At 36.8% G+C, this 1,153,433-nt stretch overlaps 6 protein-coding genes, 1 long non-coding RNA gene, 1 other non-coding gene and 1 pseudogene across 25 annotated transcripts; 5 read left to right on the forward strand and 4 right to left on the reverse strand.

Annotated features, from left to right (window-relative positions):
- The first annotated feature begins 19,684 nt into the window (after window positions 1-19,684).
- SYTL2 (synaptotagmin like 2) lies at window positions 19,685-136,549 on the forward strand. 5 transcript variants are annotated; one of them, XM_015536124.2, is made up of 20 exons: window positions 19,685-19,741; window positions 69,403-69,905; window positions 83,284-83,435; window positions 85,772-85,904; window positions 96,859-96,940; window positions 97,860-97,974; window positions 99,366-100,169; window positions 104,719-108,603; window positions 111,722-111,823; window positions 113,799-113,852; window positions 115,098-115,145; window positions 118,326-118,420; window positions 121,533-121,652; window positions 122,945-123,114; window positions 124,225-124,327; window positions 126,656-126,826; window positions 128,730-128,808; window positions 131,035-131,134; window positions 132,546-132,751; window positions 133,543-136,549. In XM_015536124.2, exons 2-20 carry the CDS (start codon window positions 69,793-69,795, stop codon window positions 133,686-133,688), a joined length of 6,678 nt encoding a protein of 2,225 aa, XP_015391610.2. In that variant the 5' UTR covers window positions 19,685-19,741; window positions 69,403-69,792; the 3' UTR covers window positions 133,689-136,549. The 5 variants fall into 5 exon arrangements, with proteins under 5 accessions (XP_015391610.2, XP_015391613.2, XP_007079043.2 ...); XM_015536127.2 differs by having other exon boundaries at window positions 104,719-104,787; XM_007078981.3 differs by lacking the exon at window positions 121,533-121,652 and having other exon boundaries at window positions 104,719-104,787.
- A 1,861-nt stretch (window positions 136,550-138,410) lies between these two features.
- CCDC89 (coiled-coil domain containing 89) lies at window positions 138,411-140,308 on the forward strand. The gene has a single exon (XM_007078978.2). The coding sequence runs from the start codon at window positions 139,010-139,012 to the stop codon at window positions 140,120-140,122; it is 1,113 nt and encodes a 370-aa protein (XP_007079040.1). The 5' UTR covers window positions 138,411-139,009; the 3' UTR covers window positions 140,123-140,308.
- A 16,616-nt stretch (window positions 140,309-156,924) lies between these two features.
- Window positions 156,925-183,024, forward strand: CREBZF (CREB/ATF bZIP transcription factor). 8 transcript variants are annotated; one of them, XM_042959518.1, is made up of 5 exons: window positions 156,925-158,283; window positions 158,493-158,570; window positions 159,660-159,728; window positions 174,630-174,712; window positions 182,763-183,024. In XM_042959518.1, the coding sequence occupies exons 1-2, from the start codon at window positions 157,208-157,210 to the stop codon at window positions 158,506-158,508; spliced, it is 1,092 nt and encodes a 363-aa protein (XP_042815452.1). In that variant the 5' UTR covers window positions 156,925-157,207; the 3' UTR covers window positions 158,509-158,570; window positions 159,660-159,728; window positions 174,630-174,712; window positions 182,763-183,024. The 8 variants fall into 8 exon arrangements, with proteins under 8 accessions (XP_042815452.1, XP_042815451.1, XP_042815449.1 ...); XM_042959517.1 differs by lacking the exons at window positions 174,630-174,712; window positions 182,763-183,024 and adding an exon at window positions 160,361-164,538 and having other exon boundaries at window positions 158,816-159,728; XM_042959515.1 differs by lacking the exons at window positions 174,630-174,712; window positions 182,763-183,024 and adding an exon at window positions 160,361-164,538.
- On the reverse strand, window positions 166,231-175,920 carry TMEM126A (transmembrane protein 126A). Of its 2 annotated transcripts, none has more exons than XM_042959521.1 (5): window positions 175,139-175,920; window positions 172,401-172,499; window positions 168,889-169,082; window positions 166,996-167,110; window positions 166,231-166,509 (listed from the first exon to the last, which is right to left on the reverse strand). In XM_042959521.1, the coding sequence occupies exons 1-5, from the start codon at window positions 175,147-175,149 to the stop codon at window positions 166,317-166,319; spliced, it is 612 nt and encodes a 203-aa protein (XP_042815455.1). In that variant the 5' UTR covers window positions 175,150-175,920; the 3' UTR covers window positions 166,231-166,316. The 2 variants fall into 2 exon arrangements, with proteins under 2 accessions (XP_042815455.1, XP_007079038.1); XM_007078976.2 differs by having other exon boundaries at window positions 174,790-175,920.
- A 5,566-nt stretch (window positions 183,025-188,590) lies between the features above and the next one.
- Window positions 188,591-709,551, forward strand: LOC122231478. The gene is made up of 8 exons (XM_042959603.1): window positions 188,591-188,641; window positions 189,528-189,582; window positions 212,106-212,219; window positions 215,231-215,362; window positions 507,343-507,488; window positions 671,955-672,050; window positions 708,556-708,630; window positions 709,492-709,551. Exons 2-8 carry the CDS (start codon window positions 189,528-189,530, stop codon window positions 709,549-709,551), a joined length of 678 nt encoding a protein of 225 aa, XP_042815537.1. The 5' UTR covers window positions 188,591-188,641.
- Window positions 192,126-198,559, reverse strand: TMEM126B (transmembrane protein 126B). 3 transcript variants are annotated; one of them, XM_007078975.2, is made up of 6 exons: window positions 198,434-198,520; window positions 195,873-195,986; window positions 195,492-195,613; window positions 193,904-194,097; window positions 192,712-192,823; window positions 192,127-192,429 (listed from the first exon to the last, which is right to left on the reverse strand). In XM_007078975.2, exons 3-6 carry the CDS (start codon window positions 195,602-195,604, stop codon window positions 192,246-192,248), a joined length of 603 nt encoding a protein of 200 aa, XP_007079037.2. In that variant the 5' UTR covers window positions 195,605-195,613; window positions 195,873-195,986; window positions 198,434-198,520; the 3' UTR covers window positions 192,127-192,245. The 3 variants fall into 3 exon arrangements, with proteins under 3 accessions (XP_015391608.2, XP_007079037.2, XP_007079036.2); XM_015536122.2 differs by lacking the exon at window positions 195,873-195,986 and having other exon boundaries at window positions 192,126-192,429; window positions 198,469-198,520; XM_007078974.3 differs by lacking the exon at window positions 195,873-195,986 and having other exon boundaries at window positions 198,434-198,559.
- Window positions 556,305-556,484, reverse strand: LOC122231645 (annotated as a pseudogene).
- A 183,485-nt stretch (window positions 709,552-893,036) lies between the features above and the next one.
- Window positions 893,037-1,018,386, forward strand: LOC122231455. 4 transcript variants are annotated; one of them, XR_006208706.1, is made up of 5 exons: window positions 893,037-893,097; window positions 993,685-993,774; window positions 999,513-999,598; window positions 1,013,991-1,014,222; window positions 1,018,230-1,018,386. It is a non-coding gene; the product is annotated as an uncharacterized LOC122231455 (long non-coding RNA). The 4 variants fall into 4 exon arrangements; XR_006208708.1 differs by lacking the exon at window positions 893,037-893,097 and adding an exon at window positions 984,739-984,780; XR_006208707.1 differs by lacking the exon at window positions 893,037-893,097 and adding an exon at window positions 991,500-991,651.
- LOC122231578 lies at window positions 917,997-918,099 on the reverse strand. Its single transcript, XR_006208840.1, has one exon. It is a non-coding gene; the product is annotated as a U6 spliceosomal RNA (small nuclear RNA).
- Window positions 1,018,387-1,153,433: the final 135,047 nt, after the last annotated feature.

The raw sequence follows: 1,153,433 nt of genomic DNA on the forward strand, positions 1-1,153,433 counted from the left end.
TGAGGAAGTGGGGAAGGTGGATAGAAAGGGAGAAATGCCAACAAAGGGTGATGAATAAGTGAGTTACTGCTGTGTGAAACTGGGGCACAATCTCACTGGGGACCCTCTGAGGAGTCATTTGAACAAGCTTCAAAATTATTCCATCGAGGGGCACCTGGGTGGCTCAGACAGTTAAGCGTCAGACTCTTGATTTCAGCTCAGGTCATGATCTCATGGTTCATGAGAGTGAGCCCCATGTCAGTCTCTGCACTGATGGTGGGAGCTTGCTTGGGTTTCTCTCTCTCCCTCTTTCTGCCTACACCCCTCCCCCGCTTCTCAAAATAAATAAACTTAAAAAAATGATCCCACCGAGAGATAGGGTACCTGGAGTGTTTATCTGCAGATTCATGTCTTCATTGTTTGAAGGGTGCCCTGGAAAACGGGGACATTAATTACACACACACACACACACACACACACACACACACACACACACACGGAGTAAGCAAGCTCTTGTTGGCTAAAGAAAGTCCTCAGAGACACCAACGATATGCCATCCATTGAGATAGAAAGCTGGCTGTGTGCATGGAAACTGCCCACTGTAGATGCCAGTGAACTCAGAGGTTGGATGAGGGAGTATGAACTGGGACTTCAATGTTATCTGCTACATGGAGGGTTTGGGATCTTGATGTGATAGCATATCAACACTAGGTGTTGAGGAATGTATACTGACATGGTTAAAGCAATGGGTTTATAAATTCTGAAGGAGAAATTTTCCTTTACTGCTTTTCCAGAGTGAAATAAAATTGAGGAAATGCACAATTTGCTGGTCAATTCAATAGACTTTTCAGTTGTTTTGTACTCTGTAGACTGGTGGTCCAGCAGCATTAGTGTCATCTGGAATCTGTTGAGAATGCAAATTCTCAGGCTCCACCCCAACCCTATTAAATCAGAACCTCTGGACATGGGACCCAGAAATCTGTGACAAGCCCTGTAGGCGATCCTGATACACACTCAGGTTGGGGAACTTCAGATGGAGACAAAACACTGTACTGAGAGACTTAACTCTTATCCCAATCACAGGGTCATCGACTGGGTGTGGTTTCCAATCTAAGTTGGGTGTGAAAATGGACAAATTATGTGATCTTTATGGGTCTTTTCCAATATGCAAAATGACAAGTTTGGAATAGTATATTGGAGTTTCAAATTTTTTTTTCTAAGCAGTGGAATACTTTCTTCCGAAGAAATTTTACTTGAAACATCAGTATATGAGACATGAAAACAGAGATCCTTGATTGGGATATTAGCCCAGTATCCGGTCTTCTCATGTTCCCTATGGTGGCTTCCTAAGCATCACTAGGGACCTTTGGGGTTCTAAGAGGTATAGTTTGAGAACCACAGCAACTTGAAGACCCTTCCCGGGCCCTCTATAATATGATCTAAGACATCAGGCCGACTTAACCACAGTTTACCTGATGATGACAGCTCTGAGATAGAGCTGTGATCACAGACCTTGTATTCAAAGCCTGGCTGATTGCCTACCATCAGGGTGACCATGAGCAAGTCACGTAGCACCCATGGCATCCTCATTTATGATATGAAGTTAACTCTAATTCTTGTTATATGTGCCATTCAGGGCCGTTGACAGGATCAAATGAAATCACGTATATGAATATACTTTATAAGTTGCTAAGTCCTGTCTAATCGGAAGGGATTTTTGTGGGAGAAATTATCCTTCCAGGTAGTTTTCCTTTGTAACTGGTGCCAAAGATAAGTAGAAACAGAGAGTGTAGATAGTGAAATAGTCTGTAGTTTCTCCTTTATCTTCCAGGGATGCAAATGTAATTTTCCTTTTTAATTAAAACCTGTTTACCAGGAAGTGTCACTTTAAATAAAATGAAGCTTAAGCAGAGACTTGACTTAACCTGTTGACTTACTCTACAAAGCTTGTAAAAATAATGTTTGGGGTAATACTATCTAAAAAGATAATTAGTTTTTTTTTTTTTAACAATTTACTGCCCACATACTAATGGGGTGAGCCAATTTTGGAATATGTTGACTTAGCATTTGTAGCTCCTTGCATGTATAGAACAATTTTAGTGCAACATTACTTCAGATTTATTTGTTTGTTTGTTTGTTTATTGATTGATTGATTGATTGATTGTCAGATGGGTGTTTCAGGAGAGATTCATGCATCCACCACAGAAATGCCTGAGATATACCAGGTAGCATGTTTTGTGTCTGTATTTTGTCATTGGTGAAGTCTTCAATAATTTCTTGTGGAATTTTTGCAAGATTATCTACTAGTAATGTCAAATATAGTTACTGGGGTTAGAAGGTAGTCATATTGAAGACCTCTTGTCTTCCAAACTCTCAGGGTAGCAGGTCAGGATGATCTCTGAAAACTGTCATTATAAGAAACAAATATCTGCCAATAACTCTGTATGACCACTTTGAAGGCCGCTGTCACATGGACCTACCAACATCTTCTAAGTGTGTCTCACTTTGCATTTCCTTCACATTTTCCCCATTACTTGGATCTTCACCTCACATTGTTGTACATCAGTCAGAACTCCCTGAGAAGGAATCAACGTGGACTGGACAAGGATTTGCTCACAATCACCCCATATTTGGGTGGAGGGGCAGTCAGCAATCTCACACCTTTGAGCTGGCAACTGTGCCTCAGTTGCAAATAGGCCTTTGAACAGAGCAAATAGGCCTTTGTTGAGATCCAGAGGTTACTGAGGAGTCCAGCAGGCAGGAGTGGGGTGGGAAGACAAGGAGGCATGGAGAGGAGCAGAGTGTTTCAAGCAGAGAGAATAGCATGTAGAAAGGCCCAGAAGAGAGAACATGGAATGTTCTGAAGACTGAAGAAAGTCCACAATGGCCAAACTGTAGGGAGTCACTTGGGTAGTGAGATGAGCCTGTGCCAGGTCAAGGAAGATCTTGTCTGCATGGGCCTCATCTTCCTCATTCATCAGTGGGACTGGTATAGAGAAATGCTTCTCAAACTGCCTTTGGGAAACAAGGGGGTTCTACCTAGGAGCCTCAGAGGGCCTTGGAGTGTAGGGGGTGGAAGGGAATGGCTCCGGTCCTCAGTTTCTCTTCAGTAAGAGTAGATTCACTAATATCCAGTTCAAGTGTTGAGCGTCCAACAGTGTTAGGAAATAGAGTTCCATGACTTAAAAATGATTGAAAACTACCAAGTCCCCTCCAGCTCTGGCACCTGTGCTGTGCCCCCTGAGAGAATGCTATCTGGGTTCCTAGGGGTGTGGACATATTGCCTCTAGAGGAGTGGCCCATTCTTTACTGAAAATATAGGATTATGGTGTGGGCAAAAGTTCTGGGACTTCCTGTTCATTTTTTTTTACAGAACTTTCAAAAACAATCCCTGAAATTTCCACTTTCCCAGCTTGACTGATGTCTCTTTATGTCAGCAGGACAGAGGAACCTTCCAGCAAGCCTTTTATCTGGCTTCACAAGGAACAAGTGCGTTGTAATGCTGAGTCCCCCTCAGACTACACCCACACAGCTATAAAGACACATCTACCTACACGGGAAAGAATGTGAGCCTGAGAATGAGGACCAACCTCTCTTAAAATGAGAACTCACTCCCTGTCTTACTCATAAATGGTACCATAAGTACTGGTTGAATCGTCTGCTTTCTTTTTCTTCCAAACTCTTATTCTCTAGACTTTGGTGCTCCAGAGCAGCATAACTCATTTTAGCTTCTCATTCACCCTCACCCGAGTCCCCTGGGCTTGGCTTCTTGCCTCCTTGCCTGTAGATATTGCCTTTGAGTCCAGGCTGAGGCTCTGAAACTCATCCTTTGCTCACACATCTATGGAATCAGTATGCTATCCCTGCCTGGCCAGATTGGGGTCCCAGCTCCTCTGATGCAGAGCAGCCTGGCCATCTGCTCATACCCTGAGAGACCATGGTCACAATTTAAGGAATCAGTTTGGATATTCCCTGAGAGCTCCTGCCATTCCCGTCCCCTCCCAGATAGAGCCACCAGAAGCCGTCCACCAGGAGACTCAGGCCTCCTCATTCAGTCAATCGTGACTGAGCAGTGCTTCTCGAAGTTTAACATGCAGACAGATCACCTGGGGATCAGGTCATATTCTGATATTTGGGTCTGGGGTGGGGTGGGATCCTGCATCTCTTAAGAAGTTCCCAAATCATGTTAATGGTTCATGAACTTCACTTTGAGTAGTAACATGAGACTGTGTAGACTATCAACTTCAACTTCACCTGGAGATAGGGTCTATAATGCAATTTTTTCCCCATTTATTAGCAAACATGTATTAAACGCTTTCTCTGTCTTCATGGTCATTGCTGCACTGATAAGATCCCTTCTTTGCTTTCAAGGAGCTGACAAACTAATAGTTTAGAAGCCTATATGTTTGAGGGGCACTTGGGTGACTCAGTCAGTTGAGCGTCTGACTTTGGCTCAGGTCTCACAGTTTGTGGGTTCAAGCCCCGTGTTGGGCTCTGTGCTGACAGCTCAGAGCCTGGAGCCTTCTTTGGATTTTGTGTCTCGCTCTCTCTCTGTTCTTCCCCCGCTCATGCTCTGTCTCTCTCTTCTTCAAAAATAAATAAAACATTAAAAAAAATTTTTTTTAAGCCTATATATTTGGGACCTATATACTTTATAAAGCTTAATTCTCACAACATCCCTATTGGATTAGTATTATTTCTGTATTCTACATGAGGAAACTGAGCCTTAAAGAAGTTAAGAAGCTTGTCAAAGTTGTGCTGATGGGAAATGACAGCCCGGATTCCAGCTCACATCTCTGGCTCTGAGCCTTCATACTTTCTGGGATATCTCAAGCATCTCTTCCTTAATGCTCTTATGTTGCCAGAATCCATACAGCTGGGCCTCTGCTTCAGTTTCCTTGCCTAACACTTTAGTTTTTGGCATTCTGGCTTACTTAAGCTGAGCCCTGCTCCAACCCCTTCCCGTCCCTCCCTACTTCCCCCTCCAGCTCGGCTAGTGATCCTGTATCCAGCTCTTTCCAGTCCCTCCTTACCTGTCCATCTCCTAGTTGGGATTCTGCTACAGATAGTCCAGTTGCCTGGAAACAAAACATCATTCCATGTTGCAAAATAGCTTCTAGGAACTAGAATGTTTCCTTTCCTCTATAGCTCACCCCTCATGATTCTTTGAAGTTTCATACCAGGCATCAGGCACTTCCTAAAGTAAATAAGCTACATAATAGGCACAGTGGAGAAAGAAGGAAGTGGCACTAATTTATGCAAACTTCATTCTCCAACCTCTTAAGCCCAGGGCGGTATTCCTAATGGGCCAGGCATCCTTTCCCTAGGGATGGATGTGGCAGCTAGTAGCGCTCATGATTTGACTCATCCCAAACACAGTCTCTGCTCTGCCAGGCTCTGCTGAGGCTCTGGGGACAGCATAAAGAGTGGGGTAGAGTCTGGGGAGTTATCTGCATAGGATGGATGCCTGGCCTGTCATCATAGCTTTGATTTCTCCTAGGGTTCCCCACTCCCTCCCCACCTGCCCTTCTTAGGGCCAACTTTAAGCAAGGAGCTTACTTCTTATTGGCTCATTTACTCCCATGTAATTACCCAGTGCAGAGGGAAGGGAAGTATTTGCTATTGCTTTAACTGTTTCATCTTACTTAGAGGGGCAGAATTTAGCAAGAATTAGGAATTGAAATGTGTCATTGACAGTTTTCACTGACCAAAGCAACGTTTTCACTGTTACTCAATGTAATCCGTTCTACCCCAAGACACTATGACTTTAGGTGAAAAATCTCTACCAGAATTTTGTAAACCATTCCATGCTTAGACTGACACTTTTGATAATCATAAACCAGACTTTAGGCAATCTTCTGTAGGCCCTATATCATTTTAAGTGACATCTGTTACTTGTTTTAAGTATTCCTTCCCTCCACCCACATACCCAGCGGATGGCAATTCCTGCCCGACCCAAGCTCAAGTTTGTCATGGACCTTCTGACCCTCTGACTGCGTGTAGCTGGGTCCTCTTCCCGACACTGTGAGACAACTTTAACCACACCTCAGGCAGCATCTCTGTAAGTCATCCAAACTCCATCTGCCCTTGCCCCCAGTCATACAAAATGTAAACATGTTCACGGTCAACAGTGTGGTAGCTTGTGGTTTCCTTTAATTCAAAGTTCAAATCCCCCTCAGGGTTTACCATGGTTTCTGTGCAAGTCCCAGAGTCCTTTTTTGTTTACTCTGAGTATTCAGATGGCAGACAGAGAGCTTCAGCCTAACTAACCACAGCATCCTGTAGTCAGCATGAAGAGTTTACATGCATCTTGAAAACTTTTGAGTGTTACTTGATCTAGTGCCCTAAGAAGTAATCCAAAGTAAAATCTCAAACCTTTGCATCAATATTTTCCTTTGGGGACTCCAAAGGAAATTTTGTGATCAAATGCCATCATTTTTTACCTATGATGTTGACTGTGTAATTATTGGCAATGTTCAGGCATTCTTTGTTGCAAATTCTTTTGAAACCACTGGCAAATGCTTAGTAGTATTGATAATACTGACCAAAGATTAGTTTGGAAAGTTAATAAAAAGAAAAAATAAAATTTTAATGTTCTAAAACCTGACTTAAGTGTATTTTTACCTTCTCTAAAATCTGCATGCCATTTCTTGTCAGAAAATTTTAAATGATCTTAGTATAGGATATGTCTGATTAAAAACTATACATGCTGACAGCTTATAGCCTATTTTATTATTGGTGAATACCAGCAGACAACATGTGCTTGGAATTCTACTTAAGGTTACTGCCACAATTTGGAGTATACTCTAGGACACTACATATTTTCTGATCATTCAGCAGTTATTCAATCATTCGACTAACATGTATCTAGTGCTTACTGTGTGCCAAAAATTGTTCTGGATTTTAGGCCTTCAAATGTTGAAGAGGAGGGGTGTCTGGGTGGCTCAGTCGGTTAGGTATCTGCCTCGTGATTTTGGCTCAAGTCGTGATCTCACAGTCGTGAGACTGAGCTCTGAATAGGCTCCTCACTGGGCTTTGAGCCTGCTACGGATTCTTTCTCTCTTTCTCTGCCCCTCCCCTACTTGTGCTCAGGCATGTGTGTGTGCACAAGCACATGCACACTCTCTCTCTTTCTCTCTCTCTCAAACTAAATAAACTTTAAAAAGTGATGAAGAAGATAGACAACATTTCCACCTGCATGGAGCTTAAATGTTTGTTAATTGAATAAGTAAATGACTGAATGTGGGTGGAGCGAGGGAGGATGCTGGGGTTGGACTGGATGGCAATCAGAGCACCCAGCCAGCAATCCCTGATAGTTCTCAAGGGCTTAGAGCCAGAAGGAAGTCAGTTCCAGGTCTGGACCAGCTTAGTGACCCTGCCCGATCTCGCTGTACTTACAGATCCTGTAAGAAGACCTGCCCTACATTCAAGTGCTTGGGAAGTTAGCGCCTCTTTCACCTCTGTCCTCCCTTCTCCACCCACTTGCTCCTTAATGTTGGCTCTGGTTATAGCCTTCTTCCCTTTTGGCTGGTTGCCCCTCTCTGCCTGGTTCCTTTGAATTGATGCTTTTGGGCCTGGGTATTGGTTCTGCTCCTTGCCTTCCTTCCTACTTTCTCTCCCTAGATTCCTTCTTACCTCTACATCCCAAGCTATGGGCCAGCTCTACCTCAATCTGAGCCTAGCTCTAGTTTCTAGGTTGGAGCCTTAGACACCCACTGACCAACTGACAACTTGAATCTCAGGGATTGGGGCATAGCAGCAGCAATTTTCACATAGGGGTATTGCTCAGAACCAGGCAGGCCAACGAAGTTGGGGGTGCAGAATTTATCTAGTTTGGATCAGGACCACAATTGAGAAGAAGAGACTGGCAGGAGAAGGTGAAGGAGTCAGGGATTCAGGGTGGGCTCTCTGTGTGGCAGAGTAACTAAAGTGCAAAGCAAAGAGTTTAGGTAAGTTCCGGTCTTACAGAAATGCAGGCATGTCCCTAATAAAGGGTTAAGGACAAGCCTAATTTGGTGGACACATGGGTGCACACCAAACCCGGGCTATCTTAGTGCTAATTCCAGACTCTGTAACTGGGGGGGAGGGATGTGGGGGGGGGGCTCAAAAGGAAACCATTGATCTGGCAGTCTGATTAGGGCTGAGACTCATAGAGAATACAAGTTCAAAGAGCAGACTTTGAGAGGAGACAGAAGAGGGTGTGAATCTCAACTCTGCTATTTACTAACTGTGACATTGGGCAAATCGCTTTACCTCCAGTCCCCGGTTTCCTTACTTGTAAAATGAGAATGGTAACACCTACCTCACATGGATGTGGTGAGGATTAAATGATGAATTTGGGGTGACAGTGAGACTTGTTCAAAAAGAAGACGAGTCTTTGAACAGTGGGCTCTCTCCATGAGGCCCAAGTGGGGAGGGGGCAATGGTCAGCAGCCCAGTGCCGGCATGCCTGGCTCTGGTGCCTATTGTGATCTAGCACAGTCATTCGGGTCTGGCAACTGGAAAGCAATAACACTCAGTGGGTGTGCTCTCCCACCAGGTCTGGAGGAGTGGGTGGGTGTTGGTTCATTCGTCTCTGCCACGTGCTCATGTATATATAGTACTATTGTATTTGCCATGGCTGTGCCAGGAGCTCATAGCCTCTGAGTACTAAGTCAGTATGTCTCCTTCCTTCTCAAACAGTGGTGACCAAAAATTGGAAATAAATAAATACATAAATAAATAAATGTATGATATATATATATATATATATATATATATATATATATATATAATCCCCTGATGCTGAGTCCATTCCAAATATCAGTTTGGACTTAACCTTTCATTCTTCTGCTCAGAGATCTTTCATTGCTCCTTATTTTTTAACTGCATCATTTGCTAAATTTTCTAAGGCTTTTATAATCTGATTTCAAGTTATTAGTCACTCAGCTCCCTTGGTTCCTAACACCTCCTGCTCTGTCCCACCCAGGCCTGTGCCTCTCAGTCAGTTTCTCCTTCCCTTTGGGTGTTTCACCTCTAGATGCTCCTGTTCTTCTTCCCCTCTTAAAAATCCTACTTTTTCTTCAACCTGGTTCAGATATCACCCTACCCTTGAAGGCCTTTTGACTCTTGGAATGCTTATAGATCTCCATATCCCTGAACTCATGTGATACTCAATAGTTTAGAATTTATCAAATTTCACAAAATCTATGAAGCCATCAACTGAAGATGCACCATTATTTTACGTACTGTTAGAAAAACGCTTCTAATAAAACTGGCACCCACAGAATGTAAGACACATCCTTATTTCAGGAAGATTAAGCTGTAAAAAAGTTTGTCTTAGGATCAATGAAATACGGTAATTATTTGGTGCTACATATTATTCATAATTATGATGGACATTACCACTGTTTTATTTTTCTGATTCTTCCACTAGAATGTATACTTCATGAGGACAGATTTCATGCCTGGCTCATTTCACTGTTATATCCATAACCATCTAGCACACTATCTGGTCCTCAAGAAATGATTGAATAAATAGACTCCTAAAATGAATGGAAAGTTCCTCAAAGGTGGGGATTATGTATTACACACTTCTGTGTAGCTATTTTTAAAATTGACATGTAATATACATAAAGTGTACTAATCTTAAATGTAGAGACTAAAGTTTTTAAAATATATCTGTATATCTACACTATAATCCCTGAAATGAATATATAAAGCATTTTCCAATAGTCCTTTCCCCAGTGCTGAGGAAGTAGGAGATATATGTCAATATTTATCTATACTCATTGATTCATTAAATGGTCTCCAGCTACCCTTGTATATGGTTCAGTGTCAGTTCACTCCTGTTTTCCCTGGTTCAATGGTTCTCAAATTCTAGCCTGCATCAGAATTACCTACAAGGCTTGTAGAAACAGATTACTGGGCTCCACCCCCAGATTTTCTGATTTAGAAGGTATATGGTAGAGTTTGAGAATATGCTTTTTGAATAAGGTAATGTTGATATGGCTCTAGAGGTGAGGAAGAGGGGGTCTTCCTAAGGGTATGAAATATCTCCCATTGTCTGACTATTAAATGTCTGGTTAGGTGTTCTTCACCTTTTCTTTGTAACAGGTGGCCTGGGCAGCATGGTGAAGACCCTGTACTCCTCAGAAAATATTTCTAAATTGAATAAAATAAAATACCTAGGACTCCAAAGAAAACTAATTATATTAAAATGGATTGTTCAAATTATTTTTAAAAATATTGTAAAAATTGTAATATTTACAGTATTTACAACAAGTCATCTGTATTGTGATATGAAACATTTGGGGTTTCCATTGGTGGTCAACTCACTCACCTACCGATAACACTACTGTGGTTGTTGCTTACATTTGTAATTGAAAGAGATGATAAATTGCAGATAGAAGTTAGTGGAAATAAGGAGCCTAGGTTAAGAATCCTTGCCCTGGTGTAGTCTGAAATGAGATGCTCTACCTTTGGCACTGGGTGAAGTTCCAAAGATTTTAGGTCTGTGTCATTCAAGTCTGTTACTGATTAAATGCCTCCTATGTGGAGCTGTGATAGATGCTCAACATTCAGAAAGGGCTAAGATGCTTTCTCTTCCCTTATTCACAAGTATTCGATTTCGGTGATGGAAAATTGAAATATAAACTGGTAATTAATGTGGAGTATGATAGGGGCATCTGGGTGGCTCACTCAGTTAAGTGTCTGGCTCTTGATTTTGGTCATGATGTCATGGTTCATGAGTTCCAGCCCAGCATGGCACTCCATGCTGACAGTGCAGAGCCTGCTTTGGATTCATTCTCTTTCCTTCTTTCTCTGCCCCTCCCCTGTTCGCGCATTGTCTCTCTCAAAGTAAATAAATAAACTTAAAAAAAAAGTGGAGCGTGACATATTCGGAAAGGGAAGTATGCACAAAGCACATAAGTAAAGAATGGAATGATATATGCATGCATACGAGAAACAGGAGTAAGATCTCTGTTAGTTAGAACTCAGTTGGATGGAAGTGGTGGTGCTAGACTATCACACTGGTGGTCCTCAATGAAACATGCTTCTAGGATCCTCAGGCTCCCCCATGTTGACTCTGGACTTAGCCACAAAACTTGCTTTGGGCAAAGGATGGTTAGCCAGCTTGATGCAAATATTTACACATTGGGGCTTGCCTCTTGTAATGGGGCTTCAGCTGCCATGTAAGAAGTTTGGGCTTAGATTACTGAATGAGGAGAGGCCATGTGGAGGGCAGCCCTGGAGAATGAACTGCCACCTTCGATGTTCCAGCCTCAGCTGAGCACTCAGCTGAATGCAGCAGCATAAGAAACCGTCATCAGTGAGTGAGTAGCAGCAGAACCACCCAACCCAGAGAATCATGAAAAATAAGAAATTGTTGTTTTAACCACTGTTTTAGAGTGGTTTGCTACATACCAATAGATAACGGAAATTGTTGTTTTTATTTCTTTACAATTTTTTCTCTTCTGTTTGGTTTTTAAAGATGCGGAGGGCAGGGGCGCCTGGGTGGCTCAGTTGGTTAAGCATCCAACTTTGGCTCAGGTCATGATCTCACTGTCCGTGAGTTGGAGCCCCATGTCGGGCTCTGTGCTGACAGCTCGGAGCCTGGAGCCTGATTCAGATTCTCTGTCTCCCTCTCTCTCTGCTCCTCCCCCACTCATGTTCTCTCTGTCTCTCAAAACTAAAGAAATATTAAAAAAATAATAATAAAGAAGATGCAGATGGTAAAATGCCCTGTAAAATAAGCTAATGCAGAGATTCTTCTGCAAGTAAATAAGCACAATTTCCAGAGAAGCTTCTGTTTCATACATTCAGGTCTTTTAAGATCTATGGCTAGAAAACTGATATAATTATGACTCTAGTAAATTGAAATGCTGATCTGCAGGGAATGATTACTTTAAAAGTCATAAACTCCTAAAACCTGAAATTTTGGGCTGGAAGAGATCTTGCAATATATGCAGTCTAATCTCATAACTTTATTTTTTAAGATTATTTACCATTTTTTAGTAATCTCTGCACCCAATGCGGGACTTGAACTCATGACCCTGAGATCAAGAGTCACATGCTTTTCCGACTGAGCCAGCCAGGTGCCCCTTACCTCTTAATTTTAGAGGTAAGGACACCAAGTCCTGAGAGGTTAAAGCCACAGAGCATTTTGTTAGTTGGGTCCAGAAGAGAAGCCAAATATTCTGACTTCTACTACAATGTCTTTTAATAAATAAGAAATAGCAATTTGTAGATTATCATTTCTATAATTTTATTTTTGCAATTGGCAAAGTGGATAGTTTTATCCTTTTTAATTTTGTAGATGAGTTAGATCTAAACAGACCTGCTCATTTCACATAACTCATAAAAAAGCAGGACTAGATCTTGGGTCTTATGTCCCCTGGGCCAGGGCTTTTTCATTATATCATGCTGCCTGAGATGTTCACTATTAAAAACCAGGAAATAAACTAATATCTTTTTGAAAGAGCATCAACAGCAGACATTATCTGGTTCATCTCTGAATTTCTCATAGCCGTATATCATGTACATAATGTGTCATTCAATAAATATTTGTAATATGAAATGAATACATGAATGAATAACTGAATAAACAAGGGATAGAACAAGATTGTGTTTTATTTTTACCAGACATTCCATTCTTGAAGTGTATAATTAATCAAGATTCGTCTGTACTTGAAAAGGAATAGGGGATAAAAATGCCAGGCAGTAGTAATGACAACATTTTGTAATTATTGTGCTTTGAAAGCAAAGTAATGAACAGAAAGGTAAGTTCTATCAATATGTGTCTCCTATTCTGTATGTAATAACTCAAAAGTAATATGCCCCTTCTTTCAAGGGGGAAAGTGAGGTAGAGAAAGTGACCCAGGCAACCTTGAACAGACTTATCCAGTAGAATAATGAGAGCTACATATTTAATTTAAAATTTTCTAGTAGCTGCACTGAAAAAAGTAAAAAGAAACAGATGAAACTAATTAAAACATTTTTAAAATTAAAAAAAAATTTTTTTAATGTTTATTTATTTTTGAGAAAGAGAGAGAGACAGAGCATGAGCGGAGGAGGGGCAGAGAGAGAGAGAGAATCAGAATCCAAAGCAGGCTCCAGGCTCTGAGCTGTCAGTACAGAGTCCGACACAGGGCTCAAACTCACAGACTGTGAGATCATGACCTGAGCTGAAGTCGGTTGCTCAACTGACTGAACCACCCAGGCTCCCCTAATTAAAACATTTTTAAAAAATGTTTATTTATTTTTGAGACAAAGAGAGTGTGAGCTGTGGAGGGGCCAAGAGGGAGGGAGACAGAGAATCTGAAGCAGGCTCTGAGCTGTCAGCACAAAGCCCAACGTAAGGCTTGAACCCTGGAAGGAGATCATGACCTGAGCCAAAGTTGGATAATCAACCTCCCAGGTACCCCTAGATAAAACTAATTTTGATAATATACTGTACTTAATTCAGTATGTCCAAAATATTATCTTTCAACATGTAATCAATACAAAAATTGTTGATGAGATATTTTACTTTTTTTTTTAAGTGGGTGTTTTACACTCAGAGTACATCTCAATCCAGACTAGCCACATTTCTCTTAAGCATTTTTTTCAGTACTTTTTTTTTTTTTTTTTTTTTTTGAGAAAACGAGACAGCGTGCATGCATGTGCTGGGGAAGGGCATAGGGAGAGGGAGAGAGAGAATCTTAAGCAAGCTCCATGCCTAGTGCAGAGCCCGATGTGGGGCTCAATCTCATGACGGTGAGATTGTGACCTGGGCCCAAACCAAGAGTCAGATGCTTAACTGACTGAGCTACCCGGGCAGGCGCCCCTAGACTAGCCACATTTCTAGTGTTCAATAGCCACATATGGCTAGTGGCTACCATTTTGGACAGCACAGGTCTAGTCACATAGGACACAATGATTCTGTAGAGAGAAGGCAACAGTAATTACAGCACAGAGGAAGTAGAATTTGAAGGAATACTTGAGGAAATTTTCCTGCTTTAGTCCAACTGCATGACCCAGATCACTGCAACTTGAAGGGAGATTCTACTACCTCCTGGGAAGTCAGCTCCAGAGTTTTGTCAGCCCTTTGGGAAGATGTTTGGTTGTGTGGCCCTGGGCAAGTAACCTAACCTTCATGTAACTCAGTTTCTCATCTGTTACCCATAGCTGCTCTCACAATTACATGAAATAATAGGAAAAAGCATGTAGTCAATACTGGCAGGTAAGAGGCACTTGGTTAATAGGAGCTCTAGTACTCTACTAGGATTTACCTTATCACCCCCTATCTCAACCCCATTTTGGATTTTTTAAAAAACTTTTTAAATGTTTGTTTATTTTTGAGAAAGAGACAGAGTGTGAGCAGGGAATGGGCAGAGGTAGAGCAAGACACAGAATCTGAAGCAGGCTCCAGGCTCTGAGCTGTCAGCACAGAGCCCGACGTGGGGCCCGAACCCACAAACCGTGAGATCATGACCTGAGCAGAAGTCAGACACTTAACCGACTGAGCCACCCAGGCGCCCCAACCCATTTTGGATTTTTTTACAAAAGGTTGGTATGACTCCCTACAGATCAGTATCTTTTCTGCCACAGCAAAGGTGTGAAGGTGAAGTAAATTTCAAAAAGACAAGGTGAAACAAAAAAGGTCATGACTTACGTTATAAGTAGCCTTCTACTACAGGGAATCTCATATTAATAAAACTAGGTGGTCTTCTACTCTTTTAAAATTTTTTTTAACATTTATTTATTTTTGAGAGACAGAGACATAGCATGGGTGGGGGAGGGGCAGAGAGAGAGGGAGACCCTGAATCTGAAGCAGGCTCCAGGCTCTGAGCTATCAGCACAGAGCCCAGTGCGGGGCCCGAACTCACGACCTGTGAGATCATGACCCAAGCTGAAGTCGGACGCTTAGCCGTCTGAGCCACCCAGGTGCCCCTCTTCTAGTGTTTTATTGTTATAAAATATTCATAACATAAAATTTGCTTAATTTTTAAAATAAATATTTATGCATTTCTAAATATGCAGTTCTGTGTCATTAAGTAGCTGTTCTGCAGCCATCACCATCATCCATCTCCAGGACTTTTTCAACATCCCACAGTGAAACTCTGTACCCAGTAACTACCCACTAACTCCAGCACCCCCTCCCCCAGTTCCTGCTAAACACTCTTCTGTCTCTTTGTATTGGACCATTCTAGGAATCTCATATAAACAGAGGTCTTATGTTTTTTTGAAGTAACATTTGTTCTTTCTTTAAACATTAAAATAAGAAAATTTGTCCTAAAATACTGACTGAGTAAACCTAGAGGTCTTTTTTAAAAGAATATTAGTGTTGAGGGGCGCCTGGGTGGCTCAGTAGGTTGAGTATCCGACTTTGGCTCAGGTCATGATCTTATGGTTCGTGGGTTCGAACCCTGCGTCGGACTCTGGGCTGACAGCTCAGAGCCTGGAGTCTGCTTCGGATTCTGTGTCTCCATCTCTCTCTGCCCCTCCTCCACTCATGCTCTGTCTCTCTCTGCCTTTCAAAAATAAAGAAACGTAATAAAAAAAAATTAAAAAAAAAAAGAATATTAGTGTTGGAATGCATGTTGATAGACACGGATGAAAGCCACTGAAGAAATAAATTATAATTATTACATATCTGAGGGAGATGGTCACTACAAAGGTTCTTCTTTATAAAAGGAAGTCTGTGCGAGAGTATATACACATGAATATAAATTAAGACATGTCTGCGTGAGATTACTGCCCATAAAGGTCATAAATAATGATGCCCAATTTTCATGAATATCAGAACTCTCGCTGGTATAGTAGATCCTTGACTTTGTCACTAGTTTGCCATTTGGCCTGGGTTTAGGGCCTGGTCTTCTCAAGCCCTTCCTATCTTCATCTGTAAAATGCAGATACTAATAATAGCTGCCCTTCCTACATCATAGGGTTGATGTGAAGATCAAACAAGATAATTAAAGTGGAAGAGCTTTGAAAAATACAAAGCCCAGTAGAAAGGCAAGGCATTATTAAAGACTGTGGAGAGATTGCTAATACGATTTGATTCAAGGCCAGAGTTTTGTACTTCCAAAAGTTAAAAAGATATTCAGTTTTTGCAAATTATTTAGAAAACCAAATTCCTACTTTGGTGACCCAGCACCATGACTCAATTGTGTTCTAAATGCTGTACATTTGATACCTACTGCTATACATCATCTAACCACATTACCATACTAGATGTAATTGTACAGCATTTCAGCAATATCTTCAATTTTTGGTGGGTAAGAAGTTATAAATCCACATAGCTTAAAGGCAAAGTCATGTCTGCACAGGAAGTTTTGTTTTTGTTTTTTTTTTAACTTTTCCATGGTGGCAACAGTGCTGCTCTCTGTAATGTATCTACTCTGTGAGACCTGCCTGCAATGCGATTTAATAAGCATTTATTGAGTACCTATAGTGTGCAAGGCATTTGAAGGAGAGATGGTGTGAGAGGAATGATGGAGGTAGTGAGAAAAAATGCAAAGAGAAAAGGGGTGTCCCTTGACTGGGTAGGCTTTAAAACAGGTGTGGAGTTGCAAGTCCTGTGACAACTAACTATAAAGACAATGAAATCAATGCCAAGAAAAGGCTTGAGGAATATGCCATGGGCCTTCCAGAGGTCCAAAGGATTAATTCATTCAACCTAAGAAGGAAGAATCTTGGGACATTTGTCCCAGGCCCTAATGCATGAGAAGGATTCCTTGGTTCTGAGATAGATGGGACATATTTCAAGCATAAAGGATTCACACCCACTGTCCCACAAATAAATATTCACTTACTAACTAGCTGGTAAAACTAAACAACTTGGCCATGTGTCTGTGACCCATGGGTGGTATTAGAGGCTACATCCCAGATTCTCATTTGAAAGCACCAGCTTTATGGCATTCCACCATTCCGGGAGGACAGCTCAGAGACCATACACACCCTGGCAAACAACACTCCATTTCATTGCAGCTCCATAGAGTTGCAAAAATTGACCAGAAGGGGGTTCCAGATTTCAACAACCCATTCCCAACTAGAAAACTCTTCCAGGCCAGGGTTCCACCTGTAGGTTTCTAAGCTGACGTCTACTCCTGTTCCAGTTTTCACAGATCCAGAATCAACTTTTCCACTTAGATTTTTTTTTCCTGGGATTACATTTTCCCCTTCCAGTGCATTACTGTTAGATGACTTTTCCCTTTCCCAAATGTATAAGACCTTTCTTCTTACTACAGTTTTTGAAATCTTACCTTGGGCCATGCAATGTGCTATGTATTTTGCAGCATCTCCCTTACATGGGACAGGTAATATGACCGCAGTTGACCCTTGAACAACTCAGGGATTAGAGGTACCTATCCTCACCACCCCTCCTTCACACAGTCAAAAATCTATAACTTTGATTCCCCTCAAACTGAACTAATAGCCTACTCAGAGCCTTACCAATAACATAAATGGTCAATTAACACACATTTTGTATATGTAGTATATACTGTATTCGTACAGTAAAGTAAGCCAAAAAAAAGAAAATATTGAGAAAATTGTAAGGAAGAGAAAATACATTTACAGTACTGTATTGTATTTATATTAAAAAAATTCACATATAAGTGAACCCATGCAGTTCAAACCCATATTATGAAAGGGTCAACTGTATTTCTCTTGTAGAACAGGAACAGAGACCTAAAGAAGTTAAGTGACTTGTCCAAAGTCAACTGGATAGTTCAACAGCCAGTTGTAGAGTCCAGTGGTAGAGCTGGGACACACACCAGTCTGTACTCCAACCCTGCATTATCCCTATACCCTTGTTTTTCCCCTTAATATCAACAGAGAATATTTGTGAAATTTGTCACTTACATGAAAACTATTTTGAAGAATGGCAAAATCTTATAGGTTATGAGGAACAAGCCTCTGCTGACTTGATATAATCATGTTAACTAAGATTTATTCAATACTTTCTCTGTGCAAGCCACTATGCTTATGCACACGCATTTTCTCATTATAAGCTTCAAGAAGCCTTAGTGAGGAGCATTATTATCATCTCTTCTACAAATGAGCAAAGTGAGGCACAGAAAGGTTGTGTAACTGGCTGAAGGTCCTGTTAGAAAGTGGTGGGGCCAGTATTTGAACTTTGGCCACTTAACATCAGGGCTCTAGCTTTTAACCTCAGAGAATCCTTAGACCTTTCCTAGCAGATGTTGCTATTTTTTTCCTCTGGGAGGAGTGACACCGGGAATAGTGAGCATTGAGTTCCTTCAAAGCTTTGTACCAAGCATGCAGGGCACTCACAGGTGAGGAAGATCCAGTGCCTGCCTTCCAGGTTAAAGAGGGACAGGAAGGGGATTATGAAGGCACACACAAACACTGGAAACAAGACACCAGACAAATGAGATCAGACCACTCCGCTGCTTAAAATCATTCACCAGCAGCCCTCACCAACAGGACACAGTCTGCTTCCCTCAGCAAGGCAGGCCTGGCTTCTCTTCCCGCCTCTACCTCTTTAGTTTCATCTCTGTCTCACTGTCAACATATCCTGTGCAACATATGACAGGCATCTGCATGTCTGCCTGCTTCTCTGGAGCCACTGTTCTCTTCCCCTTCTGTCTGACCTAAGTTATAGTCCTCCTTCAAGACTTGGTCGCATCTGTATTTAAACTTGTATTGCCCTCTTCTCCCAGTGTTTGTGACTCTGTAACACTTTGCACATCTATTCTAGCTGTTATGACACTAAACTGAAATTATTTGCATGTTTGTCTCTTCAAGGGCAAGAGGAGTGGTTTTTCCTCTTTTGCATCCCCTAGTGTCCACCCACCATACGGACACATGAGACTCAAAGCTTGGGTGAAAGCCAGAATACACAAATTAACACAGCACAAGGATTCCTGGGCCAGGTTAGCAGCCCAGCACCCAGCACTGAATGAGGTCCGGGGGGATCAGCATTTGCAAGTTGGAGAGAAGGTTTTTGAAAGAACCAAAGGCAGACCTGGGCCACCCTCAGTTGGATGGACAGCACAAATGGGGGAGATGAGGAGAATGGAGAAGGCCTTAAGGTTTACCTCTTTCAGAAGTTTGCCTGGGCTCTCCCCATCATTGGTAACCTTTTTTTAATTGGCCGTGATACCCTGCCTTCCAGCACCATCCAGGGCGCTGGGGGCGGGGGGAGCTCAGTCTGTACACATCACGCTCACAACTTATCCAGGTATTATTGGATACTTTTCAAGCATCACTTCACTTAATCCTCTCAACTGCCTGTGAGGTATTTTTATCTAATTTACACGTTAGAAAACTGACGGAGCGGTTAAAGCATCTTGATCCCGTCCGCTTTCCCGGCGCGGTGGCTAACTCCTCTCTCTGAGTGGACTGGTTCCTTGAGCACCACGTTCTCCGGCTCCAGGGACACCTAACGCACAGTGGTCACAAAATAATTGCACTCCTTATTTGCACAGTGAAGAAGTTGCTTCGGGGCAAGGTGCTTTGGCGGAGGTCTGGGCGGGAGGGCCAAGGGGAAGAGAAAAACCGGGAGGGGCGGAGGGAAGTGGGAGAAGGGCAGGGGAGCAGGCGGGTGAGGCGTGCCGGGGGCGGGGCGGGGAGCGGGCGGAACGCCATTGGTCGGCGCTCCCGGGAGCCGCCCCTGCGCGCCCGCCTGCCGCCCGCAGGGGGGAGCTTGCACCCGCCTCCTCGCGCTGACAGCCGCGGGGCGACACCTGGACTGCCCCGCGAGAGTGCGGGGGTAGAGCTGCAGGCGCGCCTTCGCGGGAGAGGAGGCTCCGAGCGCCGGGTCCCGAGGAAGGTAACGCGCAGCACCCGGGGATTCAGGGTTTGCACGTCTGTGGACTCGAGGACGCGGGAGGCGGCGAGACGCTCTCCCTGCCCCGCGGCGACCAGAGCAGCGGGGTTTTTTTCTCTGCCCACTCGGGGTGTTATCTCGGGCAACTTTCGTTCCTTCTCTGGGTCTCTCTTTCCTCCTCTTAAATGAGGGAGTTGTTGGTGTTGACTGATGCTTTGTAGTCTTCGGAGTTCGAAAGCGTGAGCCGCGTTTTGGCGAGCGGCAAGCTCCCTTCAAATCCGCACCTACTTAAGAGCCAGCTCCGCTGCCCAGGGGGCCGAGTCTTCAGGAAGCCGACGTGCCGGGTAGGCGGGGGTTCTGCTGGGCTGTCGCGTTTCCTGAGGCTTTTGAGGACCGACCCTGGGCTTCGTTCGGGCTGGCTGTTAGCGGGATCTGGTTGCAGAGTAACTGCCTCCAGATTGCTCAGGTGAAGTAAGGGCGATAGGACCTATCTACAGGTGGGGTGTTGGGAAGGAGGGTTTGGGAGCCGATGAGGTTTACTTGCAAAACAAGCAGTTTGTTTTGGAATTATCTCCCTACGCCCAGACCTTGTCCCGTCTTGAGTTACAAATCACAGGAATGGGATTTATCATCTTTCAGAGAGGAAAACCACTGCTTCAGCGACTAGGACATAGGGCTCCATCAGCTTGTACGAAGTGGGCCTCTCTCTCTGCACCCATCCTGCCTCCTCTTCCCTTTCCTCCTTCCTGCTTTTATAAATCCCCTTTGACTTTTCATTTAGTGCTGGTTTGTGACCAGCAGCCTCCAGAGCTTTGGGCGCTGGGTAGGGATGGAAGTCTGGATAAGGACAGACTATGGATCCGCTGGCAGCCTCCTGACCCATAGAGCCTGGTAGGGACGTGCAGAGGAAGCCCAGTGGGCTTCAGACAGACAAACAGACAGACAGACAGACACTGGAAGGTGGGATGGATTCAAACTGCTGTCCAGCTTCCTGGCCTCTTCTTGGCAGCCATTCCCAGTGAGGGAATAGGGGATCTAGTTGGTTGGGCAGCCAGTTGGTTACGGCAGCCAAACAGAGGGATGGTTGAAAGGAGTTGAGGATTTTGATGTGTTTCTGTGGAAAGTCTCCAGGTGCTCTCTCCCCTCCCTATAGTTGTTTTGTTCCTTAGTGTGGTGCCTAGGTGAAGTCAGATGCCAGGCCCTGTCAAGAATGGTGAGGAAGGAAGGAGGCATGGCAGTGGCATTATCAACTGTCTTTATTCGGCACTTAGGGGCCACTCTTCTTTGTGTATAATGTGTCTTTGGTTCTCACAAAGCCACATGAGGGATCCTGTACTGTCAGTTAACCCATTTTACCATTGAGACACTGAGGGTTAGAAAGATCACTTCCTTTAGTCGCATAGCTAGTAAACAAAATAATTGGAATGCAAATCTAGTTTCTCTGATTCTAAAACCTATGTTCTTTCTACCTTTTTTGGTAGAAAAACTTGCCCTTGCAAGTTGGCCTAGTAACAGCAAAAATGGTATTACTGAGTTCTCACATGTGCCAGACACTGTTCAAAGCATTTTAGAAGAGTTATAGGGGTGCTTGGGTGGCTCAGTCAGTTAAGCAGCTGACTTCAGCTCAGGTCATTATCTCACAGGTTTGTGGATTCCAGGTTGTGGGCTCTCCGCTGACAGCTCAGAGTTAGAGCCTGCTTCAGATTCTGTGTCTCCCTGTCTCTTTGCCCCTCCCCTGCTCACACTCTGTCTCTCAAAAAATGAATAAATGTTAAAAAAAAAAAAAGAGTTATGCCACTTATGGTGCAGTTTTGGTCATTCTGCTGGGAATAAGTGACTGCCTTAGCCTTTCTCAAAGCAGCAGTGCTGTTCCAGAATGCCTGCCTGATCCCACCCAGCTGCTAGTGAGTGAATGGGGCAGGGACCCTGTTTGCTTTATCCTAGAGGTGGTTTGAGGTCTAATGAAAGATTGATTGTCCACGTCTGATCCGTTAGACCTGACCGTTGGCTTGTGAATGATCCCACTGTCCCCTAAGAGGCCTTTCTCAGGTTTTGCTCAATAAACATTTGTGGAATGAATGAATTAGTACCTTGTGCAGAGTGGTCTGCTGTCCTGCAGAAGTGGGGCAGCCTAGGGCTCACCATGCTCAGAACCCAGGATGCCAGGCCAGGCAGTTCTCTCCTCTGGGCTGTGCCCCTGTGGGCTTCTAGATTTGCCTGGTAATATGTTTTCTGCCACCTGCTTTATTTGAAATTTTAAAGGTTATAGATGAGGGAAAACTTGATGTTTTTTTTTTTTAACAGGAGAAATCACTTAGTCTGTCTTAAAAAGGGAGGGAAATAAGATGGTGCTATTTGCCATAGGGCTTCCCAAACTTCTTCATAGGAGAATCTCCAATAACGAACTGGCAAGTGCTCCTAGGGGTTGGGGTACGGTTCAGATTGACCCCAACAAGCTTGAAAATTGTCTTATGAAATTATGCGATTTTTAAATTTGATTTCATATGTTGAATTTGGTTTCAATATATAAAACAAATTTTTCCTCAAAATATTTGTGTAAAATTGGTGTCTTGGTACATTATTTTATATTCTTGGGTGCTGAGAGTACCCAAATGGAGAAGTACCCAAATGGCAAGCATTCTGGTGTGGCAGCATAGGGTACCATTTGCATTTTTCATGCACTTGGTTTACAGTAATAGAGCTTCCCAACTCCTTGTGGAGATAGCCCCTTTCCTATTTATCAGAATGAAGAACATGTTTTAAAAATAAAAACAATCTTTATTGTTTGACCCCCCCACCAGCTTTATTAAGATATAATTGACATATAACATTGTATAAGTCCATGATGATTTCATATGTGTATACATTGCTACTATATTTTTGTAGTGAGAACATTTGAGATTTATTCTCTTAGCAACTTTCAAGTATACAATACTATAGTCACCATATTGTATATTAGATTCTCAAAACTTCTTCATCTTAGAATTGGAAGTTTGTACCCTTTGACCAACCTCTCCCCATTTCTCCCTCTCCCAAGTCTCTGACAACCACCATTCTATTCCCTGTTCTGTGAGTTCAGCTCTTTATCGATTATATGTAGAAGGAAGATCCTTATTGTTTGTTTTCCTATTACCAAAGGTAATATGTATATGTATATATATATATATATATATATATACACATACATATGTGTGTATATATATATATATATATATATACACATATGTATGTGTATATATATATATATTCATTGTAGAAAAAGAAAAACTACAGATTAGCATTAATAGTAATAATACCTTTATACTCAGAAATAACTAATGCAAAACTTGGGTTTTATAGCCTTCCAAATCTTCTTCTCTGTGTCTATATGAGCACATTAGAAATAAAAATAAAAAAAAGAACAAATGAAGGGGTGCCTGGCTGGCTCAGTTGGAAGAGCATGTGACTCTTGATCTTAGGATCATGAGTTCGAGCCCCATGTTGGGTGTAGAGATTACTACCAAAAATAAACCTAAAAAGAGAGGATAAAAAAAGTGTAGTAAGCTGAAAACAAAAAATGAACAAATGTATTAATATAACCCTTACTTTTGACTCAATCATCCTTAGAGCTAGGAGTCATCTCAGATTGTTTTTGAAAGGATACAGAGAATTAATTTTGAATAATTAAAATCATCGTAAAGGTTAATCCTGTTTGTGAAGTTCACCTTCCCATAATTCCCCGGTGTCAGACAGTTCCCAGCAGAGGGAAGTGCCTACCTTTGGGGCTGCTGCTGCAGTCACAGGGTCCAGCTGTGCTTCTTGTGAAATGACTCACGTGTCTTAAATGTGACAGAAAAGGTAGCTCCTCAGTGTTGTTGAAGTGAAAATGTGAGCAGAGAATTCTGAAGCTAAACTGCACACGGAGGAGCCTCAGATAAGATCATTGCTCCAGAATTGCATTTTTAAAATATTATTTATTTTTGAGAGAGAGAGAGCGCACAGGGGAGGAGCAGAGAGAGAGGGAGACCGAGAATCCCAAGTAGGCTTCTCGCTGCCACTGCAGAGCCCAATGTGGGGCTCAAACTGTGAAGAGTCAGACACTGAAATGATGGAGCCACCCAGGTGCCCCTCCAGCATTGAATTTTATTACCTGTGTGACTTTGGGCAAGACAGGTAGCTTCTCTGAACTGGTTTTCCCTTCCTTAGATTGGGGATAATGACACCTACTGTACCTTTGCCTACCAGAGTCACTAATGAGGACCAGGTGTCAGGTATTGTTACTTAAATTTGCATGCAGGTGTTTATGCTATTTTTAAAAGGAGGTTTGGGGCGCCTGGGTGGCGCAGTCGGTTAAGCGTCCGACTTCAGCCAGGTCACGATCTCGCGGTCTGTGAGTTCGAGCCCCGCGTCAGGCTCTGGGCTGATGGCTCGGAGCCTGGAGCCTGTTTCCGGTTCTGTGTCTCCCTCTCTCTCTGCCCCTCCCCCGTTCATGCTCTGTCTCTCTCTGTCCCAAAAATAAATAAAAAACGTTGAAAAAAAAAAAAATTTTAAAAGGAGGTTTAAATGTAGAAAGATCAAAAGAATTGTCAGTCTTTATAAAAAGCTGGAATCTAACTCTTGGGCTTAACATTAGCAGGACTTAATTACAAAGCAAATGCTCTTTTGGATCCCCACTTCTTTTCTTCAAAGAATAGAAGATTCCTTGATGGCTAACATCTCATTACTTTTCATCACAATTCTGAACTGAAGGAAAGGGCAGAAAATAGTCCCATTTCACAGAATAAAAGTGGGCTTGCCATTCAAGAGAGCTGTTCATTGGCAAAGAGAGTCAGAGAGTTCCAGGGCCATCTGTAGCTGCCTTAAGAGGGCAGAGGTGTACAAGGGAGAAGCAGAGAGAGTAACTGGAAAGGCAATGTGTGGGGGGGAGGGGGGGCGGTGCATGGCTGAATGCTAGAAGCCACTGCCTCAAGGGCTGCTCACAGGCATGCACTCAACTCAGTTCTGAAGAGAGGAATGGGCCCTGCATTGGGATTGGGAGGCAGGTGTCTTGGCTTCTATTCCTGCCCCAAAGACAAGCTGTGTAATCTTAGTCATATCCTCTTCTTGAGCGTTTTGTTTTGTTTTGTTTTGTTTTGTTTTTTAATAAAGTGAGGGAATAGGACCAGATGAGGTAACTTCAAGTCTTAAAAATCTATGATTCTGGCCGTTTTTTCATCTATGTCTGCCCAAATGGAACTTTGGTAGAGAATTACCACACAGATAAATTAGGTGTGGGAGAATGTTCCAGTTTTTGGTGCCCCTCATGATTTCCTATGGGGCTTCCCAGCTGGATACCTTTATGCACAACACATGATCCGTACATCATTGAAAGAAGAATTATTTTTGCTTGTCTATGTGTTACTCTTAACTAGAACCTTTTTAGATTGTTGGGAGGGAGAACTACTTTTGGTAACTCTTGGGAAGGTTGGTTGATAGTAGTAAAAGTAGGTTACTTATGGTAATAGGGATATGTGTGTCACTATGTACTGGCTTTCGAAATTACTAAATACAGTATTTTTCCTTAGTGCCCATTGGGAACTTTGCCTGTACTATGGCTTTTGCAGAATGTGGGAGAAGCACTCTTGAGTGGCTCGAACTCTAGAAGAGGGAGAGGCAGGGAGGAAAGGAAGGGGAGAAGGAAGGTGGGAGAGATAAGGAGGGAGAGGGAGAGAGACAGGAGAGAGCAGAGAGTACCAGTTGTGGTTAGAATACAATGGAGATTAAAAGACCAATTTGGGAAAAGACGAAGTCCCCAAGGACTTGGACTTTTGGTTTAATTTTGCATCTACATTGCCCAACCCCCGACGGAAACTCAGTAAAGTATTTTTAATGAATTAATAAATGAAAAAATGAAGAATGAATGATTCTTTTGAAAGGAAATTTTTGCTGAAATGTAGTACAGTGACCTTCAGGTGGTTGCAGTGACGTGTTTATATATATGAAATGTGTACTTACGACCTATGGAAACACTTTCCTGTGCATTATCCTGCATAATGATGATAGACATTTTTTTAAAAAGGCCAAAATGAAAACATTGCCTAATGCCATACTTTCTAGACTCTTCATAGGTACTGATAAAAAAAGGATTTGGTTGATTATTTCTAGATAAGTCTTTCTGTAAAAGCACCAAGAAATATTTGAGGAGTGGGGGTATAAGACCTGTAAATAGTCCACAAATTTGCATTCCAAGTCAGAGGGAGAAAGACAGGCATTGCTCAACTTCCGGGTGAATAAACATTTTTTTTCCCCCATGCAGAAGCACTGTTTCATCACAAGTCTTGACGGAACTGGTGCCATCAGCTTCTGATTAGACAGATGTGTTTTGTGCCACCATTACTCACGGCCACAGGCGCCTGGGCTCTCCTGCCACTTGCTGAGTCAGCTGATTAAAACATTGGTCTGTGAGGCTGAAGGCAAGGGCTGGATCCCAGGCCAAGCCAAGTGCCTCAACCACTCCCACCCCTTCTGCCAGCAATCTACATTGGGAGGAAGACTGAATTATGGCATATTAGATTCATTAGGGAATATTCTTTACCATTGCTTGTTTTAGATTAGTCATTGAGTTTTAGAAGTAAGGGGTTTGGGTTTTCAGTTTAATTCTTTCATTCTTTTTAAAGTGGATTCTAGTGTTGTTTCAGGTTTACCATCTTGGGGCATGTTCATGGTATGCATTCTGAGACTTTTGGTACCCCAAGTCAACTATCAGCATGGCATATCATGTCTTCAGTGTGTCTAAAATGGGGATGATCATACCTGCCTCACAAGTTGCTCAGAGGATTAAATTAGGTCACATATTTAATAAAAAACAGCAAAAGCAGATTGAGATGCTGTTGCTGGCTGGTTAGCCAAAGACTCATCAGCCAAGGACTCACCACCTCATACCTATCTGGTGCCATTTTTCATTTAACTACAGTTTCTATGTGACATGTATTTAAGATGCCTTATGAATTGTTGAAGCCATATGCATTCAGGCTGCAAATGCTATGGATCTCCTGCATTGATAATGCCTGAGGAAAGCAACTGGTTAGGTGGGCTTCATCTTCATTAGTTATTTCAAAAGTATTTGATCTGATCTGGTATGTTCTTTGTTGCTAATATAACATATTTGATTATATCTGGTTGCTTTTTTAAAACCCTATGAGGCAAGTGAATGGTGATGATATCTGACCTTTATTGAGCAGTTAACATGTACCAGGCACTGTTCTAAACACTGTACCTACATCCATTTATTTAATCCTCACAGTAGTCTATTTTGAGTACTATTATTTTTCCCATTTGATGATGATGAAATTAAGACACACAAGTTAAATAAGTTACCCAGATAACATAGCTGATGAAAGAAGGGACAGGGATTTGAACCCAGGCAGTCTGACTCTAGAGCCCATGCTTTGGATCATCAGAGGATAGTCTTTCCAATCAAAACTAACCCTTTTATTTGTCTGTAAAGTACGAGAAAGTCACATTCACACACTAAGCATGTTCCACTCTATTATTCATGGAAGCAAGACACTAGAAACAGTTCTAGATACAGAATGAGGATGCATAGCTTGGCAATTTTTTTTTCTTTTTTTGAGGGAGAGAGCCCAAGTGGTGGAGAGGGGCAGAGAGAGAGAGAGAATATTAGAATCTCAAGCAGGTTCCACACTCAGCAGGGAGACCTATGCAGAGCTTGATACCACAACCCTGGGATCATAACCTGATCCGAAATCAAGAGTCAGAAGCTCAATTGACTGAGCCACCCAGGTGCCCCACTTGACAAACCTTCTGACCATACAAGATAATACTTGAAAATGAACTTGTTGCATGATATTCAGGAAATTTTATTGCCTAGAAATAGCAATAATTAAGTTTAAGTATTACAGGAAATATCTGGGGGTGAGACTTAAAAAATGAGGAGTCAGCAACTTAATGCCTCATTTCAGTATCAAGACAGTACTGTAATATAGTAACTGAAGTGTTGTGTCTTAGGAAGTAAAGTTGTAGCTCTGGTTACATTAGGTAAGTCACATCATTTATCATCTTTTGCTTAGAATGCCAAATTCTATCTTTCTTTTCCATTCCTTTTAGGGATGTTATGAATAATAACAAGAATATGGTGATAAAAAAGAATGCCTACTATCTATTGAGTACATACTATGTGTCAGTCCCTTGCTAGGTCATTGCTCCTCTAATTGGAAGGACAACTCTGAACTAGATGATAATTACCCATTTTACTGATGAGGAAATGGAAGCACAAAGAAGTTAAGTACATTGCCCAAGGTCAACAACAGTGAATGGCAAAACAAACATTCGAACTCAGGTTGCTTACCTTGACTTAAAAGCCTGTGCTCTGTCCCCTAGCCAGTACTGAGTCTTTCTGGGGCTTCTCTAGAAGAATCATAGTATATCCACATTTACTGAATCCTTTGTTGAAACATATTTCTTGGCTTGAGGCTCATAACAGATTATTATATTTGAAACTGGGATTGTTCTAGAAAACCTGGAACATTTATGTTACCATAGAAATAGTAATGATGGTATGTGGATCTTGAGAAACTTAACAGAAGACCATAGGGGATGGGAAGGGGGAAAAAAAGTTACAGAGAGGGAGGGAGGCAAACCATAAGAGACCCTTAAATACAGAGAACAAACTGAGGGTTGATGGGAGGTGAGGGAGAGGGGAAAATGGGTGATGGGTATTGAGGAGGGCACTTGTTGGGATGAGCACTGGGTGTTGTATGGAAGATAATTTGACAATAAATTATACTAAAAAAAAAAAGAAATAGTAATTATGAACTTGATATAAGCCTTACAGGAGAAAAATCTGGTTTTCCCAGCACACCACAGCCTAAGGAGTCAGGTACTTACTTGGTATCTAAGAAGCAGGATGACCTGGAATCAGAGTAGCTGAAATATGATCTAGAGAGCTGGCAAGTAATTGTTTCCTTATGCTTAATTTCTGGAAGACCCCAATACTTTTTATTTTGGGGTGTCACTTGAGAAATTAGAAAGAATATATGAAGAATTTGAGTAGAACAAAGTTGGTCTTCATATTGTACATGTTGTAGAGGTTTATTAAAGAATTCTTTGTACCAGTTACCCTACTCACACCACTTAAATATGACACGTTTTTACTCTGATGGCATACACACTCAAGCGTTTTTGAAATAACATCATACCACCTTTATGCAAATACAGTCACTGTGTTCTTGTTAGAATCCTGGGGATACTTTGCTATCTGATGGTTAGTAACAGATGGTTGTGAGGTGCAGTCATAGGTGGAAAGTCACAAGCCAGAATTTTGTGAAGCACAGCGGCTGGCAAGGTGATAAGGGGGGGCTATAGTAAGGAAGGTGTTTCTGGATTGTGTCCATGGACAGGTGTGGGTCTGGAAGCCCATGTTCCCTGTAGAGGAATAAACTTGGCTTTGGAGTCTGACAATATTGAGTTTATACCTTGGATCCATTTATTAATTGTGTACTTGAACAAGTAACCTCTGGATCTCAACTTTCTTTTCTGGAAAAAATTGCATTCATCTTCCATCTCGCACAAAGTGGCTCTAAGGAATAAATAACATAATGAATATATTAAAGTGCCCAACATTGTGTCTTGCAGAGTCACTGTTCGGTGTCCGTTTCCTTGCCCCTCTCTTCTCTTCCTCCTTTCCTCTTGGATTCCTCTGTTGGTTCTTGAGAGTTCCCATTGTACAAGATTTGCCATTACTCAGCTCTACTCTTACCAAATCACTTAATTTCACTGATGCTTTTTCCACCTTTTCCACCTATAGAAAACAGGGGTTGATGATCTCTGCCCCACTATTTTATGGGGTTTTTATCTAATCATTAAGTTGATAATTGGATTCTAAGGATTAAAAAAAGAACAAGAAAATGCCCATAATAGGGGCAACCATGGTAAAGAGTACTTACAATTCACTGTAAATGTTCTGGTGGAAATACATACAGCTTATTGTGAGACTGCGGAGCGCACTGCCTGGGAAATTTGAAAGGTGAAAAATGAGGTGGAACCATAGCCCAGTAGGAGTTTGCTAGATTGAGAAGGGAATGGGATAGAGAGAACAGGTTCAAGGATTTTCATGTTCAGTGGCATAGAGGCAGGAAGGGCATGGGATACCAAAGGAGAGATCATGGTGTTGTCATATAGGGTAGATAAGTTGTGGCTGGAGGTGCTAATGTGGTGGGCTGAAGCCCAATGGCGAAACCAGGCTAAAAAGTTGCCCTTTACTGGGGTGCCTGGGTGGCTCAGTCAGTTGAACATCTGACTTTGGCTCAGGTCATGATCTCACAGCTTGCGGTTTCAAGCCCCACACCAAAACTTGCCATTTACCTTGGAGGCTACAAGGAACTAATGGAAGTTTCTCAATATTGTGAGCGAAATAGCTGGGTTTCTCTTTAGGACAAACAGCCTAAATTATGGAAGTTGTTAACGCTGCTCAAGTTATGGAAGATGGATTTGTTTGAAGACATACTTCTTAGGACTTATGGGTAACATAAAATAGTATGTTTTGAAACTTTTTTGTAAAAAGTACTTGGAGAGATGGTGCTGCTATCAAACTCAAGACTTCTACATGAAGGTACATGTGTATAGGAAAATGGAGACTTCATATACTAATTTGTGGACTGGACCACGTGGAGCCATATTGTTCCAAAAAGATGAATATGCCCTGCTTTGGAGCTAAGCATATTTACCATTTTTCAGTAAAGGACCAGGTATGCTTTTGGCAAATCATTGAGGCTTAGATCCAGAAAGATGTTAAGATGTTATACATATATATCTCCAGCACTGAGTTTAAGATCCTGGGAGTAGTTGACACCCAATGTGTGCAGAATTTGGGTGGTGATTTGTTGAATTTCTTGTGCTCGGCATGTGCTGCTGTGGTTAGCAGTCCCTGAATTTCCTCAGAGGAGGATCAGGGAGGCCCGGGCCACAAAACTATCATTTATGGGCAAATTGCAAGAAACTGGGTGACGTTTTTCCTTAAGTAGTCAGAGTCAAACACAAGTACACTCACATGTGTTTGTGTGTTTCTAGGTCTGTGTTTATGTTTTCCTGAGTGCTGTCTGCTTTATCCAGACCAGGGGGAAAACTAGATACATATCCAGAGTTCCTCAGGGAAAGCCTCCAGAGAGATTTGCCTTGGTTACTAGAGGTACCTAGATGTAAAGAAGACACTTGCTTTCTCACGTGAACTGGGTGGTGGCTGGGAACTGAAGGTGTGAGGAGATGTGGTTCCACTTACAAGATTCTGCTGGGGACAACTGAGCACCAGTGTTTGCTTGGCGTGTGAGGAAGTGAAGGTAGAGTGGATGCTTTCTCCTTCTCTGATAGCCTTTCCCCAGGATCACTCTCTGAGTATTCGGGAACTGAAATCAAGTCTTGGGCTGACATGTGGTGTGCAGGGAGGATTATGTACACCTCAAACTCCTAAAGGCTTCTCATCTTGGAGGTTTAGAGTATGAAATCTTTGAACCTGTCTTTCTCTATGTGCTGAGCTCCAGTTCCTTCTCACTGGGTTAATCAAACCTGGGCTGAGTCCTTTGATAGATCTAGCTTTGGTCTCTTGAGACCAAAGGCACAAGGGCTGATGAACTGTGGGTGGGAGTGGTCGGGTCTCTGAAGGGTGTATGTGTGTGTTTCACTATTTTGAGTTACAGTGACCAAGTGTTTTAAGTTTAGTTTAATATTTAAATACACTCTGATTGGTTGATTTTTATTTTTCCTTTTTTTAAAACTGTTATTAAATAGTGAACATATGTTGATAAAAGGGGAAGCATGCTCTAGTGGGAAGAATATCAGATTTGGAGACAAGAGTTCATTCAATAAACACTTACCGTGTGTTTATTATGTGCCAGAAACTGTTTTAGGCTCAGAATTCAGTGGAGAAGGGGTGTCTGGTTGGCTTAGTTGGTTAAGCAGCTGAATCTTGATTTCTGGCTCAGGTCATGATTCCAGACTTGTGGGATCAAGCCCCATGTTGGGGCTTGGAGCATGGAGCTTGCTTAAGATTCTCTCTCCCTCTGCCCCTCACTTGCTTTCTTTCTCTCTCTCTATCTCTCTCTCAAATTAAAAAAAAAAGAATTCAGTGGGAAAAGCAGACCTCTGTGATCACTGTGCAGTATGATGTTAATAGTAAGATGTGAGCACAGGGGAAGGAAGTCGGGTAGTGAGGGGAAGGGGGATCAAGTGCCAAGGGCTTTCTGGAAGAGGGAGCTCTTGAGAAGAGACTGAGGGATGAATAGGGAAATTGCTCATCACACAATTTCATGTTCAAAGCAGGACTGGCAGGATCTGGGGCCAGAGAGAGGTAGGCAGTGGGCCAATCATGGAGAACTCTGTGTATCCGAGACTGGACTTTTTAAAGATCCTGCCTTGTGTCCTGTTCTGTGTGATGATTGGTCAAGTATTTCCTCTCTGGGCCTCAGTTTCCTTATTAGTAATAATGGAGATGATAATGATTACCTGGCTTTACCTCTTGGAATAATACTGAGACTCAAATAAGAGAATAGTGAAAAATTATTGAACACTTACACAGATTAGCTCACTTAACCCTTACTACAACTTTATTAGGTAGATACTATTATTTTTTTTAAACCTAAACTTGAAATGGTTTATTATTTTTTAAAATATATTTTATTGTCAAATTGGCTAACATACGGTGTAAAGTGTGCTCTTGGTTTTTGGGGTAGATTCCCATGGTTCATTGCTTGCATACAACACTCAGTGCTCATCCCAACAAGTGCCCTCCTCAATCCCCATCACCCATTTTCCCCTCCCCCCACCCCCCCATCCAACCTCAGTTTGTTCTCTGTATTTAAGAGTCTCTTATGGTTTGCCCCTCTCCCTCTCTGTTTGTAACTATTTTTTTCCCCTTCCCTCCCCCCATGGTCTTTTGTTAAATTTACGTTTATCAAGTTCCACATATGAGTGAAAACATATGATGTCTGTCCTCTGGATAACTTATTTCACTCAGCAAAATACCTTCCAGTTCCATCCACATTGCTGCAGATGGCATGATTTCATTCTTTCTCATTGCCAAGTAGTATTCCACTGTGTATATAAGCCACATCTTCTTTATCCATTCTATTATTAAGGCCATTTCACAGATGAGAAAACACAGAGATTAAGTGATGTCTCAGATCATAAAGCTAATAAGTGGTGGAGTTAGGATTTGAACTGAAGTAGTCCGTCTAAAGATAACTTCTCCGTGTGTGTGTATGTATGTGTTTATAGTGCTAACTCTGTGGCAAGCTCAAGAGCCAAGTTCTGTAGGCTGAAGGCAAAGGAATGCATAGCTGTGCACTTGCCATGTATAGTATTTGGCTTTTCCAAAATGCCTGTTACAGTGGGTCTGTGTGTCTGGGGAAAAAATATTGTGCTTGTTGGTGGACACCTGGCTGGTAAGCTTCTAAGAGTGGGAGGATCACTTTCCCTCAAGTGTCCTGCAAATAGTTAATTCTGGAGGGAATTGAACCATTTGCCTCTGACAGGTTCTTCTGTTCACACATCTGTTACTGAAAATGGGGACTCCACTATTTTCAAACCAGTGTTCCATTGGAAGGACCTTCGTTTCCTCCTTCATTCTGCCATTATCCACCATGGCTGGCTGAGGAAGCCGGCTGTTTTGCACAATCATCACTATCCTTTTGGATTGTGAAGAACACCTTTGATTGTCCCTGAGCTTCTCCCCATTTCTGTCCCCTGAAAGAGAAGGAGCAGGCTGCCATTCCTAGCACCTCAGTCAGTGTCATTGTTGTCCAGACACCTTGTCTCTACAACCATCTCTCCTTTTGGGAGACCCATTAAAGGATGGGTACCCTCTTTATACTACTTTCTTTATCTTTTATACTACTCTCCCTAGCCTCTAGAACTTCATCTCACCTTTTTTTCCCCATAGTGACAAGAGGCCTTGGCTCACACAGTTTCCTGTGGACGGTTTTCTGTCCCACCCTGTCTTTGATTGGCAAAGGTCATAAGTGACATATCAGTTACCAAGCCTATTCCCCTTTTCTCTGCACCACTCTGCCTCAACTCCTTGCAGTAGCTGACTAGGTTGACAGCTCCCTCTTTCCTAAAATTCTTTCCCTAGCTTTGTGACACCCTGCTGTTTTGTTTTTCCAACGTGACTGGTCTTTATCTTTTCACTTGACAAGTACAATGTCATCTGCTTTTTTCTCTCTGATTTTTCACTGCATTCTTTCCCTTGCTGAGTTCAGCAATCAGTTGAGTCTCTAAGTTGGTAACTGCCATGTTTATAGTTCCAACCATGGCCTCTCTCCTGAGCACTTGTTCCTCATCTCCATCAGAGTTCTAGACATGTCTACTGAATTTTCTACCATGCTATCAGTTTTTACCTTTAACCTGCCTGCCTTCCTAGGCATTCTTGGTTTGGTGCATGAATCCCCCAATTAACTCTGTTTAAGAACTTTGAGTCTTGTTAGATTCATGCATTTCCTGAGGAACATTGTTACTCCTTCCTTTCCAATGTTCTTCCCAAATGATACTTATATTTCACCTCCTCTGCTACTGCCGGCCTTCTTTGGCTCTTGTGAAGTTGACTGAGAAAGTCTTGGCCATTTGGCTTATGGTCACTCCTCTCCTTCATTCATGCTAAAGTAGCATGCTTTAAAAAGTAAACACACACACACACACACACACACACACACACACACACACACACACATGCTTCCCATCACCCACTGCATAAAAGGACAATCTCAGTCTGACATTTGAGACTTTCACTGATGTGATACTAGCCTCTGTTTTTAATTCTTATCTTCTATTATCTCCTTCCCTGAACCCTGTCTTCTATTCAAATCATATTCTCCTTTCCCTGTATCAGGCTCTGTGCTTTGTTCATGTAGCTTCCTGTGCCTGGAGTGATAGTTTTATTCCCCTCCTTGAGCTCTTCTTGGCCGGTCACTTACTCTCAAATCCTACCTGTCCTTAAAACTGCAGCTCTGGTGATTCTCACCAGAATCTTCCTGGTTCATCAGAGCAGGAAGTTTGCTCCCCTTTCTCTACCTGGGCCAATTTATACCTATTTTATGGCCAGCATTGCATACCAACTTGTATTATCTCTCTTTATGTACTCTTCTTATCTTCCGTATTGGTCTGAAAGTTCTTAAAGGGCAGGGACTAAGGGTCTTGTTATTTCCTTAATGCCACAGCACAGCAGGCTGACACAGTACAAATGTGCTGAATGAATATATTTTGAAGCACTGAATTATATTCACTGTGTTTTTTAAGAAATTATTTTTAATGTTTGTTTATTTTTGAGAGAGAGAAAGAGAGACAGTGAGTGGAGGAGGGGCAGAGAGAGAAAGAGAATCCAAAGCAGGCTTCATGCCATCAGAGCAAAGCCTGACATGGGGCTCGAACCCATTAACTGTGAGATCATGACCTGAGCCGAAGTTGGATGAGCCGAAGTTGGATGCTCAACTGACTGAGCCACCCAGGTGCCCCGACTAAGGTTTGTTTGTTTGTTTTCTTTGTTTTAGAATTTTAATACATCAATTGGCTCTGAAAATTTAGTGGTCAGTGGGCAGGTATTAATTAGATTTTTGGGTATTTGTTCTGTTGTGTACAGGAAAGAATTCATAAAGCAAGGCTGAGACTGCTTATCCCTAGAAAGCCCTGCTTGCAAAGCTGGTCCTTTACTGGTGTCTGGGAACTTGGATTTCAGAAGGATTGGCAGCACTCTAAATTGAGAGCAGCTCACGGTACCTAAATAGTTTGCGCAAATAGCACTGTGTATGCTGAGCACCTGCTTTCCATCCAGGAGTCTGGAATTTGGTTCCATGCTAGTCAGGGAGTGTCTACCCGACCAGTCTCTAATAAAAATCCTGGGCATCGAATCTCTAATGAACTTCCCTGGTTGGTAACATTTCATACATGTTGTCAGAACTTGTGTGTCTTGGGTAACTCTTCGGGAGAGGACTCTTTGAAACTTATGCTTGGTTTTTCCCAGACTTCATTCCACCTACCTTTTTTCTTTGCTGGTTATGCCTTGTATCCTTTCAGAGTAATAAATCATAGCTGTGAGTATGACCACAGCCTTATGAGTCCTCCTAGTAAAATATCAAAACCTAGGGCTGGTCTTGGGGATCCCCCAACTCTATGAAATGCCACAAATGCAGAGCCAATCCTTTTTTTTTTTTTAAACCAAGACTTCAGAGACATGAAAGACTCAGAGAGATTATTGGTTTTTACATAGGAGGAGGAGCCCAATTCTTAAGACTATATGTACAGGGCCTTGTGAATGTATATGGTGCTCTGCAGAATAAAGCTGAAGTCTTCTTGATTGCCAACTATAAAATTTGGGTGAGAAAGAGCTATTGGGGACGATTTGGTTGGATTTTTTTTTATAGCATCTCATGTACTGTCAAGAGTTCTAAAAATACCAGTTATCAGGGCTAGGCTCTTAGAAAAATTAAGGACAATATTTGCCTGGGATCCATTGTCATTATTCTTCCATATCAAGAGTTGAGTTCCTTGGGCCATTTTTCCTGCCTGAAAATAAAAAGTGGACAGAGCATCCATCATGCTGAGTTTCCATTGTGTCAGACATCAGCTAGGTGTGTGGTATGAATCATTTCCTTTAGTCCTCACAAAGACCCTCAAAGGCAGGAATTTTAGGCCATATAATATAGATAAGGAAATGAAACAGAGAAGTTAATATTTTCCCAGAGTCACAGAGCTGAGAAGTGGTAACCCTGGAGTTCAAGCCCAGGTCTTACTCCCAAAGCAGTGCTTTTTGTTTTGTTTACCTCTGTCCTGCCTGAACACATATCAGCTCTTTCACAAGTGACTAAATCTTATCTGGACCTCCGTAAATGTTAAGTTTTGAGAAGTGTTAGTTAGCTTCCCGACTGGAAGTTTTAGAGAAGATTTCTTTGGTGAGGGTAGCTTTCGTGTGCATGCTCTGTATGTCAGTGCACCTTTCCCAGTCCTGGTGGGTCTCCATGCATGGCAGTTAGTGGCTTTTCTGATTCTTTTCACGTGCCTTCCCCGGGAAAGAGGGGATGGTCTGCTCTGTTGTTTTGCCAATTTCAAAGCAAGTTTGCCTGACATTTCCCTTCTTAACAGATTTTGGGCCAAAACTTATCTGAGAACAGTTTGCTTTATTAAATCTGAAATAAGTGGAGGGTTCTTCTTCTTCTTCTTCTTCTTCTTCTTCTTCTTCTTCTTCTTCTTCTTCTTTTTTAAATAAAACTATAGGGAGGAAAATAGAAATGGACAGTTGGGGTACTCTCTTGTATTCTTGTTAATTTCATCCTGGGAAATGCTTTCATATAACATTTCTTTCAGATGACCAGCACACTTCAGTAAGGAAACAAGGACTTGGGTTCCAGAGACTGCCATGGAAAGTGCTGACCATGAGCAAATAAATTCAGCACCTGGTACAATGCTCTGCATACACTAGGTACATGGTTGGTTAACATTTGCTGGATGAAAGCAATTGGACATAAGTATCTTAACTCTTTTGTTGCCCAAAGAACACAGTAACTTGGACCCTAATTCCCATTAGTGTGTTCTGAATGAGGAAGAGAATATTCAATTACTTTTAGATCAGGTGCTGAACCTGGGGCCAAGCCATCCATCATCTTTCAGAGAATGAAATGCAAATTGTTTCTTCTTGGATGGGTAAAATTTTATTTGGATTATGGAGAATAGATTGAGTGGTGGTGATAGTAATAACAACTAATACATAGGGTTTACTGTGCTAGACTAAGTGCTTTACCCATGGAAAATCATCTAATCCTCACATCACATTTTTAAGTAGATGTTTTACCAATGAAGAAGCTGAAATAAAGAAAGGCTAAGTCATTTGCCCAAGATCACATAGTAAGTGGTAATTCTGGAACTTAAATGTGGGTAAGAAACAGGCCACTTAACCTGTCCTTAGGGGTAATATAAGGAAATAGGAACCCAGGCATTTCCTGCATTTTTTAAATTTTGGTAAAATACACATAAAATTTATCATTGTAACCTTTTGTAAGTGTACAGTGGCATCACATTCACAGGGTTGTGCAACCATCACCGTCATCCATTTCCAGACACCAGCTGTCCCCAGGTCACCAGCTAGACCCCAAGACCTGACCTTTACTGCCCACCTGTTTGTACTCACTAACCTTTGTCTTACATCCTCCCCCACCCCCTTGCTCCCAACCCCAAGCTCTTCTTTCCAGCTTACCTTTATCTTAGGCGAATGATCCTGGACACCACCCCTCAGGTGATGGCGACTGTCCTGACAAGACCTCTGCCCAGACCACACAGACCTTTTGAGTTTAACCCCTGACTCCTGAGGCGTGACCCCTAGAATGGCAGGCAATTACCTGTACCTCATCATAATACTAAAATCTCTGCCCACAAAGGAGCCTCAGTCTCATTTATATAACATACAATATGTGTATAGGCAGGTTTTCCTTAAGGCACATGTACCATCATTTGCCTGCCTCTACATACAATGACAAGGCTTCCCTATCTAAATATTCATCCTAACCCATTCTTTCTCTCTTACTCTCTCTCTCTCTCTCTCTCTCTCTCTCTCTCTCTCTCTCTCTGAGTCACAGTTAGCTGCAAACCAAGTTTTTTTCTTTGTGTTAATACCTGACCTGGTGTGGTTTCTGTGACTTACCAAGGAGTGAACCCACCTTTGTTCAGTTACATTTTCACTGAAACTCTATATCCAGTAAATAATAATTTCCTATTCTCTCCTATCCCTAGCCCCTGGCAACCACTATTCTGCTTTCTAGCGCTATGATTTGACTAAGTATGTAATGTAAGTGGAATCATAAAGTATTTCTCTTCTTGTGACTGACTTTTTTCACTTAGCATAATATCCTTAAGTTCATCTATGTTGTAACATAGACCAGCATTTTCTTCCTTTTTAAGGTTCAGCAATATTCAGTTGTATGGATATACCACATTCTGCTTATTCATTCATCCATCAGTGGACACTTGGGTAGCTTTCATGTGTTAGCTATCATGAATAATGTTATGAATGTGGGTACAAATATATCGTTGACACCCTCCTTTCAGTTCTTTTGGATATATACTTAGAAATGGGACTACTGGATCATGGGGTAATTCAGTTTTTAATTTTCTGAGGAATGGCTGTACTGTGCTTCTCAGCACCTCTACCCTTTTAGTTTCCCACCAGTGGTAAACAAGGATTTCAGTTTCTCTACATTCTTATCAACCAATACTTTGTTATTTCTTGGTGTTTTTTTTTTTTTTTTTGATAGTAGCCAGTTAAATGGATGTGAGATGGTGTCTTGTAGTTTTAATTTAAACTTTCTCAAGTGATTAGTGATGTTGTGTATCTTTTCATGTGCTTATTGGCCATTTGTATGTCTTCTTTGGAGAAATGTCTTTTCAAGTCCTTTGCCCACTTTGAACTGGAGTTTGTTGTTTTTGAATTTTAGGAGTTATCTACATATCCTGGATATTGATTCCTTCTCAGATATATGATTTTCAATATTTTCTCCCATTCTGTGGGTTGCCTTTTTACTCTGTTGATAGTGTCTTTTGATGTACAAAATTTTTATTTTTATGAAGTCCAGTCTGTCTATTTTTTTCTTTTGTTGCCTGTTCTTTCGTGTCATGGCCAAGAGATCATTGCTAAATCCAATGTTATGAAGCTTTTTTCTCTGAATTTTCTTCTAAGAGTTTTTAGTTTTAGATCTTACATTTAGACCTTTGATTCATTTTGAGTTAATTTTTTATAAAGGGCCCAACTTTATTCTTTTGCATGTGGATATGTTGTTTTCCTAGGGCCAATTTTTGAAAAGACTGTCCTTTCCCCATGGAATGATCTTGGCACTCTTGTCAAAAATCATTAGAGGGAAACTAGGGCTTTTTAAAGGCATTTTATTTCTTGGTATCTCTTGGTTTTATTTACTGAAAGGAAAGTACAGGTGAAGGGCTCCATTTTCCATGAGTTCCTGGAGCAGTTTCTGGAAATTCTGCTTTTCTTTTACTTCTATGTAAATCTTAAAAAATTGTTTACATTTTTATCAGAAAGAAATGAGAATTCATGTTTGAGTCTTGTACCCCCCCTGCCATAATATAATGATTTTTTCTTTCCTCTAATATCAGGCAAATAGTAGAAATCAAGTCCATGTAATCAGAAAAGACTTCTTAAACTCAAGGTCCCTCAATAGGGAACCAGTTCAAGGAGATACATGATGCCTAGTTGGGAATTTGGATTCTTGTGAGTTTTGGGCTATGACAGTCTATTCTGTGACCTTGAGAAAGTAGGAGGTTTTACTGCTTGTTCTATTGCCCTTTAGAGTTTAAATCTGTACTTTTGAGTCATTGGACCATGGGGATTGAGGAATTGTGAGCCCTTTTCTCTAATGAATTATATAGCATTGTCAATTAAAGATGGCAGAGCATTAAGTTCTCATTTTGACATGCTTCCAGTTGTGCTGGACTTGTTTTTTAGACGACATAGTTATTTTTAATTAAATATTTTGCAGGGTTTATATTTGCATTGAGGGAGCATACTGACTAAAACAATGTGAAAATACAATTGTTGGCTTCCAGTGACAGATTCTCCAGCCTTTTTTTGGTACTAGGATTTTTCATTTGTGCAGAACTAAGTAATGTGACAGCTGTGAGGCCTTAACCATGGAAATGCCTATTTATTTGCCTGTTGGAACAATTTCCATGACAGAAAGTGTTGAGAACATTCCCTTTTTAAGGACAAGTTTATAAAACACTAGTTATGGATAAATCAGTTTACATTTCAGGGATGTTACCAAAATTTGAGGTGGCTGAAACTTTTTTCCATATCTGTCTATTGGAGATTTTTAATTCAGTCTCAAAAGAAAATGGCTCATCTCTAAAACATAGACATTGATTAATAACAATTCTCACATTACCTCCTTCCTTATAAGTATTTATATTTTATAATGAAGAGGAGAGGTAATAAAACTCTGAAACTAAGAATCTGAGTGGTGGTGGGGATGCAGTTTAGCAACAAACAATTTGCTTTTATGATAACTTTTCTTGTGAAATCATTTTGACTCTTTGGTTTATTGTTTCTAAAAAATATTTAAAGAGGAAAAAAATTCCTCTGGAGACTTTAAGGTACTTAAAGTGACACATTTCAAAGTAGCCCCATTTAAAGATGGTCTGCACTAAATGGACTAGAAAGTTAAGCAGCAGGTTAAGAGAAATGAACAGCCCTGACTTGGAATAGAATACAGAAAGGCAAAGGTCAGCTGGCTGTCAGCTGCCTGCACCGCTCTGTGAGACAGTTGATTCTGAACTATTCCAGAAGAGTGGGTTTGAGGGCTATATTGGTAGTGCCCAGGGTCACCCCTAATTTGAAAACCACTCCCCACTAAAGGCTGGGTTGGTATCATGGTTTCCCTGGTAAGTTATATCTTTTTCAGTGATTCGAAGAGTTCAATCTACAGAACAATAGGCTTTCCCTGAAGCAGACTATATCCCTCATCTGACCTTGTTCATCTGGCTTCCTTTTTGTCTTACTGGGTATACACCTAAATATATCACATAATAGTAATCTGTCCCATAGACAGTTCACCGTTACATACTGTGTGAACAGTCGATCTTAGCTAGACTGTCAGCATGCCAATGTTATTAATCCCCTTCTTTTGCAGCTTTTGTATTCCTATAACAGGTGGTAGAACTCCCAGGGAATGAGGTTGAGAGTTATGGGTCTTTTTCAGTTGCAAGAAGTTGAGAAAGCAAACAGCTATTAGCTGCATGTATTCTCTTCCTTATGAGCTTTAAGTTCCGGCACATGACCCAACATGAGTTAGGTTCAGTATCTTGCTAGCCCCACTTCATTCAGAACTTTGATTTAGGCCAGAGGAGAGGAAATGAAGTGGGCACTCATGAGAGTATTCAAGTATGTATTTGAAGACCTATTGTAGGCGTGGTGGAAAACAGTTGTTTTCTGTGTCCACAGTGGACAGTGCAAAAGGAACAGATGGCAGATTGGATGGTAAAAACATAGATAAAGGGCTGGTCAACCTTTAGAATAGGAAAGATGTGTCAAGGTCATTTATCCTAGTCTTTATTCTACAAATGAGGAAACTGAGGCAGAGGAGCACAGCCAGGTATTGAATCAGTCCTCAGGCTTGCAGTGGGTGTTTCCTGTAACCCTTTACTCCCAATCCTCAGTCATTGCAAGGGTTGGGACTAGGTGCTTATTAAGTGCCCTATGCAGCAAAGCTGGATAGCTCTACCAACAGAACTCCCTCAAACCCACTCTTCTGGAATAGTTCAGAATCAGCTAGCTCACAGAGCAGTGGAGGCAGTTGACAGCCTTTCTGGAGTTTTTTGTTTGTTTGTTTTTGTCTTAATCAAAAGTGTGTGTTTCTGACTTCTTGAAGAGGGGCGAGTGAAGTCCAGAAAGGAGTGGAATATTTTTCTGGAAATCACTGTGAGCCAGAATATTTACTGAGAGTTCTTTGCCTTGGAAGATACACATTTGTTCCCATGTCCCATTTCTTCTTCCACACTATACCTCATCTCTTTATCCTAGTGATTTTTGGGTCCCTTGGTTTTCTCGTCCATGGTGGAATTGTGTTGGGGCAGGAGCTACCAACACCATAGGGCACACCCCAGTTCGCCTAACTAGCAGGCTAGCGAGGATCTTCAAGCTGTTCTTTCTCTCTAACATGTGGGACCCAGGGATCAGAGGAAGTTGCTGGGAGGCTGTCCTGGCAATGCAAGTGAATTTAGAAAGAAAGAGAAAGCACACTATTAGACAGATAATAGTCACTTAATGAAGAATTGTCGGACGAATGAATTACTGTGCTTCTCCCGCTTCTTCCCTTGTAATTATAGAGCTGAAAGAAACTAAAGACACATTCAGTTCAACCTCTTCATTTTATGTGGTCAAGCAAGTGAAGACTACAAATGTTAAATGATTTGTCCAAAGTCCTGTTAGGGGCTGTGCTGGGGATAGGCATATGTCATTCTGTGTCTTCATATTTCATTGGGTTGAACCGAGTGAAATTGCCATTTCCATGGTTCAAAATATTTGCTTATGGATAGTTTGTGAGGTGCAACCTAAATATGTTTGAAGGAGCAATCCTGTATACTTTCTTAGTTCAATAATAGCAATAATAACCTTGGCCTTCTCTCTAAAACAAGCAAGCATATAATAGGTAGCTTATTGTGGTGATCAAGAATAGTGGTTCTGAATCAGATGATTCTGGTTTGATATCCTTGGTCTTTGTAAGCTCAAGTTTCCTCATCTGTAAAATAGGAAAAATGTCAGGTATATCATTTTTTATTCTAAAGGTTAAATGAGATGATTCTTTGAAGGGCTTAGTATCGTGTCTGGTAGATAATAATTATGTAGGAAGGGTATTATTCATTGTATACATAAATAAAATAATAAAACTTATAAAGCTTTAAAACCTTATAATCCCTCTGAATGGTGCAGTCATCTTTTCTGAAATCTGTGGGATATGTCATACTTCACTGTTTAAGATGGACATACTTATATATATATATATATTTTTATATTCTTTGTATATTATGTTGCTGTTAGTTGCAGAGAATATGCTTGGAATGATGTTCTATTTTTAAGATTTTTGTGTTGATAAAATGTGCTATTGTCTCACACAAATCATTATGGTATAAGTAAAGCAAACATGGGTGAGTATGCAGAATTAGATATGAGTTCCATAAAGGAAAATCACCTTTTCTGTCACAGTCATGCATGATTCTACTCAGCTTCTACCAGAGACCAGGTGTGTATAGTCAAGGCTCAAAATGCTGTTGACTGACAAACTGAGTTAGTAAATTCTTTTAAAACCTGGACCCTGGAACCATATCCAGTGTTTGTCCATCTCTGCCTCATGTATCAGCAGATATCTCTACTGCCTGGTCATGGAGACACCCATGTGTGAAGTATTTCTCAGAGAACTCCTCATGACCCAGTGACACATCCATAGCAAATATGTTTTCAGACAGCTGCATACTTAGGGGAAGAGTTATCACCCTCAGTGTAAGAATGGACTAAGGCACTCCCAGCCCTGAGAAGGAAGCATTAGACTTACCCTAAAAACAAATACTTCTGTAGTAGAGAAGATAAACATAGGTCCTCCCATAGGGTCCTGCTTCCCTTCAGGACGACCAGCCTACCATTCTTGGGGTCAGTAGACATTGTGGGTGTCTTTCCCTACTGCCTATGCTGCCTTTGGGCAGGACCACTGCAAGGAACTATGGGGGAGGGGAGCCAGCCCAAAACAAGCCTTCTGTCGTGATTTACCAGAAAAGGTACTGGGAATACACTATCCTAACAGCTACCCATATATAACCCTGATCATCATCCACTCAAACTGGCCTCTTCCCATTTACTCCATCCTCTATCTCCATTTACTTTGTCCATATTACTTTTGCCATTGTAAATGGAAGCAAAGTCTGATCTTTAGAGGAAAGGTGCTACATGAAGGAAACACTGCTTATTTGTTTAAAAAGGCATAAATTTACTAAGAATTGGCTACCATTTTGAACTATGAAATTAACACCAGTGTCTGGAAGTATCTGTGGAAGGATATAAACATTTCTTGAGCTTCTACATAGGTGGCATTGAGCTGGGGTATTTATGTACACCATGTCTCATTTACAAAGCTGCATGCAAAAATATGTATTATTCTTCATTTTGCTAATGGGAAAACTGAGGTTCAGAGAAATTAACTACCACAAGATCATACAGCAAATGATCAGTGCAGCTGTCTGACTGAATCTCTGTATGTGCTTGCTGCTACTGTAGGCTCAGCTGCAGATGACCTTTAATTTTGCAGTAGGCCTGTAAGGCAGTGGGCACAGCTGTTGCTGACCTCTGAAGTTCAGAAAATTGGAGCAAAAGCATTGTGAATTTCTGGTTTATCCAGCCCTACTGTGGGCGGTAGAAAATGCATACATTCTTTTATTCACTTATTTATTTACTTTTTAAATTTTTCTTAACGTTTATTTATTTTTGAGAGACAGAGATAGACAGAGCATGAGGAGGGGAGGGAGACATAGAATCCGAAGCAGGCTCCAGGCTCCCAGCCGTCAGCACAGAGCCCGACACAGGGCTTGAACTCACAAACTGCGAGATCAGGCCCGAGCTGAAGTTGGACACCCAACCGACTGAGCCACCCAGGTGCCCTGATTCACTTATTTGTTTATTAAGACCACTTTTATTCAGGGGTGCTTGGGCGGCTGAGTAGGTTAAGCATCCAACTTTTGATCTCAGCTCAGGTCTTGATCTCAGGGTTGTGAGTTCAAGCTCTGTGTTGGGCTCCATGCTGAGCATGGAGCCTACTTTAAAATAAATAAGTAAATTAATTAATTAATTGAAAACACTTTATTCAGTCTATACTCTAGGCTCAGCATTGTGCTAGGCACTGAGAGAGTATTAAAAAAGTTTAAGAAATGGGCTCTATCTCAGGTGCTTTTACCCTAGGTGAAGAGAGAAGAGTCCTAAAATAGTTGTCCTTAATGTAAGAACAGGAATTTGATTGTATGATTAAATCAATTGGTGCACTGTGAGTTCATTTTCTTTTTTAAGTTTATTTATTTTGAGAGAGAGGGAGGGAGGGAGCATGAGTTGGGGAGGGGCAAAGAGAGAGGGACAGAGAGAATCCTAAGCAGGCTCCATACTGTTAGTGCAGAGACCGATGTGGGTCTTGAACTCAAACTGTGAGATCATTACCTGAGCTGAAATCAAGACTTGATGTTTAACTGACTGAGCCACCCAGGTGCCCTGGTACATTGTGAGTTTAGAAGTGGGAGAGATCTATGTAGGTGATTAGGAAAGGTTTAATGTGTTAACTACACACACACACACACACACACACACAGTCTCAAATTAGTGGTGCTGATGGTGGCAGAGGAGAGATTGATTCAAGGTAATTTTTTAAAATTAAACTTTTTAGGGGCGCCTGGGTGGCTTGGTCGGTTAAGCGTCCGACTTCGGCTCAGGTCATGATCTCATGGTCCGTGAGTTTGAGCCCCGCGTGGGGCTCTGTGCTAACTGCTCAGAACCTGCAGCCTGTTTCAGATTCTGTGTCTCCCCCTCTTTCTGCCCCTCCCCTGTTCATGCTCTGTCTCTCTCTGTCTCAAAAATAAATAAACGTTAAAAAAGAAAAAAAATTAAAAAACAAACTTTTTAGTTTGAGATAATCATAGAATCTCATGCTATTATAAGACATAATATAGAGAGGTCTGTGTACCCTTAACCCAGTTGCCCTCAATGGTAGTAACATCATGTATAGCTATAGTACAGTAATCACCACTACGATATTGACGTCAATATCGTGTGTTCGTGTGCCCGCGTATGTAATTAAATTCTATGCAATTTTATCACAGGTAGCCAACACTATCACCAAGAGACTTCTCAGTTCCATCCCCATAGGGATTGCTCCCATTCTTCTTTTATAACCATATAACCTCCCCTATCCTCATCCCTAACCCCTGGCCACCACTAATCTGTTCGCCATTTCTAATATTTTTAACAATATTTTTTATGTTTTTTAATTTATTTTGAGAGAGAGAGCATGCAAGAAGGGCAGAGAGAGGAAAAGAGAGACAGAATCGCAAGCAGGCTTCACAGTGCCAATGTGGAGTCCAATGCGGGGCTTGAACTCGCAAATCGTGAGATGGTGACCTAAGCTGAAAACAAGAGTTGGGTGCTTTACCAACTGAGCTGTCCAGGTGCTCCTGTTCTCCATTTCTATAATTTTGCCATTTCAAGAATAGATGGAACAATACAGTGTATAATCTTTGGGGATTGGCTTAATTTCCTTGAGATTCACCCAAGTTGTTGTATGTAGCTGTAATTTGTTCCTTTTAACCACTTAGTGGTATCCCATAATATGGATATACCACAGTTTAACTATTCACCTGTTTAAGGGCATCAGGGTTATTTCTGATTTCTGGCTATTACAAACCAAGCTGATATGAACAGGATTTTTTTCTTGCTATTTATGTAGTTTAGTTGGGTACAATGGTAGGCCTTATTTGGGGCTATTTTATTTCTTCATTTAGCACTTATTCAACAGCTATTTTTTGAGCTAGGCATTGTACTACTTATTTTCTTCTAAGAAATAGATAAATGAAAATTACCTTTGGCTTTTGGACTTCAGTGGCCTACAGCTCTTAGTATATGACCTCTTTGGAGAAAAACTAGAAGTCTGGACCTCATTTAAGCCTCTGATAGACCTCACAAATTAAAATTTAAACATCGTACTCTCTTTAATTCTCCTGAACCAATTCAGACTTTTTGTAACTTTTCATAATGATTAAAAATATCATTTAAAATCTTAAAAATCATTCTTTTGTATTGTTTTGGAAACAGAAGAATAAAAGAAGTTTTTGCAAAAATAGTTTAAAGATCTGCTTTTCCTTTTATAAAGAGACAAGGGAGTCACCTGGGTGGTTCAGTCAGTTAAGCGTCCAACACTATTTTAAACCATTTTTTAAAAGTTTATTTATTTATTTTGTGTGTGTGTATGTGTGTGTGTGTGTGTGTGAGAGAGAGAGAGAGAGAGAGAGAGAGAGAGAGAGAGAGCGCGTGTGCGCACAGGGGAGGAGCAGAAAGAGAGAATCCCAAGCAGGCTCCATGCTGACAGTGCAGAGCCCTACTCTGGGCTTGAACTCACAAATTGTGAGATCATGATCTGAACCAAAATCAAGAGTCAGATGCTAAACAGACACCCCCAGCCAAGCACCCCCAGCTTCCAACTCTTGATTTGGGCTCAGGTCATGCCCAGGGTCATGGGATCAAGTCCTGTGTCACGCTCTGTGCTGAGCATGGAGCCTGCTGGAGATTCTCTCTCTCCCTCTGTCCCTCTCCCCTGCTCACACACATTTTTACTCCTAGGAAGATATTCAACATTTGCCAGATAATGCCTAGGGAAGAAATGAAATCCCACTTTTCCTTCTGTTTTCCATCCTCAAAGAAGGTTTTTATTTCTAGTTGCTCTCAAATAGGCTGTGTTGTTTGCTTGAGCTCATACTGAAACTCTATTCTGTCGACTCTTACATTTAGTAAATGTATTTTGTTTTCTTTCATTTTGTTTAGAATTACAAGAAACCTCTATCCTCAGGTGAAACTGAGTCCCACAGAGTAGACCTGCTTGATGTTTTGTCTTCCAGCTTTCAGGGGCACTTGTGCTTTCCACTGTGTCAGGGGACTAGACAGTGACTTCAGTGTGGCGTGGGTGTGGGATTTCTCTTGGCCTAAATGGCCCTTTTTTCACCTCCCGCTTCTTCCCAATGTACCTTGACTTCTGACTGATTGGTTCAAATAAGTAGTAACAAGCAAATAAGAAGGTACTACGTTAAATACATGCAAATGTTGCATGTTGCAGCTGGTAGGAGGCTGTGGTGGGAATAACTTGTCATTCCCAGGGCTGATGGAAACTAGTTTATAAATCTAGGGATGGAAACATTGTCTTCCTTACCAGCTCTGTGGGATTGTAAAAAGAAATTAAAACTAAGAGTTAAGATGATGGTTTTTTTTTTTTGGTATAATTCTTTTCTTTTTAAATGAATGTTGAAGTCTGATAATTTTGTAGGCTTCTGATATGCATAAATTTAATAAAATTAACATGCAATAGAGTTAAGTCCCATGATGATATCATTTGTTTCACTTGTAGATAACAATGGCATTTGAAAGCCATTATTTTGGAAGAATAATGTAATTATGGGCCCAGAATTAGAAGTGAAAATCATCGCAGGCTGATTAGTTTTTCTTCCACTTTTTTCCCTCTTCTCTTGTATGTAAGATGAAAAAAGAATTAGCAAGGCAGAGAATATCATATTTTTAGAGAAGATTCTTTCTTCACATTTCTTCATAAGTTGATTTACTTATTCCTTTTTTCAATACTTTCATGAGGTTCACCACACTCTTTTTCCTCTTAGTGGCTTTGGCCTTCCTAATGGAAGAATAAGGCATAAGGAATCTCAAGTTCAGTGGTTAAGCAGCTCATAAAAGCCCAAGCTCTATTTTCAGACCATTGTGTTGCACCATCTATGCCATTAAACTTTTACAAAAGCTTAAACTCAATTTATCTGAGTCCACCAAATGCTTTTCTTGGGGAAATGTTTCTTTTCTCCTCTGGCTGGGTCAGAGTTCTCCCTGGGCTTAAGAAAGATGAATTTCAGTTACTCTGTGAGGGTTGGTTGTAGGACATTGTCTCAGGCCATACTAAGAAGTTTGCCCAGGGACACATGTCTCTTTTGGCTGAATAGCACCCATCAGGAGGCTGGAAGCTCCTGGGGCCTCATCAACTTGGGCTGTTTGTTCTGAAGAAATCTGTGGGCTGAATCTGCCAGATATTAGAAAATGGGCCAAGCCAGAGAGTCCGGGAGGGTTAGAGAAAAAGAAGTAGGAAGAGCCAGAGACTTAAAAAGCTAACATTGAGGCCATGTGGAGAATGACTCTGTGCTTTGTGACACCACTGTCCAAGAGAGGCAGGGTGGTGTGGAAGTCCAGAGTGTGGACCCTCGAGTTGGATGTCTTTGTAGAGTTCTGCACTGCCACTTATTAATTACTTCATTTCTCCTAAGCCTATTTCCTTAGCTATAAAATGCTTGTCATGTTGTTTTGAGAAATCACTGAGTTAATGATATAAAGCACTTAGAACAGTGCTTAGCATATATAATAAGTGCTATGTAAACCTTTGATATTGCTGTGATTAATAATAAATAATTACTCCAAGTTTGCTGTTTACTGTCAGGAATGAGGGATACTTAATTTGGTTGTAAAATATCACATGATTTAGAGGAGCGTGAGCACTACTGAAGGAGGGACTATGTTAACTTGGTCCAGCAAGGTTGGGATGGAATTATCCAGGCTTTGAGGTGAAATGAAAGTAGCACTCATGACTTACAGGGCCATTCCCTGTAGCCAAATGGACATGGTCCACTGTAACCAAATTTTGCTGTGGCCTGAATTTTTCTCTTTCACCAATATGAATATAAGTGTTTTATTGCTGGCAGGGGTCCTTAAGGAGAACAAAGCTCTTGAAGGTCAAGTGATTTGCCCAACATCACATAGCTAGGGAGAAACTGAACTGGGAGTAAAATTGACCTTGCCTGAGTCCCAGGATGTTTTTTTTCCCCAACACAGGTTTTCCATGATCACAGCCCCTCTCTGCAGTGTGATGCGCCGCCTGGTGAATCTCTCTCACATGGCATGTTTTAGGTGGTTTTTACTAGTCAACCTTTGTTGATTAAAAATTCATGAGTGTTTATCTTCTTCTGAAATCAAAGTTATGGATAAAGTGTTTTACCTAAATATTTTCAGTTTTCTATTATAGCTTGACTATTTAAGATTTACCTCTGCTAGGGAAAAAAAAAAAAAAAAAAAAAAAGGAAAGAATAATGAGATTGCACAAATATTACCTGACCCATCTGTTTTTAATTTTTGAAATGAAAACTTCAAATTCTGTTATCTCAGTTTGTAATTGATATCTTTAGTATACACATATACACAAATATGACATAGTATTTAAGACAGACAGGGTAAAGTTACTCCACTTCTCTGAGCCCAGTTCATCTTCTGTACAGTAAGGAGTGATAGTTGCACCTTCCTTACAGTGTGGGACTGAGGATTTGGTGTGATGGTTCTGGAAGCCTTCCAGCATGGTGAATCTGAATAGAAACAACAGCAATAGCAGTGACTTTGCATCTAATCCTGCTACCTCCTTCCAATAAACAGCTATATCTGAACAAAAACCAGCCTTATTAGGACATCTTTGAGGGGGGAGGGTACCTGATTTTGCCCATTACTTGGGCACCAGAATTCTGGTTTTGTAGTCAGTTAGCAACCACCCTGCTTAGCTTTCTCTATGTAACAGTAGAGTGAAAAGTTCTCAGGATTTCATAAATTGGTTGCAAATGACTGAGAACTAAGAATTTACATATATTACATATATCCCTGCATGTATATGTGTATACATCTATCTTCTGTACTTTAGACAGATAGAGTGCATGAGTGTCTATCTTGTTCTGCTTCACTTAGTCATTGTTAGGCACTTGCTTAAGGACAAGTCTTCAAATCTCCATCAGTGGATGTCTATGGAAGGCTTTGTTGCCTTCTGATGAGCCCCTCAAGATGCCAGAAAAGCTGGAAATATGCTGGAAAAGGTTCTGCTCTCTAACTTGGTAGCTCATTTTGGCCATTGTATTTATTCTGCAAATAGTACTGGGTTCTGATGTGATGGATGAGAAGGTTTAAATTCCCTGTGGTGGAAAAAGTCACCTACAGCTTTGAGTCTAGCTTCCAAAACCACTTCCTGGGTACTGTCATCAGATAGTCCCTGCTTTCACCTCATCCCTAATGCTTGTCAGTTACTTGGGGCTGGGGGTGAGACAAGATTGATAAATCTCATTATACCCTGTACGCTGTGAATTTCATCTCAGAACCCTTGATGAAATTGGTATTGTTTGAAATGTAACCTGATTAGGGAAAAAAAAAAAATGGAACCAGAATTCTGGAGGCTGACTGAAGTCTCACTAGCAAGACCTGGAATTCTGCTAGAATAAACCTTAGGACTCCTGTCACCTGAATTCCCCACCTGCAGGTCTGTAGTTTAACTTGAATCTCATCCTTCATTGTGCCAAAGGCCTCCTCCTCTCTCTCAAGCACCTTCAGCCTGATTCCAAAGTCTCCCCAGTTCTGCTTTTTTGGCTTACATCTCCTTCTGCATGATGTACAGAGCCTGGGCCTGCTTTATTAAGCACTTCTGTAATTTTGAGACTCTATCATCACCTTGAAATCTTTCCCAGACATTTTCTTTCTTCCCTTCCCACATAGGAATGGGTCCAGGTTGATCATTAATTACATTCTTGAGCCTTGGGAGCAATGAATGCAGGGAAGGCAGGCTTGCTGTACAACCATGTGATTAGTCACACCCACAGAGAAGAATACTTGACTGAGAAGGCCAGTTAGCTCAGGTAGCTACAGTAAGGATCAAGAGTGCCAAGGTCAGGAATTTTCACCCTAGCTCAGTGGGTACAGATCACATATCCCTAACATCATGTGACCCTCTCCCTGATACCCACTGTGAGTGCCAAAGGAAAAGGCTCAGAGCCACACATTTCTGCTGCTGGGGAAAATACTCAGAGCACACACATGCTGATTACTGATGACGGCTAAAGAATGACCACTTCTTAAATGAAAGACAGTGTACTTCTGTGTGTGTTTAAGTATAGACATCCTTAGGTTTTTCTGCACTCCACCCTCTAAAGTAGTACTGTGCTGTCTTCTGCATTGAATTCGGTGTGTGTAGGGTGTGAATTGTCTAAATCTTACTTCATGTTAAAGGTCATCTCAAGTCTCACTTCTTCCCAGTCCTTGTTCTGATCTCTTCACCTCCCCACTTCTCACATAATTGATGCTGAAGTATGCCCCCTTTGTCTGTAGTCATTTTCCCCTTTTGCAAATGTATTCTCTTCCAAGGTCTGTCACTTAGCAGCTATGTGACATTGGACAAACCACTTGACCTTGCTGAACCTCAGTTTTCACATCAATTAAAGGAGGATTATGATGATGCTTACTCCCACCTGCCCTCCCTCACTGCCAAGGTTGTTGTGAAGAGTGTGTATGCCAGAGTATAGTGTAAACTCCCAATATGGTACAAATGGGAGCTGTTGTTATTGCTGTGAGCCAAAATCTTCTTGACAGCACAAACCAGGTCTTAACTACCTAACAGTTGTGTTGGTGGTACCTAGCCTAGTCCCAAGCAGGGGACACTTTCAGTGAGAAAGGAAGGAAAGAGGGAGGGACAGGAAGAAGTGATGGAAGACTTCTGTCAGTTTTTGTATCTTATTTTCCTAATTAACATCCTCTCCCTCAGTATAGCTCTATCTTATTTTTAAATGTTTAGTTTCTTTAAAAAATTTTTTGTTAATGTTTGTTTATTTTTGAGAGAGATAGAGCATGAGCAGGGGAGGAGCAGAGAGAGAGGGAGACACAGAATCAGAAGCAGGCTGCAGGTTCCAAGCTATCAGCACAGAGCCTGATGTGGGGCTTGAACTCATGAACTGCAAGATCATGACCTGAGCCAAAGTCAGACCCTTAGCCAACTGAGCCACCCAGGTGGCCCGAAAATGTTTAGTTTTTAAAAGGCATTTGCACTGGGCAGCAGAATCACTTTTTTTCCTCCAGTCAGTTTCCTCTGCATCTCCTTCTCCTTCAGCTAGCTTGGTAGTGGTGTTGAAATTCCTTCTGGCTGTTTGCTTTTATGCCCATGAGGAAAAAAATTATACAATTGGAAGATATCTGAGTGATCAGAGAGCACATGCCTCATTTTACAGGTGAGGGCCCTCAGAGAGGTGAGAGACACCAAAGGGTTTCAGTCATTTGTGGTAGAACAGGGACCAGAACCCTTGTCTTTGGCTGCTCCTCCAGGCAGGACACAGGCTGACCTCAGCTAACAAAGTGTATCATCTTTTGTCTTTGGCTAATACTGTAAAGCTCTTTCCCTGATCAGTGCAAAACTTTGCGTTGTTCATGAGGCTTTAGGAAAATAGATTTGCTGGTGCTGCCACATCACACTCCCTGCCTGCTCTCTATATGTGCTGCTAAATTGGGATCACATAAAGAATAAAAAGTCCCTTTGTAACTGGTTGCTTTACACAACAAGGTTAACAGCATTGTGTACTGCAAAGCTCAGTGCTTTGTGTGTACCGGGGTTTGAGGGAAACCTCAGCTCTTCTTTGCATCCTTGGGCTCCTTCTCAGGGCCCTTGCCCTTCCTTTCTTCACCTTTACCAGAGCTCTTCCTGTGTGTTGGACATAACTCAAACTTGGCAGACCTGGGTTCAAATCCCTGTGTGGCTTACAGGCAATATGGGTACAGGCAGATCCCTTAACCTCCATGAAATTCACTTTCCTCGTCTGGAAAACACAGGTAAAGTCGCCTACTTTGCTGGTTTCCTTATGCTGTACATATCATGTGTATAAAGATGGAAGGAGGTATTGAAGGAAGATAAAATGTCTATTTCTTCTACTCTTCCATCAAGCCCAACTCCTACCTCTTGATGGTATTAACTTAGTTTTTAAATCTTCTATAATACAGGCACATATGCATGCCTTTTAATGTTATTAGTAGTTAATAAGACATTTTACTTTTCTATACAAGATCACATTCTTTCTTGCTGCTTTTCATCTGATTTTCCAGGGTTTGGCTGAGAATTTTCGGAAAGATTAGTATATAATATATCCCTTTTGGAAATTTTCCTTCCTCTTGGTAAAAAAAAAAAAAAAAAAAAAAAAACCACCAAAACCAAAACCCACCAAGTTGCACATCATTTCTAAATTTGAATCTCCTTTAAAAAAAATGTGGTTCAGCTGGTTAAAAGAGAGGTTTCTCAGGGAAAATGTAATGTATATTTTTAAGCTCTGCAAAGATTATGTTACAATTCCAAACAGCTGTATATATTTTTTCCTAATAAGGCAAAGGTTTGGTAATAGTTTATTTTCTTGCTTTTTGAATAGAGAAAACAATACTTTAAAAAACCCAGTTTCTGAAAATAAGATAGAGGAGGAGGCAAACCATAAGAAACTCTTAAATATAGAGAACAAACTTAGGGTTTGGAGGGGTGTTGGGTGGGGGGATGGGCTAAATGGGTGATGGGCATTAAGGAGGGCATTTGTTGGGATGAGCACTGGGTGTTCTATGTAAGTGATGAAATACTAAATTCTACTCCTGAAATCATTATTAAATTATATGTTAACTATCTTGGATTTAAATAAAATAAAAATAGAATGTGATACAGTAAAAAGAAAAAAAAACACAATTTCTGGTCTTTTGGAATAACACTGTAAAACCATGTGGTACTTTGGTGGAATTTGGTACAGAATCCACAAACATCGAATGGCTGGCACAGGGTTGGATAGTGGGAATATGGAGGAGATGGACATAGAATGTCTATTTTCCAGAGGCACTTAGTGTTATAAGGGAGCTAGATAAATAAACAGACAATTGCTATATCATGCAGAGTTCAGCAAGACCACAGAGGCCAAGATACTAACCCAGCTTCTGAAGAAGGAGCTAGACTCACTTTCCCCGAGAAGCTGACACTGGACTCTGACTTGAAAGATGAGTAGGAGTTTATGAAGCTGGGAAAGAGCATTATTGTCTGAAGACATGGAAGCATCAGAGGTAAATTTAAGGAACATCAAGGCATGGGGTAGGGGAAAATGGAGAGGAAGTAGGGGGCAGATCTGTAGGGGCCCATGTAACACTGAAGGGGCCCAGGTCTTATGCTAGGAGAAGACCTTAGAGATCAGTCTACCATTTGATTTCACAAAATAGGAAACTGATGCCAAGGAAGGGGGAGTGTCTTACTCATGGCCACAGAGGTAGTTAGTGGCTGATAGTGTTCATCTTTAAACAGACTCAGTGGTGCCTGGGGAGTAGGGCAGAGGGAGCCTTCGCAATGAAATTTCAATGTTGACCTTGTGAAGCAGATTCTCATAGGAACGTTTGGCCAAGGATTTATCATGGGGACTGCATGGTTTGGGCTAATGACCCCAGCATGCCTTTTTGCATATTATGTCCTTTAAAGGAAAGGCCATCACTAGCTAGAAATGCTCTTTGGCTATTTTTAGGCTGTGTGGTAGGGGGAATTAGTGGAATTCCTAAGGTCAGCTCCAGCTGTTTTTCTCCAAAAGACCAGCTGAATTTTTCATGAGATTTGCTCATTAGAGCTTTTACCCTTTTGTGAGGCATTGTACTGGGTCTGAGTCAGGCTGTCCTGGAAAATAAATAAAGGGACTAGAGTTGGGGAAAACTAAACTGGGATTAGGATAGTTGCTGTCGTTTTTAATGTTAAGTGCTGTCTTAGATGAGGTTGGTCGTCTCACACACATTGTCAATCACAGCTAAGGTCCTTTGGGATTACAGCAAGTACCTTGAAGGATTGTTGGATTTTGAAGATTTAGGGATGTCATATATGTAAAGAGTCTGGCATGATGCCTGGGCAGAGGTGGTGCTAATTACATGATAGTTACACTAAATAGCACCTTTCATTCAGTAATATCACCTCCAAACACTTCATAGATGTCAAGACAGATGTTCCTTAAGATTCCTGTGAGGGGAGCTTGCCTGCGGTTATTTGACATCTACAGTTAAAATGCTACTGTCTGGGCAGGTGAAGTGTCTATATGAAAGCATTCTTCATTTCTTCTAGAATGTACTATGCATCTTTCCTCTTATCTAGTCTCCTGGGTATCTGGTAGAGTTCATGCTGTGTTAGACAGTGAATGGATAAATATGATCGTATAGCATTTTGCAGTTGATAAAATGTCTTTCCATATATGGTATCATTGGCCCCCTGTAGTGATTCAGTGAGGGAGATGGGCAGTGGTTATTCTCAATTTTAGAGACAGGAAACTCAGACTCAGGTAAGTGCTATGTTCATGGTCACCGAGCTATTAAGCAGGTAACTAGATTTCAAATCAGATATTAAATGACTTTAAATCTCATGTTCTTTCCCCTTCATGATGCTGCCAACTAGGCTGAGAAATAAAGGGCCAAGTTTCCCCTCCACAAAAGTGGTTTAAGGAATACCTTTAAAGGAACGTGATTCTGTTACATACCTAACTGAGGAATGAAGGAGAATCTCCAGCTTGAGATACCTAAACATGATGGAGTAAAAGTGAACACTGTCCCACTAGCTCTGGAACAACAGTTGTTTTCTGAGCTAGAATTCAAGGACATTAGAATAACAATATATAACTTATGCTAGTGAAAACAATGCTCATTGAGTATTGTTAGTTGGGGGTGAATAGTGGTTTAGAGGCATTAACTAAAGAGAGTGGGTCTTGCAAAGTTGCCAAAGTTGCTGTCTTAAAAGGCTAACACTGATGACCAGAAAGAGAACCAGTGTACTGGTTTCCTTTAAAATGGAGAAAAAATGAGGCCATCCTTAGTATCTATGGAACAGGAAGACTGCAGAGATGCTCCTAACACTTTGTTGACTTACTCAGTATTTAAGTTTTTTCACTGCTACATGCAAGATACTATGTGGCTACGAAAATGAAGTGGACATACATCCTTCCATTAAAGAGTCTAGAAGTAGGGGGACACCTGGGTGGCTCAGTCGGTTGAATGCCCAACTTCAGCTCAGGTCATGATCTTGCAGTTTGTGAGTTCGAGCCCGACGTTGGGCTCTGTGCTGACAGCTTGGAGCCTGGAGACTGCTTCAGATTCTGTGTCTCCCTCTATCTCTGCTCCTCCCCTTCTGACCTTTCCTTCTGACCCCTGTTCATGCTCTGTCTGTCCCTCTCTCTCAAAAATAAAAACATTAAAACATTTTAAAAAGAATCTAGAAGTAGGAATTTGACATGTGTATAAATTACTATAATGTATATGTAATTATTGCATACTTATTGTTCTGGGCACCTAAATATGAATTTTAATCTTCCCAATGACCCAGTGAGATAGATATGATGTCCATTTTACAGATGAGAAACCTGAGGTTCAGAGAAATTAAGTACCTTGCACAAGAGGGTCACATTGTACCTAGGTCTATCTGACTCTAGAGCCTATGCTCTTTCCAACTTCAGAGAGAGATGTACATGTAAGTGCCATGAGGGCTCAGTGAAAGAAGTACCTTATCACCAGCTTGTGGAAGGGGTATTTGTGAGGTGGAAGGGAGCTGCAGAAGCAGCTTCATGGAGGAGGTGTCTGTCATTGAGGGTGGGACTTGGATGAGGGGTAAGGTTTGCATGTGTGCAGATAGAAGGGAATGACATTCTGGGTGGAGAGAACAGCAGAAACAGAGGTCTGATGATGATGGTGTCATGGTGCTATTGAGAAGTGCTTTGGCTGGAATTCATGAGGTAGGAAAAGCTCCATGTGAAATTAGGTTGATAGGGAGCTGGGAATGAGAAGGAATGTTGACTTACTCTGCCATCAGGGAAGAGCTGAGGAAAGTTTTTAAATCGAGGTATGGCATGCTTAGAGTGGGGCTCTGGACTATGAATCTAGCTAGATTGTGTATGATAGACGGAAGTGAGGGAGAACCAGGAAGGAGAGGAGCCATGTTCAAGAGACCATGACAGCCTTCTCAGTGAGTGGTAGAGAAGGAGAGAAAGGGTTGATCCAGAGGGAGATTGCGTAGGTTCAGTCACCTGTACCTGGCAGTTGGTTGGCTGGAGGGCCTGGGGAGGAAAGTGTCGCCAGAGTGTTGTTTATGATGATGAACACAGTCAACAGAGTCTCAGGCAACAAACTGGGGATTCAGAGATGAATAAGGACACCATCTGTCCTCACACTATGTGTCAGTTCTCTGTTACTGCTGTAACAAATCACCACAAATTTAGTGGATTGAAACAACACAAATTTATTGTATTATAGTCAATAAGACAGACTGGAGGTCAGAAGTCTGAAATGGGTCTTCCAGGGCAAAAATCAAGGAGTTGGCAGAGTGGAGTTCCTGCTGGAGGCTCTAGGGGAGACTCTGTTTCCTTGCCTTTTCTGGCTCTCAGAGGCTGCTTTTTTGTTTCTTGGCTCATGGCCCCTTCCTCCACTCTCAAAGTATATCACTCCAACCTGTCTTCATTCTCACAGCTGCTCTCTTTCCTTCTGACCATCCTGCTTCCTCCTCACAAGGACCTTGTAATTTCTCTGGGCCTACTTAGATAATTTAGGATAATCTCCCTACCATAAGATCCTTCACTTAAACCATCCATGAAGTCTCTTTTCCATGTACCATATTCATAAGTTCCAGGAAGTAGGATGTGAACATCTTTGGAGGACCATGATTTTGCCAACCACAGAGAGTTAATAAATACATTCATGGAAGATAACTTGTCACAGTTTTTCTGCCCCACTCTTGTGACTTTTCTAGGCTTTTTCATTATGCTGCTGTCTTGATTTTTCCTTCTAATCCCTTTTTTTTCTTTCCTTTATTCAATAAATGAGGCACCTGTTGTGTGCCAGGCACCATGCTAGGTGCTGAGGCCCAAGGATGCCTAAGCGCCTCTTTGCCCACCATCAGAGGAAGCAGAATTAGATGAGGGATGTTGGTGTAGACCCAGAGACCAAGATATCAGACTCCTGACTTTTGATTTTTCAAAGCTGAAGTCCAGGCCTAAGATGAGAAGATTTAGAAGAATTTTTGGTAATTTGAAAATGAGATCCTCCCACCTTCTTTCTCTATTGCCAAACCCCCATACCAAATTTAGAAGATTTTTTTTATCTACTCAAAGTCCAGGGGGGTATGGCTTGTGGAAACCAAGAATTTGACTCCTTAAAATGGGGTGGGAGGTTAGAAGATGGGCGACAGTCTAATGAGGAAAAGAGAAAAACAGCAGCGATAACACTCTGACCTCAAGGTAGCATGGAAAGGTGATTGAGTTGGTAAAATGTGGAGATTTATTGCCAACAGGTATTTATGGATCACTTACTGTGTCCCAGACCACTTAACTTACAGTCTAATGACATCCTCACAGTGACCCTGGAAGGTTCGTCTTGCTGCCTGCATGGTATGGGTCGAACAATATACAGAATCCTCAGGGAGCTTCCAAGGAATGAATAAAGATCAATACCCTTCCAGTCATTTTTTGATGCACAAACCAGTGTTTTCCATTCCATCACAACACCCTAGTAAATGGATGTGGTAGGCATTATTCACCTGTATCAGTTTTAAAATGAGTGTCTCTATAGAGATGGAAAGGAGCAAGGAAGACTTTGCACATAGTGGGAACTTTATGTATCTTTGATGGGATAATTAATGGCCTGAGCAGAGGGATTTGGACAGATTCTGGGACTGGGGTGAGGGAGATGAGGCCCCCAGGGCACAGAATCTATGGACACAAGGTTATGTAAGTACTGACACTGGATTTGTGGCACCCTGAGTGAAAATGAGGGTCTTCTTACATTTTGTGCCCTAGGTGCCTCACTGATAAGGAGGCCTCACTGTTGGGGGGCTTCAGGGGCAGAGTGCTGTGCTCACACAAACTTGCCTCCTTGAATTTTGTGCCTTGGGCATCTTGCTTGCCTCACCCTGAGGTCTTAGATTTGAGCAGGGGCCAGAGAGAAAAGAGGACCAGTTAGTTCAAGGGTCTCATCACTGGCTGCACATTACAATCACCTGGGCAGCCAGGGTCTGACCCTGGACAAGTTACATCAGTGTTACGGAGGTTGGAGGAGGAAGAGACCTGGACATGGCTAATATTTTTTTTAAAGCTTTTCAGGTCGATGCTGATGTGCAGCCAGGTTTGGAAACCCCTGAGTAGTATGGTTGGAAAGGGTCCCTCATTCCCAAGGAGGAATGTACATGATTGTACAAAAGTGGGGCTTTATGTAGTCTTTTTAAAGTCTGAGTTGGTGATTTGCTACAGTTCAGTTAACTTTAGGATCCTGGTTTAATTCCAGCTGGTTAATAAATCACCTGGTTGCTGCACTCCCTTCCTCTGAATTTGAAACCTAGAAAAGAATTAAATCTAGAACTCACCTGTAATGCCTGCTGTTGTCAGTGTGCTGGCTTCAGGGGTGTTCTGAAATGCAGTTCAATCCACGTAGTAGTTCATTTGGAAATTCTTATTTAGGTTGAAGATGCACATGTCCTGGAAGATAAAGAAGGCCTCTTCTGGGCAACCCAGCTCTCACAGTAGGGAGCTGTGTGTCCTTAGGCAGTTGTTCTAGGTGACCTTAGTCAGTTGCATCTCAGCTTCCTCATCTGCACAAAAAACTAGTTATGACTATGATTCCGCTATTACTCCCTTTGTTGGACTTGCTTTTGTTACAGCTGGAAAACAATTGATGTACATATGAACATGTTTAACTTTGACTAATCGCTTTGCTCTTTAACCAGTCACCATCTGTTTCTAATCCATCGGGAATCCTTCATAGCTGTGATTCCCAGACCTGGCCAAACATCTGGCATCATGTGGAAACATTTTAGAAAAAGCAGATTCCTGGGCCCCAGCCCTGAAAATTTTGATTCAGTAGGTCTTGAGCAAAGTCTGGGAATCTGCTACTCAGCAGCCACGTTTAGATACAAGCAACGATGGGGCGCCTGGGTGGCTCAGTTGGTTGAGCGTCTGACTTCGGCTCAGGTCATGATCTCGTGGTGTGTGGGTTTGAGCCCTGTGTCGGGCTCTGTGCTGACAGCTCAGAGCCTGGGGCCTGCTTTGGATTCTGTGTCTCCCTCTCTCTCTGCCCTTCCCCTGCTCATGCTCTGTCTCTCTCTGTCAAAAATAAATAAACATTAAAAAAATTTTAGATATAAGCAATGATGAATTTAATTAAAATGATAGAACTCCCAATTTAGTTGTGACTATAGAGCTTAAAGTTGACAGAGATTGTATTTCTTCCTTAATAAGTGCCCTGGTTAAGAGTTTTAAAGCATCCTGCTCTTCTGCTTTGTAGGAATTCTTGGACTTGTTCAACATCTGCCTTCCTTTCCAGAATATAAACTCTCAGAGGGCAGGGACTGAGTGTACTATAGAACTTTTGGAACATACAGATTCCTCTTCCTAAACTGTTATCTGGCCTGTGGTGGATACTGCCATTACAAAGGGAAAGGAAGTTTCTCTCTGGCATTTTGAACTTAGACAAGGGTCCTGGTGCTTTCCAAGCTGGGTAGTCAACAAAAACCCATGGTCTGTGCAATGTCAAGTGAAACTTGTTCTACTGTGTCTTAAAGCTCCTTGTTGATACATTGTCAATGGCAAATCATCCCTTTTGTTGATTGTCATCCTTTTTTTTTAATATTTCAGTTTTTGGCCCAAGTATAAAATTTAAAATGAATTTCAGCTCCCCATTTCCCCAGCTCCTTTCTTTCTTCACTGTTTTCATCTTTTGGAATCCTGATATGCCAAGAAAATACAGATTAAAAGAGTGGTTCTGGCACATTTATCAAGACTGGAAAATGTGAAAAATTCAGTTTCAAATTTCCCTTCTTTGGCATTTCAGGCCCTGTGTGGTCTGACCCTGGGTACTGTTTCCCCATTCGTACCCTATACTCTGGTTACCAGCCTTCTTTTTGAATCCCTTCATGGTTTCACAGCTCAGTACACTGGCCCAGAATTCCTGTTCCCATCTCTAATTCAGCCTTCAAGGTTCACCTCATGTTATTTGCTTCCTAAATCCCTGGGACCCCCATACTTGGTTTGTGCCTCCTTTATTCATTCTTCACATAGTACTTGCCTGAAGGTTAGTTGTGTGTGATATTGCCTTCCTCACATAGCCCAGGATCTTGTCCTCAATTGGGGCTGGATGAAAATATTTTGTTCCTATGGGTACCATAAGTCCAAACTTGCCTAGGAATGGCACATTATCATTAGGTCTGAACGTGAGATTAAAGGGTAGGGGGAATGTCACATATAAGAAGTCTTTCCTTCTATCTCCTTCATTCTTTTTTTAAATAATTTTTTTAAATGTTTATTTATTTTAGAAAGAGGACAGAGCATGAGTGAGGGGTGGGGGCAGAGAGAGAGGGAAACACAGGATCCAAAGCAGGCTCCAGGCTCTGAGCTGTCAGCACAGAGCCCGATGGTGGGCTCAAACTCATGAACCACAAGATTATAACCTGAGCCGAAGTCAGGTGCTTAACCGACTGAGCCACCCAGGCGCCCCTATCTCCTTCATTCTTAATTTGAGGTCACCACATTAGTCATGGGAAATATGAGCTGTCAGTCACATGAGCCTGGGACTGGAGGAGGAGAATGGAGTAGCAAAATGGCTTCTACCTTTGGAATAATCCTCATGAAGATGAAAGTTTTGTGTCTTGAAGGTGCTTGTTAGTTTTAATTTTTCAGTTGTTCCTCTAAGAAAAAATAAACCTATGATTAGATAACAAACTAACATATTCTTTCTTATTCCATCTTTATCCTTTTTTTGTTCACTTATTTATAGGGTCATGTCATTTATTAATTTTATTTATTCATTCAACTCATATTTTTAAAAAGTGTTCATTTTTGAGAAAGAGAGAAAGCTCACATGTGTGTAAGTAGGGGAGGAGGAGCGAGAGAGAGACAGAGAGAGAATAAATATCCCAAGCAGGCTTCACGCTCAGTATGGAGTCTGGCTTGGGTCTCGATCCCACCACCATGAGATCGTGACCTGAGCTGAAATCAAGAGTCAGACACTCAACCAACTGAGCCACCCAGGTGCCCCTCAAACAGCAACTTAAAAGGAAAACATGTTTCTCCCTGAGTCTCCTTTGTTGAGGGGAAGATGGGCTTCCTTCCTTCTCGACTGTTCCTCACATGATGTTGTCTAAGCTTTTCATGATCTTGCTTTACCTACATGATCCCACTGGATCTCTCTGCCCACCTAGCAAGGCAGGTATTTTCTGCATTGTGCAGATAACATTTTGCTCAAGGAGTTAAATAATTTGTCTATAGTCACTCAACCAGAAGGTGATTTGAACCCAGGCCTGGAAGATTCTAAAGCCACTGTTTTTCATCTTTCTCTATGTCACCACCCCCCTTATTTTCAGAGATATCACATAGCTAGTCAGGGACAAAGCTGAAACTAGACCCCAGGTTTTCTGATTCCCAGTCCCATTTGGTTTTACTATGCGTTCCTCCTTCTGTACATTCTGTTTCCTTCTTTGTCCCTATGAGCAATGTGCATTGACCCTCAAAGCAGGACATGTTCCTCTATGCACAACTCATAGGAATAGGAAAATGATTGGGCCCTTTGGATCTGTTTTATGGACAGACATGGAAAGGAGCACAAGCACAGGGTAGAGGGAAAAAGGCACCTGTGTCAACAGGTAGTGTTTATAACATGGCCATGAGCCTCTTAGGATGGTGGAGATCCCAGGAACCAGAAACTTACTAAAAGAACCTACCTTTATGTGTTTAAACTCAATCAGAATGTTTTGTTATAGACTTACATAGAGATGTGTTTATATGAAAAGCAAATTTTGTCCACAGCACTGTCCAGAAACAATGCTACATGAATATTTTCTTGTTTCTGCGTGGTCAGGGCTTTTATCACTCTATTGAAAAGACGCAAATTACTCAACTTAATATGTTGCCTAAATTTGACTTCTTGAGGGGAAAGCATAATTCATTGTCTTATGACTGGTTCAAGGTTACTACTCAAAAAATTTGAGTTGAAGTGTGCCTGAGTGGCTCAGTCGGTTAGGCATCCGACTTTTGCTCAAGTGATGATCTCACAGTTCCTGAGTTCGAGCCTCGTGTCAGGCTCTGTGCCTGCTTGGGATTCTCTCTCCCTTTCTCTCTCTCTCTCTCTCCCTCCCTCCCTCCCTCCCTCCCTCTCTCCCTCTCTACCTCTATCCCTCCCCTGCTTACCTGCTCCCTTTCTCTCTCTCAAAATAAATAAATAAACTTAAAAATATATAAATTGCTGTGTGAAAGGGAGAGTGAGCTGAGGGGGCCAGGGGAAATTGGAGGCAAAGGGTAAAAATTAGGGGCAAGTTCAACCATAGTTCAAACTAAGCCTGAAAAGTGGAGCAACCCCGTAGGGGAATTAGGGCTTTGGGCATGCGTGGTGCCCTGGTGGGGTGGCCTGCAGGTCTGATGACACCAGTTTGGTATGCAGGGGGGAGATTGTTGCAGTGGGTGGGAGGTGATCAAGTGTTCTCTAATTGTCCCACTTCACTTGTTCATTCCTAGGCATCTTCTGAACCATCTGTGGATTATTCCATTTATTCCTTGATGCCACTATGATCTAGGAAGTTTACAAAACATTTGGTTTTATGTATAATGGTTTGTCACTGCTGGGGGTGAGTCCCTTAATTGATCAGGGCTGTCCAGCGCTATTTTTCCTAACCCCACCGTATTGATTCCTACTCTCCTTCTGCCTCCCAAATTTTTCTTTCAAGTCTTCATTCTTGATGTCACAGGACTGTCAGAACAATTTGCTTCTCATCTGAAAACCTCATCATGTGAGAGTCACTACTTACTTGAGGTTTCCTCCCCTTCCTTGGGGTCTGCAGGCTTTGGTGCAACAACAGTCATCTGGGGAAGGAAGAGATGGTGTATGTGTCTGCCTTTGCAGCAGAGTGCGGTTGGAGAACAAATGCCGTTGATAATCAGGCTTTAACCTGGGTTTGGTCAGGCAGAATGATTGGGATTAGGGCTATAAGTCTAACTCTTCTTCTTGCTGTGATTACCAGCAAGAACCAACTGTTTGGGGTCTTGGTTTCCCTCTCTAGCTTAACTTTGGACACTTGACAAGGAGTAGTGGCTTTTGTAGATGTGGCATAACAGGGCTGACACATGAAAAACTTGAATTAAGCCCAGTCTGCATTTGGAGCCTGTAAATTTCCCTTTCATGTTGCTGCTCTTTTTTTTTTTTTCTTTTAATGTTTATATATTTATTTATTTTTTTTTGCTGCTGCTCTTACTCTTGCTCACTCCTTATTTGTTCTCAATGGTGTCCTGCATTTTTATGAGAGCTTCACAGTAATCTCCATAAGAAAGGGAAAGTAAGAATAAATATGCCCATCACATAGATGAGAAAACTGAGACCTGGGGAAGTCATGTAATTTATTTAAACCACACAGTCATGTGAAAGACCTAGAGCTTGAAAGCTGTGAATAATATGGACTGGTTTTTCAATATGGCCCTAGAGCCAGCTTCATGTCAAGGAAGAAGGGGGCAGCTCAGTCCTCTTCCATTTGTATTCATGTGTTGAGTATGTGAGTGCCTTGTGGATGCAAGGAACAGTGGCAGGTGCTAGGGACACAAAGCACTCAGATGCCCAGGCCTTGCTCATAAACCAGTGGAGGAAAAACATGAGCGGATAGGGATTCCAGATGGTGTGATAGATATCCTGACTCAGGAAGTCAGGTGCTATTGTAGCCCACAAGAGGGATGCCTAACCTGGCCTTGAGAGGTTAGGGAAGGCTTCTGTGCAATAAGTGACATCTAACTTGAGACGCAAATGTATTAGCTCAGGAAAGGTATTCCAGGAGGAAGGAACAGCATATTCAAAGGGGGCAAAAGTTGTGTGGCAATAGCCTAAGGAAGAAAGCTGGTGCTAGTTCATGTGGGGCCCACAGGCCACAGTGGGGAGTTTGAGCATTAGCCCAGGGGCAATGGGAAGTTGTAAAGGGTTTTAAACCTGGCCATATGGCTTAGTCACATGTGACTTAGAAAAGTCACTCGGCAGAATGACGAGGGTGGGTGGGAGGGAGGCCGAAGCTAAGGAAGACTTTATGCCTCACCCTGGGAGCTACTATGTGTGAACACATAAGGAATCCCTGTTGTTGGATTTCATCCCTCCCAATTTGCCCCCATTGCACTGAAGTTGCCCCCATTGCTGACTGCCAGCTGAGGGCCAGTGATTTTTTTTATGCTTAAGCAGAGAATGAGAGTCCACATTCAGACAGAAGAGTTTTGTTCTGCTTCCCAGTTTGAAGAATCTGTGGCTGGGAGAATTAAGGGAGAGTTCAGTATCGGGGCAGCTTAATCTGACAAAGCTGTTGACAGCTACCAGCCCCACCACACACAGGCTTGGTGGCCAACACCTCTCTGAGCCTTACTCTCCTCATCTAAACACACAGATCCCAAACCACCAGCCTCAGATCTTTGTGGGGATCCAATGAGATGATATATGTCAAGTGCCAGGTGTTTACGGGTACCCCGTAAATACTTGCTTCTCCTTCTTTCTGCCTTTCCTCAGTGCTGCTCCATCTCAGAGTGAAAGCCAGAAGTCATACAGTGCTAATGCAAAGCCGAATACAGTCCGATATATTTCCTTTCTGACCTTCCCCATCCTGTCCTCCTCTTGGCACACTCTGGTGTCCTGGCACCAGCTTCCTTGTTCTCTGAACACTCCAGACACACTCCCACCTCAGGAGCCTCTGCTACCAGCGTGGCTTGTTTCCTCGCCTCTGTCAAGTTTTTGTTCAGATGCCATCTTCTCAGCAAGACCAACCTTAATCACTGTCTTTAAAACTCCAGCTCCCCCCTTCCCTTCTCTGCTATCACCTTGTTACATAATTTAATTATCTAGGCCTTTTTCGTTTTATCGTTGTCTCCTCTAAGTGCCATGTAAGTCCATGGGACACGAAGTTTTTGTCTCTTTTATTTATTGCTCTATTTAGTGCCAGACACATAATAGGCTCTCAATAAGTGTTTGTTGAATGAATGAATTAAATGCTTGATTAGCTCCCATGGTAGAGACCATCCAGAATACTGGGAATTGAGAAAGCACCTGGCATTGAAGAGTCTTGATTGCCATCCAAGAGCTTTAATGCCGTCTTACCCAGTTAGGAGTCGAAGGTTCCAGCCCTTCACTCCTTTGTCTGTGAAATGAAGACTTTGCTCTTTGTCTCACTAACAGCCCATTCTTAGGAAAAACCTTTAACCCTTAGAAGCTCTTACATAGAAGCACTGGTTAGCTTGTACATGAAGGTGTGGAAACCAGCATTTCCTCCTTTAGCAACGCTGCCAATTACCACTGCTGGATAACCTGAGTTGTTTTTGTCCTTTGTCCTCTTCCTGTCCCCCACTTATTGATTTAAAAACAGTCTCTCATCGAACCATATGGCAGTGTTCATGGTTCTCAGAATGTGGCCTAAATTCATTTCCTTGCTAACCTGTGAGATCTAAGGAAGTTCCTATGCATGAAAGAAGCTATTCTGCGTGAAAGGATAGCCATCCCCTGGCAAACTTGTATTTTTTGGATTAGGTTCATTCATTTACTTATTCACATTCAGAGACTCACAGTCAAATGGGAACGACTGAAGGAAGACACATAGTTACAACAGTGAAAGTGTATATATGGAGAAGAAAGTTTTGTATTAGTTAGGCTCCTGCTACAGAAGTGTTCTAGAACAACGCCACACTTGAGTGGCTTCCAACAACAAATATTTATTTCTTCCCATATCGCCAGGTCAGCTGGGGTGGCCTTACTTCAGGTGGGTCAGGTTCTAGTTTGTCCCAATACCTCCTTTTCTGGGACCCAGACTGAAAGGGCAGTAGCTTACCTGTGGCAGCTCTTCTTATAGCCCATGGCAGGACTGTAAGAAGCCAAGCCAAACCACATGAGCATCTACAGTCAGGCTTGTATGTCATTTGTAACATTCCATGGACCAAAGTCACAGGTCAAGCCCAACAATAGGAAGGTAGGGATGAATACTCTGCTTACTCTAATGGCAACATGGTTGCATGGCTATTTCAGGGAGGGAGTGAAGAGTTAGGAGCCATAAGTGAGTCTACTTTTAACTCTAGCTATGGAAATTAGGGAAGGCTTCCTGGAACTGGTAACTTTCACCCTGAAGGATGAGTAGTCTCCAAGATGAACAAGTAGGCTCTAACCTGTACAAATGAGTGCAAATTTTAAAAAGAGAGAAGAAAGTAGTGTCTTAATGTTTATTTTTGAGTAGTCACTGTGGGCAATATGAAGAGAGCTACAGGAATTTAAAACAAAGGTCATCAGAGTATGTGTCCATGAAGTCCACACCTCATGGGGAAGTTGGGAAGGAAACATAATACAAAAGAGAAAAGGAAACTATATAATCAAGGACACTCTTATTCAGAGGGATAGAACAAAAGTGTGAACTCAGAAAGGAAGCTAGAATGTATTTTCAGTAGCTATTTTTGGTAGAGGATGCAAGATATGTGCTGTTTTCTGTTCACGTTTCACTTAGTCTTTACAACCTCTGAGGGCTGTCCTATGGGCAAGTCAGCGCAGATGAGAAGAAATCTGAGTCGCCGAGTGAGAGCTCGCTTGCTAAAGTGGCAGAAGGGGCGCTTCTCAGCAGTTCTATTTTGCCAAAGCGAAGAACTTACTCATAAAAAGTACTCAGCCGTGTACACACTGTATTTTATTCTTCAGTGAGACTGCTTTAAAACTTACTGAACACCTGGTTTTCAGTGTCTACCATATGTATAGCACGGTGTTTGTTAAAGGGCCCCAATCCTGAAGTAGGTGGCTTCTGAAATCCCAGACAGCTATGGAATTCTTCGTGTCACCTTCCCATTGCACATGGGTTTGAATTGCCTCAAAGAAAATAGGATTCTTACCCAGAGTCCTACTTAAAATTCTCATTTTGGATGGGGGGGTGGAGGTTGAAATTCTGCATCTCCCTTTCCCCAGTTTATGTACACACACATCACATGTACTTTCTCCTCAGAAATGAAGAGAGACAAGCTTGGTGAGTTGCTCTAGACTCAGCAAAGTTAGAGGTGGGACTGGGTGAAGAATAACAATTTCCACTCTTGCGTGAAGTATCTTAACCTGATACTAGCTCACTACCTGTCAGTACAGAGCACAGATATATTCTGGTGCAACATTCCTACTCATGAAGATGTGAGCATTTGTGAATTTTTACGTCTAGTTTCTTATCCATAATCACTTGACAGCTGATCACGTCTTCCTGGTCTTATGGACCTTGAGCGTGACTTTTTAGCCTAGCATCCCATGAGTTTGTAGAGAGAGAACCAGCTCCTTTTGGCAACCATTCCTTTGCTCAGTCGGTTGTCAAACGTCGATCGGCATTTTGTGTGCTCTCCATCTTGGCAGTCTGGAATTGAGTTGAAGCATGTTTCATGACCCATTTGCTCAGGAAGCTGGCAGAACTGGTTTCCCTGATCTCAGAGACCATCTCACATGGTCATTTTCTTTCCCCAGGCATGTTTTAAATCTTGTAATAATGAGCAATGCTTGTAGGAACTGCCTCTCACTGTCTGGTGTTTACTGTCTCATGATTCCCCAGGTAGGTGATGCTCGGATCTTGCTGCCTCTCCTCAAGTCGATGATCTGGACGGAAGGAGAATCAGTTGTGTCTAAAACTGGTCCAGAGTGGGAGTGTGAGTAGGAATGCCACCGTAGGAACAAGTGACCTGTCTGGCAAGGAATTCATCATCCTTCTGAGAGCCTCTTCTCCACCTTGTCCCACAGGCCACCACTTCCTCGCTGAAGAGGGTGCGGAGGATTTTGCAATCAGTCACCTAAAACTTTAGCTGAGCCAACACAAGACTTTTGTTGCAGAACTGAACAAGATATTATTTCACTTAATTTTTGCGTCTTTTAATCATTTGAACTACAGTCATAGTTGTTTTGCTTTGAGAATTGTAAGCCGGATTTGTTGCTATTATCTTTGTGTATGCGTCTCAAAATGATTGACTTGAGCTTCCTGACCGAGGAGGAGCAAGAAGCCATCATGAAGGTTCTGCAGCGGGACGCTGCTCTGAAGAGAGTGGAAGAGGAGAGAGTCAGGTAAGAGGCCAGGGGGTCCTCGGGCATGGGGGAAGGAGGCACAGTCTGTCAGAAGATGGGACACCTCTTTTTCTCAGGCATAAGTGGTAGTTCTGACTTGGAGCCTGAACTTACAGGTTCCAGTTTTAGGTTTACTTCCAGGATGGGACTTTTTTCCTTCTTAGTGTCTCTTAATTCCTAATTCCTTAGGACTTTTGCCAGAAATAGTCTTAATAAACTAAACCCCTTTAATTTATTAAATATTGAATTTAAAATGAAGTATATACAAACACATACATACATCTGCATCTGTATATTTGAATGTGTGCATATTTATAGCCACTTTTTAAAAAAAAAAAGGAATCATGGACAAAATTAGAATTTTTTTTAATTCCTAAGATTTTTAAAAGAAAATAAATTGAGAAGTAGCTCACATTTCTGCATACCTTCAGAAATGTTTGAATTGGTTTCAGCAGCAGTTGAAATTGGCTCTCACTGAGCCAGTTTTTCATTTGTGTCTCACAAGAAGGAATGGCAACTTTGACACACTATTCTTGCTGAAAGGAACCCAAATGTTCCACGTAACCATTCCTACTGCTTTCCACTCACCTGCGGGGTAGATGGAGCATGAGACCAGGATGTCAAAGATGTGGGCTTGAGCCCAGCGCGAGCCATCTGTCACCTGGGCTTTGAAGACAGGGAAAGGCTTCCCGAGTGTAAGTTAATAGTATTAACTGCATAATCACTGTCCCAGGAGTTACCCAAAAGGAGCATAAGCCATGTTCTTATTTCCTGGGACACAGGATCATGAATAATGGATTTATTTGAACGATATTTTGACCCTAACTGAATGTGTATGCTTTGTGAACATGCTGAAATTCACTACAAGCACTCCAGAGTATCTGATTATGGCTACTCATAGTAATATCTCACAGACAGACAGTGCTTCACAAACAAATGACTCACAAATGACAGTGATGAACAGATTGCAAAGGGCATTTTTCTGAGCCCAAACATTCTTTTGCAGTTGGCAGTGGGTCACGGTGGGATACAACTATGCCTACTTGATGTGTGAGGAAGTTGGCACGGGTCGGGTGACTTGCTCAAGCTCATACAACCCATAGGTGTCAGGATTGAGAGTCACGTTCTGGTCTTTAGGTACTCATGCACTAACTCCTCCTCCCCTCCCTGAGAAGACAATTGCAGACAGGCCATCCTGGCACCTGGCTGTGGTTAAGAGGGCAGCTGTTTTGCCTTGAGGTAGGAAGGGCACAGAGCTATGATGGTAACAGATACTGGAGTGTGAGAATGGGGTTCTTTACCTGGCATGTGCCTCCCCACAAGTCACCTGTAGTGCTCTGTGCACCTGGAAGGGGCGCTTTTCTCCATTCTCAGCAAGTGAGGTGCTGTGAGCATTTTATGGGGGGGGGGGCGGGCAGGGGATTTACACCAATCTGCCCTCAGAGCCTTTTGGTAGCACTGATCCTTTACGCATTACAGTTTATAAAGCCCCTTCATGAATGGTATCCTATGTTTCTTCACAACAACCCTGAGATTTGGCAAGGTAGGACTGTTAAACCCATTTTGAAAATAAGGAGTGAGGGCAACACAGAGAAAATATTAGCTGATTCTGTTTTTTTTTTTAAATCCTTATCTATTTTTGAGAGACAGAGAGGGAGAGAGTGAGCGAGCGAGCAGGGGAGGGGCAGAGAGAGAGGGAGACACCAAATCTGAAGCAGGCTCTAGGCTCTGAGCTGTCAGCCCAGAGCCCGATGCAGGGCTTGAACTCACGAACCATGAGATCATGACCTGAGCCAAAGTCAGACGCTTAACCCACTGAGCCACCCAGGTACCCCAATATTAGCTGATTCTTTTTAAAATATTTTTTGAAATGTTTGTTTATTTTTGAGACAGAGGCAGTGCATGAGCAGGGGAGGGGTAGAGAGAGAGGGAGACACAGAATCCGAGGCACCAATATTAGCTGATTCTTAAAGCATAGTGGGAATTCCTTTATCCTCTCAGAAGACAAGACAGAGAGACTTGGAAAGAAAGCACTGGAGCAAAGGCTGCCCTGGGCCCCTCTTCCTACGTCAGGATATGGGGACTGTGAAAACCAGATCGCTGAACACCTTTGACTCTAAATGTTCTTGGCCCCTGGGATTGCAGGCTGCTGAGTCTTCTGCATAGTTGTGTGTTTCTGTGTGAGTGGAGTGGAGGTGTTTCATAGACATCTGCAGTGGCTGATGGAAAAATCCTCAAAACATGCAAAGTTCTGTCTGGAGCTGGGCTTGGTAAGGGATATGAGCATATCCTCTGGTACCAGCCAGTCTACAGCTGCAGCAACAATGCAATGAGTCCCTTGGTAGTGGTGAGTTTGCAGATGCCCCTCCCATTCGACATTTCTGAGGGTGCCCCAGCAGCTGCCACTTTTGTAAACTGATAGGAAGAAGTCTTGGGGTGGCAAAAAATCAAGTGTCAGTCAGGCCGTGTATACCACCACCATTCTGGGGGAGTTTTGAGTTAGACATCAAGCACCTGATGTTTACTTGGCCACAGATAGCTCTAGGACTCTGCTCCTGGGGAGGAGTGATGGTTTACAGCCGGGTGGGGGTGGGGGGCAGGGGGTGGCAGGTGAGCATGAGGCCAATAGTCTGAAGACACTGAAAGAGGCCCAGCCCATGGCCTGGCCTGCTTCATGTAAAGAGAATCATGCTGTGGCCCCTTCTTTGATTTAGAGGTAAAGGGACTTGTGGGTATTGGTCTGAGGCTGTTCTGCTTCTGGGCTGGTGGAACTAGATCTCTGGTCTCTGAAAATGCTATTCCATGGGCTTTTGCTTTTCAGCCCCTTTGCTATTCTCCAGCTGTTTGTCTTTGACTCTTCTGTCAGCCTTCCATATAGCCTGACAGCTCTGAAAAGGGGCTTTTTTGGTCCATATTGGTTACTTTACAGACAAAGAAGGTAAAGCCCAGAGAGGGGAAGTGACTTGCCCAGGGTCACACAGCTAGTCATTGCCAAAGCTATGGTAAGAAAAGCTTTTGGTCCAGTGCTATTCCCTCTATCCCATGTTGGTATTATTTCCCTTTGCAATTTGTTAAGCACTGTCATTTGTTAATCATTTGTTAATTTGTGAAGCACTGTCTATCTATGAATTATTATTTGTAGCCATAATCAGATACTCTGGAGTGCTTGAAGTGAAGTTCAGTATGTTCATAAAGCATCCGTGTTCAATTGGGGTCAAAATTGTTGGCATTATTCTTTCAGAAGAATAGGGAAGAACTCCCCTGCTTAACCTTGGAGTCAAAACTGACATGAGTTTCAATCCTCTCCTTACCACTAACCAACAATAGTTCATTGGACAGGTTATTTAACCTTTTGGAGCCTTAACCCAGAGACTGGGAATGACCATAATACCAAACTCAAGGGATTAGAGTTGGGATTAAGTAAAATAATTCTTAATCTTCTTAGCTCATGAGAAGTGATGGATACATTTCGATTCCCTTATTCCCCACTCTGCTTTTACCTCTAAAATAGGTCAAAATTCTATGCTTGGTAGTCTGACTCTTCAGGAGCAAATTGCTCCTAAAACTCTCAATAATTTAATGCAGTGAAATTTAGTTGAGCATCTATTAAGTATAAGGAACTACTCTGGACAATGATATGAAGAGAATTTTAGGGTCATGAAGACATGGTCCCAGCCCTCAAAGAATTGACTTTTGTCCATTTAATGGATTATCAATTGCAAATTAAAAATCTCAGCTTTGTTTCCCTAACATGATTTTCAGTTTCTGTCCTTCTCCTACTTGGAATGTGGCTTTAGAAACATAAATTATATAATTCTAATAATAACCCCGACAAGACATCATTAGAAAGGCAATGGACTGGAGCACTGTTGCCCAGTAAGACCAGATGATGCCTCAGAATCCTTTTCAGCATGGCTGTAAGTGAGATTTTGCGTTCAAACTGAAATCTGTTTGCCTTTCCTAATATATCCAGGGGTTCAAATTGTTTACCTCCAAGCTCATTCAAGACATTGTGGATGATTTCATGGATGAGAAAGATGAGTGTCACACAGGGAAAGTGTTCAGTTCTCAAATCCCTGTACCTGGTAGAGCATGGACTTGAACCCAAGGGAATATCCAGTGTGATGTCTCAGGATGCAGCTGCAAGATAACAGTTCCAGGTGACTGTTGCCACCACAACTGTGTTTCATGCTGCCTCTCTGCCTACAGCCACAAGTGCTGGGCTCAGTCATTACCATGCATGTATACTCAGCATGCTTCCCTAACTACCAGCTAGAGCCATTTCACAGACCAGCAGTGAAGCAGACTTTAGGATGGATTCTTTTTCTCTCCCTACTCCCTTTTCATTTTAAGAAACACCATCACACATACACATATGTAATTTTAGTCTTTTATGGTTTGGAAACGAGACACTTTAAAGGTGGTGTTTCCTGTGCTTTGCGTCATACTGTCAGCAGGAAACCATTGCCCATGTGCGTCTGTACCCCACCAGCACCACACCCCCACCCCTGTGCATACATAACCACATCTACGGTGATGGACGTTCTTGCCATAGATACCATCACAACCGCAACCACATCTTATGATTCTTAGCTGCTCCCCTAAGACCTAGTTTTTTAAGGGAAGGCAGTTGGCATTAAAGAACTGCTTTTCAGGACCTCTGGGGTATTTTCTGTCAGTGCAAAAGGGAAAGGAATCAACATTTGTTAAGGAACTATATTGTACCCTGAGCTTCACTTACATTTTCCCCTTTCATCTACATAGCAGTATAGCTAAACCTGCTTTACAGTGAGGAAATGAGGTAGAAGAGGTTAAGCGCCTGCAAGATTGAAGCCTTGCTCATCAAACTGCAAAGCCTGTGCTTCCTTCCCTCATGCTGTGCTGCCTCAGCAGATTGTGTGGATTTATGATGTGTCCATGACACAAGGGACACATGTTTCCTCTCATTTTCCGCATGGAGCATTTGCAATTTATTTCATTTTTGCATGTGTTAGTTCTCAGATTCTCTATCAAAGGTTGAATTCCCTTGTAGAAAAAGTGAAGTGTGATGACCATCTTAGCAAAATCATGTTTGGCTTTCTCAGGTAGGATGGAGTAGCAGAAACAGTGTTGGCCAGGAGTCTGGATGGCTTCTGGTCCTGGCTCTGTGTGACCTTGGGCCAACCTTCTAACCTCTCTGGCCTCAGACTATTCTCAAATCACATAGTCTAACTGCCTTGTCCAGAATATACTGAGGAGTTAAAAAAAAAAAAAGCGCCTGGGAGTGGGCCAGTGGGCCTCTCTGGACAGACTGCTGTTTCTTGTCCAGTTGACTAGATAACATCATGAAGGTCCCTCCTGTGAAGGTAAGCCTTTGCCTAATGATGAATCACTGGAAGCTGGGGTGTGTTGTGTGAATACAAAGGGGAGCAGGGGATCGGCTGAGGGTAATACTGAGGCTGGACTGGAGGGTGTCACTGCTTTTCCAACTTTCCTCTGGAAGTGCTCACACTCTGCAACACAGAAGTTGAGGCTGGTGCTTAGGGCTGTAGATTGAATTTTTTATGCACAATTCCAAGCATCTGGCTAATACATGATAGGGGATTAATGAATTAATGAATGAACAAATGAATAGATATGGCCTTCAGCACGCAGAGGAGGCAAGATGGCTGTCTTTTACAATTCACTAAATTCTTTGTACATCATGGAGAAATTGTAAGTATTAAATGAGATGATAGATGATGCATGTTAAGTGCCAAGCATGGAGCCCAGTACAACGTGCATGCTTTATATGTATTAGCCAGAGGAGGGGGGCATGAGGGGCATATTCTGCCTGGAAGGCCAGCAGGACAGTGTGCTTCATGGGCTGAGTGCTTTTCTTCTACCTTCATCTCTGCCCACCAGCCCAGCAGGGTTTAGTGGGCATCTTCTCTATCCTCAGCTCTCTGCTAAGCACAATGTGCATGTGTGGAGAGGATGGTAAGCAATGAAAACTGTGAGCTGAAAAATTTATCTTTTTCTCATTTCAACTCAATTGTATACGAATTAGAGAATCAAATGCCATTTTTGTTGGTACAATTAGAGTTGATGAAAAATGAGACATCAACCCGGCTGATAGAGAAGATTTTAATAGCATCATCTAGATGGTGGAATTTTTGTTTAATGATCCTACATCTTTGTAAAACTTGGGATTTAATGTCACATATATGTATTCATCTATAGGATATTCCAAATGACTAAGATAGAAAAGGAAACTGATTAAACCTAGCAGTGATTATCATGTTAGGAAAGACATAATTGGCACTTAATGAATTTGAAAATTTTCGTACTCTTTTGCCACTTAAGCCACAAACTCACCCCTCGTTCTATAATGTAATGGCTACCAGCCTTTCCAGGGGCCAATGTGTTTGAGTGAGCCTGACTCACATGGTGTGTGTTCATTGCACACTGAAAGTTTAGCATGATTAAGGCTTACAGACAGTCATTCAGGCAGGAGCAGAGTAAGAGTTGCACGAGGATGACTACAGAGTACGTTTCAGCTGAACAACAAAAATAAGTAAGTAAATAACCTGAAGAGGAGTTGAGAGTTATTATGCTATGAGGGTTTGTGGTCTCTTTCAACAAGATGATGGCTGATGCCATATTTCATCATGCTTTTTCCCATTCCCCCAAGAGTGAGATGTCCTGCCTCATCAGGGGAAGTGAACCATACCTGTCACTGTCGTTGTATTGGGTATGGTTCACTTAAGCCCAGCAGTGACAGGATCTCTCTTATATCTTGCCTGACTCAGACTGGGGTGGCTGCTGAGCATTTATTTGTTCTTTATTCACTCAATTCACAGTTGTTGGGTATCAGCTCTGTGCCAGGCTTGGTGTGAGGTGCTCGCATTACAAAGGTGATTAAGATGTAGTCCTCACCTACAAGGTGTTTGCAGAGTTCACAGAGTAGTGGGTGAGACAGATGTGCAAATAGATCATTGGAACATGATGTGGTCAGTGCTGTGGGAGCCTGGGGGAAGGGCAAGCTGCTCACATGTGTCTTGGCAATCAGGGAAGGCTTCCCCTGTGAGGTGGTGCATGAGCTGGATCTGAAGGATAAGGACCAATGTACTGCAAAGAGAAGTGAGGAAAGATATCCTGAGAGACTTCACATTTATTGGCCTCTTACCAAGATTTAGGCACTGTTAGGTGCTTTCAGGTAAACACCTCATTTAATCATCTTAGAAGTCCTACAGAGTAGATCTTATTTTCCTTCTCTTTACAAAGAGACTGTAGTGTCAAGGGGTTCAGTAACCTGCCCAGGTAACATATAGGAAGGGTTAGAACAAGGATTTGGACCTGTTTGGGAGAGTCTAAACCTTGTAATCTTTCTGCCAAGACTTTCTGCTTGTAATGTTTATGGAGATCAGAAAGAGCAGTTTGGGGAATAATAAGAAATCTAGAGTACTGGCGAGTAGAATCTGGAGGTAAATGCTGGAAAATGAATCTGAAAAGGTAGTCTGAAGCCAGGTGGTCAGGGGCCTCATTTGGTATTCCTTCACTCCACAGGCACTGAGTAAATACCCACCGTTTTCCAGAGATACCAAATAAGGATATATAGAGTACAAGACCTGCTCCTAGGGGCTCACTTTGTAATCATGGAATGCTAGAAGGACTTCTCTCTTCTGGAATTGAACTCAAACTTGGTCCTTTGGGAGGAGAAGCCAAAAAAGCTCCATCAGTAGCCCATGGAGGATTGTTTGCTTTGTCAAAAGCATCAGACAATTGGAAACCATTAGAAATGTTTGATAAGAACCATGACCTCCCTGGTGATTCAAAACCATAAAGTGATGACTGTTTCTGTCAGGGTTTGGTGATGTTTTATCATAACTGGACATGTTTGGGATGGGGTCACTTCTTCCTAGGTAACTGGGAGAGGAGAGAAACTTCCAGCAGAGAGTTGAACTCTTGGGAGGAAGATACTCCAGGCACCCTTGGAGAGAGGACATGCACTCCCTCCTGTTTTCTCCACTCCTGGGCATGCCAGTGTGCAACCCTCACACACAGCCCTGCTGCCACCCCCTTGGTGTGGCCATCATACAACGTTCTCTGGCTAAGACATTTTGATTTGCTACTTAGGAAGGGTGCATATTAGCTTGAATGACAATCATAAACCCTCTTGGATTTATGTAGCACATTACCTCCCAAAAGTTCAAAGTCTGCTTAAGGCTTTAATACTTCTTTATTCTGTTGCTCTACTCTGGAGTTTGTGATTCTCATTTTACCGAGATGGGTGGAGAGATGTAGAGGTTAAAAGACTTGTCAGGTAGAGGGTCAGCTAGAAAGACGGCAGAGTAGGATGACCCTAAGCCCACCTCATCTCACAGATACAACCAGATTACACTCACATCGGTATAAATAACCCACAAAACAACCCAAAGATTGACAGAACAAACTCCACAATTAAATGGTGGAGAAGAGCCCACGTTGAAAAAGGTAGGAAGAGTGAAGGCCCAGTTTGGGAGTGAAGTGGATTAGGGCCATCTATGGTGCAGAGGAAGCTGGTGGCACAAAGAAGGGCAGAAAACAGACTTTCCCACAGGGAACCCATAAAATGGAGGATGAATTCCCATAATACTTGCCTTTGAAATTGAGAGGACCTGAATATGTGGTTTCTTACAACCAGTGGGACTTAAGGCCTGTAACTTTAAAAATAGGGGCTTGACTCTGGGATCTTTTCTGACCTCAACACTATGAAACTAGAAATCAACCACAAGAAAAATCTGGAAAGAGCACAGACACTTGGAGGTTAAATAGCATGCTACTAAACAATAAATGAGTCAACCAAGAAATCAAAGAAGAAATAAAAAATTGTATAGAAACAAATGGAAATGAAAACATAATGGTCCAAAATTTTTGAGATTCAGCAAAAGTAGTTCTAAGAGGGAAGTTTACAGCAATATAGGACTACCTCAAGAAGCAAGAAATATCTCAAACAACCTAACCTTACACCTAAAGGGACTAGAAAAAGAAGAACAAATAAAACCCAAACCCAACGAAAGGAAGGAAGTAACAAATATTAGAACAGAAATAAATGGCATAGAAACTAAAAAACAATAGAACAGGTGAAACTATGAGCTAGTTCTTTGAAAAGATTAACAAAATTGGTAAACCTCTAATTAATAAACCTCTAAAAGAGGACCCAAATAAAATCAACACCACAGAAATACAAACAATTGTAACAAAATATTATGAAAACCTATATGCCAACAAATTGGACAACTTAGAAAATATGGATAAATTCCTAGAAATGAATAACCTACCAAAACTAAAGCAGGAAGAAATAGAAAATTTGAACAGACCAATTACCAGCAATGAAATTGAATCCATAATAAAAAAAATCCCCTAAAACAAAAATCCAGGACCAGACAGCTTCACAGGAAAATTCTCCCGAACACTTAAAGAAGAGTTAATACCTATTCTTCTCAAACAATTCCAAAAAATAGAAGAGAAAGGGAAACTTCCGAATTCATTCAATGAAGCCGGTATCACCCTGACCAGATAAGAACACCACAAAAAAAGAGAACTACAGGCCAATATCTCTCATGAATATACATGTAAAAATCTCAAAAAAAATATTAGCAAACTGAATCCAACAATACAAAAATTAAAAAAAGAACTACCCTATGACCCAGCAATAGCACTACTAGGAACTTCTCCAAAGGATACAGGAGTGTTGATTCATAGGGGCACATGTATCCCAATGTTTATAGCAGTGATTTCAACAATAGCCAAATTATGTAAAGAGCCTAAATGTCCATCAACTGATGAACAGATAAAGAAGATGTGGTTTATATATAAAATGGAATACTAGTTGGCAATGAAAAAGAATGAAATCCTGCCATCTGCAGCAATGTGGATGGAAGTGGAGGGTATTATGCTAAGTGAAATAAGGCAGGCAGGGAAAGACAGACAGTTCCACTCATATGTGGAACTTGAAAAACTTAACAGAAGACCATGGGGGAAGGGAAGGGGGGAAAATAGTTATAAACAGAAAGGGAGGGAGGCAAACCATAAGAGACTCTTAAATACAGAGCACAAACTGAGGGTTGATGGCGGGCATGGGGGAGAGAGGAAAATGGGTGATAGGCATTGAGGAGGGCACTTGTTGGGATGAGCACTGGCTGTTGTATGTGAACAATGAATCATGGGAATCTACCCCCCAAACCAAGAGCACACTGTATGCACTGTATGTTAACCAACTTGATGGTAAATTATATTAAAAAAAAATCTTACACCACAATCAAGTGGGATTTATTTCTAGGATGCAGGAGTGGTTCAATATTCACAAAACAATCAACATGATACATTACATCAATCAGAGAAAGGATAAAAACCATATAATGATTTCAATAGATGCAGAAAAAGCATTTGGCGAAGTAGAACACCAATTCATGATAAAAACTTTCTGTAATGTAGGTTTAGAGGGAACATACTGCAACATAATAAAGGCCATATATGAAAAACTCATAGCCAATATACTGAATGGTGAAAAACTGAGAACTTTTGCCTTAAGGTCAGGAACAAGACAAGCCTGTTCCACTCTCAGCACTGTTATTTAACATAGTACTGGAAGTCCTAACTACAACAATTAGACAACATGAAGAAATAAAAGGCATCCAAATTGGCAAGGAAGAAGTAAAACTCTCACTATTTGCAAATGATATGTTACTGTATTTAGAAAACCCTAAATATCCCCCCAAAAAACTGCTAGAACTGATAAATGAATTCAGTAAAGTTGCAGGATGCAAAATCAATGTACAGAAATCCTTCAAATTCCTATACACTAACAATGAAGCCGTAGAAAGTGAAATTAAGAAGAGAATCCCAACTTCATATATTGAAAAAAAAAAAAAAAAAGAGAATCCCGTTTACAACTATACCAAAACCAATAAAATATCTAGGAATAAACTTAACCAAACAGGTGGAAGATCTGTACTCTGTAAAGTGTGAAACACTGATGAAAGAAATTCAAGACAATGCAAAGAAATGGAAAGATGTTCCATGCTCATAGGTTGGAAGAATAAAGATTGTTAAAATGCCTATACTACCCAAAACAATCTACGTATTTAATGCAATACCTACCAGAACACCAACTGCATTTTTTTCACAGAGCTAAAACAAACCTAAAATTTGTATGGAACCACCAAAGACCTCAAATAGCCAAAACAATCTTGAAAAAGAAAAACAAAACTGGAGGTATCACAATTCCAGATTTCAAGTTATATTACAAAGCAGGAGTCATTAAAACAGTATGGTACTGACATAAAAATAGACACATAGATCACTGGAATATTAAAGAAATCCAAAAATAAACCCACAATTATATGGTTAGTTAATCTTCAACATAAGAAGAACGAATATCCAATGAGAAAAAGACTCTTCAGCAAATGGTATTGGGAAACTGGACAACCATGTGAAAAGTAACAAAACCAGACCTCGTTTTTATACCATACATGCAAATAAACTCAAAATGGATTAAAAGGCCTAAATGTGAGACCTGAAATAATAAAAAATCCTAGAACAGAGCATAGGCAGTAATCTCTCTGACATTAGCCCTAGCAACATTTTTCTAGATATGTCTCCTAAGGCAAGAAAATTAAAAGCAAAAATAAACTTTGGGACTACATTAAAATAAAAAGCTCTGCACAGTGAAGGAGACAATGAAACTAAAAAGCAACCTGTGGAATGAGAGAAAATATTTGGTAATGACATGAAGGGTTGATATCCAAAATATATAAAGAACTGATACAACTCAGTACCAAAACCAGATGATTCAACTAAAAAGTGGGCAGAATACATGAACAGACACTTCTCCAAAGATGACATCCAAATGGCCAGGAGACACATGAAAACAAGCTCAGCATCACTCATCATTAGGCAAATGACAATTAAAACTACAATGAGTCATCACCTCACACCTGTCAGAATGGTGAAAATTAAAACACAAGACACATCAAGTATTGGTGAAAACGTGGAGAAAAGGGAACCCTCTTGCACTGATGGTAGGAATGCAAACTGGTGCAGCCACTGTGGAAAACAGTATGGAGTTTCCTCAAAAGATTAAAACTGGAACTACCCTACCACCCAGTAATCACATTACTAAGTATTTACCCAAAAAATACAAAAACACTGAATCAAAGGGGTATATGCACCCCTATGTTTATTACAACCTATTTATAACAGCCAAACTATGAAGCAACCCAGGTGTCCACTGATAGGCAAAGGATAAAGAAGAAGTGGTGTGTATTACAATGGAATATATTCAGCCACTAAAAAAAGAAAGAAATCTTGTTTGCAACAACAGGGATAGAGCAGGAGAGTGTAATACTAAAGGAAATAAGTCAGTCATGGGAAGACAACTACCATGTGATCTCACTCATGTGTGGAATTTACAAACAAATGAGCAAAGAAAAAAGAGACCTAGAAATAGATGCTTAACAATAGAGAACAAACTGATGGTCACCAGAGGGGATGAGGGGGGTGGTGGTGGGAGAAATAGGGGATGAGAATTAAAGAATACACTTATCACGATGAACAAAAAAAGACTTGTTAAGTAGAACAGTGTCTTTTTAAGTGAGTAAATTAGGAAGGTTTTAGGGCTGCGTTTGTTTTGTTCTATAGGCTTTAGCTTTTCAGTGAGCATGGGTGATCATGGAACCCTTGAAAGCAGTAGCTGCACAATTGGCTGTGCCTCTGCCTCTACTCCCTGTCCCCCTCCTACCATAAATTTGATCTTGCCTGCCTCCTGCCTGCTTTTTCAGCATTCATTTCCCTAGCATTAAGACCCAGAGACATCATGCACTTCCCCCACAGAAAGTCTCTGATAAAACTCATTTCACTGAAATGGAAAGGATTGATGAGCTGATAACTACACCACCACTTATTCATTGGGTATTAAGTGCCAGGCATTTGCAAAGGGCAGTTTATATGCATTAGCTAATTTAATCCTCAAAGCAATCCCATGAAGTAGATTAGTATGATTAACCTCTTTTTACAGCTAAAGGGACCAAAGCTTAGAGATGCTTAATATATCATCTTTCCCTGGGGTGTTTGCATTTGAACAGTAGACACAGAAGACCACAGCCCAAAAGTGAATCCATTCTTGAGAAATTCCAGACATCATGTGGAGGTCAGGGATAAAGTCTTTGATTTTTAAAAAGTGTAAGCCTTGTCTTTCTTGACTTTTCATTCAAAGAGGAATATATATTTCTTAGTCATCTAGGAGGTTTGTGGGGTCTTCTAAATTATTGAGAGCTTTATTTGTCTTTCTGTTTACAAATTTCTTTATGCACTGTCACAGTAAACTCATTTATTTACCATGGGCTCTCAGCAAAGTAAAGCTCTTTTCCTTTTGTAGACATTTGCCTGAAAAAATTAAGGATGACCAACAGTTGAAGAATATGAGTGGCCAGTGGTTTTATGAAGCCAAGGCAAAAAGGCACAGAGACAGAATTCATGGTGCAGATATCATCAGAGCATCCATGAGAAAGAAGAAGCTCCAGGTAGCAGGTGAGTTGATTTGGGTAGTACATTTTGAGCCAGCATTTGTGGGGAAGGCATTGTCAAGAGAAGGGAAGGGTGTTAGAATCTTTACTGGAAGCTGCTGAGGGATGTCATTTAGAGGTGTGCTTTGCATAATGTATAGTCCCCCAGCTCAAAATCCTCTTGCCCTGAATTCAGATGGATGAAGGCAGGACTAAGTGACCCAGGGTAATGTAGAAAAACATGGGAAGTCCTTTAGAGACTGTATTGAGTTGTAGTAGTATAGACAGTTGGGGGTTATTTTTTTTTAAGTTTATTTTATTTATTTTGAGAGAGAGAGAGAGTATGCACCTGCAAGGGAGGGGCAGAGGGAGGGAGGGAGGGAGGGAGGGAGGGAGAGAGAGAGAGAGAGAGAGAGGGAGGGAATGAATCCCAAGCAGGCTCTGCACTGTCAGCACAGAGCCTCACATGGGGCTTGAACTCACAAACTGTGAGATCATGACCTGAGCTGAAATCAAGAGTCAGAATCTTAACTGATTGAGCCACCCAGGCGCCCCAACAGTTGGGGTTTATAGGGCATTTACCCCTGCATTCCTTTTGGCTTTTAACTCTAAAGATTCAAAACCTTTTCCTTTGGGTAGGGTGACAGAAAGAGACTAGCATCTCTTTCAACAACTTTAACATCTGATACCTCTTTAATCAACCAAGTGTATTACTTAAGAGACTGTAAAGACAGTATTTTGAGGGCTTTAGAATTCTGTTGGGTTTATTAAACATTTATAGTGTGCCTTCTCTTTCACTCTAGACTAGACAGTATAAACTTTTACCCCTGAGAATAGCCCCTGTGTAGATCTAACCTGTACACAATAAGGAAAACAGCTCTCACCTTTTGATCATATAATACATGATAGGCATTTACTCTCTATATTTGTAACTATAGCAGCAATATTGTAAGGTAGGTATTATTATCCCCGTTCTATATATGGGACATGTAAAGTTCAGAGAAGTGAAGTTACTTGTCCAAGGTTGTATCATTGGCAAATGGCGCACTGGGATTTCATTCTTTATGACTCAGAGTCATACTCCTTGCAAATAAAGGCTTATTGTTGAGTATATGCCATGTGTTGCTTGCATCCCTCTTGATTTTCAAAACCATCCCGGCCTTCAGAACTCTTGATAGGTACAGGTTACTATTGTGGATTCTGTTTTGCAATTGAAGAAATTAGACTTATGTGTAGAGAGACTCTGTAGGGAATACCACCCTGGAATGTGACTATTTGGTAATTGGGAGCCCTTATATTGATTCATCTTCTTTTTTTTTTTTTTAACGTTTATTTATTTTTGAGACAGAGAGAGACAGAGCATGAACGGGGGAGGGGCAGAGAGAGAGGGAGACACAGAATCAGAAGCAGGCTCCAGGCTCTGAGCCATCAGCCCCGAGCCCGACGCAGGGCTCGAACTCATGGACCGCGAGATTGTGACCTGAGCTGAAGTCGGACGCTTAACCGACTGAGCCACCCAGGCGCCCCTGCTTCATCTTCTTAACGTTGATGTATAAGCATTCCTGGCATTTATTGGCTCTGTGGTCTTAGGCAAGTCTCCTGAACTTTTTGATCCTCAATTTCCAAACCTGTGAACTTGGAAAGAAAACTCCTTCCACACAAGGAAATGCATGCAAAAAAACTCAGCACTGTGTCTGGCATTTAGTACTTGGTTGATGCTATGAGAGGTGCTGGTGAAGAGATCTGATGTTCAGAGGCAAAAAGAAGTTATTTCCTGAATAGGGAACGCAGAGTTTTTTGGGGGGCCTTGGCATCTGAGCTGGGTATTGAGGAGTATGTAAAATTTGGATGTGTAGAGACTGGGGAAGGAAGAGGCAGTGGAGAGGAACATTCCAGATGATAAGTGTTTATTTCCGTTTGGGTCCCAGAGCCCAACCTCAAGTCAGGCACTGTTGATGTTTGGTAAATGCTTGGTAATGATGGTGTCTCTGTTCCAATGAGGACTCACTGACCAGAGAATTCCCCTGGCATACATATTTAGTCCTGTCCCCAGTTGAGGTCAGATCCACTTAGAGGTGGTCAGCATTTTGCTCTAGTGGTCTCTGGATTTACCTGCACGTTTAAATGTACAATCATGCTCTCAGGAGATTCTGCTTGAGGGAAGCTAACAATATGAGAATCTACTGACTTGACTTACAGATGTAATTCTGACCCTGGATACTCAGACTCATTAGTGATTGCCTTGGCACTCTGGAAAGGCCTGAGGTTCAAGTTTGAGCTTCAGTGATAAGAGCTACTATAAGAGTTGTAGGTCATGGAGGTGAGGGATAACCTTCCTGTCTTTATTGTTTCCTCTTTCAGCTGAGCAGAGTAAGGACAGAGCAAATGAGGCAAAGGAAAGCTGGGTGAATAATGTCAACAAAGATGCTATCCTTCCCCCAGAGCTAACTGGTGCTCTAGAAGAGCCAGAGGATGTAGCACCAGCAAGCCCAAGGTAAGGTAGAGCTCACAGGGAGAGCCGCTGGATGTGGGATTCATGGCCTGGTGTGCTATGAGTGCAAACACCAGACTCTTCTCACAGGCACTTTGATGGGAGTATGTATGAGAGAATTTGGGGACCTGATGTGGACAAAGCCTGAGCAGTACTCTTTCAACTTCGAGAATTTCTAACAGACATGAATGTTAAATAAAATTAAAATGTTAAGTGGGTGATTTCTTCTAGCACCAACAATAGCTGATTTTTATTTGTGTTAATGATTTCACCTTAGAGTAGAATGAAGAGGTACTTCAAAATAAATATAGTCGTTTCAGAGAAGAGGTGAATTATGATCAAATTGTACAACCTGGTTCAATGGAAGAAGCTCAAGTTTCTGGGAAACCAGACATGAATTCAAATCCTAAATATGCCACTTATTAGCCATTTGATGATGGACAAGTCATTTAACCTCTCTGAGTCTCTTTTCTTAACTCTAGATAGGAAAGATAATATATATATATGTATATACATATATATATATATATATATACATATATATACATATATATATATATACATATATATATATACACACACACACATATACATACATACACCAGGAAAGACTATAGTGAGAATTAGTGATAACGTAGGTAGAATACCTGGTATATAGGAGGTGCTCAGTAAATGCCTCTTTAGGATGCAGATTGTCCTCAATATTTCAGTCTTGATTTTTTTTATTTTTTTGGTGTTTTCCATATCTGTTACCATCTGGCCAGTCAAAAATGTACATTTGTGCATCCTTCCTAAGAAGTACCTGACTGTGGAGATACATTGCCAGAAACCTTTTGATGATTTGCTTTTAGGTATTTAAGATCTTCCCATTGGTGTTCATCCCTTGGAGGTATAGTTATTACCCTTTGGTGGGAAGGCAGTTGCATTGTATCTGTACCTCCTCAGTGAAGACAATTCAATTCAGAGTCTACAACAGGGCTGAAGTCAACAAATTTGCTTGTAAGATAATCACTGAGTCAGTTTCCAAGTCTGAGGCACCTAGGGAACAGGGATATTTCTAATGTAGTTGACACATGAGGGAGAAGGTCTATAATGTAGGCATCAATAGGCATTTCAGAGCCAAATATGAGTAAAGTTACATGACATGAATAATGGAATACTGATTCTATTAAGGTACCCAGTATCCATCTCCCGGTTGGAGAGGACTCAGTTCCATGGGTTGTAGGCTGGACTGTTTCCCCTCTGGGATGATTTGTAATGTTCTGTATGTAGAAACCATGTTGGCTAGAAGTTAAACAATAAGTAGTCACTAACTGATTTTGTGACCTTGTGTTAGAAGTGACTTAACTTCTTGGGCCTTTGGTTTCTCAACTATAAAAATGGAATGATAATGATTTTCCAGCAGGATTACTGAGAATTTAATTAGCTAGTAAATGTAGAATTCTTAAAATGGTCAATAGCACATAGTGGGCATTTAGTGAATGGAAGTATGGACTCTCACATACATTGAGTGAGAATCGACCTCTACCACTTCCCCTTGGTGACTTCCCATTTTCCAGCAATCCCCCTAATGAGATAAAGGATTTCCTTCCATAGGGAAAGATGAGAACTTAAGTATTAGAAACTCCAGGAGTGAGAACACAGTTATTTAGAATCATCATTAAGGAGCTAAGAGCAGCTCCTAAGAGCCAATCTGATGGGTGATGGGGACACCAGAACACTGACTAACTAGGGGAGGAGGGTTCAAGTACCACAGAAGGGGAAAGGAGATTTGGGGGTGTCAGAAGACCAACTTAGCTTACTGCACAGGTTTATCTGGGTCAGACTTCCTGTCCTTCTCCCAAGAACGCATTTCATCTCAAAGGGCCTGGGGGACAAAGGCGCCGCTGCCCTCATTACCTGGCTTCTTTTCTTCATGATCCCCATGCAGGCTGGTGGGTGTTTCTCCCCTGTTCCTCAATTTGAGGCTATTAATATAGCTTCCCCAAGTCATATCTTCATTATTTTCTGCATTCCTTGTGTGGCCTCAGACGAGTCTTTCTGGTTTCATCTGTAAATCAGAGCAGAGCTGCCTCACCAGGATATTATGAGATTAAATGAAATGAGATGTGGGAACCACTTAGCATTTCACAGGAAGAAAGAAAATTGGCAATTTCCAGTGGCTTTATAATTATGTTATTATAACATAGATGAGGTATGGTTCAGAAGGCAAGAATAAAAATGTCAGAATAAAAATGTATGCTGCTTTGCTCATGACGTGACATGGGTGGTAATCATCCAGAACTGTGGAAGGAGCTGTTGTTTACTTCTTCCTTCCCATGTCAGAAGCTAGTACTTTACTCAGTATCGGGTTCCTGCGGTGTTTCTCACCTATACTTTAACCTTTGCGAACTGGGTGTGTTAAGTGTATTTTGGGGCCTGTACTTTTAGTGGAATTGAACTTCAATAGCATGACTCAGTACCTGTCAATATTTTCTTAGCCAGGAGTCAGGTGTCCGGGAGTGTTGTGAGGCAACAGTGAGTAGATATTGCAGTTTCTGAAGCAGTTTTTCTAATAGGTTCTGTGGCAAGATTCCTTGTTTGTATGGGCACAGTTCTGTGGGGTCCTTCCTGGGAAGAATTGAAACACTGTGGGTGCCTGGCATGAACTCACGCGCCATCTGGTACCTGCATTCTTCCGGAACTCATCTTTGTTTGCACCTGTCACACAAGGAAGTAGAGAGAGGTTTGATGAATGAAGGAGTAGAGAGTGAGGTTTTCTTTAAAGTGGCAAAGGGAAAACTCCAAATGCTCACAGTTCCAGTGCTGGTTGCTGAATTTTAACTGTGCAGTATTGGCACAAACTGTGGTCAAAGACCAGTGTTTTGGTTTTTTAAAAAATAATCTGTATTTCTTAGTCATCACAGATTGGAATCTTATATAAAAATATAACAAAAATGAAATACAGAAAACAGCAAAGTCATACAAAGTATAAAGCCCCGATACAGTTCTGGGATGTCTTAGCAAATTGCTATAAATGAGTCTAAATGTATACACTCAATTTCTGTACTCCCCTCATTGCGAACCAGTGACATGCAGTTCTCAGACTGACACTGGTTCATGAACCACACCTTGATAGCACATCATGTCCTCCCTATCCCCAAATAATCCACAAGACATGGCTGAACCAAGGTGGGGAGTATACAAATAAAGATGTGAGAAGCTCTTCCCATGGGGGTCAGGACCCTGCCCATAAATGAGGTATAACATCTCTTGACTATAGAGGTAGACCTGTTTTGGGATGAGAAGACCTTCCTTTGTTACTTGGGATGACATGTTCTGTGAAACAATGTTGGGTGCTCCGGGCAACACTGATAGTCTTAGATGTCCCCATTTTGGTGCTGCTTTGGTCTGAAGGAGGCTGCAAGTGGACTGGCCTTGTAGTTTCTCTCTCTAATCTCTTCCTTTAAGACTGCCTGTCTGAAGATTGGTCTCTGTGATAGCTTATATTAACACTGTGGCCTCTCACAGGACCAGCCCAATACACTAAAGAAAATGCTAGTTTCTCAAGTGCATTCCAACCTTCTCATTTCTTTTCCCCTTCTGGTTCCTCTTCTCACGTCCTTCCCCATCCCACATCCCTCAGTTGCCCGATGGCCTCTCCTTTCTCCTTTGAAGGAACCTAGCATGCATTCCACTCTAAGGAATATTGACTTTTTAATAACCCTGCACGGATGGAAATTTTCAGCTTCTTGCCTTTTCTGAATGGTCACCTTATTGAAATAAGAACCTGAGCATGTTTGTGGCATCCCAACACACAGCCCAAGTAGTTCTTATCATGTGGTGTGCAGTGCAGATGAGGGCATTTCAATGAAAGGATTCAGAGGTCTGTCACGTGTCTGTCTCCCACCCTGTATAGACTTTCTGCTGGGAAGACTTCCAGTCCCTAATGGTTTCTAAAGATTAAAGAATTACCTTCAGAATGCAGACTGATGGGGATCAGAGCCTTCAACCAAGGGAAGCAAAGTGTTAGGTGCAGAGAGGACTGTGTTAGTGGCAGTGGGCATCTCAGTGCCCTGGCATCATATCAAAGAGGTGGTAGTATACTCTGACTATATACAAACAAGCCCTAGTAATAGATGTCCTCCGTCAGAGGTCAGTTACTGCTTTTGCTGGAGCAAAATCAGCAGGGGGTACTATGGGCCAGCCTAAACCACAGGCAGAAGAGTTCAGAAAGGCCAGAAGAAAGACAGTGAAATGTGTACAAAAATAGGAAAGAGAAACAGGTATGAATGGTTAGGATGGAACAGTTAATCCATATATTGGCTCGGTTTACTTTCAGGATATTTATTAGAAATAAAATGTTTAAATATCACTGTATGTAGCTGATTGGAAACACTGATTCAATGTCTTGCTAGCACCCAGTAGAATAAGTCATTTTATAGGGTTTCTAATTTATTCTTCATTCAGTCATTTATTTAGTCAGTCAGTAATTATTCCATATTTATTGTATGCAAGATAGTACCTAGGACCTCAGAGATGAACAACATATGGTCCCTGTCCTTAGGGAACTTATTGTTTGCAAAAGGGGCTGTCATGTATAACCATAAATTGTGATGTCACATGATAAGTGTAATTAAAAGCTATGGGAGCACAGAGGAGTAGCCCCGTGTCCAGGGTGAATGCGAGGGGTTGTCAGGGAAGCTTCTAGAGAGAGTTATATGTAAGTCAGTTCTTGAAAGATGAGAAGGATTATGTTAGGTAGACATGGGGAGAATGACAATATAGGCACAGAGAATAACATGAGGGCCTGGCGTGTTGGAGACCTGAAAATGGTCTAGTAGATGTGCTCTGTGAGTGATGGGCAGTTATGCTGTAGGAAGAGACCAGAGCAAGATTGTGAAGAGCCTTACATGTTGGCCAAAAAGCTGGACTTTTCCTTTAAGTCACAAGGAGCCATCAAATGACATTTTGATCAAGTTTGCTTTTTAGAGTGATCATTCTGATAACTGTGGAAGATGGGGTTAGGCAATTCCATTAGAACACTGTAACAGAAGTTTAGGTGAGAGATGGTAAGAACCTAATCAAAGGAGTGGAGAAAAGAGGAAACGTATGACAGTTTTAGAGATGAAATTAGAAGAAATTTCAGGTGTTTGTATGACACAGGGATATCTAATAATCTATAAAAGATATGTGGGTTACTTGATGAGATATTCTCAACTGTGAGTTGTATGTCAGAACTCCCCAAGGAACTTTTAAAAATCCAGATTTTTCCCAGGGCTGAGTGTCACTGCATTTCTTTCTCAGTGTTGAGGACATGGATATTATTCACCACCATGTACCAAGCACCTAACATGTAGTGATAAGTATCTGGGGAATATATGAATTCCAGCACTTTTCTCTTATTGTCCTTCTGCACACTTACCACCACCTGACATTGGGTTACATATTTATTTTTGTGTGTATGTATTGTCCTTCCCCACCCTCCAAATGCATGAGGAAAAGGCCTTTTGGTTTATTGCTATATTTTGTTTGGTTCACTGCCCTATTCCTAACACATACAACAGTGCCCAAAGAGTGTCTTGTGGAGTGAATGAAGGAAGGAATGAATGAATGGAGAATAGACGGAGAGTGAGAGACTGACCACTTGAATGAAAACAGTTGATAGGGTAATGAATTATGAGGTAAAGAATAATGGTGAATGAGGGGTTAACGAATGAACAAATGAGTGAATGAATGAATGATTGAATGAAGTAGTTTGGAACTCAGGAATAGAGTAGAAAAGAGGAGAAAGGGAAAAGTTAAGCTACAAATGAAGAACATGATCGATAGCCTACAGACTTCATTGCTTTGCGTTACTGAGAATCTCTCAGCTCAGCAGTATCACCATGAGCTCTGGTGATTATAAAAGATGGACAAGAATGTGAGGGGTATTCTCACATTTGGACAACTATAAGAGGGGGCATTCACAGTAGAGTACCAGAAGGCATGGAGGTAGGAGGGAGCTTGGCTGCTGCAGAGGTTTGTAATGTCTGTTAATCAAAAAAATCCCTAGAGAATATCTCCAAAATGAGTTCAGGGAGAACAAGGTGAAGCTTTCCCTGTGGTATTTCTTTCCATGGCTTCTGCACTTCCCTAGGAAGTGGTGAGAAAACAATGAGTTTTCTTATAAGAGAAGCTGTACGTCCTCACCTCACTTTGGTTTTGGTAGAGTTAAAGCACTGATTACTTGTGAGTCATCATAATGAACAAAAATGCTAATCTTTAAGCTTCACTTCCTATGCTTCAGTGATACTTTTGCCACCGATCTCTGTCTTATCCTCTGTTGAATTGGGACCAAGAAATTAAAACCATGTCTTTAATTCTGAAATAATGTTATTGTTTCTACTAATGTTCTTTTCCCTGGAAGGCTTTTGTTTGTGTCTCAATCTCTTAGTCTCTCCCTCTCTTTCTCCCTCTTCCTCTCCGTTTCAATCTCCCAGAAGAATTAGCCACTTACCTCAACCCCTCCCCCAATAATAAGCTCAATGTGAAGCACCTAGCTTTCTCCCAAAAGCAAGGTAGAGATGCCATTCTAAGGACAATGCACTTGATCTTTTGTCCTTGGATATATTGCATATGCAGTGATGTGACCATTTCATTTCTTAGAGGCCTGCCCCCCAGAATCACTTATACTGAGCACTTTAAAACAATCTTTCTTAATCGTATAGGATCTTGGATTTGCCCAAATCACCTGTGGTAGAAATAGTTTCACTGTGACATCAGAGTGTCTTACACTTGGCTGAGAATATTCATGTTAGAGAATTCTGTAGCATGAAGTATGGTGGCATCAGACAAGTAATGTTTTACTTAAAAAAAAATGCTGACTTGAAAGGCTTGGTGTAGCATATTTTCTAATTTACTTCCCTCACTTTATCCCTGAGCCATTTCTTCATTTGTTTATCCATGTGTTTGAGCTTCACTGAGTGTAACATGTGCTGGCACAGTGTTGGGCACTTGGGACGTGACCCAGCATTAGCTTCCAAGAAACTCGCCACCCAAAGGGGGAGAGAGGTGAACAACAGCAACAACATGTGAAAAAAATCACTCGCAGAATTTGCTTCTGATTCGACACTGTTAATATTTAAGCTGCAAAGAACTAGTGTAAGATGTCTGCTGTTATTTTTAACTTTTTTAGAGGGAAAGGCCAGTTAAGGTTCAGAAACTCTTAAAAGTCACTATATGTGCTTGGGAGCACTTTATGGCTAGACACAGAAACAGGTTGAGTGTCCAGCTGGCCACGTGGTATGATTTAAAGCTGCACCTCTTTCCCCAGCATCCCTGCAACAGTATGATACCTTATTATTCTTTTTAGTTAAGTTTTCCAAGACTTGTATTAAAATGCAGATACTTTTAACCCTAATGTCAATATCATAATCTAATACTTTAATAATTCTTTTAAAAAGTAAACACATTTTGTCTAAGTGTTCCTTCTGGCATGGCAGGTAGTTTTTGAAGGGTGCCTGAGGGAAGAATTACAAGCACGGGGTGTGGAATTTGGCTTGCTACAGTTTAAAAATCTAGTCCTGTGGAATGTATTGAGTATCTTTTATATGCAGGACACAGTCTACTGCCTTGGGGAGGGATTCCAAGAAACAAAGACACAGTATCTGGCTATAAAGAGTCTATATTCTCTTAGGAAAAATAATGCATCCGTGTGTGTGAGTATCTGATCATGTGATAACAAATAGTGCCAGGCAGAGAGCAAATTTCGAATCCAAAGTACCACTGAAATGTGATATAAGGATTTGAGACAAGGAGACCCACTTCCAGCTGGGCTGATACAGGAGCAGTATCACAAAGCGGTGAGATTTGGACTGGGCTTGGAGATGACAGCAAGGATTTGGGCAGAGAGCTGAGCAAACACATGAGGGCAGGGCAGGGGGGATAGACCAAGTGGAGACAACAGTCAAGTGAGTTTTGGGGATAATGAGTAGATGGAACTCTTTGGCATGAAGGGGCAATAGAAGGAAAGAGTGGGAAAGTATATTGGGTACATGGCGGAGCATCTCCAGTTCCTTCCTGACAAGTTCAAACAGACTTCATTCCAATAGGCCTTGGGGAGTCAGGGAAGGAGAACGAGCAAAAGAGTGACATGATCAAAATTGTGTTTGAGATCATCCCAGCTTAGTGGCGGAATGCTGAATGGATTCGTGGAACTTTAGAATCAGGAGGTCAGATGTGAGGCTAATAAAGTTGATAGAAATAAAAGATGTGACTGTAAAGGTAGAAAGGAAGTGACAGATGTGACAGTCACTGGGAAAGAAGGATCACCTGGACTTCAGTCTTCTTGCTATAAACCACCACTTTATTTACGTGAGAAATCAGAGGCAGTGTAGCCTCACCATTATTCGTGTGATTGTCTGTTGGGTCAGGGTCAGACACACCTGGCTCAAATCCCCAGCTCTTCATTTATTAATTTTGTGACATCAAGGTTATTTAACCTCCCAAGCCTTAGTTTTTCTCATGAGTAAAATGAGGAGAAGCATACATACCTCAAAGGGTTGTTGCAAAAATCAGCTGAGGATAAGATGATTGCCAAATAAAAGGCAGGAATGCAAAACATTGCTGTATTCCTTGAGAGAAGTAAAGCCAGAGCTTAATCTGAGAAGTAGCTGTATTTTTACAGACTTTGAGGCACAAGACTGTTGTTTTCATTTTTTCTAAGCAGACTAACCCAGTCCCTAACCACGTGTCCCACCCCCTTGTCATTTTCCCTCTCCCAACACACACAGTGGCCCAGTGATACTGTATCTCTGTACTTTAGTGTCTGACCATGTGCTCTGAATGTGTCATTTCTTCCTCTTTTGTTTTCTGAACTAATAGAAACAAAGGCATTTATTTTAAACTTAAATAATGTGCCTTGTTGTTGTTTGGCAAATAACATGGGTTTTTTAAGAAAAAAATCACGGATACCTATCTGCTGCCTGGCACTGGCTCAGTGATCTTCATTTTTCAGTTTTTCACAAGTTGTGTATCAGGTGCTGTACAAGGCATTGCAGGGGGTTTATAAAGATGGTCAAAGAGGTACTTCATAGTGGACCTGACATACATTGGTTGATAGAGTTTAGAAAGAGAGAGACTAGTTTCATGTCTGGTTTTATGATGTGAAATATGGGCACTCAGAACTGGGGCCTATGAAGCACAGGAACTGGGTTTCCGGGGAGCAGAGAGGGGAGAGAGTTGAGACTCTGCTTATCCTTCAGTCTTGGTGAGTGGGAGAGGAGGGAAGAAGATGGCAGGACAAAATGGGTGATCCATGGAGCCAGTAGCATTTGGTTGAGGTCCTCTGATTATACGACTGCTTTATTTATAAGGAGATGATACAAAACATTCTAAGAAACTGAGCCTAGCCTCTGCTGTAAGGTTCCTTGTGTCATTCATGGGCTTCTTAAAATGACAGTCAAGAGATAGTGCTTTCTAGTCCTGAGCTATTGGCTATTTTTATTGTATGGACACCGTGAGTTCTCTCAGTGACCAGGTACTTGTTTTCATGTTGGCTGATAGATACCTTGATTGAAATTTGTGCCCACTGTTGTAAGAATAGCCTCCTGCAATGTGTTTTTCTATGAGCCTTAATTCTAGCTCCATTATAAATTCCCATTCTTGTTCCTTGCCCTTCCCTTCCCCATCCTTTTCCCCTCTTTGTCACATCCATGTAATCAAGATGTATTTTATATACATCTGCCTCAACTGCCGCAATTCCTTTCTGTAACAATGAAGAGAGTAACAAAAGGAAGAATGGCTTCCTCAAAAGTTCATCCTTTTCCTGGGACTAAGTCTGTGCAAAAAATAACAATTGAAGTGCAGAGGGAAAGAAAGGAAATGAAGCTGTGGGAACAAGTAGCCCATGTTTTGAGTAACCGTATTCTTGGGCAGGGCTCTGTGGCTTTGGGGAAAATTGCTCTCTTTCCCCAACATCCAGTTCCTTTGCTACATGGTGAAATGCCGGTGCCTTCTTAGGTATTTTCCGAGTTCTTGAGTCTGTGATGTCACTAAGAGGACAGGTGGAGTCCACCTGGGCACAGTGGTTTCAGCCAGTAGTGACTTCACCTTTTATGCCTGAGGCAAGGCCACTGGAGCAGGAAGTCTGAACAGATGGTTTTCTTCTTGTCTGTCCGGGGCCACTCTGACTCTCTTTTTCCTTTCTTCCTTAATAGCCATGGGAGTGGTTGTTCAGGAGGGAACCCTGCTAAACTCCCTTTTCTCCATTTACTCTCACCGTGCTCTCACCCTGGGGCTGTCCTGTCCCTTGGGTAGAGAATCTTCTTCACTCTTCTGAGCCAGCCCCAGGCTTCTACCTGCCACCATCTTTTGGCTGCTGTGCTTGCCCTTACCCCTTTTGTATTTGATTAAGAACTCACTGCCCAGCCTGAGTTAGGAGAGTTAGGTTGAGAGCCCTCACCAAGTTGCCTGAATGTACCAGCCTCCCTGCACAGCATCTCTTTGATCGGCTGTCAAGTCACTGGTCTCACCAGAGTTTTTCCTTCAGTTATTTCCTGCCTGAGTTAGAGTGACCACTGCCATTCTGTGAAACCAAGCCCTGAAACTCTTTGGGGCTTTATTTTCAGCAATGACATCCCCTCGCCTTGAGATAAGTTGCTCCCTGTCATCTGCACCTGACCTTAGCTTCTGACTTTGAGATGGGTTCATCTCTACAAATTTACATTGTGAACCTCCTGTGTGTCTGGTACCATGATAAAAATCTCAAGGCTTCTGATGGTTTTGCTTGTCTCATGCCTGTCTTTCGTGTCTGCTCTGCCTCTGCCTTCACTTTGCTGCTTAATGATCTAGGCCCCAACTCTCTCTCCCTTCCCGGCAGTTTGGTTTTACAAACTTCCTCTCCTGTCCTGCCTTAATAGCTTTCAGCTTCAGAGGCATGATTTATGCTTCCTCAAAGGGTGAGGGTTTATTCTCTGAATTATTATTTCTTTTGCAGTTCTAGCGTGGTAAATCCAGCTTCCACCGTGATTGATATGTCCCAGGAAAACACAAGGAAGTCAGCTGTGTCTCCGGCTAAGGTAGATTGAGCTCAGACTCCAAAAGTCTCATTTTTGGCAGGAATGCCATTTTTCTCATTGTATCAAAGTACCATGATATAAAGAGGATTTTGTAGTCCTTTTTTGTATCAAATATAGATAATTTTTACTATTTTATGTAAGAAGTCACTCTTGTGGTGAAAAAGTTGGTGAATACCATGTTTCTACATTGCTGAAGACCCCGATTTCTTGCCCTAGAGAATAAAAAAAATCCCCTGTTGGGGATTGCTGCTTTTAAGCATACGGAAAGTAGCTTGTTAGTTCCATATCAGTCCATGTTCCTATTCATAGCTTCCTGAATCTCTGTTAGAGTTCTGCTTATGGGAGGGGATTGCCAATTTATGAAGGTCAAGACAATAAGCATATTCAGTCTTATATTAATAAAAAAATTCTATTTACTGTTCCCCTTTCTGTCATTGGAATTGATGATCATAATAGTGATTATGAAGCACTCCAAATACCTTGATAAGTGTCTTTTAAATCTTTATAGGAAAGATAAGTTACAATTGTATTTAGTTCAGCTTTAATCTAGCACAGTGAGAGTCTTTTATGTAGAAAGAGCATTGGGGGAATCTGCCCTGATCAGTCTCAGCTTTACCCTAACCTAGACCAGGCCCAAGTTTTCTCACCTTTGTAAAATGTGAGGTTTAGATTTGAATGCCTGGTTCTGGTCTAACTTTGTAGGACTCTGGGATTGAGTATATTTTATACAGTTTAATTCTGGTCTGGCATATTTGGTAATTCTGTGTCAGCCACATTAACCAGGACAGTAATTTTTCAAACATGCCAGGCAGAGTTTACTGGATGAAACTATCAAGTTTTGGAACTAATAAGCATTTGTTAACACTGAGTTGCTGCTATGACGTTTAAAATGAGTTTAATAAACAATATTTTTCCCCAGCAAAGGAAGAACCCATTTAATAGCTCCAAGTTGCCAGAAGATCACTTATCTCAACAAACCAAAAGTGAGCCGTCAAAAAATGGAAAGGCTGGTTTCTTTCAGACTTCAAAAGAAGGTAAATATTATTTTTATGGACTAGATATTTGTATCTTTGTTATCTGTGGACCAACGGAAATTCTCAGAGTTCCTTTAACTAAAAGAACTTTCAAGAGAAAGTGAAAAGTCCTCATGATTTTCTTATTCTACTGTGCCCATTGGTTTCCTGCCTGAGGGAAGGAAGCAGAAATTTTAGAAACTGGAAGTTCACGCATTCCAGTCTTGGAGCTCACACTTGTTGTTTGACCTCCAGGCCTTAGGTTCCCCCTCAGTGAACTGGGGAATTTTTTGACCAGAGGCATTCATTCATTCATTTAACAGCACATGTTGGCTGTGTACCATGTGAGGACATTCTTTGTGTAAAATGAAAAGAGTTTTTGCCTTAAGGAAAAAAGGCCACTTGACAATGTTATGATCCTCTAATCTGTAATTATCAGCCTAGTCCCTCAGGAGGCATTTGATCAGGTTTGTGGCTTAATTGATTTAAGTCTGCCTTTTACAGAATTTTACCGTTCTTCCATACCATTAAGAAGAAATACTAGACAGTTCAGTCTCTTCAAAAGCAAGTATAAGAAGAGCCCTCAGGCATTAAAAATTGGACAAGGGGTAGAAAATTAACATTAAATAGTGGAATTGGAGTATCAATTATCCTGTTTTAATATTAGTGTACTTCCCCCCTCCATTGGATACACATTATATTACGTAAAATATTTTACAGAAAAAAAGGCACTGGAACATGCTACCCATTTTTTTTTTTTTAACTTTTTGGAAAAAACTAATTTTTGTTTTAGAGATTTTCTTTTTTAAAAAAATTGACGTTTTCTTTTTAAAACATTGAGTTCCTTTTTCTAGTTTCCATACGTGAATTAAAAAAAAAATTTTTTTTTAATGTTGATTTATTTTTGAGAGTGAGAGGGCGCAAGCAGGGGATGGGTAGAAACAGAGAGGGAGACACAGAATCCGAAGCAGGCTCCAGGCTTTGTCAGCACAGAGCCCAATGTGGGGCCCGAACTCACAAAGCACGAGATCCTGACCTGAGCCAAAGTCGGACACTCAACTAACTGAACCACCCATGCGCCCCAACATACGTGAATTTTTTAAGTGACTTCTGTGTTTTTCCTTAGCCTCCTTAAGGAATTTTAAAAATTTTTTCTAAAAACTTTTTTACTGAGTATAAAAATACCTCAAAGTATGGATGTAAAGCACAGTAATCTTAAATGTACAGTTCAATGAAGTTCATGAATGAATTTTTTAATGCTTTCTAACTAGGTCTGCACTTACATGAATACTTTGTTATCTTTAATATTTTATTTTACTCTTTTTGCTAAATGTACATTAAATTCGTTATAGGTGTTTTAAATTAGGGTTATTCTCCATTTGGTTTATCACCTAACATGTTTTAATTTTCAGGTGAATTGTCAGAGTCAAAAGAAGAATCGTCGATCCCAGATATTTCAAGCCAAAATTTAGAGAAACCAAAGCAGACATTTCCAGGCCCTGAGAATGGATCTCAGATCAAAGCTCCAATCCCCAAAGCCAGGAAAATGCTCCACAAATCACATGAGTTAAAGCAAGATGATAACCAGCCTTTTCCTAGACAAAGGACAGACTCCCTGGGTGCAAGGGGGGCTCCAAGAGGGATCCTGAAGCGCAACTCCAGTTCTAGCAGCACAGACTCTGAAACGGTTCGTTTTCATCAGAACTTTGAACCCAAAAGCAAAATTGTGTCACCTGGCCTAACCATCCATGAGAGAATTTCTGAGAAGGAGCATTCCTTGGAAGATGACGACTCTTCAAACTCCCTGGAGCCATTAAAACATGTGAGATTCTCTGCAGTGAAGGATGAACTCCCACAGAGCCCTGGGCTAAGCCATGGCTGGGACATAGGAGAATTTAGTGTTTTAGAATCTGACAGATTGAAGACTGGAGCAGAAGATAAAGTGGACATAGATGAGTTTTGGAATGACCCTAAACCTCCCCAGTACAGAAAGCCTTTGCCTTTACATCAATCAGCCTCAAGCCCAAGTGCATCAAAAAATGAAACATGTCAGCCAATGACTTCTGGTTCTTTTCCAATTAATGGTCACCGTTCTCCCTCACAAGTTTTAACTACAAGACCAGAGTCCATTGAGAATTCACCTACCATCAATGAACACAAAGCCAAACCATCAGAACTGTCAAGGCTTAAATCAGAATTGTCCAAAAGCCCTGCTGGTAAGAGTTGTTACTACCAGGCTATAAAAACCAACCCAATGGGTTTGGAATGACCAAGCCCAGCCCTGTAGAAGCCCCATTTTGCCTTTTAGACATTTCAGCTACAATTCAGGCAGGTGCCACTGGGGAATGATTATACTACCTTCTAATGGGTTTGGAGGTAGTATAATCACCAGTAAATAAAGGGATAACTCAAACTAAAACCAGGCACACCTGTGTGACTCAGTTAAGCATTGGACTTCAGCTCAGGTCATGATCTCATGGTGAGTTCGAGCCCCACATTGTGCTCTCTGATGTGAGCATGGGTCCCTCTTCTGATCCTCTGTCTGTCTCTGTCTCTGCCCCTCTCCCCTCATGCTTGCTTGCTCTCTCTCTCTCAAAAATAAACAAACATTAAAAAAAACCACACACACACTTTCTGGCCCATTATGATTTTCACTAAAAATTGTTAGCTACCAATAATTTAACTAAACAAATTATAATGTTTTGAGTTAAATCAAGGTGTGTATATAGAATAAGAATTAAATATATGCTAATATCTTTGTACAGGATATATTATTCAGTTATTTTATCAATTACCATTTAATCAAACTTTGATATTTTTTTTTGAAAGAGAAAGAACAGGGAAGGAGCAGAAAGAGAGAAAATCTTAACCAGGTTCCATACTCAATGCAGAGCCTGATGTGGGGCTCAATGCCAAGACCCTGGGATCATGACGTGAGTTGAAATCCTGAGTCAGACGCTTAACTGACTGAACCACCCAGGAGCCCCTGACTTTATTTTTAACCTCAGAAGAACCTTCACTTTGTTAGCTCTGAAGGATGGGAACTTAGAGTTCTAGTACTTACTATGAAAAGCCTCAGACCTTGGCTTGCCTGGGGCCACCAGCCATGTGTTCTTAGATGTTAAAAGCGCAGAAGGAACTTTCTCCTTAAGCTGCTGTGAGCGGAGAGGTGAAGGGAATACTGCTTTTTCCTGCTATCTAGAAAACTAGCCCTCTCTTGAAAATCTTACACCTCTCAGGAGATGAGACACTGTTTTCCCAGACCCATGTGATTACTTCATAATTCTTATGTTTTATAAAACAGGAACAATGGAAAAAATCATGTTGTATACTCTTTCCCATCTTCAGTAATTCTTCATCCAGCCCTATGCTGATGTCTTTGTAGTCCAGAAAATTTACAATAGCAGCAGCCACGTGTCTGATGCACTTGCTCTCCTCCTTCCTTATTAGTCAGTACTAAGTTAACTCTGAGTCACTTTTGCTCAGCCCTACAGTTTTATACTTGTTCAGATCAATCCTCTTCTTAAAGAGCAGAGCACTTTCAATCACCCCCCTGCACCCCAGACATTTTAGTTATTTGAACACAAAGGAATATTTTTTAATTAAAAATTAGCAGGTGATTCTTCAATAAAAACACCTCATGCTAAAGAAAATTACTAAAGTTTCATAAACACTGGCAAATAATTGTATGGTGTTTACTTAAATATTTATTCAAAAGATGAAAAAAATTCTTTAATAATATTTTCATTTACTATAATCCACAGAAAAAAATTGGTAAACCTTTCCTGTTTTTCAAACTGCACCTGCTTTCCCACAAACTATAATTATGTATTAACTATTTGTGTTTTCTGATTTTTAAATCCCAGCTGACCAGGAAATTTGGGAGGAAGGCATCATCAGTTACACCTGTTTTGATTGATGGGCCTCCTGGCCTTATAACTTATATACAAAGTTCTACTTACTTATTAATGCCTTGCTTACCAAAAAAATATATACAAGTAAATAACGAAGCGTAAAAAGAAAACAGGCTCCCAAAAATGATAAATGCAAAGTATGTGAATTGTAAGTGTTTAACTTTAGCTCTGAGCTTCAGGACAGTCAATATCACATTCATTATTACCTGGAAAATACAAAAGAACTCCTCAGAGGAAATTAAACATTACCTGGCATCAAATATTTAAAATAACTGTTCTTATTTTAAAACTAATATACTTTTGGGGCTCCTGGGTGGCTGTGTCAGTTAAGCATATGACTTCAGCTCAGGTCATAATCTCACAGTTCGTGGGGTTAAGCCCTATGTCAGGCTCTGCACTGACATCTCAGAGCCTGGAGCCTACATAGGCTTCTGTGTCTCCCTTTCTCTCTGCCCCTCTGCCTCTCATGCTCTGTCTCTCTCATTCTCTCTCTCAAAAATATATAAACATTAAAAAAAATTTTTAATAAAAAATAAAAGTAATATAGTTTTGTTGTAAAACATTTGAAAAGAAGTGCACACAGAATGAAACAAATATTATCTGTGATGTCATCAGCCAGCATTAACCACAGTATTGCTAACATTTTTTTTTAAATTTTTTTTTTTAACGTTTATTTATTTTTGAGACAGAGAGAGACAGAGCATGAACGGGGGAGGGGCAGAGAGAGAGGGAGACACAGAATCGGAAGCAGGCTCCAGGCTCTGAGCCATCGGCCCAGAGCCCGACGCGGGGCTCGAACTCACGGACTGTGAGATTGTGACCTGAGCTGAAGTCGGACGCTTAACTGACTGAGCCACCCAGGCGCCCCAACCACAGTATTGCTAACATTTAATTGTAGAGCCTTTCAAAAATTTTCAAGCATGACTATAATTTTAAATTATGTTTATACTGCCAGATTTCTTTTTTTCCGTATAGCATATTATAAGCATTTCTCCATCATTAGTCTTCTGTTAAACAAACTAACACAGAATTCTTAAAGATTTCTCAAAAGAACTTCACAATTATTGACATATATTCAATAGTACAATGGGTAGTTACGGAAACCAATATCAACCATGTGCCAATTATTGTGTAACACTTTGTTGTTTTCACACTTAGCCAGAGTTGATGATTAAAATTAAAGATAAAATTTTATTAATTGAGATGTCCTCTAGTGCATTTGAAATGTAGCTGATTTCATAAAAATTCTGCTGATGTAATTTTTAGGAACATGTATTACATAACTTAGCATTTGTAAGGAAGAGGGAGAAATGCTGAAACACTGGAGTCTTTTTTTTTTTAATGTTTATTTATTTTGAGAGAGAGAGCGAGCCAGCATGTGCATGCATGAGCAGGGGAGGGACAGAAAGAATGGGAGAGAGAGAATCCCAAGCAGGCTTTATGCTATCAGAGCAGAGCCAGAGGCAGGGCTCTGCACCAGGCTCAATCCCACAAACCATGAGATCATGAGCTGAGCTGAGATGGAGTTAGATGCTTAACCAGCTGAGCTACCCAGGTGCTCCTGAAACATCCAAGTCTTAACTAAAGGGGAGAAATACCTGAGCTCCCTTACCTAAGTGTACTGTGTGCCCAATAATTAAGGCTCAGACAGGATTCTCTCTGCTTTCTTGATAGCTTAGCATAAACTTAAATATCCTTCTCTAGCTTCCTAGCCATTGGTCAGCCAACATCAGGGAACAAGTTGAGATCACATTCTCCATCAGTCTTCAGTTTATTTGGCTCATAGAAACTACAAAAATCACAAACTATATCAGGGAAATGGAAGATAACAGAGGAGCCTCTTGAGATCATGGTCCTCAAACTCCAATATGTAGAACAATCAGTGGGATAACTGTTAGTAAAGATTCCTGGGCCCCTCTTCAGAGATTCTGCTTTAATGTAGCAGGAGTAAGGCCCAGGAATGCAAATATCTTCATTGTAACATTCTTATACTCTGGCGGAAGCTCCAGAAAGTTGTTTTCCCAACTCCTGAATATTCTGGTCTATGTTCCTCAAACGTGGGTATAAGCCCCCTCTAATGTTTATGAGTATGCCAGTGGATTGGTGGAATCACAAAATCAACATGTTGCATCTTCTTAGAGTGTCAGTTTTATACATAGATTTGAGAGTAGAAGAAAATATTTAACATGTAACATAGGGGCACCTGGGTGGCTCAGTTGGTTAAACGTCCAACTTCGACTCAGGTCATGATCTCATGGTTAGTGGGTTCAAGCCCTGCATTGGGCTCTGGGCTGACAGCTTGGAGCCTGGAGCCTGCTTCGAATTCTGTGTCTCCTTCTCTCTCTGCCCTTCTTCTTCTCGTGCTTTGTTGTTCTCTCTCTCTCTCTCTCTCAAAAATAAATGTTGAAAAAAATTTTAATGTAACATAGATCAGAATACTAAATTCACATGAATTTTTACTTTATTTTAATTTAGCTCTACCCCTGACCTGGGGCTTGAACTCATAACCCCACAAGATCAAGAGTCACATGCTCCACCGACCAAGCCAGCCAGGTGCCCCCATATGAATTTTCAGTATAAATCAGAGACTTCAGAGGAATTTCTCAATTGGGTCTATATCCCATATTTCAGAGGTCTACATTTACCTTCCTTTACTGTCATAGAGCAACTCTAATAGAATATCTTAATTAAGATTGTTTATATTCTAGCCCCTGAAAAGTGCGGATATAAACAGCTAGTGGTATGGAAAGTGCAAATACAAAGTGCCTCTTCAAAAGATAATGTGAGTGATTGAATAATAATTCTTTAAGCATTCTCTTTTCTTATTTAGAAAAGCATTTCTGTGTTGCAGATGGACTGTCTTGTGTTGAGCCTGAGCCATCTCAGGTGCCAGGTCACAGTTCTAGAGACCATCAGCAAGGTAAGCCCCCTCTTCTCAAGGCCCTAAAAGCAATGACGTCCTCACACTCTGATCCATTTGCCACTGAGATAAGGAAGACAACTGATGATTCCATATCTAAAGTCCTAGACTGGTTTAATCGAAGTTGTCATTCAGAAGACAATAAGTCATCTCTCCAACATCCCCAAGGAATAGAGCCCAAAGAAGAAATAGACTCAGAATCACAGGTTGCTACTACCTTGGTGACAGATGACACCAGTGTAAAAGAAAATGGTTCAAAGGCTCTATTATCTGCCAAAGTTAAACTGACGCCTATGGAATCTGATTTGACATTCCAGGGAAAGGGAAATATGCTACCTTCTGGAAATTGCCAAAACAATAATGTGAATATCAAACCCAAACCTATTAATTTGTTCCAACAAGGCAAGGAAGGTCTAGGCATATTGCAATCATGTGAAATCTATGACCCAAATCAAGGGAGTAAAACTATGGACTATAGCCAAGGTTCGAAAAACATGGGAGAAGGAAATCGGGTAGTTCCCCCAACCAGTAACTATTCCTACAGTGCTGTCACAGGACCTGATGCAGAAGACCAAGTTCCATGCAACATTAAGGCTGTTGGCACCTTAGGTGAAGAAGAGCCTAAGCTTCATGGTTTTGAAAAAAGTAGAGGAAACTCAGAAGTGAATTTTGACTCTTCAACACTTGTCAAAGAACCAAGTTTGAAAGACAACATGAAGACAGAGAAAAAGAGCAAAGAAGAAGATACATACATCCTGAAAGCTTCCTTAGAGCCAGAGTATATTGAGTCACCACATGGGATTGCCAAAGACAAATCTTGGAAGAAGCCTGAAGTCCAATTACAGGATGCTGTTGAGGCTCCCAAGAACCAAGTACAAAGAGAGAAATACAAAAGAGTAAGTGACAGAATATCTTTTTGGGAAGGTGAGAAAGCTGCTGCTAAATTAACTCATAAAGAACCCACATCATCATGCAGTCAAGGGCGACCTTCTGCTAAAGCATATCAGCCTGTGAAGTCCATGGACAATTTATCTACAGGCCATACTGAATATAATCAAGTCATTAGCAAACAAGTGGTCCTAAATGACAATGGCCACATAGCCCATCTCTCCAGCTTTTATTCCTCGAATAAATCTAAAGAGACCAGGCCTCAGAAACCAGGTCCATCCAAAAATTATCCTTCAGTTGACCAATCAGGTGAAATGTCTCCTTTTCAGAATAGGATAAATGAGCCTATAAAAATGTTGCCAGAGGCTGAGAGCTGGCATTATAAAAGGGATCTTACTTTACCATCAGGGCAACATCCTTCAAATGTTGCGAATGGAATATATACTCCTTTGGAGAAAGACAGATCCCTAATTGGTGAATCAAATCCCAACTTTAAAGTTATGTCCCTAAAAGAAAGAATGGATGAACCCAATATGGAACAGGTCTATAATCACTCTCAATTTGAGAATTTGAGAAAGTTTTGGGACTTAGGAGCCAATACAAATAGTCAAGACAATGTTGAGAAGAATACTACCATAGTAAGCCAAAAACCTTTGGTGCCTTTTAATAGCCAGAAACACAAAGAACTCAGTGACATTAAATCATCAGGAAAAAATATCCATGAAATAGGGACACTTCCAGGTAAAAAAAAATTACCAGCAAGAGAGGAAATTGAGAAATTAAATTCAAAGTGCACACTCCAGGTGTTACCAGACGAAACCACATTTCCATTGAGACCATCCAGAAAGTCTGCTCATCAGTTGCCAGGAAATGAGTCATCAAAGGAAAATGTGAAAAAGAATACGGAATGGTTTGTTACACCAGTGTTCAAGGAAGAAAAGGATTACTCAGACCAAGAGATACAAGAATCAATAGTAAAAACAAGTGTTTTGTCTAAAGACTACAAAGACACTTTTAATGACAACTTACAGAAGTTACTTTCAGAAGCTTCATCACCAGCCATGCAAACTTCTGTTGGAAAAGTTCATGAAAAACAAGTGCCTGAACGAGAGATTTCTGGAAATAAAACATGGCCTCATGACACAGATTTTGCTGATACTGAGGGAGAAGACAGAGGACATGAGGAGATCATTAATGAGCATGTAGACAAAACAGTAGCTCCTCCAAAGGTCAAACCGAACACTTTGACTGCTAGTCTAGACAAACTCCTGAGGGAAGCAACTGGGACTTCACCTTCTCCCTTACCAACCATGTTAGAACCTGTTACCACTAGGATCAACTCTGAGCCTGAAGAGAGTAGAGTTTATGAAAAAGGGATAGAATGGAGTCACAACATATCAGACTATCAAAAAGAGATAATAGCTCCTTTTCCAAAAGGGGAAGAAACTTTGGGAAATGCAGCTCTCCTTCAGAAAGCTGAAAGTGGTGAGTGCCAGCTAAACACGGAGGATTTGTGTCAGATGGCTGCAGAAAGTTCTCACTCATTGGGTCGACCTTCTCATCTATACAGAAAGGATTCTTTTGGGGATGTGGCCAACTCTCCCCAAAAGATGCCTTATTCCAGGGATGCTCATCTCGCTCCCCAGGATAAGGCATTACCTTCACAAAGGGAAATTTCAGAGACTGTAGAAAAAGTCATTCTTCCACCTAACCCTGCCTTGAAGTATGTAAATGCTACATTACAAAAGCTACTTAGAGAAGCTTGGTTGAGCTATCCAGTTGGGAGGGGAGTAGTGCCTGGAGAAGTAAAAGCAGAATTTCCTGAAGGAGTTGAGGCAGCAGGTAGCCCCCAGAATTCTACACCATGGGCTATAATGGACATTTTAATTCCAGACAGAAAGGATTTTTATCCCTTCACCGTAGTTCCTGATAAAACTCATAAAATTGGATCTTACTTAGCTGCCCGAGTATCTCCATCAGAACAAACCCTTTGTTCATCTGATTGCACTGTTACTCAGTATGGCAAAAAGTTATCCCAGGAAGTGGCAGAAATTGTGAAGGAAACAGTTATTCAACCTAAATCAGAGTTCCTAGAATTCAGTGCTGGCTTAGAAAAACTACTGAAGGAAGCAGTTGAAAGCCCCTCCTCAAAAAATGAAAGTGATACAGGGACTCTTTCTCCATCAAAGCTAACAGGTAGTACTGAGGTGCCCAGGCAAGCTGCTTCTGAATTCCATCCTGAGGAAATCAAAGAAACAGTAAAAAAGTCTGAGGCGCCATCAATAACTGAGAGTGCTTTTGATATGGGTTTTGAGAAACTTTTTAGAGAAGCATCGGAAACTCCTTCTTACCTGCTCCAGTTGTCAGTGAAGGAAGAAACTCCCGAGAAGGAGTGTCCACAGTCAGAGCAGGCCAGTTTCTTGAAGACAGTGCCCCATTTTTACTGGACAGCCTCAGAGGCCTCTGAAAGGAAGCTTAAGAATAATGTTCTCAAATCTCAAGTCAACCAGTGTGATGAAGTGTTGGGCGGACACCAAGCTATGACTGATTTATCAGTAGATCTTTGTGGTTCTGACAGTGGGGTTGAGATCTTTGGAACCCCACAGCTCTTTGCGGAACATAAAATAGGGGTCACTGAAACTATAACAGCCCCAGAGGACAGGGACAGTGAAAGTGAGGTTGCAGGGGTTCAAGAAGGGGCTTCTCAGGAACCTGGCTTTGAAAAGGCTCCTAAAGCAATGAGTGTGTCCACAAATAGGCAACCCATTTCTCTCCTGACAGACAAAGCAAACCCTACAAAAACAAGTAAAGTTGAATTGATTCTGGCATCACCATGTAAGAGAGAAGAGAAAAAGGAAGAAAAAGGTTTCTCTGATTTTTCAGATGGAAACATTGGTTCCAATGCAGAAAGCTGGAGAAATACCTCTAGTGAGCATTCTGATTTTTTTAACCTGTTGGTTAATGAATTGATTTGTGGAATGCTGATGTAAAAGATGATACAGTTTTTACAATTGAGATTAATTTGACATTCCAAATGGTGCTAAATTCTTCATATCACTTTAGCTCTACCTAGCCTTTTTTAATGAAAAGCTACATTTCCTTTTATATTCTTCTTTTTTTTCAAGTTTATTTATTTATTTTGAGAAGGGGGGTGCAAAGAGAGAGAGAAGGAGAGGGAGAGAATCCCAAGCTGGCTCAGCACTGTCAGTTCAGAGCCCAGTGCAGGGCTCGAACTCACAAATCATGAGATCATGACCTGAGCCAAAGTTAGATGCTTAACCAACTGAGCCACCCAGCCTCCTTTTTATTCTTTAATCAAATCAGTTACATAGAGACAGTTTTACCCACAGGCAGTGTTTCAGAATCTGACTTTATTCTCATTAATCACAATAGAATTTTTAGGTTTTAAAAGTATTTTTTAAAGAACTTTTTGGGTTTAGAAAGTACTTCTAAAACATCCTAGCTAGTTTTCCTCCTGGACATAATTAGAATTTCATTCTTAATGGGCAATCCACACAGAAGTCTCTAGTAAGATTTGTGGCAAGACAGTGCCACAAATGGACAGACGTTTCCCTTTTAGGATGAATATTTTACCACAGTAGGGGCTAAATACCAGGAACAAAGTGCAAGGTTGGAACTTTCTTTCCATCAGATACATAGTACTGTGGTGTTTTGTTGCCACTCTTTTCCGCTTGTGTTCAGTTATCTGCAGAATCTTTCCCTTCTCTAGAGTATGACTTTGGTCAGATGACTTCACCTGATTCCACCTGAAGGCATTGCCTGGCCTGCTGCATTTCTTTGACTCCAACTTTGGCCAAATGGATGAAGATCTTAATTGATTACCACATTCATCTGAGCAGACTTGGGGGTAGTGGTTTCAGCCAGGCTGTAAGACACGGGGCTTGTCTCTGTTTGCTATTGTGATCAACATGGGCATTTTAGAAGAGAAACCCAGAGACAAATAGGAATGAGAAGTTACCCAATTATAGTGATTAAATGATAAAGGATGCTCTTTGGGAGGGACATTTTAACCAAAGTTGCACAACAGCTAGTGTCAGTCACCCTCCTAGTAGTTTTAAAAATTTGTCATTTTTGAGTCCCCTCAGCATCGATGAGAATGAGTAAGTCTTACTGGGTGGATGACTTGTGAGGTTTGGTTTCCTTTGCAAGTAACTGTAGTCTTCTCTTCTTGAAAACTGACCAAAGTATCCCCTTTAATCCTAATTAATCAACTTGGAGCCCCTTTAACAAAGGTTGTTGGTAAGCAAAGGAAAGTGATATACCAGTCTCTGAAACCAGACATTTGCAAGAGTATAAGTCAGCATGTTAAACATGCTGAAGTAGACTTTTACTAAAGTACCCCATTAGAAACGAGGGTGAAGTGACCCTAAGAGGGTAAATTTGTACTTACTTTGGAGACTATTGCCTAATGTATATAGCTTTGTTTATAGTATATCAGGATAACCAATTAGACAGTAAAAAGCCTATCTAAAAATGAAATAATATTAAATAACCACCCAGAGCTTAGAGAAGATATTTAAAATTCATAAGCCAGTAAGAGGTATAAATTAGTACAGTTGTAATTTTATATCCCCTAACCTAAATTTTTATTTGAAAACAGATGGGGGTAGGGTGGGAGAGGGAGGAACCTGGCTACAGTAGCACCACAATTTGGGTGAGCAACTTAACATGTTTGACATGTGGCAGAGCTCTTAACCAATACCTCAGTATGCTCCTTACCAAAAAAAAAAAAAAAAAAAAAAAAAAAAAGTTTCCATGATTAAATACATTTGGAAATGCTGGGAAATTATGCACATTATTAGCATATTAAAGTCTATAAGAAGATCTGTAGTAAGAAACCTTTAAATCTGAACACAGAGCATCTCATACCTAATTCATCTTAGAGTCCATTTGTTCTAGAATGCCTGTTAACACTGGGGAGAACTGGGATGCGTTTCAGGAAAGTACTGTGTGGAGAAGTGCTTCTCAAGTTCATTGGCCCGTTAATGAAATCATGCAGTGATTTAGCAAACATTTTTTGTTTTTAAGTAGGCTCTGCATCCAACGTGGGAATTGAACTCACGACCCTGATATCAAGAGTCACATGCTCTCCAACTGAGCCAGCCAGGCGTGCCTGGCAAACATTTTTGAAGTGCTTATTGTCAGCCACTGTTCTAGGCACTAAGGATACAACAGTGATAAATGACAATATTCAGACCAGGGCTAATCCATGATGGAGTTTTCACTGTCAAAATGAAAAAGTTAAGAGACATCTAGAGATATTTTTTTTATAACATTAGATGTATTTAATTTAAAGGACTATTCTTATTTTGAGATTATGCCCTTTTTCTTTTTTTCTTTTGGTCCTAACATGCCTTTTTAAAAAATGAATACAGGTATTAGTATATGATACAGCCACCTCCCCTCCCCCCCCCCCCCCGACTTTAAATTGACTTAATTACATAAAAAGTTGACTATTTCATGTCATTTCCCAACATTTTGTTGGAAACTTTACTACCTCATGAAACCCAAAAAGCCTACATTCTTCATCTGGGGAATTCGCCCATCTGTGTACCTGATTATACACAGATGTTAAACATCTGAATCCTGCCTTCTATGGTTTTCTGCTAATTGTTTTAATGCTCCTAAAACCACTTTGTGGTTGTCTTCAAAAGCTGGAAGTGAAGTGGAAAGATTCAAAGTCTGGCACAGAACAAATCATGTGCCTAAAATAGAGGTGTAGACGACTAAGAGATCACTCTTCTATTTATGTGGTAATCTTGTTTCTTTATGATTTATGCTTGCAAATATTTCTTGACCAGGGAAATGGTTTTTAAAGGACATACCAAGAGTGGAGAAATTTTTCTTTTCTTTTTTCTTTTTTTTTTTTTTTTTTTTTTTAGAAGTGCTTCATAGAGTGAATACAAGTATAGAGGCTTTATAACATAATGCCTGCTTTCAACCTATGATATCAATTTCCACTGGTTTTTAAGAGTTTGGGTGTTTTTTGTATTGTGCAGTGTTCATCGATTTTGTCTTGTAACAGGTTCAGAAGAAGAACCCAGTCCTGTCTTGAAAACTTTGGAAAAGAGTGCTACTAGGAAAATGCCTTCCAAAAGTCTAGAAGACATTTCATCAGATTCACCAAGTGAGAAAATTTGCCCCACTGTTCATGCCCCAGTCTGAGCTTAAAAATGCTTATGTGCTCTTCTGTGGCCTCACTGCATGCTTGTTGTGCACTGAAGCCCCTAAAGGGGGCGTTAACAGATGAGAATAACCTTTCCAAAGTGAGCAGAGTGGCTGGAACTTTTAAAATAGCGCATGAGGTTTGGTTACTAGACACTAGGTTTCCTTGAATTGAAGAATCCAAGTTTGAGTGTTTATTCAAGTACAGTGAGTTTTAAAAGATTGGGGTAGCTAGTGGTTCTAATAGTAATAGCTAAGATTTACTAAGCACTGTGTACCAAGACTTGGCTAAACATTTCACATGCATTATCTCATTTAACTGGCATAAGCAACCCTATGAGGATGAATTGTTATTCCCATTTTAGAGATGAGGAAGATGAAGCTCAGAGAGGTAAAGTAAATTGCTTAGTGTCCTGCAACAGAACTGTGATTCAGAATTAACAGACTAATACCAAGAGTAGTTATGAAGTGACCATGTTATATGTGACAGTGATGGATGTCTGATGAATTTTACATGATATAGAGATGAATGAGTCCCTAGCTTCAGGGACTGTCCTCTTTTATTCCTTCTTTTCACATATTTCTTTTGGATACTGGAACTATAAGCCCAAAGACTATCTGGCCTGCAATACTTTAGGCACACTGTTCCCGCCCCCCCCCCCCAACTGCTCCTTTAATTGGTGAAGGACTTCTTGAGTACTAACATGAAGGATAATATCTATAGGGACTTGTGAGCCACACAAGTGAACTTAGAAATCATGACTTCTAGGGGGTTTGTTCTTAATTGTTTTTAAACTAAGATGCACCCCTGGGAGTGCAGAGGGTCATGAGAAAATTTATTGAATGAAAGTTAACCACTGCCAAACTCATATGATTGAAAGTTGACCATTCTCATGTTTAGAATATGCTTTAGGCACCTGCAATTGAAACTAAAAAGTCTGAACTTAAAAAGGAAAAGGAAAAATCCATTAAATAATTCCTGAAAATCAGAGATTCTCAGGACTCTGAAGACAGTATTACCAATTTAGGCAGTTCTATCCCCACTGGAGATCTTAGAATCTCGGGGTTAGAAGTGACCTTGAAGGTCACCCATTTTACACTCCTCCCCACCATGCAGGAATTTTCTATAAAGCCTCCTCAACAGGTGGCCAACCCCCTACATCCGCCTGAATGCTCCCACAGAAAGGGAGTCCAGTCCTTTGTTGGACTGCTCTAATTGTTCTTCCTGATGTTGGCGATGGGTCCTGAAAACAAAAACAAAAACAAAAAACTCAGCAACAATTGTCCAGTTTGACAAACCTCTTGCCTGTGAAGCATGGGGATATTTCCATGGTGCAGCTTTAAAGTACTTAGGAATGTGTAGGGTTAAAAAAAAAATCACCATCAGCTGACGGGTATTCCTGCACGCTCCCTTCCAAATACCGATACCCACTCTCACACTAGCCTGCCAAGATTCCACTTAGCAGCTGGTCCCCAGTTACATCTCTTCAGTTGACTTCCCAAGCAAGGCTCCCAGAGGCTTACACAAGTGATGATGCATGCACAGAAATATTTGTTAATGACCATGGGTTTGAGAAGGTGTTAGTCATGGCTAGCATCTTACCCTTTCCAGAAGAATAGAGAGGCTGTTGCAGCCCTGTGTTTTCTTCTGCCTCTGGCCGATTGCTTGCTCTTAGCTAACCCACTAACCCTTGGGAGTCCGTGTGCAGCAGTGTGCTGATGTAAGCTGCATCGGGGCTGAAATGGGAGCTCCCGCTATGGCACTGGTTCAAGTAGCTAATCTAAAGAGAAAGTATTTTGGGGAAGACATCTTGGTTGCACCCCTCACTGCATCTTGACTAATTGCTTCCAACTCCGGGGGCTTCCAGGGGCAGTCTCATTGTTCTCTCTCGCCAAGGGTCAGCCGTGTTAACCATTTGTTAATTTCTCCTGAACAGATCAAGCAAAAGTAGATAATCTGCCAGAAGAATTAGTACGTAGTGCTGAAGATGGTAAATATCTTTACGTATTTGCATGTCTGTCTGGGGCGGTTTGGGCAGTCACCGGGACGCAGCTGTTGGATAAATAGAAGAACGTCATTTGCCACTATGTGATGAATGGTGCCTAAGTTATTATAAAATGGTTCTGACTCGGTGCATTTAATACTAACTATTTGTATTCTCAAGGCTTCTGCTGGTGATACCTTTGTGAGGATCTCATCAGAGACCCTTGGCAAGCGAGGGTTTCTATAAATAGGAAATTGTATTTCTATTGGTATGAGCTGATTTTTGCTACTCTGACTTGCAAAACTCCTTGCGAGGGCAGGAAGCATCGGGTGGGTTCCTGGGTTAAGTTATTCCTGTATTGGATTCGCACATCTCAGCATTTGGATCTCTCTGGCATAGCTGGTAAAGCTTTAACTTCAAAGGAAAGAGTCCCAGAACCAGAGTCAGGATCCTCCTTGGGTAATTTAAATAGCTAAATATAGACTGAGGTAAAATTTAACTGGTTCTGAATATTCAGGAGCCAGAAGATTTTGAACTTTGTCAATGGATTATTACTGGGTTCAGTTATAAAATACATAGGGTAATAGTGCCTTTGGGGGGAAGGGATGGAAATGAGTCTGATCTTTATATTTTATAGCTCAGCATTTATGCAAATATATAGTTTACATTTGTATACTGGAATTGTGTTTTCTAAATTGCCTTTACTATAATACAAAAAATGTGTATTAACTGAGTTTTCCATATAAAATGCAGCATCAGAGCTCCTCAAAGGTCATTCCTTACTTTTATGTCATAGTTTTGTCTTTGGCATTTTATGTTTACAACAACTTCATGGAGGTAGGCGGGGCGGGGATTTTCATGGTCCTTTACTGATAAGAAAAGCTCAGAGAAATTAGGTGCCTTTCTAAGATCCTATAGCTGGTTGGTCAGTGGAGGGAGGTGGCAGCTAGAATCTCGGCTTCATTGCTCCTAGTGCAGTGCTCTTTGCATTTCCCAAGCTATGTGTGGCTCAGTGAATTAGAGAAAAGATGCCAAGCATCTCCTGTGCTGGATGTTGGATTTTTAGTTGAACCGGAGACCCTAAAGCAGCTAATGAAGAGTTACTCTGGGGATCAGATGAAAGCAAGCTAAAAACCCATCAGATGTATTCTTCAGTCTCTGTTGTGAAACTGACATTTAAGCTTTACTTTCATGTCTCTTTAATCCTTCTGTTAAAATGGTATTTATTCTCAATGTTGCTCTTCTGAGTAGATCAAAAAGCAGATCAGGAACCAGATACAAATGAATGCATACAAGGAAGTGAGTAGCAGGATCTTTCTCACAAATGACTAAATGTTGCCACTTTACATGGTGTTAAATATACTGAAATAACTAACACTATTAATAACACAGTATTTATTATTGGTACTAAACTCTTGCAGCTTATAAAACTATTTCATTCTGGCAAGCGTTTTATTAAAAACATTTTACTGCTGTCAGTGTTGAAAGATTAATTCATGGTTCCACTGAGGAAGAGTTATGTACTTAAACAATTTTTATATAGACACACACACACACATGTATGTGTGTGTGTGTGTATTTTATATATAAATATATACATGTATGTTATTGCTGAGAATTGTTATACTTTTGTACATCTCTCTGCTCTTTGAATCTTGGCTTAAAATGAAGTTGGTACCTTGTCTTATCACTTGACTTTTATGTTGCAGTATATGGTCTTGAGTATTGGATCTCTTGTGGCCTTTACACAAGACTGTAGACATGACACAATTTATGAGTTATTTAGACATAAGAAAGAATTGTACTTTTACAAGTATGTGGTATGGTTGTATATGCCTCTCTCCATATCTATGGAAGCAAATTTTATTATGTCCAGGGTTTAAGCTCTGGGGTTCAAAACTGGACTCAGTATATATTCAATATATAAAGCAAGTGAACATCTGAGTTTTAAGAAGTAAGTGTATACTTGTGGTGGCTAATGTCCATCAGCTAATTAATATCCACCACGAATCAAAAGTAATGATGTACTCTTTTCTGTTCAATTTTAAGATTGATGTACTTAAAACTCTGACTACTGTCTCAAGGACAAATAGCACATTCAAAGGGAGTTTGTGGGGCCTTGCAAAGGATGCAGATAATGCGTGTGTGTCTTCTAAGCTTCTCGCTTTCAGTCAGTTTCATAATGCTAGGTGCTGGAGGTATGAAGACAATGATACACATGTCTGCCCTCAGGAGTCTACAAGATTTTTATTGACAGTTTGCCAACAGTCTGGATGTGCTAATAAGTCTTAATGAGAACAGCAGCTAACTGAAGGAGCCATTCGATAGAGAAACAAAGTGCTGATGCTAGAAGGCAGTGACATCTAGTCTGAAATCTGAAACTTTGCTCATAAGGTCATGCCAGAGAGGAAGGTGTTGAGCTCTGGCACATGACCTGGCAAAAGGACACTCCAGGCTTCAGATCTTAGTGCGTGTTCTCTGTCCAGCTGCTGCAGAGGAAACAAAACTCCTGCCCCTTGGGGGTGTTGGGTAAAGAGATTTCTCCAGTTGCTTTTGAACTGGAAGATACTTAGGTATGGTCATCTTGTTTTATATTGTTACATTTTGTTCAACAGTTAGCGGAGGAGTGAAAACAGTAACATGGACATATATGCCAATGTACCTGTGTCTTCATTCATGACCCAGCTTAGTTAGGTCAAGCCACGAAGGCTAGTCATGTGCTGAATTCTGGATGTATTGATTTCTCTCTTATTTTATATTATCCAAGATGACTTTAATGTCTGGGCTGAGACTATTGCTTTTCTCCAGTGGAGACTGTATTCTTACCAAAAAACAAAATGAAATACATGATCAAAACATAAATAACTAAAGCCTAATAAATGTAAAACTGACTACATTTGAGGAGCAGATGTAGATTTTGCAAATAATGGGAAGCAGTATTACATAAGTTTTGTGTACTCATTGGGCTGTGCTGTGCCCTCACGGGACCTAGTCTTACACCACTTCAGTGTAAGTCACCTGAATATGCACACATACATATTATTGTTTAGTGGGAAGCAATTAAAGAAGGTATCATTTCATGAGTCACCGTAAAATGTGTTTTGATACATTTGTGAGCCAAAGGCTAGATGAGAACTATGTGAATAAGAAAATATTTAATATATATAGTTCAGTTTTCAGTTCTCCTTCATTAGATTTCTTTTAACCAAACATGAATTTAGCTAATGCTTAGGGCTGAATTTGAGCCTTTTGAGTTATATATAGAAATATAATTTGATTTTTATCTATTTTCCTGGTATCTCTTTCACTGCTAAAACCAAGTCAGTATATTTGTAGCACATCGAATAGGTAATTTAAGGATTATCAGACAATATTTACTTTTTTAGCAAATAATTATATATAGAGTATACTATGTGCCAGGCACTATTCTAAGGGCCTTGAAACATGTTAACTCATATAATATGCAAGCTCTGATTCACTGTAAGAAAAGCTTAGACACTAATTCTTTTTTTTTTTTTTTTTAGTTTATTTTTTGAAAGAGCACACATGAGAGAGAAGGGGCCAGGGAGAGAGAGAGGGAGAGAGAGACAGACAGAGAGAGAGGGAGAGACAGGTAGAATCCCAAGCAGACTCTTCACTGTCAGAATAGAGTCCAATGTGGGGGCTTGAACTCACAAACTTCAAGATCATCACCTGAGCCAAAATTAAGAATTGGATGCTTAACCACCTGAGCCACCCAGGTGCCCCAGACACTAATTCTTAAAGAAGGAAATAGGTTTCTAACTAGAATTACACAAATGAGGAATAAAATTCATCATCTCATTGTGACTTCCACGTATATACTTACTGTATCAAAGGGTATCTAAATTAAGATGTCTAAATAATAAGTCTAAACAATTTGTTTAAAAAAATAGTTTGGAATCATAGTCTTTCATAATTCTGAGTGAGAAACACTATCAGAGAAGTGATCCTCATAATCACTGAACAAACAAGCCTTCTCTTAGACGCTCAGTAGCCAGGACACTTTTATGATTGAGTTGTGTACGGAGATCCTTGCTGTCCAATGAAATAGTTTTTCAGCCTGCAGCATGTTTTAAAAATACATCTCAAGGAGATGAACCAAGAAATCACACATCGTGTGGTTCAAATCTCTGATGTGAAAAATAAGTTAAAACTGATTCACAATGTCTCTATGTTTTAATAAATATAATTCAACTCCAGCTCCAGATTAATAAAAATGAACAGTTTGTAAATTAATTCTTATTTTCAATTGGTTCATCTCCTTGCTAGTTCTCTCTATATAATTTATGAAAACTGCATGTTGCTTATCTTAGGATCCTGTGCATGTGAACTACTGTGCCTTTAACCTTTTTATAAAAATATCTCATTCATAGACGAAAGAAAAGTGTGTTTTCAACTTATGCTTTATGTTTGTCCAAAATTGTAAGGATAATTTTGAATGGAAATGCTGCTGTTTAGTTTCCACAGTGCCTTCACAACCTGATAATCAGTTTTCCCACCCTGACAAACTCAAAAGGATGAGCAAGTCTGTTCCAGCATTTCTCCAAGATGAGGCAAGTTTGTCTTTTGTAATTTCAGAAAAAATGGAACCAAATCGGTGAATTTGTTCTGCCAAGGTTGGTGTGTTTTTATTCAGCTGTGGCAGAGACCAAAGAGGTCAGTAGGACTGACCCATGAACTTTTCTGTCAATAAAGGTAGTGTTGTTGATCCTGGAACGAGGCATGACATGTCTCATTTGACTCCAACTGCAACTCATTTTGGTGGTGAAGTCAAATTGCGTTGATTTTGGAATATGACTTTTGTTTCAAAGTGGGTACAAAATAAGAAACCCCTACAGAAATACGCTGGTGTGAAATAACCACTCTTTAGTTTACAGTAGAGTTGATTTGTGAAAGCTTAGTCTGGGTAGCATGACTAGCTTGAAAGCATTTGGTAAAGTAATAGAGTGACGATTTTACAGCAGACTTTAAGGATATCTCCTGGGCATAGACAATTTGTGTACATTATCTCATTTATTCCTCCAACAAGCCTAGAAGGCAGGCACCATCATTATCCCCAGACTTTACAGGTCAGGAAACACCATGAGAGGTAAATAACATCACTCATCTAGAAAAGAGCTGAACCAGGACTGGAGCCCAGATCCGATTATCATGGTTAGCCATTATGCCTAGTGCCTCAGGTCAGAACAGGACTATTATCTGCTATTCCCTGAATACTTTGTAAATACCAGGCACTTAATATTCATTCTGATATCTAACTGTCACTAACTAAATGTGGTAGGTACATAAAACAGGAAAGTGCCTGAGATGTTAAATAACTTTCCCCAAATCCAACAGCTGCTAAAAAGTAGACCTAGGACTTTAACTTAGGTCCTTTGACTTAATTAAGATTCCATGTTCTGGGTTGGGGGATGGGTTAAAGAGGTGATAGGGATTAAGGAGTGCACATGTCATGATGAGCACTGGGTTGTATGGAATTATTGAATCACTATATTGTACACCTGAAACTAATATAACACTGTAAGTTAACTAGAATTAAAATAAAAACTTAAAAATCCGCCCCCCCCCTCCAAAAAAAAATAAAACATTCTATGTTCTTGCAGCCAGGTAGTTAGGAGCTTGGAGTCAGACACTCCTACTTCTGGCTGTGCTACAAATTTGCTGTGTGACTATGGGCAAGTTTCTTACTTTCCCTGTGTCTGGTTTCCTAGTACCTACCTGATTAGGTTGTGAGGAGTCAGTGAGATAATGGAGGGAAAACACAGGGCATCGTGCCTGACACATAGTGAATACCCAGTAAACATTAACTGTTACTATTTGCAGTTCGGGTCTGATTTTTGATGGTAAAATAAAAAGCTTTATCCTCAAGCATTCTCTTAGTAGATGAAATATGAGGAAAGTTCTAGACAGCATATAAATTACATATCTCTTGCCTGACCTCCCGGCTTTCCCTTTGTCTATTCTTGGGCCTTAGATGAACTGTATCTGCAAATATTCACCCCTGCATATGCATAACAGCCCACATTATAGTTCCTTTGAAAAGAATCACTCATTCTTTGAAACTAAATCATTAGTTGGAAGCCACTGGTAGGCACCTCATGGAGTTCCTGTGGTTTTATACCTTTGTAAACAGGCTTTAGTCTTGGTTGGTCATATGAATAAGCTATATAATAACTGAAGAGGCAAGTGATACCAGTTCTGGTTTTTCATTCTCCTCCTTCACTTTTAATGTGCTGCCTCATAGCTCCACACAAAGGAGAGTCCAAGTCATTTGAGTTTGTGCATCAGAGATGCCAAATTAAGCTGTATAATTTTGTCTTTCAAAGCACATGGGTCAGACTAAATGTTAAAGGAAGTGGACATGAAACCAGGCCATGTGCCTTTGTCCATTATCCCTTTGAGGCTTAGTTTAACATCAGTCACATTTGTTGAGTACATGCTATGTGAAAATTGGTGTTCCAGGTCAATAAGACAGGATCCCATCCTTCATGAATTCACTAGTGACCTGATATACTAGGTAGACCATAGTGCATGCGATAATAGAGGGAAATGGACCGTAAGCATGTGGGGGGAGGGTGTGACAACGGAGACATTTAAAAGGTATGGTGTTTTGTTGTTGTTTTTTTTTAAATCCTTGAGAGAGGATTTTTTTCTTATCCATATAAGTCATAAATTTTGTTTTTCTTTAACTCCTTAACTCTGCATTTGAATTGGCATCTGTTATATTGATACATAATTGCATGGCCCCAGAATATGTTGGCATGAACTAACTACTCCATACAGATGTTTCCCTAACTCCACTGAACTGCTCCATAAACTCTCTAACCCCAAAAGGAACACATTCTGAATCATGAATTTTTAAAGGTACTGTCTGATAAACTTTAGCTCTGAATATAATAAAATTTATTATTGCCACTTTTTTTTTTCTTGACCCAGGTAAATATTTCCTGGGACATATTTAAAATAATACTTTAAAAAATTGTTAAAATCTAATGTGGGTAGAATTTAATACATGTTAATAAATGTAATTTAATATATACTTCCCTATAGCAATAAAAAGATAAGCACAATAGCACTATGAAAATACATAAGAGGTGGTTTAGAATTCTTAAATATGTATATATATAAGTTCTAGTTGGAACAGATCAAACTAGCATTTATTTTTCTAGTTTAATAGTGTCTCAAGTAAAAGATTTGAATTTTAGGGAAGACAGGCTATGTTAATAATGAGGAATTACACACGACATTTTATGTTTTGATAGTAAGTCTTAGACCTTTTATTGTGTGGGTAAAGTTAACTTCTCATATCTATCAATAAAGTTCCCCAAGTAACCTAAATACATATACTAAGACAGTAACAAGAAAGCTCACAGTAATGCTGCCTTCTGTAGCACTATGGGCCCACCTTGTAGGTAAAAAAAAAAAAAAAAAATCACTTTGTTATTTTGGTAGCAAAGCACTGCTCTCCTCCTTAGGTGAGGTCCAAGATAGACCACCCATTTCATCCTGAATCCCATTCCCTGGTGATTAGCACGAGTGTCTTTTGACCTTCAGAAATGTTGACAGATCCCTGGGATACCGAGATATCATATTTTTCTAAATTGAGATTCTGATCTTCACTCATCCTGAATTTAAATTTTGTGTATATTATATGATGTTTTGTAGAGTGATGACAGAGAAACAGATACAGCATCAGAAAGCAGTTACCAGCTCAGCAGACACAAGAAGAGCCCAAGCTCTTTAACCAATCTTAGCAGCTCCTCTGGCATGACGTCCCTGTCTTCTGTATGTAAACAAAGGCTCCGTGTTAATATCTCTCTGCTTCTGTGAACCTTGCTCTGCCGTGCTCCTTCTTACTATAAAATGGCTCCCATTGTATTCCCAGATTCCAAGGGCACTAGCTTTTTCTCTAACCCACAATTAGCTTCTGGCTAGCTAAATCTTTGTTTTTCTTTTTTTAAGCATAAAAAGAGTTCACATCCATTATAAATGAATATGTTTTTTGGGATGTAAGTACTTTAGAAATAAGCCTAAATTACCAACAAGAGGAACCGCTGCATTTTTCTCTGCAACAAATGGGGTAACTATTGTTAAGTTCTGCTTATATTAGATATGTTTTATACTCTCTTTGCAGGTTTAGAATTGTATCTCTATTTTAGCAAACCTGATGAATAAAGGTACTGATTCACATAAAAGAATAGGATTTCTTTGCTTTACAGAAGGATTTAGAACAGGGTTTTAAAAGGAAATCTACTTAAGTGTATTCAGGTTGGCTTTAGAAAATTTGACTTTACCTAGAACTTCTTTTATAAAGTGAGATCAGTCATCGTGCATGTAGTATGTGTGTAGAAATATATATATGTAAATATATCCACATACACTTACCAAATAGTTCTCTGATATACATAAACATGCACATATCTCAACAGGTATGCTAATCAAATGACAAAGCTGTACTTAAATTCTTACTAGCCTCCCATTTCTCAAACTTTAAAAAAAAAATCTGTTTAAATTGAATTTCTGCTGATAACAATCAAATGTATGGCCTTGGGAAGGCTTTCAACTGCCTTCATCAATCATCCATTCTCTACCCTTCCTGACCTCTAAAGGCGTATGGCCCAGTAAGCATTTTCCTAGATTTAGTGGATGAGTAACATAGTAAAATTCCTTTTTAGTGCCTTGGAAATTTGATAGAGCAATGTGTCACTGTGATTTGTGTGCCTGGGGTTTCTCACATCCTCTTTCTTTAATGTCTTAAATACTAAGCATGCCTAAAAATGGAACTTTGAATGCCCCCCACCATAAAAATCCCCCTGCTTTGAAATGAGCCATTATCTAAATAACTTTGCATTTCACTTTTCATCTGTATCTTTTAGAGGCATTTTTTTTTTTTACACACTAGTTGTGCCATATATTACGTCAGGTTGTCTGTGTTGGCCTGTCTTTATGCCATATTTTATTAATTGCCTTAAGTGCAAACTAGAGAAATAATGGCAAGCAAAGATTATATTCATGATCCTTGTATTGGATTTGTGAAAGAGATAGAAACAAACACTGTGTGTTTCGGATGCTTTCAGGTGAGTGGCAGTGTGATGAGCGTTTACAGTGGAGACTTTGGCAATCTGGAAGTGAAAGGAAATATTCAGTTTGCAATCGACTATGTGGACTCATTGAAGGAGTTGCATGTCTTTGTGGCCCAGTGTAAAGACTTAGCAGCAGCAGATGTTAAAAAACAGCGCTCAGACCCGTAAGTACAATTTGAAGTAACTGTTTTCTCTTAGTTATTCGTAATCTTGCAGAAACTGGCCAAGAAAGAAATTGAAGGGAGGATATATGTGTGACTGCATCAAAAAGAAATGTTTGACAAGAAAAGTTTGGGGGAAGTGCTGTTTTATTTACTTTATAAATTCATGTGCCAAAGTTATTAAACTATAAAAATGTCAGAGAAGCACAAAATATTTCAAGTTGGAAGGGACCTTTGAGGCCATCTTGTCCCATTCATTCTTTTAACAGATAAGGAAATTAAGGCCAGAAAAGATAAGTGACCTATTTACATAAATTCAGAGAGTCAGCAGCAAAACTGGGAATAAGGGCTTAAACCCTAATCTGTTCCCATGACTCTCAAACTTCTCTAAAGTTAGGGACATGTAGGGGCATACTTCAGAATGTTCAGTGGTGCAGGAACAGTTAAGATTCTAGACTGAGGTAGATTCTAAATTTAACTTCTATTTTACAGAAGAACTTTAGGGGGAATTACCAGCTCGTCTTTTAAATCAGAGGCTTAATTGATACTTCAGTTTATTTGCAAAAATTGAGTACATTCCTCACTTATCCTTATGCAGAAGTCAGATTCTTAATTATTTTGCTGGCATAAGCCTAATCCTTCATGCTTTTATTATAAAAACAATTGGGTCCAGTATACTTTTTTCCCCCATTGAATGTGGCTTGATTAGTTTGGTGCTAAGAGTAATTTTTGTTTTCAAAAGGCAGTAACAAAACTTTTTAAAAAAAATTCTGTAAGCACCAGTCTTTTCTTAATTGGAAACAAGCCAGTAAAATTAAGCACTACATTAGAGATCTGTCCCCCACCACCCTCCATATCAGATAAGGCCAAAGAAAAAAGGAGTTCAGGAAATATCCTTTAAAAAATTTTAAAACAATTATAAAATGATCAATTCTGCTGCAATGTGTTTAAACGTTTAAGTATAAAAGACATTAGTGAGAACATTCATTTACTTATCACTTTTCTGAGTGTCATGAATTATTTCTGTCAATTACCAATGCATTTTTCCAAGTAGAGATAGAAACATGACTTTTATTTTCTCTGACCTTCTTGTCTTTCTGCTTCTCTTTTTAGATATGTAAAGGCCTATCTGTTACCAGACAAGGGCAAAATGGGCAAGAAGAAAACACTTGTAGTGAAGAAGACCTTGAATCCTGTGTATAATGAGATACTGCGGGTATCTATGAACTCTCTGTCTAGGAAAATCCTAAATGATGATGTGTCACTGTGATTATGTGTAAATAGCCATGTTGTCTAAATTTTTTTTAATGTGTGTTTATTTTTGAGAGAGAGGGACAAAGAGACAGAGTGTGAGTGGGGGAGGGGCAGAGAGAGCAGGAGACACAGAATCCGAAGCAGGCTCCAGGCTCTCAGCTGTTAGCACAGGGCCCAACTCGGGGCTCCAACTCACTGAGATCATGACCTGAACCAAAGTCCAGCGCTTAACCAACTGAGCCACCCAGGTGCCCCTAAATAGCCACGTCTTCTTGGGTAGTATCTCTACAAGTAAAGTCAGTCACGGGGAGAGAAAAAGGGAAGGAATAAACATTTTCTGACAAACTGCCTTGCATGAGACCATACACCTTGAATGTTGTTTGCGTTTTGTCATGCATTCTCTACATAGGCCACCAGGAGGATACTGCCTGCACCTCACAGATGAAGCAAGTGAAGCTTAGAGAAACAAAGGAAATTGCTCAAAGATACACAGCTGACAGAATTGAGCATCGTAAAAATGATTTACCAAGAGCATAATTCTGATCATGTTATTTCTCTGCTTAAAATCTTTTAGGATTCCCATTACCCTTAGCGGCAAGTCTATCCTTCTTAACATGTCACCAGTCCCTCCACAACCCAGGCTCCAGCCTCCTCTTTTCAATTTCAGAGTCTTTGTTCAGGTCACCCTGATTCCTTTCTGTTCTTTGGAGGAACTGACTACATTTTCTCACACTGCTGGACTTCCTGTTCCATCTGGCCAGAGTGCTCTTTCCCACATTCTATCCCTAACTACCTCCTACAGCCTTAAATGCCTCTTCCTATGAGAGGCTGTCCTTAACCCATCAGGCCACCTTGCGGTCTGCTGCCTCAGTCACCTTGTTCTATATTAGGCTTTGTTAACACTCAGCACTTGAACTACTAGCCTCATTGTCTGCTTTCCCATTAAACTGTGAGTTCCAGGAGGGCAAGGTCCAACTCTGTGCCATTTATCAACTGTGTGCGTTTGGGCAAATGACTGAACCTGTCTGTGCTTCATATCTGCCAAAGGGAGACAATAAGAGTACCTACGTACTTCAGTAGGTGTGAACATTAAAAGAATTAATATATGCAAAGTGATTAGTATGTATTAAACACATGTTGACTCAATACAGTGTCTGGATAAGTACTCAAAAAATGTTTATTGGAAGGATAGATGAATAGACAGATGAATAGAAAGTATACCTGCCTCAAATACCCATATTTCCCCCTACCCCAGACTGTATAATGTTGTCTTAGTCATGATAATTTGAAACTGGAAACAGAAGAAGTGTCATTCATTCCCTTTTTCTGAAAGGCTGTCCAACTATTTGATTATCCTCTGAGGAAAGAAGCAGAATTAAATTAATTTTCAGTCATCCATGGGTCAATTTTTTATAGATTTTCTGTAGCCAGTTTTTAATTACAGTTTGACTGTGATATACCTCCATACCCTAGCTGTTTCTAGGTCAACTACTTCAACCCTATACTCAGGAAAAGCCACCTAATTTAAATAGTAAATTCAGAGAAAGACCAGCCTGCTACAACCAAAATGGACATTCAAGTAGTACATCATAAAACCAAATAGAGATTATTTTTAGGTCAGAAGTACTATTATCCCTCCCATGATTATATACAATCTAGGATTGATTGCATCTTAGATGAAAAACTGTTAGGATGCCAGATATTTTCCACTTAACCATATGAATCAGGAAAAAGGAATTTAATTGAAAAGTACCTTGTCATTGCAGGATATCTATAGTGGGAGATGTTGTGTGTAAATAGGGGCAAGTGGTATATAGGAATTTTCTGTACTTTCTGTTCAGTTTTGCTAGAAATCTACGACTGCTCTAAAAAATAGAGTCTATTAGAAAAAAAATACCTTGTCCTTAGGTAGAAAACAGACCACAGGATTAAACTTCATTAGCATTTTGAGACTGAACTGGACTTATGTTATATCTAGTTTGAACAAAAAAACATCCAGTAAAAAATGAATAATTGGCTTTCGTTTTTAGAAAGCTATTACTGGCTATGATATTTGAACTGTGGTTTGCTTTTCCAGAAGCAGAAAGAAAATCAGCTTTTGTGAAAGATGGATTTAGCGCTTTGAAACAAGACACTTAGAATAAGATGACTTTGCAATATCTTTGAGACTTGAAACCTAGCAGATGAGAAAACCTGATCTGTACAGATGACTTTTCTCTTTATCTCTGTGTCATAACTTTGGCATAAAATAGTATTATTCACCACTTTAATTTCCTTCTTTGATCTGCAGTATAAAGTCGAAAAGCAAATCTTAAAAACACAAAAGCTGAACCTGTCCGTTTGGCATCGAGATACATTTAAGCGCAATAGTTTTCTAGGGGAAGTAGAACTTGACTTGGAAACTTGGGACTGGGACAACAAACAGAATAAACAACTGAAGTGGTACCCTCTGAAGCGAAAGGTAAGTTCTGACGTTTTTGGTTTGTTGGTTGGTTTGGTGCCTGGCATGTAGGAGAAAGCTACTATAAACTGCATTTTAATTAATAACGGTTATCCCTTGTTTGGGATCATTATGTCTTTTCACTCTGTCCAATATGTCTCTTATGCCCTTTTAATGTATTTTCTGTTCTTTTTTTTTTTTCTCCTCTCCAGAATTCAGGCTGGCTAGTTTTTGCTAACTTGTCTTTCCATTCAATAATTTTCTTATCTGCTATGTCTAAAACACCCATCTTACAGGTTCTCAATCATTATATTTTTCAGATTTATATTTTCATTTGATTTTTCATAGACCACTTCTCTCCTAAAATTCTCTATCTTAACATTATCCTCATGAACATATTAATCAAAGTTATTTAAAATATATATCTGAAAACCCAATATCCTAAACATTTGTATGTCTCTTTTATTTAATTTTTTATCTTAGTTTGGTCATGTGGTCCTTTGTCCTGGTATGCCTGTTCATTTATTATTGTAAGCTAGGCATTGTATATGAGAGTTCTAGGGATACTTTGAGAGGATTTACTTTTGTTTCTGACACACAGAGTGGGGACAGAGCACTTTAATCTGAGAACAAACTGACTAGAAGCTGGGTTTCAGTTTTCATGTGGTCTCATGTAGTTTTTGTTTGCTCAAATTCCTAGGCTATGGCCCTTCAGGGATTCCAAGTGAAAGCCTAGGGAAGTAGTTATCAGATTTTAGCATGCATCCCATTCACGTGAAGTACTTATAATACAGATTTCTGGGCCCTATTCCCAGGGTTTCTGATTTAGTAACATCTGGGCCCAAGTTTCTAGCCATGGCTGGTTGCTGATACAGCGTCTTGCCTGGGGACCATACTTTGACAACCACTGATCTAGAGTATGTCTAAGGCTATTCCTTTCTATTATGCTCTAGTTTGACACTACTTAAAAATCAGCTGATGCCTCAAAGTGAAAAGCAACAAATGTCAGACTCAAAGGTGTTCTCCATTTGAGTCGTGATAATAATTCATTAATTCCTTCAAATAAATTTGTTTAATCCAGTTTTTTTTTATTGCTTCCAGTGTGAGGGTTGGTATGATCTCAGCTGGAAGTGATGAATATCAGTAGTAGAAATCATTGTTTAGCATCTCCATATTAAACCACTTATGCTTAAGAAATGGTTCCCAAATATTGCATCAAAATCACCTGGAACACTGATTTCTAGTCTTACCCAAGACTCACTGGGTGTGAATTCCTTAGAAGATGTCAAAAGCTTTTCATTTTAAACTAACCTTTAGGTTTCTGATGCATAGCTATGTTTTGGCAATAAGGCTCTAAAGGACCAGAATTTGAAAGTGAAACCAGCTCTCTTATACTTGAAAATAATAGATACACATTTTAAAATTATTGTCCAGTCTTTGTTATTCTTAAAGACATCAAACCATGTGATCTGAAATGATCAGGTTAATGCAGCTTTGGAAATGTAATGTTTGGCTTTTCTTCCCCCAGACTTTCCCCACACTCTTCTTACTCAAAGAAAGAGTAACTCAAATAAATAGTTTTATGTCTGACTGGGTGACCAACAAAATTTATGTGCTTTTATAAAAACCAAAGTATCCCAGAACATTTCTTCTGTCTCCAAGAAAGCCATTCTGATTTCTTTACTATCTCTGAGACTAAAGGCCTTGAGATATTTTCTGGGTACCAAGCAAGTCTTTCCAAGATACACAGTATGGCTTTCCCAGATATAAAAGCAAGAGTTTAGCTTTGATGGAAATGTTAATTCAGGGCACTCAGGGGTGGTACATACTCACAGAAACGGGCATTTGTTGTCCTATAACACAATATCAACAGAGTAAAATAGTTTGTGTCTCACACTTACTGACAGTGTCCTTCATTTTCCAGACAGCACCAGTTGCCCTTGAAGCAGAAAACAGAGGTGAAATGAAGTTAGCTCTCCAGTATGTTCCAGATCCAATTCCTGGTATGTAATGATTTTCCATACAGATTTATGTCCTTTCCCGATCCCTTCCCTCTCCAAGGATTTCTTTGAACTCTGTGATATTTTCAAAGGTGAAACCCTAGGCAAAATTATTAACTTAGTAATTATATGGACCAGATGAGTCAATTTATAGTTGATAATTCTTTATTGTGGTAAAAACACATAATATAAAATTTATCATCTTAACCATTTTGAAGTGTACCTTTTGTAGGATTAAGCATATTCACATTGTTATAAAGCAGATCTCTAGACCTTTTTTCATCTTGCATATCTGAAACTCTGTACCCTTTAAACTTCAGCCTCACCATGTCCTTCTCCCAGCCCCTGATAACCACCATTCTACCTTCTGGTTCCATGGAAAAAAAAATGTTCAGTTTCCAAAATTCTCTAGTTTACAATCCTTGTTTGAATTATCACCTCACTCTCCAAAAGTTTTTTTTTTTTTTTTTATTGTTCCCAGTGTGAGGGTTGGTATGATCTCAGCTGGAAGTGATGAATATCAGTAGTAGAAATCATTGTTTAGCATCTCCGTAATAAACCACTTATGCTTAAGAAATGGTTCCCAAATATTGCATCAAAATCACCTAGAGCACTGATTTCTAGTCTTACCCAAGACTTACTGGGTGTATCTGCACAGTGTGGATGGCCTTTCCCGTATTCAGAATGGAGCCTGGGTGTTCCTCACAGGCAAGAATTAGACAAATTCATATGGAGCCCTTAGGAAGTAAGAGTGTATTGGTTCCCCATTCTTAAGGTCTCAGCAGGACTGAAAGCTTTTTCCTCAAGATTCCTAATTGCATCCTTGATGTTAGGGCCTCAGGTCTCCAGCCCAGTTAAGGAGCAAGAGACTAGCAAGAAATGAATGCCTGCCATTTATTTCCTAAGCAAGTTCCCCAAGTTTTTCTCCTTAAGAATCTGTATAAATGTTATGACTGAAATCAGAGGTTGCAACTCAACTGCTTTCAGTAACCAGGCTGTGAAACCAGTGGCATGAAAGAAATCTTGGATGGTAAGGGCAGTGATTGAACTAGAAAAAGCATTCTAATTCGGTTAAAAAAAAAAAAAAAAGAATTGGAGGGCAAGTAAAAGATATCTTTAGGTCCATATGGCTGCCAAACCACCATTTTGTTACTTCTGGATCTTCCTAAAAGGCAGATTTTTAAAATATATAATTTCTATCCTATCATTTATGGTCCACATGCATAGAAATTCTGCCAGTCTGTTTTCCACCACTATCATTTCTTGGTGGGAGCGAGGGGCAAAGGAGAGGATGTTTTGTGATGGGCTCCACCTTGTCTGATTTTTTGTTCATGTAGTTTCTCTTCTCTGGAGTGGCTTCCTCTCTCAACCTATCCAAGTCTTAGATGAAGCCCCATCTTCTCCATAAAGCTTTTCCTGGCTATATGCATTCACCCTCGTTGAGCACATCATCACCTAGAACATTATAGTTATAACTTGGCATTTCATTCTGTGTTACATTTTTATAGTTTTTATTTGAATTACTCTTTTTAAGTGTAAACATTTCCCGAGGACATAGATTTCTTATGTTCCTTGTATCCAATGATATTACTAGCATAGGGCTGAGCATATAATAAATGCTCATTAAATTCCTGTTCGTTAATTAGGTTAACCCATTCAGAAAAATATGGTAGTGGTCCTCTGTCCATGTGCACCCAGCCTAGCCAACAACTAAAGAGTAAGCCAACTTCTCAGAATTCCTTGGCCATAACCCTAGTTATTATGCGTGTGTACGCAATATTGTCACAAAGTGTGTAACCACATTTAACAAGAAAAGTGGCTGTACTTAGCCAGTACCTGTTTTGGTTACTTTATACTCATTATGTTTCAAATGCCTCCCATTAACAATATTTGAAAGGAATATGCATTTCACTGAGATGTTTTGAATATAACTGTAAATGGATGATTTACATACCTGATCTCTATAATTTATCTTGAAACAAGCCAAACCCAGAAATAATGATGTAGTACTCTGCACTTGGAATCAATATGAATTATTTGCATAGAGTTATCTGAGCTCAGTGCAGCCAGACTAGGGAAGATTTAGTTAAGAATGTATAAATTTAGCCAATTAGGATCATATCATCAAGCTCTAGCTAGCATCACTGTTCCAGACTGCATCTTTGGATGCAGTATTGCCAAGAGAGGAATGGCAGTGAAATTTTCTTTTCTGCCCTTTTTCAATTATAGGTAAAAAGCTTCCTACAACTGGAGAAGTGCACATCTGGGTGAAGGAATGTCTCGATCTACCTCTGCTAAGGGGCAACCATCTAAATTCTTTTGTTAAATGGTAACAGCATTGATAACTCTGTCTCTCTCATCTCTGCCATAGCCCAGCCTTTGCTGGTTGGTTTCAAGTCTCCATACCTGTGATGCTGAAACTCATCATTCATGGTTTGAATGAAATAACTTAGGACAATGGCAACGCATTCTGGAAGGACCTGTGATATGAACCCCTAATTTGAATTTTTAAGTGGCAAACTTTTTTCTCTGTTATATATATAAATGCCTGGCATCAAGTCAGCAGTGTCTAAACAGCTATTAGTGTGCTCTCTTAGACCCCCTGACTGATTTTATCTATACCTATTCTTTCAGAAGACCAGTTGTAGCTGTTTAAGTTTATATGACATTATTTGTGACTTTCTCTCTATATATTATTCATAGATGTCAGCTGGTAAGATTTTTCAGCTCAGGGCAGTCTCTCATTCTGAGACAACTTTTAGACCTTCTTGTATTTATAAGAGGTATGGTAGGTTAAAAACAGAAAAGAGATAATCAGGACTAGATCATATTTCCAAATTTTAAAGGAATCCTCAAGCAATTGCTACCATGTTAAGCACTTACTGATTGAAAGCACTGAACTAAGTTGTTTGCTTCATATGTAATTATAACATTAACCTTACGAATTAGGTATCACCATTCTCATTTTAAGATGAAGCAAGTGAGAGATTAAGTGACTTTTCCTACAATACACAACCAATAAATGGCAGAGTCAGGATTCAAAGCAAGTCTGGTCCACTGTAATGAAGAGTAATGAAGAGTACCTCCAGCAGGATGCTGCCACCACTGCCACCACCACCATGACCACCCCCACCATGACCACCACAACCACCATCACCACCCCCATCATCATCGCCATCACCACCATGACAACCACCACCATCCCCACCACCACCATGACCACTACCACCATCCCCATAATATTCTCCAACACCACCACCACTACCATCACCACCATGACCACCCCCACCATGACCACCACAACCACCATCACCATCCCCATCATCATCGCCATCACCACCATGACCACCACCACCACTACCACCACCATGACAACCACCACCATCCCCACCACCACCATGACCACTACCACCATCCCCATAATATTCTCCAACACCACCACCACTACCATCACCACCATGATCACCCCCACCATGACCACCACAACCACCATCACCATCACCACCCCCATCATCATCGCCATCACCACCATGACCACCACCACCATCACCACCACCACCATGACCACCACCATCATCATCCCCACCACCACCATCACCATCGCCACCACCACTGCCTCTCTACACTCTATTTTTTCTTCTATATCCTTCTGCCAGTCTTCACTAGCTGTGTTGAAGTACACTTAAGGTGTAAATGTTCACCATCTTAGTAAAATGCTTTCACAATGATTTCTTTTGTAGTATCATCCTTCCAGATACAAGTAGGAAAAGTCGCCAAAAGACAAGAGCTGTAGGGAAAACCACCAACCCTGTCTTCAACCACACCATGGTGTATGATGGTTTCAGGCCTGAAGATCTGACAGAAGCCTGTGTAGAGCTTACTGTCTGGGACCATTACAAATTAACCAACCAATTTTTGGGTGGTCTTCGGATTGGCTTTGGAACAGGTAATGTCTGTTACGTTTTTAATTCTCTATGAGCCAAGTGCTTCTGGAGACAGTAGAGGTTTGTCTGCTTGTTGCTTTGCTTCTTCCTTATGAAAACAGATATTCTATTTCTGTTAAGTGTAATGAAATGAATGAATGAAGGAATGTCAGGCTGTATGCCAAGGGCTCTAGATATGAAGACTAACAGGATGTAGTGTCTGTCCACACAGAGCTTAAGTTACAGTATGTGGGGGGATACAGAAAATCCTTCATCACTACTCTTCCCTGAAAAATATTTATATCCTTTTATGACAAAAAGGATGCTTTAAATAATGATAGCAATTAACATTTGTGGAGCAGTAGTCACTGTACTGAGTGCTTTGATTATATTATTTCATTTAATCCTCACAGAAATTCTATGAGTCGTTACTATGTTATCTCCAGAGGAACTGATGTTCTAAGAAATGAAGTAACAGCTAATAAGCATCAGAGCCAAGATTCAAAGTCGAGTCTCGTAGACACAAAACCCCAAACCACACTTCCTTAGAGATTATCTAGTGTCACCTCCATCCCAGTGCCAGGCCTCTTCCCTACTACCCCACTATGTCCCTGACAGATTGTCAGCTAGCTCAGGTGACTAAACAGCTCTTTCTTCGATTGAGCCCCAGATTTGCCCTCCTGATGATATTAAAACGCTTCCTAGCTGTCTTCCACTGGTGATTATAATGAGGGAATGACCTTCCTTGCCGCCTCCAATGAACAATTCCTTTCTAAATGCAAAGCTTCCTTTCTCTGCCCCCCCCCCCCACCAGGTAAAAGCTATGGCACTGAAGTGGATTGGATGGACTCTACTTCAGAGGAAGTTGCTCTCTGGGAAAAGATGGTGAATTCCCCCAACACTTGGATTGAAGCAACCTTGCCTCTCAGAATGCTATTAATTGCCAAGATTTCAAAATGAACTCAACATCGACTGGCTCCTCCACTAAAAACCACTAAACAGGTGGAATCTGATCTTGAAAATCTGACTGTGTGGACAGAGTTCTCACCTGCTACCTATTTCCACTAACGGATGCCACACAGCATGTTCAAGTCAACCTGCATGTGCTTCTTTGGTTACAAGGCCCAAGAGATTTAAATGATAATAAACAGTCTAACTTATTTGTGCCCTCAACATTAAAGAAGATATTTGAGAAAGCTAGCAAAATCAAATGGTACTGAGGCTTCAGAGAAAACGCTATCAAAAAATATTAAATATGGGGTGGTGTTAACGAGCAACATTTTCTAGTTTGCTGTTGTGTGTTTCACACCACAATTTTGTGCGACGGTTTGGAGGGCCTGCTTCTCGGTGGTTGAAAACCCTTGCAGGAACTGAAAATATAGTTTTTGTAAAAGAGGGACAGAAAAACACTCCTATAAGAAGTGGGGGGGGGGGGATATCAGTGATGATAAAGAATTTGACTATAAGAAAACGATATACTCTATAAACTCTATTATGATATGGAATTCCGTGTTAGGGAATTGAGACTGAATTTATTGCATGTATTTCTTTCTGCCTTTGAAACTGCTTTCCACCCGGCCCCCAATGTCAAAGTCTCAGATGTGCTTTGGTGCCACCTCCTGGCTCATAGGTGGAATTCAGTTTTTGGCTTAATTTTCTCCCAAGCTCTCAACCCTGTATTTTGTCATAGACTATGTGAAAAAACCAAAAACCTTGCATATATAAGATTCTGGTTTTCCTGTAACTCTACTATATGAAATTAGCATGAGAGTGGTCACAGGCATGTTTTGCAACAAAGTTTTAATTGAATGTAAATTGTTAAACTTTGCTTCCTATGTATAATTTTCATACAGTATTTTGTAAAAACCCTTAGAAGAAATTATATGATTTAATTGTGTTGTCAAGTTAAATAGACTTCTTATTTTAAATGAGATACTTCATGTTAGAAGTCCTAAAATCTTAAATTCCCAGCAAGGCTAAAGAATTGGTAAGCTAATATTTCTCGAGTCTTTACTGTAACTCTGGACATCATTTCCTCTGAGTGAGATGCTTTGACCACGTTGTTGAAAGTGGAAGTTTTTCTTTTAAAGAAGTAGTTGAAAAGCATTGAAGATATGTTAATATTTATTTGAAAAGTTTTCCACAGAGACATTTTTTGGGTCATTTTAGGATATAAAGCATGACTCCTCCTTAGGACCCAGCTTGCTTGCCTTTCTCAAAACAAGCACTGTAGGTTAGGCGGGGTCTGGATGGTCAGGAGTGTGAAACCTTACTACAGGTGTCTAGGAAACATCACTGAAAATGACTAGTGTGCTTGTCTCCTCTGAACAGATGTTAGAACCTCTATCCACTTGAAACACGTGAGAAACTTCTGCCCAGTAAGAGCGGCTAACTTAGAACCCCCTTCCTGTGGTCTCTCAAGGTCTTTTAGCGAGATGTGTAGTCTAGCTCTATTTCCTGATCCTGCTCTGACCACAAGGAGGGGCACGAGCTGAGTGGAGGCGCAGCTCCCAGGTCGAAAGTACAGATCCTGTTCCAGCTCCTGCCGCTTCACGGGGCCAGCTCTTTCTCAGCCCTTCTTTCAGTTGCCTGCTCAGCCACCTCCCAGCAGCCAGCCAGCTCTGAAACACTGTGATTTGTCCTAGTGTCTCCCCATCTAGGACTGGGACTGCCTGCCTCCTCCTATTCTCAGATCCCTGACCTGCAAAACACCAGAGTGGTCAGTAGAAGCACCTTTGGTATCCAAATGATCAGGGTTTGAATTCTGGCTCTACCACTCAGGGTGACATGGGGTAACTTGTTCAACCTCTCTGTGCCTTCGTTTCTTTGTTCCCTGCAAACTATAAAATGTATATACTAATGCCTACCTTTCAAGAATATTGTTAGAATTAAATGGGAGAAGATGTACAAGTGCCTAGTACTGTGCAGGTTATATAGAAGAACTCTGGAGATAGTAGATTCAAAAAAAACCAGACATTAAAAGACTTACAGGCAAGTGGAGGGGACTCACTGGTCATCACTAGGGAGAGCATCAGCCCAGTTTTAGGCTTTGAACTTCTGGGGAGGAAATATATTGGATAATTTCAGGATCAAAGGTAGGTGGGGGAAAAAATGGTAGAGCAAGGAAAACAACCATGGCAGAGAGGAGCCCAGGGTCATTATTACTAAATGGAAGTTCTCTCAGAAAAGAGATGGTATCTAATTTATTAATGTATACTTAGCCTCTAGCACCACACTATACCTAGTAGCTGTTTGTTCAGTAAATAGGTAAATGAATATTGATTAGGGTCTTGTGAGATTCTCAGACTTGACAAGTTATCTATGGACTTCGTTTTTTAAAATAATTTTAACATAGAAATGTAACCAATTTTTAATGTGGAAAATCTACTTAATCAACAAATGTCACCAAGCATTCACTATGTGCAAGGGGCATAGAAAGGTGGAGGGGGGTAGGGGAAGCATCCATAAGCTTATCCCTCAAGAAACAACTGCTGTTAACACGGAGTATTTTTCTGTCATGTTTTCTTTTCTTAGGAAATATATTCTGTGAATTCACTTTACTACATCAGACAACCATATGTGGTAATCAGCAAATACATTCAATATATCTGTGACCCTTTTTTTTTATATGAAGATGACTGTTCTAATTTTCTAGTCACTTGTTTCAACTTTGTAAGTTCCATTTCAGTGTATGAGCTTGAAATTTAAGGAAAAGAAGAGGAATGAGGGGGAAATACAAATAAGTTTAGTTCACTTTTTTTGATATTTATTTTTGAGAGAGACAGAGCACACGTGAGCACCAAGTGTGGGAGGGGCCCAGAGAGAGGGACAGAAGATCTGAAGCAGGCTCCGCACTTGAGCAGTGAGCCTGATGTGGGGCTCAAACTCATGAGCCATGAGATCATGAGCTGAGCCGAAGTCAGACACTGAACTGACTGAGTCACCCAGGCGCCCCTAATTCATATTTGTGAAGTCTTTGGAATCCACTTTCATAAAACCTCAATATCCTACAATTTAAGTAGTTATTAAAATTTCAGTTCAGGAAATTTCCTAGTCTTCCAACATTGCTTTCCCTTTACAGACATGAAACCCTGATCTCTGAGACCAAAGATCAGATTATTTCTCATCTGTTTTCCTTCTGGTGAAATCTGAAGCATTTGAAAATCCATCCAACATCTACAATGACACTCAGGCTTTTTCCTGATCATCATGACTTGAGAGATGAAGTCCGAACACCAGAAACAGTGGTCATAGCAATAGTCACTAGGATCATTCTGAATTTTAAGATTTTTATCTTTTTTTCTTCACTTATATTTCTAGCATAAAAATTTCCATGCCATTAAATTACCTACAAGCATGATAATGTTTAATAGCTGCATAATCTCCTAAGAAAATATAATTTCTTAACATTTTCTCTTTTTTGGACATTGAGGTTTCCAACTTTTAGTTGTTATAAACCACACTGCAGTGAAAAATTTTATCTTTTGGATTATTTCCTAAGCAAAACTCTCCCCCAAAAGGGCAATCATTAGTTTAAAAAGCATAAAAATGTTTTTAGTCCTCAATATGTGCTGTCAACTGATTTTCACCAATAGTGTGAGAGTACCTATTTCACTATACCCTCACCAGTCCTGGGTAGTCTTAAAATGGGAAAATTGTGACTAAATTGATGGATGAAATGGTATCTAACTTTAACTTATTGGATCACTGAGGGGGTTCAATCCTTGCCCATTTTCCCCCCTTCATCTGTGAATTTGTTTCTCTTTTTAGATGTTAATGCTTTATTTATTTGTTCAGGCTCTATAAAAATATAAATTTATCATCTGTCATCTTTATGGTGGATATTTTTCCTGGTTTTTGAAATTTGCCTTCAACATCTATTCACCACACATTTATCTAAGCCTCCCCAAGGTGCCAGGCACTTGTCAAGTATCAATGATGGAACAGTCACAGCCCCTGCCCTTAATGATCTCAGGGCTTAATAGGGGGAGGCAGGCAGGTGAGCCATGAGTGCAATAAGGCTTTCACAGTTTCCATTAGAATTGTGAACAGTCTCCAGTGGATGCACCAAAAGAGGTGAGCAGTCAATTCTACATGTGGGGGCCAGGAAAGGCTTCACAGAGGAGATGATTCTCAACTGAGTATTGATGCTCAATAAGTGAGTAGAGTAACAAAGGACAAGGTGGGAAAAGGCATTCCAGGCAGAGAGAACACGCACAAACAAGGCCAGAGAGCTGGTTGGTTAGGGGAACATCAGTAGTTGGGATGGACTAGGAAGTAAAATGTCAAGCAGGTCCTAAGGAACAAGGGGTTGGAGAGACCTCAGAGCTCACAATTTAAAAAGTTGTAAGTAACTTGAGATGTTTGGCAAAGTCCAATTAAGCTTTTCCTTACTCCTCTTTTACATAATGAATAAACTAAGACAGTCCTTTCTGCAGGTTTTATTCTTATTTTAAGGTTTTATTCTTACCTGTGTTTCCTTTGTTTCCATTTTGAACACTTTAATTTACTTGTTATATTTAACTGTTTAATCTGGAATTGACTTTGGTATATGATAGCAAGCCTCATCTGGATCTTTCTTTCAGTTTTAATGTTCAGCACATCTATATTGTTCATTAAGCTTCTTTCTATAACCTTATTTTGCCATTGAGTAGAAACAGGGAAAGCTGAATATCTAATAAGATGTATTCCCAGCCGGGGACAATAGGAAGGGAAACTAAAGAAATTTCACTGGGGTTAGCTGTGTTAAACATTATAGGTTCAACTCACAGCCACTCAGGATCCTGGCTCCCAGAGCACCACTGCTACTTTGTATTTATAGATGACACATTTCTAAGGAGCAAACGTGTTTCCACAGAGTAATTTATTCTCATGACAAGTGAAGGGGGGAGATGGAGGAAAAATATGTCACAGGCAGCTTGATTTATTTACTCCTCCCAGAAATTAGGTGGAGTCGCGGTTTGTTTGTTTGTTTTGCACCCTGATGCTGGCTGAAAACCCAGTGGGCCTGGCATCTCTTCTCTGTACATTATAGGCCAGATGCTGGGCTGGGAGCAGAGAGCTGTAATTTGTTAGAAAGGCAAGCACAGATTGGTTCTCCAGTCCCTCAGATCTCCCTGTTCCTTCACGGCATTCTGAGGACCTGTCCACCAATCACGGGGCTGCTTACTGGAAAAAGCAACTGCTGGAGAGCGCTGGGAGTCCCTAGCAACACTCCGAGGCTTTTGAATCTGAGGGCGAAAGGCTGTGTAGTCAGCCGATAGTGGAGAAGAGCAGCACCTATGCCTCAGGAAGAAAAGGCTGTCAGGATGGACACTCCACATACTGAAGAACCCTTCGATAAGAAAGACAAAAAACCAGAAAAGCAGGAAGAGGAGATGGAGTTTAAGGAACTGGGCGGTCTGAGGGAGGCCTTGGCGAATCTCCGGGGACTGTCCGAGGAGGAGAAGAGCGAGAAGGCGATGCTTTGCTCCCGCATCCAAGAGCAGTCCCAGCTCATCTGCATCCTGAAGCGGAGGTCAGATGAGGCCCTGGAGCGCTGCCAGATCCTGGAGCTGCTCAACACAGAGCTGGAGGAGAAGAGGATGCTGGAGGCTGAGAAGCTGAAGGCCGTGAGCGAGCATGCCCAGAAGCTGGAGGAACGCTTTATGACCCTGGCAGCCAACCACGAGTTGATGATCCGCTTCAAGGATGAACACAAGAGTCAGAACGTCAAGCTCAGGGAGGAGAATGAGAAACTGAGGCTGGAGAATGACAGCCTCTTCAGCCAGGCTCTGAAGGACCAGGAGGCCAAAGTGCGCCAGCTCACCGCCCGGAGCGAGGCCCTCTCCAAGGAGCTGGAGACCCTGAAACAGAGGTGTACGCGGGATGCCCGCCAGGCACAAGCCAGAGAGAAAGAGCTGCTGGAGCTGCAGAGCCGGCAGGCCTGTGCCCACGCCAAGGAGACAGAGCAGCTGCACAGCCAGCTGCAGAGCCTCCAGCAGCAGCACCAGCAGATCGCGGAGCAGATGGCCGCGGCGGAGCAAGCTCACGGCAGCCTGAAGCAGGAGCTGCAGGCCAGACTGCAGACGGTCACTCGCGAGAAAGATGAGCTGCTGCAGCTGTCCATGGAAAGGGGCAGGGCGCTTCAGAGCAAGCAAGCGGAGATCCGCCAGCTTGAGGAGAAGCTGGAGACAGCAGATGTGGCCAGAAGGCATGCGCTACAGAGGTTTGAGCAGGAGGCCGTGGCCGTGGACAGTAACTTGAGAGTACGAGAACTTCAGCGCAGGATCGATGGGATCCAGAAGGCCTATGATGAACTCAGGCTGCAGTCTGAAGCCTTCAAAAAGCACAGCCTGGGCCTTTTAAGCAAGGAGAGAGAACTCAACGCCAAACTCCGCCATCTCTTCCCATAGGAAGCTTCTGTTTCCTCTTTCCTCTAGTTTAGAATTGAAATATTTGTGCCTTAGCATTATGTGTATTATACTTTTAAGCACAATAGGAAGAAGAAAAGCTGCTTTACTATGATCTTGTGGTTATTACTATTGTAACGCTAACACTGATTTTCAGTCCTACCACCAAAATACACAAGATTTACCTGACTTCTTTCTGTGCCTTTGAAATCCTCCAAAGTTTGCTATCATTATCTCTACCTTCCTCATAACCTATTCATTCTCAACCTCAGATATCTTCGTATATCCTAAGATTTTAAATTAGCAGCTCCTATGGGCTTAAGGGAATCTGAAATGCAATGAAATGTACTATGGTGAAAGTAATTTAGTATAGTTCCCCCTTGGAGATAGGTAGGCTTGTAGTCTCCCATAGTTTAAGTTATAAACTGTAACAGTTAATAGCATGATAATAGCATAGAGAGCTCGCAGAAAAAAGTGTCATATTTTGCAACTGGCCAAACAGTTGCTTGCTTCATCTGCTTTACAGCAGTATCCTTTTGATTTTATTTTACTTGCACTAGTTTGGAAAACAAAGATTGAAATCAGTAAGTTCTTTACCAAAGCAGGCAAACTTTATTACAGTCATTCTATATGAGCAATAAGATTCAAATAAGTGAAATCAACCAGTTTGTATTTTTCCTGGAAGCTGAGATCACATTCCATTTTCTTGGGTTTTTCCCTTAATGAAAACAGGATATAGAGGTACAAGGTTGCAAATATCAGTAGTTTCCTTTAATATTACATAATGTGCTAACAGACAAAAGGCCCCAATTTAGGTAAAATTCAGAGCAAACTGGGTACGATACATAAAGCAATGCAAAGTGATTGTTTTGTTTCTATTAGCATATTTCCTTGCAATTAACTTTTCCTTTAAAAAAAAAAAAAAACATCTAGGGGCACTTGGGTAGCTCGGTTGAGTGTCTTACTCATGATTTCAGCTCAGGTCATGGTCTCCTGGTCTTGGGATCAAGCCCTGCATTGGGCTCCATGCTAGGTGTGAAGCCTGTTTAGGCTTCTCTCTCTCCCTCTCCCTCTCTCTCTCCCTCTCCCTCTCCCTCTCCCCCTCCCCAGCTCTCTCTCGCGCTCTCTCTCAAAAAAAAAAAAACAAAAAACAAAAAACAACCAAACATCTAAACAAAAAATATATATGTATACTTAACAGCATGTTTTAGGAATACCTAAATATGTAGATGCATACAAACATAATAGTTATTATATATATTTATAGAAAATTCTTAAAGAGGTAGTTATAAAAATATACTTAGTGCTTATATCCCTGTTTTTAGTTGATATAGAAACATTATTATGAATACCCCTCAAAATAGATTGTAGTATGTCGACCTCAAAGGGCCGTGGACCTGGGAGGGGGCGGAGGAACTGAGAAAAAGAGAGGACAGTATAGCAAGGCACAGGAGACCCCAAGCCAACAGCCCAAGGCACTGAGGTTTATTGTAGATCTTCTTATATACGTTTTCAGGAAAAACAGATCAGCAATGATTAACAACAGAAGCTTAGCAAAGCATGTCAACAATGTACATCTGATTCATCTATCATATGTACTGCATACTTGCGAATGAGAGCAGACTTGCAGATATGTATGTTCCGATAAAAATCTTTACCATAGAAGCAAAGACAAAGAAGGGAGTGAATGCACTGTGTTATATACATCTGGCTTTCTTTAAGCAAAACATCCCTATCTGCATACTAAAGAACAGACCACATTTTCCAAGGGCAATTCACTCAAGTCCTTTCAGGTTATTTTTAACCTTATGATCTCCAGTTTTCTCAGAGATCTTGGACCCTGAATGAATATGGGCCTATGGTCATTATGGTGTTCTGTTTCCCACAGTAATATAGTATTTTTCTTACCTCACAGGGGCCAAGAGTCCCAAGAGTTACCTAATAATTTGGATTTATTAAAAAGTATTACTTGCTATCTTAAAAAAATTATTTTTTGAGAGAGAGCATGCGAGCAGGAGAGGGACAGAGAGAGAGGGAGAGAGAGAATCACAAGCAGGCTCCACACTGTCAGTTCAGAGCCTGATGCAGGGCTCAGATCTCACAAACCATGAGATCATGACTTGAGGCATGACCTGAGAATTAGATGCTTAACTAACTGAGCCATCCAGACGCCCCTTGGAATCTTTTTAATAAGCAATTTTCCAGTGTTACTTTACCTCAGGCAGTTTTTTAAACCTATTTTCTCATAGTCCTACTAAGATTGTGATATTAAATACAAATTCCAGAAACCACATTGATGGCCTGAAAGGACTATTTACTTCTTACATATTACCAAGGATCAGAATATAGGAGCTAGTTTAATCATGGTTGTCACTGTTGAGCTCATACTATTTGTCATTGTGCTGAAGCCCTTTGGATGGCTGGCTTTATTTAATCCATAGGGCCTTTTGAGAAGGTTATTATGTTTATTTCTATTTCAAAAAAGAAAAAAACTGGGATTCAGTAATTTTCTCAAGGCGACTTGGTCCCTGTGGAAGCTGGGATTTTGATGACATACCCCATTGAACCCCATTGAACAATTTCTTGACTGTCCACTGAGTGCCAAATTCAGAGGTTAGGCACTTAGAATAAGCATGAAGAAATATCTTTTCTGCATTGGCAGAGCTCTCACACAGTCTAGTCTAGGCACATAAAGCAATTATATACACAAAACAAAGTAGTTATATATAGTGTGATGTATTTTCACAGGGGGTGTTATGAGATCACAGTGGGTAAAACACACACACACACACACACACACACAGAGTAGCTAACTCTGCCTGGGGTTAAAGGTCAGGAAGGTAGAGAGGATTAATTGGCAGGGATAACCAACACAAGAGTTGACATGTAAGCTGGTTCTTAAATAACTAGTAGAATTTCATCTGTGGAGAAAAAGATTTGAGACAGCATGTAGAAAACCACAGAGGTTTTTAAAAAATGTGCAGGATATTTGGGGACATCATAAATAGTTGGGAAGAGGTTCAGAGAAGCATGTCTACGGATAAAACTGGAAGAGTAGGTTGTGGACAGAATACTGGGAGCCTAGAAAGCCAGGCAGACCCCTTATATTGGGGGGGGGGGGAGAAAAGGGAGGAGGGGGCAAGCCTAGAAACATAGCCACAGAAGAGCCTTCCTCTTCCAGCCAGGTTTGGGTGGTTGTGGTTTGCAAGGGGCCTGGTGCGCATGTGCACCAGCACCCCTTCCTTTCTCCCACCAACACCCCCAATGTCTTTCAGTGAGTCCAAGGTCGGTCCACTTGGCTCAGCAGGCTCTGGGGTGGTGGTGTAGCTCACCCAAAGTTTTATGCTCAATGCTTGTGGAGAAGGCAGCTTCTGTGCAGAGGCAAGGTGGGTCTTGAAAACGAGGGAATCCTGGTGCTCCCATACTGAAGTGTGGTCTGTTGGAGGACTTAGCAGAGGGGACTCCTTTTGTGGTAGGGAAGCGTGTGTCTGGAAGAGTGCAGGGGTGGGTAAGGTAGGGGGACAGGGGCGTGTGTCCCCTAAAACATGGGCACAAAAGAAGGGCCTCAGGTGCCAGGGTCTGAGGACATTACTTTTCAAAGTCATGCTAAGGCATTTGTATTAGGTTGTATGATATGAAATCGGCACTTTGTGAGTCATCAATTATTAGATATTGACCGGTGACATTGACTCTAATACCCTTTTGAAAGATATTAAAAGGATAGTGGGTAATGAGAAGAGAAAGTCAAAGATGGATGCCTTGGAAAACTGATGGAAGAGCCTGATGTGGAAACCAAAGGTAAAAGAAATGTGGAAAAAATTAAAATTCCTTACAACTTACAGCCTATTGACAAGTACTTGGGACAGGCAGAATGAGCTTCCTGGAGGAACTGAACTGCCTCAATCTTAATACTTGGCTAAGGGCAAAAGGCAACCTTAGTTTGACATTATAGCCTGACCTCCAGGATCCTGCATATTTTCTGTATAAAAATCCCTTTGGAAACTTCCTTTATCTCTACACTACCACCACCAACCCTTCCCCCAAGATATATGTTAGCAATCCTCCTCTGAACATATGGCTCATTGATACACATCTGAAGGGTCTCATGATTAAGATTTTACTAGACAGTAGTAAATGACCTTATCCTAACAGTGGCTAGCCCCCTCAAGGTCCTGGAAACCTTGGCTTGCAAATTCCTTAGAGACTTACACTATCCTAACCCTCTCCCTACTTAAGAGTATATAGTCAGTCACTTCTCACAATCCCAGTGTAGCTCTTTCTGACCACAAGTCCTGTCCCTGTGCTTTACTAAACCACCTTTTTTGCACTGAAGATGTCTCAAGAATTCTTTCTTGACCATTCACTCCCGAACCCCAACATTTCACATCGATATGGAGCCCACAATACAGAATAGGAAAGAGGAATGTGAACTTATCATGTATCAAGTGGTTTTCATTTCAGCCACATATCAACTCATTCACTATTTTACAGATGAAAAAAGTGAGACTCAGGGAGGGTGACTTTCCCAAAGCCAAAGAGTTTTGCTGCGGGGGAGGGGGGGTGGTGCTGGATCAGGAGAGAGGTTTGAACATAAGCCCCATCTGGCAGGGCCAGCTTCATGGCGTGTCACTTGTATGGACTTCCACACTTGGTTTAACACTCTGCTGTTCCTGCCTTGAGATGCTTGATCATTGTGTGACAAGGGGCTCCACATTCTCCTTTTGTGCTGGGCTCTTCAAATTATGTAGCTGGGCTTGTTTTCTCGCTCAAAACCCCATGTTTTCTCCCACTATACAAACTACCTTCTAACCAGCCACAGAAAAGCATTGTTTTTTCCCCTCTGTGCTCCACACCACTTTGCATTCCACTCTCTCAGTGCTTATCTTGTGTGTAATCTGTGACCCACAGCCAGATCCGGGGATGAGCAACCAGTTTAGTCATTGTGGTATGCTGATCTAGAAAATGATGCTTATCACTGGAACAAATTAAAAAAGTGAAGTGGCCACCTCCAAACTATGCCCATGAGGGTAAATTTTAAAAAACAAAATAGCTCAACTCCTTTCCAAGGCAGACCTACATCTCTAGTAAACTTTTCTGCAACATCCACAAGCAGTAACCCTAAAATGAAAGCAGAATAGAAATTCTAAAACCAAATAATGTATGAGTGATGCCCCATCGATAGTGTGATCTTTTGTGTTACCTATATTGAAAGCCCCTCAGTGTGCCTTTAAGAACTTGTCTAGTTAAAAACCAAACCAAACAAACATAAAAGAGAGCTAGAAAAGGAGACAGATTACAGAAAAGGTGAACTGACTGGGCTGATATTTTCACAAATACAGACTCTACTTCAATTAGTGAACATTAATTCAGGATAATTTGTTTCCAGTAAAGTATTAATAGAAGCTCTGTTTCTTCCTGGGGAACCTGGGTGGCTTAGTCAAGCGTACGACTTCAGCTCAGGTCATGATCTCACAGTCCATGAGTTCAAGCCCTGTGTCAGACTCTCGGCTGACAGCTTGGAGCCTGGAGCCTGCTTCGGATTCTGTGTCTCCCCCTGCCTCTGCCCCTCCCTTGCTCATGCTCTGTCTCCCTCTGTCTCTCAATAATAATAAACGTTAAAAAAAAATTTTTTTTTAAATCTGTTTCTTCCCAGCTCCACTATATTAAACAGTTATTTAAAGAACGGTGTTTGAAGGAGTACCTGCCCAGGTGCTTGCTGTTCTATCCAGCCCTTGTTGACCCAGATACCTATGGATGGAGGGCGATGGGTGTTGGATAGGCCATCAACAATGCCTGCTGTACCACATCTACTTAGATTGACAGAGCCTTATCTGCAGGGAGTCTCTTTTTATCTTGGCCTCCTAAAAAAAAGTTGGAATTTAGGGGAAATGGCCAAGAATAGGCTTTTCTAATCATTTGTCCATCTTCCTGAGGACAAGCTGGATGTTATTTTCCAAAGGCTAAAAACATCTAATTAAATTTAAAGGCCTAGGGCTGTACAGATGAATCTCCCTACCTGATGTTGTTCTCTCCAAACCTTCTGTTTATCTCACTTGAAAAAACTTTCAAATTTTTTCTGTCCAAATTTTCCCTTGGACAGATCTCCCTGGTCATTCGTTACTTATTCAACTGACCACAGCAGCCCCCTACCTCAATCAATCACACTCCTCAGTTCTACAAAGGGATTAGTCTTAGCTATTTGCCAGACTGTGCCTATTTAATGCTCTAATCCACTCTTATTTGTACTAGTCTAAAATAATCTTCCCTTTCATGTTTGAGATTGTTCATTACAGCAGTGTTTGTAAGAGCAAAAGATTGGAAACAGCCTACATACCATAAATAAGGCACTGGTTAGACCGTGGGCCCTTCATTTTTTGGAATACATTGCAAGTGTAAAAAAAAGGGGGGGGAGAAAAATTAAGCTCTTTATGTACTGATATGAAAATATCAGGTTACATGTAGGGAAAAAACAAACAGGGTGCAGAATACTATCTGTAGTATACTCTCTTCTGTAGAAACAGGGAGGTGAAGAGGGGAGTAAAAATGCAAACGTATTTACTCCCATCTGCTTAAATAAATATTGGAAATCAGAAATACTAATAAAAAATGGTTATTAGTGGTATGGAGGGTTGTGGGGACCAGAATCGTTAGGGATAGGACTGAGAAAGAAACTCCATGTACACTATTTTATATCATTGGAATTTTAAACCATCTGAGTGTATTACCTATTCAAAAAGGCAATAAAATTAAAACAAAGCATCTTGCACATAACTGTTTAACTTCTTAGTAAGCTCTATTTCTGTGTAGGTGACTCAAAAGCCTGCAGATTTTTCTTTCTCCAAGAATTAAGTAGACAAGACATATTTTATATAGAGCCAAATATGGCCTGACAGATCTAGGTCAGGCTATTCGGCTGAAAGCTGCTGCTTTCACAAGTGTTCAACAACATCCGGCTAATGACAATTTCTTTTTCTATTCTGAATGCCTCCTAAAGCTTACTATTTCTCTCCTGAATTTAAAGATTTGAATGTGTTAACTTTTCTCATGGATTTTCATATGTCTGTGTGAGACGTGAATTTTTTTTGAGAGAGCAAGCCTGAGAGCAAGTGGGGGAGGGGCAGAGAGCGAGGGAGAAGGAGAATCCCAAGCAGGTTCTCATCTGCCAGCTCGATCCCACGAACCGCGAGATCATGACCTAAGCCCAAATCAAGAGTTGGATGCTTAGCCGACTGCGCCATTCAGGAGCCCTGAGATATGAATTTTAGATTTTAGAAAGCCTATTGTCTCATATTAAATTTTGTAGGCTTTGGATGTTGGTGTTGGTTTTGCCCTAACAGACAAACAAAAGATGGTAGAGGTAGAGCAGGCCAAGCCGTTCTGACCTTTCCAGTTGAGTAAGTTATTCATCTAATGCACCCTATTAATTTAACAAATATTTGAGAGCCTTTTGTTGGCCAGGTACTGTGCTAAGTACAGAGACACAATGTGAGCAAGACAGGGACCTTATCCTCACGGAATTTGCCTCCTAGTGGGTGAGGAAAATGCTCTAGGATAGGATGACATTGGAGTGCACAGCAGAGCTTTGCAACATAATACCGAGGGGGTTAGGGACAGGTTTTCCTAGAAGTGGCATTTAAACTAAAGCCTGTTGAATGTGTAAGAATTGCCCAAGAGAAGAGAAGAGGAAAACATGAGAGTCCAGTAGCTTGGCAGCCTTCATAATACCTCATATTCCTGGTAAGAAACTGCCTTTCCCAGTATCCACACCATCCAGGGCTGCAGAATAAGCAGTCATAGTAGGTTCTAGTAAGAGACCCTGTGGCCAGATTAACCCCATTACTCACATCCGTGTTTACCTCCGTCACTGTCAGAGGTCTGAGCCTTGATAATCTGGCTCAGTCCTCCCCCCACAACCATCCCCACTCAAATCCTTCTACTAGGTCCTTTGGAAACCTAGATGTATGATCAGCAAAATACCAAGGTATTAGTGCAGTGAGTGAAGTACCAAGGTATTAGTGCAGTACGAGTGCACTGGCATCAGACTGCCTGGATTCAAGTGCAGTCACTTACTGGGGGACCTCAGATTAGGTCTTAACTGGATGCAGAGGAAACCAGAGAGCTAAAACTTCCAGTGTGTGAGAGATATGAAGAGAAGATAGCCTGAACTTCACATTGGTGTAATCATATAGAGAAAAGAATTATCCAAATCTAGAAAACTGCTTCTTAAATGAATATCCTTAATAGACAATATTCCAAGGAGAAATTGAACCACAACAAAATCTTAGTACATTTCATTTATTAGTTTTGTGGCTGGTTGTAATATTGGTGTTATTCTAAAACTATTATATTTTAAAACTATTTTTAACTATATCACATATATATGACATATGTATATATGTTTTGTGTATGAGACAGAGAATGAGAGAGACACTAAAGGAAAGATAATTATGTTAGTGTGGGGACAAAGTTAGGGACAAGACTTTCAATGTATAAACTAAGATATTAAAAAGTAAAGTAAAGCAGTTAATGTTAAATTCAAATTGAAAATATCAGTCTAAATCTATGACAGTTTTTCTTTAAAAAACATACACATGTTCTTCGGGTGCCTGGATGCCTCAATCAGTTAAGTGTCTGAATTTGGCTCAGGTCATGATCCTGTGGTTTGTGGGTTTGAGCCCTGCATCTGGTTCTGTGCTGACAGCTCAGGACCTGGAGCCTGCTTTGGATTTTGTGTCTCCCTCTCTCTCTGCCCTTCCCCTGCTTGTGCTCTCTCTCTCTTTCTCACACACACACACACACACACAAAAAAAAAAAAAAAAAAAAAAAAAAAAGACAACATATGCCCTAGCTCTGTCAACTGAGAAGCCTAAATTCAATGACAATTTGGTAGTAACGAATATCCCTCAGGCCCAATCTGTGGCCTCCAAAAACTATTTTCCACTAAAATGCAGAAGGAATTGTTGGAGAAATGGCTAATTCCAGAACTAGAGTTGGAAATGTATACAATGAACTTGAGGCAGTTAGTTGTGTCAGAAAGCAAATAAAGTGTCAAAGACTAACACAGCTCTCTTTAAAAAGACAGGAGAGCCAGGCTGGAGAGGTTCCCAGTGGCTAAAGATGAGTAATTTGAGAACAAAAATAACTGCAATTGAGTGAAACACACTGAACATTTTAAAATCTATGAGTTCATTATGATACACCAAAAAAGGCAAACAATAACAATAATGAAAACAACAACAAAACTCAGTGGTCATTAACTGAAAAGTGGCTATTAAAAGGAATTAATTGGTTGTTTATCCTGCTTTTCCAATTTTCTGTATTTCAGGGTAAAAAAAATGGCCCATATGTGACAAACTAACAGAATTGAGAATTAAATTAAATTAAATTAAATTAATTGAGAACTAAAGGAATAAGAGAATTTTAAAAATCATTATTTTATAACTCCTAGTGAAATAATTTTTTCAAACACTGATCATCATTAGATGAAACTATTAGGAGAAAGGTTAATGGAGAATTTTACAATGGAACAGGAATGAGAGTGTCACCATTTGAAAACATCCATCCATCTTAGCTTCACTAAAAACAGGAAAGCTAAACATTGTGTGCTTCCCATATGATGCATTATGAAGAGTAGCGTCTTCTAGGAAGTATTCTGGCCATAGATGTTGAACCTTAAATGAACTAAGCCCTGAAAACCAATTTCCCACTTGCAGGATGTATGGGTCTAATGGGAAAAGTAAAATGGCACCACAAGAAAGCAGACAAATCTAGAATATTCACTTGCAGTCAGAAATGCTTTCTTGGGAGGAGGACAAAGGAACGGAAATACAGCGAGCACACTAGGAATTGCACGTAATCCCTGCAAATACACAGTGCTTGTAAACAAATCCTACAGTGCCTAAACACTGCCAGTCCGGAGTCTTCAGTTTACACTCAGCCATAATATCCTTTCATGGTCTTACTACTCTTTACAGATTATACTTCGCGGGTAAATAGGCAAACTAGATTAAAATGAGCATTCTGGCCTCTGTAGCACTGTTACCCTTCTGCTGTATCCGCTCAGCAATACCCCAACCCTGACTCACCTGCATTCCCTGCCACCTCTGCTCCAATCCTCCTCTATAGAAAATCCAACAAACGTTATGTATTGGTGCTGAAGCACCACAAAGCCACGGTCTTTGTAGAGGATTTAAGAGACTGGTAATCGTCATCTACTTCAGTCCCTCTTTTAATGTGCTTTTTCCTAAATTACAAAAAGTGGAGAAACTGAAACAAACAAAAAAAAAATACAAAGCAAACTATATTTGCCAGATTTCTCTGCAGTATTTTTTGGAAGATGCAAATAAGGCAGGGGCCCTTTCCCTTCTTTGGCTATTGTTGCTGCCAAGCATATTCTCAGAAACACGGGCTTTTTCTGCAACAGCATTCCTATATGCATTCACTAGTTTTATGGGATATGGTAGCCAGCCCCCAAGATAGCACTAATGATTCTTGTCTCCTAGTATTCACTTTCTTGTGTAGTCCCCTTTCACAGTGAATAAGGTCTGACGGTGTGACCAGTAGAATACTACAGAAGTGATTGTGTGTAACTTCTGAGGCTAGGTCATAAAAGACATTGCTGCTGCTTCCTTGGTGTCTTGGATCATTCACTCTGGGGGAAGCCAGCTACCATGTAGCATAGATATTCACACAGCCTGTGGAGAGGCCCACATGGAAGGGGAACAGAGGCTTCCCCAAGCCATCTTGGAGGTGGATCTCTAGCTCCAGTCAAGCCTGCAGATGACTGCATTCTCAGCCAAAATCTGATTGAATTCGATGAGAATTCCAGAGCCAGACTACATGACCAAAGCACTTGAAATTTTCCGACCAACAGAAACTTTAAGAGATAATAAATGTTTATTGTGGGTTTAAGCCATAACAATAAGCAAATATTTATTATTTATTGTTGTTTTTAGAGTTTGAAGAACTTGCTGGGCCCAATAGATAATACATGGGGTTGAGAGTTTGGGCAGTGGTAGTACTCTTGGAGCGAAATTCCAGTTTTTTATTTTAACACTTTCCCAATTAGGGCAGAGATCTCTTTTGGGCCTGTTGGGCCACATTGTACTGAGAGGCATTCTTGATCACCCAGCCTAGTGCCCATTCCTCCAGTCCTTCCAATGACTTTATAAGCACACATTCTCTGTATTACAAACTTTTCTGCTTAAAATAGCCAGATTGCTTTCTGTTTCCTGAACTTTAGCTTAACCTAATCAAAATACCCATCTGAAATCAACCAGAGACATTCCTGTGAAAGTCAGAAATAAGACAAGGAAGTTGGCTTATCAACAGTATTATTTAACATCAAAGTGGAAGCACTATTTTATTATTAGTCAAGATAATGAAAAAAAATTATTGCAAAAGAGAAGGCAAAATTATCATTATATACCATAAGATGATATAATTGTCTACTAGAAAAATTTGAATGAATAAGCTGAAAATAAAAACTATTAAGAAAGTCTAGTGGGATAGTCAGTAAAAAATTTAACAAAAAAGATCAAAAGCTTTCCCACATAGCAATTTAGAAAATATAAAAGAAGAAATAACCTAGTCCAGTGACAAAAAAAAAAAAATACATAAGATAACTTGAAAAAATTAATAAATTTAATGCAATTTCCATGAAAACTCCAGGTCTTTTTGAACTTGGAAAATTTTATAAAGTTATCTGGTAGAATAAATATTCAAATATAGATAGAAAATTCTGAGAAAGTAAGACCAGCAAAGAAGGACTTGCCCTATGAGTTATTAGAAAACATTGTAAAAAACAGTGATTTGAGGGCATCTGGGTCACTCAGTTGGTTAAGCATCTGACTTTTGATTTTGGCTCAGGTCATGATCTCATTGAACCCTGTGACGGGCTCTGTGCTAACAGTACACAGCCTGCTTGGGATTCTCTCTTTCCCCTTTCTCTGCCTCTCTCCCACTCATGCTCTCTATTTCAAAATAAATAAATAAGCATTTTAAAAAATTGAGTGGTTTTTCTCTCAGAATGGTTATACTGACAAATGGAACTGAAGAAAAAGACCAGAGATAGACCCAACTATACACAAGAATTTAATATGTGGCAGGTATTCTGGGAAATCTGTGGAGCAAGTCTGCATTGTTCAATAAATTGTATTGTGGCAAATAACTTTTTGAAGAATTATATTCCTATATCATAATTTATACAAGAACAAATTCCATTTGTAACTAGATGAAATAAATAATCATATTGTGAAAAACTTTTAGTAAAATGTGAATTGAAGTAATTAAGAAGTATTATTTAGGCTAATAAAGCCTTATTAGCCTTAAAACCAAAGCCAGAAACCATGAAGAACACTTTGATAGACTATTTAAAAATTATAGCAAAACAAGCAATTTCACTTCTTCTCTCCCCAAATGTATGTTCAACTGAGGAACAAAATCGGGACATATATAGGAAATAAAGGTACATTATCCTTGTAATGCAAAGAATTCATATAAATCAAGAAGGAAAAAGACAAATACTTTTTCCCACTGCAAAGAAAAATGAGCTCAGAGGTGAACAGGTTGTTCACATTACACGTCAAGCGGTCATGTGAAAAACATTCAGCCCTCTAATAATCAAAGAAACACAAATTGACACAAAAGATGCCACTTTTTATTTTTGGATTGGCCATTTTAAAAAGAACAAGTCCACTGTCTTTGAGTGCATAGGACTAACTACTGTTGCACATCATTGGTGAGAGGTACCTTTCTGTAGGTAATGAAGATCTCTGTATAAAAATGGTATCTAAAAATTCTGCTTTCAAGAATTTATCCTAAGAACGCTCTAAGTGAACAAAGATACTTGTACAATATTATCATGTGGTTTATGATAGTGAAAAAGTCAATGCAACCTAAGTGTTATAGAAACCGGTTGAATAAGTTGGAAAGTTCATGTAATGGCATTCTAGACAGTCATCAGAAATAAGCACGTGGCCGGTGGGGGGGGGGGGGTGGTGGCACCTGGGTGGCTCAGTTGGTTGAGCATGTTCAGCTCAGGTCATGATCTCACAGTTCATGAGTTTGAGCCCCACATGGGGCTCAGAGCCTGGAGTCTGCTTCTGATTCTGTGTCTCCCTCTCTCTCTGTTCCTCCCCACTCTCGATCTGCCCCTCTCTCTCAAAAACAAACATTAAAAAATTTTAAAAAAAGCGTGTGAGTCTGTACTAGTTGTCTGAAAGATACCCACAATATATTCATGCCAGAACAGTTGAGTTCAAAGAAATAAAATCAAAACAAGTGTCTGTACATAGAAAAACTATGATATACCCAAATTTTAGTAACACTTATTTTGGAGTAGTTAGGTTGGACAGGTTGTAATATCTTGTTACTCATTTATACATTTCTACACCATCTGAATCTTTTGCAATAATCATTATAACCAGAAAAAGAAAACCCACAAAACATCTGTAAAGAAAGAGTGAGAAGAATGAATAGAAGAAAAGGGAGTGATAGTGAAGGGGAGAAGACGCATTTTCTAGGAGGTTTACCCTTGCTTTGTTGCTTTTTTGTCTTCTGAGGCTACATTGTAAAAAATTCTCCTTCAGTTTTCTACTTTTAATCCGATTGGAGAGCCTCTTAAAATACATGTATTTAAACCAAAATCTTGCAATTTAGGGAAAAATATAAGAAATCAATCCATGATCTTGAGAATCTAGGAGATTTGCCTAAGGAGAAAATTCAGTTGAATGGGATTACCAGCCACACAAGCGCCTGTAACCCAAGAGGGGCCAGAGCATATAGCAAGCACCTTGCACTGTTTGCTGCTTTGCTGCAGCAAAACCTTTCCCAACAGGAAAGTTAGGAAAGACGTACATGTTCTTTCTTTCTTTATTCTTCTAGATACCATAGCTCATATTTATTTTTGTTCTTTGCAGAATTGCACAGTTGAATTTTGTGTTATACCTTCAGCTGGAACTGGAGACCTTCTTTATCTATGATACTGGAGACCTTTTTTATTAACCCATTTAATAAATATGATTGAAACCTAAGCTGTGGCAGGTACTGTTCTAGATATATGGGATTTATTACTGTCCATCGTTCCTGGAACTTGCTTTCTATCCCTGTAAGAAACAATCATAAAAAAGTAGCTATTTGTTGAAGCTATTTGCTACTTATTCAGTACCCCAAAGAGAAGTTTCTTAAGACCTAAAATCTGAAAAGTGGATAAAGGAATTCATATAAAGTTAACTCGTGGGCAAAGAAGGAAAATTTTTCCCTTTTGATTTGCCAGGGAAGTTTAGTCTATTGTTAACTCAACTTGAGTAACTGTAAGATTTTATGTCTATCCTATTCCAATCAAACTTTCCCCCCTTTTGGAACTCCTTATCTTCCCATTTCCTCTATATCTTCATTGGCCTTGCTTTTAAAATTTTTGAATTTTTTTGTTTCACTGTATTCTAATGTACTTGTAGAGTGCTTCAAATCTCAAATACTTTGTGGGGTTAGAGAACAAGATACACCATGAGGAAACAGACATATCCAGAATGTGGTGTGTTTTTTAAGACACATGACCTTCTCTCTTCAAAAAGCCAATAGTAAGAAAAGCTAAAAAATGGGAGGGATTATTATTCGAGTTTGAGAAATGGGAAAAAAAACTTCTCAAAAACATAGCCAAATGTAACAAGTGACCCTTGTTTGGATCCTGTCTCAAAAGAAAGTATCCACTATAAAAGATTATCTTCAGGAAAGATGAGGAAATTTGAAGATGGCATGGAAAACAGATAATTTTAATAAATTATTGTTAATCTTCTCAAGGCTTAATAAGAGTATTATGATTATGAAAGAGAACGTTCTTATGCTTAGAGATACATACTTAAGTATGTTGGGGTGATATGTGTTCTCTGCAACTTTGGAATGATTCACCAAAATTTATGTTTTACAAACATTTATAAACAGATAAAGCACATTTGGCAAATGATAATTGTTGAATTGTTGAGTCTGGATATTGGGTAGTATTGCTGAATTAGAGTGGATACTGTATTATTCTTTCATATATTCTGTGAAATATTTGGAAACTTTAAAAATTGATATATATCTATTTATTATGCAAAGATAAAATATATAAAACTGATTATAAAAAATATTCAACTATTTTAGTGAAACAATTTCTTATGCAGTAAAGCTTCTAAAGAAAGAGACTGACGCCTTAATTTTCTATGGGGATTAAATTGAGAGACCCTATTATTATGGTCCAATCATCACTAGAGCCACTAGAGGTGTTTGGCAGAATTTTGATTTCCAGTGTTACACAAACCTACAGACCAGTCTATGGGTAATTTACATATTCATTAGCTCCCTGAGTAGTATTTTCATTCACCTGATTTTGGGAATCATTATCTTAGATTTCATATTTTGCATCTACACTTCCTAATGTATTCTTCTTAAATGGCTATTTTCTTAGGCAAGCCATTAGAAATTGTAACAGATAATATTGTGGTTAAATTAAAAAAAATATGCTTCAGATATCATTTGTAAAATGAATCAATGAACCTTATGTTAAAACTATTTTAGGGAATTATATATTCTACCTGATAGAGATGTATCTTTCTTGTTATCTTGAGGGAGGGAGACCACAGCATTGTCACAAAAGTAAATGTGTATGTAGCCTTGAAAGGGAAAAAAGCTTTAAAATTCCTAAAGAACTTGGACAGAAATTTAGTTGAAACCCTAGAGTTATAAGGAGAAGAGTTAGCGTCGATAATGTAGTCCATTTCAATATCTATTTTTAAATTAGAATTTCTTTTATGATTTAAAGAAAAGTTGATGTCAAAGAATATGTGATCCTAAAATATTGACCAGAATAAACAAAATATAAAATAAAAAAAAAACAAACAAAAACTGTGGTTATCACAACTATACATCTAAGTACGTTCATAAAATTGTGAACACAATGAACAGAGAAAAGAATACAACAAGGGTGTTCAACTTGGCTACAGGGATTTTAAGAGTACTCTTTTTACCCTGATACTGAAAAACAGCAACAAAATTGGGCTCATTCAGGAAAAACCAGAAAAGTATTGTCTTTGAAAACTGGTAACAACAGTCCTTTTTAGGAAAAACATCTGTCAGTTTCATGAACAACTCCCAGATAAAACAAAGAGGAAAAAAGTCACACACACGATTCATTCTATTTAACACAACCAGCAATACAACCATCGCTCAAACCATGAGGTAGCGACAGTACAAAAAGACTGGCGCGCATATGCACACCCACACATGCTCACAATACGCCAACTACAGAATACACACAGAAAATGCGTTTACAATCTTATTACAGACAAGGAAAAGACCTTTTTTTGTTGTTTAGAAAAGGCATAGAAATGGCCTAGACGTTTTAATAAAATTATAATTAAAACTTGGAAATTAAATTATATATGAATGACTTATTTACTTTTTTCCCCTAGCACTCTGTGTTTGAATGAAATGATCTTGTATTACAACAGAAGGGGAAAGGATTCAAGCGGTGTTTTATCACCAGTCTTAAAATTCCATGGACATGCAGGGTAACTTTAAGATTTTTCGTAAATTTGGTATTTAAAAGATCATTTCTGAGAGAGTCGTTTCACTGGAAGTGGAAGCTAGAATATGCAGGGTTGAGAAGTGAGGGCGGAGAGAGTAGACCACTTCTTGATAAATTCGGGGTTTGTTATTTTTGCCGCTGTTACTATGACATCACTGGAAAGCTGAAATTACTCCCACTCCGGACCTTACTGAACTCTCGCGATACTAGAGCTCAGTGGAGCGCGAAACGCCGTGGGAGGGGCTGGGGTAAGATCAACCGACTTCCGGCCAGGCCGTTGTCTGGGTGGCGCGGTCGAGTCATCGTTGGGCCTCGCCGCTTCGATCTCCTATCCCTTCCCCCCCACCCCCCGCCCCAGCGCGGGGGGTCGACCAGTCAAGTGGCGCGGGAGGCGTCTCGGATCTTCCCCTTCATTTCGCTGTGGCCAGCTACCTGGCTCCCCGCGCTGGGGGTCTGGGGTCCTTGGGGGCCCGCGAGGCCCGGTCTGAGGGGCCGGGGCCTACGTGGGCCCGCCGCTGGGCCCCATGAGGCATAGCCTGACCAAACTGCTGGCGGCCTCAGGCAGCGACTCCCCAACCCGCAGCGAGAGTCCGGCGCCGGCCGCGACCTGCTTGCTGCCCCCGGACCTGACCCGGGCGGCGGCGGCTGCAGCGGCGGCGGCGGAGGAGGAAGAGACGGCGGCGGCCGGATCTCCCGGCCGCAAGCAGCCGCGCGGCGACGAGGGCGAGTTGGAGGCCGGGAGGGGGGGCCGCGGCGGCGTGGCCGTGCGCGCGCCCTCGCCCGAGGAGATGGAGGAGGAGGCGATCGCCAGCGTCCCCGGGGAGGAGACGGAGGACATGGACTTTCTGTCCGGGCTGGAACTGGCAGATCTTTTGGACCCCCGGCAACCGGACTGGCACCTGGAGCCCGGACTCAGCTCGCCCGGGCCTCTCTCGTCGTCCGGCGGAGGCTCGGATAGCGGCGGTCTGTGGAGAGGGGACGACGACGACGAGGCCGCGGCTGCCGAGATGCAGCGCTTTTCTGACCTGCTGCAGAGGCTCTTAAACGGCATCGGAGGCTGCAGCAGCGGCAGTGACAGTGGCAGCGGCGAAAAGAGGAGGAGAAAGTCCCCAGGAGGAGGCGCGGGCAGCAGCGGCAGCGACAACAACCAGGCGGCGACAAAGAGTCCCCGGAAGGCGGCGGCGGCTGCTGCCCGTCTCAATCGGCTGAAGAAGAAGGAGTACGTGATGGGGCTGGAAAGTCGAGTCCGGGGTCTGGCAGCCGAGAACCAGGAGCTGCGGGCCGAGAATCGGGAGCTGGGCAAGCGCGTGCAGGCACTGCAGGAGGAGAGTCGATACCTACGGGCCGTCTTAGCCAACGAGACCGGACTGGCTCGCTTGCTGAGCCGGCTGAGCGGCGTGGGACTGCGGCTGACCACCTCGCTCTTCAGAGACTCGCCCGCCGGTGACCATGACTACGCTCTGCCCGTGGGAAAGCAGCAGCAGGACCTACTGGAAGAGGACGACTCGGCGGGAGGAGTGTGTCTTCATGTGGACAAGGATAAGGTGTCGGTGGAGTTCTGCTCGGCGTGCGCCCGGAAGGCGTCGTCTTCTCTTAAAATGTAGGGTCAAGTAATCTGCTCTTTATCCGCGTTTACCCCTTTCAACTCCCTTACACCATGTAAAACACCTTAGTGGGACATCTTCACTGGACACATTTCAGAGGAGGAAAACAGTAATATTGAATCTTTAAGTGTTTAGCTAAAAGCATGAATGTGACACTGTAACCAACTCCTAATGATAACATGTGACTATTAAATCTCTCTGACAGTTTCTTTTTTAGGTGATTTCCTTCCTGCCAGGCTCCGTTGTAGGGGTTACAGAACAGTCGTTCCCGCCTCACAACCTGGTAAGGATCCATCTCTTCACGTAACGCTCATGCTCTGCTGCTTAGTCTACTTTAATGGGCAACATCTCAATATGTGTGTGTGTGGAGGTTTTTTTTTTTTCTTTTTTCTTTTTTCTTTTTTGGAAGGTGGGAGGGGAAATCTAATTTGGGCCCTGTCCACCCTGGAAACAGACTTGTGCTGGTCAATAATGTATTTAAGATGCTTCTTCTGGTTGAAATAGCTGTTAATGTGTCCCCTTGTTCAGACTTGCGTGTACCTAGCTCTTCTGTCCCCAGTGTGGACATGGCCTTGGATGACATCGGTTCCAACTGTACACTGAAAGCTGCTAATAGAGATACAGTTTGGAGACAGTGAAACAGGTGAAGTTGAATGGAAGTTCCGAGTTGTACAAGGTGCAAGTTGGAATTCCAATGTTAGAGCAACTTTTTAGAGGCTGACAATAAGTATTTGGGGCTTGCACAAATGTGATAGTTATTTTGCTGGAGATGACAGAAATGTCTTAAATATTTGGGAATGCCATTTAGTTTTCAGAAGGAGATGTAGAAATACAAAGTATTCAGAGTAAAAGATTTTAATATCTCACCATTAGAGAGGTTGGAAATTAACATGCATATCTGTGTTATTGAAGGAGGAGTAATAATGGTTAATGAAATGTTTCTTTGAGGACCAGCACAGTGATTACCTTATCACTGAGTATAAATAAATTGTTAAACATTTTTACTTTTGTTGTATTAAAATTTTAGGTTAAATTTATGTATGATTAGATATTGAAGGTTGTGAAATGTGAATGAAAACGTGTAAAGTGAGGCTTCACAAAGAATCTTACTCTCCTAATTTCAAAGGTTTTTGTCCTATTTAAAAATAATTTTTAAAGTTGAGTGGTTCTGGCTACTCAAGAACACGATTGACACTTTTTCCAAAGATGGGACATATTCTTCCCTTGAAGTACTGTATTATCCATTGTCTGATTGTATAGATTCAGTTACTGTGTCCTTCAGTGTAAGAGGCATTAAGAAATTCTTTGTGAAACATCACTGTTTGATAAAGTATATACATATTTAGCATCCTTGTTTTTCTTTGTGCTAAAGTGGATACAGCTGTTGGGGCAGAAGAGACGGGACCAGCTGCTGGCCACATTTCCTGCTTTATTTTAAAAGGTAGTATAAGAAATGAGGAAAAAGAGGTAATATCAGGGCTTCTGCTGTCTTTTATTTTAAAATGTTCATAATTAAAAAGTATTTTCCAGCAGTCCAAAGATGTAAGTTATCTTACACATAAAATGTTTTGTTGTTATTTGGTTATAAAAATGGAATCCTTGTTCTTGCACAACTGTAAATGTTTTGTTGCTAGATAACACAATTTGAGACCTAACTTGGTCTCTGGTTTCCAGTGCATTACAGCATATTTTGTAAAATCATCTACTGCACTTGAGCATGAATGGGTAATAGCCAAACTCACAACCTGGAGTGATGAACCTGCTTATACCTAAGTGCAGGAGCAAGCCCCTCACAATGCAGCTGCATGGATTTTTAGTGCCTACTGAATTATATATATATATATATATATATACACACACACAAACCAAAAGTAGTTGGAAAAATTATTTGAAATGACTAATTTGTGCTATCTCTATGGAATATGTTAAATGTAGCTTTTTGAAACAGAAGCCTTGAATTGAAATTTAATTAATACTTGAACATTTTGTATATATTTCTTTGTATATAATTTTGTGCAGTACCAATGACAAAAATATGGTGTCATAATAAAACCAGGTTTGTTGATCTTTCAGTTATGGGCTCAAAGAATTTATTCATCTCTAACATGACATTGGAAAATAATGGATGAAAATAGGAAAAATGATTATTGTTAATGCTGACTTTGGGTCTTAAAAGGTTCTGGAAGCAGTAAGTGTGTTTTTCTAAAATACCATTCCCTTGGAATATTTTCTTCCTAATGTCATTGCTTGTCCTGCATTATTTGAAGTTTGGGGCTGGGGAGAAATAGTAGTCAGAGCTTTCTGAATTGGAATGCTTTGAAAATTCTAAGTGTAGATTTTTAGAATGTCATTTTATAAATGGCAGTTTTTGGAAATACTTGAGTAAGAACTTTTGAGAATGGAGATTAGTATCACCTATTTTTAAAGCTGCTTATTTAGGTTACTTACGTTTTAACTGTCTTTTCTTAGTTTCCATTTCATTCTCCTTTTTTTTTTTTTCCCCTAATTTTGGTGACTTAGTGATTTTGTCATTTTTTACATCAACTTCATGGTCTTGTTTTTACATGGTATTGCATGTATTTAGGACCTAACAGGGGCTTTAAATAAATTTGATCATATTTATGTGTAAGCACATTTTACTGTAAATGTTTGGGTTTCTGAATTTACAACAGATCTGTTTATTTCAGTATGTAGTAAACAATATCTTAAAGTGTCCGATTCACTACTTGTTAATTAAAAAAAGTTATGATTAATATGAAACTGTTGTCTTACTATTTTTAGAAAATTGTGTTCTGAATGATTAGTAGTTGGATAAAGGAGATTTCTGGAATATAATAAGGATTGTTTTGAAATTTTAAGGTTTAGCTCTATTTACTGTAGTGGTTGAAAACAACTTAGTATTTGGGAAACTTTTTTTTCCCTAATTGCCTCTATGGCAAAATGATACAGAATTAAAGAGGTAGTTTTTTTTTAATATTTGCCTTCTGATGGTGACAGGAATTCATACATTAATTGAACTAACACATCATATTGACCTCCTATTTCTGTCATATTGACTTACTGTTTCTGCACTTTCTTGACCAGTCCTAACTAAAAAGTCCACATTTGTTAAAATGTCGTCACACCTCTGATATAATCCGACAAAAAGTGTTCAAAATATTTTAAATATTTGTGCATTTTGTAATCACTAAATTAATCTCTCTCTCTTCTCTTTAAACAGCTTAGCAGTGTCTGCAAAAACGAATCTTTTCCTACAACCTGTTAACTGACTGGACTGATGGTAACAAAGTAATTGTGGGAGCCATGTCGGTCAAAAATTTGGCATCTGCTGAAAAAAATGAATGCCATATTCAAGTTCCCAAATTACTTCTGTACTGATTTCACTTTCCAGATTTCACTTTCCAGAAATGGAGATATGAAAAGATTCTCTGGAATCCTTGAAAGACTTAATAGAAATACATGAGACTAAGTTAATTTTGGAACAAAATCATACCCTTTTGTCTTTCATGGGAGTGATCAGTTCTTGCATACCTTTTAAAAATTGTAACCATTGGAGAAGAGAATTATAGTATTTCATCAAGGAATAATAGAGTCTTTACACAATCAAGAGCACATTCTGTAGAATTACATTTAGTGGAGTAGAATTACATAAACAGGCCATCAGGGATCACAAAGCATATCATGAGTTTGTATTTATTTCCTGGAAATTGAGAGCTAATCTGAAGTATAGGCTGACCTTGCTGAGTAGAATATAAAAGTTAATGTAAAGTCTTTAACTATAAAGAATAGTCTTTTTAAATAGATGCATTGATTTGTTTTGTGTATCTGAAAAAATTGATTATGATTAAATATGTGAGTAGTTAATTACAATTCAGGGTAATAGGATGTTTGGATTCTGAGGTTTTGGCTTCTTGAGTTTTCTCTGAGTACTTGACACTTTCTTGAATATTTTGAGGTTTCTAACGAATGGTATCGTAGTTTCTACTGTTATATATTAAAATTTCTCTAGTGTAACATAAGGGCTTTAGTAATCTGGATGATGGGAGTGTTTTTTTTTTTTTTTATGCGGAATGTGATTGTTTTACTTAATTGAAACATTTTTCCAGTTTATTACAAGTGTGAAAAAACACTCAAAACTCTGGATTGTTTTATTTCATTTCATTGGATTATGTTAATACATTATTTAGCTCAGTCTGGTCTAGACTGAGTCATTTTATCTTACTGACTCATTGGGAAGTGTGTAGATCAGAGAGGTGGGAGGGGTAGGAGAAAGCCAGAATGAGTTATCATAACTATACAGTTTAGTTATTGTATGATATTATACAGAATTTATTAAACCCACTGTTGCTTGTAATCTAAGTATATTCAGTGCCTGTGTTGCCAGGCAACATTGAGCATGTGTAGTGGCTTATACTCAACTGATGGATATTCCTACAGTTCCAACAGTATAACTGGTTGTATTTCTACAACCAAAGATTTGGCATTAACACTAGTTGGTGATGATTAATTACTCCTTTGATAGAACAGAGTGGATAACTCACTGATAATGAGTAATTACCTTTAAAAATACATGATTACCTAGTTCAGCATTTTGAAGTTCTAGTTTAAGGTCTCACTAATTTAGTCAGAGTTTTAAGTTAAATAATCTGATGATTCTTAAAAGTTGAGTAGGTACTGGAATACTTTTAAGTGTTTACTTTTTCCCCCAGACTCTTATTAATACAAAGTGTTGAGACCCTCCCAAATGTTTATATTTCTGTATTTTACTGTGTACTTTTTTCTTCAGAAACCAGGTAGTTAACCCTCTAAGCTAGGGATCAGAAAGGGGAGGGTCTTCCATTAGAAACTTGTAGAATGTTTTGTGTGGCCGGCATAGTATTTTTCATATATTTGAACTTGAATACCTCAATCCTCTGTCTGGCAGTCACTCGTTGTCTTACAATACCAGATAGCTCTCAGCTCTGATCTGTTTGTAGTAAAATGGTCATTTACTTTCAGTTTTGAAATGTAGAAAAATTAAACGAGGTGATTTAAATTTTATTCAGAAAGTCACCATCTTTAGGAATATAAATCATGCAGTATCAGGGAAAAATTGATTTTTAAAAAAATATATAGGTTGGTTAATAGAATGTTGTTGCTCATGAACTTGCCTTTTTCATTACTTTGGTTACTGATAATAGTGTTTTTATTCCTACTTTTTTACCTTCCTCAATTTGTACATTCAAGATTTCTTAATTAGAGCCATTTCCCCCAATTTTTAAAAAGAGACCAGTTTACAATCGACTTTAATAATTTTTATAGTTTTGTTGACCCCAGATTATTTTTTGCTGAAAATTATTTTGCTTAATTTTCAATCTGATTTAAAAATGTAGTCACTAATGGTATTTTGAAAAATTGCGTCGTTGGGATAATATGCAGTTTGATTTTTGTTGGTGGCCCAACTTTTCTTTACACTGTGCCTCCAAATGCTATATCTTTGGACACCCACTGCAGTCAGTTTCCTAGACCGTCTGGCTTTTAATGTGCTATGGTTTGGGGTTTACAATGTAATATGAGCCTTCTCTCTTTCATAAAGCCAGATAACTACACCAAGTAAGTTGTAAAAGACAGACTTAAATAGTTGGTTTACTATGACTGAACTGAACTATTAAAAGCTCTCTAAGGGTAGTGTTCTTAAGGTCTTAGCTACAAATGACTATTTCCCTAAATTGTAAGGAAGACCACAGCAAGTTTACATGTCATTTACCTGCCCCCATCCAAGTTTTGGTAAAGTAGATTTGTAGCAACAGATGTAAAATAACATTGTCTCTTGCTTATATTGTCCATTTTTACTAATTGGAAAGATGATCTAAAAATATATATGGTAGAGGACGGAGATGTTAGGAAGTAATTCTTTTTGGTTACAGACACCATTGTAAACTCTTGTATGGATTTATAGATGGTATTATGGTAGAAGTGTTTCAGCACAAGAAAACAATTTGTACTGAGATACCAGTTTAGTTGTCAGAGGCTTTTGAATTATCCAGGTTGATTGCGCCATTCTTTTTCTTTAAGGAGTCTAATTTAGTAATATGGATTTCTTATTTTTGAAGTCAGGAGTTTTAATTTTTGCTGTGATGAGTAGAACTCTCCTTTAAATAAAAATGACAGAATGTAAAGTATATAATTTTGGGTCAGAGAGCTTTAAATTTTTTTCTTAATGTTTATTCATTTTTTGAGGGAGAGACAGAGCATGAGTGGGGGAGGAGCAGAGAAAGAGGGAAACACAGAATCTGAAGCAGGTTCCAGGCTCTGAGCTGTCAGCACAGAGCCTGATGCGGGCTTCAAACCCATGAACCATGAGATTATGACCTAAGCTGAAGTTGGATGCCTAACAACTGAGCCACCCAGGCACCCAAGGGTCAGAGAGCTTTAAGTAAAGCATATTCATTATAGAAAACTGAGAAAATACAGAAAGGAACCAAAAACAAAAAGAAAAATCACCACTAATTCTCTAACCCAGAGAATATTCATAGTAAAATATAGATTTCTTTTGCTTTGTAATTGGGATCGTTCTATATATAAATTTGTTAGGGAATACATTTTAAGGTACTTGTTGAACATCATCTTTCTGAAATATTTAAAATGAATTTTGAATTTTGTTAATTTTGTTTGAATTTAAAAATATTTAGCTGTACTGCTTTCTTCTTTGAGGAGACCCTGAAAGCCTATTTCACTCATGAGGCTGCATTTTCTAGGTAACAAGCTAAATTAAATTCTCCTTTCATGTAATTAAGTAGCGTAAGATTATATAACAGATACATCACTATATTTGAAAGGAATAAATAAGATGCTTGTGAATATGTTGTAGGAGGACACTTTATTTGGTAAGATTGGCTTGTTTCATAAGGGAGTGTTAGTCTAGATCCACACCGTTCAGTACTGTAGCCATTACTCACATGTGGCTAAAAACTTTAATTAAAGGTAAAAATGCAGTTTTCCAGTTGCACTAGTTACATCTCAGCCACATAAGGATAGTAGCTAGTTACCATGGTGATTTAGATGCTTTCACTTAAGAAAATAAAGAAATGAGATGAAAAGTTTTAGGAAGAGGAATGTAATACGTCACTTAGAAAATTTAAATGATCTGTCTTAGGAAATGAGGAATATTAGATGAGGCTATTTCAGAAAACAAAACCGGGAGCAATAGGAAGAGTGTTCTATTTAAGTGCTACTATTTATGTCAGGTGGTGGGTTAGTCAACTTCCATATATTATATAATACCAATCTTGAGTGAGGTTACTGTTGAAGAAACTGAGGACCAGAGAGGTTAAGTTGCTCAATTTACACCACACAGCTAAAAAAAAAAAAAAAAAAAAAAAGTCTGGGTATGTGACCCCAAAGGGTTATCCCATACTAGATGGAATCTTCAAAGGTAGGATTTGCCTTGATCTTCCAAGAACATAGATATCCAGAGATAATTAAGATGACTCTTTAAATAGTTAACTCTGTCATTCTATCACTGTATTGGCAATATCAACATATCAGCTCCAGCTGAGCCCACCATCTTTAAGACTGTAAGAATTGATCCCTCTCTGAGGAAGGTCGTTAAATATGTTCTAAACTTCTATGGATTAATAATACCAATGGAAAGAGTGAATTGGGAAAACGGAAGTGTGAGTAACATTTGCTGTAGTGAACTGATCCTCATCCCTGCCTCCCATTTTCATTCCAGCTTGGATTCTTTATGAGGCCTTCAGTTAAAACTGCTGTAAGGCTATTTTTCCTGTATTATGGACCAAAATATGCTTAATGTAAAGGAGTGGAGCAAGTGAAGTGAAAGAGAACATTGGGCAAATTAAAGAAGTTACACTCTTGTTTAAAGGGATGGCCCTTACTGATATTCAGCCTTGTGTTCCCTTGTGTAGTCTTAATGTTATCGGTCCCAGAACCGTACCTCGTGATAAATTAACAAATGTATGTTTATTCATACACTAGACATTTATTCATACATTACAGTTTTATTTTTGTGTACAAAGTTGTTTAACAATCACTGAATTTCTAGGCCAGGTTCAGGTAACTGAAGAGCCTTTATAACTAATTTATATTGTCTAGATCCAAGGTATGCTGCAAACATGGTCTGGAGCAAAATGGGAAATAACATCTTTCTAAAGACAGGTTTAGAAATTCTAGTCCAGTAAGTTAAGATGTTTCCTTTTTCTGGTAGCAGGGCTGACTCATACCTATAAGAAAACATTGAGACATTCTCTAGAAAAGACAGTTGTATCAAATGGTACAGTATCTATTAATCCCAGAAGTCTTAAGATAAAACTAGTTTAGGTAAAGATTAAGGTAATTCGGTTATTCTCTTTGATGTCATTAGTCTTTAAAACTATACTTTTGGGTTTTTTGACCCTTTATCCACTTTGCCTCTGAAGGCTCATACAGCTTATATTGCTAGATATGAATTCATCAGAAAATAACTGCAATATTTGGCTTACAGCTAGCCATTTTGTGATGGAATTTTTCTTTAATGAGCTCTCATGCTTGGCAGAGTAATGTTTGCAGCTTTGTAGCTGGCATTCAATAAACAAATTAAGGTTACGAACCTATATACCCAAGAGGTATAGTGGCATCAATTTCTAGAACTGTTTTCAAATTCTTGAGAAGTAGTCATTTATATATTTTTGAAGTTTTTCAATGATTATGAGGAAAAAAAAGAATCCTACCTGGCTGCTAGGCCACCATTCACAGGTATAGCCAAGAAAACAGGGTACAGACCACCAAAAACAAGACCAACCAGTCCACCCCGTGTTATGGTACAGGTTTCACAATTCAAATCACCTAGGAAATAAATCAGTTCTAAAATGAAGGTCATGATAGTCAAGCAAACATGATTTTAAAAATGCAAGCTTATCTTAAATGTGTCACAAAGAACTCAATTTTCAGGCAGCAAATACAAATCTACAAGGCATATTAGAAGGTATAATATGTATGGATAACCTAAAATGGCCATGAATAACGAAACCATCTTAGGAAAAATAATTTGTTTTGAACTTGAATATAATAATCTCAGTTTGCACTGCTTCTGCTTTCTGCACTTGTATTGGCAAACCTGAGGTAATCTGTCTTCAGGAAACTTGTAACTCATTTTTAAAAAATGATTTGTAGTTCATTTTCTGTTTTTATATTATATAGCTTGACTATTTTCATAAAATTCTTTATTCATTTCCAAATTAGTATAAGCTATTTTAAAAACAGAAAGCTAAATTAATAAGTTTTAGTCTGTTCGGTTCACTGGGTGGTAGGTTTCCCTAGATCTTAAAAATTCTTTCCACAGTGATCATGGGGATTCATGCAAAATATTCATCCAGTTTAAACCAATTTGGAACACTTAAGAGAATTTAAGTGGACTATCTCCCTTCCATCTGACCATCACCTGCAGTAATAATATTTTTATTTGAAATCAGTCAAAAAATTTTCATGATTAGCCATACAGGCATACCTTGTTTTATTGTGCTTCATTTTATCATGCTTTGCAGGTAATGCATTTTTTTTTTTTAATTGAAGGTTTGTGGCAACTCTGTTTTGCGTAAGTCTGTAGGGACCATTTTCCCAGCAGCATTTGCCCACTTCATGTCTCTGTGTCATATTTTGGTAATTCTCATAACATTTCACACTTTTTCATTATTGTTACATTTGTTATGGTGTATGGTGATCTGTAACCAGTGATTACCACTCGTTCAAAGCTTAAATGACAGCAATATTTTTAAAGTACATGCATTGGTTGTTTTAGACATAATGCTATTGTACACTTTAAACAGACTATAGCATATTGTAAACATAACTTTTATATGCACTGGGAAACCAAAAAATTCTCTGGATTTTGCTAAAACATTCACTTTATTGCAGTAGTCTGGCTAACCTGCAATATCTCCAAGGTATGCTTATACTGAAAGCACTCAGCACATACGGTAAACAATCAAAAGGAAATGAAGTCTCCATATATTTGTAATTCTTGTATATATATTTAGTGCATTGGGAGATTTAATCTATAAAGGGTCTTATTCCCTTCAGTTTTTCCCCCCCTTTTTTCCTCTATACAATTTTTTTGAAAACTAAGGCAGCAGGGTGCCTAGGTGGCTCAGTCGGTTAAGCGTCTGACTTCGGATCAGGTCATGATCTCACGATATGTGAGTTCGAGCCCCACGTCGGGCTCTGTGCTGACAGCTAAGAGCCTGGAGCCTGTTTCAGATTCTGTGTCTCCCTCTCTCTCTGACCCTCCCCCGTTCATGCTCTGTCTCTCTCTGTCTCAAAAATAAATAAACGTTAAAAAAGAAAAAAGAAAACTAAGGAAGCATTTAAAAAAATTATACATATTTCTTTAAGTATTGTGGGAAAGAACTTAGCTAAAGAAAACTATAACTGCTATGAGTGTGCATTTCACTTGCATAGAAGACTAACTTGTTATATGAACTGCCACTTTACACAGGCTAGCAAGTTTCAGTCTTATCCATGCACCGACTAAAATATATTAACCTGGTGTTAATATTTAAGGATTAATGTAAAGTGCAAATAATATATACCAAAGCAAACTCTGGTGATAGTGAAATCGAATTTACCTGTATTCAAAGGTAGATTTACAAAACCTTTGTAAGATGCATGCGCAGTCAAAAATGGGATCACTGCCATTGGTAAGCCAGCAGCTATACGAGCCTGTGTCACGTTTAAGATGCGTCGAAAAAGACTATTTGCTATTAGACCACAGAGAGCAGCGTTAAGTCCAATATAAACTGATCCATGTTCAAATAGATTCCTGAATGGTGAGAAAAAAAGAGTAACTTTTTTTGTGTGTTCTGTCCAACAATTCTGGTGTAAACACGACAGAATTATAGGAATAACAGGATACCACATTTATCCCTTAGAGCTCCGTAAAACAAAAACCTTTTAGAATAATGTTTTATATATAGATTTTTATTCTAAGGTCTTTTGAATTTGTTCAACAGTTAAGGATAGAGTGATACATTTAGATCTTGCTGAATGGACTTTGTGATTTTGCATGAGACAGTATAGAAATTTCCCACAACAATGTAACCGGGAAGAGCTTCTGAAGGGTCTTGTGAATGCCTCTTTGGGCTCCCACAATACCCAATACTTAACTCTAGCACAACAGATGATAAGGTGGATCTATCTTACAAATACTTCTATGTCAGGCTTCCCCACCAGTCTTCAAGTAAATAACTTGAAGATAATGGATACAAAGATATATTTGTCTTGTTTTCAGTAGCACCTGACACCTAAAAGGCATTCATTAAGGTGAAATTAATAGGTTTCCTTTCACTTTACCCGGAAGGATTAGAATCAGGATAGGGAGGTGGAGGAGTACTAATATTTAAGGGATATCCTATGTTAGGTACTTTACAACAACCCACTGAAATAAAGAAGAAATTGATGTTTTGAGCTAGTAAGTGGTAGAATTGGTTTTTAGCCAAGGTATGTATGAATTTTAAAATGCATGTTCTATGCTTTCTTTAGTTTTGGAAAAAATAATACCTAAACTTATTGCTGGATACTGAAAGTACTCCAAACTCTTTAGCCTACCACTTTTCTACCACCTGCCTTGCCATCTACAACACAGGCATCAAACTCTAAAAATTTCTCATCATTTATTTAGCCAGACGACCCACACAATGCCCCCTAATTTCTGTGGTTAACACTCATCTTAAAAAGCTTTTCTAGGAATTCCTAATTGAGCTTCCTACATTGTATAAGGCATTACTTTTCTTACCTGTCACTCTGCAATCATAATAGTGCTTGTCATTCAATCACTGAGTACCTATTACACGCAGCAGACTTGATGCTGGAGACAAAAAATTATCTTCTACCTTCAGTGTTTTCATAGTTTATTATTGGAGGATGAAAGACATGTGAGCATGAGATAAAACAAGTCTATTGAAATGGTAATGGAAGTATAAGCGAGAGGCAGTTTAGAAACTTAGGGTACACAAGATATATTTAAAAAGTGAGGAGAGCCTAGAGAACCTACCAAACAATAACAGAAAACCCATGAAAGTGAAAGACCTATGTATTTTTGTATTTTTGAATAGCAAAGTTTATGGCCTCCCAAATTTTAATTTCTTATGGTTTAGAGTCACATTTTTTAGTTAATAATTCAGTACAAAACAGTTACTATCTAGCAGCTCCTTTGCAAGTCAGTTTTCCAAGAAAGTGCCTATATTACTAGAAACTCATGACTGTTTAGCAAGACACACACAAAACAACTAGACAACATGAATGAAACACATGAAATAGAAGATCACAATTAAGTGGCAATGAAATATATGGTACATAAAATTATTTTGTAGATCAGAAAGTGAAGTTTTTGATATTAAAGTTTCATACACCTCAGGACTTTTCAAATACCTATTAAACATATCTAATGATAATGCAAGACCAGGTGAGGATTCAAACTTAAGAGAACAAGGATAAGAAAACAGGAACGGGAAAAATATGAAATAAGTTAAAGATAAGGAGACACTGTCATCTGCCCTGTTCAGGTGCCAATGCCTGAGAGCAATTTTTACTTCCAAATTAAAGCTTACTTACTATGCAGTTCCAGCTTACTTCCCCACTGTTTCTGCATTCTTATTTGGTGAAAGTCCCAGTGAGATAGCCTGCTCTTTTCAAAGCTGCCACCACCTATTATGTCAGTCTTTCTGGCTCTCTACCTTACTGAGCTGGAAACACGGACACAAGCCCTTTATTGCTTGAAAAGTTCTGTTACCTCCCTCAGGAAAACAACAAAAGGACGTACAGTGTGTGTGTGTGTGTGTGTGTGTGTGTGTGTGTGTGTGTGTGTGTGGTGGGGGAAGAGCTGTAGGATATACAGCTTATGAAATCTCACCAAGTTCTTATTGCTGCCCTTGGTCTATAGGTTCTCTCTTGTTGGGCTAAGTAGCAGCAAGACTGGAATTTACTCAAGAATGTATCTGGAATTTACTCCAAAATGTATTTCAAATCCACCTTTTTCATGTCCAATGACCCCACCCCTACCATCACGACCTACCAACATTACTATACCAGTTTTCTTACTGGTCTTAAATTTCTCTCCTACCTTAAATCTAGTTCCCCAAAGCAACTGGAACGTTCTTTAGCAATCATTCCCTGCTTATAACTCTTCCTGTTCCTTCAATCTTATGCCCACTTCCCTGTTTTTCAGTAACACTGGTTCCTCAGGTATGATCAACATTTTGCTACCTTGTGGCCTAGGCATATGCCATCCCCTCTGCCTGAGATACTGTGTCTCTCTCCTCCCTAGGCTGGCTCCCCTTCATGCTTTTGGCCTCATAATTTCTCTTTAAATGGAACCTATTCAGAGAGGTCTTCTTGCTATAGAAATGCACTATTCAGTGCTGTCTTCAGAGATACTCTGTTTCCTATATAGCCTTTTTCTATTTAATAATATAGATCTTTAAGCCATGATCTCATTTCTCTGGCATTTCTTGTCATGTGTGTCACATGGCACTCTCTTGGACTGTAAAACATAGTTCTAGAAATGAACTGACAAGACCATTTAATTTTTAAAAAAAAAATTTTTTTTTAACGTTTATTTATTTTTGAGACAGAGAGACAGAGCATGAACAGGGGAGGGGCAGAGAGAGAGGGAGACACAGAATCTGAAACAGGCTCCAGGCTCTGAGCTGTCAGCACAGAGCCCGACGCGGGGCTTGAACTCAAAGACCGTGAGATCATGACCTGAGCCGAAGTCGGACGCTTAACCGACTGAGCCACCCAGGCGCCCCCAAAGAAGACCATTTAAAAGCCATCTTAAAGGTCTATTATTTAGATGAGTCTATAAATGTTCACATCTGACTATACTCTCACCCAAATGGAAAAATTGCTGAGCACTATCATATAATTAGATATGTCCAAAGGCATGAATTCTAGCCTTAACTTCAAGCAAAATAGTTAACCTCTCCTGGTCTTGGGTTTTCTCAGTAAGGCAAGAAAATGAACTCAGTTTCCTTCTGACATTATATGTTTATATTCAAATCAAATAAATGTGAGATAATGAACGAATGACGAAAATCCACCTGGTAAAAGATATTTTTTAATTAAATTTAAATTAAATTACCTTTCTGCTTCTGGGAGGTGGTTAATTTTTCTGGTTATGATATTGAAAATTAAGTCTTCCTTGACAGTATCATCTGGTTCATGATTTTTCATCTTGAGCCTTAAAAAATTAAAATATTTCTCAATAATATGTATCTATAGAAAAACAACAAAAAGCCTTATAAAAAGCTTTATAAATACCATAAATATTTAATTAAAAAATTAGCTATAGCTTGAATTCATAATCTGAAAAATTAATGCATACACACCATACCAAAAAATATATTCTAAGTGAAATAGAATCAGAACACGAAAAGCAACCCATAAAGCTTCTAGGAAATACAGAATAGCTTTATAATCCTTAAAATATTTCTGAATTTGTAAACAGCACTAAACATAACACCTAAAACTAACATTAAGCCAATATTAACTGATTAAAATTAAGAACTTGGGTTGATCAATAGCTACTATAAAGATAAGCCAGTCTGGGAGAAAATGTCTGCAATATATAACTGACAGAGGAGCAGTTAGTACCCAGAATATGTAAAGAAGTTCATATATCAAGAAAAAGGCAAGCAACACAATAGAAAAGTTGGCACAAGGTTTGAACAGGTACTTTCACAAAGAGGGAAGCAAACAGCCAATAGATATGAAAATATGTTTAAGCTCATTATAAAAAATTAAAACCACCATGAGATATCAGTCTGTACCTGGGTTGGCTAAATTAAAACCTCACAATTTCAATTAGTGGCAAAAATGCTGGGTAACTGGAACTCTCATGTGCCACTGGTCAAAGTGTACACTGTACCCACTTTGGATACAACCACTTTAGAATAAAGAATTTGGTATTGTTTAGTAGGTAGAAGAAACATATAATCAATTTCACTTTCAGGTATACCCTAAAGTAGAAATCTGCACACTTTCTCTAAAGGACCAGCTAGTAATGTAGAGTAGGGGGATGGTGAACTATGAGTATTAGCCTGAAGATTTAGCTCATTAAACAAGATTTCAAGGTAGCAGAGTTCAAAGCAAAAGTTCAGAAATAACAGCAAAATACAACACAGTTTTATGAAATTAGATTTTTGTTATACATTTGCTACGAGATTAATTTACAACACTGATTTATTGCTGGGTACCTGTTAGATATAAGACTTCATTTGGAACATGTTGAGTGAAATGAAACTTCATATCCCTAGATTTAAAATTAATAAGTACAATATAGACTTAGAAATTTACATCTAGTTTCCTGGACACAAACTTTTTGAGGGTCTTGGTTATAGTACCATGACAGACACCATCTCTGACCTACAGGAACTTTGAATAATTCTGTTTATGTGCTGGAGGCGCACGTGTGTTGTGTGGATAGATATATAAATTCAGTATATACAGAGAAATTTGGGGCGCCTGGCTGGCTCAGTCGGTTAAGCCACCGACTTCAGCTCGGGTCGTGATCTCGATGTTCCTGAGTTCAAGACCCCTCTGTGCTGACACCGCAGAGCCTGGAGCCTGTTTCAGATTCTGTCTCCCTCCCTCTCTGCCCCTCCCCCGCTCACGCTCTGTCTCTCCTTCTAAAATAGATATTATTAAAAAAATCTAAAAAATGTACTGAGAAAGTGTACGATGTATAATTCTGAAGTAAATTGTTTCCTTAGAAAGTCCAGCCTGCTGCTGGACTAGTTTTCTATTTTATGCTCTGCATATTGACGAGGTTCCGAGTTCTGTGAACTAGCTTTTTCTAAGATGTGGCTATTAAAAGTCTTCCTTAATTCAAAAAAGTTCTGCCATAGCAGCCCGCAGTAGGCCTTTGTATCTGCGTTACTAACAATAAATCCAGGGGTGCCTGGCTGCTCAGTCCGAAGAGCATGCGACTCTTGATCTCGGGGGTCCTCAGTTCAAAGAGCATGCGACTCTTTTGATTTCGGGGGTCGTGAGTTTGAGCCCCACTTTGGGTGTAAAGATTACTTTCAAAAAAATTTTTAATACAATAAAAACAAAAACATAACGAATCCAAGTCCAAGACAATGTCACCTTTAAATCCTACAAACATTTTTAAAAGCTTTTGCCTTAGCTATCTCACATCCCTCAGGATAGCTCTTAGATAGGCAAAGGGCCAAGTGGGGCCTCTGAAAATTAAGTTAGGCCAGGGTCACCCTGGCTATTAGCAGTAAAGCCAGGATTAAATTCAGACGCAGACTTTTTTTTTTTTTTTTTTTCTATTAGCTTAATTTAAATATAAGGTCTTTTCTTCTAGGATGTAAAGTGAAGAGACGATAGGCGTCGTCTCCCCTCCTCCCTCTTCCGACCCAGTCAGTGGATCTCATTCCCGCGCTGCAGGTGAGCGGCACATCACCGCGCTGTACCTCTCTTGGTACCCGAGCATTTACTGCACCCTTTCCCCAGAATGCCATTACCTTATGCTCTGGTCACAACCCTCCTCGGCACGCTGGGGTTCACGCCAACCTTTGCTCAACTAGCCTGAACGCAGCCATCTTTGGCTGACACGTGACTCGGGTCAGGCAGGCGCCGGGTCGCGGGCGCTGATTGGGCTTCCAGCACGGAGGTTGTCTGCAGTAGTAACTTCCTGCTGGGGGAGTTCAGCCGAGGGAAGTGGTGGGCCGCTGAGTGAGGAGTGGGTTTTCGGCGAGCGCGGAGGGTACTTGTTAACAACCTATCCTCCGCCTTCCAGGACAGAGTATGTGGAAATTGTGCAATTTCGGTATCAGAGTGACCGTAATGCTTCTCCTTTCACTGAAAACCTACCTTGCACACATTACTTCAGTTCCTGGCCAATAGAGCCAACCTCATGTGTTGAGATAGGGTATATAGAAAACTGCACAGCCCTTGGCATGCTATAGGTACTGTTAAAAGAAGCTGAGATTTCTTGGCTCCATCGGTTTTTTATTCTCCCTTGAATCTTAAGTTCCCGTGCTACGTTGTGATCTGGTTAAATGTTCCACCACAGTCTGAGCACCTCAAGAGAAGCGAGAGTTTTTTTTTTGTTTTTTTTTTCTGAGGATCTCTGGTGCCCTGCTGAGGACTGCTTATAAAAAAAAAAAGGGTTGGGTGAGTTATGGTGAAAGAAAAACTAGAGAGCGAGAGAGCTAGTGGCTTCATAAGTCAGAACAACTGAGAACCAAAGTCTTGGACCAAGCCTCTGAAGACCTCTCAGTTCTCATCTCCATTGGTTCTTTTTTCATCTATAAAACAGGAGGGGAAATAATACTCTCCTTGATTATTTTGTAAAGTTGTGAGGATCCTATAAAAGTGCTTGTCAAGGTTGCTTTGGAAATCACTGAGCTTTATCAAGGAGAAAGAGGTATTCAAAATAAAGAGGGAAAATTTCATTGGCGAGGTGAGCAGGAGAAGAGCGCCCAAAACTCCTGTGGCTGGGAGGAATTTATCCAATGTCAAATCGTCGCTGGTCAATAAACCAGAAAATTAAAACAGGTCCTCAGATTCCAAGCCAAAAAGCCAGTATACTCCCCACCTGGAAAGTTTCCTAGGTAAAAGGCAGAGACAGTTTGAGAAAACCAGCTTAAGGTGCTAACCGTAACGTCTGTTCGCACGCGTGAGTGCGTGCGCAAGTGACTACTTTGTCTCCATTCTATACTCATTCAAATTTAATTTTTAACGGTTTTAAGCTAATTTTAAAATCTATAAATATTCGTGCTGTACAGTATCTGCAGCATGCCATTCTGAAGTAATAAAAGCAATTTAGTAATTGAGATTTTATTTAAAAAATCAGTTCTTCAACAAGAAGAAACGTCCATTTCATCTAAATTCTCAAATTATTAGCTTAAATTGTTTACTATATTTTCTTATTAGCCTTTAAGTCTGTAGAATGGGTAGTGAGATCACATTTCTCTTGATATCTGTCATTTGTGTCTTCTCTTTTTTTGAGTGTCTGGTCAATCTGGCTAATGGTTGGTTTGATCTTCTCAAGTAACCGGATTGTTTTTTCTTTTTTAAATTTCATTGTGGTTTTTTTTTGGGGGGGGGGCTGTTTTTTTTGTCTTCAATTTGATTGTTTTGTACTTTGATCTATATTATTTATTTTCTTCTTCCTACCTGGGATTTAGTTGCTCCTCTATTTATAATTTCTCTTTTTTTAAATTTATTTATTTTGAGGAGCAGGGGAGGGACAGAGGGACAGAGAATCCCAAGCAGGCTCACACCAGCAGCACAGAACCTGTAATGGGGCTCCAACCCACTAACATGATATCATGACCTGAGCTGAAATCAAGAATCGGGGGCTTATCTCCAAATTCTTTAGGAAGGAGCTGAGGTCATTTGAAGTGAGATCTTTCCCCCACCCCCAACATATGTGTTTAGTGCTATGAATTTCCCTCCCAGTACTGCTTTAACTGTATCCTACATATTTTGGAATGTTTATCATTTCAATTTGGTTCAAAACACTTTCTTTTTTTAATTTTTTTAAATGTTTATTTTTGAGAGAGAGACAGAGAGATAGAGTGTGAGTGGGGAGGGGAAGACAGAGAAGGAGACACCGAATCTGAAGCAGGCTCCAGGCTCTGAGCATCAGCACAGAGCCCGATGTGGGGCTCGAACTCAAGAACTGAACCATGAGATCATGACCTGAGCCAAAGTTGGATGCTTAAACGACCGAGTCAGCCAGGAGCCCCTGGTTCAAAACACTTTCTAATTTCTCTTTGCTTTTTTTCTTTGATCCATGAGTTATTTAGAAGTATGTTTATTAGTTTTCTAATAGTTCCAATTCTCCATGTACCTTTCTGTTAATATTTCTAATTCAATTCCATTGTGGTCACAGAATATACTTTGTATGATTTGGATCCTTTAAAATTTATTGATATTTATAGCCCAGATTCTGGTCCATGTTGATAAATGTTCCATGTTTGATTGAAAATAATGTATATGCTGCTGTTGTTGTGCCAAGTGTTCTAAAACATCAGTTATCACAAATTGGTTGATAGCATTGTTTAAGACTTTTTATCCTTTCTGAATTGCTACCAACTTGTTCTATCAATTACTGAGAGGTTAATGAAATCTCCAACTATTATGGAAATTTTCCTATTGTTCCTTTCAATTCTATCAGTTCTTGCTTCATGTGTTTTGAAGTTCCACATTATATGAATAAATATTTAGGATAAATTGATCCCTGTATAACTATGAAATGACCTTCTTAATACTTGGTGATATCATTTGCTTTGTAATTCACTTTGTTTAATATTAATATAGCTACTACAGTAACTTTTTAAAATTAGTATAAATATGACATAGCTTTCCCCATCCTTTTGCTTTTTAACCTACTTGTGTCTTTGTACTTAATGCAGGCTTTATAGGTAGGAGATAATTGGATTTTTAAAATCTAAATTGACAATTTCTGACCTTTAATGAAGGGGGGTGGTTAGGCCATTTGTATTTAATATGACTTTTATATCCCAGGGCTTAAAATATATCACCTTGAAATCTGTTTTCTATTTCTTCCATCTGTTCTATATCCCCCTTTTCTTTCTGCTTTTGTTTGTTTGTTTTGACTAATTGAATATTTTTTATTACATTTTATTCATTTAGTGGCCTATTACCTACAGTTCTTTTTAAAAATTGCAATGATTGCTTTAGCATGTATAGTACTGTATACACCTGTTTTAGTTTCCTCAGGCTACTATAAGAAAGTACCAGAAACTGGGCAGCTTACAACAACAAATTTATTTGCTCACTGTTTTGGAGGCTAGAAGTCTGAAATCAATGTATTGGCAGGGTTGGTTCCTACTGGAGGTGTTGAAGGACAATTTGTTCCATGCTTCTCTCCTAGCTTCTGGTGTTTGCAGGCAAACCTTGATGTCTCTGGTCAATGCATTGCTCCAATTTCTTCTGTATTCACATGGCATCTATCCCTGTGTCTTTGTGCCTTCACAGGGTCTTTTCCCCTCTGTGTGTGCCTATGTACCCAAATTTCTCTAGTCTAATGAAAATGCTAGTCATTCATTAAGGGCCCACCCTAATCCAATATACCTCATCTTAACTTGATTACATCTGCAAAGACCCTGTTTCCAAATAAGGACACATTCACAGGTACTGAGGATTAGAACTTGCAAATATATTTTGGAGGGACACAATTAAACCTGCAACATCTTTGACTTATCACAACCTATCTTCAAGTAATATTATACCATTTTATGTATGATAAAAGAATGTTACAACAGTAACAATACTTTTTTTTGTACAAAAAAAGTTACAAAGTAACAAATTGTTACAAAGTAACAATACTTTTCTTTATTTCCTCTTGGTCTTTTTGTTATTATCATACATTTACTTCTAAGTATGTTATAAACAACACAATACATGGTTATTTTTTGTTTATTTCAATGGTCATTTGTCTTTGAAAGCATTTTTTTAAAATGTTTATTTGTTTTTGAGAGAGAGAGAACGAGCACACACATAAGCTGGGGAGGGGTGGCACACAAGCCAGGGGTGGGTGGTGCAGAGAGGGAGACACAGAATCCAAAGCAGGTTTCAGGCTCTGAACTGTCAGCATAGAGCCCAATGCGGGGCTCGAACTCACAAGCCATGAGATCATGACCTGAACTGAAGTTGAAGGCTCAACGGTCTGAGCCACCCAGGTTTCCCTGAAAACACTTTTAAAACTAAGAAAATTTACCTTTATCCACATATTTTCCATCTGTAGTACTCTTCATTCTTTTTATTTATTTTTATTTATTTATTTTATTTTATTTTTATTCATTTATTTAGCCTTTTAATTTTATTTTTTATTATAAAATATGTAAATGTTTGAAGACAAAAATTGGGAATTACTATTGGTAATTAGTTGCACATATAGTAATAATTAATTGGAAGCAAAATATTACATTTCAAAGTATGATATTCAAATTATGATAAGCATATCCTTATCAAAACTGTTAGTTTATTTTTTTTTAATTTTTATTTAGATTCCAGTTAACATGTAGTGTAATATTGGATTCAGGAGTAGAATTTAGTGATTCATCACTTACATATAACACCCAATGCTCAACACAACAAGAGCCCTCCTTAATACCCCTTCATTCTTTTTATAGATATTCCATTTGGTATCATTTTCTTTCTACTGTCATTTCTTAGAATGCAAATCTTCTGGTAGTGAATTCTCTCACATTTTTCCAACTCTAAAAAGTATTTAACCTTAGTTTTAAAATTGTGGTAAAAAACACATAACATCAAATTTACCATGTTAACCATTTAAAAATGTTTGGTTCAGTAATGTTAAGTATATTCAGTGTTATGCAACAGATCTCTATATTTTTTCTTTTTTTTTAAGATTTTTTAATGGTTTTATTTTATTTTTGAGAGAGAGAGACAGAGTGTGAGTGGGGGAGAGGCAGAGAGAGAGGGAGACACAGAATGTAAAGCAGGCTCCAGGCTCTGAGCTGTCAGCACAGAGCCTGATGCAAGGCTCGAACCCACGAACTGTGAGACCATGACCTGAACTGAAGTCAGATGCTTAACTGATGGAGCCACCCAGGAGCCCCTATAATTTTTTCTCTATTGAAACTCTATACCCACTTAATACTAATTACTCCTCTCCACTCCTCTCAGCCTTTGGTAAACACCTTTCTACTTTCTGTTTCTTTGGGTTTAGCTACTTTAGATACTTCATATGAGTGGAATCATACTTTATTTGTTCTTTTGTGACTGGCTTATTTTATTTAGTAAATTTCCATCCATTTTGCAGCATGTTACAGGATTTACTGCTTTTTAAAGAATGCATAATATTATGGAGCACCTGGGTGGCTCAATCAGTTAAGCATCTGACTTTGGTTCAGGTCACGATCTCACAGTTCTGTGAGTTTGAGCCCTGCATCTGATGAACTAAAGCCCCCTCACCTTGGGTGTGCCCCACTTCTCTCTCTCTCTCTCTCTCTCTCTCTCTCTCTCTCTCTCTTTCTCTGCCCCTTGTGGGGTTCTCTTTCTCCCCATCTCTCTCTGCCCCTCACTCACTTGCTCCCTCTCTCTCTCAAAAAAATGAAAAAGAATGAATAATATTCCAAGTATGTATATGTAGGTACCACATTTTCTTTATCCATTTATTCAATCATGAACATTGGATTGTTTCATCACTTGGCTATTGTGAGTAATGCTACAAAGAATATGGGTGTGCAAATATCATTTCAAGCCTCTGCTTTGAATGCTATTGTATACACACCCAGAAGTGAGATTATTGGATCATGTGGTATTTCTATTTTTATTTTTTTGAGGAATTGCCATACTGTTTTCCATGATGGCTGCACCATCTTACACTCCTACCAGCATGGCACAAATGTTCCAACTTTTCCATTTCCTTGTCAGCACTTATTTTTTGTTCTTTTGATAGTGGCCATCCTGATGAGTGTGAGAGGGTATCTCATAGTGGTTTTACTTTGCATGCCCCTGATGATTTGTGATGTTGAGCATCTTTTTGTGTGCTTATTGGCCATTTGTGTATATTCTTTAGGAAAATGTCTGTTGAAGTCATTTGTCATATATTAATTGGATTTATTTTGTTTTGCACAGGCTTTTTTTGTTTCCTGTGCTTTTGATGTCACACCCAAGAAATTATTGCCAAATCCAATGTACTGAAGTTCATTTTTCTATGTTTACTTCTAGGAGTTGTGTAGTTTTTGGTCTTTAATCACATTTTAGTCTTTAATCCATTTTGAGTTAGTTTTGGATATGGAGTATGGAAAAGATCCAACTGTATGTATGTATGTATGTATGTGGATATCCAGTTTTCCAAACCCCATTTATTTGAGGAGACCATCCTTTTCCCATTATATAGTTTTGACAGCCTTGTCAATAATCATTTGCCCATATATGCAAAGATTTATTTCTGGAATATCTATTGTGTTCCATTGGTTGATATATCTATCTTTATGACAGCACATCGTCTTACTTACTGTTGCTTTGTACTATGTTTTGACATAAGAAGTGTGAGGCCTCCAACTTTGTTCTCCTTTTTCAAGAATGTTTTGGCTAGTCAGGATACCTTGATATTCCATATGAATTTTAAGATATTTTTTTCTATTTCTGAAAAAAAATGCCATTGATATTTTGATAGGGATTGCATTGACTCTGTAGATCAGTTTGGGTCATATGGATATTTGAACCATACTGAGTCTTCCAATCCAGAAGCACAGGATGTCTTTCCATGTATTTTGTCTTCTTTAATATTTGTAGCAATGTTTTGTAGTTTTGAGTCCATGAGTCTTTCACCTCCCTGAATAAATGTATTCTTAAGTATTTTATCCTTTTCAATGGTATATTAATTGGGTTTATTTTCTTAATTTCTTTCTTGGATTGAGCATTGTTATTGTTATTGACAACTAATTTTTGTGTGTTGCTTTTGTATCCTGCAAATTTGTTGAAATAGTTTTTAGTTGTAATAGTTTTTTTTTTTCTGGGATTTTTAGGTTTTTCTACATATAAGAGTATGTCATTTGAGAACAGAGATAATTTTACTTTTTTCCCCAATTTCTTATCTAATTACTTTTGCTAGAACTTCAAGTACTACATTGAATAGTGTTGTCAAGAGTGGACATATTTGCTTTGTTCTTCATCTTAGTGAAGGAGCTTTCAGTCTTCTACTATTGAGTATATTAGCTATGAGCTTTCCATATGTGGCTTTTATTACATTGGGGTAGTTTCCTTCTATTCTAATTTGTTGAGTAACTTTTATCATAAGAGATATTTAATTTTTCTGTATTGAGATGATCATGTGGTTTTGTCCTTGATTTTGTTAATGAGATATATTACATTGATTGGTATTTTTATATTGAACCATCCTTGTTTTCCAAGTATAATTTCCACTTGGTCATTGTATATGAACTTTTTGATGTTCTTTTGAATTTAGTTTGCCAATATTTTGTTTAGGATCTTTTCATCAATATGAACCAAGAATATTGTTCTATAACTTTCTCGGATCTTTAACTTTTTTTGTTTTAATATCAAGATAATCCTGTAATACTGGCTCCATAGAATGACTTTGCAGGTATTCCCTTCTCTTAAACTCATAGGCAGAGTTTGATGAGGACTGGTATTGATTCTTTAAATGTTTGGTACAATTCTTCAGTGAAGCCATTTGCTCATAAACTTTTCTTTGTTGGGAGCTTTTTAATCACAGCTTCAGTCTCCTTACTAGTTATAGGTCTGTTCAGATTTTTTATTTCTTCATGATTCAATCTTGATGGGTTAGATGTTCCTAGGAATTTGTCCATTTCATCTAGGTTATCCAATTTGTTGGCATATAATTATTGATTGTAGAGACTATTGATAGTAGTCTCTTATGATCCTTGTTAATTTGGGGTCATAAATTGTAAAATCCCTGCTTTCATTTCTATTTTAGCTCTTTGAGTCTTCTTTCTTCTTTTTTAAGTTAATCTAGCACCATCATCAACTAGACTTGGAAGAGAACCTCAGGAAATTCTTTGAGGGCAAGAAATACAAGTCCCTGGATCTGTGGTCCAAGAAGACACATACCATGTGCTGTGACTTAACCGGCACCGGGAGAACCTGAAGACCAAGTAGCAGCAGCAGCAGCAGCAGCAGCAGCAGCAGCAGCAGCAGCAGGAGTGCTACAGAAGGTCAAGGCCTGAGCATCGGCATCAATAAAACAAAAAAATTGGGAAAAAATATGACTATCATATAATCTGATCATTTCACTTCTGGGTATTTATCTGAAGGAAACAAAAACACTATCTCCAAAAGATATGTGCACTCCCAGGTTTATTGCAGTACTTGATAATAGCCAAGATATAGACTCAACCTATATGTTTATTGATGGATGAATGGATAAAGAAAATGTGATATACATCCACACAATTGAATAGTATTCAGCCATAAAAAGAAGGAAATCTTGCCATTTGTGGCAACATGGATGGACTTTGAGGTCCATTATACTAAATGAAATAAGTCAGACAAAGAAAGACAAATACCATTGATCTCAGTTACATGTGGCATTTAAAACAAAACAACAACAACAACAACAACAAAACCAACTCATAAATACAGATTAACAGATTGGTGGTTGCCAGAGGTGGGGGATAAAGGATGCGTGAAATGGTGAAGGTGGTCAAAAGGTACAAACTTTCAGTTATAAATAAGTAAGTCCTGGGGGTGTAATGTACAGCATAGTGACCACAGTGAATAACACTGTATTGTAATTTTGAAATTTGCTGAGACAGTAAATCTTGAAAGTTCTCATCACAAGAAAAAGATATTTGTAATTATGTGTGGTGATGAATGTTAATTAGGCTTATTGTGATAGTTTTGAAATATACACATACATTGAATCATTATGTTGTACACCTGAAACTAATATGTTAATTATATCTCAATAAAAAAGAAACCAAAATATAAATTCTTTAAAAAACAAAACTTCATAATTTATAAAAAGAAACTAAGTAAACAGACTTTTTTATGTGTGAAGAAGAAAAAAATGAAGGGAGTTGTATAATGGTCATCTGTTGTGGACTTATTAATTTGCCTGTGTGACTACCTATAGAGAGGATGCAGAGTCAAAGGACAGATAGGGTTTTCAGTTTGACACGCTCAGCAAGAACATGCAGGAGAACATGTAGGAGGGCCAATAGTGGTCTGCCTCTCCTGACACTGATGTCAATCGAGTCTAAACACAGTAAGAGAGATTTGGTTTATACTAAACAAATTGAATATATTTGAACTATAATTTGAGAGATTTTAGTTATGCCTGTTGAATATATTAATGTGTTACATATATTAATATATGGAATAATATATGTTGAATAATTTAAAAAGAGTTCATTGTTAAGTTTCCACATATTTGTGAATTTTCTTGTTTTTTTTTATTTGTTTCTAATTTCATTTCATCATGGTTAGAGAAGATATTTTGAATGGTTTGAATCTTCTTTTTAAGCCTTGTTTTGTGGCCTAACATGTTGTCTCTTTGGAGGAATGTTCCATACTTTGATTCTATTTTCATTTCCCTTTCTGTATACTATATGGGTATTTTCTTTGTGATTACCACTGCAATAACATGAAACGTTTTAAAGTTATGACAATCTACTTTAAACTGATAATCACTTCAATTGTGTGTAAAATCCACTCTTTTACATCTCTGCTTTTCACACTATATGTTACTGATGATATAGTTACATCTTTTTATATTGCATATTTCTTAACATAAACCTACAGCTTTTTATGCTTTTTCTTAAATTCTATACTATATTGTAAAGTGATTTACATACCTACATTATCATACTTCGAGATTCTATATTTTTTAAAATATTTAACTTTACCAGGGAGTTTTATATTTTTGTATGGTTTTGTGTTACTGTTTATAGTCCTTTTGCTTCGATTTGAAGGAGTCCCTTTAGCCTATCTTATGGGGGTAAATCTAGTGGTAATGAATTCCCTCAACTTTTGTTTATCTGGGAAATTCTTAATTTCTTCTTTGTTTTTGATGGACAGATTTTCCAGATATAATATTCTTGGTTGCCATTTTTTTCTTATATCAGTACTTTGAATATGTAATCTTATTCCCTTCTAGCCTGCAAAGTTTCCACTGAGAAATCTAATAGTAGCTCTTTTCTATGTAATAAGTTGCTTTTCCCTCATTGCTTTTAAGATGCTCTGTTTTTGACTTTGGACAGTTTGATTATGATGTCCGTTGGTTTGCAAACTGCCTCTGTACATAAAGGGCATGTAGAGACCAAAGCAAGAATCAGACCACTCCAGATTGGTTGGTGGAAGTTTTAATAAGGAATTTACATACAAGGCTTGTCTTGGGTGGCCGCAAGATGAGCCTCCGGTTGCCCGGGTTCAGCTTGCACGTCAACTGGTGGTCATATCTTCTTGATTACCTCCTTCAACAATTTCTCTCATTGTAAATCCCTTTGGATTTTTCCTAATTGGGGTTCCTTGAGCTTCTTGACTTTGTATGCCCATTTGTTTCTCAGAGTTGGGAAGGTTTTGGCCATTATTTTTTCAAATAGTTTCTCTTTCTTTTCATTCTGGGATTCACATAATGCATATATGGTTCCATTTGATGATGTTCCAAAAGTGCTTTAGGTTCACTTCATTTTTCTTCATTCTTTTTTTGTTTTTGCTCCTCTGCTGCAATAATTTCAAAAGTCTTGTCTTTGAGTTCATTGATTCTTTCTTCTGATTGACATCGAGTACCTTTAGTAAATTTTTCAATCCAGATATTGTATTCCTAATTTCCAGACTTTGTTTGGTTCTTCTTCATAGTTTCTATTTCTTTGTTGATATTCTCATTTTGTTCATGCATAATTTTTCCCGATTTCATTTTGTTGTCTCTCCATGCTCTCTTTTAATTTATTGAGTATCCTTATATCTCATATCCTTATACTCATATCCTTAGTATATGTCTGTTTCTTTAGGAATAGTTTCTGGAGATTTAATTTGTTCCTTTAAATGTGCCATTTTCCTTCTTTCGTAGTATGGGTTGTTATTTTTTGTTGGGATTTCAGCATTTGAAGAATCACTCATTGCCCCCAGGTTTTTTGCTTTGCTTTTGTGTAGGAAAAACTTTCTCTACTCAGCCCAGCTAGATATTCTAGAGATTCCTCCAGCCTTTTCTGGGGATGCATCTTCTCTGTGCTTGAGGAACTTTGCCAATTTCGTCTCAAGTGCTCTTGCTGGTGCCACTTTGTGATACTGTGGCCTCTTTGGTGCTGTATTAAGCTGCAGTATTGGAGCTTTACCTATTGTTTCTGTGGTAATGAAGACTCTGGTGCATGTTGATAGTCTGTTCTCAGCCATCCCTATCCTGGCACACTATTCCTGTCAGTACTTGGATTCAGGAAAGACAGAAAATCGTCCCTTGGCAGCCCCCTAAAAGTCAGAATGATGGATATGTTTCACTCCTTTCAACAGGGAGAAGGGAGTTTCCTCCTAATTGTGCCACACTGTGTTGGGGTAACAGTTTCTGGATTTTCTTATAAAGGTACTTGGTCTGTGTTTTGTTAGGAATAGTTTCTGGAGATTTAATTTGTTCCTTGTCCTTTAATTTGTTCTATGTCTTCATGGGAGAGGGTCTGTGGCTTTCTATTTTGCTATATTGCTGATGTCACCCTCCCTATTTAGCCTTAGTTTTTGAAAAATATTTCTGCAGCTATAGGATTCTAGGTTGACTCTTTAAAGTTATCTTTGCACCCAACATGGGGTTCAAACTCATGACCCTGAGACCAAGTGTCGCATGCTCCGCCATTTGAGCCAGCCAGGTGCCCAGACTTTTTTTTTTTTTTTTTTTTTTTTAATGTTAGTATTTTAAACGTTTTGCTCTACTTTTTTTCTGGCTAGCACTGTTGCCAGTGAGAAGTCTGTTGTCATCCTTCTCTCTTTTGGTTTTTCTCTGACTCCTACAAAGATTTTCTTTTTTATACTGGTTTTAAGCTATTAGATTATGATGTAGTGTGTGGGTATTTTTTCTGAAATTTCATTTAGTTGGAGTTCATTGAGTTTCTTGAATCTGGGGCTTTAAAAAATTTCAGTTTTTCTGTGGTATAATTAACATGTAAAGTTGTAAGATATTTAAAGTATACATTGTGATAACTTGATACATGTGTATATTGTTCCTCCCATCTAATTTAATTGACACATCCATCACCTCACATGATTATCCTTTTGTGTTTGTGAGAACTTTTAAGTCCTAATCTCTTAGTAAATTTCAATTATACAGTACAGTATTTATCAGTTATATTCACCATGTTTTATATCAGATCTTCAGACCAATTCATCTTAGAGCTTATTGCTTATAGCTAAAAGTTTGTACCCATTTACAAACCTCTCCCTATTTTCTCACCCTAGCCCCTGGCAACCACTTTTCCACTCTATGTTCTATGAGTATGACTTTTTTTTTTTTTTAGATTCCACTTATAAATGACATCATGATACCATGAAATATTTTTCTTTTTCCATCTTATTTCACTTAACATAATGTCCTCAAGTTCCACCCATGTTGTTATATATAGTAGGATTTCCTTCTTTCTAATGGCTGGAAAATATTAGTCTATATATGTATATAGACACATATAGTACAATGTTATTTATATATTATACATGACTATTTTCATTTATAATATTATAGTTATCCACTTATAATTGTATGTATTATCCTATACAATATTATACATTATTTTAATATATACAGTGTATATAAACACAATAGAATATATATCTCACATCTTCTTTATCCATTCATCCATCGATGGACAAAAAAGTTTTTTCCATATCTTGGCTATTGTGAATAATGGTGAAATAAACATGGGAATACAGGTATCTCTTTGATATCATGTTTCATTTGTTTTGCATATATGTACCAGGAGTGGAATTTCTGGATCATATAGTAGCTCTATTTTTAATTTTTTGAGAAAACTCCATACTGTTTTTCATAGTGGCTGCACCAATTTATATTCCCACCAACATTGCACAAGAATTCCCTTTTTTCCTCATTCACGAACACTTTTTATCTCTTGTCTTTTTGATGATAGCCATTCTAACAGGTATGAGGTGTTATTGTGATTTTGACTTCCATTTTCCTGATGATTAGTGATCTTGAACACCTTTTTGGGCACTTGATGGCCATTTATATGTCTTTTATGGAAAAAACGTCTATTAGGTTCCTTTGCCCATTTTAAAAATCATATTGTTTGCTTTTTGCTGTTGAGTTGTATGAGTTCCTTATATACTTTGGACATTAGCCCGTTATCAGATATATGGTTTGCAAATATTTTCTGCCATTCAGAAGGTTGCCTTTTTTTTTGTAGTTTCCTTTGTTGTGCAGAAACGTTTTAGTTTGATATGGCCCCATTTGTTTATTTTTGCTTTTGTTGCCTTTGCTTATGGTGCCAAATAATATATAAAAAAAAAAATCATTGACAAGACTGATGTCATAAAGTTTACTCCCTGTGTTTTCTTCTAAGAGTTTCAGGGCTTCAGGTCTTAAGTTTAAGTCTATTTTTTTGAGTTGATTTATTATATGGTATGAGATAGGTTTTATTCTTTTACATGTGGCTTTCCATGGTCTCATGTAGGAGATAAATCAATTAGCCTGGCTTGTCTTCCTGGTTGTCTCTGAAATCTTTGTGGTTGGCCAAGTTATCTTTTGTTCTTAGTGGCCCCAATCAGTTGAGGGTGTGCCAAAATCCATTATTGTCTCAAAGGGAAGCAGTCAGCACCTAAACGTAGTCTAGTTAGAGGCTGGTCCCCATAGGCAAGAGCTGGGAAAATATGTAGCTAGACTACTTCCACGGAGTAAGTGGTAGTTCTGAGTTTTTGCCTACTTTCTCTGCTCTGGGCTGGGGTGTATTGCCACAGGAGGTACATTTGAGCTTACTAAGAACTTCTTTGTTTACTATAGTAAACAAAGTAAACTTTGTTTACTAGTCCTGTGGGACTACTGAATGCAAGTACCATTGCCTCTCTGAGCCAGGCAATCCAGGCACCCATATTTTAGGTGGTAATTGATAAAAGCAGGGAGAAAATCAATACAATACACTGCAAACAATGCAATGTGATGCAATACAATACAAAAGCGCAGGGGGTGGGGGGGCGGAAATTACATGGTTAAGGCAATTGGGGGAAATGGAGGAGAAAAGGCAGGAGAGAAGGTAAGCTATTATAATAGGGACTGCATCTTAGTCTTTGTTATATACTTGGCAGGGAAAACAGACAATATAAACACATTTATTAAGCACTACGTATATGCTGGGGTATGGTATGGTTCCATGCACTTTAATCTTTGTAATCTCACTGCAAAGCAGTTATTAGTATGTTTTCAGAGGAAACAGAAAGCTTAGATAACTTGCCCAATGTGTGGGATACAATGTCTTTCATACACCAGGTCTTGAATCAATACTGGCTGAATAAATGAGTACATATTTATTTATATGAAAGATATCTTGTGAATTTTCCTTGCTGTGCTTTTTTCTAATATTTCCTAGAAAAATGCTAAAATCATTCATTACAGCTAGGGAAAGGACTGTGATAATTGGTATGGAGTCATAGCAACAATAACAGTAATGGCTGTAACACATGTAGACTTCCTGTGAGTTGGCCACTGTTTTGGTTTACAGATATTAACTCATTTAATCCCAACAACACTATGAAGTAAATAAAATCTTTATTCTTTATTTTACAGATGAGGAAATGGAGGTACAGAGGGGCAAAACAGCTTGTTAAAAGTCATCCTGTTGGTAAGTAGTAAAGCCAAGATTTGAACCTTGAGAGATGAGCCCCAGGTTGTATTTAATACCTCTGCCCTATCTTGCCTCTAGTTCCTTGCTGCCTTTCACCTAGCTTCACCTTTGGCTTCATGCCCAGATCAAGATTTCCCTAATTTCTTCATTCAGGCCTCATTACAGCCACTTTGGCAAGCACTGCTTTCCAACACCAAAGGAAAATATCAATAGACTTCCCAGTTTTTTCTGATGTAGGAAAGGCAAAGTGAAGTCATGGAATAAGGTACCAACCTCTTCAGCTTTCAGGTGGCAGAGGAGGGGAACATAAGTCAACCTTGCTGTGTTTCCCAGATTATTACCTCAGCAGATGAACAAATAAAACTTGCTTGATGAGCTTCCTCAAATCAAGTGGGTCAAAGACATGAACAGAAAATTCAAAAAAGAGGCCAATATTTTTATCTAAAAAAATCAACCTTAGCTAGATTCATTCTTATTTAATTTTTTGCTTTGAGATTGGCAAACTTTAAAAAGATGTGGCTGATGTGAGGGGCATGAGGGATAGTAAGAAGGTAGGAGGAGGAATGCTGAATTATAGATTCTGGTGAGGTTGAAGTAATGTTGGAGTTGTGTGAAAGTGAATGGACTGGAAGGACAGGAGGTAGTGATCAGAAGATGGGATTTTAAAATTGAGAATGTAGAGAATTTGAACTTACTGATAATTTAGGACTAAGGCTATAGCACCATAGTCCAATAAAAATATAATGTGATTCACGTATGACATATTTTGGTGAGATATTTAAATTCGTTTTTTACATAGTAATTCTTCAAAACTTGTGTATTTTACACTTAACAACACAGCTTTAAAAAATTTTTTTTAATGTGTATTTATTTTTGAGAGAGAGAGACAAGAGTGTGAGTGGGGGGAGGGGCAGAGAGAGAGAGAGACACAGAATCCGAAATAGGCTCCAGGCTCTGAGCTGTCAGTACAGAGCCTGATGTGGGGCTAGAACTCACAGGCCATGAGATTATGACCTGAGCCAAAGTCACACTTAACTGACTGACCTGTCCCAGGTGCCCCACACTTAAAACACATCTTAACTTAAACTAGTCACATTTCAAATGCTCACTAGCTACAAGTGGCTAGTGACTATTATATTGGATGGCACAGCTCTAGAGTATGACCATAGGTTAAGTGGTCCGGTAGAGAGACCAAGGTGTTGGAAGGATCACCTATGTGAATACTGGAATCACCAAGAATATTACTCAGTCACTAAAAAGAACATGTTAGACCTATATGTAGAGTTGGAAAAATCCCCAAGACATATGGTGAAGTAAAAATTAATTTTCATTATAATATGTATGGTTAATATTATTTTAAAAAATATGTAAGTTACAAAAGAATACTGCAATGAAAGAGACATGCTAACTTGATGGTGGTTACCTCTGGAGAATGGAGTAGATATAGGATGTGGGAATGAAGGAAGACATCTTGCTTTATTTATTTCTGGGTCTTTTAAATATTTTACAATGAGAAGGTATTCATGTACTCTTTGCATAGTAATTTTTCAAACAGTTAAAATATGAATACCATTGATCCAGTTATCAGTTTGACTTGGTTCCCCTCCTCCCCCATCACCTGCCCTTTCCTCAGTTTCACGTATCATGAATTATTCTGAGAATACAAAGCTGGACGGCAAACTAGCTATTTTTAGCATTTTCATTAGCAAGAGGGTTATGTATTCCAGTTTGTTATCTATGCTTCGTAAAGCACCTTGTTAAGACTTCTGTTTCTGCTTTGTGTTGCTTGGGGCCTCAGATGACCACATCTTATCTCAAGATGTATATGATTAAGCCAAGGAGAATGAACTGTGGGGTTTGGGGTTCCAGTCTGTGCTTTATTCATCAGTATTTATTTTCTCAACTAAGATAAATGTGTAGCTCAGGAATGCTCAAGAAGACATAAAGAAACATCTGGTAATCTCTTTCTTTAGATTTTGAGCTTCTTGAGGGCAGGGTCTAAATCTCTAAACCCCTGGTGTATTAATGCACATTACATAATAGGCACTCAAATGTTCTTTAAACAGCACATGTGTTAATGGTAAGAGGCTAGAAAGTATACACAATCAGAGTTTAGGGCAGACTGTGTGTTAATTTCTATGTGTTGCTTTCCTAATGAAGTTTCCACTTCTCCTTCAAAATTTAGGTCAAATGTCACGTTCCCCCCTTAGCTTTCCCTTCTGGACAAGTAGTTAACAGCCATATCTTCAATGTGCCCACATAATTATTTGTATACCTCTTAAACCTTCTCTTGCTATATGTTCACATTTTAAATTTCTCTTCTAATTGTGAGTTCCTTTTGGGTTAAAGACCATTTCTTATTATATATTACCCAGTGCCTGAGATATAACAGGGGCCTAATAAATGTCTGGTGAATGAATGACTATATGTATAGAGCAGACCTTGTCATCTCAAACCTATTCCCACACACAGGAGGAAAGAAAGATGAAACTAACATTTAAATAGTGAATTACAGAATATTTATTGAGTACCTGCTATAGACTAAGCAGGAGGAACAGAAACAAACTGTCTGGAGTTAGTTTTAACTCCTTCAGCAATGCCGGATTCCTCATCATAAAAAAAATCCCATTCTGCTGATTTAGTATTCATTCACTCTTTGATTAATCATCACGTACAGTTTTCTCAAGTGTACTTTCAAATATTGCATAATGCCGTAGACCATTAAATATTCCAAAGACTGTCTGAAAGACCAGAGGAATCATCATTGCTTTTACCTCTGTTTGACAAAGCATCAACCAGTAAAGTAAAACCCTTCCTTTTGGTGGCAATGGAACAGTATGATACCTAAAAAGGAAAAATAATTAAGCACTTCTTCTGCATGTATTTTCTATGAAAAGTTCATTGGTTCTCTTAAGTGGATAATTTCAATTCCAAGGTCTTTCATGTAGATAGCAAAAAGGTTGAAAGCTAGCTATTTGAAGTAACAAAGTACATTTTGATTAAAATGTGTCATTGGCAGCTAAAGTTTAACATTAAACAAATAAACAAAAACAAAAGGAAGGAAGGAAGGAAGGAAGGAAGGAAGGAAGGAAGGAAGGAAGGAAGAAAAGGAACAGATGGACTTACTTGACTGCCAGGCGTCCAGTTTTAGAAAAAGCCAAACCAGTGGGATATAAAACACCACATACTATGCCAACCAGTGAACTCCTCAGAACACAATTTTCCTGGCTTATATTGCCTGGAAAACAAAAGGAAATTTAGTCTCCTTTTAAAACTCAGGATAAGAACAATTAAGACAGTCTTTCTTGTGTCCTCACAGAGTAGTTATCTGTACTGTCCTCATAGTGAAAACAATAGAAATTCAGTCTCTAAGGCACATGATAGGCTAAGAGCATCATGTTTAAAAAATGCCTTTATTACACTTAATGTAAGGTGAGTTATCTCTTATAAATTTGGTTTCTTCAGAAGCAATTTCATAATGAGAAATATTAAACAGCAGACCCAGACATCTGGATTCTAGGTTAATGCATTTTTATTGTCTATGTGTTAGGCATGTGTTAGTGATACAATGCTACATAAAAGAGACCCAAACTCTAACATTTAGGTGAGTCCAGTAGGAACAAAAGAACTAGACAAATATTTAAATAAATAATTTTTTAAGTGTGTACAATGCTTTGAAGGTAAAATGAATAGAGAATGTGTCCAGAAACCTAACCTACCCTGAGGGAACCCGAGGTTTCCCTGGGAAAGAGATATGTAAGTAGGGACCTGATAAACAGGATTCAGAGGTTCCATTAATTACTAGTTGTGAAACTTGAGGTAAGGGGAGGAGGTAGGAAATAACATTAGAAGCCCACACAATAAGCCAGATATCTCATTAGGCATTTATGATACTGTATTTTAATTATCACAACTGTCCTGTGAGGTAAGTACTAGTAGTCCTAATTTATAGATAAGACAATTGAGTCTCAGATATTAAATGACTTATCCAATGTCACAAAACTTAAGCAGTGGGGGGTAGAATCTGAAATCATGTGTGTAGAATGCCAAAGCCTGCTTTTTATATTATGTTGCTTTCTAACATACGTGAACATGTCTTAGTTTTGGTTGTGTACCTGTAAAAAGGACACAATACTATTTGTTCTGCCTCATCAGGAGGATTGTTGTGATGAAGAAACAGGACAATATAGGTAAAGGTAGTCTGTAAGTTGTAAAGGAATATACAAGTGTAAGTGATCATTATAAATGGTAGCAAAATTTTGTGTTAATGTGTAATTTTAGACATAAACACATTATACATTAATGAATTTAAATTTACCCAAATACAAAGCATCTGTTACAAGGAACTTATAAGCGACTACAGTAGACAAAAACGGAAGTGTAGTCACTGATGCATATGTCTTCAAAGCATCATGTTTAACCTTGAAGCAGTGTCTGAAAATGAAGTTCGCCAACATTCCAGAGAGACTAGCTGCTGTTCCAAAGAACACTGTGCCATACACATTTAAAGTCCTAACAGGGAAAACATAGAGAAAAATTACATTCAGCATAATATAGTATTCTCTTAAAGGATATATCCTTTCCTGGGTATAACCAACACCAAATATTTCTTGAATACTTACTACGCAAGAGACATTTTCTCTGTGCTGAGGATGAGGCACTGATAAAGAATATTAAAAAACAAATCTCACTTCTCACGGAACTTTCATTCTAATGAGGGGATAATTCTCTCTCTGAGATCAATTAGTGTGGTTCTAAAATGGAACTCTTTTAAGAGATAAATTCTGGTCACAAATAAAAATTAGTATGTTCTAGTATAGCCAAATTTTATGAGATATCTAAGAATGCTGCTCTTGCTAAAAGGATTAATTTCTTAAGTCATATGAACAAAGTTGTTTACATTTTGGTTAGTCCTTCTAGCAAATAACTATTTCTTAATTAGTCCAGATATATTTCAAATAATTTGTCTAGGATTTCCAAAACTTCATGCAAAGAGATTTGATAGGTCTAGTTTTATTTATTCCGATCATACCTAAATTCATAAATGTCTGAGGTCTAAGATTAATGTCCTTTGATAATGTCCTCTGTTAATCGAAGTTTAAGTGGTAATGTGAGATAATATGTACACCATGGAATCTGTATTCCTTTTTTGAATTCAGCACTGTGCTGAGTCAATTAATTCTAAACTGAATTTAATTACAATTGAACATCAATTAAATATAAATAGCTCCCAAAATGGTGTTCTCCTAATTGCTTTTAATTTAAAAATGTTTATTATACAAATAACATTTCAACAATAATTCTGGACTTTTTTTTTAAGTTTATTTATTCATTTTGAGGGCACCTGGGTGGCTCAGTCAGTTAAGCATCCAACTCTTGGTTTCAGCTCAGGTAATGATCTCATGGTTAGTGGGTTTGAGCCCCGTGCTGATAGCACAGAGCCTGCTTTGGATTCTCTTTCTCCCTCTCTCTCTCTCTCTCTCTGCCCCTCCTCTGTTAGCTCTCACTCTTGTTTATTTTGAGAGAGAAAGAAAGAACACCAGTGGGGGAAGGGCAGAGAGAGGGGGAGAGAGACAGAATTTCAAGCAGACAGTGCTTGTGAGCCCAACTCGATCTCACAAAGAGATCGTAACCTGAGCTGAGATCAAAAGTGAGACACTTCACCAGCTGAGCCACCCTTGTGCCCCTGGTCATTTTATTTTTAAGAAGCAAAATAAATTATCCATGGTCTCAATATTACAACAAATCACTATTTTCATCTGTCCATACTTCTCTTCAGTTTTTTTTAATAAGCTTTTTTATAACCAATTCAATAAAGTTAATAGATCTTAGATACTTAGAAACAACAGTAATACAGAAGATCTGCAAATAAAGTTATTGACTGTCAGTCTGGGTGTGTCTCTTACTTTTCTTTTCTAAGATACTCCATTTTTTTTTCTATGATTTCGATGACCATGGGTCTTCTGAATTTTTCATCTCCTAGAGAAACACTGGGCTGACCATGTGTGTATGTTGCCATTCTGATGTCCTGGAAAACACAAAATTTCAGAATCATAATAGCTAATGATATTAATTATAAGTTTTATAAATTTTAGATTCCAATTAAAAAACATTTAGACCCTAGTAAAATGTCATCTGCTTTCACATACAGTGTCCATGATTCAATCACTATTTAGCAGCTACTATTTAGTAGACAATGGCTTTTTGAGAAACTGGCAGGATAATAATCATCTCTAATTTTATACTTTTATAGATGAGAAAAATGAGGTTCAGAAAGGTTGACTTGCCTTAAGACCTAGTGTAGAAGGATAACTTGCAGAGATACTGAGTTTTTGTTTTCCTTACAGTTTTCCTCAAAGGTAGCCAGGTCCTCTGTAGTTCTTTTTCTAGCTTTTTCAAAGCTAGAAGGAAACAGTAGGTACTTGTTGACAACTATCTCATGAAAGCCTGACCTCCTTTTGGAGATTATGTTTCCTGGAGATGGAAGAGAGCAGGGACTGCCTTGGAGAATAGTGAGAGAGACATCAGAAAGAGGGACACTGTTCCAGGCTAGAAAGAGGTAGTAGATCATGGATACCGTGGATTACAGAAATTATATATCCAGCCCCCTCACCTGGGGCAGAAGCCACAGCCTTTGCTGGAAACTACATGTGGCACTGAGCTTCAGGGTTGGAAGGCTCCAGTGTCCCAAGTGTAAAATATGAACAGACAGTTGCCAATGTCAAGGGACCATGAGGGTTTGGCCAGTAACATCTTAAGAGAAAGTAAAAAATAGTGATAAACAAAACAAAACAAAATCGGATCCTCAAACAGGATCCTTCCTGAATGCTTTGCTCTGGTTAAGACTTTCAGGTCTCTGAAAAGTCTTAATAATGACATTTGTTAAACCTGTTGCCACATTGGTATTATGAGATTCCAGATTAGCCGATGAATAGATTACAAAATCATGGCCCTTCACAATTTATACCAACTTCTGTTTTAATATTTATAGTCAAGGACACAGACTATATCTCAAATTTCAGGAGTCCTGGGCAAGAGAATTAGAGTGGATTAAGCATAATGAACACAGAAGATAATAAATCAGTGATTCTCAACCTTTAGGGTACACAGGAATCACATGGGGGGTTCATTTTAAATGCAATGTCTTGAGCTCCCTCCTGAGATATCTGGATTCAACAGGAATAGGGTTAAGTCTAGAAATCTGCATTTTATTTTATCTTTTTTTTTTTTTTCTTAAAGTAGACTTCATGCCCAGTGCGGAGCCCAATGCGGGCCTTGAACTCAAGCAGCCTTGAGATCAAGACCTTAGCTGAGATCGAGTTGGATGCTTAACTGGAAGCTTACAACTGAGCTACCCAGGCGTCCCACAGAAATCTGCATTTTAATAGTACCAAGTGATTTTGCCACTGGTTGTCAGTGGACACATTGCTGTAATTGTTGCACATCACTGTAATACTCATTTGCTGAGTAAGTGATATGTGCCAATTCTAACTAATGAAAGGTCAATTCATTCATGGCATCAACATCGTGAAAGTACGGGCTCCTTTGAACTTTCGTATGTTAATACACAATAAGTAATAACGGGCAAGTTTCTTTCCTTTTATCACTGCAGAATTGGACTCAAGCCAGTACTATCTTTTTCTTTAAAATATCTGGGAGGACAGGGAAAAAAATTATAAATTACAATTTCTCAGGGACTAGATTTAATCTTTTGGCTCTTTCAGACATCTAAATGGAAAATGGAAGAGATAGTAACATCTAAGGGAGATTCTATATCTAAGCCATCCAATGTACTATGAAGGCAGGTATCAGTAATGTGGTAATTTACCAAAAATCTTGGATAAAGTATTTATTTTTCTGTCATTCAATTCATTGATGACATTGAAGTCCCTTACTTCCCACAAAGAAAACTCTCAGGCAATGCTTTGAACCAAGCTTCTACCCTACTGATAGTCTACACTATCAGTTTATAGGGAACCCAGACATCTAGTATAATGATTCTAAAATCCTGAAACAGGACAGATACTTATTGAGCACAAATATTTACTGAATGCCTAGTCTTTGGAAGGCACTGTTTATTAAAGCAGAGAAATAGGCTGGTAATTTTCTGATAGACTTTTACCAAGTGCTGAAATGTAAAGACTGCTATAACTAACATTTTATCTAAAAATTGACTAGTCCAAGGTCACCATGATTATACCATTACGAGTGTATGTATGGAGGTTTATAGTCTGGAAAGTATTTTACAGTTTTGTAGTGCTTTTATGTGTATTATTTTGCCTGACTTTCAGAACTTTAATATTCACTCATCATTTACACAGCACCTGATATTTGCCAGACCCCAGGATAATTAAGAGATAGATGTATCTTCTAGAACCCACAAACCGCCCAACGTGAGGACAAAAAGGCAGGTAATTTAAAGGCAGAAATTAGTGTGCCATACAAACGAAACTAAACGGAACAAAACCAAAACCATAAGAAAAGCCAAACTTAACCTGGCCAGGGGAAGCGTGGGAAGGTTTCCCGGAGTAAGCGAAATTTAACCGAATAGCTGAAGAAGGTGAGGTGGGGAGGGATGGTTACAGGGAAGCACTGCAAGTTGAAGGAAAGGCCAGCACAAAGGCCTGGAGGCCAGAGAAAGGAAACATCAAGCAATCGGGACTAGACTTTAGGTCTCCTAATTTATCTCCGTCTCTTTCTATAGCAACTGGGGGCTCCATTGATTGCGCTCTGCATGGACTTGGAGGCTCTTCTCTTTAGATTTCCAAATCCCATAATTTCGGAAGAGTCCGCTAACATATTGAGGCTGCAGAAATCACGACTCCTACCGCCCTGGGTTTCCGCCTACCTTGGACGCTTCCCCAGTTCTGACCGGCAACACACCTGCATCCCTCAGGTCAGCCCCAGCCTCACGCCCAAGCGCCGCCATTTTGGCGGCTCACGTGACTAGCGGTGGGCGGGGACCCAGAACGCCCGCCCCGAGCGGGAAGTGGTGCGGACTCACGCCTCTAGCCTGCAGCCCCGGCCCTCCCCAACTCAGTCAAAAGCCGCGCCCTCCATCCTGGCTGTGATTGGGCACGGCATCCAGAAATGAAGGCCTCTCATTGGCTTCGAGGAGGTCCAGACGTCCATGGTCCCGCCTTCCTGCCAGCCCTGCATTCCCTTATCCTGCTGTGTGTTAGCCTAGCTCCCTCTTCCCTCAAGCTGAGGGGGTGCGTGAGGCGGTCCGAGTGCAGGGATGTCGCGCGCTTTCCCCTCTTCTGGGCACCTCTGTTAGCGGGGGCCGAGCTGTCCGCCCCATTCGCTCCTAGAGGGAGTTCTTCCCTCTGGCCTGGTCCGTGTGTTAAGGCTTCCCGGACACCTCCTCCCCAGAGCCCCCAACCGGCCGTCAGAGCGGCCCCGACCAGCCTCCTCCCCGCTCCCCCCTCATCCCCCCAGCGGTGTGTCTCCTCTCCCAGTCTTTAGTTACCTCATATTCCATCTTTTCACCCCATTTGGAAGGGACCAGAGAAAGACACCCCCCCCCACACTCCCCAAGAAGACCCCTTTGCCAGCCGGTGTTTCGGGGTGGGGTTGGGGGGCGCTGCGAATAGGCCTGGCGCCCTTTTGTGCACGTTCAGTGCCCAGCAGTATCTCCCAGACCAGCAACCCCCGACCCTCCAGTCTCCATGTCTTAGAGAAGCCAAATTCGAGAGTTATATAATTTCTAGTGCTGCTGTTTTTCCTGCCTGAGGAAACACTTCATCGCGTGGAGGGTGCAGGACATTTCTGTGCACTTCTATATAAGAACGGGGTGTGGGCAGGGGTGGCCAGCGGTAGCAGAGAGATTTCTTGTCTTTTCTGCAAAAGGAAGGTGGGTAGTTTGGAGAAAGAAAGGGTGGATGTGGAAGCCAAGCAGCAGAACTCTCATTTAGGAAATCGCGAACCGTTTGCACAGCTTGTGCTCACATGCCTAATACTACTACATCGTCTCAGAAAACACCTTTGGGGGAAGGTTTGACTTCTCTCGAACAGTCTCAGTGTTTTTCCTCGCCGGATAGGGAGCTGCTTGGATGCGAAGAGATGGCATGATGTGAATGACTCCAGTGTGAAGAAATCTGCTTCGCCAACTCATCCTGCATCAAGTGCCCATTGAGTAGCACTGTCACTTTAATGTCTCCATGCCAAGGGATTGCTTTCCTTCTTTTCAATCCTCTCGGTTAATACATGGGAGGATCAGAATCAGAGGGGCATTAAGGATTAAGCCTGAGGGGCTTGGAGAGCACTGAAGAAAAAAATGAAAGTGACAGCAAGCTGGATCCTGTCTTACTGAGGGGGTGAGATCTGGAACTTCTGGTCCAGTAAATAAAAAGGGGGCCTTTCAGTCTGTGTACTGCCCCAGAAAACTGTTCAAACTCACCCACCTTTTTAGACACCAGAGTCAAAAAGGTTTTTAAAAGTATTTTTTGTTGGGGAGATTAAATTTTTCTCTAAAGAATTGAGAATCTTTATCATCAACCAGTTCATCTGAATTCGATCATGTATTGAGTAATGAGACAGCTGTATAAATTTGGTTTGTGCCTTAATTGAGTTAGTCATTGAATTCCAAAAATGTTGATGCCTGAAGAAGAGTTTTAATAACACTTTCTATGCTTACGATAATTTTCTCAAATTTTTTTTAACAGAATAAATATTTTATAAAAATCGAAAAACTCAAGGTTATTTTTTTCTGAACTCTGTGGGCAGTGTCAAAAGTTTAATTGTGGGGAAAAATACATCATTTTTTTCCTTATTGAAAGAGAAGACAGCCTGGATTTCAAAATTGAACAGTGAAGTGGTTTGCAACAGTTACCTGGCTCTTGGCCTCAGTCCAGCTGGATCAAGTTGAGACCTGAAAAGATCTTGAATCCTGTGGCAGTGGACAGACCCAAGAATGCCAGTCAAGAAGAAAGGTGGGCAATGAAGCTTCCTATATAATATATGTTTCTCCCTTTTTTTGGTTCTGGTGTTTGCTACTTAAACTGTTTTCCATTTGAGAGTAAAATTTTCCTTGGGCTTTGCGAAATATTTATTGTAATAATGTCTTCTCTGTGGTACATCATTAATATTATTTTGCTAAAGTAAAATGAAGTAGGGCTATAGTATTTAATTACAGACATTTGTGATTTCATAAATCAGGTTGTCTAAATTACCATTCATAATCAGCATAAATTTGATACCACAGATTTGAGCTTTTCTTTAGCCTGTGTTCTTAGCTTGTTAAAGGTTACTTTTGAACAATCTTTAAAAATAAAATTTGCACAGTGGAGCTCTTCCTCATGGATTTAATATTTATCAAGTGAATTACCTAGTTGTGAAAGATAACAGAGTTGTTTATACTGAACAAAATTATGGATTTATCAATCTTCTGATTAAAAATAGATTTCATGCTTGGGTTTCCTGTAGTGTAAATATTCACTTCTGTGATGAAGCACAACTCCAGTAACTGCTGTGCTTTTCCAGAGGGTATGTATCATCTAAGAACACAATTGACAAGTTTACCAAATGAGGCAAACCTCTGACTCCCTGCTCCCTCTCCAGAATTGATCAAGATCCAGTGGTTTCCTAAAATATAGTTTATTCTAGGTTAGGCCAAGGGATTCACTTTAACCTAGATCTACCCCAGGTTAGCTTTGTTCCCAAGGATCCTCATGAAACCAGTTGTTGTTGTTGTTGTTGTTGTTTTGACATAGCGTGGAAGATCAGATCAACTATAAAGAATTTTCTCGAGGTATTTTAAAAATTTATTTATTTTGAGAGAGAGTGGGGGGCGGGGGGCAGAGAAAGAGGAATAGAGAGAATCCCAAGCAGGCCCCACACTGACAACATGGAGCCCAAAGCTGGGCTTGAACTCATGAAATGTGAGAGATCATAACCTGAGCCGAAACCAAGGGTGGGATGCTTAACCGACTGAGCCACCCAGTGGCCCCTCTTGAGAGTTTCGAACCAAAATTTATTCGACACCCTTGGACTCCACTATATCGGGCTAGCATAGATCCAAGTGCTGACCAGTTATGAGTTGCTACACACTGAAAGTAAAGGTCAGGTGAGGTTAAGGCAATCTGGCTCTGCACAAAGTCTAATCCTTCTACCTGTGGACTTGGAAGATGCATTGAGGAAAGTCAATAATCAGTGAGATACTTTAGCCAACTGGTCTCTATAGAGATGGACAATGATATATAAAACGTCTGAAACATCTAGAAATGTTCCTTTGTACATTGGATTGAAGACTGGGGTTGTTTTCTTCTTCTGCTCTCCCCCTTAATATCACCAAGAGAAACAAAACTCTCTGTGAGATTTTGGAGCCATACCTGTCCACATCTGGCACAGTTGGTTTGTCTGGAACAAGAATGGTTTTGGTAATGTAGCCAATAAATGGCATGGCTCTTTGACTTACTTCACTTTGTGTTTTTACTCTCTCTACCACTTGTTCTCTAGACATTGTCCCTTTTGGATTGCCTTATTTTAGACTAATAATTGAATTTAAACACATTGTCTAGCTGTATATGTAGTGGGGGGGGGGGAGAAGAGGGGAAGAGAGAAAGGAGAGAGGGAGGGTAGAGTGAAAGGGATAAAAAGGCATCTGGGAATGAGGTGGAGAAAGGCACTTGATGTTCTAGGTATAATTTAACTAAGCAGGTGTCTTTTTTTAAAATGATGTCTTAAAAATATTATTGATGTATAATTGGTACACAGCATTACATTAGTTTCAGATGTGCAACATAGTGTTGTGGCAAGTCTGCACATTATACTTTGCTCACAAGTGTAGCCCCATCGGTCACCATACAACTCCATTATAATACCTTTGACTGTGTTCCCTGTGCTGTATCTTTTATCTTCATGACTTATTCATTCCCTAACTGGAAGCCTGTACTTCCTACTCCCCTTCACCCATTTTGCCCATCCCCCCTACCTGTCTGTCACCCAACCTGGCAACCATCTGTTTGTTCTCCGTGTTTATGGCTCTGTTTCTGTCTTTTGTTTGTTTATTCAATTGTTTTTGGTTTTTAGATTTCAGATATTAGTGAAACCATATGATATTTGCCTTTTTCTTTCTGACTTATTTCACTTAGCATAACACTCTGTAGGTCCATCCATGTTGTCACAAGTGGCAAGATTTTCATTCCAGTGTGTGTGTGTGTGTCTGTGTGTATGTGTGTACCACATCTTCTCTATCCATTCATGTGTTGATGAATACTTGGGTTGCTTCCATACCTGGGCTATTGTAAATATGCTGTAATAAACTATTTTCAAATTAGCATTTTGGTTTTTTTGGGTATATATCCAAGAATGAAATTCCTGGATCACATAGTATTTCAATTTTTAATATTTTGAGGAATCTCCATACTGTTTTCCATAGTTGCTGCACCAGTTTGTATTCCCACCAACAGTAAGCAGGTTGATTTTAAGGTTTCTAAGTCCAATAGGCTGAGTTTCTCAAAAGTTCCTACCTTTGATGGAAGTTACAGAAATTACGGATACATAATTGAAAATTATACTTTATGAGAAATAGTTTAATGTTTATTTCCTTCCTTCTTTTCCTCTTCTTCCTTTTTTCTCTCTCTCCTCTTCCTTCCTTCTTTAATACTGAATTGATGGTAATGGGTCAACTTTTTTTTTTAATTTTAATGTTTTTATTTTTTAAATTTACATCCAAGTTAGTTAGCATATAGTGCAACAGTGATTTCAAGAGTAGATTCTTTAATGCCCCTTACCCATTTAGCCCATCCCCCTTCCCACAACCCCTCTAGTAACCATCTGTTTGTTCTCCATATTTAAGAGTCTCTTATATTTTGTCCCCTCTCCCTGTTTATATATTATTTTTGTTTCCTTTCCCTTGTGTTCATCTGTTCTGTGTCTTAAAGGCCTCATATGAATGAAGTCATATGATATTTGTCTTTCTCTGACTAATTTTGCTTAGCATAATACCCTCTAGTTCCATCCACGTAGTTGCAAATGGCAAGATGGCAAGATTTCATTCTTTTTGATTGCTGAGTAATACTCCATTGTGTGTGTGTGTGTGTGTGTGTGTGTGTGTGTGTGTGTATGTGTGTGTGTATATATATATATATATATGTATATGTGTATATATATATATATATATATATATATATATACATAAACCACATCTTCTTTTTCCATTCATCCATTGATGGACATTTGGGGTCTTTCCATACTTTGCCTATTGTTGATAGTGCTGCTACAAACATGGAGGTGCATATGCCCCTTCGAAACAGCATACCTGTATCCTGTGGATAAATGCCTAGTAGTGCAATTGCTGGATCTTAGGGTAGTTCTATTTTTAGTTTTTTGAGGAACCTCCATACTGTTTTTCCAGAGTGGCTGCACCAGTTTGCATTCCCAACAGCAGTGCAAAAGAGATCCTCTTTCTCCGCATCCTTGCCAACATCTGTTGTTGCCTGTGTTGTTAATGTTAGCCATTCTGACAGGTGTGAGGTGGTATCTCATGGTGGTTTTGACTTGTTTTTCCCTGATGATGAGTGATGTGGAGCATTTTTTCATGTGTTGGTTGGCCATCTGGATGTCTTCTTTGAAGAAGTGTCTATTCATGTCTTTTGCCTATTTCTTCACTGGATTATTTGTTTTTTGGGTGAGTTTGTTAAGTTCTTCATAGATTTTGATGCTAACTGATATGTCATTTGCAAATATCTTCTCCCATTGTGTTGGTTGCCTTTTAGTTTTGCTGATGTTTCCTTCGCTGTGCAGAAGCTTTTTATTTGGATGAAGTCCCAATAGTTAATTTTTGCTTTTGTTTCCCTTGCCTCTGGAGACTTGTTGAGTAACAAGTTGCTGCGGCCAAAATCAGAGAGGTTTTTCCTGCTTTCTCCTCGAGGATTTTGATGGCTTCCTGTTTTACATTTAGGTTTTTCATCCATTTTGAGTTTATTTTTGTGTATGATGTAAGAAATTGGTCCAGGTTCATTCTTCTGCATGTCACTGTCCAGTTTTCCCAGCGCCACTTGCTGAAGAGACTGTGTTTATTCCACTGGATATTGTTTGCTGCTTTGTCAAAGATTAGTTGGCCATATGTTTGTGGGTCCATTTCTGGGTTCTCTATTCTGTTCCATTGATCTGAGTGTCTGTTTTTGTGCCAGGGTCAACTTTTTAAAGGAATCAACAAGTTCTAATTAGCAAGACAAGAATGTATTTGGATTATGCTAAAATCTATGTATTATGTCATTTATGAACTGATCTACTAAGAAAAATACATTATGTTGCTTTAATTTTTTAATTTATGTTTTAAAAGTTTGTTTATTTTGAGAGAGAGAGAGCACTAGTGGCGAGGGGCAGAGAGAGAGAGGGAGACAGAGAATCCTAAGCAGGCTCCACGCTATTAGCATAGAGTCCAATGTGGGGCTTGAACTCACAAACTGTGAGATCATGACCTACCTGAGCTGAAGTCAAGAATGTCATGCATAACTGGTGAACTACCATGTGCCCCCCATGTCTGTGTTAAAAAAATTGTCTTATTGGGGTGCCTGGGTGGCTCAGTCGGTTAAGCATCTGACTTTGGCTCGGGTCATGATCTTGCGGTTTGTGAGTTGAAGCCCTGTGTTGGGCTCTGTGCTGACAGCTCAGAGCCTGGATCCCACTTCAGATTTTGTGTCTCCCTCTCTCTCTGTTCCTCCCCCACTCACACTCTGTCTCACTGTCTCTCTCCCAAAAATATATAAAGAATAAAAAATTTTTTAAAAAATTGTCTTATTATCTTCTGGGCTTCTTTTAAATTGGTATAAAAGTCTATCTGACAGTTTTCATTTGTATAACATTTTATTTCCTTTAAATTCTTTTTTTACAGCTATTCTCAGTGGTATAATAGAGTGTGTATAAACTTATTTTTACCAGGAACTGGAAGTTAAATACCATCATGTTCATAACTCATATGTTTTGATATTGTTCTTTTGAGAGGAAGCTGAAGAGTGTTGTGTAATTAGAATTCTAAGTAAGACTTGATACTTCCATGTATCTCCTGGGCATCCCTGAAATTGAGATTGTTGTTTTCTGGGTTCACAATCTTTCCTTTTGGTTGTCTATACTTTCTAAAGGTGTCATTTTGTTTTTATTATTTTCTTCCTCTCCCTAGGGAAGGAACCCCTTTAAACTCTTCTGTTCATTCCTTCCTCATTTGAAGTTTTCTTCTTTCATTATGTTTCTTGTACTTTGTGGCTTAATTTCTTTCTCATAGTATCTTAGTAATTTATATTTTTCTTTCATTATTTGGATGTATTCTCTTTCCGTCTCTAACTTTTCTCAAGTTGTTAGAATTTTTTTTTTTTTTTCAGATTCACTAAAGGGGAAAATGTGTGCCTGAATTGATCGTACTTGAGTGGCTATTTTATTCCTTTTACTAACTTTGTGTTTGAACTTTCATATTTGCCATACCAGTGTTATATCCAGATATTTTTTCCATTTCACAAACTTCATGTTTTTTTCTTTTTCTCAATCAGTAAAACTCAAATGAGTTAAGAACTGAATCTTCCTAGAGAGGGATGGGAAAAGATAGTTTTTCTAATTTCTGTAAGTAAAAGTAAAATGATCGTTTACCAAAGATTTTTTTAGATTTAAAATTCCTCAAAAGGGTCACCTTGACTTTGGTTTTGAGAATTACTGGAAACCATGAAGCCACAGATTCTTGAGGTTGGAAGATACTCATCATTTCAGGAGGCATAAGAGAGAGAATTCTGGAGAGAGAAATGTTTGTGTTCAACTACTGGTTAAGACTATGTTATGAAGCAAACGTTAGGCATAGTATTAAAGTTATCTGTTAATTGAATTTATTCTACAATTCTTATATATTGGGAAAGTGTGAAAATGATATGCTAATGACTTGATACCTGAAATATTTGAACTGTTAGGTTTTTGGGAAACTGCCCAAGTATTCTCTATATGATAGAATATTTTATCTCTCCTTTAGGCCTATCACTGGTTACTTCTTTGATTAGAAGAGTCTAGTCAGTAGGAAGATGTACACAAAATATTAGATTTTTAAAACAAGGAATTAAGGCATTCAATTCATTCATGCCTTTGCCAATCAATCACTCACTCTTTTATAACAGTATATTCACTAAACTATAAGAATCCCCTTATTTATTTATATATTCTCATTATATGCTATTAATATTTACTGTGTAACCATTTCAGTGATTATAAAATATTTCTTACTATCAGGCTAAGATGTATAAAAAACTTTTTTAAAACTATGGGGAGAGGACCTGTTCTCCAGCTCAGGAATTTTTATCAGTCAAGGCACGAGGGCTCTGTATCCTCAATTTAGGTTGCTTTGTCAGCAAAGGATCATGAGTTTTACCTACTGTCTTCAGTCCAGTCAGTCACTCTGAATTCCAAGTAGTAAGCTTTCTGCATAGGTTCAATTTTAATAAGTTTCTCAAAGCTATTTCAAGAATTAATGGCCAAATCACCTACATTATGAAACCAATCTCCTGACCTGATTTGTTTTAGTATTTTGGACCAAGAGAAACAATGCATAAAAAGTAGAAAATTCTGTAGAAATGAATTAAGTTAAAACTTTCAAAGATAATGGACAAGTATGGCAAGATTATGTATCCCATTTCTTCTGATGACACCATCTTGTTAGCCACTGAGGTCCTAACTCTGTTAGATAAGATTTTGAAGTTTCTGTAGGGGGCCTATAATCTTAGAGAGCTGTGGAATCTTTATCATTGACTCTGTGATAAGACTTGGAATAAATCATTAAGTTCTGTTCAATTTAAAATCACTTTTGAATAATAGACTATAAATTCTTTTAAAAGCTAAATGTGTATGTATTCAAGACAATAACTTTAGTTTCATTTATTTATTCTGTCACTTATCCACTCACCAAAGATATATTGAGCACCTGCTATGTACCAGGCACTGTGCTAGGTGCATGTTTCCCAGTGGGAAATTATATTCAGTGTCTGCCTTTATGATGATTAAAATTTATTAAGGAGATAGATGTGGAAACAGGCAATTTCAGTGTTGTGTGGTGAGGTTAACACACCGTCATGGAAACCGATGAGGAATACCCAAACTCATCTAGAGAAACCAGGGAATTCTTTCTGGATAGGTGACATTTAGGATGACACACAAAAGACCAGTAGAGGTTTACCAATGTGGGGGATTATAAGATATTATAAGATACTGTTTCAGATCATTATTTATTTTCTTTGCATTGAACTTTTCACCATGAGGTCTCTCCCCCTCCTCCTCCTCCTCCTCCTCCTCCTCCTCCTCCTCCTCCTCCTCCTCCACCTCTTCCTCCTTCTCTTCTTCCTTCTCATCATCAATAGCAATGATACTGTGATAAAAACCTGTACTAGTAGTCAGAAAACCTGGCTTTAAGATCAGATCATCATTGAGATAGACTTTAGTCTATAAATTTAGTTTTGTAAGAAATATCCATTCATTTTCTATAGATCAACTTTATTTTTGACTCTTAGTCACTGAGTGGTGAATACAATTACTCCAATCATTTTTCAGGTTTTTCCTACTTCTCCGGGGTCATGGTAGAGTTCTGCCTGGAATGGTGACATCATCTGGTCATCGATCATCCCATATGCAATAGCTTACCTCTATGACAAGAGTTGTTGTGTCTAGATAGTTCCTTTCTGGTCTAGCAGTGATTTGCTACTTCCAAGACATAGATTCCCCCACCCCCATCCCCGAATTTCTGTGTTTCTCTTTACCTAGGTGCAGTTATGATGCTCTTCCTCACTGGCTTCTTTCTGCCTTCTAGGAAATGCTTTCAGGAAGCAGAGCCTAGATCCCTGCTGCCTTGGAATTCAAAGACCTCTCTTCTTCAGCTGAGAAAATCTTCTTCTAGACTGGAGAGGTGCTAGAAGATGTCTTTCTCTCTCTTTCTGTAACAAAGTCTTAGTTTGAGTGCTTAGGTTTTAGGAAAGCAAAACTGGAAAAACTTAAAAATTGCTTTTTTCTGTCCTGGCACATATCTCCCTTGAGGCAGTAAAATGCAAAACTAGTTATCTGCTTAATGTTTCTTTTCCGCATCAAATATGGTAGCATATATGAACTTCAATTTTAGAAAGTTAGTGATGGAATCAGGACCAGAGGCTCATCCAATGTTCTTTTCATTGTATGAGTGTGGTGTTCTTGTAACAAATGAATGACATCATCGCACAATGGAGAAGAGCCCAGGGATCCAGCCTTTACCATTAGCTGGCTAAATTATCTAAAGAAAATTGACAGAAACAGCTTCAAATTCCTCATCTTAAAACGACTATGTTAATTGTACTCACCTCTTAGGATTATTATGATGGCCAAATAAAAATATATAGCCTATGTAAAAATTGTTTTGTCAGGAGGAAAGTGCTACACAAATGCTTTTCATCAGAATACTTTTTTTTTCCTTTTGGTTCAAGGAGGAGGAAAATTGTGTTCAGAGTCAGAGTCCCGTTTTGTCAGCTTCCTGGTTAGCTTCGGAGTAAGTCTGCCCAGTTATGGCACGGACACATCTGCTTATAGACAGGAAATGCCATACTGTGCTTCTTTATTGATTATGGCAATATTTCTTATGAGTATTATCTCTTTCATTGATGCCAAAATAATTTATAAACCTTCCAATATTTACAAAATGATTACAATCTTTAGATCTGCTCTAAATCTGGCCAGACATTTTTTCCATAATTCAAATTCCAAGTTTTATTTCTTTTTTCATTGTCTTTTTCTAGTTTGCTGCAACTGGAATGATGCATATTTCAATATTCAGCTGAAGGTGAAATTTGCTATTGTCTTTTCTTTCTGTTTATTACTACTTAACCTTGCAATTTCCACATTGGTCTCTTCAACAGTTCTATAGAAAATGTGAAAACATGTCTATCTGAAAGGTAGCAATAAAAATTCACCACTTTAGGGGCGCTTGGGTGGCTCAGTCAGTTAAGCATCCGACTTCGACTTTGGCTCAGGTCATGATCTTGCAGTCTGTGAGTTTGAGCCCTGCATCGGGCTCTTGTGCAGACAGCTCAGAGCGTGGAGCCTGCTTTGGATTCTGTGTCTCCCTTTGCCTCTGCCCCTCCCCCACTTGTGCTCTGTCTCTTTCTCTCTCTCAAAAAATAAATAAACACTAAAAAAAAGTTCACTACTTTATGTAATATCTTTTTGTTTCCACAGGGGAAATATACTATAAATAGGTGTTTGTTGAATTATATTGAAACAGTTTTTGGGGGGTGGGTGGGTAGGAGGAGTAATTATACTGAGAACAATTACAGAAAGAAGAAACACTATGATTTTTTCCTAGTAAGTTAGGTATCAGTGTGGCATAATATTAAAAGTTGGCTTTGGTGCCAGCCAGATCAGGATTTGAATCCTGGTTTCAGTACTTACTGGTTGTGTAGCCTTGAATAAGTTATTTCATTTCTCTCACTTGACATATCTTCATTTGAAAAATATGTATATTAGTATTTCTTAGGATTCTTGTGAATATTGAAAAGGTGATCTATGCAGAATGCTTAGCATTGCTCAACAAAAACTAGAATCTTAGTAATAAAATGACACCTTTGTTGTATCGCCTTGAATTGTAAATTGTATTTTATTTTTTTAAGTTTATTTATTTATTTATTTTAAGAGACAGAGAGAGAACATGCATGGGTCTGTGCATGAGTGGGGATGGGGTAGAGAGAGAGGGGGAGAGAATCCAAAGCCTGTGCAGAGCCCGATGCTGGGCTCAATCTGACGAACCGTGAGATCATGACCTGAGCCAAAATCAAGAGTCAGATGTTTAACTGTCAGCCACCCACGCTCCCCTGAAGTGTAAATTTTAATACTAAAAAGTTTCGTTCTAAAGACCTGGCACAAGGTGACTTTTCTATTAGCATTTATCATTTTATTATTTTCATATGAATATCCTTAATTTATAAAATAACAAAAAACAATAATAATAATTAAGCATATATAAATATTTCCTAATAAAATATTTTTATTTGCTAGTAAACATGTGTCATAAGTAATAATAAAAAATTATTACTGCAGTGTTGCCTGTATTTACTTAAAATGGTATAAGAAAAAGAAAACCTAGTTGTTCTTACTTGTTTTAAGTGATATTTATCACACTGTAGTTAAAGTGCTCTTTCTAAAGCTTTAAAAAATGGTCATGCTCATCTTCACTTAAAAATCTTCCAGGGTTGGGGTACCTGGGTGGCTCAGTTGGTTAAGCATCTGACTCTTGATTTTGGCTCAGGCCATGATCACAGCATCGTGAGATCGAGCCCCATGTTGGGCTCTGCACTGAACATGGAGCCTGCTTCAGATTCTCTCTCTCCCTATCACTCTACCCCTCCCTCTCAAAATAAATGAATAAACATTAAAAAAAAAAGTTCTTCCATGGCTTGTTATTCCTCCTTGGGTATAAGGACAAATTTTACATGGTCTCTATTGGCATCAGCTTCTTTCCTCCCATGGCACCTGGTACCTCATCATAGCATTATTACACTCTATTTTAATCTTTTACTTTGTTGGAATTTCCTATTTAATTATCTTTACTTTCAGACAAAAATCTCTAAGTGCAGAATATTGCCCATTTTGTTTAATATTGAGTTTCCAGTGTCTGGAACATAGCTAGATACTCAAAAATGGAACTTAATTCTAGTAAGAAAGAACTTATTATTTTGATCTACCAGACTTTTAAAGGTAGGGCCATTTATATGTTATTTATTTATGTTATGAACAATTTTTATGTTAATTGCATGCTTGTGAAAATTAGTTATTCAACATTTAACACTAGATTTTAAAATTCACCCAAACAATTTATGTCTGATTGACCAAGTTCTTTTCTTTTCTTTTTTTTTTTTTTATAGCAATTTACTCAATTCTATTCTGAAGGATTAAGGGTAGTATTGTGGAGAGAACACTATACTTGCAATCAAAAGCTTTAACATTAAGCTCCAAATATGTTATTTAGTAGCTCTGTGCTCTTGGACAAGCTACTATGGATTTTAGTTTCCTGTATATTAGACCTGATATGACTTCTTAGTGGTGAGAATCAGATAAAATTCATGTAGAAGTTCTTTTTGAGCTATAAAAAATTTTGCATAGATTTACGTAAAGGAATTTCATTATTCTAACTGCTCTGCTCTTAAAGATTTGTGTATTAAGTTCACCTTTTCTCCTACTATACTTTCATCATAATTTTCTTAACACCATATATTCTGTAATTTGTCCATTTTTAAGTTGTGGCAAATAATTTTATGTGTCATATTTTATTTTTTTTAAAAGCTCATTTGTTAGCACTATTGCCATTCACTGTTTCAAATTTAAATTACCTGTCCCAAATTATTTATAACTTCTGGAAATGCTATTCTTAAACCAAGAAGTTGAACCTTAATTAGCTGACACATGATTACCTACAATTGCAATTATGTAACAGTCACTATGTCCTTTGCATTGCATTGCATTGCATATTTCCTGCAAAAATTTTTATTTTGCAAAATTATTCCCCACTCTCCATTTCTTCTTGTGTCTGCCTTCAGGTAGTCCAAATGTAGTTTCATTCTTCCAGGAGATGGTGGAGTCCTATGAAGATAGATTTCTTTTAATGAAGAAAATAGGAGAAGAGAATTGTGGTCATTATACTGGCAATTCAGGTGAAAAATTCTCCACTTCTAACTGGTTATTTGAATGTCAATTAAAATATTAGTGCTGATTGGATAATTATCTCAATTTTCTACTTTATCCAACTTGTCAACATCTGGCTAGGGGTTTTTGTCTCATAAAACAGGATCCTTGTCATCTTGTCTTTTTTATTTTTTTGCTTTATGTTTTCATCTTTTCACAGGTATCTAGTTTTAGGTTACCCTGGATATTATGCTGTCATTATTCAGAAATAAGAATTTCAGTAGAGTGAGCTAAAGGGCATAATGGAATTGACACAAGAAGGTGATCATTACTGATAACCAAAAGAAGAAAAAAGGGCAGCCATAATTCCAGCACTAGATGCTGGCATGCAAAAGTCTAAGGGAAACTTGACCATATTTGACCATTTGTTTTTCTTATATTCTAGCATCTTATTTTATGTGTCAGGTTTTTTCTCATACAGAGATGAGAAGCATAATAAGCTTTATTGGTTTAGAGAACATCTAGCTGCTTTGAATCAATACAGTGTCTTCCCTGGGTAGTTATTCAGTAAATATGTGTTGAATGAATTAGTTGAAGTCCTCTTATCTAACAAATTATATTTATAGATGTGATTATGGAAATGCTGTTGATACCTTTTTTTAATGTATCATTAAATTCAAAATTCATTTTAAATGAGTTTTATTCACAAGAATAAAAGATCAGAGTAAGAGAATACCTACAAAAATGACACAAAGCTAAAAAAGAGCTTAAAAATATAATTGTAAAAAAAAGGAAAAAAAAAGATGCCTAGGTTTAAGTACATTTTCAAAGACTACCTAACAAATGAAGGGATGAAAAAGACTAAAGCTTGAAATCTGGAGCCCAAAGATAAGTAGAAGTACTGAGGAAGGTATATTATAATTATGGTAGTGTTGATTACTTACATTAGTGGTTAAGAATGAATTAGAGTATGAGATCAATAAGCTACTATCATTTCAGGGAAACAGCTGATTTTTTAACTGTTGTCAAAATGTGCATTCAAATATTGCTTCTTGACTCAAAGAGTTAAAATATTTTATTGGGCAAAGTATGAAAGCATTTAAAAAATCAAAATTCTGTGCAAATGTACTAGCATATGTTTATGCTTTGTTTTAAAATTGGAGAGGGCTCCCTGTGCATCAACATTCATTTTTATTTATGACCTTTTTAGGTGACAAACTAATTACATGACATCCGTCTCCACTCATGACTGCCTATTGAAATTCTCCCTTCTTTCAATGGAGTAAACTTAAGATTTGCTATGTTATAGAGGAAAATTTGGGAAGACCTCACTGATACGGTGGTATAGGAGCAGAGATATGGAAGTGAAGGAACAAGCTTTATGGATATCTGAAGGAAGAATAATTAGGCAGAATAGTAGGTATAGAGACCCTGGGGTAGGAGAGTTCTTAGTATATGTGAGAATGAGCAGAGACCACTGTGGTTGGAGTAGACTGAGCAAGGGGAGAGGAGTAATGGCTGAAATCAGTGAGGTAGTCTTCAGCTAAGTGAGACGGGGAATCACTGGAAGATTTGAATTGGGGATGACATTATCTGGCTTATGATCTTTCTGGCTGCTGTGTTCAGAAAAGTCTGCAGGAAGGCAAAGGTGGTAGCATGTAGGTTGGTAGGAGGTTATTGCAATAATGCAGGGGGTAGTAGATATTGGTGCACCAGGTGGTAGTACGAGCAAATGATAGTGGTGGTATTTGATGTTAGAGCCAACAAAATTCACTGATGGATTATATGTAGAGAATTAGAAAAGGAGAACAACAAATGACTCCAAGGATTCTGGCCTGAAAAATTGGAAGGATGAGAGAGAACAACTGCAGGAGAAGCAGTAAAGGTAGATAAGATCTGGAGTTCAGTTTTGACAAGTTAAGTTTGAGATGCTCACTAGACATCCAAATGGAAATGTTGAGTGTACAGTTTAATATGAGACTGGAATTCAAGGGGAAATGCCTGAGCTATAAATATAAACATGGGAGTCTTAAGGGTTCCGATAATATTTAAAGCCAGGAGACTTGCTAAAGTTACCTATGGAATGAGAATAGAGAGGAGTCTCCAGATGTTTAGAGGCTTGAGGAATGAGAAGGAACCAGAGAAAGCGAACAAAGGGCAGCCATAATATAGGAGGAAAAGCCAGAAGATAGTGCTACCTTGGAAGCATTGGTGTGCTGGAATGGGCTCACGTCAGTTTGTAAGAGCCTACTGTTACATTTTTAACACATTTGTAAACTGGTTTAAATGCAGCCGTCTGAACATTAAGTTATGTAAACTTACATTAAATGAATTATGTTAAAAATAAAAGTAATAAATACTCAAAACTCATCACTTCCTAATATTTTTCTACATTTTGATACTACATATGTTCTTGAGGTTATTTGCATCTATTGTATCTGTATGGTGGGAAAGCTCTGTGATCAGTTCCCGGGTCTGCATTCAGTTAAGTCATGTGGGTATCTTGAAATTGGCCATGGTGGGAATATTTACACCTCGGATATTGCAAACGCTACAAATCAGGGCTCGATTTATTGTTCTGCTAAAAAAGTGATAAAGAAAATGTTAATAACGCAAGTGCAAGTTAAAAGCATATTATGTCTCTATCTGTTACACTGTGATTAGCATAGACATTGAGGAAGTATTTGTCCACTACTAAAAAATTATTTGATTCAGCAAAGAAATCACAAAATTGATGAAGGAGTGAGTGGAGGTTTATAACATAAGCCATCTTTGTTGTTTCATTTTTATCTTATTAATGTAACAAAAAAAATCAACCAACATTTATGTTGAAACTACATTTATCAATTACAACCCTAAATTGGCTCTGATGAGAAGAATTGGGCAAAAATCAATAAAAATATTCTTGAGAATCTATTGATTATATGGAATTTATAATGAAAAGTTATGCATCTTCTTATTACTTGTACATTTCATGTTATATATTAGGTTCCTATTTTTCCAGGACTATAAGACAGAATTTTAAAATCATGTTTTTCAGATACTGACCGAGCTTTATCATTACTGGAAGAATACTGCAAAAAATTAAGGAAACCAGAGGAACAGCAGTTGAAAAATGCTGTTAAAAAGGTGATGGGTATCTTTAGAAGCAGCTTATTCCAAGCTCTGCTAGGTATGTATTAAAAAGTTATCATTATAATGGTCAGAATTGGGCTTAATAGTTTGAGTAACGTGGTCAAAGAACCTAATGTTAACCAAACTTAAACTGGAATAATTTTCCATGATAGTGGAGGAAAAGATTTGTGTTTTCTGTTTTTTTTTCTTTTCCTTATTTAAGGCTAACCTAAAAAAAAACTGTTAAAAAGTAGGAAAAATAGAGCAGTTATTAAAAATATAAATATTTAAAGAATGATTTGTATAGGAAGGGAAGTTTACACGGGAAGAAACCTGAGTGGTTTGTTGCCAAAAAACTGACAACAAATGCTGGAGAAGGAACCTACCTCCCTCTAGAGAAGGAACAGGCTATATAGCATGAAACATAATGGGTCATTTCTACTCAGCCTCTTAGTTGTACTTTTATTCTCTTAAAACAAAAGTTAAAATACTCTTTTCATCTTTTGCTTCTCTTATGAAAGTTTTTAATCCATATTTAAAATTCTATTGATGAAGATCTCAGTGCTTTGGAACTTTTGTCAATTTGTCATGAATTTAACCACATAATGTCAATCTTAGTTTAATCTCTAATGTGTTAAAGATTGTGTGGCTTATGTATGTGTGTCTTTATATGTGTATGTTTTGCATTTATGCAGATAACTTTTCATTCTTGGCATAATATTTTAATAGTTAAAATAAACTAGCAAAAGATATAAACAAACAAAAACTAACTTTAATCAACTAACTAAACAATTAAAAAAATCCACTCAATTATACTGTATTTTACTATGCTTAAACAGTACATTTTACAGAAATAACTGAGTCTACTACATATTCCCATTATTTTTTCAGGTCTGGTAGTGATGGATGTAAAATCTAAAAGTGATGGATGTAAAACCCATGTGGATTAATTTTGAAAACATTTTATGTATGTTTTTATTTTGTCTACCCTTACGGACAAAAACCCCAGCCTTATGGTGTGAATGTAATTTAAAAAACCATTAAATTTTGAAAATCTAAAATTCAGCTATTGAATAAAAATAGAAGTAGAAAGCTTTATAGGATTATTTTGCCTGTGGATTAATTTCTTTAAAATATTTTTTTGTGGCTGGTAAGAATTAATGACACAAATAACTATAATCATCTTAGTGGTATTCAATAAAAACAACTCTAAATGGAGTCTTACAGAATTTAAATTAATCCTGCCATTAGAGAATAGTATTTTGGAGAACATTTTTAAACCACAAATTTCTCAATTAAAAATTAATAGTTTCATCTAGTTGATAACCAGTAAAGGTTATTAACTGAATGGCAGTATCTCTAAGTAGATTTGTATGATGTGCTTAGTTGACTCTGGCCAAGTGTTTTGAGAATTTGAATTTTTGAGAACTTGATTTAGGAAGAGTATTGTTAGATGCTTTAGATACTTTTACTATGCTTTGGTAATGTCGCCATTTGGTATCACAATATTATATGGGGAATAAAAGGGCAAACGAATGACAAAGAATTATGTTTTGCCATTGTTTTGGGTGAGTGATAAATATCTTGGCAAAAAGCCTATAGCATAGTTTGAATTTCTCTAATAAAATGAAAGGCAACAATAATCTGTAAAAAGCTGTTATATAAGTAATCCTGGTGTTCAGCTTGGAATGGATAGATTTGCTTTGGCTAGTCTTTAAAAGTCATTTTGGGATAAACCAGACTGCAAAGATTGGAGCAACATTATGCAACAAAACATAATTTTCATTTCAGTTCTATATGGGTTGATAACTGATAACTAATTTTATTATTATTGAATGTTTGAGTGTTTCACTGTGTATTTTCTTTAAGGACTCAAAAGAAGAAAAACCAGGTAGCCCTCTGCATCCTGAAGGGGATTATATCATTATAAAAGGATAAGTAGGGAGTTATTGATAAATAGAGCATTGTTGATGGTCTGTAACTTTCTGTTTGAACTGGCTACCTCCTACCCTACCCTCCTCTTTTTTTCTGTTACAAGTAATGGAAATAGTGGCTTCACCTGTTCTTCTGAAAGTCAGACAGCCAGTACATTGAAATAATACCTTTCATGAATCTCAGTTAAATAGAGAAAGGAATCATAATGCAGAAAACCCAGCACAAGTGGGTAGTGAAGTAAAATATTATTATTTCAAGATGGACTGTAATGTTTACGTATCACCAGAAAACCAAGCCTTCTCTCGACAGATGAAAAGCATCACTTCAAAAATGAATACTAGTCTCCTTTTGTGGTCCTTCCATCATATGCTTTAAAAAAAAATCCCACATGCTACTATGTCTTAGATGGTATTATCTGTGAGTACAGAATTCTGTCTACATAATTTTGGCCATTATTATAGTGCATGAAAGCATTTTACAAGTGGGTTCTGTGTGTGGTGGAAGGCGGTGACAAAGGTATTGTTTTTTAATTTTTAAAATAATAACTTTATCAGATTATGAAAGCAATATGTTTATTCTTTAAAAATTTTTCAAATAAAGTCAAAGTAGAATATAAAATCCTATGGTAAGAGACATTCCTTTTATTGTAAATAGCAGGATATATGCTAAATGTAGACAATGATCAACTGTTTGATTAACTTTCTACCTCCTTGAGTTTCGGTATACTTTGTTTTAATTTTCCATCTATCAATAACTGATAGTGGAAAAACTCACTTAAACTTTAAAAAAGTTAGTAATTAGTGTTCATTAATGTAGAAAAAAGAAAAATCCTTTAAACAACAATGTGCTAGGAGCTGCACATTTAGATGTTGGGCTTAGGGTGACATCTTGTGGTAAAACTAAGGTAAAAGTTTTGTCCAATGATAATCACAGTTTTATATGATTACATTATTAGCTCTACAGATTTTGAATATAAGTAAATTGGATTTCTGTGATATTTTACAAATTAATTTAGGTATATTTTATTTAGTTTAAAACATTCAGTTTTTCCAGCTACTCTATTAGGTTATTTATTCTTCATTTAGGTGATGAAGGAGCAATATGGAAATGTTTTTATTATTTTGATACTTCTCTTCCAGATGCTATTTGAATATTTAAAGATTTCCATTACCACTATAATTATTTGCAAGAAACATTTTAATAATATAATGGGTCAGTTCATTCTCAGATATGTACCTCAAATGTCCTTTGCTTTTATACCTTATTGAAAAATTTTTTATTCTTTATTTATTACTCATACAATTATGGATAGAACTATGCATATATACTTAATGAGTTTCAGCCCCTTTAAAATCTTATTAACCTTTTGATCTGATTTTATTTCCTCTTATTTCACTGCAGTGTGTGAGGGGGTCTTTTGGGGAAATATTTAGAAGAGAATGGACAGTAAAGTGCTATTTTCCTTAAAACCTTGCCAGTAGCAACATCTTAGAAAAGTGCTTATCCCTTGCATGTCAGATTTTGTGTTATAGTAGAATACTTTTCATGTCCATAAATCTTAGCATAGAACCTTATGGATTCATAGGGGTAATACAGTAGATATACTACATGTTGGGATATACTGCATATTGGAATATACAGTAGATATACTACTATTTTGGGATTTATCACCTCCTTGTTGAAGCCTTCTGTCATATCCCTACTTGATAGTAACCTTAACCAGCCCTTTTATTATGGCTTGTAGCATTTTTTTTCAGATTACTGTAAAACATTTATTATATTGCCTTATGAATACACTGAATATATTTCTGTCCCCTTAGTAGACTGTGAGTAGTTTGAGAGTTGAAGTTATATGTAAGTTATATGGGGATACTTTGTATCCCCAGTATATTGACTCTAATAAGAGAAGGCCTTCAATAAATTTTATTTATTCATTTACTCAATAGTTATTTTTAAAATTCCTGTTATGTATTAGAAATTGTGCTAGGCAATGGGGATACAACAATAAACTATAAAGGAGAGGATAGTCCTTGCCCTTATGGATAAATGAGAACGATCAAGTAGGGACAAGAGGCATTAGGTATGTAGATAGTTGATTATTTAAATGTAGTGATGGCAAGTACTCAATACAAAATGTAGTGTTTTTCCAATATAGTAATTCCAATATAATGTTTTTTTTCAAAATAACATCTTTGTGAAAGCATCCTGGCTATTTTGCTCCTAATTATTCATTGTAATGTGTAATTTTTGCCACCTGCTCATAAGATAGTCAAAGAATTTTTTTATTACAGATTATAATTTATTACAGATTTATTACAGATATAATATTACAGATTATTATACAGATTATAATTTTATTACAGTAATTATATAATCCACATGGTTATATGAATTTGGAAAAACTTGGCTCTAATCCCCCAAAGCAGAGGTTCTCAAAGCATGGTTCTTGGATCAGCAGCATCAGCATCACCTGGAAACTTGGTTAGCATTGTAAATTCTTGGGCCTTACTCCATACCTACTGAATCAGAAACTCTGGAAGTAGTGCTCAGTAAATAGTGTTTTAATAAGCCTTTCAGGTGATTCTGAGGCATGCTAAACTTTGAGAACATATGTTCAAAATGATTAGGTATTTGGCCACTCAAGGAAAGTAATATAGCACATGAATATTATTAATACATTTGGTAAGATACGACCGTGTCATTTCTTTATTCTTGGGTTTTACAAAGATTTGATTTGATCCGTAACAAATATAATGAGCTATTATTCTAGGATATATTTTGAGCACCTTAAGAACCTATAAGTTAATGAATATAATTATGGCATCTAATTTTCTTTTTAAAGTACAATAGTATATCTGAAACTGATTTTTTTTTCTTTTGGATACTTAATGGTAGTGTCTACCTATGAGGCTATGGATAGAGAACAGCAAAGCTACACTGAGATGTTGCTATTGCACACACAACGCTCACTAGTATGTGCTTGCTGACAGTTACAGATTTAATGAGGTGCTCCAGTAAAATATATAAATTGCTATATGTCAACACCTTTAAATAAGTCTTGACTGGTCAAAGCAGTACATGTTAGATTCCTAGATACTTTAAGTTCTACTCTTCTGCCTACTTCTGCTTACACAGGTATTTCAGTTATTGCAATTGAGTAATAATAATTAATGAAGTATTTATGAAGTGTTTAATTTACATGGACATATGCAATTGGTATTACTAACGACAAAATCCTTTCCCTTAAGGAGGTTAAGGTCAATTGGGAAGGTAATATTCACATATATACAAACAAGTACAAGACAGGATATAAATCAAGGACTAAACTCTGAAGGCTAGGCCAAGCTGCTGTAGGAGTTTAGAGAAGCATGGGATCATGGTACATTGGTGTTGGTAGGAAAGCTCTTATATAAAATGTAAACTTGAGCTGGGTCTTGATGATAGGATTTGGGTAAGAAGAGGATAGAAAAGGACATTTTTTCCATCCATCCATTCATTCAAAAGATATTTACTGAACATTGTGCTTGGCATTGTGATATATACTGGGGAGACAAGCTTTAAACAAAATTGCATAGTTATGTTTACAATTATGGTAAATGATACAAAGGACAAGGAGAGGGTGCTATGAAAAGAGGCTTAACGTTTGCAGTGGAATCGGGGAAAGCTTTCTTAGGGAATTGGTATTTGAGGTGATGAAAATTATACTGATTCATGGAGGTCAGAAGGAGAGCGAGGAAACAGATGTGACGAGAACAAGGGTTCTTATGTTATTTATGTTTATAAATACATTTATGTTTTTAAAATGTCTAGGAATTAGATAAAGCATCACATTAAACTTAAGTCTCTTCCAAAGGCTTATTTAAATTTGAAGGTAAACTTGGACAAACAGGAGTGGTAATGTAAAATGTGGCCCAAACAATCCTTATTATAGCCCTTTGTTAAACTGTCATATACTGAGTGTGATTAGTTGTGTGTTTCATGTCACATGGAATCAAGTATATCTTAAGTTAAATTTGACACTTCACATTAGATACCATCAAAAGAGTTGGATGCTATTCTTGGCTCTGGACTCTGTATCTTTGCTGGAGAATTTATGTCACCAGATGGCACTATTTAACAAAATTTATGTACTTTGGATGCTTATAAGGCTGGTTGTTTCTAAATGAAACAATTTTATTTGTGCTATAGCTGAAATAGGAAAAATTAATTTATTTTGATGGCATGTGAGACTTCTCTACAGAGGAAGGTAGTGAAACCCTAAAACTTTGAGAACATGAAAGGATTTGGGTGATTTCTGCTTAAGTACAGAATAAATAAGAATTTGGTAATGATCACTGTCACTGATCTATGGCAGGTGGCAAAAAAGCAGAACACTATAGGTTTGCCCATCTAGGTTTGCCCAAAGCTTTTGTAATAATATTATGAATATTTTAACCTTGAATTTAACTTTCAGATGTAGGGATTTGATATGCATGATAAAAACATAGAGAAAATTCTATAAGATTATTTTAGGAATAGGCCTTTCTAGATGTCTTGAAATATTATGATAATAATATATTAATTTTTTTCAATAGAGCATATGATCTTTTGAACTATAGAACTAAAAAAATTAATAGAACATGATGTAGATGTTTTTTTCTTAGTGTAAAGTTTCATCTCAAGGAAATAATTATTTGTTACTTTCTTGGTTAAAAATTTCCTTAACACTTTTCTTACCTTTAAGCAGAATTAGTCACTTTCTTCCTTATGTTTCTGTATTTGTTCATGTTTCTGGTGCAGCAGATATTACATTGTATTACTGTTAATTGATTACATGTTAGTTTCCCTCATGTAAGCTGTGAGCTTCTTGAATGCAGGGACTGATTCTAATTCAGTGTGTAGCACATGTCTGATATGGAATATTCTGTCATTAAATTTCTTTCATTTGACAAAATACATTTTGAACCCCTGCTATCTAAGAGATACTGTATCAGGCTCTGAGAATTTAGTGACAAGAGACATGTGAACCTATTTTCATAGAGTACGTAATCTGCTAAGAGAGACAGACATTAAACAAGTACTATAGTGATAAGTAGTTTGAAATAAAAGTTATTTGGATTAACCAGTAAAATCATAAGGAATTACTTAACTGGTCAAATTCATGTTAGTGTATTGTGTTTGTTTAAAAATATTTATTCTTTTAAAAAATATATTATTTTTTACATTTATTTATTTATTTTTGAGAGAGAGAAAGAGATAGTGAGCAACCAGGGGAGGGACAGAGAGAGAGGGAGAGAGAGAATCCTAGGCAGGCTCCATGCTATCAGCACAGAGCCCGATGTGGAGTTTGGACTCACGAACTGTGAGATCATGACCTGAGCTGAAATCAAGAGTCAGACACTTAACCGACTGAGCCACCCAGGTGCCCCTAAAAATGTTTATTCTTAAAAAAAAACAAACAAACATTTATTTATTTATTTATTTATTTATTTATTATTTATTATTTAAGTAATCTCTACACCCAGTGTGGGGCTTGAACTCATGACCTTGAGTTCAAAAGTCACATGCTCTGCCAACTGAGCCAGCCAGGTACCCATTAAAAACGTTTAAATACTGTTTATTAATTAAAACCTCCTAGTCGTATCTATTATCGTTATAAATTCCAACTTCTCACCTGTAAGGTTCCCCATCTCCTCTGCCTACGTCTCATCTCATCTCTTCTCTACTCACTACATTCCAGCCACATGGCCTTCTCTCTGTTCCTAAATGCTGTTCATGACGTTTTCACATGCTTTTCTTTTGTTTGGAGTACATTTCTACCTAAATCTTTGCCTTATTGGCTTATATCATTATTTAGGTCTCAGTGCCTCTAAAGTACCTTTCTACCTCACTTCCCATTTCCACCCCACCCCCAAGTCATACCTATCACATTACTTTTTTTTATTTTTGTGACTGTGTGGATCACTATGAGAAATTTTGTTTATGTGTTTTTTTCATGAGTCTCTCCACTAAAATGTAGATTTGATAAGAGCAGCCATCTTGCCTCTCTTATTCATTGCTGTATCTGTTATATTAGCTTAGTGCCTAACACATATTAGCCATTAAATAAATATTTATTAAATGAATGATGAATAAGTGAGTGTTGCTGCATGCCTGGTACTATGTTAGATTCTTGCTTAAGTTAGAAATGTACTCATTTGAAAGGAGTAGAAAGCTTATGTAAGTAGGGTTTTACTTTTTACTACATAATAGGAAATCTGAAGGTAGGCAGTTGCTGGCATTGGGTCAGCATCTCAGGAAAGTTCTGGTCAATGTCTTTGCTGGGTGGAAATTGTAATATGTCCTTAGGGAGAAATGTAGGAGTATAGTGCCAGTAGAACCCAAGGCAAGTGTTGTCAGCCAGGTTGAGCACTTGGGAGCTTTGTCATGAGCTGACTGCATGAGCGGCCATCAGTATGCTCAAAGACCATATGGACAGGGACATTGCCTCAGGACCAGAGGAGCAGAGAACAGCATTTAAATCCAGTGAATACAACCTATTTCTACCCCCAAGAGTATGATGGCTATGATGGCAGATAAACTGTATGCCCCCTCCAGAATTGTTTACTCACATATAGCTGGGCATTATTTTAGAGAAAAGCAGAATGATGGGTAGACTATAGGGATTTAGGGTTTCTGAGGCAGCTGGATAAGCCACGGACACAGTAAAGATCTATACAATTTGCTTGCACGTCCATGGTGTAGTGTATGTTTTACACGAGACTCTATTATATTGAACATAGCTCTCAATGTAGATTCTAACTTCATACTCTTTTCAAATTTGGGATTGAGTGTTGAAAAAGATTAATCACAAGAAGGAGCAATGGGAAAGGAATTATTTGACAAGAATATGATAGGAAAGTCTTCCCTTTCATCCTGTTAGTTCTGGTTTCTGGCAAAAATAGACATGGTGTAAAATGAAGTGCATTCATCTACTTAAGTTTGTTTACATGAATTGGTCCTAAGAGTTGCTTAAGAAAACACTTATCCCCTACATTATTTGCTGCTCAGAAGCCTTGGAACTTCTTACACTATATTAGGAATTCTAAACATTCTAGTAATAACCTACAGATACACTATGCAGCATAAATTTCCCTGATTTCTAGTTTCTGCATCCCTGGGTTCTACTTTATATTCATTTTCCAGTTTGCTGTCAAAATAATAAACCTTCACGAAACCATAAAATTAGCATTCTCTTTGTAGGCTATATGTATATATGCAAATTGAGTCATCAAATGTACCTAGAACCACAAAACTCCATTGGGCATGGCATTTCTTACAAATGCCTTGATCACGAATCCCTAGAATTTTAAGGCACTTTTAATTAAGCTCACAGAAACAAATTATACAGAATATTAAACAATACTTTCACAAAAACCTTGAGTTATAAAAATAAGCCACTTAAAAATTAATAATTTCTTCAGAAATAAGCTTCATGCTTTAGAAATAGTTTCTGCAAAAGTTTCTTGAAGAAGAGTTTAAGAGCTCTTCAACTGATCAAAATAGGACAATAATTATAAATATGAAGGTGAGTTTTAGATTTCATCAATTGAGATAATTGGTGCATGAACAAAACTTGATTATTTTAGGTGCAGAGCTCCATTATAAATTTTCAGGATACATGTTTACATTTTTCTGCCATTTTTCTCATAAAATCTAATTTTTAAAACTTTCTAGAATGGGAGGGGCACCTGGGTGGCTCAGTCGGTTAAGCAACTTTGGCTCAGGTCATGATCTCACAGTTTGTGAGTTCAAGTCCCACATCGGGCTCTGTGCTGACAGCTCAGAGCCTGGAGCTTGTTTTGGATTCTGTGCCTCTCTCTCTCTCTGCCTGTCCCCTGCTTGCATTCTGTCTCTCTCGAAAACGAACATTAAACAAACAAACAAACAAACAAACCTCTCTAGAAGGGAGCCCCTGGAAATTTGGGAAATTAAACATATTTAACAGCTCTCTGTAAGTACTAAACCAATTTTGGTGCAGGATACTTCCATTTCTCAAGTTTGAGTATTTATAATTGTAACATGGAAGGAGGTGAGCTAATGACTTTATTTATAAAAATGGATAATTATGGAGAGGAATAGTGACTCTGCATATTGAATGAGCATTGTAGAAAATAGACAGTAATGCCTGATACACAGCAGAGCCAATCACTGAGACAAGGATTTCCTTGTATGAAGCAAAGAAAGAGTCTATTTGAGAGATAGTCATACGAGGACATAGGAGGCTGGCTCAAATTTGTCTCCCCTGATGGAGATTAGAACAAATTTTTGTAATCCTAGGGATTGAAAAGGACAGGGAAATTTATCACTATTCATGAAGAAATATGGGACATGCATACTGAGCAAATATATATAACAGTCATCCCATGTTCATTTTGAGGTGCAGACTTAACATTAAAATGAAGCAAAATTTGGCTCCTGCCATTAGGAGGTCATTTTCAGGACCAAGGGAGGGGCTGTGGGCATGCTCAGAGCTGATATAAAGTATATGGGATCTTAGACTTGTCATCTCTGGTAAGGAATGCAGAGTTTTGCTTGTTCATAGGATGGAACCATATTGGTGGCTTTCATTTCTGTCAGGCCAGGTCTCTGTGGAGACCGCTATTGGATTTTTTAGTGGTGTCTGAAAAGAAACAATAGGTGATTAAGAAGAAACAGGTCTCTGAAAACCAAGTTTTAAATTTTCTGTTAGTCTTAACCTTATTAACCCTATGGAGCACTGCTTTAGTAATAGTCTGCGATAATTTTATACTTTCAAATTTGAAATATTATCATTATTTTGGCTTTGTGGACAATCTATTCCTTGGATGAGTTCTTTGATTTCCTTTTTAGCAATAATCTCTTCTTTTATCACATGTCAGCCACTTACTCTTATGTTTTATTTTACATCTTATCATTATTTAATAACCATGTCCCTCTAAAATCTCCACTCTGACCACCACTCATCACCTTTTTTGATCCTGTTCATTTCTATATTTCCCTTATCATCTTTCTTTGATCCCATAAGCACTGCTAAATGATCAGTGCTATATATTTTCATGATCTGTAGCTACCATAGTCCTCATGTCTCTCCTTACCCAGCTTAGAATACATGATTCATTGCTATAATTAACCATTTGCATACATCTTCAATTTCTTTGTTATTCCTGCCATCTGCTGGCAAAATCCAACCTGTGGTTAACCCAATCTCTGTCTCTTCCATGCCTGCACCAATGCAGCCAAATGTAGCTGAAGAAATATACACAATCTTGTTAACTGATTTCACTTTAAATTTATGACCAGAAAGCTTTTTTTTTCTTGGACAGTTCACTTTCTTGTTTTTGTAGGGAACATTTCATAACCTCTTTCTCCTCAAATATAATACACTTCACATTCTGCAACATTATCATCTGATTTTTTTTTACTGAGACAATAAAAACAGTCAAAAGAGAACTTCCTTATATTTTTACCAGTTAGTCTACTAACCTACCTATATCTGTATCCATATATTCTGCCTTCCCTTTTATTAAAGTGGATTACCTGTCCCTCTTTTTATCTAAGGCCAAATCCTCCTGTTGGATAGAGTATCAAGTCAAGAGTCCTAGAAGGTAACAGAAAGCTTTCTCAAAGAGAATTTATTGAAGGATCTGTTTACAAAGACAGGGTGCCTGAGTGGCTCACTTGGTTGAGTGTCCAACTTTGGCTCAGGTTATGATCTTGCAGTTCATGAGTTTGAGTCCCATGTCGGGGTCTGTGCTGACAGCTCAGAGCCTAGAGCCTGCTTCAGATTCTGTGTTTCCCTCACTTTCTGCCCCTCCCCTGCTCTCTCTCTCTCTCTCTCTCTCTCTCAGAAATAAACATGTAAAAAACACACACACACACACACACACACAAAGATATGGGCAGAGTTATGGGAACTATCCAGGGATGGAAACACTTGGGGAATAAGAATAGTGGGAACCTGGGGTGCCTGGGTGGCTCAGTCGGTTGAGTGACTGACTTCGGCTCAGGTCATGATCTCATAGTTTGTGAGTTCGAGCCCCGCGTCAGGCTCTGTGCTGACAGCTCGGAGCCTGGAGCCTGCTTCCGATTCTGGGTCTCCCTCTCTCTCTGCCCCTCCCCCTCTCATGCTCTGTCTCTCTCTGTCTCAGAAATAAATAAACATAAAATAAAAATAAAAAAAAATTAAAAAAAAAAAAAGAATAGTGGGAACCTGAAGGAGCAGGAAGAGCAAGCTATCACTGTAACACAGAGAGCTATAACCAATGGAGGGGCTGTCTGTTAGAAACTATGGCTTTAGCCGAAGAGGAGCCAAACCGTGGCCCCAAAAGGAGAGAGCTGGAGAAATAAACATCCAAACCCCTCTCTCCTCCCTACCCTGATCTTCGGCTTGTGCCTCCCATTAGTGGACTTGAACTGGAAGCCAGAGGGCAATAGAGCCAGATGACATAGTTTGTTGAGGTCAGCCTCCTAGGAATAGAGCAGGGTGAATAAAAGGAAAAACATGATCTGGAAAGGCAAATGGAGCAGATTCATGACAGTTCTATCCTGGTTTTCCTCATTTACTTAAAGAATATGCTACTGTAAATATTCTTTGTCTCTTTGCAATTAATTCACCTTCCTATTAAATTATGCCTGTTAGCACATAAACATCTTTTCTTGAAAAAGATTTGTTTGAATGTTTTATTATTTATTTTTGAGAGAGAAAGAGAGAGCAAGCAGGGGAGGGGCAGAGAGAGAGGGAAACACAGTAAACATCTCTTCTTAAAAGAAGAGTTTGGAGTAAGGGTTAAGAGGATAGTTGTGTTTATATCTTGGTTCCTCTGCCACTTTCTGTTTGTATGGTCTGGACAAGTTTCAGAACCACTCTGTGTCCCAATTTTTCAATCTGTAACATGGGGGTGATAATAGAAGTGCCCATTTTGTAGGGTTGTCATGAGGATAAATAAGCTAATACATGTATTGCATTTCAATCAATGCCAATCAAATACATAATAAGTATTTGCTACTATTGTCATCTTCAAAATCTATTCTCTTCATTGTCACTTCCCTTCACCTTGTCTTCTGGTTTCTGTCTGCATTAGGCCAGTGGAAGATACTAACAGATCAGAAGAAAGAGAGAAAAGACAGGTTGGGTTATTTATTCTTCTGGCCCCTTTTCTTCTGGGCCATGATTTAGCAGTGAGTGCATTCTTCTACATAAGGCAACAGTTTTTGTATGTAGGCCTTTTCGCTTTTCACTAATCCCTTTAAGAGCAAAGTTTATGATAAGAATTGTTTATATTCGTACCCAACACTTCTTTATCTCCCATTTTCTCTTGAAGCTACTCCAGATTAGGCTGTTGTTCTCTCCACCCTAAAGAGATTGTAGTTGTCTGGGTTATTGTGATATTGTGATTTATAAGAAATATGTGTTTGGTCATATATATTTCTCATTTGTATGGTCTTCATTCTTTGTTCTGAACCCACAGGGCCTAAAATCCTTAGAATTTCCTTCCATAAGAGCAATAAAGGTGTCTTTTGTTATGTTAATCAGATTACTTTTGCAAAGCCATTAGGTAACTCAAGGCTGAGGGAGGAGCTTGTTGACAGGAGAACCAACTCTGTGATTGGAGGAATGGAACTTTCAACTCCCCTTCCCCCACTTTAGGAGAAGGAAGAGGAGTTAGAGATTGAATTCCATTGCTAGTGATCAATGATTTAATGAGTCATGCCTACGTAAGGAAGCCCCCATGAAAACCCAGAAGGACAGGGTTAGGAGATCTTCCAGGTTGGGAAACTTGTGGAGATTTGTGGGGAGTGGTGCTCCTGGAGAGGGCATAGAAGCTCAGCATATTGTCTCTATACCTTGCCCTCATATATCTTTTTAGTCTGTTCCTGAATTATATCCTTTTATAATAAACCTGTGATCTCGTAAGGGAAATGATTCTCTGAGTTCTGTAAGTCTCTCTAGCAAATTAATGGAATGTGAGAAGGACGTGAACCTTCAAAATGTAGTTGGTGGGTTAAGAGCACAAGTAACAGCCTGGGCTTGCCACTGGCTCTGAAGTGGGTTGGGTGGGGCAGGTAGTAGCAGTCTGGTAGGACTGAGCCCTTAACCTGTGGAATTCCACGCTATCTCTGGGTAGATATTATCAGAATTTATTTTAATTCTCATTACCCTAAGTGTAATGTGACTCCTGCCTCTCCCACCAGTTTTATTAACACTGTCAGCATTGCTCACTCCTGTCCAATACTGTTGGGCTTGAACTTTTCCTTGAACTGGCTTTCTACTTCAAGGCATTTGTACTTGCTGTTTTCTCTGTCTGCAAATGTTTGCCTACTTTCTCACTTACTCAAGTACCTGTCTACTTGTCACCTCCTCAGACCTCTCTAGGGCACTCTGTCCAAAATTGACACCCTTTACCCATTGCTCGTTTTTGCTTACTCTATTTGACTCTTCTTTATTGTACTTATTAATATGTATTTTCTTGTGCTATATATTTGTGGTCTTTTCCTCCCATCTTTAATGTAATCTTGAGGGCAAGGACTTTGTTGTCCTGTTCATTTTTCTAATCCCAACACTTAATAGAGTTCATGGAATATAATAGGAGCTAATATAATTTGGTGAATGAGGGAAAAGCTAATTTACTACTGATGGTCAACTTTTAGATTTTGGCAAGGTAACTGCATTAATACTTTTTTTGTTTTTGCTTTTTCTATAAAATCAAAATCATTGGAATCTTAGATGAACAATGTTGAAAAATATATTCATTTATAAAGGGCTCTTGTGTTTGCAATATTTTATAGTTAATACAGTGAGAATTTTGCATTTATTTTCAGGGTCTTTGTGCCAAGAGCTCGGGGCATTGAAGAATGTGATTTATGAGGTCAGGAAAGTACATTAGGTTAATTATTCTACTGCATTGCCAAGCAATCTCTTGGTGTTTGATGCTATGAAATGATCAAAACAGCATCATTTAAAATTGGTAGGCCTATTAAACATGCAAATTTTACTTGTTTACATGTCCTGTTCCTTTTTGAGGTTATTGCTGATAATATAAATAAATATATATATATATATATATATATATATATATATATATATATAATACTATGCAGTGCTTTGAAAATTTAACAGAATAAAAATACGGATCTGTTAATAATATGAGTTAACTTCTAGTGTTTAAGGCAGAAGTGTTCTTAGATATCTTTTTTCTTTTACATACTTGAAACTTTCTCTTGAAATTCTTGATTGCATCTCGGATGTTTTGAGAAATTTAAAACTACTGCTTAAAAATGTATTTTTACTGATATAACTATTCTTTATGATGTATTTACCTATGCTTTTAATTCATTTATATGTTAATTTAACAGATATTTATGGGGCAGCTATGATGTGTCAAACACTGATAAAGATGCTGGGTATGTATCAGTGAACAAGATAGATATGGAATTTATATGTCATGGAGTTTATAGTTAAGTGGAGGGGTATCAGCAATATACAAACATATGATATGGAAAAGAATAAGGCAAGGAAGGGGAATAGAGAGTACCATGGAGTGGGGAGAAGGACTGATATTTTAAGAGTAGTTAGTGTGGTCCTGTCTAAGAAGACATTTGAGTAGACTTGAGAGAGCTGAAGGGCTGAATTATGTGGCTATTTGTGGAGGAAAGAGCGAGTGCAAAGGTCCTAAGGAGAGTGCATGTGTAGGTTATTCCAGAAATAATAGGAATCCAGCGTGATGGACTCAATCACTCGATTGAGAGACAGTAGTAGGAAATGAGCTTGGTTATGGTAGGAGGACAGATTATGTAGGGATTTATTAGTCATTATAAATACTTTAATTTTTATTATGGATTATCTAGGAAACTGTTGGTGGTTTTGAGAAGAATAATATGGTCTGAATTATGTCTGGAATGACCAACTTCACATTGTTAAAATTGACTGAAAGGATGCAAAGAAGAAAATGGAGAGATGAGTTAGGAGTTCATTGTAATATTCCAGGTAGAGATGATTATGGTTTATTTATCTATTTTTTTAAAAGTTTATTTATTTTGAGAGAGAGAGAGAGAGAGCACCTGTGTGAGCTGGGTAAGCAGCAGAGAGAGAGGGAGAGAGAGAGAATCCAAAGCAGGCTCTGTACCATCAGTGCAGATGAAACGCCCAGAGTCTAAGAGACCCCCAAAAATGAACCACCAGAGTCCAGAGTCAAAGCTAAGCAGCAAGGGTCATTTATTGCAGGTTCGAACCTGGACCTCTGCGCCCCCGTTGCCGGTGACGCCAAGAGGCCCTGAGAGAGGTTTTTACACCCCTTTTATAGACAGGTACAAACAAGTCATGGGGAAATCAGGAATTTTCCACAGTTACAGAGCTGCGATTGGTTGGTGTTTAAAGTTGGACACTTAACAGTATTCGATTGGTTCCTGCCTTTAGGTCAGACCACAACCGGGGGTACGGGTATCACAATGATTGATCAGGAATACACAGATGTGCCAGGCAACAATGATTGATCAGTACACGGATGTGCCAAGTAACAATGGTTGATCAGGAATATACAGATGTGCCAGGCAACAATGATTGATCAGGAATACATGGGCGCGCCAAGCAATTGTACAGAAGCGGAACAAGCTGGTTAAGCTTGGTTAGGTTTCAGTTTCCTGTAACTTAAGCTTTTAAGTTTCAATTTTCTCAGGCCTCTCACAGAGCCTGATGTGGGGTTCCATCTCATGAACTGTGAGATCATGATGTGATCCAAAATGAAGAGTCGGATGCTTAACCGACTGAGCCATCCAGGCACCCTGAGACAATTGTGGTTTAGATTAGGGTGTGACAGCAGTGAGAGTGGTGAGAAGTGCTTAGATTCTAGATTTTGAAGGTAGAGCCAATGGGATTTACTAATAGATTGGATTTCAGGATTGAGAAAAATAGAGTAAAGAGGACTATTTTTTTTTTTTTTTTTACCCTGAGCATCTGGAAATATTGCATTCCCATTTTCAGAGATGGGGAAGTCTAGTAAAGCAGCATATTTAGGGCAGGGGTGGAAGATCAGGCATTTAGTTTTGGAAGTGTGAAATTTGAAATAGCCATGTGGATATGTTAAATATACAGTTGGATATAGAAATCTGGGAGATACCAAGGATTGAAGCTTAAATTTGGGAAAACTTAGAGTATTAATGTTTTTTAAAACCATGAGACTGGAGGGAGAAGCAAGAGGTCGTGATATGCACAGTACTATGAAAATATTTATTAAATTCTCTGAGGCTGATAGTGTTCATAATTGATGTTGAAATTATTTTCTTGCTAAATGTTGTGCAAAAATCTTCATTAAAGTTTCATATAGAAACCAGTTACTTAGTTGGATACAGCACAGCTTTTAACTGGCTTTTATCTTTTTAAAGTCAAAATAATTTATTTCCTAACTTCTTAAAAGTGTCAATTACTAGGTAAAAAATTTATTCTAACTGGCCTGAGTTCTAATTTCTATAAATAGTAGCATTATGGGATTCAATTTCAAATTTAAAAGAGGTCATGCTTATTTAATCATTTTAAGAATTTACCTGATTAATTAATATACCAATACTTGACTTTTAAACCTTCTGGAATTGATTTATCAAGATCATTTCTAATGTGACAGAGATTAAGTCTAGAAATAGATGACCCTGGGACTTAGAGTTCTTGGTTGAGAATGACTGACCAATGCCATGCAATTGAAGTAGAAAAGGGATTTATTGAGAGGATGTAAGATACTTTATAAAAACTGCAGGAAGGCTGGAAATCAGACTCAGAGAATAGACAGGAGCCAAAAATTACAAAGCATAGTCAAGATTTCCCCACAGAAAAAGAGTTCTAATGATGCTGATCTTTTACCATTACCAGTGTCTACTAGCTACCACACCACACTTCTGGATTGTGGCTTCCTAACATTCATCACTGGGCCTTACACTCTTGATTCTACCACAGTCATCATGAATTATTTTTTACTTTCCCAGCACTGTTAGTCATTCTGTGAAGATTAAATGCCTAGGTCAAGAAATATGATGTAAATATCACTGTGACATAGTAAGAAATGTATATATTTGGTCTCTGCTGCCCCCCCCCCCTTTTTGGGGACACAGTTTCTAAAATTCTTGGAATCTACAAAAATGTTTTTGTGTATGCTAATGAGATGACAGGTAGCTGGACTCCTGGATAGCCTCAGGATGGGGGCTGGTTGCCAAGGGAAGCAATGGAGTGATTAGAAAGTTGAGTCTTTCATCCCTGCTCCTTGAAGTCTAGGAGCAGAGAGGGACTGGAGATAGAGTTCAGTCACCAACGGCTAATGATTTAATCAGCCTTGCCTATGTAAAGTAGCCTTCATAAAAAAAACCTAAGGTGGTTCCAAGAGCTTCTGGATTGGTGAACACATGGAGGTACTGGAAAGGTAGTGTGTCTGGAGAGGACATGGGAGACCTCTTTCTTTCCCCCAAATTTTGCTCTATGCATCTCTTGATGTGACTGTTCCTGAGTTGTATCCTTTTATAATAAACCAGTAATCTAGTAAGTAAACTTTTCCTGAGTTCTGTGGGCTGTTCTAGAAAATTATTGAACCTGAGGAAGGGGCTGTAGAAATCTCTAATTTATAACTGGTTGCTCAGAAGCACAGATGACAACCTAGACTGGGGATTAAGATCTGAAGTCAGGATGGATGGCATTGTGGCACTGAGCCCTTCACTGATGGGATCTGATGCTGACTTTAGGCAGATATTGTTAGAATGGATTTGAATTGTAGGACACCCAGTTGGTGTCCACAGAGAATGGGAAAGTTGCTTGGTGTGAGAAACTCCTATGTACTTGGAGTTCAGAAGTATTTAAATAGTGTAGAGTGTTGAGATAAGAGACAGTTTTTTTTTTTTTCTTACCATGCCACTCAGTATGTTGAAAATGGTCTAAAGATTGCTTGTGGAAGTGGATGTTGTCAGGGTTGGAGCTTGTGAGTTATAGTGAAGTGGTAAAAGCAGGGCTGTTTGAAATCAGAAATGTGGTGTCTGTCCTGATTGGATGGGAGCCCTTAAAGTGTGGGGCAAACTGACTGACGGGCTAGTGGTGCAGGCGGTGAAAGGATCCAGCCAAGGTAGAACAAAGGAGATAGAAGTTTATTGAACACACTGCAAGGGAGCAGTGGGCAGGACAGCAAAGGAGAGACTGTTTGCAGTGAGGCAGTGGGTGGGAGCTGAATTTAAAGGAGGAAGGTGAGGAGGTATGGGGACATACAGAATTTTCCTGTTTTTGGTAATTGTGCCTGGTTGTAAATAGCCCATTGGTCTGTTACGGCCTATGGATAATTTGAAGTGGGTCGCCTGACAGGCCTGTCTGTATTCAGCCAGGTGGTCACTGTGGACCCTTTTTCCTTGATCAAGTTTCCATTGCTCCAGCCTCTTGTCTCAAAACGGCCTCTACAAGAAAGTTGTAATGTTAGATGTGGATGAATGTGACTCATAACACATGCAGTGAATTGAGGCAGCTCACAGATGTTCACATTGTGTGTATATATGCATTTTGTGTATTTCTAAGAAGCTTGTTTCAGTTAGAGGCACTTTCTTTCATTCTCCTCATGTTTCTTGCAGAGAAAATTGTAGTGAGCTTCCCAAAAGGAACTCTTGAAAAGGGACTTGCGTATAATATAACTTCATGGTTGTGCAAAGAAAGCTAGATACATAGGGAACAAGGAGGAAAATATAGAAATTGAGACAAAAGAAGGAGAATAAATAAACTATAACTGGCAAAAATGTGGGAATTTTTTTAAAGGTGGGCTTTTAAAAAATATTTATTTATTTTGAGACAGTGAATGAATGCAAGTTGGGGAGGGGCAGATAAAAGAGCAAGAGAGAGAATCCCAAGCAGGCTCTGTGTTGTCACTACAAAGCCCAATGCAGGGTTTGATCTCACGAACCATGAGATCATGACTTGAGCCAAAATCAAGAGTCAGGTGCTCAACTAACTGAGCCACCCAAGTGCCCCAAGGTGGAACTTTTTGAAGAAAAAAGATTTAATACATTCTGAGTTCTGAAAGGGAAGATTTTATTATTATTTTCGTTTTCTCACTGTGTTTCTGGCACAGATCACAGAATAGTTACCATTGTTGAGTACTATATGCAAGGTGTTATTTTGAGCTATTTATGTAACTTATTGATAATTCTTACAACAATGTTCAATAATTATTATCATTTTCCAGATTTGATGCAAGCTATAAAACTCTAGATCTGAGAAGCTCACTGAATCCACAGCAGGATATACACAAGGAAAATCACACCAAGGCACATTATAATTAAATTGCTGAAAACAGTGATAAAGAGAAAATCCTAAGAGTAGCCAGAGAAACAAAGACACAGACATCTTGTCAGGAACTATGTAAGCAGAAGGACAGTGCAATGACATCTTAAAATTGATAAAAGGAAAAAAACTGTCACCCTAGACTTCTTTATCCAATAAAAGCATCCTTCAAAAATGAAGACAAAATAAATATATGTTTCAGACAAAACATATTTTGGGAAAATTGATTATAGGCAGATTTGTACTACAAGAAATGTCAAGGAAAATTCTTTAAGAGGAAGACAAGTGATAGGAGATTGAAATTTGGATGTGTGCTAATAAATTTAAAAAAATTAAAATATTAAATGAGTGGGCAAAAATAAAAAATTTACCCCCTATTTCAAAAATTTAAAAGATAATTATCTAAAGCAAAAATTATAATATCTAGTAGGATATATAATAACAATAGTAAGGAAGGAAATGGAATTATACCACTGTAAGACTTATACTATGCCTGAAGTGGCATAATAACATTTGCAGGTAGACCATGGTAAAGATCTTCATTATAAAACTTAGGACAATCACTAAAAGAATAAAACAAAGGGATATAGCTAATAAACCAACTGTGGAGATAAAGTAGAATTCTAAAAAGTACTTAGGGAATCAAAAAGAGGTAAAAAGATGGTTTAGAAAACAGGTCAAACAAAACAAATAGCAAGATGGTAGATTTAAATGCAAACAATCAGATTGCCAGCCAGGCAAAAAATGAAAAATTTTACTATGTGCTATCTATAAGAAGTCCGCTTTAGATATAGATTCACAGGTTAAAAGTAAAAACAAGTGTTAGACACTAATCATAAGAAAGATAGAATGGCTTTCAATTTAAGGCAATTTAGGGATCAGGACAAGGTATATTACCTGGGGTTAACAGAGGTATCTCATAATGATAAATGGGCCAATTCAAGGAAACATAACTTTAAATAGGTAGGCAACTGTTAGAAGAGCTTCAGAATTTGTGAATCAGAAACGGAAAGGAAATGTTGACAAATTATTTCAGTAAGAGATTTCTAAAATCATTTTCAGTAATTGTTAGAACAAGCAGAAAAATCTGTAGATCTAGAAACATCTATGGAAAAACCTATAGCTGGAAGAATGGTGACTTAAGGAACTCTAAAAATTCATGTCTCCATAAAAAGTGAAAAAAACTGGCACAACGTTTCAGAATCAACTTTTTGAGAACTCCAGAAATTAATCAAAAGCTTACAGTGATGTGGCTTTTTATTTTTTTTTTTGAGAGAGAGAGAGGGCACAAGTGAGCGAGGGTGAGAGAGAGAAAGAGAGAGAGAGAGAGAGAGAAAAGCAGGGCTCACCCGAAGCAGGGTTTGTGTTTCCCCGAAGTTGGGCTCATGCTCACCTGAAGTGGGGCTTGTGTTCACCTGATGTGGGATTCAAACTCACGAACTGTGGGATCATGACCATGACCTGAGCCAAAGTCAGATGCTTAATGACTGAGCCACCGAGGCAGCCCAGTGATGTGGCTTTTTAAAAACCTACCCTAGTCATATCCCATGTTTCCAAATCAGTGATATCTTTGAAAATAAAGTTCTGCATTCCCACTACATATAATGGAGTGAAGAGAATATACCTCTTTTGCAAAAAATATATACTTATTTCGACCCATCTAGTGGTTTCCTGGAATACTGGCTCAAAAGGCTTACTTTTATTTCACCTTACTCAAACTTACCCAGTACTAAATTGGCTATACTGGAGCATCTGTCAAAATGTTTACAGGCAAATGTTTCAGTTGTTGCTATTGGACACAATGGTTAACAGTTGGTACAAACAGTAGACTAATCAATAAGTTTCAGAGGAAAGCCTGGGTAATGAGATAGTAGAATAAGGGCTTTGAAAAGCTCTGACATATTCCTGGGAAACTAGAAAATCATGTGTGTGTGTGTGTGTGTGTGTGTGTGTGTGTGTGTGTGTGTGTGTGTATGACTGTGCACATATACAGGAAGGATCTGAGTAGACCCTAAGGTCTAACCTCTGGTTGATCTTGAGGCTCCGCAGAATTAGTAATTGAAGGCTAATGCAGATTTTTAAACTGTGTGGTTGAATGTGAAAGATACGGCCCAGCATACAAGAGCTCTTTTGCAAAGACTGGGAACATTTTGGTTCTGGTGATTAATGAAATCTCTGTCCAGTCATTAGCTGACCACTAAGCAAATGGTATGGAGACTGCAGAGGCCACACATGACAAAGAATATGGACTTTACAAAATTAATTCATATAGTCACTAAACAACCTAACAGAAACAACTACAACAAATGAAAACAACAAATCCTGGGGAGGGGAGAGAACCTAAGTTCCATAGTTTCTTCATTATAATATTTAAAATGATCACCCCTACTCTGACCTACCCCTACTCTGACTAGTGTACCACAGTGACATTCTAAGGCAATTAATTGAAGGGCCATGACTCTCTGTTTTTATGATTCAGATTAGACTTTTGCTCACTTAGAACTTTTTTGCTTTTACAGATAAAGTAAGAATTTAGTAGGCTTCCTATCTTTATCACTTTTAGGAACACCATGATCAGTTGGCCAGCACCATATATCTGCAGCAGTCAGACTACTCTGATTAATGCTTTTAATTGTGCTGTCCATTATGGTACCCATGTCCTCCTTGCCTGTGGTGGCTGAGTCTGCCACTTGATCCCTGCTACCTGGGGATTCAGTTATTCCCACTGCATTTAGGTTTCCCAGATTCAGTGGCTACAGTGCCCAATGTGAGGTCTGGCCAACAGAGAAGAGTGATCATAGAGCTCTTTAAGGATGCAGGGGCTCCCGTCACCAATTGATTCCTCTCAGTATTGGTGAAAGCTGTGTCTTCTGAACATTCCCAGTGCGGATGAGTAGATTTTACATGACTAATCCACTCTAACATTTCAATCTTCTTAAGCTTTTGAATCCCTTTTACATTAAATCAAGACATGTCTGCCATTTTTAGTTTGCTCCTGATGGGCCACCTTTTGGCCCATGTTTCAGCCAACCAACCCGTATTTGTTTATATTTATATTTATATTTATATTTATATTTATATTTATATTTATATTTATATTTATATTTATATTTATATTTATATTCATGTTTATATTTTATATTTACATTTATGTTTATATATTAAAAAGGAGATTTATTATGAAAAATTATTTTATTGCCTTATGGAGGCTGAAAGTCTCATGATCTGTTGTCTATAAGATGAAGTCTCAAGAAAGCAATTGGTATAATTTAATCCAAGTTCAAAGGCCTGAGAACTGGGGGAGCTGTTGGTGTAAATCCTACTCCAAGGGCAGGAGAAGATGAGGTGTCCCAGTGCAATCAGTCAAGCCAAAAAAAGAGGTGAATTTCTCCTTCCTGTGCTTTTTATTCTATTCAGGCCCTCAACAGATTAGATGATGTCTGCCCACACTGGGGTGGGCAATAAATTTCATTGAGTTCACAGATTCAAATGCTAATTTCACACAGAAATACCTTCACAGACATACCCAGAAATAATATTTAATTGGTATATTTAAATGTAATAATATTTAATTGGTATTTAATTAAATAATATTCAATTAAAAGCCAGTCAGTTGACACATAAAACTAACCATTCACATTCAGTAAGCACAGGAAGAGATGCTCAACATCATTCGTCACTAGGGAAATGCAAATCAAAAGTACAATGAGAAAGACAAATACCATATGATTTCACTTACATGTGGAATCTAAAAAACCAACCAACCAACCAACCAACCAACCAACAAAAAACAGAAAGAGACTCAAATACAGAGAACAAATTAGTGGTTGCCATAGGAGAGGGGAATGGGGGTGGGTGGGTGAAATAGATGAAGGGGATTAAGAGGTACAAACTTCTAGTTATAAAATGAATAAGTCATGGAGATTAAAATACGCATAGGGAAAATAGCCAGTGATAATTGCAGTAACATTGTATGGTAACAGCCTACACTTATGATGAACTTTGTGTAATGTATAGAATTGTCATCACTGTGTTGTGCACCTAAAACTAATATAATATTGTATATCAACTACATTTAAATAATAAAAATTTTTGTAAAAAGCACAGAGAGATTCCACTTCACACCCATTAAGATGACTATAATAAAAACAAATAAACAATGATGGTTGACGAGGATGCAGAGAAATTGGAACCCTCATACATTGCTGGTGGGAATATAAAGTGGTGTAGCTATTATGAAAAACAGTGTGGTGGTTCCTCAAAAAATTAAATACAGTGCAATTATATAACACCCAAATTCTCCTTCATGGTGTATACCTGAGAGGATTGAAAAGATACATTTATGCAATTTGTAGAAGAATGTTCATAGCAATGATGATTGTAATAGCCAAAAAGTAGAAGCAACTTAACTGATTTATTATAATATAATATATATAATTATTTATTACGTATTTATGAGACTGACCTATTTTTATAATTTATTATTTATAAGCAAATTAACTGATGAATGAATTAAACAAAATGTGGTATATCCATACATGGAATATTATTCAACCATAAAAAGGAATGAAATACTGATCATTTTCTATAACATGGATGAACCTTGAAAACATTATGCTAAAGGAGAGAAGCTAGTTACCAAAGGTTACATATATGATTTCAGTTATGTGAAATGTCTGCAGAGGCAAATCTATAGAGATAAAAAGTAGATTAGTGTTTGCCAAGGACTGGGAGAAAGAGGAATGATAAATGCTTAAAGAATATGGGTTTTTTCTTGGGAATGATGAAAATGTTGTGGAATCAGATAGTTATTATGATGGTGGCTCAACATTGTGAATATACTAAAAATGGAATTGTATGCTTTAAAATGATTATGGTGGTGAATTTTATGTGAATTTTATCTCCAGCCCTGCCTGCCCCACCTCCAGTTTACATTATACTTAATTATAAAAGATTGTAAGCTTTTCCCCTAAAACAAGGATAGTTGCTCTCACCACTTCTATCCTTCATCGTACTGGAGAATCTAGCCATTGTACAAAAGGAAGAAAAACAAAAGAAGATTGTAAAGAAAGAAGTAAAACTCTCTTATTCATAGAAGACATACTGGTTTTGTAGAAAGTCCTACGGAATCTACAAAAATGTTCATAAAACTAATAAATGAATTTAGAAATATAACAGGATATAAGAAAATATACAAAAATTAATTGGATTTCATATACTAGCAGTGAACAATTAGATGTTAAGAAATATAGTGCATCAAAAGAATACTATGCATCAAAATACACAATCATTTGGGATAAATTTAACAAATTTGTTGTATAAGAACTTTTTCTTTTGGACAAAGAATTATGAATTTTATTTTCCATCAAAAGAAGATCTATATACAGAAAATTATAGATCTGGAATCACTTTCTTAAATCAAAAGAATTTAAATTTAATTGTATCCTTACATGGTAAATTAGTTGGAAGTGGCTACTGATGGAGGATTGAAAATTATTTTTCTCAGCTTTATTGAGGTATAACTGATAAATAATATTATAAAATATTTAAAGTGTAAAATGATGATTTGATATACATTGTGAAAATATTCTATTGACTTAATTAACATATCCATCACCTTACATATTTACCCCCACCCCCTTTTTTCCTGGTGAGAGTAGTTCTACTTTCTCAGCAAATTTCAATTATATCATGTAGTGTTATCAGCAGTATCCTTCTTTTTTAAGGATGAATAATAATATTCCATTGTGTGTGTGTGTGTGTGTGTGTGTGTGTGTGTGTGTGCCCACACACACACACACACACACACACACTTTCTGGATTCACTCACCCATTAGGTTCATGTAGGTTGTTTTCATATCTTGGCTATTGTGAATAACACTGCAGTGAAAATGGGAGTACAGTTATCTCTTCAAGATAAAATATAGCTGTCAGAAATTAAATAAGACTTGAATAACCAGAAAGATATTACATGTTGCTTGCTTGGAAAACTCAATAGTGTTAAAATGTCAGTTCTTCCCAAACTGTTCTATAAATTCAATGTAATCTCAATAAAAATCTCAGCAAGATTTTTTAGAAATTGGCAAGCTAATTCTAAACTTTATATAGAAATGAGAAAACCTAGAATAGCCAAGCAATTTGGGAAAAGGAGATCCAAGTTGGAAGATTTACAATACCTAATTACATAACCTATTATGAAGTTAACATAATCAAGACAATGTGTTACTGGCATAAGGATAGTCATATATATCAATGGAGCAGAGAAGAGTGTCCAAAAATAGATACAATATATAGGTGAATTGATTTTTGACAAATGTGCCAAAACACTTCAGTAGGAGAAATGATAGTCTTTTCAACAAATAATGTTAGAACAAATGGGTAGCTATATAGAAAAAAATGAATTTGGGGCTTACTTCACATCATAGAGAAAAATTAACTCAAAATAGATCACAGACGTAAACAAAAGAAGTACAAATATAAAACCTCTGGAAGAAAACGTAAGAGAAATTCCTTTTAATCATAAAGGAGACAAAGATTTCTTAGAGCCCCGGAAGTATAAGAGAAACAATTGATAGATCCTTATCAAAGTTGAAAACTTCTGCCCTACAAAAGACATGGTCAAGAAAACGAAAAGAGAAGCCAGAGATGGAGAGAAAATATTGCAACACAAACATCTGATGGAGGGCAGTATTTGCGGTTTATAAAGAACTCTTAACTGTAGAATGAGAAGACAAACTACCCACCCACTAAAAAAAGGAACAGAAGATCTTTCAGACATTTTGCAAAATAATGTATTTGAATGACAAATAACCACATTACAATATACTCACTATGTTTAGTCATTAGGGAAATGCAAATTAAAGCCACAAAAAGATACAACTACACAACTTAAGCTAGCTTAAAATTAAAAAGACTCACAATAACAAGTTTTGGCAGGAACTCATACACATTTCTAGTGGGAATGTAAAATGGTGCAACCACTTTGGAAGGCAGTTTATGTTTCGTACAAAATTAAACTCATACTTATTCAAACCTGCCATTCCACTGAATATTTTACCCAAGTGAAATGAAAATATTTGTTCACATAAAGCATTGTGCATGAATTTTATAGCAGCTTTATTCATAGTAACCCCAAATTGGATTCCAAGTGTTCATCAGTAGATGCATAGGTAAACAAATTTTGCTGTATCTGTATAATGGAATACTATCTAACAATAAAAAGGAACAAACTACATCCAACAACATAAATGAATCTCAAAAACATGCTGAACTATTAATAGGCCAGATACAAAAGAGTACACACTACATGATTCTATTTGTGTGAAATTCTATGAAATTCTATTATAATTCTGATTTTTTTGAGGAAAAGGTAATAGTGGTTGTCTGAGATTTGGAGTGTGAGGTGAGAGGGCAGATTGGGAAGGGGCAAAAGGGAACTTTTTAAAATCCATTCACGTACTGATGGTTACTTGGGGTCCAGTTTGGGGCTACTGTGAAGAAGCTGCTGTAAATATTTTTGTGCAATTCTTTTGTATTGATGGAAATATTTTATGTCTTGATTGTTGTGTTGATTATATGAGTGTAGACATTTGCCAGGATTCTGCAAAGTGTGCACTTGAAATGGAAGCGTGTTATTTCATGTAAATTATTCCTCAATAAAATCGATTTTAAAAGCTCAGTGAAGCTGAAGGAGGTAAAGCTACTTACTTGCTCAAGTTTACATAGCTAGTAAGTGGCAGAGAAGAGATTGAAACTCTTGCCTATGTGACTCCAAGTTCATCCTCTTTCCATTATGTTATGTAGCCTTTTTATACCCACAAAAGGTACTCAATAAATATTGAGGGAAAATAAATGTGAGCAGAGGAATTAAAGGCCTTAAAGATGAGGCAAGAAATACATATTTCATCCCAAAGACATTATAGGTAAGAAAGAATAGGAGAAATAATTTAGGCACTCCATTCTCCATGTTGGTAATGTGCCTTGCGGTTATTTATGGCATTTTACTATAATTATTTTACACAAATCTCTCTCTCTACTTCTATCCTGCCATTTCCTTAAAATGTTTCATCTAAATCATCCTTTTTTTCCCCCCTAGCTCTGTCTGGTAATAGAAGGGCTAAATGGATGACAATGAATGAATAAATGAATGAATGCATGACAATTATATGATAGAGCTTTGGAGAATTCTAATTGTTTGATGGGAAGCATAAGAAAAGGTCATTTTGGATTGAAGGAAAGCAGTTCTAAAATGAGCAATAGAAGAATGGGCTTTGAGCATTGTATAGTGAAGAGAATGTGGACTTTTAGATTAGATCCTGGCTTTGCTGCTTATTAACTGTGTGATTTGAGGCAAGTTACTTGAACTCTCAATGTCCTATAGTTTTTATTTGTAAACTGAAGATCATAATACTTATGGAGTTAGTTTTGAGGATATTTAAAATAAGATCTATGAATAGTGTGGCATATTCTCTGACTAAAAACAGAATGTCAATACAAATGGCAAACATTTCCTTTCTCACTGGTATCCAGGAATTCTAACCTCTAAACTGAACCTTGGTCTTAAACCTGGTCTCAGGTTTACTTGGCTGTACATAATTCAAAGTCATTTATAAATTGCCTGGATCAAGTTTTCAGCTGCTGCTGGTGACTGTGTTTCGTATTTGACTTCAAAATTCACAATATAATTTTGCTAGCATTAGTGGGTATTCTTGCTTGTAAGCAGGAGCTTTGCATGTTCAGGTAATAAAGTTCCTCTTTTAAGCAAAGGTGTTTTGCTTTTTTAGAGTAGAAAACATAGTTCTGTGGTCAGGCAAATGGATTACTAAATCAATTTAGAGATATGTCACTTCCTACCTTCACTCAGTGTCTCTGAGCCTCAATTTCCATATCCGTAAAATGGAGCTAACAATATGTAACACGATTGTTGTAAGGATTAAATGAGATATTAAATATGACAATACTTAGCATAGTGACTGGCATATTGTAAATGTTCAATAAAATCATTACTATAAGCATCATTTTAAAATTATTCAGGAGAGAAACTCAATGAGAATATTACAGATTAAAGGACTGCACCAGAGACTGATTGGAACATTGGCAGGATTTATATTATAGTGAAGTTAGATACAATGCTGTCTATCAGTATAGAACTACATGTGCTAACATTTCTTATGGAGTTGATTTGACAAGAGTTTCCTTTTATGCTCTATCCATTTAAGTAATTACTTATTGCCAACTGTGCTTCTTGCCTTCATTACGCTGTTAGTTTAGATTGGTAACTGCCAAATCCAAGGGAAATCTTGAAAACTGTTGAACAGTAGCTTAATCCTTAATTTGAAAATTATGTATATAGTTTCCCCATTGTAATACTGGCAGGAATTTCAGGGCTTTTGAAAGTATTTTTGTCACTCACTGTCAGCAAAAGCAAAGAAAAAGATGGAAGTTTGCAGAGCTTAAAAAAACAAACAAACCAGCTTTATGGAGGTTTAATTTACATACCATAAAATTTATCTCTTATAATTGCATAATTCAACAATTTTTAGTAAATTTATAGAGTTGTGAAACCCATCATCATAATCCAGTTTTAGAACATTCCCATCACTGTAAAAATTTCCTCACTACTATCTTCCTTCCACAACTGAACTGCTTTCTGTCTCTATAAATTTGCCTTTTCTGGACATTTCACATAAATTAAATCTTACAATATGTAATCTTTCACATGTTGTGTCTCACTGAGCAAATGTTTTTGACTGGCTCATCCATGTTGTAGCCTCTATCAGTATGTTCATTCCTTTTTATTGCCAAATAGTATTCCATAGTATGGATATATCACATTAAAAAAAAAAAAAAACCATTCACCACTTGACGGACATTTGGATAGTTTCCAGTTTAGGCTATTATAAATCATGTTGCTATCAACATTTGTATAAATGTTTTGGTGTAGGCATATGTATTCCTTTCTCTTGGGTAGATTCATAGATGTGAAATTGATAGGTCATATGGTAAGTTTATACTGAACTTTTGAAAACATTGCCAAATTATTTTTCAAACTGGTCATGCTGCTTCACATTCCCATCAGGAACGTATGATGGTTCCAGTTTCTCCATATCCTTGCTAACTCTTGGTATTGTGTATCTTTTTGATGCTAGATATTTTAGTAGGGGTATAGTGATATCTTATTTTCATTTTAATTTGTATTTCCTGTGACCAGTGATGCTGAGCATCTTTTATTATGCTTACTAGCCATTTAAAAAAGAATAGATTCCACATATAAGTGATACCATACAGTGTTTATCTTTCTCTGGTTGGCCTATTTCACTTAGCATAGTGCCCTCATGTTTTCATGTTTTCTCCATGTTGTCACAAATGGCAGGATTTCCTTCCTTTTTAAGGTTGAATAATATTCTTTCTTTCTTCATTCATTCATTGAGGAACACTTAAGTTGTTTTCATTTCTTGTCTACTATGAATAATACTACAATGAACATGGGAGTACAGATATTTTGTTGATATCCTATTTTCATTTCCAGAAGTGGGAAAGTTGGATCATGTGGTGGATCTATTTCAACTTTTTGAGGAGCCTCCATATAGTTTTCCACACTGGCTACACCAATTTACATTCGATCTACCAGTGCACAAGGGTTCCCTGTTCCACATCTTTGTCAAAACTTACCTCTTGTCTTTTTGATCTTCGGCATTCTGGCAGACGTGAGGTGATATCTCATTGTGTTTTCATCTGCATTTTCCTGATAATTAGTGATGATAAACATCTTTCACATAGCTGCTTGCCAGCTGTATTTCTTTTTTGGAAAAATGTCTATTCAGTTCCTCTATCCATTTTTTCCTTTTTATTTTTTAATTTTTTTTTACATTTATTTATTTTTGAGAGACAGAGTGAGGCAAAGTGAGAGTGAGGGAGGGATAGAGAGAGAGGGAGACACAGGATTGGAAGCAGGCTCCAGGCTGTGAGCTGTCAGCGCAGAGCCCAATGTGGGGCTTGAACCCATAGACCGCAAGATCATGACCTGAGCTGAAGTCGGACACTCAACCGACTGAGCCACCCAGGCGCCCCAACACTTTTTCCTCTTTAGTTGGGTGAGTTCTTTATATATTTTGGATATTAACCTCTTATCAGATATATGGTCTAAAAGTATTTTCTCCCATTCTGTAGGTTGCCTTTTAATTTTGTTGATGGTTTCCTTTGTTGTGGAGTTGCTTTTTAGTTTAATATAGTCCCACTTGTCTATTTTTGCTTTTGTTGCCTTTGCTTTTGGTGTTAAATTCACAAATCATTGCCAAGACTGATGTCAAGGAAGTTACCCCCTGTGTTGTCGTCTAGGAGTTTTATAGTTTCAGGTCTTAAGTCTTTAGTTCATTTTGAGTTGATTTTTTGTGTATGGCATAAAATAGGGGCCTAGTTTCATTCTTTTGTATGTAGCTGTCCAGTTTTCTCAACACCACTTATTGAAGAGACTATCCTTTCCCCTTTGCATGCTCTTGGCAACTTTGTCCTGACTACTGCCATTTTGTTTATTTTCTGGCTGTTTTGTAATTCCTTCATTTTTTTCTTCTCTTCATCTCTTCTTTTGTAATTTGATGATTTCTTGTTGTGGTATGTTTAGAATCCTTTTCTGTACCTAAGGTATAGATTTTTGCTTTTGTGGTTACCATGAGGCTTATATAAACTGTCTTTATATAAGTATGTTTTAACTTGATAATAACTTAATTTCAAAACACATATTAAAACTCTAAGTTTTTACTCTCTTCCCCCATGTTTTGTGTTTTTGATGTCACAATTTACATCTTTTTACCTTTGTATCCATTAACAAATTATTGTAGTTATATATGTATTTTTTTTTTTTTTTACCAGTTTTGTCTCTTTAACCTTCACACTAGAGTTATAAGTGATTTACTCACCTCTATTAGGACATTAGAGTGGTTCTGAATTTAACTATATATTTACCTTTTCCAGTGAGATATATACTTTCATGTATTTTGCTGTTACTAACTAGCATCATTTCATTTTAGCTTGAAGAAGTCCCGTTAACATTTCTTGTAAGGCTGGTCTGGTGGTGATGAAATTCTTTAGTTATTGCTTGTCTTGAAAACTCTCATTATCCTTCAATTCTGACAGACAACTTTGCTGGCTAGAGTATTCTTGAATGGCAGTGTTTTTCATCCTCTCCCAGTACTTTGGATATATCACATCACTTCCTTCTGGCTTGCAGTTTGTGCTGCAATATCTGTTGGTATTCTTAGGGGGGGTTCCCTTGTACCTAGCAAGTTGTTTTTCTTTTGCTGCTTTTACAAATCTCTCCTTGTCTTTAACTTTTGACAGTTTAATTATAATGTGTCTTCATGTGTGTCTCTTCAGATTCATCTTATTTGGAATTCTCTGTGGGCTTTCTGGATCTGGATGTCTTATTTATTTCCCCAGTGTAGGGAAGTTTTACAAACACATACTAATTTTATCTTTTTGATGTCACAATTTACATTTTTTATCTTGTATATTCATTATCAAATTACTGTAGTTATATTTTTACCAATTTTGTCTTTTAACCTTCATATTAGAGTTACAATGGTTTACTCACCACCATTACAACATTAGAGTGTTCTGAATTTAACTACATATTTACTCGTGAGATATATATACCCTCTGGCAGTGGGTTTTAAAGTATGCAAGTATATCTCTTTCAGGGAAAGACTGGGAGATGGATATTTCTGTTTGCTCCCTTTGAGGAGAATCCTAAGAGGATAGTAGGTTAAGAACAGTTTCTTTGTTTTCTACAGCCCTGAGGAATCCACAAACACAATCCCTGCTGTCCACTACAGCTTGGCAATCATTTTTCTTTTTGTCCCCTGACCAGCAGCTGCAAAAGCCAGGGTATCTGATGTGTAAACAAACTCCTTCCAGGGTGATAATGGTAATTTGGACCTGACTACAAAGAGAATGCAGAGTGATGTCTGCTGGCTCTCCCTAGGTCTCTAGGGAGAATCTAGTCTGTCTCTGGATGCATGCTAAATAAGAAGCCTGACTCTCAGGCAGCATCTTTAAAATTTTTTTTTTATGTTTATTTATTTTTGAGAGAGAGAGAGAGAGAGAGAGAGAGAGAGCGAGCATGAGAGGAGCCAAGAGAGAGGGAGACACAGAATCTGAAGCAGACTTCAGGTTCTGAGCTGTCAGCACAGAACCTGATGCGGGACTCAAACCCACAAACAGTGAGATTGTGACCTGAGCCGAAGTCAGACACTTAACCCACTGAGCCACCCAGGTGCCCTCAGGCAGCATCTTTTAAAGTGTGCTAATAGGCTTCTTTCAGGGGGAGAGTGGGAGATGGGTGTTTCTGGGTGTTTCTGTTTGTGCTCTCTGTACTGAATGCAGAGAAGATAGCTAGTTCAGAAGTGATTCTTTGCTATGGTCTTATGGGAGCTAGAACTCAAGCTTCACTCACTACCAGGATCAGGCAATCAAAGAGCATGTCACCTGGATAGCAGCTGTGAAAGTCAAGGTGCCAGACATGAACACAATCTCCTTTCAGCGAAGTACTGGTGACCCATATCAGTGTGGGTTTTTTCTTCATATTTTCCAGATGTGTAGTCACTCAGCTAATTTCTGAATATTCGTCAGAGGGAATTGTTCCATGTGTAGCTGTAGATTCAGTGAACTCATGGGAGGAGGTGAGTTCAGGAGCCTCCTATGTCACCATCTTTTCTTTTTTTTAATTTTTAATGCTTATTTATTATTGAGAGAGAGAGACAGCACAAGGGAAGGGCAGAGGGAGAGGGAGACACAAATTCGAAGCAGGCTCCAGGCTCTGAGCTGTCAGTGCAGAGCCCGACTCAGGGCTTGAACTCATCAACTGTGAGATCATGACCTGAGCCAAAGTCGAATGCTTAACCGACTGGGTTGTCTGTCTTATTGTTTAAAGAATTATTTTATATTTTGAACACAAGTTCTTTTCTTTGGCTATATTAACTGCATATAGCTTCCCCAGTCTTTAGCTTGTCTTTAACTTTTAGAATAATGTCCATTTAAAAATGGCTTATAGTTTTTCTTGTGCAATTTGTTTTTTTAAGGCTTGTACTTTGATATCATATCTAAAAACTCTTTCTAAACCCCAAATGATGAATATTTTCTTTTTTGTTTTCTTCTATACATTTTATACTAAATTTTTTAGCTTTTACATTTTGTCTATGATCCATTTTGAGTTAAATTTTGTGTATCATGTGAAGTAAGGATCTAAGGCTGTTTGGTTTTGTTTTGCTTGTGGATTTCCTAGAGTCTCAACCCCGTTTGTTGAAAAGACTGTCCTTTCCCTATTGAATTGTCTTGGCACTTGGTGGAATAGACAACTATTTTAGTTCCTTCAGGAATGAGAAACTATTTTATAATCTTTTCTATATCTTGACAACTAATTCTGCAATTTAAATTTCGAAGGCTTTTCCAATGGTGTCTCTAGGAAACACAGATAAGTTTTTGACAGTACAGAAAGTCCAACCACATGAGAATTTAACAGTTAATTTGTTAATTAGTTTAAAAAACTAGTTGCTATTTTTTGACATAGTAATAAGAATTTAGACTATAAAAACCTAGTATTAAGAGAATATTTTATTTAAGAGCAAAGTGAAGCTATTCATATTTAATCAAAGGACAAATTTGAGTTTGGGAACAATATGATTATATGAATAAATATATGTATGAATACATATATATGTGTATATGTATATATAGTCACTTGATATAGTTGTCTTTCACATATATAATAACTTCTGTATATATCGTTTAGATTCATTTTCTGATATGCAAACTTGTGCCATCATGTGCTATGTTTATGAGAACAGGTCCATTTATTTTATGTACATTGATCCTCTCATGGCTTTGTTACTACTAACTCATAGTACCCTATCTATATTTTATCCTTTTGTTTCTTAAATGGGTTTTGGTTCATTCTACTTCTGATATCAAGTTTTGGAGCTGATTAAAAAAAACTTTCTACTGCCACATAGGATTCTTTTTAAGATGGTGAGATTTTTTTTAACTTGTTTTATTTTTTATTTTTTAAAATTTACATCCAAATTAGTTAGCATATAGTGCAACAATGATTTCAGGAGTGGATTCCTTAGTGCCTCTTACCCATTTAGCTCGTCCCCCCTCCCACAACCCTTCCTGTAACCCTCAGTTTGTTCTCCATATTTATGAGTCTCTTCTGTTTTGTCTCCCTCTCTGTTTTTATATTATTTTTGTTTCCCTTCCCTTATGTTCATCTGTTTTGTCTCTTAAAGTCCTCATATGAGTGAAGTCATATGATTTTTGTCTTTCTCTGACTAATTTCACTTAGCATAATATCCTCCAGTTCCATCCATGTAGTTGCAAATGGCAAGATTTCATTCTTTTTGATTGCTGAGTAATACTCCTTCATATATATATGTGTGTGTGTATATATATATGTGTGTGTATATATATGTGTGTGTATATATATATATATATATGTGTATATATGTGCATACACATATAATATATATACACACACCAAATCTTCTTTATCCATTCATCCATTGATGGACATTTGGGCTCTTTCCATACTTTGGCTATTGTTGATAGTGCTGCTATAAACATGGGTCCCTTTGAAACAGCATGTGTCCCTTCGAAACAGCACACCTGTATCCCTTGGATAAATGCCTAGTAGTGCAATTCCTGGGTCGTAGGGTAGTTCTATTTTTATTCTTTTGAGGAACCTCCATACTGTTTTCCAGAGTGGCTGCACCAGCTTGCATTGCCACCAACAATGCAAAAGAGATCCTCTTTCTCCACATCCTCGCCAACATCTGTTGTTACCTGAGTTAGCCATTGTGACAGGTGTGAGGTGGTATCTCATTGTCGTTTTGATTTGTATTTCCCTGATGATGAGTGACATGGAGCATCTTTCATGTGTCAGTTGGCCATCTGGATGTCTTCCTTGAAGAAGTGTCTATTCATGTCTTTTGCCTATTTCTTCACTGGATTATTTGTTTTTTGGGTGTTGAATTTGTTAAGTTCTTCATAGATTTTGGATGCTAACTGATATGTCATTTGCAAATATCTTCTCCCATTGTGTTGGTTGCCTTTTAGTTTTGCTGATTCCTTCACTGTGCAGAGGCTTTTTATTTTGAGTAGGTCCCAGTAGTTCATTTTTGCTTTTGTTTCCCTTGCCTCCGGAGACGCGTTGAGTAACAAGTTGCTGCAGCCAAGATCAAAGAGGTTTTTGCCTGTTTTCTCCTTGAGGATTTTGATGGCTTTGCTTCCTGTCTTACATTTAGGTCTTTCATCCATTTTGAGTTTATTTTTGTGTATGGTGTAAGAAAGTGGTCCAGGTTCATTCTTCTCCATGTCGCTGTGCAGTTTTCCTAGCCCTGCTTGTTGAAGAGACTGTCTTTATTCCATTGGATATTCTTTGCTGCTTTGTCAAAGGTTAGTTGGCCATACGTTTGTGGGTCCATTTCTGGGTTCTCTATTCTTTTCCATTGATCTGAGTGTCTGTTCTTGTGCCAGTACCATACTGTCTTGATGAATCCCAGCTTAAAGTCTGGGATTGTGATGCCTCCTGCTTTGGTTTTCTTTTTCAAGATTGCTTTGGCTATTTGGGGTCTTTTCTGGTTCCATACAAATTTTAGGATTATTTTTTCTAGCTCTGTGAAGATTGCTGGTGTTATTTTGATAGGGATTGCATTGAATATATAGATTGCTTTGGGTAGTATCAACATTGTAACAATATTTATTCTTACTATCTAGGAGCATGGATCTTTTCCATTTTTTTGTGTCTTCTTCAGTTTCTTTCATAAGCTTTCTATAGTTTTCAGCGTATAGATTTTTGACCTCTTTGGTTAGATTTATTCCTAGGTATTTTATGGTTTTTTGTGCTACTGTAAATGGGATTGATTCCTTGATTTCTCTTTCTGTCACTTCATTGTTGGTGTATAGGAATGCAACTGATTTCTGTGTGTTGATTTTATATCCTGCAACTTTGCTAAATTCATGAATAAATTCTAGCAGGTTTTTGGTGGAATCTTTTGGGTTTTCCATATAGAGTATCATGTCATCTGTGAAGAGTGAAAGTTTGACCTCCTCCTGGCAGATTTGGATGCCTTTTATTTGTTTGTGTTGTCTGATTGCTGAGGCTAAGACTTCCAATACTATGTCGAAGAACAGTGGTGAGCGTGGACATCCCTGTCTTGTTCCTGACCTTAGGGGGAAAGCTCTCAGTTTTCCCCATTGAGGATGAATTAGCGTTGGGCCGTTCATGTATGGCGTTTATGATCTTGAGGTATGCTCCTTCTATCCCTACTTTCTTGAGGGTTTTTATCAAGAAAGGATGCTATATCTTGTCAAATGCTTTCTCTGCATCTATTGAGAGTATAATATGGTTCTTGTCCTTTCTTTTATTGATGTGATGAATCACGTTAATTGTTTTGTGGATATTGAACCAGCCCTGCCTCCCAGGTGTAAATCCCGCTTGGTCGTGGTGCATAATTTTTTTAATGTATTTGTTGGATCCGGTTGGTTAATATCTTGTTGAGGATTTTTGCATCCATGTTCATCAGGGAAAATTGGTCTATAGTTCTCCTTTTTAGTGGGGTCTCTGTCTGGTTTTGGAATGAAGGTCATGCTGGCTTCATAGAAAGAGTTTGGAAGTTTTCCTTCCATTTTTATTTTTTGGAACAGCTTCAAGAGAATAGGTGTTAACTCTTCCTTAAATGTTTGGTAGAATTCTCCTGGAAAGCCATCTGACCCTGGACTCTTGTTTTTTGGGAGATTTTTGATGACTAATTCGATTTCCTTACTGGTTATGGGTCTGTTCAAGTTTTCTGTTTCTTCCCGTTTCAGTTTTGGTTGTGTATATGTTTCTAGGAATTTGTCCATTTCTTCCAGATTGCCCATTTTATTGGCATATAATTGCTCATAATATTCTCTTATTATTGTTTTTGTTTCTGCTCTGTTAGATGTGATCTCTCCTCTTTCATTTTGGATTTTATTTACTTGGGTCTTTTCCTTTTTCTTTTTGATCAGACTGGCTAGTGGTTTATCAATTTTGTTAATTCTTTCAAAGAACCAGCTTCTGGTTTCATTGATATGTTCTATGTTTTTTCTGGTTTCAATAGCATTAATTTCTGCTCTAATCTTTATTATTTCCTGTCTTCTGCTGGTTTTGGGTTTTATTTGCTGTTCTTTTTCCAGCTCCTTAAGGCATAAGGTTGGTTGTGTATCTGAGATCTTTCTTCCTTCTTTACGAAGGACTGGATTGCTATATACTTCTCTTATGACTGCCTTTGCTGTGTCCCAGAGTTTTTGGGTTGTGATGTGATCATTTTAATCAGCTTCCATATAGTTTTTAATTTCCTCTTTAACTTCTTGGCTAGCCCATTCATTCTTTAATAGGATGTTCTTCAGTTTCCAAGTATTTGTTACCTTTCCAAATTTTTTCTTGTGGTTGATTTCGAGTTTCATAGCGTTGTGGTCTGAAAATATGCACGGTATGATCTTGATCTTTTTGTACTTACTTAGGGCTGATTTGTGTCCCAGTATATGGTCTATTCTGGAGAACGTTCCATGTGCACTGGAGAAGGATGTATATTCTGCTGCTTTAGGATGAAAAGTTTTGAAAATATCTGTTAAGTCCATCTGGTCCAGTGTGTCATTCAAAGTCATTGTTTTCTTGTTGATTTTTTGATTAGATGATCTGTCCATTGCTGTGAGTGGGTGTTGAAGTCTCCTACTATTATGGTATTACTATCGATGAGTTTCTTTATTTTTGTGATTAATTGATTTATATGTTTGGGTTCTTCCACATTTGGTGCATAAATGTTGACAATTGTTAGGTCTTCTTGGTAGATAGACCCCTTGATTATGATATAATGCCCTTCTGCATCTCTTGATACAGTTTTTATTTTAAAGTCTAGATTGTCTGATATAAGTATGGCTACTCTGGCTTTCTTTTGTTGACCATTAGCATGATAGATGGTTCTCCATCCCCTTATTTTCAATCTGTAGGTGTCTTTAGGTCTAAAGTGGGTCTCTTGTAAACAGCATATAGATTGATCTTGTTTTCAAATCCATTGTGTTACCCTATATCTTTGATTGGAGCATTGAGTCCATTGACATTTAGAATGAGTACCGAAAGATAGGAATTTATTGCCATTATGATGCTTGTAGAGTTGGAGTTTCTGGTGATGTTCTCTGGTTCTTTGTAATATTTGTTGCTTAATATATATATATATATATATATATATATATATATATTTTTTTTTTTTTTTTTTTTTTTAATTAATTTATTTATTTTTTTTCATCTTTTCTCCTCTCAGAGAGTCCCCCTTAAAATTTCTTGCAGGGCTGGTTTAGTGGTCACAAACTCCTTTAATTTTTTTTTTGTCTGGGAAAATTTTTTATCTCTCCTTCTATTTTGAATGACAGCCTTGCTGGATAAAGAATTCCTGGCTGCATATTTTCCTGTTTCAGCACATTGAATATATCCTGCCACTCCTTTCTGGCCTGCCAAGTTTCTGTGGATAGGTCTGCTGCAAATCTGATCTGTCTTCCCTTGTAGGTTAGGGACTTTTTCTTCCTTGCTGCTTTCATGATTCTCTCCTTGCCTGAGTATTTTGTGAATTTGAGTATGATATGCCTTGTTGATGGTCAGCTTTTGTTGAATATAATGGGGTCCTCTGTGCTTTCCGGATTTTAATGTCTGTGTCTTTCCCCAGGTTAGGAAAATTTTCTGCTGTGATTTGCTCACATAACTTTCTACCCCTATTTCTCTCTCTTCCTCTTCTGTGACCCCTATGATTCTGATGTTGTTCCTTTTTAATGAGTCACTGATTTCTCTAATTCATAAATTGTGCTCTTTTGCCTTAATCTCCCTCTTTTTTTCTGCTTCATTATTCTCTATAAGTTAGTCCTCTATATTGCTGATTCTTTGTTCTGCCTCATGCATCCTTGCCACCGCTGGCTGCATCCATGTGTGATTGCAGCTGAGTTATATAACATTTTTAATTTCATTCTATTTTTTACTTCTTTTATCTCTGCAGAAAGGGATTCTAATCTATTTTCAACTCCAGGTAGTATTCTTATTATCGTGATTCTAAATTCTGGTTCAGACATCTTGCTTGTATCTGTGTTGGTTAATTCCCTGGCTGTTGTTTCTTTGTGCTCTTTCTTTTAGGGTGAATTCCTTTGTTTTGTCATTTTGAAGGGAGAAAAGGAATTAATGAGGTAGAAAAATTAAAATTAAAAAAATTAAATTTAAAAAATATTAAAGTTAAAAAATTAAATACACACACACACACACACACACACACACACAAAATCTAATAAATGATGCTAGATCTTAGGTGTGTTTTGACCTGGGTGTTGAAAGTGGTTTGACAGATTAGAGAAAAAAAAGTGGAAAAAAAATAAAGGAAATCGTTTGAGAATTTGAAAAAATGAATACACTGAACTAGGCTAAAATGAGATGATGGGAGTAAAATAGAATTTGAAAAAATTTACACAAAAGTGAAGAATATAGTAGGAAAAAATTAAAGAGAAATATTTTTAATAAAAATTAAAAATAGAAATGAATTTTTTTCTCTTTCTGTATTCAAGAAAAAGAAAAGAAACAAAAAAGAGAAAAAAGAATAAAAATTGTTTGAAAATTTGAAAAAGTCTATACACTGTAGTAGACTAAAATAAAATGATGGAAGTAAAATAGAATTTGAAAAAAATTACTTAAAAGCAAAAAATATAGTAAAAATTTAAAGAAAAATACTTTTAATAGAAATTGAAAGTAAAAATGAAATTTTTCACTTTCTTCATTCAAGAAAAAGAAAAGAAATGAAGAAGAGAAAAAAGAAAAAGAAAACAAGGAAATCGTTTGAAAATTTAAAAAGGTAAATACACTGAAGTAGACTAAAATAGAATGATGGCAGTAACATAGAATTTGAAAAAATTTACACAAAAGTAAGAAATATAGTAAAAAATTAAAAATATTTTTAATAATTGAAAATAAAAATGTATTTCTTCTCTTTCTGTAAGGAGAAAGAATCGTGTAAAAGAGAAAAAAAAAAGAAAAAAAGAAAGAAAATTGAATAGATGGACCTGCTAACAGATTGAAATAGGACTGAAATTATTTCGTTTTCCCCTAAAAGTCAGACTATGTAGCTCTTTATAGTCCATAAGCTAACTAGGCTGTGAGACTTGTGTTCGAAGAGCAAGGCTGGCCCAATTGAGCGGGGCTCAGTGTAACAGCTCCATTCTCCACTAGATGGCGCCACTAGCCTACTGGGGTAGATTGTTGCAGTGCTTGTAGGTGGGTATGTGCATGTGCAGGAGCAGCAAGTATGGCATCACCCAGCTACTCACTCTCTAGTATGGGAACTGTTCTCTCTGATCAGCAGTTGTGCATCAGTCCTCTGTCTTCAGCTTTCATCCACTCCCTGCTTTTTCACTTTCTGTGACCAAGCCCCAGGCAGTACCTCTCTCCTGAGTTTTGTCTCAGATGCAGCCGTTTTCCCCGGCCCCTTACTTCTGAAGGACTGCAGCTTTGACCTGTTCCGCCCCTCTGTGGGAGGGCCTCACCAAGCAATGGCCGAATGCTGGCTGCACCCAGGAATGCCTGCTGGACCCTGCCGCTGCAGGTGCCCTGAGACTGCGACCATGTGCCAGCCCGCCCCAGAAAAAGTTCGCGAGATAGTGTAGCAGTAGCATTTCAGGGATTATGGAAAATCACAGCACACATCTGGCACCAGCCTTCACGCTTAATGACCTTGTTCCAGCACCAGCAAACGTGGCCGTTTGGGGGGTCTTCTGGGACTAGGTGGCTTCAACAGTCTCTACCAGATGTCCTTCCAGCAGTGGACCTGCTTTTCCCCATGTGTCCCAAGAACCTCCTGGACCCCACTCTGTTCCTGGGGATTCGCCCTTCCCACCACAGCACCGCCAGGTATCGAGCCGTGGAGTAGCAGACTTTGCCTTCCCCTTGTTTACAGTCTTAATGGAATTTAAACTCTTTCCTTTCTCCTTTCTCGCTTTTTAGTTTAGTCCCTGTGGCTGTTTCCAATTTTCCACTTTCTCTCCAGCTGCTTTTGTGGACGGGTGCTTTTCCTGTATTCTCCCCCACCCCAGTTGCAAAGGTGGCTTCCTGCCTGCCGCCGGCTTTTCTCTCCCCAAGTTCACCTCTCTGCTCCACGTAGCTGCTGAATTCTGTGGTTCAGGTTGTGCAGATTGCTGTGTTAATCCTCCAATCAGTTTTCTATGGGTGTAGGATGGTTTAGTGTTGGCTGGCTGTATTTCATGGATGCGAGACACACACAAAAAAACTTCCATGCTGTTCCACCATCTTGGCCCCTCCCAAGATGTTGAGACTTTGAGATTTGAGATACCTTGCATTTTTGCTGATGTTGGTTTTCTACATGGCCAGCAACTTCAGTGCTTAAAAAACATTTTATATGATAGTTATTTATTTAAGTAGTTTTCCCATGTTTTGAATTTCTATCATATCAAACTTGTTTTTTCAGAGGATCAGTACCACATAAATTTAACCATATAATGAAATGTATTTTTTTTTTATCTAGTAATAACTCTAAGTGACAATGAACTTTGTAGCAAAGCTTTTTTTTTTTTAATTTTTATTTTTGAGAGAGAGAGAGAGAGCAAACATGAGCAGGGGAGGGGCAGGGAGAGAGGGGGAGACAGAATCTGAAACAGGCTGCAGGCTCTGAGCTGTCAGCACAGAGCCCGATGTGGGGCTTGAACTCATGAACCGTGAGACCATGACCTGAGGGGAAGTTGGACACTTAACAGACTGAGCCACCCAGCTGTCCCTTTAGCAAAGCTTTAAAATCAGTCATTGAAAGAAAAATTCAGAATATTCTACGATATTGTGAGGATTCCTTTGTTATTTTGCTGTCATTCTGATTACCTGGTGCACATGGCTGGGATTATAATATTTCCTAGTGTTAAATCTGATCAACTGTCCAACTTATCACATCTGCTAACACATCTGTGCTCTAGATTCCCCTAGGATCTTAGATTTTAGAGAAATGATTCTATCTTAGTAAGAACATTAATTATATAAAAAGTAAATTAAACTCCTATTAGTCTGAAGAAATGCTTTAAGATCAAAAGGCCTTCTGATATATTTGTAAAATTAAATTAATTTTCAAATTCTTAGAAGATTATGTTCAAAATGATAACCAACTTGACTATGAAGAACAATAATTCCAACCCTGATAATATGCCTGGGTATGTCAAGAGAGGTTATAAATTAGGAAGAAAATACAATATAATCTTGTTCAAAAGTAGTTTTGATCATTTTTTGATGGTTTTCAAAGTGAATTTTGCAGAGTCCTGGAGTTAGTGGGTGAGTGTGGGCAGAGAGGGGAAGATGGTAAACCAGGGAGGTACTAGGCTCTCCATCCATATTTCAACTGGAATAGGTCTACTTGGGTTTTACATAAAGAGATTTCTTGTATACATAATAGTGAACACACAGTACAGAGACTCTTATTTGATTCCTAGAACGCTGTATTAGATATCCATATAATGCCCATTTAAACTGTATTTCCATGTAAACATTACCTCTAAGCAAATAACAACATTTTACAAAATTATGTGACAGCTTTTTATTGTTAGTTTTAATAATTGCTTGCTGAAAATTTTTGTTAACTTACATAAATACCTAACATAGAAAAAGTTGAAGTTACTAATATTATTGATCTATATACTATATAGGAATTCTCCGATATAATTTAAAATATACTATCCTGGAGTTGGCTTGCTGATGTCATATTTAGAATTTTGATGTCTACGTTTATAAGTAAGTTTAGACTGTAATTTTCTTTTCTTATATTGGTTTTGTCCAGTTTTGGTACCATGTTTGCATTGGCTTCATAAAGAATTAGGGAAGCTCTTTCTCATTTTCTGTTCTTTAGAATGTTTTGCATAAGAAAGGAGTTGTTAGTTGCCTGAAGGATGATAAAACTTGTCTGTGAAACCATTTGCACATGGTGCTTTTTTTTGTAGGTTGACTTTGTGATTTTTGATTCAGTATCTGAAATGGTTATAGGTCTATTCAAGTTGTGTATGTGTCAATATAAGTAAATTATATTTTTCAAGGAAATTGTCCATTTTGTCTATGTTTTCAAATTTATTGACTTAAGGTAGTTAAGTAATTGTTTATGATTTTTTTTGTCATAGTACAATTTTTAGTAGCAAAAATTGAACTAGAACTAAAACGTCCAATGATAAATGGGAATCATTGAGTAAATTATGGTGCATCCATGTGCTAGAATCCTTTTATTTTATTTTTTTTAATTTTTTTAATTTTTTAATATATGAAATTTACTGTCAAATTGGTTTCCATACAACACCCAGTGCTCATCCCAAAAGGTGCCCTCCTCAATACCCATCACCCACCCTGCCCTCCCTCCCACCCCCCATCAACCCTCAGTTTGTTCTCAGTTTTTAACAGTCTCTTATGCTTTGGCTCTCTCCCACTCTAACCTCTCTTTTTTTTTTTTTTTTTTCCTTCCCCTCCCCCATGGGTTTCTGTTACGTTTCTCAGGATCCACATAAGAGTGAAACCATATGGTATCTGTCTTTCTCTGTATGGCTTATTTCACTTAGCATCACACTCTCCAGTTCCATCCACGTTGCTACAAAAGGCCATATTTCATTTTTTCTCATTGCCACGTAGTATTCCATTGTGTATATAAACCACAATTTCTTTATCCATTCGTCAGTTGATGGACATTTAGGCTCTTTCCATAATTTGGCTATTGTTGAGAGTGCTGCTATAAACATTGGGGTACAAGTGCCCCTATGCATCAGTACTCCTGTATCCCTTGGATAAATTCCTAGCAGTGCTATTGCTGGGTCATAGGGTAGGTCTATTTTTAATTTTCTGAGGAACCTCCACACTGCTTTCCAGAGCGGCTGCACCAATTTGCATTCCCACCAACAGTGCAAGAGGGTTCCCGTTTCTCCACATCCTCTCCAGCATCTATAGTCTCCTGATTTCTTCATTTTGGCCACTCTGACTGGCGTGAGGTGGTATCTGAGTGTGGTTTTGATTTGTATTTCCCTGATAAGGAGCGACGTTGAGCATCTTTTCATGTGCCTGTTGGCCATCCGGATGTCTTCTTTAGAGAAGTGTCTATTCATGTTTTCTGCCCATTTCTTCACTGGGTTATTTGTTTTTCGGGTGTGGAGTTTGATGAGCTCTTTATAGATTTTGGATACTAGCCCTTTGTCCGATGTGTCATTTGCAAATATCTTTAGAATCCTTTTAACTTTACAGAAGATTATTTGAAAGGAAATCACTATGGCTGTTAATATTATTACCCAAATATTCACTGTTAAAATGTATAAAAAGAAAAATTAATATATGTTCATATATTAAAAAAAAGTACAGAAAAATATTTTATGACCCCCTTCTAGTCCCTTCCTGTGAATAACTTGCATATCCCTTCAAAAATATCTATTTGCTTATGATTGTTAAATCTCTCTTCATTGTCAGAAGTTTTACAACTTTACTATTGTTTACAAAGACACAATTTTTGTGTTTGGTAATCTGCTCTATATTATTCTTTCTCTTTTATTAAATTTGATTCACATCTTTATTATTTCCTTTCATCTGCTTTCTTTAGGTTTAATCTGTTGCCCTTTTAAAAAGTTCATGAGTTGAAATCTTGGCTAATAGTTTTCTGTGTTTTTTCTTCTCTAATATAGACATTAAAAACAATTTTTATAATGTTTATTTTTGAGAGAGAGAGAGGAAGCACGAGCAGGGAAGGGGCAGAGAGAAAAGGGGACACAGAATCTGAAGCAGTGTCTGGGCTCTCAGCTGTCAGCACAGAGCCTGACATGGGGCTAGAACTCATGAATCATGAGATCATGAACTGAGCTGAAGTCGGATGCTTAACCGACTGAGCCACCCAGACGCCCCATTTAATATATGCATTTTAAAAATATTTATTCATTTTTTGAGAGAGAGAGAGAGAGAGAGAGAGAGAGAGAGAGAGGAACTGCAAGTGAAGGAGGAGCAGAGACAGAGCAAGACACAGAATCTGAAGCAGGCTCCAGGGTCTGAGCTTTCAGCACAGAGCCCAATGCGGGGCTGAACTAAGGAACCTGCAAGATCATGACCCGAGCCAAAGTCACTGAGCCACCCTGGTGTCCCCTGCATTTTCACTATAACTTTCCCTGTTAAGTTTTACTTTATCTGCAGCCCACATATTTTCATATTATGTTAATTTATAAGTATCTGTATATGCTATAAAATAGAAATTTAAATGATGAATTATTTAGCAGTGTAATTTTTAACTGAACTTAATTTTTAAAAAAATTGAACTTGAACTTTTAAAGACTTGAATTCATGATTCTGAGATCAAGAGTCATATGCTCTACTGACTGAGCCACCCAGGGTCCCCAGCGTAATTTTTATGTAATATAATTTTTATGTAAAATTTTAAGGTAATTTCTAAATTGTGTTTCTTTTTTTTTGTTTCTCTTTGAGGGAGAATCATTCTTTTTTTAAAAACCGAGTATAGACACACAATGTTACATTATTTCAGATGTACAATATAGTGATCTAACTTCTCTGTACGTTATGTTATACTCACCACAAGTGTAGCTACCCTCTGTCACTCTACGATGCTATTACAATATCATGGACTATATTCCTTATGCTGTGCCTTTTGTTCTCATGACTTTATCATTCCATAATTGGAAGCCTGTATCTCCCACTTCCCTTCATCCATTTGCCCATCCTCTTATCCCCCTTTCCTCTGGCATCCATTTGTTTTCTTTATTTATACATCTGATTCTGCTTTTTGTTTACTCATTTTCTTTATTTTTCAGATTCTAACATAGGAGTGAAATCATATGTTTTTGTCTTTCTCAGCGTGACTTAGCATAATATATTCTCAGTCCATTGATATTGTCACAGATTTCATAATCTCATCCTTTTTTATGGCTTTGTAATAGTCAAGTGTGTGTGTGTGTGTGTGTGTGTGTGTGTGTACCACATCTTACCCATTTGTATATCAGTGGATCCTTAAGTTGCTTTTATATCTTGGCTATTATATATAATGCTGCAGTAAACATAGGACTGTGCATGTCTTTTTGAAATCATGTTTTCATTTTCTTTGGGTAAATACCCAGTAGTGGAATTTTTGGATCATGCGGTATTTCTGTTTAATTTTTGAGGAAACTGCATACTCTTTTCCATGGTGGCTGTACCAATTTACATTCCCACTGACAGTGCATGAAAGTTCCTTTTTCTCCACATCCTTATCAACACTTATTATTTCTTGCCTTTTTTATTTTTGCCATTCTGACAGGTATAAGGTTATATCTCATTAAAGTTTTGATTTGCATTTTCCTGTTGATTAGTGATGTTGAGCATCTTTTCATGTGTGTGTTTGCCATCATATATCTTCTTTGGAAAAATGTCTATTTAGGTCCTCTGCCATTTTTTAATTGAATTTTTTGATGTTGAAGTGTATAAGTTCTTTATGTATTTTGGATATTAATCCCTTTTCAGATAGATCGTTTGCAAATATCTTCTCCCATTCAGTAGGTTGCCTTTTTGTTTTATTGATGTTTTCCTTTGCTGTGTAAAACCTTTTTATTTTGATATAGTCCCAATAGTTTATTTTTTTCTTTTGTTTCCCCTTACTTAGGAGACTTTTCTAGAAAAAAGTTGCTATGGTTGATGCCAGAGAAATTACGGTCTGTGTTCTTTTCTAGGATTTTTATGGTTTCAGGCCTCACATTTAGGTCTTTAATCATTTTGAGTTTACTTTTGTATATGGTGTTAAGAAGTGGTCCAGTTTCATTCTCTTGCATGTAGTTGCCCACTTCTCCCAGCACCATTTATTGAAGGGACTCTTTTCCCCATGGTGTGTTCTTGCCTCCATTGTCAAAGACTAATTGGCCACCAGAAACATGGGTTTATTTCTGAGCTGTCTATTTTGTTCTGTTATTCTATGTGTCTCTTTTTGTGCCAATATCATACTCTTATACTGTGGCTTTGTAGTATATCTTGAAATCTGGAATTATGATACCTCCAGCTTTGTTGTTCTTTCTCAAAATGACATTGGCTTTTTAAGGTCTTTTGTGATTCCATACAAATTTTAGGATTATTTGTTCTAGTTTTGTGAAAAATGCTGTTGATATTTTGACAGAGATTGTATTGAATATATAGATTGCTTTTGGTGTATGGCCATTTTAACAGTGTTATTTCTTCCGACCCATGAGCATGGAATATCTTTCGTTTTGTTTGTGTTGTTTTCAATTTCTTTCATCCATGTTTTATAGTATAGAGTACAGGTCTTTCACCTCCTTGGTTGAGTTTATCCCTAGATATTTTATTCCTTTGGTGCAATTGTAAATGGAATTAATTTCTTAATTTCTCTTTCTGCTACTTCGTGTACAGAAATGCTGTACTGATTTCTGGGTATTAATTTTATATGCTGCACCTTTACTGAATTCACTTATCAATAATTTTTTTGTTGGAGTCTTTAGGATTTTGTATGTATAATATGTCATCTGCATAGAGTGACAGGTTAACTTCTTCCTTACCAATATGGATGCCACCTATTTCTTTCTCTTGCTTGCCGTGGCTAGGACTTCCAGTACTATGTTGAATAAAAGTGGTGAGAGTGGAAATCCTTGTCTTGTTCCTGATCTTAGAGGAAAACCCTCAATTTTTTACCATTGAATAAGATAGCTGTTGGTGTTTCATATAAGGTCCTTAATATGTTAGGTATGTTTCCTCTAAACCTACTTTGTTGAGAGTTTTTTATCATGAATCGATGTTGAATTTTATCACGTGCTTTTTCTGCATCTATTGAGGTGATCATATGATTTGTATCCTTCATTTTGTGGATGTAATATATCATGTTGATTGATTTGTGAATATATTTTTATTAATTTTAATTTTTTAAAATTTAAATGCAAGTTAGTTAACATGTAGTATAGTAATGATTTCAGAAACAGAATCTAGTGATTCATCATTTACATATAATACCCAGTGCTCATCCCAGCAAGTCCCTCCTTAATGCCCACCACCCATTAGGCCATCCCCCCTCCCACCCAGTACCTCACCAGCAACCATCAGTTTGTTCTCTGTATTTAAGAGTCTCTTATGGTTTGTCTCCGTCTCTGCTTTTATATTATTTTTGCTCCCCTTCCCTTATGTTCATCTGTTTTGTATCTTAAATTCCTCATATGGCTGAAATCATATGATATTTGTCTTTCTCTGACTGACTTATTTCGCTTAGCGTAATACACTCTAGTTGCATCCGTGTTGTTGCAAATGACAAGATTTCATTCTCTTTGATTGGTGAGTAATACCCCATTGTGTATATAGATACCACATCTTCTTTATCCATTCATCTGTCGATAGGCATTTGGACTCTTTCCATACTTTGGCTATTGTTGATAGTACTCCTGTGAACATTGGCATGCATGTGCCCCTTCAAAACATCACTCCTGTATCCTTTGGATAAATACCTAGTAGTGCAATTGCTGGGTTGTTGGGTAGTTCTATTTTTAATTTTTTGAGACATCTCCATACTGTTTTCCAGAGTGACTGTACCATTTTGCATTTCCACCAGCAGTGCAATCCTCACCAACATCTGTTGTTGCCTGAGTTCTTAAGGTTAGCCATTCTTACAGGTGTGAGATGGTAGTGGTTTTGATTTGTATTTCCCTAATGCTGAGTGATGTTAAACATTTTTTATGTGTCTGTTAGTCATCTGGATGTCTTCTTTGGAAAACGGTCTCTTCAGGTATTTTGCCCATTTCTTCACTGGATTATTTGTTTTTTTGGGTGTTGAGTTTGATAAGTTCTTTATAGATTTTGGATACTAACTCTTTATCTGATATGTCACTTGCAAATATCTTCTCCCATTCTGTAGGTTGCCTTTAAGTTTTGCTGATTGTTTCCTTCACTGTGCAGAAGATTTTTATCTTGATGAGGTACCAGTAGTTCATTTTTACTTTTGTTTTCCTTGCCTCCGGAGACATGTCAAGTAAGAAGTTGATGCAGACAAGGTCAAAGAGGTTGCCTGTTTTCTCCTGTAGGATTTTGATGGCTTCCTATCTTATGTTTAGGTCTTTCATCCATTTTGAGTTTATTTTTGTGTATGGTGTAAGAAAGTGGTCCAGGTTCATTCTTCTGCATGTCACTGTCCAGTTTTCCCAGCACCATTTGCTGAGGAGACTGTCTTTTTTCCACTGGATATTCTTTCCTGCTTTGTCAAAGATTAGTTGGCCCATTTCTGGGTTCTCTATTTTGTTCCATTGATCTAGGTGTCTGTTTTTGTGCCAGTACCATACTGTCTTGATGATTATAGCTTTGTAATATAGCGTGAAGTCTGGAATTGTGAAACCTCCAGCTTTTTATTCTTTTCCTTTCAGGATTATTTTGGCTATTTGGATTTGTTCATATTGAACCATCTTTGAATCCCCAGAATAAGTCCCACTTGATCTTTGTGAATGATCATTTTAATGTATTCTTTAATTGGTTTGGTAATATTTTGTTTGAGATTTTTGCATCTGTGTTCATTAAGGATATTGCCCTTTTTTGATCTCCAATTTTATTGCTTTATATTCTGTACGCTAACTCTTGGTATTCAGTATTTGTTGAATTGATTGTGACTTATTATCTGGATAATTTTTGTAAGTGTTTAATGCATACATGAAAGGAATATTTTTCCTTAACACTGTCTTTTATAATGTATTCTTTTTTGCATATAGTTTCCTTCACATGCCATTTATCATTTTTCATTATGAGTCTTTCAATGTTAATTTTTTAAAAATGTATTTTATTCTTTAAAGTTAGTTTAGCTGCAAATCCTTCAAGCCTTTACTCAAGTTACATGCTTATCTTTCACCTATTTAAAATCACAACCTGCTCCAGCCTCATCCCTTATTTCCACTCCCTACTTCACTTATTTTACTTAACTTTTAAAAACAACATTTATTATAGTCTAATATATCATATATTGTATATATTTTTATGTTTATTGTTTATCCCCAGGATGTAAGCTCCATGAAGCCAGGAGTTTTTGTCAACTTGCTCATTGACGTATTCCAACACCAAAAATACTGGCCGACACATAAAAAGTTCTTTATATGTGTACAAAGTACTTAATAAATATTTAATGAATGAAACAAAAAGTAAATTTAGAATTCTGAGTTCATATTTATTTTATATTTGTACTTTGTAAATATTATTCTGTTCCTATTACCAGGATATATGCTACATGAAAGCAAGAAGTTGTTTGTTTTGTTTTGTTCACTGGTGTATCTCTAGCACCTAGAACAGTGCCTGGCATTCCATAAATATTTATGAATAAATGAAATAATAATGAAGCTACTCTCCATTTTATTGTTTTTCTATTGTATTCAATGCTTCTTTTCTCTGAGGTTGCAGTTAGCTTTTTTTTTTTTTTTTTTTTTTTTTTGGTCTTTGACTATCTGCTGTTTATCAATAATATATCTAGGTGTAGAGTTCTTTTTAAATTTTTCCATGGGATTCATTTCTTCCTGAATCTGATCATTTTAAAAATCATTTATGGCAAATTCTTAGCTATTATCTTTTTAATATTTTATTTTTCTTACCCTCTCTTGGAACTTTTTTTTAAAATTTATTTTTTAAATGGTTATTTATTTATTTTGAGAGAGAGTCAGAGGGAGAGGGAGAGAGAGAATCCCAAGCAGGCTCAATGCTGTCAGTGCAGAATCCAACATGGAGCTTGATCCAGTGAACTGTGAGATCATGACCTAAGCCAAAATCAAGAGTTGGATACTCAACCAACTGAGCCACCCAGGTGCTCCAGAAATTTTATTTAAATAGGCATGTGACTGCTTTTCTCATTCTATCCTTCATGACTCTCTCTCATTTGTATTTTCTGTGTCTCTATGGTGTTGCATTCTTGTTAAGTTTCTCAAGTATATTTTCCCAAATAAGATTTTCTCTTCACCTATATCTAATTTTCCCATTATTCTATACATTGAGATTTTAAAATTTTGATAATATGTTTTATTTTTAGGTGTTCCATTTTTAAGACATCAACTCTTCATTATGGTTTATTTTCTGGGTATGTTTCTATTTATTCTTTTACCTTTTAAAATAATTCTAAAAAATTATTTTAAAATTCTCAGATTGTTCTGTTATCTAAATTTTTCTCTTTTGGGGAGGAAGTGCTATTTTACCTATTTGTTATGTCAATTGACTCTCCATTTTGGTGAATCTTGTTCTCATATGATTTGTAAACTTTATGAGTTAATCTTTATCAGGACTCTTATTTTTCCATATGAGTCATATGTGTTGTGGAAATATCCCCAGAGATGATCTTTGTATTTACTTTTTTTTGGAACTTCAGGAGTCCCATTGTTTTGAGGCCAGTTTTTAAAAATTTCTTGGTTTGGGATTCTTGCTGCTCTTGGGTTGTGCAGGATTGGAGTTTTCATTTCTGACAGGAGACTTCTCTTTTCCATTTATAGCACTTAGCAGTGATTAACATTCTTGCCATTGTCTTGAGCTCTAAGATGGAGTTTTTTTTTTTCATAAATAGGAAGCTTTTCATAAATGTTTATATTTATTTCATAAATAGGAGGAGGCCTCTTATGATGCAGAATATTAGGTATGTGATTTTACCTTGTCCAAACCAGTCAGTTGCCACTCTTGGTAGGAAGACTTTCACATATATGTTCCAGCTTTGATTGATTCTACCTCAATGGGCCATCTAGCTGATCCACTTACATCTCTAAACATGACTCTAAGGAACTTCTTTTGTTCCTTTATTTGTCAGTGTGCCAGACAACCTGACAGAACTTAGAAGGTCAGACAGATACTCATTTACTTTTTCCCTTTATCCCTAACCTGTCTAGCTAATCCAAGAGACACTGTCAAGTTTAACCACATTATTGACTGTCTCTGTCTCATGGACAACATAAATCTTGGTGTTAGTGGAAATACTCACCAAAGATGACACACTCCCTTATACTACCTTCTTTTTTTAGTCTTTTTTATATTTTAGATGGGAAATACTTTTTTCCATACTTATAAAATATATTTTTTTGTTGTGAAATGTTCAGATATAGAAAAGCATAGGAAGAGAGTCAATCATTTATAGCTATACTTAGCAGCCATATTACCTAGAGATAGTAACATTTGGATGGATATTCTTGCAAACATTTAAATTTACACATGCACAAACACATATGTACCATATATCTTATATGTTCTGACATAAATTTGACTATTTTCATTTCTTACTAAATATCCTTGGGCTGGTACTGGCTTTTACTCTTTAAAACAATAATTCAGTGTTGAAATGATTTACTTTGACATTTTTGGTTATGAAATGTCATGTCAAATGATTGTGCTATGACACAGAAAGGAAGAATAAAGAATCATAGAATTATAGAATTTAAGATCTAAAATAGATCTTTGAGAACTTTAAATACTACTCTGAAACTCAGAGGTAATAAGTCAGTTTTCCTCCAACTTTACATGTTGTCATATATTATGCAAACTTACAAAGGAAAAAAAAGCTGATATTGAAGATGTGAGTATTTACTTTCAAAGATGAAGTCTCACTCATGAATTTCCTTTCCAACAAACTAAAATTTTTTATTTTATTCAATTTTAGCTTCATAGGACCTTGTATGGTTCATTGACTCATCAAATACATAGGTATCATTCCATTTGGTTGCAAGTCAGTTTGTATACACAATTTCGTGTCTGTCTGTGGGGATGTTCTTCAACAGAATGTATTTCCAGGAAGTGGCTTAACAATGGAGGTGGTGGCTCATTTCTTTTGGTGTAATTCCTAGTTAGGTTGCACTCTGAAGTAAATTTAAAATCTTATTGAAGTTAAAATGAGGAGAATGGAAAGGAAAAAGAAATGAGATGAAAGCACCAGCAGGATAAAAAATAGCTGCTGTTTTGAATATAATTTATTTCTCTTTCTCTGTGGGCATACATGTGTGGGTGGGCTTTCTCAATTCCGAGGTTGTTGTAAATAAATTAGCTGTAAAGCAGTCACAGATTTTTTTCCCTTGGTCACCTAAATTACTTCAGGTATCAAGCTGAGAAGTCTGGGGCTTTCAGTAACAGCACACTGTTTCATATTATGATTTTTTAAAAGCAGAGACAGAAACAACCCAAATAATTCCATTTACATCTGAATTAAATTTTTCAGGCATTTCTTGGATTTTATTAGTAATTCAACAAAAAGCCTAATATTAGGAGATATGGAATAATTACAAAACAATGGGAGGGATAGAAGTAAAGGGGTGCTGAATTCATAATGCTGAATTTGGCTGACATGGTCACTTTTTTAGTGAATAGAGAAATAGAGAAAATCTGATAGATCAGATTTTAATCCTTCAAAGTCATTTTCTATGAATTCAAATATGCGTATTTTTTATGCTTACCCTACTAATTGTTTCATTGCAAATGTCAAATCAGTAGTAGTTTTATAAACCATCTCAAAGAATTTGATGGATATTTTCTAAGTCATTTACTCATCCAATTTTCATATAACCCATTGGTATATATTATAATAACAAATATTAGTTAAGGATAAAACATATTTATGAAGAGTGATGCCCATTAGCAATATGACATTGGACAAGTAAGTTAATTTTCTAGGTCCAGTTAAATGAGGAAATTGGTCTGAATTATTTCTGTATACTTTTTAGTTCTAAATTCTGTGAGATCATTAAGAATGAGAGAAACAGTCCAATATGTAAATGAAAGTCCCACATTGTAATTTAAAGTCATACATATATAAATATTAGTTACATCATTTCTACTTAGGTTAGCAGTGGTCTCAATAATTTATCTTTTTGAATCAGTTGTGAATATTTATTTCATTGCTTTCCACCATAAGATGAAGTAAACTTCTTGGGATGGCACATTAGAGTAATTGTTCTTTTTATAATAGAGTCCCAACCTATCTTTCTTGCTTTCTCACTTATAACCCCTGTACTATAGGCATATCAAACTCTTTTTAATGATTATTTTTGGGGTAACAACAGCTTTAAGATTAATCTTTTTAAAGTGTTCAATTCAGTGATTTCAATATATTCACAGAGGTGTGGTCATCATCAGTATCTAATTCCAGAATATTTTTATAACCCCCCAATAATTACTATACCCATTAGCATGGCATTCCTCACTTTCCTCTCAGCCCAGCCCCTGGAAACTGTTAATATACTTTCTGTCTTAATAGATTTGCCCATTCTGAACATTTCATTTAGATGGAGCCTTATAATATGTAGCCTTTTGTGACAGGCCTCTTTTACTGAAGATAATGTTTTCAAGGTTTACTCATGTTGTATCATGTATCAGTTCTTTATTTCATTTTATGGCCAAATAATACTTGATGATGATGATATGCTACATTTTATTTATCCATTCATCAGTTGATGGAAATTTGGGTAGTTCCCACATTTTGGCTATTATGGATTAATGATGCTATGAGCATTCTTAGACAGAATTTTTGTGGAAACTTATGTTTCCTTTTTTCTTGGGTATATTCCTAGGAGTGGAATAGCTGATTCACATGGTAAGTCTATGTTTAACTTTTTATTTAAAATTTTTTTAAAAATGTTTATTTATTTTTGAGAGAGAGAGAGAGAGACAGAATGTGAGCAGGAGAGGGGCAGAGAGAAGGAGACACAGGATCCAAAGTAGGCTCCAGGCTCTGAGCTGTCAGCACAGAGCCCGACCTGGGGCTTGAACAAACTCACAAACCGTGAGATCATGACCTGAGCCAAAGTCGGACGCTCAGCTGACTGAGTCCCCTTGGTCCCCCTGGTCCCCCTGTCTATGTTTAACTTTTTAAGGAGCTGCTAAATTGTTTTCTAAATAGTTTCACCATTGCATAATCCTTCCATCAGTGTATGAAAGTTTTAGTTTTTCCACATTCAAACTTTTAAAACTTTTAAAATTCAAAAAATATCTCTTTTCATCCATGCAGTTTACTCAACACATATTATTAAAAGCAAACCTCTATGTACTTGATGTGATTTTCACAAAAGTAAAAACAGTGATGTGTGTGATACTATAATGTTTATAATATCTACTGTGTCTGGAATGATTCTCATTTTTACCCTTATAAAACCCAGCTAAACACTCTATAGTACCACACTGCAAAGCAGACAAAAAAGTATAAATTCCTTAGCATAGTCTACACATCTCCCTATGATCTACTCCCCTTCTCCTACCATCTCTGGCCATGAATCACAACTTTGCTGTAACCTCTACTCCAAAACAAGTGAAACCAAAATCACACCCTAGCCAGTTAAAAGTAAAATCACAGTAAGGCACTTTGGGCATCTCTGAAGTTGTGCCATGCAATTTATTTTTATATATTCCAAGATAACCTGGTTATTAAATATACATTCTAAATAACAAAATGAATTGATTTATTTTTCCCTGTGAAACCTTTAGCTTAAAGAAAGTTGGGAAGAGATGTGGGACATTAAAATGATGTATTTTATTTCTGACAGAAATTAATTACTGGGGTCAGTTATCTGCTAAGGACCATCCATAATAGGGTCATTGGTATATAAAAGAATGTTTACCTTTTTGCTCTTTAAAATGGGAAGAGTGTTCTTATCCAAAAGTGGTATTGACATGCCAGGTTAAAAAGAAATGGGCTGGGGTATGGCAGTACTGCCTATCTGAATATTACTGCACTGGAAATGATGATCTGTTTCATCTGTAGACCATTCCTTATGGGTATCATTGTCTAGTTTATGATGCTCATGTAACTTCAGCCTGTAACTGTTTCTGTTTAAATGTGGAGGAATGGGATATAAAGACAAATTAATACATAGTATTTCTGAATGAGAATTTCTACAAGACGGCATAGAGGATGGCAGCAGGTGATTTGTGGCAGAATCACTAAGCCTGAAGCCTGCCTGTTTCTCATGTGGGATAAAGACAGGGAAACTAATGTAGGAAAATCTTCCAGGACACTCTGATAACGCCACTAACGTTCAGGGCTTTCACTTTTCAGGTGTTTCAATCTTTGAAGAAATAGTAACAGTGGAAAAGTACACTAAACATTACTTTGTTTTTTAACTTGTGTTTATATTACATACTTAGGAGCACTTTTTCTTTCATATACTGTGTAACGTAAAGGGCCATGTAAGTGAGAACCTAGGAATGTTAGAGATTATGACATTCAAAAATCTCCTCTTATTCTGTACAAATTATAATAAATCAAAACAGTTTTCTTTCTTTTATTGGATCTCTTCCTGGATGCAGTAGGTGGAACACAGTAGATAAATACCCAGGTTCTGGCATCAGATTTCCTGGGTTTGTTATGCCAGGTCTTTCAAAATTCTACCTTTGTGGCTTTGGGAAAGTTGATGAACATTTCTGTTCCTTAGTTTATTCATCCATCATCTATCATCTATAAAATAGGGAAAATGTTAGCATCTTCATCATAGGGTTATTGTGACATTAAATATAATCCATTCAAAGATTAATATGTTACTGTTATCAACTCCAGGGGGAGGAAGAAGTCTTCCTTTCTAATTTTGTCTCTCAGTGTGTGTCTTGCCCTATTCCTCTGGCCCCATGAAACCTGATTCAGTAACAGGCTCACTTTATTGTACTTTCATGCTTTCACAGATGCCCACTCCTACTTTTCTTTCTAAGACAGTTTCAAACTTTGTTTCACTGATTGAGCCACCCAGCCACCCCAGTATGAAGTATAAATATGTTTCTGGAGCGCCTGGGTGGCTCAGTCGGTTGAGCGTCTGACTTCAGCTCAGGTCATGATCTCACAGTTTGTGGGTTCGAGCCCCACATCAGGCTCTGTGCTGACTGCTTGCTCAGAGCCTGGAACCTGCTTCAGATTTTGTGTCTCCTTCTCTCTCTGCCCCTCCCCCACTCATGCTTTGTCTCACTCTGTTTCTCAAAAATAAATGTAAAGAAAATTATATATGCGTCTTATATTTAAAAAGACTATGTGATTTCATGCTCTTGACACTTTAAAATAATTGCAGTAGTTTTTAATAAATTATTTTACTGAATATTAAGTAAAGAACACCTTATTTTAAGAGTTATTTTAATTATTGTATTTCTAGGAAATCTTGGTCTAATTTTTAAAATTTATTTATATATCATGGCAGTAAGGGAGGGAAGGAAGTCTCTGAAGAGACTTGCCCCCCAATCCTTTCCACTGAAGGGATTTAGGAAATTGTAATATAACTGAGTCCAAGTGAATGGGTTAAAAATGGTAGTGTATCAGAGCATCAGAGTTGTGTAATGAACAGAGGGACAGAGCAGTTTTACTGCATGTGGCACATAGCCTCAGGCAAATAGACTCAGGAAAATCATCTTGGCAATGAACCGTTGGGTTGCAAAAAGGAAGTGTGAGAATTGTAGCTAAAACAAAGCAGAACCAAAGCCAACTTTAAAGATAGGCAAACTCAGGGACTCTGCTGGATTGAATGTACCCATTAGAAAAATCACACTCTCTGAACAACTCTACCCCTTAGGGTACTTGGCTTAAAGAGAAGGTGGTAAATGTATGTAAAGAAAATGGATCATAGTCCTCCTGCCAGTCTCATGTGAGGATGCATTACTTGACTAGCAGACAAAATCCACCTCATCTCCTTGTCTGGGAGCATAAATGCATAATTGCATGTGTGGCCCTGGAAAAGCTAGACCTAAAGCTAGACCTAATTCCTTCCTAAAGGAATGGAAGATTTTATATGTAGAGGTGCACCTGAGATTAAGATAATTTAATAGAGTATTGAAAAGGTAAAGGGGGGACATGATGATAGTTATTAATATTGTAAGAGGTATGAAGAGCATGAGTAGACTTGTTTACCAAAGTCAAGAATACTGGAACTACAGGGAATTTTGAATTCTAGAATCAAAATTGAATGATTGAAAATCATTCTAGAAAAATAAAATGGACTATTTCTCTATCAAATTAATATTAGATGCACTGTGATTCAATTCTTGTGGCAGGTGAGCAAGATAAAAATGTAGATATTTTGTTGATGGATTTAAGTAGACAATAGTAATGGTAATGGTCATTAGATAGATTTTTTATGCTAGCTAGATCAGCTGGTAATGCTGTGGCAATTAAAAATTGCCAAAATTCCAGTAATTTTAAATAGCAAAGGTTTGTTTTTTTGCTCATAACACGTGTTTATGATGTGTTGGAGGGTGGAAGCATGGGTGCTTCTTTACATTGACTTCACTCAAGTACCTAGATGGAGGGAAGCTCCAGCTAGCTATATGCTTCTAAATTTGTCAACGTGGGAAGAAAAGATGTGACAACTTGCAAACTACCTCTCAACAAAGGTGTGCACATGTATGTGTGTATGAAATTGGCAAGTTGACTCTAAAATATGTATGAAAAATACAAGGGGCCTGTAAAACCACAATTCTTTGAAAAAAGGATAAATTTGTAGAACTTATTCTACTGGGTATGAAGACTAATTTAAAAACTACTAATGAAGACATATAGTGTTAGTACAAGGATAGGTAAATAGACTAGTGGAATAGAACAGAGAACCTAGGAATAGAACTGAACACCTGTGAAGACTTGATTTATGGAAAAACTTGGCATTGCAGAACCCTGGGCAAAGAGTATTCTTTTCAACTGATAGTGCTTCCTTTATTGATTGGCATAATGAAAAAAAAAAAAAAAAGCTTGATCCCTACCTCACACCATGCACAAAAATCAATTTAAGTTTTTTTCCTTCTTTCTCTTCTTCTTTTTTTTTTTTTTAATTTTTGGTGAACAAAAATTGATTTTGTATATAGGGTGAGGTAAAGGTCAAGTTTAACAGGACATTACCAGATGTTGAACATTGATCAAGTTTAATAGAACTTTGCCAGACCTCAGAAATCTCCCTTGTGTATCCTCCCAACAATTATTGTTTCCTTTCTCTCCCTAAATAACCACCATCCTGACTTTTAAGACTATATATTAGTTTTGCTTATTTGTGTATATCAAATAAATGGGAGCTTATAGAAGATATTCTAACGTGCATTGCTTGTTTCTCTTCACATCACGTGAGACTAATTTGTGTAGCTGCTATACTTCTTATTTTCATTATTGTGTAGTATTTCATGGTATGATTGTCCTACAATTTATCCAGTCTATTGTTAAAAATGTAAATTGTTTCTAGTTTTTTTGCTATGAATATCCTTGTATGTGTCCCTTGGTACTCACGTGCACACATTTTTATTAATGTTATTCCTAGAAACAGGACCACATGCATAATTTGTGGGGACCATGCAGAGTGATAATGTGGGGTCCCTTGTTTAACATTTATTAAGAATTTCAAGACAGTTGCAACAGAGCATTAGACTAAGCATGGTGGCCTTCTAAGTTCAAGACGCTATGAAGTTGCACAGGTTACTTGTTTGTGAAACTGCTGGGATTTGGGGAATTATTTACTGTTGCAGTATTATTCATGGGGAGTTCTGGGGTAAAATTGCTGGTTTATGGGTTTTGCATAAATTAAACTGTGGGATTAAATGACAAACTCTTTTCCAAAGTGTACCAATTTACAGTATTGTCAGCAATGTATGTGAATTCCAGTTGGTCCACACCCTTGAAAGCATTACAAGTCTTATTAATAATAGTTACTCTAATGTGGGTATGATTATATCTCATTGAATTTTGTTTTGAATTTCCTTTACAATGAATAAAGTTTATTACCTTTTCATATGTTAGTTGTCCATTTGGATATCTATTCTTGATGAAACCCCTATTTAAGACTCTTGCCCATATATTTCTATTTGTGTGACAGTGTCAATTACAGGACAGGAAAATTACAGAATAAAAAATAGATAAAATATATACATTTTGTTTGTCTCCTATCAGCTTTAATCATATTATTAAAAAGTGATTTACTTCCTAATACTATATGGGCCTAAATTAGAATCGCTGAGTATTATTGTATTCACATATTGTGCTTTTGATGTTTAGTATTTATTTTGGGCTTCTTTCTTATTCCTAGGCATAGGAAACAACAAATACAAAAACCTTGAAGGCAGAAGTGTGATTGTCTTTTTTGGGGCAACAAAAAGGCCACTGTGGCTAGAGAATGTGGAGGAGAGTGTGGTAGGAGATGAGATCAGACAGGTAGTTGAGTTAGAGTCTTAAAGATCTTTGAAAGGACATTGGTTTTTACCTAAAAAAAAAAAAAAAACAAACCTGGAAACTGCTGGGATATTGTAACAGAAAAGTCATATGATCAGACTTAAGTTTTGAATGAGTCACTCTGGTTCCTCTTTTGAGATTATAAAGTAGAAGCATAGAGATAGAATTGGAAAGAAAGTTTAGGAAGTTATTATAAAACTCCATGGGAGATAAAATGGTAGTCTGGATTAGGGTGGTAGGTAGCACAGGAAGTCGAGAGATAGAGTTGGATTCGGCATACAGTTTGAACAATAAATAACTCTTTTATATTTACTCATGTAGTCACCATTGCTAGTGCTATTCATTCTATCTGTAGGTCCATATTTTTCTATGGTATCATTTTCCTTTTGCCTGTTGGACCTCCGTATTGAAGTGCATTTTACATGCAATAAATATATTGGTTTCAGGTGTACACCATAGTAATTTGACAATTATATACATTATGAAATGCTCACTGCAATAAGTATAGTTACCATCTGTCATCATAAAGAATTATTCTAACATTACTGACTATATGCCCTATGCTGTATGTTTCATCCCCATGACTTACAACGAGAAAGTTGTACATTTTTATCTCTTTGTCCTATTTTGCCCATCACTTTACCCTCTTCCCCTCTTCCCTCTGGCAACCACCAATTTGTTCTCTTATGTGTGAATCTATTTCTGTTTTTTTTGTTGTTATTGTTGGCATGTTCATTTCTCTTATTTTTTTGTTTTTTTAGATACCATATCTAAATGAAATCATGTAGCATTTGTCCTTTTGTGTCTGACTTATTTCACTTAGCATAATACCCTTTAGGTCTATCCATGTTGTCTCAAATGGCGAGGTTTCATTCTTATTCATGGCTGAGTAATATTCCAGTGGTGTGTGTGTGTGTGTGTGTGTGTGTGTGTGTGTGTGTGTGTTCTTTATCCATCCATCTATGGATGAAGTCTTGGGTTACATATCTTGGCTATTGTGTATAATGCTATAACAGCCATAGGGGTGCAAATATCTTTTTGAATTAGTTTTTTTGTTTTCTTTGGATAAATACTCCAAAGTGGAATTTTTGTGTTGTATAGTATTTCTATTTTTAATGTTTGAGAAACCTCCATACTGTTTTCCATAGGGTCTGCATCAATTTACATTACCACAAGAGTTCTCTTCCTCTACATCCTCACTAACACTTGTTATTTCTTGTCTTTTTGATACTAGCCATCTGACTGGTATAAGGTGATATCTCATTGTGGTTTTGATTTGCATTTTCCTGATGATGAGTGATGTTGAGAATCTTTTCAGGTGTCTGCTGGTCATCTGTATGTCTTCTTTGGAAAAATGTCTATTCAGGTTCTCTGGCCATTTTTTAACTGGATTATTTGGGGTTTTTTTTTTTGGTGTTGGGTTGTATGAATTCTTTATGTATTTTGTATATTAACCTTTTATTGAAGTATTATTTGCAAATATTTTCTTCCATTCAGTAGGTTGCCTTTTTGTTTTGTTGCTGATGTACTTGGTGTAAAAATTTTTTAGTTTGATATAATCCCACTTATTTATTTTTGCTTTTGTTTTCCTGCCTGAGGAAACAAATCCAGAAAATTATTGGTAAGGCTTATGTCCAAGAAATTACTGCTTATGTTTTATTTTAGTAGTTTTATGGTTTCAGGTCTTACATTTAGGTCTTGAATCCATTTTGAGTTTGTTTTTGAGTATGGTATAAGAAAGTAGTCCAATTTCATTCCTTTACATGTAGCTGCTATTGGGTTTCCTTTAACATATCTTATTGTGTGGTTCTGTAGGTGATGAATTCTTTCAGCCTTTGTATGTCCTTTTTTTCAACTATATTTTTGAAAGATATTTTTGGGTATTGAATTCTAGGTTAACATTTTTTTCTTTTAGGTTTTCAAAGATGTTGTGTACTGTCTTCTGACTTCACATTATTTCTGATGAGAAGTCTGCTGTCATTCTTAATTTTTGTTCCCCTATGTATAATGTGTCTTTTTTTCCTCTGTCTCTTTTAAGATTTTGTCTGTATCTCTGGTTTTAAGGATCACTGTTCTTTATTGCCTTTTCTAATGCCTTGAAAAGATGTTGTTCCATTTCTTTTTTGCCCAGAGTTTTAGTTGTTTCAGGTTAGTGAGTAAATATGGGCCCTGTTACTCTATTTTGTTTGGAAGTAGAGATCTGTCAGGATTCTGCATATATTGTTGACCCTTGAACATGAGTTGGAAGTATATAGGTCCACTTATACATGGATTAAAAAAAATTTTTTTAAGTTTATCTTGAGAGAGACAGACACAGCATGAATGGGGGAGGGGCAGAGAGAGAGAGAGAGAGAGAATCCCAAGCAGGGTCCACAGTGTCATCACAGACCCCAATGTGGGGCTTGAACTTATGAAATCATGAGATCATGACCTGAGCCAAAACCGAGAGTCGGACTCTTATCTGACTGAGCCACCCAGATGCCCCAAATTTTTAAAATAAATACAGTACTGTACATATATTTTCTCTTCCTTATGATTTTTTTAAAATAACATTTTTAAAATGTAGTGTACTTTATTGTAAAAATGTAGTCTATAATATGTATAACATACAAATGTGTTAATCAACTGTTTATGTTATCAGTAAGGCTTCCAATCAACAATAGGCTATTAGCAGTTAAGTTTTCAGAGAGTCAAAAAGTTATATGTGGATTTTTGACTGTGTGGGGAATTGGTGCCTCAACCCTTGTGTTGTTCAAGGGTCAACTGTATTTTGAAGATAAATTTGTCAGAATTTTTCTCTAATGACAATTTTATATATTTCTTTGAAAATCTCTATGACCTTTATTTCCTTATTATGCTTTAACGCACTAGTGAGATATCCATTACAATGTTGGACAGATAGAGATAGTGGAGACCTTTGTCTCATTCCTGATTTCACTATAAAATGTTTTTAACATTTTGACATTGTGCATAATTAAAAAATTCTTTGTAGGTGTTATTTATCAGCTTCAGAAATCTACTCCTAGGTTTCAGAGATTAAAAAAAAAATAAATGGGTGTTGAACTTTTTCAGTTGCTTCCTCTGCATCTATTTAATCAAAGGATTTTTTTCTATTATTCTGTTAATATTGTGATTACAATTTTTTTAAAAGTTTTTATTTATTTTGAGAGAGAGGAAGAGGGAGAGGGAGAGAGAATCTCAAGCAGGTTCTGTGCTGTCAGTGCAGAACCCAATGTGGGGCTTGATCCCACAAACTATGAGATGACTTGAGCTGAAACCAAGAGTTGGATGCTTAACTGACTGATCCTCCCAGGTGCCCCTGTAATTTCAGTTTTAACTGTGACTTACTTTTTGAGATATAATTTATATAAGGTAAATTGATGTTAAGTGTATTATTGTTCAATGAGTTTTGAGAAATGTATACACCTATATACCTTTCTGATTGGAAAAGAGAGACAGAGAAAGGTATATAGGTGTGTACATTTATTAAGTGTGTACTACTACTACCATCAAGATACAAAAACAGAATATTTTCACTATTCCAGAATGTTTTCTCTTACCTTCTAGTCAATACTGTCTCCATCTAAAGGCAATTATTGTTTTGGTTTTTATAACCAGAGATTAATTTTGCTTGTTCTTGATGTTCACATAATAAAATTAAAGAGTAATACTCATTTGCACCTAGTTTCTTTAACTCAGTACAGTTTTTAAGATTTATATATGTTAGTGTACATAAATTAGTTTTTATTTCTTTCATTGTGTGAATAAATCACAATTTGTTCATTCTCCTATTGATGGAAATTTGGATCATTTCCAGTTTCTTGCTATTATAAATCTGCTGTGAACATTGTTCATATTTTATGGACATATGCTTTAATTATCTTGTGTATGTCTCAAAGAACAGAATTGCTCAGTTATAGGCAGTGTGACCAGCCATCCCTGTAAGTTTGAGACTGTATTTTATTTTATTATTTTATTTTTTAATTTTTCTATTCTATTCCATTATTTTATTTTGAAACTGTTTTCTTTTTGTAACAGAAAGCCCCACATCTCTAGAAACCCAGTAGACTCCCTAGTTATAAGGTAGATGTATGTTTAAATTTACAAGTTTCCGAACAGTTTTACATGGTTGTTATAACATTTTATACTCCTATTGGAAGCCTACAATGTTTGAGACATTGTGTGTGGTTCTAGGAATTCATTGGTGAGTAAGATAGACAACGTCCCTGCCCTTATGAAACATATGTTCTGGTAGGGTTGATAAACATTGAATGGATCATTCTAAGTGGGTTGCATGAAAATTTGCTGTTAAGCCAATATATTTACATGAGTGATTCTTTTTGTGTGTTTAAAAATATATTTGCAGAATAGACCTAATAAGAAGCACATCTGCTCCCTGATATATCTAACAGGAATACCACAATTAAATCAGAAAGTTTTAATACAGTATCTCATGTATGTAACTGAAGTACATGTAAGTTCTCAGTATTGGGCCTGCCTCATTCGGTGGTACTTCCATATAGTTGTCCAGGTTGCCACTGGTTTATAGGAAACAGAAAACATTTATGGCTACTGATTTCTTTTGCCTCAAAGATCCTTCTCTCTGGATTACTTGCCACTTTACAAGTTACAATGTATGGTCATCACTATTGTTTCTCCCATTGAAGAGATTACAGAAAGTCAACTAAGAATCTCCACAGGTCTTCATTATTGTTAGCTTGTATTTTCAAATTTGCTATTTTTGCATAGTGCCTGCAAGTTTTCTTTTTATCCAGATGGACTCAGCAAACAAATATCTTTAAAAAATTTTTTTTGTGTTTTTATTTTATTTTTGAGTGAGAGACACAGAGTGCTAGTGGGGGGAGGGGCAGGGAGAGAACGAGACACAGAATCCAAAGCAGGCTCCAGGCTCTGAGCTATCAGCAGAAAGCCTGATGTGGGGCTCGAACTCACGGATGGTGAGATCATGACCTGAGCTGAAGTCGGACACCCAACTGACTGAGCCACCCAGGCGCCCCTACAAATATCTTTTATGTTGTATCAAGAACATCACTATCCACATATATCATATTATTTGTATCCTAAATTTAAAACACTTTATCTGGCAATGCTTATTTTATTCAAGTTTTGATCTAAGTCCCATTATATGCAGACACTTTTTCCCCAGGCATTTTGACTTAGAAAGATTTTGGAAACAATCTGATACTTAAAAAGCATTACCTACCAAAAAGACTCCACCAAATGAGTTCACTGATTTTTCACTCTGAATGTTGAGATTGTCTGAAGCTTATAAAATTCTTATGTCAACAAAGGAGCGGAAAATGTTTTGTGTCTCAGGTAGAAGTATTTTCCCGACTGATGAGGAAATAATAAACTCACTGAAGCTTTGTTCCTGCTTAGAAACTAGTTCCTAGTTTCTGTGTAAGCAGGAACTATGCCTTGAGAAGTTTCTTATCTTAGTGCCTAGTCCATAGTAGGGTCTTTATATAAGGGTTTCTTGCTTTGCAACTGTACTAATTTCCTATTGCTGCTTTAATAAATTACACAAACAGTGGCCTAAAACAGCACAGATTAATTTTCTTATAATGCTGAATGTTAGAAATCTGGAATTATTTTTGCTGGGCTAAAGTCAGTGTGTCAGCAGAAGTAGTTCCTTCTGGAGGCTCTGAGGAGAGTAACCATTTCCTTGTCTTTTCTGTCGTCTAATGGCCATCTCTGTGCCTTATAGTTTCTTCCTCCATCTCAGTTCAGAGTGCATCACTCCAGTCTCTTCTTTCATCACCCTTGTGCCTTCTCTCACTCTAATTCTTTTTTGTGGTCCTCTTATATGGACTATTGTGATTACATTGGGTCTATCAGGTAATCCAGGATAATCTGCCATCTCAGAATCTTTAATCACATCTGTGAAGTCCCTTTTACATATAAGGTAAGGTGTATAGGTTCTGGTTATTTGGGCATGAGCATATTTGAAAGACCATTATTCAGTCCACCACAGCAACCAGCATAGAGCATTGTACGTTGCAATTACCTAATTTGTATTTGCTAAATTGCTTGTTATATAACCATTCATAAGCTTTTGCCTAGATAGAAGTTTTTTTTGTTTTTTGTTTTCCAAAGAAGCCTCAGAACCAACTGTCTTCATTTGAATTCTCTAAAGGACTATTCTGTCAAACAGTGTCTTGTCTTCTCCAAGGAGGTTTTACTTCCATTTGGTTCATTGAAATTCAGATCAATGAATATAATGGAAAGTTCATAGTATGTGTGTATATGTGAATATCATAAATGAGAGGAGTGAGGGAGTATATGGGAATTCTCTGTACTTTCTTCTCATTTTCTATAAACCTAAAACTGTTCTAAAAAAGAAAATATGCTAATTAAAAAAATCAGACCATGACTAGAATACTTAATATAGTTCTGACATATATTAACTGTTCAGCTATCAGTTTTATTACTTGATGCCCTTTCTCTTTCTGATATAGCATGGTTTCCAGTCGAGACTAGTGCTTATCCTCTGAACTCTTACAACATTTAATTGTCTATATGATATAATTTATTATCTTACAGATTAACAGAATGTTCGAGTTGTAAGGAATCTTAAAGGTCAACAATGATAATTCCTTTAATTTCAGATGAGGAAACTGAGGTATAGAGAGGTCTAGTAATTTGTTCAAGGTCATACAATATTATTTTTTCTATTATTTATTAATAAACTATAAGGCTATTTGATTTATTGAAATTATCATTTTTGTTCTTTGAAATTTTCAAGTGCAAAATCAGTAGTTGTTAATCCTGAACTTATTATATAAGTTTTAATCCTTTCCTCTAAATTGTTTTCCAGTTAAGTCATAGGTAGTTTTCTGTTTCAGTCCTAGGACAGATTCTCAATTTTTGACCAATGATAATAAAATTCATTTGTACTTTTTTATATATTTTTAAAAAAATTCTGTTTGACTTTTTTTTTCGAAACTGTTATGACTCCTTAACATAAAATAAGATTTTTCATCTGTACCGTAGGCAGTCACTTGAGCTAATAAAATATAAAGAAGGAAAAATCACTAATAATTTAGGTTTTTTCCCTTTCATTATGCTATTTATTTATGTATTTTCAAGCCACATGAAACCTAAGTGGCTTAAATTGCCTAAAAAAATACACTTGAATATGAACTAAAAGAAAAAGGAGAAAAAGCATTATAGATTAAAAAAAAATCAAGCGAGATTTTTTTCTTGAGGAGTTAAGTTGAAGACATTAAGAGATGATCAAATCAAACATATTTCACATGAACTTATCATCTGGACTTTCAGAGCTGATTAGTTCTGCCAGCTTTTTTATTAATGGAAATATCTTTAATAGGCATGTATCTTTCATTAGTATGTCTTTTTACCTCCCCATCTAATTTGCAAGAAGGTACAAACCCTTGCTTTCTAATACCTCCTTCCATATTTTGATCTCTAAGGAGATCTGTCAACCTCTCTCCAGGCTCATACCATTCACCTTTCCCCCTGCTACTGTTTTTGTTGTCATGCTCTTAAAGGTATCTTTTTATTATTAAAAAAAACTCATCATGTATATGACATATCTAAATCTTTGACCTATTGATATTTCTACCAACTCTTCTTCATCATTACCCAATAGTCTCCATATCTGACTAGTTACTAAGCCATATTTATTATTATTATTATTATTATTATTATTATTAATTATTTTTCTAAATAACTTTCATGTTCATCCTTTGGTCCATGTCCTCATTTGTTTCTTCTTTTTTTATGGTATTCATCTGGTTTCTTCAGGAGAATTTAAAAATAGCTTATTGGGTATTATCCCATTTATTAGTTTCTTCTCTGGTAACGTATCCTTCATATCCTCACAAAGTGATCTGTTTAAAACATGGATTTATTCATGTCCTTCCTGCCCTTATATCATTTTTATAATAATGATAGGTACTATTTACTAAGCATCTTATTGTGTATGTGCCAAGCACTGTGCTAGATGCATTATAAACATTGCCTTTAATACTCATGTCAAATCTATAAGATTAGCTATCCTTGTTAACAGACGGAGAAATTTAAGGTTTCTGGTGTTTAAATAATATGGTAGAGATGGGCCCAGTTATACCAGTACCTAAAGCTTTTTTCTGTTTATGCAGTTTATTATCAGTAGGATAAAAATATTTAATCCTTGGCCTAGCATATGAGGACATCCATGATTGAACTCCTGTCTCTTTATCAGCCTGTTCTGCTAATTCTGCTTACTTTATTAAGCCATACACAGCAATATGAAGCTTGTCATTCTTTCATTTTTAACTGAGTACCTACTTAGAGATAGGGCCAGGGATTGTAGATGTAACAAGATGAATACGCTTACCGTCTAGTAGAGGATAGAGATGTGAACCAATAAATAACATAGTATAGTGCATACAATTATAGGAATATGTCTAAGGTGCAGAGATAGTTCAGAGGAGGAAGTAGGGATGGATCAAGGGAGACTTCACAAAAGAATGAGATTGGATCTTAGTCATGAAAGATAAATCACAGTTTTCAGGCATCTCCTCATTTGAAAGTGGGGAAGGGTTAGGAAAATGGAAATAAGATTTTTGAAAGAGAGAAAAGGGTGTCATTAGGCTGGGAGAAGGGGGCTAGCATATGGAACCAGACTCTTGCTCAGAATGAGCATCTGACCAGAGTGGTAACTCTGACACCATGTCTGGCTGAGTTGCCATTTTGGTAGTGTGTGTGTGTCCTATTAAGAAAAATACCTGCAGTACTGAGCATGTTGTATTTTTCTTCAAAACAGCTATTTTTCCTCAAAATATTCATATATTGGTTTCATATTTGTTGGATATTGTATATTTTTTGTTTATTATCTGTATTTTTCCATTAGAACAGTAAATGTGAGTATTTTGCCTGTTTTGTTCATTGCTGTGCACCTGGTACCTGGAATACTACTTAACATGTAATAGAGACACAAAAATTTATTAAATAAGTGTTGAATGGATGATTTTAAGTGACTTACGTAGGTGTTTTAAAGATCACTTAGGACCTACATGTTGACCGTTTGATGGAGATACACTTTGGTGTAAACTTTTGCATTGAAATGATTTAACTCCATGGAACAAGTGGTTAAAAGCATGGGTTTTCCAATTAGTCTTCTTGGGTTCTTATTCTGGCTTTACACTTCCCATTAATGTGTCCTTCTGCAGGTTACATTAACCTTCTATGCCTTATTATAAAATGGAAGATAATTATAGTACTTATTTCATGGTGTTGCTCTGAGGACTAAATGAGATAGCACTTTAAAGTGTTTAGCACACTGTGTGACACATAATTGGTGTGCAGCAACTATGAGCTATTTTGATTTTGTGAAATATTTTCATGAGCACTAGGGAATGAGCGAAGTGTTATGGAATATGTCAGTTGGCAATATTCAATGAACAAAAATTACATGAGGGATATTTTTGTATAAAATCATTGATATAAATGTTAAAAAATAAATAATTTGCTTATGATATAAATAAGACAGGCAGTTTAGAAGCAACCTTTTTATTCATAACACTCAGTAAATGTTTGAAGAACTGTTTTGTAATTTCAATGTCAAATTGAATATAAAGCTATTTTAGACTTTAATTTTAAAAAATATGTAAGCTTGTCCAATGAGGCATTATCTCAGTAGCATATTTTTCAAATATTTAGTTTAGAGTCTAAAATATTATTTAACTATAAACTGCTATGGAAAATGAACATCATACTGAATTTACAAACATATTAGTCTCACTTAGTTTTTAACATTTCACATGTGTTGAATATAATTATTCACCTCATACTCATTCCAGCCCAAATATTAATTAATTAAAAAAATTAACTTTATTATACTCTTCCTTCATTATTTTAAGGAAAATGTTTATTTTTGAAGATTCCTCCATGCTTACATAACCTTGCCAGAATACTCTTTTTAAAGCATAAATGTGCTAACTCCCCACTAAAAGCTTTGAATGCATCCCCTTTATTCCTAAATGAAGTATAAAAATCTTGTCATGGTATTTTGTATGTCTATGATCTGGTCCTCAACTGTGTCTCCAGTTTGATTTTATTAGTACTGTCACTCATAGGTTGTCTTGCCTGTGGTTCCCTAAGAGATCCATTATTCTTACTTTTGATCTTCCTTGGCATATATTGCTGTATCCATCTAAGTTTTTCTTTCTCTCCTCTGAATGCCTAGGATGCTTTTACTTGTTTTCCAATGCAATTCAATTTTCATATTTTGAAGCCTCTAAATTTCCTGTAGAAAGTGCTTTTATCTTTGGGTATAGGTGCTTTACATATTATTCTTAAGGTGCTTTCACAATATGTAGCATTATTATTATTTTTTAAAATATTTATTTATTTATTTTTGAAAGAGAAAGAGAGGGGCAGAGAGAGAGGGGGACAAAATATCCAAAGCAGGCTCTGCACTGACATCAGAGAGTCCTATTTGAGGCTTGAACTCAGGAACTGAGATCATGACCCGAGCCAAAGTTAGGCACTTAGTTGATTGAGCCACCCAGGTGCCCTGACAATAGATAGCAATATTCTTTATATCTTCTAAAACTGTGGGTTAGTTTTTTTTTATGGATTAGTTATTTTATTTTAAATAGAGTTGTTAAATGCATATTTAAACTTTAGTTTGTAATGTCTTTAGTTTGTAATTTAATTAGCAATGTCTCTTTCTGTTGCTCAGCTTAATTTTTACATGCCCTTGGTTTTAGCGTGCCTGAGTTTTGGGTAAGATGCACTCTCTACTGGTAAGCCTGGATTAATCAAATTTTATTTTATTTTATTATTTTATTATTATTTTTAAATATTTTTTAAATGTTTATTTATTTTTGAGAGAGACAGAGACAGAGTGTGCATGGGCAAGGGGCAGAGAGAGAGGGAGACAGAATCTGAAGCAGGCTTCAGGCTCTGAGCTGTCAGCAAAGAGCTCGATACAGGGCTGAACTCATGAACCATGAGATCATGACCTGAGCCAGTCAGACACTTAACTGAATGAGCCACCCAGTTGCCCCTAGATTAATCAAATTTTAAAGCAACATCTTATTTTGAAAAAAGGGGGTAAATTAACAGACTATGAATTCTCTAAGTATGGCAGATCCTGTAGGCAGAAGATCTAGACATTTTATCGTGGTGAAAGCCTGGGCATATGTGATTAATATGTGGTCAAGAACTTGGGCTCTGGGGTCAGACAGGCCTGACTAAACACCTATTCCACCACTTACTGGCTGTGTAAATTTCAGCAATCCCTAAACCAGCATGTCTGTTTTGTAAACTTCTTAATCTCTAAGACTTGGTTTTCTCATCTTTTAGAAAGGGGATATTAACAGTATGTATCTTAATGTTTAATGGTGCCTTGCACATAAGATGTGTTAAAAATGATAGAGGAGGAGGAAGAGGAGGAAGAGGAGGAGGAAGAGGAGGAAGAGGAGGAGGAGAAGGAGAAGGAGAAGAAAGGGATGAGGAAGGAGGGGGAGGAGGAGGAGGAGATGAAGATCAACTGTGGATCAATTGTTCATGTGTTCACTCCTCAGTGAAATAGAGAGAAACATGATGTTACAAGAATCAACTAGGACTTGGCATACAGGACTGGTAAACTATTTGTTAGTGAAATAATATGAGAGAAGTATCTGAAGGAAAAAAAAAAGGAAGGTGGAACTTTTGCTTTATAATATTACTTTTGTTTTTGTGTGATGATGACACAGCTATTCTGTTTGTTAGATTGTCACTCATATAGTGGAAATTTGTAGGGTTTGTAGGTTTGTGAATCATATATTCATAAATGGTAATAAGATTTAGGTTTGAGAAGTCTGGTTTGTGATGAGTTAAAGCACTATAATAAATCATTATCACAGCCTAGATATAGTCCAAGTCTAACAGAAGATGACAAGAGAGAAATAGAATCAACTCTGCTTGATTGCAGAGTAAGGTTATGTAATTTGTTTTAAAATAGCATTAAAAATTTCTGTAATTTGTAGGGTGAAATCCCAATAATTTTGCTGATTGAATTCTATTTTCCATTTACTTATCCTAATCAAACACATTGACTCTCACTACTAAATCTTAATATAATTTGGCCTTTTAGAGAACATTAAAAAAGAAAAACAAGTCAATGGAGGCTTAATCAAGGAAGAAAGACTAAATATGTATTCTTCCTTTCTGTTCTGGCATGGGGAAGAATGTTAATTTATTCACTCACTGATTTTGTGCCCTTATCCAAATGTACTGTGTTCTCTTTTGTGTCTATTGAATGTTATAGATCCTATATATCTTTTTGTATTATTTTGAACTTGAAATAGAGCTTAATTGGATAAAATTTAGCACTAGAGTATAAGCACCTTAAGACCCAGAGATTTGGCCTTTTCACATTTATATTAGTACAGTGATAGTACAGTGATTAATACAGTAAACATAGTACATGTTTACTGATGGTTGAATGAAGTTTTTGGCATGTGTGTGTATGAATGTGGAGGGTGAGGAGGAGATGAACCAAGGAAAATGTTCTCCTAACTAGTGGATATTGAGGTAAATTAGTACTTTTAATAATTATCCTAATGGTGTTTTTTAAAAGTCCTATTAAGAGGACATTAGTTAGATCTAATGATGATTCATTTAGAATGTTGTCATCGGACAAGAACAAAACAGAGTTAGATGGATGTAGACACTTAAATTGAATTGACATCCATGGCTTAATGTCTGTTTTGTTTTATCTCATCTGTGGATGACAGGTATTGGCTATTTTTCTTTCTGGGAAATTTCACTTTACATAAAAAACAGAAATATGTTTCAATGTAATATCCCAATACTTTTGTTTCAGATAAGTTGATTTGATAATCATGAATACTTTATAACTGAGAAAAAACTGTATGTAAGACAATGTACTATTTTCACACACATTTCCATCTTTTGCTTGAATTATAGAAATAGTTCTTGGTGTGTACTCTTCTAATCCATTTTGCACACAGCAGTCAGAGGTTTCTTTTTCATGCAAATCTTATTCCCCATTCCTTTTCCACTGTTTGTATATATGTGTAGTCACATACACATGCACACTTAAAAATAAAAGCAAAATAAAAACAATGCTCAATGTCTTACAGTTGTATTTTAAGAGAAGAACAAAATACTTAACTAGTATTGGACTCCATATAGTCTTGACTCTGTTGAGCTTTGTTTTCATCTTATACCACCTCTCTTTATCCCAGACTCACATGTAAGAGGCAACTTTTTATTTATTTATTATTTCATTATTTTCTTAATGTTTATTTATTTTTGAGAGAGAGAGACACACACATGGAGTGTGAGTGGGGAAGGGGCAGAGAGAGGGAGACACAGAATCTGAAGCAGACTCCAGGCACTGAGCTGTTAGCACAGAGCTGATGTGGGGGTTAAACTCACGAACCACGAGATCATGAGCTGAGCCACCCAGGTGCCCCAAGAGGGAACTTATTAAATGTCTTCTATTTTTTTCCAACTTTACTGAGGTATAATTGACAAAATTGTAAGACATTTAAATGATTTGATTAATGTATACACTGTGAAAGGATTCCTCCTATCTAGTTAGTTGATATATCTATGTATCTATATCAATTAATTGATTTTCAAAATTTTTTGTGACATTTAAGTTGTACTGTCTTAGCAAATTTCAATGACACAATACAGTGTTATCAACTGTAGTCACCATGTTATACATTAGATTTTCCAACCTTATTCTTTTTATACTTGAAAGTTTATACCATTTTCCAACATTTCCCTATTTCCTCCATCCCTCTAGTCCCTGCAAGTCAATTTTCTACTCTCCATTTCTATGAAGTTGGCTTTTAAAAAATTAGATTGCACAATTAAGTGATAACCTGCAGAATTTGTCTTTCTTTGTCTGGCAAGTGTGTGTATGAATGTGGAGGGTGAGGACGAGATGAACCAAGGAGATGAATCATATCTCACTTAGCATAATGCATTCCAGGTCCATCCATGTTGTTGAAAATGGAAAGATTTACTTCTTTCTCATGGTTGAATTATATTCCTGTGTGTGTGTGTGTGTGTGTGTGTGTGTGTGTGTGTGTGTGTGAATTTTCTTTATTCATTAATTGATGAAACGTAGATAGTTTCTCTGTCTTGGTTATTGTAAATAATGCTGCAGTGAACATGGGGGGGGTACATATATCTCTTCAATATCCTGTTTTCATTTCCTTTGGATATATAATTATCCAGAAGTGGGAGTGCTGGATCATATGGTAGTCCTATTTTTAATTTTTTGAGGAACTTCCATACTGTCTTCTTTAGTGGCTGTATCAATTTACATTTTGAACCTTTTCCTCTATATCCAAAACTCATTGTGGTTTTGATTTGCATTTATCCAATGACTAGTGATGCTGAGCACCTTTTCATGTACCTGTTGGCCATCTGCATGTCTTCTCTGGAAAAATGTCTATTCAATTCTTCTGCCCACTTTTTAATCAGAATTTTTATTTTTTTTGCTACTGAGTTGTGTGTGAGTTCTTCATATATTTTGGATACTAACCAAATATAATTTGGAAATATTTTGTCCTATTCTATAGGTTGCCTTTTAATTTTGTTGATGGTTTCCTTTGCTGTGCAGATGCTTTTTAGTTTGATATAGTCCCACTTACCTATTTTTTTTGCCTTATTTATTGCCTTTGCTTTTGGTGTCAAATCCAAAAATCACTGCCAAGACTGTTGTCAGGGAGCTTACCATGTATGTTTTCTTCTAGGAGTTTCATGGTTTCAGGTCTTGCATTCACGACTTTAATTCATTTTGAGTTGATTTTTTGGGGTGTGAGTGAAGATAGTGGTCTAGTTTCATTCTCTTGCATGTGGCTATGAAGTTTTCCTAATACCACTTATTGAAGAGACTATCCTTTCTTCAGTTGTCATAGACTCTGGGTCTAAAGTTCTCTCTTGTCTAGCAAAAGAGTGGGATGCAGTATTGAAAGCAAGAGATGACTAATGTCTGGGAAAAGACAAGAGTCCTGTATAAGGGTCCTTGTCCTGTTTTTATTAGGATCAGAAAGCTTACAAACATGGCGATGGACATGCACAAAGAGACAATGAATCTGTGAACGTTAACTTGTGGACATGAGGGAAAGGGGGTTTTGAGGATATTTGTGGTTAGGGGTTTGGGTTAATACAAAAAAAAATCTGGGCGCTGGGCAGCCGGGAGGAGGGTTGTTTACAGCGGACGTGAGGCAGCACCTCTGTTTATCTTAGCTAGCCTAGGGTATGAGACAGATAGGGGAAATAACCTCAGGGTTGACAAGGCACCTTTTCTTTTGTTAACCATCTCCGCTCTAGGCTGCTTTGCCTGCAGCGCAGCAGTCCATAGTACAATTCACCAATTTACCTAACCTAGCCCTATCCTCCTGTGAAAGCAGCTTTTCTGCCATAGTACTAAATTGGGGGTGCTTCCACCCTGAACATCTAATCTTGTTTGTTTCATATACCTATGTATTGGGCACCTTTGTGCTGTTTCTATTTCAGGACTTTAACTCTCCCTCTCTATTTTGGGGGGCCTTTCCACCTTCCTATTCCTGGCACCTTTGTGCCTCCCTATTCTCGGGGTGCCTTTGCACCCCCTATTCTTGGGATGCCAATCTAGTTTACCCAAACTTGGATGTGAGCATTTTATGGCTTTGTATTTCTTTATGCCTTGTGAACCCATTGGTATAAGCCCAGGGAATTCACAAGCTTATCCCCCACACTCAGTGTATATTCTTGGCTCCTTTGTCATAAATGTATGCATGTGTTTATTTTAGAGTTCTCTATTCTATTACGTTGATTAATGTGTCTAATTTTATGCCAACAGCATACCGTTTTTGATGACCAATAGCTTTGTAATATAGTTTGAAATCATGAAGCACGTTGCCCCCAGCTTTGTTTTTCTTTCTCCAAATTGCTTTCTTTGGCTTATAGGTTTTTTGTTTGTTTGGCTGTTGTTTTTTGTTTTGTTTTTCCTTTTGGTTCTAGACAAATTTTAGGATTGTTTTTTCTATTTCTGTGAAAAATGCCATTGGAATTTGGATAGGGATTACACTGTATCTGTTGATTGCTTTGGGTAGTATGAACATTTTAACAATATTAATTCTTCCAATCCATGAGTATGGAATATCTTCCTATTTATTTTCTCTTTTTCAAATACTTTCATCAGTATCTTATAGTTTTCAGTGTACAGGTCTTTCACCTCTTTAGTTAAATTTATTCCTAGGTATTGTATTATTTTTGGTGCAATTGTAAATAGGATTATTTTCTTAATTTCTTTTTCTAATAGTTTGCTACTAATGTATAGATATGGAATAGATTTTTGTATATTGATTTTGTATCCTGCAACCTTACTAAATTTGTTGATTAGTTCTAAGTTTTTTTGTTTGTTTTTTTGGTGGAGCTTTTAGGGTTTTCTTTTTTTTTTTTCTTTTCTGTGTTTTCTGTTTTCTTTTTTTTTCAATATATGAAATTTATTGTCAGATTGGTTTCCATACAACACCCAGTGCTCATCCCAAAAGGTGCCCTCCTCAATACCCATCACCCACCCTCCCCTCCCTCCCACCCCCCATCAACCTGCAGTTTGTTCTCAATTTTTAAGAGTCTCTTATGCTTTGGCTCTCTCCCACTCGCTTTTAGGGTTTTCTATATATAATATCATTCATCTGCAAATAGCAACAGTTTTCCTTTTCTAGATAGATGCCTTTTATTTCTTTATATTGCCTAATTGTGCTTGGCTATAACTTCCAGTACTATGTTGAATAAAAATGGTGAGAGTAGGTATCTTTTTCTTGTTCCTGATCTTGGAGGTAAAGTTTCAGCTTTTTACTGTTGAGTATGATGTTAGCTATGGGCTTGTCATATATGGCCCTTGATTATGTTGAAGTATGTTCCCTCTAACCAGTTTGTTAAGAGAGTTTTTATCATGAATGGATGTTGAATTTTGTCAAATGTTTTTTTTTCTTCATCTACTGAGATGGTCATATAATGTTCATGCTTCATTTTGTAAATGTGATGTATTACATTGATTGCTATGTGGATGTTGAATCATCCTTGCATCCCTGGAATATATCCCATTTGATCATGGTATATGATACTTTTAATGTATTATTGAATTCAGTTTGATAATGTTCTGTTGAGAATTTTTGTACTTATGTTCATCAGGGATATTAGCTTATAATTCTCCTTTCCTGTGAGTCTTTGTCTGGTTTTGGTATTAGGGTAATGCTGGCCTTGTAAAATGTGTTTGGAAGCATTATTACCTCTTTTATTTTGGGGAAGAGTTTGAATTAATTGATATTAATTCTTCTTTAAATGTTTGGTAGAAATCTGCAAGGAAGTCATCTGGTCCTGGATATTTCTTTATTGGGAGGTTTTTGCTTACTGACTTATCTCCTTTCTAAAAATTAGTCTGTTTGGATTTTCTATTTCTTCATGATTCAGCCTTGGTAGGCTCTATGTTTTTAGGAATTTATCCATTTCCTAGTTTGTCTAATTTGTTGGCTAATTGTTGTTGACAGTATTCTCTTATAATCCTTTGTATTTGTGTGATATCAGTTGTTATGTCTCTTCTTCCATTTATGATTTTATTTATTTGAATCCTCTCTCTTTTATTCTTGGTGAGTCTAGCTAAAAGCTTGTCAATTTTATCTTAGCTTCATTGATATTTTTGTCTTTTTTGTCTTGATTTCATTTATTTTCACTTTTATCTTTGTTATTGTCACCCCCCTTCTACTCTCTTTTGGATAATTTGTTCTTTTTCAAAATCCTTGATGTGTAAAGTTTGTTTATTTGAGATCTTTCTTGTTTCTTTTTTAGTCATTTATTGCTATTAACCTCCCTGTTAGAACTGCTTTTGCAGCATCTTATGTTTTGATATGTTATATTTCTATCATTTGTCTCATGGTATGTTTTTATTTCTCTTTGTTTTCTTCTTTGACCCATTGGTTGTCCATGTTGTGTAATCTCCAATATTTTGTGTATTTTTATATATTTTTGTTTTCTTGTAATTGGTTTCTAATTTCATACCATTTTTGCTTGTAAGAAAAGATGATTGATTACAGTTTTATTAAATTTATTAACACTAGAATTATGGCCTAATATATGCTGTCTTATGGAGTTGAGATGTACACTTGAGAATATGTATTCTGCTTTTGGGTAAATATTCCATAAGTCCATGTGTTTCATGTATAGCTTAAGTCCAGTGTTTCCTTATTGATTTTCTGTCTGGATGATCTATCCATTGCTGAAAGTGAGGTATCGAAGTCCCCTTCTGCTATTGTATTGCTGTCTAATTTTCCCTCATGTCTCTTAATATTTATATTTTTAGGTACCTCTATATTGGTTGCATAATTATTTACAAATGTTATGTTCTTTTGTTGGATTGACTCTTTGATCATTATATAATGGTCTACTTTGTCTCTTATTTCAGTCTTTGTCTTAAAGTCTATTTTGTCTAAGTATTGCTACCTCTGCTTTCTTTTGAATTCCATTTCATGGAGTATTTTTCCATCCTTTCACTTTTAGTCTGTGTGTGTCCTCACATCTGAAATGAGTCTCTTCTAGGCAGCATATAATTGGGTCTTGTTTTTTCATCCATTCAGGCACTGTATGTTTTTTTGTTGAAGAATTTTATCTTTATATTTAAACTATTTATTAATAAGTATGCAGTTACTGTTTCCATTTTGTTAATTGTTTTATGTTTCTCTTTGTGATTTGATGATTTTCTGTAGTGGTATGTTTAGATTCTTTTATCTTTGTTATTTTGTGTATCTGTTGTAGGTGTTTGCTTTGTGGTTATTGTGAGGTTTCTATAAAACATCTTGCATCTATAGCAGTCATTATAAGCTTAAGTTCAAATGCACACTAAAGCTATACATTTTTACCCTTCCCTCAACTAGTTTTAACGTTTTTAGAGGCTACTTCATAGCTTTAAAAAAATTTTATTTAAACTTTAGTTAGTTAACATATGGTGCAATATTGGTTTCAAGAGTAGAATTGAGTGATTCATCATTTACATATAATACCCAGTGTTCATCATAACAAGTGTACTCCTTAATACCCATCACACATCTAGCCCATCCCACACCCTTGTCCCTCCATCAACCCTCAGTTTGTTCTCTATCATGAAGAGTCTCTTATGGTTTGTTTCCCCCTCTCTTTTTTTTCTCATTCCCATATGTTCATCTGTATTGTTTGTTAAATTTCACATATGACTGAAATTGTATGGTATTTGTCTTTCTCTGATTTATTTTGCTTAGCATAATATATTCTAACTCCATCCATGTCATTGCAAATGGCATGATTTCATTCTTTTTTTATGACTTATATTCCATTGTACATATATACCACGACTTCTTTGTCCATTCATCAGTCAGTGGACATTTAGACTCTTTGCATAGTTTGGCTATTGTTGAAAATGCTGCTATAAATAATTAGGGTGCATGTACCCCTTTGAATCTGTATTTTTGTACCCTTTGGGTAAATACCTAGTAGTGCAATTGCTGCGTTGTAGGGTAGTTCTATTTTTAACTTTATGAGGAACCTCCATACTGTTTTACAGAGTGGCTGCTCCAGTTTGCATTCCCACCAAGAGTGAAAGAGGGTTCCCCTTTCTCCACATCCTTGCCAACACCTATTGTTTCTTATGTTGTTAATTTTAGCCATTCTGAGAGGTGCGAGGTGGTATCTCAAATGATTTGCATTTCCCTGATGATGAGTGATGTTGAGCATCTTTTCACGTGTCTATTAGCTATCTGGATGTCTTCTATGGAAAAGTGTCTAATCATGTCTTTTGCCCATTTCTTCACTGGGTTATTTGTTTTTTGTTTTTTGTTTTTTTTGGGGTGTTGAGTTTGATAAGGTTTTTATAGATTTTGGATTCTAACCCTTTATTAGATATGTCATTTGCAAATATCTTCTCCCATTCTGTAGGCTGCCTTTTAGTTTTGTTGATTGTTTCCTTTAAGTGCAGAAAGTTTTTATCTTGATGGAGTACCAATAGTTCATTTTTGCTTTTGCTTCCCTTGCCTCTGGTGACATGTCTAGTAAGATGTTGCTCTGCCTAAGGTCAAATAGGTGGCTGCCTGTGTTCTTCTTTAGGATTTTGTTGTGGTTTCCTGTCTCACATTTAGGCCTTTCATACATTTTGAATGTATTTTTGTTTATGGTGTCAGAAAGTTGTCCAGTTTCATTCTTCATCATTTTGCTGTCCAGTTTTCCCAGCACCATTTGCAGAAGAGACTGTCTTTTTTCTTTTTTCTTTTTAAAAAATTTTCTATTTATTTTTGAGAGAGAGAGAGCATGAATGGGGAGGGGCAGAGAGAGGGGGACAGAGGATCCAAAGTGGGCTTCACACCTACGGCAGCAAGCCCATGTGGGGTTAGAACTCACAAACTGTGAGATCATGACCCGAGCCGAAGTTGGATGCTCAACCAGCTGAGCCACCCATGGGCCCCTAGACTGTCTTTTTTCCACTGAATGTTCTTTTTTGCTTTGCTGGAGATTAGTTGGCCATATATTTATGGGTCCATTTCTGGGTTCTCTATTCTGTTCCATTGATCTGTGTGTCTGTTTTTTGTTTGTTTGTTTTTTGTTTTTGCCATTACAATACTCTCTTGATGATTATAGCTTTTAATATAGTCTGAATTCCTGAATTGTGATGTCTCCACCTTTGGTTTTATTTTTCAACATGACTTTGGCTATTTGAGTCATTTTCTGGTTTCATACACATTTTAGAATTTTTTTTTTTTTTTTTTTTTTACTTTGTGAAGAATGCTGGTGTTATTTTGATAGGGTTTGCTTTGAATGTGTATATTACTTTGGGTAGTATAGACATTTTAACAATATTTGTTCTTCCAATCCATGAACATGGAATGTTTTTCCATTTATTTGTGTCTTCAATTTCTTTCATAAGCTTTCTATAATTTTCAATGTATAGATCTTTTGCCTCTTTGGTTAGGTTTTTTCCTAGGTATTTTATGGTTTTTGGTGCCATTGCAAATGGGATCAATTCCTTAATTTCTCTTTCTGCTGCTTCATTATTGGTGTATAGAAATGCAACTGATTTCTGTACCTTGGTTTTATATCCTGCAACTTTTGCTGAATTCATGTATCAATTCTAGCAGTTTTTTGGGTTTTCCATATAGAGTGTCATGTCATCTGTGAAGAGTGAAAATTTGTCTTCTTCCTTGCCAATTTGTTTGCCTTTCATTTATTTTTGTTGTCTGATTGCTGAGGCACTGATTGCTAAGTACACCAGTACTATGTTGAACAACAGTGGTGAGAGTCAACATCCCTATCATGTTCCTGACCTTAGCGGGGAAAGCTCTCAGTTTTTCCCCATTGAGAATGATATTAGCTGTGGGTCTTTCATGTATGGCCTTTATGATTTTGCAGTATGTTCCTACTATCCCTATTTTCTTGAGGGTTTTTATCAAGAAAAGATGCTGTATTTTGCTAAGTGCTTTTTCTGCATCTATTGAGAGGATCATGTGGTTCTTATCCTTTCTTTTATTACTGTGATGTATCACATAGATTTGTGGATATTGAATCGCTCTTGCAGCGCAGGAATAAATCCCACTTGATCGTGGTGAATAATTCTTTTAAAGTATTGTTTGATTTGATTTGTTAATATCTTCTTGAGAATTTTACATCCATATTTATCGAGGAAATTGGTCTGTAATTCTTCTTTTTAGTGGGGTCTTTGTCTGGTTTTGCAATCAAGGTAATGCTGGCCTCATAGAATGATTTTGGAAGTTGTTCTCCCATTTCTATTTTTTGGAACAGCTTCAAAAGAATAGGTATTAACTCTTCTTTAAATGTTTGGTAGAATACCTCTGAAAAGCCATCTGACCCTGGACTCTTGTTTGTTGGGAGATTTTTGATTACTGATTCAGTTTCTTTACTCATTATGGGTCTGAAAAATTTTCTATTTATTCCTGTTTTAGTTTGGATCATTTGTATGTTTGTAAGAATTTGTCCACTTCTTCCAGATTGCCCAATTTGTTGCTCATAATATTTGCTTATATTGTTTGCTTTTTGTGGCGTTGGTTGTGATCTCTCCTCTTTCATTTGTGATTTTATTTATTTAGGTCCTTTCTCTTTTTTGTTGTTGTTTTTTTTTAATCTGGCTGGGGGTTTATCAATTTTGTTAATTCTTCCAAAGAACCAACTCCTAGTTTTGTTGATCTTTTCTACTTTTTTTAAATCTTGATATCATTGATATTTGCTCTAATCTTTATTATTTCCCTTCTGCTGCTGCTTTTAGGCTTTATTTGCTGTTCTTTTTCCACCTCCTTTAGGTGTAAAGTTAAGTTGTACATTTGAGACATTTCTTCCTTATTTAGGAAGGCCTGGATTGCTATATATTTCCCTCATATGACTGCCTTTGCTGCATCCCAAATGTACTGGACCATGATGTTTTCGCTTTTCTTGGCTGCCATGTACTTTTAAATTTCTTCTTTAATTTCTTGGTTAATGCATTCATTCTTTAGTAGAATGTTCTTTAATCTCCAAATATTTGTGGTCTTTCCAAATTTTTTCTTGTGGTTGGTTTTTAAGTGTCATATTGTTGTGATCTGAAAATATGCATGGTATGATACCAGTCTTTCTGTACTTGTTCAGTGCTCATTTGTAACCCAGTATGTGATCTATTCTGGAGAATGTTCCATGTGTACTTGAAAAGAAGGTGTATTCTGATGCTTTAGGATGAAGTGTTCTGAATATATCTGGTCCATCTGGTCCAGTGTGTCACTCAAAACCATTGTTTCCTTGTTGATTTTCTGCTTAGACGATCTGTCCATTCCTGTAAGTGGGGTATGAAAGTCCCCTACTATTACTGTATTCTTATTGGTGAGTTTCTTTATGTTTGTGATTGACTTATATATTTAGGTTCTTCAAGTTGGGGGCATCAATATTTATAATTGTTAGATCTTCTTGGTGGATAGGACCCTTAATTATAATATAGTATACTTCTTCATCTTTTGGTACAGTTTTTTTTTTTAAACGTTTATTTATTTTTGAGACAGAGAGAGACAGAGCATGAACAGGGGAGAGTCAGAGAGAGAGAGGGAGACACAGAATCGCAAACAGGCTCCAGGCTCTGAGCTGTCAGCACAGAGCCCGACGCAGGGCTTGAACTCATGCACCGCGAGATCATGACCTGAGCGGAAGTCGGACGCCCAACCGACTGAGCCACCCAGGCGCCCCCAGTTTTTGTTTTAAAATCTAGTTTGTCTGATATAAGTATGGCTACTCTGGTTTTCTTTTGATCTATTAGCATGAGAGATGGTTCTCCATTCCCTTACTTTCAATCTGCATGTATCTTTATATCTAAAATGAGTGTCTTGTAGAGAGCATATAGATAGGTTTTTTTTTTTTTTATTCCTATGTCTTTTGATTGGAGTATTTAGTCCATTTACATTTAGAGTGATTATTGAAAGATATGAATGTAGTGCCATTGTGTTCCCTCTAGAGTTACTGATTCTGGTCGTGTTCTCTGTTCCTTTCTAGTCTTTGTTGCTTTGGTCTTTTTTGTTTTGTTTTGTCTTTTCTCCACTCAAAGTGTCCCCCTTAAATTTCTTGCAGGTCTGGCTTAATGATGAGGAGCTCCTTTAGTTGTTTGTCTGGGAATCTCTTTATCTCTCCTACTATTCTAAATGACAGCATTGCTGGATAAAGAATGCTTGACTGTATATTTTTCCAATTCAGCATGTGGAATATATCATGCCACTCCCTTCTGGCCTGCCAAGTTTCTGTGGACAGATCTGCTGCAAACCTCATCTGTCTTCCCTTGTAGGTGAAGGACTTTTTTTCCCTTGCTGCTTTCATGGTTCTTTCCTTATCTGTGTGTTTTGTGAATTTGGCTATTATATGCCTTGTTGATGTTTGTTTTTTGTTGAATGTAGTGGGATATCTCTGTAATTCTTGGAATTTGTTGCCTGTGTTGTACCCAGATTAGGAAGGTTTTGAATTATAATTTGCTCACATAAATCTTCTGCCCTTCTTCCTTCTCTTCATCCTCTGGGACTTCTATGATATGAATATTATTCCTTTCTAATAAGTCACTGAGTTCTCTAAGTCTTGTATCATGATCTGTTGCCTTTGTTTCCCTTTTTTTTCTGCTTCATTATTTTCCACAATTTTATCTTCTATATCACTGATTCACCACTTTGCTTTGTTCATCCTTTCCATCACAGCATCCTTTCGATATTGCATCTCGGTTACAGCATTTTTAATATCAGCCTGACTAGATTTTTTTAGTTCTTTTATCTCTGCAGAAAGGGATTCTCTGGTGTCTTCTATGTTTCTTTCAACCCCAGCTAGTATTATTTTAATTGTGTTTTAAAATTCTGGTGTAGACATCTTACTTATAAATGTGCAGATTAAATCCCTGGCCATCATTTCTTCCTGTTCTTTCTTTTGGGGTGAATTCCTCCATCTTTTCATTTTGGAGGAAGAAAAAGAATTAATAAAAAAATCAAAAGTAAAAATCAAAAACAAAAAAACCCGAATCAAATAAAGGAAGCTAGATCCTAGGTGTGTTTCGGTCTGCTTGTTGAGAGAAACTTGATAGAAAATAGAAAAAAGACAAAGAAAAAAAGTGAAAAAAATTAAAAATTAAAAAATTTTTAATGTTTATTTATTTATTTTGAGAGAAGAGGGGGATGAATGGAAAAGGGGTAGAGAGAGAGGGAGAGAATCAATCCCAAGCAGGATCTGCATTGTTAGCCCAGAATCTGATATGGGGCTTGAACCCATGAACCCTGAGATCCTGACCTGAGCCCAAACCGAGAATCAGATGCTTAGCCGACTGAGCCACCCACATACCCCAAGAATTAAAAAAAAATTAAATAATGGAATAGAATAGAATAGAATAGAATAAAGAAACCAAAATAGAATAAAAAAATAAAAATGTGCTTTTTCTGTATCCAGGAAAGAGAAAGAAAAGAAAAAGAAAACAACATAAGCAAAAACAGAATCAAGGAAAACAAATAAAAGAACAAGCAAGCAGAATGAAACTGGAATGAAATTACATCCAGTTTCCCCTAGAACTGAAATTTTTTTAGCACACCATAGACTAAGCAGGTGGAAGGTATTTGTGCTGGTCTTCTGGGGGATGGGCCTGGCAGAGGCGGGTGGGTGGGGCTTGGTGTACCTGCCACATTGGCCACTTGGTGGCACTGCTTAGCTAACTGGAGTGGATCCATGCGTTTGCATGTGCGCCTGTGCGTTCGCTAGAGGTGAAAATGACTTCACCCAGTTCTCTAGTCTCCTGCGTGAGAATTTTGTGCCCTCACAGATACATGATCAACCACTCCTCCTTTGTCTCAGGCTTCTGTCCGTTCCCTGCCTCTGTCTGTGCCCAAGCTGTCTGCCTACCAGGTGGTTCCTCCCTCTGGACCCACACTGATTCTCTGGGCGAGGGTCTCTTCAAGCAATAGCCAGGTGCAATCTTGTCTCAGAAAATAATTGCATGATTGTGCAGAGGCAAAGGCTCAAAGTTTATGGTAAATTACAGCACACAGCTGGCACCAGGTTTTGCTGCACTCTGGTGTCTTTATTCCAATATCAGTAAACATGGCACCTCTCCAGGGTCTGCTGGGACTTTTGTCCTGGGGAGGTCGTATGGCCTCTACCAAATACACTCCAATCAGGGGAACCACTTCTCCCCATGTGGCACCCAAACCCCTTAGACCATGCTGCCTGCTCCTGGGGATTTGTCCTGTTTCCTTACTAGAGCACTGCCAGGCACTGAGCTCTGAAAGTTCAAACTCTGCACCCCACTGTCTATAGAATCCTGGCAGTATTGAAATCCCCTCCTTTCTCCCCTTCACTGGTTTTGGGGGACAAATTTCTTGTCCCATCCCCTGCAAGTGTTTTCACTCTTCCCCCCACCTCTCTCCAGCTACTTTTGGAGTGAGTGCTTTTCTCCATCTCGATGGGCTGCATTCTCCCCTTTCTCTTTCTCTGTCTTCTCTCTGTGAAAACAGCTCCCTACCCTCTGCAGCTCTGGCTTTTCTCTCCGTAATTCACCTCTCCACACCACTTACCTGCCAAGTTCTCTGGCTCAAATTATGCAGGTTGTTGTGTTAAATCCTCACATGAATTTCCTAGGTGTTCAAAATGGTTTGATGTTGATCTAGCTGTGTTTCAGGGATGAGACAAGCTCAGGGTCCCCATACTACCTCACCATCTTAACTCTCCTAGTCCAGTTATGTAAATTTGAATGAAAAAATTTAAAAAAATTATTTACAGCATGATACATAGTTTTAAAGTAGGCTTTCTAAGCATACAGATACAAACACAGCAGAAAACAAAGAATGATGAAAATAAATTTAGAATAACAGTTATCTTGCATGGGAACTGGCAGGGAATAGAATGGGGCAGGCTCATACAGGTGGATGCAAGTTATTGTCAGATTTCTAGTTTTCATGTTAAATTATGCTTTCATGGGTATTGATTATCTTATAAACAAACAAAATCAAATGAATGTAGAAGACTTTACATGGACCAATAGTGAGAATATGACATGGACCACAAATTATAATGAATTTAGTTTGGATCCATTAAAAGTAAAAAAATAAAATCAGGCAGCAGCCAGATGAAGGGGGGTAAATGTGCTTCAGGCAGAGAGAGAGGTAAACACACAAGTCTTATATTTGGAAAGCTGTGAGTGAATATTCTAGGAAGTGACAAAAGGCCTGATGGGAATGAAATGTTGAAAAAGGACAGAGGCCTGGCGAATGGTGGGAGAGGTGTGCAGGTGAGAGATCATGCAGGATCCTGTTTACAACGTGGAGTTGTTTGGATTTTATTCTAAATACATTAAGAAGCTATTGATAGGTGTTAAGCAAGGGCAAGGCATCATCAGTGTATGCTTTTAAGAGTTCATTTAGCTGGAGTATGTAGAATGAATTAAAGTGGGATGAGAGGGAAAGGTATCATAGAGACCAGTTATGAGGCTATTGAGTAGGACAAATCAGAGATAATGGTGTTTTTCTAAGGTGGTGATTGTACAGAGAAGTGGACAGACTGAAAATTTTCTTACTGAAATTGCTTAAGCAATGGAAAATGTTTGATGCAAGGAAGTATTAGTTGAGAGAAATGAAAAGAAAAAAAAAGGAATATGTATTTTAGAGGTTTGAAAAGGGTAAGACCTGGGTGGATGGATGGATTTTTATCCAATAGTAATTCCAGCTCCACCTAATGTAGTTGTGTCAAGTTCAGCTTTCCACCTTACACCACTATTGCTCCTAATGGGATTTTTTCCTTCTGTGATGGACAAGGAGGAAGGAAGTAAAGATGAGATGGGGAAAGAAGAAAGAGCTATATATATGGGAGTCATTATTATTTTTTAATGAATGTAAGTTTTTGGGTCACATTGTACTACAGTTAGTAATAAAACAGTAATTTCCATTTTACCCACCACAATTTTTAGACTTTATACTTTTAAAGTTATTTTCTATAAACTTCAAGAATCATTGACCTATGTCAATGTTACTGTGTTTAGTATTGGTCATATAAAGTGTTAGATGTACATAAAAGGAAAAAGAGATTTGAATATGAATATCTGTTTTCTATAGACATGTTAAATTCATAAGCCAAGAGGTTCACTGTGATTGTAGTGTGTGGGTGTTTCAGAACAAAAGTATTTCCAACATTATCCAGATGAATAGACAGTAACAAAAATAAGCTTTATTCTTAATCTAGACCCATAATTGAGCTGGTGAGTGTTTATTTCCTGCTTCATTTCTGTGACTTCTCTGCAAATGCAGAGCAAATATCCCTGACCCATATATTTTGTATTCATGGCACAGATATTGCATCGTTTCATGTTCGTAAATGTTTCTGCCTTTTATAAATGGACTTCTGACAACAAGAAACTGGTCCTAGGCCTGATTTTTTGTAATTTTCCTCTATGATTTAAGTGATGGAACAGAGGCCATGAATATAAAGCTTAAATATGGCATCAAGGTGTCATTTTAAGCACTGGGTTAGAATTCAAAATGATTCTGCTAACTAGAAAAAAGTGTTCAAAATGGAACAAATTCAAATTTTGATACAACATGTATGGTACTATATGATGCATGATGGAAAAGAATTAGACACTGAAATGAGAAGGGGCTGAGGGCTAAAGGGCTGGGGCTGGTAATATGCCAATTGAATAATCCTGCAAGTAGATGTCATATACACTTCTTTGTGCACCAACTATCATGCGCCTACTCTAAGCGTATGATATGAAGAAGTTGGTACTAGTATAACACCTATTACATTCAGCAGAAATGAGCCTTGCTAAGGTAAGATAGTGCTTTACTAAGTGATGATATTGTCCACTTTTGACAGGGATAGTAAAATAGGCACTGTTTAATGTTATCTATAGATATGTTTATGTTATCATTAGATAACAGGTCATATTATATTATTTATAGGTATGGTATCCACAGGCACTTGATTATTGATGAAGATAATATTAGTTTTTAATGTCTAAACCTGTATTCTAGAATAAGAACTCTATGCATTTATTCTACAGATAACTTCAACATATATATATATATATATATATATATATATATATATATATTTACTTTAAGTAAAATACTTACATAGTGTGTTGTGATATCTTCTACTATTTACTTTGCTAAAGGAGAGATGAGAAGCCTTTACCCTTGTGGCCAAGAAAATAATCTTTGTTCTGCTCCAAGATGGAGTTCTTTGTTATCTCTGTTTCTCTAATCTCTTCTTGGTTGTCTCAACAGCTATCTTTGGCTTGAGCACTCTTTCCATTAGGTTTACACTGTGCCTTGACAATCGATGTGGAGAAAGAGCCATTCCTTGATGGCAGTCCACCCTGAAAATGGATCTCCCATTGTGTGACATAGTGATCCTTCTGGAGAAACACCAGGAAGCAGCAGTTGAATATTCTAATTCTGCATGTCGGTATGAGCAATAAATACTCCATTTTGAAGCTGCAAGTTTTAGTGTTTTTGTAAAATCTGCATTTGGTTTTTAAATAATCCAATCATTGAATCTCAGGAATGAAACCTTTAGAGTAACTTTTCAAGGTGTGTATAATCCCTTAAAAGCATTCTTGAAAGGTGATCATTCAGGTTCTACTTGATTACTAGCTAAATGGGATGCTCTGAGGCATAGCTTTAGTGTTAAATTCTTATAATCTTCTTTCTTAGATAAATGTCATTGAATTGGCTTCTTATTGTTCTTAGAATAAAGACAAATTTCGTACCATGGCCACCCAGTTCTTCATAATCTGGCCCCACCAGCATCTTCAGCTTTATATTGTATGACTCTTTCCTTAACCAGTCGGTTCTAGCCGCACTGGTTTTTCTGTTTTTCTTTTTTTGTTTCATTCTGCAGGGTCTTTGCATGTGCAAAGTTCTTCAGCCTAGAAAGCTCTCTTCCAAGTCTCCTTTTATCTTTCACGAAACTAACATTTATCTTTAGATTTTAGCATAATCATTTCAGTTAATTCTTCCTTGAGCTGCCTGAGTAGATTAAATCCTCCTGTTCTATGCAGTCATGGTGCTCTTTATATCTTCTTTTAGTTTATATCATGATTGTGGTTATAATTAATCAATGATTAATAGCTAAATATCTCTTTAACCAATTATCCCAGTGTTTTTGTTCACTATATGCTGTTAGCACTTAGCATAGAGCCTACCATAGGGCAACTATGAAGTAAATATTTGTTGAATGAAATGAATGAAATGATCACAGGACTGCCTTTGGATATATAGGAAAATTTTACTTCCTCTACGTGGTAATGCTTTAAAAATTTTGAGACAGCTAGATTTTTTTCTTTCAAAAGAAATGTTGCATTATCTTGTTTTTAAGCTCTCTTTCTTATGACAAACCAGAGCTTTTCACATCTTGGTTGCTTGCTGTCCTCAGCAGGCATCCAGGTAGTCACTGTGCTTCATACGTTGAGGCAGTTACTTCTGAAAATAATGATTCCAAATTGTGAGAATGCTTTTATGTTTTAGAAGTTCATGTCAGAATAAGAAATAGCTTTTGTGAACTGAACTAGTCTTGAGTGTGATATTTTAAGCTTTTGGTTCATTTTATATGCATTGGTTTAATTTCTATATAAGTTGTCTTTTTAAGAAAAGCTGTAGTTCTTTTTTCTTTCCAGGACTCAGGTACAGACTGACATGGGATTCCTTGCACCATGAATAAAAGAAATCCATCTATGTAAACCCTGAAAATCACTGAAATCTTTTATTTGTGAAACCATAAGCTTTATAATCAGAGGCATGGAGTAAACATTTCCTGGACAGCATTTCACCAAAAAAACCCCACATTTACCCTTCTTGTGTTTTAGGAAGAATCAATACAAATAGTGGGAAAGTATAAATTGAAGATCTTTTTTTAAAAATTTTTTTTTTTAATACGAAATTTATTGTCAAATTGGTTTCCATACAACACCCAGTGCTCATCCCAACAGGTGCCCTCCTCAATGCCCATCACCCACTTTCCCCTCCCTCCCAACCCCCATCAACCCTCAGTTTATTATCAGTTTTTGAGTCTCTTATGGTTTGCCTCCCTCCCTCTCTAACTTTTTTTTCTCTCTTCCCCTCCCCCATGGTCTTCTGTTAAGTTTCTCAGGATCCACATAAGAGTGAAAACATATGGTATCTGTCTTTCTCTGTATGACTTATTTCACTTAGCATAACACTCTCCAGTTCCATCCACGTTGCTACAAAAGGCCGTATTTCATTCTTTCTCATTGCCAAGTAGTATTCCATTGTGTATATAAACCACAATTTCTTTATTCATTCACCAGTTGATGGACATGTAGGTTGTTAAGTAAATTATATTACTTTTTATATGTTTCAACATCAACAAATATTATCCCTAAAATATGTAGTTTGTTTAGCTTGCTTATGAACATTATATAAACTGAAAAAAATCATGTATTCTTTTGGATCTTTATTCTTTCATACAGGATTATATTTATGAGATTCATCTATATTATAGGGAATAGTTTTAGTTTGTTCATTTGTTTTGCTGTATAGTAATCCATTGTATATCATAAATGTATCCATTCTTTTTTTATTTTTTTATTTTTCAATAATTTATTTTTAATTTACATCCAAGTTACTTAGCATATAGTGCCACAATGATTTCAGGAGTAGATTCCTTAATACCCATACCCATTTAGTCCAACCCTCCTCCTCTGTTTGTTCTCCATATTTACTAGTCTCTTGTGCTTTGTCCCCCTCCCTGTTTTTATATTATTTTTGATTCCCTTCCCTTATGTTCATCTGTTTTGTATCTTAAAGTCCTCATATGAATGAAGTCATATGATTTTTGTCTTTTTCTGACTAATGTCACTTAGCATAGTACCCTCTAGTTCCATCCACATAGTTGCAACTGGAAAGATTTCATTCTTTTTGATTGCCAAAAAATACTCTATTGTATATATATACCACATCTTTTTTTTTTTTTTACACTTTAAATAACTTGCAATTTTATTTGTCAATTATACTTTTTTTTTTAAGGAATAAGATTTTATTTATTTATTTATTTATTTATTTATTTATTTATTTTTCAATATATGAAATTTATTGTCAAATTGGTTTCCATACAACACCCAGTGCTCATCCCAAAAGGTGCCCTCCTTTACACCCATCACCCACCCTCCCCTCCCTCCCACCCCCCATCAACCCTCAGTTTGTTCTCCGTTTTTAAGAGTCTCTTATGCTTTGGCTCTCTCCCACTCTAACCTCTTTTTTCTTTTTTTTCTTCCCCTCCCCCATGGGTTTCTGTTAAGTTTCTCAGAATCCACCTAAGAGTGAAAACATATGGTATCTGTCTTTCTCTGTATGGCTTATTTCACTTAGCATCACACTCTCCAGTTCCATCCACGTTGCTACAAAGGGCCATATTTCATTCTTTCTCATTGCCACATAGTACTCCATTGTGTATATAAACCACAATTTCTTTATCCATTCATCAGTTGATGGACATTTAGGCTTTTTCCGTAATTTGGCTATTGTTGAGAGTGCTGCTATAAACATTGGGGTACAAGTGCCCCTATGCATCAGTACTCCTGTATCCCTTGGGTAAATTCCTAGCAGTACTATTGCTGGGTCATAGGGTAGGTCTATTTTTAATTTTTTGAGGAACCTCCACACTGTTTTCCAGAGTGGCTGTACCAATTTGCATTCCCACCAACAGTACAAGAGGGTTCCCGTTCATCCACATCTACAGTCTCCTGATTTGTTCATTTTGGCTACTCTGACTGGCGTCAGGTGATATCTGAGTGTGGTTTTGATTTGTATTTCCCTGATGAGGAACGATGTTGAGCATCTTTTCATGTGCCTGTTGGCCATCTGGATATCTTCTTTAGAGAAGTGTCTATTCATGTTTTCTGCCCATTTCTTCACTGGGTTATTTGTCTTTCGGGTGTGGAGTTTGGTGAGCTCTTTATAGATTTTGGATACTAGCCCTTTGTCTGATATGTCATTTGCAAATATCTTTTCCCATTCCATTGGTTGCCTTTTAGTTTTGTTGATTGTTTCCTTTGCTGTGCAGGTTTTTATCTTCATAAGGTCCCAGTAGTTCATTTTTGCTTTTAATTCCCTTGCCTTTGGGGATGTGTCAAGTAAGAGATTGCTACGGCTGAGGTCAGAGAGGTCTTTTCCTGCTTTCTCCTCTAGGGTTTTGATGGTTTCCTGTCTCACATTCAGGTCCTTTATCCATTTTGAGTTTATTTTTGTGAATGGTGTGACAAAGTGGTCTAGTTTCATCCTTCTGCATGTTGCTGTCCAGTTCTCCCAGCACCATGTGTTAAAGAGACTGTCTTTTTTCCATTGGATGTTCTTTCCTGCTTTGTCAAAGATGAGTTGGCCATATGTTTGTGGGTCTAGTTCTGGGGTTTCTATTCTATTCCATTGGTCTATGTGTCTGTTTTTGTACCAATACCATGCTGTCTTGATGATTACAGCTTTGTAGTAGAGGCTAAAGTCTGGGATTGTGATGTCTCCTGCTTTGGTCTTCTTCTTCAAAATTACTTTGGCTATTCGGGGCCTTTTGTGGTTCCATATGAATTTTAGGATTGCTTGTTCTAGTTTCGAGAAGAGTGCTGGTGCAATTTTGATTGGGATTGCATTGAATGTGTAGATAGCTTTGGGTAGTATTGACATTTTGACAATATTTATTCTTCCAATCCATGAGCATGGAATGTTTTTCCATTTCTTTATATCTTCTTCAATTTCCTTCATAAGCTTTCTATAGTTTTCAGCATACAGATCTTTTACATCTTTGGTTAGATTTATTCCTAGGTATTTTATGCTTCTTGGTGCAATTGTGAATGGGATCAATTTCTTTATTTGTCTTTCTGTTGCTTCATTATTAGTGTATAAGAATGCAACTGATTTCTGTACATTGATTTTGTATCCTGCGACTTTGCTGAATTCATGTATCAGTTCTAGAAGACTTTTGGTGGAGTCTGTAGGATTTTCCATGTATAAGATCATGTAATCTGCAAAAAGCGAAAGCTTGACTTTATGTTTGCCAATTTTAATGCCTTTGATTTCCTTTTGTTGTCTGATTGCTGATGTTAAACAGCAGCGGTGAGAGTGGACATCCCTGTCGTGTTCCTGATCTCAGGGAAAAAGCTCTCAGTTTTTCCCCGTTGAGGATGATGTTAGCGTGGGCTTTTCATAAATGGCTTTTATGATCTTTAAGTATGTTCCTTCTATCCCGACTTTCTCAAGGGTTTTTATTAAGAAAGGGTGCTGAATTTTGTTAAATCCCTTTTCTGCATCGATTGACAGGATCATATGGTTCTTATCTTTTCTTTTCTTAATGTGATGTATCACGTTGAATGATTTGCGAATGTTGAACCAGCCCTGCATCCCAGGAATGAATCCCACTTGATCATGGTGAATAATTCTTTTTATATGCTGTTGAATAAGATTTGCTAGTATCTTATTGAGAATTTTTACAACCGTATTCACCAGGGATATTGGCCTGTAGTTCTCTTTTTTTACTGGGTCTCTATCTGGTTTAGGAATCAAAGTAATACTGGCTTCATAGAATGAGTCTGGAAGTTTTCCTTCCCTTTCTATTTTTTGGAATAGCTTGAGAAGGATAGGTATTATCTCTGCTTTAAACGTCTGGTAGAACTCCCCTGGGAAGCCATCTGGTCCTGGACTCTTATTTGTTGGGAGATTTTTGATAACCAATTCAATTTCTTCGCTGGTTATGGGTCTGTTCAAGCTTTCTATTTCCTCCTGATTGAGTTTTGGAAGAGTGTGGGTGTTTAGGGATTTGTGCATTTCTTCCAGGTTGTCCAGTTTGTTGGCATATAATTTTTCATAGTATTCCTTGATAATTGTTTGTATCTCTGAGGGATTAGTTGTAATAATTCCATTTTCATTCATGATTTTATCTATTTGGGTCATCTCCCTTTTCTTTTTGAGAAGCCTGGCTAGAGGTTTATCAATTTTGTTTATTTTTTCAAAAAACCAACTCTTGGTTTCGTTGATCTGCTCTACAGTTTTTTTAGATTCTGTATTGTTTATTTCTGCTCTGGTCTTTATTATTTCTCTTCTTCTGCTGGGTTTAGGGTGTCTTTGCTACTCTGCTTCTATTTCCTTTAGGTGTGCTGTTAGATTTTGTATTTGGGATTTTTCTTGTTTCTTTTTTTTTTTTTTTAACGTTTATTTATTTTTGAGACAGAGAGAGACAGAGCATGAACGGGGGAGGGGCAGAGAGAGGGAGACACAGAATCTGAAACAGGCTCCAGGCTCTGAACTGTCAGCACAGAGCCTGACGCGGGGCTTGAACTCACGGACCGCGAGATCATGACCTGAGCCAAAATCGGCGGCTTAACCGACTGAGCCACCCAGGCGCCCCGGATTTTTCTTGTTTCTTGAGATAGGCCTGGATTGCAATGTATTTTCCTCTCAGGACTGCCTTCGCTGCATCCCAAAGCATTTGGATTGTGGTATTTTCATTTTCGTTTGTTTCCATATATTTTTAAATTTATTCTCTAATTGCCTGGTTGACCCACTCATTCTTCAGTAGGGTGTTCTTTAACCTCCATGCTTTTGGAGGTTTTCCAGACTTTTTCCTGTGGTTGATTTCAAGCTTCATAGCATTGTGGTCTGAAAGTAAGCATGGTATGATCTCAATTCTTGTATACTTATGAATGGCTGTTTTGTGACCCAGTATGTGATCTATCTTGGAGAATGTTCCATGTGCACTCGAGAAGAAAGTATATTCTGTTGCTTTGGGATGAAGAGTTCTAAATATATCTGTCAAGTCCATCTGATCCAGTGTATCATTCTGGGCCCTTGTTTCTTTATTGACCGTGTGTCTAGATGATCTATTCATTTCTGTAAGTGGAGTGTTAAAGTCCCCTGCAATGAACACATTCTTATCAATAAGGTTGCTTATGTTTGTAATTGTTTTATATATTTGGGGGCTCCTGTATTCAGCACATAGACATTTATAATTGTTAGTTCTTCCTGATGGATAGACCCTGTAATTATTATATAATGCCCTCTTCATCTCTTGTTACAGCCTTTAATTTAAAGTCTAGTTTGTCTGATGTAAGTATGGCTACTCCACCTTTCTTTTGACTTCCAGTAGCATGATAAATAGTTCTCCATCCCCTCACTCTCAATATGAAGGTGTCCTCAGGTCTAAAATGAGTCTCTTGTAGGTAGCAAATAGATGGGTCTTGTTTTTTTAATCCATTCTGATACCCTATGTCTTTTGGTTGGTGCATTTAGTCCATTTACATTCAGTGTTATTATAGAAAGATGTGGGTTTACCGTCATTGTGATGTCTGTATGTTTTATGCTTGTAGCGATGTCTCTGGTACTTTGTCTCACAGGATCCCCCTTAGGATCTCTTGTAGGGCTGGTTTAGTGGTGACGAATTCCTTCAGTTTTTGTTTGGGAAGACCTTTATCTCTCCTATTCTAAATGACAGACTTGCTGGATAAAGGATTCTCGGCTGCATATTTTTTCTGTTCATCACATTGAAGATCTCCTGCCATGCCGTTCCGGCCTGCCAAGTTTCAGAAGAGAGATCAGTCGCAAGTCTTATAGGTCTCCCTTTATATGTTAGGGCATGTTTATCCCTGACTGCTTTCAGAGTTTTCTCTTTATCCTTGTATTTTGCCAGTTTCACTATGATATGTCGTGCAGAAGATTGATTCAAGTTATGTCTGAAGGGAGTTCTCTGTGCCTCTTTGATTTCAGTGCCTTTTTCCTTCCCCAGTTCAGGGAAGTTCTCAGCTATTATTTCTTCAAGTACACCTTCAGCACCTTTCCCTCTCTCTTCCTCCTCTGGAATACCAATTATGCATAGATTATTTCTCTTTAGTGCATCACTTAGTTCTCTAATTTTCCCCTCATACTCCTGGATTTTTTTATCTCTCTTTTTCTCAGCTGCTTCTTTTTCCATAATTTTATATTCTAGTTTACCTATTCTCTCCTCTGCCTCTTCAATCCGAGCTGTGGTCATTTCTATTTTATTTTGCAGCTCGTTTATAGAATTTTTTAGCTGCTCCTGGCTATTCCTTAGTCCCTTGATCTCTGTAGCAATAGATTCTCTGTTGTCCTCTATACTGTTTTCTAGCCCAGCGATTAATTTTATGACTGTTATTCTAAATTCACTTTCTGTTATATTGTTTAAATCCTTTTTGATCAGTTCGTTAGCTGTTGTTATTTCCTGGAGATTCTTTTGAGGGGAATTCTTCCGTTTGGTCATTTTGTATAGTCCCTGGAGTGGTGGGGACCTGCAGGGCACTTCCCCTGTGCTGTCTTGAATAACTTGCATTGGTGGGTGGGGCTGCAGTCAGACCTGATGTCTGCCCCCAGCCCACTGCTGGGGCCACAGTCAGACTGGTGTGTACCTTCTCTTCCCCTCTCCTAGGGGCGGGATTCACTGTGAGGTGGCGTGGCCTGTCTGGGCTACTTGCACACTGCCAGGCTTGTGGTGCTGGGGATCTGGTGTATTAGCTGGGGTTTATAGGCAAGGTGCACGGGGGCGGGAGGCAGGCTTAGCCTGCTCCTCCTTTGGTGATCCGCTTTGGGAGTGGCCCTGTGGCAGTGGGAGGGAGTCAGGAGGTGTGGGTCCGCAGAAGCACAGGCTTGGGTGTTTGTGCGGTGCCAGCAAGTTCCCTGGCAGGAACTGGTTCCCTTTGGGATTTTGGATGGGGGATGGGCGAGGGAGATGGTGCTAGTGAGCGCCTTTGTTCCCCGCCAAACTGAGCTCTGTTGTCCTGGGGCTCAGCAACTCTCCCTCCCGTTGTCCTCCAGCCTTCCCGCTGTACGAGCAGAGCTGTTAACTTATAACCTTCCAGATGTTAAGTCCCGCTTGCTGTCGGAACACACTCCATCCGGCCCCTCCGCTTTTGCCAGCCAGACTCGGGGGCTCTGCTTGGCTGGCGGGCCGCCCCTCCACCCCTGCTCCCTCCCGCCAGTCCGTGTAGCGCGCACCACCTCTCTGCCCTTCCTACCCTCTTCCGTGGGCCTCTCATCTGTGCTTGGCTCTGGAGACTCCGTTCTGCTAGTCTTCTGGTGGTTTTCTGGGTTATTTAGGCAGGTGTAGGTGGAATCTAAGTGACCAGCAGGACGTGGTGAGGCCAGCGTTCTCCTACGCCTCCATCTTCCTCAATTATCTATATACCACATCTTCTTTATCCATCCGTCCATTGTTGGACACCTGGGCTCTTTCCATACTTTGACTATTGTTGATAGTGCTGCTATAAACATGGGGGAGCATGTGTCCCTTGGATACAGCATACCTGTATCCCTTGGATAAATTCCTAGTAGTGTAATTGCTGGGTTGTAGAGTAGTTCTATTTTTAATTTTTTTAGAAACCCCCATACTGTTTTCCAGCGTGACTGCACCACCTTGCATTCCCACCGGCAGTGCAATGCTCACCAACATCTGTTGTTGCCTGTGTTGTTAATGTTAGCCATTTTGACGGGTGTGATGGTTTTGATTTGTATTTCCTTGATTATGAGTGATGTGGAGCATTTTTTCATGTATCAGTTGGACATCCGGATGTCTTCTTCGGAGAAGTGTCTGTTCATGTCTTTTGCTCATTTCTTCACTGGATTATTTGTTTTTTGGATGTTGAGTTTGTTAAGTTCTTTATAGATGTGGATACTAACCCTTTATCTGATATGTCGTTTGCAAATATCTTCTCCCATTTCATTGGTTGCCTTTTAGTTTTGCTGATTGTTTCCTTTGCTCTGCAGAAGCTTTTTATTTTGATCAGGTCCCAATAGTTCATTTTTGCTTTTGTTTCTCTTGCCTCTGGAGACATGTCAAGTAAGAATTTGCTGCAGCCAAGGTCAAAGAGGTTTTTGCCTGCTTTCTCCTCTAGGATTTTGATGGCTTCCTGTCTCATGCTTAGGTCTTTCAGACATCTTGAGTTTGTTTTTGAGTAAGGTGGAAGAAAGTGGTCCAGGTTCATTCTTCTGTATGTCATTGTCCACTTTTCCCAGCACCACTTGCTGAAGATACTCTGTTTATTCCATTGGATATTCTTTCCTGCTTAGTCAAAGATTAGTTGGTCATATGTTTGTGGGTCCATTTCTGGGTTCTCTATTCTGTTCCATTGATCTGAGTGTTTTGTTCTTGTACCAGTACTATACTGTCTTGATGATTACAGCTTTGTAATACAACTTGATGTCCAGGATTGTGCTCCAGCTTTGGTTTTCTTTATCAGGATTGCTTTGGATATTCTGGATCTTTTCTGGTTCCACGCAAAGTTTAGGGTTGTTTGTTCTAGCTCTGTGAAGAATATTGGTGTTATTTTGGTAGGTATTGCATTAAATATGTAGGTTGCTTTGGGTAATGTCAACATGTTAACAGTATTTGTTCTTTGTATCCAGGAGCATGGAATCTTTTTCCATTTTTTTGTGTCTTCTTCAATTTCTTTCATAAGCTTTCTGTAGTTTTCAGTGTATAGATTTTTAACCTATTTGGTTAGATTTATTCCTTGGTATTTTATGGTTTTTGGTGCAATTTTAAATGGGATATAATTTTTCATTTCTTTCTGTTGCTTCATTATTGGTATATAGGATTGCAACCTATTTCTGTACATTTATTTTATATCCTGCAACTTTGCTGAATTCATGAATAAATTCTAGCAGTTTTTTGGTGGATTCTTTTGGGTTTTCCTTACAGAGTATCATGTCATCTGTGAAGAGTGAAAGTTTGACCTCCTCCTGGCTGATTTGGATGCCTTTTATTTGTTTGTGTTGTCTGATTGCAGAGGCTAAGACTTCCAATAATATGTTGAAGAACAGTGGTGAGAGTGAACATCCCTGTCTTGTTCCTGACCTTAGGGGGAAAGCTCTCAGTTTTTCCCCATTGAGGATGATATTAGCATTGGATCATTCTTATATGACTTTTATGTTCTCGAGGTATGCTCCTTCTATTCCTACTTTCTTGAGGGTTTTTATCAAGAAAGGATGCTATGTTTTGTCAAATGCTTCCTCTGCATCTATTGAGAGCATCATGTGGTTCTTGTCCTTTCTTTTATTGATGTGATGAATCACGTTAATTGTTTTGTGGATATTGAACCGGCCCTGCATCCCAGGTATAAATCCCACTTGGTCATGGTGCATAATTTTTTAATCTATTGTTGAATCTGGTTGGCTAATATCTTGTTGAGGATTTTTGCATCCATGTTCATCAGGGAAAATTGGTCTATAGTTCTCCTTTTTAGTGGGGCCTCTGGTTTTGGAATCAAGGTAATGCTGACTTCATAGAAAGAGTTTGGAAATTTTCCTTCCATTTCTATTTTTTGGAACAGCTTCAAGAGAATAGGTTTTAACTCTTCCTTACATGTTTGGTAGAATTCTCCTGGAAAGCCATCTGACCCTGGACTCTTGTTTTTTGGGAGATTTTTGATGACTAATTCGATTTCCTTACTGGTTATGGGTCTGTTCAAATTTTCTCTTTCTTCTGGTTTTAGTTTTGGTAGTGTATATGTTTCCAGGAATTTGTCCATTTCTTCCAGACTGCCCATTTTATTGGCATATATTTTCTCATAATATTCTCTTATTGTTTGTATTTCTGCTGTGTTGGATGTGATCTCTCCTCTTTCATTCTTGATTTTATCTGGGTCCTTTCCTTTTTCTTTTTGATCAAACTGGCTTGGGGGTTATTAATTTTGTTAATTCTTTCAAAGAACCAGCTTCTGGTTTCGTTGATCTGTTTTACTGTTTTTTGGTTTTGATAGCATTGGTTTTTGCTCTAATCTTCATTATTTCCTGTCTTGTGCTGGTTTTGGGTTTTATTTGCTGTTCTTTTTTCCAGCTCTTTAAGATGTAAGGTTAGGCTGTGTATCTGAGACCTTTCTTGCTTCTTTAGGAAGGCCTGGATTGCTGTATACTTCCCTCTTATGACTGCCTTTGCTGTGTCCCAATGGTTTTGGGCTGTGGTGTTATCATTTTCATTGACCTCCATGTACTTTTTAATTTCCTCTTTAACTTCTTGGTGAGCCCGTTCGTTCTTTAGTAGGATGTTCTTCAGTCTCAAATATGTGTTATCTTTCCACATTTTTTCTTGTGGTTGATTTCAAGTTTCATAGTGTTGTGGTCTGAAAATATGCACGGTACGATCTTGATCTTTTTATACTTGTTGAGTGCTGATGTGTCCCAGTGTGATCTCTTCTGGAGAACGTTCGATGTACACTGGAGAAGAATGTATAGTCTACTGCTTTAGGATGAAATGTTCTGAATATACATGTTAAGTCCATCTGGTCCAGTGTGTCATTTAAAGCCATTGTTTCCTTGTTGATTTTCTGTTTAGATGATCTGTTCATTGCTGTGAGTGGTGTGTTGAAGTCTCCTACTACTACGGTATTACTATCGATGAGTTTTTTATGTTTGTGATTAATTGATTTATATATTTTGTTGTTCTCACATTTGGAGCATAAATGTTTACAATTGCTAGATTTTCTTGGTGGATAGACCCCCTTGATTATGATAGAATGCCTTTCTGCATCTCTTGATACAGTTTTTATCTTAAAGTCTAGATTGTCTGATATAACTATGGCTACTCCAGCTTTCTTTTGTCGACAATTAGCATGTTAGATGGTTTTCCATCCCCTTACTTTCAATCATAAGGTGTCTTTAAATCTTAAGTGGGTCTCTTGTGAGGAGCATATAGATGGATCTTATTTTCTTATCCATTCTGTTATCCTATATCTTTTGATTGGAGCATTTAGTCCATTGATGTCTAGAGTCAAAGATATGAATTTATTGCCATTATGTTGCCTGTTGAGTTGAAGTTTCTGGTGGTGTTCTCTGGTCCTTTATAGTCTTTGTTGCCTTTGTTTTTGTTTTTTGTTTCATTTTTTATTTTATTTTTTTGTCTTTTCTCCCCTCAGAGAGTCCCCCTTAAAATTTCTTGCAGGGCTGGTTTAGTGGTCACAAACTCTGATTTTTGTTTGTCTGGGAAACTTTTTATCTCTCCTTCTATTTTGAATGACAGCCTTGCTGGATAAAGAATTCCTGTCTGCATATTTTTCTGATTCATCACATTGAATATATCCTGCCACTCCTTTCTGGTCTGCCAAGTTTCTGTGGATAGGTCTGCTGCAAACCTGATCTGTCTTCCCTTGTAAGTTAAGAATTTTTTTCCCTTGTTGCTTTGGTGATTCTTTCCTTGCCTGAGTATTTTGCGAGTTTGACTATGATATGCCTTGTTGATGGTCAGTTTTTGTTGAATCTAATGAGAGTCCTCTGTGCTTCCTGGATTGTAATGTGTGTGTCTTTCCCCGGGTTAGGAAAGTTTTCTGCTATGATTTTCTCACATAACCCTTCTACTCCCGTTTCTCTCTCTTCATCTTCTGGGACCCCTATGATTCTGATGTTGTTCCTTTTTAATGAGTCACTGATATCTCTAATTCTTAAATAGTGCTCTTTTGCCTTAGTCTCCCTCTTTTTTTCTGCTTCATTGTTATCCATAAGTTTGTCCTCTCTTTCATTAGTTCACTGCTCTGCTTCATCCATCCTTGCCACCATGGCCTCCACTCGAGATTGCAGCTCACTTATAGCATTTTTTATTTCATCCTGACTAGCTTTCACTTCTTTCATCTCTGCAGAAAGGGATTCTAATATATTTTCAAATGCAACTAGTATTCTTATTATCGTGATTCTAAATTCTGGTTCAGACATCTCGCTTGTATCTCTGTTGATTAAGTCCCTGGCTGTCGTTTCTTTGTGCTCTTTCTTTTGGGGTGAATTCCTTTATTCTGTCATTTTGAAGGAAGAAAAGGAATTAATAAGGTAAAAAAATAAATTAAAAAATTAAAAGCAATACACACAAAAATCAAATAAATCATGCTAGATCCTAAGTGTGTTTTGGTCTGGTTGTTGAAAAGAGTTTGATAGATTAGAGAAAAAAGAGAAGGAGAAGAAAAAAAAAGGAAATGTTTGATAATTTGAAAAAAATGAATGCAATGAAATAGAATAAAATTAAATGATGGGAGTAAAGTGGAATTTGAAAAATTTACAAAAAAGTAAAAAAAAAGTAGAAAAAATTAAAGAAAAATAATTTTAATGATAAAGGAAAATAAAAATAAATGTTTTCCTGTATTCAAGAATAAGAACAGAAAAAGAAAAAAAAATTGAATAGATGGACTAACAGACTGAAATACGATTGAAATTACATCAGTTTCCCCTAGAGGTCAAACTATGAAGTACTTTATATCCAATAAACTAAGCAGGTGGAAAGACTTTGGTGTTCCTGAATAGCGAGGTTGGCAAAGTTGGGTGGGGCTTAGTGTAATGGCTCCATTCTCTACTGGATGGTGCTGCTTGGCTTACTGGGGTGGATTTTTGTTGTGCATGTAGGTGTGTATGCGCGTGTGTGTGTGTGGGGGGGGGCGGGGTGAAAATGGTATCGCCTAGCTACATAGTCTCTAGTATCGGAACTCTGTTCTTCCCAACCAGCAATCATGCACCTGCCCTTTCTCTCTGGCTTCTGTCCACTCCCTTCTTTTACACTGTCTCTGATCAAGCTATCAAGATGCCAGGTGTCACCTCCCTCCTGAATTTTATCTCAGATGTGACTGTGTTTCCCAACTCCTCACTTCTGAGGGACTCAGCTCTGGCCCATTCTGACCCTCTGGGGGAGAGTCTCACTAAGCAATGGGTGGATACCCACCCAGCCCCAGGAATTTTTGGGGGACTGTGCGCTGCCAATGCCCAGAGATTGCAGCTGGGTGCCAGCCTGCCACAGAAAACGTTCACGCGATCATGTAGCAGCAGCATTTCAGTGATTATGGTAAATCACAACACACACCTGGCACCAGGTTTCCCACTTAACGGTCTTGTTCCAGCACCAGCGAATGTGGTTTTTTCCAGGGTCTGATAGGACACTTGCGTGGGGGGGTGGCCGCACAGCCTCTACCAAATATCCTTCCAGCAGGGAACTGCCTCTACCCATGTGACCCACAGACACTTGGACCTTGCTGTCTGCTCTTGGGGATTCGCCCTTCCCACCAGAGCTCCACCAGGTATCAAAGCACAGAGTTGCAGACTCTGCACTCCCCCAGTTTATGGAGTCTTAATGGAATTTAAACCCTCTCATTTCTCCTTTCTCCCTTTTTTTTTGTTTAGTCCCTTGCATACTCTTTCTTTTCTCTGAAGCTACTTTTGGGCAGGGACGATGCTCTCCCCAGGGAGCAAAAACAGCTCCTTGCCCTCTGTGGCTACTCTCTCCCCCAGTTCACCTCTCCATGCCATGTACCTGCTGAATTCTGTGGTTTAGGTTGTGCAGATTGTTGTGTTAATCCTCATATCAGTTTTCTAGGTGTGCAAGGTGGTGTAGTGTTGATCTGGCTGTATTTCAGGGACGAGAGATGCAAAATTCTTCCATGCTATACCACCATCTTGGCTCCTCTGCAAGCAATATTTTTTAATAGTTAATACCAATATTAATAAAGTTAAATAAAGTTATTCTCTTCAGAGACGCTGCATTTCTCAGATGTTTAAAGGCAGATAATAATTCTTTTTTATCTGTTTATCCTCAAAGCCAAATGAGACTTTTATGAAAGTCAGGTCTAATGTCCACTCTTGCATTTTTAGCTCACACTTTATCCCATTCATCCTAAATGTATCCATTCTTCAGCTGATAAACAGCTATTAACATTTTTGTATGTGTATCCTGATGCACATGGGTTTTCCTAGGGTATATGTCTGAAAGACAAATTGTTGGATTTCAGAGAATGCAATTCTTCTACTTAAGTAGGTATTGATAAACTGTTTCCAAAATGTATCAGTTTAGACTTCCAACAGCGATGATGTCACATTGTTCCATATTTTTGCCCAACTTATATTATTAGGATTTTTTTGTCAGTCTAGTGAGTGGGCATTGGCTCATTGTGGTTTTAATTTGCATTGTTTCAATTACTAATAAAGTTAAGAATCAAGTTATATGTTTTTTGACTATATATATATATATTTTTCTTTTCAAACTATATATATAATTTTAACTTGTTTTTTTAATTTTTTAAATATATATATTTTTGGTTATATATATTTTTATTTTCAAACTATATATATATACATATACATATATATATATATATATATATATATATATATAAAATTTTAACTTGTTTTATTTTTTATTTTTTAAAATTTACATCCAAATTAGTTAGCATATAGTACAACAATGATTTCAGGAGTAGATTCCTTAGTGCCCCTTACCCATTTAGCCCATCCCCCCCTTCCATACCCCCTCCAGTAACCCTCTGTTTGTTCTCCATATTTATGAGTCTCTTCTGTTTTGTCCCCCTCCCTGTTTTTATATTATTTTTGTTTCCCTTCCCTTATGTTCATCTGTTTTTTCTCTTAAAGTCCTCATATGAGTGAAGTCATATGATTTTTGTCTTTCTCTGACTGACTCATTTCAGTTAGTATAATACCCTCCAATTCCATCCATGTAGTTGCAAATGGCAAGATTTCATTCTTTGTGATTGCCAAGTAATACTCCATTGTACATATATACCACATGTTTTTTATTCATCCATCGATGGACATTTTGGCTCTTTCCAAACTTTGGCTATTGTTGATAGTGCTGCTATAAACATGGGGGGTGCATGTGTCCCTTCGAAACAGCACACCTGTATCCCTTGGATAAATGCCTAGTAGTGCAATTGCTGGGTGGTAGGATAGTTCTATTTTTAGTTTTTTGAGGAACCCCCATACTATTTTCCAGAGTTGCTGCACCAGCTTGCACTCCCAGTATGTGTGTGTGTGTGTGTGTGTGCATGTAAATATATATATATATATATATATATACACATATATATGTATATATAAATATATATAAGTATATATATAAATATATATAAGTATATATATACACATATATATGTATATATACATATATAAGTATATATATAAATATATATATACATATATATATGTATATATACATATATATATGTATATATATATAAGTATATATATAAATATATACGTAAGTATATATATAAATATATATAAGTATATATATAAATATATACGTAAGTATATATATAAATATATACATAAGTATATATATAAGTATATATATAAATATATACATAAGTATATATATAAGTATATATATAAATATATATACATATACATATATATATGTATATGTATATGTATATATATTTAGTAAAATGCCTGTTCAAGCTTTTTGGCCCTTTTTCTACTGAGGTATCTTTTTCTTATTCATTTCTGGGAGTTGGTTATTAAATCCATGAATAAATTCTTTGTTGTATAGGTATTCTATTTTATGGAATATTTTTCATTATTTTTATTGTGTCACTTTTACTTTGTGGTTGGTACTTTTTGTATCTAGATTAAGAAAAATCTTCCACAACCTGAGGCCGTGAATATATTCTCCTGTATTTCTTTGAGAGCTTCATAATTTTGTCTTTTACATTTACCCTTAACTTTTTTAAGCTCAAGCTCTTAATGGTTTATTTTACAAATGTGCTTCTGAAATACTTAATTTATAAGTTTTATGAAGTTCATTAATCTTTGATCTCTCTAAAGATAAAATACACTGAAGACATTTTCTCAGAGTGCAACACATTGAAAACATTTTCCAGGAGTGTTTTATAAGCTTATATAATACAGAAAAAGTATGTCAGCAGTCTAGTCCAGGAGAGTGTCTCATTTTAAGATAAAAAAAAAGAAAACCTTTCAAATTCAAGCACTGCTTATTCTCTTCTTCTTATTTACATACTTTTTTTTTTTAACTTAAAGGAGTGAAATGGATGAGATAAAAATCATGGTTCAGTTTTTCCTGGTAGTCACATCAACCTAGATTTTAGCCTGTAAATTTATGACCTAACTAAACAGAGTAAGTGATTTTGCTCAGAAAATTATTGTTTTAAGTGTTTATTTTCCCTGTCATTTGGTATATGGAAAATTTAGCAAAAAAACCCGATAAATATTATAAAGGAAATAAACAGGGTAAGATAAAAAGAATAATGGGGATACTTTGGATGAGGTCAAAGAAAGCCTCTCTGAAGAAGTAACATTCAAGCAAAAAGTGAGTGAAATGAGGACTAAGGCCCAAGAAGAGAATCTTGGGGAAGAGAATTTCAAGCAGAGAGAGCAGAAACCACAAATGCTCTAAGATGGAAATGAGCAAAGGTAGTGTGGCTAGCATAGGGTACAGTTGTACATTTATTCAGTTTCTGGCTATACTTGAAAAGTTTTCAAAGCCAATTCTAAATCTGTTGGTTTTAATCCACTGTGATTATATATGACACTTATATACTTAAGTATATAATTTCTTAAGTACTTTTACTAGCTTATTAGTAGCTCGTTCATAAACCTCCTGTTTATTAGTTATTTCTGGTTATTTATTGGTGTATTCATTTATAGGTAGCCTGTCAGTGTGACTCAGGAAAATCATTAACCATAGTTAATTAAATTAATTCCTGTTTTTGTTGACCTTGGAGGATGATCCTTAGAATTGTGTCCTTGAGAAGCCACTCCATCAAAAATCAACATTTGGAATATCTAACATTGTGACTTTAGTTTGGGGAACATATTTGGAATCAGATTTTGTTTTTCTTTCTGTACCTTAACAATATGGCATGTTTATCCCTATCAGTAATTGTTGAGCCACTTACTACACTTCGGGTCCAGCTGTGAAATGGAGATGATTATTTGTCCTACATTGTTTACCTACATGTTTTTTTTTCTGTACCTTAACAATATGGCATGTTTATCCCTATCAGTAATTGTTGAGCCACTTACTACACTTCGGGTCCAGCTGTGAAATGGAGATGATTATTTGTCCTACATTGTTTACCTACCTAGGGCCACTTAGTGACTTTTAGTATGCTTTGTAGTCTGTATTTTAAGCCAGATCATCCCCCAAATACATTCCAATTTCGGTAAAAATCTTGCTGCTTTTATATGGCATGGGAAAAAGCAAAGAGAAACTTAAATTTATTTATATGTATTTTCTAAAAGGAATTTGAGATGATGAAAAACAAAACAAAAATTTAAAATATAAATAGAATATCAATATTAAAGGAAAACAGGAATACAAAAAAGCAAAACAAATTTTAAAAGTATAATAGAATATCAATGTTAAAGGAGAAGGAGAATACAAATAAATATGTGTGTGGGGTATTGTAGTCATGATTACCTGAAATGAACATGAAGGTCTCTAGTATAGTATGTTTAGAATGTCACAGAATGTTTTTATCCACTTGGATGGTTCATTTTCATTAGTTAAAAAAACAAACAAAAAAAAAGTAAATAGCTTAACCAACTATTAATAGCACTTCTCATCTTTATTTCTTCTCTATTGATCAGACTCTGTTCTGATATAGGCACAATTTGTTGAGCACTTATTATGTGCCAAACATCACACACAAACACAAATATTTGGAAATATGATTGAGTAGAAATTTACAAATGAGGAAAATGAAGTTCATACGATTGTACAAATGGAGAAAGTGAGGTTGAGATAGGTTAATGATTTGCTAAGGCCACACAGTGAGGCAGAGTCAAGATTTTGATGCATATGTTAAGTAAATTTAGTGTCTTTCTATTTATACTATCTCTTTTGCCTATTTCAAAGAAGTTTTACTGAAATGTGCACATGGCATGTTTTGCATGTGTGCAGTAGAGTTTAACTGTACTTGAACATGACATTTAGTTTTCATTTCTATGTGCAGTTAAAAAAAACTCCAAAGGCTTCAGAATAACTTCTTTTTATTTAGCCGTCATTACCATTTACACTCCATTTGATTTCTAATCAACTTGTGTGTGTTTTTGGTAAGAGCACTCATTCCTCTGGGCCTCATTATGAATTTATATTTTTGAATGTTTTAGTGGCAAAACAGTTAACATTTGGGGATTTTTTGTTCTTTGGTTTAAAAGTACTTAAGTTTGTATTATATATGCTCTTGTTACACGTGTATTTTGATAAATATGTTTCATTTTGTATATTTTAAACTATATTTAGATGTTATTATATTGCATTTATTCTTCTACAATTTGCCTTTTTTATCCCATATGTCTATGAGATTTATTCTTATGGATAGTTGTAGCTCCTATTCATTGATTTTTTTCCTCTCTGTGTCATAGTATTCCATTATAAGAGCATTACAAAATTTTCTTGTCCATCGTCTTACTGACAAATATCTAGAATGTTTTTTTTAAAAATTTATTGTAATTAGAAAATTCTCATACATTGGGACATATTTGCCAGTGTTTCTCTAGACTAAATACACAGATGTGGAATTATTAGATTATAGTGTCTATCTTACATTGTGAAATGATTACCATAATAGGTTAGTTAACATATTATTCATCTCATGTAATTACCTTTTTTTTTTGTCATTGTTGTTATAATGAGGACATTTAAGATCTGCTCTCTCTTAGCAACTTTCAAGTATACAATATAGTGTTAACTCCAATAACCATGCTGCACATTAGATCCCAGAATTACTCCTTTCATAACTGGAAGTTTGTACTCTGACAAACAACTCCTCATTCCCCCATCCCCCAGCCCATGGCAGCCATCAGTCACCGCTCTCTGTTAATTTGAGTTCAGCTTTTTTAGATTCCACATTTAGGTGAGATTATATAGTATTTGTCTTTCTCTGTCTCACTTGTTTCACTTAGCGTAATGCCCTCAAAGTTCCCTCATGTTGTTACAAATGGCAGGGTTTTCTTCTTCTTTTTTAATGGCTGACAATATTCCATTGTGTATATATACACCATATATATTTCTTTTTTTTTCAGCTACCATTTTATTAAAATAATCAGATACAGCAACTAGATTTCCTCTTGAACCCTAGCTATTCCATATTATTTGAACATCCTTGACATAGAAGATTGGGACGGTACATGACAGGAACATTATGACTCATATACTCCTCCTTTCTGATGCAGGGGATTTTAAGGACTAGACTGTCAGGATGGGTGCCATTGATCCCACCAAATGGAATTAGTCCTTGAATTGATTAACCCTAACATGAGATAGATTTTTTTAGTTGATTGATATTTAAGTCAATGGGAGACGAATCTAAAAGTTAGAATTGAGGGAGAGCAGGAAGGGAATGTGGCTCCAGAAGGCTGATACGCATATTGGAGAGCCATCGCCAGTGTATAAGACAATAACGAAACAGATAGAAACCAAAATCTACATGTGGCATGAGTTCAGGATCTCTATGCTTTGGAATCATGGAGGGAATTAAATAACTCTGGATGTCGTGGGCTAATTAACATAAAGAACTCAACACTTTTGATGTTTATATCCATAGAATATCTGTATTTGTATGTATTTTTATTAACAACTGTAGTCGTAGTCTTCTTACTGACCATGGGAGAGGAGGTGAGTCCTTTGCATTTTTTGTAGATTGCACTGTATGTTTGTTGGTTAGGCTAGGGGTCACACTCAGGTAAAGATTTGGGACTTCATGACAGATGAGACTGGAAATTGTGCATGGGACTAGAGAGTTTCATTACTTCCTTCTCCATCCTCAGCTTTGCCTGCTTAGTGCTTGGATTGTGGCAGATGCAGGTCCTCATAGTTTGAAGCTGGCACCTCCTTGGTGCTTTTGGAGGGAACAAGGGTTGGGTTCTCATCCAGGGCTGTGGGCAAAGCCTATATTTTCATTACCCATATATCTACTAGTGGATGCTTAGGTTGTTCTCATGTCTTGGCTATTGCAGTGATCACGAGGAAGCAGATTATCTCTTCAAGATAATGACTTCATTTCCTTCAGATAAATATCCCATAGTGGGATTACTGGATGATATGGTAGTTCTATTTTTAATTTTTTGAGGATCCTCCATATTGTTTTCTGTAGAGACTGTACCAGTCTACATTCCTACCAACAATATACAAGGGTTTCTTTTTGTCTTCCCTTTTCTTATCTTTTTGATAATGGCTATGCTGTCAAGTGCTATCAATGAGGTGATACCTCATTATGGCTTTGATTTGCATTTCCATGATGATTAATAATGCTAACAACTTTTAATGCACTTTTTACCATTTATATGTCTTTTTTGGAAAAATGTCTATTCAGGTAATTTTCTTGTTTTTAATTGGATCATTTGTGGGTTTTTCTTTTCTTCTTTCTTTTCCCCCTCATCTTTCTCTCCACCTGTTCCTCCTCCACCTCTTCCTCTATCTCCTCCTTCTTCCTATTGAGTTGTCTGAATTTCCTAAATATTTTGTCTAGGACTCTATAGCAGATATATGGCTTGTAATTATTTTCCCCCATTCTGTATGGTGCTTTTTTATTTTTGTTATTTTTTTCACTGTGCAGAGGCTATCAGTTTGATTTAGTCCCACATGTTGACTTTTGCTTTCATTGCTTGTATTCTTGGTGTCTTTCCAAAAAATTGTTGCCAAGTTCATGTCAAGAGTTTTATCCCTGTGTTTTCTTTTAGGAGTCTTATGGTTTCAGGTCCTACATTAAAGGCCTTCTTTAATATATTTTGAGTTAATTTTTGTGAGTGATGTAAGGTAATGAAAAAGAAATTCATGCTTTTGCATATGAACATCCAGTTTTTTCCAATACCATTTATTAAAGAGACTATCCTTTCCTTAATGAGTATTCTTGGCTCTCTTATGAAATGTGAGTTGAAGATACAGGCATGGGTTTATTTAAGTGCTTTCAGTTATGTTCTATTGGTCTGTTTTTCTGTCAGTACCATACTGTTTTGATTACTACAGATCTATAATGTAGTTTGAAATCAGGAAGTTTGATGACTCCATCTTTCTCAAAATTGCTTTGGCTCTTTGGGGTCTTTTGTGGTTCCATACAAATTCTAGGATTTTTTTTAATTTCCGTGAAAAATGCCATTGGAAACTTGATAGAGATTGCATTGAAAATAGTGATGGCTTTGGGTTGTATAGACATTTTAATAATATTAATTCTTAAATCCAAGAACCTGGGATATCTTTCCATTTATTTGCATCTTTTTCAATTTCTTTTATAAATGTCATATAGTTTTCAGTGTATAGGTCTTTTATCTCTTTAGTTAAATTTATTCATAAGTATTTTATCCTTTTTGATGCAATTGCAAATTATATTGCATTCTTTTTAGTAGTCTCCCCTTATTCATTGGGATACATTCCAAACCCTCAGTGAATGCCTGAAAACCATGGATGGTACCAAACCCTATATAATTTTTTCCTACCTATATAATATTTTTCTACCTATGTTAATTTAATTTATAAATTAGGCACAGTAAGAATTTTCAATAGCTTATAATAAAAGAGAGTAATTTTAACAATGTATTGTAATATAAATTTTATGAATGTGATATCTCTCACTCCCTTTCACATTCAAAATATCATACTGTACTCATTGTTCTTGTGATGATGTGTGTTGATAGCATACTTATGTGATGAAGTGAAGTGGATGATATAGGCATTGTGATATAGTATTAGGCTACCATTAACCTTCTAATGATAAGTCTAAAGGAGGATCATCTGCTTCTGGAATGTGGTTGACTGTGGCTACCTGAAACTGGGAAAAACAAGATTGTGTATAAGGTGGGACTGCTATATTTTTTTTAAAAAAATTTAATGTTTATTTATTTTGAGACAGAAAGAGTACAAGTGGGGGAGGGGTAGAGAGAGAGGGAGACACAGAATCTGAAGCAGGCTTCGGTCTCTGAGCTGTCAGCCCAGAGCCTGATGCAGGGCTTGAACCTAGGAACAGTGAGTTCATGACCTGAGCCAAAGTCAGGCACTTAACCTACTGAGCCACTCAGGTGCCCCAAGGACTGCTGTATTTCTTTTTCAGATTGTTCATAGTGTATACAAACACAACTAATTTTTGTATGTTCATTTTGTGTCCTTGCAACTTTACTGGATTCATTTATTAGTTCTAACATTTTAGTAGAGTCTTTAGACTTTTCTATGTATAAGATTATATCATCTGCAAAAAAGAGAGTTTTACTTCTTTTCCAGTTTGGATGCCTTTTAGTTCTTTTTCTTTCCTAATTGTTCTATGAGTTCCAGTACTATGTTGAATAGAGGTGGTGAGAATAGGCACCCCTTATCTTGTTCACAATCTTAGAAATAAAACTTTCAATATTTTACCATTTATTATGTTAGCTATGTGTTTGTTGTATGTGGACCTTATTACGTTGAGGTATGTTCTTTCTATACCTAGTTTGTTCAGAATTTTTATTCTGAAAGGATATTGAATTCTGTTGAATGCTTTTTCTGCATCTATTGAGATGTTGTATGATTTTTATCTTTTATTTTATGAATGTGGTTTATTGCATTGATTGATTTGCATATATTGAAACATCCTTGCATCGCAGGGATAAGTCACACTTGATCACGGTGTATGATCCTTTTAATATATTGTTGAATTTTGTTTGCTAATATTTTGTTTAAGATTTTTACATTTGTATTCATCAGGGATATTGCCTTATAATTTTCTTTTCTTGTAGTATTGTATGATTTTGGTATCTGAGTAATTCTGTTTTTTTAAAATTATTTTTCCCTTCTCTTCAATATTTTGGAAGACTTTGAGAAGGAATGGCTTAATTCTTATTTAAACATTGGTAGAATTCACCAGTGAAACAATCAGGTCCTAGGCTTTTCTTTTTTGGGAAGTTTTTGATAACTGATTGTCTCCTTATTAGTAATTGGTCTATTCAAAGATTCTATTTCTTCATGATTCAGTCTTGGTAAGTTGTGTGTTTCCAGACATTTTTCCATTTCTTCTGGATTGTCCAATTTGTGAGTGTATAATTGTTGATAGTAGCCTCTTATGATCCTTTGTATTTCTGTGGTATCAGTTCTAATGTAATGTTGTTAATCTTTTCTGTTGTTTTTCTATTCTCTGTTTCATTTATATCTACTCTCATCTTTATTATTTCCTTCCTTCTACTAACTTTGGGCTTAGCTTCTTGTTTTTTCCTAGTTCCGTGTGGCATAAATTTAGGTTTCTTATTTGACATTTTTTTTGCTGCTTATATAGGCATATATTAATATGAACTTACCTTTTAGAGTTGAATTTCCTGCATCCCTTAAGTTTGGGTATATTTTGTTTCTGTTTTAATTTGTTTTAAGATGTTTTTGATTTCCCTTTTCATTTCTTCTTTGACACTTTGGTTGTTCAGGAATATGTTGTTTAGTTTCTACATATGTATGAATATTCCAATTTTCTTCCTATTATTGTTTTCTGGTTTCATACTATTTTGGTCAGAAAGGTTCCTGGTATAGTTTCATCCTTTTACAGTTTGCTAACATATGATGTTTGTGGCTTAACATATGATCTATTCTTCAGAATCTTCTGTGTGTGCTTGAGAAGAATGTGTACTCCACTGTTGTTGGATAAAGTGTTCTGTATATGTGTGTTAGGTCCATGTAGTTTAAAGTATGGTTCATGTACAATGTTTCCGTATTAATTTTTATCTGGGAAATCCATCCTGTGTTGTCCCCTACTATTATTGTATTGTTGTCTATTTCTCCCTTCAGATCTGTCAGTATTTAAAAAAGTATTTAGATGCTCTGATACTGGGTGCATATATATTTACAATTGTTATGCTGCCTTGATGAGTTGACCCTTTTATCATTATATAATGACCCTCTTTGTGTCTTGTTACAGTTTTTTAATAAAAGTCTATTTTGTCTGAATTAAGATTAGCTACCCCTGCTCTCTTTTGGTTTCCATTTGTATGGCTATATTTTTGCATCCCTTCACTTTTAGTCTGAATGTGTTCTTAAACTTAAGTGGGTCTCTTGTAGGCAGTACATTATTGGGTCTTTTTAAAAATTTTAATCCATTCAGTTACTCTGTGCCTTTTGTAGAGCATTTAGTCCTTTTATTATTTGTTTTAAATTAAAAAAAATTTTTTTAATGTTTATTTTTGAGAGAGACAGAGCATGAGTGGGGGAGAGGCAGAGAGAAAGAGAGAGAGAGAGAATGAGAGAGAGAGAGAGAGAGAGAGAGAGAGAGAGAGAGAGAGACAGCAGGCTCCAGGCTGTGAGCTGTCAGCACAGATCCCGATGCGGGGCTCAAACTCACGGACTGCGAGGTCATGACCTGAGCCAAAGTAGGATGCTTAACCGACTGAACCACCCAGGCACCCCTGAATTTAGTTTTTATAAATTTAAATTAATTATTGATGGAAGGACTTACTAATGCAATCTTATTTATTAATTGTTTTCTGGCTCTTTTGTGATTTCTTTGTTCCTTTCTTCTTCTCTTGCAGTCTTCTTTGTGAATTGATGATATTCCATAATGGTAGGCTTTGATTCTCTTTTCTTTATCTTGTTTATATTTATAGTAAGTTTTTTTTTCTATGTAATTACCGTGAGGCTGATAGAAGACTTCTTACAGATATAGCAACAGTTTATTGTAAGCTAATAATAACTTAACTTCAATTGTGTATAAAAACTCTGTCCATTTACCAGCACCCCATTTTCCATGATGTCACAGTTTATGTCTTTTACATTGTGTATCCATTAACAAATTATTACAGATGCAGTTGTTTTTAGTGCTTTTGTCCCTTAACCTGTATGCTAGGGTTAAGTGATTAATATACAATCACATTGCAGTATGGGAGCATTTTGAATGTAGCATATACTTAGTTACACCAGTGTAGTTTATATTTTCAAAAATTTTCATGCTACTAATTAGCATCTTTTCATTTCAGCCTGTAGAACTTCTTTATTTCAATTCATGTGGGTCTAGTGGTGATGAATTTCCTCAGCTTTGTTTGAAAAACCTTTTATCTCACCTTTATTTCTGAAGGACAAGTTTGTGGGAAAAAGTATTGGTTGGCAATATTTTTCTTCCAGCACTTTGACTATTTCATTCCACTCTCTCTTGGCCTACAAAGTTTTTCCTGAAAAACCTTCAGATAGCCTTGTGCGGATTCTCTTGTAATTATGTGACAGGAAACTTTTCTTATCTCTTGCTTGCTGCTTTCAAGACTTTGTCTTTGATTTTGAGTTTTATTATATGTGTCTTGGAGAAGATTTATTTTGGTTGAATTTGTCTGGGGACATATTAGTTTCGTGAAGTTGAATATACAAACCTCTCTTCAGATTTGGGAAGTTCTTGGCCATTATTTTTTAAAATAAGCTTTCTGTCTCTTTCTTTCTTCTTCTGGTGCTCTAATGATGCATAGATTGTTTCTCCTAATGGTGTCCTATAACTCCCATAGAATTTCTTCATTCCTTTTCATTCTTCTTTTCTTTTTGCTCATTTGATTGTATAATTTCAAATGATGTGTCTTGAGCTCACAGTTTTGTTGTGTTTTTTTTTCTGATTGGCCAAGTCTGTTGTTAAGCTCTTGATTGAATTCTTCAGCTCCAAAATTTCTCTTTTTTTTTTTTTTTTTAATGTTTATTTATTTTGAAAGAGAGAGGGGCGCCTGGGTGGCTCAGTCGGTTAAGCGGCCGACTTCGGCTCAGGTCATGATCTCGCGGTCCATGAGTTCGAGCCCCACATCGGGCTCTGTGCTGACAGCTCAGAGCCTGGAGCCTGTTTTGGATTCTGTGTCTCCCTCTCTCTGACCATCCCCCGTTCATGCTCTGTCTCTCTGTCTCAAAAATAAATAAACGTTAAAAAATTAAAAAAAAAAAAAGAAAGAAAGAGAGAGAGAGCACGAGCAGGATGAGGGGCAGAGAGAGAGAGTTTAGAGAGAATCCGAAGCAGGCTCCATGCTGTCAGCATAGAACCTGACAAGGGCTTGATCTCATGAACCATGAGATTATGACCTGAGCCAAATCAAGAGTCAGACTCTTAACCGACTGAGCCATCCAGGAGCCCCTTCTTTTTAAGTTTTTGATCTTTGTTGAAATTCTCATTTTGCTCTTATATTGTTTCTTGATTTCATTAAATTGTTCAGTTGTGTTCTCTTGTAGCTTCTTCAACATCTTTAGAGTGATTATTTTGAATTATTTGCCAGGCAGTTTGTCTGTCTCCATTTTTTAAGGGTCAGTTGCTGAAAGTTTACTATCTTCTAAGTGGGATCATGTTTCCCCAATTCTTTGTGATTTCTGTAACTTTGTGTAGGTGTTTTCACTTTTAAAGAAGTCATCTTTTCAAAACATTATAGATGAATATTGGTAAGGCAAAATATTCACTTATAGGTGGGAGCACACTGGAGCATGCTGTGACCCCGAGTTTATTGGCTCTGGGCACCAAGTGCCAGGGCATGTGGCAGCTCTGGGTCTAGAGGACGTGTGTCTCCTTGGCTTAGGATTTTGGGAACCACAAAATTCACAACTGTGTGATCCTTGCTGAGGGCCTGGGGACTCCTCAGTGGTTATAAGGGCTGTTGGGGTCCTCACTGGCACTTTTATGTCTACTGCATAGGGGCTGGGGCAGGTGGCAGTGGTAGGCAGAGGTTGTGGTGTGCGCATGGCTCCAGGGACTGGCCGCAGGTGCCTGTGTAGTGAGCGGGTGGCTACAGACACACATGTAGTGGTTATGGATGGAGACAACTTTCGACACAATAGTAGCTTCAGAGGCCTTGGCCATTCGCGTGCACTTGTTGGGTATAGAGGTTAACTGTGGGTGCACATACAGTAGTGGAGGCTGTTGATGGCAGTTGGGCCACTGGTGTGCAGGTTCGCAGCTACAGAGGCTAGCCACAAGCATGTGAACACTAGTGGGTGTCAGCCAGGAGTTTAGGCTGGCATCTTGTACATGTGTAGCAGTAGAGGCTGGGGCTGGCTGTGGGTTCCTATCTTGAGTTTAGGCAGCAGTAGGGGAGGGGTTAAGGTGACTGGAGTCTGCAAATGTGAAAACCTGTGGAGTGGAACCTCAGCAACAAAATCTGCTGGAGTCTGTGGCAGCTGTGATGGCTGTTGTTTTCTTCACTGCTGAAAGCTGCTGGGGTCCTCTCTGGAGCAGTCTACTGGAATCTGCGATGAGGCTCTGTGATAAAAGCTGTGTGAATCTGTAGCATCCACGGAGGCTATTGAGGTCCTCTGCAGAGCAGGCCACTCAGCCCTGTGGTCACTCCTGCTCTATGGCTGATACTGGGAGCTCCTACCTTCTTCCTGCTTCCCAAATATTTCTAGACATCTCAGCTTTGCTGATGTTGGTGGTATGAAACCGAAGCAGGTCCTCCATGTAGTTCCCCAAAAGGCTGGGAAAGCTGGTCACCCTCATGCTCTCCTTTTCTCAGGGAGGGTAACTTCTCTCAGCTAGTGAGTTCTCTTTTGCTACCGAGCAGTGCTGGCCTGGAAGATGGGATGGTGCAGGCAAAGTTAAATTGTTTTTTTCTCTGCTTTTTGTAGGGTTAGTTTCAGGTGTTTTGTTCCATGTGTTGCTGAAGTTTCTTAAATGGGTTCCTGAGGTCTCCCAGAGCTATTTTCAGTTATGGATAACTGTGTAACTATTGATCTCTGTAGGGGGATGGAGGCTGAAGTCTCCTTCGCTACCATTTTGGTGACATCACTCAGTTAATTATTCTTGATACTAAATCCTTTGTTGAGTGTGTATAGAATAAGTCTCTTCTAGTCTGTAGTTTGCTTGTTCTCTTATAATGATGGCCTTTGGTGTGTAAAATTAAAAATTTTACATAGTTTAATCAGTCTTTTTCTTCATTTTTTACACTTTCTATGTCCTATTTACAAACTCTTTTCCTGTTCAAAGATCATAAGGATAAAGCTTTTATATTTTCTTCCAAAAATCTTAAAATTTTGCTTTGAAAACTTAGATCTATTTGGAATTTGTTTTAATGCATTAAGGAGTCAACATTTGTGTTGATTTACTTAATTGGTTAAATAAGCCACTACCAATTATTTATTGCATATGCTATGTACAGTGCAACATGTGAAATGCTGCAGGAGATATAATTCCTTTCCTAAAAGAGAGAGATGGAACCAACATCATACCAATTACCATCATACCATCTACTATCCCCTACTTATATCTTCTATTAAAGCCTAGCAACTGTCTTAGTAGGTGGTTGTTATTAATCTGCATTTTACAAATGAATAAACTCAAGCTCTGAGAAGTGAAATAACTTGTTCAAGGTCACATAGTAAGTGGTAGAGTTGAAATTTTAGCTTGGATATTTCTGACAAATGACATTTGATATAATGTGAAAACTATTGAGAAATTAAATAATTTAGACTGATAACATATGGTGGGATCAAAAATATTTATGGTGTGAATGAATATATTACATGGTGTCACAAGATAGTACTATAAAGATTAATCATCACATGTGGGCTTGGAATAGAGAAGTTCCCTTCTCTAAAGGGAAGATTTCCTTCTGTGTTGTAATTTTGAATCTTCCATGTAGGAAATGGGGCTTGAGATGGAGCTTGAAAAAATGGGGAGAATCTGGTAGGGTGGAATGAGGTAAGGATTGAGAGAAATATCAAAAGGGCTAATAAGCCAAAGCACTACAGGTGGAGAGATTTTTAAATAAATTAATTAGGGATTAAGGATGGAGGGAATTGAAGGCTCATTTGACTTTAGAATAGAATAATTATGTGAATTGAGACTGGCAATGTAGGTTGCAGCCAAGTTGTGTTGGATGTTAAATTTAATTCAGTACTTACTGAGAACTTACCATCTACCACATTGTATTTGCTAAATCTTTCTTTGGTCTTTTTTCAGACAGCCTTCATCTAATCTATCAGGAAGTAGTTCAGAAATATCTGCAAAATCTGATGATTTCTACCACTTCAACTAGTTCCACCCTGGTTGAAGCCATCATTGTCTCTTATTTGTATTACTGTAATATCTTTATGACTGGTCTCCTTCCTTCCTGCCTTGCCTCCCTTTAGTTTCAACTAAAGAGCTTACAGAGGGATTTTATTAAAATGTAAATCATGTCACTCTACTGCTCAAAACTTTCATGGGCTCCTTATCTTACTCTGAGTAAAGCCAAAGTCTTTACAATGGTTTATAGCTCCCTATACAACTTTTTTACCTTTATGACTTGATTTGCTCCTGTATTCACTTAAGTCATTCTCCTTCAGCCACACTGGCCTTCTTTTTGTTCTTATATGTCAGGGTTTTGGACTTACTTCTGCTTCCTAGAATTTTCTTTCTTCAGATGGAAGTGTGGTTTGCTTCTTCAACTCTATTAAGTATTTGTTCAAATATGATGGCTAAGAGGCTGTCCCTGATCATCCTACTTAAAACTGCATTGTTTCCCTCTTGGCACTTCTTGTTCCCTCTCCTGCTTTATTTTTCTCTAAAGTATTTGTCACATTTGACAGTCCATATTTTGCATCTTTGCATCTCACTAAAATGTTAGGGGCTTTGTTCCTGCTATATCTGTAGCATATAGAACTTGCTGAATGAATGAATGTGGAGTTTTGAGCACATAGATAATGGCTCATTTACCAATCAAAGGTGTTTTGAGCATTCTTTTCTTTTTCAGCTCAACATATATGTCATCTATAATAATCCTCATGCCTTTCCTTGGAATATGCTTCACTTATTCATGCCTCTTTGATTTGGACTGCACTGTCCTCACAGCTTACACTGCCTTCCATTTACTTCCACACTGAAATCTCTTACTGATCATGTAAAACCCAGTATGATTAACAAAATGAAAAGGCAACATACACAATGTGGAGAAAATTTTTGTAAGCCATGGGTTGGAATATATAAAAACCTCATACAACTCAATAACAACAACAGAACCCCCCCCCCCAAAAAAAACCCAGTTCAATTAAAAAATGGACAGAGGAACTAAATAGACATCTTTCCAAAGAAGATACCCAAAGAGCCAACAGGCACATGAAAAGATACTCAACATCACTAGTCATCAGGGAAATGCAAATCAAAACCATAATGAGATATCACCTCAATGAGATATCACATGGTTTATATATGTGTATTCAGGCATGAGAAAGAAGAATATCCTGCCATTTGTGACAACATGAATAAACCTTAAGCATATTATGCTAAGTGAAATATGTCAGAGAAAGACAAGTACTATGTGATGTCACTTATATGTGGAATCCCGAAAGCCAAACTCATAAAAAAAAGAAAGCAAAATGGTGATTACTAGGGTATGAGAGGGTGGGAGATAGGATAGATATTTAACAGTATAAAGTTGCAATAGGTAGTAAATAAGTCCTAGAGATATAGCGCATGATATGATGAATATAGACAAAAATATAATTATCAAACTTGCTAAGAGACTAAAAGTTATTCCAACCCCTAAAAAGAAATGATAATTCTGGTAAATATGAGTGAGGTGCTAATTATTGCTACAATGGCAATCATATTATAATATATAATAGTATCAACATGTTGTCCACTTTATGTTTTATTTTATTTTTTAGAGAGAAAGCACAAGTGGGGAAGTGGGGCAGAGAGAGAGAGGAAGAGGGAGAATCCCAAGAAGGCTCCATGCTCAGCATAGAGCCCATCATGGGGCTCAGTTTCACCAACCATGAGATCATGACCTGAGCCTAAATCAACAGTTGGATGCTTAACCACCTGAGTCACCGAGGTGTCCCTAACATGTTGTCCACTTTAAATTTACACAGTGTTATATGTCAAATATATTAAAAAAAAAAAAAGACCCACTACAAACGCTCCCTTTTTGGAATGCTTTGCCAATAGTCCTTCCATTTTCAGGCATAGTTTTTCTTTTCCTTATGGTATTACAGCCTTATTCACTTTCTTCTATTACATTCTACTCTATCCAACCCCCCTCCAACTTTTCCTGGTCAGAGAATTATATGTTTTGTTTAAATATTTTACTTGTCCTAATGGATGGTAGATGCCTTACACACAGTAAATGAATAATAAATATTGTTGAAATAATAAAAGAAACCGTATAAATAAGTTATTAAATTAGTACTGGAGATAGAGTTTAAGAATACTTTTCTGTTGTCCTTTTATGATTATTAAAGCTCATTGAGCTATCTTGAGTTTCAAGTTTGAAATACCTACCATATTACTATTTTTTGGCACTCAAATAGTATTAAATAACATAAATAGCGTGATTTGAAGCTTTTCCTGCAGCACAGAGATCACTGGGTGAAAATGATATATTTCAGGTAGAGATGATCAGTTCTGAGGTCATGATCTCATGGTTTGTGAGTTCAAGCCCCGTGTCGGGCTCTGTGCTGACAGCTCAGAGCCTGGAGCCTGCTTCAGATTCTGTGTCTTCCTCTCTCTCTGCCCCTCCCCCACTCATGCTCTCTCTCTGTCTCAGAAATAAATAAACCTTAAAAAAATATTAAAAAAAAAAAGAAATCCTTTTCTACCTTCAAGTCACAAACATATTCTCCTTTAAGGTTATAAAGGTTTTGCCTTTCACACACACATCTTAAATCCATATAGAATTTATTTTTGTTTGTATATGAGGTTTTGGTTTGGTTTTATCTTTTATCATATGGATAGCTAATTACCTAGAAGCAAGGAGGCATGCTTTCTTGTTTTCATGTCCTTAAACAGTATGCCTTAACCTTTTATCATGAAGTAATATATTTGCTAGTAATTACCCTTTCTCATATTTTAGAATATTTTCTCTATTCCTAGTTTGCTAAGATCCCTCCTCCTTTCCCCCAAAATAATAACTAGGGTTTGAGTGGGAGGAATATGTGTTGTAGTTAAGTGCGTGGTTTTTAGGTTCAGACAGGCTGGATTCAAATCCTGGTCCTGCTACTTGTAAGCTGGGTGATAAATGGACTTCCCTGTGCCACAGCTTCTTTATTTGTAAAATGAGAAAAATATACATCAGAGGTTGTTGTGAAGATTAAATAAGTTTGTGGATATGTAACTTAAAACTTGGATGGGAACACAGCCAGCAGTCTTAATTGTTACCTGGTACTATTGTCTTTTGAGATAATTTTTTTTCTCCTTTAATGTGTTGATTGGAGAAATTACAATAGACCTTTTATTGGCAGGCAAAGCATCCTTGCATTCATAGATTATGTGATATAACTAAATATTATATTATTAGAATATATCCTATATGATTAAATAGTGACATGTCAATGTTCATAAGTAACATTGGTATTTTTGTATTCTTTGTGGCTGCTTTTGGTTTTTAGTTCATATCAGGATCATTCATGAATTGAAGAGAGTTCCTTTTTAAAAATTCTATTCTCTGTAACTGTATAACGTGAAGAATATATGCTCTTTGAAGATTTGGTAAAATTGATGTAAGCCATCTGACAAAGTGTTTTGTTCTGTTGCATTTTGATGTATAGATTTTGCTATTAATTTGTTGTCTTTAAAAGATTTAGGTCTATTCAATTCTTATGAGTTTTTTTAACTTTTAAAATTTCTGTTTTTTAACAGAAAAATAGATGTCTCTTTCATTTATTTCAAATTTTGGTCATGAAGGTATTATTGTACTTGCTTAGGATTAAAAGTGCTTATTTTTATTATATTTTTTCACTCCCCAAATTGTATATTTATGTATTTTATTTTCATCTTTCCCCTGATCATTTTTGCTAAAGGGCTATCTTTTTTTGTGATTTATTTGATTTAGGGGAACCTGGGTGGCTCACTCGGTTTAGCATCTGACAGGCTCAGTTCATGATCTCATGGTTGGTGGGTTCGAGCCCTGCATCGGGCTCTGTGCTGACAGCTCAGAGCCTGAAGCATGCTTCAGATTGTGTCTCCCTCTTTCTTACTTGCATTCTGTCTCTCTCTTTCAAAAATAAGTAAACATTAAAAAAAAAAAAAGATTGATTTGATTTGAAGAGAAACAGGAGCATGGGGTTTGTCTATTCTCTTAGGCTTTTCAGGAAACCAAGTTTGGCTTTGTAAATTTCTCTTTTTATAAATTTTCTGTAGCTTTGTTTTCTATGTTACTATTTTCTGCTCTTTATTACTTCTTTAATTCTTTGTTCTTTGGTTTTATATTTTTTCTTTGTTCTTAGTGAAGACACTTTGCTTGTTTATATTTAGCCTTTTTTCTTTTCTAATATAAGCATTTAAAGATACAAATTTTCTTCTTAGCACTACTTTAGCTTTACACTATCCAATATGGTAGGTATGTGGCTATTCAAATTTGAATGAGTTAAAATTAAATAAAATTTACTTTCTTACTTACATTTATCACATGTCTAAATGCTACTCTGAGCAGATAACAGTTTTACCATTGCAGAAAGTTCTACAGAACTTTTATATATAGAATTCTTTATAGACAGTGTTGCTCTCTATCTATGCATTTGTAGTTGAAAAAAGAACTCAAAAGAGCATAGTTTTCTCCTTGATACATTTCATAACTTGGATTTTTACAAGAGTTTGCTCTCTAATATTTAGAATTTAAAAATCTGTCTTACCCTTTAGATCATCACAGTCCATCTTTTTTTCCTGCTTTATCTATCAATTACTGAGAAAAATGTGTTTTAAAACTTCACCATGATTGGGTGCTTGATCATTTTTTCTTGTAATTTTGTCAAGTTTTGCTTTATGCATTTTGAGGCAATGTTGTAAGATATATTAGAATCAGGTTATTCTTTCAGTTTTTGTTTTATGTATTGAGAGGTCATGTTGTGAAATATCAGTTAAAGCTTGTTCTATCTTCTTGGTAAATTATTCCTCTGATGATTACATAAATACCTTATTTTAAAAAATGTATTCATTATTATATTTTTTAATAGAAAATACCTTCTTATCCATAATAATACTTGCTTTGAAGTCTATTTTAGCTCATAGCAATGTAACTATACAACTTTTTGGTTAAGTTTTTCATGATTTCACATTTGCTGCTAGCTTTCCTCATTACCATAGTTTAGGTACATCTTTTTTTTTTTTTTTTTTTTTGTATTCAGATGGCATTTATTTTTCTCTGTTGATATCAAAGGGATTAAACAAAGTGACCTAATTATTCCATGTTTTAATGTTCCTGTGAAATTAAAAAGGAAGGTAACATTTTCCGTTTCTTTTAATATAAGGAGGGTGTGAATGAGCAGTTTCCAATCGTATCTCATAATCAGGTTTTCTATTGTGCCATCTTCCCCCATGTAGGCTCATTTACTGACCAGCCAAGCCAGTCCCAGGACTGGATCTTGTCTGAAAGGACTTTTATCTTTTTTCTTGACTCCTTGCAATTTCTTAACAGATATGTTGTCTTTTCTTTTCCTTTTTTGATTATCTGTTTCCTCTCCATTCCCCACCCCCACTTCTGATTCTGGGTCTCTCTTTTCTAGGAACTTCTGAGCACTTCCAGACTTCTGGCACCTTTGCCCTCTGGCTAAATGCAGCCTGCTAGTCCACTGAGAATCTGACCTTGAAATTCAACATTTGTAGCTAATGAGAAAAACCTGTTCTGTAAAAAGGAAGAGGAGCTTAAGGAAAGTTTTAAAAGGAGTCGTGTAAACACAGTGCTAGTTGTTGAGTAAGCCATATTGCTTTAGCATTCTCTTTAACAATTAGGGCTTTTGTGAGTTTCAGGAGTGAATTATTGCAGCAACAAAAAGAAGGTATGATAGTGCTTAAGATCAGAGCTTTTCATTCTAACCAGAGATAAGATAACCTAAACTTTCATTCACTTAGTACTGCTATATTTACCTTTAGAAAATACTATCCACAATACAAAGAAAGAGTGGCTTATCTCTTACATTCTCAGCTCTTTCAGTGTGTGGCCTATTAATTATGCTGTAGTGCCTCATGTAATATATGAATTTTCTGTTCAAGTAAGAGCACTGGCTACTTACAAAGCCCACACAATGGAGTACCAGATCATCCAAGTCTTCAGCGAATATTTTAGTCCAGTAAGAGACGCAAAAGAGCCCACTGGAGAGGGCAGTGAAGGTGGGCAGCACCTTCTAGCAGGAGTTTGGTTATGCACTATAACTGTGTAATTATTTTTAATTAATTAATTAATTAATTAATCTAGCATAATTTTACTTTTTTAGTTTACATCCGAATTAGTTCACGTATGATGCAACATTGATTTCAGGAGTAGATTCCTTAATGCCCTTTACCCATTTAGCCCATCCCCCTCCCACACCCCCTCCAGTAAGCCTCTGTTTGTTCTCCATATTTATGAGTCTCCTATGCTTTTCCCCTCCCTATTTTTATGTTATTTTTGTTTCCCTTCCCTTATGTTTATCTGTTTTGTCTCTTAAAGTCTTCATATGAGTGAAGTCGTATGATATTTGTCTTTCTCTAATTTCACTTAGCATAATACTCTCCAGTTCCATCCATGTAGTTGCAAATGGCAAGATTTCATTCTTTTTGATTGCCGAGTAATACTCCATTATATATACATACCACATCTTCTTTATCCATTCTTCCATTGATGGACATTTGGGCTCTTTCCATACTTTGGCTATTATTGATAGTGCTGCTATAAACATGGGGGTGCATGTGTCCCTTCGAAACACCACACCTGTATCCCTTGGATAAATACCTAGTGGTGCAATTGCTGGGTTGTAGGGTAGTTCTATTTTTAGTTTTTTGAGGAACTGCCATACTGTTTTCCAGAGTGGCTGCACCAGTTTGCATTCCCATAGGTACATCTTTTGTAAGCAGTGTGTATAGTTGGATTTTAAAACTCTAACATGAGAATCTCTATCTTTTAAGTACCTAATTATTTTGTTTACATTTATTAAAGTTTTTCATACGTTTGGAATTATTTCTACCATCTTATTTTATGGCTTTTACTTATTTACTTATTTTCCTATGTTTCCTTTTCATTCTTTCATTGCATTAGATTGATCATTGTATTCTTTCATTCTTCCTTCTTCTGATTTAGAACTTGTAATTTTTTTCTATTTTTTGAAGTGTTATCTTTATATTTTTTAACATGTGTATTTGATTCAATAACTCTAAATTCAAACAGTATCTTTACCCTTTTTCTTAATTATAGAACACTTTATGTTTTTCCTTTTTTCTATCTTACATAAATTATCAAACTATTTTCATCTTGATTTTTAAATCCTTAAAATTGGTCATTGTTTTAATATTTTGCTTTTATAATCAATGATTTTTCAAATGTACCCACATATTTACTAATTTATTTCTTCATCTTAACCTCTTATTTTGTGTTTAATTTATTTATTCATCAAGTGTTTTCTTTATTAGTTTTTTTAGCAAATATATACTAATGGTAAACATTACCTTTTAAAAAGCTATTTGAAACTGTTTTTATTTCTTTCTGCACCTTTGGATTTTTATTTAAGTGGGCACAAAGTTCAGGATTGATAATTATTTTACCTCATTATGTGGATATCATTCCATTATCTTCCAGTGTCTATTGTTCTTAAGAAGTCATATCTGATAAAGAGTATCCAAAATTTATAAAGAATTTAGACAACACCAAAAATAAAAAATCCAATTAAAAAATGGGCAGAGGACATGAACAGACATTTCTCCAAAGAAGACATACAGATGGCCAACAGACACATGAAAAAATGCTCAGCATCATTCGTCATTGGGGAAATGCAAACCAAAACCACAATGACATATCACCTCATATATCACCACATGCTTGTCAGAATGGCTAAAATAAAAACCACAAGAAACAGCAAGTGTTGGTAAAGATATGGAGAAAAAGGAATCCTTATTGACTGTTGGTAGGAATGCAAACTGGTGCAGCCACTGTGGAAAACAGTATAGAGGTTCCTCAAAAAATGAAAAATAGAATTACCATATGATCCAGTAATTCCATTACTGGGTATTTACCCAAAGAATACAAAAACATGAATTCAATTAGATATATGCACCCCTATTTTTATTGCAGCATTATTTACAATGGCTAAATTATGGAAGTAGCCCAAGTGTCCATTGAAAGGTGAATATCTTATCATTTGCAACAACATAGATGGATCATCATATGTGGAATTTAAGAAACAAAACAAATGAACGAAGGGGAAAAAAGAGACAAACGAAAAAACAAATTCTTAACGATAGAGAACAAACTGATGGTTACCAGAGGGGAGGTGGGTGGGTGGGGGAATGGGTGAAATAGATGAAGGGGATCAAGAGTATCTTGATAAGCACTGAGTAATGCATGGAATTATTGAATCACATTTACATTCATATACAATACAATCCTGCTGTACCCCTGAAATTACTATAACCCTGTATGTTAACTAACTGGAATTAAAAAAGTCAAATAGTGGTTCATTATAGGTAATTTTATTTTTTTAATCCAAAGTTTAATAATTCTTTGCCACTGGTGTCTAGATTTGTCTATTTATTTTTAATTTTGTGTGCTTATTCAACATAAAAATTTTATGTCTTTTCATAAGCTCTTGAAAAATTTCTGCCTTTAGCTTATTTAAGAGTATTACTTCTCCCACATTATTACTATTTATTTTCTGGGACTTCTCTTAGGTATATATTGGATTTGATCATTCTAACCTTCATATTTCTTATCCTTCTTTGCTCCTTTTCATGTTTTTATTGCTCAGTCAGTATTGTACTGGGATAAGAACATTAAGTTTGTTTTTTCTCTTCATTAGTGCTCCTTTCATTGTTGTCTAATCAGTTTTTAACCAAAGCCATTGAGTCCATTGAGTTAATTTCAGCGACTACATTTTTTCATATGTAGAACTTTTCTTTGATTGTTTTTCAGATTTGCTTATTTTTTCTCCATGCTATATTGTTTCTTCCTTATGGTTTTATAACTTATTTTATCTTTTTACACAGTTCAAATACTGTTATTTTATAGTCTTTTTCAAATTGTTCTCTTTCCTCAAGTTCCTAGGGTGCTCATTCTTCTGTTTGCTGTGTCTACTATCTTTCATGATGAATTCTTTTCCCATGTGTTCTGTGAATTTATATTTTAAATGGTAAGTTTAAAAATCCATATTTATTTGTATTATACTGAATATAAACATGAGGTTTCTGGAGCAGAGATTAAAGCTATTATTTCTCATATCAATTAGTTCTCCTTGCTCTAATTATTTCCTCCTTCTAGGGTGATATGTTGAGAGCCAAAGTCATTCTACATGTTCTGAAGTCTGTACTAAGGAGAGGGACCTTGAAATTATGAACTTGGCAGTTTATGTAGGATAGTTTAAACAGCTGCTGCGCTCCCCTGCAGAGAGGGGGAGAGAAATCTAATCTGTCTAATGTAAGTAAGAAGAAAGGGAAGGCTTCTGGGATTTTACCCTTTGAAATGTGAATGTGTGTCTCCAAGGAGAAGATAAGACTACTGTCTCTGGGTTCACAATGCCTGGTATGTCTCTCTGAACTTTGAAATCGAAGCACATGCTCTCAGGAAGGTAAATCTCTAGGAGCTCTCTCACTATCTGTTCAGTCATATTTAACTTCTAAAGCTGTCATCTAACTCAGGGTCCAGTAAAATTTGCTTAGAAAGCCCTAACCATGTAGAGACATGAAAATACTCATTTCCTGACAGTAACATTTTCAGTGGAACTCATTTTCCCTCCCATGGGAAATCCCATGTGGCCTAGTTTATAAGAATTTTCATCCAAAATGGTTTTGCTTTTGCTTCTTCCAAGTGTCCCAGGGATATCACTAGGCCAGGATTATTATTTTTTTATGTTAAATTATTGGATTGGGGATTTCTGTAAAAACTGTGTAGTTTAATTTGGTTTTTATACATTTATTATTTCTCTTTGGAGACACTTTCTCTGCTTGTGGGTATCTGGGGAGAAAATGTTCCAAGCAGAAGGAATAGTAAATGTGAAACTTGATGGGACTGTTGGGCAGTGTGGCTGGAGGGGGAATCAGTGATGGGCAGAACAGCAAGAATGAAGTTAGGGATGTAGTGGGAGATAGAGCTAAAGTAAGGGTTTTGGCTTCTACCCCAAATGAGATAAGAAACCTCTGAAGGGCTTGCAACAGAAGAGGGTCATTATCTGACTTTTGATTTAAATGGGTCACTTTCACACAAACGGTTGTATTAAGAATGGGTTATATAGATGGATAATTGGTAGAATTATCATATTCAATACTGATTCTCTTCAATCTGGCCTTTGAGAGAGAAGGTGACTTCTTTTAGAGCTCCATGGAAACCAAATATTTAAAGCAGTCAATCCTTGTTGAATGCTGAAGTGCCAAAATAGCTCACCAGTCTGCCACATCAAATAATAGCAACTACAAGCTTTATATCCTATACCCTGGGAAAAAAAGGATGTTATTCTCCTAATTGAAGAATACCAACTTGGTAGAAGAGGGTTGAAGGCCAAGTTTCTGCCATGACACAATTACTGTAGTTGGATCTCTTTGTAATCATATAAGAGTAGAGATTGATTCTTCCCTAATTAGGTAGCTTAAATCCCTACAACCCAATGGCTGGAGTTTGATGTCCAATCCTGTTAGAGTCTTATTCATTACTTCAGAATTCATTGGGCAAAGGGAATCTCATAAACATGTTACTGCTCCTTTCACTATGAAATTCCTTCAATAAAAAGTGTTTCAGAAGGCATGGTGTCAGATTGTTTGCTCTTATTTTCATGACTACGGGCTGGAGGTTAGTCTAGGGGGTGGATTGTGGGTAGGAGCAGGGAGACAAAGTAGCTGTTGAAATTACTCAGGTAAGAGATGATGGCTGCTTTGACCAAGATGTTGAAATAGAGGGGGTAGAAGCAGTCATATTTGAGCTACATTTAGATGGGAGAGGGGTACCTGGGTGGGTCAGTCAGTTAAGCGTGCATCTCTTGATCTCGGCTCAGATCTTGATCTCACAGCCATGAGTTCAAACCCTGCATTGGGCTCCAAGCTGGGTATGAAGCTTACTTCAAACAACAACAACAACAACAACAACAACAACAACAACAACAAACAGGGAGAGCTGATAGGATTTGCTGAATGTGATAGGGAAGATTTATAATGATTTTATGGTTCCTGTTTTTCCTACTTAGAAGAAGTGAGTTTCTATTTATTGAGGTGGGAAGAATATGCACACTCAATAATTGTGTGATGAATGAAGTAATGAAGGAAAAAATGAATAGAAGATTTTAAAAATATGTATAAACATAAGATCCTGTACCATCAGCATGCTTTTGGTAATTAAACTATAGCTCCAGCAAGACAGGGACTATTGTGTTCACTGCTGTATATCTGGAAACTAATATAGTACCTTGTATATAATGCAACCTATCTGTCTGTATATCTGTTTTTGTGGCTGTTTCTCTGTGTGTGTGTGTGTGTGTGTGTGTGTGTGTGTGTATTTATACATATGTATTTAAATATACACACACATATACTTTATTTTTTTTAAATTTTTTTGAGAGAGACAGAGTGTGACTGGGGGAGGGGCAGAGAGACAGAGGGAGACACAGAATCTGAAGCAGGCTTCAGGCTTTGAGCTGTCAGAACAGAGCTCAACATGGGGCTTGAACTCACAAGCAGTGAGATCATGACATGCACTGAAGTTGGACACTTAACTGACTGAACCATCCAAGTGCCCCCACTCACATATACTTTAAATGAAGGAATGTTGGAATAAAGAAATGGATGCATGTGACATACTTTGAATTTTAGGTGCTGCAGAAATTTTACAATGAATACTGGTTATAGTGTCTTGTTTCCAATTTATGTCTCTTTTTTGGGATTAATGGAAACTTATGCCTTGTACTTCTATTTGTGCTTATGACCTTACCACAGCATTATAACTTAATGAAGTTAATTTTTCAATATTCAGTATGGCAGACATTTTTTTTTGTCCAGAGGAAATTTATTATACAAATGCTGCAGACAACTACAAACTATCACTGTTTTTTGTTTTTTGTTTTTTGTCTTCTCCTGGTAGTAATAATCCTTTACCTTTAAAAAAAATTGCTTAAAAATTATGAATACATTCACAATTGTATGGGGCAGTCAGGGTGAGCATTATTAGTCATTTATTTAGCTAAGAGAAATCTGAGATCAGAAGAATAACTTGAACTAGGTCACAGAACTAGTAAGCTATGATGCCAGGATTTAAGTTGAGTCTGTAGCTATTCAGCTAAACAATTCTACCTCTTAATCAGTTGTAGCAGTAGTAACATTGGCATTTAAGAATAAGTACCTTGTGTTCTACAGAGAGAGCTGTGACATACTCAAGTGATGATAGAGTAGAGGACAGTGGCTTGAATCCTGGTCTACAATTTCTTTGGCAAGTTATTTTGTTCATTTCTCTAAACTCAGTTTCCTTATATGAAATGGGTACAAATCTATCTCAAAGGGTTCCTGTGAGATTTGAATAGGTAGTATATTAAATACATAGTATAATACTTACCTAACAGAAAATACCAAGATAATATAACCTGCCATTATTATTATATGCTCCAGTTTTCTTCACTGTCACTCTCCATCTCTTGTGAAGTAAGTACCAGTCCTTGGGGATGATATTTTTTAATCTGCCCCCACACTTCTCATTTCTCTTATCTTCATTTTATCTCTTTTCAACCTTAAATGGTATATTAATTTGCTGTGAATCTTCTGATGCTTTCTATATTCATGTACATGACTTGTTAATGACACTTTATAATTTTGAGGGATGTTCAAGAAAGCACAGTATTGCCTATTTTTCCCCTGACTAAATTTTCATTTTTTACCAGTTTGTAGTTATTATTGAATGATTAATTTAGTATGAGGCCCCTGAAGCAAAGAATATATCCAACTTGAAGTATTCCATAGATCATTTCGATTGTTTTTTGTTCTTAGCTCTATAGCCTGAGCTACTCTAGCCCCAAATTCTGGATATGGTGAAATGTGTCTGACTGGGATAGTTTCCCCATCAACTTTGGCAATACTGTCCATTTATCCTTCCAGTTCAATTCAACAAATATTTATTGACTCTACTGTATCAGTTAGGAATTCCATTCACCAGCAAGTAACAGAGACCTCAATACTGTGCTTGAGGAAACGAGTTTTTTTTTTCTTTCAAAACAAGAAGTCAGTACTGATGCAGTCACTCTATTATTTTGTCAATTTCTCAGCTTCCTACTATCTTTCTATTCCACTATTCATAACATGTGGCTTTTGTCTTCCTGCCTATCATTTCATTATAGCAAGGTAGTTACTACTCCAGACTCATATGCAAACTGCAGGTTGGAAGTGTCAGAAATAAAGAAAAAAAATAATTGGCTGTATTAAATAAGAAAAACAAAATTTTCCCCTGTGTTTATTGCTCAGAACTGGGTCACAGTTACATAATTCCACTACCTGAAAGGCAGTCTAAGAATGTGAATGTTTTGGCAGAAAAAATGGGAAAATGGATTTTGGGTAGGCAGCTGGCAGTGTTTATCACATTATTTGTTGTGTTTAACACTGGGACAATATAAAGATACATAAGGCACAATATTTTTCTTTTCCACAGTCAAGGGAAAAACCATGGAAGGACATTATTATGAAAAGATGTGGTAATATTGACAAATTGATAATAATAGTTGAAATGTAGTATGATGGGAGCACACAAGAGGAGGGGAGGGACTGACTCAACCTTCAGTTCAATTCACCTACTAGTTATTGAATGTTTCAATACTCTTGGAGATGCAAAGAAGATAAAAACATATTTCTTCATTTTGGGGAGTGTGTTAGTCTTCTAGGGCTGCCATAACAAAATTCTGGAGACTGAGGGCTTAACCAACAGAAGGTAATATTCTCACAGTTTCAGAGATTGGAAGTCCAAGATCAAGGTGCCAACAGAAGTGATGTTGGGTGAAGGCTCTCCCATTGGGTTGCAGACAACTGCCTTCCTTGCTGTGTGCTCATGTGACCTCTTATATGTTCATATGAAAGAGCATGCTCTTTCGTATCTCTTCTTATAACAAGGACACTAAACATATCTGATCAGGGCCCCACCCTTATAACCATTTAGTCTTAATCACTTCCTTAGAAGTCCTGTCTCTAAATACAGCCCTACTAGGGTTTAGGGCTTCAACATATGAATTTTGGGAGAACACAAACATTCGCTTTGTACCAGGGAGTTTATCACATGCTAGGCTGATATCTCCCCTTGGCAGTTTCCATCTCCTTTCTAAGGCTGTTATGTGACTTGGAAAAGTGAAGACAGTAGAGACATTGGAGGTAAAAACCAGGGAATATTTTCTCTGGTTTAAGTATATGCAATAAAAACGTTGAAAAATTGACTGAGTGCCTCCCATCTCTGGCCTCCCCAGGCCCAGGAGTGCAAGGATTTCTCTTACTCTTATAGTGTTGCTGTGATATGGACTATGAGCCTGGCATCACACTGAGGCTGTGTAATAGTCATCACCCAGGAAACTGCTAAAATATTTTTTGCCCAATGTCATGTTTTCTTGTCTTCCCTTTCCTTATAGAAATAAGTTTTGTCACAATTGTCAATATACCTGAAAGAAGAGAAAAATCTGTTTTTCCCCTTAACTATATTCTTTCCTCTCTTCTATTCATTTTGGCAGGCATCTTGACATTTAGATGGAATACAGAATAAACTTGAGACTGAAAAAGGAAACCAAGAGAGGAAGGATGACAGTAAAGGTGTTTTACGTCAAGCAGAGAGAAATGACTTTAATATATACCTATTGTACAGCCTTTGTGTCTTTATATATGCTGGATTCCCTAGTGTGTATAACTTCCATAGGAACCCAAGTCCAGCTAAAGTAATTGCTGTTTTTTGATGAATAGTAAAGTTAGGAATAGAAGCTGCTAACACAAAAATATATTTGCAGCTATTTGAAAAATTGCCCTTCATTTTCTAGTGAAAGTTAACAAATAAGCACCACCAAAAATTAAAACAGAACAAAACAAAATAACCCAAACACGAAACAAATGAAACTATAGAATTCCAACTGCCCTTCCCAAATAAAAACTTAACCACCAGCATCACCAGCAACAAACCTCACAAATGCAAATAAATTATAACACACCTAATCATGTTCTCAGTTTTTAGAAGCAGGAACTTAACTTGGAAGACTGTCCATAAAGAGCACGGAACTAGAGCTTCTCTTTAGGATCTTCTAATGGAGAACAGTTGTGAAGAAATTGGAGCAGAGACAAAACAAATTGATTAAAATATTGAGAAGTGGAGGATGATTCTGTAAAATAAAAAAAATGGCTTTTTCATCATGTAAAGACCTTGAGTGAGTTTGTATGATATGAGAGGAATTATGACCAATTGTCCTCAGCCATATGGAACAACATAAAAACAAGCTAAATAGGTTAAAAAAAAAAATGCATTAGGTACTTGGGTGCCAGGTAGTGTGCTACATACAGTATAAATATTATCTAGTTTAATCTTATTAAATTATCATTAAATTATCTATTGAGTTAGATATTTTTACTCTCCTTATTTAATAAATATGGAAATTGAGGCTGAGAAGAGTTAAAAAGCTTCTAGGAAGTTACAAATAATAGCAAGTAGTAGCATTAGGATCAGGATCAGAACCATGCAAAGAATCATGGAAAGGGTATTCTAGGAAGTAAAGGTAGAAATGTTAAAACTTCAAGGTCAGGACAAGTTTGGTGTGTTTGTATGTTTGAGACCGCCTTTGTGGCTGATGTTCACTAATGACCCTGATGAAATAGGCAAGGCTAGACAAGCAAGACCTTTCTTTTATGCCAAGTAAAGAATTTTATTTTTTATGTAAGGATATTAAGAAGCCTTAAAGGCAGGAGAGTGATTTGATCCAGTTTAATATTTTAAGATAATTCTCGCTGTTGTAGATTGGGTGGGTGTGTGGTGGTTGCTCAGTGAACAGTGAAATCATCTCTGTTGCAGTAACATAAGAGATGATGGTGACGTGGTTTGGTGGTGAAGATGGGGAGAGAGGTGGATACATTCAAGATACATATTTTTAGGTACTATTTATGGGATCTGATGATGGGTTAGTTGTGGTTTAGTGGTAGAGAGGTTGAAGAAGTTATCAAGGCTAACCACTAGATTTCTGCAAGAGTAACTGGGTTGATGGATATATCATTTGCAGATATGAGTTAGATTGAAAGATGAAGTCTGAGATGCCTGTTAGAAGTACAGGGGAAATGTTATATAGGGAGTTGGATATGTAGATTTTGAACCTAAAATTTATTTTGGGAGTTGTTGGTATGTAATATTTAAAGCCACAAGAGTAGTTGAGGTTTCCTAGGGAGACTTTAGAGTAAAAAGAGGATTAGAAACAAACTGAACAGCTACAGTATTTAGAAATATGAAGGAGGAGGAGCAGGCAAAGGAGTCACAAAAAGAAAAACCAGAAGAGTAGGAGGGAAACAGATTATAGAGTTTTATAATGGAGTTTTAGTTATACTATGGAAGCCAAGAAAATAAAAGAAAGAAAGAGAATTCAATTCCTTTGAAAGCTTCTGAAAGATCAAATAGAATAAGACTCATGGAAAATGGTAGATGAGTTTGACTTTTGTGAGTGTAGTTTTAATGTCTTGATGGGAGTAAAAGCCAGTTTGGAGTAGGCTGGAGTGAACTGAATTCTATTACCTGCAAAATTTCAGATAAGACGTCCTGAAAAAAATCCCTGTTGTAAAACACGTAGAAATACTAGATAGAAGAGCAATGATAATGTTATTTTCACAAGTGAGCTCACAAGGAATTAAGAGAAATCTCTGGGGGTCAAAAAAGGAATTGGAAATCAGGGTTGTTGGTAGTTGCTGGTATTAAGGTTGTCTCTGAGGGCATTTGCTGATTTTAATGACTTTAATGACTATAGCAGAACTGGAAAAAAAAAATCCCTGCACTCACACAGGTGGAATGGTATCCCTGAGAACCCATAGAAAGTCATCACTTTAACTTTATGATTAATGTGAAGATGGAGTTGAAAAATTATATCTCCCTGTCAATTGAGAATGATAACAAGGCAAATTGTGTCTTTTGGCCTCGGATCTGAATAGAAAACAATACATGTGTCTTGAGAACTGATAACCACAAAAGCCTACTCTCATATCACTTTCAATTTTGAATTCTATGTCATTTTTGTGGTCTGAGTTATCTAGAGCAGAGGGGAAAAAACTTACTTTTTTAAAGTTTATTTAGAGAGGGAGAGGGAGAGAGAGAGAGAGGGAGGGAAAGAGAGAGAGAGAGAACATGTGCAGGGAGGGACAGAGAGAGAGGAAGAGAGAGCGAGAATCCCAAGCAAGCCCCAAGCAGACAATGTGCTATCAGTACAGAGCCTTCTGCGGGGCTTGATCTCAAGAACCATGAGATCATGATCTGAGCCAAGATCAAGAGTTGGATGTTTGAACTACCCAGGTGCTCCCGGGGGGGGGGGGTACTTTTTAATAGTTCTGGGTTGGTAGCACTTTTGGCTGATTGGCAGAAACAAATACCTATCATCCTTTGCTGAATGCAGCTTCAATCCAGGCTTCACAGTTTCCTCAGAAAAAACTTCTAGAAAACATGAATTGAGAATCCAGATTACAAAATACATGAGAAATATGTCACCATGAGTGAGACTCAGAAGAAAATCTCTCTAAACTCTTTAGGTAATGTTTAAATGTTTAAATAATAGATCCTGGGGCACCTGGGTGGTTCAGTTGGTTAAGGTCCAACTCTTCATTCAGGTCAGGTCATGATCTCAGGGTTTGTGAGATCTAGCCCTAGCCTTGCCTCAGGCTCTGTGCTGACAGCATGGAGACTGCTTGGAATAAATCTTTCCACTCTCTCTGTCCCTCCTCCACTTGCACGTGTGTGTGCATGCTCCCTCTGTCTCTCCTTTTCTCTCTCTCTCTCAAACAAACAAACATAAAAAGAATGGACTCTATAAGAATAAGAAAGGAACAAGATGCAGTAAAGGATGATGCTGGTTAAGAAATACAACATAGAACTTCTAAAGATGAAAGTTACAATAATTCAAATAAAAAAGTAAATTAGAGATTAATGAAATAAAAGATGGAGTTACAGAAATTGTCACAAAGAGATGACAAACATGGAAGAGAGGTTAGAAGGTATTAGAATGAGAAGGCCTGATATGTCTCATTGGAGTTGTAGAACAGACTGGACATAGTGTGGCAGAAGTGATTTGCAAGTCCTGGATGAGAATTTTCCAGAATTGGTAAAGGACATAATTCTCTATTTCAGGAAGCACAGAAAATCCCAACCAAGAAAATAAATGTATTAGAAAAGAAGAAAGGATGGAAATTAATGGGCTAAGAATTTAGTTTAGGAAGTTAGAAAGAGGACAGAATAAACTCAGTGAATAGGAAAAAAGAAAATAATAAAATGGAAAAGACACTGAAAAAAGACAAATAGAATAAAGATAACATTACAGTAAATCAGCTTCTGGCCAGTTTGATAATAGAGAGAGTGGAGGAGACAAAGGAGGGAGAGGGGGGGAGGGAGGAAGGAATGCAATTAGGAATGAAAAATGGGTGTGTCAGTGTTTGATAAGCTAAAAGGAGAGAAAAGATCAAGGCTGTGTGTAAATGATTCACGTATAGATGTCAAAGTGGACTTATTGTTTGGTTTCCTTGAAAGCAATAAAGTTAAGATAGATTTGGAATACTGTGTCCTAAAAACTCTTCCCTTATCTGAAGCTATTTGCCTGGGTCCTAAATAGAGGTTGCTTATCTGTGTCAAAATGACTTAGATCCTCCAGGAAAGAGTGGGATATTTATTCTTATGAATATAATTTCAAAAGCAGTCTCTAATCATTTATGATTTTAGAGTAAAATGACACAGATGAGGTAGCTTAAACAACAGAAATTCATTTTCCCACAATTCTGGGGACTAGAAGTCCAAGATCAAGGTGTCAGCAGACTTGGTTTCTTCTGAACTTTTCTTATTGGCTTGCATATGGCTATCTTATGTCTTTGTTTTCACATAGTCTTTCTCCTGTGTGTATCTGTGTCCTAATCTCTTCTTCTGACACCAGTTGTATTGGATTAGAGCCCACTCTAATTACCCCATTTAATTTAAATACCTCTTTATCTTCAAGTATAGTCAGATTTTGAGGTACTGGGAGTTTAGGGACTTCAAAATAAGGATTTATTTATGGGGGTGTGGACACAATTTCATCCATAACAAATATGTTGTTCATCATTATATTTCTGGAGCCTATTACAGTTACTAACCCTTAGTATTTATTTGTTGAATAAATAAAAGGAAGTTAAATGATCAGGATGGGAGAGGTTTGAAGACTTAAAATCATAGTAAAGTTTGGATTTAATAGCAGCCAACATACTGTCAGTTAGTGGAACTCATTCTCCCTAAGGGGCTAATAGTTTAAGATGATCTTCAAACTTTTGGGATAAACATTTCCGACTTTAGCCATTTACTTTTTTATTCCACCTGATCAGTGTGCGGTCAAAATTGTAGCCGTTTTATTTAGCAAAGTAAACTTACTTGAAATAAGAAAACAAAGGGGAAGATTTCTCATATGAATACTTAAATTTAGAAGCCAATTTAGTTACACATAAAAGATTAAATGGAACAGCTACCTATTGATGTTACATTACAATTTGATTTTTTTATATAACAAATGCACATTCTGTTGTGTCTTTTCTCTAAACAATGTAAAACAACCATGATTCATTAGACTAAAAGGTTTTGTTAAAATGGCAGAATATATTTTTCTTTAACATAAAAAGCTTTTCATTATAACTTTTTCATTTAAAAATAAATTTATGCAGAAAAAGCATTTGGCAAAATACAGCATCCTTTTAATAAAAACCCTCAAGAAAGTTGTGATAGAAGGAACATACCTTAACATCATAAAAGCCATATGTGAAAGGCCTACAGCTAATATCATCCTTAATGGGGAAGAATGGAGAGCTTTCCTCCTGAGATCAGGAATATAACAGGGATGTCCACTCTCACCACTGTTGTTTAACATAGTGTTGGAAGTCCTAGCCTCAGCAATCCAACAATAAAATGAAATAAAAGGCATCCAAGTTGGCAAAGAAGTCAAACTTTCACTTTTCACAGGTGACATGATACTTTACATGGAAAGCCCAAAAGAATCCATGAAAAAATTGCTAGAACTAATACATGAATTCAACAAAGTTGCAAGATATAAAATCATTGTACAAAAATCGGTTGCATTTCTACACACTCATAATGGAGCAACAGAAAGAGATATCAAGGAATTGATCCCACTTAAAATTGCACCAAGAATCACAAAATACTTGGGAATAAACCTAACCAAAGGGGCAGAAGATCTGTATGCTGAAAACTATAGAAAGTTTGTGAAAGAAATATTGAAAAAGACACAAAGAAATGGAAAAACATTTCATGCTCATGGATTAGAAGAACAAATATTGTTAAAATGTCAATACTACCTTGGGGCACCTGGGTGTCTCAGTTGGTTAAGTGTCTGACTTTGGCTCAAGTCATGATCTCACAGTTTGTGAGTTTAAGCCCCACGTCAGGCTCGGTGCTTACAGCTCAGAGCGTGGAGCCTGCTTCAGATTCTGAGTCTCCCTCTCTTTCTGCCCCTCCCCCCTCTCTCAAGTGAATAAACGTTAAAAATAAATAAATAAACACACACACATAAATAAATAAATAAATAAATAAATAAATAAAATGTCAATACTATCTAAAGCAATCTACACATTTGATGCAATCCCAGTCAAAATAGCACCAGCATTCTTCTCAGAGCTAGAACAAACAATCCTAAAATTTGTATGGAACCACAAAAGACCCTGAATAGCCAAAGTAATGTTGACCAAAGCTGGAGGCATCACAATCCCAGACTTTAGCCTCTACTAAAAATAATCTACTGATTACAGCACTACTAATCAAGACAGTACGGTATTGGCAAAATCAAAAACAAAAACAAAAACAAAACAAAACAAAAAAACACACATAGACCAAAGGAACAGAATAGACAACCTAGAATTGGACCCACAAATGTATAGCCAGCAAATTTTTGACAAATCAAGAAAGAATATCCAATGGAAAAAAGAGTCTCTTTAGCAAATGGTGCTGGGAGCACTGGACAGCAACATGCAGAAGAATGAAACTGGACCACTTTCTCATACCATACACAAAAATAAATTCATAATGGATGAAAGACTTAAATGTGAGACAGGAAACCATCAAAATCCTACAGGAGAAGATAGTCAGCAACCTATTTGACCTTGGCCACAGCAACTTCTTACTTGACATATCTCTGAAGGCAAGGGAAATAAAAGCAAAAATTAACTGTTGGGACCTCATCAAGATAATAACTTCTGCACAGCAATGGAAACAATCAACAAAACTAAAAGGCAACCAATGTAATGGGAGAAGATATTTGCAAATGACATATCAGATAAAGGGTTAGTATCCAAAATCTATAAAGAATTTACCAAACTTAACACCTGAGAAACAAATAATTCAGTGAAGAAATGGGCAGAAGACATGAATAGACACTTTTCCAAAGCAGACATCCACATGACTAATAGACACATGAAAAGATGCTCAAGACACATGAAAAGATCACTCATCATCAGGGAAATATAAATCAAAACCACATAGAGATACCACCTCACACCGGTCAGATTGGCTAAAATTAACAACTCGGGAAACAACAGATGTTGGTGAGGATATGGAGAAATGGGAACCCTCTTGCACTGTTGGTGGGAATGCAAAGTGGTGCAGCTACTCTGGAAAACAGTATGGAGGTTCCTCAAAAAATTAAAAATAGAATTACGCTACAACCCAGAAATAGCACTACTAAGATTTTATCCAGAGGATGCAGGAGTGCTGATTCATAGGGGCACATGTACACCAATGTTTATAGCAATACTATCAACAATAGCCAAATTATGGAAAGAGCCCAAATGGCCATTAACTGATGAATAAAGAAGATATAGTATATGTACACAATGGAATACTACCTGGCAATGAAAAAGAATGAAATCTTGCCATTTGCGGCAATGTGGATAGAACTGGAGGGTATTAATGCTAAGTGAAATAAGTCAGTCAGAGAAAGACAGATAATATATGGTTCACTCATATGTGGAAGTTGAGAAACTTACCAGAAGACCATGAGGGAAGGGAAAGAAAAAGAAAATAATTATAAACAGAGAGGGAGGCACACCATAAGAGACTCAAGTACAGAGAAAAAACTGAGGGTTGATGTGGGTGGTGGGGGCGGGGGGATGGGTGATGGGCATTGAAAAGGGAACTTGTTGGAATAAACACTGGGTGTTGTACTCATAGGTGATGGATTACAGAAATCTCCTGTAGCCAAGAGCATTCTGTATACACTGTATGTTAGCTAACTTGACAATAAATTATATAAAAAAAGGAAAAAAAATTTATATTCTAAATTTAAAAAGGATATGTATAGGGCAGTAAAAATACTTTGTATGATAACATAATGATAGATAACATGTCATTATATATTTGTCCAAACCCATAAATGTACAACATGGAGTTTGGACAGTAATGTAAACTATGAACTTTGGGTAATTGTCAGTGTAGGTTCTTCAGTTATAACAAGTGGGATACTTTGGTGGGGGATCTTTGATAATTAGGGAAGCTATGTAAGTGTGGGGTCAAGGAGTATATGGGAAATCCCTGTACTTACCTTTACCTCAACTTTGCTCTGAATGCTAAATTGCTCTTAAAAAATAAAGTATGAATTAAAAAAAATATTTTTGTGCAAACACATACACACATATATACATCCCCCAAACTGGATGTGTAATATCTTTTGTAATGTAGATCTAATCAGGGCATAGTAGAGATAGTATGGGCATTAGAGTTAGAACCAAGTGGGTTTGCACTGTGGTTGTATTATTCATGCTGTATCATTTAGTTAAGAATTTAAGGCTTTTAAGACTGTAAAATGTGAAAAATAGTATTCTATCCCACAGAGTTGGTGTGAAGATTAGATGTTTGTAAAATGCCTGGAATATTTATCTGCTCAATAATTTACTAAATAAATGGGACCTATTATTATGACTGATTATTATTATTAAAATAACAAATTAATTTTCATGAGAATCTCAAAAGTTTGTCTTTGTTATCTTATGATAAGAATTGTTACTTTTTAAAGAGTACGAGCAACATTTTGCAGTTGTAAAAGTAAAATCCTACTTATTTCCCTTAGAAACCTGAAACAAAATAATTTCCTTCCAAGTTAACAAATGGCACTATTAGTTTTTATGCTAATTAGCAAAACTTATTTTGCATTTGATCTGTAAGCATGATTGCAGTAGAGTGTGCATCTTGTGGAGGCATGTTAACTCTGTCAGACTTGAAACGCCTATTGGAGTTAAAAGATCTCTAAATGTTCTCAAACATTTTGTCTTTAATATGTCTCAACTTTAAAGTAACAGAAAACACTATACCAACACTTTACTTTTCAAATTGATAAATCCAGAGTATTACAGTTTTTAAGATAAAATTTGTTCTTTTATTTAATGGGTAAGGCATCCTTTAAAAAACAAAGCCCCAAGTTATATTGTAAGGGATGGATTTTAGAATCAGCAGATGTATGTGTGGTTTTTGGATAAATTGTTGAATATCTCTGTGCTCATTTGTAGAATGGATACAGTACATCCAATGACACAGAGTCTTTCAAGATACTGAATTCCTTAACATGCTGTTTAATACATAGCAGGTACAGAGTTTTCTGGGGAAACTGGAAGAGGTTGATCCATCACTGTTTTAGTGTATGTTTATCACCTGGATTTATGTTTCATTTGTTCTATTCCTTTGCTTATGTTAATTTTGTTTTTTAATGTTTTAAATTCCACTTCCTGGGCACCTGGGTGGCTCAGTCAGTTGAGCACCTGACTCTTGATTTTGGCTCAGATCATGATCCCAGGGTCATGGTATCAAGCCCTGCATGGAGCTCTGCTCCGTGCTGAGTGTGGAGACTGTCTGGTTTTTCTCTTTCCCACTGTGCCTCTTCCCGTCTCGTGCACTCTCCCTCTCTTGCTAAAAAATATAAAATAAATTAAAAAATAAATTCTACCTCTTAATCTTTTTTTCTCCTCATGGCTATATTTCATTCTTAATTTTTTAACCCTTGAATCTCCTTTTCAATTTGCATTTCTATTGATTTTCACTGTATTTTATTTTGTGAATCTTATTTTCTTTATTACTTTTAATACTTTATCTCTGGTAAATTTAAGTCAGTCAGAGAAAGACAAATATCATGATTTAATTCATATGTGGAATTTAAGAAACAAAACATATGAACTTAGGAGAAGGGAAGGAAAAATAAGATAAAAACAGACAGGAAGGCAAACCATAAGAGACTCTTGAATACAGAGAACAAATTGAGGGTTGCTAGAGGGGTGTTGGATGGGAGGATGGGCCAAATGGGTGATGGACATTAAGGAGGGCACTTGTTGGGGTGAGTACTGGGTGTTACATGTAAGTGATGAATCACTAAATTCTATTCCTGAAACAAATAAATAAGCAAATAAATACAATTTTATTTCAGTGGTTTATTACCTTTTAATTTCTTTTAAGTTAACATGACTTACTATGTCTCTTCATTTTCACTTCCTCTCCTTATTTAAAATTTTTGATTTTTTTGATGAAAAACCCCTCATTTCTAAATCTATTATTTTTTGAAAAATTTCCATTTTATTGTCATTCATTGTTTTTTCTTAACATTGAATGTCTGTAAGTTAATTTTTTTCTTTTTATGTTTTATTTTATTTTGTGATTTGTTTATTAAGTATCAGGAAGCATGGATTTAGGATGGTAGAAAGAGGAAACTGTACAGAATTAAAAGAAATGATCAGTCTGTCTTCCTCCTGGTAGTCTCTGTTGCCCCTTGGCTCTCCTACAGATATTTCATCACTTTTAAAGAGGGCTTCTAAAGAGCACCACTCCATGTGACTCATCAGATTTCAGGTGACTCATTGGATACAGGGGTCTACCTTCCTCACTGTAGGAATTATTCTTTAATTCCTTCGTCAATAAGAAATATTTGATTTCCTGTAGTAGTACTTTCTAACATCCCACACACTCTGGACCTCTCACTGGGAACTGAACATTGTGAAATCCCAGCTGCGTGACATACATAACTATTAGATTTTGAGGAAGCTGCCAGTGGCATGCTCTAATCTAGAAGGAGATGGTAGGCAGGAGATGATTTTCTGGAAGACATCTCTTGTCTAACCTTCATGATAAACATTCTAGAAAGAGACACAACAGCCAACTGTTAGAGTATTCTAGCTTTGACTTTATAGAAGTATGCTTCTAACACACTTATGAGAAAGAAACTGCCTTTCTCAGTAAGAACTGCACTTGCTAGACTCATTGAAGGCCTCCATGTTGACAAATCAAGTGTATATTTTTTGATTCTCACCTAGCTTGTGTTCTCAGAAACATTCCCAAGGTTGACAATTTCCTGTGTATTCAAACACTTCCTTTACTTGATTTCCAACATTTTTTTTTTTTTTATTTTCTCCTGACTCACAAGTTTCTTTTTAGTCCCCTGGGCAAATTCCTGCTTTTCTGATGTGTTTCCACATATTGATGATCCTTGGGTGCTTTCTTCTTTCTACACTTTCCCCAGCTGATTGCATGTTTTCATGAGTTAAGATTTTGTCTATAGACTTATGACACCTGAGATTTTATTTGTAGCCAAACATCTTCTCTGAATTTATTTATTCAACAAATTTTTTGAGCACCTCTTATATACATGTTGATTAAGCACAGTGAACAACATATGCATGATTTCTTATAGAACTTGTATTTTAGTAGGTAAAGAAAGGCAATATAATAAATAACTAAAGTATGTAAAAATGTCAAATGGTAATAAGGGCTGTAGAGAATAAAGCAGGGAAGAAGCAGAGACAGCACCAGGATGAGAGAAACATTGCAATTTATTTTTTTAAATTTTTTTATTAAAAAAAATTTTTTTTTACATTTATTTATTTTTGAGAAAGAGAGTGAGACAAAGCATGAGCGGGGGAGGGGCAGAGAGAGAAGGAGACACAGAATCTGAAGCAGGCTCCAGGCTCTGAGCAAGCAGTCAGCACAGAGCCTGATGCTGGGCTCAAACCCACAAACTGTGAGATCATGACCTGAGCCGAAGTTGGACACTCAACCGACTGGCCACCCAGGTGCCCCAAGAAATATTGAAATTTAAAATGAGATGTTTTGGGAAAGTCTTACTGAAAGGTAATCTTTGAACAAAGACTTAAAAGGAAAGAGGCAACAAGCAAGTGACTATCTGGAAGAATATTTCAATTAAAGAGAATAGTTAATGCAAAAGTCTTAAGGTAGAGTGTTACTCTGAGCTATCTCTTCAGCTAATGGGTTTGGATCTGAAACTTGGCTTAGGTCTCCATGCTGAGGAGCAGATTACGATTTTTACTGGACACCCACCTTCAGCCTCCTACTGCTTTATTGTGGCTTTTTGTGATTTGGGATGTTGCCCTTATGAACATCATGCTCTGTTAACTAATGCCAAAGTTCCCCATGTGTCAGTCCTTTTGGCTGTTCCTCTGACATTGCCACTCATGATGGTAATTATGTCCTCCTGGCTTTTGTCAGTTAAATGCTTCCACTTTTCTAACTCTGTGACCATCTCTGCTTCTATCATCTGAGGCCCACAAAGAGTCACTTCTGAATTTTTTAGTGATTCTGGTGCCCCTCTTTACCAGTATGTTCCTGATGGCCTTGGTTAATGTTGTGTTCACAGGGAATTTGTATAGAACATAATCCTGGTTCCTTTGGCCTTTTGAAATATATCTATTCCAGTATGCCTACTCCCCTTAACTTCTTGTCCTTGCCTCTACCATCTTCTAGAGAAGCACAGGAATTTCTCCTTAACTGAGGTTACTGTTGTTTTTCTCATGCATCTAAGTGGCAATCCTACAGAAGCTTTGCCCCATCCCTGGATATCTTGGTTTAGATATTAAATCCCATGTCACAGTGTCTCCAAGTTGAAGAATTCTTGCTTAATTACTCTGACATTCTAGTCCCCTTATCAAGTATCCTCAAAATCTAATCCCAGGTGTGCTTCCTTAGTTCCTGCTAGTATATTCCAGGTAGTTCTTATAATTCTTTAGATATACAGTCTTTTTCCTCCTTTATCAGGCTTGTCAAGTCATCAGCTTGGTTATGCTAGGATTTGACACTAATTCTGGTCTTACAGCAAGGAGAAGAGGTAGGGGAAGCTCTTGAGGGGGCATCTGTTGCTTTGTAGAGGAGAAATTTCATCCATATTCCACTGGTCACAAGTTATCTGGCTATCTAACTCCAAAGGAAGCTTGGTAATGAAATCTGTGTTTTAAGGAAGCAGAAGTAACAGGTTTGATAAGCATGTAGTCAATTTCTGCCAAAATTTCTTTAGGGCTTCAGAGTAAATTGTCCTGGAAGTAAATTGACCTTTTTTAGCTTTTGACATGCTACTTTTTAGGCATAGAGTAATTCCACTAGGATTAGCTTTCTTCTTCTGTAGCTATAGCAGCAAATGTTTGGTCAAGCATACTTTCTACCACCCCCACCCCTGTTCATTATTATTTTTTTTATTTTTAGATTGTCTAAATTATGTTTCATATGTTTTCATTATGTTTAATTATGTTTCACCTCATATTTTTGTGTTTCTAAAAGATTTTCTACATTGGTATATCTTAAATTGGGATAAATTTTTTTTTACTTTAAAAACATATTGAGGTAGAAATTAAATAACACAGAACTATTGAACATAAGGTGAATGTTGTATAATGGGATATACATTCTTGAAAGGTTCCTTCCCAATCAAATCAAACTTTGCCATTTGTAGATACTAAAAATTAGAGGTTTGATACAATGATAAAAAAGACTACATTGGTTAAAGCATTAGAAAGATAGGGGTGCCTGAGTGGCTCAGTTGGTTGAGCATCTAACTTTGGCTCAGGTCATGATCTCCTGGTTTGTGGGTTCGAGCCCCACGTTGGTCTCTGTGCTGACAGCTCAGAGCCTGGATCCTGCTTTGGATTCTGTGTCTCCCTCTGTCTCTGCTCCTTCCCCGCTCATGCTCTGTCTCTCTCTCCTTCAAAAATAAACATTAAAAAATTTTTTTAAATAAAAAAAGCATTATAAAGATCTAGAAGAGGTTATGAACTTGAGTTATGACCTATAGATACACTCTTGAAAAATTAGGGCATACTTTATTGTTCTTGCAATGATCACATACAAAAGAACAGCTTGATAGAAGATGAAACAAAGAAAAATCATTAGTTATGAATATATCTTTTCAAAATGCAGTACAACATAATTTAGCAGGTAACGAGCCTCATCTCTTATCACAAATCATTTTTTAAAAAAAATTCCCTCAATTACAGTATTCTGCTTACTATTCTAATCATTTGACATTTAAATATGGTTTACATCATCAATGAGATTTTCTATGAAGGAGAGCAATATTTCAGTTTTCATTTCACACATGAAGAAGCAGAGGCATTGACTGTGTAGCACATTTAAGGTTCATATGAGTCTGGAATTTTAATGATTGTTTCTAACTTTCAGGCTTAATGTTTCCATATATCATAGAGAAACTTTAATCATAGACTATTAAAGTTGAACGTGATCTTAAAGAGCATCTGCCTTTTATAACTGAGGAAAATGAAGCTCAGAGAGAGTAAGTAACTTGACTGTTACACCCATTTAATGAATGGGTATGTTCTATGTTCTATGTAGTAACAAGTACTATGTTCTAGTTTTTGTGCTAAATTCTGAATGAATTACAGTGAATCCTGCCTTCAAGGAACTCATAGTTTGATGGAGGAGACTGACATCTTAAGGATATTCAGAGAAATTGTGTTATCAAAAGTAAGTGGTGGATCTTTTTTTTTTTTTAAGTGTTTATTTTTGAGAGAGAGACAGAGTGTGAGCAGGGAAGGGGCAGAGAGAGATGGAAACATTGAGTCTGAAGCAGGCTCCAGGCTCTGAGCTGTTAGCACAGAGCCTGGTGTGGGGCTTGAGCTCATAAACTGGGAGATCATGACCTGAGCTAAGTCTGAAGCTTAACTGACTGAGCCACCCAGGCACCCCACTGGTGCATCTTAAGTGGAGGAGTTTTCTAATTCAATTTTTATTTTATAAAGATTAAACTGATAGTATTATGGAGATTTTATCCCATTCTGCTTTTTTCTATTCAGAACATTTAAGGTTTTTTGTTTTGTTTTGTTTTTTTGTTTTTTGTTTTTTTGTTTTTCCTATAAGAAATCTTGGTACCATCAGTTTATATTGCTTCTATTTTATGTTGTCATATCACTGTATTTCACCTTACAACTTACACCTGTCAAAAAGAAACAGGTTTCCCCCTTGCTTTCCATCACAAACTTTTCCTTATTTCTGATATTCTCATCTGAGTCAATGGTACCACTCTACCCTAAGGCTTCTCATGCTAAACTCTTTGATTCCTCATTTTCCTCACCCCCATGTCCAAACTATCAAGTCTCATTGACCATGCCTCTAAATATACCTCAAATATACTTACATTTCTTGCTTATTCCATTGTAGCTACTTTAGTTTCAAGCTACTTTCATCTCTTGCTTCCATTGCTTTCATAGTTGCCTTATTGATCTACCTAATTATACCTTAACTCCTTGAATCCATTTTTCAAACAGCAACTGGAAGTCTCCTTTAAAATATAAATTCAGGAGCAACTGGTGGCTCAGTCAGCTGAGGGTCCAACAAACACTTGGTTTTAGCTCTGGTCACAATCTCATGGTTTGTGGGATCAAGTTTTGCTTCAGGCTCCATGCTATCAGCATGGATTCTCTCTCTCTCTCTCTCTCTCTCTCTCTCTCTCTCTCTCCCTATGCCCCTCCCCTACTCTTTCTCTCTCTGAAATAAATAAATTTAAAAAAATAATGTATATTTGATCATGTCATTTCACTGCTTCAAACTTTCCAATGGGTTTCCATTGCACTTAGGATAAAATTCAAATTTTTACCATGTTTTGCAAAACTCTACATGATTTTTGAGCTTTCTGACTTCATCTCTAATTGCTTTCTTTCTTGCTCAGTGTACTTCAACTTGTCCATTTCTGAGGGCTTTTACACTGTTTTTTTTTTTTTTTTTTTCCTCCTGCATCAGATACCCCCCTTCTGGATCTTTTCATGACTGGTTCCTTCTCATCATTCTGGTGTTAATTCAAATCAGAAAAGCCTTCTCCATCAGCCAGACTAATAGGCTTCCTTACCTCTACCACATATTCTTTTATTTATTTATTTATTTATTTTTATTTTTTAAAAGTTTGAGAAAGAGAGAGAGAGGGAGAGAGAGTGAGAGAGAGCAAGAGAGAATCTTAGTCAGGCTCCACACTCAGGGTGGAGCCTGACGTGGGGCTCCATCCCACAACCCTGGGACCACGACCTAAGCTGAAATTGAGTCAGATGCTCCAGTGACTGAGAGGTGCCCTTCTCCCACATAGTCTTTATAATATCACTATTTATTATATTTCCTTAGTACCTACCACTATTTGAAATTAGCCTGGTGCTCACATTTTTTTTTTTTTTCTTTTCTGACAGGAGGATCCTTTCTATTGTTCACTGTTATATTTTTAGGGACTGAAACAGTGTCTTCACTTACTATTAGCTGATGAACAGTATTTTTTAGATGAGTAAGTGAACTATAGCATTTACCATACTTTGTGCTATCAATACCTTAATTCTCTTTCTCTAAAGACTATAAGCCCTAGAAGAGTGGGATCCATGCCTGCCTTTCGTACTGTTGTATATTCAGAGCTTAGCACATAATAGGGACTTAATAAATATTTGTTGATTGGATGAATATATGATCAATTCATTGATTGACACTGGAATCAGAGAGGACAGTTTGGAGACTATTAAAGTGATCACTTGAAAGATAATAAGGGTGTTAACAGAACCAAAGGCAGAAGGGACAATAGGAAGTTAGAGATTTAAGAAACCTGAAGGAAATATACTAGAGAATACTCAGCATTTGTTATAAAGGGTTTACTATGAGAAGGGATGTGTCAAAGTTTGGGTGAAAATGAAGGTTATGGTACCATTTACAAAGATAAGGAAAAGCAAATTTGGAGTAGAATGGGATAAGGGGAAGAAGTGAGGTGAGATAAGGGAAGAAAGGGGTGAGTTTAGGTTTGAAAAGTGTGAGTTTGTGATGCCTGGGGGATATTCAGCAGAAATTTTAATAAGATATAAACTTTGGTGCCCAAGGAAGATATCTAAGCTGGCTTTATGGATTGTTGTGATATATAGGTAATATGGGGGCATTTAAGAAATTGTGATTGTCTAATCATCAGACCGTATGCTTTTCCTTCTTATCACAACTCCCCACTGGTCCATTATTGAGAGAAAATCAAATGCCCACCCTGCTTACATCAGGCTTGGCCGTGTGACTTTCCTTGGCCTATGAATTGTGAAGTTGTGTACCTGTTATGAAAATAAGTTTTAAGAAGCATCTTGTAGTCCACTATCTTTCTCTCTGTCACAGATGGGTATATTTCAGATAGGGCTACTCCTTCAGTGGAGAACAAATTGCTGAGACAGGCTGCAGTGTTGACCTATAAGAGACATAACACATGAGTGAGAAATAAGCTTTTATTATAAACTGTTGAGATTTCAGGATTATATGTTGCTGCAGCATAGCCTAACAAAAGCTGATACAGAAATAGAGAATAGCAAGTTTCTAGAGTTGAGAATGGAGGAGGGTGAAGGGCATAATTCCTAGGGAAATTTAAAGGTGAGTCCAGGAAAAGGACTCCGCAAAGAAGACTAAGCGACTTCTGTGATGGGAAGAGAACAAAGGTGGAAAGAATATATCACAGAAGCTGAAGGAAGAATAGAAGAGTGGTCAATGGTATCAAATGATATAGAAGGTTTTAGTAGGTAGGAACTGAAAAGTGTTCATGGGATTTAAAGAAAAAAATAAATCCATTGGTGATCTTATGAGAGCAGTTCTAGGTGAGTGGTTAGGGAATTACTTAGTGACTGAGACAAGGGTAGAATTCATTATTCAAAATTTGTAAAACATGCTTCTTCCTCCATGGTGCCTATTCTGATCCTCCTCCAATCTGATATAAACTTTCCTCTTGTTTAACCTCTTTGGGCTCATTGTATTCTGTGCTCAGTGTTTCTTTCTGACTGCTAACCTGGTGGGGATACTTTCACTTTAAATTTAGAGTTTCAAATGAAAAATAGAATCCCATTACTAAGCTGTCAGATTTTTTAAAAAAATTGAAGTAACTATAAATGACCATTTTTATAGATATAAAGAGAAATAGTAAATTTTGAGATGCAAATGCATACTGTTCAGGAAACAGATAAAATTCAGAGAATGTATTGACTTTGCTTAAAATGGCAGGTAGCACTTTCTGAAAAGTCCTAGAAGAGTAGACATATGATTTTTCTTTTCATTTTTGTGACTTATTTACTAGATGGTGCCCTACCCTCACCTCATCTTCCTTTGTTCCTCATTTTATCTCTGAATCTCCTCCCATTACTGAGATTTATTTCATCCTTACACAACCCTTTCACTTACTATCTCCATCTTTAAAACCAATCTGAATTTTAACCAATTTCTGACCCCACCCTTGTTCCCACCCCTCCTTGACCTCATTTCAAAAGATTAAGACTTAGGAATGATGTGTCTGTCTTAGCACATGGTACACACTAGTCATAAAAGCTAAAAGCTGAGGTATCAAAATGCCCCAATACCAAAACATCCCTGAATCGAAACCCTGAGTTAAAAGGACATGTCAAGGTGCCACTGTATTTCTGAGAGGGCTTCTACTTGAGATCTTAGTTTTGAGTTTACAGAATCAAATTATCTACCTCATAGGGTCACCTAGACTCAACAGACTTGATAATATCATTGACTGTAACTTCTTCCAGGGATCTCCTTTCCTACCTGCTTTGCTTTTAAACCCACTTATAGACAGTACAAGTTCAAATCCTAAGACATTGTTAGACCAGATAGGAATATGATTGTGTTTACTTCATATATTTCACTCTTGAAAAAAAGAATTAATCATAATTATAATAACTTTGTCCTAATTTAGAGACCCACGTTTTTCAAAACTCAATTTTCAAAAACAGTCTATAACCAGAAATTGAACATAAGGACACTTCTGGGCTAATAAAGTATAGTTTGCTGTAAAGCTTCTGCACTCAAATCTTTATGTAGCAAATGAAAGAGCTGTACAAATGACAGATGACTGCCTGACTCATGGGAGAAATGGGAAAAATGTTGGTCTTACAATATAATAAAGTAATTGGTGATTAGGAAAGGAAGGCAATTAACATTTATCTCATGTTTGTTATGTGCCAGTCATCTTAAATATGTTATCTCACTTAATCCTTATCACAGTTCTACAAAGTTTTTTTTCTTCTTTTTGTACAGATGAGGAAACTGAGACTCAGCCACTGTTGTATGATTTGCCCAAGGTCACACAGCTAGTACATAAAAGGGAGACAGAACAGGTGTTTAAAAATAATAATAGCTGACAATTTTGCGGCAGGCATGTTTCTAATTCCATTATGTATATCAACGCTTTTAATCTTCACAACAACTTGATGAAGCAAATAGTAGTATCACAATTTTACAGATGAGGATATTAAAGCACAAAGAAGATAAGTAACTTACCCAAGTTGTACAGTAAGTGACAGAAGTGTAATTAAAATCTACATAGTCTGACTTCAGAGCCTGTGCTTTTTACCCACTGTGATAAAATGCCTTTGCTGAGCATTTATGATCTTACTGAGAAGAAGGCACTGATCTCTAGTTCCTATTCTCCTTCCTTCTGATATACAGCCCTTCTTATCTTCCTTTCTTCAAGAATTTATTCATAAAGCAATACTTTCTAATATGCAGTCTGTCTTCTTAACCATTATTCTACACTGTCTGTTACTACTCATTACTTTTTGTTTCATACATGTTGTTTACTTTAATTGCAGCAACAGGTCTGAAAGTTATCATCTTTGTGTTAAAATCAGAGGAAGCAAAGAGATAAAGTGGTAAGGTTACTTGGCCTAAGTTCCCCTGGTAAACATGCAGCACATCCAGAACTCAGACTAGAATTGGATCACTCATATATTCTTATTGGGAATGTAAAATGACACAACCATTCTGGGAAGGGGTTTAACACTTTCCTATAAAATAAACATGCAATTACAATATGGTCACACAAAATCCTATACATGAATATTCACAACAGCTTTATTTGTAAAGGCCAACATCTGGAAGCAATGCAGATATCCTTCAGTAGGTGAATGGCTAAATAATTTGTATCACATTCATACTATGGAACTCAGCAGTGAAAAGGGATGAACTATAATATACTAAATAACTTGGAGGAGTATTCAGGGAATTATGCTGAGTGGAAAAAAGCCAATCTCAAAAAGTTACATAGTGTATTATTTCATTTATATATTTTAAATGACAAACTTTTAGAAATGGAGGGTAAGTTAGTAGTTTCTAGGAATTAGGGATGGAGGTGGGGATAGGGTGAGGTGAGTGGGGTTATCCAAAGGCAAGGGGTTATCCAAACACAGTTATTGAATTGTTCAATATTTTGACTCTGGTGGTGGATACAGGAATCTATACTTGTGATAAATTATACAGAATTATATATGCATGCACATGCACACACACTTATAAATAAATCTGGGGAAATATGAATAATATATTAATATTATATATTATATATTCATAATATTATATATTCATAATATTATATATTCATATAATAAATATGAATAAAATCAGTGGGTGTTATCAATATCCATATCCTGGTTATGACATTGTATTCTATGTAATATTGTATTATAATTTTTTATTTATCATTGGGGGAAAATGGTTGTAGTATATAATGCATTTCTCTATATTATTTCTTAAAACTGCATGTCAGTCAATAATATTGTCAATTAACATTTTTATTAAAAAATATATCCGAGAGGAGTGCCTGGGTTGCTGCTCATTTGATTAAGTGTCCAAGTCTTGATTTCAGCTCAGGTCATGATCTCACAGTTCGATCCCTGCATGGGGCTATGTGCTGATAGTACTGACCCTTCTTGGGATTCTCTCTCTCCCTTTCTTTCCCCCTCCCCTGCTTACACTCTCTTTGGCTCTCTCTCTCAAAATAAATAAATAAACTTAAAAAAAATATGTTAGGGAATGAATAATCCTGTAGAAAAGACAGACAAGAAGTACAGTAACAGTTAAATAAAAAATACGTTACAGATAAGTATTAGCTCTATTGGTGCTTATATACCTAAAATGTTCATAATAGTAATCTACAAATGAAGGATTACAAATAGCTTTTTTTCTTTTACTTTTAATTATATATGTTTTGTTTTTCTAAGTTAATTTGTATTAGTACTATTATAAAAAAAAATTAAACACATCCATACTGCTTATAAAAAACAAACTGGGTTTGATTTGCTCTAAAATATGTGCTCTTAGGTATTATGTGAGGAAATGAATAACTAGATAGCTGAATCGAGTTTATAATATATAGGTTAATATTTTTGAGTCATGTATATTTGTTTCCCATACTAGATCAGTGAGGACAGGGGCAGTGCCTTATCTGTCTTTTATCCTTAATATTTAGCAAAGACTGGGCACACAGTAGATGTTCAATGAATATTTGGTTTTACAGAATGATGTTGCCACATTAGCTCAAATAAATTAATGCTTCCATTGCATGACCTTCTTGGCAACCAATGCACAAAACATCTTATGTGATCCTTCTTAGAAAGTATAAAGAATATCATTACCTTGTCTTTGTAACAAGTACAAAAAGCAGTAATACACAATTACTAGCCCTGCACTTGGGACCAATTCTGAAAATGTTGGCACTTAATGTAAACAGTTTTTTTTTTAATGTTTTTATTTATTTTTGAGATAGAGAGAGACAGAGCATGAGCAGGGGAGGGACAGAGAGAGGGGGAGACACAGAATGGAAGCAGGCTCCAGGCTCTGAGCTGTCAGCACAGGGCTGGACGTAGGGCTCAAACTCACAAGGCGTGAGGTCATGACCTGAGGCTAAGTCGGATGATTAACCGACTGAGCCACCCAGGTGCCCCAAAACAGTTTTTTTTAAGAAGAGAAGGAGATGAGCAGAAGTTCTCCATATAATAAAAAAAACATCTATACTTCAAGATCCAGTTCAAATGTTACCTTCCTCACTTACCAAGTGAAACTTTCTTGATTATCCTGGGTAGAATTAAACCTTCTTCTAATTATAATCTCATAGCACATCACATATAACTTCTAGTGTAGTATTTATCCCAATGCATAATACTGTTTATAAAATTTTTACCCTTATTAGAATATGAATACTTAAGAAGGCATGAATGATTTTTTGTTCTTTGTACTTCTAGTACTTATCACAGTACCTTAGAGTAATGCTCAAAAATATTTATCAATGAATGAGTGAATGATTATATATACATATATTATGTAGATCAAAGTGTGCCACTTTCTGAGCCAGATAACCCTTGTTAATTTTGTGCAGACTCAAAGTAATTAGGAGAAAAATCAATAAGGAAAGAAATGTTCGATAAGGGGGAAAAAACCCTGTAAGATAACAAGGTAAGAGAAGCAATCATGTAGTTAATGTGTTTTGAATACTTAAACCAATAGAGATAGGTCATTCTATATGTTTGACAATGAGAAATTTAAAAAAAAATCACTAAAGCTGATTATTTTAAACAACAATTTTTTTATACCGTTTATCTTTACTAACTGAATAGCTTTCCTATTATAAAGATACAGAATGTTTTTCTGCTTGAGTGTTGTACTTTTCAGTTCAGTCTGCTTAAAAGCTGGCTGCAGTTACATTTGTGAAAATTTCCCAGAAAACAGCATATAATAAAACAAATATTGTACTTTAACAATTTTCTTCCATTTTCAACCAAACCTAGTGACATGAGGTTAAATCAGAACTACCAAGAATATATATACAGAATTGTCAAAATTTGCTTTTTAAAATTTAGGTCATATTGCCTCATGAACATCTCTTCATGCTGTTAAAAATTTTTAAATTGTATTTTTTAATAGATTAAGAATATTATGTTTAATAGATATATAATGACTTTCATAACTAGACTGCTACTATAGAATAATTAGATTTTTTCTAATTTTATCATATTAAAAATTACACTGTAATCAATACTCTCAATAATACACATTTCTTCCCTCTCTTTTGAATTATTTCTTTGGTATAAATTCAGAAAGGATTAGTAGGTCACAGGGTATAGGTATTTTCATAGTTCTTGTAATGTATTGCTAAATTTTATTCTAAAATGTTTTTTCTACTTTAAAGTATTACCAGTAATATATGAGTGTACTAACTTTACCATAACCTCACTAAAATCAGGTATTCATGATTAAAGATTGACTATTTACTATGTATATTTCCATTGTGATAAATTTTCTATTTATATCCTGTTCATTTAACTGCTAGCCTCTCTACATTGTTTTAATATGCAGTTGGTTGTAGACTGGATGTTTGTGTCCCACCCAACTTCATATGTTGAAATCGTCATGCCAATGAGATGGTGTTAGGAGGTGAGGCCCTTGGGAAGAGATTAGGTCATGAGGACAGAGCCTTTATTAATGAAATTAGTGCTGTTATTAAGAAGGTTTGAGAAAGCTCCCTTGCCCCTTCTGCCATGTGAAGATACAGTGAGAAGTTGGCAGTCTGCAACCTGGCAGTCTGTTCTCACCAGAACCTGGCCATGCTGGCATTCTAATCTTGGACTTCTAGCCTCCAGAACTGTGAGAAATAAATTTCTGCAGTTTGTAAGCCATCCAGACTATGGTATTTTGTTATAGTAGCAGACTAAGGCAGCAGTATTTAAATAAACCCTTTTGAAATTATAGATGTTAATCTTTTGTAGTTTATAGAGTAAATATTTTCCAGTTCTGTGGCTTTCCTTTTTATTTTAGTATTTTTTAAATACTGAAGTTTCAAATTTTATGTACTTAAGTGTTTTCCTCGTTAGATCCTCTGCTTCAAACCTTAGAAAATCAACATCTATCAAAGGATCTGGGGGGTCTTGGTTGGTGAAGCATCCGACTCTTGATTTTGGCTCAGGCCATGATCTCATGGTTCATGAGATCAAGCCCTGCATCAGTCTCCACACTGACAGCTCGCTCTCTCTCAAAATAAATAAACATTAAAAAAAATCTGGAAGTAGTCTATGCTGTTTTCTGTAATTTATAATTTGCTATTCACTTACAGTTTTTTTTTTTCTAGTTTATGGGGTAAGGCATGGGTTTATGTTTTTTCATTCTCCAAAAGAATTAAGGCCAGTGGATAAAAGCATCCACAGGAAGAAACTAGGGAAAATTAGGACAAAAATAGCAGCATGATATAGTGGAATTAGTTTGCATGGCTTTAGTTGGTTTTATTTGCATGTTTAACCCTTACTACGTGATCTTGGATAAGTTTCTTATCCTCTCTCTATCCTCTATTTCCTCATTTGCAAAATAGGAATAATAATAATAGTACTTACCTAAGGATTGTTGTGAGCTTGTAAAACACTTAATGCACTGCCTGGTATGTGGTAAGCATTCAGCAAATGCCTACTGCTTTTATTATTGCTTTCATTACTACTCTTATTATCACTGTTATCAATAATATAGAATCTCTATTATTGTCTAAGTCACTATACTAGTTCCATAAGTAAAACTTAGATCCTGTACTTTCAAATCTTCTAGGTTACTCAAAGAGATAAATAAATGTGAACACATGTTTATTTTATTTTTTTTTTAATTTAAAAACATTTTTTATTATTTTTTATTTATTTGTATTTTTATTATTAGTATTTTTTAAATATATGAAATTTATTGTCAAATTGGTTTCCATACAATACCCAGTGCTCATCCCAACAGGTGCCCTCCTCAATGCCCATCACCCACCCTTCCCTCCCTCCCACCCCCCATCAGCCCTCAGTTTGTTCTCAGTTTTTAAGAGTCTCTTATGCTTTGGCTCTCTCCCACTCTATTAAAAAATTTTTTAAATGTTTTATTTATTTTTGAGAGAGAGAGAGAGAGGCAGAATATGAGCGGGGGAGGGGCAGAGAGAGAGAGGGAGACACAGAATCCAAAGAAGGCTCCAGGCTCAGCTGTCAGCACAGAGCTCAACGCAGGGCTTGAACCTACCACCTGTGAGATCATGACCTAAGCTGAAGTCAGACGCTTTTAACTGACTGAGCCACCTAGGTGCCCCAATGTGAACACATGTTTATAATGGAAGTGAGTGATCAATATCATAGGAGAAATATAAAATTTTATAGGAAATTAAAAGAAGGAAGGATTGTATTCAGTTGGTGAAGCAGGGCTTCTTATGAGTGTAATTTAGAATTAAGGTAATGGAACTAAGGGAATACTAAGCAGAGTTAGCACGAACAAAAGTAAAGAGAGGAAAAAAATAGGTATAATACTCAGTTTGGAATATAGTGAGAAAGAAAGAGGAATTAGGAAAATATGCTTAGAAGCCTAGATTGGGATCAGAATGTGTGAGGACTTGAATGGCAGATTAAGGTGGCAAGACTATTCTGTCGAGAGGGTGGTAACAGTGACAGTTTTGGACTGGAGTATCACATGCAGCATATGTTTTTATCTAGTTAATAAAGAACTGTTTCAGGGAAGACACTGTATTATATTTTATTTTTAATAATTATTTTAAACTTTTTTTAATTTTAAAATAATTTAAAACCTACAGAAAATTTGCAAAAATAGTATATGGGCTCCTTGTGTATCTTTACCCATATTCTCCAGATCTTAACATTTTATCATGTTTACGTTATCATGCTATATATACATATTATTTTTTCTGGTTACAGTTGCAGACAACAATGCTTCTTTACTCCTAAATTCTTATATGTGTATTTCCTAAAATCAAGGGCATTTAAAAATATGTTTGCATAATAAGTAATAAAATTAGGAAATTAACACTAATATCTAACTCACAGGTTTTATTCAAAATTTGCCAATCATCCCACTAATGTCTTAATATCAAGAGAAAAGAAAATCTTGAATAGAACATAACCCAGGATCACATATTGCATTTAGTTGTCAAATCTTTCTATTCTTCTTTAATGTATAATGGTTCTTTGTTTTTCATGACCTTGACATTTTTTTGAAGAGTACAGGCCATTTATTTTGTAGCATTGTTTCAATTATGATTTAGCTGATCTTTCCTCATTATTAAATTTAGGTTACGCATTTTGGGCAGAAATGCAACAAAAATGATGTATCCTTCGCAGTGCATCATATCAGGAAGCACATGATATCTATTTGTGCCATTATTGATGATGTTAACATTGATCACTTGGTTAAAATGGTGTCAGGTTTTGCAGAGTTACTATTTTTCCCTTTGTTAGTAGGCAGTATTTTGTGAGGACAATATATAAGTATCCCATTTCTGACCAACTTTCACCTTTCACCAGTTTAGTATTCATTAGTAATTCTTGCCTGAAACAGTTATTACTACAGTGATCGAAATGGTGATTTTCTCATTCCATAATTTGTTAGTTGGCTTTCTCCTGTATGAAAAAACTTTAACTTTCCTTCCAGTTACTTATGCTATTATTTATGGATTCTTTTTTCATTCTGTGGTATGTAATCAGTTACTGACATTCTTTATTTTCATGTTCAGTTTATCCTAGATTTGCTACTTTGAGTCCCTTTAAATGGCCTATTATGTCCTTAGACAAATCCTTCTTATTTGAGAACTTCTTACTTTCTGCTATAATAGCAAGATGTTTCAGTTGTAGGCAAGACTGTTTTAAACATTTTTGTGTTCTTCAGGGTTTTGCACCTAATAGATGATGAATAAATACTTTATAAGTGAATGAATGAATATATGATTGACATGAACTGTTGGTATACATAAGGACTTACTGGTTTTCTTTCTTTGTGTTTTTAAACATAAATCTAATTATTATTTTCATAAAGACTGGGCCAAAAGAAAGTCTCTTATAGACTTTTTCAGGAGAAGAAAGTAATTTTTAGGAAGAAGTATAAAATTAAAAAATTACTTCATTCATTGATTATTGAATTTAAAGTAAATATTGGTACCTACTGTATCCCAAATATTTTTGGCATGGAGATACAACAGTGAACAAAATAAGATAGATATGGCCTCTGGCCTTATAGAGCTTGTCTACTGATGAATAAATGAATTGCTGCAAGATACTTATAAACAGTTTCAATCTTTAGTTTCTTCTCTTTTATTTTGTTGATATTCTGTCAAAAAAGGCATGGGATATCAACGAAAAATAACAAAATATATTTTGAAAGCTTACACTCTAAATCATGCTAGGGCCTCATTTTGAATAGAATTCTAAAAATGTATAAGAAATGCCTCTCATTGTCATACAATTTACGGTTAGTAGGAAAAGAGAAATCTAGTAGTATAGCACAGTAGAAAGAATATAGGCCTTAGAGTTTAAAAAGTAGGGTTTGAAGCTCAGGTCTGTTCTTTCTTACCTCATCACCCTTCATCAAATTATTCAACGTCTTTAAGTTAATAATACTTAGTGCTTCACTCTCTGTGCCTAATGCCTAATGCCTAACTTGTAGTGTTTATTTCAGTTAAATACCTCATCCTTATGTGACAGAAATCCCGATGTAAAGCCCTAGTTTAAATAACAGAAAATGTACAGACTTACCTACCTGGACATCTGGTAGGGCAGGTTTCAGAGTTGTTTTATTAAGTGAATCAAGGATGTCATCAGGAATCGAGGCTCCTCCTATCTTACCTCCTTGTCATCCGCAGTGTTGTATTATCGTTAGCTGTTCCTTCTCATAGGCTGGTGTGCTACCTGCCAACCACAGTGTGTGTTACATGCTTCCTTGTTCTATCCAGTAGGAGAGAATGGATGCATCCTGCCCGCTATTGGACAGATAAAAATTTCTGAGTCTCATTGGGCCAACTTAGGTTATACACTTACCTCCAAAATACCACCAGGGGAATGAAATTTTCTCAGTCCTGAGATTTTCTCAGTCCTGAGAAAGGGGATAGGATTACCATAACTGGTTTAGACTAATCAGAGCTCAAATTGGACCTGAGTTCAATTACCTAAAGCCCATTGGTGTCATACCATGGCTGAAGATGAAATGGATTTGGGAGGAGCTTTTTATGTAAATCTTAAATATTCACATTTAAAAGAGTTTGGAGAATTGGAAAGGGCATTGCAGGCAGCAGTGTAGAAGTGGAGGGATTTTTCTTATGTGTAGTATGAATAAGGAAACTAGCTGTTATTGCTTATTCTCTTTATTTTAGGCTAGAATCAGAGCTGTCTTTTGTATTGGAATTCTCATATTCCTACCTAGAAACTCCTTCCATGAGACTGAAATCACTTTTCCTCAACACTTCTCACTTCCACCAATCAAAAAGCAAATTTATCTTCTATCCTTATATAGATCTTTCTAAGGACAGGATAATTATCAGTTTCCCATGCTCAAAATTTGTATGTGTGCACATGACTAATGATACTGACCACTACAGCTAGGTACAATTTGCTACACCTGTATGATATAGATTGTGAAACGATAGAAATCAGTGGTAGTAAAGTGGTATACTGTTGTACCTTAAAAAAAGCCCTGCAAACCAAATATTTCAACAAATTTGTCATTTGCAAATTTAACATGATAAATTTGAAGTCAAATGCAATTTGAGAATTTAGAATTACTGTTTTAGGTGTTTTCTTTATGTAACATGAGAAGTAATTTTGAAATTATCACGCCATAGTTTTATAATTGCAGCCTGACTGGAAGCAAAAAGTAGGTTTTGTGACATTTCTCAAATTTTCTAAGAGATAAGCAATTCTTTTTTGAAAATTACTGCAATTGATGTCATTTATCTATCTTCATCTATGTTTTACTTCTAGGGGAAAAGGAAGTACAGAAGTCTCAAACAGGGGGAGTTTCTGTCCTGTCTTGAATCAACTCAGGGAAGAGATGGGTGATGGGGTTTCTTTATTGAATATTTTATCTGGATTCTTGAATTCTGATTTGAAAAACAGAACATTTCTTCAAAATAATTCAGTGTATACAATATAAATGTAATTCCAGACTTACTAAATTAAATTACAATGTATAATTAATTATAGGGCATATAACACTGTACTTCTATAAGTTAATCATATCTTCTATTCATCTAAAGTTGATCCAGGATTGTTTTTCTTCCGTTCCTCATCTTGCCTGCAATGTTCCCACTTATACTGTGTTTTGCAGTGTCTCTGTTCTTTGTTACAAGAGCCTCTTGACTACTCCCGAAAGTGTCTTGGAGTCTATCTAAATGCCACTTTTCCTCTCTTCATTTCCTGGCTTTTTCTTTCCTTTCTCATTTTTGCTTTCTGTTTTTATTTCTCTCTCTTTTTTTCTTTACATTTAATTTTCTGCAGAATCACACTCCATACCCTACATCATACTGCTCATGTCACTTCTTTTTCTTCTTTTCCATTGTTCATTCTCTGTTTACTAATTCTTTTTGACTTCTACTATTTTGTTTTCTGCTTTGAAGAGTATTTTATCAAATCTCTTTCTTTTACTTCTCATTCATTTTCCTTCCTTCCATTCTCTTTCCAGTGGGATGAATTATCTCTGCCTGTCCAGCAGTTCCACTAACTGTAAGGAGAGTTTGTGTCTGGAAGCAAACCTGGTTTGTTTTCTCAGTTTAAAGCATCTCTCAGATGAAGCAAACAGTGACAGTGATGAACATCAACCTGCTCCAAATAATTGGGGCTTGCTGTTTTAGCTTTTATAATCACTTCCATTAAAGTATGAGCAAATCTGTTAGGCAGGGTAAGGAATCCCTCCCCTGTGTTTTCATTAACACCCTGCATTGCTTTCTAACACAGCACTTACTACACCATAGTGTAACTCAAATAAACATAGATTATTTAATTGTGAGCTTCTGTGAAGCCTGAGACTATATTTTCTTAACAATCTACATTTTCAACATTTAATAAGTGCATTTTTATGACAAATATTTCATTTTTTAAACAAAGCCATCGAAGTACAGTTGTACATGTTTGCACTATACAATCCTAGGGGACACTATTCACATCACACAATTTAAAATTTGTATATTCATTCCAATTTTCTGGCAGATGGCAGTAAAGTGTCTAGTTATAGGAAATCATTATATTATGACAGTTTCTCAACAGATGAAAGTAATTTTTTTTTGAGGAAGGGGCACCTTTTTCCAGTTTATTCAGAAGTGCCTTATGGGCTGCTGGTGGCCCTGATTTGTATTTGATTTATATTTATTAACACTCCATTTCCTGACGATTCCATCTGGCTTATTTTGCTGAAGGCAGGTCTTTCACTTTAAAGAAGGTGAAATGCAGTGTATCTTTAATATAAAGAATGAGGTGCTGATTCTCCTAATGGGAGAAAAATGCCTTTTCTACCTCATTCCTTTTCATATATGGCTTCCTCTTCTTCATTTTCACTGACTTGTCAATTTCTTATTCCTTTTGAATGTGTCAAATAATATAGTAGTAATCATTGTTTCAACATGTACATATCAATGTTGCTGAGAATAATAAGTGCTAACACCATACCATACCCCAACACACATCAATCCACATAAATATCCCTACCAATAAATCCCTTCAAATTGTACCTTTTGGTTCCAAGGTGATGTTCCATCACAGTCCTCTTTTTCCAATTTAAATGGATTTAATTAAGCAGGTCTATATGACCGGTAATAACCATGAACGACACCTACCGATTACTTCCTATGTAGTAGGCACTGTTCTAAAAATTTTTAGGTACTTTTGTTGTTCCTGTTTTATAAATGAGAAAACCTTGGCACAAAGAAATTAAGATTTTGCTAAAGTTCAGATAACTGTGGTAGAACCAGAGTTTAAACCCAGCAACCTGTTCTTTTCTTCAAAAATACATACTGCATCCCCTGGCATTATTCTTGATAACCTTAATCAGAATTGTAGAAAGCCCTTTCAGGATTCTTTAGCGTATAAACAAAACTACACTAAAATTGTTAAAACCCTTTCCTTCCAAGATGCCTCTAATTCCTTATTTCTATGCAGTTTATTTTTTCTATCCATTTATTTTCTCTTTCTTCAATGCATTAGACTGATAATAATAACAAACATTTTTATGATACTTCCTTCTTATCATACTTTTCAGATTTTGATTATTTAGTACTCACAACTACCTTGATTTAGATGTTTTCATATTCCCCGTTTTAGGGGAAGGTCACAGACACTAAACTGGTTGTGTAGTGTGGCCAAATAGTGTAGGTGCAGATTACATGTGCTTAAACTTTGTGTTATGTATGAATCAGATTCCCTGTAAGCCGGGACTCTGAAGGCCTGGAATCTTCTCTTTTACTGGCTGTGTGATCTTAGGCTAATTGCTTTATATCCTAGTTTTCTCATTTGTGAGATGAAGAGTTTACCTTAGATAATATCTATAGTCCAAGATGGTAAGTCTATATATGGGAAACAGTGCTGGAAACGGGACATCTACAGTTCAAGGCTTCTTGATCAATAACTAGTGATAAACCTTGAGCAATGCATTCAATTTCTCAGAGACTCAGTTTTCTTTATAAAATGGAAATAATCCTGAGGCACCTGGGTGGCTCAATCAGTTAAGCTTCCAACTGTGACTCAGGTCATGGTCTCATAGTTCGTGGGTTCGAGCCCCACATTGGGCTCTGTGCTGACAGTGTGGAGCGTGCTTGGGATTCTCTCTCTCTCTCCTTCTCTTTCTGCCCACCCCCCACCCATGTTTTTTCTCTCTCTCTCAAAAATAAATAAATAAACTTAAAAAAAAAAAAAAGGAAACAATCCCTACTCTTCTCTTCACAGAGTTGTTACAAGAACTGTAAGAAAACAGGTAATGGGCTGTTAAAGATTTCTATATTAGACATTATATTGTATATCATGTATCTTATTATATAAGTGTTAACATATTTGTTGCAGAAGCTTAAAGATGAGCAGTTCACAAAAAAAGAATATAACAAGCATAGGTAATTTTACTAGTAAGAAATAATGACTGGGGCACATGGATGGCTCAGTTGGTTAAGCGTCTGGCTTCAGCTCAGGTCATGGTCTTGAGGTTCGTGAGTTCGAGCCCTGCATTGGGCTCTGCACTGAAAGTGCAGAGCCTGCTTGGAACTCTCTCTCTCTCTCTGCTCTTAGCACCCCCCCCCCCCAAAATGAATAAACATTGAAAAAAAGAAATAATCACTATTAACATTTTGTGGTATATTCTGTCAATCTTTTTTCCTCTTATGGATGTGTAGCAATGTTATCAGTGCCCCACCCATATCCCTCAGATAAGACTATTTTACTGAGCTCCAGAAGATTTCTAACTGCCAGTGTGTGCCTCTCTGTGCTTGAGGGCTCTTTCAAGAACAAGAGAAGGCCATTCTACTCATGAAATACAGACAAGGGCAAGCTGGAAGTGCCTGGAAATGAACAATTCCTAGGAGCAGACTTTAAACCATGACTGAGCTGACTTGGAGTATAAATATGATTCCATCCCCCTTGCTCCTTGGGTGGACAATTTTGTGTTCTAGTCTATTTCCCAGTGTTTCCCTATATGATTAAGTTTCAGTTGTACACTGCAGTTGTGGGTTTGGTAGCAAACATTTTATAGGCTTTTTTTCCCTGGACTGTGTCACTTCCCCGCTCTCCTGATGTTGTTGATGTTGTTTATGTACTCCCCTAATAAGTAAATCACACTCGAATTCTTGTCTCTGGGTCTGCTTGTGAGGGAAACCCAAAATTAGACATGATAGAATAGAGTCTGATGTATAGTAGATGTTCAGTACAGTTTTAAGATTCTTATTTTATATAGGAAGATATCTAGCCTTGGGAATGTTTGAGCCAGGATTTGAATTCCTGGGTTTGACTTCAGAGACTGAGCTTTAACCATTATTCTTTAAGAATAGACAGCAATTCCTTGTGTCCAGGGATATACTCATACAGAACAGCCTCCAAACCGGTCCTCTTCTGCTCTTGCTTCTACCACCTTTGAACACGTAGATAAGGTTATATTACTTCTCTGCTAAAGTTTTTATAAAAGTTTTCCATTTTAGTTATAGTAAAAGCCAGAATTCATATAATGTCCTTACAAGATCATACATGATTTAGCCAGTCTACCTCCACTACCTCTTGGCCTTATTTCCTATGATTTTCCCCTCTCACTTTGCTCCAAGCATACTAGTCTCTTGGCTTTTCCTATAGGATGCTAGACCCCCCCTTGCCTCAGAGCCTTTGCTTTGGCTTTTCTATGTTCTCATCCTGGTATCTACGTGGGTTGACCCCTTATCTTCTTTAGGTTTCTGCTTGATTGTCAACTGTCCAGTAAGACCTTCCCTCTCAATTCTATTTAAAACTGTTGTCCGTATGCTAGTGTCCTATGGTTCTCATTTTCCCTTCCTTGCTTTATTTTTCTTCATAGCACTTATCATCTGATGTACTGTATATTTCATTAAAAAATTCTTATTGGACCAGAATATAAAGCTCTACAAGAACATTATTATTCATCTTAATGTGTTTCTAGTGCCTAGAACAGGGCTTCAATAAATATTTGTTGAATAATGAATGAATAGAATTCATGCCGATTAGTGTTATTATTGAATGCCGGAGGAGTAGAGACTCCATACCATAGTTTTTCTGAATCTCAGCATTTTTTTTTTTTTTTTTTTTTTTTTGCTGGCCCTCACCAGTCATAGTGTCTTTATGGTGTAGCCATTAAAGTTGTAATTGGGTTTTCTGTCTCAGCGACATGATGACACATCACAGCAGCTGCTTGGACTTAAGAGAATTCAGTTTTGATAGGTTGTCTAATGTTGTTGAGCGTGCTTTCAGTATTCTAATTTGTTTTGGGTTTTAAGAATTCCTTTGAGAATTTATTCCACTTCCCTAGAATGCTGACTCTTAGATTCTCTCATGCAGCTTGACTCTTCTCAGTGGTGTTTATCTCAACTTATACAGACACCTTCATTTTTTCCCTTCTTTTTTTTTCTCCTGCTGTCTCCATCAGAGAGGATTTATTACCCTTCAGTCTGGTTTTTATATCCTGTCACAGATATTTGGATATAATTGTCTAATGGTCTCATGAATAAGTTCCATTTAGAACCTGAGGTTTGACACTCATCAGTCTACCCTATTTATATGCATTGTGCAACTCTATGATTGAAGAATAAATTGTGTGGAAGCTTAGTACTGCCTATGACCCATGAAGTACAATTTACTGTGATGATTAGATGATAACTGTTGATTTTAAATGAATATATTCAATTTAGGTTTTTTTCATGAAAATGAAACACATTTGTATCATTTAGATCAATACTGTAGTAGCACCTCTTGATAATCTAACTTTAAATCACATCTTCAGATCTATCTCCTTCATGAGGCTTTTTCTGATTCACTGCACTTAATTTTCAATCCCTTGGTACAGTTCTGAACTCAGTCTTTGAACTCCTCCGTGTAGTTACTCTAATTTACTGATTCAGTTTTGTGGGATGGTGAAGGGCATAGGTTGTGGATTCAGATAAACTGTGTTTGAATCCACTGCTGTCGGTAATTAGCTATGTAACCTTGAATAAGATATTTAACTTCTTAACTTCTTTGTCTCAGTTTCCTTATCTGTAAAATGAAAAGAATAACACTTTTTACCTCAGTGAGTTGTTATGGAGATTAGTAACATAATGTGTATGAAATACTTAGTGTCTAGCATGGTAAGAATTCAATGCATATTGTTTTTAAACACACACACATAATATAATGTGTGCACTGGTTAGAAGTAATCTGTATGCTCTCTTCTATTCTCCATGTAAACTTTAATTTCCTGCATGTTATTTAGTCATTTTTAGGTCTCTAACTGTTATTAGGTATAATTGTTATAAAAAAAATAATTCACAGAGGAGAAAATCTTATGCATAGGGACTTCTTGGTCATGCTGTACATTTTTGCGTATTAGTGGCTTATTCCTTAGAGACTGTGTCTCTTGCTTATATGAGTTAGATTCATTAAGCCACAGAATGTTAGGGCATTCTATTCAAATCATTCACCTTACAAAGGGAAAAGTTAAAATTGGGCATGACAAGTGGCAGAGCTGGGACTGAACACAAGTTGCATGATGCCTGGGGATGTCAAACCATGCTACCCTACTTGCTGGTATGCAGAATTCTCAGTGTCTGATCAAATGAAATGTTATTCAGCAATTAAAAAAAATAACCCATTATATTTATTCTATTCCCTCTTCCAGCGCTCTTTTCCATCTAGGGGAGAATACATAATTTCTATGGAATTTCAAAGGATTTTCTAGAATCCTCTGACTGTTGGAGGATTTCTTTAGTCTCAATATGGTTAATTTGGGTGTAGAAACTATATAGTGACAATTGTTTTTCTTTTCACAGCCTCTTAGACATGGATCAATTGCTGTATGATACTCTTAGAATGTATAAAGTGATCACTGAAAATATTTTGAGGGTTAAGAGCTAACATGTTTTATTGGAAAGAGAAACTTGATACAGACTGTAAATCCCAACATTCAAATTTTAGTAATGTCCACATGAGATTGCATTTGCCAGTACTAATGCTATTTCTTGCAGATCCCTTTTCATTTCATTGTTAGAACTTTTCTTGGTTCTTCTTTAAATAGGTGCTATCTTGTGCTGTCCTCATAGCTTGTGAATTTTTGTATTATGGTACCTGTACAACAGTTTTGCAAGAATCTGTTTGCTCATGAACCCCACTAGACAGCAGTCCTTGTGCAGAAACTGTCATATTCGTTTTTATATTGCTACTTCCTGGCACAATGGCTGGTCCATTGTAGGTGATGAATACTAGTAGAATAATTGGAATAGGGTCAGTTTGGAATAAATAAATTCTTATTTCTTTTTGATCTCCTTCAATGGCTACACTTTTAAAAATCCATTCAGTAGTAGTGTTTCCAGGTCCTATATCTCTGGTCATCTGAATTCACCTCTGTGCCCTCTCCCTGAGTCATCTTATTGTTTCCTATTTTAAATGCATATTTGCCAATGAGTCCCATGTATTTATCTCTAATACTGATCTTTCTTTCTAGCTCAAGCTTGTATTTCTATCTTTAATGTATGTTCACCTAGATCCTACCTTTGTCTTTTTTTTTTTTTTTATAATTTTTTTTTTTAACGTTTATTTATTTTTGAGACAGAGAGAGACAGAGCATGAACGGGGGAGGGTCAGAGAGAGAGAGGGAGACACAGAATCTGAAACAGGCTCCAGGCTCTGAGCTGTCAGCACAGAGCCCGACGCGGGGCTCGAACCCACCGACTGCGAGATCGTGACCTGAGCCTAAGTCGGACGCTTAACCAACCAAGCCACCCAGGTGCCCCTGTCTTTAATCTAGAGTAGGTTACGGTCTCCAGAGCTTCTCCTTTCATAAAATGATTCAAGCTCCACTTCAGTTTCTTTCTCTTCTATAAATATGTTAGCATCCGTTAGTATCTCAGTGTGCCAGTTACAGGCTTGGAACCTTATGTGGTTCTTTTCTCCCCTCCATATCCTTTAACTCATCAGATCCTGTCACTTCTTCCTTAGGAACATCTCTTGCATTTACCCCTGGCAATCTTCACTGCCAGTGTCTTATTTCAGACCTTTATCTTCTTTTACTTAATATATTACAATGGCTTACCACATTTGTGTTTTGCCACCGGCTCCTTCCCTCTAGTCTGTCTTCCACATGTCTACCACGAGCATCTCTCCCTCCAAATAAACAGGAGCATGCCATCATCTTGCTTTCCTCTGTAAGTTTTCACTCTCTGCTTTCACAATCTGATCCTAACCTACTTCTTTGGTTGCATTTCCCAGATACCAATAACACAAACTCTAGACTCTAATTATACTCAAACTTCAGTTTTTCTCCAAAGCCAGGTCCTTTTATGTTCTGTGCCTCTATCCATGCCCTCCCATTTGCCTGTTATGCCCTTCTCAGCTTCATGTACCAAGCTTCAATGTTACCTCTTCTATGGAGGCTTTCCTAAATATCCTAGTGCTTTGTTCTTTATTAATACTTTTTCCATGTATGTTTATGTATCTGTCTCACAATAGATTGTGAGAATAGGGAAGTTGTGTTATTCTAGTCTTGAATGCTTAGACCTTATTAAGTGATTCACTGCTTAATAAATGTCTATTCAATTAATACAATAATGACTGAATGCTCAGTTATATTTTCTCAGCTTTTTGAGAATTTAACAATTAGTTTAACCATCTTTAGTGCTAAACCAGACAAGGTCATGCATTTCAGTGTGTTTTGGCAGGGTCAAGGCCTGACATCTGCTGTGGGTGGCACAGACATCAGTGTTGTCTTTTGCTGTCACTCACCTGCTGTGGATTGCTGTAGGTCCCAAAACTTGCCTCTTTTGATCTGAAATTGGCCATTGCCGCACTTACTGGTTTGTAAAAATTTTCATATGAACTAATGTTTTTAATCTACTGTTCTCATTTGTTTTTAAACTATTTTCAAGTATACAAATCCTACAGTTTTCTAAACTTTTAAGCAACAGATAAAAGGAAATAGAAGGCAAGGCAAACAACTTATATAGATATATTGAATTTTTTCTAGACTTTCCATTTTTAAAATTATTAGATTTTATATGCATTATTCTAGATTTATTGCACTCAGAGTAATATGGCCCCCTTTAAATATTACTGACTTGACAGAAAGTAATAGGATGCCCTTTTGCACATGGTGGTCAGAAATTAGCCAATATTCATGATTCACTATTGAGGTTATAAACAAAGTACTTGGCTTTCTGACAGCTACATTAGTTGCATTGTTCACCATCCACAGCTGCCAGACATAGAATGGTTACTTGGCAGCTGCCAAGGCTTGGATTCATACAGTGGCCCTTCCTTAAACTTTAGTTTGAAAAATGTTACACATTGAGTGCAATTAAATTGAGAGCTCACTAGTAGTACTTGTATTTATTTTATTTTAAAAAAAGTGTTTATTTGTTTATTTTGAGAGAGAGAGTATCAGCGGTATGGGTGGGGGAGGGGGAGAGAGAGAATCCAAGCAGGCTCTGTGCTGTCAGCGCAGCCCCAACATGGGGTTTAATGTCATGGGTTCATGACCTCAGCTGAAATCAACAGTCGGACACATGACTGATTGAGCCACCCAGGCACCTCTAGTAGCACTTGTATTTAAATGGGAAAACTAAACCCAATATTTTCTAATTTTTCAGAAAAAATTGATAACTCCTCCTAATCCAAACTATCACCCAATTTTCAAGCTAGTTAATTCTGAGGAAAATGGACTAAATGCCATTTTATATTTTCTTTACTAGAACAACTGTTAGAAACTAAGGCTGTTAATAAAATGTTATGAGAGAGATTTTGAAGTAAATTTTGCAAAGTTAATGTATACTGGAGTGCTTTCCACAAAGATAAAATATATTTCATGAAGGCAGAATACTCTTCATCCTGACTTTTAGGTTTTTGGTTAGTTTTTGGTTGCCTTTCTGTTTTCTTCCTTGCTTTCCCAGTCTCCTTCTCTCCTTTCCTCCTGTCCTCATTCCTCCCTTTCTTGCCTCCTTCTTTTGCATGGATATCTAGTAAATATTTTCTTTGTACTCGGCATGATGTTGGACACTGTAACAGTTATAAGGCCAAATAAAAAGATATGCTCCCTGCTTTCAAATGATCTAATAATTTAATGAAGAAAAAAAGATGTGTATACAAATCATGCAGAGGAGTGAACAAAGTGGGCCAAAGCATCAGGGAGAGTTTTAAGTGTGGACTGAGTCTAAAACTCCCCTAACATCTACATTTCAAACTAGAACAATGGTATGGAGGGGCTGATTCAACTTTATTTATTTGTTTGTTTGTTTGTTTGTTTATTTATTTATTTATTTATTTTTGCTGTTTTTAGTTGAAGCTAAGCTCATTTTATTTCAATAAAGGGTATTACTTTCTAAAAATCTAAAAGTCTGTAACAATGGGATGAGTAACATAATGAAGAAGATGGAAGTATGAAAAATGGAATTTGAAATTTGTAGGTCAAGGATGCTGTAGAAACTATTTCTACTATGACTTCTTATTTTAATTAAATGACCCTTAAATATTATGTTTTTTTCTTATTTTATGAGTTATAGCTCAGAAAAGCTAAAAGATAGGTGAATGTAATATATGTCAATGTTATGTCATATACATAAACTACAGAGCAATTGATATTATAATTCTCTACATTGTTCTCCAAAGTATCATGAAATTGTATATTTTTTCAGACATTGACAGATCTATCTATCTATCTATCTATTTATCTATCTATCTGGAAATATTGAGTTCTGGAAGATAATGTGACTACTTTTAGACCCTACAGCATAATCTATGTTAATAATCATCATAACAATCTATTTATCATGTATGTACTATATTTCAGGAACTGTGCTTCATATATATACATATTCTTATTTAACCTTCACAATTTCCCTATGAATTCATTCTATTTTGTAGTTGAAGAAAGAGCAATGAAGGGAAAAAAATATCAGAAACAACACATCAGAAGTCAATATAATGAGATAGGAATGTTGTCTTTGGAACTAGGATGACTGCATTGAAATCCTAGTTTTGTCACCTACTAGTTGTGGGGTTTGATCAAGCTACTTTATCTCTCTAAATTTCAGCTATCCTCATCTTTAAAGTGGAATCAATAATAATACCTACATATAGAGTTACTATAAAAGTTAAGAAGGTTAACATATTAAAGTGGTTAGAATAACCAGTGACATGTAACCATTGTTATTAAAAGTCTGAAAACACACAACCAGAAAGTGATAGGACAGATTTTCTAGATTCCATAGCCTGTGCTTCATTCACAATTCCATATTGCTTCCAACACATATCCAAGTCTTATGGATCACAGAACTTAAAAAATGAATTGGTTAGTAATCAACTAAGTTTCTGTTTGTTTCCTAAAGAAAACATATATACAAAGGATTCTTAAAGACTATTTTTCCTTGGGGATGAACTCTGGTATCTCAGAGCCTAGTAGTACTAAACAGTGATATACCTGTCACTTTTCAGGGACTGTAGGGTGGAATAAAGAGGAACTTGGAAGTGAGTTAGTTGTGTCTCCTTTCCAACAGGGATTTGAAAATTTGCTGGTTCTTAGGATCGTACTGAGGAGGAGTTCAGCTCGCTCTCCCCAGTTGTTCAGAGCACCTGTTGTTTCTGTGGCTCTCTTTCTTTCTGGTTTCCCTTAAAACTCCCTTCTGGCCTTAGAGGTGGTAGTAGTGGGGATTGATTTGTAAAATCACCAGTTTCACAGCCTTAGCAGTTTTCTAAGTGGGCTTTTAGGAATGAAGACATGAAGAGTGTACTAATGTGAGCAGTTCAAAATACTATTATTTGTTTTCATTTTGGTTGAATCTTACATGAGAGATCTAGATCAATTTTGGATTTCCAGTGTTCACTATTAGATTGGAAGTTACCTACCTACAGGTTTGCTCTAAAAAATCATTGGTGTTTTTTCATTCTGTTTCTCTTTTCTATTTATTCATTTTTATACAGAACTTTATAAAACTTGGGAGGAACTTCCAGATTTTTTCAGAGTGGGTACACCATTTTCATTCATAACAGCAATGTATTCCATTTTCTCCAGATCCTAATCAATACTTGCTTTTGTCTGTCTTTTATTGTTGCCACAGTTTTCTGGTGTGAAGTGTATTTCATTGTGTGTATTTTTTTTTCTGCAAAAAGTTCTGTTGTTTCCATTTGTTTCACAGCTTGGGAGAAGGCTCCAGGGTGGTTAAAAAGCTTCCTAGTGGCTGCAGGGAGAGGCTCAGGCACAAGTCTTGGCACCAGGGGGATGCCAGAGGGGCCCCTCAAAGGCTGTTGGACTTCAGAGGCTCCTAGTCACGATTGAGGGTGAGCCTTTCGAGGAGATACTTACCCAGCCCAGTCTGGGGGCCATCCAGGCTGTGGAGGGTAGAAGGTGGTCACCCATCTTCTTGATGTTCTTGAGTTTCACTTTATCATCTAAGAAGTGGTTCTCCAGAGATGAGAGCAGGGTTCTGCATGGGCAGAACCCAGAGCATACACATCCAAAAGGACCTGGTTCAGGTTCTTCTTCAGAACAAGGGCGGCTTCCATGGCATTCCATGTGTAGAGTTTTACCCCACTAATCTTGGGATGGCTTCTGCACATCCTGTAAGAGCGTGTGGCCACTGCACTGGTTTTGCATCTTTAAGAGATGCTCAGCACTCTCAGACTTCTCAGCCAACTTGCAGAAGAAGTAGCCTATGTTCTCCAGAGCCACATCATGATGGTTGAAATAGAAACCCAGATAGAGGGAGGTATAGGAGACCCACAGATGCACATTGATCAGGCAGTTGACAGTGGTCTCCACCTTGGTAGAATAATTCTGATGAGTGTGGAAGCTCATGGTTCATCAATAAAATAAGGTGTTGGATGGTCCTTGAGGCAGAGGGTGGCTGAGATGGATCTGAAGGTTGCAACTGGAATAAAGGTTGGAAGATGGTCAGAGGCTTGTAAAAGGGGTGTCCCTGGGTCTGTTTCATCCAAACACCTTGAAGCAAAAGACAGATCTGTGGGATCACCAGGTGTGCTGCCTCACTGTGGTTTTGATTTATATTTCCCTGATGACTAATGATGTTGAGCATATTTTCATGTGCTTATTGGCCATTTGTATGCCTTCTTTGGAGAAATGTCTGTTCAAATCTCTGTCCATTTTAAAATTGGGTTGTTTGTCTTTCTGTCATTGATTTGTGATAGTTGTTTATATATTGTAGATAATATACTCTTATCAGATATATTGTTTGTAAATATTCCATCTGTGGGTTGCCTTTTGGCTTTACTGATAGTTTGAAGCACAAAGTATGATTGAGGTTCCCGCCCCACTTTGGTTGCTTATGCTTTGATGTCATATCTAAGAATCCATTGCTTAACCCAAGGTTATGGAGGTTTTACACCTTTTTTCTCCTATGAGTTTTGTAGTTTTGGTTCTTACATGCAGGACTTTGATCCATTTTGAGTTAATTTTTATATGTAGTGTGAGGTAGGGATCCAAATCCATTAATTTGCATGTGAATAACCAGTTGTCATAAAACCATTTGCTGAAAAGACTGTTCTTTCCTTTATTGAATTGTCTGGGACCATTGTTGAAAATCGATTAACTATAAATGTAACAGTTTATTTCCTGACTCTCAATTTCACTCCATCTATCTATATCCTATCATTATGCCAGTACCACACTGAGTTGATTATTGTAGTAGGCTTTGAAATCAGAAAGTACAAATTAGTCAATGATATTTCTTGTTTCAAAGATTGTTTTGGTTATTCTGGGTCACTTGCATTTCCATATGAATTTTAGGATCAGCTTGTCAATTTCTTTTAAAAAAATAGCTCGGATTTTTATAAAGGTCATGTTGAATCTGTAAATCATATGATCAGCTTGCCACTTAACAATTTATTGTCTTCTAGTTAATGAATATTGGCTTTATTTCCATTTATTTACATCTTTAATTTCTTTCAATAATATTTGTTGTTTTTAGTGTATAAGCCTTATGCTACTTTTGTTAAATTTATTCCCAAAAATTAAAAAAAATTCTATGCAAATGGAATTGTCTTTAAAATTTTATTTTAAAGGGAGAATCTGAGAGTGCAATAACATTATTGGATACCGCTGGAAGAACCACTACATTTATTGTATACTTTTTTTACAAAAGAGTATATCTTATCATTTTTTTTTTTGTATCTCTAGAATCTAGCATAGTGCCTGGCACATGGTAGGTTCACTAAATTTGTGTTAAGTAATATTAGTCGTTGATAATGTTTAGATGAGGATTTTTTTTATGTGCATAAAATTTCAAGGGCAGTATTTTGTGAAAAATTAAATGTAGTACTTTTATGTTTTGATGATACAGGTGAAATACTGCTTCACCTTCTTTTATGCAATTATTCTGCAAATATAATTTGTAAATAATAAGTCTGATAAGCAGAAAACTTGACACTTGTGACATGTAAAAAAGAAAGAGCTAATGATTTTTTTAATAATTAAAATTATTTTCTGTGAGTAAAATCTCTGACTATGAACTTTTAGCATTTTAGGGACTTAGGTGAAAATAACGCTTTCATGTCTACATGATATTGCAGAGAAAAAACAGCAGCTAGGGGCTATCTTTGGAATGTCTATAATATCATTGGCAACCATTGGCTCTAGGCTGTTGAGTTGTTTATTTCCTGGAAGTAGCATACTTTGTATCAGTTGCCTTTATAACATTAGTGTTTCATCTTCAGTGGCACCCAAATGGCTTTGACATTTGTGTTATATCCCAGAGTGCACATCTTCCAGCTCAAAGAAGAGAATTGTGTTGGGTAGTCTTAATATATTCAATGGAGCCATGGATGTGAAGCTAGTTATGTGGTTAAGCTCACAAATTAAGCCAATCTTTTTTGAGGAACATGTAGGGAGATAGTGCTAGAGGATGATATTTAATACAGTTTTCTTCTTGGAAATTTCATTATTACATGCAACATATTTTTGAAAAGATCTTCTTTAAATTTAAAGACAGGATTAAAAGTCAGCTGTTGGGAAGGAGTGTCTGTGGTCATATGTTTGGCGAGGTGGTGTGGGCAAGAGACAGAGCTGAGGATTCTACCAGCTAGTAGCAGACATCTGTGTAATTTAGAAGTATAAATTCACCCCGCTCTTCTAAACAGTTTCATGGAGTCCAAGGAAGTTCTTGTTCACTGTAAGTTAATTTACTTTCCTCTTGACCTACATATGGTGAATGAGGCATGACTGGTGACTTAAATATTTCTTTAATGACTTGCTCACAAGTACTGAATTCTAGAGCTCTCATATATTATTTTTCACTTTGCTTTGCTTGTTCTGTTTACTACTAAAGTCATCTCTACATTTATTATAATAAAATCAGGGATCCAAGTGCTGACAAGGGTTGCCAAATTATCTAATAACTTGGAGATTTACTTAGAAATTATGTGTGTTTCTCCTGTCAGAATGCCTATATTGTAATTTAGCTAGTAAGTGCATGGAAAGATGTATTCAAGCCCTTATGTGTGTAACTTTTTAAGTGCTGAAAATATAATTTGGTTTGCCATTTTGATGTAGTTTAAGTGCTATATTGCAAAATATCTTCATAGAATATATTAAATATTGATCTGCCTACTTAGGAACTTGGAAGAAATGTCTATTTCTTTTTCTAAGTGGTGTTTTCTGTATGATTTGGAGTGAAATGGCTGCAAACACTAGTTTTCTTTGTACTAAAATGAGTTAGTACTAGTTCATTTTCTTCTTCTAGCATATATGTAGTTACTTTTAAAAGCTAAGGATAGTGATAAACTTAATGGATTATTAATCATTAATTAATGATTAGTCATTAAATAAAGTGTTATATACGAAGCGTTTTATATGTTTTGTCTGTTTAGTAACTTTAGGAGATAAGTATGATAATTTTCATTTACATATGAAGAAGTTGGAGAGCAGATCAGTTAAAGTCTCTCAGCTTGTAAGTGCTAGAAGTAGGATTTCTGTCTCTCTGTATTTATATCTATTTGTATGCTTGTCAGCCTGACCCCAAAACTGACGCTGTGAATCATTACTAGACTACATTCCATGAATAACCACACGACACACAGTATTATTGCCAGTTTATGTCAACCAGAGGAATGGAAACATTTTCAAGATGTGGAAATTGTTTCTTCAATTTCTGTATGAATTGTTTAGAATTGTCACAGAGCTCTTCTCAGAGGAAGAAAAGAAAAGACAACATTTTCCAGCAAGTTTCTATATATCATGTTGATTCTGCTGTCTTTTATAGTGGCTCAACTGTGGCATCATGTATTAATCTGCATTCCAGAAAAATGTGCCCCATGGAGAGAATGTGTGGGAACAGCTGGTTATGGCAGCTGTAGGTAATGAACACAGTGAGACAAGTCTGAAAGTTCAGTCTCTTCTTCTTTCTGCATGTATCCCCTTCATGTATCAAAAGGAGGAATTACAATATATATATGCACACATTGTACTTAGCAAAGAAATGGAAGCACCGTGATACTGTTATTCAAGTTCTATCTCAGAATCGGAATGATGATGCAAGGAAGCACCTCCTTTTGGGCCTGAGTTCAGTCGTTAAAGAAAATGAACAAACTTGAATGAATTTTCTCTCAGAGAGTAAGGAGCAGTGTTTTTTAAATTGTTATATCCCCCAAAGTACTTACAACAGAGCTATAAATATATGAGGCTCAATAAGTATTTGTGGATTGCTGGATTCATTGCCCTATTTCACATGGATGATAGTAGCTGTGGTTATAATCTGAGTCTTTTGACATTTAAGTTCAGTGTTGTTCTTACCCTACTGTGCTTCTTGCCTTTCCATCTCAGAATAAGAATTGCTTCCTCCTTTTGCAAGGAAGAAATTAAAACTCTGAGAGTTTTACATAACTCACCCAAATTCACACAGGTAGGGCAGGGCTGAATAAGGTCTTAAAGTCTAGTCTACTTGACGCTAAAGTTTGTGTTCTTAGAGGCCATATAAACTGCTGCTTCCTAGAACATGAACTCACATCATATCTTATGGGTGTATCTTAAAGCCCTCGTCAAAAAAGAAAATAGGCAATCTTATTTTTAACAGGTGTTAGAGCTGAGTGGTTAAGAACAAGGATTCTATAGCCAGACAGAGTTTAAATCCCAGTTCTACTACTTACATGACTTCAGCTAAGTTTCTCTGTGGCTCAGATTCATCAGCCACAAATGGTGTTAATAATAATACCTATCTCATGGGAGTTACTTGAGAATTAATTGAGTATGAGGTGCTTAGAGTAGTGTCTGACATTTAGTAAGCCTCGTATGTGTTCTTATTATCTCCTGGGTATACATTTGCATCAGGAAAAATTGATCTTATAGCCGGCGAAGCTTAATCCCATTGTACTTTCTAGTTCTATCCTCTAAGGACACAGAGACTAGTAGGGCTTCACCTCATTGCATACTACAGTCTCTAATTATCATGATGAAGTTGTTTTGTACTTTTTTCCAACAGGTTTCTTATTCTCTAAGCAAAGATCTGTTATCCCCAGTATTCATATTTAAAATACTATAACAAATTTTTTGTACTTAGACCAGGAAATAACATTAATACTTAGAGGATAAGAATATTTATTTTCATATGGTGTACAAAGGACTGCCACATTTATTATTATAGTAGGAATGAATAAGTCTTTTTTTTAAAAGTGCTTATTTATTTGAGAGAGACAGAGACCGCAAGCCGGAGAGGGACACAGAGAATCCCAGCGCAGAGCCCAATGTGAGACTCAATCCATGAATGATGAGTTCATGACCTGAGCCAAAACCAAGAGTCAGACGTACAACCAGCTGACCCACCCACGCGCCCCTGAATAGTTTTTTTTTGTTTAATGTTGTCTTGAAAGAATGCACATTCTCTTGCCTAAAATTAAGACATTTCTTGGAGGATGATGTAGTAGATAAGCACTGGACTTGGGAATCAGAAAAGCTGGGTTCATGTCCCACTTGATATTTGTCATTTGTTTGACCTTGGATGAGAAAGTCCTCTTAGCCTCTCAACCCCAATTTCCTGTACTGTGAAAAGACATAATAGTGACTATAATGATTATCTTGTAATGTTTGGTGTTAATCAAATATATATATATATATATATATATATATGTATATATATATATATATATATATATTTTTTTTTTTTTTTTTTTTAAGGCCCAAATTCAAATACCCCCTGCTCAGGGAAGCCTTTCCTAACTCGTCCAGTTTCATTTCTTCTTTATATTTCAATAGTAATTTGCATCTATATAGTATTCCATTTCTTGGACTCAAAATGACCATATCTTCCCACTGGATTATAAGCTCTTTGTGTGTATATATTATTTTTGTTTTCTGCACACTGTCTGGTATAGTGCCTTGAGTATATGCTCCATACATACTTACTGAGTTGGAATGAATTTGTGTGATAGTGCTTTGTAAACTGAAGTATATACACATGGAAAGTATTACCAACATCCACTTATATTTGGCACTTCTCTTTTTCATGGGCTTTATTTCCTAACTCATTTATGCTATCCTATGTTTAATTAGACTCCGCTCTGCATTTCAAGTATCTTATCTTGGGGAGAGTCAACCAGGAGCATAATTAAAGTCTTTATGAGTTTCTGAATGCAAGTTGTATTGTCCTAACTGCTGTCCAAATCAAATTGTCATGGTCTTTGCTTTACAAGAGCACAGTCAAAAATCATTATCAGATGTCTGCATGCAAGTTATGCTGTCTTTAGTACTGTTTAAATTGAATTAAATAATTAGATCAGTGATGTCTAGACTTATAGTGTAAAGAAGAAACACTTGTGTGGATACATTTATGAAGGACTGCTAAAAACTACTGAAAAAATAAGACCACACTGATTGAAAGATAACAGCTTCTATTCAGAATTATGACTGACATGGACAGTTTTAGATTTGGATGTTTGGTCTAAGTCCACTAGACAAGAAACCTTCACGTCACTTCTTATTAATTGGGGAAAATCTATGTGTTTGGACTTTTCTCAGATTTTTGATGTAGTCCCTGGTAGTTATATAAGGCATTTTTCCTATCCTATAATATTCCACAAGGTCATAAATTTACCATTCTGTGGTATTTGATCAGTTTGGTCTGAGATGAAGATGTTTTTCTTCCACCTCATTACAATTAGAGAAACAAGACCTTACTCGTGATTGTAGAAAACCGTTCCAGGATACAAAAATAGAAGTAAAAAAGAAAGGAAACAAAAAATAAGAGGAAACAAATGGAAAATCAAAGAAATGAAAATGAAAAGAAGCGAAAATAAGACCTGGACATTTATATTTGTTATGTGGTATTAAACTATAAGTATATATGATGTGTTGGATTTAAATGTTTATAAATGATTAAATGAATGAGTGATAGTCCATTGTGTATATATACCACATCTTAATCCATTCATCTATTGATGGACCCTTTGGTTGCTTCCATATCTTGCTATTATAAATAATGTTGCAATGAACTTAGAGACATAGAGGTGCATAAATCTTTTTGAATTAGTGTTTCTATTTTCATGGAGTAGGCACCCAGTTGTGAAATTATGGATCGTATGGTATTTCTATTTTCATTTTTTTTGAGGAACCTTCAAAAAATTTTCCACAGTTGTTGCACCAGTTTGCATTCCCACCAAGAGTGTACAAGTGTACTGGTTCTCTTTTCTCTACATCTTTGCCAACAGTTGTTATTTCTTGCCTTTTTGATACTAACCATTCTGACTGGTGTGAGGATATCTCACTGTCGTTTTGATTTGTATTTCCCTGATGATTAGTGATGTTGAATATCCCTTCACGTGTCTGTTGGCCATCTGTGTGTCTTTAGAAAAAATGTCTGTTCAGGTCCTCTGACCAATTTTATTGGATTATTTGCTTTTGGTGTTGAGTTGTAGGAGTTTAAAAAACTTAACACTCTAGCAAAATTAAAAGAATAGTACAAAGAAACCCATATATTCTTAGATTATTCAGATGTTGATATTTTGCCATGTTTGTGTGGTCTCTCTTGTATATACATGTATTTACTGAGGAATTTGAAATTAAACTGCAAATATCATGCTACCCTAATTCTTCAGCATGTATCTTCTGTGAACAAGGAAAGTCTATAGAATGACATTTTCTGTTTCCTTCTTATTATGGATGTGTATGATTATTGCTTGTAGTTTTCTTTTCATTTTTGAAACATTTTATATTTTCTTGGACCAGCAATCACAGGATTCTTTGAAGTGGTATTAGGTGCTTAGGTGGCTTGCTAGATTTCTTAGTTTGAATGCCCTCTTTTTTTTTTTAGATTTTAAGAATATATTTTTCTCATTTTAAGTCATTTTCCGTACACTATATGATTCTTTTTTTTAATATGAAATTTATTGTCAAATTGGTTTCCATACAACACCCAGTGCTGATCCTAACAGGTGCCCTCCTCAATGCCCATCACCCACTTTCCCCTCCCTCCCACCCCCCATCAACCCTCAGTTTATTCTCAGTTTTTAAGAGTCTTTTATGGTTTGGCTCCCTCCCTCTCTCTCTCTCTCTGTCTTTTTTTTTTTTTTTTTTTTTTTTTTTTTTTACTATAGATGCTGGAGAGGATTTGGAGAAATGGGAACCATCTTGCACTGTTGGTGGGAATGCAAACTGGTGCAGCCACTCTGGAAAACAGTGTGGAGGTTCCTCAAAAAATTAAAAATAGATCTACCCTATGACCCAGCAATACCACTGCTAGGAATTTACCCAAGGGATACAGGAGTGCTGATGCATAGGGGCACTTGTACCCCAATGTTTATAGCAGCACTTAATGCCCTCTTTTATTGGTATAGTAAGGTGCATTTAAAAAATATCTGGTGCTGTAAGGTGGCGGTGGGGTTAGTATATTTCTGATTTTGTGCTTCTTGTTTGTTTCTACAGGGTTCTTAATTTTAACTACTTGCTTTTTTCTTTCCTATCACTTTCAAGCTTCCAAGAGATTTTACTTTCCAGGTTGCCTTTCTCTCTTTTTCTCTGCCTCCAAAGCAGATTCAATCTTCACCGAGTCCTGCTGTCCTTATAATTAAGGCTTGAACTTGATCCTCAGCAATTTCTGCCTTCTGGCTGCAGGAGATGAGAGAGTCTTTATATACTGCTTAGGAGTTCTTGTGACTTTCACAATTTTCCTTAAATTCATCATTAATCACCCTTAGTTTTGCATTGTCTTTGTCCAAAGCTTTGACCACACTTAGCAACATTCATTCAAACCTTTTGTCTTTATAATTATAATTTCCTCTGAACCTGTTGCATGACTGAGATATTATACCTGCCAGTGTATTCCTTGCCACCAGTTTTTCATTCTAGTTCACCAGAGGTAAAAGTGTTAACAGTTGCACCATCAACATGCCAGGAGATATTATCAGCACTCTACCTACGACCAATATTGGGGTTCTCATTGGCAGCTGCTGGTGGGTGCTGCAGCTGAAAAAATCCATTTTGTAATTTGCCTTTTTCAGACCACTCTTTATGCCAACTATCTTAGGTCAGTGGTCCTGGGAAACAGATTCTGGGATGGAGAATTTGCAAATAGGGAGTTTATGGGAGTGCTGTCAGGAACAACCCCTGTGAGAATGTGAGGACACAGGACTAGGCAAAGTGATGAGTTTAGCTGCAAAGTAGTTACCACAAAGTCTTTAGTTGATCTACAGGAGCCTTGGGGCTTAGACCACCTTGTTCTAAATTGAAACAAGGGCACAAGATCTTATATTGACCAGTCATTGGATACTGGCTACCTCTGTGGCAGAGGTAATTATAATTCTTGTTTCTACAGGGTTCTATTATTATAAAAATAATTTCAGGTGAGGGAGCTCCTTTTGAGCTGAAAGCAGTTTCTAGGTAGGAACTCAGATATGAGCTGTCAGCAGCCAACAAACCTGGCAGCTAGGTATTTGATGACTTTATTTCTGATGGAGAAATCTGGGCAGTGCACCACAGCCTACACCAGAATAGGTAAGAGAAAAAGTAGAAAGTCTTATCAAAAGGTCAATAAAATACTTCAGGTGAGAGATAATGACAGCTTGGAGTTTGGAGGAACAGTGGAGGTAGTGAGAGGTGGTTGGATTTGAGATATATTCCAAAGGATTTTTTGATGGATTAGATGTCAAGGAATGAGAGGAATCAAAGGTATCTTCAAAGATTTTGGTGTGAACAACTGAAAGAATAAAGTTACCTCATTAATTTAATGAGAAGTAATGGCTATCAGAAGATTTTAAGCATCTATATTGACTGAAGAATGTAACCTCTTATCTCATTTGTAATTTTAAGCTGCATTAAAGAATATGGTTTATAGTTTTCTGTTTCTATAACATAAATTTCCTAAATTGATCCAATTAGAAATTAAAAAATAGAATGGACTCATCATCTTGGAATAAATTAAAATTTTGTAAAATAATTATCTTTAATGAAATATACTCAGGTAGAATTAAAGTCAAATACTTTTAAACTTTCAAAGATAGGTAATTCTCGTGATAAGTATCCATTTCCAAAGATGTGAAATTACAAGAACTTTTTCCAACTGATTTTAAGAAAATAGCATAGCCTTGATAACACTGATAACACTAAAGGTAGAAAATACAGATTAATGTCATTTGTTAATATAGATTAAAAACCCTAATCAAATCAGTCAAATAAATCTGAATCAAGAGTACTTGAGGACATCAGCAAAATGATGACATAGGAATTTCTACTGGTCATCTCCTCTCAGAGATGTCATTTTGGGCAATTATCTATACATGAAATACCTTCATGAGAGCCAGGATTTCAGGTGAGGGATTGCAGCCCTGGGATGAAGAACAGAAATAAGAAAGGATGCATTGAGAAGAGTAGGAAAGGTAGATTAACATTACTCCCATTACCCCTCCCCCAAACTATAGCAGCCTAGAGCAGAGAGAGAGAAGGAGAATAAAGTGAGTGCCTACCTTCACCATGGACCTGAGAGCCAGCATGCCGTATTGCCAGGTAGGCTCCTGGAGCTCTAGGTGGCTAGCCCTGTAGCCTATTCATGCAAGCTTCTAAGAAACCAGTCCCTGGCCCACCCAAGAGCCCACCTACTTCAACAGCCCCAGATATTTCCTATGGCCCCCAGTGGCTTTTGGGGCAGGATTGACTGCTGGTGGACTATCATGAATCAAGTCCCTGACTCAGCCTGGTGTCTGACAGATTCAGCAGCACCAGGCAGCTCTGATGGCTCCAGGCTCTCAGAGGATTGTGAATCCAGGATTTTCCAGCCCACCCAGGTGCTAGTTTGTTCCTTAAGCCCCAGACAGCTTAGTGGCCCATGGTGCCTCTCGCAGTTCCAGGGAGCTTCTTCAGTTCCAGCCTCCTAATGGATTACAAACCCAGACTCCTGGCCCACCTAGAACTAGCTGGTTCTTGTGGCCCTAGGTGGTTCCCATGGCTTCAGGCTCCCAGTCAATGTCTGCAAACCCAGGCTCAGGGGAGGGAGGGGGTGGTACCTGTGAACCTAGAGTGCTGATGGTACCTGTGAACCTACTGTCCCAAGTTTTCAGCCCATCCCAGGACTAGGCCACTCAGGTACTCCAGCAGCAAGCCTGACTGCATACACCACCAGTCACCCTACCCAGAATCTCTGGACAGTGTGAGTGATGAAGGGTTCTGCCTGTTGAAGCCAGTCTGCAGAGATTGGAAGAAGTGCTTATGTCCTCAAATATGCAGACATCACAGAAGGAAAAATCATGAATAATTAAGGAAGCATGACATCACTAAAGGAAACTAATAAAATTCCAATGACTGAATATAAAAACATAAAGATTTATGAATCATCTAATGAAGAATTCAGAAGAATCCTCTTAAATTCAGTAAACTACAAGAAAACCAAGGTAGACAACGAAGTGAAAAACAATGCTCAATCAAACACAAAATTCAACAAAGATATAGAAATATTAAAATGAGCAGAAATTTGAGAGTTGAAGACTATAGTGATTGAACTGAGAAATTTAATAAAGGGCTTAAATGGCAGACTTGACTAAGTGGAAGAAACAATTAGTGAGCTAGAAGAGAGACCATTTGAAATTACATAATTAGAGGAGCTATGGGATAACATTTAAAGAAAAAAATCCGTGTAGTTTTGGAATCTTAGAAGGAGAAGAGAGAGAGAGAAAGAAGCAGAAATCTCATTCAAAGAAATAATGGCTGAAAACTTCTCAAATCTTGGGAGAGATTTAGATATCCAGGTTCATGAAGCTAATAGGTCAAAATTTCAACAGAATAATCTTCTCCAAGACACATTATAATAAGACTGTCTAATACCAAAGAAAAAGAGAAAACTTCTAAAGCAATAAGAGAAAAATATATTCTCACATAAAAGATAATGAAAACAAAAGTGAGCTGAGTAAATGCAAAGATCTAATTGGTTTTTATTAAATAATTCATGAATTGGGCAGCATCCCATCCAGCAAGAAGAGGAGAGGTCCAGGCAGTTTACAAAATGGAAGGTTTTCATAGGAAGAAGTGTGGGGTAAGAAAGTTACTAAGAAAAGAATTGTTTCAGGCAAGGTTGCCTTCCCTTAAAGGGAAGAGTAGGATGTTTTAGCATATAGATTACCACATTCTCCTTTGGGGGATTGAGAGGGCCCATGGTGGTAGACTTATCGGTGCCCATAAGAAATTGCTAACAGATAGGTTAAGACTATATTTCTGGGGAAAGTTGAAATAATTAGATTAGGTATTAAGTCCTGGTTTGAGGACTCAACCTAAGTGATGGCATTTTTGGGCCTGTGGTTTTCTTTTTAAAAAAGGAAATCCCCATAAGGCTTTCTGTGGGTTTCTCAGCAGAAACCTTTCAGGCCAGGAGAGTGAGAATGATATGTTCAAAGTGCTGAAAGAAAAAAAAAAACCTGCCAATCAAAAATATTTTACCCAACAAAGTTGTCTTTCAGAAATGAGGAAGAGATAAAGATTTTTCCAAACAAAAGGTGAGAGTTCACCACAACTTGACTTGCTTTACAAGAAATGCTGAAAGGAGTTCTTCAAGATGAAATGAAAGGATGCTGATTAGTAGCAAGAAAACATATGAGAATCTATTATACTGGTAAAGGTAAGTGTGTAGTCAAATTTAGAATATTCTAATACTGAAAAAAGATGATAGATTAATCAGTTAACTCTAGTATAAAGGTTTAAAGGAAAATATCAAAAATAATGGTAGCTACAATAATTTTTAAATGGATACAGTATAAAAATAGGTAAATTTTGACATAAAAATATAAATTATGTGGGGAATAAAAGGGTTTGTATATGATTGAACTTTGTATTAGCTTAAAATAGACTGTTACATCTGAAGATGTTTTATGTAAGCCACATGGTATCCGCAAAGCAAAAACCTATAGTAGTTACTCATAAGATAAAGAGAAGGGAATCAAAGCATACCATTACAAAAAAAAAAAAAAAATCATCAGCCCAGAAAGAAAGACAGCAAAATAAGAAGAAAGACATTAGAAAGCCTTACGTATCAATAATCATTTTAAATGTAAGTGGATTAAATTCTCTAATCAAAAGGCATTTCAGCTTTAAGGACACAGGATTAAAGTGAAGGGATGGAAAAAAGATATCCTTACAAATGGAAAACAAAATAGACCAGGAGTATAAGCCATACTTATACCAGACAAAATAGACTTTTAAGTCAAAAACTGTAACAAGAGACAAGTGTTCCTATAATGATGAAGTGGTCAGTTCATCAAGAATATATAACAATGGTTAATATATGCATCCAGTATCAAAGCAAATATGTTGACCAAGTGCTAACAGATTTGAAGGGAAAAATAGACAAAAATACAATAATAGGAGAATTCAATACCCTAATTTGAACAATAGACAGATTATCCAGACAGAAAATCTATAAGGAAACATTGGACTTGAACCATACTTTAGACGAAATGGGCCTAACAGAAATATACAGAGCATTCTACTCAGTACTAGAAGAACACACATTATTCTCCAGAAAACAGAATATTCTCTAGAACAGATCATATGTTAAGTCACAAAACAAGCTTTAGCAAATGTAGGAAGATTGAAATAATACCAAGTTTCTTTTCTGACCAAAATGGCATGAAACTAGAAATTAGTAACAGGAGGAAAGCTGGAAAATTCACGAATGTGTGGAAATCTTACAACATATTCCTGAACAACCAATGGGTCAAAGAAGAAATCAAAAGATTTAAAAAATCTTTAAACAAAAGAAGATGGATATACAATATACCAAAAGCTTTTGGGATGTGGGAAAAGTAGTCGTTTTGCTGCAATTAATGCCTACATTAAGAAAAAGGAAGATCTTTTTTTTTAAATGTTTATTTTTGAGAGAGAGCGAGAGAGAGAGTGAGCAAGCATGAGTGGGGGAGGGGCATAGAGAGAGGGAGATACAGAATCTGAAGCAGTCTCCAGGCTCTGAGCAGTCAGCACAGAGCCCTGCACAGGGTTTGAATTCACACACTGTAAGATCATCACCTGAGCTGAAGTTGGACACTTAACTGACTAAGCCACCCAGGCACCCCCCAAAAAAGGAAAAATCTTAAATAAACAACCTAACTTTATACCTCAAGGAACTACAAAAAGAAGAACAAAGTAAGCCAAAGTTAGCAGAAGGAAGGAAACTATGAAGATCAGAGCTAAAATTAATGAAATGGATATAGGATAACCAATAGGAAAGATCAGTGGAACTAAGAGCTGTTTCCTGGAATAAACAATATCAACAAAATTTTAGCTAGACTAACTAAGAAAAAAAGAGAGAAGACTCAAATAAATGAAATCAGAAAGGAAAGGAGGAACATTACATTTGGTACAACAGAAATAGGAACATGAGAATTCTGTGAACAATTATATGTCAACAAACTGGATAACCTAGAAGAAATGGATAAATGCCTAGAAACATTCAACCTGCCAACACAGAATCATGAGGAAATAGAGAATCTGAACAGACCAATTACTAGTAAAATAGTGAATCAGTAATAAGAAACCAACAAAGAAAATCTAGACCTGATGGTTTTACTGGTGAATCCTACCAAACATTTAAAGAAGAATTAACACCAATACTTCTTAAACTCTTCCAAAAAATCAAAGAGGAGGAAACACTCTCAAACTCATTTTATATGGCCGGTATTAACATGATAACAAAGCCAGATAAGGGTACTACAAGAAAAGAAAATTATAGGCTAATATTATTGATGAATATAGATGCAAAAGTTCTTAACAAAATACTAGCAACTTGACTTCAATTGTATGTTAAATGGATCATATACCTCAATCAGGTGGAATTTATCCCTATGTTGCCAGGATGATTTGACATACACAAAATAAGTATATATACGTGATACACTACATTAGCAAAATGAAGGATAAAAATATCATTTCAATAGAGGCAGAAAGTCATTTGACAAAATTCTGCATCTTTTCATAGTAAAAACTCTCAACAAATCAGGCATAGAAAGAATATATCTCAACATAATAAAAGGCCATATATGACAAATGCATGGCACACATCAAACTCAATAGTGAAAGGTTTAAATCTTCCCATTAAGATCAGAAAAGAGACAAAGATGCTCACTTTTACCCCTCCTATTTAACATAGTACTGGAAGTCCTAGTCAGAGTAATTAGGCAAGAAGAAATAAAAGGCATATAGAAAAATAAAAGGAAAGGAAGAAATAACTCTCTGTTTGTATATGATATGACCTTATATACAGAAAACCCTAAAGACTCCACCCAAAACTGGTAGACCTAATAAATAAATTCAGCAAAATTACAAGATATAGAATCAACATACATCAGTTATATCTGTACACAAACAATAAACTATTGAAAAAGGAATAAAACAATACCATGAATAATAGCATTAAAAAGAATAAAATATTAGGAATAAATTTAACCAAGGAGGTGAAATATCTGTACTCTGAAAATAAGACATCGATGAAGGAAACTGAAGAACACACAAATAAATGGAAATACATCCATGTTCATGGATTAGAAGAATTAATATTGCTAAATGTCCATACTGCCCAAAGCCATCTATATATACAATATATGCAATGCAATCCCTACCAAAATTCCAATGATATATATCACAGAAATAGAAAAAAAAATCCTGAAATTTGTATGTAACAACAGAAGACTCTAAATAGACAAAGTAATCCTGAGAAAGGAGAACAAAGCTGGAGGCATCATACTTCCTGCTTTGCATGTACATTACAAAGCTTCAAAACTACATGGTACTAGCATAAAAACAGAGAGATAAATCAATGGAACAGAGTAGAGAAAGAGCCTAGAAATAAACCCATACATATATAGTGAACTAATACTTGGCCGCAGAGCCCAAAACACTCAGTGGAGAAAAGCATAGTCTTTTAATAGTGTTGGGAAAACCAAATAACCACATTCCAAAGAATGAAATTAGATGCCTGTCTTACATCCTTCATAAAAATTAACTTGAAATGGATTAAATATTTAAATGTGAGAATTTAAACAATAAAGCTATTTGAAAAAAACAGGGGAAATATTCTTGACATGGGTCTTGGCAAAGAGTTTTTTGGATATGACACTAAAAGTATAAGCAACAAAAGCAAAAGTAAACAAGTGTGGCTCCATCAAGTTAAAAGGCTTCTGCCTGGCAAAAGAAACAATCAGCAAAATAAAAGGCACTCTACAGAAAGAGGGAAAATGTTACAAACTGTATCAGATAAGGATTTAATATTCAAAATACATAAGGAACTCATATAACTCCTTAGGAAAAAAATCAACAATCTAATTAAAAAATGAACAAACGGGTCTTTCCTCCATCTTGGATCCTGTGGAGGCCTGCTGTGATCCAAGGACATTTCTGCTGGCTGTAAGTGGGGTCTCGAGCCAGACGGAACACACAGATCTTAAAATTGAAGATATTTATGTTTGAGATGAAACTGATTTCTGCTTAGGCAAGAGATGTGCTTATTTGTACAAAGCAAAGAACAACATAGTGACTACTGGTGACAAACCGAATCAGAGTAATCTGGGGAAAAGTAACTTGTGCTCATGGAAATAGTGGCATGATTCATGCCAAATTCCAAAGCAACCTTCCTGCTAAAGCCATTAGCCACAGAATCCATATGATGCTGTACTCCTTGAAAAGGAAATGTTTCCCAAGATGACATACAAATGGCCAACTGGTACATGAAGATGCTCAACATCACTAATCATCATGGAAATGCAAATCAAAACCATAATGGGATATCATCATACCTGTTAGAATAGTTAAAACCAGAAAACAAGGGATAACAAGTGTTGGTGAGGCTATAGAGAAAAGGGAACAGTTGTACACTCTTGGTCAAATGCAAATAGGTATAGCTACTATGGAAAACAGTATGTAGTTTCCTTAGATAATGAAAAATAGAACTACCATTGGATCTAGCTCTCCCACTTCTAGGTATATATTCCAAGGAAATGAAGACACTATCTTGAAGAGATATCTGCACTTCCATGTTTATTGAAGCATGATCTATAATAGCCAAGATGTGGAAACTACCTAATTGTCTATCGATGGATGAATGGGTAAAGAAATATGGTATATATACATAAAAAATGAAATATTATTCAGCCATAAGAAAGAATGAAATCCTGCCTTTTGTGACAACATGATTGGAGCTTGAGAGCTATGCTAGTGAAATAATTGAGACAGATAAAGATAAATAATGTATGTTCTCCCTTATATGTGGAATCTAAAAAAATGTGAACCAATGGAAATAGTAGAATGGTGGTTGTCAGAGGTAAAGGGATAGCGAAAATGAGATGTTAATCAAAGTGTACAGACTCTTATTTATTAGATGATAAGTCCTGGTGATCTAATGTGCAGCATGATGATTATAATTAACAAAACTATATTATATACTTAAAAGTTGTTAAGAGAGCAGATATTAAATTTTTGTCACCACGAAAAGAAATGATAATTATGTGAAGTGTTGGAAGTATTAACTAACCTTATTGTGATTATCAGTTTGCAATATTACATGTATCAAATCATTACATTGTATACCTTAAACTTATATATGACAATATCTCAGTAAACTTGGGGAAAAAGGAGTACATTGAAAAAAAAGCACCAAGCAAGATTTATTTTACAAATGCAACGGGGTTTACTATTAAGAAATCTATTTATATATGTATACCACTAATAGCTCAAAGAAAATAAAAGGTATAACTATAATAGAGTAATAACACTAGTTCACATTTTTTGAATCCTATACTACCTATGGTCTAGGTACTGTTTTAAGTGATATCTATATATCTCTCTCTCTATATATACATGCACCCACATATTACATATACACATATGTATATATATGTACATATATACATGTATACACATATGTATATATACACACATACTCACACAATTAGTTTATATAAAACTTCATGACATAGATAATATTTTTATCTTCATATTTTAGATGAGAAAAACTGAAACCCAGAAAAGTTTAGTAACTTGCTCAAATTCACACATTTACTATGTGCAAGAGCTAAAATATGAACCAAGGAAGAATATGTAATATTAAAGTACTATGCTAGATTGCCTCCCAATAGATAACAATAATAACACTATAATATTTATAATCGGCTAACATTTTTCAAGTGGTTATTATGTGCCAGATACTACTCTAAGCACTTTGAGGTAACTCATTCACACTATAGCAATATGATGCAGTATTTTATTAATTAATTAATTAATTAAATAATTATTTTTACTTGAAATGACAGAATTTAATTTATTTATTTAAAGTAATTTATTGTCAAGTTGGCTAACGTACAGTGGATGCAGTATTAGTTTCAAAAAAATTTTTTTTTAATTTTAGAGAAAGAAGCTCAAGTGGGGGAGAAGGGCAGAGGGAGAAAGAGGGAGAATCTTAAGCAGGCTCCAACCTCAGCACAGAGCCTGAGGAAGGGCCAGATTCCATGACCCTGGGATCATGATCTGAGCTGAAATCAAAAATTAGATGCACAACCTACTGAGCTACCAAGCACCACTATGATGCAGTTATTTATTATTATTATTATTATTATTATTAATTTTACAGATTTAGTAAGGTAGAGAAAGGTTAAGTAAACTCCTCAAGATCACTTTTCTACTTCTCTACAAGTGGTGAGTTAGGATTTGGATCCATGTAATCTGCCTTCAGAGCAGATTTTATACTGCCTTCAAAATATTTGAATATTCATTCCTGATAATAAACAGAACAAAAAGCAATGCAAAATCAACCAGAAACTATGTTCCTAAACTAAAAAGGATGTTTCCTTAAAATTATTTTTAAAAAATCTATGTAAAATTTCACTGTATATCATGCTTCATGAAGTTTTTAGTTTTATTTTTTACATATATAAGATTTACTCTATTAGTATTTTTTATGAATATAATTTATTGTCAGATTGGCTTACATACAACACCCAATGCTCATCCCAACAAGTGCCCTCCTCAATGCCCATCACCCACTTTTCCCTCGCCCCCTTCATGAATTTTTTAACACTAAATACATTACCATTAAATTTAGTAACAGGGTATGATGTATTAGATTGACACTATTAAAAAGAAACTTTTCTAGATGTACATTGTATGTTATGAAAACTACTCAATGGGAAAGATGAAGCCACACTGATACATAATTGAGATGATGTCATAAATAAGGCATTCACAAAAATATAAATTGGTGATTGAAAAAAGTTCAAGATGTAAATGTTTAATGATTGTGTTTTGCACAGATTATGAAAATAATAGTACGTCATAGTCAAGATTAATGAAAATGTTAAAACAGAAAAATTTGTTTCATGTTGGTAGAAATGGAAATAAGTTCAACTATTCAACTATATCAAAAACTTAAAATACTTTAACTCTCTTATCCAGCAAATTCCCTAGGAATTTTGAATGTTGAACAACAGGTTATGGGTTTTTAAATTATGCTATGTTCATTTAATAGGCTATATCCTTTTAATAAAGGCTTTACTGAAGTTGAGCTCCTAAGTTCCTCCTGTTTTTAATGGCCTATTCAAACTTATGACTTTTCATTTTTTATTTGGGTCTGGCCTAAGAATGTTCTAGAATAATAGTTTTATTAATAATTTTTCTTTTAGGGGGCGCCTAGGTGGCTCAGTTGGTTAAGTGTCCGACTTCAGCTCAGGTCATGATCTCATGTTTCATGGGTTTGAGCCCTGTGTTGGGATCTGTGCTGACAGGTCAGAACCTGGAGCCTGCTTTGTATTCTGTGTCTCCCTCTCTCTCTTCCCCTTCTCCGCTCATGCTCTGTCTCCGTCTCTCTCGCAAAAATAAATAAACATTAAAAAATTTTTTTAAATTATTTTTGCCAGAAAGAAACAAGTCATTTGCATTTAGCTATGGAGCTGGATGAAATGTGTATTTGCGAGAGGATCAAGCATATTTTCCTTATTGAAGAACGGAAAATTGTTGTGAAGGTGTTGAAGGCACAAGCACAGAGTCAGAAAGCCGAATAAGTGAAGTTTTATTGAATAATAAGAAAATCAAAAGGCTTGTTCTATTTAAAAAAAAGAAGGCAGGGGTAGAAGTGGTTTTTGTAAAGGTAGGGTGAAATGAATATTATAAGGGCCTAATAATTTGGTCTGTTTAGATTCACCTAGAAGAGGCCCAAGACAAGGATTCAAGTTCATGTTTAAGTGATTTATTTGGGAGGTGATCCCAGAAAGCATCAGAAGAGCAGTGAGGAAGTAAGATGGTGAAGGTAAGGTACCCTGTAAAGGGTGCATTGTCAAGCTACTAAATGAATCTTACTAGGGAATTCCAGGAGTTAGTTTAGAATCACCCAGCCTCAATCAATCTCTGTTACCTCCGGTGACCAAAGGAGCTACGATATTTATATACCAACATCTGTTGTTAAGGACTAGTTAAGGGTTACTTCTTGAAGGGAGAGGATGTTCATTGATTTTCTGGTACTTCCAGCTTGCCTAGCACATTGACAGAATGGGTTCTGGCTCCAGAAAAAGCCCCAAGGCAGTTGGAAGTCTGGCTTGCATCATAATGGTGAGGTGGTGGGGGGAGGGGTTGAGGCTACACCACATCCACATTTTTTAGGAGTTAATAATTTTTTTTTCTGTAAATGGAATAAACAACAACAGAATCTCATTATAAAACCCATCTGTTAAGGAGAATTTGGAAAAAGCAGCTTAGCTGGACCTCAACTAAGGGGGCTTATTTTACTGAGTAAATGAAAAAAACCTTGCTATAACCCAATTCATCTATAAAATATTGGTGCTCAGAAACAAATGCTAACAATCTGCTTGTTGTTAAATCTTCTATTAATAATAGAGAACATGATTTCTGTTTTAAGATCAGAAGGGACTAGACTTATTTTAATCCTATGAACCAATCATCTTGTAAACCATATGAGAAATGATGCTGTCAACTTGGAATATACAAACTATAATTTTCCTCCATTGCATGGGAAGACAGACTCTGAATTTATCTTCAGTTACAATTGTTATATTCTGACAACCATTTGAAAAGATTAATGAACATTTCCATGTCTTATAAGCATTAAAATACCAAAGCACTTAAAAATTGTTCCAAATGGCTAGATCCTAGCATGGTATCTGAAACATAGTTGATACGTAAGAGGTATTTTTCGAGACTCAATTACCATTAGTGCTGAACTTTCTGGATTACATTGATCCATTCTTTTATTTATTCTGTGAACATTGAGTATCTACAACACATCAGGCACAGTGCTAATTTATAATTTTACCTAGATCTATGTATTATTTGGCAGAGACAAATAACTTGAGTCTCTTAATAATATACAACATGTTTAACCTTAGAAGTGTCCCCATATACAGAGGAAATCCTCACCCTTAATGCAAATATTAGAGACTTGTTTGTCTTTCTAAAACTCTTCCTATATCTGTTCAAGCTTTTCTTCCTCTCCATTGCCATTTCTTATTGTAGCTGTTTGACAGCATCCTTAATGGGAGAATAGCTCACTAAAAACTCCTGGGAACTTTACACAAGATTACACAGAGACATAGTCTCCACATTTCCTGCCTTCTTCTCAGTAGAACATTGCATTTAATTGGTAGACCACTTTGAGCCTAATGAGTACTATCATGATTTTATGATTTTACTAGTTGTTTAGATGTTCTGAAATTGTCAATCATGTGGTGGTAAATATTTCTTGCCAAGGACTCCTAACCCCACTGCTCTGGAAATCACTCAATTTCTCCTCCTCCTCCTCCTCCTCCTCCTCCTCCTCCTCCTCCTCCTCTTCTTTTATTCTCTGCCTCCTCCTCCTTCCTCCTTCTTCCTCCTCCTCCCCTTCTTCTTCTTTTAATTTTTTAATGTTTATTTTTGAGAGAGAGAGAGCACAAGCAGGGGAGGGGCTGAGAGAGAGGGAGACACAGAATCTGAAGTAGGCTCCAGGCTCTGAGCTGTCAGCACAGAGCCCTAAGCGGGGCTCAAACCCGTGGGTTTGAGTGTGAGACAATGACCAGAGCTGAAGTGATTGAGCCACCCAGGCACCCTGGAAATCACTAAATTCTCATGTTCACTAATTGTTTTGGGTTTCAGGTTTAGTTGTCTCTGAAATTTTGTATTTGTGACAGTATCCACAAGGTTTGTGACTATGCCTGTCATAAAATCTGTTCTCACTTTAGTTGCTTCAAATCAGTGATGCTTTTGCAGTTGGCTCAGTAATTGCAGGGAGAAAAACCTTCCCTTTTAAGAAGTACTGCTCCTCAACTTTATTATTGTCCTTAACATGCTCAAAATTTTAGAATGAGGTACTGTGTATCAAAAATAAATCTAGACATTTTTATTTTTTCATTTATTCAGCAATTTCATTTATTTTCAAATGGAGTGTTCTACAAAGAAAGCTCAGTGGACTAAGAGTGAGGTCTACCATTTGGTATGTCTGTGCCTTCAGCCAGACAGGTTGTATGACCTATATAGACTCTTTATACCTCAGTTTCCTGATTCATTAAAAGGAAGAAAATGATTTTCCTAGAGTTGTGAAAATACAATGGGGTACTATGGGAAAGAGCTTTGTAGACAATAAGACATTCTATGTATGTAAGGTACTATTACTGCTACCACTGTTACTACCACCACAGTCATTTAATAGTTGGTTACCTTGGCGAAGTTACTTAAGCTTTCTGAGCTTCCATTTCCTCATTTGTACAAAGACAGCTTCTGTGTTCGGTTCTACCTCAGCATCAGGAAAGATTTTACTGAGGAAGGCATGCTAGAAGAGAATTTTGAAAGATGAGTCATTCTTAGCTTGAGAGAAAGGGAGGACATTTCAGGTAAAGTTACCAGTGTGCAAAGCTGAAATAGCCTGGTGATTTGGAACTGCAAACAATTTGGCAGGAGCCTCTCTGCAGTGGGATAGGAGTCTTAATGATAAAGTTCCACAGGGAGGATCAGGCCAAACCAAGCAGTTAGGACTGAATTCCTAGTAATGTGCTGGCTCTGAATGATTCAAAGCAAAAATAAGACTCATAGCTATGAGGAGGATGGAGTGGGTCATAGGAAAATTGTAATGAAAGTAAGTCCCAACTTATAATAGTATTCAGTATGTACTAAATGCTTACTTGACATTGAGTTGAGCTCTTTACATGTATTATGTCATTCAATCCTAAGTACAACTATGTAAGTTAGGTCCTCATTTTATCTCCATTTTACAGGTAAGGAAATAGAAGCTCAGGTTAAGTAACTCACCCGTGGTGACACACCTAGTCAGTGGCAGAATGGAAGTCTTTCAGCCTTCACATTCTACCTTCTCAACTGTACACTGTGCTTCATAATTCTAAAACTCTTGTTTTCGGGACTTATTTGGAAGCCACTAAAAATTGTGTTAAAAATTAGATCACAGGATCTTTGAGTTGCAGTGGATTTTGTGCATTTAACAAAATCCTCTGTCCACCACAGTCATCCTCTGTGATCAATGCATGCCCTGTGAATTATGCCCTGTAAATAGTCTTGTGCTTCAGCATATGCTCTGTGACAGGAGCTCCTTATAGAAGAATGGGTCTCTGATAATTTTTCTCATATTGAGCGGAAGCATCTGTTTTTATCTGTTGTTGTCATGGTCTGAGTGAATTGTACTGGAGACCACCTTTAAGAATTTTCAGGGGTGCCTGGATATCTCAGTCAGTTGGGCATCTGACTCTTGATTTTGGCTTAGGTCACGATCTTATGGTTTGTGGGATCTAGCTCTGCATCGTGCTCTGTGCTGACAGCATGGATCCTGCTTGGGATGATTCTTTCTATCCTCTCTCTCTGCCCCTACCCCTGCTTGAGTGTGTTCTCTGTTAAAATAAATAAACATTTAAAAAAGAGTTTTCAGTCAGATATTTCATTTCTGCAATCAGTAGTATCATTATTTTTGACAATCAAAAGAAAATTCAGATTTCTCTAGTAATTTTTGCAGGCTGCTATTCACTCTCTTTGTACATGTATGTTTAGTTATGAATTGTCAGCCATCTAAGAAAGGCTATATGTCTGACAATTAATGGTGTAGGCTTTGGAGCCACATAATATTGAGTCAGACAATCCAACCTGTACCACCTACTAGCTATGTGACAATCAGGTTTTTTTTTTTTTTTTTTTCTGTGCTTCTCCGGGTTTTAATTTCCTCATCTGTAAAACAAATAATAGAGCAATTGACATGTAAGAGATTTGTAAATCATGCTAGTTGTTTTACTCAGTCAACCAAGTTTCCTTTTTATTAATGTATTATTACTTCTTTTTTTAATAATACTAATACAATAGTCATTGTGGTAGATTGTTGCAATGATGTTAGTAAAGTTTTTATAATATGCTGAATTGTTTGGATTGGGAAAGTGGTCTTTAGGATGGAATCCAAAATTCTTTTTAGATTCGATACTATTCCATACTCCTACCAGTCTAGATTTGACCTTGTTCTCTCTTGACCCTAAATGTTTTCTGTGCCTTTATGTCACTGTTCTTGTAGTTCCTTATCTTGTGATGGCTTCTTCCACCATATATGTTTATATAGATTCTATTAATATAAAGCTCAATTCAATGCCGTATTCCCTCTGAGGTGTTTTCATCCCCTGACACAAGTACTTGCTCTTGTTTATGACCCCCTATGTTGATAATAGCTTTCCATTTTGCACATTAAGTAATCACATACAGCTCAGTAGAGACTTTTATAAATTCCATGGAATAGAATAATCTGCACCAACAACCTCTACCTCCAATCCCACCGCTTAGAACTCATCTCTCCCTGCCCTCCCCAACTCACTGCTTTCTAACTGTTCTGGTTTTCTTTCTCTTCCTTGAACATGCCAAGTATTCTTCTGGCTCAAGACTTTTTTTACTTGCTATTCCACTTGTCTAGAACACTTTTCCTTTAGAAATCCTTTTGACCTCCTCTCTCATTTTACTTGGGGCTTTCACTAAGTGTTACTTGTCAGAGAATACCATCTTTTATGATGATTCTACCAAAATAGCAGCCCCAGAATCACTCTTAAATCTTTTGCTCTGTTAGAAAGACAGATACCATATGGTTTCACTCTTATGTGGATCCTGAGAAACTTAACAGAAACCCATGGGGGAGGGGAAGGAAAAAAAAAAGAGGTTAGAGTGGGAGAGAGCCAAAGCATAAGAGACTCTTAAAAACTGAGAACAAACTGAGGGTTGATGGGGGGTGGGAGGGAGGGGAGGGTGGGGGATGGATATTGAGGAGGGCACCTTTTGGGATGAGCACTGGGTGTTGTATGGAAACCAATTTGACTATAAATTTCATATATTGAGAAAAAATAAAAAATTAAAAAAAATTAAAAAAAAATCTTTTGCTCTGTTTTTCCCCCAAATCTTTACTCTGTGTTTTAAAAATATGTATCATTGTCTGATATTGTGCCATATATTAATGCATTTGTATTTCTGTTATCTGTCTCACAAATAGAATGTAAGATTCAAGAGGAAAAGGATATTGTCTCTTTTGTTCATGGCTAAGTTCTTCTTTTTGAGGAAAGCATGTGACATTTAGCATGTGTTCAATGAAAATTTTCTGAATGAATTAATGATGAATAGATCAATAGAACTGTGTTTGCCAACATAGTTCCCTACCTCCCCACCAGCCTGGAGACATTTGAAATAGGATATCAGTTCGGGTTTTTAATTCTCCTGTCAGTGCCCTTATTAAGACAGAAGTTTAATGAACAGAAAAATATGTATGAAAACTGATACTAATTAAATGAAAAACTAAACACAGAAACTGATTCCTCATTCTATACAAATCCATCTCTCTTGGATGTCCTTCTCATACTCACAGCAGCTAAAGTGCAGCAGAATTGTTAGTGCTCCTATTATTGTCCTTTCATGTTCACAGCTATCACCTGTAACTCTATTGAAGAACTGCCCTCAGCTGTTGGAAACACCCCCCTTCTGCTCCCAGGTCCCACTGTGGGTTGCTCTTAACCAATGACTAAGGGGCATGGAAATATAAATACTTCAGCCCTCTGGTCCTCTTATAAGGACTTCTTACATGTTTTCTGCACTGTTTTCAGAGCATCCTGTGGATTTCAACTAAAGATACCCTTTGTCAGATACTGCATGTACTTTTGCTTGGCCCCTTTCAAGTGCCACTTTCTACTCCTCTACTATTTTTTTCAAGGAATACACTTTTTAGCAAATAGCTTTCACATGAATCCTATTCTCGAGGTCTACTTATGGGAAATCCAAGCTTAAGGTAAGAGAGAGGGTGTATATATGTAGTTGGACTTCTCAGTAGACTAGGCTACTAGCATAGAGCCACCATACAGCCTTGACTCTCATCTTCCCCCACAGTTCAGATGTGAGTATTGTCTGTGGTCCTTCTAGGACCCACAGGCAACTGGGTGTGTCCTTGTCTATGTACTTGCCTCTCTAGATAAATTGGAAATTTTCTGCTTTGCTTATAAACTTAATAGGGGAAAGGAGAAGAAAAAGAAGTTTTGTGTGTGTTTGTGGGAGAATAGGGGACACAGTTTCTTTTTTTGTTCTGTTATTACTCTATTTCTCTATATTACTCTCCCTATCCTGACCCAGTTCAAAAGTCATTAAAGTTTCTTATTCTGTCCACTTTGTTTCTCTTTCCTCTATAATATTTCATCTCTCATACTATGTCCTTTATTAGTGAAGAGCATTGTGTAAGCTGTCAGCTCTCTAATTACAGTACGGTGTAATTACAACTATGTTAAACAATTGTTTGTTGTGCATGTCACCTCTAGTTGATTGTGAGGTGCTTAAGGGCAGGGTCCATGTCTTATTGATCTTGTTTTTCCCACAGTGCTCAACACAGCACTGTGCACACATTAGACATGCGATTAAGTATATCTTGAACAGATTATTTTGTCCAGGTTGATATTGAAAGGGCATAGATTTTGGTAAATTATTTTTTCTAATCTCATCTTGCTCTCATCTCTGAAGAGAATAATTATTTTCCTCTTTGAATTTCAAGACTTATGGTTTGTTTTGTTAATTGCTTGTTGAAAAGTAGGCTTAAATTAATCTGCTTGTACTTGGGTACTTGGTGGAATTTTATAGGGTGAAAAGTCATTTGTTGAGTGAAGAGGATTCTTTCTGTTCATCTGATGCTAATTACCACCCATCATTGAGCTATCTAGAGCTTGAAGGTTTACTTATTAAAGAGATTCTAAAGTGAACTTCACTCATTGGGACATCAGGTTAAAAGCCAACTTAATGAGACGGTGTAAATTATTAGTGTGATAACAACTCCTTTCCACAATCTGAAGAAGATTGGTGTTTCATCTGCTTCTCACTAAATAACTTGCTGAAATTACATTCCTGGAGGTTGTTTAAATTTTTGATTCTTATATGAACAAATGGAAATCTAGTACACATTTCAGATAAAGTGCAGAGTAGTGAGTTCTGAAACAGAAACTTAGATAAGGAAAAGGAAAAACATGATTAGCTCTGAGAAAATAGATGCCATTTTTTAAAAATGAGGAAGCACACAAGAAATGAATTTTCTACCATTATCTTACAAACAGAAAGGCAATCCTTCCTAAAGTGCACCTAGGTAAGGTTCACACTATGCTGAGTATTCAAAAGAATTGAGCATCCGGTGTCTGGTCCCAGCTAGGAGTTTAAAATCTGGTTGAGAAGACATTACTGATACACTTGAAGCAGAGTGAACTTTATATTATAGAACATGGGATGTGCTACACCGTACTGCCCTGATAGTATAGCCTTTGCCTTGAGCATTTGAATGTATTGTCCCTTTCACTGTCCTAATTCAACACCTCATTGTCTCTTGCTTTCAATATTGTGATAACATTTAGTGCTTGGAGTGCATTTATTTGTTGCCTGAGTAAATAAGTGAATGGTCTAGAATCTAAACACTAGAAAATTATGGGGGGAGAATGGGTTCTGGAGTAGTCAGTGTGAAGACTGCCTCTAGAAACTATTATTCAAATTAAAAGCCAAAAAGCCCCAGAATGATACAGTTAAGAAATGGGCAGAAGATATGAAGAGACATTTTTCCAAAGAAGACATACAGATGGCTAACAGACGCATGAAAGTGTGTTCAATATCACTCATCATCAAGGAAATACAAATCAAAACTACAATGAGATATCACCTCACACCTGTCAGAATGGCTAAAATTAACATCACAGGAAATAACAGGTGTTGGTGAAGATGCAGAGAAAGGGGAACCCTCTTACACTGTTAGTGGGAATGTAGACTGGTGCAGCCATTCTGGAAAACAGGATGAAGATTCCTTAAAAAGTTGAGTAGAACTACCCTATGATCCAGCAATTGCACTACTTGGTATTTACCCAAAGGGTACAAGAATACTGATATGAAGGGATATATACATCCTGATGTTTATAGCAGCATTATCAGCAATCACCAAATTATGGAAACAGTCCAAATGTCCACCAATTGATGAATGTACATACACATACACAATGGAATATTACTCAGCCATAAAAAAGAATGAAATCTTGCCATTTGCAATGACGTGGATAGAGCTAGAGCGTATTATGCTAAGTGAAATAAGTCAGTCAGAGAAAGACAAATACCATATGATTTCACTCATATGTGGAATTTAAGAAACAAAACAGATGAACATAGCGCGGAAGAAGAGAGAGAGGCAAACCATAAAACAGATTCTTAACTATAGAGATCAGATTGAGGGTTGCTGGGGGGGGGGGAGGTGGGCAGGCAGATGGACTAAATGGGTTATGGGCATTAAAGAGGGCACTTGTGATAAGCACTGGGTGTTATATGTAAGTGATGAATCACTAAATTCTACTCCTGAAACTAATATTATACTGTTTGTTAACTAATTGGAATTTAAATAAAAACTTGAAACATAAAAGAAACAAAGTAAATAAAAGCCACATGGGAAACCTGGTAGAAGGAGGGCAAACACAGTAAGCGAGCTGTGGCTGTCTGTCACAATTCTCAGAACCAGATGACTACAAATAATAAAGCCATATTTATTTTGGTTTTAGAGATTTTTCTGAAATAAAAAGTTTTTACAGAGCCAGGCTATATTTTCCATCAGAGAGAAGATATTTAGCTAGCCACTAGAAAGCCTTTTTATTCAAATGATCTGAAAAAAAAATTGTAAGTTATATATTAATTTCAAGTAGTTCTGGTATTTTTATTAAAAATGTCTATTTGTGGTTGTTAACCTTTTCAGTTACACATATATGAAAATAATGATGTATTGTCTTTAAAATATTCTCTAAGATGTTTAATTTAGTCTGATAACCCCCTACATTTCAGTTATCTTGTCACTTGAATAGTTTTTGTGAAACAAAAACCTGATCAAGTTATTCCTTTGCTTAAAAACCCTAATTGACTCTCTATGATTTTAGGATAAAGTTTGAAGTCCTTAGAAGCATGAGAAAGTAAGATTTTAAGGCTTACTGAGTGCTTACTATATGCCAGGCACCATCCTAAGTGCTTTCCATATGTTATACTATTTATATATATGTTAATATATGAATATGTTTAATGATTCTTACAACATCGTTATGTGGTAGATACCATCATTATTTACATATTGTATGGAGGCAAGTTAAGGTCACATAGATAACATAGTCATATGGGTAATATGTCGTAAAACTGGTATCCAGATCTAGGCAGTTAAACTCCAAAGTCTTAACCACTATATTATACTGACACCTGAAAGGAGATAGCTGTCTAAGCTAAAATAACTTCAAATATCCATCATGTCATATGAAGATCATCTAATCAAAATGAAAATTGGTGCTTGCCAGTATTCTGTGATTCCTTTTTAGAATATTTCCATAGCTAATGACTTTCATTGTGATGGCAAAAAAAAAAAAAAATTAGATACCATGGTCTGGAAGTTGTTTCTTCCCTCCTTCCCTTCCTTCCATCTGTTCTTCCTTTATTTATTTTTTTTTTCAGGTAATTTTTCATATCTCTCTCTAAGTCATTAATCTCCATCTTAGGGTTAAATACTCAGAGACCAATTTTTTCCTTTATTTTAAAGTACTTGGAGGTAACCTTTAGTATAGTAGCTAAGAACATAGAATTTTGAGTCAGACTGTCTGGTTGAATCCTAACACTCCAATTTTCTAGCTTTTGAACCATGAATCTTTCTGTGCCTCAATATCTTCCTCTAAATTGGGGTGGGGGTAATAATACTCACCTCCTAGTGTTGTTGTAAGGATCAAATGAAATAATATTTAGAACAATGCCTACTGTATGGTAAAGACTGAACATATAGTAGCTACCTAGCCATCAAATTCCTTATAAGAAAGAGAGCCTTTGGCTAAATAATAACTTAGCCATTATTGACATTTAAGAGTGTCAGGGAAAGAGGAAGTCAGTAAACTAGATTGGAAGAGGTGTAGTCATAGACAAGAATAAAAACAATGATAACAGTGCTGCTTCCAACTAGAGGAGAGGGGAGATGGAAAGGAGGGTGAAAAGTTGCTCTCAAACCTTATCTTTTTTTATGACAATACAAGTCGCTCTGCAAATTGCCTCCCTACCTGTCAATGAAAAAACATCATCAAATAATACTAACAGTTACAATTTATCGATTTTCTATTTGGTGCCATTTTTTTTTTATAGGAGACTGGGGCCTAATTAAGCTCTATAGATCGCCAAATATTATACTTAGGAATTTTAAACTTAGGTTAAAACTTAACCCAGAAATTTTCCAGCAAAAGGCTTTTCCTAAGTCTTTTAATCACATTCTGGAAGCACACTGTTCAGGATTGGGTAGAGTGAGTGAAATAAACTTTACTGGACAAGATGAAGATACAAATATTTTTTTGTTTTCAAAAAAATCTCAAGTGTCTCAATGAATGAATATACATTCAATGAATTTTTATTTAGGGGCCACTGTGTGCTAGGCACTCCTCTAGATGTAAGATACCCCATAATAAACAAAATACGGCAGTCCCCCCACCCCTTACTTGTGGTTTCGCTATACATGGTTTCAGTTACCCATGGTCAGCTGCAGTCTGGAAAAAGATGATCCTCCTTCAGACTTATCTTAGAAGGTTGATAATAGCCTAACAATATGTTACAATGCCTATGCCATTCACTTCACTTTATTTCATCATGTAGGCACTTTATCATCTCACATCGTTCCAGAAGAACAGTGAATATAGAACAGTAAGCATTTTTAGGGAGAGAGAGTCCATATTCACGTAACTTTTATTACAGTATATTGTTTTAATTGTTTTGCTTTATTATTGGTTACTGTTGTTAATATCTTACTGTGCCTAATATATAGATTAAACTCTATCATAAGAATGTATGTATAGGAAAAAGCATATAGTATATATAAGGGTTGGTACTGTCTGCAGTTTCAGGCATCCACTGGGGGATCTTGAAAGGTATTTCCCACAGATAAGGGGGGACCACTGTAGACATGATTCCTGCCTTCCTGGAGCTCATGGATACAAAAGAAAGAATTCTATCTCTTTTGTAAATATAATAAAAACTTGATGATGATGATGATTATTTTAATGTTTATTTATTTTTGAGACCGAGAGAGACCGAACATGAACAGGGGAGGGTCAGAGAGAGAGGGAGACAGAATCTGAAACAGGCTCCAGGCTCTGAGCTGTCAACACAGAGTCCAACGTGGGGCTGGAACTCATGGACCATGAGGTCATGACCTGAGCTGAAGTCGGATGCCCAAATGACTGAGCCACCCAGGCACCCCTAAAAGCTTGAGATTATTGATATATTACTAGAACATGCTCACAGAATAAATTGCCCCTATAGAAATTCACATCACTTTTTGTCATGAATAGACAATTTGTGATTCTCTTGTTCTGAATGGCTCACTATAATAGGTCTACTTCAGACTTACCAAATTGAGCCTCTGCCTCATAATAATTCCATAAATATTCATTTGTTCTCTGGGAGCTTATATTCTTTTCTTGAATTCTCATCTATCAGTATCAAGTATGATTCCCTTTCTTCATCAGTATGTTTTAAAAAAAAAAGGGCAAATTTTGTTACTCCACAGTTTGAAGCAATTCAAACTGTAAAGTATCATACTGTGTTAATGGAAAAAAGTACTTCTGAAGGGGAAAAATTATTCAGCAAGGGCACTGTATAAACAAGAGCACAAAAGAACTTGGAATTATGATGAGCTATGGCTAGTGAAGACAAAGAGAACTGTGTACTTACACCATAGTTTCTCAGAGAAAGACATCCAATGGGGAGTCTGTGGCTCTCCTACCTCTTTTTCTTATAACTTTTATGCAATATGAATGGCTTTGATATGACTAAATGGATAGCTCAGGCAGTTTATAATGGAATTCAAATTCTTTCATCTCTAAGCTTCTGGTTCTAAAGAACCAGAGCTATTACTCTCTTGTGGGTGTTTGGTGATATGTGCAAGATGGGTCACAGCCCAGTTTCTGAAAGACATCAGTAAGAAGCTGATATATGATGGGAAAGTACAATCTCATTAGCTGGCTCATTAACAATTTTGTGTTTAGAGAAACACCAGGGTCACTAAACATGAAGATTACATCCTCAGTCTTGGACAGCAAAGAGGCCACATTCACAAGGCATAATGGGAAATTTTTATGCTACTACTGCCTTAGTTGGGGCATAGGATGGATTGATATTGTATTATATAGAAACTTTCATAAACATTTTATTAAAAAGAACAAAAAGCCTTTTTATCTATAAAGTACATGCTTCAAACACAAGTACAGCCTTTCCTTTATAGTTAAACACGTAAATCTCATCATCATCTCCCAGGAGAAAAGCTGTTTTTTATTACATTGGTAACAAAGCTGTTCTGAGAAACCTAGTAAAATTTTAAGTTGATTAGACCAGTTATTTCTTTTGAACATGAGTAACTAATCAAAATTTAGAAAGAATCTCAATAAATATTCTTTAACATATTAAATTCACAAGGATTATATTGGACTATAATTTTTCAGACGTATTTTGGAAAAAATTAATATAGTAAAGAAAAAAATTAAAAAATTAACCCACATCCTATTCCAAAATGTTTTAAATTAAATGATCACCTTCCACTTACTGGATTATAATTTCAATAAAGCATTGATAAAATCTTCAATACCTAGAAAAATATTGCATGTAATAAAAAATAAGTAGTCATTCTTCCATTTAATCAGTGTTTACTGAGCCTTTCCTATGTTTTGAGTACTGAAATGTTTGGTATATGTTGCATATACACCACAAAATTTTCATGTATAGTATTATAAAGCCTTATTTATTTAATGGTGGATGGTGAGCAAAAAGAACATATTCTCAAAGTCTCTGTGCAAAAAGCAGAATAGATAACATGATGTAGATAACTAGATTGAGAATCCAAAACCCTGGAATATAATCTTGAGCAAGAAATTTAATTTCTCTGTTTTTCTCATTTGTAAAAGGAAGGAATAATAATTATCTTTTAGTTTGAGTGGCCTTTGTTCCAAGACATCTGTGAAATGTGGGAGAGACTAGCTAAAATTATTTGAGGAATGAATATTCACAATTGTGTGTGTGTGTGTGTGTATGTGTGTGTGTGTGTTGTGTGTATGTGAGAGACAGACAGACAAATAGACATAGAAACAGTGGCCTTAAACCAGACGAATTTGGCAACTCCTGGGAATGATTTAGCAGTTACTAAACACAGTGCTAGAATACCAATAGCCAAAGACCAAGATGATATTCAACCATTGGAATAATTAGACCCAAGTCAGCTAATGAATCTGGTATATGACTGTCATGGAAGCAAAATGTATTACTGCCTCCATGAGATGATACCCAAGAATTATAAAAGCTAGAGACATGGAGTGCTCCTAGAGAACAAGGGAAAAGAAATAAGGACTTTATGAGAAGGTGATGCTGTGGAGATTTGTAGAACTCTCTTTTATTTTCTTTAGGTAGAAACACGGCCTTCATATATCTGGGTTTTCAGTAATCACATATACAAATAAACAGGTAATATATGATTAATGTGATTGATATATAGGAATTCATAAACACTTAAATCATTTCATCAAGTTAATTTATATCTCTTTTTACTTTACTCTTGGAATAATTTTCTCAAGACATGAGGTTGCTTTGGCATGAAAGTTCTGGTGGAAAAGGAGTAAAAGTTGGGAATCATTTTTCTTTCCCCTTTGTTTTTTGGGCTTATTAGGATGGTGGGCAGAGAAGAAGAGGATAGGAAAAAATGAATAAAAGGAGAGTACCTAAATAGACTTTGGATTCCTGCAAGTGAATAGTGATTATTATTATTTAGTTTTTTAAGTTACAGTGCACAATTTTTTCTTATGGATTTAGGTATATAGTTGTTTCTGTTAATCATTTTAAATTTATTTTTTACTTATAAATTCTGAGTTATAATGTACATAGTTTAAGGATTCAGATATTTCTGTAAGTGCAGGTCTTCAGTTATCTTTTGATCCTCTTCCTGCCAGCCCTTGCTCCACAGAAGTAGCCAGTTTCAATTCTTATAGTTTTTGTATGTTTATCACTTAGTAACACGCTTATACATCTACCTATTGTTTTTTAAATAGGATTATTTTTAAGAAGGATTATCTATTAACTTCCTATGCAGGAACATGGAGATATTGCTGTCTTTGATAGGAACTCGCTCCTCCACCCCCATACATATGCACTCATTTTTCCTTTCTATCCTCTTTTGAATAAGGATATAAATTTGGTTATATCAATATGTTTTTTGTGTGTATGTATGTGTGTAACACAACTATATAAACCTTATATACAGTGAAACTATGTAGTATAATTATTATTGTTATTGTTATTATTATTATTAATGTTTATTTATTTTGAGAGAGGGAGAGAGCGAGAGCATGTGACCGTACATGTGCCCGAGTGAGCCGGAGAGGGAGAGAAAGAGGGAGAGAGAGAATCTCAAGCAGGCTTTACTCACTGCGGAGCCCGGTGCAGGGCTCTATCTCATGATTGTCAGATCGCGACCTGAGCTGAAATCAAGAGTCAGATGCTTAACTGACTGAGCCACCCAGGTGCCCCTAATTATTTTTTTTATAGAAGATTTTATTTTAAATAATCTCTACAACCAATGTGGGGCTTGAATTTACAACCCTGAGGTCAAGTCACATGCTTACCAACTGAACCAGCCAGACACCCCCTAATCTAATTATTCTTAATATTCCCATAAATGTTATTTTCCCTGTTGTTAATACTTGACTTTTTTTTTCATTTGCTTACTTTTTTATGTATCAAGTGATAATTTAATTCAAAGTCTCTGAAAGTGTGAAATTAATCTCAATACATTCAGACTCATCAGATATTCTTTTAATTTTATCTGCCTGATGAAATCTCAGTAGTTCTCTAATATGATCCAATGTAGACAGTTTTTTTTTTTTTTTAAATTTCTGTGGTATACTTCTTTTCCTGGGATCTTTCTTTACCATCATCTTGGGGATTCCCTTTACCTCTCTTTTGAGTTGTAGCTCTTATTTCCTTTATATTATATCTTCTCCCTTATTAGTTTATTCTTATATATGATGGAACCTTCGGTAACTTCTTTATAAGAGATTCACATGAGATACATTCCACGAGATTTTTCATGTCTGAAAATGACTCCAGACTTAATAGTTTGGCTGGATATAAAATTTTAGGTTTGAAAGTATTTATTCTCAGAAATTTGAAGGCATTTCCTACTGTTTCTATATTCAAATATTGCTGTTGAGTTAACTGTGATTATAATTTCTGATTCTTTATACATGAACTGTCTGTCCCCAAGTCTTTCACTCTTCCTACAGGAAGCTTATAAGATATCACTTTGTTGTCAGTATTTTAGAATTTTATGAGGATATTCTTTGATGTGGATATTTATCAGTTGGCTGGGCACTTGATGAGTTCTTTTAAGTCTGGAAAAATATGCCTTTGGAAACGTGCCTTAAATTATTTTATTAATGATCTATTTTCATCAATTTCCTCTGATCTACCTTTCTAGAAATACTATTGCCCAGATATTGGACCTGCTGGATGGGTCATCTGATTTTCTTGGGTTTTCTCTCTATGTTGCATCTCTGTCTTTTCGCTCTAATTTTTGAGTGGTTTTCTTCATCCTACAATCTTTCTACTTAGCTTGTCATTTTTGCCATCATGTTTTAGATCATTTTTGTTCTCGGAACTAAATTTATAACATTTTCTTCATTAACACAACATCTTCTCATCTGTCTGAAGCTAGTAATCATTAATTTTTTTAAGTTTTCTTTTCCTTATCTTATCTCTGCTTCATCCAGGTTTGTGTTTGTTTTGTACTCTATCTTTTAGAAGCACTAATCAGATGCTTATGATCTTTGATCTTTGATTGTTTGCTCATATTTAAATTTGGGGCATTAAAAGCTGGTAGAGGGGCGCCTGGGTGGCGCAGTCGGTTAAGCGTCCGACTTCAGCCAGGTCACGATCTCGCGGTCTGTGAGTTCGAGCCCCGCATCAGGCTCTGGGCTGATGGCTCGGAGCCTGCAGCCTGTTTCCGATTCTGTGTCTCCCTCTCTCTCTGCCCCTCCCCCGTTCATGCTCTGTCTCTCTCTGTCCCAAAAATAAATTAAAAACGTTGAAAAAAAAATTTTTAAATAAAAAAAAAAAGCTGGTAGAGACCTTGAATGGGACTTGCCAATCATGGGCTTCACAATAAGGTGATTTAACTGAATTGTTTAATTGGGGAAACTCCAATTTAAAAAACTCCAATGTCAGAATCTTCTGATCATTTTTTGGAGCTCATGAAACTGTGCAGATGACTTTCCAGTATTTTTCTTGTCTAGTGTTCTTGTAAGTAAGTTGGGCAAGAGGGCTGAGGTATACAAATGCTTTTAATTTCTATGTTTTACTTTATGGAAACTTCTTCTCCCATTGTCTGTGTCCCCTAGTCCAGAAATCCATATTTTCCATGCGGAGAAGAAAGCTCCAATTTTCTTCTGGGAGAAGGACAGTCATCTGGTACATATGTGGGGTATCTAAGTTTCTGAATAGTTCTTGGATAGATTTTCAACAAGTTACTCTTATTTTTACCTATATCTGCCCTTACTTCAAGAGGTACTGAGCACTGGCAATTTTTAATGCTTTTGGAAGTTCTGTAAAGTAAATTTTGGAAGTTGTTTCTTTACTTTGTCCCTTCATTGAGTTTTCTAGGTCACTTACTATTTATCTGAGTTGCTTTCTGGAATCTATAATTTTGTATTTGTTGCTTCATTACCCACTCTCTTTGTCTCTGTGAATTTATGGGATTTGTAAAACTCATTGCCACTGTCTTACTTAAGAAGGGAGTGAAACTAAATGCATGTCTTATTTTCCCACAGAAGTACCATTGACTCTTTAAACTAGAGTTCAGCTCACAAGCAATATAATTAATTTGGCCATAGTCTGGTGGTCTAGGGGAGGAAGGGAATCTTTCCTCATATAAGCCTTTAAAATTCAACTGCATCCGCATCCTCCCCCACCCTCCTTGAGTGTTTTTTTTTTTCTCCTATAGTTCATACAGTGTATTGCTACCCTCTTAATTTTTTCTCCCTTGATCATTCCAGAACTTTGATGCAGAACTTCAAAGAGCCCAAAATTCTGAGTCTGGCATTTGTATATCTCTATAATAAGTGCATTTGTGTGTTTTTTTTCCTCTCCCTAATATGAATCCTCATCTGTAGTTAGTCTGGCTTCCCTTCTTTCCCTTCTTCCTTTCATTTCCTTCCAATTATTTCTTTGTTTACCAAACATCTATAAAACCCTTGTTAAATGTCCAGTTGTTTAAGATTCAAAAATGGATAATATCTCTTTCCTTGAGTTGCTTGCAATTTCATGAGAGACAAGATAAACAATGTAATGCCCTGACATAGAACACATGATGTAAGTTCTGTCAGAATAATGGGAGGTCACTTGGGGAGGTGGAGAATTTCATGTGGGGAGGTGAGAAAAGTCCTCGCTAATGAGAGATATTTAGGTTAAGTCTTAGAGAATAGTCTCTAGGAGGCCCCAAAGCTAGGATTTGGTGAGAGGACAGGCATTCCAAGGAACATGCATTGCTTGAGGAAGGTGAAGGGACATGTGCAAAAGATCTTGGTGCATTAGGGGAAATGCAGGAGTAATGAGGATGGAAAATGATGGGTGGGTCCAAAGAGGTGGATATTTGTTTTTCAGAAGCATCACTTTTGTAGCAATGAGGCAAGTAGTTTCCATGGCTGCTCCTTCCAGTCAGTATGCCACAGTCATGAGTTCCCATGGAATGCCCATGTCATTCCTTTTCCTCATTCCAAATCTGGTTTATGCTTTGAGTTCCAACTCAAGTCCTATCCTTTTTATGAAGGCCTTTTTAACCTATTCCAGCATGTCAGCTTGCCTCTTTTTTCTTGGACTCTTTTTTTTAAAAAATTTTTTTTAACGTTTATTTATTTTTTTGAGACAGAGAGAGACAAAGCATGAATGGGGGAGGGTCAGAGAGAGGGAGACACAGAATCTGAAACAGGCTCCAGGCTCTGAGCTGTCAGCACAGAGCCTGATGCAGGGCTTGAACTCACGGACCGCGAGATCATGACCTGAGCTGAAGTCGGCCGCTTAACCGACTGAGCCACCCAGGCGCCCCTCTTGGACTTTTAAAATACGAATTATGTAGCACTTAATTATATATATTTGCAAACTTAATACTATTTGTGTGTGTGTGTGTGTGTGTGTGTGTGTGTACTGCATCTCTTGTCTCTTTAACAAATATCAGGTTCCTAGGAGACTAGCATAGCCCTGTATATAGTGTGATCCAATGGATAATTTGCTTTTTACAACATTGGTCAAATAAATATGTGAGCTACCACTATATGCCAAGCCTATGATAGATTTTGGAAATTGATAGTAGATAAGTGAGAATACAGTCTCTGCCTATTTAAGAGGGCAGAATTTAATTTTTTTATATATCTAAAATTAAATTTACTAGCTATATCTTTAATAACCACAAACAGATTCTGATTTACTTATTCCCTTTCCACAATTCAAGGCAATTATCAGACCAACGATCCTTTAAGCTTTTATTTATCCATCAGTAGAAGCTCTGGTGAATGTCTTGATACTGCCTTTCCTTGAGGCATCATTTAAATTAATAGTCCCTTTAATTTGAATTTTTGGGCATAAAGGTTGTAAGTGAATGCAAGAATTTTTAAACTTACATTTATTTATGAGCCAAAAGAATCGCAGAATATTTTACTATTTTTAATCTATTTTTGAAGCTGGTTCAATTTGGCAATAAAAAAAGATATATCTTCAATGTAAATGTAAATATAGGAGAACTATGAATAGAAATTATAACTACATTCTAGGATAGAAATGTGGTTATTTAAACCCTCAGGTGCAGTAGCAAGCGTCATCTTGATAAAGTTCAAATCATGATTTCAAATTCACTTAAATTCCTCCTTTTCAGTTTACCAGAGTTTAGAATTTGTTTTATATTTCTAAGACCAAAGCTCTTTTATGAATCCCATATATAATATTAATTTATGTACAATAAATTGAAGTACAGTATGAGGAGCATTTAACTTAACAGGTTTAGAGGATGATAGAAAAGAAAAACATCCTTTATTATGGACATTGTTGTGTTCATTCATATGTATTGGAAGTGTCATTTAAACTGAACTTTATTTGATTGTGTTACCTAGTTAGATCTAGCAGAAACTAATTAAAACTTAGTTAAGGGGTTTCATTCTTTTATTAGTTGAGCCTTGAATGACTATTGTTTGATCACTATTGGCCACTATTTGTTGAGTATCTGCTGGATACATAAAGATGTTGGAGAGCTGATGAAGTACAATAAGACATAAAAAGTGGATGGCTATTGCTGCGCCACACAGGTCATAAGGGAATTCTCTTAACAGTTTGGTTAAATGTGCCCATCTCACGTCTGATGCAGGTTCAGTGAGCTTATGTCTTACACTTAAAACCTTCTCAGAACCATTACCCTTGGGTTACCCAAGCAGCTTCAACCTGAAGCGCTGTTCCCACCATCTGTGGGCTTGATAGGGATTTAATGGATCTTCACCTGAAACCAACATGTTCTTGCATAATGTGTTGTTTCCCTGACTATCCTACTGGTTACTCCTAAAAGTAGTTTCTCAATAAATTGCATGCATACTCATCTTCATCTTGGGTTCTGCTTCTAAAGAACTTGATGTATGACAGTTGCTATTTGAAAAAATTAATGATGGTGGTTATATTAAACATTGAATAAAGCAGGTCTTGTAGCAGAAAGGATGACCCAAGAGTTCAGAGCAAGGCTTGGAAAGAATCATTAGCTAGGAAATTCTTGCAGAAAATGCCTTGTTAGAGCAACTATCAGTGCTATGTTTCCTGATATTCCCAAGTTGGCTAAGTTTCCTAGGTTCTTAAGTTTTCTATGTCTTCTCATTCTAGAAGGGTCTGGTTATCTTCCCAGAGGGAAGAATTCGAGACTATGGTGAAGGTGGTTTTAGCAACTTTCTCTGTGTTTTTGTTTATGGATAGTTGAAATTGCTATCTTGCATTAAGTGCCATGTTGAGGTTGGGCAGAAATTGATATGACAAGTATGTTGAGGCAGTAATAATCATTATGCATGAAAAGAAATTCACATGATTACAGAGTTGGATTGGCTGGAGTAGGGACTGAGGATTAGTTAAAGGGACTCTCAAGGAATCCTTCCTAAGGATTTCTGAAAGTAGTCACCCAGGAAAGTAGTACTGCCCACTAGAGTGCTTTACTGAGTCACATGTGCATGTAGTTATTTGAAGGATGGGATATACCTTAACCTTTGGCAGTTATTTTCGGCTGAGGAAATGGAGACTCTGACTGGTTAAGTGATTTGGGATTAATAAATGAGAAAATCAAGACCTTATTTCAGATTTTTTCCCGGTCATTCATTTATTCACAAATAAATGAGTTAAAGTAGTTACATTTTGATAAGATTAGCATGTGATACAGCTAAGCACAGGTATTACTTGAGGGATATGAATTGTAAAGGATGAGCAGAAAGGGTAGTTAGAGTTGGCATGACATTTAAAGTAAAGGGATATGGATAAGGGACAATATACTGGGCCCAAGGAAGTGCAGACACTTTGATGTGACTGCATTGTAGTATGTGTCTTTGTGGTCAGAGATGAGGTTGAATTGCAAAGTAGAAACTAGATTATGGAGGACCTTGTACGTCATATTCAGAAGTTGTAATTTTATCTTGAAAGGGATGGTGACTAAAGAATTTGCATGTTAGAAAGAATACTGTCAGCAGTATGGAAGCATTATAATAATTCAAAGGAAAAATAACAAGAGTCTAAATCAGGATATATTAATGGAGATGTAGATGAGGGAAAAACTGGAGAGATGCTTACAGATAGAGTTGAAAAGATTTAGTGATTGACTGGATATAAATCAGAGAGAGAAAGAGTCTAGAATGACTCTTACATTTCTGGCTTGGGTTACTCAAGAATGGTCATTCTGTCTCTAAGAAAAGGAAAGTATAGGAGGGGTAGTTTGCTGCTATGGGGAAGTCTTAGAGGAGAGGAAGAAGATAATAGCTTCAGTTTGGGACATGTTAAAATTAAAATTCTAGTTGGATAGTCAAATGCCTTGATATAGCCTTCTGATCACAAATTCAGACTGCTTCTTTTAAAAAAATTGTTTTAATGTTTATTTATTTTTGAGAGAGGGAGACACACACACACACACACACAATCCGAAGTAGGCTCCAGGCTCTGAGCTGTCAGCACGTGGGATGTAGGGCTTGAACTCATGAACTGTAAGATCATGACCTGAACCAAAGTCAGAGACTTAACCAACTGAACCACCCACGTGCCCCCAGATTGCTTCTTCCTATACCAGACCACTGATGGAGATGACTAACAACAAGAACACGTAAATATTTTACAAAGACATCTATATTGTTTCTCTGTTTTTAAGAATGGTCGTTTTGGGGTAAGCAGTGATGATTTGAAGTCCATTTTTGTGTGTGGTTGTATTTTATTAAAAATAATTTCCTTCTATGGCAATTCTATTATCATTTCCTCCACTTCTGTAAAGTTCTCTTTGTCAGAACTATCGTATTTTCTGGACTCTGTCTTCTTGCCCTCACCACCTTTTTATAAATTTCTCCCCTCATCCTGCCTTCTCCATTCACTGTTTACTTTCTGCCTCCAACCTTTTAAGGAATGGATGCCTCACCCCATTTCTTGTTTTTGTTTTCTCTTTGTGGTATCCCTTACTGTTTTTGATCTTATTGCATCCCCATAAATCTTATCTATGCAGTCATATAAACCAAATTAATTTATTTTTCATTTTCTCTCTTTCTTCTTTCCTTCCTTCCTTTCTCTTTCTTTCTTTCTTTCTTTCTTTCTTTCTTTCTTTCTTTCTTTCTTTCTTCTTTCTTTTCTTTCCTTTTCTTTTCCTCTCTTTCTGCCTTTTTCCTTTCTCCCTTCCTCTCTTTCTTTATTGCTTTCTTCCTTCCTTCTGTTCTTTTGTTCTTTTGTTGTTTTTATTTAAACCCAGGTTAGTCAACATATTGTGTAATAATGGTTTCAGGAGTAGAATTTAGTGATTTGTCACTTACACATAACACCCAGTGCTCATCCCAACAAGTGCCCTCCTTAATGTCCATCACCCATTTAGCCCATCCCCCCACCCAACACCCCTCTAGCAACCCTCAGTTTGTTTTTTGTATTTAAGAATCTCTTATGGTTTGCCTCCCTCTCTGTTTTTTTCTTATTTTCCCTTTCCTTCCCCTATAATCACCTGTTTTGTTTCTTGAATTCCCCATGAGTGAAATCATACAATATTTGTCTTTCTGTACTGACTTATTTTGCTTAGCATAATACATTCTAGTTCCATCCATGTTGTTGCAAATAACAAGATTTCATTCTTTTTAATCACTGAGTAATATGCCATTGTATATTTATATACCACATCTTCTTTATCCATTCATCTTTCAATGGACGTTTGGTCTCTTTCCATAATTTGACTATTGTTGATAGTGCTGCTATAAACATTGGGGTACATGTGCCCCTTCAAATCAGCATTTTTATCCTTTGGATAAATACCTAGTAGTGCAATTGCTGGGTTGTAGGGTAGCTCTATTTTTAATTTTTTGAGGAACCTCCATACTATTTTCCAGAGTGGCTGTACCAGTTCGCATTCCCACCAGCAATGCAAGAGTCAAATTAAATATTTTTTAAAGCATTAGTTTCTAATATGAGACCAACTAACTTTTGCTGTAGAGAAGGCAACCAGAAAGGCAAGTAATCTTTTCCATTTAGGGTAACAAATCTCAGTGCCTTTGTCTTCTGATCCTATCACTAGGCTAGTAGAGGTAAGAATTTCAGGTAAGCAGAAAAAGGAGTGGAAGAGGGGTAGTTTCTGCTTAGGCAGACCGGTTGTGATATTTTATGTGAATAAGATTCTTGCAGCAAATCATGACCTGTGAAGGGAGCATAGCTTTATCATATAGACCTGGTTTGCATCCTGGTTCTATTTCTTCTAGCTGTCAGTCCTGGGAAGAAGTGTACTTAACTTCTTCATGGCTCAGTTTTCTCAAAGAGTTTTATTGTGAAATGTAAGTAATATATATTAAAAAATACTACTTGACATCTAGTAGTAGTTAAAAAACATGTGAGTTTCCTTTTCTCCTTAAGGTCTCTCTCAGGTGACACCCTATGTATCTGCCTATTATTTTGAATTGTAGGAAATCTTCCTTTGGAATGGTAAGCAATATTGTACCCCAGTGATCACCGAGACTTTTAACATGCCAGTACTTACACAAAGCCCAGTGATTACTGTAAATGTTTTTCTAAAGAATCACTCTTAAGAAGTTTCTGGGAATTTTGTCAATATTTAGAATGATATATAACTAGAATAAAAAGACCATGAGCATGATTATTTGAAATAGTCTGTTTACAGTGTTATCATCCAGCCAGATCTGTAAAACATGTAAAGGGTATGTGCCTTTGGTACTTCAACTCTTTGTGTGCCTTTCCTCTAGATATAATGGAAAACAATGGATTTGCAGCCCACTTTCTGGGACAAAGAAATGGCTATATTGAATTTTTCTTTATTCTATTTAAGTAAAGTCTTTTTCATTATTGTTTGTACCTTTGGTTTCAAATCATGTATCTGATTTGTACTTTATTACTATTTTAGAACAGTGTATAACATGCAGTGCTAACATCAGTTTGTTTTTTTTTTTCTCTAGGATTTAAAATAAATCTATAACAAAATTTTTAAAAAGCCAGTAAGCAAGAATAGAAAAATATACAATATATTAAGGAAAATCTAACTCATCAATATTGGATAAAAATAAGAAATCAATCAAGGTATAAAATATACTTCGTAGGATTCATAATAGAGCAAATGAAAAGGATTTTGAGAAATTATTAAAACACAATCAAAATGATAAATTGCTATACTTTACACAGTGTCTTGTTGGAATGAACAATATCACATACCATAAAGAGGAAATGGAAAAAAATCACAGTTGAAAGAATTTATACTGAATAAAAGTTCAAGGAGACTAGCTGTAGGTTATTATCCCATTGTTGTCCAAAGAGAATAGCATATATGTGATAATTATTTTTAGAGGAAACTAAATTCATACATCTTTATTTTTGTTTTGAGTTTTCCTTCTGCCTTTGTGTGTCATTTGGCTCTAAAGAAACTCACCAACTTCTGTAACAATACCAAGCCCAGAGTCTTTGAAATGGCAATTTAGGGATCATCTTTAGGAGTTATCTGAGAAAGTTTCATAGAAAAACAAATCTCAGGAGCTAAGAGTTAGGGTCTAAACCAAAGATACCTCACAAGAATATCCTTCTTTCATTGTCTACCATGAAAGATGAAGCTTGATCAGATTAAGGAAGCCAATAGGTCTGCTGAAAGCAATGACAAAGTATTCTTTATACTTTACGCATGGAGGATGGACACAGAGAAGTAGAATTATTTATTGAAAAATAATACACAATGGTTGGAGAGCTGGAATCAGGATTTAGGATACTTATTTTGAGTGCTTACTAGTCTGCATGCTTTATTTGTTAACGTAAGGTACTGCTATTGTTATATCTTTAGTTAACTTCCTTCACACAGCTTTTACAAATAAGTGACAGATTGGCTTATCATTTCCATTCTGTACCTGTATCTTATTTTCCTCTGCCAAAAGGATGTATGATTTCCATAAACATTTATGCTTAATGCCCATTTTCTGTAGAAACAGTTCATATTTCTTTCCTAATAGCAATACTTGCACTATGTAATCATTGTCATTATCATTCTACTTCAGAAGATTTTCCTAGCTGCTCTATCAGGTTTCTACCTACTTCAGAAACTGTGTACCATTATTCTGGTTTTATAGTTTCACATGGTATTTCATAGTGGTTGTGGTTGTTGTTCTTCTTGGGGTGTGTGTGAGTGTGTGTGTGTGTGCGCGCTCACGCGTGTGTGTATGAGAGAGAGAGACAGAGACAGACAGACAGAAACAGAGAGAGAATGTTTCAGGTCATAGTATTCTGAAACAATCTTGCTATTAATTAGGAAAAACTAACCTTCCCCTGGTCAATTCAATACATATTTTTTTAAGAACAAAAACTAATAAAAAACTTGACTGTGGTCTGGGCTAGACATGGTGTTGTTTCTGGGGATTCAAAAATGAACAGGTCACAATCCTGGACCACAGGAAGTTTGCCATCTAGTTTAGAGAGAGAGATAAACAAGAAATTTAGGAAAGAGAGAGAAGAATAAAGCCCATTGCCACCTCATTGTAGCAATCAGATAAATCCAGAAAGTTAGATATGCTGTAAGACTACTACCTTGGCCTCTTCACCAGACCTGTCTCATTAAAAAAGTGAAGGAGAACAGAGTAGTTCTAAATGAAAAGAACACTTAATGGACATTATAACCAAAAGTAATATATGGACTTGGGTGCTGTGCTGGTTTGTATGAAGCAGTTGTAAGGATATTTTGGGGACAATTAGGGCAATTTGAATATAGACTATATCAGAGCAAATGAAAATTTTTTGACGTAGAAAAGTATAGAGTAAAAATTAAAAAGTTCATATTATGAAAAAGCATGTAAGGGAGACCAACTTTTTAGAGAGCCAACTGAGGACATGCTGTACCAGATACAAATATTTTTATATTATAAATATATATATTTTTACATATTACATATTTGTACATGCATACTGTTACTTTGTCACACATGTTACATACACATTAAATATTATAAAATATAAAAATAGGTGTTTATTTGAAATTATATATTATTTATTTTTCTGTTACATAAATGCTATTGTTTAAACACTGAGTACAAAGAGAAAGAGCAAAAAATCCTAGCACCAGGTTCTAGAAAATCTCAACTCTTTGTGCCTTTGCTGGGAACAAAGGCAGCTGAGAAATTACTAGGAAGACAGAGGTGGGATGTGAAGAGGAAGCCAGAGAGAGAGTTGGAGCAACGACTAGAAAGATTAAATCACTACATCTGAAAATACTGTAAAATGCCTGGGCGGTTTAGAGCAGGACTACAGGAAAGGTATTTCAAAACATACCCTATTTAAATGACCAGCAACACGATTTAGAACAGACTCATCTTAAGGAGATAATCTTCGTTTAAAGACCCAAGTATGATTTAAATCAAAATTCCATTTAAAAAAATTAGTAAAACAGAGAAACCACTAGATAACTTGTTCAAGAAAGAAAGGAAAAAAACAAATATACAAAATAAGAAATTATAAAGGGAAGTAACAACTTAAACAGAAGAAATAAAAAAGATTAACTGAATCAAATTTGTAGACAATTTCGAAAACCTAAATGAAATGGAAAAATTTTCAGGTTATCAAAACTGATTCTATTAGAGTTATAAAGTCTTAAAAGTCCAATTTTCATAGAACAGATAAAGTTATCAAGGAACCACTCCACAAACAGCACAAAACAAAACATGAGGCCCGGGTGGTTTCACAAAGGAATTCTATTCAACTTTCAAAAACTAGATATTTTTCATGCTTTATAAGTTATTACAGAGCATTAAAAAGGAAGAAAATGTAACACAGATATATAACTCAAATAAAGACAAACAGAAAGAAAACTGCAGATAAATATCTCTCATCGATATTGATGCAAAAATTTTAAATACTAGCAAACAGAAACCAATACCATATTAAGAATATAATACAGGGGTGCCTGGGTGGCTCAGTCGGTTAAGCATCCGACTTCGGCTCAGGTCGTGATCTCACGGTCTGTGAGTTTGAGCCCCACATCAGGCTCTGTGCTGACAGCTCAGAGGCTGGAGCCTGTTTCAGATTCTGTGTCTCCCTCTTTCTCTCTCCTCCCCCTCTCATGCTCTGTCTCTCTCTTCTCAAAAATAAATAAACATTAAAAAAAAAAAAAAAAAGAATATAATACACCATGACCCAATGGGGTTTTTCAAGGAATGTAAGGAAGTCCATTAATGTCATGTACACATTAATAAATCCAAGGAAAAATTATATGATTATCTCCATACAGATTGATTAAATTCTTGTAAAAAATCCCATATCAATTCATGATAGAAACATTTAAGGAAAATATTTAAGGAGGGATACTTTCTCAAAGTGATAAAAATATATTTGTTTTTAAGCCAGTATTTATTTTTCTAAATCAAGAAATACGAGAGGCGATAAACATTGGTCTTACACAGTGTTGGTCACAAACGTTAAAAAGTGCATTTATATATTTGAAATAAATGGTATCCCATACTAAAAAAAAAAAGAAATACTAGAGGCAATTTCACTAGGATGAGGAACAAGGCAAGGATGCCAACTGTCTCCACCACTACTTACCATTGCATTAGAGTTATCAGTCAATGCAGTTAGACAAGATAAATCAATTAGAGGCATAAGAATGGATAAAGAAGAAACAAAATTATCTTTACTTGTAGATGATATAATGTTATTGCAAATCTCCCCATCCCCCAGAGAATCAATGATAAAACCAACTCACCAACAAAGGGGTTGTTAAAGTACTAGTTATAAAATTAACATGCAAAATTAAGCAGCCTTCATACACACAAGCCATTAACAGAGAAGGTAGTGGCAGAGAAAACACACTTTATTTATTTATTTATTTATTTTTTTTGAGAAAACACACTTTATGATTAGCAGCAAAGATTAGATACATAGGAATAAATTTAAGAAACGTGCAAAATCATATACAAGGAAAAATTTTAAAACACTCCTGAGAAATACTGTGGAGGGCTTGAACAAAAAAGATCACGTATTCTTTTTTCCCCCAGCTTTATTGAGATATAGCTGAAATATAATGTTGTGTAAGTTTAAGGTATACAGCATGATAATTTGATATATGTATATATTGTGAAAAATTTAACTCAATAAGATAGTTAACATAACACCTTACATACAATTTTTTATGTGTATGTGTTGAAAACTTCTAAGATCTCTTAGCAACTTTCAAATATACAATTCAGTGTTAACTATAATCATCATACTATATGTTAAATCTCCAGAATTTATTAATCTTATAACTGGAAGTTTTTACACTTTGACCACCTTCACCCCTTCCCTGCATCTGTACATGGCAACCACCAATCTACTCTGTTTCTACAAGTTAGTTTGTTGTTTTACATATAAATGGCATCATAGGTATTTATCTTTGACTTATTTTACTCAGCATAATGCCCTTAAAGTTTATTCAGGTTGTCACAAATGGCAGAATTTCTTTCTTTTGGTTGAATAGTATTCATATATATAAAATCCGTTTATCTATTGAGGGACACTTAGGTTGTTTCTATGTCTTGCTTATTGTGAATAACGCTGCAATGAACATGAGGGTCCAGGTATCTCTTCAAAATACTGATTTAATTTCCCTCATATATATATGTATATATATAATTATATTCATATAATATACATATATATGTATAAATTATACACATATAATTTTCAAGGAACCTTCATACTGTTTCCGTAGTGGCTATACCAATTTACATTCCCGCCAATAGTGCACAAGAATTTCCTTTTCTCCACATCCTCACCAAATTTATTTTCTGCCTTTTTGATAATAGCTATTCTAAAAAGTATGAAATGGTATCTCACTGTGGTTTTGATTTGTATTTTCTGATGGTTAGTGATACTACCTTTAATGTACCTTTTGGCCATTTGAATGTCTTCTTTGGAAAAAAGACATCTGTTCTTGGAGAAGGTGGCTTAGAGTTATAAAAATGTCAGTTTTTGCTAAGTTAATTTATAAAGCAAGTGTAATCTCAGCAAAAATTCCAACACTTATTTTATAGTGTTAAGCAACTTGATGCAAAAATTCATATGGAAAAACAAATACGCAGGAATACGTAGGAAAACATGGAAAAATAACAATTATTTGTGTGTGTGGGGAAACTAGACTTATCAGACATTCAAACATATTATAAAACATATATAATTAAAACAGAGTTCTACTGGTGCATTAATGGAAGAATAGACAAGTGGAATAGAATAAAAATTCTAGAACTAGCCCTAAATACATATGGAAATATAGTATATGACAAAGGCAACATCTCTAACCAGTGGTATAAAGATGGACATTTAATAAATGGTGCTGGGACAACTGTGTAGTCATTTGGAAAAAGATAAAATTAGATTTGCATCTCATACCAAACAAAACATTGAACTCCAAATGGATTAAGGATCTAAATTTAAAAAATGAAATCATTTAAGTACAAAAATAAATATACATGAATTCCTTTTTCATCTTACATTGGGAAAGACTTTCTACTATGACTCAAATCCTAGAGACAATAAAAAGATTGATAAATTTGACTACATAAAAATGAAACACATATGATAGCTAACATCATGAAGTTAAAACACATCTGACATATTAGTATAAAATATTTTCAACCTGTACCACAAACAAAAGGCTAATGGTCCTAAAATATAGGAACTCTTACAAATTAAGGGACAAATGACTGATAATCTAATAGAAAAATATGGAAAAGACATGAACAGAAAATTCATTAAAAATAGATATAAGTGTATGATATAAAAAGAGATATAAATGTATCAAATATATGAACAAATGCTCAAATTCACTCATATTTAGAAAAATGCAAATTTATACAATACTGAGATACTGTTTCTCTCCTAACACTGGTAAACATTAAATTTTTTTTTTTTATTTTTGAGAGAGAGAGCGGGCGAGAGAGCATGAGTGGGAGAGAGGCAGAGAGAGAGAGGGAGACACAGAAGCTGAAGCAGACTCCAGACTCTGAGCTGTCAGCACAGAGCCTGATGTGGGGCTTGAACCCATAAACCACGAGATCATGACCTGAACCAAAGTCGGATGCTTAACTGACTGAGTCACCCAGGTGCCCCAACACTGGTAAACATTTAAAAAACATGACAACATATTTTGTTGGCAAAGCTGTCTGGAAACAGTCACTTTTATACATTGCTGGTTGGAATACAAATTGATACAACCCTTCTGGCAATATCTTAACAAAATTACAGATACATATATCTTTCAGTCTAGGAATTCCTTTGTGGGAATCTACCCTGAAGGTATGCCTTCAACAAAACAAAAATATATAAACAGAAGCTATTCATTACAGCATAGTTTGTAATTGTAAAATATTGGAAATAACTAAAATGTTCATATATGGGAGAGTGGTTAAATAAACTATGGTTTTATTTTATCTTACATATTAATATTCTGTGTTTAATATATGAAAGAAAGGGACCCAAGAAAACACCAAGGTATATTGCTTATTTATTATATTATTTTTTAATTTTTTTTCAATATATGAAATTTATTGTCAAATTGGTTTCCATACAACACCCAGTGCTCATCCCAAAAGTTGCCCTCCTCAATACCCATCACCCACCCTCCCTTCCCTCCCACCCATCATCGACCCTCAGTTTGTTCTCAGTTTTTACGAGTCTCGTATGCTTTCACTCTCTTCCACTCTAACCTCTTTTTTTTTTCCTTCCCCTCCCCCATGGGTTTCTGTTAAGTTTCTCAGGATCCACATAAGAGTGAAAACATATGGTGTCTGTCTTTCTCTGTATGGCTTATTTCACTTAGCATCACACTCTCCAGTTCCATCCACGTTGCTACAAAGGGCCATATTTCATGCTTTCTCATTGCCACGTAGTACTCCATTGTGTATATAAACCACCATTTCTTTATCCATTCATCAGTTGATGGACATTTAGGCTCTTTCCACAATTTGGCTATTGTTGAGAGTGCTGCTATAAACATTGGGGTACAAGTGCCCCTATGCATCAGTACTCCTGTATCCCTTGGGTCAATTCCTAGCAGTACTATTGCTGGGTCATAGGGTAGGTCTATTTTTAATTTTCTGAGGAACCTCCACACTGTTTTCCAGAGCGGCTGCACCAATTTGCATTCCCACCAACAGTGCAAGAGGGTTCCCATTTCTCCACATCCTCTCCAGCATCTATAGTCTCCTGATTTGTTCATTTTGGCCACTCTGACTGGTGTGAGGTGGTATCCCAGTGTGGTTTTGATTTGTATTTCCCTGACGAGGAGCGATGTTGAGCATCTTTTCATGTGCCTGTTGGCCATCCGGATGTCTTCTTTAGAGAAGTGTCTATTCATGTTTTCTGCCCATTTCTCCACTGGGTTATTTGTTTTTCGGGTGTGGAGTTTGGTGAGCTCTTTATAGATTTTGGATACTAGCCCTTTGTCCGATATGTCATTTGCAAATATCTTTTCCCATTCCGTTGGTTGCCTTTTAGTTTTGTTGGTTGTTTCCTTTGCTGTGCAGAAGCTTTTTATCTTCATAAGGTCCCAGTAGTTCAATTTTGCTTTTAATTCCCTTGCCTTTGGGGATGTGTCAAGTAAGAAATTGCTACGACTTTCAGTGACTTTTAAAAATTTGCTCACTTTCCTTGGAGGGATTACTTGGGACCTGGGTTGTGCATTCATCCAAAGAGACGTTTGCTTCTGCTAAATTCCTGGGGCTCTACAAATTCTGGCCCCAAACCAGTTATGAGGGATAGGCCTGCATTTAGGAATTTTCCAGGAAGAACTTCTGCCCTTTTTCTCTCTCTTATTTACTCCCATCCATCTAAGAGTTAAGGTGAAGCATACAGGCTTTTTCATCATCTCCTTTTATGAGTTATCTTTTTTTTTCTTATATTGCCTTATAGGGTCCTATATTTGTTCATATTTCTCATTCTGATTTCTCATCTTTGCAGGGACCAATTTTTATTTCCCACCTTGTACAGGGCCCAGGTCTGTCTTCTGTAAAAACGTAAGCCCTAGGCCACCATGGATTTGGTAGTTGTCCCTAAGATAAATGCTAGCTTCAGAGCTCTCTGGATTTTTCCTTTCTCTTTAATTTTGCCCTCTGGAAATTTTCTTTACTTTCCTCTTTACTCAGCCAAACATGTAAGAAGATTAAAACAATTCTATTCACCATTTTCTTGTGTTATAAATTGAAAAGATTTCTCTGGGGGTGCCTGGGTGCCTCATTTGGTTAAGCGTCCGACTTTAGCTCAGGCCATGATCTCATGGTTGGGTCTGTGAGTTCAAGTCCTGCATTGGGCTCTGTGTTGAGAGTTTAGCTCCTGGAGCCTTCTTTGGATTCTGTGTCTCCTTCACTCTCTGCTCATCCCCTACTCATGCTGCTCACTCTCTCTCTCTCTCAAAAATAAATAAATGTTAAAAAAACTAAAACAAAAAGAAAAGATTTCTCTGGATATTTGATCAGACTTATTGGCTGAAATGGAAGTCTCCTTTTTATTTTAAAGCAGTGAAGGAAATGTAGATACCATTTATTATTCTTATTTTATATCATTGTTATAGTTTCTTTTCATATGAATATATATATCTATTCATTTCAATAGGTCTTGAAGAGGAGAAAAGGTCAATGTATTCAATCTGCCATACTGAATTGCATGCTCAATTAGACATTTTAAATTTCTATTTTAAAAACTTGTGAAGTATTGTACTAGAAAATTCTGATTAAAATGGTCATCATATAGTTGCAAGATACTTTTACCCTGACATTTTGACCTAGTCAGTATTTTGACTTTACAATTTTAATGGTAAGGACATATTGACTTTATATTATAATTTACATTCTTTTTCTTCAAATTAAAGCAATCATAAAAAATTGCTTTGAAAAACTTAATATCTTAGTCAACTTGTGCTACAGTGCAATTAAATGATTTCTAATTGAAAAAAATTATTTTCATTCACCAACACTTTTTTCTCAAAGTCATTTTTTGTTTGTTTGTTTGTTTTTTACTTAATCTTTACGAGGAAGTTTTGGTTATAAGTCAGGGATTTTCTTCTCTTTCATGATCTTATATCTTCAGTTGTGAGCTTTCCTTTGGGGCCATTGTTTTTAACAGGCACAATGTATGAAGTTCAAAATTTTCAATCAAATATTTACCACTTGCAGTTCAGCCACCATCAATTTTGTTTTCTATGAATTATTCTTATCAGTAGTAATATGAGTTACTGGATAAATTGAATTTAAAAGTAAATTTTATTTGTTTCTTAGTCAAATCTTTAGAAAATAAAGAACCATTTTCTTCAGTTATTTCAGCATAATTTAGTTTTCCAGGTTTGTTTTATTGCTAATATGGTTTTCCATATTACAATTAGTTTGTGTATCTTATAATAAGTGCTTAAAGTAGTACATTAAAATGGCAGGACGAAACAGCATAGTGAAAATGGGGGCCCAGAACATCCTGCCTGGACAAGTTTCATACTGTTTTCCGCAAATATTTGTGACAAGACTAGTTGGGAATTTGGTTGATAAAGGGAACCTAAATTGTTTTTGTCATAGCTAGAGGCTGAATATTATGTGGAGGGAAAATTTTAATTCTTTTTCAGAAAGTGGAGAAATAATCTTTAGGATTGCAAAAAAAGTTATGTAATTTTTAAAGACTGTTTATTTTGAGAGAGAGCAAGCGAGCGTGAGCGGGGGAGGGGCAGAGGGAGGGAGAGAGAGAGAGAGAGAGAGAGAGAATCCCAAGCAGGCTCTGTGCTATCAGCGCAAAGCCTGACATAGGGCTCCATCTCATGACCCTGAGATCATGACCTGAGCTGGAATCAAGAGTCAGAAGCTCAACCACCCAGGTGCCCCAGTAGTGTCATCTCTTACTAATAGTTTAGAAGACAGTTTCATAGTGGTACTTTTTCTCTTTGGTTTTGTTTGTAAAAAGTAAGAAAAAGCCAAAATATTAAGGGAAATATATTTTCTTAGTATAAAGCACCTAGAATGGCTAACCTAGACTTTCTCTTTATTGAGTTTAATCAGCATAAGCAAATGGACTTTGACAGAGAAACTGCAAACAACTGAAATAATGTTTTTGGTGCCGAGATTAAAGTCTAGAGACAGAATTTCCTGAATCATCTAGAGTATTTGCTAAAAATGCAAAATCTTGAATCTTACATCCAAAAATTCAGTGACTTCGGTGTTGATCCCAAGAAATTGCATTTTGTAGTAAGCACCCAGGTGGTTCTAACGCATACTAAACTTGAGAATCATCACCAAGAGATGTTTACATCAGATTAGAGTTGAAATATCTCCAAGAGAAGAATTCAGAGTGACGTAGATATATTTTAATTATGTTTGGAAATAAAATCCAGGATAAATTAAGCTGCAGATAATGAGTGAATAATGTATCTCATTCACTTAAGTGTCTTAGCCTTTAGGACTTCTTTTCTAATTTTACTCAAATACTCAAGTTTTTGTTTAGTTGGTTCAGTGAAGAGGTGTATTTTTGCCCTTTATTTATTTATGAATTTTAAGAAAGGATCTCAATAAAAGTTTATATGTCATACTAGGCAAATCATGACTACAGTTGAAGCCAGTATTTCTTAAAGCCTATAGATGAACACTCGTGTCATCTATGATCTTAATAGGTGGTTGATGAGAAAATGGATTCATTGTTAAATATATCGGTGAAACAGTGGTTTAGTAAAGATGAAAACTTTTATTGTTTTCAGACTCATTAAAAGTGAATATGTATTGTTATTCTCCAAGAGGTATGCATATTAAACACTTCTTAAAATTTTTTTTGACCAGGAAGCTTTTTTAATGGGACTTCTATCACATATTTGGGATAATTAGTATTCTCAGGAAAGCAATTTGTGGCCTCCTTATTGAAAGCTATGCCACATTTTTACAGGCAGTGACAACACACTAAAAGAATCAGGTTTAGATCTTTAGGAAACTGAATCTATAAGTGTAGATAGGTAAAGTGAAGTAAGTGCCAACCCCCTGGGTTTATTTTTGTTTTTGAGTGTATTTTTAAATGTTACATATGTACTAGATTGTAAACAGACAGGCATCATATCTTAGATAAATGTTTTATCATTCTTGCATGTCGAAGTGTTTTGTTTTGAGTGGGGTAATACTCATTATACATAGAAGGTAGCAATAATCACTTCCACATTGTTGAGAACCACCAGGTGGAAGTAGGAGTTTGTATGTAAGAATTTGAACAAAATAGGACAAAGGAAAAAATTTACTTCTTGTCTTACTTTTTTCCTTCTTCAGACATACCATCTTTCAGTTACTTACAAATCATATCTCTTTGTCCTCTATTCTTCAGAAATATAGCAGAGCTCAAAAGCCCCACATGTGGCTTTTTCCTTTAGGCAGCAGTTTTGAGATATGTTAAAAACTGCTAATGATAAACAATTTTCAAAAAAACATTGATTTCTAGCTGTCATTTTATTTAGTAAATGGAGGTGAAGTTATGAAAGTTTAAAGATAATAGTGTATCAATAATCAGGTATTTAGATGATTTCACTACCTCCTCAATTTTGGATAAAAATGTTGTAGGTAAAATAGGTATTAAATGCAACTCAATGTATACATACCAAGTGTCCACTGTGTAATAAGAGCTAGGGGTATGATGGTGATAGGATTGTAAAGCTACCTCCGTGAGCTCACGGTCTAGCAGATAAGAGAGACATTTAACAAATAATTGTATGTGTAACAAGTACTTTGAAGGGGAAGTACAAGGTGTTATTTTGGCTAGTTAGAAAAGAGATCCTTTGGAGTTGATATTTCAGCTGACTATATTTTAGGAGACTGTTAATGATGGTGATGGTGGGGAGATGGTAGAATGGGTCAAAGTCCCATAGGTAAGAGAGAGAGAGAGAGAGAGAGAGAGAGAGAGAGAGAGAGAGAGAGAGAGAGGTTTTTCTAGCTACTAACAGAACTCAATAGAACATAGAATAAAGGGGGATAGTAGCAGGTGAAGTTAAAGGAAATAGATTATTAGGGGCCTTATAGACTATAGTATAAATTTTCTACTTTATTTTAAATGCAATTCACAGTAATGAATGGTTAAATTAAGGGGATTTATGTGTATCATGATCAAACTTATAGGTTTGAAAGATCATTCTGGCTAGAGTGTAGGAGCCATAAGCCAAGGTTCTTCTTGTGGTCGTGCAGATGCAAAATGTTGGTTAGTTGGATTTGGTTAGTGGCAGTGGGAATGGAAAGAAATGAATAAATCAAGAAATATTTATTATATAAAATCTATGGATTTGATAATTGATTAGAATTCAGAAGTAACAGAGAGGGAGGTGTCAAGGATGACTGCAACTGGGTGATTGGTGGAGATATTGCCAGACATAGGAAATACTGGTGGAGGAGAAGAGGATTTTTGTTGTTGTTGTGGTGGAGCCATTTACTATTTCATAAGAGTAGGGTTAAATTGGGGACTTTTTGGTTTTGTTTTGGTTTCTTTTGATTGTTTATTTGTTGTTAACAAATTGAAGAATGTACATTTTGAAAAATTTCATTGTGGAAAATGGGAAAACAATCTGGATAGGGAAATGATACCAGCTAGTATTGAGGGCCCACCTAACCTAATCGCTAATCTGGAGTAAAGCAAATCTTTCCTGTTGTGTGATTTTACTTAAACTGTGTTTAGTAGCCAAGATGCTGGTATGGGTTAGGCAAATAAGTTTTATCCAGTGTTGGAGATTTTCTGTTCTGGATAGATTGAGGAGAATTATGTACACTTACCATTCACGCCTCCTCTCCTATAATCTTCTCTCGAGTTCAGTCTTCTTGCCTCCCACTCCACTGCACCAGTCTGTCAGGATCCCATCTGTGTCACCAGTGACCAAACACTGACCTAGTCCCACACCTCATGATACTTGACTTATCAACAGCCTTTGACATAGTGGCTCCCTTCTTCCTCCTTGAAACACTTAACTCCACTTGGCTTCCAGAATGCCACAGCCTTTTGATTTGGCTCTCACCTCACTAGTTGTTCATTCTTAGTCATCTTAACTAGATCTTTCTTTTTGTTTTCCCTCATATCTAAATACTGGGGTGTCTCAGTACTTAGGCCACTAGTTTTATTCATTTCCTTCCCTTCTGCACCCTATTTTCCCTAGATTATTTTGTTCAGTCCCATAGCTTAATTTATATAATTCCAACTACTAAATCTATATCTCTAGCTATGATTTTTCTTTTGAACTCTAGACTTACAAAACCAAACACTACCTAATATTTACCATAAGATATCTAACAAGAATCTCAAATTTACCACGTGCCATATTGAACTCTCCATGCTGTGCTCCAAGCTTGTTTTCCTACTATCTTTTCCATTTCAATAAATAGCAACTCCATTTTTTTCAATTGTCCATGCTAAAAAAAACCCAACAAACAAAAAACCTGATTTTTTTCTCATAGTCTTCATTTAGTACGTCAGCAGTGTCTCTTGCTTTCAAAACATATCCAACAATTTCTTATGACCTTGTCTATTATTACCCTAATTTAAGCCACTATTATCTCTTGCCTTGAGTGTTGAATAGCTTCCTACTCTCCACACAGTAGCCAGAAGGACACTTTAAAATGGAGTTAACTTCTTGCACTATTGGTGGGAATGCAAACTGGTACAGCCACTCTGGAAAACAGTGTGGAGGTTCCTCAAAAAATTAAAAATAGACCTACCCTATGACCCAGCATTAGCAATGTTAGGAATTTACCCAAGGGATACAGGAGTACTGATACATAGGGGCACTTGTACCCCAATGTTTATAGTAGCACTCTCAACAATAGCCAAATTGTGGAAAAAGCCTAAATGTCCATCAACTGATGAATGGATAAAGAAATTGTGGTTTATATACACAATGGAGTACTACATGGCAATGAGAAAGAATGAAATATGGCCCTTTGTAGCAACATGGATGGAAGTGGAGAGTGTGATGCTAAGTGAAATAAGCCATACAGAGAAAGACAGACACCATATGTTTTCACTCTTTTGTGGATCCTGAGAAACTTAACAGAAACCCATGGGGGAGGGGAAGGAAAAAAAAAAACAGAGGTTAGAGTGGGAGCGAGCCAAAGCATAAGAGATTCTTAAAAACTGAGAACAAACTGAGGGTTGATGGGGGGTTGGGAGGGAGGGTAGGGTATGTGATGGACATTGAAGAGGGCATCTTTTGGGATGAGCACTGGGTGTTGTATGGAAACCAATTTGACAATAAATTTAATATATTAAAAACAATAAAATAAAATAAAATAAAATAAAATAAAATAAAATAAAATGATGGATAATATACCAAAAAAATAAAATAAAATAAAATAAAATGGAGTTAAATCATGATATTTCTTTACTTAAAACCTTCCAGTGACTTCCCTTTTTCTGAAAAAAAGCCAAAGGTCTAAATAATAGGCTACACTATGTTTTCAACATCATCTTCTATCAGAATTCACTTCTGTTCACTCTGCTCTGGCCTCTCTGGCTTTTTTGCTGATTCTTCAACATGCATAGCACATTCCTGCCTTAAGTTTTTTTGTTTTTGTTTTTGTTTTTTTACTTTCTGTTCTCTTTTCCTGGAATACTTTATCCCTATATAATTACATGGCTTGCTCTATCCCTTTCTTCAAATGTCTGCCTAAGTTTCACCTCACTACTTGATATAAAATAATGCATTTCTTCACTCTTCACTCATTATGGCTTTACCCTACTTTAACTTTTCTCCAGAGCATTTATCACTACCTGACATATATATCTATTTTAATGTAATTTTTGTTTTTTTGCCCTACACTTGAACATAGGCTCCATTAGAATAGAAAATCCATCTATTATGTTTCATTCACTGCCCTAATCTCTGTGCTTCTCAATAAATTTTTGTTGTGTTAATAAATGTATCTTCTTTATTGAGAGGCTGTATCCTACAAAAGTAAAAATGCTGAACCCAATGTAAGATAGACTTGAATTCTCAGTCCAGCTTTGGCTTTAGGAAAACCATTTAATTTCTCTGAGTTTCAGCTTTGTTATCTGTAAAACAGGGCAGCTAGAACTACATGAATTCTAAGGACTTTTCTATCCCTAAACAGTGTCCAGAATCCTATAAATCTTCATTATTTAGCCTCTTTCACAGATGTTTCACTATAGCATGTGGTTGAGATGTCTGCAGGATGATGTTACAGAGGCCCTCTGTAGGGTGGCATGTGCTGGTAATACATGGCTTTTTTTGTTTAGGCATTTGTATAATATATGAGGAGCTCTCAGAACATGGTTTAAGAACTTTTTGTAACTACATCAGTGTCATGGGCTTTTCCTGATATGAAGGAATGAAACATGATTGAATACCCCAAAATGATGCCATTTTTTTTATTTTGCACAATGAATGTTGCCAAGCTATGAGTTTGACTTAGGAGTGATTTAAAATCACAACTCCCTGTGGCACCTGGGTGGCTCAGTTGGTTAAGCGTCCGACTTTGGCTCAGGTCATGGTCTCGCGGTCCGTGGGTTTGAGCCCTGCGTTGGGCTCTGTGCTGACGCTCAGAGCCTGGAGCCTGTTTCAGATTCTGTGTCTCCCTCTTTCTCTGACCCTCCCCTGTTCACGCTCTCTCTCTCTGTCTCAAAAATAAATAAATGTTAAAAAAATTTTTTTAAATCACAACTCCCTATAATAAGAGTGTAGAGAGTTGAGAAGGTTATCAAAGGTATATTATTTTAAAACCCTAATACCTTACGAGCTAGAGAGTGCAAATAGTATTAAACTGTATTGAATATGTTATTTAATCCACATACACTTTTTCCATGGATGGTGCCTCAGTGAACTCTATTGGCAGGCTGGTTGCTTCTTTAATAATTTTCAAACCACTCAGATACTGTGTTCCATTTCTCTTCTCTACAGCACTTCACAGATGATATCTTCTTACAACATGAGCTTCATAATTCAACACAAATTGCTGAAACTGCACCTTAAAAGGCTTTTCTTTAAGATTCAGAGGATAGTGTTTAAATAGGTTGTATCTTGTAGCCCTAACAAAAACATTATATAACAACAATCCCAGAATTATTGAATAAATATTTGTACTATTATAAAGCAGTGGAGAAAATCACAATGAAGGAAGCATTTATTACAACATTTCATAAAGTTAATGGCCCATAAGAACATGCTTCAAGTTCACTATTGTTAAAATTTTAATATTAACAGTTTCATATGAATTGGATGAGAAATTGCTATTTCCAACTTAGTTTTGGGAAAAGGAAAGATTTTAAGACATTGTTGATTTTTTTTTTCATTACTCTTTAAGGTTATAAGCCTTTGTGATTTGGGACTATTAAGAAATAATATATTATACTGGGGCGCCTGGGTGGCTCAGTCGGTTAAGCGGCCGACTTCAGCTCAGGTCATGATCTCGCGGTCCGTGAGTTCGAGCCCCGCGTCAGGCTCTGTGCTGACAGCTTAGAGCCTGAAGCCTGTTTCAGATTCTGCGTCTCCCTCTCTCTCTGACCCTCCCCCGTTCATGCTCTGTCTCTCTCTGTCTCAAAAATAAATAAACGTTAAAAAAAAAAATTAAAAAAATAAAGAAATAATATATTATATGCTTTTATTTTGGGCCTAAAGGAATTGCTTAGCTGTGCATTATCCTGAAATAGAGATGTATAAAAAGAAACAGATCATTAACTTAGAGATAGAATCATTTAAAAACACCATTTTAAAAAAAAATTAAAAAGTGGTCATTTGAGATGTTCCTTGTTTGAAATAACTTGCTTCCATCTATAGAATACTGGAGACTAGTTTGTATTGCTTTTGTTCATGATGGCCTTATTTGTGGATAAAATAAACAGTGGTAGATGATTATGTAATCATTTGCATAATGTGATAATTTTTAATATCTTGAATCTGAAGTTGTCCTGGATTCTTAACCTCATTGGTGTGCTTACTTGGAAGAAGGATTTGGAGGGTAGCCAGAAGGGGTGGTGAGAGTGGGAGGGAAAGGGGGAAGGAGGTAGATGGAAGGTAAAGATATTGCAACAGTGTTCACCTTTGATGTTTTCTTATGGTCTCCCATTACTTTCTGAATCTTGAAATTATTTTTCTTAGAAATTTTTTTCCATTTGCTTTTTGCCAAAATTCCTGCTTTTCTAATTTTTTCTAATCCAGTTGACTTCCTATTTATGAAACATTTTGTTAGCTCAAAGATGATGAAAAATGAGAACTTGGCCAAGGTAAGGCTGCCTAACTTTTCTGTGCCATTATTCCAATGTATCATGTAGTTCCCTCATTTCCCTATTTATTGGCACTGTGAACTATTTATATCACGGTCTACTGGCCTTCTGGCACTTGATTATGTGTTGTTTTTTGTTTGTTTGTTTTAAGCACTTGATAAATGTCAACCAGGAGCCTCTGGTTCTCAAACTATAATTTTGGGGGATTGATTTGGCTACTCTGGAAAACTGCATTAGCTTTTTATGCTACCAGGACTCCATTTAGCATGGGACGAATGCATTTCCTGATTCAGTGATCATTTAGGATTGCCAACATGCTGGCTTAGTTCATATGATCTTAAAACTATACATTTGTAGCAACGTGGATGGAACTGGAGAGTGTGATGCTAAGTGAAATAAGCCATACAGAGAAAGACAGATACCATATGGTTTCACTCTTATGTGGATCCTGAGAAACTTAACAGAAACCCATGGGGGAGGGGAAGAAAAAAAAAAAAAAAAGAGGTTAGAGTGGGAGAGAACCAAAGCATAAGAGACTGTTAAAAACTGAGAACAAACTGAGGGTTGATGGGAGGTGGGAGGGAGGGGAGGGTGGGTGATGGGTATTGAGGAGGGCACCTTTTGGGATGAGCACTGGGTGTTGTATGGAAACCAATTTGACAATAAAATTCATATATTAAAAAAAAAAAGGAAAAAAAGAAGATGTGCTATATATATACAATGGAGTACTACTTGACAATCAAAAAGAATGAAATCTTGCCATTTGCAACTACGTATATGGAAAGAGAGGGTATTATGCTAAGTGAAATTAGTCAGAGAAAGACAAATATCGTATGACTTCACTCATATGAGGACTTTAAGACACAGAACAGAGGAACACCAGGGAAGGGAGGCAAAAATAATATAAAAATAGGGAGGGGGACAAAACATAAGAGACTATTAAATATGGAGAATAAACAGAGCGTTACTGGATGGGTTGTGGGAGGGGGGATGGGCTAAATGGGTAAGGGGCATTAAGGAATCTACTCCTGAAATCATTGTTACACTATATGCTAACTTGGAAGAAAATTAAAAAATAATAATAATTAAAAAAAAACTATACATTTATAAAAGGGTCAAGTTATTGATAATCCACTCAAATGAAATCACCCTTCCACTATTGTTTACTTACCTGATTGTTTGTTGACTCCCTAGAAACTCTGGGAAGTAGATGAGAGCCTCCTAAGTGTGCAATCCTTGCCCTGTAAGAAGAATAAGGACGGAAGAGAGACTATTTTCATAGCATCCACTGCACACCACTAATTTTGCACTCACAATATTTTCTTCAAATAACATCTTGTCTTTACCACTAGGCCATGAAATCCTTGAAAGCAGATCCTTAAATTCTTCTTCACTAATTTTCTTCTAATGCGGAGCCTGCTGCATACTAAAGAAACAAATATTTTCAAAGCATGAAACTGTATTATCAATCTTCCGTCAATGCTATGATCCTTTATATCTCCTGACATGGGGATCCCGTGATTTACTTTAGAAGTTCTGTGGATGGTGATCCTTGTAAGTTGTTTGTTGTGCCTGTAATTCAAAAGTGTAGAAGGTGGGATATTGTTTGTTCAGTGATTTTTACTTAGGATAAAGGATTAATACTGAACCCTTTCATGACTTTATATTATTTCACAATAAAGACCAAAATGTGGCTCCTTCATTTCTGCAGCCTTTACCTCCATGCTTTTCTAACTTGATGTTAGGCCACTGGTCTTCTTTCAAGTCCTCAAACAAACCATGTTCTTTCCTCCCTCAGAGCCTTGTACTTTTGGCTTCCTCTGCCTGGAATATAATTCTGTAATCATTCTCCCCATCCTGCTATCCTTTACCTTGATAACTGATATTCATTCTTTGGATCTTATCTGGGAGCAAGGGAAGCCTTTCCTGATGCCCCAGAATAAGTCATGTTCCCTAGTGGAGCTTTTTTTTTTTTTTTTTTTTTTTTTACCTTTTTTCATTGCACTTAATATGGGTGTTATTTATTTACATATGTATTTGATTATTTTTTTTTTCTCCCACAAGATTTTAAGATTCAGGAAGGTGAGGACCATGCTTTATTTTGTTTGTCACTTTATCCTCTGTGTCCTGCTTAGTCTCTGGCACAGGGAAAACACTTCTCAAAATTATGTTGAATAAATAAAATCTGTTCTGTTTGTTTTCTTTCTGGAAAAGCAGATTTTATATTTTTCACATGAATGTAGTAGGGAAGCCCTCTATATACACAGAGCAGAATTCATTCCAGCCACTCTGTCTAGATCCCTAGCTGTATCTCCTTTAATCTTTGCATGTCAGAAGCATTGGCTTTGAGCACCAAATAGGCACAGGAAAGCAATATTTTTCCTCCGTTTCTTCTATTGCGTCATCTGTAATTCTCACTCATGCCTCTTCTTTCTTGTATTTACTATCTACTATCTACTATCCTGCTATCTACTCTGCCACATAATTATGCCCCATAATTTCAAGGTAATGTCTCAATGTCAATATTGCTTCCACTTTGTGGGAGACAGTATCAGATATTTTGATATTAAATTCTTGCAATTCTGACCAGTTTAGGCCCAAATAAATGAACATCAGGGTATCTCAAATTAGTACTTAGATTGTAAAAATATTTTTTACAATGTAAATATTAAATATTTCATGTGAATATTAAACAACACACTACTGCACAAGCAATTGGCCCAATAAGAATTCAAATGGCAAATCAAAATATTTCTCAAAACAAAAGAAAAAGAAAACAAAATATTCCAAAAACTATGGGTTGCAGCAAAAACAGATGTTAGAATGTGATTTATGCTATAAATGCTTGTTATAAGAAAAAAAAGTTCAGGGGTGCCTGGTGGCTCAGTCAATTAAATGTCCAACTTTTGATTTTGGCTCAGGTCATGATCTCTAGGTTAGTGAAATTGAATCCCCGCATTGGATTCTGCACTGACAGCACAGAGCTGGCTTGAGATTCTCTCTCTCTCCCTCTCTCTCTGCCTCTCCTCTGCTTGCACATGCACTCTCTCTCTCAAAATAAATAAATAAACATTAAAACATTTTTTTAAAAAGGTAAAAGTTCAAGTGAACAACTTAACACCACACATAAGGAAACAGAAAAAGAAGAAACTTAGCTGAAATTTAGTAGAAGAAGGAAATAATAAAGAAAATAGAAAATAAATAAAATAGAGACCAGAATAAAAAATAACCTAACATTGAAAGCAACAAAACATTGAAACACTCTTCACTGATGGTGCAGAGCCTGCTTGGGATTCTCTCTCTCCCTTTCTGTCTGCCTCTCCTCCCATCTCATACTTTCTCTGAAAATAAATAAACAAACTTTAAAATGAAAAAAAGTAATGACCAGTTTTTTGAAAAAAAACAACCCATAAAATTGGCAATGCTTTAACTATGGTAATTAAGAAAAGAAAAACAAAATGATTCAAAAACCAAAATGAGAAATGGAAGAGAAAACAATACAACAGATAGCCACAGAAATACAAAGTGGTAACAGATTCCTCTAAACAATTATATCCTAACAAATCAGATAACTTGGAAAAAACCCCAGATAATTTCTAAAAATGCACAGGTTATCAAGCCTGAATCATGAATCTTGAATTCAAGATGTTGGAAATCTTAGACCAATAACAAGAATTAAAGTGAATTAGGAATCAAAAGTCTCTCAGCACAGATAAGTCCAAGACCACATGGCTTCACTGGCAAACCACACCAAGCATTAAAACAAAAATTAATGACAATTTTAATCAAAATCTTGCAAATAATGAAATAGAGAGAACACATTTCAAATCATTCCATTAGGACAGTACTACACTGATACCAAAGTAGGACTAAAACTACAAGAACAAAAAAGTCTAGTTTGTCCAATGTAAGAAGTGCTACTCTTTCTTTTGACATCCATTTGAATGATAAATGTTTCTTCACCCCTCACTTAAAATTTTTTTTTAATGTTTGAAGGAGAGAGAGAGAGACAGAGGGTGAGCGGGGAGGGGCAGAGAGAGGGAGACACAGAATCTGAAGCAGGCTGCAGGCTCTGGGCTCTGGGCTGTCAGCACAGAGGCCGATGCGGGGCTCAAACTCACAAGCTGTGAGATCATGACGTGAGCCAAAGTTGGATGCCCAATGGGCTGAGCCACCCAGACAACCCTCCACCCCCTCACTTTAGATCTGCAGATGCCTTTAGGTCTAAAATGAATCTTTTATAGGGAGCATATAGATGGGTCTTGGTTTTTAATCTATTCTGATGCCCTATGTCTTTTGATTGGAGCATTTAGTCCATTTACATTCAAAGTAATTATTGATAGATATGTATTTATTGCCACTTTATCACTTGTTTTGTCATAATTTCTGGAAATTTTCTCTATCCTTCCTTTGTCAATTTTGTTCTCTCCTTTGCACTCAAAAAGTGCCCTTTAATATTTTTTGCAGGGCTTGGGGCGCCTGGGTGGCTCAGTTGTTAACCATCCGACTTTAGCTCAGGTCATGATCTCACAGTCTGTGAGCTCAAGCCCCACGTCGGGCTCTGTGCTGACAGCTCAGAGTCTGGAGCCTGCTTCAGATTCTGTGTCTCCTGCTCTCTCTGCCTCTCCCCTGCTCATGCTCTGTCTCTCCCTGTTTCAAAAATAAATAAAAACATTAACAAAATTAAAAAAAATATTTCTTGCAGGGATAGTTTAGTGGTCCTTTTGTTTTTCTGGGAAAGTTTTTATATCTCCTTCTATTCTGAATGATAACTTTGCTGGATAGAGTATTCTTGGCTGAAAAGACTTTTCCCATTCATCACTTTAAGTATATCATGCGACTCCCATTTGGCCTGCCAAATTTCTGTTGAGAAATCTCCGGCTAGCCTTATTCGTTTTCCCTAGTAAGTTAAGGACTTCTATTGTCTTGCAGCCTGTAAGATTTTTTCTTTATTTTGCAAATTTAATTACAATATGTCTTGGTTTTGGTCTGCCTCTGGTGATTTTGATGCCTCTGGTGATTTGAGTTCTTTGTGCCTCCTTGATCTGGATGTTTGTTTCCTTCACCAGTTCAGAAAGGTTTTTTCAATTATTTATTGAAATAAATTTTCTGCCCCCTTTCTTCTCTCTTCTTCTGGGACTCCTATAATATGAATATTTTTACATTTGATAGAGTCACTGAGTTCCCTAAGTCTCTTCTCATGTTCCATTGTTCTTCTTTCTCTCTTTTGTTCATCTTCGTTATTTTCCATTATATTGTCTTCCAGATCACTAATTCATTCCTCTGCTTTTTCCAGCCTATTGTTCATTGCATTGTCTGTTTTCAATCTCATTTATTGCATTCTTCATCTCTGATTTATTCTTTTTTTAACTCTTTTGTCTCTTTTGTAAGGGTCTCTCTGATGTCTTCCATTCTTTTCTCAAGCCCAGTGGTTGCCCTTATGATTGTTGCTTTAAACATTCCATCAGGCATATTACTTATATCTGTTTCACTTAGTCTTTTACCTTGGCCTTATGTTGTTCTTTGATTTGGGATGAATTCCTCCAACTTGGAATTTTGCCTGTCTCTGCCTTTTTCTCTGTGTTAGAAAATGCAGTTATGTCTCCTGCTCCTGAAAGCAATGACCTTGTGAAAAGAGGTCCTGCAGTGCCCAGGGTCTGGTGCTTCAGGGAGTTTCTCAGGTGTGTGCTCTGCAGCTGTGTTGTGGCTGCTCTATCCTTCAAGAATGTGAAGTAGTCTGTTGTAATCTTACCTCAGGTTGTTAAGATGCCAAGGTCATGCCACTACTTAGTCTTCCTACTGACCTCATTCCTAGTGATCAGCAGAGCAAAGCCTTTTATCATGCTATCTCTGAATTGATTGTACATAGGCAGCCATTACAGTTCGAGTGGCTGTTTACCAACCTGACTAAAGATGCTGTGAGATAGAGCTGGATGGTAAGACAGGGTTAGATGAGGAAAGACTTCGCACATGCTAAGGCAGATGAATAAAGAAATAGGAAGAATCAGTAGTGTTTCTGGGCTTTTTCTGGCCTATATACTGGTTGTTCTTAGGTCTCAAATCTTCAGGCTTTCTACTGGAACTTATACCACTGACACCTTTGGTGCCCAGGCCTTCGGACTCAGACTGGAATTACACCATCAGCTCTTCTTAGTCTCCAGCTTATTGACTACAGATCCTGGGACTTCTCAGCCATAATAATTATTGATTTAAAATGGTATTTGAGTGGGAGCTTGGTAAGATGGAAGATTAGGAAGACCTGGCACTCACCACATCCCATGTTTTCAACTAGATACTGTCCTCATCCAATTCAACAAACCAGAGACTGTTCTGAAGACTGGCAGAACAAACTCTACAATTCAATATAGAGATGAAGCTGCAAAGGAAAGGTTAGGAAGGTCATAAAGGCAGAGGGAAGCTGCCCATCGGAGGGAGGGAGCTCTGTACAGAGAGAGGGTGGAGTAATGGTCCTTGCACGAGGGAGTTCACACAGGGAAGACTAATTCCCATAAAATTTTACTTTTGAAAACAGAGGGGCTGTATTATGTAACCTTATAAAACTAGTGGTACTTGGAACCTGGAGCTTTAAAAGTCTACTGACTTGGCACTGGACTAGCCAGGAGGGTGAATGATAACTGGGTTGCTGCCCTTACAGAGACTGCAGCTGGTGTGGAGAAGCAAATGAAAAATGACAACACAATATTTTTGTAAAAAATCAGTCAAAGAATTCACAAAAAGGATATAAAATATAATAACATATAAATGAAATGTGAAGAGGAGTGGAGAGAATAATGGGTTCAAATTAAATGACTATCAATATAGACTGCTATATGCAGAGGAGGTTATATATAAACCTAATGGTAACCATATATCAAAACCACCAATAAATATGCAAAGAATAAAGAGTAAGAAATACAAATATATCACTAAAGAAAATCAACAAAACATTAAAGAAGGAAAGATAAGAAAGGATCATAGAACATTAAAGAAGGAAAGATAAGAAAAGGATCATAGAAAATCTTCAGAAACAACCACAAATCAAATAATTTGTGGAAAATGGAAAAAAATATTCCTTCATTGGGGAAAAACTGAGAGCTTTTCCTCTACGGTCAGAAACAAGACAGGGAGGTCCACTCTTACCACTGTTATTTAACACAGTAATGGAAATTCTAGCTACAACAATCAGACAACACAAAGAAATAAAAGGCATCCAAATTGACAAGGAAGTCAAATTTTCATTACTTGCAGATGACATAGTACTTTATATAGAAAACCCCAAAGACTCCCCCAAGTAATCACTAGAACTGATACATGAATTAAGTAAAGTTGCAGGATACAAAATCAATGTACAGAAATCTGTTTCATTTCTGTATATACCAATAATTAATCATCAGAAAGAGAAACTAAAAATCAATCCCAAATATAATCATACCAGAAACAATAAGACACCTAGAAATAAACGTAACCAAAAAGGAGGTAGACCTGTACTCTGAAAACTTTAAAACACTGATGAAAGAAATTGAAGATGATAGAAAGAAATGGAAAGACATTCCTTGCTCGTGTATTGGAAAAATAAATGTCTATGTTATTGAAAACAACCTATGCATTTAATGCACTCCCTATGAAAATACCATTAGCATTTTTCACAGAGCTAGAACAAACAATCCTAAAATTTTTATGGAGCCACAAAACACCCCAAATAGCCAAAACAACCTTGAAAAAGAAAAGCAAAGCTGGAGGCACCACAATTCCATACTTCAAGTTATATTACAAAGCTGTAGTGATCAAAACAGTATTGTACTGGCACAAAAATAGACATATAAATGAATGGAATAGAATAGAAAACCCAGAAATGAAACCACAACTATGGTCAATTAATCTTTGACAAAGCAGGAAAGAATATGCAATGGGAAAAAGATAGTCTGTTCAACAAATGGTGTTGGGGAAACTGGACAGCCACATGCAAAAGAATAAAACTGGGCCACTTTTTACACCATACACAAAAAGAAATTCAAAATAGATGAAAGATCTAAATGTGAGACCTGAAACCGTAGAAATCCTTCCTAGAAGAGAACACAGGCGCTAACCTCTTTGACATCAGCCATAGCAGCTTCTTTCTAGGTATGTCTCCTGAGGCAAGGGAAACAAAAGCAAAAATTAACTATTGGAACTACATCAAAATAGAAAGCTTCTGCACAGTGAATGAAACAATCAACACAACTCAAAGGCAACCTACGGAAGGGAAGAAATTTGTAAATGACATATCCAATAAAGGATTAGTATCCAAAATATATGAAGAACCTATACAACTGAACACCCAAAACCCAAAAAATCCAAATAAAAAATGGGCAGAAGCCATGAGCAGACTTTTTTCCAAAGAAGTCATATAGATGGCCAACAGACCCATGAAAAAATTCTCAACATCACTCATCATCAGGGAAATGCAAATCAAAACTACAATGAGATATCACCTCACACCTGTCAGAATGGCAAAAATCAACAACACAAGAAACAACAGGTTTTGGCAAGGATGTGAAGAAAAAGAAATCCTCATGCACTGTTGGTGGGAATGCAAACTGGTGCAGTCGCTGTGCAAAATTGCAGGGAGTTTCCTCAAAAAGTTAAAGATAGAACTACTTTATGATCCAGGAACTGCACCCCTGAGTATTTACCCAAAGAATACAAGAACACAAATTCAAAAGGATACATGCACTGGTTTGTTTCTAGCAGCAATATTTACAATAGCCAAGATATGAGAGCAGCCTAAGCATCAATAGATTAATGGAGAAAGAAGATGTGATAAATACTGAGTGGAATATTATTCAGCCACAAAACAGAATGAAATCTTGCCATCTGCAATGACATGGATGGAGCTAGTGAGTATAATGCTATATGAAATAAGTCAGTCAGAGAAACACAAATACCATATGAGTTCACTTTTACATAGAATTTAAGAAACAAAACAAACAAAGGGAAAAAAATAAGAGACTGAGAGATATAAATCAAGAAACAGACTCATAGAGAACAAACTGATGATTACCAGAGGGGAGGTAGAAGGAGAGATGAGTGAAATTAGTGGTGGAGATTAAGGAATGCACTTGTGATGAGCATAGTGTGCTCAATTACTGTATTATATTCCTAAAACTAATATAACATTGTATGTTAACTAACTGTAATTAAAATAAAAACTTAAGAAAAAATTGTGGTGCTGTGGGATACTTTGAGATTAGTGGAAAACACTTTGAAATGTGGCAGCTTGGTGATGGTGCTACCAGGGACTTGTTTTGTTGCCAGTGACAAGTTACTCTCATTCCCCTGTCTTTTCCAGATTGGAAGTCATATTTTTTGCATGTTTTATCCATACACTTTATATATGCCTCAAATCCTCACAATTACACTAAGTACTTGGAGCCCCAGACCTCCATGTCTGTAAGTCTCATGTGCCAATCCCCAGTACCCTGAGTCACCTCTCCCTTACCAGGCCTGGAGCCACTAGGGAGCTGCATGACCAAAGTATGGGGGAATTCGTTCCACATGGGAGTGAGATGGAAAATGGGAATACAGTACAAGGTAGACCCTGTGGCTTTCCTTCCTTCCCTTCCCCCCCCCACCCCCCCAAAAACTGCTCCAGGTGCAGTTTCTCCTTGTAGACCTTCCAAACAAATATCCTGTGCTGAGAGACCTGCTGGAGCACTTCATGGCTTTTCACGAAGATAGTGTTATTACACATTGCACTGCATTGCTTAGCATTTTTAATTAACATACAGGCCAAAAGAATTTAGAATGATGGAGAAAAAATTTTCTTCCTCTACAGCTTCTGTTTTCTAAATGAAAGTATGAGCATTTTAATTTTTCTCAAGCTTTGTTTTCTAGGGGATCTGAGCTAAGACATACCAGTATTTGAAATTTGACAAAGTTAAGATCTATATGTACATTATATAAAGCATTTATATATAACATATATTTTTATTTTTATTATGTATTTATTTTGAGAGAGAGAGAATGAGTGGGAGAGGGGCAGAGAGAGAGGGAGAGGGAGAATCCCAAGCAGGTTCCATGCTGTCAGTGCAGAGCCTGACATGGGGCTAGATCTCCTAAACTGCGAGATCATGACCTGAGCTGAAATCAAGAGTTGGACTTTTAACCGACTGAGCCACCCAGTGCCCCTATAATATATATGTTTTAATAAAATATATATTTTAAAATCTGATGCCTTCTATGGTTGAATCTTTCCCTAACTATCCTATAATTTTGTCCTTCATATAACATCTAATTCTATCCACAATTCAGTGATAGTTCAAAAAGATCCTTTATTAACAATGAGCTTGGAGTTTGCTTTATTTTTCTATCATATCATGCACAAATATTTTAAACTTCGGAATAGTGTAAGAAGACAGTTAATTACTTGTGTTTTTATTTTTTATACAATCCTAGAAAAATCCAGAGCCAATTTTATAGCCCTCATGTTGCTTACCAAACCTAACACATTGTATGTTCTCATTAAATGTTTCTTGAATGAAGGAATGACAATAACATCCAGCCAGCAAAATCTAGATGCCACCTAGATTTTCTTTAAATTTTTCTCTCTTTGGACCATTTCTTAAGTTTTCTATAAAGCTTCTCTTTATACACAGCTTTTGCTGTCGAAATTTTTAACTCAGAGGGAGTTGATTGTATTATTTAAGTTTTTCAGGAATTCTATTGACTTTTTGTTATAGATCAGATTGATTTTGAAATTACTTTGGAGAGACCCAGTGAGTTTTGCAATTGAGGTCGTATGTTCAGAGAAAGGTATTATCTCAGTAGGATCATAGTTATTATTGAAGATGTTCCTGCTATTGAATATTTTTTAAAAAAGACATATCGGTACACCCATAACAACAACAACCAAGAACTCTTTTAGCCTCAGAGATGTAACAGTTTGCAATGAGGAGTCAACAGAGTTATTCACATTTAAATGTTAGCTAATAATGGCTTTGTAAAGATTACTTTGTGCTTATCTCTATGCAGCACCCCTGTTGGGATGCTTGCATGGAAGACAATGTAAACACCCTGACTATTTAATATAGAATTTACAATTATTTTATTCTCTCATTATGCTTAAATGTCCATGAAGAAATAAGGAGTTCTTTTCATGTGCTAGGAAATTGAGTAAGTTGATCTGTCTTTATATTAGTTGATAGCAGCTGCCATAACAGATAAATCAGGGGCTTTACACAATAATAATTTATTTCCTATTTACATCAAAGTCTAATGTAAATGTACATAGACAGTGGGTTTTCCCTCCAGTGGTGACTTGAGAACTTAGGCTTCTTGGACCTTGTGGTTTTGCTATTTGCCATCTTCAACAGGCAGTTTGGGGGAGGATCTCAAGGCCATATGTTGGATCCTTAAGAGCAAAAAGTGTACATGATGAAGGGGTCACCTGTGAGAAATTTTTATTGGCCAGGCCTGGATGCAAAATACATTATTTCTGCCCCTATTCCATAAGCCAGAAGTCAGTTATATGACCACATCTAAATGAAAGGGAAGCGGGGAATTACAGCCTGGGTGTGTACCCAAGAGTTTTGGTGTTAACCAACAATATCTGACATAGTTCCTAAATAGTGTTTTGCTCCTAAAGGATTGAGGGTAGCTCGGCTAGTTCAGTTGGTAGAACGTGAGATCTTAAAGGATTTGAAGATATTTTTAAAGATGAATCATTTCTCAACATTTTTCTAATGTTATTCTTTCCAAGTCACATCCATCAGCTTAATGATAAAAGCTGCCTGCTCTATGGAAAACAAAATGAGGTGAATATCAGGCTGCAAAGACGGAAAATAATTTTTAAAGGATTCATGAGCCTTGGGTGCTTTTTTTCTTTTCACTCTAAAATATTTGATTTTTCAGGCTCCTGAGTGAAAACATACTTTTAAAAAGTGTATGGAGACAAATCTGCCTTGGATTTTTCCTGGTCAGAATTTTGTCTCCAGAGTCAAACTGCAACTTTAAGATCTAAAGTCTTAAGAATTTTGGAGGCTTTTCATTCTCTCAGCATGAAAAATCATATCTCAATAAAAACAGTGGCCAGTGTAAAATTTAATATTTATATAACCTCAAAGAATGTTAAATATTCTAAGTTTATAAGTTATAATCACAAGTTTTACAAAGCCAAGAGGTCTCACTTTTAGGTTTGACATTAGCTGCCTAAATAATATTGACTAGATTTGGATGTTGTTATCACAAAATAAGGTATTATCCATTCGTTTTTTTCTTTGTTGAGGTATAATTGACAATAAAATTATAAGAAATTTTAAAATGTACAATGTAATGATTTGATATACATATACTGAGAAAGGATTTCACCCATAAAATTAATGAACATGTTCATCACCTCATATATTTACTGTTTTTATTTTCAGGTGAGACTAAGTTCTACTCTTATCAAATTTCAGTTATACAATACAGTGTCATCAACAATTATCACCATGCTGTACATTAGATTCTTAGACTTTATTCATCTTGTAACTGAAAGTGTGTGGTATTATCCATTCTTAATTCATATTCTCATTCATACAGAAATGAATATGGAATGTTATACTGGAATGAACAGAATTTGGTTAAAACACAGTTGAGTTTTGAAAGTTGATTGGAAGTTTGGTCCATAAGAAAAAAAAGAAAGATTATTTTGCCTAGGCAAATAGCATTAGCAAAGTCCTAGGGTCATGAAAGAGAATGGTGTTTAGTGAGTGTTGACTAAGCCCATGTAGCTAGAAGATAATAGAGATACTTGGTATCTTACAGTTCTCAACATCCCTGATCATACATTATGCTGTAGCATTAACCAAGGAGTGTGACTAGGGTGGTGAGAAAGCCTTGAAATTCCATTAAATGAAAAATAGTGAAGAATGCTCGAAGAGTAGTTGCCTTCTGTGTAGGATGAAATAAAGCTTTGGAAAAATATGGACATGCTTTAAATATTTGAAGGGCATGTAATAAGGATGTAAATTTAGTCTGTGTGGTCCAGAGAAAACAGATGTGACTAAGGGATGAGAGTTATCTTGGAGCTGTCACATAATTGCAGAGTTCACCTCAGTGTTGGTAACTGGAGACCAGATAATCCTTTGTTAGAATTATTACAAAAGGGATTATATGCTGACTTTAAGATGTTATGATTCTGTTAATTTTGGTATTGTATTTAAGTATTTTGTATTTGGTATTGTATTTAAGTATATTGTATTTAAGTATTGTAACATTGACTGTTTAACTGGATGATGCGGATTTGAATCCAGGGTTCAGATTTACTAGAGGTGTGGATATAGGCAAGATATTTAAACTTTCCACATCTGTCAATAAGGCTGTAATAGTACTGACTACAAAGGATATTTGTGGAGGTTAACTGAGATAATCTATGTAAAATGCTTAGCATAGTTCCTGGCACATGATAAATATGCTATAAATATTAATCCTCTTCCTTATCATCATTATCAAGTGCTAGATAAATTATCCTTCCTTATGATCTGCAATGGACAACATTGATATAGGGCAAAGGTTGGCAAATATTTTCTGTAAATATAGTAAATATAGGCTGTATGGGTCATTGGCAGTCTTTGTTGCACATTCTTCTATGTTTTTGTTTGTTTGTGTTTTTACAATGCTTTAGAAATGTGAAAACTACTCTTAGTTCGTATGCCATATAAAACAGGATAAGGGATAGATCTGGTCTGTGGCCTGTACTTTGCTGACCTCTGATACACATGAATAGAGAAACTAACATAATAATAAGCAGCATAGAATTAAGAGAAAGCAACTATGCTCATTAAGTTAAGATAACAAAGTCAATATTTGTAGAGCATACATATATGAATGGGACATTTCAGGTCCAGACTTGGAAAAGGAAAGGGGTGCTTGTATGTCAGAGCTCCTTAGATGGAAGAGGAAGAAAGTAGAATTACAAAAATGCCTATTATAGCATCAGATATAAATGTTATGTAAGAGCCCCAGAATAGCACGATGGCTGTAAACATGTCAGATATAAAAGCCAAGAGCCTAATTACAGTTCCCATCTAGTCTAATCCTGTTACCATTAGCAACAGGGAGGACAGCATCTGGGTTTGCTATTCCACCAGTCTGATTTTTCTAGTTTCCCTTATCCACACCCCGCCCTCCCCCTCTGCCTTCCCCCAGCAGTTGCTGCCACTGTAGAGTACTGTATGAAAAGAGATATCCAAAGATAACTGCTGGTTGCTTTAAGCTAGGTCTCCTGGGGGAAAGGGATAGTCCCTTGGTGGACTTTTTATAGGTCAGGATTGGTCCCTTGCTTTGGAAATCCTACAATAAATTTTTAGTTCATTCAAAAGATATTAATTTCTGGAATAGACTCATGCTAACCTATTTCTATAAAGTTTGGTTGGCTCCAAAATAAGACATTGACTGTTTCAGTATTTTTTTTCTTCACTCCAACCCTCATCCCTGTTACTACCTCCCCTTGAGAAACCAACTTAGACAGCAGCGGTTGCTTGGTTAGCAAAGAATTAGACAAAAGAAGATTAGATATTCTTGAGGAATATGTACCCAAAGTTAAGGCAGCCTGATTGCCTTTTTCTTCTCTAGGAATATTTGTATCAAGAAGCAGGAATCAAAGTACCTTTCCTTCTAGATAGTGCTGAATTAAGACTGACAAACTATTACTCCCCAATTCCCTTTTCTATTAGTCACCAAAGCACTATTTCCTCCAGTTCAACTGGATAGTTTATAACTTTCTAAAATGATTGTGTGAACGTTTCACAGCCTGTTATGTACTAGGTAGCATGTTATGCCGTGGAAATATGGTGATGAATAGAAAGCAAATTATTGGCCCTCAGGTAACTCACAGTTAAAAATGGTACTACAATGGCTATGAGACAGGTAAATAGGCAAGCACAGAACACAAAACAAGGGCACCAGACTTACCCTGCAGGAACTAAGGCAAAATGATACTGGAGGTATGTTAGGGGGTAACAGGTATTTTTCTGGGAAAGAGAACAGTATGTATAAAGGTATAGAATTAAGAACCTGTAGAGGATGCTCAGCTAGCTGTAAATAATTTTGTGCAACTCTAGTGATGGGAAAAAGCAGGGAGAATATCAATTTGGAGCATAAAACGTTAAGCAGGGGCCAGCTTGTGAAGAGCCTTGTAGATTATGGTAATGAATTCATATTTCATTGAAATGGCAATTGGGAATCTTTTTTGCTGTTAGTACAGATAGATATTCTAATGGTTTATAACTTGGTTTTACTAGTGGGTGACTTTTATGGAACTTGTACTAAATTTTCTGGGTAGAAAACCTCACTTAGAGCCAATGGTGATTGATACATGCAATTGGGTTTATAACAGTTTGTATTGTTAAAAAATTTCTGCACAACAAGGCATCCAAAAATATCAATGGTTTAAAATAACAATCTTTTATTCTCATGGATCTCTGGGTCTGTGGGATCTATGGGTTCTCATGGATCTAGTGGATCTTAAAATTATCTGATTTAGGCTTAGATTGGCTAGGAGGTCTGTGCTGGGTTTATGCTACAGCTCTCTGGGAATGGATTTATCCATGTTATATTCAACTGGAGTGGCTCTGGCACATGTGTTTCTAAATCTCCTCCTGGGACAAGAGGCTAACCTGGGTATGCCCTCCCCATGATGGTGGTAGAGGTATAGGAAAGTGGGAACCTCTTAGACTTAGGCTTAGAATTGTCATACCATTATTTCCTTCCTATCCAGAGACTAAAACAAGTCACAAGACCAAGCCAACATGAATGGAGTAAGTGCAGTTGTCCTAGGGAAATGAGTAGGATGTAATAAATACATCTGAACAATAATGTAATCTATCACAGGAATAAAAATAATAACAATAGTATTTTTGTGTGAGGATTAAGTGATAAAGTAATCCATGTGGAGTACTCAGCATAGAGTCCACCATATGAAAAGGATTGAGTAAATACTAGCTATTATTATCAGTAGTAGTAGTAGTAGCAGCAGCAGCAGTTATTACATGGTAAAGTAATTTTATATATTAGCCAGAGTCCTGGCAGGAAGTAAGTGGTACTCCTAAAAGTTGGATTGAAGATAATTTATTGGAAGGATTATTTACACAGATAGGCATGGAAGCCATTACCACCCTTAGGCTTGAGAGACAAAATTTTATTAAGATTCAGTAAGAGCTTCAGCCATAGGAGAGGTGCTGCCTGATGGGAGCTGTGGCCTTTGAGGAACGAATACAGCCATTGCCAAAACCTTGCCCTGGCAGGGAGCGAGCTGGTGGAATAAATACCCTGACCTTTCTCTCCTCCCATTCTCTGGGCTTCTGCCAGAGCCTCACTTTAGCTGATCCCAACCAAAAGCCAAAAGGCAAAGAATCTTAATGACCTAGTCCATAGAAGTCAGCATCCCAGGGTGCAGAGCAAGGGAGGGAAATGTGGGGAATGGATGTGAAGGGGCAGGTAGGATAATCAGCATACTGTATAAGACAGTGAGTTTTCAAATAAAATATTCCTTTCTTTCCCTTTAGTATTTTTATTAGTATCTAGCATTCCAAAAAGGGGTGTTGCTTTCTGTTTCTCTTTCATTTTAATGTGAGTACATGTCACAAGCAAAATCATTATAAGCCTAAAATGTCAGTGGTTTTATTATTCAATTAAACACAAATAAAACTGCCTCAATAAGGGGACCAAACTAGCTAGCACATGGATAAGGGACTGAACCAATAGTAGAGAATGTATTTTCACAGTTTTGAAATGGGATAGTGCTGTCACAGATTCAGAAAACACCTCTTCACTCATTGCCTTTAGAAATTACTTTATGCTATGAGGTGATTCAACATTTCTGTGAAATTGGGCAGAGATATCATCATAGTTTAGAGAAAAATGACCTCATCATGAATTTGGCCCATCTCTGCTGACAGCTAGCCAAAGGCTGCTAAAAATGCTAGAAAAAGTATTTCCATATAAAGTAGTTCTCTTCATAATTAAATTCTGTACTAACTAAAAGGATTTTTTCCCACATACTTAGAATCTGGGCAGAGAATTTGATTCTTTTTCTTTTTTTCACCCCTCTCTACAGCCTGTCAAATGATCTTATTTTTTTTCTATAGCTCGAAGAATCTTTCTTTTATTTCTTTTCTCAAATATTTCTGCAGTTTCTTACTTAGATTTCTATTTTATGCAGTTTTTGTTTTTCCTTTGGTTTTATTCAGTTCTATTTGGGAAGGGCATGGTTGTTCTGACAGTATTTGTGGAGAACATGACTTTTGCCCCAGAGACAGGTTAGCCTCTACTTTCTTTGTGTTGTAGTATGATCAACTTATCTTAACCTGCAATGGTTTATTTAGTTCCATTTTTTTTTCTAATTTCTCATAGTATTTTTTACCCCTCCCCACTGTCCCCTAAAGTCTCTGCATTTCTTCTTAAGATTATATTCACTTAGTCATGAATTACTAAATTGATGACTCTTAAGAGTATAACAGTATAAATTGTTTCTTTACTAATCAGACTTAGAGCTAGGGAACATTTAGCCTTCCAGCTTGAAGGTAATGCTAACTTAAAAATGGATCTACTACTGACTTGCATGTGGTCAAGTTTCCACTTACTGTTCCTGAAGGGTTGGAAAGCTTGTTCAGGCTCATTGACCTGGAAGCAAACAAGTAAATCTTGAAATTTTATAGTTGATCTCATAATCCAGAGCCTGGGACTAGCTGTATTTCACTAATATCAATCTCAAATGTTTATCTCATTGCTTCCATCTGGCCCAGGCATTTCATAGAATGCAAGCCCCCTGAAAGCAGGAGCCTTGTTCTCTTCTATGTCCATAGTACATAGAGCACTGACAGATATATAGGAGGTGCTCAATAAATATTTGTGGAATAAATTCACCATGAGTGGTGATGGCATAGGAGAGACCTGTGGAAGAGAATGCAACCAGGAGATGGAGAAGTAAACCTATATTTAATGTGTCCTACACTATTCTATACATAATTTAATTTATTCTTACAAGAATCCTATGAAATAGGTATTACTTTCCTATTTTATATGAGGAAATTTAATCTCATAGGAGTTAAGTAGCTTGTCCAAAGTCTCACAGCTAATTTGTGGCAGAGCTAGAACTCAAATCCAGGTTTGTCTGATTCTAATGTGTATCTTTTTCTCCCTTTATATCCTTTACTTAGGATTTAGTAACATGAAAGTAGAGGAACTAGGACCATGGGTGGAGGGGAGTTAGATATATATTAAGTGCTGCAAATTTTCTATGACAATGAAAACTTTTTTGGGTTTCTCTTTCAATCATAGTATAAAATAAACAAATTTAAAGCCTAATTTGGATCGTCTGGATAACCACTTTATAACTGAGCATTACTGCATGATTTACTGGAAGGATCATACTTGGGCTTGTGTTTAGTTTTGCTGCAGACCAGTGGTACTCTTTAAATGTCACAACCTATTATAAAGAGAACAGAAGTGGAGTTAATTCATAATCACTGCTATGCACCAAGTTAAGGCCAAGAGACATCAAGACATGTTTAATAAAAAAGAATTTGTATGGTAGTAGTAAGTGTCCTTTACGTTGGAAGTAGCAGCTTAGTTTCAGCAAGATATTATCATTCATCACATTAGATTAATGTTAATTTGAAATTTATTATTTTTATAGTTTTGATTTATTCAATTTTTAAATTTCAGTTTTTGTAGTTGTATAGGAGCACTAGTAGTTTATACCTAGCTTTATGTTTGTACATTCTTAAATGATTCTATAATAAAATGTTTTGCCAGCATGACAGTGTTTTTCAATTGTTTTTTCTTTTAAAATAGTTACACACTTTATTCAAATGTGAAAAACAGTGATATAGTTGGTTGTGAACTAGTATATGTCTCTTATTAGGTTGTAAATTCTCCAAGACAGAAATTGTGTGATTCTCATTTTTTAATCCCTACTTTATCCTGATGCCTCGCATAATATGTGGTCATTTAACCATTCAGCAAATATTTACCGAGAACCAACAATTCCAGGCACTATTAGGACCCTGCTAATACAGAAGTGAAAGTGACTGGTAAGTTCCTTGCCCTTATAGAGCTTACATTCTAATAGGGGTAAGACAGACAATAAATGAATCAACACATATGGAAATAAAATGCTTACAAAGTGATAAATGCTATGGGGACATAAACGAATCATTTTCATCTTCAACACTTCACTGATGCTGCTCTTGTTAAAATTAGCAATGACCTCCGTGGTGCCAAATTCCTTGACTGCTATTATCTGTTTTGCTCAATAGGTGTTTTATAATAAATCTTTTTTTTTTTTTTTGAGTTCTGTTAAATAACATTCTTGGACCCTGAGTGATTCTCTACTGTGCATTTCCTCAGAACCTAGATTTACCTTGTTTGCCCAGATTTTTTTTTTGCTTTGTTGTTCTCTTAAAATTAATTCCTAAATTTATGCCTAATCTCTCCATGAAGACTGTAAGCAACTTGAGAGGAAAGGGTACATCTATTTGTCTACACCTGTATATTGCTATACACATAGTGGGTAGACAGTAGTATTTACTTGACTAATTGGGCTCTCCTCTCTTTTTTGCCATAGTTTTAAACCTATGTTTACTGTAAATAAATAGGGTTCCATAACTCTGACTCAGACAAGATCTGATGGATCTGTTGATCGGGCTCTTTTCACCCTTTCTATAACAAAGCTTCCCTCCTTCCTTCTTTCTTTCCTTCATCCCTCACTCCCTCTCTCCCTTCCAATCTCCCAATCTCCCTTCCTTCCTTCCTATCTAAGATTTTGTTTGATAAAAAGGTCTGGTCCCAGCCCTTCACAAAAAATTATTCTTGAAACCATAGTAAGCTTGTTTGGATACCATTTTATTAAGTTCTAGAAATTGACTGGTACATACTTGAAGGGTATACCTGCTTCTATCTGGTAGAAGAGAGGCAATTAATTTTACCATTTTGTCAAAAAAAAGTAAATTACAAAATAGCAGAACTTCATATCTAAATGTCTCTTATGTTTTGTCTTGTTCAGTCACCCCATCTTACAGGTGAGGAAACTGGAGTCAGAGAGGTAATGTGATCTTTGTAAGGCTAGGTAGCTAGTCAATGGTAATTGATACCAGAACTCAGATCTCTCAATCTTTTCATGACCTCATGCTGCATGTATACATACACAATTTCTGATTTTTCTGTAAACTCCGATACATTACAGTGTGGTAACGAGAAGTTATAGAGATTGAGAGACATGAACATAACACAGTTATGTTGTGTTGTAACTTTTTTTTTATCAGTCTGAGTTATGTGGAATAAGTAGGTGGCTAGATGAAAAACACACATGGGCATGTGTACATTTGCATGCATGTAGATAGCACTTAGTAAATATTTACTGAATTGCATAGGGCAAGATATTTACATATATGTCCCCATGGTCTAGCATTTTTCTTTTCTCCCTCCATTATCATCACTGTTTTCCATGGCAAAAGTTATTGAATGATGATGAAACTGATGCAGGGTAGGATGTCAGAATGTGATTAAGATAAATCTAAATGGATAATGACTCAAAGATCAGAAAACATAACTCGAGGCCTTGGTACTCTAAAACTCAGCCCTGAGCATACTTTTTAGGACCAGAGTTTCACCTATCCTGTGTTCCATTTTCCTCAAGTAATAAGAGTTTGCTGTACCAATTAAGATGCAAATACAAAAGGCAGGGATGTCAAACACTGTATGAAGCCTGAAATGTCATTTCAGACATAAAACAAGCTCTAACTCAGGAAGGTAGTTAAAAGCAAGGATTCCAGAATCAAGCAAATGTGGGTTAGAATACTTATTAAGGGAGTGACCTTGTGCACTTCCTTAATTTCTCTCTGCCACAGTTTTCTCTTCTGTGAAATGAAGATAAGAAGAGTACCTACCTCATAGTTGTAAGGTAGTTGTAAAGTAGAGATGGAATAATGCATGTAAATTTTTTTTTACCTTGTCTGGAACATAGTGAGGGCTCAGTAAATATAAGCCTTTATCATTATTGTCGTTTTGTTGTTATTAAGTACTAGGTTATCTTGCCATACCCTCAGAGACAGTGCTCCCAACTCTAGTCTTTACCACTATGCTAAATGAAATTCTTCATTTAAGCTTCGGGTTCTTCCTGCCATTATTATAAATGACTTTTTCTGCTTTTTTAAAAAACTTAACTGAGAAGATGTGATTGATTTAGACTATCACCACCTTTATAAAGCAGAGTTCTTTTACTACGCCATTTCATAGCCTATTGGCTAGTCTAGCAATTGACCAATCTTGGTCAGGTTCCTCAGCACTCACCAGGCAGGCTGGGATAGTTTATATGTAGGAAATCCCTCAGAAAGGAATGTAGGCCAGAATCAGGTATTCTGATACTTCCTAAAAGAGGATAGTGTTGCTTGTACCTATCATGTTGCTTGACAAATACAAGAAATTTAGAAGAAAAGAGCCAAATGATTTTTTTCTCATTTCCACATATGAGTGAAACCATATGGCGTTTGTTTCTCCTTGTGACTTATTTCACTTAGCATAATACTCTCTAGATCCATCCATATTGCTGCAAATGTCAAGATCTCATTCTTTTTTATGGTTAAGTAATATTCCATCACACACACACACACACACACACACACACACACACACCACATCATAAACAGACTCTTTTTTTTAAAGTTTATTTACTTTTTTAATTTTGAGAGAGACAGAGACAGTGTGAGTGGGGGAGGGAGAGAGAGAATCCTAAGCAGACTCTGCACTGCCAGCACAGAGCCTGATGCGGGGCTTGAACCCACAAAACTGTGGGATTATGACTGAGCTGAAACCAAGAGTTGGACCAGCTAGGCCACCCAAGCATCGCTAAACAGAATCCTAAGTACAGAAAAGAAGCTGAAGGTTGCTAGAGAGGAGGTGGGTGGGAGAATGGGAGAAATAGATAAAGGAAACTTAGAAATATAAACTCTCAGCTATGAAATAAAACGTGGAGATGAAAAATAACATTGTATGGTGACAGATGGTGACTACACTTATCATGGTTAGCATTGAGTAATGTATAGAATTATAAGATCACTGTGATGTTGTACACCTGAAACTAATATAATGTTGTATGTTAATTATACTTCAATTAAAAAGCAAGCAGTTTAGAAGAGAGCCAGGACAGTGAATAGTTAGGGTGGCCAAGGTGGTATTGTCAAGAAGAAAGGAGTGATCATCAGAGTCAAATGCAATAGAAAAATCTATCCAGTCTGATGAGAAAGGAGAAGTGTTCACTGTATTTGACAATCAGGAGTTCTCTGGTGACCTTAGTGAACATAGTGGTGGCATATTATGTCTGTAATGAAGATGTCTAATAAAGAATTTTATATCATTAAAAATGCAAGAATTAAAAAAGAGAGCCAAATTGTAACACTTGGATTAATAACACATATGATGCTTAAATAAGTCAAATATATGCCATTTGTTTAGGTAATAGTATTGTTAGTTAATCTGGGCAGCAGAGAAAAAGAAGTGTACAAATAAAATAGATTAAATGAAGGTCACTCAGGGCAAAACCTGCATTTGTGATATATGATTAGAGTCTGTCCAAGTTTCTGACAAACAGTAGTTACCTAAGGAATAACAGAATGTGGAGTCAGCCTTTCAGAATTCTATTGACTAACCTCCTGTGAGTTATAGGTAGTCATATAGCTGCTTGGAGAGATTTCTCCCCATGACAGTCTGACCTCAAGTACTCTCAAAATTATTTTGTGCTGTTTTCAGTATATCATTTGTATTAATCCTTTTAGGCTGAAGATAGACAAGGAATAGTAACAGTGGTTTTTTTTTTTTTTTTTTTGAACTTTAAATGAATCTGATGACAGGGAGGAATGGCTTTTTTCTTGGATCTCCAAAGCTATGTCCTAAAGCTGCAAAAAATTGTGGCAGCTGCTAGCTATGCATCGTTTAGGGATAAGGTTCTTATGTGCTTGGCATTTGCCTGCCTAGTGACTGTTAGAGACTTATTATTATGCTTCTAGGTATAGAACAAGCCATGAAAATAGTGGCAAGCTTTTTTGGGCATCAGGAGATTCAAGTCCTGGTTTAGTTACTACTAGCTTTGTGTTCTTGGAGAAGTCACCTTAATTCACCAGCCCCAGTTTCTTTATCTGTACAGTAAAGAATAATTAAGATGATTCTTAGCCCTTTCATGGGTCTGAAACTGCATGATTCAGTCTCACAGGCTTGTTTTCTTTGTTATATTGGTCCATTTAGTGTTTTGTTTCCAGATCATGCCATGCATTGTATGCCTTTGTCTTTGATACCATATATACTCTTTTCTTCCATTCATTCATTAGTTCATGCATGTATCCATTCATTTATGTATCACTTATTCTACCTTTATTGAGCATATACTCTCTTCCTGGCAATAAAGCTATAAAATTTATTGACATTATCTCTGTTGTCAGGTTTCTAAAAGTCAAATATCGGTGTCCCTGTCTGCTTTTCCAACCTCATTTCATACCACTGCTCTCTTTCTCTTTTGGATTCTTTAAAGTCATTGTCAAAGTTTACTTTCTCCTTCCTTAGGTTTTTGCACATTTTCCATCCCTTCCATTTCCCTGTGTCCAAACTCCCATGCCTGCAAATCACTACTCATCCTTAGGTCTCAGTTCAAAGTTCTCCCTCCTTTGAGAAACAAACTCCCTAAAATAGGATTTTTATCATGTATTCTCATTATATCCCATACTTCTTCTAGCCTGACATTCACGACACTGTAAGTAATAACTTGACTAAATCATTACATATGTCCATAATATGTTCAAGAAGAAAGTTTACTTCTGGGCAATATGAATGTACATGAATTCCCAAGTTTGCTGCAAAACCCTTGTTTTCCTTTACCATCCGTTTATACAGAGTACATCCCTGATGGGAGTAAGGGGTCTCTACTGTCTGGTCTTCCCACCTCTTCCTGCTTTTATTTTGCCTATCTGTTTAGCTTCTCCTTCAGTGATATCATCTGTTGTCCTTGAGGAGCTACTGGGACAGTGTCATATTTTCAAGTCTGCATATCTTTAAAGATTAGTTTAAGCTCTTCAGGTACTTCACAGTGAAAAATTCTGATACAAACAGATCTTTCTCTGCTTAACCTGTTATAGCATAACTTGAGTGTGTTACTATGCTAATTCTTTGCTTCCCGAAAAACAAAATAGAAAATAAATAGAGGTGGAGGTAGAGAAATTTGTTTTGCCTCACCTGTTTAGTGTCCTTTTTTTCTTTCTGCTAGACTATTAGTTTTTGTTAGAACCAATCTGACTTATTCACTGTTGTATCTCTATTACCAGACACATAATACATGCTTAATAAATATGTGTGAAGTAAATGAGCGAATGAATAAAAGATGGGAAGGATAGAGGAACAAATTAATTGTTGCCATATAGTGAGAGTTGTTGTATAGCATAGATATATAAAAGTATATAATATTCAAAGTGTTACAGAACCAGGCTGGAATGCTGGCGGAAAAACCAAGCGGCACTTGGAGATCTTGGTGGATTGGAGATTTATTTAACACTGGTGGGCTCAGAGGAGACCGTTTCTCCAAAGATCTGAGTTCCGAATGAAGGGGGGAAGGGTAATTTATAGTTGTCAGCTTCCATATCTGTGGCAAGTTTTCGCATGCGTGGCAAACAGGGCAAGAAGAACCTGGAAGAGGGGTCTCTAAGCTAGAGAACAGAGCTTGTTTTAGTCCTGTTGGCCATCTTATGGTGTAAAACTTTATTCATTTTCCCAACATTCCCCCCTTTGATGCCTGTTTAAAAATCTTTTATTAGGCATTGTTTTTTAGCTCTAGGGGTTGGTACCCTTGGAGGGCTAAGATACGTGCTGCAGTTTGGCGAGCAACAGTGTTTTCAATAAAACGTACCAGGGTATTTAGTATACAGGGGCCAATGGTCACAAGTAAAATTATGGAAAGGAGGGGCTCTGCCAGGGCAGGGAGCCAGGATACCCAGGATCTGTGAGATCCCATCCTCTCCACTGACTGATATTTTCCTGTTGTCTACGTTGAATTCTTTCCTTGAGTTCCTTAACCTTAGTCTATTGGTTATTCCTGATTGGTTTACAAAATAGCAACATTCCTCCCCCAGAAAGATACAAGTCCCTCCTTTTTCTGAAGTGAGGAGGTCGAGGGCTCACCTCTTTTGGAGGGACACTGCTGCCAGGGAGTTTATTTGGCTTTGTAAGGTTCCCAGGGAGTCTGCCATCCGTTCCATGTCCAGTTTGTTGGTGCAGCCTCTATTAGCCCAACATCAAGAAGCAAGATCAGGGCTATGACACAAGTAAGGGGCAAGGGCTGGCAGAGTTGCATCTGAACCCCTGGGCTCGGTCCACACATTGATTCCTCAAGCTTCTGCCGTGCACAGGCCAGCCGGCTTCTGGGGTGTGGCTGGAGCAGGGCAGGAGATGTCAGGGGCCAGTGTCTTTTTGAGGGTCAGTTTAAGTGGGTTGACTGGATCTGGATCACTTCACTAGGTTGAGGGTTCCTCTGAGTTGGCCTTCTGAACTCTGGAGTGATGGACCCATGGGGTGATACCTGAAACTGAATCCTCTTTTTGGTTGTATATCTGTAAAGTCCATCTCTAAGTCTTCGAAAGGGGTGGGTTTCTGGTAACTGTCGGATCAGGTTTAAGGAAGATATGGTTTGCATATTTAGAGATCCATCCTGTTTTCCAGTTGTTTAAGTAATCATATGACCATGGGGTCTTATTATTATCCCCACAGAATAACAAGCACAGAAGATTATCTATACGTGAAATACTGTGACAATTTTTCTGAAGTTTACCTCAAATTGTCTAGTTTAGGCAAACAACAAACATTTAAAGACAATCAGAACTAGAATTTAACATCCATAATGGTGCATTGTTGAAGCATAATTTTTCTCTCTAAACCCCCCTTCCAGAGATAGCCAAATTGAGACCAATGCATTTGTAGAACAAGTCCAGTCTTAACAAACCTGGCCTGATTATTTACATAAACTCAGCAGGAATAGCGATTGATCATGAGGATCTTTTAAAGTTTGCTTTGCTGGAACCTTTTATAAGGAATCTCCGGGTTGAACTTTTAGTAGCCTCTCCAGACCAGAAGCCAAGCCAAATACTTGCCATCAGACAGGCCTGCAATACCTGTAGAATTGGGCAAATTCCTCTTCATGAGGTCACCAAGATATCTTGAGGTTCCTGCACCTGCTGGGAAGTGACTTTCTTTACTCACCTGATGAGGCTGCTGGGAACTCTGGAAGCAAGGTATCAGGCCAACATTTCCAAGGTGCTTTATGGCTCCATGTTTCATAAAGCCAACCTTAGTTCCTTAAAGCTGTCTGGTCATATCTGAGTCTATGAATGTCACTCTCAAATAAGACATTCCAGTCAAAGCCTTGGAAAAATAACCAGTATTTCCAGTGGTGAACTGTTACAAAATGAACAGATTCTTATTAAATTTATGCAAACAATTGTAATTGCCTTGAAAGAAAGAATACTCACTGAGAGTTTTTGAATTTCAGGGGAGTTATATAGAGAGAAAAGATAAATGCTTAAGTTTACAAATGAATACTTTATGACATTTCTGTATATCATAGATATCTTAAGAGAAAGTTTATTTAATTTAGAAGAGCAAACATTAGAGAACCAGCAATATTTCCAACAAGAATCACAAAACTATAATCTTCCTCAGTTCATTTAATCCCATGTTCCTAATTCTTGTTCAATTTGAATGCGGCTTTTTAGTTCTGGAAATTCTTACCCATTTTAGTATTAATCTTAAAGATGTTGAACACCTGTATTTGTCCCCAAAGTCCTTTTTATAAATCTCCTTGAAGAAGAAACATGTTTTGTGAAAAAATAAGAACAATTATAAATGACAAAATCTCAGAAATAGACATTGTTAAAGATATGATGAGAGTTCATTGTGATGCAATGACAAAGAAATTCGGTTATTTCTGTGACACATAACATTTCAAATAATCAGAATATTAAGTGTGACCTTATACCAAAAAATTAAAACTTTAGGAATTGCATATATATTTGGGCAGTTAGAGCATTTACCTGTGCGATACAACCTAAGGTTTACCATTGTTTGACAGTGCTTTTCCAAGTAACTTAGCTTCCCAAATAAAAGGGCCTAATTGGTCAAAAAAGACTTCATTTACCATTTAAATCCCGGGAAGTTTGTTAAAACCTTAGGAAGTTATAAGTACATCCTAAATAGGATTACAGGTCATTACAAATCTTAAAACTTTATTCAACCAAGGTGGCAATAAAAGATCCTAAAGGTGAATTGTATACCATTATATAGTTATTACCAAAACCTAGCTCCTTAAACATTGAGAAGTTTTAACTAAGTAATCAAAGACCTGATAAAGATGAAACCTAAAACTTTGGTTTTCCTGAAAGACAAACCTGTGTTTGCATTGTCTTATCAAGAGCAAATTAGTAGTCCAAGAAAACTTTGTCATTTGAGCACAAAAAAAGCAGAATTTCAACCTTATACCAGTGTACTTTTAAAATTCCATTCATCTCAACCTTAGTCCATCCTGAACACACATAAAATTCCTTTCCAAAGATTTCCCTTCATGAACCTTCTACAACTCTCCTCTGCCTTCAAACTTTGTTCCAAAGTCGTTTCTCTCCAAATAACCAGTCTCATTTAGGATAAAATTACTTTCTTCTACCCTCAACAAAAATGTATTTCCATTCCTTATATCTACCTTCCTACATACAGTGTTGCTTTCCTTATTTCCATTAGTCTTAAGAACACTTAGCAGAATTTTAACTCTTAGGAAACCTTGGTCTCCAATTGAGGACTTAGTAACCAACTGAGAGGTGTTTACACCAGAATTTTTTAGATGGTAAATTCATGAACCAATTAAGTACAAAGCATGTTTTCCATTAGGTCCAAATAGCCTTAATTTCTCTGCAATAAGAAGTTAAAAACACAAACCTATGTTCATTAATCAAAGCTTTAGCAATTTATTCTATTTGGAAAAGACCTAGATGTCCAAGGGGTGGACTTTACTCCTTGACCTTTGTTGCATCCACACGACTCCTGAAACAGAATGCTACGGGCACCAGTGACTGTCGCAACAAAGTTTATTACAATGAGAGGCAAGGCCGACCGATCAGGCCCAACACTCTTGATACGAGTGTGGCCCCGAACAGCCGGGGTACAGAGTTTTTAAAGCCAATCACATCGTTTTATCATTATCTGGGAACAGAACAGAGAAACAGTTCCCAGATGAGTTAGAAACAGTTGCCAGATGAGTCAGAAACAGTTATTGAATGAGGTGATTATTTTAGACTTTCTGCCGCTAAGTTGCAACCAGTGGATCTCCTTGACCTTGTCTCTGATGCTCTTTTTTTTGAGCTTTTGTTTCCTTCGTTGGTAAAACCTGATTCACAAGAGTATGAAGTATGATTTACAAGAGTAAAAGCAAGGCTGTTATCTTTTGACCTTTAGTGTCAGAACAAAGTTGTCATCTTTCAAGCTAAGTGTTAGCCCTACACTACAATTTAACCCTTACACCTTGAGGATGGGAAGAGGAGCCAATGGTGCCTGAGGCACTGAGGAGGGTATAGGAACCAGTTATGTAGACCACACCCAGGGTGGTGCAGAAACAGCAGGGGGAGGGGAAGGCAGAAGAGGCAAGGTTCCAGTAGAAGGCAGAGAAGGAAAACCTAATTCAAAACCTTAACTCAGACAGAGGAGCAAAAACCATGTTTTTTTTCCCGACCAAAGTGGAAATATGGAGTCCACATTAGGCCAGAGAAGACCAGGAATTTCCCCAAAAGAAATGGAATTTCAGCAGCTGCTTGGGAACATTCCTTAAAGTCCCCATCCCGAGGTAGACTAACCACAGTTGGCTCCAATTATAGCTGTTAACCTGGGAAATGAGGGAGAATCCCTTACATCTATTAGGCAGAGGAACAGGGAGAGAGAGAGTCAGTGTCCCCTTCAGTCTGGTTCTATCTCAGCCAGAACAATAAGGTCCCTTTGTCAAGGTTCCTCCTGATATCGGCTGGGTTTCTGGGACTTTCCCTGGGTGGGACATTATTCTTTTAATGTCCTTTTTCCTTGCCGTGGGCTCATTGACCCCTTGCTAAGGAGGTTTGGGGCCTCCCCCCTTTTGGTGGCTAGACCTTCCCCATCCTTTTGTTGTGGTTCTTTTGTGCCTCTGGAGCAAACAGGATGTTAGCCTTGCATGGTCTTTTATAATAATCCCCAGGGGAATGTCCTTGCTGCTGGGCATATTTATGGGCTTCTCAGTCCCTGTTCTGATCCCCCAGAGGAGAGCCTCTTTGTGCTGGCAGATGTGGACTGGCATCTGGAGAGCACCTGTGCCTGGTGAGGGTGCAATCTGGCTCCTGGTCCTTGTTGGGGAGGGTTCTCCAGGTCCGGAAGGGGAGGAGAGATGGGCAGCATTGGCCATGGCGGCAGCGAGGAGACAGACAGGGGAGGAATTTCAAGCTCAGGGGCAGCAGGGAGGGAGCCCGGTAAGTCATAAGGTGGCGGAAAGATGGGATCTTCCTCCAGGTCTCCTGCAAGCACTAGGGGAGTGGTGGGTTGCTTCTTTGGTTCCCTGGGTGAGTCTCTGGATAAGTTTGCTAAAACCTTTGCCTGACTCTGCTTGCTATGGATGAATCGCACCCAAGATGGAGGATTTCGGGCAATTTTAAGCCAGGAGTTGATGTATGGAAATTGATCAGGGTGACCTGGGTCTCAGGAGACAACATGCCAGATGCAGAGGACCATTGGAACATCCCAGGTTCCCTCAGAGGGCCCTCTTACACCAAAAGTGGGCCATTCTAACTAACATAGGGTCCTTAACATGTGAGGGTTATCTTAATTCCATAGTTTCCCAAAAACCCCTTTTTTGCTTTGTCCTGACCCCATAATGTTCCCATGAGGCAGAGTCGCAAAGACAGAGGGATAGGGGTGCCCCCTCTACTGAACAGCCCAGTCATCTGCCCATCTGGCCATGTCCTGAAGGAACTTGGGTGAGGCTTAGCCATAGGGTCTCAGCTTTGTGACTTACGATTGGAAACTATTCTGATGCCACCATAGACTGTATGCCATTCACCATGGAATCGCAGATGAGCTCACTCAGACTCTGTGGGCTTTTGGGGACCTTAAGGGTGCCCACCCGTGGAGCCACAGAATTGAACTCGGCAGGTAAGCTAGACCGAGTCGCACATTCACACTCACATACACACCAGAAGTTATTACATTCCCTCCTACAGAATTCCTACCTGTGAGATCTCTGAGGTCTCCAGGGAGTGATCAGGTCCCCCTTCCACTCTTGCGAGTGGGCCTGACTAGATTGGGCCCCAGCCTTACTGGTTCTGATGTTGGGTGCAGGTCCTCACCTGCCAAGTCTCCTCCAGTCTGGCAGGAATGGTGGAGTGGGACCGGGCTGAGGCGACCGAGTGAGAGACTGCCGAAATTCAGGCAGGGCGCGTCTTCTCCCTTGTGATTGATTCCTCATTCCATCACTGCCTCACCGTTCTCCCAAACTGGTGGCAACAATAGGCCAGTGTGGTTGGGTTTCCCGGTCAGGGAACCAAATATGTTACGGAACCAGGCTGGAACCCTGGCGGAAAAACCAAGTGGCACTCGGAGATCTTGGTGGATTGGAGATTTATTTAACACCTGTGGGCTCAGAGGAGACCCTTTTTCCAAAGATCTGAGCTCTGAATGAAGGGGGGAAGGGTAGTTTATAGTTGTCAGCTTCCACTTCTGTGGCAGCTTTTCATGCGTGGCAAACAGGGCAAGAAGAACCCAGAAGAGAGGTCTCTAAGCTAGAGACCAGAGCTTGTTTCAGTCCCGTTGGCCATCTTATGGTGTAAAACTTGATTCATTTTCCCAACAAAAGAAATTATGTATTATAGTTTTGTAAATCCTAAAACAATATACAGCTACTTTGGCAAGACACTAGTAAGCCATACAATGCAGTGGTTCTTAAACTGTGGTCTCTGGACCAGCACCATCAACACCATATCGAAATTTATCAGAAAAGTACATTTTGAGTCCCACCCTAGACTTACTGAATCAGAAACTGGTGATGTGGCTCAGTAATCTGTTTTATTAAAATCAGTTCTTCAGGTGATTTTGGTGCATGATAAAATTAGACAACCACTGCTTGTAAAGGATGAAAAGTGGAGTGTGACTTGGCCTTTACCTTTGTAAAGCTTCTGTGTAGGGAGATAAAACATGTATATCAGTGAGCTATAAGAGCTCACATGGAGCTATAAGAATCACAAGATAAATGCAAAGTGCAAAGGCAATAAAGGGAGGAAGGGAGAAATGACTTTTGGTGACAGACACTTCAAGGAGAAGGAAGCTTTGAGGCGGAACTGCTGAGTCAAGGTCCATAAAATACTCTAGATGAAAAGAAAAACAAAATAAACAAACAAAACCCATGTAAACCCAGAGCGAAACAAAGAAAATCCAACAATTACTCTAGACATAAAAAGGCAGTTTGTAATATTTAAGACATAGACTTTGCAGTTAGTCATATGTGATTCCTATCCTGGCTCCAACAGTTATGAACTAAACAAATCCGGGGAAACTTCTTAACCTTTCTCTTCCTGAGTTTCTCTTTTGTAAAGTGAGTAAAATAATAGTACCTATTTCATAGAATTGTTTGGAATAGTAAATGAGGTAATGTATACACATTGCTTAACTTGCAATCGTAAAGTCTTGAAAATAGTACTTATTATTATTACTAACACAAAAATAGACTATTAAAGTTGAAAAATTAGGTAAGGTATCTTCATCTAGCAGCCAGGAAGAATTTACATCTGCTATCTCCTAGATACAGTCTTTAAAAAAAAAAAATTTTTTTTTAACATTTATTTTTAAGGCATTAAAAGAACATCAAATTTGAAAATACAGTACAAAAGTTTTTATCTCTTGAAACATTCGAGTGTAAGTGGTCAACCTGTTGTTTCATCTTCTAAACACATTAGTGCATATTTCCTGGGAAGAAAGACATTCTCCGGTATAACTGCATTGTGACCATCAAAATCAGGAAATTAACAAACGTCCCAATACAGTGTGCTTTATAGCAAAGAATTCAGTTTATCATCACACATTGCCTTTAGTTGTCCTGTCTTTTTAGTTCCTTAATTCTGGGACATTTCCTCAGTCTTTACTTGTTTTTCATGACTGACACTGTTTTTTTAATATTTTTATTTTTGAGAGAGAGAGAGAACACGTGAGAAAGGGGCAGAGAGAGAGGGAGACACAGAATCCAAAGCAGGCTTCAGGCTTTGAGCTGTCAGCACAGAGCCTGATGTGGGGCTCGAGCCCATGACCTGTGAGATCATGGCCTGAGCCAAAGTTGGAGGTTTAACCGACTGAGCCACCCGGGTGCCCCTCATGACTGACACTTCTAAAGATAGGAATATCACAGAAGCAAGGCTGTGTTCTTTTCATTCATCCTATTAGGTGGTACATGATTATATTTGTTCCATTTACTGATGATGTTTATTTTGAACACTTGATTGAAGTTGTGTTCCAAATTCTGGGCTTCTCCATTGTGAAGTTACTCTTTTCCCTTTGCTATATATTAACATATACACACATTTACATCTGTAGCAATACCTATATCTTTTGAAAACCATGAGATCACACTGTTGCCTCCAGTTCTAACCCAGTTTAACATAGTTCATTATTATTTTCTCCATTTCCATATTTTGAGTCCCTTTTCTGATGTTCTCAGTATCCCTATGTTATTTACTTATTTGATCAATCTCCCTATATGTAAACAATTTTCTGTTACCACTGCCACAGATGCCCCCTCACCAAATTTAGGCTGTTACAAACTAGGCCTCTCTAGCTACTCCTCTGCATAGACAATCTCCCCACCCTGTTTAACGGTCGGGTTTTGACCCCATGCTCTAACATTATCTAACCTGTTTAGCCTTCTTCAACCTGTTTTGGTTTCAACAGCTTATCAGGCTACCTCTCTGAGAGAACTTCTTCCTCAGCTTCTCAGCCTGTATAGATCAGCTCTGGGCTGCTTTTACATGTAGATAGCCTCTTCACCTTGCTTGATCTCTAGTACCCTGCTCTGGGCCACCAAAGCTCCTTTGCTCAACTTCTTCTACCAACCAGAATAGACCTTGCTGTACTTTACCTAATGGCTTTTGGATTGAATTGTCCAGGAAGAGGATGGAAGGGAAGGGAAAAGGAGGAAGGGAATGGGAAGAGGAAAAGGAAAATGAGAAGAGGGGTTCATAAATGCATTTTTCAATAAAACTAGAGCAAGTATTACTATTTTCCAAAGATTGTGAGTGGAACTATAACCATGAAGTTTTCCTTGTCTGGGAACCTTCTGATTTGATTATAGGGTCTGATGTGGCTTTCCAGCTGCTTCAAGATTATTGAACAACATTAGGGAGTCTGAGAGAGCAACAGAGTTTCCTGTCACACTTGTGGACTGCAACAGATTGGATGGTTTTTGTACCATAAAAACCTGTCATCCCCAGTCTGGCTTTACACACTCACTTCAGAACAAAAGGCCCTATAATTTATTTAGCCAATACAAAAATAAGCTAATAATAGCTTAAATACATAAGGTAGCATATTTTCTAATCTGTATTTCTGTATTTGGGGATATAATTTTCTCTGATATTTGGACACAAAATTTTCTCTGATATACCCTTTAGATATAGAGGAAGTTGGGAAGAAAGGAATGACATGTTCAATGGCTCTATATTGTAGTTTTTGCAGTTTTACTTAAGCAATACATTTTAATAAGATTACTTGGCACAATGGAGCATAAGCTTAATATAACATAATGGATATGATTATACCTGTGCTATAATGATATGCATATGATAGCTAACTTTATATAATTAATGTAATTTATACACTATAGTGAATTATAACATAATTATGTTATTTATGTATAATAATGTAATTAAATGTAATGGAAATTATGCCATAATTATAATAAAATACCATAAATTTTATAGGAGTACATTTTCAACAATTTGACAGCCTAAAGTTGATCTTTCAGATAAATTGGTATTCTGGTACTGAAGAGTAGTGTTCTTTTTGAAATTAGCCATCAGCTGTCACTTCTTGGGCCAATTCCAAATGAAGTGATTACAGACTGCCATTTGAATCAACCTTTATGGAACAGTGGAATGTGACACTTTTCTCAAGTTTATGTTAGGTGTTTAATCTGCCAAAAGAAGGACTAGGCTTTTGGTATTTATGAAGAAAGGTTTATGCAGTCTTGTCTTATGGTTCAGAACTTTATGTCCAAAATGGGAAAAAAGTAAAGAAGTGAAAACCAAAAATAATATTTTGGCAAATTGTATTAAGTTGTGTAAGAGTCCCTCTATACCAGATTTAAAGAGATGAGGGGGACACTTTCTTTTTGCATATCAGATACAGAATTTTATTTTCCTACTTAACACATGTCTCTGTGGACAACTTCTCCCTGTAGACTGAATACTGTTCTGGCCTCATTTAGTTGGTTAATTGGATTGATTATGAAATTGCATAAAATCACAATTAAACAGAATATTAAGTAAATCTATATTTATGTGTCTGACGGTAAAATTTCCCCCACAGTCTTATCTCTTATTCCATACCTATCTTGCCATCGTCTTCCCTTCTGCTTCTTATTTTTTGTTTGCTCCAATTCCACAGGAAAAAACTGTTACAATATTATTGCATAATTAATATTTGTTGAATACTGTGTTCATGGCATGTGTAAAGCAAACCTGAGAAGCTGTTGATGCCAATAAAGTCATCTGTAGTAATCTCTTTATAACATTTAATTGTCTCCAAACTTAACTATGCTGACAATCTGTAGCTACCTCTATATAGAAGCATCCTTGCCTCCCTGTGGCATTCATCAGCTAGGAAGATATGGTCCCTGGAGCCCAGACTCTCATTCTGTTTGAGTTTTTGCTGATGGAGAGAGAAGCGAAATAGCTTCTGCTAAGCACTGTGCAGTTGCGATTAAAGTATTCTTGGTAACAGGACTTGGAAAGTTTTTGAAAGAGTTCCTTAGGTTTGATTTTCCTTCCATCTGGTGATCTGAAGAAGTTCCTAAATGATATGCTAGTCATGCATTTACAATGAGATATGCTTGTTTTAGCATTGATACCATTCAATTAACCCACAATGTTCCATTAGGCAGATTAGTGCTGCATGTTGTAGCAAAAACAGTGTAGGCTTTTTCGTCAAACATGGATTCCAATCCTAGCCTTGCTGCTGCACAGCCTGGTGACCTTGTGCAAGTCTCAGTTTATCTCTAAAATAGGTGTAATAATAATGCTTCATAGATATTTAAGGTTTTTAGGGGGTGTACAGAAAGTATGCAGGAATATGGAATTTAAAACTGTACTAGGATCATATAATATTACTTATAGTTACTCGTCAGTCCAAGATTTATAGAGTTTACATGGTAAATCTTTGTGAAAGAAAAAGGATTTTTAACATTCCTGTGTCTTGGATGATTGATGTGAAATTGAAGGTTAATTATCTCCTAGATATAGAATAAGACACACCTGGTGGTGGTTTGGGAGTTTATGTGCCGGTAAAAGGTAGCTGATTTGCATTAACAATAGCTTGAGTTTATTTAGTGCCTGCTTTTTGAGCAGCTTGAAGTATCACACTTATTCATCAAAGAGATATTTTGAATTAAAATTTGTTTTAGGGGTTGTATTTTTAAAAACATTTTTGGAGGAAAAAATACTGTGTGTTGCTTCATGCACATTTGACTGCATTTCTATTAAAATTTCTGTTTCAATTATATATATATATATATATATATATATATATTTTACTTATAAATAACAGTTTTCTGCCTCCTCAAGTATTAATTATATTTCACTATTCCAAGTATCTGCATCCTGACTGTTCTAGAAGAAATGACTGCTATCTAGACATATTCTGTGTTTAGGTTTCCAATACTTAATGAGACTTCCTGTGTACATGGCATTGTTCAAAGATGATGCTATTAATCAAAAGAATAACAGCTAGCATTCCTTGAGTACATTCTATGTAGCTGTTTAACACTTTGTAGTACTTATATATGTAAATTTTTTAAGTGAAGAAACTGAGGCTTAGAGAAAAATTTAGTAAGTAGCAGAGCCACAGCCTGTTTGTCTGACAAGCTCATGCTTTACTCCTGGATTATTACATTACTTCCCTTACGTTCCATTGATCTTCTACCTCTTCACATTCTGTACTTTAAACTTTGTTTATCTTTGAGTCTATTGCCTCTGATTTTTATTTATTTATTTATTTATTTATTTATTTATTTATTTATTTTTATTTTTTAATATATGAAATTTACTGTCAAATTGGTTTCCATACAACACCCAGTGCTCATCCCAAAAGGTGCCCTCCTCAATACCCATCACCAACCCTGCCCTCCCTCCCACCCCCCATCAACCCTCAGTTTGTTCTCAGTTTTTAACAGTCTCTTATGCTTTGGCTCTCTCCCACTCTAACCTCTCTTTTTTTTTTTTTTTTTCCTTCCCCTCCCCCATGGGTTTCTGTTACGTTTCTCAGGATCCACATAAGAGTGAAACCATATGGTATCTGTCTTTCTCTGTATGGCTTATTTCACTTAGCATCACACTCTCCAGTTCCATCCACGTTGCTACAAAAGGCCATATTTCATTTTTTCTCATTGCCACGTAGTATTCCATTGTGTATATAAACCACAATTTCTTTATCCATTCGTCAGTTGATGGACATTTAGGCTCTTTCCATAATTTGGCTATTGTTGAGAGTGCTGCTATAAACATTGGGGTACAAGTGCCCCTATGCATCAGTACTCCTGTATCCCTTGGATAAATTCCTAGCAGTGCTATTGCTGGGTCATAGGGTAGGTCTATTTTTAATTTTCTGAGGAACCTCCACACTGCTTTCCAGAGCGGCTGCACCAATTTGCATTCCCACCAACAGTGCAAGAGGGTTCCTGTTTCTCCACATCCTCTCCAGCATCTATAGTCTCCTGATTTCTTCATTTTGGCCACTCTGACTGGCGTGAGGTGGTATCTGAGTGTGGTTTTGATTTGTATTTCCCTGATAAGGAGCGACGTTGAACATCTTTTCATGTGCCTGTTGGCCATCCGGATGTCTTCTTTAGAGAAGTGTCTATTCATGATTTCTGCCCATTTCTTCACTGGGTTATTTGTTTTTCGGGTGTGGAGTTTGATGAGCTCTTTATAGATTTTGGATACTAGCCCTTTGTCCGATGTGTCATTTGCAAATATCTTTTCCCATTCCGTTGGTTGCCTTTTAGTTTTGTTGGTTGTTTCCTTTGCTGTGCAGAAGCTTTTTATCTTCATAAGGTCCCAGTAATTCACTTTTGCTTTTAATTCCCTTGCCTTTGGGGATGTGCCGAGTAAGAGATTGCTACGGCTGAGGTCAGAGAGGTCTTTTCCTGCTTTCTCCTCTAAGGTTTTGATGGTTTCCTGTCTCACATTCAGGTCCTTTATCCATTTTGAGTTTATTTTTGTGAATGGTGTGACAAAGTGGTCTAGTTTCAACCTTCTGCATGTTGCTGTCCAGTTCTCCCAGCACCATTTGTTAAAGAGACTGTCTTTTTTCCATTGGATGTTCTTTCCTGCTTTGTCAAAGATGAGTTGGCCATACGTTTGTGGGTCTAGTTCTGGGGTTTCTATTCTATTCCATTGGTCTATGTGTCTGTTTTTATGCCAATACCATGCTGTCTTGATGATTACAGCTTTGTAGTAGAGGCTAAAGTCTGGGATTGTGATGCCTCCTGCTTTGGTCTTCTTCTTCAAAATTACTTTGGCTATTCGGGGCCTTTTGTGGTTCCATATGAATTTTAGGATTGCTTGTTCTAGTTTCGAGAAGAATGCTGGTGCAATTTTGATTGGGATTGCATTGAATGTGTAGATAGCTTTGGGTAGTATTGACATTTTGACAATATTTATTCTTCCAGTCCATGAGCAGGGAATGTCTTTCCATTTCTTTATATCTTCTTCAATTACCTTCATAAGCTTTCTATAGTTTTCAGCATACAGATCTTTTACATCTTTGGTTCGATTTATCCCTAGGTATTTTATGCTTCTTGGTGCAATTGTGAATGGGATCAGTTTCTTCATTTGTCTTTCTGTTGCTTCATTGTTAGTGTATAAGAATGCAACTGATTTCTGCACATTGATTTTGTATCCTGCAACTTTGCTGAATTCATGTATCAGTTCTAGCAGACTTTTGATGGAGTCTATCGGATTTTCCATGTATAATATCATGTCATCTGCAAAAAGCGAAAGCTTGACTTCATCTTTGCCAATTTGGATGCCTTTGATTTCCTTTTGTTGTCTGATTGCTGATGCTAGAACTTCCAGCACTATATTAAACAACAGCGGTGACAGTGGGCATCCCTGTCGTGTTCCTGATCTCAGGGAAAAAGCTCTCAGTTTTTCCCCGTTGAGGATGATGTTAGCTGTGGGCTTTTCATAAGTGGCTTTTATGATGTTTAAGTATGTTCCTTCTATCCCGACTTTCTCAAGGGTTTTTATTAAGAAAGAGTGCTGGATTTTGTAAAGGCCTTTTCTGCATTGATTGACAGGATCATATGGTTCTTCTCTTTTTTTTTGTTAATGTGATGTATCACGTTGATCGATTTGCGAATGTTGAACCAGCCCTGCATCCCAGGAATGAATCCCACTTGATCATGGTGAATAATTCTTTTGATATGCTGTTGAATTCGATTTGCTAGTATCTTCTTGAGAATTTTTGCATCCATATTCATCAGAAATATTGGCCTGTAGTTCTCTTTTTTTACTGGGTCTCTGTCTGGTTTAGGAATCAAAGTAATACTGGCTTCATAGAATGACTCTGGAAGTTTTCCTTCCCTTTCTATTTCTTGGAATAGCTTGAGAAGGATAGGTATTATCTCTGCTTTAAACGTCTGGTAGAACTCCCCTGGGAAGCCATCTGGTCCTGGACTCTTATTTGTTGGGAGATTTTTGATAACCGATTCAATTTCTTCGCTGGTTATGGGTCTGTTCAAGCTTTCTATTTCCTCCTGATTGAGTTTTGGAAGAGTGTGGGTGTTTAGGAATTTGTCCATTTCTTCCAGGTTGTCCAATTTGTTGGCATATAATTTTCCATAGTATTCCCTGATAATTGTTTGTATCTCTGAGGGATTGGTTGTAATAATTCCATTTTCATTCGTGATTTTATCTATTTGGGTCATCTCCCTTTTCTTTGTGAGAAGCCTGGCTAGAGGTTTGTCAATTTTGTTTATTTTTTCAAAAAACCAACTCTTGGTTTCGTTGATCTGCTCTACAGTTTTTTTAGATTCTATATTGTTTATTTCTGCTCTGATCTTTATGATTTCTCTTCTTCTGCTGGGTTTGTGGTGTCTTTGCTGTTCTGCTTCTATTTCCTTTAGGTGTGCTGTTAGATTTTGCATTTGGGATTTTTCTTGTTTCTTGAGATAGGCCTGGATTGCAATGTATTTTCCTCTCAGGACTGCCTTCGCTGCATCCCAAAGCGTTTGGATTGTTGTATTTTCATTTTCGTTTGTTTCCATATATTTTTTAATTTCTTCTCTAATTGCCTGGTTGACCCACTCATTCGTGAGTAGGGTGTTCTTTAACCTCCATGCTTTTGGAGGTTTTCCAGACTTTTTCCTGTGGTTGATTTCAAGCTTCATAGCATTGTGGTCTGAAAGTATGCATGGTATAATTTCAATTCTTGTAAACTTATGAAGGGCTGTTTTGTGACCCAGTATATGATCTATCTTGGAGAATGTTCCATGTGCACTCGAGAAGAAAGTATATTCTGTTGCTTTGGGATGAAGAGTTCTAAATATATCTGTCAAGTCCATCTGATCCAATGTATCATTCAGGGCCCTTGTTTCTTTATTGACTGTGTGTCTAGATGATCTCTCCATTTCTGTAAGTGGGGTGTTAAAGTCCCCTGCAATGACCACATTCTTATCAATAAGGTTGCTTATGTTTATGAGTAATTGTTTTATATATCTGGGGGCTCCGGTATTTGGCGCATTGACATTTATAATATTTAGCTCTTCCTGATTGATAGACCCTGTGATTATTATATAATGCCCTTCTTCATCTCTTGTTACAGCCTTTAATTTAAAGTCTAGTTTGTCTGATATAAGTATGGCTACTCCAGCTTTCTTTTGGCTTCCAGTAGCATGATAAATAGTTCTCCATCCCCTCACTCTCAATCTAAAGGTGTCCTCAGATCTAAAATGAGTCTCTTGTAGACAGCAAATAGATGGGTCTTGTTTTTTTATCCATTCTGGTACCCTATGTCTTTTAGTTGGCGCATTTAATCCATTTACATTCAGTGTTATTATAGAAAGATACGGGTTTAGAGTCATTGTGATGTCTGTATGTTTTATGCTTGTAGTGATGTCTCTGGTACTTTGTCTCACAGGATCCCCCTTAGGATCTCTTGTAGGGCTGGTTTCGTGGTGACAAATTCCTTCAGTTTTTGTTTGTTTGGGAAGACCTTTATCTCTCCTTCTATTCTAAATGACAGACTTGCTGGATAAAGGATTCTTGGCTGCATATTTTTTCTGTTTAGCACACTGTAGATATCGTGCCAAGCCTTTCTGGCCTGCCAAGTTTCAAAGGAGAGATCAGTCACGAGTCTTATAGGTCTCCCTTTCTATGTGAGGGCACGTTTATCCCTTGCTGCTTTCAGAATTTTCTCTTTATCCTTGTATTTTGCCAGTTTCACTATGATATGTCGTGCAGAAGATCGATTCAAGTTACGTCTGAAGGGAGTTCTCTGTGCCTCTTGGATTTCAATGCCTTTTTCCTTCCCCAGTTCAGGGAAGTTCTCAGCTATTATTTCTTCAAGTACCCCTTCAGCACCTTTCCCTCTCTCTTCCTCCTCTGGGATACCAATTATGCGTATATTATTTCTTTTTAGTGTATCACTTAGTTCTCTAATTTTCCCCTCATACTCCTGAATTTTTTTATCTCTCTTTCTTTCAGCTTCCTCTTTCTCCATAACTTTATCTTCTAGTTCACCTATTCTCTCCTCTGCCTCTTCAAGCCGAGCCGTCGTGGTTTCCATTTTGTTTTGCATTTCGTTTAAAGCGTTTTTCAGCTCCTCGTGACTGTTCCTTAGTCCCTTGATCTCTGTGGCAAGAGATTCTCTGCTGTCCTGTATACTGTTTTCAAGCCCAGCGATTAATTTTATGACTATTATTCTAAATTCACTTTCTGTTATATTATTTAAATCCTTTTTGATCAGTTCATTAGCTGTTGTTATTTCCTGGAGATTCTTCTGAGGGGAATTCTTCCGTTTGGTCATTTTGGATAGTTCCTGGAGTGGTGAGGACCTGCAGGGCACTTCCCCTGTGCTGTGGTGTATAACTGGAGTTGGTGGGCGGGGCCGCAGTCCGACCTGATGTCTGCCCCCAGCCCACCACTGGGGCCACAGTCAGACTGGTGTGTGCCGCCTCTGATTTTTTTTAATTTATGTTATTGGATATTTCTCAATTCCATGCTTATCCACAATATATCCTAGTTGCCTTACCATTTTTAAAAATGTTCTATTTTGAGGTAGTTTCAAATCTCTGTACTAACAGAGAGCTCCTATATACTTACTTTATCCAGATTTCACCAATTGTTTACATTTTTCCCTGTTTATCATTTTCTCTATATGTGTGTCTTTTTCTTTCTGTTTACATATACACAGATACACACACACACACACACACACACACATACACATGTATGTACATATTACCAATAAACACTTTGAATGTGAGTTGGGGATATTAGTCCCCTTTATCACTCAATACTTCCATGTATACTTCCTAAAAACAAGCATATTCTCTTACATATAGCACAGTTATCAAAATCAGGAAAGTTAACATTGATATAATGCTATTATCTTATACACAGTACATATTCAATTTCATTGGTTGTCTCCAAAATATCTTTTACAGCTCTATTTTCCCAGTCCAGGATCTATCCAGGATCACACATTACATTTAATTGCTGTGCCTCTTTGGATCCCTTTAATCTGCAATACTTCATCCACCTTTCTTTTTTATTTTTAAAATAAAAACATTGGTTTTGGAGGTAAGGTAACACAGTGATACGTAGTGCCTTAATAAACCATGTGGAGGAGGATGTTGTGTTTATTTTCTAATTGGAATAGAATCAGGGGTAACGACTGAAGAGGCAGCCAATGGCGAAAGTGAGTGTGGCCTGGGAGGCTAGCAGACTGCCCAGATGTGTCCTACAAGGAGTCACTCTCTTCATGGGGGCACCAGTCTGTGAAGTCTGATCTTTAGTTTGGTAGGCTTAAAATTAAACTTTGCTAGAATAGCAAGGTGACTGTCCTTCTAGAGACTGACTACAAGAATTGTAGTCACAGAACACTCTAGCCATCAGAATATAATCTTAAGTCATTAGTGAATTCTCTTCCTCTAGACTAGTCTATCCCAGAGCCTTTCTTTTATTGATCTTGACATTTTATTAGATTATAGGCCAGGTATTTGTAGCACATCCTACTTTGGTTTTATCAGATGTTTCCTTATGGTTAGATTCAGTTCATTCATTTTTGGAAGGAGTATCACAGAAATGATGCCGTGTTGATCTTGGTGCATGATAATGGGAGGTGTCAGTTTAATATGTGGAGAGATATTATTAGACTATGTAACATTATGTTCCTTGTCAAATTTTTACCTACTACTTGCAGTGTCCATTAATGATTTTCTAATTCTATCATTTCTCCTGTATTTATTAGCTGGGATTCTACTGTAAGGAAGAGCTTTCTCTTTTTCTTTCTGTTTCTTTCTTTCTTTCTTTCTTTCTTTCTTTCTTTCTTTCTTTCATTCTTTCTTTCATTCTTTCCTTCCTTCCAGATGTATTCATGGATTCTTATTTTTTTCAATAGGTTAAAATCTGCCACTATTATTAAGTTATTTTAATGCTCAGATTGTTCCAGATTTGGTCTGTAGGAGCCCCTTTAAAGTCTGTGAAGTGACTTTAAAGTGACTTGTGTGTCCTTTACTATGATCCCATAATTTTTCATTACTTCCTTACATTCTGGTGCAAAAGAATGTCCCAGGTTCATCTTATAATTTTCCTGCTCTAACATTCAAGTGAACCTTTCTCCAAAAAGTCCTGCCCTATTTAATATTTTGAAAACAAGATTGCCTCCCTCATCCCTCCTTTTCTTCCTCCCTTCCTTCCTTCCTTCCTAACTTCCTTCCTTTCTGTGTGTGCTTTGTCTAGGCATAGAAAAAGCACAATCATATCAGAACATTGTGCAAATTTGCTGGAACCTTTGTGTGTAAGCTTTCCTTCATTCTCTTATCTTGCCTTTTCAGTAGCTATTTTGATTGATTATGTGTTAGTCTCTGGACTCTGGGTTTCACACTTATCCCTGTTTTGGTTTAGTCTCTTTTGTTCCCTATCTTGGTACTTGATTTGTGCCTACCACTGACCTTGCTTCCACTCTCTATTCTTGGCTGTGAAATTTAACTTATATTTTCTTTTCATCCACATTTTAGCCTACTTCTCATATTCAACTCCATTCTTCTAGTCCTGGGTAATATCCTTAAAGAATCTTCTCTGGCTGCAGGCCTAAGATTAGGACACTTGCTACAGTGATAAAGCCTTTACTGGGAATTCTGGTTTTTTTTTTGTTTGTTTGTTTTTTTAATGTTTATTTATTTTTGAGAGAGAGAGAGAGGGAACAAGTGGGGGAAGGGAAGAGAGAGATGGAGACAGAGTCTGGCTAGGCTCTGAATTGTCAGCACAGAGCATGATGCTGGGCTGAAACTCACGAGCTGTGAGATCATGACCTGAGCTGAAGTCAGACGCTTAATCGACTGAGCCACCCAAGTGCCCTGGGAATTGTTTTTGCACTTCATTGTCTAGTAGTCTTGGACTCAAATGGACCAGGGCAAAGATAATTTTTTTTTTTTTTCAGGAGAGAAAGTAAGGTGTCTGGATGCAACATAAGGAAATTGCATGTGAGCATTTATCTGGCTCTCCAAACAGAACCAAGTATTCAGGAAAGACTAATGGAACACCAAGACTGCACTCTGTAACATCTTTAAATATAGCAAGATCAACTGTGTTATACTGTTCAGCTGAATTAATTATCACGTATGTGATATGGAAACCCTACAGGGAGCAAGAGATGCTAGAAGAAGCATAAGGCATATATTTTAAAAGAAGGCACATCTTACAAAGATTACCATCTTTTATTGAGGGTGTAAGGCAAGAATCCTCAGCTGATTTCAGTGAATTCCTGGGATTAAACAGCTTTGGGGAGTTATGGCCACATGTACCAATCACAGAAACTAACCAACATTAATAACAGGCTCCAAGGAGGTTTTTGCTTGGCAGGGGTAGAGGTGGCTACAATTGTCCCCATCAATACTATACCTCACAGAATGAAAACTGGGATGGGAGGAAGCAAAAAGAGCTTTTCCCTAGTCACTCTTATTCCAGCCTCTGAGCTAATAGATAAGAAAGTATGCAAATATGTTAAACATTCTGCATTCTGGTTACTTTTTTGTTTTACTCTAGTTAAGTAGATAATTGCAGAGCAATGTGTGAGTCATACAAGAAAAAAGTTTCATGATTTAAGAGTCATATTTTCATGATTTAATTCAAGTCATGTAAGGAAATCCATTCTCCATCACTTACCATAGTCACAATTTGTCCAATGAATTTTGGTCATTTCCAAAAAATCCCCAAATCTTCCTTATATGAAAAAAGACTTGCCACTTCTGAGAATGAGGATATTCAAAATAAATTCTTCAGATGCTTGAAGGCACTTCTCACAGAGGAGCTCTAAGGGTCTTCTGAGGATATAGCAACATCATTGAAATAAATATGCCATGTTGGAATGTCTGTGCTTGGACGGAGATGAAATATCTTAAGTATATGAGCTTTTAAGGGTGTGCTTAAACAGACAATCCTATTTTTAGTGGATGCCCTTGATCATGCTATTTGACATTTGAAGACCTAATGTTACAGAATCATCATCTTATTAGGTTGAAAAAAAAAGAGAGAGATTGGACCAAGTAGAGACTGTTTCAGATATCACCTAGAACTTGATTTTGTTTGTTTGTTTTAATGTGTCCTAAAGTCAAAGTACTGAAATATAGCTCCTTTTATTTTAAAAAAATTAATGTTTATTTATTTTTGAGAGAGAGAGAGAGAGACAGAGTGAAAGTGGGGGAGGGGCAGAGAAAGAGGGAGACACAGAATCCAAACAGGCTCCAGGCTCTGAGCTTTCAGCACAGAGCCTGACCTGGGGCTTGCACCCACAGACCATGAGATCATGACCTGAGCTGAAGATAGACACTCAACCAACTGAGCTACCCAGATGCCCCTGAAATATAGTACCTTTTAATTGAGTTTCTAGCTAGTTGAATCTGAATCAGTTTAGTCAATAATATTTACTGAGTATTTATTATTATTATTATTATTATCATTTTTCAATCAATGGGCAGAGTTCTTCTCTTGACAATTGGATCCTCTTAATGAGATTTTCCTCCATCCTTCTGTACCCCCCTCACCCCCACCCCAACTCTGAAGAAGATGAGTATTTTAAGAATTCAGCAAGGATATTTGAAATAAGAGTATGAAACCTTGGGTTCTAATTCCATAGGTGCTATTTCTTAGGTCTAGTGTTACTGGTGGATCATAAGTTGGTGGATCACCTGGGAGCTTTTTAGAAATACAGAGGTCCAGGCCTGACTCCTGACCTTTAATCATAATTTGAATTTAACAAGATCCCTAGATGATTCAAATTCATGTATACATTAGAGTTCGAGAACCCTTACCTGTAAATTTGGCAATAATTTATAAGCTATTTCAAAAAACAATTGTGAGGTCAAAATGCGTATGCCTTCAAGAATTTGAGGAATTTGACTCCTCAGAGGTGGCAAAACTTTTTTATTTGTGGGAGAATTTTGCAAAATAAAAAGTGCTAGCAGTTGTAATCAAATTGGTTAAGTTACATAGAAACATAATCTAAAGAATATGCAGGTTTTCTGCGGTCCTTAGTGTGAGGAGATTTGCCTTTATTCTATGGTTTTTATTTTATTTGAGACTTCAATAGAGAGGGAATGCAAATAAACTAAAATTAGCAAGCATTCATTGTGTGCTTACCAAATGTAAAGAATGAGGCTAGATAGTAGACAATAACATGATTGGCTAGGACATCATCTTTACTCCTAAAGGCCTTACCTGGAATTTAAAAATGACTTACTGAATTGAAATGTTGAATTGAGAACAGGTGGGTGAACAACTACTTGTAATACAAGGTAGAATGATAACTATTAAAAGGATCTAAGCAATACATTGTGGGAATGGGAGGAGAGAAGCAGCATTGTCCACCTGCTGCCACAACTCCCCAAACCAGCATTTTTCCTTTTTGATGGTAGCTGCTTGGTGTTTGTACTCTTACCCACATCCCACTCAACTGAACTCCATTTTAGTAAGAATGGTTTCTGTGCTGAAGACATTGCATATTCAGATCTCTGACTTCAAATATTCTTTTTTTTTTAATGTTTATTTATTTTTGAGACAGAGAGAGACAGAGCGCGAGTGGGGGAGGGTCAGAGAGAGAGGGAGACACAGAGTCTGAAACAGGCTCCAGGCTCTGAGCTGTCAGCACAGAGCCTGGTGCAGGGCTGAAACCCACGAACCCGTGAGATCATGACCTGAGCCGAAGTCGGATGCTGAACCGACTGGGCCACCCAGGCGCCCCTCGAATATTCTTTTTAAAACACATATAGTAGTGGGAGTGGGCATTGAAGGAGAAGTAGGATTTCCATGTGTGGGAAAGGGCATCCAGACCTAAGGAAGTGTGAGCAAGAGATAGTGAGTGCCTTAACTCTGGCCCTGGGGTGGAACAGAAGTGACCAGAAGTGGTGGTAGGGATAGGAGAGGATCCTATCAAAAAGATATGATTGGGGGGCGCCTGGGTGGCTCAGTCGGTTGAGCGGCCGACTTCGCTCAGGTCATGATCTTGCAGGTCCGTGAGTTCGAGCCCCGCGTGGGCTCTGTGCTGACAGCTCAGAGCCTGGAGCCTGTTTCAGATTCTGTGTCTCCCTCTCTCTCTGCCCCTCCCCCGTTCATGCTCTGTCTCTCTCTGTCTCAAAAATAAATAAACGTTAAAAAAAAAAATTAAAAAAAAAGAAAAAAAGATACGCTTGGAAAGTGCCAAACAAATATAGATCAGGCCTTAAAAAAATACAGCTGACTAAGCAAGAGTAAAAAATGACATTGGTTGTAGAATTGTCTTCAAATTTAAATAATCTTTGACTTAAGTGAAGTTACCTTTTTCCTCTCTAGTGGTTGATTAGGTAGGAATGCTAAGTAGACAAAGGATGAAATAGACTATGAACATATTATCAGGCTTAGAGATCATAAGTTAATTAATATTTTCAAATTTAACATGAAAGTACTGTCCATAGCGTTTTCCTAAGTATGATTAAGTCACTGCTATCTGTTATGTTTCAAAGTATATCTTGTTGGTATGTATCTTTAACATAAATATGATGAATATACTTCCATTTCTGGATAATTTATACACCTAATACTTCAAAATTTGGCAACTTGTAAATGCTGCTTACAAACAGTGTTTATATCCTTAACATCAATGCAAAGAAAAAGCATCTTGAAATTTGAAAAAAATTGTTTTTACAAGTCATTATTCGTTAGAGAATATACAGCTTCAGAAATATTTACAGGGATTCTTTTTTCTTTTATGTTTAATTAATACTTGAGACCAGGTAATGTCTTTGGATTCCACTTTTTTTTAAAAATTTTCTTAATGTTTACTTATTATTGAGAGACAGAGAGAGAGCATGAGCAGGGGAGGGGCAGAGAGAGAGGGGGAGACTCAGAATCTGAAATAGGCTCCAGGCTCTGAGCTGTCAGCACAGAGCCAGATGCAGGGGTCGAACTCAGGAACCACGAGATCGTGACATGAGCCGAAGTCAGCTGCTTAACTGACTGAGCCACCCAGGTGCCCCGAATTCCACTTTTTTTTTATTCCTTATTCTTCTGACTTTTGTCAACCCAATTAGTACCCTATCATCCCTTACTATATTCAAATATCTGAGAAGGATTTATGTCTGTATGACTTTTATCTTCCTTTTATTTTTATATTTATTATTGAAGTGTAGTTGACATATTTTGCTCAGCTATAGTGTTGCTATATGCTCAACATAGTGTTGTAACAATTCTGTACATTTCTCTATTACTCAGTGCTCACCACAGTAAGTATAGTCACCATCTCTCACTATATAACAGTATAACATTATTATAATATTATCGACTATATTCCCTATGCTGTACTTTTTATCTCTGAAACATTTATTTTATAACTGGAAATTTGTATGTCTTAATCCCCTTCACCTATTTTGTTCATTCCCCCCCCACCCCCCACCCCATCATCCACCATTCTGGCAACCACCAGTTTGTTCTCTATACTTATCAGTTTGTTTCTGTTTTTGTTTGTTTGTTTTTGATTCCACATATAAGTGAAATCATATGGTATTTGTTTTTCTCTGTCTGACTTATTTTACTTTGCATAATACCCTCTACGTCCATCCATGTTATTGCAAATGGCACAATACATTCTTATTTATGGCTGAGTAATATCCTATTGTGTATTATACCACATCTTCTTTATCCATTCATCTATTGATGGACACTCAAGTTACTTTCATACCTTGGCTATTGTAAACAATTCTGCAATGAACACAAGGATGTGTATGTATTTTCAAATTAGTGTTTTTGTTGTCTTTGGATAAATACCCAGGAGTGGAATTACTGGATCATACGGTACTTCTATTTTTAATTTTTTGAGAAACCCCCATACTCTTCCCACAGTGGTTGCATCAATTTATATTCCCACCAATAGTGCACAAGCGTTCCTTTTGATCCATGTGCTCACCAAACACTTGTTTTTTTAAATTTTTATTTTATTTTATCAAAAAATTAACTTTCCTTATTTTGAGAGAGGGAGAGAGAGAATGAGTTTGCAAGCAGGGGAGAGGCATAGAGAGAGGGAGACAGAGAATCCCAAGTGGGCTCTGCACTGTCAGTGCAGAGCCCCATGCAAGGCTCAAACTCATGAACTATGAGATCATGACCTGAGCCAAAATCCAGAGTCAGGTGTTTAACTGACTGAACTACCCAGGTGCCCCCATTTTTATTTTTATTTTTTTATTTTAGAGAGAGTGCATGAGTGGGAGAGAAGGGGGTGGGGAGAGAGAGAGAGGAAAGAAAGAGAGAGAGAAACTTCAAGCAGATTCCATGTTCAGTGCAAAGTCCAACATGAAGCTTTATCCCACGACCCTGGGATCATGACCTGAGTCAAAATCAAGAGTTGGGCACTCATCCAACTGAGCCACTTGTTTTTTGTTTTGTTTTTCTTTCTTTCTTTCTTTCTTTCTTTCTTTCTTTCTTTCCTTTCTTTCTTTCTTTCTTTCTTTCTTTCTTTCTTTCTTTCTTTCTTTTTTCTTCTTTTTTCTTTTTTTCTTTTCTTTCTTTTCTTTCTTTTCTTTCTTTCTTTCTTTCTTTCTTTCTTTCTTTCTTTCTTTCTTTTTCTTTCTTTCATTAGTAGACATTTGAATTGGTGTGAGATGATATCTTATGGTTTGGATTTGCATTTCTCTGATGATGAGTGATGTTGAAGATCTTTTCATGTGTCTGTTGGTTATCTGTACATCTTCTCTGGAGAAATGTCTGTTCATGTTTTCTGCCCATTTTTTTAATTGGAATTTTTTGGTGTTGTTATATTTTTAAATATATTTTGGATATTAATCCTTTGTTGGGTATATTGTTTGCAAATATCTTCTCTCATTCAGTAGGTTGCCTTTTCATTTTGTTGATGGATTCCTTTGTTATGCAAAACCTTTTCATTTTAGTAGTTGCAATAGTTTATGTTGCTTTTGTTCACTTTTCCTGATGGAGACCTATCCATAAATATGTTCCTAAGGCCAGTGTCCAAGAGATTACTGCCTATGTTTTCTTTTAGGAGTTTTATGGTTTCAGGTCTTATAATTAGGTCTTTAATCCATTTTGGGTTTATTTTGTGTATGGTGTAAAAAAGTGGTCCAGTTCCATTCTTTTCATGTAACTGTCCAGTTTTCCCAACACCAGTGGTTGAAGAGACTTTCATTGTATGTTCTTGTTTCCTTTGTCATAGATTAATTGACCATATAAGTGTGGATTTATTTTTAGGTTCTCTATCCTATTCTATTAGTCTGTGTCTAGTTTTGTGCCAGTGCCATACTGTTTTGATTACTATAGTGTTGTAATATATCTTGAAATTTGAGATTGTGAGACCCACAGCTATTATTCTTCCTCACAATACCTTTGGCTATTTTGGGTCTTTTGTGGTTTCATGAAATTTTTAATATTATTTGTTCTTTTTATCTTTTGTTCTTACACATTTTCCAAACTGACTTCACAGTTACTTTATTGCCAGTGGCAAAATAAAGTTGTAACTCGGCGTAAAATTTGAGTATTTTTTTCTATGTAAATCTTGCTATTTATGAAACACTTAAAATTTTTGTTATTTAAAAAATATATAATACATACAAGAGGATATGTGTGATTTATAGATAATATATGCAGAATAATAAAACAATAAGCATTTCTGGAATCACAACCCAAATCTAGAACTTGACCATTGCTATTTGCATCTACCTGTGTTCCTCCCTCACCCCATTTTCTTGCCCACCCCTTCTCCTGAGGTAATTATATCTTTTCATGTGCTTCTTTGTTTTGGTCTAAATATTTCTTCACATATGTATATATCTATGCCTAAAAATACATATATAGTTTAGTTTTGTGTGTTGGTGAACTTTACAAAAATATTTTTATGCTGAGACTTGCTTTCATCATTGAGCATTGTTTTCAAGATTTATTCATGTAATTTCATGATAACTGGAATTTATTCATTTTCACTACTGCATAAATTCTATTTTGAGAATATGCCACATTTATTCATTTTCCTTTTGATGGACATTGGACTGATTCATAATTTTTTGCTATTATGATCTCTGCTACTATGAAAATTTTGGTTTGTTTCCTGGTGCATATGTGCAAGAGTTCATTTAAGATGTGTACTGGGGAGTAGAAATGCTAGATTATAGCAGAAATAAATGTTCAATTTTACAAGATAAGACAAGATTATTTTCTTAAGTGGTTATAGCAATTCCACTCATCAGGAATAAATAAAAGTTGCTATTGATCCATATCTTTTTCTTTTTTATTAATATTTTAAATGTTTAGTTATTTTTGAGAGAGAAAGAGAGCGCAAGCGGGCGAGAGGCAGAGAGAGAGGGAGACACAGAATCCGAAGCAGGCTCCAGGGTCTTAGCTGTCAGCACAGAGCCTGACATTAGGCTTGAACTCTTGAAACATGAGATCATGACCTGAGCTGAAGTTGGGCGGTTAACTGAAGAGCAACCCAAGTGCCCCTATATCTTTTTATTTTTATCAGTGATGTACATTTCCTTCACTGTGAAATGCCTGTTCATACTTTTGACCCATTTTTCTTCCTTTTCACTTATATGTCTTTTCCTTTTTGATTTGTTGGGCTTTGCATATGTAGATACTGTTCCTTTGCCTATGTGTGATGAAAATGTCTCCTCTAAATTCATATCTTGTCTTTTTCACTTTCTTTATTGAAGTGTAATTGATACATAATAAACTACACATGTGGAGTGCATGGTTTAATATGTTTTGAAATATGTATATTTTAGTGCAACTATTAGCACAATCAAGATAGTAAACATATACATTGCTGCTTAAAGTTTCCTCTTGTCCCTTGATAATCCTTCCCACTCACCTCTTCCTGCCAGCCTTCACCCCAACCCCTATTCCTAGGCACCACTGGATTTTTTTTTTCTGTCAGTATAGAATTTGTATTTTCTAGAATTTTTTTAACTGGTATAAAACATGCACTCACTTTTGTCTGACTTTTTTCACTTGATTATTTTGAGATTTATCTATGTTGTGTGTATCAATAGTTTGTTACTTTTTATTGCTGAATACTATTTTACTGTATGGATATTCCACAATGTGTTTATTCATTCGTCTATTGACAAACATTTGGGTTGTTTCCAGATTTGACTTTTCATAGGGACATATATGTGTTCCTTTCTCTTAGATAATACCTAGAACATGAATGATTGGATCATACAGTAGTTGTATGCTTAACTTTTTAAGAAACTGAAAAACTGTTTTTCAAAGTGGTTATAACATTTTTCATTTTCAGTATCAGTGTCATGAGAGTTCCAGTTCCTTCACATCCCCATCAATCCTTGGTATGATCAGTGTTTTTAATTTAGCCATTCTAATAAATAAATAGTGGTATCTCATTGTGGTTTTGATTTTTCATTTCCCTAGTGACCAATGATGTTGAATATCTTTCCATGTGGGGTTTTTTTTTTTGCCATCTATTATTTTCTTTAGTGAAGTGCCTGTCCAAATATTTTGGTCACTTTTCTATTGGATTGTTTGGTGTCTTATTGTTTTGAGCATTCTTTACATGCTCTAGAAATAAGTGTTTTTTAAAATTTTTTTTTTTACATTTATGTATTTTTGAGAAACAGAGTGAGACAAAGCATGAGCAGGGAAGGGGCAGAGAGAGGAGACACAGAATCTGAAGCAGGCTCCAGGCTCTGAGCAAGTGGTCAGCACAGAGCCTGATGCGGGGCCCAAACCTACAAACTGTGAGATCATGACCTGAACCAAAGTCAGACGCTCAACCGACTGAGCAACCCAGGTGCCCCAAAGTTTTTTTTTTTTTTAAATCAGATATATGATTTGCAAAGGAACATAATTCTATGCTCATATTTATTTTCTCTAAAAAATTTTAAGTTTTTATTCTACTGTTGTCTGGCTTCCATTATTGCTTTTGAGAAGTCTGATTAGTCTTTTTTCTCTGACTGATTTTAAGATCCTTGCATTGTCTTTGGTATTCTGCAATTTTATTATGGTATGTACATAGCTTTTGTTTATTCTCTTTTGTGTAAGTTCTTACTTTCAGTATCTGTGAATTCATATTTTCATAAGTTCTAGAAATTTTATATCTATCGTCTCTTTAACTAGGATTTGTTATTTATCCTATTTTCTCCTCAAAGATATCTATTAGAAAAATACTTGGCTTTCTTATCCATTCTTTATACATTCAAATTATAATTTCATATATTCTATTTCATCTTCTCTTATGTTGAATTCTGGGTAATTTCTTTGGGAATATTTTCCAGTTCTACTTTATTTAATCTGCTGTTTAACCCATCAATTGAGTTTTTAACTTAAGACGCCCTGATTTCTTTACTGAAACCAAGATCTGGGACCTAGGTGTACTTGCTCTTGGATTGTTTTTCCCACTATGCCCTCTCAGCCTACAAATGTATAATAGAACTAGGAAACATATAGATACATAATCATTTTTATTTCCAATCATAGTTTTCTGTATCTGTCTCACTCCTTTTCTCCCTTTTACCCTTCCTCCTCTTTCTTCCTTTGTCCTCCTTCTTCCTTCCTCTTTTTTCCTTCCTTCCTTCCATTCCTTTTAAAAATTTTGAATTTATACACATAGCCTCAATTCTAATCCAATACTACTTTATTTATTCATTATTCTTTGATATACATATTCTATATAACGGAGAATGCTATATAGAGGCCAAAGTCTGGATATTAATTGTGCTTATTCTTACTGGGGTTTCATTAATTCTAGGTCCTTTCAGCATATTGATTAAGAAAACATCTGTGTGTGTACCAACCTTTGTACATACAGATCTGTAAATATTTCTATATGTATTCATTTGTACCCATATTAAGCTAAAAAAGAGTTTATACTGATGTTTCCAATCTAATCCAAAATCATATAGATCATTCTAGTACCCTACTCCCCACCTGTCTCCACCTACTTGTCTGTAACCCCCTACTCCAATAGTGAGAAACCTGGTTCCCACCATCCTCCATCCATTTAACTGTTCAATTCTAGTATATATGTACAGTGGTTCCAAAGTTCCTAACTTGTACTATTCCATGGGAAACAAATTTGCCAACTAGAAAATAGAGAGGGTTCTTTTGTAATAATTCCTTTGTCTTTGGTTTTACAGTTTCTACTCATTTGTAGGACACCTTTTTCTCCTACTGCCTTCAGGGAGGTTGTTTCATACATTTGTAATACAGTTAGATTCTTTTGTCTTAATCTGTGTTTCATTTTGGGATTCCCTGACCTCCAAAATTATTTTTAAAAATTTGCATACATTAAGGTTTACTCTCTGTGCTGTAATGTTCTATGGACTTTGACAAATGCTTCTTGTTAGGTGTCCACTACTGCAGTATCATTACAGAATATTTTCATCACCCTGTGCTTTATCTATTTAATCCTCCTCCCCACTCGCAGAACCTCTAGTGACCACTGATCATTTTACTGTCTCTTTACTTTTGCTTTTTCTAAAATATTATATAAGTTAACTCAAACAATAGGTAGCCTTTTCAGACTGGCTTTTTAAACTTAGCATTTAAGAATCTTCTATGTTTTTGCTTAACTTGATACCTCATTCCTCCTTATCATTGAATATGAATTTACTATATTTTATCTATTCATTGAAAGTCATCTTGGTTGCTTCCAGCTTTTGCAATTATGAATATAGCTCCTATAAGAATTCTCATGCAGATAAAAATGCAGTTTTCATGATTTCCTTATTTTTGTTATTGTTCTTTGGGATCATGTGTATGTAGTTCTTTTAATTAGCAAATTTTTTCATATATACATATATGCAGAAGCAATTTTTGTGATGGTACATGACATTTGATCCTTTCCTTAAATATTTTCACAGATATTCAAGAATTTTATGAGTTGACATTGCTAAATTCTCAAAAAAGTTGTGATCAGAAGATAGAAGAAGCCAATCAAGTTGCACAGAAATGGGAGAAGGCATCCCTTCTTGCTCCATGCCATGAAAACCTTCAAAAATCTGGAGAGGTATATACTGAAACATCTAAAAGAACTAAAGAATATTATCACTTACTTATACCTGTAAAGTGGTCACAGTCATAGTAGTAGTAATCATTATCAAAAGATGACAACAACAATAATATAAGCATAGTTGTACTATACTGTATGCAGTGTTTTATATATAAAAATCCAGATTTTGCCAAGAGAAAATAGGGCATAGGAAGGACATGATTCTTCCATAGTACAAGTGAGCTCTGTTATGCATATTGTGATAGTTTGAATTAACTCAAGTTTAAGGCATTCTGGAATTTCACAACATGGCTCTAGATGCAGTGTGGCAATAAAATGGGTAGTGGGAGTAGAAAGTGTGGTCTATGGCTGTGATCTCCATAGCAGGGCCCTATATCTTTAGGAGTTTTAAAATGATCCATTAAGGTTTAGGGACAAAATACTAGAACTTCCATTTATATTTTTTATCATGTTCTTTTTTTAAATTTTTGAATAATTTATATTATATAGTATATTAACAGTAATACATATACATTTAAAAATAAATATAAGGCTAGTAGAGTTGTATGTTCAAATGATTTTTATAGATAGGGTTATGAGATCAAATGTTTGGAGACTACTGTTAGAATTAACACTTACCAAGAGTAAGGCAATTCGAGGAATGTCTCAGGTTCATAACAGAAGATTAATATGGAGGCAGGGGCAGATCAATGATATTTTTAAGTGGCATTCAGTACTTGGAAAGCAGGTAGTACTACACACACACACACACACACACACACCCAAACACACAATCTGTCAAGACTGGTATAGTGAAGCTGACTTGGAAGGTACATGGAATCCTAGTGCTAATCAATGGCACTTTGCTGAATCTTTGGATTATTAACTGAGGCCTGTGATATACTTTTTATCCTGCTCAAAATTGATTTGAAATCAGAAAAGACTAAGACTAATGATTGCATTAGTTAATTACTTGAAGAAAATGTTAACAATATGTGTTAATTAACAATAATGTGTTAATTGATACCAACTATATGAAGTTTATAAAATACTAAAAGCATTAAAAAATCTCAATTTCAATACATAACATTATTTTCACTTTTTTAGTCTTTTTTTTATGTACAAATATATGTTCAAAAATTGGTACACCAGAATATAGAGTATTTTTTCATGACTTTTAGATTTAATGCTATACTAATATTTGCCCATATCATGTCATTAAATATTTTTGGCTACATTAAATATTTAATGGCTACAAAAATATTCCGTCTTTTGGCATTTATTTAAATAATTCTCCATTCCACATTTAGGCCATCTCCAGTTTTCTGCTATGAATAATGCTATAATAGACATCTGTATATATAAACCATTGAGTCTTTTCGGATGATTTCACTGGGGTTAATTTTATTAATGAAACTACTGAGTTCAAGGACATTGACATTTGTAATGCTTTTGATACAAATTGTCAAAGTGCTTTGCAGAAAGATACTACCAGCAGTATTTGAAAAGGCATATCTACCTATGTTTTCTATTTCATTGCATCATCTTCAATTTCTTTCATCAGTGTTTTATAGTGTTCAGGATACAGGTCTTTCATCTCTTTGGTTAGGTTTATTCCTAGGTATCTTATTGTTTTTGATGCAGTTGTAAATGGGACTGATGCCTTAATTCCTCTTTCTCCTGCTTCATTATTGTTTTGTAGAAATGCAACAGATTTCTGTACATTGATTTTGTATCCTGCAAATTCATTTACTGAATTCATTTACCAGTTCTAGCAATTTTTTGGTGGAGTCTTCTGAGTTTTCTATATAGAATATTGTGTCATCTGTAACTGGTGAATTCCTTGCAGTTTTGGATTCCTTTTATTTTTTTGTGTTGTCTGATTGCTGAGGCTAGGACTCCCAGTACTGTGTTAAATAACATTGGTGAGAGTGCATATCCCTGCCTTGTTCCTGATCATGGAGGAAAAGCTCTCAGTTTTTCCCCCCTGAGGATATTGGCTGTGAATTGTTCATATATAGCCTTTCTTATGTTCTTGCTCTGCTTTGATGAGGGTTTCTATTATGAATGGATGTTGTATTTTGTCCAGTGCTTTTTCTGCATCTGTTGAGAGCGTTCTCAATAGATAGGGTTCTTATCCTTTCTTTTATTAATGTGGTGTATCACATTGATTGATATGATTTGTGAATATTGAACCACACTTGCAGCTCAAAAATAAATCCTACTTGATTGTGGTGAATGATTCTTTTAATGTACCGATGGATTTGATTTACTAGCATCTTGTTGAGAATTTTTGCATTCGTGTTCATCAGGGATACGTCTGTAGTTTTCTTTTTTAGTGGAGTCTTTGTCTGGCTTTGGTATCAGGGTAATGATGGCCTCATAGAATGAATTTGGAAGTTTTCTTTCCATTTCTATTTTTTGGAATAGTTTGAGAAAAAAGATATTAACTCTTCTTTAATGTTTGGTGGAACTCACCTATGAAGCCATTGTGTTTTGGGAGATTTTTGATTACTGATTCAATTTCTTTGCTGGTTATCAGTCTGTTCAAGTTTTCTATTTTCTCCTTTTTCAGTTTTGGTAGTTTATGTTTCTAGGAATTTATCCATTTCTTCCAGGTTGTCCAATTTGTTGGCATATAGTTTTTCATAATATTCTCTTAAAATTGTTTGTATTTCTGTGGTATTGGTTGTTATTTCTCTTCTCTCATTTGTGGTTTTATTTATATGGGTCCTTTCTCTTTTCTTTTTGATAAGCCTGGCTAGAGCTTTATCAATTTTATTAATTTTTTTCAAAGAATCAGCTCCTGGTTTCATCAGTCTGTCCTATTGTTTCTTTTAGTTTCTATATCATTTTATTTCTGTTCCAATCTTTTTTATTTCCCTTTTTCTGCTGGCTTTAGGCTTTGTTTGTTTTCCTTTTTCTAGCTCCTTTAGGTATAAGGTTAGGTTGTTTGAGATTTTTCTTACTTCTTGAGGTAGACATGTATTGCTGTAAAATTACCTCTTAGAACCACTTTTGCTACATTCCAAAGATTTTGGCCCGTGTATATTCATTTTCATTTGTTTCCATGTATTTTTAAATTTCCTGGTTGACTCAGTAATTCTTTAGTGGCATGTTATTTAACCTCCATATAGTTGTGGTCTTCCCAAATTTTTTCTTGAGTTTGACTTCTAATTTCATAGCATTGTGGTCAGAGGATGCATGGTATGAAATTGACCTTTTTGTATTTATTGAGGCCTGATCTGTGATGTAATAGGTGATCTATTTTGGAGAATGTTCCATGTGCACTTGGAAAGAAGGTATGTTCTTCTATTTTAGGAGGGAATGTTCTGAATATATCTGTTAAGTACATCCAGTCCAGTGTGACATTCAAAGTCATCATTTCCTTGTTGATTCTCTGTTTAGATCTGCCCACTGAGGTATGTGAGGTGTTAAAGTCCCCTACTATTATTGTGTTATTACCAATTAGTTCCTTTTTGTTTGTTATTAATTGTTTTATACATTTGGATTGTTCTGTTTTGGGTACATAAATATTTACAATTGTTATGCCTGCTTTTTGGATTGTCCCCTTTATGATTAACATCATGCCCTTTTCTGCCTCTTTTCCAGTCTTAGTATTAAAGTCTAGGTTGTCTGATACAAGTATTGCTACTCTGAGTTTCTTTTGGCATCCATTTGAATGATAAATGTTTTTCCACCCCCTCACTTTCTTTTTTAAAAAAAATTTTTAATGTTTATTTTTGAAGGAATGGGGGAGGGGCAGAGAGCGAGGGAGACAGAGAATCCAAAGCAGGGCTCCAGGCCCAGAGCTGTCAGCACAGAGCCTGACTCTGGGCTTGAACTCATGAGCTCTGAGATCCTGGCCTGAGCTGAAGTTGGACGCCTAACTGACTGAGCCACCCAAGCGCCCCCTCCACCCCTTCACTTTCAATCTGCAAGTGTCTTTAGGTCTAAAATGAATATCTTGTAGGTAGCATATTTATGGGTCTTTTTTTAAAAATCCATTCTGACACCTTATGTCTTTTGATTGGAATGTTTAAATCATTTACATTTAAAGTAATTATTTTTTAAAATTTATTTATTTTTGAGAGAATGAGTGAAAGTGGGGGAGGGGCAGGCAGAAAGGAGACGGAGGATATAAAGCGGGCTCTGTACTGACAGCAGTGAGACAGATGTGGGGCTCAAACTCATGAACCATGAGATCATGAGCCATAGTCAGATGCTTAACAGGCTGAGCAACCCAAGTGCCCCTACACTCAAAGGAATTATTAACAGATATGTATTTATTGCCATTTTATTACTTGTTTTTTCATAGTTTCTGGAGGTTTTCTCTGATCCTATCTTATCTTTGTCACTTTTGTTCTCTCCTTTGCACTCAAAGAGTCCCCTTTAGTATTTCTTGCAGGGCTGGTTTAGTGGTCATGAATTCCTTTAGTTTTTGTTTGTCTGGAAAACTCTTTATCTCTCCTTCTATTCTCAATGATAGCTTGCTGGATAAAGTATTCTTGGCTGCAGATTTTTCCCATTCAGCCCTTTGAATATATCATTTCTCTCCCTTTTAGTTTGCCTAGTTTCTGTTGAGAAATCTTCAGCTATCCTTATGGGTTTTCCCTTATAAGTTAATGACTTCTTTTGTCTTGCTCCTTTTAAGATTTTTTTCTTTATCACTATATTTTTCAAATTTCATTACAATGTCTTAGGGTTGTCCTTCTTTTGGTGACTTTGATGAGAGCTATTTGTGACTCCTGGATCTAGAGGTCTGTTTTCCTTCCCCAGTTTTAGGGAGAGTTCTGCTATTCTTTCTTAAAATAAATTCTCCCCCCCCCCCCTCCTTCTTCTCTCTTCTTCTGGGACTCCTATAATACAAATGTTATTACATTTGATGGAGTCTTTGAGTTCCCTAAGTCAATTCTCATGTTCCATAATTCTATCTTTGATTCAGCTTCATTATTTTCCATTATATTGTCTTCTAGGTCACTAATTCATTCCTCTGCTTTTTCCAGCTTACTGTTCATTGCATCAAGCTTGTTTTCAATCTCATTTATTGCATTTTTCATGTCTGATAGATTCTTTTTTTTTTTTTAACTCCTATCTCTTTTATAAGAGTCTCACTCAAGCCCAGTGAGTATCCTTATGGTTGTTGCTTTAAATTCTGCATCAGTCATGCTACTTATATCTGTTTTGCTTAGATCTCTGGACATTGCCTTATGTTATTATTTGATTTGGGATGAATTCCTCCATCTTGGCGTTTTGCCTAAGTCTCTGCATTTTTCTTTGTGTTATAAAAGCCAGTTATGTCTCCTGCTCTTGAGAGTAATGGTCTTATGAAGAAGTCCTGTAGTGCCCAGGTTTTGGTGCTTCGTGGGGTTTCTCAGGTGTGTGCTCTGCTGCTGTGTTGTGGCTGCTCTGTCCTTCAGACCAGACATCTGTAGAGGCTCTTCTTGCCTTCTATGAGCAGTGTTTGATCCCTTGCCTTAATGTGGTTACTTTTAAGTGGGTGTGTTCTCATCTGCTTGTGAAATGAGATCTGACACCAACTTCACCAGTATGAGGCCCTGCAGAACTTTCTGGCTAGGAGATGTAGAGTGGGCAGGGGTTTGTGCTGATCTTCTGGGGAAAGGGCCCATCACACTGGGACTGAGGCAAGTTTGACTCAGAAGGGCAGTCCTGGCAGAGCAAAGGGCAGTGGAGCTTGGTGTAAGCAATTTGGGAAGCCAGTGTTGGAGATGTAAGCAAGTTAGGAAGCCAGTGTTGGAGCTGTGCTGTTCTGTGTTTATACTGAGTGGTTGGGGAGGGAAATGGTGCCATCCAGCTCCCCTGTTCCTGGAGAGGTGTCTCTGTGAATTGTGCCTACCAGCAACGTTCTGCCCCAGACATTCTTCCAGTTGCTATTTTCACACTGTCTGCCCCTGTTGTTGTTTGCCTGCCTTCTCTCCATGAGCAGGGCATACCCTCAGGTCTCTATCCTAGCCAAGCTTGCTGACCTTTCAAACTCCAAGCTTTAAGCCCAGCTCGTTGCAAGAACTCATGAAATTTATCTCCTTTTGTTTTCCAACCCAATGGCTTTGGGGAAACATTCTCCTTTTGTGTTTCCCTGTGTGCTCCTCTTTCTCTCACCTTTTTCCAGGACCACAGCTTCCTCCCCTCTGCAGCACTTATGATCCATTTCTCCCCTATACCACATCTCTGTACTTCCTACCTTTTTCAATGTGGCCTCTTTTCTCCTTTGAGTTGTGTTTTTTTTTCCGTCAGGCTTCAGGCCAATTTCTGGGGTATTTAGCTCTTTTATCTCTGCTGTAAGGGTCTCAATAATATCTTCTTTTCTCAAGCCCAGTGAATATCTTTATGATTATTGTTTTATATTCTCCATCAGGCATGTTACTTATATCTGTTTTACTTAGATCTCTGGGCATAGCTTTAGGCTGTTCATTTGGGAATGATTTGGGATGAATTCCTCTGTCTTGGTATTTTTTTTAGAAAAATGCTTAATGTTTATTTATTTTTGAGAAGGAGAGTGTGTGAGCAGGAGAGGGGCAGAGAGAGCAAGGGAGACACAGAATCTGAAGCAGGCTCCAGACTCTGAGCTGTTAGCACAGAGTCTGATGTGGGGCTTGAATTTATGAACCTTGAGACCATGAACTGAGCTGAAGTTGGATGCTTAATTGACTGAACCACCCAGGCTCCCCCCACCTCTGTCTTGGTATTTTGTCTAAGTCTCTGCCTTCTTCTTCAGTGTGGTCTCTTCTCTCCCTTTAGTTTTGGAGTTTGTTCTGTCAGTCTTCGGGTCAATTTCTGTGGTATTTCAGATGATTTGGTAGTTATCTCGTTGTGTTCATTGGACGAGACAAGCCTAGGGTACTTCAACTCCACTGCCATCTTCTTCTCCCTCTATTTATTTCTTTTGTTATTCTTTCATGCTCTTTGTTTTTCAAAGTGGTATAAAATTCTTACTGTTTTGTAAGAGCATTTTATGTATGAAATATGTCATCCTATTGTCATAATTATTGCATTTCTTGTTTCTTGATTTCTATTAATTCTGCTTATAGTGTTTTTTGACATTTAAAGTGTTTTTAATTTTTTTAATGATGAAATCTACTACCATGTTTTCTTTTTTCTTTTTCGTTTCTTTCTTTCTTTTTTTCTTTTTTTCCATTCCAGCATTAGTTAGCTATTCTCTGATGTTTTTTTCTAGGCTCTTATTCCTTTTTTTTTTTTTGAATTTTCTGAAATTATTTTTAGTCAATTTAATAGTCCCATGCATATGCCTAATTTTACATATATGATCAAATATACACTTTTTGTTTTAAAGTCAGTGCTCCTTTTATGTTTTCCATTTTTGCATGTTTTCCCTGTTACTCACTCCCCACCCTATGCTGTATTAGTTCTACCCTCCCTATGTACAAGGTACCCTATCTTAACAACTTAATGTGTTTAATCCTCTGTACTCATAAAATGAGTATTCATGTATAAACATATACATGTATCTATATGTATATCTATATACAATTTATACATATCCATGTACACATAATATGTAGATACAGAATTTTGAAAAGTAATTGTTTCTCAAAAAATCTTCATATTATATGAATGTTTTTCAAGTTGTCTGGTATACCTTTAATTCATTGTTCTAATGGATGCATAATTTCATAGTGTGTGTGTATCATAGTTTATTCAGTATTCACCTTTCAATGTAAATTTATTGTTTTCACTTTTCTCTCATTGCTATTAATACTGCAATCTAATGATTTCATGTATTTCTGAACATACTGATATTTTTATTCTACAGGATAGATTCCTAGGGGTAATATTATTGGCTCTAAGGGTATACATACTTTTAATCTGAATAACTGTTGCCAGACTGATTTCACCTTTCATATTTTCACTAACAATGCACGTTGGTACAATTTTACTTCATGTTAATCCCAGCTGTAGGTGTTGCTGTTCTTAATTTTTGCCAGTTCAATAGGCCTAGTGATCCATCATCTTTAACTTACTTTCCAATTATAAGAATATTAGTGAATTTGAGGAGTTTCTTATGTTTGTTGGCTATATTAATCTGCTCTTCTGTGAATTTATTCATATTCTTTTCTCATTTTTCTGTTGTATGTCTCTTTGTTGTCCATTTCTATGGGCTTTTTGTATATTCAAATGATTCAATTTACACACTCTCGCTAGATAGATAGATAGATAGATAGATTTTCTCAAGGATAAAAATTTTACCTGAAATGTAAATTCATGTAAAGGCATGTGATGCCTTTGGTTTATATTAATATCCTTTCAACAAATACATCAACTAGATAACTGATTTATTAAAAACAAAAACAAAGCTTTAGGCTGTTTACTCAGTAGTTATCTAAGATTGTCTGATTGAATGCATGTAGATCAAGACTTATTTTAATGTTTATTTACTTTTGAGAAAGAGCATGAGCAGGGGAGGGGCAGAGAGAAGGGGACAGAGGATCTGAAGTGGGCTCCTTGCTGACAGCAGAGAGCCCTATGCAGGCTCTAACCCACCAATGGTGAGATCATGACCTGAGCTAAAGTTGGATGCTTAACTCACTGAGCCACCCAGGTGCCCCTAGATCAGGGCTTTTACTTGGCTTTTGAACAGATGATGGTGATATAAAGATGAATGGTGAGAAAAAAATCACATGAGTATAAGATTTTTGAATATCAAAATCTAGATAGGCAAGACAGAATTAATGTAATGTGGATTTTCCCAATGTTTAGGAAGTCCTCAGCTTATGGTGATTATCTAATTATATCCAAAACATCAGAACATGAATGCTCACTAACTCAGTCCGTGTGCTTCTGAATTGAGTCTGATTGTTCTTCCTTAATGGATTATATAAGCTGAAGAGACAGATTTGACTGGTCTGTCTCACTGAAGATGGAGATGAGCACAGCAGGAGAGTGTATCTTTTTTGAGGTCTCAGTGTACCAGGCCAGGGAAACTGAGGCTCTTGTTTTGTTGGGATTGGATTTCCAAGGTCACAGTTTGGAGAGTGAGTCCAAAGGAGAAATGGAACCAAAATGAAATTTATAACTGGGAAACCTTCAAATGAGGGACATTATCCTGGGTAGATTCTGTTGATGTAGTACACAGACTTGTTATGTTTTTTAATTTTCACCTTGTGTCCCTTCCTTTGTACAAGCCGAGTTTATTTAAAGCTGTTGGAAGGATATATAAACTCTTTAAGTGGAGCACTCAAAAATCTTCCTTATCTTTGATTCCTCAGTATGCACAAGAGTGTTTATCACATGGTAGGCTCAAGAAGCAACTATTGAACTAGAAAGAAGTCTGTAAGCACATCTTCTGGTTCCCTTCAGTCTGGCCATATGGCTCCTTGCCTGTTCCATTATGCTTCTTCTTTTCTATTCGTTAGCTGGATCTCCCCAGGATTTAGGCCAGAATAGAGAATAAACAGGTGTGCCTTAGTTTATCAAAGCTGGCATATGAGGTCATGGATAGTATCCTCTGAAGCAATAAGGATGATATTCTTATGTGGCTGGTACACTGGCTCTGGAAACAGAAGTTTCAAAAACACTTAAGACAATGGATACACCACTGGGATACTGCTTTCTTGTGGATTATATATGTTCTAGTACATTTATTTATTTTTTAAAGGTTTATTAAGATGGCTTTGGCTGCAAGATGTCAGTAATATTTTCTTGCCAAGAAGGTATCTGTCACCCCCAGTAGACGGCTTCACAAAGAAGGGCACTATTGTGCACTTAGTGTATAGCACCGTGCCTGGCACAGGAGGACTCTTAAAGAACTATAATACTGAATAGAATTTTTAACTTTATTTTTCTGTAAATCAACATGATCTTAGTGCTAATTTTAGAATATGATGAGGGGCAGAAAACATAATATTAGTCAATTCGGGGTTTTCTTAAGACATTTTTGCTTTACATTTAATCACTCCCACATTTTCCCTCTGCCATCATTTTTTCTTTGAAGGAACAATTCCCTGGTGCATATATTCTCTCAGAGCATGTCAGTGAAAGTAGAGACACTGTGTAATATTGTATATCACTGTATTGAGGACAGAGCCTCAATGACTCCTGGTGGATTGAATGATGTTGGTGGGGGAGGCATGCAGGGAAACATCATGGTTATCAATCAGCATCCAAAACAAGATAATTCCTGTTTGGACATTTCCTTCCTAATCTTTGAGAGTCATCACTCCTTTATGTTGGCATATGCAACTGAGATGCATATTTCCACTTGATTTCTAGCTATTAGGTCCACTCTACCATCTGTTCTTCTTCCTCATTCTAACCACAAAGCTTCTTCACTTAAATTTTTTTTGAATCTCCATCAGTGTATCTCATGGCTGCATGAGTAAAAACTGGCAGCAAAATGAGCATTTGGCTGCCCCCTATTCTTCCTGGGGTATAATAACATCTTGTGAGGTTGCACAGGATCATATTCCTTTACCAATGTTTCTGTTTTATTCTCCTAACCCCTATTGGTGCCAGGGAACTTCTTTAAAGACTTAGGGTTGAGAGAAGGATGCAGGTTGAAGTGTTTGCAGCAAAGTTTCCTTTTCTTTTAATCTTTTTCTCTCACTATTTATTATTATTATTATATTAATTATTAAATTTATATCTAAGTTAGCATATAGTACAATAATGATTTCAGGAGTAGATTCCAATGATTTCATCCTCTTTGTATAATACCCAATGCTCATCATAACAACGGTCTTATTTTATGCCCCTTACTCATTTAGCCCAAGCCTCTACTCACAACCCCTCCAACAACCCTCAATTTTTTTTTTATATTTACGACTCTTTTATGTTTTGACCTCCTCCTTGTTTTTATCTTATTTTTGCTTCCCTGCCATTATGTTCATCTGTTTGTATCTTGAATTCCTCATATGAATGAAGTCATATGATATTTGTCTTTCTCTGACTAATTTTGATTAGCGTAATACCCTCTAGCTCCATCCATGTAGTTGCAAATGACAAGATTTCATTCTTTTTGATTGCTGATTAATACTCCATTGTGTATATATACCACATCTTCTTTATTCATTCATCCATCAATGGACATTTGGGCTCTTTCCAGACTTTGGATACTGTTGATAGTGTTGCTATAATCGTTGGAGTGCATGTGCCCCTTTGAAACAGCACACCGGGAAGATGGCAGAGTAGGAGGGCGCTGGGCTCACCTCATCCTGCGGATCACTTAAATTCTACCCACACCTGCCTAAATAAATTGCCAGAAGACTAGCAGAACTGATTCTCTGGAGCCAAGCATAGACAAGAGGTCCACAGAAGAGGGTAGGAAGGGCGGAGAGGCGGTGCACGCTACACGGACTGGCGGGAGGGAGCCGGGGCGGAGGGGCAGCCCGCTGGCAAAGCAGAGCCTCTGAGTTTGGCTTGCAAAAGAGGAGGGGCCTGACGGAGTGTGTTCTGACAGCAAGCGGGACTTAACATCTGGAAGGTTATAAGCTAACAGCTCTGCTCAGAGAGTGGGAGGGCTGGAGGACAACGGGAGGGAGATTTGTTGAGCCCTGGACGACAGAAAGCAGCTTGGCGGGGAACAAAGGCACTCGCCAGCGCCATCTCCCTCGCCCATCCCCCATCCAAAATCCCAAAGGGAACCAGTTCCTGCCAGGGAACTTGCTTGCACTAGGCAAACACCCAACACTGTCCTTCTGCGGATACATCCCTCTGGTGGCAGGTCTGACTCCCTCCTGGTGCCGCAGGGCCCCTCCTGAAGCGGATCACCAAAGGAAAAGTGAGCTGAGCCTGCCCCTCCTGCCTCTGTTCACTTTGCTGATCCACCACAGCTAATATGCCAGATCCCCAGCACCACAAGCATGGCACTGTGCAAGTAGCCCAGACGGACCATGCCACCCCACAGTGAATCCCACCCCTAGGAGAGGGGAAGAGAAGGTACACACCAGTCTGACTGTGGCCCCAGCGGTGGGCTGGGGGCAGACATCAGGTCTGACTGCGGCCCCGCCAACCAACACAAGTTATTCAAGACAGCACAGGGGAAGTGCCCCACAGTCCTGCACCACTCCAGGGACTATCCAAAATGATGAAACGGAAGAATTCCCCTCAAAAAACCTCCAGGAAATAACGACAGCTAATGAACTGATCAAAAACGATTTAAACAATATAACAGAAAGTGAATTTAGAATAATAGTCATAAAATTAATCACTGGGCTGGAAAACAGTATAAAGGACAGCAGAGAATCTCTTGCTACAGAGATGAAGGGACTAAGGAACAGCCAGGAGGAGCTAAAAAATGCTATTAATGAATTGCAAAATAAAATGGAGACAACCACAGCTCGGATTGAAGAGGCAGAGGAGAGAATAGGTGAACTAGAAGATAAAATTATGGAAAAAGAAGAAGCTGAGAAAAAGAGAGATAAAAAAATCCAGGAGTATGAGGGGAAAATTAGAGAACTAAGTGATGCACTAAAGAGAAATAATCTACGCATAATTGGTATCCCAGAGGAGGAAGAGAGAGGGAAAGGTGCTGAAGGGATACTTGAAGAAATAATAGCTGAGAACTTCCCTGATCTGGGGAAGGAAAAAGGCATTGAAATCTAAGAGGCACAGAGAACTCCCTTCAGACGTAACTTGAATCAATCTTCTGCACAACATATCATAGTGGATTTGGCAAAATACAAGGATAAAGAGAAAATTCTGAAAGCAGCAAGGGGTAAACGTGCCCTAACATATAAAGGGAGACCCATAAGACTCATGACTGATCTCTCTTCTGAAACTTGGCAGGCCAGAAAGAAATGGCAGGAAATTTTCCATGTGATGAAAGAAAAAATATGCAGCCGAGAATCCTCTATCCAGCAAATCTGTCATTTAGAATAGAAGGAGAGATAAAGGTCTTCCCAAACAAACAAAAACTGAAGGAACTCATCACCACTAAACCAGCCCTACAAGAGATCCTAAGGAGGATCCTGTGAGACAAAGTACCAGAGAAATTGCAACAAGCATGAAACCTACAGACATCACAATGACTCTAAACCCATATCTTTCTATAATAACACTGAATGTAAATGTACTAAATGCAGCAACCAAAAGACATAGGGTATCAGAATGGATAAAAAAACAAGACCCATCCATTTGCTACCTACAAGAGACTCATTTTAGACCTGAGGACACCTTCAGATTGAGAGTGAGGGGATGGAGAACTATTTGTCTTGCTATTGGAAGCCAAAAGAAACCTGGAGTAGCCATACTTATATCAGACAAACTAGACTTTAAATTAAAGGCGGTAACAAGAGATGAAGAAGGGCATTATATAATAATTACAGAGTCTAGCCATCAAGAAGAACTAACAATTATAAATGTCTATGTGCCGAATATAGGAGCCCCTAAATGTATAAAACGATTACTCACAAAAATAAGCAGCCTTATTGATAAGAATGTGGTAATTGCAGGGGACTTTAATACCCCACTTCAACAATGGATAGATCATCTAGACACATGGTCAATAAGTAAACAAGGGCCCTGAATGATACATTGGATCAGATGGACTTGACAGATATATTTAGAACTCTGCTACCCAAAACAACAGAATATACTTTCTTCTCGAGTGCACATGGAACATGCTCCAAGATAGATCACATACTGGGTCACAAAACAGCCCTTCATAAGTATACAAGAATTGAGACATACCATGCATACTTTCAGACCACAATGCTATGAAGCTTGAAATCAACCACAGGAAAATGTCTGGAAAACCTCCAAAAGCATGGAGGTTAGAGAACACCCTACTAAAGAATGAGTGGGTCAACCAGGCAATTAGAGAAGAAATTTAAAAATATATGGAAACAAGCAAAAATGAAAATACAACAATCAAAATGCTTTGGGATGCAGCGAAGGCAGTACTGAGAGGAAAATACATTGCAATCCAGGCCTATCTCAAGAAACAAGAAAAATCCCAAATGCAAAATCTAACAGCACACCTAAAGGAAATAGAAGCAGAACAGCAAAGACACCACAAACCCAGCAGAAGAAGAGAAATAATAAAGATCAGAGCAGAAATAAACAATTAGAATCTAAAAAAACTGTAGAGCAGATCAACGAAACCAAGAGTTGGTTTTTTGAAAAAATAAACAAAATTAATAAACCTCTAGCCAGGCTTGTCAAAAAGAAAAGGGAGATGACCCAAATAGATAAAATAATGAATGAAAATGGAATTATTACAAACAATCCCTCAGAGATACAAGCAATTATCAGGGAATACTATGAAAAATTATATGCCAACAAACTGGACAACCTGGAAGAAATGGACAAATTCCTAAACACCCACACCCTTCCAAAACTCGACCAGGAGGAAATAGAAATCTTGAACAGACCCATAACCAGTGAAAAAATTGAATCAGTTATCAAAAATCTCCCAACAAGTAAGAGTCCAGGATCAGATGGCTTCCCAGGGGAGTTCTACCAGATGTTTAAAGCAGAGAAATACCTCTCCTTCTCAAGCTATTCCAAGAAATAGAAAGGGAAGGAAAACTTCCAGACTCATTCTATGAAGCCAGTATTACTTTGATTCCTAAACCAGACAGAGACCCAGTAAAAAAAGAGAACTACAGGCCAATATCCCTGATGAATATGGATGCAAAAATTCTCAATAAGATACTAGCAAATCGAATTCAACAGCATATCAAAAGAATTATTCACCATGATCAAGTGGGATTCATTCCTGGGATGCAGGCCTGGTTCAACATTCGCAAATCAATCAACGTGATACATCCCATTAAGAAAAGAAAAGAAAAGAACCATATGATCCTGTCAATCGATGCAGAAAAGGCCTTTACAAAATTCAGCACCCTTTCTTAATAAAAACCCTTCAGAAAGTCGGGATAGAAGGAACATACTTAAACATCATAAAAGCCACTTATGAAAAGCCCACAGCTAACATCATCTTCAATGGGGAAAAACTGAGAGCTTTTTCCCTGAGATCAGGAACACGACAGGGATGCCCACTGTCACCGCTGTTGTTTAACATAGTGTTGGAAGTTCTAGCATCAGCAATCAGACAACAAAAGGAAATCAAAGGCATCCAAATTGGCAAAGATGAAGTCAAGCTGTCACTTTTTGCCGATGACATGATATTATACATGGAAAACCCGATAGACTCCACCAAAAGTCTGCTAGAACTGATATATGAATTCAGCAAAGTCGCAGGATACAAAATCAATGTACAGAAATCAGTTGCATTCTTATACACTAATAATGAAGCAACAGAAAGACAAATAAAGAAACTGATCCCATTCACAATTGCACCAAGAAGCATAAAATACCTAGGGATAAATCGAACCAAAGATGTGCAAGAGCTGTATGCTGAAAACTATAGAAAGCTTATGAAGGAAATTGAAGAAGATATAAAGTAATGGAAAAACATTCCGTGCTCATGGGTTGGAAGAATAAATATTGTTAAAATGTTAATACTACCCAAAGCTATCTACACATTCAATGCAATCCCAATCAAAATTGCACCAGCATTCTTCTCGAAGCTAGAACAAGCAATCCTCAAATTCATATGGAACCACAAAAGGTCAGGGCCCCGAATAGTCAAAGTAATTTTGAAGAAGAAGACCAAAGCACGAGGCATCACAATCCCAGACTTTAGCCTCTACTACAAAGCTGTAATCATCAAGACAGCATGGTATTGGCACAAAAACAGACACAGAGACCAATGGAATAGAAAAGAAACCCCAGAACTGGACCCACAAACGTATGGCCAACTAATCCTTGGCAAAGCAGGAAAGAAAATCCAATGGAAAAAAGACAGTCTCTTTAACAAATGGTGTTGGGAGAACTGGACAGCAACATGCAGAAGGATGAAACTAGACCACTTTGTCACACCATTCACAAAAATAAACTCAAAATGGATAAAGGACCTGAATGTGAGACAGGAAACCATCAAAACCCTAGAGGAGAAAGCAGGAAAAGACCTCTCTGACCTCAGCCACAGCAATTTCTTACTTGACACATCCCCAAAGGAAAGGGAATTAAAAGCAAAAATGAATTATTGGGACCTCATCAAGATAAAAAGCATCTGCACAGCAAAGGAAACAATCAACAAAACTAAAAGGCAACCAACAGAATGGGAAAAGATATTTGCAAATGACATATCGGACAAAGGGTTAGTTCCAAAATCTATAAAGAGCTCACCAAACTCCACACCCGAAAAACAAATAACCCAGTGAAGAAATGGGCAGAAAACATGAATAGACACTTCTCTAAAGAAGACATCCGGATGGCCAACAGGCACATGAAAAGATGCTCAACGTCGCTTCTCATCAGGGAAATACAAATCAAAACCACACTCAGATATCACCTCACGCCAATCAGAGTGGCCAAAATGAACAAATCAGGAAACTATAGATGCTGGAGAGGATGTGGAGAAATGGGAACCCTCTTGCACTGTTGGTGGGAATACAAACTGGGGCAGCCACTCTGGAAAACAGTGTGGAGGTTCCTCAAAAAATTAAAAATAGACCTACCCTATGACCCAGCAATAGCACTGCTAGGAATTGACCCAAGGGATACAGGAGTACTGATGCATAGGGGCACTTGTACCCCAATGTTTATAGCAGCACTTTCAACAGTAGCCAAATTGTGGAAAGAGCCTAAATGTCCATCAACTGATGAATGGATAAAGAAATTGTGGTTTATATACACAATGGAGTACTACGTGGCAATGAGAAAGCATGAAATATGGCCCTTTGTAGCAATGTGGATGGAACTGGAGAGTGTGATGCTAAGTGAAATAAGCCATACAGAGAAAGACAGATACCATATGTTTCACTCTTATATGGATCCTGAGAAACTTAACAGAAACCAATGGGGGTGGGGAAGGAAAAAAGAAAAACGAGGTTAGAGTGGGAGAGAGCCAAATCATAAGAGACTCGTAAAAACTGAGAACAAAGTGAGGGTTGATGGGAGGTGGGAGGGAGGGGAGGGGAGGTGATGGGCATTGAAGAGGGCATCTTTTGGGATGAGCACTGGGTGTTGTATGGAAACCAATTTGACAATAAAATTTCATATATTAAAAAAAATAAAAGAAACAGTACACCTGTATCCCTTGGATAAATACTTAGTAGTGCAATTTGGTGGTTTGTAGGGTAGTTCTATTTTTAGCATGGGTGTATTAGTCTGAGGTAGAGTGTGTAATTGGAAGAAATATATTCCATTTGACTGCATTTTCTTGTAAATCTTTCTAGTCTTACACTGGATGATAGCTTTTGGATTTAAAAATAAGAATATGGTATCTGTTCTGTTGTTATGTCCTTGGAAGTTCTGGAAGCCTCTAATAAAGCAATTCAAATGTAGGATGGTTAGGGTAATAAGGATATGCAAAGAAAATCCATTATTATTAAGTCACTCTATCCTTCTACAATAGGGGCAGAATGATTTGCTGCTTTTATAGAAGATACCTCATGTTGTGGTAATGTTGGGGTTCAGAACAAATGGTCAAGAAAGAATTCTTGAGACATATTCTGTGCAAAAGTTGGGTTTATTAAAGCAGAGGGGGGCAGGACCTGTGGGCAGAAGGAGTTGCACTGGGATTGTGACAGATGAATGATCATATACTTTCAAGTTGGGAAAGGGTTAGGGATAGCATAAGGGTCTAAGGAATTTTGGAAGCAAGGTTTCCAGGACCTTGATGGGGGCTAGCTATTGTTAAGAAAAGGTCATTTATTGCTGTCTAATAAAGCCTTAATCATGAGACCCTTCAGATGTGTATCAGTGGACCATATTCTTGGAAGATAATTACTAATATATATCTTGGAGAGGGGGTAGAGATAAAGAAAGTTTACAAAGGAATATTTATATGTCAAAGGAGACAGGATCCTGAAGGTGAGGATAACGTTAAGCTAAAATTGCCTTTTGCTCTTAACAAAATATTAATATCGACGCAGTTGAGTTCCTAGAGGAAGGTCACTCTGCCTGTCTCAAGGACTTGTCAATGAGCTATAAGTGGTAAGGAAATTTAATTTCTTTCTTTTCCTTTTGTTTCCCACATCATCCTGCAACTCGAATTTTAATGTTTGGCTTACTGCAAGAAAATTCGCTATGAGGAAAAGAGGATAGTAGAAATCCCTTAATCAAGTTCTAGAAAACAAGAAAAAAAATAAAGTGAATCTTAAGACTCAACGAAAGTTTTTTTCCTTCCAGTTTTATTGAGATATAATTGACATGAAGCACTGTGTAAGTTTTAGGTGTACAGGATAATGACTTGATTTATATGTATTGTGAAATGATTGTTACAGTAAGTTTAGTTAACATCATTATCTATATAGTTACAAAAAAAGAAAAATGAAAATGTCTTTTTTCTTTGTGATGAGAACTCAGAATTTACTCTCTTCCCAACTTTCAAATATGCCATACAGCATTGTTAGCTGTAGTCATCATATTGTGCATTATGTCCCCAGTACTTTTTAAACTTATAACTGGAAATTTGTACCTTGTGAAGAGTTTGCTTTTAAAATATCCTTGTGAAAAATTCTGCACATCTTATCTCTCAATCCAACTTAGTAGACTGATATTTTTGACTGTGTGGTAATATTTCCAAGCTTTCAATTTTTGCTATAAAATAAGTCAAGAGTGATGGAATTGAGATTGGAATTTTGTAGCATATACTGACACTTCATAATATTTAATATAATTTTAAGTGATTGGTTTTCTACTGCCCTATCTTCAAACAGTGTACATGCAATTGAGAAACCTTTGTAAAAGTGAGGTCGTTAGCATTTCCAGTGGAATATAGACAATATGGTGTCACTCCTTTGTAAAAACATCCCATTGTCTTCCCACTCAAAGTATAAGCTAAGTTCCTTACAATTGCCTGTAGAGCTCTACAGGTCATAACCCCAGTTACCTCTCCGATTTAATCCTATTACTCTATCTTCACTCACTCTTGTCTGACTTCCCTAGCCTCCTCACTGCTCCTTAAACACATAGAGCCTTTATTTCTTTGCACTTGTTTTCTCTTCAGGAATAGCCTGAAATGCTGTTTTTTCAGATATCTGCTTGGGATGAGGGTGAACTCTTTTCATGTGAGTCCTACTCCACTCTATTTAAAACAACCTCACTTAGGGACACCTGGGTGGCTCAGTTCGTTTACTGACCAACTCTTGATTTCAGCTCAGGTCATGATCTCATGGTTTATGAGTTCAAGCCCCAAGTCAGGCTCCTTGCTGTCAGCTCAGAGTCTGCTTGGGATTCTCTCTCTCTTTCTCTCTCAGCCCCTCCCCTGCTTGATTTCTCTCTTTCTCTCTCCCTCTCAAAATAAATAAATAAATAAACATTAAAAAAAATAACCTCACCTACCCAGAACTCCCTGTTACAATTCCTTGCTGTGTTTTTGTTCAAGCACTTGTCATCGTCTATCAGAGAGACATTATGGCCTAGTTGTTAAGAGAAAGCACTCTACAGTCAGAACATTTTGGGAGGAATGCAGGCTCCACCACTTACTGACTATGTGACTTGGGGAAATTACTTAACCCCTCTAGATCATAGTTTCTTCCTCTAAAATGGGAGTCATAAGAATTAAATGTCCATTTGCTCTCAATGAAATGTAAATTTCATAAGGGAAGGGATTTTTGTCTGTTTTGTTTATTTCCCTTTCTTCAGAATCTAGAATGTTTCCCCATTTTATCAATCATTTGTTGAAAAGTTTAGTTCTCTTATTTTAACTTACAGAATTTTTTTTTTTCCTAAGAAGAAATATACTAAAATTACCTTTCCTTTTTAGCCAGGGCCATCTGAATCTTCCATGAGAGTCCACTGTATTTTTAGAATAAATGCATAGTACAAGTGACAGTTGATGGAATGACTCACTCATCCATTAATTCTTTCATTTAAATATTTATTGTTGAAGCTACTGTATTTTGTTAGGTTCTGTGCTAGATACATTCATTGGGAGACACTAAAATTAAAATATATTTTTCCATTGACCCTGACATCAAGAAGTTTGTTTTTCAGTTGAGAGTCTGGATGTTTAAGGATGAATCCATGGAAATGGTGAGTGGAGCACTGACTTCATAGTCCAACAAATGTAGCCTTATATATCTCACTTCTGCCATTCATTAGCTATATGACCTTGAATAAGTTATATAAGCATTTTAAACTGTAGATTCCTAATCACTAAAGCAGGATAATATTTGTATTTATTTCAGAGGGCTTTAAATCCGTTAAATGAGATTATCTATATAATATCCTTAATACAGTGCCTGACACATAGTAGGCGTTCAATAATTCTTATCTGCTATTATTATTGCCTCAAAGAATGACTTGGAGGGTGGATAAAATAGGCAAAAAGGGCATTCCAGGAAAAACAGTTCAGTGAAGCCAGAGAAGTGATAAGGCATGGTCTGCATTTGGGAAATTACAACTGGTTCTGTTCGACTGGAGTGTAGAACACTTTAAGTAGGTAGGAAAAGTAGGAAGATTGAAATTCAGTCATGTAATTCTTCACCCTGAAGTAACCCCTGGTAGCATTTTGACGTATTTCCTTCTGGCAACTTATTTATATGGCAAAAGTTAGTGTGAAAGATTGCTTATCTCAAAGAATTGAGATTAGAAGTACAGGTAACAATAAATACCTATATAGTGCTACTTATGTGCCAGACACTGTTCTAAATGTTTTACATGTATTTAATCCCTATTGCATTCCCTATGGGCCTTTGCAACAGATCTGTGATCTCTTCTAAGATTGGCTTCAAGAAAGAAAAGAACAACAACAACAAGAGAAATGTACTCTGAAATATTCTGAAGGTAGTATGTATCTCCATACATAAAATAATCCTGGTTTGACTCTCCATAGCTGGTTGTTTGATAGTATTTCCCTAATAGTCTTTTAATATGACTGACTGTCTGATTCAGTCTACTTCCGTTTTTATAATAGGAGTTATTTTTTGGAGTACAGTTTTCTTTAGAACATTTCTTTTATTAGAAGGGGAAAGAAGTTGGCTAGTACAGGTGTTATCCATTACAAAGAGTTTTAGAATGAAGTTTATGTTCTATATTGGTTCTCCCTCTGACCCTTATTTGGTAGTATTGTCTCTCCATATTACCACTTTGCAAGAAGATGAAGAAAAAAGCTCTTTTTCATCTCTTCCCCACCCCCACCCCCACCCCCTACGTATCCAGGGAAAGGCTCTTAAGGCAGAGAGAAATGACCAGCATCAGCTTCTCTGCTTAATCTTCTGTCTATAATCTACCAAGAAAGAGACTACTCTGTTGATATGAGAATTCCTGGGTGTGGGTTTGGGGTAATTGCTTAACAAGCAGGGCTTTATCCCTTAGTTTAACAAACTGAGGGTCCTAGGACTGAGGGTCCTAGAGAAGGAAAGATTTCTGCTATTTTCAGCCCTATGAAGCAACATTTTCCTAAGATCTCCAGCTGAAGATCTTGTTCTTCAAACTATCCTTCCGCATTGTCTGACTCCAATTTTCATAGTCATAGTTTATAAAACTGGCATTTTCTGGATGAGTCACTAAGCCTCAGTTCTTAGCATTCATTCATTAATTTATTCTATCAATATTTGTTGAGTATACATTATATGTCAAGTATTAGATATATATCAACAATATTTTTGCCTTCATTGGGCTTATATTCTAGTGGAGGGGACAAACAGTAAATGATTAGCAAAATTAAATTGGGGCTCCTGGGTGGCTCAGTCGGTTAAGTGGCTGACTTTGGCTCAGGTCATGATCTCACGGTCCGTGAGTTTGAGCCCGGCGTCGGGCTCTGTGCTGACTGATCAGAGCCTGGAGCCTGTTTCAGATACTGTGTCTCCCTCTCTCTGACCCTCCCCCATTCATGCTCTGTCTCAAAAATAAAAAACGTTAAAAAAATTTTTTTTTAATCAAGTATATGATGTATTAATATGTGATGACTGGTATGGGAAAAATAAATCTGTTTGATAGGCATTGGGAGTGCTGGTTACAAGAGATAGCAATTTTAATTGAGTAGTCAGCATAGGCCTCAATGACAAGGTGATGTTTGAGCAAAAAGCTTGAAGGATATGAGGGAGTTATTCGTGAGATTATCTGGGTGAAGACCATTCAAGGTAGACGGACTAGCCAGCATGCAGGTCGTCTAGGGAGAGCATATCTGGTATATTCAAAGAATACTGGGGGTAAGTCTGTTTGGCTATAGTCAAGAGAACAAATGAAAGCAGAATAGAAGGTAAGGACAAGACATAAGAGGGAGGCCACATTATGTACAACCTTAGAGGTTATTGGAAAGGTTTTACTCGAGAGAAATGGGAAGCCACTGGAAGGTTTTGAGCATATGAATAACTTGATCTGACCTTCCCTAAAGGCATGCAAAACCTCTTTTATTTTTAGAAAATGGGAAATATTTTATTTTTACCTGCATTGGGTTGACTTGTCATTAGTTTTCATAGGCTTCTTTATTGTAGCTATATATTTAGTGTATATTGAAGTGGATAGCAAGGACAATGGGGTCATTGTTTTGGATCCTGCGATGTCCCTGTAGTATGCCTCCCAGTGATTGATTTCTCCCTTGAAACAAAATCAGATGAGTTCTCAAAGAAAAGCGATGATATAGTTTTAATAGTATGTAGTTTTAAAAGACTTGGAGATCAAGATTTAGACTTTTCTTGTCTTGAAATAAAGTGACATTTACCTGTTTGCGTTCATCCTGGAATCATTTTATTATTTTAGTTTAGTTTGGTGTAGTTTAGTTTAGTTTTTAAAGATTTATTTTTTTTAAAAAATGTTTATTTTTGAGAGAGAGAGAGAGTGCATGCACAAGTGGTGGAGGGGCAGAGAGAGAGAGAGAGACAGAGACAGACAGAGGATCCGAAGTGGACTCTGCCACCACAGTAGCGAGCCTGTTGTGGAGCTTGAGCTCACAAACTGCAAGATGATGATCTGAGCTGAAGTTGGACACTCAACCGACTGAGCCCCCAACCTGGATCATTTTAAATATAAGCTTCACCTACTAGTTCTTGCAATTTCATTTCAGCTGCCTAGAGGGAAAGATCTCTCTTCTCACTTCATCAGCATATTATGTGATAAAAATTATAACTGCTTAATTTAAATTCTGATTTATATAAGGTTTTTAGAAGATGTAAATCAGAAAGGTTTTTTGTTGCTTCTTTATAGCATTTTAACTTGTAATATGTTGTTGATATCAAAAGGTGGTAGCAGTAGTCATCACTGAGCTGCTATTCTATGTTGTTGAGCTTTTGAAACAAAATGGAAAATATTCACTCAACCTTTATTTTAGGAATATAACAAAGAAATTCCTTGTTTTGAAACAATCTGAGTTTTGATTTTTTGTTTGTTTCTTAGGTTTTTTTTTTTTTTTTCCTGAGCTGTATGTGATTTATCTCTCTCTTCTTTAGTGTTCTGTACTGAGGTGTATATCACTCTCCTATTGTCTGGCAACACTATATTAACTGATTTGTAGCTCCCAGTTATGGAGAGTTTTTGGCTTAACTATCTTTTATTCTTTTGTGAAAGAAATGGACATAGCATTCTCCCCAGTTCTGCTTTAAGAATTTATATATATTAGCCATTTTTCCCACAGAGCTTGAGTTGCTGTGCTGAAACCTGCAGTTCTCACTTGGGTAACAAAAAGAAAGCATTTTTATATTACTGAACAATTATTGAACCATGTTGCAGTAGCAGCACTGGGCCAGGAAGGAGGCAGCTTGGCATAACGCAAAAATGAAGAGTCATCTGAGAGCTCTGTGTTTGAATTTTGGTTTTTCCATTTGCTAGTTGTATGGTCATGGACAAATTTCTTAACCTCTCTGGACTTCAATTTCTTTATCTGTTAAATGTGAAAATAATAATAATGAGATTTACCATACAAATTATTTTGAAGGATGAATAATATGTAAGGCATGTAAAATGCTTAGTATACTTTCTGAGCCTAGTAAATATGGGATAAATAGTGACTATATTGACAATGATCTTGTGGAAAGTCCTTCCACATCTCTGAGTCTCGCTTTCATCACCAGTAAATGGAGGAAAAAAACCTATATGTTGGGGAGAATCAAATGTAAAGATGTATGTAGGAAATTCAGCTTTGAAAACTGAATTTTATAAAACTGTATTATATTAGAATGTATGTTAAAAATAGGATTTTATTTCTGTATTTCATCATTTTTCCCTGGGAATTCAGATCAAATAACAGATGAGAAAGCATTTTACAAAGCCAAAGCATTATGTGAACATAGATAATCTCATCATCATTACTATATAGTATGCAAGTACCTTCTTATATGCCTGTTGCTGTTACTTGGAATTCTTTCTTTGGATATTTTGGTGGGGCTGAAGAAGAGAAGAGTATTAGTGGTTCTTGTTATTGTAAAATATGCATATCTTCTCTAGGACAGTACAATACTGCTGTCAGTATGCTTTTGAATGAGCTTATCAGAGCTCCCTATTGACATTTAAATAAGAGAAGAGTCTTTTTTTTTTTTTTTTTTTTTTGTATTTTGTTTTTGTTTATTTGTGCTTGTTTGAGAGAGTGGGAGGAAAAGAGTATTTAGGTGGCCTCAGGGAACCTGAGTGATGGTGAGAGGGAACCACCTGATGATAATGGGAGCTGGGAGAGGTGTGGAATAAGAGAGAAGAGGCATAGTCATGGAAAGAGAACTTAAAGGACAAGTGAATAGTCTCAAACAAACTTTAACTTCTACTTAATTTTTTAAAAATTATACCAACCCTGCAAGTGGCACAGAAATTAGGTCTTATAAAAAATGATGAAAACTGGCCTCCTTTCCTTTCCCCTTCCTTTTTCTCCCCTTCTTTCCTGTCTACTTTCTCCTGCTTTCCCTTCCCTTGTCACCTACAGAATATCTGCTTATGTGTATTCATCTTTGCTTAGCATCTTTAAGCTACCCCCCCACCTTTGCACATGTTGGCTGGTGTGTAAACGTGAACGTCAGATATGCAGTCCTCTTTCATATCTTCATTCTGCCCAGCTTTCTTTGACCTGTTCCTTTCACTTGGTACCTTCTTCCAGTATTCTAGTACCTGACCTGGATACTAGTGGTTTTCTTTTTCTTGGATTTGTTATCTTTCTTTATATCTGTTGCAAAGATGAGGAAGACCAAGGCTCTTTATTTGATCTTATACTTTAGTAGGAGAAACATGTCTCATATGTGTAGACCATTATATAATTTAAAAATATCACTTATCTTAGTTGGTTCTCAAAATGGCTTTAGTGATCCAGATAGAATTGATGTCACTATCCATATTAGAAATGAGGAAGCTGTGGGTAAGCAACTTGTCCAGGATTATTTTGTTAGAAAGTGATAGAGTCAGAGTTTTGACTTTAAGTCAAGAATTTCCCTATGACAGTATAGGAGAAAAAGGCTAATTTTCACAAGGATATTAGGCATAGTGTCATGGCCAGGTGGCGTTAGCCCTGGGCTATGTATGATGCTAAGACTTGGGTTGAAGAGACAGATATTCCAGGAAGAGGAAACTGCATGAGCAGAAGTTTAGAAGAGTAATAGAACCTGCTACTTACAAATGAAGTCTGGGCTAGGCACTTTTATTATGTTTGTTTGTTTGTTTGTTTGTTTGTTTGTTTGTTTATTGAGAGAGAGTGAGCATGTACCTGTGAGTGGAGGAGAGCCAGAGAGAGAGAGAAAGAGAGAGAGAGAGAGAGAGCGCACAGAGCCTGACATAGGGCACAAACTCACGACCATGAGATCATGACCCGAGCCAAAATCAAGAGTTGGACACTTAACTGACTAAGCCACCCAGGCACCCCCAGGCTAGGCACTTTTAATGTATTACCTCCTAATCTCTGTAGCAATCCAGCAAGATTGCTTGATTGCTTACCTTGTTTTAAATAGGATTTGAGGTGGTAGGTAGGTATTATTTCTAATTTGCAGAAGATGAAACTAAGCCTCAGGGAAGTTGAGTAACTTGAGCAAAGTCACAGAGGAAAATGTGCTGTCATGGAGATTAATAAGCATATGCCTGACATTCCATGGCCCTTCCCAGGAAAGATGGGAAAGGCTTTATGAATAGTGAGTGGTCAGTAGTCAGGTTTAGCAGACAGTGGAGTCAAGAGTTATAAGATTGATTAGGTGATTCCAGCTGTCTGATTCAGAGCTTTAATTACAATATGATAGAGTTTAGACTCTGTTCTTTAGGAAATTGTGAGCCGTAGAAAGTTTCTGTGCAAGGAAGTGGCATTATCAGTTCTGCTGAGGAAGATTAAGCTGGCAGCATCATGCATGATAGATCAGAGAAGGGAGAGACTGGTGGCAGGGAGACCAATTAGATGGCTGTCACACTAGGAAAATTCACCTGGGTACCTGGAGACCTATACGTTATCCTTCTTGAGGATACTGAATAGTGGATTTTTCTTTTTAAGTATCATTTCTCATGGATAGTAACTTGATTTATAAAAAAGAAATTTATGTTAAATTTAGAAAATGCACCCAAACTTATAAAAGAAAATTAATTACCTAAGGAAGCCTGTGAGTAATTACAGAGCTGGTGGTTACTTTGCTGAGGCTAAATGTTAGTTCAGCATTTATCTATGAATAATTTATAGTTTATATATATATTTTGGTGTATGCTAGCTGACTTTCCCCTAATATGATCCCAAACCATGAGAGTATGTTAGTTTTCTACCTAATACTGTTCAAATGTAATTGAATTTGAAACTGGATCATATTCCTATTTACTAGAAATACTGTATCATAAAGGATATATTATTGAGATGGTGAAAAAAATACTTAAGTGTAAAATTCCACTAATGTTAATCACTTTGAAATTTCTCTAAGTTTGACATTCTTCTTCATTTCAATGGTGCTGGTCTAATACAGGTTTACATAGAATCTTACTGAGAGATGTAACAACAGGCTAACTGATCATCATCTAGTGTGAAATCTTCTAACTCTACCTCCACAAGCCAACAGTTTAAAAAGTACCTACTGGGGAGCCAGGGTGGCTCACTGGGTTAAGCATTTGACTTCAGCTCAGGTCATGATCTCACAGTTTGTGGGTTTGAGACTCACGTGGGGCTCTTTGCTGACAGCTCAGAACCTGGAGCCTGTTTTGGATTCATTGTGTCCCTCTTTCCCTGCCCCTCCCCTGCTTGTGCTCTATCTCTCTCTCAAAAATAAATAAACATGAAAAAAAAATTAAAAAGTACCTATTGATCTTCATTGTTTATTATTGTTCCATTTCCTGAGCATCACATTTACTTGAGTATAGCTTTTATTTTATTTTTTTATTTTTATTAAAAAAATTTTTTAAAGTTTATTTATTTTTGAGAGACAGACGGAGAGACAGAGCATGAGTGGGAGAGGAGCAGAGACAGAGGGAGACACAGAATCCGAAGCAGGCTCCAGGCTTGAGCTATTGGCACAGAGCTCGACGTGGGGCTCAAACTCACAAGCCATGAGATCATGACCTCAGCTGAAGTCAGATACTTAACTGAGTGAGCCACCCAGGCGCCCCAAGTATAGCTTTTATAGTCTGGTCCAAACTTGAGTTAAATGTTACTTAATCCTTGTTGTTTCTTCGGACTAGAATCTTCTTCCCTTAGTTTTCATCTGGAAATTTCCAACTTTATCTCTTAAAGGCCTACTTGTTTATCAACAATCTTCTAATGACCTCAAGTATAACAAATTCTTCTCTCCTGTGTGCTTCTCAAAGCCTCTGTTACAGTGTTCATCACATTGTAATAGAACTGGTTGCTCAAGTGATTCACTTGTTAAATTGTGAACATCCTGATATCAATTATTATATTTATTCATATAGCTATAATACAATTCAGAGCTTAGGCAGTAAGTATTCAATAAATGTTTATTGAGTGGATGATTGACTATAGTTACCTTGATGTCAGAGAAAAATATGCTGTCCTGCTAAATATATAGCTATTGTACTAGAAGCGTGTCTTAAAATCTCCTGGTTGGCTCAGGGAAAAGATTTCTAGTCCCGGGTGAGATCCTAAAAGAAGTTGTTTTAAGTACAGAAATGAGTCATGGTTGTCCAAAGCTCACTTCATCCTTTTACATACTTATTATGTGGCAGAATATGGGACAATGATGGGCTAAATGATGTCATAGTTCTACATCCTTTGTTGTGTATCAAACCATGTTAGCACATTGTGTTACTATCAGAGATGTTACTTGGTCGTTCCTTAGCAGTCTTGAGAGAAGATGGTTAGGTTGCAAGAACTATCCCTTTTCCTGCTATACACTTGATTTGGGTTGATTAGTTACCCATTTTGATAACTTGTTCTCTTTTAAAAATTATTTATTTTTTGCCATTTTAGCAATTATGCAATTTTACATTCCTGTTCCTTATTCAACAGGATATCCTGGCACAAGACATAGAGGAGGCTTCACATTCCCTAAAGTTTTGCTCCCATAAAGAAAGGACCTTACATTATATGGTAGCCAATGCAATTCTCAAAATATTATGGTGAGGGAGTGAGATTTGTTCATGTGGCAGAACTATGAATAACTTGATAAAAATGTAACAGTGAAAATGTTTCAAAATATCCATACTTTACAAGCTCGATGCGATGCTACCTATATAACAATACAATACATCTAAGGAAGTCTACCTGCCTTAGGCCCTGTGCATGGCAGCTTTATATGGAAACCTCAAAAGGACTTAGTATTCTTATCTGGAAGTATACAGTAGCCCCACCCTTTATCTGCAGGGAATTTGGTCTAAGGCCCTCCTCAGTGCAGTTCTGAAACCACAGATAGTACTGAGTTCTATACATACTATGTGTTTTCCTACACATATCTATGATAAAGTTTAATTTATAATTAGGCACAGTAAGAGATTAACAATAATAACTAATTATATAATTGAATAATTGTAATATTATACTATAATAAAAGTTATGTGAATATAGTCCCTCTCTCTCACACACATACTCTCAAAATATTTTTATTGTTCTGTACTCATCATTCTTTTCCTTGTGATGATATAAAATGATAATATGCCTAAATGATGAGATGAAATGAGGCGAATGACATAGGCATTGTGACTTAGCTTTAGGCTACTGCTAACTTTCTGAGGGTCAGAAGTAGGATTACCTGCTTCAGGCCTGTGATTGATTGCATGTTACTGAAACTACAGAAAGTAAAACCATAGGTAAGGAGAGCCTGTTCTTGCTTTGAGTAGCTGAGTTTTTACTTTCTCCTTTAGGAAGCTTGCCACTTTCCACACTGTATTATAATTACTTGTGGGCAGGCTAGAATTCCCCTTCAATATTATATAGCCAGGGACTGTGCCTTAATATGTGCTCTTATGTCCTCTTGGTACTAGTCTGGATTTCTGTGTCTAGTGGCCAATTGACAAATGTTCATTAGATAAATAAGTGGATTATGTTAGTCTTATCTAAAAGGACTATAGTTTTCAAACTATATAAACATATGGATCTAGGGGTAGTTGAAATTGGTGGTGTTTCAGAAAATTTCATATCTATGATGATCCAGCTTGTAACCTTGTCAAAGAACAGAATCAGGTAGTAGCTCCAGGACCAGACGACCTGAAAGTAGTTTGAGGACCAGAAAATCTATTGAAACATTATGAATTAAACACTTTCTGAAATGTTCACAGACATTACTATTCTGTTATAATGTCATTATTACCTTAGTAAATATGATTTATTTGTATTTATGTAGCTGTGATCAAAAGCAAATAACATAAGATCATGGCTTAATGTATGAATAACCTTTGTTACTTTTTTAAAGAGAGAAAGTTGTTTTATTTTGACATTTGTTGTCATCCTCTACAACCTGATGAAAAATGCATCAATTAATATGATGCCAGATTTTATAGTAGCAGAAAAACCTGAGTTCTCTTGTACAGAGTCTACAAGAGTGAGTCATAAACCCAAAGCTATTAATGCCTTAAGTCATTTACTAAACTAATTTCTTAAAGAAACACATAATACAAAATCATCATGAGACTTCTTTATAGCTCAGGGATGTTAAGTTATTTATATCAACTTGGCTAGGCTATAGTACCCAATTATTTAATTAAACACTAGATGTTGCTGTGAAGGTGTTCTGTACATGTGGTTCACATCTAGAACCAGTTGATTTTAAGTAAAGGAGATAACTCTTGAGAATGTGGGTGGGCCTCATGCAATTAGTTGATGGCCTTAAGAGCAAAAACTGGTTTTTCCCAGAGAAGGAACTCTGCATCAAGACTGAAATGCCAATCCTGCCTGATTTCCAGCCTGCTGGTTTGCTCTATAGATTTCAGACTTGTGAGCCTCTACAGTTGCAAGAGTCAGTTCCTTAAAATCAATCACTTTGTCTCTGTCTCTTTTTCCTTTTGGTTCTGTTTCTCTGGAGAATGCCGACTAATGTAAGCACTAACCCATTTTAATAATAGGTAACACTTATACAGTGCTTATTATAGTCTAGGCAATTATTAAGCATTTTGCATATATTATCTATTCCCATAACAGTTATACAAGAGAGGTATTACTATTACTCTCATTTTACAGATGAATGAACAAAGATGCAGAAAGTTTAAATGATTTGCCCAAGGTCAAATAGCTAGTAAATAGAAGAGGTGGGATTCAATGCTAGACAGTCCATTTTCTAAACCACTCTGCTATATACTTTTCAAATAATAGACTGTGTTTCTGGACACAAATCACAAAACAAAATAGATCAAAAGCAGAGCTTCATTTGATTATTTTTTCTTTTCTTTTTATGGTGGATTTGAGGTTCAAACTGGTACCATTATACTTGCTAGTGTTCTAATATTAACACTGTTATGAACCTTTAACATTTATTAAGTTTATTAACTATACACCAAACTCTTATACGCACAATCTCATTTAATTCCCTCAATGCTGTGAAATCGTTTCTATTATTTAACTGTATTTGACAATGTAGTAGAGGATTATAAACTCAAACTCAATTCACTTTGATCCTGAAATATGTAGTTTTGAATCTTTCTGCCTCTTGGGGAATCATGGAATACTAAGAATTTTGAGGAGTCTTCTTGTTCAAATAGTCCAAGGACTTAGCCAAAGCAGGGTGTTTTCTCTTGAATCCCATCTGATATTCATCCAATATTATGTGCACTCTCTCTACCATTGCAAAAGCCTGAGCAGGTCATCTAAATGTTAGCTAGTAGAATAAAGAACAGGTCAGACTTATTTTCTGAGGCAGGTCTGAAGCAGAGAGTGTGGCAAGGGCTGGAGCTCACAAGGGAGGATGTGAAAATCTGGAGAGTGAGTAAAAAGATGCAAATGCGTTTGCAACAAAGTAGTAGTAGGCTTGTAAATGAAAGGATCTAAGTAAGAAAGGACTAGATTGCAGCAGATACTTGGACTGCCTGGGTGGGTCAGTCAGTTAAGCATCTGACTCTTGATTTTGGCTCAGGTCACCATTTCATAGTTCCTGAGTTTGAGTCCTACATTAGGCTCTGCTCTGACAGTGTGTAGCCTGCTTGGGATTCCCTCCACCCCCCCCCCCCCCCCCCCCCCGCCCTGCTCTCTCTCTCTCTCTCTCAAAATAAATAAATAAACTTAAAAAAAAAAAAAAAAGCAGATACTTGCCTGGGATACCATAACAGGGCAGTAGTTTCATGACTGGAATGTCAGGTTATTTCAAAAGTATAGTATTGAGATAGAGAGTTTAGTGTTTCCATAATGAGAGTGTTCTAGCTGTTAGAAATTTCTCCCATAGATGGAATAAAAGCATGCTTTCCTAAAATTCTACCCATTGGCTGTAATTCTGTAACACAGTGCAAAAATATGTTCTTTTCCATCAGTTTGAAAGCCACCAATTATTCCCTTATTCTTCTCCCAATCTTTCTTACCAAGTATTTATCTGATATATAGGCATCACATGGAGCTTTTTGAGAGACATTAGCAGCTCCAGTTATGTGTTATTTAAAACATTAAGTAAGAAAATAGGGTGATAAACAGTGAAGTGTCTACTCTCATTGTAATGGTGCTAGCTGAAAATTATTGGGATAAAGCTTTCTGAAAAAGGGATCATAACAATTCAGTCATGTTTAGTGATGGCCTAGATATCTAAAATAAACTACCCCACTTTATTCATGGGGAATATGTCAGTGAAAACAGAAAAAGAGCTCTGAGAAGCCAGAGCCAATTACATAGGCTCCTAGAAATTTGTCAGGATTAAGTAAAGTAATGCAAATAAAGTACTTAGCACATTGCTTGTCAGTATTCAAAAAATTAAAGTCATTAAATATAGAGAACAATTGCTATTGGCAAACACATTCATATCCCAAGGAGTGAAATCTGAAAGCTTGATAGCAAAATAAGGCAGAAAAAGAAAAAGAAAATGCAAAAAAAAAAAAAAAAATAGAAAAATACGAAAAGCACCATAGTATGAGACCATTTTGTGTGTGGTAAACTCACTGAAGCAATTATTCTACCACAGAGTAAACAAATAGCTAAGGTTCAAAGTAGCTTAAATTATTTTAAGTGTGATTTCCTTAAGAGGAATTTAGAAATATTTCCATACAAGATAAAAATAAAAAATTTATCATAAAGGTTTAAACTCTAACATATGTGTGTGTGTGTGGCGGGGGGGGGGGGAACTCCTCTTTTTAAAATGAATTATTTTACATGGTATCAGATATCCAGGCATTTGTTTGGCTTGGGTTGGTTTGGTGTTACTGTGTCAGATTAATTGACTATACCCATTCAACATACATAGATTAAATACCTTGTACCAGGATCACTGTTGGTTGTTTTAGGGGACATGGAAATGACTGGGACTATGAGGGCATATCTTTGCCCTCTAGAAGGAAGGCCTGTGGCTTAAGCTTCCTTGTAACTTGATATCAAGTGCTAACATAGAGATGGATAGGTTTATTAAATATGAATTATGTAAGTGCTCCCCAATGAAATAATGACAAAAATGTTATTACTTAGAACAGAAAGTTCTTGCTCTCTAGAACTTGTAGTACAGCACTAAATGGCTTTGTTTTCTAACATTTTGCTGGGGCTGTGGTAAAATGACTCACACTGAGGCAACTATTTCTTCATCAGCATTGATTGATTCAGAGGAAAAGAAAGTAACGTGTGCATAAGAAACACTTAAATAATCATTTATTCACTCTATCAACACATTCTTATTGAGTGCCTAGAGTTCCTACTATGTGCCACATACTAGGGATACAAAGATGAATGAGACTTCACTGTATGTATTGGGAACCAGAGTGCAGGCGTGGAAGGAGCAAAGGCCTTGGAGCCAAATGGGCTCGGGTAGGAATTCTGCTTCCTCTACTTACAGCAATGTGATTTGAACCTGCCCTTCCTACTCTGTACAATAAGGATAAAAAAATATTTGTTTTGATAGTTATTTGGATGGTGGAGTTGCAAATGTAAAACACCTAATGTGTTTGGGTTTTGGCACATCGTATGTGCTCAATAGATGGAAGCTATATAAAGGACAGTGCTTGAAGTTCATAGTCCACTGAGGGCATGCAGATATACCATCCATAATATGATGTCACAAAATAAGGAGTGCCTGTTTGTTGAGTAGGAAAGGGAAGGCTTCTCAGAACAGCAATTTGAGAGAAGTCTTGAATAAAGGCAGTAAATAGAGTGGAAGAAAGAACAAAATTGGGAAAGGCATGGCATTTGAATGACAGCATATCTTTTTTTCTTTTTTTCCCTAAGAACTGTAAGAACCTCAGCATGGCTAGGGCATGGTGGTGCATGGGGCAAGGTTAAGACTGGAGCATAGACATGATCAGACTAAGAACCTTGCAGTGATCTGTAAGGATTTAGGTAGTGGGAAGGCATGGGACACTTTTAAGCACAAAATAAAGCAGAAATTCAATGGCAGTAGTTTGGACTGTTGGGAAACTACATCCATGAGACCTAAAAGAAAGTACACTTAGATTCTGAATGACTTGTTCTGAGAGTGTTCAATGAGATAAGCAAGCATTTCTAATAAATTTTATCTTTATAAACAAGCAATGTCTTGCAATATGAGTAGTACATGACGCCGAATGTCACATGATCACAACTGAGCCAATGGTTCTTGAAATTCGCTTTGATATACAAGTGCTTTGGATCAGTAGCATGTTTCCAGAATGAATTATGCTCGCAAGCCAAAGTTTTACTCTACTTTCCTTGTGAAAAAACCCTCTGACAAATACTGATTTTGAGAGGGAAAGATGTCCAGCACCACGGAGTCTGAGAAGGGGCTGCATTCTTGGAGTCCTCAGCAAATTCCATGTGGATAGAGTGCTGCAATCTTGGCTTGGCTTTGGTCTTTTTAGCTAAAATGGTACTCTGTCAATAGCATTGACCATCAACAGTCATTATCTATGGCTTTGGTGAATGTAGTACAGCAAAGCTGAGTGTCTGTTACTTTCAGACAGAAATGTACCTAATGATAGGCTATGACTGGCATCCTAAATACTGCTCTTGCTGGTAAAGTTACATCTTGTTGCAGCTGCCATAAGCTTGAAGTTCCTTTGAAGGGAGAAATTCACAAAGGCAGAGAATAGGCAAATAGACACTTTGTTACTATATGGGCTTTTAGCCCCAGGCTCTGGTTTGGTATTTTACTGAGGTGAGTAGTACTGCAGAGTTTGGAGCTCTTCTGTTTATGCTAAGCCTAAGGCCTACAAAAAAGCTTGCTGAACTGCTTCTTTTGGTGGCTTTGTTTTAGGCCTTTATCCTTATGTTAGCCCTTGAGATGTTACTGCTTTATTAATAACAAGAGGCAGGATTAGATGAACCTAAGGGGAAAATTGCCAAAGAAAAGAAAATATTTCTCCATAAGGCCTAGAACTTTAAGCTTAAGTTGTATGTTTTTGCCTCCTGTGTCCTGAGACTTATCCCTGGTTTCTGATTGGTTTCTAAGGGCCAAGGGGGAAGAAGAAGGTCTTTCTGTCAAGAAGATGGAGATTCTAGGCTTGTTTGTTTGTTCAATTTTGTTTTTGTTTTGTTTTTGTTTTTTGTTTATTGCACTGAATATATGAGATGAGAGCCTCTAAACACAGTGAATCCCTTAAAGGGAAAGCATCAGGAAAAACTTTAAATAAAAAGGCACCCCCCATTTGGATCCACTAGCTTTTAACTCCTTCCCTATGCATCCCACCCCTACCATGGGCCATGTGGGCTGGGCTGGGACTATGTCTATATTGAAAAGACTGATGTGTCCTAGCCTAGGGTTCCCTTCCAGCTAGAGATCAATGTAATAAAAAAGCGATGCTTTACTTAATGCTGATCAGATGTCATGCTCTTTTGTGAAGAATATAGACAAACTTGAGAGCATTTGAAGGAGAGAGACCAGGAGGGCCAAAGTACACAAAATAGAAATGTGTTTGCTGAAGGCAGAAATTGTATTTGGTTCATCTCTACATTCTGTAGCAGAATGCCTGGCATACTGTAGGAGAACAATAGATGATAGATGTTTTTTTAATGAGTGAATGAGGGAGGCAATGAATGAACACATATAAGGAATTTAGACTTTTAATTATTAGGCATGTATAAACGAAAAAGTAATGACCATAGGACATGAAAGTCTTGACTTTTCATGTGGAAGAAGATCCTCAAAGGACAGATCTAGAACAAAAGTGTTGAGGTTGTATGGAGGCTGCCATAGGCCTGATGGAAGAAATAATCATCCAACAGTCAATTTCATTATATTATAGTCATGGATATTCTATCCAAAAAATGTCCACTAAAAGTCAAGAAGTAGAACTCTATTGACAGTGGTTACAGTTATACACAATATAAGGTAAAAGAGAGATGCACTTGAGTGCTTATATTTTGTCAAGGTTATTTAAGGATGCCACATGAATTCTCTCATTTAATTCTCACAACTACCCATGATGTGGGTTCTATCACTATCCCCCTTTTAGCAAATCAGAAATCTGAGGCAAAGAAGTTAAATTACATGCCAAAGTTAATATAGCCCTTGGTGGAAAGAGCTTGAAATCCAAAAATTCTGTTCACAGGGCCTGTAGTCAGAGGAAGCAGAAAACTCAGAGTCAGTTTCAGGTACCTTAACCCAGGTACCTGAATTGATATATTCATCCATCCATCCATCCATCCATCCATTATTTGTTAGAAAAGTATTTAAGGGCCTACATGTACCAGATACTATGTTAGATACATGGGATATATAAATGAATATAAAACATTTCCTACCCTCAAGGGGCTTATCTTGTCAGTAGCTCTGAATTGTGTCAAATATGCCTGAAAACAATAATTAGGGGGAATGCTAATGTGGATTTATTGAATAGTCTACAACTGCTGGTCAGGAATTCAAGGAGAGGGTAAGACAGAGAGAGGCTGAGAGGGGAACTGGAGTCAGAGTCAAGCAAGAAGAGCTGGAACCTAAACTGGCCAAGGCTTTGATAGCACCCCAAAATAAGCACAGTGAGTATGAAATCCCCATTAGAATCCAGAGATTCCAAAGAAAGTTTCTTGGACAGCTGGACTGTCCATGGTTGACATGACAGAACTAGTTTCAAACTGAGGGGGCTTAGAGCTATGACAGAAACTTAGAGAAGGCAGAATGAACCAGTTGATTTTGAATTCCAGTTTTGCCTTATGTTAGGTGTATGATCTTTACTCTGAACCTCAGTTTTCTTATCTGCAAACTAGAGATGATAATACTCATATCAAAAGATATTGGGAGGATTAAATGAGATTAAATTCAGACAAAACATAACACTTTCCTGAACAAAGTAGGTACTCAATAAATGTTAGTTCCCTTCTTCAGTGTCTGACTTTGAGGAGGACAGAGCTTGAGCCTCCCTTTCCCCCTGTGGATGCTTGCTGATCCTAAAATGCTTCCGCCCCTTTATTAACTCGCATTTTATATGAGCCCATAAAAATTAGATGTTTGGATAGAACACAATTGCCTATTATAGAAGGATTTTTGGGAGAAGAGTATATTGATCTTTTAGTTATTTTCTCTTAGAGGACCTCTTTCAGAACTATTACCTGGTACATGCCTATAAACATTAAAAATATACCTCTGGGTGTCCACTTATCTTAAAAGTCAATTCAGTAAGAGTATATTGAAATTCATTGTGGTCAATCAAGATGCTCAGGGCTTTACATTCTGACAGTAAAGTCGTATATCCCAAGAAATAACATTTCAGTTCTTTGAATTTTGTTCTTTAAGCAGAATACTAGGTCTGATATATTGACTTAAATATTTTCCTAAAAATGTGTTTAAGATAGTGCCTCAACCATTTCTTGATTTGCTGATCCCTGTCACTTAAATATTACTTACACAATAACAGGAAATACCCACAAGATTATGCTTTTTCAATTCCAGTTTTAAAAGGATAAGGAATGGCAGAGAGGGACATCTTGAATAAGTGGGTCAAATAATCTGTATCCAGTATTTCTAGAGCAGGAAAAGATGTTTGGAAATTGCATTTGTCATGGAAGAAAGAAATGAAAGATCATACATTGCATATTGCTCTAAATTTGTTCCTTTGATACATGTTTTTTTAAAAGGAGAAAACTAATCCTTTGGTAATATGACAAATGCAGGTGAAACCCTCTCTTGAAACTGTTTTGGGGCACCTGGGTGGCTCAGTCAGTTAAGTGTCCGATTTCAGCTCAGGTCATGATCTCGCGGTTCGTGAGCTTGAGCCCCGTGTAGGGCTCTGTGCTGACAGGTCAGAGCCTGGAGCCTGCTTCGGATTCTGTGTCTCCCTTCTCTCTCTGCCCTTCCCCTGCTCACGCTGTCTCTCTCTCTCTCTCAAAAATGAATAAACTTAAAATAAAATTGAAACTGTTTGCAAGACCACCACAGTATCAGTTCCTGGGTCCTCAGACGAAAAGGCATATGTGAGATTTTCTACAGAGCCAGATTCTAACTATTCAAAACTTCATTTGAATCCTGACTTTGTAATATATTATCTTGTGAACTTTGGTAAATTTCTTAACCTCTACAAACCTCCATTCCCTCATTTGTATAACTCTTCAAATAGTATTATATATCAACACAGTTTATAAACTTAAATCCTCTACAATATTGTAGTTGTTTTAATCTTCTGGAAGTGTTCTTTTCCTGGGAAGGTAGCAAACTCAACCAAAGCTTTGAAAGAGTCATTGTGCAAAATAGGATGACATCAGTTCATCTACTACCTCATTGCTGTACAAATAGATATAGGTCGTTATTGCCTAAATATTTCCATTATAATTTCTCAGTACAGCATATACAAAATAGCAAGTTCCTTCATCCTTCTCATCTTTAGCCTTATAAAAAGCTTTAATGCATTATTTAAAAATTCTAATCACATTTTTGTCAATGGAAAATCTGTTGAATTGTAAATAACATTTCTCACAGACACATCTGTATTGTGCTTGTCTAGTTTATCTAGTTGCAGAAATCCTCCAAATATAAAAATCTAACACCGATTTCCAAATGTCTGCTATTTTGCTTCTTATAAATAGCTGTATCATGTTTTCTTTCTCCATACACTTCTATTTAGGAGCATGCACTTCTAACTCCCTCTACATTATTTTGAACAGATTTCATTTGACCAAGAAATATTAGCCCTCTTAGGCTTGATGTACACATTTGTATGCCAATAAATGGGATGTGATTTTTACCTCATGGCTATTTTCATAGCAGTGATGATTTTTGGTTCCCAGAACTAAGTAAATGTGTCTGGATGGCTCAGGATCCACTTTTTGTATCATTAAGCATAATAAAATTACTCATTCACTGTATATAGCATGCATCAATCTTTATCTTACATCAATAAAGGCTGACATCATTTTATTCCTTTCTTCCCTGTTTTTGCTCTTTCATTTTTTAAAATTTAGCTCACATGTACTTATTTCCATTTTTTATTTCAGCCTAAGTAATTTATTGTCATGCTTTTTTTTTTTTTTGGTCTATTTAATCACCTTAAGAATTTGGAGTTATGTTGCATAAGTATAGCATACTTATTCAGGTAATTATAAATTATTTCATATTAGGTAGCTTATATGAATGTAGATTTTCTTACCATCTCTGTTTTCTTTTTTTTTTTAACCAATATCTCCATTTAATAATATAAGGTGGCATTCTATGTTAAAAAGAACATGATTGCATAATGTTCTGATGGTTCAAGTGTTTTGGTTATTATAGACAGTGTCACAGAGAGTATTCCTAATTGTGTGCAGTTTTTAGGCTTCACATACTATTGCACTGATATATGCGCCTCTATGTTTATTGCAACATTATTTACAATTCCACAACACAGTTAGAACACAAGCTGGAATCAGGGACAATCCAAGATCAAATCTTGAGAGGCTGAGCCAGGAATCACACCAAGGAACTAGAATATTCTGAAATAGTCCAGATGAATTTTCATATTACCTTGTAGCAAAACTTCATTTCTTAACCCATTGAGAACTCTGTCATTTTAGGCATTGCTATGGACTGAATTACATCCCCTCCAAAATTCATATTTTATAGCCATGAACCCCCACCTGCCCCGTGTAATGTTATTTGGAGATGGAGTCTTTGAAAAGTAATTAGGTTTGGTTGAGGTCATGAGAGGGAGGCCTTCATGATAAGATTACTGTCCTTATAAGAGACACTGGAGAGCTCTTTCTCCTCTCTCTCTCTCTCCACCATGTTAGGAGAAAATGAGAAGGTGGCCATCAGCCAAGAAGTAAGTTCTCTACCCTGGAGAACTGAATCATCCAGTAAGTACTTTGATCTTGGACTTCTCAGACTCCAGAATTGTGAAAAAGAAATTCCTATCCTTTAACCAACTGAAAAAGACACATGTTCAACACAGCATTATTTGCAATAGACAAGATATGGAAACAACCCAGGTGTCTATCCATGGGTGAATAGATAAAGAAGATGTGATACATACACACACACACACACACACACACACACCGGAATATTACTCAGCTGTAAAAAAGTGTGAGATCTTGCCATTTGCAATGACATGGATGAATCTGGAGAGTATAATGCTAAGTGAAATAAGTCAATCAGAGAAAGACAAATTCCACATGATTTCACTCGTATGTAGAATTTATGAAACAAAACAAATAAAAAAAGACACAAACAAATAAGCAAAACCAGACTCAAACAGAGAGAACAAATTGGCAGTTGATAGAGGGCAGGTAGGTAGGAGAATGGGTGAAATAGATAAGGGGGATTAAACTTACACTTATGTTTCTGACTATATTTTAATATGCTGCAGGAGTATTGCAAATAATAGTATTAGATGTATTAATGTAAATAATGCACCAGAACCCAAAAAGAAAAAAATAAAATAAAAGAAATAAACCCAAACACACATGTGCAAAAGAAGAAAAAAATAATCCACTAGATTTTCTATTAAGGCTTTAATTTTTAAAAATAGCCAAAGGGTGTAAAGCACCTTCCTTATCTAGTCGTTTTTAGCTAAAGATGCTGATAATGTTCCTGAAAATTCTTTGTACCTCTTTTGATCACCACTGACCACGGTTATAGCATAGCTTGATCAGATTTCCAGGTTACCTGGTTTTAAAGGGATAACTTTTTTTCTTTTTCTCTTTCTTTCTCTCTTCCTTCTTCCCTTTCTCTTTCTCTCTCTCTCCCCTTACTTCCTTTCCTAATTCCCTTCTTCCTTTCCTTTTCCTTCCTTCCTTCCTTCCTTCCTTCCTTCCTTCCTTCCTTCCTTCCTTCCTTCCTCCCCCCACCCACCCTTTCTGTCTTGTTTCTTTATATTTTCTCTGTTTGTATTTCTTTCTTTCTTTCTAATTCTAGCCATGAACAAATATAATTTTAAATTTAACCAAAGATCATATGGATAGTTAGAAGTCATTTACAAATTTAGAAGTGTAAGAGATATGTTTGCATCCTGAGTTTTTTATATTGCTCTTCAGATGTACTTAGATCTATTTAGATTGCCTTGTGTTACCAGGGGTGCAGAGTAGTAAAAGATGTAACAAAATAACTGAGTGGCAATCATGAAGTGCTTCTAAAAGAGTTAAAACTTTGATTTTTCACTGAGTTCTTTGAAAATTAGATATTTGGAATTTTAAGTAAAATTAATTTAAACGTTTAAACATTTTAAGGAATATATGGCATTCTTTTTTATAATTTTTTAAATTTTTACTTATTTTTGAGAGAGAGAAACAGAGTGTGAGTGGGGGAGGGACAGAGAGAGGCAGAGACACAGAATCCTAAGCAGGTTCCAGGCTCTGAGTTGTCAGCACAGAGCCCCATGCAGGGCTCGAACCCAGCAACCATGAGATCATGACCTAGCCGAAGTGGATACTTAACTGACTGAGCCACCCAGGTGCCCCTATATGGCATTCTTTAATACAGTTTATACATAATTATTTACGTGTATATGAATGTGGGTATTAATGTCCACATGTGTGTTTATTTGTGTGTATAATTTCCTTTCTATAAATTAAAGTTAATTGCAAACATCAAAGTAGAATAAAAATACTGGCAAACATTAGAAACCAAAATACTGGGAGCCTGGGTAACTCAGTCAGTTGAGCATTGGACTTTGGCTCAGGTCATGATCTCAAAGTTTGTAAGTTCCAGCCCCATGGCGGGCATTGTGCTGACTGCTCAGAGCCTGGAGCCTGGTTCAGATTCTGTGTCTCCGTCTCGCTTTGCCTCTGCCCCACTTGTGCTCTCTCTCTCAAAAATAAATATATAAACATTAAAAAAAAAGAAACTAAAATACTTATAATAGTGTGATAGTAATTGAGTTAAATAGGAGTCATTTTAATTATAAGCCCACAAAAGGATATACTGTCAATTTTACTTTGTTATAGAAAATGTATTTCAGATATTTAATGACTATAATGGATTATTTGTGCAAAAAGTGGTTATTTAATATAATTTTAGTTTTATTTTCATTCAATTTTTATAAAATTATTTAAGATTCACTAAATAATTGCACAGAAGCAACTATAATTATTAGAAACATAAATGACTGATGTTGGAGGAAAAAATTTCCTCAACAGTAACCTGTGCCAAGATTCTTGTGAAATCATGTAGGCAAGAGCTAGACTTAAATATTTTCAACTTTTCAACTATAATTTGATGACTTTCTTCCTATTTTCCTTTTATAACTTTTTTCTAATAAGAAAATAATATATGTTTAATTTTGAAAGCTTAGAATATATGGGACGCCTGGGTGGCTCAGTTGGCTAAGCATCCAACTTCAGCTCAGGTCACGATCTCGCAGTTCATGGGTTCGAGCCCCGCGTGGGGCTCTGTGCTGACCGCTCAGAGCCTGGAGCCTGTTTCAGATTCTGTGTCTCCCTCTCTGTCTGACCCACCCCATTCATGCTCTATCTCTCTCTGTCTCAAAAATAAATAAACGTTAAAAAATTTAAAAAAATAAAAAAAGAGGGGCGCCTGGGTGGCGCAGTCAGTTGAGCATCCGACTTCAGCCAGGTCACGATCTCGCGGTCCGTGAGTTCGAGCCCCGCGTCAGGCTCTGGACTGATGGCTCGGAGCCTGGAGCCTGTTTCCGATTCTGTGTCTCCCTCTCTCTCTGCCCCTCCCCCGTTCATGCTCTGTCTCCCTCTGTCCCAAAAATAAATAAAAAACGTTGAAAAAAAAAAATTAAAAAAAAAAATAAAAAAAGAAAGCTTAGAATATATAAATGTGCCTAAATTAAAAACAGAATGAAAGAGCAAATCATTAATAATGCCATTAAACAACGTAATGGCATTTTGTAGACTTGACTTTTTATAGAGTGTTTTTCTAATATTTTCCTATGTAAACCTATGCACACATTTATTACAAAATTGTATCATGTAATACTGTTAACTTAGTAATATAGATAATTTTCCTTTTTTTGATAATTTTCCATTTTAATAAATATTGTTGCCCGTATGATTTTTAGTGAATTAACGATAATCATGGTACTATGTACCTTATTTTAATTAACAGTTTCTTGTTTTTGTTTGTTTGTTTTTGTCATCTCTGGATGGACATTAACAATAGTTTCTTGTTTTTACATTGAATTCATTTATAGTATTTCACTATATAAGTAATTCATCCTCAAAATGTCATATGTATATTAATTTTGTTTTGCCACATATGTAATTATTTCCTTAATTAATTCCTAGAAGTGGAATATTTGGGTCAACCACCTCTTTAATTTTTACTTTCATAACTATGCATATTGTACCATTTCTCTCAGATTTTAAAAATAAGTTACTCTATTTTCCATATTTTCATTCTTCTGAGACAGTTCTTAATCCATGATCACTGAGTTGGACAATACCCAAGTTTTGTGTCCACCTTTAGTGCTGAGTTAAGCTGCAAATACGTGTGAATTTGCTTTCATCTTTGGCTCTTTGAACTTTTTAGCTCAGCAATGCTGCTGAGGTTACTGGTCAGGAACTTTATAATTTCAGTGCTAAAAAAAATATATGTCAGAGAAACATTAACTAATGTAAGAATATTTTATGTTTGTATGTTTCATAGTAGATGATAGAAAGCTAAGGTTTTGAATAAACCAAGAATATGCTAGGCCTCAAGAAGCAAGAAAAATCTCAAATAAACAACCTTACCTTACACCTAAAGGAGTTAGAAAAAGAACAACAAACAAAGCTAAAACCAGCAGAAGGAGCAAAATAATAAAGAGTAGACCAAAGATCAATGACATACAAATTAAAAAAAAAAAAAAAGGACAAATCAATGAAACCAGGAATTGGTTCTTTGGAAAAAAAACAAACAATACAACCAATAATTGTAATATTTGGACAAACTGATAATCAGCAAAGAAATTGAATCAGTATCAAAAAATTCCCAACAAACAAAAGTTCATGACCAGATGGCTTCACATGCAAATTCCACCAAACATTTAAAGAATTAGTATGTATTCTTCTAAAATGATTTAAAATAATAGAAAAGGAAGAAAACTTCCAAATTCATTCCATGAGGACACCATTATCCTAATACCAAAATTGGATAAAGATACCACTAAAAAAGAGAACTGTAGGCCAAAATACCTGATGAACATAGATGCAAAAATCCTCAACAAAATACTAGCAAACCAAATCCATCAATGTATTAAAAAAATCATTCACCATGATCAAGTGGGATTTATTCTTGAGTTGCAAGTTTGGTTCGATATTCACAAATCAGTGTGATGCATCACATCAATAAGAGAAAGGATAAGAACCATATGATCATTTCAATAGACACAGAAAAAAACATTTGACAAAGTGCAACACCAATTCAAGATAAAAAACCCTCAACAAAGTAAGTTTAGAGGGAACATACCTCAGCACGATAAAGGCCATCTATGAAAAATCCAGAGCTATTATCATCCTCAATGGGAAAAACTGAGAGCTTTTCCCCTGAGGTCAGGAACAATACAAGAATGTCAACTCTCACCACTTTCATTCAACTTAGGTACTGGAAGACCTAGCCACAGGAATCAGACAACAGAAAGGAATAAAAGGCATCCAAATCACTAAGGAAGAAGTAAAATTTTCACTCTTTGCCGATGACATGATACTGACAATAACAAACCTGAAAGACTTCAGAAAACTGCTACAACTGATACACAAGTTCAGTAAAGTTGAAGGGTACCAAAATCAATGTAGAGAAATCTGTTGCATTTCTATACACTAATAATGAAGTAGCAGTAGGAGAAATTAAGGAATCAATCCTACTTACAGTCGTACCAAAAACAGTAAGATAGCTAGAGTAAACCTAACCAAAGAGGTGAATGACTTGTATGTGAAAATCGTAAAATACTGATGAAGAAAATTGAAGATGACACACAAAAAAGGTAAGACATTCCATGCTCATGGATCGGAAAAACAAATATTGTTAAAATGTCTATACCCAAAACAATCTATAGATTTAGTGTAATCCCTATCAAATACCAACAGCATTTTTCACAGAGCTAGAACAAACGTTCCTAAAATTTGTATGGAACCACAAAATACCCTAAATAACCAAAGCAACCTTGAAAAAGAAAAGCAAAGTTGGAGGCATCACAATTCCCAACTTTAAGTTATATTACAAAGCTGAAGTGATCAAAATAGTATGGTACTGGCACAAAAATCAACACGTAGACCAATAGAGCAAAATAGAAAACCTAGAAATGAACCCACAACTATATGGTCAGTCTTTGACAAAGGAGGAAAGAATATCCAATGGGAAAAATACAGTCTCTTCAACAAATGGGGCTGGGAAAACTGGACAGCAACGTGCAAAAAAAATGAAACTGGACCACTTTCTTAGATCATACACAAAAATAAATTCAAAATGGATTAGAGACCTAAATTTGAGACATAAACCTTAAAAATCCTAGAAGAGAACATAAGAAATAACCTCTTTCATATTAGCCATACCCACATTTTTTAAAGATATGTCTCCTGAGGCAAGGGAAATGAAAGCAAAAATAAACTATTCAGGTACATCAAAATAAAATTCTACACAGCAAAGGAAACAATCAACAAAACTAAAAGGCAACCTAAAGAATGGAAGAAGATATTTGCAAATGACATATCCAATCAAGTGTTAGTGTCTAAATACACAAAGAACTTCTACAACTTAACACCTAAAAAACAAATAATCCAATTAAAAAATTGGCAGTAGACATGATTAGACATTTCTCCAAAGGACAAATCTAGATGGACAATAGGCCCATAAAAAGATGTTCATCATCACTTACCATCAGGGAAATGCAAATCAAAACTACAATGAGATATCACTTCACACTTGTCAGAATGGTAAAAATTAATAGCACAAGAAACAATAGGTGTTGCCGAGGATGTGGACAAAAAGGAACCCTTGGGCACTGTTAATGGGAATGCAAACTGGTGCAGCTACTGTGGAAAACAGTATGCAGGTTCCTCAAAAAGTTAAAAATAGAACTACCCTATAATCCATCAATCACAGTGCTGGGTATTTACCCAAAGAATGAAGGAATATTAATTCAGTGGGATACATGCACCCCTATGTTTCTAGCAGTAGTATCTATAATAGCCAAGATATGGAAGCAGCCCAAGTGTCCATAGATTGATGAATGGATATAGATGTGGTGTATATATATATACATATACATGTGTATATATATATATATATATATATATATATATATGTATATATATATATATGTGTGTGTGTGTATATATAGATAGACACACACACAATGGAATATTATTCAGCCATAAAAAGTGAATCTTGCTATTTGAAACAACATGGAGGGAGCTAGAGAGCATAATGCTAAATAAAATAAGCCAGAGAAAGACAAATACCATATGATTTCACTTATATGTGGAATTTTTTTTTAACATTTATTTATTTTGAGAGAGGCAGAGAGAACATGAGCAGGAGAAGTGCAGAGAGAGAGGGAGAGAGGGAGAAACCCAAGCAGGCTCTTCATGGTCAGTGAGATCATGACCTGAGCCAAAATCAAGAAACAAGCACTTAACCGACTGAGACATCCAGGCACTCCCTCATGTGTGGAATTTAAGAAACAAAAAAAAAAAAAAAAAAAAAAAATGAGCAAAGGGCAAAAAGGAGAGACCAAGAAGAAAACAAATCAAGAAACAGTCAAGAACAAAAGAACAAACTGATGGTTATCAGAAGTGAGGGGGTTGAGTGGATGGGTGAAATAGGTGATAGATATTAAGGAGTGCACTTGTCGTGATGAGTACAGGTGATGTATGTAATTGTTGAATCACTATACTGTACACCTGAAATAAATGTAACACTGTATGTTAATTAGCTGGAATTAAAATTAAAAAATAAAAAAAGAATATGCTAGGTAATTACATAGGGAAAATGGAAATTTATTTAGAATATAAGACATTCCTTTTAAATATATTTGCAAAGATAGAAATTATTGTGTGCATGCAATCATAAATATGCAATATAAGTTATGGACTATTTTTCAGAGATTTTTACCACTAAGTTTAGACTAGTTTTCCGGAGATTTGAGAACTTAGGAACTCCTGTTACATCAGGAGTCTCAGTTTTAGAAACAGTGGTTTGGGGTGCTTGGGTGTCTCAGTTGGTTGAGTCTCCTACTCTTGATTTCAACTCAGGTCATTGGGATCGAACCCCATGTAAGGCTCTGCACTGAGTGTGGAGCTTATTTAATACTCTCTCTCTCTCTCTCTCTCTCTCACTCACCTCCTCCCCTCCCCTACTCATGCTCTCTCCTTCTCTTTCTAAATACAATACAATAAAATAAAATGTTACAAACAATGGTTTAGATTAGTTTTCAATTACTGCAGAGTTAGATTAGATAGAGTACCTTAGATATTCAAACTGATATTTACCAATACATTAAAAAAATATTTTTATCCTTTCTACCAGTTCATGTTTACCCTTCCTCTAAATCTTTTCTGATACTTTCAATTCCATACAAATCTGCAAGTACTGGCCACTGACTTATATTGTGCAAATTGATATATAAGAATATACACTGGAATGATTTTGTCAGTATCATTCTGTAGCCATCCCTTTCTTACACCACAACAGTGGCTCCAGACATTCACCAAAGACCACCCTCATCTTACTCAGTTGACTCTGTGCTGCTACTCTGATACCCCAGACTGAAAAACTTTAGTTTCTACATCATTTGTAAAAACTTCCTTGGGCTGTCTGCACAGTTGGGTTCCCTTCCCCAGCTCAGATCTCACTTAATGCCTTTTTTTAATTGTTTCTTTTTTAACCAACCAGCTTTGGCCTGTGGGGACCACTTCCTCAATGGGCACTGACCTTTGCTATCTTATAGGAGAAGAAAATTTGGACAAAAGAAACAACTGTTATAGTAGATCCAGTTTTGCATGGCCTAAAGAATTTATAATTTGGGAGCCTGTCTTTAACTGTAAAGAATATAAAGTTACCAATACAGAATTAAACAAAAAGTGAACATTTCTTTAGAATTTAGAAGTTACAGTAAATCACAACTTTAAAAAGTGGAAAATAACTGAGTATATAACAAAATCATAAAATATTACATAATATTTTATTTAATTATGACCTAACATACTTCTGTAATACTTTCTCCCCTATTTTATTGGCTAATGGTCACTAATAACTTCTATTAAGAAGGGCCCAAAACTTATAATATTATTTTCCTATAGAGAATAGAAGCATATTTCAAACTTGCCTATGGTATTGCTTATCAAAATTTATTTTTTATTCATCATTTTGACGTTTCCACTTCACCAGTTGTTATTTATAATTTGTATATTAATTTGTAATTTGTATATTTTAATTAGTAAAATTTAGGATATTTTAGGATCTTCAAATTTGGTAAAACATGTATCACTTTTTTCATAAATGAGCTGTGAGAGACATGCTTATGATTTATTGTAATTACTATGAATTTTTACTGTTTAAGCATAGGAATTCTGATATAATGTCTATTACATTTATTTCTATAAAAAATAAAAAATATGGAACACTTATAACTGTACTTGTTGCATAATTAAGTATAATTGTGACAAGTGAGAACTTTCATTTTTACTAGGTATTAATGAAAATTGAATATTCTGCTTACAATAATACATGTCTGATGATGGGAAGAATTTTCCACTAACTTCTGACTCCATATATTCAGACTTTTGTCTCCTCTACTTTCCTCTCACTTCTGGTTCCAGGCATTATAAGACATATTCATATCATAGTGCCACCTCTGTTCCTGCCACAGTGGATGGTAGGAGTGTACCTAGGAAATATTTTTTACAATGAGAAGGCTAACAATCTATTAATAGAAATGATCATGAACTTCATAAATCCATCCTACTAAGCTGAAACTAAATGTATTCCCAACTCAATAAGTCCTTTGATATGTCTCCAAAATGCCTTTGGTCACTCAAGATACCTTGTACAAGGGAAATATAATGGAGAAATTGGAATAAAAGGATACAAAGATTTTAAACTTTGTAGTTAAATATCTTACTTTTTTCACAAAGTTTGCGAAAACATATGACCATGTGAAGACCTTTTTTTTTTTTTCTCTTATTTTCTCCCATCCCCCACCTCTGGTAACCATCAGTTTATTCTACACTTGATCTTAGCCAAAAGGCCGAGAAGCGATCATCAGTTTATTCTCTATCGTTGAGTCCATTTTTTTGTTTGTCTCTTTTTTCTCTTTATTTATTCTGTTTCTTAAATTCCACATATAAATGAAATCATATACTTGTCTTCCTTTCATTGGCTTATCTCCTTTAGCATTATAGTCTCACAAAGATAGAAGGATGTAAGAGGAAGGATTTTGGGTATATATCATATACCTAAAACATGGGGCATGGAGGAGAAGAGTAAAAAATGAGTTCAAATTTAAGTAACCATCATCTTAATATAGATTGCTATATGCCGAAGATGTCATATACAAACCTAATGGTAATCACAAATCAAAAATCAGTAGTAGATATACAAAAAATAAAATCTATTTTTTTCTAAACCAATAGATTTAGAAAGGAAGAAATCTGTGTATATCACTAAAGAAAGCCAACAAATCATGAAAGGGCAGAGAGAAAAGGATCAGAGAACTACAAAAAACAACCACAAAACAAGTAACAAAATGGAAATAAATACATACTTATTGATAACTTCTTTGAATGTCAATGCACTAAATGCTCCAATGAAAAGGCATAGAGTGATGGAATGGATGAAAAAACAAGACCCATCTATAATGCTACCCACAAGAGACACATTTCAGACCTAAAGACACCTCCAGATTGAAAGTGAGAATGTGGAGAAACACTTATTATTCAAATGAATGTCAAAAGAGAGCCATGGTAGCAATATTTTTATTGGACAAAATAGACACAAAGACTGTAATGAGAAACAAAGAAGGGCACTGTATAATAATCAGGACAATCCCACTAGAAAGCATAACAATTGTAAATATTTATGCATCCAACATGATAGCACCAAAATATCTAAAACAGTTAATAACAACCATAAAGGAACTAATCAAAATGATACAATAATAGTAGGGGACTTTAACATTCCCCTTACGTCAATAGATCACCTAAACAGAAAATCAACAAGGAAACAATGACTTTGAATGACACACTGGAATAGATGGACCTAACAGATCTATTCAGGACATTTCATCCTAAAACAGCAGAACATACATTCTTTCCAAGTGCAAATGGAACATTCTCCAGAACAGATCACATATTAACCCAGAAAACAGGCCTCAACAAATTCATAAAGATTGAAGTCATACAGTGAATCTTTTCAGACCACAACACTATGAAACTGGAAATGCACAGGGAAAAGTCTTGAAAGACCACAAATACATGGAGGTTAAATAACATGCTACTCAACAATGAATGGGTCAGCCAAGAAATCAATGAAGAAACCAAAAAGTACAAAGAAGCAAACAAAAATGAAAACACAACAGTCCACAAATATTTCAAAAGTGGTTCTAAGAGGAAAGTTCATAATAATAAAGGCCTACCTCAGAAACAAGAAAAATATCAAATAAGCAACCTAGTCTTATGCCTAGAGGAAGTAGAAAAAGAAGAATAAAACCCTAAAACAGCAGAAGGAAAGGAATAATGAAGAATAGAGGAGAAATACATGGTATAGAAACTCAGAAAACATTAGAACCAATGAAACCAGGAGTTGATTGTTTGAAAAGATCAACAAAATTGATAAACCTGTAGCCAGACTCATGAGAGAGAGAGAGAGAGAGAGAGAGAGAGAGGGAGAAAGAGAGAGAGAGATGGAGAGAGGGAGGGAGGGAGAGAGAGAGAGAGAGAACTCAAAATCATAAATAAAAGAGGAGAAATGACAACTGACACCACAGAAATACAAAGAAAGGACTGTAAGAGAATATTAGGAAAAATTATATACCAACAAACTGGACAACCTAGAAGAAATGGATAAATTCCTAGAAACATATAACTTACCAAAACTGAAGACATGTTTCAGGGTTCCTCATAGGGCTTGGAGGAAAGTTGTCTAAGAGAGAGATCCTGAAGCTTAAAGTTTATTAGCTTTGCTAACTGTGTCCTTGATTATTGCTCTTATCACTTTTAATTGTGGTTAGCTGCTTATATTTCTCTATTGCTAAATTGTAAGCTCTATTATCTGTTCATCTTTGTATCTTCAAATGCCTAAAAGAGGACTGGGAGCAAGCAAATACTAAACAATTATGTGATAAGTATTGGATGAATAATATTTTCTTTTGTAAGAAAATAATACATTCAACATGAGAATGAACCTCCAAAATTGGGCAGTGAATTTAAACTGTATTATCCCAAGGTAAGTGCATGTGTAACTTTTCAAGGGTTATTTTTTTCATTATTTTATTTAAAAATCAGTGCATTAATTGACTACACATTTTGAAATAGGTATATTGCTATGATAATTTGCCAAACAGAATATATATACATATTATAAGATATTAATTATACATGAAACTAATCCAGTGACTGACACATAGCAGACAGACAATAAATGTTTGATCAATAAATACATAAAACTGATACAGTACAAAAAAAAGAAAACTAATATGTAGTTAACTATTTAGGGCATCTGACTTATCTGGGTATGTAGAGTAATAATTATGAATTTTAAAGAGAAATTAATTTGGGAAGATCTTGGGAAGACAGCAGAGTAGGTGGACCCTGAGCCTACCCTGTCTCATGTTTACAACTAGATATTGTCTACATCCAAGACAATAAACTGGAAAGCAATAAGGAGACTGGCAGAACAAACTCCACAACTAAATAGAAGAAGCTGCATCTGAAAGTTAGGAAGGTCAGAAAAGTGGAGGGAGGCTGCCTGCAAGAGAGAGGGAGTGGCACCTGTAGAGAGGGCAGAGAAATGGGCCCTTGTACCAGGGAGCTTACATGGGGGAAGACTAATCCCTGTAATGTTTGGTTTTAAAACCCACAGGGGCTGACTTCCATGAGTTATAAAACCAGTGGTACTTGGAACCTGGAGCTTTAAAAGTCAGCTGACTCATCACTGGGTGAGCTGCGAGGGCAAGTGAAAGCTGGGTTGCTGCCCTTAAAGAGACTGCAGCCTGCTTGGAAAGTCACATAAAAACAGCAGTTTACACAACACTGGGGTCAAACATGAGACAGATCTGTTCATACTGATTTCAGAGTGTATTGGGGGACTTCTGTGAAATGAGGGAGCTGGCAGGTGCCATTTTCTTCCTTGCCCTGTAGCGTAAACACAGAGCCACCTGCAGACACAGGGCCACATAGACATTAGTACCCTTGGTCCAGGGCTCAGAGAAATTTTTTTAAAGCTGCATGTATGCCCTACCCAGCTGTGCACCCTGAGGCTGTGCCTCACACACTGCACTCAGGTGCTAGGTACACAGCTGCTGTCTTGAATGCCATGCCCACCACACCTACCTGTACACATCCAATCCCTATCATGTGCTGGGCCCAGCCAAGCACAGCCATCCTTATGCACCATGCCTAGCCTCCTGCCCTTGGCCTCCTTGTGCAGTCCCCAGCCACTGCAGTGCTTCAGAGATCTGGCATAGGTCCAACACATGTTTTGCTAGCACTGCCACCCCATTCCCAAGTTCCCCATCAGGCATGTCCTCAGAGCTGGCCTGCCTAGGTCCCACTAATAGTGCAGAAGTCAAGAACAACCCACAACAGGCAGCGTCAGGCAGAGTCAGTGCAGGCAAATGCACTGCAAGTCACTTAGACACAACAGCAAGGCATAAGCAACACACATAGGATACTCTCCTGAAGTACCAGGATCTGGTGAACAGGGGACACAGCACTGCAGGGCACTCCAGGATCTCCTCTTCATAGTCACTACTTTTAAGAGCAGGAGACTTATTTGACTTTCTTAACTCACAGAGACAGACACAGAGAGGCAGATGAAATGAGAAGACAGAGAAATTTATACCAAATGAAAGAACAGGAAAAGGTCATGGCCAGAGATCTAAATGAAACAGTAACATGCCTGATAGAAAATTTAAAGAAATCATCATAAGCATATTCACTGGACTTGAAAAAAGGAGTGGAAGACATGAATTAGACCCTTAACACAGAAATAAGGAATAACATAGCAGAGATAAAGGGCTCAAAAACAAAATGAGAAACAGCCTTGATGGAAAGAATAGCAGGATGGAAGAAGCAGAGGAATGAGTTGGTAACCTAGAAGACAGAGTAATGGAAAGTAATCAAGCTGAACAAAGGAGAGAAAAAAGGATTACACAAAATGAGAATAGACTTAAGGAACTCAGGGATTCTGTCAAATGTAATAATATTCTTACTATAGGAGCTCCAGAAGAAAAAGAGAGAGAAAAGGGGACAGAAAATGTATTTGAAGAAATAATAGCTGAAAACTTCCCTAATCTGAGGAAAGAAACAGACATTCAGGTCCAAGAGGCACAGAGAACTCCCATCAAAATCAACAAAAGTAGGCCAACACCAAGCCATCTTGTAATTAAACTGGCAAAATATAGTAATAAGAAAAAAATCTTAAAACGAAAAAGACAAAAGAACTCAGTAACGTACAAGGGAATGCCCTAAAAGTTAGCAGGAGATTTTTCAATGGACACTTTGCACATTCAGAGTTCCCTGAATTAAATAATTAATTAATTTTTAATTTAAGTATACTTGACACACAATGTTACATTAGTTTCAGGTGTACAACATAGTAACTGGAGAGTTTCTGGCCTTTAGAACAGTCAAAAGCATGCAGAGACCGTACTCCTTGCTGTATGACCATTTTCTTATTCCTTTTTTACATGGATGTAAATAGTCCCTCCTTTGGGCCTTTATATAAACATCTATATTAGCCTTTTAGTACTTCATTGTAGTATTTGTGAACATAAAATTCCTATCCGAAAGCAGATTTTGAACTGTTTTATTGGGATACTTTTCACAAATCTGGATAATGTCCTATGTGCCTACAATTCTTCCTGTTTCTTAGGCTGCCATAACAAAATATAAACTGTGTGGCTTAAACAACAGGATTGACATACAACATGGGTACAGCAAGTGTACAGTATGATTCAACACTTGTGTATATCTAGTTAACATCTGTAGCCATATATAGTTAAAAAAAATTTTTGTGTGTGACAAGAACTTTTAAGATCTACTCTCTTAACTTTCAAACATGCAATATAGTATTATTAACTGTAGTCACTTTGCACCATGATTATTTTATAACTGGAAAAGTTTGTACCTTTGATTCCCTTCACCCATCTCATCCACTGGCCCAACCCCCATCTCTGGCAATCACCAATCTGTTCTTTGCATCTAGGAGCTTGTTTTGTTGTTTTAAGTTTGCCGTATATAAGTGAGATCACACAGTATTTGTCTTTCTCTGACTTATTTCACTTAACATAATGCCCTCAAGGTCCATCCATCATGTTGCTAATGGCAGTAGTTCATTTATTTTTTATGGCTGAATAACATTCTATCGTATACATAGACCACATTTTCTTTATCCATTTATCCGTTAATGAACACAGGTTGTTTCCATATCTTGGCTATTGCAAATAATGCAGTGCTGAACAGGCTGGTGTGCATGTATCTTTTTGAGTTAAAGGACAGGAATTTACTTTTCACAATTCTAGAGACTAGAAGTCCAAGACTGAGGTACTGGCTGATTCAGTTCTCCAGGGTAGGCTTTACTTCTTAGCAGAAGGCCACCTTCTCACTGTGTTTTAACATGTTGGAGAGAGAGAGAAAGGAGAGGGAGCTCTCTGGTGTCTCTTATAAGGACACAAATTCCATCATGAAAGCCCCCTCTCATGACCTCAGCTAAGCCTAAGTTCCCATCTCCAAATATTATCACATGGGGGAGGTGGTCATGACTTCAAAATATGAATTTTGGGGGGGTGCATAATTCAGTTCATAGCACTGCCAAAACAATAGAGGTCCTCAATGGCTTCAGAAATGAGGTCCTGCTACAAAGAAATGCACAAATTCTTCTGGACTACTGCAGAACATTCTACGTCCTTGGTTTGATTCCTGGATCAGCCTCTCAAGATTTGATCTTGGACTTGTCCCTGGACTCCAGCTTATGTTCTTACTGTGTTATAGACACGGTGTCAAAGGTACATATAGCTGGGAATTAGTTAAAGTACTGAAAACAGATTTTAATCAGAATATACTGACAATAGGGATGCAGAAAATGAGGGAGGGGGGAGAGCAGGGGACTCAGCAGAGCCAGAAAAATTAAAAGTTACAATTTAAAATTTAAAATTTAAAGTTACTCCCACAGAGAGTGGGAGACAGAGGCCCTGTACTGCCTCATGATTACATTTTAGAGTAACAGTTCTCAGATCCTTGAGGAAGACACTTCTGAGTTTCAAGGGATACATTACATGTAAGTCCTTTTTAGTAAATTCTCTAAGAAAGGGAGGTTAGAAGCCTATGCCAGGTGTTGGCTAGAAAAGCAGGAAATTCTTCTGGCAGTGTTGTGCTTCTCAGGCAGACATTTTAATGGTGGACAGTGGTCAATAGGGAGTCATCCTAGGTACATGGCTTCATGCTGCTAGGAGCCATGCTAGAGTTTGGCCAGATCTCTTAGTGCAGTGGTTTGGATGGAATTGTTATGTGTTGAGAGTCCTGCAGTTCCCATGGTGCCTTTGTATATTTGATAAATGCCCTCAGTCCACCATTCAATGTACCTTTGGCATCCACACATTCTTTCAGGCCTCTGACCTCTACCCATTCCTTTTCAGTTGTTCTATCTTCACCAGTGTCAACTCACAAGGAACCTACTCTGTTACCTAAGTCAATGTATAATACTCATAAAGCAGATTTTAAGCTTACAAGAAAGGTACTCATTTTATTAGACAGTATATATATATATATATATGTATATATATATATATATATATTTATATATATTTATATATAACATATGTATACATGTGCATACATACACACACAGAGAGAAGGTACAGAGATATCCTATATACTCCCTGCCCCCACCATGCAGAGCCTCCCCCACTGTCAACATCCCTCATTAGAGCACAACATTTGTTACAATTTGTGAACCTACACTGATACATCTAATCATCCAAAGTTCATAGTTTACATTAGGGTTCACTCTTGGTGTACATTTTGTGGGTTTGGACAAGTACATAATGACATCTATCCATCATTATATGTATTCATGTTCCATTATTCATCCATACAAATATTTTCCCTGCTCTGAAAATCCTGTGTGCTCTGCCTACTCATCCCTCAAAATGCATAACCCTGGAAACCATTGATCTTTTTATTGTCTCTATAGTTTTGCTTTATCCATAATGCCATACAGTATGTAGTCTTTACAGATTAGCTCTTTTACTTAGGTATTGTATACCTAAGGACCTTTTATGCCTATACAGGATGTGGCAACTTATTTCTTTTTAGTGCTGAATAATATTTCATTGTCTGGATGTTCTCTTTCTTAAGCTGCATCTATTATCACAGGTAAAAAATTTGTCAACATCAAAGTAGTAGTTGATTAATATGCAGTTGTAATTAGTTTTCAATCTCATGGTACATGACCATTGTATCTAGTATATCTGAAAAAGTTACACATGGTCCCAAATAAACATAAGACATTCAGAAATAAAGACATAAAAATAATCATTCCTTAAGAATTAGTCAGATATAAGCCATTCATAAAGAATAATTTATTTCCAACATTTATTGGATGAATTGTTTTTTTTAGTATTTACAGTGGCCACACTCTTAAAAAAAAACCCCAGATTTAGGGTTGCCTGGGTGGCTCAGTTGGTTAAGCATCTGACTTCAGCTCAGGTCATGATCTTGCAGTCCGTGAATTCAAGCCCTGCATTGGGCTCTGTGCTTACAGCTCAGAGCCTAGAACCTGCTTTGGATTCTGTGTCTCCCTCTCTCTCTCTCTCTGCCGTTCCCCCATTCATACTCTGTCTCTCAAAAATGAATAAATTAAAAACGCAGATTTATATTGCCTCTCAGAACAAATTAATTTCACCGAATACAACACTTGGAATTCATAAATATCCTTCAATATCTTTGCTAAAACTGTGAACTAAAAGAATTCCTAGAATTTGTTCCCTAGTCAAAAGATCCCCAAGTCCAAATCTGTGGTACTTTGTCTTTGGTTACCAGACTATCCTTAAACCCTCTAGCCATCGGAATGATGCAAAATGATACTGTAACTGCATATTCTGAAATTTTGTAATTATTCTTCGTGTCACTTTCTGACAGTCTCACATCTTAGCATATCCTCATATCTTTCCCTGTTTGGACTTAGTAACCTTGCTCCAGACTGCCTGCTTATATAATGGAATGGTCATCTCCCCTGCTTGCTTTCACTAGGGGTTTTTGTCTAATTCTTCTTACCCACACTGCCACCTCCACCGTCCTTTCTACCCCAATCCCAGACTGCATCTTCTATCCTTGGCAGGTGTGATTACAAGTTGCTACATCTTAACTCATACCTATGAGACATGGCTGGCCAGGAGGAGGGTCAGAAAATTTCTGCTAATTTTGAAATATATCTTTAAATCTTCTGTATTTTGAACTCAAGAAAAGCTGTAACTTCAAAAAACTTATGTTGAGAATTTTTAACTGAACCAAGTCAAGAATATAAGCACATTACAACTTTAAAATAGTGATAGTTTTAGCACACTTTGCAAGAGTGGCCACAACAAAAACGTGTGAACATGCTGGCATCAGGACTAAATGATGAGGCAGTGAGAACACTAAAAGAGTCTTTGCCATTAAGTCACTGAGCAAATAGGCTTCAGTTCCCTTGGTTGTAAAATGGCAGAATAGCACTTTTTCTCAGCCATCTCACACAGTCCAGTGAGATACTGAGAGTGAAAGTGCTTTGAAAAGCAAAATGTGATGCACAGATCTGAGGAATGATGACTGTGCATCTGGTCTACCTTTTTAGGGTGGAATGACAGGGAGTACACTGGCAATTATATAGAGGAGGTTAGCATCTGGGATCAGAGAACTGAAATAAATAAGGTCCTAAGTTTCTTTAGGGTGGCATCTTGCAGAAAATGATGAATGTTGTCAAGACGATTGAATTTGGAAGTGGACCAAAGCAGTGATTGAAAAATGTGGTTTGAGTTGCTGAGACATTGAAATACAAGGGCCAACAGAAATATCTAATATAATATATAGTGCTGTGATTTAAGAAGATGATGAGCTAGTCTATATATTAATGTTCGTGCTTAGGATATAAAACAAAGCCTTTGATCTCTTTGTTGTATTTGGAAAATCAGACTTCTGGGAGATGGAAGGTATTTTTCTATAAATTCCTTGGCTATCCCTTGTCTCTGATGTAAGGGCAGCTGTTGGGTATGAGTAGGGAAAGATTGCACCCCCTTTGAAGGTTTGGAAAGCCGCTTTGTACCTAAAATCTAGCAATAAGAAAATTGAATAAGCAGAACAATGATAAGTGCTAAGAAAAAAAAAATGAGGTAGGAAAGGCATAGGGAATGTCTGGGTAATTTTGGATAGAATGACCAGGAAGGATCCATATCATATATGAAAATAATATATGAGTAAAGATCTAAAGAATGTTCCTATGGTCAATAAATGAATCATGCTTCGTTCCTTCTCTGCTAACTCCACTGACCTCAAGTTCTGGAGGAGGTGGATGGATGCAGCAGCAGTGAAATTACCGTTTAACCACACAGTATTACACACAAATGAAAATTATTTTATTTATATTCCTTAACTATCTCCTCTTCTAATATTTTCCCAAATGGTACTGATAGTGAAAGTGCTACTCTTAACTTTATATTTGGGATAAATGGGACAAACTTGCACACAATGATTTAAGAAAGTATGTGATGAAAGCTGAACTTTTTTTTTAAAAAGTTGAACTCATTATAAATTGAGATAGAAGAAAATAGAATAAACATTTTAAATTTGAATATTAAATTTCATTAACCTATAATGTGCACTTTGTTATTTCAGTGACTGACAAACATGAAGTTTCAAAATTAAAAAAAAAAATTTAATGTTTGTTTTTGAGAGAGGGGGTGAGGGGCAGAGAGAGAGAGGAAGACAGAATCTGAAGCAGGCTGCCTGCTGTCAGTGCAAAGCCTTATGTGGGGCTCAAACCCACGAACCATGAGATCATGACCTCACCTGAAGTCCCACACTTAACTGACTGAGCCACCTAACTTATTTGTGTTTAAAAGAGGTTCTGGAATACTATTCTAGTGGGCTCCCTGGCAAAGGCAGCAGTGTTCTTAAGTTATACTAAAAACCTAGTTACTGTATAATACTGAGAAGATATTTATGTTAGTCATTGTTATCTTTACTTATATCTTCAGAGTGGGTATAGACATATTCACATTATATGACTAGAAATACAAGTATATAATTATACGACTACACTACAATTATGCAACTATAATACAATTATATGGCTACTAACAAATAAAACTATTCTCATGAAGACACATCATAAATTTAGTTAATGAGAATGATTCTCCATTGTATTAATTGAAAGCTCCATGTTTGCCTTATTGTTTTCTGGTAGATAAAACTAGATAATATATAGGAGAGAGAGGGAGGGAAGATGGGGAGAGGCGGGGAGAGAGAGGGAAAGAGAGAGAGAGGAGGGAGACATTAATAAAGTGTTAACATTTGGGAAACCTGCATGAAGGGTATGTGAAAATTACTTGAATTATTTTTGGTTATGTTTCTGTAAGTATGATGTTATTTTTAAAATAAAAAGTTTAAAAATGACTTTATTTAACCCTCACCTCTTATTGATAGATGGATGATTTGGGTATGGAATTCAAGGTTCATTTTCTTCAGAAATGAATGACTTTGTTGCACTGTTTTCTATTATACATTGAAGCTAGTCTGGTGTTTGTTTCTGAGTAAACCTGGAATTCTTCATCCATTTCATTACTTGTTTCTTGAATATTTATTTGTACCTTTGTTACTTATTTACTACTTACTTGTTGAGTTCTTAAACATTTGTTGATTCTTGTAGACATTCAAAATGGACCCATTAGCAAAAAAGATAAAGATTCTTGCCATTCTGGGGCGTCTGGGTGGCTCAGTCGGTTAAGTATCGGACTCTTGATTACAGGTCAGGTCATGATCTTGTGGTTTGTGAGTTCCAGCCCCATGTCTGGCTCTGCAGTGACAGTGCAGAGCCTGCTTGGGATTTTCTCTGTCTCTCCCTCTCTCTCTCTCTGCCTCCCACCCCTCAAAATAAAAAAGAAACTTTATAAAAGAAATTCCTGCCATTCTGCAGTTTACATTCTAGCAGGGTAGGTGGTTGGTGGGGGGAGACGAAATAAAAATAATAAATAAATAAATTGTATAGTTTGTTAGAAAAGAAAAAGTGCTATGGAAAAACAAAAAGTAGAGTAGGTAAGGGTGATCAAGAGTATAGTGGGAGTGGTTGCAGTTTTATATATGGTAGCTTAGACATCAGAGAAAATCTGAAGATTGAGCAATTCTGAAGCAGGTGAAGGAATTATTTGTGTGGCTATTTAGGGGAAAAGCATTGCACAGAGAACATGACCAGGCTAAATGTCCTAAGGACAGTGCCTTTGGTTGTTGAGGAAAAGCAGAGAGAACAGTGAGGCTGGATTGGAGGGGACAGAAGGAGAGTAGTAGAGCATAGAAGGTGAAGTCAGAGCAGGAATGGAGAGTCAAATCATCTGTTTGTTTCTATTGGTTATTTTCATGAATTTGGCTTTTTTTCTTAGTAAACGGGTGTTCATTACTAGGTATTGAGAGGAGAAGTGACATGGTCTGCCATGTAGTAAAAGGATTGCTCTGGCGGCTATGCAGAGCATAGTTTATAGAGGCAAGAGTAAATGCAGTAGACTAGGCAGAAGGTCACTGCATAATCCAGGTAGGAAATGTTAGTGGGACAGACCGGGTTGTAGCAATGGAAATGGTAAGGAGTGTTAGGATTCTCAATATATTTTGAAGGTAAAGCCTCATTATTTTCTAATAGTTTAGCTGTGACATATGAAGGAAAGCAAAATGAGAAGAATGTCTTCAGGGTTTCCATTAGGAGGAATGGAAAGAAAGAATGGACATCGGTTGATGTGGAGGAAGCTGTAAGTGGAACAAATTTGGAGGTAGGGAAGATCTAGTATTCAAGTGTTTACAAGCTGATCATGAAATCCCTCCTAGATATCCAAGAGGAGATGTTAAAAATATAGTTAGATAGGGGTGCCTGGGTGGCTCAGTGGGTTGAGCCTCTGGCTTCCGCTCATGTCATGATCTCACAGTTCGTGGATTCCAGCCCTGCATTGGGCTCTGTGCTGACAGCTCAGAGCGTGGAGCCTTCTTGGGATTCTGTGTCTCCCTCTCTCTCTGCTCCTCCCCCACTCATGCTCTGTCTCTCTCCTTCAAAAATAAATAAAAACACTTAATAAAAAAATTTTTTTAAATATATAGTTGGACATACCCAAATTATTATAAGATAATGTGAGTTGTCTGAAGCCATTTTCACTTTCTTCTTGTTAACCTATTTTTACTTCTGGAATCTTGAATCTCGCCTTATTATAGGCTTCTGATACTTCAGAATAATGAATGAATGAATGAATTTATTAATTTACCTTTTGGACTAGCAAAAGGAAATTTTTGAAACATAATTTCACCTGACTCAAAACCCCCAGGCTTATCTATGATGCCATGCTGCATGCTGCATTCTTTTCAAGGCAAACAGCAGAAGTGAATGGATTGGATCCTGTGGAAAACCTTTTACTAAGGTTTTCATCCTTGTGATGAAACATCCCGTGTGATAGATGAGAAATTATCCAATGATCAACATTTGGATTACTAGCAAGAGTGCTGATTACTCTTATTGTAATGCATTGCAGCTCCCATGATGCAGTGTTTAATTTCACAGAACCTATTGAACCATATCACTTATTTGATGGCTCTGTTACATAAACAGTTTAGCAGAGATTTCCTGGCACATACTCATTTATCTCTGATCATTGGCCTATATAATAATTTAACTGGATCTGTTTCCTTAGCACTATATCCAAACACATTTCATTTTACTATAATTAATAGATATTTATTTTTGCTGCCAAAAACAAAGGCACCAATAGCAATTTGACTATGATTATCATTTCCTTCTTCTGGCCATTGACACATATTCATTACACCACCCCATTATGGTTGCCCATTATTTTCACAGCTATAAGCAGTGACACATACATTTTTTTTTTTAAACCACAGATGTTGATTTCCATATTGTTGCCCCGGTGCATGAACACTTCCCTTGTATATTATTGCTGGGTGAATATTTCACTGGAGCAGTTGCTGATGCTTAAAATATAAATGATATATGCACATCATTTTGCTTTTCCTCTCCTTGCATAAACTTTCACTACTTGCCAATGAGGACTGAATATTTAACATGTAGAAGCATTGAAACACACCTACCTAACTTCTAAATCATTTATGACTAAAAGTTGACATCTAAAAGAAATTTTTAGCTCTCAGTAGAAATGATGCAGTGTGGAAACTTATGTAGGCATCTCTCTTGGATTAGAGAAATAGACTCTGTTTTTAATAAATCATCTAGATTCATAACTATATAAAGCTGTAAGACACCTGAGAAAATGTGGGAGGGGAAAGAAACTAACATTTTAGGAACATTCAGTATGTAAGTGATGCTGTGCTTACATATATTATTTCATTGAAATCCCAGAGTGACTCTAAGAAGGAAGTGATAATAATTTTATTTTGAAAATAAGAACACTGAGGTTAAAATGGTTAAGAATTTGAGCTAAGTATCATAGTAAGAGACAGACCTGGGATTCTATCCCAGTTTGCTTTCCATATCACTCTGTCACTCAATTCTCTCATTTTAGAAATGAGGAAAATATTTAGAGATATTTAGTGAATTATTCAAAGTCAGGAAGGTGGTTTATGGCATGGGATTAGAACCCAGAATCTCTCTGAGATCTTCTCTTTTGTATTATTCTCTCTCCCTAGAAAGGGCCATACCTCACAATACTTATAATTTAACCTCATCTTGAAATTATAGGAAGTTCCAATTTGATATTTCCCTGGAAATAAATGGTTATGGATTTCAAAGAATAGGTAAGTGAAATTATTAAACAACTTAGCACTATTAATACAATTTTTAGCTGTTTCCGGCATATGGCTCTTTTCTCTTAGACTTTGAAGTAAGACTTGTCTTATGTGTTGGTAAGGCCTACTGCTGCACTGGGCCCCTCAGGTAGGATACTGAGGGCTAGAAAGTGTAAGTGACTTCCCCAAAGAAAGACAAATGCTTAATAAGTTATATGCTGCCATAAAAGAAGAGAACAGTGGTAATATGATCAGAGCAGAAGGTTTTTAGTGAAATATTCCTAATTTTAAGTACAAATATTATTTATTCACTAAACCCAGAATTACCTACTAAATGTCAACTGTATACCACATACTATATTGGGCCTAGGATGTAAAATTGAATGAAATAGAATTTTGAATTTAAGAAGCTCAATGTCTAGTCATAATAAAAAATGTAGAGAAGTAAATAATCACTAAGTTCTGAATCCTGTTCCTGGCAAAGTAAAAAATTAACAGGCTCTAGCTTCCTCACTCAAAGTCAACCATGGATGGAAACCCAAGAGATAATAAAGAATTCTAAGAAACCTATGGGTAGACAGACAGTTGTTTGAACTGTTGATGGTAGAGGGAAGGCTAGAACCTAGGCTGAAGATTGACCAGTGAGTCTGTGAGAGATTAAGTGAGGGAAAGAAAGCAGTTTGAATTCTGCTCTTGATTGTCCTCCACCTTTGTCTTGAGACACCTGGTATCTTATTGGTCACCATGGATATTGACAACTAGACTCACTATATGCTATAGATACCATGTAAATCATGGATGTTAGAACACAAGGATAATAATTTTATATAAGCATAAAAACCCCTCATAAAGAGTGAACTAATAGATGTCCAACAGTTACATGAAAAGGTGCTCAACATCACTAATCATCAGGGGAATGCAAATCAAGGCTATGATAAGATATCACCTCATGTATGATTAGATTGAAATGGCTAAGATAAGAAATAACAAGTGTTGGTGAGGGTATGGAGAAAAGGGAATACTTTTGGCCTCTTGGTGGGAATGTAAATTGGCACAGTCACTGTGGAAAACACTATGGAGGTTTCTTCAAAAACAAAAATTAGAACTACCATATGATTCAGGAATTTCCCTTCTGGGTATTTATCTGAAGGAAATGCTAGCATTAATTTGAAAAGATATCTGTACCCCGTGTTCATAGCAACACTATTTATAATGGCCAAGACATGGGAACAGCCTAAGTGTCCATCGACAGATGAATGGATAAAGAAGATGTCACACACACACACACACGCACACACACACACACGGGAATATTATTCTGTCATAAGAAAGAAGGAAAATTTCCACTTGCATGGAAGCCCTTGAGGGTGTTATGCTAAGTGACATTAAGACATACAGAGAAAGGCAAATATTGTGTGATTTCCTTTACATATGGAATTTGAAAAATCAAGACAAAAAAACCCTCCCCAAGCCCCACCAAGCTCACAACATAGAGAACAGATGGGTGGTTGTCAGAATTGGGGGTGGGAATGGGTGAAATGGGTGGACATAGTCAAAGGTACAAATTAAGTTATAAAATAAGTTATAAAATAACTTAAAATAAGTCATAGGGGTGTAGTAAGTTATAAAATAAGTCATAGGGATGTAATGCAGAGCATGGTGACTATAGTTAATAATATTGTGTTGCATATTTAAAAGTTGCTAGAAGAGTAGATCTTAAAAATTCTTATAAGAAAAAATTTTTGGTAACTACATATTTTGATGGACATTAACTAGACTTATTGTAGTGATCATTTTGCAATATATACAAATAATGAATCATTATGTTGTACACCTGAAACTAATATAATGTTATATGTCAATTCTATTTCAACAACAAAAATAATAACCCAAGATATTAGAATTATAAGGAAAGGAAATAATTATAAAAAATCCAGATATTTGGTATAATAAATATAATATTTGAAATAAAGAACACAATAGGGGCGCCTGGGTGGCTCAGTTGGTTAAGTGGCCAACTTCAGCTCAGGTCAGGATCTCGCGGTCCATGGGTTTGAGCCCCGTGTTGGGCTCTGTGCTGATAGCTCAGAACCTGGAGCCTGCTTCTGTTTCTGTGTCTCCCTCTCTCTCTGCCCCTCCCCCACTCGTGCTCTGTCTCTCTCTGCCTTTCAAAAATGAATAAATGTTAAAAAAATTAAAAAAAAAGAACACAATAAATAGGATAAATAATGGAATGGATATAACTGAAAAAAAGATTAGGAAGCTGAAAGCAAAGTGGAATTCTTTAAGGAGGAGCAAAGGGTAAATACATGGACTATATAAATAAAAATTAAAAGAAATAGAGCATAGAAAGTGAAGTGCCAACATTTGGATAATAGGAACAGAAGAGTGAAAATTAAAATATAAAGATGATTTTGAGAATGTAATGGAGGTGGATTCCACAGAATTAAGAATTAAGAAAAATTACTAACCTAAGAGTAATGGGTCCAAAACATCAGACTGTAAAGGTAAAGACTCACACCATGAAATATAATAGAAAAGATTAAGAATAAAAGAACAAAAAAAGTCTATAAAAATTTGAAAGAGAAAGAGTAGATCATAGATATAAGAACAACAATCAAATTGAATTCAGAGTTTTCAGTAGCAACACTGGATACAAGAAGATGGTTTAACACATTTGAAGTTTGGAAGGAAAAAGATTTTGATCTAGGGATGAGGAAGGATGAAGAAGTAATTCATCTAGGGGTAAATTCAGTTCTCTTCCTGTTACGGAGGTTGGGTGGCATGCTGTTTGGACAAAGGCAGGTGTCCCAATCTAATACCTATATAAATCTGGTGATAATTGACCTTCTGATAAATAGACATAAAAATATTTGCTAGGAGAAGAATCCTTATATGTAGATTTTCAATATGTTTCTGAGTTAAAATTGTTTAGAATAAATTAACTTGTAATCTATGGGTTAATAACACATGGATCTCAAGAAAATGGTCATATAATTTATGTAACTACCTAGGGTATGTTTTGTAACCTAAATGTGTGTGAGACCTTAGTCAGAGACCTCATCTATTAAGATGTACAGACAGAACGTCTAATGCAAGGAGAAAGGATTTGAAGAAACATGAAGAATCACAGATCTCTTCCTGATTTGCTTAGCCTCTTGATTGCTTCCATCCTTAAAGTTATTAGCAGAGCTTGATACCACATAAGATCTTAGAATCATGTGAGGCTGATTTGATAATTTGATTTTTTGTGTGTTAGCACAGAATTTAGAATTTTATATCCAGCAAATCATTGAAGGCATAGAAAGGAATGCTCTTAAATCTGATAAAGTTAATTTTAAGCACATGCACACAGACACACACCCCATTAAACTAAATTGAAGACTATCAGAAGTGTTCTCTGTAAAATTAGAATTGAGAATTGAGACAAGGATGGCCACTGTCCTCAGTTCCAGTTAGTGAAGTATGGAAGGTCCTACCTCATATTATAAAAAAAGGAAAATAAATTAAAGGCCTAAGAATTTAAAAAGAGGAAATAAAAGTCAACATTTCTGGTGGATTATATGATTGTATACTGTTATCCACTCCAAGAAAATTGATAAACAAATAGAAATAATAGAGTTCAGCAAGATGTTGGATATAAAATCATTAAACAAAAATCAATTATATAGCTAAGCATTAGTAACAAATAACTACTCAACAAACTTGTCATACATATGGAAAAATAAAGTTAGGTCATTATCATCCACAGTGCACAAAAATCAATTGCACATGGAGAAAAGACTTAAATACCAAAAACAAGTCTTTAAAACTTTAAGTAGATATATTGCTGTACTATTGGAGATAGGGAATAATTTCTTAAAATACAAGAATAGCTAACCATATGGAAAAAGTGATAAATTTGACTTCAAAATATGAAAACTTTTATTCACAAGTCATTTTAAGAAAATGAAACACAGAGTTACAAATTGAGATGTGTGCAATACACATAATCAGCTTAAGATTTATTTCATAAATATTTGATAAACAACATATAAATAAATGTTAACACAGATGAAGAAACACATGTGGCTAATAAACCTATAAAACAATGTTTAAGTTTTTGTAATCAGGGAAAAGCAAATAGCACTAGGATGAAATACCATTTTATATCTATTTATATGGGAAAAAATAGAAAGGCTGACAATACCAAGTGGAAAGGATGTGGTGTAGCAGGATCTCATATATTCCTGGTGGGAGCATGAATTGGCATAGCAAATCAGTTTGTCATTATCTCATAAAATTGAACATTTGCATATCCTGTGAGCCATCAGTTCTTGTCCTAGATACATACCCTAGAGGAACTCTTGCAAATTTTGTATAGGCGACATGTACAGGAATATTTACAGCATGTCCATACTAATAAAAACCCAGAAATAACCTACCTGTACATTTACAGAAGAAGGGATAGTGATATGTTCATACAATAGTATAGATAGTATTCAAAGTGAAGAAACCATAGTAAAGGAAAAATACAGATCAACTTTAACAATGTAATTTTGAGTGAAAAAGAGAGTCTCAGAAGATTATGTAAGTAGGATAGCTTTTTATAGAGTAAAAAAAATGAAATCTCCAATATATACTTTTTCTTAGAATTTATATGGATATAAAAATATTGCCTGTGTATATATATATGTGTATATTATGCTATATAATATGCTATAATATGCATATGATATGCTATATATATATGTGCCTGTATGTATACATATATAAATAAAATGAATTTTGGTACACTATCCATATATAAATATACACTTACACATGTATAAAGCCAAGGAAACCCACCATACAATTCAGGGTGGTTAGGATAGTGGTATTCAGTGGATGGGATTGTGAAAAGTCCCAAAGGTATATGGAAGTTACTGTCATTTTCTAGTGTTTATTTCAAATGGTGGCTTTGCCAATATTATATTATTAAAGAGAAAGGAAAGAATAAAAGAGGGCCATGCAAACACCAGGGATGAGAGTGTGGCATGAACCAATCGTTATAATTAGTCTAATTTTGAATACTTGAATTACACATACACACAAATCTAAAATAATAGTTGTATCTGCTATATGTAGGTATAAGTTGTTATAAAAGTATACCAAAGGAGAATTTAGCCACAAATGGATAAAGGGAAGATCTGAAATTAATATCCCAAAGAAGAGGATGTCTGGGCTATTGATAAATAACTTTTATTGTGCATGATCTATGTGGTAGGCACTCTGCAAGACTTTGGTGTTTGTTGACTCATTTAATCCTCACAATAACAGGTACTATTATCACATTTATTTTAACATGCACAGATAATTTAATAATGTTGCACAACTAACAAGTGGCAGTTATTCTCTGAGACATTCACTCCCATGTGCATGGCACTATCACCCTGCTTACCACACTCTATTAAAAAAAATTTAGTGTTTATTTATTTTTGAAAGAGACAGTGTGAGCAAGGGAGGGGCAGAGAGAGAGGGAGACACAGAATCCAAAGCAGGCTTCAGGCTCTGAGCTGTCAGCACGGAGCCCAATGCGGGTCTTCAACTCACAGACGCGAGATCATGACCTGAGCAGAAGTCGGCTGCTTAACTGACTGAGACACCCAGGCGTCCCTATCGCGCTCTATTTTAATTTCTGTCTCCGTCATCCAAGTTTGAGATCCTTGATGGTATAACCCATGTCCTAGGCATTGTTTATTTCCAGACTAGGACAAAGTCTAGAACATGTTATTTGTTTATTAAGTGCAAATGCAATGAATGAATGAATGAATGAATGAACATGGTCCATGTCTCTAAAGATTTTATAGTCTCTTTTCCAGTGGGGAAGGGGGAACAACATACTATAATGTAAGATAAGATATTTTCCTCCAGAGAAATAAGCACAAAGTTCATGACCCATTGTGGGAAATCATGTAAAGTTTTTAGAAGAAGTGGTATTTTAAGGAGCAATAATCCATATTTAGTCTGGACAAATATTTTGTTTTTGAAAGGATAAGAATGTTGCCAAGTAGGTCAGAAACTCAAAATTAATCAGCCAAAGCTAGTGATCTGATAAGTGCTTATATAGATGGAGCAGTAGACAGATAAAAAATAAAGGTTTGAAAGTAGAAAGATATAATGCTGTGAACTCTCTAATACATAATAAAGCAACCCATTAGATTACCCAGGGTTAACTGCAGGAGGATGGTATTGGGGGAGTAGAAAGCATAGTGGTGGCAAGGACCCATGTAGCTGAGACAGGTAGTAGTGGGTGTCAAAACTTCTAGCCATTACAGTGCTTGTGCAGGTCCAATTAAATCAAGACTCTGTGATAGCAAAGAATAATGATGATGAATGTGTATCTTGTCTTGCAGTCCTTGGCCATCATATCTCCCCTGGGTCAAGCCATTGTGGAAAGACCTCATCAATACCCAATGTAATGAATAATTGTCCATATAGATTAAATTTCCCTCAACAGGGTCATAAGAAAAACAACAACAGTGAAACACAGAGATTATGAATGTGGATTTTAGAGTCAGAATGTTTAAATGCGGAATCTAATTCTGTCATTGGTTAGGTATGTGACATTGTCACTTAAACTATGTGCACATGTGATAATATTACTTGTCATTATGAAGATTAAATGAGTCAACACACATCAAATGCTTAGAACATGCCCGACACATAGATTGTGCACAATAAAACACAATAAAAGTTATCTATCAATAGCCTGGACATCCTTTTCTTCAGGAAGTTAATTCTAGATTCTTCCTTTCATCCATTTGGAATTAAATGCTGCTTGGCTAGAAAAATGATGCTGCTTTGCTGTACTCTTAAAACAACTTATACCTACCTATATCATAGCAGATACTACTATTATTTTAGATATGTGCATATGTGTGTGATTAAAGTACCTAAAATTAGATTGATTATAATAATTGGCTCATGACACATGCTCATTTCTTTGCATGGCCCTCTTTATTTATTCCTTCCTTTCTCCGTAGTGTCAGAGAAGTCTTCCCAGAGAGGACAGTAGGTGGTCTTAGTCTTTAAGAAAGAGTCAAGCAAAGAACAGGGTGAGAGGATGAATGCCTCATTCCACTTTATGATATCGCCAAGGTACATAATCCCAAGCTCAGAAATTTTTTAAATTGAGGTTTTATTTATTTATTTTTTAATTTTAATTTATTTTTTTTAACATTTATTTATTTTTGAGACAAAGAGAGACAGAGCATGAATTGGGGAGGGGCAGAGAGAGAGGGAGACACAGAATCAGAAGCAGGCTCCAGGCTCTGAGCCATCGGCCCAGAGCCTGACGCGGGGCTCGAACTCACCGACCGCGAGATCGTGACCTGAGCTGAAGTCGGACGCTTAACCGACTGAGCCACCCAGGCGCCCCAAGGTTTTATTTATTTTTAAAAAGATTTATTTATTTATGGGGAGCCAGGGTGGCTCAGTTGGTTAAGCGTCTGACTTTGGCTCAATTCATGATCTCATGGTTTGTGAGATACTCTTTCAAAAATAGATAACACATTTAAAAAATTTTGAATATTTATTTGAGAGAGAGAGAGAGAGAAAGAGAGAGAGAGAGAATGAGCAGAGAAGGGGTAGAGAGAGAGGGAGACACAGAATTCGAAGTAGGCTTCAGGCTCTGAGCTGTCAGCACAGAGCCCGAGTCGGGGCTCCAACCTTTGAACCGTGAGATCATGACCTGAGCCAATGTCGGATGCTTAACCAATTGAGCCACCCAGGTGCCCCTGTTAAATTGAGTTTTAATTCATTGGTTCAAATTTGTCTATTATATGCGAGGCACTTTAGCCAACATAACAATAAATATAAGATATAGTTTCTTGCCTTCAACTTAAAGTATGGTAGAAGAGCTCATAATCCATTAAAAAACATCTCACAACTTCATAAATTTACTCAGATTCAGTGAGATAATGACATACTTTTGGGCTGATATCAGAGATTGGCTCCCATTATATGTTTCCAATTAATTGTTTCTTCTGCTGTTAGTAACAGATTATTCTACCAAGAGGAGCAATTTAAAAATGAAAAAGCAGTTTCTTCTTATTTCAGGTGGTCTCTAAGCTGGTAACTGTCCATATACCTACTCCTACATATATTCTAATTACAGTAAAACCTTGGCTTGCGAGCATAATTCATTCCAGAAACATGTTAATAATCCAAAGCACTTGTATATCAAAGTGAATTTCCCATAAGAAATAATGGAAACTCAGATGATTTGTTCCACAACTCAAAAATATTCATATAAAATGATTACAATACTGTAATATAATACAAAATAATAAAGAAAATGCAAAATATAAATAAAAACAAATTAACCTGCCCTTACATTTGAAAACCTTCGTGGCTGGTAGGAGAGAGACAACAGAGAGGAGGGTTATTGTGCAGGACTTTCTTTTTTTTTTTTTTAATATAATTTATTGTCAAATTGGCTTACATACAACACCCAGTGCTCATCCCAACAAGTGCCCTTCTCAGTGCCCATCACCCATTTTCCCCTCTCCCCCACCCACCATCAACCCTCAGTTTGTTTTTTGTATTTAAGATCCTCTTATGGTTTGCCTCCCTCCCTCTCTGTTTGTAACTACTTTTCTTCTCCTTGCCTCCCCACCCCCCCGCCCCCGCTCCCTGGTCTTCTGTTAAGTTTCTCAAGGTCCACATATGAGTGAAAACATATGATATCTGTCTTTCTCTGACTGACTTATTTCACTTAGCATAATACCCTCCAGTTCCATCCACGTTGCTGCAAATGGTATGATTTCATTCTTTCTCATTGCCAAGTAGTATCACTAATGGAATCACTGCTATCTATGAGTTCAATGGAATCCTTTTCTTTCTGAGCAGCATTAACAAGGAACCTATCCAATGACACTTGCTTTTGCCTCCTTTTGAAATTTTTCGGAAATGTGACATTGCATTGACAATCACCCACAGTCTTGCAGAGAGCGAGAGTGAGAGAAAGAACAACCATTGGCTCAGTTGTGATCATGTGAAATTTGGTGTCATGTACTACTCATATTGCAAGACATTTCTCATTTATCAAGTTAAAATATATTAGAAATGTTTGTATATCTTGTGGAACACTAGCAGAACAAGTTACAATCCAAGGTTTTTACTGTACTTTTCTTTCAGCTCAAGTTCTTTAAAGGGTTTCTGTACAAAATCCCTTATTAAGGGATCTCACTCATTTCTTTACTAATCAGAAAAAATGTTTATTCCTCCCTTTTTTGCCATTTAAGAAAGAATCTGAAGCTCTAAGAATTCTCCATGTAAATTTATAAAAACTTAGTCTAGATTTCTTTTCTGTTTTGGAAGCAATAGTGCTTTTATGGTTGGATCTAATTCTGGTACTTCTTAGGTGACATTTTCCTTAGCCAATGGCATCTTTTCAGGTGCTGGGCATTGCCATTTCACTAGAAGGGTTAACGTATGCAGATTAGCATGGCTGTCCTGAAGTTTTGCTTCTGTGGGCTGTGTATCTCCACATATAGCTATGTAGTTTATAGGAAACATCTTCTTAAACACAAGTTTTTGCTGATTTTTGGCAGCTTTTGAGAGAAAGGCTGGTTTGACTTTTAACCCAATGTGTCCTCACATAGATATTTTTATTTTATTTTTATTATTGAAGTGTAGTTGACATACAATGTTATATTATTTTCATATGTACAACATAGTGATTCAGTAATTTTATATATTACTCAGTGGTCACCACAATAAGTGTGGTCACCACATAACATTATTAAAATAGTATCGACTGTATTCCCTATGCTGTATTTTTCATCTCTGTGACTAATTTATTTTATAACTGGAAATTTGTGTCTCTTAATCCCATTCGCCTATTTTGCTCATACCCCCATTTCCTTCCCTTTTGTATGTTCTTTGTATTTATGAATCTATTTCTGTATTTTTGTTTGTTCATTGGTTTTCTTTTTATTTATTTTTTTAAAGAATTTTTATTATTTATCTTTGAGAGAGAGAGAGAGAGAGAGCGCGCTTGCAGGAGAGGGACAGAGAGAGGGAGGGGGAGGATCCCCTGCTGGCTGCATGACATCAGCACAGAGCCTGACACAGGGCTCGATCCCACACTGTGAGATCATGACCTGAGCTGAAATCAGGAGTTGGACATTCAACTGAATGAACCACCCAAGTGTCCTGATTTGCTTTTTAGATTCCACATATAAGTGAAATTTTATGGTATTTGTCTTTCTCTGACTTATTTTACTTAGCATGATACCATGTAGATCCATCTATGTTGTCACAAATGGCAAGATTTCATTCTTTATTGCTATATAGTATTCCATTATGTATATATACTACATCTTCATTCATTCACGTATTGATATACATTTAGGTTGCTTCTGTATCTTGGTTATTGTAAATAATGCTGTAGTAAACATGTGGGTGTATATATCTTTTCAAGTTAGTGTTTTTGTTTTCCTTGGGTAAATCCCCAGAAGTAGAATTACTGGATCATATGGTATATATAATACACCAGAAATTTACTATATATATATATATATAAACAAAAATGTTTTCTTTTGGATAAAGTTCTTAGGAGAATTTCTAGTTCTCATCTGATACAGAAATACCAGATAGATTTGGGTTGAAATCCCAGTGTACTTTTTTCAACTATGTGATTTTGGGCAAGTTATTAAAAACCGTGGAACCTCAGTTTCTGCATTTGCTAAATGCACATGGCAGTAAGATTCTTGTGTAGTTATTTCAGGTTTAATTAAGATCATAAATAATCCATCTGAAGTATAATAAGTATTATGGGCTAAATTGTTTTCTTCCAAATCTCTTATAGTGAAGCCCTAATCTCTAGTACCTTGGAATATGACTGTATTTGAAGATAGGGCCTTTAAAGGGGTAATTAAGTTAAAATGAGGATGTTATGGTGGGCCTAATTCAGTCTGATTTATGTCCTTTTAGCAAGAGGATATTAGGACATACAGAGGGGCACAAGGGTTGCACAGGCACAGAAGAACAGCCATGTGAAGAAGCAGGAAGAGGATGGCCATTTGCAAGCCAGAGAGAGAAACTTTAGAGGAAACCAGATATGCTCCCACCTTGATCTCAGACTTCTAGTCTCCAGAACTGTGAGGAAATAAATTTCTGTTTTTTAAGCCTCCCACTCTTCTGTATTTTGTTACAGAAGTTATAGCAAACTAATTTAATTGGCACTTAACAAATGTCAGCTGTTTTGTTTTGTTTTGTTAAATTCTTAGTGTTGGATTTGGTGCCAGTTATCCTTGGTTAGAATTCTCCGTATTTAGTTTCTTCATTTGTAAAGTGCAGTGAATAATATCTGCCTTATATTTTGTTGTGAGGATTAAATGAGTTAATACATATAAAGATTTTAGAATAGGGATTTGTAATTTTTTTAGTAAGCCACCTCATGTCTCCCTGATCCTTCCCTCATTCTGACTAAACAAGTGTCAAGAACACAAGTAATCAATATATGCATTGTACTTTCTTTTTCTCTTAAGTTTTTAATTGTAATTCTATATAGTTAACACAGAGTCTTTACATAGTGCTTTTGTCTACTGAAGAAGCCTCTTGTGTTTTGTCTCTATTCTCAATGTCTCATACACTATGTTCTACACATTGCTCTGGACTAGATTTCCAGAAGTGTCTTTTCATTATTTTATTGTTTAACAGCTTTCAGTGGCTCATCACTAACAATGAAGTAATTTCTTTATTTTCTATTCAGGCATTGAAACCTTTCAAAAATCTGGATCCTAACTGCTTTTCCAGAGTTATTTCCTATAAATCTGCTCCCTACTCCAAATCCTCCCGTTTATATTAATCATAAATACTTAAAAGTATTGATAAGTACTTATGTTAACTTATATTGACTCATCTTCTTATGAACATAGTTTTTCATAGTTTTGTGGTTTGGTCCAGACTTTTCCTTCTACCTGTATTCATTTCTATTTATCTACCCCTGTGAAATCCTAATCATTCCTTAGGTCTCAGTTGGTCTTGTGAAGTTTTCCTTAATAATAAGGGGCACATGGGTGGCTTAGTTGGTTAGGTGTCTGACTCTTGATTTAGGCTCAAGTCATGATCTTGAAGTTTATGGGTTTGAGCCCCACATCTGGCTCCACCAAGCTGATAATGCAGAGCCTGCTTGGGATTCTCCTTCCCTCTCTCTCTGATCTCCTGCTTGAGCACTTGCTCACACTCTTTCTCTCTGTCTCTCTCAAAATAAATAAATAAACTAAAAAAAAAAATAATCTCAAACAAAAAATGAGTTTTGCTTGCACTTCTTAACTTTCATTACTGCAATCATTGATTTCAAAGAGTTGTTGTGTGGATGAGTGCATGGATATATGGGTGGATGGTTAGATGAAATGAGTATCGTAAGGACACACAGGCACACATTATAAGCATGCCTGTATTTCTATCAACTTAGCAAAACCATTTTTTAATATGGTAGTTACATTCGAGAAGCACTTACAAATTCTGATTGCTATGAAAAATTACACACTTTTGAAATGAGTTATTAATTGCAGTGAATGACCTAATGGTATTTTATTTCTCTTTAGCTCTATTTTCTACTTAAATATACTGGTCAAAATTGATTTAGAAACTATTGCATCTGCATTATTACATGCCCCAGTGCTTAAGATGAAACTGAAAATTTATTTAAAAGATTGTCTTCATTAAACTACTGAGATGAACATGTTGTTAGGCTTCCCTAATATTTGTGAAACTGAATGAGTAGTTAGATAGATAGATGCATTTATGGTAACATTATAATTTTATTTTCTGACAGGGACATTGGTAAGGTTAATTAGTGCCTGTAATGATTTTTTTCCCCTTGATTAAAAGACACCATGCAAATACAGAGTGTAGAATAAAAAATTCCATTAAAACCACAAAGGTTATATTGTCAGTGGCTATAGATGGATTTAAAAAGTTTGTTCCAGAAGACAGAAACGTTACTTCTAGCTCTGACACGTGGTTTCCTGCTGAACATCTTAACCCATGGTATTGTAATGAACATATTTTCATTCAGATGAGACCATAATCATTTAGTAGCTAGAATTATGGACTTAAGGCTCTAATGGCCAGACAGAAAGTATGGGGAACAACTATCTATTTCTCCCCACTCTGGTACCCACATGTGCTCCATTTCATTGTTTACTAAAAATTGAACACTGGGTGCTTCCTATCCTACTGATCAGGTACAGTGCTAAACCCTTGAGTTAAAGTATCTGACATAAGATGTTCCTGCCTTTAAACTGCATGATTTGGCTCTGGCTCTCAGAATTTCATTCTCATCAGGCTACACCAAGAAATAATAAATACTCTTGCTGTGCATGCTATCTAATGACTTCTTTCCAACAGCATTAGAAGTAGACAGCATAGGATACTGTTATGCTTTGCAGATGTTTGGAGGCTCAGGAGGAAGATAATGTCTCAGTTTGCTTAGGCTGCTATGACAGAATATCATAGACAAGGTAGTTTAAACAACAAACATTTAGTTCCCGGCACTCTGGAGTCTGGGAAGTCTAAGATCACAATGAAGGCCTTCCTCCTTGTTTGTACACAGTCATCTTCTTGTTACATGGTGGAGAACAGAGAAAGTGGATAAGGGCTCTCTCCTGTCCTTTTTAAAATAAAGGTGCTGATTCCATCATGAGGCCTCTACCCTCATGAGCCAGCCTCAAAGGCTCCATCTCCGGATATCATTCACACTCAGGATTAGAGTTTCAACATATGAATTTTGGGGGTACACATTGTTCAGTGCATTGCAGAAAATTAACATTTTCTGAACATTTGCTATATCCCAGCACTAGACTTTGTACTTTATTAACTTGAAAAGCTCTCACTGACATTATATTAGGTGTCTTTGTTATGAGGTATATCTCCCTATATCATGGCACTTATTTTACTGTGTTACAATCAGTGGTTCAAGTGTCTATTTTCCCTGCTAAAGGGTAAGCTCTTGGGGACATGGGCCATGTCTATGTTGTTCATTTCTTTATTCTCATTCCTCAGCCTATTGTTTGGCACATAGTAGGAACTCAATTATATTATTAAAGGATGAAAAATTTATAATCCTACTTAATCTTCTCATTAACACTCCTAACCTTTCTGCACCTTACAATGGCAAAGCTAATAGCCCTGAGGATTTTTATGAAAATCAAATTAAAGATACCTCTAGATTAAGATGGCATGTTTTAACTGCAGTACAGACTTTTCCTTTCCAAATACTTAATTATACGAGCAGAAAGTAGTGAAAACTAGCCAACACAAACACAGATACACACAAACACAGACCCACAGACTCCCCTCCCCTCCCCCCCCAAAAAAACCACCACCATGGAAGGAAAGGGTTGTACTCTAATGCGACAACTTTGAAAAACTAGTGACCAAGGAAAGAAAATAAGTTTTAGAGTAGAATATAGGAGTATGGCACAGTTTGGCTTCTAGTGGCATCCAACTCTCTTCTCCATGGCCATACCCACATTGTCCCCCCCCCCCCACCTCTAGTAAAAATCTCAGTAAATGGAGGCCACTGGAGACAGCTGTTGGGGAGAAACAGGAAAAATGAAATAAATCTTTAGACCATCTAAAATATAACATTATGGTACCCTGCAGGCCAATGTAGAGGGGTCCTTCCCTTCCCCAGTAGCTCTGCTTGAAGGATAGAGATGTTTATTAAGAAACGACTCCCTTTGGGGCACCTGGGTGGCTCATTCAGTTGAGTGTCTGACTTGATTTTGGTTCAGGTCATGACCCCAGGGTCATGGGTTTGGGCCCTGCATCCACACTGAGTGTGGGGCCTACTTAAGATTCTCTCTTTGTCCCTCTGCCTCTCTCCCCCACCCATGCACTCTCTCTCTCTCTCTCTCTCTCTCTCTCTCTCTCTCTCTGTTAAATAAATAAATAAATAAATAAATAAATAAATAAATAAATGGAATGACTCTCCATCTGGGTCTGAGGGGCAAAGATGTTGATGTACCTGGCTTGGAAGTCCAGACTTGTTTTGGTGGAAAAACAAAGCTTCATTAATGTAAAATAAATAAGAGTCAATCACAGGAAGAGTCAATCCTAGGACAGAAAGTGTAACAAAATCTCAGAAGAAAGAGTACTCAGTTTTACTCCAAAGACTTTATATCTGTTAATCTAGTTTTTCCTCTTGCCCCCTCTAATCCCCTAAAAACAAGAAATACCCAGACCTGAACCTGTAGCTGGGGATAGGAGTGGTAAGAAATAGCTCCAAGAAGTTACCCACATCATTCCAGAGCAAAGAGAGTGACCAAATTGAATGCCCCCCTTTTTTTTCTTATGAGGGAAAGAAAATAAACAAACATGATAATCTATACTACTACAACAAAAAGAAATTACAGTTGTTAAAACATAAAAATTCAACATAAAATTAACTTATGGGTTAAATAAATTTATGCTGTATAGAATCAAAATGTTCAAACTGGAGTTTCTGTTTTACCTTTTTTAATCTAGAGACTTATTATGGTGTGTTGCTCAGGTGTAAAATCATCTGGGGCACTATATGAAAGTACATTTGGAAATACTGATGTCTGCAAAGTATCATTAATTAAGGCCCCATAAACCTGTGATAGGCCTTCCTGTACTTTATGTCTTAAACTTATTTCTACTATGGAAAAGTCAAGATAATTAGATAGTTTTGTATCATATTGCCATGTTCTGAATTCAGATGTACTAAAGACTAAGACAGTGACAGTAATGTCAACTTTTGTTCAATGACCTCACTACTTCTATCCCTTTACTATTATAAAAAATAAATTGCTATTTACTGTAAGAGAAAAGCAAAGAAAGGATCCATAGGAAGTATTGAAGGTATTAGTACTTAGTTTATCCAGATAGTACACTGATGGAAATGCTACATTCTGTCTTTCTGCCTGTCTGTTTGTCTGTCTGTCTGTCTATCTGTTGTCTATCATCTATCCATTTATGTTGAATCTGGAAAAAAGTAAATATGATTTACTGTTGGTTTAATAACAGCTGTTTTTGTCAATTAGGTTATTTCGTGAGCATTTTTCACAAAGTAAGCTAATTCAACTCTAAGATTTTGATGAAAAAATAAACTATCAAAAGATGTATTATTCAGAAGTGATGCAATAATGGGTATCGGACTTAGTTTTTTTTAATAAAAAATATAAAACTGGACAAAGTCATAAAACAACTGTTTGGAGTGCATTAGACAATAGATAATACAAGATTGTGATATCTAAAGAAGTAAATCTGAAGAAGGTTTACTTTTGAAGAAGTAAAATACACCAGGTTAGTTTTATCTGTATCTTCCCTTTCTTCCTGGCAGACACCAAAAATGTTGAAGAGTGTAGGAAAGTGATATTGGAAACTATTGCTGCTAAAGTGACTAAAATTTGCAGGGCAAAATATTAGAAATAAGAAAACTGCCCAGAGAAGGAATTCCAATAATTTGCTTAGGAAATACCACTGAGTCTTGCTGAAAACTAAGGTGTACACATGTAGGATGAAACTTAGTAAGGCCTGTCAGGGAACAGCTTAAAGAATACCTGTACTTTACGAAATATTAAAGGACATTCTTCAAAATGAAGGAAAATGATACCAGTTAGAAGCTCAGATACCCAGGGGCACCTGGGTGGCTCAGTCGGTTGGGCGGCCGACTTCGGCTCGTGAGTTCGAACCCTGCGTCGGGCTCTGTGCTGACAGCTCAGAGCCTGGAGCCTGTTTCAGATTCTGTGTCTCCCTCTCGCTGACCCTCCCCTGTTCATGCTCTGTCTCTCTCTGTCTCAAAAATAAATAAAACGTTAAAAAAAAATTAAAAAAAAAAAAGAAGCTCAGATACCCATAAACAACGAAGAATACCAAAAGTGGTAAATAGTTGGATAAATATAAAATACATTTTTCTTTCATTTCTTAATTTATTAAAAAGACAATTGAGTTTTGTTTTTTTTTTAAGTAATCTCTCTTCCTAGTGTAGGGCTTGAACTCATGACCCTGAGATCAAGAGTTGCATGCTCTACTGACTGAGCCAGGCAGGCACTCCGGACAATTGACTCTTTATTATTTTTTTCTTTTTAAATTATTATTTAAATTCTAGTTAATTAACATATGGTACAATATTGGTTTTAGGAGTAGAATTCAGTGATTCATCACTTACATACAACAAACACCCAGTGCTCATCATAACAAGTGTGCTTCTTAATGCCCATCACCCATCTAGCCCATCCTTCACCCACTTCCCTCTGTCAACCCTCAGTTTGTTCTTTGAGTCTCTTATATTTTTTTCCCTCTCTCTCTCTTCCCCCATCCGATGTGTTCATCTGTTTTGTTTCTTAAATTCTACATATTAATGAAATCATATGATATTTGTCTTTCTCTGACTGACTTATTTTGTTTAGCATAATACACTCTAGCTCCATCCATGTTATTGCAAATGGCAAGATTTCTTTCTTTTTTTATGGCTGAACAATATTCCACTGTATGTATATATATATATATATATATATATATATATATATATATAACAACTTCTTTATCCATTCATCAGTCGGTGGACATTTGGGCTTTCTCCATAGCTTGTTATTGTTGATAATGCTGCTATAAACATCAGGGTACAGGTACCCCTTTGAATCTGTATTTTTTTATCCTTTGGGTAAGTACCTAGTAATGCAATTGCTGGATCATAGGGTAGTTCTGTATTTATTTTTTTGAGGAACCTACATACTGTTCTCCAGAGTAGCTGCATCAGTTTATATTCCCACCAACAGTACAAGAGAGTTCCCCTTTCTCCAAATCTTTACCAACACCTGTTTTTTTCCTGTGTTGTTAATTTTAGCCATTCTGAAAGGTGTGAGGTGATATCTCATTGTGGTTTTTATTTGTATTTTCCTGATGATGAGTGATGTTGAGCATCTTTTCATGTGTCTGTTTGCCATCTGGATGTCTTCTTTGGAAAAGTGTCTATTCATGTCTTCTGCCCATTTCTTCACTGGATTATTTGTGTTTGGGGCATTGAGTTTTAAAGTTCTTTACAGATTTTGGATACTAACCCTTTATCTAATATGTAATTTGCAAATATCTTCTCTCATTATGTAGGCTGCCTTTTAGTTTTGTTAATTGTTTCCTTCACTGTGCAGAAGCTTTTTTATCTTGATGAAGTCCCAAAAGTTCATTTTTGCTTATATTTATTTCCCTTGCCTCTGGAGATGGGTCTAGTAAGAAGTTTCTCTGGTCGAGGTCAAAGAGGTTGCTGCTCGTGTTCTTTAGGATTTTGGTGATTTTCTGTCTCACATTTAGATATTTCATCCATTTTGAACTTATTTTTTTGAATGGTGTAAGAAAGTGGTTCAGCCTCATTCTTGGGCTTGTTGCTACCCAGTTTTCCCAGCACCATTTGTTGAAGAGACCTCTTTTTTCCATTGGATATCCTTCCTGCTTTATTGAAGATTAGGTGACCATATAGTTGTGGGTCCATTTCTCTGTTTTCTATTCTGTTCTATTGATCTATGTGCCTGACAATTGACTCTTTAAAGTACAAATAATGACAATGTGTTGTTGATTTATAAAACATGTAGAAAGATATATAAAAACAAAAGACAGAAAAGGGGTAAATGCAGAGGAGGCAGAGAAGTAGTGTGGAGCTACATTATATAGGTTTGTGAGTGCTTTTACATGGGCTTGTATTTTTTTTTTTTTTTCCTGAATGAGATGGGAAGCTATTAGGGGGAGTTTTGAGCAGAGGATTAACACTATTTGGCATATTCAATGGTATCACTCTGATTGCAATGTGAAGATTGAATTCCTTATCTTATAAGGTAACTAAGGATTTGCAAGGCAGACAGAAAATACTTGCAGACTTTTTGGCACATCTTTAATACCAGGTTTTCGTCAGTGCCTTTCATGTGCCCTGTAAGTAACCTTTGAGCTATTCATAAAGATCTTGACATTCAGTTGTTGAAGTATTTGCTTTTAAATATCCATATATTTTATGAGTAATAGATAACCATTGTATATTTTTACAATAATGGAAAAACAAAAACAAATATTTATTAAGCCTATTACAGGAATACTTACAACAATTTTTTTCCTCATTAAAATTTCTTTTTCTTAGCTTTAGATTAAAAATGGGTGGTCTTTGTTTATAACTTAACTTTATCGATATTTATAGCTTAGCTTATCATTTTTCTTGACTTCTGGATTCCTGGTAATATTCTCAACTGATAATCACTAAGATGACCCAGCAACCTTATTTCATAGATGCTTTTTTCTGTTTTGTTCCAGTTTCTAGCTTTTCCTTTGGCCCTCTGTGATAAGGTATGCATTGGGAATAGTTTTGCTTGCAATCATTTCCCCTCTAACACTCCTCCCTGACACCATTCTGTCTTTTTCAGCAGCTTCAGAAAGAAGCCAAGATGTCTAAATGTAACACTGGCTAAGAAGATTTAAGATTCACTAAAGAATTTTAACTCTGATGTACATGCTCCTTGTTTTTTTAACTATCACAGGCAATTTCCTCAGTTGATAACTAGGCTCTGAAGAGTCTTTGGTGTTGTTGTTGTTATTTGGGTTTTTTTTGTACTGTTTTGTTTTAGTTTGTTTTGTTTTGTTTTGTTTTTTTGTTTTTTTTTTTGTTTTTTTGTTTTTTTGTTTTTTTTCACTAGGGGAACAAGGATAGATTACAACCTGGGAAGTTTTCAGAATTTCATTTCATGAGATGAGGATTTTCAGGACTCAAGAACAACAGTGTTCTTTTTTTCCATTGTATTGTGCTTGAATTCACTTTAAATGAATCATTCTCTCCTACACATCATGCCCCTTAGTTTGTTATATTACCAGTTCTTCCAATATGTCTACCCCCTTTCCACACTTATGAGTTCATTGCATATTTATTCACTTTCTGTTATTGTGTATCAATGTTTTGTCTTAAAATACTCAGCTATGAAACTTAGGTGAGTCACTGAATTTACCAGATACATTGTTAATCTTGCAGATTTACTTGTGAATGATTATGCATTACATGCTGGTTTGTCTTACAGCCTTCCTTTTATTTTTGACATTTATCCATCCATTTAGCCATCCATCCACCCGTCCATCCATCCAGCCAGCCAACCAGCCAGCCAGCCACCTGTCTAATAAATATGATCTATAGTTTTCCTAAAATGTCAAGCACTGGGCTATAAAATTTGACAGAAAAATGAATAAGAATTGTAGCTGTTCAATAAATATTTGTGGTTTGATTAGTGGTAAAACAAAGATTTATTGAATTCATTGAAATTTAGTTTCAATATTTCTTTTTTTATTTACATATGAATTCATCAATCAGATCTTAGAAAATAGTCTTAGGTATTACCTAGAAATTTGTTAGAAATGCAGTTTCCTAAGCCCCAGTCCAGGCTTATGAAGTCAGAATTTGATTTTAACCAGGTATTCAGGTGAATTGTTAGCACATTAAAATTTGAGAAATATGGATTTAGAGTAAGAACAGCCTGGCAGGTGGAAAATATAGATAAGTCATTTTAAATGGAGAAAGGACCACATGCAAAGGCATAGGACATGAAGACACATGGCATATTTGTTCTGTTAAATCTTAAGATGCATCAGAGAAGAGAAGGGAAAGGAATTTGGTAACACCTGAGGACCAGACTATAAAGGATTATAAGCAGTGTAAGACTTTGAAATTTTTTTGAACACAGGGAGCAATTTGAAGTCTGTAAATAAATATATGACATGATGTTTTAGAAAGAAAACTCTAGAAGCCATGTGAAGCATGGATTAGAAATGAGTAAAGAAAGGTCTGATGACTACTCAAGAAGTTATTTCAGATGAGAGGACCTGAACTAATACAGTAGATAGGAATAGCAGGAGTTAAATTCAGGAAGTATGTTAGAAATTGAAATTATGGGGATTATTTTTGACTGAATGAAGGAGGTAAGGAATGGAGCAGAGATGACTCAGAGGTTTCGACAATGTGTGTCTGGTTGGTGATAGCACTGACGAGTTAGGACATACAGGAGAAGGAACAAGTTCCACAGAAGACAGGATAAGTCCAGTATTGGATGTATTAACTACAAGTACTTATGAAATATCCAGGTAGAGATATTGATTTGGGAGCTAAAAAAGTTTGTGATTTGAGATACAGAAATAGGACTCAAAATTTAAAGGTGAAAGCTGAAGAAACTTATAGGGATGTGTGAGATCACTTCTGGGGTAGCAGCATAATATCTGCCCAAATCAGTGTCAAAATGCTTTGGGTTTTAAAATAAATGGAAGAAAAGGAAAGGGGAGGCAGTAACATGAGAAGGAGACAGAACTCAGAATCAGTGGAGGACAACACTAAATTAATAACCCGGAGGAGGTACAAAAATGGGACCAGGAGCATAAAAAAGAGAGTTAACCTTGGAAAGAAAGAGGAATACTTACCTCTCCTTCAGGGAAGGAGATAAGCTTGGTTTAAGATTTTAGAATATGATTCACCTTGAGATGGAAACTAGGGGATGGGAGATAAGGAAGTTTATGCCTTATGATTGTGATTTTCTCATTGAGGGAGGAAGCAAGGTCCTCTGTGGAGAAAGAGTGGGCTCCAATGGGACCTTGAAGAGAGTGATGGAAGTGTATAATAGCCATTTAGGGTGTGGGAGCAGTAGCTGACTAGACAACTAAAAATATTGCTGGGCAGTGCTGAAAAACTAGAAAAGTTTGGAAACCATGAATAACTTGTTCTTCCTTTCTCACTCTATCATTGCATGACAGTCTCTCTTTCCTCTTCTGCCTCTTTTCTGCTCATTTATAGCTTGAGCAGGAAAGAAATTTCCAATAAATTTAAAGCCTAATTCAGACCAGAAGAAAAACAAAGTCTTGAATTTCAAACACCTAAGATATCTGCTTGAAGTTTTATGTTTTAATTATAATTAATTGATACTTTTCCCTAATGAAAGTACCACATGTTCATTTTGAAAACTTGGAAAATAAAGAAAAATAAAGCTAGGCTAATATTATCCATTAAGAAAATAATTATAGATACTGTTTTTTCCTTCTAGTACTTCCTATAAACACAGTTTTATTTGCTTATTTTATATGATTTTGTTAATCCTAGATAAAATTTTTATATCTTTCTCTTTTCAATTCCTATGGTTTTTAAATATTTTTGAAATTATCATAAAAGCAATTTATGTTCATTGTCAATTTTTGAAAATACAGAAAAACAAAAAGATGAAAATGTAATCACTCATAATCCCATCATCCAGAGATAATGATTCAGTTGTTAAAGTTTTTGATAAAAGCTTTTATGCCGTGTTTTAGAAAACATTTTCTAGCAACATTTCCTGTTAATATTTGATCCTAGTTCTTCTTCATTAAGTTTAAGTAGCCTGGACCATAACAAAATTTTACCTAGAGACCCTCTAATCAGTACAGCCACTGCAAACAGCCCAGTCAGCTTTACCTTTCCCCTACATCCTTCTGGCAGAGGTAAGGACTCAAAAACAGAATGTAGTGAGAAGGAGGAAGCATTGTCAACTTGTACTAAACAGCAATGTTCCTGTCTTTGAAAGAGTATGAAGTATAGTTAGAAGCAACATGAAACCTGAGCTTATCATGAATGTGAAAGCTATTCTCCTTCCCTCCTCTGTTGCTTCCTACCACAGCTGACTTCTGTCAATTATTATGTCCCCAAGCAGTTGTTGCTCTAGAAATTCATATGGAAGGGGCTTTTAAGAGAGTAATAATCTCAGGCACTGATATATGTGTCTATGTGTCAGGCAGTATTCTAAGTGTTTTACAGAGATTCATTTTATTTAACCTTCACAACAAAACTAAGTATAGGTAATGTAATGATTTCCACTTTGAAGGTAATGAAGCTAAAATATGAAGAAATTCAATAATTTGTTAAGGCACATTCTTTAAGTGGTGGAACCAGGTTTCAGACGTAAGCAGTCTGTCCTGGAATGCTGTTCATAAACCCTGAAACATATCTGATTATAAGGGTAGCTGAGTGATTTGTCTTGACTTAGTATTGTAAAAATACATTTTACTTAGAATGTTTATTTGGTGAGACTTGAGGGTCGGCCAAAGTTCTCTCAACCTCCACTCCTACTTTTTTTTTAACTTGTTAAAAATGTCTGTTCATTGTTTTGACAGAGAGAGACAGAGTTGAGTGTGGGAGGGACAGACAGAAAGAGAAGGAGACACAGAATCTGAAGCAGGCTCCAGGCTCTGAGCTGTCAGCCCAGAGCCCGACACAGGGCTCAAACTCACAAACTACTAGATCATGACCTGAGCTGAAGCTGGATGCTTAACCGACTGAACCATCCAGGTGACCCACTCTACCCCTACTCTTAACATCCAACCTGTTTCTAAATTTTCTTGATGGTCGCCATGAAGTGGTCCAGATGCTTTAGTAAGGCTTGTAGTATAACTTACCTTTGTATTCTAGACTCTTATCATGGCTTTTATTTGTTGCTTTTTATTTCTGCTATCACTGTCATTCTCTCATCTTATCTTCTAGGAAAAGATCAGCTCACTACAGGTGCTTCTTGCTTTTTCAAGCTTAGAAATTCTTGTGGCATTGCTGTTTAGTTCTATATCCTTGAAAATTATAAATGTTTACTCAGCTACTTATTTTACTGCTACAGTTAACAGCATAGCATTTTTCTTGCCCTTTGATTGGCTTGCTATACTGAATCCTGCTGTTATTGCCTTACTGCCTTCCTTAACTGCTTCTTCATTAGTTTCTAGACTTGAAATGGTTGCCTATCCGTGCCAGCATTGAGAAGTCTGGAATACCATCTGGTGCTGTATTCAGGGTTCTCATAAGCTGCTGGTTGGAGGAGAGTGGTAAAGGTGGTATCTGCTGGTACTTATGTCACTTGCAAGCCAGCTTTGCTCTCCTATTAGAGTTGACCATTGTGTCTGCAGGGGTGCTGCCCATAGAACCAGCTGGAAAAACTGTTAAAAGGCAGTATGGTGCAATGAAAACAGCAGTAAATTCAGCATTGAATTCCTGTCACAATTTTAATTACATAATGCCTGTCTTCTTTCTTTTTTTTTTCCCCTTCCTTCCTTCCTTCCTTCCTTCCTTCCTTCCTTCCTTCCTTTTCTATTTCTAGATGTAATATAACACTGTACATAAGAGCCCAGCCTCTGAAGTTACATTGCCTGGGTTCAAAGCTGTAGAACTTGGTCCAATTAACTTCTTTGGGGCTCACTCTCCTTATCTAAAAAGCCACCTCATGAGGCTGTTATGAATATTAAATGAGATAATACCAGTAAAATGCTTAAAATCATAGTTGGCTCATAATCATTTAATAGTTAGTTACCATTGTGAAACTCCCTCTTTAGACTGTAAGTTCCCAAAGAGTGGATGTTCTCTTCACTATGTATATTCAGTGCTTAACGGAATAGGTGCTTTATAAATATTTGTTGAACAAATGAATGAATAAATGAGTGGATGAGTCTACCACTAAACAGCTATGTGACATAGGGCATATAATTTAACCTCTTCAAAAATTCGTGTTGAATATTTGAGATATAATGTGTAACTCACAGGGTTATTGGGAGAATTGCGTGAGATAAGAATATGAAGGAGGCTCAAGAGTCCAGAGTTTCAGAGCAAAGGCTTTGAAGTCAGGCACAAATAGTAGAGTCTTATTCTGCCACTAGATATAACCCAGAATAGACCACTACTCTTTTCTGAGCCTCAGTTTCCTCATCTGCAAAATGGAGATCATAATTCTTATTTCAGGGGATTTATGTAAGGATAAAATGAAATGTCTATGTCCTTAGAACATTGTTTTCTTTAAGTAGTTTGTTATGAAGGGAAAGGATTTTCTAAGCTTAAGATCACCATAAAAACAGATTTTGACTTTTTATGAAATAGACAGTTTTCTATTAAATTCTCCCGTAAGGTGGCACCAGATAAGAATCTAATTGTATCCTGAAAATTTAGACAACACTGAAGGGAATCAGGAAATTAACTTTTTGTTGATGATGGACTTTGATGATCATTTTTCACAAGACAAGTTGAGATAATTCAAGTCTAATAACTAGACTGATATGGTATCCTAGAAAGTAATTTTTTTAAATGATAGCAAAGTGATTTACTGAAAAAATAAAGATTTGTTTATTATGGTCCACATAGATACATTGCTTCTGATTTCCTAATGATAAGGCAGAGAGATGAAAGGCACTAAAAATGTTTGAATTTTAATATTTAATGAACATAGTATTTTTTTCAGTCGAGGAATAAGATTATTTTCTCCTATTTGATGTGATGAAATTTATTTCCTTAAGAACTCAAAATATTCCTTCTATAGAAACTAGGAATTTGACTGTTTTTGCAATGACTACTTAATTGATTTTGGGGAGAGGGAGAACATCCTGTTCTCTACAATGTCCTCCATTACTCTTGAGACCTCATCTCTTATTCATCTCTGTACTAGTCACCCAGGCTTACTTGCTGTCCCTCCACTACAGCAAGTAAGGGTACACTAGGTAGGTACACTCTTACCCCAGGGACTTTGCATTTGCTATTTCTACTACCTAGACTATATCCTCCAAATATATATATCCTCCAAATATATATCCTTACAGCTACCTCTCTTACCTCCTTCAGGTGCTTGAATATCACCTTCTTAGTGAAGTCTTGTTTAATCACTTCATTTAACATTGCAGCATCTTCAAACCTCCCAACTTTCCTATCCCCACTACCTGCTTAATATTTTTCCATCATGCTCACCAAAATTTGATACCATGGGCAGAGTTTTACTTAATTATTTTGTTCATTGTCTGTCGCCTCTGGCTTCTTGGATGTAAGCTTCATAATAGCAGAGATTTTTGTGTGCTTTGTTTGCTGCTGTATCACTAGCTTTTAGAACAGTCCCTGACATGTTGTAGACACTCAGTAAATGTTTGATGAATGAGTAAATGAACTCTCCAAATTAAGACAAAAAACAGTTGTAATTTCCTGTGGTAAATTTCTGTTTCATAAATAAGGCTCTGACCCGGATTTCAGATCAAATGCAGTTGGGCAGGTTGCTTACTGCCTAACTGCAGTACTGTGCTCCAGATGCAGAATTTCAGAAAATGTTTCTCTCTGAAGTTGTAATTTAGTAGGCTAAATACCATCCCCCACCCCACCCCCAGATTCGTATCCACCGAGAACCGTGAATGTAATCTTATTTGGAAACAGGGTCTTTGCAGATGTAATCGTGTTAAAATGAGGCATACTGGATTAGGGTAGGCTCTAACCCAATAGATGATGTCTTTATAAGAGGGAAATTTGGACACAGACACACAGGGAGAATGCCATGTAATGAAGGAGGCAGAGATTATAGTGACATGTCTATAGGTCATGAACACTAAGGGTTGCCAGTAACCACCAGAAGCTAGAAAAAGTCAAGGAGGAATCCTCCTCTAGAAACTTTAAAGAGAGGATGGTTCTGCTGACATACTGACTTTGGGCTTCTAGCCTCCAGAACTGTGAGAAATTAATTTCTGTTTTTTTTAAGGCACCAAATGTGCAGTAGTTTGTTATGGCATCCTTAAAAAACTAATACACGTAGGAATTGGACTCATTTATTCAGCCATTAATTCATTGTGCAAACATTCTTTGAGCATCAGTGTATTAGGTGTTGATAAATGACCCACTTCTTCTTGTCCTCTAGTTGCTTTATAACTTAGTGGCAGAAACCAAGAAGTAAATGGAAAAATATTGTAATGAAAGTGTTATGAGAGAATTAAGCTCAAAGAACACAGAAAAAGGAGCATTTAATCAATCTAGCTTGAGGGAAAGGAAGATCAGAAAAGACTTTTCCGAAGTGATAACTTTTGCTAAGCCAGATGGACAGAGAAGAGAATAGCTTTGTAGGCAGAGGAAAATACGTGCAAAAGAACAGAAGCTGAAGAGAATGTGGTGTCATTTGGGAAGCACCTGAAAGTTGAATTCTGCTGTAGTAGCTTGTGGTGGAGTGGATATAAATGGAGATCATTGAAGTAGAAATAACCTGTAATAAACCAGGTGAGATATAAAGAGGGTTGTAACTAATAAAAATAGGATAATCTCCTAGAAATCAACTAGTAGTTTAGAGACCTGGGATTGATTTTGGTGTTTAGTTGATTGGTTCTGGACAAGGATAGGAAAGGAGGAAACCTTCATTTTTATACAAAGACATGTTCTGTTTTAGGTAGGAGTCATTATAAAAACTTGTAATTCAGAATTTCAATTTTTAGTGATTGTTGTGTGATTGAGTCTGTGTGTGAGGGGCGGAGAGAGAAAGGGAGAGAGAGATGCTGGGTGATGGGATCTGAAATATAACCATTGAACAAGTATCACATTTAAGGGATTTTGTGGTAGTAGAACATTCATTGACTGAAATCTTGAGTCTGAGTTCATATCACAGTCCCATTTCTTTTTAAACCTTGCAATTTTATCTTTTGGAGTCTTACTCTCCTCCTCTGTAAGTTAATATTCACTTTACTGATATCACAATATTGTTGTTGGAATAATATGAAATAAAAGTGTTTGAAAATTCTTATGAATCACTGTACAGATATGAATTATTATAAGAGATATCTTAGCCCTAAGAGGGCTTCTCTGGTAGGTGACTGATTCTAAGATTCTGTAGTTTACTTTTCTATTCAATCACCCGCCTAAATCAATGTGGTTGGCTCCCATTTTCCAAATATTCTAATGCTGTGAAAATCAACCTGAAGTTCTTTAAGACTTTAAATAACTTGAGGTAGAAAACCTGAAAAAACTTATACCTGAATCCTTCATAACTGCCCGCAAATCTGGCGCAAAATTTCTGGTCAAAAGCCTCTGTAAGAGACATGAATAAATGAACAACAACAACAAAAAAGATAAATTAATGACATTAAATATGTCTTCGGCCTTACTATTGGATTTCAAGTCTGTTGAAGTCTTTCAGGTCACCTACATCATTCTTTCCGTGACTGAGAAGGCTTATTTTCTGCTGTTGCTAAAAATTAATAGGAACATAAAGTCTGAAGGGACTAAGACTAGCTAGTTATATGATCCTGTGTTATCCCACTGCCTTTCCTTTTTAAAGAATTACAAAGTGAGGGGCGCCTGGGTGGCTCAGTTGGTTGAGTTCTGACTTTGGCTCAGGTCATGATCTCGTGGTTTGTGGGTTCAAGCCCCGCACCGGGCTCTGTGCTGACAGTTCAGAGCCTGGAGCCTGCTTCAGATTCTGTGTCTCCTCTCTCTCTGTACCCACCTCCCCACTCACACTCTGTCTCTCTCTCCTTCAGAAATAAATAAACATTAAACAAATATTTAAAGAATTACAATATACCTGCCTTTTAATATTACTTTCATTTTTTAAAACTTCCAAGTTATTTTTATATCATAATGATCTGTTTAATTGTCCTTCTCTTTCACTACACTCTAGGATCCTTGAGGACAGTCACTGTATTTTGTTTCTCTTTTTATTTTATTTTATTTTATTTTATTATTATTTTTTATTCTTAAAGTTTATGTTTAATTTCCAGATTTCTCTTTATATCACAAGAATCCAGGTAAACTAGCTGTACAGTAATCAATACCATATTTTTGGATTCTATTTTTTTTAATATGGAAATTATTGTCAAAGTGGTTTCCATACAACACTCAGTGTTCATCCCAGCAGGTGCCCTCCTCAATACCCATCACCTACCTTTCTCTCCTTCCCATCCCCATCAACCCTCAGTTTGTTCTCAGTTTTTAAGAGTCTCTTATGTTTTGACTCCCTCCCTCTCTAACCTTTCTTTTTTTTTTTTTCCCTTCCCCTCCCCCATGGTCTTCTGGTAAGTTTCTCAGGATCCACATAGGAGTGAAAACATATGGTATCTGTCTTTCTCTGTTTGACTTATTTCACTTAGCATCACACTCTCCAGTTCCATCCATGTTGCTACAAAAGGCCATATTTCATTCTTTCTCATTGCCACGTAGTATTCCATTGTGTATATAAACCAAAATTTCTTTATCCATTCATCAGTTGAGGGACATTTAGGCTCTTTCTGTAATTTGGCTACTGTTGAAAATGCTGCTATAAACATTGGGGTACAAGTGCCCCTATGCATCAGCACTCCTGTATACCTTGGGTAAATTCCTAGCAGTGCTATTGCTGGGTCATAGGGTAGATCTATTTTTAATTTTTTGAGGAACCTCCACAATGTTTTCCAGAGTGGCTGCACCAGTTTGCATTCCCACCAACAGTGCAAGAGGGGTCCTGTTTCTCCACATCCTCTCCAGTAACTATAGTCTCCTGATTTGTTCATTTTGTCCACTCTGGTGTGAGGTGATATCTGAGTGTGGTTTTGATATGTATTTCCCTGATGAAGAGAGATGTTGAGCATCTTTTCATGTGCCTGTTGGCCATCTGGATGTCTTTTTTCTTTAGAGAAGTGTCTGTTCATGTTTTCTGCCATTGTTGGATTTTTTGGATTATTTGTTTTTCAGTTGTGGAGTTTGGTGAGCTCTTTATAGAGTTTGGATACTAGCCCTTTGTCCAATATGTCATTTGCAAATATCTTTTCCCATTCCATTGGTTGCCTTTTAGTTTTGGTGATTGTTTCCTTTGCAGTGCAGAAGCTTTTTATCTTCATGAGGTCCCAATGGTTCATTTTTGCTTTTAATTCCCTTGCCTTTGGGATGTGTCAAGTAAGAAATTGCTGTGGCTGAGGTCAGAGAGAATTTTTCTTGCTTTCACCTCTGGGGTTTTATGGTTTTCTGGCTCACATTCAGGTCTTTTATCCATTTTGAGTTTATTTTTGCGAATGATGTAAGAAAGTGGTCTAGTTTCATTCTTCTGCATGTTGCTGTCCAGTTCTCCCAACGCCACTTGTTAAAGAGACTGTCTTTTTTCCATTGGATTTTCTTTCTTGCTTTGCCAAAGATTAGTTGGCCATACTTTTGTGGGTCTAGTTCTGGGGTTTCTATTCTATTCCATTGGTCTATGTGTCTGTTTTTGTGCCAATACCATGCTGTCTTGATGATGACAGCTTTGTAGTAGAGGCTAAAGTCTGAGATTGTGATGCCTCCTGCTTTGGTCTTCTTCTTCAAAATTACTTTGGCTATTCGGGGTCTTTTGTGGTTCCATACAAATTTGAGGATTGCTTGTTCTAGCTTTGAGAAGAATGCTGGTGCAATTTTAACTGGGATTGCATTGAATGTATAGATAGCTTTGGGTAGTATTGACATTTTGACAATATTTATTCTTCCAACCAATGAGCACAGAATGTCTTTCCATTTCTTTATATCTTCTTCAATTTCCTTCATGAGCTTTCTATAGTTTTCAGCATACAGATCTTGTACATCTTTGGTTAGGTTTATCCCTAGGTATTTTATGCTTCTTGGTGCAATTGTGATTGGGATCAGTTTCTTTATTTGTCTTTCTGTTGCTTCATTATTAGTGTATAAGAATGCAACTGATTTCTGTACATTGATTTTGTATCCTGCGACTTTGCTGAATTCATGTATCAGTTCTAGCAGACTTTTGGTGGAGTCTATCGGGTTTTCCATGTATAATATCTTGTCATCAGCAAAAAGTGACAGCTTGACTTCATCTTTGCCAATTTGGATGCCTTTGATTTCCTTTTGTTGTCTGATTGCTGATGCTAGCACTTCCAACACTATGTTAAACAACAACGGTGAGAGTGGACACCCCTGTCGTGTTGTTGATCTCAGGGAAAAAGCTCTCAGTTTTTCCCCATTGACGATGATATTAGCTGTGTGCTTTTCATAAATGGCTTTTACGATGTTTAAATATATTCCTTCTATCCCGACTCCTCAAGTGTTTTTGTTAAGAAAGGGTGCTGAATTTTGTCAAATGCTTTTTCTGCATAGAGTGACAGGATCATATGGTTCTTTTCTTTTCTTAATGTGATGTATCACATTGATTGATTTGTGAATGTTGAACTAGCCCTGCATCCCAGGAATGAATCCCACTTGATCATGGTGAATAATTCTTTTGATATGCTGTTGAATTCAATTTGTTAGTATGTTATTGAGAATTTTTGCATCCATATTCATCAGGGATATTGGCCTGTAGTTCTCTTTTTTTACTGGGTCTCTGTCTGGTTTAAGAATCAAAGTAATACTGGCTTCATAGAATGAGTCTGGAAGTTTTCCTTCCCTTTCAATTTTTTGGAACAGCTTGAGAAGGATAGGTATTATCTCTGCTTTAAATGTCTGGTAGAACTCCCCTGGGAAGCCATCTGGTCCTGGACTCTTATTTGTTGGGAGATTTTTGATAACCGATTCAATTTCTTCACGGGTTATGGGTCTGTTCAAGTTTTCTATTTCTTCCTGTTTGATTTGGAAGTGTGTGGGTGCTTAGGAATTTGTCCATTTCTTCCAGGTTGTCCAGTGTGTTGGCATATAATTTTTCATAGTATTCCCTGATAATTGCTTGTATCTCTGAGGGATTGGTTGTAATAATTCCATTTTCATTCATTATTTTATCTAGTTGGGTCATCTCCCTTTTCTTTTTGAGAAGCCTGGCTAGAGGTTTATCAATTTTGTTTATTTTTTTTCAAAAACCAACTCTTGGTTTCATTGATCTGCTCTACAGTCTTTAAGATTTTATATTGTTTATTTCTTCTCTAGTCTTTATCATTTCTCTTCTTCTGCTGGGTTTGTGGTGTCTTTGCTGTTCCGCTTCTATTTCCTTTAGGTGTGCTGTTAGATTTTGTATTTGGGATTTTTCTTGTTTCTTGAGATAGGCCTGGATTGCAATGTATTTTCCTCTCAGGACTGCCTTCGCTGCATGCCAAAGCATTTGGATTGTTGTATTTCCATTGTCATTTGTTTCCATACATTTCTTAATTTCTTCTCTAATTGTCTGGTTGACCCATTCATTCTTTAGTAGTGTGTTCTTTAACCTCCATGCTTTTGGAGGTTTTCCAGACTTTTTCCTGTGGTTGATTTCAAGCTTCATCGCATTGTGGTCTGAAAGTATGCATGGTATGATCTCAATTCTTGTATACTTATGAAGGGCTGTTTTGTGACCCAGTATGTGATCTATCTTGGAGAATGTTCCATGTGCACTCGAGAAGAAAGTATATTCTGTTGCTTTGGGATGCAGAGTTCTAAATATGTCTGTGAAGTCCGTCTGATCCAATGTAACATTCAGGGCCCTTGTTTCTTTATTGATCCAGTGTCTAGATGATCTATCCGTTGTTGTAAGTGGAGTATTAAAGTCCCTTGCAATTACCACATTCTTATCAATAAGATTGCTTACGTTTGTGAGTAATTGTTTTATATATTTGGGGGCTCCTGTATTCGGCACATAGACATTTATAATTGTTAGTTCTTCCTGATGGATAGACCCTGTAATTATTATATAATGCCCTTCTTCATCTTTTGTTACAGCCTTTAATTAATTAATTTATTTATTCATTTATTTTTTTTAATATATGAAATTTATTGTCAAATTGGTTTCCATACAACACCCAGTGCTCATCCCAAAAGGTGCCCTCCTCAATACCCATCACCCACCCTCCCCTCCCTCCCACCCTACAACCTTTAATTTAAAGTCTAGTTTGATCTAAGTATGGCTACTGCAGGTTTCTTTTGACTTCCAGTAGCATGATAGATAGTTCTCCATCCCCTCACTTTTCATCTGCAGGTGTCCTCAGGTCTAAAATGAGTCTCTTGTAGACAGCAAATAGATGGGTCTTGTTTTTTTATCCATTCTGATACCCTATGTCTTTTGGTTGGAGCATTTAGTCCATTTATATTCAGTGTTATTATAGAAAGATATGGGTTTAGAGTCATTGTGATGTCTGTAGGTTTCATGCTTGTAGTGATGTCTCCAGTACTTTGTGGTCCTTGCAACATTTCACTCACAGAATCCCCCTTAGGGACTCTTGTAGGGCTGGTTTAGTGGTGATGAATTCCTTCAATTTTTGTTTGTTTGGGAAGACCTTTATCTCTCCTTCTATTCTGAATGACAGTCTTGCTGGATAAAGGATTCTTGGCTGCATATTTTTTCTGTTCATCACATTGAAGGATCCTGCCATTCCTTTCTGGCCTGCCATGTTTCAATAGATAGTTCTGTCACTAGTCTTATTGGTCTCTCTTTACATGTTAGAGCATGTTTATCCCTAGCTGCTTTCAGAGTTTTCTCTTTATCCTTCTATTTTGCCAGTTTCACTATGATATGTCATGCAGAAGATCGATTCAAGTTACGTCTGAAGGGAGTTCTCTGTGCCTCTTGGCTCAATGCCTTTTTCCTTCCCCAGATCAGGGAAGTTCTCAGCTATGATTTGTTCAAGTACCCTTCAGCCCCTTTCTCTCTTTCTTCCTCTTCTGAAATTCCTATTATACGGATATTGTTGCTTTTGATTGCATCACTTAGTTCTCAAATTTTCCCCTCATACTCCTGGAATTTTTTTTATCTCTCCTTTTTCTCAGCTTCCTCTTTTTCCATAACTTTATCTTCTAATTCACCTATTCTCTCCTCTGCCTCTTCAATCCAAGCTGTGGTTGCTTCCATTTTATTTTGCATCTCATTTATAGCATTTTTTAGCTCCTCCTGACTATTTCTTAGTCCCTTGATCTCTGTGGCAGTAGATTCTCTGCTGTTCTCTATACTATTTTCAAGCCCAGTGATTAATTTTATGACTATTATTTTAAATTCTTCTTCTGTTATATTGCTTAAATAGTTTTTGATCAATTCATTAGCTGTCCCTACTTCCTAGAGTTTCTTTTGTGGAGAATTCTTCCGTTTCATCATTTTGGGTAGTCCCTGAGATGGCTCCAAACTGCAGGGCACTTCCCCTGTGCTGTCCAGAGAAACTTGTGTTAGTGGGGGGGGGGGCACTGTCATACCTGATGTTTGTCCCCAGCCCACCGCTGGGGCCACAGTCAGCATGGTGTGTACCTTATTGTCCCCTCTCCCAGGTGCAGGACTCACTGTGGAGTGGTGTGGACCCTGTCTGGGCTACCTGCACACTGCCAGGCTTGTGGTGCTGCTTTGATGGGATCTGACATATTAGCTGGGGTGGATCCTCAAGGTGCACAAGGATGGGAGGGGCAGGCTCAGCTCGCTTTGCTCAGCTCACTCCCTTGAGGGAGGGGCCCTGCAGCACCAGGAGGGAGGCTGACCTGTTGGAGGGATGGATCCACAGAAGCACAGCATTGGGTGTTTGTGTGGTGCAAGCAAGTTCGGTGAACTGGTTCCCTTTGGGGTTTCGGCTGGGAGATGGGAGAGGGAGATGGCACTGGCCAGTGCCTTTGTTCCCTGCCAAGCTGAGCTCTGTCCTCCGGGGCTCAACAACTCTCCCTCCCATTGTCCTCTAGCCCTCCCACTCTCCGAGCAGAGCTGTTGACTTCTAACATTCCAGATATGTTCTGGAATGTTCAACATTCTGGCTTCAGAACTCACACAGTCCTCCGCTTTTGCAAGCCAGACTTGGGATTCCACCTTGCTGGGTGGGCTGCCCCTCCACCACCCCGGCTCCCTCCTGCCAGTGTGTGTAGTGCGCTCTGCCTCTCTGCCTTTCCTACCCTCTTCCATGGGCCTCTTGTCTGCACTTGGCTCCAGAGAGTCCTTTCTGCTAGTCTTCTGGCAGTTTTCTGGGTTATTTAGGCAAGTGTGGGTGGAATCTAAGTGTTCAGCAGGACAAGGTGAGCCCAGCATCCTCCTACACTGCCATCTTCCTCCTCTCTTTTTATTTTAAAATCGTAGTGTCTAGAATGTGTTCTTTATATATGGTGGTTGAATGAATGAAATGAAAGTAGTTGAGAAAAAGACTTATATGGTATTCAACAAACATTTACATTCTAAATTTAGTTTCATCAGTGACCATCAGTAAATAATTAACCCCCTATAATACCATTATAAAGACTGAACTGGTTGATAATTTTAGATATGCACAATGGACTTATAGTATCAAACACATGCAAAAAATAGATTTTAAAAATATGCACATATTTTAGCAGGTTTGTATCATGAACCTGTGTTTACAGAAAGATGTTTGATTTATTCATTTCTCCTAATACCATTCTTGGAGTTTTTATTTCATTTTCTTGCAAAAGCAATCACATTCTTAACTCAGTCTCCAGTATGAAAATTGGTCACTGTGATAGGTCCTTCAGAATACAAATACACATGGAATTGATATTTGCAGTTAGATCTGACTTGCATAAGTTCTCATTGTAAAAAATATTATAGAGCAATTTGTCTCACCCACAAACCTCTCTATTTTTGATAAGAGATTTCCCATTCAGAACAGCCAGACAAAGGGAATTGAAAAACCTTAGCCACAGATCTCTTAGTCACTGAATATTTATTATATAATATCTCTTAGTCTTGTTTAAAAAAAAGGAAACAAAGTATGTTTCCTAATTCATAAAGATATATTCCACAAATTTGAAAGGTAATTTTATGTGGCTCTCCAAAGTACTGAGCCACCCTTGTCATCTAGAGCTAAGTTTTTGATACTAGCACAGGAAATTTTTAGGATCAATGTAAAACATTCATGTGGGAGGGGAAACAGATGTTACCAAGATGAGAAGCAAGGAATTGTGGAAGGTATTCTAGGCTCAAGGAAAAGTGTAAGGACGGTGATGGATCAGAATGTACGAGTCAGATTTGTGAATTTGATAGGTCGCAGTGGTATGTTCCTTGGTGGTAGGCAGGGGAGATATAGGGAGAGATGAGTAGGGTAGAATTTTAACCTCATTTTTTATGCATTTGAGAAATTTTGAGAGGACTTTGCACAGTGCGGTAGGGATCAGCTACGTACTTTAGGAAGGGAATTCTGAAATAGTGTGAAGAAAGGATTTGAGGGGCTGAGACTGGAGAACATAAGAACCATGAGACTGTACCAGTAATCAAGGCCAGAGTTGAGTCAGAGATGTAGTAGTGGGAGTGGAAGGAGGGGACAGATGCTAGAGACTGGGAAGGTAGGGAATCTCCACATTCCACTCTTATGGGGGCCACATTGGGGTACAGGAGTGAGCATCATGGGCTGAGGTACTTTTCTTGTTCTTCCCTGGATTTTAGCAGGAACATGAAGCTAAGCTATGATAAGAGAGATTTTCAGAAGTAGATGGGGTACAGAGCTCATATTCACTTTTGCGGAGGTATTTTAGCTAGACGTGGGCACTAAAGGAGGAAATATGAACTGAGGCTGATGACAGTGTGAATTGTCTTACCCTTCTTTCCTTATTCTTCCCTTGCACTCATCACCTTCTGCTCTGAGGATCCCTGTATGGGCAGCACCCTAAACTCCTTCCTAGGGCATCTGAAGATGTATAAAAACCTTCACTCTGAGAGACTGTTTGGAAACATTGTGCCAAATCCTAATATTTCAACATTTATTTACATTTTTATCTTCATTCCCTGCTCATGACATCATATAAAAATTAGAAACTATCCAGACAGCAACAAAATAAAGCAGGGAGTTAAATCAGTATCATCTTTACATAATTACAGCAAAGCCTGCTTACTCACCTTTGGTAGAGAGGGCAGTAAGCAATTTTCACCTTACTCTGGCAGATTACTTGGTAATTTCCAGCCTTGAAGACGGAAAGGAATAATTGAGGTAGCCTAGTGAGAAAAGTCTTGTATTTAATCAACTTTTCTCTGCTATTTAACAGAAAGAACACTGAGTTTCAAGTCATCAGCTAGCTGTATGACCTTGGCATTTAACTTCTCAATGCCTTAGATGCATAAAGGTTGTAATGAAGAAAATAAGGAGATTATGAGAGTGCTTTGAAATTTTTTGAGAGCAGATGCAGATATGCAGAGCATTGTTTTTTGTTACTCCTGAAGGCCTCATTGCTACAAATTTTCAGGTTAGATTGATTTACTCAACCACAGACTTGTTTGTCCTCTACACTTTTTCTGACATTACTGGTTATTTTCCTATAAGTCAGTACAGTCTGTTTTCAGTGATCAGCAAATAAGTTGTGATGAGAGCTAGAAATGGGGCTCAGACCCAGGCAAGACTTCTAACTCAAAATCCATTTTCTTTCCACTATGCTTCTGTCCTTATGGCATCTTGTAAAGTATATACGTGTGTGGGTGTGGGTGTGCATGTACGTGTATGTGTGTGTGTGTGTGTGTGTGTGTTTGTGTGTGTGTGTGTTTGTGTGTGTGTGTGTGTGTGAGAGAGAGAGAGAGAGAGAGAGAGAGAGAATGAGAGAGAGAGAGAATGTGTGTGTTTAAAAAGTTGAAAAGGCGCACTCGGGGTTTTATGAACTGAAATCTGTGGCTCTAGAATGCTGTCTAATCAATCTCCCTCCCTTTCCCTAGCATTTCTTCGTTACATTCTCCATTTTTTAAAACAATATTTCTCTTCCTCATCCTTTTTTATTGTTTATTTTTCTGCTTTGTGTAAGTTGGTGATAGCATTGATAGTGGTTGCTAAACACAGGGGTTGACATGGTAGAAATGTATTAGGATTATTTTCTGTTTTCTTACTCACTTTAAGAGAAGCCTATTATTTGAAGGGTTTTTGATCTGCTAAAAATCATGCTTTCCTCTGGTGTTTCCAAGCCACCTCCCGTGGCCTCAGGTCCAGCTAACCTGTCTGCCAGGACTGTTTCCCCAGCAGCCAGTGTGAACTTCAGAAGTTGTATTTCTGGGCTTCACAGAGCCTTACCTCTCTCCTTCAACTGCTTGAAGTTATACCTCTTTAGACCATTATGCAGCCACTTCTCCAGATACTACTTTTCCCCCTTTTGAATCAGTTGATGGCATCAGCTGGTAATTAGCATTCCTGCTGCAGTGGTAGAGTGTGGCTGATGTGAGAGGAGAAGCTTGAGAAGCACAGACAGAATCAAGCCAACCTTGTCTTTTTGTAATGGATTTGGTTATACTAAAATAAGTGGGAAATTACCTGGAACTTGAATAAGATGCATCCACTAATATGTAAAAAATGCATCCTTACTTTGTGCAAAGCAGTCTTTTAGGTCTTGTGGGGGGATACAGACAAGAGTTTTATGTTTTGGGACATTTTGAATTCAGCAAGAGAAATAAGGCATGTTCATTAATAAGGTAAAACATGTATTGCCTGCTATAATGTAGAAGAATGTAGCATAAAGGGGATAGAGTTTTGATGACAGAAGGAATAGTGGGGAATTTTAAAGGACTCTCTGGACATAGAAGTGACTGTAGCTAGATACAGTTAAAAAAAAAGAGGGAAAAAGAGATATAAGACAACTTTCAGTAGAAGGAGTTTGGTACTTTTGTCCCCTGAGCAGGAGGCAGATCCTGAGAATATAAAAGGGAACTAAGCACACCAAAAATTCTCTGCCTTACAGAGTTTATATCCTACCAAGGAGGACAGGCAATCAACAATATACATAATTAATTAGATAGTGATCAATGCTGAGGGGAAAGAATAAAGTAAAGATGGAGGATATGGAATATAGATTGGGTGGAGATGTGGTGAGGACAGGCCTTACTGAGAAAGGGACTTTTGAGTACAGACCTCAGGGAAGTGAGAGCACAAACTAGGCAGCCATAGGGGAGGAAGCAGGGAAGAAAAGATTCAAAGAAGTCTGCCTAATGTGATAAAAGCACAGCAAGGAGGCCAGGGTGGCTGAAGAGGAGCCAGTTGGGGTTGGGGAAGATAAATGATGAAATCAGAGAAGCATTGGAAGGCCCGATCCTGAAAGGCCTTGTAGATCACGTAAATGAATTTCAGTTAAGGGACAGGTTTCGGTGTGCCATAAGTGAAGGGAAGTATTGAAGACATTAAATCAAAATCGGAAAAACACATCTGCTCCCTTCTACTCAATGCCTTCTTGTATAGGCACATTTGCCTGGTGCTGGAGGGATCAATATGGACGTAGGTTGCCAGCACTGATGTCAGTTTGAAAGTAGACAGTGGGGAAAATTGAACTTAACTGAGGAAGTATTTGTATTCAGTGGTAAATGGTTGCATTTTAGATTTGGAAGGATCTTAGATTGAATTGGTGTGATCTTTCAATTTTATCGGTGAAGAGATAGGGACTCTAGGAGAAGAATTAGAGACCAAGGTCATAGAATCAGTTAGTGGCAGACCGAGGACTAGAATCCATGTCAGAACTCTGAACAACAGTTGCTTTTCAATGTCTGTGTATCAACCCAGTGTGTTTGCAGAGAGGTCACATGTACATTGTGGGAGGGATAGATGAGGGAGTGATTTTGAGCTTGTTTTTCACATAAGCCTTTTTCATTAAGGACAAGAACAATCAAGGGACTCCTTTTTCTCATTTCTCCCTGGAGAGCTCTTCTATGCTTCCCTTGTTAGCAATTGCCCATTTATGTTACAAACCCGTTGAGCAGGGAGTGTGCTGATTTTGTGGTTGGCCTCTTACTAAGGCCTCCTTGGTCCTCTGGTAACTGAACTTATTTGACTGATGATTGCAAATCATCATATAATGTTAATAATATTAGTCTCTTAACTGAAATTCATTTAACCTGGCTCAGCACACATTTTATGCATGTTGTAGTTCTCTTTTGGGACCACTGGAGCTGATAACCAAGGAAAATGTGATCAGAATGGGCTTAAATGGAAATAATGTATAATGAGGCTGGCTTAGCACTGGGGTTTGAATTGGGAAACTACCTTCTAAAATGCTTAGTTGCAATAGAAGATCTTTATCGTGATTCTGGGGGGATTGCATTCAAATTGTGATGTGTTGTTTGCCACATGCCTTAGTTATCTTAACACACGCATCTTAATGCACTTCAATATGTCAAATATTAAATGTGAAAAAGGAAGGTAAAATTTGAACTGTATTTGTCTTAGTCAATTGTGTGCTCATGAAAATATGCTATTCTTTGCTAAGGTCATCATTCATTCAGTCATTTATTTTGAGGCTACATAATACAAGGAAAATACTGTGTACCTTGGAGTCAGAGAGTCTAGTTTGAATTCTTGTTTTATGGATTACAACCTGTACGACCTTCAGTAGGTTACTTAATTCCTTTGAGCCTCCATTTTTTTCCCGAATGAAATGAACATCTATTTTGTATGATTGTTAAAAGAAAGAAAAATAAGTAAATCTTATAAAATGTCTAATACAATGCCTGCACGTGGTAGGCATGTCATTACTAGTAGCTATGTACCACTACTAATGGTTAAAATGTGGAAAATCAGAAGATGTAGTGAATGCCTGACGTGATCAGGGAGGGCTTTTTGGAGGAGGGGACTTTTGAGATGGATTCTGAAGAATACGAAGCAGGTTATCAGATAGATGCAGAGGGCAGGGAAGTCCATTCATGTATAGGGAATAGTTTGCTTAGAGTCTAGACGTAAAGTTGAGGCTGGAGAGATAGGTGAGTGGGTAAAACAGAACATTTATATTATAATATGATTTGAATAACCATGGGAAAGTTCTACCCTCTAACACAGTTATAAATATCTCCTTCATATAGGTGCCAAGATATGCATATGCACAATATAAGTTTGCATTCTTTGCACGTTTCTTTCAAAATGCAAACATTCTGTTTTGTTTTTTAAATGTTTATTTATTTTGAGAGAGACAGAGAGAGAGAAAGTGAGCAGAGAAGGGGCAGAAAGAGAGGGAGATAGAAAATCCCAAGCCGGCTTTGCACTGCCAGTGCAGAACCCGACACGGGACTTGAACTCACCAAGATCATGGGGCTTGAGATCATGACCTGAGCCAACCAAGAGTCAGATGCTTAACTGACTGAGCCACCCAGGTACCTCTCAAACATTTTTTTAGAATATAAAATCAATCCATTTCAATAATTTTTTTTTTATTTATTTTGAGAGAGAGCAAGAGGGAGAGAGAGCAGCGGAGGGGCAGAGAGAGAGGGAGAGAGAGAATCCCAAGCAGGCTCCACACTGTCAGTGTAGAGCTGATGTAGAGCTTGAACTCCTGAACCATGAGATCATGACCTGAGATGAAATCAAGAGTCAGACGCTTAACTGACTGAGCCACCCAGGAGCCCCAATTCATTTCAATTTAATAAACTGAATATGTTTACGTCCTACTGAGGAGGATGCCAAGCATTGTGCCAAGCATGGTGCTAACCACTGAGAAAACTACAATTAAAGAAAGGACTTGAACTTACACTCATGTAACTCAAAATAATGGAAAGGCCAATCTACAAATCAGTAACTCAGGTGCTACTGCTGAGGAATAAAAACATGTACAAAAGGAGTATTGTTTGAGCTAGAGCCTGAAAGATGAATAGGATTTCCAATTGTTTTTTAAAAACATCATTAGGGCTTTAGAGGAAACTTGTTGAACATGATTTGGATAGCTTTCGTATCAGAGCATCCTTGGGAGATAGGCTGCAGAGGTGGGGCTTCTGCTTCACAACTGTGCTTTTGGCTAACCCTGCCCTTAGAATAAGAATGCAATTGTTTGTAGGTTCTGAGAAGATATTTGAGAGTGTAAACTCTATTTTTCATGCTCATTAGCACAATAAAATGTGTGGTTGATGTTTGACATATAAAATATGAATTATGCATGAGGAATTAGGGATGAAATGTTGTCATGATAAAAATTTAATTACTATACACTATATTGCTGATGAGACAGCAAATTGAATACCACTGACAAGTTGTCTCAATAGTGAAATGTGTTTGATGAAATGTCCAGTCAATGATGAGGTAATGAATTATCCGACTAGAATTATGATAACTATAGTTGAAAAAACACTGCCCAAAGGAAACTGAATCCTTGGTTTTTTGTTTGTTTTTTTTTTTTTTGGTGACAAGTAATATGTGTGATGCCACAATAATAATAATAGGCTAGAATTTTCTGACTTTTAAGAAAGGATAGGGTATAAATCTATCCTGTTACAAATTCAGGTGATTTTCCATTTTATTTTGTCTTATAAAATCTGGAAATATCATTTCAATATTTGGAGGTTGAAATGAAGTATTTATTGTTTATAAATACTTTCATGTACTCTGTGCTTTCATAATTATTAAGTCAAAGCAGTATCAATAGCTCCATTTTTGCCAAAATGTGATCTGTGGCTTGAGTTAGATAAATGACTTCCCCAATGTCAAATGATTTGAAAAAACTAAATTTCCAACTCAGATCTACCTGGTTTCAAATCCTTAGGTCTTCTTACTATAAAACATTGTTTTTATTGGTTATTGAATAAACAAATGCAAATATTTTGTGTTACATTTGGAAAAATTGAGAATGAAAAGATTGGGCCTTGAAAATCTTTTTGATATAAAGAGAAAATACAGTTGATCAGTTAGCTGCATCACACTTTGACCTGTGCCTTAGCTAGCACTTATTGTCTGGATCAGTCTTTTTTAACTTGATTTGCTTATTTGAATCTAATGGGGGTTCTTTCAAAAATATGGATTTCTAGGCTTATCACAAATAGATTCTACTTTCTTGGTTCAGTACATTTCAGTATGGAACTGATTTTGTAAGGTTTCCTATGTTATTCTGAAGTACACCCAGGTTTAGGATCTACAGTTCAGCTTATGTGATGAGTGACTTATTCTTACTATTATCTCTGCCTTGCTCTATGTACAGCTGCCTAGGTTGTGGTTGAAGCTCTATTTTTTGTTGTTATCGTTTGTTTGTTTGTTTTTTTATCTATCATTTGGGGGACTGTATACTATTAGGAAAAGGACAAATTTAAATCCCTCATAGTTAGTTCTTTTCAAAGAAAGGTCAATGAACCACCTCTGTAGGGAATCATATTTGCTTGTTAAAAAGTAGATCTATTATAAGAAAGGGAGAGTTTTTGAATTAATTTTTAGAATATCAAGCCAAGAAATAGCTGAAATATAATTTATATGCAATAAAATGCATAGATCTTAAGCACTTGGTTCAGTGAGCTTTTATATTTGCATCTTCTCATGTGGCCACCACCCAAAAGTTCCATCACCCTGGTCACCTGATGCTTCTTTCCAATCACCTCGCACATAACCCTCAGGCTTTTTTTTTTTTTTTTTATCACTATAGGTTAGTTGTGCCTTTTCTGGAACTTCACGTGACTAGAACCATACAAAATGTATGCATTTGTGTCAAACCTCTTTTGCTCAACATAATGTTTTTGAGTTCATTGATGTTGCAAGTGTTCTTCCTTGTATAGTTTTGCATTGTATTAATACAACACTTTTTTGTCCATTTAACTATTGTTTGGTTAGTTATGTATTTTTGCTATTATTACAAAAAAAGCTACCATGAAAATGTTTGTAAGTAAGTACATTGTGAACATAAGTTGTTAGTTCTCTTGGATAGATACCTGCAAATGGAATTGCTGGATCCTAGGATAAATATTTTTTAGCTTTCTGAGAAACTTCCAAGTAATTCTTCAAAGGGATTGTCCCATTTTATACTCCTTCCAGCAGTGTTTAAGAGTTCTGGTAGTTCCACAGCCTCAACATTTGGCATAATCAGTATTGTTTTAGTTTAGCCATTTTAGTATGTTTCAAATTTCTATCACTTTTTTCAAAGTAAAAAATTTAAAAACAGTTTTCCATCTTACTTGAGAGATTAGTTTAATAAAAGAATACTCCATTAAATGATGGACAGTTAATACCTGCTCTCTGGTAAGCACCAGAGGACAGGATAAAGAAGAAAGTAGGAAAGAACTATACCTTGGGTTAGCTCTATAATAAGACTGAAAATTAGTTTTTGTTTGGTAACAGATACAGTGATTGAGGTGTTTAGCTTGGACTTAGTGGGTTATGTTACTTTTAACTCTTTATCTAATTTACGTCTTTATGCTCTAATATATGAAGTAGATATTAGCTATCTAACATTTTACGTAGCATTGCTTTAACAAAAGTTACTGTTTTTCAATAAAAGGAACAGAGAAACTCTTATTGCTAAAGACCTACTTCTTACAGGTAGTTTTCCATGTGTACAAAGTGACGAAAATACACATTTCTAATCAGCATGAGGGTTTACTTGGTGATTCCTAGGTAAATTTCAGGCAGCGTATCTAATACAGTTGTATGGGCAGTCATTTCAGCCCTAACACCCACTTTCAAACATCAGCATCGTATGGCCAGTTGAAGATCTTGTCATGGATCAGCTTGTTAGTATGTTGTGCCATGTTCATATATGTGGCCCTTTCACCAGACTGATACCTTATAGGCAGAGCTTCTTATGTGGTCTCTGGGTAAAGCAGAGACACTACATTGGATATACATTTGGATGGACTGGTACTCATGTAACAAGATTTGATGCAGGTATCTTGAGACCAATCTTCTTTAATGAGCCACATATATAATTTTAAGTTTTCTAACAGCCACATTAAAAACAATAAAGGGACTCCTGGGTGGCTCAGTCAGTTGGGCATCCAACTTCGGCTCAGGTCATGATCTTGCATTTGTGGATTTGAGCTCTGCGTTTGGCTCTGTGCTGACAGCGCCCAGCCTAGAGCCTGCTTCAGATTCTGTGTCTCCCCCTCTCTCTCTCTGCTTCTCCTATTCATGCTCTCTCTGTCTCTCTCAAAAATAAATAAACATTAAAAAAACAAAAAGAAATGGATAAAATTAGTTTTAATAATATATTTGATTTTTAACTCAATGCATGCATCCAGTATATTATCATTTCAGCATGTAATCATTATAAAACTTATCAGTGTTTATATTACTTTTTTTGTCCTAAGTCGTCATAACTCCCTATCTTTTCACACTTACAGTACAGTTCATACAGCTTCTCAGTCACACTAACCACATTTCAAGTGTTCAATAACCATATGTGACTAATGGCTACTATACTGGACAATGTAGCTCTAGATACTTAGTAGAAACTACAAACTGGCTTATAGAAGTTTATACTCTGGTCTTTCCAACAAAAGTTCAAAAAGGATTATCTTCTTATCTTCTTTCTAGTGGGCCTTTAGATTATGTAATCAGAGCCTTGGGAAAGGATATAGATTCCCTGCTAACACTTGAGCATGCTGTCATAATAACATAGCTGTTTTAATTGCACACCTACCCGGTGATAGTATTTTATCCATTATCACATATAAGTCTCACAATAAACTTGAGAAATAGGCATTATTCACATTTTGCAGACGAATTAACTATGGCCCCAAATGGTTACATCACTTACCAAAATGTACATACCTGTTAAGTACATAACTGTTAAGTACAGTTAAGGAGCACAATCAGGATTTGAATTTAGGTACTACTAATCCATTCTGAGGTTCTTCCCTCTTCCAATAAGCTGCATTCATTCCCTGCTATTCTTCTCATCCCTTCTTCTCTTCTTCTCCCTCCCTTCTTCTCTTCTTTCCATTGCTATCCTGGGAATACAGGCACAAGGCATACTCCTTTCTCTTGAAAAATTTGCAGTTTAATAGCAGAGAAATATAAATAAAAATTACAATGTAAATATATAAATTACAATAGAGCCAGGTGGGTCCCATTACAGAAGTGTGAATTCAATGTTTTGTTCACCGGGAAGAGTGGCCCGGTCTTCTGTGTGGTGAATGGAAGGGTGTTCAAATACAGGGAAGCAGTTGGGGGGTCACATTTGAGCTGATCTTGAAGATACCCAGATGAATGAGTGGGAAACAGGTATTCTTGGCAGAGGGATTACTAGGTGAAAAAGCAGAGTCCCATTGTATGATCTACTGTGATCTGGTGAATCTAGCATGAGAGTCCCAATGGATCGACTGATTGGAGGGAATTTCAGTGTGGCAAGAGACTTGAAGTAAGAGAACAAAGGGGAAGGAGATGTAAGAGAAGAGTTGTTATAAGAGACTGAAAAGTTGGTTGAAGTGAGATTAGGAATGCCACTCTGGAAAACAGTGTGGAGGTTCCTCAAAAAATTAAAGATAGAATTACCCTATGACCCAGCAATAACACTACTAGCAATTTATCCAAAGGATACAGGAATGCTGATTCATAGGGACACATGTACCCCAATGTTTATATCAGCACTTTCAACAATAGCCAAATTATGAAAAGAACCCAAATGTCCATCAACTGATGAATGGATAAAGAAGATGTGGCATGTACACACACACACACACACACACACACACACACACACACACACACACTCTGGAATACTACTTGGCAATGAAAAAGAATGAAATCTTGTCATTTGCAGCAACGTGGATGGAACTGGAGGGTATTATGCTAAGTCAAATAAGTCAGTCAGAGAAAGACAGTTATATGTTTTCACTCGTATGTGGAAGTTGAGAAACTTAACAGAAGACCATGGGGGAAGAGAAAGAAAAACAAAACAGTTACAAACAAAGAGGGAGGCAAACCATGAGACTTTTAAATACAGAGAACAAACTGAGGGTGGAAGGTGATGGGGGGGGGACAGGGGGGAAGGGAAAATGTGTGATGGGCGCTAAGGAGGCACTTGTTGGGATGAGCACTGGGTATTTTATGTAAGTGATGAATCATGGGAATCTACTCCTGAAGCCAAGAGCACACTGTATACACTGTTAGATAACTTGACAATAAATTATTAAAAAAAAAAAAGACAGTGACAGGATGGGGCACTTGGGTTGCTCAGTTGGTTAAGAGGTTGAGAGTGGACTCTTGATCTCAGCTCAGGTCTTGATCTCACTGTTGTGAGTTCAAGCCCAGTGTTAGGCCCTTCATTGGATTCTGCATTGGGCTCTGCACTGGGTGTGAAGGCTACTTAAAAAAAAAAAAAAAAAAGACTGAAGAAACCAAAAGGACTGTGCAGGGTTATTAGATATTTTTATTATTTGTTTTTAATTTTTAATGTTTATTTATTTTTGAGAGAGAGAGAGAGAGAGCGAGCAGGGGAGGGACAGAGAGAGGGAGACACAAAATCTGAAGCAGGCTCCGGGCTCTGAGCTGACAGCACAGAGCCCAACAGCACAGAGCCCGACATGGGTCTCGACCTCATGAACTGTGAGATCACGATCTGAGCCAAGTTTGGATGCTTAACCAACTGAGCCACTCAGGTGCCCCTAGATATTTTTAAATCAGAGCAGTGAAAGGATATATTTTTGTCAAGGCTATGGAAACCAATATTGTAATTACTATTATTAGTTTAGTAAAACATTTGCTACATAAAATATGAGTGTAAACTGGTCTTCAGTTTTACTTTTCAAAATTCTGTAATTCTGTATGTGTGTATATATACAGAATATTTCACATACCTAAATTGATTTCATCCTGGAAACATTTTATAAGTAATGTGAGGATTGCTATTATGCCCTTTTTAGAAACATAATAACTAAACTGAGACCCCTTCCCTTCTTTAAATGAAGTGCCAAATATAATGTATCATTTTTGTAGGGATAAGTTTCATGGTTTTCATCATGTTTTTGGAGGGATCTTGTTATGACATGCATTTAAGAACCTCTGCTTCCCATGACAGCTGAGACATAGAGGTCTGAAATGATTTGCCACTTTACTAGTTAGTAGTAGAGTTAGAACTAGAACCCAGATCTCTTTCTTCCTAATTGAGTACACTTTTCATTATCTCACTTTGTAGAAGTCTTTACTGTGACCATTAATCTCAGTACCTTTGCATAAGTTTTTTCTTTATTAAAGACTTTATCTCGGGTGTTAGCTAGGCCAGAATCTGATAGGATTCATTTGCACAAGGAACACATAAGGTTCATCTGTCACTTATCATAATTATAATATTAAAAAAATAAATTTCTTATTCTTGTTAAAAGTTGTGTGAAATTCTATAGTATGTACCTTCATTTATTTAGCTATTATTCTTTGAGGATTATTTTGGTTACTTTGAGTTTTTCACTATTAAAAACAGCGCTGCAATGCATAACCTTGTACAGGTATCTTAGGTCAATGTGTATTTTTACAGGATAGATAACCAGAAACGAAGCCAAAATTTTAGCTTCTTATAGTCCTTATGTGACATTGTACCCATGACTGCACATCCTTGCCAACACTGGATGTTACCAGTCTTTTATTTTATTTTATTTTTTCTTCAATATACAAAATTTATTGTTAAATTGGTTTCCATACAACACCCAGTGCTCATCCCAAAAGGTGCCCTTCTCAATACCTGTCACCCACCCTCCCTTCCCTCCCACCTCCCATCAACCCTCAGTTTGTTCTCAGTTTTTAAGAGTCTCTTATGCTTTAGTTCTCTCCCACTCTAACCTCTTTTTTTTTTTTTTTTTTTCTTTCCTTCCCCTCCTCCATGGGTTTCTGTTAAGTTTCTCAGGATCCACATAAGAGTGAAAACATATGGTATCTGTCTTTCTCTGTATGGCTTATTTCACTTAGCATCACACTCTCCAGTTCCATCCACGTTGCTACAAAGGGCCATATTTCGTTCTTTCTCATTGCCATGTAGTACTCCATTGTGTATATAAACCACAATTTCTTTATCCATTCATCAGTTGATGGACATTTAGGCTCTTTCCATAATTTGGCTATTGTTGAGAGTGCTGCTATAAACATTGGGGTACAAGTGCCCCTATGCATCAGTACTCCTGTATCCCTTGGGTAAATTCCTAGCAGTGCTATTGCTGGGTCATAGGGTAGGTCTATTTTTAATTTTCTGAGGAACCTCGCCACTGCTTTCCAGAGTGGCTGCACCAATTTGCATTCCCATCAACAGTGCAAGAGGATTCCCATTTCTCCACATCCTCTCCAACATCTATAGTCTCCTGATATGTTCATTTTGGCCGCTCTGACTAGCGTGAGGTGATATCTGAGTGTGGTTTTGATTTGTATTTCCCGGATGAGGAGCGACATTGAGCATCTTCTCATGTGCCTGTTGGCCATCTGGATGTCTTCTTTAGAGAAGTGTCTATTCATGTTTTCTGCCCATTTCTTAACTGGGTTATTTGTTTTTCGGGTGTGGAGTTTGGTGAGCTCTTTATAGATTTTGGATACTAGCCCTTTGTCCGATATGTCATTTGCAACTATCTTTTCCCATTCTGTTGGTTGCCTTTTAGTTTTGTTGTTTCCTTTGCTGTGCAGAAGCTTTTTATCTTCATAAGGTCCCAGTAATTCATTTTTGCTTTTAATTCCCTTGCCTTTGGGAATGTGTCGAGTAAGAGATTGCTATGGCTGAGGTCAGAGAGGTCTTTTCCTGCTTTCTCCTCTAGGATTTTGATGGTTTCCTGTCTCATATTCAGGTCCTTTATCCATTTTGAGTTTATTATTGTGAATGGTGTGAGAAAGTGGTCTAGATTAAATCTTCTGCATGTTGCTGTCCAGTTCTCCCAGCACCATTTGTTAAAGAGACTGTCTTTTTTCCATTGGATGTTCTTTCCTGCTTTGTCAAAGATTAGTTGGCCATACGTTTGTGGGTCCAGTTCTGGGGTTTCTTTTCTATTCCATTGGTCTCTGTGTCTGTTTTTGTGCCAATACCATGCTGTCTTGATGATTATAGCTTTGTAGTAGAGGCTAAAGTCTGGGATTGTGATGTCTCCTGCTTTGGTCTTCTTCTTCAAAATTACTTTGGCTATTCGGGGCCTTTTGTGGTTCCATATGAATTTTAGAATTGTTTGTTCTAGTTTTGAGAAGAATGCTGGTGCAATTTTGATTGGGATTACATTGAATGTGTAGATAGCTTTGGGTAGTATTGACATTTTGACAATATTTATTCTTCCAATCCATGAGCACAGAATGTCTTTCCATTTCTTTATATCTTCTTCAATTTCCTTCATGAGCTTTCTATAGTTTTCAGCATACAGATCTTTTACATCTTTGGTTAGATTTATTCCTAGGTATTTTATGCTTCTTGGTGCAATTGTGAATGGGATCAGTTTCTTTATTTGTCTTTCTGTTGCTTCATTGTTAGTGTATAAGAATGCAACTGATTTCTGCACATTGATTTTGTATCCTGCAACTTTGCTGAATTCATGTATCAGTTCTAGCAGACTTTGGGTGGAGTCTGTCAGATTTTCCATGTATAATATCATGTCATCTGCAAAAAGCGAAAGCTTAACTTCATCTTTGCCAATTTGGATGCCTTTGATTTCCTTTTGTTGTCTGATTGCTGATGCTAGCACTTCCAACACTATGTTAAACAACAACGGTGAGAGTGGGCATCCCTGTCGTGTTCCTGATCTCAGGGAAAAAGCTCTCAGTTTTTCCCCATTGAGGATGATGTTAGCTGTGGGCTTTTTATAAATGGCTTTATGATGTGTAATTATGTTCCTTCTATCCCGACTTTCTCAAGGGTTTTTATTAAGAAACGGTGCTGGATTTTGTCAAAGGCCTTTTCTGCATCGATTGACAGGATCATATGGTTCTTATCTTTTCTTTTCTTAATGTGATGTATCACGTTGATTGATTTGCGAATGTTGAACCAGGCCTGCATCCCAGGAATGAATCCCACTTGATCATGGTGAATAATTCTTTTGATATGCTGTTGAATTCGATTTGCTAGTATCTTATTGAGAATTTTTGCATCCATATTCATCAGGGATATTGGCCTGTAGTTCTCTTTTTTTACTGGGTCTCTGTCTGGTTTAGGAATCAAAGTAATCCTGGCTTCATAGAATGAGTCTGGAAGTTTTCCTTCCCTTTCTATTTCTTGGAATAGCTTGAGAAGGATAGGTATTATCTCTGCTTTAAACATCTGGTAGAACTCCCCTGGCAAGCCATCTGGTCCTGGACTCTTATTTGTTGGGAGATTTTTGATAACCGATTCAATTTCTTCACTGGTTATGGGTCCATTCAAGTTTTCTATTTCCTCCTGATTGAGTTTTGGAAGAGTGTGGGTGTTTAGGAATTTGTCCATTTCTTCCAGGCTGTCCAATTTGTTGGCATACAATTTTTCATAGTATTCCCTGATAATTGTTTGTATCTCTGAGGGATTGGTTGTAATAATTCCATTTTCATTCATGATTTTATCTATTTGGGTCATCTCCCTTTTCTTTTTGAGAAGCCTGGCTAGAGGTTTGTCAATTTTGTTTATTTTTTCAAAAAACCAACTCTTGGTTTCATTGATCTGCTCTACCATTTTTTTAGATTCTATATTGTTTATTTCTGCTCTGATCTTTATGATTTCTCTTCTTCTGCTGGGTTTGTGGTGTCTTTGCTGTTCTGCTTCTATTTCCTTTAGGTGTGCTGTCAGATTTTGTATTTGGGATTTTTCTTGTTTCTTGAGATAGGCCTGGATTGCGATGTATTTTCCTCTCAGGACTGCCTTCGCTGCATCCCAACGTGTTTGGATTGTTGTATTTTCATTTTCATTTGTTTCCATATATTTTTAAATTTCTTCTCTAATTGCCTGATTGACCCACTCATTCTTTAGTAGGGTGTTCTTTAACCTCCATGCTTTTGGAGGTTTTCCAGACTTTTTTCTGTGGTTGATTTCAAGCTTCATCGCATTGTGGTCTGAAAGTATGCATGGTATGATCTCAATTCTTGTATACTTATGAAGGACTGTTTTGTGACGCAGTATATGATCTATCTTGGAGAATGTTCCATGTGCACTCGAGAAGAAAGTATATTCTGTTGCTTTGGGATGCAGAGTTCTAAATATATCTGTCAAGTCCATCTGATCCAATGTATCATTCAGGCCCTTGTTTCTTTATTGACCATGTGTCTAGATGATCTATCCATTTCTGTAAGTGGAGTGTTAAAGTCCCCTGCAATTACCACATTCTTATCAATAAGGTTGCTTATGTTTGTGAGTAATTGTTTTATATATTTGGGGGCTCCTGTATTCGGCACATAGACATTTATAATTGTTAGCTCTTCCTGGTGGATAGATCCTGTAATTATTATATAATGCCCTTCCTCATCTCTTGTAACAGCCTTTAATTTAAAGTCTAGTTTGTCTGATGTAAGTATGGCTACTCCAGCTTTCTTTTGGCTTCCAGTAGCATGATAAATAGTTCTCCATCCCCTCACTCTCAATCTGAAGGTTTCCTCAGGTCTAAAATGAGTCTCTTGTAGACAGCAAATAGATGGGTCTTGTTTTTTTATCCATTCTGATACCCTATGTCTTTTGGTTGGCGCATAATCCATTTACAGTCAGTGTTATTATAGAAAGATACGGGTTTAGAGTCATTGTGATGTCTGTATGATTTATACTTGCAGTGATGTCTCTGGTACTTTGTCTCACAGGATCCCCCTTAGGATTTCTTGTAGGGCTGGCTTAGTGGTGACAAATTCCTTCAGTTTTTGTTTGTTTGGGAAGACCTTTATCTCTCCTTCTATTCTAAATGACAGACTTGCTGGATAAAGGATTCTCGGCTGCATATTTTTTCTGTTCAGCACATTGTAGATCTCGTGCCAATCCTTTCTGGCCTGCCAAGTTTCAAAAGAGAGATCAGTCACGAGTCTTATAGATCTCCCTTTATATGTTAGGGCACGTTTACCCCTTGCTGCTTTCAGAATTTTCTCTTTATCCTTGTATTTTGCCAGTTTCACTATGATATGTCGTGCAGAAGATTGATTCAAGTTAAGTCTGAAGGGAGTTCTCTGTGCCTCTTGGATTTCAATGCCTTTTTCCTTCCCCAGTTCAGGGAAATTCTCAGCTATTATTTCTTCAAGTACCCCTTCAGCACATTTCCCTCTCTCTTCCTCCCCTGGGATACCAATTATGCGTATATTATTTCTTTTTAGTGTATCACTTAGTTCTCTAATTTTCCCCTCATACTCCTGGATTTTTTTATCTCTCTTTTTCTCAGCTTCCTCTTTTTCCATAACTTTATCTTCTAGTTCACCTATTCTCTCCTCTGCCTCTTCAATCCGAGCAGTCATCGTTTCTATTTTGTTTTGCATTCGTTTAAAACGTTTTTCAGCTCCTCCTGACTGTTCCTTAGTCCCTTGATCTCTGTAGCAAGAGATTCTCTGCCGTCCTCTATACTGTTTTCCAGCCCAGTGATTAATTTTATGACTATTATTCTAAATTCACTTTTTGTTATATTATTTAAATCCTTTTTGATCAGTTCATTAGCTGTTGTTATTTCCTGGAGATTCTTCTGAGGGGAATTCTTCCGTTTGGTCATTTTGGATAGTCCATGGAGTGGTGAGGACCTGCAGGGCACTTCCCCTGTGCTGTGGTGTATAACTGGAGTTGGTGGGTGGGGCCGCAGTCCGACCTGATGTCTGCCCCCAGCCCACCGCTGGGGCCACAGTCAGACTGGATGTGCCTTCTCTTCCCCTCTCCTAGAGGCGGGATTCACTGTGGGGTGGCGTGGCCGTCTGGGCTACTTGCACACTGCCAGGCTTGTGGTGTTGGGGATCTGGCGTATTTGCTGGGGTTGGGTAGGCAAGGTGCATGGGGGGCAGGAGGGGCAGGCTTAGCTCCCTTCTCCTTAGGTGATCCACTTCAGGAGGGACCCTCTGGCAGTGGGAGGGAGTCAGACCTGCTGCCAGAGGGGTAGCTCCGCAGAAGCACAGCGTTGGGTGTTTGCGCGGAGCGAGAAAGTTCCCTGGCAGGAACTGGTTCCCTTTGGGATTTTGGCTGGGGGATGGGCGAGGGAGATGGCGCTCGCGAGCGCCTTTGTTCCCCGCCAAACTGAGCTCTGTCCTCCCGGGGCTCAGCAACTCTCCCTCCCGTTGCCCTCCAGCCTTCCCGCTTTCCGAGCAGAGCTGTTAACTTATGACCTCCCAGATGCTAAGTCGCGCTTGCTGTCGGAACACACTCTGTCTGGCCCCTCCACTTTTGCAAGCCAGACTCGGGGGCTCTGCTTGGCTGGCAGGCTGCCCCTCCACCCTGGCTCCTCCTGCCAGTCCCTGGAGCGTGCACCACCTCTCCGCCCTTCCTACCCTCTTCCGTGGGCCTCTCGTCTGCGCTTGGCTCCGGAGACTCCGTTCTGCTAGTCTTCTGGTGGTTTTCAGTCTTTTATTTTTTTAATGGGGATATAATTAACATATATAATTGTATTGGTTTTAGGTATACAACCTAATGATTTTGTGTATATATATGTATATACATATACAGGTGGTTGTGAATATGTGGTCATATATATGTGGTCATGTGATCATGAAAATGATCACCACAATAAGTCCCTCATCATGGAGATAACAATTTTTTTCTTATGATGAAAACTTTTAAGATCTACTCTTTTAGCTACCTTAGATATATATAATATATAATACAAAATACAAACGATACATTATTATTAGCCATAGTCCCTATGCTATCTATTATATCCCTATGTCTTATTTCACCTTTGACCACTTTTACCCATTTTGTCCATCCCCCCATCACTCCCAATTCTGGCAACCTCCAGTATGTTCTCTGTATTTTATGAGTTTTTTTTTTTAAGATTTTGCACATAAATAAGATCATACAGTATTTGTCTTTCTTTGTCTGACTTATTTCACTTAGCATAATGGCTTCGAGTTCCATTCACATAGCAAATGACAGGATTTTATTCTTTCCCATGACTGAATGATATTCCATTGTGTATTTGTATGTGGATAAAAGATAGATAGATAGATAGATAGATAGATAGATAGATAGATAGATAAGTAGATATTACATCTTCCTTATCTATTTATCCACTGACAGATTTATCCACTGACAGACACTTAGGTTTTTCCATATCTTGGCTATTGTAAATAATGCTGCCGTGAACATGGGAGTGCAGATATCTCGTTGATATCCTGTTTTCATTTCTTTGGATAAATACCTAGAGTGGAGTTGTTGGATCATGTGGTAGTTCTATTTTTCGGTTTTTGAGAGACCTCCATACTGTTTTCCCTAGTGGCTGCACCAAATGACATTTCTACCAACAGCGTACGAGGGTTTCCTTTACCCCACATTGTTGCCAACACTTGTTATTTCCTGTCTTTTGAAAATAGCCTTTCTAACATGTGTGTGAAGTGGTTTTGTTTTGCATATCCTTGATGATTAGGGATGTTGGACAACTTTTTGGATACCTGTTGGGCATTATAAAGCAATCATCATGGGTTTTCTTCGAAGGTCAAGATTTCCTAATACCCTTAAAATATGGGTTCTTTATGTGGGTCCAGAAGCCCATGACTGAATTACAGAATGTCTGTCATTCCTTTAACATTTTATGCAAAATTTTCTGCATATACAATTATGTGCATTTTCTGTAAAATGTTTCATAATTTTCATTAGATTTCCAAAGATGTCTAAGATCGAAAGGAAAGAGAAGCATGAATCTAAAATGTGACTTGACTTTTCACAATGTAACACACACACCATTTTAGTAATATGTCAATTGTAATAAGCAAAGTTCAATTGTACCCAGAAAAGGCCCACCAAATTATATGGTTCTCTTACTATATAGAGGTCTAGCAATTTATTTATTTTTTTAAGTTTATTTATTTATTTAGAGAGCGAAAGAGACAGCATAAGCAGGGGAGGTACAAAGAGAGAGGGAGAGAGAGAATCCCAATCAGGCCTCACACCTTCAGTGTGGAACCTGACATGAGGCTCGAACCCATGAACTGTGTGATCATGACCCAAGCGGAGAGTGAGAGTTGACTGCTTAATTGACTGAGCCACCCAGGCACCCCAGGTCTAGCAATTTAGTGCCTATATTCTTTTCACAAGACATTTTAAATGTATCCTTAGTTTTCTTTGAACTTTACAAGGTAGAGAGAAAGAAAGAAATATTCAGAGTTTGTGTAGATATACTGTTTTGTTGTTTTATGATCAGAATACAACTGACAAAATGAAAAAGATACAGTTGATTCCTTTCATGTGGATCTCACAAAAGGGTGCTTATACTTGATTTCTGTTCTCTCAAATATTACTTGTATTCAGAGAACTGTGTGTGTGAAGACCTAATAACTTCTTTTGTATTTGGCTGGGGGAAATTGCACGAAAAATCTGCTGTTTCTATGCAGTTTAGATAAAGTACTCTAATTTCATGATAATTACCCATGCTAACCATATATCTGTTCTTAAAGCACTTCAGTGTATTGTCCCAGTGAAATCCCCTGAATTCTAATAAGTAAATACTCAAGTCAGCGTCAGGTGTAGAGGAAAAAAACAAACAAACAAAAAACCCCCAAAAACTTAGCTCCAGTGGTATGCTAGAGCCAGCTGCTAATCAGCTTGTGAAACTGGTTTTTAAATTTCAAGGAATTTTGCCACCTGGTTGGCATCATATTGATAGGTTGAAATTGCTCATGGTGGAGTATTTATACCATGGAAATAAGCAGTCTGCACTAATCAGGGCTTCTATTCCTTGTGAACCAGGCTATTAAACATTGACCAACACAACACTCTTCAGCTCATATATTTTCTCAGTTAGGATTGCATACTTTGTATATTATCTAATTAGTAATCCCTAGAGAAAATTCAAATAAGGCAAACTTTGAATATTTTTTCTTAAAATTCTACCTCTGTAAACATTCACATAGAATGAAACGCCAGTCTCCAAAGTACCTGTGTGTAGTACTTCTCATTTGTTGTCAAATAAATTGTAAAATAATGGAAGTACCGCTGGAATGGAAGTCAAGGGGCTGGGATTCAAATTTCCTGTTTGTTATTGATTTTATGACTTTGAGTGGTCTCTTCACCTTCTGTGTTTCAGTCTCTAAGTATAAAAAGAAGGTCAAGCTGAATAGAGTTTGCTAGTCTTTATGAAGCTATCTAGTGTAAAAATTCTGCTTCCAAAGGAAAAATGAGTATTTAAACAGTAACCAAGAGTTAATATTTCATCTAAAATGATTATATTTGTGTAGTGATTATACATCTCCTAGTCACAAAACCAGAGTATATGAAATTGCACTTCCCAGAATTTTTCCTATTTTAAAATTAGTTAACTTCTCATTTCTAGTGATGGCAGAATCTGTAAAATATTGTCACTTTCAGGTAAAGTTTTATTTTATTATTAAAATTTGCCCAATTCTAGGTTTCTATGTAGTCAGTTCAGGGTTCTTCCTTTTTCACTTCTTTTCTTCTTCCTAGAACTTTGATCTAAATTCCACAGGGTAGAGGCTCATGTCTAGAGTATCCATGCAAGCTGTCTTCTGAGAGAAGAAGACCAATATTGGTCTTTGGTCACTAGAACTGATTTCTACTGCATTGTTTACTGAAACATTCGCCTGCCTTTGGCATTCTGCTTATCAGGCTTGTACTGATCACTCTAGCCTCTCCATCATAATTGTAATGCCTTTTCCAGGAGCAAGCTCCCACCATCAACAAGTATCACACCTCTTCTCAAGGATACAGGAAATTTTCAGATGCTATTCCTTCCTGCTCTAGTCTACTGATATTGAGAGATTGAGGTTAGGGGAAATCTCTGGCCTTCTCTTTTTAGCTTTAGCTTCTGTTATATTTGCTGTTGCAGAACCAGGCTGTTGTAGAGTACTTCTCTCCCAGAATTTTTATATTTTCCAGCTGAATATGGAAGTGAGACCTACCTATATCCCCAACACCAAGGTAGAGTCTGACATATAGTAGGTGTTCAGTACATATTTGTTGATTAAATGAATTGATGAAATAAACTGAATTAATAAATGAAAATTTCTCTGCTTTGTGCTGCCCCATTCCCCCAACTACAAGGGTTTTCTCTCATTCCCCACTCCAACCTCCCCACCAACCCCCTGCCACTTGGCCAAGAGGATAGGAAAGTTTATGCATCCATATGAGACCCACCAATAACCAACTTATGCCACAATTCTCCTAAATTCTTTCCACTCTGCTTGAACTTTTTGCCCTTTAGGAGCCAGAAAACTCCTTTTTTGTCCACTGTGTGGTTTATATTAAGTTTTACTCTCTCAGACTTCTGGGTCATTTGGCACTTGATATTCAAATTTCAGCTTTTAAACTGAAAAATAAACAAACACCAAATCATTTTCTCTCAAAAAACCCTTATCTCACAACTGAAATTACTTGTTTTGATGACAATATATGTTATTTCTGCTGTAGACTTTAAGAGTCCTTGTATGACGTTTCAGCTAAGAGTGTGACTCTCCATTCTACCTGGGGGTCATGTATCTAGAAAGCTATTATTAGTGCGTGAATGATGGGGGAAGGGAAATGGGTACAAAGAAGTGTGTGTGTGTGTGTGTGTGTGTGTGTGTGTGTGTGCGTGCGTGCATGTATGTGTAGTCACAGCTCAGATGATATATACATAGAAAAATTACTATTTAGTATAAGGATTTTAAATCAGGGGCCCAGTTATCCTTGGGCAGTACTTCTTAACTTGTACATTAGAATCACCTATAAAACTAAAAATTATACTTACTTGTGTCTTATTAAACACCAGTTTAATTACTAGAGTAATTACTCTAGTAAATTAATTAATTTACTAGAGTGAGTTTTAGATGCATACTTGCTTATAGATCCTTATATGAATTTTCTCTGGGTGTTTCTGATTCATATCCCTGTTGAAGAATCATTGCTTAGAGGTCTTTGGATGGTTTTCATGACTTATGTCATGATATGAAATTATGTATGATAGTTTGTGTATATACGTTCATGTAATAATTTCCTAGGGAGAAAATCCGTATTTATAAAAGAGGCCTTGAAAAAGGCAGGGCTGAGGTAAAACCTAATAGAATCTGAGAACATGGCTGAAGATTCCTTAAAACATTATTAAAACTTCCCCCATTTGATATTTTTGCTCCACTGACAATCGTGGTTGTCCAACTCCTGCTTTCAGAGAAGAGGAATTCACTATCCTCCAAGGAAATCTATTCCATTTTTGGACACCTCTAATCTTTATATAATACATGATATTTATAATTGCATCTCACTGATTTTGGCTTTGTAATTTGTGTAAAGTACAACATGATACCCAATGCCTTTTTCACCCAAGGACCATCCAGAGCTGAATATATTGTTCCACTGCTACTTGAGTTTCTTCTATTAGATAAACACCCTCAATTTTTTAATCTTTTGGTCTGTAACTCAAGAACCATCCAGTCATTGTCCCTAAGTAAAGGACATATAGTAGAAATAATTATAATTATATGAATCACTTGCCTGAAGTTTTTAATATAAGTACTTGCTATCTGCAGACTCATCACCAATCCAGAGGAGAAACCACAGATACCTACAGGGATCCTGTTGCTGGGCTTCAAGTCCTCAGAGAATCTCTCCAGTTATGTTTCTTATCTGTGTTCTAATCTCATTGCTCGGTCCAAATGTATTATGTTTGCTTTATTTCTGCCTCTCTGTACAATCCTTTAAAATGAGGGTTTTAATGTGGGCTGCATATTTGGTTCTTGGTTTCAAATTCCTGGAAACTGTCATTTGATTTTCCCTTGGCCCATGCCATTAATTCCAAGCATCAGTTGCTAGATCCAAATGCATCTCCTAAACCCCCATGGATCTAGTTCCTTGCAGCCCCAGGTTCTGGGAAGAGAGTAAGATACTTTCATCGGAATTATCACGTTTTCCAGTAAGAATAATTCTATGAGTACCTCCTTATAAAGTAGGAAGGCAATATTTTCCCTCAATTTACAGATTAAGAAACCAAGCTTTAGAGGTATTATGCCTCTTATCTAAAGACACATAGCTAATAAGTAGATTTTCTCACTCTAAATCTGGAGTAATTAAGACTTTAGTTTTCACCTATAGCAGGACAATAGGATCATAGCAAGTACCCTCATTGATCCAAAATTGAGTAGTTCTTCACTAGACCAGATGCCCAGGCAATGTTTTAAGGAAGGGCATGGCCCATCTCATTGATTTCATCTTTATCATTATTAATGCCAACCTAGCTGCATGTAATACTTAATATCAATTATTTCATTTTAAAATTGGAGAAATCTCCCAAAACTATGAGGTGGATGTCCTCTTTTAAAAGAATACTTATAGAAGGTGAAGACTTATTCAAGATAATGTAGGTAAGCAGCAAAGACAAGACCAAATCTAGTTTTCTTTTTAATTTTCTTATCTCTCTTAATAACTCTTTATGTATCCAAAATTTATGAATTTGTCTAATATTTTCAATTATTTATGTTTTTGCTTGAGGTTATAAAATTTACATTTATTAGCTGTGATAGGCTTTTTAAACTTGCTAAATGAAAATTTATTTTTCTGATGCTTCATGGGATTTTTGTAGTTTTGTGTAAGGAAATTCAAATTTTTTGGGAGAAAGTTGGTTAAATTCCATTTAAATAGACAAATATATTATTTTTATCCATATTTATGTTTTTATAAGATTTTAGAATATTCCCATTTTATCTTCCTTTTTGTTGTTGTTGTTGAGGTACCAATGAGTTCATTGGTTGTCTAACCAATGTAGTTACCATATGATCCAGAAATTCCACTTCTAGGTATATTTCCAAGAGAATTGAAAATGTTTATCCATGCAAAAACACGTACACAAATGTTCATAGTAACATTATTCATAATAGTCAAAAAGGGGAGATAATCCAAATGCCCTTATGTGGATATGCAGCATGTAGTATAGTCACACAATGGAATATTAGTCATCCATAAAAAAGGATGAAATAGGGCCACCTGGGTGGCTCAGTTGGTTAAGTACACGACTTAGGCTCAGGTCATGATCTCATGGTTTGTGAGTTCAAGCCCTGCATCAGGCTCTGTGCTGACAGCTTGGAGTTTGGAGCCTGCTTCCAGTTCTGTGTCTCTTCCTTTCTCTGCCCCTCCCATGCTCATGCTCTGTCTCTCTCTGCCTCTCAATAATAAAATAAACGTTAAAAAAATGAAAAAAAAGATGAAATTTTAATATGTGCTGAAACATGAATAAACCTTGAAAACATTGTGGAAGAAGCCAGACACAAAAGAGCATATATTGCGTGAATCCAATTATATGAAATGTCTAGAATAGACACATCCAGAGAAGTAGAAAGTAGATTAGTGGTTGCCATGGCCTGGAGGAAGAGGGGATAGGTACTGATTGTTAATGGATACAGAGTTTCATTCTGAAGTGATGGAAACATTCTGGAATTAGAAAGAGGCAATAAGAATATGCTAAAAATCATTAAGCTGTAAACTTCAAAATGGCAGATTTTATGGTATGTGAGTTATGTCAGTTAAAAAGCAAACCAGGTGGTTTATAATGATAGCAACATAGGAAACTACTGAACTCCCCTGCTCCTATGGACACACTCAATTAATAGCTGTACATAGAACAATTCACTTTAAAAGAAATTGAGAAACTAGCTGAGTGACTCCTACACATTAGGTGAATGAGGAAATAAACACATTGAGATGGATAGGAAAAGTTTAGATAGATTCTTATCATAAACTCTGGCACAATGCAATACAATTGGGAGGGAACCCCAGCTCCAGCCTTTCCCTGAGGAGTGAAGGATTTGGAGCCCACATTTTAAGTTCCAGCTTTTAATACTCTCACCTGAAGAACAGGCCTCAAAACATCTAGATCTAAAAATTGACAGGGCTTGCATCTATGAAAACCACAGGACTCTAGCAAACAGAGAAACAGTTATTAATAGGTGCTGGAGCACTCACTAAGCTATTACCTCAGGGATCATCCTAGAGGGAGCAGGCAAAAAATACCCATTTTCCAGTCTTTCCCTGAATAGGGTTTATGTGCAGATTTTAGAATTGGCTACCTGGGGGCCAGGCTTCTAATTTAGTACAAATCTAGGGGCTCACTGAAATCTTCCCCAGGACCAGGGAACACTGCACATCTCCCCTGTCCTCTCTCTCTAGCCCACTTCATGTCATTATATTTCCCTGGAAGGAGCTTATACATACATTGGGTGCTCCAATTTTTCTGCCTGTTGCTTGAAGGATGGGGTCCAGGGTCACTTGGCTCTGATAGCCAATGGTGATAGCATTCAAGAGTCCCATAGGACTATAGCAAACAAAGAAGAAGTTTTAAACAGGCTGAAGATCACCTCACCCCTTATGGCTATACATCTGGCCCAGTGCAGAGGGGGCAAGCAAAAAATACCCACCTCTCAGTTTCTCCCTGGAAGGAGCCTAACAACATACTTTCCCAGCAGCTGAGGGTCTGATTCAAACTGGCCCGCACAAATCCTCACCTTTGGAACACTGACAGTTCTTGGTATGCCCTCAATTACTGGGAGCCACAAAGAACAAAGAAGGTAGCTTGAACAGTCACTGAGATTTGAGAGGGAAATAACATGGGCCAAGCTGGTTGATGAGCTTCATTTCTTACTCGCGAGCACGCTGTTGAGACAGGAATAAGTGGCTATGTTATCTAGTATGCAGAAACCAATACAGAGAGTCGAGGAAAATGAAGAAATAAGGAAGATATTCCAAAATAAGGGGAAAAGATATAATAACTCCAGAAAAAGATCTTAATGATACAGAGATAAGTGATTCACCTGATAGTGAATTCAAAATAATGCTCATAAAGATGCTCACCAAGGTCAGGAGAGCAATGCATGAAAACCTGACTAAAGAGATAGAAAATATTTTATTTATTTATTTATTTATTTATTTATTTATTTATTTTTAATATGAAATTTATTGTCAAATTGGTTTCCATACAACACCCAGTGCTCATCCCAAAAGGTGCCCTCCTCAATACCCATCACCCACCCTCCCCTCCCTCCCACCCCCCATCAACCCTCAGTTTGTTCTCAGTTTTTAAGAGTCTCTTATGCTTTGGTTCTCTCCCACTCTAATCTCTTTTTTTTTTCTTCCCCTCCCCCATGGACTTCTGTTAATTACTCAGGATCCACATAAGAGTGAAAACATATGGTATCTGTCTTTCTCCGTATGACTTATTTCACTTAGCATAACACTCTCCAGTTCCATCCACGTTGCTACAAAGGGCCATATTTCATTCTTTCTCATTGCCATGTAGTATTCCATTGTGTATATAAACCACAATTTCTTTATCCATTTGTCAGTTAATGGACATTTAGGCTTTTTCCATAATTTGGCTATTGTTGAGAGTGCCGCTATAAACATTGGGGTACAAATGGCCCTGTGCATCAGCACTCCTGTATCCCTTGGGTAAATTCCTAGCAGTGCTATTGCTGGGTCATAGAGTAGTTCTATTTTTAATTTTTTGAGGAACCTCCACACTGTTTTCCAGAGTGGCTGCACCAATTTGCATTCCCACCAACAGTGCAAGAGGGTACCCATTTGTCCACATTCTCTCCAACAACTATAGTCTCCTGATTTGTACATTTTAGCCACGCTGACTGACGTGAGGTGGTATCTGAGTGTGGTTTTGATTTGTATTTCCCTGATGAGGAGCGATGTTGAGCATCTTTTCACGTGCCTGTTGGCCATCTGGATGTCTTCTTTAGAGAAGTGTCTATTCATGTTTTCTGCCCATTTCTTAACTGGGTTATTTGTTTTTCGGGTGTGGAGTTTGGTGAGCTCTTTATAGATTTTGGATACTAGTCCTTTGTCCGATATGTCATTTGCAAATATCTTTTCCCATTCCGTTGGTTGCCTTTTAGTTTTGGTGATTGTTTCCTTTGCTGTGCAGAAGCTTTTTATCTTCATGAGATCCCAATAGTTCATTTTTGCTTTTAATTCCCTTGCCTTTGGGGATGTGTCAATTAAGAAATTGCTGTGGCTGAGGTCAGAGAGGGCTTTTCCTGCTTTCTCCTCTAGGATTTTGATGGCTTCCTGTCTCACATTCAGGTCCTTTATCCATTTTGAGTTTATTTTTGCGAATGGTGTAAGAAAGTGGTCTAATTTCATTCTTCTGCATGTTGCTGTCCAGTTCTCCCAGCACCATTTGTTAAAGAGACTGTCTTTTTTTTCCACTGGATATTCTTTCCTGCTTTGTCAAAGATGAGTTGGCCATACTTTTGTGGGTCTAGTTCTGGGGTTTCTATTCTATTCCATTGGTCTATGTGTCTGTTTTTGTGCCAATACCATGCTGTCTTGATGATTATAGCTTTGTAGTAGAGGCTAAAGTCTGGGATTGTGATGCCTCCTGCTTTGGTTTTCTTCTTCAAAATTACTTCGGCTATTCGGGGCCTTTTGTGGTTCCATACAAATTTGAGGATTGCTTGTTCTAGTTTTGAGAAGAATGCTGGTGCAATTTTGATTGGGATTGCATTGAATGTGTAGATAGCTTTGGGTAGTATTGACATTTTAACAATATTTATTCTTCCAACCAATGAGCACGGAATGTCTTTCCATTTCTTTATATCTTCTTCAATTTCCTTCATGAGCTTTCTATAGTTTTCAGCATACAGATCTTGTACATCTTTGGTTAGGTTTATCCCTAGGTATTTTATGCTTCTTGGTGCAATTGTGATTGGGATCAGTTTCTTTATTTGTCTTTCTGTTGCTTCATTATTAGTGTATAAGAATGCAACTGATTTCTGTACATTGATTTTGTATCCTGCGACTTTGCTGAATTCATGTATCAGTTCTAGCAGACTTTTGGTGGAGTCTATCGGGTTTTCCATGTATAATATCTTGTCATCAGCAAAAAGTGACAGCTTGACTTCATCTTTGCCAATTTGGATGCCTTTGATTTCCTTTTGTTGTCTGATTGCTGATGCTAGCACTTCCAACACTATGTTAAACAACAACGGTGAGAGTGGACACCCCTGTCGTGTTGCTGATCTCAGGGAAAAAGCTCTCAGTTTTTCCCCATTGACGATGATATTAGCTGTGGACTTTTCATAAATGGCTTTTACTATGTTTAAGTATATTCCTTCTATCCCGACTTTCTCGAGCGTTTTTATTAAGAAACGATGCTGAATTTTGTCAAATGCTTTTTCTGCATCGATTGACAGGATCATATGGTTCTTTTCTTTTCTTAATGTGATGTATCACATTGATTGATTTGTGAATGTTGAACCAGGCCTGCATCCCAGGAATGAATCCCACTTGATCATGGTGAATAATTCTTTTGGTATGCTGTTGAATTCGATTTGCTAGTATCTTATTGAAAATTTTTGCATCCATATTCATCAGGGATATTGGCCTGTAGTTCTCTTTTTTTACTGGGTCTCTGTCTGGTTTAAGAATCAAAGTAATACTGGCTTCATAGAATGAGTCTGGAAGTTTTCCTTCCCTTTCAATTTTTTGGAACAGCTTGAGAAGGATAGGTATTATCTCTGCTTTAAATGTCTGGTAGAACTCCCCTGGGAAGCCATTTGGCCCTGGACTCTTATTTGTTGGGAGAATTTTGATGACTGATTCAATTTCTTCACTGGTTTGGGTCTGTTCAAACTTTCTATTTCTTCCTGTTTGAGTTTTGGAAGTGTGTGGGTGTTTAGGAATTTGTCCATTTCTTCCAGGTTGTCCAGTTTGTTGGCATATTATTTTTCATAATATCCCCTAATAATTGCTTATATTTGTGAGTGATTGTTTGTAATAATTCCATTTTCATTCATGATTTTATGTAGCTGGGTCATCTCTCTTCTTTTTGAGAAGCCTGGATAGAGGTTTATCAATTTTGTGTATTTTTTCAAAAACCAACTCTTGGTTTCATTGATCTGCTCTACAGTTTTTTTTAGATTCTTATTGTTTATTTCTGCTCTGATCTTTATCATATTTCTTCTTCTGCTGGGTTTGTGGTGTCTTTGCTGTTCTGCTTCTAGTTCCTTTAAGTGTGCTGTTAGATTTTTGTATATGGGATTTTTCTTGTTTCTTGAGATAGTTCTGGATTGCAATCTATTTTCCTCTCAGGACTGCCTTTGCTGTATCCCAAAGCATTTGGATTGTTGTATTTTCATTTTCATTTGTTTCCATATATTTCTTAATTTCTTCTCTAATTGTCTGGTTGACCCATTCATTCTTTAGTAGAGTGTTCTTTAACCTCCATGCTTTTGGAGGTTTTCCAGACTTTTTTCTGTGGTTGATTTCAAGCTTCATCGCATTGTGGTCTGAAAGTGTGCATGGTATGATCTCAATTCTTGTATACTTATGAAGGGTTGTTTTGTGACCCTGGATGTGATCTATCTTGGAGAATGTCCAAGTGTACTCGAGAAGCAAGTATATTCTGTTGCTTTGGGATGCAGAGTTCTAAATATAACTGTCAAGTCCATCTGATCTAATGTATCATTCAGGGCCCTTGTTTCTTTATTGATCCGGTGTCTAGATGATCTATCCATTGTTGTAAGTGGAGTATTAAAGTCCCCGCAATTACCACATTCTTGTCAATAAGGTTGCTTATGTCTGTGATTGTTTTATATATTTGGGGGCTCCTGTATTCGGCACATAGACATTTATAATTGTTAGTTCTTCCTGATGGATAGACCCTGTAATGATTATATAATGCCCTTCTTCATCTCTTTTTACAGCCTTTAATTTAAAGTCTAGTTTGTCTGAGATAAGTATGGCTACTCCACCTTTCTTTTGACTTCCAGTAGCACAATAGATAGTTTTCCATCTCCTCTGTCTCAATCTGAAGGTGTCCTCAGGTCTAAAATGAGTCTCTTGTAGACAGCAAATAGATGGGTCTTGTTTTTTTGTCCATTCTGATACCCCGTCTTTTTGTTGGAGCATTTCGTCCATTTACATTCAGTGTTCCTATAGAAAGATGTGGGTTTAGAGTCATTGTGATGTCTGTAGGTTTCATGCTTGTAGTGATGTCTCTGGTACTTTGTCTCACAGGATCTCCCTTTGAATCTCTTTTGGGCTGGTTTTTGGTGATGAATTCCTTGAGTTTTGTTTGTTTAGGAAAACCTTTATCTCTCCTTCTATTCTGAATGGCAGACTTGCTGGATAAAGGATTCTCGGCTGCATATTTGTTTCTATTCATCACATTGAAGATTTCCTGCTATTCCTTTCTGGCCTGCCAAGTTTCAGTAGATAGATCCGTCACTAGTCTTATCGGTCTCCCATTATATGTTAGAGCATGTTTATCCCTAGCTGCTTTCAGAATTTTCTCTTTATCCTTATATTTTGCCAGTTTCACCATGATATGTTGTGCAGAAGATTGATTCAAGTTACATCTGAAGGGATTTGTCTTTGCTTCTAGTATTTCTATGCCTTATTCCTTCCCCAGATCAGAGAAGTCCTCAGTTATGATTTCTTCAAGTACCCTTCAGCCCCTTTCTCTTTCTCTCCTGCCTCTGGAATCCCAATTATGCGTATATTACTACGTTTCATCGCATCACTTAATTCTCTAATTCTCCCCTCATACTCCTGGATTTTTTATCTCTCCTTTTTCTCAGCTTCCTCTTTTTCCATAATTTTATCTTCTAATTCACGTATTCTCTCCTCTGCCTCTTCAATCCGAGCTGTGGTCACCTCCATTTTTTTTTTTTTTTTTTTGCATCTCATTTATAGCACTTTTTTAGCTCCTCCTAACTGTTTCTTAGTCCCTTGATCTCTATAGCAATAGATTCTCTGCTGTCCTCTATACTTTTTTCAAGCCAATTGATTAATTTTATGACTCTTATTTTAAATTCACTTTCTGTTATATTGTTTAAATCGTTTTTGATCAGTTCGTTATCTGTCGCTACTTCCTGGAGTGTCTTTTGAGGAGAATTCTTCCTTTTCATAATTTTGGATAGTCCCCGGAGAGGCGCAGAACTGCAGGGCTCTTCTTCTGTGCTGTCTGGGTTAACTTGCGTTGGTGGGCAGGGCCACATTCAGACCTGATGTCTGCCTCCAGCCCACTGCTGGGGCCGCAGTCAGACTGGTGTGTACCTATCCTGCCCCTCCTCCCAGGGGTAGGACTCACTGTGGAGTGGTGTGGCCCCTGTCTGGGCTACTTGCACACTACCAGGCTTGTGGTGCTGCTTTTATGGGATCTGTCATGTTAGCCGGGGTGGATCCGCAAGGTGCACAGGGACAGGAGGGGCAGACTCAGCTCGCTTTGCCTTCAGTGGTCCACTTCAGGAGGGGCCCTGTGGCTCAGGGAAGCAGACCCGTCAGAGGGATGGATCCACAGAAGCACAGAGTTGGCTGTTTGCACAGTGCAAGCAAGTTCTGTGACAGGAACTGATTCCCTTTGGGGTTTCAGCTGGGGGATGGGAGAGGGAGATGGCGCTGGCCAGCACCTTTCTTCCTTGCCAAGCTGAGGTCTGTCCTCTGGGACTCAACAACTCTCCCTCCCGTTGTCCTCTAGCCCTCCTGCTCTCTGAGCAGAGCTGTTGACTTATAACATTCCCGATGTTAAGTCCCACTGGCTGTCAGAACTCACACAGTCCAGCCCCTCCGCTTTTGCAAGCCATATTCGGGGGCTCTGCCTTGCCAGGTGGGCTGTCCCTTCACCGCCCTGGCTCCCTCCCGCCAGTCCGTGTAGCGCACACTGTCTCTCTGCCCTTCCTACCCTCTTCTTTGGGCCTCTTGTCTATGCTTAGCTCTGGAGAATCCATTCTGCCAGTCTTCTGGTGGTTTTCTGGGTTATTTAGGCAGATGCAGGTGGAATCTAAGTGATCAGCAGGATGAGGTGAGCCCAGCGTCCTACACTGCCATCTTCTGCCCTAGAATCAGATATAAACTAGTTTTAAAAAATACTTATGTGAAATCACAGAACTTAATGATACAATAATTGAACTAAAAAAATTCAATAGACAGGTTCAACAGCAGACAAGAATTAAGTCAAAGGAAGGATCAGTGAACTCAAACAAAGAGCAGTGGAATTCATCCAATCAGGAGCAAGAAGAAAAATAGAATGAAAAAGAGTGAAACTAGCTTAAGAGAGTTATGTGATACCAACATTTGCATTATAGGCATCCAAGAAGGAGAAGAGAGAGAGAGAGAAAGGGGCAGAAAGTTATTCAAAGAAATAATGGCTGAAAAAATTCCCTGACCTGGGTAAAGAAACAGATATACAGGTCCAGGAATCCCAGAGAGTTCCATATAAGACAAAATGAAAGGGACTTCTAGTAAAACACATAACTATTAAATTCATGAAAATTAAAGACGAGGGTAGAATCTTACAATCAGCAAGAGAAAAACAACTTGTTACATACAAGGGAACCCCAATAAGATTATCAGTGAATATTTCAGCAGAATCTTTGTAGGACAGACGGAAGTGGGATGATATATTGAATATTCTGGGAAAAAAATACAACCAAGAATAATATACCTGGCAAAATTGTTTTTCAGAATTGAAGTAGAGGTAAACTTTCTCAGAAAAAGCAAAGTTGAAGGAGTTCATTACCACTACACCAGCATTACAAGACATGTTAAAAGGGGTCTTTAAGTTGAAATGACAGTACAGTATTAAGTAACACAAAACCATGTGAAAGTAAATAGTAAATTTAGATAGATAACTAAATTTATAATACTTTAATATTATGATGGTAGGTAAGTCACTTACAACTTTAGTATCAGGTTAAACAACTAAATACTAAGGATAACTATAATTACAATAATTGGCAAATGGATGCATAAGGTAAAAAGATGTAAATTATGACATCAAACACATAAAATATGGGGAGGAAGGGTAAAAATGTAGACCTTTCGTGTGCCTTTGAAGTTAAATTGTTATAATCTTAAAAAATACCGCTATAAATATGTTTTATGTAAGCCTCATAGTAATCACAAAGCAAAAACCTGTAGTAGATACACCAAATATAGAGAGGGATCAAAGCATACTACTATAGAAGATTATAAATCACAAAGGAAGAGAGTAAGAAAGGAACAAAGGAACCCAAAATCACAAGTAACCAATTAAGAAAATGGCAACAATAACTTCATACTTATTAATAATTATTTTAAAAGAAGTGGATTACATTCTCCAATCCAAAGGCATAGAGTGGATGAGTGGATTAAAAACAAACAGACAAACAAACAAACAAAACCCCAACAATAAAAACAAAAACAGGACCCAACTATATGTTGCCTAAAGAGACTAACTTCAGCTTTGATACACATAGACTGAAAGTGAAGGGATAAAAAAGATACTCCATGCAAAGGGAAAGCAAAATAAAACAGGAATAGCTATATTTATATCAGACTAAATATACCTTAAGCCATTATGTTAACAAGAGACATAGAAGGTAATTGTATAAAGACAGAGATCAATTCATCAAGATAATACAACATTTGTGAATATTTATGCACCCAAGAAAGGAGAACCTAAATATATAAAGCAAATATAAAGGGAGAAAGACATAACCACACATAAAGTAGGAGACTTCCATAACCCACTTTTGACAATGGATAGATCATCCAGATAGAAAATTAATAAAGAATTTCTGGACCTAAATGACATGTTAGACTGGATGGACTTAGTGGATATTTACAGAACATTCCATCCAACAACAGAACAGTATGTATTCTTCTCAAGTGAACTGGGAACATTCTCCAGGATTGATCATATGGTAAGCCACAAAGCTAGTCATGATAAACTTGAGAAGACTGACATCATATTAAGCAATTTTCCAAACACAAGAAGAAAACGGAAAAGTTCACAAATACATGGAGATTAAACAGCATGAACCTGAACAATCAATGGATCAAAGAAGAAATCAAAAGACAAATAAAAATATGTTCAGACAAATGAAAATGGAACCATACTGTATGAAAACTTATGGGATACTGCAACGACAGCTCTAAGAGAGTAGTTGATAGAAAATGCTAACATTCAAAAAAAAAGGTAGATATTGAGTAAACAACCTAACTTTATACCTCACGGACTAGCAAAAGAACAAACTAAGCACAAAGTTGGTAGAATTAAGGAAATAACAAAGATCAGAGCACAGATAAATGACATAGAGAATAAAAAGACATTAGAAAATATCAATGAAAGTAAGAGCTAGCTTTTTGAAAAGATAAACAAAATAGACAAACCTTAAGCTAGACTAACCAAGAAAAAAAGAGTACTCAAAATTAGAAATGCAAGAGGAGACATTAGAACTGATACTACAGAAATACAAAGGATCATTTGTTATTGATTTTAGCCACTCTGATAGGCGTGAAGTGATATCTCATTCTAGTTATGGTTTGTATTTCCCTGATGATCAGTAATGTTGACCATCTTTTCATGAGTCTGTTAGCCATCTGTATGTCTCATTTGGAAAAAAAATGTCTATGCATGTCTTCTTCCCATTTTTAAGTTGTATTATTAATTTTTTGGGTGTTGAGTTTTATAAGTTCTTTATATATTTTGGATACTAACCCTTTGTTAGATATGTCATTACAAATATTTTCTCTTATTCCATAGGTTGCCCTTTAGTTTTGTTGATTGTTTCCTTTGCTATACAGAAGCTTTTTATTTTAATGAAGTCCCAATAGTTTATTTTTGCTTTTGTTTCCCTTGCTTCAAGAGACATATCTAGAAAGCAGTTGCTACTGCCAATGTCAAAGAGGTTTCTGCCTGTGTTCTCTTCTAGGATTTTTATAGTTTCAGGTCTCACATTTAGGGCTTTGATTCATTTTGAATTTATTTTTGTGTATGGTGTAAAAGGTGGCCCAGTTTCATTCTTTTGTATGTTTCTGTCCAGTTTTCCCAATACCATTTGTTAAGAGACTTTTTCTAATCGGATATTCTTTCCTGCTTTGTCAAAGATTAATTGACCATAGAGTTGTGGATTCATTTCCAGATTTTCTATTCTGTTCTGTTGATCTTGTGTCTATTTTTTGTGCCAGTACCACCATACTATTTTAATTACTACAGCATTGTAATATAACTTGAATACTGGAACTGTGTTGCCTCCAGCTTTGCTTTTCTTTTTCAAGATTTCTTTGACTATTCAAGGTCTTTTGTGGTTTTATGCAAATTTTAGGGTTCTTTGTTCTAATTCTGTGAAAAATGCTGTTGAAGGTTTCATAAGGATTGCACTGAATGTGTAGATTACTTTGGGTAGTATAGAAATGTTAACAATAGTTGTTCTTCCAACCCATAAACCTGGAATATCTTTCTATTTCTTTATGTCATCTTTAATTTTCTTCATTATTGTTTTATAGTTTTCAGAGTACAGGTCTTTCATCTCTTTGGTTAGGTTTATTCATAGGTATCTTATGATTTTTGGTGCAGTTGTAAATGGTATTGACTTCTTAATTTCTCTTTCTGTTGTGTCATTATTGGTGTATAGAAATGCAGCAGATTTCTGTACATTGATTTTGTATCTTGTGAATTTACTCAATTTGCTTATCAGCTCTAGCAGTTTTTTGGTAGTGTCTTTTGGGTCTACATGTCATCTACAAATAGTGATTTTTTAGTTCTTTCTTACCAATTTGGATGCTTTTTATTTGATTTTGTTGCCCGATTGCTGTGGCTAGGTCTTCTAGTACTATGTTGAATAAAAGTGTGAGAATGGGCATCCTTGTTTTGTTCCTGACCTTAAACAAACGGCTCTCAGTTTTTCCCCATTGAGGATGATGTTAATTGTGGGTTTTCATAAATGGCCTTTATTATGCTGAGTTATGTTCCTTCTAAACCTACTTTGTTGAGGATTCTTATCATGAATGGATGTCATACTTTGTCAAATTCTTCTTCTGCATCTATGATGTGATATATCACATTGATTGATTTGTGAATATTGAACCATCTTTGTGACTCAGCAATAAATCCCGCTTGATTTTGGTAAATGATGTTTTTATTTTATCTATCTCCTATCTATCTATCTATCTATCTATCTATCTATCTATCTTGAGATTTTATTTTTAAGTAACCTCTACACCCAATGTGGGGCTCAAGTCCCACAACCCCAAGATCAAGAGTCACATACTCTACTGACTGAGCTAGGCAGGCACTCCAGGTGAATGATACTTTTAATGCATTGTTGGATTTGGTTTGCTAGTATTTTGTGGAGGAGTTTTGCTTCTATGTTCATCAAAATATGGGCCTGTAGTTCTTTTTTTTAGTGATATCTTTATCTGGTTTTGGTCAGGATAATGCTGGCCTCATAGAATGAGTTTGGAAGTTTTCCTTCCTTTTCTATTTCTTGGAATAGTTTGAGAAGTATAGCTATTAACTCTTCTTTAAATGTTCAGTACAATTTGTCTGTGAAGCCATCTGGTCCTGACCTTGTTTTTTGTGGGTGGGGAGGGAATTTTTAAATTACTGATTCAATATTGTTGTTGGTAATCAGTTCGTTCAAATTTTTTCTTTATTCCTGTTTCAGTTTTGGTAGTTTATACATTTCTAAAATTTATCTATTTCTTGTAGGTTGTCCAATTTGTAATATTCTCTTACAATTGTATTTCTTTGATGTTGGTTATTTCTCCTCTTTCATTTGTGATTTTCTTTATTTGAATCTTTTCTTTTTTTTCTTGATAAGTCTGGCTAGAGGTTTATCACTTTTATTGATTTTTTTTTAAGAGAGATCAGCTCCTGGTTTCATTGATTCATTCTATTGTTTCTTTAGTTTCTATATCATTTATTTATGCTCTACTCTTTATTATCTTCTTTCCTTCTTTTGTTTTTAGGTTTGTTGTCCTTATACTTAGCTCCTTGGGTGTAAGGTTAGGTTGTTTATTTAAGATTTTTCTTGCTTCTTGATGTAAGCCTGTATTTCTATAAGTTTCCCTTTTAGAACAGCTTTTGCTGCATCCCATAGGTTTTTGACCGTTGCGTATTCATTTTCATTTGCTTCCATGTACTTTTTGATTATTTTTTTTTATTTCTTTCTTTACCCTTTCATTTTTTAGTAGCATGTTATTTAACATGCATGTATTTGTGGTTTTTCCAGTTTTTTTGTGGTTGACTTATATTTTCATTGTGTTGTGGTCACAAAAGATGCATGATATGACTTCGATCTTCCTGAATTTGTTAAGGCTTGTTTTGTGGCCTAATATGTGATATGTTTTGGATAATGTTCCATGTGCCCTTGAAAAGAATGTGTATTCTGCTGTTTTAGGATGGAATGTTCTGAATATGTCTGATATGTCCATCTGCTTTAGTTTGTTTTTCAAAGCCATTGATTCCTTGTTAATGTTCTGGTTAGATGATCTGTCTATTGATGCAAATGGTGTGTTAAAGTCTCCTACTATTATTGTTTTATTATCAATTAGTTTCTATATGTTTGTTATTAATTATTATGTATTTGGGTGCTCTCATGTTGGATGCATAAATATTTATATTTGTTACATCATCTGGTATTGTCTTCTTTATTATTTTATAGTATCATTATTTGTTTCTTATTAAAGTCTTTATTTTAAAATCTATTTTGTCTAATATAAGTATTGCTACTCCTAATTCCTTTTGACATCCCTTCACATGAGAGCTGTTTCTACATCTCCTCACTTTGAATATGCAGATACCTTTAAGCCTAAAGTGTCTTTTAAAAAAATTAATGTTTATTTATTTTTGAGAGAAAGAGAGACAGGCGTGAACAGGGGAGGGACAGAGAGAGGGAGACACAGAATTTGAAGCAGGCTCCAGGCTCTGAGCTGTCATCACAGAGCCTGATGTGGGGCTCAAACTCACAGACCACGAGATCATGACCTGAGCTGAAGTCAGACACTCAAATGACTGAGCCACCCAGGTGCTCCAGGTCTAAAGTGTCTTGTAGGCAGCATATAGATGGGTCTTGTTTTGTTATCCATTCTGTCAACCTATGTCTTTTGATTGGAGCATTTGGTCCATTTAAATCAAAATAATTATTGATAGATTTATTTATTGCCATTTTATTATTTGTTTTGTGGTTGTTCCTGAAGATTTTCTCTGATCACTTTTGTCTTTCTCTTTTTCGTGGCTTGCTGATTTTCTTTAATGATGTATTTGAATTTTTTCTCTTTATTCTTTGCATATTTCTTAGTGATTTTTGACATATGGTTACCTTACATTTGTATATAGCCTCTTCTGCATAGATAAGTCTATATTATATTGATTATTGTTTAAGTTTGAACCCACTCTTTATTCCTCTCATCCCACATTTTATGTATATGTCATATTTTACATACTTTTATTTTATGAGTTTTCTGACTGATTTTTTACAGAAATATTCATTTTCATTTTTATTTGTTTGTGTTTCCTACCTTTATACTGTCACTTTTAGTCTCTCATTTCGACTCAAAGAGCCACATTTAGTATTTTTTGCAGGGCTACTTTAGTGGTCATGAATTCCCTTAGTATGTATGTATTTATTTATTTATTTAGGTCTGGAAAACTTCATCTCTCCTTCTATTCTGAATGATAGCCTTTCTGGATAGAGTATTCTTAGTTGCAGAGTTTTCCCTTTCAGGACTTTGAATATATCATGGCAGTCCCTTCTGGCTTGGCAAGTTTCTGTTGAAAAATGAACTCATAGTTATGTGGGGTTTCCTTTGTATATTACTGTCTTCTTTTGTGTTGCTGCCTTAGAAATTGCTTCTTTATCACTATATTTTTCCAATTTAATTACAATATGTCTTAGTGCAGATCTTCTTTTGTTGATTTTCTCGTACCTTCTGGATCTGGATATACGTTTCCTTCCCCAGATCAGGGAAGTTTTCAGCTATTATTTCCTCAAATAAACTTTCTGCCCCTTTTCCCTCTCTTTTGCTTTTGGGCTCCTATAATATGAATGTTATTACATTTTATGGAGTCACTGAGTTCTCCAAATTTATTCTCATTTTGCATAATTATTTTCTCTCTCTACTTTAGCTTGATTTACCTTCCATTACTCTGCCTTGTAGATCAATTTGTTCCTCTGCTTCTTCCAGCCTTATGTTCATTGTGCATCAGGCATGTTTTTAATCTCATTTATTGTGATCTTCATATATTATTGGTTCTTTTTTATCTCTGTGTTAAAGGTCTCACTTATGTCTTCCACTCTTTTCTTAAGTTTAGTGAGTATCTTTATGATCACTGTTTTAAATACTACATCAGACATGTTACTTATGTCTGTTTTGCTTAGATGTGTGGCCGTGGCCTTGTCTTGTTCTGTTGTTTGGGATAAATTTCTTTGTATTCTCATTTTGTGTAAGTCTCTGTGCTTGTTTTCTTCTGTTAGGAAAGTCAGCTACATCTCCTGTTCTTGAGGGTAATGGCCATATGAAGAATGGGTCTTATAGTTTTCTGCCATGTAGTGCTCCTGTTCTCTAGCACCTGGTGTTTCTGAAAGTATCTTCAATGCGTGCTGTGTGTGCTTTGCTGTTTTGTCCTGGTCACTTTATCCTTCAGGCCATTCATGTGCAGAGGCTCTCTTTGCCTTTTGTGGGCAGCGTTTGGTCCCTGGTATGAATGTAGTGAGTTTTAATTATGTGTCGTCTGGTCTGTTTGTGAAATGAGACCTATCACCACTGCCACTGGAACCAAGGTCCTGAAAAACTCCCAGGTCAGGAGATGTGGTGTGGGCAGGGGTTTGGGCTGGTCATCTAGGGGCAGGGGGCCCGCCCTATTGGGACTGAAGCAAAAGTGACTGGGAAGACAGTTCCATCAGTGTGAGGGCTTAGTGTAAGCAAGTTAGGAAGGGAATGTTGGCACTGTGCTGGTTCCTACAAGTGGTCCTGTGCTTATGCTGAGAGGCAGGGAAGGAAAATGCCAGTTCTTTGTTCCTGGAGGGGTCTTTCTCTGAATGCTGCTTCTCTGGGACATGTTCCAAGATGAGCAAATAACTTCCCAACTGTGTGTCTTGGGCATTCTTCAGATCTCTGTTTCCATGCTGTATGTCTGTGTGATGTTTCCTCTGCCTTCTCTCCAAGAGCATCCCCAGTGCCCTCAGATCTCTATCTGAGCCAAGCCCCCTGACCTTTAAAACTCTATGCTTTAAGCCCATGGGTTGCAAGAACTCTTGAAATTTGGCCCCTCTTGCTTTCCAAGTCAATTGCTGTGGGGATTCATTTTCCCTGTGCACTCCCCTGTATGCCAGTCTGTCTCGTGACATTCTCAGCAAATGTGACTCCCTCTCCAGCCCAGCATCCACTATCCATTTCTGTTTCCAAACTGGGTCTCCTCATTCCTACTTTCTTTGATGTGGCCTCTTCTCTCCCTTTAGTTGTGGAGTTTGTTTTGCCAGTCTTCAAGTCAATTTCTGGGGTATTTAGAATGATTTGGTAATTATTTACTTGTATTCATGGGAGGAGTCTAGCCTAGGGTTCTCTTAGTTGGTGCTATCTTCCTCTCCTATATATACCCTTTTTAAAAATAACCACTTTTAACTTCCTTACAAACCAACCTTTAAAGGTTCTAAAAAGGTGAATTGGATTCTTTCTACAATGAAAATCAACAATTCCACATTTCTATGCATTAATCTATTTATTCAACAAACTTGTATTGAGCATTCTTTGCATGTATATTTATTGGGAATGGTTTAAACCTGCCTTATGTAATATGGTAGCCAATAGCCACTAGTCTGGGTTGAGAAGTTATATACATATAAAACACACAGCAGATTTTGAAGACTTAGTACTAAAAATGAAATGTAAAATATCTTAATAATTATTGCTTTGATTACATGTAGAAATAGTAATATTTGGTTGAAAGTTTTTTTTATGTTTATTCATTTTTGAAAGACAGAGAGACAGAGCACAAGCAGAGGTGGGGTGTTGAGAAAGGGGGGGACACAGAATCTGAAGGAGGCTCCAGGCTCTGAGCTGTCAGCCCCAGAGCCTGACGTGGGGCTCGAACTCACAAACCGCGAGGTCATGATCTGAGCTGAAGTTGGATGCTCAACCGACTGAGCAACCCAGGCACCCTGAAATAGTAATATTTTGTATATACTGGGTCAAATAAAATATCATTAAAATTAATTTTACATCTTTTTACCTTTAATGTATCTACTAGAGTATTTAAATTAAAAAATTTTTTTTAACGTTCATTCATTTTTTGAGAGACAGAGCATGAGTGGGGGAGGAGCAGAGAGAGAGGAAGACACATAATCTGAAGCAGACTCCAGGCTCTGAACTGACAGCACAGAGCCTGATGTGGGGCTCAAACTCACAGACCATGAGATCATGACCTAAGCTGAAGTCGGATTCTCAACCAACTGAACCACCCAGGTGCCCCTAGAATATTTAAAATTTTATATATGGCTGACATTTGTGGTTCATATTAAGTTTCTATTGGTCAGTGCAGGAGACCTCAGAGACAAGACATTTGTTCATATAGCTTTAGTATAGGCTTAAGAGAATTCTGAAAGAATTCAGTCGAATGGGCAGACAAACCAAAGGAAGATTTTCAGTGATTAGCTAAATGATAAAGAACATGGACTTTGATGTTTCATTGATATGGATTTAATCTTTTTTTGTAACTTACTCAGTATATGATTTAGGCCAAGTGACTTAAACAGTGGACCTCATTTTTTTTTTTTTTTGCCTATAATTTTTTTTTTTTACTATTTTACCCTATGGAATTGTTATGAAAATTCAGTGAAATAATATTTGAAAATTACTTAGCAGAGTCAATGCTTCATATGTAGTAGTTATGATGATGATGGTGTTGATTACATTGATTTTGACGCAAACAATGGCATGTAGCTGTAAGTATGTGCAGGGTGCTATGAGGAAAAAGGTGAAGGACACTTGGCTCATATATGTAGACCAGGGAAAGTTATATCTAAACTACATTTTAAAGGATGGTTAAGGACCACCCAAATAGAAAAATGGAGCAAAGAGTGTGAGTGGCAGTGGAAGGAATTTTTATAAAAATGCGGGAGGTCATAAGACAATCTTACCCTTCCTGTTCTCAAAATAAGATGCTTTACATGAGCATTAGCAAAATGATGTGGAAAATTGAGGCACGCCTCTAGAAAGTTCAGTCCAAAACAAGTAGTTACGCTACTAAAAGAAGTGCGTGTATACATAAAACATCAGAAGACTTTCTAAATATCCAGATTTATTATGTAATTCTTCAACTCACACCCTGCCTGCAAGGAAGACCTCCAAAGTCAGGTAAAAAGAACATAATGGATTTGATTCATCAAGAGAAGAGCTTCTCTAAGAAGAAAAAGCAATAGTATAGACATTCGTTAAAAGAAGATTAAAAGAGTAAAAGAAACCTACACATGAGTGAGGATGCTATTTTGAAATAGGCTTTTGCACCGTTTTCTGCAAAACATATTGCATCTTGGTGTATTGTGGCCAAAAAGCAAGCTGAACTGAAAATATAAATGCTCACAATTTAAAATCATCCATTGGAAATAAAAGAAAAAGCAGACGAAATAATGAAAACACTTTAATGCTTATAGATAAGTACTATTTGGGGGATATTTTAATAAGCAAATGTTTATTTTAGTTGCTTAGAATATTCTCTTGGATTCTACATACATAAATTTCAACCCACGTTCTCTAGTTGCCATAACAACTTGATGCATTTGTTCTCTTGTGTCATTTTTTATCACATCAGTTTTTTTTTTTTTTAACTTTGGTTGCTATGATAACACAGTATAGTTGTTAAATTTATTCTATTCACATTTTGTTCTTCTGGAAACTGGTAATTTGCTTTTATTTTTCTCCAAAGAAGCTCATATTATAGAAATGTATTAAGGAAAATAGTGTCCTAAATTCTAATACAAGTTTATATTAGAATTTTAATTATGTGTATTAATTTGTGCCCAAATGGTATTACCTTTGTGACATGGAAGATAGCTAGTGGTTATCTAATTCCACTGTAAAGAAAGGAATCAACCTTTGTTGTACCAAATGGGGGAAATGGACAGTTTGAATTGCAGTTGTATCTCCCTGCATGACTTTAACCAGTATTAATTGGAGGAAACTGTTTGATGGTGTCAACAAACACACCAAAAGCTGCTATAACGTGCTCCCTTGGTAACTATCTTGCTTTACTACAAAACGTAAGCTCATTTATTAAAGGAATGAAACCCTAGCTTAGTTAGTAGAACTCCCTCTACACTGACCTACTCCTAAGAAAAGGGAAAAATCTCTTGTCAAAAGTCCCCTTGTCTCAAATTAAATATTGGGAGGATATAGAGCTGTGCATAAATTTGTTTTTATTCATTCAGCCAACTCCTATAGTTGTCTCTATTTTTATTGCTTTTAATGGCACTTTCATAAAAACAACTAATTACACCACTTAAAATGATGTTACTCTGGTCCCTACTAGCTCTAGAGATTGTTGTAATTTGGACAGACTGTTTTGAGAGGCATGTCAGAGCATAAGAGAAAAAAGGCAAGAGACTAGAGTCAAAGAGACTTGGTCAGATTTTAATAATTACTAACTATATAACCATAGGAAATTATTTATTTATTTGCTGATTCTTAATTGTCAGATCTGTAAAATTGTAATGAGAATAATTAGCCCATAGATTGTTTTTGGAGGAATTCAGTGAGATAATATATTCAAAAGGCCTAGCATAATGTCCAGAACATAATAGATGCTCATAACATCTCTCCTCTTCTTCCTATTCCCTTCTAATGAAGGCGAGTGAGAAAGACTTAAGAAGTCAGAAGCCAGTAGTGTTCCAGTAGGATAGAGAGCCTGGATATATAGCAGCCTTCTCACTTAATCAGTTATGTTCAGAGACAAAGGGAGTATGGCTAATTTGGACTTCATTTGGGTAGGAGTTGTTGTCCTTGATATTGCAGCCTGCTCAGTGTAGAAATAGGGGTATGATTGCAGGAGCCTTCAGGAACCCATAGAATTCAGAATTGTGTTGTATTTCTGTTAGTGTGTTTGTGTTATAACATGGACCCAACTGTAAGCTGAAACTTCATGAACTAGAGAAATCCTCCTGGCAAAGGCTTTGTTGACAGTTCTGGAGTCAAATTTGGGCTATTTTGGGATCTGGAAAAAGTCACTTCTCTCAATCTGTTTCCCATTTATATGAAACATATTTATTAGAGCATATTAATTGAGCACCTATAGTAACATTTTCTTTGGTGTTTGTTATTAGTATTAGAGATAATAAATGTAACATAGTTTCAATAAATGTTTATTATTAATACTAGACTATTATAACTAATGGTTTTGTTAATAATACTGATGGCATTGATTAGCAAGTGCAAATTACAATTTAGGACCCTGGCTACTTAGCCTGGAATCAAGGCAGACTTTTGTCCTAGTAGAAAAACATAGAGGTATTTAGGAGAGCATATGAGTGCTTAGATCTCATTCCAGCCACACTGGATCTTTGAGTTAAGACAGTAAGGTAAATGCCTGCTATGCTCAGCAGTAGGTGAATATAAGAATGCTAGTATTCTGTAGTTTTGGTCCAGACTGACTTGGGAAATAAGAATGTTATGTCGTCCCCAGAAACAAATATCTTTGCTTAAGAGGAACTGAGAAGACTGGAACCCACAAAGTTACCACAATCCTATTCCTTCTCAGTGCCTGAAGCACTCTGGAGTAATAATGCCAGAGCATTCAGGGAGATGCATGGAGGCTGTCAGGCCACTAGGGTGTCATTTAGAACCTCTCTCCTGGAACAATGGAGACATATAAATTTCAACCCACATTCCCTGGTTGCCATGGTAACTTGATGCGCTTGCTTTGAAGTGTCTTTTGTGTCTTCCCCAACCCCCCCTTTCTTTTTTTAATCATCAGGATTTTTACTTTGCCAGTAATTCCCTAAATGTGGTTCTTGTGGCTTTCTACTTTCCTTTCTCCCAGATAAATATCTGAATTTGTTGCTGGGGAGTGATTTTCACCTAATAATAATAGCTTGAATATGCATGTTCACACAGATGTGAATATGTGTCTGTAAGTCAGTCTCTCCCTCCCTCCCTCTCTCTCTCCCAGTCTCTCTCTCTCTCTCTCTCTCTCTCTCTCTCTCTCTCACACACACACACACACACACACACAGGAAGATAAATTATGTTAAAAAATCATGTAGAGTTTTAAAGCCTTTCAATTCTTTTAAGAAAGCATTTTGGTGTTTTAAATAAAAAGTGAAGAATAAGTGTTCAATTCTAGAACAACTAACTGATTTAGTATTTCCTTAGCAACTGCAGTGTGTTCAGTCTGAATAAAGGGTGTAATTCTCATTGCATTATTTTTCTGCACTTGATTACCTTAACATATTTAGATTAGACAAGAAGTGTGCTTCAGTGTACAAATTCAAAGGCAGACTTGGGTTGGCATTCAGACTCCATTGTCTTTTTTCTGTGTGTCCTTGGACAAGTTACTTAACCACCGTAAGCTTCATATTAAAATGGGTTGGTAGCTACCTTGTAAGATATTTATGAAAAAATAATTCAGACAATAGATGTAATTAGAACAGATCCTACAATAGATACTAGAACATTATAACCAAATGTTAATTCCTTCACATCTAATCAGCTAACACAGTATTTTTGAAAAATAAAATTTATTTTGGTCTCACTCATTAGATAAAAGTGTATTTTCTTCATTACCATATACATTTCCATATAACAAAAATGAGACGCATATGAAAATACAAGAGCAGAATGGTATATAGTCTGTTTGCTTGCATGCTCACAATGTACAGATCTGACTAGTGGAAAAAGGTATTTCCTTTAGGCTTCCAAAGGAAGGTGACCTCTTGTTACATTCAGTTAAGATTTTTCATCCAGATCCAAGCCTGGTTAAAAACATCAAGCTATTATAGAGGAGGTTTAAGAATTGTTCTATTTATTGAAAAATAGTAGTCACCACAACAAAATTCCTCTTTCCTATAGGACGTGGTTGTGCTACAAGTACATTCTAAATATAAAAATATGTTTAATCAGGGGCAATAGGGAGGCAGGAAAACAACAGTAAGCATTCAGGAAAAGGGCTATTATTGCCAAGCTATGAGTGCTACTATTGCTATGCATTTATGTGCAGTGTTGACAGGGAAAAATAACAAGGAGATAGAAGCAAAATTAAATTTTAAAAGGAGAACTGCAATTATATCACATGACACCTGCTTTCTAAAAGTATTGGGTCTTTCAGAGAGTAAGTCACAGAAAATTAAACAACAATAAAAATGAGATCCCAGGGAAAATTCTTAAAGGGATAATATTCAAATCATAATAATTAAAAGTATATTTTCAAGTAACAAGAAAAAGCATAAAAGAAGAAAAAAGTTATTTCTTCTTTAGTGTTTATAAATTTGAAGTGCTATGTGGGTAAAAATTACTGAATATTTGATAGATTTAGCAATCAATGTTCTACTAAATGACTGAAGAATTGTCTATTTGATGATAATTCAAAAAGAGGATAAATTTTGGAATCTGATTAAACCAAATTAAAATCCCATCCTTGCTTTTTGGTAGCTGAATAATTTGGGGCAAGTAATTCAAACTCAATAAGCCTTAGTTTCTTTATCTGGGATAGGAAAACTGAATTCCGATCTAGGTTCCACTAGGAAACTTTGTGTAAAATTAGACAAGTCCCTTGCTTCTGTGGGTCTTTTTCTCTGATGTATAAAAAGTGAGATGGTCACTATGTGGTAGTCTCCATGAGTCTTATTTGCAGTTTCTAGGCTCTGTTTTCTAGTTAGTGCTAATATTTGACTACACTTCTACACTGAAGACCCTAAGGCCTTTATTTTCAGACTTCTGAAGCCACTGTTCAGGTTGGATCCAAAAAATCAGATCCTGAAATTAACACAAGAGGGCAGCTGGTAAGGATTTCAGCTCATGTGCATCACTGTATCTTCTAGAAAGCATGCAGTTTTTCTGTCCCTAGGATCTGAGTGTTGATAGGTAACACAATATCCTCAGTTCTCTAACTTGCATTCATCTTTACAATTTTTTTAAATGTTTTATTTATTTTTGAGAGTGAGAGACAGAGTTGAGTGGGGGACGGGCAGAGAGAGAGGGAGACACAAAATCCGACACAGGCTCCAGGCTCTGAGCTGTCAGCACAGAGCCCCACATGGGGCTTGAACCCACGAACTGTGAGATCATGTCCTGAGCCGAAATCTGACACTTAACTGATTAGCCACCCAGGCGCCCCCAGCTTGCATTCATCTTTAGTCAATGAGAGGACTTTGTTCTGCTCCTCTTCCTTGAACATTAGTGAAACATGTACTTGATGCTAGGTACTGCACAAGTCTCATTAAAGAAGAGTTTAATAAAAATAAAATACGGTGCTATTTATTGTGGAAAATATTAAAAAAAATATAAAGACCAAAGTAAATGTCACCTACTATCATGATATCTAGATATCTAGTAATCACAACTATATTTTGGTGGATTTTATTTCTCAGTATTTACGTGTGTGTGTGTGTGTGTGTGTGTGTGTGTGTGTGTTTAACAAAATTTGGGTATTCTTTTGTAACATAGTTTTTCTTTAAAAATATCTACTGGTATCTTTCTATTCATAAAGATTCTTCTACAGCACAATATTTAATAGATATACAAACTTTGATCACAGGACTCTATTGACTCATTGCAGAATTGAATGGTAGCCAAGTATATGGACTCTGAAGTAAGACTATGTAGGTAGAAAACACAGCCCATCTCCTCTAGCTGTGTGTTCTTAGGCAATTTATTTAACTTCTCTAAGCATCAATTTCCTTACTTATAAAACAGATGCAATAATAGTATAGACCTCATAGAATATCATGACAATTCAATGAATTAATCCTTCAAAAAGCATCAAGAGAGTAGGCAGTCAATAAATATTAACTGTTGTTATCAAAAGCTATTTTGTCCAATCTAATATCTATTTTAAAGAGGTAAGCGTAGTTCATTTGTGGCTCTCAAAATATTTAGATTTTTCTATAATTTTAAGATGTAGTTTTTTTGTTTGTTGACCATTTTCTGTCTACTATACCCACCCATTTCTATCTTCTCTTGTACTGAAAATATTTCTTGATTTGCCTTTTTGTTTTTTTCTCTGCTGGTTTGGAAACTTCTGATTGCATTTCTATTGTTTTATTGGTTATGTTTTTGGCATGCATAATAAACTATAAATTATTGAAGAAATCAATAGTGTTATTCTTTCTCAAATATGAGAAGGACTTTAATGTGCTCTGATTTATTGAACACTGCAGTTTCCCAACCTGTTATAGTTATTTGAAGATAAAAACTAATTTTTATTTAAAATCAATGGCTTATTAAATTTATGATATATTTATTAATTTTTGTGCTCACCATTGATTTTATGTGTTCCCCTGAGTTCACTTTCTTGCTGACGTACTTCCTTTAATGTTTATTTTTGGAAGGGTCTTGATAAATTATTTTAGTATTTGTATGCTTGTACTCTCAGTTTTTTACATGATAGCTTAGCTAGGTATAAACTTTTAGGTTAACAATTACTTTCTTTTGTCTTTTGATTTCTACTGTCACTGAGGAGAATCTTCTTATTTTGATTGTTTTTCTATAAGCAGGCTTTTCTCTGTTGTAGCTCTTAAGATTTTTTCTTTGTCTCTGACGATTTTTAGTGTTATGGCCATGTGTCTGAATGCATACTTTATTTATTTTGATCAGTTATTAAGAAGCTTTTTCTACCAGAGGACTTGTCTTTTTTTCTAATCCTGGCAAATTTTCAGTGATAATTATTTAAATATGCTTCCCTATTATTCTCTCCGTCTTTCTTTTATTACAGTCCAAGAAGATGTATATTAGTCCCTCCAATCTTTTCTTCATGTCTGTGTATTACTCTTCCATAATTCTTTATCTCAGCCTTTCAGGGATATATTCTGAGAGGATTCTTGTGCTATATTTTTATTCTTTCTCTATATGTTTAGACTTCAGTTTATGACATCTATTAATCTTTATTTGTTTCAACAACTATACTTTTTATTCCATTTTAATTGGCTCTTTGTTATATCTATCTATCTATCTATCTATCTATCTATCTATCTGTCTTATTACATTTTTTCTTGTTTTATAATATAATTATATTATTTGGTTTTTAAAAAATTAATCTTACATCTTCTTTTAGCTCCTTGAGCATCCTATGTTTATTTAAAGACTTTTCCATATCCTTCCATCATATTCACAAAGGACATATTCAAATTCTGGTTACTGTTTTTGTTCATAGTATGGCATAATATTTTTTCAAGTGATTCTGCAGGTGCCTTTTAAAAGCTATTTACTTTGAAATAAAAAAAATGAGGAAAAATTGAAAAAATAGTCAAAAATTACCTGCATAATTCTTAAAAGTTTCCTAAAGCTTATCATTTTACTATATTTGTGTTATCATTCTCTCAAGGTCTAAATACATGCATTTTTTAAAAGTAATTTGCAGATATAATGCCCTTTTGCCCTTAAATACTTCAGTTTTCATTTTCTAAAACAAGGACATTCTTCCATACAGCCAAGGTACAATGATCAAAATCAGGAAATTATCCTTGATATAATAGTATTATCTATTCTACATATCTAATTCAAATTTTATTATACTATTAATGTTCTTTATAGCAAAAGAGAAAAGAATTTTTCTGGTCAAGGCTCCGTTCTATGATCACACATTGCATTTAGTTCTTATGCCTGTTTAGTTTCCTTTAATGTGGATATTCTTCAGTCTCCCCTCCCCTTTTTTCAAAGCCTTGACTTTTTATTGTTTTCAAGAATACAGAACATTTATTTTATGTATCAGTCATCAATTTGGGTTTTTCTGGTGTTTCCTTACAGTTTAATTCAGATTATGCATTTTTGGTAGAAGACCTACAAAAGGGATATATCCTTCTTAATACATGATTTCAGAAAGAATCTAAAATCTCTCTTTTTTTAATGTTTATTTTTGAGAGAGAGAGAGAGAGAGAGAGAGAGAGAGAGAGAGAGAGAGCATGAGCAGCATAGGGGAAGAGAGAGAGAGGGAGACACAGAATTCAAAGCAGGCTTCAGGCTCTGAGCTGTCAACACAGAGCCTGACATGGGGCTTGAACCCACAGACCACGTGATCATGACCTGAACCAAAGTCAGATGCTTAACTGACTGAGCCAGCCAGGCATCCCTAAAATATCTCTTTGTCCAAACATTGATAATGTTAATTTTGTTTACTTGAATAAGATAGCTTTCAGGAGCTACTATTTTTCCTGAGTAGTTAATAAGAATCTGTAGGGATATACTTTGAGTTTAGATTAATATACTGTGTTACATTTACTTCCACTCATTACTTTTAGCCTTCAATGATTATTCTTGCCTGAAGCAATTATTACCATGGAGATTGACAGTTAGTAGTTTTCCAATCCCTTCATTTCTTCTACACTTATCTTTTTCCTTGTTTTAAATTTAAATTTTTGTTACTTAACATAAAGTATAATATTGGGTTCAGGAGTAGAATTCAGTGATTCATTACTTACATACAAAACCCAGTACTCATCACAAGTGCCTTCCTTAGTATCCATCACCCATCTGGCCCAATTCCCACCCACCTACCTCTGTCGACCCATAGTTTGTTCTCTAATTGGCATTTTTCTATAAGGAAATGCTTTCCCTTATGTCTCATTTGTTTATTCATTTCTTTTTACCAGTATAAATTTATGAATATTCACTTTATTATATAGGTTATAATTTGTTACTGTCTTTATTTGTTGCACAAACTGCCCTAAATTTGGCCATTGGAATTCCCTTCAAGTTGGCCTCTGTGTCCTTTTGAAATATTCCCATTAAGTTTTGAGCACTTTTTTATTTTCTGGCAGGCTCATGTTGTACTTTTTCTGCCCCAAAAGCGATCCTTGGTTCCATTTGGTGGAGAATGGTATTTATAAGCCAAAATCTGAGTGTTAGTTGTACTCATTCTTACTGGGGTTTCATTACTTTTTGAGGACCTCTCAGCAGATAGAATCAAGGAATACATGAAAGAATTAGGGAAAATATACCCCTATTTATTTTTATTTCTATCCATCTATCTATCTGCATATCTACCATCTTTTTAAACTTTGAGTTCATAGAGCTACCTTCATTCTAATCTAATACCAAATTATTTCTTCATTAACCATTTATATATTTATAACTGCCTTCTCTGATAGTGAGAAACAGGGCTTCCATCAGTGGCAATATATTTACTTATTTCTTTCAATCTTAAAACACACAATAAGCAGTTTTGCATTGCTTGATAATTCTTACTATCAAGTAAACCTAACTAGATCCCAATATTTGTTTATAGCTATTTCTTTTTCTTAACTTCATTCTGTATTGAAGTGCAGTCAGAATACTTTGTTCAAGAGTTCCTTTAGTTAGTTTTTCCCCCCACTTCATGGATTTTGCTACTAATTTGAAATGCAGCTAGGTTTATTTGTTTTTCAGTATATTCCATTTTGGATCTTTTTTTCCCCTTCTTGAATTCTGTTACCTATCTCTCTCTCTCTCTCTCTCTCTCTTTTTTTTATTGCACAACACCCAATGTGGTTCTAAAGTTAAAACCATATAAAATAATATATTCATTTTTATTCATACCCTTCATCCTGTCTACCTTGTTTCCATATCCCTATACTTTACACCCTTTTTCAGTCCTCCTGATAAGTGATCAGCTTGTTAGTTTCTGGTGTATCATTCCTGTATTTTTGTCAACAAATAAGCATAAATATGTTTTTTCTTTATTTTTCATTTTTATGTATAAAAGATATCAAACTATCTGTATGCTTTTACACTTCTGAAGACTCATTTTGAGTGTGCGATTTATTTTTGTTTTCTATACATTCTTATGGAAAGTAATTTCTGTCTGGAATTTTGTGTTTTTTCCCCTCCCCCCACCCATTGGTCTCTTGGACTTCTGGTCCATAATCAGGAGTTTTAACAGCTTCATTTCCCCATCTCCATTGTAATAGAACACCTTTCACAAATCTAATTGTGGAGCAACATGTAGGTTGACTCAATTCCTGGTGTAATGAGATAATCTTTGTAGATCCTCTTTCTACTGCATTTAATTTTTGTTTTATTTATGATCCAGAGAGATGTTTATATTGGCTTACGTTTCAACTATACCTTATGTTTTTTGCCTTTCATATAGTAACTGTCATTGCTGAGTACTTAGAATAGAATGGATGTAATATAAATATAAATTTACAGGGCCATTTTGACAAGAAACATAGCCACTATTTATTATGTTTTTCCGTAATTTAGGACATACTGGTTATTTCATTATGATTAACAAAATTATAATTAACATTCTTGTACATACATTTTATATGAATCTCTCATTTTTTCTTTAGGATATATTTCTGTAAATGAAGTTGCTGGGTAAATGGGTAACTGGATTTTCAAGGCCTTTGAAAGATATTGCCAATTTACTCTCCAGAATTATTTTACCAATTTATATTCAAACCTACTATGAAAAACAGTACCAAACATTTTCTAACACTACTTTTAGTTATTTTTTTGGAAATTGGTAAGTAAAGAGTATAATTTTCGTAATTAATTAAAATTTCTAGGCATGCTTTAATTTTGTGTCTCTTTTGGCCTTATACTCTTCTCTCAGCAGAATTATTCACAGCTTTTATCAGAAAGTTCTGTAGCCAGTTGCTTAGTGCCTGTCTTCTCAATTTGGCAATCTGCAGCTTAAGGCAGTGGCTTTGTTTATTGGTCATTGATTTCCTTATACTTGGCACAGAGTAGGTCATCAATATAAAGTATTTGAATTGACAAATTTACAAATTTACATGAAAAAATCATTGGACTTTGTGTGTTAGATTAGTTCTCATTTGTTAACATTTTTCTCATTGTTAACATTGTCATCTCCTGGTTCTCTCTTTTTTATTTACCTTAGACATTGGTAAAGTAAGATTTGAATTTCTATAGTAAGGCTAACTTAGTTTTCTATGTGTTCCATCTTTGTTATTATTGATGATGATAATGCTTTTTCTTTTACTTTCTTGTCTTCTTTTAGATTAGGTGAATATTTACTACAATTCCATTTTTATCATTTCTATTGGCTTTATATTTTAGTGGTTTTCCTAAGTATTACAATATATATCCTTAATTTATGACAAATGACTATGAATTAAGATTTTGCCACTTCACATATAATGTAAGAATGTTACAACTCTTTATTCCCTAGAGTAGATCTGAGGACATATTTTGTATCATCTTTCTTCAGCAAAAAGAGCTTCTTTTAGTATTTCTTGTAGTTATGTCTTGTTGGTAATGAGTTAACTCAGAGTTTCTTATGAGAAAATGTTTATTATTCAATTTTTTAAAGAATATTTTTGCTGGATATAGAATTGCAGAATATAAGGGTTTTTCCCTTCTTTCGGTTCTTTAAAGATATCTTTCTATTGTATTTGAAATTACTTTGTTCCTGCTGAGAAGTCATCAATTATTGTTATTATTGTTCCCCAGTATGTAAAGTGTCTCTTTTACTGACTGTTTTTAATTTTTTTATTGTTATTTCGTTTCTCCATCTCCATTGTTGTTCATTTTTTGTTTCCACTAATTTGACTGTGATGTACTTGAGTATAGCTTTCATTGTGTTTTTGTTCTGTATGGGGTTTGTTGAGATTCTTGGATCTCTGAGTTTATATTTTTTATCATATCTGAAAAAAGTATAACTACTATTTATTTAAATATTTTTCTACCCAATCTTTCTTTATTCTTTTTCTGGAAACTAAATTGCACATATATTAGCCCATGAAATATTTTCCTGCAGATCTTCTCTCTATTGATCATTTTTATTGCCCCATCTTCAAATTCACTGGTAATTTCTTCTGTAGTATCCAATCTCCTGTGAAGTTCAGTCAGTAATATTTTTTATATTATATATTGAATTTTTAAGGTCTTGAATTTGGTTCTTTTTTATTCTGTCTCTTTATTAATATTCTTCCATCTGTTTACTCATTATGTTCTACTTTTCTTTTAAATTCTTAAATATATTTAATAGTGACTTTTAAAATATTCACTGATTAATTCTAGTGTTTTGGACATATCTAGATCATCTTGTGTTGATTTGGCTGTTCCCCATTGGTTATAAGTCACATTTTTCTGCTTCTTTGTATGACTAGTACATTTTGATTACATACTAAACACTATGGGTTCTTTATTTTGAGAGTTTGGATTTTGTTGTCCTCCTTTAAACAACATTGAGTTTTGTTCTGGCAGGTAGTTAGTTTACTGACAGATGCTCATAATCCTTTCAAGACTTATTTTTAAAGCTTTGTAATACCAGTTCTAGAGTAGCCATTATTCTAGGTATAAGGTAGTGTTATTCACAAGACATGGTTTTCTAGGTCCTCAGTTTGAATTCCTGGGAGAGAGCATTGTTTCTCCCCTTTAGCTACTCATATGACATATCTCTCAGTACTGTGCAGCTTCTGTAATCTTTACTCAGCTTATGGTTTCCCAGTAACTAATGCCATTACAGAATATTTATGTCTGTATAGAAAACATTTTACTAAGCCAAAGACTTAAGAGAAACCCTATGCAGCTTTCTGGAATAACTTCTCTTCTGAGATATCTCCTTTCTGATACTGTACTCTATAAATTTCTCCTCCTTCAGCAGCTCTGAATTCTGACCTCAACCTCTTCAGTTCAGAGAGGCCTCTGTTTTTATTTGGCCTCTTCTATTTTCTCAGGTCAGAAAGAACCTCCAGGAAGAAAGCCAAAGAAATTGTGTGGCTCACCTCACAATGTTTCTGTTTTCTCAGGGAGTCACAGCCCTCCATTGCCTATTGTCCAAAATCTGAAGTGTTGTTTCATATATTTTGTCAGCTTTATAGTTATTTATGGAAGTTGGTCTTATCAAGTACCAGGTACTCTGTATGGTTGGAAGCAGATGTCTTTGTCATTGTAAATTCTTAAAAAGTCTGGCTTATTACTATGCAGGTATGCAAAAAATGAGAAATCTTTCTATGAACCAATATAGAATCATGTACATTTTATGAACCAATATAGAATCATTACTTTTAAAATGAAAAAGCAAAGTGCTAAAGAATATATATAATATGCAACCTTTCGTGTAAGAAAGAAAGAGAAACAAAAACATATACATGTATTTTCTCATTTGTGAAAGAGTCACAGTGGGAAGGATAAGTCACTCATTAATGATATTGGTTATTTACAGAAGATGATTACATTGGAATAAAATGAGCAGGAGCAGAGTGATGTTTCTGTGAATATACATTTTGTATAGTTTGGATTTTAGAACTGCATTGTTTCATATTTAAAACATAAATAATTAAAGCCAATGAAAGGAGTACAAAATATAACACAAACAAACAAATGAACCTATTACAAATGAATGATGTAACCACTTTGAAGGAGAGAGAGAAAAGAACTAATTTTACTTTGAAAAACAGTATTTTACTATATTCACTAACGTTATTGGTAAAAAGATGCACTATTAATCAGATTTGTTTTTTACAGGTCTAAGAGTTAATGATTTCAAAACTGCTTTATGAGTTTTCAAAGATTGAATAAATAGATAAATATATTATGGATAATTCAAAGAAAAAAGTTTGAAGAGTTTCTTTCTCTCTGTATTTCTCTCTCTCACACACAAACACCATATGTATAATTTCTTGGCTCTCTCTGCTGAAAGGGACTAGAAGCAATAATATTCAGTAAGAATGAGTGTAGCTAGGCTTCTCAGTACAATTCTCCATCTTCTCCATCAAATGGAACTGAATCCCCTTGGAGGAATGGCTGACTCCAAGCCTGGGGCAAAGATAAAAAGTACAGATGAGCCTGGGATCTCTTGCTTTGCCAGAAAGTAAGAAAGTGCTAAAAATCTAATGGGGATATTTCAAAAGGACACAGTGGCTAGCTTGAAGAAAATCCCAAGGGCCAAATTTGGGACAATTTGAACAACAAAATAAATATAGTAACAGATGATAAAACATACATGACAATAAAAATCCATGAGTTTATACTGGTAAAATATGTGAATAAATGAATAAACAAATAAAGGAAACAGGATAAGAGCAAGTTCTGTCTATAGGAGAATGCCAACTAACAAGTATAGAAGGAATTATGGAATTAGAAAACCACCACTAGCAACCTCCATAGTAATAATTGTTTCAAACAATGATTGATGAATGATAAAACTAGTGAGTGGAAATGGGTGAAACACAGGATATTTATCTTAGTTCAAAGTATGTGCTATAAGATTTTTATTGCTTACTCATGAAAAATAGTAACTTTACAGTGTAGAAACCTGGCAGAACCACCTTAGCCAAGTGATCAGAGATAGCAACACTAATCTGCAGGACAAACTGACAGCATGTGCCTCCTGATAATGGCGTACTGAGAGGCACACATAATCACTTTAGTGGTGGTTTTGTGAAATATGTATAACCTGAATTTAATCATAAAGAAATAAATATTAGCCAAACCCAAATTAAGAACACTTGAAAAAATGTCTGTCTAGTACTCTAAAATATCTAGGTCTTGAAACACAAAGGAAGACTGAATTGTTCCAGATTAAAGAAATTAAAAATACATAAAAAATAATGTAATAAATGATTCTGGATTGGATCCTGAACTAAAAACTAAGAACATTAGCAAGATAATTGGTAAAATTTGATTAAAGTCTATATATTAGATAATAATATTGTATCAATGTTATTTTCTTGATTTTTGTATTTTTACTGTAGCTATTATAATGTTAACATTTTGGAAATATGTGTGTGGGGAACATGGTATTCTTTTTCCTATTTCTGCAACATTTTATAAGACTGAAATTATTTTAAAATGCACTTTACAATTAAGAGAAAATGTAAAGCAAAGACTAAATGAGGCCAATATGTTTGTGTAATCTTTACTTTTGAAATATTTCTCCTTTTTTTGACTCTTTTACTTTGTCCTTACCATCTCTTTCCTCAACCCTTCTTTTATTTGCTATTTCTCATGAGATTATCTAAATTCTTTGGCTTTATGTCTGAAACTCTCTAAACTGGCTTTTGCTTACCTTTTCTACTTTATGTTTCACAAGTTGTTGCCTCATGGTTTAGCAACATTAGATTACTGTTGTTCTCCAGCTTCTTCATTCTGACTTTTTGTCTTATGGCTTTGCTCATGTCTCAATTTATTTTTCCATGGCATTCTCTGCATATTTCTAATACTTCTAACTTGAATTCAAATGACCAGTTTATGTAATTTTCTCACCTACTTTACTTTAAGTTCCTTAAAAGTCTGGCATTGTAAGCATTATTTATGTTTATTGAACTGAACCTCTTTTGAATTTCCAGAGCACTTTTGTCTACTTCTTTTTTGACATTCAAAGTCTTCTACCCGATTTTACAGTCGCTTTTGTATATATCTTATTTCATTGTTTACATTATATATATATATATATATATATATATATATATATACACACATTTTGGTTTATGGAGCACATCTTATTTGTGCTTTCCTCATAACATCTGGTTCAATACTTTGTATGTAATAAAATTTAATGAATGTTTATTGAATCAATAAATAGGCTGAGGAGTGCCTTGGTAGCTCAGTCAGTTGAGCGTCCAACTCTTAGTTTTGGCTGGTGTTATGATCCCAGTGTTGTGGGGTTGAGCCTTATGTTGGGCTCCACACTGAGCATGGAGCCTGCTTAAGATTCTCCCTCCCATCCCCCCTCCTTCCCCCTCTCTCTCTCCCTTTCTTCATCTTCCTCTGCCCCTCTCTCCTGCCTGTGTACACTCTCTCTCTAAAATAATTAATTAATTAATTAAAAAAATAGGCTAAGAACCTTGAAAATTGGTATTCTTTTCTTTTAAGCCTAGTTTCTTCTTCCTGTCTAGCTTTTCAAGGAACCCTCAGGCCTTTATCTTTAGGGCTATAATAATTATGTTTACTATTCTCTCAGCAAAAAGAAAAAGAATAATTTAAATTCATTAGTTATTTGTAATGTTGAACTATTCTATAAAGCAGCAGTGTGTTGTTTCCTATGAAAGAGTATTCAACCTCACACTTCTGTATTTACAATGTTTCTTATATATGCAGAAGATATAACAAAATGAAGTACAACTAGGTGCTCTGTAAATATAAAGGCCAGAAAATATTAATAGGATTGGACTACTCAGAGCACACTGGGGTATGCCTCAAGCTGATCTGTACAGTTGTTATTCCTAGAGGAAGGGGAAGTACTTCCTAGTGGCTCAACATCACAGAGATTATTTAACTTACTTTCTGGACACTTCAAGAACTTTTGGTTCTTGAAAGGGCACAGATTTTGTGCATGCCACTCATCAGTACCAACATACATTTAAAAAAAAAAGGTTAGAGAAGAATGGTATGAATTAATAAAGAAGCAAACAAATCTACAAAACAGTTAATTCAGGTGAGTATATTTACTTTACAGAGTTCCAGAGTTTATAAAAATTCACTATAGGATTCTTTTACATAGAAAACATTTCTGATGTATATAATAGCTGTATCTGTTTAAAGTAAAGTTGGAAATATTTATTGGGACATATTGTGTAATGCAGAGTACATATGTGTAAATAATGTAATACATATCTATGCACATTTATTTTGTTCAGACACATGAAGGATACAGAAATAGTAATACATTCATTGCCTTTAAGGAGCTTAAAATCTGCATGAAAGGATAAGAAAAGCATAAGTAATGTTAAGTTTATTTTTCCTTTTGTTGATATTATGTGTTGTTCTTGAAAGAAGCAAGGTGAACTAATCATTATTAGAGATGCACAGGAGAAGTATATATCCTGAGGGGATCATGGAATGAGGGTGCCTGGCTCACTGAAGAAGAGCAGATGATCAGCACAGGCTTTGTAGTGGAGGGAGGAATATGAGTAGTCCTTTAAAAATTAAGTAGGGGCATTACCAGAACTGGGGTGCTCAGGAGTAGACATGGATTATAAAGAGAAAATGATTCCATTTAAATTGAACAGATTTGAGGGGCAGTGTGATTTTGAGAGAAACACATGCAAACAATTGAAAATGCAGGACTGGAAATTAGAAAGAAAGGTCCTCTAGAATTTGAGTCTAAATTTGGGAGTCATCTGGGAGTGAGTCTGGAGAGAAGAGGTAGAGAAAAGGAATTTTGGAGTAACAGCTGAGCCCAGGAGGTAAAAAGAGGAAAAGGAAATAAAATGGAAGAGGAAATCAGCAAGATGGGGTGTCAGCTAGGAGAGAGTTGGGTTTCTGAATATAGAGACAAGAATTACAGAAGTATGAAATTCCAGTGAGTGAAAGACATTGAGAACTATAGGAAGTTGGGGAAAGTAGAAAACAGTGAGGACTAGGAGGTACTCAGTGAGTTTTAACTGTGTAGTATTCATAGCTTAAGAAAGGACAGAATTCAGAAATGAAAGCAGAAATCACAAGCTGACTGCCTTTATGCAGACTCCAGCCTAAGTTTATATTTTGTTTGCCCATTCTTTGTTAGCTCACATGGTATTTAAAAATACATAATTTTGTCAATGTTTAAAAAATCAAGGTATTTTCCTAAGAAGGTCAGACTTCCAAGTTCTCTTGAAAAATTCTAAACATCTGGCCACAGTAGGTCTGGTTTTCCTCATTGCAGGGAAAATGCATGGAAATAACCAGAGACTGCACCCATTAGACAGGGAATGAACTGTCCATTTTGCCAAGGGCCATCCATCTCTTCCTCCATATTTCTTGTACCTGGCTCACTTTACTTATTTTGAGTACTTGAAATCATTTGACATTTTTACATCTAGATAAGTGATTTTCAAACTAGGATGTGTCACACTCACACCAGAAATATAGATTGCAGGATCCTATCCCTACTGTTTCTGATTTGGCAGGTCGGGGGTGAGGCCCAAGAGTTTGACTAAGAAGTCTCCAGATGATGCTGATGCTATTAGTATAGGGACCACAATTTAAAAGATTCAAGGATAAGTGAGTGGTAAGGAAGTAGTTCAAGAGTTTAGTGTAGTGGTAAGGTGAATAGACGCTGCATTCAGAGGGAACTAGGTTCTGGTTTTTCACCCAGGAAATAAGGGTGATAGTTCCTACCTCAAAGGTTTACTTTTAAGTCTGTATGAGATAATGCATATAAAATATGTATCAGCATCATCAAAGCAGGACCTAGCTTATTGTAACTCTTCATGAAATTATTCTATTGCATGTTAAATTTATTAAGTCTTTCAAGAATATTGATTCTGGGGAGAGGTCAGAGATAGATTGGTAGTTTTGGAGCAAAAATGATCAAGGATCTTTATTTTTTTTAAGAATGAAGGAAATATAAAAGTATGGAAAAAATACTATTTCTATGAGAGCTACATTGATGGGAAGTCACCAGTTGGAGTAATGGTGGGGATATGAAAACATAGAAAGCCAGCCAAGATACTGAAATTCAGGAAGCATACATGGGACACCAACTGGTATGAGGTAGGAAAGTTGTAGATTCATAGCATCCAACCCAGCTGTGGGATGGTTGATAAGGAGGAAGGAGACTGCAGTGGATTACATAATCTCCATATTTTAGATGACACCTAGCTAGTAAGTGGAAGTAAAGGGATTATAACTCATTTCTTTCATACTCTAAAATCCATGCTTTTTTCTTTTAACATAATGCCTGTCAAAGCCCACACTATTTACTATTAGACTGAACACTTGCTTGTTTATATAACTTCTTGTCTTTAGAATTATTTCAGTGTTATATCCTTCAGGAAGCCTCCTTTGATTCCTTAGTCTGATGCAGATGATCCTCTCATATTTTATATCTATTATTATGATTAACACTTTGTATTGTAAATTACATATTTATATATCTATCTGTCCCATTAGATAGGTGGGAGGATGGAGAGATAGATGGAGGATAGACAGTATATCTCATTGTTTTTGATATTCTGGGAATTAATAAATAAATTAATAAATAATAATAAGTAAATATTGAATTTCCAGGGTATAAATACATTTTTAGGGAGTAATAACTATTAATAACAATATTAATGTATTTTGCTTAATAGATGAAAAATAAAGGATTAAATTAGATGACTATCTCCTACATGGAGGAAAAAACAAACAGGGAACAAGTGCTCTTATCTGGCTAAGATGAATGACAAGCTCAGCTACTTGAGGGTATTCTGGTAGCCTTTGCTACCAGAACTTTATCAAAAACATAAAGTCCCTTACAGTGTGTTCAGCTGAAGTAGTGGATGTGCTGCCATGTTTTTTCTGATGATGGATCCAGGCAGCAAAGCTACCATGCCGGCTCAATCAGCAGCTTGATTCCAGTTGATTTCATCAGGGCTTACTGTGGGCATCTGCAATTGGCTGTCCTGATTTGTATAGTTCATGACCCCAGGGAGGAGTGTGTTTAATTTGTCAGTCTATAGTGTTCTAACAGGGCAGATAAACCATTTAGGCCATTGACAATACTCCAAGAGTCAGTAAAAATATAATAGGGTTGATCAGGAAGCACATTGGCCAGAGCTTCAAGAATGACCTTGAGTTCTGCCACCTTAGTGGAAGAACTCCTTCCATTCTCAGTTCTGCATAGCTAGAACTAAGAACAAAAAGTATTAGCATCCCACTGGACACTGCTGGCTTCAGTTTAGTGAAACCATTAGTGAAGCAGGCCCAGGCATTTAGTGAAACTTTAATGAATGGAGGACCCCATTGAGCCAGTAGCTTTGTCTCAGCGGATTTTAATTGGAGGTTGCTTCTCTTTACCAGAGGTTCTAATCAATCTCTCTCACTCACAAAGACTTGTAGCTCGGAGGAGTCAGTAATGTTGTGGGGCTGTCCAGACAGAGAGACTGCCATAGTTTGCTGAGAGCTTCCAACATAGCCAGTTGGTTTGGACTTCACTTTAAGGATGCTGATTTGTGCCCTAGCTGATAATATAGACCAACTAAAATGTCCAAGTAAGACGACACCGTCTCCCATATTCTGAGTCTAATAAGGTGCTGGGCTTTCTTTTTTGATGGTTGAGGCTAAAAAGGAGTATCTCCTCGACTGCTGAAAGTAATTTGCTTAGATAGGCCCTCAGTTTTGTCAGAGTTTATTATCTACTCCTGCTAGCTGAGGCTTGTGACTTGCCAAATAGGACATCATAAATCTTAATGGCAAACGGAAGAGCAATTTAGGTATAGTAAATAGATCATGAGGCTTGCCATATGAATAAAAATTGGTCTTGGACCTTGAGTACCAGTGGGATAGGAAAAAGATGTTGGAAAGGGAACACACCAGGTGCCATCAGTCAATGCAAAGGATTTAGTTATAGTTAAATGTTTGGAATAGTTGAGACAGTAGGAGCAACAGCAGAATCAATAATCCTGTGAGCCTCCAGATCTTGTTAGCCTTTTTTACTGGCCATGCTTGGCTGTTGTTCAAGATATTGCATCTTGGGTTTTTATCCCTGCTGTTGTTAAGTCCTTAAGGTGATGATTTCCTTTCTTCCCCTAAGATTCTCCACTTTTTCTGCTGGACTACCAGGAGAAAATAGAGAAAAGAATTGGAGAGAGATTTATGTTCTATTAGTATTTCTGTACATATAGCTCTTCTTGATCAGGAGAACCATTTCTGGAATTTCTGAGAATTTACAAAGAAGCGTTAAGACCAATTATACATTCAGCAGTGGAAACGATGAAAATAGTACATTGAGTTGGCCCAAAGGACCCTTTACACAAGGTCATTTGGCTTTCTTTCTCCTTGGTAAACCCTGCCCAAACATAATCACCTGAATCCCGGTGCCCCTTCTTCTGCCAACTCACAGTACCTAGCAGATTGTGGTTTGGGTGACTGTACACAGAAGATCTATAAGAATTTGAGTGCTTGCCCTCCCAGAAGTTCTCTAGCATATTTGGATGGGTGTGTGTCACCTTCATTTCCTCTTAGGAACAGGGAAACTTTAACTCCATTATTAATAAACTTTTTCCTTAAAGCGTTTAAGGTCAGTGTAAAAGGGAAAGGAGGGGCCATGAATCATGGTGAGTGAGAGCAGTTCTACAGCAGTAAGAAAGCACATTTACTTGTGATTTTCAGGGGTGTGTAGGTGGTTTGCAGCCCAGTGAAATGAACTGATAATGTTTTTGGTCTAACTGATAGCAGCAGCAAAACCATCAGTATGGACAATCTAAAGACTGGCATATTAAATGTATGCTTCCACAGGGGCACAAACTGCACATATCTGCATCACTTATGCAGATGTCCACAGTAAGAACCTGATAAGACCAATAGGAATCAAGCTGCTGACTGAGCTTGCATTGACACAATTGCTGCCTGCATCCATCATCATACTGAACATGGCAGCACATCCGCCATTCCAGACTGAGCACAAAGTAAATGACTCTATATCTGATGTAGAAGCTACCTGGGTATCCACATGTAGTTGAGCTTAAGATTCTTCTTAGCCAGATTGGAGCCCTGTTCCCTGTTTGTTCCTTCAGTTAAGCATTCATTAGTTTATCTAATTTAATCTTTTAATTTTTTATTCATTAAACAAATATTTATTGAACTCTGGGAATGAATAAATAATAACATATAATGCCTGTCTTCCAAGGAACTCTAACCAGACAGACAGATATATAAACATGTGATTTATAATGCAATAAGTTAATCACAATGATAGATGCAAACTATGGGAATAGAGAAGAGGAGCATCTACAATAGACTAGAATCAGAGAAATCTTGGTTTCCACTCATAATAGTTGCATGCTTCTCTCCTTTTATAATCAGGAGAGGTACACTACTCTATAACTATTGTCTGAATGCAGGTGGGAACTCTGCTCATCCCATGAATCTTGGGAGTTGCGGGTAATTGGCAGATGGGTGAGGAGGTCCCACCACTCAGGGTATAGTCAGCAGGGCACCATTTGGGAACTGTCTTTGAGTTTATTTCCCAGTACTCAGCCTGGAACCACTTTGTAAATTCTTCCTCATTAATAGGCATTAAAGTGGAGGATCATTATTATGCAGTTGAACATAAATTTCATCACCATGTTGGCTACCAATTCCCAAAGACATCCCAGAAATCCCTTTTATCAGTCTGCAAATCCCTGATCCTTTCTCTTCCAGAAAACCATGTCTGTCAGCATTATGTCCTTGTCATCACAATTGTCAAGAACCGTGAAGGGGCTAAGATTGTATCCTATTTTAAATCTAAGAACAATGACAAAGTTTCATGAATGCCAGAATGTCAGAAGACTCCTAGGACAGAAACAAAGGACTTTATTATGTACCACTATAGTAGTAACTAGACAGCAGTTTCTCAAGCCCCAGTACCTACAGGGCAATGCAAGGATGGCCAAGTGATATATTCCCATGCAGTGGGGAATAATCCTCAGTGTAGGTAACGGAAATATATATATATATATATATATATATATATATATATATATATATATATATATATATGTTTATTTACTTATTTTGAGAGAGAGGGAATCCTAAGCAGTCTCCATGTTGCCAGCACAGAGCTGGATGCAGGGCTTGAACTCACGAACCTTGAGATCATGACCTGAGCTGAAGTTGGAATGTTAACCAACTAAGCTACCCAAGCACCCAGGGAATGGAAATCTTTTTCAGTGGTCAATAAGCAAACTTACCTTTGCTCTGAAAGTAAACATATTTATCATCCAAAGTTGTAGTTATACAAAGATCTTTGAAAGGATAGTCCAGAATGAAAGTAGTCAGTGCCTCTGCTTGTTCTGAGGTCTTCAACTAGTACCACAGAGTAGACATTCTTGCAAGGATGGGAACTTATATAAGATGAAATTAACCCTTCTCTCTTCATCTTCCTATTAACCATGTTCAGCTTTTACCAGATCATCAATTTACACTTGAATGATACAAGTTCAACACTCCCTGTTGAAAAGCTTTGAAATTTATAAAAACTTGCCTTTGAATAACTGTCCCATTTTATTTTTTCTCTTTGGGAGCAATATAAAAATGGGTTAGATAGTATTCTAAACTAATGGGTTGGATTTATTCTAAAACTGACATAAGTAATACTGAATAATACTTATTCAGGTCGTAGGTATTTTATTTTATTTTATTTTTTATTTTTATTTATTTTATTTTATTTTTTATTTATTTATTTTTTCAATATATGAAGTTTATTGTCAAATTGGTTTCCATACAACACCCAGTGCTCATCCCAAAAGGTGCCCTCCTCAATACCCATCACCCACCCTCCCCTCCCTCCCACCCCCCATCAACCCTCAGTTTGTTCTCAGTTTTTAACAGTCTCTTATGCTTTGTAGGTATTTTAATGTGCATGTTAAAAGTTTGAAAAACATGTAGTTCACATTGCAGAGAACAAATAAGACATAGTGATTTTTTTAACTTTTTTTTTTAGCTTACAGATTTCAGTGAACCAAAGGAAAATCCTTCATGTACTGAACAAAATAAAGACAATCAGTGTTTTGAAAATGAAGCTGACAAAAAGACAAGAGTAAGTGTTAGAGTGTTTTCTTTGTTTCTCTGTTTAATGGGCAAGATACGTCTTGTTCTCTGTGAAGTATAACCTAATTTCTGCTTTTGGCCTGCTTAGAATATTGGGTTCACCTGCTACCGGGTTGACATTGGACTATGCATCATTTTGAGCAGTTGTGTGCTTTCATTTTGAGAATTTTGTTTGTGTTTGTTTTAGTGTAAATTCTAAACTAGCAATCACACAACCATTTTGTAATCTACTCCACTTCTCCTCTCTCCTGTCTGGTTCAGGACAGGAGAAAAACCCTCACATGACTCTTTGACAGTGGCTTTTAGGTTTCATTGGTTTTTTTTTGTTTTGTTTTGTTTTGTTTTTGTTTTGTTTGTTTTTTGTAATAGCTTCCCTGAAGCAATCTGAACTCTACTTCAATCATAATTTTTTTGTGATTGTCACCTTGTGTATTTATTCAAGACAGGGAATCAAAATCAATTATCTATAAGGTAATGCTAAACAGGTCATAGTGCTTTATTTCATGAAATCAAGAACCTGAATTCAAAGTATGTATATTTCCAAGTAAAAATATTTTATTAATCAGCAACCTCAGATTTAATCTATTTCTGATCAATTGCCACAAGTTGATCCTTATTTATTGTAGCCTAGTGAAATACGCCAATGTTGTATTCTCCATTTCATTGATAAAAACATCAAATTTAATTATGAAAATGAGAAAATAAATCATGATTATTTTTATGAACATGCATTAAGTATTTAAACCTCATAAAATTCTTTTGGGAGATTATTTTATAAATATTTGCTTTATTGATGCTTCTTGAAATATGTCTTTAATGATGTGCCTTCTTGTCTTTTTGGTGAATCTTCTATTAGCAAGCACAGGCAATCTTCATTGTGGCTCTATAGGCCTCAAATTTCTTTCAAATATGGGACAATATGTCTACTGAATGGTAAATATCAGTAAAGGATCGTTTTTCTGTTGATGACCATTTATAACCTGGGCTGTCTTCTGTTAATTGCCAATTAGTTGAGCCTCTTAATTTTGACTTGATTTTGAGATTTTGGCAAAGTTCTGAGTCAGATCCAGTTATGAATTTTCATCATTATGATGTGGGGTTAGGAGTGAATGGTAGAGAAAGGATTCTTGAGACATTTTATGGTGTAACTTAGTAAGTTTATTTAAGTAGCATGGAGACAGGGCCTGTGGATAGAAAGAGCTGCACTTTTGCTATATGAAGCTGGTGGTTATATGCTTAGTGTTCAAGGGGGAGGAGACATGCAGAGACTATTAGATTGTAAACATCTTCAAATTTCTGCTTATAAAACTATTTTCTCCAGATTTCTCTGGTGCTTGTAATTCAGACCAATATTAGCTATTGGTGAGATGTACAGGCAATTATGAGACCCTTTAAAAAAGTAGCAGCTAGCACCTATTTGATCCTTAAAAAAGCTTTGCAGGCTATAGGTCAGCCTTCTGGACTAAAGGTGCACATTCTTCTGCTTCTATCCCTCATCAGTTAACTGTGAGGAATTTAGTTAAAATAAGAAAGGTTGTATGGTAATTGTCCTTCCCTTTACAGGGAAACTATGGAATTTAGAGCCAAATTTAACTAGTGAGCAGTTTATGGAATCCTTCTATGAAAGACCATTGTGTGCTCTCCTGAAAAATGTTTTTTCCATGTTTAACATGGAATGTGTTATTTAAACTATTTGAAACTGTTATAATATGCTAAATACATTTCCAGGAAAGGAAGTCATCTAATTTGGCAATGGCAGCATTTTTCTCCGAAAGGAGAGAGGGAAGGTGAATGTCCATACTAGACTCATGAATACTTAGAAAACAAATTTTTAGACTTCCTGGCTGTTCAAGAGGATATTTGTATTTTTGCTTACTGAAAATGAAGTCATCAGGACTTAGTAGGATACAAATGTGCCAACTTGTCAAGCAGCTAAATGAAATAAGTGCTGGCAAATATACTAGAAAAAGTTTTGTGTTTTTATCATGGGAAAATATATTGCTAGCCTACACTATTTAATCTCTAAAAGCTTTAGTGTTTTAATCTTACAGAGTAGTTACGAGATTTTAATGAGACCTAAATATGAAAATGGTTAGTAGTGCCTGGAAAATAGTAGATTTTTATTCTATGAAATAAATTGCAAGACTTACACTTATTTTATTAAGATGGTAGACTCCATTACAAATAGTTCTCAGGGTTTCCTTGGGTTCATACCTATATTACATCACTATGTCTATAACAGTTTTTTGCCTGGAAACCATTTGGCCAAGAAGAGCTCCTGCCTTGATAATTTCTAATTGTTGATGTTCAAAATAAGTTCTGATTGAATTAAAATACGCATCAGTGAGAATTTCTTAATTATCTTAAAAACTGATTATATCACAAACAAAAGAATAGTCATTATTATTGTATGAATGTAATATGTTGTACATAGTGTACAACAATATTGTAACTATTGTACACAGACAATTCTTCAAAGGCTGTTGACAGTAAACCACAACTTGGAAATCACAACTGTTTATATCTATTAACTATTACACTGGACTTTGGTGTCTTCATCTTCATAATTAGGATGTTAGATCAGATTATTCCTAAGGATTCTTCCAGATCTAAAGTCAAATCATTCTGTGACAGTCAAGAGAAGACAATAAATTATGTTGCATAAATAGAGTCCACTAATAATACAATTAAAGTATGTTAGCCAGCAATAGCCAATGAACCCCGTGCAAATTTACACTTATGTAATAGATATGTATCTAGAACAATAAACAGGAACATCTTCATTAGGCCACATTAGTTTGAGAAACTTTCAACAATCCAGCTTATAGGCCAGTGATTCTTGAAGTGAATCCCCAACCCCCGCAACCACCAGCATTTTTATCCTCTAAAGACTTGTTAGAAAAGTTAGTTCTTGGGCTCTATTTCAGATCAAGCAAATCAGATCAAGTAAACCAGAAATGCTGGGAGTGGGACCCATACCCAGTGTTTTAATGAGCCCTTCAGCTGAGTCTTAGGTTTGCTACAAGTTGAGAACCACTGCCATGAGTAGTAAACCTCTGGACTTTCCTCTGATCAGTCACTAGCCATCTTCCTGTCACATACTTTAAACTAGACAATTTAGGGAAGACCCTGAAAGTAATTCAAGTATTTATAAGGCAATTAAGATAAAATAAATTGCACCATGCGTACTGTTTATGTTTCTTGTTTGCATTTCTCATTATTGGTGATCTTCTAAAAAAACTCTGCATGCTGATTTTCTAACATCATTCAGGAACATGTTAATGTCTGTATTCCTCTCTACTCTTAGTTGGCAAATTTTGGCCATAGCTTAATTCCAGGCTTCTGGAAGCTATTTTGCCCAGTGGGAGATATCTTCCCTAAAAGTATTGATCCATAAAAATCAGAATCAGAAATAGCTTTCAATTGCATTCTCTCTCTGTGCCATGGAAGGAAACTTTCCCTGCTTTTGTTATACATTTAGCCGAATTTCCATATATTTGAGCATGCTTTTGCCATCACTGAGGCTTAGACAACTGATTTCTCTTCTTTCCAAAGTGGTTTTATCAATTGCAGACTTTACCTCTGTTTTAAGGGCTTATATGAATCATGGTGTTGCCACTTGTCATAGGATGTGGAGAACTCTGAAGTTACAAAGGGCAATACAATTTGCAAAATTTGTTATAGGTATGTTTATAATAACTGATGAAATTTTGTGAAATCTGTGAGAAAATTAAAATTAGGAAATGAAAATAAAGATATCATTGGGAATTCTAGACCTTTACTGATGAAGAAATATTTTAAATTTGATGTGGTTCATTTTATTATTTCCATTGAACAATCTTAAATAAGTGGAAGTGTCTTTTAGGGCTATGCTCTGTGTTTAAATAAATCTAATAAACAAAGGGTAGTATTTGGAGATTTGGTCTTCCAGAATCCTAGTGAGAAACAATGAGGACTTTTAATCAGATCACAGGATGATGAGGGAATTTTGACACTACATGGTGACTAAGTAGATTTGAGAGATAGGTGGTATGAGAATGAAAATGGGAACATTTAGGTTGATTCACAGATAAACAGAGTGAATTCAATAATGTCTTAAATTTGAGATAATAGTGGAACAGCTAAGAAGAAATATTCTAAGAGGATTTGTACACATTGGTTGAGAAACAAGTGCGATGTCAAAAGTAGGACAGTGTGGGGTGCCTGTGTGGCTCAGTTGGTTAAGTGTCTGACTTCTGGTTTTGGCTGGTGTCAGGATCTCACAGTTCATGTGTTCGAGTCCCATGTCAGGCACTGCACTGACAGTGTGGAGCCTGCTTGGAATTTTCTGTCTCCCTCTCTCTGCCCCTCCCCCACTCACTATCTCTCTCTGTCTCAAAATAAATAAACATTAAAAAAAAGTAGGACAGTGTGATAGAGTGTAAAGAGTATAGAGTGAAAAGTCAGATACCACAGTTTATATTTTGGCTCTACCACTAATTAGTCATGCAACCTTGAGCAGATTAAATAGCCTCTATTTTTATTGTAAAATGTAGGTAATGCCTATCTTATAGGACTACAATAAGAATCAAATGAAATAAACAGGACTGACAGCTAAATGCTCTGGTTACTGCTTATGTTTGGAGACATGATTGCAGAACCAAACGTCTCAAAAATATTTTAAGTTTTAGATAATATTTTTGTTGTTTGATATTTAAACCTAATTTCTTACAGATTTTTTTAAACAAATGATTATTTTTGAAAGAGAGAGGGAGACAGCATGAGCAGGGGAAGAGCAGAAAGAGAGGGAGACAGAGGATCTGAAGCAGGCTCTACACTGTCAGCGCAGAACCCCATGCAGGGCTTGAACCTACATACTGTGAGATCATGACCTGAACCCAATTTGGATGCTTAACTGACTGAACCACCCAGGTACCCCTAAATCTAATTTCTGAAGCAGAAAACAGATTCTAGCCAATCTTTTGAATTAGAACTGTTTGGTAAAGGTATTCAGTGGGTACTATGCAAATACCATAATGGATAGGGCATAAAATTACGTCTTTTTAACAAGAACAAAGAAGTACCAGTTGGAGAAAAATTTGACTATAGGGAACATATCAGACTGGAAAGGAAAAGTGGTGTAAGAGTAGGTCATAATTAGAAAACAGAGAACTTGGGTCGTTGTCTTTGTACTCTGATGATTTGGGCATTCTTGGGCAAATCACTTGGCCAGTCTATACCTCAGTTTCCTAATCTAAAGTAATTAGATAATTTATATTTTAAATAAAATTTTTAACAAACAAACTTATAACACTTTGATAGAATGGGAAAATTATTTCTTTTAGAGAATCCCAACATGGACTTTAATTTTTTTTCAGATTAAAATGTTATCCGTTAATGTACTCTGTTAACACCTGCACATTCTGATTAAGAATAATTTTGCAGCTGAGCTCTATTTCACTATTTACTGTCCTTGCCAATATTTATAAGGAAACTTCTTTTCTTTAATGCTACTCAGCCATGGCAAAGAAAGCTTTTATGTTTGTTTGTTTTAATGAGAGCCGACTGGGGATTTCCATGCTTTAATATGTGTACCTTAGATGCTCTCCATGGTCCTTATTTTAAAATAGTTCTGAGTTAATCTTCCTGGAGACCTAAATTCAAAAAAAACCCACAGAATCATCCATTCCCCCACTCCCACCGCATACCAACATCAAGCTCTGCACAGCAAGTCCCACCTACCTGCTGGTTGCCCCTCAGTCTGAAAAAACAAACACAGAATCAAAGGATTAAAAGTAATTTTATTAGTAATTTGGAGCAATGACTCTCCTCAGTCTTAAATAACCTCTACTGCTGCCCTGCTAAGGGAGAATCTATCATCTGGAAAGCCTCTAGTTATAGGATATTTACCACTTCCCAAGGTATTTATTTGATCTGGGCAAGTTTAAACATTATGCTGTTATTTTTTAAAAATTAAACTCAGGATATTCAAATTATTGTAGTACTGAGTATATTTTCTCTTTTCTAATGTCAGTGAAAGTAAAGTGGTAAACTTCTAAGTATCTGGAATTAATAAGGAATAATTTTTTCTTTTTAATGAGATACTGTAGCTAACTGACTAATTTGCTTTACTAATGTAAAATGTAGAATGTAATTACTCCTCATTGTCTGGTTGATGAAGATATTGTGTTTTATCTTTGAGCACCTTGTAGTGCCTCAGGGTCAGTGTTCTGTCTATGAAAGATTAATCGCTGGACTTCTATACTAGCGTTTCAGGAGATCAGGTTATTGTGTTACTAACTCTGACATTTTCATAAAGTGATTTTAACTAGTCAATCCAATTATCAGTATACTGATTTACTAGCTGCCTCTAAAGCAACACAAATAACTACAGAAATGATAGTTTGGCCATTTGATGTTTCTTTGTTTAGGAACTTAGTTTGTTTTTTTTTTTTTTTTTTTTTTTTTACATATGTTTGAAAACAGCAAAGTATATTCTTTGATAGTTTAGGGAATATTCAGATATCCTGCCCTTAGAACCAAACATTTGAAATTTATGGTATTTACCAGCTGGATAGATGAGTTAATAATTTCTAAAGTACAGCAGATCAGCATTCTCACAACAGTGGGATGGAACTTGGAGTTAGATGATCAAGCTTCATGTCCTCCTTCATCTTCTCAGTCAGTGGAGTGCCCTCCATGCACTGGTTTACCAACTGAGTAACTATATAAATTTGAGCAAGTTAATTTTTCTGAGCCTCAGTTTTATCACCTGTAAAATTATACTTAATTCACTGGTTGTAAATACTTAATGAGAATATGTATATGAATGTGTCTAATCACAGCCTGCTAAATAAAAAGTTAATGCCGAATCTGAAAATTATTCTTTACTTTATGTATTTGTAAATACTATGGTTAGTGTAAATCACATTTTTAGAAACTAAGCAATATTAAAAGATCTTCCCTGTGATACATCATATTCATTCATTCATTCATTCATTCATTCATTCAAAGAAGTCTCTAGCATCTGTTACACAGCTGGGCACTGTTCTAAACACTGGTGATATAGCCACGGACAAAACAGGTAAACTTCTTGCTCCCAGAAATAAATTTCAAATAGAGGATATGGCAAGATATGAATAAAGAAGATAATTTCAGATTGTGATAGTTGCTATGAAGGAAATAAATAGGATTATGTGATAGAGAATTATGGGAGGGAATGTAATTTAATTAAGGAGGTCAGTTGGGGAAGATTTATAAAGTGCTAACATCTGAGCAGAGATCTGAATGATGAGGAGACAGCTGTGTAAAAACCCAGGGGAAGAGCGTTTTAGGCAGAGGGAACAACAAATTCAAGGCCTTGAGGAAGAATGAGAATGAGGAAGAATGAGGTCAGTGCGATGGGATGTAAGAAGGGGTAATGTGGGAAGGGCAGTTAGCGATACTACAGAGGTTATTTATGTCAACTTGAAAACAAAATTGTATTTCAGGTCATATAACTTTCTAGATGTGTGGCCTGTGCACAACTACGTGGATTTCTGGACTCCATTTAACTCATAGCATTGTACAGTAATAGGAAAAATTAAGCCTTATACGGAATGTACTTGATGTTCAGCAACATTTATATAAACTTTTAGGGGAACAATATTTATTGAATGTTTTCGTCATTTTTAGTTTACCACTTGTAATTGTCTAAATTTCAAAGGTTGTTTCAATTTGATGATAATAACAAGGGGAGTGGTTACATGGTTATCAATTATGTTTCAATTCACTTACATAAGCAAAATTGACATGCAAACTATTGTGGGAAAGTAGGTGAACGATGAGCATTTCTGTGGCAAGTTTTGATTCACTCAAGATTCTTATTTAATTTTAAAATTTTAAAATTTTAAGATATTTAAATTTTATGTTTTTCTACATACTTAACATACACAGAATACATAGACTCCTGCCTTTCGTAAATCATTTTAGGGATCCGGTACTATCCATGATATTTTTTTCATCATGGAAACACTCTAGAAAAGTCAGTCCTTTTCTAGTTGATCCTAATTTCCTATTTGCCTCTGGAGAGTTTGGAAATGAGGGCAGGCATTTTGCCATGATCTGCCCGCAGTCTATTTATTTTACTAAGCTAACAAGCTATGCAGATGTCATTTGTGAGCCTGCTGTCCTGGGTATATGGGGAACAGACAGACGGGATGGAAGTCCATGTGGGTGGATTTCTTCAGTTATTTCCCTTGGAGCTGATATTTCTAATGTGGAGGCAATTCCTTCTGGGTTGCTCCCAAGGCCCTTATAAACTATAAAGACCATGGTGTAGGAGCCCAGAGATGTGCCTGTCTTTTTGCGGGGGAGGAACTGCAAGTTGTTTGTAATTAGTTGTACAGAGTCCAACTTCTTCTCCTGGAGAAGGCCTTTCAAATCTGTGTCTCACTCTCAGGTTGGACCCAGGGAAACAGAAACTGCCTCAGGAATGAGGTAGGATGAGATGGAAAGCACATTGTACTTTGGATTGGAATAACCTATGTCCTGTATCACATAGGGCAAATTATATAATCTCAGGGAGATTCAGTTTCTTCATCTATAAATCAGGGGTTATATTTCCTTTTTGAAGGGTCTAGTGACCATCAGAGATAATATGTATAAAGTACTTGCCACAGTACTTCTGATAATAGCCACTTGATAAATATAAATATAATAAATATAAATGTTTATATTTGTAAATATCTTCTCATATACACATCAATATATTTCTTTCTTAAATATATAAATATATGTTACATATATTTGTTATTAAATATGTACGTAAATGTATACATATATATGAACAATAGTATATGTGCATGTGGTACTCAAGTGGACAAAGGATGCATATCATAGGTTTTAAAGCAATCTCTTGTCAAGAAAAAAAATGGCATAACTGAATCTGTGATCATTCTTTCATTCCTGAAATATTTATTTTGTACCTTTTAAGTGCAGGTACCATGCTAGACGGCAGAGATATGCATTACATTTGTCTGCAACGGGCTTAGATTCAAGGAAAATAAAACCACTAGGGTTTTACTTTCATACTGTTGGAAACAAACAAAATAAAGTAATGCCTATAAATGGTTAAGGTACAGGCTTAGTGCAAGTAATTTGTAAAAGTAATTTTCTGATATCAAATTTCCAATGGTAGATTTTACTAAGAATCACTATGTTCCTGGATTGGTATCATTAACCTTAAGGAATATCAAGTAAAGCAATTTTCAGGCTGTGGCTTTATATCTTGCCAAACACTTTATGTGAAATCACAGACCCAGTTGAGTTCTATGTCTGTAAAAAAGTGCTTCAAGCTGATGCCTTGTTAATTTTAAAAATAAAAAGAATGTTTCCCTTGAGACAAAGGAGTGGATTACCTTCTATCATCTTTAAATCTGAGGAAAATCAATGGAGAGCCAGGTATACACAAAGTAGAAAGCTGCATCCACTTCAAAATGTTAGCTATTTTCTTTGATCTAAACATGCAAACATTATCCAATTAATCACATGTGGTAAACAAGACCTAATGACTATACAACATGTATATTCCATGTGTATATTCCATGTATATAACACATTTGTACTCAATATTATATGAATGATGCTTTTTCCGCGCCCCAACCCCCCCCCACCCCCCCGCCCGACAGAGATTGCATGTTATTTGTAAAATACCTGCTCTAAAGTGCTTTTATTTGATGGAAACCCATTGGATGTGTTCATATAAGCTGACTGCATAAAGATAAAAGATATTATTGATTCACTTCTTTTTCAAATATAAAGTGTGCATAACATTTTTCTTCCTCACAACTTTTAGCTAACCTCGTGGGTCCTTCTCAACTCAGTTCAAGGTTCCTCTCTGGAAAGCTTTCCCTGGTTACTCCATTCTGGGTTAAATGCCTCTGTGTTGTGATTCTCAAACACCCTCAGTGCATGCTGTATTGTCCTAGTTAATACATTTGTAGGCAGGGATTCGGCCAGCTTTTGCTCATCCTTGTGTCCCCACGTAAGTACATTGTCAAGTACATTTGTGGAATGAATGAGATTCTGGAGTAGACAAAGGGAATATAGAGTCAAAACTTCCATTAAGGAGCTCATGGTCTAGTAGGTGATATAAACATTAACCCAAAAATGATATAGTGAGCCCTTAACAAATGTGTTGGATGCATGACTTAGTACGTGTATATGGTAAGCCAGAATTTATGCTAGATGAGTTGCCTTTATTCTGAAGGTCTTTATAGTTTGCAGAGCTCTTTGACCTGTGATTAGCCAGGTTGGATAAGTCAATCTCCCTTTGCCAGTTTGTCCATATTTTAGCTATCTCTACTCTAGGAAAATGGATACAGTTCCAGAATTACCTTTCTTCCAAGGATACTTTGTAAAATATCTATCTTACTCTGATACACAATTTACTTCCTCTGTGTTCCTAATTCCTGACTGTCTTTGTTCTGACCATGACTAACAAAGCTTTGGATTTGCAATAAGTTACTAGGTATCTGTCCTAGGGAAGTCATTTAAATTTTCAAGGTGGTAAGAATGCCACCAGTGCTTTGTCAACTTCAAAGTGCTGTAGGAACATAAAGCCTAATGAGTTTGAAGATGAATATGACAATCAGTATCAATTGCATATTAGATGCCTTTTTTTGTGTTATAGAAACACTGATACCTAGGAATGCTCAAACGCATGATGTTTTACATACTAGGAGACAAGTTTAGGAAGTAATGAATTAAATTATTATGATGGTGTAATAAATAAGAAAAAAGGGTAAACAGACAAAGTGGTGCTTTTTGAACCTTTTGAACCATATGACAGTCACCTAATTGAATGGACCAGGACCTGGGTTTTACTTGCGTTATTTAACTTGAAAATTATCTGAAGATTATTATACCAGTAGGATAACAGTTTTTTATCTATAAACAATTTTTTGAACCACTTTTTTTCTTTTCTCCCCTGAACACATATCTGAATTTCTATGAACTTTTTAATTTTTTTTTTAAATCCTTAGAAAAGTGCTGTCATTTTGGTAGAACAATAGCATGTCAGTTTCTGAGATACTCATCTATTTAGGAATCAAGAGGATATCAAGGTTAGAAACTGAATAATTCATGAAAGATGGAAGAGTTTTTACATGTTTATCTTTTTCTCAAATTGTTCATTGTAGAAAATATACTTTCTATAAAAAATGAGAGGGGGGTATGTGGTAGGTGGGGAATGGTTCTGCTGGTATCTTAAAGAAGTAAGCACAGTGTGCATAGGTTCTTAGATATGTCTTCGTGTTGCTCTCAATGATCCAGGTGAGTATGTGTTTTCTTCTAGTGAAAAGGAGGCATTGATTTTCCATTTTTATTGGTCAGGTAGTGCTTTCCATTCTGTCATTCACGTTCTATCTTCCTAATTTCTCCACCCCTTCTCTCTGCACCCCCGTTTCTTTCTGTTGCAGTCTGTCTTTGCCTGTGTGTCTAAGAGAATGAAGGAAGAGTCTATTATTATCCAGAGTGATGTTGTCCAGTACCTCAAAGGCAGTCTATGTGGCCGGTTCACTGGAAAATAGGGAGGGATTTGAGGGTAGGGGAAGGTTAATCATTTGGCTGTTAAAATGCTGCAGAAGGGAACACAAAGCTCTGCCCACGTAATAAGTGCCTGTAGGCAGCCAGTGAGGAGGGAAAAGTTTGGGAAAGAACTCATTTTTTGTCTCTCAGAATGCAGAACTTTTGTAAACATGTTGGAACCCCCTCTCACCCCAATTTTATAATACACTTATTTCTTTAAATATTTAAGTTGCTTGTGTATTCACGTACATCACTGACCACATAAATAGGTCCAGAAAGAAAAGAAGAAATTTGGTGTTTTCTAAGTTACACCACCAAGTCCGCAGTTTTTAATGTTCCTGGCCCACTTTCCCTTTCCCAGCTGTTAGTCATTTGTAAGAAGCTGCCCTTGTAAATTGCAAGTGAGTTGGGATGTGATGTATTCAGCGCTGCATGCACCGTAGCTTTTCAGTCATATCTTTCAAATCATTTAGACTCCCGGGAATCATGTTCATAATAAATAGCTTTTTATTATCCAAAGCCGCTGTTCTGGCAGCCAAACGACAGCCCTTTGATAGATGGGCCGGGTAGTTTTTGTGTTGTGCTTACTCAGAGTTGTTAGTAGGAAAGACGAAGGCAGCAAAGGGGGGACCTTGGCAAAGCAGCTCTTATGGGTATACTGAAGCAGCAGATCAGAATTCAGAAACAAGAACGAGAGCTGAAATGTGATTCTCTGGTGCTTGGTGTTACACTCCTCTCCAGGATAGAACTGTGCGGGGCACTCACAGGAGCCTTGTTCTGATCACCGAATCCACTAAAGGACCATGCAGCCGCGGAGCCCAGCAAGCCACCGGGAAGTTTTGCCGGAGCTGATTTCTAGGGGATTTTCCGGTGCCTAGGAGAATCCTGCTGGCTTTGAGCTGTATGGAGGAGGGCTCCAGTTTCCCATGAGGGCCCCCTTGGAAAAGCCGTCTGTGCAGAATCCAGGCTCTGCTTCTCTCTGTGTGACATTTATCAAAAGGCTTTTCTCACCTTTGCTGATTTGCTGGTGTGATTTCCATGTACTGAGTCCTGTGTAGGGATCCAGGATGGATTGCCTGTGCATTGTCACCACAAAGGTAGGATAGGAAACAGGGCTGTTGTTGTGTGCAGCATTTTTCTATTATTATTCTGGTCCTGTAATTAATCAGCTCTGGTAGGTGCTGGCAGTTCATGAGATAAAATGATTAGTATAATGTACTTTGCTGGGCATTTTGTTCCCCCATGAGGGTCTGAGGGACTTATCCTTATTTGATTTCAACTTCTTATAGTGATATTGTGTGTTTGTGCAAATGAAAGGGGAATTTGCCTGTGTTTTTATGGAAGGATTTGCTTTTGCCTCTATTTATAGCTCAATATTAAAATATCTATAGTAGTAGTGTAGCTTACACATCATTTTAACATATCAGGGTAGTCTTTCTGAGTGTGATAATTAGCTTTTCATTTAAAAACCATGTCTTCTATGCTTGAAGAAGCCAATCAGCTTTACTGTGGCTTGACATATTGTTTCTGATTGGAGAATTCTGATATTCTGCATTTTAGTGATTTTTTTTAAAGGAAAAAAAATCTTTAGGCCCTGGTTTAAAACAAACAAACAAACAAACACACACACACACAATTTTTAATGTCAGACTGATTCTCTCTATTTTGATTAGAAGCAAATGAAATATTTGCATTATCAGAAATAGAAATAAAACTGGGAATGGAATAAAATCAATAGGCATTCCTATTATGGGTTTATAGAAAAGAGCTAAAAATTTCAAATGCATTTTATTTTATTCTGTCATCAGTTCCAAATAAGGTATTTAGATTTCATAACCACTGGTTATTTGAATAGAAATTAATATTATTTTTAGAAAACAACTAATTAAAACACACTTTTTCATTAGCTTTCTTTTCATTTTGCATATAAGCATACTATAAGTTAATTTGAGCTATATCTTTTAGTAACTGGCATTGATTAGACACCCATTAAACATGACAAAATAAATAGCTTAGTGCATAAGACTCATTAAGTGTAGACTTCCCGCTGTGATCTCCTTTTACCAGTTAAGAAAAGATTATTTAATTTTGAAGCCACGAGCCAAGTTCTTCTTAGTATGACCTTAAATATTATACTTTTCTTGATTATATTTCAGAAAATCTTAATGGATATCTTCCTTTAGTGCCTAGTATCACATGGCAGGTTCATTGATGTTAATAGATATGAAGTCTAAAAACTTCTGGTTGGATTAGTTGACCAGGCCTCAAAGTTACCTTAATACCTTCTTTTACTTTTAGAAGTTACCAAGCATCTCATTCAGTTTTTCCAGTTAAGTCGGTAAAAATAAGCTAAGATATATTTTTAATGTATATTTATTTATTTTCAGAGAGAGGGAGAGCACAAAAGCACATGGAGCAGGGGAGAGGCGGAGAGAGAAGGGAAGAGAATCCCTAACAGACTCTACCCTGTCAGCTCAGAGCCCAACATGGGGCTCGAACCCACCAACTGTGAGATCATGACCTGAGCCAAAATCAAGAGTCAGACACTTAACTGACTGAGACACCCAGATACCCCTAAACTAAGATAATTTTTTTAAGCTAGGTGGGAAATTTTATTTCTATATATAACCTAGGAAAGGAAATAGTCTTTTTAACATTTTTCACATTTACTGAGGTGTTACACTCAGTGTTACTTTTCTTGAGTAAATACAATCAGTTCTGACTTATATGCGTTTCTTAATTATTGCCAAATCGTAATTGCAGGTAACTGTGAAACATAATTAGTAGTTTAAAAATAAGTTATAAAAAGTTATTAATTACAACCCCAAACTGTACTCTGTTGCATTGAACAATTTATATCAACATTGAAATCTAAGTTTCCTCAATTTGGAAAACATAATCTAGTGAAAAAAACTTGTCATATGCTTTATATTCTCTTAACAAAATATTAATGACTACAGGTAAAAATGAAAAAAAATCTTCTTCTTCTTCTTCAAATGCTATATCAGACATAAATGTCATATTCCAATATTTTGATTTATCATACAAATTACACAATTCAACAGGACATATACCCATGTAAGAATTTATGAATTTTCTGAATTATATTCATGAGTGTTTCTAGGGTGGCATATATATCATCTTTATACGACAATCATACTTACAACAAAGTTATATTATGATGATGGTAGATAGTGCATGAATGATTTAAAAGCTCACATGAGTGAGGAGACTTCCTGGCTGGCTTCAGATCCCATATCCTGTCTACCTCACCCACACCACTGGTGCTCTTCTTTTTCCAAGTGGCTGTGCACTTGGGTTGTCCTTGCTCCCTCTTTCCTGGGACTCTGATAGGAAACCTGCCAAGAACTTGGAAATTTTAATTCTCTCTTAGTTCAACTCCCATCTCTTTCTTCTCCAGCAATGAGTCTACCTTCTAACTGCTCTGGCCAAGATGCTTTCTTCAAGTCTTGCTTTAGGGCAGCTGTGTGTGAGACTGGAAATCCTTGAAATCCTTTTTCCCCCCCAAGATTTTGTTTAAATTTCATTTATTTAACATATTGTGTACTATTGGCTTCAGGAGTAGGATTTAGTGATTCATCACTTAGGTATAACACCCAGTACTCATCCTTAACTCAACAAGTGCTCTCCTTAATGCCCATCACCCATTTAGCCCATGACCTCCCAGCAAACATCAATTTATTCTTTGTATTTAAGAGTCTCTAATGCTTTGCCTCTGTCTCTGTTTTTATCTTATTTTACTTGTCCTTCCCTTTCCCTGTGTTCATCTGTTTTGTTTCTTAAATTCCACATATAAGTGGAATCATATGGGATTTATCTTTCTCTAATTTATTTCACTTAGCATAATACACTCTAGTTCCATCCACATTGTTCATTCTTTTTGATGGATGAGTAATATTCTATCATATATATATATATATATATATATATATATATATATATACACATATATATATATGTATATATATATATATATACATATATATACATATGTCTGTCAATGGACATTTGGGTTCCTTCTATAACTTGACTATTGTTGATAGTGCTACTGTCAATATTGGGGTGCATATGCCTCTTCGAATCTGTATTTTTGTATCCTTTGGATAAGTATCTAGTAGTGAAATTGCTGAGTCATAGGGGAGTTCTATTTTTAGTTTTTTGAGGTACCTCCACTCTGTTTTCCAGTGGCTGCACCAGTTTGCATTGCCACCATTAGTGCATGAGGGATCCCCTTTCTCCACATCTTCTCCAATATCTACTGTTGCCTGAATTGTTAATTTTAGCCATTCTGAAAGGTGTGAGATGGTATCTCATTATGCTTTTGATTTGTATTTCCCTGATGTTGACTGATATTGAGCATTTTTTCATGTGTCTTTATGCCATTTGTATGTCTTCTTTGGAGAAATATCTGTTCATGGCTTCTGCCCATTTCTTCACTGGATTATTTATTTTTTGGGTGTTGCATTTGATAAGTTTATAGATTTTGGATACTAGCCATTTTGCCAATACATCATGTGCAAGTATCTTCTCTCATTCTGTAGGTTGGCTCTTAGTTTTGTTGATTGTTTCCTTTGCTGTGCAGGAGCTTTATATCTTGATGAGGTCCTAATAGTTCATTTTTGCTTTTGTTTCCTTGCTTCCAGAGACATGCCTAGTAAGAAGTTGCTTCAGCTGAGGTAAAACAGGTTGCTTCTTGTATTCTCCTCTAGGATTTTGATGGTTTCCTATATCTCATTTAGGTATTTCATTTATATTGAATTTACTTTTGTGTATGGTATATGAAAGTGTTCCAGTTCCATTCTTCTTCATGTTGCTGTCTAGTTTTCCCAATGCTATTTGTTGCAGACTTTTTTCCATTGGATATTCTGTTCTGCTTTGTCGAAAATGAGTTGACCATACATTTGTGGGTACATTTCTGGGTTCTGGGTTCTGTTCCAGTGATCCATGTGTCTGTTTTTGTGCCAGTATCATACTGTCTTGATGATTACAGCGTTGTAATACAGCTTGAAGTCCGTAGTTGTGATGCCTCCCACATTGCTTTTCTTTTTCAACATTACTTTGGCTATTTGAGGTCTTTTTTGGTTCCATAAAAATTTTAGAATTATTTATTCTAGCTCTGTGAAAAATGCTGGTATTATTTTGATGGGGATTGCACTGAATATGTTGATTGCTTTGGGTAGTATAGACATTTTAACAATATTTGTTCTTCCAATGAGACCAGAACTCCTAACTATCTGGATCTGTCCTGGGGTCCACTTCATCTGTGGTGCATCTCAATATCACCCTTGTCAAAGTTTTCACTGGGAAACACAGATATTTCTCCTGGTTCTCTTCATTACTTCCTGTATTGGTGAGAAAGACACTTACTGCCCCCTTGGATCATCCTGTGACCTTTGTGCCTGCTTTATTCCCCCACTTCCTTCTATTACACACATTGTAGAAATAAATTCCTCTTCATGTCTCTGCTCCACATTCCTAAGAATGGATGTTATAAGATTAATGAGAGGAGAGATTATGACAAATCAAGACAAAGCACTGCATAATGGCAATATAAAAGGATCTATTAGACATACCAGAGAAGTGGTTTTATTTTTAGCTTTTCTGCATAGAAAAAAGAAATGATTGTGGCAAATTTAATAATAATATAACCCCCTTGATAAAATAATCCTGCCCTAGATCTCACCCATAAGACTCAGGTTGCTTATGGTCTTAATTGCTTTAGTCTGGTTAGACTGGTTTGCCCTCAGATTTGGGGTAAGATCTTTTAGGCCAGTGAATAATCAGAGCAACCAAAAACAGAATTTCTGCCACATGGATCCCAAGGTCCTTTCAGATGTTCAGAAAAATCACTTTCAAAGAAGATTGAGTCATCTCTTTTATTTGACTGTTTCTGTCCAGTTTCAGTTTCAACTCTTTTGTCACAGATGTCACTACTGAGACAGAGAAGTAACGTGACTTAGTGTGAAGGGCAGAACTCTAGAGCAAGACTTGGATTTAAATTGTAGCTCTGACAATTACTAGCTTAGGACTTACTTGGGTAAGTTGTTTAACCTGATCTCCCTAGGCCTGGATTTATTCATCTTTGAATAGGGTGTATTATCTATGTGTGAGTGATATTGTGGTAAGTATGGAAAGTACCAGCACAACTCCTGGCACATGGAAAGAATTCAATATAGGACAATTTATTGAGCAGCTCAAAATTTATATCTTTAATCTATCCTTCTGTTTGGTGTGGTCACTGAGGAAATGAGGTCATCTCAATAATACTAATTAAACACAACTTACTAGTTAATATAACACGTTTTATAGAGTGGACATTTCTTAAATATATTTTTGAATAATTGTAAGATAATATTCCTCCAAATTTTGATAACTAACATACACGGAAAATAATGTTAGACTATGTTAAGGTGGAGACATGCTGTTAGGTGATTGGCCAATAGGACAACAGTTCTAGATAGGAGGCAGAATATTCTGGGTTAAATTTAATAAAATGCAAGCAGTAAGTAGAAGTTTTCTTTTGTTGTGTAGGGATTTGTAAGTACATATGTAATAGTATATTGGCTGTACAAGAAGAGAAGAAAGGTGGAACTATGTAAAATAAAAATAAATCTTCACTTTGTGACTTTGTGTACCAAGAGGCATCTGGGCTTCAATGTCCTTGCCTGTAAAATGAGTGTATTTTATTGCATCTTTGTGGTTCTTTCTTTTCCATCTCTAACCAATAGTATTCTAAAGTATATAATCTCTGCAAATAAAATTATTTATGTATACAAAATGTCTTAAAAAGTAGTAGTGGGTGAAACCGATATTGATATCATTTCAGATGTCCTTTAGCCAGACTTACAGATATTAAAGAAAAGTTTTAAAAGATCTACAAAGACAACTATAATATGTTAGGTTGCTGCTGTAATTTGTAATGAAGACATGATGGTACCATTAATTTTTAATGTGTTTAACAGTATTAACAGGTTACTGTGCATAATAAAATTTAAATAGTAGAATGAAAAGTGGACCAGGCAGTTTAAAGTATGTTTTATTGATGTTTTTAATATATATCTCTTCTGTAAATAAGATATCACTCTTTGACTCCATCATCCCACTATCTTTTACACTGAAGTTGCTCAGAATTTCTAAAAGGAAACAGAAGTTGTTGCTGAGCATTTAAAATATTTTTTAATCAAGGCTAGTATCATATTATTTATTATGACTTGAATAGAAAAAAATGCACACTATATTGTTAAGGATGAAATTATCATAGAAATATTTATAACTATAGTTTGGGGGGGATACAATAATTTTTATTTTCCACCAGATCTTTATGTAGAGAAAGTGAAACAAATCACCAAGGCAACAGATAATTTGCCTGAGAGACCCTGTCTTCATAGACAAAACTGTATCTCCAGGCAGGTGTGTAGTTCCATCTGCTCTCATGGTAGAAGCAACACACCCATATATTCACTTTATTTGTCTAACGAGTATTTATTTATTGAATGCCTAATATGTACCTGACATATTGGAAGGCATAGGCATACGATGCACAATCTGTTGCCATGGAACTTTTAGGCTAATGGCGAAAACAGCTAATTATAGAAATAACAGTAATGTGTGATAAGGGGGTGAATATAGAATGATATGGAAAGGAGCACAGGGAATTCTATAGAACATGGTGGGCTTAAATGCATGGTAGGCAAAAGCTTAGTTTCAGGGAAGGGTTTTCTGGGGAAGTGAAAATTAAGCTGATATGTACCATGAGGGCACAATGGGGGTGGGAAAGTGTTTTAAGCAAAGTCCTAGATGTGACAGATGCTGGATGATAGGTAGATAGATAGATAGACATAGATAAACAGATAATGAAGAGAAGAGAAGAAAGAGAAGAAAGAGAAGACAGAGAAAAGAGATAATGGTGCATTCAAGAAAAGGAAAGGCAATGTAGTTGGAACATAAGGAGTTCAAAGTGAGTGGCAAGGTACAAAGGGTGCAGAGATAAATAGGGACCCAGTTATGAGTATCAAGAAGTTGAGATGTTGTCTTAAAGGAAATAGGATTTTCCCTTTATCATTAACAATGATCCCAAACCCCAGTTTTCTCTGACTTCCCACTCAGTTTGTTTCCCTGACTTGAGTTTTCTCATTCTATTTTCTGCCATATCCCTCTTTGCCCATCCTTCTGCCTATTCATAAAAATAGTGGTTTTACCCTCACTAGCTGGATGACCTTCCCAGAACTGTATTTTTTCTTTTCCATAAGTTGGTACCTGTCTCACAGTCTTGTTTTTATGATTTAATTAGGTGATAAATATAAAATGCTTAACATAACTACCCTGTAGGGGTAGATGTACTGTGTTTTTTTTTTTTGTTTGTTTGTTTTTTTTAACTGGAGTCTACAGTCTCCGTATCTTCCTATAGTTCCTTGGTGCTCTTCTCATATTTATCCTGCCAGTAACACTGGTTTTGATACCTGTCATCCCAACCAAGTGTCTGCATGGTGGCGGGACCACTGTACAGAGACTAGAGAGCCACAAAAGCAGGACACATAATGGACCAGAGAAATCTAGTTGGTGGCAGAGAGAGGCAGAAAAACAGTTTAAAGTAGGGAAAATTAAATGTGGCCTTTTTTGTGTAGAAAAGTAGGAAAAATAGGCAATGTGAAGGGATTCCATAACTCTATTAATAACCTGGGATTAACCATTTTAATAACATAAAACATTTTGGCATATTAATTCCACTAATATAATAACCTAATTTTCCTTTAGTAAGTATTTCATACAGCAGCCAGAATTATCAATCTAATACCTAAGTTCAATGATGTAACTCTGAAGTGGAAGCCCTGCTATAGCACCCTATTGAACTCAAGTTGAGTAGTTGTCCAAATTCTTACTTTAGTACACAATTCTCTTTTGATCTAGCTCCTGAATTCCTTTCCTGTCTTATTTTCCATCACTCTGCCTTGTGTTTTATATTCCAAGAATCTTAAAAATTCATGAACCAGACCATTCTTATGTCTATGCTACATTTTATGGCCTTCTTTAAACTAATTGGCATACTGGCCTTGGTGGCTCCTCTCTATTCTTTGAAGGTATCAATCATGTTCTTGCTTTGGAGACTACCATTTACTACTCCTCTGTCTAGATGGTTCTGTCCACCTATCTAAATCCTACCTGTATTCCAGGTCTGACTGTACATGCCACTCACTTTCCTAAAATCCCCAGTTAGATTATATACTCCTGGTGTTATCTTATATTATCCTATATTTCCGCTTGTCATGGTTCATAATTATGCACTGATTTATATGATTGTTTTCTCAGTGTCTCTCTCTTGACTAGACAGAGCTCCACAAGGGAAGAGACTACGTCTATTTTTCTCATTTTTGTATGCATAATGTCTGGGACATTTCCTAGCACATTGAAGGAACTTGATGAATTTTATTAACTCATTCACTTTTCAGATCAACCCCATGAAGTAAAATCCTCCATATCTTAAAGATGAGGCATACTTACACAGCTGAGCAGCTTCATAGTGGGGATTCAAGTCCAGGTATTTTTTGACTTTAATATCTATACTTCTATCCACTATCATTACCCCCTTGTTGAATCATTTCAAGGTTATTATTTAGTCAAAACATACTCTTGATACTATATTTTAGATTTTGTTCATTTTCTACCTAAAACACCTAATTAAATAAAAAATAATGCACTCACTTAATGGTTAGTTTAGAATTACTCAGAATTAGATATAGATTTGCTGTGTTTTGGACACATATCCATAGCCTGTGAAAGTAAACTTGTAGAATGAGAAAAAAACGCTTTATGAATCATGCCATCCATTTATTAATATGTCTGTAGTAAATGATCTTTTCTGCCAAACTTAATTACCAAGGTATTATTCACAACATTAGTCCTTTTTTTTTTTTTTTTTTTTAACACTTTGAGGAAAAGCCACATGTGCTGTGAAGAGCTAGGAGTCTGAGAGGATTGTCCTTGGAAGACCTTTAGGTAAGGTCTTTAGACAAATGTGGGTTTGCAAAGCAAACAAGTACAAATCAAATTTTGCAAATCAAATAATATTTAAACACATTCATTGTGCTCAAAACTGAAATAAATCACATAACTCTCTTTATAAATTAGAAAAGAATATATCATAGGGCGACTGCATGGCTCAGCTGGTTAAGCATATGACTTGATTTCGGCTCAGGTTATGATCTTATAGTCCTTGAGATCATGCCCCGTGTTGGGCTCTGTACTGACTGACAGTGCAGAGCCTGCTTGGGATTCTCTCTCTCCTATTCATCTACCCCTCCCTAGTCTGTCTCTCTTTCAAAATAAATAAATAAACATTAAAAAAATTGAATAAAAAAAAAGAATACATCACTTCTCTTTATTATGTACCCATTATTTCATCCGCATATTTGTAGATAAGATTTTTCTTTTTTTTAAAAATGTTTATTTATTTTTGAGAGAGAGAGTGAGAGAGAAGGGGAGAGACTGAGAGAGAGGGAGAGAGAGACAATCCCAAGCAGGCTCAATGCCATCAGCATGGAGCCCGATGTGATGAGAGGCTTGATTTCATGGTTGGTTTGTGAAATCATGACCCCAGCTGAAATCAAGTCAGATGCTTAATCAACTAAGCCAGCTAGGCACCCCTGTAGATAAGATTTTCTTAAAGGAAATTACCCATGATTATAATTGCTTGAGAAACCCATCTCACTGCCTATGTATGTTTCACCAAGGGCAATATGGAAGTGTGCATTGAATCAAGGTTCATAAAGTAAAGTTATAGACTTGGGTTTGCATTTATTATATTAGTAATCTTAGTAATTTTAGTCAATTCAGTTTACCTTTCCTGAGGCTTTTTTCTCAAGTTAGAAATGGTGATACTGATACTGGTTTATCAATATTTCTTTCACAGGATTATTGTGCAGATTCAAATGAGTTAATTTATTTGAAAAATATAAAATACTATATACATGGAAAGAGTGGCTATAATTATTGAGAGGAGGAAATCCTGAGTAAGCTGGATCTTTTATTACCCATAGCATTACTGTAGGGTGGAGAAAATGAGAGTTGTATTCATATATGTATTAGAACTAATTTTATGCTAATTACAGTGACCCAGGCAAATTGGCCAGACATGTCTGAGGTCTCTCAGAGAGCTAAGTATTGGGCAGTTCGACAGCAGTTGGCATCCACCGCTGAATCACTCAGAGGGACAGCATAGCATAGTGAAAGCACAGCCTTTGGAGTCAGACAGATTCTTGCTCTATCAGTCAGTCATTCTGTTGTCAGGAATAAATTACTTAATTTACCTAAATCTCAGTTTCTGTATTTATAAAATGAAGTGATAATAAGCACTTCATAGGGTTGTTGTGAGGATTAAATGCAATATTCATTGCCTCCACAAATATTTACTGAGTGCATACTGTGTGTCAGGTAGTATTGTAAGCAGTAGAGATATAATAGTGAATAAATTGAACAAACGTCCCTGCCCTCAAAGAACTTACATTATAGACCTAGGAGATTGGCCATTAATAGGCACACAAATAATAAACATAATTATGGATAGTGATAAATGCTGTAATTAAAAAAGCAGAGAAACGGAATATAGAAAATTGGATGAGTGTAAAAAGGAACAAGAACTACTCTAGATAGGGGTGGACAGGCATGTCCTCTCTGAAAAAATTTCTGGGAACTTGAAAGTACTAGCTTTGTGAAGATCCTGGGACAAAAGCATTCTAGGGAACAACTAGTACAAATATACACATAAGGCTTGGTATAGCGACTGTACATAACATCTAGTCGCTAAATAGCTATAGATGTTTTTATTCCTTCTCATCATCCTCTTCCTTTTCCTCCTTTTTGAGGAATTTGATATTTAAGGATAAAGTTGATAGTAAGATCAGTAATTCAATTACCCAGTCATTATTCCAGTGGTAAATTTCTATCATGTAGTCATGGTGATGGAATTTCTTCTGACTTTAGTGAATATTTCCCAGGCTTATAGGCATTTATTTGTGAGAGAAAGAGACAAATGTTTTAACCTTTTCTTCCAGCGTGCATTCAAAATTAGTACCACATTTAAAATCCTTTGAAAATAGCCCTCTCTCCAAATTCCTCTATTCTAAACACCTACCCACACATGCCCATTTCTTGGTTTATAAGTGTATAATTCAGTTCTTGAACTAACTTTTCAGGGGATAGCAGGTTTTGTGAAAAATTGGTTTGACAGCAAATGAAAAAAATTCTTTGGAATTTAGAATTTTATTTACGTATTAAGTTAACTTAAGTCAGAAGTTCCAGGAAAAGTTCCATTCTCTGGAGCCCTCTGAACATAAATCATTCTCCTACTCTGTTCTCTGCTCAATGGATAGTATGCCACTGTCTCAATTGTTATCAACAGTGGGATTTGATCTTGACTCTTATTTTTCCCTAAATCCCAATGTGTCCTAATTCCTATTCATTCTCCTTGCCTTGCCCATCCTCCTACCCTTTATACATTTCCACATTGCTGAGACCTTCGTTAGTCCTCGTATGTTTATACATGTGTATGTATATGTTGTGTGTATAATTTGTATTTATGTTTCAATTCTGGTTAAAACCCTTTAGGGGTTTCCTGTTCACTACTGTTCCATTATTAAACATGTGACCTGTTGATCAGGGACAATGTCATCCCTTCAGAGCTTGTTAGATATACAGAATTTCAAGCCCCATGTGAGAACTACTGAGTCAGAACCTTCATTTTAGCAGGATCTCTAGTTGATTTTGCACACTAAAGTTTGATGAACACTGACCTGCAGGATAAGTTTGCATAGCCTCTGTGTTATATACATGGCCTCGTGTTTGGGCCCTTGCCTAACTTTCATATCTCAGATTCCATCATCCTTCATGCCTTAATTTGAACTACAGTCACTTACATTTGTTTCCCCAAATAATCTGAGTTCCTTTCTCCCATTTTTACCTGATTTCTTTATGCCTAGAATGCCTCTCAACTTTCTACCCTTACCTAATAAGCTTCTACTTGACCTCTAAGACTCATTTAAATGCAGTTTACTACATAAGCACTACGTAAGTAACTGCCTTACCAGACTTAGCCTGTGACTCTCCATGTATCTGTGTAATAGCCATTATGGTGCTGATAGGTATACCATTAAGTGTTGACTTATTCTTTCATCTAACAGACATTTGATAGATATTGCATTGTTGAATATGTGTTTAAGAATGAAAGGATGAAATGCTTCCTTCCTGCAACTTATACACACACACTTATGCACCTATATGTGTGTGTGTGCACATATGCACAGGTATATGTAATGTGTACTTTGATGGATAGACTATTCAGTTGACAGGCAATTGGTGAACTTAATCTGTGAATGGTTGCTGGCCTGAAATGACACTTTAAATATCATTTTAATGTAAGAGAAAAGGACTAAAGGAAATAAAAGTCCTCACACACACGGAGAAAAATGGCAACTGGATCATATCTATGATAAACCAGCTATAAAGATCATCATGTAAACTTCTAAAATTCAAGCATAAAAATACTTATAAGTCAATGGCACTTTTTATTAAATAAGAGCTAAAGCAGTCAGACCAGGTTTTCAGATTGGTAAAATAATGCCAACTCATGTCCATTAATTTCATAGAGATTTTATATAATATGATACTTAATCTTGTTTTGGAGAAATTAGTTGACTTTACAACATGTATATAATATATTTAACATACATATATTATAAAGGTATAGAATTTTTTCATACAGTATATTTTTTACTATAAAAACATTAATAGAAAGCTATACAATAGAAAATTTTAAAAATGACTTTAGTGTCCTAAATTATTAGGTCATGAATGAATTGAAGAATTAAAGAATTGAAAGAGATTTTTAAATTTTTTTTCCCCTAAAGCAGGATGAATTATATTGCAATCAGCTTTCAAGATACAAACTTGTCTAGGAAAGGAATGTGAATTCATAGCAATTCTATTTGCTTTTGGTTTTGTTTTTTTTTACATTGCTTTACATTTTGAGAACAAAGTATATCAGTACCATTGACTGGTGTTACCCCAAATAACCTCCACAAGGAAAAAAAAACTGTACTAATGATTATTACATGGAATTTGTCCAACTAACCACAGATAACACGGCATTATGGAAAAGGGGTCCCAAATGGATGTTATGGTATTCTGTAGTTGAGATCTGAGTTAAAAATTTTAAGCCCTTCAAATATTTCCTTAAAATTATTCTGAGACCCTTAGACAGAATGCCTCAAAATAATCAAATGTATCACTTTTAGAAGTAACATTATAGTCAGTAATATTCTCCCTGAAGACCACTTACTCACATTTCCAAAAAAAAAAAGGGATATCCAAAAGTCAAATTTTAAGGTATGAATCATACCAGTTATTATCTCCACCAGTAGGAATTTTGGTTGCTGCATAAAACATAGTTCAAAAAGTGTTAATTTAAAAAAAAGTACTCTTCCTGTATTTTATGTTTTTACAAAGAGGTATATAATTTATCATGTTGTATTTATGATATCACACAATAACATAAATTATTTATTTTCAAATACAGTCCTAATTAGAAAAGGTGAAAAGGGGTTCTAAGTATCTTGCTGAAAATCATTTGCTAACGACACCATAAATAAAACCATGTATTTTTAGCAAAAATAATCCTTCTTCCCAGTCTTTGTTACGAATCTCCTATGATTTCAAACTACAGTTCTTTCTTGCTAGTCCTTTAAAATAAAACTGTCCTGAAGTAATACACATGTAATTTAGTCAGCAATCTGAAGTTCTATTTAAATCGAGGACAGGTCTAATTGCTAGTTCTTCCTGGCTGACTGCTTGATGTTGGCTATGGCACCTGATCTACAAAAGCCTGCACTTTCTTGATTAACATTTGTCCAAAAACATACATTCATAGGTGTCAGGAAGACAAGGCACATACAAAAATAATATCAACTGATCCTCTTTCCTTTGTATTAAGTTTTGCCAGAATTTTAATTATCTGAGAAACATCTCTATAAGAGAGCACTGTGTTCCTTTAAACTGATGACATTCCATGTGTATTTTTCAGAAAACACTGTCCAATGTATATGCATTTTTTGAAACTCAAGAAGATTATAAGAAGAAATTGATATGAATTGCATATTTAATAGGTTGTAATTATGTCTTATCAAAAGCTCAACTTTTTTAATCCTTTATTCTTTAGAAATATGGTAATTGTCCCCTTTCCCATGTAGTTAATTATAAATTTCAGGAAGAATTAAGTAGGCTAAAACCCTTTACTTTTTTTTTCTTTGTCTCTATGGTAGCAGTGAGAATAGAAATGAATTGCTTTGATCTTGTTTCTGAATGGCATTTCTTTCCTCAAAGTATGGACCTTATTTTGTGAACCTGAAATTTTAGATATATTTTATTAAGTGTTAATTCAAGGGAGGTATTTTTTACGGATGAGCCTAAAAATGTGTCAGAAAGAAAAATGCAGTTTATTTTAAAAATCACAAGCTTTGTTTCCATAAGAGTTTGTAGTTTAAAATAGATAAGATCTGTCAATGAAGAATATTCTTTGACTATAGTAGTGCATAACATCCAAAGTTTGTTTCTTGCAAGGAGGAAGATATGATTGTAGTCCTTTCTTCTTGTCTTCTTGTGTCAATAGGATGTAGAGACAACGTGTAAATATTAATGATATTCAAAGTATTTTGCAAGACTATGGTTTTAATCTTATATTTAGAGGCTTAAATTATTCTATCATATCTAACTCTGCACAGCAATAATTCAACTTCCAAAGACTTCTAGAGCTTCAGGGAATATTGGGACATGCTTCCACAAAGTGCTAAAATATGATAATACACTTTTTAGAATTGTTTCTTGAGCAATGATTTCAAGTATGTGATCCCAGACTGCAGAGTCAATTTCTGACTCCCAAATTTAGTCATTTAAAATTACACTATTTCAGATATTCAACTTAGATTTAAAATTTACATTTAAAATTCCTGATGTTTGCTAAGTACTTTCTTATATTTTTTCTCATTTAATTTTCATAATGATTGTGTGAGGTAAATATTATTATTTTATACTCAGAGGTGAGAAAATAGACTTAGAGGAGCTAATTAATCCCTGATTGATAAGATAAATATATATGTGTGTGTGTATATATATATATACACATATATATATGTGTATATATATATATACACATATATATATGTATATATATATATATATGTAAAGTTTAGTTATTTTGAGAGAGAGAGAGAGTGAGTGCAAGCATGAGTGGGGGAGGGGCAGAGAGAGAGCCAGAAAGAATCCCCAGCAGGCTTCAGGCTTACTGCAGAGCCCAACAATGGGGCTTGAACTCAAGAACCATGAGATCATGACCTGAGCTGAAATCAAGAGTTGGACATTTAACTGACAGAGCCACCCAGATTCCCCAATAAGATAAATATTAATATTTACACAATATAAATATATTTATCTTAAAACTATTAGAATATGTACTAGAACCCTGGGCTAAATCTTATATAATCCTTATAATAATCCTTTAAATTGGGGATTTTTCTCTCCAATTTACAGATGAGGAAACCAAAACTCACAGAGACTGAGAAACAGATTTAAAGTTTCAGATCCAGAAAGTGAAAACTGGCATTCTAACCCAGGTCAAGAGGATTCTTAACATCCTAACAGTATTAAATACCTTTCTCTATAGCCTTTGATGGTTAATGTGATAACAGAATGGACTAACAACACATGTCAAATGCCTGGCATCTAATAGGTTCTCAATAAATATTATTTTATTATACATATAGAAAATACCTTCTGAATCTAAGTCCTTGGGCCCTAGATTGATACCATGCAATGTCAAGTTACAAAAGTCAGCATGTATAATAAATCTTTAAATGTCACCAGCCTGAGAATTCAGAGCCTATCTCACTCGTCGGAGTTGATTTATCCAGGTAGCCAGCTGGCTAAAATATTATTTTAGCATAGAGGGTTTAATCCTTTTAGCCACAGATTGCACCTTTGTTAACCTGGGCAAATGCCTGACTGGAGTCACAAGGGATTTTGGAAAGCATGAATGTGACTCAGCACTGCTATCACACACTATATTATTATGCTCAGCATCCTATAAAGAATGGGTCAGCAGCGTTTTCATTTACAGAAGAGGCAAATGTATGACTCCTCAGCATGGCTTCAGTCTTAGTAAGGATTTCCTCAGAAACAAATTAGGCCACCTTATTTTAAACATCTTTGAAACCTGAGAAAATAAAAGAAAGCAAGTAGAAAGACAAGCCCAGAAAGGGATGAAGTCATTGTAATGAAGAATTATCAGGAATTATGTACAAAATGGAACAAAAAGGTTAACAGTAAACTTGAATATGTTTTGTATCTATAAGTGATACATTGAACAAACAGGGTTAATGGGATGTAATGATAGAAGCCACGTAATGGCTCCCCGTTTTTTGCCTAATATTTCTTAGTGTCAGTAATCTCTACCCTGTTGTCTAGATGAAAACTTGGGTAGTCCCATGACTTTTTATGAATTTCCAGTTACGTGCAAGGAACTAAAAGTCATGCAATCACTTAAAATAACAAATACAATTTCAATTTAGTAATTTAAATTGTCCAGGTCCAAACATTAATTGTAACTGTGAACACTTTTCCAGATGAAAGTTTTCTCTTCCCTACTATATAGTATAGTATATATATATATATATATATATATATATATATATATATATATATATCTTTTCAGATAAGAAAGGATCCTGTAGCCTTTTCTTTTCTTCTTCTCCATTTGCTAGTTGGTAATTCATCCTTCCAGGTTTGGAACATGAGAGAGAAGTAAAAATAAGAAAGCAGAAAGTTCTTATTGGACTGAGATTATTATACGTTTTGCTCTCTGAAACTGACATGTAGTAATAAAGATAATAATAACAAATACAAAGAAAATAGCTGACATTTTCATAGTGCTGATTACGTATAGAAATAGTTCTAAGTTCTTGTATTAATTCCTTTAATCTTCATAACTGAAGCAAAGGGAGGCTAAGCAATTTGCCCAGTGTCACCTTGCCAGGAAAAGGTTGTTCTGGGATTTTAACCCAGGCAGTCTAGCTCTAGATCCTATCTTTCATGAGCACTGTTGTGGGTCGTGGGGATTTTTCCCTTCTGGGTCTCTTTGACTAAATCTTCTGTAATGTGGATGATGTATTTCTTTAGCCCCAGGTTTTTCAGCAGTGCACCCACACAAAGGGTTGTCTTGGCAGGCATCATAATGGCTCCAGGATGGCTTTTTTTTTTTTTTTTTTTTGCCTTGACAAACTCTGGAAGTGCAGGCTGGCCCAAATGAAGCCACTTCTCCTGAGGCGATAACCAATTTGCCATGTTCTCTTGCTCATTAAATTTTTCAGGTGGGAGTCATATCCAAGTATAACCTCCCAAATTCCAGGAGGTTGTATCAACTCTAGGTATAGGCCCACTAAAGCCTCATTTACTAATTTAAGTGAAAATAAGATCCCCTACCCCAGTCCTTCTGCAAATAAATCCCTTTAGAAACCTCTGAACACATAACCCTTCCATAACCTCATCATAGATAAGGGTTCAGAGACTTGAAAGTAGTTCTTGGTAATTTCCTTTGAAACTAAAGCACCTCCTTTGGAATCTCAGTTTTATCATATCTTGATGTCTTACACAAGACTACCAATATAACATTGTGTATCTATACTGTACTTTTCTGCCTGGGAAAATTTGATTTTCTCCTTTTCTTTAACAACTTACTCTAAAATTGCACATCTTTATGGCAAATAAGGAAAAGAATTGGATAAAAACATTTATTTGCTCAAGTAAATTATATATATATATAATGTATATATATATACATTATATGTCTATGTATATACATTATATATATAAATTGAATCATACACACACACACACACACACAGACACATACTATTTGGAGGCATCCTGGGAGTTTTGTGGGGTGTTTTTTCAACTCTTTTTGAAAATTCCCTTAACTCTTGGTGTACTGGAGCATATATTGAATTACAAGTCAGAAAATGTCTTTTCTATCAATTTTGTAAATAATTTGTTTATAATAATTAATACTTTAAATAGAATTACTCATCACATTTATAAAGTACCTTACAGTTCACAGTCCATTTGCACAAAAATTATTACATGTCATTATAGTTCTGCCATGCAAAAGGCCACTTAGTTTTGCCCTTTGGGCATCATGTTTCCATGTCTGTTTCCTTTTCCATCAAGCACCTGAGAGTTTTAAAAAAGATGAGAGACACCTCAAGTACTTTTCCAAATACTCTACTCGGGAAATCCTCCTGCGTTTTATATAGGATCAGGACTGGATCCATCTAGGTCTGTCCACTCCTTCATGGAACTTATTTGTCCCACACCCTGTTGTCCATGCACTCACTGTTAAATAGAGATAAATGAGGGGAAAGGCAGAAGTCAGCTGTCTGTGTAGCATAGAATAGTTCTTTCTCTTCAATCCTATGTTTCTGAGGCCAAGAGTTAAGGGGCTTCCTGACCAAGTCCTCGAATACCCTGATTCAACACTATCAGATGATACGTGGTGCACTTTATCTCAAAGGCCATCTACTCATTCTTTCCCCTCCTAAAAGCTTTATTGGAAAACTGAAGTGTCTCTTCTATAAAGGTCTTCCTTATTTACCCAGTCAGAGTTCAGTACTCTTCCCTTTATCCTGAATTTCTCTGCACAGTTTTTCATAACCCTTTCTCATCCATTATTCCTGCCCCCCAAATGGGTGAGATTGATCTTTTTGATTGGCCCATGTCATGTTTTAGTTGTGTCATATAAATATTTCTTCATAATTGCATGCTTATGAGGTCATTTTTTTCCTTAGACTCAGAACATTTTTTAGACAGAGACTGAGTCTTGGTATATCCTTACTCCTAATACAGTAGCTGACACATAATAATTTCTCATTGAATATTGAGCAACTAAATGAATGAATGAATGATCCTAATATTTAACCCTGTTTTCTTTTTAAAACATGTTTATATTTAATTTTTTAATTTTTATTTTTTAGAGAGAGAGGGAACATGAGTGAGAGAGAGGGGCATAAAGAGAGAGAGAGAGAGAGAGAGAGAGAGAGAAAGAAAGAGAGAGAGAATGAACGAATCTCAAGCAGGCTGCACTACCCTTAGCAAAGAGCCCAACTCGAGGTTTGATCCCAGGATCCTGGGATCATGACCTGAGCCAAAATCAAGAGTCAGATGCTCAACTGACAGAGCCATCCAGGCACCCCAACCCTGTTTTACATGTAACATACTGTATTATATCTCCTAAAAGTTTGGGATCTCTTTGGAGAAAGAATATTTAAATTTTGAAATTTCTAAATTTTATGTCTCTCTATATAGCTAGCGTGGTGTCTTCCATGCAATAGATATTTGATAAATGAATGGTTGGATAAATTAATGAATAAATATTGTACAGTAACTTATGAGACACTTCTCAATCCAGAAAAAAAGCCCTATGATTGCAAGAATCATTTCACTGTGACTATAACAATAAAACCTTTCAGCTTGTTCTCTGCTTTCAGAAGAACATGCTGTTTTGAATGAAGCATTTAGGTCAAATTTTTATTTGGATGAATCAGTTCTTGCCCTGCCACACACAAACTTGTTCGGAGGATTAAATGACTGAAATATCTATATAGGTACTTTGTATACTCCAAAGCACTCTAACAGACATATGCAAGCCCCTCATATTCAGAAAAATCCTCACTCTTTCAGAGGATGGGATGCATTGGGTAGAAAATCTTTAGAGTTTTCTTTGTCAAGTGTATGTCACTATTCAAATTCTCTGTAGTTATATATTTATATAATCAATCTGAGCAGTAATTGTCCAGTGTACTTGGCTCATTTGTTCCGGATATTCCAGATTGAAATATGTCAAGATATTATAGTCTGGAAAAGACAGGCAAGGAAGATGAGAGCCTTGAAAACATCAACCTGTCTAAACAGCACAGTGTTTTTAAAAGACCAAAACCCACTGCTAGTTTTGTCTCTTTAGAGAACATGTTTTCCAGGGTTAGCATTGCAGATCCTAGAATCCTGATCAAATCATATATCAGTGATCTGTGGGTAGGTATGAATATCCAGGGTAGATGGATGGAAGAGCAGGAGAAATGAAAGCTCTGTCTTTAAGATAATTTGTCACCAACTTTCTTCTTAAAATCTTGCTTGGAGAGCTGGGCTGGCCCCTTGGGGAATTCTAACATTCTCTCTGGATTTTTGCCTTCTTAAGAATTAACTTAAAGGTTGGGGCACCCTGGTGGCTCAGTTCATTGGATGTCCGACTTTGGCTCAGGTCATGATCTCACAGTTTGTGAGTTTGAGCCCTGCCTCTGGCTCTGAGCCTGGAGCCTGCTTTGGATTCTGTGTCTCCCTCTCTTTCTGCCCCTCTCTGGCTTGCACTCTCTCTCTCTCAAAAATACATAAACATTAAAAAAAAAGAATTAACTTAAAGGTAGGTTTGAGGGTGTCCTTTCCCTTAGTATTTGTTATGTTTCTAGGTGACCTGTAAGGGGTGGGGATCTGTCAAGTAGGTGGTACCCCCAAGCTCTTCTGACCACTGTGCCCACATTAAATGTTAGCAACAATATTGAAGAAGGAGAATACAAACTTGTAAGGAAAAAAAATTCAACCCTTTACTTCAACTACTGTGGAAGTTCCATTGACCCTTGTTAGGTCTTGTCTTCTTTAAAAGTTGATGGAAGGACTAGAGTGTATTATGCTAAGTGAAATTAGTCAGAGAAAGATAAATATCATATGACTTCACTCATATGAGAACTTTAAGAAACAGAAAAGATGAACACAAGGGAAGGAAGCATAAGTAATATAAAAACAGGGAGGGGGGACAAAACATAGGAGACTCTTAAATATGGAGAACAAACAGAGGGTTACTGGAGTGGTTATAGGAGGGAGGATGGGCTAAATGGGTAAGGGGCATTAAGGAATCTACTCCTGAAATCATTGTTGCATTATATGCTATCTAATTTAGATGTAAGTTAAAAAAAAAGTAGATGGAAGGAAGGTTTAGGAAAAACCTAAGGTTAGGCCTTTCAGTAAACAAACTTGAGTTGAAAGCTCTTGTGAGGCCATCTCTACTGACTGTTCTCAACCTTTGTTATATCTCAAACTCACAGAAGAATAATTATATCTTATGGTAAACGGTAGATCAGAACGATAGGGGGTTTCAACTGGAGGGTGCACCCCTTTGGAATAGGGAACATATTAAAATCTTGGAAAGAATGTGAAGTTTGGAAAAGATCCATGGGTAAATGACACTTCTTCTCTCCACACTGAATTTGGTATAATGAAATCTTCTTATTTTATACATAAGAAAAGTGAGATTTAAAGTTTTAAAGTAACTTTCCCCAGGTTTCACAGATGGATTAATGGGAACCCTATTGAAATCCAAGATTCTGACATATTCTGATTGAATTTTTTTCTGGTCACACACTATGCATAATAATTTATGTCCATGTGGCCTCTGTCTTCAGTAGGCCTTTTCATGTGTCTGCCCTGTATAATTATACTGTTAATCTGCTCCATTCAAGTACTAATGGTGGGGAGCCTCGGTGGCTCAGTTGGTTAAATGTCCAACTTCAGCTTAGGTCGTGATCTCAAGGTTCCTGAGTTTGAGCCCCACATTGGGCTCTGTGCTGACAGCTCAGAGCCTGGAGCCTGCTTCGGATTCTGTGTCTTCCTCTCTCTCTGCCCCTTGCCCATTCATGCTCTGTCTCTGTCTCTCTCTCTCAAAAATAAATAAACATTAAAAAAATTAAAAAAAAAAAAAAAACACTGATGGGAAGGCCTTAGGATCCAAAGCGCATGTAGTAATGGAGTCAGAGAGACACAGATTTCCATCTTTATGCTGTGCATCCATAAAAGCTCAAACCCTCTTTATTTATGCCCACATCACACTTTATGAGTACTTATATTCCCCCACCCAGGCATAGCTCAATTATTATTTGCCTCTTTGCCATGTGCTCCTTACAGATAAACATTATCTAGATACAAAACAAGCTTATTACTACTACTAATGATAACAATTATAAATTATTATAAAAGAGATATTCCTCACCATTAATATTGTTTGTAATGAATTCTAATAATTATAAATAATAATAATTAGCATTTTAAATAGAATTTTAGAATTTCAAAAAGCTTAACCTCATATGTAGATAAATTATATTTATTTATCTGGCTTAAGCTATCAGAAAAGGAAAATAAAATTTCCCTGTTACTTTGTGTGTTCTTGCAAATGGTGGTAATGGTCTGAGGTGAATCTATATCTTTCGTCTAATAATATTTGTATGAACAAGGCAAGATACTAACACTGTTTTAAATATGTGACTACCAAGACTCAGCACATCTCTTGGCAGCAAGTGCATGGTTGAGCTTAGCTTCAAACTGTGGTCATCTGACACTAGTCAAGTTTACTTTATGTACCCTGTTGATACTATATGTCATATTTTGATTTAAATAAGAAAACTGAGCATGGATATTGATGATCTAAGTGTATTTTTGTGGTGGCTTTATCAATAATCACTCAAACAGCACTTCAGAGTTTAGTGATGCCTTAAAAATAGATCACCTAAATAAAGGTTGTTCTAAAAAGCTTACAAATCACAAAAAATAATTTTTAGCACAAGTGTTGAATTTAATATTTTATTCCAGTTAAATAAGACATATTAGGATCATTGATAATGTGGAATTGCATTAGCTGATGACATGTCTTAAGCCCCATTAATTGGGTAGAAATTGAAAAATACAAGAGACATCTTCTCATAGAGGGTGGATACATGTGCACAAGAGTCAGTCAGATTCTTGATGTAATCTGAGCTATGCTGCTTTCTGCTAGGGTAGCTTTTAGGCAAGTTGCTTACTGTCTCTGAGCCTCAGTTTACTCCCCTGTAGAATGGGAATACTAACACTTCTATCCATATTTGTTGTGATGACTAGTGATAATACAATGGGTCTAGAACAATCTTTAGCATATTTACTAGCTCAATAAATCAGAGCTATATTTTTTTATGATTATTGCTAGCATTATTATTAGTATGTTTATATTATAGTGGAGTATAGAATAAAGTAAATAAAAGGTAAGCGATGTTTTATTTGAATCGCCCCCTTCCCTTTTTTAACCCTTATGAGTTCTCATTATTATAGGGATGAAGCAGTATTGTTACTTAAAGGGAAGAGCTTCATTCTTTCTAAAAAGCCAATTAGAAATGAATTTATAGGAGTTACAACAAAAGAATAGGTCAGCTAGAGATAAATTTCTTATGTAAAAAGAAATGCCTGGCAAATGCCTTACAATGTCAAATCTCTGTGTTCCTTGTTTCATTTCTTTGCATCTCATTTTCTGATGTGACAAGAAAGACCTCTAAGATCTGTTCTATATAGCTCTACATCCTGGGGTTCTATGAAATGCCCCAGGGAGAATCAACACCACTAGCTCACAGTCTGGAAGGGGAGACAAGTAAATGAGTCTATCTGTACCTTAATGGATGTGATCTTGAATGGGTACAGCAAGTATCATTGTTGTCTGAGAGCCTAGAAGAGAGGAGACAAGTTTTACTTCTGAGTTCTCACATGGTTCCCACTGGGGCCTGTAAGGCCAGCTGCTGAAGAAGCCTGGCGCCAAAAACCCAGTCCGTAGAGTAATATGAACAACAGCAAAAGATAATTTCTTATGCCTTGATAAGAGGAGAAATTACATACCTAGTTTTCTGCAGCACTGCACCAAAAAATCATCCTCAAAGGCTTCTCCTATACTTGTAAATAAGGTAATAAACACCGTGATGATAAACATGTCAGCTTGTATATATTTCTGCACATAATATATAAAACATAACATCAATTTTACTTATTTCCAGCAAAACCAAGGCAAATGCCCAGCCCAGAACTGTTCAGTGGAAGCCCCTGCTTGGATGCCTGTCCACCACTGTACTGTAAGTTTGATTATTTCAAAATTGGCTAAAGAACTATTTTTATATTTTGGAACAACTTTAGTGGAATGGGCTAGAATCCTTTCTGAAATTCTAGAAAGGAGAATGTACTTTCAGAAAGCTCTGTATTATAATAAATACCTGTGATTAGGGATTTATGCATTTTTTGGAGTCAGGATAATTTGCAAAAGATTTATTTAAATGGGTTATTGATGATTTAGATTTGGATAGTCATTAAAATGAATATATTTGCACATGTGTTTTTTTTTCAGTAGCTGCATATTCAGCAATACTTGATTTTAGATGCTTTAGAGAAGGATGCTTTTCTGTCATTGTTGTGTTCACTGTTTAATAGTGATGAGTACACAGATTTCCAATTTTCAAGTCTTTCTTGTATAATAATAGTCTCTGCATTTGTGTGAAATCTTCCATCAGAGAATTTTCAAGTGCCTTAGAAACAAACAGGTACTATGTCATTATCCCTGTGTTACCAATGGGAGATTTAAACGCAAAGGGAGTAAGAATAGTGCATCAATTCTAAAGCTGTGAATAGTCCCAGACACCCTAACTCTCCTTTCATGAACTCATTCTACTACACTGTGATACAAAGTAAGTGAAGAAAGTGGCTGATCTGGATGATACTCTCCAAATGTGCATTGCCTGATAGATATGATAGTAGTTCCTTTGAGAAATGTGTGTGCTGTAACTGACAGTTTGCCTATCATAAAATAATTTGTGTGTGATGGGGACAAGGAGTTTGAAAATTATTTTTTTGGTCATTCCCCTCATTGGACCTACCTTGCAAGCAATGTAATGTGATATGTGGAACTTCTTAAATGTCCTCATCTATTGTTGAGGTACCAGCTCCTGAAAGGTGCAGCCGGCTATCATAGCATGACTTATGCCTGCCTTCTAAGGCAGTAGGCTTGCAGGAGCCTACTTTTCATTCAGATTTGTAAGAGCATGAAGACTCTTTCCTTGTTTTTGTTTATTTGTGGAAGGAGGAGAAAGTGGGATCACTTTTAATGAAGGAGAGATGATGATGCAAAATTTTGGAGGCATTCCTGCAGTGCGGAGGCAGCCCAGACTTGCTGGAGACTTGGAGAATAAAAATGTCACACTTTTGTGAGCAGATGGTCAGAGGGGAGTGTGTGCTTAGGGACTCTGCTGATGCCAGGAAAAGGATGAGTTTTAATAATTCTCTTTCTTTAGGTGTCACTCCTTTTATTGTATCCCTGATGATATTGTCTCATGATTACTGGTTTATATGTCTATTGCACCAAAGAGACTGTGTGCTACTCAGGGTCCTAGTATACCTACACCTAGGTAAATCCCTGGTATATGGAAAGTGCTCTTTAATAACAGGTTCAAGGCAGGGCTATTCAATCTGTTGACTTCCTCTTTAGTAAATGTTATTAAATTATCTACAACTTTTACATTTGTTGGTGAAGAAGGATAATTATAGTATTTTACCTTCTAAGGTACATGGTTTCCATTTCTTACCTTCAAGGGTCATTTTACAGTTTTCCTTCACAGAGTACCATTCAGTATGTATTTTGAAGAATTTTGTTTCAAACTAGACAAAATTTAGTAGTTTGATTCAGCTGTGTCAGGGACCATGTCAGTTTCTGGAGGTACAAAGATAAATAAGAGACTATGCCCATTTTATCAAAGATAATTCATATGTAACACCAATAAGAAAGCTGATCCTCTACCTCACTGATAATTTCAGCACCAAATAAAAGAAATTTGACATTTCACTTATTTGTGCAGTCTTATTGCAAGTAAGTCCATTATTAGAATTCTGTCTTTTGGATTATTAAAAATAATCTATCTTTCACTATTATCTTGGAGTTGGACCCTGTAGGATCTTGGAATGCCAGATGAGGTCTTTCTGTTATAGGACATTTGTGACTAAATAGATGACTCCATTTAAGACCCTTCCTGAAGATCACAAGTCAGAAATGCCAAATAGTCTGATTCTCAATTCTCTGGGGAGAACATCAGAAAGAAGTTTTTCCTTGCTTCTGCTATGGAATTAAGAGCTGTTGGTTTCATAGATTTCCTTTGCTGTTTATTTAAAACTAATTACATCTCCCAGTGGGGCAGATTCTAGAGGAGTAATGACCCATAACGATTCTGTTTTCTCTGTGAGTAACCCCAGTTCACAAAGGTGGGCTTTTAGTGGTCATGTTTGGGCTATGTGAGTCTGTTCCTGGCCATGCCTGACTGATCTAGGGGTAAATATCACATCTCAGCTGGGCCAGTGGGAGTCTCTCTCCTGGGAATTTGGAATTTGTACTAGAGAGAGATACTAAATTGGTAGCCAGCAGTATTGAATGATATGAATGACAATAGTTTGAAAAATAATCTGTGAACCTCCGTAGCTAAGATCCGTATAGCTGCTCTATATCTGTCCTTCTGGGGTCAAATCTCTCTTTGATTTTGTGAAAAGGTCCCAATCAATAAGTTACATTTCCCCCTAAATTACTCCAGATCTTGTTTTGTCATATTTTGTTTATTTTGGGACTTTAAAGTTTTTTTTTTTACTTGTTTGCAACCAAAGAGGGGGAAAAAACACCTTGACAAATACCCCTATTGGCAACACTTCTGAGGCTCCCACTAGAGTTAATATAGTGAGTGGTAGTCTCACACAGAAAGGAGCACTCAGAACACTGAGATTTTGATAATTTCCAATAGTCTATTTAGCAAAAGAAATAGTCTATATTTGTTACAAAGATCTGATTATATACTACACTTGGCTACATGAAAAATCAACAAAGGATAGTTTGCTAATGACTTAATCCACATATAGAATGAGAAATCTGAACAGTTAACTATATAGCTAGCATAAGCATATTTATGTAACAAAAGACTTCATATATATAAAATTGTTCTGGTATTAATTTCCATTTTCTCCTCTCTCAGGAAATAGAGAAATCTTAGCCTCATGTATTTAAGAGAATGTTTTGTTGCCTCAAATCCTTCATTGACTGAAACAGGTTATAAATAAATTAACACATACATTCATAATAAATAGATAGTCTGTTATCTTCGTGCATTTTTTAGCTTCAGTTGATTGTTTCTTACATTTTTCTCCCCAGTGCTCTATTCTTGTTCCTTGGTGTTTTGCTCTGTAATGATTGTATCCTTATAATTGAGCTTTATTACTTTTTTCAAAAACGTCTTGGTCTCTGTGTGTGCATTTGCCCCAGGTTCATATTAAGTGCAAAGCTTTTATCATTGGTTTTCCTAAGAATGCTTCTCTCTGCAAATTGCTCTGCAAATGCCTGTCACCAGCTCCATATTGCCTTGAAAATGGCCTCTATTACTATTTGCTCAGGCTCTTCCTAGATGCTCTCTTTTTTGGCACTCCACACCTCTGTAACAATGGAACCAAGAGGTATTTTAAAGACTTTTCCTTTTAGCCAAGACTACACTTGTACAAATTAGGGTTCAAGATGAATAGAAATTTCACCCTCAGTAATTATACAGAAACATGGACATATTTATATTTTTTTGAATAACAATGAAATACCTTCCCTAGAAAGAAGTATGACAGTTTTATTTTTTATTTGTCTCTCCTGTATGGCTGCATTAAGCACTTAAAATGATATCCTTCTTCACCTCTACACTTTACATTTAGTTGGGTTGTATGGGCATGTGAATATGAACACAGTGGTTACCTGATCCTACCACTTACAAGCAAATGAGAAGAGACCCACAGACTCTGGGACTCTGGTGAAAACAGGCATATCTCTGAATCTGGAGTGAACTAGGCTAAGAATTAGTTTCTGGCACTTGGAAACAAAGAACCTTAGACTTGACCAGCTGCAGAAGGCTTGAGTGGCAGCTGTGTTTCAGGGCATATGTCCCTGGACTATTCAGTATGGCTATGGTGTATGTATGCATGGATTTGATCACTTTCAGGAATGTCCCAGACACAATCCTTAGTTACTGGGTATTACTTAGAAATGACTGTAGGGGTGCCTGGGTGGCTCAGTCGGTTAAGTGTCCACCACTTGATTTCAGCTCAGGTCACTATCGCGCGTTGTGAGATTGAGCCTCGTGTTGGGCTGTGTGCTGACAGCATGGAGCCTGCTTGGGATTCTCTCTCTCTCTCTACCCCTCCCCCACTCATGCATACACACTCTCCCTTTCTCTGTCTCTCTCAAAAATAAATAAATAAAAACTTTTAAAAATGGCTGTAATGTGTAATGTTATTATTTAGAGTATGACATATATATATGCATGATTTGTCCAGAAAAATCACTTTCTCTGCATGTTTGCATACTTGGTTGTTGGAAATTAAAAAATAATGCAATGAGAGGAGTTTCTAAAAGTTAAAAATAAAGCTCCTGCTATTATAGAGATTATCGTGGATATTGTTATACATATATATTTATATATATGTATATATATAGTTACACAGTTATATAATATTCACCACCCATAAATAGATATGTGAGGTATTTTCAAAAACCATGTAAACATTTGCAAATTAGAACACTGGATTCTGACTACATCAGTTTTCATGTATTTAAGAATCATTTACTAAGTACATTTTAGAAGTTGTAACTGACCCTTGGATTCTTCAAGATAGAGCAGCAAACAATACATGTAAATAATCATTATGCTGGGTAATACATGCTATAAAATGCTCTATACAAAAAGATATGAATGTTGAGAATAGAGATTTGTGTCAAGATGGATTTTGGAAGACAGAAGATGGAATATTTGGTAACAGTTAAATATGCAAACTTTAAAACTGAGTAAGATTTGTGTTAAAATACAAACTGCGCCACTTAGAAGCCATGTGACATTGGACACTTTACTTAAATTCTCTTGAGTTTATGCATGCAACAGGATATTTTGAGATTTATATGTGATAATGCATAGCAAGTGTTAACATAGCACCTGGCACATAGTAATTGCTTGATAAGTGGTAAGAAAAAAAGAAAGAAAAGAATAGGTCATCCAAGAAGGAAGTGAATGGGGCAGGGTGAATTGGTGAGAAACATAAAAAAAGACAATAAGACGTTATTAATTTAGGGATATTTATTTAGATATATTTAGGAGAGTTTTTTCTTTAGAAAACGATTTAGTCTGGGACAGAGAAAGATTCTAGGAGGAGTTAATATACAACTTTTTAAGACTCTGAAAGCAAAAATTCTGAAGCTCTTGAAAAAAAAGTCATTTTGCTCTCTGACAGGCAGCAGTTGATGATGTAAGAGTATCATATTAACAAGAGATGTTTATATTCTGAGTAACAAAGGCCATTTTCAAGGAGTAGCGTTGGATACTCCTTTTAATTTAAATCATTTTAACATTTCCCTACCATATCTCTCTAGATTATGAAAGTAATTTTTCTCTTTTATGGGAAATCAATAAAAACAGACGTTCTCCCAAAGAAACCAGGGGAGATGTTCTTTTAAAGTGTTAATTGTTTCAGCATGTTCTCCCAGACCGCCTCACATTACCCACAGTCAGGATCATTCAGTCTAATTGAAGCCAGTTAATACAACGTGCATAAGCAATTTTATAGTAATCTAAAGGTTTTTCCTCCTCTTTTTGTAGCTCCTTCTTCGCTTTTATTTTTTTCTCCACAGTTCATTGTGTGACCTCATTTTGTATACAGCCCACATAAATACCCAGACCATGGCACTTAGAAACATCCAATCCAGTCATAAAATAAATAATGTTGTGTCTGCTCTCTGGGTGTTTCCAGAATTCCTATGAACACAGCACCCGCTGGGCTAACTCAGCTGCTGGGAAATCACACCCAGGATGGTTTTGATGAGTATTGTCTTTCCAAAGACTGGATACAATTTTTACTTTTTAGAGCAAGGTTTTCATACCATCAGCAGTCCCCTTATAGAACAAAAAGTCAGGGCATTATCATATGATCACAGTTTTAGGAAAATTATGGAAAATTGCAGAGTATAGGACCTTAAGTTGATCTGCACCAGGATTAAAGTGCATCTGGGCATCTGGGTGGTAGTCATGAGGTTAGAAAAGAATCCAAAGGGGAAATTATCTTAGAAAAATCACAATGCACTTCAAGAAATGGGAACTCTGCAGAATGTTTCTGGTTCCAATTTTGCTGTAGTGAAGTGCTTTAAATCAAAGAAAGTATGAGGAAGATTAGATTGACACAATAGATACATCCCCTTTTTCTCTCTCTTCTGGCCCTTATAGTACTTCGGATGTATCCTTGTTTCCTCTCTAGGTTTGAAAGAGTGTACTAGGAACTGCAATACTTACATCAGATAAATTTCTTACAACAATTCTGAAACATGCCCAGAAAGGAAGCCCACAGTATTTATAGAGGGGGCGGGTGGATATGGGTTCATGGGAGAGATGAAAGGGTATTCCCGGTGAACACACAACAAAAACAAAAAACGAACAACAAACAACAACAAACAACAAACAACAAACAAAAAACAAACAACAACAACAAAAACACTATACAGACTATAGAACAGAAGACATGTAAGCATGTACCCTCATGCCCTGGGCAAAGAGATGAAGATTGCAAATCCTGATCTGGAAGAATGGTAAGTAACCATCCAGGAGCAAAAGGCAGGCCCAAAGTAAAATGAAGTCAGCAAATTTTATGTGTAGTGTCCCCAGCTCCTTCTTTTTGTATCTTTTAATATTTCCAGAGGATTCAAACTTTACCCACTTGACTGATTTTGTGCCTCAGCATTCACCTACCTCTTCCTACCTTATCTTTTTTGTGATGTTATTATAAATGGTATTGTTTTCTTTTTTTAAAAAAATGTTTATTTTTGAGAGAGAGAGAGAGAGTAAATGGTATTGTTTTCTTAATTTCCTTTTTGGGTAGGTTATTGCTAGTGTATGGAAATACAAGCAGTTTTTGTTTATTAGTACTATATCCTGAAACATTGCTGAATCTATTAGTTCTAATAGCTTTTTAGTGAATTACTTAGGATTTTCTATACACAAGATCATGCCATCTGCAAAAGGAGATAGTTTTACTTCTTCCTTTCCAATTTGGATGCCATTCATTTAATTTTCTTGCCCAACTGCCTTGGCTAGAATATTCACCACACTATTTGATAGAATTGGCAAAAGCAGACATTCTTGTCTTGTTTTTTATTTTGGGGGAAAGTATTCTTATTTCGTCATTAAATATGTTAGCTGTGTGTGTGTTTTTTTTTTAATAGATGTCTTTTATCAAGTTGAAGAAGGTCCCTTCTCTTTCTAGTTAGCTGGGCATTTTTGCCATGAAAAGGGGATTTTTGTATGTTTTGATATTTGTTTTTAACACTTAAAGTTCTAATCTGTTGAAAGAATGCCTTGCCCTTCTATTGAGAACATTAAGCAGAACTTGTCTAGGATCCTGAAAGCATAATCTATCTATTCATAATCCAGACCTGACTTTGCCAGAGGATAGCTCTTTTGTTTGACAGATGAGAACACTGAAGCTCGGAGAAGTGAAATACCTTTTTTTTGCATCTCACAACCATCACATAGGGGAGCCACATGAGTCTTTTGGGTACCCAGTCTTTTCTTATTTCTGATAAAACTCACTATCCCTCCTGAGCAAACTGATGCTTTTGAGTTTGTTGTGGAAAATAATGAATTTAGAAGAGTCTGGTATTTTATTAGCTGTGCCTTTGTGTCATAGAAGGTGCCATGAGGATTCTATGGATTGCAATGCTGGGCAAATTGCATTATTGGACAACCCATCCTGGCAGCCATAGTAGCACGTTTGAAGGACTCCCTTCGCAATACTGTCAGGATTTCTAATATTATTTGGAAAATTCCATATGGATAACCACTATGTAAACAGAGTTATAAATACATTTAGAAATTTGGTTATGTCCTTCTGTTCAGAGCTAAAGAAATTTTAATAATCTTAAGGGGATTTCGGGGCTTTATTTTCCTTCTTCTTGGATTCTTCATTTGATGTAGGAATTGAATATGAAATGATCTCTCAGAGATCTTCCATGGTAGAGCTATAAGCTACAACATTATTTTTCAGAGGTTTGTGGTGAGATGCTAATATAGAATAGGGTGATTCAATAACTTATAAATTATTGAGAATACAAAATGCTATAATGTGATGGATCTGTGGATTTTCCAATTCAAGGGCTTTGTCTCTGTGGCCAGAAAACCCCACGAAGAATTGAGTATTCTTTCTGACGTCAACTTAAAAGAGCTTAAATTTACTGAAATTTTTACTTATTTAGTATCCAGCAAACTCAATTATGTAGTATAAACTGAGAATCATCTACAAGTAAACAAAAATGTGTTGAAGTGTACTAAATCAATACTTTAATGTTCACAACCCATTTACAGACTACTACCTATTCTATGACCTCACTGTGTAGCCTTTTTAAGGTTTCTCAGGGACATGTATTTGAACACGAGAGACCAATAATACCTCTTTCTGAGTCTATTTACACACATTTCTAATAACTATGGTTACTTATTACCTAACCCATTAGGTGAGATCCAGATAATTAGAGCAGGTATATGGAAATTCAGGAGAGGGCATTACTAAAGCCTGGTATTTTAGCAGCCAGAAGAAGTGGCAGCTAACAGGAAGAAAAGAAATCTTAAAAACAAGCACAAGCCCTTAAACTCAATGAGATAACTCAGTAGTGGGGCATTGGTATATTACAATATAATATTTTAACTGATGTTTATAAATGTTGGCCATGAGTCAACACAAAAAAACCCCTATAACTATGTCCAAATGTTTTTTGGAGAATAATTACCTTTATGACATGTAACTGTGACTACTAAAAAAAACTGCCAATTAAAAAAAATGTTCAAAATACAAAATAACGTATGCTACTTCAATGGATAAATTTTAATTCTCTGGTAGATTCATGTTTGTAAACATCTCTTTCTTTGATAGTTTTGATAGATGAGGGGATAGCTGACATGTTTCAGCTTGTACAAACTCTCAGGGTGGTAGATTCCTCTCTTTTCCAACTTAAGTAACTGAGGTATTGGCTTGAGTTTGTGGTAGGGACAAAGGTGGTATTGAGGACAGAGACTTGCAGCAAAACAGGGAGTCCTGGTGTTACGTGAAAGGAGATTTGTGTTGGGTGTTGTACTGTCACTGATTGTGACAGTACAATGTGCGAGGCATTGGCATGTATTGGCATTACATGGGCTTTTCCGTGTAGGTTAACGTTCTTCCTACTGAACTTTTCATTTCATCAGCTGATGAGTGTTTCATAGCTAGTAGGGTCATGGGTTTTGAAATCAAACAGAACTTGTGGAGATCTCCCTTCTCTCATAACCATATGAACTTGAGTAATCATTTCAACATCTCTTTCTCTCAGTTTTCTCATTTGTGAAGTAAAAATAATAAATACCTACCTTCGTGAGATTATTTTAAGAATTAAGGACAATATATGCAATATGCTTAAATCAGTGTGTGGCACATAGTAGGTACTCAATACATGTTAACTTTATTATTATGACATTATTATTATCAGCACTGGAAAACTCTGAACATGGTTGCAGTTTAAGATTTATATTTGCCTCACAAAGGCACTTCTACAATGAACTCTGACAGGGTGGCCTATCTTTAACTTACCTCAGATATTGAATGATATAATTGAAAGATATGTAGTTTGAATGTTTAAATGAGTTAATTTTTTAAAGATAAAGTTTTGACTTTTTTTATGACAGTGATTTCTATGACAATTTATATACCTTTGAAAGTCATTTCTGAACTCAAAGCCATTGCTATACTTGTTTTGGCTAAATGAATTTCTGAGAAGTATTATGGGACAGTGGGTTCCAGCATCGAGTGGTGAAAGAGCTTCTGGGAACACACACGATTGCTTTGGCTATGATGTGCTAAGTCCAGTGCAATTATAATGGAATCTCTCTTATTTTTTATAGAAACAAAATAGATGCATGTCCTACAAACTCTCCTGGGTATTCCCCTCTGGCTATCATATTATTCTCTTTTATTTATATAGATCACTATAGAACAAATGCAGACATCATGAAATGCTCTTGATTTGGGTGTTGGTGGCTGTTCATAAACCAGCTACAAATATAAGTCATGAATGACAGCTCTTCCTAGTGAATAATCCCACCTTGAAAGCCTCATACTATGCATGTCTTCTTAAAGAATTTTTCCTATGACAATATTCAGGGCATGGTTATTTCACACAACTTGAGCCTTTAAACAAAGGCCATACAACATATGAACAGAAGTGTACTTTAAGTAGTAATGATTATAATCCTTTTGAAAATGCTTATTCTTTGTACTTTTTGGGGTACATTACAAAAAATTCATTGTATTTATAATAAACATAGAAATCCAAGGAAATAACAACAGAGAAATGTTATTAAATGCCTGAAGTAGATAAAAAAAAAAGAAATGGAGTTGTTTTTATCAAAGACTTCCTTGTACCTGCTTACTCTTCTGACTTTCGGTGCTGCTCTTCTGATTGTGCTCATCCCCTGTTCAGGCTTGCCTTATTTAGATTTAGCCTTAGGTAGTCCAAACAGGGGAAGCTATTCCACAAGGCCATGTCTGTGGTAACAACCAGCTTCCTATGACCAGTAGAGAGCAGGTGTCAATGAAAAACCTCTTGAAGCAGCCTCCAGCTATCCCAGATCTCTCTGGAATTGTACAAAATGTTTGGACAAACTTTGGCCCAAAGAAAAATTTTAACAGTACTTGACACAGAAATGGAACATTAATTGCTGCAGCTCCTCAAGGAGGTCCTGTTGGCAGCAGGCAGCTAGTCTCATGACTGCCTCATAAAAACAACCCCTTCTAGTCTGGATTGATGGATTAGCTTCAGCAACAAAAGGTACAACAAATGCATTTAATCAAAACCCCAACCTGAGCATGATTGGAATGGGTGGAGATGGAGCAGGTTTTATAACAACCACTCTTCCATTATAGCAATGATGAAAAATGTATACAAACATTAGAATATTTTATTTACTGACCCATTTATTTTCAACCAACTCAGAACAAACACCTCATTAAAGAAATCAATGTCATTCAAGTCCGGATTGGCTAAATCTTCCAACCTACTGAAAAAAAATGCTAATTGATCTTGATGGCTATTTTAGATTGCATTTTGGTGAAGTAAAATTTTGTACAATTTAATATCCACAACTTAATTAAACACATCCTATAAATAGCCTGTCTCTGAAGATGCTAATACTCTGTTGAAAGAATCAGTTTGTTTCTGCAATGGATTTGGTCATACACCATTGTTCTTTAGGTTGTGTCAGCATTTTCATTAAAAAGTTGTACTCTATTTATAACTTGGAAGCAAAAATGCATTCTGAGCTAAAATTGAATGTCCAAAGTCTTTGTCCAAAAGTACTTTTCTAAAATGTACACAGAATGGAAGTTTTATGATTCTCTGAAAGCTTGTGGTCTATAAGAAGACCTAAAAGACACCAACAAAAGAATTTCATTTATTTCAGTCCCTTGTGCTTCAGGACAGCCCACAGAATCTGGAAAGAAAACTGGGCTGTGGAAGGGGATACAATCTTCTCTGACACAGTGCTGGAGAATCAGAGTACTCAGGTGTTATTCTTGGTTGCACTACTTGAAATACACTGGAAAGAGCATGGGGTTTGGAGTTAGTTGGAACTGGGTTTACTTAATTTGGGAAATTTCTTCCCCTCTTTGAGCCATGTATATTGATCAAATGAGATGATATACATAAAACTGCAGGACAGTGTTCATTTCCTTCTCTTGTGATTTATGGTGTTGCTTGAAGCTACTGACTTGCTTTTCCTCCATTGTTTATTGCACTTTTTTTCTGAGAATTGATTTTATGAGTAGCTTTCCTTAAATTTGTGTTTTTCAAACATAATACTAAGTCAAATTAATGGCAAAACTAATTACAAGACCACCCCTAAAGAGGACAAAATACTATACAAAGTGTAAGGACCTCTTGTGCAATAGTAGAGTATGTAGAAAATCACTCCTTTTCTCTCCATCAACCCCTAGTCTGGGGATTTTCTTTGCTTTCTTTACCCTTATACTATACAGACAAAGTAAGCCCAAACTGTCCACCAAGTGAACATGAGAGAGCCCTTGGCAGCAGAAATGTGTCCTTCTGTAGATGAAGGGAAATGCTCTCTTTACAACTTTTTGTTTAAAGAAAAAAATAATAGAAACGAGGGAAAATTTAAATTTCCTGTTGCCCATTGCTAGTTTATTATCTCAATTTATACTATTTAAACAAGACTGAGACTTCTGTAGCACATTACTATTATTCTTTCCGCTCATCCAAATCCATTTATTTATTTGTCTTTCCTCCTTTTCTCCTTCATTAATTCCATAAATCTTTACAGGGTGTTTGTTATGTCCCAGGCACTATACTAGATCCTATAAATTCATAGTATGGTAAAACATACATAGTTCATGCCCTCAAGGAGGAAGTGGCAATAAAGAATCACACAGGTGAATATAAGGTTGCAATATTGATGAGTTCTGCAAAGGAGATATATATGGTGTTTTGGGATTGCATTTATGGAGACATTGATATAGGAGGGGGGAGGTCAGACAAGGGAATAGTAAGGGAATACTAATTAAGCTTAAATTTGAAAAGTATAATCAACTTGGGGGAGAAGGAAGAAGAGATTTATTCAGGCAGAGGGAACTGCATATACAAAGATCTTATCTCAGCAGTGGAAGTTCCCTTTATGAGGAGCTATATGACCAATATGGCTGCAGTTCAGAGAATACATTAGCTTGGTGGGAGAAAGGTTTACGAGGGGGATGCAAGTTGATGATATTTAGGATTTCACTGAAGTGTTTTAAGTATATTGGAAAGAGAGGAGAAGATCTGGTAGCATGATCATATTTGAATTTTGAAATCTTTACTCTGGTGCTCTGTGGAGAACAGGTAGGAAAATGGAAAAATGGTTGTGGTTAAAAACCAAACCAAACCAAACAAAAAACTAGTTATGAAGCTTTTGTAGAAGTCTAGGCAAAGATAAAGGTAGCATAAATTAGGGTGATGGTATAAAGGAAGAAACATGAACAAGTATGAGATATTTAGGGGTAAGGATGCCAGGACATAGAGATGAATAGTGTATGGGAGTGGTTAAGAGGAAGGGAAATGTCAGAGATGACTCATTCTCTGAATGAAATAGTGAGTAAAAGTATCATTTACTGAATTTTGGTGCTCTGGAAAAACTTCATTTTAGGTGTGATAATGGGAGGATCATCAAATCCATTCTGGACAGGTTTAGTTTGAAGAATCTTTATGACATAAATGAAGATGTTTGGTTGGCCTGTGAACATAGGCAAGAAGTTAGTACCTGATAAGAGATGCAAGGTCAAGGAAGGTGTTTTTGCTTTCCTGTGCAAAAAATAATAATATTTAAATGCTGATGTATCTGAAAAACCAACTGAGTTAGGGACTAAGCAATGTTCACCAGATTATTCAATAAGGAGGTAATTGATAGAGTAGTTTCAATAAAGTGGTAGAGGTTGAAGAGGGATTGAACAAATAAGATGTTTACAATATATGTTGTAGATGAATAAGATCTTATGCTTCATTGAAGAATGCTGACAGGAGTTGTTGTTAGAGTAAGAGAGAAGTATTTACTAAGTATGTAAGCGAGAAGGCCTAATCAATATGTTTCCTGGAAGAAGGAAATGGGTGAGGCACAGAGACCATGTACCATGGTTGGTCTCTAATCTATAAATACAGATGTGTAAGTATCAGTACATTCATGCATGTTTATGGTGGGAAATTGAGAGAAATCCACTCTGATGGCTTCTGTTTACTCTGACATAGGAAGCGAGGGAGGCCACCCACTGAGAGTGCAAGGAGAGATGGAGAGAGGGTGCATCAGATGCTGGAATCACCATTATGGAGAATGGGAGGATGAGGTGAACAGAGAAAAGAAGTGAGACTGCCAGGATTCCTTCAGAGTACATGTGAAAGTTCGGTCCTTTAGGGAAAATGCTTTCTAATCTAACCCACTCCCTAGTGTGGTCTCTTTGGTTTGAATGGTCTCAGCTTTTGTATAGAGGCAGCTTCTATCACATCATACCAGCTAGCTTGTCTCACATTGGCATGATTCTCTGCCTCTTCTACAGATATGTCTAATCTCTGCAACATAAGAGGGTGACTCAAGGATAGGAAACATGACTCCACAATATCTGATATAACACAGTGCTTGTAATGCAGGTTATTAAGAGCTTATGAAACCTGAAGGAGTTTTTAAACATGTGTCAAATATGGGACATTCTGTACTGGGAACTCTGGACAAAAGAGATGACTCTTTGTTTAATATATGCCTTTATGAAATAAAACATAGGGATGGCCATTTCCACCTTTTTCAATTAAAGGGTAACTTCTATTATTTATTTATTTTTAATGTTTATTTTGAGAGAGAGAAAGCATGAGTGGGGGAGGGGCAGTGAAAGAGGGAGAGAGAGAATCCCATACATAATTCATCTCTATGTCCTGGCATCCTTACCCCTAAATATCTCATTGTGGTTAAATATCTCTAACCCCAATAGTTTTTTTTCATTTCAGGAGACTTTGAGGGCTTCCAGCTTAAATATCTTTGCAATCACTGTTTCATGTGAACTGAACATTCTTCTCCACACACTGAAGAACGGACTCTTTTTTGTCTTTTCATTTGAACTTAAATATTACCTTTTCAGAGGTATTTTCCCTGGCCACAGGTTCCTCCTGGGGAATTTTTGCCCCTTTCTGTCTGCTTCTAATTGCTTATCTTTTTCCTTAATAAACCCTCATCACAATTTGTAATTGTGTATTATTTGCTTTCTTATTTATTATGTCATAGAGTGTAAGCTCTATAATGGCCAGGAATTTGTCTATTCTTTTTGCTGTAGTGTACTCAGAATCTAGCACAATGTCTGTGATGTAGAGTTAATTAAATATTTATTCAGTAAATGAATGTATGGATGCATTAAGGAATGATTGAAAATGAATGAATGAATCAATGAATGAATGAATGGATGAAGTAACAGGAATGAAACAGCTTGACCTTACAGGGTTGTTGAGGGGATAATACATGGAAATGGACACAAAGATGTTTGAAAAGCAAAAGTCTTGTAAACTTATTGAGCATTTATGTTAAACTTACTGTATCAAATTATTTGATTGCTTCATATTTTAATTTGCTTTTGTGCTATAAGTAAAAATTTAGAGCATTTTGCAATTTAGATTTTCTTACCACTCTTGCCAAGCAGCAGCCCATTGATATGCCATAGTTAATTAATTGAAGCAGATTTTTTTATGAAAGAAGAGTCAAGTCTCATAACCTTTGGGTGGTTTGTGTATTGATGTGTGTGTGCACACAGTAATGCATACTAGTGAGATGCATAGAACTTATAGAGAAATGTGATGTGCCTTTTCTTTCTGTTCATGGATTGCTGCTTTAACTTAATTGAATTGGTTACTTTTAGACAGTCTGATTTTGAGAACTACTAGATCTTCATGCTGAGTATTTGGTAGCATTATTGGTAGCATTATTGTTTCCTCTGACTTCTCTCTCTTCATCTGGTTGTTCATTTTTGGGGGGATCTGGTTTCTTTTACTTTCTTTTTTTTAAGTTTATTTATTTATTCTGAGAGAGACAGAGAGAGAGAGAGAGGGAGAGAGAGGCAAAGAGAGAGGCAGAGAGAGAATCCCAAGTAGGCTCCATGCTGTCATTGGGGAACCTGACAAGGAGCTTGATCCCATGAATGGTGAAATCATGACCTGAGCCAGAATCAAGCATTGGATGCTTAACTGATTGAGTCACCTAGGCACCTGTAGTTTTCTTTTACTTTCCAATTTCATTTCACAGACCACTCAGTGTAGTTCCCATATAAAATAACTAAGGGCAGTTCAATTTTCTCACTCTTCTATAACTATTATTTGTCTTCCTGCATTTTGAAATCTTGAGAATAGCTTACCTGAACAGCACAATTTTATGCAGGGTGTCAGAAGTAGGGGGGGAACCTAACAAAATTAGGTAAGTAACTTCATTATACTAAAAATAGGCTCAAATTTATTATGATTGATGAATTCCAGACTCCTGGTACTACTGATTTATACTGTAGCCTAAATTAGACCTCATCTATGGAAAAGAAACATTAGAATTATGGAAATCTAGACAGTAAGATACAATAGGGCTATGAATGATTAAAAAATATATAGCTGATTAAGGATATATCTCCTATACCTGTAAGGTCAATTGCATGAGATTAAAAAAAATTTTTTTAATGTTAATTCATTTTTTGAGAGAAAAAGAGAGACAGAGCATGAGTGGGGAGGGGCAGAAAGAGAGGGAGGGGCAGAGAAAGAGGGAGACACAGAATCTGAAGCAGGCTTCAGGCTCTGAGCTATCAGCACAGAGCCCAATGCAGAGCTTGAACCCATGAACAGCAAGATCATGACCTGAGCCAAAGTCATGATCAGCCAAACCAACTGAGCCACCCATGCACACCTATTGCATGAGCTTTTTTTATTGACAAAGGTGTTATGAACTACAAAACAATCATTATTTGTTTTAATTATAGCATTTCTTTCTGTAACCCAATGACACACAGAATTCACAATAATGCCACTAAGACTATTCACTTATCCAACAGACATATATTAATTACCTGTTATATAGAAAGCACTTTTCTAGGAAGATAGTGTAGTGAAGTATTTAAAAACACTGACTTTGGAGTCACAGTTCAAATGCCTCTTAGTTGTGACCTTGGGTAGCAAGTGTCCTAATGTTTAAGCAATTTTATTTACTCGCCTATGTGATAAGTTTTATGAAAAAGTTAAGATGGAAAAAAACATTTCTTCATATTGATGTAATTAAATTATGTAAAACTCTTAAAATAGATCCTGGCACAGAATAAGTACCTGATAAATAATCACCTTTTTTAGTCTAATTCCTTTTCTTATTCTTATTTTTAGAATAGATATGATTAAAAAAGGTTACATTTCATAATAGGGTCATAATTATAAAATTTAAGTTACATAATCTTAGATATAAATGAAAAGATGTATTGAGAAGATGCATAAGACACAGTACTTGATAGTGATCATCCCATCCCACTGATTTCACTTAATATTTTGCAAGGTGGCTTTACTATTGGCTCTTATATCAAACCCAAACCAGCCATTCTATAAATCACATCTATTTGTCCTTGTTATATTGTCTACACAAACACAGTTTATTTCCAGTCCGTGAAGGACTGCATAGCATGGCCTGGTCGTTGAACTACATATTGTCTACATAGTCAGAGCAAAGGTTGCAAGTTATAAAATTGCCAAGAAGGGACAGGTAGGAGCCAGATTATGGACAGCTTTGTATCATTTAGATATGTTTACTATAAATGACACAAATTAAGTGGAAAATGCATCAAGTGAAATTTGGCCGCTTGCGCAATGCTATTGACTGGGCAGTCTTGGAATCACTGTCCAGCTTTAAGCACTATGCCTAAAGTTGGGTGATCTTTGCATCATGGCACTTACAGAATAAATGCAGAGAATTTTGCCATGTCCTCCATCCAAATTTATCCTTTTGCATAAATGTTTGAAAAACACTGTTGTCCTAGGCTACTAAAATTGAACATGTATTTCTGCCTAGAGATATAACATATAATGTTTTAGAGTACTATGATAGCATAGTTTTTTTTTGTTTTTCTCAGGGTAGGGGCAGGGAGGGTGTAGTTCACTCTGTTAACAAATGATAACTTGGCAAGTACATAAGATACTCCCGTGGATGTCCACTGTGCTACAAATAAAATTATGATCTAATTGGGAGGCAAAACACAAACATACAAAAAGTAAAGGATTATTATAAGCAAGGGATATTAAGTTACAAAGGAAAAACACTGACAGTGGTTTCTGCAGATATTCAGAGGAGGAAAGAACAGTTTCTAGCAGCATCAAATGCCCTTGAGATGGTATCTAGGAGTTTCTATATTCCTAAGACTAATTTTAGAAGCCTATAACTAAAAAGACTTGCATGGGATGATGGAATGCTTTCTTGAGTTAGGATGACATTATGGATTGATGGCAGTCCAAATAAGGTGCAAAACAGCATCAAAGTAAGGCTGCAAATGCCATCATATATTTCTCAGTAAGACAGTGGACAATGTTTTCATCTTCTTTTCTTCCTACCTTGGTCACTTAAAAATTATTTATGAGCATAATTGTGAAAAAATAACCAACAGTATCAAGAGTCAAAAGTTCCTTGGGAGGCAGATATAAAAGTGAGTAGTAGTAGCCTTCAAACTCCAGACCAAACTAGCAGTTCACATAGAATACGTTATTTAAGCAACTCTAAAGATATTTGAATAGCTCTGAGGGTCTACTTTGGGCATTCAAAATCATATTTTCATCAACTCATGTTCTTTCTCATCAATATATCCTTTTCTCAGTTCAATTCAAGATATTATTGAGTCTAATACCTATGTGGTAAGCACTGTTCACTCACTAGAGGCACCATGGTGAACTAGTTCTACCTTCAAGGAGTTCACATTTTTCCCATTGAGCTGGAATGATAGATTGTATCCCATCATAACCCACCATATACTCACTCACCAGTAAAGTGCCCTTGCGATAGGTGATAACTTCCTCATCTGTCAAAACCATCATGCTGATTGGTATCACTTTATGTTCATACTGTGTGTATCAAGGGAGCTCTGTGGGCCACCCTTAAGCCAAGTAAATATTCTTAGGTCATTCACTCTCAACTTTGAGATGACTATTCCAGACCTTCATGTTCTTTAAAACTCCACACTCACTCTAATCTAAAATTCTTGCTTTCTATTTCATTGAGAAAGTAGGAACAACCAGAAAAGAACATTTACAAACTCCTACCTCCACAATCTCTGACTTGCCTGCATCTGTACCCACATATTTTGACTTCCCTTCTAGTACCCTAGTTGAGGCAACTTTCTACTCCTTTTATGCTAGACTTCATATCCTCTTTCCAACATAAGGACATTTCTCTGGAAATTCTCTTTTCCTTCCTTCCTTCCTTCCTTCCTTCCTTCCTTCCTTCCTTCCTTCCTCCTTTACCCCCTCTTGTGCATCATCAATTTTCTCCCTCATATGGATGTCCTTTAAATACTTGTTATAACTATTTTATTAAAAAATCCCTTTATTCTGCATACTTTTCCAGTTGCTGCCCCATTTCTCTGCTTCTTTATATAGCAAAATCCATAAGAAATATCTATGCTCCAATTCTATATCATTAATTCCTATTTTCCATTCATTTTGAACCTATTTTAATTCAGGATTTTGTTTCTAATTCATTGCCAAATCACTCTTAACAAGGTCACCAATGACTTACATGGTGACAGATCTAGTGGATGAATTCTTAGTTCTCAGCTTAACCTTCTCCTGTTAAATACTCTCTTCTCCTTGAAAACTTTCTTCATTTGGTTTTGAAGCATTTCTTTCCCTTCCCTGGTTCTGCTCTTACCAAAGTGGCTACTGTGGCTCTGTCTCTTCAGTGGTTCTACTTCATCCCATTCCTCTATATTTTAGAATACCCCAAGGCTCAGTCTTTTTTTTTTTTTTTTTTTTTAACGTTTATTTATTTTTGAGACAGAGAGAGACAGAGCATGAACGGGGGAGGGGCAGAGAGAGAGGGAGACACAGAATCCGAAGCAGGCTCCAGGCTCCGAGCCATCAGCCCAGAGCCCGACGCGGGGCTCGAACTCACTGACCGTGAGATCGTGACCTGAGCTGAAGTCGGACGCCCAACCGACTGAGCCACCCAGGCGCCCCTCAAGGCTCAGTCTTAAGACCTCTTATTTTCTTTATATATGATCACTCCATAGATGGTTTTCCCCAGTCTCTTGGCTTTATAGTCAACCTATATAAACTGATGAGGCCCAAATTTATGTTTCCAATTCAGACTGCTTGCTTGATTACTAGATACACATATTCAATAGCCTACTGGACATCTTCACTTGCCTGTCTAGTAGGTATTTTAAACATGTCCAAAACTAAACTCTGTGTTTTCTACCAAACCTATTTCTCTCACAGTCTTCCAGTCTTAGTAAATGGCAACTTGGTATTTCTAATTGCCTAGACCAAAAATATTGAAGTTACTCTTGACTTCTCTCTTTCTTTTCTTTTGTCAGTAAATCCTGGTGGCTTTACCTTAGAAGTCTATCCAGAATTTGAGCATTTCTTACCACTTCCAATGCTTTCACATTGGTCCCAGCCATCATCTTATGTATTACTATAATAGCCTTTTAACTTGTCTCCCTGCTTTCCTCTTGTCCCCAACAACCTATTCTCCTGTAAAAAGGCAAGTCAGATTATGTCATTCCTCTGTAAATCCTCTCCTGGACTCTGATCTCACTGAAAGCAAAAGCTAAAGTATTTATGGTTGTTTATACAGTTCAGTATATATCCCTTCTACATCCCCTACTACTTTTCCTCTTCCTTTACTCCACTCCAACTACACAGTCCTCCTTGAACATTCCACACATGCTCCCACATTGAAGCCTTTACATTGGTTTTTCCTCTGCCTGGAATGTTCTTCTTCCAAATATCCACATGGCTTTTTACCGGGCTGCCTTCTGATCAAAGTACACCTTACTAGTCAGGCCTTCCTTGGTGACCCTATCATGGCACTCCTCCACACGCACAAACACACATCCTCCCAACAGTTCTTGGCTTGCTTTATTTTTCTCCATAGCACTTATCACTAACATTAACTTCTCTATTTTAACTATTCCTCACAGTAGAGTACACTATCTGAGGGCTGGAATTTGATTCATCATTTTGCACAGTTTTAAACCTGGGCAGAGAACAGTACCTGTCTCATACTAGGTGTTCAACAGGTGTTTGTTGAATCAGTGACTATACAAAATGAATACCTGCATCATAGTTGTAAAAAAGGGATAAAACAATACCCTTCATATCATCCCACTGAAAAAAACCTGTAGGACTGTAATGTGTTGGGTTTTATTGCTTCTTAAATTCTATATGATTGAAAAATTATATTAAATAATTCTTATAGACAGTCCAACCCGGCTTTGTACAAATCAGAGATGGTGTGTCTCAGTCATACAAAATGGAGAATATCCCTCTAAATAGAAATGGAAAATGCAAGCCAAGAACTGGTCTACATATATAAGGCAGGAAAAAAAAAACTGTTGGATTTTTTTCATTTTTTTAACATATTCCCCACACAAAGATAAAAATAGTGTCAGCTTTGAACTTGAAGGATGACATTATATGTGCAGTAGCACATTTTTCATTTTTATGTATCTTTTTACAATTAGGATGTTAAATGTATTTTTAACCTATAGATTTGCATTAATATTGAGTGAGGTTTTAACTTCCCATTCAGTGGCATTTAAATTTTGTACTTTTAACTATGCATCTGATTTCCTTTAAGTTCCAAATGAAAAGCTAGAGGGGAAAAAAAAAAAAAACCAAAAAAATTTAGAACATCGGCAGTTTGAAATTTTATTGCCAAGTGCCTCCAGTAGTAAAGGCTTTTCAAGCAATATTTTGGTCCACATTTGTTGCTAGCACTCCATTAATTCCTACTGAAAGAAATCATGTCCCAGATGAAATATTACTCTCCTATGAGATGTCTTCCTTGTCACTCTGTTCCCAAGATAAGTCCAGGTCTTTTTCTCAAATCCTAACCCTAAACTACAGCACTGTTTTATACTATCATTAGGATAAACATTTTATTGATTATATTTTTGTAAAGGCAAAGTTTCTTATAAGTTTATTTACCCATGCATTCAACAAATTTTGAGTGGCTAAATCTGTCCCAAACATTGTCCTGGGGCTGTGGGTGCAAAGATGTATGAGACATGGTTTTGATATATTTCTCTCTTCATTAAACTGTGAGTTTACTCACTGAGGATCGTATCTTTCTATGCCTAGTGATTGGTACAACATTAATAAATATATAAAAAATGAATGGATGAGTCTCTTGGTTAGAGAAGGGAAGACAGGGTCATCTCTGTGTCTATAGTGCTTAATGCAATGCCTGGTACATAATTAAAGCCCATCAGATGTTATATAGAAAACAAATAATGAGCATTCAAAGGGTCATCCTCCATCCTGGTGTCTGGGCCAGGGCAACATTAGAGTAAGTGCCTGAGTACAGTATTGATGAACCTCCTTGGCTCAAATGAGACTTTTAATTAGAGCTTCTCTGAAGACCCTTTTCTGGGCATGAATATGTCTAGTAACTACCAGAGGAATATTCTAGGTTGATTAGTTGAGTGTGCTAGGATATGATTGTAGCCAAGAGACCACTGAGCCTCACTGAGGAAGGACTGCATTTGGGAGCTGATGCTTTAAGGAAGTTTTCTGGCAGACCTTGAATACATGTCTATGACACATGAAATTACTCTTGAAATTGGGGATAGGTTTGGTGTGTGGCTTGTCAAAACATTTCAGGGATGTCACCTTCAGGTGGGTAAAGAAAGTTTGGAAAGTTAATTGGCTGTTTCTTGACTGAAGTCTGAAAATTGAACTCATCAGGAAGTGCTTCTCAGCACCTATTTTCAGATATCAGTAATTCTTTTTTTTTTTAATTTTTTTTTAACATTTATTTATTTTTGAGACAGAGAGAGACAGAGCATGAACGGGGGAGGGTCAGAGAGAGGGAGACACAGAATCTGAAACAGGCTCCAGGCTCTGAGCTCTCAGCACAGAGCCCGACGCGGGGCTTGAACTCACGGACCGCGAGATCATGACCTGAGCCGAAGTCGGCGGCTTAACCGACTGAGCCACCCAGGCGCCCCCAGATATCAGTAATTCTTAATTAAAACTGTTTTGATCTCCTATGATACATTTAATCAACAGTTTCTTGACTAGACAGCCCAGACAAACCCATGTTTTCTCTGACCAAAGTTAGGGAAAATACTGTGATTCCTTTGTATGTTGAATGGAACCCCTAAATCTTTGTAAGACTGCTGAACTCTTTGAGATCCAGGATATACTGTATTTCTCTCTGTATCTCAAGCTATAACATATTTTCTGACACATGGAAAATAGTCATTCCTACTTTGATGATATATTGACCAATAGGTCAAATATATAAATAAATTAGTTTATTTACATGAAGACTTGCAATCACCATAGGAAATGTACGGTAAATAAAATTACTAAGTACAATGGCAAGGGTTGTTGCTGTTCCTGTATCCCCTTGATATAATTTTAATTTCACAACTAACACATGGATACATCTTCTTTATAATACTAGTGAATGACACTTGACTAGGACACCTAGTTAGTTTCATTCCCAGAGATTATCACTATTATCAGTTTGGCTTCCAGACCTTGGCATTTGCACATTAGTATATCTATAATTATCAGAAAACATATAGTACAGTTGTGTGTATGTTTGACTTGTTTAAATAATGGCATATTCTATTTTTTTGACATTTGATTTTGTCATTAAATAATAGGTTTTAAGATCTTCTCACGTGGGCATAGTTGGGTTTACTACCTTATTTCTGACTACCTACGTGTTATTCCAAGTAACACATCATACCACATTTTACCTGTTTCCTAGTGAAAGATTCAGATTGCTTTTAAGTTTTCAAAGATTTAAGTAAAGAATGATGCAGTGATCATTTTAGACACACATCCTTATGTATGTGGATTAGTCTTTTTATACCTAGTCTTTTATACCTGTTATTCCTTTTATAGTTCTAATTTAAGAAACATTGGAAAGGAGGGCATGGAAACCTTAATTAGGTTGAATTAGGCTTAATCTAATATCAATTAGATCATCCTTTCAGAAAGCATTTATCAATCAATTTCAAACTGAGCACATACTATGTATCAAGCATATATTGAGTCTGGCGATATAGTAAGGAACAATCATGGTTTCTCTGTTTACAAAAATTACAGTTACAGGAAAACATCTGCCAGTGGCTCACCCCCTGATATTCCCAATAGGATTTCTCATAGTAGCATTACTAACTTTTATAAACCTATTGATTTTTTTTTACTTTTCTCTAAGAGAAGATTCAATGCCCAATATCCTTTTCCCATTAACAAAATGCCCTTCTTTTGTGGCCCAAGGTTGTTCAGATATATGTACACAGAGATGAATCCTCTGTTAGGAGTTATGTTACCAGCTATTGTGAATCTACAAAATAAAAGGAAGGGTAGTTAATTATCTCATGATTCTACCCTATGTCCTTAAGGGAACAATTTCTTCCCTGCTAATCATGCATGAACGAGGTCATTACCTCCTGGTTGTAGGTACCTACTGGTACACTTGCAGAGTTTTTGAAAGGGGGGCTGCATAAGGCTTAGTAGTGAAAGCATGCTTGAGAATTCTGAGAAAGGGCTCGACCATAACAGGACTCAAAAATCTTACTTCCTAAAATTTCAGAAGGAATATTCTGTGCCAGAAAGACTTAATCTAACATTTAGTCCCACTAATGCTTATTGAGTGCCATCTTGTATATCAGAATAAGGCAAGAAGGTACAACTCAAACCGGAATTATGAGTGGTGTTAGTGAGAGGCAGAAAGCAAACAGATCCAAATGGATATGAAGACAAGACCAAAATGTTCACTGTCACTATTTCTTACCAGGAACTCTGATAAGAGGTTTATATGCACTTATTTCTATAACCCTTTTGGTAACCTTGTAAGGTGGCTATTGATATTTCAATTTTCAATTGAGAAAAATGACCTTGAGAAAGGTTAAGAACCTGTTAAAGGATATATAGCTACTAAATGGCTAAGATGGGCTTTTAACACAGGTTTCTCTGGTTCCATTGCCTGGTTTCTTCCTCTGGGCCATTGCCAGAGAAACTGAAAATCCAGTATTGGTGCCTCTACCAGAAAGAACACTGGGGGCTCCTTCACGTGACCTGGCAGAGGATTTCTTATATTTGTAGCAGTGGGTCTAAGTTTCTGACCCCACAAAGAATGTGAAAAAAGGGATTTAGGGGTCTGTCTGTAGTCTTCATGAATATATCATTTTTTAATCTATCCTCTGTTAATATTGCAAAAGAAAAAAATCGCTTTTTGTATTTAGAAACAATATATTTACTTGATATGTCTATGATAAAATGTGTTCTTTTGGCTACCTTCACTCCTCAAGCATCAGTCAGAAGAATACAAGTGTTAGTATCTAATATATATTTTTGTTGCCATTCCAAAAAAAAAAATCTCTAATTCTTGACACTAATCTGAAATGAATGTTCTCATTTTGCAGGCACTAGGTTGTTGATTGTCTTGTGCCCTGATGGGACATGAGACCTTTGTGACCCATCATCCAGAATATCTGTAGATGCTGTCAAATGATGAAATGTCATATGTATGAATGACTGATCAATTTCTTAAATTTGTGGATAGTACTTACTGGTATGTTGTTAAAGAAAACCACTGGCAGCATTCAGACCTTGAATTTTACAACAGCGTATTTGTTAAAAGCATGGGCTTTGGAATCACACAGATTTAGGGTTCTATTCTATTCTTCCATGCGCTCTATGTCTCAGCACAAATTATATAAACTCTCCAAGTCTTAATTTCCTCATTGCAAAATGTGGAAACAGTCTATTTCATAGACTGTTGTGAGGATTAAATGACGCAATGCATTTAGAGCCCTGGGCAAGAAGAGTATGCTAAATGCACATTAGCCATTATTATCATTACTTAATAAATAAACTAAAGGGTATTGTTTCTCAAAATACAGTTGCTAGAATACCAGCATGGGGATCATCTAGAATATTCTTTTAAAATATTAGGCTCCTAGATGCCTGTCAGATCTCTTGATTCAGAATTTCTTTGGGGAAGATGGTGAGCATAGAGTTTGCACAATAGCACTCATTCATGGAGCTCAGACACACGTGGTTTGAGAACCACAGCCACAGAAAGAGTGGGGAGGTGGTGATGCTTTATGCTCTGGTTTGGCCACATTTATGAGTGACTGTCATATGCCAGGACCTGCCTTAGACACAAGGGAAGTGAATAAGATGGTCCATTTTCTTTAAAAAAAAATTTTTTTTAACATTTATTTATTTTTGAGACAGAGAGAGAGAGAGAGAGCATGAACAGGGGAGGGTCAGAGAAAGAGGGAGACACAGGATCTGAAACAGGCTCCAGGCTCTGAGCTGTCAGCACAGAGCCCGACGTGGGGCTCGAACCCATGGACCACGAGATCATGACCTGAGCCGAAGTCGAACGTTTAACGGACTGAGCCACCCAGGCACCCCAAGATGGTCCATTTTCAAAATCAGAATGCATAAGAATAGTAGCTCTTGTTTCCATAACAGGTGCAATTGTCACTTTGAGAACAATGAACTGAAGAGGGAATGCAGGTAATTCATGCTTTATTGGAAATTTTATTGGAAATACACAAATGCTCACATATCCCTCTTCAAGAAATATATAGATACTAAGGTTAAATGTCTTCCCGTTCCTCTTTTTGTTCTGGCATGGACTGACCTGTGTACAGAGGTAATTTTCATCTGCTTGGTGGATTGCATAAAAATGGGGTAGGATGATTTTTGCTTCTTTTTAGAAAGGGATTTTTAGAGAAATATTTTCCATTTCTGTATGAAGGAGAATGATGTAAGGATAGTTAACGCAACTCTTTGCTTCAAGGCTTAGTCCAGTCTATTCCAATCATAGGAATCTCCAGAATTTAAATTGCTTTTGAAATTGGACTTTAAGGCATGTTTCTTCCCAGAGTGCATGATTTTTTCAAGTTTACAAAGATCAGTTTATGTTTGACTTTTTTTCCTTTAGTGTAGAGATAGTAAAAAAAATTTAATTGACATATAATGCAGTTTCATAATTTATAACAATCATTTGACATGTCCAGTGATGTTATCAGTGAGGCATTTGTTCATTTTCAGAGAAGCAAGATTCAGATTCCATAGGAACAAGATGCATCTAATTCCTTATTTTTAAGTTTTTATTTAAATTCCAGTTAGTTAGGTGCACCTGGGTGGCTCAGTGAGTTAAGCGTCTGACTTCAGCTCAGGTCATGGTCTCACGGTTTGTGAGTTGAAGCCCTGCTGTCAGCGCAGATCCTGCTTGGGATCCTCTGTCCCCCTCTCTTTCTGCCCCTCCCCCACTGTCTGTCTGTCTGTCTCTCTCAAAATAAATAAACATTAAGAATTTTAAAAAATCCAGTTAGTTAATGTACAGTGTAATATTAGTTTCAGATGTACAATATAGTGATTCAACAACTCCATACAACAGACAATGCTTATCACAAGTGCACTCCTTAATCTGCATCACCTGTTTAACCCATTCTCCTTCCCACCTTCCCTCTGGTAAACATCAGTTTTTTTCTCTATCATTAAGAGTCTGTTTCTTGGTTTGCCTCTCTCTCTCTCTCTCCCTCTCTCAGTTTTTTCCCTTTGCTCATTTGTTTTGTTTCTTAAACTCTGCATATGAGTGAAATCATATGGTATTTATCCTTCTCTGACTAACTTATTTCACTTAGCATTACACTCTCTAGCTCCATCCATGTTGTTGCAAATGGCAAGATTTCATTCTTTTTTTATGGCTGAGTAATATTCTGTCATATATATATGTGTGTATTTATATATGTATATATATGCATATATATATGCATATATATGTATATATATATATATATATATATATATATATATATGCATATATATATACTACCTCTTCTTTACCCATTCATCGGTTGATGGACACTTGGGCTGTTTCCATAATTTTGCTATTGTAGATAATGCTATTATAAACATTGGAATGCATGTATCCCTTTGAATTAGCATTTTTGTATTTGGGGAAATATCCAGTAGTGCAATTTTTGTATTGTAGGATAGTTCTGTTTTTAACTTTTTGAGGAACCTCCATACTATTTTCCAGATTGCCTGCACCAGTTTGCATTCCTACCATTAATGCATGAGGGTTCCCCTTTCTCCACATCCTTGCCAGCACTTGTTGTCTCTTGTGTTGTTGATTTTCACCATTCTGAGAGGTGTGAGGTGACATTTCATTGTAGTTTTGATTTGCATTTCCCTCATGATCAGTGATATTGAACACCTTTTCATAATTCTTTTAGCCATTTGTATGTCTTCTTTAGAAAAACGTCTATTCATTTCTTCTGACCATTTTTTAATAGGATGATTTGTTTTGGGGATGTTGAGTATTAGAAGTTCTTTATATGTTTTGGATACTAACCCTTAATGAATATGTCATTTGCAGATATCTTCTTCCATTCTGTAAATTGCCTTTTAGTTTTATTGATTGTTTCCTTCACTGTGCAGAAGCTTTTTAGTTTTCATTTTATTTATTTTTTTAAAAAATTTTTAATGTTTTTTTTAAATTTATTTTTGAGACAGAGAGAGACAGAGCATGAGCAGGGGAGGGGCGGCGAGAGAGAGGGAGACACAGAATCGGAAGCAGGCTCCAGGCTCTGAGCTGTCAGCACAGAGCCTGATGCAGGGCTCGAACTCACAGACTGTGAGATCATGACCTGAGCTGAAGTCGGACGCTTAACCGACTGAGCCACCCAGGCACCCCAGAAGCTTTTTATTTTGATGAAGTCCCATAATTTAATTTTGCTTTTGTTTCTCTTGACTCAGGAGATGTATCTAGAGAAAAGTTGTGATGGCAATGACAAAGAGGTTACTGCCTGTATTCTCTTCTAGGATTTTTATGGCTTCCCATCTCACAATTTCGTCTTTCATCCATTTTGAATTTATTTTTGTGTATGGTGTAAGAAAGTGACCCAGTTTTGTGCTCCTGGGTGGCTCAGTCAGTTAAGTGTCTGACTTGATTTCAGCTCATGTCACGCTCTCACAGTTCATGAGATCAAGCGCTGTGTTGAGCTCCATTCTGACAGCACAGAACCTGCTTGGGAGTCTCTCTCTCCTTCTCTCTCTGCCCCTTCCTTGTGCTCTCTCTCTCTCTCTCTCTCTCAAATTAAATATGAAAATTAAAAAAAAAAGTGGTTCAGTTTATTTTTTTTTTCTTGTTGCTTTCCAGTTTTCCGAGCATCACTTGTTGAAAAGACTATCTTTTTCCATTGGATATTCTTTCCTAATGTTTTGTCAAAGATTAACTGACCATATAATTATAGGTCTATTTCTAGATTTTCTGTTCTGTTATTGATCTATGTGTCTATTTTGGGCCACTACCATATTGTTTTGATCACTACAGCTTTATAATATAACTTGAAGCCTGGAACTGTGATGCCTCCAGCTTTGCTTTGCTTTTGTAAGATTGCTTTGGCTATTTGGGGTATTTTGTAGTTCCACACAAATTGTAGGATTACTTGTTCTAGCTCTGTGAAAAATGCTTGTGGCATTTTGTTAGGGATTGCATTAAATGTGTGGATTGCTTTGAGTAGTATAGACATTTTAATAATATTCTTTCAATCTATGAGAATGGAATATTTTTCCACTTCTTTGTATCATCTTCAATTTCTTTCATCAGTATTTTGTAGTTTTCAGAGTACTTCTTTGGTTAGGTTTGTTCCTAGGTATAATGTTGTTTTTGGTGCACTTGTAAATGGGATTGATTCCTTAGTTCCTTAGCAGCAATTCTGCTGCTTCATTGTTGTTGTATAGAAATGCAACAGATTTTTTACGTTGATTTTGTATCCTGGAGACTCATTTACTGAATTCGTTTATCAGTTTTAGCAGTTTTTTCATGGAGTCTTTTGGGTTTTCTATATAGAGTATCACGTCATCTGAAAATAGTGAAAGTTTTACTTCTTCCTTGCAGATTTAGATACTTTATTTTTTTGTTGTTGTTGTCTGATTGTTGCAGCTAGGACTCCTAGTACTATGTTAAAAAACAGTGGTGAGAGAGGTCATCCCTGTCTTGTTCCTGACTGTAAAGGAAAAACTCTCAATTTTTTTCCCAGCTGAGGATGATAATAGCTATGGATTTTTCATATATGGCCATTACAATGTTGAGGTATGTTCCCCCTAAAGCTACTTTGTTGGGGTTTTTATCATGATTGGATGTTGTACTTTGTCAGTTGCTTTTTCTGAAAATGTATCTAATTCTCATGGTGCCTGTCATCTTGTCACTTTCAAATAATAGTTAACATTCATTTACCATGTTACTATCTATAAATTGATTTTCTACACACTACATTTGGTCATCATAATAGTTATTTTAACTGATGCATAGTCAAGTTTGATTTACCTTTGGGACATTTTGCCTGCCTGTCTTGGAGTCAATCTGTGAAACCAGGGTAATTCCTGGTTGCCTGTTGTTCTAATAGGCAGTTCTTCTATTATATACCCACCGTGGGCTGCCATGGACTGACCATTAGAGTTTGGTTTCTAAGTCTGGAAACCTGGTACTGGAAGGATAAAGATTAAGAATAGAGCAGATTCCTGATCTCAATAGCTAAGTCACGAATATGCTAGTGTTCCAAGACCTTGATATAGTTTAATCATTTATCTTTAAAATAACTCTATTCATTATTATGGCCATTTAACAATGAATAAACAGAGTCAGAGAGTTCAGGCAATTTTGCTAAGATCACACAGAAAAAAAAAAAAACAGTACTGCTAGAATTTGATCTCTGTTAGACTGGCTCCAGATTTGCATTCTAAACTGTTGTTTGTAGTCCTCTCCAGCTTGGTTTTGAATAGGAAGACAATGTCACAGGAGCCTCAATTCCAACATGAAAGTAAAAAATGGTAACACTATTAGAAATTTCACAAAGCAAAAGCCATAAGTACGGTGAGAATATAGAAAAGAGAAAATAGCTTGGGCAAGACCAATCATAGTAGGCTTTGTGGAAGAAGTGGGAGAGGATTTGTCCCCTGGAGGGTGAATAATGAGTGATTATATATAGCACAGTAGAATGTAGTGAAGGAGCACAGTCTTTGTAGTAAAACAGACCTGAGTTCAATCTTTAGTCCCTACACATAGCTACACATAGCTATGGAATGTTCAGCAAATTGCCTCTATTTTCTGATCTATAAAATATTAATAATAATACTTATTCCACAGGTTTTATTTTTATATGGAAAGATAGATGGGATGCTGGAGAATAGTAGGCACAAAAATTGGGAAAGTGGAAATGCTTATGGAATGATTTGAGAGAAATCTAATCATATATCTAGTGGAAGAGAGAGGATCTGTTTGGGAGTAATGACAAGTTTAAGAACGTGGTTTGGGGTTGGAGAGTAGTAGTAATCTTTTCATGAATGTACTGTTAAGACTTTAAGGATTGGTGGATATCTTTGCTTGGTCTTCTTACTATCTGGCAAATCTGAGCACATCATGTAAACTTTTGTGCCTCAGTTTTGTCATTTAAAAAACTAGGAGTAAGTAAAATGATATATGTAAAAATTTAAGCCTAGTATGTGATACATACTTAATGATCAATTAATGCTACATATTTATATTATTATCAGCAGTAGTATTCAACAGACAAAATATTTATTTATTTGTTTGTTTATTTATTTATTATTTGCTTATTTATTTTTCCACCCATCCAAAGAAGTTCAGTAACAAAATTGTTTTTGAATGAGTCTACAAGAAACCATGGCTAAGATAGACACTTAAAGACAGATATTAGAAGTCATAATTGAAGTTATAATTATGAACAGATTCTTACTAATCAGTCAAAATGTTTACCTAACTTTTTAACAGTCTCAAAAGGAAAATGATAGTTACATTTTTGTTAAGCTCTATGATACAAGTGTGTTGCTATTTAGGTACCATATTTTCAAAGAATGACAAGTGACAAATTGGGGTATATCCTGGAGACTGACAACCAGAAAATGGGAAGTAGGTCCTATGAGGAAAAAGGAGCCACAGAATGAATGTGGGTGTTTATCTTGGAGAAGATGTAAGAGTGAATTTGTGGCTGTCATGTAGAATAGAAAGTAGATTTATTCTGCATACTCTAGAGGCCAAAAGGATTGAATAAACTGGTGTGTTTTCAGTATGAATAACAACTTCTTTAATAAATAGTGAGGTCTTCTTCACTGGTCACATTCTAGGAGGGTTGGAATGCATACCTCTTAAAAGACTGGAGACAGGCATTTCACTTTGTGAGTAGGACTGAGTGATTTTTCAAGATCCCTGTAAACCCTGCAGTATTATGATCAGGCTTACTGCATAGAACAAAGTGAGGACAGAGAATTCCTAAAGTAACTAAAGTTTTTGAACAAGGAGAGAAAGTGGGAGAAAGATAGTTTTTCAGCTGAGACACAGTGACTAGAATAGTTTCATTGAACCAGGAGGGGAAAAATGGTGAGGAAATACATAAAGAACCACAGGGTATTCATGAACACTTTCAGAAATTGAGAAAGGAAGTGATTGGGAGGGAAGAAGCATTATTCATAAGCATGACTTGGTGGTGACTTTAGCTCAGGCTGTTGTCCAGTGACAGCATAGGTGAGAGTTAGGATGAGGCTGTTCTGTCATGAAGCTAGTAGAGGAGAAAAAAAATCCAGCTGAATTTCATGACAGGTTACCACTGTTCCTAACTTGGAGACAACCTGTAGTAAAGGTAGCATAACAAGGTCAAGAAGGCCCCTCCACACCTCCCCGCTTAATTTATTCAATAACTACCAAAATGCCAAACAGTCCATGCTATATTCTGTCTCTCTCTCTATATGGATATGGATATGAATGGGTACACGTGTATCTATATATCCATATATTAATTTGTGTCTATAGGTTTGTTTATGTGTATATATGTATGTGTGAGTATATGTATATCAGCTTATTTAATCCTAATATAAATTTTGAGAAGAAAATATTGCCGATATTTTACAGATTAGGAAACTAAAGCTCTCTAACAGTCATTTGCTCAGATTCTCATAAACTAGTAAGAAGATGGTGATGGTATCCAGATGTCTACCTAATGCCAAAATAGTGTTTCTTCTTTAAAAAACTCGATATTTAGATTGTGAAATCTAGTTTAAAATCCTGAATTTGCCTCTGCATATTGTACAACTTTGGGCAGCTCATTAAACTGACTGGATATCATTATCCTTCTCTGTGAAATGATGAGCAGATATTTATCCTGCCTGTAGGTTTCGAAATTCCTAAACCTAGAACAATCAAGAGGTTTTAAACATGGGAAATATATAGTTAAATTTTCACTTTGTACATAGATTTGATAGATACTGTGGAAGATATATTTAAAGGGGACCAATATAGCCCCAAAGAGAGCCCTTAAGAAGTGATGTTCTTGTTGGTAAATAGTGTATTATCCTACTGTAGTGCTATAAGGGATATACAATAGAGGATTTACTTAAAGAATACTTCGTACAGTGTTTCTTCACTATTTTTTTTTCATTATTTCCACCTCCCTCCATCACACACACATATACCACCCAGGAGATCAGAAGACTTTTTACACATGTTGTCCTAACCAACTCCCTGCCTGGTGAAACTTGAATACCACAGATATACTGCAAATCTATTTATGTATAATATATATATATATATCTATATATAAGATATATATATAAGATGATATATATATATCATCTATATATAAGATATATATATATAAGATGATATATATATATCATCTATATATAAGATATATATATATAAGATATATATGTGTGTGTGTGTGTGTGTGTGTGTGTGTGTGTGTGTGTTTTATACATAAAATATTTTTTCATCTTCTCTATTAGTTGGGGGTGGGGAGATTTATTTTAAGGAATTGGCTCACAAGATTGTGGGGGCTGGCAAGTCTGAAATTTGTAGGGTAGTCTGACAGGATGGAGGCTCAGGTGGAATTTCTATGTTGAAACCTTGAGGCAGATTTCCTCCTTCAGCTTCTTCACTCTTACAGACTTCAAATGATTGGATGAAGCCTACACATTATGGAGGGTAATCTGTTTTCCTTAAAGCCAACTGATTATAAATGTTAATTTAAAAAATGTCTTTATAACACATCTATATTAGGGTTTGATCAAACAACTGAGCATCGTAGCCTAGCTAAGCTGACGCAAAATTAACCATCATTCTCTTCTCCAAAATAACTAAGTTTCACTCCCCTGGGGGTGATATCACCCTTATTGATATTGTAGCATGATATCTTTATATTAAAGAAAGAGATAAAATAACAGGATATGTACTGTATGTGAGATCATTTTGTTAGTTGGATATATGAGGCAAGGGACAGAGAGGTGCCGAAGTTGATTTCCAGATTTCTAACTTGAGCAACTGAGCAGATGGTGGTGCCATTCACTGAGACAGGAAAAGCAGAAAAGAAGAGTAGATTTGATGTGGACTATGACTAGATTTATATAAGCCATGTGTGAATTTTACAGTAATATTTCAGCATATTCATTCATAAGTCTAACTGCTTATACCTAGAATTGAACAAAATTTATTAGAAAATCTTTTGGAAAGAAAAAATACATTTTATTTAAGTTTAGTGATAGCATGATTTCATAACTTTTAGCCCTCAAGCCTGAAAGATTTTCTGGAAATATTTGGTGTTATTTTCTTGGTTGTACTATATTTCTACTACTTGGGTACATGTAATAAACTATTATATCCTGAGAACAAAGTGTTAATTATGTGACAGATATTTAGTTTCATCTTCATATTTGTCTTGTCAATAAACATACCCATAGAGTTAGTCATGATCTGACTTCTTTCTGTATTTTTATTTTGCCTTTCTTCCCAACTAAATTGTGGACTCATGAAGGAAAGGGTCATGGTAATTGGGTCAACAAATATTTGGGGTCCAAAATCATCTTATCTGGTTAATAAATGTCAAATGTTTGTTGAAGTGAAGGTTGTGATTCATTTCAGTATAAGTTTGTCTACTAATACCACAAATCATTGCTTCTTATCAAATCATTTTTCACAGATTTATGAAGCAGTGGGGATTATTTCCATTCTAGATTCTAAATATCATATTTCATTCAAGAAAAGAATGGAAGGGGTGCCTGGAGGGCTCATTCATTTAAGCATCTGAGTCTTGATTTCAGCTCAGGTTGTGATCTCATGGTTTGTGAGATCAAGCCCTGCATCAGGCTCTGTGCTGACAGCAAGGAGCCTGCTTGGTATGCTCTCTCTCTCTCTCTCTCTCTCTGCTCCTCCCCTGTTACTTCTCTTAAGAAAATAAATAAACTTTAAGAAGAAAAGAATGGGAAAAGCTCATTTAACTGTGTCAAGTTAGAGAGATATCTAACCTGTTGGTACTAAAGTCTGTTCTCTGTAACTTTAAACTATTGTGTTTTGTAGAAAAAGATTTCCCATACTGATAATCATATAAGTCATTAAAAATTCCTTTAGTTGCAAAGTCTACCATTTTTTATTGTGATTGCCTCATTATGTATGGAATCCATATTCAATTTTTAGAAGTTACACAAAGTAATGTCAGCTTCATTTAAAAGATTTACTGCTCCATCACCTGATTGTGGGAAAATAGAAAAAAGGTGCATATTTTGTAATGATACGAAGAACCATAAGCAGTAGACTGGAGGAAATTTTGGGATTAATTATTGTCATAAGCCAGGTTCCCCAGAAAACACTCTAAAAATTTCTGAGATTTATATGTAAAAGATTATTAGGGAATATTCTAGGAACTGCTTCTGGGAGGGATGAGAGACCCAAAATTAGTCAAAGGGAGTTGAACCAAGTTCCAGTTATAACAGAGGCCTCAGATGATCCTTTTGGAAGCCCTGGAATTGGAATGGTCTCTCTGAGTTGTTCTCATTTGAAGAAGGTTTGCTGGATCTTTGTACCACCACATTAATGAGTCACTGGATGCAAGTTGCCCAAGGAAGGGGAAATCATTTTGGTCAAGGAAGCTTCCTGGAGAGGGACACAGCTGTGAACCTTATCAGCTAACACTCTTATCAAGTGGGGGAATTTGGGAATGATCCCAAATTGAGGACAGCACACATCAGTGCTTACCAAAAATTCTTAATTTAAGATTTTGTTTAGTTATCATTATGAAAAATTTTTTTAATGTTTGTCTATTTTTTGAGAGACAGAGCATGAGCGGGGAAGGGGACAGAGACAGATTCTGAAGCAGGCTCCAGGCTCTGAGCTGTCAGCCCAGAGCCTGACACAGAGCTCGAACTCAGGAACTGTGAGATCATGCCCTGAGCTGAAATCAAATGCTTAACTGACTGAGCCACCCAGACACCCCGAGTTATCAGTATTTTAGTATCTTAGTACTACATTTAGAATTTTCAATTCTTTAAAGACTAGATGCCTTGACTAAAATACCTATTGAATTAATTTAATTAAGCTAAATATAAGTGCATTTCATGATTTGTTACTCTAATTCCACCCCTGCTCCCACCCCTACTGGCAGAGTCATTTAAAAAATCTTTTTAAACTGTTGTATACTGTTGTAAGTCTATTATTAGAGTGCTTATTTTTCTGTTATAATGATTATGCATTTCATGAGCCACAACTTAGTTGTGATGACAATACCAAGTCTTTCAAACTTTTGGTTTCACATGTTTCAAAGGCAGATCTATATATGATGCCCTTTTTAATTTACCAGATCTGTGTCTTCAATTAGTTTAGTGATATATAACTTTTAAAGCATTCATTTCTACTACCTTTTCAGACCTCTGTGAGGTAATGGTTAAGATCATGGATTTGCATATAAAACAAATATGATTTAAAAGTCTTTGTGGGGCACCTGGGTGGCTCAGTAGCTTAAGCATCCGACTCTTGATTTGGCTCAGATCATGATCTCATGGTTCATGGGTTCAAGACAGGACAGGCTCTGTGCCTACAGCATGAAAACTGCTTGGGATTCTCTCTCTCCCTCTTTCTTCCTCTCTCCCACTCATGCGTGTGCACACACACACACACACACACACACACTCTCTCTCTCTCTCTCTCTCTCTCTGTGTCTCTCAAAATAAATAAATAAAATTAAAAATGTATTTAAAAGTCTTTCTTTGTCTCTAACTGTATGATCTTGGGTAAGAATTTATCTTCTCTGAGTCTGTTTTCAATTGGTCTGTAATATTACTTATCTCATAGGGATAAAATAGTTAACACAGTGTTTAGGACATTATAGGCTTTCAATAAAAAGTACCTATTGTTATCTTTTCAACAGTCTGTGTAGTAGGAATCACTAGCCCTTTAAGCAAATGCATGCTTATAGGTAGGAAATACTATTTAAATGCAAAATACTTTTATGTAGAATTTTATAGCTGGAATGCAGTAATCAAACACTAGTTAAACCTAAGTTGTCACCTACATTTTTTAATTGTTGCCCTGGTAAAGATTTTCATCCATCAGTAATGAACCTTACCTTCCTCCATGGCATAAAAGAGCCTCATCCTATTTTCTGGATTGCAAAGAACATTGTAACTACATAGTCTGAATTCTGTTTAATTTCAGATAACCAAACTGAAAAAGGTACAATTTCAGGTTTTATCAGTGCAATAATGGGAAAGTCCTGCCTACTTACTGTATCATAACCTCCAAAGTGACCCCTCTTTTTGCAAGTTATGTTCATCTTCAATAATCTGGTTAGGCTAACCTCAAGTCCTGCAGCTGAGTCATCCAAGTATTGGATGTGCTGAAATGGGCTGGGGGAAATTTCCGGAGTCATGTGATATGTTAGGAGCAAAGTGCCTCCAGTATTAGAGCACTTGCCTAAGAAAGAGCTTATAAAATGGAATGAATTGAAATGTCACCCAGAGAGCAAAACTGTTGGAAAAGTTAATAGGGCCAAGGCATAGTTATAGGCTTTAGACTTTATAACATTTTTATCCAATAAAACAGAAATGAGAAAAATATATAGAAATGTGAGATAACTTAGTGTTAGAATTTGTAGCTCACCATTGTTTAGGATTTGACCGAGAGAATTCATTTTAATGAGGTTGATATTATATATGTTCAGAAAGGATAAAAAGTAGAGTATTTATATCTCAATCATCAGTTTTTCCTTTGGGAAGAAATACTAAATTTCCTCAGCTTTTACTGCTTTACACTTCTGAGGCTTCACTGACAATGTACCCTTCAGACAATATGACAGTTGCCTTCTGAGAGACGTGCCCTTCAGAAGCAGGGCATTGATTTCTGGGGTCAAAAAGCAAGTTGCTAATTTTGTTTTTATAGCTAATCTGGGCCAAGTAATGTATGAGCAAGAAAACAGCTAAAGAATTCAAATCATGTGTATTTCGTCTTGAAAATATTTGTAGATAAAGGATGCCATTACAGAAAGAGAGGAATCACAATGACCCAGACTGAAATTTCAGTTAAAAAAAAAAAAGGCAGTAGAAGCAAAGTGGAAAAGTGAGACTACCATCAAACTAAAAAACTGCTATATAGAAATGGAAACCATCAACAGAGTGAAAAAGCAACTTAGAGAATAGGAGAAAATATTTGCATAATATCTGAAAAAGGGTTAATATCTAAAATATATAACAATACAATTAAATAGCAAACAAAAACAAACAAACAAACAAACAAAAACCTGATTAAAAATGACTAAAGGACTTAGGTAGACTTTTCTTCAAAGAAAACATATAGATTGCCAAGTACATGAAAAGATGCTCAATATCACTATCATCAGGGAAATGCAAGTCAAAACTGTAATGAGATATTGCCTTACATCTGTTAGTGGATATTATGAAAAACAAAAGAAAAAAAAACAGCAAATAGAAGTGTTGATGAAGATGTGGAAAATAAGAGCTATTGGGCGCTGTTGGTAGGAATGTAAAATGGTGCAGCCACTATGCAAAACACTATGGAAGTTTTCAAAAAAATTAAAAATAGAACAACCATATGATGCAGCAATCCCACTTCTGGGTACTTACCCAAAAGAATTTAAACCAGGATTTTGAGGAACTACCTGCACCCCATGTTCACTGCAGCATTATTCACAATAATCAAGCAGTGGGAATAACCTAAATGTCCATATACAGATGAACAGATAAAAGATTGAATTATGGAAAGAGTCCAAATGTCCATTGATTGATGAATGGATAAAGAAGATGTGGTATATACATAAATTGGAATATTACTCAGCCATCAGAAAGAATGAAATCTTGCCATTTGCAATGACATGGATTGAACTAGAGTATATTATGCTAAGTGAAATAAGTCAATAAGAGAAAGACACATATATGATTTCACTCATATGTGGAATTTAAGAAATAAAACAGATGAACACGGGAAAAAAGAGAGAGACAAAACATAAAACAGACTCTAAACTTACAGAGAACAAATTGATGGTTACTAGAGGGGAGGTGGGTGGGGAGATGGGTTAAATGAGTGATGCGTATTGAGGAGGGCACTTGTTCTGATGAGTAATGGGTATGATATATAAGTGATGAATCACTAAATTCTACTCCTGATACCAATATTACACTAAGTGGAATTTAAATTAAAACATGAAAGAAACAAAAAAGATTATATGGTATATTCAAACAATGGGATATTATTCGACCATTAAGAAGAAAAAAAATTTTCATAGGCTACAACATGGATAAAACTTGAAGACATTCTGCTAAGTAAAATAGGTGAGTCACAGAAGGACAAATACCACTTACATGACATGTTTAAAATAATGAAACTCATTAAGGCAAAAAAGTAGAATGGTGGTTGCCAGGGGCTACCAGGAAGGGGGAAATGGGGATTTGCTCTTCAATGAGTATAGTTTCAGTCATGTAAGATAAAAAAGTTCTAGAGATCTTTTGTATAACATTTTGTTTATGGTTAACAATACTGTACATACACATAAAATTTTTTAAGAGTGTAGATCCCATGTCATGTATTTTTACTACAATTCTTTAAAAAAAATCCTGTTGGTCTATTTATTTACTTATCCATCCAATCATATATTTTCAAACAGAAGTAAAAATCTAAATACAGAAAAGCACACTAAGGCATAGTTTGATGAATTTTCACAAAGTAAACACAGTCACTCAGATCTAGATATCTAGATCTAGATAGATCAGCAAAACAGAGGCCTTCGTTGTGCTATCAGTCACTAACCCCCACACTGTAAAAGTAACACTCCTCTTGACAACTGTTTCCTTGGATTAATTTTGCCTGTCTGAAATTTACATAAATGGGACCCTATAGTATTTTTTTGCCTTGTTTCTTTCACTCAACACTGTTTGTCAGATTCATCCTGTTGCATGCCGAAGTAATTTGTCCTTTCTCACTACTGTATAATAATCCATTGCACAAATACACCACACAATTTTTCACTCTCCTGTTGATGGCTATTGGTTAGCTCTCCAGTTTTAGGCTATTACAACTAAGTCGGCTAGGAACATTTCAGTAAATTTTGGTGTGCGTTTGGTCATACCACTAGAAGTGAAATTGCTAGATTTTAAAAGATGCATATGTTTAACTTAGCAGAAAATTTGTAAGAGCTTCCCAAAGTGGTTATTCACATTTATCCTCCCAAAGGTGATGTATGTTAGTGCCAGTTGCTGTACATTTTTTCAGTAGCTTCTTTGGTGGGTGTGTAGTGATATTGTGGTTTTAGTTTTGCTTTTTTCTTATGACTAATGAGCTTGAATTTTTTTCATATGCTTATTGATTTGATAGATTCATACGTATTTTGAATACATATTTTGCACATGTTATTGCAAATATATTCTCCTTTTTTTGCATGTATTTTCTATTATTTAATTGTAGCTTTTGAAGAAAAGTTCCTTCTTTTAGTCCAACTTACCAATTTTTTTTTTTTTTTTTTTTTTTGGTATAAAACTGTGAAGTCTTTTTTGTATCTTGTTTAGGAAATTATGCCTACCCATGTTCATTAAAATATTTTTGTATGTTCTCTTCTAGAACTTTTCACATTTAGATCTACACTGGACTTGGAATTGGTTTGTGAATAGTGTCAGGTGGAGGGTCACGATTCAATTTTGTCCATACTATGGATATACAATTGACTGTGTATTGATAATACCACATTTTCCCTTACTGAATTACAGGGGGCCTTTGAGGTATATTAGGTAACTATTTTTAAGTGGGCCTATTTCTAGACTGTGTTCTATTTTCTCGGTCAATTTGTCTATCCTTATGCAATTAGAGCATTCTCTTAGAATACTATGTATAATAAGTTTTAATATCTGGTATTATAAGCTTTATTTTTATACACAATTTCCTGAGCAATTCTTGGCTATTTACATATTCACATGCATTTTAGAATTAATTTGTCAATTTAAGTGGTACACTTAAAGAAAGACAATTGGTTTTTGTATATTAACGTTGGGCATAGAGAACTTGCTAAATTTCCTTGTATTTGTAATATTTTATCTATAGATATTTTTAGATTTACTATGTACATAATCCAATTACCTGAGAAAAGTGATGGCTTTATTTCTTCTTTTTCATTTTCTTAATTTTTATATCTTTTCTTATTGTACTGGCTAAAACCTCCAGTACAATACTTATTGGAAGTGATGATAGCTGACATTCTAATCTTAAGGGAGGCTATTTTAATATTTCCCACTAGCATAATGCTTTTATAATGTTTTCAGACTAATGTTATTCACTTGTATTCCTGACTGCCTATGATTTTTAAAAATATGAATGAGTACTGAGTTTTATAAAATGCATTTTCCACATCCACTGAGATGATCAAATGAATTTTTTTTCTTTTTTCTGTTAATGTAGTAAATTACATTGGTTGATTTTTGAAAGTTAAAAACAACTTTCATTTCTTAAATAAACCCAACTTGCTCATGAAATGCTATTCTTTTCAAGTGTAACTGGGTTTTGTTTTTTATGCTTTTTTTTCCTCCCATGCTAATGAGAAAGATTGGCCTATAATTTTTCTCTTTTGTAATTTTTTTACCTTTTGGTATCAATGTTATATTGGCTTCAAAATATGTTGGGAAATGTCTTACCATTTTCTGTTCTCTGAAAGTTTGTCTTAAATTGACATTTATTCTTACTTAAATATCTGGAAGAATATACCTCTGAAAGTCTTTTGGGCTTGAGATTTCTTTTAAAATAAAAATCCAATTACATTTTTAGAGATTGGGAAACACATTTTCTATTTACTCTTATGTTAGTTTTGGTAAGATTTTTTCACTCTAGTATTTCTCCATTTCCACTAAATTTTTAACTTTCATTGGCATTATTTTGTTTATAATGCCTTCTGTAAAATCTGAAGAAGTGTTCCACTTTTTACTTCAGATATTAATAATTTGTCTCGTTTATTTTCTCAATCAGTCATAGCAGATGGTTATAAATTTAAAATAGTTTCTTAAAACCAATTTTAGATTTTCTGGATTTTTCCCAATTCTGCATTTACATTTCATTAGTTCCTTTTTTTTAAATCTATATTATCTCCTTCCTTTAATTTTATTTGGGTTTTATTTCCTATGCTTTTCCAGCTTCCTGAAAAGGAAAATTTGATTTTCAGAACTCTGTTTTAAAAATGTATTTAAATCTATAAATTTTCTTCTAAAAACTATTTAGAATAACAATTATTGTTTTATATAACCAGTATTCATTTAGTTAGTATTCATTAACTTTCTCTTTGTTTTTTGTTCTTTTCTGCATTCCTATTCTTCTTTCTATAATTATTTCTCTTCTACCTAAAGAGCTCTCTTTATTATTTCTTGTAATATAGATTTGCTGATGATAGTTTCTCTTGGTTTTTGTTCACTGAAAATATCTTTGTCTAAATTTTTGAATCAAATTTTCACTAAATTTAAAGTTAAACTATGTCAATTAATACTTTAAAGACGTCTTTGGCTTAAATCATTTTTGTTGAGAAATGAGCTGTGAGTCTTATTGTTGTTCATTTATAATTAATGTCTGCTTTTAAGATTTTCTCTTTGTCACTGCTTATCAGCAGTTTGATTATCATATGCCATGTTGTGGTTTCTTTGTACTTGCTCTATTTGTGATTGGTAGAACTTTTTGAATCTGTGACTTTCTGTCTTTCGTCAGCTTTGAAAATATATTGACTGCTATATATCAGATAATGTTGCTGTCACGTTCTCTGCACCAAACCTGGGAGTCCATAGGCACATACTTCGTTTTTTTTTTCATTTTTTTTTACTATGATCCATATGTGTTTTATAACATTTTAAAATGATTTTTTAATCTCTTTTTTCTCTCAGTGCTTCAGTTTAGATTTATTTATTAGCTTGTCTTCCAGTGCGCTAAACATCTCTTCCACTGAGTCATATTCATTTTTAAACCCACATATTGAATTGTTCATTTCACTTACCAAGTTTTTTTTTTAGTTCATTAATTTCCATTGACTATTTTTCATAGATTTAGGTCTCTGGAGAATTTCTATATCTTTTCATGTTTTATTTTATTTTATTTTTTAAATATGAAATTTATTGTCATATTGGTTTCCATGCAACACCCAGTGCTTATCCCAACAGGTGCCCTCCTCAATACCCATCACCCACCCACCCCTCCCTCCCAGCCCCCATCAACTCTCACTTTGTTCTCAGTTTTTAAGAGTCTCTTATGGTTTAAAATTAACATTTAAAACAAACTTTGTATTGAAGTACAAAATAGATACAGAAAAGTACTCATTTTAGAGGTTCCATTCATTTTCTTATGAGGGTGGTTTATTTACAGTTTGCCCCTATCCCTATCCCTAATCTTAACCCCAACCCTAACCTTCACCTTGAGATGTTTATGAGGGAATTTCCTTATTGGTGAGCCTGAACCCCAGTTTTTATCTCTCTAGCATTGTGTGATTATTAAATTTCTATTCAGGTTCTCAGAGGCTTCTCTCTTCTCAGCTTCCTAGTCTCTGTCCCTGCTCTGCTGATGAATTGGATATTGCTTGAGAGAAAAAATAGCGCATAGCATAGGTCTTACTTCCTTGTCCTTTACTTCATTGCAGGATCCTGAATCCTCAAGTCCCAGCTTTCCTTTCAATTCTGAACTCCAAAATTTGTTTTTAAGTCCTTTGAGACTGCCAACAGCTTTACTCAGCATCTGTTTTTTCCTCAGCTTTCTGTTTGAGCTCCTCAGTCTCTTGCTCTCTACTGGGTACAAATAGGAAAATGCTTTCAGGAGAAAAGAAGTGTTGAGCCCACCTCAATGAGTTTCTTCTCAGGGATCTTGGCCTCTTAAGTCCTGGCTGTCTTGGTGGCTCTTTGATGACTTCAAACATTTCTTTGATAATCCAGCCTTTTAGGTTTTTCTCAGCAGGAGGTTTGGAATGTTATAAACTAGTCTATCATAGTCAAAGTGGAAGTTCTATCTCACTCTGTCTCTCTCTCCTTAATTTTAAAACTCTGTATTTAAAAAGAAAATTTAAGGGCTCCTGGCTGCTTCAGTCAGTAGAGCATGTGATTCTTGACCTTGAGTTCTATCCCCACATTGGGGTAGAGACTACTAAAAAAATTAAAAAGATAAAAAGGAATAGAGAATTTATAATGTGGAAAAATTTTCTTCTAGGTATGATTAAGTCTGTTGGAGGGTCTATATTTGATAGAAGAATCATAAACGTGTGATTTGTCCAAAGATATTCATTCATCTAATTAATGACAGAAATAGTGTTAGAACCCAGTCCATTGTTCTTTGTTTTCCAAATAACTCTGCTGCGAAATTTAACATGTTTGCTTTAAATATAGTTAAGATCTTCAAATATTTGGAATCATTAGAGAGATAAATGAATTGTTCCTTTCATTAGCTAATTGATCCATATTTTTGTGCTTTTCTCTTAATTTTATTCTCTGAATGTTATTTATTTTTTTCTCCTTCCCACTTTTCCCTTTACCTGCATCTGTCAAGTCTTAAAATATTGTGAGGGTAAAGTTTATACTATTTGCCAACCTATATCTTTACCTCACTGGATTGTCCACCCTGTGAGGCAAACAGAGAAAGTATAATTATGTTTATTTGACTAACGAGCCAAATTAGTCTGAGAGAGATGACACAATTTTCCCAAGTTATCAGAGCCTGTAATAAAATCCAGACCTCTTGCTTGAGTGTTTTTCCCCCACTATTAAAGCAGATGGCAACTCATTAAGCCTTGTGGAAATCATGGAATGGCAGGGCTGGAAGATGTCTAAGTGATAATGTAGTCCCATTCTGTCAGTTTACAAAGAGAAAACTGAGGCCATAGAGGTGAAGTAGCTTTCTCAAAGTCACATTTCTAGGAGGTCACTATATTGGTACTAGAATTCAAGCCCCAGATTTATTCCTTTACTTTTGATGGGAAGAAAACCAAACTGGAACAGAGAGGACAATGTGGAAAAAAATTTAAATAGCACAATGGAGTGGAATCAATAGGGCAGAATAGCATGTAGTTTAGAGTCATAAATAAATAGATTCAAGAAGTGCTTTTCTTAACTACAAGGCAGTAACTCTGAGGACCAAAGATAACTAAATATAGCGCCATACAGTGAAGGAAGGCTATTCGATTTCCATTTACCTGCCAGGTCTCCAGCAACTAACACAAGTACATTTCTGAGGACCCTTCCAATATTGTGACTATTAAATCTCTCAGACTGATAATTTAAAAAGAAAGCTTATGAATTGCTCTATTCTCTTTAATTTTTTTAATGTTTATTTATTTTTGAGAAAGAGAGAGCATGAGCAGGGGAGGGGCAGAGAGAAAGAGACACAGACTCTGAAGCAGGGTCCAGGCTCTGGGTTGTCAGCACAGAGCGCGACACGGGGCTCGAATCCATGGACCGTGAGATCATGACCTAAGCCGAAGTCAGACATCCAACCAACTGAGCCACCCAGGTGCCCCGCTCTCTTCTTTTTAAAATTGCTCATGGCAATTTGGAGTTCCAAAGATATGCTGCTCAAACAAGTAATTTAAATACAAACAAATAAATATTTGTTACCCTGGTTTTTATATTAGTCATCATTCTACCAAATCATTTTAACAACTATTATGTAATTGTAAGAAAATCAAAACATTAACCAGTACATCTTATAAATTCATTACTGAATTTCCTTTTTACTTACTTGATCAAAAAGACTAAATATAGTTCACATTTAAAAAAGTATATAAGAAGTGTGACTCTTTATGTAAACCTATATTCCTTTTTAAAATTGTTTGTCAATTAGTATTTAAGTTATTTGTGAATTTAAGTTTCAAACAAAGGGATAACTTTCATTCCAAAGAGAACCATTTTGGGAATTAGTAAGAATTTTTTATATTAAAGAATGTAATTTTTATATTCAGAAATAGACTATGAACTCCCAAGGACAGTGTTTGTTCATTTTTCTATTCATTCATATGTTCATCTGATTTTTGTCACTTAGGAACCTTCATTATACCTACTTGGCCTTTATAATGACATTTTAAACATTAGGGAACATTCTCTTTGCTTTTCTTATGTATTGATTTCCAGTCCTAGAGCAAATACTTTCAATCTTTACTTGATCCAAGAGAGCAATTTTCTAGCCATTCCTTCTAAAATTTCTCCTGCTGAGAAGTGTCTCTTTCTAGCTGTTAGAGCATTAATTATTTATAATTTTAAATACACTGCTTATTAACCATTTTGATCGATATGACAGCACAAAAGCTATTGAGTTCTAAACCACACTCAAAAAGCACGAGTTATGAGAAGGTTTGAAGGAGTACTAATACTTACCAAGTATTAGGTGGCAACTATATCCTTGGTGCTTTCACATAAATAGAATATATTCCCTACTCTTGCCATACAGTCTCATGAAAGTAGGATTAGCTCTATTTGAAAAATTAGGAAACTGAGATTTAGAGTAAGTGGCCATTCAATTTATGCAATAAAATTTTGGTATTAGAATTTGAAAGTCGGTCTACTTTCTCAGCCATACCTGTCTACAACTCCAAAATTATTGAGTCATCTTACACACCTCCTTCTAACAGTTATCACATTCATAATTGTTCAATGTCTGTATTCCTTGCTGGAATAAGAGCAGAGTACTGTGTCTGTTTTGTTAATTATTGCATTCCTAGTCCTTAGCACAATGCTTGGCACAAAGTTCAACCTGCGTACAGTTTGTAGGATGAGTGAATTTGCATTTTTAAATGACTACACTTAATTTTATGGAGAAATTTATATCATATGTATATTTACAAATTTGGCTAATTTGGTAAGTTTCCTTGGGAATGCCAGTGATCTACTTTCTTGCAGAGTTAGAAATAGATATTTGTGGTTTTACTGCAAATATATATTTCTTCCAGTAGAATTAAGTCAATATGCTGGTAATAATGTGGTAGTTATCTATTACTGTGTCCTAATATCCAGTTAAAGTTCTGAGGTATAATTGACAGGCCAGGAACAGCCTTCTTCATTTACCTGCAAAATGTGGAAATAATATGAACTTAATGCATTTGCCTTGTTTAAGAAGCATAACAGTGGTTCAGACTTGATGACTTTGAAATCTCCTGTTGTTCTTCATGGTGCACTGGTGCTTGGCTGTCTCACTTAATCATTGTGGCATTAATGATGCCACTAGTGGCTTGAGGCCATAACTAGGTACTTGGGCTCAGCTATACAGTAAAAGGGAAACCTGTTAAGATTCCAACAATGCTAATGCCAAGCAAAAAAAGGCTGAATGTCCAGTAAACCAAAGCTTATTGGGATAAATAGAAAAAGCATGAATATGTTTTAGACTTTTAGACATGATTGAATGCAGATGGAAATTGAGTAATGATCAGGTTTGACATAAAAATATTGTTAGGTATATAATGAATCACATTTCGTGGAAGTCGATGGTTTGTTAAATATCTTTATTTCATTCTTAAAGGTTTCTCTGAGAGCAGCGTTCACAAACATGTTTGAATGAATGTTTGAAACCTTTGGTGACAGGACTGGAAATAAAGGCTTTGGAAATCCCTTCTTGCTGCTTTTCCTATCTCTGCATTTTTTGGTAGTGAAACTTGGAGCTGGGCTAACATTCTCTTGTGAGGTACATTTGACTCTGGAAAGTATGGGGGTATAGATAAGGCCTAAAGAAAGGAAAGGTAAAGACTTGTTCTTCAGGCCTACTGCTGTTTTCTGCTTTAGGAAAAGAGGAGTTTTGATATTTTCTTTTGTGTGGTCCAGCCCAGGTGACTAGAGTGAGGGAAGATAGACATTTAGGATAGACTTCTATTGAGGTTTTTAAATGTGCATTTTAATTCTGTCTTAGTTCTCAGTAAAGACCTCATGAACCCTTTACCCTCAGTCCAGAAGATGTATCTGTGCATTGTGGTGTGTATGTGTGTGTGTGTGGGGGGGGTGCACAGAAGGTCAGTTCTCTCTTCCTGGAAAGGATGGAGTTGCTGAAAGATCCTCTCTATCTGTCAATCCTTAAGCAGTGTGGAAACTGATACTTGGAAAGACTGCACGTCTAGCCAAGGTGAGGGGGAACTACTAACAATTCATGCTGGGCAGAGGTTCCCACCTTAGCTGTCCAGGTGGATTATTTATTAGAAAGATGATGAGAAATCTGGTAATCTATTGTATATTAGTTAATGACTTTGCCTTGTTATAATCTTTTGTTTAAATATAATCCTTTTATATAACCAGCTTTTTATTCTAACTCTATTTCCCCAAACTTTTTGTCCCCCATAAGTTCTTGTTTACAAATTTTAAGTCTCTTAATATACTGTAAAGCCTTCATAGAAACTGTTTAAGCTCTGGGTACTTGGTAAGTGCTTAAACTACTGATGGTGACAGTTCTTATTTAAGAACGCTAGCTTAATTTTCTGCTTATTTTGTCTAACATTCCATGCCATGAGAAAGCACTGGTAGTACTTTTGCTATGAATCATGTATCACAACTAAGTATTTGGGGCAATTTTGACAATTAGGACATGTTCATTGAGAACCTGGTAGCATATAGTGAGTATAGACCAGAGATGCTGTGCTAAACATTCTATAATGTGCAGCCCTCCCCTGCAACAAGGAACTGAAATGTCGGTTGTGCTCAGGTTGAGAAATTTTTATCTAATAGTCCAGCAAATACTTGTAGCCAGTTTTTCCATATTGTAGACATAGTGATAGGTGCTAGAGGTAGTGCAATCAACACAGCAAATGTATCTCTACCATTACAGAAATACATTCCATTTAGGAAAACATGTGTTAAACAAATAACACTGCTGAAATATACTAGTTCCTCTTATTAAGGAGGGTTAATACCTGGGTTCTGTAACATGACATAATTGATACCAGGAGGCTGGCAATAATTTAAGTCACCATGGGACTGACTGCTGCAAATCCCAAATGCCTAAATCTATTAGCTTTCTACAGGTACTCAGTTCTCAACAACTAGTATTGCAGAGGATTGAAAGGAGGTGAACTACATGATCTCTTTTTTAGAAGTGTCACAATATATTCATAGGTACAGATCAATGTATACAAAATACTTAAAGAACAAAGCAATTATACATATGTATTTCAATGTAGTACAGGGTCATTGAATTTTAACTCTAATCATTGTACCTTAACTTCTTTTTTTCTTAATTTTTTTAAACATTTATTTATTTTTGAGAGACAGAGAGAAATAGAGAATGAGTGGGGGAGGGACAGAGAGAGAAGGAGACACAGAATTGGAAACAGGCTTCAAACTCTGAGCTGTCAGCACACAGCCCGATGTAGGGCTCAAACTCATGAATCGCGAGATGATGACCTGACCCCAAGTCAGACGCATAACCAAGTGAGACACCCAGGCACCCTTTTAGCTTAACTTCTTTATTTAGTGCTACTGGTTTAGAGGATGATTCTTTAGGAATTATAAAAGTAACAACAAAGAGAATGACAAAACACTATTAATTTCTCAATTTCTCCTTGGATTGTTGTCTATGTTTATGCATTTTCACATAATTCTCATTTTAATATGTAAGCAATTTTTTTATCCTTATTTTCTCCCGTATAAGTCTGATTTCTATTTTGTGGACTAGTCATACATGTCGCTCTTAATGGATCCATAAAAGTCCCATTGTATAGATGAACCCTAATTTATATAAAACTTTTTCCCTATTGATAAATATTTATAACCTCTTTATTTTTAGAGATGAGAAAACTGAAGCGTATGATGTTGAATGGCTTAACTAAATAACTACAGGGTAACAGATATTGTCCAGTGGTTTGAAACATTGATATATAATTAATATAGAAAAATCTAAAGGTTATTTCTCACATTTCTATAGAGTCCTCAGAGCAGAAAAGACAATGTGTAATTGCAGATTCCCAAAGGGTGTCTCTTTGATCAACCTCATATTAGATATACCAGTAGAGTCCATGATAATAAATGATCTTTTTTTCCCCATGCCTCCTTTAATTTGGTGGAATTTCCTGGGTATTTCTTGTGTTGCATATGGAGCATACCCATTTTTTTGGGATTTAGCCTTGTAGTTTGGCATATTGAAAGAAAGACTAATATTGCAAGGGATGATTAAAAGGAGAAAGACTGCTAGTTTTCTCATTAACATTCATTAATCTTAGAATCTAGTCCGTTTTAGTCTGACAGTTTGGCAATAGGTTCTTTTGTATTGCAAAAGCAAAAAATAATTTTGTCACATGTTGAAGGTCAAAAAAAGGTATTGCTTTATGAAAAGTGAGAAAACACTATCAAAGCTGAGAAAACTATCATCAGTCTCTAGTAAAATAAATTAGTAGACTATTAGCAAAGCAACTTTTGCACATTTCACCTACTATGAATTAAAGCTAGAAGACAGATCTCTAAGGCAACAAGGGTAGAATACTCATGGAGATAATAGGCAAATATCTCACTTAGTGGAAACTACATTTTCACCTACTAATAATCAGAATGTCTTTCAATTAGAGAAGAAATGTCTGTTTGACACTTACTGGTGATTTTTTGCAAGACTATACTTAGGATATGTACTTAAGACATGAAAGCATTGCCATGAGGTGTTCTTGTTTTTTCATTTAGTTTTCTTAGCCTAATATTAAAAGGGAGAGGGTTTTGTCTCTTTTAAAATAATTTCTGTACAGAGTTTTATACTTCCATTTACAAACCATTTCCACAGAGACTTATCTCATTTAGTTCTTTGAGAAAGCTGAAGCATGAGTGACCTTGTTCCCATTTTGCAGATGAGAAAATAGATCCTCAAGGAGATTATTCAATATATTCCATTCTAGATCACATAGCTAAGAAGTAACCCATGTATTCATCGGACTAAATCTTCTCACTCCGAAAGCTATGGGGTCAGACTTACAATCAGAATTACAGAATTACAGAGTTGAGAATTACAATAAGCTATCAGGTCAGAATTTGACCTGGAAACGTCAAATTGATCATCCTTTAGTAAAATGACTCTATCCGTACACTTTTGGATTTGAGTTTTTAAAGGAGTTTTAAAATAAAAATATCTTGCTTTATTTGTTAGCATTTTACTATAGTTGGATTTCAGTTTACCATGAGAAGTGTTATGGGAGTGATATGTCTATTGTAATGATGAAAAGCTCAGTGGTCTCAGTGAGGAAATTAAAAACACCCACTAAGATCTTGGGACAAGTACTTGGCAAACAGAGTCTTAGTGTCACTGTTTCTTTTTTTAAAACAATTATTTCTCTGATTGTATAAATACAGAGATTTCAGATTAGGGAGGAAACTGTATAAAATAAATAAGAAGAAAATAAAAATCACCCATAATTCTGTCCCTGAGAAATAACCATTCCTATATTTTAGTGCCTTGTTTTCTACTGTGTTCTGCGGGAAAATGTCCAAAGAGGTCCTGAAATTGGAAAATTTAAACAAATAAACAAACAAAAAGAACATATTTTTCTACTAGAGAGCATCTCAAAGCATTTAATATGCAAAGATGCTGTGTGAGTCTCCAAGAGAAGGAAATACTATGCAGGTTTTTGGATACTGCATATATAAGATAGAGTAGAAGAGTTAAGAATTTAAAGATTTTTGAGACATTTGGGGAGTTTCTTCTATGAGTTAAGAAGCACTGTGACAGTTTTCTTTAAATTGGGCCTAGTTTAAGCCTCACTCTATGAAATAATGTCCCCATTTCTAGATGATGAAACTGACTCTTGCAGTCAAAATGCCCTTCTTGATAGATTACATTAGGGATCCACTTCCAATCAATAGAGCAAAAAGGTAAAAATATAATATTCAATAATCAGGATATGGCATATTTTCATAAAAAAATTTTCCCTCACATGTCAAAGAACTCTAATCATTTGCCTCATCTGAAAGACTTCTAGCCTATGCTTATATTGCCACCTCTATGCTCAGATTTATCTGATTGCGCTTCTTGTATCAGAATATAATATCACATTGCTGAGATTTGGTAAGCAAGAAGTGCTGTCAGCAGCCAATATACTGCTAAGGGAGCTCTACTCAAAGCCTCTTCGTGGTGGTAGATGTACAAGTCTCAGACAGAAGCTAATTTCTTTTTTAACATAGAAGGAATTAGGTTGCATTTTGCTAAATTCTCTTTGAGATCCTCTGAGATGCAGAAAGGGGTGGGTGGTTATTAGAGCTAAACAGATGTAGGAAGCAGGGAAGCTATGTGAGGTAAGTTCTGGGGTGGAAGTCTGACTCTTTTACCAGGCCTGAGCCTCAGGCTTAGACCAAGTTTTCACTGCCATCATTTTATTCGTTTGGGGACATATTTTCCAGTGACATATTGGATCCTTTCTCTGCCAACTAGTGATAATGATATTTAAAATCCTGTAGAGAATAGCAGACATCTCTAGAGAAGCAGTCCTTTTCTTCCAAAATGTCTTGCCTTCTGGAATTGTTAAAAAGAGTCATCATATTTCTTATTCCCTTTTGAAAAATTGGGACTATCCATAGAGCTAACCTCATTTGAACTTTGAAAGCAGACATATTGGGGCGCCTGGGTGGCTCAGTCGGTTAAGCGTCTGACTTCGGTTCAGGTCATGATCTTGCGGTCCGTGAGTTCGAGCCCCGCATCGGGCTCTGTGCTGACAGCTCAGAGCCTGGAGCCTGTTTCAGATTCTGTGTCTCCCTCTCTCTCTGACCCTCCCCTGTTCATGCTCTGTCTCTCCCTGTCTCAAAAATAAATAAACGTTAAAAAAACAAAATTAAAAAAAAAAAGAAAGTAGACATATGGTTTTCTACTTTTATTGTGTGTTTAAAACTTTTTTTTTTAATATGTTGTTTTACTTTTCAAATTCAGGTGAATTACTGTTAAGCAGGTGTGGTAATAAAAGACTAAGCTGATATGTATTGCAGACATAATTTTGTTTTGTTTGTTTTTGGTGTTTTGTTGCTCTAGCCTTTCTACAATCCCTCATTTGAAAAAAAAAGATATTATAACACAATAATAAAAATTTAGGAAAGCGGAAGAAGAGGATCACTTATAGTTTCACTACTATAACAGTAAAGCTATTTTCACTTTTGCAGATTTCCATCTGTTGGTCTCTGAGGGGAGCCAATAAATGGCACTCTTCTTTTCTGCCTGGGCTTTGAATAATTTGAGAAGTAAAACAAAAGAGTGGCAGATGGAGCCAAAATATTACCTCTATTACTGAGGTATAAAGCTCAGGTTGGAATATGGAGCTTTTTATGAGAACCAAATGGTCTGCTAACTAATCCTTGGAATTAACCAGGCTCCTTCCCCTCGCTACCCGCTCCCAGTTGCACCAGAAATGAACCATGCCTAACCTCAGTAGTGACAAAGATTATACTCGTGGGGAACAGGTGCCTTCTGTGGCCCATTTCCTCCCCAAAGGAAGAAGGGTACAGATGGGCCACACATGCCCAGTTTATATTTTACCAAAACTGATAGGTCAGCCATCCTTCTTCCCCATTCAGGATAGAGTGAATTAATAGGCAGAAAAAGGCCAGAGTTTTATCAATTAGGATCTTACCACAGGAGAAATAATCTTGCATGGGGAAGAAGTTATGTTCCATTTGGTTAAATTTTGTAAAAATAGAATTAAATGGTTATAAATGCCTTCATGAAAATAGTAGTCTTTTTTAGATTTCATTTTTAGGAGAGATTCTGAGAAATGGGACTCCTGGAAATGAGTCTTTTTTTGTTCCTTGGAAAATCTTAAGAAATTACTCCTCTGATGAGTTATACACTTTACCTTGTCAAATTCCTGGTTCACAGAGAAGAGGTAGAGTAGTGCGTTTAGGTTAGAAGCCAGCGAACTGGACTTCTCTGATGGTGCCATAAAGATTGTGATTGTATTCAATGTAACCCCTCATCAATAATTAGTTAATGAGTGTTTTCTTCTAATACTCTGGGGTTATAGAAAAAGGTTAAGATAAGAATTCTGACCCCAAGGAGCTTTCAGTTTAATCAGAGGAATAAATATCATGCCTAGGAAATTATAGAACCAATTATAATTGTGAAATTGTGCCAAGTATATCAGATAGTCTCAAGACAGTTAATATTTATAAGCAAAACCCACTCACAAAAGTGTGCATTATAAGGATAACTTGAATCCTCTTAATTTTTAGGAAGGGCAAATCATCTATCCTGTAGGCAGTTATAGTAGGAGGAGATGTAAAAGTTAGTAGGCAATTATGATTCAGTATGATGAAGAATAAGCACAGGGGGTGTAGTAGCACAACATGAGAGACATCTAACACATTCTTGTGGTGTGAGGGACAGCTTTGTACTGGGTATTATATCCAACAAAAACTGGAGATACAAATAAGAGCTTCTAGTTAAACAAGAGGGCTGAAGCAGAGTAACAGCATGTGCATTGAGGTCCAGAGTAGATAGAACAAGCAACATTTAGAATATTGCATAGTTTAGTATAGTTCCTAGTACAATGCCTGGAATATGCTCAGTGTTCATTAAAAATATTCTGAATATATAACTTCCTCACTGAACTTTGATTTTGATTTTAAAACATTAGGCACCAATGAGTATGTGTTAACTGGTAGAAGGAAGGGTAAACAATATTGGAGGATAGTGTTTGAAAAAATTGAATACTCATTTTCATTCTGTAGTGAACCAATACTTTAAATGAAGTTTCCACTAAAATTGAGCTTTTATATTTATAAAATGCTTATTTATTTATTTATTGAGAGAGAGAGAGAGAGAGAGAGAGAGTAGGGAAGGGTCAGAGAGAAAGGGAGAGAGAAGAATCCCAAGCAGGCTTCATGCTGTCAGCGTAGAGTCTAACATGGGGCTCGATCCCACAAACCGTGAGTTTATGACCTGAGCCAAAGTAAGATTGTGACTGGAGACAAAATCAAGAGTTGGACACTTAACCCACTGAGCCACCCAGGTGCCCCCTAAAAATAGAGCTTTTAAAATCAGATTTGAAAAATTATTTTCAAGTATTTTATTAAAAACTACTCAATCCTTTGTGACATTTCTAATGTTTGTTTTGTCATTGGCAGGGAATTGTAAAAAAAAGCTAACATTTTTTGCTGTGCTAAAGGTATATAAACTGGACTTAAAGGACCATACATCTAAACAACATTTCACATACAGTTCATTTTACTTTTAAAATAATTTATTGTGGATCTTCTTTTGTTATATATTTATGATGATGTTGTCTTCTTCGTGAATTTGATTTAATACATTGAATGGGTTAAACTACTGTGACAATAATCACAATAATTATTTGGTCAAGTTTTCCCATCTAACTCTCTTGTGAGTGATGTTAAAGACCAAAAATATAGAGATAGAAATAATGACAGTGATACAGAGAGAGTGAGAGTGAGAAAGAGAAAGTTATTTATAACAGTATTATGTATAATGCTTTACAATGGTCAATAACTCTAATGTTCAATAAGAAGGGAATGATTAAATAAATTAGAGAAATCCATTAGGAGTAAAGTCATAGTTTTGAAAAGACTGATAAAATAGAAAAAGACTTATGATGTGATGTCAGGTTTTAAAAACAGAATATGAAAATATGCGTTTGTGGGTTGCCTGGGTGGTTCAGTTGGTTAAGCATCCAACTTCATTTTTTTTCGATGTTTGTTTATTTATTTATTTATTTATTTATTTATTTATTTATTATTTTTTAATATGAAATTTATTGTCAAATTGGTTTCCATACAACACCCAGTGCTCATCCCAACAGGTGCCCTCCTCAATGCCCATCACCCACTTTCCCCTCCCTCCCACCCCCCATCAACCTTCAGTTTATTCTCAGCTTTTAAGAGTCTCTTATGGTTAAGAATACAACTTCAGCTCATGTCATGATCTCATGGTTCATGTGTTCAGGCCCTGTGTCTGGCTCTGTGCTGACAGCTTGGAGCCTGGAACCTGCTTTGGATTCTCTGTCTCCCCCTCTCTCTCTGCCCCTCCCCCACTCGTGCTCTGTCTCTCTCTGTCTCCAAATAAACATTAAAAAATTAAAAAATATATGTTTTATATGGTTTCAGTTATTTTACAGAAAGTTCTATGTATAGAAAACATAAAAGAAATATACTAAACATCAAAAATGTATAAAAATATGATTTTGCAGTGGAGATATGGTTATTTTCCTTCTTTTCTGCTTTCTAAAATGTCTTCCATAAATACCTTATTTGAAGCATGTGCATTTTTTTTAGTTTTTATTTAAATTCCAGTTAGTTAACATAGTGTAATATTAGTTTCAGGTGTACAATATAGTGATTCAACACTTCCATACATTACCTGGTGTTCATCACAAGTGCCCTCCTTAATCCCCATCACATATTTCACCCATCCCCTCACCCACCTTCCTTCTGTTCTCCATAGTTAAGAGTCTATTTCTTGGTTTGCCTCTCTCTGTCTCTTTTATTTCCCTTTGCTCATTTGTTTTGTTTCTTAAATTCTACATATGAATGAAATCATATGGCATTTTTCTGAGTTACTTATTTCATGTAGCATTATGCTCTCTAGCTCCATCCACATTGTTGCAAATGGCAAGATTTCATTCTTTCTTATGGCTGAGAAATAGTCCATTAAATAAATAAATAAATAAATGTATTTATATATATATTTATGAATATATGAATGAATAAAGAGGTGGTGTATATATATATAAAATTTATATTTTATATTTAAATATATAAAATATATAAAATATATAAAATATGTTTATATTTTATAAATTATATATATATAAAATTTATATATATATATTTATATATATACCACCTCTTTATTCATTCATCAGTCAATGAACACTTTGGCGGCTGTTTCCATAATTTTGTTATTGTTAGATAATGTTGCTGTAAACATCAGGATGCATGTATACCTTTGAGTTAGCACTTTTGTATTATTTGGGTAAATACCTAGTAGTGTAATTTCTGGATTGTAGGGTAGCTCTATTTTTAACTTTTTGAGGAACCTCCATACTGTTTTTCAGGGTGGCTGTACCAGTTTGCATTCCCACCAACAGTGCAAGAGGGTTCCTTCTCTACATCCTTGCCAACACCTGTTGTTTCTTGTGTTGTTGATTTTTGCCATTCTGACTGGAGTGAGATGATATCTTATTGTAGTTTTGATTTGTATTTCCCTGATGAGTAATGTTGAGCGTCTTTTCATGTGTGTCCCTATCTGTCTGTCTTCTTTGGGAAAATGTCTATTCATGTCTTCTGTCCAATTTTAATTGAATTATTCATTTTTGGGGTGTTGAATTTTGGAAGCATTTACATGTTTTTACTTTTTATTTTATTTATTTATTAAAAGTTTTTTTGTAATGTTTATTTATTTTTGAGAGAGAGAGAGAGAGAGAGAGAGAGCAAGCAGGGGAGGGCCAGAGAGTGAGGGAGACACAGAATCCAAAGCAGGCTCCAGGCTCTGAGCTGTCCGCACAGAGCCCAATCCAGGACTCAAACCCACAAACCGTGAGATCATGACCTGAGCCGAAGTTGGCTCCTTACCTGGCTGATAAGAAGTTGGATCCTTACCTGGATCCACCCTTCCTGGGTGCCCCTGAAGCATGTAAATTTTTAATCAACTTTGAATCTATCTTTAAACTACTTAGCAATCTAATTGGGATGATAAATATTTGCATACGGAAAGATATTTAAATATATAGTATATGACAGATTTCTTGTAAGAATATGATCAATTCATTGACTTTACTACCTACCTTATTAAAAAAAAGCCATAAAATACCTGTAATTTACAAGTACCCCATGTGTGTCAAGCATTTTTTTTTCTAGAGATTCAGATGCCTTATTGAATCCTTTGTCAGTTCTTCTTGTATTATACTAAGGTATTAGTCAGAGAGGGAAGTCCTGCTCTTCCACTTATAACCTACATAACCTTATGCAGTTCACTTAACCCATTTAAAGCTTTAGTTTCCACTAGAACAGAAAATTGGATTGTTATGAGGATTAATTCAGATAACCTATTTAAATCATTTAACATAATGCCTAGCACAATGTAAATTCCAAGTAAATATTAACAACTTTTAAAACAACAAAGTTTGAAGTTCCCAGAACTTGCTCATAGTTTCTCTTTTCAACTTATTTCTTCCTTGGGAAATTTCATTTATTTTCATGGGCAACAATTTTTTTTATGTTTATTTATGTTCTGAGAGAGAGAGAGAGAGAGAGAGATATGGAGTGTGAGTTGGGGGAGGGTCAGAGAGAGAGGGAGACACAGATTCTGAGGTGGGCTTCAGGCTCTCAGCTGTCAGCACAGATCCTGATGTGGGCTTGAACTCACGAACGGTGAGATCAGACCTGAGCCGAAGCTGGACATTCAACTGACTGAGCCACCCAGGTACCGTCCAACAATTCGTAAACATATGTATCTAGCGGAGATCTTTATCTCTTTTGAGCTTCAAACCCATATATCCAGTGGCCTATTTGCCATTACCCCATGATTGGCTCAAACCTAATGGGTCCCTAACTGAATTCTTAGTCTGACTCTCCCTCCTTACTTTTGCCCATGACACCTGCTCTTTCTTCAGTCCTCCTAGTGTTAGTAACTGGTACCTTCATTTACCTATGTCAGAAACTGAGGCCTTCTTTTCCCTATCCCTCACTTGCTACACTCAGTTTATCACTAAATGTTGTTGACTCTACAACCAAATGTCCAACTGAATATCTATTCATTTCACCCTCTGGCTTAATTGCCATAACCCTTCTACAAATCAGCATCATCTTTCACTGAGACCACTTATCTTTAAATCTGACTCTTCATTTCCTGTATTATTCCTCTTGAATACATTTTCTCTGTGGCAGCTCAGAGTGATTTTTTAAAATGCAAAGCTGATCATGTCAGTCTCCTGCTTAAAACTCTCCAATGCCTTGTTTAATCCTCACAACAACTCCATGAGGTTGACATGCCTTTTTTTGTATTTTTTGGTGAGTAAAATAAAGCTGAGAGTCAGAGTGCCATGCCCACTGGATTGCATTAGTGACAGTTAGTCAGATAGGCTGATGGGACAGAAACTTGGAAATATAAAATCCAGCAATGAAGAAGCATTTATTTTCATAATGCATACCTTCTCCTTACAATGAAATCTAATCAGTTGTCACATCTCGAAGAGTTTGGATCTTTTTACAAATTATAATACCTCTCCTACTACACCGTTGTTACACCAAGAAAGTCTATTTAAACCCCCAAAGTTCTACATAAAGACATAGTTAATTTTAGCAAGATAATATTAAGTAATTAAGAAACACTAGGTAAACACAAAATAAAATTAGGGATATAGAATTGCATGGATGAAAAGACCACCCCTAGCCCTGAAATGTAGGCTATGAAATAGAGAGAAAGCACAATAAGTAAGAACCCAAACCTGATCTCTATTACTGCTGGAAAATTGTAGTCAAGTTTTAAATTTTCTCTCCCTCTCTCTCAGTTCCCTTATCTGTAAAATAGAGATAATAGTGGTATCTACCTAATTGTACTAACTAGGTTTCACGCACTGTACTTAGGACTTTTATAATCCTCTTAGCAAGTTTGTATGCTGAGAGGAAAGAAACAATGGAGATTGAAAAAATAAGGATTAAATGAGTCAAAATATGTAAAGTACTTAGAGTAGTTCTGACACTAGTACTTCTATGTTTTCTGAGACACAGCCTGTATATTCTCTTCTTAACAGCTATCAGTCACAAGATTCATAGTGTCCATACCACAGTAAGGTTATAAAAGTTCACGAGGCAGAGCAACAGCTTTGAGATGTGTTGAATAAGCTTTATAGCTAGAAGTATCTGCCAGTTGCTACTCATGTTAGGAGATTTTCCTCCAGAGAAAGCATCACTCTCTGGACACCCTCTAAAATGCTCTTTTGACAAAATTGTTGTATTGCAAAATTATTATCATGTCATGAATAGATATCCTGGTTTGAACCATACAGTCAGATGTGACTTTTATTTCAGTCTTGCAGTGAGCATAACATCATATTACATGGTGCAATGGGCAATGAAATAGGTATTTGTGTTATGTTTGTGTTGTGTACATTTGTTTGTGTTGGTTCACTGTTTTTTGAATTGAGTATGTTACAAGAAGTGGTTAAAAAGTATATTAACATTGACCTTTTTAGGAGAATTTAATCATTCTTTTCATCCTTGATAGATTTCAAAGGGAAAATTCTACCCAGTTTTTGAGAATTGATCTATTATAGGTTTAGAATCTACGAATTTTTTTTTCAAGTAAAATGACTCAGGAACTGCAATGGATTTCAGAACTACAAGAACACACAGTTATAGAGCACATTTTGGATTTGAGGTTTATAGAAAAATTCTGCCATGAAACTCTGATTCAGCTGCTTTTCCCCTTTCCCATCCCTTTCCTCAGGTGTTCTTGCCATCTTCCAAAAGAGGGAATTCATTCAAAAAAAGATGCATTTTTCTTGTTCTTTGAACTGCTAAGCACTGTCAAGGTGAATTAGTTGTCTGCAAGCATTCATTCATTCAGCATTTACTCACTGCCTACCAGGTTCCAGGCAGTATGCTAGATGCTGAAGAAACAAAGTTACATATCCTTCAAGGAGATTATAGTATGTTGATAAAATAAGTTCAGATGATTAGGAAACCCACATATTTGTATTTTTTCCCATTTTTACCACTCTTTGATGTAACATCTCTTTCTTATGCTAATTTATACATCATCATCATCATGGTTGACATTAATTTAATCTTACATTGCTACAGACCTCATGCTTAGAGCTTTGTTATGTATTTTACTTCATTTAATCTTCCTAAAAACCTCCAAGAGATAGATGCTATTAATATCCCTCTTATATGGATAAGAAACCAAGGCTTAGAAATGGTAAGTGAGCTACATTTATACCATTAAGGAATGGTAGAAAAGGAATTAAAGCCCAAGATCTTGTTCATAATAACAATGCTATATTGCTTCATATTTGGATGTAACTAGTAAAGAACTATTTTTGTCATTTGGCTGGTGCTGATCAATTACCTAAACTGTATATAAGACACTATAGATTAATTGTGAGTAATGGCAAACTTTGGAAGAATCATGGCATTTGAGTGTTTAAAAAGGTTTTTTTTTAATGTTTATTTACTTTTGAGAGAAAGAGCGCAAGTAGGGAGGGGCAGAAAGAGACACACACACATAGAATCTGAAGCAGACTCCAGGCTCCAAGCTGTCAGCACAGAGCCTGACACAGGGCTCAAACCCATGAACTGTGAGATCATGACCTGAGCCAAAGTCAGATGTTTAACCAGCTGAGCTCCCCAGGCACCCCTGGGCAGAACTTGTTTAAAGATAAAAATGGGTCTTTGGCTGTGGTTTTGAATGTCCCTAAAGGTTGTGGAGGAGTACCAATCATTGGAGGAAAAGCCCTGTGCCAAGACCCTGTTGCTCTGAATACTAAAACATGACAGATGGCAAACAAAGCGTTAACCAAAAATTCCAACAATTTGGGGCAAACAATATCAGACTACTATTAGAATGTGAAATGATTATTTCAAAATCACTTTACGAGTGATGTTAAGAGTGGTAAATAAGACCAAAGTATATATATCTAAGCTTATTTTTTTTTACAGTAATATTATCAAAGTAAAAAGTACTGATTGTCAAGTTCCATACAATCCCCAGATGTGCCAGGATGTGTTGGGCAAAGCAAATGCTGTTTTTAAAAATTGTATCAAGCTCTGATGTTTTAACCGAAAGGAAACACTAGACCCTGCATTGGTTTCTAACCGTCTGGCAGGTGTCTAATTTAATTGGACATTGTCCGAGTAAGATCCACAACTTTTGTTCAACCTGAAATTTATAGACCAACAGCATCTACTTTGTAGAAACTCAACATAGTTCTCTTGTTGCTTTCTTTAAATTTTTACCTCATTGACCCATTCCTCTTGAGGTATTAGGGAACTGTTTTAAATTAATTAAAGCAATACTTAAAAGTGACAGTGTCCCCAAGCAATATCTGTATCTATCTATATCTACATTTGTATCTATATCTATACCTATCTATATCTATATCATCTATATCTATATCTATCTACATCATCTATATCTATAGAGAGAGAAGGGTTGGGGGGAGAGGGATGCAGTAATTGTAGATAATGCATAATTTAGAAACGTGATGTGGAAAAAGACACAAGTGGATATAAATCTTCATTCTTTTTTCTATAAATATCTCAGAGTCTCAGTTGCCTTACCTCTAAACTGAACCTAGCAATACTATGCTCACAAGGTTGTCATGAGGCTTACATGAAATTAACTGAGTGAATATGTACACACAATCCAGAAATAGTCAGCAACTACTATTTATACTAATTATAATATCTTCTTTGAAAATGTTTTTCTTCTATGACAAAAATTGGGATTAAGTGATTTTATATAAATTACATCAAGGATCTTCACAAAGACAAGGTCCAGTATTCCTGCAGCTCTCTAAATGGTCAGTAGATATCACTTTTCCTTTTTATGTGTATCTTTACTCTTCTTTAAGATGTGGTTGATGGCTAGCCTGGATTCCCAGGCTGTTCCAAGTGTGAACTGAATTGGGTCTAGAATACTCACATCTCATGAGCATTCCTGTTCTTGAATTTGCCTCTGTCATTAATATGAAAACTCTCTATATAAAATATTTACCTGCTTTGGCATGATCTTTCACAAGGAAGTAAGAGAACCCAGCTTCCTCTTTGGAGGGGTTTGTATCAGAGCTGTGAGGTTTTGTTTCATGTATGTTTGCTATCTGAGAACCTGGTTTGACTCATTAACCAGATTATATCCAATATGCCATATACCCAGAGAATGACCCATATTATTGTTTGACATTTTCAAATCTATTATGTATTTAGAAAGAAATGTACAATCTATATTAATGAACAAGGTTAACATGTCTTGACTTATTTTAGAAACTCCTCTCCCTCACCCCTAAATTTAGGTTAATTTTAAGATTCTCACATATTTTAAACTGGGTTAAAGTTATTTTTCCAAACTGCTTTTGTCAGGAATGAATGAACTTCTTTAAATAAGTGCCCAAAATAAGGCATTTTAATTTTAACAGTTAAAGATGGCTTTAAATTTTAAGATACCACCTCAATTAGTTTTTCCTGCATGTGTTGTTCAAATAGTACTTGTATAATAAGACCTCGTGCTAATAGTTTCGTGTTGTCATCATACTTTCCTGAGGTCATGTCCATACAGATGAATCTTTTTCTGAAGCAGTGGGAAAGCACCTGACAAGGTTCACCCCATTAAATTTAAGTCAGCCATCAGACCCTTGTTTAATACCTACAGCCCCTGAGTTAAGCATTTTAATCCCCAATTTACGGAGGAGGAAATTGACTCTCAGAAAGGTTAAAACTTTTATTGGTGGTCAGGTACATGATGGAGCTGGTACTCAAATCCAGGTCTGCCTAACTACAAACTCTGTTCATTTTCCACCACACCAGGATTCTGGAGACCTGGTGGAATTTAATGGCTTATCCAGTGAATGCAGCAGGGCAGCAAAGGTCAGGAGTTGGTAGCATGCTAAAACCATCATGTGAATTGGCTGATAGTAAAACCAATCTTTTCTCCTAGCTCTAAAGGGCTACTAACATCGTCCAGAGCTGTTGGCAGTCATGCACTCCTCTGCTTTCAGCCTTCCATTTAGTAAGAAATTGAGTGTTTACCACATGCCATGTACGAGTTGAGTCCTGGGGGATACTTCTGTGAACAAACAGAAAAGAGCCTTTGTGGAGTTTGTATTATTGTCATCCTTCTCTCCTATCCTGTCACATGTCACTATCTTGTAGTTGATCAACACTTCCTCCTCTCCAGAAAATGAAATAGTTTGGTACATCCTTCTGTTAGATTGCTGAGCCTTGTTGTAGGCAATCAGAACAGAAAATGAGGCCAACGTGGAACTTCTGTTTTATATAAGCCATGTAGAGAACAAGGAATGCTATTTCAACAAATTCTTTGCTTGAGAAGAAAGATATTATGCTGTATACAGAGTAGGCACAACATACTCTCTGAATAAATGAATGAATGAATAATAAATGCATGAGAATATTTATAGAACTAGTTTTATGTAATGAAAACTGTACAACTATACTTTGTTTCTGAAGTTGCTACTGGTTATTATAAGCATTTGTTTTTCTTCATTTATTGCTGTGTGGTAGAATTTTATAGAAATATTGTATCTCTACATGTGGTCTGTCACTTGATGAAAAATATAATATTTATAATTATCAATAGCTTATATTTGATTGCTTACTATGCTCGACGACTGTGTTAGGTACTTCTCACATTATTTCACTTACTTAATTCATTTACCAGAAGGTATTTATTGAGATGATATGCTAAGCATAATCTTACTCTAGGGCTATGGTAATGAACAGATAGATGAAGTTCCTAGTGCTTACCTTCTGGTTGCCAGTAGTGAGGAGACAGAAAACAAATAAGTAAATATGTATAATGTGAATTGTACAGAGAAAAATAAAGCCAGAAAGAGGCTAGGAAGCACAGGTGTAATTTTAAGTGGGATAATAAAGAAAAACTTCATTTAGAAGGTAACATTTGACTAAAGACCTGAAGGAAAAGAGAGAGTCACTCTTGTGGATATCAAGGAAAAGAAACTTCCAGGCAAATGGACAGCACTTTGAGGTAAGTGCCATTCTTCTCTTTCATTTTATGGGTAAAAAAGCTGAATCTAGGTAATTTTCTTCAGGTCATACAACTAGAAAAGGGCAGAAAGGTGCTTTGAGATAGTAACCCGACACATATTTGGAAGCCAGATATGTATGGAAGGGAGGAAGGGTTTAGCGCAATTCAAGATACACCTATTGCTTGTTAGCTTAACCAAAGCCATTGAGCTGACAGTAGCCTCATCGAGCCCAACCAAAAAATTTTTATGATGATGACCACTTTGAGGTTTGCAGGTCCTGACTGACTTTCTAAGGACAATCTATGCAAACTACTAAAGAGCATGTTTGCGTAGGGTGGTTGGTTAGTGACATTTGTGAAGTAATAGTACTCTTTCAAAGGGTTAACAGTAAGCTTCCCTTCTCCACCTTCTACATGCTATCCCATATTTGTAAGGGTTGAACATATTTCTAAGAGCCTAAACAGATAGAAATAACATCAATCAGACTAGCCAAGTATTCTAAACAGGTCAGGTCAAACAATTGTTGGGTTGCCTGACATTGGCTGAAGCATCAGACAAAGCCAAAGGGCCAGGATTACAGGAAGAAACAGAGATGCCACTATTACAAAGCACCATTTGTGTTTTGTGGGGACGAAAAGGAAACTATCCTATCAAAAGAGAGCCTTCTGTTATTGTTTATCTAGTGGCAAGGGCACTGAGGTTGAGATTTTGGCTTGGGGCCCAGAATTTTACCTTAACTCAAATACAGATGTTCCAATATATGTAGAGTTCCAATGATAATAAGAAATAAACTTATGGATAGCAGAGGAAAATGAATGGTTAATCAGAGACAGGAAGTCCTTTCCAAAGATACTGTAAGGGATATTTCTGCTTTAGCTTGGAAGTAGGAGTATATTGATGGACATAAAAATCACCATAAGACAGCTCTGCAAAGAGGAACCAGAGGGTGCAGATCATGAGGAAGCTCAGAAAAAATTATACTGTATTGCTGTCAGCTGTGTTAATCTTTCCCCAGACACCACTCCTCTCCATGCTCAAGCACAGACTTAGGTTTTCACGAAAAACTCCTCTCAGTTCTTATGCTGGAGAATGAATTCCTTAGGAATTCTGTCAGGCCTTGACTTCTTTTTGTTTTCAAAATACCTGTTTCTGCCTAGACTTCCTTATTAAAAATGCCCCTGATATTTCATCTTGGTATATCTTTCTCATCTACCACATTTTTATTTGGTAATGAGACTCCAGACTGTTTACCTCAGTATAAGGACCTGAAAACTCTAGAGTATTTGCTTCTGATAATCATCTTCAGCTCTATACCTAAAACTAAGGACATCAAATACTCTCAGGACATCATTATCTGGATCCCATAACTTTCTCTTGTGCCTGGAGATGGAAAACTCCCAAATCCTTCACATAAAGTAGACTAAAACTGGTGAAAACTAAAATCTCTGATGGAATGGGAATTAGAATTTCATGCCCCTGTGAAATATATCTGATTTTTTTGAGGAAAAAAACCTTATTGCTATCTACTGAAGAAAAAAAAAAGATTCTTATATTTCAGTGAAATAATACATCATTTAAGCATCAGATACTCACTAAAGGTTGCTTTAAACTTACATTCTTGTTTTCCATATATTCCTCTCTCAAGCAAAATATTTCAAATGGTTTTCCTCTCTTTATTTCTCTGATATACCATTGAGAACAGAGACTCCCAATGCTTTGTTTTAATCATGGGAAATCTTTTGGAAATTAAATCTCAGGTTTTACAAAGTTATTTACTATTCTTTGCCCTTCCAAGATGCTTGTATGAATCTTTTTCTAGAATCCACCATTTGAAATGCAGTAAGGACCACATGCTTCCCTTATTTCCTGGGTCAATGTCTCTGACTATGAATGATTTTCAAAGGATATTCTCTATAGTTTCAGCACAGTCTTCAAATGAAATCTTTTAATGAGAAACTTGCCTCCCTCATTTGAAAAGATTAAAATTTAAAGGAGCTGTATTTCTTTACAATAATAAAGTAGCTAACCTCAACTGTTTGTAAATTTTATAATTTTATTCACAGCATAGTCACTGTTTATCTGTTGGGGAATTTGTACACTGAAATGCACATAAATAGTATTTAATTCTTTTTGTTGTTTTTGCATTTGCAAGATTGGGTATGATTTGCTTTCCATTTGGCATGCAATCTGTGGAATTTAGAAAGCTTTCTTTTCTCAATTATTGGCATATTTGGTAGGGCATGAGATGCCAGATGCTCTTAAGGCATTAGAAATAGCCTTGTGAGGAGTTTGAACCTGAGGAGGCTGTTGAGGCATCTCTGCCACCCATCATTTTCTGAATTCAAGTCATTTCTGGATACAATTTATTAGTAGAGGCTGCCTCCTTCTGACTGTTTTCACTTGGTAAGTTGCACATTGTGTGGTCTCCATCCAGTTTTTCTTTTCATCTTTATTTTCTCTAAATTCAGTTTTTAAATACATTCACATAGGTGGTTAAAACTAGAAATGGTGAAGTAAGATTTATTTTCATCACTTAAGTGGATAACTAATAATAGTAACTCTGATGAAATGAGTATAATAATTTCATGCCTCTTTAAAATATGTTTAAACTCTTGGGGGCACCTGGGTAGCTCAGTCATTTAAGCATCTGACTCTTGGTTTTCGGCTCAGGTTATGATCTCACAGTTCATGGGTTCAAGCCCCATATACGTCATACTCTGCCCTGATAGTGCAGAGCCTGCTTGGGATTCTTTCTTTCTCTCTTTCTCTCTCTCTCTCTCTTTCTCTCTCTCTCCCCTCCCCTGTGTTCTCTCTCGCTCTCTCTCTCTCCCTTTCTCTCAAAAATAAATATACTTAAAAAAATATGTTTACACTTTTGAATAGACATTCTTTATAAAATGGAAAAAATAGAAAAATCCTAATATTCTAGTGAAATAAAACATAACCTGAGCATTAAATGGTCATTGAGTATTGCTTTAATAATACATTCTTATTTGCCACGTATTCAAATTCTTTCAAGCAAGATATTTGAAATGATTTTCCTGTTTTCAGAAGTTATAACTTGCAAAAAGATGAAACATGGGCTTGGTAAAAATTATTTATAATTCTTCTCTCTTCATAGTTAAGGGAAAATACTCAGCAAATGCATAAAACATGGCAGACAAAAACAAGTAAAATGTTTGGGTACAAATGACTGATGAGCTGAAAATTTTCAAAGAAATTGCCTGGAATATTCTTTTGTGCAGTCGCCTGGATTATTACTGTTGGGACAAAAACGAATAAATATTGGTAAAGAAGTTAGGCTTTATTTCAACATTGGTAAACTTTGAAGGCATTTCTTAAAACTATAGCAATTTTTGAAATCATATCTTAATTTCAGAAGTATATGTACCTACTGGATTTGCTTCGAGTATTTCTCAGGCATTAAAATATAGAGACTCCAATTCTAAATTATTTTAGCAAAATGAGAGTTTGGTGGGGAATGAGCTGAAAGAATAATAATAATCAGTAATGGAATGGTGTGGTTATTATTTTTTTGTGACTATAGGTTTATACTTGAATGAGATGTATGGCAAAATTCCTAGACTACTATGGAGGATGGAAGGAATCTTGAGAATAAGAAACAAAAGCAAGGAAGCAGAATATAGAAAAAAAAATAAAAATAGTATATGTAATATGAGAAAAATAAAACTGTCATATGTTATGAAAATTAATATGAGTAGGTTGAGTACTCTCCTCAAAGACAGGCTAAAAAATAAAATGCACTAATGTACTGTTGTTCATAAATAAATGTATCTAAATCAAAGTGATAAATTATCCCCTCCACAACAAAAGTGCGGGCAAATACCATATCAGGCAAAAGCAAGCTACATGAAAGCAGAGGAAGCAATATTAGTATCTGATCAATTAGATTTCAAGGCCAAAAGAAAAAGCAAAATAAGCAAAACTAAATAATGAAAAGGCCAACAAAGAAATAGAGAGGCTTAGGCATTTGGTAACAATACTCTTTTAAATAGCCACTGTAGGGGCGCCTGGGTGGCTTGGTCGGTTGAGTGTCCAACTTCAGCTCAGGTCATGATCTCACGGTCTGTGGGTTCGAGCCCCGCGTCAGGCTCTGTGCTGACAGCTAGGAGCCTGGAGCCTGTTTCAGATTCTGTGTCTCCCTCTGTCTCTGCCCCTCCCCTGTTCATGCTCTGTTTCTCTCTGTCTCAAAAATAAATAAACGTTAAAAAAAATTAAAAAAAAAATAGCCACTGTATATAAAAAGGAAACATCTGCAATGCTAGATTGCCCAGAAATCAATAAGAAGTAGGGTGCTTCATATAGAAACTTACGGGTACAGCTAAAACTGCATTCAGAGGAAAGTATAGACAAAAATGCTTTTTAAAATTATTTTCAATGTTTATTTATTTTTGACAGGAGACAGAGAGAGTGAGAGATCACAAGTTGGGGAGGGACAGAGAGCAAGACAGAGAATTCAAAGCAGGCTCTGTCCTGGCAGATCTCACCAACCACGAGATCATGACTTGAGCCAAAGTCAGATGCTTAACTGACTGAGCCACCTAGGTGGTCCTAGACAAAAATGCTTTTATTGTTAAAAAATAAAAATGGAAAATAAAATGAAGTCAAACTGAAGGAATTACAAAGGAAAATGACAATAACATGAATCAAAAGAAAATATGAGGAAAATTAGTAAATATCAATGCAAGGTAAAATTAAGAAAAAATGGAAAAAGTAAATAAAATATAACACATCATAAAATATAAATAATAATAAAACTGGTAAGTTTCTTGGAAAAATGTGTAAAATATAAAACTGCTAGCAAATCTTACAGGATAATAATAATGTATACTATTAAGGACAAGAAAAGTGAAATAACTACACATTGAATATATTAAAAGAGCAAAAAAAAGACCCATTTGTGATTTTTAAAAAATCTGATGTACTGTAGGATTAAATGAAACATTTGGACTTGATAAAGACTATCTAAACACAATAACAATAGAATCGACAGTAAAACTTTTAGAGCATTAACAGTAAAATCTGAAAGAAATAAGTTGACCACTACCCTTACTATTATTAATCAGCAGTGCTTTGATGATTCTAACAAATGGAGTAAGACATAATAATGGCATAAGCAGTATAACTTTTTAATAAGATAGGAAATTTAGCAGTATTCATTATAGAATACTAGAAATACAAAGAAAAGCAAAGTAATTCACTGAGACTAGTGAGATGGCTGGATGAGTCAATAAAAATCAGTAGAAATGTGAAATCAAACAAATAAGCAAAAAGAAAAAATCCAGCGTGCTCCATTATTGACATAGTAAACCTATGAAAAAATTAAAAAAAAAACAAATAAGCAAACAAAAAACTCTTTAACCTCCTTGAACCACTAACCGTATCTTTAAAAAGAGTTCAATGAGAAGATGAAAATACATCAACAGCACAGTGCCTCACACATTGGTGAAGCCCAATAAATGTTGGTAACTTAAATTTCATTTCTGATATTTTCTAATGCTTACTCTGCTGAATCTCCTATTTAGACAATTCTATTTTGTTTTAGAATATGTCTAACAATTTAATAGACTGCTGTCATCTTACCATTTAGACCAAAAAAGAAAAAAATGTATTGGAGGTTTGAGTACTCCTGTCTGTGTTTCTACCTCCCATTGCCAGACATGAAATGTGAACATATTGTAGGACCTGCATTTTTTTGCCTGAGATATTGAACAGGTACTGATTGATACATTTTTGAATCATCTGTCTCTTTGACAGACATTACAAGAGTTCTGGCTGTAGCCATGGCACTTCACAGAGCGTGTTCCCTCAACGTAAAGTTATCTCAAAATTGTCTTGGACTTCATAAAAAATTAGTGGTAACTTGGTGAATTCCAGTTATCCCAAGCTTCTTTTCCTAGTAAATGTTTATTTCTCCAACAAATTGGAAGTTATTAAAACTAGTTGCTTTGTACCTTCATATGCTGTGCTGCCAACTCTCTGAGAATTTAAAAACCTTTTAGCAAATACTAATGTATTTGCCGCCCCTATTAGGCTGGAAGAGTAAACATTAATACCTTCATGTTACCTTGTAGTCTACGGCATCTAGATGAAGAATAAAGAAAAATAAATATATGACAACTCAATACTTGGACATTACTAGTGTTACTCTATTAATTAAATTCTTTTTGATATATGTGTATATCATTTGTGTAATCAAATTCTATACAGTTTTGTATCCTAGCTCTTTACTAAATATACTTTTAGCCAAAACATAATAATAATAACATAAGATCACACTGGATATGCTATTCTATAACTTTTGTTCATATATTTATAATATCATGGACTTCTAAGTAAATAGTTCTATTGGTTTCTTTTAGCGGCAGCTACATATTATTTTATAATATGGACAAACTAAAGTTTGCTCAACCATTTCTCTACTAGTGAAATTACTTATAATTATAAATTATTATTTATAATGCTATGCTCTTTGAAATATTGTATTGAACATTTTTAGAATTAAAGCTCTGTGCTCATAGACAAATATTTCAGAAAGCAGATTCCTAAGAGCAAAAGTGCAAGGTCGGAGTGTGTTTATTTTAAATATTAAAAGATGCTATCAGATTGTCCTTCGGGAAGATTTTAACAATACATATTCCCACCAAAACTCCATGAAATTTTCATTTCTGTACATTTCTCAGAGTGCTAGATATTATTGTTTTTAAGATTTTTGTTAAGTATCGGAAATAGTATCATAGTATTTTGATCTGTTCATAATCTTTGTCTCTTTTTCTAAATTGTCCTTTTTTTAAAAACTTTTTTTTTTAGCATTTATTCATTTTTTTGAGAGACAGAGCATGAGTGAGGGAGGGGCAGAAAGAGAGGGAGACACAGAATCCAAAGCAGGCTCTAGGCGCTGAGCTGTCAGCAGAGAGCCTGACATGGGTCTCAAATTCACAGACCTTGAGATCATGACCTGACCTGAAGTTCGATGCTTAACCAAGTGAGCCACTCAGGTGCCCCTCAACTGTCCTTTTGTATTTTGTCTTTTTCTTAGTAATTTTCACGACTCTCCCTATTTTAGACCCTTTTGTCTACTATAAGTTTGATAAATATTTTATTCCAGTTTTTTATTTATAGTTTGATTTACTTTTACCGCCTTTTATTTTTAATTAAAAAAAATTAAACTGTATGTAGTCAACTTTATAAACTCTATATTTCCTTTTAGCTTCTGGTTGCTAAATTATGTTTAAGAAGGTATTCTGTGCCACCAGGGTTATAAAAATATGTTCAGGTATTTATCCCTGAATAAATAATTATTAATTATATTGTCTTATTATTTGCATTTAGAACACTAAGACATCTAAAATTTGTTTTTGTGTATAGTGTAAAGTGGGAATCTAATTGTATCTAACACCGATTAGATAGCCATTTATCTTTAAAACATTTACTGATTAATCCATCATTTTCCCTTTAAAGTGGAATGTTAGATTTATCATATATTGAGTTCTGATGTATTTTTCGAACTATTTCTAAACTTTGTTCCATAGGTGTGCTCATTTCATACTAGTTTAATTAAGATGACTTTTGAGTGAGATTTAATATCTGAATGGGCAAAGCCTTCTTCTTTGTCTACTTTTACAGAATTCCTCTGCAATTACCATAGAGTTATTCTTCTAATGAATTTTAAATTAATTTTGTCCAACATTTTTGTGATTCCAATTAGAATTGCATTAACTTTTATTATTAATAAAAATGTTAAAATTATTAATGTGAAATTGGGGATGATGGACATTTTAATTATATTAATTGATATTATATAAGAACATATCTCTATGTATTTTGTGCCCTTCAATGAAGTTTTATGGTTTTCTTCATTCAGAGGAACTAAATTTCTTCAATTGCTATTATTTTGTATCAAAGTGGTTTGGCCTCAGTTATAAGCATTAGCGTCTATTAATAGATGAAGCTACCCTAGGCTTTTATGATCTCACATTTCATGGAGGAATGCTAAACTCCAACAACACTTCTCTGTTAAGAGTTCTGTTCAGAGCCTGAGGCCAGATATCAACAGTGTTGTGCATTCAAAATTGAAACAAGAATAGGAAAAATTTTATTCTTCTCCACGTTAAATGAATTTGCCAGTGTTCCCTGTACACTCAAAGGTACAAAAAATATAGCACTATCATGGTATGGTGGGTATGTGTATATGTGTGTTTGCTATACATAGTAGAAAATCTGTCTACAATTACAGAATGCATTTAATTTTAAAATGCTTCTCAATGGTCATTCATTCTGTACTACATATGGACTTAATCTGTCTTGAACAGAATAACTTTGAATGTTGCATGCACATGAGTGCTGTGGTAATCTTCAAAATAATAAATTAATGGAATTGAATGAGCATTCTTTTTTTTTTCAATCAGTAGGATATTTTACTAATTTTTTTTATTTTTCTAGTTTCTGGCATAAAATATGTTTTGACGGAATGGTCTTACCCCATGGAAAGAATAATTGCAAATCCCTCTGAAGACATTTTGGGAGTCCGAATTTATGAAAATGTGTTAGGGAAGTCTAAAACTAAACTTAGAATGAAATGTTTGCAGGAAAGACAGGGTCCCAAGAAGAGTAGGTTCATGGAACTGAAGCCAATATATGGAGAGTTATAACAGTGGGAATGGAAACAAAAGAGCACTTCTAAAACTCTAGGATGGTTTTCATTCTACTACAAATGGCACTATTCTTTCCACATGTTTAAAGGCAGATGGTAGCTGTGTAGACAAAATGCAATGAAGAGTCAAGGCAATTATTCATTTCCTTTGGGCTTCAGGAATGTGCTGTGGAGGGAAAAAGTTGCTTGGGGGCTTGCATTATGCAAATTCCTTGTCTGTGCTGATTGAATTCTGAGAAAAAATTGCATAGTTTTCTACTTGGCCTGTGTTTTAATTGTCACTCCAGCACTAATCAGATAAGAAAGACAGTTTCAATGCCATTTACCTTAAGGTTGTTTTGCAAGGGCTATAATGTTTAAAATATTTTAAATATATAAAATTGTTTCAGATATGTTTCCCATGCTGTATTAGCTCCTGTTTCTTTGGTTGCTTGGCCTAGATTCTAATGCTGGGGAAGAGCTTCTTTTCTGTAATTCTATATCTCATTTTATAAATGGCTTAACTTTTGTCTACTTTTTAGTAACTTTCTCATAAATTATCATATTTAATTTTCCCATCAACCCAGTGAAATTAATGGGACCAGTTTAATTACTGACAGCTTTCAGATGAAGAAGCTGAGACATGGCAAGATTTAGAATCCAGTACATTTTTTTTTATAATTTCAAGAGCTGATAATTCCTCAGATGTCTCAATTTAACAGGAACAATGTAGTGTAGCCAAAGGTATGAGTTTCAGAGTCACATATGTTTATTAATTGTTCCTTCAGCAGTTTACCAGCCTAAACTCTAAAAACTTAATTCTATGTTTGTTAAATGAGCATGAAAAATTCTTAGCATGAAAGAATTTAGTGAGGACGCAAGTAGTATAAATAAAGCACCTAGAAACCTATCTCAGTGCTCAATAAATTGCTAGCATTATCAGTATATCTCTACCACAGATATAGAATAGTACAGAAATAAAGCATATTTGTATCAGTTTTATAATTATCAACATTCAGTCTCTTCCTCTGAATTCTCATGTCATGTGTTCCTCCAGGGTAAGAAACTATATTTGTTGGAATAATTACTTTAATCTTTGTATTCTTTTGTGCTCTATAAATATTTATTGTGTTGATGAAATTAAAATAAGTGTCATTTTTAAGTAGCTTAATCCAAGAAGATAGGCAGATAAAGTTACGAGTTTTCTGTTTGGTGGGTTTTTTGGCTTTATTTTATTTTGGCATCTTGCAATTGTGCTTCAAAAACACTTGATTTTGCCCTGGGTGGACTCCTTTACACAAATTTTAAACAAGTAATTGGTTTTTTTTGGTCTAAAATAAGAGTGTCAGGGGTAATTTAATTTTACATCTTTTTCATTTAATTTAACTCCGGAAATAATACCATACATTAAAAGCCTAAGGAAAAGTCTAGGGAAATATATAAATATGAGAGATCCAATTTTACTGGTCTTCTTTTGATCTCATTCTGAGATTTGTGAACTTAAAAGTGTAGCACACTTCTTGTTTTCAGAATCTCATGGGCTTATGTTACGCCTTCATGTTGTTGATAAAAATGAGAAAATACTTTGTGACATTTTTTTGGTATCAGGTTTGTTTCACTTTGCTTCTTGGTTTTCTCTTAAATTTGATGCATATATATTTGTTTAATGACCATTATATAACTCCAAAAGCACCACATTAATTATTAATTATAATCAATCCTTCCAGGTCTTATAAGCTGGGCAAGATTTTTTTCCCTAGAGGATATGTCATTAAGGTTTTTTATTCTCAGATATAATGAATGCTACTAATACTTACAGATCAGGGGAGAAATAGATAATAAAATAAAAAAATGGTCTCTGTTGGACCTGGTTATTACAGAGGGATTAAAGTATTGATCAGAAAAGCATCTTTTAAATTTCAACTTTCTTAGGCACATATCAAGTACTCATCAAAGGTAGTGAATATTGATAATGAGGAAGAAGTGATGATAGCAATGATGACAGTGACGTAACTCCAAACACTCCTATTTATTATAGAGATTTTAAATTCCCATTTACAGATGAAGAGAATTTGGCTCACAGCAAGCAGTTAGGGAATGTGTTTAAGATCATGAAGCTAGCACTCAATATAGTTTGTATTCAAACACAAGGCTCTACACTTGTGACAAAATAGCTACTTCATTTTTATAGTTGTTAGCTTATATTTACAGGTAATTTAGAGTAATATATATGCAGTTATCTTATAAGTTAAAATATTGTTTTGGTATTAGTCATAGTATTATTTTTCTTAGTACTGAAATGTTTGATCCCTCTCTTTGTCTTGATTAGATCTGTCATAAATGTATCAATTTTATTGCCTATTCTAAGAGCTAAGTGCTTTATCATTTTTCTATAGTGTAATTACTTTCTGATTTTCTTTTTAGTGTTTCCTTTTTCCATTTTATTTTTATTCTGATTGAAGTTTTGTAACATCTTGATAACAAGACACATTATTTTCATTCTTTTTGAAAATAATCATTGTCCGGGGCTCCTGGGTGGCTCAGTCGGTAAGCGTCTGACTTCAGCTCAGGTCATGATCTCATGGTTCATGGGCTCAAGCCCCGCCGTCGGGCTCTGTGCTGAGAGCTCAGGGCCTGGAGCCTGCTTCGGATTCTGAGTCTCCTTCTCTCTCTGCTCCTCCCCCACTCACACTCTGTCTCTCTCTCAAAAATAAATAAACTTTGAAAAAAAAAATTAAAAAGAAATCATTGCCCTTTAAGCCTATTAATTTATCTCAAATATATTTAAAAGAATCCCACAGAGCAGATGATCCTCCCACGCAGCGTCAGGTCCGTGGTAGCCTAACACTGTGTCCCAACGCCTGGGTCGTTTGTTTCTCTTCATCAATTCTTGAAGCATTTTATCATCTCACATCATCACAAGTGGGGTGCTGATGCTTGATGCTTTTTGACAGCAAATGAGAGAAAACCAAGAAAAAAGGCTCATTGTGCATTAAGTCATCTGGTCATTTGTATTTCCATGTGAATTTTAAAATCAGCTTGCCAGATCCTGGGAAGATGGCGGCGTAGGAGGACGCTGGGCTCACAGCGCATCCTGCTGATCACTTAGATTCCACCTACACCTGCCTAAATAACCCAGAAAACCGCCAGAAGACTAGCAGAATGGAGTCTCTGGAGCCAAGCGCAGATGAGAGGCCCACGGGAGAGGGTAGGAAGGGCGGCGAGGCAGTGCGCCCTACACGGACTGGCAGGAGGGAGCCGGGGTGTAGGGGCGGCCCGCCGGCCAAGCAGAGCCCCCGAGTCTAGCTTGCAAAAGCGGAGGGGCCGGAAGGAGTGTGTTCCAACAGCAAGCGGGACTTGACATCTGAAAGGTTATAAGCTAACAGCTCTGCTCGGAAAACGGGAGGGCTGGAGGACAACGGGAGGGAGAGTTGTTGAGCCCCGGAGGACAGAGCACAGCTTGACGGGGAACAAAGGCGCTCGCCAAAGCCATCTCCCTCGCGCATCCCCCAGCCAAAGTCCCAAGGGAACCAGTTCCTGCCAGGGAACTTGCTTGCACCGCGCAAACACCCAATGCTGTGCTTCTGCAGATCCATCCCTCTGACGGGTCTGACTCCCTCCCAGGGCCGCAGAGCCCCTCCCGAAGCGGATCACCTAAGGAAAAGCAAGCTGAGCTTGCCACTCCTGCCCCTGTGCACCTTGCCGATCCACCCCAGCTAATACGCCAGATCCCCAGCACCACAAGCCTGTCAGTGTGCAAGTAGCCCAGACTGGCCACGCCACCCCACAGTGAATCCTGCCCCTAGGAGAGGGGAAGAGAAGGCACACACCAGTCTGACTGTGGCCCCAGCGGTGGGCTGGGGGCAGACATCAGGTCTGACTGCGGCCCCACCCGCCAACGCAAGTTATTCAAGACAGCACAGGGGAAGTGCCCCGCAGTGCTGCACCACTCCAGGGACTATCCAAAATGATGAAACGGAAGAATTCCCCTCAGAAAAACGTCCAGGAAATAACAACAGCTAATGAACTGATCAAAAATGATTTAAACAATATAATAGAAAGTGAATTTAGAATAATAGTCATAAAATTAATCGCTGGGCTTGAAAACAGTATAAAGGACAGTAGAGAATCTCTTGTTAACAGAGATCAAGGGACTAAGGAACAGCCAGGAGGAGCTAAAAAATGCTATCAATGAAATGCAAAATAAAATGGAGACAACTACGGCTCGGATTGAAGAGGCAGAGGAGAGAATAGGTGAACTAGAAGATAAATTTATGGAAAAAGAAGAAGCTGAGAAAAAAGAGAGATAAAAAAATCCAGGAGTATGAGCGGAAAATTAGAGAACTAAGTGATGCACTAAAGAGAAATAATATATGCACAATTGGTATTACAGAGGGGGAAGAGAGAGGGAAAGGTGTTGAAGGTGTACTTGAAGAAATAATAGCTGAGAACTTCCCGGATCTGGGGAAGGAAAAAGGCATTGAAATCCAAGAGGCACAGAGAACTCCCTTCAGACTTAACTTGAAACAATCTTCTGCACGACATATCATAGTGAAACTGGCAAAATAGAAGGATAAAGAGAAAATTCTGAAAGCAGCTAGAGATAAACGTGCTCTAACATATAAAAGGAGACCTATAAGACTCGTGACTGATCTCTCTACTGAAACTTGGCAGGCCAGAAAGGAATGGCAGGAGATCTTCAATGTGATGAACAGAAAAAAATATGCAGTCGAGAATCCTTTATCCAGCAAGTCTGTCATTTAGAATAGAAGGAGAGATAAAGGTCTTCCCAAACAAACAAAAACTGAAGGAATTCATCACCATTAAACCAGCCCTACAAGAGATCCTAAGGGGGATCCTGTGAGACAAAGTACCAGAGACATCGCTACAAGCATGAAACCTACGGACATCACAATGACTCTAAACCCGTATCTTTCTATAATAACACTGAATGTAAATGGACTAAATGCGCCAACCAAAAGACATAGGGTATCAGAATGGATAAAAAAACAAGACCCATCTATTTGCTGTCTACAAGAGACTCATTTTAGACCTGAGGACACCTTCAGATTGAGAGTGAGGGGATGGAGAACTATTTATCATGCCACTGGAAATCAAAAGAAAGCTGGAGTAGCCATACTTATATCAGACAAACTAGACTTTAAATTAAAGGCTGTTACAAGAGATGAGGAAGGGCATTATATAGTAATCACAGAGTCTATCCATCAGGAAGAGCTAACAATTATAAATGTCTATGTGCCGAATACAGGAGCCCCCAAATATATAAAACAATTACTCACAAACATAAGCAACCTTATTGATAAGAATGTGGTAATTGTAGGGGACTTTAACACTCCATATACAGAAATGGATAGATCATCTAGACACACAGTAAATAAAGAAACAAGGGCCCTGAATGATACATTGGATCAGATGGACTTGACAGATATATTTAAAACTCTGCATCCCAAAGCAACAGAATATACTTTCTTCTCGAGTGCACATGGAACATTCTCCAAGATAGATCACATACTGCGTCACAAAACAGCCCTTCATAAGTATACAAGAATTGAAATCATACCATGCATACTTTCAGACCACAATGCAATGAAGCTTGAAATCAACCACAGGAAAATGTCTGGAAAACCTCCAAAAGCATGGAGGTTAAAGAACACCCTAATAAAGAATGAGTGGGTCAACCAGGCAATTAGAGAAGAAATTAAAAAATATATGGAAACAATGAAAATGAAAATTCAACAATCCAAATGCTTTGGGACGCAGCAAAGGCAGTCCTGAGAGGAAAATAGATTGCAATCCAGGCCTATCTCAAGAAACAAGAAAAATCCCAAATACAAAATCTAACAGCACACCTAAAGGAAATAGAAGCAGAGCAGCAAAGACACCCTAAACCCAGCAGAAGAAGAGAAATAATAAAGACCAGAGCAGAAATAAACAATATAGAATCTAAAAAAACTGTAGAGCAGACCAACAAAACCAAGAGTTGGTTTTTTGAAAAAATAAACAAAATTGACAAACCTCTAGCCAGGCTTCTCAAAAAGAAAAGGGAGATGACCCAAATAGATTAAATCATGAATGAAAATGGAATTATTACAACCAACCCTTCAGAGATACAAGCAATTATCAGGGAATGCTATGAAAAATTATATGCCAACAAACTGGACAACCTGGAAGAAATGGACAAATTCCTAAACACCCACACCCTTCCAAAACTCAACCAGGAGGAAATAGAAAGCTTGAACAGACCCATAACCAGTAAAGAAATTGAATCAGTCATCAAAAATCTCCCAACAAATAAGAGTCCAGGACCAGATGGCTTGCCAGGGGAGTTTTACCAGACGTTTAAAGCAGAGATAATACCTATCCTTCTCAAGCTGTTCCAAAAAATTGAAAGGGAAGCAAAACTTCCAGACTCATTCTATGAAGCCAGTATTACTTTGATTCCTAAACCAGAGACCCAGTAAAAAAAGAGAACTACAGGCCAATATCCCTGATGAATATGGATGCAAAAATTCTCAATAAGATACTAGCAAATCTTATTCAACAGCATATAAAAAGAATTATTCACCATGATCAAGTGGGATTCATTCCTGGGCTGCAGGGCTGGTTCAACATTCACAAATCAATCAACGTGATACATCACATTAAGAAAAGAAAAGAACCATATGATCCTGTCAATCGATGCAGAAAAGGCCTTTGACAAAATTCAGCAACTTTCTTAATAAAAACCCTTGAGAAAGTCGGGATAGAAGGAACATACTTAAAGATCATAAAGCCATTTATGGAAAGCCCACAGCTAATATCATCCTCAATAGGGAAAAAACTGAGAGCTTTTTCCCTGAGATCAGGAACACGACAGGGATGTCCACTCTCACTGCTGCTGTTTAACATAGTGTTGGAAGTGCTAGCATCAGCAAACAGACAACAAAAGGAAATCAAAGGCATCAAAACTGACAAAGATGAAGTTAAGCTTTCACTTTTTGCAGATGACATGATATTATACGTGGAAAATCTGATAGACTCCACCAGAAGTCTGCTAGAACAGATACATGAATTTAGCAAAGTTGCAGGATACAAATCAATGTACAGAAATCAGTTGCATTCTTATACACTAATAATGAGGCAACGGAAAGACAAATAAAGAAACTGATCCCATTCACAATTGCACCAAGAAGCATAAAATACCTAGGAATAAATCTAACCAAAGATGTAAAAGATCTGTATGCTGAAAACTATAGAAAGCTCATGAAGGAAATTGAAGAAGATAGAAAGAAATGGAAAAACATTCCGTGCTCATGGATTGGAAGAATAAATATTGTCAAAATGTCAATACTACCCAAAGCTATCTACACATTCAAGGCAATCCCAATCAAAATTGCACCAGCACTCTTCTTGAAACTAGAACAAGCAATCCTAAAATTCATATGGAACCACAAAAGGCCCCGAATAGCCAAAGTAATTTTGAAGAAGACCAAAGCAGGAGGCATCCCAATCCCAGACTTTAGCCTCTACTACAAAGCTGTAATCATCAAGACAGCATGGTATTGGCACAAAAACAGACACAGAGACCAATGGAATAGAAAAGAAACCCCAGAACTGGACCCACAAACGTATGCCCAACTAATCCTTGGCAAAGCAGGAAAGAAAATCCAATGGAAAAAAGACAGTCTCTTTAACAAATGGTGCTGGGAGAACTGGACAGCAACATGCAGAAGATTGAAACTAGACCACTTTCTCACACCATTCACAAAAATAAACTCAAAATGGATAAAGGACCTGAATGTGAGACAGGAAACCATCAAAACCCTAGAGGAGAAAGCAGGAAAAGACCTCTCTGACCTCAGCCACAGCAATTTCTTACTTGACACATCCCCAAAGGCAAGGGAATTAAAAGCAAAAATGAACTACTGGGACCTTATGAAGATAAAAACCTTCTGCACATCAAAGGAAACAACCATCAAAACTAAAAGGCAACCAACAGAATGGGAAAAGATATTTGCAAATGACATATCAGACAAAGGGCTAGTATCCAAAATCTATAAAGAGCTCACCAAACTCCACACCCGAAAAACAAATAACCCAGTGAAGAAATGGGCAGAAAACATGAATAGACACTTCTCTAAAGAAGACATCCAGATGGCCAACAGGCACATGAAAAGATGCTCAACGTCGCTCCTCATCAGGGAAATACAAATCAAAACCACACTCAGATATCACCTCACGCCAGTCAAAGTGGCCCAATGAACAAACCAGGAGAGTATAGTTATTGGAGAGGCTGTGGAGAAATGGGAACCCTCTTGGACTGTTGGTGGGAATGAAAACTGGTGCAGCCAGTCCGGAAAACAGTGTGGAGGTTCCTCAAAATTTAAAAATAGACCTACCTTATGACCCAGCAATAGCACTGCTAGGAATTTACCCAAGGGATACAGGAGTACTGATGCATAGGGGCACTTGTACCCCAATGTTTATAGCAGCACTCTCAACAATAGCCAAATTGTGGAAAGAGCCTAAATGTCCATCAACTGATGAATGGATAAAGAAATTGTGGTTTATATACACAATGGAGTACTACATGGCAATGAGAAAGAATGAAATAAGGCCCTTTGTAGCAACGTGGATGGAACTGGAGAGTGTGACGCTAAGTGAAATAAGCCATACAGAGAAAGACAGATACCATATGTTTTCCCTCTTATGTGGATCCTGAGAAACTTAACAGAAACCCATGGGGGAGGGGAAGGAAATAAAAAAAGAGGTTAGAGTGGAAGAGAGCGAAAGCATAAGAGACTCGTAAAAACTGAGAACAAACTGAGGGTTGATGGGGGGTGGGAGGGAGGGGAGGGTGGGTGATGGGTATTGAGGAGGGCACCTTTTGGGATGAGCACTGGGTGTTGTATGGAAACCAGTATGACAATAAACTTCATATATTGAAAAAAATAATAAAAAAATAAAAGAATCCCACAAATATTATATATTACATTCTCATATTTATGATATTCTCAGGGGTCAAGAAAAATAATTTTGCTTCCTTTAATACAATAATTTTTATAATATTTAAAAATTTTTTCTTCTAATTTTGAAAAGGTTAGAACTTGTTTAGTTTTATTCCTCTGTATTATTAATTTCTGGTTTTAAAACACCATGGTCAGAGAATTGTGTCCTCATGAGTTTTGCATTTTAAACTATACTGATCATTTGGTGGCATAATAAGTGATAGCATTTTGTATAGTTCCATGAATAAGTCGAAAGATGGCATATTTTCTGTGGAGTAAATTTTTTATTGGCCTAATTAATAAATTCTTAACATCTTAAGTGTACTTGCTTGGATCATCAGAGCATGAATATGCATATTAATAAATCCCTTATTATAATTTTGTGGGATGAAGTTGTATAAAGCAGAAGTATAAGGAAGGGATAACTGGTATAGATCTGAAAGCATTTTCCCCTATTAAATTTGTGACTGCTAAGCTGTTTACTTAGAGACACAGATTCCACATATACAGATTCAGACGAGAAGTTGAAGTATATTTTTCTACCAATTTTTTATCTGATTTTGTTCTGTTTTAAAAACTAAAACATGTGCCCAGTAGAAACAGTCTATCCTCAGCATAATAGAATTAAAGAGGGTATTTTCCCCCTAGCTAGATGCAAATTGTTGATTGGTATCACCAGTGCTTTGTCTATCTCGTTTGCTTTCATGGTCATTTTAATTGATAATTTCTATGTATATATCCTGTGCTGCCATCATTATGAGAAGTGAAAATTTTCATTAATCATCTGGATCTCCCACCATAGTTACCTTTCTATCCTAAAACAAAGCAGATCATGTTCTTTCAATATTACTATACTTCCTTTCATTAGTGTGATAGCTTTCAACTTCAGGAATATGGAAATTACATATTAAATAAGTAAGCATGTGTTACTGGTTTAGAGATTTAATTTCTATGCACATATCCTGTGCCAACCATCGTTATGAGAAGTAAAAATTTTGATTAATCATCTAGATCTTTTGAAGGGTATCTCACACCTCTGCCAAATACATTTATGTCATTAATCCATGGAATATCAATTTTATAAGAGAAATAAAGTCTCTTTGTTCTTTATATAGTTAGTATTTCTCATTTCAAAAGATAACTGAAAGAAAAGAAAAAGAAAAAGAAAAACCTTATACACCAAAATGTCCTGGACTCCCTTTGGTCAGTTTCTCACTAGTGAATGGATGGTGATATTCTAGAAGAGAGAGAAGAAAGGGCAGTGGGGTGGACGTGTTCTGCAAAGGCAAGTGTTTGCCTCCTATATGGTGAGGATGAATATTGTATATTGACAGCTTATTAGACTAGGTATTCTTCTCTCTTTTACCACAGATGCCTGATTATTATTAATATTTTCCAGTTAATTAATTATTTTCTCTCTAATTGGATTAATACTGTTATTTCCTCATCTGAGAGGCAACAAAACTTAACAGTATAGAGCAATTCTGATGGCCAACAGAGGGGTGAAAACTCTAGAGATGATCCTGTTATGCATTCTTTGCTAAGAACATATATTACATAATTTTAAGGGGAGAGTGCCTAAAAATGGGTCAATTAGTTAAAGATCACAATTTTTTATTTAAACCTCACAGATAGGAGGCTCTCATTAATTTTATGAGAGTAATTTCAAAAAGGTAGTAGGAATAAAAGTCAGATTACAGGGAAAAAGGAAGGAATAAAAAGCACAATAGAGAGACAAGGTGCGATATACTTCCTGAATGAGTTCTATGAGATGGGGAAGAGAGAAATTGGTCTGTAACTATGTAGCCAAAAATCCCCTTCAAGCAAACATTTTTAGACTAGAAAAGAGATAACCATATTTTTAGGCTTAAAAAAAGAACTTGGCAAAGTTAAGATGTTGGCAGTATAGTTCAGAGGGTAGCAATTTTTTGTTGTTGGCATAATGCTGGATAATAAATATTTTAGGTTTTCCATGGCATATGGTCTCTGATGACACTACTCAATTCTAATATTGTAGCATAAATGCCACTATAGACAATATGTAAGCAAATAAGCATAGCTATTTTCTATAAAATTTTATTCACACAAACAGGCAGCAAGCCATAGTTTGCCAACTTCTGATATAGATGATGGAGAAGAACTGAAGAGAATAGGGGAGAGAATGGTGTGAGGATGGCTGTGGCTGTGTATTAGCTTTCCAGGACTGGGTATTATAATGGAAAGTAGGAATAATGGTCTCCAGTTTTCTCATGGAGAAAGGGCTACCTAGTCTGTCAAAATGAAGAATTACATAAGATTAAAGAAGGAAGAAAGATGATAATGATTTAGACAAACTTTTTTGAGGGAAAGAAGAGAGGAAACTGATAAAGGACAGTATCCCACTGAGTGTGGAAACTATGACTAGGTAGAAGCTACTATTAGCATGAATATGAATATATGATTTCCTTTCCCACAGAACTTCCAGTGCCTTGGTGGAAATACCTGCTGTTGTATTGATCTCAGGGTTTGGGTTTTGATGAGTGGGTACACCTGAAGGATTGGACTAAAGGAATCAAAGTTATTGCCCAGACAGTATTTGAAATGAACAGCCCTTAGGTTCAAGCTGGATAAAGAAAAAGAAGATCAAAAGAAGCCTATAAACTGAGAGCAAACAAAGAAATTAAGGTGCTGCATATTTATCTCTGTGGGATTGAAGAACATAAGTTGAAAAAGGATTTAACAACTAGTAAGAGATTGAGGTCAAAAATACAGTAACACAGTAAATGTTCAACACACATTTTTTGATAGATTATTGTCCTGAGTTAAGTTTACTCTGTGAGACTACAATGAAATTCATGTGAAAGGAAAAATGATACCCAAATTATATTCCTAACTACTAGAATTTTTATTATTAAGAGTAGAAATGAGGGGAACCTGGATGGTTCAACTGGTTAAACATTGGACTTTTAATATCAGCCCAGGTCTTCATCTCAGGGTTGTGTATTCAAGCTCTTCACTGGGGCTGGGCATGAGCCTACTTAAAAAAAGAAGAAGAAAAACAATGAAACCAGGAGTTGGCTTTTTTAAAAGATCAACAAAATTCATAGACTTTTAGCCAAACTCATCAAAAAAAGGAGGGGGGAGTAGGAAGGACTCAAATAAAATCAGAAATGAAGGAGGAAAAATAACCAACACTACAGAAATATAAAGGAGTAAAGAGAACATTATGAAAAATTATATGTCAACAAATATGGACAACCTAGAACAAATGGAAAAATTCCTAGAAACTTATAACCTTTCAAAACTGAATCAGGAAAAAATATGAAATTTGAACAGATCAGGTACTAGCAAGGAACTTGAATCAGTAATCAAAACATTCCCAATAAAACAAAAGTCCAGGACCAGACAGATTCACAGGTGAATTCTATGAAACTTTTAATTATTTAATATCTAGTTTTTTCAGAACTATTCCCAAAATATAAGAGAAAGGAAAGCTTCCAAATTCATTCTACAAGGCCAAAGTTATCCTGATACCAAAACCAGATAAAAATGAAACAAATAAAGAAAGCTACAGGCCAGCCTTTGTGATGAATATAGATGCAAAAATCCTCAACAAAATATTAGCAAATTGAATCCAACAATGCATTGAAAAATTATTCACCAAGTGAGTTTTTTATTCCAGGGATGCAAATTGGTTCAATATTCACAAATCAATCAACATGATATATATTTTTTAATTTTTTAACATTTATTTCTTTTTTTGAGAGACAGAGAGAGACAGAGCACAAGCAGGGGAGGTGCAGAGAGAGAGGGAGACACAGAATCGGAAGCAGACTCCAGGCTCTGAGCTGTCAGCACAGAGCCTGACGCAGGTCTCAAACTCATGAACCATGAGATCATGACCTGAGCGAAAGTTGGTCACTTAACCGACTGAGCCACCCAGGCACCCCCATGATATATTACATTAAAAGAAAAAGGATAAAAAACATATGATCATCTCAGTAAATGCAGACAAATAATTTGACAAAGTTCAGCATTCATTTATCATAAAAACTTTCAACAAAGTAGGTTTAGAGAGAAGTTAACTCAACACAATATAATAAAGGCCATATATGAAAAACCCACAGCTAACATCATACTTAATGGTGAAACACTGAGAGCTTTTCCTCTAAGACCAGAAAAAATAAAAGGATGTCAACTCTCACTACTTTTATTCAACATTGTACTTACAGTCCTAGCCATAACAATCAGACAAGAAAAATAAATAAAAGACATCCAAATTGGCAAGGAAGAAGTAAAAACTTTCACTATTCAGAGATGACATGATACAACATATGGAAAACCCTAAAGACTCCACCAAAATATTACTAGAACTGATTAATGAATTCACTAAAGTCACAGGATACATAATTAATATACAGAAATCTGTTTTATTTTGTAAACTAGTAACAAACTATAAGAAAAATTAAGAAAAGAATCTCATCTAAAGTTTCACCAAAAATAGTAAAATACCTAGGAATAAATTAACCAAGGAGGTGAAAGCCCTGTACCCCCAAAACTATAAAACACTGATGAAAGAAATTGAAGATGACACAAACAAATGGAAAGATATGGATTGGAAGAACCAATATTGTTAAAATGCCCATGCTACCCAAAGCAATCTACAGATTTAATGCAATCTCTATCAAAATATCAATAACATTTTCCACTAAACTGGAACAAACAATCCTAAAATGTGTCTGGCACCACAAAAGACCTCAAATAGCCAAAATAGTCTTGAAAAAAAAAAACAGAGCTAGAGGTATCACAATCTCAATTTCAAGATATACTACAAAGCTATGGTAATCAAAATGGCATAATAGTGGCACAAAAATGGACATGTAGATCCATGGAACAGAACAGAGAATTAAGAAATAAAGCTATGCTTATATGATAAATTAATTACAACAAAGGAGGCAAGCATATATAATGGAGAGAAGATAGTCTCTTCAGCCAGTGGTGCTGGGAAACTGACAGCTACACACAAAGTAAAACTGGACCACTTTCTTACACCATGTACAAAAATAATTTCAAAATGAATTAAAGACATAAAAATGAGATGTGAAACCACAAGTTTTTAAAAGAAAACATAGGCAGCAATTTCTTGGACACTGGATGTAGAGACATTTTTTCTAGATATGTCTCCTCAGGCAAAAGAAGCAAAAGCAAAATTAAACTATTGGGACTACACTGAAATAAAAAGCTTTTACATGGTGAAAGAAAAAATCAACAAAATAAAAAGGCAACCTACTGAATGGGAGAAGATACTTGCAAATGATATATCTGATAAGGGGTTAATATACAAAATACATAAAGAACTTACACAACTCAACACAGACACACAAAATCCAATTAAAAATGGGCAGAGGACCCGAAATGCAAATAATTAAAACCAAAATGAGATAGCACTTTATAATGGCTGAAAAACAAAACAAAACAAACAAAAACAAAAAACAAAAAAAAAAAACCACCACATAAGAAATAAGAAATGTTGGTGAGGATGTGGAGAAAAAGGAATTCGTATACACTTTTCATGAGAAAGCAAACTAGGGTAGCCACTGTAGAAAACAGTATGGAATTTCCCCCAAAACTAAAGAATAGAATTGCCATTTGATCCAGCAATTCCACTACTGGGTATTTACCCCAAAAATATGAAAACACTAATTTGAAAAGATGTATTTACCCCTATGTTTAATGCAGCATTATTTATAATAGCCAAAATATGGAAGAAATCCAAGTGTCTATCCATAGATGAATGGATAAAGAAGATGTGTGTGTGTGTGTGTGTGTGTGTGTGTATGCACGCGTGTGAGTGTGTAAGACAGTGGGCTATTACTCAGGGATAAAAAAGAATGAAATCTTGACATTTGCAACAACATAGGTGGACCTAGGAGGTATAATGGTAAGTTGAATAAGCAAGCCAGAGAGAGACAAATATCATATGATTTCACTCAAATGTGTAATTTAAGAAACAAAAGAAATTAACAAATTAAACAAAAAGGTAAACAAAAAAACAGACTCTTGGGATACCTGGATGGTTCAGTTGGTTGAGCATCTGAGTCTTAATTTTGGCTCAGGTCATCATCCCATTATTGTATCAAGCCCTGCTCAACGTGGAGCCTGCTTATGATCCTCTCCCTTCTCCCTCTGCCCCTCTCTCCTGCTTGCAAGCTCTCTCTCTAAAAAAAAAACAAACAAAAACAAAACAAAAATCAGAACAAAACAGAAAACACACCAAAAAAGCAAAAACAAACAAAAACAAACAAACAAACAAAACAGACTCTTAAATACAGAGAACAAACTAGGTTGTCACAGGGTAGGTTGGTGGGGGGATGGGTGAAAAAGATTAAGAGGATTAAGAGTACACCACCTTGATGAGAATTGAGAAATGTTTAAAATTGTTGAATTCTTATATTGCACACCTGAAACTAATACAACATGGTATATTAATTATCCTTGAATTAGAAAAAATAAAATAAAAATAAATTTCTCTGTAGAAGTCATACATATTTTCATAAATATATTCTTGAGTACTTTATGTTTTTGATACTATTGTAATGATATTACTTTAAATTTTATTTCTTGTAGGAAGACAGTTTTGTTGATTTTTGTGTCCAGAAACTATGCTAAATTCTTCTCATTAAAAAAAAAAGTTAGGTTCTTTCAGACTTGTATATAATTTTGTTTTGCAAATAATGACAGTTCTATTTCCTCCTTTCCAATTCCTTTCCAATTAACCTTGTATATATTTTTCTTAACATACTGAAACTGATTAAAACCTCAAATGCAATGTGAATCACAGTTATAACAGTGGGAAATTTTGTATTTTTCCTATCTCAAAGGGAATGGTTTTACCATTAATTGTGATAAGTATCGATATATTTTATAGATAGCATCTAACTCAGGAGTTGGCAAACTATGATCCATGGGCCCAACCTGACCTGACATTATTTTTGTAAATAAAGTTTTATTGGAACACAGACATCCTCATTAATGTAAATATTGTCCATAGCTGCTTTTGCACTCCAACAACAAAGTTGAGTAGTGTAACAGAGATCACATGGCTTGCAAAACTGAAAATGTTTATTATCTGGCTCTTTAACAAGAAAAAGTTTGTGAAACTCTACTTTGCCAGATTAATATTTGTCTTCTATTCTTTTTTTGCTCAACAACTTTTTACTATTGGATACTATTAAATGCTTTTCCTGCATTGAGATAATATAATGTGGACTAAATTAGTTGTCTTTCTCATGTTAAACTAAACATATTCTTGGAATAAATTCTCCTCTGTTAAAATTAAAAAAAAAAAGAATAGAAATTAGACAATGTAATTATTATATGACATTGCCCTGAGTTAATTTTAGTTAGAACAACACGGGGTCTGACAATGACTACTTGACTTATAGTTCATTTTTAAAAATGTTTTTTTACTTTTCAATTTACTTTATCTGTAATAAAACCAGTTTTTTTAAAAAGTTCAGTTTATTTCATTGAGGTATTATATGTTTCAGTGTTGCTCTCAATTTATAATTCTAGTTTATTTCATAGAATCAATAAAAAACAACACTGATATTCCCTTAGTATTATTTTTATGAGGTAAGTTACCATTAAACGTTAAAAAGAGTATTGAGTTTAAGATTATTCAGAGACAGGGGCACCTCAGTGGCTCAGTCGGTTGAGCATCCGACTTCGGCTCAGGTCATGATCTCACAGTTTGTGAGTTTGAGCCCTGCATGGGACTCCATGCTGACAGCTCAGGGCCTGGAGCCTGCTTCAGGTTCTGTGTCTCCACTCTCTCTTTGCCCCTCCGCTACTCATACTCTGTCTCTTTTTCTCTCAAAAAAAAAAAAAAAAAAGAAAAAAGAAAAAACATTAAAAAAATTAAAAGATTATTAAGAAACAATTTCATGGTACAAAATTCCATGTAACATTTGATCATAATTGGGGGAAAATACTTGAATAGAAGAAAAATAGCTATAGTTATTTAGTACGGCTATTTAATAGTTTCCAAGTGCCAGACTCTGCATTGTGAGCTTTATATACTTATCTGGGAAAGTTTATTAAAGCTGGAAATCTAAGTTTTGCCAAAATCCATATATTGTGTCTTTTTTTTATTCTTGAGAGACAGAGCACAAGTGGGGGAAGGGCAGAGAGAGAAGGAGACACAGAATCCAAAGCAGGCCCCAGAGTTCGAGCGGTCTGCAAAGTCTGATGTGGGGCTCGAACCCATGAACATGAGATCATCAATCCTCACCTGAGTTGAAATTGGATGTTTAACTGACTCAGCCACCCAGGCGCTCCCAAATATTGTGTTCTTTTCATCCTTTGCAAGAATGGTGTCTCACCAATCTGTGAATTTAAAGCACCATCTTATATATGTCTTCAGGTGAAGTAATTAATGCTCTAATTTATGAAAGGTTGGTAATTTATTTAAGATAATAAAAAAAACCACAATTTGCTTTAGCAGGGAGAGGCATTTTGTTTGCTCATTTGTTAGTATTAGGTAGTCTAGTGTATATTGGACAGCAACATACTCTGTGTTAAGTTATATGAGTATAAATAGAACAATGTTTTCAAAAGAATCAATCTATCAACTTATAAAATACTAAATGAATGTGTCTACAGTAAACAATTAAGGCTTTTCAAAGACAAAATGGATCATGTCACAAAGGGAGATGCTTTCAATATGCCACTTTAAAGAGCAATGTCAAGGAAATATGATTTGGGCATTTACTATTTTTGTAAATTTGGTAAATATTCACTTCAATGGTTTTTAGTCTTATCAGTGGTTCCTTTAAGCATTACTAGTATCCTTTGACTAATGTTATTTTGACTACAGCCTAAATATGATCAATTTTCCAAGAGGGAGGTTTTCTGAAAACAAAAGTTTTACCTGCTTTTAAAGAGGAAGAGCGAAGGTGGATAGGTGTGTGGGTGTGGAAGCAGGAGATTTCCTTTAGAACTTAAAGAGTGAAGCTTATCTGGTGAAAAATGCAGAAGAAGGAGTGAAGTACAAGACTAAGGATCATTTGTCAGTGGTGGGGATCCTACTGAGGTTGGAGGTCATAAATCTGGGATAATGACCAATTGTTGAAGTCATTTGATTTTTTCCAGCAGCATAGAGTACTCTTGACACAGAGAAAGAGAGTGCTAATCACAGAACCAGTACAGGTTTTGGGTTTACCAAGAGATGTATATGTTGCTGACAGATATTAGAGGTCAGGGTGGGGCTTTGAGTATGAAACCTTTTACTTACCCAACCTAAGCTGTAGAACCAAAGAAAGCAAGAAGTAAATAAATACTGCACTACTAATGTCTGTGTAGAAGTCTCTCCCCTACCCATGGGCAGAGCTAGAAATTTGGAGGAAAATTTTTCTGTTAGTTTATCTTGTCCTTCATATTTTACTTACGTATCTGGTCATCTTTGATTCTTTTTTCTTTTTTCTTTCTTTCCCCCTCAACTTTACTCCCATATAACTGATATGTAACATTGTGTATGTTTATAGTGTAACATGTTCATTTCATACATATACCTTCTAAAATTATTACCAGTGTAACATTGGTTAATTACCTCATATTATTGCCATTTCATTTTTGGGCTGAGAACGTTTAAGGTTTACTCTCAGCAACTTGCAAGTATATACTACAGTATTGTTAACTATAGTCACTATGCTGTACATCAGATCTTCATTTATTTATCAGATCTTCTTATTTATTTATTTAGGTCTATTTAAAACATATTTATCTTAATTTTTAAATTTATTTTTATTTTAGAGAGAGGGCACATGTGTGCACATGAGCCAGGGAGGTGCAGGAGGAGAGAAAGAGAATCTTAAGCAGGCTTCATGCTCAGCATAGAGCCTGATGCAGGGATCAATCCCATGACCCTGAGATCATGACCTGAGCTGCAATCAAGAGTCACTTGCTAAATCGATTGAGCCACGCAGGAACCCCTAACTTATTATTTTTTTTTTTAATTTACATCCAAGTTAGTTAGCATATAGTGCAACAATGATTTCAGGAGTAGATTCCTTAATGTCTCTTACCCATTTAGCCCATCCCCCTTCCCACAACCCCTCCAGGAACCCTCTGTTTGTTCTGCATATTTAAGAGTTTCTTATGTTTTGTCCCCCTCCCGGCTTTTATATTATTTTTGTTTCCCTTCCCTTGTGTTCATCTGTTCTGTATCTTAAAGTCCTCATATCAGAGAAGTCATCTGATAATTTGCCTTTATCTGACTAATTTCACTTAGCATAATACCGTCTAGTTCTATCCACATAGTTGCAAACGGCAAGATTTCATCCTTTTTGATTGCCAAGTAATACTCCATTGTGTGTGTGTGTGTGTGTGTGTGTGTGTGTGTGTGTGTGTGTATGCCACATCTTCTTTATCCATTCATCCATTGATGGACATTTGTGATCTTTCTATACTTTGGCTATTGTTGATAGTGCTGCTATAAACGTTGGGGTGCATGTGCCCGTTTAAAACAGCATATCTGTATCCCTGTATTGGATAAATGCCTAGTAGTGCAATTGCTGGGTCTAGGGTAGTTCTATTTTTAGTTTTTTGAGGAACCTCCATACTGTCTTCCAGAGTGGCTGCACCAGCTTGCATTCCCACCAACAATGCAAAAGAGATCCTCTTTCTCCGCATCCTCACCAACATCTATTGTTCCCTGAGTTGTTAATGTTAGCCATTCTGACAGGTGTCAGGTGGTATCTCATTGTGGTTTTGATTTGTATTTACCTGATGATGAATGATATTGAACATCTTTTCATGTGTCTGTTTGCCATCTGGATGTCTTCTTTGGAAAAGTGTCTGTTCATGTCTTCTGCCCATCTCTTCACTGGATTATTTGATTTCTGGGTGTTGAAGTTTGTAAGTTCTTTATAGATTTTGGATACTGACCTTTTATCTGATATGTCATTTGCAAATATCTTCTCTCATTCTGTCAGTTGTCTTTTAGTTTTTTTGATCATTTCCTTTGCTCTGCGGAAGTTTTTTTTTTATCTCAATGAAGTCTCAATAGTTCATTTTTGCCTTTATTTCCCTTGCTTCCAAAGACATGACAAGTAAGATGTTGCTGTGGCTTAGGTCAAAGAGGTTGCTGCCTGTTTTTTTCTCTAGGATTTTGATGGTTTCCTGTATCACATTTAGGTCTTTAATCCATTTTGAATTTATTTTTGTGGATGGTGTAAGAAAGTGGTCCAGTTTTATTCTTATTCATGTTGCTGTCCAGTTCTCCCAGTGCCATTTGCTAAAGAGACTGTCTTTTTTCCATTGGATACTCTTTCCTGCTTTGTCAAAGATTAGTTGGCCATATATTTGTGGGTCCATTTCTGGATTCTCTATTCTATTCCATTGATCTATGCTTGTTCTCTCCTTTCAACTCATTCTTGAGAGAATGCTAAATAGCATGCTGGGGAAATCAAATATTTGTATCAATGTAGTGAGATTATGTTTTTATTCAAGTTATATCTCTGTGTAGAGCCAATGACATGGATATCTTTTTGAGATATCATTCAACTCTATGTATTGATGATTTTATGAAATAGCTCTTTATGGAGAAAAAATAGAACACTAAATGGAGAATCACAATCTTGACATTTACTAACTCTGTATCATTTAGCAAAGCATTGAATGTTTCCAAGACTCTATTTTTTCATTGCAGAATTTGATAGGTGTAGTGGTGCTCAACTTGGGTCCTTAAAGCCCTATGTGGTTTGTTTGAAATGTGTATATATGGGATGGAGGGTTGTTTTGTTATGACTGGAGACATTCGTGGTAAATAGTAGATAAAACCCAGGGGAAAATAAATATCTTTTAAATGTGTGGGATTAACTCACACAGTGAAACATTTTCTTGACTAAAATGCCAGTAGTGCCTATGTTGAGAATCAGTGGAACCTTTTCCTAATTATAAAATTGAATTTTCTAATTCTAAAACTTCTTTGTGAGGCAAATTGGTTGAGAAAATGTGTCTTAGTTTCAATACATGATTAAAAGGTGAATAGATTATTTTTTTGCCTTGGGAAAAATTAGCATCTTTGTTTTGTTTTTTCAATGTGACTTTAAACTATCTTGTAAAAGTTTAGATTTTAAGGAAGCCCATAAGTGAATTACCTTGCAAAATAGGTCTCTGAGTCAAGTTCTAGGATGAATTTTGGAAGAATCCACTTGAGTCAGTGTTGGATCTTCTGAGAGCACAATGTATTTATAACAGAAATTACTCTCCCTTTAGACAGTGCAGGTGAGAGAGAGAGAGAGAGAGAGAGAGAGAGAGAGGGAGAGAGAAAGGGAGAGAGAGAGGGAGAGAGAGAGAGAGATAATGATAGAAGAAAAGGTTTAAAAGGTACAATGTGGAGCTGCCTTACCAGCCCATTAGGATGTTTCACAGAAAGGACAATCCAAGGACATGTATATCTCCTAATGATATATAAATCCTGTTGGGACTTGTGCTTAATGGAATTGAGTTTGAACTCTGAGAATATTTTTCAGGAGACTAAGAAAGCTGTGCTATTTATGGTCATTAGGTGGTAAGGATGCTGACACATCCTTTTATTAAGAGAACTTAAATATATCATGAGGGTGTCTTTATCCTATTGGGTGCACATTGCAAAGAGTGTTTTTGCCATGTTTGTAAAAAAGAAACGCATTATTTTCTTATATTAAGCAAAGACATATACTAATCTTATTAATAACCTGATAAGATTATTAATTATCATAATTTCTATTATAAGATTAATATTTCTATTATAGTATAGAAAGTGGAGTTGAAATATTTACTTTACTGACAATCACATTTCTAAGCTTTCAGATACATTTCTAATTGCATCGGTCTTTGTTTTATGTTTTAGCCCTTTTGCCTCAAAGGTTAAATATTTTTGACTTTGGGCACTCTAGCTTGTATATCTTATGGCTTACGTTGCTGAGAACAACGCTAGGTTGGGTATGGGTCTTGTAAGCAATAGGTTCTGACGTGTCAGTTTCTCTCCTAAGCTGTGTGAACTCTGCTGCACTTAGGAAACTTAGTAGTGATAGCCATCATATATTGAGTTCTGACAGTTTAAAAATGTGTTTTACTTTTGGGGCACCTGGATGGCCCAGTAGGTCAAGCATCTGACTTAAGTCATGATGCCACTGTTGAGTTCTAGCTTGGCAGAGGGTTCGTGAGTTTGGGCTCAGCACTGGCAATGGGGAGCCTGCTTAGGATTCTCTCTCTCTCTCTCTCTCTCTTTCTCTCTCTCTCTCTCTCCCCCTCTCTCCCTCCCCCCTGTATATGCATGCACACACTCTTTCTCTGTCTCTCAAAATAAATAAATAAATACTTTTAAAAATGTGTTTTACTTTTAAAATGAGTTTGCCAGTATTTGTGTTATTTGAATTGATATTCACCCAATAAATACTAGTAATAGACAGTAAAATGTTTTTAAAAGGAATTAATAGCTCTGTGTTCTTAAGAGCAGAAGAAAGGTTTTCTACATTAAATTTGTTTGAGTGATGTCTTCTGATGTTTAAAATCCAAATTTTGCAGCCTCTGGGTGGCTCAGTCAGTTAAGCATACGACTTCAGCTCAGGTCATGATCTCACTGATTGTGAGTTCGAGCCTGATGTCAGGCTCTGTGCTGACAGCTCAGAGCCTGGAGCCTGCTTCACATTCTTTGTCTCCCTTTCTCTCTGCCCCTATCCTGCTCCCGCTCTGTCTCTTCTCTCAAAAACAAATAAATGTTAAAAAAATTAAAAAACAAATAAAATAAAATCTGAATCTTCCCAGTTTATGTAGCTTCTCACTTTTCCTCTTATTTGTCTGAATCCTGTACCTAGTGGTCTATAATATATGAAGATGTACTACCAGAAAATTATTCTAGTACTATTGCTGAATAAAGAAATTATTTATGGTTTGAGGGTGCTGGGTGGCTCAGTTGGCTAAACGCCTGACTTCAGCTCAGGTCATGATCTCATGGTTCATGAGTTCAAGCCCCACACCGGGCACTGTGCTGACAGCTCAGAGCCTGGAGCCTGGTTTGGATTCTGTGTGTCCATCTCTTTCTCTGCCCCTGGCCTGCTTGCGTGCTCTCTCTCTCTCTCTCAAAAATAAATAAACATTTAAAAAATTAAAAAATATATTTATGGTTTGTTTTTGTATAAAGGTCCTAGAGACCTTTATCAGGTCTTTTCATCAGAAGTAACTTACTTTGGCATTCCAAATCAATAAATAACTAATGGAATTTATTTTATGTCTTGTTGCTCTTGATTTGATTTTTCACTGGAGGTTATTGTGCTGTTGTTGTTGTTGTTGTTGTTTTTAATATATGAAATTTATTGTCAAATTGGTTTCCATACAACACCCAGTGCTCATCCCAAAAGGTACCCTCCTCAATACCCATCACCCACCCTCCCCTCCCTCCCACCCCCCATCAACCCTCAGTTTGTTCTCAGTTTTTACGAGTCTCTTATGCTTTCTCTCTCTTCCACTCTAACCTCTTTTTTTATTTCCTTCCCCTCCCCCATGGGTTTCTGTTAAGTTTCTCAGGATCCACATAAGAGTGAAAACATATGGTATCTGTCTTTCTCTGTATGGCTTATTTCACTTAGCGTCACACTCTCCAGTTCCATCCACGTTGCTACAAAAGGCCATATTTCATTCTTTCTCATTGCCATGTAGTACTCCATTGTGTATATAAACCACAATTTCTTTATCCATTCATCAGTTGATGGACATTTAGGCTCTTTCCATAATTTGGCTATTGTTGAGAGTGCTGCTATAAACATTGGGGTACAAGTGCCCCTATGCATCAGTACTCCTGTATCCCTTGGATAAATTCCTAGCAGTGCTATTGCTGGGTCATAGGGTAGGTCTATTTTTAACTTTCTGAGGAACCTCGCCACTGCTTTCCAGAGTGGCTGCACCAATTTGCATTCCCACCAGCAGTGCAAGAGGGTTGCCGTTTCTCCACATCCTCTCCAGCATCTATAGTCTCCTGATTTGTTCATTTTGGCCACTCTGACTGGTGTGAGGTGCTGTTGTTGTTTTTTATTGTTTTTTTGTTTGTTTTTTGGTATCATTGCATTCTGTTTTCATTTGAACACTTCTTTGAGACAGAATAAAGGTCTTTCTCCTTCAAGATACTTATAATAGATCTCTAGAAACTAAGAGATTTTATATGAGCATTATAAGACAAAGGTTGGTTTCATGCACTCCTTCCTTTCCAGGTCCTGCAAAACCTTGATAATCTTGTTCATCCCTGTCGCTTTCACTTCATCTTCTGCCACTATTCTCTTAGACTCCTACATTTCAGTTCCAAAGGCCTATTTCCTGCCTCTGGTCTTTTGTATCTGACATCTTTTCTTCCTGGAATGCTCCGCATATAGACTTTCATAGATTTTCACTGACTATCTCTTATCTTTAAAATTCCAGCTCAAATGTCACTTCCATGGAGAAGTTTTGCCTAACCACTGAAATGGAAATTAACTGTCCCATCAATCACTCTCTATAATGCCATTCTCTTTTATTTCATTATAGCATTAATCAGTATTAGAAATGTTCTTGTTTACTTATCTGTTGTTATTTGTCAGTCTCCATTCCACCCAGAAGATAAATTCAGTAAGAATAAAATTGTTCACCACAGAATTCATAACACACAGAAAATGGCTGACATAGTAAATTTCAAAGAATATCTAGTCATTGAGTGAATTATTTAGGTTATATTGTAGCGAAAACTAACAGTGTCTATTTCATTTCTTTCATTTAAAATGAATGGCTATAACTCTTAGAAGGAACTCTAGAGGACATCTTATTCAGACTTTGATTTTAAGCATGTAGAAACTGAGGTTCGGAGGTAAAGTTACTAGATTTCACAAAGCTAGACATTGAGAGTCAAGGATGGATTCAGAGGTCCACAAACACATATCTGTAGCTCCAAAATCTAAAACCTCTTAAAAACCAAAAGTTTTGTGTAACTTTGGTGTCAAAACTTATTTGGTTGCAAAACCCAACATAAACTAATACGAGGCTATTTATAACTTTTTTAAAAAATGTATTCTACTTAATATGACTATTCATATATTTCATTTCAGAAATACTGATTCTGCCCCAGATCCTGCTGGAGGCTAATATATAACACCTGGTATATACACCTTGTAACATTTCTAAAATTCAAATATTTCCTTTTTTTTTTTTTTAAGTAATCTCTATGACCAGCCTGGGGCTCAAACTCTACCAACTGAGTTGCATGCTCTACCAACTGAGCCAGCCATTCTAGGTACCCCTAGAATTCAAACATTTCTAGATTCCCAAACACAGAAGACCCTAGGGATTTCAGATAAGGTAGGGTGGTCATAATTCAATCATATGCCCTTTTTCTTTGAGAAATCAGGAGACTAAGATCAGTTTAGCCACACAAGAGAGTAAATAATTCATTTGGTCTGCAGGTAAGAACTCTGTGAGATTGAGTTATGTAAAACTACAATTAGAAAGCCACAGAGCAGCAGACATCTTCATTATAGCCTAGAAAACTGTCTATCAAATCATAAACAGAAATGAAATTAAAGATAACATAGTTCATTCTCTTTTCTGGACATTAAATAGGCCATCCTGGTAATCCTCATAACAACTGCCTGAAGTTTATACCAATATTATCTTCATATTTAGATAAGGCTCTTTAAGAAATTACATAGGTTGTCCAAGGGCAGGTATAAATAGCATATTAAGAATTTGGACTTGGGGATGTCTGGCTCAAAAATGCTGTAGTTGCAATCATGACTTTAATATGTGAAATTTTCCTAAGAATAAGATTATCATATGATTCCTTGAAATTATTTATGTATGAAAAATCCTCTTTTAATTGTTGAAGATCAATCAGGTTAAGATCTCAAAAGATAGGAAGGGGTTTAAAATTCCATAGAGGTGGATCACTTTTTTTTATTGGAATGCTGGAGTTTCAAGATTATTTGCAGAGCTTCCACACTTGGCATGTGATAGCAAATTAAGAATATTTATACATTCCAAATATACTAATTATCCATCTACTCTATAAGATCAGAGGCTGCCAACAGCAAAAATCAACTGTTGAACAAAAGAAGACAGCACTGTTTCTCAAACTGGAGTAATATACCCTTCACAAAGGAAAAATAATTCTAGAACTCCCAAATTTGAACTAAATTATTTTTTATTCTTAAATATGCATAAGATTAAACTGTTTAAGTTCTATATTCTAATAGCTCCTATACAACTATTAAACCAAAACATATTTACAACTTAAGTATAGTGAAAACTACAAGCAAATGCAATCCAAATGAAAGTCATTAATTTAGTGTGACAAATGCTGTTTATTGAAATTAAATCATCATCTTGCAATATCCATATGGTAATAACTGCTTCTGCATGGTTCTTTTAAATTAGACATGGCATATTATTGTGTGCTCAATTTTTCTGGAACTTTTCTGTATTGTTTGTTTCTTGTTCAAACAACTGTGAAATGTTAGTCCACATGCTGGTCCTTGAGGTCATTTGGCCTGTGTTTGGCTTGAGTGCATCATTACAAAGTAAGTCTTCCCCTGTTCTTTTCTTATTATATCTAGTCAGTTAAAGGGGAACAGTTTGCATCTGTGTGGTTGTAAACACAAACAACAATGTAGTCTTTAAAATCTTAATGCCACACTCAGTTAAAAGGTGTCTATCCAAGTGAACTAGAATATATTTCTATCAGTACTTTTAGATTATAATTAAAAAGGAGAACACCAAATTAAAAGTCAGTTATCATGGGGAAATTGTGGACCTTCACAAACCTCCAAGAGTCTAAGGATCCTAATTTGAGAAACACTGCATAGCCTATTATTTATTGGTGTCTATTTAAAGCATGAATTATTATTTCCAATTTATCTTTCATCTGTCATCAAATCTTTATTATTTCTTCTGAGTAGGATATTGTCACCATCTTTGCAATACCTTTCTTCTACACAATCCAAATTTCTTCCCCAAAGATTAGCAAAATTTCTTTAGATTATGTGGACAAACTAGAGCATAATTTCCATGATTTATGTATTAGAAGTAGAAAATTACAGCATCTCAAAGAAGACTGCAGGTATTTGCAGGTTGGAGGGGGGAGAAAAAGTACTGTTGCCTGGGCTACCCTTAGAACTTCTGAGTTAATTGGCGTCAGGTCAGAGAAAGACTATCAGTATTTTTAAAAAGCTCTCCAGATAATTCTAACAATTCAACCAGGATTGAAAATTACTGATAGTGGAAAGATTTCTAAGCTTTCTGGACTTAGTGAAAAAATTTAGCCCTTATAGTATTACCATGAAGATCAAATGAGCAAAGGAACAAACATATTTTGAAAAAAAAATAAAAGCACTCTGAAAATGGGAGTTATTGGTAGGATTATTATGAATATATACTCTTTACCTGATGTATAGTGCTGACTTATTTAAATTTCCAATAGTACATCCCTCCAAGCACATAGAAAGGAAAGTGAATGGACAGAACCCACTGGATAATGGTAAGTGAAAGCACAGCCTGTGATAGAAATAGGGAACATAATACTGATATCTCAGGAATAAGGTCTCAAGAGGTAGATCTGAAATTTATTTAAATGATAGATGTTTTACAAAAAGCCTGCCAATGTGCATAGATTCAGGAGTCCCCTTAGGAATAGCATGCAGATCTGCCATGCTTCCCAAGACATCTTGTTATCTCTAGATGCGTGAAAGGTTTATTGCTCTGTTACTTAAGTGCTTAGGCAAATACTCATTTTTCAGCTCCAGGAATGGTTTCCTTTTTATAAACATGGGAATATCCAGTCATATGAACTCTGGAGTGCTAAATTGAAACTATATTCCTGCCATAGCCAATGTTTTGGTAAGAACCTTTCATAATCTGAAGACTCCAACTCTTCCACTCACCAATCACTCAGGCTGTTTTGAGACTTTTAATAACTAAAACAAACAAAGAAAAAACCAAAACCAAAACCAAACCCAGAGTGAACTTATTAAGGGAAATATTTTGTTGTCATTTCCATATTTTTGTTAAAAATCTGGTAGGAATAGGAATCTGTTGCTCATTCTTTGGATATCCATTCTCTATTAGAAAATCCAACTTTTGTGCCAAGAGATGTTTATTCTCTCATTTTATAAAGTATATTGAAAGTCTATATAAGACCAGATGTATGTCTTTTTAAACATGTTGTAAGCCAGATTCAGAAAATATAATAAGTAGCAAATTTGCCATTTTGATGTTTTTAGATGAATAAATCCAAACAAAGAATAAAAATAAAAATCTTCCTTGAGGTCTCTATGATAAGAGGTATTACAGTGGTATCTGTCCAACAGCCTTATCATAAGAGTTGCACTCTCACTCACAAAGGTGGCAGACATGTTTCTACTACATGCTGTGGCATCATTATGATTAATTTATCCAAGGATAACTGGATAGAACCTAAGCCAATCAGTCTCTACTTCCCTGTTATTTGGAATTGTGACCAAGGGATAATCAATCCAAACATCTTGTCCAGATGGAAACTGAGCTGATAGAAGAACTATGCACTCTCACTCTGAACACATGCAAATCCTAGAAAAAAATTAAATGTAATAATAATAACAATGAGTTTAAGGAAATAAAAGTGAAATCTTCGAATGGCTAAAACAGAGAGAACCCAACTGTGAGTAGAAAGGAAAACTGGGATTACATCTGATAAATACTTTAAGAACTGGGGCTTAATGTTTTTATAAGAATGATACTTGAGGCCAAAAACCCACACATATGGGACAGCTAGACTTGGATTTTACATATAAAACATAGAAGATTCCATATAATCCAGAGAGGCATCATAAAAGTAGTCTGGTAATTCCAGTCTTCGATGGTATAAAAGGACATGCCTGATGTGTTTTCTCAGATTCTCTTGGTACTATTATTTTGGATCTTCAACAACCATTATACCACCATTGAGTAATGTAGAATCTGAGAACATATTTCTTTGTAAAGATAATTCAGAGACAAATATTACAATATACACATCAATCTAGTATTGTAGGAGGTAATCAGAATAAGCAGCAAGTATGAACAATCATATGAGATAAATAGAAATAATGATCTAAAGAAACTTTAAAACATAAATGTCTTTAAAATTTTAAAAGCTTGCTTGTGCTTCCCACCCACCAATCCACAGATGCTTCTGAATCCATGATTGAAAGAGCAGTATCTTGATTCAGGAGGTGTTGCCTAAAAGTACCTGTTTTCTGAGATGCTTAATATACTCTATAGAACCTCTCTGCCACAGTCCCTGCCTCACAGCACTCTGTAAATAATGGATGCCATCTTAAAGATGCTGGTGATCATCATGGCAGAACTTAGGGAGGGACTGGCTGGCTGATAATCTTAACAGGGACAAGTACCCAGAGAACCACATGGCTGACATTAAAGTTAATGGAAAGCAGGTGGGGTTGCTTTGAGGGGACACAGCTGAGCAGGAAGGTCATGACCAACTGAAGCCCCTTTTCCAGCCAGACATGATGTTCTATTGATGTGTTTCTTCATTGATTATGTTTGTAGTATAGAAAACCTTCCAGAAAAATGGAATGTGGAAATTAAGTGTTTCCGTACCAATGTGTACATCATGCTGGCTGGGAATAAGAATAGTCTTCTAAAGGATGAGTACATGAGGTGAGAGCTAGCCAAGGTGAAGCAACAGTCAATAAATCCTGATAAATTCCTAAAGATATGACAATTGGGAGTGGCCTTTTGGGTGTATAAGGTATTCAGAAAAACAAAGGTAGAATGAGGGAATTTTTTTAAGTGTTTATTTAATTTTGAGATAGACAGGTAGACACAGAATCTGAAGCAGGCTCCAGGCTCTGAGCTGTCAGCACGGAGCCGACGCAGGACTTGAACCCATGAACCATGAGATCATGACCTGAGCCAAACCTGGACGTCCAACTGACTGAGCCACTCAGATGCCCCAAGGGAATTTTTTGAAATGACCACAAGAGTATTTTTGAAATCAAGCTATGGGAATTAAAATGCTGTGTGCCTTGTTTTGTGAAATGTTGCTGTAAGCAGAGTCCTCATGTAGTTTTTGATGTATTTGTGAATCTTAATGTATGATTACTTGCACTTTTCATTTATTTATAATATACCTAGGATTACAACTCAGAAATCTTTTTGCTACTCTGTTTACAAGCAACAGAGATTTTATTGGTGATTATTATGTAATGATTCTTGATGACTTCTATAATCAATCCATCTGCCCCACCAGGGTCTCTATACTACCATTCTAGTATCCCTTCTCAGCCCTACCACTTGACCAAGTATCAATTCAAATAATTTCTTAATTTCCCATTTCTTTTTAGAAAAATGAAATGCTGGTAAATTTTGTGAATTAGGCTGTAACTATTTTATAAATAACACGGCTTGCCTATCATTTATCAGCTTCAAGGCCCTCTGGTGAATTACCACTTCAGAGCTTTCCTCTTAATCAGATTTCACTGGTTATGTAACATTTGGAAATGTGCACAGACTGAAAGGCCTAGCCAAGTCCATGTCACTGTAGCAAAGGTAGAGGTATGGCTTCATGTTAGTTATTTTACATTTACTGTATAATCAGGACCCCTTAATTTATGAAGAATAAACATATATGCTCCAGATTAGATGTAATAGTTTTGTGAAATTGAATGCAATACTGATATTTATGGTCTCTGTAGGAAATTATAAAAAGAAGAATAGGCCAACTTGGGCTAGCAATAAAAAAATACAGTTATTGAAAACAAACAAAAAAAAAACAAACACAGCCTTTATTGGTTAGTTAAATACCAGGAAATCTTAATAATTAGTAAATTTAAAAAACACATGTAAGTCACTCAGAATATAGTAAAGAGATTAAGAGATAAAAAACGTAAGGGAGAATTTAAGACACATGGATGATAGATGGAGAAGCTGTGGCATTAGTATAAATATAGTAGAAAGAAGAGAATTGAGAGAGGGGAGGAGTAATGACAATTTTGGAGGCGATAGTGCATGGGAATTTTCCAGAAGAAAGACATGATTTAAGTTTTAGGTTAAAAAGTATATCAGGGCACCTGGGTGGCTCAGTCAGTTGAATGTCCAACTTCAGACCAGATCGTGATCTCATGGTTCATGGGTTCAAGCCCCATGTCAAGCTTTGTGCTGACAGTGCAGAGCCTGCTTCAGATTCTATGTCTCCCTCTCTATATATCCCTTCCCCACTCATGTGTTCTCTATCAAAAATAAATATTAACATTTTTTAAAAGTACACCAAGTTCCAAGTAAAAAATAAATAAAACCAAACCCACACTGAAGCACATCATAATGAAACTACAAAATATATCGGGGCGCCTGGGTGGCGCAATCGGTTAAGCGTCCGACTTCAGCCAGGTCACGATCTCACGGTCCGTGAATTCGAGCCCCGCGTCGGGCTCTGGGCTGATGGCTCGGAGCCTGGAGCCTGTTTCCGATTCTGTGTCTCCCTCTCTCTCTGTCCCTCCCCCGTTCATGCTCTGTCTCTCTCTGTCCCAAAAATAAAATAAACGTTGAAAAAAAAAAATTAAAAAAAAAACCAAACTACAAAATATTAAAAAAATTTAAAAAATCTTAAAAGTGGAAAGAAAACAGAAATTATCCACAAAAGAGCAGGAAGCAGGCTTCCTGATAGCAACAGTAGACACCAAGAGATGACCAGTTAGGCTGGGTTGGTCAACTGAAAGGAGATTAAACCTTAGAGTAAAATCAAATTTATCATCATCTTGTCATATGCATAGAGAAAAAGAACAAGCCCTTCAGCATAGAGAAAGAATGAAGCAAACACCTCTGTGGAAAAGCAGAGAGGACAGATCAAGAGAGAGAACAGTTTGTGCTCTTAAAGATTTTCTAGGATCTGGCTCCATCCCTTGAAAGACCTTCCTATCTTTGTCTTCCATAAAATAATCCATAAACTTCAATAAAATGTGTTCCTTATTTTGTTCATGTATTTATTTATTTATTTTTTGCTTAAGTTACTTTAAGTTGGAGTTCTTATTTCTTGCTTTCTTTCTTTTTTTTTCTTTTTTTAGTGTTTATTTAATTTTGAGAGACAGAGCATGAGCGGGGGAGGGGCAGAGAGAGAGGGAGACCCAGAATCCAAAGCAGCTCCAGGCTCCAAGTTATCAGCACAGAGCCCTATGCAGGGCTCAAACTCAGATCATGACCTGAGCCGAAGGTGGATGCTTAACCAACTGAGCCACCCAGGCACTCCTGGACTCTCTTATTGCTAACCAGAATGGTACTAAGACAATCTCTCAAAGGTCCCAAGGACCTAACAAAAATTCAAATCCATATAGTATTTATTGAGTATCTATTTATACGCAAGTCTGTGTATTTCATGGTGGTGGTGGTGATGGTGTTGTAGTGGCAATAAGAAGATAACTGAGGCCAAGTGCATGCATTTAAGTCATTTATGATCCAGGGGAGAGAGAGAGAAATATGTGGACATTGACTTTAATGCTTGACAAGATTAAAATCTTGGTAAGAGCTATGCTGAGCTCTGTTAATTGATTTCACCAATCAGCACTGCAACAGTAAGGGTTAGAGAGCTGAAGTGACTTTTCTGGGATCAAACAGGTTAGTTAATGGTGGTGCTGAGATTTTACCCTAAGTTTGTCTGACTCTAAAAACCACAGGCCTATCCTGCCTAATGCCAATAATAGTATCTTCCAGCTACATGTCAGGGGCCTAGTTTTATAACATTATCTCATTTCATCTTTGCCCTATGCATGATCCTGACATTAATAACTTTATTTATAGAGGGGCACCTGGGTGGCTCAGTAGGTTAAGCGTCCGACTTCGGCTCAGGTCATGATCTCATGGCTCTTGGATTCGAGCCCTGCATCAGGCTCTGTGCTGACAGCTCAGAGCCTGGAACCTGCTTTAGATTCTGTGTCTCCCTCTCTCTCTGCTTCTCTCCCGCTCATGCTCTCTTTCTGTCTCTCAAAAATGAATAAACATTAAATTTTTTTTAAATAAAAAATAACTTTATTTGTGGAATAAGAAAATCAAGTTTAACGTTCTTAAGTAGCCTAAGGTCAATGGTGAAATGGTGAAACCACAATTCAAATTGGGATAAGGCGAGATTTGTACTCATTCTCTTCTCATACACACCTCATTACAGGTCTTTCAGCACTCACTAGGATGGAATTCCAGTAGGACATCCAGTCTTCTGAAGTCTCCAGATGAGAAGAATTGATCTCTATGCTTTCACACACCCTAAGACTTCAGAGGACACCTATTAAGCTCCTTAAAATGTTTCTCACTAATATTGTGTCCATCAATAGCATGAGAGAGGTCCTGTGTTCTGTGGCTCAGCAAACTTATAGTGATGCAACAGAGAGCCAGTTCCTTCCTCATGAACATCCAATCTCTCTGAATGATTCTCTTGTAGACCTCATTTTTGGCTTTGGGGAGATGAGAGGTCTCCCTTCTTTCCTCCAGAGTAGAAGTGGGCAATAGCTTGCTCACTACAAATTTTATACTACTTGATGATCTTCTTTCACACTTACACCCGTGTTCTCCTTATTTAACTTGTACGTGATAGTGGTGGTGGTGGCCCAGGTCTAAAGGAACAGCATCACTATGCCATCCCAGTAGACAGGTATCTGCCTTACTAGTTGGATGCTCTGCAAATTTTATATGTGGTGTACCTAGAATCATTTTTCTTACCTTTACTATTGAGCCATGAGTCTAGAACCATAGGATGATTCCTACTCAATGTAGCAATTCAGTTATAACAACACAAAACCTCTGCTTCATTAAGTTTAAAAGGATAGCTATATGAGGAAATAATAGAGATGGCTAGGATTGGAGACAGGGCAGTGAAGGCTTACATTTGTATCAGGGCTAAGAGAAAGCTAAACCTCATCTGCATATTGCTCAGTGCTAAACCTATCCCAAATTGTGACAGAAAAAGCCAAAGTTTTCATCTTTAGATTTTGCCACACTAGTTCTGTGATGGGATGCTGAAGTGTCAGTTTTCGAGCAAACTTTGTTCTATGGAGCCCCATTGTTTAAATAAGGTGCCTCAGGAGGTGCTACAGAGAGGGATAGAAGGAAACCCAATATCTGCTTTAACCATTTCTTCTTATTATTTTACTAATTTACTTATTTAACAAGTGTTTATTAAACAATTCCTGCATATCAGGCTAGAATCTAAGAACATTTCTGTGATAAGAGTTGGCTCATGGAGTTTATGGTCTAAGGGAGAAAACAAACAACCATCAAAAACTCATACTAGCCAATGCATATAGATAGAACACCTAGTTAAGCCCTCTGAAGAAAGGTGTATAATTCTTCAAAAGACTATTGAAATAATTCTAGAAGTACAGGTGAGAAAAACTTTTCTTAAGAAAGGTACACATGAGTAAGTTCAACAAAAATGAATAGCTAACTATATAAGGTGATGATTGAGAGGGAGGACTGAAACAAAGAAGGAAATATTACAGAGAGAACAGCATGTGCAAAGGCCCAACGATAGAAAGGAGAATGGGTTCACAATTTATACATTTATATGGCTGGAGTGCAAAGAGTAGTGAAAGAAGGTATGAGATAAGACTGGAGAGATTAGGCAAAAAAGGGGCTTTCAGACCAAATTAGTTTCTTTTGTTTTTATTCTAAGAATAATTTATAACCACCGAAGTATTTTAAACATAAAAAGGGATATTACAGGTTAACGTTTAAAATTAAACAGTATTTTGAGATAATTCTGGATTCACATGAAATTGTAAGAAATAATATAGAGAGACCCTGTATATCCTTCACCCAGTTTTCTCCAATGGTAACATCTTATAAATCTGCATTACAATATTACTACTAGTATGCTGACATTGGTACTGTTCTAAATATAGAACACTTCCATCACTAAAAGGATCTCTCATGTTGACCTTTTATAGTCTCATTCCCTTCTTTCTTGTTCCCACCCTGTTCTTAATCCCTGACAGGCACTTATCTCATCTCCATTTCTATAATTTTGTTATTTTAAGAATGTTATATAGATGGAATCATACATGTAACCTTTTGGGACTGGCTTTCTTTCAGTCAGTATAATTATCCAAGGAACTATTCATGTTGTTAGATATACCAATAATTTTTATTTTGTTTTGTTTTTTAATTGCTGAGTGGTATTCCATGGCATGGAGGTACTAAGTTTTAACCATTCACTCATTGAAGAATGTATGAGTTGTTTCCAGTTATGGCTATTATGGAAAAGCTGCTATAAGTATTCATGTATGGGTTTCTATGTGAATATAAGTTTTCAGTTTTTTTGGAGATAAATGCCCATGAGTACAATTACTAGGTTGTGGTAGGTAGTTGCATGTTGAGTTTTTAAAGAAACTCCCTAAAAACTAAAAATCTAGTTTTTTAATGAAATTTTTCAGTTTTCAATTTAGATTCTTATCAGAAATGTTGAGTGATTCAGTTTTTCTACATCCTCACCATCATTTAGTGCTGTTATTGTTTTATCCATCATAATGGGTATACAGTGTTATCTCATCATGGTTTTAATTTGTGTTTTCCTAATGGTTAATGATGCTGAGTATCTTTTATGTGCTTCCTTTCCATCCTCATATTTTATATTTCGTGAATTATCTGGTCAAACAGTTTATCCAGTTTAAATTGGATTCTTTGTTTTCTTGCTGTTGAATTTGGGGAGATTTTTATATATTTTGGATGTAAATCTTTTATTGGATATGCATTTTGCAAATATATTCTCATATTCTGTAGCTTTTACTTTCATCCTCTTGACACATTCATTTGTGGAGCAAAAGTTTTAAATTTTTAAGTCTAATTTATGAAATTTTTCCCTTTATGCATCATGATTTTGATGTCAAGTCTAAATATTGTTTGCCTAGCCATTGATTCTGAATATTTTCTCATATTTTTTTTCTAAAAGTTTTATAATTTTAGGTTTTATATTTAAGTACATGATCCATTTTGAGTTAATGTGTGATACTTAGGTTGAGGTTTATTAGTTTATCTTTCACCCTTGAATTGTTTCCTTCAGCTTTGGCCCCTTTGCCAAAAATCAATTGGGCAAATTGTGTGGGATTACATCTGGGCTTTCTGTTCTGTTGCATTTATTTACATATCTATCTCTCCACTAATATCATAGTTTTGATTACTCTAGCTAGATAGGAAGTCTTGAAATTTGGTAGACTGATTTCTCCTATTTTTATTCTTCTTTTTCCAGGTCATTATTCTAGTTTCATAATCTTGTCTATTTCTATAAAACCAAACCAACCAAAAAAAACTTGATGAGATGTTGATAGTATTTGCATTAAGCCTGTACATCAATTTAGGGAGATGTACTACACTGAGTCTTCTAATCCATGAGATGGTGCATCTCTTCATTGATGTAGAAATTCTTTGGTTTCTTTCATCAATCTGTATGGTTTTTAGCATACAGGTCCTATACATGTTTTCTAGACTTATACCTAAATATTTCTTTTTTTTTTCAGCAGTGAGTAGTATTGTATTCTTAATTTTTGTGTCCACACATTCATTGCAAGTATATGCAGATCCAATGGAATTTAATATATTTATCTTGTATCCTATGACCTTGCTGAACTTATTTGATTAGTTATAGGAGGTTTTGCTTTTTAATAGCATGCTTGGGATTTTTCATTTGGAACAATCATACCATGTACAATTAGGGAGAGTTTTATTTCTCTTTTTCTGATCTGTATTCCTTTAACTTCCTTTTCTTGCTTTGTTGCATGGCTAGAACTTCCAGCATTATGCTGAAGAAGAGTGATGAGAGTGACATTCTTATCTTATTCCCAATCTTAAGGGGAAAGCTGTCTTTTAACAATAAAAATGCTGTCATCTATAGGTTTCTGTAGATATTCCTTATCAAGTTAAAAAAGTTTTTCTCTATTTCTACCTTTTCAGAAGGAAATGCTAATGTGGTGGATTACGTTGATTTTTTGATATTGAATCAGCATTGTATTCCTGGAATAAGCCCTACTTGGTCATGGTGTACTATTACTTTTTTGTATATTGTTTAATTTTATTTGCAAATGTTTTCTTAAGAATTTTTGCATCTTCCCAGATTAACATTGAAAAAGATTTTTTACTTATGAGTTCCAGGTTGGATGTAGGATCCAACTGGGGTAATTGTAATACTATTGGGGTAGCTTACATGAGATATGTTGGTAGCTAGAACTGAAGTTGGGACAGCAACAAGAATATGGAGAAAACAGATTGACTTGGAGATATTATAAGTGAATATGCAAGACCTGTTGACAGACTGGATGTAGGGGACAAGAGAGAAGATCATGTCAGAGAGGACTCCTAGGTTTTTGGTTTGTACACTGAATGGCTGGAAGTATCATTCACTCTTAAAGAGCATAGGTTCAGTTTAGTATTGCACATGATGTATGTCATGTGCCTTTAAGATCTCTGAATAAAGATGTCACACAGGCAGTTGGGAGCTCAGCATAGGAGCCTGTGCTGGGAGTCATTTGAAGTAGTAATCAAAGCTGTGTAAATCTGTGAAATTCCCTGGGGAGTAAATATAGAGTGAGAAGAGATTACAGCCAACACTTAATGGGTGGTTACAGGTAGAAGAACCCGCAATTAGAGAAATCAGTGGTCAGAAAAACAGGAGTAAAACCAAGGCTGCATGACATAATGGAAGGTAAGGGTAGCAATGTGGGAACTATTACCAAAAAGAAAAGAAATTGTCAACAAATAAAATAGTGTTTACAGGAGAGGTAAATGAGGACTGAACCATCCATTGGATTTGGTGACAGGGAGGCCACTAGTGAATTTAATGAGAGCTCTTTGGGTGGAATGAGGGGGTAGAAGCTTGAATGGAGTGAAAGATGAGTGGGAGGTGAGGAAGTAGAAACAGTGAATATTGAAAACCATTTCAGAGTTTTGACTGTGAAGAGGAGGAGAGAGGCAGAGCAGTAACTGGGTGAGGGTGTGGGAGTCAAGGGAACATCTTTTCTTTTTAAGGTGGAAAAGGCTTGTATATGTTTAAATGTTACTATATTGGGCTTCTTTATAAGTTTTCATTTATGGAAGGATTATAAGACTTTACAAAAAATACCAGCCATTATTTTACAGGCAAAACAGAAAATGTGAGTCATCCCACAGAACTTGGGACATTGAGTCTGTAGAATTCCAGTCAGAGCTCAACACACAAGAATGCATGCTTCTAACCTGGATCTAGATGAAGCAGCTATTATACCTACCCACAGCTAGACCTATTTAGGGTTATTCAGCATTGCTCCCTGGGCCCCGTCTTGTTTGAGTTTGGTTGACATGATCCTCCCTCACAGTTCTCAACCTTAAGGGAGTGTGTATCTAGTCTTTTACAAGATTTTTGAGTTATGCTACATAAAGTTGATTTCTTCCTGCACAGATTGTTAATAAAATCTAAAATGTGATATTTTTCTTAAATTATATATATATATGTATATATATATATATATATATATATATATATATATATATATACACACACACACACACACACACACACACATACCAGGGACAAATGATAATAGTTTTCAAAGTCCTTAGTTTAATTCATTCTCACAATAATTCAATAGAACAGATAGGGCCTGTGTCTTACTAACTCAACTAATATATTGTGAACACATACATCCTGATACTATATTAAATGTTGGTAATAGAGATGCATTAGGCAATAATTATTCTCTCCAAAAGCTTATATTCTAGAGGAGGAGCCCCTTATAAAACTATGTGATGATGACTGTGAAAGAACTATGCCCAGATTGTATGAGAACGCAGAGGAGGGGCACATGCCCAACCCAACCAGGTATGGGAAGGCTTAGTGGGAAAGGGAGGAGTGGGAGAGCCAAGTACCAAAGAACACACAGAGTAGCATGTAAACTTCAAGGTGTTAGATGCAAATAACTAGAACAAAAATTGGTGAAATATAGGAAACATGGCTTGACAGGTAAGTCAAGGCCAAGCTGTAAAGAAACTTGGATACTTAAAAAAAACATTGGGGTTCACTGCCATATATAGTGAGTAAAAGAAGATGACCTCACACATTCTGAATTTTGCCCAAGTTGTCTTGGTGTCAGAATTGGCTGAAAGATATTAAGAGTCCTGTTTTGGTAGCTTCCTTAGTGGATTCTGGGCATCTATGAGGGTATTGGTTTTGAGTGGAGGGAGAGTCTTGTCTGGTGTGAAAGCTATTTCATGCTGGCTAGGGAAATGACAGTGAGTATTCTCTTTAGGGTGCAATGATGGTAGGCCTGTATGGGGTAAACAATGTCCAAATGTTTCAAGCCTCATATAAAGAACCCTCATAAAGACAAGAGTTCTCAAAAGTTTTGTGGTTTGAAGGTGGGCTTTGTTCTTTGTGAACACTGCTACCAGGGCCATACTAAGTGCTGGGTAGGGTCAAACACTTTAATTTTTGCAGGTTCTACCTTATATATTATTACATTAATACTCCATATGAGATGAACATTTTGTTATATAAAATTTGAAATAATAACTTTCATAATTTTTTAGGAATAAATTGTTTATTTTGGCTTTGACTACTGCACTTGACTATTGGACATATTATGATTTATGGACATTTAGTTAAATATTTAGGATTTCAAATTTTCAGGTTTTTTTTGTACTTTTTAAAATTGAAATATAATTAACATACAGTGTTATATTAATTTTTTTTTTGTATTTTAAAACCAACACAAGGTCTCCAATTTTTTTTTTAGACCCTCAGAACCTCATAGGCTTTCAACCCTATTCCTATAGTTCTGAAAGAATAAAATTTTCCTGTATGACAGGAGATGAAACTCATTGGTAGACAGAGAAAGTAAAGAATGGATTGGGGATAAAGATCTTTCAAAATTGCATAAGTATGTGTGCACTGCCAGGACCAAAGTCTAGTTTTCAAATTTATTTTTCAGTGTTTCTTTAATTAAAGAGTCATACACTTATAGTTTCATTAGAAAGCAGATAATTTTTTTTTTGTAATTTTTTTATCCTTATTTTTTATTTTTGAGAGACAGAGAGACAGAGTGTGAGTGATGGAGGGGCAGAAAGAGAGAGAGGGAGACATAGAATCCCAAGCAGGCTCCAGGCTCTGAGCTGTCGGCACCAAGCCGGACACAGGGCTCTAATTCACCAACCGCAAGTTCATGACCTGAGCCAAAGTTGGATGCTCAACCGACTGAGCCACCCAGGTGCCCCAGAAAGCAGATAATTTTTAAATTTATTTCAGTATCCCTTAGTAAATATAAGGAATATCTTTGTCCCCTTCATATGCATATAAATTTGTGGAGATTTTTACTATCACAGAGTTTAGGGAGGAGACAGTACAGATAAACTCCTCTCCCCATATGCCAGACTGAAGGTTTAGATCAGTTAGTTACATCAGCATTTGATTCTTAACTTTTCAGACTCTACAGAAGAGTATTCAAATGGGCCTGAACACTCTAACACTGAAATTTAAACTGGAATTAAGCCCTTAACTGATCTTTAAGAGGGCAAATTATGTAGAACTCCACTGTAGAACTTTTAAGGACACTGAATGTATCAATAATTCCCTGATTAATACAAAAAGGCATCACCTTTACAAAACCTATGTTAATGGGAAAATATATGACACGAGAGGTAGGTCATTGATTGTGATCTTTAAACACCTATAGACAAAGCTGATGCTATCTTACAAACTCTTATTATCCATATACTCATGAGAAATATGTAGTATTTTGTTCCCTATTTATTTTAGACCCACACTCTCTTTTGGGTGACCTGCTTCCTTACCATCCCCTCATTCTCTCCCTCACCTATTTAAGAAGGTTGAGATATTCCTCCTATTCTCTGTAATTATCCCCATCCAAATAATGTTTGGCCCTCATCAAGCTCCTTTCTAAGTGGGAAGATGGATTATCACAAATTTTATCCTTCTCTCTTAGGCACCAGTATGTAGCTGAGTATCATCTGAGGTTACCATACTTGCGTTTGAATCTTTTTGAATTGATAATATGTGTTTTGTCCAGTTTTAATTGGAAGAGCCCTAGATTTGGAGGCAGGAGATTAGAATGCATTTCCCAGTTTATCACTTATTAGAAGAGTCAAATCAAAGACAGGATTCTTAAACTCACTGTATCTATTTCTTTATATGTAAAAGGGGACACATACTTTCATGTTTATTTTACAGATCATTGTGAGACTCAAACAAGTTAATAACTTCATAAGCTATAAAACAATATATAGTTATACAATTTTTGGAGGATATTAACATTTCAAAATACCATTGGCATTGTGTTTTGAGAAGGGTAAATTGGATAAGTGTTCATTTAGATTTATAAGTTTAAATCAACTCTTTATTTTTTTTATTTTTGGTCTTTTCTTTGTATCTCCTCCCTCCTCTATTTTTGAATTACAGAAATTTCACAAATATCCAGCTCCTTCAGTTAGAAGTGGAGTCCCAGTTTAGAAAACACTAAGGGGGGATAGTGTGGGCAGGGAATGTTTATCAGCCCACAGATGTTTGACCTTTTAGCACCTTTCAGCAAAACAAAAGCAAAGCAAATAAAGAGTGGATTTATTATCTATAATATGTTTATAACAATATATACATAAAGATATACAAAGAAGGTGGCAGAGAAATATGGCAGTTCTTGCCATTAAAGTGAACATTTTACCTCAGATAGGAGAGGTATTTTTGTTTTTGTTTTTTAATTACAATGGTCTGTAAACTACATCTACAGGGTAAAATCCCAAAGCTGACTACCTGTTTTGTGAATAAAGTTTTATTGAACTGCAGCCATAACCATTTGTTTATTTTCACACGGCAATAGCAGATTACAATGGCTCACCTGCATAGTTGAGGCAGAGACCATATGGCACCCAAAGTGGAAGATACTTGCAATCTTGTCATTTATGGGAAAAGTTTTCTGACTCCTGCTTTATTCTTTTTATTTTCAATTGATAATTGGTCTATGATGCATTTGTTAGATGTTAAAAAATCACATACTGTGTTAATGTGTTAAAATATCTCAAACTAACGTTAAATATATATTGTTTCATCATTTAACTAGAATAAAAAGATCTGTATTAACATGAATTAACAAACATCAGGTTTTCTAAGGAGATAGAGCATAAGTGTATCAGTTAGGAAACTTTCTACAATGGAAAGCTCAAATCACATTGGCTTCAAAAACAATAAAATCTCTAGCTCAGATACAAGACGTCCAGACGCAGGTGGTAGGTTATATTCCTGCATTGGTTGAGTCAGAAGCTCAAAGGAGTTATTAGGGGTGACTTACTGTCTCTTCCTTTTGCCTTCTCTGTTCTGAAAGCTGTGATCTCAGGCTGGCTCCCCTCTTGGTCTTAAGTATGATTGTTCCATCTTACATCCCCTGTCCATCCTCAGGTCAACCATTGTTACCAGGAAAATGTCATGTGAAAATAGGCTTAGACTAATCAGCATACACTCCTTGTGTGAGTGGGGTCAGTTTATCTTGAATTACTTCAAAGGCAGTTGGATGCTTGAACAAAATTAGGATTCTGTTTAAAAAGAAGTAGGAGGCACAAGTGGTGGATAAGCAACTAACAGTGTATACTACATAGGTACGTTTTAATTGGGTTAGGGAAGAATAAGAAAGGTTCATAGCTTGGAATTCTTATGGACTAAATGCGAAATCCAAACCAAGGAATGAATGTAAAATGAGAGATAGATGCTCTAAAAGCGAAGTTGTCTTCCCTTATCTGTGGAAGGTTAGGCTTAGACTTTATTATTGATTAAAATTAAACATTTTACAAGACGATTGCTAATAGTTATAAAAATTAATATATTTCTGTTTTAAGTCCTTTGGGTACCTTTGTCAAAATAAGCAAAATCACAACTTAAAAGGTCTGAGGTAGTTCAATAAATTTGTCAGCTGGGAACATACCAGAATATTTCCTTTACTGCATTTTTTATCATAGAAAAAACAAATACATAAAACAATTTTATAATTATAAATAGAAGACAAGAAGCCCTTTGACTTTGGCTGGAAGGAAGCCACTAACTTACTCTGGCATTTGGTAAAAGGAATATAAAAGGTCTCTTAAAAATGATATGAAATATATTCCTTGCATCATTTACCTAGTTATACATATAAATAAACTATAAAAGGCCATTAATGAAGCTACTGTAGGGATATGGTTTATTTTCACAAGTACATGAGATTCTGTTGCATGTGGCCCATTCATTTATTCCAGAGCTGAGTCTTATCTATCCAGAGCTCAGTCTTAAAGTCACTGGCCTTGCATACCATTAAAGAATTACGCATTTAAACTAATTAACACATTGAAAAAAAAAATTCAGGAATTATTCTAATTTTTATTTTTCTCTTTCCACAAATAAATCTGTTTTGACATTTGAAAATCTCAGCAGTTATTTAGTGATGAAAATCTCATTTGCCTGAGATTGAAAGTGAGGGGCAAAGGGCCCATTTTCTCCTGCCTTCCGTAAATCTCTAGTTCTAGAATTCTCATTTCCATAATACTTTTTATCTTAATAACATAAAATCTAATCTCAACTTTTATTATCATAACTCACAGTGGATTCATGAATGTTATGTAAATGCTAAAGCAAATTTTTAATGCATCATCCCACTTTTCCATCTTTATATATCCTTTATGAGAAACATTACATGTCTAACTTGATTGCTTACTATTTGCTAAGCATATCTCACACTTTCCTATCTCTGTGCTTTTGTTGATTCTGTTTTTCTTTTTAAAGTAACTGTAGGACATATTTTCACAACATGTTTTATTGTATGTGAAAAATGGCAAAACAAACTGAGAATAAACATTAAATTTTTCAAAAATAGTGCCTCTTTTCAATTTAACATCAGTTCATCTTTCAGGTCCTAGGTCCTTAGTAGAGTCAGCTACCCTGATGGTTAACACCTAAAAGTAAATCTTCTTCCTATGCTAAGGAGTTTAAAATCTAGTGAATTAAAATTTCTGTAAATAATAAAATTTCTGTAAATAAATTTCTGTAAATAAATGCTGACAATGGTTTACTTTATGGCAAAGTTGATTGATTCTTCCTGAGAGCCTGGAAGGTCTCTCTGTTCCACATCCTTGTTATTATTATTATTATTATTATTATTTTTTTTTTTTTTGAGTAGGCTCCATGCCAAGTGTGAAGCTCAATGTGGGACTTGAACCCACAACCCTGAGATCAAGACCTGAACTGAGATCAAGAATCAGACACTTAACTGACTGAGGTAACCAGGTGCCCCACTGTTCCACATTCATAAATACATTTCCCTTCTCTGGTTAATATACCACCATTGGCAATTATTATTTTTGCTAAATAGCATCTTTTCCCTAAAGCATTTATTTAAAAAGAAATGTGCAAATTGACAAAGGAATACTTTAAGGGAAGTTAGATGCTTTCCTGTCTGATTATCTGTCACATAGGAAGCTCTCAATAAAAATTTGTTGAATAAGTGAAAAGAAAAGGTAGATGAAACCCTTAAACATCTGGGGAGAATTGGTTTTTCTCCTAGGGAGAAAAGAGAAAGGAGTTGAGGGAGTGTCCAGATGGGATGGAGAAGCTCTGAAAGAAGAACTAGAGAGGTTTGTCTTCAAGTACTTTACAATTATGTTTAATGTTGGCCAGAGGGAATGGAAAGAAGACATATTTCTTATTGGTGCATCTAAATCTGATTAAATATAATTTTTCAGCACGACGTAGAATGTATTCTTTCACAGACAACTGAGTTTTTCTAGACTCTCAAGGAAAAATAAAAAGATATTTTCTGAGATGACAGTTCCCTCTGTGTTCCTTAGAGAACAAGTGAAATAAAGTGAACTCTCCCAGGAGTCTGAAATTCTTGAAGCTTTTGTAATTGGTAGAGATTTTCAAAAAGAGATTTTTCTCTGGATTTCCTTATAATACATTTCTCATGTAAAGTACTGGAAGATAAAAAGAATAGAATCAGGGTCTCTCAGGTTTCCGTGAGAAGGTAATCCAGAATTGGTTTCAAATCCAGAATTTGGTATTCAAAAGTAGAGATAAATGATGTTCTCAGATGTAACAGCTCCAGCCCCTTCCCTGGGACTTCCCTGGCCCTGGCAATGCTTGTGTGTTCACTTTAGGTATTGGAACAGAGGGTGAGGCAGCAAAGGTGACTGAATCTTAATTCTTTTTAGGTGGTGCTGCCTAAGGAACCTTAAATAAATTAAAACTCAAAAAATCTTGAATAATTTTTACTTTAATAAAATACCAAAAATCTATTAAGTTGTGGGTGATCTGATTTTTTTTATTCTTTTTTTTTAATCTTTTTTTAACGTTTATTTATTTTCGAGACAGAGAGAGAGAGAGAGAGAGCATGAACGGGGGAGGGGCAGAGAGAGAGGGAGACACAGAATCAGAAGAAGGCTCCAGGCTCTGGGCCATCAGCCCAGAGCCCCACGCGGGGCTCGAACTCACAGACCGCGAGATCGTGACCTGAGCTGAAGTCGGATGCTTAACCGACTGAGCCACCCAGGCGCCCCTGATCTGATTTTTTTTTTAAATCAGAACAACAATAACAACAACAAATGACAATTCTGCACTTTTTTTTGCAAGTGAAGAATAAAGTTTCTTTGAGTTTTTGATTTCCAGGCTTTAAATAGGGAGACTTTCAACTGAAGCAATTATTGTGTATATACTGCTCTACACATATAACAAAGACTTGCTCCAGCAGAGAACTATTTTTCCCAAAGAACTAAAGATTAAAGGTAAAAAAAAAATGTTTTGGGAAATGTCTAAATTACATTTAAAATTATAACTTTTTTTAGTTATTGCAACTCGGTAGGCTAATCAGAGCCTAGAAAGCAGTGTATTGTAATCTCGATTCTGCCAGTAACATGATGGGTGGCCTTGAATAAATCAGAAAATTACTCTCTGCCTTAATTTCCCCACATATAAAACAAGAGATGTAATAACTTGCTAGCTTGCACTAAGAAATAACTGGGAAAATTTTTCCAAGCCTTTTAACATTTATAAAATGCTACTGTAGTAATTTAAAAAAAACACATTTTGAGGTTGATTTCTGAAAACCAAATAAATTCCAATAGAATTGTTTTTACTGCACAGAAATACAGAAACTAAAATAAGAATCTTCATAATACTATTATTTCTAAAAGGCCCATGCTGGGGCTCATGAACAAACCTCAGAGAATCCGTAAAGACCTTGGCTCTTTAGGCAAATTATACATATATTGGCTATGCAAGAGTTCAAGACTCTCATCGTACTTACAAAGGGGTACCTGACTCCCTAAATTAAGAACTACTTCAGCACACGGAAATAGCTTCTGTTATTATTTTGATATATGTGCTTCCATCTTCTTTACTGCAAACACTGACACACATACAAACACATACACAAATATTTATTACAAAATATTCATTGTGCCAAATCTAATGTTACATACTTTAGTTATTATAACTATTGTCCTATATAATTGTTTTAAAAAACGTGATTTTAGTGGCTGCATTGTATTCAACTATGTAGATATCCTATGACTATTTTCATTGGTTCCCTTTTTATAGACATTTAGAATATTTATATTTTGCTTTTACAAAGCTTTTATAGACTTCTATTTGTAAAAATATTTGTGTATTTTTTTTCTTAATTCTTTAGCGTGATTGACAAAAATTGCTTCTTTGATGATCTTGTAATCATTATTGTTCTTATTTATTGGCTTTCCTAAATGATTGCATTGGAGTGAAGATTGCTTATTCTGAAGAATAGCACCTTTTAAAAGCTTGTGTTCTCAGAAAATATCATTTAAATTTAATATGGCTGTTTAGTTTATATGTTGTCTACTAAAACAATGAGTTTGATGGTTGCAGAAATGAACTCACGGTGTAATTTTTCCAAGTTATGTAATTTTCAGTCTGTGGGAATTGCTTTGTGGATTTACCAATCATGAAAATCTCACATTGGAAGGAAGCCAAAATGATCTGACTCCTCAATTTGAGGCCTTATCTGTCTGCAGGTATATACATTCTTCTAGTAAGATTTATTACGATGACCATTTATCACATCAAGAATTAGAAGAGAAATAACTAAAATAAAGGTGCAGTTTATGTTCATCTCTTCTATGAAATAAAATAGAATTAAACTGTTATAGCAACACATCTTCTATCACCCACATTCACTTGCTATAAGAAAAAAAATTTCTTTTGATGAGTTTCCTGCTTAAATACATTTGTCAGCACTTGCCCCAGAGAACCACTTCCATTCATTTTATGTTTATTTTTTAGTCTCTCCTACCAGGGCCACCTTGGCAGTCTTTTTGACCTTTTCAGGACTTGTGGATGGTCCATTCTTTAGTAAGTAATTTTTCACTGGCAACCAACATATTTCATTTATGAAGTGACCTTTCCAATTCTTGTTTTTTAATGATGTGTTCCCAATAGTTGCCTTATTCTTTATAAAGAAAGGTACAGTCCTTTCTTTCCAATTTCTCTACCACAGTAAAAAAAAAAAATGTTGATTCCTTTGGAAGTTATTTAAGAGGATATTTTCTTTCTGTTTTCCCATTTTGTAATTATAGCTACCTATGTATGGGCTTTTTGGCTCAATAGGTCCTGCCATTGTCTCAAATGTATCATATCTAAGACTGATAGAGGGCAACCCATTACCTTCTTCTACTCTTCTATTTCTCTCAGTTGAACTACTGAGCTTCCAGTCTCCCAAGCTAGAAAACTTAGCCTCTCTTTTATCCTGTATACCTTTGATGATTCTCTGCCCCAGATTTTTAGAATGTTTAAATTCCTGTCCTGTTTTTTCATGTACCATAGAGAGTCTCAGAAATGTCAGAAATGTGACTTTTTCTAATTTCTGATGTCATATCCTTTATTTATATGTGGCATAGAAATCTGTAGACCATGTATGATCCCAGTTTTTGGTCCAGAATAAAACTGTAACTAATCTACATAGTATCTGTCACCAAACCTGCCTGTCTAAAAATATATTCCAGTTTCAATTCCTAATACCATCCCTCCTCTTAACATGCCAGGAGTATACCATAACCTTCCAGATGGTCTTCTTATCACCAATAAATTTATCTTCCAATCCTTTCTTCAGAACACTTTCTAGCTAATCACTTGAAAGAACCACTTAAATCACATTTTTCCTTCTTTGGAAATAAAACTATCTATTACTATTTGTATCGCATGGTTTTAAACCATGGTCCCATGAGTCCTAATGTTCTGCTTCTGTTTATTCAGGAAGCACATCATGTGAGAGAGAGAGAGTGAGGAGAAAGTTAAGCTACTGGTTTTTTATCAGATTACATAATGGGGCTTGTTGCTAAGGCATATACTGTGAAATATATACTATATATATCTTGCCTTTTTCGGTTAAGTTAATTATGATGAAAAAAGAGTAAATATTATTGCTATCAGGTGGGGTACAACATATACCTGTTAAGTGCTTCATAAATAAATATGTGTCTAGTTCATTTAATTGGGTGAATGAACTAATAATATTTCTCTCACACAGTCCTGCAAAGAAACATATACTCTCCCATTTTACTAATGAGCAAACATTTTAGGAAAGTGAATTTGAAATTAAGTATGCTTTATCTGTAAGACTCCTATCTTTCCTGAGACAGGTTAATTGGAGACAGGAGAGAGCAGGATGGGAAATCTCCCATGTTTCTTTCCAGTTTTTAGACCAGAAGTCCTCTTTAAGGCACTGACCTTCTCACACTTTCCTGTTTTCTTTTGCTACAGATCCAAGACTCTTAGCATATTTTCTCACCTTTAGTAACTGGAGAGACTACATTTAGTATTTGAAATATATCAGTTCACAAGGCTGGCTGGGGAATGGAACTCAGTTTCCTGGCTTCTCATGTCCCATAGGTCCTTTGCCTTTAAGGTTTTGTTGCTGATCACTGAAGAGAAACAGAAATTAACAGATGAACAAAATGGAGATGTTCCAAATTATATAATCTTATATATTCCTTCAGTTCTAACAAACCCTCGTCCATACTACTTGAATGCCTCTGAGCTGGGTCTTTTGAGTCCAGCACACTAAGGCTCTACTTGTCCTTTATTTTAGTAGGGATATTGTATCTCTTCCCATGTGATGGCACCTCTTACCATGTTGAAGGTGCAATCCAGAGAGGACGTTTGATGTCTCCTTGTGTAGCATAGGCAGTTTATGTTTCTGAAAACCTCCAAGAAAACAAGTCCATTGCATCTCTTGCCTACCTAGAATTTCATCCATTAATAAATTCAACAAACATTGTTTTTGAATAATTATTATATATCAAGGACAGCACTAGGAATTCCCATCAAAACTTGAAAGGATGCAGCCCCTACCTTCCATAAGCTCACAATGGACTGAGGAAAACCAAAACATATATAGTAGATACAACATAATTGCTATGCTACGGTTTCCTGTGGGAGAATTGGAAGGTATGGCTTTGATTCTTTCAAGAGAAGAAGGGAAGCCTTCATGGAAGAGATAGCTTTTGAGATTTGAAGGATGGTGAGACTTGAGGTGACAACTGAGACTTGGAAGACAGGTTGGATAGACAGGTGCTCAGAGGGCATCTAGACACATGTGAACATAGAAGCCTGAAAATCATAGAATAATTGGAGACCTTAAGTCACTCAGTGTTGCTGAAACCTAAAATTTGAGCTGGGGAGTTAAAGGAGATGTAGTTTCATGGGTAGCAAGGGCAGGGGAGAAATGGTGATGTGAGCATATTTGGGTATTTTAGGAAGCTTTCTCACATACTCTTATGATAGTCATGTGATCATGTAATGTGAGTAATTGAACAGTATCAGAAGTTTTTCTAAAGTTTAAAAACGTGGACTGAAAAAGAAACAATCATTAAAGAGATTCAAAAATCTGACCCTGGGCCCCACTTGAACTCATTTACTACCGTATTGAAGAAAATTGGGCTTAACATTTTCCTCAAGAAGCTGTGATGCAGGATGTAGTCCTGGAAAAACTTGCAGAGCTTGTCTGACAATAGTGGATGCCTTACTACAATATCATGAAAGGTTTAGGCATCTTATGATATATTTACATCATGCAAAGAGTGCTCCAGTTTTTCTGTATAAATAATACCAAAATATATACATCAAAGTTTCTTTCCAAAAATGATTATAAATTGTTTGGGCTAACTGAGGACATAGATATGAAAACAATTTTCTCACTTCCCTTAGGGAATTAATCACACTGTGGTGGGGTGTGTGTGTGTTTTAATAATATTTTGTTCATATATCTAATTATGACACATTGGGTTATATTTATTTTATTTGTGGTTTAAATCCCTACCTATGCATTAGTTTTTAAATCGGAAAGAGTTGGAGTAGACTTCTACATCTATTGACTGTTAACCTGAGTCTCCATTTTTATATCTGCAAAATAGATATAATTTTACCTCATATGAAATATGCAATGATTAAGTGCAATAAAAATATGTGTGAATTGTTCAGTCAGTACCTGCACATTTCATATTCAATCAGTGACTGTTGAATGAAAAAAATCTTGAATGCACTGTGGCAAAGGGAATGTTGTCTTTCACTTGCTCCACATAGAGTAAAGAAAAGCATGTTCTTGGGTCTCTCTTTCATGTAGTAGTTAGAAATGAATATTTTGGGGACATGGAGTAGATAATAAGTGGAAATGGACCCAATAATAGTGCCTATATTAAATTGCATTTTTCATCATTGTCAACACATTTACTAATAAAAATTTAGTTATAGTAATGCATATTACTTAAGAACAGAAGGAGAAACAAACTTCAAAAATCAGTTAACGTAAGTACTACTACTACTTAGAAGAAGATATTCAAAATAGATGCCAAGGCTCACATATTATTTAGAAATTGTCTTTAATATGTACATGAATTTTATTTTAGTGAGCAAACCAAACAGGTCTCAAAGATGAATTTCAATCATATTTTTCTGTTTTTTTTTCTTATATATGCCAGAGGGAGAAAAATGTACAAATACAAAATAAACTGAATTTTTTCTTTGAATTACAAATTAATAAATGAAGCTGAGCTTTCTTAATTTTTCCTCATTCTCATAGCCTAGTTTTCTATTATGAGTGATTGTAGAAAGGTTTGATTGGTACACTTACCGTTAGCTCAATTCAATGGAAACATTCTTTGCATAATTGATATATTTTAATTAATGCAGTTTAGAGATGTGAGAAGAACAGAGGTCTTTAATTTACTGGTTGACTTTCACCAAGGCATCTTCCTGTTTCTCCTCTGTAAAGTTAGGGGCCTATACCAGGTGATATTTGAGGCTCCTTCCAGTTCAGATACTCTCTGATGTTAACTTACCTGAAAGTAAGCAGCTTAGATGCAGGGATGATGGTGATCATGAGGATGACAATGGATGCCTTTGACCGAGAATTTACTATGTGCTGTAAACTGTGTTAAGTATAATCTGTGGTCAGTGTGCCTTCACCTGAATCCCGAATGCTCTGAACATATAGCTCCAAGGCACTCCATAAGCTGTTAAATATAGCTATTCTCCTGTCTTTCTTAAAATTCACATTTTCTATTTTCACTAGGAATGTGTTTTTAATCTAAATGCAAAGGGGATTAACATAATAATTTAAGTTTTCTCTGGAAGAGCTAATGAATAATGGCCTTGGAGTTCCTCTGCTGATACCTTATTGAAGCAGGCTCTAGATTGGGCTAATGGGTTATTCTGAGGACTTTACTCCCTTGCAGCTTTGACTAATGTGACCTTGAGCAAAATGCTTAATTTGAAAGGGCAGATCTACTTGTCTTTGTTCTTAAATCACAATATAGCACAGATATTTTTCCCTCCAATTTGATTCTGTGACTGAATTCTCAAGAATTAACGTGGGTGTTCAAGGTTTCCAATAATAGGCCTATGTTACCATAGACACGTCCTTTAAATATGTCAGTGGTGCATTATTGCACAGCAATACTTAAAGGCTTTCAGAAAAGTTGTATTTTATGAGATCCTGAAATTATTTAGTTGTGAAAGATAATTAGAGATTTGACTTTCAGCTGTGAAATGGTCCTCAGATGCTTTTTTAGAGTCTTGTGGCACATTAATATGGGAGTTATTGCAATTTACTATAGAGAATATTTAGAAGGTAAGGGATAAAAGATAATGAGTCTCTCCAACTACGCCAAGGTAGTCTTATGGGTTTATTAAATATGAGAACTTGACAAGGCAATTTTAGTTGAAATAGATAATTTTTAACCCCTTGCAGTTTGGGGGAAATAACTTACCAACTACTAGATTATTTTTCTTTGAAAGACCAGTATTAAAGAAAGAAATAGAAGAATCTTTGGCCATTTCCCTCATATTCTTTCAATTTGTTATTACTGTTCCTATTATCTCTTTCACCATACTATAAGAAATATTAAAACAGATGACTCTAAAATATATTTCTGGAAGGAAATTCTCTGGATGAGTGGAAAGAATATTTACTAAGCATATCCCCTGTGCCATGCACTGTGCTAAGCAGTGTGATGTTTCTTTTGAAATATTTATTGAAACGTTTGCCTGGTGCTAATGCCAGCGATGTTAGGAACACAAGGATGAAATGACAAGTTCTCTGCAGTCAGTAAGCTCACATGTATTATCTCAAGTGATCTTTATAGCAAACATAGAAATTTAGTATTTTTTAAATGTTTATTTATTTTGATGGGGGTGCAGAGAGAGAGACAGAGACAGAGACAGAGACAGAGAGAGTCCCAAGCAGGCTCCATGCTATTAGTGCAGAGCCTGATGAGGGGCTTGATCTCATGAACCATGAGATCATGACCTGAGTCAAAATCACAAATAGGACGCATAACTGACTGTGCCATCCAGGCACTCTGAGATTTGGTATTTGAGTACTTTTTTGACATTAGGGAACTGAGGGTCAGGAGAGCAACATAATTTGCCTATGTTTATCTATCCAGTAAGAGCAACGTAATTTGCCTAAGTTTATCTATCCAGTAAGAGGTGGAGTAGGACTTGTATTCAAGGTCTGTGTGGTGATCTTTTACTATATCATATTGTTTAGTTCATCTCTTTTATGTCCATGGGAATAGAAGAGTTCAACCTATTGAGTTTAAATCCTGGCTCCATCTTTACTACTGGTGTGACCTGGAACAAGTTATTCTACCTCATAGAATCTCAGTTTTCTTCTATAAGATGAGGAAAGTAATATGCTGCTGTCAGAGTGGTTAAGGCAGGATTGTATGAGTTGATGATTGTAAAGCACTTTGTATGTGTTTGATTGGCATATTGTGGGTACCAGGTAGTTGTTGTTGCCACCGTGGGCATTAATAATCTAAGTGGGAAACATTGGAAAATTTTGTGGGTTCTCAATTTGTTTGTTCATTTGTTTTCTCAGTCTGAGGTTTGTAACTTCATTTGTCCATCTCAGTGGCTATTGCAGCAGTGATGGAGTGGGAGTGGAGCTAGGTGTGGTTGGTTGGGATTGAGGGATTGGTTGTACTAAAGTGCTCTTAGAGGATCTGACTGGGGGTGGGCTGGGCATGAGCAGGGCTCTGGACTCCATTCTTCCATTTCAGCTAAAGACCCCTTACTTTTATTGTCATGATAAATGACTAATCAAATACTTTTGTTTGCAGAATGTCTGAAAAACACTGCCTTTACATGAAAGTTGATTGTGTGTATGTGTTGGGGGGGGTGTGTTTAAAGACTTTCTAGTTCTTTTATTAAAATTTATGTCCTAATCATTTAACAGTATTTTTGCCATGTGGTAGGGGTTCAATAAATGATGATGGATTGAATGAATTTATGAATAAACAAACATGTACTTACAAAGTATCTGAGTGTATGTGTGTGTGTGTGTGTGCATTTGTTTTTTTGTTTGTTTGTTTAGATCTCACATATAAGTAAGATCATATGGTATTTGTCTTTCTCTTTCTGACTTATTTCATTTAATGTTTGTATACACACACACACACACACACACACACACACACCTTGGATTAGAATGTAGGGTTAGAGACAATAGCTAAGCAAGAGCCAGAACTGAGTGAGTAGGATACAGGAGAAAGGTTGGAATTATATGTGGGATTATGGCTGGATGCTAAAACCCAGGTGTTGGATTAGGCTGATCAGTCTGCCTTGTATTTACAAAATACATTTTTGCTACAAGCAGCTTTCACAATAAGCTAGTGAGTTGGGTAGGGCAAGCATGAGCTACACTGGTATGAGACCCTAGCTGTTGGGATTTTTACCCACCTGCGCTATCAATTATACATTCTATTCAAACATCCATGCTGAAAATTCTTTTCATCTAAGCTTGTGCAGATTGTGGGGCAGGCATCTACCAAGCAGAGCACCACAGAACTCCTATAAAAAGACTTTACTCACCTCCAACCAATTAGGTGGCATGGAGCCTGAGCCTGCTTTCCTCACTGCTGCCCAGAGTCCCATTTCAATATATCTTTCACCAAAGGAACAGAGCAAATTCTCAACAAGAAAAACACTGCTTCATAAATATTGAATAGTGCTAGTTATATCTGACCTGAGAGAAACCTCAACTTGTTAGAAGATTGTATTTATCAGCCCTTGGCTCCAGAGTATTATTTTTTCTGGAACTCTGGAAGGTTTGTGAACAGTGAGGAACTTGAAAATGTTGTCATTGTCCTAGTTATCATCTTCATCATCAAAGAAGCAGTATTTACTATAGGCCCTTCTTTTCACTATAGTGGAAAGAAGACATGAAGGGTGAACAATTGAAGGTTATGTTCTTTGAAGAAATGTTAAAGTAATTGACATTTGGGTAGAGAAATAAATGAAAAGATTATGTTTAAATGTAAGGAAAATTGGAATTTAGAGAATATTCCATTATCTCTGTGTGCAGGGAAATAAATAACATTAAAAATGTCTTGATTTCATTTGGGGAGGATGCAGGATTTAGAAGATTCCAGGAGGGAGTCATAATAGTGCAGGACCCTAGAGGAAGACTTGTCAAGTTTATGAGAGAATACAAGACACTGTGGGGAAATAAAAAGAGCATGGAGTCAAATAGAATCTGGTTCGAGTCTCCACTTTGACATTCACTCACTGTGTCCTAAGAAGGCTATTTGTCTCCCTAAGATTAGTGTCTTCATCTGTAAAATGTGGACAATAAAACTTTCCTTAAAAATGGGATGATATATGTGAAATCCCTTATGAAAATCTGGCAAATAGTAGATACTCGTTAAATGCTTGTTCTTTTTCCTTGCAAATATTTCAGAATCACCATGCCTACAGAACCAGTTTTAAATCCACTAATTTGTAAACCTTTACTTAACCAGTCTCTTCTTTCCATGTCCTTCTTTTGTTTTATTTTGTTGCCTTTATTCTACTTAAGTTTTCTTTTTATTATTGAGAAATGATTGACATGTATCATTATATTAGTTTCAGGCATACAGCATCAGGATTCAACATTTGTATATACTGCAAAATGACCACCACAAATAAGTCTACTTAACATACATCAGCACATGTCCTTACAAATTTTTTTTTCCTGTGATGAGACCTTTTAGGATCTACTCTCTCAGCAACTTTCAAATATACAATACTATATTATTAACTATAGTCACTTTGCTGTACATCCCAGTCACTTATTGATTTTATAATTGGAAGTTTGTGCTTTTTAACTATCTTTGCCCATTTTGCCTATTCCTACCTCCTACCTCTGACAAGTACCAAACTATTCTCTGTTATGTATGACTTCATTTTTTTTTGTTTGTTTAGATTCCACATATGAGTGAGATCATATAGTATTTATCTTTCTATGTCTGACTTATTTCACTTAGCATAACTTCTTCAAGGTCCATCCATGTTGTCGCAAATGGCAAAAATTTCTTTTTTATGGCTAAGTAATATTCTAGGCTGCGTGTGTGTGTGTGTGTGTGTGTGTGACATTTTCTTTATCCATTCATCCACTGAGGGACACTTAGGTTGTTTCCATTTCCTAGCTATTATAAGTAATACTGCAATGATCCAGTATTTCTTCTTTTGTTCTTTATTTTCCCCATACTCAAAAAACATCCTTCCCATGTTTTTCTTATATAAACAGGACTTCTCTCACAAGTTGATTCAGTTCTCCTTTATCTATGACCCTTTCCTGGACCCTTTTCCAAGTAATATTATCTCCGTGCTCTGAACATCCATAGCATGTATTATTTTTACCTCTTATTTATACCATATTACTATAGATTTTATTATCATTTGTTCCTTTCTTTAACAAATATGATACCAGGCACGCTGCTAAGCTCTAGGATTCTACAGATGAAAAAGACCCAGACTGTGTACTCAATAAGCCAAAGTCTTCCTCGGGAAACGAATACAAAGACAAATAATTACGAATAAGTATAAGTGCACTAGAATGTTTTTTCAAGGACTATAGATGCATGTCCTTTCATTCAATTAAATTATATGGTACTAAATGGCAGGGTCCTGATGTGTTTTCCTCCTTTTTAAACATTCTCCCCTAGAACATCTAGCTGAGTTGTAAGTAATTATTACATACTTGTTGCCATGAATTCTTCTGTGGAAAGTTTTAATATTATAGATGATTTTTATTTTTATTTTTATTATTTTTTTAAATATCAGTGGCTTTTATTTCTTGAATTTTTCTTTTTCCCTTTTTTATTTTTTTTAATATGAAATTTATTGTCAAATTGGCTTCCAGGGGCGCCTGGGTGGCGCAGTCGGTTAAGCGTCCGACTTCAGCCAGGTCACGATCTCGCGGTCCGTGAGTTCGAGCCCCGCATCAGGCTCTGGGCTGATGGCTCGGAGCCTGGAGCCTGTTTCCGATTCTGTGTCTCCCTCTCTCTCTGCCCCTCCCCCGTTCATGCTCTGTCTCTCTCTGTCCCAAAAATAAATAAAAAACGTTGAAAAAAAAAATTAAAAAAAAAATTGGCTTCCATACAACACCCAGTTATAGAGCATTTTTAGATGCCTGAGATGGAATATTACCCCAAAACAACCACCATTAGGATTCTGTATAAAGCCTCCAAACCCATGGAAACCCTTGGAATAGAAATAGACCTTGGTTTGTTTAGAATCCATCATTTGTATTTGTGAAGTGAAACTTCCCAAGAATTTAAGCACAGTCAGGCTCTATAAAACCCAGTCTCTGGTGAGGAGGCTGTGTGATCAGCCAGGCTCAGAAGCCCAAGCCACTGTGGTAAGTAGATGCCTGTAGTGCTGGCCAAAAGTTAAACATCAAAAGTACACCTAAGGGAGCATAGTACATTAAAACTCAAATCTGATATAGACTTGTCAAACAAAACTATCTTGGAGACCAGTACTTGGAGCTTGGGTGTGTGGTCATTTAGGAAGGCCCATGAATGTTTTTTAGAACTGTCAAAATTTGTAGTGTAGTACAGTATGGTACTAATTCTGTAGCTATGAATATTAAGCCTATAGAAACCTGGATATTGGCTACTGGAATTTTATAGGTAAGGCAGGGCCATATAAAGACACGTAGATCAAATAGCCAACCAGAGCTTGCAAAAGAGAACTCTCACTGGAGTTTCTTCCATGAATATCACCCTGGTGTTTTATTGACATCCTACTTCCTCCAAGACACATCTGTGTCTTTCTGGCTGCATACTGAGCTAACTTTGGGAACTGGAAATAATGGTGATTGAAAGATCACAGCTTATTAGCTTAATGTTTGCTTAGCCTTTTGCTGGAGCCAAGTATAAACAACCCAGAGGCAAATTCGGAAGCCCTAAGTTCCAAGAAAGAGTTTTTGACCAATGGAGTTAAATAAATGCTGTGGATTCATATGGGATTCTACAGTCAGCAAGTGTTGTTACATGATCACAGAGCCGGTCTTCCATGTAAATAGTATAAGTATTTTCCTTTAGAATCTGATTCAGGGACTCTTCAACCACTATTCCCTTCTAGAATTTATTCCTATGGGTTTTTTGACTGATTAATGAAGTAAAGCTTGGGAATGGAGAATTGGAACCTGCTGGGATAGAGCAAGGGAGATGAATAAAAGACCAGTACAAAGATATGGAAAGGTAACCAAAGCATAGTTTTTCCAAAAAGCAGTCCTAATATCACTAACTACTTAAATATGTTGAGTGCATTTTATGCTTCAAATACAATAATAAGTAAATTATACATTTTTTAAATTCATTTTTTACAACACCTCAGTAATGAGGGTGCTACAAATATCCCAATACCACACATCTATTAGGTAACCAAGTGAGACTCAAGGAGAAATTTGTCTTGTTCCAAAGCCTACTGTATTCTATTGACCCCCTCTGCACAAATATGCTATGTGGGGTTCACAGTTCCACTCAGGAAGTTAAGGAACTAAAGTCTAGTGAGTATAATTTCTCTTGATGATATGTAGCTTTTCAGAAATGCACGCAGCATTCATACCATGACAACATAGGTCTTAATTAGTAATCTTTACATATGTTTTATAATTTAAAAATGCATACATTTACTCATTCAGGTAAAGAATACCGACTTTCTGCCAGTCCTGATGCTACATGCAAAGGACTAAGACTTCTTTTGATGTGAACAGATAGATATGTAAACAACACAATGTAATGAAAGAATACAACTCCTTGGGAGTACAGAGGAGAGAGTGACCCATTTTGCCTTGAGAGGATGAGGAAATTTTCAAAAAGGAGGTAGCAGGTGAGTCAGACTTCAAAGAAATTGGCCTCTGCTTTCTAAGGCTGAGGAAATCAGCTCAGAATAAAGGTAAAGTGAGGTGGCCCCATATAAATTACTGAAAGGTAGACCATAAAAGTGCTATTTTGTTTTATAAAGCTCCATTTTATTTTTATCACATATGATGTAGACTAAATTATGTATAAATGCTAATAAATTAAATGAGGTAAGAAAATGAATACAATTTACAACCATGAAGTTGTAATTAGCGATCATTTAGTGATATAGTAAAATATACTAAAGCCATGTAGTATAGCACTGAGATAATATAGTGTAGTTGTTAAGAGCATAGATTCTGGATCTAGAGAAGCTAGACTTGAATCTTTTCCTATCTGAACCTGGCCAAGTACTTAATCTTTTTGTCTTCATGTTCTTTATCTGCAAAATGGAAATCATAATTGTATCTTTCAGAGTTATGAGGGTAAAATTGGGTAATTCATATAAAGGATGGTGCTTGGCTTATAATTGACATTCAACAGATGTTGACTGTTAATATGTTTGAAAGAGGAAAATTAGTATCTGAACTCCAATATAAAGATACATGAAAAAATCCCTTATTTTCTTGAGCCACTGGTTTGAAATACAACCGATTTTAGACTCTGCCTTTCTGAAGACTATTGTCTTTTAAATTTTCAAAAAAAATTACTCTTGAAATTTTACTATTTGTAATTATATATTCCATATAGTAGCATGTTTTTTGTCACGTTGGGTGAGTCAATAACCTATTTGGTCATGATTTTCCCTTATCTATTGGGTGAACAAATTGTGCCATAAATACCTTTTAGGCCAAGGTTTTATGATTCTCTGAGTTATGTTTCTTTGTTTAGTACATATCTAGTACCTACAGTAGTGAAGGGCCAATATTACCATTGTCATTTTAGAAACAAAGAGCTAGAAACACCAAAAAGCCAACTTATGTCCGAGAAAATTGAAGGCAGAGATAAGATTTTAACACAGGTTTAGCATGTGAAGTTGGCCAAGACCCAAGACAATGGACAATGGACATTGGTGTTTAATACACTTCAGTTGAAATTTGACCTGGGTTCATGTCTAAGCTGTTATTTTTCCTACTGGCAGAACTGTGAGAATTTACACATATTTAGTGAGCTTCTCCTCCTATGTAAAAACAAGGCTAACAATACCCATGTAATGCTTAGAATAGATCCTCCGTAAGTGTGAGTTTCTTTCTTTCTTTCTTTCTTTCTTTCTTTCTTTCTTTCTTTCTTTCTTTCTCCATTTAGAATGCTTCCCTTGTGAAAAGCTTGCTATTTGAGTTTTCTATACAAACATCCACCTATGTTGATTTTCAGGAACATTGTTCATATATTTTTTTTTTTGCACTGCTTGAGATTATTACCTGACTAAAAGAGACTTTAACTGAAGTGTCTGAGACTGTAAAATCATCAGGCATAACAGGGAGAACCATGCAGATAAGTGATGACAGGTAGTATTAAGAGTTGCCTCAAGTCCTCAACCACAGCCTGATACCTGGCTATGGGTGGTTGGGGTCTTGCTCACAGGCTTCTCTTCTCAGGAAAGATGCACTGCCTCCCATTCTCTGTCAGGCCTTCTCCTGCTGTGCTTTTTCAGAACCTCAGAATTAAATTTCACATGTCCCAATGTGTATTTACACCAAAGCCAAAAATGTGTCTTTTACCAACTGGCAAACCAAAGATAAACTAATGGATATAATGTGCTCATTTATAAGTTATCCCCCTATCAATATTTCTTCAGTTTTTGGCACTTTGTGTCTCTGTGAGCTCGTAGACTGCTGGCAGATGACCCCACAAATATGGAAATAGCAAATACTTGAGAAGTCTGGAAAAAATCAAGCTCAATTTGCAACTGCTTTTGTAGAAAGAGCGGGGTATATTTGTATCTAATTCTTTTTGATCACATATGATAGTCTTCTTTTCTGTTGGTAATTTTAGTTTTTGAAATTAAATTTGTCAGTAGTATTAACAACTTGGAGAAGCACTGCCCTATTGTATGAAGTCAAAAATCTTCGGCCTGTCAAATTAATTTATTCTCATTTATTCAGAGGCCATATAGTATTATCAATAAGAGTACAGACTTTGGTAGGGGCGCCTGGGTGGTTCAGTCAGTTGAGCTTCTGACTTCAGCTCAGGTCATGATCTCGCAGTTTGTGAGTTCAAGCCCTGCGTCGGGCTCCGTGCTGACAGCGTGGGGCCTGGAGCCAGCTTCTGATTCTGCATCTCCCTCTCTCTCTCTCTCTGCCCCTCCACTGCTCACGCTCTGTCTCCCTCTCTCTCTCAAAAATAAAAAAACATTTAAAAAAATTAAAAAAAAAAGAGTACAGATTTTGGAGTCTAACTGCCAGAATTCCGTTTCTGCTCTTTAACAGCCATGTAACTTTGGGCCAGGTATTTAACTTACCTGAGCCAAAGTTTCCTCATCCGTGAAATAAGAAGAATGAGACCAAGAGTTATAATGAGGATTAAATGTATTAATACTTACAAAGTATTTAGAACAGTGACTGGCACAGAGTAAGCACTCCAAGGTATTATTATTGAACATGTGTGATGTGCCAAGCATTGGGCAAGATACTGCAATGCAAAATGAGTAGTTTCCTTCCCTCAAGAAGCTTATAGTCTAGTACAAAGGTCTGTAAACTATGGCCCATAGGTCAAATCCAGACTGTCACTTGTTTTCGTAAATAAAAGTATATTGAAATATAGCCATGCTCATTTATTTAAATTTTATCTATGATTGGTTTTGTGTTTCAATGGCAGAATTGAATAGTTGCAACAGAGATCATGTGGCCTGAAACCAAAATATTTACTAACTGGACTTACACAGAAAAAGTTTGCCAACCCTCATCTAATGCAGAAGACAAACATATCAACTAATCAGTTTTTATGTGGTGTGGTAGATAGGCTTAGCACATTGCCTAGTATGTGTTTATCAACTGCTTGCCCCATGCTTGATAATGTTCCAAGTGCTGGAGATACAGTAAAAATAAAACAGACTGAAACCTCAATCCACATGGAGCTAGGAGGCTAATGTAGAAACAGATATAAGCAAGATAACTGAGTAAAGCATCATAAATGTCAAGTGGGAGCTCCAGTGTTCACAAGAGGACCACACCAATGTCCGATGGGATTATGTCCACCTGTAATCAGGTCCCACCCAAATTTGTTCAATCTTAATTCCTGCCCATAACATCTGTTCAATGAAGCCTATTCCTTTACCAACCCTAGTGTACAGTATGCTGCTAGCATAGGGCCTTGTGCAGAATAGGTGTTTAATAAAGACTTGTTGAGTGGATAAAGGAATCATCATTCTTTGCCCTATTTACCCTGGTTGGAAATTTGTCTACTTTCCTTGATTCCATTAATTCTTCAGTATTCAGATTAGAGTTTTTTCTCATCTAAGATTGCCTCCCCTGACTATTATTTCTTGATATCCCCATTCTTGATTTCATATTGTTATTTCATCATGGGAGACACTGTTGTGGCCCAGTTGGTAAAAGCAGGTAGATAATAGAAAAAGTGAAGTCATTGCAGAGGTCCTAGCTGAGACTTGAAGCTTTTCTTATAGGGAGGGTAGGATTGGAATAGCCAGAGGATTACAAAGCAGAGGTTTGCAGGGTCGTAGAGATTCACAGTGACCAAGACTAACACAGATCCTAACCCTTATTGCAAGGAGAGAGCAATGAAATCCAGTAGAGAGGGAAATGTGGTAATAATTCATACAGGATACATATGAAGAAAGGAAGTTTGGAAGAATGTATTCATGGAAGAAGAAACAAATGCTAAGGCCCAGAGGTAAGAGTTGAGGAATTTGAAGTACTTACTTGGCCAGAGGATAACACTGAAGAAGGACAATGCTGAGAAATAAGACTATATTAGAAAACAAGGGGGAGCCTTGTAAGCTATAGAAACAGGAAATTTCAAAGGCCTTAAAAGAGGGATGTGATTTGTTCTGCATTTTAGAGAGATCACTTTGCCTACAAAGTAGATTAGAATGGAGCATGATTAAGGGAAGAATGACTACCATATGCCAGGTGCTAAATTTTTATTATCCCACTTAATAATCACAGCTGCCCTGAAAATTAGGGATCATGATTTCCATTTTATTGATGAGGAAAATAAGAGTCAGATAGATTGAGTAAATCGTCCATGGTCACAAAGCTAAAATGTTGGACCAGGTAGGATTCGAGTTAGCTTCCTCAAGGTAAATAGCCTATATTCTTCCTGGGCTAGCCTCCCAAATCCTCCCATCATGGCACAGTGGGGAAAGAATGAGAAAGAATTAGTTAGATAAAAAAAGGAGCGAAAAGTATTCTAGAAAGAGACAACTACATAAAGAAAACTATAGTGTAACTGTGGTATTAGGTACTTAACAGAAGATACAGCTGGAAAATAATTGTGAGCAGAAATAATCAAAGATCTAGAAGGTATTTGGATCTTATTTAACAGATAATGAAGAACTGCAGAAACCCCTCCGTGGCCCCACCTCAAAAAATGATATGAGCAGATTTGTTTCCTTAGAGAGAAAGAGTCAATGTGAAGGTATAGAAAGTGGTATAAGACTATAGCCAGGAAGATCAGAATGATATTATTATAATGGTTCAAGTAAGAAATGAGGAAACTTTAAGCTAAGGTAGTAGTAGTAGTAGCAGGAGAGACGAAAAGTAGGAAAGGTTTCATGAAATCCAGTAACAAGGTGGAATGGATAAAGTGTATAGATTAGCCTTCTGGAACTGAAGGCACTTTGGGAGACCGGTGGGTAGTAAGTTGGAGGGGTAAGGAGGCTCAGCTGCTGGATGGTCTGGGAGACTACTGACTTTAAAATTTAGAATAAGTTGTAAAGGCAAGCAAGAAAATTACCTTTAAGTCTGAATTGTTTTCAGATTGGAGGGAGAGGTTAAATAACCTTCAATGTGCCCTTTCAGCCATATGGCTCTGGGACTGTTAATACATAAACATGACACTTTGTGTTTGATAAGGACCTTAAAAATTATCTTGTCTATTTTCCATCTCCATTCCCTGTTCTCTGTTATTTATTCTACATCTGAGCAATTGAAGATAAAGGCCTGGCCACAAATCCCTGACTTTTTGTCCAGTCCTCTTTACGTTACACTATAGCACTTAACTCTTGGTGAAATTGGGAATTGAATGAAGTTCTGAATTTAATGTTAGGGACCAAGAAAAAGGTCTTGTTAATGGGCCTATTAGAGATGGTGATGTATTTTAGTTCTTAGATTTTTCTGGATACTTAGTGGCTGATAAAAGGTACATCAGGGAAGAAGTAAGCATAATTGGACTGCTACCCTGAGAGAAGAGTAAGTGCATTTAATTGTTAAACTGTTTATTCCAAAAGGACTTATTACAAGCTTTTTAAGGTTACCACCTATGGGCAATGAATGCTCAAGAGAAAATTTATAATTATGCAGTTCCCTAAATTCATGCCTTCAATGACTAGTTTCCAATAAGTGAAGCTCATTCAAGCATTTTCAAGAGACAGGGCAGTAATACTTAACTCACAAAGCTTTAAAATTTAGAAAGAATAAAAGTGGATTGCTATATATATTAATTTAGTGCCTATATACATTTTAGAATGATCTGTGCATAGGTAGGCATACTTTAAAGTGAATCACATGTATTTTTGTATGTCCTTTATTCAGTTTTGGATGTGCAAACTAAAATAATCATAGACCATTATAAATATACAATATAGATAATTTAAAAAGCCATTTTTACCTATGTGAGGACCTATGCATAGCTAAAAATTGAAAACTGATTAGTATTTACAACAGGCAAGAATAAAGAACAAATGAAAACATTTTATTTCTGTTTATGCTTCTGATCTTAATAGGACCTACCTTGCTTACAAGTGTATGCCAAGGGTTTACTATTTCATTCACTGCTCACAAAAATGTTATACAAGTATTATTATCCTGAATTTAAACATGTGCTCTGAATTATGAAGTTCAGATTCAATGCTATGTATAATGAGTGTGAGTTCATGCAAACTTTACTTCTTGTATTTAAAATTGAGATAATTCTTACCACATAAGGTTGTTGTAAGGATTAGAGATAATGCTTAAAAACCTCTCAGCATGGCTCCTAGCATATTGTGAGACCTTCTAAATGGTAATGGAGACTTGCAGTGTACATAGAAGCATAATTTTTAAAGTGTCAGTTGTTTCCTGATAATGTATGCAAGGTTTAATACAGATGTACTTCTGGCAAAGATAAGCTGACCAGCAAGCCATACTCATGACCTAGCTGTCCTTCAGGCCCCCCTGTCCAAATGGAAATGGAGAGTTCATTGTCATCTGGCAGATTCTACTTTAAATACTATCTGGAACAAGGCAAGATAAAAATATATTTAACATTAATAATGAAACACATAAGGAGGTAATACCCCATAGTTACCAAAACCCACCTTTTCTTTGAGTTTATTGTCCCCTAGATTTTCCTGAAAATTCATATTGCACTGGCTTGGCTTCATGGGCATATTTATATGTATATTTTATAGACACATGTACACATACATATGGGTATATGCATGTATAGGAGATGTGTTTATGTGTACAAGGAACAAGAGAGAAACAGAGAAACTGACTCCACAAAGGAAGGAGGATGTCTGTTTTGTTCACTCTGTATACTCAATGCCTACTATACTATCAGACACAGAAAGCACTTAGTAGGTGCTCAACAAATCTTTGTTAACGAATGCATACAGATTTATAGGAATTTATAGTGTATATGCATATGTGCATGAATATATGAAATTAGCCTCCCTCTCCAGGAAATCTATTTGTCATTCACGATTTTTATCACTGTATAAGTTAGGAAGAACAGGAGGTCTGTGTTATATATATTTTCAAAATATCCTTATTTTACTTTTCTAGTAATGAGGCTGAAATAGCCATATTTGCTCTGACTAGGGTTTAGAATCAGACAACACCCACAGACAGCCAAAAAATTTTTTTATTAATCTTTTCATAATTAGGAGTTTTTAGAACATTGAAAAAGCAGTTTGAAATCTAGCAGAGATCAAGAATATTCTTAGCACAGTGCAGATGCTCCAAACTTAAAAAATTCATAAGTGTGAGTGACAGTTAAGCAGGTTGTAGTCTAATTTGAGAGTCAACCAAATGTAAATAATCACAATTTATTGTTGGAAGCATTTACTAAAAGGTCTATTTATTATGATCTTGCTAAACGTGACCTATTGAGTAACAGCGACACAAACTATTTATCAAATATATACTACATGCCCCACATTTGCTAGGTATAGTCCATACCCTATTTAATTTAAATTGCACAGCAACTCTATAAAATAGCTTTATTTTTCTTACTTTACACATGAGGACACTGAAGCTCAGAGAAATTCTGTAACTTACCAAAGTCATAGTACTTGTAACTGGTGGATTCCAAGTCAATTCAGGGAAGAAATACAAATTTTGTACCTGCCCAATTCCAGGCTTGGCTTATAGTTCTGAACAAAAGAGAAATGGTCTCAACCACCATGGTCCATATAGATTTAAACCTAAGTGTTTCTGACTTTGAAGACCTTAAGCCTACATTTCTCTGCCCCAAAAGTATTACTCTTTAGGGAAAAGCCATGTATTTATGTAGGTTGGGCAGGTAGATTACAAAACTTCATATTTTCACTTGAAAATATGAAGTTTACTGGAGATCAGCCAATTGAAGAATCCTTACTTTCCATTGACTCATTCCAGCCTTGCTTTTGTTTTCTTTGGTCATGTCTCCTGTCAGCTGTATTTTTCTACATCCCTGATATCAGGGTTCATTTCTGGACATGCACAGTAGGTTGCAGAAAAGCAGGCAGACAACAGATTGCTTTCAAAGAAGAGAAACTGGAGAGAATGTTATAGTCTGAAATCTAGTCTTAGAGTGACTTACTATGCAGGAGAGAGAGAAAGAGGAAAATGGAAACAGAACAGAAGTTAGCCTGCACTGGGAAGGTCTAGCAGCGTGGGAGAAGTATTTGCTATGGCAACTCTTGCATCATCCTGCAGGGGTGGCAGAAATGCTTCAAGGGGAAAAGAGGACACTTCTTAAAATCCCATCTCATGTTTACTAAAGCTGGAAATCCCATCAAAGAAAACCAGATATAGTAGGTAGAATACTCCATTCCCCTAACTTGATTTTATGATAATAGACTAAATTAGTTTTCTAATGGCCCAGTCCACTTTTTATTGTCACCTGCCATTGTTCGAAGTCAAGTTACTCAGCTCCAGTTTGTCTATTAATCCCTTTATCTAATGAGCAATTTGCCTAATTTAGGGTACCCATGTAATTTATTTTTCTAATAACGACATTGTCAAAAATTGTTTTAAGTTTATTCATTTATTTTGAGAGAGAGAGAGCACAAGTAGGGTATGGGCAGAGAGAGGAGAGAGAAGAGGGAGAATCCCAGGCAGGTTCCACGCTCTCTGCACAGAACCTGATGAGGGGCTCAAACTCATGATCCACAAGATCATGAACTGAGCCAAAGGCAGATGCTTAACCAAATGAGCCACCCAGGCTCCCTCTAATAAGGACATTTTTGAGAATAAAAAGAGGGTGTTATTAATTGCACTGGAACAAAGGGGATAAGACCCAGTGCTAAACCTGGTAAATTGGTACAAATGGTCATCCTTCATAAAAGTAACTGCTACTATCTGCAAATATTTGTGGACCTGGATAAAGACTGCTTAATGAGAATAAGCAGAGAACATTTACTCAGACCTTGCCACATTGCAAGAGAGTCAGCCACCAACATTTGTGTGTAGCAGAAATCGAAAGTAGGTTTAGGAGTAGAAACACTTCATAGTGGATAGAGAGAGGGCTTCAGATCTGCTCTGACCAGAGCTTGCTGGCCTGGGGAAACGAGAGATGGCAGGGCATCCTGTGTGATTAGGGAGAATATTTGGCTTTGTCTAATCTTAGGTTGGAAGCAGGAACAAAAATTCGGGAAGCTGTCAGACATTGACCAAGTTGTGGATATTTTGTGCCAGTTGATGCAGAGGTTGTGGATCAGAGATCTGTTGTCATATATGGTCTCTCCATTGTCCATTTTTTATTCAGTCTCTCATATTAAATTGCTCACTTATTATAATACCTTTGGGGACTTTTAAGGACACTTTATCTAAGTTGCCTAAGATAACTTCTAATGTAGTAAGTATTTACTAAATTTTCACCATTTGTAGATAATTGCATTGTTTTATATCTTGTGTGTCTTTCTGATTTATTTCCTTTTGAATACTTAAAGGAAATTTAGCCCATTTGTCTATAAGCCTCCCATCCAACAATCATTTTGAATATGTTTAATTTTATTTTTCAGGTATTAAACAGATGCAAAAAACTCACACACAAAGGACTTGTATTTTACATAAATTATTCATTAAGCAGATTTTCTTACATGAAATGAAACATTACCCCTAATCACCGTGTTACTCACACTTAGACACCCCTGGCCAAAATTAGGAAGAATGGTTGGCAAGTTTGAGAGGAAACTCTCAGCTGCAGACATGGCCAGCTTTGAACTCTTCCATATGGACTTAGCCACATGAAGAAGACAACATATTTATGACTTTTAATTCTGATCAGACTCTAGTTTTAAAGTCTAATTATTTAGTAGTTCCAGTAAACCTATATGCCTTTACAGGAAGGAAATGTTACCCATAGAGATCTGTTAGCTGAATTTGTATCTTGGTGTGAAATGTGAGACTTTCAAAATCTAAACAGTTTAATTTATTAGTGGCAGCCAGTGATCTATAATCAAGGTAAAACTCTTAGCAAAAGCAAGTCATGTTTAGAATTGGTATGTAATGAAATGGATTATTTATGACTTTTTAAATTATTTTTCCTGATATGGTCCCTTCGTGTTTTATGTCCATAAAATCTGTGTATATGATCTTGATCATGAATAATAAACATTGGCTGATACTTGACTGATTTCTGTTGGGTGTCTATAAAATTTGTACTAGATATGGTGGACACAGTAGCAGAATAAGGCAATATTTCTATTCATAAAAAGGTCATAGGTTCTTGAATAAGATAAACTTTTGGCACATAATCTTGTACAAACTCCTTAATTTCTCTGAGCCTCAGTAACTGCTGATGTAAATAGTGATGATCATACATACTTCAGAGAGCTGTTAGGAGAAGCACACGATGCCAGGTGCTTCCTTTTCTTGGAATTGAGCACAGAACTGGGACTCAGGAGACCTAAGTTATAGTAAAGTTTTATGATGTTAGACAACTAATTTCTTTCCCTGGGCCAGATTTTTCTCATCTATACAATGAAGGGATTTCTACCAGGTTTTCCAGGGCTCCTTCTACTTCTCAGTTTCTCTGTTTCCAAGAACACAAAGACAGCACAGACTGATCTGCTATCATTCACTTACAAAATTAATCTTATGTTTCTAATATGTCATGATGTTATTAATTTTTTTTAGTATTCTAACCCCACTTTTGTTTCTGCTGCTCTGAGTTCGACTTAATAAATTTCAAGTTCCTTCATTGACAAAACAAACTTCTTGTTTCTTTAACGTATTCTAACCAAATCAATCTGCCTGCCAATCCCCAAACAAATTCTACGAACTGTCCATTTACCTCTCACTTTTGTTCACGGTGTTCCTTTGGCAGGAAATGGCTCTCCTCATGCCTTCTCCTCCATCACTGGTTATTGAAATCCTATTCATCCTCCAGAGCTAACTTAAGTGTTAATTCTTCTAGGTGCTCTCACTGCCTAGTAACCAACCACACCTTCTGTGGTTTCCCACTTGATTCAATGCATCTCTTGTAAGTGCCTGGTGGAAAATACAGTTTTGAAGGTAGCAAAACATTAGTTTGACTTTTATTTCTTTTTTTCTTTTCCCTGTATGACCTTGCAATTTGTTTAACTCCTAGGAGCCTCCATTTCTTCAACCACTAAATGAGTATGATGAAACATACTCAATAGAGTTGTTTTGCAGAATTCATAAATTACTGCACAGAAAGCCTGGGTTGTAGTAAGTGCTCTTTAAATGCATTATCATGATCTATCTTGCTCTTATTTTTTTTCGTTATCTAAGTTATCTAGATAGGTATTTCATTTTTGTAATTAATTTGAAAGCCCCTATAAATCAAGGATTTTATTTTATTCTTTATAACACAGCAGCTTCTTACAGTCTTTACAGCTAAGAAGTGCTCTTCCTCACTCATTTTTTTAAATCTTAAAATTCTTGCTCACTGTAGGAAAATTAGAAAATTCAGAAACTCAAAAGCAAGAAAATTTAAATTACCTTAATTCCATAATTTAGTATCAGTATTTTGTTACTTAGATATTTTTCTGTGTCCATGTACACACATGTGTGTACATGTGTATAAAATATGTATGTAGAGGGGTGCCTGGGTGGCTCAGTAAATTAAGCAACCAACTCTTGATTTTGGCTCAGGTCATGATCTCACAGTTCGTGACTTCGAGCTCCACACCAGGCTCTGCACTGACAATGTTGAGCCTTCTTAGGATTCTCTCTGTCTGTCTCTCTCTCTCTGCCCCTCTCATGTGTTCTCTGTCTCTCTCTCACAATAAGTAAAAAAAAACTTAAAAAATACATATATAGAAAATATGTAAAATGATTTTTTGTTATAATTTATTATATTGAACATATACATATGGAGTATTGGATATACTCCACTAGAATTTTAAATTTTATAATTTCCATTGATTTATTTAACTAATGATGAAAATCCACAGAGCTAAATCTTTGCTTAATAATTTATCATAAATTACTGTAAGTGAAATCCTCAAGTAAAAACTATGTTATTTAAGGCTTTTGTTTCATATTATTCACTCCCATATACTTGTGTCAATTTCCACTCTAACCTATAATGTCTAGTAGTGCTGCAAAATACTTTAGAATTCATCAAAATATTTAATCTTCATAAAAATCTTCATAGTAGAAATTGCTATTCCTATTTTACATATTTGAAAATGAGGTCAAATGAAAAGTTAAGGGACTTGTTCAGGGATACATCTAATTAATGGCAAAGCTAGGATATTCCATGGTGTTGTAAGCCTAGCATTCCTTTTCTCTACACATTCGCTTTATTCATTCATCCATTCATTTGCTCATTTAATAAATATTTTGAATGGCTAGCTAGGTGATAAGGATATCATGTTAAATACAGTTCCTAACTTCCTAGAGCTTAAAACATGGCAAAGAAAGCAAACATAAACTGAATAACTAACTAGTTCTAAATTACCATAAGGCTACAAAAATAAAGAAAAAATATGGTGAGTATGTATAGCAGGTGGACCTGACCTATAGGCCAAAGTCAGGGAAGAGTTGCTCTGGATATAGGCGGTCTAAACTGAGACAGGAGAGGTAAATATATTTCATCTAGACATGGAGGTCACATGGGTACAAGTAGAAGGGAAACCTTCCAGACTAGGGCTTCTCAATTGCAGTGTTACTGATATTTGGCTATATAATTCTTTTTCACAGGGAGCTGTTGTATGCACTATGGGAGATTCAGCAGCATTGCTGACCTCTACCCATTACATACCAATAACACCCATACCCCAGTTATAATAACCAAATTCATGGGGGAGGTGCAAAATCTCCCCTGGTTGAGAACCACTGCTCTAGACATAAGGAATAGCAGTTACAAGGCAGGGGGGAGGGGCATGGTATATTCTAGAAATTGAAACAACCTCAACGTGACTGCAATATGGAGTGTGAAGTTCCACATCAAGCAAGGTTCACACTATACTTGAAAATACTGTCAATTATTTTGGACTGTATTTAAAAAGCACTGGGCAGCTAGCAAAACTTGCAAATGACAGAGAGTAGTATGATTCAGATATATGTTTAGAAAATATCAGTTTCAGAATTCTAGGTCAAAAGCAGATTAGAAGGAGTCAAAACTGTATGTGAGGGAAATAGGATGCTTCTGAAGTAACCTATGTGAAGACTATAGACAGTACTATGGAGATAGAGAAAACAAAACAGATTATAGAAATATTTAAGAGAATTAGTAGGACTTGATAATTGACTAGCTATTGGAAATATAGAAAAGAGATTGTCAAAGATGACTGCTAAATTTCTGATTTATGAAACTGGATTAAAGGAAGTGTTATTCAACAAAATAAGAAAAAATAGAAGAGGATGAAGTTTCAAGCAGATTCAAAGTTTATTTGTGACTGTGATGAATGTAAAGTGCTAGTAAAACACTCAATTACTCAACAATCAGTTTGATAAATGGACCTGGGGCTCAGAGAAGTTATGTACAGTAGAGAAAGATTGGGAAGTCATTTCATGGGGGTGGTAATAAATGTCATGGGAATGAACAAAGAAAACCTAGAAAAGGTGTGGAATGGAAAAACTTGGGGATGTAGGTTTGAGGCTTGAGGAAATCAGGCACATAAAAATCTGGGACTAAAGGAAGAGCCAGTAAAGGGAATGAAAAGTTGAAGTGAAAAGACAAACTGAGGACAGAAGCCAAGGAGTCAGAGTATTTCAAGATGGGGAGAGCTCAGATGTTTGGAATCTGCTAAGAAGTCTGGTAGGGTGAGGATATCGAAATGATGGTTAAATAATGATATTGGTTATGATACCCATTTTCATGTAGTGGTGAGGCATAAGACATATTAATGAGTCAGAGTTGGTGTGGAAAATCAGAAAGTGGACCAAAGGTGAAGTGGCGGGTATCCTAAAGAGGTTGTGTGTTAGAAAGAAGGTTGTGTGTGAAGAAGGAAGGAGACCAGGCAGTAGTTTGATAGGTAATTATTATTAGCAGAAATTTTTCCCTTATTTACTTATTTTGAAGATGAGAGAAGCTTGAACATAGGGAAGAGAGGGAAGAGAGAAGGGTGAAGAACTGAGTAGAAAGGAACGTTTGCTGGTGCTCCTGAAAGAGTAAGAAGATTAGGATACAGAACGCATATGGAAGCAATGACCTTAGGTAGATAAGTTAACACTCCCTTTGTGGCAGGAGGAAAAAAGGAGGGTGAGGGCAGTCATCAGTTTTTATTTTTGTTTTGTTTTGATGCAAAAGTTGAGACTTTCTTATATAATGGTTTTTATTTTCTCTGTACAGTTGAAGGCAAAGTCATCTGCTAAGAGGAGTAGAGATGGAGAAACATCTGAGGTTTAAAGGAAGTGGAGAAGTTTCAAAAGCACCTTTCCAGAGAATAGGGAGGAGGCTGTTTAAAAAGCAGAATTGTGTGTGTGAGGGTGACATCAACAAGGTGGCAGAGTAGGAGATACCAGCTTTTGTCCCTACACAAAAATTAGATAACTATTCATGAATGAATATAGTCCTCCAAGAGCTCACAAGTCTAAATAAGAGCATGCAGGGGCGCCTGGGTGGCTTCAGCTCAGGTCATGATCTCATGGTCCGTGAGTTCGAGCTCTGCATCCGGCTCTGGGCTGACAGCTTGGAGCTCGGAGCCTGGAGCCTGCTTCGGATTCTGTGTCTCCCTCTCTCTCTGACCCTCCCCTGTTCATTCTCTGTCTCTCTCTGTCTGAAAAATGAAATAAAACATTACAAAATAAATAAATAAATAAGAGCATGCAGCAAAGCACAGTGGAATAATTGAGAATAGCTACACAAGAAGAAAGAGCTGCTGTTGTACCAGCCAAGGACCAGGTCTGCCATTCCTTCCTATTCTGCACATGCTCTGGAACTCAGAGCTGGAGCTTCTTCATGCACATCCATGCTTCAGATCCTCACTCCATGACCATAGCACATGCCTGCATCTCAGACACCAGACATTACCACCTCAGATTTGCCTTCACCCCAGATCCCAGTGCTGCTATTGCTCTATGTGTGCCTGTACTCTGGACCCTATATCCACAGTTGATCCATAAGTGCCTGTACTGCACACCAGACCATAGAGATATCATTGCTGCACACATGGTCACTCTCCAGAACCTGACTCCACAGCCACTCCACAGGTGTTCACACATCTGACACCAGTGCCAGTTCAGATGCACCCATAAGCTAGACCTAAAACCAAGAGTTATACCCTTGGCTATGACATCCCCTAAGGAAGAAAAAGAAATCAGGAGGACCCTGGCAGCCATCACCATTAAAGATCCCAACAGCACTCACCACCACTTCAGACACCCACAGCTTTGGATACTGAGGACTCCTACAGTGTTTAATGATGTTGTCCTCATCTGGCAGAGACTGCATTGATGAACCCTCTCCAGACTCAGAACTGCCAAACCCCATTCAACTGGTGCCCTCACACTCATCTGTAGGTGAAGTTCTTTATGCACTAAAACCAGTCTGAAAAATTAGGAAGAGGTTACTTTTTCAATAAATGCTTGGACATCAACACAAGGCCACAAGAAACATGAAAGAAGGAAAGGGAAGATAAGGGAAGGGAAGGGAAAGAAAAGGAAGGGAAGGGAAGGGAAGATGACACCAGCAAAGGAACAAAATAGTTTTCCAGTCACTGACTCCAAAGAAGTATAAATCTTTTAATTACTGTAAAAATAATTCAAGATAATTGTTTTAAGGACACTCAGTGAGCTACAAGAGAGAAAATATAGTTGACTAAAAAAAATTAGCAAACCAATACATGAACAAAATAAGCTCAACAAAGATAAATTATTAAAAAAGGAGCTAACATATTCTGGAGCTAAAGAATACAATGAATGAAATGCAAATTACAATAGAAAACATCAACAACAAACATGGTCAAGCAGAAAAAAGAATCTGTAAACCTGAAGACATGTCATTTGAAATTATGCAGTTAGAAAAATAAAAAGGAAAATTAAGAATAGAAAAATGTGAATAAAGCCTACAGGATTTATAGGATACCATAAAGAGGACCCATATACACATTATAGGAATAGTGGAAGAGAGAGAAGGGGAAAAAGAAGAAAGTTTAATTCAAGAAACAATGTCTGAAAACTTCCCAAATCTAAAGCATGATTTGGATACCTAGGTATATGAAGCTCTAATGTCCCCAAAAAGTTCAACCCAAAGTGGTCTTCATCAAAGTACATTATAATCAAAGATCAAGAGAGAAGTTTGAAAGCAGCAAGAGAAGAGATTTGGCTAATACAGGGGAATCTCCATAAAGGTATCAGGAGATTTCTCAGCAGAAACCTCGATGACTAGAGGAGAGTGAGATGATGAAATCAGTGTGGTGAAAGAAAAAATATTGCCAACTAAGAATACTTTACCCAGCAAAGCTGTCCTTTAGAAGTGAAGGAAAAAGAAAGGCTTTCCCAAACAAACAGAACCTGAGGGGGTTCATCACCACTAGAGTTGCCTTTCAAGAATTGCTAAAGGAATTTCTTTAAGTTGGAAAGAAAAGACACTAATTGGTACCAGAAAAACATATAAAAAATTTAAAAATCACTGGTAAAGGTAGTATATAGTCAAATTCAGAAGACTCTATACTGTAACAGGAATGTGCAAATCATTCTTAACTCCAGCATAAAAGTTAAGAAATGAAGTGTTAAAAATAACTATAACTAAAATAATTTGTTAATGGATGCATAATATAAAATATGTAAATTGCAATGTCAAAAAATGTAATGTGTGTGGGGGTTTGAAATAAGCAGGTAGATTTTTTGTATGTAATCAAATTTAAATTATAATCAGCTTAAAATAGTCTTTTCTAACTATAGGATGTTTTATTAAGCCTCATGGTAACCTAAAGACAAAATTCTATAGTAGATACACACAAAGGAAAAAGAATCAAAAGCATACTACTTGAGAAAAATTATCAAATCATAAAGGAAAACAATAAGAAAAGAAAGAAGTGTAAAACAGTCAGAAAACAACTAACAAAATGGCAACAGTAAGTCCTTATCTATCAACAATTACTTTAAAGGTAAATGGATTAAATTCTCAAATCAAAAGATATAGAGTGGCTGAATGAACCAAAAAGAAAAAAAAAAAGAAAAAGAAAGAAAAGACTCAACTACATACTGCCTACAAGAGACTCACATCACTTTTATACACATAGGCTCAAAGTAAAGGGATGGATAAAGATATTCCATGCAAATGGAAACCCAAAGAAAGCAGGGGTAGCTATGCTTAGATCAGACAAAATAGACTTTAGGTCAGAAACCGTAATAAGAAGATGTGGTGTAATATACATATTCATTATATATGTATACATTGTATATATTATGTATATACATACAATGAAATATTACTCAGCCACCACAAAGAGTGAAATCTTGCCATTTGCAATGACATGGATGGAGCTATAATGTATTATGCTAAGTGAAATAAGTCAATCAGAAAAAGACAAATACCATATTTCACTCATATGTGGAATTTAAGAAATAAAACGGATGAACATATGGGAAGGAAGGGGAAAGAGAAGGGAGGGAAACAAACCATGAGACTCTTAATGATAGAGAACAAACTATGGGTTAACAGGGGGAGGTGGGTGGGACATAAGCTAGATGGGAGATGGATACTAAGGAGGTCATTTGTGACAAGCACTGGGTGTTTTATATAAGTGATAAATCACTGAATTCTCCTCCTGAAACCAATATTGCACTGTATGTTAACTAAAATTTAAATTAAAAAAGGAGAAAAAAACTATAACAAGAGACAAAGAACATTGTTATATAATAATATAGGGGTCAATTCATCAAGAGTATATAACAATTATAAATATGTATGCACCTAACATTGGACGACCTAAATATATAAACTAAATATTAACAGAGCTGAAAGGGAAGATAAATGGCAATGCAATAATAATAGTGGACTTCATTACCCCTCTTTCAACAATGATTTGATCATCTAGACATAAAATCAATAAGGAAACATTGGTCTTGAACTATACTCTAGACAAAATATACCTAAAAGATATATACAGAACATTTTATTGAACAGCAGCAGAATGTACATTCTTCTCTAGCACATGAAGAATATTCTCCAGGACAGATGATATATTAGGCTACAAAACAAACCTTAACAAATTTAAGAAGACTGACATTGTATTAAAAATGTTTTTCAACCATAGTGGTATGAAACTAGAAACCAATAACAGGAAAGAAACTGGAAAATTCAGAAATATGTGTAAATTAAACACACTCCTAAACAATCAAAAGATTGAAGAATAAATCAAAATGGAAAAAAAATATATACATATAGTGAAATAAGTAATGATAGAAACATGGAAACAAACATACCAAAAATTATGGGATACAGCAAATGAAATTCCAGGAGGGATGTTTACAGCATAAAATGCCCACAGTAAGAAGAAAAGAAGGGTCTCAAATAAATAACCTAAATTTGCACCATAAGGAACTAGAAAAAGAAGAACAAATTAAGGCCAAAGTTACCAGAAGGAAGGAAATCACAAAGATGAGAACAAAAATAAAACAAGCTAGAAACTAGAAAAACAAGAAAAAACATAAAAAATTAAGAGTTTTTTGAAAAGATATACAAAATGGAAATCTTTAGATAGCGTAAATAAGGAAAAAAAAGAGTAGACTCAAAGTCAGAAATGAAACAAAAGACTTTACAATGATACCACAGAAATACAAAAGATCATAAGAGGCTATTCTAAGCATAAAAAACTCAATAACCTAGAAAAATGGATAAGTTTCTAGAAACATACAACCTACTAAGACTAAATCATGCAGAAATAGAAAATCTGAACAGACTAATAACAAGTTGAGGAAATTGAATCAGTAATCAGAAATAGCCCAACAAAGAAAAGTTGAGAAACAGATGACATCACTGGTGAATTCCACCAAAGGTTTTTTATTTTATTTTATTTTTTAAAATTTTTTAACATTTATTTATTTCTGAGAGAGAGAGAGAGGGAGAAAGAGAATGAGCAGGGGAGGGGCAGGGAGAGAGGGAGACAGAGAATCTGAAGCAGGCTCCAGGCTCTGAGCTGTCAGTACAGAGCCTGATGTGGGGCTAGAATGCACAGGCTATGAAATCATAACTTGAGCTACAGTCAGACACTTAACTGACTGAGCCACCCAGGTGCTTCTCTACCAAAGGTTGAAAGTAGAATTATACCAATGCTTCTCAACTCTTTTAGAAAACTGAAGAGAAAAGAACACTTCTAAACTCATTTTATGTCAGTATTACCCTGATACTTAAGTCAGACAAGGACACCACAAGAAAAGAAAATTATAGGTCAATATCCCTGATGAATATAGGTGCAAAAAGTCCCACAAAATCCCAGCAAACTGAATTCAACAGCACCTTAAAAAATCATACACCATGATCAAGTGGGACTTATCTTTGGGATGCAAAGATAGTTTACCATGCACAAGTCTATACATGTGGTATCCTGCACTTGTAGAATGAAAGATAACACAGATCAGTGGAAAGATAGCCCATGTTCATGGATTGGAAGAATTAATATTGGGGGGAGGAATGACGAGTGAAATAGATAAAAGAGATCATGAGCACACTTATTGTAATGAGCACTGAGTAATGTCTAGAATTGTTGAATTATTATATCATACACCTGAAACAAATATAACGCTGTATGTTAATTTTACTCCAAATATATATATATACACATATATATATATGTGTGTGTGTGTGTATATATATATATATATATATATATATATATATATATATAATTGACAAAATTCAACATCCTTTCATTGCAAAAACTCCCAACTAATTAGGTGTGGAAGGAATGTGACTCAAAGACCAGATATGACAAGCCCACAGTTAACATCGTACTCAATAGTAGAAAACTGAAAGCTTTTTCTCCATGATCAGGTACAAGACATGAATAAAATAAGTAGAAAGATATTCCATGTTTATGGATTGGAAGAATTTCTATTGCTAAAATGTTCATATAACTCTGATTTGATGCAATCTGAATCAAAATTCCAATGGAATTAAAAAAAAATTTTTTAACGTTTATTTATTTTTGAGACAGAGAGAGACAGCATGAACAGGGGAGGGGCAGAGAGAGAGGGAGACACAGAATCCGAAGCAGGCTCCAGGCTCTGAGCCATCAGCCCAGAGCCCGACGCGGGGCTCGAACTCACGGACCGCGAGATCGTGACCTGAGTTGAAGTCGGATGCCTAACCGACTGAGCCACCCAGGCGCCCCTCCAATGGCATTTTTTACAGAAAAAAAAATCGTAATATTCATTTGGCACCACAAAAGGCCTTGAATAGCCAAAGCAATTTTGAGCAACAAGAACAAAGCTAGAGGCATCACATTTCTTGATTTCAAATTATATAAAAGCTCTAATAGTTAAAACAGTATAGTACTGGCATGTAACCAGAAATATACCAATGGAACACAAAGGAGGGGCCCAGAAATAATTTCTTGCATATATGGCCAACTCATCTTTGACAAAGGCACTAAGAACACAATGAAGAAAGGATAGTCTATTCAATAAATGGCATTGGGAAAATTGAATATTCACATGAAAAAAAGAATAAAATTGAACCCTTATCTCAGCATACATAAAAATCAACTCTAAATACATTACATAATATTAAACCTGAAGTTGTAAAACTCCTAGAAGAAAATATAGGGGAAACCTCCTGTGTTCTCACTGGATACAAAGGGATGATGACAAATCTTCAATGGTGAAGTGAAGATCAAGAATTAAATGGAATTGAGGCACCTGGGTGGCTCAGTTAGTTAATCATCTGACTCTTGCTTTCAGCTCAGGTCATAATCACCATTCTTGAGTTTGAGCCCCATATCGGGCTCTAAGCTAGCAGCATGGAGACTGCTTGGGATTCTCTCTGCCCCTTCTCTGCTTTCGCACTCCCTCTCTCTCTCAATAAAATGAAAATACATAAACACAATAAATAATTAAAAAAAAGAATTGAATGTATTTCTACTTTGTGAACTGAGGCAAAAGCACCCCTAAACATGCATAAGTAGTATGTATGCCAGAGGGTACTTGAAGCCATGGGATAAACAGTGCACAGTCTTCTTGGCTTATTAAATCTAGTCATCAGTAAGTAATATAAAACATCACTTTATAACAAATACAGAGATATTGTCAACTTGAATTGAAGATTTTTGTGAATTCTAAAGATAACAAATGAGACATTAAAGAGATTCCATTTTGTTCGTACCCTTCAATGATAATAAGTGAATTCCCTTCTACTTTTAGGGATACTTTGGTGGAATTTCTTGAGAAGCTCTGAAATGCTTTGTAATTTTTAAATTAGTAATTATTTTAAAACTACAAGACAGATACAAGGAATTCCAATTATATGAAATTGGTTCAGAGGTTATAATGAGATAAACAAACTTTCAGAGAGTCCCTTTCAGGGCTGATTGGAAATCCCAGGGAAGGCCAAGAGGGTTTGGGAACCCCTGTGGGGAATCTTCTATGTATTCAGAACCTGATAGAGAGTAATGATAACATCTTTTTATATTTCTTCTTTCCTCTGTCATTTCAACCTTCTTCACACTAAAAACTACCACTGAAATTTACTATGTACCAGGTACTAGTCAAGCAGTCTGCACACTTATTTATTTTAGTCATTACAACATCCCTGCAAAGTAGGTTTATTTATTTTACAGAGGAATTCTGTGAATCAGAGACAGGTTATGTAATTTGTCAAAGGTCACTCAACTAATAAGTGGTAGAAAAGGAATTTAAAGCCAAGTCATTCTTTGTTTGTTTGTTTGTTTTATTTCAGTTTGGTATGGTTTTTTACTTCAAGGTCTAAGAGCTTTTAGTGTTACTAAGAGGAAAAGGATCTAGTTAGTTCTAAGGTGTTAGTCATGTGGTCCCTTCTCAACTGGCGTCTATCTCAGTCTTGAACCTCCACTCTAGAATGATCTCATTTGCACTTACAGTCATTTTCTCTGTGTTTTCTATGTTACTTCTACTCTAGGGCTAATTCTTTTATCTATACTCTGGAATTCATCTCTTCCTGCTTTTGTGGGAGACTTAACTATCAGTTTCCCTCTCTTCCATTAGAGCAATGGTTTTCAAACCATAGTTCACTTGAAAAACCACACGGGGTGGGGGTTGTTTACAGAGATTTGTGAGTTACAAACCTAGAGTTTCTGTCTGGTTGCTTTCTAAGAAATTCCCAGTTTTTGCTGATGCTGCTACTTGAAGGACCATGCTTTGAGAACCATTGCTCAAGACTCCAGAGTAGGGATTGGCAAACTACAACCTAAAAAATGTTTTCACATTTTAAATGTTTGAAAAAGATCAAGAATAATATTTCCTGACATGTGAACATTATATGAAATTCAAATTTTAATGTTTATTAATAAAGTTTTATTGGAACACATTATGCAATGTCTATGGCTGCTTTCTCACTATAACATCAAAGTTGAGTAGTTGTAATAGAATTAGTGTTGTGACAGTGATCATATGGCTTGCAAGGGTAAAATATTCACTCTCTGGTCCTTTATGGAACCAGCAGCTGACTCTGCTTTAAATAATCCTCAGTCCTAACTGCACATTAGAATCACTTGAGAAATTTTATAAAATGGTAATGCCTGGGTTCCATCTCTGGAGATTCTGACTTAATTGGTCTGGAATACAATCTAGTTGATCCTTAACATTTAAACATATCTTATCTGTGCTAATTAAATAAAACAAAAAGCAAGTAAACCTACCAAAGTTTCTCTGCCTATAAGAAAGAACTAGGTAGTAAGACTTCCTTATTTTGTACTTAAGGGAAATTTTGTCCAGATATATGAATTATTTGTCCATATTAAAAGACGCTGTTGCTGTTCTTATTACCAAATTATAATTGCAAATTGCTTTAATATTAAAAAAAATTACAAAAACTAAGTTATAGTCTAAAAAGTATTATATGCTGTCTTAGTCCATTTGGGCTGCTCTAATAAAATACTATAGATTGAGTGGCCTATAAACAATAGAAATGTATTTCTCACAGTTCTGGAGGCTGAAGTTCAAGATCAGGGTACCAGCAGATTTGGTGTCTGGTGAGAGTCCACTTCCTGGTTCGTAGATGTCTGCCTTTTCATCGTGTCCTCACATGGTGGAAGGGGAAAGGGTATTGTCTGGGACTTCTTTTATAAGGACACTAATCCCATTCATGAAGAACTAACTATCTCCCAAAGCCCTCACCTCCAAATACCATTACACTGGGGATTAATTTTCAACATAGAGATTTGGGGAGAGCATAAACATTCAGTCTATAGCAATGTTCATTGTAAAAGAGAGAGAGAAGAAATAGAAATATATGTAGATGTCACGTTCTAAATTAAGTGCTTAAGGTAAAAATTGACAAGAATCAAGTTTACTTGATAGCCACTTTTTCATTTAAGAAACAAATAAAGTAGCTGTCTTGTGTTAAAGGCCATGCTTTAAGAAATATATATTACACATTAGACTTGCATGCATTCTAGGAGGATGTCCACACTACAGGAAGTACTCAGGAGGTAACATACTCAGGAATGGGTACATGTCCATCCCTGTGTCATGATCAACAGGCAAATCCCCTCACAGGTCCTCTAGTGTGTCTTTATTTCTCTCATTTACTGAGAGAGGATAGTTGGATAAATAGTTCATTGTAGATGAGGCCCCTGTAGTATATAGATGATGTAAAAGGAAAAATGAAAGGAATAATGTCTGATTTCCCTTTCTAAGCCTCATCCCAATCCCCAATGATCAACACCGTCAAAATTTTACACACACACCCACAGACACACACACACACCCCTCTACCACAATTATATATAAATATGCATACAAATATAGGCTCATACTATACAACCTCTTCTTTTATGTTTAAGCAACCTTCTTTTGTGTTTAAGATTATAACTTGAACATCTTTTGATATAACAATTTGTACATGTACCTCATGTTTTTCTAATAATTGCATAGTATTCTGTGGTATCGATAAACTATAATCTTACAGATAAGTCTTGTGCTAATAGATATTTATAATACATATATATACATATGTGTGTGTGTGTGTGTGTGTCTCTATCCCTATATATCTACATCTATCTGGGATAAATTCCCAGGAGTTGAAGTTGAATCAATACATCAAAGAGAATGCTCCTTTTAAAATATTTTATAGATTTGATGCCCTTAACAAAGTTTTCATCATTAGTACTTGATATATCAATTTAAAAAATCTTTTCTAATTTTTATGCTTTTCCCTAAATACGAAGGAGGTGGAGTATTTTAAATGTTTTGTGGTCTTTTTGTGAACTACCACTTTATGTTTACTTCTTTTTTCATTCAGTTTCATACTTTTTCCTAGTGAGTTATGAAAATTCCTTGTATTTTAAGGAAATATTCCATTGAATATGTTGCATTATTTTCCCATTTTGCCATTTGTCATTGTATATAATTTAACCAGGAAGAAGTTTTATATTTTTATATAGTTAGTTGTTTATTTTTTTTTATATGGCTTCAGGTTTCTCCACTCCAATATTATATACCAAAACCAAATCTGTTTTCTTCTAATATGTTTATGATTTCAATTTTTATACTTAAATTTTTGATCCATCTAGACTATTTTGGTGATGGGATTTATCTTTAAACTTCTCAATGACATTAGGAGTGAAGTATTAACCCCATTTTAGGCATCTCTGTTTTATAAACGGTAAAAGAGAGGATCTGAGGTGGAAATAGTTTTCCAGGACTTCTAGCTCATGAATATTGGAACCATGCTGTATCAAAAATATATTATAATTTATTATAGATAAATATATCATCAGATTTATATTATCATTTAGCCAGCTATCATTTCCTTCTAGCATAGCAAATGTTATTCTTTTAGTGGGTACATTGTCCTGTTGAACTTTTGCCTAAAAATAGGGAATATTTTTTTAGTGGGACATTGTCATTGTGCTTAGTGCTTTTCCTGCATCTATAAAATGAGAATAATAAGTCAGCGGTCCTAGTATAGTTAGGAAAATTCGGCACTAAATTTGGATCAGGTTTGGATCAGGTCCTTACCGGGATGCTATGGGGTAAATAGGTGCACAGAGGGGTTTTAAGCAGATCTTCAACGTAAAAAGAGCCTTTCTTTAGAATGTACATATATTGGGGCACCTGGGTGGCTCAGTCCCTTAAGCGTTAGGCTCGGGTCATGATCTTCAGGTTTGTGGGCTCAAGCCCTGCATCAGGCTCTCTGCTGTCAGCTCAGAGCTGGTTTCAAACCCTCTGTCTCCCTCTCTCTCTGCCCCTGCCCTGCTTGCACTCCCTGTCTCAAAAATAAATAAACATTAAAAAAAAGAAGAAGAATGTACATACATTAACACCGTATCTGAAGTTTTGTCAGAAGTTGTCCCTGATTGCCTCACAGGGAAACCTACATGTGCTTTTTCACCTGTAACTTTGTTTTTGTTTCATTCTTCCCTGTGAAAGGCTCTCAGATTTGTAACACTTTCCAGCTCTTTCTGTCTCTCCTGGGCCATCCAGACACCCTAGGGTCCATTAAAATAATAATAAAAAAGCTATTATAAAGTTGCTTTTCCCCTCCACTATCCCTAATTGGAAAAAACAAACAAACAAAAAACTTAACAGTACTTATTGACAGGTTGAAAAATTGGTTTTTAAAAATCCTCTAAGCCCCCAATAGAGAAAGCATTTTAAAATTCTAAGTTTTTCATGGTATTGAGTTGCTATGTTTGGGCTTGTTTATTGGGAAGTAGCTGCAGGAAATGTGACCTGCTATGACCTCAGGGGAGAAAAGTGTTATGAACTGAAATGTTTGGTTTTGCACTTGAAGCCATTAATAAAAGTTGTGGAATGATGAGAGTTGGGCCTCCATGTTGATGTTTTAATGTCCTGGAAGTCACTGGTTGTGTTGCAAGTGCTTACAATTTGTAATTACCTGGGCTCATATGACAGACGGAACTGGGAATCAATTTAAGTAGCTGCCTTCTCTTACGATGCTAGAGAATCTCCAGCTTAAGACAAGATTGCCTTTTTTCCTTCCTAAAAAAGGCACAAACAATGACAGCCCAAAATAGCTATTTAGTCAGAACTGACGACACTTTCTGAATGCTTGTCATTAAGAGAGAAATAGAAAATCCTGATTTTCTTCTTCCTTTAATTTCTCTCCCTTAAATACCTTGCTTCCTCCTGAAGCCGCCTCACCTCATTGCCCAGGAGAAATGCCCAGTGGCTCTGACGGTGCCTCAGCACCACTGCAGGCTCCAGAGGGGAGGTGGCTTATGCAAAACATATTAAAGAAAAATCCTAAAAGTCACTGCAGCTTTTTCTAGTGAGTTATGCTGATCTTCCCTGTTGCTGTAAGCTGATGGGGAACGTCGTGGCAAAGACATAACCACTCTTTTTCCTCCCACTATTTTTGCTGCAGTGAGAACTGTTCATTTCTGCTTGCATTTCACCAGATAGCTTTAGAATTCTAGCTGAGAATTAGGGCTTTCTAAGGCTGGAAATAAGAGTTTAGAACCTTAAATTGGACTTTGTCCTTTTGGCTCAGTAAAAATTGAGTTAATTTGCAGCCTCCGGTGCCTGACTGGAATGACAACAGACAGTAGGATCTGACGATGTTTTTGAATTAAGTTCTTTTTTTTTTCCGTATGGATTCATGGGGGCAGAAGCTTTTATTTTTCTCTCTTGCTCTTTCCCTTCCAGAGCCAGCTGAACATATCACATTCAGCAGCAGTAATTACTGAATGTATGGTTATGTTATCCCCTGGAATTTTCTATCTTCATTCCAATCCCATCCTCTATATTGATTGTAATTTACCAATAAAGCTTAGTTTTGGAAAAAAAATAGATGCAGCGTTTTGGTAGCAAGCCTACTAACTTTAGATATCCCTGGAAGATGTAACAGATATTATAGGACAGGGAAGAAAGAGAAGGTGGTATTTCTCAGGCATGTAACCACAGATCACCCCAGAGGAAGCCAGCTTACATTTTAGGGGACTTGAGGAGACAGTGATCCTTTGGTCTTGTTCCTATTCCACATAAAAAGCAGAATGAAATGTGTTTGCAGTGATTTGTAGTATTTGCCAAACAGGGTGCTGCATCAGAATAGCCTGGAATCTAGTGCAGAGCCCATATTAAACCTCCTAAGGAAAAGGGGTTTCCTCTTCATTTAGAGTCTGCCCGGTGCAGTCCCGCTGTAAAGTATCTAATAGGATAATACCAGGGCTCTCCAGAAATATAAGTAACTCATTGGTTAAATTTCATTCTTCACCTTTCCCCCCCTCCTTCCTGAGTGAGCTCATTCCCCCCTCCCGTTTTTTTTTTTAAACCCAGTGATTTAAAATGCTAGAAGGAAAAGCAACTGAAGTCTTAACTTTCAGATGCTGAATTCTCAGCTAATTGAAATTACTGGGCACAATGCTATATATAGCCAATGAAGAGATTTTGAGCTCTCACTCAGTGCCTTCAAGACATGTCGTTTTGTAGTCAGAGAAAACAGAGATCAATGCATTTTCAAACTGACAGAGGGAACGGATGCTCCTTAGTAGCACATGCCCAGGATCGTGTGTGTGGGGCTTGCGCTGTGCTGAGAAGCTGAATACCGGTCCATATGCTCCTTATTTACTGCAATGTTCTTTGCATGTTACTGTGCACTCCGGACTAACGTGAAGGTAAGAGGAGGCGAGCCGGCAACTGGGCACAATATACATGTTAAACCAGCTGCAGAAAATGTCTACCTTGTGTAGCTTCAGGACTTTTCCGATTGCTGGCTGAGCAGGCAGATTATTACAGGTGGTTGCAAGGGCTTTGTTTTATTGTTGCCGAGCAGCCTTGCTGGGGGAGCATGTTGGAACGCTGCTGTGAAGTGACCTTCAGGTTTAACTGTTTGTTATTCAGGTTCAGGCTCACACTTGGGGGGTGGAGTTGGGGGAGGAAAAGATGAAAATTGTTTAGGTAGGCCAGAACCAAGAAATCAGAGAAGGTAAAAAGCTATACAGCATGCTTTAGATTAGGATTTAAAGTCTTTCTTTTAAAAAGTGCTATGAGCTGCCTGTGCTCGTGCAGCTTAATTAACAGCTGGGGATTAAATTTAGTGGTTATAATGGCATTAGGTTATGATCTGTGGGATATCTGACCATCCTGTTCATATAAACAAATTATTATCATTGGAAGTTGCTGATATTGATCATACAAATCCTCTGCTCGGGGTGGGCTGTTTGCTTCCACTGTGTGGGCGCCAGTGCCCCACTGTTGTCACCCCGCTGACATTCACTTGCTGTAGCTAATGAGCCTCCAAAGTTGAGCCTAAGTTTGGGAGATTTACCCCTTGTCCGGAAGGACTGCGTTATTATTGGAGAGGTTTTCTGACACTATTCATTCAGCACTGAGCTAGACAGGCCAGCTGTGGAATTTCCAGTTGCATAATTTAAGTGAATTACATCTCTGTTAGCTTTTTGAACTTGGATTTCTTATTGAAGGAAGTCCAAAAGTGATTGCCTTTCAGAAAAAAAAAAATAATAAGGCAGTTAAGGTTTAATACCTAAAATAAGAATCTTAAAAAAATATATCAATGTTAAGTGTTTCACCTTTTTATTTTACTGGGGGAGTATTTTAATGTGTCTGGGCACTAAAGTTTTGTTTTCTGTGTTTACAAGTTTTATTAAAGTGCTCCCTGCTGCTCGCTCTTTTGTAAGCCTTTTTGTTTTCTATTTGAACTTCAAACAGGTAGTATTTATGTTTTGATGACCAATTCTTTTACAACTACAGCCTGGCAGCATTCTGTGGATCATTTCAGAGTTCAACAGAATTTACTTTTTACTACTTTTAGGGTTAACTTCAGCAATCATTTTTTCCCCATGCATATGATGGATATAGCGAACAAAATGCAAAGAGATATTTAAAAACCTAGCGTGTACCCAAATGTCAACTTGGATTTCTCTATCACCGTCTCCTATTCCTAATTATGGGGTATGGCATGCATTGTTCTGTAAGCTCCATGAATTTTAAATGTTTTCCCTCCTCATATTTTTTGAAACAGAAAAGTGTTTTTTTTTCAGACAAATTCCATAAATAATTTTAAATTAAGAGATAACAGTTGTTTTGATAGTCCATTGTCATATTTCAGAAGTGCAAGAAAACCTGAGTCCAAAGTTTCTTTAATATGGGTTTTGGGATTTTGTTTTTTGTCTTGACTATTATCATTGGTCTTTATGGGTTGAACTGTAATTTTTTTCTCACTTAAATTCATAAGCAAAGAAGTGAAAAGACATTTACCAACAGTATCTTAATTCATATGACTTTGGATACTACATTCTTAGTATCTTGGTTAGTCTGAACTTCAGTGAAAGCTCAGAACATGCATATTGCCACATACAACACATATAACCTTGCTTTGAGTTGTTTAACTCCAATTTTAAATATGCTTAAGTCCTTTCAATAATTAGTTCTCGAACTTTCTTGTATAATTTTCTTTTAGGGTTATCTTTCCCTTTTGAAATAGCAAAGTTTGCAGTAGAATTTACAGCTCACCTGTGGGCTGACGTTTCATCAAGTTGGCACAATAAAGTCTTATCTGATATTTTTATTTCTTAATTTTTGTTTTATTTCATATTACATTTTAAAGAATTTGATTTTTTTTCTATTGTGCCTAAAATTACTTATTTGCTTGGTTCCGGTAAAGTCTTTTTTGTAGTGTACAGCTTCTTAGGTTTCCATGATTTAACATGATTGGTGTTACAGTGACCCAAAACTTTAAGGTGGTTAAGCTTCAAAAAATAGAAACATCTCTTACTTATTTTCTTTGTCTGCACAGAATTAGCCACAAATGTCACTAACTTTTGTTCCACAATGATTAGTTTGTTAAATGGTCATTTATAATATATATTATACAGTAAAAAGAATTTTTTGAGAGTGAAATATATATTTCATATGTTTTTATATAACACAGGCATTAAACCTGTACTGTATATATATGCCATATATATATATATATATAATATATAATATATATATATATATGTATACACACACACACACACACACACATACTTACGCCTCTCTTTCTGTATATAGTTCCCACACACTATGTATGTATGTATAGTATGCACACACTCCACACACACAGAATTTACAGCTCTCAGAATGTGACTCATGGATCACCATTTATCCATTCATCTATCAAAAGATTTTAAAGGACGATTGTGATTTTTGCACTGTGCTGGAGTCTGGGAAACTAAGATCAATAGAAAAGAGTTCTTGCTTTCAAGAAGTTTCCAGTCCTGGAAAGGCCACAGACATATACACAAATAAGTGGTTTGAAATATTACAGGATTAGTAATGGAAGTCTTTACAAGGCATTGTAGGGACAAAACAAAACAGAGCACTGGCCAATTTTACATGGACTTGTCAAGAAAGGTTTCACTGTGAAATCACCTTTGAGTTGAATCTTGACAGCTGATGGAGTTTTGCTAAGCAGCCTGGAGTGAAGAAGGCATGCCAGGTAGGGGGAATGACAAAAAAACATGGAAGTAAGAAGCAGAACACTTTGGAGGACTGCAAATAGTTTGAAATGGATAGAGCATGGGGTCTTGCAAGGCTGAACAGTGAATTAATAGGTAAAACAAATAAATGGGAGCTAAAGCCAGTACTGTGAGAATTGATCATCACAATCTAACTCTTTAGAAATTGTGTTTCTGTGCCACCTATTTCTAGAAGGAGAGTTTTCTAAAGAAGGAAAAGAAATGAAAACTTTTAAACAAAGGGTATTATTTATATTCTGGGTTGTTTTTGTTGTTGTTAGCTCTAAGTTGTTTGACTTTGATAAATATTCATATCATATTGGCTTGGATTTGTCTTTTAGTTTTTTAAAGAATATGAATAGAACAATTTAATTTGAGACTGTTCACACCAAAAGGGGCAATGTGATCATTATATAGATGTATAAGTCATCATCTCAAATTGCTTATGTTGTACCAAAACTACCTCTTTGATAAGAAAACATATAAGAAGTTTGTTGTACCAGATGTCCATATCATTTTGTCTATAGAAGTGGCTCTATTTTTTAAAGTAATGATCCCGATAATAACTTACATACAGATGATACTTTTTTGTTTTTCTAAATAATTCTGTTCCCCATCTCATTATTTCCCCCTTTCACCCTGCTGCTATAACCATACCCATATACACACACAAACCCACAATGTCTGAAATATGAATGACTAGTATTAGACCTATTTCAAGGACAAGAAAATTAAGATTGAGAAAGGAAATGGCTAGTTCCTCTATTCTATACTGTTTCAGAAGCATACCTAATATAGGGCTTATTATAGGTATAGAAGCATACCTAATATAGGGCTTAGATCTCTTGACCTAGTTTACTACTTTACTTCTCATTCTAGTAAATCCTGCTGTCTACCTTATAGTTTCAAGAATTCTCTTATTTTTAAAATTCCTTGAGAGTAAATATAAGAAATTTTTAGAAAAAGAGTGTACCAAAATGATTTAAGTTTATTTATTCTTTGAGAGAGAGAGAGAGAGAGAGAGAGAGAGAGAGAGGCAGAGAGAGCCCTATGCAAGGCTTGATCTCACCATTCATGAGATCGTGACCTGAGCCGAGTTCAAGAGTCAGATGCTTAACTGACTGAGCCACCCAGGTGCCCCTAAAGCAATATGATTTTAAAGCATAGGTTTTTGGAATTCCAAAAGAACTATGTTTAGGTCTATTTTCCCACTTATTACATAGACATTTTTTTTTGCACAAAAATTTTTTGCTCTACATGAAATTTATTTTTTTTTCATTTGTAAAGTAGGAATAATAATAGTAATTGGATATTATAAGAATTATGTGAGATATGGCAGGTAAACAGTATAAAAATCTTAGAATATAGTAAGTACTAAATCAATTTAACTCATAACTGATAAAGTTGAGGCCACTGAATAGACTCACTTTCAGTGAAAATCATGTTAAAAAATTCTAGGAATTGAACCCATTTAAAAGAAATGGTTCCGATATAACATTCCCTTCTCCACCACTGTCACCATCACCACCACACATGCATATATACTGGCATGTAAACCCCATGGAAGCCAGGATTTCACTTTGTTTTGTTCCAGTCTCTATATCATCAGCATCAAGAACCATGCCAAGTACATAGTAAGTGCTCAATAAATATTTGATAAATGATTGCATTAACTGAAATCCCAGATTTCTCTTTATTTTCCTCCAGGCTTACTTGTTTTAATGCTTTTTAAATTATTTTGAGAGAAAGAAAAAACAAAACCATAGACTTTATGGTCATGTACGCTTGGGATTACATACTGGATTTGGCAATCACAAACCACAGGCACTGTCACTCTTACAGATCTGTGCAGACAGGTTACAGAGCTAGGTTGGAGGGAATCAGTAATTCAAGCTAAAACAATTTATTGGATGCCTAACTACTTTACAATTCAGACATTCATCATGCTCATTTCCACCAGGTTTATTCAATAAAGTCACTCTTTTCTAAACACTGCACCCTTTTCTACCTCTGAGCCCTTGCTAGAACTGTTTCCTGCAATGGAAATCCCTTCTCTGTATTGACATGCTTGTTTAAATTCTGTTTTCCTTTAAGAAACAGAACAGTGTGTCTATCTTCCAAGAAGTCGATACAGCCACATAACTTCCTTACTTCTTCCCTCCTTTCATTTAATGAATGCAATTTTTACATCATTCATGGCAATAGATCTTATATTGCCTTATGTTATCACTTGCCATTAGTATCTTACATTGCTAGGTAATTTTTACTATGTTTGGGTACTGCCCTCACTGAAACTAGATTTTAAGCATTTTGAGGACAGGAGCTTTTGTTCATTTTTTTCTTGTAGTTTGTATGTTGGGAATTTAAGAAAATGATAGATTGACTGATTGAGAGGGAAGCTTGTAGAAACCCTACCTCCTTATGTTACTGATGCCTACTCTTAGCTAGATTTCATGATACATCCCACATATTGAAGCTTTTAATAAACACATTATTTTGCTGTAGGCAGGGCTTGGAGCCATGAATCAGAATGTGTGGACAGTTTGTGTAACACCTTGGCTCTTCCAAATCAGGAGTGGTCTCTCGCAGGGTTTTAGTTTAATAATTATCTCTTTCAGGAGGACAATAATATGAGTCCCTCACTGGGCCCTTATATTATAGCCTCCAAATGTTGTGCACCTACTCAGTACATTGAGTTTATAATACCTAAGCCTATTCAATGTATTGGAATTACAATGTCTAATGAGGCTCTTTAATTCAAAACTTTAAAAAATAATACAAGGAATTAATTAACAAAGAATAAAACAGCACAGCAAACAATAGCAATAACAGCTATCATTTGTTAAGCTCTTACTATAAGCCCTGGACTACACCAATAACTTTGCCCTTATTCATGCTTTCCAGTGACCTATGATATAAAAATTATCATCATCAGGGAAACATCAGGGAAACTGAAGTTTAGGGTACAAAAATAACTTGCCTGATGTCACACAAATACTAAGTGCCTGTGAAGTTAGCATTTAAATCAGATCTGTTCTACTGTAAACATTTTTAAAACCTTCCTAAATAGATAATATATATATATATACATATATATATATGTATATATATATTATAAGTATTGTATTACACACACCTCAAATCTTTTTTTAAATAAGGTAAGGAATTAAATAATAAAATTGCATATGTTTTACATAGTATGACCTTACCATTCCTTCTCTTCGCTTCTTTCTAGTAAACGATGGTTAGAGTCAGAGCATCAGGTTTTGTTCTGATTTTACATTCATTCAGTCACCAAATATTTAATGAGCATCTATTATATGTCAGGAACTGACCTAGTTGCTAAAAATACAGGGTGGAATAAAACAGACAATAATCAGACAATATTCTCTATCCTTATAAAATTTAAATGCTAGTAAGGTAGATGGGCGGTGAAAGAGACAGTTAAGTAAAATGCATAGTGTATAATGGCAAATGCTGAAAAGAAAACAAAATAAATAGAAAGAGTATCAGAAATGTGAATGTGGAAAGGGGTTGAGGTTAAAGTTTTTGGCAAAGTGGTTAGTGATAGCCTCACCAGGATGGTGACTTTTATTATTATTATTATTTTTTAAATATTTATTTATTTTTGAGAGAGAGACAGTGTGTGAGCAGGGAAGGAGCACAGAGAGAGAGACACACACACACACACAGAATGCAAAACAAGCTCCAGGCTCTGAGCTGTCAGCACAGAGCCTGACGTGGGACTTGAACTCACAAACTGTGAGATCATGACTGAGCTGAAGTGGGACGCTCAACCCACTGAGCCACCCAGGCACCCCTATTATTTTTTTAATGTTTATTTTATTTTTTTGAGAGAGAGAGACAGAGAGAGACAGAGAGAGATAGAGACAGAGCATGAGCAGGGGAAGGGCAGAGAAAGAGGGAGACACAGAATTCGAGGCAGGCTGCAGGCTCTGAACTGTCAGCACAGAGCCCAATGCGGGGCTCGAACTCATGAACCATGATATCATGACCTGAGCCAAATTAGACGCTAACACACTGAGCTGCCCAGGTACTCCTAGAATGATGACGTTTGAGTAAAGACCTAAAGGATGTGAAGGAATTTGCTGTGTGGGAAATGGTAGCAGAGAATAGAAAGGCCCTGAGGTGGAGCCTGCCCAGCATTTTAAAGAATGTCTAAGAAGCCATAGTCGCTGGCAAGAGAAAAGAGCAAGAGTGTGTCAAAGTGAGCAGGTCATGTAGGGTTTGTAAGTGAGACTTCTTTTAGTGAAATGGGAAATCAGCAAGAGTTTTAGGAGAAGAGGCACTTGATTTGACCAATGTTTTCACAATGTCACTCAGGCTTCTGTGTTGAAAAGAGACCAAGAGGGCAAGGGCCAGAGCAGAGAAACCAGTAAAAGGCCCTACAGTAATCCAGGTGAGAGATGTTAATAGCTTGGATCAGGTTGGTACCACTGAGACTGGGGACAGGTTGTCTAGTTCTGTTATATAATTTTACTTGTAGATATTTATCTTCATTTTTTCCTGCCCTGTTATTGAGATCTCCTCAGCTCTGGGGTGCTGGTTCTCAGTTCTTCTGTATCTGACCAGCATTAATTAGAGAAAAATGCTTTGCTATATGGTTGCCACTGCCATTGCCATTTACTTCTTTTTAATTCTCTGAACATTTTGAAGGGTAGTTACCCAAGATTTAAGTCATACATATACATTCAAGACTTCTTTTTATTTTTGGCTTCAGGTCTTCTGATCCTCAGGGGACACCTCACTTTAGTTCTTAAGTGAATCTACTAAGCTAGTGGAGGGCAGGAAGCATGTCTTATATGCATTTATGTTCCCATTGCTTTGCACATGGCAAATAATCAATACATATTTGCTAAATGAGTGACTGAATGAATGAACGTTAACCACTTAAAAAGTGAGCGTATTTTGTAGAGTATGTCTTTGGATTAAACATGGTACTACCAAATAAGAATACATACACAACAAGGAGAATTGATTTTGCTTTCAACAAATTTCCTCTGTAATGGCAAATTATCACCTCTTTTATGACAGTATTTCTCCAACATCAGATTCTCTAGGGAAGCAGCCTGGGAATCTGGAAATTATGCTAGGTAATTCTTATCATAAGACAAGTTTGGAAAACACTGTCTTATGTTTGGAATGAAAGCAGTGAACCAACAAGTTTGTTGAGAAACTGTTATGTGTTAATATTTGCATAAATAACATGTATATCCAAAGTTTTTCAAACTTAAAAAATTTTTTTTTAACGTTTATTTAGTTTTGAGAGAGACCGAGACAGAAGGCGAGTGGGTTGGGGGCAGAGAGAGAGGGAGACACAGAATCGGAAGCAGGCTCCAGGCTCTAAGCTGTCAGCACAGAGCCCGAGGCAGGGCTCGAACTCACGAGCTGTGAGATCATGACCTGAGCCGAAGTCGGACGCTCAACCGACGGAGCCACCCAGGAGCCCCCAAACTTTTTACACCACAACCCGTAGCAGCAATATAAATTAAAAATTACACCTCAGTATGTATAAGTTTCACAAAGCAATACTTAACTTTCTCAAAAGCTATGCATTCTGACATTTTCTATTTTTACCTTCTAAGATTTTGTTTCTTTTTTATAATTTTTCTCAAGATTTTCTGGATGTATTAAAATCATAAAAATGGTTGAAGAATTACAATTCATACTAGCCCATTTAAAACTGATTCCTTCATTTACCTTTATTAATGAGTTTGAATGGGTACAGAATGGGTTATAACTCACAATTTGGAAAACATATATTCCCTGCTTTAAGGAATATACAGCCTCAATTAGGAATATGTGTCTGGGAGATGATGAATTATAATAGTCAGCAAACACTGAGAGGGAAGTGTGTGAGAGCCCTGACTGAACACAGGCCAAGTGTCCATATAGCCTGGTTCATTTACTGATTAGTGTACTTGTTTGAAAATTCACAGTTCAGCACTTGCTTCCCTGGCCCTGGCCTTGGAGACTTAGCCTGTGCACCTACATACCATGGCGTGCCTGATAGCAATAGCTCACCTTTAAGAAGTATTAGAGACATGATGTCAGGCACCATTCAAAGGACTTCACTCATTTCATCTTTACAATAACTAGAAGAGAAGGTTTTATTTTATTTTATTTTTTATTAAACTCATTTTATAGTTGAAGGGACTGAATTACAAAGGTTTAGCTGTTCAGGGCCTCATAGCAATTTACCGATATGAGCATAAATGCCAGACACAGGAACCAGTGCTCAGGATAGGGCCGTACCTGGAAGGAAACCTCTCTTATTCTTGAGCCTTGCTCTGGTGTTTCTTTTCTGTTTCTGATTCTCTTCACCAAAGGGGTGGCTTTGCCCTTAATTTGGGTGCGTCATAATTTCTGCCATTAGCCAGTGCCCAGAATTCCCATGGGCCTGAGAAGCTATACTCACATGGTTGTAGGGGGTGCTTACACTTAAGAGATTCATAACCAATTGAAGTATGGGTACCTTTTGAAAGAGGCCCATTTGCTCAACTCTGCTCCTGTTATTAGTACAGTAAATAAGGTAATAAAACCCTCCAGGATGAATTGGTATTGCTAAGAGAACCTAGCTCTTGAAAATTGAAGAGAGAAAGATGAACAATAAAACAAAGAGACATTTGACCCTGGGAAGGTCTGTCCCTAAATATTTCTCAAACGTAAACTAGATCTTTTCTTTTTGTTCAGTCTCATGAAGGACTTTGATGCTTTCAAAATAGGCAGAATTTAACTGAAAGAAGCTGAAGGAATCGTCTTCCCTCAAAATGAAAGTTAGATGATTAGTAGGAGGCAAATTTTGAGTCTTGTTTTATTTATTTATTATTTTTAATCAATGTCCTTTGATTTACATTTTCTTTAAAAAGGTATATATAGATTTATTTGTTTTGTTTTGTTTTTTTTTAAGCTTGTACCTAGATTTGAAGGGGAAAATGAGGCTATGGGGTATGCAGTGAGCCTGGAATGGAGGGATTTGAGTAGATTTCTGGATCAGATCTTTGAATCTTGTTGGGGTAACTAAAGGAGTCCTTTGCATTTATGTTGGTCATTTCATTTGTAATCTGTATTCTTTCAAACTCTTTAGGGAAAGTAAACATGGAAGTCAGGTTTCAATGGATTAGTATAGATTGTATCTCAAATGCTTTAATGACTGTAAAAGTACTATTTGCTCGTTATAGAAATTACGTAAAATACAGAGGAGAAGAATTTATACTTTCTCACAACCTTGCCGCTCATATATAAAATTTCTGTATTCTTTTCACTTTTAAATATATGTGTGTATGTGTGTATATATAAATGTATATGTGTTATATGTATTGCATATGTAGGATCAAGATATATTATTTATACCCTGTGTTTTCATTTAATACCCTATAATGAGAACATTCTCACATCATTAATAATTCTTCATAAGCATCTTTGTAAATGGTTGCAAACCAGGAAACTTTTTTGAAAAGTAAATAAATAAAGGTAGGCAGGAACTGAAAGCATTGTTTTTCTCAGACCATTACTTTTCAGCAGAGGATAGAAAGCTTTCAAGTATAACCTTGGAATAGCTTTGAAATGAAATACAGTTTGGAAAAAATATACGGTGAGTCTGTTTCAAAAGAATCATTGCCATTGTACTTCAGACAGGGAAAAATATGTATATTTAATGCAAATGTGTTCCTTTAGCTAGTCTCCTAACACTGTCTCTACACTCCTCTACACTCACCCCACCAAATAATGTGCGTTGAAGTGTGTGTGTGTGTGTGTGTGTGTGTGTGTGTGTGTGTGTGTGTGTGATTATTTTAAACAGAAGCCAAACAGACAACTTCCTTATTATCACTATTCTCCTAGGTTTTTAGAACGGAAATATAGAAATCATTTTTACCTCTCCAGCCCCCGCAGAAATCCAATCAGTCTACAAATCCTGTAGAATCTAACTTGGAGTGATTTCTTCTAATTCTTGTCTCTACCTCTTTCCTCCTCAGTGGAGACTCTCATTACCTCTCAATGTATTACCACAGGTACATTCTGACTGAGTTGCCTATCCCCTGTCTGCTTCCTCTTTAAATTTATCCTCCCTATGGTGGTACCAAACTTATTTTTCTAAAACACAGATAAGAACTGGCTATCCATTTCTCTGTTCAGAACTTTCTGTGTTTCCCACTGCCATAAAAATTCTTCATTGTTAAGGTATGGCCTCAACCACCTTTCCATTGTTACCTCTGCTAGACCCCACTTACATGCAACAGATACAAGAGTCCATTCCAACCATGTATCCAACCACTTCTCATGCCTTGGCAGGGATGTGGAAAAAATGGATATTTAGTAGAACATCTAGGGTTCAAATCCATCATCTCCCTTTACAAAATAGTTTGTAATATTTCTGGGTGAGTAAATCAGTTTTTCTGATGTTTAGTTTCTAGATATTCTAATTGAGATGATATTAGTAACATCCACCTAATATAATGAACATGGCTTTAGACAGGTAAATCCTTACAGGTATGGAGGACCCATTCAAAAGATGTCACAATATTTTAAGAAAGCACATAAAATGCCAGTGGAAGCTTTGAAGGTTAGCTTTAAACTTGGTAGTTTTGGGGTGCCTGGGTGGCTCAGTCAAACACTGGACTCCTGATTTGGGCTCAAGTCATGATATCATGGTTCTTGAGTTCAAGGCCCACATCGGGCTCTGTGCTGACGGTGCAGGAGCTTACTTGGGATTCTCTTTCCCTCTCTCTGCCCCTCCCCCACTCATGCTGTGTGTGTCTATTTCTAAATAAATAAAGAAAGAAAGAAGCAGGCAAACTTTTAAACTTGGTAGTTTTGTGAATTTGTGTAACTGACAATTCCCTTACAGTATATTTTGAATCCAGTGGATATGAGCTAGGATCAAATTTCTCTCCACAATTTTTGAGTTCATGAGATAGACTATAAACAGTATCTAGTCTGTAGTTGAGAAGGTGAGAAAAATAACCCTCCATATCTTCAGTTATACATCTCCCATCCAAGATTTCTACATGAGCTACAACCTTAGTCGGCTAAGTAAAAAACCCTCAAAACTTATGGGGAAACCAACCACAATTTGCATAATTCTTTCCTTAGTGATCAGATATCTCTAATGCTGAAAAGATTCAATTAATTATAGAATAATAATTAAACTTTTTTATTAATATTTTTGTGTAATGTAATAATTATACGTACTTGGTAGCATATGTATTTGTATTTTTAAAGAGAATTTGCTAGATTAGAATATTTTTGTTTTTTTCTTTTTTTTTTTTTGTCTTCCAAATTTTTATTTAAATTCAGGTTAGTTAACATATAGTGTAGTATTGGTTTCAGGAGTACAGTTTAGTGATTCATCACGTACATGTAACACTCAATGCTCATCACAAGTGCCCTCCATAATGCCTATCACCCATTTAGCCTGCCCCCCACCACCCTTCCAGCAACCCTCAGTTTGTTCTCTGTAGTTAAGAGTGTCTTATAGTTTGCCTCCCTCTCTGTTTTTACCTTACTTTATTTTTCCTTCCCTTCCCCTATGTTCATCTGTTTTGTTTCTTAAATTCCACATATGAGTGAAGATTAGAATATTTAACAAATTTACTTCTAGAATGTCAAAGAATTAATTTCAACTTGAATTTTTAAGATGAGAGATATAAAGGCTTTTACCATCTGCAAATTGTATTGGAACTTATAAGAGAATTTAAAACTTCTCATATTTTAAATTTTAACTTTCAGATATAAAATAATTATTTAAATACTTGGGAAGATTTTTTTGTTATTCAGATAAATTACAGTTTAGGGAAAGCTTTAAAAGGAGATTTAATATATTAAATTTATAAATGCCATTTAAAATATTTAAAGGGAATTTAATTAAATTATAAAAACTTACTTAATTATGGTAATTGTAAAAATCTTGCTAGATTTCTGACGAATGGATAAAGAAGGTGTGGTTTATATATACAATGGTATACTACTTGGCAATTAGAAAGAATGAAATCTGGCTATTTTCAGCAATGTGGATGGAACTGGAGGGTATTATGCTAAGTGAAATAAGTCAGGCAGAGAAAGACAGATACCCTATGTTTTCACTCATATGTGGACCTTGAGAATCTTAACAGAAGACCATGGGGGAGGGGGAGGGGGAAAAAGTTACAGAGAGGGGGAAGGCAAACCATAAGAGACTCTTAAGGACTTAGAACAAACTGAGGGTTGATGAGGGGTGGGGAGAGGAGAAAGTGGGTGATGGGCACGGAGGAGGTCACTTGTTGGGATGAGCACTGGGTGTTGTATGGAAACCAATTTGACAATAAATTATATTTAAAAAAACTAGATTTATTAATAGAACAGTAAATTATAAATTGAATTTAAAAAGTTAAGTAAAATCTAGCCTTTTAATTTATAACTTAAAAATATTAATTTTTCAAACCAGGAGAGTTCCAATCTTTTTTGAACACAAAAGATGACTTAAAACACACACATTGCACACTGTAGGGCTGTTATAAAGTATGAACAGAATATTGTGTATGAAACACTTTGTAAATTCTAAAATACTGTAAAAACCTTTGTTGTTATTTTGCCTTCTAGTTGGTTTGCTCAGTCTGTTAGTTTAGATTTGAGAAGTAGTCACTTTTTCTCTCCCCTACTAAGTGTCCAGTCAATCAAGACCCTGCCAGTTAGTATCTTCTCCCAGGTAGAACTTCACTATTTCCTGTTCCTTCCACATTTTGTATTACTTTGTATTGTTAGTGTAATACTTGTCAGGCTTTATATTACTAGTGTAGCACTTTGTATCACCAGTGTAACCTGTATATCCCATATATTGGAGATGCTTACTCATGTTTGTTTTCGTTACTAGAACAGGAATTCCATATCTTCTTCACTTTACTTTTTTTTTTTTTAAGCAAACTGTTCGATCTCCCTATGTGCTGAACACTAATTCTTACAAGGAACAGAGACATCATTAAGAAAGGATATCTATGGGGCGCTTGGGTGGCGCAGTCGGTTAAGCGGCCGACTTCAGCCAGGTCACGATCTCGCGGTCCGTGAGTTCGAGCCCCGCGTCGGGCTCTGGGCTGATGGCTCAGAGCCTGGAGCCTGCTTCTGATTCTGTGTCTCCCTCTCTCTCTGCCCCTCCCCCATTCATGCTCTGTCTCTCTCTGTCTCAAAAATAAATAAATGTTAAAAAAAAATTAAAAAAAAAAAAAAAAAAAAAAAAGAAAGGATATCTATGTCTGTGTTTAGTAGATAATGAGTTATTGAACTGAACTTAATTTGGGGTAAAAAATTCTGTCTCAAGAAAGTCTCTATAATAAAATGTTTAGAAAAGCAATTGACCAGTTAAAAAATTCAGTTCATGTAACTAGCAAATAAGAAAAATTCAAAATACATTAAAGAAAAATTGAGACTTTACAAGTGTAGTGAAAAGTACTCACTTTCCCCCTTATGTCTGAAACATTGCTTTAGTTCAGCAGCACCTGGGTGGCTCAGTTGGTTAAGCATCCTACTCTTGATTTTAATTCAGGTCATGATCTCACAGTTCATGGGACCAGGCTCTGTGCTGACAGCACGGAGCATGCTTAGGATTCTGTCTCTCTGTCTCTGTCTCTGCCCCTCCCCCACTAGTGCCTGTGTTTTTTCTCTCTCTCTCTCTCAAAATAAATAAATATTAAAAATAAAACTTTTTTTTTTAGTTCAGATAAAAAAGTTAGAGGATAGTTTTGCAAAATGATAGGGGCAGTGGAGGCCAGGGGTGGGTGGAGATTGGTGAGACAGAACTGTTTATCTGTAATGAGAATTACTCAGTCAAGGCTGTCAGCCCATTCTCATTATGTAGACTCTGCTGCCCACCTCCCATTCCTTCCCTTTCTTCCAGTCCACCACAATCAACAAGGCTGTTTTCCTTTTTCTTTAGTCCAGCAGTCAATAACATTGATTTTCACAGCTAGGTGATTCTCACCTCTTCCCTCATTATCCCCTCCTTCAGGGCTAAACAAAGCCAAGTTCCCTGGTGTGCACCAGTCTGCAGAGCTTGTAAGACAGAAATGGCTAAAGGCAGAATGTAGGGCTTTGGCTGGGTGGGAGGGACAGTTAGTGGCACAAAATCCCTCAGGAGCATCCTGGGCAGAATATTTTTGAGACAATCTTAGGTTAAGGGATAATATATCCTCCAGAGAAAAAGAACACATAAAATGTCTCTCTTCTTCACTGCAGTTCCATTGAGTTGGCTGAGGGGGGAAAAAAAGCCCTGAGGCCCTATTTCCATGTGTAATTTTTACTAAGCGTTATTCAAATAGACAGAAACTACTCCTGGGGAAGAGGCCAACTATTGGGAATGAGTCAAAAGAACAGTAATACATAACAGGGCCATCGATGGCCACTATATTACAAGAGGAAAGAAGGAATTTACTCAATGAGTGCTTACTATGTGCTGGGAATTTTGTAATCTTCATTTATTTTAATCCTTATAACATTCCTGTCAGGTACTACTGCCCCCATTTAACAGACTTTAAAACCAAAACCTAGAGGAGGCACATTCACAGGCCCAAAGTCACATAGCAAACAGAGGATAGAGCCAGTCTTTGTCATATATACCATACTGCCTTCCAGAACCACTGACTTTTCTTCTTGATAGTTCATGCAAAATCTTTAATAATTACGGTTGGAAAAATGACCCCTCTGTTAGAGAAGAAGGGGGAAGTGTTAAAATCAGTTTTGATTCTATAGTATAGGGAATGTAGAGGATTTTGTTGCCTAGCCAAGAGGAGAAGTAACTGAGAGTACTGTTTAGGAAAGACTTAGCCCAAGCTTGTGAAGAGGTGCCTAGATGCAGGGTTTTAAAAGTCAGAAGAGGAATTTCAGGTTTCTAGACTATCTGGGCTGTGATTCTCTAGAATTATATGCGACCTATCAGGATTAGCTCAAGTGACACCACCTCTTAAATATTAGAGTCTTAGGTTTGAATTTCTCCGTGACCTATTTTTACCTATTAGTGTGAGTCTGAGCTAGTTACATAGCCTATCTTAGCCTTAGTTTTCTCATTGGTAAAATGGGATGCTAATGTCTATCACAGGGCATAGATTTTATTATATGACTTATATGCACTAATATTTACAAGCCTTTCTAATTGTCTTATCTACAAGGGAAACTGAGTCAATGGTTGATTCCTTCCTTCCACCCCACCCACCCCATAATGGGAAAGCTAATTCCCAGTTTTCCTTTCTATTAAGGTGTAAGTAAGGGTGATGTTACCATTCCCAGGAGAAATGCCTTAGGAATAAAAGCCTTAAAAATTGACATTAAATACAACTACAACAATTAATTTCAAGCTGAAACCCTCATGTAGTAGAGGAATATGGGTGTCCCTAGGGCAGTCTGGCAGTTTCTGAAGATACACGAGAGCTGTGTTGTCCAATAGAGTAGCTGTCTAGTCACATATGGCTAGTAAGCATTTGAAATGTGGCAAGTCTGACCTGAGATGCATTATAAATGTAAAATCAATATTCGATTTTGAAGACTCAATATGGGGGAAATAGTAAAGTATCTCATTTATATTTTTTCTTGATTATATGTTAAAATTATAATGTTTTAGTTATATAGGGTTAAATAAAATATCAAAATTAATTTTATGTGTTTTTTTTACTTTACTCAATGTGCTTACTAGAAAATTTAAAGTTACATATAAGGCTGATATTTTGGTTCTCATTATATTCTCATTATATATTTGGTTTTCATTATATATCTAGAGGCTAAATTAGGGTAACTTATTCTTCCCATGGATAATCTGATCCCTGACCAAGATATTTTGAAGAGATTTTTATAATCAGTGTGGTTTGCAATAATCTTTCTCCCTATCCAACTTTGAGAAGGAGGTATAGGTCTTCTTTTACCAGTGGTTCTGAGATCTTAGCACAATAATTGAATGTTAGACTTCAAAGGGAACTTAGAGATTCCAAGTTTCAACTCTCAACTGAGATTCAGAGAGGTTAAATCTTAGACAGACAGATAATGTCCACTGCTTTTTCCATTAAAATGCACTGACTCTCCAAACTGTACGAGACTCTTAAGGACTGAGAACCAACTGAGGGTAGATGGGGGCTGGGGGAGAGAGGGGAAAGTGGGTGATGGGCAGGGAGGAGGGCACTTGTTGGGATGAACACTGGGTGTTGTATGGAAACCAATTTGACAGTAAATTTTATTAAAAAATGCACTGCCTCTCAAATGCAAGACCATTATTTCTAATGAACTTAAATGTTTATACCATCTTGGAAGAATACAAACCCTGTCATCTGGGTACAGGAATGCTTTCTTGGAATAAAGCTTTCTCCTCTGCCCTGTTCCAGTGTGGTTCCAGTGGGGAACTCCTATTTGACTTTCAAAATTGTAGAATAGTTTAACCTCCTCAGTGAATCCTTCTGGCCCTAGGCAAAATTAATCACTTTCCACTCTTCCTTAGACTACACTGCTCTATTTTAGCTGCAAACTCATTGTGTGGTATTGACTTACATATAAACTCCTTAAGGCAAAGTGCTTGTTTTTTGGGCCCAGCATTGGGTGCATGGTAAGTCTGAGGTAAATATTTACTGAATTGAGCTATTTTTTGAACACTTTCTCAGACTGTTCTTTACATTCTAATTCGTGTTATTCTTTAGGTCACACTCAATAAACATTGGGAAGAAGAAAGCCTAACGTCTCTCTCTCTCCCTCCTTGTGTGTGCGTGTCTTGGTATGTGTGTATTTTTAAATCACCCATACTTGCAAGATGCTGCCATGTATTGGAAATGCCATTCCTTAACACTTATCTAAATCTCCCAGTTAGTCATATGTTGAATTTCCTCATCAAAGATATCTTCTCTGTACAAATGAAGTTGGACCTGTCAGTCAGGGGTGGATTGAGTAGGCCTGAAGAAGCCATGATTCAGTCTCATTTCCATGGTGTACGCCTTAAATGCCACATCTTCAGTCAGCAGTTAGTCTCCCATGAAAACAAAATTGAGCTTTGCATTTCCTTTGGGTTTTAAAAATGCACATTGAAGTTTGTGCTGAGAAGTACAAATGTGTAGCCATGCTAGTGATGCATTCCTTTAGGCTTTCTCCAGGTGAGATTTAGAAATGGCTTCACTTCCCCAGAAAATACCATCTATTGATACTTGCTTTCTAACATTAAAAAGTATGCAGCCGTTCAAAGAAAGAGGGAATGAAGTTTTTTGTTTGTTTGTTTGTTTCATTTCTTTTTGTTTTGTTTAGTTTCCCATGTCTTGGGTTCAGTTCTGTTCTTTCTTTCTATGTAGGTATGTCAGGATAAGAGACAATCTGAATATACAGAAATTCTGGTTCTAGCCTCTTGGCCTGACTCTTCCTGTTTTGTTCTCGCTTCTGACACTTTCACTTCTGACACTTATTTTTTAGGCTGCAGAAGTAAAAGATTTGTACTTGTGTCAGTCCATCCTATTCACAACCACTGATATAAGAGATTTTAAACTCACATAATGGGAACTCATTTATTCAGCTTTTATTCATTGGACATCAACTATGTTTTAAACACTGAAGCAGGTGCATTCATATATATGTATATATGAATATATATAAATACATTCATATAGATATGAATGCATATACATGTATACATATACATATATACACATATATACACACACATACATATATACACATACATATATATATACATATATACACATACACATATATGTGTATATGTATGTGTATATATGTATGTGTGTGTATATATATACATGTATATATGTATATATATGTGTATATATGTGTATGTATACATGTATATGCATTCATATATATATGAATGTATGTGTATATATGTGTATGTATGTGTGTGTGTGTGTGTGTGTGTGTGTATATATATATATATCCTTGTTTCAGAGCTGAGGTAACTAAAACTGAGAGACATTAAGTGACCTCCCCCAAATCATTGCTTATAAATACTAGATTAAGCACTTAAGCTGAAGTCTTTACTTGTGCTAGTTCTATAACACCCCACTACTGCTCTAGAGTATAAAAGAGATTGTGGCTCACAGTGGTTAAGAATGGGGGAAATCTGGGAATGGAGGTCACATTACCTAGGTTTGCATCCAGATTCTACTATTTAATAGTTCTCTGATCTTGGGAATGTTATTTACCATCACTGAGCTTCCACCTTCCTCATTTACAAAACATGGATAATTATATTATGTACTTTATGTGGTTGCAGTAATGATTGTGTAAATTAATCCATGTAGTTTTTAAATGTTTATTTATTTATTTTGAGAGAGAGAGAGTGCATGCGTGCATGAGCCTAAGTGGGGAAGGGGAAGAGAGACAAAGACTCCAAAGCAGGCTCCCCAATGTCAGCACAGAGCCTGATATGGGGCTTAAGCCCACGAACTGTGAGATCATGACCTCAGCCAAAGTCAAGAGATGGACAACCAACTAAGCCACCCAGGCACCCCAATCCATGTAATGGTTTTAACAAAAGTTCTGGTATTTAATAAGATCTCAGTAATTTATTTATTTATTTATTTATTTATTTATTTATTTATAAAAGTAATACTATTTAGCTGTGCCTCCTTATAATAATTATTAACGATTTTTAGCACTTGCTATTAGGCTACCCTCTTGGGTATTTTAACTATATTAACTTTAATTTTCACAAGAAGTTGGAGGTAGCTAATTCTAATCTCTATTGTGCTATTCTGACTCCTGGAATTTCTTCCCTGCAACCAAACAGAAGCTTCTAGGGTTGGGTTCTCTCATTAATGTTGTAGTTAGAGGCTCAGAGGATAAGAAGGACATGAAAATTGATGTGTAACCTTCCAGCTGCAACAGTGATGATCTAAAATCTTGGTCCTACTACCTCACATGCTCTATGCACTCATTAGGTAAAGCAGCTCTGGTATCTGAGTCCATCATCAACACAAACCTCTATTTCATCCTTAGCTCACAACTGCTATTTCTACCAAGGCCCACAACCCTATCAGTCTGGGTGGAAAGACCTTCACTCCATTCCTCAGTGACTTGATCTGTCAATGTGTATAATTTTGGAGGCTCCAGAAAGAGTCTTGAGTCTTCTGTGACATTGTTTTGCACTAGAAAATTCCACTAGCTGTCCATAATCCTTTTTCAAACATCTTGTTTGTTTTGTTCTCCCTCTACTATTTTTTTTGTTCCCCCTCTACTATTGCTAATCTAATACAAGATTCCTTGCTGGGGTTACTGTAATATAGCCTCAACTGTGGTTAAGGTGGCAACCACTTTAGACTGTTTTTTATAATGCAATGAGAGAGATTTTTCAGATATGAATTTGATCATGTCACACACCTGCTTAAAATTGAAAAGTCTTTTCCTAGCTCCAAATATGTTTTACAACATTTTGTGTGATCTGGCTCCAGTCTGTCCATCCAGCTTCACTGTCTGTGACACCCCCTTTTCCCTGTGTGAGCCACATTCTCTTCAGTTTCTCAACACATTAGGTTTCTTTCCAATAGAGCCTTTGCTACATTCCCTCCCCAATAGTTCCCCACCAGCATTTCACGTGGTTAAGTCCTACTCATCCTTTTGATCTGATCTAAAACCTCCATTCTTCATGAAAGCCATCCCTGCTTCTCTATTGTAGATCTGGCCCCGAGTATAAACTCTCCTATCATCTGAACTCATCAATAGTACTTACCACACTCTGCTAAAATATAAGCATTTCTTGGGTCATTTGATTACTGTCTGTTTCCCAATTAGCCTGCAAATTCCATCATGGTAGAAACTATATCACTTTGTTCACATTACACCCTCATCCTTAAACACTATGCCTTATATAAGTATATATTACATAAGTGGATGGTTAAATGACCTTTGCGCTGTGACTCAAAAAATGGATAAAGCATACTGATTATGTGTGAGTTCCCTGCCTTCTTATAGCACTGGCCTTCAATCTGGGAAGGAGTTATCATTCCATTCTTTGTGGGTCTCAATGCTGGTGAGTGGGGAAGGTACCTACTTGTTTCCCCCAGACTCCAAATGTCATCATGTAAACAGATCCATTGGTGGTAGTTTCTTCATCTCTACTTACATGTTCTCATTTAAATAGTTTTATCGTCTCTAAAACTCTGGATGTTTCCTCTGCACCTGTGTATCTCAAAATTTACCGTGATTAAGAATCACCTGGACAGCCTGTTCACAATTTGCAGGTTCTTGGGTTCTACTTATGTAGATTGTGATTCTTCAGGTTTGGGGATGGTCCAGAAATGTGCTGTTGCTGTCCTTGGTCTGTGGAGCACACATTTAGTAGCTCTATACCATATCTCAGGACATCCAAGACTTCCTGGTATCTCAACCCTGACTGTACTTCATAGCCAAGTTCAATCCTCTATTTTCTACTCTGTAAAATGGAGACAGTAATAATTTACTCAGGAGGAACTGCACGTGATAATTTGCTATGGGGAGTATATAAAACCTAACATTGATATTCTCTGTTTAACATTTCATATCTCAGTTGTAAGGAGTTATGGGCATGATAAATGACTGAAGGAGGCAAACATTTTTTATATGCTGTCAGTTTATTTTCTCCAAATTATCATGTCTCCTGTCCCAGATAATATATTTTTGTTTGCTATTATATCCATCATCTCTCCTTCTCTGACCTGGAGCATACTAATAATTGCCACCCCTTGGCTCTTTGTGTGTGCTGTTGGTAACAGGCAACAGATGTGTCAAATTACCAGGTGTTTTTCCTTTTACAACCATGTCTCCCTGTCCTCCCTGCTATATTTTGGCTTATGTTAAAGTTAATTTCTCAGGGATGCAAAGAAACCGCACAAAAATCCACACAAAACCCTACTTATTTTAGCGTTAGTTCACAATAAAGGTGAAAAAATAAAAGGAAGAAAAGATTTTTTATGTGAATAAAACTCACACAGGTGCATTCCTAAAGCTAACACTGTAAACAATATTTGACTGATGAAATACTTTGGCTATCCCATGTGACTCCATTAGCAGAATTATTTGTGTTGAATTTGTTACACTGGGGATCTCAGACTAGACTAGGCTTTAAATTCCAATGATATTTCCACAAGGCATTTTTAATGTTTGAAGGAGTTAGATTTTTATTATTGGTTTGATTTGCTTCTAATTCAGAGAATCATTCGTTCTGGAGGTAACACAATAGTCCTCCCTTTTCTGCGGTTTCGATTTTGGTTTTGCTTTCGGTTTGGCTTTTGGTTCCCTTAGTTTCAGTTACCAGAGATCAACCTGGGCTTGTGGCTCATGATCAGAAGCAGCTGATCCTCTTTATGACAAATTGTCAGAAGGTCAATAAATAGCCTAACCGACGTCACAACGCGTCGTTCGTCTCACGTCCTCTCTTCCTGTTGGTGTTTTATCATCTCACCTCACCTTAAGAAGGGTGAGTACAGCCCAGTAAGTTTCTGGGAGAGCCCACATTCACATAATGTTTACTACGGCATGTTGTTATAATTGTTCCATTTTGTTATTGTTAATCTCTTACTGTGCCTAATTTGTAAAGTTAAACTTGATAATATTTATGTACGTTGAGTTAAAAACAGTATCTATAGGGTGCGGTGCTATCGCAGTATCAGGCTCCCACTGGAGGTGTTGGAACATAGGTCCTACAGACACGAGGGGTCTACTGTATTAAAACATCAACTTTAGGGACATTTTGAACTGCACCATGTGTATACAATCAGGAAAATCCATACTGGGGGGAACTTTCGGGTCAAATGGCTGTGGCTTTTTCAATGGATTAATGATAAGGAAAAGAAAGAGATGGACTAAAAGCCTGTATAAGAGAACAAGTAAAGAGACATAAAAGAAAACAAAGCTGTGGTGTTTATGAATACATAATTGGGTGGATGGACTTGATGAAATAAAAGAAAGGAGTTATTTTTACAAGTCAGGGTGTGATTACTTGAAAGGAGGGGCTTTGATTGGCATCAGGTACATAGATAGTTCTGCAGTGGCTGGCAAAATTTTATTTCTTGACCTGAGTGGTGTTCACAGGGGTTGTGCCTTATGTAATTAAATTATATGTTGTCTGTGGCTATCCGATTATCTGCTTTATTTTACAATAAAACTGTAAAACACAGAATAAAAGGACAAATCAATTTTATGACCAATCTTTTTTATATTTCACACTTAAAAATCCTGGAAGGATGAGTCGCCTGGGTGGCTCAGTCAGCTCAGGTCATGATCTCTTACTTCCTGAGTTTGAGCCCCATGTTGGGCCCTGTGCCTGGAACCTGCTTCAGACTCCCTCCCTCTCTCTCTCTCTCCCTCCCTCCCTCCCCCCCCCTCTTGCTCTCTCCCCCCCCTTCCCTCACTGTTTCCCTCTGCTTTTCAAAAAATAAATGTTAATTTTTTTTTAAATCCTAGAAGGATATTGTGTTAAGAAACAGGTCATGCTAGCACTTTTCAATGGCAGAGAGAGAAAGCATTTAATGTCCACTTCATTTGACCATTAAATTTTATAAAATTCTTTGTGTTTATAACGGTGTTCACCATTGGAAGAGGTGCTCATTAAAATAGGTGCTCATTAAAATAAATTTCTTACTACTTTATTTCCTTATTTGCACCATGAAAAGGCAAGAGAATAAGTGTATTTGTACTAGGCTAGGGCTTCAGCAGTGGAGGGGAGGACTTCATTTATTTCTTAAATATTTACTTTGCCTTTTCAGTGTATTAGACACTGCATTCTTAAAACTTCTCCATGACCACTTAAGGCCTGTTTCTTATTCTTACTTTACAAATGTGGAAAAACTAAAGGGAATAGTTTTCGTAGATGGACTTAAAAGATAAATCAGACTTGAACCTTCAGTTAAGGGCAGCAGGGAAGGCATTTCTGGCAAAAGGAGTAGCTTGTAGCAATGCACGACAGCAGGGGACATAAGACACATTAGGGAAACAGTATAATCTAATCTTGTTACAAAATGGGATCAGAGAAAGTAAAATAAGGACATGATAAGACTATCAAGGTGAGAAGTTATTACTTAACTTTGTAGATTATGGGAAGTCGTTGAGGGTTTTGAGTGGAAAAACAACATGTTATGAAGTTATGAGAATATTACTTCATTCATGGTACATCTGACAATATAATTAGGTAAACAAAAGGCACATCATTATATGAAAGTAAAGTTTGGAGAAAGGTAATCTTAAAAGGAAGTGCTTCTTGACACAGGGCATGGAATATAGATAGACAACAGGAGATGGTATAACACATTATGATTTTGTTTGTATATTGTGTATTCTGGTACTGATCGTGTCAATTTTAAAGAATCATTATTAAAAAGGACTGATTTCACCTTGTTTTATAATATTTGTAAATTTGGCTAAAAACTTTATTCCAGTGTTGGTTCATAGATTTCTCAACAATGTTAAATGTTCTATACTTAGAGTGACTTCTATCTCTTCATATGTGAATTACCTTTCATACTATGTTATTGAAAATAAACAGGACCTTTTTTGTATTAATCTGTAAAACCTTTTTATGTATTTAGAATACTAATGGTTTTTATCACCTGTTGCAAATATTTTATCTGAGGGGAATGTGGTCTATAGTGTAGGCCATGTATTTTGATTTCTATGAAAATTTCTGTGTGTAGGTACATTGTACTTCTGACACCTCAAAGTTTTATTCTCACTAAAACCATTTGAAATAGATGAAATTCAGTAACTTTAGGTTTTTTACTTACCTAATACAAGTGTTTTCTAAACTTCTCTAGAGTAGAGATAGTACTGTATATTGCACAGACATACACATTAGTTGATTCAACTAAATTCACATACATTGCCACATACTAGAGATATGAAGGTGAATGAGAGGTTCCTTCCCTGAGAAGTTCATATTGCAGTGGGACTTAATGGAATAATGAATGTTTACCATTGTGATGTAAGCAAACTCTGGCAATAGAGGTGCGTGGGTAACTATGCCCAGAAAAATTGAGACTCTTGAACTAGATTTTCAAAGGATGAGTAGGAGGTAGGAGATCGCTGTTAATTAGAGCATAAGGCATGCAAATAATGAAAGTCCATGATTTTGTTTTGGGAATATAAAATACATCTGCTGCTTACTGTGTTCAATGTGGGAAAGGTAAAGTTAGAAAGATAGGGTTTGGGGGAATATGGGAAAAATCTTTATATTTTCTATTAAGAAATTTTGGACTTTATCTTGTCATACTTGGTACCACCACCAGTTTAATCTTCTGAAGTTTTATTTAAAATTTTTTTTCAACGTTTTTTATTTATTTTTGGGACAGAGAGAGACAGAGCATGAACGGGGGAGGGGCAGAGAGAGAGGGAGACACAGAATCGGAAACAGGAGCCATCAGCCCAGAGCCTGACGCGGGGCTCGAACTCACGGACCGCGAGATCGTGACCTGGCTGAAGTCGGACGCTCAACCAACTGTGCCACCCAGGCGCCCCTTTTTCTTCTGAAGTTTTAAAGTAGGGGTGTGTCCTGACCAGATTGGTGTCCTTAGGAATGGTTCTGGCAGGAGAATTGGAAGATGGCCTGGATGTGCAGGCAGACAAGATGGGGAAGAAAATCTTAGGACGCTTTTGTAATGTTCAGAAAAGAGAAAGGGAAGGGCAAAAACTGGGAAAATATTTTGGGAAGAGAAAGGAGGAAGCCTACTAAAGTGATCATTAGGGAGGGAGAACCTAAGACTTTAAAATTTTCAGTTTGGTTAACTGATTATTAGCTATTCTAAAAAATTTGAACAGAGAAGAAATTTGGAGTAGAAAATCAGTTTTCTTATATTGGGAATGATGTCCCAATGATACACCTTGGGGGGTTTTCAGTTAACAGTTCATGTGCCCTTCTGCATCTCTAGTGCAAAACACTAAGCGGAAAATAAATTTTGGGTATCCTCACCACATAGATGGTGGTTGCAACCACAGGTGTGGGTGATATATCCCATGGAGACTATGAAAAATGTAAAGGGCTAAAGAGCTACGGACAGAACCTTGGGGGATACCAGGGTTGTGGGGAGAGATGTTGTGAAGATGAAATCAGATCATGTGCGTGAAAATATTTTGTGAGTAGTAATGCACTTTCAGGTGTAAGTGATTATGGTGATTATGGATTTCAGCTTCTGTAAGAATTACATAAGGATGTATTGAAACAGGATAGTTGCCATTTGAATCTCAGAGGCATTGTGAAGATCTATCAGCAAATTTTTTATAAGCATTTTGCATAAAAACATTTCAAATGCTAAGGTAAAAGAAGCCTTTGTCAAGACTAAGTAGGAGCCAGAGTTCTTAGTTTTGCTTGTTCCAACTGTAGCCATGGATTTGCCATCTGGGAATTTGTAGTAACTGTAAGCAAGTATGTTACCACTGAGTCATCCCCCATGGAGTACTGGAAAAACAAGGCCTGGGTCCAGATCTCCATTCAAGAATTTTACAAAACTGCCTTCTAAGAAAGCCCAAGAAATTTTCATGAAACATATTGGTTTCAAATTTGTACATAGCTTTTGCTTGAATTTGCAATATTAAAAATTTTTAAGGTTACAGAAAGAAAATCAAATAATTCTTATCATTTATGTGTTCAGATCCCAAAATACTTTTAAAACTCATGTTTTGTATTTAGTATTGTAAATTTAGCATTAGTTTTTGATAGTTGACTGAACAAGTATTTCTTTAGTTATAACCTATGTTGTAGTACATTAGAAATAGCTATTGAATTTGAATTGGAATACATGAGATGGGTATCTTCTACCTCTGATAATTGTTGATGTCAAGCTTTGTTTCCATGGTCTTCCGTTACACTTGGTCTGCAAAATGGAAGTAAAACAGCTAACTTACAAGTCTGCTATATAAATTAAAAGCCCCTTTAACAACATGAACATTTTAAGATGTAAAACACTTGGTAAATCTACAGGAGTATCCAAATGTGAAATTTTAATTATTAACTCTGTCATGACTTTTAAAGAAAGGATTCAGTTTTAAAATTACTGTGGTCAGGGCGCCAGGGTAGCTCAGTCAAACGTCCGTCTCTTGGTTTCAGCTCAGGTCATGATCTCATGGTTTGTGGGTTCAAGCCCTGCACTGGGCTCTGTGCTGGCAGCAGGGAGCCAGCTTGGGATATTCTCTCTCCCTCTCTCTGCCCCAACCTTGCTCCTGCTCTCACACTCACTTGCTCTCTCTCTTTCAAAATAAACATTAGCAATTTTTAAAAATAAAATCATTGTGGTTGGTACATTAATAGAGTTTAAACTTTTACTCAATGTTGAGTCTTGAAAGGCCTCCATCTTCTAAGTTTGAAAGAGTACTATTTGGAAAATCCATAACTGGATATTAATTGTGTATCAAAGCCAACATCACCTTTAGAAAGAGTATGGTAACTTGGCTATGACATCTCTCATCCTATTGATTGTCAAGATAGATGGTGCAACGTATTTCCTTCTCACATCCTTCCCAGCTTGTGACCCTTCTGAGTCCTTAGGTTTATTTAAAAAAAAATATTCAATGACCCCTACTCTGGTCACACCCACTGAAGATTGTTGTAATTTTCCATGGAATTTATTATATAAAATGACATGTTATGGCTATTTGTGAAGGTCTTCTTTTTTCTATTAAGCTGGTAACATGGCATGAAGGAGCAAGTTTTCAGTTTAATTCTTAATTTTTTTCAGATGAAAAAAAATTTATCCCATGTTTAATCATCTGTTTCATACAGGGGCTTGCTAAGCATCTGAAGTGGGTGGGGAGTAAGGTGGGAAGAAAGGGAGAGAAGAAAGGACAGAAGAGAATCAAAAGCTTTACAGAATAATAATACATTTTTATAATGAACCACAATGGCCTTGAATACTGTATAGTGCAAAGTAATCCAGAGGTTGATCATTTGATATCAAGAGTTTTAAATAAAATCACATTTAAAACCTTAAATAGCCCATATAGATAGGAAGCCAGACAAATAATAAAAGAGGAAAACTCCCAAGAAAAAGATTTCATTTCTGTTGCACAAGATTATTTTTAAATGTGTGAAAAGTGGATTGAAGAGCTAAATTCATTTCATTTTATCTTCCATGATCTAGTTATGCACGATCATAATGTTGTTTCTTTTTACAAAAATAGCCACCAAATTTAATACTATGAATATATACAGTGTTACATGTATAATTGGTTTCTTTATATTTTTAACCACTGAGCTTTATGATCTCAATAATATAGTTGACTAATGGACATTTTCAAATTGTTAAAATATATAGAAGAATGTATTTCTTGTGTAGATGAATTTAATTCTCTAGTTATTTGTCTTTTATAGTGGAGACTAGAGTAAAAGTATCTTGAAGACAGGCCCTCTTTTACTTACCATTGTATTCCCAGTGCCTGTAAGAGAAGTTTAGCACATAATTAGATACAGAATATTTGTAGGTTGAATTGATGGCTATATCACCTAATTTAATTGACAAGAATAAAGGTGGTTTTGATGTTTGAGTTAGGCCTTATGTATAAGTTTAGATTCTTAAATTCATATCCATGTATTTGATAATGAAAATGATTTGAGAAAGAGAACTTTGACATGTCTTGATTGCCAGAGAAGAAAAGGTTTCAGTAATATGGTCAATATTGCTTCTAATAACATGTATAAATCATTAACTTAATCTATTAGTTCTACAAAATAGGTCATAATAGTTCTTATTATCAGCCATTGTAAGAAGTCAAAGGTCAGAGAAAATACTCTTAATGATCTAAGGCAGATTCTCTCAGCCTAGAAATAATTCCCAAGAAATTAAGTCATGTTCCAGAAGACACTGCATTAACTCTTTCAGGCCACTAGGGTACAATTGAGTGCACTGAAGCTGCACTTTACCAAATGGTACCCTAGTGGTCTCACTCTATTACTGAAGCTTCCAGAAGGGCCTATGTCTTTCCAGAGAGCAGTTTAAACATTGGAAAAATCTGGTCCAGTGTTTATTTTCCCAAGGTGATGCTTGAAGGAAGTAGCTAGTGAATAGCTTTACCTTGTAGCACACACAGTTCATTCTTTGTGTAATGTACCTCTGAACAATGAAGATGTACCCTGCTTCCCTTTTGCTTACCACCATTTCCAGGGAAATTAAAATAGATTATGGTGTAGCTTTATGTAAAAACTGAAATTTTCATGATATAATGTCTTACATAATCCAATAATATTGGTACTTTGGAAATTCTCTTAAGGCAGAAGGGGATGCTGGGGGTGAGGGAAGAAGGGAAGTTATGAAAGCAAAAGGTCCTATGTATATTTTTATGTTAACAGTATTCCACAGTGGGGTCCCTTGGGCCCCAGTAATTGATACATGCAAGTGAGATTAGCTACAATTTTAGTACTTTATCTTTTAATTTACTCATGTGGGCTAGCTAGGAGGCAACATTGTTGAAATAATTGAGGCTGTGACTCAGATTTAACATTTGCTACCCAATTAGATTTTCTTTAGGTCAACCATAGCAGATCAAACTTTGCCTTCAGCAAACCTTCCTCAGATCTATTGTAATTTCATCAAAGAGTGGTGAAACATGGTACTAGATGGGGCTTAGTGTTTGAAGAACCATCCCACATTCATTTTTACATTTTTCATAGGTTTTGATATTTTCTGAGTGTAGCATCAGTTTTATTCATTAAATTCTTTTATCAAATATCAAATCACCTACTAGTTAGTTCTATTGGCTAAAGTTTAAAGCCCATTTTTAGTGCCTCCTTTCAATACTTCATTACTCACGCAGTTACCCATTCACAAAACATTTGAGTTCCCACCACGTAGCTTCTGAAATAGTGCTAGGGATACAAAAATGAATAAAACTCAATAGCAGTTTTCAAGGGGTTTTACAGTTGAGTAGAGAAGACTGTGAATGAAGAGTTAATATGCAACACAATAATAGCTAAAATAGATGTATACACAAAGTGCTTCAGAAACACAGAGAACCAATGACTAAATTCAGTCTGAGCCTTGCAGGGTGGGAAACATACAGAAGAGGAACATTGTAGTTGAGCCTTAGAAGATGGGTAAAGACCTCTTAGAAGAAAAGGCAGAGTGGAGTGAGAAAAATTCCAGGAAGACAGAGGACCATGGAAAAGAACACAGGAAGGGGAAGGGGATTTGTTAATATCTTGGAATGAAAGCCATGCAAAGAGAATTTCCAGGAAAGGGTAATCAACATTGTCAAATTCTCCAGAAAACTCAAGTGGGATAATTAAGAAATGATCATGAATTTGGCAATGAGGAGTTTTGTAATGTCGAAGAGTATTTTCAGTGGAAGAATGGGACAGGAGATCATTTTCTATGAAGAAATGGAATTGTTTAACAAAGTCGGCCCAGAAGAAATTGAATGCTCTCAAGCAGATAGGGAAGGAGATTGACAGGATATTAGCTAGAGGAAAGAGGATGGTCTATAAATTGCTTTGGAGATTAGGTAGATTTGATATTTGAGGCTAAGAAAACAAATTAGCAAATCAAAAATATGAAGATAAAAGTTTTAAAAAGCTCCTTTCAGTAATTTAGTGGACTATTGCAGATGATTAGATATTTATCTTTCCCTGCCTTCTCAATTATATTTGAGTACTATATACTTACCCAACAAAGTTAGTCATGTAAAAATGGGGTAAAACAAAGTGTATTTTAATTATATGCGGTGACCCTTTGCATTTTTACATCTTTGCAACCTGAAACCAATGTTGTCAACTTTATTTTTCACAGTAAGATTTGAGTTAGTGAATTGTAAAGATCCACTTTCAAATTTCAAGTTTGCTGTCTTGAGGATAGATAAGTAGGGTTAATTTGGGGATAGCCTTCAGTCCTTTTCATATGTGTTCATATGTTTTCCCAACAATTAAACTTCACAGGGGTAGAAATTATGTGTTCTACATGATCTCTGGACCATTTTACGCAGTATTTTTCACACAGATGTCGAGTCAGTGTGAATTATCTTAAATGCTTTACTTTAATGATGTTATAAACCTTACACTCCTGCTTCCCAAGGCTTCAGTATTGGGGAAGGTGATGTAAATGAGATGTAGATACTTTTCCTTAAAAATAAGCATCTAACTTTTATGTAGTCTTTCCCCCTCACTCCCCTTTTAAGGGATATCATGTTAAAATCTAATCTTCTCTCCTGGAAATCCTTGGAAGATACTATGATGAGCATTCCAGTAGAAGAGTATTCATTCTAGTAGGATACATGATTAAGAAGATCTTAGGAAAAGTGATCAGGTTTCCCAGATATCAGGATACATGATGATGAAAAAGAAGAATATAAAGATTATTTTAGTTCTAGGAGAGTAAAGGAGAAGAGCTTACCCTCTTTCTAGGCTCATTAATTATCTACTGAATAACATAAGATCTTTGAATAACTGAATCAATAAACATGTTTAACTGTATTGCTTAGAACATCATTGTTTATAATTGGAAACACTGGGAATAGCCAACATGTTTACACATTGTGGCTTATTTATACAATGGAATAGTATATGCTAATGAAAATGAAAGAGCCCCCGATAGAGGCTGCAACACAGATGAATTTTAATAATAGTGAGTAAAACACTACATAGTAAGATTCTACTGACATGAAGTTCAGAAACAGGCAAAATAAAAATACTTTTATTTAGGGTTACACATCTGTAATAAATAGACAGAAACAAAGGAATAATGAACACAACTCTGGGGGTGTTGTATGATTTAATTGTGTGGGTTCATCTGATGCTTCAGAGACCCTGAAAATCATAGATTTCTTAAGCTGGTTGATTGGTACATGGAGGTTCATTTTAAAATTTTAAAATAAGGTATGTATGTGTTCATGCTATTTTTATATGAATAATATATACATATATATTTTGAAAGCATGAATTGGGAAGGGGCAGAAGGAGAAGGATAGGGAGCCTTGAGTAGGTGCCACACCCAGCACAGAACCCTACTCAGGGCTGGATCTCATAACCAATGACCTGAGCTGGAATCAAGTCAGATGCTTAATTGGCTGAGCCACTCAAGCTCCCCTGCATGATAGATTTCTTAATAAAATTGACAACATTGTCTGGCATAAGGTGAGAAGTCAATAAATGGTAGGTTGTATTATTACGATTATTCTTCAAAATTTTGTTAAATGAATCACAGCTTGTATGAAAGATTGATTAGATTTTTTTCCCAGATGTTCTGCTGTTAATGAAGACATGGCATTATACTGGAGATTTTTTTCATTTTTTCAAATGATAAAGGAAATTTATCAACTTGTGTAACTAAAAAGTCTAAATGTAGAAAAGGCTTGGAACATGAACTGATTGAGATTTTATAATGCCATTAAGGTTTTTCCTCTATTTCTCAATGATTCCCCAGCCTCTGGCTTCCTAGAAGTTTATAATCAGGCTGGGTTTTGTAGCAAAACAAGAGTACTTCCTGAGCTTAACAGGGCTCCATGTTTCCTTCTGCACATTAGATTGGGAGAAAGGATATCTTTTACCACAAGTATCCATCAAAGATGTATGCCTTGGTGACAAAATTCTTACTGGACAAACTTAGGTCCATGTCTACTATAGCAGGAAATCGTGGAAGGAAAAATATCTACTGATGTCTTTAACAACCATTTAATTATTTAGAAACATCTAGGTAATTGGCTAAATTCTCCATCTTCATCTCCATATGTGGAACAATTTTGGGGGATCCTACACTTGTTGCAGAACCTGGATACGGTTGGATAATTTCTTGGTGATACAATATATTACAGATCATATCTTCTGAATTCAGAATAGAATGTCTAAAGTGTTTATGAAAGGTAATGTTTAAATAATTTGGTGTGTCAATATTTCACTTCCTATATTTTCACAAAAAATTCAACTCAGTCTCTCAGTTTCTTTATTTTTTGAGACAGAGCATGCATGCACATGTGTGAGTGGGGGAGGGGCAGAAAGAGAGGAAGTACCTGCACATCCAGCTCAGAGCCCAACACAGGGCCTGATCTCGCAACCATGAGAACATGACCTGAACCAAAATCAACAGTCAAACACTTTACCAGCTGAGCCATCCAGGTGTCCTAACTCTTAATTTCATTGTTTCCAGTGTTCACTCCTAACTGAACAGTCAATAAATTAATAAAAATATATTGAATGTCTACAATGTATCCATTAAAGATACTCAAAAATTTTTAATATTTGTTTAAAGTTTTGTAAATGACAGATGCTCTGCTTATATGTATTTCCAGGTTCTGTACATATTGACTTCTCAGACTTCCTAAGACACTAGTTACTCCATATTCTCAGCTGACTACTAAAATACATACCTTTGTCCTTGACACATGAACTCAAAATACTTATCTCAAACTATAATTTCAGATTAACCAATACTCAGTAACTATTTAAAGTTTGGCTGAGAGAAATGGTGATTTTGGAAGATGGTCTTAAAACCCCACAGAACTTCGCACAGAATATCAAAAATTTACTTGCCTCTCACTCCAGCACTGGTGTGTCCCACTGACCCCCAAAACTGCTTTATTGATGCATAGTGTGGAATGATGCTCTAAGTCAGTATGGTAAAAGACAGATAGGAAATCATTGGCTTGTCTACTGTTAAGTGCTATCACTATATTTATCTTTATGAGAACCTAGGAAAGAAATACTTATGTGGCCTCATTTGATTCCTGAGTAGTTGGCCTTGATCTTCTCGGTCTTTTTAAAAATAATAAGGTCACGGTGAATCAGGTCACTGATTGTGTCTTTCTCCAGTCATAAACTAAGATGCTTTGAATCATACTTGTGGCCCTCTAGCATATGTTCAATAGCTAACTATTTTTTTTTTTCAAATTGTATCACTGGTTTCGTTAGGTCTTCCCTACTTCTCTTGTCTTTTCCAACTTCTAAAAATACATATTCCTTATATAATATATATTATGTGTAACGACATAAAGCTATATAGTTATATATAATTATGTATAGTTATATATGGTTATTACATATATAGTTGTATAGTTTTATTACATATAAATTTAAATATAGAATACAAATTTAAAGATATAAATATTCAAATTTATTTAGTTAACTCTATATTTAAGTTTATTTATTTAAATATTAGATTTAACTTTTAGATGAGAAGGTTTAAATAACTTGTCCAAAGCCCTATGACTTACAGTGGAACCAATATTCAAATATAGCTTTATCTTTCTGACTTGAAAGCCTGTGCACTTTCCATATACCACATTGTTCTTTATTGAGTACCCATTATTTGCTGGACACTGTTCTGTTTACATGGTGCTCAAGAATGAATGAGGCAGTCATTGCCCTATGGAGCTCTCTGTCTTACTGAAGACAGTAGAACTAGAGTGGCATAGCTAAGGCGGGGAGCTCAGTCTTCAAGAGGTGTCAGTAGCTGTTGAGAATAGCAGAGTGACTGATCAGTTCTTACAACAATGTGAAGGAAGGGGAAATTTAGAGAAAAATAGTTAAGTGAAATTCAAGACCAGATTTCTGCCTCTGTAAATCTGTCTCCATAGGAACACAGACCAATTACCATGAAACAGTTAAAGAATAATTAGAAGCCAGAGTTTTGTTGATGACCTTGACTATACCAGGGTTTAGAGAAGAGCAACAGAGGGTGGATGAGAGCAGTCAAGAAGCTTTACCCAGGAGGCCAGGCTTGAGAGCCTTAGAAAGATGGGAAAATTTAATCAGGCAGAGAAAGGATGGTATTGCATACATAGATTTATAGAATCCCAGTGACTATAATTCAATTGAGAATGTGTTCTATAAGCCTCACAGAAAATTGGTTTCATAAAATTCTAGACACTTTGGAAGTTACTCTTAAATTTCTTTTGTGTGTGATGTATAATAATCAATGAGGTCATAAACACCCAGAAGCCTAGGGTGTTCCTTTTATTTCTCTGTATTGCCCAAATGTGCCTAGGACAGTGTTCTAAACTAACAGTTTCCAATAAAAACTTACTGGTCATGACATCACCTTGTGAGGTGATCATTATAATAGCATCTACTTGCACACAGTGATTGTGTCCTAGGCAGTTCTATCCATACCATTTGTAGAACTTGAAGCAAAAGTACAAATGCAGGCCATGTACTAAATATTTAACAGTCCTAAGTCAAGTTAACAAACTGTTAGTGAATATGCTTAGTGTTCCTACTTCAACACATAACCTTTCAAAATGAACATGAAAGACCAGGTTCAAGGTGAGACTTAGGGCATTTTCAGACTCTTCAGAATCCCTAGCCTTAAGGAGATAATGGAGAAGGGACCTGAGACCCTGGGCCAAGACCCCACTTACCCCCCACCCAATCCCACCAGCTTTATCCAGCACTGGCTCAAGACTCACCCTTAAGTTTATAGATATTCCAGTGCATTCTTATAAGCCTCACCATCTAAATTCACTCATCAAATTAGGGGTACATATACCAATGGGCTGATCTACCATCAGAATAAGGATTAGGGACCTAACTAGGGTCTAGAAATGAAACAATTTGGACTGGGGGTTCAGGTCCAGTTCTTGGTGGGAAGTGCTTGGCCTCCAGGTAGATACATGCCCTTAATCTCAAAAATTCCACATGGGGAGGAGTTTCTGCCAGAGGAGGGCCAAGTGAGACATTAAAAACAATTTTAACATTTATTCATTTTTGAGAGACAGAACAGAGCGTGAGCTCGGGAGCGGAGGAGAGAGGGAAACAGAATCCAAAGCAGGCTCCAGGCTCTGAGCTGTCAGTACAGAGCCTAATGTGGGGCTTAAACTCCCTGACTGTGAGATCATGACCTGATCCAAAGTCAGATGCTTAACCAACTGAGCCACCCAGGCACCCCTGACAGTGAGGCATTTTAAAGCAGGTGATCAGGAGCAATACCTGTGGCCAAGTTTTGTGCCAAACAATTTAACATTTTATTGGTAAGAAGAATTAATGTTAAAATTGTTTAAACTGGCCCACTCAAGTTCTGAAAGATAGTACATAAATGGTGAATTTAGGGTTTGTATCCTAGTCTGTGTGACTCCAGAATCTATCTTCTTCACTTTAGTGTTTTTCAGGCACTGAAAAACCTACTTTATTGTCCGGTTTCTCTTTCTCTTATTTTTTCACCTTAGGTTATAGATGGTGGGATGGGTAAAGGAGCTAGGGTTGGCAGGTACAGGGAAGGTGTGAGTGCACTAAGGCACATGGGAATTGTGAACCTGAAATTGGTGGGAACCAAAAGTGGAGGGGGAAGATGCAAGAAAGTGACATTACAGAGGGGGAGTTAAGATTAATCCTGTAGTTTTAAAGTACTGGCAACACGCTTTAAACATTTAGATCTCTTAAGGGAAAGTTGGCATAAGTCACTGGTATTATTTTCATTGTAGACAGTTTGAACACATCAGCATAAAAAAGGTATAACTTGTATTCAGCTATTAAAAATTAGAAAACAAATACAAACTAAAAGTACTTCATTCATTCAGCACCTATTTAGTAGGCATTTATTATGAGCCAGGCACTAGAGACATAGCAGTGATTAAGTCCAATAAATCCCCTTTCCCCATAGAGGTACATTCTAGTGGGATGAAATGAATATTAATATTGATTTACTAGGAAGGAATGGCATTTTGCTGAAACTGAGTCTCTACTCCCAACATAGATAAAATTATGACAGCTTTTGTGTTTGGCATGACCGTACCTTACCACATATCCTACGATGACTCAATTCTCTGGCTGTTGGTCAATATTCATATTACTGTTAAATATCCCATGTACCAAATGGCTTCTACAAGGCAGGAACAAAGCATTTATATTTATATGCATTACTCATTAATCATGACAATTAAATAAGTACTGTGCAATTATAATCACAAGCATTAATGTAGACCCTGGAGTCATTGTTACTACTTAGTTATAGAGTGCCATTAAGATGATCCCCCAAATCTTATTTAATTAAATATATTTTTATACAAATAAAAACTTAAGAAATGTAGAGAATTCCAAGATCCATAGGAGATACCACATAACCTGGTTTGACAGATACTGTAATAAGTGATGCGTTCTATTTTCTCTCTCCGTATGACTTTTAAGACCATCTGACCTACTTGAGGGTAGGGACTGATTGCTTTAGATCTGTATCCACAATGTTTTTCATGTATCTAACACCAAGTAGATACATACACATGGTTTTTGAGTGAATGAATGGAGGGATGATTGATAAGCTCTGGGTTCCAAAACATTCATTTTTTTGCTATTGAAATCTGCCCACCTGATCCTTATTAGCAGGATAGAGATAATTTTCAGTTCTAAATATATGGCTGTAAATAGTCAACACTATGTTGTTTTTCATTAATACTATTTTAAAAATAAAATTACACGGGCTCCTAGGGTGGCTCAGTCTGTTAAGTGTTCGACTTCTGCTCAGGTAACGATCCCCAGGTTTGTGAGTGTCAGGTTGTGTGCTAACAGCTCAGTCTGGAGCCTGCTTAGAATTGTGTCTCCCCCTCTCTCTCTCTGCCCCACCCCCGCTCATGCTCCTTCTGTCTCTCTCAAAAATAAACATTAAAAAAAAAAAAACTACAGAATGAGAGATAATTCTCTTCATTCTAATTAAACATTGATATTTTCCTTCCATTTTTATCCTCATGTATAGAGTTAAAATTGTGTCATGTGTATATGTGCATGTATTTGTTCCTTTGTTACTGTGTGTACCTTTTGAATGTTGAATGATGGTAATACTCCTAATACATATCATGTTAATATTTCTCCTTATTATAAAATTAGGGCACATTTTATAGGTGTTTTGTTATTTGCTTGTCTGTGTTTTTAAATTACCACATTCCTACCATGAAGAGAATGCTGCTGTTACTTTATTTTCTGGTATAAACTTCAGTCTTCTACTGATATGTACATATGTTCAAAATGAAAACCAACAGTGTATATTACTTTAATATATTTATAGTATAGTATATTTAAAACTTCTAGGGAAGTGCTGGTGTGTGAAAACTTACAGCTAGGATGCCAAAAGGAAATCCAAGATATATGCTGTCACCACACAGCTAAAATAACCACAATATACAGAACTTTGAAGCACCTGCATTTTCTGGGAACCTGGGTGAGGAATGGTAAGAAAAAGTCTGGGTTTCACAAGTGACTAAGCCAAAGCCCTAAGAATTGAAGTTGGAGAGAGGCAGGATCTTGTTGCTAGGCAACCAGCAATCCAGGAGGAGACCTCCAGACAGCGCACCCGCTGTTCTGCCCCCCAGTGTGACATGTGCTGAGTTTTTGCAAGGATGGCTAGATGCTCTATGCATGCTGGCCTCTGAAGTCCAGCATGTTTCCTGCCCTGAAACATGCCCCTGTCTTCAGTTCAGTCTGCAGTCCAGATGGAAAAGACAGACAGCTTTGGGACAGATCTTCAGTAAAGCCCCTGTGGGCTTGCTGTGAAACTGTTGGGCATGATCTGTCGAGATGGGGCTGTCATTGGCTCTTCCTGCCAATGGCTTCAGTGTGGTAGGTGTGGGGAGGAGTCTAGACTCAGAGCAGGAAAAACATAATGACAAGTCTTCTCAGGCATATTCAGGACTTGGGGGAAAATGTTGGTCTGGGGAGAGGGAGGTAAACAAAGTCTGTGATGTCCCCTCTGGGAAGAAAGCATACGTCAGATTGCTACAGAATTGTCTGCGTGACTTTCTTATTCAAGTTCTGATGCTGACGAAGCTATGACTAAACAGCATTCCAAAATGCAGTATCCTGGAGGACCTGACCACTCTACAGTACAGTTATTTGCCTGATACCCAAGAAGTAACTTGTGCCTTTTGAACTTTTTGGGATCAGGGAAACTACCAGTTAACTCTTACATAGTATCTTAACCACGTATCCAATATCCAAAAATGACTGAAAATAAAGTTTTCTTTTTACTTAATTAAACAAAGGAGCTTAGAAAAACAGCAAGAATAGCTAAATCAATCCTGTATACCCTTAAATTATATACATTAATTGTTAACATTTTGTCTTATTTACCTAGAAAATAAAAAAAGGTTTCATAAGTTTTCAGCAGACTAGTTTGGCAAGAAAACTTGGACTAAAAAAACAAGTAGCTATTTACTCAAGGTCTCTAGTCACTCTACTATGAGAATATCCATATATTTTATGACAAAACTCTTCCTCATGGGCTACCATCTCAGACTTTACTGGGGTGTTAAGCATGGTGTATGCATCTTTTACCTTCCTAAAAACCTCATATATGCTTTGATTTGCACATTAGGTTGTAAGAACTATAGATGAGCGATTATGGGCCTGGGCTATGTGCCAGATACTGTACTGGGCAACTGACTTTTTTTTCTCTTTAACCTGCGTAGCCATTCCATAGAGAAATCATTATCTACACTTTGTAAGTTCAGAGACATTAAAGAATTCCCCCCAATGTCACATCATTAGTAAGTGGTAAATCTAGGATTTAAACCCAGGTGCATTAGGCTCTATCTTGGGTCTTTGTCCTATGTACTATTGTTCATTTTACTATCCTTGTAGCTCTGAGAAAACTGAGATAAAATATCCCATGGTACAATGGTAGATGGAGGGTCAGATTAGAATCTATTGCCTGAGGTAGGCGAAATAGTTTGCTTCCTTCTGTCTTATCGTTTGGTAAGCAGGAGTCTGGTGTAAGTATTGGGATCAATCCCAAGTCAGGTACGGATGAATCAAAACAGAGGAGGTAGCTACGCATGCCATTCTTGAGCACCCTTAACATGATGGCTAACAATAAGTGTTTTGCTTTGGAAGATCGCTGTTCATAATATTCCAGTCTTGCCTTTAGGGTTTACCAGTAGCATGTCCTTAGCAAGTTATTTAACCTTTCAAAGCTTCACTTTTGTCCTCTCTAAAAAGATAATAATTCTCAAATTATGGAGTCATTGTAAAAAATTAGATCGCATAGTGCCTATCACATGTTCAGCACTAAGGAATATGAGATACTGTCATTACTATATTATCCCCTATTGGCCTTGTTATGTTCCAACAGTGTCAGTGGTGGGGTTATTCTGACCAAAATCTGATTTCTGTTGTCCCCATTTTTTTCTTGTCTACAGGAATGTCTATTTTGTATAATATTGGCTAATTATCATATTACCAGTTAATGTTTCTCCAGCCTTCAGAGTTCCGTAGCTCTCTTGACAGAATTCCATAGTTGGGTATGTTGCCATCTAATGTATCCTGACAGCATTTGTTCTCTTGGCCACTGCCTGCCACTTAGACTCCATAGCATTATTGTATTCTCCTTTTTAAGTTACTACGGAGATTAAGATCAGTGTCTTTTTTTTTTTTTTTTTTGTACCATTATCAGTAATAAGCTATAGTAGTTAGACCCCATGAAATATATCTATATAAACATTTGTGATTTGAATATGGAACTTTAATGTGTCCTGTTGTTTACTCCTGAGAATTGTTTTAAAATGTTTACTTATTTTGAGAGAGTTAATGAGTACAAGTGGGGGAAGGGCAGAGAGAGAGGGAGGGAGGGAGAGAGATAATCCCATGCAGGGTCCATGCTGTCCATGCAGAACCCAATGAGGGGCTCGATCTCACAAACCATAAGATCATGACCTGAGCAGAAATCAAGAGTCAGATGCTTGACTGACTGAGCCACCCAAGTGGCCCCTGAGAACTCTTGAATTTGAATTGAGACTTTTGATGCCTTGAGCTGAGGACATAAAGACGTATGTATTACCGGTCTTCCCTCTTCCATGAAGACAATAAAATTTAGTTGTCTCACTCACCCAGATACACCTCAGAAGCTTTTCAGCTATAGTCAAGACGAGCTTGACCAGTGGATCAGAACTGGAGCTCTGGATGACACATGCATGTTAGTTACCAGTTCTGCCTCCCTGTTGAACACGGGACAGAAGGATTTAGATGAAAGCAGAGCCAGTCAGGATTAGTTGATGTTCCTGGAAAGAGTGAAGGAGGGAGAGGATGGCTAATGATCTTTCTTAGAGATTGAGATGGAGATGTGGGATGGAAGCTAAGATGAAACAAGCCTCATCTCCTGGAAATGTAAAAGAGGTTAAACAATAGCAAAATATGTGTACAAGTAACATCCTTGTTTAATAATCAGCCTGGGGTGCGCTATCATTAGGGGAGGAAAAAAGGAAAGAAAAACAGAAATACGTGAGTGAGCTAATGGTTCATTGTTGTTGTGTTTATTGATACTATTTCAGAGAAACTTTCAACACCCAGGGATGGCCTTTCAGGTTAATGGATTGATATGAGGAGATTTGAATTAATTAAATGCTGGATAATTGTGAATGCTAGTTATATCAGATGTAGTGGTCATGCTAAGGAAATTGAGAGAGACAAACAAGTCCCTTTAATTTTAACCCTAGGGGGACAATCTACTATAGTGAAAAACATAGGGTGTGGAGGCAGGTTGACCTGGATTTGAATTACTACTTGACTGATTTCTAGAAACATGACCATGAGCAAGTAATTTAACTGTAAGACCAGTTTTTCCAAATGTAGTGATCAAAGAATGGTATTTGGTAAATTATTATCATGACCCTGACTTAACAAAAAAACTTATTTAATGACTATCTCTTGATCCTGATTAAGTGGGCTGGACTAGACTCAATTTTAAGCCCCAAACCTTTGTATTAACATAAAGTCACAAGTTGAAACTTAAATAATCTACATCAGAAGGGATATAGAATTAATAGAGACATCCCAGTGGTAATAAACTCCTTTTAGACTTTTGATGAATTTTTTGCCATTTAAAGATTGTTCTCTAAGTATGAATATAACCAGATGGTCAGTGATAAAATTCAAATCCCAAGACTTTACAATATCTATAGATGCCAGCATTTTCACTTTCATTATCAACTATCCAGTAAGTTTGAATTAAGCATTTCACTTCTTTTAAGGGAGGCTGTTTTGCTTTGTTTTTAATTATAACCCCACATCCGGATGTTTCCAGTGTACTTCTTTAGAGAGCAATTTTTATGATTAAGAAGTTAATTTTTTTCTTCAATATGAACAGATGGTGCTTTTCAGTGTCTTTTTAAAGGTGCTCCGTATCTCTTGCACAGCAGAACCTAAAATATGAATCGGACATTGTATAACTGAAAATAAATGGAAAAGGAAAAGTTCATGATTTAGAGTCTACATAACTCCTCTTCCTTACTGGAGATTTAGTCTCTTCATTTTAGTAGCATTCTTGGAAGCATTTAACTTTATTGAGATATGAGTGAGAATCTGAGCTTCTGTACCTCCTGGAAACTTGAGATATCCTAAAGATGAATATTTTTGAAAACTTTGATTTCATATAAACTGTACTTAATGCTTAATAATCCAAAAGTATACTTTAACATGCTTGATGTTTTGCATTAGTGATTTGATTGTATTTGAAAAGGTTGCATGTGAAGACTACTGGTCATAAATATATTCCATTAAACATTGTTTATTATACTGTCCTGAACGGTGTGTTTCTACCTCTGGACGTTACTGGTAGCCAACCAAGTCAACTGCTCCATTAAGGTGATGATAAATACTTGGCAAATGAAATGACTTGGCTCCTTCATGTTAACACTATTTTTAGATACATTCCAATATTATACAGAGAAAATACAAATATACATAATCTCATGAATTGTGGCTGTGGTCCATCCAAATAATTTCTGCCTGTGGCACCAACACATGTTTACTGTGTTTTCCAAGACAGACACAGGTTCTAGAATTTCCCTTTAACAAAAATAACTTTTCGGGCACCTGGGTGGCTCTGTCAGTTAAGTGTCCTACTCTTGGTTTCGGCTCAGGTCATGATCTCACTTTAATGAGTTCAAGTCCTGAATCAGGCTCTGCACTGACAGGATGGAGCCTGCTTGGGATTCTCCCTTTCCCTTTCTGTCTCTGCCTCTCCCGTGTGTGCGCTTCCCCTCCTTCTCTCTAAATAAATAAACTTGTTAAAAATAAAATAACTTCTAGCTACTTTCCTTCTTTTTCCTTCACATTTACTAGCCATAATAGGTTGGTAGAAAATACATGACAGAAAATGAAAAGATATTTTTGTTTCTTCTTGAATTTCGACAAAGAGTGGGTGCATATTTTTTCTTTATTATAAACATGTAGGCCCCCAGAAGGCTTGGGGAGTTTAGCTTTCTATCCAGACTGTTCACTCCATGCAAGAATTCCCTGCTTTACTGGTCTTTAAATCTCCAGAAGCAAATGTGAATAGTGAATAGTAGACACTCAGTTAAAATGTGTGACATTTCTTTAATTGAATGTCCAACTGGAGTGTCTTTTCTTGAATCTGTTGAATATCATTGAATCATTCTGTCACTGCTTAAGTTTTCTCTCTGGTAATGACTTGAAAATCTATTTAGTCCTTCTGGCCAGTGGAGCTTTAAATACTTCCCTAGAACATTGTATCCCAAAAGGATTGATGGAATGGTGGTGGTAGTTTTCACTGCTAATAAGAGGAGCTACAGGTCATGAATACTTAATATGTGCCAGGCGCTGGGCTACATAATCATCCTCTGAGATGGGTATTTTTATCTTCTTTTTATAGATAGGGATACTGAGGTTTTAAAGAACTAAGCAATTTTCCTAACCTCATAGAGCCAGTAATATGCAGAGCCAAGAATTAAAGTCCTTTCATTTGACTCTGATGTCCATGGCGTTAAATATTATTCTAGATTGTCTTCTTAATGTTTCTTCCTTTGTACCTGCTATAAAATCATTAGATGCTTACGGAAATCTGGCTCATTAAATTGTTATTTGAATACTTGGAAAACTTTTCCAAGTCATTTAAGATAAAATATTTTCCCTCTAGTAAGCAACCAACATTAGCTAGAGTACTGGTCTCTGTGAGGTTAATGTCTCTGCTTTCTGTTTCACCATCTAGATTTGTTAATGGAAACAATGAATAATGGTGGTTAGGATCAGAATAAAACCTTAAGGCAGTACTCACATCATCTACCTTGTTTTGAGTAATTTAAAAAGTGTTACTGAAAATGAATGCAGAGTGTGTGTGTGTGTGTGTGTGTGTGTGTGTGTGTGTATTCAGTCAAAAGTTTGTTGGTCAGGGTTACATTAAATGGCTACCCATTGCTGACAGTGATTTTGAGGTTCCTTAGTACTTCATTTTTTTCTTTTTCTTTGTTTATTTGAGAGAGAGAGAGAGTGCACAGGGGAGGGGCAGAAAGAGAAGGAAGAAGAGAATCCCAAGCAGGCTCAGCACTGTCAGTCTAGAGCTGATGCAGGGCTGGAACTCATGAACTGTGAACTTATGACCTGAGCTCAAATCAAGATTCAGATGATTAACTGACTGAGCCTCCCTGGCGCCTCTGAATTTCCTTAGGATTTCAAAGCTTAAATGCTTAAATGGCCCTGAGGATTCTTATACTTAAACTGAAAAATAAATTATAAAATTATCTTTATTCAATCCATGATCATATCACCACTTTTTTACCTTCTATTTATAAATGAGAATTTAATGATTGCCTAGAGACCATAAAGTTTTCTTTCCCACTTCAGACAAGTCAATAACTGTAAGATTTAATAGCCTAAAGATAAAATGGTTCAATATTAACCAGAAAATGCTTGACTAAGGTAACTCTTTAATACCAGATTATGAGGCCATTTGAATTTTTTTCTCCAACAATTGTCTATAGCAATGGAACTCTTTATTTGATAAGTGAGGAAGTGAGTGTTTATCCTAGCTTGTGTTTTGATTTGGGGGGGGAAACCCACTGCAAAATACAGGTATCATACGTGTAAATGGCTTAGACTCCTGTATGTGCCATTGTTCTGAATACTATACTTGTAATGAAGTGGTGAAACAATCCTCTTCGGGCTTACAGGCACCAGGCTAATGCATAATGTTTTGCCACAAGAAGTCTCAGGGTACCTATGTTTCTGCACAATTTACAATTTCCTGCCACGAGAACTTAAAATGCCACAGAGCACAGATTGTACTACAGAGTGAATGCAGACCCAGACACAGAACATTTTAGCATCACTCCATTGCTACTTAGATTCTGCTCAGGGTAATGAAAGAAACAAGGCCTGCAGAAGAAATCTGGTAAGAGCTCATTCACTCAAATAAACGACATTTTGAGTCAGACTATGATTTAAATAAGTTGTTTGAAGTAAGAGGTGAACATCCTGGCACTGATAATTGGGGTCAAAAATTTGGACTGCTAGAATTTTTGCTCCAACCACACCCGTGTAGGTTAAGGATAGGACTTCATCATTAGTAATCAGTGAGGAGAAATAGAAGAATGCTGGCTTATCTGTTAACAGTAAGTACTCTTTAAAAGTTCTGTATATATTTCTTCTTTAGGAGTGTGGATTTCATCCTCCACGACATTTTTTGTGATCTTAAGAAGGACTTGAGTTAAATAAACCAATCAAGATTCCAGTGCCCAGAAAGGGCAAGTCTAGGCACACAGAATGTACCTCTGTCCCCCTATCATTGTTTGTAAGGGAATCAAGATGAATATAATTTACTAAAAACATCTCAAACAATAAGACTGCATATTTCAAAGATCAATCTCAAATCATTCATAACCACTGAAAAGAGGAATGAGCAGGCATTTCTGTCTCCTGGGCTGCGGAGTCCTCAGGTGCTGTCTTTCCACACTCCTCCGATTCCTCTCCCTACTTATCACAAATAACCATGGCAGTGCCTTTTCTTAACCTTCTTATTCACCCTCGTGTTAGTTCTCATGTCTTGTCACTTTCTGACTTGTAGGAAGAAAAAAAAAAACCTAACTCCCTGATTGTAGAAGGGAGCAGACATGCTCCACAGGCACTTTTTTTTCCCTTTCTGCTTTTCTTGTGATTGCAGTCACAAGCCCCTTCCCCATAAGAAGCTGTTTTCCTAGTGCTTGGAGGTGTCATGCTTTAAGATCATGTTGTATATTTGCTTCAGGAAGTTTGGTACTGACACCTCCTTCATTTCTAGTGTCATTTGGAGGTGTCCTTAAGGAAGGAGAATGTTACTGTTGAAGGACTTTAGGATTAGAGTGGTAAACATATCCTTTAATTTCACAGGTTGCTCCAATTCCTTTGGATCAATGAGAAATTATGTAAAGCAACCAGCATCCTATAAAGGCAACTCAAATCTGAAAACAAGAGCCGCGTATCAATTAATAGGGAAATGTAAAATATTTATTTTGAAGACATTTAAAAAGAAAAGATGGGGTATGTCCTCTGTTTTGGAAACTTTCAGTGATCCTAGATACCATTTAGGGTAATTCACAGGCAGGATAGCATTACAAGCTATCAGAGGAATGCCCTTCAGTGTGTGTGCTATCTCCCTATGCTTATTATTCTCACCATTGGCTTTTCTGACGTCTCCACCAGGCATCCTTATCACCTATCACAGTCGACCTCACACTGAGGTTCATACCTGGTGGCAGTGCCATCCGCCTGGGCACCTGATAGAAATGTTTGGTCACATTTTTGTTGTAATGACTGGACAATGCTACTGGCATTTAGTGGGAGGAGGCCAGGGATGCTAAGTACCCAGCAAGATATGTGACAACATGCACAGCTGTCTGCCCAGAATGTCAGTAGCACCCCCATTAACAAACACTGGGCCTCTGGAATTAGCACCCCAGTTTTGGGTTGACTAAGCTGGCTCTTGACTTTGAGACTGGTTATTAATCCTGGATTCTTACAGTATGCTTCAGGTCTTCATCAGTGATTGGGCTGTTCTCTTCCTCATTTGGCTTCATCCTGAGAGGGGAGGAGTATTGCACAAAGAGAAATTTCACAAATGTGTTTGTCTTCATTTACCCTATTCCCTTATGTTGGGAAGCTGACACTGAGAAGCTTTAGGCAGGTTGGTAGATATTTGTTTGCCCAGATGTCTCCAGCTACAAAAGCGAAAACTCACTAGGCAAAGAAAAGGAAAATGAATGTTACAATCATTTTTTATTGCTGTTAAAATGCCTCCAAAGAGAAGAGAAAGTGAAACATCAATGCTGACTGATGTTACAGGATATAAATGTTGACTAAGGTGCTTAAGAATGCAATGTTTATATAAAGGACAGGGATGCCTGGGTGGCTCACTTGGTTCAGCATCCAACTTTGACTCAGGTCATGATCTCACGGTTTTGTGGGTTCGAGCCCCTCATCCATCTCTGTGCTGTCAGCTCAGAGCTTGGGGCCTATTTCAGATCCTGTGTCTCCCTCTGTCTGCCCCTCCCCTCTTGCTCTTTCTCTCTCTTGCTCTCTCAAAAAAAAAAAAAAAAAAAAAAAAAAAAAAAAAAAAAAAAAAAAAAAAGAGAGAGAGAAAGAAAAAAGGACATACGGAAAAGATTCCTGACTGATGAGACAACTGTTTTATCTTTTCATAAAGGATCAAATCACTTGCAGGAGATGAAGAGGAGTGGTAATAAAGTGTCCAAGTGATGATTCCAAGAATAGCAGGAAAGAATGTAAAAAGTAAAGTTTGATCAATTTCAAGGTTCTGGTCCAAGATAATGGTGTAGGAAGATCCAGAACTACTTTCCTCCTACAAACACCAAATCTATAGCTATATATGGAACAATTTGCTTTGGGGGGGAAAAAAAACCAAACTGAAAAAAAACTAGTGAAGCAGCCCCTTCGTATCAGGCACATGAGAAGGAAACCATATAGAAGTAGATAGGAAAGGCTGAGACACAGTCTCACCATAAACCTCACCCCTGGTGTGGTGACCTACAATCGGGAAAGAACTCAAAACCTGGAGCTTCTCCTTGAGCAAAAAGGATTTGTTCCTCACTTTGGGCACCCTGACTTTGAAGATGGGCACCTGAGAGATGAGTCCCCAAAACATGTGGCTGTGAAGAAGAAAAGTCCTGAACCATGGAGGATGGGAGAGGTAAAGAAGAGACCAGAAATTGACAGAAGTAGCAACCAAATTTACCTCTGTCAGTTAATGAAATACTTGAGTTTATTGCCATCTTCTGATCTACATGCGGAAAGTCTTATTTTGTTTTAGGTTAAAAAGATAAACCAAAAAAACCTACTCAATTTTTATCCATTTCATAAAATAAAAGTAAGGTTTTTGATAAGGTTTATATCTACTTTAATAGAGTTCCAGATCAATATTTCAAAAAATTAATTAGAAGGTTATGATATAAGCAAATCTGACTTAAAACTATTGCAAACCTATCATTATTACACCCTATTATCTAGATTTTTACTGAAACAATGTGTCATGCCAAATATCTGAAATCATGTCTGTAATTATCTCCAGAAATGATTTGGCATAGCAATTTCTGGGAAAAAAAAATTGAACTATTTCCTTTTAATCTCTCCATTGGCTTTTTTAAAATGAAGTGCTAAAAGTCTTGGAAGTGAATAACAAGTTATTTTATTTGAGTTTTTAAAGTTACATCTTGGAATGTTTTCAAAACCAAGACTCATAACCTATTGTCAGGATAAGATAATAGGAAACTTTGCAAATGTCAAGGCAAAGGTCACATTTGGCACATTCTCCAGGTCTGATCAGCAGGCACTTTCTAATTTTTGTTGTCCCCAACTTACTTAAGCCCTAACACTCCTAGGATAGTTTGAAGATACGATGGCAAATTATATACTTCAGTTGGTTGCAATATGCTGCAGTTTTATTTTTTGATGTGTTCTCACATTCCTCATACTGTTATTTATAATTACATCTGGCCCACCAAATGTAAGCTCCATTAGATTTTTATCTCTGTATCTCTAGTGTCTAGAAATGGGCCTTGCCTAATAGTAGGTGCTCAATAAATGCTTATTGAAGAGATGAATAAGTTAATGGTTCATTTTCTTAATTATTTCATACTGCAAGTCTAGAGATAGAGATTACTGGAAGAATTTGGGCCAAACTAAATTTTCATGTGTACACTCCTCAGAGTCAACTAATGCCAAAGTATCAAGCATTCTGAACACTCTTGAGTACTGTGGGAAAAGGGCTAAAACATTTAACTATGCCCATGACCTCAGTTTCTTAGATAGTTTGCTTTGAAATACAGGGATGTTGTAGAGTTCTTATTATATAGAAAACAGGGTCTATATTATACCATTTAATAAATCATCATTTATGATAAATGTCTGCAAGGCAACACACTTAAATTTTAATAACGTTACATTTATGAAAACTGGAATGGTGGAAATATACCTTTCCAAAAATTCAAGATAAAGCAACCATGTCTGAGGTTGTTTGTGGCCCTAAAATTACTCATGTGTCCTTTAATTTGCTGGGAAGATGGCAGACTGACATAGGAAGAAGTGTTCTGAAATAAGTCACCAGGATGGCTGGGCACTTTACTGTCTGCTTGTTTCAATAGGTATTCCCAGTTGGAAGTGATTGATGCTTTGAGTGACCTCTCTGTTCCACTGGAGTCTGTTTTTGTCTTAGAAGCAGGGGTGAACCATTTCTGCCTTCTGCTTACTTTTTCCTGCTTATTTCCTTAGTCAGGCTTGGGGTTCTCTGTGTGCAGCTTTATAGTGATGTCTTTCCTCTAGTAAGTACTTGCTTTCTCTCTGGTGAGCTGTTTCCTCTCCATTCATTTTCATCTACTATGACTACTGTATTATCTTTGTCCCAAGTGATTCATAGTATGATTGTTCTTTAAAAAAAATCACTTCATAGTACTTTTCTTATTTTCAGCTTGCTTGTTAAAAGCTTTTGAAGTTGGTTATTTTCCTAGGCTTTCACTGATGTGGATTTTTTCTGGAAACATCTGTTAGTATAAATTATGCTAGACTTTTTTTTTTTTCCATTTGAGTACCGGAATTCACTGCTACAGGAAAGATAGGATTAGAAGGAGCTTTATATCATTCATGCTTGGATTGAAATGTATTGAAATATATTTTGAACCTATTTGTATTTGAACCAAAATGTATTCTGAAATTAATACTTTGTAATAAATGGGCAGTGGTTGCCCCATTTTTTTGGTAGGTAACATACAAAATATGTTCAAAAAGCATGGCTATGGTATTGTAGAGATTGTCAGTAAATAATTGGTGTGCTATTCTTGCATAGGGGCCATGCTGATATGCTCTGTATCATTCGAATTTTAGTATATGTGCTGCTGAAGTGAGCACAGGATTGTCAATAAATGATACTGACAATGGAACCTCCAGCCCTATAACCCAATACTTTTGCTTCAAACACACATACCTAGTTCCTGCTATCCATAATTGCAAAACCACATTGTCCTTAACTAATCAGATTGACCTGTATGTCTCCCTTCACCCTGCCTCTTGACATCTTAGTCATTAGAACACAAATACCACACATGAAATCACTTCTCCAAGAGCTCTCACTAACCACCCTATCTTAAATGCATAAGCTTAATTGGCCTTCTAACCTATTGTCTTGTGATAGATAATTGTCTTGAGCCATCAATAAGTTACTATTTTCTAGAAATCAAGAGTTAGTTTATGCTTCTTAATAGTCCAAAGTGTCATGTATTTCCTTGGGATGTTTTCTTTTTTTGTTTTGGCAATCAGTAAATACTTGGTGATTTTTTTAAAGGTAATTTATTTTGAGAGAGAGAGAAACAGAGAGCATGAGCAGGGGAGGGACAGACAAGGAGAGACAGAATACCAAGCAGGCTTCACACTGTGAGTGTAGAGCCGATTTGGGGCTCAAATTCATGAATCGTGAGATCATGACCTGAGCCGAAATCAAGAATCTGATGCTTAACCTCCTGAGCCACCCAAGCTCCCCAATATTTGGTTATTTTTAAGCCTCCAATTGAACTAGACATCTCATGCTGTCTGTAAAGCAGTAGGTTAAAGGAGTAATGTGTTTTTGCTAATGGTACATGACTGTCTTTGTTGGTTGACTAATAGTCACTTTGGTGGTGACTGAGAGGTGCAGAGAAGCCTCTGCTAAGAAGCTAGAGAAAGGAGATACACAGTCCAGAGGAGCACAACCATTTCACAACTGTAGTTTTGTGGAGAGTTTACTCTTACTTGTGGGAAGCTTCATATTCGTGCTGACTGGAGAAGAGCTAGCAATTCCTATTTTACAAACACGATCTAGCCTCAAACCTATACACTGAGGTTTCTCCAGTCTCTAGAGGACCTGGCATTCTAGTCATTGCTGTGTTACTGAGGGAAAAATAAGCAGGCTTTGGCATGGTGAACCCAACCTTCAACAGTTAGGAAGTCAGTGGAGAAACAATTTTCAGGGTCTACATCCAATTCATTACAGAAAATATTTACCGTAGTTCATTTGTTAGATTTTTCCCTTTAGAAATGATTTTTGGTTTCCATGATGACTGGATAGATTTTATTTATTAGCCAACATAATGAGCTGGTAGCTTGTTACAGAGAGCTACTTATATTAGCTATGTATTGTTGGGTAAGTTGCTTCTCTAATGATCAGGAACTTTATTTGGAAGGTGGACTTTTGGAAAATGTCAAGAAGAACTGGTGAATTGCAAGTGGAAAGGAGAGGGAATTACAACTTTTGCTTTCACTGAACAAGATGAAAGGAGGCAGATACTGCATACCTGACTGATGATGATAGACAATAATGGCGCCCCCCCCCCCACACACACAAAAGGACAAAGAATTAGAGAATTGAAGGTAACATGGGGCTGCTTGGTAAGAGAAAGGAAGGCATAATGTTAAAAAACTTATTAGTGGCGTTGCCCTCCCCATCTACAAGCTAAAGTATTCACATTGGGTTCAAAGCCCTAGAGTCCTTTGTGTTCCATTTGATCATGTGCTATATTTTCCTTCGAAGTGATGTCCTCAGCACTCTCCCTCTATATTCTTTCCCAAGGTGATCTTACTTCCATTATATCAGTTATTGTTTATTAACTACCCCAAATTTACATTTTCTACCAAAACCTCTATTTGAAACTGCTCACCTATATATCCAGTTGTCTTGTCAGCAACTTCACTTTGATGCCTTATAGGAGTATCAAACCAAAAAATGTAAAACTCATTCTATTATTTTCTGCTTGATAAATCTACTTCTTTTCTAGTGTTCTCCATCTCTAGAATATACCCTGTACTTCGTCCATGCCAGGGATTGTTTCTCCCCCTCCTTTGACATTTGGTCAAGCCAGATACCCTGATTTATTTTCATTCTCTCTCATTACCTTTCATGTATAGGGTAAGCTGACCTCCTAAATATTTCTGAATGTATCCTTTTGCTCCATCTCTGCTATCAGCATAATTCAAGCCATTATGATCATCTTTCACGTGAACAGCTAACTGGTCTCACTGTATCATTCTTTTCCCATGCCAATCCATATTGCAAATAGAAGCCACAGTGAGATTGAGAGACAGATCCTATTAAATTTGTCCCTGCTTAAAATTTGTTGATAGCATTTCATTTTTTAAAAGATCTGCATATTCTTTTAATGAGAGCCACAAAAATGGTGGGCAATCACCTCTTGCCAGCCTTGTCTCATACCAGTCTTTCTTTCCCTCCCTGTATTACAGCCTCACTGCTCTTCCTTTCTGGTTCCCTAAATGTATCAAGTTCCTTCCCATATTAGAATCTGTACATGCTTCTTCCTTTATTTGGAATACTCTAAGGATTTTCTACTTCTATTCTGTTGTCACCTTAATTCAGACAGCTTCAAATGAGGACATCCTTGATGCTATGGATTGAATTGTGTCCCCCTAAAATTCATATGTTGAAGCCCTAACACCCAGTGTGATGGTAGTTGGAGACAGGGCCTTTGAGAGGTAATTATGTCTAGATAAGATTATAAGAATAAGGCCCTCATGATGGAGTTAAGTCCTATATAAGAGAGATAGCAGAGAGTGTTCTGTTTCTCTGCCCATCTCCCTCTCTATATCTGTTTCTCTCTCTGCCATGTGAAGACACAGCAAGAAGGCAGCTGTCTACAAGTCAGGCAGCGAGAAATTACCCAGAAACCAATACTACTGACACCCTGATCTTCAACTTGCAGCCTACAGAATTGTGAAAAAATAAATTCCTATTGTGTAAGCCACCTATTCTATATTATTTAGTTTTGGCAGCCTGAGCTAATACACTTGAGTAGCCACAAACTAGTTAGGGTTCCCTTTTATACATTCTCAGCGTCTTTGTACTTTTGTCTTTGTCTTCTCTATTGAATTTTAAGCTTGGTGAGGCCAGAGACAGGTTTTATTTTTCAACACTGTTCTATTTCCAGTGTCCAACACAGTGTTTGACATATAAAAAACAATATGTTAAATGACATTTGTATGAAATATACAATTAGTGTACTTCCTTACAAAAGATAAGACTTCTATCTTGGTCTAAATTTTTTAAATAAAACCTCATCACAAAAAGGTATCCTTTCCTAGAGTCCTTTGTTTTCATAGATGGTTTCTTCTGTTTGATGCCACAACAATAATTTTAGCAAACAGACTAAGAAACCTGGCAGTGAGGGTTGGGTTACTGAAACCAAAAATCTTCATCAGGGCTCTTGTTCCTAGGAAAAATGACAGAAGGTGCCAGGGTTTAGTTTTCTCTAGGGTTTTACCTCCAGGTTTTTATTTCTGCTTTGACACTTTCTTTGACCTTTATGTATAAGGTCTTTAAGGTGAAGGGTGGTATCTTTGGTATTCAGGTAATGATAATATCCAGCTCCATGTTTTGTGGACTATCATTATACCATTGGTCATCCCTTGCTTGTGAGTTTATCTAATAAGTTTACTAAAATGAGGCCCAGTTAACTCATTCTTAAAATTGTTAAAATTGTTCTTTTTAGAAAGATGGTTAAGGAGCCCAAAGTCCAGGTGTTGTTCAATGGACCTCAACATACCTTTGGAAAATTTATGGAAAAGAGCAGGGATGCTATAGCTTGACTGAAGATGACAAAATTTCTGACCAAGAGTGAGTTACCCTTTCTCCATTCTCTTTAGGAAATCTTTGACCTCTCATATAGAAATGTTACAACTGAGGAAGGATTATATACTCTCCATACTTAGAGCTCAACTTAAGTTGTCCTGTCAAGGCTTTGATATATGTGTATGTATATGTATATGTATATGTATATGTATATATATATGTATATATATGTATATGTATATATATGTATATATATATGTATATGTATGTATATATATATGTATATGTATGTATGTATATATGTATATGTATATACACGTATATATATATACATATATATATGTGTGTGTGTATATATATATATGTATATCTTAGTTTATTAATGTTGCTGTAGTGAATTACCACAAACTTAGTGGTTTAAAGGAACACAAACATATTACCTTAAATTTCCTGATATCAGAAATCCAAAACAAGACTTACAGGTATAAAAACCAAGGTGTCAGCAGTGTTGGATTCATTGTGGAGTCTCCAGGAGAGAATCTGTGTTCATCTTCCAGAGGCTGCATGCATTCCTGGGCTTGTAGCCACTGCCTCCACCTTCAAAATGTACCATTTTGTCTTCTCCTTCCATCATCATCTACCCCTTTCTGATCCTGGCCCTTTTGTCTCCCTCTTAATAAGGACTTTTGGCATTCTGTTGAGTTTACCTGGATAATCCAAGATAATGGTAATCTTCCTACCTCGAAGTCCTTAACTGAATTCTATCTGCAAAGAGGCCCTTTGACATGTATTTTAACCTATTCAAAAGTTTGGGGATTAGTACATGAACATCTCTGCAGAGAAGGAAAGGAGGTGTTATTCTGTTTATCGTGGCAAAATAGATCTAACAACTTCATGTTTCTAAAAGTGCCAGTTAGGATTTAATTCAAGAAGCAAAAGTTACATCATGCCTCTTCCTCTTGGTGCTTTACTGAAGGTCTCAATTTTCCCACATAATAATGCCATCATCAGCTGCTTATTATTAGTCTCTTCAGTTAGACACCTATGTTTGCTCAGATGAGAAGGGTAATCATTTGTTAGCTTAAGTTAGATCACTGATATGATGGAAACTACCTATGAACCTGTAAAGAGAGTTAAGACTTTTTTTTTTTTTTTTTTTTTTGAGATTGGGGCACCTGGGTGGCTCAGTCAGTTAAGCGTCAGACTTCAGCTCAGGTTGTGATCTCCCGGTTTGTGAGTTTGAGCCCCATGTCGGACTTTGTGCTGACAGATCAGAATCTGGAGCCTGCTTCAGATTCTGTGTCTCCCTCTCTCTGCCCCTCCCCAGCTTGTGCACGCTCTCTCTCTCTCTTTAAAAATTAAAATAAATTTAAAAATGTGACATTGTGCATTCTGTACTTATATTTGAAATTTAGGTGTATTATAACTAAAAAAACAATGTAAATTAGAAGGAAGTAAATGTAATCCAACTCAGCCTTCAAAACACATCCTAAATATTAGCTCTTTCATGAAATCAGTGCCAACTTCCCTGGGTGTAACTAGGTACTGCTCCCACCTTGCTGTGATAGCATGATGTGCATGACTCCATTGTAGCATTGACTACATTGATGTGTTGGTCTGTTTACGTGACTGTCTCCCAAGCTACCTGCAAGATACTCAAGGGCAAGGACTCTGTCCTGTTTTTCCTAGTGGTAATGCTGCCTAGAACAGTGTCTAACGTATACCTAGTGTATTGCTGATAGTTTGTGAGGCAATGAATTCTTTTGCAAAGAAGGATGCATCAGAAGCAGTATTTCTCAGCACAAAGCATATTTCAATACATGATCAGGACAGGTGCACAGGTACAGATTCAAGAGTATTGATAAAGAAAAGTATGCCTTCAGAGAAATATGATGGGTTATAAGCCTTTGAAAACTTAAAATACTATATTAGTTGAGTAGAAACTAGATCCAAATAATTGGAAATACATAGTTCTATAACTAGGTTTGGATGATATGGATCTAACAAATTTATCCCACCAAGAATGTTTAAACTCAATCATAATTGCTTTCAGTTTACTTTTAAAATACCATGTTTTTAATTTCTTTAAGCTTTATAGATGTATAGCTGATACATAAAGATTGCATGTATTTAATGTGTACATTTTGATGAGTATGGACATATACATATAATATCCCCATAATCAAGGTATTAAACATATCTATAACCTCCCCAAATGTCCTTGTGTTCTTGTATGGGTGTGTATTTTAATGGTAAGAATACTTAACATGAAATCTAGTCTCTTAACATATTTTAAAGTATATGATACCGTATTCTTAACTATAGGCGCTATGTTATACAGGGTCTCTAGAACTTCCTCATGTTTCGTGATTGAAACTTTGTACCCATTGAGCAACAACTTCCCACATCCCCCTTCCCCAGCCCGGTGGCAACCACCATTCTGCTTCTATGAGTTTGACTATCTCAGATACCTGATATATTACCATATATAGTATATGTCTTTTTGTTACTGGCTTACTTTGCTTAGCATAATACCTTCCAGGTTTATTCATGTTAGTGCATATGACTGAATTTCCTTTTTAAAGACTGAATAATATTTAATTGTATGCATATACCACATTTTCTGTATCTACTAATCTGTTGATGGACATTTAGGTTTTTTCTGTATATTGGCTATTGTGAATAATGCTGCACTGAACATGGGGCACAGATATCTCTTTGAGATTCTAATTTCATTTCTATTTAATAACTGCTTTCACTGCTTGGTTATTTAGCAGTTATCACACGGTTTCTTTAAACTCTGCTTCTTAGAGGTGTGAGCACCAAAAAAGCCTTTGTTATAGGTAGGGGTCCCTGAAGTCCCAGAATCTGGGTAATGGGGTGTGAGGGTCTTCAGCCACTATATTTTTAATAACTCTCCAGATCACCCTAGCAGATACTTTCTCGAACTCCTGAGAATATCATAGTGATTTCCAATACTGATTCAGTATCCGAATCACTTGTGGTGCTTTAGAAAAACAAGAATCAAGGAACCCACCTGAGATTCTTATATAGGAAGTCTAGAGAAGGGTTTGATTAACTTTGAAAAGTCTCATGGGGAATTGGATTTGCAGCCACTGTTGGAAACATATGGCTAAGTTTCAGCATTGGGTGACTGTTGTTCAACTGAGTGATTGAGAGGAGAGGACAGTATGAAGAAGCAGGTCTGAAATGGGGGGTATTAAAGCTATTATCCTCACAAAACTGTTTCCCACTTGTCAACTGAATCCTTGGTGTATCCAATGCCAGTACGTCTTTCAAGATGATGATTAAATGAAATAATGAATAAAATGAAACTAGAACAGTTATTCCAAAAAATAGGTACTAAATTACTATTGGTTTACCTCCTGTTGTTGTTGTTGTTGTTGTTGTTGTTGTTGTTAACTCATGTCTGGAAGGTGTAATAGGCTCTTCTGTGAGGGCAATGTTTTCTCCTGAAGGATAAGGGTCCTTATGCTTATTACATTTGTATTTTGTCACAAGTAGGAGGGGTCAAGTGAGTTACTATAATAAAGTGAGAGAGAGAGAGAAAGAGAGAGTGTGTGTGTATTATATGTACATGGTGATAACCATATGTAAATAGGCACAGAGATACACATATAACCATCCATCTACCTATTTGGCATTTCACTGCATTATTGTCAGCAGTCATTGGGAATTTCTTGGGGAATGATTCAGAAGTGATCAAATGGAAATGATACTCAAATTTTTCTCTTAAGGAAAAAAAAATTAAAGCATTTTTTTGTTAAATATTTATTTTTGAGGGGCAGAAGGGCAGAGAGACAGAGAAAGAGCAAGCAAGCGCAAGCGAGCAGGGTGGTGGGGAGACAAGGGATGCAAAGTGGGCTCCACAGGTCTTGAACTCACGAACCATGAGAGCATGACATGAGCACAAGTTGGACGCTTAAGCAGCTGAGCCACCCAGGTGTTCCCCCGCCAAACAAAAAAGCCATTCTTGTCATTTTCTCATAACTTATTAATCTAGGGGGAAAGCAACCATAAAAGGCATATTCAGAAAGCTAGTTGGAATATATTAGTTTTTCTTTCTCTAGGTCATTTTTTTAAAACTTGGAAAAGAGCAAGATCTTGTGAGGCAGAAAATGAGAGGAAGAGATTTTTCTGTTTTTGTCTTTGGTCTCTTTAACTGTTCTCACGATGCTTCAGAGGCTCCTCTTCTCCCATCTACCCCTAAAACATTGCTGTTCCCAGGTCTTGATACACCCCATCCATTCTTCTTGGGTGGTGTAATTCACTCAAATTTTGCTTAAAATGATGTATTTAATGACTCAAAATTTACGTATTCACCTTGGGGGCATGTATGTATCCCAAACTTAGCATGTGTACAACTGACCTGAATATACATGCATCAAAATGGGCTCTATTTCCTGTATTTTCCAGCTCTGTAGATTGCACTTTTGTGTTTTCAATTACCCAAAGCAATAAACATGAAACCTTCCTAGCCAACTCCTGATCCTCATTTCTCACACCGAAGACCCATATTTTCTACTTGCTTATTAATTAAGGAATTTGAAACTGTCCATTCTCTTTTCTCCTTTCCCTTCCCTATCGCCTTAGTTTACACTCACAACATCTCATGTGGAATACCACAAGAATAAGTTTGATTCTTTCCACCTCCAGGATTGCAGTCTATCCTCTCGATTGATGGATGTGATTTTCCCGAAACCTAGATCTCATCATGAGATTCTCCTGCACTGTCTCCCCAAACTTCAATTACTTTCCATTGTCCATACCTTTAAGTCCTTAATTTGTCATATGGAATCCTACAAGTTTTGGTCTCTTGGTTTACACCACTGCAGACTTTTCCTCAATACTCACTGAACCTAAAACTCTAGTATTCTAAACTCTGTATATCTTCAAATAGCTGAGGCTGTTTCATGTTTCCATACCACTGTGCATCCATTGGCTGCCTTAGCTTGTAGTGCTGTTCTGCCTTTCCCTCACTGCTGATGAACACCTTCTTATCTTCCAGAATCACTTAACACTACTCAGTGACAAAAAAGAATGAAATTTTATCATTTACAAGAACACGGATGGAACTAGAGTGTATTATGCTAAGTGAAATAATTCAGAGAAAGACAAATACCATGTTTTCATTCATGTGGAATTTAAGAAACACAACAGATGAACATAAGGAAAGGGAAGGAAAATCAGATAAAAACACAGAGGGAGGCAAACCATAAGAGACTTAAATGCAGAGAAAAAACTGGGTTGCTGGAGGGGTGTGTGTGTGTGGGATGGGTTAAATGGGTGACTAAGGAGGGCGCTTTTTGGGATGAGCACTGTGTATCATATATAAGAGATGAATTACTGGGTTCTACTCCTGAAACCAAGACTACATTGTATGTTAACTAACTTGAATTAAAAAAAAAATCACTTCATGGTCAGCTTCATTAAGGATTTGTTAAGACCCCATTCTCCAGCGGAATTGAGTAATTCCATCTTTGTGCTCATGCTTATACCACATTTTTTCCCCAAAAGTGATGGACCATATGAGTGTAGTGGAGATGCTGTGTGTTGTCACATCTCGGTGTTCTGATTGAGTATACGTATGATTCTCCTTTAATATCCTGATCTAGAACTGTGTATCTCCACTGGCATTTTCCCAGAAATTTATTTTCTACCAAACTAAAGGGAGTGTTCCAAAATACTCTTAGTACTCTGCTTTAGGAAAAACCAATTCAAGTTCACAAAGTACACAAATTAGTGTCTGCTTACTTAGGTTTATTACCAAACACTGACTAGAGTACATATTTGGCATCTAGCATGCCAAATGTACTGGGCTCTGGAGTTTAAAAGTTCAAAATACACAGTCACTCCCTTCAGAGAGTGTAGTCTAGAAGAAATGAATGGGGAAATTCATTAAACAAAATGATATATTTCAGGATTTCTCCTAGCTTCAACTTTATGAAGACCTTTTAATGTGTATTTTGAGTTATGTAGCATATTTTATGCATGTTTCTGGTTTGGTATGTCAGACTCATAAAATGTGCCACAGTTATAGATTCTATAGAAGCATTATTCCAAATTGAGGAAGGAGGAGGTTTATTTTCTCCCATTTGGATTACATACGGTTCAAGTTCTCAGTTTTCTAGAGCCACACTGATTTCAGAAATGGCACTGAACAGAACTATCTTAACTCAACCTTGTCAACTTGCCTGTGACACTTGAAGGCACTAAAAGCCTCGACCATCATATCCAGCTATTTGTTAGGTGCTGCTCACTGTATCTAAAATCCTCAAATTAGGGCAAGCCTCTTACTGAGCAGGAGGCAGCACTGTGGGCACTACAGGCTACTCACTAGCCACTGCCTAATGGCTATTTCTAGCCCATGAATCCTGGAAGAGAGATAAGAATGATACTCATTACTTGTATATTCAGTTCTGTACAGCATGCACTGTGGATAGGTTAGAGAGATACCAGAAGCAGAGAAACTGTCCTCTCACAGCAGCTGTAACAAGTAAGAAAGTGGAAACTTACAAGGGTGACTTGGTTCTTCCCTGCTGTTAGCTGATTTCCCTTAGATACGTAAAGTTTCTTGGGGAACATCATTTAGCGGTATTAACCAAATGCTGGCTTGGCACCTTCCTTCAGCCACTGTCTTCAGGGCTGGTACCCAAATATAGAATTTGAAAGCTCATAGTATTTCCAGATATGAACCTACTAAGTTAGTGATCATTGGCTTCCACTGTATGCCAGCCACTTTGCTAGTAAATAAGCTTTGCAGTCATTTTTTTTCTGACATGTTGGCCACCTCCCTGAGCTACAGATCCCTTATGTAAATGAATCATACAAGTCTGTGTGGGAGGTTGGTATCTCCTCAGCCCATCTCTGAGCCTAAGAAATCCCTTCTTTGTCAAGTATCTGCATTTGACACAGTCCTTAATTCCCTTCCAAGGTCTTCCTCCTCCTAGCCTAGGGGACTTTTTGTCATGGAGGTGTACAGCTTTGGCATTTCTCATCCTGTGCCCTGCCCACCCCTTGCCAAATCTACAGGGAGTCCTTTCTGTTTCTCCAGCTAAGAGAGACTTTTAAAACTCAAAGCCAAAAAATGAATCCTTTTTTGTTTGTTTTGGTGTCATCCCTTACTTGAGCCAATGGATGCAGAATGGCTTGACTGACTAAATGGAGCAAAGGCCAAGGGAAATAAGAAAATACATATGTTTAAAAAGGCTTATTTACTTAAAATATTTTTCTATTCCTACAAATTGTTTGGTGAGCCTGGAATTTGAACAAGAGATTTGATAGCCTTATTGGATATTCTGTCTAGATAAGAAGGAGACCTAATAAGACATGACTTCTCTGTAAGTCTGGCAAATCTTCAGTGACTGTGATGGCCATATACCTCTCTTCCATAATCATTAATTGGACAGGCACTCACAACTTTTTCTGCATTTACTCCCTGACTTTTGATGCATTTGCATTCTAAAGATATGTCAACACCAGAGTCTCCTTGCTGTCTGTGTTGATACCAAAGGCACCTACCTCTTTTTCCATTAAGTAGTAACATCACTACTTTTGCTTGTCTAGAATTAGAATTAGAGATTTCTCTAATTCCCTGAATTTTGAGTCCTTTAGAAATCTTGACTCTGGTCACATCCCTTCTTGAATAATGTAGTGATGTTTAACCTTACGTAACAAAGGTAAACCATAAAGAAAATCTGGCTTTAAAAGCATGGCAAATATTTGGTTCCACATACCTTCTGAAATTTGAACTTTGGGACTGGAGCATTACTTACCTAACAGTTCTAAATCAGTAAGTGAAAACTGCTCTTTCGGCTCACCATGGCTCACACTCTGCAAGCTAAAGGAGTCCATACTCCCGATTCTGGCTAAGCATCAAAGACCAGCAGAGAAGTCACTGTAGACACTTGCAGCGTGCATTCAAAATGGAGTCCATGTATCGTGTGAAACTGCAGAAGTCAACTAAAAGTGGAATATGGTGGGAGTTGGATTTTGTTTCTATATGTGTTCATTACTGTGACTCCCTTAAGGCCAGGAAGTAAATATTATTCATCTTTGAATTCCCAACTCCTAATAGGAAAAAAGGTGTCTGACAATAGGATGCACCAAATCACTGTTTATGTAGGTAGGTTGAGCTCAATCATTTTCCATACTTAAAACATTTTTCATTTATTTATCAAATCTTTACTGACTAACTACTATGTAATAAATGTATTAGGTACTTAGGGTTACCAGGGGAGCTCAGCCCACGAGTTTAAGAACTTCATAACCTGAAGAGGCTGATAGAGTGAAATTGAAAGAACATTTTTTTAAATAGTTTTTTATGTTTATATTTATTTTTGAGAGAGATGGAGCACAAGTGGGGGAGGGGCAGACAGAGATGAGACACAGAAGCAGGCTCCAGGCTCTGAGCTGTCAGCGCAGAGCCAGATGTGGGGCTCAAATCCATGGAATGCGAGATCATTACCTGAGCTGAAGTTGGGAGCTCAACTGACTGAGCCACCCAGGTGCTCCAGAACAATTAATTTTTGAATAAAGACTTGGACTCTGTTGATCTTATCAGCTGGGTCACACTGGACACATCACTTGCCCTCTCTGGTCCCATTTCTTCACCCAACAAAAAAGTATAATAACTACTACTTCACAGGATAGTAATAAAAATTAAATGAAACTGTATGGGATAAATTTTATTTTCAATTATCATAATCCTCCAACTATTTCTTCATCACTACCCTATAAATAAATAGGACAAGAAACATATTTGACTCACTGAGATAAGAACAGTGTGTTTCAGTGAAGTTGAATAATGTCTTCAGGCTCATACAGCTAGGAAGTAGCAAGACAAGACTCCAAACTAGTGTTTGTAGAATGAGAGCCATTTCCCTTTCACGTCTCACCTCCTGAGGCTTAGATTCTATGATGAAAGTCAGTCACCTTCCCTCAGTGTAATCTTGCTCATACCAATCATAACTTCCAGGTGAGGTCTTACTCCAAGCTTCCCCTTTCATAACAGATTGAGAATCTTCCTGATCTTGTCTTGGTCTCCTTCCATGGGCTCCTGGGCTTTTATTTGTTGTGAATGGTTTGGAAGGGACAGAAATGTACTTGGTCAGGCTCAGGTTCTGGAAGCAATCTGCCTTGACTTCAATGGTTTTCCTGTTGTCAGTGTGCCCAGAAGACTAAAGCAATGGGTCCTCCCAAAGAAGGAGCAGAATAGATGGGTTTCACATGTAATTGACTGAAATTGGAGATCCCCAGGCTTCCATCATTCACGACCTCTACAGAAAACTAATACTTAGAAGGAAGGGTATCTTGCTTAATCATTCCCTCAACCTTTTGATCCTCTTCCCTGTTGATTATCACTGCTTAGCATATTTTTTGCTGCTGAGAAAGTGGGCAGGCAGCTGCTGCAGCCTGTAGTCGACTCTAAGGTTGCTCCTTAGGGAGTTGGCAAAGGATACCTTGTGAAGCTGAGGATTTTTAAAAATGTGTTTGTTTCCTTCACCCTGGAGAGTCTGAGCAATCAGTCCTGAGCTTTTTTTTCCTCTAAACTGTTGATGCTTATAAAGAAAATAACTTAATCAATATGTGAAAGTGGATTTTTGTTTCTAAGCATTTTTAGCTTTGATAGCTAATTTACATATATGTTACAGGAACTTTGTAAATTGATTTGGTGGCTTTGTTCTATGCAGCTTGTACTTACTGATTGTGTTTCTAGAATGCTTTTGTTAAGTAATACAGGCTACAATTTCCTTAATTTAAAATTGATAACTGCTCATCACTTTTGAAAAGCTACAGTTAATTATGTGATTATCTGGCCACATTTGGAATATGAGGTGATAGAAATTTGCCATTTTCTTCCAAATATTGAGTGTCTAGACTCTCTCCCCCAGGAAGGCCACTCTGAATCACTGACTCACATAGGCTAAGATAGATAGGCATTCATAGGCTCTGCATGTCAAAATGGGTATAGTGAAATGATTTCTTCTATGTTATAAATATATCTTTTAGGGTCACTCCTCCCTCTTAGTATATCCTAGAACAGAGATGAAAATAGGTCTCATTTCAAGTTCTAACTCTGACCTATTGATAGTGGGCCCTACTGAAATCCCTGTTGGGAAGGATTCTGAGGCTGTATCCAGTAGAGGTGAGTGCCTTGATTGGTTAGCATTGTGTACCATGAGTGGGGCAAGAGTTAAGCATGGTGACATGCTGGTTGTTATCCCTGTTGGACTATAAAGCCTTATCTGTGTCTTCCTCACATGGAATGATAGAGACTAGGCTGTTAGGTATTTGTTAAGGACAGGGTCTTAAGCTGGGTACCTCTACTCTCTGCTAAGTCCTTTTTACAGAACTTTAGGCAGGTTTCCCTTAGAGTAGTCCTAGTGTGATTTATTAACCTGCCCTGGCGGATTATGTCTGTGTATAAATAATTCACTCTCCAATATATTGGATTTTCACATCTCCATGCCATTACTAAAGCTATCTCCCCTATCTGAAAACACTGTCCTTTCTTTTGTAATTTGTGGAATTTTTCTCACTCTTCATGGACCACCTCAAATACTGTTTCCTCCTCTGTACAGCTTTCTCTGACCTTCTCAGGCAGAACAAATGACTCTCTTCTGTCTCTCCAAAGCAATCACTTGAATCTCTGATACCACACCTGCCATAATGGTCTGTAATTACATCTTCACCTGCCACAATCTAGCCCAGAATATTAGACCTATGTTTTTAGACTTGAAGTGGTTTAAACATTGTTGAGAAAAACCTATAATTCATAACCTACAGCCATTGAACTTCTAAAGTATATTTATAGAAGATACAGTGGGTGCAAATACGGTGGCAATGATTGCTAGGAGAGTAGAAGGAAAGAGATAGTAAAGAAAAAAAGACATAATTGATGCAGAGTGTGCAGAGAAGATAGTAAAACTATATAAAATCAAGGACATTTACAGAAAGGAGAAATCCAGGCTAATACAGATACTCACATGTACAGATTGTTCATACTGTCAGTGAGAGGACAGAGTCGATTCTGCTCTGGGTGTGTGTGTTCAGTAGACTCAAGGCTTCTTCACCAAGTATTTGGCAGCAGTAGTAAATTTTTCATTGGTCCGAAAAGGATTAACTGGGGGTTCAGATAAGCTGGAAAGCACATATCCCTTCTAAAGGTTTTCAAATTCTGTTTTAAGAATACTGTGTAAATCTGGATGCCTGGGTGGCTCAGTAGGTTAAGCGTTCGACTTTCGATTTTAGCTCAGGTCATGATCTCATGGTTTGTGAGATTAAGCCCCACACTGGGTTCTGCACTGATGGTGTGGAGACTGCTTTACATTCTCTCTCCCCCCCGCCCCCCCCCCCCAAAAAAATAACTAAATAAACTTAAAAAAATACTGTGTACATCATCAAAGCAAATGGGTGGACTGGAAGAATTGAACTCCAACTTTGAAACACTTCTGCCTGCACTGATCAGTTTCAGTAGGCCTGTGTAGATGTGACTACCCTGTCCAGTATATTGCTCTCCATTGTCCTGGAGAGAGTACCCTTTTCTGGGTAGTGGCCAGTTCCCTTAAAATTACCTGAAACATTAGAGTTTATAAAGAAACTTCATGTGCTTTACTTCAATGAAGCCTTCTCAAAAAAGATTAAAAACAAAAACAAAAACGTAATGACATTGAATTCCATTTCAAATATGGTATAACCCAGAGAGGTTCAGCAACTAGTTCAAGGCTGCAGAAAACAACACAGCTTGCCTTTAAACTTAGATTCTCAATGTACTACAAGTCCCATGCCCTATACTTAAAACTTTGATAATTCTTGATCTTCCTTTGACTTCATTATTTTCATTTTATTAACTTTATATGCTCCTGTTATATTTCTTTCTTCAGAATCTAAGCCCCTTGAAGTGCTTATAGAAGCCCACATGGTACTAGCATCACATCATTCCTTGTTCTTGGTAGACATGTAATATACATGTTTCATGAGGAAATAATGAATAAAAGAATGTAGGGATTAAAGAATAAGAGAAATAATGAAATTACTAAACACACAACTATGCCTATTGAGATGGTATCCATTTTCTAGGACACAATAATGTATGCTAAAGGGTAAAGAAAAGTCCACCTGAGATGCTCACTTAGCTGAGGAGACATTATGAAGGAAGAAAGGAAGATACCAGAGATTTATGAAAGAAAAGTGTCAGACTTCCTCAAATAGAGAATTTCAGATGGACAAGGTAGCCTTTGGAAAGGTCTGAATGGCAAGACCTGGCACTGGGTCAGAAGCATTAGAAGAATGAAATTGGACAATCCATTAAACGGAAGGCTTTTAGAAATGGAATTGTGAACCCTTGCATCCACAATAAACAGCCAGACCTAAAAAACTAAAGGTCAGCTTTAAACTGTGATAAAAGGATCTACATTAAAAAGGTAGAACTATTTAAATGGTCAGGTGAATCGTGAGCTAATGTGAATTGGCTGAGGTGAATTGCCTTCCTTAGGGAAGGCAAGGATAGGAAGCAGGGATGGGGGCACCAGGTAGTGTTGTCTGTGCTCATGGAAGGAAAGGAAGGAGGGAGAAAGGAACTAATATTTTCTAAACCCTGTCTAGGTGCCAGTAGTATGAATGCAAAGTGTTCAAATGATAGAAAATTGACAGGTTTAGTGGTATCAGAAGCGACAGAGCTGGTGTAAATCCAGCCATGCTCAACTTTGCTCAGGTTCTCGAACAAACGCACATCTCACACACTATCTCATTGTCAAGATTGGGCTGTCTACTTTCTCCTTCCTCACCTGACACTCTTTACTAACCCACTTTATGGCTTTATATTTTTTGGCTCTCGGTAGATTACCACCTTACAAATTGTTCTCTGACCTTCAAACATGAGAAGGGCATTCACTTTTTTTCTTTTTTTGTTCCTTTGCTGCTACCAAATATGGTGAGTCCAAGCTTGTTCTGCTCACTGCACTAGAGACCAGGAAATTGAGAGACAAGATAGAGTAAGGAAAGGGACTTCATTCAGAAAGCCAGAAAACTAAGGAGCCAGTGGACTGACTGTTGTCCCAAAGAGCAATCTCCCCTCAGCATGGAATTTGAGCTTCTTTTATGTTAACAAAAAGCAGAAGCAGGAGGGTGTTGGAGTCAAAAGGTGACTGATGTCTGTAGACATCCATGGAAAGTTGTATAACTTCTTTGTCCTTGGTCAGTTGATATTTGCATATAGGAATTAGGTCATGTCATTCTTGTAAATCTTAATGTAGCATAGTCATTTCTGTATATACTTATCTCCTCAAATGAAGTAGTTTTAGGGCAAAAAAGAAGTTTTTGCAAATCTCAGCTGTAAAGCAAAATTCTTTTCATAATTAACATGCCTATGTTGGAGGCTAATCAGAAGTTTCTAAGCTATGGATCACAGCAGCAAGGGAAATAGAACCAAGATAGAGTACATGCTAAGTTTCACCCTGTTATAATAACATTTAGTGGTATTTCACATACTCAGTTGTGCTAATTTGTTTACTTTTTGTCTTATTATTTTGTCTCTTATTAACTATGAGCTCCCTAAAGACATGGGCTGCATCTATTTTACTTTTTGTCCCCAGCACATAGCATAGTACAAGGCACACAGTAGTTGTTCAGTATAAATATATTGGATGAATAAATAATTGAATGTTATTTCTGATTTGCAGCTTATGCTTTTCTACTTGTATTTGTATCTCCCTCAGCTCTTCCCTTCTTGGCTAAGCCATTCTCCATTTGGCTTTGGGGGGTATTTCTCTTTTCTTCATCTCATTTGTTGTGTTTCATGTTAAGTGTTTTGGATTAGATGCTAAAACACAGTATTCTAGGATATCACCTACTGTATACCAAGCTGCCAGTGGGCTGACAAATGAAGAGAAGGCAGTTTGGTCTGTTCTTGCTAACATAGATGTCCTATATGATTCTTTTATATAACCATTATTCATCAGATGAATCTCTTTACCAGTCAGATTAGAAGTACAGTACATATATGAGATGACTTTCTGACAGGGTGGAGGGGAATGCGATTAATGGTGTGAATGAAAGTACCATTAAAATAGATTTTCATGGGGCACCTGGGTGGCTCAGTTTGTTAAACATCCGACTCTTGATTTTAGCACAGGTCATGATCTCACAGTAGGTGAAATCAAGCCCTGTGTCAGGCTCTGCGCTGACAGTGTGGAGCCTGCCTTGGATCTCCTCTCTCCCTGCTCCTCCCCGGCTTGTATGCACATGTCCTATCTCTCTCTCTTGACTTCTCTCTAAAAGTAAACAAACATTAAAAAATAAAATTTTCACCTTGAACAATACAAAGTTCTACTCCATATGAATAAAATATATTCTACCTACAAATAAAGTCCTTGCTTCAATCTTCAGAAAATTACTTTCTAATGAGCTTCCTGGGTTATTGTGCAGGGCCCCGCTGGGGGTAGAGTTGATGAAATGACAGAAACAAAGCACATAGATTGTTGGCCACACTTGAAAGAGCTTACAACATTGTAGGATATGATTAACACATGTGAAACAATTAAGAAAACAGGAGGCGTGCTGTTTCATGCTAACTGATGAGTCAAGAAAATAAATATAAAAGGATTCCAAAGAAGGTTGACAGGCTCACTCAACAAATGTTTATTGATTTTTAGTTGTGTGTGAAACATTGTATTCAGCCTGGAGATGCCAAGATTAAGACAATTAGTCTCTGCTGCTGAAGAGCTGCCAGTGTGTTGAGAATACATGTATGACTTGTGGCAGTGATGTGAGGGACAGGAAGGCTGAGAAGTACACAGAGAAATTCTCTAGAAGTCAGGAAGGCTGCATAGAGGAACTGACTTTTGATCCAAGTGTTAAATCATGTATAGCATTTTGTACTTATCTCAAGAAAAAGTAGGGTGTTTTGTTTTGTTTTTAACCGTGTCTCTACTTCTTGTTGACTGTGCTGGTTAATGACTGATAATATTAGCAATGGATGTTACACAGTGAGGACAATGAAGAGATGGGAGGTATTTTGCTACAAGTGTCATAGTTGATACAACCTTGTAGAAACATTTAAGTGTAGAAGCTTACCACCTGCTACTTCTACAGATTAATTGTAATCTAACATTCTTTTCCTTTTATCTTCTAACATTACTTGGACTTTAATATATTAGTTATATTATGGTGTTACTCAATTATCAGTTATACTTTCATATATTTATATCCTCCTAATGTATTGGGGTTTTTTGAGAGCAGGAATTACATTTTAAGCTACTTTAAGGGGATGAAGTAGGAAAAATGTTTATTTTATGCTTACAATATTATAAGAACTCTGCTAGGTGCTTTGTATGATATTATATTTAATCTGTTTAATAATCCTTGAAGTATGTTGTGTTAACCTGTTTCACAAATGTGTAAATTAAGGTATAAAAAAACCCTCAAAAACCTAAATGTGTTGCCCAAGGTCATATACCTAAATAGTAAGTGCCTGAAATGTGATTCAGACATACATTATTTGCATCATCTCCTCTTTTCTATCGTTTGACAAAATGGTAATTTCAAAACATAGAATATATTTTTGTAAAGGACAAAAAACTGATAGTACTCTTTTAAATAATTTTTTTAAATGTTTTGAGAGAGAGAGAGACAGAGTGTGAGCAGGGGAGGGGCAGAGAGAAAGGGAGACAAAGAATCTCAAATAGGCTCCAGGCTCTGAGGTCAGCACAGAGTCCACTGTGGACTTGAAATCACAAACAATGAGATCATGACCTGAGTCAAAGCTAGACAGTTAACTGATGGAGCCACCCAGGTGCACTCTCATAGTACTTTTTCTTTAAGACCTTTGTCTCAATTAATTCACAAGATAACGTGTCATGTGCCAAGAATTTTGGATTCTAAAAAGAAAAGACATTCATTGCTTTCATGGAAATTACCAATTAGTAGCAATAAAGTATCTTGAGACAATTGGGAAATTTCTGAATTCATCTCTTTGAGGAAGCTGAGGGTTCTAACAAGTCCACAACATCTTATTTCAATAGAAATTATAGTCAGTCACCTTTCTAGACCCTCTATCTCTTTTAGGCCAGAGGTCTTCCTATTAGAAGCTGAATTACATTTTCCTTTTTGCAAATATTAGCACTATTTTTTTTTTTCTAGGCAACCATAACCTCAGTGCTATTTCTAAATTTTGCCTTTAGGGATATATGTATTTTTAAAAATATGTTTTTAAGCTATGCGTTTCAAATATTAGGGGAATAACAGCCTGATTTACTGCTGCAAACTTTAGATTTGAAATAACAATGTCATTGAGCTACTGGTTCAAATAATGGATCAAAGGTCTTGGTTCTTCCTTTAAGAAAAAGTGAAATGTGAAAGAACACATTCTACTTGGAGTGTGATTAACTCATATTGAGATGCTAAGGAATATCATTCACTGGTAGGTGAGGAGGCAGAACAAAGCAATAGTAATTTTAGTAATGGAGACTAGGTGAAATATGAAGAATATAGTAAATGCATACTGATTTAGTGTGGAAAATACACTTAAAAGATTTTAAACTTTTGCCTAGGTTTCGTATGTAGCTTTCTTAACCTGTGGAACACTATATACTAGAGATGTAATAATCACTTCTCTTCTCCCCAGGTTTCTCCTCTATCTTTAAAACTTAGTAGTTTTCCATTGCATGAGGACAATCTTAACCTCTTCCTATGTTTCAATTGTTCCTTGAAGACTTACTATATATCAAGGAGTGTTTTGCATAATCTTCTGTTGCCTTGATCTTACCTTCTTATTTCTTGCTTAATCAGTTAACTTATTTCATGTTTCTTTAATCTCTTCTTTTCTAATAGGGTCTTCCTATTGGAAAAAAAAACGAAACAAATTTTCTATTTTGACTTTGCTTCTGCTTTTACCTCCTTTCTACTTCCCTTGCTCTTCCCCAATATACAACTCACCTCACTGTAACCTGTGCTTGTAACATTTTGCCTAGAAACATGTTTTTATTAATGTTCCAGTGGCTCCACAGATGTCAAATCTTATCTGACTTGGACCTTCTTACAGCATTTGAATTTCTTGACACTCCTCCCCTATAGAAATTCTCTCTTCTCTTGACAACACATATTTTAAACTGTTTCTGCTCTTATCCCGTGACTGCTCTTTTTTTAGTCTCTTTCTCAGATTAGTTTTCTTTGTTCCTTATCTAGGAAGAACAGCAGAAAGGTCAGTGTGGAGAAGGGGCAGAAGGAAGCTGAGAGAAGACAGAGGCCAGAAGACTAGGTGAAGCCTTGGAGGCTTTGTTAGGGGCATTGGTTTTCATCCTCAGAGCAGCAGAAAGCCTTTGAAGGGTTTGAAGCAAGGGTATAATGTGAACTGATTTTCAACTTGAAGTATAGACAGGCAAGCAGAAGTAGAGGGACTATGAGAAAAGATAAGCTTAGATAAAGGGGGATAGTAGGTTGGACTAGGATAGTAGTAATAGAAATGAACACAAGTGAGCATATACTCAAGGTATACTTAGGACATAGGTGATGGATTGTATGTGAAAGGTAAGAGAAGTAGTTTATAGCTTGAGCAACCTGATAGATCTCAGGGCCACCTGCTGGGCAAGGGTGATATTTGGGTTACATTAATAGGAAGGACATTAGTGAAGCTGGTGGTTAAAGGGTACCTCATTTGGTTTCCTCATATCTCTGTCTCTTCCATAGTAAATGAAACTCAACTGTCATGGTTTTCTAATAGCTTTCCCTATGTAGAAGCGCCATGACCTTTTGCAGCCCTCCTTCTCCTTGACATTGTTGTACATATTTCACAAGATGAAATATGTGACAGCTCTTTAAATATTGAGAAGACTATTATTTGAAAGAAGGATTAGAATGACTTTGAGTGGCCTTAAAAGAATGAGAGCTTAGGGAAAGACAGATTTTAGCTGAGAATAAATAAAAAATTTTATGGCGATTAATTACAGAGCATGGCAGGAGAATGGTAGCAAGGTCCAGGGGATCAGAAATGTTTGTGCACTACTCTGTGACCATTTGGAGATTATTGTAGAAGATTTACATGCTGGATGGAGGAGGATCTGGGAAGGAGTGACGCGGTGATTAGTAGGCTCTGTCCTAACTCTGAGACTCTATAGTTTTGTGAAATTCCCATGTTCTTCTTCCTTCCATTGTGACAAATACAGGAAGTGCTGAATAACTATGGCCTGCAGAATCTCTCCTGGATGCTGACTACTTACTCATTCAGAATTTTGTCATTTCTTTGAGTGCATGCATGAGAGCACAATTTATTCAGAACAGTCACTCAGCAGTAAGACACTGAGAATGCATTAATGAAGCTACAGTAATTGAGGATTTTACCCAAGTGTAACTCCCGGCCCTCACTCATGCATAATTCTTTTTCAGTATGGATTGTGCCTTTCCTAGCTAGCATGGAGTGGCTGCCTTGGAAGAGCTGCATGTTTTAATTATGTGAGATGTTTCTTGTTTTGATAATCCAAACAAGGGAGTTGTTTGCTTCTGGAAATACAGATTAGTTTTGAAAACCGGATGCATTGGGAGGTAGGAGGCAAGTGATATTCCCCTCCTCAGGTATTTTACTAACTATAAAGCTACATTGTCCCAAGGCTGTCTGCTATGTAAGTAAAGAATAAAGCTTTTCATTTAAAAAAATTATTCACACTAAATTATTATTTACTTTAAGATAGCATCTCTGTCAATAAGCATAGGAACACATTCAATATCCACAAATATCACACTGAAACTTTTCATAAAGCAAAATGGTGAAATTACCACGATCTCTGGAAAGTGGTTAGGGTTTTGTGGATGAGAGTGCATTGCTGTTTCCAACTTCCCATACTAAAAATAGGGCAGGGAGTGTGAGTTTCTCCGAAGACAGCTTTATTCTTAGTCACTCTGAGATTGTTCAAAGTGTCATGATTGCTACTAATTTTTACTTGCAGATGCATTATAAACTTGTGAAAGCAGGACCCATGGCTGTCATGTTCATCATTGTATCCTGTACATCTGACAAAGTGTCAGGCATGTAGTAGGCACTCAGTAAATATTTGCGGAATGAAGAAACGCAGACAGAGGAGGACTGGGATATGATCTAATATCAAAACAGCAAGCATAGGATGGACACCCAAATCTTGTCCATGCTGGAAAATGGAAGTCACATTCACAAGCAGGAACTGGTACCAGTCTTGCATGATAATAGATGTCAAATCCCATGGCAAAAGTCTTTTTTTTTTTTTTTTTTTTTTTTTTTTTTTTTTTAACATCAGCAGCATTAACATGGGGGCAGGGATATGATTGGCCAGTTGAAGCTCAGACCTCATGAATAAGCCTCTCTCATTGTTTTAAAGGCTTAACTAACCCTCTGAGTAAATCAACTGATGCAACCATGGAAACTCAAGGAATTGTTCTATGTAGATGCTTGGAGATATTTTTAAATAAAGTAGACAATTTAGCTGCTGCCGTCACAGTGCTGAATCTTCTCAATGAGAGAAATGTTGCCTGAAAATATGATAGAAATATGTGAGAAGTGTTAAAGTAAGTGGTAATTCACAATAAAAGGATCACTGTGAGGTGCAGAGGCAGTCCAGGATTCATTGGTGGGCAGGGTTTATCCTAGATTTTAAATACCTAATTTGGAGTTGCCTCAGTGGTGAAGAATAGGAAAGCATTTTAAGCAGGAGTCAGATATGGTGGCAGGAATGCTTAAATCATGCTGAGGGTCCATGTGACCAAACTTCAAGAAGGCTCACACTAGAATTGCTCTTGAGTACAAATGATTCAGTTTCTAAACCAGGATTTAGCCTCATTGGGGAAAGCTCTTCTGTCTATAAAATGGAGACTGGGGTTTTCAGTGAACATATTTGCCTTTGATAAGCATAATACTGAGCTGTGAGTCTCGCTGCCACCAAGGGTAGTACGATTGGTAGTGTTGGAAGTAGCATCAGCTGCTCCCTCATTAAGGTTTGCCTGTATTATCTAATTATCAAGAATGCTAGAGGTAAGACTAAGATCATTCCAATCTTAAAATGAGGAAACTGAGACTCAGAAAGGTAGAAAAGGGAAGGAATTTACCCATGGCCCCAGAACTACGGGCACCTACTTATGTAACACAGGGTTTATATTAAGGAGTAACAAGATATTGGAAGGCAGTGATTTGATGCCAAAGGTTAGATTAACAAGTTTTGAGGTTTTTCCCTGTAGTTTGTGGGTGGCTGTTGAAGGCATTTCTGTGCTTAATGCAGTGTGGGAACTAGGCTGGAACCCAATTGTCCTCATCCTATCAACACAGAAGCAGTGGTTGGGATAATCCCCACTACTCTGAGTCTGCAGCAAACTAGGTCAATGGGATTTCCTCAGCCTCTGTAGCCTCCAGAGCTGACACATTACATTTCAGTTTCTCTCTGATTGTTTAAGGCATCTTAAAATGAGAGAGATCATCTAACTCCCACTTAGATTAAATACTCTGTTAGTATTCCATGAGTGTGCTTTACTTTTCTTTCTGCTAAAAATCCACAGGTGATGAAATTTTAAGATGGCTCACAATGGAATTTCCCTTGAGTATTAATGATTCAACTTTTGAGCAAAGATTTAGGCTAATTGGGGAATGGTTTGCTGTGTGAGGAAAGGAGACTGGGGCTTTTCAGTGAACTTGTTTACTGTTGGTAAACTTAAGGACTATTGCTAATGTCATGTGGCAGAAGAAATCCTTATCCTGCTGGTCTGATTTTCTGTAATCCCTAAGACCTAGCATAGTTCTTGATGCATGGTAGACACTAAATAAATATTTCTTTAATAAATGAGAGGAAATACGAATTATAGTTAATGTTTTGTATCTAAATTTTAAATGTCTGATTTGAGAGAAATGTTGTAGGTATTGGAACATGTTTGAGTAAGACTAGAAACAGTCTTGCTCCTTCTCATATAAGTCTTACTGTCACTTAGGAAGAATGGGGGCAGTCTACCAATTTTTCAGTGAACAATATTGTTAATAAAGAAACTGCTTTTTTTTTTAAACTTTATATTATCTCTTTAGTGTGAGAGACCCAGAAGTTCTTTGGATTACATTTGCCTTTAAAAATCACAATTGGTGTCTTGGTGTAACACCCAGAAAGAGTGGTCCAGTAAGGAAGCAAGTGGGGTTATTCAAAGTTCTTGAAAAACTCAGGCTTTTGGGAAACTTAAGTTCAGAACCCTGGTGTTCCATGTAGGCTGTGATGTAAGGCAAGTAAATGGCTACTGTGGACCTCAAATTCTACAGTAAAAGAGTAGGTAATAATACTTTCTTTGGATTCTTACAATTAATGAGGAGTTGTGTACAGCACGTGGCACACAGTAGGTACAAAATAAATCTCATTTCACTTCTTTTGTCAAGTGAATAGTTTGTACAATTAAACAGTAAGTATAGCTCTGCTAAATTTGGTTCTTGTGGAGGTTCTAGCACTGTTACTATGACAACTCACTTTTTTTGTTTTCTGGAAAAGCAATTTCTCTAGGATTGGTAATTTTAAAAGTTAAAGTGCTCTATAAAGTTACCAAATACCCAGCACTTGTACTCCATCCCTATTAACCAATTTTTTTGAACTATTTTTACCTTATTTTACTGTAAGGTAAGGGTTGCCCTTTGTTCCAATAAATAGCTGGATACCAGAACATATGCTTTGTTCTATTTATTTAAAAATAAGTATTTAAAATATATACTAACTTACCCTGAACCATTCTAATCAAGGAACATAGCACAAATCCTGGTACTTGCCACATCCATGCCCCTGGCACTTTTCCTAATATTCCAATTTTTTTCCTTCAGAATCTTCTGAACATAGCATTGCAGAAGACAACTACTCATAAGTTGGTGTTAATGTGTAAGTTCATATGTATTAACCTTTTATGGATAAACCACAAGTGAGATCAGATGCCCATCAAGGTTTCTTGATAATCTGTCTGGAATTAGGTCAGTTGGTATGTACTCCTCCAGTTAACAATGCCTTACCTCCAAGGATCTCTTTGAAATGTCTTTACCCATAGAATTGGTAACACACTGACTCTATGAGATTATTACAGTTTATCAGTGCTGATTGAATGGAGAAAGATTGGGGCCAGGGATGCATATAAGAGAAAGCAGCTAAGGCTGCAGGTTTACTGCAGATGGGCTCACCCTTGATCCAAAGGGTAAATAAAAGGGCCCCTGGGTGGCTCGGTCAATTGAGTGTTTGACTGCTAATTTCGGCTCAGGTCATGATCCCAGGGTAGTGAGATCAAGCCCCTCATCAAGCTCCACACTGAGTGTGGAGACTGCTTAAGATTCTCCCTCTCCCTCCCCCCCCCACTTGGTCCTCTCCTCTGCTCTTTGTCTGTAAAATAATAATAATAATAATAATAATAATAATAATAATAATAATAATAAAATGAATATAAACCTAGTATTTGTTTTAACGGAAGTAAATAAAGTTGAGCTTTCAAGGCTAATTCCATGCCTCCCAAACTTAAAAACTCATTTACTTAACACCTTCATGATTTTTGCCATGTTCATTTAGCATGTGAACTATTATTTAATTAATATTATTCTTCATTGTGACTTAATTTTATAATGTTTTTTAAACAAAATACTGTAATTCTGTTTTGATAAACATCTACACCATTGAACATCATGGAATATTACTATAAACACTTGAAAACTTACACTATGCCATTAAATTCTAGATAGAAACCATGTCAGTTCATAGTTCTAAGAAGCTTAGTTTTCTCTTTGTAGTAAAACATATGAACAAACAGATCAGAAAGGTCCAATTTTTGAGAGATTAGTACTTTCTCCAAAGTCTAGAAGACAAAATTTTTCTCTTAAGAAAATTCCAATTCTGTTTCCTTTGAAGAAATATTCCTTTTCACAAAGATAGAACGAACTTCTTAGAGTCATTAAGACTAAATTCACAATATATACATTAGGGAAACTTATAAGCTCAAAATGAAACTTTCTTCATGACAAAATCAGAAAAATTAAGCTCTCCCCTCCCCAAATTAAAAAGCAGTAAATACTATCAATAAGTTGGCTCTGTGAATTTCTATCTTATTCTAAACCCAAATATATATTCTATCTATATGTCTATTTAACTAAATAGACATAGAGTTGCTCAAAAGGCTGATAGACATCTTTCTGCAAGCCAGATACAGAACAGAAACAGCTTATGGGGGCTAAAGCCATAAACCTTGGGCTCCAAGTTGGACGGGGATAGGGTATCATTGAGTTAATAGGAACCGATAAAACCACATATGGCAAGGACTAGAGCAGGCCAACTGTATTACCTGTCATATATTCGCAGTTTATTTTCAATGCTGTATAACATTCTATCTGCAAATACATGCAGTACACCTGGAGCTCTGAAACATACTATTGTGAAAGAAGACAAACACAAAAGAATACACTATGATGTTTCTATTTTTCTACGTTAGAAAAATAGGTATAAATAATCCATGTTGTCTGAAGTCAATATCATAGTATTCTTGAAGGGAAGTGTCTGGGTAGCAACTTAAGGTGAAACTCTGATGTGCAGGTAATGGAACATCTCATGATGGTTGGATGATAGGTATTGTTTTTTAATATTGTACAGTATTTACATTTTTCTATCTGTAGAAGTTAAAAAGATAACTTTTGTACTCTAAGTAATTTAGACTAAGAACTGTAAAATAAAAATAATTTTATACACATTTGTCATAGCGTAACTACAGGATTTCAGAATAAAACCTCCTGAGAGAAAAGGATCAAGACCCACACAGGACCCGTAATTAGATGAGTAGTGGATTTGTATCAACTACAATAGATGTCCGGAAGTCAGTGGTGTAACACTTTCAAAGTACTGAGGGAAAATAATTGTCATTTTTTAGAAATATGTATATCTAGCATAACCATCATTCAAAATTGGGATTAAAAAAAGCCACTCAGACATATTCCAATATCTTAAGTTTATCACCTATAGACTTTGGCTGAAAGGATGCACTTGGGTAAAAATGAGGTGAATTCACATTAACACTCATACAAAACCATTAAGATATATTTCTAATTAAATATTGACTACACTATGTAACATTTTAGATATAAGCAAAACATGGAATTTTTTACACCAAAAAAAGTTTGGAGGCAGGAAACATTCAAGAGATAGTTAAGATGCTGTGATCCTTGAATTTTTCAAGAAATGATAGATACTGAATAATTTAGCTATTTTGTTTGGTATGTAGGGAAATGTACAACTTAAAGTTCAAGAAATTGATGACCTAGTAATTTCATATCTAGGTGCACACCCTGGGAAAAACTCTCACCTATCTTCACAAGGAGATATATGCAATACATTATTTATGTTAGTGAACAGCTGTAAAGAATTCCTATTTCTATCAATAGGGGAATATATAAATAGTTACATGTATATATAGAATACCATAACAGTTAAAATGAAAGCACCAGATCTATGTCTATCAAAATACACAAGTATTTCTGAAAGGTTGAATATAATAGTTGTAAAAATACATGCAATATAATCCCGTACATACAAGAATTTTATTTTTTATTTTAGAGCAAGTGAGTAGGGGAGGGGCAGAGAGGGGGGAGAGAGAGAATCCCAAGTAGACTCTGCACTGTTGGCACAGAGAGCATGACACGGGGCTTCATCCCACAACCCTGAGGTCCAAAATTAAGAGTCGGACACTTAATTGACTGAGCCACTCAGGCACCCTTACACAAACATCTTAAAGCCACTCAAAAATAGTATGTATGTGTGGATGTACATTTACTTAAAAATTTAGAGACATGGATTGGATACATAGATTTATGATGGAGATTGCTACTGGAGAAGCGAGGCCTACTATTTAAAATGGATTTTTAAAAACAAAACAATGTCAAAATGTTAATATATTTAAATTTTATATGGTAGGTACTCTGGTGTGGTCTTTATCCTTTCCATTTTTTTGTATTTTTTCATAATTAAAAGAATTAAATACGTTTTTACTCAAAAATTGATACTATTTAATTCTTCAAATCAATATTAGGGTTGATAATTGGGAAAATTTGTAGCATTGTAGAAAAAAGATACAAATTTCTGGGAATGAGAGGCTTGTGGGCTAGAGTTGAAACCTATAGGTCAGAACCAGTAGGATCTAATTTTGACACATCAGTACTTCACCCCAAAATTTGGAAGACCATGCTTTTCCCTTAGGGAAGCAATCTTCTGTTGCCTTTTAGGTAACCAAGAGAAGATAGTAATGTATGCCTTTTCAATTTAAACCTTTCCCTTAGACTTTTTTTTTTTTTTTTTTTTTTTTTTGAGAGACAGAGCGAGCAGGGAAGGGGCAGAGAGAGGGGGGGACAGAAGATCTGAAGCAAACTCCATGCTGACAGCAGATACTCTGATGGAGGACTCAAATTCAGAAACTGTGAGATCATGATCTGAGCCAAAGTCAGATGCTTAACTGATTGAGCCACCCAGGTGCCCCCCACTTAGACATTTTTTAAGATACTTTCTTCAACTAATCTAGGACTCTTCTTCCTCTTTGTTAATTTCTTTTCCCTGCTAAGTCAAAAGATACTTGGTTATCAAGTCAGTGTAAACAGGGTCAGGGCTGTGAAAGTTTAGTGTTGCTAGTAGAGACCAATAAGCCTATAGGATACAGGTCCTCACCCTGTGCTACTGCAAAGTAATTAAAGGTATGAGTTTGAAGTTCTTGTTTTCCTACTTTTCTAGAAATGATGGTATTTCAAGAAAAAAAGATTTTTAAGTATGTTTAAATGAGATATTTGATTTACTCATATGTTTATTTTTGTATTGTGTGTTACTGGTCTATGGCAGTTATATAAAAGAACTATTTTTTAAAAACAAAATAGCAATATATATCATTTAATTTAATAGATACATATTCTAGATATAAATACCTTATCAGATTTTTGATTTGCAAATATTTTCTCTCTGTGGGTTATCTTTTCTCTTTATTGATGTTGTCCTTAAAGCACGGAAAGTTTTAATTGTGATAATACACAGTTTAGTAATTTTTTTTCTTTTGTTGATTGAGCTTTGGTGTTACCTCTAAGAAAACATTTCCTAATCTTTTCATGAAGATTATGTTTGTTTTATTTTTTCTAAGAGTTTTATAGTAATAGTTTTTACATTTAGGTCTATTTTGAGTTAATTTTTGTGTATGGTGTGAGCTAGATATTCAAATTCATTTCTAGTTGTCCCAGTACCATTTTTTGAAAAATTTTCTTTCCCTATTAAATTGTCTTGGCAAACTTACTGAAAATCAGCTGACCATAAATGAAAGGGTTTATTTATGACCTTTCAATAATATTCTGTTGATTTCTAGGTCTCTCCTTATACCAGTGCCATACTGTCTTGATTAATGTAGCTTTGTAGTAATATTTTAAATCAGGAAATGTGAAACCTAGAATTGTGGTCTGATATTTTTTCAAGATAGTTTGGCCTTTCCCAGTTCCTTGCATGGCCATATAAATTTTAGAATCAGATTGTCAATTAAAAAAAAAAAGAAAAAGTAACTACAATTTTGAAAGAGATTGCATTGAACTTATTTATCAATTTGGGGAGTATTATCATCCTAACAGTATTAAGATGGTTCCAATTCATGTTCATGAATGACTCTCCTTTTATTTGGGTCTTCTTTAATTTCTTTGAACACTGTTTTGCAGTTTCAGTGTACAAACAAGTCTTCTACTTCTTTGGTTAAAGTTATTCCTAAGGTTTTTGTTTTTTGTATTGTTTTTTCTTTTTTGAAGATACTGTAGAACGAATTTTTTTAACTTAATTTTTGGATTGTTCCTTATAAGTCTGTAAAAGATTTGATTTTTTAAATATTGATCTTGTATTCTCCAATCTTGCTAAACTTATTAATTATATATTAAATATTTTGTGGATCCCTTATATACTTGATACAGATTTGCTATATAAAATCTATCCTCTGCAAATAGAAATAGGTTTACTTATTTTCCAATCTGGATGCTTTTATTTCATTTCCTTGCCTAATTGACCTGGCTGTATTATCCAGTATGTTGTCAAATAGAAGTAGTGAGAGCAGGTATCCCTGTCTTGTTCCTGATCTTAGGGGAAACACATCTGTTCTTTGACCATTAAGTGTGATATTAGCTATGGGTGTTCAGTACATTTCTTCCCTAACCCCCCTCCCCCCGCCCCTAGTAAATTTATTTCTCATTCACATCATGGTCTGATAGAGCCTACTGAAGTGAAATAGATTGGGAATTCTGATCCGACAAGTCATTTAGTGATCCAGGCTCATCCTCCCCTAATTCTTCAGTGTTCTCAGTGCTCAACTGGCAGCTAGGAAAACAGCAAGATGCTTCATAGCAGATTTTGAAGGGCAAGGCCTAGAAGAGCGGTGCATTCTTCTTCTTTCATGACAATTCAATAATGTAGTCACACCTAATCTTAAGCAGGACTAGCACTATGTACTATGTAGCAGCTAGGGTGACCAACCATCCTGGTTGACACAGAACTGAGGAGTTCCATGATATGTGGGACTTTTAATTAATGTTAGACCTGGGAAAATTTTGGATGGAAGTGTACGACTTATCATACTAGTGGCCCAGTTGGGATTTAAAACCATTTCTGACATAAAGATTATAGACAGGTAGGTATAGATATAGATATGTATTTATAGGAAATAAAACATTCATTCAAAAATAAATTTAGAACAAGGTTAAGATCATGCACTTTGAAGCAATAATTTTTAAGTTTGAATCTGAAGGTCAAACCTTGGCTTCATTATTTCTGTGAGCTGGGTGGTTATTTAAATTCTTTGTGCTTTAATTTTTTCATCTATAAAATGGTGACTTTTGGGGGTGTTTAGTGACTCAACACCCAAAAGATAAACAATCCAGTTAAGAAATGGGCAGAAGACATGAGTAGACACTTTTCCAAAGAAGATATACCAATGGCTACCAAACACATGAAAAGATGCTCAACATCTCTCATCATCAGGGAAATACAAATCAAAACTATAGTTAGGTACCACCTCACACCTGTCAGAATGGCTAAAATTAACAACACAGAAAACAACAGAGGTTGGTGAGGATATGGAGAAAGAGGAACCCTCTTACACTATTTGTGGGAATGCCAAGTGGTGCAGCCACTCTGGGAAATAGTATGGAGGTTCCTCAAAATGTTACAAATAGAATTACTCTAGGATTCAGCAACTGTACTGTTAGGTATTTACCCAAAGGATACAAAAATTCTGATTTCAAGGGACAGTTGCACCACAGTGTTTATAGTAGCCAAATTATGGAGAAAGGCTAAATGTCTATCAACTGATTAATGTATAAAGAATGGATACACACACACACACACACACACACATATATATACACAAATGGAATATTAGTACTCAGTAATATATATATATATATATATATATTTCTGTATACTCAGTAATATATATACATGTATTTAGTACTACACACATATATACACACACTCAGTGTATATGTGTATACACAGTGGAATATTACTCAGTACTCAGCCATTAAAAGAATGAAATCTTGACATTTGCCATGACGTGGATGGAGCTAGAATATATTATGCTAAGTGAGATAAGTCAGACAAAGACAAATACCATATGATTTTACTCATGTGGAATTGAAGAAACAAAACAGATGGGAAAAAGACAAACCATAAAACAGACTCTTACCTGTAGCAAACAAACTGAGGGTTGCTGGAGGGGAAATGGGTGGGGGAATGGGTTAAATGGTTGGTGGGTATTGAGGGCACTTTGGTATGAACACTGAATAATGTATAGAATGGTTGAATCATTATATTGTACACCTTAAACTAATATAACACTGTATGTTAAACATACTGGAATTAAAATCTTAAAAACTAACAAAAATGACCCATGTCCCTCCCAAATAGAAAGCACCTTTTTCTCCAGCCCCAAAGCCTCAACTCTGACCCCAAGAAAGCATCACACTCAGACTCAAAGCTTAGGATCTCCTCATCTAAATCAGGTGCATGTACAGATAGGACTTCACAAAATTTGTAGATCTTTGAGTGAAGCACAGAAGTCATGTGTGTCTCGCGTACCCAACAGAAAATGGTGAGCCAGAGATAACTGTCCTATAATAGAAGCTCCCATTAAAAAAGCTGGGGCTGGGGAGGCATATGGAATTCTCTGACTTCTAATAATTCTGAAGTCTAGCTTGGCACATATAACTAACTTACTGTTCTGGGAGCAGAAAATGTATATTGATTAGAGACCAGTTGTGTTATTTGGGAGTAGTTCTCTTAGATTTTCAATTATCTGGGCATCTGGATCTGTCATTCTTCTTTTTCCATTAAAATGGTTTATGTTTGGGGCACCTGATAGCCTCAGTCAGTTGAGTATCAGACTTGAGCTCATGTCATGATCCTGCGGGTTGGTGAATTTGAGCCCCACTTTGGGCTTCCTGCTGTCAGCACAGAGCCCACTTTGGATCTTCTATCCTCCTCTCTCTCTGCCCCTTCCCCACTCATTCACTCTCAAAAAAATAAATAAAACATTTATTTAAAAGGTGGTTTATGTTCAATATAAGAATTTGGGGATTCAAAAGTGTTCCTTTCAGTCTAAACTCTTAAAATTCTTTTAAAAACTTTGTTGCTTTCCTGTGTATGAGATTATAGGTAAACGTGATGAGACTGAGCCACAAATTTCTGAAATCGGCCCCTTTCTACTCTGGGCTCAGTGTCTAAATGCTATGGGACATCATCCTTAAGTGTTGTAGAAGCTGTCTTTTCTAGCCAAGTGAGTCTATAAGTCATGTCCTCAATTTTTTTCTGAGGTTTAGTAATTGATCTCCTGAAAAAAAAAAAAAACTTAAACCAGAGAGACCGAGTTATATTTAACTGGAAAGTTTGTATATCTTTCCTCTCCAACTTCCACCCTTATAAACGTCAAGGAAAAGTGGAGCAACAGTTTAGAAAACAAAGTAACCTCTTTTGGCACCTCTGAATGTATTGGACAGGGTTGTTAGTCCACTGTACCAACCGTGTGATTTCTTCTGACTTGTCATAGTCAGATTTGACTCACCAACTTCTGCCAGATGTCTCTGATCTTCTTTATAGATAAGCAAAATCAAGAGTGAGTGATAATTTCTTGGATTCTTAATTTTAGATGCTTTTGCTTTGTGTTTTGTGGTTAATTTGCTCACTAATATTGTAGTATATCCTGATAATATCACACAAGCAGCATTTTTATTTTTTTTTTTATCTACCAAAGACTTCTATTTCTTTTTTTTTTTTTTAACTTTTTGAACCCCTTCATGGATTTCTCCCACCCTCAGCTCTCAACAGATTAATCTGTTCTCTGAACCTATGTTTTTTGTTGTTTAATATTCCACTTACAGGAGGGGTGCCTGGGTGGCTCAGTGGGTTGAGCATCTGACTTCAGCTCAGGTCTTCTCATGGTTGACCAGTTCGAGCCTCATGTCAGGCTCTGTGCTGACAGCTCCAGCTCAGAGCTTGGAGCTTGCAGCTTGCTTTAGATTCTGTGTCTCCCACTCTCTCTCTGCCCCTCCCCCTGCTGGTGTTCTGTTTGTCTCTTTCTCTCTCTCTCAAAATAAATAAATACTAAAAAAATCCACTTATAAGAGAGATCGTAGAGTATTTATCTTTTCCTGTCTGGATTATTTCACTTAGTATAATGCTTTAGCATAATGCGCGCGCGCGCGCGCACACACACACACACACACACACACACACACACACACAGGAATATTATGCAATGATAAAAGAGAAATCTTGCCTTTTGCAACAACATGAATGGATATAGATATATATCTATAGATAGATATCTCCAATACTTCTGTATCCATGATTGGACACTTAGGTTGTTTCGATATCTTAGCTATTGTAAATAATGCTGTAATGAACATGAGGGTGCATATCTTTTCAAGTTAGTGTTTTTGTTTTCTTTGAATAAACACCCATAAGTACAATTTCTGGATCACATGGTAGTTTTAGTTTTTTGAGAACCCTCCATAGTATTTTCAAGTATAATGGCTGCCCCAATTTAAATCCCCATCAACAGTGCACAATAGTTTTCTTTTCTCCATATCCTCACCAACACTTGTTATTTATTGTCTTTTTTAAGAAAAATTATTTTAATTCCAATGTAGTTTGCCTACAGTGTTGCATTAGATTTAAGTGTACAATATACTTATTCAAAAATTCTATGCCTTAGTGAATATTACGATAAATGTACTCTTAATCCCCTTCACCTGTTTCACCCATGCCCCCACCCACCTCCCCTCTGGGAACTATCAGTTTGTCCTCTATAGTTAAGAGTCAGGTTTTTTTCTTCCTGTTTGTTTTGTTTCTTAAATTCCACATATGAGTGATGTCCTATGATAAGACTTACTTTGCATTATACTCTAGCTCCCTCCATGTTGTTGAAAATGGTAAGATTTCATTCTTTTTTGTGGCTGAATAATATTGCTGTGTGTGTGGGTGCACACACATGCATCTTTACTCATCTATTGATGGACACTTGGGCTGCTTCCATAATTTGGCTATTGTAAATAATGCTGCAATAAACACAGGGGTATACCAGCTCTGTTAGGTAAAATGTCTGTTCAGATTTTCTGCCTATTTTTTAAACAGGTTATTTGTTTGCTAGTGAGTTGTGTGAGTTTCTCATATATTTTGCATATTACCCCTTTGTCAGGCAGATGATTTACAAATATTTTCTCCTATTTAGTACACGACCTTTTCATTTCACTGATGATTTTCTTTATTACGCAGAAGCTTTTTAGTTTCATTTAATCCCACTTGTTTATTTTTACTTTGGTTGCTTTTGCTTTTGGTGTCAGATTTAAAAAATCACTGCCAAGATCTATGTCAAGGAGCTTACTGCCTACATTTTCCTCTTGGAGTTTTATGATTTCAGGTCTTACATTCAAGTCTTTAATGCATTATGAGTTAATCTTTGCATTTGGTGTAAGATAAAGGTTAATTTTCATTTTTTTTTGTATGAGGTGATCTAATTTTCCCAGCACCATTTATTGAGGACTGGCCTTTGCTCCATTGTATTTTCTTAGGTGCTTTGTGGTAAATTAATTGACCATATCTGCATAGGTTTATTTTTGTGTTCTCTATTCTGTTGCATTGGTCTATATGTTTGTTCTTTATGCCAATACCATACTTTTGTAACTACTACAGCTTTGTAACAGGGTTTGAAATCAGGGAACATGATGACTCCAGCTTTCTTCTTTCTTAAGATTGCTTTGGCTATTTGGGGTAGTTTGTATTTCTATACAGATTTTGGGCTTATTTATTCTATTCTCAGAAAAATGTCACTGGAATTTTGATTCACTCATGGTAATGAATCTATAGACAGCTTTGGGCAGTATGGAAATTTTAGCAATATTGATTCTTCCTATCCATGAGCACGAGTTCTTTCCACTTAAGTGTGTCTTCAGTTTCTTTTATTAATGTCTTAGAGTTTTCAAAATACACATCTTCCACATTGTTGGTTAAATTTCCTTGTAGGTGTTTTAAACTTTTTGATGCAATTATAAATGGACATTGTTTTCTTAATTTTTCTCTATGAGGGTTATTAATGGATAGAAGTGCAACAGATTTTGGTGTATTGGTTTTTCTACTGTGCAACTTAACTGAATTCATTTATTCTAACAGTTTTTAGTGGAGCCTTTAGATTTTTCTGTATATAATACTTGTTATCTGTAAATAGTGACAGTTTTAGTTCTTTCCAACTTGAATGCTTTTATTTTTCTTGCCTTACTGCTCTGGCTAGAGCAATACTATTTTGAATATGAGCCGTAAGAGTGGCATCTCTGATTTTTTTTTGGGGGGGGATGTCCTTGTTTGATTTTCATATCAGGGTAATGCTGGCCTTATGAAATAGATTTGGAAGAGTTTCCCCTTCTGTCTGTCTGTCTGTCTGTCTCTCTCTCTCTCTTTCATTCTGTCCCTCTCTCTCCCTCTCTCTCAGAAGAGTCTGAAAAGAATTGGTATTTTGAATGTGTGGTAGAATCTACAAGTGAAACTGTCTGGTCCTGGACTTGTGTTTGGTGGGAGGTTTTTGATGAAAGATTCAGTCTCCTTTCTAACAATTAGTCTGTTCATATTTTCTATTTTATCATGATTCATTCTTAGTACATTGTATGTTTTTAGGAATTTATTTCTTTAAGATTTTACTCCAATTTGTTTGCATATGTCTTAAACCAGTCTCTTATGATCCTTTGTGTTGCTCTTTCATTTCTTATTGTATTTGAGTCCTTTCTCTTTATTTTCTTGGTGAGTCAGTGATAGAGAAGAGTAAACTGTTCAAAGTATATTTGGAGATAGATTTGGAAGGATTTGTTGATACATTGGTTGTGAGGAATGAAATCTAGGGAGAAATCAGGATGATTTTTAGTTTTTAGCTATATGCAACAGAGTGAAATGTGATGCCATTTACTGAGTTGTGTTCGACTGGAGTAGAAAGAGGCTTGGAGCATTTTCAACCAATAATTCTGTTTCGATTTGTTAATTTTGCAAGCCATTTAAAATATATAAGTAAACATTTCAACTAAAGAGGATAATACACAAATATGTAGGTGAGGAGAGAAACTCAGGGATAGAAATCTGTATTTCATAATTGTCAACTAGATGTGATACAACCATAAGATTCAAATGAGAGGGATAAGTAAAGGTGAACAGAAGAAGGTCTAGGAATGAGCCTGGAAAATTCCAATGTTCAAAGGTCAGGAGAAGGAAAAGGAGCCAGTGAAGAAGACTGAGAAAAAGCTTAGAATGAGATACCATCTGTTATCAAGGGTGGAAAGCACAGAAGCTGGGACAGGAAGTTGTTGCATTGTAGAGGGATGGGTTAACTGATGTAAATTCTGATAAGTCTGTAAGATGAAGAGAAAGGCATGTCCATTAGACGGCTTTAGCGAACCAGCTCATGTCATTCTAACAAATTGTTCATTGATAAATATTACTTTTATATATTTATTATGTAGTTATTATTTGTTCTTCACTAGAATACAAACTCCAGGAGATCAGGGGTTTTGACTGCTTTGGTTATTGTTGTAAAATTGTACTTGGCATGTAACGTGCCATTAATTCAATCACTCAACAATCTTAGGACATTAATATAATTCTCACTTTAAGAAAAAGGAAACTTGAAGCTCAGAAATATCAGATTGACACAGAGAATACATTGGATAGCCACGTTTCAAATCCGGATATCTGCATCTGAAGTCTCCTGTTATTTTCACTAAACCATTCATCATCTACTAAGAATGTTCTGTCACATTGATCATAGGTTAACTGGGAATATTTTAGTGGTTAACCATTAGGTATATTTGAAAAAGGCATCATAAGAGTAATTGCTGTTTGATTAAGTATGTGATTGGAATAATAAAATCTATCTTTGCTTCTTTGGAAGTTCTTTCTATCTCAAAATGCAACTGTTCTTGACAACAGCATCAATATGCATAGTCTCTTAATTTGCATATAATTTACATATTAATCTATTTTGCACTTCAAGTAACAGGGAAAATGTTCACGTAAGTAATACATTAAATGATAGAACTAAAACAGTTTTTAAACACATACACTGCAAAACAACAGATAGTTTAACCTATTATGTGTATCTGATTAAATGCATGACTTTTTAAAAAAATGTTCGTACATGTAATATGCAAGAGAGTTAGTTAAAATGACCATCTATGTTACTTGATTCCTTGGTTTTCTTTGACTTCCAATTAATTTATCATGTTTGGAGACTTAGGTACTGGATAACATGTAAGGGAAGAAGGTAACTAGAGACTAACAGGAGAAGAAAAATGAAAATAAGAAAAAAAAACATAGCTATCCAATGTATTCTGTGTGTAAATCTGACATTTCTGAACTTCAAGTTTCTTTATTCTTAAAGTGGGAATAATTATATTAACTTCCTAAGATTGTTGAGTGATTGAATGAATTAACGGTACATGTTACATGCCAAGTACAATTTTGTAACAATCAACACAACAGACAAAAGCCCCTGATCTCCTGGAGTTTGTATTCTAATGAAGGACAAATAATAAATAACTACATAATAAAAAAGTAAAAGTAATATAGATCAGTGAACAACTTGTTAGAATGACATGAGGTAGTTCACTAAAGCCAACCAATGGACATGTCTTTGTCTTCATGTTACAGATTTATCAGAATTACACATCTCTCTACAATGCAACAACTTCCTGTCCTGGTTGCTGTGATTCCTACTTTTTTTCTGAATTTTTTTTTATTTTATTTTTTTAAAATTTACATCCAAGTTAGTTAGCCTATAGTGCAACAATGATTTCAGGAGTAGATTCCTTAATGCCCCTTACCCATTTAGCCCATCCCCCTCCCACACCACCTACAGTATCCCTCTATTCTCCATATTTAGGGGTCTCTTATGTTTTGTCCCCCTCCCTGTTTTTATATTACTTTTACTTTCCTTCCCTTGTGTTTATCTGTTCTGTGTCTTTAAGTCCTCATATGAGTGAAGTCATATGATTTTTTTCTTTATCTGACTAATTTCGCTTAGCATAACACCCTCTAGTTCCATCCACATAGCTGCAAATGGCAAGATTTTAATCTTTTTGATTGCTGAGTAATACTCCATTTTGTGTGTGTGTGTGTGTGTGTGTGTGTGTGTGTGTGTGTGTGTGTGTGTGTGTATCACACATCTTCTTTATCCATTCATCCATCGATGGACATTTGGGCTCTTTCCATACTTTGGCTATTGTTGATAGTGCTGCTATAAACATTGGGGTGCATGTGCCCCTTTGAAACAGCATACCTGTATCCTTTGGATAAATACCTAGGAGTGCAATTGCGGGGTTGTTGGGTAGTTCTATTTTTACTTTTTTGAGGAACCTCCATACTGTTTTCCAGAGTGGCTGCACCAGTTTGCATTCCCACCAGTAGTGCAATCCTCACCAACATCTGTTGTTGCCTGAGTTGTTAATGTTAGCCATTCTGACAGGTGTGATGTGGTATCTTATTGTGGCTTTGATTTGTATTTCCATGATGAGTGATGTGGAGCAATTTTTCATGTGTCGGTTGGCCATCTGGATGTCTTCCCCGGAGAAGTGTCTATTCATGTCTTTTGCCCTTTTCTTCACTGGGTTATTCATTTTTTGGGAGTTGAGTTTGGTAAGTTCTTTATAGATTTTGGATACTAACCCTTTATCTGATACGTCATGTGCAAATGTCTTCTCCCAGTCCATCAGTTGCCTTTTACTTTGGCTGATTGTTTACTTCACCCTGCAGAAGCTTTTTACTTTGATGAGGTCCCAATAGTTCATTTTTGCTTTTGTTTCCCTTGCCTCTGGAGATGTGTTGAATAAGAATTTGCTGCAGCCAAGGTCAAAGAGGTTTTTGCCTTCTTTCTCCTCCAGGATTTTGATGGTTTTGCTTCCTGTCTTACATTTGGGTCTTTCATCCATTTTGAGTTTATTTTTGTGAATGGTGTAAGAAAGTGGTCCAGGTTCATTTTTATGCATGTTGCTGTCCAGTTTTCCCAGCACCACTTCCTGAAGAGACTGTCTTAATTCCATTGGATATTCTTTGCTGCTTTGTCAAAGATTAGTTGGCCATTCATTTGTGGGTCTGTTTCTGGGTTCTCTATTGTGTTCCATTGATCTGAGTGTCTGGTTTTGTGCCAGTACCATACAGTTTTGATAATTGGAGCTTTGTAATACAGCTTGAAGTTTGGGATTGTGACGACTCCTGCTTTGATTTTCTTTTTCAAGATTGCTTTGGCTATTTGGGGTCTTTTCTGGTTCCATACAAATTTTAGGATTGTTTGTTCTAGCTCTGTGAAGAATGCTGGTGTTAATTTGATAGGGATTGCATTGAATATGTAGATTGCTTTGGTAGTATTGACATTTTGACAGTATTAGTTCTTCCTTTCCAGGAGCATGGAATACTTTTCCAATTTTTTTGTGTCTTCTTCAATTATTTTCATAAGCTTTCTATTGTTTTCAGTGTATAGATTTTCACCTCTTTGCTTAGATTTATTCCTAGGTATTTTATGTGTTTTGGTGCAATTGTAAATGGGATCAATTTCTTAATTTCTCTTTTTGTTGCTTCATTGTTGTATATAGGAATGCAACCATTTCTGTGCATTGATTTTATATCCTGCCACTTTGCTCAATTCATGAATCAATTCTAGCAGTTTTTTGGTGGAATCTTTTGGGTTTTCCATATAAAGTATCATATCGTCTATGAAGAGTGAAAGTTTGACCTCCTCCTGGATGATTTGGATGCCTTTTATTTCTTTGTTTTGTCTGTTGCTGAGGCTGAGACTTCCAATACTATGTCGAATACCAGTGATGAGAGTGGACATCCCCATCTTGTTCCTGACCATAGGGGGAAAGCTCTCCTTTTTTCCCCATTGAGGATGATCTTAGCATTGGGTCTTTCATATATAGCTTTTATGATCTCTAGGTATGCTCCTTCTATCCCTACTTTCTTGAGGGTTTTTATGAATAAAGGATGCTGTATTTTGTCAAATGCTTTCTCTGCATCTTTGAGAGGATCATATGGTTCTTGTCCTTTCTTTCATTTTTATTATTTTTTTTATTTCTTTTATTTATTTATATTTGTTCCTGTCCTTTTTACTGATGTGATGGATCACATTGATTGTTTTGTGGATATTGAACCAGCCCTGCATCCCAGGTGTAAATCCCACTTGGTCGTGGTGAATAATTTTTTTAATGTATTGTTGGATCTGGTTGCCTAATATCTTGTTGAGGATTTTTGCATCCATGTTAATCAGGGAAATTGGTCTATAGTTCTCCTTTTGAGTTGGGTCTTTGTCAGGTTTTGGAATCAAGTTCATGCTGGCTTCATAGAAAGTGTTTGGAAGTTTTACTTCCATTTCTATTTATTGTAAGAGCTTCAAGAGAATAGGTGTTAACTCTTCTTTAAATGTTTGGTAGAATTCCCCTGGAAAGCCACTTGGCCCTGGACTCTTGTTTCTGAGAGATTTTTGATTACTAATCAATTTCTTTACTGGTTATGAGTCTGTTTAAATTTTGTATTTCTTCCTGTTTCAGTTTTGGTAGTGTATATGTTTCTAGGAATTTGTCCATTTCTTCCAGATTGCCCATTTAATTGGTGTATAATTGCTCATAATATTCTCTTATTATAGTTTCTATTTCTGCTGTGTTGGTTGTGATGACTCCTCTTTCATTCTTGATTTTATTTATTTGGGTCCTTTTTCTTTTTGATCAAACTGGTTAGGAGGTTATCAATTCTGTTAGCTCTTCAAAGAAACAACTTCTGGTTTCATTTATCTGTTCTACTTTTTTTTGTTTCTATAGCATTAATTTCTGCTCTAATTTTTATTATTTCCTGTCTTATGGTTTTGGGTTTTACTTGCCTTTCTTGTACTGGCTCTTTAAGGTGTAAGGTTCGGTTGTGTATCTGAGACCTTTCTTTCTTCTTTAGGAGAAATTTTTAGGAGAAAATTTCTTGCTATATACTTTCCTCTTAGGACCGCCTTTGCTGTATCCCAGAGGTTTTGGGCTGTGGTGTTACCATTTTCATTGGCTTTCATGTACTTTTTAATTTTGTCTTTGACTTCACGGTTAGCCCATTCATTCTTTAGTAGGATGGTCTTTAGTCTCCAAGTATTTGTTAACTTTCCAGATTTTTCTTGTGTTTGATTTTGAGTTTCATAGTGTTGTGGTCTGAAAATATGCACGGTATGATCACGATCTTTTTGTACTTGTTGAGGGCTGATTTGTGTCCCAGTATGTGGCAATTCTGGAGAATGTTCCATGTGCACAGGAGAAGAATGTATATTCTGCTGCTTTAGTATGAAATGTTCTGAATATATTTAAGTCCATCTTGTCCAGTGTGTCATTCAAAGCCATTGTTTCCTTGTTGATATTCTGTTTAGATGATCTATCCATTAGTGTAAGTGGGGTGTTGAAGTCCCCTACTATTAGGGTGTTTATTATCAATGAGTTTCTTTATGTTTGTGATTAACTGATTTATGTATTTGGGTGCTCTCATATTTGGAGCATATATGTTTACAATTGTTAGGTCTTCTTGCGGATAGACCCCTTAATTATGATAAAATGCGCTTCTTCATCTCTTATTACAGTCTTTATTTTAAAGTCTAGATTGTCTGATATAAGTATGGCTACTCCGGCTTTCTTTTGTCCACAATTAGCATGATAGATGGCTTTCCATCCCCTTACTTGTAATCTGAAGGTGTCTTTAGGTCTAAAGGGGGTCTCTTGTAAACAGCATATAGATGGATCTTGTTTTCTTATCCATTCTGTTACCCTATATCTTTTGATTGGACAATTTAATCCATTGATATTTAGAGTGAGTACTGAAAGATAGGAATTTATTGCCATTATGTTTTTTTTGTAGAGTTGGAGTTTCTGGTGGAGTTCTCTGGTCCTTTCTAATATTTTTGCTTTTGGTATGTATGTATGTATGTATGTATCCATCCATCCATGTATGTACTTTTTCATCTTTTCTCCCCTCAGAGAGTCCCCCTTAAATTTTCTTGCAGGACTGGTTTAGTGGTCACCAACTCCTTTAATTTTTGTTTGGGAAACTTTTAATCTCTCCTTCTATTTTGAATGACAGGCTTGCTGGATAAAGAATTCTTGGCTGTATATTTTTCTGATTCAGCACATTGAGTATATCCTGTCACTTCTTTCTGGACTGCCAAATTTCTGTGGATAGGTCTGCTGCAGACCTGATCTGTCTTCCCTTGTAGGTTAGGGACTTTTTCCCCCTTGCTACTTTCATGATTCTTTCCTTACCTGAGTATTTTGTGAATTTGACTATGATATGCCTTGTTGATGGTCGGCTTTTGTTGAGTCTAATGGGAGTCCTCTGTGCTTTCGGGATTTTGATGTCTGTGTCTTTCCCTGGGTTAGGAAAGTTTTCTGCTATGATTTGCTCTCATAACCCTTCTAGCCCTTTTTTTTTTTGTCTGTTCATCTTCTGAGACCCCTATGATTCTGATGTTTCTTTTTAACAAGTCACTGATTTTTCTAATTCTTAAATCATGCTCTTTTGCCTTAGTCTCCCCTTTTTTTTCCTGCTTCATTATTCTCCAGAAGTTTGTCCTCTATATTGCTGATTCTTTGCTCTGCCTCATTCATCCTTGCCTCCGTGGCATCAATTCAAGACTGCAGCTCAGTTATAGAATTTTTTATTTCATCCTGACTAGCTTTTACTTCATCTCTACAGAAATGGATTCTAATCTATTTTTGACTCCAGCTAGTATTCTTATTATCATGATTCTAAATTCTTTTTCAGACATCTTGCTTGTATCGGTGTTGGTTAAGTCCCTGGCTTTCGTTTCTTCCTGCTCTTTTGGGTGAATTCCTTTGTTTAGTCATTTTGAAGGGAGAAGAAGAATTAATGGGATATAAAAAGTAAAATTTAAAAAATTAAAATAATATTAAAATTAAAAATTAAAAACAACACACACATATCAAATAAATGATGCTAGATCTAGGTGTGTTTTGGCCTGAGTGTTGAAAGGGGTTTGATAGATTAGAGAAAAGGGAAAGAAAAAGAAAAGAGGAAATCACTTGAAAATTTAAAAAAGTGAATACAGTGAAATAGAATAAAATGAAATGATGGAAGTAAATAGAATTTGAAAAAAATTACACAAAAGTAAAAAAATATAGTAGAAAAAATGAAAAATATTTTTAATAAAAATTCAAAATAAAAATAATTTTTTCTCTTTCTGTATTCAAGAAAAAGAAATGAAAACGAGAAAAAATGGAATAGATGGACCAGCAAAAATAATGCAATATGATTGTAATTACTTTGTTTTTTCCTACAAGTCAAACTATGAAGCACTCGATAGTCCATAAACTAAGCAGGCGAAGAGATTTGTGTTCCTGAAGAGCAAGGTTGGCACAGTGGGTGGGGTGTAGTGTAACAGCTCTGTTCTCCATAGATCGTGCTGCTTATCTTACTGGGGTGGATTGTTGTGGCACTTGTAGGTGCTTATGCGCATGCACGGGAGTGGTGAAAATGGTGTCACTTAGTTACTCAGTCTCTAGTATCAGAACTCTCTTCTCCCAGATCAACAGTCATGCACCCATCTTTTGCCTTTGGCTTTCTCCACTCCTCACTTTTGCACTGTCCATGACCAAGCCCCAGGCAGCACCTCCCTTCTGAGTTTTATCTCAGATGAGTCTGTTTTCCCCTAACCCTTCACTTCTGAGGGACTGCACCTTTGACCATTTCTGCCTCTCTGTGGGAGGGTCTGACAGAGAAATGGCTGCATGCCAGTCACACCCAGTAATGTTTGTGGGACTGTGCTGCTACTGGTGCCCAGAGACTGTGGCTGGGTGCCAGCCTGCCCCAGAAAATGTTCACACAATCATGTAGCAGCAGCGTTTCAGGGATTATAGAAAATCACAACACATGCCTGGCACTGGACTTCACCCCCAGTGACCTTCTTCCAGCACCAGTGAATCTTGTTGTTCTCCCAGGTCTGCTGGTACCTTTGCCTGTGGGAGGGGTGGGGGGCACACGGCCTCTACAAGATGTCCTCCCAACAGGGCAACTGCCTCTCCCTGTGTGGCCCGAAGACCCCCAGACTTGAGTCTGCTCCTGGGGATTCACCCTTCTCACCAGAGCACAGCCAGGTATTGAACTGCGGAGTTTCAGATTCTGTGCTCCCCCTGTTTATAGAGTCTTAATGGAATTTATACTTTCTCCTTTCTCCTTTCTCCTTCTCTCTTTTTTATTCAGTCCCTGTGGCTATTTCTACTTTTCCACTTTGTCTCCAGCTGCTTTGGGGGGGGTGCTTTTCCCATATTTCCCCCCCCCCCATACCCCCAATCTCAGTCCTCTCTCTGCAAGCAAAAACAGCTCCCTGCCCTCTATGGCTTCTCCTCCAGTTCACCTCTACCCGCTGCATACCTGCTGAGTTTTGTGGTTCAGGGTGTATAAATTGTTACATTAATCCTCAAATCAGTTTTCTAGGTGTGCAGAAATGGTTTAGTGTTGATCTGGCTGTATTTCATGGATGCGAGACACACAAAAAGCTTCCATGCTGTTCTGCCATCTTGGCTCCTCCTCCCATTCTTGATTATGATGGAAAGAAAGAAAGAAAGGAGTATTATGGGCAGCGGAGGGTTGAAGAGGAAAAAACGAGGGAGGACATTTGAGAGGAAGTGAGGGAAGGTCTCAGGGAAGGTTCTGAGACCATTTAGGTACCTGAGGATGGGTAGTCCTTGGAATGATGAAGATCGATTCTGGAATGGACACTTTCTTCCCAAGTACCTGAGATAACCAATATAAACCTAACTGATACAGTCATTTTATATATACTCTAGGCCATGCTAGGTGCTGTGCTAGCCCCTTTACATGTGTTAGCTTCATGTATCCTGTATCCTCACTCAAGATACCTGCAAAATTATGTATACATATAATCTCCCCGTTACAGAGATGCATAATGATAATGGTGGTGGTGACTAAAACATACTACTGTTCTTAGTATATGTTAAAGACTATGTTCATTACAATCAATCCAATGATACTGGTCCTGAGAGTCTAGTAAGATGAATAGGGAAAGGAGGGGATAACATAGTACAATTGTACCCTGCTGGAGGCAATGTGAATTAGTATAATCATTTAAGAATATCATAAGTGAAAAAAATAGCCATAAAGATGTCTAAGTCAATATCATCTCTAGAAATTTATCTTTAGGATATAATTTAACATAAGAAAGCTGTAGACCAAAACTATGATATAACAATGTTTATTATATCATTGTCTATGATAGTAAAAATGTTACAAATTTCTAGAAGACTGGTTAAGTAAATGTACATAAAATAAATACTTTCTTAGGAAGAATATAAATATTAGAACAAAGAGGTGGTTTTTTATATAATTGAAAAAATGATATATTCACTTTGCTTATACTATAAACTAATATTCATATTGAATAAGACTGAAAAAGGAATGGATAAAATGGAGATGTTTTTGTGGTGTGATGGGATTAAGTGGAAATGTTTAAAAATTTTTAAATTTGTTTAAAAATAAAAGGTACTTACTCATAGAATAAATATTTGTGGATGCCTACAGTTTACTAGGTACTGCTCTAGATACAATAAATATCTCCGTGAACCAAAAAAAAAAATTTGACACCTTATACCTCAAGCTCTTGGAGTACTTGGTAAAAATGTTTCTAAGTCCTGCTGTGCCCAATTAATACTTTATTTTTCAACTAAAAAATTTAAATTATATAGTTTTATAAGCAAACAGAAACAAGGAAAACAGCACAATATTCATCTGTGTATACAGGACACAGAGCTAAAGATGTCAATATTTTTTATTTCCTTCCTCACCTCACTTGTAGGAAATAAAACAGAAACAGAAAAAACTGAATACCCTCCTCCCTTTTACCTTTCTTACCCAAAGGTAATCCTAGTCTTACTGTAGTTAGGCCATCATATCTATCCATATTTTAATTTCTTATGTACATGTACAACCATAAATAATATACTATTTTGTAAGTTTTTAAGATTTACAGAAATGGTATCTTGGGGTGTTTATCCTCATGTGATTATTTTTATTTCATTCTTACTGCTCCATAGTACTGCAATGAATGACAGAACAGTTTGCATGAAAGTGAAATTACTGGGTGATGGATGTATGCATCTTCAACTTTGAAGTGTATTGCTGAGGTGCTTTCCCAAGTGGTTCTAACAATTGACAGTCCCAGTAGCAATGTATGTTTCTCTGCATCCTCACCAATGTACACAGTTTTTGCCTGTTGGATACATGTGACATGGATTCTTCCATCTTGTTTTCATCATTTAATCTCTCTGGGGCTTGGTACAAAATAGGTAAAGACAGGGTCAAATCTTGAGTCTAGTTTGAGTCCTTGGTGAAGGAGCCTTTTCCTAAAGCCTAATCCTGTGACTACTGAGAAATAGTAGAGAGCACTTTGAGGCTTATTATTAACAGTAATTTCAGTGGAGGCTCATGCCATGGTAATTTGAGACATAGAGGCATCCTAATATGTATTTAATGATATTATAGGTATTAAATGAAATGTCAGGGATCTGATTCATAAGAGTTTATTTAATGTCATTTCCTTTTCTTTCCCAATTAAAAAAAAGTACTCAGGGTAATACACTAAATAGCTTTCCTTTCGCCCATGTCTGCAGATGTTCTTGGATCAGTGGTCTCCCATTTTGGCATGGATGATAATCACCTGGAGGTTTTGTTAAGGCACAAGTTTTTAATTCAGTTTCTGATTCAGTAGATACGGTGTGGGGCCTGAGAGTTTGTATTTCTCATACGTCCTCATGTGATGTTGCTCTTGCTGCTGGCCTGGGAACCATACTTCGCAAACCACTATTGTATGTGTATTCGCCAGAATGTTATGTCACTGCCACATGGGTGTTGGAGGATAAATATTCTCAGGGTTACACTGATCATTCCATTGATCAACTCACTGATATTCCTCTCTATTTCATATTGGGGCTCCCTGGAATGCACCTATGCTTTATTTAGGTGACAGTTTCTGCAGCAGTGGGACAATATTCTACTCAGTGCATTAGTCTGATGATTCATAAAATCACAAAGGATTCAACTTTTTTGCTTCTTTCTGCCTGCCTGACTCTGATTACAAATGAGCTAAAATAAGCTGGTTGAGATTTAGGGCAGTTTTCACTAATAGGGAGCTGCTTGGCACCGGGAGCCATCTAGGGGAACGGGTAGGGGTTGCAAGGTTCTTATTTTAATTTGTTGTCATCCATCTTGCTTCCTTTTCTACCATCTTACCTTCTCATCAACATCTTCAAACTCAAATAGATATTCAGTGATCTTTCTTTGAACCCTTGTCTAGAATTATTCTTCATTTAAATTTCAGGAACTGCGAAACTATGCGAAAGGGAAGCAAGATTAAATTCTGCAGATCTGTCTACTTGAATAGGTATAAATTTTAGAGCATTTCTTTCTCTGACTTCTATTTTCAAAAGCTTTTATTCATAAAAGTATACTTGAAATATGTTTTCATATATATAGGAAATATATTCATAACCATATACATTCTAGGAAGTATATTTCTTAAAAAAATTTTTTTATGTTTATTTTAAGAGAGACGGAGACAGCATGAGCAGGACAGGGACAGAGATAGAGGGGCAGAGAGAGAGAACCTTAAGCAAGCTCCACACCTTCAGCACAGAGCCCAATGTGGGGCTCAAACTCAGGAAAACGTGAGATGATAACCTGAGCCAAAACCAAGAGTCACACGCTTAACTGATTGAGCCAACCAGTCACCCCAGAAGTATATTGTTATGAACACTAGGTATAAGCTATTCATTTGGGAGCTTGAGTATACTTAAAATAAAATATTACAGATTTTTAACAATAAATATAAAATCACTGTTATGGCATAGTGTTAGATGCCAGAATTCTGATTTTACTGTGTGGGTATCCTTGACAACTTTCTTAATCTTTCTGAACCCTAGTTTTCTGACTTATTAAAGTCTAGATCCTATTCCCTGTCTGAAACCATCATGGTGAAATTTAAATGAAGCACAGTGACTGGCACATTGTACCCAGAGAAGATATAAAAGACATTTTACATTACAAAAAGCACTACACAAAGATGAGGATGGAGTTTTTTTATATCTTAGCCATAAGATCCTTAGGGGCAAAGGCAGGCCTTAAATTTTTCCAGTTGTACAGAGATATAATTGAAATAGAACATGGTAATGTTAAGGTATACAACTTAACTTTGATATATGTATGTATTATACGTATGTATTGCAAAATGGTCACCACAAGAAGTTTAGTTAAACATCTGTTATCTCACATAGTCAAACAATGATTTTTTCCTTGTGATGAAAATTTTTAAGATCTACTCTGAGTAATGTTCAAGTGGAATACAGTATTACTAACTATAGTCTTCATGTTGTATATTATATCCCCAGAACTTAGTAACTGGAATTTTGTACTCCATGCCCTTCATCCATTTTCTCTACTCCCCACCCCTCTTCCTCCTGTTAACCACCCATTTGTTCACTGAGTTTTTTTTTTTTTTTTAGATTCCATTTATAAGTGAGATCATGCAGTATTTGTCTTTGAGTTAGCACAATCTTCTCAAGGTCCATCCATGTTTCAAATGGCATGATTCCCTTTTTACTAATGGCTGAATAATATTCCTCTGTGTGTGCTTGTGTGTGTGTGTGTTCCACAACTTTTTTACCGGTTAAGCCACTGACGGACACTCAGGTTGTTTCCATATGTTGGCTATTGTAAATACTGCTTCAGGGAACATGGAGGTACAAATATCTCTTTGAGATAGTGATCGTCTCCTTTGGTTATGTACATAGAAATGGGATTGCTGAATCATAAGGTACTTCTATTTTTAATTTTTTGAGGAGATTGCATACTGTTTTTCATACTGGCTGCACCCAATTTACATTCCCAACAACAGGGCATGAGGATTTCCTTTTCTTCATGCCCTTACCAACATCTTGTTTTTACCTGTTGTTTTTTTGATGGTAGCCATTGTAACAGGTGTGAGGTGATGCCTTATTGTGGTTTGTATTTGCATTGTGTTTTTGTTTTTTAATTACCTCAGATAAAGATAATCCCTGGTATAGAGCAGTGTTAAAGAAAAGAATGAAAAATAACAAGGAATGTGAGTATAATGAAAAGAAGGGGTGGTGGGGGGAAGCGCCTGGGTGGCTCATTCAGTTGAACATCTGACTTAGGCTCAGGTCATGATCTCACAGTTGGTGGGTTCAAGCCCCGCATTGGGCTCACTGCTCTCATTGCGGAGCCAGCTTCGGATCTTCTGTCCCTGTCTCTCTCTCTGCCCCTCACCCACTTGCATGCACTCTCTCTCTGTCTCTCAAAAATAAATATTAAAAAAAAAAAAGCTTTGGAGTCCATCAGATGTTGTTCTAAATTCTGATTTTACTGTGTGGGTATCCTTGACAACTTTCTTAATCTTTCTGAACCCTAGTTTTCTGACTTATTAAAGTCTAGATCCTATTCCCTGTCTGAAATGATCATGGTGAAATTTAAATGAAGCACAGTGACTGGCACATTGTACCCAAATAATGTTGGTCCCTTCCATTCAAGCACCACTAGTTTCTTAACAAAAAAAATGCAGTATTAAAGTTACTGCTAAATCTATGGCTAATTCAGACTTTTTTCAGACTCCCTTATACAATTATTAATTACCAGTGCCCTTGCAAGAATACTATAAAAAATAATCATATTTTACAGAGACAATGAGAAAAGTGAGCTTAAAGATACTGAGTAACTGCTTTGGGATAAGTTAGTGAACTAAAAACCAAGAGCTGGATTTCCAGGTTCAGAATTCCTGCTTCCCTGCCTTCTTTCTTCTCAGGCTATGTAGCCAAACTTTATTTATTTTTTTTAATTTGAGACAGAGCACATTAGTGAGGGAGGGGGCAGAATGAGACAGAGACCATCTTAAACAGGCTCCACACTCAGAGCAGAGCCCAGTGTGGGGATCAATCCCATGACCCTGGGATCATGACCTGAGCCAGAATCAAGAATTGGACGCTCAACCAACTAAGCCAGACAGGTGCCCCCAAACTATAATTCTTGAGTGTATTTTAGCAGCAATGTGGTTTGGAGACCTAGAGAAATTTAAGTCGTTTAAGTTTTTGTTACTTAATTTTATATTTTTCCAGTATCAATGGTAGAAGAGATAACCACACAACAGTGTAGGTCACTTTTTTCCATGACTTGTATAATCACCTTTTCATTATTATATCCTTATTTATTGTTTAGATAGCATTAAAATGTCTTCTATGTAATAGCCCTTGAAATAGATAGCTGCTTCCCAGACAAGCCTTGGTGCTAGAAAATTGGATGTATAAGGACAAACCATTACTTATTAATAACAACAATACTAAAGATAGCACTTATTGTAGAACTCCCAGGTATGGGTTATTGTGGTAAGCTTTATATGCATTATATAAATTGCTCCCCAATTATACAACATCCCTCTGAAGAAAACGTTATTATCATCTTCATTTTATACATGACAAACTAAAGCCTTAGAAAGTTTAAATAAGTTAGCTAAATTTGCTCAGAAAGATTAAAAGCTAACCCAGGAAGATTAGAGTGCAGTCTACATCCCGAGTTGAAGCACTAAACACTGACTTTATATATATATATATATATATTTGAGTGTCATGGGTATGTTAGGCCTTACAGATAGAGTAATTATTAAAACAAAAAAGATCTTTCCCCTCTGGGAGTTGAAATCTAGTTCTAAATATAGAACAGATAGCCCAGAGTGAATATAAAAATGTTTTTTCTTAAATAATATCTATGGAACCAAGGGTTTCTTCAGAGTTTTTGTTTTTTGATTTCAAAAGGGAAAAGCAATCCAAACTCTAGTAAGATTAGGGAACTCTGCATGCTGTATTCCTGTCTTTAAGATGCACATTACATATGAGTGTTTAAAGTCAATGAAAAGTCCTGCTATTTAAAATATTAGCATTTTTGAACTTATTTGGTGACAGCTCCTCTCCCCTTTCCCAGTTATTTTTATTAACACCCCTCAGGACTTCAGTGTTCCATGGAATTCCAGTTTGGGAAATGCTGGGCTAAACAAATCCTTTAATATTTAATCCTTTTGTTTTCTTGTGAAGGAAAACTATAATCTTTGGCGTTCATGTTTTTCAAGCACTCCAAACTCATACAACATATATTAGAGCAGCTCACCTAAAAGTTTATAGTTTCTGTTTATTAGCAAAAAAAAAAAAACCAAAAAACTGGTCATGTACCTCATTATTAACAAGGTTCCATGCCCATTCCTAACACCCTTGCCTCTCTTCTTTTCTTAGCCTTCTTAAAAGTGCAGCTGTCTCCACTCACCACCCGTTTTTTCCCCACAATGTGCTTATTTCTGCCTTACAGCTGCTATGTCCAGTTGTGCAGTAGGGGTTAAAAAGAGAAGAAATTGTGGAGGTTTACAAAGGTCCAATAAGCAAAGGAAATTTCAAAGAGTTTATTGCATTGAGGACAAGAATAGGAGAGAGATGAGATGTTTACCTTGAAGGTTGTCTGAGCAAATAGGAGAAAAGGGACATGTTAACCCTATTGAGAAAGATCCATCTTAGAAGTGGAGGTTGGGAAGTAGGCTGTGGTGGGCAGTCAACCTTTTTTATTGTTTAGCTTTCTGGAATTCTCAGAATAAATTTGGAGTTCACATGTTTAGTTTGGAAAAACTAAAGGGAATGAGTTGTCTTCTTTATCACAGCTGAGCAAGAATTGTTATTTTCAAAGTAAAAACTGCCTTTGGAAATGGTTATTTAATTATATGAAAAATACTTCTGTTGTCCTATATGAAAGCCTGTCTCCAATTGTAAATTTCAGACATCTCTAATGCCATTTCTTTCCAGAGAGCTGTGTTCGTTTGTTAGTTTGTTTATTTATTTATTTATTTTTGCAAAAAGATGTGCCCCTCAACCTATTTGTATTTGATTTCATAAAGAATGTACACTGCTAAATAACCACATGGTAGGAACTAAAACAAACATTTGCCCCTTTCCCTTTATACCTTACTTGATAAATGTATAATTCTGTGCATGTTGACATAGAGAAGCCTATAGCCACTTAGAAGCCCAGAAAAGCCACTTGACTTTAATAAGAACCAGAAGTTTGTTATACATGAAAAGCAATTATGTTTATTGTCTTTACAATGAACTTAAACTCAGGAGCTTACAAGTGTTTGGCTTCTGGACTTGAATCAACCTTCCATTATCTTACTCTGATTTCATAACAACCCACTAAGGTAAGAATAATTAGTTCCCTTTTAAAGGTGAGAAAGCTAAATAACACACTCAGAAGGGCATGCCGTCAGTGTGTGAACCCGGTGTAGTCTAAGTCACTGTCCTATAGGATGTGTGTGTAAAATACTTACAGCAATGCCTGGCATGTGGTAAGGATGAGATAAATGCTGGTGTCTATTCCATTTTATTCTATTTATTATCCTGTGAGCAGTAAATAAACATGCTGCTGAAGTAAAGCTCAGACACTGAACTGCTACTACCGCCTTTCAGCTGCCTCTGCCCACTGACATGAATTCATTAGCTCAGTGAGCTCAGTAGCTTCAAGTTGCTGAGAAAGAGAAGGGGTGGGGGCAGGGGGCATTCTGTGGCACAGAGGAAAAATCAATCACAAATTCTCCTTTTTCTTTTTCCCACTTTAGATTCACTAAAGAGAGAAGGCTTTCAATTACATTCTCTGGGAGTGTGGGCTCAATGAGAGAAAATTTATAAAATCCTTCTATAGTTCATTTTGAAAAGTATGACTTTTGCTCATTAAAAAGCACAGTCCAACATTCCAATTAAGCAAAATGTATGTATGCCTTATATTCACCATGCAGTTCTTTTGCCTCATCTTTAAGTGATGTACTGTGGCACACATGAGGCTTTGGAATACAGACCGTGAAACCTGGTGAAAGGTGCTTAGCAAAATTGCTATTAGCTGTTTAATCACTTGTGTTAAATACCATGGCTATAATCCAAACTGGTGGAAATTGCTTTCTAGAGTGCTGGACTTCAGCAGTTTTGTAAGCTTAAGAAATTTTCCCTCAGCAGAGTATTTGGGTTTAAATATTAGGTCTGTAAATAATACAAGTAAGTAGCACAGTCAAGTACAGTGATTCATAAGTAGGATCACTTGATCCCACAATATATGATTACTCATTTTTGTTGCTTTTCAGGACTCAGAATTGTTATATTATCCAGGGGTTGAGTAAACAAGAAAAACTGTTCAGTTTCATTATATTTGTTCTGCCTATTTTGCATGAATCCTGGGCCACTGTTTTCTCTACCCTGCCTTGCGTTGTCCCTGGAGCTATCCCTGTTTCATGTTGTAGTCAAGTTCATAGCTTCTTGGAAGAACAGAAAGACCACTCCTTGTGAGACAACCAGGCTTTTGTTTGTCGTATTTCAAAAACATTTATTGTTCTTACCTGTAAAGTGAGCTTTAACTCAAAAGACAAAAAGATTTGCTGCTTCAGAATTGAAACCAACTTTACAGAGGCTAAATGTCTCAGTTCAGCATTTGGTATTAGCTGCTGACCAAGGGTTAAAGTTTACAACACAAACTCATTCAACTTGACTTCTTCCTCTGAGTTGTCCCTGGAGCTTTTGCTTTAAATAAAGATTCTAAATATGAGCTTAAAACAGACAAAAACAGGGGTGCCTGGGTAGCTCAGTTGGTTGAGCGTCTGACTTTGGCTCAGGTCATGATCTTGTGGTTTGTGAGTTCGAGCCCCGTGTCAGGCTCTGTGCTGATAGCTCAGAGCCTGGAACCTGCTTCAGATTCTGTCTTGCTGTCTCTCTGCCCCTCCCCTGCTTGTGCTCTGTCTCTCTCTGTCTCAAAAATAAACATTTAAAAAACACTTTAAAAACAGACAAAAACATTTTTTTTCAATTTCTCTTTGTGTGTGAGGTGGGATAGGGGTGGCAAATACATGGCACAGATTGTCATTACTTTCATGCCTACAGCAGATATTGTTCAATCACAACACTTCTTTCCATAAGTTCTTGGAAATTTTAACTGTACCTGGCATTTTAAAATTCCTTAATTAATTACTGAATGAGCTTATGCTCTGTTTCCTGAACCTAATTGCAAGCTCTCTGAGAGCAAGCGGTCACTATGTCTGCTTCATTAGATGCAGTACATGCAATGAAACTGCATTTTGAAAGTTAAATTGTTTTTTCCCTTAAAACAAATGTAATTGCATAGGGTTGTTTGTCCCCTATTTAGATACTGGATGGGTGTGTGTGTGTGTGTGTGTGTGTGTGTGTGTGTGTGTGTATTATGAAAGAAGGTGGTAAAGACAGCTAGGGGTATGGAGCATAGACCTTTATTAGGCAGTGTTGACTTAATAGAGCACTAAACTGTCAAAGACCCAATTCAGGGGCAGGAAAAAGGTGATTTTTAACTCTGTATTCCTTTAATTCTTCACTGTGCAGCAAAGAGAACACAGGCTTTGAAGTCAGGCTTTAGATTCATGGTTTGTTTTTTGTTTTTCTTTGTGGTCTTGAATGAGATTTTCAATTGTTATATCCTCCCTTACCCAATTTGCTAAAACATAAAGTAGACATGGTAGTTATGTAAGTTTATTATTATTATTTTTTTTGAAGAATCAAATTATGCAATACAGGTAACACCTTCCTGCCTATTATTTACTATTCAGTGAGAATCTTGAAGGAAGGGATAAGTAGATAAGCAGAAGCTATTATAAATAGCAAAGAAGTAATATAAACTAGACATATGCCTATGCCCCAAACATGTCTTATCTCTAACTTGCCCTTTTAAATGATCTCAAGTGCACTTATGTCTCTATGCTCTGTCAGTCTCTGTAGAGTTAAAAGCGAGTATGGACATATGTGTTGCTTTGGTATTCAGGAACATTAGAATTCTGCATTCTGAAAGAATGCATTCTCAAGGAACTGTTTTCCCAACAGCTGTATAGGTAGCCCCATTGGCCCTTTTGGTTCTTTTTTTTAATGTTTATTTATCTTTGAGAGAGCACAACTGGGGGAGGGCAGAGATAGAAGGAGACAATATCCAAAGCAGGCTCTGTGCTGACAGCGGTGAGCCCAATGTGGGGCTTGAACTTAGCAACCCCGACAATGTGACCTGAGCCAAAGTCAGACGCTCAACTGACTGAGCCACGCAGGTGCCCCAACACCCTTATGGTTCTATAAAGTGTGCTATGAAGTACTTCCTTTTTCAACATGGTAGAGGGGGGCAGTGAAGGGAAGGGGAAGAGGTGGAGAAAGAGAGAGAAACTGCTTCCCTTGATTAATGGTATGAATTTCAATAGCTCAAGGGCTCTTGAATTTTTTTTTTTTGAGATTGAGGAATGCTGAAAATCTTATTCATAACTGTATTGCTATTTGTTGCAAATGATCTTCTATTTCATTAAGAAAAGGTAATATTTGGGGTGCCTGGGTGGCTCAGTCAGTTGAGTGTCCGACTTCGGCTCAGGTCACGATCTCACGGTCCGTGAGTTCGAGCCCCGCGTCGGGCTCTGGGCTGATGGCCCAGAGCCTGGAGCCTGCTTCCGATTCTGTGTCTCCCTCTCTCTCTGCCCCTCCCCCGTTCATGCTTTGTCTCTGTCTCAAAAATAAATAAACGTTTAAAAAAAAAATTAAAAAAAAAAAAAAAGAAAAAGTAATATTTGAAGTGAAGCCAGGCTAAATACTGTCTTGTAAATTGAAAAGTGAAGATGTTCTAAGGGAAAGTTCACTTGGTTTTCTCCAGTAATCTAGATATGAGCTAATTAATATGCTTGCTTCTTACCAAGCCTCTCTTGACTTTTAGTTATACAGGCTGTAGTTAGAGCATTCCTGCATTTGAATCATACCAGCTTCTTCCTCCTGACCCAGCTTAATGCTACAAGTATAAAGGGTGAAGACTAGTACTTTGCAAACTGGAGTCACTTGGTACTTGTCTGGGAAGGCTTTTGTTTTGCCTGATTTCATAAGGTGACAAGAGTTCACTTCTAAGCTGGAAGGTAAAGTTGGATAAATTAACCCAACACTGTGTTTCACTCTTTCCCCCCTCACTTCCAGACCCATTTCCTTCTAGATTAACTTCTTCCTATTCCTTTGAGTTCCTCCACTTGCCAAACAGGAAATAGATGAGACCTGCCATTACAGTTTCATTCAGGCAGGGTAGGTGTGCTATATACTTGGAAAGGTACAGAGCCCCTGCATTTTTGCTCCATGAAGGAGACATGATCTATCTAATGGGGTAGTTAAGCTGCACTCCTGCTTGCTTTTTGAGAACAAGGCAGAGAAAGGTGCTATTAATGGAGTGAAGCAGTGATTAAGAGCTCTACAGAGGGACCTGGGTTTGATTTCAGCCTCTGCCACTTCACAGTCATGTGACCTTGGACTTTGCTTCTCTGAGCTGCAGTGCCCTCAACTGTAAAATGTAGATGATCAGGAGGAATATGTGAATATTTATGTATATGTAATCACAAAGTATACCTGACACATAATAAGTACTCTCAATACGTGGTAGTGATCAATGTTTGATATTTGCACATTATATAATGTCATGTTTTCACTGATATTTCCTCTGAGATGAGCAGTCACCCAGCTTCACTAAAAGGTTTTTTCAAGTAGCAGTGATGACTTAGCCTCAAATCCTGTCTTTGGACCTCTACAGCACCATGCATTTGGATTCTTTTCTTTTAATTCCAGTATAGTTAACATACACTGTTATATTAGTTTGATGTATACAGTATAGTAGTTCAACAGTTCCATAGAACACCCAGCACTCATCACAAGTGCACTCCTTAGTCCTGATCACTGGGGCACCTGGGTGGCTCAGTTAAGCATCCAACTCTTGATTTTGGTTCAGGTCATGATGTCATGGTTTGTGAGTTTGAGTCCTACATCAGACTCTGTGCTGACAGCTTGGAGTCTGCTTGGGATTCTCTCTCTGTCTCTCCTCTGCTCATGGTCACTCTTGCTCACTCTTTATCTCACTCTCTCTCTCTCAAAATAAACATTTTTAAAAAGTTTAAAAAAATTTAAAAACCCTGGTCACCTAGTTCATCCATCTCCCCACCAGCCTTCCCTCTGGTATCCATCAGTTTGTTCTCTATAGTTAAGAGTCTGTTTTTTGGTTTGACTCTCTCTCCCTTTTGTCGTCCTTTGCTTCTATATTTTGCTTCTTAAATTCCACATGTGAGTTAAATCATATGGTATTTGTCTTTCTCTGACTGATCTATTTCACTTAGCACAATACTCTCCAGCTCCATCAAGTTATTGCAAATGTCAAGAATTCCTTCTTTTTTATGGCTATAAAATATTCCATCTTGTATACCGCATCTTCTTTATGCATTTATCTGTTGATGTACGCTTGGGCTGCTTTCATAGTTTGGCTATTATAAGTAATGTTGCTATAAACATAGGGGTCCATGTGTCCCTTTGGATTAGTGTTTTTGTGGTTTTGGGGTCTTTACCTAGTACTAGCAATCTAGTGATTGCTAGATGGGTAGTTCTATTTTTAACTTGAGAAACCTCTATACTGTTTGTTACGATGCCTGTACCAGTTTACATTCCCACCAAGAATGAGTGAGGGTTCCTTTTTCTCCACATCTTCACCAACCCATTTTTTTCTCGTGTTGTTGATTTTTGCTATTCAGACAGGTCTTAGGTGATATCTCATTTTAGTTTAGGACTGCATTTCATTTTCCTGATGATGAGTGATGTTGAGCATCTTTCCATGTTGGCCATCTATAGGCCTTTTTTGCATAAATGTCTGTTCATGTCTTGTGTCCATTTTCAATACTACTTTTTAGGGGGTGTTGAATTGTAAAAGTTCTTTATTTTAGATACTAACCTATTTTTTGGATATGTCATTTGCAAATATGTTCTCCCCTTCAGCAGGTTGGGTTTTTTTTAGTTTTCTTGATTATTTTGCTGTACAGAGGCTTTAAAAACTTTTTTTTAATATTTATTTTTGAGAGAGTGCAGAGGGGAGGGGCAGAGAGAGAGAGGGAGACATAGAATCTGAAGCAGGCTCCAGGCTCTGAGCTGACAGCACACAGCCCAGCGTGAGGCTCCAACCCACAAACCGTGAGATCATGACCTGAGCCGAAGTCAGATGTTTAACACTGAGCCACCCAGATGCCCCAAAGAAGCTTTTTATTTTGATGTAATTCCAATAGTTTATTTTTGCTTTTGTTTCCCTTGCCTCAGGAGACGTATCTAGAATAATGCACTACAGCCAATGTCAGCCACATTATTGCATGTGCTCACTTCTAGAATTTTTTATGGTTTCAGGTCTTACATTTAGGTCCTTAATCCATTTTGAGTTTATTTTTGTGCGTGGTGTGAGAAAGTGGTGCAGATTCATTCTTTTGCATGTAAGTGCCCAGTTTTCCCAGAATCATTTGTTGAAGAGCTTGTCTTTTCCCGTTGGATATTCTTTCCTGCTTTGTCTAAGATTAGTTGACCATATAATTGTGGGGTTATTTCTGGGTTTTCTATTCTGATCTATTCATCTATGTGTCTATTTTTGTGCCAGTACCATACTATTCTGTTTACTACAGCTTTGTAGTTTAACTTGAAACCTGGAATTGTGATATCTCCAGTTTTGCTTTGCTTTTTCAAAATTGCTTTGGCTGTTCAGGATCTTTTGTGGTTCCATACATTCTGATTCTGAATGTAGACCTGAGTAATGATGTCTTACTATATTCATTTGTAAGCATGTCTCAAATTTTAGTATAAAATGTGATCATTTTTTTTCCTATAAGTAATAGATGTACAATGCCTTATATACCTTTTGCTTTAACTAGCACTTATTGGGGGCTTTTTTTGGTACTAAGTGCATTGCATGTGATGCCTCTCATATCTAATAGCCTTCTGAAGGGAAAGATTGTTACTAGTTGTGGGACTGGAGAGGAAACTAAGGTTCAGAGACATTAAATAATGATTTAGGTCAACTAAATTTAAGTAGCTACAACCCAGATTAATAAATAGGCTTGTTTCAATGTTGAACTCATGGTGTTTCCACAATGCCATGCTGCCTCACCATATCTAAGAATAATGTAAAAGTGACTTTACAATTCATGATTGTTTCCATAAGCACAGACAGGGTTAACCCAAATTGTAATGGTTTATAACAATGAAATACACTTTTCATTTATATGTCCATTATGGGTCATTTTTCTGGGACCCAGGCTGAAGGAGCCACCCATATGGTATGAAGGTCTTAAGGCATACAGAAAAATAGCAAAGATGAGACAATATGATGAGTCTCAAAGCTTCTAGTCAGAAACAGCATACACTACTTCTGCCCACAGTCTAGTGACCAAAATATATCGCATGGCCAGGTCCAATAAGAGTCGGGCAGGGAGGTCTATGTCCTCTTAGGGGGAGGACAGCAATTATTTGGGAATACCTTTAAATCTAACACAGTATTACATGTGTTTTATTTATTTTACTTGTCTAATTTTATTTTATTCAGCTTTATGTAAAAAAGGACTCATATTCCCAGAGTCACACACTACAAGGATGGCAGGAGACAGTTTGAGGAGGACTCACTAAAGAGAGACTCAGCTACAGATTGACTGTTGATTTGGCATATCCAGTACACTAGATATTAGTGGGATATGATACTATGGCCTTTGTGTTGGCAGCATCAAAATCTGGGGACTGTCTTATTTGCCAGGTTCATTTCTTTCACTGCTCTAAATCACCTCTCAGCCCCCCAACATAGTGGTTCGATAGATGATTATTTTACATTTCTACAGTAGCCAATGGAACTGAAATTGTGTGTCTGAAATGGTGTCCTGAGCTAGAATTGCATTTTCAATTTCAACCCCGTGATTGGTATGGAGGTGATTTTATTGCATCTTAGCCTTGGCACCTCCAATCCTCCCAGCTCACTGCTTCCATCATAGGAGAAGGCTGTAGGCTTCATTGGGAGATGAAGTATGAGAAGATCAATAACAGGAAGATAAGCACAGGAATTAAATGGAGAGTAAAATCAGAGAAGAATTTTTGATGTGATTTTTTTCTACAAGTGCTTTTTTCTTCCATCATTACTTATTGCTATTGTTTCCTTTAAAATAGAATCTTGAGTTTATTTTTCCCTGTCTCATCAACTGTTCTAGTTCCAGTCTTCAGCACCTCAAACTGCAAACACAGTAAGAGCCTCCCAGCTTGTTTCCTTCTGTTGAGTAGCTTCCTCTGTCCTTTGTTGTGTCTTATATCAGAAACAACTGGATGGTTTTGAGAACCAAAGTTACACAATGCCTTATAGAGCATAGACACTTAAAATCTTGGCAGTTCTAATGAAAGCGCCATCCTCATTCCTCTTAACTAATGACACTTCTCTAACTTCCATCTCTCTTCCCCTGCCTCTCCAGTCATTTGGACCCACACTCATTTCAGCTTTCCATCCTGGCATGGCAACCCGATGTTTAATTTCCCAAGCTTGCCTCCTTCCGTGTCAAAAGAGTCTTTTGAAGAATGAATATGAAGAATTCATGAAGAATGAATGCAGAAGAATAGTAAATAACATAGTATAATAAATAGTAACATAATAATATAATAATATATAATAATATAACATATGATAATATAAAACCCCGTGAACCCACCAAGTGAAGAAGTTGGCTCTATAGTCTTTTTTTCAGGTTCTGTCAAAGTTTCTAAATTCATTTTCTGGTCGGTCCCTTTCTTTGACCATTTGCACTCATTTCCAGCCTTCATTCATATCCCCAGTCCTGTTAATCTTCCTCTAGCCCTACAGCTTTAACCCTGGGCTCTTGTGTTGGCATACTCCTCTTTCTAACTCCTGAGATGAGGATTATATCTACTATATCCAACCTAGTCTTTCAAAAATTCATCTGTGGCCAGTCAGTACCATTGTCCTAAGTGGAAAATGTAACATTGTTTCTCTCTTTCCTATTGAGCTAAGGCTGAACACTCTTGTTTTTAAATCCTTCTGTGAAATCACATCCGAGATGCATCTGACATATATAAAAATTTTTTGTTTTTCTTAGCTGGCTTTCAGTCATGGTAAATTGCTTCCCCTTTCTCTTGATAATTTTAACAACCTTCTTACCTAGCTCATCTTTGTTCCTCCTAACTCTCCCATGGTTCCTTTAACATGGTGTGGTGGGAGGAGCAGAGACTTTAACATAAGGGAGATTTGCCTTTAAATCTTGACCTCATCACTCATCAGCTATGCAACTTTGGTCAATTTATATCCATCTCATCATTTATATGATCACTTCCATCTTCCTCATCTGTCAGTGGGGTTACTAATACTCTGAGATTACTGAGAGATGAAACAGATGACTTCTCTAAAGGATGTTGAATATTGTAGATGGTCAACAAATTGAGTTTTGTTAATACTCTTCCATCCATTCTCCTCCATCCTATAGAAAAACCTTGTCAGAAAGTTTTTCTCTTTCTGTCCTTCACTGAACATTCAGGTTTGGACTTTATTGTACACAAAGGGAGAAATGTCGAAGGGTTTTGAAAAGGGAACTGAAAATGTGAGATTGGCTTTTGGAAAGGTCACTCTGACTGCTCTGTGGAGGAAGGACCAAAGGAAATTGAGACTGGATGCAGCTGCAGAAGTGTCCTGATGAGAGGACACGGCACTTTAACCCATGGCAGTGACAGTGGCATTGTGTCTCTGCAATCATTTGTCTACTGTGTCAGGCATGGCAGAATAAAGCACTGTCTCTGGGCCCTGTCTGGGGCCCAAAATAGGACTTCACTAACTCAAGCATAAATGTTAAAGTTAATGAAGGTAAAGAGGTCGTAGATCAGAAGAAATAGTATTTTTCAAACAGAAGAGTTAAAGGTCAATCTCAAGAGGAAATTGCAGTCATCCGTTTGGGGATGGCAGCACAGAGCTGTATGTCATGTGACAGGGTTGAGTTTGTATTTTTTGCCTCTGAGGGTTTCCTAGTCCACCTCTTATGCTTTAACAAGGCTGGAGATGCAGACTGAATTCCAGAAGTGAACTATTTGAGAATGTTAGTGGAAGTTAAAATAGAACACATGCTGAGGACAACAAAAACCAAAACACAAAACTAAACACTGAGGTTATGTGCTATGCATCAAACAGTTAAATGTTTTCCTGGTTTGGGGAGGGGCAGGAGATGCAGGGAGATGAGAGAAGGGGTGGAGCAGACCTCAGTGAGGCAGGGTAACACAGCAGTACTTTCAGGGAATAGAAGGGAAAGAAAACATTCTGTCACTGAAGGTGAACAAGTGGCTCAGGGTGTCTGTCTGTGGAAAAGACAATAATTGAAACTCTATATGAACCAATATATTTCAGCATCCTGCTGGTTTATACTGTGACTTGAAATAATAAGGATGCAGAGCAGAAGGTGCTGAAATCACCTACTAATCCAAACAGACTCAACTGTAGGGATATCTTTGGATGAGATTGTTGCCCTCAGTAATTATAGGAGTCTGAAATGAGTCTGACAGGCAGAAGAGAAATAGCAATATAAACACCAGCAGGAGTCAATGAATACACCTTTATCACAGTTTACTGCATTCCTGGATTTAATTGCTTTTTTTGGGGTGCCTTTTTAAATAGCACATTTATCAGAGATGGTGACTCTTTCACCATCTCTTTGAAAAGAAGCAGGTCAAAAACTCTATGGAAAAGTTCCAAGGTCCTTAGGGCTTCCACAAGTCCCCCCACGAGTGTGTTTAGTCAGTCAGCTCAGGCCTTAGGAGATGGAAGGACTGTGCACCCTATGCATTCACTTCCTTTTTGTGGAAATGTGAATACTGTAAGTGGATCTTGTCAGGGGACTTTCACTGTGTGAATATTAAGCTGTTATTCAAATTCAGGTCTCCTGACCCTTGAACCTCAAGTTCAGTGAACTGCATGCTACATCACACTGTCCTTCTGTGGGTGTTTACAGACCATGTAAGACTGCACAGGGCTTACCACCAAAGATGGTTTCTTGTTGGAGACAGTCTGGATGAGATTAAACCATGATGAATAAGTGATTAAGTAAGTTAATTTATAGGTTTTAAAGGGTATTTCTCACGCCCACATTGATTTTTTCCTTAGAGTTCTAAAGGTTCCAAATGCCACGTGCTCACCATCAAGGTCAGTTCAGATAGCAATATGTCTGGTGAAGAACGAATGCCTGAATGCCTGTAATACAGGAGGTGTGGTTGAGGGGGAGGCCGCCTGCTGACAAGAGAGCCCTTGTCTGCTGCCACACATGCCCTGTGGGCGTCTGGTAATTGTTAGCTCTGAATATTGCAACACTTAAGTCTCAGCCATACAGTTTAGTCCACAACTGTACCTAAACCTGCCTGGCTTCAGAAGATGGCCATCAGCATCAGGCAACTCTGCAACACGTTTGGTAACTAATGTAACCTCTCTGAGCCTTAGTTTTTCCACAAAATGGGATCAACATGACCAAGCTTCTGAGTTGTCACAAGAATTAGGTGAAAATGTCCGCAAAGTTGCCTAGCATGATGGCTTATCACTTGGAGTTGGTGGATGAGCCTTCATTTTCCTTCATCTGATTCCAATGTTGCTCCCTCAATTTCTGCCCACAGTCATCCCAGATGAGGCTTTCTATTTCCTTCCTTAGAAATTCCTTCCAAACTTCCTGTTTAAAATCAAACATTTTACAGTTACTAAGGATCTTTTTTGTTAATTTCCTATTTATAATGTTAATATTGTACCTTCTTCTGTGGAAGTCAATGACTGTTGCTCAAACCCTCTGAAGCCCCATAGCACTTAGCATAGAGCCAGGACCTTGGTAGCCCTCATTAAATGTTTATCAGCTGCCTGAATTTGTGAAGATGTGAGCCCAAGATAAGAGCACAGCTTGAGGTCGGTGTTTCTTTTGCTAGGCTGCAGTTCTGCCTGCAGGGTGTTTGGCTGTTAGGATTGCTAGGATTTCAGATTTGCTTTTGGTGAGAGAGGCACAGAAGCCCCAGTTGAGTTTTGGGGTAGAAGGGAATAGTGCTAACAATGCCAGCTTGCTAGCTCCATCCCCTGTACAGGTATCCTCTTAGTCATCTTTGTAACTCACTCAAGTGTCTTTCACCATTCCTGGAACATAGTAATTAATATTTTTTGTAATAAGCAGAACTGAGCTTCTTTTGTTCTTTATATTAAAATTGTAGGATAAAGAAATTGTGGTTTATATACACAATGGAGTACTATGTGGCAATGAGAAAGAATGAAATATGGCCCTTTGTAGCAACATGGATGGAACTGGAGAGTGTCATGCTAAGTGAAATAAGTCAGGCAGAGAAAGACAGATACCATATGTTTTCACTCTTAGGTGGATCCTGAGAAACTTAACAGAAGTCCATGGGGGAGGGGATGGAAAAAAAATGAGGTTAGAGTGGGGGAGAGCCAAAGTATAAGAGACTCTTAAAAACTGAGAACAAACTGAGGGTTGATGGAGGTGGGAGGGAGGGGAGGGGAGGTGATGGGCATTGAAGAGGGCATCTTTTGGGATGAGCACTGGGTGTTGTATGGAAACCAATTTGACAATAAATTTCATATATTACAAAAATAAAAAGATAAAATTGTAGATTGGTGTGGTTCATTCATCCATTTAGCAAGGATCATTGAGTACCTCCTATGTGCTAGGCATTGTCCTGAGGGCTTTTGTTCTAGCAAGGAACAAAACAAAAATTCCAGACCCAATAGAGCTTCTTATAGAAGAAATGTATTTGGTTATATTAGGTGATTATATGTGCTATGGAGAGAACAAAGCAGGGTATGGGAACGGATTATGTGCGCGCGTGTGTGTGTGTGTGTGTGTGTGTGTGTGTGTGGTGCCATTTTAAATAGCATGGTTCAGGCAAGGTTTCTCTGAGAAGATGATATTTGAATAAATGCTTCCAGGAGGTGAGAGACCAAGCCATGTAATGCCTGGAAGAGAGTAAGGAATAGCAAGTGAAAAGGCAGGAGCATGTCTGGACTCTGCAAGGAGCAAAGAGGCCAGTTTGGTATGGCTGGAGTAGAAAGTATTAATACAATAGAAGATGAGCTCCAATCCTGTAATAACAGTAGCTCGTCTTAAGGGCTTGATGGCATTCTTCAGTGGATTCCTAAGAGTTGGGTGAAAAATTGCAACCTCTATATTGTAACCAATACTTTAATGCTATTAATTCATTAATTTGCTTATTCTTTCTTTCATTGATTCATTATTCAATCAATATTTATTGTGTACTTCTAATTAGAGCTTACCTTTATTGAACACTTGTTATATGCTAAGAAATATGTTTTAAGTGCATTTTAAAATAACCTTCACACAATCTAATAAAAAAACTATTTTTATACTGCCATTTCCAGATGAGTTGCACTGAAAGTATTTTAAAATATGTATCTTCCAGGTGCTCATTATTTTACAAAAGAGTTGAGATAACTACACACGTAAGTGTACAAGATAGTTATAAGTATTATGTATGGCTCAGCCAAGTTGGAGGAATTTAAGATAAAGGAGCAAATATCAGTTCTTTTCACCTATTTTCCCCCTTGAAAATGTAATTGTAGTGACAGTACTTATTCTGTGCTCTTTGTGTTTCTGAAAAGCCCAGACATGTGTCAAGGTTTCCAAGTGCCAGTCTTCTTTCCACAAGAAAATGTCATGTAGTTAGGAAGCACTACCATCTTAACATCTCAGCCTCACAGAGTTCCTGGAAAGCCAGACTGTGACCCTGCCCCTTCAGCCTCACAGTTTCTTTAACTTGGCTAATCATATTCTAAAATTAAATGGGGATCAAGGTGGTCCCTAATGTTCCAGAAGAAACATTTGGGGGGAGTGTGAATTTGTGGAAAGTAACTAAATGTAGTGTAATAATGGAGTGTGGTGCATCATTGCATTTAAAGCACTTTCACAATCACTATCTAATTAATTATTTATACTCCTTGCCCATTAATCTGCTTTAAGAACGTTGCCCCCCTTCCTATTATCATTTACTAATCCTATCAGTCACCTTCTATAGATGATAAATGTCTTGATTTCATCATTTGTAAAATGCCATCTCAGCACCGCCAGGCATGGAAGGAGGAGCTAGTGAGTTTAATTAACTAATAAATAATTGAAAGCACTTTGCCACATAAAGTGTTTTGGACTTTCTAAGAAGAAACTGGATCTGGCTCCTGCACAAAGCTGAACTTCATTCAACAGTGCCGTTCCTGGGTATGGGCTACATCTACTAGAAGGCAACAGACGTTATTCTCCAAAATGACTCTTATTCTTGTAATTTGGCTTTGACAACATATTGAATGTATTTTCAGTATGTGGCACATCTCACCAAAAACACCCAGTTATACTGGCATTGTTCTATGAGACATTTTTTGAAATTTTCATTAAGAGTCACCCAGTCAACATAAGCTGATGAGGACCAATCTGTTACTGTAACATTCTGCAGGTTGCTTTTCGGCCTTCCTTATTTGAGAAGGAGAAAGAAAAGATCTAATTACCACCATTTTCCATCCTGCTGTATACACACACCAAGTCAGATAGACTGCTTTTATATCAGAAAGAATTTCCCAAAATAATGACCAGCACTGGAGCCAAGTTTTGTTGTTTTGTTTTTAATTTGTACAAATTTGTTTTTGTACAACTCATTTTGTAGAATAAGTTGAAAAAGAATCAAGAAAAGAATAATACTTTGTGAAACATGAAAATGACAAAACACATTTCAGTGCCCATAAACTTTTATTGAAACATACCATGTCCATTCATTTATATATTGTCTATGGCCTCTTCCACCCTATGACGACAATGGTGATTAGTTATGACATGGACCATAGGACCTGCAAAACCTAAAATACTGTCTGCACTTCATAGATAAAATTTGCTGACTCCTGGTACAGACTGTCATTGGAGTTCCACAAATGGTGGATCATGAACTCATGGGAAGTACAATCATCTGTCTCTGGAGAAAAATAGTTGTTCATTCATCACCTCTTTTACTATGGAAAAGAATCATGTTTTAGTACTCAAATGAAATTACTTCAGAAACATGATTATCATTAGATAAAAACTGCTTTTAAAACCCATATGGGACTAATTTATACTGTGACCTCTTGTGTCATATTTGATGCTTAAATTCAATCTTTTTATTACATCTGTTGATTTGTTCATTAATTCATTTTTCAATAGTCGACCTATGTTTGTAGTCTGCCTACTCCATGCCAAGGGCCCAGAACAATACAAAGGAGAAGACAGAACACAGCCCATGCTAAATGTATAGGCTATTGGCAAAGGTACCCATGTGAACAAGTAATTTCAATGCATTGTAACATGTGTTTCCATAGCACTATATGCAAATCCTATGGGATCCAGTAGAGGGAATGATTCATTATGGGGGATTAGGGGAAAAGGATATTTTAGTTGGGTCTGAAAGATGAATAGCAATTCTCTCTGCTTAAAAATAGGGAAGGTGATGTATTTGTTTGTTTGTTTTTAATGTGAAAGGTCATTTTAGGAACAGAAGCCAAGGAACAGAAGATGAGATATAAAAGAAAGTATGGTTTTTCTTAGAAACTCCAGTGTAATATATGGCTGGAGTATAAGGTGCATCAGGGTAAGGGCTGGAAAGTGAGTTTGGAATTTGGAGAAGAAGATCATTGTCCATGAGGTGGGGGGGTGTCTGTACTATATCCCTCCAATTACAGCCAACAGAGCTTCTGAAGGGGGCAAGACATGGTTATCCATGCACTTTAGAAAAATACTCCAGCAGCAATGTAGAAGATGGACTGGAGGAGAAGGAAACTAGAACAGGAGACTAGTTATGAGGCTATAACTGTATTCCCATTGAGAGGTGAAGTTCATTGTGAATTAAGGCTTTTATGAGGAGACTATCAAACAGGAATATATTATATTCTTTATATTAAAATCAGCTTGAATCCTGCTAATGGTTCTGAACATCTCAGATTTTAATCTTGGAGGAAGAGGAGAGGTAGGAGGCAGAGGAGAGTCCTGCTGGTATTTTCAGTGTTTTGTAGAATAGTTTTAATTGCAGTTATATTTAATTTTTATATTGAGCCACGTGTATAATCTGTGGATCCTTGTGCTTTTAGTTGCATGATGAGCAGTGGCCCTACACCCAGTCTTTGGGAATACTCTGCTCAGGGCATCCCTGGTTTTGGCTTTCCTGAGAATACTCCCTCTTCGAGGGGGTCCCAGAGAACCCTTGTAGCAGATTTACAAATCTCCAAGTAAGACTGTTCAGGCTCTGGTCCAGAGGGGTCCCCAGATGTGTCAGGGCCTGGGGTAGAGATACTCTGTCACCCAGCAGTGGTGCTGTAGCTGTGTTCAGATTTCCTCCTATGATCCCAGGGCACACCCCATGTGATTATTTGTGAGGTGTGGAATTGAACAGCTGTCACTTGCAGTTCCTGGCTGCAGTGTCATTTGGTTGAATCTGGGTTTGTGCTTTCACAATTTCTAACCTGCTCAATGAGACTACAACTTGGCTGTCCAAGGTTTCCAATTAAAGTCTACACCTTGACAGGACAAGGGATAACTTAGATGGTTTGTCTTATCCAGGATATGAGGAGTGGATCTGAGGATTACAACAGGCTTGGATTGCTGGGACAGCTTTTTATGGGATTATCTCCCAAGTCTAAAAGATCATAAAGTGCTAGAGATACAGGCATTAAAAGGTCACTTTTTCAGTGGATGGAGTGTTTGAGTGATGCGAGATACCTCAAATACTCACCTGTGACATTTGAATTCAAAGAGGACAGGGTGATAGCTTATTTCCTTCTTAGTGTCACTGAAGAAAAACCAGTATTGACATGTGGAAGTGCAGGCAGTCTTCTGAGACCTAAGAGAAATGGCTTCTGAGAGGTGACTGCTTTGCCCAGATTTGATACAGAAAGGAAAAACAGCCTTATGAATAGAAAAAGCATAGACTTCAGAGTCAGCAGATGTAGGTTCAAATACCACATGCAATTTATGAGACATCCAGCAAGTTATCCTTTTGGAACCTTGTTTCTTTTATTGTGTAACCTCCCTAGGTTGTTCAAAGAATCAAATAGTGTGTGTATGCAAGTGTGTATGTTTGCTTACACACACAAAGCATCTCGTAGCATGCCTGATGAGTAATGGGCTTTCAATAAATGTGTTAGTTTCTGAATACCTTAGAGATTGTTGATCTCAGTGATGATGAAAACAGACTCCCTGGAGAGAATGGACACAATGGTGTTTTCTGCATCTCTGAGAGGAGGTATCATGGCTTAATCAAGACGTCTTGGATTTAGAGGCCAAAGACTTCAGCTTGATTCATCAGTTTGCAACTCAAGATGAGAATTTGGGCAAATTATGTACCTCTATAATTCTGAGATTCCATATCTCTAGAACATGTACTGTATAGGATTAATACTTGTAATAGTTTTTATAGGGATGGGCCCAAACCTTCTATAATTTAGCAGGGAGAACATGAAAAAAATAAACACAAATTGTAATTGCAAAATGAAATACAGGGTTAGGGCAGTGATTTGGGTGAGAGGCCTTCATTAGCTTCATGGTAAATCTGCCTCAGAGTTTTTGGTACCTAAACATACTCATATAATGTATCTAGTATAATAAATATTTATTGTATATATTCTTGAAAAAATGAATATGAATTTGTTAATTTGACAAGCCTGAGGCTTAGAAGTAATAAATGCAAAAGTTATAGGAAAAAAGGAAAAACTCATTGAGGGTTTTATTTTCTTAAAAAACCTAAAATAGTTCCTCTAGCTTTATGCAGGACACAGCGATTTCAAAACAATAAGCCTTCAATGAATAGGTGCCAGGCACTGTGCTAGGCATAGAAGAAAGAGTATTACTTGAAAGAATAGTAAATATAGCATTTCTTGAAGACAGAATGCCTGTCAGTGACTATCTTCCCCATGGAAGTTTTTGACTCTGCAATGTGTCTTGAGGTCTCCTGACTCCTAGAGAAATATCATGAAAAAGTATAGAAATATTTCAGAGCTTAAGAGTTTTGAGGGATCATTTTACATGTTAGAAATATTTATTCACGTATAAAATATTTGCTTGGCTTTTACTAGTACTTAGGATTGAGGGAGGCATTGGGAATGTATCAGTAGTAATATTAGAATTGATACCCACTTTTACTGTTAGGGTTGTTTTAAAGGAGAAAAAATATTCTCAGCAGTTGGCTGTCCTATAGTCTACTTCATTATTTGCTTACAGAGCAAATAATTCTTTTTTACCTCTGGTTTCAGAAGTGTCTTGTTCAAGGCAAATCCCTCCTATCTGAGCAGTAGATGAGTTTTCTGTGACATTAAAAGTGAGGTTGCCTTCTTGCTAATGGAATGGTTTTAACCCACTACTGAATGAAAACATTGCTGCTCTTTCCCTAGCAAATGACCATAGAAAATGCTTAATAGGTATTAACCTAAGACTAGAACATTATTCTTTCCACATTCGTAAACCACAGACTATACCTGGTGGTTGGGACAGAGGTGTGCGGGTTGGCTGTTGCAAAGATCATCTTTGTCAGCCTCATATTTAGGGTTCACTGGCTAGAGTCCAGGGATTTTGGGTAGATTTATGCCCTAAATTAATCCCCTCCAACCTAAGATAAAATCTCAGGAATGTGTTTCATTAGTTACCTTTCACAGTAGGCCCATTCACACCTCTCCCTGGATAAAGAAATGGAACGTGAGTCCTTACTCCAAGCCTAACGGGATTCACTCAGAACCCAGGTCCTTGGTGAGCATGCCCCTTGGCTTTCCATCATCCTCAGGAGTGTCCTTTCACTTTGAAAAATCAATCACTAGCACTGATATTAAAAGGGCAGCTGCCTGGGAAAAGCACTTTGCTTTGGGGCAGTCAAATATTTCAAATGAAATGGTTTCCTCCACAGAGCAGGCAATAGATTAGACACCTATCAGAGGGAGTCTTTGTCTTCTTTCAAGACCTGAGTTGCCCTGAGTGTCCTAATTTATTAGGATTTTTTTTTACCCCAGTAAGAGCCCCTAATATTTGCATTATGCTTTATAGTTTATAAATTGTTTTCATTTTTATTATCTAATGTGCTGTCAGCGCCAGTTTTGCAGGTGAATAGAACATACGAAGAAGTAGCTAATTTAATAAGTGATAACATCCTTATTTTACACATGCACAAACTGAAGCTCAGGAAGGTAAGGTGGCTGGCAAAGTCCATAAAATGACGGATAGTTATGGTTGTATACAAGTCATTCAAGTCCCAAATAGCTCTCTTTCTGTTATAAATTGGCCTTTCATTTATAGTTCACAAAGAACTTTCATGCATATTATTTCATTTACTTCAGGACAATTTGGCTGTAGTGTTTGAGAATATCTCTTAGATCTCTGTTCTACTTCCGGCTCATTGTTTACTAGATGTGTGATCTTAAAGAAGATACCTCACTTCACTGACTTCAGTTTTCTTTTTGCTAAAATAAATAATAACTTTCTTGAAAGGCCATTGTATGCATTAGAAATCTTGTGTAGAAGGCACCTAATATAGATTCTGGCTCCCAATAAATGCTCAAATCATGGCAGCTACATTTGTGATGATTAACCATTCTATGAGTGAACCATTTTATCACTAACGGTTCTTTGACTAATTTGCAAATGAGAAAACGGAGACAATGAGGAGAGTCAGAAGAAAATTCCTTAGATTTCAAACGTCTTTAATAGAAAAATAAGTGTTTGTGTATGATGATGAGCTATGGGAAGTGTGGGATCTTGACTCTGGACACCATTGCCAAGACTGGTATGAGAGGATGGGATTTAACAGTTTGGTATGAGATGAATGTATTGAACAATTTGTGCTCTGAGGTTTCTCAGTGGTCAGCTTAGTTTTCATATAAATGGGGTTGTAACAATAAAAGGACAGGAGGTGTTCTCTTTCCTTCCCTTCTGGAGGCAGCCTCACTCTGTTTACACCTTTAATAAACCTAACTCAGCCTACTATCAGATCAAGTTCTCTCTGCTCCAGGTGCCAGAACATGTGTGGAACAGCTCACAAAGGTGTTATATTTGTACTCCAAAATGAGCTGGCAATCCCTATTGTGTCACTTTTTACCATATAGAACTTTTGAGAGGGTATAATTGTGTTGACATGTATTATCTCTTTCATTTTTGTTTACCCCAGACAGCTGCAACCTGGTAGGACAAACTGAAAGCTCCTTGCAGTGTACTGAAAGAGTAACAGGCAAATACCAGTGTCATCCCTATTGGGACATTTGCTACATTGAGGTCTGCTACATGAAAAATGCCTTGGATAAAAATTCCTGGCACTTCTAGCTCGAGGTGAGAGGAGTCTTTGGCTCGCATCGCCACTCTGGGGCAATGCACTGTATTCAGCAGCTCCAGACCCCTCACGTTGGGGGAGGTTTCCCAGTGTAACTCATTCTCTGCATTCCTCCCAGCTAATAGATGTGAGCACTGGGGCAGATCATCCAAAACTCATTTATATATGGCTTTTAAAATCCTTAAATGAATTTTTCAGCAAATTGACCTTCTTAATTTAGTTTTGCCTAGATTCTTAATTTACAACTCACATTTTTCTTAATGAACAGGATATCTCTAGCCAACTCTAGGGTCAAACAAAAATTCTCAAGGTGAAGTTCTTACAAATTAACTTTAAACTAGGAACTCCTATGGAATATTAGTAATACTGATATATCTAGTGCTTACTGAATATCTTCAATATGCCAGGGAGTGAAAAAGGCCTGGTGATGCAGCAGGTAGGGATCCCTCAGACTGGTCAAGGAAGCAGACCTATAAAATTATATTTCATATAATTAGGTAACCCAGATATTTCTGAAAGCTTCTTTCCCATGGAGATGTTGTCAAACTTTGATTGAACCACAGTTCCACAGCCAGGGGGGAAAAACTCAAAAACTGTCAAAAACTTACCTCCCATTTTATGCAAGTTTCTGTAGCTTACTTTGTATTTCTTCCTGTCTCCAGTGTTCCTATGTTTCTGTATGTACACAGACACTGTTCTGTTCTCTCTCAATTAGTGCAGGTATACAACAAAGACGCCTTCCAGTTTGCCCCCTCACCGACCCATTTTATTTCCTACAATCTGAGTTAAGTAACGTCTGCTGATAAACTGGATAGTTACAGTGAGGGTGGGGTGGGGGGGAGGTTCACACATTTCAGATCGTGGGATTTTCCTACTATCTTGCTGTTTTCCTCTCCACCTCTGCCTCTTGTGCTTGTTCATTCAGGTTTCTTTTCTCCTTCCAAAGCCTTTTCTCCTTTCCCCTTCTGCATGCAATCCCTTCTCTGCTTGTGTCTCAGGAGGCAAGCCCATCAGGCCAAGCATCTACACAGGAAGTAGGCTTTTCAAAGTATCTTTTTTTTTTTTTTTCATGGCAGATCTTTTACTTTAAGAGATTTTCCTAAGGAAATAACATCCTTCCATATTGTTATAATCATAATACAACTGTGTAAATGTGATGGATAGTGATGTAAAAGTATCATGAAGCACAAGGAGGGGTATCTAACTTTGCCTGGAGGGAGTGGTAATCCTAACCAGTGAAGTTGGCCAGACAAATGTGGCTGGTAGGGGGTAGGGTAGGAAAGTAGGTTCTTCTAAGCAGAGGAACAAACATGAGCAGATGTTCAGAGATGAGAAGCAGCATGATGTATGAAGGGAATTGCAATTAATTCAGTGTTTCAGAGCATGAAGGAGTAGAGAGAATGGTAGCATTAGGCTGGAGAGGCAAGAAGGGCTGGGTCATGGAGGGCCTGAAGTCTCAGGCTAGAAAGACTGGATCTGATCACACAGAGAGAAGCCATTGACAAGCTTAAGTGTGGTAGGGACTCCACTGAGTTTTTTGTTCTGGCTCAATCACCACTGTGCCTGTGGGTGCTTGTAATTCAGAGACCTAGGGCAGGAGAAGCTTAGACTACCACCTAGTCCATTCCAAATCACATTTAAAAGGAGAGATTTCAGGTCCCAACAGTGACTTTCTTTATGCCATGCTAGTTATACCAGTCTGTCCATGCAGTGTCCAATATGCTGAGTTGCAGGCCCAGAGACTGCTGGGCAGTCTCTAATTGATCTGTAAGGATGCCCACAGCAAATGAGAACCTTCCCTTCCACCCAGCTGAGAAGTCATGAAAAACTTTCTTGGAGGGGAGTCTTGGAACAGAGAATCAAATATAAAATTCTTTAAGCTTATTTTCCTAAAAACAAAGCAATGGAGTTTTAAGTGGTATTGTTTTCATAGTAATGTTTTAGGGATCAAGAAGACTATGTCTCATAAAGGGCTATGTCTGCAGGCAAATAATACGGGAATGAGTAAAACATGGTTTCTTTTCTGTTACAGTTTTTGAAATGAGCCACAGCCTTCATTTCCAGATGATGGAAGGACAAGAAAAGTTCAGTCCCTTTCCAGTGGGAGGGGGGAGCAAAGCAGGTGGGGAGAAGCAACACTAGAATACTGAAATTCTAAGTAATATAAAAAGTTTTCTGTTAAGTTTCTGATCTAAATTAGAGAAGTTATGTTTCCTCACAAAGGTTTAAATATATGTATGATGTGTGAAGAATCCAGAAGAACTGTGTCCTCAGTGCTCAAATGAAGACATCCCTAAAAGATAAATTCTGTATGATTCTGAGACCAGCCTAGGTTCATCCATCTCCTTATCTCTGACTCCCCTGGCAGTCTCGTCAGGCATTCCCATTCATTGTGGGGTATGGCTCTGGGTGCCACAATGGACACTTTCTTCCAAGCCTTACCTCCTCTGTTTCCCCCCTTTTCCCTGTATAGCAGAAAAGAGTGGTTTGGTTCTTAGAGTAGATAAACCTGGTTTCTTTTTTACTTCTCCTTTCTAGTCAGGTAGCTTTGGGGGAGAGGTAATTATTTTTTCTAGGAAATGCAGAAAGTCTCCCATGTCTCACACATTCATCACATGCCATTCATCGTAAGGGATGGAAAGGACTAGCACAGTTCCTGGCACTAAGTACTCAAGTAACAACAGCCACTGGTAACATTACCCTCAAGTAAATTTAGCCCCAATTCCAGGACCACTGCTTGGGCCTAATTTGTGTGTAACTGTGTTTAATTTTGTACGTGAATTAAGCTTAAAATAAGTGAATGAAGCATCTGGGATCCTGTTTCTCATGTATATATTCCCTCTGTATACCTGTATGCAGTGGGTCTGGAGGCCTTTTAAGGGTAAACAGTCTTACTATTAAATATCAAAGATGAAATTAATATAACTTATTAGATAACTGCCCTCAAAAGGCCAATAATACAGGGGAGAACTCTAGCTCAGTTTGGTATCAGTCTTGTAGTCTGAGGCAGGAAGTGGTAACAACAGCACAGAAGCCAATGAAACCACCAAATAAATGGCATTATATCGAACTTCAGTTTGCTGACTGCATTCAGATTAGCACCTCTCAGTCTCCTTAACCCCTTGTTGTAATTCTCCAGCACTGTGGACGGCGAAAATTTCACTCAGTCTCTAGAATAAGCCCAGAGGAAAACTCCCCTTTATGCCTCCAAATCATAAATGTTATCTGTTCTCAAAGAGTTTCACATCTCCAACAGGAAGGAGTTGCTGATACAGTCTAAAAGAGAACCGCCCAGGGGCTGTGGCATTTAAAAGTCAATGCTAAATGATGTCGTTTTAAAGAAAGATTTAGAGTATGTTGCCAACATTTATATTTCATATTGCTTTGTGGCACTGCTTTCAGTTCCCTCTCACTTAGGTCTCTCTGTGCAGTAAAGATTCCTAGGTTGCTATGGAAAATATGCACTTAAGCTTGACTGCTATGGTAACTAGTCACATATGGTGGAGAGGCATAATATGGCACAGGATTTGCATAACTAATTTGAGCATGTTAGTGAACAGCACAATCTGTGCATAAGAGGCTAAGCAATGTGAGGCTTTTTTTTTTTAATTTTATTGTGCACACAAAAGCATTAGGTACTAGTGTCTGTTTTTATGTTTTGAGTCCTCTCTGATTTCAGGTATCAGTCCACACAGCATGCTATTGTCAGGGTATAGCATTGTGTGTTGATGAGCTTATAAAGTTGAATTGGTCTCATTGTTTTGTAGTTACATTTCATTTATCTGGAGTCTCAAGTCTTAAGCCCCCTTTTCACATTTTAAGGATTTAATTAAACTTCTATTAGTTTCTCACTATTTTACTTAATTCAACTCAATTTAATATTTATTTGAAGTGCTGCTGTTGGCCTGGATAGTACTGTTTCTGTCTTGAATGCCTGCAGTGTTTTTGTCGGTATCTTAACCTAGAATAGTGAAGAATGCATGCTAGGTAAGGAATAACTGGAAGTATAGAGAGACTTAGTTGTGGTGTTGTGTTCTCTAGGAGACTTGATTTGAAACCCTTGTCCCTGGCCAGATACTCCATTCAAAGCTTGTTTATAGAATGTCTACATTTTGCTTTAAAATTGACAGTTTAAAAAAAATACCTCTCCTGTTAGATTCTGAGATCCTTAAAGGGAGGAATCTGTGTCTGATTCAAATGTGTCTCGCCATGGCCTGGCACAGTTCTTATCAGAGAGTAGGCTTGCCGTATATATTTTTGAATGAATAACTGAATGGGATGATGGATAAATGAGTGAATCAATGATAGGCATATCAGTCATGTATATCTACCTTTAATCGTTTAGGGGAGAATGTTACTCAGAATATCTCATATTTCTCTCTCTCTTTCTTTTGTTTATAACCTCCATCTTCCTCTTAAATGATAGGAGATTAAGTAAGTTGCCTTCCTGTCTCTGTCTTTAGTATCCTCATCCTAATGTTGTTTTTTCCATATTCTTTTACCTCATGGGGGAAAAAAAAAGATTGACTGAATCAAATGATACTCAATTCCTTTAGCACCCTGTGTCCAAAGGTCTGTGTTACTAAATGAAGGCAGGAACCACCTGCACAAGGAAGGCCCTTACCACACTTTTCCCACCTCCCTCACTGTACACAGCATGGTTAGGGAAAGCCAACAGCTGCACTGGGGGACCATGCCCTAACTCCTCTCTTTTCCATCGTCTCATACACATACATACCAGCTCCTGGTTGAATCAGCTTTAGGAGAGAGGTGTGGGGAGTGAGGTAGATGTTGGAGAAGGGCAGACAAGGAGTTCCCTTTTTAATGGTTACTTTAATAAATAAAGCCTATTTTGAGAAGTACCTGGGTGGTTCAGTCAGTTAAGCATCTGACTCAGTTTCAACTCAGGTCATGATCTCACACTTCTTGGGATTGAGCTCAGCGTCTGGCTCCAAGCGCAAGGGGATTCTCTTTCCCTCTCTCTATCTCTGCCCCTCCCCTGCTTGCACACATGTGCTCTATAAATAAATAAATAAATAAAACTATCTTGAGATCATTGTAGGTTCACGTGCATTTGTAAAAACCAATATAGAGAGATCACGTGTACCCTTTACCAGTTTCCCCCAAGGGTTATGTTTTGTAAAACTATAGTGCAGTGTCAAACCAAATTACTGACACTGATACAGTTAGGACACAATACTTTGATCACAACAGAGATTCTGAATGTTGTTTTTTCATAGCCACATTCACTTCCACCCCCAATCCCTTCATAACTTTTGGCAACCACTAATATGTTCTCCATTTCTATAATTTTGTCACTGAAAAAATATCATGAAATTATAAATTTATTTGGGGATTTTTTCCTCTCAGCATAGTACTTCGGAGTTTTATCCAAGTTGTTGTGTGTGTGTGAATCAATAGGTCTTTTTAAATTCTGAATAGTATTTTATGGTATGGACATACTGCCGTTTGTTAACTCAAAGGGTATCTTGGTCGTTACATTTTAGGTTATTACAAATAAAGTCATTTGAACTTAAGTTTTCATTTCTCTAGAAAAAAACGTCTAGAACAACTGCTAGTTTGTAGGGTAGTTGCATGTTTACTTTGTTGAGAGACTTCCAAGCTGCTTGAGTTGTAACATTTGACATTCCCACCAGCCATGTGAGTGATTGGGTTTCTCCACATCTTAAATCAGTTTTTGATGCTGTCCCTCCTTCTTACTTTAACCATTTTGTGTGCTGTAATACCTCCTTGTGGTTTTGATTTGTGTTTCCTTGATGCTTAATGATAATGAATATCTGCCATGTACCTATTTTACAATCTGTATATACTCTTTGGTGAAGTACTTATCTTCTGATTGGATTTTATTTATTGTTGAATTTTGAGAGTTCTTTACGTATCCTAGATACTAATCCTTTGTTGCTTTTATGCTTTGCAAAAATTTCCTCTCACTGGGTAGCTTGTCTTTTCATTATCTTAATATGGTCTTTGCAGACCATATGGTTTTAATTTTAGGGAGATCCCATTTATCATTTTTTTTTAATGAATATGCTTTGTGTGTTCAAGTCCAAGAACTCTTTGCCTAACAATAGATCCTAAAGGTTTACTTTTTTTTTTTCTAAAAGCCTTACAGTTTTAACTTTTACATTTAAGTTCCTGATCCACTTTTTGTATAATGAGATTTAGATGAAAGTTCATTTTTTGCCTATGGATATTCAATTGTTCCAGCATCATTTGTTGAAAGGGCTATCTTTTCTCTACGAATTTTATTGGTACCTTTGTCAGAAATCATTTGGGCATGTCCTACCTGTTCCATTGATCTATGTATCTATTCTTTGAATTCTACATAGTTTGAATTACTATAGTTATATATTGTCTTGAAATCAGTTAGAATGATTTTTCTCACTTTATTATTTTCCAAAACTGTTCAAATTAGTCTAGTTCTTTTGTCTTTCCATATCAATTTTAGAATTATCTTGTTGATAGCTACCAGAATTCTTGCTGGGAATTTCATAGGAATTGTGTTAACATGCATATAAATTTGGAGAGAATAGTTTAATTTTGAATTTTACAATTCATGAACATAGCCTATTTATTTAGGACTTCTTTGATTTCTTTTATTAATGTTTTGTAGTTTTGGGCTACAAGTTCTGTATATGTATTACTAGATTTTCACCTAAGTATTCCTCTTTTTGTGTCCAATTGTAAATAGTATTATAATTATTAGTTTTAGTGTCCCCGTGTTCATTGCTAATATGTGTTGCTGAATTTTATTTGCTAATATTTTTAAAGGACTTTTTTCTGTCTGTATTCATGATGGATATTGATCTGTACTTTTACTTTTGTATTGTTAGTCTGAGGTATTTAAACACTATTAGAAATGGATTGGGAAGTGTTCCTTCCTCTTTGGTTTTCCATAAAAATTGGATATTGGCATTAATTTTACTTTTTAAAAATCTGGGACAATTCTCCAATGAAACAATCTGGATCTGGAGATTTCATTTTGGGAAATTTTTTAAATTACAAATTTAATTCCTTTGGAGGTTACAATGCTCATCAAATTACCTATTTCATATTGTGTCGGTTGTGGCAGTTTGTGTTTTTCAAAGAATCCATTTCTCCTAAGCTTTTAAATGTATGTGTTTAAAGCTGTTTTAGTATTGATTTATTGTCCTTTTAATGTCTGTAAGTTCTGTAACGATAACTCCTATTTCATTTCTGATACTGATAATTTATACCTTTTTTTTCTTTTTTTCTTTGTTTTTCTTGCTAGATATTTGTTAATTTTGTTATCTTTTCAAGCAACCTGCTCTTTGTTTCATTGATTTCATCTATTGATTTTCTGTTTTGAATTTAACTGATTTCTGTTCTTGATTTCCTTCCTTCTGCTAGCTTTGATGTCATCCTTTTACCAGTTTGAGTAAACTAAAAACCTAGCCCCATTTATATCCCTTTATTCCCCTTGTTTATAATATAATTTTAATAATATAATTATAATCATGATTTTCTTAAACGTTTTCTGCATTCACTTAGAAGCACATCAGATGTATTAAAATTCTTGTTTCCATTGTCAAACATAATTTAGAAAACTTAACCCGGAAAGTCTGTATTTATCCTTTTTACCCGCCCCCCCCCCTGCTTTTTTTAGTAACCATGTTATTTCTTCCTTTTGTTATCACTTATCATTTCTGTTTAAAGAACTTTCTTTAGATTTTGGTTGGTTGGGGGGGGGGGGAGGTAAGTGTGCCGGTGACAAGTTTTCTTAGTTTTCTTTTATCCGAAAATGTCTTGATTTTGCCCTTAGTTTCTGACGATTTTTTATGGGTACAGTATTCTGAATTGACAGTTCTTTTCTTTCAGAGCTTGAAAAATGCTGTGTTGCTCCCTTATGGCCTCCAGAAAGATTTCTGATGAGAAATCCACTGTCATCCAAATAGATTTTCCCTGTAGGTAAAATGTCATTTCATTTTTGCTGCTTTTACATTTTTATTTATGTATTTTTTTTTGCCTTTAGTTTTCATAAGATTGACTATGATGTGTCTTGGTATAGATTTCTTTGAGTTTATTCTGTTTGGGGTTTGCTTAGCATCTTGAATCTATAGAGGTGTGTGTGTGTGTGTGTGCACGCACACACACACACACACACACACACACACACACACACATTTATGCAACTTCTCCAAATTTGGGAATTTTTCAGCCATTATTCCTTTGAGTGTTTTTCTAGACCTACCATCTTTCTTCTTTCATTCTGGGACTCTGATTACACAACTCTTAAATAGATTGTTCTCTTCCTACAGTGTGAGGCTCTTTTCCATTTTTGGAGGGAAGCAGTAATTTATTCTCGTGATTTATATTGTTTTATCTTTCTGATCACTGATTTTTCCCTCCATCCCTTCCATTCTCTTATTGAGGTAGGAGAAAGGGGGGAGCAAGTACCATTTAATTACTGCTAAGCAGGTACAGAAATCTATGTTTCCCATCCAGCCTCTGTTGACACTAAGGAGGAGAGGCAAGGCTTCTCATGATTGCTGAGCAGAACTGGGAGTTCAAGCTTTCCACTAGGCTTCCACTGATACCTCCCTTCTGCTACTTCTCTCTACATGGTTCCTACAGACACCATGGTGGATGGAGGTGGGAAGGTACTGTCTTACTAGTGTTGAATGATAGTGGTGAAATTTTGACCCTCTAGCAGTCCTTCTCTGACACTACCTCCCTGGGGAGAAGAAGGGGTGCCTCGGTACAGCCAGGTGGGAGTGGAGGTCCAGGCTCTTCACATGGTCTCTATTGACACAGCTCTTGATGCGGATAGCTTTACTAAGTACCAGATCCCAGGCCATCTCTGACACTATCCCAGAAGGAATGTTGGGGAACCTCATTACTGGCCAACAATGGTGGAAATCTAGGCTCCCCACTTGGCCTTTTTTGTGTGGGTGGGATTAGGGCCATAGTTTTTTGTGTTGTATTTGGTAGGAGGAGAGATCTTACAATCTCAAAGTTTTCTGTCTTTCTAGGCCTTCATGGCCTTTTGACTTGAGAGGAAAGGCATTTGTTAGAGCTTTTTGTGTCTCTGCCTATTGGCGTCTTTGGTTTTCTGGCTTTTTTAGCTCTAACTCTAGAATAGATGAAACAAAGAAACAAACAAAAAAAGTGCAAGGAACTCAGCACCATGTTACTTCTCTAGTCTCTAGGTCTGTAGATGGTGAGCTTGCTTTTCTCCACCTTATAGAGTCTTATGTTCTCTGTACAATGCCCAGGGTTTCTAGTTGTACTCAGTAGAAAGAATTGGAAAAAGCACTCCCACTTCATCTTTCCAGAAGTAGAAGTATGTAGGCTTCCCTTTTATTATTTGTTTAGCACTTGGCATTTGTCATGTGGCATTTTTCCTAAAATCTGGGACATTATTGCCACTACTATTTGAGAGATATCATTCCAAGCTACACAATCTGTCTGGCAGTGTCACTGCAAACATAAAGTTGGCAGTAGTCACAAGCTGAATACAAAGACTGGAGTCTTGTTTTAAGCATAAGCATGTATGACCAGGACACAATCATCGGGAAATAACTGTCATCACCATAATATTTACCATGTATGCACCGTTTTACCATCATTCCTAGTAGTAGCAATAATGAAAACAGCAATAATAATTGCCACCCTGTTTGGGGTATCTGTTTCAAAGTGGTTTGAATACACCATGAAATCAAATTCACACGTCAACTACTTTTATGTACATGCTTTTTTTCTGTGTGTGAGCTTATTTAGTATTTACTAACAGACTCTAGGTATTACTAGGCATAAAGGAGAACAAGATAGCCTAGGTCCTTGCTATCATGAGGGAACAAATAATATATAAGCAAAGACGTGTACAAGCAAATATTCAGGCAGAACATGCCTTAAGGACCATAAAACCTGGAAAAGTGGCAGACAGTTCCTGGGGTGGTGGGCAAGACTGGCATAGCACAGGTGCTCTGTGAGAGCAGTGGCACTCCAACAAACTTCAGTGCCTTTCATGCTAATTATTTTATTTTATTTAAAATTTGTAATGCTTATTTATTTTTGAGAGAGAGAGAACAAATGAGAATGAGCAGGGGAGGGGAAGAGAGAGAGTGAGATATAGAATCTGAGGCAACCTCCAGCCTCCAGCTGTATGCACAGAGCCTGATGTGGGGCTTGAACCCATTAACCGTGAGATCATGACCTGAGCTGAAGTCAGATGCTAAACCCACTGAGGACCCAGGCACCTCAATGCTCACTGATAATTTTAACTTTAAAGGCTAAAACCATACACATATCCTCAGAAAGGCAAGCTTGTTGCTTTCTGTTGGAATCATGCTTTCATAGATTAGTGGTAGAGTATAAAGTACAAAATGTTTAGAACCCTGATTTTCTATCACTCTCCACTCATGTGCTCTTGGGCAGAGTTGTGCTGGTCAGAAACAATGCACCTGTTTTGCAGAGGCCTCCTAATCAAAACTGAAATAAGCACACGGTTTGCGACATTAGAGAACCTAGTTTTCTAGTGCTTTCATCTTTCTATACATGGTCTCCCTATGTTGTAAAGAAGAAAACATAAAAGCTTCCTATAAAAAGAAACAAAATAGCTTCTTGAGGGGTAAACCTTGTTGGAATGTTGTTGAATTTAATAGAGAATGTACACTCATCTTCACAGCGTTTCGTTACTGTCAAAAAATGAGGGAAGTGGGGGCGCCTGGGTGGCTCAGCCAGTTGGGCTTCTGACTTCGGCTCAGGTCATGATCTTATGGTTCATGAGTTTGAGCTCGAAGTTGGGCTCACTGCTGTCAGCCTCTCAGAACAGAGCTCACTTCAGATCTTCTTTCCCCCTCTCTCTGCCTGTCCCTGGCTTGTGCTCTCACCAAAATAAATAAATACTAAAATATATATATATAAGGTAAGAGCTAGCTGTTGTTGTTTGAGCATCTGTTATGTGATGTGCACTGCATTATGCATCTGTGTATATTTCATTGAATCTTTAGATTTAATTTTATCTGGCAGGAGTTTGTTCAATTCTCTATTATAAATGAGGAAAACAAAACACTCAAGAGAGTAAGCAGCTTTTGTCTGTTGGCATCCCCCCAACCCAGTAGAAATATCTGCTCGCTCTGTCCTTTTCAGTGCCTTAGGGGCTGGACACTGTTGTCTGGTCCATCGAGGGCTTCCTTGCTGGCTTGTTTCTAATTGGGTTTGGGCAAAAAGTGGACCCTGCAAGAGATCAGAAGGCCAGAAAGGAAAAAGACTAGCGTATTCATTTCCTGCTGTTGCATGGTGGCATTTGTTCACAAGTGATTGTAGCTCCTGCCAGGCAGCAAACACTTCTGTGAGGGCTCCAGCTCTCACCAGATTCTGGTTCTCTATTTTTCTCCCTTGCCTTAAGCACTAGAGATAGTAAAGACATCTTGCCCTCATGAGTCCTGAATGCCTCATATTCCTTGTTGGTTCCCTTAACCCTGCCCATACCTTCCTTGGCTAAATTGCTTTCAGAAGCCCATCTGAATTGCTTTTTATTTCCTTTGACCCTATACACTGTTAGGCAATTAAGTTGCACAGTTAGTACACGGTAAACCTGGGAAACCTGGGATTCTACAGATTCAGACTTTGGTCTGCCTGATTGAAAAACTTACGCTTTCCCACGAAAATTAAGCTATTGTTAGTAACTAATATTAAATTGTACCTAAGTTATGAAACGTTAATAATGACTTCAAAATAAATAAGTCGTGGAGATGAAAAGTATGGCATAGGTAGTGTAGTCAGGAATGTTGAAATAGCATTGTATGGTGACAGATCATGACTACATTTATTGTGGTGAGCACTGAATACTGTGTAGCATTATCAATTGTTGTGTTGTACACCTGAAACTAGTATAGTATTGCACATCAACAACAACAAAAAGAGTTAATGAATTACCTGCAATGACTAACATAAACTCGAGAAGTAATTGTTAATACTGGTCAATTCTTTAGAAGAAATGTGCCCACTACAAGTGCAGAAGCAGAAAACCTGCATATGCAGAAGTAATGAACTATTCTGGGAAGTTCTTCTGGTGTGTTCGCATTACCAAATTTTTCCCAGTTAGAAACCTTTCTGATTATTATGTGTATTCTGATTATTATGGTTTTCCTTTAAACAATATGGGGGGGGGGCGCCTGGGTGGCTCAGTTGGTTAAGTGTCTGGGTCTTGATTTTCACTCAGGTGATGATATTGTGGTTGTGAGATCAAGCCGCACGTCGGGCTTTCTGCTAAGCATGGAGTCTGCTTAAGATTTTCTGTCGCAACTCATTCTCTCTCTCTCTCTCTCTCTCTCAACCCTGCTTCTCTAAAATAAAAGATAAAAAAACACCAATATAGCACCTGCAATCACTACAATGTAATTGAAAAGGTTTGGCCATTTAGGACTTGACGTATTTGATGATTATGTCCTATGATGATCGCAATAGCTCTTTTCACTGTGGATATAATTTAAGATAATTGACCTTGGCTCCCATGATTTGCTTTCAGCTTGGGGACAGAGCTCCCACCATGGTCAATTATCTCACAGTAATTCCAACAATAAAAGTCACTATTGTATAATAATTTCCTAATCACCTTCTTGCACTGGAGAGTATAACATGGCATATACTAATAGGACTGCTTCTAGTGAAATTGCTGCCCCACCACAGGTAAGTCACATAGAATCTAAAGTATCTTCTGAGACTGAACAATTTTGACACATTAATATTGTGAAGATGATTTCACATTGGAGACAATTTGATGAATTATGACTTCACTCCTATCCCTGGGCCTCATGCTTAGTGCAGATTAGACAAACTGCTTTGTTTTGGCCAGTAAAATTCAGCTCTCTGCTACTCCCAAGCTTGCTCATCTGAGCTGCTCAAAATTCCAGCAAAGCACATATTAAGAACACGACACCCCCGTGTGGTGGCAACAATATTCTTGCGAAGTCATGTATCATCAATAGGGATTTTCCCATTATTTCTAAAAGTTTTGTAATTTTTCCAACTATGGCATTTTTATACCTTACTAAAGTTAGAATTTTTTTAAGTTACTGAAAATAACCTTAAAATATATTCTGTGTATAAAATTGTTAAAATCTGTTTGTAAAATGTAACTTTGTTTCTTGGCCCCTTATAGTCATACCAGTTAGAGAAAAGACTGAACCCATAAATTAGAAAAACATCAAGTATCAAAACTATTTTTTGGGACCTATTATAATCTATTAGACCTTGTCAGAGACGTGCAGTGTTGGCCTAAGAGTCAAAAGAGATGGTTTCCAGATCTAGACCCTTCACTTGCCAGCTCTGTGGCCTGGAACATCATTCCTAACCCAGCATTTTTATGTTCAAAATGAGGGTGTGATTGCTGTTTCCTTTGCCATTTTAAAAAGGGTCAAATGTAGACTAATCCTTTATTAAATTATGCTTTCAACCTTCTCTAATTATAACATGTAAATTCTAGCTGGACAGCCTTAAATTGTAGAACTAGCTAATTTAAAATGTCAGAGGCTCAGAACACTGCATTTTGAAATGGTAACTTTAAAATATTTTCTCATGTATGCTGTGTATTTTTAAACTACACCTATAAAACTATTTACACTGAATATATGTAAACATGGGGAAGAGAGTTTGTTCAAGTGGCTGTGTTTCTCTTCTGTAGCTAAATGACTGTAACTCTTTCATGTTGCTATGGAGTGGTTCTTAGGCTCTCATTCAACTTTGTATGTACAACTTTGTAAAATCTCAGTGTGCCCTACACATGGGATAAGACCTATTTCTCTGGTGACAGTAACACATTTACCTCATCAGACTGGGTGGTGTGGTACTGACTGGCTATCTATTTGATGACTGGTTTATCCTATAGAGACATGTTAAAAATCAGACAAAATGTGTAAAAAACCTTTCTATAAAGCACAGTGTAAATGGCGAGCATTATTGTTATCCTATGTTCACCTAGACACTGATTCTGGGATATTATTTATCAATGTTACTGTTTTGAAATTTAAAAAGAGAGAGAGAGAGAGAGAGAGAAATAGAGCCAAAGTTAGAAAACAGGTGGGTGCAAATAGGACAGAGAAGCCAGGGCAGGAAAAAAACTATCACTTGAATGTTTCCTGGAAACCTTTGGGTTTAACACTTCGTGGTAAAGTTTGGTGAAATTGAGAAGAGAGAAATATATGAAGAAGAAAAAGTTTAAGAAATATCTTTCCTCTGGATCTGAAATACTGATAGGAGACTGAAAATAAAGGCCTGTTGTAAAATGCTTAGTCAACCATTGCCTTTGATGTTCAACAGATTTTGAAGAATGGTAAATGACACTTAAGGGAGGCTTTGAGAGCTTTGTGTATCTTTTGGGGGGAGAAAGATCATGACAGCCACCATAATAAGAAAGCCTGGGGATTGGGTTAAACCTGAGGCTGGATATTTCTTAGCAGTCTTGTTACAAACTCCAAGAAAAGCCTGAGAGTGTCAGAAGAAGCCTGTCCAACAATCATCATGAAAAGATTGCAGTTTCTAGACTCCACCCTCCAGGAGAAGTGAAAAACAAGGGCATAGAGAATTGATTTGAAGGTGTTGTGCTGAGATTATTTTTCTTTCATGTGTCTTTCTTTGTTTCACTCTCCATCACTTGGGTGCTTCTGTACAGTAGCCATAGGGTCATGTTATTAAGCCAATCTGATTGCACCATCTTCATTTCTTCTCTCAATGAGCAAAAATGGAGCTGCTATGAGTTACTCTGATGTCTTCCAGTAGCAAGACTAGGAAAGGATCTCTATGGAAGGAAACACAGGTGGCTCAATCTCAGAAGTTTGATACATTCATTCATTCCCCCATTTTATTGTGGGATGACCATGTCTCTGGGACTCGACTCGCTGAGAGGAAAGCAGAAATTTTGGTAATAACAATGATAACTTTCTCCTCATGGAACTCCCACAGAAGTAGGGAAGATAGTCAAATAATCAAATTACAGCTTTATTATTTAATATATAACACACACTTACAAATTTATATAGTGAATATACATATACAGCAGAGGGAGAGATTTTATATGGGCGATAAAACATAACTGTATAATGACAAATTAATATAAGTCATATAAATGAAAGAGAAAATGTATTAGAGTATGTGAGAATGTTTTTGGAGAGCAACCCAGGGTCATATGCATGTATGGAATGATTCTAGTTAGTATTATTAGGTCACAGTGACAGAGACCTTTCTGAAAGTGGTACACAGCTTACATATTACATACATTTATTAAGAATATACCTTTTGACCACTTATTTTCTGGGTAATGTGGTGGAAGCTGACCATAGATTATCAGTCAGATGGGATGGTGTGTGTTCTCTGAATCTCTCTCAGTAGAGGAAGTGAGAAGTATCCTAGGTAAAGATGCCACTTATTTGATTTGTGGCCTTTTTAAGTGTTAATCTTCTCCCAAATGGCCACCTCATCTGTGTGACTTGGAGGTTGGGATGTTAGTGTCTTGTGTCTTGGAGGCAGTTTCTCCCTTTTTTATATTCCCACAGAACTTTGCACCTCTACTTGTTTACTGGATATTCTGTAATATATCTCCCCTTAGCAAGAAGCCCTCAAATATTTATGAATGTCCTTTGATGTAGAAAGAGTTAAAATAGGAATTGGGGAAAGAAAAATAAATGATCATGATTCTTTTACTCAGGAGGCTTAGAGTATTACAGAGGAAACATACATATAGGTGCATAATTGCCACACTAAGTGGGATGATAGAGGTATGTATTAGGTAAAGAGATAGAACAGAGGGAATGATACATGGCAAAGAGAAATAGAAAAGAATTTAGAAAAACTTTGTAGTGGAGCTATGGAAGTTTAGAAGGAAGAATTGTTGAGAGAAATAAAGGCCTTCTATGCAGAAGGAACGGCATGCACAGTGGTACAGAGGTAGGGAACAAGTAACTGGCTTTGGCCAGAGCAGGGCACAAGTAAAAAAACAAACAAGCAAACAAAAACACAAAACAAAGCAAAACAAAAAAAATCAAATCATGGGAATCTGCAGCACCCCACAAAAGAGACTAAGTAGAGGGAAAGAGAAGAATGGGGGCTAATGCAGAAGCAATGGGAAGTGAAAGAATCCCACCCTAGGGAGACTCTCCAGAGAGGCTTGTAGAGAATCAATCTAGGAAGGGGGCATGGCTTTGCTCCTATGGTACTGGTGCAAGTGAGTGTGGGTCACATTTAAGGCAGCCTCCTGGCACCCAGCGGGGGGAAAAAAAATAATTGTTTCTCCTGTGTTGTTAATTCTTAAGTCTCATTAGAGAGTACCCCAGGGCTCAGCCACTTTGATTAGATTGGTTTGGGTTCCTAGTTAAGAGATCTGAATTTTTTTAAACCTCTCTGTCCCACCAAAGCTATTACTCTTCAAAAGCCAAAGAAGCACCAACACTTACTTCAGAGAATTTTCCAAGCTCCCTGAGCCCTAATTAAGGGAAGGTCTGAACAAAGAGGGGAGCTTTGCCTACATTTCTGAACATAGGGAAGTGGTGTCCCAGAGAGATTTATAATGCCAGTTAACTCTGTGGCTGCAGTTCTTTTGAGGATTTTCTATGACTCTTTACTTTTGCTGCTGAAATGGAAATATTTGGTTAATACAGCCCAGGTCCAAGGGAGGAATGCTTCAGAGGTAATTGTCTCTGGCTCAGTAGATCTTCATTTGGATCCCACATGAAGAGTGCCTGACATTAGAGTTGATGTTTTATTTGGCAAGATAATGTTTATGTGATTGGAAGGAAGGAATAACAGAGTAAAGGGAGTTCAGTGTTCTACTTTAGAAGTTTGTGATTAATCCAGCAATTTTCCTATACTTTATAGTGGACCTTTCTCACTGTATTTAATCAGTAACTTACGGAATGTTCTAGTATGGAGTTAGGAATTTTCTGGCTTTTATTTTTCACTTCTGCATATAAAAAATTCAAATGGTGAGCCCCATATATGTGCAATTAGTATGTGGTATTTCAGTATTTGCTATGTGATTGAATAAACCAAATACCACTTTTTTTTGAATACTCAGTATAAGGATGTTTGTATTAATCTCATTTTTCAGGCACAGAATTGAGGATTGAAAATTGTTACACATTATATTATTTGTTCTACATGTGACGGGTAATGTTGGGATAAGAACCCAGGTTCTTTTAATATTGAGTAAGTAGAAATTGAATTATAAGTTTAGAATAAGTCATTCATGTATTTTGCCTTAAAAACAGTATTTTCTAGTTGTAACCGTTCAAAAGGGCAATGAGAGCTAAACAGCTGTGAACACACCTAGTACCTTGAGTGTGGTTTCTAAGTACCATTTCTGTTTTTTTTTAAGCCAGAGCTTCTTGAAAAAACTTTTTTTTTTTTTAAAGACAAAACTGATTCTAAGTCTGAGGTAGGAAATATGAACCTTGGAACATCTTGTGTCAAAAAGCAAGTAAACTCTCTGGAAAGATATGAAGTGTCATATGTCAGAAGCCTACTTGAAGAAGCTTCTATAGGACAAAAAGACAATCTGAGTACTGACAAGGATACTAATTGGAATGAATTAACACATAGTAAATATGTTGAAATCCATGATTTCAGAATAATATTGTTTAAAAATTACCTCATTATCAGCTTTGGGGAGGGATGCTTAGGAAATCCATTCATCACTCTGAAAACTGGTAAATAAAGTAAAAGAAACACCGTGTTCTATATAAACTGAATTTTAAGTCAGCAAATAGTTGAAAGGAAATGTCTCTTTAGAGCAATATTCTACCTCAACAGATATCATATGACTTCTGATGGAAATACACCTCAGCACATGTAAAGTGGTCTTGCTCAAAATGTAGACTTGAGTAAAACGAAGTCTCTAGGTTCAATTCTCATTTCATAGGGGAAAAAAGCAGGAGACATTACAATCAAGGAAATCCAGAGGTGTCTGAGTGGCTCAGTCAGTTAAGCATCTGACTTTGGCTCATGGTTCATGAGTTCAAGCCCTTCATCAGGCTTTCTGAAGTCTACACAGAACCTGCTTCAGATCCTCTGTCTTCCTCTCTCTGCCTGTCTCACAACCTCTGTTTGTGTCAAAAATAAATAAAACATAAAAAAAAATTATTTAAAAAAATCCAGACTGGAGAAACCTCTACAGGATAACCTGTTGTTTTCTTCCCCACCAAATAAATTGCAAGAAGTTGGGGGAGAGAGAGTTGCCGAAGATTAGAAGATACTTAAGAGACATGGAATGTAGGTGCAAACTTGTTTTGAATCCTAATTTGAGCAAACATGTATAAGCCATCAGACAATTAGGAAAATTTGAATCCTGAAGTTATTTGATGGTATTAGAACTTTTGTTGGTACTACAGTCATGTTAAAAAGAAAGAGTTCTTGGGGCATCTTGGTGGCTCACTTGGTTAAGCGTCTGCCATTGGCTCAGGTCATGATCTCCCAGTTTGAGTTCAAGCCCCACGTCAGGCTCAGTGCTGACAGCTAGGAGCCTGGAACTTGCTTCAGATTCTGTGTCTCCCTCTCTCACTGCCCGTCCCCAAATAGTGCTCGCTTGCTCACTGTCTCTCTCTCTTTCTCTCTCTCAAAAATGAATGAACATTAAAAAATGTTTTTAAATACAAAACAAAGAGGTCTTATATTTAAGTCTTCTTGCCAAAATGTTCATAAATAAAGTGAAATGATGCCTGATTTTGCCTCCAATCTGAGAGAGTGGTTAGGAGTGTAGATCTAGTAATTTTGGTTACGAGGGAGTCATTGTTGAAGTTGGAAGTATATTGGTGGTATATAATACCATGTTCTCTTCTTTTAATACAATTTACATTTTCCTTAAAAATGTAAAAGGGAGGGAGGAAGGGTGGGAAGAAGGAAGGAAAGCAGGAAGAGAATTTAGGTTCTTCTGACTCCACAGTCAATGTTCTTATTTTCCATACTCAATAATATTGTACTTTAATATGTGCTTTAAAATTTGCCAGGATACAGGAATGCCTGGGTGGCTCAGAATGTTGAACATGTGTCCAACTCTTGATTTTGGCTTAGGTCATAATCCCAGGGTTGTGGAATTGAGCCCCTCATCAGGCTCTGTGCTGAGCCTGGAGCTCCTCACTCTCTTTCTCCCTCTGCCTCTATCCCTTGCTCACATACACACTCTCTCTAAAAAATAAATTTTAAATAAAAAAACATTTTCCAGGATACAAAAGAATGAAGAAAGTCTATGGCAGAAAACTCGACTTGTTACCCATCCATCCTAGCCATAGAATGTACCTAAACAGATTGTACAAAGTGTGGGCTTAATATGTGTTTATTGAATTAAGTCTTATCTGTATATGTGAAACTTAAAGATACAGATGATAATGTGACATGTTGAATACATAGGGAAGGAAAATTGTACAATCAAATTCAGATTTCAATTCTAGCCCTAGGTCAGTTGTCTTAGAGCTGATGAATTTTGGGCTGATCACTTAGCTTTGCTAAGTTTGAGAATGAATATTAAAAAACTACTACTATGCCAGTATAAGATGCTCTGATTGATTAGTGCAGAAGTTAGATGACATGAAAACTCAAACAAGGGAACCCATCTCACAGGCTCAGGAATTTGAAAAATTTCATGGATTTTGAAGTACCTAAATTGAACCTTGGAGAACACAAAATTTTTACTTTGGTAGAAAGAATACTGGAGAAAGAGAGCACAGAAGGGACAAGGATTCATAGTTGAATGAACACAGCATTTAAGGGGTCTAGTGTCATGGAGCCAGATAAGATCAGAGCTTTGAGGGATCTTAGAAATGGTCTAGCCCAATTACTTCATTTAAGAGTTGAAAAAATTGGGGCGCTTGGGTGGCTCAGCTGGTTAAGCATCTGACTTTGGCCCAGGTCATGATCTCCTGTGTCAGGCTCTGTGCTGACGGCTCAGAGCCTGGAGGCTGCTTTGGATTCTGTGTCTCCTCTCTCTCTCTACCCCCCTACCTTCCCCCACTCATGCTCTCTCTAAAAAATAAATAAACATTAATAATAATAAAAAAAAAGAATTGAGAAAATTAAGGCCCTGATAGAAGAAGTGTTTTTCATTGGAGATGAAAACACCTAGTAAGTGGTTGAGTCAAGGACTACAATCATCACTATCTTTCCTTCTATGAGAGTTTCCTCTTAGTTGTAAGATTTAGATGAATGAAGCTGAGGAGGCAAGATTTATTAAGCAAAGTAAAACAAATTGATTTAAAAATATTTTTACCATTAAGTTTTAAATGTGCTATCTTATGGGTTGAGAGCCTTAGTAGAGTTTTCAGCATGATAATTATGAGAAGCAGTTGGTTAAGAATGGTGTACTTCATGCATAGGAACAATTAATGGTTGAAACAGCAAGATAACAGAATGCTACTGCAGCTCCTCATATGTGACGATGAGGACTGCCTCAGAGTTCTGATGATGCTGGTAGAATGGAGAAAAATGGAGACTCCTAAGGTGACAATTAGAAGCTATTGGTTACAGATCTGAACTAATTATATAGGAACACAAAGGACTATAAATATATTCATATATTGTAGAACTTGGTATAAAAACTTGTATACAAGAAATGTTAAAAAAATTATATAGCCATCCCTATCCCATCCCTCCATTTAGTAGTCATTAAACAAATACAGTAAGAAAACTGAAATTCAGAGAGAAGAGATGATTTAGCCAAGGTTACATGGATGACAAATGACTGAGTCAAAACTCAAGTTTTAGTATGATTTACACTATTCCAATTTCTTAACCTGGGACCTATGGATCTTCAGAGAGTTGGTGAGTGAGCCTCAATTATTGTCTAAACACTACAGAGATAGATGCAAAAATATAAAAAAAATACTTGTATGTGTGGTGGGGAAGTTAGTGGGAGTGAATGTTCATAACTTTAATAACAGATCCTCAAAGCTTTCTTTGGCTCCCCAAATGTTAAGAACTTAAATGTGTGTGGTGATGTTTTTAAAACCTTATCATTTGCGATAAACATGAATTCAAATTATATTTTTTTCCTTTCAAAAAATTTTCTTTCACTCATAATCCCTCTGAGGATGATATTTCGGTGGGGGTGGGAGAAAATTTATATATCCTCATAGTAATGGGAGTGAGCATCTGAACCACATGTGAGTGTCTGTGATCTCTGGAGGCTTTACTGGTATCCATAGAAGTATTTCTTGTCTTCATTTCTAGGAATCATACTGATATCCATAGCTAGAGATTGCAGCTGGTGATATTCCCAGCATCATCTTTTGGCATGGATGGAGCCCAATGACTTGGCTTCATCTTGACTCCTACAGGTGCTTGCATTCTAGTTCTGTCCTCCATCCAGTCTCTGGCTTAGACCCTCCCCTCCACTACCTTTGCTCTGTGATTGCTGTAGAAGTCGTGAGGGTAGGCTTAGAGTTCTAAGCTGCTGGAAGTTGTCCAACTAGGAAATAATTGATTTGCTTCTGTGTCACAGAGCTTCAAAGACTGATGCTTGAATGACATCTCTAGCTTACTCTTAACCTAGATACACCTTGAAATCATTTTTGTCAAAACCGTAGTTACCTTAGTTGGCACAGAGCCTCAGTCTCCACATCTGTAAAAAAATAGAGACCATGATCTCTCATAAGCCTATGGCAATAAGGGTTAAGTAAGATGACATTTATAAATGTCTTTTAAAAAGTCCTAATACTAAAGGACAGTTGCTATCATTATCATCACCATCACCACCACCACCATCTTTTAAGTCTTATTCCTCTAACTATTCCTGACACCTAGCACAAAGTTAGGGCCATAATAGGAACTAGATAAATGCTTGATTAATATGAATGAATGCAATAACCTTACAGAAGGGATCTGACCTATATTGTGCTAAAATAACAGTGACAAAAAGAGAAACTAAATTCTTAGTTTACCTACAGCTAATCTAGAAAATATATCAGTTTGGTATCTGAAAACTTACAAATATCCATATTTCATAGGATATTCTTAGAAAGTATATACTGTGTGATGAAATTAGATCAAGTTTCAGAATGATGTGTGCTACAAGGTATTTGCTTCCCATATCCACTAATTTATCATGTTAAAAATACACTTTATTTTGTATTTTTATATGCTGTGTTCCATCCATATTTGGTAGTTACAAACTTAGATTGAAATTATTTGGGAAGCACACAACATGAGGTTATGATGAGTTCTAACTTGGCAGTCAATGGAATGTTGTCATTCCCTCCCTCCCTTCCTTCCTTCCAGTTTTTTTTTTTTTTTTTGCAATCAAGAAGTAAAGCACTTTACAATTCATAGCCTAACTTTTTATCCTTTTATTATACAACAATTTTCTTCTTTTAGCTACAGAGCTGTTCCAGAGAGTTGAGCAGTTGCCATCTAGTGGGCAAAAACCATAATGGCATAAAGAAAGCAGAACACAGAGTTTGGTTATCGAGATGGAAGCAGTAATGTACATCACTGGAAGAGGGAACGTATTAAATCCCCCACAATTTTTACAACACTGATGTCATTTGGAAATAAATTCAGACATCATATCTACAGAGAAATGTATCAAAATTTGAAATATTTTGAGGTAAAATGTAAAAGATAATTAAAACCCTAAGGAGATGACACTAAATATCTATTAGAATGACTTAAAATAAATCACAAGTGACAATATTAAATACTGATTAAGATGTGAAGTAATCAGAATGCATCACACTACTGATGGGAATGCAAAATGGTATAGCCACTGTGGAAAACAGTTTGGCAGTTTCTTATCAAGTTAAATGAAAATTTACCATATAACTCAGCAATTTCATTCTTGGGCATTTCTCTAAAAAATGAAAAATGTATCTTCACACATCTGAACACAAATATTTTTCATAGCTTTATAAATCATCAAAAACTGGAAACAGCCCAAATGTCCATCAGCTAAATAATGGATAAACAGGCTCCATACTATGGAATACTTTTCTGCAGTATAAATGAACAAACTAGTGTTACATGTGACAACATGGATGTTTCAAATGTATTTTGCTATATGAAAGAAGTCAGACTCGAATACTACATCTTACATGATTCTATAACATTATAGAAAAGGAAAAACCTTAGGGATAGAAATCATATCGGGTTGCCAGGGACTAGAGTTTGGGACAGGGTATGGATCACAAAGAAATAGGAGAGAACTTTTAAAATGAGAACAGTGTTCTCTATCTCAATTTTATGACACTGGTTATGTGAATTTAAAGGTTTAACAAAAGTCGTAGAACTATATACCTAAATAGGTATATGTCAATTGAAAAAAGAGGAATCAAATATTTTAGGACAGTAGATTAAACCGGGCCGATTTGGCCATCAATCACTGAAAAACATGGGAGGGGTTAACAGTATCATTAGTCAGCAGTAAGAAATTCAGACAAAGAGAAGGGAAAGAGCTCTTCACACATCCATTTCTTTTAATTCTGAAGTGACACTGTTCACATAACCAAGCATATATATTTGTGAAAAAGTAAACTTTAATACTGCTTTCACACTTCATGGGCAATGTGGAGTTAAAATGTTTCATGATGGAATTAACAATGTTTTAAAAACAACAAAAGAAATAAATATACAAATACACAGCAAATAAATATAAACTATGGCCCAATGTAAAAAGGTCAAATTTTATCTATGTATCAGAGAGAGTGAGAGTGAGGGCCAGAGAGAGAGAATCCCACAAGGGGCGGGGGGGGGGGGGGGGCGGAGTGAGAGAGAGAGAGAAAGAGAAAGAAGTAGGGCTTACTTGGGTCTTATGTTCACCCCAAGTGGAGCTTGAGCTCACCTGGTGTGGGACTCAAACTCATGAACTGTGAGATCATGACCTGACCCAGTCAGACACTTAATAACTGAGCCACACAGACATCCCCCAGGTCAAATTGTAAACAGCAACAAATGAGCAATAGTGACATCTTGAGGTAGGGTGGAAAGCCTATGTGTGTATTTTGTGCATAATTTCATTTATATTTATAAATATATAGTGAAAGGTGTTAGACTGATATACATGCACATTGTCATTTCACATCTTTACATCAAAGTAAAGGAGGGTTAATTTGTCCATGATAATATTGCCGAGAAGTGGCGGGACTTGAAACTCCTTCTCACTGTGACTATTCCATCTCTCCAGCTTCCTTATCTTGATGCGGGCACGGGTCTGCCCTGTGCTGAGTTGTTCCTAATAATATAGTAGTAGATTGCCTGTTACAGAAGATCCAGGGTTTCAGGGAAAGGCCAAAGGGAAAGGAATGTACAGTCATAAATACCTACCATAGGTCAGCTGGAGAAAAGTCTTTCCTCAAGCCTCAGAGGCCCATCATGTAGGAATATAAACTACCTGCTCTGGGGACCAGGGTACAACTATTGCAAAAACACTATTGTTAGCTTCTCCAAACATCCCTTTTCAGGTCCAGGTTTTTTGGATAGGCAACCTCTAGAAAGCATTTCATTCAGCTCAAGTTTCCTAGTGGAATCAATCATCCAATCAAATACCTTAATAAAAGAAAATGTTGGCAGAAAGCATGTTCTCATAAATCTGGATGTCAGTTTTAAAATAGAAAGTGAGAAGTTTATCACCTCTACCTCAGGCCCTTTATGAGTCCCCATGTTTAGGTCACATTTTAAGCATTTGCTACATGTTAACCTTTCTTTCATTTGAATCCATTCCACAATACTGTATGCCTTATGTAGCTCTGATGTACAGATGAGCAAACTGGAGGTTTAAATATGTTAAATATAATGCTCCAAGCCATACATCTAGTAAGTCATGGTATAACTCTCTCTGGGTCTGTCTGATTCCTAAGCCTTTGCTCCTACCTAGCATGATTTTTTAAAAGCTAATAACTTCATTTTCCTTTAAAGAATACACTTTGCTGACCACCATAATTCCAGTATTGCAACATGAGATACTACCAGGCATTGTGCTAAATATGTTACAATATTGTCATATTTAAAACTCAACACATGATCTTAAAAGGAAGTCTTAACACTCTGTTTTAAAGATGAGGGAACTGTGACTAAAAATGGTTTAATGGCATTCCCAATGTTACCTGCTCAACAGGAAATGGTGGAGCTGAGATTCAAACCCAGGTCTATGGGATTCTAAAGCCCATGTTTTTATACATGGCCTTTGTAATTCAGTGAATCTAGTTTTGAATCTCAGTGGTCCCCAAAAGTAAACCACCACTACTTTTTATTCTACTTTGTTCTATCATTATTTATGAAGACATCTTATATCTCATACTAGAGAGATCTTGACGAAACGGACAATTTCTGTTTAACCTTCTATTCCCTTTTTTCCTGTTACCCTAAACAACCAAGTGCCTACTTTGAAGCAATTCAGTAAAGTGATTGGTTGATTGAATAGAATGAAAGCATTAAAGTAATGAATGATTTGAAACTGGATCAAAGATAGGTCTGATCTAGTATGTTAGTTAACTCATCCTTTAATCTATTCATTTAGCAATTATTTACTGATTACTTGCTATGTTCTCCACCCTGTGCCAGGTGCTCAGATAATTTTCAGCTGGAACCCAGCAGTGTGGTAACCCAGGAAGCATTCATTCCAATTGATTAATGCTTGTGCCAGATCAATTGTTAGCTATCTTGAACGTTACCCCTGGCTGACTTATTGGCATATGATGATGAGAAAAAATAAATAAAAAGAAAAAAGAGAGAGAGGGAAAGGTCATTGTCATGACCATGACCAATAAAAGTAAAATAATTCCTATAATAGAATGAAAGGTATAAAGTGCTAGGACAGTGGACATCAAGGTCACTTGATGTAATCTGGATGGAAAAGCACTTATGATGAAAACCAGGGAGATAAAATCCAATCAGTTCCTCCATCATACAAATTTACTTTTCATCTTGTGAAGGCTAAAATTATATTTCTGTTTTATGGTATCAGTGGTGTATAAATAGCAGTAATTCATCTATTCATTTCCACAACGTTCTTGTATCCTGTGATAGATGTGTCAATAATAGTAAGTTGAGTGATGCTCAAGGCCCCTAAGGACGGAGTGTTGCACTTCATTAAATGTCTGTTGAAGTGAACTGAAGGTGTTGTGGGAATACTTGTTAATGTCCTTTTAAGGAGTGTTCAGGTTACTTTATGAATGAATGCAGTCATCTCAGTCAAAAGCTCAGGAAAATTCACCAAGAAAAGGTGATGCTTCATATATAGAGTAAACTTACCTCACTAGTGAGGGAGGGTAGAAAAAGAACTTCTCCAAAGAAGTTCTCTTGACTTCTATAAGAAAATAACCTTATACTGAAATGGAGTGACCCAGGAGATGGACACCTTATATCTAGGTGTTATTTTGTGTTACCTACCTTTGGTTGTTTTTTTTAGTAGAAAGATAAAGAGTGAATTGCTTGAATAGTTTTAAAAAATTAACAAAAAATAAAAATGAAAAAGTAATTCTATACTGAGGTAACAGCAAGGCAATTAAGTGTATACGTGTTCTGGCTCCAGTATATCTGACATTTTCTTCATAGACCTTAAATTAACAGAGATCTCGAAGAATTGTATTTTCATCCTTCTGTCCAATTCTTGTTTGACAGGGTATGATCCAGGCTCTTAAGAAGGCAGTGCTTGGATAAGGGGAGAATGTGTTCTTGGGAGTCTCCCATTCTGGAAGTCTGGGTCCATGCTGTCTGATACCTGTTATCCAGGGAATCTTGCTTATCCTGCTGCAAATAAAAAGTATTTCTCATGTTAGCACTGTGTGCCTGTGTTCAGCCTGTTAAGAGGAGATGGGAGGTGACTGGGATAAGTTGGAAACAAGTGTAGGAATAGAGGCAGTTCAACTGAATTTAACAAGCACTTACTGCACACAGCTGGACACAAAGTGCAGTCTCTTCTGAGCATTATGGAGGATCCAAAGATTCAGCATTCAAGTTTGTTGACCATTAGAAGCTTGCGATCTAAGAGGTATTTAGTATAGATCCAGTTTTAATTATAAGAATACATGATAAATAATATGAGAAGTACAAAGTACTGTAAAGGTGTAGGAAATAAGAGATCGCTTCTTGACATTGGATATGAAAATATTAACCATGTTCTCATTCCCTCTTTCAAAGCTTTTCATTTTCCCAATTCATGTTGGCTCAAGTCTAAGCTGTTTAGCACTGCACATGAGATCCTCCATGAACTGACCCTGCCTACATTTTAGTTTTTATACACCAGTAATAGTAACCTTCTTGTGGTACTTTCTTCTTCCTTTTCTACCTATCCCTTCCAGAACTCCACACAGCACAGTGCTTAGCATATAGCCAAAGGTAAAAAAAAAAAAATTCTTTTGAATAAATTAATGAATACTCATGCCATTCAGCTTCATGTCTTCATGTCCTTACATATGCTGTTCTCTTTAAGTGGAATGTCTTTCTCCATCTCATTAAAATTTCTGAACTCATTCTGTGAGACTTATCTGCTCTAACTTCTAAGCTTGCTCTCAGTGTTCCTCCTCTGTGTTGCCATAGTTGCCAGAATATACTTCCCTCATAGCACTTTATGGTGAAATAGTCCATTTGTGTGTCTGTCTCCACACCATAAAGTAACCTCTTTGATGCAGAGGCTACTTCTTACCTGTCTTGCTACTCTGGGTAGCTATGTCTGCAAGTGTACTATAATTAAGAGTATAGATTTTAGAATTAGTTTGGGTTTAATCCTGATTCTTCGTCTTTTCTAACTGTATGATCTTGGATAAGTTACTTAGCTTCTCTGAACCTCAGTTTCCTCATCTATAAAGTGGGGTACTAATAGTATCTTCCAGATTGAATTGTTGTAAGGATTAAAGTAGTTATTATGAATAAATGACTTGGAACAGTGGTACAAAATGAGCACCGTATTAATGCAAATCAGAACATTTCCAGAAATACTGACTAGAACAACTATGGAACTGTATGGAGAAAGGAGAGTCAAGTCTTTGTATAGGTGGAAACTTTTGAAATGTAATAATATGTTTTTGGTGAGTAGAGGTGAACTGTGGAGAGAAAGTCATCACAGTATAAAGTTAGAGTCAGGCAGAGTATAGCACTGGGACATTTAGCTCCCTCCATATCCCCCGTGCCACACATGCTGTCAACAGAGAGCCGAGTGTTAGAATATGTTTGGGAAAGGACTTCTCCTGCAAATTTAATTTCTTTCTTTCTTTCTTTCTTTCTTTCTTTCTTTCTTTCTTTCTTTCTTTCTTTCTTTCTTTCTTTCTTTCTTTCTTTCTTTTCTTTTCTTTTCTTTTCTTTTCTTTTCTTTTCTTTTCTTTTCTTTTCTTTCTTATCAATGTCTCCTATGGGAGCCAATGAAATGGTGAAATAAGAAATTGCAGGTTTGTAGTATTGACTGAAAGTGGTAAAAACTGTAAGCTCTGTAAGTAGATTCTTCACTAATTGTAAGCTAGGCATATTTGATAATAAATGCAACTAGGTCCATATTCATAGAAGAATGTTATAGAATAAAATTAAATTTTGTAGGATATTTTGAAGAAGGCAAAAGATACAGGTGTAGGTCACAAAATATATGAAGTGAATTTTTTACATCAAGTAATAGCCCTGCATTGTCTTCCATTACAAAATTGATGACATTAGGGGAAAAAAAAAAACTCATTCTGAAAACCTCAATTCAGTGGAATCACTGCTGTATCCCTGGCACTGTTATGAATGCTTATCTAATGCCTTTCTTGTCTTGAGGGAGGAGCCACTTGAGAGGTAGAGGTAAATTGACAGCAGGTGCACCTCAAGGGGTGTTTCCTGTTTATGTGACCCCAGATGGGGAAAATAAGAAATAATGCCCCAGAGCAGCTTGGAGGGCACAGTCAGAATTGCGGTGAGTTCAAAACAGCTTCTTACTCCAAGGGGTTGAACGGAGACTGTGATCCAAATGAAGGTGCCATTTAGGCTCTTTCCACAGTTTGCTATTGTTGAAAGTGCTGCTATAAACATTGGGGTACAAGTGTCCCTATGCATCAGCACTCCTTTATCCCTTGGGTAAATTCATAGCAGTGCTATTGCTGGGTCATAGGGTGGATCTATTTTTAATGTTTTGAGGAACCTCCACACTGCTTTCCAGAGTGGCTGCACCAGTTTGCCTTCCCACTAACAGTGCAAGAGAACCTAAATGTCCATCAACTGATGAATGGATAAAGAAATCGTGGTTTATATACACATTGGAATACTACTTGGCAATGAGAAAGAATGAAATAGGGCCTTTTGTAGCAATGTGGATGGAACTGGAGAGTGTATGCTAAGTGAAATAAGTCATACAGAGAAAGAAAGATACCATATGTTTTCACTTTTATGTGGATCTTGAGAAACTTAACAGAAGACCATGGGGGAGGGGAAGGAAAAAAAAGTGGGAGGGAGGCAGACTTAGACTCTTAAAAACTGAGAATAAACTGAGAGTTGATGGGGGGTGGTAGGGAGGGGAAAGTGGGTGGTGGGCCTTGAGGGCACCTGTTGGGATGAGCACTGGGTGTTGTATGGAAACCAATTTGACAATAAATTTCACATTAAAAAAAAATGAGGGTGCCTGGGAAAGGAAAACCACAATACTGAGAGTGAAAAGCAAGCAAATAGGTAAATGGGAGTTAACTTAACTCCACATATGGAAGTTGCATATCATTGAGGGCTTATAACCCCCCAGACCTGTTAGCTTAAGGAAGCTAGATAGATTTAGAGGGATAGGAAGAGACAGCCCCTGTTGAAGATGAAGTGAAACACCATTACAGCCCTTGAGGAGCTTATAGTTGTGCAAAGTAATTATATAAACATGTGGGTTATTAAATATTCCTTACATTTCAAGTACTTATTGAGCTCTTCTATTAAAGTGGACACTGCTAGTGCGGGGATGTGTCATTGAATAGACAGATGTGGTCTGTTCTGAGTGTTGCACAGGAATTAGCCAGATAATAGAGTGAGGATAAGTCAGAACAGGAGGATGATAAGACAGAATGGTGTATCTGTGAAAGCCCTGGGTAAGAGAGAATTTGTTAGAAAATATTTTCCTCAAATACTGGCCATTGAGTTCAAGGTTTTCTCTAAGAAATGTTCTATGCATCTTGATTCTTGGTTATATTTCTCCTACCTTTTTATCCATAGGACTGTGTACACTTCTCATCAGAGTCTTAGTGTCCTCTATTGCACTGGCTCACTTATTGTCACATCCCCCACGCTTTTGGAAGGAGCAATCTGAGTCTTCACATAGTATCTCAAAAAGTACCTAGTGCACTGACTGGCACATAGATATTCAGTACATACTTGTTGAAGGAAAAGATACATGATTAAATTAATGGGGTCTCAAATATGAAATTTATTTTAGCATTTAATACCAAGCTGGAGATGAGGTAGAAGAAAGAAAAAAGGGAAGCCCTTGCATCTCTATGCTTGTTTTCAATTAATTTATTTTATTTTTTAATGCTAGTTTATTTTTGAGAGAGCAAGAGAGAGAGCGAGAGCAAGCAGGAAAGGGGCAGAGAGAGGGAGACAAAGAACCTGAAGCAGGGTCCAGGCTTTAAGCTATCAGCAGCCAGACACAGGGCTCGAACTCGAACCACAAGATCATGACCTGAGCCAAAGTCACATGCTTAACTGACTGAGCCATTCAGATGCCCCTCAGTTAATTTTATTTTTAAAGAAATTGTATTAACTATCTTACCTATATTACCTTTGAAAGCTATTTTCAACCCTGTTGAGAAATAATATACTTAAGAATGGACCGTAATAAATTCAGTTGTCAAAATTAGAACAATTACACGGATTCCAAACATTTACTTTACTTCGATTTATTCATTGAAAAGATATTTATTGAATACCTACTGTGCAAGACACTACAGAGATAAAAAGAAAAAGAGGAAGGTTTAACACCTAAAAAAGTGCATGGTATTAATTTTTAGACATTATTTGCATATTTGAAGAGTGTAACAACAGTGTTTCAGTGAGATCTTTGGCAATTCATTTCACTTTGGATTCCTACCTGAAATATGAAGGTTGGACTTAATGAAGGGCCTATCTTATTTTCAAATATGTTGCTTCTGTAAGTAAAAGTGAGTAAGAAGGTAACAAGAAGTCTTGGTTCAAAGTAACAAAGCACACCTTTTTGCTTAAATAAACAAAAGAAAATTACTATATAAATACAGAAGTGAATAATAGAACTCGAGAGTTAACACCACCTTAGATAGTGGGATGGTGTACTGATCCATATCCAAAAGATGAGGTAGTCCATTACAGAGGTCAGTGCGGGCTGTAAAACCCAACGGATGTATACTGTATAAATTCTATAGGACTTCAGGGGATGAGAATGTGCTCCTGGTAAGTAAGATGTGGGTCTTGAAGGTTGAGTACAATTTGGTAAGTGATCAAAGCCTAAAGTTAGAGAATGGGCAAGGCCAAGGATGTGGGAATGACTCAGGCATGTTGAGAAGATGTGAAGTTTTGAGTGGGAGATCAGGTTGGAGAAGTCCTCCAAACCCAGGTAAGGAGGACTTTGAGAAACAGGCTGAGATGTTTGTAGTTAATTCATTAAGTCATAAATTATATATTCTTGGAGCCAACATCAAGGTAAATTACATTGTTAATCCCCAAACTTTTAGTACTCTTTTCTAAAGAAGCTCATTTTATGCCACAGCTCACATTTTCAATTTTATATAAAGACTTTAATTAAGTTTTCTTTTAGTTGGTAATACCTAAGACAAAAGACTATTACTTATTATTGAAGAGGTATTTATGATGTTACTAATCACTCAAGGCCATGTTTAACTCTCTGGTAGTACGTGCTTCTGTATAAAAAAAGTTCCCAGGATGTACTTTTCTGTGGCTTATTATTAAAACTTTCTCAGAATTGTAGCTTCGGGCATTGAACATGCAATTCTCATTCATCTATCAAATATTCAACAAACATTTATTGAGGGTCATGTCTTTAATAGTATATATAGAAGTGCACAGAAAAATAAGTTATCCCTGCAACCCAGGCCCTCATAATCTCACAAAAGAGGTAGGTAAAAAATAATTTAAATGCCAAGTAAATGTACAGTAATGTAGGTGTGCACAGAGTGTTGTGGGGATGCTCACTCACCGGGGAGAATGCTACAGAAGAGGCACATATTGTCACATCCCAATTAGAAGCTGAGATGAAAGAGTTGATTGTGCCTGAAACCCTTGTGTACCAGGTTGTTTTTCTCTCCTCTAAGGAGAGGCAAACCCCAGACTATTGGTAAACAGGTAGCATTTGATAATGAAGCCAATTTGCTAAATGATTTACCGAGAGTTTGCCCTTTTCTTTGGATGGATCTCTGAAAGGGCAGACAGCCTGGCAAGTGCATTAAAAGAATCAGGAGACTGAAGCTGAACTTTTATCCAAACTAGGACAGTGAGTTTGCATGCCAGCCCTAGGATAGAGACAGAGAGGCTACCATTTATTGAGAGGTTTATTACTTAGAGAATGAAGTCCCAGGAACAGGAAAGTAAAACTTGCTATTACAGGTATGAACTATTTTGGCTACTATTGATCTAAATCCTCTGGGAAGAAAGGAAATTGATGTGATGCCCAAGATTCTAAACTGATGTTTTCTAAGATGTTACATTAAGAATGACATTTAATTTTAAAAGCTTGGGAAAAAAACACAATAATTTTTCTTTCATGTGAATAATTCATTACATCATAAATGTATTGCATTTAGAGGTACCTTGAATAGAAATAAAGGAAGACTTGTTAAAGCTGTAATTCCTTAGCAACTGTAATTACTGCAAGGTGAGTCTCCGAAAGTGTTCAGTGAAGATTCTTGAGTCCGTATGTGTGTAGATAATTTTGAAAGGATAATCATTGTTTTGATTGAACTTACCAGAATTAAAAGTGATAACTTATTTCCACAGTCCCCAGTAGAATCTGGAGAAGTGTTTATGTTGCAGTAGGAAAAATGTCATCCATCATGCCTTTTTTTGGAGGGGAAAAAAAAAAGATGGTACTTAGGCTAAGGGCACTTTTGCTGTTGTGTGTAGAAAAGCAGAATGTTGGGGCGCCTGGGTGGCTCAGTCAGTTAAGCGGCCGACTTCAGCTCAGGTCACGATCTCGCGGTCCGTGAGTTCAAGCCCCGCGTCGGGCTCTGGGCTGATGGCTCAGAGCCTGGAGCCTGCTTCCGATTCTGTGTCTCCCTCTCTCTCTGCCCCTCCCCCGTTCATGCTCTGTCTCTCTCTGTCTCAAAAATAAAACGTTAAAAAATAAAAAGCAGAATGCTCCATGATTGCCAATAACTGCCTTTAAAATATTTGTTTCAGAATCAGTTGACTGACATTCTGTTATTTAACTTAAATGAAAGGAGCTGGATTATCATAAATGAGTTGATTCTATGATACTCTGATAGGTAAGCTATTATTTAAATCACCAGTGGTTCTGAGTGAAAACCTCACCATAAGCTCGCAGTTAACAAATCCAGACCTGGCCTGTTACATGTTGCCTTAACCTCCTGCATAGCTTCGTATCCACCATACTTATTTAGTATCTTTCTTTTCCTTTAGACTTCGAAAGGATAAGCACAATGTCAGTCTTATGCATATCTATATTTTTGGGTGCTAGTCTGGCATCAAGCAGCAGTGGTTATTTAATTTTAGAATTAACAGTTAACGAAATGATGTGTGCATTTCATAGAAAAAATAGTCTTTAGGAACTCTGCCACTTAGTAAATCTACATGACCTTTTATGTAAAGATCTCTAGCTCCTTGCCTATGAAATGTAAGTATGTTCTCCTTCCAGATTCACAGGATGTATGTAAATATTAATTCACATCCGAACATGAAAAATTTTGTAAATTAAACAGCATGATATACTATTACTGTTATTTGTTGAATGAATTAAAATAGTATAATTTTGAATAGAATTTTAAAAATATAAATAGCCAATGGGAGAAGAAACCTATAGGGTAAGGAGCTGACAGAATGGATCAGTATCAGAAGACAGTGTCCAGAAGAGTGAAAACAATCAGAAAATATGTTATAAAAGGAATCAGTTCAACAAACTAGTTTGAGTACCTGCCATGAGCTTTTACTTGTAATGCCATTTAATTAGCTTGACAGTTCTATGATGTAGGGATTATTGTCCTCATTTTCCAGACAACATTAACTGAGTAATAAGTAGTTGACCTCAGGTACCATCTGTGTTAGAGCCAAGAATCAACTTAAGTTCTATCTAACAATTCTATAACTTCCTATACAAAATACCGATGCACAGTTTGTTGCTACAATATAGTAATTCTGTGTGGTTGTTCTGAATAGCTCCACAAGGTAGAATTAGGACCAAAGAAGGAAAGTTAGCAAGAGATTTTGGATTAACTGAAGAATCACTGTTAGACTGTGATCTTATCCTGAGAGAGAATGAGCTATGTTTGAGTGTAGGGAGTTCCTGTAACTGGAGATGTTCACCATTACAGTCAGTGACCAAATCGTTATATATGTTGTGGCAATGACTAAGCACTGGAGTAGAAATCGTAGATTATTCATAAGGCACTTTTAAATCCTGATATTCTAAGGTTTTGGTTGACTACTGCTTGTCAAGCTAAAGAGAAATTCCCATGATATTAGAATAAGAGGCAGGCCCTTGAGAGTGAGACTTCGTGGACTTGTTTATACCAGGTAGCTAAGACCTGGCTGGCTAAGGGAAGGAAGCTTCACTTAGGAAGGAAGTATAATTGAGAAGCAACACCGTATAGTTGAAAGTATGTAGACCTGGGTTTGAAATTATTTTCTGTGTTTCTTTCTGAGCTTTTGTTACTTCCTTCCATGAAATAGTATAATCACATTAAATGTAATGGACTAAATGAGATAATACATGTAATGAGGCCACACATGGTAAGCACTCAGGATTTAGTCATGAAAATTAGCATCCTTGCCTTTATCATGATCTCTTTCCTGGAAGGAAGATGCCTCTTTAGAGACCATCAACCAATAACTATCTTATCTTCCTCTGGAGTTTGTCAGCCTCAGGCAGCATGGCAGAGAGTACAATCTTGCAGAATATTAAGGTTGAAGGGATTTTAGAGATCATCTAATTCGGTGTTCCTCAAATTATTGTGGTGAAAATGGTTGTGTGTGTGTGTGTGTGTGTGTGTGTGTGTGTGTGTGTGTGTGTGTGTGTTTAAATCTACAATGTATTGCAGGCCAGTACTTTTTTTTTTTTTTAATGCAGTAAAAATGAATTACCAGAGAAAAGAAATGGGGAAATAAACCCAAAATGTGTAAAATATAATCCCAGATATTTTTACTGTTTCAAAAGACATAAAATCAGTCTGCAAAATTGTTGCAGAAGTTTCTAAGTACTTATCTTCAGCTTCAATACTTAGTAGTAGGTGGAAACAGTTTACAGACTAGTATCAGTCCATAGTGCTGACCTAGCTCATCCCTTCAATGCTCAAAAGGGGGGAAGCTCAGAGTGGAGAAAGGACTTGGCTGTTAAATAAAAAGGCATCATTCCTCCAACTTAGTTATTCATTAGCATTTAGGAAACCTAAGGATTGGAGATATGTGTAAAAATCTTGGTTGCATATACCAGGAATTGTAATTCTCCTAGTTACGACAGAGTAATGCCTCTACCATTCACTTATCTCCTTAGGAAATTATTGTAGTCCTTCCTGTCAGTTTCTGAGTATTTTGAATAACAGTTTATGTTTTGTCAGAGAAGATGAAAGAAAAATAGTGACTGTTAGGGATCTGCTTTATAGGTACTAGGCTCTCTACACAAGATTACCTTTAATTCTTAAAACCATTCTAAAATATGGGTGCAACTATATATATTTTTCAAGAACCCAGAAAGTAAAGCAAGTTACCCAAATGAACACAAGAAAGTGGTGGGGCTGAGATGCAAGCCCAGATCTATTTAGCTGCAGAGTTCTTCTCTTTTCTTCATATCATTATGTAAACATAATCAGTAGCTTTTGAAGGGAAATACTTTCCTTAATAGTTATGACCATTTATGTAACATTTTGTGTTTGTACTAGGCTTTAGAACAATGTATCACTTTATTCTCCTGCACTGCAAAACAAAGCCTTCCTTAGAGACTAGGAAACAAAGGTATAATGAGGAATTCTTATAATTATTACAAGCTGGCTAAAAACACATATTCCATTTTGAAAACTTACGATGGTTTACATTTTTAAAGGATTTTTGCTAGAGTCATACATATCCTTGGCTTTACTCACTAGTCCACTTTAGCCTCTTAGACCCTGACAACTACATAGGTTTCCAAATTATTTTTATAACCTTCTGGTAGTGATACATACTTATGGGGTGTACCAGTCATTCTATTAAAACGAATGATTATAGGACACTGAGAAATTTCTAGAATTTTTGAATATTGTACACCTGAAACCAATATAACACTGTATGTTAACTATACTGGAATTAAAATAAAAAATAATGCTTACACATCTATTGAAAAAAGTAATATTTTAATCCAAATTATATTTTTGAAGGGAACAATAACCTTACACTCTGCTATATTTGCTAATCTACCCAAATCTTATACTGAAATTGACCTTGTGTTTTCACCCTAGCAAATACTGAAAATTGGTCAAGGTTCCTTTTTGTTTTTAGATGTTTTCACAATTATATCTGTTGACCTACTTCAGATAGTCTGAGTAAAGGATATATGCTGAAGATCTCAATAACTGTGAGATAAAATGACCAGGCTACAAGCCCAGCCCATGAATTGGCATGGGTGGTCAGTAAGTACTGGCCTGTTTATATGGAAAGAAAGGCAGGTATGGTGTAAAGGTTATCAACATAAGAAAATTTATTTTTCAAACAATATACAAACAGACATCCGTTTGTGCAACCCATTTTGTCTTTCAGCAAGCATTTACTGAAACATTCTATGATCCAGGTACTTTGCACAAGTTATTTAGGAGCAACTTTTTTTTTTTTTTCGAGTCAAAATCTGTTTATAGGGTTAAATACGATTAAAATGATTAAATAAGTCTTCTACAATATTCAGTTTGACTTCTGGGGCTCTTCCAGCCTTTTCTAATATATATTTTGTGAGTTTATATTGTTTTAAATCTAGCTTGCTTTATGGACTGAAATATAATACCAGAAGACATGTTGTAGAAGTTGTAGATATTTTGTATTTCGTTCAATTATTTTATTTCTTCATAATGTCCCATGAGTTATCTAAGACTTTTGTCTCACTGATTTTTACACCTGGCATCCCAATCAACAAATTTCTTCAAATAAGTTTCTTATGAACCATACCTTATATATATTTATTTGGAACCTTTTAGAAGTTTTGGGAAGTTTCCCTAAGCTTATAATAGATAATTGTTCCTTATCTGTTTTGTAGGATCATTTATGCAGACATTTCTAAATTACTTTATTCCATTATATTACCATTATACATAATTAAAGCAAATGCCTACTTCAGAATGTACAGAATAGCTAGAGCCTAATGCCTTAAAGGATATTGTCCAAGATGCCTCATTGCTTTTTCCTACCCATCTTTCCTGCCATAATATATTTGTTATGGCACTTCAGAATTTATAAAGCTCTTCTGTATCTACTCACTCATTTGATATTCAAAATAATTTTTGCTGCAAATATGATTATCCTCATTTACTTTCATGTTTCCTCGTTTCCTCATTTAACAAAGCTCATCAAGGACATTGTCTCTTCTCAGTGCTCTCCATTTCCTCACCTCTGATTTTTTCCTCAACCCACTTCAGTCAGGCTTATATCTGAACCACTCCACTGAAAGGGTTTTGGTCAGTTACTCATGATGTCCAGCTTGTAAAATGCATTGATAAATTCTTAATCCTTATCTTTCTCCACCCCTCAGAAATATAGTACATAGTTGATAACTTATTCTTTCCTAAAACTTTCTTTGCCTAGTACTATTAAAATGAAATCTGATTTTATTCCTACATTTCTAAACACTCTCTCAATTTCTTTTATTGACTCCTCCTCCTCTACCAATCTCTAATTATTGCTATTGACCAGGACCAAGTCTTGGGACTTCTCTCTTGATGCTCACTCATACCATCAAGCCAACTCCATGACTAACTTAGTTATATTTGTTCATATTTAAGTTAGATGTGTTTATGACTCCAGAAATTCTATAACCAATTCTTCCATCTCCCCTCCAAATATATGTACTCCATATGTTTATACTTAACTGCATATTCAGTATCTCTGTTTGGATGTCCATAGTGAACTTAAACTTCTATAAAGAACCAAACTCTTTATTCCCTCCGTACTTCCCAGGGCTAAAACATTGAATTAGTTTTTGACTCCTTGTTTTCCTTCAGAACGTACATCCACCTATCAGAAAATGCTGTAGGCACTACATTCAAAGAATGTCAGATCCAGGAATTTCTCACTATTGCTACCACTGTGACCATGTCACTGCCCACCTGGTTCAGACCACCATTATCTCTCATTGTAAACTATGGGAATTATTTCCTGTCTGGTCTCCCTGCTTCCATTCCTTTACTTACTCAGTTAGATCTCCTTCCAGAGATCAGAACAGCTTGGTTGAAAAGGGAATGGCTTTCCATCACATTGAGAATAACCTATTTTTTTCTTTTCTTGCTGTAGCCACACTGGACTCCTTGCTGTTTCTTGAACAAGCGAAATTCATTCTTGCCTAAGAATTTTTTTTTGAGTAACTGTTGACTCATTTGCCCATAACTTGTGATAGACAGCTCCATCAGTTTCTGGTCAAATTCCCCTTCCTCAGAAAGGCCTTCTTTGAGTATCTTACCTAAAATAGTCTGTAAATATCTTGCCACATTCTCTTCTTACATTACTTTAGTTTTATTTTTTCACCCCACAGATGTTATTGCTTTCTATTATGTAAAGAGTTACAGCTTTTGGGGCGCCTGGGTGGCTCAGTCGGTTAAGCATCCGACTTCAGCTCAGGTCACGATCTCGCGGTCCGTGAGTTCAAGCCCCGCGTCGGGCTCTGGGCTGATGGCTCAGAGCTCAGAGCCCGGAGCCTGCTTCCAATTCTGTGTCTCCCTCTCTCTCTGGCCCTCCCCCGTTCATGCTCTGTCTCTCTCTGTCTCAAAAATAAATAAAACGTTAAAAAAAATTTAAAAAAAAAAGAGTTACAGGTTTTTAGTTGCTCCATTTCTTCTAGTAGAATGTAAATTCCATAAAAACAGGGACTTTGTTGTGTTTACCCCTGTCACCGCAGCACCCAGAAGAGTAGTTAGCAAATAGTAGCTACTCAATAAACATGAGTGAATTTTGAGTGAATAAAGGAAAGTGACATCAAGAGGTTAGGTGATCCATGGCCCGTGAAGCCACCTGATTAGAACACCCATGTTTCTCCACTATATTGCACTGATTTTTTGCTGAGCCAGGCCATAGAAAATTTGTTTATTTGATTATTTCCCTGGTATCAACTATAACTCAACTGCTAGCAAGCAGTTCAGCCAAAATATTGCCATCTATCCATTTGGACAATGCAGCGTGAAATAGTCCACAATTTGTTTAAAACAAAGTAGATAAGACTTTCTACATCCCTCATGCATGCAGCCTACCACTCAAAGAGAAATCAATTGATCTAATTGTGTTCTTTGCAAAACCACATTTTCTTTCTGCCTGGCATTCTAACCTCTCCTAAGTAAGTGTTCTTAAACAGTGTTGTTACACATTTGTGCATTGTGATCAATTTTAATTTGTTACTAATGATGAAGTACTAATTTTATTTACTTAAAAATAAATTAGAGTCTATTCGAAAAGATCAATAAAATAAAGCTTCTTTTACATTTCTGAGTGCTTTTATAAGCTCTGGTACTGAGAATTGCATATAACCACAGTTGATATTTTGCTGTGCCACAAGAACTTATCCAGGAGTGCCCATGAAATCATAGCTCCATATTCCTTTTATGTCAGAACACAGGGAAAGGGGGGTGAGAACTGACATTTTAGGATATTTTTGACTATTGGGGCACCTGGGTGGCTCAGTCATTTATATGTCCAAGTCTTGATTTTGGCTCAGGTCATGATCTTATGGTTTGTGAGTTCCAGCCCTGCATTGGGCTCTGTACTGGCAGCATGGAGCCTGCTTGGGATTCTGTCTGCCTCTCTCTCTCTGTCCCTTCCCTGCTTGAGCTCTCTGTCAAAATAAATAAATTAGGAGCACCTGGGTGGCTCAGTCAGTTAAGCGGCCAACTTGGGTTCAGGTCATGATCTCGGGGTCTGTGAGTTCAAGCCCCACGTCGGGCTCTGTGCTGACAGCTCAGAGCCTGGAGCCTGTTTCAGATTCTGTGTCTCCCTCTCTCTGACCCTCCCCCGTTCATGCTCTGTCTCTCTCTGTCTCAAAAATAAATAAACGTTAAAAAAATTAAAAAAAATAAACATTAAAAATATTAATAATAAAGACATTTGTGACTCACATGAGAATTTCTGCAGGATTTAATTTTTTGGGCATTTTAATTAATTAATTAATTTATTATTTAAAAAAAATTTTTTTTTTTTAACGTTTATTTACTTTTGAGACAGAGAGAGACAGAGAATGAACGGGGGAGGGCCAGAGAGAGAGAGGGAGACACAGAATCTGAAACAGGCTCCAGGCTCTGAGCCATCAGCACAGAGCCCGACGCGGGGCTCGAACTCACGGACCGTGAGATTGTGACCTAAGCTGAAGTCGGACGCCTAACCGACTGAGCCACCCAGGCGCCCCTGGGCATTTTAATTTAAAAATGGGGTACCTGTTCCAAACTTGGCCCCTGTGCTCCTTAAATTCTCAAATATAACACCTATGATTTTTACAGTAATAACAGGCACTGTCACCTTTTAGCTGCTTTAAATCTTAGGCAAGTTACAAAAGCTTTGTGAACCTTCATTTCTTTAGATATAAAAATTGAGATAATGATACTTGTTTCTTGTTTTTTCAAGGATTAAGTGAGATAAAGTACATAACTCTGATTAGAGCTGTACCTGACCCATATGCTTAATTAGTGTTAGTACTCTGCCTTTTCCTGTGGAGCCTTGGAGTCCTCCTTTCCGACTTCCAGAATGTGGTTGTGTTATAAAAGCTGAACTGGATTCGCAATCTATTCCTCTAATTGTCTTATTTTGTCTAGTTATCTATTCCATTCTTTTTTCCTCATGTACTGTCTCTGCCATCAGTTAAATACATTGCCAATAACAGAAATTCTTGGCTTAATTGGGTACCACAATGCCCAGTTTAAATCTTATAAGCCTTGTACTTCTCAATTATGCAACCCAGAAACCACTGGGAAGTGTTGATTAGGTACTAAAGCAAATCAGATTATCCTAGGGATCTTTTCAACAACAATTTTACATAAAATCAGGTGGTAAGGCCATAAATGACACATATTATACTAGTTTCCAGCTCAGGTTATGTTTTGTAATCCTTGACTTGGCTCATTTGTCATTTAATTTTACATCTTTATAAATATATTTGTAAGTACTCCATGTTCTTAACACCCTGATTGGTAAGATAGAATTGGCAAATGATTTGATATTCAGCTGCAAAGACCTTCAGTGTCTGGACAACAGAGTTCATTCTGTCTTGAACATAAGAGTGTCATTTATTACATAGTTATTGTTTAACTTTAAACATTTTTCATTGAAATATAAATTATATATTTAGTTTTTGAAAAAAGAGTTGAAAAAAAGTTTTAAACATAAATTTTTCTCTCTAAACTCAGCAACAAGAAAACTTATGTCCTGGACTATGCCAGACCTAATCACAAATCTTTAAATACGTTGTGGTAGAATCTAGAGTCAGAACATCTGACTTCAAACCTCAACTATTTCTCTTTATGTTCTTGGAGAAAATCAGATTAAGCCTGGCTCTAAATACATAGTAGAAATACAGAACAGGGGGAATGCAAAAAGACTGAGATTATCATCATATCTGGGAGGAGTTTGTTCTGAAGGCTTAAATTCCTTATTTTAAATAATAGGAAAAAGTTTAAGAAATAGGAATTTAGGAGTGCCTTGGTGTCTCAGTTGGTTAAGTGTCTGACTTTGGCTTGGGTCATGATCTCATGGTTTGTGAGTTTGAGCCCCACATCGAACTCTGTGCTGACAGCGCTGATCCTGGAGCCTGCTTCGGATTCTGTGCCTCCCTCTCTCTCTCTGACCCTAATCTGCTCGCCCTCTGTCTCTCTCTCTTAAAAATAAATCAACATTAAAAAAAAGACAGCATCCTAAAAAATAAATAAAAAGAAAAGAATTATACAAATATGCATATCTCAGGGTTTCCATGAAGGTTCTGGATGTCTGTTATAATCAGGTCTGGTGCTCAATTCAATGAATTATGGGAGCTGTGTTTTTACTATAACTGTGTAGACACTATTTTTGAGATGGAAAACACTTTCTGGATGGACAATAAGCAACAATGTGGGGTCAGGAAGAGCAGGTTGTGCTCAAAGAACAGGAAAAATTCTAATTAGCAGAGAATAGTGTACATGTAAGGGAGGAGTGGGTTATAAAGTTGGAAGATCATTTCAAATACTCCTCTCCCATCTCTCTTTCAAGCTGGTGGAACTTCTTCCATAAATTTTTCCCTAACTTCCCTGAAAGAATATAATCTTTGTTTGACCTCTGATAGACTTACTAGAAGCCAAGTAGTCAGGGGACGTAACATTGAATTAATACAGGACCTACCAACCAAATATATGCACAGAAGACTTGACATCTGAGTCTTTGACTCTTAAATGTAAACCAAGAATAACTTTGGTCTCATAGTTCAGGAACAAGTGACCAAGACTTATTTATGCTTCAGGTCATTTTTGGAAGCGTATACACAAATAAATAAATATATGGCATTCTTGTTTTTATATTCATTGATAACATATAGTTGGGGCTCAACAAAATCTTAATAAACAAATCTGTAAATGCATGCCTATCTTTTAGGATAAAGGAGATGAAGTATATAAAATTTTATAGTGCTCTGAAAATAAAAGTATTAATTACCCCCTACTGTTCCCAATTTATTGGTATACATGTTTTCTTGAACATACACATGTGACTGCTAGATGACCAAGAATAAGGGGTCGGGGTGCCTGGGTGGCTCAGTCAGTTACATGTTTGCCTTTGGCTCAGGACATGATCTCATAGCTCATGAGTTCAAGCCTCATGTCAGGCTCTGAGCTGAAGCTCAGGGCTTGGAGCCTGCTTCAAATTCTGTGTCTCCCTCTCTCTCTGCCCCCTGTTCCCATTCATGCTCTGTCTCTCTCTCAAAAAAAATAAATAAATAAACATTTTTAAAAAGTAAAAAAAAAAAAAAAAAGAATAAGGGGCCAAATCTTCCTCATCTTGAGTTTGTTGATGCTTGTTATTCAAAAGGGCTCACGGGATACCATTTGACTTGCTGGAGGGTAGAGCAGAAGTTGATGGGTAATCTAATTGACAGCCCTTCTAAAAGTACCTAATTTCTAAACGAGAAAGCAGGTTTTCTCACACAGGATTTCCTGTCCCAGGATCCAAATTGGAGAGCCCTGCAGCTGCTTAGCCTGACAGCAGATGTTGCCCTGTCAGGTGTCTTTGATTCTACTTGGAAAACCACAGGAAGCTGGTTGCAGACAAGTAATCAGCACTGTAGGAGAATGGCAGCCTACCTTGTGTGCTCACAGAAGAGACATGGCACTTGGCCACCCAGAGGGGAAAGTGACTAGAGCTGGTCTGGAAGTACAAATAAGTGGTGCCTGGCTCTTGCCTCCTTCTACTTTGGTATAGAACTCCTCACACTATGCTTTGCAGTAGAGTTGATTATTGAGACATTTGTGTTTCCTTTTTAATTAAAAGCCATTTGATGGTAAGGACCAAGTTCTAACCATTTAGGATATCCAGCACCTAAATTAATGTGTATAAAAAAGTATGCACCATAAGATATTTTTAGATTTCAATTATTTGAGCTATATTGATACCTAGGGACACAATGGGTAAGCAGGCCAAAGGCAGCCAGTGGGACCTGAACTAGTATTTATTGAATACCTTAGGGCAAGGAAAAATACTTTCATATTATGTCATTTACTTTTATTTTCATAGCAGTTCTATATGGTAGATAATATCCTAATTTGATTGTAAAGAGGGTTGGACTGTCTAAATGAATTTCCCAGAGTCATATATCTAAGTGTGTTATGGAAGTAGAATTCAAATCCATGTTTGTCTAATAACAAAGCCAAGGCTTTTTCTTCTGCCTCAAAAATTATTAGATTGTTTCCTTTGGTACAATACTTGAAATTTACCTATCATGGAAGATGCTTTTCTACTGTAACTTCAAACCAATTATATGTACAGGTTGTGTGGGTAAGTGTGAATTATTATATAAGTTAAAAAATGGGGAACTTGGCTGGCTCAATCAATAGAGCCTGAGGCTCCTGATCTCAGGTTGTAAGTTTGAGCCGTGCATATTGGATGTAGAGATTACTTTAAAAAAATTAAGTTATATCATTATTTTTGGCCATTGGCAGGGTTTTCCAGTAAGAGAAGAATATTTTCCATTATAGCTTTTAGGAACACTTTTATTGCCTACCCAGGATTCAGTTGCCCCTCCCTCATTCCTCACAGAATCGGTTGTTGAAGCATTTATTTTTCCACCATTAAACCCATGTGCCACAGAAGAGACATGACCTACTCAAGCTCCAAGGGTTGGCCTGACTTGTCTAAGGTTAATTGCATTCCAGTGAATGACTTGTCTAAGGTTAATTCTTTGCCAATATTTGGTTCTAAATTGACCATGTGATCCATTCGGAGTCTATAAAACGCAAGGAGGGATTTCCATGGGATTTCTGCGAAAGGGTATTCTTGATCTTCTGAGAGACCTTCTGGATGTCACCCTCCTTTCTTCTCCACATTGCAATTCATTATGTGAAGACTAGAATTATTACAGCTATCTTGCTGCCTGCCTGGTGATACCAGACCACCAAACAGAGGAAGGCCAGGTTAAGAGATTGGCAAGAACTGGATCTGACCTCTTTTAATTCAATTGACCATAATGCTGTGACCAAGAAATGTTCTTATTGTTTAAACACATTTGAGTTGGTTTTAACCACATATAAAAGATAAAAATATCCTGTATTCCCAAAGAAAGAAGTGACAAACTTGATCCTTCTTGCTAGATCATATTATCTTTTTATATTTTATGATTTATCACACATTGGGATCTACTTTTTCTCATCAGATCCTATTAACCTCAGTTTATAGATGTAGAAATAGTCTCAGAGTTAAGTGACTTTCTCAAAGCCCCACTTCTACTAAGTAACTTGAACTTTGGGTTTCTAACTTCAAAATTAAAATCTCTTGCTTTCTATGTAATCTAAACCAATATAAAGTGAAGAACAAACATAGAGTTAAGATCATTGCTAATTTCTAATGTAAAAGAATAGCATATCTTGTTAACTTTATTCAGTAGTAAAGAATTATTTGAAAGCACAAGGTTCTAAAGTCTAATAGGGGTGCCTCGGAGGCTCAGTTGGTTGAGTATCTGACTCTTTATTTCAGTTCAGGTCATTTCCCAGAGTTATGGGATCAAGCCCATATCAGGTTCTGCAGTGAGCATGGAGCCTGCTTAAGATTCTCTCCCTCTCCCTCTCTCCCTGCTTTGCCCCTCCACATGCTCTCTCTGTATCTTTCAAAATTTAAAAAAATGGTCTAATAATTTTTTTAAAATACCTTTTTCTTTCATTTTTCTTTTCCTTTTTTTTTTCTTAAAAAATTACATGAGCTGAAATGGAGAGTTGGATGCCCAACCAACTGAGCCCCCCAGGTGCTCCTGTTTTATCTCTATTTTTTTAAACGTTTATTTTATTTTTGAGAGAGCATGTGAGCAAGGGAGGTACACAGAGAGGGGGGGCAGAGGATCCAAAGAGGGCTCCCAGATGACAGCAGTGAGCCAAGATATGGGGCTTGAACTCAAAAACTACGAGATCATGACCTAAGCCAAAGTTAGATACCCAACCAACTGAGCCACCCAGGTGCCCTCCTATTTTCTCTTTTCTTAAGGCTTAGAGATACAGTAGAACTATTTCACATAATGCTGTTCTTGGGAAGTACTTAGGTGATGGCAAACATTTGATCTTATAATGTTTGTTCCATAATCACTGCTTTTTTAAGTTCTTGTATCTACTGTTCATGTATGTCTTCATCTTCCCTTGTTGTCTTTATACTTGGAAGGAATTTATTTTATTTTTTAAACTAAAGAGACTTGAAATTTTGATACGGACCTCCTGAAACTTTGTAAAGTAAGAATGTACTATTTTTAAGTAAGACACTAAAAAAGCCTTTTTAATAAATTCTAAAATAGTCAATTCTAATATGTGAACTCTGAGTATGTCTATTTTAATTTTCAGAGATCATTTTTATTTCCAGTTTTCATTGTTAGGAATAATAATCTTTCTGAAGACCTAATTTCACAAAAGATGAGGGCAGTAGTTATTGTTGGTGATTTGCCTGGTGTGTGTGTGTGTGTGTGTGTGTGTGTGTGTGTGTGTGTGTGTGTGTGTTTGCTTTGATCTGGAGAGCAGAAACTTTTGTGGTTTATGTTTAGTAGTTCCCTTTCCTGAAAATGCAGGTGGGCTTTATGGTTTTCCCCTCAGACTTATTGATTTGTCTTTATTCTCAATTTGTTTTCCATTTGTATCTGGCTGTGACAGGAAGCTTTTGAGAAACTCCATGTACTTTTTGTTAAATTGAATAGAAGAATGTGCAAACATTAGCTCAGGTGGAAACTTGACTTTGCTCCTGCCTGCCTCATTTTAGCTTAGTATTTCAACTTTAGAAGAGATTTAAATATGTTTAGCATTTTTATAGAAAATTCTACCTATTCCTTTAGAGGACACAGAACTATAAATTCTGTAATTAGTATAGTCAGAACTGAAGAGTTCTTCTTGAAAAGCTGCATTCACACAGGAGGAGTCTGCATAAAGTGTTTTCAGTTAAATTTTCAGAATTTGTTTCATGTTGAAATTTGCCACAGCATGGTATATAAGAAAGAGCATTCAAGAAGGTGTCACAAGGCCTACATTTTCCAGCTCCAGCTGCACCTCAAATGCATTGTGCAAGAGTTAAAAGGTTTGCCCAATCATAGCTCTTTCTGTGTGCAGAAATTACATATTGTCTGGTATACAGAGAATGTGACTCAATTCCTTTTTTCTCAATATAATATTTTTAGTAGCTCCTTGAGGATCCCTGGCCTATGTCCTTGTTGCTGTTGTTGTTTTTTCAGAATTATTATATATATGTATGCATTGACAATATAAAATCTAAACTCAGCTTTGTTAAAACTACCTAACCAACCTCTTATCCCATTACTTCCCACCAAGAACTTTGTGATCCAACCACATAAAACTTTTTGCCATTTGTTGAGCATACTAGATTTTCATGGCACTTGGTATACTCTATATGGAGTGATCCCAACTTAATCACTTGGCAATTCCTGCTTATCAAGATTTCAATCTAATATCATCTCACTCAATGGCTACTGTGTCTTCCCCAGGCCAAATTAATTGCATTCCCTCGGTTTCCCATAACATGCCCATATAAACTGTTAACCCTCTTCTCATTTTATCATGTAAGTTGGTTATTTATGTGATTTATGTGATTTTTCTTCTCTAGTGTGTGAGTTTTTTACAGGGGAGAGAATGTGTTGTATTTATCTTTGTATCCTTAGTTTCTAGCCTAATATCTGAAATGTAATAGAACTCAACAAATATTGAGTGGATTGATGGTTTGGTAGCTAAATCAGAATATGAGCAAATAGAAGCAATTTTTTGTAAGCATTTTTTTGTAGATTATTCTAACTAAAGATGGTGTATAGACTAGCTGACCTCTTAGAGATCCTGCAGAGCTTTTAGTCAATATAGAACTTCTTGACTTTAAGCATCCTTGAGTTGTGACAGTGTTGAGGGGTATGACTTTCTTGTCCTAAGAGTTTTGAGAATAAGACCAACTATGCAGTGCCAGAAATGTTTTCCAGTAGTGCCTATTAAGAGTGAACTCTAGGACTGCTTGAAGTATTTGCAGATGAACAATAATACTTTGATATCAACAACATTTACAGCCTTGCCTGCAATGGTCATTTGAGTGTTGACCTCTGATGATCAACATAATCTTACATATTTTTATTCATTTTAACTCTTTAAAAGCAACTTTATTTTCTGGATAATATTCTGAGTATATAAGCACATTATAAGACATTTTGTCTAAGAGAAATTGATATATCTTTATGCATGTTAGCTTATTTACATATATCTTAACAACAAAATGCTTCTTTTTGAGAAACATTTCATTGGAAATCGTTTCAAGTATATTTATTCTTTTGTTGCTTTATTTGAATGACTGAGTAAGCAATTCTTGAGCATTAACTGTGTGACTAATATTGAACTAAACATATATTGATGGGAAAGAGACCTAAGTCTCTTTATACAAAAAGTATAGGGACAACTAGGTGGCTCAATTAGTTAAGTGTCTGGCTCTTGATAATGGCTCAGGTCATGATCTCACAGTTTGTGGGTCTGAGCCCTGCATCAGTCTCTGAGCTGACAGTATAGAGCCTACTTGGGATTCTCTGTCTCCCTCCCTCTCTGGCCTTCTCCCATTCAAACACACATGCTCTCTCTCTCTCTTTTACTAAATAAACTTAAAAATAAAATATAAACAAATAAATAACAATAAACTGGGAGGCAGTATAGTATAAACAATGCAGTCTTGAGAACTTTGAATATGGCTCTGTAACCTAGCTTCACACTCTATCACTTAAGTGATTGAATCTTTCTCATGTTTCCGCATTGGGAAAATGGCTTCATGAGGGTAGGGTACCTTTCCTGCTTGTCTCATGTACCATTAAGTATACAGTACTTGTCACAGCACCTAGACATATATATAACTCTACCAAATGTTATAAAGAAAAAAAGTCCAAAGTATTCTTGGGAGAAGGGGTTGCTATATGAGTGGGAAGAGTCAACAAAGTCTTCAAAGGGATGATATTCAAACTGATTCTTAAAGATTTAATAGGACTTTTTCTGTACAATTATGATGGAAGTGATCATGGTAATAATAGCTATAAGAACAATAACTAATAACACGGTGTCATATTTTTTTATGTGCTAGGCAGTGTTTTAGAACATTGTATATATTAAATCATTTAAATCTCTAAATTTAAAGTTTTCTAACCCTCATTTTACAGATGAGAAAACTGTAGCACAGAGACTTTAAGACATTTGTTTAATGTCTTAAAGATCCCTGACAAGTAAATAGTTGATCCTGTATTCAAACACAAGCAGGAGAATTTCTGAGTCTTATTCAAAACTGTCAGCAGCTTCCTCTTTTTTAGTGGATGTCATAGAAAGCAATGCGAGTGATGATCTCCCTATTTCTGGAAGTTCAAATTTAGAGTCCTTCCTATATGGAGTAAATATAACGTGGACCTAGGCGTTATGAGGCCATGAGTCTGACCAATACCCACAGAGACAATGTACTGTAGCTGGGGCCTGGGACAAAGGGATATCCCATTATACTCTATAAAACACCCCAGAAGGCTGCACTAAATTAGACTTTAGAATGACATGGTAGTATGGGGCATAAATAAATATTATTCAAGTTAGTATCATTTCTCATGTAGGTGAATGTAGTTTTGTGCTCTACTATGTGGGTTTGATACTATTTTATGTGCAGTGGGTAGGTCCTCCAACTAGCTTTTCTTTTCTTTCTCTGCAATCACAGAATCAGACTGTTACTAACATTCAAACAAATGTCCCAGATTCCTTAGCCTGGGAATTCTCATTTTTCAATCACATACTCATTGCTTCATTAGTATTTCTCAATTCTCAACTCCAAAACATTGAGCCTCCCTCACTAGAAAGTTATTTTTAAATATATATACCTTCTCCTAGGAATATAAAATATATTTCAAATTCCAGTAAAATACACATAAGAATTATCAAAGGAATTGTGTGAATAGTCTTGGCAAACTCCAATTTTTTTTCTTATTTCTGGCAAGTGGAACCTTATGTAGAATTATATCACTTAACTAATTAGAAAATTATCAGCTTATATAATACCTATGTGGAAAAAAATTGGTTAAAACCTGCATCTTTGGTTTTTAATTTGATAATTCACCTAGGGAACTAATATAATACCTTGATCTTGAATCATAAACCATCTAAGGTATATTTAATAAACATTATTGAGGTACAATTTACATATGATGAAGTGCATCTATTTAAAATTTACAATGTGATGAATTTTGACAGATAGATACATCTGTGAAACCACAATAAGAATACTAATAATTTCCATCAATCCCAAGAGATTCTTCATGCCCCTTTTTAGCCCTACCTTCCCTCTATGCATAGGTGTAGGCAGCAGTATATCTACTTTGTATCACGATGTTAATTTTTATTTTCTAGAATTTTCTATAAGTATAATTATACTATATATAGTTTAATTATTTTGACATGTATCTCATTTTGTTTACCCATTTACCCATTGACATACATGTGAGTTATTTCTACTTTGCTAGTACTATGGAAAAGCTTCTATGAGCATTTGCGTACAAGTATGCATGGACATGTTTTCATTTCTCTTAATATCTAGAAATTCCATGTAGTTTATGTTTAATTTTTTAGAAAATGTCAAGCTGTTTTCCAGAAGGGTTGGAGGACCATTTTACTTTCCTACCTATAGTGTGTGAAAGTTTCAATTCTTCCATATCCTCATCAATACTTGAAATTATCAATCTATTGAAATTTTAGTCATTTTTAATTTACATTTTGAAAGAGAAGGAGCATGAAAGAAGGAGAGGGGCAGAGAGAGAGAAAGAGAATCCCAAGCAGGTTCCGCTCTGGCCCAGCATGGGGCTCAACCCCATGAACCATGATATCATGGCCTGAGCTGAAATGAAGAGTTGGCTGAGCCACCCAGGTGCCCCAATTTTAGTCATTCTAAGGGGTGTGTGGTGGTATCTCATTATGGTTTAAAAATTATTTCCCTAATAGCTTAAAATATTGACTTTCTTTTCTTGAGTTTTCCATCCACTAATATTTTTAAATATCTCAAATAATCTTCACAATCCCTTATGGACAATGTATTTTTATAGGAAAACAAACAGAGAAGAATTCCTGATAAACTGAAATCAAGAAGTATCTAATTGTAAATACTACCAATTTTCTGCCTCCCTGGCACCAAGTAACACCCAACCTATATGGTTTCTACACTATTGGACAAAGGGTTAGTATGTAAGAGTCAGAGTCAATAGAGTGGCTACTAAGAAAAACAGGAGTCCTGAAGATTAAAAAAAGAAGAAAGTTATTAAGTATTGGAATTCTTCAAAGCTTGGTCATAGGGAATTTTCTTTCCTCATGCACTTCTTTCAGAGGTTAAATGATATCATTGATACTCAAGGTTTTAATACAGCGTATTCAGAGACAATGAATAAAGTTATATTTCTACCCCAGAAATTTACTCTGAGGTTTAGATACATGTATTCAACTTAAGGTTAGAAAAGGCATCCTAAATATAAATGAACAAACAACAAGCAGATAATAAACAATAATGATATCTCTCAACCCACACATATGCACCTACTCTGTTTTACTCCTCTTTAATTATGGCCTGTTTCAGTGAATGACATTACAAATTAATTATCCAGTTAGGTATACATCAGAAACCCGGAACTCATTCTTCATTTCTCCCCATATCTGATGTAGCACCACTGCCTCTTGCTTATACTCTAAAATGTTCCTTGAGTCCAATCATTTGTCTTTGTTTCTACTGCTAATTCTCTAGTCTAAACCTCTACTATGTATTGCCTGCATTACTGAAAGTGCCTTCTACATAGACCATACACTGCCCTTATTACCCTTTTTCAATCCTCCACATTGCAGCCAGAATGACTTTACTGAAATGCAAATACATATCACAGCCCTCTTAATATTCACTTAAATATTTTGTATACATTTTCATACACACACACATGCACACACATGTGTGGTCCAGATGGTTTTATTCTGGTGAATTCAACCAAACATTTAAGGAAGAAATAATAAGAGTTTTATGTAAAATATTCCAAAATATTGAAGAAGAGACAATACCTTCCAATTCATTCTTTGAGATAGGTATCTGATATCAAAAACGGGAATATAAGAAAAGCATACTACAGAATAATATCCCTCAGGGACATAAATGCAAAATCCAAATAAAATTTTAGCATAGCTAATCCAATACTGTATAAAATTATAATACATCATGACCAAGTAAGGTTTATCTCAGGAATACAGTGTTTAAATTAAAAAAATCACCATATAAACTAAGAAAAAATAATCATATATATAATCATGTATACACAATACACACGTGTGTGTGTGTGTGCAGAAAAGACATCTGAGAAAAACCAATGTCTATTCTTGATTAAAAAAAAAAAACTCTCAGCAAAGTAGAAGCAATTAGAAGGGACCTTCCTTAACCTAATAAAGAACCTTATGAAAAACCAACAGCTAATATTATACTTAATTTTGAAAGACTGAATATTTTCACCTTATCAGGAACAAGACAGAGATATTCATTTGCACTACTTTCATGCAACACTGTACTGGATGTTCTGTCCAGCATTTTCAGTCAAGGAAAAGAAACAAAGGAAGAAGTAAAACTTACTATTCACAGATGACATGATATGATCTGATGGAATCTATAAAAAAAAGTGGGGGACAAATGAGTGAGTTTAGCAAGTTAGTAAGATAAAAAGTTGATCTAGAAAACTCGAGTGTATTTGTCCACAGTAAGAATGAACAGTTAGAAACTGAAATCAATCAAGCAATTCTATTTACAATAGCAAAAAATATTAAGTACTTAGGAATAAATCTGATGAAAGATGTGAAAGAACTGTGCACTTAAAATTACACAGTATTGCTGAGGAAAATTAAAGATGATCTAAATGAAGAGGTACCTTGCTCCTATGTTGAAAGACTAATCATTGTTAAGATGTTTATTCTCTACAAATTAATCTAGAGATTCAACATAATCCCTATCAAAGTTCTAGAGAAATTGTCATAGACGTCAACAAGCTAATTCTAAAATTCATATGGAAATTCAAAGTATCTAGGAGAGTCAAAATAGCTTTGAAAGAAAGAGCTGGTATAAAGATGGTATTTGTGTAAAGGTAGACAAATAGATCAATAGAGAGGAATTGAGAGTCCAAAAGTAAACCAGACTTCTAAGGACAAGTGATTTTTGACAAAAGCCTACAATTGAGTGAAGAAAGGAGAGCTATTTTAGCAAGTAGTGCTTGAACAATTGGATATACGTATGCAAAAAAAAAAAAAAGAGCCTGGATCCATACCTCACACTGTGTATAAAAAAATAGGTCCAAATTTATCATAGACTTAAATGTAAAACATAAACTACAAAAATTCTGGAAGATACTAGAGGGTAACATCTTTGTGACTTTAGTCACATTGATTAGATATGGCACCAAAAATATGAATCATAAAAGTTAATAAATTGGATAGGCACTATTAAAAGAATGAGAACACAAGCTATAAACTGGGGGGAAATATGTGCAAACATATATCTAATTGAGGGCTTAACTCCCAATTATATAAAGAACTCTCAAGACTCAACAAGAAACAACTCAGTTTCAAAGATGACTGAAAGATTTGAGTAGACACTACCAAAGAAGATCACAGACAGCAAATAAGCATGGAAAATTGTTCGCTATTACTACTTAGGGAAAAGCAAATTAAAATTACAATGAGATAGTAATATACATCTATTAAAATGGCTACAATTAAAATGATCATACCAGGTTTGACTTAAATCTGAAGGGGCTGGAATTCTGATCCACTATTGGAGGGAGTTTTAAATGGTACAATCACTTTTAAAGTTTCTCAAAAATGTAAATGTATGTCTACCATGTGATCATTCTTTTCCAATCCAATAAAAAAGAAAATATATGTACAAAGACTTATACACAAATATGCAGAACAACTATGCAGCCCCAAAGTGGAAACAATGCAGATGTTCATTAACAGATGAATGGATAAACAAAATATAGTATATCTTTACAATGTACTGTTACATAGCAATAAAAAAGAGGTGAATGAGACAACAGCATAGATGAATCTCAGATATGTTAAGTGAAAAAACAATCAGGAAAAGCACATACCATATGATTTCATTTATATAAATTTCTAGAAAGTGCAAACTAATCTGTCATGATAGAAAGCAGATCTCAGGTTGCTTGCAGATGTAGAGTAGGATAGATTTGCTTGACAGGGGTTATAAAGGTGAACAGTTATGTTCACTGTCTTGATTGTGCTGATGGTTTCAGGGATGTATACATACACTGAAGCTTATGTTGTACTTTACATATTTGTTTATATTATATTTCAGTTATATCGATGAAGCTACTTTAAAAATATTTTCAGGTAGTTTCCAATGGCTTTTAGAATACAAACAAAAATCTTAAATGTAGTCTGCGTAGGTTGACCTTTACTTTCATCAGCCTCTCCTCACTTGATGTTTGCCCTTGGTTCCATGTTCTAGTTATTCTGGGCTTATCTCAGTTCTCCCTACACTCCTTGTTTTTGACACCACGTGTTCTTTGTATATTTTATTCCCTCTATTTGAGATGTTTTTCAGTATTCCATGTGTCCAGTAAATTCCCATTCACTTTCCCAATTGTGTATTTTCTGATGAGATCCTCCTATAGGCTTTCATGAAGTCATGAAGCTCTACTCAATGCATGTATCCCAAATCGCCTTCCTTACTAGTCTCCATGAGGCCAGGACTGTATTGATCTAGTTAAACTGCATTCCAAACTCAGCATAGTGTGTAGCACATAAAAGATACACAAAAATATTTGTTGAAGGAATTGAGTGAATAAGAAAATAGTAATTGGGAACCACAATAAGTAAATATGCAAATGTCATGAACACAGCAAAGGCTTTTCTGTGGTCATATGATAACAACTTTAGCAAACACAATTTAGATCTTCCAACACATTATATCTGAGAATGACTATCCTTATAATGAAAGGAGAGAGCACCAGCACTTTTATAATGGGATTAATTCACACACTGTAGTAAAATACAGTTATCTCACAATAACTTTATTTTAAGCAAACAGGAAATGGAAACCTAGTTTGGCTATATTTATAATTTGGTGCTATCAAGTACTTTAACCAGCATTCTTGCAGCTTATTAAGAGAAAAAGATAATTGGGTCATAATCTTAATTCTGTGGTATGTTACTGGAGATTGTAAAAGAGATCTAATGTCTTCCTGGTTTCAGACAAGCGTTTGTTGCACCGAGTATTCATTTCACTTTGTTTGGGTATGATTAGCTGAGGGCCCCTGCTTGCAACATAATAGAGTGGTGTTCTTCAGGGTAAGTAAGTCACCTCATTTAGCTCTTGCAGCTTGAAGAACCATCTATTGTTTAGATGAAAGGAGGCTGATAAGGAAAATCTATTTGTAGTAGTAAAGCACAGTGGCAATATAATGCCATTTAAAATGAGCCATGTTTTTGACAGTCTATCCATGAATTGCTGCTTTCAAAGTTAACTTCTATTTAGTATATATTTTTTGACAATGAACAATTTGCCATTGTTTCACAGATGGACAAACACAGTATAAAAATAGAATTAGTTATTTCATAGGAATTTTGCTGTGTTTGACAGATATATGAAATAAGTTTCTTGGCTTGATTTGGTATATAATGAATGAATGAATTAAAGAATGAATGAATGAACAAATATTGTTAAGCATTCATTAATAATATGTGCCAGGTCAGCAAAAGAAACAGTCAACAAAAAGAAAAGTCAATCTCTAGAAAGGGAGAAATATTTGCAAATCATATATGTACATAAGGGTTTAATACGCAAAATATATAAAGAACTTATATAACTCAATAGCAAAAAAGCCCCCCAACTCAAAAAATTGTAATTAAAAGTGGGCAGAAGAGCTGTGTAGACATATTACCAGAGAAGACATACAGATGGGGAACAGGAACATGAAAAAGTGCTCATTATCATTAATCATCAGGGAAATGCAAGTAAGAACCACAATGAGATATCACATCACACCTGTTAGAATGGCTGTCATCAAAAAGACGAGATAACAAGTGTTAGTGAGGATGTAGAGAAAAAGTTATCCTTATGTACTGTTGGTGGAGATGTTAGGGAAACAAGCTGAATGTCCATCAACAGATGGATAAAGATGTAGTATATACAATGGTATATTATTCAGCCATAAAAAAGAAATAAATCTTGACATTTGCAACAATATGGATCAACCTTGAGGACATCATGCTAAGTGAAATAAGTCAGAGATAAACAAGTACTGTATGATATAACTATACATGGAATCTAAAAAAGCCAAACTCATAGAAACAGAGAGTAGAATGGTGATTACCAGAGGCTGAGGAATAGTGGAAATGGAGATATATTGATGAAAAGGCATGAAATTTTAGTAATAAGATAAATAAGTCATGGGGATCTAATGTACAACATGGTGATTATAGTTAACAATACTGTATTATATATTTGAGAGTTACTAAGAGAGTAGATCTTAAATGTTCTCCCCACAAAAAAGAAGTGGCAATTAATGTGAGATGACAGAAGTGTTAGCTAATGCTATGGTGGTAACCATTTAGCAGTGTGTAAGTATATCAAATCAACATATTGTACTCTTTAAACTTGTACAACTTTATAATTCAGTCATATCTCAATAAAAAACAATAGAGCTTTTATAACTGAAAAGTATAATAATAAGTTAAAAACAAAATAAATGTTTTAAAGAACTAAAGACAGAATTAGTACGTGGAAAGATTTCTGAGGAAATTACCCACAGTGTAGCACAAGCAGCCAAAGAAATAATGGATATAAAAGAAAAGGAAATATATGTATAATCAAAATTAAAAAAAAAAGGATAAGAGAACATGGAGAGAAAAAATGCATAGTGGTATGACTTCACATTTTTTTTTATAACTGATTAAAGACATGAGTCTTTGGATTCATTTTGTAATTGATTAAAGATATGAATCCTTAGATACAGCCATTACAAAAAAACGTAAACAGGATACAGAAAGTGAATTTAATATCTAATTACATTGGAGTGAATCTCCAAAACAATGAACAAAATTGGTCAGTGTGAAAAACTGAGCAATTACAAAAAAGGATGACTAGATTTATTCTTCAGAATACTTGGAGAAATAAGCTGGCAACCTAGAACTTATACTCAGCTAAACTGTCATGTAAAAACCCAATAAAATGACCAAATAAAATAAAAATAACATCTTGAGACAAATTAAAATGGAACAGAATTTTGCTCAGGTATCATGTATAAGATACTTATGGAGAATAAAAATGAGTCCCATGGGATTTTTAGTGAAAATTTAAATTCATACAAGCATAAATTGACTATTACACATTAACAATTTTTGAATATTCATGCTCTTTGCACTAAGAATTCCTTATCTGTAACTTTAAGCCAAATAATTTTGTTATACATATGTGCCAATATTTTCCTATAAGAATGTTTCAATTTTTTTCATAATATTGAAGTAAGAAATATTCTCGAACTGTAACAAGAAGCGACTTGTGAAACATGCCATGAAATATTGAAAATACTATGGCATCATTAATGGCATTTTTGTATGCAGATTTTTGTCTAAAAGCAAGAATAGGTACCAAAGGTATATTTTTTTCAAAAACAGCCTACACTATTGAATGTAGTTTGAATACAGTTTTATTGTGATGTTATTGGAGCTGTATCTTCTAAAATACTACAGTTAATTATCTCTGGCATTGGAGTAATGAGTACTTTCAAATGGTTTGTTCCTGATAGTACTTTAAAATTATTTCCACATCAAACTTTGCATTTGTACTTAGCATTTATTTTTAATAATATTTTTTCTATTTGCATATGAAAAATATATATTTTACTTAATCCTCATTGGACCCCTCTGAGGTGTTTTATTTAACAACCTATCCTTTTTTTTAATGGATGGGAAAATTAACTGTCAAAGAGGTCAACTGATTATCTCAGTTACAAAGTGTAAAAGCTAGGACTGGAACCCAAGATTCAAATCTTATTCTTTCAACACTGACATCAAATTTGGTGAACAGGACCTAAATAGTGCTTTTGTTTGTTTCTTTTTGTTTTTTGTTTTTTTTTAATTTGATTTTCATATTGAAGCAACTTGCCCAGGTGGTGGGAGGGTGATATTTTGGAGTTGCTATGTCAAAATGGTGCTTAAGAGTGAAAGTGAACTTGATGAGAAGTCTTAAAGGCAAATTTTTGCCTGGCCTTATTCTGAAGGTGAGGACAATCATTATTTCAAAAATGCTTGATGCTAACACAAAATGTCAAAATTGATTTTGAATCAATGAGCTAAGCTTCCTCAATAAAGATTGTATTGTTTCCAACTAGGTGTTGGGGGTGTTTGGGTCACATAGTTAGGGGTAGAAATGAGAAGAAATGGAGGAATCAGAAATGACAGAGCATGAAGAGTCAGCAGGCATGGGGAAAGCATGATGCATTTTAGAGTCAGTTTTATGGGGTCTAACGCTAGTACAAACCTTCATTGCAGGTATGTGTTCCTCAGCAAGAGGGATTTGAAATTGCTGAGAAAGTGTGAGGGGAAATTTTTGGAGACTAAAATTTGTGAAGAAAGTTTAGAGTCAGAACTGTTGAGTATAAAGATATTATACATATTGGGTAGGTCTGATAGGTTTATTCTTTCCTGTTAATTTTTATCGTAAAAATAAAATCAGGAAATTAACATAAAGCTCTTACAATTTACTGAGAGCCTAGGAAAAGACCAGGTAAGTGTGACAGGCATTTTGAAATACATTATCTCTTTTAAGCCATATAGGGATCCTATAGCATTATTACCATTTTACAAAACCGGAAATCATGGTTCAGAGAAGTTAACTAGATTGGTCAAGAATTCTTACAACTTAAAGTACATTTATGAATACTTAATTATATATACTTCATTACTGTTGGAAAGAGCTACTGTTAGCTTTTATTTCATGGCAGTCTCTTCAATTAATCTATAAAGTCATTGATGACAGAAAGGCATATTCACAGACCTCTCCACCTTACAAATTTGAGAAACCTCAATAATAAAAATACAGGTTATATTACAAACCTATTGATGTTTTAAAGTATTTAAAATTTTAATTTTAATTTTAATTACTTTAAAATTTTACTAAAAATTTTAATTACTTTAAAACATCTCTACAAAAGATTAAGTGAAAATAAGTGGACTTCAATTTGCAGTGAAAGGGAAGGGAAGGGAAGGAAAATAATGGTTGAAATCACACAGCAAAACTTAGTGTGTCTGATTGGCTCCAAAGTCCTTATGTCATCTTAATCTACCACACTTTTTATAGGAATCATGGGAAGAATTCCCTCAAAGAGGTACTAAATAAACCCTGTTATGGAAAGTCATGAAAAAATAGAAGTGTTAGCTGTAAGAGGCAGAATAGCCTACTCTAAGAACTTGGCTCCTATGGTCAGATTGGTTGGGTTCAAATTCCAATTCTATCACCCAGATGTCATGTACAGTGTTATTGTTCCAAATATTCTCTCCTCCTCCCCAGTGAGAGGATTACCCTTCTCCACCTGACTGGCATCCGGTTTGACCATATGACCTGCCTTGGCCAATAAAATGTGAAGAGGGATATGTTTTTAATGTCTGAGCAGAAATGTGAAGAGCCACTTCATATTCAGCCATTGATCATTTTTCCTTCAGTCATGAGAATATCATGTCCCTGGTAGATGGTATTCTTTTATGGAACAACAAGGGCTAGGGTCCTAGTCAAGCTGTGAAGGACATGTAACAAAAGGGAGAAATAAACCTTTGTGGTCGAAAGCCATGGAAATTTTTTTGTTAGTTGATTCATTAAGCTAACTAGTACACCAATTTTGTTAGCCTGGAGACATCTCTCTCTGATTCACTTCCCTTTTTTATAAGATTTAGTGGTTTGGTGATTAAATAAATTAATGTAGATAAAGTACCTAAACCAGAGCAGAGCTGGTAAATATTTCTCTGAAGAGGAAAAGTTTTGATCCATTATGTTTGTCAATTTCCATGGGGGTAAATTCTTCTTTCACAGCTGATTCCAAGCTACTATCATGATGCCACTGAGTGGAGATTTGGAAAGAGGTACACAAATTGGGCTTTCAAGAGTAGGGTCTGGCTCCAGCCCATAGATGAATTTAGAATAGTGCACATAGCAAACACTTATCCAAGCATATCAAATAGTAAGCACTATAGAAGAGTTTAATGAAGACAGGTGACTGAATGGAATTGCTTGTTAAATCTCCTTTTATTCTTAAGATTCTATGTTTGGAAGGCAACTCAGAGAATTCAGCACTGGAGGTAAACTTGTAGGTACTCTGGTATATCCATTTCATCGTGATAGACAAGGGAATTGGGGTTTAGAGAGTCTGGGTAGCTTGCTAAAAGTTATCCAGTCAATAAGAAAAAACACCAGGACTCTTGGTGTACAATATACCCTTTTCCCTTCCAACATGAAACACTTCTTTTTAAAAATTGCTTTGGAGGGGTGCCCGGGTGGCTCAGTTGGTGAATCTCTTGTTTTGGCTCCAGTCATGATCTCACGGTTCATGAGTTCAAGCCCCACATTGGGCTCTGTGCTGACAGTGTGGTGCTTGCTTGGGATTCTTTCTCTGTCTCCATCTCTCTCTTCCCCTCCTGTACTTGCACTCTCTCACTCTCAAATAAATAAACTTTAAAACTAATAAAAATTGCAATGGAAAGGCTCAAGAGAGAAAGGAAAAAGGGTAAATAGGTAATGCCTCTTACCTTTTCTCAATTTCTGATTAGTAATAATAATAACAAAATATTAAAATTGAATCCTGGTCATATTTATTGATAACCCTGGTTTTAGGGATGTGATTTTGAGTCAGTTTTGAGGAAAGTTGTCGTTAGGAAAAAATTTTAATAGCATATAGTTGTCATGTATAATTTTGAAAAAGTGATGATTATTAGAACTGTAAATATTACAAATCATTGAAATGTCTAAGGGTGGTTATTTTGATTATTAAAATGAGTGCATCATCTCCTGGCACAGCCCAGTAATACCTCCTCCTAAAAATATTGCAGTATATCCCCATGCAGAATGCTCCCAAATTAGTTCTTTTCAGACCAATAATGCAGTGTGTTCATATTTTAAGGTAACAGTGATTCATTTTTTTTAAACCATAGTGGTTACTGGCTGTAACTGTGGAATGCATTGTCATGGAAACCACACCCCCCTTCTTCTGCCCCTTTTCAATTCACCCCAGAGCTATTATTGAGAAACAGGAATTAAAGGAAAGCATTTCATCAGATGCATGTGAACAGATATAACACATACACACATATACAAACACATACACGTGTGTGTATAGAGATAAATGAATTCTCATTGGTTAAATTTAAACAATAAGATTAAAGAACTGAAATACACATTTTTCTTTGTATATTGCCTTTGGCTTTCTCAGTCTAAACCAGCACAAACTGTAAAATGGGAAATAACTTGAACATAGCAGCCTTTAATGCTGCCCTAGAATAGGAGGTCAGCCTTAGCTTGGGTAATTCATTAGGGAAAGACTGTGTTAGTTATTATTGGAACATCACAATATAGAGCATACAATACTTTTGGGGTGTTTGAAATCCAAATTATAGGCTAATGAATAAGGGAAATATTGTACAATTTTTTTTTAGAATCCATTCGCCTTTGGAAAAACAGCCATAATTATAGATGCTCTGTAGGTGGAAGTGCTCACACAATCACACATTTTATGGTAACATAAAGGGATAAAATGATAAGGGATACACTTAATGTGTGAATGTGACTTTAGGATTCACAGAAGGCACCAGACCAGAGTTCTGATCCTAAAATGTGATCTGGTATATTTAAGCACATATATATTAGACCTCCTGAGCCCCAGCAGCCCCTAGATGCCCAACAAATGGAATCAGTCCTGACTGCTAATAGGGGAATTGACAAGGTAAGGATTCCTGTGCTTACTATGAGACTCCCAAAGCCTGAGGCATAGATAGCTCCCTTCTTCAGTTAGAACTAGATTTGCCTCAACTTTTACAGTCTTTTTATGGGGATCTTTGCTCATACTTTGTTCCATGTTCATTTCCCTTCAGGAGGTCTTAATTTTGTAAGCAGTACCCATATTCCTCTCACCAGAAGCCTGAGTAAAAATGTTGAGTCCTTGATATCCTCCTGGCCTATGGAATGATAACATAGAGTTGAACCTAAGAATCCCAAGGAATTATTCAATCAGGTTTGGTTTCCATTAACTTGAGACAAGAGGGGAGGGTATTTTGGATATGGGCAGGTGAAAGAAAGTTTATAGGGCACTGCATTTGACTTGACAATTTGCAAGTTGGTCTTTTGTTCTTATTGGAACTTATAAGTCTGAATCATATAGTGGTATTGGGGCTCATTAATTTAGATAGAGCTCAAGTGATCTGGTATTCTCCTGGAACTGCATTAGGAAGATGTATTTCCAGCAGAATTTGCTATGGATATTTAGGACTCTTTTGCTGGTATATTTCAAGCAGGATCTCAGGTGAATGCCCAATCAGAGACTTTTGAAACTACCATATTCATGTGAATATGACAGCCCTAACCCTTCTCAAATAAATCTGGAGTCTTGACAACATGATTCTGGAGAAATAGGTGAAGTCTCCCATGATGTTGCTTTGTAAACTATCTTGTCAGTTTGCTTTAAGCCATCTTCATGGTTTATTGACTGTGTGGCTTGGGCAAGTGATATATCCTCAGGGCCCCCGTTTCTTCCTCTGGAAAAATGTGTCCAATAATCTCTCTCTCTCTCTCTCTCAGGCTAAGACATGAGACAGGCTGTGTAAGTAAAGAGAGCTTCTAGGTACCACCAGGACTTACCACAGGAATTTCCTTATTGTCTAGTTTTCATGACAACCCTGCAAGGTAGGAGTTAATAGCATCACTTCACAGATAAGCAGAGGCTCAAACAGTGTTAAGTGATTGACACAAAGCCACTCAGCACCAGTGACAGAGTCTAATTCAAATCCTGATGTCATCCTTTCTTTCCAACCATTTGTGAGGCAAAATGCCAGGCACTCAGGTGGCACCAAAAGGGTGCTAGTTTTACCCACTTCCTACTCTTCTACATCCCTCCTAACTTTTTTTATTTTTTTTTATTTTTTGGTCTTCAATAAGCAGTTTTGCAGCTGGGCCAGCCACATGCTGATTTTTTTTTTTTTTTTTTTTTGTCTTTTGCAATTTTGATAGCCTCACTTTAAAAAGGAAGAAAAAAGAAAAAAAAGAAAAGAAAGAAAAAACCAGTAAAGCATATCCACCAGTCTTGCCATTCATACTTCCAGAACAGCATAAAGACTTCTGGGGCTTTTTTGAGCCTCTAAGACATCAAGGTGGGGAAGGGGCTGACTCTTTGTTTTTAAGTTTGAAAAATGTTATATCAGAAAAAAACTTGATTATGAGGAAGATTCTACCACCTAGGGGGTGAGTCAGCTCCCTGACCCAGAAGTCAAGGGCATAGGGTCCCAGCAAAATCATTTTCAGTACACTTCTACCCCAGATCCCTTTGCGGGCCATCAACTCAGGCACACCGGTATCAGAGGGCCAGCCTGGAGGATGCACTCATCAGGGTTCACAAGGGCCTCCCCTTCTTCAGAGCTCACCCTCGGAGGTCACCTATTATGGAGGCATTAGCGATAGGGGTCCAGTGTGGCCTTGGGTCACATAACACTGGAGCCCTCTTACACCAACCGCAGAGACTCTTAGGTGGCACAGAGCGCGCCGAGGGCTGAGCTAGGCTGGGAGCACCTTGCTCCCTCCCTCTGCCGGCCCCTCCCTTCCACCCCACTTGCCCGGCCAGCGCTCCCCACGGTGACTCTGGATTGCAGCAAGCCACTGGCTTTTTACCAAATCGGGAGCTGCAGTATTTTTTTTTTTTTTTTTCCTTTTCCTTCAGAGAGAATTATTTCAGCCCCCTTCAGCTCGCATGACAATCTTGTGTGACTGGGGCGAGTAGGCGGGCACATCCTTTTACATGCTAATACTGCCCCACCTCCTTTGAACCCTCCTCTAAGCGCCTAGCTCCTTTTTATTTTTATTTTGTATTTTTTTTTTAATTTTTTAAAATTTTACCCACCCTAAATTCACCATAGAAGGGGGGGGAAACCCTTCTCGGTTCTGTCCCTCCCCCCACGCCTCATTCCCCAAGGAAGGGAGACCCCGAACGCTTGTTACTTGCCCGCGTTGCTTCTACCCAGGCGCCGGGATGGCCGCGCAGGGCGCAGGGGGCAGCTATCGGAGCGGCTGCACGGTCTAGGCTGTCACTCCATGTGCCCGGCGGCGAGCACCGTGTTCGGGTCCCCCAGCGAGCTGCCACTGCCGCAGCTCGAAAGGAATGTCCCCTGTTGTTAAGGACCCTGACTGTTTTACCCCAATGATTTGCCACTGCAAAGTTGCTTGCACCAACAACACTTTGTCGTTGATGTTTGGATGCAAGGTAGGACGAGGTTCATGTCTTTTTAATGCATGCTGCCTCCCTTGGGGGAGCTAACAATTCCTTTTGTTGTTTGTTTATGTGTCTGCTTGTTGGGAGAGTGACAAAAGCTACGACTTGCTCTGCCCTTTCTGGGAGCTGGCTGGGTTTGGGGGCCTTGAGAGCGCACGGATTTTAGAGAGTCCGATGTTGGGTTGATAACTCCTTTGTGGCAGGACCCTGGTCTCTAATGTACCGAGGTTCCAAGAGCAGATCACGCCTCGGAAAGGGGGCGCCGTAGGTGACTCTGTGCTTGGGATCTTGTCATACATTTAGTTAGTGATTGGGTTTCTGGCTGCTCATTTGTGAGCTCCTGAACTCATCACAGGTTACCACTGCCTGGAGCCCCGGACCCAACGGCCCACAATCAGGGTTATCTGGGATGGTGGATGTGCTCTTGAGATGAAATCAAACGTATCAGTTTGCAATTTGACACTTTTAAATCTGAAGAGTTTATTTTTATTCTAGACAGCAAATCTGGAGATGGGCTCATGTTGCCCCTAATTGTGTATCTTTTCTGTAAGCTTATACAAGCCACTTGAAATCAACATTCAGAAATGTTATCAAGAGGTGTCACAATTAATCAGTGAAGTTTCTAGCGAGTAACTGTCCCAGCCCAGATTTTTCTAAAGGTGATTAGTTTTCCCAAGGAAAAGAGATTTGAAGGGTTTTGAAGCAGGCTACCATTCATTAATCCTTGTCTCTAACTTTGTTGGTGGACTGGAAGATGCATGCAATTTGGTATATGAGCGGTCTTAGCCCATGAATGATCTGAGTGCATGTCCCCTTAGTCCTAGACACACATACCTTCGCTTCTTTTCATTGTGCAAAGCTGGTGAGTTTGTCTGGCCTGTTTGTATAAAACACTTTTGTGGCTACTATGGTGATTCTTAGGGGAGAGAGAGCTTGATCTGAAAAAACTGAAAATTCACTTTGGTAAGTGAATGAAATCACATGATCCCTGTTGTTCTTAAAGATAACACCAGTGACTGGACTTGACACTGGTAAGCACCTTAGGCAGTAGAGTTAATGAAACATAGACATTCAACTTCATGGATAGTGCTCAGAGGAAGTGTAGCTGTAATGGAAAAATGGGGAGTCAGAATTGTGAGTTTTATACTGATTATGCCTAGAGAATCTCTTATCAGATGAGAGGTGTGGATGAAGTGATCCTCCTTGGCTCTAATATTCTCCAATAATTCTTTTATAAAATCATTTAGTGGTAAAGTTATTGCCAAATATTGATGTTTTTTTATTCAATATAGTAGACTGTACCTTAGAGTCCATTAAAAAATCACTGACCATACTGAAGACTAGCTAGATGCTCCTTTTGAAACCCTTGGAAAGGTCTTAGAGTTTTTGAAGGTTTTTGTGTTCATTGCTATCAGGAAGATGTATGTGAATGAACAGCACAGTAGCTGACTTATTAGCTCCTCTCCCTCACATAACCTGCTACCCTCCCCCATGCTTCTATCCACTCACTCTTCTAACTGTATTTACAGTGGCACCTTAGCAATGGCTACTATTTAAAATCCATTCCCATACACTTATGAGAATTGCTTTGCAGCGCTAAGTGATTATGAACAAAGGTGAATAATTTGTCAAGGGAAATTAAACACAAGCTAATCATCAAATAGGATAAGCTATTGGTGTGGAAATGTTGTTGAATATGCATTCAACCCTTGAAGCTCCTTTTCAAAGAAGTTTTTTTTTTTTTTATGATGTTAAAATTACACACATGCTTTTTTTAAGGCTAGGGAATTAAATTAGTTTAACTTACTTTAAGTTCTCTTACTTTTGGTGCTCTGGTTTGAAAAGTTCAGTTTGTGAGAGAGAACCATGTCAATACAGGCAAGCACCTAAATCATGTGTGTTGGTAGACATTGTTCTATGGAAAAGAAATCAAATCTCCATGAAAATGAAAGAATACTTTTAGAGGGTCTATCCCATTCCCTTTTGTCAAGTATTTGAATAAGATCATTCATAAGCCCAATATAATGGGATTGGTCATTACATTATAGTCATACTTAACAGTTGCTTAATTATAGACTGGTTGATGTAAATCTCCCACCTTGGAATCTTAGATATGGAAAGAGTAGTGGAGTCTCCTGCTCTTGCCTTTCTCTGGTGAAATTCTTGGGGACTATCTGATGGATGACAACAGAATACACTATACACTTGTATATCATATAGGCCTAGGTTTCAAAACTAGAAGTAGATGTACCACTTATTAGATACATGACTTCTCTAGGTCTCAGTTTCCTCATAGGTAAAACAGCCGCAGTAATAACTGTTGCCTTATACATTACTATGTCATTGTAAAAAATAGTTTAAATGAGGTACATGCAGTGCTTAGTATGTACGTATTCACCAAATGATTGATACTTTAATTTGGCCTTGGTTATTTTTACAGCTCTATTAAGAAGGGCTCATCACTTCTAGAAGGACCTTCTTTCACTGTTATTTTGATAAATTGTTTCTTTGCTGTGAGCATGATCATTGCTTTTCCTAAGGTTTCTTTTCTCTATGCAAAGTGTTTATATAAAATGTAGGAACAATTTATATATTGATAAAACATTAAAAAAACACAGTGGGTTTATGAAAACTACTGAAAAACTGATAATATTGTTTTACTCAATAAACAAATATTCATTGAGCAATGAATAAATGCTAGACACTGGAGATGTGGCAGTGAACAACTCTTGTCTTCCATGGTCTCAAAGTCAAATGATGTGGTTGATGATTGCATTAATTGCAGTGTTGATTTATGGAAAAATATAAAATAAGGATTTTAGTTGACTATGAGCAATGAAAGTGGAATTTAAATAATTGTTGGGAAAACAACTCATGGAAATATAGATTCCAATATGGTGCCTCCAAAAATGCATTTATTCCGATATTATCCATCAAGTTTGAATGTAAGATTATTAGGATGGATATTTTCTTTCTGGGAAGATATTTATCATGCAAAGTCTGAAACCATGTTTGCATGTTGGCCAGACTTAAGTTCAAAAACACTTAAACTGTTTATTCTTATTCTCCCAAACCTAGTAATGGCTTACAGGATACTGAGTAACTTAAGTGTTGAAGGAAGAAGCCCACAATAATTTTACTTTCTTAGCAATCTCCAGGGCCACAGCTTGCTGCATCCTGGCTGTTACTCAGTTTAGTTAGCTGACTATATGGCTTATGATTATAAATGTGAAGTGTCTTTCTGTGCTAGGCTCTATCCCAGGCACTGTGATTGGTATTAAAGATACAAATTCAAGTATGGCACCATTCCTTTCCTCCAGGAATTGCAAGTTTATTGAGGGAGATAATCCTACTCCCTTCTCTAAAGTATAGAAAACTAACAGTCCTATCAGTCTGTCATAAGAGAAACCAAAGCACTGTTATTCAGAAGAAAGTTTTCCTATTTTATCAGTCCTTTTTTTGCCCCAGTCCATATGCCATTGTCATACATTGCTGCTATGGGAATGGAAATTCCATGGTGAATAAGGCCTTCTGAAACCTTTTTCCCCTTATAGTAGTTTTTTGTGTTATTATCTGAAAATAGGCATAACCTTTACCTTTGCTTAACTATGTTTTCTCCACATGCAGTATAATTCAATGGTCAGCCAATATATCATTTCTCTTTCTTTTATCTTACCCATAGCTACATTGCAGGGATCTGCAGCCTCTGTGTGTCCCCTTCCCTTCACTGTCTCCTTTCCAGTCACCATTTCCAAGGCAAAAACATGCAAACAAAAAAGATTGAATATTTGTTATTATCCCTAATATTCTAAAAGTTTAATGTAAAGTATAATGTTCTCTACAATTATTGCTTTGCCTTTTTTTTTTTTTGTAACTGAGAAGAAGTTGTTATTGAAATAGGTTTTTGCCATAGGGAACCTCGCTCCCCTATCTCCTAGAGTCATATCTTAATATAACAGCTCATCTGAATCAAACTGTCAAGCCCCTAGGCCATATCAGGTGCCATTAATATTATGTTTGATGTATTGGGACAGAGAAAAGTTCTTAAAGTATATAGATATATATTTTTACTATGAATGCGTAGACATGTCATACACTGCCCCACCCCTCAAAGCAAGGAATCATCTGGTAAAAAGCAACTTCCATCTTGTCTACATGGTGCTTCTCCCAGAGAAAGAAGAATGTGAATAAAAAAGAGTTTAAAATGGAAGGAAATAGAAGAGGATGGAATTAAAATAAGGAAGGGATTCTTACTAAAAATGTAAAGGGAAAGAAAAATCAGCTTGATTAAGTATCCAGAAAGGCTGGACACTATCCTAAGTGCTTTACAAGTGTTATTTCTTCTAATCTCCATAGTTACCAGGTAATCAGAGAAAGGATGGAGGGAAAGAAAGTGAACTACAACAGGATGATGGGAAAGGAGAGAAGAGACATGAGGAAAGAGGGGGAAAAGGAAAAAGAAATGCCTTGTGGACTTCCTTCCTCCAGAGGGTGCTTACACAATCACCCAAGATCTAAGTGTCTATCAGCACCTTTCTGGTGGACAGTTCCCTGGCACACTGGCATTCAAAACTCTTGCAAGCTTCCTTTTCCTGCCTAGAAAGTCTCTTTAAAGGAGAAGTGGGTTTGTTTGTTCATATGTGTATTTAAACATGGCCAAATTTTTTACAGAAGAGTGGCGAATATATCTATCCTTATATTCATTAATAGATACATCACTAAGTCTATATATTTTGAATATTGCCAATGCCTATTTTGGTATGTTCTTTATTTTTATTTTAAAGTAATATATGTTGACTAAAATAAATTTTAAAAAACATAAAATAAAAAAACAAATTTCAGAAAATACTCTTGTCCCAAAGGACTGGAGATTAAAACTATTAATATTTTACTTTATATTTTTCTAGTTTTCTGGTACTATTTTCTATTGGTCTACATATAGCTTATTATTGAAAATGCAGTTAGAATCATCAAGTTTACTTTTTAATGCTTTAAATTTATATTAGGATTTGAATATACATTTTAATAGCTGTATAACAGATAACTATCTTTATCTTTGGATATTTAGGCTTTTGCCCACATTTTCTATTAAAAATAAAAGGCATATCTTGGTAAATAATTCTTTTTTTCATTCAGAATGACTTCCTTTGGGTAGGCTAGAATAATTAGAATTACAAAGACATATTTTAAATATTTTAAAACTCTTGATGATGGGCTATTGCATTTATTTTAACGATAGCTGTATAAATTTGTACTGCCACAAGTTACTTTATATATGATAACATTCTCTATGTTTAAATAATTTTTTTTTACTTTATGGACTTATAAATAAGAGGTAATTAGTTTATTCTCCTGCGAATAAGGTTAAAACTCTCTTTGAGTTTATAGGAGTCCCACGACTATATTGGTGTGTCCCGTTTAAAAATACCTAATATGCAAAAAGTCCATATGTTCAAAATGGGTACATCAAGGTAAAAGCTATTTATTTTGTCAAGACATTAGTCTCTGTCCCACAACATACATACTAACCTGCTACCATGTGCCAAATACATGTTCTGTATGTTTTATAAATGTCAACTCACTTAATCCTCACAATAGTCTTTAGAGATGGGTATGATAGATACATACATGTTAGAAATGGGGAAATGGAGGCATACAGACTTCAAGTAACCTGCTTAAAGTCACATAGCTTTTAAGTAGCAGAGCCAAAATGTGAGCTCAAAGAGTTTATGTCTAGAGTCTACAACTCATTTGCAGAATTAACTGTAGGTTTTCTTTAATGTAGCAACTTCATATAAGTGCCTTTAAGTTGGGAGTCAATTTGCAAAAATATAATTTATATATACTTTTCTTGGCATAAGTTTGAATGTAACTCACACCTGTCAGAAGACTCAGCCTCCTTTTAAAGTATTTATTTATTTATTTATTTATTTATTTATTTATTTATTTATTTATGTATTTATTTATTTGAGAGGAGTTTGAGCTAATATACCATTTCCTATAGTATTCACGTTCTCATTTCCCACATAAGGTTACTAAACCATATAGATAGGATGTAACTTTCTCAAGATCACACAGCAAGTCACAGAGCTGGAGCTAGAACCAGGTCTCCTAATTTGTAGCTAGCTCAGTGTTCTTTTTCTATGCCATGATCTCTATGCACTAGAAGTTCGGAGAATCAAGGTGAGAGAAGATAAAATGACAAGTTTTATCTGTAAAAAGCAGGAAAAATAACACCTTGCTTACAGGACTCTTGTCAGAATTAAGTGATATATCACATATGAAAACATTTAACACAATGCCTGGAATGTGGTAAGTATTCAATACATATTTTTGTATTCTATTTTATTAAGGCCACTTTGCCAACTGGTGAAAAAAATGGAGGTTGTTGGTCGTCAACTGAAAAGCGTTTTTCAGTCAAATACATTGAAATTCATCTGTTTGTAAATGGGGTGTACTTTAACACATTATTAAAGCGTTTTAATGTCACAAAAGGCAGAATCTAAAAGTTTACATAATTCACACCAAAAAAATATCCTAGATTAAATCTGACCCAGAAAGAGAAAATGAAAAATGAGCTAATGAGTGAAGCAGGTGCTGAACATCCCAAAGAAGCAGGTTGCATAGGCCTTGTGTCCCATTTGAGAAAGAATACTTGCCAGTTCAAGGTCCTTTTCAAAATTTTTTTTCTTATAATAGTGGAAATTGGGGGAGGGGCTAAATATCACAAGATAGGGAAGGTTAAATATTATGCAGTCACTAAAATACGTTCACAAAAAGGAATGTTGAATCATAGAATTTAGGATCTTGAAAAACCTGAGACATATTTTTATTATCAAGCCTTTTACTTTGTAATCACTTATGGATATCCCAGGGAAGTTTCAAAGTCGCTATGGTAAAATCATCTCCAGTCCCTTCTAAGTTAAATTACTTCAGGATTCCTGAGATACCCAATGGTCAATGCTTGAATCTTTGTAATACTCATTTGTAAATTGTATTTACTTGTTCTATTTGCCCATCTAAACTGTGACCTGCTTAGGGACAAGGTCCATATCATATTCATTTATTATAGTACCTAAGAGATCCAGGAAATGTTTCACGAAAGATAGTCAATAAATATTTGTTGGGTGAATGAATGAATTATATAGGTGCTTGTAAATGTTTACTGAATGAGTGAAAAGAAGTGTGTCTTTTGTTGTAGTTCATTTGTTATTTTCCTTGGCAGTTTGCCTCTGAAAACCTCTTGTGCTATTAAACTTCATAGAGCTTACATTACCCTGGAGCATAGACTAGGCATTGCTCAATGTGCTACCCTGGTGTAATGGTTAATTTTATGTGTGAACTTTATTGGGCCAAGGGGTGCCCAGGAATTTGGCAAAATGTTATTTTGGGTGTGTGTGTGTGTGAGGGTTTTTCTGGATGAGATTAACATTTGAATCATTAGACTGAGTGAACCAGATTGCTCTCCTCAAAGTGGGTGAGCCTCATCCAGTAAGTTGAAGACCTGGATGGAACAAAAAGGCTGAGTAAGATGTAACTCCTTCTGCCTCACTACCTTGACCTGGGATCAGTCTTTGTTGTCTTTGGTGTTGAAGTGAAACATGAACTCTGTTTGGGTCTCAGGCCCACTTGGACTTCGGATTAGAACTTAAACCATCAGTTATCGTGATTCTCAGGCCTTCAAACTGAGACTGAAATTACATGTCAGCTCTCCTGAGTCTACACCTTGCCAGTTGCAGATTTTGGGACTTCCCAGCTCCATAATTGTGTGAGCCATTTCCATATAATAAATCTCACTTTCTCACTCTGTAAAATTCTGACTGAGAGAAATTCTGACGAGGGTCAGATCCCTGGACATGTCATCACTAGTAAGTCATTCTGGTTTAGTAAGTTACAGATGAGCTAATAGATTATAAGTATAATTGAATCCCCATGCCATGGGGATTTTAGTGCAGTTAAACTTGTTTTCTCAGAAGGTCCTGGATTTTTTTTCATTATAAGTCACAGATTATACCTTCACAGGGTACCTGGGTGGCTCAGTTGGTTAAGCATCCGACTGAGGCTCAGGTCATGTTCTCAAAATTCGTGGTTTGAGCCCCGCGTCAGGCTCTGTGCTGACAGCTCAGAGCCTGAAGCCTGCTTCAGATTCTGTGTCTCCCTCTCTATAACCCTCCCCCACTCATTCTCTGTCTCACTCTCTCTCTCAAAAATAAATAAACATTAATTTTTTTATAAATCACAGATTATGCCTTCAGATATAATACAGTAGAAATCATTCAACACTACTTTAGTGAATTTTGCATCTATTTTTACATATATGAATGTTCTTATCAGCCTATGACCACAGTACATTGCAGTTATTAAATGTTCAATAATGTTTCCTATGAAAATTTAGATGATCAGATCAAAGGGAATAAGACCACTGTCCTAAATTATGGCTTCTGGAAACCTTATAAATAACATAGTATATTTCTAACATCATATTGTGTGTGTGCAACTGAAATCAAGTGAGAGATCCACAAAATAGTTAATTTTCTTTCTTTCTTTTTGTAGTATAGTTAACACATAATGCAAAAGAGTGCACATTTTAAAACTGGTCTCCTACTTCAATAGGTTGGGAAGCCCTGCTATAGATAATAAGACAAAAGGATCAATGATTGCTTTAAATATAGTTAGAGAAGGCTTTTTAGAGGTCACTGAAATTAATCTGGGTTTTTCAAGGCATTGGACTAGGTCAGAAAGAAAAAAAAGAGTTTGATTTTGGACTCAAGTCTGCTGATATCTATGATCAATACTTCTTTGCTAGTGTTAAAAGAACATGATAACAGAAACTAGTGGTATGATATTGAAGGTGTATCTTCTCTTTGGACAGAAGAAGAAAAAGAAAGAATGAAGGACAGGCAGAGTGTTAGGTTATACCCAACCAACCATCTGAATGAAGCAGAGAGATACCTTGGGTAAATCTTAAGCTTGAGTGTGTTCTTGGACAGGTAAACATAGGAGGAAGCAAGTTCTGAAGGTAAAGGTTGGTATTAAAAGGTGTGGTATGGCTCCTGGGTGGCTCAGTCGGTTGAGCATCCGACTTCGGCTAAGGTCATGATCTCGCAGTCTGTGGGTTCGAGCCCCGCGTTGGGCTCTGTGCTGACAGCTCAGAGCCTGGAGCTTGCTTCCGATTCTGTGTCTCCCTCTCTTTCGGCCCCTCCCCTACTCATGCTCTGTCTCTCTCTCTGTCAAAAATAAACATTAAAAAAAAATTAAAAGTTTCTTTGGGGCGCCTGGGTGGCTCAGTCGGTTAAGCGTCCGACTTCGGCTCAGGTCATGATCTCGCGGTCCGTGAGTTCAAGCCCCGCGTCAGGCTCTGTGCTGACTGCTCAGAGCCTGGAGCCTGTTTCAGATTCTGTGTCTCCCTCTCTCTCTGACCCTCCCCCGTTCATACTTTGTCTCTCTCTGTCTCAAAAATAAATAAACGTTAAAAAAAATTAAAAAATAAATAATAAAAGGTGTGGTATGGCTAGACCATTAGCTCTTTGATGTTGGGGAAGTTCTTTCACTTCTACTAGGTTCAATTTTCTCATCTGTACAATGGAGATAAGATATATTTAATGGGTTTTTAATTCCATACAAATAAGAAAGCAATTAATGGTATACATAGCATGTAGTAGCCGTTAAATAGATAATAGTTTTCTTTCTCTCACTCAGATGCAGTCCCTTCCCATTTCACTTTTGTTTATATTAGCATAGTGTATGATTGCCTAGAAAGACGCTTTTTTTTTTCTTTTTTGCTTTCACATGTGAGATTCAGGAATGATGGGAAAAAAAAGTTTACTCTTTGAACCAGATCATTCAACCCGCCTTTACTGAATATTCAATGTGTCATCATTTTGTTAGAAAGATTTTATTGGTCATCTCTAGCATATCATTTAATATATCCCATTTTCTCCTGTTTGATGTAATACTGGCAAAACCCTCTCCCCCACCATGATTTTAGCTCAGAGAGTCTGAAAGAATGCTCCCAACTCCGAAAGCACCTTACCTGTGAGCACAGATTCTCTAATGTGTATGTTACTACAGCTGTTACATGAGGTACTGGTGCCTAAAGGTATTAAGTAGTTAACCTTTTCCCTAACATCTGCTGCCTGAGAAAATTTTGTTTTACATATCAGCAAACCTTATTTCTTTTATTTAAAAGGCCAAATGACCATCGAAAAGAAATGCTCCTTGAAGATTCTACAGCCTAATTCCCAAATAAACCTTTCTGGAGTTTTGTAAAATGAAAACATTTTCTGTCTGTGCTTGAGCCTTGTGTACTGCCCTTTGCTGGAACTATTTCTCCAGCAAATTGCCATGGTTGGTCTCTCAAGCCAGAGGGAAGAAAAAGGTTTTATAATGAAAATGCTGACAGGTTCTTATCTACAGCAGTATGAGTAAGGATGCTATGATCTCATTTATTGTAGAAACCGGATGCCTGTTTTGGCTGAAGGGAGATCAGGCATCCTCCAGAGCTCTGGGGTTTTGAATTTTTATCTTGAAAAGTTTTCAAGGAAAAAAAAAATAACTGTAAGGAAATGGGTAACCAGGGCCATGCAAACTGTACCTTTATTCTTTCTGTAAAATAGTGAAATGAATTTCAATAAGGTTCTCAGATGAAGGTGGTCAGAGGGTTTAAGAGGCTGGGAATGGGTTTGTGTATTTGCCTGCTGTATTCAAGGCTTACCTCTTTGTAATGGTGTTATCTGCCTATTTAGAAAGAACCTTTATTCTTTATCTTACTCATATTATGGACAGCATTCTGAAATAGTTATCTTTTGTACCTCAACAGCTCTGCAAAGTAGATATTCTATAGATTTTATAGAAACTGAAGCACATTGAGTTTAAAATTCTCTTCACTATGGATGTTCAAATAAATATCAGGCTAAAACACTTTTTCTCCATTATATTATTAAAGTAATCAAATAACTAGTTGAGTGTAGGTAGGATATTCTTTTAAGTCTCTTTTCTGCTCAGACTTCCTAACTAATGCTATGACTTGTTCAAAGTCACAAGGCATGTAATAGAGGCACTGCAGTTGAAGTTTAGTTTTCTGACTCTAAGGCCAGAGAAAATCTCTTTTTCCCTTGTTTGTCCTTCTTTAAGCATTTACTAGGGACTGACCTATGCTTCCAAAACATTCAACCAAGATATTTCTGGGATCCTGCCAAGAACAGAGGGCAGAGCTAGTACTTGCCCCATAACACTCATTTATGTGATCAAATGAGTATGTGTTACCTATATTGAATTTGGAAGGGCTGAGGGGGCATGGTGCGGAAGCTCAGTGGATGTGTACCAAATAAAATCAAATTGCACCTGTTCAGTGAAGACAGCTAAACATTTCAGATGGTAAGGACAGAAGTGAAATTGCATGAATTCAAGAGACTGGTCTCTTCTTTCCTATGGCTTCTAACCTGTTGCAGACAGCCCCTAGCCTAGAAATATGATGTGTTTTGTGTTCCTGAAACCCATAGAAGTGAGAGCACGCAGTTAGGCCAGTTGAAGGTACTTCAGACTTTCTCTTTGATTCTTTTATATCTAACTTTAGGAGTCCAGGACCTGGATACTGCCTTCTTACCTCCAGTCAAATCAATTTTGTATACAGCTCCATTATTGGTGATTTATACATTTAAAGTTGAGCCAAGAAATTCAAGAATTTGCATGTCCCAAAGCCCAGCTACCTCTGCCACAGGAATATGTGGACCAAAATGTATCTTTGAAAAATGAAAATCTGTATTTTTTTGTGAAGATGGTCTAGGTAGTAGACATTCTGAGTTCTAAGGAAGCAGAGAAAAATTGCTTATATAATTGATTTCAGATGAACCAGCTTTCTACCAACAAAAATAAAATCTTGGTGCTTGCTTGTGTAACTCTACCTATGTAGAATTAGCCATTTTTTGGACATTACTAGACCCACGTGCATATTTTTCCATTCATATGGATTGAGAAAGATAAGTTCTAAATTTTCTGACTAAAAAAGACAGCCCCAAATATGTTATTTCACTCTAACACAGGTAGATGTTGTGCATTTTTGAATATGCATTTGGCATTGACATGTAAGTCTTCTTTTTATACATCTTTAGAGAAGAGCTCTATCTGGCAAATTCCAGATTTCTTTTGCAATCATTGGTTAACATGTTCTCTTTACATTTAATTGATGATGTTTTATTTCACTTATTTCTCTTTGCAACAACTTAGGAAAACTGCAACAGCTTTAATTTTAGCACAAAATTTTAGCAATTTAAGAGATAATGAATGGGGGCACCAGGGTGGCTCAGTTGGTTAAGCTTTCAATGCTTGATTTCCACTCAGGTCCTGAGCTCAAGGTTGCTAGATCCAGCCCCACAGTCTCTACCCTGGGAGTGAAGCCTGTTTAGGATGCTATTTCCCTCTGCTTTTGCCCCTTCCCTGCTTGTGTGCTCTTGTACATGTGTGGGAGCTCTTCTTTCACACATAAAAAAGGAGATCATGAGTGGACTTAGGTAGATTTACAGAGGATTAGATTAAAACAACAACAACAACAACAAAAACTAGGTATATATCAAGATTACTCCCTCTCTGGAGAGAGAGATCTGCCAAAATGAGTTTCTTCAGTCACAGAGTATTACTGTCAATGCTGTGCTTCACAGATGATGATAGTTTGGAAGATCCTATATTTCCTATCATTGACTCAGTCCATTTAATCTAATTTCGAGTTAAGTTGTGGTGCATCTTTCAAAGTGTTTCAGTGTGCCACTCAGACAATATTAAGGACATGGTTCATGTGGTATGTCTACAGATGCTTACTTTTAAATGAATAACCCCAATGTATTGAACAGTTTGAAGTCCTTGCCTTGCATGCAGTCTGGCTGCTCAGAGTCCTCAGTGTGTTAGCAGTGTGTGCTGTTGCCCACTCTGGATTCTTAGCTACCTGTGGTCTCTGACTGAGGTTGCTTCCAATCAACTATGGGACTTCTCCTACAACCAGGGAGGTGGGGTTTTTGGCCTTATATAGTTCTTGTTGGAAGTGTCAGGACAGCCCTCCCTCTGTGAGGAGAAGGAGGTTCAAAATCACACTGTAAATGTATTATAATGCAGCTATAGGTTACTGTAGGGCAATGGTTATGGGGAAGAATGATTCATATCCCCTGGGGTCTTTTCCAGCTGTTTGGAACTCAGTTTCTGCCCTTTTTATCAATATGAAAACACCTGTTCCCTGCTCTTACCTAGCTATATGCCTACTCTATCAAATGTACTCTCTGTATAGCTGCTTTTAGCTATGAATCATCTAGGACCTTGTACTGTTATTTAATGATTGCATATAAGCATTCAACTTACCTACCCAGTAAAAACACTACTAGTTTATTTAGAAAACAAATTAAGTATTTATTCCTTCTATGCTTGCCCAGGGCCTTACAAGGTAAGGGCTCTTTCCAAGGAGGGAGGAGATCAAAGAAATTGGAATAATATGGCTAGTGCTGGCTTATCCTTCAGGGCTCATTTTGTGTTATCTCCTTATGGAAGATATTCCTGGCCACCACATCACCCCTCTGCTTCCGTGGAGTTGTGGACATTTTTCTGTCATATTGAACTGAATTGTCACAAGGGTATAAATACGAGGAGGTGTCAGAGCCTGGGACTTGACATTTTGAGCACTTAGCTACTAGTATAGTGCTTGCAACCTACTATGGGCTCAATATACATTTGTTGAATGAATGGTTTATGTAGTCTTTATGTTTAATTATTTAGGCAAGTGAGACCTAGTGTTAATTTCAAAAAAGAAAGACTTGTCCTAGTTTTGTTAAAGCTTCTCTTGCCTCTCCTATAATGACACCCATTATACTTTATTTTTAGGATATTTTTAGCTGCATATAATTTCCACTGAGCTTCACTTAAGGAGAGCAAAGGGAAAAATGAGGTATTCAGTAAATATATGTTGAATGAATAAATAAATCCCTCAACACTGACATCTAAAAGTCTGTTGATAATATGTGATGAAGGAATGAATAGAAAAATGAATGATTACAAACAACATCCCATAGTAACCTATATTTTGTGAGATTAAAGTCATCTTAAAATAATTTGTGGTTTTCTAATAGCTGGAAGGGATTTGTTTTGCTTTTATTGCTTATAAACTGACACCAGCTTTCATCTCTCTTACAGCCTCAGAATCCAGGTATTGTTCAGTGTCTTTAGTAGAGTTGAATGATTTATATTAGGACTGTTAAGAAGAGCTGGTCATGCACTCTACAGGATGAGGTCTGGCTCGAGTGCTGCCACAGAAACCTGGCAGCCTTGGTGCCCTGGGAAAGGAGATCACTGGAAAATTCCCGTCTGTGTGGGGTGCCTCTCAGTACCACCATTTCCTCCATTCCAGCTAGAGTTATCAATCCCTGTGTAAGTCCTTCTGAATTAAGTCCAGTTAAAGCTAGTTTATTTGCCATTTGTTAGCTAATTTGAATGCTTCATTCCCTTTATAAATTGTTCTGGCTAACTAGGCACAACTGCTAAAAACTGTTGCTAAGAGCAACCAGCTAAGAAGTTCTTAAATTAACTAACAGGCCACTTCAAATCCATTCTAGAAATGAGTATGTGCATATGTGTGTATGCTCATGTGCCTACTTAAATAAAAAATGTACATGTAAATGAATAAACCAGTCATTACCTATAGGTTCAGGTTAATCAGGGCTTTTGTGTAGAAGATCCAACCAAGAAGAGGAAAATGAGAGATTTTTGTGAATGTAAGAAAATGAATTAATTAGGAAGAGCTCTGGTCAGTAGTGGTTAAGCCATTTGAATATCAAAATGTTTCATATTTTTCAATTATTACAATTCTAGACTAAATGTAGAAAATCTAACTTGTGTACTCTGTGAGGGCCAGAACTCTCTTTTTTGTATCACTCTACCCCTACTGCCCAGCATGATACCTGGCAGAGTAGGTACCTATTAATCTTTTTTGAATAAATGAAGGCATTACTGTGTTTATCAGTGAGGAATTAGAAGAAAATAAATAAGATTCTGCATGTTCATAGAAGGAAATGGGCAAAGGTAGCCTTTAAGCCCAGGTCTGACTTTGAAAACTACAATTTCGAGCGAATGTGTTTTTTTTTTTCTTTTTAAGAACTTTGCAGGGCCCGAATCTAGACACCACATGACTTAACTGATACCAGTGAAGATAGTTTTGTAATGGTGAAGATGTGACTTTACGAGTTCAAAAAATTTGGATTGAAAACTCAACTCCTAACATGTACTAGTAGTAGGGAAAGAGGCAAGATACTTAAATTCCTGAAGATTAGTTTCAAGTGCAAAATGGAAATACTAGTGGTTTATGAAAACACATATTGGATTAAATGAGATTGTAAATTAAATATATAAGCACATAGTATGGTATATACTAAGAAATATTGGCTGCTATCGTTGTTACTTAAAGCAGAGGAGAAAGCAATGTGGTAATGTGCTATTCTGGGGAATAGAGTCCACCAAAATAAATAAATAAACGATTATATAAAAATCTTGTATAACTGAACATTTGCAATACTATTTTTTTATCTAGCTTTTTTTTTTTAAATCTCTTAATGGATATTCCTAGCCCAAAAAGCTCTTTTCATTTTCTTAACATTGTAGCTGAGAATATCATCAAAGTTGAAGACTTGGCTAATTTGCTTATGTAAATTATCATCATTTATATGCCAAAATCAGTTTTTCCTCTAACCCCAGCTCTTGAGACCTAAGTATCCAATTATATGTTAATGTTTTGACAAAAGTGGAATTTAGGGTGGGGCATTTTATAGAATTGAGCTTTGTTTATCTCAGAGGACAAGCATTTGGGGTTGAGAACTGCTTAACCCTTGCACATTTGAATAGTAAATATTTGCTTCCTTCATTTGCTGAACCATTTGCTTCAGTGCCCACAGCCTATTTGGGTGAAAACCACCCTCTTCAATTTCTTGTGGTTTTGTTCAGATCCAGTCTGAAGGAAGAAAGATGTATGATTGAGAACAAGTCAGGGTCTCGAGGTTTTCTTCAGAGAAATTGAGTAAGCTACTATAGTGCACACAATTGAAACTGTGATTCATGTGGACTGTGGCACCTTACAGTCTTGTAATGATGGCACATTCATTTTAAATGATGACTCAATTAATCTAAGCAGAGGAATATCTCATTCATCTGGTACAATAAGGAAATGACATGTTATGCTCAAGTACTTTTTTCTCAAAGAAAGTAAACCCCTTTGCAGTGTGTAAACATTTTTATTATTTTTTAACGTTTTATTTAAATTCCACTTAACATGCAGTGCAATATTAGTTTCAGGTCTACAATATAGTGATTCAATACTTCCATACATCACCTGGTGCTCATCGTAAGTGCCCTCCTAAATCCCAGTCACTTATTTCACCCATCCTCCCACTGACCTCCCCTCTGGTAACCATCGGTTTGTTCTCTATAGTTAAGAGTTTGTTTCTTGGGGCACTTGGGTACCTCAGTTGGTTCAGCATCCGACTTTTGATTTGGGCTCAGGTCATGATCCCACGGTTCCTGGGATGGAGCCCTGCATCTGGCACCTGCTGACTGAGTAGAGCCTACTTAAGATTCTGTCTCCCTCTGCCCCTCCCCAACTCATGCTCATGCATGCTCTCTCTAAAACAAAATAAACTTTAAAAAAATCCATTTCTAGGTTTCCCCCTCCCTCTCTTTCTTCTCTTTTTCCTCCCTTTGCTCATTTGTTTTGTTTCTTAATTTCCACATATGACATGGGATCATGTGGTATTTGCCTTTCTCTGACTTATTTCATTTAGCATTATACTCTCTAGCTGTATCCATGTCTTTGCAAATGTCAAGATTTCATTCTTTTTGATGGCTAAATATTCCATTGTATGTATGTATGTGTACCACATCTTCCTTATCTATTCATCAGTTAGTGGACACTTTGGCTGTTTCCGTAATTTGGCTATCGTAGATAATGCTGCTATGAACATCGGGGTGCATGTAACCCTTTGAATTAGTATTTTTGTATTCTTTGGGTAAATACTTAGTAGTGCATTTGCTGGATCCTAGAGTAGTTCTATTTTTAGCTTTTTGAGGCAACTCCATACTGTTTTCCAAAGTGGCTGCACTAGTTTGCATTCCCACCAAAAGTGCAAGAGGGTTCCCCTGTCTCAAGTCCTTGCCAATACCTGTTGTTTCTTGTGTTGTTCATTTTAGCCATTCTACAGGTGTGAAGTGATACCTCATTGTAATTTTGATTTGTATTTCCCTGATGACTGATGCTAAGCATCTTTTCATGAGTCTGTTGGTCATCTGTATATCTTTTTTTTTGGAAAAAAATGTACACATCTTTTTTTAATTGGATTATTCATTTTTTGGTGTTGAGTTTTACAAGTTCTTTATATATTTCAGATATTAACTATCAGGGTTTATTGATTACTGATTGCACAGAAGCTTTTTAAAATTATTTTATTTTAAATCTTTATTTTTGAGAGAGAGAGAGGGAGAGAGATAGAGTGCAAGTGGGGAAGAACAGAGAGGGAGACACAGAATCTGAAGCAGGCTCCAGGCTCTGAGGTATCAGCACAGAGTCCCACATGAGACTTGAACTCACAAACTGTGAGTTCATGAAGTGAGCAGAAGTCAGACACTTAACCAACTGAGCCACCCAGGCTTCCTGAAGCTTTTGATTTCGATCAAGTTCTAATAGTTTATTTTTGTTTTTGTTTCCCTTGATTCAGGAGACATATCTAGAAAAAATTTGCTATGGCCAATGTCAGAGAGGTTACTGCCTGTGTTCTCCTTTAGGATTTTTATGGTTTCAGATCTCACATTTAGGTCTTTAATCCATTTTGAATTTATTTTTGTGTATGGTTTGAGTGTTTTTTGTGAAAGTCTAGAAGCATAGTGTAAACATCTCTGCTTCAGTGATACTAGGACCAAATGAAAACAGGCTTGGAATCTTCCTTTGGGGAAAATGATCTCAATAAATACTAATTCATTTTGTATTTAACATGTATAGATTTTTTTTTTTTTTTTTTTTTTTTTTTTGCCAGATGCTGGTGAGGCTCTGCAAAAAAAAAAAAGGCAATGGTAAAGAAAATAGAAATTGTCTCTCCTTCATGGAGTTTTTAGTCAGATGACTAAACAAATACATGTACAATAAGAGTCAAAAAGAAGCTGACATGATAGGAAATGATGAAAGACATGATTTAAACTGAAAGGTCACTGGAAGGTTTCACTGAGGAAGTATTATTTAGAGAAGATGAATTAGAATTAGAAAGGTCAAGAATGGCTATGGGTAGTAGGGTGGGGACAGCTGGAGGCAGAGGGGAAGGAAATACTTGAGGGGGATTATCAAGATTTAGTGATTAATTAGTGGAGAAGGTAAGCAAGGGAAGAGTCAAAGGACATTTAAAAGTTTTATGCCTGGAATTTTGGGATAATTATATTAATGTCAAATGGAAAATTAGGAGTTGGGGAGGAGGAATTTGATTTTATTTGCATTTATACATTAAGTTTGGGGTGACAGCTATCCACATGGTTTATGAAGACCAACCAGTTGAAATGCAGCAGTGAGAAAATGAGAGTCAAGCTGAAACTACCAATTTTATAGTCATCCACTGTTAATGCCCTGAGAATGGGGAGCATGCAGAGAGAAACAGAAAGTTGAAAATCTCCACTGTGAGAGGCAGAGAGTCAAAATTTAGTAAAGACCGAGATTTAGTACTACAGCAAAAAAAGGAGAGAATTCCAAAGATAAGGGAACTAATGTTACTGATGATTCATTTATTTACTCAGTAAATATAATATATATATTGGATACTGTGTCACTACTTTGTGCTAGGCATGTGGGGCATCAAGATAAACCAAGCAGGGAGATGGCTAGAACAGGATATTTTTAATTGAGGAAAAAAACAACCAAACAAAAACAAACACAGATTTGGTAATTTCAGTAGAGTCAGTAGGTTGAAAGCTCAATTGTGGTTAGTTTAGGGGAGAGGTGATTGGAGAAGGATAGAGCCCACAGCTTTGTGTTATTTGAGGAAATCTTCAGAAAAAGAAGGGAAAACAATAGCATGTGATCTGGATGAGCCTATGAGATCAAGTGAAAGTCCTACTAAGTCCTTTAGGCAGCACTACTGAAAGAGAGGGCAATGAAGACACTCTAGAGTGGGGTCTAAAGGAAACTGCCCAATATTAGGAATTATAAGCCTTCAATTCCAGAGCCAGCTTTGCTATGAATACATCTTTTCTATTTCCTGGGCTTTAGTGTTACCAGTAAAAAGAAAAAGAAAATAAATGGTAGGTGGCTCAAAGACTTCTAAAGTTCCTTCCAGTTCTGACATTCTGAAATTCCACCAGAGTAGGGAGACAAGTCTCACAGGAGGTGGCAAGGTGAGAATGAGGATGTTGTAGGACCTAACATGCTTTATAACAACAATAATGATAATAGCCATGACAGCTATTTTGAGCAAGGAATGACACTAGATACATTTTCCTTTGCAATAACACTTGGAACCACATGTCAGTTCCCATGCTAAAAAAAAAAAAAAAACAAAACCGGCCTGAAATTATACAGATTAAATGATTTGACCAAAGTTGCTAGCCAGTAAGTAAAAGAGATTTGATTCAAATCAGACAGACATGAAAATGAGAGGATATAGTCTTACCTCCTACTGTGATTCTGCATCTTTAAGAAAAATAAAACAAAATGTTGAGAGTAAGAAAAAGGAATTTAGGAACAGAGGCCTGTGAAGAGTAGAAAAGGTCTATGCCAGCTGTGATTGGGAGTGGATCCAAGAGTGAGACAAGACAGTCCCACCAAAGTGGATGTGCCTACGTGTATGGTTTTCACCCAGCCCAGTGACTGGTCTTGTGTATGGCATTCTGTTCTGCAGCTTGAGAGCCAGAACGGAGAAGCAGGAACTGGAGGTGATCCAGGATCCAGGATTGACACATATGTCTTGGCGGAAGTTTAAGTGGGAGACCAGGGAGTGATGGCAGGCTGTGCTGCTATGGCTGACTGCAGGCTCAAGGCCGCGCAAGGAGTCAGGGTAGACAGACGCAGACTGACAGTGTGGGTGCCTCTGCCTTTGCTTGCTCAAGTTATCCAGTGCATCTTCTGTAATAATTAAAAATTCAAACAGAGGGAAGAGGACTTGGAAGAAAGCAAAGAATTCAAATCCAGACTCCATCCCTGCACACCAAATTATTTTCGAACAAGTTCAAATGTCTTGAACAACCTCTTAATCTCTGTTTTCTGCTCTGAATTGTGGGGCCGTTAATGCCAATCTTGCAGGTTGTTGTGAATATTATCTGATACAAAGGCTATGAGTGGCTTATAAATAATGTTACTGTACCATGTTATTAGTGACATTGTTTGAGATCTGATTCTGCAGGAATTTTTTTTCCTGATAATTTAGTTAGCCATATTTCATCAGTTTATGTCACAGAATAATTGAACTCTCTAACTTCAAAATTTCCTCATATACAAAGAATTCTCAAAATGTCTCAATACAAATTAATTTTCATATAATGCTGAGGGTAATGAAGGCAGATTTTTTTACTGTTGCTTTTTTTTTTTTGCTTTTTGCACTTATCATTTATTTATGTACCCTGAGAATAGTTTCACTGGATACTCCTATTTAATTTCAGTGTACCCCAAATTATCTTGACTAATTATTTTTCTTGAAGTTGTAATAAATCAGGTAAGTATCATTCATTTATGCTGTATAGTATCACCGCATGTTAAAATAATACAATTAGTTACAGAGTTATATCTTAAATAAACATGTGGTGGTTTTTCCAACTTCAAGTTCTTGTTGGAATAGGAGTTAGTTTTAATTAGTAGCAAAGAAAGTAAATGAAAAAAGTAACATTTGTTACATACCTATGATATGTAAGGAAGTGTCCCAAGTGTTTCACATACCTTATATATTTAATATTCTAAATGAACATTTTTAAAAATTAAAGTATAATTGACATACAGTATTCTATTCGGGTGTACATTGTAGTGATTCAGTATTTTTTACATTAGGAAATGATCGCCATGATGTCTAGTTACCACGTGTCACTACACAAAATTACTATACAAGGAAAACATCTATTCCCTATGCTGTACATTGTATCCCCATGACTTACCTTGTAACTGGACGTTTCTACTATATAATCCACTGCACCTATTTCTCCCACCCTCAACCCTCCACCCTCTGGTAACCAAAGTTTGTTTCCTATATTTATGAGTCTGTTTCTGTTTTGTTTTGTTTGTTCATTTGTTTTAATTTTTTTAAGATTCTACTTATAAATGAAGCCATACAATATTTGTCTTTCTCGACTTATTTCACTTAGGATAATACTCTCTGGATTCATCCATGTTGTAGCAAATGGCAAAATTTCATTCTTTTTTATGGTTAATATTCCAGGTGTGTGTGTGTGTGTGTGTGTGTGTGTGTGTGTGTGTGTGTTTACGTATACACTTCACATCTTCTCTATCCATTCATCTACTGAAGGACCATTAAGTTACTTCCATATCTTGGCTATTGTAAATAATGTTTCCATGAATATAAAGGTACAAATATGTCTTCAAATTGGTATTTTAATTTCGTCAGATAAATACCCAGAAGTAGAATTGCTGGATCATGTGGTAGTTCTATATTTAATTTTTGGAGGAAACTCCATACTATTTTTTTTCCATAGTATACTGACTGCACCAATTTACATTCCCACACCAAAAGTGGAGGAAGTTCCCATTTTCTCCACATCCTCACCAATATTTGTGGGTTATTTATTTATTTTGTCTTTTGATAATAGCCACTCTGACAAGTCTGACAGGTGTGAAGTAATATCTCATTATCGCTTTGATTAGCATTTCCCTGATGATTAGTGGTATTGAGCACATTTTATATGCTTGGACATCTGTATGTCTTCTTTGGAAAAATTTCTGCTCAAACACCCATTTTTTTTTAAATTGAGTTTTTATGATACTAAGTACTTTAAATTAACCTTTTATTGGATATATAGTTTGCAAATATATTCTCCCATTCAGTAGATTGCCTTTTCATTTTGTTAATAGTTTCCTTGGCCATGCAAAATCTTTTTAGTTTGATATAGTCCCATGTGTTTATGTTAGCTTTTGTGGCTTTTGCCTGAGGAAACTAGTCCAAAAAGATATTAAGATCTATGTCAAAGAGCTTCCTGTCTATATTTTCTTCTTGAGTTTTATGATTTTGGGTCTTATATTCAGGGCTTTAATCTATTTGAATTTATTTTTGTATATGGTATTATATAGGGGTCCAGTGTCATTTTTATGCATGTAGCTGTCAAGTTTTCCCAGCACCATTTATGAAGAGACTGTCTTTTTCCCATTGTATATTCTTAGATACTTTATCACTGATTAATTGTTCACTTATGTGTGAGTTTATTTCTGGGTTCTATATTCCATTGATCTATGGGTCTGTTTTCATGTCAGTACCATACTATTTTGATTACTGTAACTCTATACTGTAGTATGAAATCATGGAGCATGATACTTCTAATTTTGTTCTTCTTTAAGATACCTTTGGCCATTCAGGGTCTTTTGTGGTTCCATACAAATTTTAGAATTGTTTGTTCCAGTTCTGTGAAAAATACTATTGGTATTTTGGTAGGGATTGCATTGAATTTGTAGATTCCTTTGGGTAGTATGGATATTTTAACAATAATAATTTTTTTAATTCATGAATCTGAAATATCTTTTTATTTGTGTCATTTTCAATTTCTTTCATCAGTGTTTTACAGTTTTCAGGGTACAGGTTTTTAATCCCCTTGCTTAAATTTATTCCTCAGTACTTTATTCTTATTGATGCAATTACAAATGGGATTTTTAAATATTTCTCTTTCTGATAGCTCATTATTAATGTATAGAAATGGAGCTGATTACTGTATTTTAATTTTTTATCCTGTGACTCTAGCAAATTCATTTTAAACTTTTTTTTTTTTTTTTTTTGGAGTCTTTAGGGCTTTCTATGTATACTATCATTACATCTGCAAGTAGTGACAGTTTTACTTTTTCTTGCCATTTGGATGTCTTTTATTTCTTTCTTGCCTAATTGCTGTGGCTAGGATTTCCAATACTGAGTTGAAAAAAGTGTCTAGAATGGGTATCCTTGTCTAAACTTAGAGAATTCCTCGTCTTAGAGAAAAGACGTTCAGCTTTTCACCATTGAGTATAATGTTAGCTGTGGGTTTGTAATATATGGCCTGTATTATCTTGAGGTACATTCCACCTTTATCCACTTTGTTAAGAGTATTTATCACAAATGGTTGTTGAATTTTGTCAGATATGTTTCTTTATTGAGAATGATCATACTATTTTTATTCTTTGCTTTGTTAATGTGGTGTCACTTTAATTGATTTGCAGATATTGAACCAGCTTGCATCCTTGGAAAATATCCCAGTTGATCACAGTCTATGACCTTTTTAATGTCTTCTTGAATTTGGTTTGCTAATATTTTTTTGAGGATTTCTGCATGTAGGATTTATAAGGTTTATAAGGATATCGGCCTGTGGTTTTCTTTTTTTGTGGTTTCTTTGTCTGGTTTTTATATGAGAATAATCCTGGCCTTGTAAAAAGATTTTGGGAGCATTTCTTCCTTTTCAATTTTTAAAAAAAAATTTTTTAGAATAACTGAGAAGAATAGGTACTAACTCCTCTTTAAATACTTGGTGGGATTCACCTGTGAAGCAATCTTGTCCTGGACTTTTGTTTTTTGGGAGTTTTTCAATTACTAGTTCAATTTTATCATGTGTAATTAATCTATTTAGATTTTCTGTATCTTTGTGAGTCAGTCTTGGAAGACTCTGTGTTCCTAGGAGTTTATCCATTTCTTCTGGGCTTGTCAAATTTTTGACAGATAAGTGTTTGTAATAGTCTTTTACAATTCTTTCTATTTCTGTGGTGTCAGTTGTAACTTCTGTTTCATTTCTGATTTTATTTATTTTGGCCTTCTACCTTTTTTTCTTCATGAATCTAGCTAAAGATTTATGAATTTTATCTTTCCAAAGAGCTAGGTTTTAGTTTCATTGATCTTTCTATTATTTTTTAAGTTTCTATTCCACTTATTTTTGCTCTGATCTTTATTATTTCCTTCCTTCTAACTTATGGCTCTGTTGTTTATGTAGTTCCTTTAGGAGTAAAGTTAGATGTTTATTTGGGATTTTTCTTGTTTCTTGAGATAAACATGTATTACTATGAACTTTCTTCTTAGAACTGCTTTTGCTGTGTCCCATAGATTTTGGAAAATTGTATTTCCATTTTCATCCTTAAATACATTTTGATTTCCTCCTTTATTTCTTTATTGACCCATTAGTTGTAGCATGTTATTTAGTCTCTATGTTTGTTTTTTTTTTCTAGTTGTCTTCTAATTATTTTTTTAGCATTATACCATTGTGGTCAGAAAAGATGTTTGATATGATTTTAATCTTGAATTTATTGATTTTTTTGTGACCTAATATGTAACAAATCCTGGAGAATGTTCCTTGTGCACTTGAAAATAATATGTATTTTTCAGTTTTTGGATGGAATGTTCTGTATACATCTAGTAACTCCATCTAGCCTACTATGTCATTTAGGGCCAAAGCTTTTTTATTAATTTTCAACCTGAATGATCTACATTGATGTAAATGGTGTATTAAAGTCTACTGTTATTGTACTATGTCAATTCTCCTGTTAAGTCTGTTAATATTTGCTTTGTATAGTAAGTGCTTCTACGTTGGGTGCATAAATATTTACAAATGTTATATTATCTTCTTTTATTCAGCCTTTTACCATTATTTAATGCCCTTTGTCTTTTGTTAAATCCTTGTTTTAAGGTCTGTTTTGTCTGATATCAGGATTACTGCTGTAGCTTTCTTTTCATTTCCATTTTTATGGAGTACCTTTTTCCATTTCTTCACTTTCAGTCTATGTGTCTCTAGATTTGGGGTATGTCTCTAGGAAGCATATGAATGGGTCCTTTTTTTAAAATCCATTCATCCATCCTATATCTTTTATTAGAGACTTTAGTCCATTTACATTTAAAGTAATTATTGATAGGTATGTAATATTAACAAAATGTTAATTGTTTTCTCATTGTTTTTATAGATCTCTTTCTTTCTTGATCTCTTCCTTTTTTGATAGTTTACTTTAGTGTTATATTTGGATTCCTTTATCTTGGTGTTTTGTGCCTATTGTAGGTTTTTCATTTCTGGATACCATTGAATTAATATGTATCAACCTATACATATGTAGTCTATTTTAAGCTGAAATTCACTGAAGTTTGAACACATTTTAAAAACACTGTATTTTTTACATTTTTGCTAAACCCCAACATTTTATGTTTTTGATGTCCTATTTTATACTTTTTTGTTTATTCCTAAACTATTTATTGTAGTTATAGTTGATTTTACCTTCATACTAACTTTTTAAGTAGCTGGATCACTGCCATTAGCCTATATTTGCATATTCCCGTAAGATTTTTTTAATATATTTTTCTGGCTTTGGTCTTTTACACTTAAAGAAGACTCTAATATTTCCTATAAGGCTGGTTTAGTGGTGATTAACTTTTTAAGTTTTTGCTTGTTTGCAAAACTCTCTCTCTGTCCTTTCATTCTGAATGATAACTTTGCTGTATTTTGGTTGTATTTTCTTTTTCCTTTCAGCATTTTAAATATACTCTGCCATTGACTCTGGCCTGAAAAGTTTCTGTTGAAAAATCATCTAGTAGTCTTATGGGTTTTCCCTTGTATGTGACTATTGTTTTTTCTCTTGCTACTGTAATTTTTGTCATTTTAATTATATGTCTTGTGTATCTCTTTGGGTTCATCTTGTTTGGGACTCCCTTTGTTTCCTGGACCTGGATATCTACTTCCATCCAATTATTTTTTCAAATAAATTATCTACCCTTTCCTGTCTTCTCTTTCTGGGACCTCTATAATGCAATTGTTCATATATCTTATGTTGTTTCAGAGGTCCCTTAAATTATCCTCATTAATTTTTTTTTCACTTTTTTTCTTTTGCTCCTCTGACTGGGTTAGTTCTGCCTTGTCGTCGTCATCTTCTTCTTTTTTAATCTTTTTTTTTTTTTTTTTTTTTTTGATAGAGAAAGAAAGTGAGCATGAGCAGGGGAGGGGAAGAGAGAGAGGGAGACACAGAATCTGAAGCAGGCTCCAGGCTAACAGCTGAGAGCCACACACAAAGCTCAAACTCATGAGCCATGAGATCATGACCTGAGCTGAAATTGAATGCTTAACTGACTGAGCCACCCAGGCATCCCACCTTGTCTTCAAATAGACTAGTTCTTCTGCTTAAACTAGTCTGCTCTTGTACACCACTAGTATATTATCTTAATCCATTTACCATACTCTTCAGATCTGTCACTTCTATTTGGTATTTTCTTTGTTGAAATTCTGTGTTCCTCTATTCTCCCATTTCAGCAAACACTTTTATGACTATTACTTTGAACTCTTTATTAGGTAAATTACTTATCCCTGTTTCATTACAATTTTTTTTTCTGAAGTTTTTATCTTGCTCTTTCATTTGGAACATTTTGTTTTCTTTTCTGTATTTTTTTCTATGAATTAGAAGTAACACCTTCCTGTCTTGGTCTTGAAAGAATGGCCTTGTGTAGGAGCATTCCCTATGTAGACTACATGTGTCTGGCTGCCTTGGTAGGTCAGCTGGAGCTGTATCTAGCATAAGTCAGTGTCCTAGGGCAATACTGCCTGTAGGGACTGCTTTGTTGACACATTGGAATTGATGGTAGTGCAGTCTAGCAGTCCTAGGACACACCACATTGGGGTACCTTGACAGGATGGCTGGAACTGGAGTAGGCATAGGCCAGAGAGTCCCTGCATGTGCTGTGCTATCTGCCTTGGTAGGATATCTGGAGCTAGAGTGGATGTGACCTGGGGGTGGGGGGGGGGTGGTCCCTATCACACCAGGGACGCCTTGGTGGGACAAGTAGAGATGGAGTAGACCTACTCTAGGGAGATCCTGAAGAGCTCCTTGTTAGGGACTGCCTAGGTGGGACACTTGAATCAGACACAGGCAGGGGCCACCTTGGCAGGATAGTTGAGGCTGGAGCAGGCACAGATCAGGGATATCCTATGTTGTACCATGCCAAGTCTGCCTTAATAGGATCATTAAGTCAGGTGCAGGCCAGGGTGATTTGATAGAATGGCTAAAGCTTGAGATGGTATAAGCGAGGATGAGGGATGTGGGTGGGCAGAGACCTCTGTGCCAGTGCCACTTGAGAACATGGCTAGAGCTGGTGTGGACCAGAAGCTGAGCATATGCTGGAGTGGCCCTAGTAGGACCCTGCTCCCATCTGTGCTATCAAGATGGAGGAGGAATGTAAAAATTAGTGCTGGCAGTCACCTCCAACCTGGAGAAGTTCTAGCAGTTTCCTATTCTGTTTGGTGGACATGCTAAAGTTAGTGAATGGATTTCCTTTATTTATAGTCTAGTTTCCCTTTAGCCTACTATTTCTTGCTGTGCCCCAGGGAAGGTGAGTATGTACATGAGCCCCTCAATAGTATCCCTCCATACTTTAGGTCACTGGGTCAAGGATGAGGTTCCTGTTATTACTGTGTCTCCATCTCCTCTACCTTTCTTTTTGTGGTCCCTCTATCATTTGTTGTGCAGAAGCTGTTCAGTCAGCCCTCAGTTCTTCTTCAGGATGAATTGCTTTATATGTAGGTGTAGATTTGGTGTGTCTGTAGGAGAAAACAAGTTGAGGGTCTTCCTAACCACCCTCTTGAACCACCTTTCTCACATATTAGTCCATTTTAAAGATGAGGAAATAGGCTTGTATGGGTTAAATAAGTTTCCTCATGTCATAATGCTATGAACATTTGACCCAAAGTTTTTCAGATTCAAGTTCATGTTCTTTCTCTGATACAGTGCATTCAGCAGGTAAACTGTCATGAATGCATGAAATTTGCTTTCTTGAATTTGGAAGCCCTTCTATATGAATCCCCTCTTTAATTTATCTGAAAACAGAAGTAGTTATAAAGGGAGAGTCCTTTAGAAGTCTATGTCCCAAAGAAGAAAGAAGGTAGCCAGTTAGTACCTACCCCATAAAGAGATGGTGGAGGAGGAATACAGGCAGGAAACAGAGATAGAAAGAGGTAGAAATCAAAACCTTTTTGATACCGGACTTGTAGGTAAACACAAGAACTCTAGGTTGGGTTCCAAGACATGAGAATTTTTCAAGACTGGATCCCAACAATGATCCCTTATTTTGATTGAATATGGGATTAGTCACTGCCAGCATCCTCCAAGGACTTTCGGTGACAAAATCCCTTCCCCTCACAAGACAGGTCATCATGTTGTTGGGTAGGTCTGATCATCACAAAATACTTTCTTATATTAATAGTAATTAAATTAAAATCACCAGTTATTACATTTTCCATATGCTTCTTATATTTTATTAATGTTATTTCTAAGCCTTACCCTACCCATTCAATTTAAGTATGTGTCCAAACCACAAACATTTTGAGAGATTTTGGGACATGCCCAAGTCCTAACAGTTGATAAGAATCAAACTGAGGTCTCTGGCATTTCATTATACCAAGCTGATTGCTGACAACTTCTAGTCATTGGCTCTTTTCCAAGAAGAAATCTAGGATGTTGAGGTACAGCTGAGCCCTGCAGAGATCTGGGGATTCTGAATGCTGAATAACAAAATGGGAAAGGAACGAGATAGGGAGTAATGGGAGAGGGTGGTGGCAAGAAAGTGAATGTTGTATTGGGTCCCTGACTATGGGCATTATCCATAAAGAGATGACTAGAAATTCCAAGTTATAAAAATTACAACGCAGCAAAGATTGATAACTATTTCATACTGTGCATAAGAGGAGATGAAATTTTAATGTTTGAATAACAAGTATTTTCAGAACTACCTAAAATGTCCAAAAGGAATTCAACAGTGATGAATTATGACAGAACAAAGCTCACAGTACTTTCAGTTGGCTTTTAGAAATTAACTGTGTTCTCATATTTAAAGCAATATACATTTAAAGGGTATTCTTGTTTATGTCATAAATTCCAGATATCTGACTGGTTACTTGAATAAATGAAGGACATCTTATTTTTACAGATGTGTATCTTAGAATATATGCTGTAAAAGAACAATTAAGCTTAGAGCGGAGTCTAAACACCTATGATACATGAGAAAGTAAATTCTAAAGTTAAGTTAGATTTTGTAGACTTACAACACTCCCTCCCTGTCACAATCTATTGTATTTTGTCATGTAAATGACCAAGGTTTGAATCTTTGCTCTGCTGCTTGTTTCTGTGTGACCCTGAATGATTATAGCTTAATTTCTTTGAGCCTTAGTTTCCTCATTTATGGACTCAGTTTAAAACCCACTGTATTATTGAACTGTGAGGATTAGGTGAAATAACAATTGTGAAATATGTAGCACAATGTCAGCATGAAGTCTGACATCAGAAACAGAAAGTAAGTCAATTTTGTATGTGAAAGAAAAACGTTATGAATTTATTAGTTTGGACTGGATGGATGTATCTCAGTATTTGCCTCTGTCCCTTCAGAATACCTCTGCATCATCTATTTAGTGAATTCCAAGGAAAGGCTCTGTTCAAGCACTGTTGTGTATTTTTCATAAAGCAGATTGAATCCCCTGGCCTACTTAGAGTAATTAAGAATTTCAAGTGAAATATGTTTAATGTTATACTGATGCATGTTTCTCTGATGATAGACATTAAATAAAATAACTAATTGAACTGAATAATTGAACCTTCAAAGCAATCCAGTGGTAGAAATTAGCTGTACAAAAAGTAATTGTGTTTCTATCAAAGGACATCATGACTAAACACATTGCTTTTTATGGTGGAAAACAAATATATCTTGTGCTTCTGAACTATGTTAGGTCTATCTAGCTTTAATATAATCAATGACTCCTTGATTAATCTGTACTCTAAATTATGACATTACTTTAAAAAGGAAGTCTGTGAAAACTGTGTGACAGTGATAGACATTTTTGAGCAGAGTGGTTTGAATTTGAATATTCACTTTTCTTCAAAAATGATTTTGGGTGAATAAATTTTCATAATAAAAAATAATTTAATATAAAATTTTAATAGATTTTGGTTTCTTTATCATTAAAATGGAGATGATAATACCAACACAAGCACTTGTGACAATTAAATGAGATAATACATGGAAATCATCTGGCACCCTGCATGTGTCAATTTGTAAACATTAGAGGTATATTGTATTTCAAATGTATATAATTGTACTGGAAAGTCTATACAAGACCATTTTATCCTGTGTGTATGTGTGTTGTAACAAAATTTGTTTTTTGAAAAGGAAACAATCATTGCCTGATTGTATTTTATAAATTTGAATAATTAAAGCTGAATTTGATTAAAACCAAATTCACTTCCATTATATTGTTGTGTATTCAAAATATGTCTATACTTAGGAAGAGATTGGGATACCAATTAGGGCAGGAATGAAGAGGCTTATTCTGTAAGATGTTGGCTTGTCATATTAGATTCTTTGTGATTATACCGCCTCAGGGAATCTAGCTGTAGTCACACAATCACAGAAAACAGTGCCATACTTCATTCCAGCTATGGTCCCTTGTGGTTTTAGAAACAAAATTTAATAACTGATTAAGTTTCCTATATCTCCCCTGCTGTTTCTGTGATGCTTTCATTTGCCCATAAACACAGGCAGGGAAAATTTTTTTTCATCTCTCCCATTGCCCAAGCTAAAAATTTGGAAGTTATTCTCAATTCTATTTCTTTTAGCACCAAAGGCTACTCAGGTACTTAGTTTGTGGATTTGATTTTGTTAATATTTTGAATCTCTCTCTTTCCCATTTTTCTACATAGACACTGACCCACTTTATACTCTTACCTTCTCTTACTTGAACTGGATTTACCTTTTTGACTGATCTCCTGCCTCAGATCTCAGCTCATCTCCTCCATTCTCTAACCAGAGGGAATTTTCTAAAATAGAAATCTGGTAATATTACTTCTCTGATTAACAGCTTCCACATGGCATGTGTGGGGGAAAAAAAAAATCTGAGGTCTTTCATAATGGAGCTCCAGGTCTTTGTGGTCTGGCTTCTGCCTCTCCAGCTTAGATTTTAAGAACTCAGGCTCTGGAGTCAACACGCCTGATCATAAATTCTAGCTTTATTATATATTTGGGTATTACTTAATCCCTTTAATCTTCAAATTCCTTATATGTAAAGTTGGGATAATATTTTGTTTGCTGTTTTGAGGACTAAATGAGGTAATATTTACTTACCTCTATGACACATGGTAAGATGTCCCAGATTTAGGGTCCTTAATATTATTTCTCACTTCTTGTTCCATTTGCTTCCTATAAACTAAATATAATTGTGTCCCCTGTGTTCACCCAACAAATGGCTTTGTCTGATTTTTGTTTCCAAGACTTCACACTTGTTTCCTTTGCCCAATTTGTCACCATCTATCCTCTTCCTCTTCAACCTCCTTGTCTAACTTGCTAACCTGTCACACTTAGCTTAAGATGCATTTCTTATTGGAAGATTCTCTGAGCTCCTCATTGACAAAGCTGTAAACTCTCTTCTCTGAACTCTATTCATGGGTCAAAGCCAAGATTATACATTCAGGAGTCTTACTGCCTGGATTTAAGCCATGCTCACTATGTAATCTTGGGCAAATTATTTAACTCCCCTAAGCTTCAAGTTTATCTATAAATTTGTGTGAATAATAGGATATATCTAATGGGATTATGTGAAGATTAAATGAGACAACCTATATAAGTATTTAGCATAGTTCATAACACATAGTAAAGCTCAAAAACCATGAGTCAATAACTATAATAGCAATTAGCTCAGAGTTCGTTGTTCTGACAGAGCACATACTGCCTCATAGTCTTACTTATTTCCATGACTATGTCTACCAGCCTGTAAATTCTTCCAAGATTTTCTTTTCATTCATTTTTGTGTTCCCCACGCATGGTTTGGAAACTGGCTCACAATATACTATTGCTGCATGTTTATTGATGAAAAAATGGGTGAATATTATTTGATCTTATTTGAAAACTGGTAGGAGTTTTCTTTTATATCTTAGTAGTATTTATGGAGCAGGCAGCCTAGTACAGGGAAAAACATTCCATTTCAATAAACAACACCAAATAAACTACAATCTCCTTGGGGATGATGTCAATATCTTACCAGTCTCTATCTCCAAAAGACTGCATTGCTCAGTGTATTTTAATTGTTGAATAAATAATTTATGTGTTGTGTTCCTTATTGTGAGTAAATTATAAGCAGAGATATAGTCCTCCTGTCCAGTAATACCATTCACATAATAAGTGAATTTAAATTTTAAATACTTTGTTACAATTATAGCCCAATTATAAAGACTATATAAAAGTACTGTTGAAGACCATTCCATGCAAAATATTGAAATCTCATTCTATGCTCTCTGACAAAACTATTATAATTTTCAATAGTAACAGTATTTTACCAATTTTATTGCTTCTGTAATTCTGTCTGTAATTTTTCAAAAGTACATGCTACCTTTAATTGGAAGACCATGTATTAAATACTTAAAAATGTGATATTCCCATAGTGTAAACTTTAGGGTCATTATGATGCGGAGATTCTTTGGATGTGGTGTAGGTGGAACAGTGTAAGTTGATCACAGTGATCTGAAGCTAAAAAAATTCAAGGTTCAAATCTTATCTTTTCCAGTGGTGCCATCTTGGACATGTCAGTAAACATCTCTGAACTCAGTTTCCTCCTCTGAAGATGGGTCTGATAAGGCTTACACTGCAAGACTATGGTGAAGGCTTGGCACACAATAGCAGCTTAGCAAAGGTGGCCATTATAGTTTTAAATGAAGAGAGCAACTATTTTACTGAAACCTAATTATTTTATCTTATAGAAGCCTTTGCCCACTAGTAAGAAATTCATTTTTGGGTGTCAGTGGTACTAGAAGTGGTACTAGAAGGTACCTCAAAGCCTAGGAACAATAGAGTGAATGATACAACCATCTCTGGACAACCGTTGAAAAATTACATAGAAGAGATGATTCAGAACATACAAAGTGTTCTTGGAAACGATTCCTATCTTAACAATAGCTAAATCCATCTGTTCTCCTGTAGTTTCATGTATGTTATCCCCACCCTGTTTTGCAAACCCATATTTCACTTAAATGATTCTGTTCTTAGCCAAAAGGCCAAGAAGCGATCACTTAAATGATTCTGGATTAACATGTGATTTATTGTCTAAAAATAGAAATACAAAAAGATCCAATAGAGAGATCACAATCAGGTAATAGGATCACAGATATTCACTCTTTCTTTTCTCTTCTAATCCAAGGGTTTTGGAAGGAGAATTTTTTTTTAAATTATGACTTATTTTCTGATAAAGTAGGTCAGTAAAAAAGTTTATTGAATTCATGTCAAACATTTACAGAGGGAAGGAATGAGGCTAGTATTGTCACTCTATCAGTATGCCTTAGTTTTTTAATCACACAAAAAAGCAAAAATTATATACCCGCCTCAGAACCATGGGCCTATTACATGAGTTCAGGGAGACTGATAATGTTGAAATGCTTAGGAAATAGAAATTATGCCTGCAATGCAATTTTCTTGTAAGTAACAATTGAAAAGCTCACCTCAAATACCTAAGACTGTAAAATTGATTCATTCAAATGCTCACATGAGCATTTTTTGCTGGATATGCAATGTTGTATTTCCATGTTGTTTTGTGTCCTCCTATCACAATATAACCACAGCTGTCTTAGAGAATAGTTTTCTTGAAGAGAACACTCATTATAATGACTAAGGTGACCCCAGTCTGAGACCTAGATAAGACTTCCCTCTTCCATCGCTTTTATTTTTCCTTAGTAGCAGTAATATGTTACTAAGATGAATGAGGGACAGTCATGCCCTTAGGAAGCCTGTGATCTATTTGAGACTATAAACTTTAAGCAGTTACATACGACAAATAAATTAGTCGTGGTGCCATGAACAGAAAAGCCATGTGAGCATGGAAAAGTTAATCTGAATTTCTAGTTTGGGGAGGTCATGGAGAAAAAAATGTGAACCTATATTGAAAAATGAGTAAACATTTCCAGGTGAGTAGTCAGGGAAAACATTGCAGGCAGAGTAGCATATTAGAAGCAGAGTTCTGGAGATCTGTGGACTCATTGGGGAATAATACAAAGATTCACATGGCGGGAATGCAGTGTTCATAAAAAGGCATGTGGGAAAGGAACACAGACAGGTGGGTTAGGGTCAGGTAAGGCATGTGAGGGAACTTGGGCTTTATTCTCTAGGGGGTACAAGCTAGTGGAGTTCTTTTTCTGTGAAACTGCCTAAACTTTTTTTTAATTTTAATACTTTATTTTCTATAGTGTATGACACATACATGCATTGTTTTGGAGAGATGCTGGTGGCAGGGAGATCAAATCTGAGACTTGTAAAAATGCAGCAGGGAAAATAATAGTTGAGAGTAAGCTTCCAGTGATAGAATTCTCTCCTGTGTCTCAGTTTAGCCACAGTAGCCCCAGTTTGGCCTTCATGCCACATTATTACATGACACCACTTCTTGGTGTCCTGGGGGGCTGAGTCAGCAGCAGAATAGTGCTGTTGCTTAGCATGGCTACAGCTAAATATTAATCACAGAAATAAGGACTCACCCTGTGCTATACTAAAGATGGAAATTATATCTAAATGTTGTAAGTCTATAATCATATATGTTATGTTTGTCTTACTGTTTTCATCAATTAATGGAGATGGTGATACAACCTAAGGGCATGTTTTGAGGATTGACTAAGTACCAATAAGGCATTCTTAAAATGTTTGACTCCTAGACACTTGAGAAATTAATGAAAGCTATGTCATTTCCCTAGAAAATAGAGGTAATTGACATAGTGTTGAAGAGCATAGAGTCTGGGTCAAAGAGATAGGGGCTGATTTTCCAATTTAGACACTTATTAAGCATGTGGCAGGTTAGAGAACTTTTAAGTCTCAATTTCCTCATTTAGTTGCAGTGAAAATTAAATGAGGTAGTAAGGGTAAACTATTTAGCTTAGTAACTGGAAAATAGTTAAGTCCTTAGTAAATGTTAATTATTATCATTATTGTATACCACATCACAGAATTATGCACAAAATTTCAGGTGAGCTCAGATGCTATATCCAATGTAATAACCATAGAAGCCTGGTTAAGAACCATATGAATGTAAAGCTCCTTGTGTAGTGCTTCATACTTCAACAATTCTTAATAAATGTTTTATTTGAATTTAAATTACCTCTAACAAATGCTTCATTTATATGTATATTTTTGTTTGTTTGTTGAACCATTCAACTGACCCCCAGCCTAAAAGCAAACTGGTTTCAGATTAGTGTGTTTGCAACCGGATGATTTTTATTCTAAATCTAAAGGAATATACCTGGTATAAACAGGGAGAAAAACAGAGCAGAAACTTTTTTGTTTTGTTTTAATTTAGGATCTGTGGTTGTAGGCAACAAAGTGAACCGTTCTGCATTTCCAGATCCTAGGAGGGCTATAATAATCAAGTACATATTATCATAATTTTGAAAATAACTTATTTAATGACCAGTTATGATTAAACATGGATATAGTTGTAAATTTACAGCTTGGAAAGGTAATATAGACAGCATAGCACACTGAAGTTAAAGCTTGTTTAAAAGAGCAAGATGCTGGGGTGCCTGGGTGGCTCACTTGGTTGAGCGTCCAACTTCGGCTCAGGTCATGATCTCGCAGTCTGAGTTCGAGCCCCATGTTGGGCTCTGTGCTGACAGCTCAGAGCCTGGAGCCTGCAGCCTGCTTCTGATTCTGTGTCTCCCTCTCTCTCTGCCCCTCCCCCGCTCATGTTCTCTCTCTCACTCTCAAAAATGAATAAATGTTAAAAAAAAAAAAAGGAGCAGGATGTAGACAAGGGAAGTAAGTTTTTTTTTGTTTGTTTTGTTTTTTTTTTAATATTTGAGTCCTGAGTCTTGATAATTTTAAGTGGGCTCACATTCATTAACTCATCTCTGAGCAGCCACACATTCTGTGAGCTGAACAGGAGGCTAATCACTAAGACCAGAAGCAGGGTTTGTGGTCTGGTGCTGGATGTGAACAGGCAGTAAGTACAAGTAGAGATCTATAAACAGCATTGCTATTGTGGTAATCATTTCACAGTATATGTAAATCAAACCATCATGCTATATGCCTTAACCATATAGTGATACATGTCATGTATTTCTCAATAAAATGGGGACTACAATAAAAGGACTCAATAAAGGACTACATGTAGAAAGAGGAAGTTAGCAAAGGGAAGTAAAAAGCCAGGATATGGAAAGAATGGCATGTTTAAGGAATGAATGGAATTTGCTTCACTAATATGGGATGCTGGGGAGGAAGTTATGGAAAAGGAATCTAGAAGGGAAGGCAGGACTGAAATATTGGATGATATTGTATGCCTATGAGCAGTTGATTGAACTTACAAACATAATACCAACTTCAATTATTGGAGTCATTTAATAATGACTATACAAATTAAAATTTCAAAAATTTCTACATGATATATCTGTGTGCATTTGAAACATACATAAAAAACATATTTATTTTTGTAGAAGCTTCCATGTTTAATGCATGCATGTACATGTTGGAGACCTTTAAAAAAGAAAGATTATACATATGGAAGTAACACATGTATACATGTAATTCTAATGTTATTGATTGCCAGTATACTTAATCACATTCATTTAAACCAGGAGGAAAAGCCAAGCTCAATGAATGAAAATAGAGAATAGGCTGTTACTCCATTTTCAAATTAATTTATGTTAGAAATAAAATTATGTTTTAGACAAACAGTGCTACCCAAAGGCCTATTTTAAAGAATATACAACAATGATTTGTAACTAATGACCCCTGTGAATAAGTATACATAAAGTGCTTTAGCATAGTTTGTTTTCTAGCTATTAATTTTCTGCCACTTCTCCTTCAGTTTAACATATTAATATTTTTGTAGGTAGTTCATACATTTATAGGTAGTTTAAAATAGAATTTTAACCAGTAACAAAACATTTATCTTGTCTGAATTCTTGCCAGCTCTAAATACTTAAAATTTTGTGAGCACAAAAAAGATGCAGATATGATTTGGGTACAACGATTACCTCGAAGAGTTTGCAGCCTAGTGGGGAAGCTATGCTTGTAGTAAAAACGATTAAAGGCAGTATCATGAGATACTACTCATAAGTAGTATCATGAGACAAAAGTGTAGAGTTCAAAATTGGGAGGAATTACTTCCAAATGGAGAATATCATGGAGAGTTTAAAAAGCAAGTGGCATTTAAGCTGAACCCGGTGGGATGAAAAGGACTTGGACATTTAGAAAGATGTTAAAGGTGAGAGAGCAGAACATTGCTGAATAAAGAAGCAGAGATAAGGGAAACTATCCTGTAGAAAATGAATAACATTTTATTATTGTAGAGCTGAAAGCCATTTCTTTATGTTTGAAGAATTATATGAATTCTCATATGAAAGGAAAGTATCATATAAAATATAAAGCAGTTACAATGACATCTGTCAATTTTATTTACTCATTGTCAATGAATATAGTGGAGTGCATGGGCCTTGGGGTCAGAAAAACCTGGGTTGGAATTACCCTGCTGTGCCTCCTATTATGTGTATGATCATATAACCTCTCTAATACACAGTTCCCTTAAGTGAAAATGGTAGGAATGATAACATCCAACTCACCAAATTGGTATCCTTAAACGAGATGATGAATATAAAGTACTTGTTACCACAGCAGCTGAGACATAATAATTATTTTTAAAAACCTATTGTTAAATGGTATCTAACTCTTGAGAAAGAAATTTACTTTTTAATTTTTGCCATGCTCTACATTGTTTTCAGTGAGAAAAGGCATGGGAAGAGGGCCATAGTGAGTTTTCTTTACAATTAATGGATGTAAGGGGAGAGTGGAGGAAAGAATACTAGCACTCTGAAGCCCCTCTGTTTTCTTCTTGTTCTCATTAATATACTTGCTAATATACACCTAATGCATGCAGTATGTGTCTTGAATGTCACATGGCTCTGTTCAAAGTTTGGAATTATTTATCTGTTCTTACCCTTTCTAGCTTAATTATGCATGCAGTGTACGTGTGTGTGCGTGCACGCAACGTGCACGCTTGCTCAGCTATTCACTTCTGCCTTCTATTGGACTAGGTATAAACACATTAGTACCAAAATTTTGTGTATGTAGTTCCCTGTTTTATGCTCTTATGGCTATAACAGAAAACTGACGTGTGACCAATTGTACTGAGAGAATTGCCAAACCTCCTTTTAAGTTCTATAGTATAAGTATGGAAAATGGAGAAAATAGACTTAATTTCCAGGAAGGTGATGTCAATGGTACTGACACTGAAGCACTAAACTATTTAAATGTATAATAGTTACCTAGGAACATTCATTTGTATGTTTATATTTAACACCAGTAAAGTGAGTCATGTCCTCATTATCCTTGACTCAATAGCTGCTAAAGTTAAATATTCTATTGATGAGGAGGGATGATTCCACAATATATCTAATATGCCATTTCTTTTTGAAACATTGTTTCTCAGTGGACACGTTCATTAATGAATTCAAAGGATTTACAATAGAGTCTTGCTTTATCACATCCCATTCTAGATATTCAGGAGGATGGGTAAGAAAACAAGATGTCAGATATTGTATTTCTAGAAGTACTAATAAAAGTCATAAATAATAATTTTATACTTGCTAGTATAATTTTATACTTATATGCAGACTTGCATCTGATGAAGCCATGTAAGCAGTTTCTAATTTCATATCTATATCTATACATAGGAGTTACTATAAAAATTTTTGAAAGTTGAAAAATCTAAGTGGAAGAACTATCATTTCTTGGGTAACTGCTACATGCCAGCCACTGCACTAGAATTTTGCATACATAATCTCTAATCTGTTTAGCAACATAGTGAGGAAAGTTTTATCCCACAGTCTACAGATTAGGGAAATCAAGCCCAGGGCCATCTGGTTTCTGTGTAGCTAAGTATATATATAAAGTGGTCAGAGATAATATACTGTCACTTTTGCTTTTGAGACTTTCATGGTCCACAGAAGATGAGGGGGTGGGAAGCATGGCTCCTACAAAGGTATCATAAGTACCCCATGATGGAGATGTGAAGGTACAGAAGAGAGAGGTGGAAAGATCACATCCGAGCTGATCTTGATTGGCGGCTTTTTCCTAGTAGATTGGAGTTGGGCATTCTAGGCAGACACAATAAGGTTTTTGGTTTTTAAGTGAAGAAAAAACTACCAGAAATAAGAATGTGTATTATTTTTATTCACTGAATTCTAGTTCTATATCCAAAGTGCATGGTGTATCTAGCCCTTTGAGGGATGATGTGATGCTATTAATTATGTGCAGGCCTGGCTAGTTGTAAAACAACTAAAAGGTATTTCTACTAAACATTTTGGACTGTGTTTAGGGGATGAGCTGACTCATGTAACTTGGTATTTCATTGAGTGGTTTTGAAGATCTGTGACCATTGGATTAGCACATTGTCTAAAGAGGAAATTTTTATTTGTGATTTTCTAGATGATTTCTTTTTAAAGGAGCACTTGTAGAATTAGAAAGAGTATAATTATGATAATAAATGGAAGATTATGTTTCTACTTTATGGTCTGTGTGTTGGTTGGAATTGAGTTGTTTCAAAATTCAGGCTATTATAAATAGAAGTAACTTTAGAGATACTCTAGAAGCCTCATACTCATGAGAGATACTCATTGGAGACATTTATTCAGAAAAGCAGAGGCCCAGTGTCTTACCATAGGCCCCGGAAAAAGGGCATGCGCTGGAACCCAGGGGTTTGACCTCCTATGCCTTTCGCTCTATAGCAGTCTGTCTGCACTTTTAAAAAATACAGATTTAAGGGGCGCCTGGGTGGCTCAGTTGGTTGAGTGTCCGACTTTGGCTCAGGTCATGATCTCGCAGTCTGTGAGTGTGAGTTCGAGCCCCGCGTCGGGCTCTGTGCTGACAGCTCAGAGCCTGGAGCCTGCTTCTGATTCTGTGTCTCTCTCTCTGCCCCTCTCCTGGTCATGCTCTGTCTCTGTCGCAAAAATAAATAAAAAACATTTAAAAAAATTTAAAAAATACAGAGTTAACATAGAATTATTTCACCTGATAGGAGCTGAATTACATCTTTCCAAATTCATAGGTAGTAGCCTGGCCCTTAGTACTCAGAATGTGACTGTATTTGGAGATAGAACCTTTTAGAGGTAATTAAGGTTAAATGTGGTCATAAGCTTGGGGCCCTAATTCAGTGTGACTGGTGACCTTATAAAAAGAGGAAGAGATACGAGGGATGCCTTTATACAGAGGGATGGACATGTAAAGAAGCACCAAGAGGGTGGCCATCTGCAAGCATAGGAGAGAGGCCACAAGAGAACCAAACTCTATTGACAACTTGACCTTGGACACTAAGCCTTTAGAATACCAGGAAAATAGGGGCGCCTGGGTAGCTCAGTTGGTTGAGCCTCTGACTTCAGCTCAGGTCATGATCTCACAGCTTGTGAGCTTGAGCCCCACATCAGGCTCTGTGCTGACAGCTCAGAGCCTGGAGCCCTACTTCGGATTCTGTGTCTCCCTCTCTCTCTGCCCCTCCCCCACTCATGCTCTGTCTCCCTCTCAAAAATAAGTAAACATAAAAAAAAAAGAAATGAGAATAGCAGGAAAATACATTTATATTATTTTAGCCATCCTTTCTGTGATATTTGGTTATGGCAGTCCTAGCCAACTAAGATACCTGGGGAGCTTTCAAATTAATAAAAGAAGTGCACTGACCATGTCTCTTGACTATATGCTCAATTTTAAGTGTATGTTATATATTTTGACCCTTCTCTACAATATTTATTTAGCATTTGTGATTTTGGTGAAGTGCTTCTCCCCTTATGGGCAAGAAGTGTATTATTTTACTCATTTTTACTTCCCCAATGCATAGAACCGTGCTTGGAAATGTAACAAGAACTCAATGCCTAGTGAATGAAGGAAAGAAATGAAACTTTATCACATAAGCATCTTTTCCACAAGTGTGTTGTATGACTTTGATGCCAACTCCTTAAAAAGTTAACTGTTTTTTTTAACCAGAAAATACATTTCTTAAGATATACCTTATTTTTTCTTAATTTTAGTAGTGATTTATTATATACATATATGTGTGTGTGTGTGTGTGTGTGTGTGTGTATTTTTTTTTTTTTTTTTTGGCTGTGAACACTGTGCTCAATGGTGAGACAAACACTTCTGTATGGCAAAGTTCAGGGACTACTGACAGCTATTTCTTACTCTGTTGAGAGGCCTTTATGTCAGGTGCTTCTCATCAATATGATGCTTAGTGCGTTTCCCAACACAAAGTACCTCTGTCCTTTGTAATATTTCCTGCTTTCAAGTTGTTTCCTATTGCTCTATTAGAGAATGGAAAGAGCTATGAGATCTGTAATAGATGTCTGTATTTAGCAATATCATCTAAGGACTGAGGACCACATTTGAGTCTTCTCTGTTAGTGCTGTGCTATCATACACACACCCGATACATCCCTGAGTATGGCAGTGAGTTGTGCTTGCCAGTAGACAAATGCCATCTCTGTGAGCTACAGTACTAACATGCAGTAGCCTCCACTTGGTGTAGTACTTGTATGCACCTGAAATCCTTCCAGCCTCAGTTTTCAATTCATGGAGCAAAACGGTATTCTCCTTGATTATATATTTTTCTCACTTCACAACTAGCACTGTTTTTTTTCTTATTTTGAACTTTTTTTTTTGGCATATAATATGTATGCAAGAGTAGGGAAACTGCATAGTAGCTATAGTTCTGACCCTCAAGAGATTTAGTCAAAATGAAACCTTATATGTAGAAAACAAGTGACATTAGTCATTAAAAAATGTTTCAGAAGTGCAGAGTGACCTGGTACATTTTGAATACCTGGAGGCTATAGCTTGAGTGAATCATTTGAGTGAAATGGAGTTTTTTTAAGAAGGCTAGGGGGTTAAAGAAGCTCATAGCATAGATTGGAAAAAAAGGAGGGATTGTAGAATAGTCAATGATACTAATGATGAACTAATGTAGCAGTTAGAAAATTTTATCATAGGAAAATATATTGAAAGTTGAATGACTGGAGTTTAGATATTCTCTCAGAGCTATAAATAACTGAATTTAGTGATATAAAAACTATCATTTTTTGGACACCATGGGGTCTGGATTTATATCCATTTATATTTTCATTTAATACACACAAAAGTCCTGTAAGATGAGTTCTGTCATAGTTTACCAATGAGGAAACTGAGGACTGAATCTCAGACTAGGTTACTTAGTCTGGCAGAAGTAGGTAGAATTTGGACCAGATATGTCTGGCTCTAATTTCTATTTACATACAATGTTTGTAGAAGGCAAAAAAAAAAAAAAAAAAAAATAGAATGTGTATCAAGGTCCAATAGGGAAAATAGAAACCATTCTAGTATTTGAAATAGAAGGAATATAATAAAATGAATAAATTACACAATCCATTGACAAGCTAAGAAACAAACAGGTGATAGTGATTGTAGGGCCACCTAGACATTAACCACAGTGGAAGATATTCCTGCCCTTCAACTGGAGAAATAAAGGGTGGGCTCCTGGGACCAGGACCAACCTTAGCACTCTGGACCCCCTGCAAGCCTCTTCAACAGAGTGGAAGTCAACAAAGAGATGCTACTCTTGTTGGAGCTTTCATAAGAGACAAAAACACAGAGACAAATGTTTTGGCTTCATTCTTCCTCTTGCCCCTGGTCCTTTTCTTGGATGTGAGAGAATAAGGAGTGTGGTTTTTATTATAGGTGGTATGAATTCACTATTAACTCCTAGAATTTTTATGGATTAATATTTTTCTGGCGTTCATATTTTAGATGATATAGCATAGAATGAAAAAACTCCAGGCCCAATTGTTTATTAAAGCAAGAGGGAAGAGTTGGATATGAGGTGAGATAAGACATAGTTCAATTTCATAATAACTTAATTTTTCAGTGTTTTAATACCAAGTAACTTTAAGCAATGGAAAGAGCCATGTGATGTCATTAAGTCATATTTTATATAAGAACAGACTACTTTAGAAAGTCCTAGAATATGGGGAACAGAAACAACCCCAAGTTTTTTTAGACCCTGGGTCATATGCTGTTTGAGATCTGTAGGCATCAAGCATGGTGGAAAGGCTGCTTAGTGCATGCCACAAATTGATGTTAACAAGGAAGCCGGGTATTCAAAAATGATTCAGAAAGAATCATGCTGTGTTTTTGGAAGAAAGCCTCTTCCTCAAGAGACATGGATTTGACAGCCTCTTCTGGAGAACTGCACTCACAGGCAGCATTTAATTCCAATCCTAGGCAAGCAGGCAGAACTGGAGTCAGAGGCTGACTGAGTGCCTGCCCATATGCTTCTGGCTGGAGCCAAGTTTCCTGTTCACAAAAATGACTGACAGACCCACTAGGCACTGCTCTTAAAGGGAGATCTCTGTTCAGAGCTTCAGATCTTGTAAATGAGTGAAGAGGCTCCCTGAGGCATTGGAATTGCTGCTGGCCCAAAGAATACAGAAAATATGGAATTAAAGATGACTTCAAAATATGTTTTGATTTTTGGAAATCCTGTCATGTTTCTGATGTTCTCTCTCACTGTGTCCTTTATTAATTTGGAACATTTTCATGTATTTGGAAGATAAAAGTGTAGCTCACCGTAGCAGGAATGAGCTTCAGGAAAGAAGGGTAATGTATGTATAGGAAGAACAGAGGAAAATGATTACCTGTTGGACCTGGGAGATAGGCGATGCTCAGTTCTGCTTACTCTCTTTCTACCTGGGTGGCAGTAGAGCTTTCTGGCCTAATAACTGTGGGATAATTACTAGGTCTCTATGTGGGAGTCACCATAGTTCAGTATCAGTGTTTCCAGAAAGAATATTCCTTCACTCATCAAAGATTTGTTGAGCAGATACTGTGTTCTAGGAACTTGGCTATACAGTGATGACACAAACATGAAAAGGCCAAGTGCTGCTTTCCAGGATCTCACAGGGTATTTGAATTCCCCAAACTGAGGTAGAATAGCACGATGGATAAGGATAGAGAAGACTGGGGTTCCAGCCCTGGCTCTTCTACAAACTATTTGACCTTGGACAAGTCACTTTCCTTCCCCGAACCTCAATTTTCATGTCTCTCACATTGGATGATGGTGAATGCTTGTAAATCCCTCAAAGGATTATTGAAGATACAAGAGATAGCCTCTAGGTAGAGAACCATCAAGAAATAAAATGCTAAACAAATGTAAGCAGTCTTAATCACCTTAACGGCATAAAAATCTCAAGTAGAAATTTAAAAATCTAACTCTAGAAGCGTCATCCTCTGAGATTCTCCAAGCCAAATGCTTCATGGAGTGGATAGGAAGAAAAATAAATAGGAGTTATTAGGTTGCAGTAATAACTTACATTTAACAAAAAACAATTGTATGACTGCCTGGTACACAGTGCTTTACTTATGTGGTATTATGGAAGTTTTACAACAGTCTTGTGAAATGGGAATTACTGTCCCCATTGGACAGAAGACAAAATAGACTCAGAGAAGTTATAAAGCTTGTCAAAAGTCAATAAATATGTTCTAAGACAAACTGTGTGAAGCCCTAGGCTCCTGTGTATTGGTGAGTCGGACAGAGAAGCTTAAAAGCTAGATTCCTAGACAAGAGAAAGTAGTGTAAAGGAAGCCAAGATACTGGCAATAGAGAGGGTTGTGAGGGGAGCAAATTGGATGTGGATGAATACCCGGGCTGAGACCAAGAATAAAATTAACACTCAAGGAAAGACCAAAAAGAATGCATATGCTAAATGCCACAGGGGTATTATCTCCTACTCCTCAGCTTGTCATTTCATATCTGCCAATACTTTTTTGTGAGTCCTTGATATTGTAGCCAAAGTAGAAAATAAATACACATTGCACCTATGCTGTGCCTGCTGCCTGATTAAATATCCAAGATGCAATAAAACCATAGTTTCCAGAACATTTTTTATTCATGAGGCAATCTCAACATGAAACAAATTGCTTAGGGGACTGAAAAGCTGTATTCATCCAGGCTAAATCAGATGCTTTCTATTTGAAATTTGTAAATTTGAGATGCTTTGTTCCTGGTTTTGTTGGTATAGATGTTTTTTGAAACCTGCCTCTGAAAATAAGTCAACTTGTATAGCTGGGGTAGTTTGACACGTGGAAAAAAAGAGTCAAGAGCTTACTTGTTCACATTAAGGCCCTTCTCTTTCTCTTCTATGTTCAGCAATAGGACATTGTGGAGCTTGATTTCACAATGAAATTGTTTCTCAGAACCCTTTCTCCTCAAAACCCTGTCTCACTGGCTTAATTGATGCTCTCAGTGCACCTGCAGATAATGGCATGGTGCCGTGACTTCAGCCCGTTTCATACCAGCTGCACGTGCTTATCTAAGAGTCCCCAAACCCGAGAGGGGTTGGGTCATTTGGAGGCTGATAAACATTGTATAGCAAGCTCTTAGTTAATCCCGATTTCTTGGCTGCTTGTATTTTTAGCAGCTGATACAGCAAGGACAGTTATTTTTCCTAAAAACTTAACACATGTTTTTTTTTTTTTTTTTAATTCTTAGGTTGAAGTTCAACATTTGGCTCATGATTCTTAAGCTTTTCTACCATTGCTTGCCTCTAAAGCAGTAAAAATTTCACAAGGGCACATAGGCAAAAATTGGCTTAACATGGTAGGGGCTCTTGAATCTCTCTTTAAGTGTCATCACCTCATGATCACAGGAGGGTAAGTCCGAGATGTTGGGGAGAGCTTTATGAGAAACAAGGAGAACCTGAAACTCATTTAATTCCTCCTCCTTGATCATAATTTTGAAATACCCTTTAGATTTGATCCCTTGACACGTCTTTCTTAACCTCTTCCTGCTCGGTCACCACACCATGTGGATTCATCTCTGCTTCTCAAACGTGCTCACAGAGCAGTTTCTTCTGCCAGAAATGCTCTTCTCTCCATTCCTCCTAGATAACTTCCACTAATCTTTCAGACCTTAACTTAAATGTTACTTAAATATCTTCAGAGGTCCCACTGCAAATGCCCTAAACTAATTTCGTCTGCAGCAGCTTTTCATCACTACATTGTGATAAAGGGGAAACTGAGATGCAGAAAATTGGTGCTGTTGACTTAAAATTGACCCAATGTGAGATCCGGTTTTAAAATCTACATTCATAGGTTTCTGAAGCCTATACCTTCTGCTTCTATGACTTTAACTGACTTGACAGAAAACTTGAGATCAGAGCAGAACAGCTGGTGGCTTGACTGCTGCATCACCACATTCTGAGTAAGAGCTCCCTAGAGTCCCCTGATTAACATTAGGTGTTTCCAAACCAGATCTGTGGTGGAGGGTCTGGTCCCAAGGCCCCGGCCATGGACATTGAGAGATTTGTGGGGCCTGGAGGTTGGCCGCGACTTACAAGGGCTGAACTTGCACAGCCTTTCTCCCAGAGCTGTCAGTTGTGTCTCTTCTCAGCAACCACATCTAAATAAAGCTTAGTACTGGCCACAGGAAGCAAGTCATGGGGCAGCACCTACCTCTGCCTCCGCAGGACCTTTGCCTGGCAGCTACCTTACAGAGCCCCTGTTGAGAGAGAAGCAAAATATTCCTTTTATTTGCCTTTTGCCTGAGAAAACTCAAAGTCTTTTTCCTCAGTACCTTCATTCAGCCCTCTCAGCCAACTGAACTCAGCAGACCTGCTGCTATTACTCTTATTGTTCTTACAGCTGTCAAATAGAGTCACCTAGAGGTTAAGTGATTTACTCAGTGTCACATAGCCAGCCAGTGACTGCAGGGGAACTAGAACCCCAGTCTTCCTACTTATGTTTTGGTGCAGTCTTCACTGCATCCAACAGTCTTGAAAGCAGTTGGCAATGACCTTACCTTGTCTGCCTGATGCCAAGAGGATAATATCTCAGCAGCATAGTTGGACCAGCCTTCCCTGCACAGGCTATCCTCACAGAGATCTCAACAGTAGAATCTTAGTCTGGCCCTACTTTGACCAAACTCTGGAGTCTGTCTGGATTCCAATCTGAGCTTTTCTGCCTACAGCTGGGTCATGTTCCTCAACTCCTCTGTGTCTCAGTTTCAGATCCATAAATAGAAGGGGGATAGTGACAATACTTATCACATGGGATGGTAGTGAGCATTAAATTAGTTAATTTTCTGGGTCTCCTGGGTGGCTCAGTCGGTTAAGCATCTGACTCTTGGTTTAGGTCATGATCGCACAGTTCCCATGCTCCAGCCCCCTGTCGAGCTCTGCACTGACTGTGTGGAGCCTGCTTGGGATCCTTTGTCTTCCTCTTTCTTTCTGCCCCTCCCCTGCTTGCTCTCTGTCAAAATAAATGAGCATTAAAAAGATTTTTTAATGGTCTAATTTTATGCTTTACATGGAATAGTCCTGGGATATAAGAAGCAGTCCATAAATATTAGTTTATCGTAGGGTTCAACAGTTTTATTAGCTCCTCATTTTGTTCACTGTTCCACTGTAAACCCAGCTCGGTTATTGAGCTCACCCTACACAGATGGTTCTCATGGTAAGTTATGGTCTCTTTGGACCATGGATTTTACAAAGTCCTCTGCATCTGCCACATGTAGAACATTTCTGGCATCTTGAGATTTCTATATTGTAAAAGGGTGATTGAAGACCACACTATCTTTCTGGTGGGAGATTCCTTTAATTCTCAGTCTCTGGTTTGAGTTCATTTGCTGAGCAGACATAATCAACATGCCACAATAGGAGTTACCAAGCTTAATCCTGTTCTAGAAACCAGCCTCACTTAATGCCCCAGCTTCTCTCTTATAATTAGGTCTACTGTTTCCCCAAATCCCTTCACCTGTCATGGAAATTGGCTCTTAGTAGGGCCATTTTATAACTGCAATATTCTGTAAATGCTTAGCAACAAGGTTAGGGCTTGTGGTCAGCAAGAGAAAAAAGAAGTCTTTTCTCTAAGGTACTATTTTTCCACACAGGTTTCTGCTTTTCTCCACAAGTGAGCAGTAAGAACCACTGATTCTGAATCCCAGCAGGAGCAGGCCTTTAATTGCCCCGACTAGCCAGGAGTCCAGGACAGTAAAGTGGAGTGATTACTGACTGCAGATGGATTGTCTCATCTGTAGATTCCCACCTGCAGAGATCCAAGGCATTAATTGAAAGCATTTAAAGGTGGTAGTTGGAGGAACCAGCATCTCCTCTTTTCTGTGTTCTGAAGTTTTATTCTGCTATTAAGAGACCTTGGAACCATTCACTGGGAGCATAAAACTGCATGTTCAAACAGTCAAACCAGTTACTACCTACTCCCTAAAGTGTACCATTGTATATTCTACATTGTGAAATCACAAACCAACATTGTACAAGCAGCTTGAGAAATCTGGTTTAGTAGCTTTGTGACCTTCCTCAAAGTCACTTAACCTTTCTGAACTTTAGGCTGTCCATCTGTAAATTTTCTACTTCACAGAGTTTCTAAGGAATAAAAAGGAAATAAAGTAAATCACCTAGCATCGACAGACACATATTCTCTGATATCCCCTATTTCCTCACATCTGGGGAAGAAGGGATTTGGCGGGGTGGGGAGCAGTACACAATTTGAAATTATCTTCAGTCACTGTTTTCCAGTATGATAATACATTTCTCAAGTTGACTTTTATATTTAAGGAAAATTGAGGTTCTGGCAACTATCTAAAGTAAATTAAATAGAAATGAACTCATTCCAATGAAGTCATATAATCTGAGATGCAGTGTGGTTCTAAGAGATATTGATGGATTTTGTTGGCTGTTGAATCCCAGTGTCCTGACCAGAGCCTGGCATATGGTAGGTACTTGATAAATGTTTGTTGAATAAATTGATCAGTGATACATTCTTATAAAGGATCCAGCTTATTGACTGGAAGAGTTTACAAGTGACACAATGATCATCATGTCCTTTTCCCTGGGTACTCAACTTGAGTTTTGTCATTTAAAAATCCACAGACTAAGGACCATATTTACATACCACTAAAAGACAACTGACCTGAAAAGAGAACATTACGTGCAAGCATGGCATTAGCACCATTTTCTTTAACTCTCAAACTAGCAGTACAAGCTCTGGTGTTAGCTGCTACTTTATGGAGAGGTTAACTTTGTCCAAATGTACACAGCTAGGAAATAGAAGAGCAGATATTTGAATCTGAGTATGTCTGGCTCCAAAGGCAATGTTTATTTTACCACATCAGATTAGATAAATATTTAGGAAAGGTTTTAACTGAAGAAATGCCAGTCCCTCTACCCCTCAATTGAAATGATACTTCTGATTTCAAGATCAGTTTGAATAATAAATGAGTTTCTTTTCTGAGAAGACCAGCACTATATGAATAGGTAGACTAACCCTGGAATCCTGAGGACGTGAGGAAGCAGGGAGTTGGTTGGTCCAAAGGACGAGGATTGGCCTTGAAAGAGATTATCTTTGTGCTAATGCTTATAACATTAAGCAAATTGCCATAGTCCCTCTATGGTCTAGAGTTTTTCAACAAAACTAAGTTGATACAGGGTCAAAGGGACATACGGAAACAGCTTTGAAGATGACTGAGGGTTCTACCCAGAAGACGTCTGGTGAGGAGGAGGAATGAAGTTGACCAGAGCTTGAATAGAGGCTAAGACCATATGTTGTTGCAGAGAGACCAGGGCACACAGTGAAAGATTTTAATACCATGAAAAAAAAAAATAAAGTGAAGAATTGGAAATGGCTTTAAGATTGCTTATTCGGAAAGGTGATGATGTGCCTTCACTTAGTGTTCTTGGGCAATCAAGTTATATCCAGGCACTGGGCCACCTGCTTAGCTCCATAATGTAGCATGATTGTGGCTTCTTGAAGGCAGAAAATATGACTATTATATTTACCTGTATATATACCCTCTGTTATCAAAGAGCATGAGCTCTGGATCCAGACTATCTAGGTTCAGGTCCCAGTTTTACAACTTAATGTATTTTTAACTGGGTCTGAATTTCCCCATCTATAAGAACCATGATCCCACTACCTTTTTGGCTAACCATAGAGATTACATACCTTCAATACCTATGAAAGAGAACAGGCCCTGGAATATAGTAAACTCTCAATAAATTGTAGCTATTATAAGTAAGTCCCCCCCCCTTTTTAAATCTTCAAATACTCTATCACTTATAACAGAGTGGAGATTCTTCCTGAAGTAACTCTCCTTCACATATTCTTTCTTGCCCTCCTATTTTTTCCAATTTCTTTCATCCTTGCCTATCACTTCAGGACAACCTGTCTGATTATCTCTCTGTTTTATTTTGGAACCTGAAACATTGGGAGAAGCCAGCTGGAATCAGTCATCAAACTCCATAATTTATGAAAATCACCATATTGACATCAGAACTTCCACATCTTCATCAGCCTCTGCAGACACCTCTCATTGCGTTTTGTTTCTAGCATCAGCACTGGGATAAAATGTTATTCCTTTTTGTTCTCCTACTGGAGTCATTGCTGATGCTTTGGAATAGATTTTCCATAGCAAATTCATGGTTTTTAAGCTATTCTTGAAGTGAATGTGTTGCTGTGGACCAGCTTGCAAACTTACCTGCCATTTGTAACATTATTTCTACAAAAAATTATATTCTTTATCCTAAGCAACTCAACTGACTCAACTAGGAACTTCCTCACATGAAAATACATATTTTATATAGTCATACACTAAATTATATCTCAAAACTTACTTAGGCAATAAGTACTATTGTTTCCATATTACAAAGAAACAGAAATAGAAGATTTAGAAATTTACATAACTCACCTAAGTCATGTAGCTAACAAGACAGGATAGGGAAGTAGAGCCCATTTCTGTTAATTTCTAAACCACTTTTCCCACCATATACATAACACATTAAATCAGGGTATAAATGAGTATTTACAATGAGAAGCTGGCTAGCTATTGAGTGATAATGATGATCTTAATGGAAGTTACAAGTTTTGGGACTTCTGGATGGCTCAGTCAGTTAGTGATTTCAGCTCAAGTCATGATCTCACAGTTCATGTGTTCAAGCCCCCCATTGGTCTCTGTGCTGACATTGTGGAGCCTGCTTGGGATTCTCTCTCTTCCTCTTTCTCTGCCTCTCTCTCTCCCTCTCCCTTTCTCTCTCTCTCTCTCTCTCTCTAATAAATAATCATTAAATAAAGTTACAGGTTTTTATGAGTAAGTATGGACAAGGAATCATTTTAAGTGTATGGTCTTAGTAAGCCTTATTATAGTTGTAAGAGATTGGTCTTATCTCCATGTACAAGTGTAGAAAATGAAGCTCCTACAACTGAAGAATTTGTCAAAATTCACAACACCAGTATGGGACAAGAGTGAAATTGAAATTCAGGTCAGTTTGAATCCACATTCCACGTTTTTAAAAAAATCACCTCCACATTTTGCTTCTTCAGTACCTGGATGAGCTGCCTGCCTCTTCTCTATGTTAATGTGGCTTGCCCTGTTAAATACTAGTGCATTAGACTGAAAACAGAGGGAGGCTGCTGGTGCTCTTGGTAGTGGGCAAGACAACACTCAAAGATAAATGTCAGAGCCAAACAAAGTATGTGTGTGTCATTAGTTTACATGTGATATACATATCCCTGGGAACAGATGACATTGTCCAGAGTCTGAAAGAACAGAAAAGCAATGATAGAGGTTTGGGGTGACTCTGACCATCTGGATGTGGATGGAGGAAGAAGTGGTAGGATGAGAAAGCCTGTTTTTCTAGAGAGTCTTTTAATGAATCCTCAGGGACACAGTTTGTTACAAGGGAGCTTTTGCAACTCATTAATTGCCTTGAACCTTAATGGCATTCTGCAGATTTGGAGTTCCATCTTCATTTAGTCCATGAAGAATTTTGCTTTGTATGAATATTAGGTTAATATTGTTCTGTATGCAATTTGTATATGCACTGTGAGTTAGTAGACTTTTTAAATGTTAGGACTGAAATGATGTTTCACAGAAATTTGAAAAATCTGTGTCAGATTATAATGATTCTATGCAGAAATGTTATTATAAGGATTGGTTTGTAAGTAGTTCTTATTTCTAGTTAACAAAAAAATTTTTGTTTGGGTTTGGTCACTAGAGAAATACTAGTTTTTTCCCCCTCATTGCTCTTTCTTATAATAATGCCTTTACTGCTGTAAGAGGAGCCCACCATTTATTTAATGGCTCCCCAAATCATTTGCAATCAGCAGGAGAGTTCCAGACTGTGAAGTTTTAAACTCTCATAAACAGGTGTAAGTTAAACTACTCAAATGTCCTGAAATGAACTCATTTTCGGGGGATGTCCCAACTGACTAAATACAATTCAAAAAGAAATTACAACAGACTTACTTCCCCACATTTATACAACCTACTTCAATGAATACCTTAACCCATATCATTATGATTCCCATCCCTTGAAATTTAGCCATGCACCTAATTTTTCCCCCTATCATTTTCAAATCATTGGCACATTTTTTTTTTCAAATTTGGGGGTACCTGGGTGGCTCAGTCATTCTGAGCATCCAACTTCAGCTCAAGTCATGATCTTAAGGTTTGTGAGTTCGAGCCCCACATTGGGCTCTCTGCTGTCATTGCAGAGCCCGCTTCATGTCCTGTGTCTCCATCTCTCTCTGCCCCTACCCCACTCATTCATTTCCTCTCTCTCTCTCTCTTTCAAAAATAAATAAATAAACTTAAAAAAATACACATCTGATCATGCCACTCCCCTGCTTAAAACCCTTTAATGGATTACAGTTACTCTTGGGATAAAACCCAGAATTCTCTTCATGACCTCCATGGTCCTTCCTGATCTTTCCCATTGTGACTTCTCCATTTTCATCTCCTGTCATCACCCCCACCCTTGTTTTTGCCACATCCCCTTTCTGCTACTGACTTTTTTCACATGTTGTTGGATCTGCCTTGAATGTCCTTCCATACTCTTCCCCCATCCTAATTTATCTGCTTATCCTGTAAGCCTCAGGTCTTTTGCTATATTCTGGCATAATACTCTATGCTTCCTTGAGTACATGTTGCAGCATAATTAAATGATGATTTGCTAATAAGTACATCGTGTTTATATCTGTCAACCCTACTAGACTTTAACGACAGGGGCCACTTATGTTATTTATGTCTGCATTTGCAGTATGCAATACAGAATCAGGTACATCACTGGTCACAGAAACTATGTTATGAATTAGGAAATATGTCAAAGCATTTAGAAGAATGGCTGAAATAGAGTAGTGCTCTGTGTATTAACTAATTTAATGGTTGTTGCCGTTGGTATTTTTCTTTTATTAGTAAGTGTTGATCTGATCAGAGGTTTTTAGACTGTACTACAGGGCCTTGGGTCCTACTTGCAGTTCTTCTATGTGGCCTTTGGAAAATCATCTAATCTCTCAAGACTTTGGTTATTTTACTTTATAGGTAGTTCTTAAGAACTTTTATTTTAGAATCCCTGGAAATACAGATTCCCTTAAAACCAAAGTAAAGGGAAAAATAAAAGAGTTGGCTAGTAATGAAGTTGGGTGTTTTTCTTCAGGTCTCTAGCTTTTGTTTCTGAAGTATTTTCCACATCCAAGGTGATTTTTTATTTCCTAGACATAAAGAGCCAACCCATCATCAAATTATCATTACTAAAAAGACCCTTACATCATTGATTGGGCTCAGTAAATAGCTCACATCTTGCTTCCCTCTCTCAGTCTGGATCAACTGAGAAACAAGTCAGCAGAAGCACCCTAGTACCATTTCGTTACTGATAGAGGCCAAGTTGGAGGATATAGCTCTTGTGTGATATTCAGAAGGACATGCTGTCTGCCTCTGTAACTACATAGTGAGACAACTTACTCAAGGGATGTGGAGACTTCACAGGAGGCACACAGACCTAGGAGCCCACCTCTCATTGGTTTAGGCAGAGAAGTAAGGAGAAAGAGGCCAAATTTCCTATGCACAAGAACCTTGTGCACTCAGTGGGGAAACCTGGACCTAGAACCCAGTAATTCTGTCTTCCTCTGTGAAAAGGAATAAGAGGTGGGACAATAAGCTAGGACTGGCTGTCAAAGCAGGGGCAAAATACTGTCATTTTAAATATCAGTTATCCATGAATTTCAACTAGGGATTAGACAGTTTCTAGAAATAAGCAAAGTGGACTGTGTCAGGCAGCTGGTATTATGGGAACATTTAATTTTTTTTTTTTTTTTTGCAAACTAAACAAAAAAGAAAAACATAACCCAGGAGCTACCAGGATTTAAAAGCTGTAGCAAGCATTGTAGGATTCCCTGGGGCATTTTGGGTTTTGAGCCTGAATTTCACGTGTGGAATGGCAGGCCTTGTCTTATTCAAAGGCATCTTGGAGCCCCTGGGAAAGGTTTTTGGTACGGAGAGACTTCCCAGAGCCCCTGACATTATTCCCTGAACATAGTGTTACCTCCCTAGGAGACAAACACTGCTTCTTAGAGCCATTGCCATATTTATATCTTCTCTTTCTTAATTTCTTTTAGGTTTTTACCCCCAGAGGCTTATTTTCAGGACTACTTTCATTAAGGAAATGGAATCCAGGTGGTGTTTTCTGAAGCAGTTGCCATAATACTGCAAGTCTTTAGAGAGTTTGTACATATGTATCAGTGTGTCTTTGTATTTACACATACACACAAATACACACACACACACACTTATAGCTATTCAGGTGTGTAAACATAAATGTAGTGTCGTATATGTGTGTGTTTTAACTCAGGGTGACTTAGCTGACAAGTATGCTGCACTGTCTGCCCCATGACTGGAAAAAAATATGGAGAGAAGATGGTGGCAGGGACTAAGCCAGCTGTAAGGCTAGTTTCCAAGGAGGAAGGTCAGCCTCCTGACTGGCAGTGTCCAAGAGGGCACAAAGAATTTGACATCGTTACCTAAGGAGGTCTAATCTAGGAGGGGTTGGCCAAAGATTGTAGGTGGCACTAATGCTGAAATTGAGGTAGCCAAGCCAGTTAATTCATTGATCTGTTAAGAACAATCCAGGTAGGTATTGGAAATCTATACAACAAAATCAAGACCCTGGACAGAGGGGCCTGCAGGGTTGGACTGGATCACAGAGTTTCTACTTAGCAGGTCAAGTTTATCTTTGGTCTCTAGTTGTACCTTTTTGCAAATGAGGAAAGGGAGGCCGTAAGCCTGATGTTACATACTGGGTTTATACAGTCGAGAAAGAGAAAGGTTCCCTCTTGGGGAGGCTCCACAATTCCAAGGGTTTTTCAGAATACAAAATTAGTGACAGCACAACTTGTTTTGATTAGCTCATGGGGAAAAACCATTAATGGATGGGCAGCCTTATTCAAGCTTGGCTCAGGAGCTAAGTGAGGTGGAGTCTGAAGTCATAGACCTTAGAAATTAAGAGATGAGCCCATGTAAGGAAAGTGAAGGCATACATTCATGACCAACACCCATCCACCCACTCCCATACACAAGTAGTATATGCCTATTTATGGACACATAATCACATATTACTGTCATGAAGCTTAACTCCTGGCTGATTTCTGTCCTAGTCAAAGGCTGGAAGAAGGTCAATGAGGAGTTGCAAATGAATTTTTGTTATTCTTGAAATATCTCTTATATCCCATCCAATGGGATAGAACATGTTATAATGGTCAGCAGGAGATATCATGCTTGAAGCCCACTTTTGTCTGGTATGAAATATTACCCAGGAATATATGGACCTATAGTGTAATGAGAAAATACAGTTTCAATAGAAGGGTGAAGAAATGTATGACTCTGCAGTCAGCAGGAGAGAGGATCACCAATCTAATCTGGAAGGAGGCAAACAGCCATACTACCTGTTCCTTAATAAGAGTGAATATTTATTGAATGAATCATACTGTGTTCACCCATGTAGTATCACAATCATAAATAGTTGTCCTGGGGCAGAAAGTTTTCTCTTGAAGACTTAAGTAATTTAAGTTTTCAATTGAGCAGACTGTGTCAAGATGTGTTACCAGTCAGAAAGTGACCCGGGGTCATATGGATTTCCCCAGCAGAGTACCGTTCATGTGACACCATGAACAAATAGTCCAGGCTTCATGAAAAAGAATTCATAAAGATGGAACCATGTGGAGGGACATTTGTCACTATGTCACTGTCACTATTGCACTCATTTCTGTTTTTAACTTTCGGTCTTCAAAAAGTTTGCGTAAGAATTAAACCTAGAATGTGTATGTCTTGTTGTCATTTTCCTCTACCTCTTATGGACTCTGCTGCCCGTTGGCAAGCAACTGAAGAAAAGAACTGATGATTCAGGGTCTGGGCCTAAGGCCAAAGCTAATTAACTCTGAAAGTAAATGAAAGCTGTTACCCATGTTCCTCAGAACAGAGCAAACCAATATTTGTATTTTTTGCTGTTTCCAGACGACAGTGCTCTGGTTGTGGTGAGTAAATTGCAGGTAGTGTGATTTTCAACCTAAATTGACAGGTGTAGAATAAGGGGTGAAGAGGTCCCATAAGTAATCTCTTTTAATAGCTTACAGACTATATTCTTTAAGGAGATACACTACACTTATTTTGAAATGTACCTAATTCAGTAATTTTCTAATCTCAGTCCAAGTTTCCCTCCAGTTCTCCAGAAGATTTCTTATTCCTAACTATCACAGTCTTCACTAATTTAGTGTGATTTTTTTTTTTTTAGGAGCTAAGGATTCTGGTATTTTTTTTCCATTTGTAGGTTTAAGATGTATACATATATAAACATAATTATATATATACATATATATATATGTATATATATAATTTCCACCTAATGCCACAATTTATTGAACACTGTATGCCTGTATGCTAGGCATGTATTTATAGTATCTGTAACCCTTTACCCATCTTATAATCATTCTGATTCTGATGGGAGAAAACACAGATTATATTTGGTAGAGCCAGGATTCAAACCCAGATCTGGCTCCAAAGTCTATCCTTTTTCTTAATCTACACCATGCTGCCTCTCTAAATCAGTTGGGATTGGGTTCAGCTGCCTATAGTGTAAATCCCAAATAATATTAATTAAATGATATTTCTATCTTACATAGAAGAAATTCAGAGCTAGGGATTCTAAGGCAGCTCTACAATTCCTAGACTCTCTTTTTCCCTACTCCACTACCCTTATCGGTGATGTCCATCCCCAAGGTCATGTCATGGTCTAAGATGGCTGCTGAGACTTGAGCTATGAGGTCTGCATTCAGTTTTTACTTAATTATGACTTACTCATGTTTATAAGTCTAACATTTAGGATAGCTCCTGGCACAATGAATGAACAGATAGATGGAAGTGAGTGATCTTGAGACTTACACTTATGTTGAAGTTGAGGCATACTTAAGACAACCTCAGATATATTGACTTATATATTTTTTAAAATTTATTTTTGAGAGAGAGTGGGGGAGGGGCAAATAGAGGGAGACAGAGAATCCAAAGTGGGCTCGCATTTCAGCAGAGCCTGACTTGGGGCTCAAACTCAGGAACCATGAGATCATGACCTGAGCCATAGGCTCAACCAACTGAGCCACCGAGCAGCCCCATTATCTGTTTTTTCAATCTACCAAATGTGCCCCTCTTTCCGTTTCTCTCTCTCCTCCGTTCCCAATACTGAATGCATCATCTGGCTCTTTCCAACTCATTGTTCAAGTTTTGGCTGCCTCAGCATTCTCTCGGAGAAGGCTTCTCTGTTCTTCTGAAACCTACAAATGCAAGAGGACAAAAAACAAATCTACTTTCACCAACTTTTTGAAGCCAGCTACCTTTCTACATTTCCTAGACTCACTCAGTTTGTATAATCGCTTTTAGGTCTGTTCTCAGAATAGTGCCTGACTCAGGTGAATCTTCAGAAGCCAAGATTAAACCAAGGGGAGAAGCCCACAACAGTCATTGAATAAGTGGTAAAACTTGCTGGACTGTGCCTGGAAAAGAATTTGTACTTATTTCAGAATTTTCTATACAAGCCACCTTTTATTTATTTTTGTCTCTACTGAGGACTCATTACATGGATAATAGCTAAGACAGAAGTCATTCTGTTTGGCAGAGACAGCAATTTTCAGCAGTGTTTATATGACAGTAGGTCCCCAGAGCAGAAGGCTGTATGGCTAATCTCTTCCCCAGACTTGTCATTTTGCTCCTCTAGCTGTAGGGCATTTATAGAGTTACAGTCTTCAGAGGTACTGCTGCTTTTCAGGGTCAAGAATGGCGTTGTCCCAGGTACATTCCTGAAGTGTGGAAAGAGGGTGATACAGCTGCTTGATGTAGTGTTTGTCTCCTTAACCTATGGGGCATGCGCAACCTATGTGGGGGTGTGTGGCCTCATGCCAGGAGCATAAAACCCAGGATAATCATAGCAAATAAGTGTTATTAAAGACTTGCTGAGAGGAGGTTGTGAATATGTAATTTTTCTTTTGTTTTTAAAAAAGTTTTATTTATTTTTTTTTAGTAATCTCTACACCCAATGTGGGGATCAAACTTAAAATCCAGAGATCAAGAGTTGCACACTCTTCTGACTGAGCCAGCCAAGCACACCTGTGATTTTTTCTTTGAATAATTAATTCAAAATAAAAATAAATTCAAAAAATCAGCTCTGTCATTAAGAAGAATACTAAGTTCATAGGAATTTTTAAGATAAAATACAAGTCTTGAAATTAATGGTGTTTTGGACCATGAACCCCCAGACTTACCCAGAATCAGACTGATTATGCTTCTGTAGTGTTAAGGTGAGAGTGATATGATGGAAAGGATAGGGACTTTGGATCAGGCAGACCTGGATTCAAATCCTGACTCTACTAGGATTTATGTGACTTTGAACTCTTAGAAGCTGTTTTCTTGTCTGTAAAATCAAAATTATAACATTGGTCTTGCAGCTGGTATTGTGATTAGTGACAGTGTATGTAAAGTGCACAGCACATGTTTAATCAGAGGTTTGCATTGATGTTTAAATTATTCTGCTACCAGAGATCAGGGAAGCAGAGTTGGAAACTGTGAGTGAGCCTTTTGTGAAATGGCATGACTTTAGGGTTCTGGAGCTTCTGGTAGACACACTGGCACCCCATCATAAGCACCCTACTCTTTGATCGCCTCCAGTCCTGGAGAGAGTCAGCATAGAATATATCACTGAAGTTATTCTTTTTCCTCATGGTTTATTCATTAAAATCATGTATAGTGATAGTGCTTTCTTGATTTAAATATGATAAATGATTGGGATGCCTACTTCATATCCTGAAAACCAAATTAAAGGAAGAGAAAGAGACTGCCCTTTGAAAGCTTACACATTTCATTTAGATATGGACATCTTATTAATGAGAGAGACAGGGTAGCTGAGACTGTGTTAAGGCAATCAGGAGGAAGGTTGGAATTGAGCCTGACCATGTTACTCTTCCTTCCATCCCATTCCTCTTAACTCCTTTGGATGGCTTGAAGGGCCTCCAAGATCTGATCTTAACTATCCATTCTTCCATCAACCCCATACACACTAATCTCCAGCTTTCTAAAGTTCCCACAGCAGGCCCTGTTTTATTGAGCCCCAGTGCCTTTGCATATGCTGGGCTTTGCAAGGAAACTCCTTGTCTCACCTTTTTTTGTCAGGTCAATGCTGCCCTTTCTTCAAATTTTAACACAGGTTTCAACTTTTTAGGCACTTTCTTAATCCTTTCAGTTATGGATTGAAGGCCCTTCACCCTCAATCTTAGGGAAATGTGTACTTTACTCTCCTGTAGCACTTATCACCAATATTGCAAACATCTCTTTTTTTCCACTAGAAGAAATTCTTTATAAAAATCAATGCAGTCTTGACTACTAAACCAATCTCAATGGCTTAATACCATAAGATTTGTTTCACTCTCTCATCATAGTCCATATCTGGATGGTGAATGAAAAAGGAGAGTCTGTTCCATATAGATTTTCAAGGGCCCCAGAACTGGATCTTCCCTTGCAAATGGTTCCAACCATTCCATGGTCTGAGAGTCACCCACTATTTTTCTGTGTTTATCCAGCAAACAAGGGAAGAGAGTGATCATGGAGGATCTTCACAGGACTCCTTAGGAGCTAGGCCTAAAACTGGAGCACAGCATTCTTCTGACATTACATTCCATCTGTCAAAACTTTGTCAGATGGCCCTTACTGACTTCAAGGGGGATCAGGGAATGTAGTCAAGCTTTGTGTTCAAGGAGTAAAGAGACAGGGTGTGGCTAGTAGACATCAGACTTCCTGTTATTTTCCCTCTGGTATTTTTCTCCATCACATTTATCAAGATCAGATATAGTATATAAAATATTTATTCATTTGTTTGTTGCCATCCCCCCCCCACCACAGACATTTAAATATGTAACTGTGATGTCAGGGAGTCTTGTCCATTCTGTTTATTTTTTTATATCACCATCTAGAACAGTGCCTGGTACATTGTAGACACTCAGATATTTTTTGAGTCCTGGATACCCATCATTTGTTTTTTGCATAATGCTTTCAGTCTTCTTGGCATGAAAGTGACAAAAACTAATATAAAAATTGGATGTAAAAATAATGTCAAAAAATGAGGATTAGATGTAGAAATGGAAGGGAAGAAGATAATTATTAGTGAATAGTGGCGGTGGCTTGACTTACAGATTCAGAGATAAAACACTTGTTCTGAAAGGACACACCTGAAGCCACTAGGGAACATTGTGAAAGTGTTTCAGTGTTTCTTCCCAGAATGCTGATTTTTGATGCCATCCAAACCTTCAGTGGATGCAGCTTGAAGGAATCGTCTGTGGAGCTAAATAAACCTATAATGAGTACTTAAACCATTTCGATTTAGTCTTATCAGAAAGGTCATTCAGCGAAAGAGGCATTTTGATCACAGCAATTCTCTTCACAGAAATGGTATCTGGGAAGCTAGTCTCTTTCTATTTGATTATTCAAGGATACATTGAGGATGCAGAGAACATTTGCCAAAACCTATCTTTAAAACTCAGCTGCATAAAGAAGAAACAAATGCACTGTAGGATTGAAATTGCCAGAAGAATCCATTCAGCAACTTCTTCAATAAAGTCAGCCTAGAATGTTGGACTCAGGATCATGGCATTATAGAAATATGGACCTGGAAGGGACCTACAAGTGAAGAAAATGGGGTCTGGAGACAAGGGCACTCTCTGTCAGGCACTGTGCGCAACACTGTGCAAAACACAAATAGGCATTGCTCTTTTCAACGGGCATTCCTATTCTGACTCGTTAACTTGCACACTCTCCATGCAGCAGGCATGTAGCAGAGCTTGGTCCGCAGTGAGATCTGACTCAATCCCTGTTGTTTTTCTCAGGGGTAAAGAATATTAGCCACATAAACCTCCACCCAATTTCTGTGAAATAATATACCCAGAATAACAGCTCCATTATTTTGACTTCTATTTCAGTGTTCTTTCTACCAGAGTTAATTTTTAATGTAGAGATACAAAGGTACATTTTTTGCAATAAAATCTACTTATTAAACATCAATCTATATTCTAATCCTCTCATACTTTTCTCAATTTTGAGTTTAAAGACTTTTTTTGTCTCAGACTAGACATAAATTTATATTTTACCATAAGTGTGTTTTTAGTATTTATGCTCATATTATTCAGGTTTTCATATTGTCCATGTCTGTATCTCCATAAAAATGGTACTTTCTGTTTTACAAAAGATACATTAGCTTTCCTCACTGTGTGCAAATATCTTGAAAGCCTAATGTTTCCATTTTATAAAGTTGATTACTTACCTGCCAAGTGAGAATAGTGTCAGAATTTAGAAACACATTTATAGTTTCTAAGTGGTGTCATAAATTGCAAATAAGAACATGAAGTATTCAGTATTAACACTAATAATAGCTAACACTTAACAGCCTAATACGTGCAAGTCACAAGTACCTTTTTTAAAAAACATATTAACTCATTTTGTCCTCACCAATCCTCTTAAGTGAATATTATTATTACTCTATTTTGCAATTACAGAAATGGAGGCACTGAGAGGTTAAACAAGTTGCTCAAGGTCACACAATTGGTGAAATGACAGGGCCAGGATTCTAACCCAGACAACCTTGCCCCAGAGTCTAAGCTCCTAATCACTCACAATGCTGTCTCTAAGAGTGCATTTCAGGACTTTGTACAAACCTCTGGAAGAGTCTCTATCATGCCCTCTCCTTTCTTATAGAAGCCTACTCTAGACGCTGTACCCATGCCCAACACATATCCACCCTATCTTCTCTGGTCCCAAAAATATGCCAGACATAATTCGAGTAGTGGTGTGAGAGAGCACGTGAGGACATGAGGTGTTGCAGAGCTTACTACCAGCAGACAGGGCAAGGAGAAGGGTGGAGCCAGACCTGGTGCCCTCCCACTCACTCACTTCCTAGTTGCATGACCTTGGGCATGCTATTTAACTTCTTTGAATCTCAGTGTCTGCATGTGCACAGTTAGGGAAAAGAATGACCAATTCTCAGTATTCAGTAAGACCCCTTTAGAAGCAGTATATCTGAAGCACCTCCATTAAAATTGTCACATAATAGATGCTTAAAATATGGGCATTATTATCAATAAAGTGTGATAAAAGAGGACCATTATATAACTCACAAAATGCAGGTAAACTGAGTTGAAAAAGCAGCTATGTAGATAGAAGAGCATGTAAATTTTGCCCACCCTACAAGGAAGTTTATTTTCAGTATCATGTGTAATAATTAATAGCTTAGACTTTGGAGTCATGCAAATTTGGTTTTTTTAAAAAAATGTTTTATTTATTCTGAGAAAGAGAGCTTGAGCAGGGGAGGGACAGAGAGAGAGAGAGGGAGAGAGAGAATCCCAAACTGTCTCTGCACTGACAGCCCAATTCAGGGCTCAGACTCACGGACCTGTGAGATTCTGACCTGAGCTGAGATCAGGAGTCAGATGCTTAACCAACTGAGCCACCCAGGTGCCCCAGGATTTTTTAATCTATTTTGATCTCAGTTCTCTACTTCTTGGATATCTGTCCTCAGGTAAACCTTCCTAAGCTTTGTTTCTACATCTACTTTGTAGAAGTAGAGACAATTGTAATTACTTCAGAAATCTGGGGATGAAATTATTTAAATATAAACATTTGGTATGTATGTGTGTGTATACATGTATATACACACTATAACACATCCAATGGCATATGGAGCTAGCTCTTGGATGAGTATATTCATTTGGTACTAAAGTATTTCATTGATGATGGGAAGGTCTCTAGATATTTCATCCCTGTGCTAGTTAAAATTCTCTAGAGAAACAGAACCAATAGATTTATATGTCATATATATACATATATATCTGTATCCACCTATCTATAACTATCTAGAGATTTATCATAAGGAATTGGGTCACATGATTATGGAAGCTAGCAAGTCTAAAATCTGTACAACCAATGTCTCCATTTGAGTTCAAAAGCCAGAAGAAACTGTAGACCCAATAAGAGCCAATGTTCTAGTTCAAAGGCCATCAGACAGGAGAATTCTCTTATGGGGGGGAGGGGAGGATCAGCTTTTGTTCTTTTTAAGCCTTCAACTAATTGGATAGGGCTTAGCCACATAATGGAAGGCCATCTGTTTTACTCAGTCTTTGGATTTAATGTGAATCTTGTTCACAGAACGAGACCTCACAGAAGATCTCATCCTCACAGAAACACCCAGAATAATGTTTGACTGAACATCTGGATACCCTATGGCCTATTCCAGTTGACATATAAAATTAACCATCATAATCCTTACTGGTCTATGAGGTAGCCTCCGACTCTTTCATGAAAAGAAAACAGTATGTCTATTCCTTTGGGTCCAAGTTTTAAGCTCAGAGGAGAAGAAGTACACATGGTAGGAAAGAGGTTTAGGTAGAAATGCTTTAGCCTAATTTCTCGTTATGCCTATAGGAATCTTTGGTAGTGGTGGTGAGGGAGGAGATGCAAACTGAGGTGAGCAAATTCACCTGTGCTAAAGAAATCATACCACAAGTGGAGGGGATTTAACATACCAAATTCTGTGACTTTCTTTGTGATTTAGAATGTGAAATCAGCCACAAAAATAGAACCACAGAGTCACTGAATGCCATCTACTCCTAGATCTTCCTTTGATTGGCTTTGAAAACAAATAGAATTGGTTACTGAAATCCTTATATTCATTCATCAAACTCTTTTTCATCATTGACTGCATCATAGTCACATAGTCATAGGTACATTGTTTAGTCCTAGAGTTAAAGATAAATGAAATATTTCCCCCACTCTTTTTTTAAATGTTATTTATTTTGAGAGAGAGAGAGCACAAGCAGGGGAGGGGCGGAGAAAGAGGGAGAGAGAATCCCAAGAGATAGGTGTGCATCTCTACCTCACAAACCAAGAGATCATGACCTGAGCCAACATCAAGAGTCAGACACTCAACTGACTGAGATATCCAGGCTCTCCATATTTCCCCCCAACTCTGGAAGAGAAGATAGACACTGAAACAAAGTAGTAGCAGTGTTATAACAAAAGTATTTATGGAAGGTGAAGCCGTCATAAAAGAACGAACTATGTCCAGGAAGTTCTGGGTGGTGCAGCAGCTGGTTAATAAGGAGTTATAAGACTGAGAAAAAAAGTCCTAAACTGGGTTATGAGGGATGAATAGGAGTTTATTAGATTAAAAAGAGTGAAAAGGAATTTCATACAGGAGGTGAGCATGTGCAAAGTCATGAAGGTGAAAAGGAGTTTTAAATAATTGGAGAATATCGAAAGTATGGCAGGTGCATACCTGGAGAGGCAGTGAAGCATAATAGATAAGCTCTTAGCCTCTGAAACCAGAACACCTGGGTTTAAATTTTGGCTAGGCCACTTACTATCAATGTAACTTTGTACAAATTACTTAACTTTTTTTGATTCAGTCACCTCCTGTAAAATAAATCACAACATATATAAAACACTTAAAACAATATCTGACAAATTGTATGACCCTGTAAATGTTACATTGTTATTGTATGAGTAAGCCATGATAACAAATGTACCCAACATCTCTGTGATTTAAAAAAAAAAACAACCATTTATTTTCACTCATGTTACTTACCTGTAGTCACTGTGGCTATTCTCTGGCTGGGGACCTGCTCCCCTTATCCTCTTATCCTAAAACCCAAACTAAGGAAAGGTGTCCATCTGAGACATGGCATTCTCAGCACAGAATGTCAACACAAGAATACTGGCAGAAACTCATGGTGCTTCTCCCACCTTCTGCTAAGACATGTGTTCATGTTTACTCGTATTCCATTAGCCAAAGCATGTAATATGACCAAATGCAAAATCAAAGGGCAGGATTGTATCATTTTCTAAGAGAAAGGGCAGTGGATAGTTACTGAAAATTGAGAACAGTAGTACAGTCTACTATAATCATCATATATAAGCCTCTTCATGTTATCTTATGTAGGGTGCTGGTGGGGAAGGTGCAAAGTAGCTTGGGAAGAAATACAAGGTCCAGAGCATATCTGGAAATCAATTTTATTTTCCTGGATGTATTCTAAGATTTGGCCCCAGTGCCTTCCCTCCCATATTTCCTGCCTTGTTTTCGGTTTTGTTCTGATTCAATCACCGGAACTCTAAGCACAAGATTGAAAAGCTGGGGCCTTTGCCACATGTTACAATATGTCATAGCTTGGATTTGAATTATGAATAGCAAAAAGAAAAGCGTTTATGTTACCTCTGTAATTGATGTCCTGACCTCTTGTTTTTCAAGTGCTATAAACATTTTTCAGTCTCCTATTAATTACAATTGTACTCACTAACTTAGAGTCAATTGTCATTTTCATTATATTCCATGACTTTGTAATTAAGCCATTTGAAATAGATGGAATTTGCAATTGTGGTGAATAAATAATTTCAGACTTGATTTTCTGTTTTTGATAGATTTGAGGAGGAGGTTTGGAATTGAAACTCCTTTTCAAGGGGACTGTATGTACACAAATGTCATTGATAACTACTTCACTCTGAATTATGATTATGTGTGTTTGGTTATCCATAGAATAAAAAGGATAATTTGAAAATGTTAAAGTATTTTCATAGAAATGTGGCTGCCACTTTTCTTCCCTCACAAGAAGGAAGGCTCTTAAGAAATAAAAGAGCCTTTGTTACTCTGTCTATAAGTTTTCTTTGGGATCTAAATGCTAACTTGTGGTTACTTGGGACTGCTTGGGACTTGCTTCTGTTTCAACAAAGGAAACTTGGGACTTCAGAGCAGGAGTTCTATAGCCAGGGCTCTGCTGCTGGGGTATCAGATCTGGAGCCAAGACATTTGCAAGACCATGTGAACTGAGTAGAGAGGGGAGGGAGAAGATGAGGGTGGAACCAACTGGTATAAAGATTGGTTTTTTTTCAGGTCAGCATGTGCTTAAGAACTAGATATGGGGACTTGGATCTAAGGATGTGGGAGTCTCAGGCTCCGTATAAGGGGCTACAAAACTTCAGGAATAGATGGAGTGTTGTGAAGGTACTAACAACATTGAGTTATGTATATTGAATTATAAAAAGGTGAATTTTATGGCTATGAATTACCTCTTAATTTCAGAAATTTTAACATAAAAAAAGAAAGCAAGTATACATTGGGATTTTCTCCAAAATTAAAACCTGCCAACGTAAAGCCAGTTCTGACTTTGAGATTAAATAAAGTCACCCATAACTAAAACTGAACGTTTATGTTTGTATTACTCTTCCTAATAGTTGCTTTTAACACTAACACCTTTGTTGATGTATACTTAGCAAGACTTATTCTCCCAGATGGTATGGAAAACGTTGTATAAGATCTTTTTGCTATGACTTTGAACAAAAGGGGAATAAATGAGGTGACTATATAATTTGTCCCCCAAACCTTTTCATTTTGGTGAGGGAAAGGCAACACATAAGTGTGTGGGATCAAAAGTCATAAATCAGGCCAGTCCTAGACAAACAGGACATGGGGGCAGGGGGAGACAGGAGAGATAGCAGACAAGGACCATTCTATATCTTTGCCCTATTCCTTCATCTATTTTTTCAACAAATATTTGCTGTGCTTTTGTGCCTACTTTGGAGAAACACAGATGCATAAAACATGGTTCCTGCCTTCAATGTTATCCTGGGTTTGCTGTCAAGTCCAGGGTATCAATCTCTGATCCAACCTTGGAGAGTAGAGAAAGAGGAGGTGGTGAGGTTTTCTGGAATAGATGCTATCTGAGGTGATCTTCCAAAGGGAGAAGGTAAAGTGTGGGAAAAGGAAGTGCTAAGGAAAATAATTTCGTTTGTGAAGGTGATCCTGTCTGTTGGCTAGGAAATTTGGAGAAGGTGATAGTAATCATCTGACCTGATAATTTGTGTCCTCCCAGAACTTAATTTTAGCTCACAGGCTCAAGAAAGAGCGATTTGTTAAGAGTAAAATTCATGGCTTCACATTTTCTCACTTCTCAGGTTTAATCTCTGACTGGAGGGATCTGACCAGGACCTCCACTAGGCAAAATCAGGCCTTCTCAGAAGTGACTGCTTTTAAAAGAGAGATTTATGGAGACATTAACTGTAAGGACTGGGAACCTGATATTTATATCTGAATGGATGGGCTTAGAGATGAGGTAGTCAGGTAGCTGGAAGGAGGTGCCTCCCTAAGTCCATGTTATATACCTCATATGTTTCCATTTGTGGTTCTCAGAACAACATAAACCTTGTCCACACTAGAGAAATTTAAAAGAATTGCAGAGGAAAAATGTTACCCCCAATACACACAAAAAAGTGGAGGTGGTATTTTGTCTAGGTGAGATTGTACCTCCTTTCTTTTTAATATTGATTCATAATGTCCTTTACTTCTTTCTTTAAGCAGATTTGAAATGAGAAATCTCTCAATTTACATTAGATGAATATATAAACCTTTGTATCAAACATCTTCAGTGATCAAGGAATATGCTAAGTGCTGCTGGGTGGTTTCTAGGTTATAGTAACTTAAAAAGACATCTCTCTCTTTCTGTTTCCTCCATTCCCCCTCACCACACATGCGTGCACGTGCGCGCGCGCGCGCGCGCGCGCGCACACACACACACACACACACACACACACACACACACACACACACTCAAATACATATGCTAAATTATAAGCACCTCCCAGGGAGGGATCATGTCTTACCTTTGTATCCCAACCTTCTACCTCATAGTTTGACCCACAGTAAATACTGAATTATCAAGATGTGATAAATTTCTACTAAAAAAGCACTCCTAATAGAAATTAACATTTTTATGATGCACTATAGTTTTAAGGCACATTTTACAAATATATGACTTTTAATCTCCAGTGAGATGGGCATTACTTGTATTGCAGTTTTATGTGAGAAGAAACTGAGGTTCAGAGGATAAAGAGAAGCCCCATGGGCATCTGCAGTTTAAGTCAGAGCTAAAACCCAGGACTCCCACCTTTGGATCTGGTTTCTCTCTCTCAATGGTATTGCTACATTTGTGAGTGTAACTTATTGTCCTCTACTCAACAAGGTAAATGATTCTGATGCTCTCAGAAGAAAAAAATATGCAAAACCATTTACTGTTACTCAAGAGCCCTCAAACCAGGAAACCATCTCATAACATCTCTAGAACATGCACGAAGAAAATACTGCCAATGAGGACATAATTACAAACAAGCATTGTGTGCTGATACTGTTCTCTATACACAGAAAATCTACGTAAGTTACCTGTAGTATGTGGAGGGAGGAATATATATGGTAACCAAGTCATAAAACTTTGTTTTGCTATGCTCCATCTGCAGACCCTGGGAAATGTTGCAGACTAACTTTAATTAATCATCGCTGCTTGAATTGATTTAGATCTTCCCACTCCCACATTAAGCTGTAATGTATTCTTTATAAAAATGTACAACTTGAAGTTAATTTGAGTCCTTCAGGCCAAAGAGTTTATTTATAACATGCGGTGAAACATTTTATGGCCCCAATTTCCATTAAATCATAAATTCAGGAAATGAGAGAAAGAAACAGGCCTACTCAGTCACCTTGCCCTTGTCAGAAGGAATAAGATCCGCATCTGTGGTATATTTCCCAATGCTTGGGTCAATGTGTGTATTTATATATATCTCCGTATTCAATGCTGCTGATGAAAATGGCTTTCATGTGAAAAACTATAGATCAAAAGACTGGTGTGTGGGATGTGGATTCTCCCTCCCTTACAACGTGCTCCATCACAGTCTTGTTCAAAGCTTGGAATATTTTTTTAAGCCTTAACAAAAGCAACCTTCTACCTTACCGCCTCAGATCATAGTATTTCTACTCTAGATCAGGTTGTCTGTCCATCTTATTACTCCCTTATTAGTACTTTAGAGACATATCAGACCGGGTTTCAGGAGGTCATCTGGAGACAATGCATACCCAGTATGATCATAGAGGTTCTGAGGATAGCACAGACGATAGCAAATTGGGTTTTTAGGCAGAGAAAATGGGGTGTCAGTGTGCCCAGTGAAATATTGAAGTTGTCAGTGTCAAGTCCAGGATCTTGGAAGCTGAGAGGGATGCTGTGTGGTAAGAAGTTAATCCTATCCAAAGAGAGGTCCCACCTTTGTCCTTGATTCCTGGAAGAGAATCTCTAGGCCCTTGGAATATCATGTCTAAAAGGAATGTTTCTGTTTGCTGAGGGATTTGGCCACTGAAAAGTCTAACATTGTGGTTTATGGTGAATATTTGGGGCCATGTGGTATCAGTTTCACCTCCAGAAGGGCTGGAGAATAAAGGTCTGTCATGTGGGCAGTATGTGATCAAGCTCCAGTAAAATTCTGAGCACTGAAGTTTAGGTGAGCTTTCCTGGTTGGCAGTACTCTACATATTGTCACACATCAGTGCCAGGAGAGTCATGCATCCATGATTCTGAAGAGAAGACAATAAAAACTCCATGTTTGGTATCTTTTCTGGACTCGCCTGATAGAATTATTTCCTTAGCTAATTTTAATCTTTATCATTTCCCTGTAATAAGCCAAATTGTGAATATAACAGCTTTCAGTGAGTTCTGTGAATCCTTCTAATGAATCATCTAAATTGAGGGTCATTCTAGGAACTCTCCAAACTTACATTTGGTGTCAGAAGGGAGGATGGTCTTCTGTGGACTGTGTGCCTTCTAAAACTTAACAGTTGGCCTAAATGTGTCACAGATGTGTTATTGAAAACCATTGTCCAAAAGAGAATTCCAAGTACCAGAAACTGGGAAAAAGTTGGAGGGACAGTCATAAGCTAATTTAGTTGATTATATATGTTTTATTTCTAGAATCTGTGAGATCTGTGTGTATATATGTGTGTTCTTTGTTCCACTTTCACAAAAGCACTATTCAGCTCCAAATGCTGATCAAGCTTCTAGCACTGGGCATATCTAGGTATCTGGAAAACATCAAGAGATGTTGTATCCTGAAGTTTATTGGTAGCCAAGAGGTACATTAAGAAGATGCCATTCCTGTTCAGACCTAAAGCAAGCTAAAAGGAGTCTTGGAAAGGCACTATAGAAGATCCAGTAGAGGTTGGGGAGCAGATTTCAGATACCATTTCTTAAGTCCAGCATCCAGGGACAAGAGGGCTTCAAATAGTACTTTGAAAAGCAAGACAAAGCTCCACCTGAAGACATAGAATTAGAGTAGAGTAGAGTAAAGCTACTCACAAATTGACTTGATCTTTGTGTCATACAGAATTAAATTTTCTTGTGAGTGACAGAAAATTTGTAATAAAAAAAAGTTTCTTTTTTTTTCTCATGTAAATAAAACCTAGAAGTAAACAATCCAATCAAGAATGATGGCATCAGGGACCCTGGATCCTTCTGCCTTGTTCAACCAACCTCAACCTAAGAGATCCATCTCCTACCCAAGATGACAGTTCAAGATTCAACCATAATATCTACATTCATTTCTCATTTAGGAAAAATTCCTACACAGAAAAAGTCAAGTTAAATTTCATCGTTCAGAACTAAGTCAAATAGCCATATCTAGCTGCCAAAGAGGTTGGGAGATATTCATTTTAGATGCTTATGAGCCCTGTGCCCAAATAAAAATTGGGAGTCATATAAGGAAGAATGAATGGATGTCTGCTGGAGAATAATTAGCAGCCTATGCTTCAGTTCTGGGTCAGAATTGAACCAGACAATCAAATGAAATTTTGATTGAAGACTATGTAGGAACTAGAGCCTGCAGTTGAGCTTAGCCTAATATATGGACCTTGTGGCTGCTTTTATAGAAAGAGTGCCCAGTAGTAGGGAGCCAGTCTGGTCACTTCCATACCTGTGGCTCTTCACTGCCTCTGTGGTTCCTCACTGGATTTTTTTTTTTGTTTATTTTTATTTATTTTGAGAGAGAGACGAGAGCAAACAGGGAAAGGACAGAGAGAGAGGGAGACAATTCCAAGCAGGCTCTGTGCTGTCAACATAGAGCCCCATGTGGGGCTTAACCTCACAAACTGCCAGATCAGAACCTGAGCTGAAATCAAGGGTCATACATGCTTAATGGTCCAAGCTACCCAGATGCCCCTCCTCACAGCATTTCTATCTATAGTCATCCCATCACATCCTACTGTTTGCTAATACTTGGTTATCCTAAGCATTAAGTGAGTTCAGTCAAGTGCAATGTTCTGAAACATTCTTGGCATGCACTTTCTTGCCATTAGATTATTTTTTTTTCCTTTTTTAAATTTCACTAGTAAGGGAACTAGTACATTTACTTGAATCTCCCATGTCTGGTTTTGAATATTTGCTTTGGCCTTTATGAGCCACATGAGCCTTGGAAAGGTTCTTAATCTCTCTGGCCCTCAATTTTATCAAATGTCAAATGGGGAAAAGTACTTACTTTCAAAATACAGGTAGTTGTTAAGACCTGCGATGGAGATAATGCCTGAACCAGTGTGGTGCTCAATAAATACCAATTATTATAAATAAAACTTTAGCTTGGACTGATCTTGACTTCATAAACATTCTTGTGGGGAATAATTTAAGTGTCCCAGTGCATACTATGCTCCAGGTATTTTAAATGCATATTATCTAACCCCTACAACACTTTTTTGAGGGAGTTAATCTAATTTAACAAATAAGAATACCAAAGGTCTGATAATTTTGTGGCTCTCCCAAGTTTACTTCATTAGTGCTAGAACTGAGATTTGAACCCAGCTCCACCTGGCTCCATTATGCTTTAGATTTTTTAAATTAAACTATTTTATTTTACAGTTAAGGAAAGGGGTTAAAATAAAGGTAAGAAACTTGCCCATGGTCCCAAATATAGTTCGTAGCAGGTTATTAGATGTTTAACATCTAAACCAGAGTCCTTCTTTCTCCTTCATGCTACACTATATTTAACTTATATTTCCTTTCCACATCCTTCAGCTATATTCTCAGTATGATAAAGTTTTTTCTGTTTTCCTGAACTTCCAGTGTTTTATATATATATATATATATATTTTTTTTTTTTACTGATTCACATTTTTATATACTGATTGACCTTTTTAGCAAGCAGACCTATATGGTTTTATGGTGAATTTTCTTCTCCTCTAGTCTAATGGATGCCTTTGTAGAAAAATGAACAGATGTTAGATCTTATTTCCAAATAGTTTTGGAGGGTTAGACTGGTTATGCACATGGAAGAGTTTCTTTGCCACTGATGGATGAATTGGAGCTAAACGTATCACGATTCTAACCCATCAGTGTGTGCCATATGGAACAGCAATCATCCGTTTAGAGGGTGGGGTTTCTCTCCATGGAGAAGTTGTATACCAGAGTGAGATTTGTTGTTAAGAGCATCTGGATGTCTCCTTGCCTTTCTTGTGCATGGTGAAAATTGACCCGAAGTAACAAGTTTTTTCTTTGTTATCAAGTCATGAATAAATTAGTCTTGCTTTCTACTCTGAGGCCCAGATCAATATTCTGCTGGAATGTTGATGGTTTTAGTGAATGGAAATGAACTGGCAAAATGCCATCCAGAAGATTTGCACACAGGCAAATGAAACATTTGCATGGGTGGATGAAAAGGCCCCTGATAGAAATTAAGAGTAGCATTTGCATAGTTGCTTGCCATTTATAGGTATTTGCACATATATCTAATTCTGACATCTACCCTATAAAGAAAGCAAACTAGAATTTTGTCATCATTTTACAGATAAGTGTGAAGAGGATAGGGAGGTTGTGACTTGCCCAAGGTCACATCATGAAATAAGAAAACCACAGGTCATACCCAGATGTTCTGGCTCTAAACTGCTGCTGTCTTCTGAGCATCTCGATCTCTCCAGATCTGGGCCCTTTTGTCTGAATATTACTTTTCTTTGTGGCTTAGTTTTTTTTTTTTTTTTTTGCTTAAGAAATAGAAAGCAGCAGCCCATGAGCTTTATTTTGTGCCCTGTCGCCTACTAAAAATTTCAAGATAACAGGAAGTTTCAACTCTTGGCTCAAAGGAAGTTGAAGGATTTATGAACCATTGGATTCACAGTCTTGTCTCCACATAGAACCCCCAAGTAGACTGCTTAGCATTAAAATGTATGGAGTCAAAATATATTTGCGTTCTCTTGAGGCTTTAGAGACTCTAAAAAATGAGTAACCTTGGATCATGGTTCAGTGTTCTGCTTCTGTTTCCATTTTTTATAAGCTATGAGATGGGGTGAGAAGAAATAGAATGGGTATAATGCACAGGGCAGATCAGAGCTTTTTGTATATCAAAGATAGATGACTGGGCAGCGTTTCAGTTTTTCTGGGGAGTAAGTATTTTATCATGCATTATTTAGATGTTACAAATACAAGTTCAATTACAAGGAACTGTTATTCCAAAAGGCTCTGAAACTTTAGATATGTTTCTGCCTCAAGGAGGCTGCTTTTTCTTAAAGAATCAAGATGGGAAAAATGTTGAGCTTTTCCAAAGTTCCATCTGGCAAGGAGACAGGTGATCTGCTTAAGGACAGGGACAGGAATGAGGAAGAAGAGAGTACTAGGAAGTCTGCTAGAGCTACAGCTATATGGGAGTCCCAAGAGAAGGGGGCAGCAAACTGTTCCCTCTGAACTTGATGCCAGAAGCCACTACTATAGTAAGGGGACACATGTGATAAAACAAAAGGTTGGTGCCAGGTAGCTCTTCATGCAACAAACATTTCTTTGGTGCCAAGTACGAAAATAAGTAAGATCCAGGCTCTGACCTTGGACTCACTAGCCAGCAAGAGAAGGAAGCAAATAGACACATACTACAAAATAGCAAGTCCTTTTGTAGAAGTAAGGATAATGGTAAGAATGACAGGGCCTGTTAATGGGCAATGATCTGTTAATTCGCCATGTCTATTATGTACATTCATTACTTGATTAGATCCTCCTAATGATCCTGTAAGGGAGATACTAGTCTGTTACCAATTATAGGTGACTAAGGGTCAGAGAGGTTAAGTGATTTGGCAAATGTTGCACAGCTAGCCAAAGAAATATAGTCACCTTGGGAAAGTGATTTATGGTAGGTTCTTCTCTTGCTTCTTTTCTCAAATAAATATTTATGAAAACCCAGTTATACTTCAGATGCTATATATAAAGATGATTGATCCATAGTCCCTACCTTTGAAGAGTCCACAGCAAATGAAGAGGAATTGGACAGATATGATAGTCCCTGAGATTCACTGTGAAGTGAGATGAGGTAAGCATCACAGAAAACTGTACTTTCAAAAACTGTAAGGGTTAAAAGTTCCGTGGGGTAACTGGTGGTGACAGTGGTAGAGAGGAGAGCTTTGGGTCTCCAGAAGGGAAAGTACACAGGTTCATATTATGGCTTGTGGATATAATGTAGCATGTTGCTGAAGCTACAAGGCACCACTTCATATTCTATAAAGGAATCATCCAGGTTTATATACATAACCCTCTGCAAACAGAGAAACTGGGTCATAATTATTACTGGATGTGTATGAGGAAATTAAGGCTAGATATTTGTCTGCAGAATGGTCCAGGTGTAAAACTTCCACTACCAGTGCTGAGAGAAACAGTAAGCTACTAATTCCCTCATTCTCTCCCTCAGTTGTAGCCCACCCTTTTGTTGTATCCAAGAGCCAAGATAATGCCTTGACACAGAGATAATTTCCCAAGACCCAAGTGGAAACATGCACTATGATGTCTCTTGAGTGAAGAGGACTTAAAGTATCCTGGTGGGACTATAACTGAGGGGCAACATAGTCTCTCTTGAATGTATAATGTGTTTACTTCTGGCAGCATAGTAGAAGCAGAGAACTCACAAATGAGAGCAGGCCCGGGTGAGGACAGTCAGGGTGGCCACACAAGAAACAGTCTAAAGAACTTGACATACTTACCTAAAAGAGAGGATGGTGAGTTAATAGAAAAGTCATTGGTCAAGGTGAGAATAAGGAGACTAATTACTGGCTTCAAATAGCTGACCGTAAGGAGACCTTGGCCTTGTTCTGTTGATTCCAGAGTTTGAAAATGGAAGTTACCAAGAGTCTCATTTCAATTTAATACAAGATGGAGTCTTGAGTTAGAATTGAAACTGTTGTGTATTTCCACGTACATGTTACAGGTCTCGAAACATCTCATCTCTGGTTATTGAAAATTTAAGGTCAGATTCAATAATAGCTTACCATTATTCTGCACTATGTAGTTAAGCACACTGACTCTTGATTCAGACTATCTGGGTTTACATCTGTGTTCTCCCAGTTGCTTGAGTAAGCCACCTAGTCTCTTAAGCTTCAGTTTCCTTATCTATAAAATGGGTGTAATAATAATAAATATCTTACAGGGTAGTTAAAAGATTTAAATGAAATAATGCCTGTTATTTTTATTAGCATATATACTTAAAAGAGCCATAACGATAAGCTGTACTCCATTTTATCTCAGAAAACCTTTACTTTTTCCTGTCGTTAAGTAGTGTTTGTGTAATTCTGGATGTATTACTTCTGTTACGGAGGGAGGACTGATATCTCACCCTTGATGCCAAGATGTTCAGTAAAGCCCAGATCCAGAAAACCTTTCAAGTGTTCATAGGAACATGTTATATTTCATATGACAAATAAACATGGAAACCTCCAAAGCCATGTTGAAGGCAAAGGTCACTCCTCTTCCATATCCTGGTAAATCTTGCACTACTTGAGATGGTCACAGTTGGTTGGAATCTGGAATTAGTTCAGGCTATTGGCATTAGGTAAGAGACATGTAGATTCTTGATATGATAGAAATTGGAACTTAACAGCATTGGGGTATTTTCTTAGGTGGGAAAAAGGGTTTTTGTGACTTACACAAGCTTTAGGAAGGTATAATCTGGTGAGCTGGTGTGGAGATGTCTATAACTTTCTGCCATGGTCATGAGAGCACCTTGAAAGCTGAAAACTGTGAGCCAATCCAGTCTCTAAACTTTTCGTGTGTTTTAAGACTTCAAAGCGTCATGATTACAAATATATAAGTTTTAATGCCAGTAATGACAGAGTGGTCACAATTACTGTTAAATTGTGTAGAATATCCCTGTTAATATGAGTAGAGATTTTTAATATATACCCCAAAGGTCTTAGAAGGAAGATAAGTAAAAGATGGGTTCACCTAGAAGAATGATGGCCAAGATGATTATGAAAGCAGTGACAAAACATTAGTAAGAAGCATAAAAAGATTTGAGTAAGGAAATGTTTCATGTTCCTAGAAAAGTAAACATTATAAACACATCATTTCTTTCCAATATGAGGCATTTGTGTGCTTGTATGTTTGTTTGACTTTTGTTGTTGTTTCTTGATCTTTATGATAGTCCAATCAGAAATAACAGAGGAATGGGAGATATAGGAGAGTTAAGGAAGTAGATTTAACAATGATTGGCAATTAATTGGATGTGTGGCCTAAGGGAGAAAATCTAGAATAATGCACTGGCTTCTGTCTCAGGAGACTAGTTGGATTATCGTGGCTTTCACTGCCCCAGGCAGAAAAGGATAAAGAACAGGTTAGATGAGGAAGATGATAAAACAAGCTTTTGGCATTTGAAATCAGATGATCTGTGAAATGTGTAAGGGAGGGTATTTTAAAAAGCTGTGGCAGGCAAAGATCTAGAGCCGAGAAGATAGGTCTGGACTAGCATTATTAGACAATTTCAGCGCATAAAAGTCACATTAGAAACAATAGGTGTGGTCTAAGAGAGGAGAAAAGGACTGAGCATTTAAGGAGATAATGGAGAAGATGACACCCTAAAGAAGATGGAGAAATAGCAGGCAGAGAGGTGGGGAATCAACTGGAAGAAAATGTTACCATGAAAATGAAGGCATTTAGAAGGACAATGTCAACAGAGCCAAATGTCTCAGGAAGATCAAGTTAAGATTATGTTTAGTTTCATGTAAATTGGCCCAAGGTCTTTGGAGAGCATTTTGATAGTATCGATCCCTAGTAATTCCATTTCTAGGGATTTTTCATGCGTATATACTTCAACAAGTACACAAAAATTTTATCTACAAGGAAGTTTACTGCATCATAATTTGTTATAGCAAAAGCTAAAAATAGCCCATCAATATGTGACTGATTAAATATACCATTGTAGTTTATCTACACAGTGGATTGTAATACACCTATTAAACACTGAGCTCAATATGTAGTCATGGGGAAGTCCTCTGAAGCACATTATTTCAAAAATAAATAAAAATACAAGAGACTACAAGTCACAATTTAGTGAGAGGTTAAGCAAGCAAGAGCCTGCTTGTTTCCTGGCCTCAAGTCTAGATCTGCTCCTTATAAGTTTTAGAATATTGGGAAGTTTCTTAATTTCCAGTGCCTCTCTTTGGATGAATACTCCTGTTGTCCCATGCTTTTCTGAACCTTCTACCTCTAAATAATGGTACTCCCTCAATTCAGTAATTAAAATGTCCAGTGTTTCAATAATAGTCTCAATTCAGTAATTAAAATGTCCAGTCTCATGCCGGAACTCCCTTATCCACAATAGATACATTTTGTATTTGGTAATTAGGAAGTCATCGGTGATCTCCCCCCAGGTTATTTCAGGGAAGTAGTAAGGGAGAGCCCAACTGCAGTGGGAGAAGGAAGGAGTGAGAAGCTGGTAAGGGATGGAACAAGTGTAGGTAGACTTTTGGAGCAATCACCAAGGGAAAAAGTTACAAGAGAGGAAAGAGATGTGTTTAAAGAAGTGAGGTTGTTGAGGAAGTGGGAAAGGACAGGTGGGACTCAGCCTGGAGTTCAGCAGTTTTGGAATACAGGCTACTAGAATGCATACACTTAGAGCCCCCACATAGGGAAAATCTATTGGAAGCTAAGAGGGTTCCTGCTTGATGCCTCCTATTTGCTCCCTACAGGAGAGAGGAGATGATGCTAGGGGCTTAGAAAGTGTGGTGGTGGTTGGGATAGTCTGAAGAAATGAGAAAGTTGAGCTTCCTAGGGACACACCTTAGAATTTCTGAGCTGCTTTAAGAGCAAATTTGAGTTTGCAGTTCAGGGGTTAACAAAAGCTCCAGATCCATGTGGTTCTGTGATTTTTCCTTGGAAGCCTGAGAAGCAGGTTTGCAGGCATAGAGCATGCCTTCCGGGCCAGGCTGCAGGCTGTCTCAGAGGAACCTCAACACCAAACGAAAGGGCCAAAGATGAGATCTGCTCCCTCATCACTGTTTGGCTGCAGGCTAGTTCTAGAAGGCAGCACAGTCTATCAAAAAGAAGAATATTTTGTATAATTTCCTTTTGAAAAAACAGACCTTGATTTCCCTGTTTAAAAACATAATACAAACACTCACTAGCTCAACAAATCACAGCCACTGTGAGTGACTTTATACATTAGCACCTAATTCATCAACACGCCAATCTAAACACTTGGGTTTCTTTATTTAATATGTGGCGTTCTCACCACCCTCTTCATTATGCTGCCTTTCTCCTTCGCTCCTAATATCTACCCCCTAAGGCTTTATTCTATAGGATGTTGAGTTGGTCCCATTATAGAAAATGAGTATTTTCTGTTGAGTATCACAATTCATTTTGATGCTTTATTATAACCTTTTTTGAAAGTAGGATATTTGTCCATTGTGACATTCTATTAAAAAAAAAAACGACTGCTACTAGGGAATTAACTATTTTTTTCATCAGAGAATCCTTAACAGTCCAATTCTAGAGCTTAAAGGTTTTTGCAATTCTGGAATAGATGACATTACTCAAGATTCGGGAAGAAAGCAAAGAACGAAGTCTGCAAAGAAAGATGGTCCAGATGCAAAGCTTATCCAAGCTGAGTATTTTGTGGTTACAAGCTTGAGTCACAGGAGGAGAAACCAAAGAAAATCCTAAGTGCCTGCTTGCAAAAATTTACTTTTATTAACTTTGGTTGCTTTAGAAAATATAATAATTTATTCATGAAAAATTATCATTACCCAGAAGTGAGGCAGTGTGGCATAATAGAGAAAGAAATGAAACAAAATAAAATGGCAGTCAAGAACCTAGAGTCTTTCCCTTGGATTTCAATTTGTCATAAACATTTCACTGGTTTTGGACTGGGAAGAACTGGCATTTATTTTGAATCCACTCACCTATGGCCAAACACTCTTGCATACATGTGCCCTTTGCACTAATAACAAAGTAGGTTCCTGATAACCAAGATAACATAAACCAGTGTGTTTCCTCCTCTGTGCAGTGAGGAGGTGAAAATCCATCTCTAATATCCCTTTTAGTCCTCACATGTGTATCTTCTATTCTCAAGGTTCTTGTCAGATAAAGGGCCAAATAAGATAACTGAAGTAGAATAGCATGGTTTTGGCAACAGAAAGCTCTTGCTTCTGATTTACTTCATATTCTTACTAGCTGTGTTACCTTGGGTAAGTTATTTAAGCTCTATGGGCCTCATTTTCTTCATCTGTAAAGGAGGCTAATAACTCCTACTTTATGGAATTGTGACTATGAAATGAAGTAGTCTATGTCAAGCACTGAGTCTCATAACTATGATATAGCAGAGGCTAATAAATGGTATGTATTATTAATATCAATAACCATACGACTGAAAGGTACAAAGGTGCATGTAGTATTTGCTGCATATAGAAATAATTTCACTGTATATTCACACCTAATTTTGGTAATAAAATGCTAGCAAGTCTATTGGTTGGCATTTTCTGTCCCCCAAATATTGTTCACACCTCTACAACAGAGGTCATCATACTGAATTGATATTATTTGTTTATGTCACACACTGGATGTGAGCTCTCACCTGCAACTTATTTAAGACAATTTAGTGAACACATAATGAGTTCTCAAGGAGACTATGATCTAATGGCTGCTTCACATCCTTTAGATATTAATAAAGATTTTTTTTAATGTTTAGTTTTGAGAGAGAGAGAGAGAGAGATCATGAGCAGGGAGGGGCAGAGAGAGGGGGAGACACAGAATACGGAGCAGGCTTCAGGCTCTGACTTGTCAGCAACAGAGCCTGACACGAGGCTCGAACTCATGCGCCATGAAATCATTACCTGAGCCAAAGTAAGAGGCTTAACTGACTGAGTCACCCAGGTGACCCATGAGATTTTTAATCATTAATATAACAGTGAATGAATAGATGAATAAAATTTATCCTGGAAATTTTTTCTTTATACAGGCCAAAATTTTCACTGTCAAATTTACTGAAATGTCTTGGATTTGGTTACTGCTTATCTGTCTTTTATATATTTCCTTGAATAAATTATAACCAAATATTATCACCTATTTCATAATACATATTAATTTTGTGGGGTGCCTGAGTGGCTCAGTTGGTTAAGTATCTGACTCTTGATTTCAGCACAGATCAAGGGAGATCAAGCCCGCTTGGGATTCTCTCTTTCTCTCTCTCTCTGCCCCTCCCCTGTGCATATGTTCTCTGTGTCTCTCTCTCAAAATAAATATTTTAAAAAACATATTTTGTGATGATCATAGCTACATCTAGAGAAGGCATTATTGGCATCATTTATTTAGGTACAGGTGTACAAAGAATTGTTCTGGCCAAAACGTTCCCTTCTGCTGTTTCTTCAACTGGCAAAATTGTACTTACCCTTAGAAGTACAGTTAAAATGTATCTCCTATGTGAAGCTTTTCTCAGTTCATTCAGGCAGAAATACTTGTTCCTTTCTTTGTGCTTTTATAGTTCTTTTCATGCCATCAATACATACAACATTTACTTACATATGTTACATATAGTCAGTATGAGTTATATATTAATAATATGTGTTATAAATGTCTCTGGAATTTATTAATTTGTATTTACTTTTTAATATGATCTGTTTCATTTTCTCCATACCTGCACACACAGGTCACACACAAAGACATATGCTGTGAGCCCCACAATGATAGTGTGCCTTAATTACAACTTATTCTGCTAATGTGTGAAGGAAGAATGCCTTCCCATTAGATATCTGTCAGATGATATTTTGCATCTCAGGGCCTAGCATAGTGCTTATCACATATACATGCAGTAAAGGCTTGATGATTTTAATTAAACCAAAGCTTCAGTGTATAATACTCATCAGGGATTGACTAATAGATTTACTTTTGGTTTTTCCTTTTCTGAATGTAAAATTCTGTGCTCTGAGGCTTTCGGTGTTAGTTGTTTTCAAACTAACCTTGTTTTCAAACTAAATTCTGGGCCATTGGTTTCCAGGAAGGTGTTTATATATCATAAAGCATAGGATTCTGGTTGTTTCTGTCAGACTGAAGCATCCCAGTGGTTCATGCTGTGCCTGTCTCCTGAGTGATGAGAAGTCTGCAGAAGTTATTCTGGCCCCCTGCCTGGTCCTGACAAAGATATCAAGTAAACTCCAAAGAATTTAGGTCCAAAGAAGTTGTCAAGAAGCTGCTTGCTTTGCTTATCCACAGACACCGTCTTAATTGCCAGCTTCTATAAGCAACTGGCATCCTTTATTCCTGTCTGATTCAAATGCTTTTGACAACTCTCTTTTTTCATTTACAGCCACGGAGGTGGTCAAACCCTGTGTCAAGTGGTCTATGCTGAGTTATTTGCACTTAAAGAACCTGTAGTTTGGGAGAAAGAAGTTATTTTTCCCATCTACTATGTGCATAGATTATCTGAAATCATAAAGTCACCGCAAGCCTGTGATGGTTAGAGCATACATAGCATTTCCTTACCCTCATCCTGCGGGTTCTTAAGGACCATAGCTTTGTTTTCTGTAGAAAACAAAGCAAAACAAAGCAACAGTAACAAAGCTTTAGAGATTTCAGAGCTGACACTGTTGTAAATTTTCAGGAAGATGTCTCATACTGGTGTCTTTGTGGAAGAAATAGGGCAAATTGTCATTATCATGTGTTTTTCAGGGTGTTGTTTTGAATGGTGGGAGCTGGACTTCCTATGTTGATCTCTGGGATGGAGACACCCTCACTGGAGACATGTTCTACTGGAGCACATGCAATGAATAAATAAATAAATAAATCATAGGAAACTTTCACCTCCATTGTTCACCACTCTATATGGAGACGTTACTAAATGTAATTGTGGGTATTCACTTTCTGACTTATCTTTGTGTAAAATGGGAACTTTTTTTTAAAGTTTGTTTATTTGGAGTAGGGGGGGGAGTGGGGCAAGAGAGAGAGGGAGGGAGGGAGGGAGGGAGGGAGGGAGGGAAGGAATCCCAAGCAGGCTCCACACTGTCAGCACAAAGCCCAATGTGGGGCTGGAACTCACGAAACTGTGAGATCATAACCTGAGCCAAAACCAAGAGTCGGACTCTTAACCAACTGAGCCACCCAGGCACCTCTAAAGTAGGAACTTTTCTTAAATTCTCAAAAGAGCGGAGGTACAATCTGCTCGTGAAGCTTTAGGCAAAAATAAGTAATCTTCATTTAGGCCCTATTATGTAGCAGTGTGTTAATGGTTATTTTACATGTATCATTTCATTTGACCCTTAGATAAAACAACAGGAGGTAGGTATTATAAATCCCCATTTTACTGATTGTTTCTGTCAGAAACAATTTTACTGATAGAATTTTGAAGTTCAGAAAGGTGCAAAAGTTTGTCCAAGAACACCTTTAGTACTGTGAGAGCAGGGGTATGAACTAAGCCTGTCTTCTTCCAAAGCCAGGTCCCTCTTTTTTTTTCTTGACTGCTCCCTCCTTATCTAGTTTTGAAAGTAGAAGTGCCTGGAGGGTAAGCTCGTGGTTTTGAAGCTGGTGGGTAAATTTTCCATCCTAGGATATTAACTCTCTTAATGCAACTCTGTAGGGGTGAAGATAATCAAGAATTTGCTGCAGTATGATTTTCTTGTAAACGAAAGCTCTGTGTTTCCTTAGCACCGCAGTTTTCACATTCAAGCCAAGTTGTATGGGGTGACACAGTGGCAAAGTATGAGGGAGGCCTCGTGATCCACAGCTCCTGCTTTATCTATGCCTTTTTCAGATGCCCACATAACCCTCATTGTTTTGTACCTAGACAAATGAAATGATTCTTTTTCTACTCCCTCCATTTTGTTTCCTGGTCTACTTTAAAAAATTACTTTATTCCAGTAAGACTTCTTACAGATGCTTTTTGGTGCTTTCCCACCCTACATTTTCAAGGCACTCTGAAAGAAAACTTCACCAAAGAAGTGAAGGTAATCTGCAGGAGGAAGAGGGAACTTCTTTCATCCTGGGACCTACTCACAGGGATATGAAGTCCTCTTTCTTCTGAACTAGGTTGAATGTCACTCTAGGTGAAAACAGTGGGTAGCCTTAGTGTGTACAGATGGGCTTTCTATGAAACCTCCTTGGCTCTCAGGAAAACTCAGGAGTTGTTTTCTGAGTCTTAATATAATTGCACCTATACTACAGTAAGCCAGTTAATGAGGAAGCAAACACTCAACCTTTAGAAATAGGCAGATTTGGGTTCAAATTCCTAATCTACCACTTACTGGCTGGGTATCTCTAGGCAAGATACTGACCCTGTGAGTTTATTTGCTCACTTAAACTCTGGGCATGATTGGCAACGTGTGTGGATGGTTGGAAGAATTAGAGGTAGCATATGTAAACTACTTGGCACAGTACCTCAATACATAGTAGGGCTTTAACTCCTGGTTGCTCTTTCGGTTATTATTCTTGTCATATTTAAGGAACAGCTGACATTGGTTATGAGAAGCAGCCTTCAGTGCTCTTTGGCTCTAAAAATATTTTTTATGTGGCTGTTCCAAGTGATGAAGGGAAAGTTGAGAGCATGTAAGCTATTCTTCTACATAGAAATGTTGACTTAACACACAAACAAAAACTCCAAAGTGTCCAGTGCTGTAACGTGGTTCTCAAGGTATGTGTGGGACTCATGCTTTGAAAGAGATGATATTCTCCCCCATTTGGAGAGACAGCCTTTCATATTTCAGGGAATAATAATTATGTAAGACACTTTATGGCATACAATGAGATTTCACTAATGTACATTATGAATTTTCCTACAAGCAAAATCAGGCTTTAGCATTGCAGGTGAGGAAATTAAGGTAACACACCTGGGAAGTATAGAGCCAGGTCGTTAGACTCTACATCCTATGCTTAAGCTGCTTATATAATGATTATAACTGCTCTGTTTCAGAAGGGAGAAGTTACAGAAGCTGTGCTGGTTGTTTTGGTCTATGAAGATTTCCTTGAGAAAAGTTATAGCTTTAGTGAATTCATGTAAAGGGCCCAGGAGAGCAGGCCTGCCAGGAAAGACTGCTTTCACAGTGTATCCACCTCTTTCTTTCTTTCTTTCTTTCTTTCTTTCTTTCTTTCTTTCTTTCTTTCTTTCTTTCTTTCTTTCTTTCTTTCCTTTTCTTTTTCTTTTTCTTTTCTTTTCTTTTTCTTTTCTTTCTTTTCTTTCTTTCTTTCGTTTCTTATTTTTTTTAACATTTATTTATTTATTGAGAGACAGAGCATGAGTAGGGGAGAGGCAGAGAGAGAAGGAGACACAGAATCTGAAGCAGGCTCCAGGCTCCCAGCTGCAAGCACAGAGCCGGACGCGGGGCTCGAACCCAAAAACTGTGAGATCATGACCCAAGCCAAAGTCGGATGCTCAACCGACTGAGCCACCCAGGTGCCCTCATTCTAGCCCTTAATTAACTTGCAAAGTCTCAGAAGTGCCAACCAGTTATGTACCCAGAGTTGCACAGAGAATCTACCTTAAAATGTGTTAACAGATGTATATGTAGTGATAAAAAAGAAATCGATTTAACTGTGGCCAGAGCCTGAACAGAGGGGAAGTAAGTTTAGAATGCAGGATATTTCATTTTCTTTAACCACCAGCTTGGACTGTTTTCCTGGAGAGACAAAGAAAAAAATATGACTGCATTATTTTAAGTACTCTTCTTCATGCAGGTCATTTATTTTGATTCTTTTTATATAGCTAAATCAATCTGTAGTTGCTCTCTGGTCTTTCTTGATAGAAAAAGAGGTCTCTGCCTTTCCTTTTTTCTTTGTATCATTTCTCAGGTCTGTTACAAGGTTGCACACATTTACAGATAGTTCAATACATTATATTTAAGAAAAGCACTGAATCTCTCCCTCTCCCTTTATACCTCACGTCAGAGAGGTAAAACTATGTGGAGTGAGGGACCAGTGAAGTCTAGTAGTGGATTGCAGATGCCACAGCAGGCAGGCACATATTCTTTCTTCTGCTTTATTGTTGATGGATCCTATCATTCTTTATTCTTATCTGCTTGCCCTCATGATTGTAACAACAGAAATGTAGACATTCTCTCTTATTCCCTCATTGTTTACCCAGGACTTAACGCACTGTTTGGTACACAGTAGGTACTCAGTATGAAATCTTTTCGATCTATAAATGATTGCAGAAAGTTATTTAAAGCGTATCTCTTTTTATAACCTTATAAAAGTTCTCATTGTATTGTAACATTTATTTTGACTTTGTTTATACCCCATATAAATTTATTCCTATGCAATTTAGGTAGAAAAATTTTATGTATACAAGGTTGCAGGGGTTGGGTTTTATTAACTGTAAGAATTATTCTTAGGACTTTGCCACATTAGTTGTTGAATAAATATGACCACTGTTAATTTGATATTCAATGAAGGAAGTTTAGTGGTAATTTAGGATTCAATTTTAGTTGTTCATTTTCCTATAAGAAACTTAAAAGGAATCAGTCTTTGTTAACACACCCACCCCATCACACATAATTTCATTCTTTGACAAAAATTGACATTTCTACTTCTCCTAATCGGAACTGGTATTTACTTAACCAAGTGCTATGTAGAATTTATTATTTGCAAGTAATGTTCTAAGAATTTTACAGACATCGAACTAATTTAATCCTCATAACAGCCCTATGAGTTAGCTACTATTATTATGCACAGCAAGATTAAGCTTTTCCTCAAGGTCATACAGCAAGGAAGAAGTAGAATGGAGTCAGAGTTTCTGACCATGGGGTCTTGCTCTTTTGTTTCTTTTTAAACATGCATTTTAAAACATGCTTCCTCACTGAAGAAGTACCCAGGGGAGATGAGTAAAGGCCAAGCTCACATATAGGGGTACACAAGTCTGGAACACTCCACACTTGCTGACTCCTTCCTGGGAATGTGCAGCTTGTTTCATCACGTGCAGACTTTGAGTTGGTTTAAGGGTGGGTTCAAAAGGCTGCCTTCAAAGATCAAAGTGAGGCGCAGCTCAGAAGGGCATCTCAGAGAGGAATCAATAGCAGCTAATAATAGCTAATATTTATTGAGTGCTTACTATGGGTTAGTCACTCTTCTAAATACTTCCTATGAATTAACTTATTTCCTCAATGTGATCCTTTAACAAAAGTATTATTACCTTCATTTTACATATGAAGGTTGAGACACAGGGAAGTTAATAATTTGGTAAAAATGGGCAGCTTAGAGGCAGAATCTGGGGTTTACATGGAGGGAGTATGTGCTCTTAACTACTGTACTCTGGTCTCAAGGCCAAGAGACCTTAGACCTCAGACGGCTCTGCCACGTCAGCCTGTTGTCATTTCAATTTCCCCATCTGTTTTCCCATAGAGGAAAGTGATCACATGTCATACTTAAAGAATTGAAAGTTCATAGGCTTATCTTCAGGAAATTAATAGAATGGGGTATGATGAGGAGACTCCACTGTCAGGCTGGAGGGAAGAAGAAACCCTGGGGAGGAAGAATGGTGAGCATTCTTGGATAAAGAGACAGACTGAGTCAAGGAAGAGATTGAATATCCAGCTGTAAGAGAGCTCAGAAAGCAGGTCTGGCTCTCAGGAGGGCCACTGGCATTGAGCAACCAAAGGTCTATCTACAGCCCTCAGTACACAAGGCAGCCAGCCTAGAAATTCAGGTGCGTTGGGTTTTAGTGTCAGTAATTAGCCCTGTGAGTTCATCAGTGCCCTGGAAATGTCAAATGCTTCTATATACAATTTAAAACTTTGAGGTCAAGCAAGCCTTTATAATAAACATTAAAACTGTCAATGTTATAAGTTACCAGCAGCTATTATTTGTTTATGCCTTATTTATAGAATCCTTAATGATTCCTTGGTCTTACACAATAAAGATAATCAAAAGGTCACTTTTTAGCTAAAGGCAGATATCTGGAATATGCTCCAATTATACTGTCATTTTTGAAACATGAAAAAATAGGTTCAGTCCAAAACAAAAAAATCAATGAAACAAAAACTATGGGCAGTTGAACAATTTCCAAAAATGATACTCTTTCTTAGATTATGGTATAATGTGTCAAAAATGAGCAACTTTCTCCAATGCTGGGGTCTTGGATGCAGCCATTACAATATTGGTGTATTGAGGGGGAAGCACACACAAATAGGAAGAACTTATGCTTGATAGAATAACTAAACTAAGCTAAAGACTAAAGCTGGTTATATTCATACAGGTGTGATCTGAGATCACACTGGGTAGTCTCAGATTTTGTCATTGGTCCTCAGGTTGTATGTTCCTGAAGTAGTAATGGAGGTTATCTTCAATATTTCAGTATAAATATATAACATGTTCATGATAACATCCAACCAAGGTAATGAAGGCATTAAGCTTTATCTAGGAATTCCATTAGTGCAACACCAATGGCATACTGATCAAAAAACCCGAGGTTGCTGAACACACACATGTGTACATGTGCAAACATGATAACAAATTACTTCTTAAGATAAAAACAGTCCTATGTTGTGATAAATTATGGAGTCCTGAAACATTCGATTTACTCTGTCCTTTATAGTTCATACTATAGTTCTGTAATTAATTTTAAGCTAAATTTTATAATGATCAAGTGTGAACATTGGAGCCAGTTAAAGAGGTTCATATGGCAGCTCTATCATTTTGTTGCTTTTGACATCAAGTGATAGCTCATCTTAAATTATTTGAGTCTGAACTTCTTCCCTTGCAAAAATGATGATGATGCTTAAATTATGAGGTAGCTAAGGGATAGCACCTGGCATATAGCAGATACACACTAAATGCTGATTTAATTTCTCCTATCCATCCTGTCAATGGTACTGTTACCAACTGAATTTTAGTGAAAATAAAATTATTTATATTTGCTTTTCACCTCTTAGTTTGGACCAAGAATACACATGGACCATGCACGAGGTTAAACAAAGGTCACATCAGATGTCGTTCATTATGTTCTGTTCATTTTTATTACCCCTGTTGAAATTGCTTTTTTGTAATCTGGCAAGATTTCAAGACAGTGGTTTGAACAAGCATATCTAATATTGAATCAAAATGAAAGTGGAGGTTAAAGCTGTTAAATCAAAGATGAAATCAGCCAACCAGGCAAAGAGATTTCCATTCAGCTCTCCAAGGCAAACATAAGGTTGAGAAACCAGACACAATGCAATGCAGTTAAGAAAACCACTGATGTCATTACCAGAGGCTAAAAGAACTTCATATACACATGTTTTGAATTTTTAACTTTTTCTAAACCTCACAAAAACTTGAAGTTTTCCTAGGAAATTCTACAAGAATCGAATTTCTACCTCTTACTTGGGCCAGGGGTGCCGTGTTCCAAATGCATGCCGTGCATTGTAAACCAGAAGCTACACACCAAAAATCATCTTGGGCCACGTGGACCTCGAACCTAAACCAGAGTAAAATCCCAAACCACAACAAGAGGGGAGGTGTCTGGAGAGTAGTGTCTGGCACTTTTGCCTTTGGCACTTCTTTGCTCTGAATCCAGACTTCCCCTCAACAAGAACAGATGAAGTCATCTTGCTCTGCCTGTAGTCTCTCTTGGATCCCAAGCAGCTGGCCTTGCCTCTGTCTGCCCCCTCCAGTGTTAGATTTTAAGTTTTCATGTTTGTTTAATCACCTGCTCTTTCAGAGGTCCATGTGAATTCATTTCAATTCACTGGGCATTTATCAACTGTCTTCTCTGGGTTAGACCCTATGGTAGATACTGAAAATTCATCTTGTTCAAAGTCATGGCCACTGCACTTTTCTGAAGTGGCTCACTGTCCAGAAGAGCCAGGTAATCAAACAGTCATTCAGTTCAGTATGAACTATGCCATAACAGAGATATGAACCATGTGTTATGTTCAGAGAAAAGAGTTCTTCCTGAGCTTGGAGGTGTTAGGAACTCTTTGTATCTTCCATTATAATCTTTGTAAAGGATGCTTTTTGGAAACCTTCTCTAAATGGCCTTGTTTGACCCCTCCCCACCCTTGTGGGGCTTGTCCTCTGGTTTTCAAAGCCCAATGGAACCTTCTCCATTTGAGCACTAACCACACTTCTGTCAACCTTTTCATTCAAGTGGGCACCCCTGAGACTAAGACCTGTGTTTTTAATTTCTTTTCTGTTAAAGTTTATTTATTTATTTTTGAGAGAGAGCTAGCAAGCCCACATGCAGGCTCTTCACTGTCAGTGCAGACAGACCGACTGAGCCACCCAGGTGTCCCAGAACTATGTTTTTATTTTCTTCTCTCAGTACCTGGCTATAGGAAATAGCATGTAGTAGTTTCTTAATAAATGTTAATTGTATGAATAAATGATGTGAAATTTGAATTTAGATTTACATAGTGAGTATGTGAAGTGTAAAAGTACAGGAAAGGCACTCCAGAGCAGGAAAATATTCTTTCCTCTGTCTAGAATAAAAAAAAAAAAAAAAAAAAAAAAAAAAAAACAACAAAACAAAACAAAAACTTGGGATTTTTGTAAGTCTGTTTTGTGCCTGGAACTACAATAAGAATCTTACAAATATTAGCTCTGAATATCAAAACAATTCTGCAAGGGAGATATAGTTCTCCACAATTGACAGAGGTGGAAACCCAGACTTCTAGGGGTTAAATGTGTTGACCAAGAATGTACGTCCAGTAGGTAGCAGAATCAGAATTTAAACCTTAATATTCTCAACAATGTCTTAGCTATACTATTATTTAGCACTTCTGAAATCTGCATATGTGGAGTATAGATTATAGGCATTAAGATTTAAAGAGGACTGTGGGTATTCCCAAGCAAAATGAAATAGCATACTTTTTTACTGAACCTTCCAGAGTTTATGATGAATTCTCTGATGTGGGTATATTCAATATTGATATCACTATCAAAGAGAATATAGACTTCTAGACGTTTGGGCATATAAAAGAGGTTGTCAAGTATAGGTGTGTGCGTGTGTGTGTACACACACGTGTGTGCATGCATGTCAAGAATGTGATTTGGAGTACAATTTTGCAAGTCCTGGTGATTGCAATAATTTCTGTGCTGCTTTCCTGAAAGGCTCAGTAGCTGTATGTGAACCTTTAATTTTTACAACATGCACTGACATATGCCTCCCACTTAAACATTTAGCAAATGTCAACATAGTTTCTCCCCTGCCTTTAGCCTAAGCAGTGTCTGAGGTTTTCTCAAACCATGATGAAGCAGAGATTCTCTCCTTTTGTCACTGGCTTTTTACTTCTCATTTACTCTTCAATTAGGGAACACACTATCTATTGTTGACTGTCTCTCTTCTATGTGGTGGTAGAATGTGGCAGCTAAGAGGACAGATGTTAGAAGCAGATGGAACTGACCTCAAATCCTGGCTCTTCCACTTTTTCAGTATGTGATACTGGGGGGAATTTCTTACCTCCTCTCAGTTTCAGTTTCCTCATATGTACAATGAAGAAGATGATGGTTCTTGAAGGAATTAAATGTGTGTGAAGATGTAATATAATGCTTGGAACATAATAAGTGCTCCGTTTATTTTTAACTTCACAGTTAAGGTCCTAAACAAAATAATGGTAAGGATGTGTAGTTGGAGGAAAGAAGAAAAAATAGCCTATACTTATATATTTATAATTCAAATCATCGAACTACCACATATGGATTAGGTATTAATTATGAGCAAGGTCCTCAACATTCTAAATGCTTCCATTTTCCATGCATGTCTCTATATTATTCATATGGCTCTTTAAGCATTTGCTGGGCAAGAAATCAAGACCATAGTGGATGTGGGGTTTATGTGTTAAAAGCCAAAGGTGGCAAAAGGCATCACTATTGGCTCCAAAGGAAGGTGAATGGTGAACACAGAAGGTCATCACAGAGGTAGCCCTGGCCTTCGTGCCAGTAGCTGTGCAGTCATCCTCATCACGTGGGCTGACGCATCCAGGCTGTGGGTTTTGAGTCTGAATGTGCTGACCGCGTGTCTGTAATTTCTGCTGCCTGGGAAGAGCTACAGAAAACTTTTTTGGTTGTCATTTTTTTCTGAAGAACTTCTTAAGGAAACTAAAGCTTCTTTTTCTTTAGAGGATCAACTGCTTGTGCAGAGGCCCTGTCCATATCTTCTCTCCAGTGGCCCCTTGAATTACTCCATCCCTCTTAGGAGACTCCAGATTGCTCCTGTAATCTTTCTCTATCACCTCTCCATTTCCTTGTTGGTTCTGAGGTTTTTCAGTATTTCTCCATTTTATCCTCTTACCCTGTTTCATTGAAAGGCCTGTGGAAGCAGATTAAGAGAAAAGTGGGCGCAGCTCAAACTCGGCATGCTTGTGGCACTGGAGCTCACTCAGCTTTGGCTCACACTGCAAAATCCAAAAAGCAGCCAGGGAAGGAGAATACCATTCACTTATTCATCTGACATATTTTTTGATGCTTTATTTGTGTCAGGTGCTTCACCAGTGAAGGGTGTCAAAATGGTTGAGGGTTGTTTTTTTTTGTTTTTTGTTTTTTGTTTTTTTTCAACAAAAAAGATACTCAGAGATCATCTGAGAAGAAGAGACTGAGAATCACGGACATGACTGATCCAGTCATGGATCATCATCCAGCTGTCTACCCTACAGCTGACTAGAAGAAGTAAAGCGAGGTCTCAGACCCGGGCTTCTGAACTCAAATCTCCAGACACACTCCTTACATGTTTTTAAATGCTGAAGGTACAGATGCCTTGCATACAAATAAAAAAGTTGTGTAACATGTTTTGCTGTTTCATCTATCTATCATCTATCTGTCTGGATTTTTGTTTGTGTTCTTAGGAAAATATGGCTAATTGTGTCGGTGACTCTGACCTCCCTATTGCACAGCTTCAGTTACTGAGGTGAGGCCACAAGGTGTCCTGGAGTGACTTGCTTTTTATTATTTTTTTCACTTTTTCCTATTTAGAATTTCTTTTTTTTTTTTTATCCCACTTAGTCCAAACTATGACTCGAACAGTTGAGAAGAGGTGTGAGTGTGTGTATGTGTGTGTGTGTGTGATTTACTCAGCCCCTGAATCCCAAAGATAGCCCTTATGTTGTATGTCTCTAGTAAACAAGCCTGGTCCATAACTGACCAACCATCCATCCATCTGTCATCATTCAACAACAATTAAAATGTACTGAGCATCTTCTCAGTAGCAGTCTTTGTATACATATATAATGAAGAATAAGAAACAGAGCGTACCTTTAAGGGACTTGTTTCTTAACAGATAATTACAATACAGGGTGAAAGAATAGTATGGTAAGCTTTTATACAATGTTGTGGGAAACCAGGGGACAGGCCTTTACTGATGTCTGGGGAGAGAGGAAGAAGAAATAGATAAGGAATATTTCCTGGAGTGAGTACTGGATGAATCTTAATGGATGAGGAGGTGATATTTAGGTTAAAAAAAAAAAACGGTATATAGCAGGATGTAGGGTGGGTGGGAAGAGGAATAATATATCCCAGACATAGGAAACAATATAGGAAAGGCAAAGGGGAATGATGGTAATGACTAGTAGTTAAATGTGGATAAAATAAGTGATCTGAGGAAAAGAAGAGTTGCAGATATTGTTGGGAAAGATAGTCTGAAGCAGAGCAAGAAAAGCTTTGTATGCATGCTGAGGACTTTGAATTTTAGTCTAAAAACAAAGATGAACAATTGAAAGATTTCAAACAGTAGAGTAATTCAGTCAATTATACATTTTAGAAAAATTGTTCAAGCTGCAGTATGGAGAACTGATTGGAAGGAGTCCAGAATGATCATGGTTAAATAGCCCCAGACTTTCTTTAAATGGCTACACTGTTCATGTACATAGATCATAAACATTATCATTTGAATTCTGTGTAGCTAAGCCTTCCTTTTTCAATCTCAAGAGCAGAGTTCTTTTTGAGGCTCAGGAGCTTGCCCATGAGTGGAAAACTGGAATTGCTGAATTATTCCATAGTTACTGATTTATGAAGAAAGTGTACATTTACTCTGTTCTTTTGTGAATCAGCAAAGACCTTTATTACCCAGACAGAACCTTGCCTGCAGTGAAACTAGGAGAGGTAGAAATTTGAGAGCATTGTTGTTTTCTGAACCAGGAAGAACTTTAAAATATGACCACATTTCTAGTAGCATCCAAAAAGGTTAAGGGAGAATCCCAACCTGCAAAGCCTGAAGCTCCAGTTAGTAAATATTTTCAACATTTGCCTTCAAGGATGGCTTAACTGGGTTAGAAGAATGATCTGAAAATTCTTAGATGATCTGTCTCCACTGTTAGCTATGATTCCATGAGTAGAAGTTGGAGAACTTCAAACTCAAATATGACTTCAGGTTGTCACCTTACTATTGTAAATGTTTCTTTTAGCAATATTTGTAAAATGGGATTGAATCTATATGCTCTAGGGCATCCCTTCCTTTTCAGGGAGGCTGACTCAGAAAGGGAACACTCTTCTTTTGCTAGGTCAGCTGATCTCAAAACTAGAAGCTTCAATAGAGTTCCCTATTTACAATAAATTTTCCTTCAAATATGATAAAATAACCCTAAATTTTAAAGATACTATTTTGGAGGGTTAGAGTTACTTCTGTGGAATGATCTAGGAGAATGTGTCTGGTTCTGTCCTGGAAAAGAAGGAACATTGACAGGATTTACTGAGTCTCTGCTGTTCTTGACAGCTCTAGGTGTTTCAATTCTGGTATAAATATTTCAACACAGCAAAGTTCTGTTTGGCAGTTTGGCATCCAAGTCTTATAGTGGGCAAGGCCTTAGGCAAAATTGTTGAGTGTGGATCATATACTCTTCTTTCTGGTTCAGGTAGGTACTGGGATGGAAGCAGCAAGGAAAAGTTGGTGAAATAAGATTTACTAAATATCTAGTATGTTAGGAACTTTACCTTTTCTTTTTATCTAATTCTCATAACAATCCTGATGAGCATGGGTCATTATAAGAATTTTACCAAAGGAAAAGGTGTCCTAGACACACAACTTAGCCAGAATAACACAGCTAAGAGGTGGCTGAGCCCAAAATTTTTGCCCATGTTTGTCTTCCAAATCCATCATTTTTATACTATTCCATACTACCTGAAGTATCAACACCTAATACTCATCTCCTTGGAACCCATTTAGAAACTTCCTTTTTGGTGAAGTCATTTATTTTGTTTTATTGTTATTGTCCTCTTTTTTTCTTTTGTGGTGGGGAGTTGGTAATGAAGCATGGCCTATTGGAACACAAACATTGAACATGCTTAACATCTCCTGAGGCCCTGTGCCACCTTTCAGTCCAGGTTTCTCTAACACTGTCACCTCATTTGATCACCATAATGAGTCTATGGGGACAGCTTGTTATTGTGACTTTTTGACAGACAAGAAAGGTGCATCGGTAAAGCTGTACTGCTTTTGTCCATCTTAAAGGGGATTTGTGACTAAACCCTACATTGTTTTCTCTATAGCTCACTTCATTCTTCTCAAAACTAATGTAATGGGGTCAGAAAATCTTATCCTATGTCTGGTCTTCTTAACTGCCTTTTTATGGTCATTCACTTAGTTTTTCATTAATTCAACAAGCAATTTATTGAATAATTGAATGTCTTCTATGGGCCATCACTGATCTAGATCTGAGATGAATAAGAATGAAAAAGACATATCCCCTGCCCCACAAGGAACATATAGTATTTAGTGAATTACTTGCAATGCCTGGCCGGTATTACTCTTGGTAGCCTTGTCTGCCATTAAAATGCCCCCTTTTTTACCCTCATACTATGAAGATAACTCTTAGAAGAAACAAAACGTTTTTTTGTGTAGGGAAGGTATTTGAGAAACACCCAGACTGAGTTCACAGATTGGCATTATATTTTTTGAAGCAACCAGACAAATCAAACAAATGATAAGGTGGCATGTCTGACTGGCTGTCACCCTATATTAGAAAAGGAAAGAACAGTGAGTGAGTGCAGGTGTTAAAGTGAACAGACAAGCCAGCTTCTGGAATTCCAAAGCTTTCTTCACTCCCTCTTTCCTGACAAGAAATTGCTGGAACATGGAGAGTTAAATCATCAGAATTATATTGAAGTGAATTTTAATGAAAGAAAAATTTTTATAATGTCTCATTTTGCTAAAAAAAAAACAGGTTAGAAACTATGTACAATATCATCTTATTCTTAAATAAATAAATGCACCGATGTATATGAGACTAATATAGTATCAGTGGATATCTTGAAAGATAAGATTATATGTTTACTTTTTTATTTTTATTGTGAAGTTCCTATAATAGAGTCATTGCTTTTGTCCTATAACATGAAATTTGAATTGGTATAGTTGAAAATTGTTATTAAAAATGTAGGCCATGCAGTTAAAAGCACTGCAAATACCAAAGCAAAATGTACATGAATTGAAAATGAGAGCAAAGGGGAAAACAATATAGCAACAGCGAGAGCTTTTCGCAACCTAACCTGTGGGCTCAGAAAGGGGGTGGAGAAACTCCTCTATTTTTTAAAAGACCCTGTTACTACTTCTCAGGTTTTTTTCAGACTCTGTTCTTGCAGTCCTACCCCCTCCTCTAGGGGCTATTAGGAAATCACCGGGTCCTCCAAGGCTGAATAGGTGATGTGATCATCTATTGTGGGGCATGAATGAGGGTTAAGGTCATGGGTGGATCAAAAGATTTTTTGACGGATCCGTAACGGAAAACAGTTGAGGAATATCACTCGTGACTGGAGTCTGACAGGCTTCTCAGGTCAGCCAAACCAAGGGGCAGGTGAAGCTAACCTGATACACCTTGAATGTCTGTCTGCATTACCCCAGTTGCCCTCCAAGGCAAACAGTTGTCTGGAGAGGGAGCTTTGTACTCACAGTAACTGAAAGTATTTTGGAGATGTTTTGCTTTATTTTTATTTTAAGACTCTGTCTTTTGTAAGGTTATGAGAAAAAGGTGTGAGAAACTTGTTCTCCCCTTTTTCCCTTCCTCTTTCTCTCCCTCAGTCTTGTCTTCCACCTCTCCCTTTTTCCCCTCAGCTGTCCTGCGAGTTTTTCTCCCTCTTACATTATTCTTCCTTATCCTTTATTCCTTTTTCAACCAATTCCTTCCTTCCTTCCCATGATTTGTTTTATCCTTGTTGTTTTTGTGAGCACCTATTTTGTCAAGTTCTTTTAGGCACTGGAGACACAAATGAATATGAGAGACCCAGTATTTCTCCATACAGAAAGACAGAGAAGGACTAAAGGATTGTCAGGATACTTGTTAATCTGAGAATCTGAGAAAGAATTTGAAATCCTCCAAACTTTGGCATGAAGAACAGAAACTTTTCTTAGGCGCATCTGCCAGTTTGATCAATGAATTCAGCAGTTGAATCTCTCAGTTGGCTTCTAGGTGCTGTCAATTATAAGAGCTTGAAGATGCTTCTCATTGTTGGTGACAACACCAGCATCCTCCAGCTGTTTCCCAGCGCAGGTCTCTCTTTGCTATTACATGTGAATGAAGAAGAAAGGAACAAGGGAGAGTATTCTTTGGCTCTCAATCATTTTTTAATAATGTCATAGTACCTGTGAACTCTGAGCAAGCTCTTCTGGTTTTCTTTATAGTTTTTACAAAAGCGTTGGTGAAAGAGATACTTGCTTTTTAAGGTCAGAAAATCCTAACTAAGTAAAATTGGCTGTTGTATCTCGGGGATTAGGAAATTCAGG

The sequence above is a fragment of the Panthera tigris genome, chromosome D1, assembly GCF_018350195.1.
Source record: "Panthera tigris isolate Pti1 chromosome D1, P.tigris_Pti1_mat1.1, whole genome shotgun sequence".
Taxonomy (NCBI): Eukaryota; Metazoa; Chordata; class Mammalia; order Carnivora; family Felidae; genus Panthera; species Panthera tigris.

Bases quoted from the DNA above. Each gene is read 5' to 3' on its own strand.
- SYTL2 (XM_015536124.2), top strand. From the start codon at position 69,793: ATGCGTCTCAAAATGATTGACTTGAGCTTCCTGACCGAGGAGGAGCAA. The intron at 83,436-85,771 runs GTGAGTTGATTT...TTCCTCTTTCAG, and splicing joins GAAGAAGCTCCAGGTAGCAG to CTGAGCAGAGTAAGGACAGA. The intron at 100,170-104,718 runs GTAAGAGTTGTT...TCTGTGTTGCAG, and splicing joins ATTGTCCAAAAGCCCTGCTG to ATGGACTGTCTTGTGTTGAG.
- CCDC89 (XM_007078978.2), top strand. From the start codon at position 139,010: ATGCCTCAGGAAGAAAAGGCTGTCAGGATGGACACTCCACATACTGAA.
- CREBZF (XM_042959518.1), top strand. From the start codon at position 157,208: ATGAGGCATAGCCTGACCAAACTGCTGGCGGCCTCAGGCAGCGACTCC.
- TMEM126A (XM_042959521.1), bottom strand. The intron at 169,083-172,400 runs GTAATTTAATTT...CTCACCATTCAG, and splicing joins CACCTCCCAGAAGCAGAAAG to GAATCTATTTGAACATGGAT. The intron at 166,510-166,995 runs GTAGGATTCTTT...GTTTTCTTATAG, and splicing joins AATGGTGGCCTAGCAGCCAG to GTATGAGTCAGCCCTGCTAC.
- LOC122231478 (XM_042959603.1), top strand. From the start codon at position 189,528: ATGAGGAAATGGAGGTACAGAGGGGCAAAACAGCTTGTTAAAAGTCAT. The intron at 507,489-671,954 runs GTATATACTGAA...TTTTTTTTTTAG, and splicing joins ACCTTCAAAAATCTGGAGAG to CTTACAGATTTCAGTGAACC. The intron at 672,051-708,555 runs GTAAGTGTTAGA...ACTTATTTCCAG, and splicing joins AAGCTGACAAAAAGACAAGA to CAAAACCAAGGCAAATGCCC.
- TMEM126B (XM_007078974.3), bottom strand. From the start codon at position 198,514: ATGGCGGCGCTTGGGCGTGAGGCTGGGGCTGACCTGAGGGATGCAGGT. The intron at 195,614-198,433 runs GTAGGCGGAAAC...TGTGTTTTCCAG, and splicing joins GAACTGGGGAAGCGTCCAAG to GACATCAGAATGGCAACATA. The intron at 194,098-195,491 runs GTAAGAGACACA...TTTCCCTGTTAG, and splicing joins GAGTATCTTAGAAAAGAAAA to GACTTTAAATGTGTATGGCA.